The following is a 1,025,309-nucleotide window of genomic DNA, read 5'->3' as shown; positions in this document are numbered from 1 at the left end:
TTTATAAAGTCACGTTTCCTTTGAACTCTGCTTGTTTTGCAAGATGAAAGTAGAGACTCCTTTCAGGTAGTTAATTAAAACTATCAATTTTTGTTGTCAAAAAATATATATAAGCAAATAGTATTTTCTAAGCAGTTTTACAGAGTTGGCAACATTTTGTTTAGACCAAATAGTGAATTCAATTTAATGTATATTTTTAAGACCTTAAAGAGCATCTAAACTTTGGTTTAAATCTTTCCTTACAGAATAACCAAGTGAAACAAATTCAGAAATTTTGAGCACATAAGACTGAATAATCCTAATAATACGTAATATGGTGATGTTACCATATACCGATTATGTGCTGAGTACACTGCATATATTAACTCATTTAAATACTACATTATATTGCCTCATGGTCATTTATTGTTTTTTAAAGATGGGTGGTACACACATAAGGGTTTTTTTAAAACTTCTGAAACTAAAATATTTTTTAAAAGACAAGAAAAATACATTCTTTGCTTTACAGAATTTTACAACTTGGGAATTAAGCCAATGAGAAACAGTTGACATAAATATAATTTTTTCTGCAAACTTAATGCAAAGAAAAAGCCACTTTTCTTCTTAAAGAGATAACTTCCTATCTCTTGTTTTCTGTTTTCTAATTGGAACTTAGAAGGAGAGAGAAAGTATCTATTAGAGGAATCTTTTTGAGTAAGTTTCACTTGCCAGGTAAAGGAAAATCAAAATCAAGTAGGTAATAAAAATGAAGAAAAAGAAGGAATAATGTTAATGTTGGAATAACTCACAAGTAATAGGTGGGGTCATTGCCTCAGTTGCCCCTGGAAAACATGAAAAAGCCCAGGGCATTTTTAACTACCATTTCTCACTATTACCAACCACTAGTTTTAGGCAATTCTAATTTTAAAAAAATATTTTTTCACCACATGACTGTTGCTTAATTAATAGTTGTTGGGTACTTTGAAGACCGGAGGAAGTAATCATCTTTGTACATATTACAGTGTTTATAATAAAAATTAAATTTTTGGGGATGCTCAGATAGGCTGTGTGAAGGATAGCTATTACCCGAATCATGTCCTTTGAAATTCTTGGGATTTGAAAAACAGGATATGCAGTTTATATTAAACTAATTTTAAAGCAATATAGGACAAAGTATTTTTGTCCATTTTGTAAACTGAGTGTGTTCAAAGTTGAAAGCAAAGGACAAAAAGCTTTGTTTATGGCCTGTATTCCCATAGGTTTTTCTGAAATTGTCAGTATACTCTTACCAATGCTTTCATTTTTTTATTGGTTATCAAACATTATTACTCATATTATTTTTATATAAGGCTTTAAGGAGACTCTGGTATAATCTTATACTAAGAAAAATGACATAATACAGCTAAAACATACCTTCATTTTTATTTGTATATGGTTTGGTACAAATAGAGGGAGATGGAATATTTTAAATTAAGGACAGATGTTGAGCAAAAGCTTATGACTAGATTTGAAACATAATTAAATGACAGAGTAATAAAAGCCACTGGTCAGCTGAATCCAAATGGGGAAAATAAGAGTACTATATAATATCAGAGCTCCAGTTTCCAAGAAGTGGAAACCACTTTCCAGGAAGTGGTTTCCACTTCTTGCCAAGAGATGCTAAAAACAATATGAGTACACATGGGTTTTCCTATAAATGTGAAAACCAGAAAAACTGATACACTTAAGAACCAATAATGTTTTTTGATTTTTGATTTTTTTTGGTACCAGGGACTTGCACTTGCCAGAGCAGGCACTGTGCCACTGAGCTATATCCCTGGCCTGAGAACTGATGATGTTATAATGCCAAATGTGTAACACATTCATTTAAAATATTTTTTCCATTAACTTTATTGGTACATTTTAGGTATATAGTACAGTTACATTCATCATTGGGATCTTGTACCTTTACATGATGTATCTTATTTTTTCCCTATTCCCCTGCCCTCCCTTCATCCCCTCCACCCCTCCCTATTTACAAAGACTGTTTCCTTTTTCTTTTCTCCTACTTTTTCTTTTCCCTTCTTTCCTTTCTCCTAGCACTCCCACTTCCCCTACTCCTTTAGACGTTTTCTTCCTATTTCACAATATTAGTTATACATTTTGATCCTTATTTATACTTTTAGTTTTTCACACCAAAGAATTGGTATTTACACATGTGTGTTCTATTTATTTCACTTAAGAGTATGGCTTCAATGTGCATCCACTTAGCTATAAATGTCTCTAGTTTCTCATTCTTTACAGCTGAGTAGTACTCCATTTTATAAAAAAGAACAAATCTTTATCCAGTATCCAGTTGATGGACAATTGGGCTGCTTCCAAAATTTAGCAATTACAAACTGTGCCGCTATAAACATGGGTGCACATATATCACTGTGGTATGATTCTTTTAATTCTTTTGGGAAGATACCCAGTAGAGGAATAGGTGGGTCAAATGGGACCTCCAGCCCTAGTTCTTTGAGGTGTCTCCATACTGATTTCCACAGTGGTTGCACCAGTCTGCACTCCCAACAACAATGGAGAAGGGTTCCTTTCCCCCTACACCCCCGCCAGCATTTGTCATTGGTTGATTTCTTGATAGCAGCCATTCTTTCTGGGGTCAGGGGGAGTCTCGGTGTTGTTTTCATCTGCATCTCTTGAATGACCAGTGGTGTTGAACATTTTTTCATGTTTATTTGCTGGTTTTACTTCTTTGCCTGAGAAATGTCTGTTCATTTCAGATGCCCATTTTTGAGTTGGGTCTTTATATTTGGGGGGTCTGATTTTTTTTAGTTATGTATTCTAGATAGTAGACCTTTGTCTGAGGAACAGCTGGTAAAAACTTTTGCCCACATTGTAGGTTGTCTCTTAGTTCTGTTGGTGGTTTCTCTTGCAGTGCAGAAGCTTTTTAAGATGAGATCCCAGTAGTTGTTTCTTTGTGCTAGTTCCCTCATTTAAAATATTAACATACAAGTTTCTTTAAAAGAAAATTGAGGGACTCGGGCTTGGTAGCACATGCTTGTAATTCTAGCACTCTGGGGAATTGAAGGCCAGAGTTTTTTCCTCTGGTCCTGTGTTTATAGTTTCCTTTTGCTTCTGTCTCTGTCTCTCTCTTCTTTCCTTCCTTCCTTCCTTTTTAATGAGACAAGAGTCTTGCTGTGTTGCTCACACTTGCTTTGAACTCCCAGCCTCAAATGATCCACCCTCACCCTTTAGTAGCTGAGACTACAGGTGCATGTGACCGTGCCCAACTACCTAATAGTTTTTTTTTAATTAACTTCATTGGTACATTTTATGTATACATTATGATCATATTCATCATTTGGAATTTGTACCTGTACATGATATATCTTAGTTCTTGTTTTTCCCTCATTCCCCTTCTCTCCCTTCCACTCCTCCACCCCTCCCTATTTACAAAAGCTTTGTTTCCATTTTTTTCCTTTTTGCATAATTTTTCTTTCCCTTCTTTCCTTTCCCCCACCCCTCCCCCCACTTCCCCTTCCCCTTTGAACTATTTGGTTCCTATTTCACATTATTATACATTTTGGTCCTCATTTACATTTTCAGTTTCTCTCACGAGAGAGAATTCAGTACTTATACATGTGTGTCCTATTTATTTAACTTTTTAAAATCATAACTTTCTGTTGAACGTATTCAGAACTTTGTGTTACTTTATTAATTTTCTGGAGCTTCCATAACAAAACATCACAAACTGGGTGGCTTAAACAACAAACTATTTTATGGCTCAGGAGGCTGTAATCTGAGATCAAGATATAGGCAGGGCTGGGTGCTTCTGAGAGCTGTGAGGTTCTCCGGTGCTTGCAGCTTGGTTTCTGAGGATTTGTTGGCAATATTTGGTATCCCTTGGCTTGCTTGTGGTTGTAACCCAATCTCTGCCTTAAAATATTGACATGGCATCTTCTCAGCCTTCCTGTGTGATGACTGTTTCCCATTCTTCCCCCCTTTTTGTGGTACAGGCGATTGAACTTAGGACCTTCAAACTGAGCTATGTCCCTAGACTTTTTTATTTTTTATTTTGTGACAAGGTCTCAGTAAGTTGCTAAATTGCCCGGGCCGGGCTGAAATTTGGGATCTTCCTGTTTCAGCCTCCTAGAATGCTGGGATTATAAGCATGTGTCACCACAGTCAGCTCAAATTTCCCCTTTTTATAAATAGTCATTGGTTAAGGACCTAACCTAATGACCTCATTTTTTTGTTTTTGGGGGGCTTTTTGGAGACTGGGTCTTACTGTGTAGTTCAGACTGGCCTTGAACTCACTATGTGGCCTAGGCTGGTTTCAAATAAATGCACAGTGATCCTCCTGCCTCAGCCTCCCAAGTGCTGGGACTACAGGTGTGCACCATCATGTGATTATCCCTGTAAAGAACTTGTCTCCAGTAAGGTTAGAGTCTGAGGGGCTGTGTTTCATGATGTCAAGATATGAATTTGCTGAGGAAACAGTTCGGCCTATAACACTTTTCTGTTTTTCACTCTACATTTCCCAAGTAGTAGTAATAGTACATTTTCCCTTTAGTAGATTATATTATCCATTATTCTTAACAAGCTCCTCTACAAATTACTATATGGGGGTTCCCCCTGCATTAATCTATATTTGTTATAATTCACCTACAGACTTAGAAATACTTTGGTGAGATATGACTAACACATAAAAAGGGAGCAAAATGTACAAATTAGTTTACAGGTTGGAGTTGATGGGTTGCACACAATTTAGAGAAGTCACCAGTATTGAGAAAAGGAAATGTAAATAAGATTTGGATGGGCAAAAGGGATAGTAGGAGATCATTCACATTCAAGAATAGCTTCAATGAATATTCAGAAAATGTAAAGTATTAAAGGAGAAATTCAAAGTAAGGAGACAGGCCTGTGTTCTGATCAGTGACATGACTTTTAGGAAGGCCCACAATTACCACTTCTCAATTTGGGGCCAATTATTTAGCACCCTACATCCCAGTTTCTTTGTCAGTAATACAAGGTTATTGGAATTAGATGATCCATGAAAATGAACCAAGTGCTTGGTACATAATAAACAGTCAATGATATCTTATTCTTACTTTAATATATATGGAAGGAAATTGTTATACGTATCCTGATGTGTTAATGCAATGGTGCAAATAGGATATTGACAATTTGTTGTAGTGAACAAGGAGTAAGGAAGAATCAAGAAAATACCAAAGAGAAAGTGAAACCACTGATGAAATAAGGAATGGTGGAAAATCTAAGGGATACAGTTGTAATTTGTATTGGGAAAATGCTGGAGTTAAAATAATAGATGTCAACCATATGATCTGATAATTACAAATCATCCTAAAGTCATGGAAAGCCTGATCCAAAGAGGCAGATTCGGGGAGACAGAAAACAAGTTGCCCTCTGAGGAAGTTTATTAATTGGGAAAGGGAGGGAAGGACCAACCTTTTGGATAATTACCTTGGAGAAAGTGAAAACAACAAGTTAACAAAAAACTACTGGATAAACTAGACATAGAAATCTTGGCATTCCCAAATCCAAAGAAAAAAGAGTTTAGGAAAAAAGAGATGGTCCAAATCACACAATAGGCATCTGAAGGTAGACAAGAATTAGGAAAAAAAAGAGGCCTTTGGATTCAGCCAGGAAGAGGTTATTAGTGGTAGAATAATAGTCTCCTAAAGATGTTTATATTCTCATTCTGGAGTCTCTGAATATGCCATGTTACATGGCAACAGGAAAAGGTTCTGGATGGGATTAAAATTGCTAATCTCATGACTATAAAACAGAGATATCCTAGATTACGTGGCTGGGCACACAAGGTTCTTAAAAGATGGAAGAGGGAGGCAGAAGTGTCAGCGTGATGTGATATAAGGACTTGATCAGCCATTGCTGGTTCTGAAGACAGAATGGGACTCCCTGCCAGGAAATGCAGGCATCTTTAGGAAGCTGGGAAAGAAAAGACAAGTTCTCCCCAGGACACTCCAAACACACACACACACACAATATCCCAGCCCTGTTGATATTTGATTTTATCCTAGTGAGACCTGCGTCAGACTTCTGACCTTCAGAAGTAAAAGATAATTTTATGGTGTTTTTAAGCGTCACAATTTGTGGTAATTTCTTACTACTGCAATAGAAAAGTAATACAGTGACCAGATGGGAATCTATAGAATTTTGGTGGTAAAAGGTAGATTGTGGTCAATCTGCTCTAGGATATGACTTACTCCTTAAAGGAGCTCTGGTGAGAAAAACGGGAAAGCCCAAGTCATTTTGATAATTATATTCCAGTAATCACTGAACCCCAGTGGGCATGAATCCTACTGTTCTTGACCAAGATGAACCCACCTTGGTCAATAAACCTAGCAATAGGGATAGCTTCCCTTCCTTTCTGTGTTGTTTATTACATTCCAGCCACAGACTGCTAATCAAGTAGCAGTTATCAATGATAGAGAAGTAAATTATGAAGTTATTTGGTACACAATTGTTTCATCCAATTCAGTTTTAAAGCCAGGAGAACTGAAGTTTAGAGCAAAGTGATTATCCTGTGCCACAATGCTGTGCCCCATCTGCTATTGCCCCAACTAGCCTAGAGTCTAGGCCTCAGGTGCTTTCACTGGCTGGTTCTGGAATTGCTTCTCACCTTAGAGAACCTTATTCGTTCTGTGTACAATATGGTAAACGACAAAGGGGATAGTAGTAGGAGAGATAATAGACCTTTTTCCCTTTTTCTGAGTAGTAGTCCCATTGCTACTAGAGTAACACAAAACAAATATTAAAGCATCCAGTCCCTATTACGTTTGCTCACTGTTGTAAACTTCTCTACATAGTCTGACTATGAGGTTAACTTGTCCAGAGTTATATAGGGGTAGAGGGGGATAGGGATTGGTGCGATTCTTTACTTTTGTAAACTATGATTTTTTAAATTTGGAAAATCTTTAAAGCCACAGAAAATTAAAGGAGCAGTGCAGTGAACCGCCACTTACTTTTAAACTCAACAGCTCTCAACATTTGCTGTGTCTATCTCCGTTTGTGTTTTCGACCGTTTGCAAGTAATATGTATAACATTTCAACCTTAAAAAAAAAAAGCCATATCAGTGTTACGTAGTTTAATTAATGTTACGTTTAGTTTAATTCAGATATTCTCAAGTATAAGACTTCACATTTAAGAGACGCCCAGAGCAAAAGGGATAGAACAGTTGAAACTGTGTGGCAGAGAAGTTGAAATATCTAATAAATACCGTAGCTCCATGCACAGGAGACAGCCATATGGTGTAGGCAATCTTATTATCCCTCATTTTCCAGATAACCTCAGACAGAGAGGTAACAGAGAAGTAACTTGCCTGGGGCCACCCAACCAGTACGTGCCAGAGCTTCATCAAACCCAGGCCCCTCTGCCTCTGGAGTTTGGGCTCTACTCCACTCCTGCCTAGTAAAATGAGGAGGGGCGAGCGGAAGTTCGGATTTGAGAATTTCTGCTAAACTTCTATGGGCCAATCACATTTAATAGGAAACATTTATGGATACTTAAAGCAGAGTGATTCGCTACCTCTGGATGTACACGGTTAAAACCGAGAAGCTAAACCTAGAGCAAACACGACGTACCAGCGGACCCTGGAGAAAGGGTGGCTGGGCGGGGTGAGAGCGCTGGATTCGGCCGGCGCCGGAGCCCCGGTGGCTTCTGGGAACTGTAGTCCAGACACCCGGTCCTTCTCTTGCAAGACGCGAGCGAGTCCGCCTGTGCTCCCAGAAGCCTCTGGTGCGTATCCTCGCTGGAAACGCACTTCCGGGATGCGGAGGGAAACTCTCCGACAGACTCCACTGTGTGGGCGAGAGAGATGCTCTGGCTGTGAGGCGCAGGTAGGTGCAGTCCAGAGCCCTCCCATCTCTGAGACTTGTGGGAGTAGTTGAGGATTTTCTGTGCAGTTAGCTAAATCGACGGGGAACTAGGGTCATTGAAAAACGCTGACTGCGCTCGGTGACGTGTACATTGGACGAGGTCTTTGATACAGCTTTACAAAAATTATTTCGTACAGGCGAGTGTGGAAATGTCGAGGTGCATTGCTGGAGAGCTGAGCGCCGGGAGCTGGGCCGGCGGGAGCGTGCGGAGCCGCGAGTTGCTATTTTTGAAAACCAGCTGATGCTGGTTGTCTAACGTTGACCCGCTTTCCCTTCGGCCCCGTCTGTGAGGCGGGCACGGGCTGGGCGCGGAGATCGTCGCGTTGCAGTCTCTGCATTGGCGCCGACGGGAGGGCTGCCACCCGCCCCCTCCCTTCTGCCCAGTTTGTCCTGAAGACGCAGCTCAGAGAGGAAGAGATGGCGGGCGTGGGGTGCTGTTCCCCAGGGAGCCAGCTTTGCCCTTCTCCGAAGCCCGGCTTCTGTGTTCCAGGCTTTGGAAAGAACGTTAGAGCTCACTCAAAATGATTGCCCAGAGACCCTGTTGTGTCTGATTTATTATAAAGTGATTTCCTTTAATTTCAGAGTAAGCAATTGAGCTTGATAACAACTCAAGAATTATACCTTGGCGGGGGCAGGCTTGATCGAAATCTCTGCAAACAATATTCTGCATAAAACCATAATGGGACAAATGACAAACGCCTTAATCCAGGAAGCTCTTAAGCATTTACGTTTTCTTTGTTCCTTTCTTTCTTTCTTTCTTTCTTTTTTTAGGCAGGGTCTCACTAAATTGGTTAGTCTGATCTCACTCAAACTTGTGATCCTCCTCCTCAGCCTCTGCAGTACCTGGGTTTACAGATGCACACCACCACACCTGGCACAGTTTTCATACTTGTATTCCCTGAGATAAATAGTAGTTGAAGAGGAAGTTCCTGGTGTTTATAGTTGTGGAAACATCTTAAAATGGCAGGTTGAGGCATTGGTAGTACTGTAAACAAAGCGCTCTAGTTGAAAGCTTTAGGCACACATAGTAGTGCAGATTAGCTTTGCCTGGTTTTGTTCTCAATATACTTTTTTAAAGTACAGTATTTTAGGGCCGGGGATTTAGCTCAGTGATGTCGCCGCCTTGCAAGCACAAGGCCCCGAGTTCGATCCTCGGTACCGCAAAAAGAAAAAAAGTAATAAATTACAGTATTTTAAAAAGGCAGTGTATTTCTTTTACTTCCAAGACAAGTATAGTTTCCTCTTTCTTCTTATTCTTTCACCATTGTCGTGGAAAGGAATTTTTTTTTTTTTTTGGTACCGGGCATCGAACTCAGGACCTTGTACTTGTGAGGCAGGCATCAGCACCACTGAGCTAAATTCTCGACCTGAAAGGATCTTTAAAAATTCACTGAATACTGAGCATATATTTCCAAGACAATAAAGTGATTTTTGTCCTTGATTCTGCTGTCTTCTCAAATCCCAAAATGAGTTATTTTTTCTTCCTTATCTTATAACAGTGCATATGTTTAATAGGCTACTCTTGATTTTTCTTTTCTTTTCTTTTTTTGGTACCAAGGATTGAAATGTTTTTTTCTTTTTATTCTTTTTTAGCAGTGTTGGGCATCCAACGTTGTGCCTTGTGCTTGTGCATGCTAGGCAAGTGCTCTACCACTGAGCTTATACCCCTATCATAAACTGTCTCTTTAAAAACTTTCTGCCTTTTTTGGTTTTAGCATTTTATTAATTTTAAGCAATTGCTAATTATTTTTTAATTCCATTTGAATTCAAATTGAGTTTTTTGAGGACTACTAATTTGGGCCGTTTTCCTTTGTCTCTAGGCCCATATCATCTCTCCTGTGTGTTTCTTCTAAATTAAATAAACCTGTTTTAGAACTGTCAGGTACTTTAAAGGGTAAGTATATCCTTTGATTATATCTTATTTCCTTTCCCCCTGCTACCACACTTGATGACAATACTTTTTTTTTTTTACTGCTCTTCAACAAAATTATAGAACAGATCTCCTGTGAGTATGATTATTGATGACTTAATGGTTTTTAAGAAAACCCAAATTATATGTAGAAGGAACTGCCAGAGTTGCTATCAAGAATTAACTTAGCTGCTATGAGACATGTTCTTTTATATCTGTTCTTTGAAATTGTCCCTGAAAACAATTGTAATGGGTTTAAGAGTTCCTAAAGTTCTTGGCCACTATTCCTGCTCCAGTCTTTCCAAACCATAGAAAATACATCCTTTTGAAAATATTTTTATTCAGAGTGATATCTTTGTTAACATTTAATTGTGTACCAGATTTTATCCTTCTACTTTGAAAATCACTATGGAATATTCAAATGACAAATGGAAGTGGTCATTTTGAAAGTCTTTTTTAGTTTGGTCATAAGTATTCCAAAGAGAATGCACTCTTATTATATGACTGTGATCATCTGGTTATTTGCTGAGAATACAGAAGAAAAGCATGTTACTACCTGAAGAAAGTAAATTACTAATGATCACTACAAATTTAAATTTCTGACTATACTCTGATTTACTCATCTTCTCACAGCTGCCTTAGGGATATTTTACTGATTAGAAATTTGAAGGTCAGAAGATATAGCTGACCTGCTCATTTTGTAAATCATAGTCATGATGGGAATTGGCGTCCTAGACTATAAGGTCAACCTGCCTCCTAAATGGAAACAAGCTCACATATTTTTTTAAGATAGTGAAATTTTATGTTTATTAAAGATAGGAAAAGAAACGTACTCTGAAGATTGGGCCTGGGCCAAATAAAAGGAAAAGAAGTATACTCTACAGCATGAGAGTGGATTATGTGAAAGAACACAGCAGAGAGTTCAGTAGCAACTCTTTTTTTCATCTCCAACTCTTCGGGCTGACCACAGGTCTAGGTCATCCTGTTCAAAACTTCTCAAGTTCACATAAGTAGTCCATGTGCAGGGTTTTGGGAACTGTTCTACACATGTGCCCTGGAACTTTGCAGTTCACAGATTGTGCCTACTTCCCCAGCCAGTCTACCCTGCTCTAATCTGCTGCCTCATTTCTCAGAAACAGATCCCTGTAGTTCTTTATGGAATGCTGAGGGGGTGGAGGTCTCTCTTCCTAACTACTTCCTGCTGAACAGGGCTGTAACCCCTTTACCTACTGGGGATTATGTGCTCTTCAACTACCTTGGGGTGTTATGGCTTATGAGCTAGGTTGAAGGGGGAAAAAACCTGTCAGAAGACAGAAAGAATTAGTGTCTACATGTGAAAGCCTGTTGAGATGCCTGTTTGATGGGAGAAAGCTTGGTGAATTTGTCAAGAGTTACTTTACTATTAGGTTATGCATATAGAGCCCAAATATGAGAAGGAGCAGGTCAGATTTCCACAGTTCCTGTGGAGCAGAAAGTATGGCAAAATGGGATGTCAGATAAATTATTGAGAGCCTGAGAGTCATAGCTTTAGTAAGATTACCCATATTATGAATCTAATTAAAAATCAGGAGTCTCAATACTGGTACCCTTTTAAGCTGTGGTGAATTAGGAGTCATTAGTGACTGCTTATCTGCACCCAGAGCAGCACTGGAGTCCTTCATTTTGGAGAGGAGCCTCAGGTCTTCTGGAGGTTCATAGGAGTAGAGTCTTAGTGCTGTGAAAATTTTAGTGACCATTTCCCATGTAGGAATTTTATAGCTTTCCACTGCTTCCCTTAAGAAAGGACCAGTTTAATGGATCTTCAGGAACTGGGAATAAGGCTAGGGGTCCTGAAGGGCTATAAGGCTTTCCTTTTTGCCTCTTTATCAGCCTTTTGATTTCCTAAAGAGACTTTAGACATGTCTCCTTGGTGTCCTTTGCCATGAATGACAGCAACCTGCTTAGAAAGATGGACTGCCTCTAGGAATTGTAGAATTTTCTGCTTGTGTTTAATGGGTGATTGCTGGTTAGTCAGCAAGCTCCCTTTTTTCGGATTGCTGCATATAGCACCAGAAAGGCTTATTTGGAGTTTGTATAGATATTTAGCTTTTTGTCTTTTCCTAATATCAATGACCCAGTAAGAGCTATAAGCTGCTTTTTTGAGAGCAGAGATCCCTGGGGAAAAGGGTTTGGCCTCAGTGACTTCGTGACTTTGAGCAGGAGACCAAATTACAAATATGTAACTAATTTTCCGAGAAGAGTGAAAAAGTTGAGCAAAGTATCATGGAGAATGGAAACATTAGGACAAAAAAGCATACTGAAATCTCGGTTGCATGCATGAATCTGACCTGTTCTGTGACTGGGTTTATAACAGGCTTTCTGAGTGCTTTTTACTAACTTGTACCTGCAGTGAGTAATCGAGAACAAGAAAGATTAAAAAAAAAAAAAAAGAGTCATAGACTTCAGAGAGAGAGAAACAAACCAAAAATTGTGCCCAAAGGACCTTACCTGCTCCTGGCTGACTTTGCTAAGATATGTTACAGGATTTTAGGGTGCTTGGGTCTCTTTCCAGAGTTGGTTTCTAGGTTCTTATCTTGAACAAAGAATTGGGTAAAACAAGCACAAAAGGTAGCAAGGTTTTGCTTTTATTAAAGATAAGGAAGGAAACATGATTTGCAGAGTGAGTTTGGGCCACGTAAAAGTAGGAAAAGAATAGTCTACAGTGTGAGAGTGGGCCACTGTGAAAGGGCAGAGCAGCCATGTTCACATGTTTACATGCATGGTCCACCTCAAAGATTCACCCACCATGTGCTTGCCAAATTGACCAGAGTGCATTCTAGGCTCTGCACATTGCCAGTCCCTTATAAGGAATTTTTATATGACAAATTATGTATTTTTCCATTGCTATTAAAATATGTAAATAGAAATATATGAATATATAAGTATAAATTTTATAGCTTTGATACATACTAATTTGATACATTAGCCACTCTTAATGAGGTAGAGTATGTCCAATGAGTAACATATAGCCATTAATTGAAAACAGAAGAATCAACACATAATTGATTTCTTAATCATTGTTGAAATTAATCAGAGTTGCCAAGCTTAGATACATATTTCTCTGCTGCCTAGTCTCATTTTTCACTATGTGAACATTTGAGGCTGAATTCATGATGCTTGCAGCCAATAATTGAGTGCTCTGGACCTTTTTATGTATCTGAGTACTTGGTACATATAAGTGATCAGTACTATATATGTGTACTAGATGAACAATTAGTGACAACCAAGGAAATTTTAAGTGCGGTATTGAGAGAATTTTACATTATTTTGTTGGTTTTTCTAATTAAATGAAGAAAAACACTGATGGCTAAAAAATTGTGACATTGATAACCAAGTGAATGTGCATGCACCTGAGCTCTGGGGTCACATGTGTGTTTATACTGTACGGACAGTTTCCCTCTGTACAAAGGAGTTTGCCTTTATGCATTGGCTTTATCATTGGAGGTTTTTGTCTCATTGGTACTACCTGTCCTGCTGTGCTCTACTGTTGTCCCTTCATGATGTGTCCTCTTGTGTGTCACTCCCTAGTCTCACGGTTCTGCACAAGGCTGCCTGCCATGGGCTGTAGAGATGTCCACGCAGCCACAGTCCTCTCCTTCTTGTGTGGAATCGCCTCAGTCGCAGGCCTCTTTGCGGGAACTTTGCTTCCTAACTGGAGAAAATTACGACTGATCACATTCAACAGAAATGAGAAGAACTTGACTGTTTACACAGGTCTGTGGGTGAAGTGTGCCCGGTATGATGGAAGCAGTGACTGCCTGATGTACGACACTACTTGGTACTCATCCGTTGACCAGCTGGACCTGCGTGTCCTCCAGTTTGCCCTGCCCCTCAGCATCTTGATTGCAGTGGGTGCCTTGCTGCTCTGCCTGATTGGAATGTGTAACACGGCCTTCAGGTCCTCTGTGCCTAACATCAAACTGGCCAAGTGTCTGGTCAATAGTGCAGGCTGTCACTTGGTGGCTGGGCTACTGTTTTTTCTGGCAGGTACTGTGAGCCTCTCTCCATCCATCTGGGTCATCTTTTATAACAGCCATCTGAACAGGAAGTTTGAACCAGTTTTCACGTTTGATTATGCAGTTTTTGTCACCATCGCCAGTGCGGGGGGCCTGTTTATGACTTCCCTCTTACTGTTTATTTGGTACTGTGCGTGCAAATCTTTGCCTTCTCCTTTCTGGCAGCCTCTGTATTCCCATCCTCCCAGTATGCACAGTTACTCCCAGCCCTATTCAGCACGTTCCCGCCTCTCTGCCATTGAAATTGACATTCCAGTCGTTTCACACACTACCTAATTGAGAAGATAGTTAATTGTTTTACAAATTTCTTGTAGCCTCTCACATTCCCCTTGTATAAAGAGCCTTTTTGAGCCTCTGTACATTTTCCTTTGTTCTGAGAGTCAACAAATCCAAATTTGTATGTCCTGGTAGAATGAAGTGCTGCTAGTTTTTATGAGGAGTAAATTACATTATTTTTAAATGTAAAACATTTCTTCTCTCTTGCTTCTTGTATTGGAAGGATTTTTAGCCTCTTTGATATCTGATCAGTTATTTAAGGGAAACAGCCTGTGTGTGGTTTAAAATAATATGGTAAAGAATGATGGCTAAGAGAAGCTGTTGTGTACAATCTTTATGAATATTTCAGATTGTGCTTTGTCCTTTTTCTGTAATACTTGACACTGGAAAAAGAGGCTACTTTAAATATAAGAAATTTCTTTCAGCTAGGGGTAATATTTTAACACTAGTCAATAATCTAGCAGCTATGGCTGTAACTTGTTTTCTCTCTTTTGGAGCTAACTGTATTGAATAAGCTTCAGTAATTTGAAAATTACTTTCTTTTTTTTTTGTGAGTTCCTTATCTTCTACCTCATGCTAGTGTAAAAGTAAAATGCATTTTAAGTGAAGTCAGAATAAGACTAATATTTAAGTATCTATTGTGGATAACATTTAAATAATTTTAATGATTCCATAAATTGTATTGTTGGAGTTAAAATGTGCCATGTGACTAATTTGTGCTTCCTCTGAGGCAGAAAAACTTGTTACTCTAGATACCATCTATCAGGCAGTACTCATGCACACATACAATCTCTTAGGAGCTAAGAGAAATTGTTCAGACTTAATGGTTTGTTCTCTTTAGACATAGGTGCTTGGGGACAAGAATCTGTTCTTCAGTACAACAGAAGTGATTCACTCTGATGACTGCTGTTTGGGTGAAGTAAGAAGATAGCTTTACCATAACCACATTGACCCTTAATTCACTTCCTCCCCCATCACGGATTACTGTCTTGAGCATTTATCTTGGCCTGCCACTTTAGTAGGTGGTTTGGAGGATACAGGAAAAGTAGGGGATCGGGTCCCATCCATGAAGAAATTTTAATCTAATAGACAAGATCAAATAATCAAACTATTATCTGATGACTAGTGAACAAGCTGACTTCATTGGCAGCTGATACCAATTTCTCAGTCATTCATCCAGGAATACATTTCAACCAGAATGGTGACTTTCTGACAGACTAATTGTATAACACCAGAAATACCCTGGACCTTAGAAATTCACTGTACTTGAATTCATCAGATTCTTATGGTATCTCCCTTTGCCTATGTGCTCTAATAACATTATCAGAATCAAGAGGCTGGGTAAAAGGGGTAGAGAAATTAAATTGTACCTTTTCCACCTCTAAAAGTATAATGATGTATTAAAGAGGGATGAGTTTTTAAAATCTGTATCCTGAGGTGGTATCAGTTAGGTGTAACTATGTCAACACTGAGATAACACTTCGAGATTCAGGGATTTAGGGTCTTTGCCCTTATGAATTTGAGCTGCTTATTTAGTTGGAGTAATTAGCTACATATTCATATTATGTCCATAAGGACTTTCTTTTGTTACAGATTTTACAAATAGCTAATTGTATAATAAGCAGATTATGCCTCTTTTACAAATCTGAATATGATTCTGGTATATATATATATATATATATATATATATATTACTTTTTTCTAATTCCAACACTACTTTATGTAAATAGAAAATAAATGTAGTTGCATAATTTTTAAATGCCATCCATAGAATGCATGAAAGGCTGTTTTTCATTTATAGATTCCAATTTTCAGTTGTAATTCTTTTTGTTCTTCTCAGATGTAGCTGAGTCTTGATCATTCCAAGACAGGTAGAATTTTGAGATTAATGTTAACTTTCCCACTTGAGTAATTTAGTCCCTTCTCACTAAAATTTTGTTCAGAAGGATCAAGAATTCCACCATCCCTTGGTCTTTGCATAAACAATGTTAAAGAAAAAGAATGTGCCATTGAGATATTAGGCAGTTTTTAGTTCTTGTGATAACTACTCATATAAACATTGAGCTTTTCTACACTTCATAATCTGTAGCCTCAAATTAGTATTTGTTATGGATTCACATGGCATAAGAAACAGCTGTTTTCTTATTGTCTTAGTGTTTCAAATTTGCTATCAGTGGCTGTTTTTTTAAACCATCAAAGGAAAACAAGTATTTACAGTTCTTTCTAATGGTTCTTGAGCACTAATCAGGCTATCATTGTGATTGGGGATAACTTTTTGTTGTTAAAAACCTTTTACAGAAGCCAGCTTGAAAAACAACCTTAAATGTGGTATGGTGCACCAGCTTTGGTTTATCCAGCCTTGGAAAACAATTAAAAAAAAAAAAATGAAATTCTGAGCTTATTTTACTTGTACATATACACTATAAAGGATAGTATGTTTGCTGTAAACTGCAAGGTAAAACCTCGATAAAAGTGTACTGTAATTCTTGATGTTTATTAAAAGATGTATTTTTACAAGTTCCTGTTTTTGTTCTTTTCTTAGCTTTAAGGTAAAATATTTTTAGAAGTGTTACTCAGGTGTGTATGTAAGTAGAAAAAACACAGTCTCATTTAAAGTCCTATGGAATAAGAACTAGAAAGGAAATAGAAAATGTGGAATTATTTATCTAGAAAGATCAAGATACTTTATCCATTTCTAAGAGTGGTCCTAGGAGTTCACTAGAATGTTTTCCTAGTCCTCAAAAAAGGACTTTAGTCCAGATTTGCTTCATCAGTGAATTTTAAATGCTCTATGATCTTGGAGTTTGGAGGTTCTCAAGTAGGGGACCTTTTCTTAGTCTTCAAGGCTTGAGGTTACCAGGAAAAGTGACAAGTCACTTCACCATTTTTTTTAAACCTGTGATGAGGTTTTAGTTTGGGATTATATCCATCTAGAGGCATTTCTCACATTCAGCCCTCACTAAAACCCATAGTTCTATTATAGTGTATTAGATGGTAGAGCCAGTGTTGCTCTGGAAATGAGAAACTACTTCAATTTGGCTATCCCCAACTGATTAAACGAAAGCACAATAATCCAGAGTCCCTCATCTACAGGTTCACGACAAGTGATTAAATGCTGGAGAATCTTTTCATGCTGTTCAAATTCATAGGAAACTGATTTATCAACCAGAAGTGAGAAATACACACTATTTGCAATCATCTAAGATCGGTTTTTTAAAATGCACCCTGCATGGAGCTCCTTACGAAAAGGACTAGTTACAGTGCTGGGGCAGGGGAAGTACAAATGAGCCCAGCATATCTTGTTCTGCCAAAAAGTGAGGAAGTGCCCCAAGAATTATGGAGGCTTATCAGATTACAGCTGCCAGTTTGAAAGCTCCCACTGGCCAAATCTGGAACAATTTGAGCATCAAAACAAGGCAAGGCAAGGTGGCACACTCTTGTATCACCCCTTGAGAGACTGAGGAGAATTGCCAATTCAAGGCCCGTCTGGCTACATAGCACGTTTCTGTCTCAAAAAAACAAATGTATGTAGTAGGTTATAACTTGTTGAATAAATAGGGAATACTGATAAATAGGGAAGAAAAAGCTCATTCTTAAAGTATAAAAATGGTAGAATTAGAAGACATTGATAGAGAGAAAACTAATTTTGATGAAAGCAGATCCTGGCAGCCCTCCTCTAGGGAGAGTAGGTGTCTAGGAATTTCATCTTCACCATCCATAGCCATGTGAAAGAGGGCTTTGACTCAGTTCATCCCTCGTGTTCCCACTCTGCTAACCTGTTCCTCTTGATACTGTACATGGAATCCTTCATACATGGGGTCTTTCTCCCTGGTGATAGGAGAAAATGAAAACAAGCCAAGAAAAGGAATGCTGGCAAAACTTTTGATTGAGAAGGAAAGAAAATGGGGAAGGAAGTTCATCTTAAAGGGAAGAAGAACTGAAGAAGGATAGCACTGACAAGACCAGGCTGGCCAGTTAACAAAGAGAAAGGGTCAGCTTTTATTGGGGTGCTGTGGCGGGTAGAGTCTTGTTGATCATTATTTCAGTTCTAGCTTGGTAAGATGGCTCCAGAGAAGTCCTATTTTGTGAGGATGCAATCCAGTTCCTGAGATAGTTGCTCCTGCTTGGGGCTGGGAGGGCAGCCTCAGTTGTGGAGCCCAGGGTGACTGGAGTTAGGGCAATGAGTGGAGATTTCTAGGTGCCACCCTAGGGAGTCTGGGACAGGACATAGTATGTCCTTGCAAATCTTGAGAATACCTTAGTTATCCTCATATCCTTAGTCTTGGAAGGGGAGGAGAGAGTTTAGGTAAATATAGGGATAATAAGGGCTGGGTGGCTCATGCCTGTAATCCCAGCACTTGGGAGGCTGAGGCAGGAGGACTGATCACCAAGAGTTAAAGGCCACCCTGAACTACATAGTGAAACCATTTGAAAAACAAAAATTAGGGGTAGTAGACCTTGTATCGTCCATTTTTAAAGAGACAGTCCTTCTGTGATTAACATGCCCATGTGTAGAGCTCAGTAAGAATCTGACCAAAAGTTTAAGGTAATAAAGGGAACAAAATGAAGGCAGAGATGCCAAGCTTTATCCTGATTTTCATTACCCATTCATCTGTAGTTCCAAATGAAGAGTCAGTGCTTTTTAGTGAAAGCAGCTTTTAAGTCCTCATCTAACTAGCTACTCCTGCTTTAAGAGTGCAAAGATAGCAATGAAGTGCTGGAGCCAGGTAGTCACTGGCCCATAAAAACCAACTGTGCCCATCTCTTCCCAGTACCATGTGCAGTGATGGCATGTTGGTAGCTTGAAACTGGCCATGGTAGAAATTCATGCTCCAGAAGTTCATAAATGTTACAAGTTAGGGTTTTGCCTTTCTCTGTTTATCAACACATTACTGCTTTGGCTAGATTAATTTGCAAAGCTTCAGGTTAATTGATGAGAAAGTTAGAAATCATAGCAAATACTGCGTTGTAAAACTTGATCTGATGAAGGGACTATCTGAAGCAGCCTCTTAGCAGGTATTATGGTTTGTGTCTAGCTGTACCCGCAAAGCCTCAAGTGGTCATAGGCTATTTTGGAGGTGGCTGAATCTACAGTGTGTGATTGATTCATGGTGCAGTGCTAGGCCGACGCTTAAAGGTGTGAATGCTACCTACCCTAAGTAGTCTGACTAAGATAACAGGGGCAGGGAGATGCTGTTAAGGTCCCTTGTTGGTTTGCTACCATCTTTCTGCCATGAACTATTGCTCCTCTGCCATCCTGCCTTGGAGCCAACCGATTATGGCCTGAAACCTCTACAAACCGTAAGGCAAATAAACCTTTCTGCCTGTAACTTTGGGTGTCGGGTATTTTTTCTCAGCAATGGGAGAAAAGTAAGACAGCAGATCTCCCTATCTCTAGTATTGCTATATCTCCCCCCACGAACCCGTCCTGTGTAAGCAACAGAATGATCCTGGTAAAATTCAACTGACCTAGTTCCTCTTATACTTTACATCATTCAGCAACTGGTCCCTCAGAACAGAGTATAAGCTCTTACTTTAATTCTGAACAAAAGATCTTGTGCAGTAGTACGAACAGGAGTTCATCAAAGAATATTGGGCCAGAAAAGCAGACTGCCTGGAATAGCACAGAGACATAAATATTATATAAAATGTTTCAAACTCTTAGTGATTATTGACATTAATGATATCTCACAAGACTGTATAAAAAAGAATTCAAATTCAATAATACCCCTATTCTGTCACACTGTCCCTCTACTATAACTAAACAGTGGCAGACCACCCTGACCAGAGTCAGAGCAGGCTGTAATATGGAGCAGGCATTCCCCCCCCCACCCCGTAAATGCCTATAATGTACTCGGAGCTGGACCAAAGCCTACATGACTCACAAGAGCAGGCCAGATGGCGGTGAGGGCTAGTTTAGCTTCCACAGCAATGGCTGCTGTGGAGATCTCAGTCCTGATCTGTGAAGCTACAGGGCTCCGAGTGAGCTAACACTGCAGCTGATGACCATGTGGCTCCAATTCACATTCCATCCACAGAGCTGCCCATCCCCTGTTCTCAGTAACTTACTAGTTAACCCTCACTGACCTTTGGTCAGCTCTGCTCCTTCTCCGAGCATGCCCAATCCTCCTCTCTACAAGCCTGGCCTGTGTCAGCTGACATCACCAGATGCCACATGAGTCCCTCCACCTTGCTCTTACCCACATATCCCCATGTGATCAAACTCCGATAGACCTGGTTGCTTGTGGTCTTCACCACATGCTTGGCCTCATCACCACAAGTTTGGCATGGCCCATTCCAGTTCCTTGATATCTATTTAAGTCTTGTTTCTGTGTCTTTTTTTCACCTTGCGACATATTGCCTTGCAGGAAATCAAGACTCTCCACTGGGCCTGAATATTAAATTAGACAAATTCGTTATTCAAGGAATTTCTGTTTCCGGTATGATGAAAAGTGGCATAACAAACATGGTAGCTACCCTCTAAGGTGGCCTCCAGTAATCCTTCCTCTTGGTATTCATGTCCACTGTGATACTGTCCTCCATTGGAAAGTGCTCATCTATGTTACCTGGTTCTGTTTTTCCTTCATTTTGTAGAAATAATGATATGTGACTTCCAAGTTATAGGTCAGTGGTGGCGAACCTATGGCATGCGTGCTGCAGCAGGCTGTTATCCTTGAAAGCTCTAAAAGGTTCACCATCACCGTTATAGGTCATAAAAGGAAGCCATTTGTATCAATTACTTTTCTGTCATTGCTAAGACAAAATACCCAAAACTCAGAGTTAAAGGGAGAAAGGTTTATTTAGCTCGAAGTTTGTAGAAGTTTCAGTCCATAATCAGCTGGCTTGAAGGCAGGGTAGCATGGCAGACAGGCCTTCCAGAGGAGAAACAGTTCATGGCAGTCAGAAGGTAGCAAAAGCAACAAGGTTTTAACAGAGTCTTTCTCCCTCCTTTATCCCACCCAGACTACTGGGATTAGGGTGCTGCCAAGCCAGGCACTCAGGTGTAGTGGTTTAGTAATCGAACACACACCCTTAATCCCAGCATCACACATTCCAGATTCAGCCACCTCTGGAAAAGAAAATGCCACTTCATCCACATGAGGCTTTGGGGGTACATTCAAACACGAGCCATAACAGCATTGTAGCTTAGGCCTTGTTCTCTCATGTACCACAAACTCTGGGGGAGCCTGCCACCATGTTGTGAGGGCATGCACAGCTGCATGGTTAACACAGGCAGAACTGAGGCCTCTACCGACACCTGGGATCAATTCCCCAACCTTGTAGCATGCCATGTAAGAAGCAGACTTTCCCAACACCAGTGAAAGTTTTAGATGACTATATATATATGCAGGCCACTATCTTAATTGCAACCTGATAAGGGACCCAGTCTTGAAGGACATTTATTTTCATGTTATGAGATATTTGAAGCTTTCTTTTTTACATATCAGAAAAGATCTAGTTCCTTTGGATCCCAGATTCCTTTGGAAAGTTTAGGGCCCAGGGATTTAGCTCAGTGGTACCACAAGTGCAAGGTCCTGAGTTCAATTCCTGGTACCACAAACAAAAAACCTTTGGAAAGATTATCAAATGTGGTAAAACAACCTAATCTGAAGGAAGAGGGAGAGGAACATCTTAGACTGGGAGTAGAGTTCTAATTTTGGTAGGTGTGGGTGACTGCTCTTGTTACCAAAACACAATGCACTGAACACAGATCTGACGTGGAGTTTAGAATAGGCATTAAATACAATTGCAGTCAAATTAATCTGAATAGAAGTTAAATACACTTGCAGTCAAATTACTATAATGTACATAGTGGTTATATTATCAGATGGTTATCAGAAGTAAGTAATCCATTGCTGTTTTTAAAATACACCCTTTTTTTTATGTAACCAACTATATCTGGGGTCATAACTTTAGGAAGGATATTCAGTGGATGGTTTCCAAGATGGAGGAGGAAATAGCTAATCTTAAGGCTCATTCATTTGCCTCTAGTAAAACAAATAACAAGATAATAGCCTGTAACAGTGGTTGAGATAAGTGTTAAGGAAGCTGAATTATACTGACCTTTTAGTACAGTGAACCTACTCTGATTGTTTTTCTAACACTTGGCCAGATCAGTTACATTCAGACTCCCAGGGGGAACACTGAACAACTTGGTTGGGTAATAAAAGAAATTCACGGAAGAAAACCTGATCTTAGTAGAAAGATGACTCTTTCTCTCCTCTAGTATTCCTAGGTACTTCTCTCCCCTTTATCCTGTAAAACTTGTCAGGCACTAAGGTTGAGAAAACCATAAATGCTGAAGTGAAGTAAGGAAAGACTTAAAAGTGGAACTACTATGCCAGTGGTCTTAAGCTAGCTTTAACAGAGAACAGAATAAGAATTACAGAAATCCTAACACCTTGTGGTAAATGAGAATTATCTATACCTCAGGTAATGGAGCATATCTCATCTGCAGAGGATGAGGAGAGAAAGGTGGAGTGATCCCTTACTTCAAATGAGATTAGGGAGATTTGTCAAGTACAGGAAATAGTAAAAAGCACGACCCAAATAAGGCTGTAGCAGTGCAAGCAGTGAATCTGTTTAAAAACAATGCAATATCACATTTCTGGGAAAACCTCAAAAGGAGGCAAAAGCAAGTGTCAGTGGATAGGTTCCTTGTTAAAAATGCATGAAAAGAAAAAGATTCTATTGAATTAATAGCAGTGATTCCATTAATGATAGTGAAAGTTGTCCTGTGCAATAACCCTTGTTTGTCTCCCTCACGTCAGCCACAAAGGTTTTCAAAGGTAAGTGCAGATTAATTTTATTTTTCTTTATTATTTTGTATTATACTGCAATATTATAATCATTTTTATATGAATATTTTTGGGTTATGAAATGAGTCATCTGAGTTTCCATTATTTTTTATGGGGAAATTCACTTTAATATACAATTGCTTTGGATTACAAGCATATTTCTGGAACAAATGCTCACAAAAACAAGGTTTTACTGTATACATGACATCACTCTGTGCCTCTCATATTGTTTCCAAGTAGGATACAGTAGAGAGCACATGGAAGGGGACTATTGACTCCCTAGTTCCATGTCTTTATCTTATTGGCTGAGTAACTTTGGGTAGGTGTCCAAATCAGTTCCTGTTTCTGTTTCCTCATCTGTAATTTGAGACCAGTTACATGCATCTTACTCTCTCAGTGTGGTTGTGAGGATGTAGTGGATTTTTCTTGAAGTTCTCAGCTACTCTTACCAAATGTTGGGGCTAGGATTGGAGAAGCCAAAGCAAGTGTCATATTGTGGATCAGAATCTTCCTTGGTAGGTGGATTATTTCCCTAGAGAAAACATGTCAAGTCCATGCTCATATCTGGCTGTGGATAATGAGTATGTTTTCAAAATACTTTATGATTCCAAGGGATCAGTGGAACTATAGGCATTCATTTTCTGGTTAAACTGGCTGTCTTAAATAAAGTCACTGAGTCAGTAGTTTTAAGGCCTGCTTTCCACTTATACTAGGATTTTAAGAGGAAAATAAGAATGAGATATAACACTTACCTTCTGATCTAACAGCCTAGGGGGAGGGCCCACTGAAAAGCTCTGCTGTGATCAACAGAAACAAGAGTAGGTAGAGGAAAAACTACAAAGACCCAGGCCTCAGTCGGCCCAGAGCTACTACTGTTCTTCCATCCTGTTAAGGTAAATATGCCGCTCTAACTTTTTAGTTCTAGAGTGGGAGTATGGAATGGGCACCTGGGAGCCTTGGAACTGGAAGAACCGTGCATATTTCATCGATGCATATTTCATCAGTTATCAGCCATGTCTGCCCTGAGGAGACAGGAGATGTGTGCCAGAGCTGGGAGTGATCTGCTCTGCACCCCATCCCTTCTCCTAGGAATCTGGTTTGTGCTTCATTTACATGGGGCCTTGTTCTTACTTAGAATACAGTGAATCTTTAGAACTGTTGAGAAATAATACTTCAGCAATCACTCCATCCAGAGACGTTTTACAGTTTAATATGTCTCCCACAAAGACTGGAAACTCTTTATGCTCCCTAAAATGAATCTTCAATTATAGAATTTCATATGTCAAGTCTTTTAGATTTCTTTAGAAAGAAAATTTAAAGATCACTTTGTGGAAAGATTGTTTTGCAAAGTACTGTATGATATAGCCATATATCCATGTCTTAGCGCTGCACTCAGTGGTATGTGTAAACTACCACCTATTATAAAGTGCAGGACTATATACCTGAAGTCCTTTTGTTTTTTTTGGGTTTTTTCCTGGTATCAGGGATCGAACTTGGGTCCTTGCGCTTATGCAGCAGACAGCGAAACCACTGAGCTAAATCCCCAGTGTCCTTTTTGTTTGTTTGGTTTTTTGGTACAGGGGATCGAACTCAGGACCTTATGCTTTCAGAGCAGGTGGCAGAACCACTGAGCTAAGTCTCCGGCCCCTGAAGTCCTTTTAATTTCCGTATTCAGTGGACACATCTGCTTGTGCCTTTATTTTTGTAGAACAATTATGACATCTAGTGGTTAACCCAAATAATTCCATGAAATACTTTCATGTGCTATTTTTCTCAACTACGTGTATTTAAAAGAAGAACTTGCTATTCAAATAACACCTTAATAAATATCCTTATACATATCCCTTTACATAATTAATTATACAGGATGAAGACCAAGACTTAGAAGTCCTAAGTGAAAGGTTAAGAATATTTAGAATGTTGATATTGCCAATTTGTTCTTTAAAGAAGGTTTACTTTTTTACTCCTTTACTGCAGTACTTTGGTTTTAGCTTTTGAAGTTTAAATGTGTATAAGATATGTAATAAGATATATAAGTATTTCATTTTATAGTTTAAGTTTCATATCATATTTAAAATGCGTATCTCCTCTCCTGGGGAATAAAAAGTAAAAATCAGATATGCTTATTATAACATGTACTTTATATGCAGTTTGTGGGGGGGGGTTGTATTTTACATTTAACCCTTTCATTTACCAAGTATTTTAGTAAAATAGGAAATGTATGGATCCAAGTTTATTTTCCTCTAACAATGTAAAGGAGATTGGTAAATTTAAATAATAGCTACTAAAATGGTTGAGGTAGATATCTACATATACTGATGAGAAAAGATGTCAAAAATTTACACCAGGGCCGGGGATTTAGCTCAGTGGTTCCACCGCCTGCCTCGAAAGCTAAGGACCCGAGTTCAATCCCCGGTACCAAAAAAAAAAAAAATTTACACCAATAGAACAATTTGGATAATATAATTCTATTTATGTAGAAAAACTATTTCTATGCAAAGACACAGAAAATATCTGAAAGGACACAAAACATACACACACACACATGCTGTGCACACATGTGTTATTAATAGATTCTTCTAAGGAGTACATATAGACTATTGGCAGGATAAGCAGAGTTTAATTTTTTTCTCTTAAACTCTTTTATTGGTACATTTTAGGTATACCACACATTTACATTTCTCATTGGGAACTTGTACCTTTACATGATGCATCTTGGTTCTTACTTTTTCCCTATTCCTAGCCCTCCCTTCACCCCCTCCACCCTTCCCTATTTACAAAGACTTTGTTTCCATTTTTTCCATTTCTCATCATTTTTCCTTTCCCTTCTTTCTGTTCCCCTGCCCCTCCCACTACTCCTACCCCTTCAGAGTTTAATTTTTACCTCTATATAGTTTTCTATTATTTGAATGTACTACCATGAGCATGTATTACTTATATTATGAAAATTATTTTGTAAAGAATGTTTAATAACATGGGAAGATGCTATGGTTTATATCTGAAATGTCCCCTTAGGACCCAAAGTACTACCCAAAGTTACACAGCAATCTGAATTTTATATATTAATCTATACATATTCAGTACTGTTGCATTTAACATTTTTAAATGCAAATTTTTTGTATTTAAGTAAAATGCTAACTTTATCATTTATATAAATATATCTATCATTCTACAACTTCTTTTATACACTCATTATTTTGTTATTTATGTTGATATTTAAATCTAGTAAATGTACATCTGTAGCTTTTGTGATAGTATGAATCAGGTCTCTGTTTTAAGTACAATTTCTAATTGGTATGGCTAGAGGATAGGAACTCTAATCAGGGACATTTTCTGAACTAATTTATTAGTTTGTGGTTTTTCTTGGATTTTCTATGATGGCAATTATCTGAAAATAAGAACAGGGAAACATTTTTAGAATGACCATCTTTCTCAATGTGACCTGCTACTTTCTAGAATAAGAAGCTCACAGGATATCTGATCTCTAAACTAAAATCACTTCCAGAATCAATGAACACATATTCACTCATAGCAGATATAGAGAACCCTCCTAGTTCTCATCTTGAGTATTTTCCAAGAGGTAGAGTTACAACTATGTTCTTTTCTTACTCTGTCTCTGACAGATCTTATTTCCCAAGGATTTCTTTGTGTGATTTCAAAGAGAGAGCTATAAAGCCAAGGAACTAGAAGCAAATGGGTGAATTTTATTTCAAGAAAAGTGTAAGAATATCTGTGATTTGGTTGACGTTTCAAAAAAAAAAAACTGTACCTTTCAAGAAAGGCTCCTGGACTGAGGGTATCAAGAGACTTGGGATCTCATGTTGGTATGACCTTGATGGCAGTCACTTAGCCTTGCGGAGAATTGTAAGAATTTCTAAATTAAGACCCTTCCCACTAATTGGATTGTAGGAGAGATATCTGGAAATACAGTGTATACCAGGGAAATTTTTCTAGTTGATAGCTTTCTGGTGAGCCTTTCCTTTACCTCATCAGATGCTTATTTATTTTTTTCCTTTTTTTTTTCTTTTTTGGTACCGGGGATCAAACTCGGGTCCTTGTGCTTGCAAGGCAGGTGGTGGATCCACTGAGCTAAATCCCCGGCCCAGATACTTATTTATATATTAGTTCTCTTATCTAGCGCTTAAACTCTTCAATGATAAGTAAGTAGTTTTATAACATCCATGGTAAAAACTGTCTTATGAAACTCTATGCATAAAGGGAATCAAAAGACAGTACATAAAAACTCATTGAATGCTGTTCTTCAGATTTGTGCAATTCTTTGTATGTAAATTTTACCTAAAGCACTATAGAGACAAACAAACATAAAGAATACCTGTAATTTCATATAATGAGATTTTTGAGAAATGAAATTTGGATTTAAGAAGCTTCTAATCAGATTTCTGCATAGATTGAAACAAAGGTGTTCTGTTTTCATTTGTTAATACTCAACCAAGAGAAGAGCTGAGAGTTCAACATTATCTGCTCCCATTGAGAAGAAAAGTAAAGAGTCCCAGTGAAAATAAAGGTCAAAGGCATGTTATATTTGTGACATTTATTCTGACCACCTTTCAGTGATGCTAGAGAAAAAGATCAGTAATCTTAATAAAGCAGGAATCTCCTGGGAGAGCATTGTCTGGTTTCCGTGTGAACTGGAAACCAGAGCATTGACTATATATCCTTTCACACTGTTTTGAATTGACAGTGTTAAAGGACATTGTCCCAAAACTATCAACAGAAAAATTACCAAACAATTATGTTAGGGTTTTTTTTTTTTGGTATCGGGGATCGAACTTGGGTCCTTGTGCTTGCACAGCAGGCGGCAAAACCACTGAGCTAAACCCCCAGCCCCAGGTTTTAGATGCAAACAAAAGAAACTAACTTAAGCAAAAAAAAAAAAAAAAAAAAAAGGTCATTGGAAATATTCTTGGTAGCTCAGGGAATCAAAGGAAATTTGAGCAATTAAACCACAGGAAGAAAAGCTCTGGGAATCTGGGTAACAGGAATGAATGGATAGTCTTCTCAGAGAACTGACACGTGTCAGCTCTAACGTAGTCCCATTTGTCACTCCACTCAAGATCCGGACCCTTGGAAAAGAGACTGGTTGGCCTGATTCATGCCGTGTGGCCCCTTCTTGATTTGTGTGTTGTTGCCTTCATGTATTTCACCTTCATGTATGTACCTTTTCCAGGTTTTTATGTGATGCTGAAGGGAAAGTTCCCAAGAGAAATCAGAGCTCTTACTCGAGGGGAGAGAATTGTTTTGCAGGAAGGCACAACAGACATTCATTTTATCCCTTCCTGGCATTTTTTTTGTTATGGTTTAAATAGAGCAGTACCCTTCCATAGCTTCCCAGCAGTAGGACCAGAGTCTGGGATCTTGGAAGAAAATGGCTCCAAGGACATCAACCAAAGATTTTGGAAAGGGAGCTTACCATCAAGTCCTTGCAAGGCATCAAGCTGCCTACAGGGACTTACATCCTCTTAAGTAAGTAGCCTTATTTGAAAACTGATGAGCATGTTTAGAGAACACTCATGGGTAGGCTGACCTAGAAAGCTTCTAGGAAATCAAAATGGCCCTCAAGCGGTTCTGACATTCTCTGGCTCTCTCTCTTCCTTTCTCTCTCTCTCTCTCTCTCTCTCTCTCCTCTTTTTACTTCATTCTGTTGTTAGAACAGGCAGTTCCCTTCAAGTGAAAGTCACTTTCAATCATCTTGACAATAGTGTTGAGGTTTCTTCCTAAAATGTCTCTCCCATCATCCTTGTTTTGCTCCTCTGCTGCTTCCATTGCCCTCACCTGTAAAGCAAGTACTGTAAATGTGCAGACTCTAGGGTGGACCTCTGGGTTCAACTCTTGGCTCTTTTACCTCCTTGTTGGGTGAACTTCCCTGTCCTCCCTCCCTGTCCCACCTAATATGAGTGCTATTCTTTTACCACTTACAGTAAGCTTCCCCTTTTTCTACCTTATCACCTGTGACTTGTCATCTGTCTCTCTGTGATAATAGCCCTAACAGGTGTGCGGGTTTCGTTTTTGTTTTCAAAAGAAGGTCTCGCTATATACTCCAGACCACCCTGAAATTTGCTCTGTAACCCAGGCTGGTCTTTTTTTTTAATTTTTTATTTTTACTGCTACATTTTAGGTATACAATATAATTCCATTCATCATTAGAAATTTGTACCTTTACATAATCTCTCTTGGTTCTTTTCCCCCTTTCCCTGGCCTCCCTTCAACCCCTCCATCTCCCCCCCATTTACAAAGACTTTGTTTCCATCTTTTCATTTTCTCATGTTACTTCCATTCCCTTCTTTCCTTTCCCCTTCACCTTGGCCCATTTTCTTCCTATTTCACATTATCTATTATACCTTTAAATCCTTATTTACATTTTCAGTTTCTCACACCAGAGAAACTATACAGTATTTAAACATGTGTGTCCTATATATTTCCCTTAAGAGTATCACCTCAATGTGCATCCACTTAGCTATAAATGTCTCTAATTTCTCATTTTTTATGGCTGATTAGTACTCCATTTTATTAAAAAACCACATTTTCTTTATCCAGTGCCCAGTTGATGGGCATTTGGGCTGCTTCCAAGTTTTAGCTATTACAAATTGTGCTGCTATGAATGTGGATACACATTTATCACTGTGGTATGATTCTTTTAATTCTTCGGGGAAGATCCCCAGCAGGGAAATAGCGGGGTCAAATGGGACTTCCAGTCCTAGTTCTTTGAGGTATCTCCATACTGATTTCCACAGTGGTTGCACCAGTCTACAGTCTCACCTACAGTGGAGCACTGTTCCTCTTTCCCCACAGCCCCACCAGCATTTGTTATTGGTTGATTTCATGATAGCAGCCATTCTTTCTGGAGTGAGGTGGAATCTCAGCTTTGTTTTCACTTGCATCTCTCCAATAACCAGTGATGTTGAACATTTTTTCATATGTTTATTTGCTATTTCTACTTCTTTGTGTGAGAAATGTCTGTTCATTTCAGTTGCCCATTTTTGGATTGGGTCTTTAAATTTGGGAGGTCTGATCTTTTTAAGTTCTTTATAGATTCCAGATAGTAGACCTTTGTCTGAGGAACAGCAGGTAAAATTTTTTCCTACATTGTTGGTTGTCTCTTCACACTGCTGGTGGTTTCTCTTGCTGTGGAGAAGCTTTTTAATAAGAAGAGATCCCACTTGTTGATTGTTTGTGCTAGTTCACGGGCAACTGAGGTTTTGTTCATAAAATCTTTTCGTATACCAATGTCTTCAAGAGTTCTACCTTACCTCGGTTCTAGCCAATTCAGCATTTCTATTTTAATATTTAGATCTTTAATCCATTTCAATTTTAGTTTAGTGCATGGTGAGAGATATAGGTCTAGTTTTAATCTTTGACAAGATTAAAGCCAATTTTTCCAGCACTATTTATTAAAGAAGCTATCTTTCCTCCAGTGAGGTTGTTTGGCATTTGGCTCCTTTATCAAGGATGAGATGGCTGAGTGTGTCTGGAGTTGTTTCTGCATCTTCTAATCTGTTCCACTGGTCCTCAGGTCTGTTTCTTTGCCAGTACCATGCTGTTTTTATTACAGTAGCTTTGTAGTTTAGTTTCAAGTTGGGGGTTGTGATACCCTCTGCCATGTCTCTGTTACCTAGAATTGCTTTTGCTATTCTGCATCTCTTGTTCCAAATGGCTTTTTGCATTGTTTTCTCAAGGTCCATGAAGTATGGTGCTGGGATTTCAATTGGGATTGCATTGAATCTATATAGCAGTTTGGGAAGTACGGGCAATTTCACTATGTTCATCCTTCCTACCCAGGAGCAGGGGAATGTCTTTCTATTTTCTAATATCATCTTCAGTCTCTTTTCAGAGGGCTATAGTTTTCAGAGAAGAGGTCTTTGATTTCTTAGGTTGAGTCTAGGTATTTCAGTTTTTTGGATGCTATTGTGCAGGGAATTATTTGGCCTATTTCTCTCTCAGTGAGTCTATTGTTCGTGTAGAGGAAAGCCATTAATTTTTGTGTGTTGACCTTGTATCCAGCTACTCTACTGAATTTGGTTATTAAGTCTAGAAGACTTTTGGTGGCATTCTTGGGGTCTTCTATTTAGAGTATCATGTCATCTGCAAATAATGACAATTTGACTTCTTCATTTCCTATCTTTATTCCTTTTATTTCTTTCTCTTGTCTAATTGCCATGGCTAATGTTTCCAAAACTATATTGAACAGGAGTGATGATAGTGGACATCCTTGTCTTGATCCTGACTTTAGTGTGAAGGATTTCAGTTTTTGACCATTTAGTATGGTATTGGCTGTTGGTTTTTCATAGATGGCTTTTATCAGATTGAGGTAGAGACCGTCTATTCCAGTTTTTTGTAGGGTTTTTATCATAAATGCATGTTGGATTTTGTCAAATGCTTTTTCTGCATCTATTGAGATGATCATATAGTTTTTCTCCTTGGCTCTATTGATACAGTGTATTACATTGATTGATTTGTGTATGTTGAACCATCCCTGCATCCCTGGGATGAATCCCACTTGTTCAGGCTGTATGATCTTCTTGATGACCTTCTGCATTCTGTTTACAGCATCTTATTAAGGATTTTTGCATCTATGTTCATTAGTGAGATTGGCCTATAGTTCTCTTTTTCAGTTGCTTCTTTCTCTGCTTTGGGGATCAAGGTGATATTTGCTTCCAGGAATGAATTTGGGAGTATTGCTTCCCTTTCAATTTCATTGAAGAGTTTAAATAGTAGTGATAGCAGTTCCTCTCTAAATGTCTTGTAGAATTCAGCAGTGAAGGCATAAGGACCTGGGCTTTTCTTAGTTGATAAGTTTTTAATTACGTTTTCAATTTCATTGATTGATATTGGGTCATTTAGAATTCTTAGGTCTTCTTCATTCAACTTTGCTAATTCATACGTATCTAGGAATCTGTCCATTTCTTCTGTGTTTTCCATCTTAATGGCATATGGGTTCTCGAAGTAGGTATTCATAATCCTCTGGATTTCTACTGGGTCTGTTGTAATTTCACCCTTTTCATTCCTCATTGCATGGATTTGGGCCTTTTCTTTCCTTTTTCTCATAAGGTTGGCTAAGGGTTTGTCAATTTTGTTTATTCTTTTGAAGAATCAACTCTTGGCTTCATTGATTTTTGTATCATTCTCTTAGTCTCCATTGCATTGATTTCTGCTCTGATCTTTATCATTTCCTCCCTTGTATGAGCTTTGCATTTGTCCTGCTCTTCTTTTTCTAGAAGCTTGAGGTTCAGCATCAGGTTGTTTAATTGGGCTCACTCTGTTTTCTTAATATGAGTATTCACTGCTATGAATTTCACTCCTAAGACTGCTTTCATTGTGTCTCATAGATTCTGATATGTTGTATTGTCATTGTCATTTAATTGAAGGAACTGTCTGATTTCTTCTTTAATTTCCTCTGTGACCTATTTGTTATTCAGAAGTGTGCTGTTCAATTTCCATGTGTTTATGAACTTCTTGTGGTTTATTTTGCTATTGATCACCAATTTCATCACCCTGTGGTCTGATAATATGCAGGGGATGTCTTCAATTCCTTTGTACTTACTTAAACGTTCTATGAGCGAGTGTGTGGTCTATTTTGGAGAATGACCCATGTGCAGCTGAAAAGAGTGTGTATTCTGATTTTATGGCATCGAACACTCTGTAAACATGTGTTAAGTTCGTTTGTTCAAGAGTCCAATTGAGTTCGCATATTTTGTTGTTTATTTTTTGTCTAGTTGATCTATCTATTTGTGACAGTGGGGTATTGAGGTCCCGCACTACTATTGTATTAGTGCATATATGACTTTTCATGTCCATTAGTATTTGTTTTATATAGTTGGGCACACTAGTGTTTGGTGCATAGATATTTATGATTGTCATCTCTTCCTCTTGGATTGTTCCCTTTACAAGGATGTCGCATCCTTCTCTGTTTCTCTTAATTAGTGTTGATTTGAAATCCACTTGATCTGCAAAGAGGATAGCTACTCCTGCTTTTTTGCAGGTTCCTGTCCCATGGAGTATTGTTTTCCACCCTGTAACTTTCAGTTTATGAGGTTTTTTTGAATTAAGTGTGTTTCATGTGTGCAGCATATTGTTGGATCTTGCTTCTTGACCCATTGTGCCAGTCTATTTCTTTTGATTGGTGAATTGAGATCATTAACATTGATGGTTATAACTGATACGTATTGAGTTATCATTTTCATGACTTTTTCTTTTTTTTTGATTTTCCCCCTTTGCTTTTAATTTCTTGTGCCCAGTGGATTCATTCTGCTGGGCTTCTTGGGGTGGTGATCCTCATTGTCTTTTCCTATGATTTTTTCTAAAATTTTTTGGACTGCTTGTTTGGTATTCATGACGTTCCTAAGGTGCTCTTTGTCATGAAAGTGTCTTATTTCACTATCAATTTTGAACGATAGGTTTGCAGGGTATATCGATCTGGGTTGGAAGCTATTTTCCTTTACAGCTTGAAAAATGTCACTCCAAGCTCTTCTTGCCTTGAGGGTTTGCATTGAGAAGTCTGCTGTTATTCTGATGGGCTTTCCTTTGTGTGTGATTTGTTTCTTTTCTCCAACTGCTTGTAGAATTTTGTTTTTCTGTTGAGTTTCTGGAATCTTCACAATTATATGCCTGTGTATCGATTTTTTTTTTATCAAGGCTAGTTGGAGTCCTATATGCCTCACTTATCTGTATGTCGAGTTCTTTTACCCTGTTTGGGAAATTTTCTGCCATTACTTCTGTGAACAGTTTTTTTATGTCATCTGCACTCCCTCCTGTTTCTTCATTGACTCCAGTCAGTCTTATGTTATTCTTCTTTGCGTTGTCTAGCAGCTTCTGGATTGATTTCTCATGGTCCCTTACAGTTTTGCAGCAATTTTTATTTTCCTGGTCTCTAATTGTAATCTTATCTTTTATATCTGAAATCCTATCCTCACATTGGCTCATTCTGCTGTGTAGACTTTTGATGGAGTTTTTAATCTTTTGGAAATCTGTTTCCATCTCTTTTATGGATTCCATTTATTTCCTATGTTGAGATTACATCATGTTCCTCAGCTGCTCTCTAGATTTATCAATCATGTCTTGCACTATTAGCACAATCTCTGCTGTTATCTGAGAAATTATTTCTGATTTCATTTTTTCCAGATCCTCTTTCATTGGCAGTTCAGGGAGTGCAGGTGTTTGAGTATTAGAGTGTTCCATCTCATTTCCCTTTGGGGTGGCTGTAGGTAATCTGGAAGTCTGGTTTTGAGACTTATTTATTTGTCTTCTCACTTCAATGGGGGGGGGGTTGCTGTTGGCACCTGCATGGCTCACCTCCTCTGAGCTAGGAGCAGTGGAATGGCAGCCCAGAAGCCCCTTCCTCTGGGCTGGGAGTGGTGGAATGGTGGTAGGAGGCCTCTTATCCTGAGCTGGGTGTGCTGGAACACACCCAGGCTGGTCTTGAATTCATTCTTCTCCCACCTCTGCCTCAGTGCTGGTCATTATGGTTGTAATCTACAGTTCTTTGAGGATTAGTGATACTGAGTATTTTTTTCACATGTATTGATCATTTGTTTGTCTTCTTTGGAGAAATGTCTGTTTAGATCCTCAGCCCATTTTTATTTTCTTACTATTGAGTTATCTGAATTTTCCATATATTTTGGATATTAATCTCTTATCAGATAAATGATTTGCAAATATTTTAACCCATTTTGTATTTTGTGTTTTCATTCATGATTGTTTGTTTTGCTGTACAGTTTTTCAGTTTGATGCAGTTTCATTTGTCTCCTTTTGCTCTAGTTCCCTATGCTTTTGGGATCATATCCAGAATATCATTGCCCAGATCAATGTCATGGGAATTTCCCCCCTTGTTTTCTTTTAGTACTGTAGTTCTACAGTTTCAGGTCTTACCTGTCAGCTTTAATCCATTTGTATATGTGATGTGAGATAAAGTTCTAATTTCATTTTTCTGTATATGATATCTGATTTTCTCAGCACTAGTCGTTGAAGAAACTATCCTTTCCTTATTGTGTGTTCTGTGCGTCTTTGTCAAGAATCATTGACTGATGCATAGACATATTTTTAGGCCCTGTATTATGTTTTATTAGTATATGTATCTGGGGGTTTTTTTTGCCATTGCCAATGCTGTTTTAATTACTGCAGATTTGTAGCATATTTAGAGGTCAAGTAGTGGCTACCTCAAGATTTGTTCTTTTTTTTTAACATTGCTTTGGCTACTAGGGTTCTTTTGTAGTTCCATACAAGTGTTAGGTTCTTTTTTTTTAGTTCTGAAAATTTTGAAAGGGACTAAATTGAATCTGTTGGGTGGTATGGACATATTGACAATATTAATTCTGGATCCTAGATAAAGAAGATGAGGTTTTTTTATAAAATGGAGTACTACTGAGCCATAAAGAATGAGAAACTAGAGACATTTGTAGCTAAATAAATGTACATTGAGCCCATACTCTTAAGTGAAATAAATAGGTTGCACGTGTAAATACTGAATAGTTTCTCTGGTATGAGAAACTAAAACTGTGAATAAGGATTAAAATGAATGGTTAATAATGTGAAAGAGGAAGCAGAGGTCCAAAGGGGTAGGGAAGGTGGGAGGGGTAGGGGAAAGGAAAAAAATATGAGTAAAGGAAAAACTAGAAACAAAGTCTTTGTAAATAGGAAAGGTGGAGGGGGTGATGGGAGGGCAGGAGAATGGGGAAAAAATAAGAACCAAAATACATCATGTAAAGGTACAAGTTCCCAATGATGAATGTAACTGTATTGTGTACCTAAAATGTACCAATAAAAAAATTTAAGGAAAAAACATTAATTCTTCTGATTCAAGAACATAGAATATCTATTTATTTGTGTCTTTAATTTTCAACACAGGTCTTTTTATGTGGTGCTGGGGATTGAACTCATGGCCTTGTGCCTACTAGGCAAATGTTCTACCAGTGAGCCACACCCCCAGCCCATTTCATGCTTTCACTTAACTTGATCCTTAAGTTCTTTTCTTTTTCCCTCCTTCCTTTCCTCCTTCATTCCTTCCTTCATACCTATTGTGAATGGGATTGTTTTCTCCATTTATTTTTTCAGGTAGTTTGTTGTTGGTGTATAAAATGCTAATGATTTTATGTGTTGATTTTTGTAGTCTATAACTTCGCTGAATTTGCATATTAGATTTAACAGTTTTTTGGGGAGTTCTCTAGGGTTTTTATATTTAAAGTCATGTTCTCAGCACACAGTGATAATTTGACTTCCTCCTTCACAATTTGGATGACCTTTAATTTTTTTTATCTTGCCTGATACCTCTGACTGTACTATGTTGAATAAAATTGCTAAAGGAAGCATCTTGGCTTCTTCCAGATCTTAGAAGATTTTCAGTTTTTACTCATTAAATATGTTAGTTGTGGGCTTGTTATATATGGCCTTTATTATATTGAGGTACATCCTTTCTATACTTCATTTTCTCACAGTTTTTATCATTAAGGGACGGAATTTTGTCAAATGCTTTTTCAAAACTATTGAGATAATCATATGTTTTTTATCCATTCTGGTGATAGAATATATTACATTTATTGATTTGCATAGGTTGAACCACTCCTGCATCCCTGGGATTAACCCACTTAATTTTGATGAATGAACCTTTTTTTCCCCCATATTTTTAAAAGTTATTCTTATTGATACATTTTAGATATACATAATGAAAACATTCATCACAAGGAATTTGTATCTGTACATGATATATCTTGCTTCTTTTTTCCCATTCCCCTCCCCTTCCTTCAATCCTTCTTCCTCTCATTTACAAAAGCTTTGTTTCCATTTTTTCCTTCTATTCTTTTTTTCTTATCCCCCCCCCCCGTTCCCTTCTCATTTGGACATTTTCTTCCCATTTTCCAACATCAATTACACATTTTGTTTCTTATTTACAAGTTAGGTTTCTCACACCAGAGAAACTTAAATATATATATGTCCAATTTATTTCACTTAAGAATATGGTCTCAAGGTGCATCCATTTAGCTAGAAATATCTCAAGCCTATCCTTTATGGCAGAGTAGATCACCATTGTATAAAAAAGACCATATTTTCTTTATCCATTCATTGGTTGATGGGCATTTAGGCTGTTTCCAGGATTTAGCTATTACAAACTGTGCCACTATGAACATGGGTATTCATGTATTACTGTGGTATGATGCTTTTCTTTTGGGAAGATGTCAAGAAGGGTAATAGCTCAGGCAAATTGAACCTATAGTTTCGGTTTTCTGAGAAATCTCTACAGTGATTTCCACAGTGGTGGCAGTGTGCATTCCCACCAACGGTGGAGAAGGGTTCTTCCCCTGCCCCAGCCCTGCCAGCATTTGTTGTTGGTTGATTTCTTGATATTAGCCATTCTTTCTGCAGTGAGATAGAACCTCAGTATTGTGTTAATTTGCTTCTCTTGAATGACCAGTGATGTTGAACATTTTAAAATATATTTATTTGCTGTCTGTACTTCATCTAAGAAGTGTCTTTTCATTTCAGATGCCCATTTTTGGATTGAGTCTTTAAATTTGGGAGGTCTGATTTTTTGGAGTTACTTATATATTTTAGATGTTAGTTCTTTGTCTGAGAAACACCAGGCAAATATTTTTTCCCACACTGCAGGTTGTCTCTTCACTCTGTTGGTGGTTTCTTTTGCTGTGCAAAAACTTTTTAATAAAAAAAAAACTTTTTAATAAGGTGAGATCGCAGTTGTTGATTCTTTGTGATATTTCCTGTGTGATCAGGGTATTGTTAATAGTCTTTGCCTACACCAATGACTTCAAGAGTTCTGCCTATTCAATTTTCCAGCACATTTAGTGTTTCTGTTTTAATATTTAGGTCTTTGATCTATTCCAATTTTAGTTTAGTGCATTATGAAGGATATGGGTATAGGTTTAATCTTCAGCATGTGGAAACCCAGTTTTCCCAGCACCATTTATTAAATAGGCTGTCTTTCTCCAGTAAAGATGTTTGGTTCCTATGTCAAAGAGGAGGTAGTGTGTTTGGAGTTGTTTCTGCATCTTCTAAAACGTTCCATTGGTCCTTGGGTTTTTTTTTTTCCAGTACAGTGCCGTTTTATCACAGTAGCTTTGTAGTATAATTGCAAGTCAGGGATTGTGATGCTCCCTGCCTTGCCTTTGTTGCCAAGAATTACTTTTGCTATTCTGGGTCTCTTCTGGTTCCACATGAATTTTAGGAATGTTTTCTCTAATTACGTGATATATACTATTGATATTTTGATTGGGATTGCATTTAATCTGTATAACAGTTTTGGAAGTATGGCCATTTTCACTATATTGGTTCTCCCTACCCAAGAACAAAAGATATCTTTCTATTTTCTGATATTCTCTTTTATCTCCTTTTTGAGAGTAGTGTAGTTTTCAGGGTAAAGGTCTTTTACTTCCTTTGTTACATTGATTCCTACGTATTTTGATTTTCTTGTTGCTATTGTTGTTTCCCTAATTTCTCTCTCAGTGAGTTTGTTATTTGTGTACAGGAATGCTATTGATTTTGGGGTGTTGACTTTGTATCCAGCTATGCTACTGAATTTGGCTATTAAATCTAGAAGTCTTTTGGTGGAGTTTTTGGAGTCTTCTATGTAGAGTATCATGTCATCCATAAATAATGATAACTTAATTTCTTCCTATCCTATCCTTATTCCTCTTATTTCTTTCTCTTCTCTAATTGCTCTGGCTAATTTTTCCAGAATTGTATTGAATAAAAGTGGTGATAATGGACATCTTGTTCCCAATTTTAGAGTGAAAGTGTACAGGTTTTGACCATTTAGTATGATGTTGGCTGTTGGTTTGTCATAGATGGCTTTCATTGGATTGAGATAAAGACCTTCTATTTCAATTCTCTGTAGGGTTTTTATCATGAATGGGTGTTGGACTTTGTCAGATGCTTTTCTTTGTCCTTGTTTTGGGGGGGTTACCAGGGATTGAATTTTCCTTGTCGTTTGAGATGATCATGTTGTTTTTGTCCTTGGCTCTGTTAATGTGGTTTGTTACGTTTATTGATTTCCATATGTTGAACCATCCCTGCATCCCTAGAATGAATCTTACTTGCTCATGGTGTGTAATCTTGATGATTTGCTGTATTCTATTTACCCTATTTTATTGAGGATTTTTGCATTTATGTTCATTAGGGACATTATCCTATAGTTCTCTTTTTTGGTTGGATCCTTCTCTGGTTTTGATGTCAGGGGAATGGTTGCTTCCAGGAATAAATTTTGGAGTATTGCTTGCCTTTCAATTTCATTAAAGAGTTTGAGAAGTAACAACATTATGTCTTTTCTAAATTTATTATAGAATTCATCAGTGAATTCATCAGGGCCTGGCATGTGGAAAGTTTCTTGGTTGATAAGTTTGAATTACATCTTTGATTTTTTGACAGATATTGGATTATTTGGAATTTTAATATCTTCTTGATTCAGCTTTGGTAATTCATATGTATCAAGGAATCTGTCCATTTCTTCTGTGCTTTCCATCTTATTGGAATACAGATTCTTAATGTAGGTATTGATCTTCTGGATTACTGCAGGATCTGTTGTGATTTCACCCTTTTCATTGTTAAATGCATGGACTTGTGTCTTCTCTTTCTTTTTTTTGATAAGGTTGGCTAAGGGTTTGTCTGTTTTATTTAATCTTTCAAACAACCAACTCTCCAAGTCATCAATTCTTTGTATTGTTTTCTTGTTTGCAATTGCATTAATTTCTTCTGTAGTCTTTATAATGTTCTCCCTTGTACCAGCTTTGAGCTTGACTTGTTATCCTTTTTCTAGAAGCTTGAGGTTCAACATTAGGTTGTTTATTTGAGCTTGCTCTGGAATTCAGTGCTATAAATTTCTCTCATAGCACTGCTTTCATTTCATCCTTTAAGTTCTGATATTTTGTTTTGGCATTATCATTTAATTGTAGAAACTGTCTAATTTCTTCTGTAATTTCATCTGTGACCCATTAGTTGTTTAGAAGAGTGTTATTTAATTTCCATGTGTTCATGGATTTTTTGTGGCTTCTTTTGCCATTGATTTCTAATTTCATTGCAGTATGATCTGATAATATGCATGGGATAATTTAAATTCCTTTGCATTTACTAAAGCATGTTCTATGAGCTAGTATGTGATCTATTTTGGAAATGGTCCTATTTGCAGCTGAGAAGAATGTATATTCTGATATTGTGGGGGTGGAAAAATCTGTAGACATCTATTAAGTTCAAAAGTTTGGTTCAGTTCTGATATTTCTTTGTTGATTTTTTTTTTTGCCTAGTTGATCTGACTATTGTGACAGTGGGATATTGAGGCCCCCCATTGTAATTTTATTAGTGCTTATTTATTTTTTCATGTCTGGTAATATTTGTTTTATATAGTTGGGCCCACTACTATTTGGTGCATATATATCTATATACTTATGATTATTATCTCTTCCTCTTGGATTGTTTCCTTTTAGAAGGATATAGTGACCTTCTTTGACTCTCTTAATCAATCTCGGCTTGGAATCCACTTTGTCTGCAAATAGAATAACTACCCCTGCTTTTTTCTGGGTTCTTGTCACATGGAATATTGTTTTTCATCCTTTGACTTTCAGTGTATGAATTCCTTTTTTAATTAAATGTGTTTGTTGTATGCAGTGTATTGTTGGATCTTACTTTTTGATCCACTCTGCCAGTCTGTTTCTTTTGATTAGTGGTTTGAGACCCTTTACATAGATGTTTGTAACTGATATATATTGACTTATCCTTGTCATGTTATTTTCCTGTTGTTGATTCCCTTTTTCCCTTCTCTATTTAATTGCTTTTCTTGCCTGGTGGCTTCGTTCTCTTGGGGTCATGGAGTTTTAGTCCTTGTTATCTCTTTCTAGAATGACCTTTAGAACATTTTGGAGTACCAGTTTGGTGGTCATGAGTTTCTTCAGGTGTTCTTTTTCATGGAAATGTCTTATTTCTCCATCAATTATGAGAGACAGTTTTGTGAGTTACATCAATCTGGGTTGGAGGTTGTTTTCTTTAGCGCTTGAAATACTTCACTCCAAGCTCTCCTTGACTTGAGGGTTTGTGTTGAAAAGTCTGCTGTGATTTCCTTTATAGGTGATTTTTTTTTTCTAACAGCTTTTAATATTCTGTTCTTGTGTTGAATTTCTGGAATCTTGAATATTATATGCTTGAAGTAGATTTTTTTTTATCATGCCTAATGAGGGTTCTATATGCCTCATTTGTCTGTATATCAAATTCTTTTTGGATGCTTGGGAACTTTTCTGCCATTACTTCTGTGAACAGGTTTTTTTGGGGGGGGTTGTTTTTTGGTACCCGGGATCGAACTCGGGTCCTTGCGCTTGTGAAGCAGGTGGCAGAACCACTGAGCTAAATCCTCGACCCTATGACCAGGTTTTTTAAAATGTCTTTTGTGCTATCTCCTGCTTTTTCCTTGACTCCGATCAATCTTATGTTACTCTTCTTTGCATCATCTAGCAGCTATTGGATTGATTTTTCATGGTCCCTTGCTATTTTTAAGAAATCTTTCATTTCATGATCACTAACCACAGTCCTGTCTTCTTGATCTGATACTCTGTGACTACATTGGCTCATTCTGCTGCATATACTTTCAGTGGAATATTTATTCTCCTGAATATTTGTTTGAATCTGTCTCATGGGTTCCATTTCTTCCTTATGTTGGGTTTTCATAGTTTCCATCATTTTCCTAGCTCCTCTTTTTTTGAAAATCTGTATCTGCTCTAGATTCACTAATCATGTTCTTCATTAGGGTCATCATCTCTGTAGTTATCTCAAAAATTATTTCTGATTTGACTTTTTCTAGATCCTCATTCATCAGCTTTGTTACTTCCACTGTTATCACTTCAGTGAGTCCAGGTGGGTGACTTTCAAATTGTTCCACCTCATTGCCCTCTGGGTTTGACTTTTGTGAGCTGAAAGTCTAGGGTTGCATCTTACTTAAGTGTCCTCCTATTTTCTTTTTTTTTTTAATTCCTGTGTTGATACCTGTACATTGCTTATGGCATGTAGCTTTATTGTTAGTATTTAGAACCCTTAGGAAATGACTATTTCTCAGAGATGTCTTCCAGATATAGCTGGCTTTTGGGTTTTGAGCCTGTTGCAAGATCCTACCTGTTCAATTTATTGGGGTGAGAAGTTGCTACCTATTTGGCCTACCCCTGGTTCTTTGGCACTAGCTTTTCATATTGTTTATGACCCTTATGCAATCTCAGTCTTGGCATACCTGGAAGAACAACTAATTAGAACAATTATGTCACCTTGGCTAAAGTAGTATATTCAGCAATAACAATAGCATCAAACACAACCTAGAAAATGACAAACTGTGGTGTCTATTAATTTGCCACCTTTAACTGTGTGAAGTGTATTTGCGGTTATATAACAAAATCTAAAACAAACCAGAAAATTGTATACAGTATATGTGCGCTCAATATGGCAATTTTACCATCAGGGGAAAAAAATTAAAAGGGGTTGGCTGGGAGTAGAGAAATAGAAGAAGAGGAAGAGATTAGTAGCAAGGCTGGAGAACAAGGGAAGATTACCTGAATTTTTGGGAAACTAGTGAAGAAGAGACTAGAGGGAAAGAGAAAAGGAAGAAATAAAAACAAGAATAGAACAGAACAATAAGAAAACTAGAAACAATATTCACACATATAAAAACAAGAATAAATAGTCAAGAAAGAAAAAGAAGAAGAAAAATGCCCATTTCGGGGCATGTCTCTGCTGACAGAGTAGACAAACAGAGCCCAGGTTCATGTTGATCAATCTCAGCAAGCTAGCTGTAGATTTAAGAGGGGTATTAGATAATCCCAGCAAGCCTGCACCTTTAGTTCCACTGAAGTTCAGGCTGGTTTCTGGCTGTGAGGCTGGAACCTAATTTGTTCAGCCTGCAACACTCTGTGTGCCTCCTGCCAGCTTGAACTCAACTCCCTGATGGGTTGAACTCAGCTCCTTGACCTCCTGCCAACTTGAATTCAGTTCCTCCTCACCCTTTCACTGGGAACCACTAGATTGTGCCAGCGCAAAGCTGCTCTGAGGTCTGAGCTCAGTTGGTCTCTCTCCCAGATGGCTGCTGGCCAACTACCCTCTCCTTGGGAGCATCTGAACCTGAATAACTCACCAGCCACCACATAAACTACTATTGCTCTGTTCCTGGTGCATTTCTCTGTGAAGGTCTCTGGGGTCACCAGTAGTCACCATGCATCTGCAGATTTGAGCTGCCCCTCCCATGCAGTGAGTCAGGGCTCAGGGAGAAATTGTCACTTGCCACCTCCTATTTCTGCATTGAGGTCTCTCTCTTCACTCTCCCCACAGGCTTCAATTCTCACTTCAGATCCTTGCTGGGTCCCAGGGTCCCACTTCCCTCCTTCTTCTCTTCCTCATGTTGCTATATTCCTTCATCTGGACACCAAATCTCAGACAGGCTGTTTCTCTGCTGTTGAGCACCCCACCATCTTCTTGGAAGTCCTCAAATGGACCTTTTAACATACTATTCAATTCAATTTGCCAGTATTTTGTTGAGGATTTTGGGGTCTTTGTTTTTCAAGGATATTGACCTGCAATTTTCTTCTCTTATAGTGTCCTTGTCTGATTTTGCTATCAGGTTAATGCTAGCCTCATAAAATGAATTTGGAATGATTCCCTAGTCTTTAATATTTTTTGCAAAAGTCTGAGAAGGATTTAGTTCTTCTTTAAATGTTTGTTTTAATTCAGAATGGACCCTTCTAGTCTTGGGTTTTACTTTGATAGGAGATTTTTTTTTTCTGGTGCTGGGATTAAATCCAGAGCCTCACACCTGCTATGATTACTGAATCAATCTCCTTACTCATGATTTGTCTCTTTTAGATTTTGTGTTTCACCATGATTTAATTTTTGTAGGCTTTGTGTTTCTAGGAATTCATATTTTTCTTCAAGGTTATCCAATTTGTTGGAGTATAATTGCTTATAATAATATCATGATCTTTTGTATTTTTGTGGTTTCAGTTTTAATATCTCTTTAATTTCTAAATTTTATTTATCTCTTTCTATTAGTCTATCGAAAGGTTTGTTGATCTGGGTTATCTTTCCATAAAACTGAAATCTTATTTACATATTTATTTTGAGATAGTATCTTATTTTGCCCAAGCTATTCTTTAAGACCCAAGCTCAAATGATCTGCCTGCCTCAGCTTCCTGAGTAGTTGGGACTATAGATGTGCACCACTACACCCAGCTTCCTAAATCTTACTTTTTTTTTTTATTGTTTTTCTAGTCTCTATTTCATTTATTTCTACTCTGATCTTCACTGTTACCTTCCTTTTACTAACTTTGTTCTTTTTCTACTTCCTTTGAGTTGTTTATTTGGAATCTTCTTTTTAAATATAGGCATGTATTTCTATAAACTTTCCTCTTAGAACTGCTTTTGCTACATCCCTTAAGTTTTGGTATGTTGTATATTCATTCTCATTTGTCTTAAGACTTTTGTTTTCTTTAAGACAGGGTCTTACTATGTAATTCAGGCTGGCCTTGAACTCACTATGTAGCCCAAGCTGGCCTCAAACTCCTGGCAGTCTTTCTGCCTGAATCTCCTGAGTATTGGGATTACAGCTATATACCACCATGCCCAATTTGTCTTAACATTTTTAAATTTCCTTCCTAATTTCTTCTTTGACCTATTGGTTATCCAGAAGCATGTTGTTTAACTTTCATATATTTTTTAATTTTCCAAAATTTCTCCTTTTATTGATTTCAGTCTCTATGTGTCCTTAAACATGAGTCTTTTATACACATCATATAGTTGAGTCTTGTTTTTTAATCCATTCAGACACTATGTCTTTTGATTGTAGAATTTAATCCATTTGCATTCAGGGTAATTATTACTAGGTAAGAATTTACTACTACCACTTTGTTTTCTGATTATTTTGTAGGTCCTTTGTTCCTTTTTTTTTGGTACTGGGGATCGAACTCGGGACCTTGCCCTTGTGAGGCAGGTAGAGGAACCACTGAGCTAAATCCCCGGCCCTACTTTGTTCATTTTTACCCTCCTGTTGTCTTCCTTTTTGATTAGGTGATTTTCTCTAATGGTGTGCTTTGATTCCTTTCTTTTTGTCATTAATGTGTCTACTATCAGATTTGCTTTGTGGTTACTATGAAGCTGACATAAGCATTTTTATTTTCAACAGGCTATTTTAAGCTGGTAACAATTTGATTTTTATGGCATACAAAAACTATAATTTACTTGTTCGCCCACATTTTACTTTTGATGTTACAAAGTACATCTTTTTCTACCTGTACCCCTTAACGTATCAATATTTTTAAGTTTTATTTTTTAACATTCATCTCTTGTGAAGGTATTTTTGTGCATGGATATTATTCAAGTTGATATTTCTGTGACAGTATGAACACTGGAGAGCCCTGTCCTACTCTCTTGCTGCTCTCAGTGCTAAACATTGGTTTTTATTATTAGTTCAGTTATAGTATTATTTTCTTCATCTAAAGCAAATGCTAAGTTTAGGACTTATATTTGATCTTGCTTTTAAGGAATGGTTGAACTATCCTTTTATTTGTACATGTTCTTGCCAAATTACATTAACCTGAATACCAATATATGTATGCAAATATGTGCATGCATGTGTTGGATGACAAGATGATGAGAGGAGGACCTAACACATCCTGAACCTAATATACCAGCATTGTTACTGGTGTTATTTTCTGTAATAGACAAAAGCTAAAAAGACTATTTCTGAAAATATTCCTGAAGCTAGATGCAAAATTTTCTAAGAGAACTACAAATAATTCGCTGAAAGAGGCCCCTCAGCCATCCTGAGGAATCAGAGCTTGATTTAAGTCTGAAGAAAAGATTTAGAATTAATTTAAAATTCTCTGCCAAAGACATGACCTTCAGTTTTTTCCAAGAATGTCTTTTAGAGTTTGCAAAACAAACTCAACTCACGTGAGAATGTAAATCAAGTTAGGCTATGCAATCACACATGCTACTTCTTACTGACTTTATCTAAGTTTGACACCAGAGTTTAGGTTGCAACAAACTTGGAGATATCCAAGAAGACCTTTCATTTCAAGGTCTGAAATGATTAAATGATTAAAATTGCTCTTTAATAATTAAACATGCCATCTGTGTAAGACAGAGGGTGACCTTTCACCCACAGTCTCTCCAGGCTCTTCTAGAATTTCTGCAGTTGGCACATATGGTATCAGAAATCCATTTCTATTCTTCCTTTGAAATATTAGAGGAGCGGACTTAGAGCAGCTGTTTCTGTGCTGCTAGATTTCACTGAATTGTGGGTTTTAAAAGCCCTTGGTTTGTCATTTTGAATTAGCATACCTTAATCACAAACCTCACCATAATATAATTCAACTGATGCCTGAAACTCAATACAGCAGAACATTGGCTGAACAATGCACTTAGCAACAATAACCAACTAGAATTGTTTTCCATTGAAATGTCCTTTTGCATTATACATGGCCTCAAAGATATCTAATAGATTATAAATGTTCTTTTTACTATAACAACAAGATAGCAACAATCTCAATTATGTCCTCCCCTCTTCCCTTTGCCCCTACTTGGACTATATGAGGAAGTATAATAACCTACCTCCTTTGAGGTTTAGAGATTTTAATAAGACTACTAAAAAATTGAATTGTAGAAATTCCACTTGTATCAATTAGTCAGTGATGAGTACACTTGTCTGTCTTAAAGGTCCTATCAGAAAACTTCCACAGTTTAATGATCAGTTGTGCAGTGGTCAGAACACAGGAATAAACAAAAATGTCTCTGCCTGTTTGGAAGATGGCGGTATAGGCCTTAGCTATAATAGTACTCATTAATTAACCTGTAGTATACTGGAGACTTTTTATCTGTTTGTCTTCAATAGGCTGTTTAATTTAAAAGTTCAACTGTCAGAATTACATTCGAATGTTTTCACTGTTGATTTTAGTGCTTCTTTTTGAGATAAACTTGACTCTTCATGTCCATTTAAAGCCTTTGTATGGACATTTAAAGCCAGATGCAAAGATAAGTAAACTATTCTTATTTTTAAAATACAAATTTTAATTTTAAAAACCAAACTGTGGGGAAGTTCTTTTAGAATTTGTTTCCCACATAAACATATCCAGGAATCAGGAGAGATGATCTTGTTTGCTTTATTAATTCATTGCATTAAGGGTTAGAATTCAGTGTATTGAATTCTAGGCACAATTCACTAAGCATTAAGATGTAGCATAAAATAGTTTACATTTGCCTATTTTTCCTCTAGCAATATTTTAAGTCATAAGATAGATCATGGGCATGCGCTCAGTCATTTATTTTAAAATATTTATGCATATGTTCTTCCTGCAATGGGTGGGGGAATACTTACTGTCATGGATGAGACATTCAAGAACTTAATCTTGGATTAATATAAGGAGCCAAAATTATAAAATAAATATCCATAATAGAAAGTGACTTCATTTTACTACATGTATATGTTTGTGTGTGTGTGTGTGTGTGTGTGTGTGTGTGTGTGTGTGGGAGAGAGAGAGAGACAGACAGACAGACTTGAGGGAGAAGGCAGTTCTCTTTCTGAAGGGAAAGTGTGTTTATTCATTGGTTCACCCTCAATATCCATTTTCCATCCTTTTTTACTCTACTCTTTCTTTATAGCTTGAATTACCTGAGTTTCTTCACCCTCCTGTCTTTGAGAGGATAGATAGCAGAAGAAGAGAGAGGTCGTGGCATTTATTCCTCCTCTTCTCTCACCCAAACATATTTTTGTACTTTGTTCCTATAGTTTCTGTTGGGCAGCTCTTCAATTGTCTCTGATTCCAGCCTCTCCACTCCTCACTTTGTCCCTTGGGTTTCAGGGCTTGTAACAGCTTCCTTTTATTGTTAGTCCTGTTTCACCATCCTCTATTCTGGTAACTCCCACGATGTCTTCATACTTTTCCTTTCCTTTAATTCTTTTCAGTTACCATTCCTGCTTAGCTACACCGACTGACATAGGGAGAAATGCAGGATGCCAAGAAGATATTGCAGAACTTGCTTTAACTTCAAAATTTCATGAGGTACACCTGAAGAGCAGAACAAAGCTACTATCAAGACAAAAAATATCTCATTTCTGTTGGCAACAGAGGGCATTCATAGTCATGCACAGACCTTTAGTGCATGAATTGTTGTTTTCTAGAGACTGTTGCCTACTTCTACTTTAAACTGTTTACAAATATTAACTCTATACTGAATAAATACAAAATCAGTGAATAGTGTTGTAAAAACTATTTTAATAGATACACATTTAGGACTATGATTAAGGCAGCGGTACAGCTTATTTGAAAAGATATAAAGAGAGAAAAATATACATGCAAAAGGAATGAAATTTTTTTAACAGCAGGTGAGGTCATAGTTAGGCTTTTTTTTTTTTTTTTTCATAGTTAGACTTTGACACCAGCATTTCAGTAGCCAAACTCCACAAAATGTCAACATGGCCTTTATCAGCTATAGAGACTAAATCCTTCCAAGTTTGAATCCAGAGGAAGACAAGCATTTTTATCCCAGCATTCCTAGCAAAAGTTCTGAGATTGTTTGGGATTAGGCTCACTTAGGTCATGTGCCCACCCTTAAGCCAGTCATAGTGCCAGGGAAATTCTATGCCTTGATTTCCTTGGGTCTAGTTTTCTTGAGTCTGTTGCCTTCTCAACAAAGTATGAGTTGTAGCCCCTCCCAGACCATGAGAACTGAGGAGCAATGAGGAGATTCCTTCAGTAGTCCCTGTACAGAAGATGTATGTTTTTCATTTTAATATCTGTTGCCAGATTACTTTCCAAAACACTCTAACAATTCACGGTTCCATCAAAGGATATTGTGGCACCGCCCCACAATCTTTACCAGCAGTATGTGTTAGCTTTCTTGTTAAATGTTTGCCTATCTGATGGACACAAAGTGATAGCTCATTGTTACTTTATGATTTCTTAGTACTATGTTGAGTTATGCTGCATTATTTACTCCCTACTTGGGTTTGCTTTGCTACAAGTATTCTTCACATCTCTGTATATTTTCACATTTTTTTTCTTTTTCTTGTCAGTTTCTAAGGGCACTTTCATAGTATAGCTAAAAATTCTTTATTCTTTGTATTAAAATTAGGCAAGAAAAAGCCAGTCTGCACATGTCTGTCCTTTATTCATATTTACCCTGTGACACATAACACATTTTTTGTCATAAAGTCACAGAATCATGGGTGTGTCAGACCCTTGTTTATTCTTTAGAATATTTCTATTGATGAGTTATTAATTTTGATTTTATGAGTTTTATTATATTAAACAATGATTCACTGGAAAAAAAATCACAAAAATAAAATATTACATTTTTAATATTTATTGTTTATAAAAAGCATCAAAATTTTGAAAATTGACCTTTTTGGTGTACAAAGTCTAAAAAAGAACAACAGAAATAAATTCCTATATGAACTACAATGCAAATAGCAATAGCACTTTACAAAAAAGTAACCTTTACTTCAATTATCACACCTAAGGCAGTCTTCACACATGATCACAACACATTTCATACCACACATATCGCTTACACTGACAGCACATGTGTTTTGGTTTCCTGGCCTTTTGGCAGGACATACTTGACATCTCACTGGTCTTGCTGTTTTATCAGGAGATTTTTATTATATTATATAATGTTTATTTAACAGGACAAAATATTAATGAAATAAGGTATTATATTATTAATATGTTTTGCACATTTAGACTAGACATCAACATTTTCTCACCAGCTGTGTACTTGCTTACAAAATCTAAATGATAACATCAGAAATAAAAACTTATGTGAACTACAATGAAAACACCAGTAGAACTCTAAAACAAAAATAATCTTTGCTTCAAATGTCACACCCAAGTCAGTCTTCACATATGAAAATTGCATGTTCCATACACAAGTATCACAGGGATAGCACATATGTTTTGTTTTCCTGTCCTTCATTGTAGGGCACAGTTGACATCTTTTTCATTTCCCTGTTGTCATAGTAGGTCTTTGGGATGCTGTGCCTACCTGTTCACCTGTCAGATCACCAGTTTGCTCCACAATTTTTTTTGCGTAGTTCCCTTGGCAGAAACATTTTGTTTTTCCTCTGATGTAAATGAGTTCCAGCCCCAGTCCTCTAAGAAAATTCCTTCATGGTATTTTGCACTTGTTATTTTCTTTGTAAACTATCAAACCATTTATATCACACATGTTTAGAATCAAGTAAAACACAACCATTGGCCAATGCTTTGTGTTTTGATAGTTGCTGAATAACTCATCAGTATCTACTTTGCCTTTGATTTTGTTGTAGAAAGTTTCCATCTCAAGCTTCTTTTACCCCTATCAATATTTCCATCATGGTGCAATGTTAACATCAGCAGTACCAGTTTTTTTTTTCTTTAACATATATGAGGCCATGTAAATCTTACTGAAATCCAAAGATTGTACTATACAATTCTGTTTTGAAATTGCAACATTTCATTTGAAATTTCTGCTTTGTTCCTGTGTACAGTTACTGTGCTGGTCAACTTGAACTCTTTTAGTAAATGTAACATTGATTGGATATTGGTAAATCAATTGTTGAATGTCACATTCCAATTAGTTTGGGAGATGAGAGCAACAAGGCTCTTCACAACATCATTTGGTTTATTACTATATGAATAAGGACCTGATGACTGAGTTCCAGGATAAATTTCTAAATCAAAAGCATAATAAGTCTTCACACCTACAAGGGCATAAATTTTTGTGCCAGATTTTGACCCATTACTTTTCCACAAGTCTTTTACATTCTTGTTATTACCATAAGAAATCCCTGCTAAGTATACCCAACCTATGAATGGTTTCAGTTAAGCTAGTGAGATGTCATAAAAATATATTTTTTAATATGACCATTGGTACATACAGAACATTTTACTTGTATTTCAGCCTTTGTGTATTTCACAGCATCCTGTAGCATTTCCTGTTACAATTTCCAACATTGAATGGCAGTGCTGACATTCTGTCCAATACATTTCACTCCTGCCAAGACCGTCACTATATTTTCAGACCTAATTCTAACATTGGATCCTTGCATTTGGTTGTGTCACCATTTTGCAACATTTCAACTAGTTAAATATGTACTGTGTTCATTGCTGTGTTCTTCATTATTTGAATCGAGGAGGTGTATATTCCCTGTGTCAGTATCAGTCGATTCTTGCTCCATTTCACTGTCATAGGAACTTTAGCTCATATGGCCAGTGTCAAAGTTGTCGTCATCATCATCATCATCACATACCCACACCACTCTTCTGTTAGGAAAACATTTATTTTACCATAATGGATCATCTTGATCATCCATGCATGAGTAATATGATGATTCACTTTTGACCTCCGCCAAAACTTGCAAATCTGTTTTTTCATGTGCCACTGTACTAAATTGGACTACTTCCACCAGAAAAATCAAAAGAAAACTAAAAAAAAAAAATTCTACAGTGATATGGGTATATTATATCCTTTGTGATGCTCAGGTAAACTTTCATAAAACCTGTTAGATGGAGCATCATATGGGTGAAAATCCCAGTTTGACACTTTTGCACACAGGCACACATCTTGCTGTTCATCCTACCCAGTGAGTAAACACAGAAATTGCTCCTGTATCCCTCAGGGAAAGGTACTGTGACACATAGCCAGGTACTATTATGCTAAAGTAAAAAATTTACAGTAGAAAAGTAAGGGATGTGTTTGTGAAACCCAGTGTTATGCTCATAGGGGTACTACTGTCAGTGCTCCCATCCATCATCCTCAGGGCACAGGCTAGATCACCATGCCAGGAATGATGAGAAATTGCCATCTTTTTTTTTTTTCAATAATGGGGACTAAGTCCATTTCTTTTGCACACCCCCAGCCCATTTTATTTTTTATTTTGAGACAGGATCTTGCTAAGTTACGGAGGTACTTGAACTTGGGATCCTCCTGCCTCAGCTTCCCAGAGTGCTGGGATTATAGGTGTTCACACCCATTCCCAGTTTCCATCATTCTTTTTTTTTTTTTTTCGAGAAACAGTAAAAAAGTTTATTTGAAAAAGTAAAAGTGAAGAGTGAGAAACTGGCTCTGCAGAGTGAGCTTGGGCCAAGTAAAAGAGGAAAAAGCAACATAACACCCTGGAGAAAGCAAGGTGGGATATATCTATCATTAATTTTTGAAAACAAAACAAGATGAGTCCTGGTCAAGAACAAGATTTCATCATCCATCCCTCTACCTCTCTTTAATATAGTATAGTTAGGGGCTGTGGGACCATACCCCCCCTCCACTCACCTGAAGCTGAACAACATCCCAGGTTAACCCCCCTAATCTTTGTCTTAAGACACTACCTAGAGGCAGAAATAAGAATAACAAAAAGCCCTGGAATTTACAAAAACCCAACCCAGAGTGCATGTGTGCTAGACCTGCCTGAATACCTACAATACCTTCTTTCACTTGGAACTTGTTAAAGGTTCATACATATGGACTGCATCTCATACATCCAATTATAACAATAAATTACAGGAAAGGACATGTGCAGTAGATACAACTGGTATGACTCAGCACCCTGTCAATGCCATTGTCAATCATTCCCTGAAAGACCCAGTGGGAGGCAGTCTAGGCTGGGCATACATTTCAAATCCTTAAGCCCTACTTAATCCATATTTGTGCCATTTTCCTTTCTTCTTGGGGCATTTTTCTTTTCCAACAGCATGTGTCTGCTCATTCTGAGCATAATAAGTATACCCTTGCCTAATTAAACTTAGCTGCTTTTTTTCTTATCATTAGTGTAATGTTTTATTCTTTGTTCATCATGCACAAGAACCTGAAAACCTATCCTGGGACCCTATCACCCACAACAATAACATCTCCACACTCACATTGGGGCAATATTGCTTAAATTTTAGTCATTCTGAAACCACCTCCCCAATTCTTGCCAAACCATTTAAATTGTATACTATTGTTAATGTTTCTGAAATGGATTTTTTTTACTTAGGTTTGTTTCTAAAAGAAAGTTTATATTGTTTCAATTACTTCTTTGAAATTGCTACTTATATTTTTCTAATACACATTAAAATATATAACTATGAATATAAAAGTACTCATCTGCCTACCACTGAAACATTAGGAGACCACATTACAGCACAACAGAAGGGTGTCTGGACTAGTCAAGGACAAGGTCCAGGATTTTTCCAGAGCTGCAAGTTTCATGGCATGCCCACTTACTGACGGCAGTAGAGGACATCACTGAGAGCCCCGGCCATGGGTCTCAGTCTCCTATGAGATTGACAACATACACGAGATAGGAAAGAGAGAACAAAAGACAAAACACAAAGTTGAGAGCAGAAGCTGGGTCTTGGGCTGATCTAAGCTGCTCTGGGCAGCAAAGACAGAAGCACCAAGGACACCCAGTGTTTATTCATCACAAACATGGGAGAGAGGGGAGCAGGGTAGAGCTTGGACACCTGCTGATAGTGGGTATGGCAGGCAGGACTCTGAGAAGCAGGAACTAGCATGTCTTTGCTGAAGAGGACAGATGAATAATTCAGAGGGGAAGAATTTAGTTTGAATCAAGTTGACCTTGGCTAGAAGTGAACTCAGCAAGGCCCTGGTTTCCTAATTTAATGTAGCCGAATTATAGAGGGGTAAGAAGCTTGTGCTATTTACAGCCTGCTTTTACTGGGCAGAGATGTCTGCTACACTACCCTGCTGAAGAGGGGTAGGTGATAAGTTCATCTACACCTCAGGAAAGGCCCCCAGAAAAGCACAACTGCTTTACTATGCTGTGCAGTAGTGGAAATTAGAATCCAGCTCTTTCTCGAAAACAGCAGAATAGCATGAAAGGAGAAATGGGATTTGAAGTCAAATGAACCTCGATTGCATCCAGCGGACCAAGAGTGTGTGATGAGATTTGGGCCAGGAAGCCTGAGCCCGGTTGGACTGGGATTACATTGCCAGCATTCCACATTCTAGCTGGAACATTAGGGTTCTAAGGCTCTGTTCATTATGCTGGAGTCCAGGGCTCAGAAGAGCCAGTCTCAGGACCCGGGGCTGTGATGGGTCCCAGTCCCTGAGGAGGGACTACCTGTCCAGCTCAGTACCAGTGACGTCCACATTCACCAGGCTGAGGAGCCATGTGCTGGTGGAGGAGATGGGGCCAGCTCTTCCTGCCAATTTTCCTCTCCCTGTTTCTCATCCAGCTGCTTACCAATTTCTCAGGTAATGGATTTTCCCACGTCTTCAGCCAAAGGACCAAGCAGACAAGAAACAGTGAGATTGAGGAGGGTGAGTATTCCAGACCCCAGAGGTGATTACTGCACAGGCACCACCATGATTTATCTTGCAGCGGTGCCCTCCTGGCTTTCCGCAACTGCCATCTCAGAAGTTGCCGCTTGGTTTTGGAGGAAGACATCTTTAAAGGCTCTATATGTTTAGGGAGAAGCCAACGTTAGGTTGGAATCAAATTAGTTTCCTTTATCTGAAACATAAAAAGGGGGTAAAACCCGTTTAAATTTGAAAAAAGCATGATTTGTTCCTTGTTTTTTTCTTTGCATGACCTCTAACAAACTTCATGGTGAGGGTGACACTGGGGTTTGTTTTAATCTGATCGCATCCAGTAACCGTAGCTCTTTTCTCTTAGGGTTTAAGGTCTCAGCTAATAAATTACTCAATTTGGTTTTGCTTTGCTTTTGTTTGTTTGTGGTACTTGGGACTGAACCTGGCCTTTGCACTGAACTATAGTCCCAGGCCTTTTTGTTTTTAATTTTTAGACAAGGCCTGGCTAAGTGGCCAAATTGCCTAGGCTGAGTTTAAGTTTAGGATCCTCTTGCCTGAGCCTCCCAGAGTGCTGGGATTACAGGTGTGTGTCACCTCACCCAGATAATCTGAGTTTTTTCTTAAGCACTAATGCCTTCAGTTTGGAGGATTCCTGTAGTTTTCCTCCCTAGCTAAATTTTGAAATGTTACAATTCATGCTGAGTTGAATTCATGAACCTGGAAATAAGGTTTTATTAATATCCTAAATTGGAATTGTATAGAAAAAATAGAGAAAGAATTTGAATTACTCTGAAAATATGCTGTAAAGCCAAGAATACTGTTCTTGGGAAGACAGAATAATTACTTTTGTTGCCTTTCCAGAGTATAAAACAACGTTAGTACGTTTAAGAAAATCAGGCTTCCTTGCTAAAACCCAAAGGGTCAGCTCTCAGCTTTGCAGTGAAATTAGAATCTCCTTTAGGGGGAGGGGCTGGGCAGAGGCTGAATGCTAACTTGTTTCCTGTGACTTCATTTGCCCCATACATTTCTGTTTTAACCTCCTGGTCACTCCCCTACATAGTTCAAGAGAAACTGTGTTTGGTGCAGTTCTGGCCCCCTCTCCTTATAAACAGTACTTTAAATACAGGCAAAGCATAGAAACACACTATTCCCTTCATTCCCTAGCAAAATGAAGTCATACAGAAAAATTTTCAAAAGATTTTATTAAAATGCTGAAGAATAACAAAAAGTAAGTAAACATATAAAACAAATGAAAAGTCATAGATAAACTTTTCTGGTCTCCAAAGACCAAAGTTTCCGGTTTCAGCTAGCTCATTCCTAGGGCTGACCAGTTTTGGTCCATGCCTCTGGGGAAAAACAGCTTGTCTTTGCCTGGGAAGTGTGAGTCAACTTGTCATCAGCTCCCTGACTCTTTGCTTCCTAGTCTCAGTCAAGGTTCCTTTTGGGCTTGCGTTTAACATTCCCATCTAACAAAGATGTGGCTTCTTAGATATAGAAAGGTATCCTAAGCCTTCATTGAAAATCTCACCTGCATCCCTCCTTGTGCTCTAACAAGTAACAGATCGTACTCAGTGTAGAATTGCCCACCAAGCCCTCAGGTTAGCTAAATATTTACTCAAAGGAGGCTGAATTTTATTGACTGAACTTGAAATTTTCAGGTTTAAGTTTTTCTGCCACTAGCAAAAATGGGGGATTTGGAGTTATGCTGAACTGTGACATAAAGCTGAATTCTGATATTGAGAGACCTACAAGGTGTGATCTACGTACATGGTGAATGTTTAAATTTATTACAATAAAAGACATTGCCATTAATCCCACTCAAAATAGTCACCCTTGCTTCAAATACAATTATACCATTTTTCTTGCTTTCTGAGGCAGTTCTGGAAGTCCTCATATATCTTTACAATGTGTGATTTAAAAATATAGTGAATTTTTCTTTGTTTGGTTGGGTTGTTTTTTTTTTTGTGATACCAAGGATTAAACTCAGGACCTTGCACTTGTGAGTCAGGCATGGTGCCACTGATCTAAATCTCCAGCCACAAAATATAGTGAATGTTGAAGCTTATTGCCATCCAACAGAAAAGCAGGTTCATAAAAACATTGTGGTGTGTCCTCATTCACCTATTCATCAGCCCCGTGTTATTTTGGCTTTTTCTGAAAGTCAAAATGACTGTGAAATATAAACATTTTGAATTGATTCAGGACATTGAGGCAGTCACAATAGCACAGCTAAAAACACAAAAGAGGACTTCCAGAGCTGCTTTGGAAAGTGACAAGAATATTGGGATAAGTGTGTATGTGTGTGTGTATGGGGGGTTATGAGGGAGATTAGTGCCAGTGTGTCTTCTCCTGTAATAATTTTTTAAAATTTAAACTTTCACTATTTGTTGATTATACCTCTTAGATAAAATTCTATCTCTTTTATGATGCCTCCCTTGATCTACTGAATTTGAGTAGTACTAAATTCAGCAGTACTGAATTTGATGTACTGAATTTTATTTGTGCCTTTCTAACCAGTACCTATTTCATGGAGAAGCAGATAATCTCAGAGATGAAAGGGCAGTGGCTCAGACTGCCTGGACTCATCTTCCAGTTTTGTCACTTACTCGGTCCATGCCTACTGTACCACAGTTTCCCGATCAGTAAAATGAGAACAGTATCTTCCTCAAATGACAGGGCTGGAAAATAAGACAAGGGCCATAAAATGCCAGGAATCTCTGAGAGATAGAAAGGCATTGCGATTGGACTGATGGAGAAAACCACAGATAGGAAAGAACTACTGTCAAAGATAGGAGCAGTTCTGCAATTTCTCCAAGCTCAGCAGGAGTGAACACAAAGAACAGGAGGGAGTTTCGGAGCAGCTGTCAGAGTGGTAATCGGAGCACTAATTTCCCCTCCATGTTTTTAACTGTCTCAAGAAACAGGCAGTAGAGGCAGTACAGGCAATTGCCCAAGCCAGCGATGAATGTCGATCTTAGGAAATGATAGAAAGATGATCACCACTAGAAAAAGGCTGTGTGGGTTTGAAACAACTAGAGGAAATAAAGGAACACCGATTAAATTGATAGTATAAGATAGCTTGCAAATGCTTCTAAAGAAGCAAGTGTAATAATATTAATATTAGATAAAACTAAAATTTCAAAATCATTTAGAACTACAAATGATATTCTGTACTGACATATATTACAGTACACCAAGATAACATATTATAAACCTTTATTCACATAACAGCATAGCTTTGAAATAGATACAGCAAAAACTGATAGAAATTTTAGAAAGCATTTGACAAGTTCAAAACTCCATGAATTCACTTTATGTACCTGCATCAGAAGTCAACAGATCAAGTAAATAAATCATAACAGTGCAATATAGAGACTTTTACAATATAGAATCTTATTTGTTATTTTTTCATGGCTGTTCTTTAAAAAGTTTCCTTTCCAGATAACTTTATTAATTAATATTAATATTTAACTATTAATTTGTCATTGCAATACCAATGAAAACATTTGATTTTATATATAGCATAATATATTTTGATGCCAGACATCTCAGGATTTTGAATCATGACCCTTCATGAGAGAAGAGAGAGCCAAAGATGTTTCAATATTGGTAGGAAACAAAAAGAATGGCCAGAGAGAGCTAGGAGAGAATAATGCTGCAGAAGTCATAACAAATGTAGGCAAAAGGAAGGAAATAACCAGACAGAAACACAAACATTAGGTCTTTTAGTGTGAAGAATCTGGTACCTAAAAATACCATAGAAATAGCTATTACCTCTTTCTTCAGGAAGAGAACAGAAGAAAGAACCTGCAGGTGCATGTAGCACAGAGATGACTGCCTCTCATTGGTTTTCCAAGGAAGACAATAATGACTATCAAGAAGATTGCTAGTTAATTACACAAATGCTCAATCTAAGCCTCTGGTATGGGCCCATAGGAATCCATTCACTGACATGTTGAGGAAGGATCTTCACCTCTGCAGTGGCTCTTTGCCAAAACCCATAGTGCCAGTTAAATCAAATGAAAAACGTCAAATAAGTATGAACTGAGGAGTGTCCTATAAAACATCTGCCCAGTGCTCATAAAAACTGCCAAGATCACAAAAAACAAGGAAAGACTGAAAAACTGTCACAAATCAGAGGAGACATGATGACTAAATGAAATGTGGTATCCTGGTTGGGATCTTGAAACAAAAAAAGGAAATCAGCCTAAAAACTAATGAAATCTTTATAAAATCTGGAGTTTAGTTAAAACCAATGCATTAATATTGGCTTCTTAGTTTTGATAAATGTACCATAATAACATAAAATGGTGGCAATTGGGACAAGTGGGTGAGGGGTATACAAGTACACTGTATATAATCTTTATATTGTTTCTGTAAATCTGAAATCATTCCAAAATAAAAATTTCAGTTAACCAAAAAGCTGTGGGAAGCGAACAGTTTGAGGAATGGAAGTCAAGCCATGTGCCAACTGTCCTCCTGCTCTTGTCAGGTATTCTGACGGAGGGGACACAGTAGCATCTCTTCCTTTTACCTTGCTTTTTCTTCCACTCAGCTCTCCTATGGGGGCTTCAAGCATATTGTTGGTCAGGAGGAAATAACACTCAAAGGACTTGATTTGAAAACTGAACTGTAAGCTTTTCCTTAGCCAAATCAGATCTGCACCCTAATACCTTGAAGTTAAGTAGACAAGTCTGAACTTTCCCACAGAGCCTGTAAACTGTTTCCCCAAATAATAGGTAGAGTGACCTTATTGTTACTGTATCACAGAATAACTATGGCACTAATTCCAGACCTTTTTCAAGAAAACTTTAGAACAATTAAATGTACCATCAAAATGCCTTTTCCCAAAGTCAGTTTTCATCCTAGAGCTTTCAAATATGTTATACTGTTTATGTTTTTTCAAAACAAGAATAAAGTCTTCATTTGGGGGAAGTTTTTAAAGCTTTGTGCCAGAGTAGGCTGAAAAATTATTTTCTTACCAATTAAAGGACTAATTAGTTAACCAGGAGTACCTTGAATAACAAAAGTTACTAAAAGAAGTTTTTTATTTTTATTAGTACATGTTTGCAGCACATGATTACACTCATTGTGGGGATTTAGTACATGGACATGACACATCTTCATTCTTTTTATATCCCCTTACCTTTCCCTTCCTCCATCTTTTTTTCTTTTTTTTGGTACTGGGGATCAAACTCAGGACCTTGCACTTGTTTGGCAGGCGCTGGAACCACTGAGCTAAATCCTCGGCCCCTTCCTCCATCTTTTTATCCCCTTTTATTTACAAAAGAGCTATCTAAAAGAGGTTTTTACAGTACCATATTTTAAATGCATATGATGTTGCCAGTTTGTTTTTTCATTTTGGGGGTGGGTGATGGGAAGAAGTTGTTTAGAATTTCCCTAATCAATCTAGAATGATGCCATTTCATGTTCTTCCAAGTAACAAGAGGAAATGAGATCAGATTTAAATAGGGCTGGTGGGAAGAACATCTAGATATATGAAAATAATGGAGTAAAATCCTTGAGTGTGGATGAATATGCTTGAAACAAATGAAGGAATGCAGTGTACTTTTTAAATCAAATTGAGCAATAGGCTTTGGATTTACATTTTGTACTTAAATTTTTTTTTCTTTCAGCATGTGCTCAAAAGAGAAACTGTCAATTGTGCACAGAAGATAAGAAAGTAAGTTAATTTTCTTATGAGGAAATTATCTTGGGAATGTTATAAACTCACACATTTAGAGTTACCATCTAAAAATATGCTAAACTTTGTTTTATCCAAATTTTTATAACAGGAATGACTAATAATTAATAAGGTCGATTTCTCCATTTCAAATCATTCTCTGATGTTCTAGAATAAACAAAGAAATAATTGAATTCCAAACGTACTTCTTCTTTAAAAAATCATACTTCAAAAGGAAAATAATTCTTGTCTTGAAAAAGAAAATCACACTGAAACTTGGGAAGAATGTGTTGTAAGTAAAGAAAAATATGTCTTTTGAGATGCAGTGAAAATTTCCTTGCCACTTCTAACCCCACAGACCAAAAAGAGCGACACACTGTTCATTAACCACAAGAGACCTGGGTCCCTTCTCTATTGAATAAAATGTCTGACATCATTATTTTTCACTCTGGATTTGGAAGAAGGCAGAAACATCTGAAATAAAGAGGGAAATGCTTCTACTTTGTTCCATTGAGAGCTTTGGAACAACCTTTACAAAATCATTCTAGTCTAACTGCTATTGGTGATCTAACACCAGAGACAAAGACAAAGATCACTAATGAGAAAAGGGCACCCCATGTACCTGGCATTTATTACAGTGATCCACCACTCTGCCTCTTTTTTCCTCTTGGTCACTTGTCTGCTTTAATGAGGACCTGGGCTTCTGGCTCATGAAATTCTCCGCCCCAGTTCATACCATAAACCTTCCATGTTTTCCCTGAGCAACAATGGCCCAAACACACCAGTCTCACAGTGTCCTGACTTGCTCACCCTATGAAATAGAACATCTCTCCCACAGCACACCGTGGACCCTGCACATTCTACATAGGCTGTTACTTTTTCATTTCCTAACACACTGTACCTACTCCTGGGCCTCAACAAGATAGGATTGTCCTCTAGTCCTTTAATCCCTTCATTTTTCCTTGGGTTATTAACCCTCCCATAATGCGTTATCTTCCCATGAATTCTCATGGCTGTTCACTTGAATATTCTTTCATTTTTTAATTTTAAGTGTCCCAATGTTAAGTTGGAAATTTCAAACATGCAAGAACATTGGGAAACCTTCACTATGATGCAGTCCATGGAGTCTAATCTATTTGGGAGGCTGAGGTAGGAGGATAGCTTGAGATCAGGAGTTCAAGGCGAGTCCGGACACCACAGGAAAATCCTATCATAGAGGGAGAGAGAAAAAAGGAGAAAACAGAATAATAAAACTTCATATCTCCAAGAACCATCTTGGCAAACCTTGTTTCATGTATGCCCTCCCTCCCAAAATGGATTACTTTGAAGAAAATAATGATAAAGATACCATACCATTTTATTTGTGATATTTATATATCACAAATAAATATAATATATATATACACATATTAAAGACTTGACTTTAAAATATTGCAAGTCTACGATCACAACCAGAAATTAACAATAACTTTTTAACATCATTAACCACTCAAGAAATAATCAATATATTTTTTTCACATTTTTGTTTAAATCAGATTCATAAGTTGCACTTGGCTGATACATAGCTTAAGTCTATTTTGATCTAGTTTCCTTTACCCTCCCTTTTTTATTGCAATTTACTTGTTGCAGAAACTGGATTGTTTGCACATTACATTTCCTGTAGTTGGATTTCACTAATGACATCCACATTCCTATAAGAGGCTTTATCTTGTTCCTCTTTTCCCTGTTCTTTGTTCTTACAAACTGATAATTAGATAAAGAGCATTGATCATCAGATTCTGTTTAACTTTTTGGCAGACATATATATATATATATCATATATCACACATATATATATATATCATACTGAAGACTTGCATTAGATGGTAAAAAAAAAAAAAAGGATTGTTGTCCAGCATTTAGTGATTTTAGCTATCAGTGATGATCCTGGCCTGGATCTATTATATCCTTGGAAGTTGCAAAAAACACCATCAGTTACTAGCCTTGTCTTCTTATTTTTATCTGTGCTGGATCTACATTTCCCAGCTCTGATTGGTCCTTCAGTTTATCTATTCATTTGCTGTGCACTATTAGCTGATTGCTGCTCAAGCACATTACATTAAAGTCCACATTAGTACAACAACAAATTCATAATTTCTGAGCTCACCTGAGCTCAAATCCTATCCACTTCTTGCCTTTGGTTAGCAGTGTTTCCTAAAATATCCCACAGCAGAAATTTCAAAACTTTATCACTATCTTTAAAGTTCCAGTGTTATCTCACTGTATCAATCTCAACAGATAACTTTATCTCTGATTTTATATTTAGAAAGAGAGGCTCAAAATGTGAATTTCACCCCTGAAATTGATAGAATTGCTGTCATTTTTATCCATCCTTATTCTTCCTCTCAGAGGAGGAATATCTTCTCCACTTCTCCTACACTTCTCATTTGAACTTAACCACATACATTTTGGAATTGCAACTCATATAATATAAATTGTTTTTATTTTCACCTTTCTTCGGTTCTTGGTTCCCTGAGGATAAAGGCTGTATTTTATTCATCTCTACATCTTTAACACCTCACACATTTCCGAGCTCATGGCAAGCATTCAATAACTATTGAATGAACTTTTAAGCCATTAGAAGATTAAATTACATTTTATATACTCTTTAATGTAATAAAATAGAAAATTTTATCTTTAAAATTTTCCAAACGTAACCCATTATGGCAATTCTGGGGATATGTGGATTTGAGTGTAATTTTTAAAATATTCCCAGTACCTCAAAGAAATGAACTAAGGGATAATTCCACATAGTCAGTATAGAATTAGGGAGCCATCTTTTGGAAAAAGTTTCCCTGTCCTGTTCATTGACAGTTTCTGCCCCCTCCTATACTCTCACAGAGAGTGCCTGGGTTTATAGATGGCTGTTTATGAAGAAACTAAGGATAGTTGAATTGTTCTTAGATTAAGAAGAACAGATTTTGTAGTATGCCCTGGGACTGTCTCACTTTATGTCCACTGCTCCATTGATTGAGAGAAAGTATTTATACCAACTCCTAATTTCCCCAGATATTATAGTTTGGATTTTAAATTGCATCCTTATCCTCTTCAGCTGTAAGGGAATCTTCCTTAGATTCTTTTTCAAACTTTTCCTTGTGATTTAATAGTATAGGACCTTCCTTTCTAGAATTTGAAAATATTCTTACCAAAAACAAATCCATAGAAAGCAACTTATGTACAGCTCAACCCCCCTCAACACATTATTCATCAAAACAGCACGTGAAGAACATTTTTGTTGATACATTATCTTCCATTAGAAAGAAAACTTCAAAATTCATGCCAAACAGGTTTAAACATTCTTTTACCTGGGCTTTTGTTGCTATTTACAGTCGTTATACATCACTGTTGAATCCTTGAAATGATAGCCCTCAGGTATGGTGTCACAATGGTGAGACTATCATAAGTAATTTTTATTTTGCCTAATGAGAATTATAAGACTGAGTTTTGAAATTTATTTTAAAAAATAAATCAGAGTAGACCCTAGGTTTTCTCCATAATCAAATCCTTCTCACTCATTGCATCTGATATATATTATTGGTCAAGATTGGAAATTGTAAATCTCTAACAGCCTAGCTTACCTATTGAATAGTTCATGGAAAATTACTATTACCATATACTTGTAAAATCTGTCTATGAATGCCGTAACTCATACCCTACAAAGATACCTATTTGAATATTTATTTTTCTGAAAAATTGTGTGTGTGTTTATGCCTGTGTCTTAGAGCATGGCACAAGGTAAGGTGGGCAGGGTTATGGGTCCAGATCTGGATATGTCAGTGAATATATGGCTATCACCTGTTAAAAGTTCCTAAGCTAACAAGAAGATGGAGAGAGGGAGTGACAGGGACAGAGAGAAGGAGAGGACCAGGGGAGTGAGGGAGGGAGGGAGGGAGAGAGAGAAAGAGAGACAAGAAAAGGAAGAGAAGAGAGAAAGGGAAGGAAAGGGAAGAAGAGAAGAGATCCAATATCGTGGACTATTTTCCCTTGCAACTATTGTCCAACATCCTACCTGCTCTTGGCATGACCTTCCTTTTGGAGTTTGATTTTCCTTGTGAAATATATGGTATCTGTCAGGCTCAAGTTCCTTCATTTTTCTTCTGAACCAATTTAATGTCTTTTCCTTTACAGTCTCTTTTGCTTTAAGAAATTTATTTTCATTTCCAAGGCTAATCTCTACATCTTTGCCTCTTTGAAAGCATTATATTCAGAAACTCATACACATTCACAAACTCAGAACCTTTTTTATTTCCTTGTTTGAAGTTGGCAAGACCTCATATTTATATGGATCTTCTTCCTTAGATACAAGAAAAAAGAATCCATGTAATTTATCCTAAATTATACATTACTAATATAAGGATGTCAAATAAATTATACTGTTCCTCTGGGCAATGAATGTGAAGTTTTGTCTTTGAGGACTTTAGACTTAAAGTATTTAAGGTATCAAATCTTTTTATGGTGACAGAAACCCAAAGGAAACTCATAAAAAGGGGAATTCATTGGCTCACAAAATTGGCTTCATGATTAGCTCAGTCTCTAAGGATGTTACTCCCATTTCCCTTTGTCCTTCCATCTCCTGACTTTACTTCTCTGTACTGACCTCATTTTTTTCCATAGTAAATGGACATTCTCTGTACAGTGGAAGAAGAGGCTGGCTTCCTGCAGCTCTCCCCTAATGTCTCTAAATAACTCCAAAGAGGATTCCATCTGCCCCAATTAGGTCTCATGTTCCATCAAGGACCAGTTACTGGGTCAGAGGGACATGCTACCCTGAATGCTACTGCCTGGGCCAATGACCATTCTTGTGATAGGAAAGGGCAAAATTGATTGACAGCTGTAGGACCACACAGAGTTGGGGGAAAGGTTCACAAAGAAAAGGTTTGGTTACCAGAAGAAGAATGGGGATCCAAGATGGACAGGCAAAGGTTAAAGAAATAAACCTTTTCAGTGTACTATATTTTACCATTTGCCCTTTCAAGTCATGCATATTCTATTTTCTCCATCCCCATGCTTTAAAAATTGTTACTGACAAAACACCACAACTAATCCTCAACTAAAATTGTACTTATCAAAAGTTTCTGTCAGCTGCTGACTCTATTTCTAAATCTGGAGGCTCAGAAAGATAGATGTGTGTTACTTTCGATCATGTTTGAATATGGCTCCTTATGCTCCAAGCTCTTCCAAGTCAGCTATGCAATCGGTTAAACCACACCCCGGAGCCCACTATTCAATGGAAAGAGAAAGCAGGATAACAACAATAAAAGCTCCCAGTGGCCAATGGTCCTCTAACAAATTGAGTCTATCATATACTATGTTGAGCTTCCCTGGCTGAGCAATCAGGAGGTTAGTCACCTGTCTGGCTGCCCCCCACTTTGCCTAATGAAGGAGCTCCTTATCCAGTGTTCTCTGAGCCCCCATTCGAGAGAAGTGTAACAGTGAATATCTCCTCTTGCCTCAGCAGCTCATATGTTGTGGTCTTGGTTACTGGGGAATCAGCTTAGCACCTAAGTAACCACAAGCTCCTTCCTGCTCATTTCAGGTGCATTCTGGCAATTTATTTCCCTTAATATTTCCCTTTGAGATGACCTGGACTTGACTCCTAGAATACTCTGAGAACTAATAACCAAGGCCAGAAGTCTCTAGGCTACAGGCCTTTAATCTAGGCCTTGTCTTTACAATTCCAGTTTTTAAGCAGTAATCTAAGAGGACGGGATGCTTTGTTTCAGCTTTAGATTTGCCTAATGGCTTAACTTGACCTTTGATCTTGGCCAACATGAAACAAAAGATATAACTCCTGTTCTTGGGCAGTGTTTAAGGAGGTGATTCTTACATTGGGCAAATCATCACCCCTGCTGGTCTCAGATGCACACCAAGAAATGACTCGGAGGGGTGCACAGTCTTACAATATTGGTTACCAGCACAGAACAAAGCTGCTGCTTAAGCTATAGTCCAGGCTCCCCTGTTTACTAGGTGTGTGGCAATATTGTGTAAGTAATTTACCCTGTGCCTCATTATCCTTATCTGTAAAATGGACATAATAGTACCTAGCTCATAGGGTTGTCATGAGGATGAAGCAAGTTAATAATATATACAAAAGATTTAGAACTATACATGTCACACAATTGGTCCTATGTTACAGCCATTTTCACTACTCTGTCCTCATTTCTTTTTTTTGTTTTTTTGTTTTTTTTGTTTTTTGTTTTGCTATTCTATTTCTAGTCTTACCTTCCGTGGTAGTTTTCACCATTTGCCTTCCTTTTGCCTACTTCAACAAGGATCTTAGAATCCATTTTTCCCACTTTCACACGATTGTCTGACCACTAGTGAGCCGAAGGTGGGTGGAGGTAAAGTAAGGCTTGTTGACAGCACCAGCAGGGCCACATGAGACAGCAAAAGATTTCCCAGAGGACGCTGCAAACAAGAGGCATGGGAGAGTGTTGGGGATATTTTAAAAACTGTCTAATGTGGTCCTTGTTACTCTTTTGTGAAATAGTAGGTTGGGTTTAATTCCCTAAATGCAAAGTCTGAGAAAGGGATTTGGGTGTATGTGATTTTTTGCGTTATTTCTGCTTAGCAAAATACTGTGAAAAAAATGAGAGATTTTGGGAAAATAAGGGACAAGAACCAAGAAAAAAATTAGTTCTCAGCTAAAGCCCACATTTGTTGTGAGCTATTGGTAATCTTTGGGCAAAAAATCACATAGGTTTGTCCCTGACTTGAGGCAAGGATGCCCACTGCTAGGGACCCCATACCAATCAGATACAGACCTAGAGGGATGGGAATCTTGAGGACAAGGAGGTCCTCATCCCCAGGAGCCATCATTCAAGGAGGGGAGAGGTTGTGAGCCACTGGCAGCTAACACTTACTACAGGTGAGGTTTTGGTGCATGAGTGAGGTAAAGAGGACCTGGGCAGGTCGCCAGTGGGTATTTACTGTGAATAATAACGGTAACAGGTAACAATGATGGTGAATACTTTACTGAATACTTTCTGAACTAGTGCTAAAAATTTAATGTTATTGTGGTTATTAAATTTGACAGTGCTATTTTTTTCTTTCCAAATACAGTGTATTTGGTGCAGTGAAGAGCGCATTTGCAAAAAATACTGTTTTCCATATCATGGCTGTAGTATCAGTTCTATGTATTGGGCAAACTGTAGAGGTGAGTTGTCCTTATTTAAAATTTCATATACTTTGACTCAATTGACTTGCAAATACCAGTGATTTGCTATATGCATTTGGAGGATTTTAAATTATTATATTTGCTTTATTAAAATATAGCAAGTCCAGGGCTGCTCATTGGTGTTTCTCTTTGATACAGGTTTACTGGTTATTTCCATCCAGTGTTGATTTAGATTAACACTGGTTCTGATTGGTGTGTGCCTTTCCATTTATTCCACTGTTAAAAATTTTAACTTTCATGTCTGAAAATCTCTGACATATGATATGCATAGCCTCATTAAGGGATGTTTATGTTTTTGTATTGTTTTAGGAACTCTGAGAGTTTCTGATGCATTAGTCCTGGAGCGAGGATACGCTGAACCCAGTAGTGTTGTTATAAAATATTTCCTCAGCTAATATAGTTTATATTAAAGTTGCCATTCAGAGTGATGGCTCCCTAAGACTGAGCAGATGTCAATCATCGAAGAATCTTTAAATTATTTCTGTAATGTCATGGTTTTTGTATGTTTTAGGGTACTTATCAAGGCAGGAAAAGGTACCAGTGTCTTTTAAGGAGTTTTTCAGAGAAGTTGAAACAACAGTCTTTCTAGTTGAACCCTAATTATATTGGAAAACCTAATTTAGAACAACCAGTTGTCTGCTTTTTTCTTAATTGAAGAGAGAACATACAATTTTGCACTCAATTATTTATGTGCTTTGGTACTATGTAGTGTATATAATTCATATGTATTTGTAGCTTATGAAGAAGTAATGTCTCATAAATTTAGCATGAACAGAAAATCTAGTCTCCTATCTCATGCTTTTCTCTTCTCATTTCATTTTACACTCTACCTACCTAATAAGGTACATAGACTTGAGAGGGAAAAAAAGTTTACTAGAGTTAGAAATTTGCCTTCCCAGAAGGCATGGGTTGGATAAGCAAGAGAAATTTGCTACTGAATTTCTGCCACTCAACAGCAAACCATTCTGTGGCATCTATATACATCTTCTTGGGACAGCAACCTGAGGGAACGGGAACTACTATGGTATCTGTGACAGTGCCAGAAATGAAATCGGGGGTAAAAATAAAGGAAACAAATAAGCCAGTAGCCTTATAATTTCAGTGGAGAGAAAGGATTCAGTGTTGCCTCCTTTTAGCAACCCAGATTATTTTCACATGTTGGTGGTGATTGTTGTGTTAATGATAGTTTTATTGGAATAGAAACATGTGATGCATGTTATTCTATTGTTATTTTCAATGATGATTTGTGAATGTTTAAGAATCAGACTGCACTAGAAAAGATAAAATGTAAAAAATGACTGCTCTTGTTATTAAAATATATTTCTCTTCGTACATTTCAGTTGACATGTTTGGAGTCATAATGCTGATACTTGTTGCAATATTGACGACAGCATTATTGTGGCTTTGGTGTGCCTTTTGCTTTTACATGAATGAGTATGTTCATTTTATTCTCTTAATAAGAATGCACTTTGGAATATGTATCACCATTGAAAAGAATGCTAAGCTACTTATCAGAAAATGTTTTATGCTTTTTATATAATAAAAATAATATATGCATATGGTCAGGAAAATTTAAAACTGTAAGAAACTGTAAGAAAATTGTAAGATTAAAAAATTAGCTTTTCTATTCCCAACTCTAACACATTTTTCTCAGAAGTAATCCTTTTAGTATGGTCCCTTTTGTTGTTTTTCTGTTGATTACCACCATATATTTGAACTGGATGGCTCTATTTTCTTTTCATTACTTATTAACTTTATGTAATCCATTGAATCTCCATTGTGAAATCTGAAAAATTTAGCTTGCATTATTTTTGTCATTTTACTGTTAGTGGATATTATAATTTTGCTATTTTTAACTACTGTTTTTCATTTTTTAAATCTGTAGCATATTTTATTGTTTTTTTGAGACAGGGTCTCACTATCATTTTTTAGATCATTTTATTAGGACATGTTTCCAGTATATAATGCTTACATTCCTTGTGTAGAGTTGGTACATGTACATAACATATCTTAATTCCTTTTTTTCAACCCATTTTCATCCCTTCTCTCCCCCCTCTTTTTACCTCTTGATCCCCTCCTCTTTGAGAAAGGCCTATCTCCCTACTTCCTGTTATCTATATTTCATTTTGTTCTTTATATTTTTGATTGCTCATATAAGAGAAACCATGCTATATTTGAGATTGCATGTCTAATTTACTTCACATAATATTATGATATCAAAATGCATCCATTGTTCCACAAGTGACTGAAGTTTGTCCTTCTTTATGGCAGAGTAGTACTCCATTGTGTATAAATACCACACTTTTATCTATTCATCTGTTGATAGATACGTAGTTCAATTCCAAGCTTTAGCTATTATGAGTTGTCCTGCTGTAAACACGGGTATACATACATGTGTCATGTAGTATGATTTCTTTAACTCTTTGAGGAAGATATAGAAGGAGAATAGTTGGGTCAAGTGGAATTTCTATGTTTAGTTTTTTGAGGAATCTCTACCCTGATTTCCATAGTAGTTGTACTACTTTGTATTTCTACCGGCAGTGTAGGAACCCCACCACCACCACCACCACCACACACACACACACCTTACCAACATTTGTTATTAATTGACTTCTTGATGATAGCCATGTTTTTCTGGAGTAAGGTTGAATCTTAGTGTTGTTTTAATTTGCATTTCTTTGCTGGCCAAGATATTGAACATTTTTCATGTATATATTGGCCATTTGTCTTTCTTCTGAGAAGTGTTTATTCATTTGGGTCTTTTATTTTGGGAGATCTAACTTTTAAAAATTCTCTATATATTCTATATATTAGTCATCTATCCTCCCACTATTTAAGATAAGAAAATTTTCCTTGCTTTCAGCAAATATTTGTTGAGTATTTACTATGCAATAGGTAGTATCTTTGTCACTAGGGATATAATAATGAAAAAGAAAGATTAAAGCCTTGCCTTCATGGAGATTATATCCTATTAATGGGACATAGACAAGTAAATAAGCATTGTTAATTTACTGTAAGTGTATTGACATTCTAAGTGATATTTCATTTATTTTACTTGTATTTTTCTTAAACAGCTTAGTTCTCCTGGTGGATAGACAAAAGAATTTGATTTAATAAAGCAAGGATAAAAAAATTACATAAATGTAGTCTATTTAATAAATAAGCCAATTTCAACCATAACTCTAACTATTCTAAAAATAAACCTAATTTTAAATTCACCATCATTTTGAACAGACATCAAGTCTATTTTTATGGACGACGAGAAAGAACTACTGTTCACAGTTGGAATCCCGGCAAGTGCTTTCATTTATTTGATAGACTATCCCAGGCTTTTTCATTAATTGACAGCTAGCAAGCATTCCCTTATGTATTCCAAGCACCAAAACTAAAGTATGAGTAGAAACATCACGACAGATTTCATTGTTCTCATTTCTTACTCTTCTGTAACCTCAATAGCTACAGTAGGATTGGTAAATCATAATATTGATAGAGAAGTGTTAAAATTTTCAACCCAATTAGGGGTTTTATTGATACTCTAGTTCCCCCAATTCTAACCCAACTGAGACAACTCAACAAAAATGATGTTTGCCTTGTGGATTTTTTCCATTTAATTCACTTCATCATACCGAGTGGTTTGGGTGTCCCATGTCCACTCTTTTCAACCTGACTCTTTAAATGTCCCCTGAATTACAATGCTCCCCCTTACTCAGGACTAAAATCTTGGCTTCTGTAGTCCCATCCACCCATAAATCCTGGGCAACCCTGTTGCTATTCATCTGTCTAGGCCTGGACCTTAGAACTCCTGGTGGAGCCAGAACCGTGGCCTCCCATTCACTGGATTGAGAAAAAAAATTTTAGATCAGAATAATATGACTGAGGCAAAAATATTTCAAGATTTTTAAAAATCATTTTGAAATAATTTCCAGGGCATCTAGATTATTATGGTGCTCTGGGATATAGAGGCATACTGCTAAGAAATGCAGAAAAGCCTGGTAACCATATTTTAGGTTACAAAATTTGAGTAATAGGTTAATCGGAAAGGATGAAATGTTAAGCACATTATGCTCTCACTTGCTAACTCATAGTAGATCTTGTTATGTAGAAATTGGGGACTAATTGATTGTAAGGCACTTCAGAAAGCTATTTAGGAGCAGCATTAAAGTGCAGGGTAATTACTACATCTTCCTAAGGTTAAAATCAAACCAGAAGATTGCAGAGAATGATACTACATTTTAATTCTTCATCCATTTAAAATTCTGCAAGAATTTCCAGGAGAAATACTTTGAAAATAGTACATGGTTGGATGTTTGTTCAGTTTAGGTATAACCATTTCACAGGTTGAGAATCATTAGTTACACTAGATTCATTATAGGGGACAGACTATAACTGATTTCACAAGGCAGGATTATTTCTCATCCAGGAGAGTGCCTAAGGGGGATGCTTACCTTAAAGGGTGAAGTAAAGGAAACAGAATCCTGCAAAAGGAATTGAGAAGATGGAAAAACAGGAGACAGTAGTGTTCTAGAGATCAAGAGAGGAGGGTATAAATACAGAGGGAGAGAGACTCATCTGTATTTTTAGGGTTACACATCCGGAGAGCCTTGCACCTGTTTGCACTTGGTAGTCCTAAGAGTATACATGACAGAATAAGCAGACTTGTGGAGTAGGAAAATATGGAGCCTGTAAAACAATATATAGACTGCATATTATTTACCCATGATGCTCTTCACTCAGGAAGAGTTATTTTTCAGGAGTAGTTTTACTAGCCCTCCTTTTGGTCTCTACTTCTTTCCTTGGAAATGGATTCAGATGATTTGCTCAGATTAAGGATTCATTAAACATTCCCAAATTTTCTGTCACTGGAGACAGCTAGTCTTGTGATTAACTCAAATATTTGACCTTTTCTTCTCCGTGAAATTAACCTGCAAGTTGATAATACCTTAAGTAACTTCATCCTAAATATTAAAATAGCAGTAACATTAAAAATCTCAGGATATAAATCCTTTGATTGGTTATGAATATTTTGTTTAACATTTTTTTAAATCAGTTAAGTTTTTATTAAATTTATTAGAAAGCATTTGAAAAGGTAAATTTCTGCTCTTCCTTTGTAACATTTGATGAATAGATGCCTGAAAAGATAGATCTTCCAGAGGGACAAGGAAGAAGTTTCTTCAATGGTAAGGTTTCCAAAGTTTTCCTTTCCTAAGCAGTCTTTCAGGAATATAATCAGACTTACTAAGAAAGGAAATGGAAACAAATATGTAAAATGTAGAAATATTTCAATGCCTGAACATGTAATAGAAAGTACCAGTAAGTGGAGAAGTAGTAAAATCTGAGATTCATTAGTCTAAGTTATCTTTTTAAAAAACCAACTCATAGTCTTGCTAATCCTTTTTATTATTGTTCTAGCTTTTATTTCACTTATTTCTACTCAAATTGTTTCTATTTCCTTTTCTCTACTAACTTAGTGTGTTCTTTTTTGAGTTTGTTCACATGGAACCATTAGGTTCCTTACAATTGATTCTTCTTTTTTAATGTAGTCATTTATTGCTATAAACTTGCCTTTTAGAACTAATTTTACTGCATCCTACTAATTTTGGTATGATATTTGTGTCGATATTTTTAAAATTTCTCTTTGAATTCTTCTTTGACCTATTTGTTTTTCAAGACCATGTTGCTTAATTTTCATTTTTTTGTGAATTTTCCATTTTTCCTCTTGTTATTCATTTCTAGTTTTCTACAATTGTGACCAGAAAAGATATTTGATGTGATTTCATCTTCTTGAATTGGATAAGACTTGTTTTGAGGCTGAACCTGATCCATCCTGGAGAATATCTGCTGTATGTACTTGAAAAGAATGTGAATTCTGCTGCTGTTATTCAGAATGTTCCACATGCAGGTATTTCTCTTCAGTCCATAAAGTACAGTTCAAATCCAGTGTTTCATTATTTTCTGTCTGGATTTTTTCTGTCTAGATGATCCATACATTATTGATTTTAACTTTGTTGAAAGTGGGTTATTGAAGTTTCCTACCAGTATTGTCTTTCTCTTCAGATCAATCAAATATTTACATTATACATTTAGGGATGCTAATGTTGAGTCCATGCACTATATTTACAATTTTTTTGATGAATTGACCACTTTACCGCTATACAGTAACTATAAAATGACAGTACTGAATTTTTGCCTATCAGTTATTATTATTCTGTAACCAAAAGATAGAGTGATTGAATGAACTGAAAAATAAGACCCAATTATTTGTCCTTTGCAAGGTACTCCCTTCCTTTTTAGGGACACACAGACTAAAAGTAAAGGTAATTGGAAAATACTGCATGCAAATGGATACCAAGCAAATACACATCTAACTATACTTACATCAAACAAAATAGAATTTAAACCAAAAAACTATTTAAAAAGATGAAAAGGGCCAGGGATTTAGCTCAGTGGTTCCTCTGCCTGCCTCACAAGCGCAAGGTCCCAAGTTTGATCCCTGGTACAAAAAAAAAAACATAAAAAGAGATAAAGAAAGTCACTATATAAAGAGGTCAAATGATTTACCTTAAAAACCCATTTTTATACCAACCAATGATATAGGATGGAACATTTTAAATGAATTAAATTTCCATTGGCTTTGGAGTATATTTTTATGTACCTCTTCACTGCTACTGTTCTGACTCATCATCCCCTACCATACTTGTTTCATTATGAAAGCCATATAAACAATTTTAACATCTATTAATGAAATTAAACTACTCATTTTACATTACATTTTTATCTCTCTAATTTTAATTTTTATTAGTACATATTTGCAGTATATAATGATTACATTCATTGTAGGAAGATGGTATTGTAATAGTGCCAGGCGAGTTGGAACTATAGAGATGTGCCACACTCTGAATTAAATGGAATCCTTTATAATAAGCCAGCTGAGGGCTAGGGATTTAGCTCAGTGGTTCTGTCACCTGCCTTGCAAGCACAAGGTCCCGAGTTCGATCCCCAGTACCATAAAAAAAAACGCCAGCTGATCCAGAGCAGGCTTATGCCTCCAAAAACTCTGGAGAAAGGAAAGGCAGTTTGCAGGGTCCTTTTTTTTTGGTACTGGGGATCGAACTTGGGTCCTTGTGCTTGCGCAGCATGCAACAAAACCACTGAGCTAAATCACTGACCAGCAGGGCCCTTTTAAGGGATCTTCTGTTTGGGGAGGGCTCAGAGAGTGGGGAGCACAAGTGGAGTTTCGCAGGGGCAGAACTCTGCTAAACTAGTGGGGGTTGGGGAAGTTTCACACAGTTTAGTTAAAGCAAAGTATGACACAGGTGTGGGGTCTTCTGTTTACAAGGCAGTAAAGATAACATAATTGTAGACTTACATAGGCATCTTGTTTACAAGCAGTAAAGATAATGAATTTGCAGATTCACACATGGTGCTGCAGTCTGTCTTGCATTACCTGAGGGGACTCCCAAGGGGGAAGGGGAAGGCAACCACCCAGAATTACTCAACTTTACACAAATGGAGTCAGGTTGGCTATCACAGTATATATACACATACCATATGTCCCATGTGTACACATATATCATAAGATGTACACAACACATCATAATTCTTTTTCCTTCCTCTTTCCCTCCCCTCCTTCCCCCTTTCTCCATCTCTTGGTCTTCTTTTAATTTGGAAAATATGTACCTCTCTGTTTCTTATCTTTTATATTTCCCTTTAATTTGTTAATACTATAAGAGAAACCATGTGATATTTAAGCTTGTATATCTCATTTATTGCACTTAACATTATTTTCTCAAAGTACGAGCATTTTCCTATGAATAACTGAAGTTTATCCTTTATGGCAGAGTAGTAGTCCATTGCATATTAATGCCACAGTTTCTTTATTCATTCTTCTGGTGATGGACATATAGGCTGCTTCCAAGACTTACCTATTATGAATTGTGCATATGCATGTATCACTACAATATGATGTCTTTACCTCTTTCAGCAGGATACTGAGAAAGGCAATAGCTGAATCAAATGGAATTTCTATTTTTAATTTTTTGAGGAATCTCTATACTGATTTTCATTCTGGCTGTATTAGTTTACATTCTCACCAGCAATGATACTAACCAAAGAGATCTCCATACTAGCAACAAAATCTTTTTATTATAATTGACCCACAACCCTTAGGGGTAAAAACCCCCAAGAAAACAAGGCAACACAGTGCCTTCAAAAAATTCCCAACTTCCCCAAAGCTAATCTCCAGGGCATTATGATGAATAAATCGAAAGCCAAACAGCTGAATTACATGAAAAATAAAAGAGGAGGAAGGAGTCTGAGCAGTAGGCAGGCATGGATGGAAAGAGTGCTGTGATTACTGGGGCAGCAAGCACTGCCCTGTGAGGGGAATTGGGGAGCACTGTGCCCACAGTGTCCTTCACTCCATTACATGCTTCCGAAGGCACTGTTTACAACTCTGCACTTCCATGATTATCAGCACCTTGTTTATCATAGATAACTAAAGGGGGCAATATCTCTTCATGATTTTGTAGCAGCACCATTTTCCACTGCCCAGATTTGTAAAATGAACCTGAATGTCAGACTCTCAAGACTGAACAAATGAAAAATTAAAAAGGCTATATGCCTTTAGATAGGATAAAGAAGGGAGATTCACTGACACATTTTTAATCAGCCCCTTAATGTGAGCTCTACTCTGTGTGTGTGTGTGTGTGTGTGTGTGTGTGTGTGTGTGTGTGTGCCTTTAATTGGGACTTTAGGTTAACGTTCTAAGAGGAAGATGGTGGGAATGTGTGTAAGGAAAATTGAAGGTTATTCCTTCTTACTGAAAGAGAAAGGTGATTTAAGTTTCTCCAGTTCAAACACTTTCAGTACGGAAAGCCACAGGCAAAGAACATAAAAAGCAAAATCTTCATTGGATTATTCACTGAGGGGACTTCATAGTAACTGCATTAAGAAGTTTTAGATGAGACTCTCCATTGTTGTGAGTAAATAACCAGGTTGCAGCTTGTATTTTGTAAGTACTTGTATTCAGCCTGCTTTTTGTCTTAAAATGTTGTACATAAACACTTCTGAAAAATGCCATTGGAATTTAAATAACTATTGGAGTTAAATAATTTTGTTTTGCAGAATTTAAGAGCTCTCACCCTTTGTATTTCTTCTAATGTATTTGCTCTGTTGTAAGAATTTACACCAATCATCCTATCTATGTCAGACTAGAAGGCCCTTGAGATTGAGGACAGTGTTTTGCCACTACACCATGTCCATCACCTAGTAGAGTGCCTGGACTCTTGCTGGTCTCCTATGACTTTTCTTGCCCACTGACCTTTTCAGAATTTGTCTTCATAACTCCTCTAGTGAAAAAAGATGTTGATGGTACCTGCCATCAGAAAACTCAAAATCTAATTGCTCAGGGGAGAGTCACCAGAAACAGACAACAAGGAAGGGAGTGTTTCCAGTAACTTAGAGAACAAGCAATAATTATCACAGTAGCTTTGAAACCTTAACTGTATCCCATCCCTTTTCTGTCCAATATAAGTTCCTTAGTGAGACAGCAAAGCACCTTTGCAATTTGGGCTCTGGTATGGGACAAAATATAATAACTGTACTATTGGGATTTCCTGTGCTTACTTAATATCTCTTTTCACTGCAAGTTTGTTCTATTTTCTTTCTGATAATGACCTCTTATCCTAATTCCTGGTATTCAATTGTCAAAACCTTAGCTTTTGTTCAGTGCTCAACTTGACTGCTGGATCAGTCAATGCTTACTAGAGAAGCAGATTCAATGTAAGATACACAAATATATAAAAATTTACAAGACTGGCTTACAATGGCCACCCACAGAGTCAGGTATGAAAGTGTGCAAAAGGTCTGTCTGTACACTGGAGATGCAAAGGATCCAGTTGAAGCTCAGTGTAGTGTCCTGTGCAAGTCTGTATGAGGCCAAAGGGTCTGCAAAGAAAGGCTGCAGGGTCTGCACTAGAGGCTGAAGTTTCTGCACTGGAAACCAGGAGGCAATGTCCAAGGTGAAGGTGAAGACTGGAGCTCCTCCAAAGAAACAGGAGCAGGCCTTCCTTCTTCATTTCCCCCTTCCATTCAGGCGGCAAGTTCATTGCTCACTGTCACCCACACCCAGGGTGAGTCTTCTGTCTTCCGTAAATCCCTTCAGCCACACCCAGAACTATGCTGATCCAGTTTACTTGGGTGTTTCTTCCTCAAACTGACACAATCAGTTGACACAACTGCCATCTGTAAGTAAATATTTCTCCTTAAGCAGTTGATTTCTTTCCTCTTGAATTTCCATCTTGTTTTATTCTCCCCTCTCTCCTCATGGTAGAATAGAATCTCATGGTGGAATAGAAACTATGTTTTACTTAATAGAGTGTAGAGTCCTGGCTGTCTCAGTTACTGTTTGTAGTAGGCATATTATTAATCTTCCTGGGTCTCATTTCCTTACCTGTCGTATAGGGAGCAGGGCAGTTATGCGTTCACATAGTTGTGGTAGAACAACAAGATAATATATGTACAACACTGATAGCAGGGCCCAGCACGTAATAAACACTTGGCAAATAATATCTGCAGTAGTGGCGCCTTACAGTTGGCACTTTACTTGTAGTAAGTACTTGGTGACTTGAAAGGTAATGATAAAACTGATTACATGATGAGTTCATTTTGCCCTGGATTAGATAAGAATAAAGGGAGTTGGGGCCGGGGATTTAGCTCAGTGGTTTCGCCACCTGCTGCGCAAGTGCAAGGACCCGAGTTCGATCCCCGGTACCAAAAAAAAAAAAAAGAATAAAGGGAGTTAGAGTGGGGTTGATGGAATAAACACCTATTGGGTTTTTGCTATGCGCCTGTATTGGGGACACAACTTGAACAAGAAAGGCAAAGATCTCTGCCCTCAGGGAGCGTATATTCCAGTGTGACAACAAAGAAGCATACAACAAAGAAAATAACTACAAACTGTAAACTTCTGGGAGATGAAGAAGGGCTGGAAATGGGGTAAGCAGTTTAGGTAACCTATTTGGGATAAATGGGAAAGGCCTCCCCGGGGGAGTGGCCTTTACCCAAAGAGCAAAGTCTGATGAGCAAAGTCCCAGCACAGGCCCTGAGGCAGACAGGGCACGGGTGTTGGAGAACCTGGGGGTCAGCATAGCTGGGGACACCTGGATCAGGTTATCTAGGGATTTATAGGCCGGCCTCGGGAGTTGGGATAGCACTAGACCTGGCTGAAAGAGGGAGCCTCAGCTGTTCTTAAGACAATGTAAAATGTGGGAAACACTATTTGTAATTAGACCTCTGCCACAGAAGAGCAAAGCTAGGTGGTTGTGATGAGGAATGGCAGGGGATGACCAGACGTGGTCTGCTGAGTGGCTGAGCTGCCACTTGGGGAGCAGGCGGCCCAGCTGCTCCTTCATGGTGATAGACGTCAATAGGGCTGCTCTCCAGCACGAGAGAAAAGTCGGACTGATTTGTGTCCTTTTAGAATAGAAGACTTCTTTCTGCCACGTTGATACTTCTCCAGGAACACGGGAGCTGTGTAGCTCTCTAACCTCAGGCATGGTGGGTGGGCGGGTCCTCTGCAGCCTTCAGCGCACCCCTTGTCCTCAGTAGCAGGGTACCCGACACTATGTTCCATGGCGTAATTGAAAAAGCTTTTCATTTCCAACTTACTTTGGGGTGTGGATGACAAATTTAAGCTTATAATCATTTTTCTCTTGTATAGCTTTTCAAGGATTGAAACATGAGATGGAAAACAGTAGCTTTCTCTAAAAATTGTCCTAATCTCTTGAACTTAAATTTTCTAGCCTGGATGTGAAACTGAAGAGTGAACATTGTAATGACTATGTCCTTTTTTCTTTCAGGCTTCCTTCAGGATTTTAACCATCCTTACAGTCTCTTTGAGAAAGATTGAACTTTGAAATTCCCTTGTTAAATTTTAAAATTCTATTGAAAGTTTTTGTACAATGTTTCATTACTTTTACATTATGATTTGTATGGTAATTTGACATCATATGAGTGGAAGAGGGCTTTTATTTTTATTTTTTATTTTCTTTTGGTACCGGGGATCGAACTTGGGTCCTTGCGCTTGCTAGACAGGCAGCAGAACCACTGAGCTAAATCCTGGCCCTAAAAACCTTTTTAAAACCCCTATTTTATGGTTAGTTAAAAGTTTTTATTTTTTAAAAAAATATGCTCCTCCTTGCTAGTTTTTCAATCTTCATATTTTCCCTTTTGAGCAGAAGGTGATACAAAAATAATATTCAAGCACCTGACATATACAAATTTATATATGGCTTGAGGACTGGAGGCTATACTCTATGACTGTGTCTGAAATTATTTTCTCGTCTTTATTACCAGGCAACAAATAAATACTCTAATTCGAATTTTGTTTTACATTTATTATTACAAAAGTAGTCCACTATTCAAAAGCTTTCATACAATAGTGAATCTTAGGTAATTATTGATTTTTTTTTTTGGTACAGGGATCGAACTTGGGTCCTTGCCCTAGCGAGGCAGGCAACAGAACCACTGAGCTAAATCCCCAGCAATTATTGATATTATTACAATCTGTTAATGAAATTTTGATTGACTCAATAGTATATTTTAAAAAATATATTATTTTTCAAATAAAAAGATGAAGTCTCTTTATAACTTCAATAATATTAGATGCTTTTTAAATAGAATAAAATTATGCCAGATTTGTTTCAGTATCAAATTATTTCTTCATTAAAATTCAGCAATATTCCAATATATTCATTAATAATTATTTCACTAACTTTTTTTTAAGTTCCACATTTTAGGCACAATTTGAAAATATTTGATGTTGTTTCTACTTGTAGTAGTACTTTGATATAAAAGTAATATGGCTTCCACTGAACTTAGGCATATGGGTATAGAGTATCAGAGGTTATGAAAAAAAATCCACCGTCATAATAGGAATGAATGAAACTTGACACTGTATATATTTAGAAAATTCTCTCTAAGATATGAAAGCTAGAATTAATTGAGCTAGGAAAAATTACATTTGTCTATGATCCCAGCACTTGGGAAGCTAAGGCAGGAGGATCTCCATGAGTTCAAGGTCAGTCTGGACTACATAGTGAGTTCAGGGCCAGCCTGGAAAACATAGCAAGACCCTATCTCAAAAGAAAGACAAAGGAAAGAAAGAAAGAAAGAAAGAAAGAGAGAGAGAGAGAGAGAGAGAGAGAGAGAGAGAGAGAGAGAGAGAGAGAGAAAGGAAGGAAGGAAGGAAGGAAGGAAGGAAGGAAGGAAGGAAGGAAGGAAGGAAGGAAGGGAAAATAAAGAAAAAAGAGAAAGAAAAAAGAAAGATGAAAATAAAATAAAAAGAAAAGTTAAATGTGTCTAAATTGAAGTGAGTATAACTCCAGAAGACATATCTTGCGTTGGATCCAAGACTGATTTCTATCTTACCCAGTGGGTTAGCTTTCCATGTCTGTGACTAGATACCTAGGAAAACCAAATTAAGAGGAGGAAAGGTTTATGTTGGCTCCAGGTTTCAGAGGTCTCAGTCCATGGTCACTTAACTCTTGTGTGTTGGGCTGCGGTGAGGCCAAGTATCATGGTGCGGAGTGCATAGTGGAGCAGAGCTGTTCACCTTATGGTGGCTGGGAAAGAAAGACCGAGGAGGGGGTGGGGCCAATCTCTCATGAAGGTCGTGAGCCTGAGTACGTAACTTCCGTCCACTAGGACCTGCCTGTGAAGATTCTACCTCCTCCCATAGCCCACAGGCTGGCAACCCAGCCTTCAGCACGTGGCATTTGGGGACTAAGATCTGAACCATCAGAGGCAGAAATGTTGACTTTGGTTAAAGAACTGAAACTGCCATGTGGAAAACCTTTTCTCCCAGCCAGTCGGCTAGATCAACTAAGCCATCTGTCAATGGAAGTCCTTTCTCCTGTGTCTCAAGTTTATTTTTTCAGATGTATTCTGGATTTTGAGCCCACTTTCTAGTGAATGTTAAATCTCAGTGTGAAGGAAGGATGTTACAGTGCTCTCAGTTTGCCTTAATGCTTTACTGATGATTTATTTTCAGTAGCTTCCTGGTTTTAATACCTGCCACATATAAAATCAGCCACACTCTCCAGCTGGCAATATTGTGCTGGCAGTAAAGATAAGACAGAGCCAAAAAAATCCAAGTTTTATTGAACTTGCCACAGACCAGCACTTTATTCTCATTATTCTACAAAAGATGGGAGTTTATATGTAGAAAAATTAGGAAGAAAAACAAGAGAATATATTTGTTTTGACCACTTATCAGATTACCATTGTTAAGATTTAACAATACTTTATTTTTTACTAGAGCGATCCATATCTCAAAGGTGTGTTAGCTAGATTGTTAAAAGTAGTTCCAGGGGCCGGGGATTTAGCTCAGTGGTGTCGCTGCCTGCTGCGCAAGCGCAAGGACCCGAGTTCGATCACCAGTACCAAAAAAAAAAAGGAAAAAAAAGTGGTTCCAATATTTGTTCATTCACTACATATGGCCATTTTCACATACCTTTAAAAAATCTCATTAATTGATATCTTTACGGAATTTAAGTTTCTCCCCTTTCCTCATAACAAATTCCAATTTAATATCTAAGTTCAAAACAAGTCAGGCTATGTTATATAGACTATCCTTTCACTTTCGATCAGTTGTTAAAAAAGTTGTCCTATATATCACCTGAGTACAGCTTTTGATTTATAATGATCTGAAAAAGGATTTCTATAAAAAACAGCAAAGGGAAAAATGTTAAGCCATAGCAAGATTTTATTTTATTGTAATTATAATAATTTTTAATTAATTCCTACATGACTAACTATAACTAATTCATTTTAGAATCTACCATAATTCTCTATTTACAGAAATCATTGATCAACCTTTTCCAGTTTTTAATGTAATGTATATAGTCAGATTTAACAATTATCAGTATCATAATTCCAAAATGAATGCTATATTTGAAAGATTAAATTTTGGATTTGTTTGATGTTAAGTGAAATTGTGAACAACCTTTGTCCTCTGTTTTCTGCTTGACTTTTTTCTTTTATCACCCATCAGTGAATGTAAAAAAGTAGAGTACAACTCAGCTGACTGCCTTTGAAGAGTAACAATTCACAATAAGAATAAGTTGATCAGCATAGTAATAAGGGTTAGCAACAGCTTTCTCAAGAGATATTTTATGGAAAGTGATGGAGGGCTGCCCATCACTGCACATGGACTGCTGACACTCTTGACTTTAATAGGAGAGCATTTATCTTTTGCACCTGCTGCAGTATATGACTAGCTGTCATGTACTCCATCCAACAAAAGAGAGGAAAAACTGTCACTATGATTTAGGAAATATACACTGGCATAAAAAAGCAAAATATTTTGAGCAGTTAGGATTTATTTTTCTTTTTCTATTTTGCTTGTTTTCTATGGTGATTTATTTAAGTTTTGTTTAGTAGTGTTAATATTTTCCTATTGAATTCATCAATAAAGAAAGTTCTTTGAATTATTAAAGAGTGACTGCCTACATTCTTTAGGAGGAGAAGGTTAATACACTTATCATTTCTGAATTTTCAGTGGTATGTAACAAAATGAAGCATCCAGATAAAATGTAAATTCAGTTTTTAGGAGGGTATCACTAAGACATAAAATTTAATCTTGATAAAGTTAAAATTTATTCTTGGGTTTTCACTAAAGTAACCAAAATAAGGGAATAAAATGTATTTTAAGATTGATTATTAGAATAAAGTCTCTTAAAAAGGTTTTGGATTCTTCCCATGCTAACTATGAACCTAATCCTTTAAATATGTTAACAATATTGAAATGCAACTGTCTTTTCATAATAGTTTTATTCTTGAGTGTTACTGCTTTTCTGGGTAAAATGATGAAAGAGGCTTGTCAAGACTCTTTTACATTTTTCTAGCAAGTGTTTCTTCCCATGGCATTTTACATGCTAATTTTTCTTCTGCTGCTGTCTTTCAACTTTAGTTTTCCTTTTAAAAATATGGAAGAAATTTTTAGGATTATTCATACACACATGCATCAAGAATATACACATATATAACATACTTACAGTTTGACTCACCTTTTAACAAACATTTTTAAATGAGGCACCAAAAGTAATTTTCTTCCTTGAGAGCATTCACTACCTGTGTTTAAAATGTCTTTGGACTTCTCCCTTTGAAATGTCCTTAATAGCCTGCAGAATATTTAAAATATATAAATATTCAATGGTGTAGGCCATTAATCTTGGGGGATGTTGAGAAATGGGATCAAAGAATTTGTTTTTGAAGTAGGAGAAAGGCATTCAGAGTTGTACATGATGAACAGGTAACTGATTATTTCAAATAATTTATTTCTGATCAAGGTTAGGAATCAGTTATAAAGGACTTATTATGTGTGGGGGGCAGGAAAACTAAGAAGCAGGAAAGAAAAGGAGGGGACCAACCTGACTATGATAAAAATTTGAAAAGAAACATCCAGAGTGGTTTCAGCAATTATTGAAAGAGGCACAGAGCTTTCCATAGTGACTGTTTTTGAAAGAGGTCCGATCATTTGGAACTACTGGCAACCAATAAAGCACTGAGATTTCACAGAGTTTCCTTTATGTTTCTGAGCCCATTTTACCCATATTGAAATTTAAAGTGAACAGCATTTAAATTAAAGCCAAATCTGATTAATTCTTCCTAAAGCCCTTTCATCTACTAAGCATTGGTCTGGCCCAACACCTAACTCCCTCTCCACCTTGTCGTATCCTGTTTGATTCTTGGTGGAGAGGCATCTTTTTAGCTTCGTCAAGTTTCTGAAAACTCTTCCGTAGATAATGTTGAATGGAAGTGGCTTCGGGAAACATCAACTTTGGACAGAGGGAACAAAGTAATTTAGAAAAGAGGGGGAAGCCTATGTTTATCACCATTCCATCCAGAACTCTGAGCAATGTTTGCTTTAGAAAGCTACAATCTAGTAAGGGATCAGAAATGACTGATTTAATACCATCTGCTCACTGAAACTTCACACTAATTATCCAAGCTTCTTCATATTTTACCTCAAGAGACTGAGTGGTACACTTGGTATTACGGTTTGTACCTAGATGTCAGCCCAAAGCCTCATGTGCTCATAGAGGGGCCTTTTGGGAGTGGCTGGATCATGGGTGTGTGATACTGGATTAAGGGTGCAATAACTAGATTAGTCCACTGATTGGTTTAGCATACTTCTGGGTGTGGTTGATGGAAAGCCCCACCCTGGGTGTCAGTGGCATCAACTAATAGATCTGTAGCCTGGATGGGAAAAAAGGAAGAGGAAGGCTCACTGCTCACTGCTTCCTGCCTTCCTGCCTACCTGGACTGTTTCTCTTCTGCGACGCCCCTCTGCCATGCCACCCTGCCTTGGAGCCGGCTGACTATAGACTGAAACCTCTACAAACTGTGCACCAAAATAAACTTTTCCTCCTTTAATTTGTGGGTGTCATCTATTTTATCTCAGCAACGAGAGTATAACTAAGATACTTGGAATAGGGGTAAAGCTTTAGATTTCGGAGACTTCGTTGCACATTCAACTCTGCAACTTGTTAGTAATCTTGACAAATGACTTCAAGAAAAATGGTAGTTTTCTCAATCTTAGATGAATCTTTTCAGATAGATAAATATTAGTGCTCTATTTTGTAGACAAGGAATTTAAACAAGAAGATAGTCAAAGCAAAATTAATTGACCAAGATCATATGGTATTATGAGGTGGAGCTAGGATTTAAAGCACATAGCTTTTGTTGAATAAGAAGCTGCTGCTTTGCGATAACAGCTCAACATTTTTCTTAAAATTTGTCTAAAAGAAAAAAAGGTTATTGTGCTAGGAAAGACTCCTGTGTCACTAAAACTGACCAATTCTGGCGGAAAATATTCTCTCAACGGTGTCAACCAGAAAAAAAATCTACACTTGGTTTTAAAGTTAAGAAGGTTTCTTTTTATTACCTTTTTGTTTCGTTCAAATGCTTCCAGTGATATCCAGCTCAATGTTTACTTTGTTCACCATGAAAACCCCAGAGTGCGTAAGATTATATGAAAGACAGTCTTCTAGTCATCTGGAAATCAAATACTAAAACTCTGGGGAATCATGTTCCACTTTTAGAAATAGTTTTATATCCAATATTTACTCCTAACAGTATTTGAGAGTTTACTATGTACAAAACATAATGAGTTGTTCCAAATAATTGCAATAATAATATCGTGTATAAAATATTAAATAATGGCCTGGATAGCATGCACCATGCAGATTCTTAATAGCATATTTTCATCTCCCCTCACATTTGCTGATCTATATTACTTACAAAGATTATTTTATTTTGAAAGGTAATTACAGCAAAAAAAAAGTCTGTGAATATTCATAAAGATTTACAGTTGCCAATATGATTTATTATTTTTCCATGAGAAGACAGTAGAAGAACAAAACATTCACAGTCCAAAAGGCTTAATCAAGTGCCTCCAGTGCTCTATAATTTCACCTTAAAGATGCCTTGCAAAGTACCTCCAAAAGAACTCTTACAGTCTATAATCTTACACATTTTAATTTGAGCCATTAAGGCAAAATTAAAGCTTGGGAATTCTTAGAAGGTAGAACCATTTAAAATGTTTTATAAAACTGATACATATTAAATATAATGTTAAGAGATGGTTATTATGTTGCACTATTTAATATATGCTTTTTGATGTTTTGTGGTTTATACCATTTTGTTTAAGGGTAAATGTATTTTGTAATATATTCATTTTAAATGGCATTTTTTAAGTTTAAAAAATGTTGACCCTCAGATCTAGTCAAGATATAACTTGCCATATTTTCCCTTTCAGGAAAAAATAATCAATATGCATTATTATCAGTTTACATAGTAACAAGAACAAAATGTCATGTAACTTTATATTAAAGCATTGTCACAACAGTAGATAGACTTTTCCCCCTCAAATCCACCCCCTTCATTCTCCTTTACTTCTCCAAATTTGCCTAAGAATATTCCAATTTATGTGTGTTACCTTGGTGTAAATAAAACTAAAGCTCACTCAAGTAAGCACACTTACCATTAGTCTTTAGGAAAATGGAAAATGAAATCAAATTGAGATATTTATTAGAATGACTAAAATTAAAAATACTGATTATACCAATTGTTGGCAAGGATGTAGAGAAACCATAATTTCACACTTTGCTACAAAAAATATAAAATGGTATAACCACTTTGGAAAATTATTTGATTTTTTTAGCAATTTAAATACTGATACCGTAACATCTTGCAGTTCCACTCCTAGATATTAACATAAGAAAAATATACAAATGTCCATAGTAAGACTTGTACATCAATGTTCATACCAACTCTGTTTATAATAACCATAAGCTGGAAAGCTAACTCTCCATCAAGAGGAAAATGGATTACACAGATTACATTGAATCCATACAATGGAATATACTTAAATAAAGAGGAACAAACTGTTTTTGCACACAACATGTAAGAATATAGTTACATGAATAAAGTGAAATGATAAAGAACACAGTATATGTGTTAGTTACTTTTCTTACTGCTGAGACAAAATACCTGACCCACAAAGTTAAAGGAGGAAAAGTTTATTTAGCTCACAGTTTGTAGAGCCAATTCACCATCGGCTGGCTCCAAAGCAGAACAGCATGGCAGACAGGCATTGCAGAGGAAAAACAGTTCATGGCAGGTGAAAGGTAGCAAAGCAAGCAAGCAAGGGATAAGACAAGCCTTTCTCTGTCCCTTATATTGTATCCAGGCTACTGAGATTAGGGTGGTGCCAAACCAATCAGGGAACTGCTTTAGTAATCACTCATCCTTAATCCTAACACCCTTAATCCCAGCACTGCACCATGAATCAGTCACACACTCTGGATTCAGCCACCTCTGAAAAAGCCCCACCTAGGGACAAGCCATAACAGTATATTATTCTGTTTATATAAAATTCCAGAAAATACCAACTATAGTAATAGGAACCAGATCAGTGGCTGCTTAGGAATAGCAAAGGAGGATAAGAGAAAAGATGACAAAGAGGCATGAGTAAAAACTTTAGGTGGTGGATATATTTATTATCTTGACAGTGGCAGTAGTTTGACAAGTATCAAAGCTCATCAATCTGTATAGTTCAAATATGCATAGTTTATTATATGCCAATTATATCTCAATTAGCCTTTAAACAAATAGTGTCATCTTTCCATCTCTGAAATACTTCAGTTGGTGTGCTGCTAATTTATTTCTTGATCTGGAAGCTCATTTAATAGATTTTTAATCTAAGTGCTTCATAGATTCATTCAGCTTCTGAAAATCTATTTACAGTATTTGTACATTGCTGTATATATATTTCAACTGGCCCCCATCCACCTTACCACATTGTGCTGCAAAAAAGCGAAAGAAAGAAAGAAAGAAAGAAAGAAAGAAAGAAAGAAAGAAAGAAAGAAAGAAAGACTTTCCAGAAAGCATTAGGCATTAAATTATAGGGAGACTCTAGTGGGTTTTTTCTCTTTTTTCAACATTAGAGAGAAGAAAACTAAGATTTAGAAACAAATTGCAAAAAGCCATGAAAATAGTAAATATTTCTGTGGAAACTTCAGCTGGGCTTCTCTCCTCCTTGAAAACCTATGTTCATTATTATGACCTGTTTTCAGGTCAGCAAAAGGACTGGGCTTTTTATGTTAAAAAATAATCATCAAATTCCTTTAGGGTTATCCCTTACATATTCATATAATAATTCATAATGACCAACAGATTCCTTCAAAGGATAAATAATACTCATTTCAATAGTTACAGCAAGTTATGAGACACAAAGCAACTGACTCTTGGCAGTTACGACAGTTACAATGTGGTTCTAGGACAAGGAACTATTAAAAAAGAGGGGGGGTTAAAGAAACACAAAGACCTCCTACTAGTGGAGAATATAATTATGATCTTAGAATGAAACAATCAGAAGAAGAAAATAATACATCCAACATTTTGAGATATAATGAACACTTAAGAAGAAAAGCCCATGCATTGATGGGGATATTTTATGTATTTCAGTGGCATCAACTCAGTGAACACGGAAACTCAGTAGTTTTCTCTGCAGAAGATCATTGATAATTAGGGTAAAAAGGAGAGAAGAAAATGAACCTTTGGTATTAAATACCAATTAATTTAGAAATTGATTTACAAAATAATAACCTGGCTTATGTAATAAAGTTCATATAAATTTAATAAAAATGTCCTAATTTCAGTTCACAGCCAGTTAGGAAGGAGAAGGAAAGAAAGGTGATAAGACAAAGAAGAAAAAGAACTCCACAGTAGAGCAAGAGACAGCTGAAAAATGCCCCCATAGACTTCTAAAATGTCATTTTCAGTGATGTTCAGCTGTTCCTTAAGGGCTTTGGCCTGGTATAGAATATAGAAGATTCTACTGGCTGCCTACCCAGCATCTGTTTCCCTGCACACATGTTTAAAAGCACCTGATTTTGTTCAAGCAGCCATCCCTGCTCTGTGGCCACATATTCAGGGAGGTTGGTCTGAGTCCCAATTAATCCTAATATATCTACAGCACTCTCACTTTGAGAATAATTGTCTTAGAAAGAACATATAACCCAATTTTAGCCAATTTAGAAATGAGAAATCCTCTTGAATCCCCTAAGAAGGGCTCTCCTGCTCTTGAGACACAAGAAAAACACCTTCTTCTTCAGTGAGGCATTATTTTGTCAAAATGTAACTCCCAGACTGGCTTCAGCTACTTTCCTACCATAAACGTTAGTGGGAAAGTCAGTATGTTGACAGGAACAGAAGTGAAAATTGGAAGGAAAAAATAAAGGAGGTCTTTGATGATATCTTTCCACCACTCAATTATCTAACCCTGGGCTTACTACGAAGAGCCACGTGATCTTTGCAAACCTGGGCCTTAGTTTCCTCAATTATCAAATGATGAAAATGAGGTTGTCACTTGACCCATCTGGGACCCTTCACCCTACCATCATTCCATGGTTTTCACACTCTACAAACCACTTCGCTGATGTTACTGAACATTTCTTGCTGGTGAAAATGTATAACTCTGAGAATGCAAACATCAGTGAGCTCTAACGTGATTTTTTTTCAGTGTAATTGGTAGAAACACAAGTTTTAAAAATTGCCTAGGATCAAGCTATTAAAAGCATTCCAAATACCACAAGCTGATACGTTCCCTCTGTTGATATAGTGTGAGAAATACTTCAGAAAAAGCTAGAGTGTCAAGTTGCAAAATTCAGACTGGGATTCCTGGTTTTGCTGTTATTATATTGATGACAATTTGAAAGAAGAAATGGATTCCTCTCTCCTCACTCACCTGTTTTTGGGGACCCTTATACTTTCATATTGAAGTTGGTGATTTGCACATTACTCTGACATTTTTGAAATTTCAGCTTAAATAAAATGAAATGGATTTTTTTTTCAGTGCCAGGAGGCAATGGGGGAATCATTCTCTCTGTGCTCCCCGTGGGGTTTCTACGACTGCTTTGCTCTTAACTTACAGCCTTTGTTTTAAAGCCTTTTCCCTTGCTTTTGGTTTGCAGCAATGTTTCAGAATTGCTGCACCTTTCCATCTTTTATTAATACTTATTTTCAAGGACAAATGGAAAAGGGTGGTGATCCTTGTATTAAATGGGATGTAAGGTAAATGATCTCCAGGCCCCTTTCTACTCCTGAGCGTTCCTGAGAAGTGCACACTTTTCCCAATAGAATGTTTTCTATTTTCAAATATAACTGCTAATGTTTCCAAGTTATTGATAGAAAAGAAAGTTTTCAGGCTGGAGATGTAGCTCAGTGGTAGGTCTCCAGGACTGAAAAAAATAGAAAATTCTTGGGCTGGGGATTTAGCTCAGTGGTTTCACCGTCTGCTGCGCAAACGCAAGGACCCGAGTTCGATCCCCCGTACCAAAAGAAAAAGAAAAAAGAAAATTCTTTAGTCCTAATCAACAGCTTGCTTTGTATATAGGCGGAGGAGGCAGTGATTTTCAGATATCCCGGATATTCCCCCATTAGTGCAGCACCTAGTCCATTTTACTGTTTGAAATGTCCTCATGAGACAGTAAACCATTTCTGAGATAGAATGCCCTATCAAGAAGACAATGGAGGGGCCGGGGATTTAGCTCAGTGGTTTCACCGCCTGCTGCGCAAGCGCAAGGACCGGAGTTCCATCCCAGGTACCAAAAAAAAAACAAAAAAAAAGAAGAGAATGGGTGATTTCTTCCCAAATCTTTTTCTAAGTTTACATTTCTACAAATGAAAATGAATGCATTAAGGAATCATATTTGATGAGTCTCTATAATATACAAGGCACTGTACTTTTATTTCATGCAAGAATTAAACCAGAAAACTAAAAACTATTTTAAAAAGTTACAAAACAGCCAGAAAGCTAAGCCTAAGTGTAAACACCACCCTAGAAAACGAGGACAAAGTAAAGTGAGTGAAAGAGATAGTAGTAGAAAAGGGTGTGGGTAAATCCTGAAACTCATGGCTGGGGTCAAGTTGTACCTTAGTTCTCCGTTTATATAATGGTGAAGTTAAATGCTTTTGACTATTAATAAAAGCTGTTTGGAAACATGTTTCTAAGAGGCTTAGAATTTTATAAGTTGTAGTTGAACAAACATAAACATGATTTGGGAATCATTAACAAAACTAATATTCTTCTTGAATACTTTTTGAAAAATATGTAAACTCTCTTTTGGTCATAATGATTATAATATTGCAAACATCACAGTCAAGAGACCAGCTGTTCTCCAGAGTCTACTTTTTGGAATAGGGAACCCAACCTCCATTTTCATTCCTCTGCCGTATCTCTTCCGTCTTTCTCTTTTTCATGAATACCTGTACCTACAGGCACAATTCTACACATGTTGCTGTCCAATTGTAAATTCTTTAGTCTATCTGCAAGCTGTTCAGAATTAACTCATCATACCAGACCTGGATCCGTGGACTATTTCTCCAAATGTCTATTTCCATCAAACCTGGACTCTCTGGTTTGTCTCAGTTGCCTGGACATTCCTGAGCTATGATGTTCTTCCCCTTTTCCCTTTTCCCCCAGTTGGCTTGATCCTGGATACAGTGCTCATGCCTTAGTCTCCCTGTCTATAGTCCCACCTTCCTTACCTAATAATGATTCCCTCCTCTTAGGATCAACCAGGTCCTTCCAGGCCATTCCATAAAATAAGGCATCAAATATTCTAGAACTGATTTCCAGATAAATTTTTCAATACTGTGCCTGACCTGCTTCCTTTAAAACTTCATTCCTCCAGCAGCAGTACCAACTTTTGCTTGGGATCCACCCCATTCTCCATTTTAGTCTAAGTAGGCTGGGTGCATCTCTGTCCTAAACCCTAGGGTATGGAGGTTGGAATCCAAGGTCTCCTATTCCCACAGTGATTGGTTCTGAGGTGGGAGTGTGATTTTAAATTCACCCATTAGAGAAAATATTAGGACTTCTGGAAATCTTATGATAGTTGCTTAATCTTTGGTTAAATTTGAATGTGAATAGCTATAACTGAAGTAGCCTTAACTCCATATTTACAGGTCAAGGGGCAAGAGAGCAAATGAAGGCCTATGTTCTAAATATAGAATTGTATCCCTAACTTTGTGTAAAGCATAAAAACAGCCACAACGCTGAATAAAAATTTTTCTTCTCTCCTACCTGGTCAAATATACTTTCATATTGACCAAGAAGAGCAGGTTCAAATCCTCTGGTTTTTGCAATGGAATATAGCTGGTGGAAAGATAACATACACTTTGGTCTATCTCCTTACCTTCTCAGTATTCCCTCAATTCTGTACCACAAGAGGACTCATAAGCCATGTATGCACATGTCCCACCCTGCTCATCCATATTTCATCCATGCCCTCTTCAAAAAGCTCATCCTTGGCCTCAAAGATACAAATTGGCTATCTGGTATACCTCAAAAGGATAGCCTTGAGGAAAAGGCCTACACAGGTCCAAGAACTAGTTTGTAGATTTGAGGTGGCAATCATTGAGCCTATAGTACAAAGAGTGTGGTCTAGAAGGCTATAAGAAGATTCTAGGAAGCATGTTCCACTGATCCCTGAAGAGGAGAATGGCTGGAGGAGAACCAAGGAAAAGCTCTGCATAGTGCAGTGGCCAGTAGAATAGCCTTTTGGCTTGGATCTATAGATAGCACAGGCAACCATCTCACAGTCATGAGGGTAGGATCTGTGTTAGAATAAATACAACATGGCTGAAGAGAATACAGCCAATCCAAGAGATGGACAGACCTGGGTTGTAGTTATGTCATATGGGTCTCCTTGTAAACCACACCTAAAATCAATCCTGTCCTTGAACTTTCTAGTTATATGAGCTAATTCATTTGTTGCTCCAACCAATTTGGGATGAGATTTCTGTCCTTCACAGGCTGAAAGGAATATGTCTGATAGACTTCTCAATAGTGTCATGTGAATGACTGAAGTCTGGGCTGCTCTTCCTTCTAGCACTGTGGGGTTGTTCTTAACCGATCTCTGTGAACAAGTTTCCCAGTCCCTCTTCCCTATATTGCATGGGGAGAGAGCTCTTTGTCCAGTGCTAAGTTTCCACCTCTGTAGCCCCATTTTGCCTAGGTAGTAGCCAGCCTATGAGCTACACTCCCCTAATTTGCAAAGAAAAGGAGCTATAAACTGCCAAACAATAGTCCATTCTTGAAAGTATTGCTGAATTTATAATACCCAACAATTAAGTTAGCTGAAAATATGCTATGCATGTGGAGAGGCCACAATTCAGTGAATTCTTGAAAGGATCAATTTATTATCAGTTTTTTCAGCAAGGGCAGTTCAAATACATGAGCAGGACTTCTACAAAACTGATTCTTCTGTTTATCAACAGCTTGCATTCAAAATTTTAAGATGGACATATGTACATCACCAGTTTTGCTTATTTCCCAACCCCTGTGGCCTGTATGATTTAATGACAGTAAACAAAGGTTCACTTTTTAATTATGGCTACCTAGCAGAGACCATAGGCCTCAGAAGTTAACTTCTTGTGGTCATATGGAACCTATGTGGTCATAAAGGGAAAAGCATAAATTATTTTTTCAATTGGTATATCACCATTTCCCCTATAAAATTATGTTCTAGTTAAATATACGACTTTTCAAGGCCGGGGATTTAGCTCAGTGGTTCCGCCGCCTGTCTTGCAAGCACAAGGTCCAGAGTTCAATCCCTGGTACCAAAAAAAATAAAAAATAAAAATAAAATAAATATATGACTTTTCAAATCAAGAAAAGTATTCGGGATGGGAATATATACATTCATGTGAACTTTTAAAAATAAATATCATACCAGACCTTTCCACTTTTAGCCCAAGAACAACTCAGTCCCTAATAAATGACTCCCAGCTCTTGTGACTGGCTGGACAGCGTGTCTCCTCTATGCATCCGACATGCCCTCAATATATATGCCACTCTGGCTCAGAAGATAGTGCACAGGAAGGTGGGGAACAATGAAGCCAATGCATAAAGGATGGAAAGGAGAGACCAAGAGAGACAAGAAGCTCACCCAGAAAGCAGGAGCGACACCCCACAGCTTGCCAGCAGCCCAGTTCCTGCACGCAGCACACCCCACACACTCAAGGCCCACCCTCCTGCCCATGGTTCTGAGAGGCTCTCCACAGCCCTCTAGTAAGTTATAGACAAATTTTCCTCTGTAAGCGTGTTCAGGTAGATTTTCGCTGTCTTAAATGGAAATTCTTAACTAAAATACTTAATTTTTTTGAGTTTATTTTTTCACTTGTGTATAGCTTGAACTTTAAAGAAAGCCCTCTAGGTACCTTTTTTGGGGGTCTGAGCACATCCATAAATTCTGTGATTACTATCACTTGAATAATAATTTGCCCTTCTGCTACATAAAAAAGTTTTATTTAAGGAAGTAATTATGACTGAGGCTAATACGAGGGGTGCAATTTGCAGTAGTCTTGGAATTTTAAAATATAAATGTCTCCCCTGAATTTCTCAACAGTAATTAGATTTCTAATCAATTATGAAAGTTGCAGTGACTAAAATCATCAGCACATTTGAAAATATTGAACTTTACCTCTTGGTTTTAATAGTCTGTATATTTAAATGTTTCTAGCATATGTTGATGTTGTTCTTCAGAAAAAGAAAATAAAACATTTTCTATCTGCCTATTTTTAACTTTGATTAATCTACTGGAGATTCTTTTATTAAAAAGAGAAAAACTTTCTTAAATACTGCCCTGTCGTGTATACATTTGAATCTGTTTGGTAGTGCTACTGTAGTAATGTTATACAGCTTAAACTACAGAAAAGTACTTCTGGAGGTCAGAAGTCTGGAATCAAGATGTCAGAGGGGCTGATTTCCACTTACGCTTCTCTTCCAGGCTTACAGATGGCTGTCTTTTCCCTGTATCATGACATCCTCTGTACCTGTCTGTGTCTAAATGTCCTCTCCTCGTAAGAACATCAGTCATACCCTAATGACCTACCCTAATGGCCTCATTTAACCTTGAAGATCCTATCTCCTAACACAGTTACATTATGAGGCTCTGAGGATTAGGACTTCAACATATGGGTTTTGAGGTATTCATCCTATAGGAAAGTCAATTCGTATTTTCTGAATACTTAATAAGAACTATTCTAAGGGATGGGAGCAACTATGCACAAGAAAAGCCCTCCCCCCACCTCATAATGGTTCCCATCTTGAACAGTGTATTTTATCTAGAATGCTGTGTAAACCTCTGTGACAGAGACCTCAGAATAGAATCGGTGGAAATTTCTTTTCACATGAGAAAGCCCTGTGAGCAGCTCAAGCCCACCGGCCACTTATGCCATCCTACGCAACCCTTCCTCTCTGGGGCCAGGGTTGCTTCTCCAGCTCACACTGTCTCCTGCATCTCACCACCAGCAGGAAGGAGGAAAGGAAAATGCACATTCCTTGTAAGGGTAGGACCTGAAAGTCCCACTTAATATTTCTGCTCATGTCCCCTTGTTCAAAAAAGAGTCATAAACCCATACAGAACCCACAGCTGGCTACAGCAAGGCTGAAAAATGTGTTCTTGAACTGAGTACTCATGGGCCAGCCTAAAACATGTACTACGGTGAAGGGGGAAATGGATATTGGCAGACAACTAGTGGAAAAAGAAGCCATAACAGGCCATGATTCTATGTAGAAAAAAGGCACTGTGTATAAACACAGCAAAGGCTGGGATAGAGAAAGAGATGGGAAAAGATGGAGATGCGTAGTAAAATGGAAACCAGAAACCGAAAGGCCAGAGAGAGGACAAATGCAAAAGAAGCTGTTTGTATTCTTAAAGCTTTTTAGGTTTAACTCTACTCCTTTATGTTATGGCAGCATTTTCTTATTCTTTCTTTTAAAAATCCTAAATTGCTGGGCTGGGGATTTAGCTCAGTGGTTTTGCCACCTGCTGCGCAAGCGCAAGGAACTGAGTTTGATCCCTGGTACCAAAAAAAAAAACCCCTAAATTGCTTACAAATTCAGGTTTGAGTTTCCTTTCAACGTGGCTTTTCTATTTACAGTGCCTACTTACCTGCCAAGCAAGTACTGGCTTTCAACCAACAATTCAGAAAATCAGGTCTTACTGTTTATTCTTACTGGAAAATAATTGCCATAATAGCAAAAGAAGTCAGCTCTGCAGTTGTTTAATAATATACACTCATATTTTAACTGTGTAAATACAAGAGAAAAAAATGTATGAGAAAGAGAAGTTATATATAAAAGATTCACTGAAAGTTATGGATACAATTTGCCAAAGCCGGTAAACCCTCATATTTTTAAGTAAATCATCCTTTTAGAGAATATTCCTCATAGAAAGGGATTACCAATATTAGAAATTGCTATATGAGAATTATTTAGTTTTCTGCCAATAAGGTTTGCCTATACGGTGTGATAAACACAAGCAAAACATTTCCAACAAAAATGTTGATCTCCCAGTGGTTGCAAAAGCTATAGAACTCAGATAATCTTGCAAAAGGTTAAAAGGGAAATTCATTTACTTTGTGTACTTCCTAGACAGGTTTATAAATGACAGTTCATAAAATATTTGTAGTCAGAAAATCTGAGATTTAAAAACTTCTTCGTTCTGTTGGTAATTGATGTCAGAGATAACTCACCAGAGACTATTAGATTCTGCCTGTGGATGCCTGGAATCATCCCGGTTTCATCTGGGAAACTATTTTGCTGAATTAGAGATACAGTACTCTTGCTAAATGGTAAATTCAGGTGCCTTTCTCTCAACTATGAATGAAAAAGGGTCTCTGTAGCCTCCTTCCCCTAGGACCTTTCACTCTGCAACCAGATGAAGCTAGAAGACCAGCCCTGGTGAAAAGTGAGTCAATTTAAAACTCTCCCCTGGGAGCTTAACTCTTGAATAAAGTGAAAAAGAAATTCATATTTGTAGAATTTACTCATTTCTGCATTGGTATTCTGCTCATTTAGCCTATGTCTAAGTCTCCAAAGATAAAAAAAAATCTCCAAAGACAATAAATTTTAAATCACGTATTATACTATTTTCCTCCAGTTCAGCTGATGATTTCCATTGTTTTCCAATCCAAAATCCCCAACTTATTAACCTTCTATCTACTGATTTATGAATTTATCATATTTAATATGACTCAAAAATAAGTAATAGAAAAACTCAACAACAACCTTAAACCTATGAAAGAATTTATGTAGGGACCACCAAGTGAAAAAACTGACACAAAGGGGAAAATACAAATAAAGTTGTTACAAAGGTTCCTCATATTTTTGAAAAATCTTCTCAAGTATGGTAATTGTTCCCAAAAGAAAAGATGAAGTCATCAAAAGTCACAGAAAAAATAGTTCAGTTTCATCAGTAATCAGAGATAAAAAACCAGATACTGACATTTCCCTGTAAAACTGAAAGTGATTTAAAATATTAAAACTGTCAAAAGGATAAAGTGATGAGTATTTTCATAAACTTCTGGTGAGTGCTGAAGTGGGTACTGGTTTTCAGGAAAGCAATCTGGCAATCTGTAACAAGAACCATCAAAATACTTGTCTTGTGCTAGACAGGAAAGTAGAGCTGCTCTAAAAGCTGCAGAATAAAGGAGACGTTATATTAATAGAACTCACACAGTTGTGAGGAAAGCTGGGGAAGTGAAAGTCCTGAGAAGGGGAAGTTTGAGAGAATCAGAAGTCAGTAATCAAACTTTCACCACTGGAGTGGGCAGATAACCAGCACAGGAAGAAGCTGAGCTACTGATGTGGATTCAGACATCAAGTTTTCCAAAGAAGATGTGCAGGAAGTTGCAGGAAGTCATTGTCCGTGAGGATTTGCAGCCAGGCACCTGGTGACATGTCTGGGGCCACTGTCCGTCAGCAGGACCAGCCATCAAGAGCAAGACCTGGATGCCAAGAGGAGCAGAGTCAGGGCAGCATGGAACCTGCATTATTCCAACAACAAAGATCTGCATGAAGTAAAGGAAGCCGCGGCCTCCTTTTCATGCTCTGGCCAACTCTATCTCTAAGCTGCGTGGAAAGGAATTCTGGGAAACACAGTCCCCAACTTAGTTGAGTGGACAATAGAACAACGGAGCTCTGACATCTCTTGACCTTGTGGTCCCATTTCACCTCTAGGAATTGGTTCTTATGAGGTAAAAAATGTAGTCAAAGATTAAATAAAACTATAACTATCCTTTCCATGGTTAAAACAGGCAACACTGGAAGCAAATGAATTTCCCAATAGGGAATAGTAAAATAAATTGAGGTAAAATACAGACAAGATTTTCATAAATTTATTTTATATTACTTCAAGTGACTTTTAATGACATGGTAACTTCCTCATGATAAAGAGGTTTCAAAGCCACACAAAGCCATACCTACATTAGAATATAGTTTTGGAAATATATTCATAGATTTAATTTTATCTTTTATACTTTCTTATAATCTTTATTCATGTTTCACAAAGGAGCCAAAGTCATCTTTCAAAAATAGGGATCAAGGGCCAGGGCTTTAGCTCAGTGGTTCTGCTGCCTGCCTCGCAAGTGCAAGGTCCCGAGTTCGATCCCCAGTACAACAAAACAAAACAAAACAAAGTAGGGATCAAATCATGTGCCGTCTTTGGCTAAAATTTCAACCTGGCTTTTTATGCCACCTGCAATAAAATAGTCTGCCCACAGCCGACAAGGTCTTTTGCGGCCCTGCCTTCACTGGAGGCTCGAACGCATCTCAGACACCTCAGACTGTGCTTTGCTTTGCTCAGTGTCTAGCACAGGCTGTCCTCCTCTCACAAAAAAGATTTTGGCAGTCACTGTCACCCTTAAAATCCTCTTCCTCCAGACTTTATTCAGATCTCAGCTCAAATGCCACTATGTCCGAGGACCACATCTAATGTGTCCCCAACCCCCGCCCCCCACCCAGCAGTTGTTCTCCACCTCATGGCTCTGCTCATTTCTTCACTAATTAAAATTACTATGCCTTTTATGTAGCAGTCTCCCTCACTAGGAAGTAGGCTCCACTAGATCAGGGGCCTTTATTCATTATTATATCCCCGTATCTGCAACAAAACCACCAAATCTCAGTTTTCACTGAATAAATGGATTCATGGATGAATCAGTTTTTTGAGTTTTCTACAGTGAACACTTTTCCTTGTATGGTAAGCAAAAAATGTTTGAAAGGGAGGTATTTGAAGAGCAGTCTTGTGTCAGAATGGATTATCCTTCTTGGTTGTCATATCTACTACTGATTATCTAGGCCTATTTTAGCTGCTGTGTTTCTCCTGCAAGATCTAGGTATGAGTCTCTGCTCTGCAGAAGGGTTGAGAATTAAATGTTAATAAAACACAGGAATCTAGAAAAGATTCTCCTGGGGCCAGGGGTTTAGCTCAGTGGTTTCACTGCCTGCTGCACAAGCGCAAGGACCCGAGTTCGATCCCGGTACAAAAAAGAAAAAAAAAGAAAAGATTCTCCTGTTAAATTATGACAGGTCTGCAGTCAGTGATATAATAGATAACCCATGATAACACTGTAAAATACATAGAGATCATGAATTCAAACCTCATTTTAGGGCCCAGCTGTTAACCTCATAGCTCAGTGATGCAGTCAGCCCTTCCCCTAGCAACACATCTGCTCTCTCCACACCCTCAGCTCTTCATGTCTTTGCATCCTATCCCATCACAGGCAATGTGTAAACTACTTCTACTGGTTAATCCTGAATTTTTTTGTTTTTCTGTTCTATTTTCTTCATGTATGTGGCTTGGTTTTAAGCTATCTCAAAAATAGCAAAATATTATCTTCTTTTGCCTTAGAATGCCATTCAATGTTCTGATCTTAGGATTCTCCTTGAATAGATAAAGCTGAGTGATGTCAGGCTGTGGTGCTTAACTGATTTCACCTTCTCCATCCAACAAAGGTGGGAGACAGAACTGCACACGTGAGTCCCTGTCTGGTCCTGCCCTCTACTTTGGTGGGCACGTGTTGTCCAGGCAGCTGACGCAATGAAGAGCCCAGGTGAAGCAAGACAACAGAAAGAGAGCAGTACTGCCACCTGTGATTAGCCAGGCCTCTCATCTGGGAGGCTGATTCATTCTTCTGAGACTAAGAAAAAAAAGTTTGAATATAAGAAACAAAAGTATCAAAGTGGAGCTTTTTAATTAGACTTTATTCAGAAAGTAGAATAAACATGTGGACCTAACTCACTTTGAGAATTCTCTGTAAGATAATCTTCCTAAACAGCCCAAGTGCCCATCAACTGGAAACTGGATAAAGAAGATGTGGGTTTTTTATAAAATGGAGTACTACTCAGCCATAAAGAATGAGAAACTAGAGACATTTATTGCTAAATGGATGCATATTGAGGCCATACTCTTAAGTGAAATAAATAGGACACACATGTGTAAATACCAAATAGTTTCTCTAGTGTGAAAAATTGAAAGTGTAAATAAGGATGAAAATGATTAAAATGAATAATTGATAATTTGAAATAGGAAAAGGTCCAAAGGTGTAGGGGTGGTGGGAGGGGAAGGGGAAAGGGAAGGAAGGGAAAGGAAAAATTATGAGAAAGAAAAAAAAAATGGAAACAAAGTCTGTGTAAATAGGGAAGGGTGGAGGAGGTGAAGGGAGCACAGGTAATGGGGGAAAAAGTAAGAATTAAGATACAGCATGTTCAGGTACAAACACCCAATGATAAATGTAAATGTATTGTATACCTAAAATGTACCAATTAATATATAAATTTAAAAAAAGATAATCTTCCTAATATCGTCAATGAAAAACTTGTAATGCTGTTCTGTGATTGATGGATTTGATTCCACTAGCAAACATGAATTCCAGTAAAAGCAGCTAAATCAAAGGCTTTATAGCATGGAATTTAGTAGTCTGGCCTATTCTATGCTAACTTGACTCTCTGTAAGCTCTAGAGAAAATGAAACTTCCTGTGTGACAGGTCCGTTTTTTGGTTTTTTTTTAATTTTTTGGTACCGGGGATCGAACTTGGGTCCTTGGGTTTGCGCAGCAGGCAGCGACACCACTGAACTAAATTCCTGGCCCAGGTCCCTTTTTTAGACTCTGAAACTGACAGTTATTTTGTTAGATTTTGTGATTATAAGAATTTTGGTATCAGCCTTAGCTATTTTTCATGTTTTTCCACTTCTCCAGAAGGAAAGCAGATAATCATTAGAAAGTAGTCACCTACTTCAATGGGCTTATAGCATTTGCAGTAAATCCTGTTTCCCAACTCACCTCTTTCTCTTATTCTTACATCTTTTTCAAAATTTCTCTATTTTTCACACCAATATCTATGTCTCCAGTATCAAACCTCCAATCACTCTAATTTTGTCTTCACTCTCAGAAAAACTGTCTTAGTTTACACAGAAAACAGAAGCTGTCTGACAGTATTCATTCCCATTCCATCACAATTATGCAAAACTAACCTAGAACCAATTCTTTCCCCTTCCTTTCTAATACCAGAGGACTCCTCTTCTCTTTAAAATTGATCAGTCTGTGGTAGGCACCTGTGCAGAGTTCCCACTGGCCCCACTTCTTGGTTTTTCATAAGCTTATGTAATCCACTCTTCTTGAAGGACAGTTGGACGTAGTGACTCACTCCTTCTAAATGGAATATACCAAAAGTGACAGAAAGTCACTTCCAATATTAGGTGACAAGATTATGACTTGTGTCTCAGGTGCCCCCCCCCAGGTCTCTCTTGCTCTGACTCACTCTGAGAGAAACCAGTTCCCATTACGTGAGGTTTGTGTACCAAGGGAGGCGAAGCCTCTGCTGGACAGCCCGCAAGGAGCCAAGGCTCTCAGCCTAACAGCCCATGAAAAATTGAATTCTGACAGCAACATTATCAGCAAACTGGGCACCACGCCCTCCCGCAAGTGGAGTCTTCAGATGAGATGATACTTGTCTTCAGATGATATTTGCCCAGGCAAATATCCTGACTGTAAACTCATGAGCCAAATGGAGCCTGTTGGACTAGGCCCTGGTTTCTGACCCACAGAAACTGTGGGATATAAATGTTTGTCATTTTCTGCTGCTAAATTTTAGAGGAATTTGTTAGTAAGCAGTAGATAACTAATACAACCTTCATCTGTGCTCTGGGTCAGTGAGAGTGAACGTTTTAGAGCTTTCCATGGTATGAACAGCCTGCTGCAGCAGGTGTGCCACAGCTTCATCACCACTGCTCTAGATCCTTCTCATCTTCTTTCCCTTTTCCATATCTTCAAATCTCTGTCTCTACCCATTCCCTTTAATTAGCAGTTAAACATGGGAGTGATATTTTTAAAAAGGAAAACCTTCAATTCCAATTCCTCCTTCAGTATTGCTACTTCTCTCCCCTCCTCTTTGAGAAAACTGTAGGTTGTCTACACCTAGTCTCACTCCTTTCCATTCAGTTTCCTTTCCACTCATTCCATTTCTGTGTCTTCTTTCACCTCATCAATTCTGTAGAATTTCTCTCACCAGAGTCTCCAGGGAACCTAAAGGGCATTTTTAGACCTTATTCTACTTGACGTTTTTGTATTGTTCTGGAAAGCCTATTCTTTTCAAAAATGTTTTTCTTCCTTTATATCCCTCATACTAGACTCTCTGGTTTTCCTCTTAACCTTTGGGTCCTCCCAATTCAGTTTCCTTTGCTATTCTAGAATAAGGCTTTACTACCGGGACATTATTACCAAGGAAAGACAGGAAAGTAAGCAATTTGACTCCCACCTATCCATATGCCCAATTGTTATCTATTTTCCTTTCTTACTAATTTATAATTCTGTCCATTTCTTTACATGCACAATGCCACAGTTGTGGCCTAGCACACCATCCTCTCTTGCCTGAATAACTATAATAACCTTGTAACCGGTCTCCACTTTGTTAATTTCTCTAAAGTCGGAGGGATTATTGCAAAACACTTAAAAAATATCTGCTCTCTACTGAAAAGTATTCAATATCTTCTTATTACCTACAGAATAACATCAAAATTGTATGTCAGAGCTGTAGTGTGATTCACCACACAAACTTATCATGCAAACTTATCCATACATATGAGATACTCTAGAGAATGAAAAGGTTGTGCTGTTAATAATTATGAAGGGACGGGGTTGTACACTAGACTGAGAAAATGGGATATAAAGTCACCTTATTTGTAAGACCCTGTGTGATCAGTTCTACTGAGGATGTGAAATGTGGCTAGTGTGACTATAGAAACAAATTTTCATTTTTATTTAACTTTACACAATTTAAAGTTAAATGGCTTGATGTGACTAGTGAGTAATGACAGTGCAGTTCTCTCGAGAGCAGTGGTTCTCAAGTGTGCATCAGAGCGATCGACAGGGCTTATGTCACAAATGTGAGTCCCGCCCCCCCCTTCCTGTACTGAACTTCGGAAGTGAGTCTGAATTTACACTCTAACCTCTTCCCAAGTGGAGCTGATGCCAAAGGTCAAGGTACTGCATTTTAAGAACCACTGATTTAGACTTGCTTAAAAAATACAAATTCAGTTCCTATCCTAGTTCTATCAAATTAGAATGTATGTTTTCAGAAAATCCTCAAGTTATTTGTATGAACATTCAAGTTTGAGAAGCACTCATTTAAATGATTTGGTGTAAGTCACGTAATTCAAATCTTTCCCCACGTGCACTGCTTTTATTCTGTAGAATTGCTACATTCTTATTTAGCCTTCACCTTTCAAATGATTTTTTTGGTACTGGGCATGAACTCGGGACCTTGCACTTGCAAGGCAGGCAGTAGGACCACTGAGCCAAATCCTCTGGCTCAAATGATTTTTTTACAAAAGGTTCATATGGCAGGATGTGGTGGCTCACACCTGTAATCCCAACACGCAGGAGGCTGAGGCAGGAGGATTGCTGAGAGTTTGAGGCCAGCCTGGGCTACATAGTGAGCACAAGGCCAGCCTGAACTACAAAACAAGACCCTGCTAAAAAAGGGGGGGGCATATAGAACTGCGAGTGAGGCATGAGGTTTCCAAGTTCGAGACCAGCCTGGACTACAGAGCCAGACTCTGTGTAAAGCAAAACAAAGACAAAAGCCAAATTATGAATATGACCCCAATCTTTATCTCTTTAGTTAAACCTTCTCTTGATTGAATTTTCTTCTTAAAAAAAGAAATCCTAATAACAAATGCACCATGTTTTACATAATTTGGATTATGATTATAATGTTACATGTAAACCAAAAAGACTTGGACTCTGTGTAATGGAAACACGTGCAATAAAGCAGCCATTATGCTTCAAGAATAAGCCACACCTTTCCCAAGGGTGTCCTAACCTTTGACTTTATTTTTTGATCTGTTGCTAAAATGCATTTTACCAGGACCGCCCCCCCCACCATGTTTATGCATCTTCAAAATATCTGTCCGTGCAGAATACAAATCTCTATCTCATCTGAGAACCAGACAAAAAAAACAATCTACTTTTCCATTTCTAACTGGTTGAAAGCCTGCCCGAGCCAATTTTGTGTCATCATTTGGAATCCTTAAAACTCTCCAATCTGGAAGAGATTTTAGCTTTATCTTTGCATAGTTAAAAGATTCATTGAAGGTTTCATTGCTCCCTCTCCCCTATGATCATTTACCTGCCTTCAAATGTTCTTAGTGAAATAGAAAAATGCAAAAATGCTGCAAGTTTTCAATGAAGGATAAAAATACATACAAAATACTTTTGTTAGTTCATTCAGGTCTTGCTGTCAGATATTCATGTGTGATGGTTGTAATTTTTAAAAAAGATATGATCATTTCTGTATACTTGCTGTATGAGTACAAAGAATGACTCAAGTATGAGTCAAGTAACCATTTTTACTCCTACTTTCCTTTTGTAATCTTCAAAAGCTTTCTGTTTCTTGGCATATTTTCAGTGAAATTAAACTTGAACAAAGTTATTTTCTCAGATAATGCTGAATAACTGGACACTTACATAGGGAGAAATGGACCTCAACTCATACCTGATATCATACACAAATAGAAATTTGAGAAGGATTTTAGACTCAAATAGAAAATCTATAGGTATAATGGTTCTAAAAGAAATACCTGTGCATTTCCCACTATGTACAGGACTTGTCGTTTTTTTTCGTTTGTTTGTTTTTGGTACCAGGGATCCAACTCGGGACCTTGTGAGGCAGGCAGTAGAACCACTGAGCTAATTCCTCAGCCCGATCTATTTTTTTTTTAAAAAAGGTAAGCAGCGTAAAATACCCAGTTAAGCTCTGTTATAACCAGTGATCCATTGTTTCTATTAACTCAACTATTACTAATGATCAGTTACTCACTGGCAGGGCAGAATAGCTGGTTAATATGTGCTGTTAATTAGATAAAACCGTTGTTGTTATAAATTTTCTGAAATTTGCTAAACATGGCTGTAGATGTATTTTAACTTCTATATACTTAGCTGTAATATTGCACACGTTTGTTTCGAAAAAACTGTTTTCAAACTCAATTCTATCAATGCTTTTACCAATATCTGAGTCTCTTCCATGTTTTCTTTCTTGTTTATTCCAATCTGAAGTAAGTTACGTTAATCCTCTAAAATCTTCCAATTTATCACATCCTAGTTGAAATGCCATTTTCTCATTGAAGCTTTATTACTCCCTGCAATGAAGACAGTGTTGCTTTTTTTCTGAACTACAGAAACACTTTTATACTCTCAAGTTTGACTCTTCTTTTCTGTAATGCCCTTCTTTTCCAGAGTGTAGGTCACATAGGATTGGGAGTGCAGAAAGTACTCCAGTTCCTAAAGAAATATTTGAATCTCAAAAAAATCTCATGTTGATTTCTTAGTATTTTCTCTGTAGATGATCATTTCATCTACATATAAAGATTTTGCTTCTGCCATGCCAATCCTATCCTAGTTGTGTCATTTTATGGCCAGACTATTTTGGTGGGGACTAGGTTTCAAAGTTTAATGGACAGATAAAGAGTAAGCATATCTGCCCTTGTTCCCCATCTTAAGGAGAAAGCACTGTATCTTCTCCATTCATAAAAGGCGTTCTTGCTGGAAGTATGGAGTACATGTCTTTAATCTGTTGAGAAGTTTCTGTTCTACTTCTAGTCTCCTGGTAGCTTTTACCATGAACAGCTGTAGAATTTGGTCCAATACTTTTTCTCCAACTAGTGACAGGATCATATGGCTTTTTCCTTTCCTCTGTTCAAATGATGACTTTTAGGGGTGGATCTTCCAATGCTGAACCAACACTGCCATCCCTATAACAAAACCACTTTCTACATCCTGCCAGATCTGACTTCTAATAGTTTGTTTTGTTAAACACATTTCTGTCTATGTTCATCCTTTTTTCTTCTATTATCTTTATCCAGTTTTAGGATTGGCACAATGTTGAGTTCCTAAAATGAGGGGAGAAGTGTTCCTTCTTTTTTCTGCTTTAATTGTTTGATATAATTGATCAGTTAAAATGTTTATGAGCCTGCTGTTGTCATATAGGTAGGTTTTCAAGCTAGGGATATCCTTTCTTTAATAGGTGCTATTCAAATTTTATATTTCCTCCAGAGTTAGTTTCATTAATTTGTCTTCCAAGGTACTCCTTAGAAGTTGTCAGATTTATTTCAAAACAGATTTTTGTAATATACTTTCTATATCCTTTTAAATTCTGTAAAATCTGTGGTAATGTCTCCTAGATCTTAATATTGTAATTTTAAAAATGTATAACTGATATTGTGTAACAGGAAGAAAGGTCTAAAAGAGCAGGGGAATTGGGAGGGGTAGGGGAAGGGAAAAAAGGGAAAGGAAAATATGAGAAGAGGAAAAAAATGGAAACAAGGTCTTTGCAAATAGGGAAGGGTGGAGGGGGTGAAGGGAGGGCAAGGGAAGGGTTGTTATATTGTGTACTTTTTGACTGAGACTTATATATCACTCAGTCCTGTACCATAATGACAATAATAGAAATAATGCTAATAAGTAATGGTTAATTACATTGGATGTACATAGATTTGCTGTTTTTCCAATTCTAGACACTAGCAGTCTTCTGACTCATTAAATTTATGATTCTCAAAGGCCCTGCCAAATAAGTAAATATAAAAGTAGTGGCTAAACAAACTACAGTGCCTTCAATATATTATATATCAGATCCTGTATAAGGTGATTAATTAAAGATTATACCAAATTAAAAAACAACAGAGGGCAGCTTAATTCAATAGTGATGGAATATTTACAACAATATGGTAGGTGTAATATTTTAAAAGTAATTCCAGTAACTCAGATATTAGATATGGAGGAAAGAGATTGAAAAGGAACATTTATATTATTTTTATATTCAGCAAATATTTTTATTTTATTTTCAAATGCAAATAAAAAATTGAATTATGCCCTCCTTGTTTTTCCCCCTTCCTTTATTTTTTTTCCTAGCAAAATTGGCCAGGAAGTAAAGCAACCAGGCTGTTAGGGTTTAGATCTAGATGTCCCTTCCAAGTCTTATGTGTTCAGAGGCTGGGCTTTTAAAAGGTGCTTGAATCACGGGAGCTCTTTACTCTTTGGTGGATTAATCTGCTGAAGAGTTCAGAGCCAAATGAGTGTTAGGAGGTGACATCTGGTGGGAAGAGGGGTGTCAGCGGGGGCATGACCAGAGAGGTGTGCTTTCCTCCCGGCTCCTCCTTTCTCTTCTTCTTCTAGGTTGCCATGATGTGAGCAGCCTTCCTCCATGGACCCCTCCGACCATGCCCCTGTGACTGTGCCCTTTTGCCTTGGAGCCGGCTGACTAGGGACTAAAACCTCTAAAAACCGTAAGTCAGAATAAACCTCTCCTCCTTTAAATTGTGGTGTTGGATGTTGTGTCTCAGAGACAAGAAAGTGACTAAGAGGCCAATTTGAAATTTTCAACAATGTGATCTTGGGCTGAAGATACAGTTCAGTGGTAGAGCACTTGCCAAGCATGCAAGAGGTCCTTGGTTCAATTCCTGGTGCCACAGGAAGCAACAACAACAAAATTAAAACCCGGATGGTGGTCTTCAGTTTTCCTTATTCTGTGGTGGCAGTGTTCCTTGTGTAAGAAGGATTTAAAACCACTAATTTATCTGTTTCTAATTTAATGGAATTTGAAAATGTGAACATTAAAATGAGGATAATTCTCTTTGAAGTACTTTCACAACTTATAATTATTTTATGTACTAACGTATTTGTTTTTTGTCTCTTACTCTACTAGTTTGAAAGCTCTATGAGGTCAAGCACATTTACTACAAGGACCTTACAAAATGTGGTGGCTAGCAGTTGTCTTTCAATATGTATTTGTGAACTCAAGTAATTCATGGTGAAGTCTGAAAAGAGTGACCTTTCTAAAAACTATCTTATCCCTTCATGTAGTCACCAGCAATGCTTTCTATCTACCTATCTACATATGCACCCGGTTACCAATACCTCCACCATCCAGCCACACATTTATGCCTCCAGCCAGCCAACAGGCCATAAACCCATTCCTCCATTAGCCCATCCATCTTTCTATTTCCATAGACATCTAACTGGCAATGGCAATCTTAAGAAAAGATTTCTTTCTCTTTGGTAATTGAAAATAAATGTTCTATCTTGCAGACATCGGTGTAGGAAAAGATTTCATGAACAAAACCTCAGTCGCACATGAACTAGCACAAACAATCAGCAAGTGGGATCTCTTCTTATTCAAAAGCTTCTGCACAGCAAGAGAAACCACCAGCAGTGTGAAGAGACAACCCACAATGTGGGAAATTATTCTTACCAGCTGTTCCTCAGACAAAGGTCTACTATCTAGAATATATAAAGAACTTAAAAAATCAGACCTCCCCAAATTTAAAGATCCAATTCAAAAATGGGCTTCTGAAATGAACAGACATTTCTCAGACAAAGAAGTAAAACCAGCAAATACACATATGAAAAAATGTTCAACATCACTGGTCATTCGAGAGATGCAAATGAAAACAACACTGAGATTCCACCTCACTCCAGGAAGAATGGCTGCTATCATGAAATCAACCAATAACAAATGCTGATGGGGCTGTGGGGAAAAAGGAACCCTGCTCCACTGCTGGCGGGAGTGTAGACTGGTGCAAGCACTGTGGAAATCAGTATGGAGATACCTCAAGGAACTAGGCCTAGAGGTCCCATTTGACCCAGCTATTCCCCTGCTGGCTATCTTCCCCAAAGAATTAAAAGCATCATACCACAGCGATATATGTGTACGCATGTTCATAGAAGCACAATTTGTAATAGCTAAAGCTTGGAAACAGCCCAATTGCCCATTAACTGGAGACCAGATAAAGAAAATGTGGTCTTTTTATAAAATGGAGTACTACTCAGCCATAAAGAATGAGAAACTAGAGACATTTATAGCTAAGTGGATGCACATTGAGGCGATACTCTTAAGTGAAATAAATAGAACACACGTGTGTAAATACCGAATAGTTTCTCTGGTGTGAGAAACTGAAAGTGCAAATAAAGGACATGGAAAGGAAAAAGTAAAGGAAGAGAGAAAAGATAGATCGGGTGTTTTGTAGAGTTTACTCTTCAACTCCCTTCTTTTTTGAAAACTGTGAGAATACAGACTTGCAGAGAATTTTCATCTTCCATCAACTAGTAGGGGTCTTGTCCTCCTATCATCCAGAGTTATTGGAAGAAGGCACCATCCAAAGAACTGGAAGTGCCACAGACCACTTGGGTAGTCTGTCATTGTTTCCTTTACAGGCACGGCGAGAAGCTTGGGAAGATACCTCACTCCCAAGTTCCTCCAAGTCTGCACAAGGCAGAAAGAAAATACCAAAGACTCATATCTTAAAGGTTGGGACTGTTGAGGATTGAGCCAGTGGCCTGCCAGGAGGCCCTGGAAGGAGATGACTTAGATCCCAGGACTAGGAGTCAGAGGAAGTGAGCCAAGGTGAGGCTGGAGAGATGGGCTATGGAAAAGAAGTCCAGAGTGCACCATGGCAGCACCTTAATAGCAGGCACAAGAGAAGTGAGCAGAAAGCAAGACCACAAAAACACAAGCAGTGAATGTGGTCCAGCAAGTCCCTGCCACCTCCCATCAGAAGTATCCAGCAAGGGAGCACTGGGAGCCAAAATTCCATCCCCAGTGCCCTGTGTCCTGAAAACCACCTCCTCTCTCAGAGATCCTGAGAAGCAAGGAAGGGACAAAATCCTGAGAAGTGAAGATGGGGCTCCAATTTCCAAACGATTAACTAATAAACCAATTCTGACTAGAATTTTCTAAAAGGGACTCATTATTATGCTGAAAGTAACTAAGCTACCTTTAACCGGCAAGATCTCACAGCTAGCTGAGCCGAGTTTAGGGTGATAAAGTAGTGTTTCTGCATCTTGGAGCTGTGGCTCTGAAATTGTTAGCATCTACCCAAAAGTTATCCCAAGATCCCTTACCTAGATGAAAATTTTATGTTTTATTGACTATCGTTTCTGTCTCTATCCCATGGATAAAATCAAATGCTTATAATGTTGGGAAAATATTTAATAATTTTTTCTAAGCGGTATTTAAAAAAATTAATTTAAAAAATCACATTTTCCCAATTTTTTTTGCTCAGCATAATTTTTAATAACCATATGATAATTGATCATGTAATGAATTAATTAACCCTTTGTTTTGTTTGAACAGTATTTAGATTGGTTTGTATTTTTGCTATTGTAAATTGCTGTATGATAATGAACACTGTACATATACATACCTTTAGGGGCCCCAAAGATAATTTCTTTAGAGTAAATTCCTTCAAGCAGAGTTTGTGGTTGAAATAATATGTACATTTCAAAGATTTTTTAGTGCATCTGGTCAAACTGGATTTGAGAAATATTATCCACTCAGCTCTCATGGATAGTATATGCTAACGGTTCTTTCCTTACAGCCTCAGTACAGGGACAATGGAAATGTTTAAGTTCTCTCTTGAAAATATCAGGACCATAAAAGCAATGTGTTTGTGTGTATACACAAATGATTCGTGCTTCAAAAAGATGATTAATGCGGGCCGGGGATTTAGCTCAGTGGTTCTGGCGCCTGCCTCGCAAGCGCAAGGTCCTGAGTTCAATCCCCGGTACCAAAAAAAAAAAGATGATTAATGGACAATGATATAAAAGTCTCTTTTTGTTTCCTAGAAAGTTAAACATATTTCAGAACAAGCAAACCATAGACATGTGAAGTAGACGGGCAGTTACCAGAGGATGGAGTAGGAGGGAATGAGGAATGCCTGCTGATGGTGCAGGGTTCTTGTTGGCATGATGAAAATGTTCTGAATTCAGACAGTGGTCGTGATTGCACAACTTTGTGAGTGTAGTAAAACCCCCTAAATTATACACTTTAAAAGGGTGAATTTGATACTATGTGAGTTACATATTGATAAACTTATTTTTAAAAATAGTTAATGTAGTCAATGCGTCAATGTAGTTAAGGTAGTCAATTAGTTATTTTTCAATAATGGAGTATATTTCAATTTGAATAAAAAGGACAAAATATGTTAAATCATTTTTCCAAGGTAAAGGGAAGAGCAAGGGACTCTAGACTTACTGATTCAATACTATTTTAAAGCTAATGGGCCCGGGTTTCCTATGTGGGGTGATGCACACTTTTTGCGGTTAGATGACAATGATTTTTTTTGCATAGCTTTGTCAGTATTAACACCCAGTAAAATGTACTACTTGAATAGTGACTTTTACTTTGAGGTGAATTTTATCTTACTGTTCAAAAAGTGAAGAAAGATTTAGACTCAGAGTTCCTATATATATATCCACACAGAAACTTGTCTACATGAATGTTTATGGTACTGTTATTCATAATACCTCCCAAGTAAAAACAACTCAAATGTTTCTAAACTGATAAAAGGATAAGTGTTGCATATCCTAGTGGTAGAATATTACTCAGCAGTAAAAAGAAATGAAATACTGACACATGCTGCATTGAGGATGGACCTTGAAAATATTATACTAAGTGAAAGAAGCCAGTCATAAAAGGCCACATGCTATGTAATTCCATTTATATGAGATATCCAGAATAGGCAAGCTTACAGAGATAGACTGTAAATGGCTGTCCCCAGGGGAAGGGAATGCTGAGTGATTATCAGGTAGGCCCTGTTTGTAGGGGTAATGAAAAGGCTCTCAAAGTAGGTGGTGGTGATGATTTACCTTGTGTATCCAAAAAAAAACCTCCAATGATTTGTACACTCTAAAAGGTTGAGTTATGTAATATGCCAAGCTGTGTCCAAGAAAGCTATTAAAAAAGAAGAAAAATACTGACAGTCACAAAATATTGGGACAAAGATTGATATGAGATATATGTATAGTAGAAGAAAGCCTCTGTTAATATGACATAAAAGAGAATTCCTCTTTCTCTTTCCTAATCTCCTTCAGGATTTTAGCCAACTCCTTTTCCTATTTTCCAGGCTCAAGTACATATGTTCCTTTAAATTGTTTACCCCTTCCCTTACCCATTAGGAACTCACTGTTCTACCCTTGTGCTTATAGCAAAGGTTCTGTCTCCTTTCAGAGTCTACACAATCCACCCGCATTTTATGCAGTAATATATTACAAGTAAGAGTTTAGTGCCATCGTAGGTGTTTGCTTTAAGCTTGCACTCTTCTTAATATATAGACATGTTAAAGCATTCATGTTGGATAGTAACTGCAATTGTCGATCCTCCCAGATGAGCATTTACCAGTAGGCTCTTGTCTCCCTGGTAACAGTGTTGTTTTGGCCATTGTTTTGCCTCTTAACAGCCTTGGGAGTGGAATCTTGTCAAATGTTTTAAATTATAGCACTTCTGAATTCATTCAACAAATATTTATGAGCACCTATTATCAGCCAGACTCATTTTTTTTATAACTAATATTAAGTAACTCTGGATGATTAATTCCGTGTGAATTTTCTCTTATAGATACCGTATTAGCACTTCTGAGATGTGAATGGGATTAATTTAGGGCTGGGCTCCTTGCAGATAAGCCAGTGTACCTGCTGTTGGATGACATGCAGAAAAGAAATTATTTAAGAAGAAAGTTATTTGTAATTTTTTCTTTTGTATTCGTAGAGTGTTTTTATTTTTCAGATTTTAAAAAACTTCTTACAAGAACCTTGGCAGTTGGGCTGGGCATTTTTTCCCCCATGGCTCTTGTGGATGAAGACACAGAAGTCAGAGCTTATATGATGCGCTTGTCCAGCGGTGCTCAGGAATCCAGGAAGTTGTATGTTCCCACTTGATCTCTAGAAGCAAACAAGACTCATGGCCATGTCTCCTAATAAATTCGTATCTGATTCAAAGTTGTCTTCAATGAAGAAAGAACCCCACCTAGATATTTGCTCAATGGGACCTGGGATTTCCCCTAATCTCCGAATGTCAGCATACACACCAACCAAGGTTAAAATGAAACGAAATCTTTTGTCATTGCTTGGGATGGTGAAGTTGGTCAATTTATCCCCAAAGAATAAAAATTTAAAGGGAATCTCTGTTTTTTGGTGTGAAAAATTTGGAAATAACTCTTTATGTTTATGAGAATTTCACAAGAATTACTTTTGGCTAGAAATTATACATGAAAAACCCACCCATTTAAAATGATAATTTCATAAAATCATACATAATAAAAACAAGTGAATCCGATTCTTCATTTGTTGCAGCAGTTTTGGAATTAAATGTTGCCAAAATGCTTTATTTGAAGCCATTGTCATGATTATTTCTTGCTTGTATTGATCACTAATTGCATACCAAGAACTGTTCTAAGTGGTTCAAGAGTATTAACAAATTGGAGCTCTGTAAACTTAATGCAGTGTAGCATAGTATGAGGTGACATGACCTGGTGTGATGTGACTAACATAACATAATATACCCTCACATTAGAGATGAAGAAACTGAAGCACAAAGAGGATGAGTTATTTATTTTTATTTATTTATTGCTGAGGCTCAATCCTAGGACCTCACAAATGCTAGGCATGCACTTTATACTGAGCTACATCCCCAACCCAAGAATGAGTTTCTTTATCAAAGTCTCCAATAAGATATAAGGAATAAAGTCCAGTTTTGAACCCATGCACACTTAATCACTCTTTTTCTTGTTTAGACCAAATGCTCTTGTGTTAGTGCAATTCTGTGTTCCTACAAAGTCATATGTTGAAACCCTAACCCCCAGGATATTGGTGTTAAGAGGTAAGGCCTCTGAGAGGTGGTTAGGTTATGATAACGGAGACTTAGTAAATAGGATAAGTGCCTTATAGAAGAGGCCCTGGAGAGGTGCCATGTCCCTTCCACCACGTGGGAATAGAACTGCTGCCTACAAACCGGGCAGAGGCCCACCACCACGTTCACATCAGTAGGCACTTTGATCATAAACTTCGCAGCCTCCAGAGCTGTGAGAGATGGATACCTATTGTCTAAACCACTCCAATCTATGGTATTTTGTTTTGTTTTGTCACAGTAGCCTGAACAGGCTAAGACACATTCTTATTCAGATACCAGCAGCTTCCCTTATATTTATCAAAACCAAATAGTAACACCAAGGCCTTAGGCGCAGTTTAACATCTTTCTTTATTAACTTTTATTTCTCTACATATTTTTTGTCATCCCCTTCTTTTGTCTTTGTTCATCCTTTTTCCACCTCCCATGCACTCTGGCTCTGGTCTCCAAACCTCCACAGTGCTCTCTCTAGGGTAGCTGTTACACCTAACAAAACTGCTCCTTCTTTTTTCTAAATCTGAACTGCCTGCGCTGTGCTTAGCTATTACGGAGTAAGTCCATAATATATTTTATGTCCATAGTAGTATTTTATGTCTAAAAGGAACCTGTTGAGTAGTCCAGAGAAAATCTGGTTAGGATTTGAGGTAAGTGGAAACAATGATTTCTAAGGCTGCCCTTCCTTTTGCTTATTGCAACCCAGAAGGAAAGCAATGCAAAGAATAGACATGAAATCAAGGATGCAAAGGAGCGGTTGTGACCATCCACTGCCTCCTCAATTCCATACATGGTACACCTAGTGTTAGGTGGAATTTCCTGTTGACAGTGAAAAAGCTCTAGATCAGAGGAGCCCAATGTACACATTTACTTTGGCATGCATGGTGGAGAAGAGGGCAGATCCTCGCTCAGGATCTCACCCTTGTATCTTGTTAAGAAATGCCTGCAGCTCTAAAGTTACTTAATTCTATATTCCTAGTTTTGGGATCTACAGAGAAATTTTCCGTACAGCTAAAAAAGTTTAAGCTTCAGATGTTCTCATTTCTGCAGGCTTCTGTGAGGAGTGGGAGTTATCCAGAACTATAGGGGTTTCCAGGCAGGAATGGAAGTCAGCATGCAATTAGCAAGCAGATCTGCATGAACATTGCTAATAAATTTCCTAGAGTCCCCAGAAGAAAAGAACTGGCTAATTTCTTCACTCATCTAAATTAATAGCCAGTTTTGTACTTTGTTTATATTTGTAATTTTGCTTTATTAACTTATTTACAGAGGGCTCATTAAATTCTTAAATACTGGACCCTACAAAAATCTGGAGCCATGCCTGGGGCCTCCCTGGCCCTCATTATCCTAGCTGAATTACTAAAGAATGGGATGTGTTGGAAAGAGATGTGGAAACAAACTTGATATTTTGTTTGTACCTCCAGATCCACTCTCTGTTATTCTCTTCATTGGTAATCAAGAAGGCTACTCTCTGTGGAAGTGTTCCTGACTCCCTTGCTGTCAGGTTGAGGCCCACCAATTGGGTCACCTGTAGGAGATAGGAGGCCTGGAAGTAAGAACATTGATCTTTCTGGCTCCTTCTTTGTCAAAATAGGGTCGGCAGCAAGGCAGGCTTCATGAGTCTCCATCCTGTGTAGTCAGCAGGGCCTCGTGCTCAAAAGGGCCCTGAACTTGGCTTAATGCTTTACTGCCACTGTCTTCTTTTTTTTTTTTTTGAGACAGGATCTAGTAATGTAGTTTAGACTGGCGTTGAACTCATTATGTATCCCAGACTGGCTCAAACTCAAGGAGCTCCTCCTGCCTCAGCCTCTTGAGTCCTAGGATTACATGTGTGTACTACCACGCCTGGCTTACTGTCACTGTCTTGAAATTCTTAATAACTTTATATTTGAATGTGTTTTTAAATGAGCCCTGATGGAGGAATAGAGTATATAGGTGAACAAGATTTACATGCAATATGTGTATCTGAAAGGTTTTTTTACTCATTTGAATATAGCAATTTTAATGCTCTATGACAGTGGAATTCCCCAAGCACCCATGCAGGAGCATTGAGTTCGAGGAAATTCAAAGCACTTACAAAGCAAGCCTGTCAGAGGTACCACAGATAAAGCTCTAAGATGCCATGCTTTCCATGTCAAGCAAAACGTACTTCATATTCAGAAAAAATGCTGATGGCATTGTAAGAAACATCAACAATCAACAAACCCTATTCTATCTTTTTCTTTTTTTTTTCGGTACCGGGGATCAATCTCAGGACCTTGCGCTTTCCAAGCAGGTGCAGTGCCACTGAGCTAAATCCCCAACCTTATTCTATCTTTTCTTATTCTTGTTACTTCCTATTATCCAACTGCTTTCACACACAAAAAAAGAAAAATTGATGCTATAGAAAACAAAGGGAAATATAAGGCAAACCACAAGCCCTTCCTGGCTCATCAGTAAGCCCAAGGTGGAGAGTGTTATAAAGAAGTGCTGTGTGTGAATAAAGAAGTGAAATAGAATGAGTTAGTTTTCTGCATTGTTTCCACTGTTCCCATAAGAACAAAACATACAGGTATATACAATCTATGAAATATCTACTATATAATTTTGGTGATTCTACATAAAAGTTAAATTCTCTTGAAAGGCATTTAAAGCTGTCATTCCACAATGTAAGGATAAATGATAAGGTCATGCTAATAATTTAAAATGTTATAAGGTAAAAGAATTTAACATACAAATAAGTGAGGTATATGGCATCCCAAATATCCACAATCAGAAAAAATCCTTTTCATGACATACTATAGTCAAAGTCTCAGAAATCCAACACAAGAATAGAATCTTAAAAGTGGTTAGAGAAAAGTAATGAATCACTTACAAAGGTAAAATCCATTAGAATTACAGCACACTTCTCAACACAAATCTTAAAGGCAAGGAGATGTTGGAGTAAAATGTTTTAAGCCTCGAAAGAAAACAATTTCCAACCCAAGCTGATATATTCTTCAAAATTAGCTTTCAAAACTGATGGAGAAATAAGATATTTTCATGATAAAGACCATCTAAAGAAATTCATGACTGTCATACCAGCACTCAAAACTTTTCAAGGATACCCTAGAAAGAGATAATGAAGCTGAAAATAACAAAAGGTCCAATACAATGAATACACCAGATAGGCTAAGCAGTTAAGTAGAAGGGAAAGGTAGAGAATCAGCAACGAGAAAATAAAGCAATAGCAGGAATAAGTCAATACCCATCAGTAATAACCCTCAGTGTGAATGACCTTGATTCCCCAATCAAAAGACATAGACTGGAAGAATGGATCAAGAAACAAAATCCAATGATATTCTGTATACATGAAACACATTTAGTCCAGAAAAAAGAAACTCATAAGCTAAAATTCAAAGAATGGAAAACAATAGTCCATGCAACAGAACTCCCCCAAAAAGGACAGGTATAGCTGTTCTACATTCTGTATTCAGATAAAGTGGACTTCAAGCCAAAATTCTATTTCAAAAGAAACAAAAAATACTAATACTGGCTAAGGGAGCAACCTGACAGGAGGATATAACAATTATTCACATATGTGCACTAAACAATGGTGGACTCAATTTTATAAAACAAGTACTACTAGATATAAAAGACCGGATAAACACAAACAAAGTTAAAGTGGTAGATCTCTATTTTACACAGACAGTTCAACTAGACTAAAAATTAACAAAGAAATATTGCAGTTGAACAAAGCCTTTGAACAAATGAACTTCATAGATATTTACAGAGTGCTCCACTCAGCAAAAACAGAATACAAATTCTTCTCAGCAGCACATGGGACTTTCTCCAATATAGACCACATATTTTCCAATAAAGCAAGCTTAGGTAAATGCATAAGAATTGAAATTATAGGGCCAGGGATTTCACTCAGTTGTTCTGCTGCCTGCCTCACAAGCGCAAGGACCCGAGTTTGATCCCTGGTACCAAAAAAAAAAAAAAAAAGAATTGAAATTATACCATGAAAATTATCAGATCGTACTGCAATGAAACTAGAAATCAATGAAAAAATAACACAGATATTATGTAAATGCATGGAGACTAAACAATACACTCTTAAATAAACAATAGGTTACAGAAGAAATAAGAGTTTCTAAAGCTAAATGATAATGCCAGTATACCACATCCAGAAATTATGGGACACAATGAAAACCATTCTAAGAGGGAAGTTTATAACTGTGAATATCCACATCACAAAAACAAAGCAAGCCCAAATAAACAACCCAACAATGCACCTCAAGGTCCATTGACAAACAAAAACATAGACAAACAAAAACAATCCAAACCCAAAGTGAGTAAAAAGAAGGAAATTTTAAAGATTAGAGAAGAAATCAATGAAATTGAGGCAAAAATAGAAAGAATCAATGAATTGGAGAGTTGGTTCTTTGGAAGAATAAACAAAATAGAAAAACACTTGCCCATCTAACCCAAAAAAGGAGAGAAAAGATGAAAACCCATGCAATTAGAAAAGATAAAGGTGAATTCACAATGGACATTACTGAAATAAAAAAGATTATTAACAATTACCTCACAACCCTATCTGCCAATAAATTGAAGAATTGAAAAGAAGCAGATAGATTCTTAGATACATATGAATTACCAGCAGTGAACCAAGACCTAAAAACCAGCAATAATTCAATAACAGGCAATGAAATTGAAGCAGTAATTAAAACAAAAACCCTACCAACTAAGAAAAACCCAAGTCAGGATGAGTCATTGCTGAATTCTAAAAACTTCAGGGAAGTTCTAACACTAGTACTTCACAAGCATTTTAAAGAAATTCAAAGAGAAGGAGTGCTCCCAAAGTCATTCCAGGAAAACAGCATTACCCTGATTCCAAAAGCAGACAAAGATCCAACCATATAAGAGAACTATACTCCAAGCTCTATAATGAATATAGATGAAAAAATTCTCAATACTGGCAAAAAGAATGCAATGAATCATCAAAAAGATCATACATCATGACTAAGTAGCTTCATCACAGGTATCCAAGGATGGTCCAGCATATGCAAATCAATAAGTGTAATACATCAAATAAATAGAAGCAAGGACAAAAATCACATGACCACTTCAACAGATGCAGAAAAAGCCTTTGACAAAATCCAAAGATTTTGGTTCATGATAAAAGCACTGAAGAAAATAGGTATAGAAGGACCTTATCTCAATCTGACAAAAGCCATTTATGACAAACCTACTACCAACATCATATTAAATGGGGAAAAAATGAGAAGTCTTCTCCCTAAAGTCAAGAAGAAGATAAGAACGTCCCCTATCACCACTCTCGTTCAACATAGTTCTCAAAATATTAGCAAGAGCAATTAGGCAAGAAAAAGAATTAAAAGGGCTGGATGTGGTGGTGCACACCTGTAATCCCAGCACTCAGGAGGCTGAGGTAGGAGGACTGCCATGAGTTTGAGGTCAGCCTGGGCTACATATGGAGACCCTATCTCAAACACAAACAAACAAACAAACACACACCAAAAAAAAAAAAAAAAGAAAAGAGTTATGTATAGGAAACAAGAAGTCCAATTATCATTATTTGCAGATAACATGATCCTCTACATCAGAAACCTAAAAATATTCACAAAACACTCTTAGAATTAATAACAAAATTCAGAAATGTAGTGGGATATAAAATCAATGCACAAAAATAAATAGCATTCCTGGACACTAATAATGAACCCACTGAGAAAGAAATTAGGGGAAAAATGCCATTCACAAGAGCATCAAGAAAAATTAAATACTTAAGGATTAACCTAACTAAGGAACTGAAAGGCCTTTGCAATGAAAACTATAGCACTCTGGAAAAGGAAACTGCAAAGGACATCAGAAAATAGAAAGGTATTCCCTATTCCAGGATAGGAAGAACCAATAGTCAAAATGACGATACTAAGGAGCCTTCCAGGCCCCCAGCGCCAAGGAGGTGAGCCTCGTAGGGTGCCAGCAACACACACCCCTCCCTCCCCATCCCACCCCGGTTGAAATGGGAAAACACTTAAATAAGTCTCAAAGCAGACTTCAAGATCACCTAAAGAAACCCAAAATGGAAACAAGATGGAACAATCTGATACTCAAACACCTAGACTCCCTGAACTGGCAACAAAAGAGGATCTGGAAAAAATGAAATCAGAAATAATTTCTCAGATAACAGCAGAGATTGTGCCCATAGTTCAAGACATGATTAATAAATCTAGAGAGGACACAGATAAAAAATAGAGGAGCTAAGGAACATGATGGAATCCCAAGATAGGAAACAAATGGAACCCGTAAAACAGATGCAAACAGATTTCCAGTGGATTAAAAACTCCATTGAAAGTCTATGCAGCACAATGAGCCAATGTGAGGACAGAATTTCAGATACAGAAGATAAGATTGAAATGAGAGACAAGGAAAAGAAAAATTTCTTTAAAACCACAAGAAATCAATCCAGTAGCTGCTAGACGATCCAAACAAGAATAACCTAAGACTGATCAGACTCAATGAACAAACAGGAGTGTAGACAACATAACAAAATTGTTCACAGAAGTGATGGCAGAAAACTTCCCAAGCAGGGGAAAAGAACTTGATGTACAGATGAGTGAGGCATATAGGACTCCAACTAGCCTTGATCAAAAAAAAATGTACACATAGGTATATAATTGTTAAGATTCCAGAAACCCAAAAGAAGAACAAAATTTTACAAGCAGTTAGAGAAAAGAAACAAATGACATACAAAGGAAAGCCCATCAGAATCACAGTAGACTTCTCAACACAAACCCTCAAGGCAAGAGGAGCTTGGAGTGACATTATTTCAAGCCCTAAAGAAAAACTGCCTCAAGCCAGATTGATGTACCCTGCAAAACTATCTTTAAAAAATGATGGAGAAATAAGATATTTTATGACAAAGAGCACCTGAGGAACTTCATGAATACCAAACCAACACTCCAAAATATTTTAGACAATTTCCTAGGAAAAGACAATGAGCATCACAACCCCAGGACTCCCAGCAGAATGAATCCATCAGGCACAACAAGAAATTAAATGCAAAAGGGGAGAATCAAACAAAAAGAGAAATTCATGACAATGATAAGTCAATACATATCAGTTATAACTATCAATGTTAATGGCCTCAATTCACCAATCAAAAGAAATAGTCTGGCAGAATGGGTCAAGAACCAAGATCCAGCATTGTGCTACATACAAGAAACACACTCAACTCAAAAAGAAATTCATAGACTGAAAGTTAAAGGGTGGAACACAATATTCCATGTGACAGGAACCCCCCAAAAAGCAGGAGTAGCTGTCCTCTTTGCAGATCAAGTGGATTTCAAACCAAAACTGATTAAGAGAGACAAAGAAGAACACTACATCCTCGAAAGGGGAAAAATCCAAGAAGAAGAGATGACAATCATAAATACATATGCACCAAATACTACTGCACCCAACTACATAAAACAAATACTAATGGACATGAAAAATCAAATAAGCACTAATATAACAGTAGTGGGGGACCTCAATACCCCACTGTTACAAATAGATAGATCAATTAGACAAAAAATAAACAACAAAATATTAGAACTCAATCGAACTCTTGAGCAAATGAACTTAACAGACGTTTAGAGAGTGTTCCACTCCACAAAATCAGAATACACATTATTTTGAGCTCCACATGGGTCGTTCTCCAAAATAGACCACATACTTGCTCACAGAACATGTTTAAGTAAGTGCAAAGGAATTGAAGTTATCCCCTGTATATTGTCAGACCGTAGAGCGATGAAATTGGAGATCAATAGCAAAAGAAAGCACAAGAATTTCATAAACACATGGAAATTGAACAGCACACTTCTGAATAACCAGTGGGTCACAGAGGAAATTAAAGAAGTCAGAGAGTTCCCACAATTAAATAACAATGATAGTACAACATATCAGAATCTATAGGACACAATGAAAGCAGTCTTCTGAGAGAAATTCATAGCAGTGAATACTCATATTAAGAAAACAGAGCAAGCCCAATTAAACAACCTGATGCTGAACCTCAAGCTTCTAGAAAAAGAAGAGCAGGACAAACCCAAAACTCATACAAGGGAGGAAATTATAAGCTCAGAGCAGAAATCAATGCCCTAGAGACTAAGAGAATGATACAAAAATCAATGAAACCAGCAGTTGGTTCTTGGAAAGAATAAACAAAATTGACAAAACCTTAGCCAACCTTATGAGAAAAAGGAAAGAAAAGGCCCAAATCCATGCAATTAGGAAAGAAATGGAAGAAATTACAACAGACCCAGCAGAAATCCAGAGGATCATTAATACCTACTTCGAGAACCTGTATGCCAACAATATGGAAAACACAGAAGAAATGGACAGATTCCTAGATATGTATGAATTACCAAAGTTGAACGAAGAAGACCTAAAAATTCTAAACAACCCACTATCAATCAATGAAATTGAAAATGGAATTAAAAACTTACAAACTAAGAGAAGCCCGGGCCCTGATGGCTTCACTTCTGAATTCTACAAGATATTTAGACAGGGACTACTGCCACTACTGTTTAAACTCTTCAATGAAATTGAAAGGGAACCAATACTCCCAAATTCATTCCTGGAAACAAGCATCACCTTGATCCCCAAAGCAGGAAAACACCCAACCAAAAAAGAGAACTGTAGGCCAATCTCACTAACGAACATAGATGCAAAAATCCTTAATAAGATACTGGCAAATAGAATGCAGAAGATCATCAAGAAGATCATACACCCTGACCAAGTGGGATTCATCCCAGGGATGCAGGGATGGTACAACAAATCAATTAATGTAATACATTATATCAATAGAGCCAAGGCCAAAACCATATGATCATCTCAATAGATGCAGAAAAAGCATCTGACAAAATCCAACATGCATTTATGATAAAAACCCTACAAACAATTGGAATAGATGGCCTCTACCTCAAACTGATAATAGCTATCTATGAAAAACCAACAGCCAATATCATACTAAATGGTCAAAAACTGAAATCCTTCACACTAAAATCAGGAACAAGACAAGGATGTCCACTGTCACCACTCCTGTTCAATATAGTTTTGGAAACATTAGCCATGGCAATTAGACAAGAGAAAGAAATAAAAGGAATAAAGATAGGAAATGAAGAAGTCAAATTGTCATTATTTGCAGATGACATGATACTCTATATAGAAGACCCCAAGAACTCCACCAAAAGTCATCTAGACTTAATAACCAAATTCAGTCAAGTAGCTGGATACAATGTCAATACACAAAATCAACAGCTTTCCTCTACACAAACAACAGACTGACTGAGAGAGAAATAGGGCAAGCAATTCTTTTCATGATAGCATCCAAAAAATGAAATTGTCTAGGAATGAAATACATAGGAATCAACCTAATGAAAGAAATCAAAGACCGCTTCTCTAAAAACTATAGTACTCTGAAAAGAGACATTGAAGATGATATCAGAAAGTGGAAAGATATCCCTTTGTCCTTGGTAGGAAGGATTAATATAGTGAAAATGGCCATACTTCCAAAACTGCTATATAGATTCAATGTAATCCCAATTGAAATCCCAGCAGCATACTTCACAGACATTCAAGAAACAATCCAAAAATTCATTTGGAACAAAAAGAGACCTAGAATAGCAAAAGCAATTCTAGGTAACACAGACATGGCAGAGGGTATCACAACCCCCAACTTGAAACTATACTACAAAGCTACTGTGATAAAAAATAGCATCATGGTACTGGCAAAGAAATAGACCTGAGGACCAGTGGAATAGATCAGAAGATGCAGAAACAACTCCAGACACACTCAGCCACCTCATCTTTGACAAAGGAGCCAAACACCCTCACTGGAGGAAAGATAGGGGTGCTGAAAAAATTGGGTTTCAACTTGCCAAAGATTCAAACTAGACCCCTATCTTTCACCATGCACTAAACTAAAATAGAAATGGGTTAAAGATATAAAATTAAAACAGAAACGCTGACCCGGTTGGAACAGAGGTTAGGTAGAATTCTTGAAGACATTGATGTAGGCAAAGATTTTATGAACAAAACCTCAGTTGCCCATGAACTAGCACAAACAATCAGCAAGTGGGATCTCTTCTTATTAAAAAGCTTCTGCGCAACAAGAGAAACCACCAGCAGTGTGAAGAGACAACCCACAATGTGGGAAAAAATTTTCACCTGCTGTTCCTCAGACAAAGGTCTACTATCTTGAATCTATAAAGAACTTGAAAAGATCAGACCTCCCAAATTTAAAGACCCAATCCAAAAATGGGCATCTGAAATGAACAGACATTTCTCAAACTAAGAAGTAGAAATAGCAAATAAACATATGAAAAAATGTTCAACATCACTTGTCATTTGAGAGATGCAAATGAAAACAACGCTGAGATTCTACCTCGCTCCAGAAAGAATGGCTGCTATCATGAAATCAACTAATAACAAATGCTGGCAGGGCTGTGGGGAAAGAGGAACCCTGCTCCACTGCTGGTGGGAGTGTAGACTGGTGCAACCACTGTGGAAATCAGTATGGAGATACCTCAAAGAACTAGGACTGGAAGTCCCATTTGACCCAGCTATTCCCTTGCTGGGTATCTTCCCCAAAGAACTAAAAGCATCCTATCACAGTGATATATGTGCATCCATGTTCATAGCAGTACAATTTGTAATAGCTAAAACTTGAAAACAGACCAATTGCCCATCAACTGGAGACTGGATAAAGAAGATGTGGGGTTTTTTTTCATAAAATGGAGTACTACTTAGCCATAAAGAATGAGAAACTGGAAACATTTGTGGCTAAGTGGATGCACATTGAGGCTATACTCTTAAGTGAAATAAATAGGACATGCATTTGTAAATACTGAATAGTTTCTCTGGTATGAAAAACTAAAAGTGTAAGTAAGAATTAAAATATATAATTGATATTGTGAAATAGAAAGAAAATGTCTAAATGAGTAGGGGAAGTGGGAGGGGTAGAGGAAGGGAAAGAAGGGAAAAGAAAAAATATAAGAAAAGGAAAAACATGGAAACAAAGTCTTTGTAAGTAGGGAAGGGTGGAGGGGGTGAAGGGAAGGCAGGTGAATGGGGAAAAAATAAGAACCAAGATGCATCATGCAAAGGTACAAAATCCCAATGATGAATGTAACTGTATTTTATACCGAACATGTACCAATAAACTTAATGGAAAAAAACGAATTAAATAATAGTAGATAACAGTAAAAAAAATAGAAATAAAAATCAAATAAAAGGCCCAATCAAAATTGTGCAATTGAAATGAATAGACACTTCACAGAAGGACAAATAGCCAATAAGTACATGAAAAAAAAAAAAGCTCAACATCACTGGCCACTAGAGAGATGCAAATTAAAACAACAGTGAGATTCCATCTTACCTTAGAGAGAATACCCATCATGCAATGAAACAATAATAAATGCTGGTGAGGCTGAAAGGGAAAAAGGAACACTTCATTGTTGGCAGAAATGTAAACTAGTACAAAAACTATCGAAGTCAGTCTCCAGATTCCTCAAAATACTGAAACTAGAAATTCCATTTGACCCAGCTATTCCCCATCTAGGTATCTTCCTGGAAGAGGTAAAGACATTATACTACAGTGAAACATTGCATACCGATGCTTATAGTATCACAATTCATAGTAGCCAAATCTTGAAAGCAGCCTATATGTCAATCAATAGATGAATGGAAGAAGAAAATGTGGTATTTAAACACAATCGAGTACTTCTCTGCCATAAAGAAACTTGAGTCATTTGTAAGCTGCACCGTGAGACCACGTTAAGTGAAATAAGTCAGATGCACAAGCTTAACTATAGCATGGTTTCTCTGATATGAAGAAGCAGCAACTTGCAGCCTATTTCTAAAAGGAATTGAATAACCATTAGTCTACAGTTTAAAATGGCATAAATAGCCTTACACATAGTTCCTGCCTGTTCAGTGAAGCTGAGTTCTCCAACTCCCTCCTGAGTATCCAGGCTCACCTTAAAGCATACGTTGTTCTGTATGCAAAGTTGGGAAGAGAGGATATATTTTGTGCCATCTACAATAAGTGAATCACAGTAATCAGCAGCATTTATCCCTCTAGATTAATAATGCTTTCTCCTTTCACTCTTAACATAAAAGGAAACACTTGGGAAGAATTATTCTCTTTGTGAGAGAATTGATTATGTGGTCATAGATCAGGATCATATTTGTCTTCTACAATTTCATGAAAATACTTTTGTTGTTAATGAGATTTGCTAGTAAAGCAAAAAGGTCATATTCACAAAGACAGAGTCATTTGTAATACAAACCCTGGTCTCTTCTCAGTAAGATAAAAATATCATTTCAGGTTTAGTCCTCTTGCTGGTGTATAAAATAAAAGTAGCATATTAGTTTATAATTATGTATTTAGAATTAGACTCCTTTTCAGCAAGTCCCATCAGGGTACATAGAACTGTCCAAATCAATAGAAAGATGGAGAAGAAAGGGTGTGGGGAAAAAACTGATATTTATTGAATGCCTTCTTTGTGTTATGAGGACTCTCATGTTCACTATCAGCATAATATCACAGTAATCCTGGGAGGTAAAGGCTATTATTCCTGGGTTATAGAGGAAGAAAGTAAAGCTCAAGGAGGACAAATTGCTCCAAGGCCTCCAGCTACAGGATAATTACAATAACCCCTACTTAGTTTTTCTGTACTTAACTCTGCACAGCACTTTACATCCATTATGAAATTTAACTCTGTGTGGTAAATCACATTATGCCCATAATACAGATGAGCTGAGTTAAGCATCTTGTCCGTGGTGACACTGATGATGGCCAGCAGTATCAGAATTCAGAGTCAATCCTGCCTGACTCAAATCCTCCTCATGCTCAGCGTCTTCTCAGCCTCCCAAGGGATGCGGCCATGCTGTTACAATTTCTTTCTTCATCTAGAGATTTTCTTTCCCTTTACCAGTGCACCATCAATCATTCCCAGGTAGAAGATCTTCTCTCTAATGACAGCTATAAACGCAAATGTGACAGGCCCTTTGTCATCATTCTGCATTGCACACTTAGTCTCTGCAGTAGCCTGGCCTTTTCCTGATTGTTTCTCGTCTGGCATATAATCTGTCTCTTTTCATTGGCTAGATGTTTTCACACATTTGTCCCTAAAATATTTTAAAAAGCAACAGACTCCTTTTTGATGCCTAAAATTTTAGTAAGAAGGTAAAAGTGTTGCATATTTGTTTATGTATGTGTTACAAATATATATTTTTCAATACATTATAAATAATGTCATTTAAAAATGAATTATCTTTGACATTTATACAATAGAGTCTAAATAATTTAACAAATTTGTGATCCATTAAACTTCCAAATTCATTTCTTATTATATACATTTATGATATATGCCATGATATTTTGGTATCTATATTATTTATATTTACATGATTATTATAGTCAAACAAATGAACATATCCATCACTTTCCCACTTTACTTTTTTGTGTGTGGTAAGAGCACCTAAAAATCTACTTTCTTAGGAAATATTCAGTATATATTGCAATATTACTAACTATAGTTGTCATGCTGTAGATTATATATTTTAATAATATATGTAAGTGCTTAATTACCAGTAGAAAATTTATTTTTTGTTCATTTTTCTCCTTGAAATTCTATTTCCATTCCATTTTCTACTATGATTTTATACTTTAGAGTATTTCATGAGTAACGTACTTCCCTGCAATCAAAATACATAATTTCCCATGATCATAAGGTTTTGCTTGAAAATTCTACATAATTTCTTGAAGCAATATAAATATATTATAGATACTAATTGATAATTACTAAACATTAAATGTAAAATTATATTGGAATTTCATTTCTTATTGCGATGAGTAACGTTTCCCCAGCCCATGTATCCAAGAGTAAATCTAACAAGATACAGGGTCAACACTACGGTTTGGTAGATACAGGCGCTGAGAAATCCTTCAACTAAATAAGTTAATGGGAAAGGTTGAAGTTTTGATTGTTTTATTTTTAATACCAATGGGATTCAGCTATACAGCAAAAATTTCCTAGTGTCATAAGGATTGATTTTTAGTGATCTCTCCTCATAGACTTGATTAGGTGTCTCACTTAGGTGGAAAGGGGAATTGGAATCCACCTAACTTGCAAGAGGATTAATTACCTCATCATTACAATCATTTCCTTTCCCTTTCTTCGTCTTGCAGAGGTTATTTTCTAAGCAATGCATTAGTAGGTTTGAGATGGGTGTGCAGTCTGCCTTTCTATTACCAAGTTATAAAAAGAAAGGTGATTGTGTGGGGGAGATAGGAAAGAAGAGTAGACTGAGGCCTTGGCCACAGAGCTTCCTTTGGTCTATTTAGGAAGGAGTACTTGAAAATGGCTTCCCTTGGAGCTACCCACAGCTGCTTATTCTTGGTAAGACTTCATTTACCACCCTTTCCCCTGCTTGAAGACTGATGATCTTTGTTTTGGGTTTGTTTTTCCAAGTCTAGTGCTACAGCCTAGTGCTTTAGCACCCTATCCCTGTGGGATGGGGTTTCCCCCCTCTTTAGTATGTATGTTATAAAACTTTATGCCCTTCCGAAAACTCCATTAGAAACTTTTAAGTAAAATAGCAACATGGGCACCAATGTGTAACTATTCTGGGGGGAAAGAGAGAGAGAGAGAGAGAGAGAGAGAGAGAGAGAGAGGGAGAGAGAGGACAAATCCAGACATATGGTCAGAGACATAAAGGGATTCCAAATTTCAAGAGGTTGATTCTGGACATAGGATATTTACACGGTGTTTCAGACCTGTAGGGATTCAGAGCTGTCTCTCTCGTGCTTACACAGACATGGACTGCTGCCTCCATTCAGGATCTATTCTGTACTTCTGCCAGCAAGAGCACTCTTAGCTCATTCTTTTTGTTTGCTTGTTTTCTGGTTTTGGGGTTTTTTGATATCAGGGATCAAACTCAGGACCTTGCGCTTTTGAGGCAGGCGTGATGCCACTGAGCTAAATCTCCAGCCCTTCCTAGCTCATTCTTGATGTGGCATTGGTGATTGATCCCATCATAGATCTGGTTGCTAACCTAATCCAATCCCATACTCTCGGCTATAGGAGCTGGTTTGTTTAAGTTAATACATAATTCAACCCAAGAGATTGTACCCATGCTTCTGGGAAGAAAGAAAGCATATAAGAATTTTTTTTTAAATGTGTTTTGGTAGGTGCCTCCAGTGAAGATGCTTTCTTTGCTACTGGATATAAAAGTGGGTAGACAGAACCTCTGCTAGCCATCTCATAACCAACCATGAGGGCTGAGGTGTCTTTAAAACGGATCCAAGGATATTTTTTCTATTGCAATTAATTTTTCCATCCTGACATCATGACAACCTCAGAGCTCCCTGCTGAGCAAAGAAATAAATGGGGATAGTCATTTGGCCATGGTTATTTCACAAAGATAAATCTCTACCTCAATCAGATAAATCCCCAAATATGCTGTTATATGAACTGTCAAAGGATAAACTTCAATCTTAATTACCTTTATTTTTGATTCTGGGAGAGAGCAACAATTCATTTCATAAAATAGAATTAGTATGCCAATGAGCAGAGGAATTTGATTTTACAGAAAGGAAAGAAAAGAAAACACAGACAAAAAAATAAATAAATAAAAACCTTTTGGTTATTTTAGGGTCATTTTTCTTGTGAGGCAAGGACAGGGAAACAGAAAGATAGAAAAATAGCTGATTGGCTAACATCAAAGTACTTTAGGGTGCCTTTTTTCTGAAAGGATTAGGGCAGAGAAACTTCATTATCTTGTCAAATGAAACTGGCCACTTTGGAACATTTATCTGTTTTGTTTCTAGTCATGATTTCTCAAAAGTCGGCTCATCAGTTTGGTGATTCAAAGAAAATTTTAGCATGAGTAACTGAGTAACTCCATTTTGATTTCTAGCCTGATCTGTTGGGACCTAATGCAGAAGCTTGGCCTCCTGTAATTTTTATTTAGCAGAAAGAGAAACAGTTTTTTATTGTTTGTCAGTTTGGATACTTGAAGAAACAATAGTAAATTACATAAAATGGTGATTTTTATAATCATCTACTGTAATGAGAATATGCACACATTTCTTTTGCTCTTTTTTTCTTTCACATATTGGGACTCACATGTGCTTTAAAGAAAGAGTACTTTTTTTAATAACACTGACAAGACACAGACCTATATATGCACGCATGGTGGGTGTGTATGGACACCCACCTCACTGTATGGACCCTCTTTTCTCTACCAGATCTCCAAGGTCCCTGAGGTCTGAATGGAGACATTAGCTCTCTTATTGATGGGGCTGCCACAGTCATGGCTTAGATGTCCCATCCCAGCAAGTTACCTCATACTTCAGACCACATACATGCATCCCTGCCACAGGCAGTGCTGAACTAGCACAGTCTTGTTTTTAAGAAACTTGAGACAAATGTACACAGACAGACAGGTTGACTTCCAAGAGAAGGGAGAAGACAGATCACAGCTATATCTCCTAGTGCCAACCAGTATGTCCATCTTCTTGTCTAGACTAAGGCAAGAGTGGGCAGGAGCTGAGAGTCAAGATGAAAGCACATCTAGAAAAAGATGTCATCACAATTGTGTCAAATACCACTGAGGGAGGCTGAGGCAGGGGAGCGAAAGTTTGAGCCCAGCCTGGGCAACTTAGTACCTTAGCAAGATGTAGCTCAGTGCAAAGACACTGGCTAGGTTCAATTCCCAATACCACCCCCTCTCCCAAAATCAAAGAGAAGAAAATTGTGACAAATGGTAGGAAGGAAACAAGCCAAGTTGTCTGAAAGGGGCAGTGAGATGCTCTGTAAGTTGGGGTCAAAGGAGCCTGTTAGTCAATTGAGTTGGGGGGTCCACTCCAGGCAGAAATGGCAGCAGATACAAAAGCCCTGAGTTCCAGGACAATAGGGGTGGGCAGTGCACAGATGAAGCTGCGGAGATGGCCAAGGGCTGAACTGCTGGGCCGCGGGGAGCTGCGGGAATGATTGGGGTTCAGGTTTTATTCCAAGTGCACTGCGAAGGTTTTGGGCCATCAAGCAGGAAAGTAATGTGAACTAGGTTGTGGTTTTAAAGGTCACTTTGGCTGCTCTGAAAATGAGCTGAGCTGGTGCTTATGCAGAGATGGGGAGGTTTTGAGGGGAAGATACTGTGCAGTCCAGGTGAGAGACAAAGATGACTGAGATAAGCAGCAGTGGAGCAACAGACAAAGTGACAGGTTTGAGATTTATTCTGGAGCTAGACACAGTTTGGTGATGGATTACGTATGGGAGTGAGGACACGTAGGGTTTTGGTTAGAGCAAAAACACTCCTCTCCCTCCCTGTCTCCTTTTCTTCCTTTCTTCTTTCTTTCTGCTAAGATTTATGGGAGCTCACTGGTTTGAATTGAGCTTCTGCACAAGGCACAGGGTGTGGGGGTGGTGGTGGCCAAATTGACCAGTTTTAGTTGGCTTGGTAAGGAAGTCCTCTCTGTTTTAACCTTTATAAGGAAGGTACTTTAAAATGACCAACTAATCCACTTTTTGCTCTGTTTCTGCCTTCTTCCACCTATAAAGCCAACATCTTCCACATAGCTCATTGAAATATTCATTCTATTTTGTAAATGTTGCTCAATTCTAGAATTGCAAGCAAAAGCCATTGAGATCTTTAAACTAAATTTGTGGTAGTTTTGTATTTTAATACCTCCCCTCCTTTTCTTCCTTTCTTCCCTCCTTCTCCCGCTCTTCCTCTTTTCCATATCCTTTTCCTCCTTCTTGGCTTTGGCTTATTATTATTATTTAAATGGGAAGAGTACATTAACATTTCTTTTACAGACATGCTAAATGAAAGGAATTTGAGATACATAGCTGAGATAGAAGTGTACGGATAGATGACTCTGGGGTTTCAGGAAGATGTGTAGTCTGGAGATACATATTTGGTACTTATCAGCAATTTGATGGCATTTAAAGCTACAGGAATGATGGTGAGCACCTTAAAGAGGATGGAGAAAGAGAAGAGGCTCAGGGAATCAGCAGATCCTCAGTATTAGAGGTCTGAAAGGCTCTAAAGAGCTAGGAAGGAGGTTGAGAATGTGTAGCCAATGAGGTGGTGGAAAATCAGAGTTTAGCATCATAGAGTTTCAAAAAGATTATTTCTAGGAAGAAGTGGCCAATTAATTGTATCATGTGTACCACAAAAGAATGTAAGACAAGGACACGAAGGTCTTTTACATTTTGTGCCACGGAAATCTTAGCTTGCCCTTAATAAGAGCAATTTTAGCTGAGGAAAGAAAGCTAATGGTAGTGTGTTGAATAATGAAATGGATGGGAAAAGGATCAGCTCATCAAATAGATGGTGTTGGGGCAACTGGATGACATCCATATGCAGAAGAATGGAGTGAGACTTTGATCTCACATGTATCAATATAAAAACCAACTCTAAATGGATTAAATATTAAACATAAACTCAAAACTATAAAACTGGTAGAAGAAAATAACTACTAGAAGAAAATATAGGGGAAATGCTTTATGACATAACAAATGTAACACTATTCAACTTTAATAAAGAAGGAAATACTGTCATTTGCTACAACATGAATGAATCCAGAGGACATTATGTTAAGTGAAATAAGCCAGTCACAGAAAGAATAATACTGTATGATCTCACTAATGTGTGGAAATCTAAAAAAGTTGAACTCATGGAAGTAGAAAGTAAGACAGTGGCTACCAGGAGCTGGAGGGAGGAGGATTAGGAAAATGTTGGATGGAGGATATAAAATTCAGTTAGACAGGAGGAGTAAGTAACTTCAGTTAGTAAAAAAGTTTTAACCCAGGCATGATGGCTCATGCCTACTATCCCAGTACTCTGAGAGGGTGAGGCAGGGGGATCTAAAGTTTGAGCCCAGACTGGGTATTTTAACAAGACCCTGTCTCAACATAAAAAAATTAAAAAGGGTTCCATTCCCAGCACATAAATAAATAAATAAAATCTTTTGAAAGATTACTATGAGAGAAGATAAGTGTTCTCACCACAAAAAGATATGTATATGAGATAGATGTGGTAATTGCCTCTATTTACTCTTTCTAGCAGGTATACATTTCTCAAAACGTATACCACACATTTGAGAGATGCAAATGAAAACAACGCTGAGATTCCACCTCACTCCAGAAAGAATGGCTGCTATCATGAAATCAACCAACAACAAATGCTGTTGGGACTGTGGGGAAAGAGGAACCCTGCTCCACTGCTGGTGGGAGTGTAGACTGGTGCAACCACTGTGGAAATCAGTATGGAGATACCTCAAAGAACTAGGACTGGAAGTCCCGTTTGACCCTGCTATTCCCCTGCTGGGGATCTTCCCCAAAGAATTAAAAGAATCATACCACAGTGATATATGTGCACCCATGTTCATAGCCGCACAGTTTATAATAGCTAAAACTTTAAAACAGCCCAAATGCCCATCAACTGGAGACTGGATCAAGAAAATGTGGTTTTTTATAAAATGAAGTACCACTCAGCCATCAAAAACAAGAAATTAGAGACATTTATAGCTAAATGGATGCACATTGAGGTGATACTCTTAAGTGAAATAAATAGGACACATGTGTAAATACCGAATAGTTCCTCTAGTGTGAGAAACTGAAAGTGTAAATAAGGACTAAAAAGTATAATCGATAATGTGAAATAGGAAGAAAAGGGGCAAAGGGGAAGGGGAATTGGGAGGGGTAGGGGAAAGGAAAGAGGGAATGGAATTAATATGAGAAAATGAAAAAATGGAAACAAAGTCTTTGTAAATAGGGAGGGATGGAGAGGTTGAAGGGAGGGCAGAAGAAGAGGGAAAAAATAAGAACCAAGAGAGCATGTAAAGGTGCATATCTCCGATGATGAATGTCATTATATTGTACACCTAAAATGTACCAATAAAAGGATATACAAAAAAACCCGTATACCACAGGTGTATAACTTTTATCAATTAAAATAAATCATTAAAAAAGATGAGATGAATTTAAATTGAAATTAGAAGCCTACTCAAAAAGAATAGGTGATTTAGATGTTAAAAAATGAGCAAGAGTTGACAAAATGGAAATAGCCATCTGCAACTCTTGAAATATTTTTCTGTAAAGGAAATAAAGAGACTATAAACAGAAGGAAATGGGCTAGGGAGGTATTTGCATATGCGTATATTTGTCTGTTTCTTTGTTTGTTTAAAGATAAAAGATCCTACAGGTATTTGTTTGCTGATGGAGATGACCTAGTAGGACATGAGGTGGGGACATCTGAGAGAAAGGAGTGGAGCCACTTGGCTCTTCCTCAAGAAGGAAGGAGAAAACTTAGAACACAAAAATAGAGATAAAACATTGAGAGAGAAGGCCTGTTGTCTGCCTGATTGGAGAAAAAGGAGAAAATGGATATAGGAATGAGCAAAAATAGGAGGGAGTGTCCATCTGATGTTTCTATTTTCTTACTGCTAATCATGGCTTAGGGTAGAGTAAAATATAGTTATATGTCAATGTCCGACAAGTCTAATGTCTTTTAATTATATTTCTATATCACGGTTATAAGTAAATAAAAATACAACTTAATTTATAACATTGTGAGACTTTCCATAGATATAAATTCACAAAGAAAAGAAATGTCTTTGTTATACCACATTCGCAAATTTTTAAAAAATCATTACGTTTTAATTGATCACATTTAGAATTAAATACAAGAACCAAGAATATCCTGTGATTATGATTGTAGATGTAAGTTTGGAAGGTGAAGTCTGTAGGTGAAGTTTAGAATTTGCTTGCTTGAGTAGACCAGAAAATCGCAATGTCAAGTTAGCTAGGCTGAGGTCCAAACCCATACCAGACTGAGTGCTTTGCAGAGATAATAGCTTCCATGGCTAAAGAACTGCATTCTTAACTTGGGCCAGGTATTTAAAAAAATATGTTGTTTGGGCCATAAGTGAGTGCAGGGAGGAGGTGGAGTGGGTGGGAAGATAAACACAGCAAATAACTGTGCAAACCTCATCACCATTGTAGGAAAAACAACATCAAACCACAAGTGGGTCCATAACATTATCTTTGGCCTCTAAAGATCTAGTAGATTTTTTAGTTGTCATCTCAATAATTTATCTTAATGTTTCATAATCTTTCCTTAAGGCAACTCAGAGCCCCACACAAGGTATTTTACTTGTCTTCATAGCAGTCTGATGCTGAGAGCAGCTCAGCTGAACTTCAAGGGAATCTTGACCAATGCTAGCCAATATATATATAATTTAAACATATATAATAGCCACATTTTCTCCCTCATTAAGTTTATTGGTACATTTTAGGTATAAAATACATTTACATACATTATTGGGATCTTGTAACATTACATTAGTATCTTGCTTCTTATTTTTTTCCCCTTCCCCTGCCCTCCCTTCACCCCCTCCACCCTTCCCTATTTGCAAAGACCTTGTTTCCATTTTTTTCTTCTCTCATATTTTTTCTTTTCCCTTCTTTCCTTTCCCCTACCCCTCCCACTTCCCCTCCTCCTTTAGACCTTTACATCATATACACAATATCAATTATACATTTTTAAAATTATAATATCAAAATCTAGGAGACATTACCACAGACTTTACAGAATTTAAAAGGATATAGAAAGCATATTACAAAAATCTGTTTTGAAATAAATTTGACAACTTCTAAGAAGTACCTTAGAAGACAAATTAATGAAACTAACTCTGGAGGAAATATAAAATTTGAATAGCACCTATTAAAGAAAAGATATTCCTAGCTTGAAAACCTACCTATATGACAGCAACAGGCTCATATACATTTTAGCTGATGAATTATATCAAACAATTAAAGCAGAAAAAACAAAGAACACTTCTCCCCTCATTTTAGGAACTCAACATTGTGCTAATCCTAAACCTGGATAAAGATAATAGAAGAAAAAAGGATGAACATAGATAGAAATTGGTTTAACAAAACAAACTATTAGAAGTCAGGTCTGGCAGGATGTAGAAAGTGGTTTTGTTATAGGAATGGCAGTGTTGGTTCAGCATTGGAAGATCCACCCCCAAAAGTCATCATTTTAACAGAGGAAAGAAAAAAGCCATATGATCCTGTCACTAGTTGAAGAAAAAGTATTTGACTAAATTCCACAGCTGTTCATGGTAAAAGCTATCAGGAGACTAGAAGTAGAACAGAACCTTCTCAACAGATTAAAGTCATGTACTCCATACTTCCAGCAAAAATGTCTTATATGAATGGAGAAGATACAATGCTTTCTCCTTAAGATGGGGAACAAGGGCAGATATGCTCACTCTTCATCTGTCCATTAAACTTTGAAACATAGGCCCAAACCAAAATAGTCTGGCAATAAAATGACACAATTAGGATAGGATTGGCAGGGTAGAAGCAAAATCTTTATATGTAGATGAATGATCATCCACAGAGAAAATACTAAGAAATCTCTTGAAGCCCTTAGAATTTGTATTTGAATTTAGCAGGATTAGAAAACACAAGGTATATATAAAAATTCAGGTCTGTGTATACTTGCTATAAATGAAGAATTGGATATTGAAATTTAAAAGTTATGTAGGAGTATAAAGGACCTAAAAAGAAAACCGGTGTTGGAAGATGTTTAGTACCTAATTTTAAGACTTCTTCTAAAGCTACAGTAATCAAGGCAGTGTTGGTGTAAGGAAAGACATATAGATCATTGGAATAAAACAGAGAATCTAGAAATAGAACCACACATATATGGTCCACTGAGTTTTGAAAGATTATTTAACATTAACATTTTATAGAATATAAACTCAATTCAAGAGCCGAGGAAAAGATAGTGTTTTCAGCAAATGGCACTAGAACACCTGGTATCTGTATATAAAAAATTAACCTCAACTCTTTATTTCCATATATAAAAATAACTTGAAAGGATCTATGAACCTAAATATGAAAGACTAAAAGTATAAAACTTTAAGAAGAAAGTATAAGGGAAAATGTTTATGAATTTAGGGTAGGCAAGAACTTCCTAGGATACAAAAAATATGATGTATAAAAGAAAAAAATTGATAAATGAGATTCCATCAAAATGTAGAACTTCAAATGACATCATTAAAATGAAAAGTAGTCCTTAAACAGACCATATTTACAGTGCATATAACCTATGACCTGAATATATAAAGAACTCTTACAGCTCATTAATGGACAACCCAATTAAAAAGTAGACACAAGAAGATGATAAATAGCCAGTACAGCACAAGGAAAGGTGTGCAACACTAGAATCAGAAAAATACTAATTATGAACAATAACAAGATTGAATTATATACTCATTAGGGAGATGAAGTTAAAAGTTTTAAAAGCCTTGTGATGACCTTTTCTTTTTGTTGGATTCACCCCCTTTGCTTTTAATTTGTCACGCCCAACAGATTCATTCTGCTGGGCTTCCTGGGGTTGTGATCCTCATTGTCTTTTCCCAGGATATTGTCTAAAATTTTTTGGAGTGCTGGTTTGGTATTCATGAAGTTCCTAAAGTGTTCTTTGTCATGAAAGTATCTTATTTCTCCATCAAGCTTGAAAGATAGTTTTGCAGGGTACATCAATCTGGGTTGGAGGCTGTTTTCCTTTAGGGCTTGGAATACATCACTCCAAGCTCTTCTTGCTTTGAGGGTTTGCATTGAGAAGTCTGCTGTGATTCTGATGGGCTTTCCTTTGTATATGATTTGTGTCTTTTCTCTCACTGCTTGTAGAACTTTGTTCTTCTGTTGAATTTCTGGAATCCTAACTATTATATGCCTATGTGTAGATTTTTTTTGATCAAGGCTATTTGGAGTCCTCTATGCCTCACTTATCTGTATGTCAAGTTCTTTTCCCCTCCTTGGGAAGTTTTCTGCCATCACTTCTGTGAACAGCTTTTTTATGTCATCTGGACTTCTGTTTCTTCATTGACTCCAGTCAGTCTTATGTTATTCTTCTTTGCATTGTCTAGCAGCTGCTGGATTCATTTATCATGGTCCCTTACAATTGTAAAGCAATTTTTCTTTTCCTGGTCACTAATTGCAATCTTATCTTCTATATCTGAAATTCTATCCTCACATTGGTTCATTCTGTTGTGTAGACTTTTGATGGAGTTTTTAATCTCCTGGAAATCTTTGCATGTATTTTATGGATTCCATTTGTTTCCTATCTTGGGATTCCATCATGTTCCTCTGATCTTCTATTTTTTTTATCTGTGTCCTCTCTAGATTTATTAATCATGTCTTGCACTATGGGCACAATCTTTGCTGTTATCTGAGAAATTATTTCTGATTTCATTTTTTCCAGATCCTCTTTTGTTGCCAGTTCAGGGAGTCCAGGGGTTGAGTATCAGATTGTTCCATCTTGTTTCCCTTTGGGGTTGCTGTAGGTGACCTGGAAGTCTGTTTTTGAGGCTTGTTAACGTGTCTTCTCATTTTCAGGGAGGGGGCGGGGGTGGTGCCTCTGGCACCCATGCGGCTCACCTTCTCTGCTGTAGCAGGTGGAATGGTGGCAGGGGAGCCTCTTCCTGGCTGCTGGGATTGGCCAGTAGCCACATTTTTGAAAGAAGGGAATGTTACAGGTGAATTTAATTGGAATATGTCATTTAATCCAATGCATCTAAAATATTATTTCAATATGTGATGAATATAGAAAATTGTTTATGAGATAAATTACAGTCATTTGCTACATTATGCTTGAAATCTAGTATGTATTTTTACACTTACAGCACACCTCCCATTTCAAATGCTCAGTAGCCACGTGACAACACAACTCTAGAGAATCAAGGAGAGGATGATGGTCACAGAATCTTCATTCTGGGCTCCCTCACAAGCTGATATAACAGGAGTCAGTGTATGTCACTGCCATGCTCAGAACCCTCCAAAAGTAGCTTCCTGTCATACCTAGCACAGTAGCTAAAGTCATGTGTAAAGCTGTAAATGATGCAGCTCTTGCCTCCCTTGCTGATTTCAGACCCTCTAATTTCCCCCTCATTCTACTCCTACCCCAGGCCTTCAGGTTTGGTGAGTCAAGTTCATTCTTGCCTTGGGATTGAGATACTTCCTGTTCCTTCAGCTTCTAATGCATCTTCTCATGGCTCAAATATTGAATTATTTCAGGTTTTTGCTGAAACGTCATCTTAAAAAGGCCTATGACCAAATATTGCTTTCCTTGGTAGTTGCTCTCCAGCTACTCACTCTATTTTCTCAGTGTTCATTGCACTAAGTACCAAAAGTGTATGTGGATTTTAAAGTTTGTTTACTGTCTATTTCCTGCACTAGAAAGTGGGTTCCATGATGTCAGGTGCTGTGCTTTTCGCACTTTGGAGTTCCCAGAATGTGGAGTACTGCCTTGGCATACAGTAGGCAACTGTCACTATCATTCACCTTCATAACTCTTTTTATCATGTAAAACTCAAATGTTATACCCACTCCCCACTGCCCCCTCCCCTTACCCCTAGGAACCATAATGATTACTCTAAGTACCTGATGTAAGTGAAATTGTATAATATTTGTCTTTTTTATGACTAATTTATTTCATTTAGCATGATGTTCTTGAGGATTAACCATGTTGTAGCATGTACCAGGATTTCCTTCCTTTTTAAGGATGAGTAATATTCCTTTGTATGTATGCACCACATTTTTATGCTTATGTGCTCATGTGTGAATGGATATTTGAGTTGTTTCCATATTTAAGCTGTTGTGAAAAATGCTGCCGTGAATATGGGTATAAAAGTATCTCTTGAAGTCCCTGAACAATCTCATCCATGCTTGTGACTTCAGTTGCTATTTCTATGCTAATTCTAAATCTACATCTCCAAACTGGCTTTCTCTCCTGAACAGGTCTGTTCTGAGCAGGTCTGTATCTGTGATGGGCCTACTTATTCCACTTGGATTCCAATACTGAAACAACTCATTTCCTCCATAATTTTCAATGTGGCCTTCCCTTAATTCTAGTATATTCAGAATTTGCACTGATATGACACTGTACATTTTATTTGCATCTCAGCCATATAGTGTATTATGCCATAAACACTTTCCTTTTTTGTGCAACATTTTTTCCCTGAATTGTCTTTTTTTCTTCCCTTGTGTTTTTGTAATGAGCCTGACTCTATTTTTGGTGTTTTTTGGTAGCTGTTAATCTCCAATTCCACTTTCCTGTCTCTTCCATATCTGGAAAACAATATAAGAAGGCCGATTAGCCCCTAAGAACCAATGGAAATTTGAAACTTGATTCTACCCCCTGCCAGGGAAATCCCCCATGATGCTGGCCTTTCTTTTTAGCTACAACATAAGGCCCAAACCACCCCCATCCCATTGTTCAGCTTCTCACCAGCACATGAGCACTTTCGCCACTAGGAGCCCTAGACAAATATAGTTTATTCATATTCACTGGCATTGCATTGTGTCATCTGTTTGGACACTTAAATAACTTCTGGAATAGGGAGTTATTCTCACCTCTGGACAGACTGACAAAAAAAGCTTTTAAATACTTTTTGATATATTCCAAATTATCCCCACCTTTAGTGTTGTAAATCTTTCAGACACTAGTTGTTTTATAATGTCATTTTCTTGATGAACTTTGTCCTGGGGTCTTCCTCCATGCTCCAGTCCTGCACCAGCATGCTCCAACGCTGTGGTCCTGGGTTTTCCCTTTATCAACATCTTGTCTTTCTCACGCATCACACGCTCATGTCTTGAATTCCATCTTCTCTTTTCTTCTTTTGGTTGAATCAATCTTCTCATAACTTCCTAAGAATCTGTGAGGTCATGTTTTTTACCTTTCCTGTGTGAAAACACAAATATCCTACTCTCTCACTTAATTAATAATTTGGTTGGGAATCAAATTCTACATTGTCAATCTTTTCCTTTTGCTCTTTTTAGCATCAAGTATTGCTGTCGAGAGTCTAAAGCCATTTTGATACTTAATTCTTTTAGAATCCTGTCTTTCTTTTTTGAAAACTTTTAGAATATTCTTCTTTGTCCATAGGGTTCTGCAATTTCATAATGTTGTGTTTCAGTGTAGATTTATTTTCATCTATTGTTTTGGGGCTCAATAGGCCTTTTCAGTTTGGAAAGTCATGTCCTTTCATTCCAGGAAATTATCTTTGATTTTTTTTTGATAATTTCTTCCCTTCTGTTTTCTTGTTCTTTTTTTCTGGACTCTTAGTATTCAGATATTGAGCTTTGTGGACTAGCCTGCTACCTTTCTCATCTTTTGTTCTCTTCATTTTTCCATGTCTTTCTTTCTTTGTTTTACTTTCTGGGAGATTTTCTCTCAGCTTTATAATGTAAACTTTTAAGTGAAGTTTTAGTCTATGCTATTTTTAATATCTGAGCATCCCTTTTTGCCCTTTGATTACTACTTTTTAGTAGTCAAAATTTACAGTAAAACCAAAAGATTTATAGTATTGGTTGGTTCTTGCTTAATGACTATAATATCTTATATTCATTATCTTTAAATCTTAGAAGATACAAAGTAATAGTGAAAAATATGGTGAATGTTTAAATCTTTAAAAATTTATAGTAAAAAACACATTGCCATGAATCTTTCTCAAAATACTTCTTGTTACTTCAAGCACACTTGTCCCATTATCCTTGTCATTTTCGGAAGCAATTCTGCCAGTCTTTTTTTGAGTGCTTTTAGTTGCACTGTCATGCTTGCCTTGCTGTTCTAAATCATTGAAAATACTTATCTTTTGTGGTCTTTTTGACTTTGAGGAAGAGCCAGAAGATAAGGTGGCTAAGGACACACTCATATTTTTATGAGGCTTCCTTTCTGTTGGATGGCTCTCAGCTGTTGTATTTACTGTAGTTTTGAACACACCTTATAAAGACACTTGCAAAAGAGGACTTCTATAATTGCTTCAGAAAGTGGCAAAAATAATAAAATAAATGTATTCAATGTATGTGTGTGTCGGGGGGAGTATTTTGAGGGAGATTATTGGCAATGTCTTTTACTGTAATACATTTTTTAAAAATAAAAAATAAACATGTATTTTGATCACATGTCATAATAATAGTTTTTATCCCTCTGCTAGAAATCCTTGGCTGTCTGCCCCTGTCTAGGAGAGTGGCCCTAAAAAGATTGAAAGCTTGATTGGTATGGTCAGGCCTGTCAACTGTGAGACTCACTGTAGGGGACCATTGGTCTCTACTGAAGTGAAGAAAGAAGGCCAGGTTCTGTTACAAGCATTCAGTAAGTTGCTTCTCAGCCTTGTCAATAGCTAGTTTAGGATTCAGCTTTCATGGGACTGACAAGTCAGTTATTACTGAGCTATAATTCTTCCAGCTTCCAGAATTATATCCCTGATGCTGTTTCCTCTTTCATTATCTGCGTGCTTGTAGAATTATGCCTTTTGGAAATCCACTCACTATAGTTTTAGTGGGTGTTCAGGAGAAATGGAAACTGCCATGTGTGTGGTCTGGCATTTCTTACAGAAGTTCGAGCATGCACACCCTTTACTACATGATTACTATTTGTCAGTCTCTGTCCATTCTCTAATCCAGCCACCTTTCAAGTCTTGATGGCACTGTGTTCCCCCTTTGCTGCCTGGCCTTCACAAATGCTGATCCCTCTGGGGAGAACTTCGCCTTGCTGCCTGCCTGCCTCTGTGGATCTGTTGGGTCTTGGTTTAGGTGTGGTTGCTCGAGGTAGTCATCTCTGACCCTCAAAATTTGGTGAAACTTTTCTGCTACTGAGATCCATAGTACTAAGTCCTTTCCCCATCTTAAAATTCTAGAACTAAGAATCGTCATATGTTACTAGCCTTGTTTGTCTTTTTACTATTTAGAACAAGGTCTCCAACTCCTTGGTCATGGACCTGTACAGGTGAGGAGGTGAGCAGGGGAGGAGGGAGTAAAACTTCATCTGTATTTACAGTTGTTCCTCGAGTTCAAATCACCACCCAAGCTCAGATCAGCAGAAGCGTTAGTCTCAGAGGAGCTGTAGGCCTACTGTGAGCTATGAAGAGGAGGGATCTAGGTTCCAGCTCCTTATGAGAATCTAATCCCAAACCATCCTCCCTTCACCTCTGCAACTCTGCTGTCCTCCATGCTCTATGGGTGTCTCCTGGGTTTCCTCTCCATCTGACTTCCACTGAGTAACTACCACCATGCTCCTATTCCAGGGACCCGGTCAGTGGGTCTCACTGGTGGGACCATGAGCATCACCCTTCTGTCTTTCTGCCCTTCCAGACCCTACCCAAGGCGATTGATTTATAGTGGTCCTTTGAAAATGCTCCCCATGTAATTTTGGTATGACTCATCCTTATAGATGAGGAGTATTGAATTAAATATTAATTATGACCAAGCTGCATCTTACTAATGTTTTACTGACATTAATACAGTACTTTTCATTTTTCCTCAGAGGTGAGGGTGGTGCTTCAATGTGAATCAAATACCAGATTTACAACTTGATTGACCCCTGCCACTTACCAACTGGGTTGGTTTGTTCCATTTCATCTTTTCTTTAAAAAATTTAAAAGCCTACAGAAAGTTGAATAATAATACAATGGATATATATATATAATATATATATATAATATATATATAATATATATATATTCTTCACCTAAGTTCACCAATTTTAAACATTTTGTTACATTTTCTTCCTTCTCTCCCCTGTGTGTGTTGGTGTGTGTATCCACCCATGTGCATATTATTTTTTGTCGAACCATTTGAAAGCAATTTATATATATCATATTTTATCCATAAATACCTATCATACTTAAGAAAACTAACTTTAATTCAATAGTATTAGCTAACACACTGTTGTTGTTTTAGTTTCCTATCATCTCAAATATATTTTATAACTGTGTTATAATTGTGTTATAAAATACTGTGTGGCTTTATGTTATCTGATTTTATTTTGGAATGCAGGATTCAATCAAAACTCATGCATTACTTCTAGTTGTGTTGTCTCTTTAATTTTGAAATTTTGAATAATCCTCTTGTCTCTTTTGTTTTTCATGAATAACCCTGAATATTGAATATTTTGAAAAGTGCAAGTCAGTAATCCTGGTACTGGACTTGTCTGACTGATCATTAAAAATTTTTGGCAAGAATACTAGACAGATAATGTGGGTACCTCTTATTGGTTAATGTCAGGGAGCATGTGATAGCAGGTTATCTCGTATTGGTGAAGCTATATTTGATCACTTAGGCGAGGAAATGACATTCAGTTTATTGAGAAAAAACTCTGTGGAGCTTCCCATTGTGGATGATTGCTCCTGGCATGGAATGAGTGTTTGTAGTCCTGCTGATCCCAAATTCACAGGTCCCCAAGGTGATGACAGGTGGAGCCATTGGAAGATGAGTAGATCATGACAATGGATCATGAACGGATTTAATGTCCTCTAAAAGAGCTCAAGGAAACTTGCTGGCCTCTTTCACCAAGTAAGAATGCTACAAGAAGTCACCATCTATGAAAAACAGGGTCTCCCCAGCCACTAAATCTCACTCTGACATTGTCCTCACCCTGACACTGGACTTTCCAGTTTCCAGAACTGTAAAAAAAAAAGTGAATGTGTGTAATTTACAAGACACATAATTTATCGTATTGTTTTTACAGCTGTCCAAATGGACTAAGACATGGTCATCAGAATATGCCTTTGTGTCCAGTGATTTGCCTCCATCGTTACATTGGGATTTGCAAAATTGTGATTTTTTCCTGTAGCTATTTTACCCATACTAATCAGCTGAGTAGTTTTAAGATATCAATTTCATCTCTGTGGGCTATAAAATGGGATGACAAATGATACCTCAGGGTGATGGTGGAGTTAGAGGTGATATCTTTGAGTGCCTAGGATGCAGCAATAGTTCAACAAATGACAATTTAACAATGTTTAGTTTTTTTAAAAGAACACCCATTAGAATAGAAAGGAGCCTCTTTTTCAAAGTTAACTGTATATTTTTCAATATCACTCTTCTAATTTTTTCCCTGTAAGGCAAGAAAAAGAGAAATACAGTATTAAGATTTAATGTTTGAATATGGCAAGTTCTTTGAACCCTCTATCTTTCTATACAGTGAGTACAACAATGATTATCCCCAACATGTATCAAAATAAGAAGAAATGACATACATTGTGCTACAAAAATAACTTATTTAAAAAAAAAGACTTTGTGGTAACCAAAACTGTGATTCAGCCTAAAATTCGAACCTCTGTGATGATCTCAGGCACATTCTCTTGGTATCTCCAGGCCCATTTCCATAACATAGTGATAATCATAATGCTTCTTGGAGTGGTATGGATTAAGATAAAATGAGCTCATCAATTCATAGCCTATTATAAAAGTATAAGTTACTTTAGTTACCATTTAAAATTACAAATTTCAGCTAGGAAACATGATAATATGTGATGACACTATATGATTATTCTATAGATAATTTTTCTGGCTTGTAAGTACTTGATTAGAACAGACGAACTGTCAAAGTTTCTGCAAAGAAAAACTAGGGTTTTTTTGATTGGAGAGCTGCATTTCTTAACTTAACTGCTCATAATACGACTTGCTAGGACCAGTCAAAGGCATTAGCTTCTGACCACTTTAACATGCATGGGCAGAGTTCAAATACAGGACTGGCTTCTGAGTTTATGCTAATGGAAACAACGTGATACATTGAAATTGATGACTTTGATAAATGATGATCCTTAGTTCATGACACATCTGCACCACACACAAGTAACATGGAAGGGTATAATGAAGCAAACTGTATCTCAGAAATGGTGGTAGATACTTTCTCATATAAACTTCTATAGTACAAATTATATAACTGTGAAAAATAGGAATGATATGCCATTGTAATCTTTAAACATGGCTTATTAGGGTTAGGGGGGTTTACTAGTTTTTGATCCGTGCCTTGACCTTTTTTTGTTTATTTTCCTCAAAACTGTTCTGAACTAATTTATGTTTAAAATCATTGGGATATTTCAGAAATTCTTCATTCTTCCTTTAGTATTCACAAGCAGATCAATTTACTCTGGTTGCTAGAACTCTCCAAATGAATAATGGAGAGTATAAGATTGCCTATAAAACAATTAGGCAAATGTAAGTTTCATTTCTGATAAGCTTGGAGGTTTGTGTCCGCAGATTTCTGTGAAGGTGAAAAGGAGCGGGAGGAGAAGAAGAGGACAGAGGAGGAGGAGAGGGAGAAGAGAAGGAGGAGGAGGAAGAAGAGGAGGAAGAGGAGGAGAGAGTGGCATCAATAGTTGATGGGATGAAGCAGAGGAGATGGAGAAGCCTCCACTTACCTGAGTCTGAATACTCTGGTTTCTGCAGCTTTCCATGTTTCTATCCTTTCTAATTTCAATTTTCTCTCTGTTAAAAAAAAAACGGACTCTGTCCAACAGAATGTAAGAGTCAGTACCAAGAGCTTTTGATTCCATGCACCAGTTTCACTGATGCGGCACTGAAACATTGGTATAAATTCCTCAAACCCTGTACTACTTCAGTTCCTGGATGTGTTCAAAAAGGATAACGTGGGTCCTAAAAATAATTAACTAGGGTAAGACTTTTTAAACTTCTAAGAGAATATTTAATTGTATAAATTTCCACCACTCTAATAATAATTATACTCTGATTGGATATCAATCTTTATACTTTGACTAAATTCTAACATTTTACATTAATATGCACATTTTCTTGTTAACTTCATTTTCTGCCTTTATCAGCTACATCATTTGTATTCTTGATTCATGAATTTCTTTTCTCTGATAATATCTTTTATACTGTTTTGGGTCAATGAGTCCACTCTGCTTCTGCTAGTATTTGGATTCTAATCACACCTATATTTCATCTTATTTGAATTAGGATTTTTTTCCCTTAATATCTACTGTGAGCATATTAGACTATTTTTCTTAAATGGAAAAGATCCATAACATTTTATTTTTAAAGAAAAACATTATTAATTTACCATGACTAGAAATAATATATCCCAAATTTTATATAATTTTTGCCAATAGATCTTTATCTTTTCTTTTTCTTTTTTTTTTGTATTAAATTCTTTTATTGGTACATTGTAGGTATACAACACAATTACATTTCTCATTGGGAACTGTACCTTTATATAATGCATCTTGGTTCTTATTGTTTCCCCATTCCTAGCCCTCCCTTCACCCCCTCCACCCTTCCCTATTTACAAAGACTTTATTTCCATTTTTTCCATTTCTCAGCATTTTTCCTTTCCCTTCTCTCCTTTCCCCTGCCCCTCCCACTACTCCTACCCCTTTGGACCTTTTCTTCCTATTTTGCATTATCAATTATTCATTCTAATCATTGGTACATTTTAGGTATACAATATAATGACATTCATCATTGGACATTTGCACCTTTACATAGTCTCTCTTGGTTCTTATTTTTCACCCTTGCCCAGCCCTCCCTTCAACCCCTCCATCCCTCCCTATTTACAAAGATTTTGTTCCTATTTTTCCATTTTCTCATATTAATCCCATTCCCTTCTATCCTTTCCCCTAGCCCTCCCACTTCCTTCCCCTTTGCCCCTTTTCTTCCTATTTCACATTACCTATTATACATTTAGTCCTTATTGACACTTTCAGTTTCTCACACCAGAGAAACTATTTGGTATTTACACATGTGCATCCTATTTATCTCACTTAAGAGTATCACCTCAATGTGCATCCACTTAGCTATAAATGTCTCTAATTTCTCATTTTTTATGGCTGAGTAGTACTTCATTTTATTAAAAAAACCACATTTTCTTTATCCAGTCTCCAGTTGATGGGCATTTGGGCTGTTTCCAAGTTTTAGCTATCACAAACTGTGCTGCTATGAACATGGGTGCACATATATCACTGTGGTATGATTCTTTTAATTTTGGGGGGAAGATCCCCAGCAGTGGAATAGTGGGGTCAAATGGGACTTCCAGTCCTAGTTCTTTGAGATATCTCCATACTGATTTCCACAGTGCTTGCACCAGTCTACACTCCCACCAGCAGTGGAGCAGGGTTCCTCTTTCCCCACAGTCCCACCAGCATTTGTTATTGGTTGATTTCATGATAGCAGCCATTCTTTCTGGAGTGAAGTGGAATCTCAGCGTTGTTTTCATTTGCATCTCTCAAATGACCAGTGATGTTGAACATGTTTTCATGTATTTATTTGCTATTTCTACTTCTTTGTCTGAGAAATGTCTGTTCATTTCAGATGCTCATTTTTGGATTGGGTCTTTAAATTTGGGAGGTCTGATCTTTTTAAGTTCTTTACAGATTCGAGATAGTAGACTTTTCTCTGAGGAAGAGCAGGTGAAGATTTTTTCCCACATTGTGGGTTGTCTCTTCACACTTCTGGTAGTTTCTCTTGCTGTGCAGAAGCCTTTTAATAAGAAGGGATCCCATTTGTTGATTGTTTGTGCTAGTTCATGGGCAACTGAGGTTTTGTTCATAAAATCTTTTCCTACACCGATGTCTTCAAGGGTTCTACCTAACCTCTGTTCCAACTGGTTCAGAGTTTCTATTTTAATATTTAGATCTTTAATCCATTTTGATTTTAGTTTAGTGCATGGTGAGAGATACAGGTCTAGTTTGAATCTTTGGCAAGCTGAAGCCCAATTTTTCCAGCACCATTTATTAAAGAGGCTATCTTTCCTCCAGTGAGGATGTTTGGCTCCTTTGTCGAAGATGAGATGGCTGAGGGTGTCTGGCGTTGTTTCTGCATCTTCTAATCTGTTCCACTGGTCCTCAAGCCTGTTTCTTTGCCAGTACCATGCTGTTTTTATCACAGTAGCTTTGGAGTATAGTTGCAGGTTGGGGATTGTGATACTTCCTGCCACGTCTCTGTTACCTAGAATTGCTTTTGCTATTCTGGGTCTCTTCTTGTTCCAAATGAATTTTTGGATTTTTTCTCAAGGTCCATGAAGTATGCTGCTGGGATCTCAATTGGAATTGCATTAAATCTATATAGCAGTTTTGGAAGTATGGCCATTTTCACTATATTAATCCTTCCTACCCAGGAGCAGGGGATGTCTGTCCATTTTCTGATATCACCTTCAATATCTCTTTTCAGAGTGACATAGTTTTCAGAGAAGAGGTCTTTGATTTCTTTCATTAGGATGATTCCTAGGTAGTTCAGTTTTTTGGATGCTATTGTGAAAGGAATTATTTGCCCTATTTCTCTCTCAGTGAGTCTGTCATTGGTGTAGAGGAAAGCTATTGATTTTTGTGTGTTGACCTTGTAACCAGCTACTTGACTGAATTTGGTTATTAAGTCTAGAAGACTTTTGGTGGAGTTCTTGGGGTCTTCTATATAGAGTATCATGTCATCTGCAAATAATGACAATTTGACTTGTTCATTACCTATCTATATTCCTTTTATTTCTTTCTCTTGTCTAATTGCTGTGGCTAATGTTTCCAGACCTATTTTGAACAAGAGTGGTGATAGTGGACATCCTTGTCTTGTTCCTGATTTTAGTGTGAAGGATTTCAGTTTTTGACCATTTAGTATGATATTGGCTGTTGGTTTTTCATAGATGGCTTCTATCAGTTTGAGGTAGAGATCATCTATTCCAATTTTTTTAGAGTTTTTATCATAAATGCATGTTGGATTTTGTCAAATGCTCTTTCTGTGTCTATGGAGATAATCATATGGTTTTTGTCCTTGGCTCTATTGGTATAGTGTATTACATTGATTGATTTGTGTATGTTGAACCATCCCTGCATCCCTGGGATGAATCCCACTTGATCAGGGTGTATGACATTCCTGGTGATCTTCTGCATTCTGTTTGCCATTATCTTATTAAGGATTTTTGCATCTATGTTCATTAGTGAGATTGGTCTATAGTTCTCTTTTTCAGTTGGGTCTTTCTCTGCTTTGGGGGTCAAGGTGATGCTTGCTTCCAGGAATGAATTTGGGAGTACTGCTTCCCTTTCAATTTCACTGAAGAGTTTAAACAGTAGTGGCAGCAGTTCCTCTCTAAATGTCTTGTAGAATTCAGCAGTGAAGCCATCAGGGCCCGGGCTTTTCTTAGTTGATAAGTTTTTAATTACATTTTCAATTTCATTGGTTGATATTGGGTTTTTCAGAATTTTTAGGTCTTCTTCGTTCAACTGTGGTAATTCACATGTATCTAGGAATCGGTCCATTTCTTCTGTGCTGTCCGTCTTATTGGCATGTAGGTTCTGGAAGTAGGCATTGATGATCATCTGGATTTCTGCTGGGTCTGTTGTAATTTTACCCTTTTCATTCCTAATTGCATGGATTTGGGCCTTTTCTTTCCTTTTTCTGACAAGGTTGGCTAAAGGTTTGTCAATTTTGTTGATTCTTTCGAAGAACCAACTCTTGGCTTCATTGAGTTTTTTGTATCATTCTCTTAGTCTCCATTGCATTGATTTCTCCTCTGATCTTTATAATTTCCTCCCTTGTATGAGCTCTGGGGTTGTCCTGCTCTTCTTTTTCTAGAAACTTGAGGTTCAGCATCAGGTTGTTTAATTGGGCTCACTCTGTTTTCCTAATATGCGTATTCACTGCTATGAATTTCCCTCATAAGACTGCTTTCATTGTGTCCCATAGATTCCAATATGTTGTATTGTCATTGTCATTTAATTGAAGGAACTGTCTGATTTCTTCTTTAATTTCCTCTGTGACCCATTGGTTATTCAGAAATGTGTTGTTCAATTTCCATGTGTTTATGAAATTTTTTGAGTTTCTTTTGCTATGGATCTCCAATTTCATCGCACTATGGTCTGATAATATACAGGGGATAACTTCAATTCCTTTGCACTTACTTAAACATGTTCTATGTGTGAGTATGTGGTCTATTTTGCAGAATGACCCATGTGTAACTGAGAAGAATGTGTATTGTGATTTTGTGGGGTGGAAGACTCTGTAAACATCTATTAAGTTCATTTGTTCAAGAGTTCGATTGAGTTCTAGTATTTCATTATTTATTTTTTGTCTAGTTGATCTATTTGTGACAGTGGGGTGTTGAGGTCCCCCACTACAATTGTATTAATGCATATATGACTTTTCATGTCCCTTAGTATTTGTTTTATACAGTTGGGTGCACTAGTGTTTGGTGCATAGATATTTATGATTGTCATCTCTTCCTCTTGGATTCTTCCCTTTACAAGGATGTAGTGTCCTTCTTTGTCTCTCTGAATCAGTGTTGGTTTGAAATCTACTTGATCTCCCAAGCGGATAGCTACTCTTGCTTTTTTGGGGGTTCCTGTTGCATGGAGTATTGTTTTCCACCCTTTAACTTTCAGTCTATGAGTTTCCTTTTGAATTAAGTGTGTTTCTTGTATGCAGCATATTGTTGGATTTTGCTTCTTGACCCATCCTGCCAGTCTATTTCTTTTGATTGGTGAATTGAGACCATTAACATTGATGGTTATAACTGAAACATATTGAATTGTCATTGCCATGACTTTTTCTTTTTGTTGGGTTCTCCCCCTTTACATTGAATTTCTTGTCATGCCAGATGGGTTCATTCTGCTTTGCTTCCTGGGGTTGTGATCCTCAATGTCTGTGCCTAGGCTATTGTGTAAAATTCTTTGGAGTGCTGGTTTGGTATTCACGAAGTTCCTAAGGTGCTCTTTGTCATGAAAGTATCTTATTTCTCCATCCATTTTGAAAGATAGTTTTGTAGGGTACATCAATCTGGGTTGGAGGCTGTTTTCTTTTAGGGCTTGGAATATGTCGCTCTAAGCACTTCTTGCGTTGATAGGTTGTGTTGAGAAGTCTGCTGTGATTCTGATGGGCTTTCCTTTGTATGTGATTTGTTTCTTTTCTCTGACTGCTTGGAGATCTTTGTTCTTCTGTTGAGTTTCTGGAATCTTAACAATTATATGCCTATGTGTAGATTTTTTTTTTAATCAAGGCTATTTGGAGTCCTATATGCCTCACTTATCTGTATGTCAAGCTCTTTTCCTCTGCTTGTGAAGTTTTCTGCCATTATTTCTGTGAAGAGATTTTTTATGTCATCTCCACTCTCTCCTGTTTCTTCATTGAGCCCAATCAGTCTTATGTTATTCTTCTTTGCATCATCTAGCAGCTGCTGGATTGATTTCTCATGTTCCCTTAGAATTTTGAAGCAATTTGTCTTTTTTGGTCACTAATTGCAATCTTATCTTCTATATCTGAAATTCTTTCCTCACATTGGTTCATTCTGCTGTGTAGACTTTCAATGGAGTTTTCATGTCCTGGAAATCTATTTGCATTTGTTTTATGAATTCCATTTGTTTCTTATGTTGGGATTCCATCATGTTCCTCAGCTCCTCTGTAGATTTATTAATCATGTCTTGCACTAGGGGCACAATTTCTCCTGTTATCTTAGAAATTCTGATTTCATTTTTTCCAGATCCCCTTTTGTTGCCAGTTCAGTGGGTCCAGGTGGTTGAGTATTAGAGTATTCCATCTCATTTCCCTTTGGGGTTGCTGTAGGTGATGTGGAAGTCTGGTTTTGAGACTTATTTTCATGTTTTCTCATTTCAACTGGGGCGGGGAGCTGTTAGCGCCTGCACGGATTACGTCCTCTGGGCTGGGTGAGGTGGGACAGGGGCTGGGGACAGTGGTAGGGATGGTGGCCCAAAAGCCCTTTCCTGTGGGCTGGGAGCAGCGGGACAGATGGTGGCTGGGAAGCCCCTTCCTCTGGACCAGGAGCAGTGGGATGGCAGCCCAGAAGCCCCTCCCTCTGGGCTGGGAGAGGTGGGAGGGATGGTGGCCTGGAAGCCCCTTCCTCTGGGCCAGGAGCAGCAGGACAGAAGGTGGCCCAAAAGCCCTTTCCTTTGGGTTGGGAGGGATGGTGACCGGGAAGCCCCTTCCTCTGGACCAGGAGCAGTGGGACGATGGCTCAGAAGCCCCTACCTCTCGGCTGGGAACAGCGGGACTCAGTACCTTGGTCTGGTTGTCTGGTGTCCTCTGCATCTTTGTAGTGTGGAACCAGGTGGCTGCTTGTCTGCAGCAGAGTGATTCCGTGTCTTCTGCGGGACTGAGGACCGCGGCAGGGCGTGCACAGACCTTCCTGTGTGCAGTGGGCTGATTCGGTGTGTTCTGTGCGACTCAGGACATCGGTAGGGCATGCGCAGACCCGCCTGTCTGCAGTGGGGTGATTCGGCATCTTCTGTGCGACTCAGGACCTCGGTAGGGCCAATAGATTTTTATCTTAATTGTATATGAATCACTCTTCATTTATATATGTCTTAGTTAACTTTTCTCATTGCTGAGACAAAATACCTGGCACTGAAAGTTAAAGGAGGAAAGGTTTATTTGGATTACAGTTTGTAGAGGTTTTAGTTCATAATGGGCTGGTTCCAAGGCAGGGTGGCATGGCAGAGCGACAGTGCATAGGAGAAACAGTGCATAGCAAGCAGAAGGTAGAAGGCAGCAAGCAACGAGGGACAGGTAGTTACCTTCTTTCTGTCCCTTATATCTTATCCAGGCTACCCATTCTTAGGGAGGCCAGCACTCACACCCAGCGTGGGGCACACTTAGTCCTTCCCAGAATTATGCCAAACCAATCTGTGAACTAATTTAGTAACCACACACCCTTGATCCCAGCAGCACACACTCCAGATCCAGCCAGCTACTAAAAGTCCCGCCTATGACTACATGAGGTTTTGGGGGGGGAAATGTAGTGTGTGTCTTTTACATAAGCTGGGAGAAGCGAAATTTCACCATTAAATTTTAGAACTAGAATTTTGCAGCTATGAATGTTCCTAGAGGTCATATAGTTTAAACTTTTAATTTTATAGATCAGGAAGTGGGTGCAGTATACCCCTGCAAAATTGCTGTTCAGAGTTCTTGGCCTCGGTTATTCATGGATTTTAACTTTGAAGCTAACTAATAATTGTTCTCAGAAACCCACACAATTTTGTGTAAACTGCAAATATCCTCTACAACTGTTTCTTTGGCGGGAGGTTTGGAAGTAGCCAATCTGAGAGCATTATTCAGTTCTCTTTGCTCCTGATTGGCTACTGCCCTGTAACCCACCTCAGGCAGATGCACCAGCATTCCTGCATCATAACAGATTGCTGTACCATGTGTAGCAGTCTCAAGTGTCCTTAGTTTTGTTCTTAAAGCCTTAAGAGCCCTAAGATGCTGCCAAAACGCCCTGTACCTTCTATGGCTTTATTAACACGGTATTTTATTAAATTAAATTACATAACTGTGGGAGACATAGCATATTTAGGGTATAAACTATGAAGAGAAGCATTTATAGGGATTTTTCTGATCATATCTGAAATTCACAGTTTTTCACAATTTGCAGGTGCTCTAGGAATGTGACCTCCATGAATTTCGAGGATCCAGTGTAAATCACCATTTGCCGAAGGCCATACACCACTTAGTTGTGGAGTAGGGACTAGGCTTGAGAAGTCCTGGGTCCCTACTCCCTATTGTTATGGTTCCAGGCCTAATAAACGTGCATGCTTTAATTGCTGAGTCTGAGTTCAGGTCAACTCAGGGTGAGCCAAACCCTCAGATGAGCTTATCTTTTTGTACTCAGTCACTGGACCTGTAATTTAGGCTGTCCACAGTTACTACCTTCTGAACCAGAAGTTGAGAAGCAGAACCAGCACAGATACTGCTGAAAACACATGTGCCACACAGATGGTGGGGAGTCATCTTTGTTTCCAAAGACAACACAGAGACAGCAATCCACTCTATGTTCATTTGACATTTAAATCATGTCCTCTATGAAATAGGCATAGCATTTCCCCCTACTTAGGGTCCCTAGCAGGGATCTTAAAATTGAGGTGAAGGCAAATGTGAAACAAGTAACTATACAAAGAGTTGAATTATAATGATGTTAATTTCCTTCTTTGTACTACAGTTTCTTGCAAAATTTGCCACTTTAATATACAACCAAGAAAGGGAACAGATCAACATATAATGGAGGGTTGCTTACTGTTCTTTTTTTTCTAGAATTTTCCAAACATACAGAAACATATGGATGTCTTTGTATTTTTTTCAGTTTAATATTAAACATTTTATACCACTTGCCCTAGATATACTTACATATCAGTACATGTTAATCTATTCTAGTTTAACAAATGGTTGCATACTATAGCTTTGGATGAATAGATCGTAATTTATGTAAGCAAAAATTGACCATTTTTTTCAAAAGTCAGAAATATTAGGGAGGTAAACATATATTAACACATGGACACTATGTTTGAAACGGCCAGCATCAGCATGAATAATACCACAGCCACAGCCAGAGTTGTCAAAGTTTATTACATTAGTGGCTGTATCTTCATCTCATTGACTCCTAGAACCTGTCAGTGTTTTGATTGCTTGCTTTTTTTTTTCATTCATCACTGTTTACAACTTTCTCCCTAACTAATCTGAGGAAGTGGTAAAAGTCAAAACTTTTTCCTGTATGAGGCCACAGTTGGTGCTGTCTGTAATTATCTAGCTAGGGCCTCCAGGATCCAACAGCCTTGCTGTTTCCACTCATACTGACTTTCCTAGAGAACTCCTGGCCTTCTCCGCCTGTGCTTGGCTTGTCTTCCTGCCTCTTAGCAGCAATCTATAAAGATCCTGTAATGTGCTCAGTGCAGGGCAGAACAAATTCATATTCCAGTATTTCACCTCACATTTAAGGAAGGCAGGGAACAAGTTAAGATAAAAATCTTTTAAAAAAACACAGACTCCCAAAACTTCCTTTAAACTGAACAGCGTGGTCACGCCCAGGCAAGCTCCTATTGCTCAAAAAGCCAGATGACTGGATTGCTAATATTTCTATTCATATGGCCTTCACTGGCCCCAAATCAACACTTCTAGGCCCGCCCCCGTCTTCCTCCTCTTTCCCCTGGGAGACTGACGTTTGGGGTTCCAGCTGCACCGCACTTTATTGGAATGAAGACAAGGTGCTTTCGCTGCCAGAACTGTTTGTCCTGGGATTTCATAAACTACTCCCTACTCCTTTTGCAAAGATCATTGTTTTTGAGGTGGGGGAAAATGAAGTCAATCTTTCTTAGCCTCTAAGTCTTCTAATTCAGAGGTATATTATTTTAAAAAAAAAAGATACAAAAGTCTAAGGGCTGTATTCGGCATTCTCTGCAGAACAGGATATTGATATCAGAAACCAGTTGCTTTTCCATTCTTGTCACCCAGTGTCAGACACCGGGTCGAGGGGCAGAGACAGAGTCCTGCCTTCTGGGGTTTCAGCCAAAGCTTCAGCTTCTGCCCTAGATTTCAAAGTGGGCACCTTTACCTCGGCGGCTTTTAACTTCACCGCTGCTTTGCAAAATTAAGAAACATTTCTATTCTCCCTCCAGGAGTCCCAAGGTGGACCACACGGCGCCCGCCCAGGAGGCCCGGCCCGACTCCGCGGGTGGCACGGGGAAGCCGCCCTCGCTCTGCCTCAGAGTCGTGGGGCCGGTGCGCATCAGGGCCGTGGTCCTTGCGCGTGGGCGGGAGGCGCGCGGGCGGCCGGGAGGGGGCGCCGTCGGGAGCCAGCGGGCCGCAGGGCCGCAGAGCCGCGCGCTTGGAACGCGGAGCCGGGGTCGCGCTGGGGTCCCGAGCCAGGGGCCTTCGCCAAGGGGAGGAGAGGACGAGGCGGAGACTAGGCGGGGCGGCGGGGCCGGCCACAGCGCGACTTGAGGCTGCGAACTTCTCCGCGCCCGCGCTTTCAGTCCCCGGGTTCCGCGCGGTCCCCGAGTCGCCGCCGCCGCCTCCTCTCCGAGCCGACCCCCGCCGGCCGCGCTCCTCTGGCTACAAAGGAGGGAAAATGAAGCGGGCGGGGAGGCGCGCGTCCTGCACGGCGGCCCCCGGCAGAGCGTAGAGCGCCCTCCGCCCGCGCCCGGCCAGGCCGCGCCACCCCAGCCTGAGCCCCAACCCGAGCCCCAGCCCCGCGTGGCGCCTCCGGCCGGGAAGGAGGCGGAGGAGGAGCAGCAGCCGGGCGGAGGCGCCGCCTCCCTGTCCCCGCGCCGCGCGCCCGCGCCGTTGTCTGCGCTGCGCTCTGGACCAGTTTGGGGAAGTTGCCGGGGTCCCGCGTCGCCCAGATGTGCGACCTCATTGAGCCGCAGCCGGCCGAGAAGATCGGCAAGATGAAGAAGTTGCGGAGAACTTTGTCGGAGAGTTTCAGCCGCATTGGTGAGTGGCCGTCCGTCCTGGCCGCCCGCGCCCTGCCCCGGCCGCGGCTGTACCCGTGGCCGCGGACCGAGAGGAGGGCGCAGCCCCGGGCGGCAGAGGTGCTCTCTCCCCGAGGGTGGGGTGCGCGCGGGCTGTTCCAGCTTCGGTCCCGGCTCCTCTTCCCCGCCGGGCTCAGCCTTCGGCGCCCGCGGGACGCGCTGGGGGACACCCGGACCCCGGCGCCGAGGCTGCGCGACCGCCCCGCTCTCTCGGCTTTCTGCGCGCAGGCTTTGGTATTGGGTGTCTTGCCACTAATTCAGCTTTAGAAATTGGTGAAATGTTGGATTGTGGCCTGGTTTTGAGAAACACATCTAACCGAAAGGGAAGTGGGACAGATACCTCGGGACCTTTTGTTCGGTACTTCGGGTCCTAGAAAGCGAGGCCAGGGTGTTCAGTCCCGAGGTCTCTGTATCTTCAGCTGCTGGAGACAAATGCGCGTTGTGAAGTTGTTGGAGGTTTAGAATGGTCTCCTGAACTTGGTCCACTTACTGGAGCGTAGGGGCTATTGTCTGTAAGCCAACCAATTAACAAAAACCGGCCTAGGAATGATTAGGATACTTAAAGATACGTCACGTCATAGGCTACACAGATGACAGCAGTGTCATGTGGAATGGGTTGGTTGGATTTTGAGCATAGAAAACCCTTTTGAACCTGAAGATGTAGCTGCCTCCTTATGCTGTCATAACTTTCATTAATATATCTAACTGCGTTCAGCAAGGAAAATACTACAAAACAACAACAAAAAAGTGCCTAAGAAACCTTGAGCCTTTGTTTCATACGTCGTCCATGTTAATGAAGGTGTTAATAAAAATTAATCATAAATGTGCTAATTCCTTAAAAAAATCCTGGAGTGCCAGTGAATATTACAATCCTCCTTCCACGCATTCAATATAAAATATGCAGACTTTCTTCAAGTTAGAGAAAACCAATCAAAATTTGATCTTTTTTGGATGTTTTTAATTTAAATTTTTGTGGTGGTATACAAAATCTCTTCCAAGATGACTGTAAATTTATGTTCTGAAACCAGTATTTCATCCTGCTTTTATTTATTGCATGTATTGGCTATTTGTAGTTTGCCTCTTCAAAGTTTGAAATGAGAATGGGCAGTCCCTACATTCAAATGAAATTTGGGTCTAAGAAGAATGTGAGAGAGCAGGGTGTTGAGTCTTGTGCATTATTAACAGGGATGTTTCATACTCTGACCCAAACGGTCAGAGACAGGTTCTGGAGTCCATTAAGCCCTGTTCTCAAACACATTAACTATGTATTTACTAATGGTAATGACTCTGTTGGAACCCCTCCAGTTTTGTGTTAAATAATTCATTACAGTTGAGTCTCAGTAAGAAATCAAGAGCATTAGTATAAAAATTATTTTTAAATTATTTCACAGTTTTGATTGACAATCAGTAAAATTTGGATTAAGTACAATGCTGACAAATGGGATATTACAGTTAATTGGATTTTCTAGCTTACTGAGGTTTAGTGATGTGAACCTCCTTTTGAGCCCAGCTCTTGTTAAAAATGTCTTCTAAGATCTAGTGGATTTTATATCCTCTCTTTAGGAAATGGTACAGTGCAGTGAGCATAATTGACTTTTTTTTGAATTGGAGGAGGTCTGTGATTCTGAATAGCACATTTCATTGTGGAATACTGTAAAAGGAATTATTGAAGTTTTAAGTGATTGTAGATATATGTATACTAAGCCCAGAATATTCATTAGAAATAGAATTACAGAAAAATAAATATTTTTTACTTATTTTCTTGATTTGTTTTTGCAAAATCCAAAGTACTGAATTCATTCTAAGGATTTTAAAGTGTGAGAGGCTGTCGAATTGAGGTTTTACTATGGGCTTATGTAGTGCGTAAGCCACATGTGGGCTGTTTGTCAGGCACATTGGGGCTTCCAGGTGTTGCCACTCTTTAGCTGAGTGACCTTGGACAGGTCCCTCGGGTTCTTTGAGCTTCAGTTTTTATGTATGCCTCAGTTTTGTTGTTGGCACTTATGAAGTAATGCGTATGATGTCCTGTGTGGTATGTAGTAAAGGCTCAGTAAATGTTCACAATATGTTGTCATTATATCAGGGATTATATTACACTGATGTAAATGATCTTACAGGTAGGAAGCGAGAGAAAGGGGGAAAATGGCCCTTGACTTTGTAGTAGCCCGTCTGAAAACAAGATGGGTTTTAGAGTGAGGAAGTCATGGGTTTGAGCCCCATTTTCCCTGTGTGTCTTGGACAACTGGTAGTAATCCCCAAACCCCAGAGTTCTCATCTGTTAATAGTCATGATGTTGTTGTGAAGATTAAATGAGACAGAATACCTAAAATACCTGATCAATATCTATCGCTTGGTGAAAATCAATACTGGAGGCTGTTGTTATTCCTTCTGCTTTCTCTGTTTATCTCTGTTGTCCCTTCTGTCCCCCATTCGTGAGATCAAAGAGTGATTTACTGTCATTGAGTAATCCAATATTGTAATGTGTTCATTCCCTTTAACCAGTCTAAAATGGTTTTTGGACTAAGCATACTGACTTCATTTTGCTTTCTTAGTATGATTCAAAAATATAGCTTGTTATTTCTTAAATTGTGCAATATCATTGTTTAGCCATAAGAAATTACTAATTATTTATGCAAAATGAGAGCAGTGTTTGAAAGGATGTGGTACCCAGACAGTGTTTATTATTAATAATAGCAATTCTGAATACAGGAAGTAGAAATGCTGATGTTTAGTTTATTCACCCATCAGAGATCTTGCAGATTTTGTCACCAGCCACCCCAACCCCAATCCCAGTTGATCTTAGATTATTGCATTATAAAAGATCTAGTAAAACGCATTAGCTTTTAAGCCATCGTGTTCTAATTTATGACTTCTGCCAGGGAGTGGGTATAATATGGCCATGGTTCTTTTATAAGATGTGTGTAATTGAATTTTAAAGTCAGCCATCAGTTTCAGTAGTATTTATGGTTTTCCACTAAATAGTGTCGGTATGGTTCCTAGTTTGGAATTAGTAGTTTCACAATTTTTTTTCACATCTAGGCTAACAATGACAAATGGGGATTTAATTATTGAATTGTTTAAATATATTAAAATCCATTTCTTCTTTCCTTGTTTCTTTTCCATTTTTGAATGGAGGAGAAAGGCTCTGTGTAATAGCTAGTGCATGATTAAGGTCAAACTGACATTTCTTCATATTCATTTGAATGCATTTCTTCACACTTATTTGGATCTAGTCCTAGAGAAAGGAAGTTATGCTCTGCAATATTTGAGATGAACTTATGTGTAGCATTTCTTTAAAGGACGTAATTTATGAGAGAACTGAATAAAAAGATGAGGCTGGGATTACACTGAATTTTTGGGTTCGTTACCTTGTGCTGTAACTGTATAATCCTAGAACCCAGCTGTCATATGATGAACTCCTCCTGTCAGAAAAGAGAAATGTAAGGTTAAAGGTTCAGACACAGAATTTAACTGTGGCACCATATCTTTTCCCAGTGAAGTTTCAGGTTTTAATTTGGGCCTGGGGTATATAGCTCAGTGGTCGAGCATGCAAGGCTGTGAGTTTGCTCCCCAGCACCACACACACACAAAAATAATGTGAAAATTACAAAATAAAATTTATATCAATAACTCTTCCATAAGACAGAAAAATGTGTTTTCACATTTCCAAAACTTCAGTGTTATCTCAAGGTGCCCTCCTATTATCATTGAGGTAGGACTCATTCATTCAGCAGTGTATTATTGAATACCTTCTGTGTGCTAGATAATGTCCTGGCACTCAGATTTGCTGCCCGTGGTGTCTGCTCCCCTGTCCACAAGGATTTTAAGGGAAAACAAACTAATGAACAGACATTGACAATATAAAATCTACCTTGTAGATTAGTGAAATTTGCTGTTAGGAGACCATAAGAAGAGCACTATTTTATCTTGGTAAAGTTATGGGAAGCTTTAGAGAGAGCAACATCTAACCAGAGCACTGAGTAGAATATCTGGTCACCTTAAATGGTTTACTATATACCTTTTGTCAATCTAGAATAATGCAATATGCTTGTTATTCCCAATATCCTTGAAGACAGTTGTGGTTTTACATTTACGTAAATGATTAATGACGATCAAGGAATGTAATCAATAACAAGATGTTGTGGTGCATGTTTAGGTCAGAGTGTATTCATCATTGACCTGATAAATATCTGGCAAGGACACTTTAATTGGTCTTTGTTGTCCCTGTTAACTGCTTTTCAGGGAAGGATTCAATACTTAGAAGAAATCAAGTAAGGTGTCAGTCGAACAATGAAAGATTTCAGTTAGGTTATGGGCTCCTTGGTCTAAAGTGTTCTCCCCTATTGTACTCTGGACTTGTGAGTGTTCTGCAGGGGAGAGACTCTGGGTTCCCGCTCCTTATATCTTAGCCAATACACCTGTGATTTCATTTTTACTTTCTCCTTCTCTTGCTACCTCCAGTTTCCCATTTCTTTATCCAGGAGGTTGGGAAAATTGTCTGGACTTAGGAAGAAAGCAGGAAATGGCCCAATCTGGATGTCCAAGACATTCTGGTTTTCTGCTATCTTCGTTTCTCAGTTTGAGGGTCTATATTCCATGTTTGCGGTTCCCAAAGGGAGGATATCATCTGTGGTTCAGCTTTGTTTAAGAGAGCACATGGCTGAAATTCCAGAACTTTTATAATGTTGAGAGTACAGAAAGTATCTTTAAAAGTTTGTTCTCTGAATTACACCTATCTGCTGAAACTTTTCATCTTGCATGATAGTCCTATAGTATGTGCTCCGTGAATCTTGGTTAAGTGAGCTAGATATGAAACTTGCTTACATGGAACTTTTTATTTGAAATCAGTGAGCTGTTCATTTCTTATTCCAAAAATTTGGTTTTCTTTTTGATTAAGGAACTTGTCTATATTTAGAATTATATCACTAATATTTTGTAAGGGATTCACTAGTCTGTTAATTAAAGGGTATACCTTGGGTTGAGTGAGTTGGGAGTACATATACTCTTAATAGCATTGTTTACTATGCTATTAGAGAGCCTTCTATGTTTGAAGTTAACTTGTACTGAAAGTGTAGCTGGTAGGAATCATCTAGAGTTTTACACTTTTCCATCAAAATAATTTTTTAAAAATTAAATGTGAATTATGTCAGTTTTCTAATAAAACCTACAAGTATAAATGCAGAATTAACTATTTGAGACTGGGACAAAGAACTGTCTGTTTTTTTTCCCTTCCATTCAAAATAAATTGTTCTTTAATAAAATAAAAATATCTACTATAGGTCAGTTTCCTGGGCGAAAGGGAAAGACTAAGACCCAAATTTTCAGGAATGTTTTATTTTCCTTAACTTACTATCACAGTTACATAGTCTTGATCCTTTTGGAAAAACAAATTTATCCTATGAAATGGAGAAAATGGTTACTGAGAGTATATATCTTATTAACTTTTATATGATAGCTTTATTTTAGGCACATTACTTTTCTCAGAGCTAATTACCAAATTAGTTTGCTTTTCATTGCTTTTGTTATAAAATAGCTTTCTAAATAATAGCCACCCAAGTCCTAACCAGGCTAAGACTATCTAATATAGACAGTAGACATGCAAGCTTAGTTCTCTAAATTTGAAACATTTCTGCAAGCAGTAGTTTCAGATAAATTAGTACTTTGTGCATTTCTATTTCTATGAAGCATTGTAAATAATTGTAGGATTTTATGTTGGCCAACCATAAGTGATATTATTTTTTATCTTTATCAAAACTGATAAAATTCTAGTTCCAAACCTACTTGTATTTCAAATAAATTTGAAATATTTGCTGATCTTACAGAATACTCTGAATGTATTTTTTTCCTTAGAAAAGCCTTTATTATAAATTTTATTATGTTGAAATGTTTGAAGTGTATCTCTTATTTTGCAATGCTTATTTTACATGCTTAGTCTTATTGATGTGCTTTAAGTTTTTGAAATATGGTAATGTCATTTAGGATGCTGTGGAGAGTGGATATCATCTTTTTTTAAAAGAAGATTGTGAAATTCATTAACATTTGTGGAGAACGTTTTCCCCTTTATTAACATGGTTGCAGCACATTGCATTCATTGTGTGGTACAGGTAGATTTTGCCTCTTGATGCTTCTTGCTTCCCTTTCTGCCCTACAAGCCACGTCCCCTTCTCATCCCTACGTAGTTTATCTTGTTGTTTTCTATCTTCTGTCTTTTGTTTTGCTCTTTAAAAAGTGTTTTTCATCATAACAATTACTTTGGAAAGACCTTGCACCATGCTAAAAAACCCAGGATTTTAAGGGGAAATTTCTGTAAGATTACTTTGTGCTTCTTTCATACTTTGAGTAAAGCATGTTCAACTAGAGAAGAGATATGTATACTTCTTTTCCACGTTTGGGAAGATAGTTCCATTGCATATTTATGAAAAATATTTCATAAAGATGCATGCTGTGCAATTCTTTCTCATTTGCCGTTTTCGTATTTGTATCATAACATTGTTATTCACACTGGGGTACAGTTTTACTTTTTGAAATGAAAACACCACACTGATTTTTTTCTTCTTTCTTTTCTGTTTTCTAGAACGTAGATATTTAGTCTCTTTAGGATGTTTCACAATAACTGTTACCTTTCCCTTTTTATTTTACAGCTTTGAAGAAAGATGACACCACCTTTGATGAGGTAAGCTAAATTTCTTTATCTGATGTTCACTGTATTTAATTACCATTAGGTAAAGTTGATAGCTACCAACTTAGCACTTAGAAACAAATGCCTTAAAATAAACAAGAGATAACATTTGTGTATGTAGTTACACTTCATTGTTTTCAAGTTTTAAAGTCATTCAGCTGAGTTTTACAGGCATCATTGGAAACATGTCTTTATAAATCAATAAACAAACTAACTGGAGGACACAACCAGGCCTTGGTCCGAGTTCTTGTCGGGCGATAGCACTGGAGAAGCCCATTGCGAGGCATGTGCTATGGGCAGTCTGCAGCTGTTGGTAAGCTGGCCATGATGGCGCCCCTGCAGACCTCAGCTGACTCAGGATGTGAGTGGTGTTGCTGCCACACATTGTCTGTTAAGTCTCCTGAAGGAGGAGTTGAAGTTTCCTGTACTAGTTTCCCTTTTCTTTGTGTATCAGACACGTCTTTATCTACTTGCTGTGAGGTAATAAAAAAGGCTGAGGATTTGTATGTAAATAATAGCATTCTGAATGTGATTTTTTAAGTTGTACTGTTCCCTGAGTTTGCATTACTGTTTTCAAAACGCCATAGGAGGAGGTGTTTCATTATAACCATCCAAAGCCACAGCATTGATCTGTGCTGTAATCTGGCCACGTGTGTATGTTTCGTGAGTGTATTCATAGATAAGCAAAGATGTGTCTGCATAAAGTGCTTAGCCCACTGCCCAATGAAAGCATAGATTGGTTTGGTTTGATTATTTAATACCCATAAAATGTGCTACCGGTCCTCTCTCTGCCTTGGGTAGTGCTTCAGTGAGGATGGGGAGTTCATGTTCATGGACTGACCCTGTGGCCACATGGCTGGTCCTAGTGCATGGCAAATCCACTCAAGGAGAAGCTGTTCAAGCCCGGGAGTTCTGGATGCGCTGGCACTTGGCTGTCATGGTGTGCTGTTTCGTTGGCTACACCTGTTCATTTTTTCCTGGGCCGAGTTCTACAAAGCTGTGTCCCTGGACTCCAGAGCAACTCCTCCTGCTAGCATTCCTGCAGTGCACCCTAAAACTTAATTCTTCTAGACCTGAAGCAATAGAAGAATTTCTTTTCTTCCTCATCCATAGTAGGTAGTAATGGTGTTTCTCCCCAAACCTGCAGTTCTGGAATTTCCACTATGTTGTACTGCTATGTTTTTAGGGGAGTATCTTCTTTCTGCTCAGGAAAAATCAGTGTGAGAATGTTGGACACCTTTTCTTTCTCTATAAAAAAGTTCTCCCCTCTAATTATGGTGGTAACTTAAGCTTACAAAAATATAAAAAAAAAAGAAAAGAAGGAAAAAAATCTCCTAAATGCTGCTATCTAGGTACAATCACTGTTGAGTATTCTAGCTTCTTTTTCCTTGTTTTAAAATCATAGTCCATTATTATAGCCTACTTTTCCCCTTTAAAACATGGGAAAATATGTTTTCCCATGTTTTTACAGGCTCCTCCTAATCAGTAGGAACTTAAAAAACTTTTCTTGTTTAAATGATTGTTAATGAGTATGTGTTATCTGTCATGTAATTCTAGGTACCATTAACTTTAACAAACAAAACTGAGACTTCAGCCTACATGAAGGTTAAGGGTATATAGGATAAGGACATCAGTACAACTGCTCTCCTGAGTTTATATTATTTTGAGGCCTCTGTGTAGTCCAAGGTTTGGATTTTGTGATTTGGAGTTAAATCATTCTTAGCCGTTTATGCAGTGTTTTCCTTCTTCTGTGGAACAAGAGATTAGTTAAATATCTTAAGTTAGTAAATCGAAGAATGCTAAACCTAGAAGAGCCATTGGAAATTTTCATTTCCCCATCCCATCATTTTACAGATGAGGAAATTAAGATCCAGAGGAGCAGGGCACATTCCGGTTAAAGAATAGCCCAGGGCCATGAGTCTGAATGGTAGTGGCAGTGAAGGCAGGGCATGGCCAGGTATGAACCCTAATGCAGCCACCTCTGAGCAGTTGATGTATTCATTCCACACATTTTGTGAAATAAAGGTAATAGTAGTAGAACCCTCTTCAGGGATTTGAGAGGATCAACACCCCCCTCCAGAATAATAGCTGACATATATACTATATGTTTTATAATCGGTACTGTCATCCTCATTGATTTTATCGTCATTGTCATCATGGTGCAGACTTCTTACCATGGTGTCAAACTGCTGTAGCTGAAAGAGCTGTAGAAAGTTGGGAAGGATTCAATTGTTCCTTAAGAATTAGGGCTATGGTCCCTTTCCTCAGCTGCTGCCAAGGTGCTCGATTCTTCCCAGGGAGCTAAGGCTGAGTTGAGGTGAGGCACTCACTTCATTCAGCTACTAGCACTGTGCCAGGCAGCCTGCAGCATGGCCTCCATCTCTGAGCTCGCCTGCATGTACTCCACCCTTATCCTGCATGACGACGAGGTGACAGTCACGGAGGATAAGATCAATGCCCTCATTAAAGTGGCTGGTGTCAATGTCGAACCTTTTTTGGCCTGGTTTATTTGCAAAGGCCCTGGCCAATGTCAACATTGGGAGCCTCATCTGTAATGTAGGGGCTGGTGGCCCTGCTTCTGCAGCTGGTGCTGCACCTGCAGGAAGCCCTGCCTTCTCCACCGCTGCTGCCCCAGCTGAGGAGAAGAAGATGGAAGCATAGAAAGAAGAATCTGAGGAGTCTGACGACAGCATGGGCTTTGGTCTCTTTGACTAAATCTTATTTTGTAACATGTTCAATAAAAACTGAACAGGTAAAAAAAAAAAAAAGAATTAGGGCTATGATGAGAGTTCATTTCAGATACTAATGTAATATCCCAAATGAAGCTTTGTGTGATAATTTGTGCATTAAAACTGTGAAGATATTATCTAAAACCTACCATCTTCTAGATTTGATGAAGGTATGATTACTTTCAGCTTTGTCATCCTGGCTGTGTTACACATGGTTAACATTCAGTAAATATCTGTCAAATATGTGTGAGTAAACATCTGTTGCAGAGGAGTTGAGAGCGATGGACCTGCTGTCAGGCAGCAGATTCTCATGTGATGCTAGCAATTTGAGCAAGTTATTTAACTTACCTCAACCTCAGCTTTCTTATTTGTAAAAGCCAATCAATTGAACTGTGATAATCAGACTGCTTTGTAGCTCTAAATGTAGCATTCATCTAATATAAAATTGCACTTTTATCAAAATCAGAATAGTTAACCAGGCATTGTAGTGGTGCATGCTGATAATACTAGCACTTGGGTGGCTGAGGCTGGAGAATTGCTGCAAGTTTGAGGCCAGCATGTGCTACATAGTAAGTTCAAGGCCAGCTTGAACTCTGTAGTGAGACCCTGTCTCCAAAAAAAACAAGTAAGCACCAGGTATGTGCTTATATAAATAGGAAATAACTGAATTCTTCCATGATCATTTTTAGATTATAATGGTAGAAGTTTTCTTGAACTCATGGATTTCCCCCTTCCCTTCTGGCGTGGGGAGTTCTGCAGTCCATTGGAATTCAATTTGTATTTGAATCTGAAAACTTGGGTGTTGAGGCAGTTTCTCAACTATGCAGCAAGGTGTGGCAGCCCTCTCCTTACTGTTTATGAGCTAAGGCTCCTTATCTCAGGGAGCAACCACCTTCAGCAGAGCCCTAAGTTGGAGTTGAATTACTGCTCCCTGACTCAGATAGAGGGTATTTTTAGAATGGCTGTAATGTTTGTCCTTGAAAAAGGAGAAAAAGGAATTCATCCATTCATTCATTTTTTCTTTCTCAGGCTGAAATACCTTGACTGCTGATGTTCAGAACAGCCTGAAATTATATTCAGGAACTGTGTGCTACTGCTTATTGTAAAGTAGACCTTGTGTATCTGTGTGAGTGTGTGTGCATGTGTGCACGTGAACAGTTTAGACATTAGATGTTGAGGGCTTCAGATATTTACAGTGATAAGCAAATGATAGGGAATTTTGCTGAAGATCATCATGATTGGAGAGAGGACATTTCAAAAATGCCCTTCATTCGTTGTATGTTTGGGCCCTGACTAAAAAAAATGTTAGCCAATTTATGTTCTGTTGGCTTAATCTATGTTTTTTACTTGGATGAACTAATCCAAGTAAAAAAAAATACTTTTTTAGTTTTAGGTCCTTTCCCCCAACCTTTTGGTGTTTGGACCCTCAAGGTGTGGCATAGCACAGCATCTCTTATTTTAGTGTCTGCGTTATCTTCCAGCTGCTATCATTTCAGTTCAGAACCTTATCACTTTTACGTATTTTTGTCTCAATAACCTCTTCATTGGTCTTGCTGCTCCATCTCTCACAGCCCCATTTCAGCCTTCCTAGATAATTTTATTGTCACACTCTTCCCTGTTTAAAGATTTGTGCCTCAAGTGCTTATTGGTGTCTGGCTGCATCAGACTAGATGTGCTCTCAGTCTGATTCTTGATCTGGTCAGGCACAGCAGTCAGTCTTCTGGGCATTCTTTGGTTGACCAGCTTCTAGCCTCTTTCTGTGTTGATCCTGGGCAGAGTGTCAGTCTTTCTTTTATAGTAAACAAAAAAAAATTTGTATTATTTTATTATTTGTATTATTTTATATCCTGTTTTATTTTTACCATGGTCAGATCCATCAGCACTGGATGCTAAGAACCGATCCCATAGAAATCTAGTGTAGACTTCCAACCCCAGACCTTTGATTTGATTATGGCAGAAATCCAGGAAATCATATTTCAAATTCCACACACTCTGGGTGATTGAAAGGGTACCTTACTTGCTCCTTGATTCTCTTATTGGAAACTTAGTTCACATTTTCTAATGTTTAAAACTTTCTGTGCCTCAGTTTTTTCTTTCTATAAATGTTTGATCAGATTTACCATCTCCCTAATTATGGTAGACATAATTACCATAATTATATCTACTCCCAGACAGTGGCTAGAATGTCTGGGTAGTGCTGCAAAGATTTAGAGAGGAAGTACATGTCACAAAATGCAGAATGTATGACATTTGGGAGAATTAGTCACTTTCAAATTCCTCTTTCCCCAAAAGTCAGACTGTTGCAGAAACTGAGAGCCCACGAATGGCCCTCTTTCTGCTGTAGTGCCTCGGAGTGTCCCGAAGGCCAGCTCTAGGCTGCAGGACAGCTCTGCTGGAGGGCTGGTGAGTGCTCCTGAGGGGCAGTGCTTGGATTTGCGTGTTTGACTCACTTGTAGGAAGCTAACCTTGGATGTTGTGCTTCAGTGCAGCGTAAGATCTTATTGTTTTCTTCAACAAGAAAGAAATTTTCTTTCTGACTGGAATGATAGCCCCTGATTTCCAAGTCCTTAAGTTGCTTGGTTGTGGCTGAGACAGTTGACTTTTCACACAAACAGCCGTAATGGTAGTTGAAATGACCAAGGCGGGGTGGTGGTGGGGGAGTCGCCACATTTTCTAAGGCCTGGGGTTGGAGGTCTGCACTAGAGTTTTAATAGACCAAAGATACCTCTTATTATCATTGTCATAAAATTTACAAATGGCATAACTACAAAATATTGGAACTAGCAGTTTGCCCTCAATTTGCAAGCTTAATTTCTTCAGGACACAGCATTATCTCTTTTTTGCAGAAGTTTTTCACCATTTAAAGACAGTAAAAATAATACTCATTTTTCCCCCTTCTGAGTCTTATTTTAATGTATAAATCATTTTTGGTTATTATTTTAACTTATAATATAGTTTTAAATTTTTAGTTTTTCTTAACTACTCTAAATTATATGATACTAAATATATGTATGGGTAAGGAATATGTTAAAAAAGTCTTTTTAAGATTTTTATGATCATGTAGTTAAAGTAGAAAAAAGTTGTTCTAATGTATACTTATATACCTAGGCTAAAATATATCAGGAAGTACGTATTTGGCTTTTCATTGATTAAAAAAAAAAACCCACTTTTTTTCAAGCTTTACAAAGCATTCTTCTAATATTGAAGTTGGGATTGGACAGACAGCCCTAGGAGACTTGGAATCTCCATTTCTATCTGCTTGTTTGTTTTTTCTAAACCTGTGCACACACTCATGTGAGATGTTTGGAGAGTGTGATGTTTGAAAGATTTCTTCATATTTAGGTTTGAGAATTACCATTCTAGACTAGCAGACCTCAAACATGTTGTAGCCCTGGGTTCCAGTCAGCTGAAATATTGAAGTGTGCAAGTAGTTTCTTTAAAAAAGAAAGTCTCTGAGTCTGGCCTCTCAGTTATGTTTTGATGGTTCTCTGGAGTGGGAAGGAAAGGGGCAGAGCTGCAATTGAGTACTAGGGATTTGGCAAGTCCCAGAGTTTGCCTGTGGGAATGTGCCAAGTCTGAAATTAGCGCCGATGACATACGTCTTGGTGGAAACAAACTGAAATGTGTTCCTTTTGATACTTGCCTTAAGGCCAGACCGTGACTGTGAGTTAGTAATGTCTGAGCGTTATTTACTCTGTTTTAAAGGATTTGCAAAACAGAAGATTGTGGCAGTGATAGAAGGCACTGAGGGGCCTTGCCAGAGGTGGAGGCTGAGCATTTCCTAACTGCACCTGAAGATGTTGGTGGGGCCTCTTCACTTGCCTGCGCCAGCACACACACTGCTGCTGTAGTCAGCCAGGGTTATCTTTGGGAGTGTGTCAAACCCCTCAAGGGTGAAAAAGCATAAAAGTACCTAGTACTGAAGTATTGCAAAGGAAATGCAGATGGATATTAGTATATGTAGTCTAGAGGTTTTGGACTAGCTATTGATTTCAGGTCATGGTTTCTGATTTTTGATTCAGAAAATTTAGTTGTCTTAGTTCTACGATAGTGCAGTTATCAGTATCATGTTAATATTCTAGATGTTTTAGCCAAAAGAAAAAACTAAGGCAGTGACAGGTAACAAAAGGGTAAGTAATCATTATTCTATGACGGGTACAAATGACTTACCTATTGTTACTTTTTTGTTTTAATGAAAACATTTTTCATTAATTTAAAAGAATTGTAGATAAAGAAGAAATAAGATAGATGAGATAAAATTATATGTTAATAATTATCATTCAAGGCATTAGTTGGAAGTTCTTTTTTAGGTGCTCATTTATTTTAAATATTCAGCTCTGTAGCTTTCTTTGTATTGTTTTCAAGTGAATATGATAGACAATGTTCTGCAGTGCTTGATTGCCTTCTATTACAAGGCAGACTAATCTTTACATGAGCATTCTTGGGTCATTAGATATTGGGGTTCAGGTGTGCAAAAGGCTTGGTAACATATGGCCTGTCCCCAGGTGCCTTAATTGAGTTCAGAACTTTCCCCAAGTGATTTGGCATTACTTTATCTACATAGTATGTTACTTGTGCAATGGCAAGTTACTTTAGTCCTAAAAAGAAAAAAATACATACTTTGCAAGATATTCTGCAAATTACAGTGTGTGCCCTTACTAGCTTCTGTGTAATTATAAGAATATAAAAAATTAAAATCCATATAACTGACATTAATTGGATGACTGCAGCTAATGGTCTGACTTTCACCATCTTAAACATTTCCTTTATTTTTCTTTTTACATCACTGTATATATACATTTTCTTCCATTTGAATATTTCTCAGGCAGCAGCCAGCCATACTGAATGCACTGGAACGTTTTTTCGGTTTCAGAACTTTATCTTTTATCCCATTACATATTTTTTCACTGGATAATTTTAGTGTTTGCTAATAAGAAAATTATATTTATTGAAGAAATTGTATAAGTACTAAAAAGCGTAAAGTAAAAACTACAGTGTTAAATGAAAGCAGCCATTTGTATGTAGAGTATCACCTCAGGTTTGTAAGATCTAAATCGTCTCTCTGTGTGGGAAAAATCCAAAAAAAGGAAATACAGGGAAAGGATAATATGAAAGTAGAGACCAGTGATATTGTGATTTGCTCACAGTCCCTCAGCTAGAAAGTGATTTAATCCAGGATTTCAGCCTTGTCTCTGTTCTTCCAGAGTATGTGGAGTATATTACCTGGCTCCTGGCCAGGAGAAGAGAGAGATACCACACAGTTCCTATGTGGTAGCAGCATACAGACTGGGAAGGACTATGTTTTTACAGAGAAGCAGTTGATGTTTGGTAGGAATTCTAGCAGATGTATAGTTTTCTCTTAAGACGTGATAATCAAACCAGATTTCTACAGTAGATCTCTCATTTTTTAGCAAAGTTATACTTATTTTACTGAAGGGAGACTAAGGCTTAAGACGATTAAATACTATATGAATAAAAATGTTGCTGAAGAAAATGTAGTTGACTACTTATTGTGAAATCAAGGGAGTCTCTTTTCTAAATTATTCTTTACATTTCAGATTTCATTTTCAAGGTTGTATTAAACCGTGCTATGCTTGTATTGCCATTTTTGTCTGTATTCAGGTGGGAATTGGGTGGAATTATTTGGTGAGATAGAAGTTGATCCTTTTAGTAGTAATTTGCTTAATAAGAATTTCTGGCTGAACGTTAGAGTTCTGCAGATAGTATAGATTATGGAGGGCTAGCTGTTGGACGCCGACATGAACTACAGACACTGGGAAACACAGTGAAAATGACGTAGATGTGTGTCTTAACTAGCATGTGCAGAAAACAGTGTCAGAACATGTTTCAGTGGGTATAAACTGCCTGCACTGAACAAGGCAAAATGGTTAATATTGAGAAGAAATTTCCAGATAATAAATGTATCCTTTTTCTTCGAGTCCTGAATATATAAACTTGGATTAATAGCTTGTGCCTGTGAAACAACCCCACTGTCACATTTATTTCCTGTTGAAATAGCCAAAATCTTTGTAAGGTTAAGAATATAGGGGAAATGGCAGATCTTTTAAATAGTTACGTGTTAGAAAGAAAGGTGAAAGACTGTGCAGGCCCGGGGGGAAGAGAGATAAAATAGTTTTTGTTCTTTTTTATTGGTAGCTTGTGTGCTGAGAAAAGAAATGGTCCATCTTTTTTTTTCTTGTCCCTCTTGTTTCAATATAAGTGGATTTTCTTCTTTCCTTTTTTCTTCTGAAAATGGTTTGGTTTTGGTGGGGACAAATGGATAAGTCCATCTTGTCTATAGTGAATGGTTCAGCTGTCAGCCATGGAGTGTCCTCTGCCCGGAACCCTTCACAGCCCAGGCTCTGGATTTAGAAAGTTAGTGACCTTTGGGCGCCATCCTTGCCCGGAGGGAGACACAGTCCTCTTCTGGCACATGAGCAGTGCTGGCAAGGGAAGAAGAAGGAAAAAGCTGCAGACAGGAGATGGAGATGTTCTGTAACGACCAGGTCCTTTCTGCTTTGTTCCCACAGTGTTTATGACTAGTTCTGGTGTGTGTGTGTGTCACTTCACTGATTTTATCTTCTGCTTTTACCATTACTTGAGTTGAGTAGATGTGAGGAATACAGAATAATTTCAGACTCTTCTCTGGTCCCATTTGCTTTCGAAGTAGGAGAATTTGCTCCTAATTAGTGGCCCTTTTTTTCCTTCCCTTTGATGAGAATGAGTACGAAAGTAAAGATCTCAAGAGAACAGGATCATTGGGTCACTAAACTCATTAAGTTAATATTTACTTTAAAAACGAATGCATTTGCCAACCTTTCCTGCTGTTTGTTTGGGAAGCATTTAAGGTCCACTTGAGAGCCTCAAAGCAGTTGCCACTTTTTCTGGGCATTTCTCCTTTGAGGCTGGTGGCTAGTTCATTGTGCAGATCCTGGTTGTAATGTCTATTTCTTTCACCTTGAATTATATTTATCTTGAAGGTAAAGAGAGGGAAATAAATGAAGCTAAGTCAGTTTTATCTTGTTTCTCTGTGTTTACTGCTCAGTTTTGGTTATATGAGACAACATTGCTAGTTCTTTTAAAGACATTTCTTTTTTTTTTTTCTAAGAGTAGGAAAAATTTATTGAGAGAAAGATAGATTCTGTCTAAGAGAGACAGAAGGGGGAACAGAAAATGGATTTTCCCTTAACCCATTTCTAATAACCCAGTTTACACATATGCAGGGGTTTAAGAATACTGGCTATTTGATTAAATATACAACCTGAAAACTAAAAGATTACATTTATTTGTTTATATTTTATTGTTGTTAATTTTAATAGTGTTACATGATTACATTATAAAATAACACCTGGCCACTAATGGAAAGGTAAAAGAATACAAGTAATATAGAAAAATTAGAAGTTTAGCAAAATAGAATTTGCTATTTAGCAAAAAAGTCTCCCTTTGCAGGAACATATGTCCAAGGGTTGTTCATGTCTTTTTTTTTTCTTTTAATAAAGATCCCTTCATAAAGTTGCTCTTTTCACCTTAGTGACTTGCTTTTAAAATAATCTGCCTTAATTTTGAGGCATCTTATAAAAATATTAAGAATAAGAATCAGTTTTGAAAATTTTACTTTATTGATTTTTTAAAAGTTTATATTTCATTATTTTTACTAAGTTCTGTTGCTTTCAGTATTTTTCAGAGGTTTTATTTGAGTTTTCTAGATACATAATCAAGTCATCTGCAAATAGTATTTTATTTAATTTATTATCTTATTGTATTTTTTTTTGGTATCAGGGATTGAAGTCAGGACTTTGTGCTTGTGAGGCAGGCATGGTGCCACTTAGCTAAATTCCCGGCCCTGCAAACAGTATTTTAAAAATATCTTCCTTTCCAGTATTCTGTGAAACAGTTTTGTTAGATTTTTTCCTCTTGATGTTGTAACTTTCTAAATGAAAGCTGTTCTTTTGCTTTAGGTCTCACATGAATATTTTTATAATAATTTTTTTTCTTTTTTTTTTTAACCAAGCATCAAAGTCAGGATCTCACACTTGCCAGGCAGGTGCTGTGCTGCTGAGCTAAATCCCGGCCCTATAATATTAAAATTTTAATGAAGATAGGATATAAAATACTAACTTCTCTACATATCAAATAACTAAAAAGTCATCCATTGCTTTTCTTTTTCCCTTTTGAGATGAAGTCACACTGTGTAGCCCAGTCTGGTCTCAAATTTATAATCCTTTTGCCTTAGCCCTTGAGTGCTGAGATTATAGGCATGTAGCTCCATGCCAAGCTTGAAAACTTTTTACAGTAAGTTTTGTTGATGAGTTTTTAAGTGCTATGTTAGATGATTGCCAATTATGTTTAATTATTTGAAAGCTATTTTGAGGAATTTTTAAGTTTATGTTGAAAGAAAGAAGTGTTCCTCTTTCTTTGTGCTCTGGCTGGCATCTCCTTATCCATTGGTGCATATATGTTACATACTATTGTAATGGAAGCCAGAGGTGTGTCCGTGTCCTACAAGGCGTTGCAGTTATAGCTTGCCATTTATGTCCTGCTGGAGACTTGAGAAATATTTATGAACTTTTAGTGGGATGTCTGTTTTGGGGATGAAGAAGACGGATGTGAGTCACAGGAATTATTTAGCCATTCGTTGGGCTTAGAGATTTCTTTTTTGCTCAATCAGTGGATTGGCCCGTGCCTCTTTGGTTTTCACTCGGCATGCTCTCAGTGTGGCTGCCACCCTGTCGAGTGGTGAGTGGAAAGCCGAGGAGCAGAAGTTTTGCAATCTTCCTCCTTCTTCCTTCCTCCTTACAGCCCCTACCATTTACAGTCTATGTGATGTCTCCTCAGAGTCTTCTTTTCCTTATCTGTGCAGCAAGGATAATAATCTCTGACAAAGTTGTGAGGATTAATCAAGTAATGCTTGTAAATCCTTTAAAAGGTCTCCGCACTGGGCAGACAGTATTGCTTCACACACAGATCTCAGCACCTGTCATGTTCAGTGTAGCCTGTGCGTGACACTCATGTCCTTCTCCTCTCTGTGAGAGTCCTCACATCTGTGGGCCCAGGCTCAGGGACACATAGCACTGTCCAGCTGTATCATGGGCAGTCTTATTTTAGAAACCTCCTCCTTTTAAAGATGAGGACACGAGGCTGTGAGGTTCAAACTTAGGCTTCCTGCTATCATGTCCCCCTCTTGCCCATCACAGTGGTTTTTCTGTGACTTTGTGCTCACTGGATATGGCAGCAAGAATGTATACTGGTGGTGTGTGCCTACCAGGTGGTTATTGGTGGGTGGAATTTTTACATCCTGTAAGACAAGAGCCTCTGTGAACACTCTTAACTAATGTTTTACAAAGAAACAAGAGCTACATACATCACACCACAGTGTACGTATAGTGACAGGGGTTTCCAGAAAGACTGATGAGGATTATCCTGGTGGAAAGTGAAGAAGAATCTTCTTTTGCTGACTCAGTTCTGGCTTGGTGCATGCCTGGTAGGATCTCTGGTTCTACTTCTGGAACATATCCGTTGTCTGGCTATGGAAGCCCATTTGTCTCAATTCCATGTGTTCTATTTTTTTTTTTTTAAATATCTGATTTCTTCTTTAATTTCATCTGTGACCCATTGGTTATTCAGAAGTGTGCTGTTCAATTTCCATGTGTTTATGAAATTTTTGTGGTTTCTTTTGCTATTGAGCTCCAATTTTCATCACACTATGGTCTGATAATATACAAGGGATAACTTCAATTCCTTTGCACTTACTTATACATGTTTTATGAGAGAGTATGTGTTCTATTTTGGAGAATGACCCATGTGCAGCTGAAAAGAATGTGTATTCTGATTTTGTGGGGTGGAACACTCTGTAAACATCTGTTAAGTTCATTTGTGCAAGAGTTCGATTGAGTTCTAGTATTTCATTACTTATTTTTTGTCTAGTTGATCTATCTATTTTTGACAGTGGGGTATTGAGGTACCCCACTACTGTTGTATTAGTACATATATGACTTTTCATGTCCGTTAGTATTTGTTTTATATAGCTGAGTGCACTAGCTTTTGGTGCATATATATTTATGATTGTCATCTCTTCCTCTTGGATTATTCCCTCCACAAGGATGTAGTGTCCTTCTTCATCTCTCTTAATCAGTGTTGGCTTGAAATCCACTTGATCTGCAAAGAGAATAGCTGCTCCTGGTTTTTTTTGGGTTTCGGTCGCATGGAGTACTGTTTTCCACCCTTTAACTCTCAGTCTATGAGTTTCTTTTTGAATTGTGTTTCTTGTATGCAGCATATTGCTGGATCTTGCCTCTTGACCCATTCTGCCAGTCTATTTCCTTTGATTGGTGAGTTGAGACCATTAACTGATGGTTATAACTGATACATATTGACTTATCATTGTCATGACTTTTTCTTTTTGTTGGATTCTCCCCCTTTACATTTAATTTCTTGTCACACCTGATGTTTTCATTCTGCTTTGCTTCCTGGGCTTGTGATCCTCATTGTCTTTTCCTAGGATATTGTCTAAAATTTTTTGGAATGCCGGTTTGATTTTCATGAAGTTCCTAAGATGCTCTTTGTCATGAAAGTATCTGATTTCTCCATCAATTTTGAAAGATAGTTTTGCAGGGTATATCAGTCTGGGTTGGAGGCTGTTTTCCTTTAGGGCTTGGAATATGTCTCTCCAAGCTCTTCTTGCCTTGAGGGTGTGCACTGAGAAGTCTGCTGTGATTCTGATGGGCTTGCCTTTGTATGTGATTTGTTTCTTTTCTCTAACTGCTTGTAGAACTTTGTTCTTCTGTTGGGTTTCTGGTATCTTAACAATTATATGCCTATGTGTAGTTTTTTTATGATCAAGGCTAGTTGGAGTCCTATATGCTTTACTTATCTGTATGTCAAGTTCTTTTCCCCTGCTTGGGAAGTTTTCTGCCATCATTTCTGTGAACAGTTTTTTATGTCATTTGCACTCTCTCCTGTTTCTTCATTGACTCCAAGCAGTCTTATGTTATTCTTCTTTGCATTGTCTAGCAGTTGCTTGATTGATTTCTCATGGTCCCTTACAATTTTAAGGCAACTTTTCTTTTCCTAGTCACTAATTGCAATCTTGTCTTCTATATCTGAAATTCTGTCCTCACATTGTCTCATTCTGCTGTGTATACTTTCAGCGGAGTTTTTCATCTCCTGGAAATCTGTTCGCATCTGTTTTATGGTTTCCATTTGTTTCCTATCTTGGGATTCCATCATGTTCCTCAGCTCCTCTCTAGATTTATCAATCATGTCTTGCACTATGAGCACAATCTCTGCTGTTATCTGAGAAATTATTTCTGATTTCATTTTTTCCAGATCCTCTTTTGTTGCCAGTTCAAGGAGTCCTCGTGGTTGAGTATTAGAGTGTTCCATCTCATTTTCCTTTGGGGTTGCTGTAGGTGATCTGGAAGTCTGGTTTTCAGACTTGTTTATGTGTCTTCTCATTTTGACAGGGGAGAGGGGGTGCTGTTGGTGCCCATGCAGCTCACTTCCTCTGCACTGGGAGTGGTGGAACATCAGCCCAGAAGCCCCTTCCTCTGGGCTGGGAGCAGTGGAACGCTCACATGAATGATCTTAATTCTCACAGTTCTCTGGGTCTAGAGCTATATTTATCTTCCTTTTCTAAGTGAGTAAACTGAGGCTCCCAGAAGCCTGGTGGCCTGGCTAAGCTTTTATTCTGTGCTTTGGGCCCTCCTCACAGAGGCACAAGGCCCCTGCAGGGTGCCTTCCAGCCTGAGTGGCTGCACTGATGAGCCAAGTACCCTGGCACTCACAGGGAAGGGAAGAAGCAAATGCATGGAGAAGAGGACTGGCCCTGCTTAGCAGCCTCCCCCTCTGGCAATGGCTTAGCCTGGATTAGCCTGGAACCAGTAGTTTCCATCTCCTGTGACCCATCAGGACTTGGTCTTGTTGCACTTCCTGCACTCAGGCTGAGTTTTTAGGAGGAGAGTCAGGGCTCACCCTCCTCAGAGTGCTTTCTTTGCCAGCTCCTTTTGTGAAAGGGGATTAGCTGGGATGATTTAACCAGTCCTCCTTCTCCAAGTTCTGGTTGTCCATGTGTTCTATGTTTATGAGTTGAGTAATCATATGTTGTCTTCATCATGTGTTTTCTTCTTATAGTCACTCAGTATCAAGATCTCAGTACTTGTTGTCTGAGCAGATGTTTGTATCTTTAAAGTCATCTCCCTTTCCCCCTGTAAGAATATAAGGTTCCTATGGGGAGAGGCAGCGTTTCCAGATCTCTCCAGATATAAGTTGTTTAGCACAATCCTTTGTACCTAGTAGTGCTGAGTAATGTGTCTTGAAAGGATGAACAGCTAAAATTTTTGGGATCTTTTTTGGTGAGTTTGTTTGTGTAAGTTGTACCCCCCCCCCAGTTATAGGAATTCACAAATTACTTGTTGATAGGGATGAATCTTAAGTGTTTTTTCCTTATGTATTTTATTTGATTTTCCCCAATAATATTGGCATTATTATTTCCATTTTTATAAATAGAGAAACTATAGTTTAGAAAAGTTAAGCAAGTAGCACAGGGTCACAGGGCCAGTGGTTTCAGAACAAAGGTTAACCTGCACAAACCCCTCAGCTAAAATACCATAGCAACTGAGAGAGCCTGATGGATTGTTAGGGGCTGAAAAGGAATGGTGAAAGTTTCTTACTGTGAATGATGATTGAGTCACATTTACTGTTGTTTTAGCTACTTTTCTCCTTCCTGAGACAAAAATACCCAACATCCAAAGTTAAAGGGAGGAAGGTTTATTTAGTCACAGTATGTAGAGGTTTCAGTCCATAGTGGCTGGTTGCAAGGCAGGGTGGCATAGCAGAGGGGGATGGGATCACAGAGGAGAAACAGTTCATGGTGGGCAGAAGACAGCAAAACAGCAAAGTAGCAAGCAGCAAGTGACCACTACTGTAGTGCTCTTTCAGTCTCTTATATTTTATCCAGGCTGTCTTCCCTTGGGTAGCACACACTTAATCCTAGCATCTCACCATGAATCAATCCCAGCATCACATCCTTGATCCCAATATCACACACCCTAGATCCAGCCACCTCTGAAAACCCCCACCTATGACTATGTGAGGCTTTGTGGGGGACATCGAGATACAAACTATAACAAGCTGGCCTTGAATTCACTATGAAGCCCAGGCTGGCTTCCAGCTTGAACTCACAGCAATCCTGCCTCAGCCTCCCAAGTGCTGGGATTACAAGCATGCACCACCAAGCCCTGTTTGAGTTGTAACTTTTAAGTTGCAAATTAATGCCAAATGTATTAGGGTAATCCTTGACAGTAGGACTAATTGAGATACAAAGTACAAAATGAAAATGCTGCAAACAAATTGATTTTCTTGCTTAGTTACTTGCTATAAATACTGTGGCATTTGCCTTAAGGAATCTTATTAATTAAAGAATACATGCCAGATATTGTGCATTGTCCATAATTTTAAACCCATGTCTTTTTTTTGCCCCAATTGTATGTTTGGAAACAATAATTTAGAATAATCTGTGCACGTTTAAAAAAAATACAATAACTTCACTTACGTGGTAGTTGTTTTGCTCATAAGTGTGTGTATCAGCAGCTTCAACCTGTGGATTTTCTGTACTGAGCTGCAAACATCTAGATAAACTATTAAACCCAGTATGGTGACCTTTCTCTGAAGCCCTCAGCTTGTAATTGGATTAAAAAAATTTATGCTCACCGAGCACATCTTTTGGGGTTAATTCTATTTGTATCTGTTTTTTTCCTTTGGTTCTAAGATTTTAAAAAACCCCACAACAACCTGGATTTGTATCTGGGGTTGTCCTTTCTCTGTGTGGGGAGAGAGGGGATAGGAGGGTAGGGCAATATCTGCTAACCTTATTAGTGATTGTGGAGACAGTATTCTTATTCTGAGCATGTTATAAGCAGACTACCTTGACTGTTTTTACTGAAGGCTCTTCCTGTCATTCTGAGTAGTTTATGCTCTTCATTTATTTACCTTGTGTAAGGAAATTCCTTCTCTATCATCCTATTTTATCTTAGATCAAAGTTTCCACCCAAGGCTCTTTACTTAAACAATATTATCTGTGGCTTCATGCTCTTCTAGATTTCTTTTTAAAAATTTTATTTTCTTTCTCTTTTTATTCTGGTGCTAGGGATCTTGTGCATGCTAGACAAGGGCTGTACCACTGAGCTATATCCAAACTATCTTTCTTTTTGTAAGCTTTCTGATTTTTTTTGTCCCATCTGAACTCTCTGGTTTTCAGTTGCTCCATTTATGGGTGGTATGTAATGAATATTCGTAGTTCCCATTAGTAGTGTAATTATATGCCACTCATCAGCTAACTGGCTTTCTTGTGTTATAATTTTTGGAAAAATTCTTTGCTTTCTTGGTTTTCAGATTTTTGTTGTCTGCATCTTCTTTCATTTTTCTTTCTAGAGTTTGTGATTGTGCAAGTTCTTTTCCTTTATTAGACTCATATGTGGGTTTAAAACCGCACAGGGAAGGATGTCAAATGACTTGCAAGGATTTCTGCAGTGAACTGAAAGTGTGGCTGTGTGCCCCTCTGCATGTACAGCCTGACTGTGTGAATACCACGAAAGGGGCATTTTTCACCTGAAACAGGCATTTCAGTTTGCAGATCTTTAGTTATTTTGGCCTTGTAAATACTGTACTCCGTATCTATATCTCTTGGGCAAAGTTTATGGTGGATTGGGATACTGGCAGGGTGTAGTATGACACGGAAGGAAAAACGTATGCCTGAAAAAGAAAACTGGAAGTGTTCTGAACTTTAGATTTCAAAATATTACTAGGTTTGTTTTCTTAAGTGTTTTTAATATGCTTTTTAAAAAATGGAACACGTAAGCATTGTGTCTGTTGCTTGATTTTTGAAGTGATTTTTATGGTAAAATTTCCACCATATCCCACTTGATCAGAGTCTAGCAATGAACACCCCCTCAACCATCCCTGGGAGACCTGGTTAGGGCAGCAGTCGCAGTGGTGATATCTTCCTGGAGTTTTCAAACCTTTTATTTAAATCAATACTTATTATCTCTAAGGGTTGTTTAAAAACAGCTCCTGTGCCTTCCAGTCAGGTGGTAATTTTATCTATAAGGTTCAGTTATTGGGTGTGTGGGATCAGAGGGCCAGTGGTCTTTTCTGTCATTGTAAGAGGCTGTGAAATCTTTCCCTATGCTGGCTCCTAGCAGGTGAAAGTGTTACTGTATGTTCAGTGCACACACCAATTCCCTGTTCTTTGAATGAATTCTTTTGAGAGCCCTGGCGAGTGGTGGACCCATGCTTTGATATCTGCCTTGTAGAGGAGGAAATTGAATGCAGAGAAGGTGAATGCTGTGCCCCAGCCCTCAAGTTTCTGTTCTCCTAGTTGACCTTTGTGTGGAACCCAGGTTTCCTCCCTCTCACCCTAACCTCATTGTTCTGCCTAACCAGAGAAAGTCAAGATTTAAAGATAATGTATTTAATATCAGATTAGGGGAAGGGTGTGACCCAGAAATCCTTGTAATGTGGATTTCCACGTGATAGTTGTTACATCAGTATCATAACATGAGTAACAAGGTGAACCATACGAATTGTTTCATTCAGAAAAGTGTATTTTGTTTTCTATGCTCTGTGTCCTTATGTTCCAGATTTGTAGACCTGAGTACTTAATTTTACATGACTAGGAAAGCATGAATCCTATTGTGAATTCTTTAGATGCATGAAGAACCAACAGCTCATCTATAGTGGGAGTACTGGTAGTATGGTGAGAGGAAACAAAGGACAATGGCTAGCAGTCGTTCCTGTGAGAATAGAAGAAAATAAGGTACTTTTGACAGCAGTACAAACTGGGGCAAAAAGTTTGGTGATCACAAGAAGTCATTTATGAGAAAGATAATTGGGTATGGATTCAAGGGTGTGCTGCGGAACTTCCTAGCCTTATTAGGAAGGACAGCTGCTGAATCAGCCTGAACCTCAGTATCCTTACCTAGGAGTGAAGGCCATAGGTATCTCAGGTGGTGTAGGCATACAGTCAGGGTGCTAGAGCTGAGCTGTCCTAACTTGGCAACCACATCTAGGCTCCAACACTTTCTCAAAAGTTTTATTCAGTGGAATAAATTAGGGAAGTGTCTGGTGTGTATATCAAGCTCTCAAAATAACAGTTTCTTTCTCAGTCATGTAGATGTATTGAGGGTAAGCCCAGTGAGAAGAATTTAAAAATTATGAATATAGCATTCTAACATTTACATCAGATTTAACTCATGTACTTACTGACATTTTACACCTTGGGTATCTGTTTTTTAAAATGTGATATTTTTGCACTGTTAATGACTTAAAATATTGCCTTATATCATGTCTAGGAAATTCCGTTATAAGCCTTTCTGAAAGAGAAGGCTTTGTGATAAAAGCCAGCTGCCCAGACATTTCCCCTCCTCACCCATCCCCCAGCAGGCTGCAGAAGCACTATGTTGGCAGAACTCCAGATTTCCTAAGTGATGGGATTGTTCCCAGGGCAGGAATGAGAGGAATCTGACCAGATTGGAGATGGCTTGAGCTGCGTTACTTGCTTCAGATTTACAGTCTTGCTCTCGTTAGACCCAGCACCAATTTCCAGTATCAGGGATGCTGTTTTAACATTGGTGTGTGGGGGGATTTTGCTATTATAAAATGATTTTGAATCTTTCTAATTCAACAAAACTTTGCGGTTTTTCTTTGTGCCAAGGAAGAACCGTGCCTTTATTTTAACCTATAGTTATGCTTCTACAGGTCAATATAATCAGCTTCTGAGTGTGCTTTCCATACATAGTAGCCTTCCTGATCTGGGCAAGCATGGAGATTGTGGTTTTACTTGTTCCATTTTACTTAGAGCTGGGTTGGTTTAGTTATATGAATGGCCTATACCAGGAAATTATTGGCTGTTGTCAATGGAATTTGTTTGTCTTTTCCACTCCTGCATTCCTAGACTCTGAGTGAACTGGCCACCCCTGTGACTGCCTTCAGTTTGGATTAGCTCCTCCCCCTGCTTTACTTTGATGAAATGCTTGATGTTCCCTCTCCTTTGGGTATAAATTCAGGGAAGCCCATACAGGCAGTTCAGAATTGTCTTAGAACTTGTTAAAAAGAACAGTAATGCCAAACTTCTCCCCTGTCCTATTTTTATTTGGCTACTGCCTAACTATCCATTTTCTACAGTTATTCTCTAGGATTAAGGGTTTATCTTCATGTATAATTTTATAAATTTAAGGTTGATATAAGCATAATTATAATTAGCTTTAGACCACCACCATCTGCTGGAAACATAATACAAGCTACATACAATTAAGTTTTTTCTAGTAGTCAATTAAAACAGTATACAACTGATGGTTTTTGCTTTTATTGTTCTCTCTTTTTGTGTCTCTCTCTTACGATTTTTAGTCCTAGATACAAAGAAACCCTGTAATCTGCACATGCAATCAATCTTGAAATTATTTTTGAGATATTCTTGTTTCTGTTAAGTGTTCAACAAGTTGCTTGTATATTTTGCACTTCATAGCCCATCTCATTTTGGATTGGCTGTATTTAAGGTGCCGGTGCCCACTTTTGCCTGTGGCTGCCTTACTGGTCAGCACAGATCTATATTGTAATTTTTCTTCCCTAGAAAAGGCTTTACATTGTACTCATAGTTATTATTCCTATCAAAATGGCCCAGGAAAGAGGCATAGATTTGTGCCTCCTCTCCTTGCCTCTACAGTTAACATCTATGTTAGAAAACCTAAATGTGAGATTTGAAAAAAACCCAAAATTTGAATTCAAATGTAGTATGTGTCAAGTCACCTAAAGAGCCGGCGGACTTCTTAACTGATACTGATAAAAATTTGCTTTCTTTTATGGCAAGAGTCAGAATCAGACTCAGTGTTCAGCGCAATCCATGCATTGGCTCACACACAAACTGTGGACCAGAGTTTTATGTGAAGTCTGCTGCAAAGCTGTGAATTGTTGTTTGCAGTTGGCACTTAGGGTATTCTCTTCAATTATTTTCAAGGTCATGAAGCTTAACTTGTTAAACATGATGGATTTGTAGGATGTTAACTTGTCTGCTTTATGTTTCATCTTGCATCCTGATTTTTTTAGGGTCCTGCAGTTATCTTCTTTGGAAGACAGTTAAGTGCCAAAGGTCATTTCTGAGTAATGTAGGTAGTTGTGGCTGAATTTTAGCCATTAGTGGATTAATATGATCTATTCTAGCACAGTGCTTCTCAAACTTTAATGTGGATGTGGAGCTCTTGGGGATCTTGTTAAAATGAGATTTGGTGGAGTAATCTGAGGTGGGTCCTGAAAATTTGCCCTGCTCACACCAGGTTATCCGATGCTGTTGGGCAGCAAGGATCTGGTGTGATGGTAACAAGATACTAGTCTCTCATAACCCTCTCACAGCATGCAGCAGAAAGAGTAAAATAACAATAATGTAGTGAGATTTTCCTACCAAGCTAAAAGTATTCTTGTTTTTTATCTTTTTAAAATTCAGAGATAATTTCTTTTCTTCCTGGTCACCATAGTTATTGTAAATGGTAGTTATTGTTATTTTTAAAAATAACCTTCCATGGAAAAATTTAAAAGCGGACAGTACTATTTATGGCTCCGAGTTAAGAAAAGAAAATAATTTTACTGGTCTGTAGACTCCTGAAGTCTGATATCATCTAAACATCTAAGTTATAGTTTTCTTTCATAGTGTTTACAGCATTTCATATTGATACAATTACTTGTATAGTTGTATAATGTCACTTTCCCCACTAGGTGTACCTCCTCCTGCCTCCTTTTAAAATCAATTTGTCCCTAGTGTCTGACACTGGGTCCTGGGGTCTATAGGTCCCCAATCAATATTTTTAGGATGCGAGTGGCAGTGCCTCCTAATTCAGTGTTTTAGAAATTGGCCAGAATTAATTTTGCTTGTTTCAGGAATGGAGTGTGCTGCTGGTGTTGGTGAGTAGGGCCCAAAGATGCTGGACATTCTGTAGTATACAGAAGAATCAACTAGATGAAGGCTTATGCTATGCATTCGGTAAACTCTTTGGGCGTTCCTATTGGAGTTTTCATTGTTGAAAAATCTATTTATAGTCATATAAGCCAAAACCCCAACTCCATTTAACACGAAGACAGGCATTTTTTGCATGTGTGCCCAGAATATTTAATATATTCTGAAATTTTCAGGAATACAACCACTGAGTACTTCAAAAAGTTTTATCTTGATTTATTGGTTACTTTGTAAAGAAATATCTACCATTTTAGTAAATCTCATTGTCAGCAGCAGTGCACTTATAGTATTTGAATTGTACACACATCTGTACTAATGCAGCCATAAGAAATACGGTGCTGTGAGTGTACACAGACATTTCTTCATTTAAAGACCGAGGTACATTCCTATGATTACATTGTTATTAAATGAATTAGTCACTAAATGAGAAATTGTATATAGTAGATACCGTAACATATTCAGAACAAAGAAGTGGTCAAAGGAAACTCCAACCTGATGACTTTGCTTTTATCTGCATAACTCTTACAAATAGTACTACAGTGTGTAACAGAACATAAAACTACACTGTATAGTACAATCAGTAAAAATTACAGTACTGTACCATAGAAGAGGTCTTCATAAGGCCACTCAGCTTCCTATGTCATAAGTCTGAATGCAGGTCATAAGTCTGAATAGTGGGCCTTGTTTGTAAGTCTGAAGAGCCATTAAGCAGGTAGATTGTTAAAGGAGGAATATCTATATGCACATACATATTTAGCCCTTGCTTAAAAATAATCCCATAAGAAGTATTGAAAATATTCCAGTAAATGTGTTTTATTCCTTTAAAAATTCATGCTTACTCATTAAAAGCAGTTTCTAGTATCTCAGTACATCACTAAATAATTTTGTATAGTTAGGCCAGAGTATTTACACACTGTATTATCTTAAAATTGTATATATGTGAATATATATGTATGTATATACTTGTGTGCGTGTATAATTTGTTTAGGCACACAAATTATTTCGTATGTACACATACACAAATCATACAGATGGAGACAAAATTATTCCCTTTTGTTTTGCCTTATAGTACAATTTAGTCATTTTATTTGTCTCTGTGTGTATATGTATTATCTCTGTAGATTACAAATATTTGTTATCAAAAGGTGGCCTAGTCTGATAAGAGTTGAGAATCCTTGTTCCTCTAAGCTGCAGGGGAATCAAGGCTGTCTCAGTTCTGGCCTTGGATTTTCTCTGAGCTGCTCATTTAACTTCTCTGAATTCACTACATGGTCCACAGGATTGGTAATAAGGTAACAGGTCATTGTGTGAAAAGTCATAGTAACTGGTGGCTGTTGGCCTGGGGCTCCTTCGAGGGACCAACTGCCTGTCTGAGACCAGTGTTCCACCTCACTTGGGTGCAGGGAGGGGCCACAGACAGATTGTCCTGGAGAAGGGCTTTGACTCTTGCAGAGGTCTGAGGTCAGGGTGGGGGTGTAGTGCTAGTGTCCCTAGGCTGTTCAGGTTGGTCAAGTAAGTAAAACTAAAGCATGTTTTAGCTTTCTGGGAAGAAGTGAAAATACCTAGCTCAGGACCACGTGGTAAGACATTTTTGAGGGTTCTCTAGTTTCTCTTCTCAGTGATTAACAACAAAATATCGAAAGATTTATGGGCTACAAAGAATGTCTCACTCAGCATTTGGCTCAGGGTAGCTACTAAGCTCAGTGGCCAGAGCGGGAGAGCAGAGCGCACACTTTCTATGCCAGGCAAGGTGCTCCGGACCGAGTGAGGGATAAGTAACGATAGGTTCCTCAGCAGAAGGCCTCTTTAGGCATGAGTAGTTTTAGTCTGCTTCAGTCTGGATGCACTGTTGCTCATAATGGGACCTGGGGGGGGATATAGGAGGCGAGGGGTGACTGGGCAAGGTCACTGGTGGGCATTCCACTGGAGATCAGAATGTAGTGGGTAAGATTTATAGAAGGCTTGACTACAAGTGGGTATTTTATAATCTATAGTCATGAAAAGAAAGTTCATTTATTTGCATTGATTTAGAAAAAAAGTGATATAAGGTATTTTGGGCCCTTTTTCCCTGAGAATTGTATAACACAATATATTATCCTTTGCTTAAGCATGATCACAAAGGTCCTACATATTTACTTTCGCTTGCCAAGGAATTTTTTTAACATTTGAAATACATTTTATTTTCTTTTGAAACATCTATAAAACTGTAGTGCTTTTTTCTGTCTTTATTAATTATAAAGAGGATTCCGAGGACCTTATTTTCTGTGGCCTTTGGTGTGGGTTAAGTAGTTTTCCAAAATCACTTTCATTAATCTCATGATCTGTTGTCTTTTTTCAAGAGTGTGGTTGATTTGTGTTTTCACGCACAAACAAATTGTGCAGAGACCGTACAGGAAGCAGTGTTTGTTGAACTTATTTTAAAGGTGATCAGTTTCCTAAAGAGTATTTTTGAATTACAACAAGCTAAATTTGAGGATAAATATTTAGATCATGAATTCCGTGATAATCCCCAGATTCTTTGTGTATTTTGTGGTGATCAGAATCTTTTTAATGCCTAATGTGTATTTATCATTCATAATACGTATCTATTACAAAGTCTTATGCAAGGTGAATTTTTAGTAAGTGGTTATTGTATGGAGTTGTTGAGTATCATGGATTTATATTCTCCCATATTTTAATATTTGAAAAATTTCTCTGAGTTTCCCAAGGTTGGCATTATAAAATTTAGTCTACCATCTTCTTATGTTGTAAAATATGTTATTAAAAATAAGGTAACATTTTCACCTAAAATTTGGATCATTGCCATTAAGTGTTTGCTTCAAAAAGAATGCTTTGTTCCTTGAAATTAATAATAATTTTTAAAAACCCCACACACTAGATAGCATCTGTGCAGGGATCCTTCCCCTCATTATTATGAACAATTATCAGTCATGACCAAAGAGAGGCCTTCTAAATTATGAATATTCTGAAAACAATTAGGCATCTTCTTCTGCTGTAAAGATAATGCTGGAGCTAATGGAAGTGCCGTATGCCTAAGGGGAGATGTCATCAGGACAAACATTGAGTATGTCAAAGTGACATTTAGATGACTGTAAGCAATATTAATCCAGTCACAAGCTCTTGTCAAGCTTGGATCTGATTTTAAAAGTAGCTATTTTAGGCTTATTTGGATATCACTTGGTCAAGTAGCAAGTGGTGTGAAGTTATCAAACTTTTAGGTGAAAAATAGAAAATGACATAAAATTAATCACCATTTGGATCTGTTCTTAACAGCTACTGAGCACAGCCCTTTGGCTTCAGTTGCCTTGATTGCTTTGTTATTGTATTGTTAAATATTGAGAAAGTAAGTTTCTTTCTCCATATGTTACCACTTCTGTATAGAAAGAGGTGTTAGCAAAGAGAGACTGTGTGTAATATCATTAGAATTCATCATGTACAGTGATCCAAGAGAATATAACCATCTCTGAGATTCTCTAAAGTGGATCTCTTCCTGCCAGGGAACACATATGCATAGGGACGGAAGTGCAGAGAGACCTGTCACGAAATGTGTAGGCCTGGATAGTTATAAGAGAATTGATTTCGAGATCTCAACTTCTGATGTATTTTTTTGAAAATTGAGCTGCATGAAACACATTCATGTTCTGGGCATCATGTAGAATCTTCTTTCTCTCTTTTTCTTCTGCTATAACCTTACTCTATTTTTACAAAAGCAAGGCAAAACAAAACAGAAGAAAACACAAAATCCACTCTCCACCATCCATAATCTCGCTGTAGCATATTGACCAAGGTTTCAAAGCCCTCATCTTCAAACAGAGGACCACTTCATTGTTTTGCTATTAGCCAAATCTTAAGGCCCTCTAACCACCTCATACTCTATTGGTCTTACTACTGGTAAGCAATGCATTACCAATAAAATTTATTTCTTATGTTTAGTAACTGTTTACTGTAGGAAACATGTTTAATGTGCTCTGTAAATAATCAGAGTAACTTTATCCAGAAGAAAAATATTAAGGCTTAGAGTTTTGTGGTTACAGGAAATCAAAGACATTTAAAAATTTCAAGCTATGTGCAAATTTTTTTGATATAGAGAAATATGATAGGGTGTGAATCAGTAAAAATTTCAAGGATAAATATATTAGGCTGAAGTTTTGAGGTGGGGGGAATGAAGTAAGATTTCAAGGAGAAAAGGGTACAAAATAAAGTTTTCTAGTCTTGTTTCATGTATATTTTATATGTATTATGGTAGGAATGAAATCTCCATGGTGTTCAAGGTTCTGTGGATACATTTAATGGAATAATATAAGAAAGTGAAAGAACAGAATGGAAAATATTTTTACAAATATATTTGATAAAGCGGCTATTTATTATACAGAATAGATTAAAAACTAATCAATACTAAAAGGCAATCTAATTAAAAATAATAGCCAATAAACATATGAAAAGATGCTAGTGGCTAGTCACCAGGGACATGCAGATCCAAACCACAATGAGAAAAGACTTCTCACTCACACAATCGCTAGAATAAAAAAGACATATAATTACAAGTGTTGATGAGTTTGTAGAGAAATTGGAACCCTTGTATCCTGGGATTATAAAATGGTCTAAAATGCTTAGAAAACAGTTGGTGGCTCCTCAAATTATTAGACATAGTTAGGATATGATCAGATAATTCCACTCCTGGTATCTACTTAAAAACAAAAATATATGTTCACACAAAAAACTTTGCACAAATGTTCACAGTAGCATTGTTCAGAGTGGGAACAATCCAGATGTTCATCAGCTGATGAATGGATGAATAAAATGTTATATATTTATACAGTAATATATTATTCACTAATAGAAAGAAATGAAGTACTGATAGATGGTAAGACATAAAAGAACTTTAATATCATGCTGAGTGAAAGAAGCTAGTTATAAAGGACCATATGTGTATGATTCCATTTATATAAATTCTCCCAAATAGACAAATCTGTAGAGACAGAAAATGAATTACTGATTGTCTAGACTGATGGGGAGGGTAAGGGATTGACAGCTAAGGGGCATGGGATTTCTTTTTGAGGTAATCAAAATGTTCTAAAACGGATGTGTACAGTTCTGTGAATAGAATAAAAGTCATTGAGTTGTGCACTTTAAATTAGTATGTTGTATTGTATGTGAATTATAACTGAAGCTGTTTAAAGAAATAATGTAATAGTTTTGTCTTTAAAATGAAATGTTTGCATATGCGAGAAATGACATACTTTGCATGCATGTGTGATGAACTATTCCCTCATGTCATCTTAAAAATATAAAAACCTACACCATCTTCCCTCAGTCTTAAATGATCACTTGTAATGATTCCATAGTATTTCACTGAAGATAAAGGGCACTCTGCTCATTCTCCTCCTTTACATATTTTGATCCTTTAAATAATGAAAATTTCTGTTCACATTAGTTTTACTGTTTGAATAAAATTCTGGTTTACCCTAAGAATGAGTAGATTGCTGAGATTTTAGAGATATTCTTGTTACTTTTCTGACAAGTTGAACCATTTTTATCATTTAAAAAATTTTTAGGAATATAGTGTTTCCCACCACAGTAAAAATTGCAGTAAATTGCATTTCTTTGACTACCTGAGTAAACTGCCTTAAAACCGGTGTTTGTTTCCTGTTCTTATCCAGGAGTGGAGGGTGCTTTTCTTCGTCAGCCATTGCTTGCTGTATACCCACTCTCCGTCAGGACTTGTGCATGGTGCTGGAGATGGGAGATACAGAGATGAGCAAGTTAGCCTGTGCACACAAGAAAGTTCCTCCCTTCCCCCTTAATTAATTGCAGTAGATGATATGAAGGCTTTAATCAAAGAGTAAAAATGTATTGGAGGAGGCCCCTGGGGCCCAGCATAGGACTCAGCAGGGATATCTCTGGGCAGCTTGAGAGATGAGCAGGCCTTCGCTTGGCTGCAGGACGAGGAGCAAGGCACAGGCAGTTTTGGTGATTGTGGACCCTGGGTTCACACTGATGTGGGCAAGAGCTCTCAGAGGTTCCCTCTGAGGAAAGTGCCTGTGAGTTTTGCATTTATTCACTAGTGTAAGAAATTATTTTTGTTTGCTTGTTTATTTTAATCAGTACATGTTTGCAATTCACGCAGTGTGCAGTCATCTTGGAGAGTGGTTACGTGTACACACCACAGCTTGTTCCTTTTTGTTAAAAGCCCTTTCCTTCCCCCTCCCTCCTCCACCCTCCCTCCTCCTCCAATTCCCCATTCCACTTTTTATTCTTCTTGATATTATTAATCTTAGCTCAATTATGACATACAGTGTTTACGATAATTGAGGTTATTAGTTTCCTATACATGGCTTATTTTTATTCTACTTCTATCCCTGTCCTCTCCTCCTCCCCCCTCCAGTCGTACTTTTTCCCTTGGACCACTTCCCTATTGCGAGATAACCGACTCCTAGTCCTCTTCTATCCATCCTTTTTTATTCTCTTTGTTTGTGTGTTGCTTCACTGAAATGGGAGACGCCGTACAGTATTTAAGCTTGTGTGTCTGGTTTATTTCACTCAGCATTATATTTTCCAAGTGCCTCCATTTTCCTACAGATGTTTCTCAAATCTATCTTTCTTTATAGCAGAATACTATTCCATTATGTATAGATGCCACATTTTCTTTAGCCAATCATTTGTTGATAGGTATGCAGGTTATTTCCAGGATTTAACTATTATGAGTTGTGCTGCTATAGACATGCATTATACACATTATATGTGTATCGCTATAGTGTGATATCTTAAACTCTTTGGGGGAAAATACCTAGAAGGAGGATTTCTGGGATGTGTGGAATTTCTTCTTTTTTTTCTTGTATATCCTTTTATTGGTACATTTTGGGTGTACAATATAATGGATTCATCATTGGAAATTTGCACCTTTACATACTCTCTTGGTTCTTATTTTTTCCCCCCTTCCCCTGCCCTCCCTTCAACCCCTCCATCCCTCCCTATTTACAAAGACTTTGTTTCTTTTTTCTCATTTTCTCATATTAATTCCATTCCCTTCTTTCCTTTCCCCTACCCCTCACACTTCCCCTTCCCCTTTGCCCCTTTTCTTCCTATTTCCCATTACCTGTTATACCTTTTAGTCCTTATTTACACTTTCAGTTTCTCACACTAGAGAAACTATTCGGTATTTACACATGTGTGTCCTGTTTATTTCAGTTGAGAGTATCAGCTCAATGGTGCATCCATTTAGCAATAAATGTCTCTAATCCCTCATTTTTGATGGCTGAGTAGTACTCCATTTTATAAAAAAAACCATTTTCTTGATCCAATCTCCATTTGATGGGCATTTGGGCTGTTTCCAAGTTTTAGCTATTACAAACTGTCCTCCTATGAACATGAGTGCACACATATCACAGTGGTATGATTCTTTTAATTCTTTGGGGAAGATACCCAGCAGGGGAATAGCTGGGTCAAATGGGACTTTGAGATATCTCCATACTGATTTCCACAGTGCTTGCACTAGTCTACACTCCCACCAGCGGTGGAGCAGTGTTCCTCTTTTCCCACAGCCCCGCCAGCATTTGTTATTGGTTGATTTCATGATAGCAGCCATTCTTTCAGGGGTGAGGTGGAATCTCAGCATTGTTTTCATTTGGATCTCTAAAATGACCAGTGATGTTGAACATTTTTTCATATGTTTATTTGCCATTTCTTCTTCTTTGTCTGAGAAATGTCTGTTCATTTCAGATGGCCATTTTTGGATTGGGTCTTTAAATTTGGGAGGTCTGATTTTTTTAAGTTCTTTGTAGATTCGAGATAGTAGACTTTTGTCTGAGGGGCCGCTGGTGAAAATTTTTTCCCACATTGTGGGTTGTCTCTTCACACTGCTGGTGGTTTCTCTTGCTGTGCAGAGCTTTTTAATAAGAAGAGATCCCACTTGATTGTTTATGCTAGGTCACAGGCAACTGAGGTTTTGTTCATGAAATCTTTTCCTGCACCATTGTCTTCAAGAGTTCTACCTAACCTCTGTTCTAGCCAATTCAACATTACTGTTTTAATATTCAGATCTTTAATCCATTTCGATTTTAGTTTAGTGCATGGTGAGAGATATAGGTCTAGTTTTAGTCTTTGGAAAGATGAAACCCAATATCTCCAGCACCATTTATTAAATAGGCTGTCTTTCCTCCAGTGAGGGTGTTTGGCTCTTATTTCTCCATCAAGTTTGAAAGACAGTTTCGCAGGGTACATCAGTCTGGGTTGGAGTCTGTTTTCCTTTAGGGCTTGAAATACATCACTCCAAGCTCTTCTTGTCTTGAGGGTTTACATTGAGAAGTCTGCTGTGATAATGATGGACTTTCCTTTCTATGTGATTTGTTTCTTTTCTCTGCTTGTAGAATTTTGTTCTTCTGTTGGGTTTTTGGAATCTTAACAATTATATGCCTATGTGTAGAATTTTTTTGATCAAGGCTAGTTGGAGCTCTATATGCCTCGCTTATCTGTATGTCAAATTCTTTTTTTTTTTTTTTTTTCTGGTACCGGGGATTGAACTTGGGACCTTGTGCTTTCGAGGCAGGCACCGGAACCACTGAGCTAAATCCCCGGCCCTGTATGTCAAATTCTTTTCCCCTGCTTGGGAGGTTTTCTGCCATCACTTCTGTGAACAGTTCTTTTATGTCATCTGCACTGTCTCCTGTTTCTTCATTGACTCCAATCAGTCTTCTGTTATTTTTCTTTGCATCATCTCGCAGCTGCTGGATTGATTTCTCATGGTCCCTTGCTAATTACAATCTTATCTTCTATATCAGAAATTCTGTCTTCACATTGGCTCATTCTGCTGCATAGACTTTCAATGGAGTTTTTAATCTCTTGGAAATCTGTTTGCATCTGTTTTATGGATTCCATTTGTTTCCTATGTTGGCATTCCATCATGTTCCTCAGCTCTTCTATTTTTATTATCTGTATCCGCTCTAGATTTATTAATCATGTCTTGCACTATGGGCACAATCTTTGCTGTTATCTGAGAAACTATTTCTGATTTCATTTTTTCCAGATCCTCTTTCATTGCTAGTTTAGGGAGTCCAGGTGGTTGAGTATCAGAGTGTTCCATCTCATTTCCCTTTGGGTTTGCTGTAGGTGATCTGGAAGTCTGGTTCTGAGGCTTGTTTACCTGTCTTCTCATTTCGATGGGGGTGTAGTGGGGAGTGGTGTGTCTGTTCCTGGCACCTGAGGCCCACCACCTCTATGCTGGGAGCTGTGGCATGCCTACCTGGAAATCTCGTCCATGCTGGGAACCGTGGCATGCCTGCCTGGAAGCCTCCTCCTGGTTGGGAGCTGTGGCATGCTGACCCAGGAATTTCTAATTTTAGTTCTTGGAAAATCTCCAAACTGGTTTCCATAATGGTTGTACTGTACTACTTTACATTCCCACCAACAATGCAGGAGGTTCCTTTTTCACCACAGACTCATCAGCATTTATTATTGTTGGATTTCTTAATGATGGCCATTTTTTCTGGAATAAGATGGAATCTCAGCATTGTTTTAATTTGCTTTTCTCTAATTTCTACAAATGTTGAACATTTTCTCATGTACTTGTTAACCATTTGTATTTCTTCTCCCTTTGTCAAGCATCTGTTCATTTCTCTTGCCCATTTCTCGAGTCAATCTTTAATTTTACATGGTTTAATTTTTTGAGTTTTTTCCATATTCTAGATAATAGTCCTATGTCTGCAGAGTAGCTGGCCAATTTCGTTTTACCATTCTGTTGGATGTATCTTCACTCTACTGTATCTTCACTCTACTTTTGCTAAATAGAAGCTTTTTAGTCTGTTACACTCCCACTTGTTAATTCTTGCTGTTATTTCTTGTTCAATTGATGTTCTTTAGAAAATTCTTTTCTACACCTATGTCTCTTAAGTGTTTTACCTATTTTATCTTCCAGTAGGTTTAATGTTTCTATTTTAATATTTAGATTTTGATCCAGTTTTATTTTAATTTAGTATATAGTGAGAGATAAGGGACCATTTTCAATCTTGTACACGCAGATAACCAGTTTTCCCAGTACCTCTTGTTGAATAGGCTATCTTTCCTCTGACATATGCTTTTGGTTCCTTTGTTGAAGATCAGATAGCTGAATGTGTCAGGGGAAGTTTTTGTATCCTCAGTTCAGTTCCATTGATTTATGTCGGGAGCAATGCTTTTTTTTTTTTTTTTAGGGAAAAATCATTTGGTTAGGCCTACTTCTCCTGCCTGCAGCCCAGCTATGGCATTCCGAGACATAATTCCATTTTGGCCTCCAGTCACAATTGAGACCTCAGTGATCTGGAGATGCTGTGATTCTCCAGGACAAGATTACACCAGCTGAAGACATCCTGGGAGGATCAAAATCTTCATCTACTCAGCTCCTCATTGTTCTTGGATTGTTACATCTTGTTTACGTGGATGTACTGAACTCTCTGCAAGTCATTTGTTACATTTGTTTCTCCAGATATGCTGAATAAAAGGTGTGGTAAGCTGGGGGCTTTCATCTTTGCTGCCCAGAGCAGCACTGATAAGACCCAAAGCTCAGCTTTTTCTCAGTCTCATTTCTCTAACTTTCCTATAATTCGCCTTGTGCTGCCATGGCTTGCAGGAGACTAGGACTTACTGCAGAGGTTCTAGTAATGTCCCCTTTCCCTGTTCCCTACAGATTTACATATCTATTTTTGGTTCAGTGACATGCTGTTTTTATCACTATTGCTTTGTAATATAGTTTGAAATCAGGTATTGTAATGCCTCCTGTTTTGTTCTTGTCCAAAATTGCTTTTGCTATTCTGGATATCTGTTTTAGGATTGTTTTTTCAAGATCTGTAAAGTATTCTGTTAGCATTTTGATTGAGATTACATTAAATCTATAAAACAGTTTTGGAAGTATGGACATTTTGACAGTACTGATTCTGCCTATCCAGGAGCAGGGGACAGCTTTCCATTTTCTGATGTCCTCTTCAGTCTTTTTTTTCAGAGTACTGTAGTTTTCTTTGTAGAGGTCTTTCAGTTCCTTGGGTAGGTTAATTCCTAAGTATTTCATTTTTCTTGAGGTGACTATGAATGATATTATTTTTATAATTTCTTTATCATACTGTTCATTGTTGTTGTACACAAATGCTAATGAGTTTTTTGTGTGTGTTGATCTTGTATTCTGCTACCTTGCTGAAGTTGGTTATTAATTTTAAGAGCTTTTTGGTGGAGTTCTGTGGTTCTTCTGTGTAGAGAATCATGTCATGTGCAAATAATGATAATTTGAGTTCTTCTTTTCCTATATGTATCCCTTTTGTTTCTTTCTCTTGCCTAATTACTCTGGCTGTTTCAAGTACTATATTGAACAGAAGAGGTGACAGTGGATTTCCTTGTCTTGTTCCTGATTTTAGGGGGAATGCTTTTAGTTTTCTCCATTTAGTATGATGCTGCCTATTGGTTTGTCATACATAGCTTTTATCATATTCAGGTATAGTCCTTCTATGCCTGTTTTCTTCAGGGTTTTATCGTGAAGGGGTGTTGGATTTTGTTGAAAGCTTTTTCTGGATCTATTGATATGGTTATATGTATTTTGGACCTTGCTTCTGTTTATGTGATGTATTACATTCACTGACTTATATATATGTTGAACCATCCTTACATCTCTGGCATGAAACCTACTTGATCATGATATATGATCTTTTTGATAATATGTTCCATTCTATTTGCTAATATCTTGTTGAGGATTTTTGCATCTATATTTAGTAAGGAGATTGACCTGTAGTTTTCATTTTTAGTTGGGTCCTTATTCGGTTTTGGGATCAGGGTGATACTAGCTTCCATAAATGAGTTTGGGAGCACTTTATCCCTTTCAATTTCTGGGTTGGAAGTTATTTGCTCTTACGGCTTGAAATACTTCAAGCTCTTCTGGCCATTAGGTTTTGCATTGAGAAGTCTGCTGTAATTCTAATGGGTTAACCTTTATATGTGATTTTTTTCTTTTTCTCTGGCTGCCTTTAAAATTCTGGGTGTTTTTTCTTGGACATCAGGGAATTTAATAAGGATATGCCTTGGTAAACTTCTCCTTTCATCATAATTGTTTGGTTTTCTGTAAGAATCACTTGTATTTTAAACCGTTTTCTTATATTTGGGAGCTTTTCTTCCATGATGTCTCTAACTATATTAGTGAATCCATCTGTACCATCGTCTAGTTTTTCTCCAGCTATGATTAGCCTTAGATTGGTCTTCTTGTTCTCATCTAATAGCTGCTGGATAGTCTTCTCTTGTTCTCTTATTTTTTTTTTTTGGCTTCTTTGAGCTCTTTATTGTAATTCACTATTTTTTCCTCAATAACAGACACTGTCTTCACATTGGTCATTTCTACAATATGTGAATTCTATGCTGTTTTTCATTTCACGTATTTCTTTCTGACATCTTTCTGAGGATTCCATATCCTTGTTGAATCTGTCATTCAGATTTTGAACTGTTTTGGCTAGCTCATCCAGTTTTTTTACTTAAGCCTCCAAAATTTACTGTGGGCATATTGAGTGAAAATGTTGTGAACTTTTGGTTCATTTCCTCTTTGAACTCATCTGTTTTCTTCATCCTTTCTAAGAACTTTAAGTAGATTTCTGCTATCTGGTAATTTTTTCTTCTCCTCTGTAACCCTTTCCTCTGCCTTGGAAGAGCTTGGGGGGTAGTTTGGATAGCTTCTATTTCCTTCCTTCCCCATTCTCCCATTTGTATCTTGTGTGTGTGTGTGTGTGTGTGTGTGTGTGTGTATAATATATATATATATATACTTTGTATACTTTGTATATATATATCTATATCTTTTAAAAATTATACATGGCCCCCTTTTTCCCCCTCCTCTTTTGGGGGGGAGTTATTGCAGGTTGGGAACCAGAGAAGTGAGAGTTGGTGGCTTATGTGGAGATTTTTAGTAGGAGGTTGCCTCCTTGTGAATAATTTTCAGCTTTGTATGTCCAGAGATAGTATTTGCTCCTGTTATTTACTCTAAGTGATTTTGACTGTTCCCATGTTTGCTGAAAGAAATACTTCTGGTTACAGTAGTATCTACAGAGTCAATCTTACAGCATTTCTAGGGTAGTCCTTGCTGTTTAGTTTTCTCCCCTTTGTATGTTCTCTATGCACACTATGATAATTTATTATTTGTAGTTGCTTTGCAATGAGGTAGGTGAGGTGGGGTGGAGAGAATGGGAGGGAGGTGGTTGGATGAGGAGTGTTAGACACTAAGGGGGAGGTTTGAAGGGGGACTAGTGGTAGAGGAGAAGAAAAGGTTGATGGAGGGTCTGATGTTATTGGAGCCCTTTTAGTTGAGTTGAAGGGTTGGTACGAAGAGTTTTCAGAGGATATTTTGTGTGGGCAAGGGCGAGATATGGGAGAAGAGGAGTTTACTTTCTTATTGAGGAAAGCTATGTAGGTGTCAGAATTTCCTGATAGGGAAGACGGTAAGCTTGGTAATATATGGAAGAGCCAAAGGCTTAGGATGGGAGCATTGAGGACTAATACTAGAGAAGACATGAGTGACTCTGAATTAGCTAAGTATGGGGGATTAAAAAACTTGGGAGGAGGAGTTTATGTGTTTGGAAAAAGAATAAGGAAATATGTTAATAATATTATCTTGGGGGTTTGAGGTGAAGAAAGTAGATAGGGAGCTGAGACAAGGGAGAGAACCTAGACACCTATTAAATCACAGCCAGTGAAGGAACAGATACACAAAAGTAACAACCTAGAAAATTTAGGAAACCATAAAAGAACATAACGTAACCTCACTACTAAATAAATCAAGAAATGTACAAAAACTTAAATCTAATAAGATGTCTGTTGGGAGCATAGATTAAATATTCCAACAAGGCATTGTGTATGTGATTCTCAAGTAACTTTTTTTGCCAGAAAGTCTGAGTGCTCACATCCCAATAACTCCTCTGATCCCTGCAGCAAAATACTCAAGTTAACTCAGAGTCAAGACTTCTTTCTGCCAGGTTGCAGGCGTTTTTGCAGAGTCTGATACAGTCCAAGTTCTTGGGTTAGGACTTTTGCTGTCCCTCTCCCTGATGGATTCATCAGACAGGTTCACTGGCACAGAACTGTCTACTGTGTCAGGATTATTCCTATGCAGTCAAATCAGCTACAGGAGCAATAGGCTGATTCGTTTCAGTGGTATCTATCAGGGTTAGTTGAGAAATAACATAACCATGACACCTTGTTTTGTGTCTCCTTTGAGCCTAGAGAAGAAAACCACTGTTACAGTGTAAGCATCTTTTAACAATGCACGTTTTGACCCACAGTTAATATGCACTAAATGTGATGGCTGTGTCTCCTCTACTGGTGAAAAACAGCATTCAATAATAATATTATAGAATCAGTTATCTAGATTTGAGGGGGTTGGGGACTGGGTATTGCCAGAAGGGGCAAGAGAAGAGAAAAAAATAACAAGAACCACAATTTTTTTTTTTTCTTCTCTGCTCTGTGGTTGAGAAGTAGGAAATAGGTGCACAAAGGATCCTATATATGTTAAGGGTATGTTGTATATTTAGAAGGGAACAACAAGGAAAACTGGGTACAAAATTATTTTTTTTCCTGTATTTTTCTTTTTCTTTCTTTTTTAAAAAAATTAATTTTATTGGTACATTTTAGGTATACAATAGAATGACATTCATCATTGGAAACTTGCACCTTTACATAATCTCTCTTTATTCTTATTTTTCCCCCTTCCCCTGCCCTCCCTTCAACCCCTCCATCCCTCCCTATTTACAAAGGCTTTGTTTCCATTTTTTCATATTAATTCCATTCCCTTCTTTCCTTTCCCCTTCTCCTCCCACTTCCCCTTCCCCTTTGCCCCTTTTCTTCCTATTTCACATTATCTATTATACCTTTTAGTCCTTATTTACACTTTGTTTCTCACACTAGAGAAACTATTCGATATTTACAAATGTGTGTCCTATTTATTTCACTTAAGAGTATCACCTCAATGTGCATCCATTTAGCTATAAATGTCTCTAATTTCTCATTTTTTATGGCTGAGTAGTACTCTGTTTTATTAAAAAAACCACATTTTCTTAATCCAGTCTCCAGCTGATGGGCATTTGGGCTGTTTCCAAGTTTTAGCTATTACAAATTGTGCTGCTGTGAACATGTATCACTGTGGTATGATTCTTCTTTTTTTTTTTTTTTTGCTTAAATTCTTTTATTGGTACATTTTAGGTATACAGTATGGTTACATTTATCATTGGGTGCTTGTACCTGTACATGGTGTATCTTGGTTCTTATTTTTTCCCCATTACCTGTGCGCCCTTCACCCCCTCCACCCTTCCCTATTTACATAGACTTTGCTTCATTTTTTTCCTATAGTTATTCTTTTCCCTTCCCCTCCCACTTTCCCTACCTCTTTGGACCTTTTCTTCCTATTTCAAATTATCAATTATTCATTGTAATCATTTTAATCCTTATTTGCTCTTTCAGTTTCTCACACTAGAGAAACTATTTGGTATTTACACGTGTGTCCTATTTATTTCACTTAAGAGTTTGGCCTCAATATGCATCCATGTAGCTATAAATATCTCTAGTTTCTCATTCTTTATGGCTGAGTAGTACTCCATTTTATAAAAAAACCCACATCCTCTTTATCCAGTTTCCAGTTGATGGGCACTTGGGCTGTTTCCAAGCTTTAGCTATTACAAACTGTGCTGCTATAAACATGGGTGCACATATATCACTGTGGTATGATTCTTTTAATTCTTTTGGGAAGATACTCAGCAGGGGAATAGCTGGGTCAAATGGCACCTCTAGCCCTAATTCTTTCAGGTATTTCCATACTGATTTCCACAGTGATTGCACCAGTCTGCACTCCTACCAAACCCCACCAGCATTTGTTATTGGTTGATTTCTTGATAGCAGCCATTCTTTCTGGGGTGAGGTGGAATCTCAGTGTTGTTTTCATTTGCATCTCTCCAGTGACCACTGATGTTGAACATTTTTTCATATGTTTATTTGCTGCTTTTACTTCTTTGTCTGAGAAATGTCTGTTCATTTCAGATGCCCATTTTTGAATTGGGTCTTTAAATTTGGGGGGTCTGATTTTTTTCTATTCTTTATTCTAGATAGTAGTCCTTTGTCTGAGGTACAGCTGCTAATTTTTTTCCCCCACATTGTAGGGTGTCTCTTGGCTCTGTTGGTGGTTTCACTTGCAGTGCAGAAGTTTTTAAAAATGATGAGATCCCAGTTGTTGATTCTGTGTGCTAGTTCTGTGCTACTGAGGTTTTGTTTATAAAGTCCTTTCCTATGCCAATGTCTTCAAGAGTTCTACCTAACTTATCTTCCAGGAAGTTTAGTGTTTCTGTTTTAATTTAGATCTTTAATCCACTTGGATCTTAGTTTAGTGTATGGTTATAGATACGGGTCTTGTTTTAATCTTTGGCAGGTTGAAATCCAGTTTTTCCAACACCATTTATTAAATAGGCCATCTTTCCTCCAATGAGGTTGATTGGCTTCTTTGTCAAAGATGAGGTGGATGAGTATGTCTGGAGTTGTTTCTGCATCTGCTAATCTGTTCCACTGATATGTTTCTTTCCCAGTACCATGACTTTTTTTTTTATCACAGTAGCTTTGTAGTGTAGTTTTAAGTTGGGGATTGTGATACCCCCTGACATGTCTCTCTTGCTTAGATTTGCTTTTGCTATTCTAGTTTTCTTCTGCTTCCAAATGAATTTTTGGATTGTTTTCTCTAGTTCTGTGAAGTATGTTGTTGGAGTTTCAATTGACATTGCATTAAATCTATATAGTAGTTTTGGAAGTATGGCCATTATATTGGTTCTTCCTACCCAGGAAAAAGGGATGTCTTTCCATTTTCTTCTATCCTCTTGGATCTCCTTTTTCAGAGTGCTGTGGTTTTCAGTGTAGAGGTCTTTTGCTTCCTTTGTTAGGTTGACTCCTAGATATTTCATTTTTTTTTTATTCTATAGTAAAAGGAATTGTTTCCCTAATTTCTCTCTCAGTGAGTCTGTTATTTGTGCAGGAGAAGGATATTCATTTTTGAGTGTTGAACTTTGTATCTAGCTACTCTACTGAATCTGCTAATTAAGTGTAGAAGCCTTTTGGTACAGTTTTTAGGGTCTTCTATGTAAAGTACCATATCATCAGCAAATAATGACAGTTTAACTTCTTCCTTTCCTATCTTTATTCCTTTTATTTCTTTCTCTTTTCTAATTGCTGTGGCTAATCTTTCCAGATCTGTATTGAACAGGAGTGTTGATAATGGGCATCCTTATCTTGTTCCTGATTTTAGTGCGAAGTTTTTCACTTTTTGACCATTTAGTATGATGTTGTCTGTTGGGTTTTCATTGATACCCTTAGTCAGGTAGAGATAAATACCTATTCCAATTTTCTGTAGCGTTTTTATCATGAATGTGTGTTAGATTTTGTCGAATGCTTTTTCTGCATCTATTGAGATGATCATATGGTTTTTGTCTATGGCTCTATTGATAGAGGGTATTACATTGATTGATTTGCATATGTTGAACCATCCCTGGGATGAATCCCGCTTGGTCAGGGTGTATGATTTTCTTGATGATCTTCTGCCTTCTGTTTGCCAGTATCTTATTGAGGATTTTTGCATCTGTGTTCATTAGTGAGATTGGCCTATAGTTCTCTTTTTTGGTTGGGTGTTTTTCTGCTTTGAGGATTAAGGTGATGCTTGCTTCCATCAATGAATTCGGGAGTATTGCCTCCCTTTCAGTTTCATTGAAGAGTTTAAACAATAGCGGCAGTAGTTCCTGTCTAAATGTCTTGTAGTATTCAGCGGTGAACCCATCAGGGTCTAGGCTTCTTTTAATTTGTAAGTTTTTAATAACTTTTAAAATTTCATTCGTTGATATTGGGTCGTTTAGAAATTTTAGGTCTTCTTCATTCATCTTTGGTAATTCATACATATCCAGGAATCTGTTCATTTCTTCTTTGTTTTCCATCTTATTGGTATATAGGTTCTTGAAGTAGGTATTGATGATCCTTTGGATTTCTGCTTTGTCTGTTGTAATTTCATCCTTCTCATTCCTAATTGCATGGATTTGGGCCTTTTCTTTCCTTTTTCTGATAAGGTTGGCTAAGGGTTTGTCAATTTTGTTTATTCATTTGAAGAACCAACTCTTGGCTTCATTGAGTTTTTGTATCATTCTCTTAGTCTCCATTACATTGATATCTGCTCTAATCTTTATCATTTCCTCCCTTGTATGAGCTTTGGGGGTGTCCTGCTCTTCTTTTTCTAGAAGTTTGAGGTTCAGCATCAGGTTGTTTAATTGGGGTCACTATGTTTTCCTAATATGAGTATTCACTGCTATGAATTTTCCTCGGAAGACTGCTTCGATTGTGTCCCATTGATTCTGATATGTTGTATTGTCATTGGTATTTAATTGTAAGAACTGTGTGATTTTTCTTTAATTTCCTCTGTGACCCATTGGTTATTCAGAAGTGTGTTGTTCAATTTCCATGTGTTTATGAAATTCTTGTGCTTTCTTTTGCTATTGATCTCCAATTTCATTGCACTGTGGTCTGATAATATGCAAGGGATAACTTCAGTTCCTTTGCACTTACTTAAACATGTTCTATGAGTACGTGGTCTATTTTGTAGAATGACCCTTGTGTAGCTGACAAAAATGTGTATTCTGATTTTGTGGAGTGGAACACTGTAAACATCTGTTAAGTTCATTTGTTCAAGAATTTGATAGATTTCTAGTATTTTATTTTTTGTGTACTTGATCTATGTGTTTATGACAGTAGGGTATTGAGTTCTCCCACTACTATTGTATTAGTGCATATATGACTTTTCATGTCCATTAGTATGTGTTTTATATAGTTGTGCACACTAGCATTTATTGCATATATATTAATGATTGTCATTTGTTCCTGTTGGATTTTTCCCCCTTACAGTGATGTAGTGTCCTTCTTTGTCTCTCTTAATCAGTGTTGTTTTGAAATCCACTTGATCTGCAAAGAGGATAGCTACTCTTGCTTTTTGGGGGGTTCCTGTCACATGAAATATTGTGTTCCACCCTTTAACTTTCAGTCTATGAGTTTCTTTTTGAATTAAGTGTGTTTCTTGTATGCAGCATAATGCTGGATCTTGGTTCTTGACCCATTCTGCCAGTCTATTTCTTTTGATTGGTGAATTGAGGCCATTAACATTGATAGTTACAACTGATATGTGTTGACTTATCATTGTCATGAATTTCTTTTTGTTTGAATCTCCCCTTTTGCATTTAATTTCTTGTTGTGCCTGATAGATTCATTCTGCTGGGAGTCCTGGGGTTGTGATCCTCATTGTCTTTTCCTAGGATATTGTCTAAAATTTTTGGAGTGCTGGTTTGGTATTCATGAATTTCCTGAGGTGCTCTCTGTCATGAAAATTTTCTCTTTTTATTGTCCTTTGCACTCTTTCCTGTTTCTTCATTGACTTCAATCAGTCTTATGTTCTTCTTTGAATCATCTGGCAGATACTGAATTGATTACTCATGGTCCCTTACTATTTTCAAGAAATTTTTCTTTTCCTGGTAACTAATTTCAATCTTATCTTTTATATCTGAAATTCTGTCTTCACATTGGCTCTTTGTCCTGTGTAAACTTTCAATGGAGATTTTAATCTCCTCAGAATCTGTTTGCATCTGTTTTATGAATTAAATGTGTTTTCTCTGTTAGGATTCCATTATGTTCTTCTGCTCTATTTTTTTTATCTCTGTCCTCTCTAGCTTTATTATCCATGTCTTGCACTATGGACACAATCTCTGCTTTCATCCAAGAAATTATTTCTGATTTTTTTAATGCCAGATCAGTTGCCAGTTCAGGGATTCCAGGTGGTTGATTATCAGATTGTTCCATCTTGTTTCCCTTTGGGATTGCTTTAGGTGATCTGGAATTTTGTTTTTGTGCTTTGTTTACATCTCTTCTCATTTTCAATGGGGGTCGGGGTGGGGGAAGGGGTGTAGGTAGGGGTGTGTGCTGCTGGTGCCTGGTTGGCTCACCTTGTGGCACTGGAAGGGTGCTCTGCCCCTTGGTGCTGGGGATGGTGGTATGGCAACCAGGCAGGCTCTTCCTCGAACTGGGTACAAAAGTAATAATGAGAAATGGGAATGGGAAAAGATTCTATGATTGATACAATTATTAGAGAAAAAATTAAAGGATGTCAAATAAAAAGGGAGAGGAGAGAAAAATAAAAATTGAGAATGAGTAAAATACAGGAGAAAGAAGTCAGGCAAAGAGATATGGATAAAAGTAGGAGGGATATAACAGGACAAGGGAAAGTTCCCTTAGTATTGAAAAAAAAAGACGAGAGGGAAGGAAGCACACATATGCAGACATGCTCATAAAGGAAAAAAGGGTAAAAGAATGGCATAAAAGTATGGAGAAAAATGCACAGAAAGAGTAAGACATCAAAAAGTAAAAAATAAAAAATTTAAAAAAGTAAAATAAAAATGAAAAAAAATTCAGTCATGTAAAGAATAATAAAAGTAAGTTTTCTATCATTTGGACATGTGGTTCTTTTCCTCAGCCTAGGGTCAAGGAGCAGAGCTCAGGCCAGGCCGCATCTCTGATCACACTGTTTTTTGGCCACATCTGGCCCAGAATGGTGCTGTGTAGAGAGATTTCCTCATGGTAGGGACAGGTGCCAGTGTGAGCTTCCCATCCTGTGTAGCTCAGCTTGAACCTGGCCTCTGATCCCAGGATCCTGGTCAGGGTTCACCAGTCCTTGCCTCTCAGTATCTCCCCCAGTTTGCCCTCTGACTGCTGGCCATCTCCCATGACTGTTTTTCCCCATTCGCTCCGTGAGCTTGGCAGTGTGAAGTACCCTAGGGGCTGCTCAGGCACCCAGGTTTGGCCACCCAGCCTTTCCCTAAAAAGGCATCCCCGCCAGCTCCTGCTCCACCACTGTGGCTTTGGGTGCTTGTGCTGAGATCACTCCCCAACTCCTCACCATGGAAGGCTTCTCAGAAAGCGCATCCCGCATTTTCCTTGCTGGCTTCAAGTGCACAAGACTCTCCTGGTCCTGCTGCAATTCTCCTCTTCTCTGTGAGCAGAAAAGCCCTTAGTATCACTTTGCTTCTCTGATGGTGGCACTGAATTGTCTCCCCTCTGCCTTGTGATCTGTTTCTTCTGTATAACTCAGCCATATTTTCTTCTCCTCTGTCAGTTACCTCTTGGTCCCTATGTACCCTCTATTCACTTTGATTCCTCTCCAAGCTATTGTTTTCCGGACTCTAAACACTTTCTTGCTGGCACTCACTGCTCTGCCATTTTGGGAATGATTATTTCTTTTAATATGTGTATGTTTTTTGCATTTGGAGATACAAAAAATAGTGCTAATTTTTGTCTCTTTTAATACATTTTTAGTGTGTTCTTTTGTTTATGTATTTTTTTTTGTTTTTGTTTTTGTTACGGGGCATCAAACTTGGGACCTTGTGTTTTTGAGGCAGGCAGTGGAACTACTGAGCTAAATCCCGGCCCTAGTGTGTTCTTTGACTATTTTGATTATTTTACATCTGACTTTTATGTTCTGGTTATATTTACTTATGATAACTTGTTTTCATGAAAACTATATGGAAAATTAAAAATTTCACAGTATTAACGATTTAACTCATCTGGCAATAGCAAAACCTTGTTTTTGAAAGTGGTTTTCCCACTAAGATTTACATGGTGCTCAGATATCTCATGCCCTGTGTTTTCCTATGTCTGACCCCTTTGTGCTATCGTAGTCTGATAGCATCCTGAGGGCTGAGCCTGGAACCTGGAGGACAGTTCTGTGTTGCCTGCCCATCTTCTCAGGATAGTGCTAAGACTTCTCTTTACTCTCAGTGGATCTTTGGGTTTGTGGCAGAAGCAAATGGACAAAGCTGTTCACATTCCAGCAATAGATATTATGGAGTGAGAGGAAGGAAATGAGATGAAAAAGTTGCTAAGACAGATGTTTGCCTTCTTGCTATGTCTTCACATGAGAGAAATAGTTCTCTGCTGTCTCTTGTTGTAGAAACACTATTTCTAGTCCATCTGGGACATGTCTTTATGAGTTTGTTTTAATAGTAAGTACTTCTGTAAAGGCACTGTCTACAAATACAGTCTCATTGGGAGTTATGGCTTTGACATCTGAATTTGGGGGTTGTAGGCAAAATTCGGTCTATAGCAAAAAGAATGAGGGTCTGAAACTCGTGGCATTCACATTGTATAGAGATGTGTAGATTAGGATTATATATATTGTTTTCAAGATGTATAAATGTCCCTCCATATTATTATGATTGAAAGGTTTTCTATATATTTTGTCTTTGGATATTTGACATTTCCTTGATAAGTCCTCATTTGTTTCAGGCTTTGGTGTTTTGATTAGGCAAGATGACTTTAGGCCTACACTTGTTTATAATGGTTCAGCCTACAAGTAAATCTTATTTCTAAGTCTTATAAAAAAGAATGATTGTCCTTTAAACAGCTTTAACATATCTAAGAGATTATTGATTCATCCATTAATTCTCCTTCCCTTTTCTGAAACTCAAAGACAGTTTCAAAAATCTAGAATTTTATAGATTGGAATTGAAAGAGAATTTGAGCATCTGGGGTTGGTAAAGTTGTTTGGAGAGTTTTCTGTCTAGTTTCATGCTAGAATTGCTTAAATAATTTAGCAGGAAAACTCCAGGTATTTTCCTTCCTTTTAAAGTAGGTCCATGCTTCTCAGCCTTTTGGCTAAGATCAAGTGTAAAGTAGGTCCTAACACATACTTGATAATACTTAAGAAGAATGTTTTTAGTCAGCTATAATTTATTTATAGATGAACAAGAAAATGCTTCACCTTCTGATACTGAGTGCAAGACCCTTTCAAGCCCCAAAGGTCTCGTCTGTAACACATTGGCCAAAAGAGATGACATACTTATCTTTTTTGATACTATGTCATCTTACTTTAATTTCGTTTTGTGTCACACACACTGACAATAATTAATAGCCACTTAATAGACTTCCTTAAAACACCTTAGTCATTTGGGAAGTGCTCTCAGTCTCATAAAGGCTTCGGTCAGTGTAGAAGAAATTCCATCTGAAATTTCTGGATGGAGTCTGAGTGAGGAGCAGCCAGCTCTTTGATAGCAGTTGTGTGCTCGGATATCTCCCACCAGTTAGTGAAAAAGAAGGCTGGCTTCTTTCTGTTTCTTTGACCTTGCCATTCTTTGCCTGAATACCCAAAGAAAGGTAGTTCCATCATATTTTATGATTCCCAAAGACAGGGAAGGAGGATGTTCACCTTAGGGATGCTACCAGTTGCTGGGTTGTTGCTTTACATTAAGATGGCAAGAAAAAGCTCTGGTTCCCTCATTAGTGAAGGACACTGACATGTGAAGAGACTCTTTCTGTCCTAGAGGTGATTTTTAATGGTTGAATGTGCATGTGAGTATTTTAAGCCCAAAGCCAGACCATGGCTACTTTGATGGACTGCCTCATAAATTAGTTGAATGGTAACTGTAACTTAAGCTTTTATTTTTTCCTCTTCTGTTTTCCTCATTAAGGTTTTTTCCTTCTCTTTTAGAAAATTGAAAATATAATATGTTCATATAGTACAAAAGAGCATACAATAAAGTTGTCCTCATAATCCCAATTCCCTCCCTCGAGCAAACAGTGAAAAACATTTAAAAAAACCACTTCAGATGTTGTGTTTACTTACAGGTCCTTTTCTTCCTTTTTTACACTAGTGTGGCTTCTCTTTTTTTTTTTTTCCTAATAGTATATTTTGAAAGGTGTTTTATGTTACCGAATATATAGAACCAACTTGTTCTATTTATAGAGTGTATGCTGTTCATTGTTTGGCTGTGCATAATTTGTTTTTTCATTTTTCCTTGGAGAATACTTACGTTTTTTATAAGTTCTGTCCTTACAAACAGGTCAGTGGACAATTTTTTTCACACCTGTAAATACTGAGTTACACAGACTGTGTTCACTTAAGGACAGGGAAACATTCTAAGAAATGCAGTGTATCATTAGGCAAGTTCATTGCTGTGTGAACACTATTGTGTACGTATAGAAACTAAGATGGCTGTGACGTCGCCAGGTACTATAATCTTAGGGGACAGCAGTTGGGTGTATTAGACTGCATGATGTGAAATGTTGTTATGCAGCACATGACTATATATGTTGCCCAAATTGCCTGATTGCCTGATCCATGCTTCTACCCACAGTGTCTGTTTTTCCACCTTTGCCTGTCTTGTGTTTTCTGAAGTGTACATATTTTTCCAGCCAGGTACATGAAAATTAATGCTTTACTAATTGTTTTAAATTTAAATTACTTTAACCACTAGTGAGGGTGAACATTAATGAGGCCAAACATTTTTGTCTGCTTATAAGCCATTTTAATTCTCTTCTTTCTTTCTTTCTTTCATTCATTCATTCATTCATTCATTCATTTCTTTTGTACTATGGATTGAACCCAGGGTCTATGTCATGGTAGGCAAGTGCTTTGCAAGGCTTTACTATGTGGTCAGCTTCTTTCTTTTATTGTGAACTCCAGGTTATTTTCAATATGAATTTAGCAATATAGTGTAGTAGCTGTAGTTATAGCTGAAGAGAATTACTGCACAGCTTTGGGGGACACCCAGAGACTTGTGTCTTACAACCTTCATGTTATTAGGAGCCTTAGAGGACATTACCCACCTTCTGGTTGTGTAAGAAATATTTTTGTAACCTCTGTGACTGAATCTTTGATATCTGTTTGAATGCTTCCAGTATTGATGGGCTTAATATCCTATAGGCATCTAATTTTCTGGATGGCTTTAGTTGACAGAAAATTCAAGGTATTTTAAAAGAGCAGTTGAATAGATGGGATGGGGGCAGCTGGACTCTTTAAAAACCACCATAATGGAGCTGTAAGATCTTTTCATGCCCAATTGAAGGACCAGGAGCAATTTATGTTTAATGAATCTTGGCCATTTGATTCAAGAATGAAAGCATATAATCAAAGAGAATCCCTGTAAGGATATGTTAGATATCTATTGCTGCCTAGTAAGCTAGCCCTAAACTTAAAAAAAATTTGTTCTTTTATAGAATTCCTTTGGGTCAGGAATTTGGGACTGCTCCAGGTGGGTAGTTCTGGCTCTGGGTGTCTTAGAGTTGGCACTCAGGATGTTATCTGATGTTCTGACTGGGCCAGGAGGTCTGTTAGTACAGTGACTCACTCTCATGGGTGTTGGCAGAGATCCTGAGTTTTTTGTGGCCTTGCTCTCTCAGTAGGGTTGCTTGAGTGTCCTCAAATTCTGGTGGCTTTTCCCACAGTGAGTAATCCAAGAGAAAGCACAATGGAAGTCACACACTGTCATTTCTACTTTTTTTTTTGGTACCGGGGATTGAACTCGGGTCCTTGCACTTGCGCAGCAGGCGGTGAAACCACTGAGCTAAATCCCTGGCCCCACACTGTCATTTCTGTGGTATCCCATTGGTTATACAGGTCAGCCCTATTCCATAGGGAACTGCATATGAGTGTGAATATTAGCAGGTGGGAATCATTCAGGGTTCTTGGAGAGTGGCTATCCCTCTCCCTCCAAAGAGACACATCTCTCTCACTTGGCAGACAAAGCATACTCTATCCACTGGAGGTCCCAGACCTTCTCCCAATTGGATCTCATTATGGTGGTGGTGGTGGTGGTGGTGGTGGAGGAGGGGGAGGGATTTAAAGACATTTTGGAAATGAGGAATCTATTAAGAATTTTTCTTTGTTGGAAGAAATTGTTATATTTGAGTAGTGTTCTCAGTTATAAAAGAATTTCTTGAGGGGGCTTCTGGGTCAGCGTGCCACAGCTCTCAGCACAGAGGAAGCTTCTGGGTCAACATGCCACATCTCCCAGTGCAGAAGAGGCTTCCAGGTCAGCATGCACAGCTCCCAGCACAGAGGAGGCTTCTGGGTCAACAGGCCACAGCTCACAGCACAGAGGAGGCTTCCGGGTCAATGTGCCACAGCTCCCAGTGCAGAGTAGGACTCTTCCATGCCAACTTACCACCACTCCCAGCACAGAGGAGGTAAGCTGCGCAGGCACCAGCAACACACCGCCCCCCGCCCCACGTTGAAATGAGAATACACATTAAACAAGCCTCAGAACCAGACTTCCAGATCACCTACAGCAACCCAAAGGGAAATGAGATGGAACACTCTGATACTCAACCACCTGGACTCCCTGAACTAGCAATGAAAGAGGATCTGGAAAAAATGAAATCAGAAATAATTCCTCACATAATAGCAGAGATTGTGTCCATAGTGCAAGACATGATTAATAAATCTAGAGAGGACACAGATAAAAAAATAGAGGAGCTGAGGAACATGATGGAATGCCAACATAGGAAACAAATGGAATCCATAAAACAGATGCAAACATTTCTAGGAGATTAAAAACTCCATTGAAAGTCTATGCAGCAGAATGAGCCATTGTGAGGACAGAATTTCAGATACAGAAGATAAGATTGCAATTAGTGATGAGGAAGGAAAAATATCTTTAAAATTGCAAGGGACCATGAGAAATCAATCCAGCAGCTGCTAGACGATGCAAAGAAGAATAACATAAGATGGATCTGAGTCAATGAAGAAACAGAAGAGAGTGCAGATGACATAAAAAACTATTCAGAGAAGTGATGGCACTAAACTTCCCAAGCAGGGGAAAAGAACTCGACATACAGATAAGTGAGGCATATAGGTCTCCAACTAGCCTTGATCAAAAAAAAAATGTACACATAGGCATATAATTATTAAGATTCCAGAAACCAACAAAAGAACAAAGTTCTATAAGCAGTTAGAGAAAAGAAACAAATCATATACAAATGAAAGCCCATCAGAATCACAACAGACTTCTCAACTCAAACCCTCAAGGGAAGAGGGTGGAGTGATACATTTCAAGCCCTAAAGGAAAACTGCCTCCAACCCAGATTGATGTACCCTGCAAAACTATCTTTCAAAATTGATGATGAAATGAGATACTTTCATGACAGAGAGCACCTTAGGAAGTTCATGAATACCAAACCAGCCCTCCAGAAAATTTTAGACAAAATCCTAGGAAAAGACAACGAGGATCACAACCCCAGGAAGCTCAGCAGAATGAATCCACCAGGCATGACAAGAAATTAAAAGCAAAGGGGGAGAATCCAACAAAAAGAAAGAGTCATGACAATGATAAGTCAATACGTATCAGTTGTAACCATCAATGATAATGGTCTCAACTCACTAATCAAAAGAAAAAGACTGGCAGAATGAGTCAAGAAGCAGAATCCAACAATATGCTGCATACAAGAAACACAATTAGTTCAAAAAGAAACTCATAGAATGAAAGTTAAAGGGTGGAAAACAATACTCCATATGACAGGAACCCGAATAAAAGCAGGAGTAGCTATCCTCTTTGCAGACCAAGTGGATTTCAAACCCACACTGATTAAGAGAGACGAAGAAGGACACTACATCCTTGTAAAGGGAACAATCAAACAGGAAGAAATGACAGTCATAAATATCTATGCACCAAATGCTAGTGCACCCAACTATATAAAACAAATAAAGTCATATATGCACAAATACAATAGTAGTGGGGGACCTCAATACCCCACTATCACAAATAGGTAGATCAACTAGACAGAAAACAAGCAATGAAATACTAGAACTCAATCAAACTCTTGAACAAATGAACTTAACAGATGTTTACAGAGTGTTCCACCCCACAAAATCAGAATACACATTCTTTTCATGTGCACATGGGTTGCTCGCCAAAATAGACAACATACTCATAGAACGTGTTTAAGTAAGTGCAAAAGAATTGAAGTTATCCTCTGTATATTATCAGACCATAGTGAGATGAAATTGGAGGATCAATAGCAGAAGAAATCACAAAAATTACATAAACACATGGAAATTGAGCAACACACTTCTGGATAACCAATGGGTCACAGAGGAAATTAAAGAAAAAACCAGACAGTTCCTAAAATTAAATGACAATGACAGTACAACATATCAGAATCTATGGAACACAATGAAAGCAGACTTACAAGGGAAATTCATAGCAGGGAATACTTATATTAGGAAAACAGAGCTAGCCCAATTAAACAACCTGATGCTGAACATTAAGCGTCTAGATAAAGAAGAGCAGAACAAACCCAAAGCTCATACAAGGGAGGAAATGATAAAGAGCCAGGCAGAAATCAATGCAAAAGAGAACAATACAAAAAAATCAATGAAGCCAAGAGTTGGTTTTTTGAAAGAATCAACAAAATTAACAAAACCTTAGCCAGCCTTATCAGAAAAAGGGAAGAAAAGAGACTGAAATCCATGCAATTAGGAATGAAAAGGGTGAAATTACAACAGACCCAGCAGAAATCCAGAGGATCATTAATATCTACTTCAAGAACCTGTATGCCAAAAATATGGAAAACACAGAAGAAATGGACAGATTCCTAGATATGTATGAATTACCAAAGTTGAATGAAGAAGACCTAAAAATTCTAAATGACCAAATATCAATCAATGAAATTGAAAAAGGAATTAAAAACTTACAAACTAAGAGAAGCCCCAGCCCTGATGGCTTCACTGCTGAATTCTACAAGACATTTAGAGAGGAACTACTGCCAGTACTGTTTACATTCTTCAATGAAATTGAAACGGAAGCAATACTCCCGAGTTCCTTCCTGGAAGCAAGCATCACCTTGATCCCCAAAGCAGAGAAAGATCCATCCAAAAAAGAACTATAGGCCAATCTCATTAATGAACGTAGATGCAAAAATCCTCAATAAGATACTGGCAAATAGAAGGCAGATGATCATCAAGAAGATTATATACCCGGACCAAGTGGGATTGATCCCAGGGATAACAGGGATGGTTCAACATACACAAATCAACCAATGTAATACACTATATAAATAGATCCATAGACAAAAACCATATGATCATCTCAATAGATGCAGAAAAAGGATTTGACAAAATCCAACATGTATTTATGATAAAAACCCTACAAACAATTTGAGTAGATGGTCTGTACTTTAATCTGATAAAAACCATCTAGGAAAAACCAACAGCCAGTATCATACTAAATGGTCAAAAACTGAAATCCTTCACACTAAAATGATGAACAAGACAAGGATGTCCACTATCACCACTCCTGTTCAGTATAGTTTTGGAAACATCAGCCATGGCAGTTAAACAAGAGAAAGAAATAAAAGGAATAAAAATAAATGAAGAAGTCAAATTGTCATTATTTGGAGATGACATGATACTCTATACAGAAGACCTGAAGAACTCCACCAAAAGTCATCTAGACTTAATAACCAAATTCAGTAGAGTAGCTGGATACAAGGTCAACACACAAAATCAACAGCTTTCCTCTACATGAACAAGAGACTGACTGAGAGAGAAATAGGGCAAACAATTCTTTTCACGATAGCATCCAAAAAATGAAATTGCCTAGGAATGAAATACATAGGAATCAACCTAATGAAAGAAATCAGAGATCTCTTCTCTGAAAACTGTAGCACTCTGAAAAGAAAGATTGAAGAGGATATCAGAAAATGGAAAGACATCCCTTGGGTAGGAAAGATCAGCATAGTGAAAATGGCCATACTTCCAAAACTGCGATATAGATTCAATGCAATTCCAATTGAGATCCCAGCAGCATACTTCACGGACCTTGAGAAAACAATCCAAAAATTTATTTTTAACCAGAAGAGACCCAGAATAGCAAAAGCAATTCTCGGTAACAGAGACATGGCAGGGGGTTTTACAAACCCCAACTTGAATCTATACTACAAAGCTACTGTGATAAAAACAGCATGGTACTGGCAAAGAAACAGACTTGAGGACCAGTGCAATAGATCAGAAGATGCAGAAACAACTTCAGACACACTCAGCCACCTCATCTTTGACCAAGAAGCCAAACACCCTCACTGGAGGAAAGATAGCCTATTTTATAAATGGTGCTGGAGATATTAGGTTTCAACTTGCCACAGACTAAAACTAGACCTGTATCTCTCACCATGCACTAAACTAAAATCAAAATGGATTAAATATCTGAGTATTAAAACAAATGCTGAATTGGCTAGAACAGAGGTTAGGTAGAACTCTTGAAGACATTAGTGTACTAAAAGATTTTACGAACAAAACTTCAGTTGCCTGTGACCTAGCACAAACAATCAACAAGTGGGATCTCTTATTAAAAAGCTGCACAGCAAGGGAACCCACCAGTAGTGTGAAGAGACAACCCACAATGTGGGAAAAAATTTTCACCAGCGGTCCCTCAGACAAAGTATTTATAAAGAACTTAAAAAAATGAGACCTCCCAAATTTAAAGACCCAATCCAAAAATGGGCATCTGAAAAGAACAGACATTTCTCACACAAAGAAGTAGAAATGGCAAATAAAAATATCAAAAAATGTTCCATATCACTCGTTATTCGAGAGATGCAAATGAAAACAATGCTGAGATTGCACCTCACCCCAGAAAGAATAGCTGCTATCAAGAAATCAACCAATACCAAATGTTGGCAGGGCTGTGGGGAAAGAGGAACACTGCTCCACTGCTGGTGGGAGTGTAGACTGGTGCAACCACTGTGGAAATCAGTATGGAGATACTGCGAAGAACTAGGACTGGAAGTCCCGTTTGACACAGCTATTCCACTGTTTGGTATCTTCCCCAAAGAATTAAAAGGATCATACCACAGTGATAAATGTGCATCCATGTTCATAGCAGCACAGTTTGTAATAGCTAAAACTTTTAAACAGCCCAAATGCCTATCTGGAGACTGGATAAAGAAAATGTGTTTTCTTTTTTTCCATAAAATGGAGTACTACTCAGCCATAAAAAATGAGAAATTAGAGACATTTATTGCTAAATGGATGCACATTGAGGCTATACTCTTAAGTGAGAGAAATAGGATACACATGTGTAAATACAGAATAGTTTCTCTAGTGTGAGAAACTGAAAGTATAAATAAGGACTAAAAGTTATGATAGATAATGTGAAGTAGGAAGAAAAGGGGCAAAGTGGAAGGGGTAGGGGAACGGAAGGAAGGGAATGGAGTTAATATGAGAAAATGAAAAAAGGAAACAAAATCTCTGTAAATAGGGAGGGATGGAGGGGTTGAAGGGAAGGCAGGGAAAGGGGAAAAAATAAAAACCAAGGGAGTATGTAAACGTGCAAATTTCCAGTGATGAATGTCATTATGTTGTGTACCTAAAATTGTACCAATAACAGGATATACAGTTAAAAAAATCAAAAATTTAAAAATTAAAAAAAAAAGAATTTCTTGTTTTTTACAAAATACTTTTTTTTGCTACATTTTAGATGTCCAAAATGTTTACATTTACCATTGGGTGCTTGTACCAGTCCATGATGAATTTTGGTTCTTAATTTTTCCTCATTCCCTGTGCTCCCTTTACCCCCTCCACCCTTCCCTATTTACATAGATTTCGTTTCCATTTTTTTTCCTCAAAATTTTTCCTTTACTTTCTTTCCTTTCCCCTTCACCTCCCACTTCCCCTACCCCTTTGGACCTTTTCTTCCCATTTCATATTATCACTTATTCATTTTAATCATTTTAATCCTTATTTACTCTTTCAGTTTCTCACACTAGAGAAACTATTTGGTTTTTACACATGTGTGTCCTATTTATTTTACTTAAGTGTATTTCCTCAGTATGTATCCGTTTAGCTATAAATGTCTCTAGATTCTCGTTTTTTATGGCTGAGTGGTACTCAATTTCATAAAAACCCCTACGTTTTCTTTATCCAGTTTCCAGTTGATAGGCACTTGGGCTGCTTCCAAACTTTAGCTATTATAAACTGTGCCACTATAAACATGGGTGCACATATATCGCTGTGGTATGATTCTTTTAATTCTTTTGGGAAGGTACTCAGCAGAGGAATAGCTGGGTCAGATGGACTTCTACCCTAGTTCTTTGAGGTATCTTCATACTGATTTCCACAGTGGTTGTGCCAGTCTGCACTCCCACCAGTGGGGAAGGGTTCCTTTCTCCCCACACCCCTGCCAGCATTTGTTATTGGTTGATTTCTTGATAGCAGCTATTCTTTGTGGGGTGAGGTGGAATCTCAGTGTTGTTTTCATTTGAATCTCTCAAATGACCAGTGATGTTGAACTTTTTTTCATATATTTATTTTTTGGTTTTACTTTGTTGTCTGAAAAAGGTCTGTTCATTTCAGATGCCCATTTTTGAATTGGGTCATTAAATTTTGGGGGTCTGATTTTTTTCAATTCTTTATATATTCTAGATAGTAGACCTTTTTCTGAGTTACAGCTGCTAAAATTTTTTTCCAACATTGTAGGTTGTCTCTTAGCTCTGTTGGTTGTTTCTCTTCCTGTGCAGAAGCTTTTTATTAAGATGAGATCCCAGTTGTTGATTCTTTGTGTTAGTTCCCATGCTACTGAGGTTTTGTTCATAAAGTCTTTTCCTATGCCAATGTCTTCAAGAGTTCTACCTAATATATCTTCCAGCAAGTTTAGTGTTTCTGTCTTAATATTTAGATCTTTAATCCACCTTGATCTTAGTTTAGTGCATGGTGAGAGAGGTATGGGTCCAGTTTTAATCTTTGGCAGGTTGAAATCCAGTTTTTGCAACACTGTTTATTAAATGGGCTATCTTTCCTACAATGAGGTTGGTTGGCTCCTTTGTCAAAGATGAGGTGGCTAAGTATGTCTGAAGTTGTTTCTGTATCTTCTAATCTATTCCACTGATCCTCAGGTCTGTTTCTTTGCCAGTAGCATGCTGTTTTTATCACAGTAGCTTTATAGTATAGTTTCAAGTTGGGGATTGTGATACCACCAGCCATGTCTGTGTTGCATAGAATTGCTTTTACTCTTCTAGGACTCTTCTGGTCCTAAATGAATTTTTGGATTGTTTTCTCTAGTTCTGTGAAGCATATTTTTGGAATTTCAATTGACATTGCATTAAATCTATGTGGTAGTTTTTAAAGTATGGACATTTTCACTATATTGGTCCTTCCTACCCAGGAACAAGGGATGTCTTTCCATTTTCTTATATCCTCCTCAATCTCCTTTTTCAAAATTCTGTAGTTTTCAGTGTAGAGGTCTTTTGCTTCCTTTGTGTGGTTGATTCCTAGATATTTTGTTTTTTTGGATCCTATTGCAAAAGGAATTGTTTCCCGAATTTCTCTCTCAGTGAGTTTTAGTCTGCTATTTGTGTATAAGAAGGCTACTGTATTTTGAGTGTTGACCTTATATCGAGCTATGCTGCTGAATCTGTCAATTAGGTCTAGAAGTCTTTTGTCCAAGTTTTTTATGTCTTCTATGTAAAGTATCATATCATCAGCAAATAATGACAGTTTCACTTCTTCCTTTCCTATCTTTATTCCTTTTTTTTCTTTCTCTTTTCTAATTGGTGTGGCTAATGTTTCCAGAACTGTATTGAATAGGAGTGGTGATATTGGGCATCCTTATCTTGTTCCTGATTTTAGTGTGAAAGTTTTCAGTTTTTGACCATTTAGTATGATGTTGGCTTCTGGTTTTTCTGTATGAATATTTTTATCTATTCATCATCTATCTGTTAGTTTTTCACTTTTGCATTACTGGGGCTTGTACTCTGCATCTCCTCAGTGAACTATATCCTCAGACATTTTACTTCAGTTACCCACTAAGGGTTTCACTAACTCACCAAATTGGTCGGGCTGGACTCCACCATGTGACCCTTTTACCTCAGCTGTTGAGAGTGCTAGGACTGCAGTGACACACCATCCTGCCTGATTCAGTGTGCAGCTACAGTGGTGTGATGTGTCTTTATTGAAGAGATTTTCTTCACTTTTCCAGTGGGCTTCCATTTTCATCAAGGAGCCTGAGAGAGGGCCTCTTTCTGTTGCTCACTTCTGCTCTATCTTCTGGAGCTCAGATCAGTGTCATTTATGACCCCTTGCACCTCTGTGCTATGGATCCAAATACTGTCTCAGTGCGTTCTCTGGGGTGGGGAAAGAGTGGTGCTGCTGGCACCCACGCAGCTCACCTCCTTGGCACTGGGTGGGGTGGGGGGGGGCTCTGCTTCTCCAGTTTTTTGCTGTTTTGCACTGTGAAGTACATCTGAGAATTTTATGTGGCTATGGTGTCCCTGGGCCTACTCTAGAAATTTGTATAACAAATTTCTTCTACGTGAGGGTCAACCTGATACCAGCAACGTTGAGCTACTGAAATCTTGATTTCAGGATCTGCAAAAAAGGTGAACTTGAAGAAGATAGCTTGTATAGGACAGTCCCCTTTGGAGCACTGCTTGTTTACCCTTCATGACTGTGCAGCCAGCTGGGAGCAGCAGCGTTTATCAGGAAGAGAGTATCAGGTGATGTGTTGCCAGCAAATTGTTAACTGCTTCCAGATGTGGTGGAGGATGCTTGTAATCCCAGCTCTGGGAGACTGAGGTTATGCATTTGAAGTCATTCTCAGCTACATACTGTGTTCAAGGCCAGCCCAAACCACATAGTGAGATCCTGTGCATGGGGCTGGTGTGGCTTCTGCACCTCCATTACAGGGCCTCTCTGATGTCCAAGAGGAGGCAGCACAGCTCCTTGTCCTCCCCTCTCTCCCAGATCCTGATGTCTTCACAGAAATCAGCATCCTGTTTCAATTAGAACTGCATAATGAACCATCTCAGAATATAAAGACTTCAAATATCTTCAATATTAGGAAACATGAGTCTGGTTGCATCGTGGCTTCTTCAGCTAACCCTGGCTGCATCATTCTTGGAGCAACATTCCCTTAATGGACATTCTCAGCAGTATGCCTTGAAAGAACATCTACAAGACACTGATGGATACCATTGCTGTGCATGATGAGAGCCACAAATCTTCCTTGCTGAGATGAGAAATATGGCAAAGATTTCTCTTCTCACAATTTTTCTTCAATACCACAGTAGAAGTTGTAGCTGTGCCTCAGAGCTGAGCCCAGTGGCCACTGGACATTGAGGCCTGAGCACTGTGTGGTGGCAGGAGTGCCATGGGTTCCTGCTGCAGCTGGTGTGTTCCTCGGGGGGCCGGAATCTTCTGGTGCGTGGCTGGCATTCCTTTCCCCCTCTCAGTGATGAGTCCAGTCTCTGAAGGTCAAGAACAAAAAGCTGGAGGAGGGTGTAGAGCCCAGCGGCCCCGGTGGCAGTAAAGAAGTCACTGAGACAGAGGGTGCTGGATGAGCTCAACCGCTACTACCACGGCTTCTGTCTGCTGTGGGAAAATTAAGGTTTTGGTAACTTGATAATTACAGTAGTGCATCGGTTCACAGACTTAATTCTTTCCACAATTTTGGTTGCAATCCTAATTGGAGTTCATAGAGGTTTCAGTCCATAATTAGCCAACTCCAAGGCAGGGATGACAAACAGGTATGGCAGAGCAGAAATGACATGGGGCACACAGGCAGCAAAAGTAACGAGAGGGTTAACGGTATCCCTGCCCCTTTTATCTTAATTCATCAATGGAGTTTTTAATCTCCTGAATATCTGTTTGAATCTGTTTCATGGATTCCATTTCTTTCTTATGCTGGGTGATCATGGTTTCCATTTCTTTCTTATGCTGGGCATTCATGGCTTCCAGCATGTTTCTGAGCTCATCTATTTTTTTTTTTTAATCTGTTTCTGTTCTAGAGCCTCTAATCACATCTTTCTCTCTGCTCACCATCTCTGTAGTTATCTGGGAGATTATTTCTGCTTTGAATTTTTCTAGAGCCTCATTCATTTGTTTTGTTACTTCCTGTACTATCAGTTCAGGGTGTCCAGGTGGTTGATTATCAGACTTTTCCACCTCATTTCCCCCAGAATTTGCCTTTTTTGGGGTGGAAGTCTGAGTTTGTGCCTTGCTTAAATGTCTTCTCATTTTTGTTTTTGGTACTGTCCCTGGTTCAATTCCTGTGTTGATACTTGGAAGTTGCTTATTGTAAGTATCTTTGTTGCTTGTCATTAGAACCCTTATGGAATGATTGATTGCTTCTCAGAGGTGTCTTCCAGATATAGCTGGTCTTTAGGATTTGAGTCCAATGGCTCAGAGGCTATGTCATTTTCATTATAACAGGAAGGACAGCTGATTAGATCAATCACAACACCTTAGCCCAAGTGATACAATCAGCAACACCACAGCATCGAGTGCATCTTAGAAAATGACAATTTGTGATAGTTATTAATCTATCACCTTTAACTGTGTGAAATAAATCAAAATTGAGGACCAACCCAACATATGTTTATAGTGAATAAACTCTTCAATATAGCAACTTCACCCTTTGGGATGGGGAGTTAGAAAGAATTGGGGAGGGGGAGGGATAGGTAGGTAGAAGGATAGGGGAAGGTTAGCAGTGAGGCCAGAGGACACAGGCAAGAGAAGGATAAAAAGAAGAAAAGAAAAATAAAGAAGAAATACAAATTACAGCCAGAATAGGAATACAAAAGGAGATGAAGAACAATGTGGGACAGCAAGGGAGCGAGGCAGAGATAGAAAGAAAAGAGAAAAGAAAAATAAAAATTTTAAAAGAGTAGTAAATAAGAAAATAATTAAAAATAAGAGCAAAAAAATAGTGGTAACTTTGAAAATAACAAATAGATAAAAATGAAGGGCCTCCTTCAGGGTATGTCTCTGCTGTCACAATAGACAATGTGGGCAGCAGTGTGCAGATATAAGTCAATGAGTCTCAGTAAGCCAATCATAGACTCATGAGATTCAGGCAGATTTCTGGCTACAAGTCCCAAGTTGAGCTCCCTGACCTCCTGCAGGGTTGAACTCTGCAAGGTTCTACTGCAGGTTCCAGCTGCCTTTCCCCTGAAGATAGTCCAGGCTCTGATAGGAGGTGATGATCCCTCCAACTTACCAAGCACAGTAGTCTGGTGTGCCTTTGTTGCAGAGATTCTCTTCACTTTTCCAGTGGGCTTCAGTTTTCATCAGGGAACCTGAGAGAGGCCCTCTCTCTGTTGTTCACTTCTGTAGCTCAGGACAATGGCCTTTATGTCCCCCTGTGCCTCTGTAGTGTGGATCCAAGTAGCTGTACAGCCAAGAGGTGTTGTGGGGGGTTGCCTAAGCTGGAGGCTGGTGGGCATGCCCGGGGGTTCCTCACCGGTTCGGTTTCCTGGTAACAAGTGGGCAGCTAAAAGAATTTCTTTATGCTCTGTCCTATGAAATTTCTCGCCCAAATAAAAAGGAAATAGGTTTATAATCATGACAGCGGAATGGAGTTCTAGTGCAATATTTCAAGTTATTTTTAGGAAGAAAAGTTTTGTAACATTTAGTGGTTTGCAAATATGAAGGTTAGATGCCTGGAAAACCCATGCTGGAGAGTTCTCAGTTAAGGAATTTGAAAGCAAATAGGGAAAATATGGATATCAAACTGTACTGGTGATTTAGTTGTGGTTTTAGCTTCAGATCTGCCATTTTATATTTTTTTGTGAGACTAGGGATGGAACCCAGCAAGTAACATTTCCCAGGTTCCTCTGCCAGCTGGATTCCTGTTGGTTTCTGGCGGTAGGAGGTCCCTGGTAGAAGACTGAAGTGTAGACGGGAGGAGGAGAATGTACATTACTGTTCTTTTCAGCTCCTGTTAGCTTTTCTCCTGGTCAAGCTGTAGCTCAGGCTTATACTAATTTCTTTAGGAACTTGGAGCACCAACTTTGCCATGATGCCCCAACCAAGATGCAAGTAGTAGTTGTACTGTGTGTGTTCCATTGTCTGTACTCCCCTCAGAGGCCTGTTAGCAGTCCCTTGTTTGAGCACCCAGATTCTGGTAACTCCTTATCTTCTGTTGTGTTTCTTGAGAGGAGTTAGTAGTATTAGGTTATCTGTGTCTCCACTTAATTTTGCAGTCTTCCAACACTTATGTAACCAATTTCCTGTATTAAATTCCTGCCACTTAAAATAACAATGTGTGAGGTTTCTGGTTTTCCACTGACTGAAATAGTTACATTTTCTAAATATATCATCTCTCATGATTGCAATGACATGTTTGTAGTGTATTTTTATTTTTTGCAAAGTAATAGTGACACCAAGAGGCTACTCTCTCCTCCGTCTGGTTCTTTGTGCAAATGTTTAGTGCTTTTCTAATTTTTATTGATCATAACCATTGACTTTATTTCGTGGGTCTGACTTCATGGAGCAGGCCTCTAGGATCTTACTTTCTGGGTCATAGTTGTCTTCATCACTGTCCTTATTAACAAAACACAGTTCTGACACCTGAAATTTAAAGGTCGAGAGATTTATTATGGCTTAGATTTTTAGTTCATAGTTGGCTGGCTCCCAGGCAGGAAGGCACAGTAGAAGGTCTGGTGCTTGAAAGCTGCTCCTACCATTGGAGCCAGGAAGCAGGGAAGAGGAGCCTGGAAGGAGCATACACCCTACTATTCATACCCCGTGACCCACCTCTTCCGCCACAGCACCCCCATGAATCAGTCACCCTTGAAAAGTCCCACCTGTGAACACATGAGGCTTTGGGAGGTGGTGTTCAGAATAATGATTCTAGAAATGCACTTTATGGAGGATGCTTGGGTACTTTTGTTTAATCTGTTTAGTTCAGGTACTTTAAAAAAATGTATTTCCCAATATGAATGATATGCACTGTGTATCCTTGGTGGTGCTGGCTCTGCCTGCCTGGGCTCTTGCTACCTGAGCCTCTTCTGTCTCACAGATTCTGCTCACCAGTGAGCAACTCCAAGGCCTGCACTTGTTTTCCTTCATCTTCCTGTATTTTTCCCTGGACTTTTATTCTTGCTTTGCCATCTGCTTTATTTCCCTTTTCTCTTATTAGCAAGCCCCAATTTCCTCTTTTTCTTTTTATCCCCAATTGGAATGATGGACAGTTTGTGTCTATTAAAATTTGAAGCCTTGCTGAGAAGGTATATCCGCTGCTGAATTACTTGAATTTTTATATAAGGAGAATGCCTGCATGGGGAAGCATAATTATATCAGTAAACATTTTATAGACACAAAGAAAGCAGTTAGTGATTTCAGTAGTAGTTCTTCTCTTCTTCAGGTTAATAAATTGATTAACCCTTCCTACTTTTGTTTGTAGGAGTTATGTGTTTCCTTAATAAACACTTAACTTGTTGCCCTGTTTATACAGCACTGTATCAGGCAGGTGTGTTGAGGGGATAGCAGTGGAGTAAAATAACCCAGCTCTTGCCTGTCTTGAAAGACTTTACAGTGTAGCTGGGGAGGTAAAGAACATCAGCTAAACAAAGCAAAGGGATGAAAATAAGTATAAGGTGATGTGATAGAAATTGTATTTAATTACGTGCTGTGGGCTGGATAATAACAGTGCTTCCTGTATATAGGCATCCAACACCTTATGTTTTCTTATTTAATCCTTTCAACTGTGAGGTCGTATGTTTCAAGTGCTGAATCCAAGGCTTAGAAGTTAAATCACGTGCCCAAAAGTATATATTTATAGAGTGACAGAGTTAGGATTTGAGCCTTAGGCTGGTCTGAGTTTAGAGATTATAATACGTAGTCAAGAGGGTTGCATACCCTTGTGCTAGGTTTCATTGTGCTGGCTACTTCTTGTTGGCTTTTCTGGTCCCTTTTCCTTCCTTGTCCTTCCTGGCTTTGTGCCTGGTGACTGACCTGTGTGGATTTCAGTAGTGAACACCCTTATTCTTTATCTTTCAGGTAGGTTTGACCCCTGGGAAGAACTCAGGAGATCAAGGGCAAGTTGAGAAGGATGGGTGTTGATTCCTCTACTCTTATCTACTGGGTTCTCTCCTGATGGCTCCATATCTCTCCCTGTGTGTCTCTGTCTCTGTTTTGCCCTCCCTCTTCCTATCACTTTGCCTAGATTTCAGGAATTCTCTCACCCTTTGGCTTTTCCAGCACAGAGGTGGAACCATTCCTTGTCGTTAGTAGTAACCCTGCCCACCACTTTAAGAGTTGTCCCTTGATCGGACTCAATTTGAATGTGTCATGACTAGTTGGAGCATGTTGTGCATGCCTGCTAAGGTTCTGACTGGAGATTCCAGGCAGGCATTCCTTCCTTCCTTCCTTCCTTCCTTCCTTCCTTCCTTCCTTCCTTCCTTTCTCCCTCCCCTTCATTCTTGTTTCCTTCCTAGTATGTTCAGCATTGAGTGTAAAACATAGCTAAGACATGGTCACTACCCCTCAAGGAGCTTAGAGTATAGATTAAAATTTGACTCATAGTAATGGAAATGAAAAGTAGCAATGTGCTTGAGAAGCAGAATGAAGAGAGAATTTAACACATGAAATTGGTTGATTACTTAGTAAGAATGCAGACAGCAGTTTAGAAATTGCTTACTCTTCTTATTATGTGTATTAACTATTCCCAGGCCAGAATTTTGAAAGGCTCATTGTTTCTTTGTTTAGCCTAATGAAGGAACATCAAGGGGAGTGCAGTGTCTTTTCTAATGGAGTGACTAGCTGAAACTTTTTCGTGTTTAAAACGCATCATTGTACTGAAAAAATAAAGTTCACTGTAAGAGGTATCCATGAATAAAATTCTTGACTGGTGTCCCTGGATCCAAGATCCACATGAAGTACAGTAGGCATTTTTTGAAAGCAGTTTTAGATATGTAGAAAAATTGTACAGAAATTGCAGAGTCATCATACCCCCCACTTGCCCTTATTATTAACATCTTGTTAGAATTGATGAGCCAGTGTTAATTCATTACTAACTAAAGTTTACTGTAGGGCCCGCTCTGTGCTATATATGGTTCTAGGGCGTTTGACACGTGTGTCTAGCACATGTGTCTGGCAATGTGTCTACTACCATTGCAGTATCATATAGAATAGTTTCAGTGCCCTGGAAAATTCTCTGTGCTCCATATTTTTCTCCTTCTCCTTGTCCCAGAACCACTGCTAATCATGGATCTGGTTATTGTCTCCATAGTTTTGCCTTTTCTAGACTGTCGTGTATAATTGGAATCAAATAGTGTGTGCCCTTTTCAGATAGCCTTCTTGTACTTAGGGTTATGCATGTAGGGGTCTTCCATATCTTATTGTTGAGCAATAATTCATTATCTGGCTGCACCACAGTTTGTTTTGCCTATTGGTGAGCATCTTGGTTGCTTTTGCAATTATGAATCTAAAGTGGCTATAACCATTTTTGTGTAAGTTTTGGTGTACAGAGAAGTTGTGTTGTGGGTTGATGTAAGGGTTTAAGATGCATGTGGATTTTGGGAGAGTGTATCAGGTTTTTAAATATTTTCATCTTTTATTTATTTTATTCACTTAATAGCCAGGGAAAAGTATAGCTTTTGTCTGCCAGTGTTCAGTTCTCACCCTGCCATAATGGCCTGGCAAATTAGACAAGCACTAAGGCAGGAACACAACATCAAAAGATAACATGGGAAAGATAGTAATTCTGGAGTCAACTGCCCATTCTCAGATGGGAAATGAATTCTTTTTTTTTGGTACCGGGCATTGAACTCAGGTCCTTTTGCTTGTGAGGCATGTGGTGGCACCACTGCGCTAAATCCCTGGCCCAGAGAGTGCATTCTTTAATCCTGAAAAGGTTTCTTTGAACTAGTCAAAGCCAAGGGCAGATACTTCCTTGCCAGACACACTCAGACTTGATTATGTTATTAATCATATACTTGTATATGAACCTAGCATTAGAGTTGAAACAACTGCATATCTGACATAAAGCAAGTACAAAATACTTATTTTTTTATAGTTTTACATAAAAACTGATAATTTGTATTTCAAAGTGGGAACATTAAACACATTACAAATGCATATCTAGAGGATGAATGCATCTCTAGGATGTTCATGTGGCTCTTGCTTGCTTTGGAGTGAGCAAAGAGCCATTCTTTCAAGACTTCCTGTGGCCACCAGTCATACTGCCAGGAAGTCTGACATCCTGGGACTTTGTCAGCCTTTCTTTAAGACTTCAACTCATGCTGAAACACCCTCAGAGTTTCTAGGGGTCTTCTTAAATCTTCTGGCTCAGGGTATGTGGGTGTTGAGACAGAATATGCTCAATTCCCAGCTGAAAGCCTAGCTCTGAGTAGTGTAACTTTAGGAAAGCCACTTTAGCTTTCTTATGTTTTAGAGAATACCAAACCTCTTTCTGCTGCCTGAGGGTATTACAAAGGTGGATTAGCCCATGTTTTCAAAGCTCTTAGAGCTCCCAGGGGAAAGTGCTTCCAGGCATAATTGCTGGAGTATTCTAGCTGAAATAAAGCAAGCAAAGTGCACTCACTTAAAAGCCAAATGCTCACCCTTTTCTTCCAGAGGCTACATTTGGCTCCTTCAGAGTGATAATTTATCTTGAATGTGAAAGCATCTGAGTTACAATAAGGAATATTTTAATTATTATTCAGTAATTAAATCTGGACTTACTATTATTTTGCTATCTGCATCATACACAGCTGTTCAGAATCTTCCTTAAATGAAATGGAAGTGGACAGGCTCTCCTCAGCCTTGTTTCTGAAGGGCACTCTGAGCTTCTGGACTGGCTGGGGCCTGGTGAATGGAACATTCCAGTCTGCGGGCTGTCCCTGCATCTGGAGCCTGCAGTGTGACAATGACAGGGAGAGGGATGGTGGCTTTCTAATTCTTACAGTTACTCATAAACTTCATAAAGAGGAGGTTTAAGAGATACACAACACGCACACAACTAACAACGGTGAAAAAGTTTGTTTTGTAGAAAATTACTTTGCCTCCATCTGCTGACCTCAGCAGGGATCTTGTGATCAGGATATAGTAACAGAAATAGTCACTTAAAGTGTTTTTTAATAAATATTATTTATAGATTAAAAAGTGGCTTCCACTAGTTGATTAGAGATCACCGTTACTTGCTTATTTATTTATTTATTTTTGCTTAAATTCTTTTATTGGTACATTTCAGGTATACAGTGTGTTTACATTTATCATTAGGTGTTTGTACCTGTACATGATGTATCTTGGTTCTTATTTTTTCCCCTTTTCCTGTGCGCCCTTCACCCCCTCCAACCTTCCCTATTTACAAAGACTTTGTTTCCATTTTTTCCTTTTCTTATAGTTATTCCTTTCCCTTCTTTCCTTTCCCCTTCCCCTCCCACTTTCCCTACCCCTTTGGACCTTTTCTTCCTATTTCAAATTATCAGTTATTCGTTGTAATCATTTTAATCCTTATTTACTCTTTCAGTTTCTCACACTAGAGAAACTATTTGGTATTTACACATGTGTGTCCTATTTATTTCACTTAAGAGTATGGCCTCTATATGCATCCATTTAGCTATAAATATCTCTAGTTTCTCATTCTTTATGGCTGAGTAGTACTCCATTTTATAAAAAAACACATCTTCTTTATCCAGTTTCCAGTTGATGGGCACTTGGGCTGTTTCCAAGCTTTAGCTATTACAGATTGTGCTGCTATAAACATGGGTGCACATATATCACTGTGGTATGATTCTTTTAATTCTTTGGGGAAGATCCCCAGCAGTGGAATAGCAGGGTCAAATGGGACTTCCAGTCCTAGTTCTTTGAGGTATCTCCATACTGATTTCCACAGTGGTTGTACCAGTCTGTACTCCCACCAACAGTGGAGAGGGGTTCCTTTCTCCCCATACCCCCGCCAGTGTTTGTTATTGGTTGATTTCTTGATAGCAGCTATTCTTTGTGGGGTGAGGTGGAATCTCAGTGTTGTTTTCATTTGCATCTCTTGAATGACCAGTGATGTTGAACATTTTTTCATATGTTTATTTGCTGCTTTTACTTCTTTGTCTGAGAAATGTCTGTTCATTTCAGATGCCCATTTTTTGAATTGGGTCTTTAAATTTGGGGGATCTGATTTTTTTCTTTTCTTTATTCTAGTTAGTAGTCCTTTGTCTGAGGAACAGCTGGTAAAATTTTTTTCCCATATTGTAGGATGTCTCTTAGCTCTGTTGGTGGTTTATCTTGCAGTGCAGAAGTTTTTTAACAAGATGAGATCCCAGTTGTTGATTCTTTGTGCTAGTTCCTGTGCTACTGAGGTTTTGTTCATAAAGTCTTTTCCTATGCCAATGTCTTCAAGAGTTCTACCTAACTTATACTTGTTTATTTAATTCCCATTCATTTTGTGGAAGTTTGAGAAGTTAGTTTTACATGTTGAAAATGCTTAGACCATTAACCATAACAGTACAGTGGCTTTGGTTACAATTTTATTTTTATTTCTTGCTTGAAAAAACATTTTTGAGATATTTTCAGTGAACATTCATTAGCTTAATTTTGTCCTCTTTCTATTGTCTTGACAGAACTTTCAGTAGTCGTTGATAACTATTTTGTAAACGAGGATGTAAAAAGTTAAAGCTAGTTGTAAATATGTGATAATTTGAATATCTAATTCTGTAGTGAAGTAATGGTAAAATGTTCTAGATCTATATAAATCTATGTAATTCTATATAAATCTATATAAATTCATCCTTTGTTATTTTTCTCCATCTTTGCTCTCCAGTATTGTAGCCACTAGAACTTGTGGCTGTTAAGTATGTGAAATGTGCCTCTTGGGTCTGAAGAACTCTCTCTCATATATATATATATATATATATATATATATATATATATATATTATTTATTTATTTTTCTTGTGCCTGGGATTGAACAGCCTTCTCACTAAACTACATCCCCAGCACGTTTTTTTATTTTGAGACAAGGTCTTGCTTAATGGGTAAGTGGCCCAGTGAATTGCAATCCTCCTGCCTCAGCCGTTCGGAGTGCTGGGATTACAGGTGTGCACTACCATGCCAGGCTTAGAGCTGAACTTTTATTAAAGGCTTGTTCTAAACTTTGTTTTTTAAAAATTTTAATTAGTACATGTTTGCAGTACATAATTATTACATTCATTGTGGGGAATTGGTAATGTACATAACACACATCAATTCTGTTTCTTTTTTTCTTCTTCTCCTATCCCCACTTTGTGTCAGCATCAGATTTCTTTATTTATAAGTCATTACAAAGTTAATTATCCTATGTACACATTAACAACCAGACTAATAGGTCAAAAAAAATATAAAACACATAAGACAGTTATACTGAGTTGGAGTACACTTTTAGATACGTTGTCTATGCTGGGTTACAATAACTTTTTTTTTTTTTTTTACCTATTGTCTTCTATTCTGCACTTTATATATTGAGTTTCCCATATAAGACAAACCATGCAATATTTAAGCTTGTGTCTGATTTACTTCATTTAACATTATGGTCTTAAGGCTAAACTTTATCTTAATGTACTGACAGATACAACAAAAATTATTTGGTATCTGATTACTTTATCCTGGGAATATCACTGGAAATTTAATCTTTTACTATGTTTGAGAACCCTGTGAATTTCTGTCTTACTGTAAAAAACAAAGGTCCAGGGAGCATAAGTGATTTGACCAAGGCCATAAAGCTTGTTCACATCTTTATTCTTTTTTTGCTACAAGATCTAATTTTGGTTCAAACTGTGGGATCGATTATTTTGTCAAATGCCTGTTAATTTGGACTGTCTGGTGTTTTCTTAAGTAATCAATATTTTCCAATATTTTTATTATCCCAAGTTGAAACCCCACACACACTAGCTGTCACTAGTTCCTCCCTCTCCTCGCCCCTGGCAGCCAGTTATCTTTCTGCCTCTAGCTCCCTATTCTAGAGAGTTCCCATAGATGGAATCATAGGTCTTAGTCCACTCACTCTGGTGTAGGGTAATGATTTAGACTGCATGCCTCAGGGTGCCAACATAATTTAATTCTGGTAAGGAAACTTCTGGCTTATAGTGCTGCCAGCTTCTTACTGTGTTCTCACATGATGGAAGGGGTACTCTGGTCTCCTTAGCCCTTTGTAAGGGAACTAACCCTATTTGTTGGTGTTCTACCCACATGATCTTAATGCTTTCCAAAGGCCCCATCTCCCATTGGGATGCAGTAAACTGAAGCATAATGAATTTTGCAAGTAGAGGGCACATTCAGACCAATCATATACTGTATGGTGTTATGGTTGGGGTTTCTCCTTTGTCATGTTTTCAAGGTTTATACATGTAGTATGTTGTCAGTACTTGATTCCTTTTTATGGCTTAATAATTTTCTGTGTATGATTATGCCACATTTTGCTCATTCATTAGTTGGAGATTTAGGTTGCTTTCATTTTTTGGTTATGAAGAATGCTGCCATTCATGCGTAGGTTTTTGTGGGAAATACAGTTTCATTTTGCGGAGGTACATGAAAACTAAGAGTAGCATTGCTGAGACATAGGTAAGTCTATTTAGCATTTCTAAGTTGAGGGTAGTTTCTTTTTCATAGTTGGTTCTTCATTCCTTCTGGTAGTTTCTGTCCAGCAGCAGATTAGGATTACAGTGGAGCGTAGATTAAAGACAATAAAAGAGCAGTAGTATGTTGGGCACTCTCCTTTAGTTCTGAGTTAAATTTTGTTTTTTAAATAATCAGTATTTGTTTTTGGATTTATGAACATGGTAACACAGGAAATTTTTTTAAATGGTGAATTTTTTTCTTTCAAATTTTATTGTTATTAGTGCATGCTTGCAGTAAACAATGATCATATGCATCATGGGGAGTTGGTACATGCACACAACACATCTTAATTCTATTTCCTCTCCCCCATGGTTCCATCTTTTAGTCCCCTTTCCATTTGCAAAAACATTGGGGATTTAAAAAATGCACAGCAGCCTTCGTTCTTCCTTCTTATGTGTTCATTCTTTTGTTTGAAAAAATACATAGGTGGTTGTTTATGCAAGTGACATTCTTAGTACAATTTGAACAGCAGGTGTCTATAGATTGTTGGTAGGATATCAGTTGAAATAACTTCACATTTGAATAAGTATTAAAGATATCTGGGGAAAACTTGATGAATTCAAAGTGGGACAATAATCCATGTTAGTTTATAGCATTTTTCTAGGTCTTACTATGTTCAGCCCCTGAAGGCCAGGATCATATGCCTCCCTGCTGATCTGTCTGCAAGAAACAGCAGAATCTTAAGGCAATATACCTTCTTTTTGTTTAGTAAATAGATATTTCTTGCTGAAATGACAGAAACCTGAAACTGCCTTTAAAAAATGGAGTTTAATAATTCCATGTATGCTTCCAGAAATGATCTTTTAAAAATAAGGGCATGATGAACTTTTTTGTAAGAATAATACCCTGAATTGCACTAAAGTTGGTCAAAAGAGAAAAAAGAGTATCTCCCCACTTGGATATTTTCTGGGTTTTTCCTGTTTTATCAGGAAGCTTATGCAAATAATGACATAAGACAAAAGTGAAGAACAGTGTCCAAGAATGGTACAAAGGGCTGTGAGAAAGTTCCACATAGTTCAGAAAAGGCTCAGTGTCTGAGGCTCTTGGCAGGGGTGGAATCCTGGTCCTGGAAAGTGTGTGTGTGGTGGTAATGTTTGGGGGATGTAAATCTTTGGGATTGACTCTTTCCAGTAAAAGTATAACCTTCTTAATTTAGACTCCATGAATTAGAAAATCCTTATGAAATGGATAAGGACTGAAAATAGATTTTTTTGAGAAATTATTTTAGGGTTCTCCAGAGGAGCAGCACCAATAGACTGTCTATCATAGTGATGAGGGATTTATTAGATTGGCTCTTGCATGATCAGAGATTATGTAGCCCCACAGTGGATGTCTGTGTGCCAGAGAGCTGAGGAAACCAGTAGCTGCTCAGTCCAATCCTGGAAACCTCCAGAGAAGAGAGAACAATGATGCAGCCCCAATCTGAGGCTAATGGGCTAGAAGCCCCTGGGAGAGTCATTGGTACAAGTCTGGCTTCAAAGACTGAAGAATCTGGAGCCTGATGTCTGTGAGCAATGGCAGGAGCAAAAGCATCCCCACTCAAGAAGGGTAGGGTGTAGGCGCAAGTTTCCCTCTTCTGCTTTTGTTCCATGAGGGACCCCAGCCTGTTGGATGGTACCACTCATGTTCAGGGTGGGTCTTCCCACTCAGCTCACTGATCCATGTGATAGTTGCTTCTGGAAATATTCTCACAGACACATCCAGAAGTATGCTTCACCAGTTTCTGTGCATCTTTCAAGTTGACAGCTAAGATTAACCATCACAGAAGTTAATGGCCTAAATGGTATAAATGTTTGACCCACTTAGGAAAAGATGATTTAACATGTTCACGCCTGCTTGAACTACTGGAGGTACATGCATGACTGTCCAGTCAGGCTGCATCTACCACCACTAGCCCTGACCCATGGCGCCTGATGGGACAGTCATGCGGCAGAGCCACTAGGCAGTGAGACATACGAATTACAGCCTGGTCGTGAATCTGTGAAAGAGCTTCTGTAATGTTGGATCCATGCATAATCATTTCAAGTACCATTTATGGAGTATGTGGAAGACTGAGAAAGAATAGTATGAGGCCAAGAACATAGATTCTAACATCAGACTCCTTGGTGTCAAATAGTGGCTCTGTGATTTACCTGCTTCATGTTCTGGATGGATTACTGAATTTCTTTAAGCCTCACTTTTTTCTTTTCAAAGATCAGAATAATAATTTTACTGACTTCTAAGTATTACTGTGGGTATTAAATGTGATAATGTACAAAAAATCCTGAGATCCATCTTTGGGCTTTGCTACATGCTCTTAAGCAGTAACTATAGTTAATGTGTTCCTAGCACTGTGCTAAGGATGAGGGAAGATAAGAGAATTTCAGAAGTCAAAAATCTTACAGACTAGCAAGTAGAATCTCACGTATTTATGTATACATTCAACTTCAGCATAATGGCACAATACAAATAGCAAATAGTTTCTTTAGAAAAAAGATCTTTTCAAAATTTTTGTTAGCAGAGCTTAGTTATGCCTACTGTTGCTGTTTTTTTCTACCTTCTCTGCTATTTTAGAAGTGTGCTGAGCAGGGCCACTGCAGCGCACAAATTCAGGGGACTCCACTCCTGGCTTACGTAAATTGTTCTTTCTAGAATTGTGCACAGCCTCACTTGGAGGTCCTACTTCTGAGTTTGGCTCTTGGTCATGTTCTTACAACTTATTATTGCCAGTTCTTTGGAATGTGTGCTGGTCTTATTGATGAAATTGGGCCTTTAATGGATGAGATCTTGAACTGCAGATATTTAGGTAGCTCTGTGTATACCACACACCTTCTCTGTCTGGTAGTGTTCACCCCAGCTCTCCTTGTTATCACTCAGGCTATTTTGACATATCTTACCACTTTAAGTCATCTCTCAACTGGTTAAAGGATTTCTAACCCTAATGTGCTGGCACTTCACTAAGCATTCTTCACTTTCAAGCCTGGCTTATATTATTAAAGCCTCCTTTGCCAGGATTGATCCTTCTTTTGTTGCTTGAAGATCTGTGAGGTTATAAATGTGTTGATGCTTCTATGCAGCAGGCTGCTGAGCTCACTCATTAAGACTGGATGTGCTTTCTATGCTCTGAGCAGGCTCTCCAGCAACTGCAGTGGCTGCCTAGGAGCAATCAGAGATCCTTCCTGCATGATAAAAGTGTTGAATGTGCTACTTGCCACAGTGGTGTCTGTCAGGAATCTTAGAACTCTTCTAAGAAATAAAAACAACTGTATTTTAACAAAGGAATAAGAAAATTGGAATGGATCTCTATGCAGTCAGTTCATTTGAGACAAAAAGTTTAAACAATATAGTCTTTATTTTCTTGACTTATTTTGTTGATTTTTGAGAAAGGGTCTTGATATGCAGCTCAAGTTAGCCTTGAACTGGTGATCCTCCTGCTTCAGCCTGTTAACTGCCAGGACTGCCGGCATGTACCACTGTGCTCAGGTCTGTTCTTTGGTTTAGCTCAACTTTGTAGGTAGTTTGAAGAGCACTTTAAACTTTTGCTTCTAATTTAGAGAGAAAAAAAGAGAAAAACCTCCAGTTCTGGTGTGACTGTAATCTAGTTGATAAATGTGGCTCAGATTTTGGTTTTATGAGACAAGGTCTCACTACATAGTCCAGGCTAGCCTCGAACTCTTGACAGTCTTCTTGCCTCAACCTCTTGAGTGCTGAGATTACAGGCAAATGCCACCATTCCTATGATTGGATTATATTATAAAGTTATATTTACTTATTAACAAATTAGAGCACTAATTATTTATGCCCAAATTAATTTTTCCACATAGCTGGTAATTAGGAGCATTAGTATAAAGCAGCTCTATTGATTTAGACCATAAGCCTATAGAAATGAAAGACATTTTGATATATTTTGTCATGAGCTCCTCATTTTACAAGTGACAAAAACCAAAGCCCTGGGAAGCTGAATAACTTGTGGGAAGTCACAGGGTCCTTGCGTGGTAGGACATGGACCAGCACTCAGACCATACTGTGCCAGTGAAATGCAAGCCTGCTTTGCTCTGTGGGTGCTTGTGGAGAAGTTAGAAACCGGCTTGGAGCCTTTAACTACAGAATCCTTCTTTGCTGAGAGAGGTGATTCTTGTATTTAAATCCTACATTAGCTGGTGTGGAATCCTGCTTCTGAAAGGCCTTGTCACTTACAGGAGGAAGGACCTTCTTCTCCTAATCTGTAAAATCACACTGACTTCTCACAGAGATGCAACAGTGCTGTGAGCTACCACTTAAAACAGTGCTTTGCCCAGAGTAGGTGCTCAGCAGGTGAGCTATTAAGATAATGTATTTAAAGTTGCCTTTTAGTTTTTAAAAACCCACCTATAAGAGGAAGTGCCCACAGAAAGGTTTAAATAGTCATCTACTTGTGACTATGTGCATACTGGAAGTATGGAAAGGGCAGGACTTACTACTTGGCATAGATGATGGATCTGGATCTGGGGTCTTCCACTTGGGCTGTATAACCTGCAACCTTCAGTTTGCTCATCTCTAGAGTGGAAACATAAATATACACCTTACTGGGAAAGTTAGAGTAATCGAGGGAAATCCAGCCTTGGCACACAGGTGCTTTCCACGGAATAGCATGTCTACAGTATTGTGAGGTGATTTGAACCAGGGTGGAAGTGTGTGTGCACGCTGTGCATGTCCACTCGTGCCCGGAGGGAATTGTTTCCTCTATGAAGCTCCTCTTCTAAATTACTCTCCAGCTTTCAAAAATCTTTCCATATTTCCATATAATCTGCAACACATTATTTCATGCATATTGTCTTGACTTAAAATTACTTATTATGTATTTACTTTATCTCAGAATTTGGGCACCTTTTGGGAAAAAGCATTGGCCTGTACTTATTCTGAACCTTGTTCTCCTCAGTACTGAAGGTGTCAGAGGGACTCAGAAGGCACTGTTATGTTGATGGAAGAGCCATCACGGTAACAAAGGAGTGTGTGTGCTCCACCAATGTTTTCAGCTCCCCATTCTGCAGCGTTTTCCTCCCCCAGGCAGTTAGTGACTTAGTACCTCAGTGTTGTGCTGTTTACTTTGGATCTCTAGGGGAAAACCACTGTTGCCTTATCTTCATTTTTTCTAGCGTAAGAAACTAGAGATAATCCTGGACATTGAATTATTATTAGCAAAATTTTTTGCTTAAAAGTTTTGGTCATTCTTGTCTATTGAGAGTTCCTTTCAAAATTCATTGTAGCCTTCAGTAACCTACTTTAATAAAACAAAACCACGTTTCTGTAGATCAGGAGCTCCTCGGTAATGCTGGCATTTTACAGTACCTTCCCTCTGCAGAGTAGAAATTGCATTGCAAAAAATACTGACTTTTACAGTTACTGAGTCTGAAAGCCGGGGAACATTCTTTATACTATCAGTCTGGAAGCTTTTAAAATACATTATTTTCTGATGTGCTTTGTGTAGCTAACCTTTATATTCTGCTTCTCACATTTTGCTTAAAAATTTTTAAATTGATTTGTTTCCTAAGTGTTGCTTACAATTCATGTTGTTGTAATGATGCTTAGAAAGTATTCATCCATTCCACATTTATTGTGCTTTCGAGGCAGGTGCTGGGATGAGTCCTACGAGATGGTGGTGAATTACACGGACCTGGTCTTTGCTCTTGAACATTTACAGTGTAGTGGAAAATAGGTTAGATAGACACTCTCAAATGAGGTGATGGCAGGGCACATATTTAAGTCAGCAGACAGCACTAAATTTTATTAGCACTGAAATGAATAAGTATTTAGAAAAACCTTTTAAAGATATGAAATGTGAAAAAGGTCAAGAGGAAATGTATTTTCCTCATGATTATTTACTTTTGCAAGAACTATAGAGATTTATTTCTCCAAAGTTTTAAATGTGGCACAGAACTCAAAGAATCTTAGACTTTTTCCTGAAGCCGTCTGACATCTTCCACAAGGTTAACCCCTTTAGAACACAATGTGAGCATTTCTGGGCAGCAGGTCAAGAGAAAGGACAGAGCACCTTTTTGTAAAATTTAAGACCACCCAGTAAAAACAAAGTTATTCTCCTCTCGTTTCCATCCAAAAATGAACATCTCTACATTAACCTAAATGGAATTGTGGATGTCTTTCCTGTGCACTAGATATTTATCTGATAGTTGGCCTGTCACAGTGACGCCGTCACCTCCACTGAGCAAAAAAAGCATGAGCAAATAACATCATGTCCCAACTTTTTCTGTATGACTTGATGATATAATGAAAACTAACACATCTAGTGTGAAATTTTCCCCCATTTTAAAGAAGTAAAGAGGATTGACTACTGTATTAAATTAAAGGCAATAAAAGAAGAACCGAAAGAAGCTTACTACATTTGGTAATATTAAAAATCATAAATGATTTGTGATGTTTATCTCCTAATTGATACTCCCTACAGAGATCAGATTGATAATCTATAGCAGGACCATAGCAATGTAGACTCTTTTCTGTGCTTGAGAGAATTTGCTAAAATCTGGGGAGCAAAGTGATTTAAAAGAATGCTACTGGCAGGGTGCGGTGCAAGGAGGTTGGTGAACAGCTCAGCCTTTTCTTGGAACCCCAAATTCTTATTAAAGGAAAAATAACTTGAAACCATATTGTATATAGGCAAGGTTAGGATTCAGCTGCAGTAATTAATGTCCACCCGATATCTGGAAAATCTACTGGCTTGTTTAAATGATGGGTGTTGTTTTTATTATTTGTTATTTTATTTTTATCTATTTGACAAATGGTTTACATTACTTGGGTGAAATTTAGATAAGTCTAATTCTCATTTGATAAAAGTAAAGTGAGTGTTTCGGTCTGCATTAATGAACGTAGATATGTAAAGTGTGTTTGCACACGCACGTGTGCGGGTGGATTTGGAAAGCTCATCTACAGCAGAGATGGAGATGTGTGGCATGTGGGGAACATAGTTTTATTTCTAGCTGTTGTATTTTGCAAAATTAAAAGGTCAGTATTCTGACATCTTCAAAATTACCAAGGAATTTAGGAAATCTAGATTTCTATGTTAAATTCTAAATATTCTTAACTAAGTTTTTTCAAGAGTATAATGAATGGAATAAAAGTAGTTAAAAAGCACATCCCTAGACAGTAAGCAAGGGAACCGTTTTTAACCTCATTTATAGTCAGTTGATAATTGAAAGTTCAACATGAGAAATGACTATAGAGTAGCTTTTAAGTAGTGTGCATAAAGTCTTTCAAGTGGCAGCATGTCCTGGAAGTGTTCTGCTCTTTCCAGAAATCTAGGCATCAAAGAAAAAAATGATGATTTGAGAAAGATATTTTTCACTGTGTACAGTACAGACGAATTACACATATAAGAATCCCTGCATTTGCAGCTTATAGTAGCTTTAGTGGGAGTAGAGGTATTGCATGAATCAGTTGCATCTAGGCTGAAGTACAGACATCCCCCAGTTTCAGTGGATGCGTGAGTCATCCAGAGTGGCTTGTTCTTCAGAACACATGCACATCTAATTGGGACGCTGGAAGGGACTGCAGGTTTGACTACATCACTGTGCTGTGTCCTGTAGTTGGCTTTTCATCGCTCACATGTCCAGCTCTGTTGCCTGGCAGAGTCCCAGCCTGGTTATCACATGGCCATGTGGCTGTACCTTCAAACCTTCTTCCTGCATACTCGGGGCATACTTCCAAGGGCTTCATGGATCCTTCTGTTTTTGGATCCCTGTACCTGCTACTCACTTTGCCTTGAATACAATGTTGCCTTATTAACCTCTTGTTTTATTTCCAGGGTTAGCTAAAATATTCCTTTAAGCAATTCTAAGCCAACATATTATAAAATCAGGTTTAGGTTGGATCTTAGAAAACAGACAAAATTTATATTTACATTGTGCTCTGGAAGTAATTCTGATTTTCTGCCCGGGTGGTAAACCCAGTGGCTTTCCAAAAACCACTCACGAGCTTGATAGGTGTGCCGTAGAAACCAGTGCATTACATGTTTCCCAAATGAGGGATGCTCTAGCTATTTTTGGATGACTTATCAGGCATATGAGCATATTAAGGCCTCTGAGAATTAGTGTAGCGAATGCATTCATTTTAATCCCGTGTTTCTTAAACTTACTCGTACGCGGAACACATTTGTTTGAGAACATCTGTTTGTATCTTGGGAAATATTTGGTATTTCACAGAATACAGTTTGGGAAAATATTGCCATAAGACATGGTTTTGATTAATAAGGGGAAATTTCTTAGGAAGGCATCTCCTAGAGGCCATGGAAACACCAGACCAGACGTTGTCAATGTTTTTGAGTGGATTCTGCGACTTGGCTTCAGTACTGCAATCTTTTTTACGTCATTATCCGCAGATGCTCCTTAAAGCCATGGCTGGCCTAATGGTCTAACAGTCCAAGCATAAGAAATGACAATTTTGTACATTGTCTCTTAATATTTCATTTGTCAAATTTAAAAAATACAAAAATGGAAGTGTTACTCAGATTGTTACTAAGACCATGCACTATTCCTTTATCATTTTCTTTTTTTGTTAATCTATTTCAAAGCATAATGAGAAATGTCTCATTTCACTCTTAATACTCTTCAGTGTGTCTTTTTTTGTTTGCTTTTGGAGAGGTGCTGGGTTATTGAATCCATGGATGCTTAAGCACTCACTTTGCTGCCTAGCTACGCCCCGGCCTCTGTGTGTGTTTTCACAGCAGGGACGTTGCTTTATAGTACCTCAATAACATTGCTGTTCCCACCACACTTACAAGTCTTTGGTAATGTCGAATACCCAGTCCACAGTCAGAGTTTAAAAAATTAAGATATAAGTCATGAACTGTAAAATTCATTTTTTTAATGGACACTGCAGTGTTTTTTTGGTGTGTGTATTCATAAAGTTACTCAGCCATCACCACTATCTAATTCCAGGCCATTTTTACTACCCTCAAAAGATACTTATACTCACTAATAGTCACTCTTTATTTTTCTCTTCCCTCCTCCTGATGCAATTTCTGTTTGACTTTTGCCTATTCTGGATGCTATGCATTCTTTTCTGACTTAATGTTTTCCAAGTTCTTTCATAATACATTACTTCATATTTTGTGTATCCATTCATTGATTGGTAGATATTGAGTTTTTTTTGTTATTATGATTAATACTGTAATTAGAATTTATGTAATATATTTTTATGTTGATGTCCATTTTCATTTTTGTGCATATATTCCTAGGAATAGAATTGCTGGACCATGTGCTAACTGTATGTATTGTTTTCCAAAGTGATCGTAACATTTTATGTTTACATTCTACCTTCCCATCAGCAGTTCTTGAGGTTTCTAATTTTTCCACATCCTTATCAATACCTGTTCCCTGTTTGATTTTAGCCATATTAGTGGATGTGAAGAGTATCTTATTGTGGTTTTGATTTGCATTTCTATAATAATCAGTGATGTTAAGCACCTTTTCATTTGGATATTGGCTATCGTATGTGTTCTTTGGAGAAATAATCTGTTTTAATCCTTCTCTGGTTTTTAAGTGGGTTATTTGTCTTTTTATTACAGACTTGCAAGAGTTCTTTATTGATTCTCAATGCTAGATCTTTATCATGTTCATGAACTGCAAAATTTTCTCCTATTTCTTGGTTTGTATTTTCACTTTCTTGATGTGGTTTTTGAAGTATAAAAGTTTTACGTTTTGATTAAGTTCAGTTTTTCTTTTCTTCGGTTTTGGTTCCTAAGAAGCCATTGTCTGAGCTGAGGTCATGTAGATTTATATCTGTGTTTTCTTCTGTGAGTTTTATAGTTTTACTGCTTATGGTTATGTCCCTGAGCCATTTTGATTTAATTTTTGTATATGCTATAAGGAAGGGACCACATGTGATCTTAAAAGTAAAATTGTAGTTTCAGCTTTAGGGTGACTTAGAAAAATAGCTATTTCCCTTTGGTCTCCATCCCTCATCCTAGCTCCTTCATCCTTAGTTAAATTATGGTATAATTTATTAGACATTATGTGTACTAAGTAGTTGCATGACTGCAATATCTGAGAGGACGAAGTTACATTTAATTAAGCAAACAATCAAATTATAATGGACCCCTGCTGTTTTTGCCTTCCCTGCCTACTCTTGTTTTTCTGGAAATGAGTCTTGGTTTGTTCTTACGGAGTTGCCTTCCTAAGGCTTAGCCTACACATTGACTCTGCTCAAGGAGTGGGCACATTGTGCTCACTTGGTCAGTAAAGAATATATTTTAGAGCCACAGTGCTTGGTCCAGAGATGGACTCAAACCCCCAAAGGGCAGTGAAAGGGTAACTACGATTAGTGGGAAAGAAAACTAGATAGAGCTAGAAACACTTGTGTCTTACCAACATGCAGAGGCCTATGTTTATAAAGCCAACAGCAAGAAAAGTGAGCTAAAAGCGGGAAAGAGATGAAGTCCCAACTGTCAGTTAAAGCTGGATATAGCTGTGCCTGGAGCCTAGGCTATTTCTAGATATGTCAGATATGTGAGTCTGTACTTCCTTTTTGTTTGCACCTGAAATAGTTGGGACTGTTAACACAGATAACAGGGGTGGGAGCTGAGAACACAAGACATGTATTTTCTGCCTTCATGCACTTGATAATCTAGAAGTGAGACAGATAGAAATAAATAAATGACAAATGCAAGAATAGACTTGTATGACATAGATTGACAACACAGAGGAGGAAGTAGGTAACTACTGGGGAGAGGTTAGGGTTGGAGAAAGTTCTCAAAAAAGGTAATTCCTGATTTAGAGTTGAAAGCTGCATTCACATTCACCAAGTGTTCCTATCAACAACACAGCTGACTTTTCCACACCAGCCTGTAGAAGTCGTTTTCATGATTTCAGAGATATTGGCTGTGTGGTTACACTTCACCAGTGCTCTGGCTCTGGCCGTCAGATGGGGCATAACATGGAAGTTCTCTGCTCTAATAGCCATGGAGAAGATACGGGAACTAATTCTAGCAGGTTGTCAGAAAATTAATAATTTCAGAACCTTATGTAGTGTATTTTTGTACACTGTAGCAGCCCATTGGCAGCTGAGTGTTTTCATCATCTGTTTTGGTCCCCTGACCGCACTAGAATGGGCGGACTGCTGCCATCTCCACCCAGATGGTACTCCCTGGTTGCTAACTTGATGGGAAGTTGTGGTCCTTGCCACATTGCCAGCAGCCTATTCCCAGGGCTCAGGATTCCCAGGGCATAGTGAATTTGTGATGGAACAATCACTAGAGGTGACAGATTCCTTTTACCTCACTCTCAGGAGTGGGAAAGGAGAGCTACCATCTGACTTCTCCCCTCTGGAGCCTCCATAGTAAGGTTAAGGTTACAGAGCTTTGAATGGGGTTATCAGAAGTAATTCTGGGCTGGGGATTTAGCTCAGTGGTGCCGCCTCCTGCCTTACAAGCTTGTGGTTCCAAGTTCCATGCCCGGTATAAGAAAAAAAGAAGTAATTCTAAAGATGTGTTTAACATCTTTATGTAGGACAGGCTTGGGAGGGAGATCTGTTGGTGTGGATTCAAGATGGCTTGTCTTGAAGTTTCATTTGGCTAGCAAGCCCATTTTCTCCTATGTTGTATGTTGTTTGGGGTGGCTAAACAGAGGGCAGCTGGTGGCATTGTGGGAAGAAGAGTAATGACTCCACCCTTAGCAGATGTAGGGATATATATCACCACTAGTCATTTCTGCATGTCTGTCCTGATACTCAGTGGAATTGTTTCTAATGAATTTGCCGCTTTCTGGCTATTAAAGTTGCCTAAAATATAAGCAATTTCTTTGGCACATTTACTAGTTAGTTTGTAAAAACTAAACCTAAATTATTATGGTCTAAGTTCACTAAAAGTTTTTTTTCCCTAATAAAAAGGGGATGACACAAAATGACAACTGTGTTAAAGCCCAAATGCAATTATTATGCCCCTCTGAGGTTCAGGAACTGTTCCCAGAGCTGCAGTTGTCATGTTATGTTGAGTTTATTTTGGGAGATAAGTAAAAGGGGAGGAATAGCTTTTGGAATTACTTGGAGGTAGTATGGAAAGGTAATTGGAAGAGGAGAAAGCATAGTAAAGTTAACGCAAAAGAATATAGGGTATGAACATCCTATCTATAGGTCTAGACTGTAGCTGAGTTAATTCACCTACTCTACAGTTCACCCATTTAAAGTATACACTTCAGTTTTTTTTTAACATATCTAGAGTTGTGCAACCCTTACCACTGTCAATTTTAGAACATTTTCATCACCTCAAAAAGAAACTTTCCACCATTTAGGTATCGCCTCTCTATTCCACCCCTCAACTTTGTCGTTGACTAATATACTTTCTTTTTTTTTTTTTTTTTTTTAAAAAAAACATTTTTAGGTGGATGTGTGGCACACACCTGTAATCCGAGCACTCCAAAAGACTTTGGGAGGATTGCAAATGAAAGCACAGCTCCAGCAACTTAGTGAGACCGTGTTTAAAATAAAAATAAAAAGGGGTGGGGAAGTAGCTCAACTGTAGAATACCCCTAGGTCCAGTCCCTAGTGCCTGAGCTTGCAGTGTATCCCAAGCTGACTTCAAGCTCCTGCTCCTCCTGCTTCATTCTCCCAGCTGCTGGATTACAGCCCTAGTATACTTTCTGTCTCTGCATTTGCCTGTTCTGGACATTAAAACAAAAGAAGAATATTACAACTTTGGCCTTGGTGGCTGACTTCTTTCTTGTAACATAGTATTTAAAACGTTCATTTATTTTGTATTATGCATCAGTACTTTGTTCCTTTTTATACCTGAATACTATTTCATCGTGTAGATATATTGCATTAAAAAAAATTCATTCACCATTTGATTGGCATTTGAGTTGTTTCTGGCTTTTGGTTATGAACATACATGAATATATTTTCCTATTACATAGATGTAATGTGGAGGAGTAGATCAATGGGGAAATTATTCTAAGATGTTAGAAATATTTTAGTTGACCCACATTTAAATGCTGATTGATCTTTAGTAACATAGAACACTGTTTTTACTTCTCAGGAAGAGATAAAAAGTTTAAATGACTGGTTTTAGTTCAGCTGCAAGTTTTCAACTGATTATATCCTAAGGAATTATTAATCTGTTTCTTCATAAACTAAAATAGTGGTCTTTCACTCTCATCAGTTCTCTGTGGCTATTACTCCCCTAAGAAAAAGCAGGGCCCGGTGCAGTGTTCCCTCTGAGGTATGGAGGGCCAGGAAGTGGAGGAGACAAAGGTATGGACACACTGCAGAGTACTGGGGGCCACTGCAGGGTTACCAAAGGCCAGGGAAAGAAAAGGGAAAGATGCCTCATCCTCAAATAGCAGGGAAGCATCACTTCACAGTCATGCTCACATTCCAGTCTGAATTTTTAAAAATTGCATTAGAATCTCCTGATTTCTTCTATAATGTAAAATAGTTAAATTCTTGTTTAATTTTTAAAATCATAATCAATATTAACACTTGAGTTTTCTTTTCTCCCTATGCCATCTCTTTTTATTAGGGAAACAATAAAATACTTAAAAATATATTAAATGTAATAAATATATTAAATATAATAAAACAGAATATTTATTAGAAGAAGCAACCAAACCTTGTCAGTTATGCCAAGTTTTAAATGAAATTTTTGTGAATTTCTATTATTGGTACATTCTTCTGAGAATTTTTATATTAATATTTTAATTTTATGATCTTTTAGTCTGTCTACTAACACAGAAAACATGTTAATGGGAGGGAATAAATGAAGCAATATGTGGAAAAAATGGAGTTTTTAGTGTTGAAGCCGTACATTTTACTAGAGTTAATATTTTTGTTCTAATGTTGCAGTCAGAAAACATGTTTGTGTCATTTGTCCCAGTACAGTTTCATTACATAAATGACATTTAAAATCTGAGACAAGTGTTTAAAGAACACTAACACAAATTAATTATTATTTTATTTACAAATGTGTAAATTGCTTACATCATTATGTTGAAAGCCATAGAATTTGGAGGAAACTTAAGTTCGGAGACACAGGAGCTGTCCTTGAATAGGATATTGTCTAGAAGAAGTTCAGTATGACAGTTATTCCAACACATATCATTACACTGAGAAAATGTGTCTGAATAATCGCAGATTCAATTTTTTTGTAAGTAACAAAACTACAGATACCGTGATTTATTTACTGTGCACCATATCCTTCTTTGTTGTTATGGTTAATTGTGCCATTAAGATATCAAATTGTGTGATTAATTTTTAAGTATTCTGACTTCCACTGATTTATGTTGAAGTTAAAGCTATTTTTACATAGATACTAAGTATCTGGTAAACTGAATTAACATCATGTTTATCACTCCATGTACACACATTTGCTGCTTTTATAGAATGCTCAGTTATGCCGATTCCATTGGGATGAATGTATTGTTATGGAAACACTGTTTGACATCTGAGGACTTAGCTGAGTTGGCCCCTTGGCCCCTTGTTTCATAGTGAGATAGTCTGTTCATAATGAAGGGGATATCAGATAGCACAAAAGTTCTGAATGAGTTTTATGAAAGAACACTATTTTCAAAAATATGTTTGTCTGCAGCAAGAAAAAGCACAACTTTTAAAACAAAGCTCCATATGAGTTACTGGGCTGTGCATCACCCTGGGTGAGGTGAGGAGGGAAAGTCAGCAGAGGTGAATGTCTGGCTGGTGGAGGTGGCTGGGGCCACTTGGCAGGGTCAGCAGGGTTTGGGTTGGAAATTGCAGCCTCAGCATAGTTTGTCCTCTGGAAAGAGGCTTGGCATAGCCAGAGAAGAATGATCAGTTAGGGAAGAAGGGAAACTGCCCTAGAGAGCATGCAAGGCACATTCCTGCAGATGCAGACGTGTTCCTTGTGAGAAGAGGAATGAGCCGTAGGCCAACCTCAGCAGCTTAATCTGCATCCATGATTATATTTAGAAATGGGAAAGTTAGAAGAATTTTAGACTTTTAAATTTAGTTGTTTGAGGGAGGATTCTCTTTTTACAGTGCTAAAAAAAATCATAAAATGCATAATTATGGTTTCTACAAGTATTTTTTTCCAAAACAGTTTTGTCTAGGCAGTTTAAAAAATGCCGTGTGACATACTTGCCTCCCCCAAAAAGCACCACTCTCCTACCTGGCACATTGGTAATTCTGAACCTTCTGGGACCGAGTCTTCTCTCAGCACCCCAGGATCTGGCTGGGCCACCGAAGAGGCCCTTCCTCACCTCCCTTCCCTGCCCGGACTGGGCGTCTGGAACCGGCCCTGTCCATCGGGAGTGTATTGGCATATATTGGCATGACTTTTTTTTTCTTCAAATAGTTAATTTCCAGAGCCATATCTATTGCTTATAGCCCTTTCTCATTATGTGTTGTTTGTCTGTAGTTGAGCACAGTGAGACTTTGCTGACTTATCATCAACATGGGTTTGTTAATCAGAGATGGTGTCAGGTTGGAAATGGCTCTGAGGACCAGAGAGCTAGGAGCCCTCACACGCAGCCTTTGGTCTCCATGCATTAATCTTTGATATATAGTAGAGATTTTTTCTTGAGGCATTATTTTCCACATATTTGCATATGTACTTTTGTGCCGAAACTCCTGCTTTATTTATTGTAGCATATTAACAGTTTAGTACTTGATGTGGCTGGTTTAGCCTTTAATTCATTCTATTTTCAAACTTCTTGTAACTGTTTTCACCTATTTGAAAGCTTTGCTTTTAAGAACTGAATATAGGTTATTTTCTTCCCTAAGGTTATGTTGGCATAAACCATGTAAAACTTCTTTCTTTTAAAAAAATTTTATTCAGTTTATTGGTACATTTAGGTATAGCTTATGATCACATTCATCATTGAGAATTTGTATCTGTGCATGCTACATCTTGATTCTTTCTTTTCCCATTCCCCTGGCCCCCTCCCTAGTTTTCCTTTCCCTTTAAACATTTTCTTCCTACTTCACAATATCTATTACACATTTTGGTTCTCATTTATACCTTCAGTTTCTCACACCGGAGAAATGATTTGGTATTGACACATGGGTGTCCTGTTTATTTCACTTATGAGTATGGCCTCAAGGTGCATCCATTTAGCTATAAATGTCTCAAGTTTATCTTTCTTTATGGCTGAGTAGTACTCCATTTTATAAAAAAACCACATCTTCTTTATCTACTCACCAGTTAATGGGCTTTTGAGCTATTTCCAAGATTTAGCTAGTACAAACTGCTGCTATAAATACGGGTGTGCATGTGTCACTGTGATATGATTCTTTTGGGAAGGTACCCAGCAGGAGAATAGTAGGGTCAACTGGGACCTCTAATCCTAGTTCTTTGAGGTATCTCCATACTGATTTCCACAATAGTTGCACCAGTCTACACTCGCACCAACAGTGGAGAAGGGTTCTTTCCTCACCACAGCCCTGCCAGCATTTGTTATTGATTGATTTCTTGATTGCAGCCATTCTTTTTGGAATGAGATGAAATCTCAATGTTGTTTTCATCTGCATCTCTCGAATAACCAGTGATAGTGAACATTTTTTCATGTTTATTGCTGCTGCTTCTACTTCTTCATCTGAGAAATGTCTGTTTATTTCAAGTGCCCATTTTTGCATTGGGTCTTTAAATTTGGGGGCTCTGATTTTTTAAAGTTCTTTATATATTCTCGGTAGTAGTCCTTTGTCTGAACAGCTGGTAAAAAGCAGCAGTTTGTACTAGCTAAATCTTGGAAATAGCTCAAAAGCCCATTAACTGGTGAGTAGATAAAGAAGATGTGGTTTTTTTCTAAAACTTCTTTCTTGAAATATAAATTTGGCAATTGCTAGCACAAGGTCTCAACAGTTAATTTTGGGTATCATGAAGGGTTGCTAGGAAAGAATGTGCTCTATAAAATAACCAGCCAACTGTGACTCTATTAAAGGGATTATGTGCTTACTTTAAACAGCCTGTTCTTGAATTTTGCTCAGAAATAGAACCAGTTTAATGCACCTATGCATTAAATTCCTTTTCTAAATATGCAGACGTATATAAATCAGCTGTGTTCCACATCAGTTAGGTGTTGGCCACTTTTCCGTGATCTTACATGGATATGATTGTAGAATAATATGATTTAAAGATTACAAAAACATGCAACACTGAAAGAGAAAAGCTTTTGTGGCAACTATGACCTTGCTCCTAATTGAATGATTTCTTTACATTTTGCTTACTTTCACAAATGATTTCAGGTTGCTTATACTAAAAGTCTGTTTTCAGTAAGACTTAAAACAGCAAGTCTAAGAAGGAGGAAGAAAAGGGAATGAAAGGTGAGGGTAAGAACTTTTGACCAGTCAGAAGTTCTGTAAAGTGTGCAGGAGACTTAGAGCAGTTTTTGTGTAGATCCACTGATTTACCCATGAAATATTTATTGAGCACCTACTGTATGTCTGGACCTCTTCTTAGGCCCTGGAAATGCAGGAATAAGCAATTGAGATACAAATACCAGCCCTCCCAGAGCTTACATTTTAAGGAAGAGAGAAGAAACAAAGTATATTTTTATGTAGTATGTTAGTTACCAATAATTGCTAAGGAGATAAAAAGAGTATGGAGCGGCTTTACATTTCTGATGGAGTGGTCAGAGAGGGCATCCATGAGGGTCTGGCCGTGGTCCAAACCTTGTGATGGAGCTGTAGAGATGGCAGGGGAAGAGCAGTCCCAGTAGAGGGAATTGCAGGCCCAGAGAGGACCAGGAGTGACTGGGTGTAGTGACTGAGGGGGAGTGTTAGGAAGTGTCTGTGATTGGCACTCGCAACTCTGGGATCAGATCTAGATGTTAACGAGGTTTTCTGGTAGGAAAGGGCAGAGCCGAAAATCAAACCAAAGGAACCAGCCTTGGCATACTTTCTTCTTTTTTATTCAGTTGTTTAATCAAATTTTTTATGAGTTTGGAGTTTCCAACATCTTGAAGAATTAAGTAACGATGTACACATGTACAAGTTTATCATTTCTCTTATATTTACTCTACACAGACCATTGTGAGACCTTAGCATGTGTTTAGGATGTTCTTCCAAACTTAATACATCACTATTTTGGAAGCAGATTTAGAAAAGACCTCCCTGGATCCACTAGGAATTATGAATGCTTACAGACACCCATTATGACTATTGTGCTCTATAAGATGGTGAGCTCTGTGGTCTGTAATCTCGTTTAAGCAGAACTGCAAATAATGATCTCTGAATATAATTTCCTGTCATCCATCTACTTGCCAATTTTCCCCTAAATGTATTGGTTCCGATAAAGCTTGCTGTGAAACATGAGCTGCTTGTAATAGTTAATTTCAGAGTAATTTTACTTTTTTCTAGACAGTTTCCTCAAAATTAGGCCGCTGAAATCCTGTAATCATTTTCACACTTATTGTGTGGTCAGTGGTTTGTTATCTGCTTATTTAAAGAAATAGAGTGATGTTTTGTAAAATTGTGGTATCAGATCTTTTGCAAAAATGTAACGTGGTCATCATTTTACTGAGGTGTCTTGTGTGTATTTACTAAAGAAGAAAACACAGAATTCCTTTCCTTGGAGGTGATGAAGAAGAATACATAATATGTTTTCCTGGAAGCTATTTTTTCTCTTTTTTTTTTTGGTACCAGGGATCAAACTTGGGACCTTGTGCTTTCGAGGCGGGTGGTGGAACCACTGAGCTGAATTTCGGCCCTGTTCTTTTTCTTTATAAGTAAGAAGAGGAAAGCCTGCTAGCTGTGCCTGGTGCATGTATAATCACCCCTGCTTCCTATGGAGCTGATGTTTAGTGCCTAAGACAACTGGGTTTTTTTCATTTTGGTGACATTTGTGAATCTTACCCTGCATAATGGAAGGAGGAAATGGGAATGAGTTCTGTGAATGTCAGGTCCCTGTGGCTGTACACGAGTGATGCCGTTCAGGGCATGCTGTTTCTTCATGCTTCCAGGAGAATGGGTCAGGAATATGCCCAGTGTTGCCAGCTGTGTGTGTCTGGAGGGCAGCTGGCCACAGGCACCTCTTGGGCAGAGTCAGCATTTGGGCCAGAGAGGCTGTGACTCAGCAGTGAGTGTAAACATTTGTTTAGTTCAAATGATTAGGAGCAGAGCCTCTCATCTTGGGTTATTAGCTGATGGAGTAAAGTGGAGGAAAGCCACAGCCTGTGTTGGAGAAGAATGTTGTTAGCAGTGTATAGTAGAGGACCCAAGGGGAGCCGCTTAGGTTTGGAATAGCAAATGTGGCTGTGGTGTTGGAGGACAGGTGGTTGGTGGGTTCTACAAGGTGGAGCAGAGGGACCAGCCGAGGAGAAGCGCTTTGCCCAGTACCCTTGCCCGTGCTGGGATGAAGGAAGACGTTGGTTGCAGAGCCCCTTCATAGTCACTTCAGTTGGTACCTGAGCAAGCCCACCTGACCCAGAGCTGTGGCAGTGAAGGAATGGAGGGCAGAATTGCCACCTGAATTCGTATTGGAGTTTACGTCTCCCCCGGTAGACACTGGATTCCCTCAGGGTGGTGGTCAGACTTATACAACTTCCGGATTAGATTGAGATGAACTGAAATAGTGAGCCTCTTTTCAGTGTGCCTTTTTTTTTTTAGTCCCTTCAGGTTGAAGGAACTTGTCATTTAGATAGGCTTTGAGAAGGCTGCAGTGTGTATGTAGTATCACTTTCTGTCCTAAAGGGATGGGATTTCATGAAGGAGGATCGCACGGGAGCAGAGTGCAGGGTCATCTTTGTAGAGACACTAAAGTCACCACGGGTTCATTGTACATTCACCCTTCCCTTCACTTGTCCTCAGGTAGGTGCTAGGGACTCCTTGTTATGTGCAGGGGCTGTGGATGCAAACATGACTACGCAGTAAGCAGCTCTCAGACTTCTGTATTTGAGATCTAAGGGACGAGAATAGTTACCCACCGGAATACACGAGTTACATTAGGAAGAAGTGCAGGAGAGCTGGGAACAGATCTTAAGAGGTCTAGCTCACTGATAATATTACATAATAAGCGCAAAATGTATTAATTGCAACTCCAATTTGGATAATTTGAGGTACATATTCAAATAAAACATTTAAAAGCTTATTACTTAAGTTTCTTTCCTGATTATTTAGGGAAAGTGTTTTTTTTTTTTTTCTTCTTCTAAAGTAATACTAAAGACCTGCTAGGGTAGGTGCATACTCCATCTCTTTTAGTAGCCTGTAGTGGAAATTGGCCTTTACTGAACAGGTGTATTTTGTTAAACTGTTTGTCATGTATTCCTTTTTGAGATGCTCTAGAAACACAAGTCTGACACTAGTTTTGAAATACTGTTACAGGTAACATTGCAAAGAATGAAGAAAAAGCCAATTGATTTTTAAATCTCTTGAAGTGCTCTGAACATTGTGAATATGCAAGAAGTGCTCTTATGTGATCCCAGGAGTTTTATTGAATCAGAAGAGGCAGTTTTGGTTTTTACTAACCTGCCCATTTTTATTGGCACTGTGTAGCTGTGTTCTGTATTTATTGTATACATCATTGAATCTCACTTTTAAGAATGAATTTTTAAAATGATCTTTTGATGTAAAGACCCCTAGTCACCATAGTTGAAGAGACTGTCTTAGAGTGTTGTGGACAGATCTGTCCAGTTCAGAAAAGGACTCGGTTCTCAGAGGCCCTCATCTGAATCCATAGTCTTTCTCCTGGTACTTTAGAGGCCATTAAAAATAATTCTGTGTAATTGAGCAAGAGGGGTTATAATGTTAATATCCCCTTTTTGTTTACATCTATTTATAGTATATTTGGCTTATATATCTTTAGTTAATATATATTTATGTGTATCGTTTATGCATATCTCTTTAAAACCTTTGTTATTTTATGGACTTTGGAAGAAAATTCCTGCATTGTGATAGTTGTTTTGTATAGCATCTCAATTTCTTTACATTGTGAAATATTAGCTCAGCTAATGACATAAGAAGAACATCAGTTTACATCTCCAATGGGTTTTATGACAACCTCTTTGAGATTAGTTCAGAGTTTATTGTATCATTAAATATAGTTTCTAAGGAATATTAAAAATATTTAATTTATTACAATATTTTAAGTCACCAAATATTTAATAAAATTAAATTTCTATATCTATAACACAATGTGGCTAGAAGAGCACTTGTTCTTCATTGACGGGAGAAATAAAATACAGCATGAATAATAAATTTAAAATGGCTGCATAGAAGAAGCTGGATGAAGCCCTCCAGTCAAATGGAGTAAGTTGCCATTTGTCTTGCTCCCCAAGTCACAATATTGAAAGTCTATTGAACAAACTAATCAGATTCCCTCTGCAGCCCCTCATGACTTATGCTGGTGCACTGAGTTGTGTGTCTGGTGTTGGAGCACATTAGATGTGTGTAATATGTAGTGATTCACATTGTCAGCTGGAGTGTTTGGGTGTTTTGGTTTCAGCAAGTCTTGGAGGGCAGAGAAGAGGAGGAGTGCTTAGAATTAGCTCTGGCTATACTGATATTATCGTTCTGTTGGCATGTGTCTGTATTCTAAACACCATTTGCAAAAGAACTCATTTTTAGTATGAACCTGGTGGGGCAAGTGTTGTCCATGCCTAATGTACTTTAGAACATGCCTTTGTACACAACACATTTTCCAGCAACTCTGTTGGAAAATTAACAGGTTCTTTGATGGATTCTGTGGAAATTCTACGCTGTGATTATATACATTTGAAAATATAGATGCTTTGGTTTATTTTACAAGATAGAATCAAGGCCAGGATTTTAATTTTCCTCTTGCCCTGTATTGTTCTATTCCCTTTTGATCTATGTATTTGTTTTTTTTTAAATGAAATAATTTAATTAACTCTAACTACTTGGAACACACACATATATATATTGGAACTAATGTGTATTATCTGCACCAGGTATCTCTGCTCTTGTGTCATTGGTCTATAAGAAAACAGGGAGATTCTTAAGTTGCAGTTGTCTGTAAAGCTGATCACCTGTCAGCTTAATTCCTGTGCACATCTGGAACACCGAGAGCTATTCATGAAATACTTAGTTCACCTGAGTCCAGGATGTTCATTCCATCCTTGAAGGAAGTGACTCCATGCGATGTCTTTCAGACATGCTCTTGGTCACCTCTACGTGCTGAATGGGCTCAGCAGGAACTCCTTGTGCTCTCTGAGAATCTCAGGCCTGACGGTGTTGGCTAGTCTTTAGGATGCCATGCCCTGTTGCCCACACTGTCCAGCAGGAGGTTATGCCAAAGTATTTGTGACGTATAAGTGCATAAAGAAAGAATATAGATGTGGGTGTGATGGCACACACCTGTAATCCCACTACTCTGGGAGGCTGACGCAGGAGGATTGCAAATTCAAGCCCTGCCTGGATAACTTAGTGACTTATTGAGACCCAGTCTCAAAATAAAAATATAAAAGGGCTGGGATGTAGTTCATTGTGAATGCCCTGGATGCATACCACAGTATCCCTCCCCCCTCCCCCCCAAATATGGTTGTTTTTGTGAAAAGTAAGTTAAATGCACAGGGAAGACAGAATACAACATATTCCTAAACCTTTCCCCCAGCCTCTGTTGACCCAGGCATAGGAGAGACAACATTACAGATTGAAACAAGTTCAGAAGACTTTTGTCCAAGATCTTTTCTTTTTTCTCCCCTCCCCTCCCCCCTTGCTGTCTGTTCTTCTCTCTCTCTGTTCTTTCTTTCCCCCTTCTTTCCTCCCCCCTTCCTCATCCCGTCTTTCCTTTCTTCCTCTCTCTTCTCCCTCTTCAGTACCACATATTGACTTAAAGGCCTTCACACTCAGCTTCCTCCCCAGCCCTTTTTGAAATTTTATTTGGAGGTAGGATCTCACTGAGTTGTTAATTTGCTCAGTCTCAGGGCTTGAATTTACAATCTTCTTGCCCCAGCCTTTCAGAGTGCTGAGACTATAGGTGTGTCTCCCCAGGCTTGCCTTAACCTAAACATCTTTAAATCCTTACATTTTAAAACTTGATTCTGGAATTTGTAGATGATGCTTTGTGGTGGTGGTGAATGTGGAATTAAAATGGATTCAATTCCTGGACCATCTTCAAAGAAAATCCTTACTCCAAAACATACTTGAATGAATTAAGTTAAGGCATATATGATAATTTACTTACATTTACCTCCACTTTAACTGGTATTTTTGCTTTATCCACTTCATAGTGGTACCCACTGCATTGCTAGTGGTATACTATTACTAGTGGTATATTATTCTACATTAATCCACCTATAACCTATTTGTGCACTGAGGTTATATTTGAGCCTCATTAATTTGTTATTTTTAATCATTGAATTAGAGGCTTAGAATATTAAAGTTTACATTTTTACTATCTAATAAAATATCTAGAAAACAATAACGTAGAGAAGTCTAGGAAAATGTACAAATATATTAAGGCATTTATTTGAAAATAATGTAAACTTACCAGAAAAGTTGTAGGGATATTACAAACAGTATTAAAATACCCTTTATCATTTACTTAATTTGTTCCCTCTCCTTCCTTATTCTCTCTAAACTTCTCTCTTGATATCTCTATCATCCATCAGTCTACTATGTACCTTTATCATTATGTCTTTATCACTGACCTGTATATTTAATGTGTGTAGATAATAGGTAGACACAATCTTGTTTTGGAACTATTTGAGCGTAAGTTGAATACCAGATAGTATATATATTTTTCAGATATTCTCTAACATTGTCCAGTGCAGTTAATCAACTGTGGTATATTTAACACTGATTCAGTACTTTTACTCTAACCTGTGGTTTATTTTCCAGTCCTGTCAGTTGACAGAATCAATATTATTTTGATATTAACAGGTAATATGGGAGAACCAAGCCTAGAATCACACATTGCATTTACTTGTCTTATGCTGTAGTCTCTTCAGGCTGGCACAGTTCTTCAGCCTCGTTCTGTATTTATGCCGCTGACATTTCTAAATATAGGTCTTTTTTTTTTCTTTTAAAAAAAGCAAAAAATGTTCTAATTGTTATATTTCTGTTGTTTTCTCCTATTTAGATTTAGGTTATATATTTCCAGCCAGAATATTACATAACTGATGTTGTACCCTCAGGATTTCACATCTGGAGGCACATGGTATCCATCCGTTCTTCAGATCTGTCTATCTGTCTGTCTATCTGTCTGTCTGTCTGTCTATCTATCTATCTATCTATTTATTTTTTGGTACCGGGGATTGAACTCTGGTCCTTGAACTTGCGCAGCAGGTGGCAAAACCACTGAGCTAAACCCCCGGCCCTGTTCTTCAGATTTGATGTTAAATCCAGCCAAGGTGTTAGTGCCTTTCACAAAGCAGTTTAATTCAGAGAAAGAGGTCTTGGATTATTATTATTTTCACCTGCCTTTGATGAACCAATCAAAATGTCAGCTGCTTCACCTATGGCACTTGTGCCACAGTGGGCTGTTTGTATCATTGAGAACTCTGAAAGCATCTTAATGGGAATGAATTTGGAGAATTAACATATGAAAAATGAACTATATGATACGGTTTTGTTTATTTATTGAGAATCTCTTAGAAGATAGGATCTATAAGAAAGATTTGGTATGTAGAAAGGCATAGTTAAAAACTGAAGTACAGCATTATTTTATTACCAGAAAAGGACTCTGTCTTGTGTTTAAACATTTTCCTTGTTTAAGTGCTGGTGAATTTTGTAAGCCAAATAATTTAACCAAAAGTTATGGAGTTTACGATTAAATGGGAGTATTTTTCCCATTATTTTCTGAAAGAAAGATGTTATAAGGGAAATGATGAATTCACATTGTGACCTGTAGACATTTAACCCCATGATAAAGATACATTGTGTGAGAGTCAAAAAAATGTTTTTGTCTTCTTTTAAAAATTTCATATGTTAAAGAATCTAATGTGCTTAAAGTAAAATTTAAGTGTATATTTTGATTCCATTATGTTGTATGGCCAAGCAATAATGAACAGCTTTAACCAAATAGCACATTGTTTGTGAGCTAAAGACTGGGGAGGAGGAAAGACCTAGTGACTGTCTTGGTGTGAATGTATGATCTAATTGTAAATGAATTTATTTTAAGCAGCAGCTGTGACTTAACACAATTTAGAAATGCTAACTTTCAACCAGATCAGACCATTTGCATCAGGGCAGAAGAGAAAATTTATTTAAAAAAAAAACCTGTGATTGATCCAGGTGGGCTACAAAATGCCATGTAAGTGTGAGAAGTAGGACGATGTAAGGAATATTTATAGCAGTGAAATGTTAGTTGGCATTCTGTTTATTGAAGTTTTCCTAACCCTAAAAAACTCATCTTTAGCACGGTCTGCTGTAATAATTGAAGTTAGGGCTGGTCTGGAGATCAGGCTAGTAAGAGGAGGACTGGAACTACTAGACTGTAGGGTCAAGGACAACTGTGAGGCAAAAAAGCCTTATTTAGAAGGAGGGTTTAAGTTCTTACTCCTGAACAAGGTTTTGGTTGGATGGAAGATAGGAAAGGAAAGTTTTATTGACAAGGGGAAAAGGTGGGAGTGGTATCACTGAAATTAGAAAAAATGGTGGGATGTAGGGCCAGAACTGATCCCAAATTCATATTAATAACTGAGGGTGAGGGCCGGGGATGTAGCTCAGTGGTGCCACTGCCTGCCTCGCAAGTGCGAGGTCCCAAGTTCCATCCCTGGTACAAAAACAAGACCAAAAACAAAAAAAAACCTGAGTGTGTGCTGCGATGGGACCAAGGAGAAAGGATGTGCTGGGTCTGGAAGGCTTTTCTATCCAGGCAAAAGGCCTTTTTACCTGTGGTACTTTGGGTTTGAGAGTCATCCTGCCCTCAAAAAGGATTTAGGCAGTTCTTTAAAACAATATTTTAAAAAACGAATTAACATTTTTTCAACAGAATTCAAAAGAGAAAGACATTATTAGTTCTGAATAACAAGTTAGATTATAAAAGAACTTTCTGAGGTGCTGTTATAAATATAATTGTGCTGTGGTGTTTTCCTTCTTGGCCGATGACCTGGAACAAGTAGAAACAGTCGCTGCATCTAGCAGCAGTGGCAGCTTCCAGAAGGACAGAAAAGATGCCAATAAACACTTGATTTCACTCACAGCTGAGGAATGTGATTTATAATGATGATTTCTCAGTCTTGCCTAAGTCAATACCACTAATATTAGAATGACAAAGTATAAAATAAAAAGGCTCAGGTCATAAGAAAAATGTTAGAAGGGATGTTCACGTGACGGAGGTTGCCTTGTGGTAATGACAGGACGCGGAACACACATGTGTAACACGTTCCTGTGCCCTGCTCCTGTGTCTAATAGGAGCTAAATAAAATTACTGCTTCAGAGATTTCCTGTGGCCACCATCCAGTATCTTGTTTTGACACCTGGGATTAGTCATAGACCAGGGAATACAGATTTCTAATGGAAATCTGAAATGATATCTGACAAAATAAATAAGGAATGGAAAAATAGATGGAAATAGCATGTCATCTTGTGATCATATTAAACTCGATCTGAAGAATTTTTCTCTTAGGTCTCAAAATTAACCTTCCCTATATGACACTACTGTTAAATTACATAATTAAAAATCTGTTTAATAATTTAATAATGATTTTTCGTTTTCAGAACACACGGGAAAGACTTAACAATTATGCATGTTAAAACACTGAATCAGTAATTCATGGGTGATGGCAGTAACATGTATTAACACTGATAGCAGATGATTGGAAAAGTAAAGTGGAAAGCGCTTTGTATGATATATTGCAAGTAAATATGACATGTTGAAAGTGTACTGTGATAATGTAATAAAAGACTGTCATACTTAGTGACTCGGTGGGCAAGTGTTCTAACACCGAATTTCTGAGACAGCAGGCATTAATATAGTCTGTGCTGACTTCAAAGACAGTTTCAAATAAAACTCATATGTAGAAACAGTGTTTACAATGTGATTGTGTTATTCCGCCAACCCACAACCATGATTTGCAGTCTTTGTCCAGTCCCTCTCTCCTTTCCTCCACTCCACTCACCACCATGACTGTGTACCTGAAATCTGCCAGACTGGCAGCAGTGGTCACTAAACAACACACAGTAGTCCCTTGCTCACCCATGTTTACCCTGCTGGAATCTGAATACTGCTTTCCTATACTCTGCCACCCTCAGTGCCCCCAGTTTTCAGACGCGTCATCAGGCAGTGAGCATATAGTGCAAACACTGTTGAGTACATAAGTTATTTATGTAATTATATAAAATTCTCGTGTTCAAGGAGAAGCAAATATGGCTAGACACAGTGGAAGAGGTGGAGTTCTTAAAGGGACTTGTTACTTGCAGGAACTGTAGAAGATAATGCTGCTGATTCTGATGATTAATGTGACCTCAAAAGTTACAGTTTTCTTTTATTTGGTACAGATTAGACAGTGATTTTGTCTGTTATTATCAGGATCATTTGTTGATTTATATATAGACCAAGGGATATTCAGGAATGCTTGAGTAAGAATAATCATTTGTAGGAAAAGGAATGTACCTTGAGATCATAATGTTAAGTGAGATAAACCAGACCCACAAGCTTAAGTATTACGTGATTTCTCTTGTATGAGAAGCCACCCTTCTCACAAAAAAAATAAAGAGCAAAATGAGAGATGATAAGAAATAGGGAGATAGATCTTTCTCATATGGGAAGGGGGTGAAGAGATGAAGACAGAGGGAGGGGAAGGGGTTAAACAAGAATTTAGATATGTCATGTATTTGTATCAACTCGCCATAAGGAATGTAATCATTATGTATTGGAAACATGTACTAATAAAAAAATAAAAACTGAAGAAAAGAACTAGAGAATGGCAGAGAGGGATTAAAGAGGGAGGGGATGTACGAATGAAAAAGAAAATGTCTTGCTAATTGAGCTGTGGCCTGTGAGGCCTTCATCTCCTTTGAGGAGAAAAGGACTAAGGTCATGGTTACAGTCAGATTTTTCCCTATTGGCCAGGAAGGGGATTGTTAACCCAGGGTAGAGTAGTTGCTAACCAGAGTTCATCTTTGAGGAAGGGTAGTGAATTCGTGGTTGTTGAGGACGGACAGCTTTTATGTATTCAGTATTCATAAGCAAAATTTCCATAACGCAGGGAATTTTGACCTCAGAATGGCATTAGAAGATACATATAATTTGCTCTAAATACTCTGAAAACATGAAGCACATTTTATCTATTTGGGATACCTTTCTAGGTAGTTCTAAATAGTTAATGAGTGTTTCCTAGATGGGTAAAAGTTTTTGGAAGTTGCTCATAAACTATAAATTACTCAGAAATCAATCTTCGATGATCCAATGGAAAGGCAAAATTCTCGTCTTTGAGAAAATTTTTACAAAATTTCAGGATTCATGATTGTCATAGGACTGCTATTGTATTAATGCTTGAACTTACATTTTTAGGTTGTTTTTAACATTTAAAAATTAACATGTATTTTTATGGACACAAATGAAATTGCTTTAGAATAGTTTGATCATTTGTCATGGGCATCTTTATTTCTTGTGAAGTGATGTGCAGTCCCCTCACAATTTAGGATACATATCTTTGGATTGTAAACCCTATTAGGCAGACCTGAGCCTATTTTTTAATGCCATGAAAGGCACATGATGTCGGTTTACTTAGCGCTGTCTTAGAAGAGGCAGATAACGTCACTTTGAAGTTTTTGGGTTTTGGAGCTAGACCACCTGGATTTGAATTGTAACGCTATTAGGATTCATACTAAATGGTTTATGTTTTCAGTGCCTGTGCTTTCAACTGTAAAATCGGATTTACAGTAGAACCCACCTGCTTCAAATGATTACTGTGTAAATTAAAAATGGCAATACATGCCAAATCCATGGTACTACCCATTAGCTAAATTTTTACATTAATTTCTTTCCTATATCTGTGATTTTTAAGAAGTATTTATTAAATAAGTAAGATACCACAGCTTAATTTATTTCATCTTAAAAGGAAGTCCCTTTAGAAACTCTAAGCACTGCATTTATTCAGTATAATAATGTGGTTTTCTCTCACATTAAGTCAGATGGTTTTCTCGGGCTACTGAGTGAGAAATCCTGTAGCTGTGTCATTTTACAAGAAACCACAAACATTACTTTAAAATGAAAACACAGGGGCTGGGGATTTAGCTCAGTGGTTTTGCCACCTGCTGTGCAGGCGCAAGGACCCGAGTTCGATCCCGGTACCAAAAAAAAAAAAAGAAATCACAATTAAAAATTAATGGGACAAATGTATAGACTTTTCCGAGCAGTTGTATTTAAGTGATTTTACATCAGGGTATGTGAAGAACAACAAAAGACGCATTAAGACACTTACACTTGTCAGTATTTGTTTTAACGAAGATTACTTTAGAAAGTAAGGAAATAAAAATAAAAACAGAAACAATTTGTAAGTTTAATTGTAGGTATGACCACTATTCCCTTGGTGCTTAACTCAGATTTAAGTATTATTTGTACTCTGTATTTTTTGAAGCAAAACATTTATTAGTACATTTTAGATATACATAATGATAACATCCGTCATAGTGAATTTGTACCTGTACATGATATATCTTGCTGCTTCTTTTTTTCCATCCCCCTCTTTGTTCCTTCTTCCCCTCCTTATTTACAAAAGCTTTGTTTCCATTTTTTTCCTTGTATTCTTTTTTTCTTATCCTTCTTTCCTTTCCCTCTCCCTCCTCCCTTGTTCCTCTTTCCATTTGAACATTTTCTTTCCATGTCCCAATATCTATTATACATTTTATTTTATTTTTTTGGTACCGGGGATCGAACTTGGGTCCTTGTGCTTGTGCAGCAGGCGGTGAAACCACTGAGCTAAATCCCCGGCCCCTATTATACATTTTAGTCCTTATTTTCATTTTAGGTTCCTCACACCAGAGAAATAATGTGGTATTTAAACATGTATGTCCAATTTATTTCACTTAAGAGTAGGGTCTCAATGTGCATCCATTTAGCTAGAAATGTCTCAAGCTTATCATTCTTTATGGCAGGGTAGTACTCCATTGTATAAAAAACCCATATCTTATTTACCCATTTGTCAGTTGATAGACATTTTGGTAGTTTCCAAGATTTAGCTATTACAAACTGCTGCTGTAAACATGGGTGTGCATATATCGCTGTGGTATATGATTTTAATTCTTTCAGGAAGATACCAAGAAGGTGAATAGCTGGGTTGAATGGAACCTCTCATTTTAGTTTTTTGAGGAATCTCCACACTTATTTCCACGGTGGTTGCACCAGTCTACACTGGTGCACCAACAGTGCACAAGGGTTCCTTTTCCCCCACAGCCCCGCCATTTTGGTTGATTTCTTGATAGCCGCCATTCTTTCTCGAGTGAGATGGAATCTCGTGTTGCTTTCATCTGCATATCTTGAATAACTAGTGATGTTGAACACTTTTTCATATATTTATTTGCTGTTTCTCCTTTCTCAGAGAAGTATCTATTCATTTCAGATGTGCAGTTTTTGGATTGAGTCTTTAAATTTGAGGTATCTGATTTTTTTTTTTTTTGAGTTCTTTATATATTCTAGATAGTAGTCCTTTGTCTAAGGAACAATTGGCAAAATATTTTCCGACACTGTGGGTTGTCTCTTAACTCTGTTGTTGGTTTCTCTTGCTGTGTGAAAACTGTTTGATAAGATGAGATCCCAGTTGTTGGTTTTTTTGTGATATTTCCTGTGTGATTGAGGTTTTGTTTGTGAAGTCTTTGTCTACACCTATGCCTTCAAAAGTTCTACCTGACCTACCTTCTAGCAGGTTTAATGTTTCTGTTTTAATATTTAGGTCTTTGATCCATTTTGATTTTAGTTTAGTGCATGGTGAACGATATGGGTCTAGTTTTAACTTTTGGCAAGTGGAAATCCAGTTTTTCCAGCGCCATTTATTAAAGAGGCTATCTTTCCTCCATTGAGGCTGTTTGGCTCCTTTATTAAAGATAAGGTGTCTGAGTCTGTTTGGAGTTGTTTCTACATCTTCTAATCTGTTTCACTGATCCTCAGGTCTTTTATTTTTTTCCAGTACCATGCTGTTTTTCTCACGGTAGTTTTGTAGTATAATTTCAAGTCAGGGATTGTGATACCCCCTGCTTTGCCTGTGTTGCCCAGAATTGCCTTTGCTCTTTTAGGTGTCTTCTGGTTCCAAATGAATTTTGGGATTGTTTTCTCTAATTCTGTGAGATATGCTGTTGGAATTTTGATTGGGATTGCATTAAAGCTATATAACAATATTTTTTGGATGTGTTGAATTTGAGAGGAAAGGTGCAGGCTTCTACAGACACTGTCATCACATATGTGTGTTTCAAATTAAAGATATAAAAATAAGGGAAAGTAAAATATAGTGTGCTTCAATCTGAGAAATATATGCATTTTACATTGACATTGTTTTAAAGGCACTTTATTGCAAGTATTTGGGAACTTGTTGTACTGAGTGTCCTCCTATGCTATTGATCCATCTAATATTTCTTATGTAGGCCAAGAATGTATTTTTTTTGTTGTTTTATTGGTTTGAATTTTTAGACAAATATGTATTATCTACATTGAATAGATATTTATTTATTTCAAAATGTTGCTGCAGTTGCCTAAATATTTTTGGAATTCCTTTTTGGAAATTAATTCAAGAATTAGCCATTCAGGAAAATCAATTTTGTTGGGCTTGTCAGTTTTTATACATTAACTTTTTTTTTTGGTATCGGGGATCGAACTCAGGTCCTTGCGCTTGCTCTTGTGCAGCAGGCGGCGAAACCACTGAGCTAAATCCCCAGCCCTATACATTAACTTTTATTGAGCCTCTTTGTTGCATTGTACATCCATGTCCTGAAAGGCAGCCAACAAGTGTACTGTGATATGTTGCTTTTTTTGTGTACTTTTGTTTCAGCTTGACTTAATAGCATTTGTTCCCCATTTGCTTACTTTTCTATTCCCCTGCCATACTTTTCCTTCCCCTTCCCTAAATCATTTATGTGATTAAATATACTATATTTAAATTCTTCTGTCCTATAGCTCCAGCTTTTCTAGTTTCAGGATATATGGATTGTGAAGGAACTCTGCTACCCTATAACGTTTCTACCTGCCGTGTTGAATTTCCTGGATCAGGATCTTATGCCTTCTGCCTTCTTATTTGAAAAAAACCAATAGTTTATTAAGGAGATGAATAGGAAGGCTAAGTTTTTGTCCTTTTCATTGTGATACTGTCTCCTGTTCTTACATTTGAATGATACCCTGGGCTTGGTACAGAATTCTAGGTTGAAAATAATTTTTTCCCTCAATTTAGAAATTGCCACTGTTGTCGTCTACATCTCATTTTTATTGTCAGAAAGTCTTTGCCACTCTAATTGCCAATTAAATATATATATATATACACATATATATGTGTATATATATATATATAATGTTTTCCTTTGAAATCTCAAGATCTTTTTTATATTATTTCTGATATGGTCAAATTTCATAATTCACTTTATTTTTTATTCATAAGGCTAGTTACTTGGCCTTTTTAAATTTGAAGACTTTTGGGTCTGGGATGATTCTAGATACTTGCTTTCAGTTCTAGAAACTTCTGGTTTTATTACTTTACTAGTTTTCTTCAATTTTACTAATTTCAAAACCTCCTGTTAAATTTTTTGTCCACCAAATTACCACATAACTAATATTATATATTTCTCTGTTTTTGTGTTTTGTTTCTACTTTCTAGAAGACTTGACTTTATTTTCTAATTACTTGTTATAAATTTTTATTGTTACCATATTTTTATCGTTAGTAATTATCTTTCTTGTTCAGTGATGATTTCTTTTTCATAGTATACTAGCTTTCCATTGCTGGCCCAAAATACCTGACACACTTGCAACTTAAAGCAAAAAGCTTTATTGTTAGCTGGTGGTTCAGAAGTTTCAGTCCATGGTCAGCTGGCTCTGAGGCAGAATCATCAGGTAGAAGAGTGTGGTGGAGGAAAGCTGCTCAACACATGGTATCCAGGAAGCCAAGAGTAGGGAAGATTCAGAGAGGAAGGGACCAGTCCCCAAGGTCATAACCACATGCTCCACCTAGACACACCTTGAAGTGTGTTTTACTCATCTCTTAGGTGTCCTCAAGCCAATTAAGTTGGAAATCAAGGTTAACTGTCATCTACAGCATTCTGATCCTGTTTTATATATGTGATATCTTTTCATTCTGAAGATATTAATTTTAAGTTCTGTTTTGTCTGTACTTAAATTATTAAGGGATAATTTAATATTCCCCATTTCCTACTTTTAAAGTGTTTGTCTGTTCTTTGTAATACCAGTGTGTATTCATGGTTCTCTTTTTCCTGTTTATTTTTGTATTGCTCTTATATATTGGAGGCTGATCTTAAACACAGAATTATCATTTGCTATCTGGTGTTTAAGAATGATTCCTGCATGGTGATTAGCACTTCTCTCCAGGTGGAAGGCTTATTAACAGTTGCTTTGCTATGTGGTTGGTAACGTAGTAAGCAAGCTGCTTCATCAGGGGTCACAGATGTCAGCATGTGAGGCATCTTTCTTCCTTAGAGATAATTAGTTTTTCTGGAGGATATTGTTCTAGCCTCTTGGATGGGGGAGTTGAGCTCTGTGTGGTTGCAGATCAAGGGGTCAGATGTCAGGGTCTTAGTGTTGTTTAGTACTCATTCTCTCAGAGTTTTAGTCCTAGTCCTCAGTCTATTTTCACTCTGTGGTATCTCTGATCTTCAGATGCTGGAGGTCAGTTTCTCTAGAGAACACCCTCGCTGCCTTCAGGAGGGAAGGTCGCTACCTGGGCAGACCTCACCCAGCTCTCCTGTTTCAGTTCTGTCCCTCACACCATCTGACTGGGTTTTATGTGTGGTGAATGGGTTCTCAACTTATTGGAGTCCCCTGTAGGCACTTGGCCAGAGACTTTTCCTTAATCAAGCCAGTAATTGCTTTTCTAGCATTGCTTAAATGTTTCTAGCTTTCTCTCTGTCCTCGTAAATTTACATTCTTTTTACTCCTTTACGGGCACGTGCTTTGAGAAGCGAGGAGATAAAAGGTCTGGGTGGTTAATCTGCTGTGTTTAACCAGGTGGTCTATCCAGCTTATTTTAATTTTTATTTTAACTTAATATACTGAAAGAACTTCACCATCTTCCTTGAAGTCATTTCTGGAGCAAGGCAGAATATAAACATTTTTTGAAAGCTTCTTTTGAAGGATGGTGTTGTTTATGGGTAAGAAACTGTAATACACAGTGGGACACAGAATTTAAAGTTTGGTGAAATCTTAATATAAGCAATATGTTGAATAGAATTTAATACACTTAAAGAGAAACCTTTGCATTTTCAGATGCATAAAATACATAGTTACTATCCCTTCTACCCAGACTATCTTCCCTCCAAAAAGAAGGGAGAAAGCACAAAGCTGATAGAATTTGCTTCCAGGCAATTTTCTATTAATTACCAACATTCTTTGACTACTTTTGCTACTTTAGAAATGTGGGCATCTTGAAAACTAATCATGACCACCATAATTATCCTATAGATTCTATTACAGAAAATAGATTTTAGGATAAAAATAATTTATATTTTATAATGTTAAGGTTTTATCTGTATGTATTTTTCTACCTGACAGAACATTTCCATGAAGGTTCACAATAGACAACTATTCCTTGTTAATTTTCAAGGATAAGTTTGATATTTGGTATTCATGTGACAGACAAGTTTAGCTAAGGCAAGTGAAAATATAAAGAATCATTTTATACATGTGTTTGCTTAATTAATATAACTAGGGTTATCTACTTAAGTGTTTTATCAAAGAACATTTTCTCATATTTGTTTTCTGTACATTCTACATAGATTTAGCACATTTTTGTCTGCATTTCCTAAATAGAGAATAATATACTTATATAGAAATGTAGTTTCTTTATTGGAGTATTGCTTATATTTCTTTTTATATAATAATGTACACTTGGAGTATCAGATATATTTACACACACACACACACACACACACACACACACACACACAGGGAGTGATTGGAAAACATGGTAAACATTGCCATTAATTCCCCTCAGAATAGTTCCCCTTGCCTCAGACACACGTATTCCATTGTTTTTGCTACTTTCCAAAGCAATTCTAGAAGTCTTTTTCTTGAGTATGTTTATGTAGTATGATTAACACTATGGTAAATGCTGCTGCCTAGTAACATCTATTGCAAAGGCAAGCTTTTGAAGACAGCATTGTGTTTCCTCATTCCCTTCACTGGATCTGGTGCTGTGTGACTTCTGGCTTTTCCCCAAAGTCAAAATGGCCACGAAAGGGAAACATTTTGAATTTATTCAGGACATTGAGGAAGCCGCAACAGCACAACTAAAGACACTTATGAAAGAGGGCTTCCAGACCTGCTTCAGAAAGTGGCAAGAACAATGGGATGAGTGTGTTAGAAGTGAGGGGGGAAGTATTGTGAGGGAGATTAGTGGCAGTGTGTCTTTTACTGTAATAATTTTTTAAAAATTTAAATACTCTTTTTTTTCAGTACCAGGGATCGAACTCAGGACCTTGTGCTTGTGAGGCAGGTGGTGGCACCACTGAGCTAAATCCCCGTCCCAACACACTTTTTTTTTTTTTTAAATTTATTTTTATTTTTTATTTTTTGGTACTGGGGATCGAACTCGGGACCTTGTGCTTGCAAGGCAGGCACCGGAACCACTGAGCTAAATCCCCAGTTCGACCCTTTTTTTTTTTATTACACTGCATATAAGACTTTTAAGTTACTTAGCTTCTGAGCACATGGTAATTGGTTTCCCAGTGTCACTGCTTAGTCCTTTGGCAAAATCTCAGCATTTCGCCAGTGGTATTTTTATTTTTTTTGGCTAACACAATTGGAGAGTTTATTGTGTGCAAAACACACTTCAAAAAAAAGAATCAACTAACTGAATTCTTATAACAGTGTTCAGAAGTTGGTGCTGTTGTTATCCTCATATTCTAGCAAGTAAACCTCAGATGGTGGCTTGCTGGAGTCTATAGACAACCTGGATTAAGTGATAAAGTCATGATGTTAACCCAGGCAGTCTAGCCCAAGACTCCTTCATCAGTACCGTTGTGACTTGAAATAATAATTCACAGCCATATGTATTGGTGCACATCTGAATTCCAGCACTTGAAGGTGAGACAGGAAGATCACAAGTTTGAGCCCAGCTCAGGCAACTTAGCAACTTATTGAGACCCTGTCTAAAAATAAAAAATAAAATCAAGGGCTGAACACGGCTCTTAATGTCGATACCCAGTACCAAAAAAAAAAAAAAAAGGTAACTTACACCTGAATGATCACTTTGTGTCAACATACAGGAGTTAAAGCTCCTTCAGATTTTATCTCAATCATGATAGACATAAAGGGCTTGCAGAATACCCATAAGATTCCAATAAAGCCAAGGACTATGAAAGAAAGAACTACTATCTTTGTACTAGTACAATAAAATTGGTAAATTAAGAGCCTTATCCAACCTTATGTATCATTATTCTAAAACAGGAAATCTGTATATTTACCCTCTCAGAAGGTAGGGAGGTAGAGCTGATGCACATAGTTTTACTGCTGTGATTTCAGCTAGCTTCATGGAGATAGGACTCCCTCTCACATTGCTGAGGCCATTTGGATATCTTTAAAGTAGACTAAGGCCAATTTGGTTTGGTACTAACCTGGGAAATTTTGCCCCTTTATAGACAAAGAAAATCACAGAGGCCAGGAGGGGTAACACCTCATGTCTCTAAAGTATGTATTATTGACCAGAACCTAATACATCCTCCTCTCTCAGTACAACCATCCTCATTGTGCCACTGGGAAGGGGTGAATTGAGTACATTTTCAGAGGTCATAAAAGAAATCTGCATGCTTTGAACATCTGTGTTTTATAGGTCGTGATACTCATAGGCATTAGATTTTGCTGGGTAGCTTGATGTTTGGGTGTAGGGAACAGGGGAAGGGGACGTTACCAGAACCTCTGCAGTAAGTCCTAGTCTCCTGTGAGCCATGGCAGCACACGGTGAATTACAGGAAAGGGAGAAAAACGAGACTTTGAGGAGAAGCTGAGCTTTGGGTCTGATCAGTGCTGCTCTGGGTGGCAAAGACAAAGCCCCCAGCTTACCGCACCTTTTATTCAGTCCATGGGGAAACAGATGTAACAAGTGAAAATGCAGAGTTCAGTACTTTACATTGGGATAAACAAGGTGTAACAAAAGACTGGGGGCAGTGGAAATCTAAGAACAGTGAGGAACTATGCAGATGAAGATTTGATTCCTCCCAGGGTGTCTCCCGCAGGTGTGGTCTTGTCCTGGAGCATTACAGCATCACCGACCCGATCCGAGGCCAGAATGCAATTATGTCTCAGAATGCCATAGCTGTCCTATAGGCAGGAGAACTAGGCCTACTCAAATGATTTTTCCCTAGAATTATGTAGCATTGCTCCCAACATTTGGGTCTTTCTCACATTTGTGGGTCAGCAGATTCTGGAATTACCCAGATCTTTATCACATGAGAGAAAAGTGAGAAGCCTTGTTTCAAGTGAAGAAGTGCAGATGATCTAGTTCCTTTATCAGAAGGTAAGGGTGCACTGAATGGAGAATTAGACATAGTTTAATCCCAGAACTGCATGGCTGCAAATCCGTAGAGCTCACAGGGTTAAGCATAGAATGTCCTTATTTGTGTCTGAACCCAACATGGCACTCACCATGTGTGAAGTGAAGGAGAGACTGGCAGAATGGTTAAAGATCTTGCCATCAAGAGGCTCATAGAATAGTATGGAATATCAGTGTTTTATAATAAGAGCAAAGTATTTTTAGGAAAGTAATGGTTTCTATTCACCTACAAATTCAGAATCTTGAGAAGTCTGGAGTATTGGAAGCAGTTTGGCCTGCAGGTTTTAACATGAGCAGATTTAACCTTGAATCACAGCTCTACCACTAATCCTGTGACCTTGGGTCTCCTGCTTGGTCTCTGTAAACATCATCTTTCTCATATATAAAGTGGGGAGAATAATAGTGCCAATTCATATTACCTCATGTGATGGGATTAAGTGAAGTTACACGAATGAACATTTAGTACAATGATTGACACACAGAAACCCTAGTACCTTCTAGTGATCATAGTATTGGTTGCAACCATTGTCATCAAGTTCATTGTCAGTCCCAGCAGCAGCAGCACTTTACTCCTTTTTAAGTGTTCATTCTGTTAATTTCATCTGTTACTTATTTCTTGTTCATTTTCTACTCCTTTACTTCAGTTGTAGTTTTCATCTGTTGCCTGTTCTACCACAGGAAGATCCTGTCCTGTTTGACTGTCTTGACTCTGTTGACACCTATAGTGTATCATAATTGTTGTTAATGATCTTTCTGAAACTCAGATGAGCTCATGCCCCTTGCCAGTGAATGCTTTTCACTGTTCCTGCTATCCTTTGTGATAATACGTAGTTTATTTGTCAGGGAACTGTTGCCGAAAGACACGGTGTCTGGTGATTCCAGGCTCTTTTTGTCATGCTCAAAGAATTGGCCCGGACGACTGATTAACAGTTAAATGTAGACTTGTATTTAAAGAAAAGGAAGAAAAGTAAAGAGTGTAGAAAAGAGAAGAAAGGAAGAAAAGAGTAAAGAAGAGAAAAGAGCAAGAAGAGATACATCCTGCAAGCAGGACCGGCCACTGCAGAAACAAGAGGATGACAGAACAAGATCACAGTGGCAGCAAAGGCAATGGCTGCCTTCTTTTATACTCTTACAGATCCGGTTTGGAGGAAGTTTCTCTGCCCACACATCTTGGCCATGATTGATACTGAGATTCTGTCAGGTTAAATCCTATCTTCCAGCCAACCTGCCATGTCCTACTTTACTACCTCAGAACTGTAGTATATATACTGGTTGGTGATCCTCCTCATAATTATAGGAAGAGATTCTCTCTTTAGGGTTAAGCCTAATGTGGTTGTTTTCAGTTGTTACAGTCTTGGAGGAAGGGGCTGAGAGACTTGTTTTCTTGCTACATCACATACTTGATCATGAAGTCAATTATTGAGGAGCCATCATTGGTACATGGGCCAGTTTTATGAAACGGAGATGATAATCTCAAGACTCCCACCTGTGATCATACAGCTCTTTAACCAGTCCTATAAATATTTATGGAAAATCCTCCATGCATTTAGCAAACTAGATTGGACTCTTTCTTTTTAAATCTTAGTCTCATGCCTTTTTCATTTAAATAAATTTTGTGTTTACTGTGGACTAGAAATTTTATTGGAAAGCAGTAGGTTCTACATATTTATTTTCATCTTATTTTGATTTCAACAGTATTTCTATGTATCTGTTTTGACAATATAGAAAGTTTGGGAAGAAGGGTGGTAATCAGAACCAGCTTCCCAGTAGTACCCATATTTTCTGTGGAAAATGTTATCAGGAGGGGTTACTGCATGCATAGGATGTCTGTTTTCTTTGTTTCAATTGTGTGAAATAACTCTAACGTAGATCTGATCTGTTTGCAGACAGAAACCTACAATTCATGTTTTGTCTTATAACATTGACTTGTGTTTTTCATTATACTTTGCATAGAGGTCATGGTACTGTTCTGATGAGAAAGAAAGCCTGCTTTAAATTCAGGCTATTTCTTCTATCAAGTTAAAAATATTCTCCCAGAGAAAAGCATTTTGCCAGCAAGGTTTTGTAGCTTGTGGGTTACTCTAAGTAAAGTACATAAAAATGTGAAGCACATGAATGAATGAATAGTACTTTCAGCTCGTGTGTGAAAAATTCAGATTCCTTTTTCATGTTGTTAAAGGAAGTATTTCAGATTTTGTGCATATCTGCTTTTTTCCATTTTGAAATGGTTGCTCTGTGTATTTATTCTTACCAAAGGTATTTAAAATGTGACCGCTTCTGTGGAATGTAAATATTAAGGTTGATGTCTAAAGGTCATTTTTAAAATTTAAAACATCTGCACTCCTTCAAACTTAAATATTTATTGAACAGAAGTTGTATAAGTTATATGAGCTGGTGGGGAGTCCTGAGTTGGCATAGACTCTGGTCTGTGAAACCAACATGGGTTAAGAAGAAGCATGCCGAGGTTGGTACTTACTAGAGATGTGCCCAGGTGGGACAGACATTTTTGGAGGTTTTCTCCATTGTTCTATAACTCATCTTTATAGTGAATAGCTTATGCAGATGGTTTTTTATGGTTTTCCCTGTACACTCATGGTTGCACTGTTGGTAACTTCTAGGAAAGGCTTGTTCAGAAAAGTGGCTCAGGAAGGCAGAAGTTGGGGCAGTTGTTTTGTGCTGCAAAGGAATTGTGCTTCTCCGTCCCTAGAGTGAATTCATTGGACCCAGTGGACTCAGTGCTCAGGAAGTTCAGTGACAGGACATCCACCTAGTTATTGACTCAGGTCTTCTGATTAGCTCATTCTTAATGATTCTCTTTCTGGATCCTGTTACTTGGTGTCAGAACTTGCTAACTAAGCAGTGAAAACTTGTTGAAGATGGTTCTGATACTGTAATTGTTTATTTTATGACTTGTTATGCTGCTTTTTAAAGTGTGAAAAGGCTAATGTAGGAAAGATCATTGAAGAAGAAGGCATGTGCCATTGGAATGCAGTCATACGGGGAAAGAGGTAAAAGCAGACCTCGGTAGGCTGAGTAAAGGAAAGGATTCTTCTGTGTTCCTGTAGATGCCTGAGTGGCGGAAATGAAGAAGGATGGGAAGGCTGACATCAGTGTGGACATCTTATCCTTTTATCTTTGTGCTTTAGTGCTTGCCTTAGTGCCTGGTGTGTAGTAAGTGTTCAGTGTATTTTGGTAAAGCAGTCACAGATGGAGTAACTGAAGAAGATGTGGAGAGCAAGCTCTAAGGAAGAGGAAAGTAATGATTACATTATAAATACTAAGGATACAGAAGAAGCCAAGGAGAGGGCAAATGTTTTAAAAAACCAATTAAAATATACCCATCCAATTTTATTTCGAAGACCTCTGATTTAAAATGAAACTCTGTAAGCTGACAGTATACATTCTGTATTAAGCTTCTTTATATTAACAAATGTTAAATGTTAAAATCAAATCTGCTATGGTGATAAAAACAGCATGGTACTGGCAAAGAAACAGACCTGAGGACCAGTGGAACAGATTAGAAGATGCAGAAACAATGCCAGATACACTCAGCCATCTCATCTTTGATAAAGGAGCCAAACACCCTCACTGGGGGAAAAAATAAAAGATTTCTTATTTGCTACTTGGGTCCACCAGCTGATCTTTCTTTTTTACTTTAATTTGAAGTTTGTATTAGATAATGCTAGATTATTTTGGTATCTTAGTCACCAGATACCATTTTTTTACTAATTCAAATAACTATAGTTTAATTTCTATTGAATAGTTCACTGCTCAAAATAATATTAACATTGAATGTTATAAGGAAACCAATTTACTGCACATACACAGGAATCTGTGTTAATTAAAGATTGTCATGTAAGTGTTCTTCAAGAGGTAATTGATTAAAAGTTGAAAATATTCAAGTTGGAACATGCTGAGAGAATATCTCACTGGAAAAATTGATCAGTTAAAGTTTTATGAACAAGAAATTATGAATATCATTTTTGGTATGAATGGTAAGGAATTAATCATTTAAGATGGATATGCTTGTATCTTTGTGCTTCTGTGCAGCAGCTATGTTGCTATGTCAACTAAGAACACTTGATTATGTGGGTTGTGTAATCCTATGTGTCTAGAATCCTTTTTCACAAATGAAATCCTGATTGCTGATTCCCTGCTTGTGACATTCTGCTGCCTACAAGCTGACACACAGAAGTCAGGCCTACACACAAATCCTTCCCAACTGGCCTTTGTCTTTTTTCCACCTTATCTCATACTTTGTCTTTCACCTGTCTGTCTTCTTCACCCGACTCGTCCCAATTTTCCAATGGGGAGCTCCTTGTATTCATGTAAATATGTCATCATTTCTTCTTCATCATTCGCTTTGCCTCTGCTGCTCTTTCTGCTTGGAAATCTCTTGCTTGACATTATGAGGATCTAAAAATACAACTTAAAATATTTAATGAGTCCTCTTGACATTATACCATATGTATTAAAAATAAGTATAGAGTATAGAAATGATTCATTCAATAAGTGTTTACTGAGCACCTACTATTTACCAATTTTAAAAACTGGTGATTTAAGAGCGACTAAGACGGACAAATGTGTACCAACATGGAACCTTTATTCTAGTGGGGATGATAACCAGATAATAAACAGATATTATCCAGTCAGCCTGAGTACCAGGAAAGGAAAGGGGAGAGATGGGGTGTGGGTGATGACAAGGTGGTTAGGGAGACATTTTTGAGACGCTGATATTTGAGTAGTGATCTGAAGGGAGGGAGGGAGCCAAGCATGTAGGTACCTGGGAGAAGGGTATTTCCACAGCAGTGGGACAGCCTGGAAGTGTAGAGGGCTTAATGTTCTTCAGAACCAGGAAGGAGCTCATGGTGGCTGGGTTGCAGGAAACAAGGAGCTTGGTAAGGTCAGAAAGGTCCTGTCTTGCTGGCCGTGGTTAGGACATAACGTCTTATTCCCATCAGAAACTGTTTGGAGCTTTGAGCAAGGTAGTGATCCTTTTCAACACCCTGGCTACTGGGTGAAGCGTAGACTGCGATGGGGGAGGCTGAGACAGCAGGGCAGGGAGACCATTTAGGAGGCCATTGTGATCATCTGGTTGAGACAGGTGAGTATTGGTAGCAGTGGGTGTGCTGGGAAGTGGTTGGATCTGAATGTGTCTGAAAGTACAGCCAAGAGCATGAACCGCTGGATACGACGTAGGGTACCAGAGAGCACATTCAAGGATTCATTGTCTAGTCCTTGCTACAGAAATTGAGTAAGTGAAAGGTAGGACCGTTTTGAGATGTAGGGTTACTATGAGAAAGAGCGTAGCAGACATCCCTGCCCAGTACTAGCGGGCTGTAAGTGGCGCCTGCTTCTTGCTTTCCCTAATTCGGCTATATTGCTTTATATCAGGAATCAGACCAAAGACACGACTCAAATGGGCGTGTCAGATGGGCATGTCGGACTGGGAGAGGATAGCTCCTCCCCCAGTGGCTGCCATAGAGACCTAAGACCTGGTCCGGGAAGTGGCAAGGCTCTGCTCAGTTACGTGTAGCTGAGGTCAGTGTGACCCCAATTAGAATCCTTTCCCTTGAATTATAGCTTCTCACTGACCCAGTGGGTTGCTGGCAAGTTGCACCTGATCCCAGTACCTGTTTGTTCTGTCCAAGCAAAATAAGCAGTGCCTCCTCCCCTGGCACCATCATGCCAGATGTTTGGCCGTGTATCATTAGATAGCTTCAAAGCATACCCTGCTCACTTTCTTCCCATGCTTATAATCGGTGAATACTCGATGCCCTTGGGGGCCTTTGTCTTTGCTGCCCAGAGCAGCATTGATCAGCCCTAAGACTCAGTTCTAAGTCTTATTTCTTTCTTTACTCTTATCAGCTTGTGTTGTAGTGCCTCATAGGAGACTGTAGACCCTCTGCAGGGGTCTACAGTAACATCCCGATTCCCATTCCCTATAGAAGAGCAAGGTTTTCAGAGGTTATGAAATCAAGAATTTTCTTTTTGGATTTAAGTTTGAGATTCTTATTGTATATTTGCTATTGTTTTTATCTAGAATGCCCCCCCCCCAAGGCTATTATGCTAAAGGTTTGGGTACAGGCCTGTGGTTGCAAAGGGAGATGGTAGAACCTAAATGGAGTTGTGGTTGGGAGGTGTTGAGGGATTAAGGGAGATTTAAAGTAAAAGATAATTTTGGGAATAATGACAGTTTTATTCTCCTTCCATCTATTTTTTTTGTAAATGGAAAGAAAATATGCCTTACCTGGTGAAACCCTTATTATCTCTAATATTTATATTACCAATAAGCATGAGAAAACTGTTCTTAAAGGAGATAGAGCTTATTATATTTTCTGTGGTAATAAAATTGCTTTTTATAAGGTATCATCTCTCAGTGGTCACATGTGCATTCTTTAAGTTTTTAGATGTTAAATATTGTATTTTTGTTTGGTTGGTTTTTTGAGACAAGATCTTGCTATTTGGTTCAGATTCTGTCTTTGAACTAGTAGAAAGCTAAAAAGACCTATAGTTGATTTTTCTAAAAACCTAGAAGTTATTTCACAATAAAAATTTTAGAAAAGACTTCTGTGTCTGAGGTCAAGTTGCTGAAAGTTACAGTACTCTAGTTCTTTTTGAAATATAAGGTTAAAAGAATCAATCATTTTTCAAGTAATTATTTCTGATTAAAAAGGAATGTTTTGGGGCAGGGTGATTGTTTAGAAAAGGTTTTTAAACATTTCAAAACTAGCCAGTACATACTCCTTAATGTTTTCTCTGATGGATGGGGTAGTTTTAATTAAAATTCTTTGTTCTCACAATTACGTGCATACATATTCAATGTTGGGGAGAACTGGGGGAGGGGATATCTTTGAGAAAAGGACATCTGCAGAGTCCTGGGGTGGTGGCATTTTACCTGTACTTGTATACAGTGCTGTAATAGTAGCTTTTTAAAAAAACTAGTGTTTATATTATCGTTTTAATTTTGTAATAATTGAAATGATAGTTTGATAATGAATTCTGCCTATACCTTTTCTTACTTAGTATTAAAATACAGTTTGGCTGGGGATTTTCCTCAGTGGTTTTGCCGCCTGCTGTGCAAGTGCAAGGACCCCAGTTCAATCCCTGGTACCAAAAAAAACCAAACCAAAACAAAAATAAAAACCAGCCTGGAGGGCCAGGGATTTAGCTCATTGGTTCCAGCGTCTGGAGTTTGATCCGTGGCACCAAAAAAATAAATAAATAAAAATAAAAATAAAAATAAAATACAGTTTGTTAGTGGTAGTAGGTAAAATACTTTTGTACATGTGCGGAAGAGCAGAACAGTAGTGGGTTTTTCTGATTGAGATTTAACATGTGGTAGATTCTGTTTCTACACAGATATATGCATCATGGATGATTCACCAGATTTTATTAAGAAAGCCTGTTTGTGTATGTATCGAAAGCTGATGTCTCATAATTCCATTTCTTCTTTGATCAGTTGGAACATTTTGTTTAGTGCTGTCCCAGAAGACAGAGTTCTGCTTCCTGATTGGCATCAATTATCTTAAAACACCCCCAATTTTTCTGAAAATGTGTGCCTGACAATTTAAAACTGTTTATTTGAAAGTTATTTGCCTGCTATTGGTGAAATCAATTCTCAATGTGTTTTTATTTTTGTTTTTAAAATTTTCTCTTGTTCAAAGTTTTCAGCAGCATTCAGCTATGAATACATTATGTAGCTGATTTTCCTGTTTGTAAGTGTAAATTTCACTTCTTCTAGTGTTTGTGACTCACTGAGTTTCCCTGGTGTGTGGTGAAGGTGGTTAGATCTCTTGTCATCACTGTCATCTGTTCCATAAATCTGATTTTTGCAGTTTCATTATGTAACCACAGGTTTCCAGTTCCAACCTGACTTTTAAGCTGCAGCTATGCAGTTACAATGGGGGAATAAGATACTGAGAAAAGGAAAAACGTTGAGAAAGCAAGAGAGCAGGAGAGCGAGAGAGCAAGTGCGCGAAAGACTGTGAGAGCATGTGCTAATCGGCTTTATCATTAAAACTTACACTGAGCTATAAAGAATTCTGTAACTCCGTCTACCTTTATCTAAAGGAAATGTTAAGAGAGCCTGTAGGGTATCTTATAGCGCTTTAAAAAGTGTTTGAATTTCATGGAATGGTGCTAAAGCAAGGTGCAGTGGTAATAGAAACAGAAATACAGATAATGGCAAAATTGGCAGGAACTGATGGAATTAAGGGATGCTTGAGAAATGAACTGACAGTTTGATCCCCGACAGCTCTGTGTTATGTAATGTTGGTGGGTGTGCCAGGAATACCTGCACCATGGTAGGGCTACATGCTGTGCTTCCTGGAGGTTGGGTGATCCTGTGGTGCTGCACAGTAGGTACTGGTTGTGATGAGGTCGGTCAGTCAGGAAGCAACTCTGTGCTTTACCTCAGCTGCATTGATAAAAGAATCAGTTGTTGTAGGAGAAGATGGATAAAGTTAATTGATTTGGTCTTTGTCTTGTGAGAAGTAAGACCTCACTTTTTAGAAGTCAGAGTCAGTATTGAGGAAATGAATTGCTAGGTAAATGTGGCTTCCACGTTCTTCATGACCAGTTGTCCCAGTCACTCCCAAAGCTAAGCTTTCCTTAAGGAGCATGGGAAACAAGCTTGGTTGTCTGCAGCCAGGACAGCTAGGAAGAAACACATCCTTGAACTGCATGGCCAAGCAGTGTACTTGGAGACCCTGGAGTCCATCCAGATGATCTTCCACCGGGGGGAGAAAAGAGCCATTGTTCACAAGAGTTTGAATTACGGAACTTGCCTCAGTCTTCTAGGCTGAGCTGCTATATTACAAAGGCTCTTTGTTAAATTATCATATTACATCCAGATATAGCTAACAGTTCATGTGTTAAGAGCGATCATTGCTAGTCTTTGAATATATAGCTCCCCCCCGCCAACATTTTACCACCTGAATTCTTTGTGATTCTAGAATTCAGAGTTGGATTACAGAGTGAAAAATCTACCAATTGTGTTTGATCTGTCAGAGGCTTCTCTTAATCTGAACTGTCATAATTTTTTTGTTACTTTCGTACAAGAATTATTTCTTGTATTATGTTTATTTGTGTATTTGTGAGAGCAGTGGTTGCATATCATTCATCTTCACACCCTTTCTCGTAACTAATACAAAGCTTAATAAATGGCTGGTAAATGCATAGAAGATGACAGAAATTCATTAAAAGTGAAACCTGGAAAGCACAGTTTACAGTGGCTTCTTAGCACTTTCTTTATGTATGCCACAAGTCCCTAGTGTACTTTTTGTGGCTTTTTCCAGAATCCCTTTGATAGTCCTTCTTTAGCTTTTAATAACCTTTCCTTCATGGCCAGGAGCTTTTAAAGGCCAGGACTGGTGTAACAAACCAATTTCACTTTCATCGTTTCTATGACAGTTTTAAGCTGCTTATGAGTGGTTATATTTACCAACAGTTTATAGGTGGTATCTGCACAGCTTGCCTGTTTATTTCCCTTTAGGTATTGTACTTAAATATTTTAGTTTGTGCTATTACAGCAACTTGGATGTCTGATTAAACTAATAGGTCAAAGCATTCAGCCTTTCTATAAGTGCAGATAACTAGTTTTACATGGCTTTCCCTTATAAATTATAGGAGTAAGTTGCAAAAGTTTAATATTTATGATATTCAATATACTATAAATGTATACAATTATATATAACTAAGTGTGTAAAGTAACTTTGTAAAAACCTCTGACAGCTATAAAAGCCATCATCTTGGAAATATGTTACATTTCCCTTTCCCAGAGTTTAAAGCAGCACATCTATTAAATTATTTAGCTCTAGCTGTGTGGCATTAGTGTGCCGTAGGAGCTCCACATCCTTTTCGTACGTGTATTCCCATATCCACAGGCATTCTTGGATATAAGGGAATGAAAATCAACTTGGAGTGTCTAAAGTAAAAATGAGATTAATTGGAAGGATTTGTGTGGCAGGATAGAAACAAGGCTGGGGCAGATATACCTTACAAAGTCAGGCAGCCAGCAGAGCTGTGGACGCCATGCTGGGCCCTGGGATTCCGTGCTCTCACTGCTGGCTTTCTCTCTCCCTCATCTCACTCTGACTGCCTGATGACTAGAGACACAGCTACTTCTAAGCTGACACTTTCTCTGCTTTTTCACCATCAAATTGGAGAGATAAGGGGTGGCTGAGCTCTGGTTGGAGAAGTCCTGGGGAAGGAGAATTGGATAAGGTGGATCCTTTGGTCTTGAACAGGGCACAGTCCTCCCTGGAATTCAGTGGATGGTGTGGAGAGTAGAGTGATTCCCTAGGAATAGAAGAGAAAAGAAATGTTCTGGTCGTTACAGACAATTGATGCTACTTCTTTATGGAAATAGGAATAATATTCTATTTTAATAACTACACAAGAGAATCATTCCACAAGGAATGACAGGAAGGACTCGGCAGGTGTTTGAGTGCTGCTATGGTCACTGTTGTACTGGATGTGGAAGGCATTTTAGAGTTATTAATAGTTCTGTAACTTAGGCATTTTTTGTAGTGAATCTGATTTTCTTTTACAACAGTGAGTTGGGTTGGTTAAATGATCATATTATGGATCTTGCTTAGCCTCATACCTCCTTTAGTTTGTCTTTTGTTTTTTGAGGGTGATGTACATGTTGTTTTAGCATGACCTAAATTATACCAATGTTAACTTGAAAAGGCAGATACTAAGACAGGAAATGGCCTTTTCTTTTCTTTTCTTCTTTTAATCAGTACGTGTTTGCAGTACATACTGATTACATTTATCATAGGAAGTTGGTAAATGTACATAACAGATCTTCTTCTTCTTCTTCTTCTTCTTCTTCTTCTTCTTCTTCTTCTTCTTCTTCTTCTTCTTCTTCTTCTTCTTCTTCTTCTTTCTTCTTTTTACTTCTACCCTTCCCACCCCTCCCTAGTCCTTCCATTTCTTGTTCTCCTTCCCATTTGTAAGAGCTCTATTTCCATTTTTCCCTCTCAGTTCTTTTTTTAAAAATCCCCTCCCCCATCTCTTTATTTCCCTTCTCATCTGAAAAATATCTCCTTATTTTCTCTTATCTTATCTCTTATCTTATCTTGTTTTTTATTTGTATTTTGAGCTTCTCATCTGAGAGAAATGATAGTATTTAAGTTTGTGTGTCTGATTTATTTGATTTAATATTATGATCTCAAGGTGCATCCATTTTCCTGTGAATGCCTCAGGTGTATCCTTCTATATGCTCATCAAGATATGCTTGCATAAAAAATGTATATTTGTACACAATGGAGAGCTCCTCTGCCTTAAGGAAAGAACTCAGTTATGTTTCATAGAAATGCATATTTTAATTTCTGTTGTGAGTTTCTTTGGTTTGTTATCCTTTCATCATTGTTACCCATTCTTTCCCAGGAAATGCTTCCTATTTTATTGTTTCTTAGGTATAGAAAGTGATGCAAAGAAGCAAATTATTTAATGAATACTTTTTATTTTAATATTTTAAATATATACTAGACCAGGGACAGTTTTTCTAGATTTAAAAATGTCAAGTATAATTACAGTTTACTTCTGTATGTCTGTTTGACACATTTTAAAGACATTTTTCCTTTGGGAGCTTCCAACTAAGAAAAGTTTTAAAAAAGTGGGATAAAGTTCCTAAAACAGTAAAGCTGACTTATAACCCTGAACTATAATTTATTTTCTTTTTCACAGTTAGCTCAAGAACTTCAGTAAGCTTATTAAAAAAACAAGGCTTACTCCTGAAGGCACTTTTTGATGGCCATGGATTTGTACTCTCTGCCCTCACTGGCGTCATGATATCAGAAAAAGAGAAAAACCTCACATCTTTTCTCAGTGCCTTTTGCTTTTCTTTTTGGTGATACCTCAAGATCTTGTGTCTGCCAATGAGATTTATAATTTAATTCTCATACATAGTAGCCACTGAGGTAGTGGGAGACCTATCATTCCAGGATTTTTTTTTTTTGTATTAAATTCTTTTATTGGTACATTGTAGGTATACATACAATTACATTTCTCATTGGGAACTGTACCTTTATATAATGCATCTTGGTTCTTATTTTTTCCCCATTCCTACCCCTCCCTTCACGCCCTCCACCCTTCCCTATTTACGAAGACTTTATTTCCATTTTTTCCATTTCTCATCATTTTTTCCTTTCCCTTCTTTCCTTTTCCCCTGCCCCTCCCACTACCCCTACCCCTTTGGACCTTTTCTTCCTATTTTACATTATCGATTATTCATTCTAATCATTGGTACATTTTAGGTATACAATATAATGACATTCATCATTGGACATTTGCACCTTTACATAGTCTCTCTTGGTTCTTATTTTTCACCCTTGCCCAACCCTCCCTTCAACCCCTCCAGTCCTCCCTATTTACAAAGATTTTGTTCCTATTTTTCCATTTTCTCATATTAATCCCATTCCCTTCTATCTTTTCCCTTAGCCCTCCCACTTCCTTCCCCTTTGCCCCTTTTCTTCCTATTTCACATTACCTATTATACGTTTAGTCCTTATTGACACTTTCGGTTTCTCACACCAGAGAAACTATTCAGTATTTACACATGTGTGTCCTATTTCTTTCACTTAAGAGTATCGCCTCAATGTGCATCCACTTAGGTATAAATGTCTCTAATTTCTCATTTTTTATGGCTGAGTAGTACTCCATTTTATAAAAGAAACACATTTTCTTTATCCAGTGTCCAGTTGATGGGCATTTGGGCTGTTTCCAAGTTTTAGCTATCACAGACTGTGCTGCTATGAACATGGGTGCACGTATATCACTGTGGTATGATTCTTTTAATTCTTTGGGGAAGATCCCCAGCAGGGGAATAGCAGGGTCAAATGAGACTTCCAGTCCTAGTTCTTTGAGGTATCTCTATATGGATTTCCACAGTGCTTGCACCAGTCTACACTCCCACCAGCAGTGGAGCAGGGTTCCTCTTTCCCCACAGCCCCGACAGCATTTGTTATTGGTGAATTTCATGATAGCAGCCATTCTTTCTGGAGTGAAGTGGAATCTCAGCATTGTTTTCTTTTGCATCTCTCGAATGACCAGTGATGTTGAACATTTTTTCATGTATTTATTTGCTATTTCTACTTCTTTGTCTGAGAAATGTCTGTTCACTTCAGATGCCCATTTTTGGATTGGGTCTTTAAATTTGGGAGGTTTGATCTTTTTAAGTTCTTTATAGATTCGAAGTAGTAGACCTTTGTCTGAGGAAGAGCAGGTGAAGATTTTTTCCCACATTGTGGGTTGTCTCTGCACACTGCTGGTGGTTTCTCTTGCTGTGCAGAAGCCTTTTAATAAGAAGAGATCCCACTTGTTGATTGTTTGTGCTAGTTCACGGGCAACTGAGGTTTTGTTCATAAAATCTTTTCCTACACCGATGTCTTCAAGGGTTCTACCTAACCTCTGTTCCAACTGGTTCAGAGTTTCTATTTTAATATTTAGATCTTTAATCCATTTCTATTTTAGTTTAGTGCATGGTGAGAGATACAGGTCTAGTTTGAATCTTTGGCAAGTTGAAGCCCAATTTTTCCAGCACCATTGATTAAAGAGGCTGTCTTTCCTCCAGTGAAGGTGTTTGGCTCTTTTATCGAAGATGAGATGGCTGAGTGTGTCTGGTGTTGTTTCTGCATCTTCTAATCTGTTCCACTGGTCCTCAAGCCTGTTTCTTTGCCAGTACCATGCTGTTTTTATCACAGTAGCTTTGTAGTAGAGTTGCAGGTTGGGGATTGTGATACTTCCTGCCATGTCTCTGTTACCTAGAATTGCTTTTGCTCTTCTGGGTCTCTTCTTGTTCCAAATGAATTTTTGGATTTTTTCTCAAGGTCCATGAAGTATGCTGCTTGGATCTCAGTTGGAATTGCGTTAAATCTCTATAGCAGTTTTGGAAGTATGGCCATTTTCACTATATTAATCCTTCCTACCCAGGAGCAGGGGATGTCTTTCCATTTTCTGATATCACCTCCAATCTCTCTTTTCAGAGTGCCATAGTTTTCAGAGCGGAGGTCTTTGATTTCTTTCATTAGGATGATTCCTAGGTATTTCCGTTTTGTGGATGCTATTCTGAAAGGAATTATTTGCCCTATTTCTCTCTCAGTGAGTCTGTCATTTGTGTAGAGGAAAGCTATTGATTTTTGTGTGTTGACCTTGTAACCAGCTACTTGACTGAATTTGGTTATTAAGTCTAGAAGACTTTTGGTGGAGTCTTGGGGTCTTCTATATAGAGTATCATGTCATCTGCAAATAATGACAATTTGACTTCTTCCTTTCCTATCTTTATTCCTTTTATTTTTTTCTTTTGTCTAATTGCCGTGGCTAATGTTTCCAGAACTATATTGAACAAGAGTGGTGATAGTGGACATCCTTGTCTGGTTCCTGATTTGAGTGTGAAGGATTTCAGTTTTTGACCATTTAGCATGATATTGGCTGTTGGTTTTTCATAGATGGCTTCTATCAGTTTGAGATAGAGACCATCTATTCCAATTTTTTGTAGGGTATTTTATCATAAATGCATGTTGGATTTTTTCAAATGCTTTTTCTGCATCTATGGAGATAATCATATGGTTTTTGTCCTTGGCTCTATTGATATAGTGTATTACATTGATTGATTTGCATATATTGAAACATCCCTGCATCCCTGGGATGAATCTCACTTGATCAGGGTGTATGATGTTCCTGGTGATCTTCTGCATTCTGTTTGCCATTATCTTATTAAGGATTTTTGCATCTATGTTCATTAGTGAGATTGGCCTATAGTTCTCTTTTTCAGTTGGGTCTTTCTCTGCTTTGGGGGTCAAGGTGATGCTTGCTTCCAGGAATGAATTTGGGAGTATTGCTTCCCTTTCAATTTCACTGAAGAGTTTAAATAGTAGTGGCAGCAGTTCCTCTCTAAATGTCTTGTAGAATTCAGCAGTGAAGCCATCAGGGCCCGGGCTTTTCTTAGTTGATAAGTTTTTAATTACATTTTCAATTTCATTGGTTGATATTGGGTTGTTCAGAATTTTTAGGTCTTCTTCGTTCAACTTTGGTAATTCATATGTATCTAGGAATCTGTCCATTTCTTCTGTGTTGTCCATCTTATTGATGTATAGGTTCTGGAAGTAGGTGTTGATGATCCTTTGGATTTCTGCTGGGTCTGTTGTAATTTCACCCTTTTCATTCCTAATTGCATGGATTTGGGCCTTTTCTTTCCTTTTTCTGACAAGGTTGGCTAAAGGTTTGTCAAGTTTGTTGATTCTTTCAAAGAACCAACTCTTGGCTTTGTTGATTTTTTTGTATTGTTCTCTTAGTCTCCATTGCATTGACTTCTCCTCTGATCTTTATAATTTCCTCCCCTGTATGAGCTTTGGGGTTGTCCTGCTCTTCTTTTTCTAGAAGCTTGAGGTTCAGCATCAGGTTGTTTAATTGGGCTCGTTCTGTTTTCCTAATATGCGTATTTACCGCTATGAATTTCCCTCATAAGACTGCTTTCATTGTGTCCCATAGATTCCAATATGTTGTATTGTCATTATCATTTAATTGAAGGAACTGTCTGATTTCTTCTTTAATTTCCTCTCTGACCCATTGGTTATTCAGAAGTGTGTTGTTCAATTTCCACATGTTTATGAAATTTTTTGAGTTTCTTTTGCTATGGATCTCCAGTTTCATCACACTATGGTCTGATAATATACAGGGGATAACTTCAATTCCTTTGCACTTACTTAAACATGTTCTATGTGTGAGTATGTGGTCTATTTTGGAGAATGACCCATGTGCAGCTGAGAAGAATGTGAATTCTGATTTTGTGGGGTGGAAGACTGTGTAAACATCTATTAAGTTCATTTGTTCAAGAGTTCGATTGAGTTCTATTATTTCATTACTTATTTTTAGTCTAGTTGATCTATCTATTTGTGACAGTGGGGTATTGAGGTCCCCCACCACAATTGTATTAGTGCATATATGACTTTTCATGTCCGTTAGTATTTGTTTTATATAGTTGGGTGCACTAGTGTTTGGTGCATAGATATTTATGATTGTCATCTCTTCCTCTTGGACTGTTCCCTTTACAGGGATGTAGTGTCCTTCTTTGTCTCTCTTAATCAGTGTTGGTTTGAAATCTACTTGATCTGCCAAGAGAATAGCTACTCCTTCCTTTTTTGGGGTTCCTGTCACATGCAGTATTGTTTTCCACCCTTTAACTTTCAGTCTATGAGTTTTCTTTTGAATGAAGTGTGTTTCTTGTATGCAGCATATTGTTGGATTTTGCTTCTTGACCCATTCTGCCAATCTATTTCTTTTGATTGGTGAATTGAGACCATTAACATTGATGGTTATAACTGAAATGTGTTGACTTGTCATTGCCATGACTTTTTCTTTTTGTTGGGTTCTCCCCCTTTACATTGAATTTCTTGTCATGCCAGATGGGTTCATTCTGCTTTGCTTCCTGGGGTTGTGATCCTCAATGTCTGTTCCTAGGATATTGTGTAAAATTCTTTGGGGTGCTGGTTTGGTATTCATGAAGTTCCTAAGGTGCTCTTTGTCATGAAAGTATCTTATTTCTCCATCCATTTTGAAAGATAGTTTTGCAGGGTACATCAATCTGGGTTGGAGGCTGTTTTCTCTTAGGGCTTGGAATATGTCACTCCAAACTCTTCTTGCCTTGAGGGTTTGTGTTGAGAAGTCTGCTGTGATTGTGATGGGCTTTCCTTTGTATGTGATTTGTTTCTTTTCTCTAAATGTTTGTAGAACTTTATTCTTCTGTTGAGTTTCTGGTATCTTAACAATTATATGCCTATGTGTAGATTTTTTTTTTAATCAAGGCTATTTGGAGTCCTATATGCCTCACTTATGTGTATGCCAAGCTCTTTTCCTCTGCTTGGGAAGTTTTCTGCCATTATTTCTGTGAAGAGATTTTTTATGTCATCTGCACTCTCTTCTGTTTCTTCATTGACTCCAGTCAGTCTTATGTTATTCTTCTTTGCATCATCTAGCAGCTGCTGGATTGATTTGTCATGTTCCCTTATAATTTTGAAGCAATTTTTCTTTTCCTGGTCACTAATTGCAATCTTACCTTCTATATCTGAAATTCTGTCCTCACATTGGCTCATTCTGCTGTGTAGACTTTCAATGGAGTTTTTCATGTCCTGCAAATCTATTTGCATCTGTTTTATGGATTCCATTTGTTTCCTATGTTCGGATCCCATCATGTTCCTGAGCTCCTCTCTAGATTTATTAATCATGTCTTGCACTAGGGGCACAATTTCTCCTGTTATCTGAGAAATTATTTCTGATTTCATTTTTTCCAGATCCCCTTTTGTTGCCAGTTCAGTGGGTCCAGGTGGTTGAGTATCAGAGTGTTCCATCTCATTTCCCTTTGGGGTTGCTGTAGGTGATCTGGAAGTGTGGTTTTGTGACTCATTTACGTGTTTTCTCATTTCGACTGGGGCAGGGCGCTGTTAGCGCCTGCACGGATTACCTCCTCTGAGCTGGGTGAGGTGGGACAGGGGCTGGGAGCAGCAGTAGGGTTGGTGGCCCAAAAGCCCTTTCCTGTGGGCTGGGAGCAGCGGGAGGGATGGAGGCTGGGAAGCCTCTTCCTCTGGACCAGGAGCAGTGAGATGGTGGCCCAGAAGCCCCTCCCTCTGGGCTGGGAGTGGCGGGAGGGATGGTGTCCTGGAAGCCCCTTCCTCTGGGCCAGGAGCAGTGGGACAGAAGGTGGCCCAAAAGCCCTTTCCTCTGGGCTGGGAGCAGCGGGAGGGATGGTGACTGGGAAGCCCCTTCCTCTGGACCAGGAGCAGTGGATGGGGGCTCAGAAGCCCCTACCTCTGGGCCCGGAGCAGCAGGACTCAGTACCGTGGTCTGGTGGTCCGGTGTCCTGTGTGTCCTTGTAGTGTGGAACCAGGTAGCTGTACAGAGGAGTGGGGGGTCGCGTCCAGTGGATTGTTGCTGGGGCGCGGGCTGATTTGGAGTGTTCTGTGCGACTCGGGACCTCAGCAGGGCGTGGACAGACCTGCCTGTCTGCAGTGGGGTGATTCGGTGTCTTCTGCGTGACTTGGGACCTTGGTAGTGCATGTGCAGACCTGCCTGTCTGCAGCGGGGAGATTCAGCATCTTCCGCAGGACTTGGGACCTCAGTAGGGTGTGCACAGACTTGCCTGTCTGCAGTGGGCTGATTAGGCGTGTTCCGCGTGACTCGGGAGCTCGGTAGGGCATGGGCAGACCTGCCTGTCTGAAGTGGGGAGATTCGGCATCTTCCATATGACTTGGGACCTCGGTAGGGCCTCGTTCCAGTCTTTCATATGTTTGTCAGTCTTTCATATGTTTTCCTTTTATTTATTGAGGTGATTTATTTTTTCAAGACCCTCTTTTCTCGTCTTTGAAACTAGAAACTTTATTTCCACTTAAACTACTATTCTTTGATGGTATAGTTTCAGATCCATGTCAGTGTCCGCTAAAAAGGATTTTTCTTGCAGCCTGAACATAGGATTAATTTCCTCCACCTTTGCCCTACAGCCACTGTCTTTGCTTTTGCTTTACGGGGGACTATAAAGTTATATTAGTTAGTGTTTTTTTCCTCTCAGTTCTTCTAGCTTCCTGTGCATTGCCATTTTACATGCATTCACTAGCTTCTCCTATTTATTTATTCATTGAGCACTGAGTGCTGTTTGGGGACTGGGGAGATGCAGAGGCTGAGTGAGTAGAAATCCATGCTTTAGAGCAGCTTATATCTAGAGGGGAAGAAGATAAGTGGATGGACCAAGTTGGTGATCAGAAGCACTGCAGTGTGACAGAGGAGGGAGGGAAGCCAGGGAAGGACGGTGAGGAGGGTATTCCTGAGTTCCAACTCCATAATGGGAAGTCAGCCACATCATCTGGGGAAGGACATTCTAGGCAGAGAACATAACTAAGATGGGAGTTCCAAGGCAGGAATTAGTGTTGAGGAAAAAAAACAAGTGTCCACCATGACTGGACTACAGGTTTGTGGGTATTGTTGATGCCCTTCTCACTTCGGCTGGGTCAGTGGGTGACTTGGGTCCAGTCACTCAACATGTAACTCATACTGAATGTCTCTTGCCTCATCTTTCCATCCATCCCCAGTTTCATTACTTTCATTCAGCACCTTGTCTAATCTATTGTTTTTACTTTCCAGGTGAGCTTCCTCTTAACTCTCTTGACTTCTCCAAATCCATCTTCTGTACCATTTCCTTGTTGTACACTGAAAAATCCCATCTAGTCTGTCTCCTGCCTATAGTCCTTCAGGGTCTCCCTTGTAGAGTAAATGGCAACTTCTTGTAGGATAAAATTTTTAACTTTTTAGCCTGGCATACATGGCATAAAAATAGCTTTTATTATCTGGCATTGAAACACATTTCCTTCAGCCTTGCGGGGCCCACCACTGGTGTACCGGTTGGCATTTTTCTAATATAGCTTCCAGTTGCAGGTGTTATGCTGTTCCTAAAATACTCTTCCTCTCCTGGGTAGAGTCTGGAAGCTTCATCCCAGCTTCCCTGTGAAGTCTTTTCCAAGGCACCCAAGAAAGGTTACTTATGCCTATCAGAGTGTTCTCAAAGCACTTATTTCAATGTATTATAATCACCTGCTGCTTCTCTAATCCCTCTCTGAGTTCCTGGAGTACAGAGAACATGGCTATTCACATTGCTGTGAACATCAGTGTATGTTTATTGAAGGAATAAATCAAAGAATAAAAGAGAAAGTGTGTTTTGTTAACACTTTCCCTATCCATTAGTAAACACGGACACTTTACATCTTCTTACCAGCAAACTGGATTGCAAAAAAAAAAAGAAAACGATGTGGGAACTACTTCAATGCAGTGAGCCCTTCCAGTACTTATTGCTTTCCAGGAACATAGATGGTAGAGGAAGGGAGATTGTCTAGGAACAGCTGTTAGGCCTAAAATATGGAGCTGGAAAATTCATTAATTATTTTATATATTTATTTAATATTTGTTGGTAGATGTCCAGCCTTCTGTTACATGCAGTGGGGGAATAAGAAGGATGCACTTGATATGGTTTATCCCTCAAGGGCTTTAGAATAGTGAAAATGCCAATAATAAAAGGATTTTATGAGGTAGCATATGATTAAGTCTTAAGTAATTCAAGTAAGACATGCTCTGGAAAAGTCTGTGGGTAAGAGAGATGAGCAATCACAAATAAAACCTCAACTTCTGGAAAGAAGTGCTGAAATAAAGTCCATTTTGTAAAAATGATGTTTGTATAATTCAATAGTCTTCAGGAACTAGGGAGCTATATTTCTTTCTTGGGTTTGGTAAACAAGGAAATATATGATATTTATATTTTAAGAACTTTCTGTAAGATTTTTGAATGAACTTGTATGTTGTAGGAGAACAAAGAATATTTTCATGGTATCATTCAAAATGATGAAGATGAAGATTGTTTACAAATGGGGAAGGCATGATTCATTTAAACCAATTAGGATGCTCCGGAAAAATGCTCTTCTTTGGGCTTTCTGATCATCAGTGAATACCCACCCCGAGTCCCAGGAACTATGGGAATATTGACCTCTCTCCAGTGACCTAGTAGTTACTGCCTCTTAATTTCTTACTTTCTTAAGTAAATGAATATTTATGAGGTCAGATTTAATACTTGACTTTTTAATTTCTTCCGTAAGGTGTTTCTCAGTTGTATCTTAATCTGATTTGTGAACTTTTGTGGTTCTGTTTCTGAGGCTAGGAAATCTTTTAACGAAGGTGAACTGTAGATCAACCACTTTCCTGTAGAGGTCGCTAAGAGAGTAGTTGTTTGGCATACTCTCTTTGCCACCCAGCACCTTGTGGCATGACTTGGCACAATTTGCCTAATGATTGTGAGATCTGGTTTGTGTTACTATTTTATTTTTGAGTTTGGAATGAACTCTAGTTCCACCAGTAATTTCTTCAGGTTCATAACTCTGCATTTTGTCAGTGCTACACCTGTGCATTTTTTTTTTTTAGCTTCATGTATTTGGTATATGGTTGTTTTAGAGTTTTCATTATACTCCATTTGCATTTTACAAATGCGATAACATAGACACATTAAACCATTTTGATGGTAGCCTAAACTTTGCCTTCTGTAGGACCCTAGATTATTGTTTAGTGGGGCTGTCACTCAGGACACTTACTGGCTTTCTCCAGTGCTTTTAAAAAATTGAATTAAGCACAATGAGTTGCATCCCCTTGTTAAAATGTTTTTCCTTCTGTGCAATCACCATTAGCTGTTTGGCTCCCATTCTGTATTCTTTTGAGCAGCCCTGCATTGCAAATCAATATCTTTGTGAAGAGACAGTGCGTTGTGAATTGCCTGGACAGCATATGCACAGTTACTTCGGCTGCAATGCTGCTGCAGAGCCCGGTTACTCTGCCTTCCTGGGAACTCCACAGGCAAGTCCATCGTGCTTGGAGAGAAAAAAATCAGATTTCTTTGGGAAAAAAATTGAACTGTTAATGCTATTGGTACTGAATATTTGCATGTCCTTTTTGCTGTTTTGAAACCATGTTTGGTCTTATTCTCCAGAAATCAGCTTCTCTGAGATGATTTCTGGCTCTTTTTTTTTTTTTTGCTCATGCTTCCCCCTGTCTTGGTTGTAGTACGGCCGTACCATTTCAGCTTGCTAGTGCAGAAAGATGTGAATTCAGTTGTTGTACGAGGCTGGCCTCGTGCAAATGCATTGCTAGAGATATGTTAAAGAGTTCTAGGTGAATTGAGCCTGAGAGAGACAACAGGAAAACGGTAAGACGGAGCATGCTTAAAATTATATTAAGGGTCTTAATTTGGAGCGCCTCGGTAAGTCAGAATCCTGACTCATTCCTTTACAACTTGAAAAGGATTCACTTTATGCATGTCATTTTACTCACTCCCTTCTATTTAACTGCCAAAACCATCACAGATTGATGAAGAGGTATTTAAATTAGGGATCTGAGAGGAGGTTACTCATGGGAGAGTCTGCGGAGGCTCCTGAGGCTATAGCTTATAGTTTGTAAACACCAGTAGCAGCGATAAGATGAGGAAAAGGTTCAGTGATTGCTTCTATGCTGTATCTGAGTCTTATTTCTCCTGCAGTTAGTCTTCTTCATTACAGCTTAAGAGATCTTACAGATTGTTTTGCTTGGGTATGGTTGGCTCAGTGCCCTCTGAGGAAAGCAAGTGAAGGACAGGAAATCACTTTTTTCTTTGGGTAAACAGGTATCCATAAATTTAGCTGGATTGGATCTGAGAAGGATAAATATCTCTAATGTAGTAGGGATCTGGGGCTTCCTCTCGGCTAGCAACACCCCTACCTTTCCTGGAGCACAGAAGTGCACCTGCTTTAAGTGTGCAGAGCAGAGGTCAGCATGCTGGTATTTTGCATCATTACACCTGTAGTGGTTATGCTTTCATGTACGGAAGTGATAATCTTTCATGCCATTCTGTTTGAAGTGCTGTCTCTAATAGTAGACTGTTGGCATTTTGGATGGTAATGCAGAACCCCTGCCTGCATGAAAGAGCAGGGCAGCAGACAGGCTGGTCCAAAACGATGCTCACCTGCTCATAAACAAGATAAAAATCAGGAGATTCCAATGCAGATCCAGACATCTTTGGAGGTTGAATTTGTTTCCTTTATTAATTGTCGTACAGTTTTTGGTAGTGGGTGGTGGGGGTTGAAGTTGAAGGACGTGTTTGAATATTGTTCAGAGTGAGACTAATATATCACATGGTTCTGATGAGTATATGTGGATTCACCTTTCATATAGATGGTGAATGTTAAGGATATCAACATTTGGTTTTACGCTTTAAAAATATTTTACTTGTGTATACTTTAATGTATACTGAATCACTCAATAATTCATGTAAAATGTAAGTGTTATACACAGTAAATATTCGTTGGCAGAATCATCAGTAAATTGCACTTTGGCCGTAAGCCCATTCTGTATAATTTTGTGACATAAATAAATTTAGGAAAGAACACTTGATTACTTAATAGGTGAATCAAGAGAAATATCAATAATGTATTATGGTTCGCAATAAGTTAAAAAACATTTTCTTTTTGTTTCCCAGAGACAGCACCCTTAAATGTTTTTATGTATTCACTCAACTGTTTACTGTAAAGGTTGGACATTTGTTTTTGAGAATGAATAGTTGGATTTTCTTTTATTTTGATCATTTATTACTTCCTAAAAAATGATGAATTATAAGCTGTTTAACAAATCCCTTTTTTCTATATAGAAGACAGTGTGTGTCATGTTTGCTGTTTCTTTTTCTGAGAATTATATGTTCTAACTATTTATATTTTACCTTCACTGTAAGCTGTGAGGTTTATTTTTTTCATTTGGTGACAGAAAGAATTATACATCTGCAGAAAATAATTTTTAAAAGAGGGAATAGTACAGTAGTAATATGACATTGATTTTATAACCATATATTTTCCCTCATTGTACAAAAATTTATTAGCTGCCTACTATGTGTAAGACATTATAAGACATGCTGTGAAGGAAAGATGTGAAATAGAGCTTGGACATAGCAATGTTGGTAGTTTTCCTTGGAATATACTCCATTATACTTTCTTATGAATAGTAAATTACTCTTTAAATATTATATTCCCTACTTAGGGGAACCCTTTCCCTACTTTTTTTTAAGCATTTACTTATCAAGCAAACATTTATGCCAGGTCTACTCTGTAATAGTGGTAAGCACAACAGATCTGTTCCCTGTCCTCATGCAACTTAAAATCCCCCTCCCTCCCTTCCTCCCTCTCTCTCTCTCTCTCTCTCTCTTTCTTTTCTTTTCTTTCCGACATGGTCTTCCCAAGTTACTAAGTTGCCCAGGCTGAGCTCAAACTTGGGATCCTTGAGCACCCGTTTCCCGGAACAGTGGAATTACAGGTGTGAGGCACCATACCTGGCCTCCACAGTACTTGTTCTTAAAATGTTTCAAGGAGAAATTCTGTTGCAAGATTTTTTTGTTTTGTTTTGTTTTTCATTTCAGTAATTGTGCAAGAAATATTGTATGTTTCGATTTTTAGGTTGTGTTTAAAATACACGTAGCACAAAATTGACTGTTTTAGTCAGTTTAAAATTGACACTTCAGTGGCCTTAAGTATATGCAGTGTTTTGAAATCATCACCACTATTCATCTGTTTTCAGAATTTTTTCTTCATCCTGTGCCTCTACAGTCATTAAATAATAACTACCCCTTCTCTTCCTTCCCAAAGCCCCTAGTAATCTTTACTTTCTCTATGAATTGACCTGTTCTAGGTACCTTATATCATATCAAGTGGAATTACACAATGTTTGGCCTTTTGTGTCTGGCTTATTTCACCTAGCATGTTTTGATATTTCATTTGTGCTGTGGCACATATCAGAGTTTTATTTTTTTCAGTGAATGCTTTGATATTTATATGGGACAGCAGTATTTTATCCTTACTATATGATGTCATTAAGTCAAATTTCCATATGGACACCATTAATAGATAATGTAGAGATATTAAAAAGAATAGTCTAGGGAAAGAGGCAAGGGATAAGGAATAGAAATGCACTGAGGGAAAGATCTATTTATATATTTGGATTCTTTATATGTCCTGGAAATTGAACATGATAATTGGGGGGCTAATATTTTCATGTCTGTTTATCACTAATAGAGAAGAACACTTAGCTGAAATATTCATTGGGAAGCTGAGTTATGTCTTTGGTCATCGTTGTTCAAATTTTCCCCACTGCTTCGGTCTAACTTTGTAAGCAGCCTGTTCAAAACCTTACCCCATCTCCTGATGCCCACTACCAACTGTCTTTCACTCCCCACTCATGTTTGCAGTGAACATTTAGCTAGGAACCCCCAGATGTCCTCTGATTTAGACAGAGAGGACGGGAGAAGTTATTAGCTTGGTGCTATACTAAGCACTTTTCCTCTGGATGAGGTAAGTAAGCCTTGTTTCATCAGTGTAGAGTTTTCTTTCTCTGCTTTCTTCCTGATACTTTTAAACCCAGGTGGCTTTTCCTCTAGGAAGTCCTTCACACAAAGTCCATTTAAGGCCCCAGAACTGCCATCAATGTATTTGACTAATTTCTAGACTAGGTCATACAACAGTTTATATCCATGCTTTTAACTCTCTTTCGAGGGGCCCCAAATATGTATAGAGGAGGAGGATTCAACATGACAATGTATAATACCTGAGTCATCTCATCTTCCCCATTAGCGTGATCTTTCTTGCTTTCTTTTCCTTTGCCTCTGTTTTTCTGTTATGGTCTGACTTTTGATATGAGGCTCATTCAGAATTAAATTAATTAAATGCACATTCAGTAGGGTAGTGGGCTTGTGGGGAGGAGGGAGTAATAGGCCAGGAAGCCTTAAACCACAGACTAGTTATTTTGTGCCGCTTTGAAAGTGCTTTCTTTTTGGATTAGGAGAGATAAGAGAGAATGGATAGAAGTATTGTAGGTCAAGTCCATTCTTTATTTGTCTGAGGACGTTGATCTCAGGGGTCATGTAAGAAAGACAACATAGCAGTCAAGCGTGGCTTTGTAGTCTGAGTCCTGCAGTGAATCTCATGGCCTTTGTTTACTCTCTGTGTGGCTGTGGACATCTTCCTTAATTCATGTGTGCCTCAATTTAATCACCTATAAAATTGCAGTAATTATGATACCCCCTCATGGGGTGGGTGTAGAGATTGCAAAATGAGTTTGAAAGCAGTTTTCATTGTGACTCTTATATAATAAAAAGTCACCACCACTGTCCTTGTCATCTCATCTAGAAGTCCTGAACTTCCATCTGTCTTCTATCAACTATGTTATATTTGCCCAAGATCCTTCCCAAGTTTGCTTGATCATAGAACATATATGACTCTTCCTTTCCCTTTCCTTTCCTTTCCTTTCCTTTCCTTTCCTTTCCTTTCCTTTCCTTTCCTTTCCTTTCCTTTCCTTTCCTTTCCTTTTTCCTTTCCTTTCCTTTCCTTTTTCCTTTTTCCTTTTTCCTTTCTTGTACCAGGGATCGAACCCAGAACCTTGCACTTGCCAGGCCGGCACAATGCTACTGAGCCCAATGCCCAATGACTATTTCTTAATGATCTTGAATTTGAGTAGATAAAAGGAGGTTGTAATAGAGTGCCCCAGTTTTCTGTTTATCATCTGGTAGGCATTGGAAGGGTGTGTGTTCAGTAGACTTAGTCTTCTGCCCAGTGGATAACACATTGCCCAGCAGCTTGTTCCTCAGTCAAGTGAGATCTTGCTGAAATACCTTGACAGTGAAATCCTTCTGGAAGCACTGGAAGCACTTGTTTTCGGATGGCAGATGAGCAGCAGGATATGCGCATCCAGCTGCTCTTCTGAATTCACCTTGTATATCTCAGGAATCACTATTGACTTTTCTCGGTTGTAGAAGAGACTTACAGAAGCCATTTTCATAAAATCAGGTAGAACTTTATTATTAGGGGATTGCTGTCAAATTTATTATTGTGAAATTTTAGCTCTTTGCAGCATACAGACCATTTGTTAGAGCTATACTGAAAGATCCTTCCATTTTTCTCTTCAAAGCCTCATTGTTCCCTGTGTTCTCTTTATAAGCTCTGTGTGGTTAGTGACCCAGATATGATTCTCTGAAAATGTTAAAAACTTCAAAAGTCAATCCTATATTGAGTGGTGCCCTATATTTTTTTGAATTCCTTAGTCAGGTTTGCTTTTAGATTTATTTTATTGGAAGGCAAACATCAAACTCTTAAACTTTGTAACATCACACTTGACATTAACCAGCAAAGTATTATCTAAACACTAATAATGTAAACTTTATTAAAAATTGTTAGAATAGAAGAGTAGCATTAATTGTATTATTTGTATTGCCATCTGTTTCAGAGTAAGATAATAGTGCACACTTTTATTTCTTTTTTAGGAAAAAATTTAAAAATATTTATAATTTATTTTTTTAAATGCTGTTCATGTGGTTGCCAGGTCCTACTGGATCACTCAGACCTCAGCAGTGTATTCTTTTCAATTTCCATTTTTAATGTTACAGCATCTTGTAGGAGGAACAGAAGAGTGATATTTAAAAGGTATAAACGTGAAGACAGAACTGGCCTGACTTAGTACAAACAAGCTATGGATGTTTCTGAGAAACTCAGAAGTGAAACAAAACAGGATTCAAATGACACCTGAGACTACCTTTCACATAGCTTTTGCAGACCTTACGATGTTTTTAAAAAATCCTCAAACGCTACACATGTGTGTACAGGTAGAAATCGTCCTGGATCATATTATTGATTTCAGGTTCAGCATGTTCTGTTTACTAGTTATTAGTGCTTTTGACATGGTTTCTGACCTTCATTGTTAAATTGCTGTGGTTAACTTTAGTCAGTCCCCCTTGCCAGGTTATTTTGTTCTTCCGTACCATGTGAGGTTCTTTGGAAATACTCTTTGATTTCCCCTTCTCAGGTAAGATCCAAGACAAAACCCAATAAAAAGAAGAGCTATATTTAAACTCATAAATTCTGTCAGAGATGGGGGAGAATCCCTACGTGTAGAAAGACTTTTTTTTTCTAGAATAAGAGCTTTAGGGGAATACTGTCTTGATGAAGAAACTAATTAACCATGCAGTGTGAGCCACTTTGTGTAGCTTGATTCTTCTATGTTGTCGAGAATAGGTGTTTTATTTCCCCACTGGAGCTGTGGGAATTTTGTAGATTGGCATGGGCTCTTGCTTTGGGAAATCTTAGGACAGAGTATAACTCCCTCACTGTATTATGTGTAGGTTCTCATCTCTGTACCCTATTCTGAGCCCTCTGGCTCTAAATGTGTGGGGGAGCAATTTAGATGTCAGTTCTAATATTTCACCTTCTAGCACTGGATACTTGAGTGGGCATATGGTATGAATGCTACACCTCTGACTCTGTCTTTTTTCCATGATGGAATTTTAACCAGCTTATAATTGTGGATATCAAATGAAAACCAGAGATTTTACATACATCCTTTTTTATCCCCTGACCTTTTGGGATAGTTAATAAGTTTTTAGTGGAAACAGTGTCTAACAAATGTCTTGTCCAGTCTTCTACAGAATAGGAATGGGAATTCATATGCTTTGTCCAAATCATGAAATGTTCAGTTCTGCCAAACAGGCAAAGGATACCTACCATCAAGGGAGGATACGTTTTAGCTTATATGGTGCTCTTCACAAATGTAATTTTCTTTTAAAATTTCTTTCATGATTCCAGGAACGACTTCCTTCTAAGCTTTTTTCTTTTTCCCCTTCAAAATTATCAAATAAACCTTGGTAAGTCAAAAGTAAAACAAGGTTCTGGATTTATTTCTGAAAAGAATTTTGTGGATTGTAAAAAATTTTTTTTACAGATATGGTGTCCAATGGCAACACAGTGCTTTTCTGTTAAAATATTATGATTCCATAATTTCTGTGCAGGAAATTATGTCAGTTATGCTGTTATAATCCTATGTTTTCTTCTTTCTCTACTCACTGTTGTCCTATTGCTTTTTGTATTTGTGTATCTACTAGGTATATAGTATTAGAACATCTTATCTCAGAGTTCAAAATTTTATGAAAGGATTATCTGAAATTACCATGATATCTTGTGGGAAGATTGAGCAAAACAGTGGTGCCCCCAAAATAGTGACATGATTATCATTCCTATTGTGTCAAGAGACTGAGTCAAATTTTGCCTCAATAGGAGTTGACTTCTCTCAGAATTTTAATCCTTTATTTGACTATATCAAAAAGTGTATCATTACATGGTTTAGAGTACCATCCCTCAAACTTTAAAGTGTGAACAAATCAACTGGAGGTCTTGTTGAAATTCATTTTCTCACTCAGTAGGACTGTAGTGGGCCTGGCATCCCAAGTGATGTCAGAGCTCTGAGCCTGCAAGCAGCAGGGGCATAGAGAATATGCCAGATGAAATCCCTACCCTGCAAAGATACTAAAAATACTATATAGTACTATAGTATATAGTATATACTAATACTAATATTATATACTATATATACTTTATATGCTAAAAATACTATATATTTGTATATGTATACAGAGATACTAAAATACTGTATAGGCCTCAACTAATAATGGAGATGGTGCTTCTGCCCTGCTCTGAGAGTTAATTAAACCTTGGATTACAACATTTATCATTATTATTGGACAAAATTAAAAATCTAGACAAGGCAGTAAATAGATGCATATGTCTTTAAGAACCTGAAAGCAAGACTGTATCTTATATATCTACTTTCAAGTATGTATTGTTTTGTTTTCTTTGGTACCAGGGATTGAACCCAGGATCTTGCGCTTGCCAGGCAGGTGCGGTGCCACTGAGCTACATCCCCACCCCTGAAGTATGTATTGTAACAGATGAGAAAGCAGTCAGTAATTTTAGGAATGTTTATCAAAGCTTAGGCTGGTAGGAAGGCCACCTAAATATTTCTTGATGGGATTAGCAAAGCAGTTATCCAATGATAGTACACGTTGAAGCTCAGTAAGGGTTGTAACATAACTATGGTTGTTGAAGCGCATAAAAGAATCCAGTGTCCTCAAATTTTTCCATTTGACTGTGTCCATTAGTTGATGGGTCCAGATTGAAGTGAAATTAGGTCAGACCGCAAAGAAACTGGTCAGTAGAGAAATAAGCCTTTTAGAACAAAAGTAATAGTATTAGACATTGAATGCTAGTGAGTGGGAAGAGCTGGTGAAAGCATTTCATTGACTGGATAATATCTCAACTCGGAAGATGCTTTATTTCAATGTAGCTTCTTAGGACTGATTTTTTTTTTTTGGAGGGACTGTTTGTAGTTAAAAGAGAAGGCTTTTAGTATGGAAAATGAACCATCATTGACTAAATATAAACTTAATATTATCATCATGTGCCCTGGGGTCACTAAAGAAACCGAAAATCTGGTTTACACAGTGCTCCAGATGTTTATAGTATGGTCATGGAAAATGAAAAAGAGTGCAAAGCAAAGATAGACTTACTGCCACTTTTTTTTTGTTTGTTTGAGGCAGCATCATGCTATGTAGTTCAGGCTGGGCTTGAACTCACTATGTTGTTCAGATTGGCCTTGAACTCAGAGTGATCCTCCTGCTTCAGCTTTCTGAGTCCTGGGATTATAAGTATGTGCCACTACACCCAGAAACTGCCACTTTTAACATAACAAACCAAATATATGAAAGAAAATTTCACAGTAGCTTATATGAAAATATATGACAACATATACTTAAATGACAGATTAAGAGGTACTATCTAAATCCAATGTAGTTTGTAGTGAAGGCAGTTTTGATTGTTGCAGTGGCGATTATGGAGGGGCATGGCTCACACTTAATAGCAGAACCAGGGCTGCCAAATGCTCTACAGTATATATTTCTCCACAGCACTGCACACAAGTAATTCCTCACAAAGATGCCCAGGATGCCATCCTTGAAAGACAATGCCAAGATTTCACAGTTAAGAAAAGTTCAAGGAGACTAGAAATGTCAAGAGAAGTATGTGTGGTGTGTGCCTGTCTTCACCCTTTCTAAATCCTGAAATCTAAGGGAAAGTGATATGTAAAAGGAGGCACAAATAAATGAATTTATGTGCCTGACCTTGTGTAGTTGACCTACTTACAACCACTTACCAGATGTTCGGTGCCACCCAACATTCGTAGTGACACCTTCGAGCTGTGGAAGATTGAAAGAGCTGCCCACCTCAGATGAGAGGACTGAGACCTGGAGAATCTGAGTGACGTAGTTCTGATTTATGCAAATCAATTAGTGTCCTGAAGGTGATTTTGGACAAGAGCTTGGTTCTAATAGAATACAGCTCTAAGCAAAAACACTCATCCATCCAGCCTTCTATATGTATATAAATAACACAACTTGCATCTTGTCCCTTGTGTCCCTTCCTGCTGCCATCTATACCCACATACATACACAGGGATGCAGGGACACACACACACACACACACACACACACACACACACACACACAGAGGCATTATTGAAGTAAGCAGAGACCACAACCTACAGTCAGAAAGAGGCCAACATACTTTAGGTCTTGCAGGTGGAAGTCATGGTGAAGGCAGCCATCATTGATATGATTCCAGTGGAATCAGAAATTCTTTCTTTCCCCTTCTGCCCCTAAAACAAATACCATGTCTGTCTATCCCTGGATGATGGATGGAAGCTCTTACTTTACAGGGGAGGAAGTTTTCTTGTTCTGTAATCCTTAAAGGTCAAATAATTCTGGGATAGGTAAGACTCAGATTTAAGTACTCAAAAACTTATAAATGATGATGATTTTCTACTGGGAGGAGATTTTGAGAGAAGTTATTGAGCAAACCCTTAATTTTTCATGAGGTAATGGGCGAGAAGAAAAAGACAAATGTTAAGAGGTTGTCAAGATTTAGCTTACTTCACAGTTTTGCGTTGCACTTGTGCTATGTATTTCTTTCATGAACATCAGATGCATCATACATATTTGTGGTGGGTCAGCTTGGAGTCTTTTGAATCAGTTCTTTTCCATTTTGTACCTTTGGCTAAGAGTGTGGAGTGAAGAAGGAGGTAAGATCACACTCTGAACCTAGAAAAATGCCAATCATCAGAAAATGGTTGATTCAAAGGGATAATTTTCAGGCCCAATGAGTTCCCTTGAAGTGAATGCGACCTTAACTGAATTAAGTTGTGCTCTTTTACATCCACTGCTGTGACTTAAGTAGATAGTGGTATGGGTTTTACATGGCCCTAAGGTAAACTTGTAGGTCAAACTGTGACTTTTGGAGTCTCTGGTGCTGTTTCAATTTCTAACAGTTTTTACTGAGTTTAGATCTACCAACAAATGAGCAAATGAGCAACCAGAACAATGAATGGACCAAACTGATGAGATGAATAGCTATTATGTGTGGTTCATATTGCATCTAGATTGAAATTCTAAGTACAGAAGGTTATTTTGGTATTTGTGATGAGTCTTTTTTTTAAAAATATGTTTTCAAGCACCATAAGACATCCTTGCTTGTATGATTTTTGTCACTTTAATTTCTAAATGGAATTAAGTATGAGTGAAAACCTACAGTCGTAGAAAAAACATGTAGTTAACGTTAATGTTGGAATGTCTTATTTTCACATGGGGCCTGTAGCAGCTGTTTACTGGGATGGGCCGTGGGCAGAGGTATCCAGTATGTTTTTTCTGTTCCCATGACGTGAGAAGACCACTTCTAACCTATCAAAACCTCTTATTTTTCTTAAGTTAGTAAAAAAAACCCCTTTATTAGACTTTTCTGTTGCAAAAATCCAAGAGAGGAGAGATTACAAGAGGACTTTATTTTAGGTGAACACCTGCTCAATGACTAATGTTCAAAGGCAAGCTTTGAACAAAGAGAAGTTTCAGTTTTTATACATTTGGTTGAAGGGGTATGGTCTTTTTAGTGACATCAAGTGACCTTATAGAAACAGGACAAGGGCAGACAGTTTTGTAACTTTGCCTTGAAACAAGACAGAGCCTTATGAATCTATGAATCATATAAGAACAGATTGACATAAACTTTGTTTATAGGACATAGTTGTCAATTTTATATGTACCAGAATAGGGAGTTACACTACAGGAGACAGAGGAGAGGTGGTGGTCCAAGTGGGGGAAGGACTATCCAAGGCTGGGAAAAACTTGTTTTTTCTTTAAGTCCTTCTTCATTCTCCCCTTTGATGCTTTTGATAACAAGTTTTAATAGCATCATCATCATCATTATAATTAATTTTTTGTCACAAGGGGATGGTTTCCTATTGAGCAGAGATTGGTACTTGGTTACGGTTGTAAGTTGAGTGGTGGCATGTCTGTCTATCGGAGTTTTTATGGCTGACTGAATGTTTCTGACTAGTAGGGCTAAGAGGCAAGGGAGAATTATAACAAAGAGGATAAGAGACTTATGTTGTTGTTGTGACTCTATGTGGATCTGCAAACTTGAGCCATGCATGGACTGGTCAGCTTCCTGGATGACTAGGGCTGGGCTGTTGTTTCTGGTGGTAGCAGGATCATCTGGTTTGGGTGGTCTGGATCATGCAGGCTGGTCTGCTTGTCTTGGGCTGTTGGCTTTAGCTGACTGTGGTACAAGTTCTGCAACTTTTTAACAGTAGTGGGGGTGGACAGGATTACAGTATGAGACCCATTTCTGTGAGCCCCAGAGTTGGATTTCATTTCTTGCCTCCAAAAATGTTCCTGGGTTTAAATGGCTATATTGGGTCTGGTAGGCTTATGGGCAGTCTCTCTTGTACCCAGTTATGGATGTTGTGCGTGAAAGCCTGTGTCTGTTTTCTTAGTTTCAGTTTTTCTTGCTCATAAATATTACCTTTAATTTGACTTATAATTGGGGGTGGCTGGCCAAGCAAAATCTCATGAGGGCAATACCCAGTTTTTTTTGTGGGGGTACACCTGACTTGGAGGAGGACCATGGGGAAGACTTGATCCCATTTCAGGTGGGTTTCTTGGCAATATTTTTTCAACAATTGTTTGAGTGTCCAGTTCATGTATTCTATTTTCTTCTGGGTTCTGTAGCCAGTAGGCTGTGTGTAGTTTTTATTTTACTTTTAACATCCATGTGAGTCCCTGGATTATCTCAGCTGGTCCATTGTTTGACTGCAAGGTCAAAGGCAGTCTAAATCTTGGGATGATGTCTCTTAACAGTACTATGGTCACCTCTTGTGCCTTTTCTGTTTGGATGGAAAGAGCCTCAGCCCACCCTTAATAGGTGTAGAAAAGCACCAACATATATTGATAGCCTTCTGTCTGAAGCAGTTCAGTGAAGTCTACAACCAAATTTTCACCAAGGATAACACCCATTTCTTGAATACCCAGGGGCCAAGTGGGCCCTTGTCTTGGGTTGTTTTGAGTATATTGTTTACATATAGCTTAGGTGATGGCAGTGAGCTGTGGCACTTAGAGATGATGGCTTAGAAATGTCTGTAGTGCTGTTTTTCTCATATGAGACCCTTGATGAAATTGTTTTACAAACCTGGGGCCCAACACTTTGGGGGTGGCCAGCCTCTCATCAGCGAACTTTTTTTGTTCCCCCCTTTACATAATCTCCAGCTTCTTGGGCAAATCAAGCTCTTTCATTTGAAGAGTAGCTCATAGTCTGAGGGAGAGGAGGATGAAGGGCATGGCCAGGGCCCCTCTTTTAGGTTAGGTTAGCCTGCTTTGTTTTTCTGTCTTTTTGGTTTCCCCTGGCTTCTAATGTTCTAGTCCATTGGTGCCCTCTGTAGTGTATAACAGCCATTTTTTTCTGGGGCCCATATTGTATCTAGCAGCTATAAAATTATTTTCTTTGTGCTTTATTATTTTTTCTCTAGCAGTAGAGAGTCTTCTTTTCTTATATAGGACTCCATGTACATGTAATGTTGCAGAGGCATATTTGGAATCAGTCTAGCTATTAGCTTTTTGTCGTTAGTAAGAGAGCCTTTGTCAAAGCTATTAGCTCTGCTTTTTGGGCTGAGGTTCTGGTGGGGAGAGGCTGGGACTCTACCATAGAGTCCAATGTCACCACTGTATATCTTGCCTGTTGGATCCCTTTCAGCACAGAATTATTTTTATCTGTGAAATATGCAACATCTGGGTCTCTGAGAGGGTGATGTGTGAGATCTCCTCAGCTTGTGACTGTTTCATCCACAACTTTCATATAGTCATGAAGGGGGGCTCCTGATTGGACTGGGAGCAAGCTATTTTTACATAGAAACCCTTGATATCAGGTCATTTTTGGGTTTGATAATCAATATTGTCCTCTCTGGTCCATCAAGGTTATGATTGAGTGTGGTACTCAAATGGTCAGTTGTCCCAAAATCAGCTTGTCAGCTTCCTGCATTAGCAGGGCAGTGGCAGCAAGTGTCCTGCATCATGGAGGCCATCCTAGGGCCATAGAGTATAGCTGTTTTGACAAGTATGACACTGGGCAATGTCATGATCCTAAGACTTGAGTTAAGACTCCTATGGACAATAGGACACAAATGTGTAAATACTGAATAGTTTCTCTGGTGTAAGAAACTGAAAGTGTAAATAAGGATCAAAATGTATAATTGATAATGTGAAATAGGAAGAAAAGGTCCAAAGGGGAAGGGGAAGTGGGAGGGGTAGAGGAAAGGAAAGAAAGGAAGAGAAAAAAATATGAGAAAAGGAAAAAATGGAAACAAAGTCTTTGTAAATAGGGAAGGGTGGAGGGTTGAAGGGAGGGCAGGGGAATGGGGGAAAAATAAGAACCAAGATATATCATGTAAAGGTACAAATTCCCAATGATGTGTGTCATCATATTGTGTACCTAAAATGTACCAATAAACTTAATGAAGAAAAAAAAAAGACTCCTATGGCCATTCCCTCCAACTCATGGACATATAGGAAGAAAAGCTTGGTTATGTCTGGCAATCCTAAGGCTGGGGCCTGGGTCAAAGCTTCTTTGATTTGTTAAAATGTTTTCTCCTGGTCAGCTTCCCAGAGGAGGGGCTCCCTTTTGCCCTACTTTATAGCTTTATATAGGGCCTTAGCCATAAGTAAGAAATTTGGGATCTAGATATGGCAGAATCTTGTTGGCCCCAGAAACTCTCTGGTTGGGGTTGGGAGGGCACAGGCAGCCTATTTTTGTTCTGTGCCTAGTTGGTGTTCCCCCTGAGTCACTATGAAACCTAAATATTTGACCTCTTGTTGGCAAATTTGCGCCTTTTTCTTGGATACCTTATTATATTCTACCTTCCAAGGCAAATGAAGGAGGTGCTTGGTTCCCTAATAACAGTCTCCTTGAGTTGGGGCTGCTGTAAGGAGGTCATCTACATACTGCAGCAGGGTGCAGTCATCCTGGCATGAAAAGCTTTCAGTTTGGTAACTAGTGCCTCTCCAAAGATTGTAGGAGAGTTTTTCAACCCCTGGAGAAGCCTCGTCGAGGTTAATTGTTCTTTTGTGCCTGTGACAGGATCCTCCCATTGAAATGCAAAGATGGGCTGGCTGACTGGGGCAACATGCAAACAGAAAAAGCCATCCTTTAAATCTAAGCAGGTAAATGAGGCAGCAATTACTGGACTAAGTCCCATTAGTATGTATTGATTTGACACCTATGGGTGAATAGTCTCAGTGGGCTGATTTACAGTGTGCAAGTCCTGTACTTGTCTGTATTTATTTGTCCCTGGCTTATGTACAGGTAGGAGTGGAATGTTCCAGGATGACTGGCATCTAGCCAAGATTCCATGATCTTAAGAGCCGTTGTAAATGTCTTTGAATACCCTGAATGGCTTCCCTACAGAGCGGGTATGGCAGAACTGGAATTGTCCCTGGTTTTAGTTTCACAGTCACCAGTGTTTGAGGTATAGCTAGAACCAGGTGGATTATCTTTAGCCCATACCCTGAGAATCTTATGTGCCATCTGTATAGTTGATTTGTTCCTGGTTGTGGTGGCTTATCTAAATAAAGTTTACATTCCTCTGCCTGTGGGACAGTAAGGGTTAACACCGTGGGTTTTGATTGAGCCAGGCTCAAAGTCATATCCCCTTTTGGCCTAAAGGTAATTTGAGCATGCAGCTTTTGGAGCAAGTCTCTCTCTCTAACAAGGGAACTCTGGGCAGTTTGGAAGATACAGGAACTCATGTTGGACTTTTGACCACCCCCTGTAACTTATCTTTTAGGATGGCAAAATGGCCTCTTCTCTGGAAACCCCGTGGCTCCTACAATAGTCACATTTCTCTTGGATAATGGCCCAATGGGTTGTGTCACCCCTGAATGTTTGGCTCCATTATCTACCCTAAAATCCATCAGTTGGTCTCCCATTTTTATTGTGATCATGGGCTCCTGGGGGCCTAGGGAGATAGAGCCTGGTCTTGCCTATTCCCTGTAACCTTTAGTTTTTTGCCAGTCTAATGAGGCCAACATCTGTTTTTTCTTTCCGGGGGCAATAACTTTTTGTAGGCAGCCTCCTAGTTTTGGAATTTTTATCATCTCTCGCATCGTTTTCTGGACATTGTTTTTTCTAGTATCCATACTTTTTGCATCATGCATTTTGATCCCAATCTAGCTTTGGTCAACTGGTAGATTTTTGACTCTGTCTGGCTCCTGTTTTCCCCATGTTTGTACCCCGCCCCTTAGTAATCTCTCTTTTCACATGAGTGCTCTTGTCAACATATCTATTTGGTTTTTTTTTGAGCTTCTGGTTGGCCTCCCACTTTGCTTCCCTGTTGTGGTTAATGTGTATTTTTGTGGCCACCTCTAAGTCTTTGTTGTCCCCTCTGTGTCTCTTGAGGCTACTGGAAGAGCCTATATATATATATATATATATATATATATATATATATATATATATATGTATGTATATATTTCCTTTTGGAAATATGTATGTATATATTTCCTTTTGCTCAACTTGTGCCACAAGTGTCTTACAATAAGCTTTGAACAGGGCTTTAGCCCAGCAGGTCAGGTCTGTAGTATATTCAGCCATAAATCGATGTAAAAAAATTGGTCTGGGTGCCCTAGTCATCCTCTGTCTCTGGTCACCACCAGTTGTACACACCCAGTTGTCTTCCTGTCTCTGGACCCTTTGGCTGGCCACCACCATCAAAGGAGAGGCAACCGATTTCACAAAGAGTTCTCAACCTCTGTTGGGTCAACTTTACTCTGTAGCCCCCTATATAGTTTGGCCAGTGGGAGCCATTTTAAGCAGATTCCTTTGTTCTGCTAGCATTCTTGAAATATCCCACTTTTCTGAAAGTCCTTGAAATATTCTGAAATATCCTTGAAAATATCCTACTTTTCTGATAAAAGCTGGATATTTCCCAGCTCTTTTTGTACTTCCTGCCCTGTGAGCAAGAATCCATTGCCTTACAAGGATTCCTCTTTTTTCTCAGTGGAGAATTACAGCAAGGCCTAAATCTGGGTACTAGAGATGCATATGAAAATTAGTAACAGATAAAAGGGTTCATATTTGTTTGTGGATTGGGAGAATCTACTTATTTGAGGTTTAGGGGTTCCTACTAATTTTGTTCCATTTTGACATACCATGTATCTGTCCCTAAGGTTTCTTCTATGTAAGGTTATATCTTTTACCAGCACTTTCCAGTGGACTGACCATATGCACTTTATTGTGGGAAGAAAGATGATTCTCTTTGGGTCAGGGAAGAGTTTATTTAGCTTATGACAGGTTGATAGAAGGATTCACGTGAGGTCTTGGGTATTGGATGATGGCACCAGTGTGTAATCTATCTTCCAGTGCTCTTTTGTACCACTGAATCCAGGCTTCTTAGTCTTCTCGTCATGTGCATTTCAATAATTTCATTCAAAGAATTGCCAGAAATTTCATCTTTCAGCAGGGTATGAGCTCTATTCTTACTTCACTTGCCTGAGTCATTCTTCAGGTCAAACTTCCTCTTGTTTGTTTAGGGTCTGCAAGGTGAATGGCCAGACAGGTTTGGGAGATCCCCAAGACTGATTCCCTAGATCATTAACGAGGTCCGGGTTCTGCTTTCTCTTGTACTTATAGTTAACAGAGATGGCCAGATCACATTTAAGTAGTTTGTCCCAAATACTGGAAGCTTGAACCTTTTCCAGAACAGTTACTCTTTGCACTATGTGGAAAACTCGAGTATAGATTAGTTTCCTGGATGAAGATGCACACACAGCAGCACTGATACCTGTATTATTCACACAAACCTGGCTGCAGTGGTGACTGGCATAAATTGTGTACAAACTTCATGTGGAGAACTTGTTTGTGAGCTTTATAAACTGATGGAATTAGGTTGTGCAGCAAACTCTTAAGTACATGGTTATATGTTGGTATTAATCATGAGAATCGTTGATAATTTTCTCCTGGATCTGATACAGTGTGTATCTGCAGCAGTGTGAAATCAACTATCTAAGTGCTTCAAGCAAATATAAGTAAAGTGAATGTATTAGTTTTTTATTGATGTATAGCACCATGCCACAAACACACTGGCTTATTATATCACAGCTTAGTGGTTTAGAAGTCTGAGCATGGAGTAGCTGTTTTTTTGCCCACATCTTTTTGGGCTGAAATCAGGGTGTTATCCTGGGTTGTGGTTATCACCTGTAACTCATGACCTTTTTACAGGTCACTGGTTGTGAGCAGAAATAATTTTCTTCTTTAGCAGTCCCCATTTTCCTGCTAGTTGTGAGGCAGAGACCAATGTCTGCCATGTAGTGCCCTGTAGATGATTCATACCATGAGTTTTTGCCTTATTCCAGGTTGTCCACAGCACACCTCTGACCTTCTCTTCTGCTACGGGTTGGAGAAAATGCTCGAATTTTAAACAACTCACCAAGTTATACCAGGCCCACGCCAGTAATATATAACATAGCAAAATCATAAGGTATCTCACGGTAATCCCATTCTGAAGGGTGGGAGTTATTCAAAGGCAAGGAATATTGGGTGTCATTTTAGAATTCTGGGTATCATAATGAACTTGCCATTAATGTGCTGGCTGTTTTTTTTTTGTTTGTTTTGGTACTGGGGATTGAACTTGGGTCCTTGCGCTTGCAAGGCAGGCAGCGGAACCACCGAGCTAAATCCCCGGCCTGAGCTTGCCATTAAATCTTGTTGATAACACTATGATGATAGCTTTTGAATAATGTCTCAGAGTTTCAGTTCTTTTAGTAAGAAAGGACAGAGATTATTTATTTGAATGAATCTTCCTGAATCTGCTTTATTAATTAAAAAAGCTTACAGAACTTTATTGTGGGCCAGGTACTGAGCAAGCAGGGCACTGTGGGAAAATGGTGTAGTCATGTAGGCAGTGCTCCTTGCTGCATAGAAGCACTAAGAAGGTAGGGAGTCTCATGTGTTCTGGAGGGTGCGTTTTAAATTAACATATGAACTAGGAGGTGACTAGCAGGATATATATTTGTAAGTGTAGCAAGTAAAATCACTACTATAGGCCTGTTTTCTTAAGTTTATTGTTTCTGAGAAGTTTGATTTATATTATTTTTATTTGTAATTTGTCACTTGCTACTAGATGGCAAAAATGATAAATGTGAAATGCTTAGGAATATTCAGTTGGAAATACTTTAGGCTTTGAAATTTAAATATTTTCTCTCTAAAACCTTAGCTCAGATATATCCTCATTTGACTTAATTAGAATTTAACCTGTACTTAGTAGTAGAGACACTGTCTTGGGACAGAGTTGATGCTTAATATTTAATTGTAGAATTGTCTTTTGCTTCCAAAAATAAAGAGCTTAATTTAATTATATATACCTTTTTATGTTAATGTTTTAAAAATAACATAAACTGATATATAATTCAAATAATACAGGAATGTAAAAATATTACTAATCTTAACCATTATCTGTGTAACAGTTCTACATGTGTGGAGGTACTGAAGTTAAGTGTGGTATATTTCCTTCAGTACTTTGCACTGTGCTTCTACACACATGCATGCACATATGCACAGATATTGCTGTCTATATCTGTACCTGTATTTATGTCTGTCTCACGTGTGTGTGTGTGTACGTTTATTGCCCATATGGAATCAACCTATACATATCATTCCAAAAATTACTTTTTTTTCTATAACAATATGAGCTTTTCTTAAATATCCTCTACTTTTCCTTACCTGATAGCATACAAGGATGTGGAAACTTTTCATGTGAAGAAAAATATCCTAAAAAGCAATTTCATTTAGAGTTATTTTTTCTTTAGATAGAAAATAAAGTTACCTGGTATGCTAGCTTTCTGTACTGTTGACAAAATACCTGTTCAGAAACTTCAGAGTGGGAAAGGTTTATTTAAGTTCACAGTTTCCAAGGTTTTAGTCCATGGTCATTTGGCGTTGTTGCTTTGGGCCTTGTTGCTTTTGGGCAAGGCATCATGGTGGGGAGCACATGATAGAGCAAAGCTGCCTCCCTCATGGTAGTTGAGAAGCACAGAGAGAAAGAGGTAGGGCTTAGGGCTCCAGTAGGCCTTCCAGGGCACGCTCCCAGTGACCTCTTTTCCATTAGTCTTCATCTCCTAAGGGTTCCATTATCCCCAATGTGCCATGAGCTTGCAACCAGACCTTTAGCACATGATCCTTTAGGAGATATTTAAAATTCATACCGTAACACCTAGCTTTACAGACAAGCTAGAGACCATTTTCTCAGTGTAGACACCAAAGTCTCCAGAGGATAGAGTGAAAAGATTAGAGCATGAAGTGGAAAACAGAGCAAAGCTCAAAAACTAAAGTAGAATGAAAATAGAGTAGGCTTAGAAAGAAGAGAATGAAGATATTGGGAATGAAGTAGAGGTTTAGTGGAGTAATGTAAACACTTTATAATGAATATTCTTGGTGTTTTTCATTGATATTGTTCCTTTTTACCTATTAGCTTTGGAATTAAAAAGGAAAAAAAATCCAGAATTGTCCTCAGTTCTTTAGCTCTGTACCAATTTAGAGATGGGGTCAGATTTTAAACGTATTCCAACATAAAACTTTTAACCAACATGATGCCTTTTTTCCTCTAGCCTGTGTTAACTGCTTCTGTGATGACCCATCAGTTTAAGTGGTCATCTGACTGTTTTTTATCTTTTCTGAAATTAAGTCAAATTGTATACCTTCTTAATGATTTGGAAATATCCACTTACAATCAGGTGATAAAAGATACGAAGTTCAAGAATAATTGGGAACTAGTGGCCTACACTGTAAGGTTCTTATTTTAAGGAGAGCTTTTAAAATGTAAGTTGTAATTGTGTAGAAGCAGAATGATTATGAGGACTTTCATGCTGTAATTGAAGCTGGTCTAGCTTTTTCGAATATGGGCTTTTCGGGTATTTCCTAAAATTAAAATTGGCACACTTTCTAAAATAAGAAATCAACATGTTTAGTGATGTGAAAGTTTCAGTGGAGAGTTCTGAATTTAATTTTTTCCCCCCAGATATGTGTCACAAAGATGTCTACACGGAACTGCCAGGGAATGGACTCAGTGATCAAGCACCTGGACACAATTCCTGAGGATAAAAAAGTCAGAGTCCAGAGGACACAGAGCACTTTTGATCCGTTTGAGAAACCAAGTAATCAAGTAAAGAGGGTGCATTCTGAGAACAATGCTTGTATTAACTTTAAGACCTCCTCAGCTGGCAAAGAGTCCCCTAAAGTTAGGCGGCACTCTAGCCCTAGCTCGGTAAGTGCAGTCTTCCCATTTATCACTGAGTAAACCGAAGGAATATCCTGCTAATTGTAGCATCACACTGTGCTGAAGGATGGCAGTTCATCAGTGAATTTTTATGCATTTTCTCCAAGCATGGTTTAATGTTTTAGAAGAGAGGACTCTTTACCCATTAGTACCCAGCAAGCAAATGAATGAAATGATTCAACTTATTTTTGGAAAAACCCCTTTTTAAAGTAGTTTGTAGTCAGAGGAATTTGTAATTAAAAATCCTTAGCTTTCAGACTCTTGGAGAGGTTCTTGAATTTTACTTTCTTTGTGTGAAGTGACAATAGTTTTGAAAACAGCAAATTCACAAAGAATTTCATTTCAGAAGAAATGTCAAAATTTGTTCACGTTATGTTCCAGTTTGTTTTCATTAGAAATATTTTATAACTTAAGAGCTAGACATTGAAGTTGATCTTCAAAGAGAAATTTTATTCATCATTATGAAATTTACTGAACTCCAAATCAAGGCAATTATTGTCTTTTGACCGAGGGGGTTGTTTTAGTTTAGGCTGCTGTAGCAGAATATCATAGACTAGGTGATTTAAACAACAGAAATCTATTTCTCATAATTCTCTGCCTGGGAAGTCCAGATCAGTGCTCTAGCAAAAGCATGGTAAGTGCTAAGGACATTCTTTCAGGTTTGCAAATGGTCATCTTCTCTGTGTTTCTTCACTGTGCATCTGTGTTGGGGGGGAAGTGGTGGTGGCAATGAATCACCTCTCATATCTCTTAGTATCTTAGTATAAGAGCACTAACTTTGTTAATGAGGGCTCCAGCTTTCCGACCTTACTGCCCAAAGACCCCATTCCCAAATACTGTTTCATTGGGGAACACAAACATTCAGTTGATAAAAGAAGTGTGAAATTCCAAGGTGATTGTTAGTCTTTGCGTGTAATATTTTGACTGGAACTCATTTGTAAGACTAGTCTGCACTTAACATTGTAAAAAAATCCAGTGATCTTTTGAAATTAAGTAATTTTCAGATTTAACCTATACTTTATGAATGTTTTGACATATACATGTAGTGTTTAAAAGATAAGAGAGTGCTCATAGCATTTTGTTTCTGTTATCTTGCTAAGAAACACATGGCTTTTCATAAATTTTAAGTGGTATATTTTTATGGGGGCAAAACCAGAGTATAAAATGTCACCTTTTAGGAGAATATTGACAATTCAGCTTAAACTATACGAGGTTGCACAGTTCTTGCATTACTTTTTTTTTTGGAACCAGGGATCAAGCTCGGGACCCACGCACTTGCGAGGCAGGTGGTGGAACCACTGAGCTAAATCCCCAGCCCTGCATAGCATTTTTTATTAAGAAAGATGAAATAAGTATTAATGTAACATTTGTGAGAATTGATAATCTGGTTTTCCCCATACTGTTCTCCATAATCATCATCTGTGATTATAATGTAGGATCCATCTATATCACAGATATCACTAATTTCTGGGGGAATTTGAGATTTAATGTCATGTAGAAGAAAGAAAAGAGTTATTGAGAATGATTGAGTCCATGTGATACAAAAGGTCATACATATTTATTGGGTAGTTATCTTAATATTATTATGTATCAACCTATACATGTTATATAGAAATTGGGATACCACATATTGCAATAAGGCATTTTATACTAAAAAATTATTCACTGTGTATCTAAATTCAAATTTAAGTGATTATTATGGATTTTATCTGGGAGTCTAGTTATATAATTTACTAACATTATTCTGGTGGTCAGAGTGTCCTGCTTTGGCCATTGGGGCCTCTTTTAGGTTGTTTGTGGTGTCCTTTTGAGATATCTTCATCGTTTTATTTTGAGTAGTACTTCCTTCCTTTCTGCTCCAATGAGATGTTTTCAGTTTATATTTTTTTCTCCCTCTGACCCGGAACCACCCATCTGTCTAAATAGTGCCCCCTTCCCTTGAAGAACGTTATTTAGAAACCAACAGTTAGATGCTGGGTGTGCTTACTGGTAGTGGGGGCCATGGAGCTTTAAAAGCCAGTACCTAGATAATAACATAAATGATAACAGTGAGATTTTGATATTCATTTTTGACTTAAAGAGCAGTTAATTAAAACCCTTATATGAAAGGTGGGTCTCGTCTCTCTAATGGGCTCTGCATCTCTCGCTCTTTAAAGTTAAATTTTATGTTTATTCAAGTAATACTTGAGGATAGCTGCAAAGATAAGACAGTAGATGATTCTGGGAAGATGGCAGTGACATAGGTTTTGAAACTCTTCATATAATTAGAACGACTAGTGTAGTGAAACCAAAACCAGTGGATGGTGTCTTCAACAGAGACAAATGACCAGCCATGAACCTTAGAATTGGAGTTAGGGTACAAACCATCAATGGTTTTAAAGTCTGTGTAGAGTCAGACAGTGTGATGAAGGAAACTCAGGGAGGGTAAGGGGACTGGTGTCCCCTCTTAGAACCAGGAACACCCAAATTGTCATCAAGTGCCTACCAGTGGCTTGTTGGGCCATTGTCAGGACGGCAACAGCAGCCAGGGGGGACATTGGTGACTCTTATGAATGGGAAAGTACTGGGAGACCTGTGGTGCTCTAATGGTATTGAGGTAGTTTCTTGTTTTTCTCTTGGGACTTCTCCAAAATGACAAATGGAAGCACTTTCTTGCCCTGATAGATTTTGGAGTAAATTCTGTGCAAGGAAGTCTCCATAAGTCCAAAGGAAAGAGAAGATCAAAGAAGCAGTGTTTCAGGAAAAGTGACTTTAGATATCACTAATGGTTTACAGGATAAAAAGAAACACATTAGGAGATGATTTTCTGTTACATGTCTGTTTCCAAGTGTATTTATCCTTTTGGGCTTAAAATTATATATAGTATTTACAATCATTTGACGATGTAAGTACTGTTCATAGGAAGAGACATATACTATGATTAAATTTCTATTCTTTCCTAGTTGTAATTGCCTCTTTTCATTTGTTCATCAACTATACCAATTAATAGAATTAGTATTATTTTAATCACACATCGAGGCCTGGCGGTATTTAACACAGCAGTGAAAATCCTTTGAAACAAATCAGAATCATGTACTTTTATCATTTTTTCCTGAGACTCCCTTTGCAGTCCTCTGTGGCCCTAGTCCGATCTAGATTGATTAACCTGCAAGCCTCAGTCCTGAGGTTTCTGAGTCACCATCTTCCTGAGAGTTTTTTTGTTGTTGTTTTGTATAGTTTTGTTCTCTGGATTTCTTGCCATTCTTGTTCTTGGTTTATTTCAGTGGCTCATGCAAGCACGATGAGAATAAATGATGTAGTTTTTTTTTTTTTTTTGCATATGTCACAGTGAGTGTCATACTAATCTTGCTGGGTATATGATTCTAGTTGATAAGATGATTTTTTTCTTAGATTTTTGAAGGCCTTGTTTTTGTTTTTTTCTTCTAGGTGTTCTGTTATTGAAAGTCATGAGACTATTCTGACTCCCAATTTGTTCTGTATTACCTGGTTTTTGTCTTTGTGGAACCTTTTAGGACTTTAAAAAAATTTCTGGCAGGAACATTTTTCTTGAAATTCAGTGAGTCTTTTCTAATTTGAAATTTCTTTTCAGTTTCAGCAAAATATTCTTTAATCAATTATTTAACTTCCTTTTTAAAATCTCTTTCTTATCTGCTTTTTTCCTGTCCTGGGGTTGAACCCAGAGCCTTGTGCATACTAGGGAAACACTATCATTGAGCTACTCAATCTCTGTCTTCCTCTTTTAAAAAACATTTTTATTAGATGAAATGTTGGTGCTTCTGGGTTGATCTTCTAATTTACTTATCTTTTCTCTATTTAAATTTTTTTTTCCTGCTTTCTGGGAACTTTTTGACTTAAATTTTTAACCCTTCAGTTGAATTTTAATATTCTAATATTTATTTCCATGAACTGTCTCTATTCTTTGATTGTTCTTGTAGAAATAAACATTTTGTTCTTTTGCAATAAATAATATATCACCTCATATATTTCCAAGGATACTACACATAGATTAGGAAAACTTTGGATTTTTTCCCTCTGTGCGTAGGTGGCTTGTCAGCTGGTGCGCTTCAGCATAGGGAATTTTAGTGGAGGGCTAATCATATGATAGGAGTACCCTCAAATGTTAGTATCTCTTGATTTTTTTCCTCCTTTAGATGGTGGTTCTCCCTAATGGAGTTACCATCCTGTTTTTAGGACATAAAAACGAAGCTGTTATTATTCTGAGATGACCAGTGTGATTCTGAAGGCTTTCTACTTTTCTACGCAGACTTTCTTTGGACTTGTTTTCCTTCCAGGTACCTTTTTTCTCATACCCAGTGTGCTTGGTGTCTCATTTCTGAGTCTCTCTGATGGAGCCTTTTCAGAATATAAACCTTGCTGGGACCAGAGAAGGGCAGGCACCCGTCTGGGAGAGTCTAGGGAAAAGGACCTCTTTCTTCAACTTATCCCAGCTAACCATTTAGTTTTTAGCCCCCTTTGGGCCTCAGTCTCCAATTCTTTTTTGTCTTCTCTGCTGGGGATCAAACCTAGGGCCTCCTGCGTGCTTGGCAAGTGCTCTACCACTGAGCTGCACTCCAGTCTTCCAGTTCTTGACTGCTTCTGGGATTCTGAAGTATGAATTGACTTCTGGTTGGCTTATGACTTTGGTCTTGTGGGTATCAAGCTTTCTTTACCTATCCTAGCTAGAGGCTTCTCATCAATCTTCCTCCTTCTCAAAATTTTGTTTCTCTTCTCTTACTCTATTTGGTCTTATAGGTTACAAAGTTACTGTCATTTCAGTATGGATTATTGGGGAGGAGATACAAATATGTGTTCATGCCAGTGAGTTTAATTGGAAATTTTCTGTTTCTTTTTTGTATTTTTATCACATTTATACTGAAGTTTGAAATTTTTTGAATTTTTGCATGAAATCCATATATTTTACTTAGAAAAATTCAGTGGAAAAGAATGTGAATAGAACACATTTAATTGTGTTCCATTGTTCTGGGCATTCCAAAAATGGAGCACTAGGCATTGAGGGGTTCATTTCCTTCGGATTCTCTTTTGTAAGTTTCAAATTAAGTGTGCCCTATCCTGGTCCACCCTGTGATGTCTTTCTGATATATCAGAGCACTGACATTACTCTGTGCAGAAAGTACTTTGTATTCTTTTCAGTTTAGTCACGTTGCTTCCTTTCTATGTACCCTGGAAAAATGTCTTTGCTTTTTCTCGGTCAGGCTGGAGATAGTTTTTCTCTTTTAGGAGAGTGCTACAGTATTTGCTCCCTTCCCTCTAGTCCTCTTTGCCTGCTGTTTTTTTGTTCTCTCCCCTGTGGTGAAAGAAAGGGGTGTTTTGTTATACTTTTTTGTTGTTGTTGAACAGACTAATTTCCATTGTATTTCCATTTGTGAAGAAAGTGGAGGTATTGACACTTCTTGTGTGACACCATTTTGTATCTCATTTTATATCATTTGGTAAAAATGAGAAAGCGAGAGAGCTGTATTGGCACAAGATTTGTTATTCTTGAAGGTGGGTGATATATATATATATATATATATATATATATATATATCACAGTAGTAAATATCAAGGGGATCCTTTTACCTAAGAGTTACCAGGATTAATTCATATCCTTTTTTGGGGGGGGTATTGGGGATCAAACTCGGGTCCTTGCACTTGCGGGGCAATCCCTGGCCCATTCATATCTTTCGTTCTATTTCAAGTATTATCTATCTTGAGTAGTCTTCAGAAGTAAATTTGAGGAAGAGAAACAGTTGAAAGTGTGGCGACTCACCTACTATTTTAATGAAGAAAGCTTTGTTTCTTGGAAGTACTATGTAGAAACTATTTGAACCACATCCTTACCTGTACGAACATCATCCTTATCTGTATGAACAGATCTGGCTCTTGTGTGTTTGAAGCCCTGACTGCATTCAGGGAGCCAAGAGTGCCTTGATAGCAGTGGCCATAATGCTATTCTATATTTGGTGATTTTTTTTTTTCCAGATAGAGACATTTTCAAGTTCTGGAAAACTATAGAGAATCTGAATTTATTTTGGTTGGTATGTTTCAATGGATGTGTTTGTTCCGGCATTTTTTTGGTGACTTACCTACTTTTCCCAGTACCATTCCCTGGGTAATATTTAATGCTATCAGTGACATGATGAACCTTCAGTAGCCTTTCCTGATCATTCCCCAATGTGGCTGTGCTCTTCAGTAGCTACAGCTAGATAGGGTACGTAGATAAACTGCCTATCCTACTGCCCAAATTTAGAAAGGATTTCATGGAGTTGTGCTATTACTAGCTGAGCTTAAAGAGAACATATTTTTGGAATTTTTTATTTAGGTTAATATTCTCTATACATTCTACAAATTGCTCAAAATGTACTTCTTTCAATCACCATGAAAACCTTCGTCCCATCATGTACATATCTAATCTGGAGAGAGAGGAGGAATGAATGGACTTGTAAATGACAATTCTGATTTCATTCTCAGGTGCTCATTCTTGCAGTAGCTTCCTCTTGGCATTGCTTCAGGTATTAACTATGCCCCTCATCTGCTTTTGAACACATGTGGCATTTGGGTCTATCTTTCTGTCCAACATCTAGATCTATTTTATGAACAAGTTACCTATTAACTATGGCTTGCCTGAGTGTGGCTGTAATAGGGGTATAAGTGCTGGGTAATAGAGCCTCTTGTGGAAGTCAAAGGCAGCGGAACAATTAGCCAAGTGTGGTTTGACTTCAAGTCCTTGTTTAATAGGTTCACATACTTCTGGTTGAATCGTTCCTCCCTTGTCCTCGGACCCACTATCACAGTGACAGTGTAACATAGTAGATAAGTGATTCTCAACTGGTTGTCCTGCATTCAGTATGTTATGGTCTGGATCTTAAATGTCACCCACTGGCCATGTGTTCCATCCAGGCCTTTAGGAATGAAAGGAAGTTAGGGGTTGTGTCCTTGGATACCAGGAAGTGAATAGGCCTCCTCTGTCACATGCTCCTGCCATGATGTATATTGTGCAGTTGTTGACCCAAAACAGCATGGCTAAGTGACCATAGAATGAAATCTCTGAAATGAGCCTAAATAAACCTTTCCTCCTTTAAGTTGTGTATGTGTTTTCAGTAGAAGATAGACCTAATCATAATTAATATCTCCTTCACATGAGTGGGAATTAAGACTACATGGGAATATTCTACCAGTAGTAGTGGTAAAAACATAGACTCAATTCTGTTAATTTTTTTTTTGACTTCTAGTACTGCTAGTCGCTATAAATTCTTAGATGAATTACTTTATTTCTCTGGTCTTTCATTATTTTGTTTAAATGGAAATGGTGGAACAATCTTGTGGTTGTATTACAGGGATAAAATTTAGATAATGTATATAGGGCTCATATATAGTAAATACTCAGTGTTTGCTTATTGTTTCTTGGTATTATTACACAGTGACCTGAAGGTGCCAATGTGCAGGGACACCTTCATAATGGCAGGGTGGCAACCTCTGTTCAATTGGAACATTAACTGCACTTTCCATTACCCAGGCCAATGTTCCCCTCCATTGGTCTGGACAGTTGGTGGTTGTCTGCACTTTTATTCTGTTTTTGAAAAATGTATTAACTTTATCTCATTAAATTCTGCATCTCCATATGGTTAGTGTCTGTCAGTAATTGCAGATTAGCCCTCTGTATTTCCAAGTCACTAAAGTGCTCTGTGAAGACTTAGGGAAATGATAAGCAGAGAATAGTTGTTCCATGAAGCTGTTTTCCATCCATCCATGCACCTGACATGAATGCACTGAATGTAACATTTAGAGTTGACTACATGTTAGTTTGATCCAGTGTCTTTAAGTGTAATGATTTAATATGATTGCAAGGAAAAAAAGGCAAATGAAAAGCCTGAACTTTAATTATTACACAAAATAAGACCTCTTCTTCCAATTTATTCTTTGTTTTGCTTATTTGGTAGGAAGGATTATATTATTGACCCTTCGAAAAACTTGTCATCTGAATTCCTTATTTATGTGCATAGTAATTGTAGATCAGATTATTTTTGCATCCTTTAAACAGAAGACTCAGTTTTTAAGACTCTAACTCTTGAAACTCATGACCAATTCCATAGGACCATTCTTTTATAGATTAGAACAATTTTAGAGTGAAATTATATGCCTTTATCTTCCGGTGAAGTCAGTATGATTGATCTGTAAATTACAGCGTATTTCCACAGTAGCTACATATCAGTTTTACAGGATAAATAGCTGACTTTTTTTGCAGGGCAAATAACTGTGGCAAAATATTAATTTTCTACCACTGAAGCATTAATATAATATACTTTTACCATGGCAGTTAAGGCATCAAAATCCATTTGGTTAGATGAATAGACTATTTTGTACCATTAGCATTTTCTCCTACTTGATTTTTCTTGTGAATAAATGAAAATTATTTTTATAACAAGAAAATTGTCCTTGTTTTTAAAATTTCCTGTTCAGTTTTTTAGAATAGTAGGGTCTGTGTCTTAATTCTGTATACAAGATAGATTATTAAGAATGAAATACACAATTTTTTGGAAATTTTTAGTACCTTTCTTAGAGAAAAAAAATACTGACATCTATTCTCTCTGACAGTTCTTTGAGGACTGTGTCTTGTACTTGCTCAAAGTACACATTAGCGGTTTATCTCCTAATAGGTGTAAAGAGGTAATTTTCTGCAGCCACTTTTTCCCTTTAACTTAGATTGAATTCATTCTTAAAGGAGCACAAAAGCAAATGCACAGACCTCTCATTCTGATTTTAAATAATTTAGAGTGGAACTGTGAACACAATATTTTCCCCATTGAAGATCATTTTATACTGAAGTTTAGTATAGATTTTAAAATTTCTATTTAAAACTTGGGCTCAGGAGGGTGATGGTAAAGTGTGACATTCACAAGCTGTTTCTGGTGATGAAAAATGCATGAGAACATAACCCACACAGGACTAGTCAGGCAACTTTAAATGTAATTTTCCATTAAAGTTTACTTGATTCAGCTCACTACATGGTTTGTATCTTACATGTTTCTTCCAAGAAAAAAAAAGAGGGATCCTAAATGAATATAATGCTTAGACCTCAGAAGCCTGTCATTGTACTTATGTAGTTTAACCTACATGGAAACCAAATTCATGGAAAACAAATTTTCCATCTTTTCTTCTCCTCCCTCCACTCTTGTCTATGTTCAATTTTGAAATATCTGTATCTGTCTGTTTCTCCTTTATTTCTATGGTTATGGGCTGAATTATGTCCCCCCCAAATTTTGATTTTGAAACCCCAACACCCAATACCTCAGAATGCTACTATATATCTGATGATAAGATCTTTAAAGATTCGATTAAGCTAAGATGATCATTGGGATAGGATCCTAATCCGTATGATGGAGGCCTTGCTAAGAAGAGAGAGAGGTGCTAAGGGATGCTCTCAATTGGAGAAAAGACATTGAAGACATGATGGGAAGGGCCAGAGCTGCAGGCCAAGGAGAGGCCTCAGGAGAAACCAGAGTTGTCAACATCCTGATCAAGGACTGGCTTCCAGGACAGGGAGCAAAGCAGTTTGCTGTTGTTGAAGCCGCCCTGTCTATGTATGGCATTTTGGTACATGTAACATATATATAAATTATAGTGCTATATATTGACAGTATATAGAGATATGCATGTATATGCACATCTATAAATCCTTGTTATTTAGTTAGCGTATTTTCTAAAAATACTGTAATTAAAAAAAGCTTTTGCTACTAATTTTTTTCATACTCAGTACTAAAATGAGAGTGGATTAAATAGATGAATTTTACTTTGAGGAAAAAATGTGTTTCATTATAACTCAGAGTATGGTCTTGGGCAAATTAGTCTTACTGCTGGGGGGGGTTCTTATTTATGTTAGAGTAGATAATGCTGTCATCCAGCTCTAGGAATTCTGCTTTTGTGAAGGGAAGAATTCTATTTTTGTTCTGCATTTTATTTAAAAGATTAGCAATGTGTCATTGTAGAGCTTGGGGTGAAATTGACCCCTTATCAGGTACTTTGTTCAGGAAATGGTTACTATGGTGTTCACCCCTGTGGCAGATTGAGTAATTGACCCTGAAAACATTCTTCTGGTCTTATTAAATTTCCCAGCAGTTATTTCTGCATTTGCTACGGTCATTTTTCCTGTGATGTTCAGTCACTGCCAGTGATAGGCTGGGTTAAAACTTGGGACTCACAGAAATTTATTCTTTGTCCTTTTTTCCTTAGTACTAATTATGAGTAACAGAAGTTGCCTGATGAGACTTTCTCTGTAAGCACAGCTTCGAGTAACTGTCTGTCATAAACACTTTGAAAAATGTGATTTTAGAGTCAGCAAAATCTTTAGTTCCACACATATATTCTGTCTCTATTTTCCTTTCATAGTATGAGCTGTATTAAGGAAGTAACAATGTAAAAGTTTATATATACTGTAGTGAGTTGACCATCCAGACTTAGGCTCTTTCCAGGTGAATGCGGTGGTAGAAATGTGCATGTATTTTATTTCTACAATCTGCGCCACTGATTTTAAGGCCCTGACATTCAGCCCTGTTTAGAGATATATTTGTTAGTGTATAGCAGGTTCCTATGCTTGTCAGTGACTCTTAAATAGTGGAGGTTCGTAGACTTGTTTTTTAATATGAGAGTGAATCAGGCCGCTCAGTGGTTCTGCCGCCTGCCTCGCAAGAGGAAGGACCCAAGTTCAATCTCCGGTACCAAAAAAAAGAATCATATTTTTCACCATTAAAGACAAAGTTTGTTATGAAGTCATCTTGGGCAGTGTTTTTTGTTTTCAGTTTTTTCTCTTTTTGCAGTGCTGGAGATCAGACCTGTTGCCTCACATATATACTTCACCACTGAGTTTATGCCTAAAATCCTAAAATCACCTTTGTTAAATTAGGGTGCTTTCCTTTGTGATTTTTTTCTTATTTTTTTATTTCAGATCTACACAAATTTAAAAAATTTTAGAATTTATTAAATTACCATATTTCCCCTTATGTAGTGAAATATACCAGTACATTTTTTGATGTTGAACTATTCTTGAATTTATGAAATAATTCTCACTTGGGCATGATGTATTATTGCTTTGGCAGACTTGAAGAAAGTGATCTTATATGTTTTTTGCCTTTATGTTCATCATACTTGGCCTTTTGTTTAGTTGATTAGTTAAGGAATGAATTTTAGTAATAGAGTTATGCTAATCTCAGAAATTAATTTGGTAGCGTTTAATATTTTTAGGTATCTGCTTTTTACAACTTAGTAATTATTTGTTACCTAAATTTTAGAAGTTGCTTGTAGTAAGTAGCCTGTTGCATTTAAAAATTTGTATTGTTTAAATTGATTATGTTTATTTTGTTTTGGTTTTTGCTGAAGTCAATTTGGGTATTTGATACTTTTACAGAAATAAGGTATGCCTTCTAAATTTTCAAGTATTTTAATATAAAACTGTACATAGAATTCTAGGTTAGTTAATGATAACAAAAGGTCTGTTTCTACACTGAGTAATGATCTCTTTTAAATTTCTAATCTTCGTATGGTTCGCCTTTAATAAGCTGCAGAGAATTATCTCTTTTAATGACCTTTATAGTATTAAGCTTTATTTATTTATAGTATTAAGCTTTAATATATTTTATAGTATTTATTTATTTATAGTACTAAGCTTTAATGGTCATGTCTATAATATTTTTGCTTCATATTACATGAGTATATTTCATTGTCTATTAATCCCTCCCTACTGCAGCATTTTAGCTCCTATTCTAGCTGCAGTTAAGTCTAAAGCACATTATTTCTTTTTTAGTACTATAGGCATATATATTTAAATTTTCATTTATATATTGATTTGGCTACATTTCAGAGGTCTTAAAATGTCATGTCCTTATGTTTATTCATGAATTTTCAGTTTTGATTTTCTTTTTTTTGACTTTCATATAACTTTTTAAAAATTATATTTTATTAATACATGTTTGCAATACTTGAAGTTTACATTCATCTTAGGTAGTAAGTACATGTACATAACACGTTTTGATTCTTTTTTCATTCCCTTTCCCTTCCTCACTTCCTCCATCTCTAGATTCCCGTTCCCCATTTTCATTGTTGTTGATGTTATTTTTCAGTTCATGTTTAGGACATATAATATTTACGTTCACTTTGGGTATTTGGTACATGTACATGACATATCTTAACCCTCCCCCCCATATCTCTTGGACCCCTTCCTGTTTGCAAAAGATCTCTCTTTCTCTCTGTTTCCTTCTATCAGTCCTTTATTCTGCTCTTTGTTTACTTTTTGACCACACAGTATTTAAGCCTGTGTGTCTGGTTTATTTCACTTAACATTATGTTTTCCAGGTCTATCCTTTTTAACTTATGGGAATGAACTGTTTAGTTTTCTTTTTATTATTATTTTTTAAAATAAATTTTATGTGTATTTAAAGTATACAACATGCTATTGTATAGAGAGATAAAGATGAAAGGGTTATATAGTGACGTATTGTTTAGCAAGAGTAGCTATAATCTACTCATTTAGCTATAATCTCAAATACAGTATACATTATCAGTAGTCTTAATGTGTAATTGTATTGCATCATGTTCAGAAAAAGAACTTGAACCACAGTGGTTCTGTAGTTTTCAATATTGGGATATTCTTTATAGCCTAATTTATGATCATTTTAAAGTTAATGTTAAATGTGTGCTTAGAAAGAATATAAGGATATATATACTAGGGTAACATGTTAATTCTGACATTCAAGTCTATAGATCCTTTACTTATGGTTGTCTTCTTGGTTTGTTAATGTTAAGCAATGTTTGTCTCTTCTGTTATGACTGTAGATTTGACAGTTTCTCATTTTACAATTTCACATATTTCAAAGCTATGTTATTAAGCCTTTACTAGTTTATGGTTATTACATTTCTTAGTAGATTTAACATTCACTTTGTGGGAAATAGTAACTTCATTTATTGTTTTGTGAATTTTGTATTATCTGCCATCAATATTACTATAATGCATTATTTTAAAAAATATCTTTTTTAGGTGTATTTTCCCCTTACTACTTTATTTTTAGGTTAATTCTTTTGTTTTAATTTTGTATCTTCTTCATAGCATATTGCTAGATCTTTCTTGCTTTTTAATCTGAGGTTTTTCTCTTAAGAGGGGAAGTCCACTCATTTATGTTTATTGTAATCATTGATATGTTTATATCGACTTCCGTTTTATTGTATTTCACTTAGCATGCTTTCTTATGGAGAATTATTTCTTCCACTCCTCCCCTTCTTCTCCCTTCATGACACTTTTTTCTTCCATTCCTTTTTCCTTAATTTGTTTGAAATTTGTGCATTTTGTTTAAATAAATCTAGTGACCACCTTTTAAAGTTGATAAGCATGCTAAAATTTGTGGCTGGGGAGTTAGTGTGTGAAGTCCTGATTGAGTCAGGAAATCTCAACATGATATTATTTCTTCTTTCCTAGTTTTTTTCCTGCTTGCATGTCTTCTATTAGTCCAACCAAGTCTTATATTGTGACAATGTGGAACTTTATATCTAGACTTTTTTTTCCCAATGGGAGGTAAAAGTGCCCTGTATTTACCGCACACACATACGACTTACTTGAGTGCAATGTTAGTGATATAAAGTTATTTTCTCTTTTAATTTTGAAAATATTGGGATATTTTGGTAGCTGTTGTTGTCCGTGAAAAATGTGCTTGTTGAATAATTTTTCTATTTTGATACAGTCACTCCCTGAAGTTTTCTGGGAGAATTCGTTTCAGATGTTGAGCTTATTATTTTTACAATTATGTCCATTCTTCTACTTACTGCCCATTAAATATTTCATTTCACTGAATAAATTTTTAATCTCTAAGATCTCCAGTTCTTTCATTTTTTATTGTAATTTTATTTTTTGGCAATGCTGGGATTTAATCCTGGGCCTTGCACTTGATAGGCAAGACCAGCGTTGTTTAATTTTTTTAAAGGCTACGATATCTTCATATTCAGAGTTATGCTTACCTTTGCACTGCACTCTGAACTCTCTTTCCTGGGTTTTAGTTTTATCTGCCCATTAAATGTTAGGCTTTTCGTTCAGGGTATCAATTTTCCTGAAATGATTTGTGATTTTATAATAACACGGAAAATGTTTATGATATATTGAGTTAAAAAAAAGCAGGTGGTAAGATAATATGTATGGTGAAATCCCAACTATGTAAAAAAAAAAAAGCAGCTATCAGCAAGATAACATTGAAAGAAGAAATATCAGAATATTTAGTTCCTTGCTTAGCTTATAGGTAAATTTAATTTTATATGTGTTCATTTACATGTTTTGGATTTTGTATTGTGACTTTTTTCTGTTGTTTCTATAAATAAATACTCATATTAGAAACAAGTTATTTAACAAGTAACAAAGAATCTACTTTTTCATTAAAAATCAGAGTATTTATTATTTAATAATCTGATACTGTCTATTTTGCTTACCCTCTGTCTGCTTCATTTTTAGCCAACAAGTCCCAAATTTGGAAAAGCTGACTCATATGAAAAACTGGAAAAATTAGGGGAAGGATCTTATGCTACAGTTTACAAAGGGAAAAGCAAGTAAGTACATTATTTTTTAATATGTAAAATATATCTGTTCTCTTAATACTAAATGGCAATGTATTTCAGTAATTAGATTATAAAATAGCTTTTTTTTTTTGGTACCGGGTATCGAACTTGGGTCCTTGTGCTTGCGCAGCAGGCGGCGAAACCACTGAGCTAAATCTCCAGCCCCCATAAAATAGCTTTTTAACTTGTTTTTATAAACAAATGTAAAAGCCAGTGGAATCAGTTATCCTGTTAGCAAAGTTTCGCAGACTCCTCCAGTGTATCTTTACGTTGAATTGCTCTTCCCAGCTTTGTTTTCTTTTTTTCTCGGTAGAGTTGAAAGCCTCTCATGACAGTTCATTTCCTGGTGAATGATGTGATTATTTCCTCATGGACGTTTAGTGTTAAGAATAAGAGTAATGATTTGACAAAAACAAATGTATTAACATTCTTGATGTCTTCTTAAATTGAGTTTTTACTCTGTATTTCAGAAGTCATTTAGTTTAAAAAAAAACAGCAAATTTTTCTTTCCAGCTATCTTCTTTTGCGTCATTCTGTATCTATTTCCACAAAGAGAAGCAACTCTTTTCCTCCTTGTCTGTCCTTTCCCCATTGCTGGTCTGGAGTCAGGACCCAGATTTGGATTTTTAAAAATCTTACTGCCATATATTTCTGATGGGCATTCTCCCTCTCCCTTATTGAGAAAGGACAGAAATCCATATTTACTAACATGTAGCTTGTGGAAAACTTAATGCTATTTCTGAAGTAACTACAGGAAACATAAACCTTAATAACCTTACCAAATGATGTTGAAAAATAATTTTGTAAATCATCCATGCTGTATCTTTTAAAAGTCTTTATAAAAGATAGAACTTTATAACCTAAGTAATTAAAAAAAATGGAGCAGAAGAAAATTCTGTGGAGGATCAATCCAAACACATAATTGGAAATTTTGAATATGTGCTAATTTATATAATCTGGTTTTTTGGGGAGCATAATCTTATGATTTTCTTCCTGATTTTTCAGTTTAGAAAATGAAGAACTATTCCTTCTAAAATATTCCTTATGATAGAATTTATGTAGGTAAAGAAATGCAGAAATGCTGTAAGTTAAAAATAGTAGTATTCTGAAAGCTGTTAAAATTTTTTTTATTTGAATGAAAAATTGGTTTTATGGGGAATAGAAAACAAAACAAATCCCAGAGGCCTATTAATGACTTAACCAAATTGCTTGAGAATCATGGAATGTCAGAATAATGGTCTTGATGGTTGAGCTGCTTTTATCAGAGGTTGCGTTCCATATTTTTATATTCTTTCCTAAGGGAAAATGGTAGTACTCTACTGCATAAAACTTACTTGTGAATTGAGGGTTAATAACATGAGACTAAATGACCCTTATTAAACAGTCACTTTGTTCAAAGTACAGTAATACATTCTTTTGCTTCGTTTAGTCCTCATGCAACCCTAAATCTGAGTTATGTTATTATCATCTCCATTTGACCGCAGAATCATAGTGCATACAGAGGCCATGTGCCCATGTTCACACAGGTGGTTAGTACTGGAGCTTTTTTAGCTGTGTCTGTTTCGCTTGAAGCCATTTCCCCCCAACTATTATACCATTATTGCCTGTACATATTGGAAGGCCTTGGAAAGATTTGGTACTTGTTGAATATTGCAAATGGTTTTTCCATATGTTCTGACTTTTTTTCTTTTTTGGTACCAGGGATTGAACTCAGGTCCTTGTGCTTGCAGGGCAAGCGGCAGAACCACTGGGCTAAATCCCCGACCCTCTGACTTATTTTAATTGTGACTCGAACAGAAGCACATGCACTCTTTCACCCTAGAGAAACAGACCAAGCCCTTGGAATTGCCTTCCCGCAAAAGATGTGATCAGCTGATGTGCACATATAAGTTAATAACACCATTAAACATTGAGGTTGAAGATTTATATCAAAATCTTAGAGATGAAATATTTTTCATCTCGGATAAAAGAAAAGATTTAAAACTTCCTATAAACTTTGAGAGGGATAATTCTGGACAATTGATAGTTTTCACTCCAATAGGTCTACATTTAACTCGTCATCATTTCTGAAGTAATTTCAGGCCTGCTGATTACATGTAATATTTAATTTCCTCTTACTGGAGAAGAAGAAAGCCACTGCCCTCTTGCCTGCTTTAAGAGATGACTTTGAATGTTATCTTTAGCATCATCCTCCGAAGCAGCTCTCTATCATGCACTAAAGCTGTCTGGTAGTTGTAGAGATTCCTGTGATTTTCAGTTTGTGATATATATATTATTTACATGTGTTAAGTTTGAATTTTCCATGAAGTTCATTATGTTCACTAGGGCTGCCATAATACAAACCACAAACAGAAATTTATTGTCTCACAGTTCCAGAGGCCTGAAGTCCAAGGAGAAGGTTGGCAGAATTGGTTCCTTCTGACGGCTTTGAGGGAGAATCTGTTCCCTGCCCCTCTCTGAGCTTCTGGTTGTGTGCTGGCAGTCTTTGGCATCCTGAATTGTAAATGCATCACCCTGCTCTCTGTCTTCATCGTCACAGTGTTCTTCCAGTGTGTGAGTGTGTGTGTGTGTGTCTCTGTCTGTCTGTGTCTGTCTGTCTGAATTGCCCCTTTTGTTCAGGACAATAGTTATATTGAATTAAGGACAACTCTCATGACCTCGTTTCAACTTGATACCACTGTAAAGGCCCTGTGTTCAAGTAAGGTCCCATTCTGAGGAGCTAGAACTTTAGCATATCTTTTTTTTGGGGGGGGGTACCGGGGATTGAACTCAGGACCTTGTGCTTACCCGGCAGGTGCCGGAACCACTGAGCTAAATCCCCGGCCCCTTAGCATATCTTTTTTTGAAGACACATTCAATCCATAACACTTATTAACTTCAATCTCCTCAGTTTGGCATGGCATTCATGACAATATTCTGTTTCTACCTGTGGTATATGTCAGCTATCCTTTATCTCATCATTCTTCTTTACCTAACATAAACAAAGTGTATTACCCTTATCAAAACATTGGTATAAATCTTAATTTTGGAAGAGTTGCAACAAGCCATGATTTAGAAACTTGAGGAGGAATAGAGTTTTTATTACTCTGGAATTCTGTGTGTCTTATTCCTTAAAGACACATATGTTGGGGACAAGAATAGTGACTGAAATTTCTATACAGGTGGCACACTTGGTAGTAAGCTTGGCTTCTAAAGAATTTTTGGCTGACTGTGTCTACATCAAACACACAACGCTCAAAAATGCAATTTATTTATTTTTTTACAACTTTGAACTCACCACATTTTCATATTTGAGCAGAGCTTTTTTGTTTTGTTTTGAACAGTACTGTTGACTTCTTTCTATTTTATTTTATTTATGTACTTATTTATTTATTTTTTGGTATCGGGGTTCAAACTCAGGATCTTGCACTTGCGAGGCAGGCAGTGGAACCACTGAGCTAAATCCTTGGCCCTGACTTCTATTTTGTGTGAGTGTGTTTGTTGGAGGGAGGCAGTTTATCATTATATATGATCACTAATTTCTGTTCTGGTTTGGTTTTCTGGCTATGTTCTCTGTTCTAAATTCCTGTAGCATTTAATGTAGTTTTAAAAAAAAATTCCTTGTACACTTTGCATTTTAAAAAATATGGCATTTTAAAATGTCTTTGATTCAGCACCTTGAAATCACCTTTTTACCTTTCTGTTTGTCAGTCTTTTGTACATTGAGATTTGTTAATATTTTTAAAACTTATTCAACCAATGATGAATGTTTATTATACTTTTTATAATCATGCCCTTTTATATTGTAGGTGAAAAGAGGTAACTCAGATGTGGATTTTGCCATGGAGAAGCTTAATCACGAGGGAGATAGTATATATACACAAATAAGTCTATATAAGTTAGTATGTTATACATTCTTTATAAACTAGAATATAGTAAGAATGCTCCAGTAAAATGGCATAGAGTTTCAAAAGCAAAAGAGGATGTTGTTCACTGCAGTATTTTATATTTCTTTTTTTTTTCACCACAGTATTTTAAATATGTTCTCTCTGGTGGTGACCGACAAGTTCAGAAGCCTCAGCTTTGTGTACTTGGTACTTGTATATCAAGTCGTCCCCATCCCAGTGTGTCCTGTGGCATCCTTGGCATACTTTCCTTTTGTGGCAAATATCCCCAACTCCTCTGGCAAATATAATGAAATTTTCACCTTTTGATTATCAGACTAAATTTTTTGAACCCTGATGGCTTCAAAAAGCAAATGGATTAGGCAAAACAATCATTTTTAAGTATTAAAGTGGAATTGGCTTCAAGCAATATAGTTTGGAAGGACTGGTGGCTTGCTTAGGGGGCTTGTAAATGAGAGCTGAGACCACCTGCTACCTCAGCCCTCAAAGTTAGGATGTGAACATACTGTTCTCACTGCTCTGGGATTTGCTGGTGGAGCAACCTGAATTCCCTCTTTCCTCAGTGCCAGAGTCCCATGCATGGTAAAGCCTTGAACTTTCTCTTTCATCAGTGTAGAAATCTAGGAGGGGTGTGAAACTGTAGCTGCTTTTGATTTTCTCAGACTTCGTGTGCCGTTTAGAGGAAGAACAGCTTGCTCTTTGTTCCATCCTTAGGCTTACTTCGTCTCAGTCATCCCACAGATGGTCCTGATCACTGGTCATTTTTTCTATTTATCTTCAGTTTCTGTTGCGGTGAAGATGTCAGAGCCTCGCTCCTGGGTCAGCCTGCTTAAGGGGAAGTCTGCCCGTGCGGGTTTGTGCCAGCAGTAAATTGTTATCTCAGAGGTCAATAAGCACAATGGAAGTATTTGCGCATTTTATGTAACACAAGATTTATGTGATTGAAAGTGCCAATCTTCTTTTAGCATTTCATTCTGCCAATTTGTGCTGAATAATTGAACTTGAATTAAATGACCTTATAAATTGAGAGACTAGCCAAGCCCAGACTGAAATATACTAAATACATTTCAAAGAGCTCTTCAAAACCCCAGGAGAAATAGGGGGAAGAACATGCTGTTAATTAAAACAAGCAGCAGTGAGAAGAAAGGCAGCAGCGGGAGAAGAAGAGTGGCAGCAGTTAACCACCTTTTTAGAATATGTGGAACAAAGGATGTGGTGCTTACTGCTTGCCTCGAAGGTCAGCTCCATTGAAACTCTATCAAGGGGAGTTTGAAGAATCTAAAAGTCAGAAATCCCCAGATAGAAAATGCTGGACTCCTGGCTCATTGAAGTTTCAATCTTCAGTGTTGATATCTGGACTGTCAGGCCAACTTTTGAACTTTTGACTTCCAGGATTCTGAGAGGTGACCTACCCAAGTATGGAAACTTTGGATAGAAGAGAGGCCAGTCTGATCACATTTTATAAGCTCTGCTGTAGGATGCTTCCAAGCCCACTGTTTCTCATTAGGTCTGTTCTGATTTCCTTTAGACTTTGGGTTTGTGAGCCTAACATTATTATTGTAGTTTACTTCAAAGATCAAACCTGTAACCGCACTGTTTGTCAAGAGGATATGACAGTGGAATTACAGTATACTTCAACCAGTGTAGTTTGGTAATTTAAAGCACAAAATATGGCATTACAGTGTATAACTGGATTTGTAAAAAAGTAGTCAATAGAGTAAATGAAATTTGCTGCATGAGATTTTGAGGTCCGTGTTCCTTGTATGCAGGTAAAAGTTGAAAAGGTTGGCTTCTTACTGTTACCTAGTCCAAGGAGAATAATAGCCCATCCACCAGCAACTGCTGATTGTCTTTTATAAAAACCTCAAAGCCTACTCAAATTGCAGATTCAGCCCTGGCTTCCTTTGGAGGAGGAATGTAGGCATTAGAGTCTTCTTCATTGGTACATCTGGTTTCATTTAGCTTGTAGTAGATAAAACAAACAATGCCTAATCTTTTTGACAAAAATGAAAGTGAGGTTGATATTTAAGCAAGAAGCATGATTTCAATTATTAGACTAAATTGTACTGGAATAACTTTCTTATTAGACAATGTTTAAGTATCTTGGCCTATGTTAGCTATTTTTGTTATCAAAGTTCTTTGATCATTTGATTAAAATGCCTTTAATCAAAATAATAATCTGAAGGTATTAGTGTCTTCACTGACTCTTTCAAAGAGTTAGTTTGGAAATTTTCCATTTTATTTTATTTTATTTTATTTTACTTTTATTTTATTTTATTTTTGGTACCAGGGATCAAACTCAGGTCCTTGTGCTTGCGAGGCAGGCAGCGGAACCACTGAGCTAAATCCCCAGCCTGAAATTTTCCATTATTAAAATGATCAAAGCTCATAATGTCAGGGCTCCTAGAATCTCTCTCTCTCTCTGATATTTCATTTTAAGTGATTTATGAAGAAAATTAGGGGAAGTCTATGATGAGGAGACCAGTTTTAGTTCGAAGCATCTCCTCCTTCCTGAGTTACTTCATTATTATTGATATCCTTTTCTTGGTTGCTAGGAAGTAGCACGATTCTAGTATAAATGAGCTATTGTCATCTAGGTACCATTTTCTTCCCCAGGAGAAATTTGCTAATTCTGGAGAAATTTTTGGTTTTTACAGCCTGAGCATGGTGTGGTATGGGGATATGGTGGGTAGCAACCAGAGTTGCTGTGAAAAACCCCACGAGTTACCATGAGTCTCTCTTTTAATAGAGAATTAGTTGACCTAAAATGTCAGTAGTGCTGAGGGTGAGAAACCCTGTCTAAATAAGAAATGCTTGCCAGGAGTGTCTACTTAAAAGAGCTCATTGCCTCTGAGGTACTTACTAAGCTCCTACTACATTCTCTGTTCTTGGCCAGGCAATGGATAAGTAGCGGTGAACAAAACTCACCACAGTTCCTCTTTTCATGGAGCCCGACATGTAATGGAAGAAGCAGAAATTAGTCAGTACTACATCTGTAACTACTAGTAGTGTAAACGGCCAAAGAGCAATGAGAAAAAGTGGTGGATGGTGTGTATATCTGTGAGAGAGAGAGAGAGAGAAGGGCAATGGGTACCTTAGATGAGTGGATAATAGGAGGCTTGAAGAGGCGTTGTCAACAAGCAGGCAAGAAACAGGAATAAGATGTTTCAGACCAAGGCCCTAAGGAGAGAAAGAGCTCGGTAGGTGCTGCAGACCTTGGGGTGAGGGGACGGGAGAGAGAACTATATAACTAGGAGCATGGACGGTGCAGGGGAGATTGGCATGAGCTGAGTTTTGAGAACTTAGCAGGCCCTTCCTTGAGAATTGTTCTAGGAATATTCTGCTGCAAAATGAGCCACCTCAAAACTTAGAGAAATAAAGCAACTGTCATTTATTTTGCTCATAAATCTTTGATTGGGAAAGGGCTAGGCAAGAAAAGTTTGTTTCTGTTCATGTGGTATCATTTTGAATAGCTTGATTAGGATTTGAAGAATCCCTGCCAAAATAATTCGCTCACATGGCTGGAAGTTGGTGCTGGCTTCTTAGATGGCCTGGACTTCCTAACAGTATGCTAACAGGGTTCTAAGAGTGAGCATCTGGGAATAAAAGTGGGGATTTTGACTTTAGTTCTAATGTATAAAGAATGTGGATGTTGTGAATCCCATCCTTACAAAGAAAAATATTCTTAAAATAAAAACCAATGAGTTTTAAAAATCTGGCAGGAATTGAGGTCACTGGCAAAACCACTATTCTAGGCTCTAGAGAGACAGAGGCATCCAGATGGCCTTAACCAAGATCTGCTTCCTGGAGCCTAACCCTGGATCCACAAGCTGGTGAGGGCACCTCAGTGGTAATTTTCATGCACTGCTGGAGGCCGAGTATGTGTGAGGGTGGAAAGTTGAAGGTTTCACCATCTTACGGTGGTCCCCCATTCTTTCTTGGGCTTTACTTCTAAGAACTCTAGCAGGTTCTCACAGTGAAGATTCTACAGCGGCCCCAGAGGATCTGGCAGGAAGAGGGTAAGAATAAGCATCATACAATACAGTGGTACCTTGGTTCTTGAACTTAATTTGTTCCATGACTTTGGAAAAGATGGCCACGTTTGTGTTTGTGCGAGAAAGGTGGTTGTGCTCGTGTTTGTAACCTGATGTATAGTTTGCAAACAAAAAATTTTACTAAACGCCTTTAGGAACCAAATTATTCACAAACAAAAGCATTTATGAATCAAGGTACCACTGTACTCCTGAAGTGTTCTCTATCATATAGTTTTGTTCTTCAGGAAAGACTGTGCTAGAACCTTAACCTGGTCAGAGGAAGGTAACTCCCTCCGTTCCAGCTCTCTGCAGCCTTCCTGTTTTACCATCACCAGTAGCCAGTACTTCAGAGAGATGGGTAGGAAACATGGCAGTGAAGAAAGGACATAGGGGCTGGAATGAAAAAAATGCCATCCACTGGAGAAACACTTGTGAAGATTACATCCTAGGGCACAAGTCCTTTACCACACTCCTCCTGGCTTGAACCACTGGTGGCATATGCATGACTGTCCTATTGGGTGGCTTGTACCACTGATCATAGAAGTGGTGCAGTCACTCATGGGACAGTCATGCATATACCACTGGTGGTTCAAGCCACCCAGCAGTGAGACAGGAATTATGGCCCGATTGTGCATGTGGTAAGCCAGTTTAGATTTGATTTTGTGGTTTATAGAATGGCCACCAGGCCTCCAGGACAGTAACAGTGAGTAACAGTGAGTTATAGCTAAAAGAGCTTCAGATGCAGGCCTTCTCTGAGGTGTAGCTCTAGGGGAAGCCCCGAGTCAAGAGGATTTAAGAACACAAACACTAGAGCTGCCTCTGCTATTCATAGCTATAGCAAACAGTAGAAGTAGCTCAACTCTTAGATAAAATTAAGATCCATCCTTAGTATTTTGGCTTTTATGTAAATATTATAAAGCATTCCAAAAAGCAAGAAAAAAAACCAGTCAATGAAGACAAGATAGTCAGTGCATCCAGCCTTAGATATGATACAGATTTTCAAATTGTTAAGCAATTTAAAATAACTGTGATTAATATGTTAAGAGCTGTAATGAAGAAGAGACAACATGCAAGATCAGATGAGTAATATAAACAAAGAGATAGGGAAAGAATCAAAAGAAAATGATAGAAATAAAAACACATGTAGCAGAAATTAAAAATGCCTTTCATGGGTCAATAGTAGACTCAACTCAGTTGAGGAAAGAATCATTGAGTTTGAAAATGGGGAAATAAAAACTTCCCAAACTGAAATGAGAGGAAGAAAAATGGAAGGAGAGAAAGGAGGGGATATTGGAAATACAGAAAAAAATCAAATATATGGCAATATCAAAAGTATAACATGTATAATTAGAATACCAAGAGAAGAATGGAGCACAAGTAACTGAAGTATTAATGACAGAGACCTTTACCTAATTAGTAACAGATACTAAGCTACAGGTCCATTAGCCTCATGGAATACCAAGTAAGGGGCACACACACAACTCAAAAACAAAACAAAACAAATAAAACCCCAGAAAACAAAAAACAAGCTTCACCTAGGGATATCATATTCAAATGCAGAAGAACAGAGGCAGAGAAAATTATGAATGGAGCTAGCAAAAAAACACTGCACCTGCTGGGTGTGGTGGCACATGCTTGTAATTCCAGTGGTCAAGCAGGCTTAGGCAGGAAATTCACAAGTTTGACCCCAGCTTGGGCAGTTTAGTAACTTAGTAAAACTCTCTCTTAAAATAAAAATTTAAAAAGGCTGGGGATATAGCTTGGTGCAAAGGCTCTGGATTTAATCCCCAGTACTTCAAAAACAACAACAATAAAAATCCTACAGAGGAACATCTATAAGAAGAATTAATTAGACTGCTCATCAAATACTCTGCCCACAAGAGTGGTGTGAAATACTTAAAATACTCAAAGAAATTTTATTTAAAGAAATACACAAAGAAAAACCATACTAACCTAGAATTCCACATCCCATAAAATTATCCTTTAAAGTGAAGTAGAGGGGCCGGGGATTTAGCTCTGTGGTTCCACTGCCTGCCTCTCAAGCTCAAGGACTCAAGTTCGATCACCGGTACCAAAAAAAAAAAAAGTGAAGTAGAAATGGAACTTTTCTTAGGAAACAAAAACTGAGGGAATCTGTCACTGGTAGACTCGACCTGCAGGAAATGTTGAAGAAAGTTCTTCATGAAGAAGGAAAACAACATAGGTCAGAAAATTGGATCTATATAAAAGAAATAAAAGGGTGCACAGAGTAATAAGTGAATATAAAATAAAATCTTGTATTTTTCTATTTAGTTGATGTGAAAGTGAACTGCTTATTAAAAGTAATAATAGTAGCAATACATTGGGTGATTGTAGATCAAGATAAGTGAAGTGAATGACAGCTGCATTGCCGTGGTTGGGAGGTTGGAATTGAGAATACTGTGTTGTAAGTTATGTATACAATACATGATGTAATCTAGTTAGTTGAAAGTGAACTTGGATTATTCAAAAATGTTTATCATGAATTTTAGAGCAGCCACTATATGTTTTTAAAAAGTTTAGTTTATTCACTAAGATGACATAAAATGAATCAAATAAAAATTAGAAGATACAGAAAAAGCAGGAGGGAAGGGCAAATATAACCCATAGAAAATATTTACAAACATGATAGCTATTAATTTAGCTACACCTAAATTACTTAAAATGTAACTGCTTTAAATGTGCCATCAAAATATTTAGTGGCTAAAAAACAAGACCCAAATATATGTTATCAATAAGAAATTCTTTAAATACAGAGACTCAGGTTAAAAGCAGAGGGATAGAGAAACATATAGGATGCTAACAAAGTGAAAGAAAGATGGGGTGGCAGAAAGTTTCAAACTGTTCTGATGATCAGAAGATGGTCTGGGACAGTGGTGCTGAACCTATGGCATGTGTTCCACAGTCATATGTTCGTTATCATTGAAAGCTCTAAAAGGTTCACCATTACTGTTCTGGAATAAAGAGGACATTGCATAATAATCTCAGGGTTGGTTCTTTAAGAAGGACTAGCAGTCTAATAATTCTTACTGTGTATACACCAGAGAACAGGGTGGCAAAATATGAGGCAAACATTTATAGAACTGGAAGAAGAAGTGGACAGATTCCCTATTGTAGTGGAGACTTCAGCACTCCTGAGTCAGTAATGGATCGGTCAGGGATGAAGAAGAGTGAGGGTTGGGTGTATAGCACAGCCAGGATGCACAGAATGGGAGCTGTTATTTGGTAATGCCCAGGCCCAGGGCTGCAAAGGGACCCTTCCCCCTGACCTATTGATCAGATATTCAGAGAGAGCAGCTTGGAGGGTGAGAACATAGAATACATCTCTCGAGGAGCAGCAGAGAATTGGGGGCCATGTTTTAAAACTTCATGTGGATTTGGGTTTTATTCTAATCTTTCCTCTTTTGCACAGGGTTCTTGCAATTGTATTTTTTATTTTGGAATAAACTTACTGAGTTTTTAGATAAAATTTTGAGAAGGACAAAGATTCTGTTTGGTATTTTACTTTGGCCGGAGGGAACCTTATTCTGGTTTTCCTGGACACTGATGGTTTATGCTTGTTGTCTTTGTGTGAATATTAATAATGCTTCTTTTTACTGTGAATATTATCTTCATTTACATGAGAGATTATGTGATCATTTTATATAATGCTTTATGCTTCCGAAAACTTAATGAAATATTTTGCCACAAAACAAAATGAAAGAATTCTGGTATCAAACTGAATGTTTAGAGGCATTAACTTTTGTGAATCTATGAGAGTATTTGTGAAAAGTTTTTGGTTGTTCTTGAATCTAATGCAGATTTGTCAGATTATTTTGAAAATTTCATGACAGGTTAATGAGCTTGGTGTACAGTGCATACTCTTATCAAGGTCTGGGGACAAGATTTTATAATTTTTTGTAAAATATCAATTCAGTCTAAAATTCAAATGACCTACCAGGATCGCTTGTTGTTCATGATGTAAATGATAGGCTTGGAGTAATTCAAGGTAGGAAATCAATATGGACATTTTTCAAAAGACCAAAACTAGAGATTCCATTTGACCCAGCTATTCTTCTTCTAGGTATCTTCCCCAAAGAATTAAAGACCTTATATTGCCTTACAGTGATACATTCATATATAGCAGTGTAATTCATAATAGCTAAATCTTGGAAACAGCCTTTATGTCCATCAGCAGATGAATGGATAAAGAAATGTATTTATATACAATGGGTTACTAGTCTGCCATAAAGATGGATAAACTTGAGTCATGTATAGGAAAATAATGCACCTTGAGACCATAATGTTAAATGAAATAAGTCAGACATACAAGCTTAAATATTGCATGGTTTCTCTTATATGAGAAACCCAAAATATAAACAAAGAGCAAAGTAAAAGATAATAGGAATAGGGAGATCTTCAAATGGGAAAGGTATCAAAAGGTAGAGGGACAAGGCAGAGAGGAAAGGGAAAAGGGGTGAAAAAATAATTGAAATGTGTAATGTACATGTATAAATTCCCCACAAGGAATGTAATTATTATGTAATGCAAACACATACTGTGCTGATTATAAAAAGCTGGAAAAAAAGGATACCTGATTTCAAATAAGAATAAGCTGGGATCATGTGAAATCAGTTGCTATTCGAGTTTAAGGCTATTAGGATGAAACATCATTGAATTTTAGTTAAATGCTTGTGTCCTATTTAGCACTGATTCATACGAAAGTTGTTTACTGTACTGTTAGGAGAAATCTCAGCACACGGCTGAGAAATCCAGAACTACTAATTACACAGTGACGTGGTGTAAGATTGTATTGTAGACACTGTATAGATTGGACAGATTTGAAGTGTACGGGATCCTGGCAGGCCAGGGTGAAAAAGAAGAGCTTTGGACCAAAGAGTGACCCTTCCCTTCAGTATGCTTGGGTTGCCCATGAGGTTCAGCTTTAGGGTCTTGTTGTTAGCTTCATCATGAAGTTCTGGGGTATGACACTTACCTTTATCAGTAGCATCTGATAATGGAAAAGACCATGTGAGCTCATTATCTTTGATCCAGCTCAATATCTAAGTTTAAAAAGTCTCCAACAGAAAGAAAATCAGTAAAGATCTCAAGCATAAGACATTTTTCCTGTTTAATGGTTGATTCCTGAGCAGTAGATTCTTTCTTGCTTCTTGAGTTCAGAGAAAGAGACACATCTTTCCATGCCTAAACAAATCCATTGAAAATTTAAAAGATAATTCTGTCTCTACTTGAGAATAGTCTCTCTGGGATTGCTGTGTTTTAAGCTAGCTCTGTTTTCAGAGATTTAAATTGATTCTATAGATCCCAATCATTGTCTGAGCTGGGAGGAAACTAAACATGCTACTCTGTTTGAGTGCCCTGTTGTAATCCACTGGTGAATTAGATAGAAGTTGCTAATTGGCCTGGTGGTTGAAACCTGAGGAGAAATTCTGAAGCAGTTTAGCAGTTGGCACAGCTTAGCAGTCAGCCCAGCGCAGACAAACAAAAGCACCAGAGGAGGTGGAAGAGGAACCAGAGGTTTTTGTTTTGTGTCTGAGGAAACCTCTGAGGAGAAAGAACAGGGAAATTGATATTTTGAGAAATCAAATAAGCAGTGTTAAAATCGAGGCTCATTGAGGATGGCAAGGGAAGCTGAATTCCTAATGACAGGCTAAACAGAGTAACACTTTTTTTCTTTTTGTAAAGATACTTTTTTTTTTTTTTTTTAGAAAGTTTCAATACAAATCTCCAGAAGAGTAGAGGGCACATGGGACTGTGCCCAGAATCAACCCTAGTGGATTATTAAGTTAAAATAGGATGTGTCTTATCTCTGAATGCAGTAGAGTAAGACCTAGCAGAATATTGCTACTACAAGTTGTGTGAAGGGAGGAGAAAAGACCAGGAGAGGAACTGCCTAGTCAGGCAACAAGTAAACCAGGAAGGAAGGGAGTTTTAGAGAGTATGAAAAGTGATGCTGAATAGTTATAAAATCAAGTCAGATGTGTCCTGAGAAGAATCTGTGACATTTCCAAGTGGGAAAGTTTCTCTTAAGTTTGTTTAGGGGACTGGAGGGGATGAAGGCATAATTACTTCGGGTTGAAGGGAGAAAAGGAAGTGAAAAAGGAGTATGAAATACAAGCTACTTTTTTCAGGAGCGAGGCAGGAAAGGAAGAAGAAGCAGGGCATGGTGGTGCAGGCCTGTGACCCTAGCACTCTGGGACACTGAGGGTGGAGGATTCAAAATTCAAGCCCAGCTTGGACAACTTAGAGACTTAGTGTGACCCTGCCTCAAAATAAAAAAACTAAAACAAAGGCTAGGGTTATAGCTCAGTGCAAAGGCCTTGGGTTCAATCCTTAGGTACTACAATCAAATCAAATCAGTCAAATACAGAAGTAAGGAGAAGTGTTCATGTTTAGTTTTAAATCAAATGAGAAAGAATTGAGTATGTAGAGAGTGAAATAAAGGAATCTGTAGTGAGTAGAAAGGAGCGATAACATGATAAAGGAAACACTGCCTTGTATTCTTGATAAACAGATTTGAAGAACTCTGCTTTCTCTGTCACTTGAACTTCTATCTCTTCCAGATATTTGATCTTCCCCTTTCTTGTTCTGATAATTTATAGGTCTGAAATTGTTCTTATTGTTACCTTTATCTCACTTAGGATTTAGACTTACAAGAAAATGATCCTTCTAGTTGTTTCTTCTGTCTTTCTGTTTATGTCCTTTTAAAGTTCAGGTACATCATGGAATGTCTGTGTAGTGCATTAGTTTCTATTCTTAGCTTCTTTTTCTCCATTGATGCATATTGTGATTTTTTTTTTTTTTTGGTACCGGGGATGGAACTCTGGTCCTTCTGCTTGTGAGGCAGGTGCCGGAACCACTGAGCTACATCCCTGGTCCTTGTTGTGATTTTTTAAAATAACAGTATCTATTTTTTGTGAGTCTTTTCTCTTGATACTGCCTTTCTCTTTGTAATTTAGAGGAATAAAATAAAGTAAATAATACACTAAGTAAATACCTGTCAAGCACTAAGTTCAGCTCAATTTTCTGTCATAAATAAGATTAGTGATAGAATTGATTTCATAGAACAGTGAGAATAGATATGAACAAATGCATTCAATGTTTAGATCGTCTCATATGTTCAGTGCATGTCATCTATTACTTTTTCCTTTTTAAAAAATAATCCTAGAATAGATTTGGAATTAGATTGTCCCCTCATTTTATAGATGAAGAAATTAAGACCATAAAGGTCAAAGTAATCACTTAGCTAACAGCGGAACCAGAGCTCAGACCCATTCAGTCCACTCCAGATCTGAGTTTTAATTTTTTGTCATTTTAGGGAGAATTTTTAGATAAACCTCTGCTTACATCATTCTTCTTTGTTAATTATCAATTCTGTGGGTACATAACCAATTTATTTCCCTCTGTGCCTGTGTTGTAATTTTTCTTTAGTCTTATTTCTACTGTAGTAGGCAACTCCTGCAGTGACAGCATGGCTGTTTTCCCCCCTTATTTCATAAAAGTGATTTGTGGATTTCCATGTGTGTGCCTGCATGAAATAGGACAATTTTCCTTCTGTTGGGTAGATTTATCTCAGAGATGTTTTGTTCTATTGCTGTTGTATTATGTGGACCTCAGCCCAAGATTTCATGGCACCCATTTCTCTTACTACCTTTTCACTCATTGCTGTATGAGTATGTGGCAAACAACTCCTGACCGGCCAGCAACATTACAGTCCTTTTATTTTCTCACCGGTAACATAGAAACAGTATTATAGAAGGAGTGTGCCTTGAAAAGTAAAATCTCTCAAATCAGTTTTAGAGTAAATCTAAAGCTTAGCATTCACAAACCCCATCTGGAATATATCCCTGGAACTTCCTATGGATGTAGTTAGGTATTCACTAAAAATGAGCTAGGAGGAGAAAGTTACTCTCTGTATCCTCTGAAATCTTGCCAAATATACATGGTTTCCTATTCCCATTTTTGGTCACTTCTTTGCATATTTCCTCCAAATAGGAGCATTTACATTGATTGTGTGGATTTATTCACACAAACTGTCAGATAGAAGCTCCTTAAAAAAAGGTCTTTGTTTAGTTAACAAGGCTTGGAGAGAACTACTGTAAGCAAGATTATTTTGCCTCCCTAAATATGGTTGTGAAGATGGTTCAAATAATCACAAATGTAATTTTTGAAGCTGGCATGGCCAGATCTCTGTTTAGAGATAATGTTAATAACCACTTCATAATGAGCCTGTACAGTTGTTTCTCTTTCTGTTCTTCAATTTTTCTTGTGTTATATATATGGGGCTGTGTGCATGTGGGTGGGTGTGTGGTTGTGTGTAGTGTGTATGGTGGAGAAACCTCAGAGCAGCAGCAGAGAGTCCCTGTGAACACCGGGAATAAGTAGAGTGGGCAGGGTGAATGTTAGGACTGAATTTTCCTACTTATTGGCAACTGATCTGAACTGAGTTCTCCATTGTCACTGTTACTACACTCCAGAGTTGAGCTGTTCTGTCTGTCTGAGATGAGTACACCTTCTTCTCCTTTTTCTTTCTTCTTCAAATCTCCTATATAATTCAGTCATACTTTCTCTTAAGTCTCTCACAGCAAATGATTTTGTAAACTACTGATTGGATCCATATCTGACATGAGTTATCTGGCCTCTTACTTTCTTAAATTAAAAAATCTGTTAAGTTTGATTGACTAATTAGCAGTGTGGATTTTTAAGATCGTGGTAAAAAAGTAAATGATATATTTTCTTTAATAATTTGTGTTTTTAAAAGAAAAGAGGAAAGATAATTCTCTGTGTTACATAACAAAGTTATTCATCTACTGTGGGTGCAGAACATTAGTTTTACAGTGTCCACTTCTGAAAGTAGCTACATTCTATCTTTTGAACAAGAAATAAGTTAATATAAACATTACAAAAAAGAAAAAAAATAGACCATTATCAGAGATTAACGCTTTTGTATGGTTGTATATCTGTATATCTGTAATCTCAGCTATTCGGGAGGCTGAGGCAGGGGGATCACAAGTTTGAGGTCAGCCTGGGGAACTTAGTGAGAGTTTTGCTCAAACTAAAAGATAAAAAGGGCTGGGGACATAGCTCAGTGATAGAGTGGCCTGAATTCAATCCTCACCACCACAAAAATGAAACAGAAAATCAAATCAAAAATCAAATTAAAAAAACCCCTGAACTACAACAATGAAAGACTTGCCTGCAAATATTTGACATACATAGATGTAGATGTTTATATTCAATTTATCCAATTCACAGATATACTTCTTTTTAAAAATACTCATTACTGTATTAGATGATATATTACATGAGTTAAATTTTGGTTTCTTTTGTAGACTAAAAGAGCATAAGGCTCTTTTATGGAAGTATTCCTTAGGATGATGACTGAGGGTTTCCCACCTGTTTGAGGGGAGTCGTGATAGCTGTGTTCATTGCCTGTTTGCATCAGATATCTAATTGTTTTTGAGTATATTGTGTCCTTGAAGCCAGGGACTGTTCTCCTTTCACATTAATTTTCAACTTAAGTGGAAACCATATCAGAAGGCTGTCTGGGAATGAGTGTGAGGGTCACACTCACAAAGACATTTGGAAAGGCTGACTTTTGTGACTTCTTTGCTGTATAGATTGTTCTGTGAACAGGAAAAGCTGATGAAATCTGTCCTCTGTAGCTGTTTGTTACTTTAGTCCTTATTTGAGATAGCCGACTTCGTTCATTCCCTTGTTCATTGAGGCCAAGGGTGCATTAAAGGCATTTAGTACAAGGAAAAACCACGTAACACGGATTTTCCTCAAAGGGCCTAAGTTGTGTTGTCTTACATGAAAGGAAATTAAGTTTCTTTTTAGAAGCTTGGTTTGGTGGCTTAGGTCTAATGTGACTGAAGGACTTTTATTTTAGACCTTGTCAGTTTCCTTAGGGTGTAGCACTAAAGCTGGCAGAGCAGCTGGCTCTGTGGAAGGGGTTGCCAGTCCCGTGGAGTGGTTGATGGCCAGATGTGTGACTGCTTGGAAAGCCCTGCAGGAAGCGCAGGAAGATTTCACGAGATATGTGTTCAGATTTTCTTGTTATTATGATAAAGATTTATCACTAGATATTTTATAGTATACATAACTATAGTATTGAAGTTTTAGAAATTTTATTTTTAGTGTGTTTAATTGTATTTATAAATTCATGTTAATTTTATGGTTTGTCTTAATCTGTACTTACATTATGAGGTATGTTTAGTAGACCTTTTAAACTCAGTTAATTTACCTTTATTGGTTAGGATTAAACATGTTTATTAGCTTCAAATAAATATTGTTGCTGTATAGCTCCACAGGTTCATCTTCATTTAGCACTCTGTCCTAGACACACATACGCTTGTTCTTTCTCTCCAGGCAGTAAGTGTGCTTGGCTCACTTCACTTCTGAACCTGTGCTTATGATAGAGTCCTCATATGTAAGTGGTTCGTTTCTCCTTCTCCTGTGTCTACATCCCGCACCATCTTGAGGGATTAACTCATGTCATATCCAGCTAACTCTCTGCAGACATTGGACAAGACTGAGACCCTGACCAAACTGCCAGGCTTCTGCACACCTTCTCTTGGCTGGGTATCCCCTATCCTTGCCAGAGCCGCCTAAGGCAGGTTAGGCCCACCCGTGCTATCTGGTCATGCTGCCTGCCCTCAGAGGGAATCTTGTTAGGTCAGTTTAGTAGGAATGCCCTCACCCTCAGGAATTCTTCATCCTGCCCTGCCCCCAGCCTGTTTCTGCTGTAAATCACCCCTTGTTCTTCTTATATTTGGAGTTGAGTCCAGTCTCTTCTCCCCTATGGCAATGGTTTTGACACCTGCCTATCACAGTAGTACTTTTATAAGCATCAGGATAATATATCTTTTTGTGATTCAGTTACTGCCTTGCTTTTGGTATCTCTTTTTCTTCCTTACCTATGTTAATTTATTTTTCTGCACCTGTCACAGTGCTTTAATAGATGCTCAGCTGAGAAATGATACCTGTGTAATCACTGGGGAAAATGGTTAGGAATACTGTGATCAGGCTTGCTAAGTAGGATGCCAAGAGACTTTTGTCAGATGGCTTTTGGGGATAGAGTTTTATAGCCAATTCTTTCTTCATCTGCACTTTGGGATAGTACAGGGCTTACCTAGTGCTTCCCGTTCTCGAGATCATGTATCTGGAGACGATTTGATTGGCTACTTCAACTGCATGATACGGGGACTCCTCTTAGACTGAATTCTTGGTAGGCCAGCTGAGTGGCCCTGTGCCCCGTAGGTCCTGGCCCACGTGACTGCCAGGCTCATGCCCTACTTCCCGTCAGGCCTTTGTTGCTTGGCTAGCAAGGTTTGTTTCATCTATTAATAAAAATGCAGAAGTCATTAAGCTTTTGGAAAGAAACGCCCACCTGGGCCTTTTCCTTAACAGGCAAGTCTGAGAAGGTTGGAACTTGAGGCTTCCTAGGTTCTTACCTCAGCCCAGCCAGTAACAGGATGGTATTATTGAGCCCTCAAAACACACACACACGCACACATACACATTCACAAACAAACATGACAGTTCTACAGGATGCCAGTTTTTGGAAAAAAAAATTGATACAGAGCTGAATCTATTAAGATATTTACACGTGTTGAAGAAATTGTCTCTGAATAGTAGGATTAGTGTTGCTTTAAATTTTATCTATGTTTTCAAACTATTGTGCCATAAACATGAATCGTGTTATAATTAGGATATGACGTATTGTCATTCTAAAAAGTATTGATTTATTTTGAGATTTATAAAAGTTATTGGGAACAACAAAGAATAAAAAAACCTGCTGTGATATAATTTGATCATGAATATTATAAAAAAAGCACTGGTGTAACTGGATCACCTTTAAAGAATGAAGGAGAAGTATCAGAGTGTCATTCACACCTTTCCTTGGTGGCTCACACTTTATTACCACCCCACAGAGAGTGTGTGCTGTCTGAACTCCTAAGTCCAGAAGGTAGACTGGCCACTTCTAGAACAAAATATTGAACTGCCCTGTGCCTCATCTTCTTTGTAAATTGAAATAATAGTGCTTGTTGTACAGAGGTGCTATAGGATTAAATGAGACAATGGAAATAAAGCACGTGACACATTACTGCCACATTATAGGTATTTGAACAACAGGTACTGAGCATCAGTGCTGTTTTTGAGCTAAAGACTGCTGCTATCTTTGTGTTATCCCCTTACCCCCTACACTGCGGACTGAGCTCAGAGCATTGCCCGTGGTAGTGAACACTTCCCCACTGAGCTATTCCTAACCCTTTCATGGTTTTCACTTACCAATTGTGTGCAAATGCAGTTCATTCTAAATTAGGCTAATATGTACTTTGGCCTTATTACTAGGTTTTGGAAATAATAGTGGCATAGGTGTTTCTTATACCAGTTGCATGTAATTTTTATAAGGATCTTCATTTAATCTACTTTTCAATAATATGAGTTAATACCAACCCTAACCTTCAACATGTATAAGTAAACTTTTCAGTTTTATATTTAATGCAAGCATGTTTTTGCTTGACACTCTACTTGCCTATAAAATAATCCATTTTAAGTAACACTTATTTTTAGGAGAATAGTCTTTTTGATTAGGTAATTCATGATGTCATATAGCATCTTTCTGCCATCTTTTTTGCCATAAAAGGTGTAACTCAAAGTACATATATTTGGCTTTGCTTGATACTATTTAAATTTTCATTTTTAATTAATTAATTAATTAATTAATTTTTCTGGTCCCGGAGAATCTTAACTCAGGACCTTGCATTTGCCAGGCAGGCGTGGCACTGCTGAGCCACATCCCCAGCTCCATTTTAAATATATTTAACAAAAACTTCTAAAATTTTGGGGCTGGGGATTTAGCTCAGTGGTGCCAGCGCCTGCCTTGCAAGCGCAAGGTCCCGAGTTTGATCCCCGGTACCCCCCCAAAAAAAACCCTTCTAAAATTATGAAAGCATTACATTGGAAAGCATTGGAAAAAAGTAAAAATTATTCATAATCTTTTTTGACTTAATTCAAGTCTTCTAGTCCTCTTACTAGGCTAGTGTGAAGTTTTCTTTGTTAATTTTCCATGAGTTTTTATATACAAACCCAAAAAAGAAAATACTAGCTTGCTATCTTGATTGTAACATGAACTTGAGGGTGTGTGTGAGTGTGTGTGAGTGTGTGTGTGTATTGGTCTTTATTAGAATGGTTAGAGAATAGTGTGAACTCTGAATACTGCTGCTATAATGACTCTCCAGAGCTGCTTTAATTGTTGGATCCTGCTGTACCCAACGTCACTTAATTTTGCATGGGTATTTTTGAAGGGGAAATGCAATATCTCTGTGGTTAGGACTACTTGGCAATGAGTATTTGGGGGCTCCCCAAAGCCTTGATGTGATTTGGCCATGTGCTTTTTGGTGCATCTCATTTGACTTCTTTAGGGATCCTTTTTTCTGAGAGTGGGGACCTGACTCCTCTCTAATGGTGCTGAGTGTGTGTGTCTCTGCCAGAGGAAGGGAACATCTGTGACTCTGCTGGAGAAGCGAAGAAAGCACATGGTAAACCTGTCTGTAGAAGGGAAAGTGAAAAATACTTTAAGGTGAGACATCAGATTTTATCCTAATCCCAGCTCATGTAATGACTCACTCTGAAATGACTGCAGTTAGAATTTTTGAAAAAAAATCATGAATGAATGTATTTGACTTTGATTTTGAGTTATAGTGCTGAAGAATTAGCTAGAACACACTTAGTAAACTAAGATTGAGAAAAAGAGATAATACTATTAAGTCTATCCATTTCTTTTCTGCTTTTTGGGAAACATTTTCTGTAGGGAAAAAAGCTACTGAAGGTAAAAAAATCTATTTGAAGTGGCAACTTGACCTTAGAAGGAGAAAATTTGATTTCTCTAGAAATATAAAAGGCAGCATTTTCAAAGACCTCAGTAATGTGTTTCTACAGACAAGTATGCTTGAAAGTAAGACTAGGGAAAGACAAAAAGAAAATCCATGGTTGCTGCTTTTTTTTTTTAATCATTGACATTTCTTTGCCTTTATGTCAGTACTTCCTTCTTAATTTTCAGTTCATTTGCATCCATGTACAGGTTGTGTGTGTATGAATATAAATTTTTGTATGTTTATGGATAAAAATGTATAGAACTAATTCTCACAGTAACTTTAAAATCTTACTATATGTAACTCTTTAAAAATTCCTTATAAGGAGCTACATTTTACTTTTCAGAGAGGGTAATACTGGGGATTGAACCCAGGAACCTTGGGTCTGAGGTATATCCCCAGCATTTTTTAAATTTGGTATTTTGAGACAGTGTGTCATCAAGTTGACCAGACTGGGCTTGAACTGGAGATCCCACTTCCTGGGGCTTCAGTTTCCCAGAATGCTGGGAAGCATGCTACCGTCAAGCCTAGCATGCATTTTACTTAATTTTCATGAAGCTGCCCCATCTCATCAAATAAATGTGGCCCTTCCATAGTTATTTCAAAGTCTGTACAGCCAGCTACCCTTGCACCTGTTTCTATCCTGAGTATCTTTTCCGTGCTTTGCTTTCTCTTGATATGTTGGCAGTTTTTCCACTCCTACTTTTGATAACTTTGCCTTGCTTTTTTAAGAAACCTGCCTTTGGGGCAGGGATTTAGCTCAGTGGTTCTCCCGCCTGCTGTGCAAGCGCAAGGACCCAAGTTCGATCCCCGGTACCAAAAAAGAAACCTGCCTTTGTTCATCATACATTTTGGTTGCTCGATACTGTCTTATCTGCTGTGTTAGCTAGTAATCTCCTCAAGGGCTGTATACAGGTTATATCTTGCTCTCTCCAGAACAGTTTCTTGTATCTGGGAGGTATTCCTCTTTAAAGTTCTGAGAAGTATGTAATCCACTGCCCCCAAACCCCAGAAGTTAATGGATCAGAGTGGATGATAAACATCTCTTGAAACTGAACAGACTTGGACCAACTAGGGGAGAAATGGGGGAAGCTAGCCCAAGGTTGAGCTCAGGCTTGCAGTTCATATGCAGAATATGCTACTGGTATAGAAAGGTGACGGAGACGGGTACAATGACCTTCCTACCTTCTTGCTTACCTTAGTGCTGCCAGGGACAGTTAGCTTCTAGTGCAAAAGTGCAGAGCAAATATAGGAGTGAAATAAATTTTCACATGTCTCAGGATGTTGGATGGCACTGTGGTTTTCTAAGGAGTTCTGTTTTAAGATCTGAGATGAGTGTTTCATAGAATTTTAAGGAAATGTAGAGTTGAAATTATACCATCAGTGTCAATTTTCTCCAGGAAATATGAATGACTGAAGAGGCATTGTAGTGTCTTGAAGTGTTCAGATATTCACAGATGATCAATTCTGTTAACCAGAGAGGAGGAAGATGATGTAACCTTCACCCTGGGTGCTCTTTTGTTAATCCTCCTCCAGTGAAAATTTTAGGATAAATTATTATTCACCTGAATTTTGACCAGTTAACAAAATATTGATGAGGAGTTAAAAATGATGCCGTACCTATTTTTCTCATCAGGTTGTTAGGCTAGTGGACTAGTGGAACACATTAACATTATTTAATGTTATTGAGTGTTCCTGATTATGTCCTGGTAGGTAAGAGGGCTATAGGTAGTTAGATGATGTGCTGTTGCTAGTAGCAATTGACAGCAGGCTGATTTGCTAGACCTAAGAATGGTAGGAATTCTAGGTATTCTATTTTAATAACTTTTACCTGGGAAGGAGTTGGCTCATTTGTTCACCACTGAGCCCTAATGGTGTGTTGGAAGTTTTGCTTTGTGCACATCTTCTGCACTGTCCGGTGGAAGGAGAAGGTCCGAGCACTGGTCTGGGGCAGAGGGGTCAAGGACGGGATAGGAGAGTGGGAAAATGAATAGAGATGAAGAGAGTCGGGGGAGAGGGAGGGAGGGAGAGAAAGAAGAGAAATAGAGATTGGCAGAGAGAGAGGAAGAAGAAGGGCAGGAGGGAGGGGGAGAGGGAGAGGTATAATACCATGGACCATAGAAGGTAGATGGGGCAAGAACGTGAGTCAAGGAACAGAGTGCTGGCCCTCCTCCTGGGCAGGGTTTTTATTTGTACCTGGGATGAGGACACAGGCGGACAGGTGACCAGTGCCTGTCATAGGTAGGATCAGAAATTAGAGCTGAAGGGAGAGTTGTAAGTCTCTGACATGTGCCAACAAGTTGGAGTTTTATTAGGGATACATCAAACTTCTGAAATCATATTGAAAAGGTGCACTATTAAGAATAGGGTGAGTTAAAGATAGTGTACTTGTAAGGCCCGTGAAGAAAATTCAGGATTTTTAGTATTTGGCAAGATCTCTTGCAGTGTTCTGTGACTGCCACAGTTTAGTAAATGCTTAGACCAAGCTAGTACATGTTCAGTTTTCAGAAGGAGGCTGGGCCCTCTCCTGGCCTACCACTTATCAGGCCACATCTGGTAGTGTGTACCCCTGACAGCCACAGCGCAGGAGGCATTCATTATCTGAGGCCTGTCAGGAAGCTTGTAACTAAGCCATTGCAGGTTCTCGAAGTAGTTGACAGTTTTTGAAAACTTGAGAGTAAAAAGCCGACTTCAGTGTGGGAAAGATCAGATGAAAGAAGAGGCAGTGAAAAGCTGGTGTAGTAATCTGAAGGCTTAACACAGTGGTTCTCAGCCATGATTACACATTAGAATAACCAAAGTTTTAAAAAACACAGGTGCTAGGACCCCACCATACACCAGTTAAATCGGGAGTGGAGCCAGCCATGGTTATGGTTTAGCTTCAGTGGTGGTAAGAGTGTGTAGCGCAGGCTGAGGAGCTCCACCTCAGTCTTCTGCACAGCTGCAGACTGGCCACATCTGTCTTCTTGCCTTGCCTCATGCACACAGGAGCAGCACTGCTGAGTGGCAGCCAGACAGTGGCCCTATTCCACTGCTTCCAAGAGACTGTCAGGAGTCTCTTCTGCTTTGCAGCACCGTTAACCCTGCCAGAGCCATGGAACTCCCTGATCACCCACTCTCTTTCAGACCTCATGCCCTTGTTTCTGGGTATACCACCTATGCTGTACTTTCCCCTCATCCTCCTGGTTCTTCTCACATCTTCTGTGTCTATTCTTCAATCAGGAAATTCTTACCCCTTCTCTATATGTTTTCCTTACTCCTGCTTGAGCGGAAAATGGATGGTCTCCTGTAGTCCTCCAAGTGGTTCACAAATTTATGTCTGGCCCAGATTTTTTTTTTAAACTCTACTGGGGATCGAACTCAGGACCTTGTGCTTGCCAAGCAGACGTCGTGCCACTGAGCTAAATCCTCGGCCCCCAAATTTTTATACTGAGATGTAGATCCGTAAATATCAGTACTTCCTTTCCATTTTGTCCAGAACAAGATCTTCCCAAACAGAATTCTTGGAATTTGTTGTCTAAGTCATCTCCCACTTTAGTTTTCCTTACTTTGATATGTAGTACCCCCAAACACTGATATGCTAAAATCAGGAAATTGGGAGTCTTTTATAATTTTCCGATTGCCAGTCTAGCTGGTTTTATCTTTGTAATGTTATTATTTTACCTCATTTGTCCTCCTGGTATTCTGGCGTGACTGCCACCATATTTCGCTTGGATCATGACTGCCTTCCCTGCCCCCATTTGTACTTCTTCAGAAATTCTCTATACCATAGCACATGAACCGTCAGACATCCATGCTTTTAGATGGCTCCATGGTTTTCTGTCAATTCTTTATGGGCTTCAGAAGGACCTTCAGGATTTAGTTCTTTATCTCTCCAGCTGCTTCCCCATCTCTCAGCTAGCTCCACCCACCCTTTTACCTTTCCTTCCTCTCTCTCCCCCTCCCTCTTGCTTGCTGCTTTCTTCTTTTTCATATTTTAGTTTTTGTTTTTTTTATCATGTCCTCTGTATATGGATTTCTGTGTGGGTGTTCTCTCTGCCTGAAATGTTCTTTGCTTATACTTTTAGGTGATTTTAAAGAACGTTTTGTGGAAAATAATTATTAGCATAGTCATAATAAACTCCCATGAAACTGTTAACCAGCTTTTCAAACATTGGTGAGCCCATGACTGATCTTGTTTTATCAATATTTATTTCCTCCAGCAATTTTGAAATAAGCCCCAAATACTATGTTATTTTCATGGTATATTTATTCTTTGAAAGATAAAGAGTCTGTTTTAAAACATATATAACCATAGTGTTATGTGATACCATGACGATTTTTTTTAAAAAAACATAAAATTTAATGGTTTCTTAGAATACAGTTAGTGATAAAATGCCCTTTGTTTGATTCAAGATAAAATTGGGTCCATATATTGCAGTGAATTGAAGCTAGTTGGTATGTCTCATTTTTAATCTAAGGATTCTTCCTACTTTAGTTGTTCAAATTCATTTTCTTAAGAGTATCATATATTCTAGATTCTTCACATTGTATCCATTGGTATTATTAAACTTGTTCTTATATCCTTTAAGTACTTAGATTTAGATATAGTCAGATTTAGGTTGAATTTATTCCATAAAGGCATGAAAACTTCCATCAGATGACCCATAATATCTGCTGGGCTCTTTTTGTAATTTTAGAAACCATTAATAATCCATTTAGTGATTATGGTTAATGTTGATATTCAGATTGCGTATTCATTTGCAGGGAAACCTCACCATATCTACTGTTTGGTTAAACCTAAGTACAGTGTATGAAGAAGAATATGAAAGGGAAAGTAAATGCTTAATATAGCCTCTTTATTAATAATGTTTTAAACTAATGAGATGAAACTTTACCATCCCCAAATTTGACCAATTAGCTTTTTTCTTAGTTTCATTATGACTTATGGATAATAAACATATTTGGTATCTTGCAATTGCAGGTTATTATTGTACTGCTGATCAGATTATCACATTTAACAAATGGGAGTCTGGGGACTCCCTTTAACCATGGCTCTGTCCTCTATATACTTAGGTGATTATGTCTTATCTCCTTTGTTAGACTCTTGAATCCTTAAATACAGGAATGTATCTGTATTGCAGACTCACAGCCTTTCAGTATTTGTTGAATGAGTATCAGGATATTAAAACTGTATTTGATGAAGGTCTGTTATGTATAAGAGGACTTATTAGTCTCTGGATTCAGAACTTGAAGCAGAGAGTAGAACTTACAGGAAGCAGTTTTTTGTCTCAACTTCATAAGAATTAAATAATTTTACTTATTCTAGAGGAGTTTGAATTCCACCAAAGTCTTTGAGGGGGAATACATTGTCTGAGGCTGTGAGAATTCAAGGACAAATAAGTCAACGAGTATTGTTTTGTCCACTTGGAACCTGAATTCTCAAAGGTTACTTATAATTGCAAGGTAGCAAGACTCCAAAATCCTTTGTTGACAGGTTTTATTTTTGGAAAGGTACAAAGCTGGTGGCTTAAAATTGTTGCGTTATTCATAGTTTTACTTTCTGCCATGAACATTATTTATTTTCAAAACATTACTCAAAATTCCAATTTTTATATTTCAAAGTATTTTGATTCTGTATATTTGATAAAATATTGATAATGTTGAATTGTGCTTTAGTAGCAATCATTTATTTTTATAGATAATTGTTGATTGAATATGCACGTTTTTCACTGTGTTAAATCCTTAGACTTTTTATTTAGTCATAATCTAATAAATAGCCAGTAGACTTTTATACTCTGGATTTTACTGAAAAAATTACTTTAACAGGAACTATCATTAATCTTTCATTCCTGCCTATATCATTTAGATAAAAGTTAGGAGAAGCTGTGTGCCATATTCACAAATGTTAAATCATGTGACCTTTAATCCTAATAAGTCAACTTTGTTGAATTAAGAAATACCTAGAAGATTTGTAGAGCAGGCTCCTGGGTGTTTCTCGGCAGGAAATGGAAGTGTGGTTTTAGATACTAATATGGTCTCTTGCCCATTCCTCTCTGGAACTGTTCCTTTTCTCTTCTTTCTGGAGGCCATGAATTGAACTGAGCAGCTTTGTTCTACTGTGCCCTTCCACCATGATGTTCCCACCTCGGAGCCAGTCAACCAAGGACTGAATTCCTCAGAACTATGAGCTATATTTAATGTCTTCTCCTTTATATGGTGGGTGTTGGGTGTTATGTCTTAGTGCTAAAAAGGTGAAAAATACAGAAAATTGTCATCAGAGAAGTGGGATGGTTGCTGTGGCTGTAGTTGACTGTGTGATTCAGAAGTCTTTGGAACTGGTTTGTGGGAGGAGTTTGGAAGGGGTTGGGAGAAGTGGGCTAGAGAAGCTGTAGAAATCTGTAGAGAGATCTTGATGGGTGATTCTGGCCAGAGCTTAGAAGCCCAGGATGCTCATAGGAATGTGGGCAGTCAGGAGGTTTCACTTGGGAATAAGAGCTCTGTTGTCAGATGGACTAGATGGCATGTGTGTTGCACTATGGCAGAAAATTTGTCTACATTTTGCTCATGTCCTGAGACTTTGCAGGAGACTAAGATTAAGGGCACTGGACTAATTAATCAGGTGGAGGAAATGTCAAGATAGCATAATATTCAGGCTGTGGCATGGGAACTGCTGGCTGCTTTTAGCCAGATTTATAGTGAGAATTGGGGCAGAGCAGAAAACTTTGAAAAATTTAAATTTTGGCCCAGAAGGAACCACATGTAAATTTGGGGCCAAAGAAGGTGTGGCTACTAAGAGATTAGCATTTTCAAAAATGAAGTATTTTATACAGGGACTAGACAAAAGATGCCCTCCAGACAGCTCAGGATTCAGCAAGACAATACCTATTGCAGGCTCAAAAGCATCCATCTTTCATCTCAGAAGAAAACCCTGAGACTCCTGCTTGAGAAGGGCCTCTTAGGTAATTGGTTCCCAGGATTCATCTCACCATGCTTAGCCATTCAACCACTCAGAGGCCTCTGCAGCCATGGTCCATGGGGGCCTAGTGGCTGCTTCTACTGAAAGCAGATCTTGGTATTGTCCACCTGATGCTGGTTTTCTGGCATGCAGAATGCAAGAGTTGTGAGGTCAAGGAGGCTTCTACCCAGATTTCTGAGAAAGGCCTAGGAGGCCAGGCTAGAAACTCCTGAGAAGACAATGCTTTGGGAATAAGCCAGAGGTGCTGTGAAAACCTCAGAGTGTCAGAGATGCAAGAAATTAGGACATCAGATGAGGAAACCTCCAGGCTGTGAGTGAAGCTGACCCAAGAGAGAGGCCTAATGGGCTATAGATGGCAAGGCCATAGGGTTGGGACCACCTATGCCCTTTGGAACTCAGATTTTATGGCGATTTATCCTATATAGTGGATGTGGAACTAGGGGATTTAGGGTTTTTCCTGCTAGTTTTCAGTCTTATTTTGGTTTGATTCTTTCTAATCTTTTTATTCTTTCTTTTTGAATGGGAATGGGAATGTTTACCCTGTGCCTGTATACGTTGGGATTATGCAACTTGTTTTTTACTTTTATAGAGGTTCATAGCTAAGAGTTTGCCTTGAGTCCCCGAAGAGACTTGGACTTGGACTTTTGAAAATGCTGAACTGTTGAGACCTAGAGAAGGGATTATTTGGTATCTGAGTGTATGCAGGATGTTACATAGAATGATGAGCTTGTTATTATCTTTATTGGAGATTAAGTATGGTTTAAGATATATTTGTGTGTGACGTTAACAAAGGCGGGATTGTGATTCTTAATCCTGATATGTCAACTTTATTGGATTAAGAAATGCCTAGCAAATTCGTAGGGCAAGCTCCTGGGTGTCTCTGAGTGGGCCGTGGAGGCGTGGCCTTGGATACTACATGTGGTTCCTTGCCCTTTCCTCTCTGGCACTTTTCCCGTGCTCTGCTTCCCAGCCATTATGAACTGAGCAGCCTTGCTCCATCATGCCCTTCTCCACGATGTTCCTGGGTTGAAATCAGCCAACCATGAACTGAATTCCTCAAAACTGTGAGTCAAATTAAACTTCTCCTTTAATTTGCGAATCTTGGTTTTGTGTCTTAGTGACTGGAAAGACTAAGAAAAATAGTATTAAGATGACTTCTTATTCACACCAGCCTAAAAATATTTCAGATGACAGTGACAAAGCCATGAATATTTAAGTAGGCTTTTAGCTTTTGAAATATGTATCTAATATAAGATACTAGTTTTTAAAAAAGTTATTAAATAAATCACAATGTGATTTTTTTGAATATTTTAAAAATTTTGCCAAAAAAAGTTTATAAACAGTCCAAAATATTGCCCCTGCTATTCTCCGCTGGTTGCTATCACTCCCTTGGTGGTATCTACATTTTCTTATATCAGCTCTATACCAGTATAGCAAGGAAACAAAGCATGCTTTGCCTGCACTTGGTATTATTTTTCTTAGCAGCTTCTCTTCAGTCAGAATCATAATGGATGAGCAAGGAGGAAAATATTAGATTTCCTAGAGTATATTAAATTTCCTTTAGGTATATTGCTTTAATTTCCTTTATATCCTCTAGGCATAATTTCTTTTAGGTGTTTGCTCATGGACACTATTTTCAAAGATGACCTAGATAATATTTGTAATTTTGTTTCATTGTACTAGGTTAGTCTATTAATTTGAGGTAACTAATGGAATATAAAACCTTTAGGTTTTCCTTTGAGAATTATTTTTCTGTAAGGACATTCTCTTTCAGCATAATAATTTTGAATGCTAGGCAAAGTGAGGAGTTTTCCTTCATAGGTTTTGCAAACCACTCAAAGAAGAAAAAGTGAAAGGGTGATAAAATGAATAGGCTACTCTCTTTAATCAGAGCTTCTACACTTTGTTTCTACGTTGTGTATCTACAAGTTTAGAGCACACAGAGTTGTGGACAGAGTTTCTGAAGTCGGCAGAGGTTTAGATTTGCAGTTAGAACCAGTTTGAAAGCTGGATCCCACTTGGACATGTCTCTGCCCCTTGTTCCCCTGTCTCTGTCTCTGTGTGTAGAGTTGTCTGCCCTCTGCTTGCAGCTCTGCCCTATGTTCCCTGGAGTTGTGTCCCATGTGATGGGCATACTGAAGCAACTGGTCACCCCTCCCTGGGCCTGAAGTGTGCTTTGCAGTGAGACCCATCTTGAAATAGCATTTGTTGGAAGGATAGGAGAACAGTGGAGAATCTCTGAAATAAAATGGCTCTCTATGTAGCTTAAAACAACTGAAGGCAAGTTTGGCAATATCTCCAATGGAGTGTTCTTTGGTAATATGAATACAGTTTCAAGCATGCTTTATACCAAGTTATTTACCTGAATTAATGTCTCCACTGGAAATCAAACCTTGATTGCTTTCTATTCATTAGCTTTTTTAAAATTAGCTTTTGATTTAATTAATAAGACTTGTGAAAGAGGAATCGTCAGTGTTTTTCTGTAAACAGCTCTAATTTATTGATTCAATTTGAATTTTGCAATTATTTTAAGTTATTTAAATCAGTATTTGAATTATATGTTGGAATTGCATGCTTTGAGCCTTCATAAAATAGTTTAAATCTACAAGATAATTATAAAATGCTGATTTTGATTTTTATAGACTAACGAATATTTCCTTTGATATCTCTAAGAACTGGCATTTTATATGTGAATAACTTAGAATTTAAAAATTTTTAGGCCATTCTAGAATTTAAAATATATATGTAATGAAAGTAGAACATTAAGAAATGTATGTTATTTTTTTCTGAAGGCATCTTTTCCAAAGGTGAAGCCAATTGCTTAACGTTTTTACTATGATTTAAAACTGAGGGCCTCAGCAGTTGGTGAATATCCAGACATGTAGAGAAAAACTAATTAAGAAAGGGGAAATTCACAGTGACTCTCAGGTTAAAGAGCAATTTGATGATCAATATGATTCTTAATGGGAAACCAATGAAGCAATTGGAGAGAGGGAGGTGCTGATTAGTGGTTTCTGCTCAGATTATTAAAGGATGGTGATTATTATAAAACATTTCTGTTGGGTGTATAAAGGTTAATTGACAGTGCATTCTACAGATTCTAAAACTTCAAGGAAATGGAAACTTGTTTGTATTTACATGCAACAAAAACAAACTACAGAAATTGTAATCTGAAAAGAAATGAAAGGAGGTGTTTAGAGCTTTATGAAATTTTGGCACTTGTAATTTTTCTGGAAATAATTTTTATACTTTATTCTGGATTTATTTTGTATGTTTGAGGAGAAAAATGTTGGGGTGTTAATGATATTCATTTGGTAAAGGACACTCTGAACTAGGAAGGTTCTCAATACAGGGTACATATCAGTTAACAAAGCAGTCCCTTTACTTCCGGAACTTAACATTTTAGTTTCATATGTTGTGATAAATAAAATCTCAGTGGCATCAAATATTGCAATTATCACAACCTATAAAAAAATCTTGTACTTGAGTTTTATTTTATGGAGCGTTCGGCATTAGAATTCCACCAATCTGAGTCCTGTTCTTTTATGAAGTTATAGAAAGTAAGTGTGAAAAAGTTTTCACCACAAAAATAGTGCAGATTAGTCTGTGAGAGGTACTTAAAGGAGTTCTGTGATTAATGATTAATAACTTACACTTAAAGTATGCTGACTTGCTGAATGGCTGGGCTCCTTTCACTGTGTTATAGGCTAGTCATGGTTTTTTGGCCAAAAATGTCCCTGTATTCCCAGATCTGCACAGACAAGTTGGCGCTTCTCAAGGGAAATGGAGAGCTTTGTGGGAAGAAGCTTCTGTGTGTGTGTGTGTGTGTGTGTGTGTGTGTGTGTGTGTGTATGCTTTATGGGTGAAGGGAAAATATCTGTAAATGAGGGGAAAATTCCAAGTGGTTCTTGGAATCAGTTACTGCCTCTTCAGGGATCCAGGGATGAGCTCAACTGGGCTGAGAAAAATCTGTGCAGATGTCAGCACTGACTTATCTCAGCCTTGAGCCCTGCCAAAGGCTTCCTCCTTCTGAAAGGACAAAGCAGAGAGCATAGGGTGCAGGCTCCAGCTGAACCCACATGCACAGTAATGTCTGCTGGCACCTGGTACCTTTAGCACAAACTGGACTAGCGAATCAAGGACTGCTCAAAAGATGGGGTGCAGAGCAGAAGAGCAGCAGGCCTGTTCTCCTGGCTGACACATAATGAGAAAGCAGCTCAGCTTCAGCCTCAAGGAGACAGCACACTGTGCAGCCTGTAACCACATGCCCTTGTCGCGTTCCTGTAACCAGTAATAATGGATTCAACAGTTAGTTCAATGGGAAATGCAGCTGGTGGACTGTGATAAATTCCTTGGCTTTTTAGGTTTTGTGTTTGTGGTGGTTTTTGAGCAAAAATGGATCAATTAAGTGTAGTTTTAAAAAAAAAGACATTCAGATTCTTTATTTCAGACTCAGGCACTGGGTTCTCTGGGCCACATGAGCTCTCCTTTGTGGTTCTTTAACCTCTGAAGATCTTTCTTTGATAGCAATTTAACTTACAACAGGAGAGCTGAGTGTGTAGCTCAGGGTAAAGTGCTTACCTAATATGAGTGAAGGACCTGGGTTTAATCACCAGCATAGAAATAAACAAATGATTAAATTGCAACAAGAAACCATTTTTGACCTATCAGATTGGCAAAATCAAACATTGACTGAGCATTGATAATATTCATCAAAATTAGAGATTAGAGATGCATAATTTCTTGACCTTGCAGTTTTGCTTTTAGGAAGCCATCATACAAACATTTTATATGCATAAAATTATACATACAAGAATATTCATTGCATCACTATAGTAGTAAAAAATGGAGAATAAGCTAAATGTCTGTCAAAAGGAGAGTAGGATTAAATTAAGTGTCACACATACAAGGGTCTTGTGGCCTTTAAAAAATGAGAGTTTTCTATGAATTCACAAGGAGGTCACTAAAATATATTAAGTGACAAAAACAGTACGTAGTGCATTCTGTAATATATGTGTGTGCATATGTATGTGTGTATGTGTATATGCATTGTGTGGAGTATATTATGCATGTGTGTGTATACATTTGTGTGATGTGTACATATTTGAAAGTCTGTAGATCTGGAAATACATAAACAATGTTGAGTGATGACCTCAGGGAACGGGAGTTGAGTGGCTGATGGAGGTTGTGGCAGGGAAATTGACTTGTCACCAAATAACTTCTTGCACTTTTCCTATTTTTGATGTGTGCTTTTAACAAAATCTATTTTAATTAACAACACCAGCAAACTAGGCCTAGCATAAATGGAAAAATAGAACAGTCAGGGGAAGGCTGATGTAGATAGGCATGTCTTTGGTAGCTGATAGAATCTACTAGCTAAAAAGTTATCTCCATAGTGCAATCTTGCTTTTAATTAGAGCCGACACACATTTTTGATGTGTCTGGAAGAACTATCTGCTTTGGATAGGTCTGTGGAGTCTTGGAATAGTATATTCATAACTTTGTTTATGATATAACATAAAACACAACTAGGTCCCATATAATTTTAGGAAAAATTCTAAAAATTTTGCTTTACAAAAAAAGTAGGAAAAATGTGGGAATGATTGGGGAGGGGAGCGAGAGCGCGCATGAGTGCGCATCAGCTAGAGCATGAGTGCTAAGTGTCAAGCTTTTGTCCTTGGGGATTGAATTACTTCATGTGAAGAATTACAATGAGGAGCTATGAGAAACAAAGGAAAGAGTTATTTTGACTGTTTGGTTTTTAGTTAATCTGAGAATAATTGTCAGATGTGATTTTGTTAAATACCAGTTTCATTTTGGAAGGAACAGAGTGAATCACAGGAAACCTCATTTAAATCTTGGCCTATGTAAGTGTGAATATGTAAAATTTGGATATTTATGATGATACAGAATTCCTACCCTTACCGAAATCAGACTTGCTGTGTTGATATAATTGAGTCACTATCATTTGCAGTGCAAAGTTACATAAAATAAAAATTGTAAGAAAGACAATTAAGACCCTAATAGGCACATGTTTTTGCAGATTCTCTTTCATCTTCTCTTTTGTTTCCCACAGAGTGAATGGGAAGTTGGTAGCCTTGAAAGTGATAAGGCTTCAGGAAGAAGAGGGTACGCCTTTCACAGCCATCAGGGAAGGTAGGCACCTTCATTTGTTATCTTTACTTTTTCCATTTCTGTGATGCTCATGTCTGTGTAAGTAATATCTCTGCATATGCAGTGTTAATATTTGATTGTTATATCTCCCATTGGCGTGTGTAAGCTGAAATTAACAAATCAGTACCTTTCACAATCCTATCAGGCTGTGTTAAATAAGAAAAGACCATCCTGCTGTATGTTTTGGGAAAAATGCAGTACATTGATGGCGCTATCTAGGTCATTGAGGAATTTTAGACATCTGAATATGTGTGAAGAGCTTCTAACATATGTTGCTAGTGTAATGTTACATTCATAGCTTTTATGGGAAATTCTTAAAAATGAAGAGGTGGGTCATGCAATCTTGTTAAGTCATTTGCATTTCTTCTTTCTTGATTTCTTTATTCCTGTCCTTTACTGTATTTTCTATTGGCTTTCTTATTAATATATAATCTATATGTATTTGGGTCATTTATGTTGTAATATTTTCCCTACTGTGCCATTTTTCTAAAAGCTTCTTTTATAATGTAGTTATTATGTATAAAATTTTAATTTTGTGAAATAAAGTTATCTTTTTTGCTTTATGAATTTCTGCATAGAAAAGTTTCTCTATTTGAAGAAAAGAAAAATATCTTCTCTCATTTTCAGTTCAATTTCATAATTCCTAGTTATGATTAGTAGCTTTTCCTGTACTACATTTTTAAAAGTACCTCAACCTAAGATCTAAGTTTATTTTTACATTGAAGAGATCATAGCTACTGTTTCTACTGATCCAAATAAGATAAATATCAGTGATTTACCACAATAGCTTTAGCAAGATGTTGATGACTAAATGTACTCTCATGGTGGTCTGGTCAGTTTCCCACCACTATAAATCTGATTTACCCTTGATATCTTAGAGACATTATTCCATTTCCACTTTCTGGTGTCTCATTCTCCATCACATTTCATCTTAGCTTGGTTTCTTTCATTCCTGTTTAACTTTTCAGTTTCATCAGTCACCTCCTTATCACCAAATCAAAAATAGGCCTCTCTGTTCTGCTTTATCCAACCTTTCAGCAGATAGCACGTGGCTGAAGCTTTGTCCTGTGTGACACCAGATTTTTCAAGTAGGTAAATTTTCCTCTTTCCCTTGGGATGGCTTTCTCTAAATTTCCGTGTTTCAGGACAGGGAAGGGCCTTCTTTCCTCTGATGACATTCTTAGGCTGATTTTATTCATTTCATGAGATTACATGGCAACTACTGAGTTACACACGTGGATCTCTGGAGATATGTGCTGGACTCCACCCCCTTTACCTGTATCCCCTGCGTATCTTCTCCTCTTGAATCTAGTAATATATAAAAAGAATAAAATGTCATACCAAGTGCAGCTCATTGTGGGAATGCAGGCTGATGTAGTCCTTCAAAAATCAGTTATTGTGGGACCGGGGATTTAGCTCAGTGGTTCCACCACCTGCCTTGCAAGCACAAGGTCCCGAGTTCGATCCCTGGTACCAAAAAAAAAAAAAAATCAGTTATTGTGTAACATTTACCTCAGACTACATTCAGACAGAACTGTGGTCCCTGCACCATATCCCAAAGTACATTCTTCCTACATTAGCAAGAACATCTAGTGCTCCCCTTTCTCAAATCTAGACCCTGAGCAAGTCCTTCTGGTTATTTCTCTAAACTATACCTCAAAGCTGTCCTCGGATAGCTCCAGTCTCCCCTCACCCTCTGCCTCAATCCAGTGATCATCAGTTCTCCTTTAGACCTCAGCTACAGCTTCTTCTTGTACCCTCCACTTCTGCCCTTGCATTCTGACTGACTGTCTCTACTCTGAAACTGGTATTATCTTTTTAAAAAACCTAAATCATACTATATCAGTCCGTTTATTTAAAACTGTTTCAAATATTGCATGCTGGTTTTCCTTCAGCCATGCCATAGGGTTTCCTTTCTCAGAGATTTCACACATGTTCTTCCCCCTGGCTACAGTGTGCTTCCTTGACTGTTTATATTCCAGGTGTCAATTCAAATATCCTCTTTTCTGAGAGGTTTCTTGTGGCTCTCTCTCCTGTCTAAAATAGCAGTTAACCGTTGTATTGTCTGTCTCTACTCACTGCGCTGTCACTCTATTTATCTGCTCTATGGTTGTTGTTGGAATTTGAAATGGTTTGCTCCTCTTTCTATTCGTGTATAATCTCAGTGAGATCAGGGACCTTATCTGGTTGTTCATGCTTATACCCTCACCGTCCAGCATGGTAATCACTCTGTAATAACCACTGAGTGAATTACAGAAAAATTATTAAACTAGAGTTTATAAATGTGATGGAGTATTAGATACATTCTCAGCTCTCAAGGAATCTGCGTTCAGGTGGCAGACTGAAGCTTTAGATAATAAATTGAACAGTAATATATAGTGACATATCAGTGCCAAGGCATTTCTGAAGTACTGTAAATTTTCAGGAAATTCCTCCATTGGTGAAAGGAGGTAAGGTTTCAGCTCAAACTTGAATTAGAAATAAGATAGATAATCAGTGGAGAGAAGATTGGGAAGTTGCATTCCAGACAGGTAAAGAAAAGGAGCACAGATCAGAAAGTACAGTGTCTTGCGAAGAGCGGTGAATAGGAATGGATTAGATCAGGGTTCTCCATTATTGGTGGTACCAGGGTGGGGTGGTTATTGGTCAGTAGGAGGTATTTTTGTCATCACAGTAATTGGACAGTGCAACTGAAATTTAGTGGGTGGGACCTGGGAGCTGGACATCTACAGTATTCACAAGACCCTCTAATGAGTGAGAGTACTGCTCTGTGTGGCTTGCTGCCTGCTTTTGTAAGTGATGTTCTATTTGAACACAGCCAATTCCATTTATTTATGTATTGCCTGTGGTTGCTTTCTTAGCCTTGTGGACTTGTGGCAGACTGTTTGGCCCCCAAACAGATAAAGTATATATTATCTGATCTTTTGAAGGAAAAGAAATGTTGTTTCCTACTCTACAATGAACAATTGTCTCATGTTCTACAAAGCTTTCAAATAAACTATTAGGGATTCATGGAAGTGAAAGACCTGTTTCTGTTTCACCCTCAATTGTTTCACATGTAATAAAAAAGCATGCTCTGCACAGGTTTAATGCATACCAAATTATCCAGAAATGCACCTATGGTATCAATCAAGGGAAAATTGAATTGTGTTCCATTGAGAACTTTACTATAATTTGTTCATATTTTGGAAAGTCACATGACTAATGGTAATACTGGTTATGTTATTGAAATCACTAATGTAATACCCCTAGATCAGTCTCCATTTGTAGTGGTTGTATTTATGCTGCTTCTACATGTAGATATGACCACCATTCTTCAGTATGTTTTCCAATATAGTTGTCCTTACTTTTATATTTAAAGTGATTGTTGTATTATAAATTACTTTCTGTTTCTCTTTACTATTTCAGTAACATGTAGATGAATATATTGAAATTATAGGGCCGGGGATTTAGCTCAGTGGTTTCGCCACCTGCTGTGCAAGCACAAGGACCCGAGTTCGATCTCTGGTACCAAAAAAAAAAAAAGAAAAAAGAAATTATATATACAAACACGTGAAATTATGTGTGTGCACTTACTATCTCAGAATTTCATTTCACAATAGTAAAGCCAAACTTTTATATGCATATCTGCACACATTGCACATCTATCTACTTCAGGTACATATAGATACAGATTAATATATTTGAAATTATATGTAAATATTTGAAATTATGAGTATACATACATCTTACTACATATAAATTTTATTTCATAGTAGTAAAGGCAAAGAAAAGTACTAAAAATATTCGTTGTGTAAAGAGAGTGCTCAACTGGATGGGATTGAAGACCTTTGACTGAGGTGGAACAGTGGTTTCCTGCTGAGCTGTGAAAGGAAGCCAGATTGACAATGACACTGAATTAGATTCTGGTAGACCCTGAATATGAGAGAGTAGGAGAGGGACAAGACACAAGGCCAAGAAGGCAACAAAGAAAATGAAACTGGCCATCAGATGTGGTCCCTAGGAGGTGAGTTGTATACTAGTATTAACCAAGCTAAACTTGCTGTTCGTGCCGGTCCACGTTCAAAGTTAAGAGCAGGTTTGCAATGCTATTATAGGACTGTTGTAAGAAATGGGTCCATTGGTAGAGTTAATGGATGAAGCAAGTAGGGTTAGATTATTCACATTGTCTGGGATGAGGCAAGGATCTAGCACCCAGAAGCTCGGTAGGTTCAAGGCAACACAGGGGAGCTGAGAATACAGTGATCCTTGGCATACTGAGGGCTGGTTTTTTCTGGCAAGGTGATTTCATTCGAAGCCATGAGATGAGCTTATGTGAGACCAGTATTTGTCTGCCAAGGTACTGTATCAAAGACCCACAAACTGTGTTGTTTAAACTACAGAAAGTTATTGCCCCACACTCCTACAACTAATGAGTCCAAGGTTGAGGTGTCATGACTACCATCCTATGAGACCCACAAGGTAAGCCTGTTCTAGGCTTTTCTCTTTGGCCTCTAGGTGAATGTCTTCTCCCTCTGTCCTCACAAGGCCTTCCTTCTGCCCAGACATCTTTTTATAATTATGCCTTCTATTGGGTTGGGACTGAACCTCGAGGTCTCATTTTAATTTAATTACTTTGTAAAGATCTTGTCTCCACAGTCACTATACAGTTACCTTCTGAAGTACTGGGACTTAAACATATGAATTTATAGGAGACATAGTTCAGCTAATACATAACTTTATAACTTTAGACCCTAGTAACCCTACTTTCAGAAAACAGGAGTTGGATTGTGTCATCTCTTAGAAACTCTCTACCTTGGCATTGTGGTTTTTGATTTCTCAAGGAGTCTTTGGAGAATTTTGAATAATCTGAAGACAAAATAGAAGTATTGAAGGAGTAATCACACAATGACTTGTATTTTCTTTTGAATAAAATATTTTGAGGTATTTCCTAATAAAGTTGGATTTTAATTGGTTTCTTTAGAGGTAAAATGACTTTATGGTAGGAGGAAGAACTCTGGATCAGTTTTGGCTATTCCTCTTTGCCATCTCATTCCTGTCTTTCAGAGTTTTATTTTTTTCTGACATTTATGTGCATAAATAAAAGCTTTCACTGTTGCTGAGCCTTTCTGTCTTTTCCTATCACTACTTTTAGAAGTTCAGGTTCAATAATTCCTGCATATGTCTAGTGGTAGAACCTGAACTATTAAGGATGGTGGGAGACACGTGGAACGTGTCTGTTCTTGCGTTGTTGAGGGAGCAGTGTGGCTTGTTCAGTGGATAGGGAGCACTTGAATTTTGAGTTTGTCTCTCATCATCTGTTCTGATCGGTTCTTCATTCACAAAATGTCAAGAGCAAGAAGACTTTAAAGTCCAAAAGTATCACATTCAGTAACGTAGTTTCCAAGTGATTGCTCTCCACTTACAGGCTTACCTAGGAATTCAGATATTTAACATGTAATTTTCATCTTAAGTGGAGACACTTACAAGCGACCTTAATCTTACTTAGATTTATGTTCAGAGATGGACTTTGAATCTTATCCTGTGAAGTTGGAGTGCGTAATGGCTTATTTCAGGTTTAGGTGCTTTGAAACTCACTTTGTCTTTGATAACAGCTTAGAGAAATTAAGAAGCAGTGGTGAGGGCCAGATTTTCTGTTTTAATTTAGAATGTTTGTGTGATATCATCTTGGTTTTTGATGCTACTAATTAGAGGGCTAGAAGGTACAGGGACGGTTTGAAAGAATGTGGATAAAATATCTTAGGATATTCTATCTTGAAAACAACCTCCAAGTGTATATGCTCTTACTCTGATATTGTATCCTAGTTATATATAAAAAAGTCTTTCTTTTAAGATTTTCCAGACCAGAAAGTTGAGGAAACCAGTTGTCTGCTTTCATGTATTCTTGATTATATTATGTTATTTTGCAGGCAAGAATTATTGTTAAAGAGAAATTTAAATAATCTGATAAAGAACAACTTTAAATTAAACTAGTGACTATATAATGGACAACATTTAGTGTGTGCTTCCACACTTCACACAGTCACACACTCACTTAATTCTCACAAAGCTTCCTAACTTATGTACTGCCATTTTTCCATTTTAAAATGAAGAAAGTTAGGCATGGACTGGTTAAGTTACCCAGCCAGGTAGGGTCACCCATATTTTGTAATAGAGCTAAAAATTGTGCCTGAGAAATTACATGGTAGGGCCTATACTTAAACATTACACTATGATAGATTTTAAACAGAAAATTTGAATTTATTCTGCATTTCTATTTCATGCAGAGGTATAACCATTATATCAAGGTAAGCAAAATATTTTTGAGAAAAAACATTTTAAAAAGTTTATTTGTGTATACTTATGTAACACTTTCCTGACTAGGAATATGACTATTTGACTGTTCAACAACTGTGTTTACAGTTTCCAGGGTTTGTCATTACAGTAGGAACAATCTTTGCTATATACTTTTTAGAAATACTGTGCTATTTCTCATTCTGGAACTGTTGAAAGCTAATATATAGAATGGATCTTTGCTCATCAGCTTTATTTTTTAAACACACCACTTATTTTGTTGGGATTGTCAAAAGATTGTATTTAGATTTCAATGCTTTTGTTAAATGTTTACAACAGTAAATAGTTGAATTCAGTAAATATTGGTCACTGTATTGATCAGTGCATGTTACCCTTTTAGCCATTTTATAGATTCGCAATTTCTTTGTTTTTTTAAAAAAAACTAGAATCCTTTTTAATTCAAAGTTGATTTTTGTACCCCTTTGATTATGCAGAAACCTCATCAGCCACTTATACAACTTACCCATCTTTGAACTTCTGGCTACTCATATCTGCTGGGCTGGAAATATAGTCGGACTGTATAGTTTTATTTGCTTCTGTATGTGTATTTTTGTGAAGTATTCATAAGGGTTAAGTTAAAATAAACCAAGGGATATCTTACAAAGTGATTACTTCTGTCTAAAAAAAAAAGTTTATTTGTAAAAGTGATAGTAATTATTCAAAAAAATATGGGAGACTAGTTTCCATGTGGGACAATAAAGGGTCAAAAAGAAAAGTTACAAATGGGCTTAAAAATGTAACTAAAGGAAAGTAAAACTGTGTACAGGGAAAAGGAGCCTCTACTGGTAAACTATAATATTGAACTTTTCATTTGGTATAGTTTTTTTTTATCCATGTCTTAATAATTCCATATCTTACCCACCTTTTCTCTCTCTCTCTCTTTCCATCCTTTATATATGTTTTCATTATCCGTCTGTTAGAATTATTGGCTGTACAGATTTCTAATAAAATTTGTGGTACTCAAGAAGGCAGAGATGGATAGACGTTGAGGAAATTAAGGAAAAAAGGCAATGTCTTTTGCTTTATATATTTGGAGACAGTTAAACCTGCCTCTGAGATTAATATTTTGATTTTCTAGTTGTTCATTTTGAATATGTGTAATTGCAGTACTTTATTCTGATAATATAGTACACTCACTATAAAAATTAATTTTTATAAACTTGTTAAAGTTATGAAATAAAAAATGAGGCTTTTACTGAGCAACTAAAAATTATAATGTATGACTGCTTTGATTTTCTTCATGACATTGTTATTTCTTACATTTAAATCTCTTTATTTTCGTTGTTTTTATTAACATACCACTTCCTCATAGCTGTCTGCGTTAATTGCTTGTGGAAATTGAATGTTAGGGTTGATATCTAATTGAGTTATAATTCAGTTGGTAATTAACCAATCTAAGCTTCATTTTTGGGTTGTTGCATTATTTTTCTAGGGCTGGTGTGATGGATCACTATAAAGTTGGGTTATTCTCTTGCAGCACTGGAGGCTAGAAGCCGAAAATGAAGGCCTTGGCCAGCCTGTAAAGGCTGTAGGAAAGAAATCATTGCTCCATTTTCTCAGCTTCTTGTGACGCCTGGCCATGTTTGGTTTATGGTTGCAGCCCTCCAACTTCTGCCGCCTTCTTCACATAGTCTTCCCTGTGTTTCATTGTGTGTCTTATCTTCTTACAGGGACATGAATCTGAGTTTGAGACTATTGTAATCTAGTATGGCTTTATCTTAACTTAGCTAATTACATTCATGAAGACTCTCCTTGCAAATAAGGTAACATTCTGAAGTCCCAGGTAAATGTGAATTTTTTGGAAGAGAGTATTCAACCTACTACCCATTACATTTTTCTCAATTTCACAAAGATTTTGGAGGTCATAGTAGATTGAGACCTGCGTTCACTTTCAAAAGCTTGAAAGGCAAACATATCCTATTGTGGTTTTGATAACTCTTGTCGTTGTTTTCCTTTTACCAAGGTTTATATATATTAAACAAATGAATGAGTTAATTTTTTCCAAGGTCATTTGGCTTTTTTATTATTGCTCATTTTTTTTTAAAGAAAAATATGATTTCTTCTGGGTGATTGAGTGAGTCATGAACTATGGCTTGACTGGACACAGATTATCCACCTGTCAGGCCAGTGAGCAGTGTTGAGACATTGGTAGTTATTTGCAGATTGAAAGCAGAGAGACTTGATGTAATGGAGACCCCCAGGGCTACTAATTATGTAGATGTGAAATGATAAAAGTGTACTTCCACAATTCTAAATGGATTGTCGGGATTTCAGACACATTTTCTCAAAACTAAAATGTTATAAATCTTGATTAAATTCCCAGGCTGCTACACAAGAGTCTTTTACCTAGATATGCAGTCTTAAGAAATGTGTAGCTTCAGTGATCAAGTAGAACTTAAATGGTAGGTATATAATTATCTTTGGTTATAATCTAAATCTTCTTGTTAAGACACACCTTACTTCTGTCGCCTTTCTAGTGGAGAGAGAGCAATTGGCTAAGGGAATCCAGGCCTTCCATTCCCTCCTTCTTCTCTAATCCAAAGATTGCTGTGCTCAGGCCTTAGAAGTTACATTGAGAGAATCAGCACAGACAGGGGAGGGGCTCTGGGGCCACAGCTTCTCTGTGTCAAGATTAGAAGGCATTGCTGGGGAGGGTGAGAGAGGACAACCCTTTGTTTCTCTGTTTGTGTTTCATGAGTACTGGTGTTTGAATTGTTTATCGTCTTGTAATGGCTTCTAAATTAATGAGATTATAGACAGGATTTTAAATTATCCTTAACCCAAGGTCAGTGCAGCGTCTGATCCTGTGAAGTAACTGAGGTTAAAATGGGTGTCTCCCATGGATTCTAATCATTAAGGAAGCAATTCTGTGCTTGCTTCATTTCTGAATTCAGTTGTTTCACTGATGAGTGTTTTTAAAGACACTAATTGCTCCATGATAGTTTGAAGTTCATTAATGCCGTATGAGCTAATTTGGAAACTAAGTCAGACCGTAGAGATTACGTCAGTCAGAGGTTTCTCAGTAGCCATACGGGTGGGCCTCAGTCTGCATGCTCGGCTCTTACAGTGGATTTCAACCAGTATGACTAGTGACAAGCAAGAGGCAGTTAAGTCTAATGGCTAGGTATCTGGGCTCTGAAGCCCAACTACCTGGATTCAAATGCAAATCTTAAATGTTCTGTGCCTCAGATTCCTCTTCTGTAAGAGGACTACAGTGCTACTAGCCTCATAAAATTGTTGAGATATTGCAACAATTTAAAATGAACAGGAGGCCATAAAGTAGTGTCTTATTCACTTTCCTTGTCACTGAGACACAATCCCTCAGACTCATAAGTTAAAAGAGGAGAGGTTTATTTTTTGCTCACTGTTATAGTCCCTGGTCAGCTAGCTTTAAGGCATAGTGGCATGGCAGTGAACCATGACAGAAGAAAAGCTACTCACATCATATAGGCAGGAATCAGAGTCAAGGAGGACCGGGAAGGGAGATCTGCCCTTCTAGCTCACACCCACAGGGACCTACCTCCTCTAATCAGACCCCACCTTCTAACAGCAAATAAATTACAGTGCCCCTATACCTCAGTCAACTTCCAAAAGCCCCACCTCTGAGCATGTGGGGATTTGGGGCATCTAGAAGTAGAAACAATCAATCTCTTGGAAATAAAATGTATTAACAATTAAAAATTCCAAAGGCAGTTTGCATGATGAATTTAAGGAGCTCTCCCAAAAGGAGGCCAAGAGTCTCTCTCCCCCCCTGTCAGTTTTGGTTTCTATCCCATTGAAAGCATCCTTCAGGTACCTGGAGATCCTGCTTGTCACCTCATATATAAGAGTCAGACACTACTATGCTGATTGGAAGTTCTAGGAGCTTGGATAGGAAATGTTAGTTGATGAGCTTCACTGTAGTGTGAGGGGAATGAACTAAGCAGTGTTATCTTGTAGCCCCTCACACGTCAGTAAATGGGGATCTGTTCTTGGGAGGAGGCATCAGTTTACACAGGGAAGGATTATTTAACTCCTGCCTAGAGGATTTAAGTTCGCTGTCCACATGTGGGGATTGAGTAAGAGACAAGAGTTGTGGGAAATTCTCACCCTAGGATACAAAGGTTTTCATCCACTTGCCCCATATTAGGTTCAGGTCATGCAGACAGTGTAGAAGGACCAAGAAATACTCAAATACTTTAGGCAAAATATGACTACAGGCTTGTATAAGGCAGGAGACAAACATATGCTACTGAAGGAGACGTATAGGACTGAAGAAGGACACATGGTAGAGTGTGGTGTCTGACTAGATACGGTACTCAATGGAGACGGGTGTGTTGTGAGTGGTGTCCAGGTTTTTGGCTTGGGAAATTGGGTGGATAGTTGAGCCAGTGATAAGAAAGTGATTATGGCAGGGGAAGGACTATGGGGAAAATATGGAGTTCAATTTCTGAGTCACTTTGGATACCTGGCACTCATGTGGCACTTGTTTACATGGTGGTAAAATTTAGATAATAGATTAATTGTACCTAAATCAGTGATCTTCCTCGTCACATTAAAGTACATGATCTTTAATTTTTAAAACTGTGAGGAAACTTGATGTTATCATCTTCATTTTACTAATTAAGATGCTGGAGGCTTAGGGGGCTTTTGCCCAGAGTCACACAAATCATCAAACAGCTGATCCAAAATTCAGCTTGGATTTTCTAACTGGTATCTGTTAGAAGTGGAGAAGTGCCTGGTGCATCATAGACACTCAGTACACACTGAACCACCAAATGAATGAATAAGCAGTGAATGAACTCCAAAATCATTTGTTTTTATTCTATTATACTGCCTTGCTTTTGAGACAGAAATTATACACAGATTGGTTTAAGTCTGTAAAGAAGCAAAAAGCTGAAGTTGGGAAAGCACCATAATTAAGTCAGAAAATATTGTCTTTGTAGAAACATTGCCCTTAGCTAGGAGACCATGAACAAGTACTTTACATATTTCATCTTCAGTTTTGAAGTGCAGTTGGTACTTAGGATTTTAGAGCCATTGATTAAAATAACAGTATTAGGAATCTTTTACCCAGATGAGGAATCTGTAACTGTATGATCACTGTTCTTCATACACACATGCTGTAATATGATGCAAATTTACTTTTAAAATATTTCTTTTAAACTCCTTAATAATAATCTTTTATGTCTGTCACTTCAGAAATTAATATGAATTGCTTTGGAACATTTCATAAGTGACAACCAAAATTTTATAAATGAAAGATAAAAATCTATGGGTCTTGACTATAATTCTAAGTAAGCTTATGTAAAGTGCCACAATTTATTCTTTGTGAGTATGGATGATTTGATGGCTATCTGCCAGCTGATAGCAACAAAAATCATATGCTATTAGATGATAGAAATTTAAAACCTATGAAAATCATGTTTGTATGTCATTAGAGATTAAAATTTATGTTTTTAATCAAGTAACTGGTTTCTTGTAAAAATGTATGCATTTTGTCAAGTTGAAAAACAAATTGAGATATCATAGTTTTATATTTAAGACATTTTTAGAAGGATTACGTAATCAGTTGTCATCTGAAAGCATTTATAATGGCCTAAAAATTCCCATGGACTTTTTCAGTTCTTACCTTGCCAGCCTTTTGGAAATGCTGCCTCATTTCATTCTCAGATTAATTCTATTAATCCTATTAATCAATGCCTAGAGATAAAGTTTCCTTTGTCACACAATTTGCCAGTAGACAGGATTTTAACTGGGATTTTAGCTGAAGTGTTTATTCAATGAAAAAATATTTTTCACTTCAAAATTTCTTGACTAGTTAAAAAAAGTGATGAGAATTCATAATTTATATATAATCTATTTGTCATAATAGTTATTAACATAGCTACTACACCTCCGAAATTGATTATAGATGTCAATGTAAGAGATTAAAACTGCAAGTCATTGGCATACCTTTGCTGCTTGTAAAATTTGAGAAATTTTTGTATTCTTTTGCTACATAAGCTATGTAGTATCCAGTAACATAGAAACAAAGGGCAACAAGCTGTGAATAGCCAGCCATTGATGACAAATGTCATAACCACTGACAGAGTTTAGTGTTTTATTTATTTGAAGTTCTAGATTATGACAGCATTTCTTGTATGATTAAGAAACACTCGAGGATAGCGAACTAAGAGAATTTTTAAGCAGTTATTTTAAGAGGTATGTCATGTATATTGGAAAAAAATTTCTGAAGAGACAGTTGTATAAAAAGAAGAGAGAAACATAGGGAAAACATAGTTATTAAAATCTGCCAAATCTACTAATTTTATTTAAAAAGCATAATTAATCTGTTACTTCCAGTAGATCAGTGAACCACAATTAAGAAAAAGAGAAAAGGATGCAGTATTAGATCTATCATTGTAAAACTGTTTTAAAGAGAAAAAAGATAAAGAGAAACTCTTGAAGACAGCCAGAGTAAAACAACTCATTACATGCAGAAAAAAATTATGCTTGAGATCTGACTTTTCATCTAAACTAATAGTGACATGAAAGCAATGTACTGACAGATTCAAAAAGCTTAATAACAAAAGAAAAGAAAACAAACAAACCACCTGGCAACTAAATTTCTGTAGCTAACAAAACTATCTTTCAAAAATGAAAGCTGAAGACATTTTCAAATTGGCAAAGCTTGATAGAAATACTTAAGAAAAATCTATGAAGATGAAAAAAATGATACTGAACAATAAGTCACTTCCAATAACTTACTTTGAAAATGGTAATTTGTGAGTAAATACAAAATACAAAACTGCTATTCCTTTTTTGTCTTAATTTGGAAAAGGCCACTAGATTGTTTAGGGTAATAATTATAGCATGTTATTGAATATAAATATAGATACAGTATATATGAAGATAAAGACTTAAAAGGGAGGAAAATATTAGAATAAAGCTAATGTATTTTATGCATATTAAGTCAGTATGAACTGGAAGTAAATCAAAATAATTTAGGTTGTACATTGTGATTCCTAGAGCAACCACTAAGAAAATAATATAGTTAAAAGTCAACAGAAGAATGTAAAAATATGCCAAAAAAGATTCTTTAAGACAAAGGGGACAGCAATGGAGCAACATAGGAAAAGACATGAAAAATATAGGAAAAAATGAACAAACAAGAGACGCAGATGTATCTATCTCCAGGCATATCAACAATTGTGTATGGAAAACTCTAATCAAAAGGGAGAGATTTTCAGACTGGCTAGAAAGGAAGATGCAATGATACACTATCTATAAGAGAAAAACTTTAATTCTAGAGAGTCCATCAGATTAAATGGTAAAGGATGGAAGAAGATGTCATGTAAATAAGAACCAGTAGAAATCTGGAATGATTATATTAATATCAGGCAAAATAGAATTTATGAAAAAATAGGAAGAATTTCTATTTTTCCTAGAGACAAGAAGAAACATTTCATAATGATACCAGGATTAATACCTCAGGAAGATGTCACAATTATAAATGTGTGCAACCCAACAGTAGAGTTCAGGTTCACAAGAAGCAATAGAGTCATGAGTTAAAAGAAAGAATCATTTCAGTAATTTTAACCACATATATTAATACCTCATTCACAATTATTGATAGATCGACTAGACAAACAACACAGAAGACTTGAACCTAAAAGTAACTTGACATATAGACAGCACTTTATGCAACCACAAAAGAATATGCATTCCTCTCAAGGGTGCATTGAACGTTCTTTGGGATAGACTATAGGCTAAACCAGAAAACAAGCCTCAGAATATTTAGAGTTTGGATTTATTCATAGCTACTAGTAACAAAGTAATTAAATTAGAAACAAACAACAAAATCCATTGGGACTATACATGAAAGGTAAATGACTTCTAAATAACCCATGAGCCAAAGAAAAATCATAAGAAAAATTAGAGAATATATTGAATCTCATTGAAAATAAAAACATAACATCAAAATTTGTGGGATATAGCTAAAGCAGCACTTGGCAAAATGTAGCATTTTAAATATCTATTTTAGGAAAAAGTAAAGATCTCAAATTAGTAATTTAAGCTCCCACCTTCAGAGTATAGAAAAAAAAACCACATTTGTCTTAAAGGAAACAAAGAGTCAATAAAGATAAGAGTAGAAATCAGTGAAATAGGAAAACAGTGGAGAAATCAGTTAAAAAATTTGTTCTTTGCAATAACAAACAAAATTGATTGATCTCTACTTAGATTTATCAAGGAAAAAATAAAGAAGTGCAATTTACCAGAGTCATCAGTAAAAGAGAGGACATCACTGTTGGCCCTGCAGAAATTAATATGATTTTAGGAGAATAATACGAGGCACTAATATGAGGCACTTTAGGTCAACAAATCAAACAATTTTGACATTAAATGCATAAACTCATACAAACAAAAGTGCTAAAAAATGATTCACAAATAGGAAAATGTCATTAGAACTATCATATAAACAAATTAAATTAGTTATTTAAAATCTTCCCACACATACACAAAAACAAACAAAACCCAAGCATAGTCCCAGATAGGCCTACTGATAATCTTTATCAAATAATTAAAGAAGAAATAATATCCATCCTACATAAACTCATTCACAAAATAGAGGATGAAGAAAAACTCCCCCCTTCATCTCATGAAATTAGGATTAGCCTTTTATTAAAGCCAGAAAGACAACAAAGAAACTGTACTATTTCACATGAACATAAACGCAAAATTCCTTAACAAAATATTAAAACAGTCTCAAAAGTGCAGTGATCCTGTGTGTGTTGATGTGGTTGAAGTAGTCATATGAACTCATGGAATAGAAAAAAAAGTGAAAAATTCAACCTTCAAATTTGTAGGTAATTAATTTTTAACTGAGTGATCATGATAATTTAATTCCGAAATGATAGTTTTCTCAATAAATGGTGCCATGACCATTATATTATTATTTCTCAATAAATAGTACCCATGAATTGGACATTAAGATGCAAAAATATTAATTTATGTCCTTAATTTATATAAATACTAAATAAAAAATTCATTATAGACCTCAGTGTAAGAGATAAAACTGAAACTTCTGGAAAAAAACCTGTCGGAAAATTTTTCCGATCTTGGATTAGACAATTTTCTTAGGTTTGATAAGAAAAATAGAATTTATAAATGAGGATAGTTGATAAATTGTAGTTTTGCTCTTCAAAAGGCATCATTGACAAAATAAAACTACAAATCATAAATTGTGATAAAATATTTTCAAATAATATTTCTGATCAAGGATTCATATCCAAAATATATAAAATATGTAGGGGCCCCAAACTCGGTGTGAGAAAACTCACAGTGTTTTAAAATGAACAAATGATTTGCGTATATATCTTTCCAAAGAAGATATATGAATGACTACTAGTACAATCCTGAAATGGCACTCAAATTTGTTGGTCAAATATGAAATGAAAATTAAAGAAGATATGGTAGCACCATTTATCCAATAATTAAAAAAACCCAAACCAAGTGTTGGCAAGGAGCTAGAGCCACTGTAATTATGCATTGCTGATGGAAATATCATATGGTACAGACACTTTGGAAAACTTTGATTTTTTTTTTTTTTTTTTTTTGGTACTGGGGATTGAACTCGGGTCCTTGTGCTTGCGCAGCAGGCGGTGAAACCACTGAGCTAAATCCCCGGCCCAAACTTTGATTATTTTAAAAAATTAAATCTTGGCCAGGGGGCTGCACAAGGTCCCCAGTTCAACCTCAGGTACAAAAAAAAAGTCTTAAATTACTGTAAACCCCACTAACTCTATTTCTGGGTATTATGTACCCAAGGGAAATGAAAACATACTTCCACACCAAGACATGAATGTTCTTAATATTATTATGCACAGTACCAAAAAGCAGGAAACAATCCAAATGTCCATCAATTTTTGAATTGATAAAATACAATATATTCATATAGCAATTAAAAGGAGCTAACTACTGATAAATGTTTCAACATTTTGAACCTCAAAAAATACTGTGGTGAGTTAAATAAGTACATGAAATTATCAAAAAAGGTCTGTGTGTAAAGACAGAAATCAGGTTAGTGGTTGAGTAGAACTGGAATTGGGAATGGGTTCTGCCCCTAAATTGTATAACTCTCTGGATTAATGAAAATGCGCTAGTATGGGACTGTGCTTATGGTTGGACATCTGTACAAATTTCCTGAAACCATTGAATTATATACTTAAAATTGCTGAGCTTTACAATAGGTAAATTATACTTCAGTGAACTTGTTTAACGAAAAGTGACTGATATGGGTAGAGTATATATGTCATGCTCAGAGAAACAAATCTGAGTTATGGTAATTGCTATAGAACTCTACATATTTACTAAAAATCATTTAATTTTGCACATGCATTGGTTATATTTTATAATTTAGAAGTTATACTTCAACTATGTTTTATCATTAAAAAAATTAATTATATACTTATATGTTTAGCAAAAAAAGAAGAGTAATGTTAACACTAATAGTTTAAAATTTTCGTCTGTTTCTTCCAAATTTTATAAGCATTACCTTTTTTATAAGCTTTTTTTTAAGCGTTAAAAATTTTATGTGTTATTTTTATTATTAGCATTAAAACAATTGGTGAATTTACTCTCCTATAATGGATATTTTCTGTGTTGGTCAGCTTTCCTTTTGTTGGGACCAATTATCTGACACATACAACCTAATAGAAGAAAGGTTTATGTTGGCTTATGGTTTTAAGAGGTTTGAGTTTATGGACAGTTGATTCCAAGCCAGGAAAACCATAGTGAAAGGGTGAGATGGGGCAAAATTTCTCAGTTTATGGTGGGAGGGAAGCATAGCAGAGGAACATTGAGAAGAAGAGATATACCCACAAAAGGTCCGCCCCTAATGACCCAACTCCAACTGGGCCTAACTCCTAATAGTACGTTCACCTGTAAATATCTGTGAATTAATCCACTGATGCTCACAGTGCCCTTGTGATCCAATCAGCTTTCCATGAGTTTCATAATCAAGTTGACAATTAAGCTTAACTATCATATTTCCATGCCTTATCAACTGACACTTAAACATCCTTAAACCATACTTAATCTCAAGGTCATAATTCTGCCTAACATGATGTAACTATCCTGTGTACAACCAGAAAAACACACTAATCTTTTCTCCAGTCTCAACAGTCCTAACCTTTCTCAGAGTCCAAGTTACAGTTTTCTTTGAGGCTCAAGACAAAACTGTATTCTGTGAACTGCTGTAAACTTCAAAAAGCAAGTTATGTTTCCCAATAAACAATGATATGGGATACTCATCCTTATTCCAAAAGGGAGAAATAGTGGGATAGAAAACAGTATGACCATAGCAAGACTGAAACTCAGCATTGTAAGCATTAAGTCCTGCAGTTCCATGTCCAGCATCTGGGATGCACGTAGTGACATGTGGATTCCAGAGAGCTTGGGAGGCACAACCCCTAGGGCCTTGCTGGTTGCAGCTTCTACAGCTTTTCTCTTGGAATGGTGGTTCTTGCTTCCTGCAACTTTCCTTGGTGGACATTCAGTATTCCCAGCAGCTTTGACTTCCTGTAACTTCCATTGTACTTTTGACTTTATTCCCATAGCTTCATACTCCCACCTTTGAAGGGGATCCTGTCTGGTCTCCCAGACAGGATCTGGGTGGAAACTTTCATTACTCCATAACTCTTGCATTCTGCATGCTTGAAAATCAGCATCATAATGATATATACATTAGATGGCCCTTCTCTAGCGGCAGGCCAGGAGCTTGCTTCTCAAATGAAAGGTTTATACTTTTGTACCCTGGAGCCTGAGATAGCTGGAGTCTTACTGATTCTTGAGATGTCTTGAAGGGATCTTCTTGTCCTTGTACAAAGCACTTGGTTTCTTTTTAATGGCACTAATCCCTTCATCAGCCATGCTTCGTTGACCCTAGCTTTACACATGGTTCCTTTTAGGCCAAATTTTAAGTTATCCAGAGATATTTTGTCTCTGCCTTTTGCTACCAGTTCTCACTGTAAATCTGGCGAAAAGCAGCCAGCAGTACCTATGCCACAGCCTGAATGTTGAGTTTGCCTTGAAATTCCCTCCACCAGATCAATTAGATCTCCACCTTTAAATTGAGCCTTCTACAAAATCCCAGGACCTGGACAAAAGGTGAACAGTTTTTGTGCCAAAGTGTATCAAGTGCTACTTACCACCTGAAATCTCATGAGCCTGATCTTTACAGCAATGTTCCTGTCAGCATTCTGGTCCTCTGAGCTATAACCAGAATTACCCATCAATCTCTGGTTAGCGTTCTGTAGCCCACATCTTCCAAACTTCCAAACTCCTTCCAGAATCTAGTTTTACCAGCTTCTGAGCCACATGTTCAGGTGCAGTCACAGCAGGAACCTTACTTGCCTGGTTCTAGTTTTCTGCACACATGACCTAGGGCAGTGGTGGTGAACCTATAGTATATGTGTTATTGTGTTTTTCTTTCAAGACAAAAGCTGTTAATGTATGAGTTGTTTTTTCTAAACTAAAACTTCAGTATTCATGTTTAATTGCAGTGTTTGCACTTTGCTGTAAACAAGTTGGTTTTGGGTTACAGTTTGGGCATTCATTTCTAAAAGATTTACCATTACTGACATTGAGGAAGCAAGATTTACTTTGGCTCATGGCTTCAGAGGTTTCAGACCATGGTCCACTGATAAGTCAGAAATGGCATGGCAGAAGATGTGGTAGAGCAGTGATGCTTAGTTTATGGTAGCCGGCAAGCAGAGCAGGGGAACAGTGCCAGCAAGGGAAACTCCCTCCAGAGGCCCATCCCCAGTGATTCACCTCCACCTGGGCCCCACCTTCTAAGAGCACATTCAGCTGTAGACATCAGTGGATTAGTCCATTGATGAATGGAGTGCCTCCTTGACCCAGTCACCTTTGTGAGTCTCATCGTCTAGTCAAGTTGACATTAAGCTTACCTCATACCTCAAAGATCTTAAAAGTAGTAGAGGAAGACACACATATTATTGATTGAATTACAAGATTGTCATTCAACAGATTTTGTCAGATAGCCTTTTCAGTAATCATGAAAGAGGGAGCACTTGATATTGTTGCACTCTGATAGTCATCAAGAAGTTTTCATGGGTCTTCTCTTGGTGCTGTCCGCTTTGTCCTGTCATAACAAGAAACATGGGCTATGTATTGTATTAGATTTTTAAAAATTCAACATTGCTGTTAGTATTGATAAATAGTTTTAATCATAAAACTCTGTTGAGTGAGAGAAAGTAACTCAATAGCACAACAAGAGCAAAAAGTTATTATACACCTAGGCAGCCAAGAAGCTGAAAGGTTGGCAACTAACAGGTTGAACTTTAGGCCCCCACAGGAGACAAGCAGCCGGAGAAGCTGCATGTCAGAGGGAAGCATATTCCTTGCTCTTTCCAAACCTGCACGCTCCCAACCCTATCCAATTCTATTTGGACCATCTTTCAAGACCTCATTAAAATGCTGCTGCTTTCCTGAAATCATATCTGGCTTTCATAGAAATATGTCTTTCCTTTTGTGCTCTTTTTGTTTATTTGGTTGTTGTTGTTAGCTTATACAGCCACCTTTTAATTCTCTGTGGTAGGGTTAGCTGGTGGTATAGTTAATTATTGATAACTTCTTGGTGCTTTATAGGACAAACAGTGTGAAACACTGACTGGTTAAGTTACTCTTTCCCTACTGCCATCAAATTGAAACTGATCCAGACTCCTGCTCGTGTTCCCACAGAATTTAAGCAGTAATCAACTGAGGGACATAGTGGTTACCCAATTGAAAAGGGAAGAAATTACTAGGAGAGGTAGGATTTGGGCTGAGCCTTGAAGGATAGATAGGATCCTTATAGAGAAAAATGAACAGAGAAAGGTATGTCTGCTAAGGTAGCTGGATAAAGGAAAACTGTCCTCTCCCAACACCCAACCCCACCACTAGCTTGGCTGGCATGGACGGAATTAGATCTCTTGGCAGTGGCATATGTGGTTGTTCTAAAAGTTTGCTAATGAAAATGCTAGCTATTCTTGTGTTCATTGTTACTCTACTGAAAAGTTAATCTGAGTATTGTTCTGGGGTGCATCTTAGTTTTTAGGACTCCTGTTGAATGAATTTTTCAGTCTTGCCTTTGCTACTGTAGCCATGAGTTTAACTGTCGATGCTAAATCATTAATGTAGACACAGCATGAAGTGATTGATGAGAAGAAAACGTGGTGACCCAAGGGTCTATAAGAAAATGTCATGAAGCTTAGGAAAAAAGTGACAGAACAAGGTACTGATTGAATAATGTACCCAGTTAAGGGGGATTATTAAATGCTGAGAACAATTTGAATGTTTTACTAATCCAGGGTAAATTTGAGGTGGATAGAACTGTTTACAGAAACAAGGAAGTCAGATGTGGCTGTAGCTGTAGGGCTGGAGTTACCAATTTCATACTGTATTATGTTGAAAGTGAGCTGACAGCCATTTATCCCAGAGGAAATCACTGAAACCTAGAATGTGAGAGCTGAAAAGAACACTGGAGATTATGTAACCCAGTCCTTTCATTTTAAAAAAGAACCAACTGAGACTTAGGGAAAGATCTTGATTCTATAGTTTGTATTACCAGGATCAGCAAAGTGCGGGCCTAGAGTGAAAGACATATGCATTGTCAGTGAGGAGAAGATGGTTAGAGATCTGACATCTTTAAAATGTAGCTCTCATCACAAATTATATCGGATGTTGGTGTGAAGTGCCAAAACAAAAGTCATTTAGATTTCGCTGTACTTTTCATTTTCTTTTGACAGTTTGCAACGTGACGGCACTCTCATAAGACCATCAAATATGTGATTTCTATTTTAATTTTGAAAAACAAATTAATAGCATATGTGGGGGAAAATGTGACATATCGTATGTTGTGGGAAGAGTTCAGAAGTAGAGAGTTAGAGGAAACTTTAATATGAGGCATTTGTATTTTTTGGACACATGCCGTCTCCGTCAAGTCCAAGTACACCCAGGAGAACTGAACTGACAGGAGTACTTTTTCAAAGCCCTAACAGCTTGAATAGGACATAGGAAAAAGAATTAAAGGAAGTCATCAGAACTTGGTGGTGCTTTGTTTATCTGCGAGTTGGTACCCCTTCTTCTTTTTTGTCCTATATCTTGGGGCTAGTGTGGGCAGGAACTAGCAGCAGGGGTCCATTTTAATGTTGACGACTTGGTTTTTCAGAAGTACTGTGACTATAAAATTTCTTGATGGAGACTAAAATTAGCAGGGAAACTTTTTCTTTTATTGCCAGAGACTTGTTCCAGTTTCCATGATGAGCAGCAGATTGGTGGGGTTTGCTTGTTTAAGGTAACCTAGTGTGATATTTTTTAAGAATTGCAAACTCTTAAGAGTTACTAAATGGTTATCTCTGACGTTACTTTCTAAATGCCTGCGGTTAAACTCTGTTAGTACGTTTGGAATATTACAGATGGTTGGTGGTAGTGAAGGCTATTGATTTCCCATTACCTACCTATTCTAGCCAGCAGCTTGTAAAACCCACAAAATTGATAACCAGATGGATTCAAACGGTTCCATCTGACTGTGAAGCCCAACTCTTAACAGTAGGATGTGCTACTTCCCAGAGGCAGAATCATAGATGGTGATTAAGACTTAAGCCTTTAGGGACTTGATATTGCATTTGGTCTGGAGCTGCAGACTATTACCTCAGTTCCTGCTCCAGATTTCATTCCAAGCCTAAAACATGCAGTCTTCTCTCTAGCAGGATTATGAATGTGTTAGAAAACAGTCAAGACTTGCCTGGCAGGAATTCATCCATAACCAATTAAGTCTTAGAAAAATGGATTAGCTAAATGTTAAACATCTTGCTGTTTCATAAAGCATTTAATATAGCAGAACTTATTGGTACTGCACATTGTAGAATAATTAATGCAAAAGAATTTTTAAAAAATTGTTGCTCTATTTGGAGAGCCAAATCAAACTGAAAATGGAAGAAAACATGGAAGTACAGCTGCTTGTTACACAGTTTTGTTTTCAAATGCATGCTTTGTTTTTTTCAAAACTGAAGATTACTGGCAGGTGTTGAATAACTACATTTGTAGTTGCTTCCTGTATTTCCCCCAAGATTTTTACCACAGTAATAGTAGCTTGTAAAATAAGCCTATGCTGTTATAATTTCAGATTTACCTAAATTATTAAAAATAAACTCACATAGACAGTAGTAAACTTGGTTTGCTAGAAATTATTCCCCTCAACATTAAAGTTTATGCATGTTACAGAAAAACTACTGGCATTAGATTTGCAATATTTAATAAGAAAATCTATTTTTAAAGTCAAATATGAAGTAATACAAAAACATTTCCTACAAAACAAAATCACAAAATCTGTACAGAAAATGACAAATTTTATATAGAGATATAGTTGTCAGTCTTTTATTTGCTGCTACATTATTATATGTATTACTGTGTTTAGAGTAAACATATGACTAGAGAAATATATGGGCATATTTTAATGATTTGGTAAACTCGTGTTGCTTTGGGGATTCATAAATCTTTAAGTGTGGTGATACATTGCTTAGGTACACATGTACAGTTGTTAGTGGAAGCTTTATGTGTCATTGGAGGGCAGTATATGGCCTTTTCTATTTTAGAGATGAAGTATAATGCAAAAGCAAATTTGAGATGATAGTCAAGTGCTGAGATTTTTAAACCTACAAACTTTCCTTATGGAAGCATGTTTATTCTTTTTTGGTTATAAGGAAAAGATTTATTTTGTGCATGTAACCCAGAGGGTATCTAACAAGCTTTCTTCAGTGCTAATATTTCCAGGATATAGTCCTTTCTGAATACATGCACATGAATATACACATCAATACCTCCCTGCAAATTAAATGCTTATTTTATATAGCTCATGTTTAGTAAGTACAATTCATATTTTGCATTTCTCTGAGGAGACAGATTTTTTAAAAAAACATTTCATGGAAATCAACATGTGGAAAACAGTCTTCTTTTTAATTGCTGTGGGCCCTTTGAGTCATAAAATCACTCTAAGCAATTTGTAATCTTTTCAGAACAGGGAGAAGACATTTCTTTAAGGTTTTAAATGGCCATATAAGATACTATGTCTATTAATACAGAAAACTAGGCTTCCTAGAGCTTGCAGCTTTGTGAGGAAGTTTATTAACCATCTTGCAGTAGGAAGATTTGCAGTGCCCAACACTTAGCCTATCTTTGGAAGGGCAAAGGATTTCTCACTGAGACAATTTTCATAAAAGAATAATCAGTACTCAGTGAGCTAAGGAAGTAAGCAAAATAATTCAAACATAGAAATCAATTAATCTTTCATGGAATTTTTTAAACAAATGCTAGAATATTTTCCCTTAAAGATGATCAGTGGCTGGGTCTGGTGATACACACCTATAATACCAGCACTGTGGAAGGCTGAAGCAGGAGGATTGCAAGTTTGAGCCCAGCCTGGACAACTTAGTGAAATCCTGTGCTTAAAATAAAAACTAAAAAGAGATTGGGATATAGCTTAATGTGAAGACCACAGTCCCATCCTCATTTTCACTGGGAAAACAAACACACACACACAGAAACCAGATTTTCAATGTCTTCCACTTAAGAAAAACATGACATTTTCAATGTTTTTTGGTTGTCCTTCACACCGTTTTGTGATTTGACACTATTTACTGCTACAATGGAAAATTTTCTCTTTCTTTAAATGCTGTTCAATTTTGAGACCTTTCTCTCTTGTTCCTTTCTTTTCTTTGTTTTTCTGAAGTTTTCAGGGTTGCCAGATAATCAGTTACAGGATGATTAGTTAAGCTTGAATTTCAGATAAGCAATGAATACACACACACACACACACACACACACACACACACACACACACATATTAGTATAAGGATAGGTTTAACTAGGCATGCCATAGTTTTATTTGATAGTCTGCCGTTTTGAAGCCCTCCCTCATCTCTGTGGTAGACTTCTCTTTCTGATTTCTTTGGGCATCGTAGAAATGGCTCCAACCCTCTTCCTTTCCTCATGAGGGTTCATCTACCCTTGGTACCAGCTGTCATCTCTTTGTGAAAATTTCCCAGTCCACATCTTGACCTGGACTATTTTGGCCCCATATTGTAGATAGCCTAGCATAACTCTAGCTGAATGTGCCACTACTCTTTCCAAGTTAACACCAAACCAAACTCAACTTTGAATACCCTGAACCGAATATCCCATTATGGCTCTCAGGGTTAATAATATTGTTTTCATTGACTCTCAGGTTGTCTGTGCTGGGGTTATGTTAGACTCTGCTTTTTCCTCATAGGAAATCTATCAAAATGTTTGTAGAATTTTTATTAAAATGGCAGCTCATTTTATCACAAGGGCTGCTGTTTTCATGTCCTTCCTTTTTAGCTTGATTGCTGTTCTCACTCTCATACACTGTACAGCCTTAGAGTCCTGCTCTGCGATTCTAGTCCACCTCTATGGATTCTCTTTCTGTCCACACCCTGCACTGTGCGCTGTCCACTTGACACCTCTCTCAGTTGCCCAGTAACTCATTCTCATCTGTGTAAACACAGAGAAGTCTCCCACGGACAACAGCTCTGGTCCCTGAATCTTTCTGGCCAATGTTCACCTTAAAGTTTAGGTGTGTTAATGAAGGAACCATATTTATACACTATGAAACATGTTTGTTAAAAGAGTCACACACAGAAAAGCACATAAGTTTGTGCAGAAAATGGACAAAACTAATCTCTGGGGTTAAAAATCAGGATAGTGGTTACTCATGGAAGGAATAATATTTAGAAGCTGATATGAAAGCTTGTAGAATGCTAAGAATCTTGTATTACTCAATTCTGATGCAGTTCACATAGATGTATAAACTTTGTGCTGTTTAGTTATGATTTGGACTACTTTGTATATGTGTGAAACTTCGATAAAATGTTTTAAAGAAATTATCACTTTGCCTGGTAAAATGAGCTAATCATATTTCTCTTTTCAGAAAGTTCAGATCTGGAGAGAATGGAAAGAGAAAAATTATAAAATTGTCCCTCTTTGTTCACCCTCTTCCTGATGGCTTTGGGGAGAACATGGAGGTCATTGAACCTAACCGTTACTTATGATATCATATATTAATAATCAGAACTCATGTTCAAAGTCTTAAAATTTTGTTCTGCTACAACCAAGCTATCAGATTATTTGTCCTTAGTCTTAGTGCTAGAGGCTGTACTCTGCTATTCCATTCACAGAATTGTAGCCTGCTGTGCTCCGTGATGGTGTTTTTGTGCAAGTAAGCATCTGACTTGGGGTAGAACTTACTAATTTAATGGGGGATCCTCCAATTTCACAAGATTTATAAAGAGCCCTAAGAAAACTTAGCTATAAATGAAAAGATAATGGCCTCATTGTAGTCATTTGCAAATCTTGTCTTTAAGTAACGTGCCCATGGAAACCATGGAAGCCATAATATAATTATTTCTAAAAATTAAATACAAATACTCTTAGAAGGACATCTTCAGAGCTAGAAAATATTTCTTTCATACTCACAGTCAGTAGTCTTTGCCCTTGCCCGCCTTGCTGTGTTGTAAATAATGGAGATATTAGGTGTATGCAAACCAGGAAGTGATTATTTTTAGATAAAAACTGTAAAAAATATTTTTGAAAAATGTGATGCAAATTAGAAAATATAATTCTTACATATTTTTCTGGTAGAATGAACCTGAATTTGTGAGTTATTTGTCATGAGCTGTTCTGCAAAGATGACTGTGACTGACATAATTTGTGTATCGTAAGTCTGTTTATCACTGCTGAGAAATTTTATTACTCATGGTTTAGAAATGATTCTTTAGAGTATGTTATTTTTTTGTTTTTTATTTTTTTTGGTACTGGTGATGGAACTCGGAACCTTAGCTTGTGAGGCAGGCAGCGGAACCACCTAGCTAAATCCCCGGCCCCTAGAGTACGTTAATGTAAAAGTGACCACACATAGTGTGGTAGTTATGTCTCTGTTAATCAAAAGTCTTAGCAGTTAGTGTTTTAAATTAAAGATTTGATTAGTCATATGGATAGAAATTTGAAGAAATTGCTTTTGAAATTATAGCTGTCTTAGAAGAATTCCTGCCAGAGATATTGCATGAGGATGCCAATTAACTCCAGCTGTTGGAATGAGTTATGTGTGAATGTCTATGAGTTTAACCTCCAATAAGGTAGGAGAAAGCTTTAAAAGCTATAATTAACAACCAAAAACCTTGGTAGGCTGTTAGTTCATTCCAGTTGACCAAACTCTTAAATGAAGCATTCTATTTCTTCATTTCATTCTTTGAGAACTCACTGTTCTGACACTTTGACCTTCTCTGTGGAGATGCCAATTGTACTAGGAAGTTCCTGTTGAGGGAGTTTTTTTTTTTTTTAAGGCTTAGTTATTAATTTTTAAATTTTAATTATTTAAAAAATTTTTCCTTAAAGTTGCATATTCAACTGCATCATTTTAAAATTAATTATTAGACTAGTTTTAAGTATGTAGAAAAATTTAACGGGAAGACCCGAAGTCCCATAAACGCCTCTCCTGGCATAATTTCTGTAAGGTCAGACTGAGGCACGATTGAGACCATCAAGGCAGGCAAAGTCTACGCAACGTGCAATGAGTTTGCTGCCATCTGGGTGCAGATGGGCCAAGGGCGAGAAGGCCGTTGGCACTGAGAGGAGGGTGCTTGTGGTTGATATGGGGCATTTTAGGAAGGGAAGGGGGCACTGCTCAAGAGGGTGGAAAATTTTAGAGTCCCATGGGTGATGGGCCTGGGGCTGACTGATAAAAAGGGCAGTGGTGACAGCCGCAGGGCGGCTCCTGGCTTCTTGTTATCTCTGTGCTCCTGTGGATATGGGTAGAGGGTCTGATTGGGTGGGGGTCCAACTTGGGGGACCTGTCAGTTTCCCCTGTCATTAACATCTTATATGATGTTGTATCTTTACTGCAAGTGATAAAGAAGTATTAATGCAATATTATTAATTTAAACCTTAAATTAAGTTAGGGTTCATTCCATGTTGCACAGTTATGTGGGTTTTGACATATGCATGATGTCCTCTGTCTAACATTACAGTATGGTTCAGGATCATTTCATGGCCCTAAGAATTCTCAGTGCTGTACCTGTTCATCCCCTCAGTTCACCCAAAACCATGCAAACTGCTCACTTTTTCATTATCTCTATAGTTTTCCTTGTCTAGAATTTGTTATAGTTGGAACCATAGTGTGTAGCCTTTTTCCTATCTGCCTCTTTACTCAGCAGTGTGCATTTAGAGGTCCTTTCTGTGGCTTTCTAGCTTATTTCTTTATATGTAGAGTAATTTTTCACTGTATGGATGTACTGCATGTTATTTATCCATTTGCCTCCTCAAGGACATCTTGATTCCTTCCAAGTTTAAGAAATTAAGAATAAAGCACAGATAAACATTTTCATACAGGTTTTTGAGTGGGCATAGGTTTTCAACCCATTTGGGTAGTTTTTTTTTCCTACTGGCACTGAAATTAAGTAGACATTGTATACATGAGGGTCAAGAAAAACACACTGGTTTTATGGGAATGAGAGATGAGGAAGTCTCACTATAGAAGAAGGTTTAAATTTGCGTCTTGCAGAAATGTCAAACTGTCTCCCCCAGTGTGTAACTTGGGGTGTGGGGAGATGCTGGAAGGACATTTTCCTGGTTAGTTACATTCAGAACAACGTAGAGGAGAACCAACTAAACAACCTTAATACATCTAGTTTACAAACCTACTTAATTTAATTCTATAAAACTTTTATAAATTTAGTATGTGTGGTTCTTTTTAAGCATTCTGATGCCTTGATAAAATAATAAGACTTCTTTAAGTACATAAACTATTCTTGTAAACCTAATGAACCCAATTTTTTATTTTTTAAATTCTATTTTAGTTGTTATTGGTGTATGTTTTAAATACATAATAAATATATCCATCATGGGAAATTAGTGCATATACATTGAGCCTTTTTACTTGCCATTCTTCCCTCCTGTTTCTTTCCATCTCCACAGCCTATCTCCCTGTTTCTTATCAACTGTCTTTTATTTTGCTCTTTAAATTATTCATAATTTTGACTTCTCAATAAAGCCAAGATTTTAAATGTAGTTCCTTACTAGTAGCTGGCATTGTCCTGTACATTTATTTGGTGTTACAAGTGCATTGCATTAACTTCAGCACCTACAATAGTTCTGGGCACTAGTAAGTGTTCAGTAACACTTGCCACACAGGTAATTGTTGAGTAATGACTGCCTCATTAGAATGAAAATCCAATAAAAACAAAGGCTTTGTCTGTCTGGTTTATAGCTGCATCATGTGTCAGATATCAAGCACTCAATAAATACTTGTTGAATGAAAAACTGACTGATTTGAGTTCAGGTCTCTTATGAGGCATTTCAGTCTCTGGTCTTAGGTTTCTTTGACTATGTCTTTCTTACTCAGTAACTTCCGTGGTACCTCCCTAGCTACCTGCAACCCTTCCCAGTGATAGAGTGGCCAAAGAGAGACTTTGGTAAGCTACACATAAGAGAGTCTCATTAAGACACTTGTGATTAGCTGGTTCTTAGCTGATTAGTTAAGTTCTTGCTCTCTTTTGCATTTTAATTCATGTGAAATTAGTGGTGTGTGCACAAAGCTGGGAATAAAATGGAATACTTAAAAAATATTTGAAGGATTAGAGTTGCTAAATGTACATGTCATCTGCAGCATGAAATTTACATTAAACATTGCCATTTACAGTTTTTAAAAGCCATTTTACAGAGTAATTTATGGTAAAATGTAGAACATTAAAATAAGATACACATGTTTAAAAAGAATAGATCTGAAAATTCCCTCAAGAAATTTAAAATTTTAAAGTATCAATCAGGGTGAGAAAATGAATATATTGTTAAATATTGAAGTGCCACTGAGGATCAAACGAGCCCTTACATTTGCAAGTGCTATGCGTGAGGAGGCAGTTACTCCGCCGTGATGCCATGATCTTAAGCCGGTGTGGGCCTGGGATCAGGTGTAATGTTGGTGAGTTGGAGACAAGAGAGCACCAGAATGAGGCCTCAGGGAGTGTTTCAGGACTGGCGGTGGCATCTGCATGTGTTCTCTTCCTTTTAGTGCCACCTGCTGCCAACCCCACCAGCCCTGGCCTGGTCACCCCCATGTCAGCACTTAGCACCCACCTCTGTTTGGCTTTGTCTTCTCTGGAGAAGGAGCAGGGCAGTGAGTCTGTGGGACTCAGGGTCACCAGACTGTGACCTGGCTCCAGCTCTGTCCAGAATCTCATTTGTATTCTATAAAGATGTGATGCTTCCACCGATTATACTAGAAACCACATCATTTCTGAAGTTTGTGGAAGCATTAGTCACACAGTGGCTGTGACATGAACTGCATGTAAGAGCTGTGAGTGAGATGGGCAGAGTCCCAGGGGATGTGGGGGCGTTCACGATTACACACGCCACGTACACTGAGTCAGAGTCCTTGATGCTGATATTCAGGAATCTCATTTCTTAAATTTCCCAGGGATTTTGATCTGGTTTCATATTTGAGATTACTCTTCCAGAAGGCACAAGAATTTTCAGGCATAGTTTCTTTCTTCAACACTTATATGCCTACTTAGGAAATGAAAATGAACAACAGAATTAGGCAGTGTTTTGAGGTTGGCTTTTCCTGTGTGTTTGATTGATGTGCTTTTAGATAAGACAACGTGGAATTTGTGTCCTTGATTTACTGTTGAGTAAGGTAGCAAATAATCTAATTAGTGTAATAAAGTTTAATTTAGTATATCAATTATTAGTACACACATCTTCGTAGCCTTTTCTATGGCTAATAGTCCCTTTTCCCCCTCTCACAGATGGTAACATTTTTCAGAAAAGACTTAAAAATAGATTTAAGCATTTTGGCTGAATTTATTTTTATTGTGAAAATAACAGCCTCACACACTCCTTTTATAATTGACTTTAATTCCTTTCAAATTCTGTAAGAATGAGAAATTTGGATGTTGTACAGTTGTGCTCATAATGTGCACAATGAATTGACTCATTTAGACCAATTTGTCCAATGGCCTCATTAGAAACTGTTCTAGCAGTGACTAAGAGACTCTTGGTTGTGATGAAATAACTTATTAGCTCTTGATATTTTCCTTTTACAGTTTTCTGGTCAAAAAGGCCAGTGCCATTCAGAAACTGTATTGTAAAGGTGTCTGTAAGTAAGTGATCTGAAAATAAGATACGATCAGTTAGAGAAATTATGTCTCTACTTGTTTCTCTCATTTACCATTGTACAATTAATATACCTTCTTGGAAATTGTTTGAAGGCCATAATAATCGGCAGTGTTGATAGGTGTTCTCTGTAAACAAAGCTGTGATTATCACCTAAATTTGGTTTGTTAAAACAGTGGAAATATATCGGGCATAAAAATTGCCTTTTTTGAAGATTAGTAAACAGCAGATAAAGCTGGAGGCTGAAGTGTAGAGGCTGAGGGAGGAATGATCAAGTAAAGAGGGGCCTTGTGTGTAAAAAGTTGCAATTTTATTATAAGTGAAATAGGAAGTCACTGGAGGAATCGGGAAGGATTTGTGTTTATCTGTTTGCAGAGGAATACTACCTGATTTAAGTTTTAAAAAACTATTGTGCATTGATGTTTAGTAGATTAGGAAGAAAGATGTTGGTAGTTTAAATGAAGGTGATTGTTTGGAGATGGGAAAAATGGAGGCTGGCTACATTTTTGATGGCATTATTGTTGGGACTTACTGCTGGATTGGTGTAGGGGATAAGAGGAAAACAGGAATCAAGGCTAACTTCTGGATTCTGCTTAGTGTCCGCTGACATGTGGTACATCTTGAGATAACAGGTCCATCGCAAATCACAGGGGAAATCACAGTTCTTTGAGATACCTTTTAGTCATGTGTTTTGAAATGTGTTTGGCAGACAGATGTATGAGGCTAGTGCTCAAGGACCTACTCTAGAGGGAAAATCTGGAGATTTATCAGTAAAGTGATGGCCCACAAAGTGATGATATAATCTATTTAGTGGATGTAGATTTAAAGAAGGCTCAGGACACAGCCTTGTTTTTAAACATCAGAGAAAGAGGAGGTGGCAGCAAAGGTTACTGACAAGAGACATGGGGATAAGATAGGTAAGAGAATAAAGACAAGAAGGAGAGAGTAGTCTAATTTGTCAGGTATTTTTGAGAGACAAATTCACTATGAATGAAAGAGACGGATGCCAGGTTGATAGATTGTAGACCAATTAGTGGATGATCAGAGGACTCCTCCTGTCTCTCTCTGAGCTCTGCCAAGTCATATATATATATATATATATATAATAACACTACCATATTTACCTGAAAATAAGATTAATAAGATTAATAAGAAAATAAGATTAATAAGATTCCCTGTAAAATAAGCACAAATATTTAATTATAATGTATATTATTATTTATTGTAAGTATTAATGTCAACATTATTTATTAATATTTAATTACAGAGCGATATTATTTTATAATTTAATACATCTGTCATGAGTTTGCAACAGATGTATTAAATAAGTCCATCTGGCTGAGGATCTTAACTGGGGCTTATTTTGGAGGGTAGGTCTTATATTACAAGTATTCTGAAAAATTATGCTAGGGCTTATTTTACAGTAAAAGGCTGATGGATCAAGTTTGTGTAGAGAAAGACTTGTTCGGCCCAGAGGACCCTTGCTGGAGTCCCAGAGATGGATTCAGGAGCCCATTCTGAAGGAGCAGAGCCTGTCCTCCTTTGGCTTTTACTATGGGGCTCTGCTACTGGGGGTCCTGCTTTCCCCTACTGGAGCACTTGAGCAGATAGATTTAGAGGGACATGTGGGTGCAACCATCCATCTGAGGTGTACCTGGATTTTGTAGGATAAGTTTGAGATTTGTGGATTTTAAAGACATGAGTGGGTTTATTGAACATTTTCTAGTGTGGTGATTTTCAAGCGTGGACTGGGTTTCATGTCAGGATTGTGGTGGAGAGGGGAAAGCGTGTGTTGTTTGAAAAACATCAATATTATGTTTCTTGTTTTCATAATACAAATTATAGAATATACAATGATCAAAGTTCTTTCTGCTGCAGCAGATTTTCTGGTAGTCAACAAAAAAGTTTTATAGAAATTTTGGGTAAAATAATGTAAAGATCTGGTCCTATCTATCAGTTTAGGAGTTGAAGAGTTGAATCAAATGAACTTGGTTACCCACTGTTACATAATTATGAGTGTAGAATTGAGAATATAGCATGTGTAACTCCTTGCTTTTTCCTACTAAGAATATGCCCCTTGGTGCCATATAAAGAGGTTCATTGGCCAGAACGGACTGTATTGGTTTTCCAGTGCAATGAAACCCACAGCAAGATGGTTTTCTGGTACAAAGGTTATAAGCAGAAAATCTCTTTTCTCACTTCTTCCTCCATCCATCTCTCCTTTTCCTTAGAATCCAGTACTTTAATGGCCTCTACTTGCTGCAATGTGTTTGTCAAGATTCAGAAATAGGTGGCAAATTTGTGCCTCAGAAGTCTTAGAAAAGTCTTATGTACACTACATATTACATATGAGAAACAAATAATTGTATTTTCTGCTTATTTTTCAGACTTCTTCCAAGTGGCATCACTGACTGCTATGTCTACCTTCCCTTCTAGTATAAACCCTTGGTTTTAGTAAAATGTAATTTATTATAGAAAATGGAGTTTTTATACATGGTTGTCATTCTGAATCAAAGTGGAATGTGTTGTCCAGGGCTTGTGAATGGTTGATTTTTATTTTTTTCTTTTTGAAATTATTTTTTAGAATATGGTGACTTTTTTATGTGGCTCATCTTCTGGGTATTCAATTCACTGTGATCAACATTTATTGTATGCCTACATGTGGAAAATAGGAAAAGAATGAAGGGTGAGAATTAAGCTGACTGCCATTTAAACTTCTGGATGAAGATGAGAGCATGAAATAACTTGGTTCAGAGGACAAGCTACATGTGTCTTCCTTCCAAGAGGACTCACTATCTTATTACCCTATCCCTGTCACCAGAAGGCATCACTCTTTTAAGCTAAGATCTTCCTTTTTCCATCTTTTCTATCCCAGCAATTGCCTATTGCCTTTTAAAACCCCATTTGATTTTAAATGAGTGAAAAGTAGAGTGGGTGAAATTGTTCTTGTTGGGGAGGTTGGCAGAGTGATTTTGAAGAACTGTACAACAAACACAGCCCAAGTCTTGTCATTGAGCCATGTGGTGTGGAAAGTTTATGATCTTCAACAATTAAGGAAGCTTTTAGTTTTCTTTAAAGCAGTGGTGGTCTGCTAGACATAACCATCAGAACAACTAGAATGGGACAGTCTCCTAAAATTAATTGTGAAACCTCCTTAGATATGTTAAGACTTAGGTAGACAGGGAGGAGAACACTAAAATGCTTCATTGTCTTTTAACTGTGGTTTTTCCTATCCCTGGCTTTCCTGTGGTGTGGTGAACATAACCATGTATTTCAGCTAATGAAAGTGATCAGTATTAGCTCATCAATTGTAACAAACATAGTCCACTAACTCAAGATACTAATAATAGGATGTCTTAGTTACTTCTTGTGTTGCTAAGACAAAATACCTGATACCCAAAGTTAAAGGAGGAATGGTTTATTTTGGCTCATAGTTTGTAGAGGTTTCAGTCCATAGTCATCTGGCTCCAAGGCTGGGCAGCTTGCACAGTGGCACAGCAGAAACAGTCCATGACAGAGCAGGCAGGAAGCAACAGTGCAGCAGCAGCAGCAGCAAGTCTCCTTTTCCCTTTTATCCCATCTAGGCTACAAGCCTTTTGAGTGATGCTACCCACACCCAGATTGGGGCCTTCCCATTATCTGTACCCAGACTGTGCTAAACCAATTTAGTTATCACATACTCTTAATCCCAGTATCATATACCCTAGATCCAGCCACCTCAGAAAAACTCCAACTGTGAACACATGAGGCTTTAGGAGGATATCTATATACAAGCCATAATGAGAGAGCCTGGAAAAGGGGAGAATTTGGGAACACTCTGAATTTTCTGCTCAATTTTTCTGACAACATAAAAATGCTGTGAAAGTCCTATTATTTAAAAAATACTGTAGACTACTGCTAAATTTGTGGTGGTAACTGAATATGTTGCTTAGTTTCCTCTGTTAAGGGGCTTACCCTACAATGGCACTTACATATGAAGTCTCTGGTGGAGTAATGATATTTTCATCACACGTAAGGAGTCATAATCTTTCCCAGTAGATCATAGGGATCTGAGAGAATTAGAAGAGAGACTGGTTAATTGAGGGTGCCTCTTTTATTTTTTATTTGCATGTATTAGTTGTACATATCAGTATGTACATAATCAGTATGATTTCTCAGTATATGCATACAGTGTGCACTGATCAAATCAGGGTATTTAGCATTTTCTTCTCATTTATGTTTGGACACCTTCTAGACCTTCCTTTCCTCATCCAGTAACTGGTTATTATGAACTACAGTTCATAATAACCAGTTCATAACTACAGTTCATAATCCTTCTGTGGTGTTAAATACCAAATCATATTTATTCTGTCTAGCTGTGCTTTGGTTCTCTTTGTCTAAACTCTCTTTGGAAGTTATTTATGATATCCTTAGTAGTTTCAGCAGTTTGCTTATAGAAAGGAGGAAACTAATTTTTGTGGAGCACCCCCTCTGCTGGGCACTGTGCTGTGTTTAAAAAGCCCTCATGTAGCCTTTATGGTGTCCTTGTGATATGGATCTTATTCTCATGTTCGTTATAGGTGAGGAAAAACCCTAGGCAAGGTTACAAACTAGCAGAGATAATGCCTGAAATTTGGACTAACCTGACCATTTGCACTTTGGAATTATTGCAGTCCACACTATGACATAACTTAGGTTGTTACATACTGCATAAATTTAGCACCTTATTTTATATTTCTCACCACAAGATGTTATTTTGATCCTGTGAAACTGTTTCTTGACATTTTGGCAAAAATGTTAGGCATCTTGACCTCATTTTCTTTGTTACCGTCAAATGATCTCTACAAATACCTCAGACTGTATGAGTCTCTTGTGAAAGCTCTCTGAGGATTTGAAAGAAGCCAGCTTAAGGTGGGAAATGCTCACTTGTTAACGAACAGCAGGAATGATGCCAGTGAGGGTGTGCACTAGGAAATAGCTTGATGCTGTAACAGGAGAATGAAGGCAAAAACTGAAGGGGTTAGGGACAAATTGCAAGTAGAAACTACTAGAAAAGGCTTTTGAAACAAAAAATATTTTCCTCAAAACAATCAGAGTGTGTTAGACACAATCTGGAAACTGAACACACACATCTCTGCATGTCTGTACATGCAGATCCATGTGCATGTGTACACAGCAGGCTCATTGCTTGCAAAATTGATAACACAGTTAACTGTGGTACTTAGTTAACTAGTACTGAGTACTCTACATAACCAAATGATAGCATTTGAACCTGGAATCCTTCTTGTAAATCTTGCTAATCTTTCTCTTGGGGTCTGAATTGAATAAAGATCTGTACTTGCAAGTGAAAAATAAAATAGCATTTCCTCATTTGTCATACTAACTTTTCACAGAGATACCAACAACATTGCTGCTAATGTTGCTTTTATTGGAGAGATTTATAAAGTAATAGCAATTTTTCCACTTGGTTTTAATGGGACCAATGCATTATTTGTATACTCTGCTATTATGTGCCTGTTTCAAGTAGATGAAAGAAATTTTGATAGCTCCATAAGTCTACATCTTCTTCATTAAGAATGGGAGCTAATGGTGTTTGATTTGAGGTCATATGAATTTGATATATACCAAAATTTGCATCAGATAGTACTAGTTCTCTTCTAGCTGTGGTATTTCAGCTCACTAATCCATTAGTCTCAGTCATGTTACTGTTCAAAAATACACATTTATAGTTTGACATAACTCATATATACGTTTCACATAGAGAGAGATGCAAGTTTTAATTTTAAAATTAGTGTTTATATTTATTTTTAGATTAATTTTGTAGATTTATCAGAAAATTGATTAATGGCTTGGTCATTTTATTTTTCAAAATTAATTGATAGTGATATTGCTAAAGCCAATAGAAAGTAACTTTCCATCTCAGTCAGTAAACCTTGTATGTATGAGAGATATTATTACAGCTCTGAATTTTAAGGATAATGGTTGTTTGGAAAACCAACATATTTACTTATATTCCTGAATAAAATGCATCCTGGAAAGCAGTTGAGGCCCTGGTCTTGTTGTTGCTTGGGTAATGGCAGGGGATCCTTTTGGAATTAGACCTATGGCAAGATTGCCTGGCACAGAGATCCAGTTGCCTAGAAATTGGAGTTCCAAGCCAGGTGTGGTGGCAGATTCCTATAATCCCAGCATTTTTGGAGGCTATGTCAGGAGAATGGCAAATTCAAGCCATTCTGGGCAACTTAGCAAGACCCTATGTCAAAAATAAAGAAAGGAAGGAGGGAAGGAAGGAAGGGAGAGCTGAGGATGTAGTCCAGTACAGAGGACCTTGATTCAGTTCTCATACAGGGAAAAGAAAAATCTCATATGCATAATGAAGCCAGGAGCCAGAAAATCTAGGGATTTTTTGATCTCGAAGACAAAGTTCATTTTCTGGTTAGAGGGAAGAAAATCTTTATAAAAGTATGATGTAAGGAGATTTAGTAGCCTGGAACACATCTAGATGGCTTTTATACTATTCTACTTCAGGGAATGAAGTTTTAGAAATGTTTAGATATAGTTCTTATAGATATATATGCCATCATGAATTTTCAATAGATATGTCGCCTTGAAAATTTTACTAAGAAAAAAGATAAGGGTTACACCGTGTTTTCACAGAGCTGTCAAATTGTGATTTTGGTTTTGTTGATTAAAATGGAATGGGTCCCTCAGAAAGAATTCCCATTGCTCCTTGCAGTGCCTTTGGCAACTAGCATCTAACAGAGAAATAATGGTCCCTGAAAAATTAGGAAAGCATTCTAATAGCTAATTATATAAGCAATTAATATTGGAGGCTGGAGGGAGGCAACCTGTGGAAATACAGTTAGGGTTGGGAATTAGAGAGATGAGTCTAATCTGCTTTTTCTAAGCCTGAATCTCTGTCAAAGAATTTAAATTTTCAGTATTGCAAGTAATTTGGGGTTAGGATGGATTTTAGTCTACAAAATGAAGGGTTTTACAGGTGATCTGTGAGCTCCCTTTTAGCTCACACTGTCTTGGTCTAAAACAGGTGGTGGAAAGAGGACTGGCAGTAGTCAGGAAGTGGGGCATCTAAATCCCTGTGCTAGGTTTTGGTCTCTTCTACTTTAATAAAGTTAGATTGTGTTCTTAGAACTTTGACATGGATAATTGTCTATTTTCATGATTTGTAGAGGATTCTAGGAATTATAAAGTTTCTTTTCTAAGCTTCAGATCTGTGACTCATAAACGTAATATTAACCTCTGATGTCAATAAGTCTCAGTGCCATATACTTATCAAGATGTCTTCAGCTGTAAATCCCAGGAAACCTCACTCAAATGATTTAAATAAAAGCAAAGTATGTTTTCTCACACAGTTAGAAAGTGGGTCTCTATATGGTATATGGTACTTCTTCTCCATCTCTGTGCTCATCACATCTTAGTGTGGGCTTTATTCTAAAATGCTAACTCTTATGTCACCTATTAAATGGCATGCCTAACTGTCCAGCAGAAAAGAGAGGAGCATTAGGCATGGAAATTATTTATTTTTAAAAAATTATATATTTTATACTGTCCCTTTTTTTCTCTTTTTGGTCATCACTCCTGACAAGAATATAATCATGAGGAGGACAGATTTTTGCTTACATTTGCCCTTGATTCAGTGCCATGTCTCCACCATAGTGCAGTGTCTCTCACATGGAATTTACTCCATTTGCAGGATAAATAAATGGGGTCCTTTAACATTAAGCATGTATTGCACTATATAGATTTATAAGCTTTAAAACTACATCGTCTGTGTTCTTGGAAGTATTTTAATTATAGAAAATACATTATATAAATCTGAGTAATCATTCTTGGACATCAGCATTTTTATCTCAGCAGTCATCTAGAGGTGTCATTTCATTCTTCACATCTAATTTGTTAAATGAAAATGATTTTCTGGAGAAAATTTCAGTCATAAAAATTGAGTAAATTTCTTATTTGAATTTGTCTTGTGTTCTGCTTTTTTCTTCAAGATTAAGTGATAATTTAAAACTAAAAAAAGTCCAATTTTAAATGTACATTGTGTAGGCAAGGGGAAATTGTTTTTGCCAGCTTTTTTTTCCTGAAACTTTTAGTAAATTATAGTATTCATATGACAAGTAATAGGCACCACTCAGTGCAACCTTTTATTAGAGACATGCCCATTTTCATTTCAGTTAATACAATGTCTAGGTGACTTTCTTCGTAAAAAATAAAGTGAGAGTCCTGCCGCTCCTGGCCCACAGGAAGGGGCTCCCTGGCTGACGTAAATTCCGCAGCTCCCAGCTCAGAGGAAGGGGCTTCTGAGCTGCTGTCGCACTGCTCTCAGCTCAGAGGAGGTAAGCCACGTGGGTGCCAAGAGCACCTCCTCCACCACCCGAGGTCGAAATGAGAAGACACATAAACAAGTCTCAAAACCAGACTTCCAGATCACCTACAGCAACCCCAAAGGGAAACGAGATGGAACACTCTGATACTCAACCACCTGGACTCCCTGGACTGAAACAAAGAGGATCTGGAAAAAAATGAAATCAGAAATAATTTCTCAGATAGCAGCAGAGATTGTGCTCATAGTGCAAGACATGATTAATAAATCTAGAGAGGAGCTGAGGAAGATGATGGAATCCCAACATAGGAAACAAATGGATCGCTTCTCAGCCTTTTGGCTAAGATCAAGTGTGGAAACAAACGGAATTCATAAAACAGATGCAAACAGATTTCCAGGAGATCAGAAACTCCATTGAAAGTCTACACAGCAGAATGAGCCAATGTGAGAACAGAATTTCAGATATAGAAGACAAGATCGCAATTAGTGACCAGGAAAAGAAAAATTGCTTCAAAATTGTAAGGGACCACAAGAAGTCAATCCAGCAGCCACTAGACAATGCAAAGAAGAATAACATAAGACTGATTGGAGTCAAAGAAGAAACAGGAGAGAGTGCAGATGACATAAAAAAACTGTTCACAGAAGTAATGGCTGAAAACTTCCCAAGCAGGGGAAAAAAACACTTGGCATACAGATAAGTGAGGCATATAGGACTCCAAATAGCCTTAATCAAAAAAAGTCTACACATAGGCATATAATTGTTAAGATTCCAGAAACTCAACAGAAGAACAAAGTTCTACAAGCAGTTAGAGAAAAGAAACAAGTCATATACAAAGGAAAGCCCATCAGAATCACAGCAGACTTCTCAGTGCAAACCCTCAAGGCAAGAAGAGCTTGGAGTGATGTATTCCAAGCCCTAAAGGAAAACAGCCTCCAACCCAGATTGATGTACCCTGCAAAACTATCTTTCAAACTTGATGGAGAAATAAGATACTTTCATGACAAAGAGCATCTTAGGAACTTCGTGCATACCAAACCAGCACTCCAAAAAATTTTAGACAGTATCCTAGGAACAGACAATGAAGATCACAACCCCAGGAAGCATAGCAGAATGAACCCATCAGGCGCGACAAGAAATTAAATGTAAAGGGGGAGAATCCATCAAAAAGAAAAAGTCATGACAATGATAAGTCAATACGTATCAGCTATAACCATCAATCTTAATGGTCTCAATTCACCAATCAAAAGAAATAGACTGGCAGAATGGGTCAAGAAGCAAAATGCAACAATATGCAATATAGAAGAAACACACTTAATTCAAAATGAAACTCATAGACTGAACGTTAAAGGGTGGAAAACTATACTCCATGTGACGGGAACCTGAAAAAAAAAATAACCTAGACCTATATCTTTCACCATGCACTAAACTAAAATCAAAACGGGTTAAAGATCTAAATATTAAAATAGAAACACTGAATCGGCTGGAACAGAGGTTAGGTAGAACTCTTGAAGACATCGGTGTAGGAAAAGATTTTATGAACAAAACCTCAGTTGCCCGTGAACTAGCACAAACAATCAACAAGTGGGATCTCTCCTTACTAAAAAGCTTCTGCACAGCAAGAGAAACCACCAGCAGTGTGAAGAGACAATCCACAATGTGGGAAAAAAATCTTCTCCTGCTGTTCTTCAGACAAAGGCCTACTATCTCAAATCTATAAAGAGCTTAAAAAGATCAGACCTCCCAAATTTAAAGACCAAATCCAAAAATGGACATCTGAAATGAACAGATATTTCTCAGACAAAGAAGTAGAAATAGTAAATAAATATATGAAAACATGTTCAACATCACTGGTCATTCGAGAGATGCAAATGAAAACAACACTGAGATTCCACCTCACTCCAGAAAGAATGGCTGCTATCATGAAATCAACCAATAACAAATGCTGGCAGGGCTGTGGGGAAAGAGGAACCCTGCTCCATTGCTGGTGGGAATGTAGACTGGTGCAACCACTGTGGAAATCAGTATAGAGATACCTCAAAGAACTAGGACTGGAAGTCCCATTTGGCCCCACTATTCCCCTGCTGAGGATCTTCCCCAAAGAATTAAAAGAATCATACCACAGTGATATATGTGCACCCATGTTCATAGCAGCACAGTTTGTGATAGCTAAAACTTGGAAGCAACCCAATTGCCCATCAACTGGAGACTGGATAAAGAAAATGTGTTTCTTTTATAAAATTGAGTACTACTCAGCCATAAAAAGTGATGAGAAATTAGAGACATTTATAGCTAAATGGATGCACAATGAGGCGATACTCTTAAGTGAAATAAATAGGACACACATGTGTAAATACTAAATAGTTTCTTGAGTGTGAGAAACTGAAAGTGTAAATAGGGACTAAAAGGTATAATAGATAATGTGAAATAGGAAGAAAAGGGACAAAAGGGAAGGGGAAGAGGGAGGGGTAGGGGAAAGGAAAGAAGGGAATGGAATTAATATGAGGAAATGGAAAAATGGAAACAAAGTCTTTGTAAATAGGGAGGGATGGATGGGTTGAAGGGAGGGCAAGGGAAGGGGGAAAAATAAGAACCAAGAGAGATTATGTAAAGGTGCAAATTTCCAATGATGAATGTCATTATATTGTATACCTAAAATGTACCAATGATTAGAATGAATAATCGATAATGCAAAATAGGAAGAGATAGGGGTAGGGAAGTGCGAGGGGTAGTGGAACGGAAAGAAGGGAAAGGAAAAATTATGAGAAATGGAAAAAAAGGAAGCACAGTCTTTATAAATAGGGAAGAGTGGAGAGGGTGAAGGGAGGGCTAGGAATGGGGAAAAAATAAGAACCAAGATGCATCATGTAAAGGTACAAGTTCCCAATGAGAAATGTAATGTATACCTAAAATGGACCAATAAAAGAATTTTAGGAAAAGGAAAAAAAAGTGAGAATTCCCTGCACCCCAGTCCATGACACTATCATGTCACTGAGCTAGAATGGCAGTTAGTAATCTGTTTTCTAACCACTCATAGCTGTTCTGTCAAGTTATCACTAGAATATCGTCCTTGGGTAGATTCATGGGAAAGGACATCCTCTTTTTCAACAGCAGTCCATTTTGTGTATTCCTACTGGATCAGTCTTCTGGAAGCTCACCTCTTGTTTGTAACTCTCTCCTCTTTTTTGTTTTATTATACTCCATAACAGTCTGAACAGTGGACTCCAGCCCTTTTTCTTCATCTTTGGCTCCATCATTTTCCATCAGATATTTTCCAGAACAAACTGCAGATTCGTCTAGATTTATGATTTCTTCGTTGCCATACTTAAGTTCTGTGAGCTTCATTGCCTTTCATTGTTTCATATCCACAGGTTCTTTAAGAGCAGCTCATATGACACATGTATTACAAGGTTCTGTACTTTTACTGGATTTTATCTCTTGTTCCTCTTCCTTCCCTAGTATTTCCATCATTCACTTTCCACACTCTTCTGGCAACTTACACAAGTCTGTTATAGGAAAGTTACTCGTGTGTGTCTCTCTTGCCCACTGGAGTGTGGAATTTTGCTTTAAGTGAGGATCTAGGCAGGATTCTTCTTTGAAGTGTTATTGTCCATGTGTTGCTGATTGTTCTCTGCCCTAGCTTCAGTAATGTTTGCACACAGACTGTCTCAGTGTGCCTGATGTAACTTACTTGCACATTTATCACCATGTCTGATGTACTAAAATGGGAAAAGAGAAATTATTTTGAAACACACACACGTCAGCCCAATGCCCCATGCCAGGGTTTGTTGGGACCGTGATTGGGGAAGGTAGGCGTGGCCAGCTGTGAGTGTGATGAGTCATCACCTGGCTGTGTGAGCCCATAGCTTGCTTTGACTTTATGAAGTGATTCACTAGAAAAGAATGAATGTCACCTGATGAATCCCAGTGGAACCCAGTAGTCTAAGTTGGGGCCCAGTGTTTGAATAGACTCCTCCCTCCCATTTCTGCCTTCTGTCTCCAGCCTCTATATACAGTACTCCCTTGCCATTTCCTCCTTCTCTCTCCACTTTCTCTTGTCAGGAGCAGTTCAGTGTCTGGTTGATCCGTTTCTCCAAAACTTTTCTATGTAAATGGAGTAGGGTCAGCATACCTTATTTCTCCTTGTGTTTTGTTTTTCTTTTAGATGATGTGCTGGTACCTACATAAGTGATCGGATCACAAGGGTGCTATGTACATTGGTGAATTAATCCACTGATATTCATAGATGAATGGGCTATTAGGAGGTGGGTCACTGGGGGTGTGCCATTGTAGAGTATATCTCTTGTTGATGCTGTTACTATGCTTGCCACCATGAACTAAGCAGCTTTGCTCTACCATTCTCTTCTGCCATTATGTTTTTGCCTTGGATTTGACCAACTATGGACTAAATCCCCTGAAATCATAAGCCAAATTAAACTACACTTCCTGTAGGTAATTTTATCCAAGCAATGGGAAAGCTAATACAGATGACAAAGATACGAGTTTATTTTTTTTTCAGTTGCTTTAATCTCATTTAAGGAAGCAGAGCTTACAAAAATGTACTTATTAAAGTATTTCTCTAGCCAGGTTTCAAGCAATCTGAAGATTTTCTTGGATGCTTTTTTTTTACTATATAGCTAATCTGTATAGTAAATTTTATTGTAGTATAATTTTTGCATTTATTCTAGGATGAATAAAATACTAGAAGTATTCCTGCAATTGCTGTGGTTTTCTATATCTCCCAAGGTTATATAATCACAAATAGGACATAAAAGTGTTCAATAAATATTAGTTGAGTGAATGAATAGTGTGTTAAGTAGATAACTTCCGTAAGAGAGAAGAAAACAAGGAACTTAAGAACATTTTATTAATATTTTACTTACTATACTTACAAAATAATAGATCGTCTAGGTAAAAAATTACTGTAAATAATCAATATTAAGCCAAAGGGTAAACTACCACTCTACCTATCGTTCTTCTCCTGGGCTCTGTGTCATTCCTCACAGGTGATCTTTGTTCTTGTTTCTGGAGCTTATCCAATCTCTCCTCTTTCTTTTTAAATATGTACAATTCTCAGTGTTTCCTTCCCACTAATTGTATCTCAGACACGTCCCAATACAAGTACTTACAGAACTGTTGCATGTTTTTAAGTGCCTACAAAATTTTATGAATGTGCCGTATTTTACTTACCTAGAGCACAGTGAATGATAGTTGAGATTGTTTACTGTTTCACTGTTTTTCAATGTTAATAATATTGAAATGAGTGTTCTTCTTAATGTATCTTTGCTTATTTCTGGAAGGATAAGTTGGCAGAAGAAATGCTATTTCAAAGGCTATGAGAAATATTTTAATTTTTAATAGACATTAACACTGATTTCTCTTCCCTTCCCAGTAGTACTCTGACCTCAGAAGGGATGGGGTTGTATTTATTTTCTCAAATCCTTGTCAGTGTTAAATATTATTTGGATTAATTTACTCTGAGTTGCATGTGCCAGGGTTCCTCTCTGATACTGCCCCTCTTACATTCCACTTTCTTGTGTGTGTGTGTGGGGGCTGTCAGGCCCTCATAAGCTTTGCCTGTAGTTTTCTAGGAGGGAGCCTGGCAGCCTGGCTTGAGATTCAGAGACCTGGCACTCGGCCCAGGTTGGCTGTTGGCTCTTTGTTGCTGCCTTGGATCAGCTCATTTTTGTATCTTTATTCCTCATTGTCATAGTGGATAAATACCAAAAATTTAATGTTCACCTCACTTTTCAGATTCTGTAAGAATGAATGGAAGAAACAGGACTAGAGAGAGGAAGAGACATACCAAACTGTATGCTTTTTGATACCTTTATTCTAAGGTTGTTTTTTTTGGTTGTTTTGTTACCGGGGATCGAACTCTGGTCCTTGCGATTTTGCAGCAGGTGGCGAAACCACTGAGCTAAATCCCCGGCCCTTGATACCTTTACTGGGCCAAGAAAAAATATATCATTTGGGTTAGGAGTCCTCCAGCATCCATGTAGATCTGTCAGCCAGTGAATCTATAAGCAAAGCAACATGGAAAAAAAGTTTAAGTCTAAAACACTGAGGCACTCCTGCTTAGTCGGAGTCACTGGAGTGTTAGGATAAACATTTCAAATGGTTGTAATTTTCTTTTCTTTTTTGGCAGAAAGTATGCCACAATTATCCTGTAAAACTTCTCCCTTTATTTTCTTTTTGTTCCTTCCTTACCTTTTTTTTTTTTTTTTTTTAATTTATGAGACCCATAAAACCCACTTTGAATTGGCTACTTCCAATTTTTTTTTAATCGTTACTTTTTCAGGTACACAAAGTGATATTGGACTTTTACACTTGATGTTCAAATATTAATTCAGGAATCACAAACCTAGAGGTCCAGAAGATAACAGGAACCAAGGGCTTTGCTGCAGAGGAGAGGGGAAGGGAAGGAACTGTAGCACAAGTTTTTCTGCTAGAGGCCAGTTGTATGTCTCCAGCCATATAGCTTTTATCCAGGTTATGAAGTCTGGGATGGCAAAAATTATGAGGTTTTTTTTTTTTTAGAAAAGCTGGAGTTGTATATCTTATGTGAAATCTTCTCATCTTTAACTGCTTAATAAGACATTTGAGCCTGGTATGATGGTGCATGCCTGTGATCGAAGCACTTGAGAGGCTGAGGCAAGAGGATCTCTTCGAGTTCCAGGCCAGCCTGAACTACATAGCCAGTCACTTTCCCACCAAACCGAGCCCGACCCAACCCAAATAAAACAACATTAAAAACATTGCACAGCCCAGGTTCAGCAAGTCCTTATGTTGGTTGTATTTGGCTCTACTGTATACTGTGTCTGTTTAGACCTTCTTTCTCTTTTCATTGATGCTGCCTTCCCATTTCTGAGCTTATCTTATGCTAGGTACAATGGTAGGATGCATTTCTAGTTTCTGGTATGAACTTTTAGAACCAAATGTTACTTTCAAACCAGATCTTTTACCATCTTTTCATGATCTGAAATTTGAGTGGAAGTAATATAATGCACTTTTAGTTCCAGCAGTAGTATATGCATTTCATCCACTTCTGGAAGTTTCTAATGTCCTGTAAGATGTTTCTTTTGCTTTTTAAAATTCAGTGAGTTTGTCAATTCATATGTGGATGAGAACAGACTTTAATCAACATATCCAGGCAGAACTAAGAACATTGTAGCAAGATAACCAATCTGCATCAGAATGTGATACTAGGAACCGTGCTCCTTGCAGTGATTTATGGAAGACCATTTAAGCATTTTAGTTTCCTCTTTCAGGCCTGAATCATCCAACCAGCATTCAGTAGGCCTCTTCTGTAAACAGTACTGAACTGAGGGCTGTGGGCTCAGCAGGAATAAGTACAAGTAATGGTTGAAGATACAAACAGGTGGAAATGGGTCAGCAGGTCATCACAGTATGGTACTGTGACAGGTCAGCCTCCCATGCTCAGGGTTGATGGAAAGTGCACCCAACTAAAACTTCAGGGGACAGGGAAGTCTTCCAAGGGAAAAAAAGCTAAGGTAGGATCTGACTATTTAGTAGGAATTGGAAATGACCAGGGGCTATGAGAGAGGACAACTTCTGAGAGCCCCTGAGAGTTGGAGAAGAGATCAAAATCACCTAGGTCTGCAGTTCAGGGTGCAGCAGGTGCTTGTAAGCCCTATTAAGATGCTGCTGTTGAAGGTTTTAAGAGAAGTGATTAATGAGATAAAGGCAGTTCTCAAAAGCTGATTTGAGCAACAGTTTTCCCTTTAGCTGCCTTCTCACTACTATCTTTGTAAACCTGTTTGGTCCAGGGGTGGTGCTACAGTTGAGTGGTTTTCATTGCAGTCATGGCATGTCTGAAGTCCTGCTAGTCTTCCTGGCTTCAGGGTTTCTTGCCCTCAACAACTGGAAAGATTTGAAGATAAGGAGAAGCCATGACCATAGTGAGGAACCCTCCCCCCAAACTAAACTAGAAACAAAGATAAGAAAACAAAGCGATAATTAGAAAATACTTCCTTTCATCACAAAAGTCGAATTGTACTGTGTTAGGAATTAGGAGGCAGGATTGAGACCTGAGGTCGAATTTCTGATTTAAAGTCCTTTGTTGTCACTTGAGGGTTGGGATTAGAACGGCTCTTGAAGGTAACACTCACCCTTACAGTTTTCTTAGGATTATTTCAGCTGTGCACGACAAATTAATCACCCTTTGTATAAGACAAATTGTGGAAGTAAGTTGTGTGTGTGTGTGTGTGTGTGTAACAAAAAGACATTATTTAGAAAGGGAAATATGGGTCAGTAGGAGGTTGAGTACATTTGAGAGGATGACAGCAATGCTAATAATGATTGGATGTTTACCGTAGTTATCAGGACGTGCTTGTCTACCATGGAAAGGGAGATGGGAAGAGCAGGAGCTGTGTCAATAGCAATCACAGGTGTGCCTCGAACAGACACTAAGAGGGCCCTCTGTTGTCACTATGTTTGAGACTTAAAGTGCCAGGGTCGGGTAGTTTCTTACCTAGAGAAATTTATGGTAAGATTACCTCTTCCCCTAATTCCTGTGGCTGGCTGTAGTAGAGACAGAGGCAAACTTTCTGAGAAAATTGAATCCGTAGTAAAGAAAAACTTTGACTCTGTTTATTAGAATTTGCCATTTTATTAAATAGCTCCCCCCTTAAAAATTCTACTGTGACAATCTTGTTATCTTGTTAATGTAGAAACAGAATATAGAATTTGTTGTTTACTTTACTCAGACAGTTATCATAGTAGATTATTTTTTCACATATCTTACCTTAACGGATTATAGAATATTCGCATGAAATCTAGCAGTTCTAAAGAGTTTTCCATTTCTGACTAGTGGATAGTGACTTTAAAGGAGAAAGTAGGAGACTGTAATATAATATTGTAAAGCTTATTTTTGTTTGTATTGAAGTGGCTTTTTAGTATCAAGATTTAGAAAATCCTTATTTTCAGGAAAATTTGAGAGGAAAATCTTCCTAACTCATTAAGTAACATTTTGCTGCAGGTAACTTTACATACCCATTGTATTTTTATTATCATAGACTCTGAATATGGAACAATTGGCATGAGTCTCTCTACCCTCTAATTATAGGTATATTTTTTTCCTGTCTTTGGTTTTGTGTATTTGTGATGTAGAATAGTCCCTTCAAATGCTGTATAAATTGTAGTGTGATGCAGGAGACAAATGAGACCATTTAAAGCCTGGAATTCACCATTCTTTTCCTCCACATGGTTGGAAGGCCTGGCTGAATCCATAATTGCTTCTCTTAGATTAAATGTCTTTAAAGATCTTGAACATTTGTGTTGTGAAGAAGTGTGTTGTGTGTGTCATTTGCAGCTGTGTATTAGCAGGCCCTGGGAGGGAGAGAGGAGGAACACATGGGCGTTAGTGTGAGTGCCCTTCCTGTAAGTGGTGAGGCTCACTTGGGGCTGAGAAAACCATGCGATCGGGAGGCCAGTGCCAAGTAGAGGCAGCATGCAGGACTTTGAGCCTTGCTTAGTCCAGGTACAGATTACTGCATTTTCCAAGGGACAAGGTAGGATGAAGGTGGCATGACTGCCTGAGGAGAACTAACTTTGCGAAACAGCCTTTCCAACTGTGCTCTTTCCTCTGAATTATTATTTAGATATTTAATTTATTACAATTATTTAATCTATTACAGTGGCTGTTTGTGCGAGAGAGAGAGAGAGAGAGAGAGAGAGAGAGAGAGAGAGACAGCACTGATCAAAAGAGAGATACAGAGAGATACACACATGTACCAGTTAGTGATTTGTCTGCTTCTATTGATTTGGTTGTGGAGCAGTGAGTGGTAAGTGTCTGAACATACACATACACAAACACACACTTGCATGCATGCACACACAATCCCCAAACTATAAACATGACTCCCCTACGTTGAGAGCAGGAGTTTTTGTATGTATTTCTTTTGCTTTGTTTCTCGTGCCTAGTGAATGGCATAGAGTGAATGTTAAACATTTATTGGGTGATTATTTGGTCCTTAGAATTGGTAGGTTTGGGACAGGACCCAGTGAATCTACGTTGATATCAGGTGCATACATTGACTTTGTTGAAAGTAGTTGGAGGACCACACTTTGAAAAGCACTGTATCCAGCCTGTGGCTGTCATAAAATGAACAGCCTACCTCCTGATAAAGTGGGTAGAGTCTAAAATGTCTAAAAATATGCTACAAAACTGCCTTGTATTGCAGAAGGATCTGACAATGCTCTGCCTCTTGCTTCAGTATCCTGTATGCAGGCCTTCAGGCATTGGTACTTTTAGCCATAGCAAAAGAGACATTTTCTGACTTTAGTCTTATCTTTATTTGTATAAAGGACAAAGCTGTTTATATAGCTTCAGGGAAAGAGAGGTTAATATAACCCTTGTACAAAAGGAATAACTAATATTGCATCAATGCTTATTCATAATCAGAAGACGTAAGGCAGTTTGCCCCACCACATAACCTTTTTCATTACATGCTCTGTAGTGTTCTCACTGACTATATGTGTAGTCCACATGAAATAAAGTGTAAAATAGTTGAAACCAAACAATCTGCTTAACAGCTTTTAAATGTAGCTTTTATAGTCCAACAAAAACTAGCTCTTCTGTTATCTAGTCTTCCAGAAATCTTTGGTTTTTAAATTGTCTCTTCTGCCTGAAGACAGTACCTGAGGATAATCATTGCCATTCTCAACCTTGTTGCTAAGCAAACTCATTTCTGCAAAAGTTTTTTACCAAGATGTTTGCATTTGAGAAGAACCACATGCCCAGCATTTATAGAGTAGATGCATTTGCATGGGTCCTTTCAGTAGCAAATAGGAACAAGATTAGCTTTATGGAAAACCAGCTGATGAGATATTTACAGGTTGAAATATGAGACATAGAGATAATAAACAAGTTAATTTTCATGCAGGAAAGGAACTATTTAGATAAGGAAGAGTTTCAGTGTTTTGGATTAATGTGCGATGCAAGAAAATAATAGGTTGATGTGTGTCTTAGTTACTTTTCTTATTGGTGAAACAAGATACCTGATACCCAAGTTAAAGAACGAAAGGATTATTTAGCTCACAGTTTGTAGAGGTTTCAGTCCATAGTTAGCTGGCTACAAGGCAAGGTGGAATGGCCCAGAGGCATCACAGAGGAGAAACAGTTCATGGCAGGCAGAAGGCAGCAAAGTAGTAAAGTAACAAAGAAGCAGCAGCAGCCCTGCTTTGTTTCTGTCCTTTTATATCCACCCAAAGGGTAGGTAACCACCCACACCCAGAGTGGGCCTTCCCATTATCTACACCCAGAACTATGCCAAACCAATCAGTGGACTAATTTAGTGATGGCACACCCTTACCTTCAGCACCACACACCAGCTGTGAAAAGCCCCACCTCTGACCACCTCCATGAGGCTTTGGGGATATATACCTGTGACCACATGAGGCCATAATAATGTGGGACCTACAGTGTACTAGGATTTAAAAATAAGACGCTTATACTCATCTTTCCATCAATACTCTAATAAAGATAGATTAGTACTGAAGAATCTCACTGCAGTTATAATGATTCATTATTGTAGTTGTACTGTATATATTAATTATACAATATATTTAAATCTGTAGCTTCTTATTTTATAATGTTAATTTATTTAGTTAATGTACTTATAATAAAGAAATTTTCCAGATACCTCTTTTCTATGTAATATATCTTTATCATAAGTAAGTCAAATGATGCAGAAAGGTACATATAGAAAATTAAATTGTTTCTAATCCCTTTCCTGACAGTAGTTAAATGAGTGGTCTTTTTTTTTTTCATATGTCATCAATTCTTAACTATTTAATGGCAGATCAACTGGTTTGAATATTAACAGTGGTAAAAGTAACAGTTCTTGTGAAAGTTAAAATTGCTTTTAATCAGGTAAACTCTATTATACTGCACCATGAAAAATGTTGTGTTAATAGGCCAGACAGGTCCAATATTGGCAGTTTCATTTGGTTAATTATACTGTTAGAGGAATTTGTTCTTTGAAGCAATTTTACTAAGAGATCTGTATGGTCCTGTGAGGGCACAGTGTGAAAATAGCCCCCAGTTGACTGCTCTTTGCTGATGGTGGAATGGTGGTTAAACAGGTTGTTGGCAGTGAGGGAGATGGTCGAGGCTATAATTTCCAGTACTACATTTCAGTTCTTTGATGTAGAGGAAATCAGGCAAGCAGCACAGAAGGAATATCCCATGAAGTTGGATTTTTGCCCATCCCTCAGCAGAAAAACTCAGAATTAGGAAGAAAGTAAAAACAGTAGACTGTGGGATGGATGGAAAACCAGTTATGCAGTGTTTACGGTTCATTCCTATTCCTAACCTGTTTTATTGCCTCTTCCTATTTGGGTAACATTTGATGAACAGAAAACTTCTCTAAATCCTGAAGGTGATTTAAGTTTACATGATATCAGGTTAATTTTAACTTTGTGTTTTATGTTAGTTACAACCTCTTTCCCCCATAAATCAGAGTTGACTCTATGTATGTGTACATAAAAAACAAATATGGAGTCAGAGATACAACTCTACTTTTTATTAGTCTGAGGTTCGTGCGTGCGTGCGTGTGTGTGTGTGTGTGTGTGTGTGTGTGTGTGTGTGTGTGTTCTGTTCAGGGGAAGGTCCAGAACTGAAGGTCCAGCTTCTGTAACTGCCCTTGCTGTAAGGAGGCCAGTGGGCAGTGTGCCCTACAGAACCTGAGCAGACTCACCTGATGCTGTCCATCTGTCCTCAGAGCACACACATGCTCTCTGTCTAGACCATTTCATCACAGACATAGTCAAACAAACAATCTTACCTTTCTTTTCTATTTTTTTTTCAGTTCCTCTTTAAGATTTTTCCATATGGGGCTGGGGATTTAGCTCAGTGGTTCCGCTGCCTGCCTTGCAAGTGTAAGGACCTGAGTTCAATCCCTGGTACCAAAAACAAAAACAAACAAAAAAAGATTTTCCCATATGGAATATCTTAGCTATGAAAATATTCAGACTCCACTGGCATTTAAGTGAGATAGATGTTGTCAGTTGAAAGGAGCTTTACCACTTGTAGTAAGAAGTGATTTTTAGCAGGCTTAGAGCTCTCTGGCTGTGGGCTTGAAAAAGTTGATATGGGCCTGGGGATTCAGCTCAGTGGTAGCATGCTTACCTAGCACACACAGGCTCTGAGTACAATCCCCAAATCCCAGCACTGGGGAAGAAAGGTTGGTATCTATTGTGTTTGTAGCTCAGATGTTTGTCTCCTTGAGTTTTGTAGGTAGTAATTCTTATCTTCTGGAAAAAACAGAAAGCAACCTCTGTATCCCACCCCATGTAAAAGATGAAAGGCAATGTGAATGCATGATTTCTTTCCAGAGACTGAAAGAGAAGAGAGGATAGATTGGATTTGTGATTTCTCCTTTCCTAGTAAGATGCCAAATAATGACAGAAAATAATCTCAAATGTTCAAGAAGTCTTCTTTTTCTTTGTTAACATTGGTCTTTCTTTAAAGCCACTACAATAAGAATCTGACAAAATGAGCCTACTTTGATTATCTGTATTAACTCAAAGTTTATTTTAATCATGATGGGATTTGATTTAGATGAAATTCATCTATTCCAAGTCAGAGTGGAAATTTAAAATATTTTCAAAGTGGAGGCCAGGATGTGAATGTGATTGATGAGTGTGTATCTGAAACCCACTGCAAGCTAAAGAAGGGCTCCTTGCCTCCGTCTGTCCTACTGGGACTTTGCCAGAGGCACTGTTACCTTATTGAAGGGAAAGTGTCTGTTTTTATATTGTTTTGACATCAGAGCACCAAAACTATTGCTATGATTTTTATGCCCACCTTAATTACAAATCTCATACAAATTCATATACAGTTTTACTGCTTCAAACCTCACTGCTGAAATGAATTTGAAATGTTGCCCTTGTTTTGTTTGGGGAAAGCAAGTGTGCTAGAATTACCAACACAAATGTTGTAGGATTTGATTTGTGGGTAAATGATGCACAAATAACATGTATGTCTATGATAACATTAGGATGGCATAGAGTATTATTTTGACGGTGTTTGTCACAATGAGGGGCATACTGGCTTCAGAAATTGTGAGTGTTCATCACTGGGCTGACTTGGCATCCACAGGCTCACTTACCTTAATGGCAGCAGGAACTACAGTATCTGGCACCTTGCAGCCAGTTGGTCACGTCTGTCACCTACTCTGATGTTGGTAGACTGTAGGCTGTTTTCCACTCGTGAGTGCCATTTTTCTGCCATCAGCTTTGGAATTAGTGGCTCTGTCCTTTTCCAGCTATGACTTAATTATGTTAATCTCAAAGGAAGGGGGTGTGCTTTTAAATTCAGATACCGGTACTTATTTAACTGCCCAAATAAGTATATATAAATGCATTCTGAAATGTTGAGACTTATTAGAAAGAGATGTGGAAGCTTTTAGACTTCATGTAGAAGTGGTCAAAAATATAAAAATCACATGAATCTTTTCTATATTAGACACTCAGGAAAAAAATTTTTCCCAAGATGAATGATGGTAGGAATTTGGTGTTACTGAAATTGACGGAAAAATGTAGTGGGACATGATCTTTGTGAAGACATTACTTTGAGAAATGAGAAAATTTAGGTGTAAGTGGTGAGAGAAGAGAGGCAGTAATGGAGCGGAATAGGGAAGAAATTCCTAAGTATGGGATTCTCAGTGAAGTGGAAGCCTCAGTGCTACTTTGGAGTTGTTACCCATAAGGATGGATTATCATTGAACTTGACAGTGTAAGGGGCTAACTTGAAAAGTGAAATTGGACAAGATTACAAATAATGTTACATAATATGTTTACAAAACTTGCTTCAGAAAGCCATCTTTCTTTCTTACAAGATGGTGTTCAGTAGGTCCTTGGGTTTATATGCAAATATTCTTGAACTGGCAAGGTGTTGAGTTGGTCATCATCTTCAGATACTGTGTTGCAGAGAGAGAAGTCTGTGAGAGAAGTTGGCCTCAGAACAGTAGTGCAGAAATGCATATCCTTTTAAAAACAAGCAAATGTGAAGTTATTCCCCAGAATAATTTCTGAATGCTAGCTATTTAGTAAGATTTTAATCATTTAATCCTACTTGAATAATTGAAAGAGAGAAGACTATAAATTATTAGAATTACAGTAATAAACTATAAGTCTATACTTGTTTCTTCAAAGTTCATGCACTATTATAATTTTTGTAATTATTTTCTCATATGCTAATTTATAAAGATCAGATAAATGAAGTTTTGAAATGATTGTAGGATAACCTTTTAACTACACAACATTAATTTAATTTGGCAGGTATATATGTGGTGAAAGAGCATTCCTCTCCACCTAGTTAGCTTGTACTTCTCTGGTTTTGGAACATATATATTGGAACTGGCCACTCCAATCAATTGTCAGTCTGAATAGCCTTCATTTGACCAATTTCGGATTTATAAAAGTTTATTTCTACATAAAGGATATAGTGTATTGTCCTTAAACAGCTTTGCCTGGGGAAGACAAAAAAATTCTCAGCAGCAATAACAGGAGCTCCTGTTCATTGAGTGCACATCAAAACAGCCTGCCTACATTGTCTTTGCCTTCTCTAAGGACTATCCCGTATGGTGATTATATAGCTAAAATACTATTGAATTTGAGTGACATATTAAATAATCTAGATTTGCTTTTTCTTTTAATATGTTAAAACAGGAGTGAATCTTTTGATGATTTATATATTTTAATAGACTTCATTTTTAAGAACAATTTTAGATTCACAACAAAATTGAGCCTAAAGTACAAAGAGTTCCACTACAACCTGCAGCCTTGTATAGATGCTCTGACTTTCCAGCTACCAGCATCTTCCACCAGAGCCCTATGTTTGTTGTAATCACTGAGCATGTATTGACATACTGTTATCACTTCAAGGCCATAGTTTGCACAGGGTTCCCTCTTAGTGTTGTAGATCTCTTTTATAGATGTGGTAGTATTCTGTGTTTGTCAGGGGGTAAAAGTCTGCTTAGGGCCACCAGTGCCTACAACTAGATTCTGAATAAATATTTGATGAATGAATGAAATGTTACAAGTTCTTCATATAATTGTTCAAAATATTTTGCTTTATTTTTCTTTAAATTGTATAGACTCTTACATTAAAGCCAAAATGGAAGACATTGTGTTTCTAAAGTAATGATAGAGGAAATTTTTATTCTTTGAATCCTTTAATAGAATGGTCATTGCTATAACAGGAAACTATTTTGATTATGTTTGTTTTTATCATGGATGAAGGTTTATCCTTAAATTAATAGTTGTACTTATTAATATACAACATATATTAATGAGGTTACAATTATTTGAAAAGATAGATTATGTGCTTTGTAAAGTGTAATTTTTATATATTTTCTCCTGTTTTTATGGTTATTTTTATATGAGATTAGAAAGATGTATGTTTAAATGTACCACCAAAATTTGTAAGCAGTATCTTTAAATATATTTGTGTCTTTTGACTCTATAGTTCCATTTTTAACAATTTATTATAAGGAGATAATCCAGAAGAAATTAAAAAATACGGAAATATATTTTTGTGGTATTTTTCATAACTGAAATTGTAATCTATGTTTTTACATTTTTTGTTTCTTGTATTTTCTTCTTTCTGAATGAGCAGTGTCATAAAGAGTCTGATTATAATGGTTGGGGTTGCCTCATTCCCTTTTGAATCATAGAGAAAGAGGCTTATATGGTAGAAGGAACAGGATTTAAGAGTCAGAACCAAATTTTTCTTGTCCATATCTTGAACTTGCTAACTCTAGTAGTGGTCATCTCTGGGATTTGGAGTGGTAGATATGCAGTGGCTGGTACTGAAACTGAATGTCACCAGCATGAGGTTTGGAGCTGGAGCTGGTCTTAGAGCAGAGGGAAGGTAGCTGTAACTGGGGGAAAAGCTGTTGAGTGGCTGCTGGTTCCTCTTCTTCAAGGAATAGCCACCCCATTTCTGAGGAGCCCTGTGACAGTAAATTTCACTTCCTACTATATATCAGTCCTTGATCTAGCAGTAGGGATATGCCAGTGGTAATCAAAAGTCCCCATTGCTATGGGGTAAGAGGTTAGGAAGACAATGAATGGTGGCTACCAGATCTTGATTCCCATTCCCCTAAAATCATAATCCAGCAGAGAGTGCAAAAAATGCATATGACCCATACCTTCAAGACCATCAAGTCTCTGCTTGTAGAGAGTAGTGCCTAGGAAGCTTATGAGAGGCTTAAGAAACTGGAAAAGAGTACAAATGCAGGGCTTCATAGAAGCACTGGCCTGATGGATCTGCTGTAGAAAGAGAAAATCGGGATTCCACATGTCTCAGAGCGCTGGCTACAGGAAAGGAGAGGCATAGTAGGAGGAAATGGTGGCCCTTGGAAAATGTGGCTTCTGGGGGAGCTTAAGATATATGTAGAGAAATCGTAGCCACCACCAAAGATAGTGATAATGACAGTAAAGAAGGAAGGAAAAGGGGGAAATTAAGGATCTCAAGGAAATGCGAAATAAACTCGAAAAATCATCCATGAAATTAAAACTATGTACAACACTATATAATATGAACTTAAACTTCTCATTCAGCCTTGGGAGTATAAGTCATTGTTCAATTAAAAATACAAAAATAAGGGCTGGGGATTTAGGTCAGCAGAACCGCGCCTGCCTTCCAAGCGCAAGGTTCCAAGTTTGACCCCTGGTACCAAAAAACAATAAAAGCAGAAAAATAGCAAAAAAATGAAATCAAATGAGAGTTAATTGAATTTCTGATGAATATAGAAGACAAAATCAAATCAGAAATGGAAACTAAATTGCAAGGTCCTCAAGATAAAATCAGATGCAAATGAGGGGTGACCCTGCATATTAATATTTACATTAAATGTAAATGACCTAAGTATGTCAATTAAAAGCCAGAGATTGGCAACATGAATTTTAAAAATGCACAACCCAACTATATGCAGTCTGTCAAATACTCACTTCCAATACAGTGATATTAGTGGGATAAAATAAAAAAAGATCATAAAAATTACACCATGTAATCACTAATCACATGAAAGTTCAGCCACCTCTACTAATATGTAACAGATCTCAGAGCAAAAACAATTTCTAGAGAGAGTGCCATATTTTGATGAAAGGGTCCATTCCCGAAGAAGAAATAATAGTCTTAAATATCTATTCTGTAAGCAATAGAGCTTCAAAATAGAAGAAGAAAACTAAAGAACTCAAAAGATAATTGACAAATCCACAATTACAATTGGAGTCATCAACACCACTTTTTTAGTAATCACTATTCAGAAAATCAACAAGGATTTAGGAAAACTCAGTGACATCATCAGACAACAGGATCTATTTGATAGTTATTTATAGACCTCTCCACCCAACATAAGCAGAATACCTATCTTATATACATGGAATTTATACAAAGATAAGTCATATCATTTGTAAATAATTGTCAATAAAACAAACCTTAAAAATTTTGAAGAACTGAAATCTAAGTGTGTTCTTTGAACATATAAAACCAAAATGAAGATGAGTAACAAAGAACAGATGAAATAATTGGGAGAGCTTTATCTATATGAAAACCTCATTCCTCTGACCATGATTCTTAAGTGTTATTGTTCCTGACTTGGAACATAGGAAAACAGACAGTATGCCAAAATGATAATGAAGTGTATTAGTTGATTGTTACCTATGATAAATTGTCTCTTTGTCTACTTTATTTTACAGCTTCTCTGTTAAAAGGACTAAAACATGCTAACATAGTGCTGCTTCATGACATCATCCATACCAAGGAAACGCTGACACTTGTCTTTGAATATGTGGTAAGTAAAGTAAGAATTCACACTTTTAAAATATGAATAAAATTCTTATAGTGCTGCCATGGAGTTTTGTTTATAGATTGCTATACTTAAGTGAATATTGTATCTGAGTACAGTACATGAAACATAATTTTGCATCAAATAGTGGCCCTATAAGAGATTTTTGAATATGTATCTGAAAAACACATCCAGAAAAATGTTGAATTTTCCTCAAATATATTATCTATTTATAGCCAGTTTGTGACTAGCATCTATTATAATTTGTAGACTTATCAAACAGGATTGAACAGCATGATGATTATCACTCCCAAGGAAGTTCAAAGAGAATCAAAATATTTTTCCTTTGGATTTTTAACTTGGCTTTATAAAATCATCCTTATGAAGATTGTTTTTTTGAGGCAAGCCTTATACTTAAAATTTATGTTTCCAAGTTTTCCGTCTAGGTTGGTGTTCAGCTATTAATTAACACTTCCAATTTACATAGCGCACAGTGTAATGATCTTATTGTGTTGAGAGTATTACTGCTGGAAGACTTGGACTTGAACTCATAATTAATCTTTCTTCATTCCCTTAGCAAAACATATGGTATTTGTACAGCACCACTTCAGCCTTTAACTGTGGAATCATGAAATGTAACCATGATAATTAGCATCCCTGTTTTCACAGATGGATCTGAGAGCATGTAATTTATAGGGCACAAATGACATCGGTGCAGACTTTTATTGGGAAGAAAAGCTATTCATATTATGAATGTATTAAGACCCCATTTTGTAATTACCACACCACTTTTTAAGAAATTTGAAATAATTTTCATTTTTTTCCTTAAAAAATACAAAAGAATGAATATTTGCAGCATTTTTATCTTGCTAATGTCTGCCTGTGTCTGTTTGTCATTTCAAAATTGTTGTCTTAGGAAGAAGCCATTCATCTTGTCTATTTACATATAAATGATAGATACATTTGAATAATATGGTAATGTGGCTAGCAGGACTGCTAAAGCTGAGCAGTTGCATACATGACATGCTACCAAGAATGGATGCAGATTCACACATCAATGCAGATATAATTTCTTTTGTTTAATCCATGATTTGAAGTCAGTAATATATTCAGCTGATTTATACTCGAAACTTTTGAATTATATTTTCCAGTATACATGGTTTACATATTTCAATAGAATCTAAATTTTTTTCTAACTGTAGTTTCTAAGTTTTGTAATGTTTTATAGAAAAGATATTTCAAGAACATACTTATTCCCTCCCTTAAATTGGATAATTAAATTAAAAAGAAGAAAAATCGTTTGAGCACTAACCTGAGTAACATTGAAGGAGAAACAAACAATGGTAATATGAAATATTTCTTCAAATATTAAAATGAAAAGTATTTGTGAGGCTAGAAAATATGCCTGTTGAATCAAATGTCAGTTGATGATTTTATAGTTTGTTGTATTGGCAAAAAAAGGGAAAGAATTTCATCATCTTATAACAGTTGCTGGTTAAGACTGACTTTTTTTCCAGTCCTGGGGATCGAACTCAGGACCTTGCACTTGCCAAGCAGGCACAGCATCACTGAGCTAAATCCCTGGCCCTAAGACTGACTTTTTAAATGCATTCATTTTTCTTTATGCGTGAAATTTTTGTGGTTCAATTCTTGTAGAGATATTCCAGGTCTTCTTAAATGGAGCACCAGTACCACAGCCATACGTAGTACCCACTGGTAATACTTCTGTGTTGACTTCTCTGGGGGGGTTAGATATGCTTCAGGTTGTCCTTTAGAAAGTGGGACAAAGTGTTTCATTCACTCCTCTTCAGTTCTCCTTGCCATCTTTATTTTCTTTCCTTCCCTCTGTTTCTTGCCTTTTTCTTTCTTGCTTTTCTTTCATTACTTTTACCATTATCCATTTGCTCTCTCTCTGGTGAAGTACTTTTGGCTGCCACACCTCAAGTTTGTTAGTTTGATTTTTGTTTAAATAAAAGCCGTTTTAGTGACTCTGAAATTAGAGTTTGGGGAAAAGAAAAACACTGGACTGTAGAGAATGTGGAGTATCTAACCAGTTATGGTGAGGAAGGTGTGAACTCCTCAGCCAGTAGTTGCCTGATTATGTGGCATTTGCCCAGTACAAAAATAACTTCCTTGAAAACTGCCTCAAGTTTTTAGTTTCTTACACTGTTTTCCAGCTTTGTTTTTTGTGATGATGGTGATATTGCCAAGAGAATTAAGGTTGTTGATTGCGCTGCTCACAGCAGCTTGCAGAAATAAACTCCACCTTCTTCTTGTTGTGTGCCTAGTAGCAGAGGGAAGGCAGCAGCCATTGTGAAGCATGAAATGCTTGGGGAATTAGAGCCTATTTGGGGGCGGGGCTAGGAAGTGGGAGGGCATTGTGGGCTTGGGATGATAGTGAGGCATGCAAAAAGGGTGATAAAGAATGTTTGGGACAAATGTTCCACGATACTGAAAACCATCAATTGTCATTTGTTGATTTTTTTTTTAAATTTGTTGACTTTTTGTGCTGAGAATTGTGCTGAGGGCTTTGCCTTCATTTTCACTTTCAGTGTTCCTGTGATTATCACCACTTTACAAAGGAGAAATCTAAGGATTAGAAGATTGAGTCCCTCTTCCAAGGTCTTGCAGTGTACAAGTAAGATAGGTTCAGGCCCATCTTACTCTGAACCCTAATTAGAATGTATTTCCTTTTTATTTGTATAGTTTTATGTAGGTGGAGACATGGGTCTGAAGAGGGAAAATAAACTTTGCTTTTTTTCTCAATTCTCCCTACTAAGATCACTGCACTTAAGAGGATGAGTCCAGTAGAGTCCTTAAGAGAGTTAAACTGCTTTATAATCCAAATAAACTTTGCCAGCTAGCCAACGACAACCATTTAAACTTTTATTTCGATTACAGAGTACAATGACAGAGTATGTTTTAAGTTTCCATGAAGCAAATCTCTAAAGTTATTGCATTGCTCCATGTGTTCCACTGGGGCGAAGTTTGCACACACATAAATACAGAACTTTGTTGTTTAAAAATTTCCAAAATCAGTATAAAAATTTCAGTCTAAAATTTACCAAACTTATACCAATATTACCAAGTTGTTAGCATTAAAGTTATCTTCTAAGCAATGTTGATGTAGTTCCATATGATTAATAGTATGCTACTTGAGAGAGGGGACATAAAAAGTGAAACATTGTAGGAAAGTTTAGTATCCCATGCTCAATAAAACCCTGAATGTGAGTGGAAAGCAAAATAGTTTCAGGTTTATTGGGCACTATTGAATTTTTTTTTTTGATTTCAGAATTACGTTTTCAAGGTCTTTAGAGGTATCTGTGTAATATGTGTCTCAACAAGTGAAGGTTTCTTATTTATGACAATGTACACACAGTATAAATATATTTTTTCATTGCTTTAAAAGAAAACTCTGATCTTAGCTCTTTTATATAATTCCTATAGATGACATTTTAGATTTCATAAAATGCCTGAGGGCCAGAATAATGAATAAATGATGGAAGTTAGTGATGTGGAAGAATGCTCAAGGAAATGATTATGGAGGTCAATATTAAGGTGATTTGGAGAACAATAGGATGTTGTGGGCTCTCTTGAAAAGCTTCTGCAACTTTCTAAAATCTAGAGTCTTTATGCAATATGTAGATGCAGTAGTCTGGAAGCTTCGATAGAGGACATGTCAGGCCGTGTGCTCCCCAGTTCTCTGACATCTCAGTCACATGGTGTGTGGATCCGTGATATGTACTCTTTGCAACATTGCCTTTCTCCAACAGCACTAACCAAAGGATGGCTCCATGAGCTTGAAAGGGAGTTTGCTTTCATCATGGTCTAAAATATTATTACAACTATCTTTTTTTATACATAGGTTGAAGACCTTAGCAGAGAAATAGAGAAGATAGCTCAGAATCACTGACTTCAGGATATATTTTGTTCTGAAAGTGCTACCAAATTTTTCTTCTACTTAAACAAAATTAAACAGTTTGGTTTTTATACTTTTTTAGCCAAAGATAAATGAGGACCACATTGCCTGTTTAACACCATGCTGAAAATTTTAAACAGATTTCAAAAGTATAAATTAGAGTATTAAGAGTAAACATGATTATGTAAGTGCATGTTGCCGTTAAACTTCTGCTTGGCTTTATTTTAAATTACAAAAGAGCAAAGTATGTGGGGCATCATTTTCCATTACATATTTAATAGTTACGTGTAAAAAGAAAAGCTAAATAGAATGGTGTTTGCCAAGGGATGGGAAGAGGAGGAAATGGGAAATTATGAAATGGGTACAAAGTTTCAATTTTACAAGATGAATAAATTCTAGAGATAACTGTGCAACATAGTGCCCAAAGTTACTAATAGGATACTGTGTACTTAAAATTTTGTTAGAAGGATAGATCTTGACATAAGTGTGCTTACTGCCAGAAAACTATAAATAAAAGTATGCAAGGAACTAGAGGAGATGGGTATGTTTATTATCTGGGTTGCCTTGATTGTGGTGATGGTATCATGGATGTATGCATATGTTCAAACTCACCAAATTGTATATGTGTGTGTGTGTGTGTGTGTGTGTATACACATGTATGCTATTGTTCATATATCAATTACACCTCAGTAAAGGTCTAAAATACTAAATAAATTCACAGAAAAATCATGATACTGTTAGGAGTATTATTTGTTTCTTTACGTTATGATGTAAACTAATATATTCTAAGGTAATATGTAACATTACATTTAAAAAATCTCATATTCCACGTGAAAAAAAGCAGTGTCACCAAAAGTGATCTAAGAATTAAGAATCCCATGACGTGGTTTTATAGTGCTGTACATGCTACAGAGTACTTCCATAAAGATTATCCCATTGAATTCCACTGTAGCTGCTTGAGGAAGGTGAGACATGCATTTTTATCCAATATTTTATTGATGAGGAAAAATGATTGGAGAATTTAGAACAGATTTGCTGAAATCACTCAGCTAAAAGCTTAAAGATGAAACTCTAGCCTTGGTCTTCTGTATATAAGATCTCTGCCCCTCTGTCTCAGCCCGTAGGCTACCCATTTTAACCGTCTTCATTGTTTTACATGATGATCTGAGGTGTGCACAATATGGGCCTAGAAGCTGGAAGTTATGTTCTGTCTTTAAACTCTGCCACATAATTTACCTGTTTGGTTTCTCTGCTTCATACATTTTTATTTCCAAGTCTATAAAAAATGCTTTAATTTGCATGATTTTATGTGACATCTATTCTTGGAATGCTATAGCTGTCCATCAGCATTCTGGTTTCCAGAGTACACTGTCCTAAGGCAGTTCTGTGCTTTCCCGTGATATAAAATGTAGTGTGCATGAACATGGTCATGCAACTTTATGTGGGGGTGCTCAAGAAAGGCCTCCCTGAGAACCCAAGAGGTATTTAGAAGAAAATGTGAAGGAGGTGAAAGAGGGTGGTGCACATCTATTTTGGAGAAGAACATTTGAACAGAAGATTCCTGTGTGCAGCAGGGCTTCTGTGGTGGGAATGGAGAAAGCAGTGATGAGGGAGGAAGAGACAAAGTCCAAGACATGGTGTGGGTCAGATTGCATTGGTCCTTGAAGGTTTTGTTTTACTGCATTTGGATTTAACTCAGGATGAGATAGGAAGCCATAAAGAGTTCTGAGCAGAGAAATGATCTGATCTGATCTGATCTGATCTGATCTGATGTGCTGGTTGTCATTAAAGAAACTGAATGTGGCCAGGTTCTACAACAGGGACACCAGTTAGGTGGCTGTCCAAGTAGAATCCCAGCATGAGGTGATGTCAGCTGAGGAGGTGCTGAGACACTTTTGGATTCTAGATTTATTGTCAAGGTGGAGCTGATAACATTTGAAGGAGATTTGAAAGACAAATGGAGTCAAGGATGATCTCAAAGATTTAGCCTTGGGCTACTGTAGTAGTGGAGCTGTCCTGAGAGGTGACATGGCAACCTGCAGAAAGTGGGGTATGTGAAGGTACAGCATGTTCACTGCTTCTTCCAGTTGTCACCTTCTCATGCTAAGCTAGGACTAGTGTTCCACTGCCTGAGATGGAGTCATATGCCATGTTTTGATGGCACAGTGCCCCGAGAAAAGTGAGTGTCTAGCATTTTCCCTTTTGTAATCGAGGGTGAGTCCTGTCTCACATCAAATTCATAAATCAAGGAACTTTTCCAACATAGAGAATGAGTTCAGATACAGGGCATCTGAATCATCTCATAAGCATCCACTGTAATATCTTTATTATCTAGTCCCAGGAAGTTTATGTTTAGAAGGTGCAGAGAATTACAGGTGGCATATTTACAGATCCATTATTCACAGTCTTTGAAAAATCATCAGGAATGCAAATAAGCAAGAATAATAGTAATACTTGTTTTAAAAAAGTGATGGGGAACAAACTTCTGAATCTAAAAATGCATAAACCTAATATGAAACATTAGTGAAATTCAAAAATATCTATTTAGACTGTAAGTTCTAATGATCTTTACTGTCTTTACGTATTTCTTGAATTCAATGAACTTGTCTTAGGGATTCTGATGAGATTTTTAGAAGCAGAGTATAAATGAAATCCAGTTGTTAGATTATTATTTTTTCCAGATCACCCAAACCATATTGATTAATGAATTGACATCATTGAGAACAAAAGTCAATTAGGATGTGCTAGAGGACATTGTTCTTGATCTTGTTCTTGATATTTTTATTAATGTTTTATTAATGACTCCCAGGGCCTGTTTGTACTTGGGTCATAATGGCTGGGGACCAAGGGGTGGAAAAGAATCTCATCAAGTGATGAGTTCAGCTTACACTGTGGGGATGAGTAAAACACTGTATTTGATTTTCTTTTAAAGCATCTTAACAGGCTGGAAGAAAGTTAATTTTCAAATAATTCACTTTACAATACTAATTTCTTTGGTTCAGTGTGAGCGGACACAGAGATGTGGCTACCACAGAAGATAATATAAATCTGGAGCAAGAATGCGGAAACTGCACAGTGTAAGGCACTTAGTTTCCTTATCCACCAGCACAGTGGCTAGCATGGGGCCTGTGTTCTGACAGGAAATGAAGCAAACCAAACCAAAGTATGCAGAGAGGAGGGGCTATAAGATGGCTAGATGGTACCAGTAAAAGTGCTGCAAAGACTTAGAGAATTAAAGACATACAGGGAAGTAGAGGAAAAGGTGGTTTATGTATTCCAGACAGGGTAAGAAAGCCATGTGTGAGAGTTAGAGGAGGCTAGTTGCAGCTTAATCCTGGGAAGAATGTTCAAATGCTCTGTTATCTATAAATTAAATTCAGTGCCTTGTACCGTAATGAGTACCTTCTCACTAGAAGTATTCAAGTAGAGGACAAATGGGAACCCATAGCAATATCATAGAGATGTCTCCTAACCTGGACTACATGTGTTGCATTGAATATGCAATGTAGGTTTCTTATTTTGTGTAGTCCCATGAAGTAGGTATAAGATTCCTCCATTTTGGAGATGTGGAAATTCAAGATTCCACGTCAAATGCTTGCCGCATGCTCTTTCCAGTGGCTGCTTCATACCATCTCCTGAATGACGATCAGGAAAACTACATAACTCCAACTTTATACAGCAAAGGATCACCCAAGCTTTTAAAGCTGTTACATAAACTTGTCCTATATGGCATTATTTTTGGAAACAGAAGTATAGCTTGTTATGATTATTCACTTAATAATTCATTAATTCATTTATGTTTTCCCCCCAGCATATATGGATTGTCTTCTCTTGCCAGAGATATCCTTAGGTTCCAGGGATACAAATAGCCCTTGTTTTAAAAGAGATTGAGCCCTCTGATCTTAGACTAAATAACTTCTATGAATTTTCTGGCTGTAGGTTACTGTCACAGATCTACATGTGTCATGTTCTTCAACATACCTGTGTCTTAGTGACAACACTTGATTCAATCTTTCCTGCATGGAAAGGTTTCTGGATGTTTTGTTTCATATACAATTTGTGGATGTAGTTATGCAGTGTAATATGTGATTACACATTCTAAACCAGGAGGTTGTCATTCAGAAGAACCAAGTACCTAATGTGAACAGATGAAAGCATTCTGGATAGCTGAATGTGCAGGCAGCGTAAGATAGATAAGATAGACGAATTCTAAGCCATAAGGAAGAATCAAAGAAACAAAAAGCAAGCAAGCCCCATTTCAATCTGCACTGTGAACCTCTCATTTTCTCTAATTGATAGGACAAAGTCAAATAACTTCTTTTCTGTCCTTTTCCCTAAAGGCTTTTTCTCATCTAATAAGGAGTCATGGTTTCTTTTCATGATTTTCAACTTTTACTATCGTATTGGGTGCTGAGATCTTAGTTCTTTTTTTTTTGTCTTGCTGTGTGTGTATCTGTACTCTCTGTGTTGTATTTTTGCCATTTTTATTAGGTACTCCTTGTCATAACTTAATGTTTTAATTCACATGATCTAAGATGGATGTATGTCTGCATTTTAACTTGCTATGTAGGAATTGCCTTGATTATCCACAAAAACACAAATGCATTCAGACTGTTTTATGAAAACAAATGAAATCTCTGTGGTTTTGCTTTAAAATTTGTAAATTATTTTCTCACTTTATTTTAGAATTTTATCATTTAAAATACAGCATCTAATGATAGAAAAATAAAAGAGAAGATAACAGTAATAAGAATTTCTTTGGAAAGAAAAGAACATTTCTCATTTTTTTCTCATAAATGACTCATATTTCTTAAGAAAATAATCTTGAAAAACTTTGCTTTATGAGTGATTGGGAGGAGCCAGGAGAGCAAGGCATTAAATGGGATAAAACTGACAATAATGATAAGCATGAAAAGCTTTAGAAAAAAGCTTTGGGTAAGATACAAAATTTGTCATTGGATGAAAGCACCCAAGATTAGGATGAATCTAATCAATATTTCCAATTATCTTCTCATTAAGTTTGATTAGATAATTAGGGAATTGAAGAAAAAAATCATTTAACAAATTCATCTCCAAGTGTTTAAGTACATATAATTATATATCATAAAAAGTGAAATGGCTATAACTTTTTACAAATTTTCACAATCAGTAATTTGATAAATACATATTATTGTAATCACTAGTTTCTTTTGTTTTATTTACTTTAAATATTTTTATTATCATACCTTAAATTTCATGAATAGTTGACATCACATAATGTTCTCTTTTAATGCACTTTCTTTGCTTGGGTAAAGGAATAGTAAGCCTTAACCAAAAGTGATTTAGTTTTGCTGATATAATTATTCTTATACAAATTATGGTGGCAGTTGTACATAGATTAAAGAGTCTGTTAGTCTATTAATTCTTCTAGGTTTGCTCATGAGAAGCACCAGTTTCCCCCTCCAACTTTCTACATTTTTAGTTGATTATTTCTATTTTTTCTAAATATCTAAAAAACCTTTTTTACGGTCACTTTCTGATTATTCATCTTTGGTATGATCCACTGATTCCTACAGTGCAAAATAGGAATTTAGGTTTTCTTTCTTCAGCCTTCCACTTTAAAACAAATAGACTTCTGTTTTCTTGCCAGCCTCCAGTCTGCCATGCTGCCACTACAGATGAATTGGAATTTTGATTAGATTAGAATTCAGTGTTTACATTATTAAATCAGTATGAATCTTCAGTACTGAAGGATGTAGTATACTATGAGTGCTTTCCCGCTTTGTTCAATTTTTGGTTTCTATGGAATTAATACTAACTTCCTGCTGTTTATTTCTATCATTAATTCAAGACCACATCCCATTTCTGAATGTATCTCCATTCTGTGCTCAGTTCATCCAGGACTGACATTTTGGCTAGATGTAGAGTTTTTGTTTGGAAGATGTTTCATTAGAATCTCAATAGGATTGCTCCATTGTTATCTAGTTTTCATTATTTCCGTTAAAACTTTATCCTCATTTTTAGTGTTCTAAAATTTTGTATGGAAACAGACATCAGAAGTTCAGCTTTAATTTCATTGCATCACCTTTTAATCTGAACTCTTATGTTCTTCCATGCTTACCTCTTTTTTTGGTAATGTAACAGCTGTATGGAGGGATAATAAAATTCTGTCTTTGAAGTCTATGATTCAGTTATTAGTGTGTTCCCAGAGATATGGAACCATCACCACAGTCTAAGTTTAGAACATTTCCTCACCCTGTCAAGCAGCCCCATATCTATTAACAATCAATGCAAATTGACCACCCACCTTTGTCCCTACTAAGCACTAATCTACTTCATGTCTCTTTCTGATTAGCATGTGTATTTCATGGAGATGGAATCATACTAATGTTTGATCTTTCATGACCAGCTTCTTTCACTTAACATAATGCTTTTGAAATGCACCCATGTTGTAGCACATATCAGTGCTTACATTTTCCTTCCTTTTTTTGCAGTATTGGAGGCCTTTGTACTGAGCTATAATCTCAGCACCTTTTTCAAAACATTTATTTTGAAGCAGTAGCTCACTAGACTGCTGTGTTCCCCAGTCTGGGCTTAAACCTGTGATCCTCCTGCCTCAGCCTCGTAGAGTGCTGGGATTACAGGTGTGATCCTTGGCTAGTGATTTATTATTTTTTAAGGCTGAATAATATTCCGTGCATGTTTACAGCACATTTATCCATTCGTGTTTTGATGTACATGTAGAGTTTTTCCCTGCCTTCTGGCTAGTGTGAATATAGCTGACGTGAACATTGTATGCACACATCTTTTTTGAGTGTCTGTTTTCAGTTCCTTTGGGCATGTACACAGGCATACAATTTCTGAATCGTAATTCTGTCTTTAACTCTTTGAAGACTGCCAAGCTGTTTTCCAAAGCAGATGCACCATTTTAGGACCTAACCAGCAGCATGTAGATGTTCCAGTTTTTCCACACTCTCACCTGCACCTCTGATTATCATCTTTATTATGACAGAAATTTCATGGTATAAGATTGTCACTTTATTTGTATTTTTCTAGTGACTAATAATGTTGAATAGCTTTTAGGGTGCTTATTTCCTTCTGTTCCAAGAAATTGTCTCACATTAATTTGTTATGATTTTTTTCACCTTGTCTTCCCTCTGTTTTCTGCATCTCCTGTTTGAATATTTGACTTTTGGGCTGCTCTTTTAATTTTCTTCTCTCTTCTCTAATTTTCTCATCTTTTAATTTTTTTCCTTTAGCTCAAAGTTAAGGGACATTCATCAACCTTGTTTCACATATTCTGTTGAAATCTTTAAATTTTAATTTTTTGAATACTATTTCCAAGATAACTTTTTCTCAGAATACTACATTTATAATATCCCTTTTCTTGTTTTAAAATTGCAGTATTTTTTATTTCACTGAAAATACTAATGTCTTTTTGAAAAATTTCTACTAGTAAAACTGTTTCCACCAAGTGTTTTATTTATTTATTTTTCCTTTTAGTTTGTCTCTGTTTTTCGTATTAGTGTCTTTAATCATACAGCTGGTGTAGAAACAACCGGATCGGGACCTTGGCTCAAGTGTGGGTACCTGATGCACCATGAATTTCACTGTAGAAACTAAGCCATTTTGTTGCATAACCCTTAAAGAATGTTTCCGTCTTTCCTGCAGTGCTGTCAGATTTTCAGTGGAGACTCTTCTAAACCCTTCTTGTAGTTTAGCTGCCATTCTTCTGGAAGCAGAGGGAGGATAAGACCCGACTTAATTCCCCTGTTTCAGGATGATATTCCTGTCTCTAACTGGTCACCTTTCTTAATTTAGACAGGCTCTCTGTGTTTTGGAAGGGCATTATCTGTATCATAGAGTGGGGAAGGAAATCTGACTGTCAAAGAGCTATTGAAAAGACTTTTAACCAGTCTTCCATGTCTTAGGCTTCCGTATGTAGACCCCACGTTAATTCCTACTTTCCACTCCCACCAATTCTGTATTAAAATATTTATTCTTTGTTAAAATAGCATTAGACTTTATCCATTTTAGTATTTGTTTCTACTTTGCTATGATGATCTTGTTACTGTCTGTTTTAGAGAATCTAATATTTGGTAAGTAGGAATTTGACAGAGTACAAAGTAGATGCTGTATGTTCAGTTTGTCATTTTTATCTTGGAGTCCCACCCATTCTTAATAAGTTTAAATATGAACAAATGCCTTAGCTTGTTACTCATTCAGCCACTGTGTAATCAGGTAATTTTTTTCACATTAATGTTGTGAAGCATGTAAGTTAATGCTGTTTATCAGTTGTCAGAACTTATCAAATGTGACAAGTGGGAGTGAAGATATTTGAAAATACTGTTGTTAGATTATCGTCCCATCATTAAAATTTTAGGAATACAAACAGGGTCTAAAGTATGAGTATCCCTTCTTAGGATGTACCATTGTGAAAAATATTTATGCTTGTTATTAGGTTGGTTGGTCATTATTTTTGTGTTTGTTATGATATACTATGGTGATAATGATTGACACACAAATGTACACATTCATACATTTGATAGTATTTTATAAGCAAGGTAGATAGGCTTATGTTAGTGTCTATATAAGGAAATATATGATGGTCTAATTTTAAAACTTAATTATTAAGAATATATTTTATTTTGCAACTCCATTATGTATAATATTAAAGACCTCGGTTTTAGAGAATGAATTTAAGCGTTCTGAGTTAACACTCAGCTTCTGTGGGTGATTTATTACTTCCTCACTGCCACATGTAACCTCATTCTAAACCCTCAACAGATGTTCATGCTTCATTTCTGTTTCGTAATTCAAGAACAAGAAAAATTAATTTGTCATGGCAGCTATTTGCTAAGTAAGAATTTTCCATCTTTTTGGTTACTCCTCTTTTTTTTTCTTCAATATGTGGTCTTTGTTTTCAAGCTGTGGATCTCAGTTATAACCTTCTGTGTTGCCTTTGGTAGGGACGTTTGGAAGATTGCATTGATTCTCTTCTCCCTCCTTTGTGCTGCACTACGTTTTTATAATAAATATGGATGGTGGATGCAGTGAGGAAAGATCACATGTGGGGTAGTCCAAGTAGAATTTTAAGAAATATATTGAGAAAAGCTATGGAATTCTGCAAGACAGGAAGTTGACAGTGCCAGAGAGGTAGGAGGGGAGAGGTGTAGGGAGAATATGAATAGTAATAGAATATTTATTAAAGGAAAAGAATGGACTAGAGATCTTTATTTTTGGGGGGGGGTACCGGGGAGATCTTTGTTTTTAAAACATCAGATTTCAGCTTAATGAAAAAATATCATGAATAGAGTGGTAAATTATGAAAGGTTCAAAGAGCAACTTGATCATTCTTGTTTGTCATAATGCATCTGTATAAGATGAACTGGCAGTTAGGTTCCTTCAGGGCTGGGACAGATTTCTCATCCTGTGTACCTTATAGTACCAAGTTGGATGGGCACTCTCCTAAGGCTTTGCCAATTTAATATGGATATTTGCACAAAACAGAAGTATTGGTGTATGTGTGTGTGTGAGAGAGGGCACAGAAAGTCATTTTTCAATGTCTTTACAGAGTGCTGCAAACCTAGAGATATAGTGGCTATATCCTCCTTTAAGGGACATCTTACTGCTCAGCTACAGGAAATGATACCAGATGAATGCTCCCTGTTAGTCCCTGCAGGGCCTGTCTTCGCTGCAGAGACTCATCCAGAGTGACGCCATGCCTTTCTTGTATTTGGTGACTGAAAAGTCAGGGTTGGTGGAATGTGAGTTAGCACAACCACGGTGGAAAGCAGTATAGCTAAATTATGGAAGCAGCCTATGGTCCATCAACAAATGAATGGATAAAGAGAAGTAGTATTTATACACAGTAGAGTTTTACTCTGCCTCAAAGAAAGATACACTTGAGGCATTTGTAGGAAAATGGATGCACCTTGAGATCATGATGTTAAGTGAAATAAACCAGACTCATCTTTTTTATATGACACAACCCCCCAAATAAACAAACAAACAAACAAACAAACAAATAAATAAATAAAGGATAGATGTTGAGAAGTAGGAAGATAGATTTTTCTCACATGGAAAGGGGATTAAATTATGAAGGGAGGGAGCAGAGAGCGAGGGGAAGGGCTAAAGAAAAACGATGATGTGTCCTGTGCTGCATGTACCAACTCCCCATGAACAGTGGAATCATTATGTACTGCAAACATGTAAAAAAAAGTTTTCAAATAAAAAAAATTAAAGGTTATAAAGCCCTGGCCATTTTGACTCAGTTCAGGGCCACTCTGGTGCTAGGCTGCCCAAGGATTTACTGGCTGGCATTATGGCCTGACCTCCTTTTCAGACTCACTTCCTCCTCTTTGGTTTCTGCTAATACATAGGCTCTGTTTCCTTCGCATACTGCACCTCAACCTTCATTTTGGGAACTAAACCTGTGTCTAAGAGTCCTAAGAACTAATTTATAAATTCAATTCAACCTTTCAGTTTACCAGTCATGTATCTTGTAGGGAACTTATTTTTAGAATGTGAGGTTCTGATTAAATATCCAAGTAAATGAGACCTGATACCAGAAAAAAAAAGGTTTTTAGAGTTCAGAAAAAAAAATGATCTAGCAAGAATTGCTAGAAAAAATAATTTTGAATGAGAATTGAAAAATTCAGTTATTTGTAACCTTTTAAAGTTACTAAATTTTTGACAAAATATTCTTTTAAAATTCAGCACAAACAGGCTGGGTGTGGTGGCACATCCCTGTACTCTTGGCACTTGGTGGGCTGAGGCAGGAGGATCACCAAGAGTTCCAGGCCAGCCTGGGCTCATAGTTCAAGACCAGTCTGAACTACATAGGGAGACCCTGTCTCAAAAAAACAAAAACAAAACAAAAAACCCCCCACCAAATTTCAATATAAATATATACATATATGTACATTTAATTAATTAATTTATTTATTTATTTTGCTGTTGCCACCATTTTTTTTTCTGGTACCAGGAATTGAACTCAGGACCTTGTGCTTGCCAGGCAGGCGCCAGCACCACTGAGCTAAATCCCTGGCTGTTGTCACCATTTTATTTTATGGAAAAATGAAACAAAATTTCTAACCAAATAAGAGAATAATAATAGTCATTTATTATTATTCTGTGTATTGTTATCTTCAAAGTATAGTAGTTACTCAGAGTTCAAGACGTAAACCAAAAAGTTCATTGAAAAGAAAGTTTTGTGTTATTATGTTTCTTTTTTATAAGAATCTTTTTGGTTTGTATGCAGTATTTAATATTCTTATTATATTATCAGTGAAGAAAAAATTGAGTAGGATTTGCCTAATGCAGTGCACTATAGTACTGTTATCAAGAATTTGGATCCCACCCCTGTTGGCAGATATACCTGCTTTCCCTGTTGAACTTAGGCATGATTGTGTCCCTTGCTTTGGCCAGTGAAGACAGTGGCCATTTGTTATTATGGCATAACTTGGTCTCTGTTCATTAATATATCCCAAATTCCTTATTCTTCAGTCATTGGAGAGTCAGTGCTATTAAGTGCTCTCTTTGAAAGCTTATGATTTATGATCATTGCATGTTATGTATGTATGACTGTGTATGTGTATGTATATATTAGTCTTAGGTATCACATATACATTTTTAAGCCTTTTATACTGCTAGATGTTAATGTATTATCATTTCAAACCAATAAATGTGATTATATATTAATATTCTTTTTTCAAGGCATATTTTGTATTAACATAAAAATTCCTTGCTCATCTTTGATGTTTTAAATTTTGCATGAATTTGAAGGTATTAATAAAATAAACTCAGCTAGTGATGATTTTGAAAGATTGTAGTAAGCACTTTGATTCTGGATCTTTTTTTTTTTTTTTTTTGGTACCAGGGATCGAACTTGGGTCCTTGCCCTTGCACAGCAGGCAGCAAAACCACTGAGCTAAATCCCTGGCTGATTCTGGATCTTTAATATTTAATAAAAATCTCGTATTTTCCCAGTGGTAGGGATGTAGCTCAGTGGTAGAGTGCATGAGGCTCTGGAGTTCAATCCCCACCATTGCAAAATCAGCAAAACAAAAGAATCTTGTATTTTCAGTGAGGGCACTGATAAGCTAGTTTATCCTAAGCTTTTCTATCATGGATTAGTCAAACGTAGAGCACAGATGTGGTCATCTTTACCAAGTTTCTTCCGTTTTCCTTGATGGAAATGATTACAACAAGCTTCATATTTCATTTATGGTAATTATACATCAAGCCTGCTAATTTGTTTAGAAGTAAATATTGACAGATATTTTACCCAAAATACTCTAGTATGGTTTTTGACATTATTTTTGGTAAATGATTCAAATTTGAGCACCAGTAATTTCTTTTAAAATTTTGCTGTTTGACTTTGAAATGGTATTTCCAGTGCCAGCATCAGACAAATGTATTCATCTAGACAGAGTAGGTGAGAAAAAAAATTTTTTTCAGTAAACTTTTTATAGCAAATTCTACCAAGTACCGAGAATAGAGGGGCTAGATATTTTCAACTTTGATTCACTGACTACTTGTTAGCATGAAAAAAGTAAAAACATATAATGGGGACCAATAATGTTGATCTTTACTTCTGAAAGTTTCAGGATTCTTGTTCAAACCATCAACTATATCTGCCACATATGCCAAGCTCCTGGGAAAGTTAATATTTTTGAAAGTTTGCAAGGGTCTAATTAATTAGAAAAAAATAAAATTGCTCTTTTTTCAAGATATCTTTAATTTCATACCCTTGTATAGCAGTGGATTACAGCACTTTATCCATGCATTCAGCAAAGCTAGTAGCAAAGAAGGAAATGATGAGTTGATCTTTGGCAAAAAAGTTATCACAGGCAAGTACTTTTGGCTGTAGATGTTTAAATTGACTTTTGGCTGTAGATGTTTAGAAGAGGATAGTTTGGAATTTCTTCTCCATTTTAACTTTTAAAAGTACTCAGAATACAAGAATTCATGACAACTCCCCACCCCTAGATCTGAGCTTTTTTTTTTATTGTTTGGTATTACAAGAACTGCTTGAAAAAAGTTTTATTATTTTGTAGATTCTTAACAATATAGTTCACTAATCCTTAATTTCTTGCACTTCAAACTGTCAATCTGTAGATTAAAAACTTGAATTGTAAAGAATAATGATAGTGTTGTTCTTTTACTCATTGAATTTGAGAAATATAAATTATTATCCCCCTTTATGTCAACGTGGTTGAAATAACTTAGCTTCAGGGGTACCATAGGAAGAACAGTGTCAGTTGCCTTTTTCATTGTATATATAAAAAGAGACATTTCATATACTTCAGTGCTTGCCAGGACTTTCTCTGAAAGTTTGTCATTCACATTATGTTGTGCATTACAACCAGGTAGGAAGATCAAAATGAACTTTGTATTTGTAATATATTTTTCAAGCTGTAATTTTTCTACAACTCAAAAGATTTCTGCTGTTTCCCATCGTGGAGTCTGTAGCCCACAACCTGTGTTCCATAAATCTGGCATTTATAAACATGTTGAAGAATTTCACAGTATTTTTGCATTGTCAAATATTAACATTGTTTTTAATATCTACTTTTGTATTGCCTTGAGCAAAAGCCTTCTAAAATTATCACCACTGGGTCAAATGATATGAACAAGGGGATAAATGTTTTAATTTATTTAAGAAGTGGAATAATATATTGGCATTTATTTGATTGGCATTTTTGTTTTCCCTGTAGTCATCTGTAAACTCCTAAATACCGAGTTTTTATTTGTCTTCATACATTTCACAATCCTTCATTTATTATAAGAGTTTGAAAATTGATATTGGTTATCAATTTTAATGTGCCAAAAATATGGGAGAAAAAATTAGCAAATTATAATTGTTTAATTTTTCTTAGACGTGCTTTAGAATTATTTTTAAAATTAAAAATCACACATGCCTCTAGCTCGTTGAAGCATAGTTAATTTGAGTTTTCATACTTAGTCTGACCAGCACTCACATGGAGTTACTCTTACAGTTTAGAAACAAGCATGTGGCTCTTCTGTCCATCCTTGTAACCTGAAGAAGTTGTTCCAGAATAGCCCTTTTATTTCTGTCTTCCTTCCCTGTTCTTAATCCTGTTCTTAACGTCTCTTCTCTCTTGATTCTTAATCCCCAGTTTGTAACTTCTTTTGTTCATCTTGCTCTCACCGTGTAATTTTGGGATCTTCCATATTTTTAGAAAGGCAGCTCCAGAAGGTGTTTTCAGAGTCAGATATTACTGAGAGCTATTCTAGTTCCTTTTCCTTTTGTCTTCCATCTCAAGTTTTGAGTCCAAAAATTTTTGTGTGGCCCACTTTTGCCTTTTATATTTTTTTCAAATTCTGTTTTTTGTTCAAGTTCTTGATGTAGTTGTATGATCAGAACATTCCATTCCTTACACTCATTAGCTTTTTACTTTTTCTTCAAAAAGAAATAAGCTGGATTCAACATACCATGAATATCTTTTTAAAGCAGTGATTTGCTGTAGACTGCTTCAGGAAGAGTACATTATACACATTCTTTTAATTCTGGAATAGCATGTTTCTGTAGACTTAACTTTTCAGAAAGTCTGACTTCTTTCTTTCTTCTAAAAAATTTCCACAAATTTCTTGAACTTTCCCAAGACTGTACATTGAATTTAACTTTAAAAAAGAAAATTATTTTACCTAAATGTTGAAAAAAGTAAATAAATGATGTAGGTAAATGTATAGATATGTTTTGGTTTAAGAATTAGCTCGTGCAGTATTGAAAAGGCTTCGAACACAAACTTTTGGGACATGAATGCGCATATCCCCTTTTATCAGAGAGTGACTTCCAGCTGTCTTACTGCATTGGCAGAACTGTCCAGTCTGTCTCCCTATGATGTCATTAGATGAAGACAAATAATAATTTTTTTCTTTTAACGGAAGAAAATTTTCAGGTTGCTGGTTTTACATGATACAAATGTGTTTGGAAATGCTTCATGTTCCAGTTACCAGCCCCAGGCTGCTCATGCATTTTTGGATTCAGAAATAACAGCTGAAACCATTTAGGCAGAACTATGGGATAGCCACATTTAGGTTTATTATTACCAAAAGGGAGGAGAATATTTTGTATGATTAAAAAGAAATGGGTAATTTAATTAGGAAACTGTAGCACTGTGATTGTTATGAAACCATTATGTAGCATAAATTGTTTTGTGTATTAATTACCCTTACCCTACCTCCCTAGGTATATGGTTTACTGGAGGAACTTCAAATCTATTTCCTATGTGACTTTAAACCAGGTAAAACTAAAATAATCCAAAAATAGACTTTGTAAATGTAAAATAAGTCTGTGGAGTCATAAGAAAATATTTGAGAATAGCATATCTTAGTGTGATGATGGAATAGAATGGAAAGGTATATTGTATTACTACCTTGTGATACAATATGAAGCAAAATAATCTAGTTGTAGTTATTGCTCTACTTTAGTGTGAAGAGATATACTTTTGTCTTCTCTCTTTTTTTTTTTTTTACAAATGTCTTATTTTTGTGGTTAAATATAATGGGAGATTTTAATAAAAACTAATAAACATTTGATTGAATACTTACAAAATATGTGTGTATTTGTGTAGTTATTTAGTGGTGCTGGGGATTGAACCCAAGGCCTTCCTTCTGAGGTAAATCTCCAGCCCTTTATTTTTTATTGTGAGACAGGGTCAGTAAAATCACTAAGTTGCTCAGACTGGGCTCAAACTTGTGATCTTTCTGCCTTAGCTTCCTAGAATCCTGGGATTATAGGTGTGTGCCACCACACCTGACTGATGTTTTTATATTTTAACTACTGTCATGAAAATGGACCCTTCTGATACACACACATACAAACTTCTTCAATTAAACATTCTTAATGCCTTTGAATTTATTTTAAAGTGTAAATTGCCTAACATTTCTTTTTATTTTATTTTTTTTTGTTAATGAATGATTCTCATACTTTGGAATTCAGTATTGTAATTTCATTAATTATGATTTGGGAATGAAACAGGTGAGTACTATAAAGCTTAACTGTGGGAAAATACAATTTCAAAGTCAATTTAAAACCTGAACTGCAAGTAGAGCAGTTTGAATCTAACTGCTCAGTAATTTGATGTGTTAATTCTTACAGTAATGTGGGCTGATTAAAATGGAGATTATATCTAGAGGAAAATGGCAGTGATTGCCATAGCAGAACGGAGGCTTGATTTCTGTAAGTTTTTTCAGTTCCCTCTAGCAGTCACAATTCTCCAGTGAATTGCGCAACCATAATGAACTACAGGTTAAATAGACTAAAAACTACAAGGATAATCCATTCTTCCAAAGCTCAGAACCACTTTTCAGGTGTGGTATTAGTTAAAATGCAGGGGTGTGTGTGTTGTTTCAGACATGGGGTGGTGCTAATGAAGGTGACGCTAGCTAGAGGTAGAGCAGTTCAGCCATATGGTACTGAATGCTGTGCATTTGGATCCCATGGGATACACAGAAGAATGGAAGAAATTGCCCTTTCCTTTCAGAAAATTGCACACTACTTGATATGTTCCCTCATCATCAAGAGTATTACTTAAAGGCTTCTCCAATGGCTCATTCACCTGGATGAGGTTGGGGTATCTAGAATCAAATTTGGATGTGGGCTAATAACGGGCCTCCTAAAGAACCACAGATCAGTGAGAAAGGAGGGCTCTATGTACTTTGCTTCCAACTTATCTTATGGGCTAGTTCTTAACATAGCATTATTTTAATTCTATATTTCCACTTAATATTTTGTTTGATGAATCACATTTCAATAATTTCACAATAAAAGTATAACTGCACTTTGCTGTTGAAATGTAAAATAAAACTAATAAGAATAAGAAAATTAGAATTATGTCTCTCTTATGTAATCTTTGCATAGTCTTATGCTTATGTAACAGGTTTTCTTTTTATTTGTCTTTTGGGGTTTAAAAAAAGTTTTATAAGAACTACACCAGCCTTGAATATATTAACTGTCACTATCAAAGTTAAGTGAAACAATAATAAAGGATGTAGAAGCAGTGCTTAACATAATTTCAAAATGAGGACTTCTGTTCTTCATCTCCGGGGGAAACTTGTTTTTAGGCTAGAAGTTAAAAAATATATTGTGCTAGTTTCCATCTCATATTTTGGCAGTGCTAGAAAACATCAGAATTAGCTGACAGATATTGTGGATATCTGACAATATTGCAGAAGAATGGTAACAGATACATGTGTTTTTGAAGGCACCTTATATGTTTGATCAGTAAAGGCAAGTTTAAAAGCCAGGACTAATGGAAAAGCTGAATTACTATGAGGAATTTGATCTCTCTTGAATAAGAGGTTTGATTATTTGAAGGGTCAACCATTGGAACACTTCACTTTGTGAATAAAAGTTTAGATAAAATAAAGATATATAAATGTGTATATACTGATTGGTGAAGCCTCCTTAACTGTTGGTATATACTTCTTTCTGCCCTGGAAAATCAGCAAAAATTTCATATCAAAGAAGTTGTCTGAGATTCACATAGCCTTCTTATAGGTGGTTTTATGTGGATGTATATTGATTCTTTCCCCTCACCCGGTCATATTCAAAATGGGTAAGGGGTAGATGATGGAAAATATCAAAGTGAGTATCACGCTTCAGCTCTTACACATCTTTTCATTCTGCTGCTCTGTCTGCCAGTGTCTGTCTGTCTGTCTGTCTCTCTCCCCCTCCCTCTCTCTCCTCTTTTATACAGCTATTCTCCACAAAGGACTGTTTTAAAGCTTTCATGATACACATAGTTTATCTTTGTAGTTTTCTTTCATCTCTGTCATTTAAACTTATGGCTGCATGCAGCCCATGATTAATGTTGGTCACATAGTTCCCAGGCCTGCATAAGACTGATGTTAACTAAGACTCGACTGTTCAAACGTGTGTGTGAGTAAATATTCTTTTTTAATTACTACAGTCTTCCCATGTTCTGTCTTTTCACAAAAAAATAGATTTATCTAATTTGTTACTTTTAGAGGATCGCATTAATAGATGTTCTTAAGTTGAACTAGTTTTTCATTTCCAGGGTTAACTGATTGTTCTTGATGTGTTGTTCTATGAATTCAACACTGGATTCTGGCACCTAGTATCATTATTTTTGGAATTTTATAGCTGTAATCATAAAGAGGTAGGTTTAGTTCTCGCTATTCTTCCCTTGCCTCTGTCTGCTTTGACATTGTAGCCTTAAAGGTAGAATGGGAAGCCCCTCGTCTTTTGCTGCACACGGGAGTAATTTGTACAATTTACTTGCAGATTTGGAGAAATTTCCATTAAAACCATTTGAATTTAGTTCCTTGTTTTGGTGTAGCTCCTCAATTCTTATTTCACATGGAATCAAATTTAGTAATTTAAATTTTTTAAGATCAGATTTTAAAAGATAGCTAGTATATTGGTCTAAAGATGTTTGTAAAATTGTAGTTTAGTTTTTAGTCCTACATTTGTAGTATATATTTCTAAATTTCAAAGTTTTAGTTGTATTCTCATTCTTTTTTTTTGGTACTGGGGATGAAACTTGGGACCTTGCACTTGAGATGCAGCCGGAGGAACCACTGAGCTAAATGCCCGGCTTCTGTATTCTCATTCTTAATGTTGATTGCATCTTGGACAAACCTCCCACTCTAACAGAAATAATATCCACCAAAGTTTGGTTGTTTCATTTGTTTTTTTCAAAGGAGTTTTTTAAGTTCTGTTAGTTTCTTGTTTTTCTTTTTAATTAACTTACGCTATTAACGGTATGAATTTCTTTTGTTTTCTATGGGAGTACTTGTCCTTCAGTATTTTCTAGCTTGACTTTATTTCCATTTTGTTTATTTTTAATCATTCCTATATGAAAATAAATTCATTTAGATGTCTAGATTTCTTGTCACTGTACCCTTATTGCTTCCATCACTTTGTTTTGTTTGTGTTTTTTTTTGTTTTTTTTGGTACCGGGGACCGAACTTGAGTCCTTGCGCTTGCTCAGCAGGCGGCGAAACCACTGAGCTAAATCCCTGGCCCACTTCCATCACTTTGAAATGTGTTATTCTTTTTATCAGTCACTTAAAAATATTGTCATTTTAAAGTTTTTTAATTTGTAAGGAAAAGACTTTTCTTTACTCCCCCTCTCCTTTCTTCCCTTCAACTGTTTTTCTTCCTTCATTTTCTTACTGCTACCATTGAAGTTAAAGCACCATTGATTGGAAGAAACATGATTTTATTACTACAGTACTGAGAAAAATAGATCCAGTTAAGCTATGATTGAATGCTTACTTGTCATTCAAAATTTTTATTTTATGGTTATTGAAAGAATCCTACAAGTTTTAAGTCTAGCATTTAAAAAAAATTACCTGATAGTTCAATAAATGGTTTCCAGATAACAATTAGGGCTCATCTTTCCATGTTTCTTGCTTACATGATATGGCTCTTAAGTTGTTCATTGATGAGTTATGCCATTAAGTAAACTCTGCCAGTAGAGTAAGCTAAATAGCTTCCTCAAACACCGGCAGTGGCAGCTGTATTCCAGCTGCTGCCCAGTAGCAAATTAATTTTATTATTCCTTTATCAAATATAGAATATATAACATTTTGATGTTCATTTTATTCAGATGTATGGAAAGAATGCAGTATGATTTTTGCTTTCTGAAAATTTTGAGATTTTTTCCCTTTGCTTTTGTCTATTTTTATGACTCGACCACTTAAGTGTCAAAATATGTAGCATGAATTTCTTGAACAAAAATAAAAATGCTATTTAATTATATCATTCATAGTGTTTATAGCCTTACTTTCTTTTGCCAATTCCATTAGTTGATTTTTGAAAGATGGTAAACTTTTTAAGATTTTGTGAATTTTTCATTTTCTTCCTTTGCATTTATCAATTTTTGCTTTATAATGATATGTCCTATTGTTAGGTACATATATGTTGAATACGTATTTCTTGAATTCTATTATTCCTTATTTTACATTGATGTATCTGGTTCCATTTTGCTGGTATGTATGGTTATGCATAACAAAATATAAAATAAATATATAATAAAATATTTCTTTATCTCCAGACATTTTGGGCTGTTGGTATTGCTTTTAGTTCATATTTGGAAGGGAGTATGGATTAGATTTTGTTTTGTAAATTGAGTTTGCATGTTTTTAGTAAGAATTTTAACATATCATATGTATATTATTATGTTTGTTTTCGGTTGCTATAGTAAAATACATATGCTGGGTACTCAGGGAAGAGGTTTATTACGCTTATAATGTTGGAGGCTGAAAGTACAAATAACATAGAGCTGAATGTGGTGAACACGCCCACCAGAGCATCATCGTGGTCAGGTGTGTGACAGGGAGAGTGTATCTGCTGAGACCGGAAGGCAGAGTGGTGTAGGCTTATTCTTCTGTAACAACCTGCTCTCGTGACAGTGTGCTCAGGGCTGCACAATAACTACCTGATCCCTTCCAGTGGCCCCACCTCTCACTTGCCACTATACACTGGGGACCAACAAGCCTTTCAGCAGGTGAAATTTTGGAGGACACACTTACACTGTGTCTAAACCACAGCAGGTGGTGGGACTGGATGTGCTTTGTTTTTGCTATTTTGTTGGCTGTGTGTGAAGCACTGGGCAAATTAGATATCATTCTTGCCTTCGTGGATCTTATTAGATGATGGTAGTATTTTGAGTGATAACTTTATATATTTTGTTATAGGTTAAAAAGTGTCGTCTCATGTACTATTTTATTTGTTTTTTAAAAAGTTCTTCTCTGACAGTAGTGTTATCCTATTTGAAATGATGGGGAAGTAAATAACACAAAGTTATAAAACGGCAGTTTGGGACCCCAAATTCACTCCTCAATTTATTGAATGTGTGAAATGAAAATTTTAGTTAGGAAAAACTTGATGGAAGCCACTGTGATTATTTTTTAAATGAACTGTCCTATATATAACATTTTCTGTATTTCCTTCTTCTCTGTGTATAACACTGCCTGGCCCACAGAGTCAGTAATTTCCAAATCAAACATAAATTCTACACTCATGTAGTTTGAGTTTGATCTAAAGTTAAACACCTTGGGTGTGGACCTAGAGAATGGTAATTTTATCTCAAAATGTATCTACTAACATTTCTTCTGTTTTATTTGACTTTGTCCAAGAAATAGCAGAGGGCATCTAATGTGCTCTAAAGATTTCAGAAAGGCTTCTGGATGAAGTTATTTCTAAGTAAGACATGAATAAAAGATGAAAAAAGTTAGCCGATAGGAGGACAAAACTAAATGAAACCTTATGGAGTTCTCTTCTTAAAATAATACACACATACTCCACTGTAGTCACTGGCACGTCTGTTGTTATCCTGTGGGCATCTACTCTATGCTGTTCTGTGTCCTCAGTGACTAACCTGCTGTCCTGGACTCAGGAGGTACAGGATGAAGGGATGAAGGCTGAATTCTGCCTGTATCCTCAGCAGTTATCCTCTCTCATGCACTAAAAATTCAGTAACAGAATTTGATTGTCATATTGGCTGTAGCAAGATTCTTGAATATATTCTATATTTGTAATTCCTTAGTAATCTAAACCTAATAATAGGGCACAAATACTCATGTTCCTTGCCTTTAGAGAATGATTAGAAAGTTTCAGTCGTAAAATCCTATAGTAACTTCCTGTAAGAGAGGGAAAATTTGAATAGCAACACTACATGCTTTTTTCAAGAATCTATGTAATTTCCAGTGTAAACAGGAAAACAGTAAACACATAGGCTGGGTACAATGGTGCATACCTATAAACTCAGCCACTTAGAAGGTTGAGGCAGGAGGATCTCAAGTATAAGGCCAACCTGGGCAAGTTAGTGAGACTCTCTTCAAAATAACATGAAAAGGGCTGGGGATAGTACATGGGGCTGTTCTTTTTGACATATACCTGGATACCTTTTCTTACTTTATAATTTCAAAAATATTCTGTTTATAAAATCTGTTCACTCAAATATTTTTGGAGTTCTGGAAAACTAAAAATTATTGTTGTGGATATAGATGTAAACATTTAAGTAAGTCAATTTATTGATTTAACTGTCATAAAAGATTTTGAGTATTTTACCATAAAATACATAATAACTTGCATTTACACTTGGAAAATATGTGATAATTAAAGTTGTAATTGGATTGGTTAGATTTTGTGTGTTAACATATAGGGACATGTATTCACTGTGAAAGAGTTGGTTAACAAATTATGGGCATGTGTTCCTCTTAATACATAGACATATTTAACATAAAACCTAGAGGTAAAGATGATTCATCTGTGGTTAAACATGGGGATATGAGAACATGCAACTGCATGCACTAAAAAAAATATGTACTTGTCTTGGATTTGCTTTGTTCAGAAGGTAATGGTGACTTTGAAGTCATTAGGAAGTATTGATTCATCGTGTTATAGCCTGAGGGATATTAATACATTCTCCTTTTTTTTCCTTCTAGCACACTGATTTATGTCAGTACATGGACAAGCACCCCGGGGGGCTCCATCCAGATAATGTGAAGGTATGAAAAGAATTTTGAAGCCCAGATTTAGCATTCTTTATGTGCCTTTTTTGAGCCTAGTATCTCTATTGTACCTTAAATTTAAAAAAAATTTCTGTATAAAGTGAAATAATATCTGAGTAAACCATAGTCTATACCTCAGTCTCATTGGTGGAAATTGTATTTTAATATTAAATATGTTTACTGGAAGATTTTTGATTAAATCTTATCCTGTTTTTAGTTCATGGAGAAACATTTGCCAATAATGAGTGAGTTACACTGAACCCTGTTTTAACCTTGTGCCCAGGAGAGAGGAGCACAGTAGCTTTAACTTAGAACCCCATAGTGTAGTACCAGTTGATTTCAATATGAAGTGTTGAGATAATCCAAAACAGTGTCAGTGGGTTCACTGGGCATGATTTTTCTTTTTTTCAGTTGTTTTCCCCTGGTAAGGGGAATGAACCCAGGGCCTCACATGTGCTAGGCAAGCGCTTACACTGATCTCCAGCTTCTTAATTTTTCATTTGTATGTATATGTAAGATGCCGCAGTTCCACTTTCTACTGCTCTTTTTCATTTTTGTTTTTTTTTTTTTTTTTGGCACTGGGGATTGAATTCGGGTCCTTGCGCTTGCGCAGCAGGCGGCGAAACCACTGAGCTAAATCCCCGGCCCTTTTTCATTTTTTTAGTAGAAATTTAATGACTGTATGTCAAACAAACTAACTTTTTCTAATATTTAACCTAATGATCATTTTGGGAAAATTTTCCAGAACCTCAATCTTAAAAACAGGAAATTTCTTAGTGTATGTCAGGGAATTTAAAGATACCAAAGGTATATCAGAAGACTTACTGATGTGCTTGCATTTTGTAATTCAAATGGCTACATTCCATGATCCTGAGAACCAATTTAATATCGTGGATCATTTGAAGTAAAATTATTTGTTTCCATTTTCTCTCTTTATTACCTATATATACCACTCTTTGAAACATGGTGTATTTTTTGTTTTGTACTTCCCCTTTTCTTGAATAGGTTTGTTCACACATGTATGTATTTTGTCTTGATAGGAATATGTTTTATAAGTTCCTTTTTTTCACTTAAAATGTATCCTAGATATCCTTTAAAATCAGTACTATACATGACTATGTAGCTCAGTCTTTCTAATAACTGTATGTTACTTCTAATATCAATAAAGCAGAATTTTTGACAGTTTCTTATTCATAGATTTTTGGGTTCTTTCCAGAATGTTGCTATTATCAATGATTATAGAGACAATATTAGTATAAAACAACTATACTCTTTATTTCTCTGGGTATGTAGTTAATGGATTAAGACAGAGGCATGGTATCTATATTAGTAAGACTGTTTTCCTCTACTCTTACTGAAATCAGTGATTTTAATTTTTGCATTCTGAAAAGAATGGAATGTCTTTTATGTTGTCGTTTGACTACTGAGGATATTAAGCACTTCTTCATGTTTTTTACCACTTGTAATTCTGCTTTTCTAAATTGCCTTTTCTTATACATTACTCACTTATACATTTCCCATTGTCCTATTGTTTTTTATTTTTCTTAATAAATTGTAGGTGCTTTTTAATATTTGTGACATTATGGTTTTTATGATTAGCAGTTTATGATATACAATTTAAAAATACAGAAACTTGGACCAAAATTTTAAAATAAATAATTGAATCGATATTATGCCTAATAGTCTGTTGATTTTTCATATATCTCCTTTTTGTTGTTTTTAATAATAGATTTTCTTTGTTCAGCTTAATTCAAGAATTTATAATGTATTTATTTTTTGTAAAAATATATTTCTGTTAACAGACGAAAATTGTTTTATTAATTTGGTCCATGTTCAAGTCTCGTTCTAAATGTTGCTATCATAGCATGGAAATAATTTTGATCTTTTTATATGTAAAAAGCCTCAGATTCTCTCTTGCATACATTCACATGTATTCTTTTTAGGGTTCATTGTCAGCAGTACAATACTGCTTATTCCTGTTTTTCTCTCTTGCCCTGGGACTCTCTTGAGAGCCCAGCTGATAAGGACTTTAGCTCTGGGGCGCCTAAAGGTCTACAAGCTATAGTAGAAATCAGCAAGTATTCCAAGTTACCCTTGACCTCTCAACTTAAAATCAGCAGTAGGATTGAGATTAAAGAACCAGCTCTGTCTTTTCAAAGACATGACATTGCTGGGTTTTATTTATTGTCCGTGTTCAGTTTTCTCATCAACCCTATGTGTGTTCTTAGGTATTGGCAAGTATTGGTGGAGAATTTTGTCAGAAAAACAAAGAAAGCAAGCTCATTCTACAAAGCACTGCTGTGTTCCCTGTGTTATTGGTGGCTTTTGTTGCATTTTTACTGTGTATTCTGCTTCTTCCATTACATTTTATTTTTTCTCATCTCTGAAACTATGTTTCAGCATCTCATAGCCAAGTTTCAGGTGCTTTCCTTTACCTCATAGGCATTCATCATACTTCAGATACTTAATGTTTGTTAGCTTTTCCAAGCCCAGATTACACTGTTGCATTAAACAGGTTTAACATGGGAGAGTTGCTGCCTTTGAGGACATGATGAGAAACTTTCTGATGAATGAGACGTGTAGTCAGCATAAAAATAATGTTAAAGGAATTAGATGTGACACCTACAATGAACCTAGGGTTGTATACAGGAGGGATTTTTTTTTCCACCCTCAAGTTGTCTAACATGGTCACAGATTGATGCCCCATCTACCTCTACCTCTACCTCTATCTCTATAGCTATATGTCTAAGGATATAAATATATAGAACATATCTCTGTATCTCTACATCTGAATCTACATATTTTCCCCCAAAAGAATGTGATGCAGTTTACCTCATGGTATATCTTTTTCAAGAACTGAAAGGGAGCAACATATACTGATGTATGAGTATCTTTTTCCTCCTGGCTAGTGAAATATTTGGCTCTGTGAGGATTTTCCAGCATCTTCTGGACTACCTCAATTCTCGGAATGTTTAAGAGTTCAAAAAATAATCATCTAGAAGATCTTAAAACTAAATTCTACAGCAGAGTCATCTAGGAAGAGTGTGTGTGTGTGCGTGTGTGTGTGTGTGTGTGTGTGTGTGAGTCGGGGGGGAGTGTATCCTCTCCCCGTCTTCCTGAATCAAAATCAGATTTTAAGGGCCAGAGATTTAGCTCAGTGGTTCTGGTGCCTCCCTCACAAGTGCAAGGTCCTGAGTTCGATCCCTGGTACTCCCCCCAAAAAATCAGATTTTAAAATCTCTTGGGATAGGAAGTGTGCATTTGTCCAGGGGTCTCCCAGGACCCACCGTCTTCTGTTACTTCCCCTGTAGCCCTGCAAGTTTTCCCACTCTCCAGCACCCTCCCTCCCAGCCTGGGAAACCTGTACCTCATGACAGTGGGCCTGGCCTGTCGCTGTCCCATAACCTGCAGCCTATCCACCTCCACTGCTTCCCACTCTGCAGGCAGGGGAGGAAAAGTAAGTTCTCTGCAGCTTTTTACAACTGCCTAGAGTAAGAAGCAGGCAGTGCGCACGTGGGAGAGAGAGTAAGGGCCAGGGCCTGGCCAGGGCACATCCCAGGAAAGGTGCCAGACCTCAAGGTAGAGAGTGCAAGAGTCTCCTCCAGATAATCTTATCATTCTGGGAAAACAGACTTGCAGTGTCCTGGTAACTATAGTGAAGCCCCAGCCAGCAAATGAGTAACTTACAGGAGCTCTGAGTAGGCAAATTTGCTTGTATTGATTTGATACAGAAAAAGAGACGGAAACTCTCCTCTCCCCGCGCTTTTGTTATGCTCTTGGAGATTGAACCCAAGGCAGAGCTGCATCCTCAGACCGTTTGTGCTTTCTATTTTGAGACAGGGTCTCACTAGGTCCCTGAGTTGCAATCTCCTTCCCTCAGCCTCCCACAGTGCTAGAATTACAGGTGTGTGGCACCATGCTTGGCTCAGAAAATTGAAAGTACGTTGCCATTAGTAGTCTCAGAGAGCTAAATGGAGGTAGTCTATCTATAAAACAAGGATAGTATATTATATCTTATTTTATTTTTTAGTACATGTTTCCAGTACATAATTACATCCTCTCATGGTGAGTGGGAACATGTGAATGACTCAGTTTTTTTCTGTTTTTTTAGCCCTTCCCCTCACTCTCTGCCCTGTTCCTTCATCACTTAATTCCTTTCCCATATGAGAAAGATTACCTTCCTACTTTTTATTGTCTATTTTATTCTATTTATTTTGAGGAAGGTTATCTCATATAAGAAAAATGGTTCAGGTTTATTTCACTTAACATTATGGTCTCAAGGTGCATCCATTTTCCTACAAATGACTCGTTTATCCTTCTTTATTGCAGAATAGTACTCCATTGTATATAAATACCACATTTTCTTTATTCATTCTTCTGTGGCTGGGCATAAAGGTTGTGTCCAAGATTTAGCTATTAAGAATTGTTCTGCTATAAAGACAGATGTGCATGTATCCCTGTAATATGATGATGTTAACTCTTGAGACGATATCTAGAAGGGGAATAGCTGGGTCAAATAGAATTTCTCATTTTAGTTTTTTGAGGAATCACCATACTGATATCCACAGTGGTTGTACTAGTTTACCAACAATGGAGAAGGGATCCTTTTTCTCTGAAGCCACACCAGAATTTGTTCTTGCTTGATTTCTTGATGATGACCATTCTGGAGTAAAATGGAGTCTTAATCTCGTTTTAATTTGCATTTCTCTAATAACCAGAGATGGTGAACATTTTTTCATGTATTTATTGGCCGTTTGTACTTCTTCTGAGAATGGTTTGATCATTTCACTTGCCCATTTTTTGACTGGTTTGTTTATTTTGGGGATGGGGCTAATATTTGTGAGTTCTTTATATATTCTAAATATTAGCCATTTGTCAGAGGAATAGGTGAAAAACATTTTTTTCCATTCTGTAGGTTATCTTTCTACCGTGCTGGTTTCCTTTTCTGTGCAGAAGCATCTTAGTTTAAAATGATCCTATTTGTTGATTCTTGGTACTATTTCTTCTGTCATGGAGGTTCTGCTCAGAAAGTCCTTGCCTACGCCTATGACTTCAACAGTTTTACCTATTTTATCTTCCGGAACATTGTGTTTCTGTTTTCACATTTAGATCATTGATCCATTTTGATTTTAGTTTAGTATAAGGTGAGAGATATGGGTCTTATTTCAGTCTTCTGCAGGTAGATAGCCGGTTTTCCCAGAACCTTTTGTTAAAGAGGCTATTTTTCTCCAGTATAAATTTTTGGGTGCTTTGTCAAAGATCAGATAGCTGAATGTGCCTGGTGTTATTTCTGCATCCTCTGTTCCTTTGATCCTCATGTCTGTTTTTGTGCCAACATCATGCTGTTTTTGTCACTGTATCTTCAAATCTGGGTTTGTGATAACTCCTGATTTTCTTGTTACCCAAAATTGCCATTCTGAGTCTCTTCTGGTTCCATATGAATGTTAGGATTGTTTTCTCTAGTTCTATGAGGAATGTTGGTATTTTGATTGTGATTGCATTACATCTCTATATCAGTTTTGGAAGTATGGTCATTTTGACTTTATTGGTTTGGCCTATCCAGCAACAGGGGATATCTTTCCATTTTTTGATGTCCTATTGGATCTCCTACACTAGAGAGTAGTGTAGTTGTCATTGTAGAGGTCTTTTATTTCTTTGTTTAGGTTAATTCCTAAGTGTTTAATTTTTCCTGATACCATTGTGAACGGTATTCTTTCCTAATTTCTTTGTCCGTGAGTTTGTTATTCATATACAAAAACACTACTAATTTTTTGTGTTGATGTTTTTATCCTGCTTCATTGTTGAGTTTGGCTATTAATTGTAGGAGTGGTTTGGTGGCATTTTTTGGATCTTCTATATAAAGGATAATGTCATCTCCAAATAATGATAATTTGACTTCTTCCTTTCCCATACATATCCCTTTTATATCTTTTTATTTTCCAATTGTTCTTGCTGATATTTCAAATACTGAGTTGAACAGAAGTGGTGATAATGGACATTCTTGTTTTGTTCCTGATTTTAGAGGGAAAGTTTTCATTTAATATGATGTTAGTAGTAGGTTTGTCATAAGTGGCTTTCATCAGTTTGAGATAGGGTTGTTCTATACCTGTTTTCTTTAGTGTTTTTATCATGAACAGATGTTGGATTTTGTCAAAGGCTTTTCCACGTCTATAGAGGTGATCGCGTGATTTTTGTCCTTGCTTCCATTTATGTCGCATGTTACGTATATTGATTCTTGTATGTTGAATCTTCCTCACATCCCTAAGATGAAGCCTGCTTGGTTGTCATGTTGCATGTTCTTTTTGATAATTTGTTCCATTCTGTTTGCCATTATCTTGTTGAGGATTTTTGCATTGAAATGGTGTGTCTACAATACTCTTATTTTTTTTGGTTGGATCCTTATCTAGATTTGGAATCAGGGTAATGCTAACTTCCAGAAATGACTTTGGAAGTACTTCATCCCTTTTAATTTCTTTAAAGATTTTGAAGAGTATTGATTTTGGATCTTCCCTGAAGTTCTTGTAGAATTCATCAGTGAATCCATCTACACACACAGGACTACATAGAGGAAAAAAACAACACATAAAATAGCTTGATTGTTACTGACAGCAGGAAAAACAAAATTTTATGCAAGGGAGAAATTTTCTTAAACTTCAAGACTCATCTGTAAATAACAATTATATAATAAAAATAATGTAAACATTGAATGTTGACATAATTAAAAACAAAACAAACATCTTTAAAGTGATCCTGCGGTAGCCAAAGCCATTACAGGACCAGCACTCTGGAGTTGTGATCCATTCTGGCTCCTCATTTCAGAGAACATACATGTCAGGGTATTGAGATTAAGGAAATTGTTAAAGAGCTTTTTTACTCTTTGTCCAGTGGTCTTTCCCCCACACCACGTGATTTATGCATTAAATTACTGTAATTAGCTTGATTATTTGTGACTTTATTGGTACTAGGTACATAGAATTCTCACAATTTTCATGTTGAAGAGGATAGTGATACCATGTCTGTGAGTATGAAAAATTAAAAATTGATGCAGTTTATTAATGCCTTGTGCTTTGGCATCTGAACTGTAGAGCCTGGAAGCAGACAGCTCTTATTATCATGTTGGCTATGGGAGGCCACTTACCTAATTATACATTGGCTTTTCCTCACTGTGTGTCTGCTCAGAGAAAGGCATTCTTCCAGGGTTCCATTTGGGATCTGCACCACAGATGAAATTTTTCTCCAAGAAGTCTGAGTATGACATAGTGGTGTCCCATGGGTATTTCTGTTTGATGTATTAACATATTTTTTCATGTGGTGATATTTATTATCACTTAAATCTATGAATACAAAATGAAGAACATAAGAATAATAGTTACTAAGTTAACAGCTGTTCATAATACCATGCTAGATATTAATTAAAAGAAAACTAATTGAGCTAAAATAAGACACTGTACTAGTTCTACATAAATTTAAAGAAATACAAATATCAGGTGAAATAAGCTTTTATCTTTAGAAGAGCATGTCCTTCTAATAACTCTGAAGCTAAACACTTTATAGATCATTAAGTGATCAAAATATAAGAAATACTGAATATTATGGTGAACATGGAAAAGCACAGTAATCAGAGCCCTTTGCTTCTAAATCCGCCAATTTCCTCTTACTATCATTAGAATGCAGCCTGACAACCTATAAAAACATTTTAAACATTTATCTGTGATTTTACAAGTGTACATTTTTCTTTGTATTTCACATATAGTTTATTATAAAAATATACCATGCACCTAAGGATTGATGAGATTACTTGTATAGAATTTCAAGTATTACAAAGTAGTGTATTATAGAACAATAGAGAAGAAAAAGAACAACTGGAATATCATATAACTCCTATTTCATATATAACATGGAGTATCTAAGTTAATTTTGTACTAATTTCCAGCAAAACATCTGTGAAAATATTATCATTTTGATGAAAATTCCTTACAAGTACTGAAATGGACTCTAAAGCAAAAGAAGTCAATGCTAACTTAATTTCTGCAATCACATTGCTGCTTTAATTGCCTACAGAATGTGTCTATTATCAATATGTCATTATGCAATAAATATTCATTAACTAATGGTTTGTTTCTAAGTATTATATCTATTTTTGACAAATGAATTAATTACTTAGAAGGCAATTTAAAACCTGAGCCAAAAGCCTAAGGACATTGGCCTTGTTATAAATATTTATAATGACTAAAGGCATATCCACCAATGTCTAGAACATCATAATTGGTATGTAGAAAACTGGTTAGAATTTTTTTGGTAGAGTCATTTTGTATGTCTTATAAGTATTTACACTGAATTGTATTTGGTTTTGGCTGTCATAGTTTAGTTGAATGCTGAACTTGTATTACTTTGCAATTTTGTAATTCTCAGTGATTTGCAGATTGAGCATTGAATTTTCAAAAAATTACTGTAACAGTCTATATTTCCTCCTTTATTCCATTTTAGTTCAGTATTTAAAAATTGATAAGCATGAGAGATAGAAAATTAAGATTCATGAAAAAGAAAAGATTAATTGATGCTGTCTCCAACTGATACCCAAAGAAGTACATGGTTTTTTTTGGGTTTTTTTTGGTACTGGGGATCGAACTCGGGACCTTGCACTTGCGAGGCAGGTGCCGGAACCACTGAACTAAATCCCCGGCCCAAAAGGACATGTAGGACATGTTTGAATCTTACCTGCCATAAGATTGAACCTTCCTGTGTTTCTGTGTGGTGTACTTCCATTTCTATGGCATGAAGATTTTGCTAGAAGACTTCCTACAAAACCACACTTGCCATTTTTCTGGAATAATTGTAAATGACCGAAATAATTTTGAACTCTCTGCTTATGTTTTTTGAACTATCTGATATCCTGCTGTCATAAAGTGGACCTTTGTTTTTATTTTAAAAGATAAACTAATTAATGCAGATGTTAGGTTTATTAGGGTTGAGAAGTTTCTATTTTTCTTCATTCTCCAGAGAACACGCAGGTGTGTAACAGATAGAATAATGTTATGCCAAATTAAGGTGCTCTTACACAGATGGCATTGAGAATCGATTCCTAAGTGGGACTTTCAAATGTTCAAATAGAAAATCAAATGACACTTGATTTTCTCCATGTTCTTCATTAGGGCTCTCATTTAACTCATGATGATGTCTTATGCATTACCATGAATATTATGGAGCCTTTCATAATTCTGTATTTTAGAAAATATGATTATTTCATGAGGTCATTAAAGTGCTTTTAAAAATTCGATACCCAGTGTCAACCACCTGTCCAGGCTTCTTCTGAACGTTTCTCTCTTATTTTCATTATTACAAAATAATTTTCCATGTCTAGAAAGTGGAGGATTAATGATAAGATAAAAATTAAATATCATATATCAGTTCATACTGTGTTGGACATTTGGGGGTGAATTTTTGGTAGAGGATGTGTGGTCAGCATTCAGTTGTTTAGAATATGTCTTTTGTATTCTTGACATCATCCACTGATAAGCTTGTTAAAAATTTAGATCCAACAGAGGAATCAAAGCAGCTAATTAAGCAGTGCACTCTTCCCTAGGAGTACTTTAAAACCCAGATTGAAAAGAAACCACTCCAAGGAATGATGAAATGCAGGCAGTTACTACAAGTATGTTATATGATGCTTTAGTTGTAGCATGGGAGTGCTCATTTTGGGGAATACCCATTGAGCATAAGGGCAACACCATCTTGGGCTTCATGCTTCCAGCCAGCTTATCCACCTTGCCTTTGTCCAGTCTAAGATGGGTCCTGTGTGATACACCTGTGGATGTATGATTACCAGGAAAGATATGATGCCCTAGGAGGAAGATCAGCACATGGCACAGATTATATACACTACAGGGGAATTCTTTTGATTGTTTTAGATAGGCATAGCTTTTATGTAAGTAGCTACTAGTAGAACTCAGAAGTATTTTCTTCTCAAAGTATAAATTCTTACTACTTCATGCCTCAAGGATCACAGAAACTGCAAGCGATTATTTTCTCAAGACCTTCCCATGTACCTGATTTCTTTTTTTCAAGCTATTCTTCTTCAGAAAACTATTGTCTGTAGGAAGAGCATGTTAATGTTCTACAATCTTAGAGGTGTCTGTCACTTGTTGCATGATTTAGAAATTATGAAATATGTCATGTATCTCAGAGCCTGCAGGGTGTGAAACAATGAAGCAGATACTAAAAAAGGGTGGGAAAGTGGGAAACCACGCTCCCTTTGCTATTCTGATTTTCTAAGAGCCAGGCCTATAAGAAGTACATTGCATAAAAGTACACATGAATGCCCTGATGCCCTTTTTTGAGTACTTGTGTCTTACACCATCTCAGTAGCACACTAATACTTCCAAGTATGTTCAAAACAATACATAAATTATACCATAATGTTGAATAGTTAGGTTTATTTCAATCTTCTTTATATATCTGAATAAACTTATAAGTATTTTATAAAAATTCACACATTAAATTTTAGTGTTGCTTTGTAAAATGCAAAGTGGCTGTGTATCAGATGCATTATATCACAAGCTAGGATTTAAGATTTAAATCTCTACTGTATTTTGAAACTCAATTAAAAAGTATGACTCATGATTGGATTTTAAAAATTGAAGATCTAGTATTGCAATAAAACTTATCTGATACATACTATAAAATATTTTGATATTTATTAGCTATATCAGGGACTCAAAGTTTCTAATTATTATTTTAGAAAATTGGATATATGGCTAATTTTATGTTTGTGAAGCCATAAGTTTTTACATAATGAGGGTATTAAATCTAGAACGTATTATTTGAAGTGTCACATTTTGTAACCTTGGACTCACAGTGTGTATCTGCATTAATCCAGCAGTATGCATACTTTTGGGGTTGTAGTACTCTTAATTGTAGTGTCAGAGTAGACGAAGGTGTGTTCATTTATCAGTACTGCCTCTTACTTGATCTTCTGCATCCCTTTTACCAATTCATTGAATTTCTCTGAGCTTTTATTCCTTTGTCTATGTAATAGGGAAAATAATGACTGCCTGGGAGGTAGGTGTTATAAGGATTGAATTATCTAACAAATATAAAATACCAAGCACAATGTCTATCATACTCAGCCTTCAATAAATGGTAGATATTATAGTTTTTAGATTTACATAGACTCTTCAATGTTTATTATTCATAAAATTACAGAATGGCATAAACTTACAATGTAAATGGCTATAGGCATCTAAAACACAAATAGTTATTTTCAGGGTGACCAACCTAAGATACAGAGATATTAATATAGCCATGAGCTGACAGAAAAGCAGCTTGGCTGTCATATAAGAAATTACTGAAATGCTGTTGGGGAGGGGGCCATTTCTAATAGCTCTTATTAGAGGACTTATTAGTCTCCTATGATCCTTAAGAAACCCTGGATATCCCTTATAGGAAGTTATTCATGCCTTGAAAATTTGCAGATGTTCTCTGTGATATGACCTCATATCAAGTGAACTGCATATATTAACCCACATATTTCTGATCATTCATAGGACCTATGACTCTAGACATTGATTAGGCATCTGACCTCACATCTTAGACACTGGTGTCATGGATTGGTTATAAAGCTTTTTGCTCACTGTAAGTGTCAGTGATTTTCTAAGCAATAAATACAACATATTAAATCCAACAGTATGTGGTATTTACCAACTACTTTTAAACTTATGATAAAATACCTCATCTTAATACTTTCACTGACTTAAAGTTTATAGAGTTTCAAAAGGCAATATATGACATATTAAGGGTTACTCCCAAGAAATATATGCCCTGGCACTGAGTGTGTATGCTTCTTCCTTAGCAGGTGGCAAGATAGCCAGGCTAAAGATAGATCTACTACTGACAAGTGCCACTGGTCATCACATCATTGCATTTTAAGCCATTTTCTCCTTGGCATTTTCATTGCAGAAATTGAACATACTCAAACTAGAATGTAAATCTTCAGTGATACACTGATGGATTTAGAGGAGTCTTTTTTTCAATAAAGATCGAGTGGAATATCCAGAGGTAACAGAGTGTTTTTAGGAAGACCTTATGGTTACTAAATTAGGAAGATGGGGAGATGGTTTCGGATATAATGTATCTACTTAAGTGCACAAGGCTACCTTCTGCCACATTACTTCTCCCCAAGAAGATTTTAAATAGCAAAAACAGAAATTCAAGAATCATGTGTTCATTATAACATATCCTAATTGAGGCTTTTACAAACTTGAAACCACTTAATAATAGAAGTGTCTTGATTATTTGGGTGTATAGCCATACTCATCCATTCATTTAGTAAGCACCAGCCTCATTTAAAATAATTAGGTGTGATGAAAAGTTCATAGGCACTGTGTGACTATTGATGACTTTGAGTGAGATTCTGTTTTCTTAGTCTTACTTTAGCTTTAGTTTTCTCATTTGTTTAAAAGAAAAAAAATGGGCAGAGTTAGAGATAGAAAAGATTAAGTAATATAAATAAAAGTACTAGGAATAGGATTTAAATTAGACTAAGCTTTTAGTTAGTATTTGTCAGTCTCTTATGTTCTTTTCAGTACCTGAAACTCAATTGATATTTATGGACTTCTGATAGCAAACCTGAGTCTTACTCTTTGTCTGTGTAGTTCTGTCTTTGGTGGGCCTTCTTGTTTTCATTGTCCTCTGGTTTTTCATAGAAGGTCAAGTATAGCTTGCTGTGTTATAGTGTGGCTTTCTCAGTAATTGAACTGGGAAAGTCAGGTACTTGCTTGCTTGTCTAGAGGAAGACAATCCAAGCCTTGAGTTCTCTATTCCCTAAGAGTGGTGCATGGTGCACTCCAGCTCATGCAGTAACCCAGGGTTCTGAGTCATCCTTATTGCTGTGCTGCTAACCGCATTAAAATATGGCCTGTGAAACACCTCTAATTTGTTAACGAATTCAGTGGCCTTTTATTGTCCTGTTTCTACCATAACTTTTGTGATGATGAGTACTAGTTTCATAGATTTATATATTCTTACATTTAACTTGTGAATTTATATTATACCCACTCGCTTGATCTCCTTAATATTTTCCCTTAGAATAGCGAGAATAGCAAGAAGTTTATCATATCATCCTTTCAACTTTTGTGTCTAGTGAATGCTTGATTCAGTTTCCTTAAGATTTTTACATGTAATGAATTCTGTCTTCAGAATGGCAAGTTTCCTGGTTCCTTGTCTTCTCACAGGCTATTGTTTCTTTGATGGCAGAACCAGTTCTAATACATTGTTGTCAGATCCTCCTTCCTTTGTGCCTATGGTACTCATTGCCTTTAGGGTACAGATATCTCTAAGTGGCACTCAACCCTGTGTGTGGCTGTTAGACCTAAAGCCCTGTGAGCTCCTTGCGTCCAGAGACCACATCTTCTATCTTTTCTAGCATCTTTTCATCCCGCTTGTATAACAGCACCTGACACATGTGGCTGCCACTGTATAAATCCCCATGAATTAATTCTATTGAGATTTGCTCTGACTTAACTTTCTGCATTGCTCAAAAACTAAACATATGTTTTGAGCTTTGTCACGTTTGCTCTTTGTGTGCACTTACAACTGAAGTGTGTAGTCATATCCTTTTCTAATACTGATTTTCCTAATCTCCCTTAGCATGATACCCTATTTGAATAGCTTCTGGATTAGCATGAGGATTATATATTTTCATTAATTAGTAAAAGTATTAAAGGAAGAGCCTTTTGGTATTGTTTGATATGTCCACTTCTGCCCTTACCTTCTAGAGAATCTAATTCTAGGGTTTCACATTTGTTGTATTTTTGAATCCAGATCTCTCTAAGTTCAGTTGAGTAATCCCACTAGTGGTATAGGAGTTACACACCCAATTGCTGCAGGTAATTATGACGCACAGTCTATGGGAGGTATGGTAAATACTATGCTGTGATAGACATGTGCAGAGTGTACACTGGTGCACTGAGGAGGAGCACCTCACAGAGACCAGTGAGGAGTAGGGTGAGGGCCTGGAGAGGGATCAAGAAAGGCTGCGGGGAGGATCAAGTCCTGACGAGCCAACTATGCGGTATATGAAGTTCAGCAGGCAAAGGAAAGAAAGAGCTTTGGTAGAGAAGGGGTAAGAACAAAGTAAGGAGTTGGAAAGTAGGATACACTGTGTGTTAGTGGAGGACAAGGTGGCTGAGGATCAAGGAATGCAGGGCAATGATGGGTGCACAGTGGGAACTAGAGCTGGGCTCAGTGGCTTTGGAGGCTGTGTTACCAACTGCCCATATTTTATGCTGTCAGTTGGAAGAAACAGCTTTTGTTTCAGCAAATTGTGTTTCCATAGTCTTTCCATAGTGGAGGTGGCGAAGGGCACATTCTTTGTAGTCAAACTGCTTGGGTTTGAGCCTTGGCTCTGCTGCTTCATTGCTTTGTGATCTAAAAAAACGAATCCACTTTCTTCTGACAAGTATGGAGATAATAATAGTATTTACCCAATTAAAATGGTCACAGAAGTTAAATGAAATGATACTCTATAATGCATAGATCAGTAACTGGCATGTGGTAAGTGTTATAGGCTTCTTAAAATTCATCGCCATGGTTAAATAGACAACCTGAGTCTCTGATGGTTCCCCAGGATCAGTTAACATCTTGTAGAGTGCCAAAATATTTCTTTTCAAACTGTTTATTTTTTGAAATTGAATTTATATGTGGTCTGCTTATGTGTGTGTATGTGTGTTAAAGCCTTTGAAAGGCAAAATAATTTATTTGCTCCCTTTTTCTTCTAAACTAAAAGAGTATGAAATTTTTTTAGAAATTGTAAAGTGTAAACTTCAGAATCCAGTGGGTATTAGAAGTGAGGAATGAGGCTGGAAGCTGCTGCTGATGGTGTTAAGTCTTTCCTCTTCCTGTACAGAAAAGGGTGAGAGGAGAAGTTTAGAGAGATGTTTGTTTCCTAGGATCCTTAGGAGCCAGTATTTTAAGGTAGACTAGCACAAAACAGACTTAATTCCTGGTCCATATGCTCTGGAAATAGTAATACCAAGTCTTTAGTGCCCTGTGCATATTGTCATATACACAGATTTTGAGATGAATTCATCTTACAGTATTTCAGAGTGTCCTTCCTGTAATAGGTGATGATGATGAAGATGCAGTTGACTTTTGAAGCCTTTGATTAGTTGGAACATTCCAGACATGCTAGCTTCCAGGGCCCTCAAGAATTGCTAATCTTTTCCATTTGAGTATTTCAGAATCTGTATACCATCAGGTGTTTTGTTTGGTTAGTTGGTTTGGTGGGTGGGTATTTTTCCATTTTTTTGAGACCTCACTTGAATTCACTATGTAGCCCAGGTTGACCCCAAACTCATAGAGCTCCTCCAGCCTCGGCCTTCCCAGTTCTGGGATTACTGGTATGTACCACCATGCCTGGCTACTATGTCTTTTAACTCATTTAAAATCTCCTCAAAACTCCCCTTTGTTACTAGCTGGTTGTATAGACTGCAATAGTGGTGGCACGTAAAAGTAACATTTGCTTTTCTTTTTTTAGGAGATTTATTTTTTTTAATTTATTTTATTTTATTTTATTTATTTATTTTGGTACTGGGGATCAAACTCCGGACCTTGCGCTTTCGAGGCAGGTGCCAGAACCACTGAGCTAAATCCCTGGCCCTTAGGAGATTTATTTTTAAGTAATATGTCAGAATAATTTTGGCAAGTAAATTGTTCTAAAGAAATCTCTTTTGTAAGCAGATTATTGGGAAGCCTAATGAATCACACTTTTTTGTTATCAAATTATAAACATTCGATAAGATCCAGTATGGAACGTCACAGAAAAGGCCATTAGTCACTTGTTAAATTATTTCTGGTGAAAGTGTTGCTTTTGAATCCTTGACATCTCTGTTTCTTATTTTTTCTCCCTTTAGGGTAAGTTGGCTCTGTAATTAGTCAAGGTACATATCTGTCTTTAGGCAATAGTCTAATCTCTATGGCCATGTGTGCACAAGCAGTGTAATTACAGTGTGGTATTAATTGGACTATGTGACTGTTTTTTTTAATTATTTCAAATCATCTTATGTTTCCATTCCTTTAAAGCATATTAATGAGTAAATCCACAGATACTGTGTTTATATTATTTTTACAGAATTAAATATATACACATTTACATAAACTTGGTAAATAGTTCCCTATCTTTTATCTTTTATAATTTATAGATTCTCTCCCTACTTCCTTGCATCATCATGTTAAGCCTGAAGAAATGAAATACTAGGAAGATTTATTTTTAAAATATTTTCCTTTAATTTAAAACACTGATTAGGAATAGATCTCTTTGGCTGAGGTGGTATCACTCCATGTAATAAATTGGTAGAAATTTAGCAGATTTATTTCTTAATAAATTAGGGACTTACATGCTAATATTGTACGTTCTATTCAATAATCTGGTGGGAAATTTAGCTGTGGGTACCCATTTTCACTAAATCTAAACACTTGGCAGGATGTATGTAGAAACTGGCATTTATCTGAACTCAGATTTTAACTTTTGTCTCCCTGTCTTTTCAGTTGTTTTTATTTCAGTTGCTGCGAGGGCTATCTTACATCCACCAGCGTTATATTTTGCACAGAGACCTGAAACCACAGAATCTTCTGATCAGCGACACGGGGGAGTTAAAGCTGGCAGATTTCGGTAGGAAAGCAGTTAATTACCAGCCTATTTTGTCACAGTGTGCAAGCGCCAGGCAGATGGTGGCACTGCATTTGTTTAGGTGTAGTTCTTCTGTCATCATGGATCATGGTAAATTTTTTTTTGGAAAGAAGACTTTTTATTTAGGATAACATAAAGCAGAAGTGGATAAGTTGTGGATAAAATCCATCATAAAACATTGATAGATTTTTATAGAATTTAGACTGCTTATCAGAGTCTTACTTAAATAATCAAACATTAATCAAATGTCAGTACCTGTTTCCAAAGGAAAAGTCGTAAAATTATGAGCATAAAATATATTTAAGAATATTTTTACTTACTCTTCTGAAATTGTCAAGAATACTCCAAAGTAGAATTGTAGTGTAATCCAATTTCAGCAGATTATCACTATTTTTGCCAAACTTGAAGAAACCTGAAATTATCTGGCCCATTTCATGGCATAATGGGATATGTGGCATCAATGGTTTATGTTCCCCTAAGAATTTCGTAACTTAGAAATCTAGCGCCAGTTTAACCTTTTCAAAAATGACTATTGTTGCCAGTATTTCTCACAATATTGTAAAGTAACACATTATTGTTTAAAACTTGGAGTCCTGGAGTAGGCCCATGATGAATCATTCCTTTCTTAGAAGTTCTAAGATCAGCCTTTTCCAACTTCAAAGCCTCCTCCAGGTGTCCTTGGGCATCCAAAGGAAAACAGAATTGTCTTACCCTCCTTGCTGGAGCCGCATCCAGAGCCAGGCTGACATTTCTGCATCTCCCAGGTGCTCTGTGCTGCCCGAGACCATGTTTATTAGGTTCCTGGTAGTGGGGATGTTGCCTTGTGGCAGCGTGATGTGTTGGTGTTGCATTGCTGCAATTATTTTTGAATACATGTGCTGATTAGAAATTGATTCCATTAAGAATGGAATGGAAATATCACCCTTGGGACATAAAGATGCCTGTGGTTGAGATATGGGCTTTTTCTGAAATATGATTATCTTTTCCTGCTCCAACCTATAGTAAATAAAAGAGGACTGAAAATGATTATGTCCTGTTTCAAGGTCAGTAGACTGTTCTGTGCTGTTGAAAGGAATGTCCTCTTTTGGGCTTTGGGTATTCTTTTCTTCCAAAACTGAAATAAAGCAAAAGTTAGCACAATTGCTAATATATTGCAAAACTCTGTAAACTGTTTCTCTGCATCCACTTTGATGAAAATAATAAAACTGGTGTGTGTTTATGTGTGTGTGTTGTTTATTGCTAGATTTGGCATCAAGATTACACCAGGTGGCTAGATGTAAGTCTTTCTGTTACGGTGTAGAAAATACTGAGAGTGTAGGTGGATGGAAAAGAGAAGTTTTGTTGTTTTCCAAATTCAGAGTTATTGGCTTTGCTGTGAATATATTTTGTAGTTCATCGGTGTGAGTAAATTAAAAAGGATTTATAGTGATTTTCATATGAAATATACATGTATACAGTTAAGGTCATAAATTATTGTATTGAACATTTAATTGTGTTGAACATGTTTCTTGTATGTTTATAAGATATATTTTTATAGAATTGATTTGTGTATATAATAACACAGAAAATTGTGTATATGTGCTTACCAGGGATTATTTTTTAATTTTAAAATGTTGTTTTTATGATAGCCAGGAAAGTTCATCTGAGGAGTTTCATGAATCCTTAAAACTGACATTTTGTAATATTGGATTCAGGAACAAATTGAAATACAATTTTTAAAAACTCAAATGATTGTTTAGAAGATTTGAAAATTTTGAAAGTCTGAACAACTCAGAAACGACAAATGTTAACAGTTTCGTTGTGTATTTCACCAATTACATTCTTCTCCTTTTCTTTTCTCTTATTTTATGCTTCATCTATATATTGCTTATCCTCAAAAAAAGAAATATACTATTTTATAAACATTTTCACCATAAAAATATGTCATGAGCATCTTCTCATGCTCCTGAGTATGACAAAGTCATTTATAACCACTTAGATTTTTCCATTACTCAACAAAACCTAGTCTGTTCAGTTCTTCATGAGCATTTGTGTGGTTTCCAATTGTTGCCAGTCAGGCCCGGTCCTGTACTGAACATCTTTGTAGGGAAAGCTACCATGCTGCAGATGTGATGGCGAATGTTGCAAGGTGGCTGAGTCCTCAGCCCAGGCTGCTCTGCAGAAGTGGCGCCTGTGCACCTCCCCTGGGGGCAGGGATGGAATCAGCTCTTTGGAATGCACACTTGGCATGCATCCCGCAGACAGAGTATGATGGGCAAGACTCATTCACCAACTAACAATTTCCCTCAATTAATTGTGCATTATTTTTGTCTTTTAATTTAAGACATGCAATTAACTATGCTTTACTGTGTTTGGGCACATGTATGTCTGAGATGAAGGAAACGCACTGAAAACTGCAGAGAATCTAAACAGTGAAAATGGGATGGTTCCAGGCAGCAGAACAATTAGAAACACAAGGTCTCAATTCAGAATTTGACATGCAAAGGGTTTTAGAAACCATTTATTTGTCTTACCTTTGTCTTTTATGTGAGCTGTACCATAAATTTTTGATTAAAAGAGACAAATGCAATTTGTATAATTGCATTTCCTATATTGTAAAGGATACTTTTTAATTAGGAGAATACACCGAGGAAGTAAAACCACTAAAATTTATTAGGTTTATTCTGTGTGCCAGCTAGACATTTACAAATTCTTTTTTTTGTTGTCTTAACCAAGTAAGGTATAGTAACCTATATTTTTGAGATTAAAAGAGGGTAATAACTTGCCTAGGCTTGGTCCCACAGACAGTTGGCTATAAACTTTAATTTCAGATGCTCGGTCTGTATCCTTGAATGTCAGGTGGCCCAACATCTGTATCTTTATCCATAAGGAGTGATCAAAAGATAAGGTAAATGTTCAAATATAAGAAGAAAACAGTACAACAAAAGACAGATTGCTGAAAAGGATGAGGTAAATGTGTCCAAATGGTGGGGTGGTTTAAGGAGGATTCGTGGGAATGCTTCTTTTACTGTAATAAATTTAAAAAAAATTTTCACCATATTTTTTGACAACTCCATGTTGATCAAACCTTTATGACAATTTCTGTTAAATAATGATTCTAGGGTCTATGTCTAGAACTACATTTAGATGCTTAGCACTTGCTAGATGCTCAGTAAAGATTGGCTGGATGAATGATTGACTGATTGAATGAAAGATATGCATGAATATTTTGAATGTTAGTCTAAAGACTCAAACACACTTGCATTTACTAATTTGTTTGATTAGTTCAGCAAACTAGCAGTGTCCCAGCTGTGCATAGTCAAGAGCGTAAATGGAACTGATGACTTTTGGTAGTGCTGAGCCTCCGTATTTCTTTGAGTCTGTTACAGAAGTCTTGCATGTTGACTTGGTACACTATGTTATAACCATGTGATAAAAGTAGATGTGACAGAGTTCATGTAAATATACATGAAAGAAGCGTAAGTCTTGACGTTTCTACTCTGTAGACTCCAAGTGATTGCCTACTGTTTGAACTGTTGGTGAGAGCAAAGTGTGTTAAACATTGAACTGGGAGATATGACTCAGTCTGTAACAAGCTTCTAAATTTCAGGAAGTTATTCATCTCTTTTGAGCCTTTCTTGAAATAAAAAAGCATTGAGCAAATTCTAAGGTCCTTTTAAAAATATTTTACATTTCTGAAATTATTAACTTATTTTATGAGTAGTTTCTAGTGGGTAAAGATCTGCTCACTGAATCTGGAATCAGCGTTATACTATCTCTCCCTTAAATCTAATTTTATTTCTGTCTTTTGGAAATTCAAACAGATGAGACTCATGCTTCTGTAATATGCATTGAGAGTACATTAAAAGAAAATTATTGCAGCACAATAAGTAAATGTATAAGTTTCCCAAGAATTTAAGTTTATTTTCAGTGTAATAGTATGAAAATTTAAGATATTCTCCATTTTAGTGAGGTTAAAACAGAAAGGATGATTGTGTAGAGTTACAGTTTCCTGCGATTCATGCAGATGATATTAGTGTCATCCACATTTCCCAGCCATTCTTCTGCTATTTTTTTTCCCCATACTGGGGATCAAACTCAGGACCTTGGGGTTGTGAGGCAGGTGTGGTGTCTTCTGCTATTTCGTTTGTTTTGTTTTTTTGGTACCGGAGATTGAACTGGAGACCTTGTGCTTGCAAGGCAGGCCGGTGGAACCACTGAGCTAAATCCCCAGCCCTGTCTTCTGCTTTTTTTTTCTTTTGCTATTTTTTAAAAATTAAATTTATTGGTACATTTTAGGTATACAATATAATGACATTCATCATTGGGAATTTGTACCTTTACATGATATATCTTGGTTCTTATTTTTTCCCCATTCCTCTGCCCTCTCTTCAGCCCCTCTACCCCTCTCTATATACAAAGACTTTGTTTATGTTTTTCCTTCTCTCATATTTATTCCTTTCCCTTCTTTACTTTCCCCAACCCCTTCCACTTCCCCTTCCCCTTTGGAACTTTTCTTCCTATTTCAGAATATCTATTACACATTTTGATCCTTATTTACACTTTCAGTTTCTCATAACAGAGAAACTATTTGGTATTTACACGTGTGTCCTATTTATTTCACTTAAGAGTATGGCCTCAGTGTGCATCCATTTAGCTATAAATGTCTCTAGTTTCTCATTCTTTATGGCTGAGTAGTACTCCATTTTTAAAAATGGAGTCTTCTGCTATTTTTAAGGCTCAAACCTTAAAAAAGGTTTTAAACCACATTGAAAGGCAGTTTGGTTAAATGTGCCCCTGAAAACGAGAGTTCTTGAGGAGTCTGTAACATAAACATTTAAAGACTTGGCTTACTTTATTGACTTTTCTAATGGAGGGATCCAAGTTAAACAACTCTGTGGTTTCAATCAAGTAAGACTTTTCCACCAATGGTCTAAAATCTTACTTTCCTAACATTGGTAGTTTTCTTTTTTCAGGCTGTTCCCTGACTAGATTTTAGAAAGAAAATTATTATAAACCTCATTTTAGATTAATTTAAGGAACCCACCAGAAATGTGACTTTATAGTGCACATGGTGAGTACATGATTTATTATTGGCTTCTCAGAACTCACTCAGATGCAGAGTAGAGCCTGCCAGTTTGATGAAGTTTCTAGATAAAAGCCTGTTAGCTCCAAAGACATTGAACAATTTTCTTATTATTCCATACAGAATTCATCACTGGAGCAATGGCTTGCACGATTCACTCTTACTGTGCTTTTGTTTTAGAATATATTTTCTAATAACAAAATAACTATTTTCCAAGAAACTATCATTCTACTTTTAAAAGGCCCTTTGGACAGTTTCACACATAAACAGTTTTAATGGAAAATTTGGGCAGTTGCTTTCATGTAGATCTAAAACAAAGAATATATTTAGAATAGTTGGTGTTGTTATATGAAGTAAAGAAAGGTATTTTAGCCCCTAATTTATTTAGGAAACTTCATTTAAACTCCAAATGGAAATGTACATATTTTAAAATCTGTCCAATAGATCATCGGAACTACATGTTAGAAATAATCATGATTTGACATGTGAACTGACAGTTACTTCCCCTTGACTCATTGTTCTAAAGATAAGAAAAGAAAAGTTACTTCCCCTTGACTCATTATTGTAAAGAAAAGAAATGTTGATACTGAAAATTGTCTTCTCCTGATCCTGAAATTATCACTTAGCTTTATTATTTAAATCTTGTTTAATATCTTGCTCACCCTTTCAAACGTTCTTTTACATTTAAAAGGAATGATTATGATGGTGGCGGGGATGATGACATCTAAATTGTATTGTTTTTCTGTTTTGTGTTATCACAATATAGCATTTCTCAGACACATTAAAATGCTAAACATATGGGAGCTTTTTTCATTTTACATACACTTTAGTTTTTAGAGCAGTTTTAAGTTCACGGCAGAATTCAGCATCAAGTACAAGGAGCTGCTGTATGCTTTCTTCCTGTAAGCAAACTTCTCCCACTATTGCCATGCAGCACCAGTGTGATACATTTGTTGTAACTGATGAGCTGACTTTGACACATCAGTATAGTGAACCCTGAAATTACAATCAGCCTGAGTACGAACACATTGGGTTATTTAGGTTAATGGAATATTCATCTGCCTCTTGTTATCTACAATGTGTCTCCAGTTAAACATCCAGATCTCAGCTGTACTGATTTACAATCAATTTGAGTTACACCCAGCCTTTAGGAACCGATTAAGTTCGTAAGTCAAGGGTCCACTGTATCATCCTGAATTTGTATTTATTAGTGACATGTAACCATCATTATGCTTTCAAAATAGTTTCATTGCCCTAAAACTTATCTAGGTGAATTTTTTAAAAGCTGTATTTGGGGAAAAGAAGGATATATATGAACTGCAAATTAACATGTGTATACTAATCTATCTGTGAGAAATCTCTGTGCAGTCACCATAACCCAGATTGAAGCAATGTGGATAGTGGTTAATCGCTAAGAATGGCAGCTTCAAGCTTCATGGAAATGATGAAATTTGAGAGTCTTAGTTCCGTTGCAGGCAGATTATGCATATGTGGTAATGAGACATCTTTAAATGCAGAACATACTGTTGCAAACAAGGCCAATTATCTTATTCTCCACTTTTGATGGATGCCTTCTTGGCAGAGGGGTTTTGATATGCAAAAATATTATTTTTTCTTATACAATAATAAGGAAGAATTGTTGGCAGTAAATCAGATAAATGATCTAGGATGTGAGTTTAAAAAAAGCCATGTATCCTTAGGAAATATTCACATAAAAGATGACTGAAAGCTTATATGCCAAACATGATGATTGGAGTGATGTTAGGAAGGGTAGCATAGATGACGAATGGAAGAATTATGTCACACTTGTCTGCTTCAAGGCAACACTGCTTACAGTTGCACATAGCTTTTGTTAATGTGAAAGGAAGTGTAAAGGTTGCTGGAACAACACATGGCTTCTTCCTGAGTCCTTCCCTATCTCCTGCTCTTTACTGTCTAAGAAGCAAGGCAAACTCCACTAGGACATGTGCCAGTACACCTGACTTACACCAGAATCTTGGATGACAGCAAGTGAATCATTGCAGTGTGAAGCACAGGTTTTCTACAGCCTTTACTAAATGCAAGAAAAACTGACCAGCTACTATGGGAAAGCTGAGACGTGTAAATTTGGAAAGTCAGATAATCTTTATAAAAATTGTCATTTTGAACTTTTTCATTACTTTAATTCCATGAGATAAATAGTGGTTTCCCTCTTTTGTTTTGAGATTTTTTTTCCAAATCCTACATGTATTGCCATAATTTTGGTTTTGTTTTTGTTTTTTTGTACTGGGGATTGAACTCGGGACCTTGCGCTTGTGAGGCAGGCGCCGGCACCACTGAGCTAAATCCCCGGCCTGCCTTACTTTTGAAATAATGCATTTTTATATTAACATTAAAACATTTCCTTTTTTGAATAACTTCTTGTGCACTTAACAGATAAGCTTGGTAAGTTAAGACTTCTTTTTTTTCATCTTATCCATTTACCAGTCCAATTATTTAAATACAGAATGACCAAAATAGCATATTTTTGTTAAGTTTTATAAGATAACAGGAAATATAAAGATGACAATTTTATCAAATTTATTCCATGCAAGAATCGACTGGTTGAAATAACATCTGCCTGAGCTATGCCCTGGATAGTCAGTACGTAAACAAGTGCTGTCCGAGTGACACTCAGGTAATCTATTAAGTGGTTAATGAAAGAATTAGAAAAATTAAAAATAAAAATCAATTAAGAGGCGGGGGATTTAGCTCAGTGGCACCACATCTGCCTTGCAAGCGCAAGGTCCTGTGTTCAATCTCTGTTACCAAAAAACAAACAGGAAAAACAATTAAGAACTAACAATCTGTGCTGCTTATGAATTTTGAATATCTTTGAAAATTGATTACTACATCCTATAAAATAACCTTGATGTGTATAATTAACTTTATAGCCTTAATATAACTTTTTCAAAAACTCAAACTTTGAAAATAGAACATCTCTCTATTAAATGTCTATCGAAAGTTGGTTGAAGTTCTAATTTTTAGTCAGAAAGGATACTGATATAAAAATGCAGACTGAAGTGTTTATTCCGGTTATGGAGCAGAGTTATTGGCCAAGAAATATCCTGTGAAGCACTGCTCAGCTGATGTTGGATATGAAAATTGTACTCAGAGCCAGCGGAGAAGACATAGCCGGGAGGAACAGATGGAAGAGGTTGATAGGTTAATATAAATTGAGTGCCCATGTCGTGAGAATGGGTCAGAGAGGCATGAAAAAAGTTAACAGATCTCAGGATGTTTTCTGAAACGTTACTATTAAACTCAAATTACTCAAAATGAGTTGGGAGTCTCTCTTTATAAAAATCACTGATATTAGAATTATGAGAAAAAATAAAATAAATATGACATGCAAGCATTTTGCTCAAAGAATCTGGCACAGGATATTGCCTTACTATTGAAGTAATGATCTGTTTATTGGTAGAGTCATGTCATTGGGAAAATTTTATTATGGTTTGTTTTTCAGAATATAGTAGAGACATCAAATCTATGAGGGGAAATTTAAAATAAATCATTTACAACTGTATAGAGGAAAAGGAAAATCTTTTACATGCGCATTTTTAGAATTTGTAAATGTTGCGTTTTCTGTGGGGATTTTTATTTTGTTCTTTTTGGTCTTGGGGTTTGAACCCAGGGTCTTGCCAGTGCTAAGCTCATGCTTCACCATTAGGCTGTACTCCCTGACCCTCTGTAGATTGTGGTGAAAGCTAAGAGATTGTCTAGTGTAAACCTTTATATACTTGGCCCAGAGATGGAAAATAAATTAACTTTGGGCCTGTTAAATTAGTAAGAGATGTGTTATCAGTAGTAGCACTGTATCATTACCTCTGTATTATTACCCACACATGAGAAGATAAGAATGCTAGCCATGTGTCCAGGTGGAAGTAACCTATGCTGACCGAATGACCTGGCAGAAGGCAAAATGCTAGATATCAGTGTGTACCACATCTGAAGGCAGAACATGAGTCTTGAAGAAACTGCAAGAAATGACATAAAGAGCATTTCTCACAGTAGATCTGTGGAAACCCTTGTTGGAAATATAAATTGGAATGAAGTCTCAGCAATTTGTGAATTAAGGAACAACTCTGTTTATTGATGTTCCTGGGAGCAGTTAAAGCACTGAGAGGCCCTGTAGGCAGATGAAGACTGAATTGCTTTAAAAATGTTCTTGCTATAATTCAGTAATGCTGGGCAATAGCTGAGAAAATACCCTTGATGCCACCCAACGGGATTAATTTTTTGTTCAGCTCTTACCTTTTTTATGGCATTGTTGTTTTAGTCACAACACTTTCACACCAACTTCATGCCCACCCCACACCCCAATAACCAGTTTGCCAATGGGATTTCTGAAGATTCAGTTCAGTTCTGACACTAACTACCCAGGGTTTGGATAGACCGCACTGGTTAAGAACTCAGTCCCACAAAACCACCCCCACTTCAGATACTAGTGGCAAGTCCCAGACCTCCTGTACTTTTGACCGACCAGTTATATTATGAGGGGTTTCTGAGAGTCCTTCTTTGAGTTCAGTAATTCTCTAAAATGGCTCAGGGATCTGGAAAATCACTCTTTGCTTACATTTATTGGTTTATTATAAAGTAGTAATGGCAGAGCTTTTAGAGAAAAGTGTCCAAGCTGCATCCCCAAACCCACTTATTTATGGCAGGGTGCCAAGGCTGCAATTAAACCTGAATACTGAAGTTTTAGTTTAGAAAAGACAACTCATACATTAACATCTTTTATCTTAAAAGAAAAACAACACATGTGCCATAGGTTTGCCGCCACTGGCTACAACTTGGAAAGAGCCAAATGGAAGAAATGCAAAGGCAGGGTTTGGAGGAGGAGCATACAGGCCTTCCATTCTCTTTCTAGAGTTGCCAAATACCCAAAACTTCAGTGTCTTCCTCAGCTGGGAAACTCTCTGAGCCCTACCATTTATCAAGGGGGCCTCACTACCAGACATTCACTTAGCATTCAAAAGATACTCTCTGTAAACATTATAAAAATTTATTTTTCTTAGTGTACATTTGCAATACATATGATTACATAGTGATTCATCATGGCGAATTGGTACATACATACAATATAGCTTAATTCTTTTTATTTCCCCTCCCCTTCCACTCCCTCTTTCCTCCCTCCATCTTTTGGTCTCCTTCCCATTTGCAAAAGATCTATCTCTGTTTCCTCTTACCCATTGTTTATTTTGTTCTTTAATTTATTTATCCTGTGGATTTCTCATTTAAGAGAAACCGTGTGATATGTAAGCTTGTGTGTCTGATTTGTTTAACTTAACATTATGTTCTCAAGATGCATCCATTTTTCTACAAATGACCCAAATTCATCCTTCTCAGAAGAACTCAGTGTTGTACAGGGCCCGGGGCTGGAGGGCTGTGTGATAAGACAGTTTCACCACGTGTTTCTCTGGCTTCCCACGAGTGGAACCTACTGCCTGTTTGGCAGAACTTGGGGCAGAACCAGGCCCCTCCCAGAGAAGCCCCTGGAACTGTGGCAGAGCCCAAGCCAGACACCCACCATGTCCAGTTTCCCACGCAGAGCCCATGGTTAGGCAGTAGCAAGCTGAGACTGTGAGACTGAGTCCCAGTCCAGTGTCCCAGTCTCCAGGTGGGAGAGTGACTGCCAAGGTGCACGCGAAGACCGTGGCAGGAAAATTACAGACCCATGTCTTCTCTGGAAGCCTTTCCCTTAGGCAGAGATAGCAGCAAAAAGGGAGACCTATTTAGCAGTGAATTTAGTTATGGGAAAACATGCTTGCAAGGAGTAGGAAGGTCCAAACATTTGTTCTAACTTTGTCACTAATTAGGTCTTTGACCTTGAACAAGTCATTCAAATGAATAGTTCGGTTTTCTGTAAGTTAAAAAAAAAAAAGACTAGATGTCAATGATCTTTGAGCTTTAAAGTTTAGGTTTTAATATTTTAAAATATTCTGTCGAAACTATTACTGAAGTAAATTTATTCTGTTCCCTACCAGATGTGTGTACAATTTCTGGTCGTTTCCTTAAACGTGCTTTTGCCAACTTAAAACTAAATTTCTGCTTGGCCCATGAAAAATGACAGAAACTTGACAAATATAGATTTATTGTGACTGCCAGCCTTTTCTGGAATGAAGAGTTTTATCTTTTTAGTGCCATTTTCTTAGTCCATTTTGTGCAACTATAACAGACTGGGTAATTTATAGACATTTATTTCTCCATAGATCTAGAGGCTGGGAAGTCCAAGGTCAATGTGCTAGCTTCTGGCAAAGGTCTTCCACTGCATCAGCCTGAGGGGAAGGTAGCAAGACAGGAGAGTGTGTTTGTGTGTGAGTGAATGTGTGTATGTGCCTGTGTGCCCATCACACGTGTGCATGCAGATAGCAGAGGAGGAGACTGAGCTTGTTCTTTTGTAGCATACCCATTCCTGCAGTGAGGGCATTAACCCATCCACAAGGCTAGAGCCCTTGTGACCTGACCACCTGTTACGGGTCCTACCTCTTAATACTGTTACAAGGGCAGTTACATTCTAACAGGAGGTTTATGGGAGAGAAGTGTTCAAACCACAGCAGTTATCATTCTAATCACTGTAAGTAGGGACTCAGAGAAAGAACGATAGTTTTAATGCTTAAAATGTAAATTCAAGGCAAATTTTTAAAAGTGAACTTTTTATTGCACTGAAAGAGTATCCATAATTCTTCCTGCCTTTTCTTTATAGTATTCATTGTTCTAAACACTGAGAATAAGATAACAACAGCAAACAAAAAAAAATCTAAATGCATCTGCTCATTATTTTGTAAACCTAATCAGAGTAGCTATTTTATTGTTTTCTAAATACTTTGAATTCCTTAATTGCTTGCATACATATCTGCACATAATGAGAGCTGTAGTGTTGGTAACAGATTTTTTTTTTCATTAATGTATGACTTTTTACACTTAAAACTAATATTATTTTACAATGAGGTTATAGGCAGCCTTAAGAAAATAAACACTATCCATTATCCTCCTTCCCTAAGGTAGCCCCTGTTAACATATCTCACGGCCTTTTCTGTGTACTGTGCTTACATAATGACATACTTTTTTTAAAAGCTGGCTTTTTTTTTTTTTTACCAACATGTTGTACTAGTCAGATTTCTGTTTCTTTATAAAATACCTGAGAAAATCAAAGAAGCAAAATTGTACTTCAGCTCGTGGTGTCAGTCAGTGGTTGGTTGGTTGGCCCTGTTGCTTTTCGACCTGTGTCAAAGCAGAACATCATGGCAGGTAGAGCAGAGATGCTCTTCTCATGGCCACTGGGAAGTAACGAGAAAGACGGAAGAGCCTAGAGTCCCAGTGTCCCCTCCGAGGATATGCCCCAGTGACCTGACTTCTACCAGGTCCCACCTCCAGAAGATTTTACCACCTTCCCAGATCACCGTAGGCTGGTAACTGGTAATACATGAGCCTTTGGGGGGACAGTTAGGACCCAAACCACAGCCAGGCTTGATGGCCTACACCTCTAATCCCAGCTACTCAGGAAGCTGAAGTAAGAGGGTCTCAAGTTTGAGGCAGCCTAGACAATTTAGAGATGCCTTGTCTCAAAATAATTTTTAAAAGGCTTAGGAATGTAGCTCAATGGTAGAGTACTTGATTATTATACATGTGGCCCTAGGTTCAATCCCCAGTTCAGAAAAAACAAAACTGTAATGATCCAAACCATAACAGTAATACACATATTGCCCTTTAAGGCCATATGATCATATTAATTTGATGATTTTTCTCATCAGGCAATCACCGATTTATTAGTTGTCCCAAATAATATAGAGTTCATAAGAAAAGGGAGATTTATGTGAGATACCAGAAATGCAGTAAGAAATGGATAAATGTTTTTCCATAAAATGGTCACAACCTTTATATTGAAATCTGATAACATTGCATTTCAACATGAATAAGCCTTTAGCTTATCTTTATCTCAGTATTCAAAAAATGTACTACTCAAATTTTTAATAAAAAGCTCCGAAGAAAACAAGAATGGTCTAGATTAATGCTTTTTCTTTTTTTTCCTGTGAACTCACTATAGTTGTTAGATTCTCTTAGTAGATAACAGGATTTTTAAAAAGCTTGTTATATGATTACTGTTTTACCTTTTTTTCCCCTTAAATTCTTTTGTTGGTATATTTTAGGTATACAGTACGTTTACATTTATCACTGGGTGTGTGTACCTGTACATGATGTATCTTGGTTCTCATTTTTTCCCCATTACTGTTTTACTTTTTAATATCCACCTACAGCTAAGTAATTTTTTAAGCCATTCTGAAACTTGAGCGTGGGTCCCCACAGGAAGAGCAGTCTTCATCCCCCAAAATGAACTACTTCCTAATCTACCACCTCCTGGGAGATGGATCAAAAGTTGTATTGAGTCTGGTAGCATCTAAATTAAAATGTTTTCAATAATTAAAAATAGAAGGTGTTGTAAATAGTAGTTAAGAGTAAGTTTGTTTTATAATTCATATTGTAAACTGAAGAAATATTCCTTTTAGAAATCACATACATCAGATCATTACCTGATTTTATGATGTCCTAATACTTTTCAATTTTGATAATTTTATTACCCAAAAAACATCGTTGTGGTGAACTTATCTTTGCATGTTAGGTTTTACTGTTTTTATTGCATCATATTTTAAAAAAAATTTACCAGCTAAAATTTTATGAATTTGATAAATGGATACTGTGTTAAAACCACTCCCACAATTAAGTTTTAGAGTTTTTTCATCATATCAAAAATTATCTCCATTAAACACTATATATTGTTTTTCTTACTATTATTTTTAATTTGTTCAGACTGTACTCAATCCAGAAGAGTACAATCCCACATAATAAAATACTGCTGGACTTTGAAATAAAATCTCTCATGATATATTTTAAACCAGAAGTTGGCAAACTTCTGGAAAGGGCCAGACAATAAATATTTTCAGCCATGAATTCTGTTACCACTATACAGATCTGTTTTGTTTTTAATGAGAAAGCAACTACAGATAATATGTCAACAAATAATGTGTCTAGATCTGTTTCATGGAACAAACCTTGTAACCCCTGTTCTAGAAATTCAAAATTCAGCTGTCCAATGAGCTCCTAATAAAACATTTCGTTCTGTGGGCTTTTAAAGGAATACATAGATAATCAAATAATTTGTAAAATTTTAATCCAGTATACTTTTCTCTTGAAAGTAATGATTTCTGAATATATATATGGCATATATTATGTATCTGCAAAGTATAATTAGAATAAGTTGATGTTGCCAAATTTTATTATAGTGTCAGACATAATGAAAAACTACATAATTCACATTTATATTTGTATTGAGAACTAAAATGTAAATTCTAGATTTTAAACTATAACACTGATCTGTAAAATTTTACAAATTATTGACTTCTGTCACACTGAATTTTCTTTTCGTATAATTTTGCTAAGTACAGTTATTTTCCTGCAGTAAATGACAGCCTTGTTAAAATTAGCAATTTGTCTGCATGTTGTGAGTGAGTATAATTATTTGCATAACCCCACTGAATCCTGGAGGTTTGAGAGCTAGTTGTGGAGGACTGTCAGCCCCCCCCCCTCCCGGCTACAGGGCATAGCTGCAGGCTAGGCTGGGGTTGGAGGGCTTTAACACATTGGAGTTCTGCCTTCCAGACACATGGCCTTTGTCATAGACATAGTTTCTTTCCACAGAAGTCCATCCTGTTAATGTCATATGTATTTTGTAATCAAACAATTTTTGGATTAAAATACAGTAATCTAGTAAAACCTTAGCCCAAACTTAAAACTTTACACATTGCCAAGGAATGGACTCATCGTAGGAGCTGGCCAGAGTCATTAATTTTATTAAAAATTACTCCTTTGTGATTTTATGATAATATTACATACAGTAGATGTTTGTGTAAAACAAGTATTTTTAGATAAAGCATACCTAATGGCTGTACTTTTATGTGTAATGTGTAAATTTTCCAATAATTAAAGCAAAAGAAGGTTTTCAGATAATTATTGATACCCTAAAGTATGCCTGTTTAAAAAATCTATGCACAGAAGCTTTTTAATAAGGTGAGATCCCAGTTGTGGATTCTTTGTGCTAGTTCCCATGCAACTGAGATTTTGTTCATAAAGTCTTTTCCTATGCCAGTGTCTTCAAGAGTTCTAGCTAACCTTTCTTCCAGCAGGTTTAGTGTTTCTGGTTTTTTTTTTTTTGGTACCAGGGATCGAACTCGGGTCCGTGTGCTTGTGCAGCGGGCGGCGAAACCACTGAGCTAAATCCCCGGCTCCCTGTTTCTGTTTTAATATTTAGATCTTTGGTCCATTTCAATTTTAATTTAGTACATGGTGAGAGATATGGGTCTACTTTTAATATTTGGTAAATTGAAACCCAATTTTTCCAGCACTGTTTATTAAAGAGACTATATTTTCTCCAGTGAGGGTGTTTGGCTCCTTTGTCAAAGATGAGGTGGTTGAGTATGTCTGGAGTTGTTTCTGCATCTTCTAATCTGTTCCATTGATCCCCCGGTCTGTTTCTTTCCAGTGCCATGCTGTTTTTATCAAGGTAGCTTTGTAGTATAGTTTCAAGTTGGGAATTGTGATACCCTCTGCCTTGTTTTTGCTGCCTAGAATTGCTTTTGCAATTCTAGGTCTCTTTTGTTCCAAATAAATTTTTGGATTGTTTTCTCAAGTTCTGTGAAATACGCTGTTGGAATTTCAATTGGGATTGCATTGAATCTATGTAGCAGTTTTGGAAGTATGGCCATCTTCACTATATTGGTTCTTCCTACCAAAAAAACAAGGGATATCTTTTAATTTTCTGATACCCTCTTCAATCTGCACAGTAGTTTTCAGAGTAGAGGTCTTTTATTTCCTTTATTAGATTGATTCCTAGATATTTCATTTTTGGATGCTACTGTGAAAGGAATTGTTTCCCCCATTTCTCTTTCAGTAAGTCTGTTATTCATGGACCAAAAGGCTATTGATTTTTGAGTGTTTACCTTGTATCCAGCTACTCTACTGAATTTGGTTATTAAGTTGGAGTCTTTTGGTGGAGTTTTTGGGGTCTTCTATATAGAGAATCATATCATCTGCAAATAATGACAGTTTAACTTCTTCATTTCCTGTCTTTATTCCTTTTATTTCTTTCTCTTGTCTAATTGCTCTGGCTAATGTTTCCAGAACTATATTGAACAGGAATGGCAATGTCTTGTTCCTGACTTTAGCATGAAAGATTTGTTTTTGACCATTTAGTGTGATGTTGGCTGTTGGTTTTTCGTAGATGGCTTTTTATTAGGTTGAGATAGAGACCATCTAGACCAATTTTCTGTAGGGTTTTTATCATGAATGGGAGTTTGATTTTGTTGAATGCTTTTTCTGCATCTATTGAGATGATCATATGGTTTTTGTCCTTGACTCTATTAATATAGTGTATTACATTTATTGATTTACGTATGTTGAACCATCCTTGCATCCCTGGGATGAATCCCACTTGGTCCAAGTATATTATTTTCTTGATGATCTTCTGCATTCTGTTTGCTAGTGTCTTACTGAGGATTTTTGCATCTATGTTCATTAGGGAGATTGGCCTGTAGTTCTCTTTTTTGGTTGGGTCTTTCTCAGCTTTTGGAATCAAGGTAATGGTTACTTCTAGGAATGAATTTGGGAGTATTGCCTCCCTTTCAATTTCATTAAACAGTTTGAGCATTAGTGGCATTAGCTGTTCTCTAAATTTCTTGGAGAATTCACCAGTGAAGCTATCAGGACCTGGGCTTTTCCTTGTTAGTAAGTTTTTAATTACGTTTTCAATTACATTGATTGATATTGGGTTATTTAGAATTTTTATATCTCTTGGTTCAACTTTAGTAATTCATATGTATCTAGGAATCTGTCCATTTCTTCTGTGTTTTCCGTCTTATTGGAGTACAGGTTCTCAACATAGATATTGATGATCCTCTGGATTTCTGCTAGATCTATTGTAATTTCACCCTTTTCATTCCTAATTGCATGGATTTGAGCCTTTTGTTTTCTTTTTTTGATAAAGTTGGCTAAGAGTTTGTCAATTGTATTTATTCTTTTGAAGAGCCAACTTTTTGATTTGATGATTTTTTTGTATCATTCCTAGTCTCCATTGCATTGATTTCAGCTCTCATCTTTATAATTTCCTCCCTGTACGAGCTTTGGGTTTCTCTTGCTCTTTTTTTTATAGAAGCCTGAGGTTCAGCATTAGGTTTTTATTTAAACCTACTTTGTTTTCCTAATATGGACATTCACCACTATGAATTTCTCTTGTAGGAGTGCTTTCATTGTGTCCCATAAATTCTGATATGTTGTAGTGGCATTGTCATTTAATTGTAGAAACTAATTTCTTCTTTAATTTCCTCTGTGACCCATTGGTTGTTCAGGATGGTGTTATTCAATTTCCATGTGTTTATGATATTCTTATGGTTTCTTTTGCTATTGATCTCCAATTTCTTTACACTATGATCTGATAGTGTACAGGGGATAATTTCAATTCCTTTGCATTTACTTACGCATGTTCAGTGAGCTAGCGTGTGATCTATTTTGGAGAATGACCCATGTGCCCTGAGAAGAGTGTGTATTCTGATCTTGTGGGGTGGAACACTCTGTAGATATCTACTAAGTCCATTTGTTCAAGAGTTTGTTCAGTTCTAGTGTTTTATTGTTGATTTTTTTGTCTAGTCGATCTGTTTGTGACAGTGGGGTATTGAGATCCCCCACTACTATTGTATTAGTGCTTATTTGGTTTTTCATGTCCATTAATACTTGTTTTATATAGTTGGGTACAGTAGTATTTGATGCACATATATTTATGATTATCATGTCTTCCCCTTGGATTGTTCCCTTTACAAGGATATAGTGACCTTCTTTGTCTCTCTAAATTAGTCTTGGTTTGGAATTCACTTTGTCTGCAAATAGGATTGCTACCCCTGCTTTCTTCTGGGTTCCTGTTGAATGGAGAACTGTTTTCCACCCTTTGACTTTCAGTCTATGAATTTCTTTTTGAATTAAGTGTGATTCTTGCATGCACCATATTTTTGGATCTTGCTTTCTTGATCCATTTTGCCAGTCTGTTTCTTTTGATTGGTGAATTGAGACCATTAACATTGATGGTTACAACTGACAGGTATTGACTCACCCTTGTCCTGATCTTTTCCTGTTGTTGAGAAGGTTTTTAACACATCAAAGATTTGCTTTTTACATCTGACATGTTAAGAGTAGGACACATTTATTGAGAGAAAGAAAGCTTCTGTCTAACAGAGACAGAAGGGAGACCGGAAAGTGGGTTTCCCCACATGTTAGGTTTCTGTTTGTAATTCTCCAAAGATAGGACATTTGTCTAGAAGAGCTGTAGAAGAGTTTGCTTTTTTTGCTGACAGCTCTTTTAGAACCATAGTAGTCTCCTAGGAGCACTCTTGGTCCTCTAAACTTAGTATGTGTGACATTTGCTTACCAAGTGAGGTTACATGGATTGTCACATGTCTGATTCTGAGTTTGAACTTCTCAAAGTATTTAACTATGAGGTATGGTCAAAACAGATGGTGAATGTGTAAATAAATTCACTACAATAAAAGACATATTACCATTAATTTCCCTCAAAATACTTTCCCTCACTTCAAACAAACATATCCCATCATTCTTGCCACTTTTTGGAGCTGTTTACAGTTCACATTAATGGCAATCTCTGTCAAGTAAAAACATTACAGTGTTTCTTCATCAACCTATTCACCGGATGTGGTGCCATGAAACTTCTGGCTTTTCTCCAAAGTCAAAATGGTCATGAAAGGCAAATGCTATGAATTGGTTCAGGACACCAAGGCAGCCATTTAATAGGGTACCTTAGAATACTTAGAAAAGAAGAACTCCCAGAACTGCTTCAGAAATTGAGAACAATGATGTGGTAAGTGTATTTGAAGCAAGGGACTATTTAGAGGAGAATTAATGACAGTGTTTCTTTGACTGAAGTAATTTTTAAAATTTAAATACTTATGGTATTTTTTATCACATTCTGTATATCCATGTATCCATTAGTTGCTGGGCATTTAGAATAGCATGCCTGAATATAGTGATAAAACATACATGGCATTTATTTTACGAAGTATAAATATTTTTTAAAAATTTGGTCACTTTCATTATCTTCAAGAAATCTATTATAAGTTTTATACTGTGAGTAAGTTTTCCTTTGCAGAAGATTTTTTTTAACTTCAGAGTTCAGATCGTTCATGCAGGTTTACCCCAAGTTTTAGTAGTGAAACTAGCTATTATGCAGACATGCCTGAGCTTTAGAAGGCAACTTGGTTTCCCTGGTGAGATATTTAAATAATGGTTTATTTGAGCTTGTTTTACCCAGTCATTAACTCCCTGCAGCCAGCCACCATTTTTCTTGTTCTGCCAGGAAGCTTGTCATTTACAACCAATGCCTATTTTAGGACCATACTACAAAGAAACAAAGCTGAGTCTTGGGGGTGGTGAGTGGAGGTGGCTGAGACTGCCTAGGCCTGGGTGAAGATTTTTTGACCTTTTTTCTTTCTACCTTCTAAAAACAGTTATTTTTTGAGGAGGTAACCCCCTATGCATAACAACAGACATTTCCAAAAGTATGACATGGGAGTAAATTTCTTTCCTCCTGTTTCCTTGTTCCTTTCCCCATGGCCAGTTAGTTACCTTTACTAGTTTCTTGTATGTGTTTCTAGAGATATATTTTTACAAAAATAGTCCTTACTATGACCCTGTTACTTATTTTGCGTTTTCCCTTATTAATGTTGCCTCCATATTGGCACTTCAAGTGTCAGACACAGCCTTTGCCTTAAATAAATCAGGATCACTCCCCTGTGCCTTCAATGCTTCCATCAGAGGTGCAGCTGAATCTTAGGCTCTACAACAAGGAGAAATACATGTGACTTTGGGGATCGAAGGAAAGAATTTGAGATGGTGTGGAATGAGAATTAGGTAGGAATTGGCAAAAAGGGCATGTGGGTAGCAAGCCCAGAAGCCTGTGCACCAAAGCACAGCCAGATACATGGCCTCCATCGCCAGGGCTTCCTCACCACGTGTGACATGCCACATCTGTCAGAACTTGGGATTTAAGTTCCCCACATGGATCACTGCTCCCAGGCTTTTTTTTTGGCTTGCCCCCTTTCCATGGTGCCCCCAGGACATGAGAACTCAACATGCGCTGGCTATTTGCACAAGGGCTCCAGGTGTTGCTCTGTTTTGTCAAAAACAAGTGCCTTGTCTTCCTGTTCTCTGGCATTTCTCTTGGTGCCACCTAAAAAGTGCTTCTCATTGTGACCTTTATGCCACACCTGGGCTTCTCCCTAGTGTCTTCCACTTTCCTGACCATTCTGATCTCCTTTGCCATCAGCCCAAGGACGCAGCAGGCCCTTCTTTTAGGCCACTGCAGTGTAGTTGATGTCTGGCTATCATTTCCACAAGATTTTATGAAGGCTGGACATTTGGGGAAGGACTGGTAGGGCAGGACAGAGCAGGATATCACATGCTTCTCTTCCAAGTGCTGTGCTTGGAGCCTAAAGGGCCATATTCAGTGTAGGAGAAAAGGTTCTTCTCTTATTATTGTCTGCTCATCTGTCTACCTAGGACTGGCTTCCAACTTTCTGACATGATAGTATCCCAGAAATGCTACCTGGACTTCAGAACCTTCATCCCTAAAGCTGGGGACAAAGGAAGTTTTCTCATGAGAATCTAAGGCACCTTCGAGGCCTGACTGCAGATCTTGCATCCTGCCTCCCTCCAGGTGCAGGACTGTGTACTTGCCATCCAGCCCCAAGGGGTAACCACAGGACTTAGTGTTTATACCAAACACAATCTGCAGTTCTATATCAGATTTAGACTTAAATGTTACTACAGCTGAAGTTCACTGGTCCTACTCTTTGGATGGTGAAGAATAGCTATCACATACACCCTTTGTTTAGTTCTCTGGTTTCAGAAATCCTCTGGTGAAGAACTGGGAGGGGAGAGGGCATTGTTGTATAGTGTCTGTGTTCCCTGAAACAGGAAACATCTTCCTCAAAGAAGCTGCAGCCTCAGAAGCAGCTCTACCAACATAAGCACCTTCTTTACTCTAAACCCTTTCTTGTTTGTAACATCAAGATGCAGGTTAATTTCACAGCTTGCCCCAGAACAGTAGGAGGGGATTTGCCTAACATTTATACAACAGAAGTTGCCATTAGGTTGATTTCTTTAGAACAAAGAAACAGCCTCAAAGGTAAATTTGGGTCTCTTTCTTTAGTAAAACTGAAGAGCTGGAAGCTTTAAAATGAGTGTTTCTGTACTTCTGCCCAGCAAGGTTTTAAATATCTCTGGTGTCTGAACACACCTCTTTCTATGCTTAATTCTTTCAGAGGCAGCTAAGGTGTCAGGCAAAATCTGTGAAGCCTAACATTGCTATAGTTGAGATCTAAGCTGGTTTAACACATTTGAGCATTACATTTTATGGATTGGGATCCTCATAACAGAGGAACACTGATGTGTTTGTCAATGCGGTTTAGGCAGAGCTAGTCTTGTCTAAGTTCTACATTTTACAAAAGCTGTAGTGTTATGTTGTGATGCAGAAGAGGTTAGGAGTGAGGTAAGAAATGATTCTTGATCTTAGGGAGCTTAAAACTAGAGAAGTAAACCCAGACATTAAATAGATGAACTAAGCCAAATTTTACATGGTGACTATCAAGGAAGCTGAATAAAGAATGAACAGTAGTATAAAGATTTAGAAACAAGATCAGTTCTTGAGGTTTTATTTACCTGAATTTTTTGTTTACATGTGAGGATTTTTTGGTATTGAGGATTGAAGCCAGGTCATCACTCATGCTAAGCAAGCACTCTACCAGTGAACTATAATCCCAGCTATTTCCCTAAATTTTAAATATCATATTAGATGAAATTTGAGAAATCAGATTCTATCAGGAAAATAGATCTGTTATTTATATTAAAGAGTGAGTACTTTGTACATTAATTGCCTTATGGTGTGGTATCTTTTTGTATTTTTATTTAAGATATATGTAAGCATCATAAAGGAAATTTATGTATGTTTTGAGGTTATTTGCCCTCTAAATGGATCTTGAGCTTCTATGATTTATTTTAATTCATTAGATTTTAGATCATTTGCAAATCCAGGAACAAGTTTTTATTGAAATCCCAAACTAGAAAACAGGTGCAAGCAGAGTTGCTGTAAATCAGATGGGTTGGGCCTGCCTCTGGTCAGCCCGGACACAGGTGCCACTTGCTAAGGGAACATTTCAGAGGTTCCTGTTGGGTGGCTGTTCTAGCTGTATGTCTGTCCATCAGCAGACCCAGTTCGGGTCAGACACACTGCCAGGGGCTGGGGCTACAGAGGCAAATAAACTTGCAGCCCTACTGTTAGGAAAGCTGATCTTTGTGTAATCCTGTACTGCATGTCCGGGACTGTCTTGGAGTGTCTACCTGAGCAGTGGTGCAGCTGAAGTCAATCAGAGAATGGAAGAGAGCAGGGTGGGCAGTGAAGCTTCAGGGGGTCTTGCCCTGAATAGAGTTTTGGAGGACAAATAGGAGTTTATCAGCTGAATAAGGTACTGTAGCATGTGTGGCACACTGTGCCAAGGAGCTGATTTAGAAGAGAAAATTGCACCAGTGGAATTATCTGCTGACAGTTGAATAGAATATAGGAAGGGATGAGGAAAAAAACCCAAGCCTACAGTAGTAGCAGGGGCTATTGTCCCTTAGAGCTTGGACTTTAAGATAAAGCCCAGAAGATCCATTTTACAGATGAAGCAGCAGAAACTCAGGTTACATCTTTCTCCCTAAATAACATAACATGTAAGAGGTGGTCCTTCATGCCTTACACACCACATGAAACTGTCCTGTTGTCAGATGATGGAAAAGGAACAGGGAGGGCAAACTTGGCAGCTGTGGTTGGGAGACCAGGGAAGCGTTCTTCTGATCCTCAGGACCCTGAAGAGTGAGTCTGAGAGTCCGAGCAGCAGTGGGGTCAGAAAGGAGAGAGTGGATGAGAGGCCAGAGGCCGTGGGGACAGAGCGGGCAGAGCTCTGGGCCTCAGCTTCCTGCCTGCTTAAGGGTCTGTGCTAACGCTGTGGAAGAGGCAGGTTGGCTCAGACCCTTCCCAGCATGAAAGCTCCATGCCGATTCCTCCTGCGCGGACTGTGATGTTATTATTTCATAGAAGAAATGTATTTTTGAAAATATTCCCCAAATGCCCAGTTTTAGAAATTTGAAGTTTTGATGTTTACTGCTTTAGCCATGTCCACCTCCGATTTCAGGGCAACCAGGATCATCATCAGATGTCACAAGCTGTTTAAAATCATCAAAATAAACATGCACTTCTCTTGGTAGATATTTTTTGTAATGATTACATATGGACACCTGTATTAAGTACAGTGTTGAGACTCAAAAATATAATTTGACCTCAAAAAAATGTGATAAGGTAAAATAAAAAACTAAAAGCATGATTGAAAATAATTTAGAAAACTTGGGTAGCAACAAGAAAATTAAAAAATATAATAATTCAATATAACTAGACTTTTTTTCTCAAATTGGCTCAATAGTTGTGTTGTTAATTTGCTCTGGTTTAAATGGACATTTTCTGTTGTAAAAACATAAAACTCTTAGTTGAAGTTTAAAAGTAATTTCCTACTATTTTCTCATGAAACATTTAAAAGATTCACATTAATCAGGGCATTTTGAAAAGCTTTCTCTTTCAGTGTTATTTATTACATGCCCTCTAGATTGGCTTTGGCCACACCCTGGCTTGAGGTTTCTGGGGAGAAAATGAGTCCTCAGGATCTGTAAGATAAACAGCCACAGTCCACTTACAGCAGCTTCCATTTCTGGCTCCTACTCTTTGTCCTCAAAGCCTGTGGTTGGTGCTCTGCTTTCTGGGACACTGCCTTCTGCGGTTTCCACTTTACAGCAGACTAGCAAGCAAAGCAGGTGAGAGCTGCTCAGCATCTAGGTGCTGTGTTGGAGATTTTAGAGCATTCTCCACAGTAATTCTTATCAAATGTTGCTTTTCATGGAGGGCTCTTCGTCTGCCCTGAGGCTCTCTAGACATCTAAGTCATTCTCTCTGCTTGGCTCCCATCTTTGGAATCTCTTTCTACTGCAACCAGCTGACTTACTCCTTACTCCTTCTTGTCTTCTTTTAGCCCCATTCCTCTTGGTGCTTGTCACCATTGGTCCCTTCTGACCATTCTGGACCTTGAACCTCCTGACCTAGGCCACTTTGAAGCTAGAACCAGGCACAAGCTCCCAGGGTTCCAGGCTTCATATGGAGATGGTTACACTGCCAGCAGTAAAATCCTGGCTCAGCCACTAAGTACTGTGTTATCTGAGGTAAATTAGTTTCTGGATATTTATTTTCTTTCTATTAAATTGGAACACTAGTAATTGTACTACATTCTAGGTTGCTGTAAACATTAAATGACATAATACATTTAAATCCCTGAAATCCTTAGGTTACCTAGAGAATGTAATTTCTCAATCAGTTCTCATCTGTTTTGTTTCTGTTTTATAAACACTAAAGTATCCACCAATTTTTATGGCTTTGTATTATCTGTCAGACCAGGTAAGGATGTTGTTATGGCCAAAATATGTCCTCCAGAAGTTCAGATGTTGGAAGTTGATCCTCAAATTTAAATGTTAAAGATATTAGGAGATGGCACCTTTGGGAGGAAATTAAGGTTAGATGGTCAGGAGGGTGGGGCCTCCATGATGTATTAGTGTCTCTCTAGGACGAGGAAGAAAAAACTGAGTTCATGTACTCCTTTTCACCTTATGACAGACATCCTCTTCTGTATATTGATACATTAAGAAGGCCCTCACCAGGTGCCAGAACGATGCTGGTAGCATGCTCTTGAAATCAGAGCTAACAAACTGTGAGCCAAATAACTTCTACTCTTTATAAATTACTCAACCTCAGATATTTTCTTATAGAAACAGGAAAATGGCTAAGATATTGCCCCTTTACGCCTACTCAAAAAAACCTGGATAATTGAGGAAGGAGATGAGAATATTTTTCTCATAAGACTCCCAGAGAAATGTCTTAATTTCTTATTTCTTTTAAAAGTTAAAGAAATTAGCTGGGAGTGGTGGCACGTACCCATAATCTCAGCCCTCTGGGAGACTGAGGCAGGAGGACCACAAGTTTGAGCCCAGGTTGGGCAATATAATGACTTAATATGACTGTCTCAAAGTGAAAAAAAAGGACTGGAGATGTAGCTCAGTGCAAAGACCCTGAGTTCTATTCCCAGTACTGCCAAAAAACAAATAAACAAAAAGAAAGAAGAAATTAAATTAATTTATTAATAAGAGTATATATTGATATTTCAGATATTATGTCAAATACCCCTGGAATAAATCATAATTATTCTTACCTTATTTGATCTAATCATCATTGTGATTGCTTTAAATATTTTTTCCTTAATACATATGCATACTCATAATATTTTGGGTGTATAGTAAGATATATTTGCAAGCAAATACTTTAAAAGGCCTGAGTATGTTTTCATTTAAAACTTAGAGTCTTGTGATGAATTAGATATTTTCTACCTTTAATTTTTTTTAATTGGAAACAAATCAGCATGGTATAGAAATTCATCTAAATTGCTGATTTAGTCAAATTATGAAATTCATTTTCTATATTGTGGTGTCGTCTGGCATTGGAATAATAACTATGATTTTCAGTAACTGAGAAGCAGAAACTAGAAAACGAGATTTAAACCAGTGAACTGTGAAAATGATGGCCTTCACATATGCTCTGTGGAAAGGGATTTGGGTTCTCTGCTAATGCAGATGTGACTGACAGGGACATACACCACGAGGTGGAATTACTACAGGACTTGTTGAAGGTTTTTGCATTTGTGATCTTTATACATTTGATGAACAAAATTTTTAGGGGTAGTTTTATAGAATCCTGAGTTTCAGTACTTGGATGATCCCTGAACTTAGGTAGCCCAGGAAAGTTTGAAGGAAAGCTTCAAAGGCCAGGTATTAAATATTAAACCCTATGGGTCATGTCATCTTTATCAGCTCAGCTCAGCTGTTCAGTGCAAAAGCAGCTGTTGCCATATGTGGATAAGTGGATGTAGCTGCTTTCCAAGAAAATGTATTTACAAAGCCAAGTGACCATCTATTAGGCCACAAATTATTGACCCCACATCTCAGCTCCCTCACTGTGCAGTAAACTGAAGCCAGAGAGCTTCTGAATTTAACCAGGGAGACACGACTTAGTGAGCAGTGCTAGAATGACTGTTAATTTCGTTTTGCTGTATCATAAATTTTTCAATATGCAGGTTAATGTGACAGCAAAAGCATATGTGGTGCTTAGCAAAAGAATTTGCACTAAATGAACTTACCATATCTGTTATTTTCATTTAAACAAGTATTTCCCAGAGAAGCATGCTGTTTTTACAACAATTTATATAAAACTAGAAAAAAAGAACTTTAAAAATTTCTACATAGGGAAGTTAATTATTTGAGTATTCTCTTGTTTGGGATATCTTGATTAAAATATAATTTCAGTTATTTGAAAATCAAAAATATTTAAAAACTATGTCATTTAGATAGAAAAGTTAGACATAAAGTGTGGACCTTTAAAATTTAGGAATAATTAAATAAAATCAGAGTAAATTAAAATATTATCTTAATATTTAGATTTTTCTGGACTTTATTTTATTAGATTTAGGCTCAGAGATATTCTTATTCAGTAGAAAGAACTCAGTGGTTTCGCCACCTGCTGTGCAAGCGCAAGGACCCAAGTTCGATCCCCAGTACAAAAAAAAAAAAAAAAAAAAAGAACTGCTCAGTAGAAAGACTGGTAAATGCTAATCAAAACATTTAAGGGATGTTGGTGTCTTATAAAGAGCAGTTTCTGTTAAAGTAGAAGTTTGGCTTAAAACTAAAAGATGTTACATTTGAAGGAAAGAAAAGGATATTATAACTGCAGTCTTGAAACTGTTTCCCCTTTTAAGCAATACCGTGTTAAATGTATAAAAAACATGTAATTGGCTACAAGAGCCCCCAGATTCCTGGAAAGAACATGCTTCTTGTGATGATAATAAGGAAGCAATTGGAGATGTTCAGCTTTCATAGAGATGATATTTGAAGATTGGGCATGTGAGTCTTCTGTTTCTTACATTGAAGAATGTTCCAATTGCACTTTAATACTTAATAAAATTAAGTTCAATAAAGGACCCGAGTTCAATTCCCGGTACCAAAAAAAAAAAAAATTAAGTTCAATAAGCACAAATCATTTACTGTATAGAATTTATTTTTTTTCATTGTGCCATGGACAGACTTCAAGCTAGTGTAATAACCCTGCAAGAAATGACAATCAAGATGGGAGTAGAAGGAAGAAAGAGGGGAAATTATAAAGTAAAATCCCCTGCATTTATGATTTTGTAACCTGAAGGTGCCTACAATAAAACAAGACCTCTGGCTTTGGAAAATGGATGGTTGGTGATTTATAGTGGTCAGTTATAGAAACTGGAGGAGAAAATGGATACAGGAGAAATTAAATTGAGATACTTATGGAGGATCATGGAAGATCTTTGTTGACATTTCTTATTCAAAAGTTTGAATCTTTAGGGGAAGATTAGTGTTAGAGATACATTTGAAATCATCAGCCAATATGTAGTAACTGAAGCCATGTGAGTAGATAAGATTATCCGAGGAATATGTGTCAAGTGCAGAAGGAAGATGCAACATCCCAGAACCCTGGTGAATGCCAGAAAAATATTACTTTTTTTTTTAACCTCTTGGTTCTTTATGGATACACTATAAAAGCAGCAGTGGAGTCTTCAGACAACTTCAGTATATCATAAAATACTTCATATGAATTCTGTAGAAGAACGAAAACCCATGCTCGCTTTGGCAGCGCATATACTAAAATTGGAATGATACAGAGAAGATTAGCATGGCCCCTGCGCAAATTCATGCAAATTCGTGAAACATTCCATATTTAAAAAAAAGAAAGAAAGAAAACCCTATTAAAACATGTTAAAAAAGAAAGTGATGGCCAGACCCAGGGACTGTGGAATAGGAAAGAAATCTCAGCCTTCCTCTACCCTTACTCCATAACCTGCTCATGAAATCTGGAGGTCTCAAGTCTTTCACTAGCCTAACTACCTGATAGTAAAATACAACACAAGCATTGCACATCATGTGGGAATCAAGTCTTAAAGAAAGGAGTCCTCCTATCAGTAATGATTTTGTAATTAAGAGCAAAGCACTATTTCTCAGACTGGGTAATGAGATATGTTGAGAAGGGAGTGTGGGGGTGACTTTCATATAAAAATAAAAGCAATGTCAGTCACAAACAGTGGCTTCTTCTCTTGAAAGACTCTGAACTTGTCAGGTAGACCTATGCATCCTGTTTTAGTTGACTGCTGCTAATTCATTGAGCTTTTGCCATTGTTAAATATATTTTATTGGAAAGGAGCAAGTCAGTTTTGCCAATTCTTTCTCAGTCCCCTAGACAAAGCAGACAAATAGAAATTATCATTTCTGAACCCTTATCCTAGATTCAGCAGTTTTCTCCATAGAATTAGATAACCAGGTTCCCAACCAATTTTGCCAACTACAAAAAAGAAATACAATGGAACTGGAAACAATAACTTTATGTGCTTGGAACATAAAATCTCCTTTATATCTATGTACAGCCAAGACAACTTTGGCTGTTCTTCACCTAAAACTGTTTACCAGTAAGTACTTTTGCTTCTATTCTGGCGTGTTCCCTCTATTACTCCTGGTTGGGTTGTCTTGAGTACTGGGAGGATGTCCTGGTGCCTGTGTCTTGTGGGGTACTGAATAGAGCCAGATCCAAAGCTCAAGGATAAGTATGAGCTAGAGGCAATATTTTGGAGGAAATCACTTGTGTATGTCAGTTAAAAACATGACATTGACCACAATCACCCATAGAAGGTAAGCATTTGAGAAAGCACTGGTTTCAGTGTATTTCCCTAGCAGATCAGCCCTGAGGGGGCAAATGGAGAAAGCTCCCAGAAGACCAAGTCATTCCTGGCCAACTATTCTGTAGCAGAAATGGAATTTAAAATAAGAGAAGTGGTCACCAAAGTCTACTGCAGCAGGGAGAGTTACTAAGGCCTCATTATTTGATGCTGAAGGGCCAGTCTACTTAAGTTAAGTTTTGGAAGCACTGTCCTATTGTTTATTCTGTGTCTGCCAGAGGGTAGAACCAGGGTGGTAGCAGATGTTATCTGCAAGAGGGCTGACTGACAGAGAAGAAAAGGAGTTCTTTCCTTGGTAAGAAATCTCGTTTGCTGCCATTCTGGTACCAGGGCAGCTCAACTTTGAATCACTGACAGTACAGCTTCAGTAGCAGGATTTCCTCCTCTACTTTAGGGTCTTTCCTTAATTAGAAATGGCAAACCTTAGAGCTGTATATAGTGATTGTTATGTGAGGCATTTTAAGGACCACAGGAATTTATATCCCTTCTCCTTCACAGACCCATTATAGTAGCAACATGAAGATAACCTGTACTCATTTGCTTAGCATTTCACATGGCTTTTTGACTTTTACTTCAAACTAAACATTAATGTAAGAAATTTTGATAATAACCCATGAACTTCCTTTTTTAAAAAAAGTAGTGTAGTTCTCTTCCTGTGGTGTAACCATAGCAACTGACAAGGAACAGAGAAAGAAAGCTTTCACACATGCTGTGCTAATTAATCCTGTCCTACAGTTTTCAGCTGGAGGATACAGTTTAATAAATTTTGCATGAGTAAGCATGTTTTGATGCATGAACTGTATAAATACATACCATTATCTTTACCAAAAATATTTGGAAAAAATGTAGTTGTATGTTTATACCTCACAGTGTTCTTTCTCTTGTTCCCCCCCACCCCTTTGAGCTATTGTTTTAATAATTTGCTTCCTCCCTGAAATGTTTGGGATTTATTTATTTTATTAACTGAACAGAAACAGCATCAGGGTGAAAACATTTTGTTCATCAATATACAGGAAATTTCCACAAACGTTGTTTTAATTGGCCAACTATATGAATGTGAAATGATGTGTTTTTTCTCAAGCAATCCAGTAGACTGTATCTGAAAAATGTAACAACATTCTTCACTCTTTATGATACATTTACATGCAAACCATTTTAAGAAACTCAGTCCTAATAGTTTAAAAGATCAGATAATAAAAAAATACATCTTCACTGCTCTTTTGGGAAGTTAGGTGGTCCTTTTGAGTGAAATGAGGGCATTCGTTGACCTGAGCTTGTGGCAGGAAGAGAACAATACAAACCAGGAACTGAACTATTTATACTTTCCAAAAATATTTAACCAATTTAACAAACTCATATTTGATCTGAAATTAAATGTAATTATTTTGATTTATATTATTTCTATGGTATTTTGAGGTTTTATTTTTCTTTACAACTGGAAATTCCACAGTGTTTTAATAACTGGCTTGGTCATCTCAGCTGTCAAAGAAAATCTCATAGTTTTTCATTCTTTTATCCCTATGGCTTAGCTTTCTGACAACAAGGCTTCGAGAAAACCAAGGGAATCCAGCCTGAATGTTTTTCTGCATCCCACTTGACTTGACAACAGCATATGGAATGAGTCAGAACCTATTTCAGGACTCACGCTTACCTCTTTGGTTTCTGTATGGAAGCATAGTCAACTGAGGAACTAGACCTTCTGATGAGATTGTCAAATCTGGATTTGCTTTACTATCCCAATTATCTTATCTTTTGTTCACTTTTGCTTGAGTTGAAGTAGGATAAAACCTGGCAGAGAAAAGAAATAAGAGAGTATTATGGAAATCTGTTATTGAAAGTAGTTATTCTATTCAAGTGTAGAGAATTGCATTCCATGAATATGCTTATAGGTGTGTAATCTATGCATTTCAATATGTTTATAAGCACTAGCCAATTTATAACATGCTATCACATTTTTATAAAACCTGCATTGTTGAAAAAATTTAATTATAATCACAGTTGAATTTATTAATTTTTGTTCTTACCAGCTATCCTATAATTTTAAATTTTACATGTAATACAGAAAATGTGATGCTGTATTTAAGAAACAGGGAAAAGTCATGTTCCTAAATACTACATAAAAATTTAAATAAAACATTAAAATAAGTATGTCATGGTAAGCTTACCATAAAATGTTTTATGTGTTTTCAGCATCATAGTAGTCAATAATGCCTTACACTGACTGGGCTAGTCAGCTTTCCATCCCTGGGATAGAATACTTTGCTCATAGTTCTGCAGATTTTGGCTTGTGGGTGGTTGGTTCTGCTGCCTCTGGGTCTGCAGAAGGCATGACATCACAGCAGAAAGCACTGGGATGGCAGAGTTGCTCACCCCAGTGCAGTCAGAAAATACAGAGTAGACCTATGTCCCAGTGTCCCCTCAAAGCCCTGCCCCAGGTTCTTCCCATGAGGCCCACCTCCCCAATGTGCCACCCCTTCCTCATGGCACTGCAAGCTGGTTACCAAGACTTTACCACATGGTCCTGTAGGGGAGCCTCCAGACCCAAACCCTAACACTTGTCATTCACAAACATAGCCAGATAGGGATTTATTACATTTTTTAAAACTATTTATAGATTGTTTTTATTTTTAAAAGAATTATATTCCACAAAACGGGGAAACTTACTAATTAAAAAAATGGATAATCCCATATTCCAAAGGTAACTACTGAAGACATTTAAATATATTTTTGGCCAGTCTTTTTTCTATACATGAATATTTATTATTATAAGATCAAACGACATGTATTTTTTCACTTAAAATATTATTGTGACCATTTCCATAGTTTTTAAAAATTCTTAGAAGTCATTTTAATTTATTATATACCATCTCATCTATATGTATCAAGAATATTTGACTATTCCTTTATTAGTTGGTTTTCACATGAGCTTCTCTACTAGGCATTTAGTGAATGTTGAGAAAACACTGAAACCACAAGAAGCTTTGAGACACTCCTCGAAGAAAGTGTACTTTCTACTAGCAGATTCACAGAATACACGAGAAAAATTAGAAGCACTGAAGAATCTTGTAAATGGAAATCTGTTTAACTTTATAAATCCATCTTTTCTCAAAGTTGTTTAACAAGGAACCCTTTCTGATAACAATTAAAACTTTTAAACTCTCAGAACTAGAGTTCTATGTAACATATTTTGAAAAATATAGGACATTTCTAATCTTTCCTGTTACAGCCAACAGTTTGTGAATTATTTGTTTACTCTGCTGATAATTTATTAGATTTATGACATCAGTGCTATATTTGGGATATAAATAATTTAATAGTTATTAGCATGTGTTAAAAACACAGCAACCACGATATATTTTTGTCAACATTCGTTAACCTTGGCATTTGCATTAGTGATTCTGCATTACAATAATATATGGCCTTTTAAAATTGCAAACATTCAGATTTAAAACTCTGGTTCTGTTATTACCTATTAAGCTTCTTTATGTTTCATGTAACCCACAGGTCTTGCAAGAGCAAAATCCGTGCCCAGCCACACATATTCCAATGAAGTGGTTACCTTGTGGTACAGACCTCCCGACGTCCTCCTGGGCTCCACAGAATATTCCACCTGTCTTGACATGTGGTGAGAAATGGAAGCTTTTACTGTAGCTAATCTGTGTGTGGTGCTGAGTCCAGGTCATGCCTAGACAAACACCCTAACTGAGCGGGTGAAGATTAATGGGCGCGACAGTGTTGCCCGTGTGTGGCGGTACCACTGGATTTTTAACAACACGGTTGGGAGAATTCCCTAACCAGAGGCCCCTGCAGATGGTGTCCAGTGATGGTTCTTGAAGGACAGGGCCAGAGACATTTTTCTAACTGTCAGTTGCTGTGGTTTTATCCCTAAGGGTCTTAATTTGTGGCTTTATAACAATGATGTCTGTATCTCCAAATAGCACTAGAATCGGCAGTAGCAGGAAGCATGTTTTAAATTCACAACAAAGCTCAGATAAGTGGACTGAAGATTTTGATATAACTGTTAGGCCCCAAATTGGGTCACAATATATCCCTGAAAACTCTTGATAGCAATTATCCAAAGTGAAATAAAATGATTACTTTAAAAATATCATATATTTAATTTCAGTAGAATCTCAGTTTCATGCAATGGTGAAGCAGTGCTTAAAAATCTATTTTATGGGGCCGGGATTTAGCTCAGTGGTTCTGCTGCCTGCCTCGCAAGCACATGGTCCCAAGTTTGATCCCCAGTACCCCCCCCAAAATCTATTTTATGGGTTCCAAAGGCCCAGCAATATTTAACATGTAATTATTATTAATTGCAAAACTACTCTTTAGTTCCCAATCAAGTGTGATTTAAATATAATTATATAAGGGAATAATCCTATTTTTAGCACTCAGGACAGGCTCACGAGTGGCTGTCCTGCCTGTCTTATTCATAGAGAGGTCCTTTTTACTAGACTCACAATTGTATTCTATGTAAAATAATCCACATAGCTACTTTTAGTAATCATCTTCCCTGAATAATTATGTTCCCATATCATTTGGCCACCCTTCATCTCATGTTTATGACCTCAGTGAACCTTCAGCATGTGTTTATCTTACTGGTAGGAACTTAACTTTTATTTTTTTTTTGGTACCGGGGTCAAACTCAGGACCTTGCACTTTCGATGTAGGCTGCAGAACCACTGAGCTAAATCCCCATCCCTGGCCCTGGCAGGAACTTAATTTATTGTCTTCCCCCAGGTAATCTTGGCTATTAGTAAATTAGACTGTGGTGAGACCTGGCTTCTTCCCATATCTGTTTGGTCCAAAAATTTTATGGTAAGATAAAAATCAGGTTCCTTGCAATGTAGGGCACCGAGGTCATTTTCTTAATTTAGGTTCCAACAGTGCTCTTAAGAATGGGATTTGAGGATCTGCCATTGAAAATATAAGCAACATTTTATGTACACATGGATGAATTAATTTTTGTAAGTAGCTTTAAATAAAGGTGTAAAGGAATCTAGGTCATCAAACCTCCTTAGTTCTGTTCTCATAAATTTTGTAATGCTTTATAAATAAATCCAGTACCATTTTTATGATACTCTAAAATGCTGGCAATAAAGATGACTATTCACCATTGAATGGCTGAGCTAATCTATTTTTTTCATCACACTTCTTGATTTTTTAATGGTTGTTCACACAGTTAAATTTTTTTTCCTCCAAAATAGGTTCTTGAGCAAAATAGATACAGTAAGTCCTTGACTTAACATTAACATTAAAATTGCAAACTTTCACAGGTGCACTATATAAGACTCACTTAGTCAGCTTAAGAACAACTCTTCTGGAACAGAGGTTGTTCAAAAGTCGGAGGCTTACTGAATTTGGATCAGGTTTTTTGGAAACATAGATACTTGGATCAGTTGTTGCAATGGAGGAAAAGGTTGAAATAAAGGCCAGTGAACACATCAGAATATCAGTTACTAACTTCCTCATTCACTTTATACTTTCTGCCTTTAATGGAGAGTTAATTATGCAGATAATCATTTCTTAAATTTTTTAAGTTGTGGAGCATTTTTCTTCATTTTTTAAATTAAGGAAATCCTAGGTTGTCTTTCATTGAATTCAGTTAAGGATTCTACTAACATAGCCTATTTTGGAAGCATTTGTGGCTTGGAGCCAGTTTTGTTTTGGTTGCTTGGCAGTTCAGTTAGGACTGTACCCTCATAATCAGGAGAAACTTTTTAATGCACTGGAAGCTAATTTTTCATGCACCTTTAAAAGTGCTCTTCAATGTACAAAGACCTACCTGGACTCTGACTAATAATATGTCTGTTTCTGATGTATTGTTTTCTAGTCTCTGTCTTTTTTCTCTCCCTTTCATTGTGTGTGTGTGTGTGTGTGTGTGTGTGTGTGTGTGTGTGTGTTCCAGAAAGATGGCTGTGGTGCTTCCTGCCAATTCACTTTGAATGAGGACATAATGGAAGCATAAGAGGACTATTATTTAAGAGGTAGGAAGGAAAACTGATAGAAAATAGTAGACCCCAAATGCCCTTTTGTCTATATGCCAGTATCATTCATTGCCATAAACCAATAGCAAATGTGTTAGGTTTGAGCAGCTTCCCCTGCTTATTTTCTCTTCACTTCTAAGGCCTAAAATCTGAGTGATGCCTATCCTGTGCCTGCCTTCTGAATCTGATTTCATTCCAAGCCATTTTCTAAAAGCTATTTTGTTACTATGCTGTAAGTCAGGTAAAACATATGTGTTTTTCCAATTAGAGAGAAATTCACAGGGCAGTGATTTCTGTATAAGCAGTATATTCAGACACCTAGAAATGGGACTATAATCAAGTCATGGTTCAGCTGCACCAGAAAGAAGTGCAAATATTATTAACCCATGGACAATAGCAGGGAGGCAGGTGTCAGTAGTTTTAGGCTATTTTTACAGTTCATTTACCATTGGGGGCAGTGAGGTAGTAACTAAACACTAAGGATCCCTATGTGGTGTTGCATTTTCCAGTTTTCTGTTTAAATAGCCACAGGCTATGAAAATATTAATGAAGACAAAGAGGCATTACCATTGTCAGCAAGTGATGAAAATCATAGCTGGACTGTTATGATCTACTCTTCTATGTCTCCAATGGTATAGGAGTGTGTGAATACACTGTTGGACTTGAGAAACTATCAAGAAAGATCGTTTTTTGAAATCCTTTTTTTTTTTTTGTCCCCCTCCATAAAGAGGGATTTAACCAGAGGAATCAAATTGAACATTGCCTCTTGTATAACTTTTCTTAATTCTTGGATTTTATAACTCTTTGAAAGTCAGAGCATCGGAAATCATTGCTAAGCTTCTAAACCAAAAAGGCTTACCAGGTTCCGAAAAAGACATTAGGAGAAGTGCCAGATGTAAAACCAGCTTATCCATGCAGCTCTGCTCTTGCCAGGAAGCTGTGCTCTAGCTGTTGAAGTTGAGGTCATTGATCTAATTAAGCTTCATATTCCTAATAGAAGCTTGTAAATATGTTTAGAGCTGCATTTGTTTTTTAAATATTAAGATGCTTGGGATTATTTTAAGGGACCACTTTTAAATATCAGGTGACTAAGTTATCTGTAGCTAATAAATGATTATCTCAGAATCCTGGTGCTTTTGGGTATCAAATATAATGCTCCCCAACACAGTATGGAAAGAATGATAGCATGCCAGTCTCTTCCTTTCATCATCTTTTAAAGAGCTAATTAACATATTAACTATGCTTGTCAGAATGTGGGGCAAATCATTTATAAATAAACCTGTCAAATGTAATGAGATTGCATATTAAATCACCCGTTCCTCTAGTATATCTTTGATTTAAGATTAAAATTAATTTAACATTGTAGCAGCTGGGTGGTTAGGAAAAAATTTCCATACTAGTCTTGATATATACAGAAAAGTCTGTATCAGAATTGATTTTGCATATATCAGAAAAGAAATTGCCTGTTTATTAAGAATTATAAAGCCATTTAGGGTTGCTTTTTATTAAATAAGCTTAATCACTGTATGTATTGGCAGTATACAAAATTCTGCCGTCATCTCTAATGATCTCTCTTGAAAGAAGGAAATTTATGTAGTAAATTTTCCTATGACTCAGGTTTATTTGCCAGTAATTTAGGAGAGAGAATCTTAAATGAACTTTGCTACAGCACCCCCTTATAAATTTGTTTTGAGATCTTGTGGTTTAATTTGCAACTTGAATAACAATAAATAGGTACTTCTATTGAACACGAACTGTATTCTAAGCCCTGTTATGGATTTTAATTGCTTACATATTGTATTATGGTGAAAGAAAACAAAATCTGGAAACAGTAAGTAGTATAATTAAGGGCACACGGTTAGCAAATAGCACCAACATCCAGACTCAAGGCCAACTTACTCCAAGCTCTTTCTCTTTACAACATATTACAAAATTTCTTAAGATGATTTTTAAAGAACCCGTCTTCATTTTACCATTAAAGTTACTATAAAACACAAAATCAGTTAAATTTATCATACTCTGAATAACATTAGATCTTTAGCATACCTTTAGAGTGGATAGCTTTCACTTATACTCAGTGGCCTGTGAACTGCTTTTCTCTTCTAACATCAATCTTCTAATAGATTCTATGATTTAATTTTATTCAAGGAGGAATTTTTTTTTTAATAAATGAAGACCTGAATCATTGGATTGAATACGTTTTCCTGATACCAGTATCAATGCTGGCATATATTTTTCCAACTTCTATCCATTACTCATTTACCACTTCTGCTAAAAAAAAGAGTCTGTTTTAAAAAGAATCCAGAAAGAATGAGAGTCTGGGTTCATTAGCTAATAAAGTCATCTCTCTATAAACACTGTTTGTACATTTCCCCATTTATCAGGTCATAAGACCAATGAGGACATGTCTTAGTAATTGTCAAATATTATAACTTGTTAAGAGAGCTCTTGAAAGCTGCTCAAATAATTTATGATCTAAGTGAGTTTGTATAGCCATGACAATGCAGTGGAACATAACAAAAGAGCTAGGTATGATCAGAAGGACATCCGGGTGTTAAAAAGCTGAGCCCATGGTGGTGGTCATGCTTTCTGAGGCCACTCCCACTACTGAAGTCCCTTCAATTTAATATAACCATATAGTTTATCCTCATATGATGACAATGGTGAGAGTTAATAATAATTGAGGAATTGTATGTTTTACATGTATAAAACAAGGATTTAACTGTGACTTGTGGTTATCTCTCTTATAATACACAAAAGCAATAATTTTCTTAAATACTACTGGTCAGAAGAGATTTAATGCATTTGAATATTTAATTCACATCTAAGGACTGTTGGTTATAAACCAAAATTCCTTAGAAGATGCTTATATTATATTGCCTAATAATGAATATTTTCCCTAAGTACAGTTCCCCGTTATATTATTATGGCATTCTAGAGTGGCTAGTGAAGCACCAAAGTTAGTGATGGCTTTGGAATGCTGAAACAAAGTACTTCTGTTTTTTTCTTTTTATCAAAATTGTAGTCTAGTTATGGCTTTCACATCTCACCATTTATTATCTGTGTTTGTGAGAGAAATAGTGTATTTCTGTCTTAAATTAATATATTTGGTCTTTTAGTAGGGATAAATAATGATAATATATAAAATAACACATTGTATATAGTCTCTGCTACCAAATGTTTTAAAAACAAATTAAAATTTCTCCATTTTTTATCACTGTTCACAAATTTGCTACACACAGGTTTTGTATAACTTTTTAAGTTTTGCCATATTTGTACCTTTGCGGGGGCAGTACTGAGGATTGAACCCAGGGCCTTTGTACTGAGTTATATCCCCAGTCCACTCTGTTACTTTAAATTTTGAGATAGGGTCTCACTAAGTGACTGAACTACTCAGGCTGAACTCAAATGCAATCTTCCTGCCTCAGCCACCTGCAGTGCTGGGATATAGGGGTGCACTACCGCACTGGGCTCATATTAATCCTTTATGTATTTACGTATCTCACTAATTTGTAAGAATAACAAGAGAAAGTTACATAGGGAATTCTTTAGAAAATATAAAATTCTACAAATACTGTGAACAGTGATCTTATTAACTCTTAGTATGTCAATCAATCAAGCAAAATATATTGAGTCTCTGTTAGGATATAGTATGCAAGGGAGTGGACGGGTATAGAAAAAAAGGAAAAATGCTGCATTTGGCCTTTGGGAAATTAGCATACCTTCTCTAGTATTAGAAATTTTGACTCAGAGTACTCTCCTCTTAGTGTGTGTGTGTGTGTGTGTGTGTGTGTGTAGTTTTAAGTTGTGTACATATTAATGTAGAAATCTTTGCTCTGAACACATTGTAGCAGTGCTTTGCTGTGTAAAGAGGTGGCAGGCAGTGTAGTAGTTGAAAACCTTTGTTATGTTCCCCGTCACTTCTTAGCTGTGTGATCACCTTAGTTGGCCAAATCCGTTAACTTCTTTATCTTCAGTTTTCAAGTCAGAAAACTATGACAGTGTGCACCTATATTTATAGCAGCACAGTTTGTAATAGCTGAATCTCGGAAACAGTCCAAATGCCCAACAACTGGCGATTGGATAAAAATGTGATTTTTAAAAAAAATAAAATGGAGTACTACTCAGCCATAAAGACAAACTAGTCATGTATAGCTAAATGGATGCACCTTGAGGCCATTCTCTTTAAGTGAAAAATAAATATTACAATATTATTAATAAATTTGATAATACACATGTGTCCACACATGTGTAATACCAAATTGTTTCCCTTGTGTGAGAAACTTAAAGTGTAAATGAGAACCAAAACATATAATAGATATTGTGAAATAGGAAGAAAATGTTCAAAGGTGAAAGGGAACTGGGGGGGGAGGGGGCAGGAACAAAGCTTATGTAAATAAGGAGGGGTGAAAGGATTAAAGGGAGGGAAGGAAAATGGGAAAAATAAGAACCAAGATATATCATGTACTGGTACAAATTCCCAATAATGAGTGTGATCATAATGTATGCCTACAATGTACCAATAAACTTAATGAATAAAAAAAATTCTATGACAGTAAAACCTGTTGCAGGAATAGCCAGTAACTAAGAGCTGCCTCATTAATAACAATTGCTTCACCCACACCTGGCTTTTAGTTTTGCTAGAGTAACTATGGACTTTCACTTTTTTAGCAAGAGCATCTACCTCATTTGACTCACAATAGTACTCATGTTGGTATTCATTGATCTGCTATTCTAGACTGTATCTACTGAGTAGATACTAGGATAGATGTGGATGTAACTTTCTCCATCCACCTTGTCCCTCTCACTTTTGCCTCATTCTCCCAGTATAGAATCTATATTGTATTTTGAAACATGAATATGTAAATATTTTTCATGGCTAAATCAAATAATGTTCTGATTATATATCCTTTCTGTGTAACCTTTTGCTTTTTCTCAACTTAATTATGTTATTTTTGTTAGTTTAATTTTCTTTGTTGCTAATTATTTATAGTTTTAAAAAATTTGCCAGGAACTTTTGGAAAACATTTTCCAAATGTTCAAAAATATTCGCAAGTCTTTCTGTCAGAGATGGATTTATTTTTCCTTCTGGGATTTTGCTGATCACAAATTCTCTACATATTAGATTCCATGTCATCTTCCTTTAGTTTCCAAAGAGATGGTAGATTCTCACAATCTACTTTTTCAAATTTTTAGTTTTCCAAAAAATGTCTTTATTCCCACACAAATTGATAAAGTTTAGCTAAGTATAAATCTAATCATCATAGGATATTTGAATATTAGCCTGTCTTTTTCTCAGAACTTTCAGGGCATTGCTGCATTTCTTTACCACTTACAGTATTGCTGCAGAGAAGTCTGATTCCATTTTGATTCTCTGTTGTTTGTGTGCTCCCTTCTACTTTTACTTTGGACAATATTATGTTCTCTGTCCCTATGAAACTTTATGAGTATTTAAGTTGGTAGTGTCCTTCTATTGGTGTAAGGTAATTTCCCTTCAATATAATTTCCCTTCAACTTAAATGTTTTAATTTTCACAAAATTTAGTTTCTGGAAATTTTGTGCTAATTTTTTATTGGAGCACCTACCTTAAATCCTCTATTTTAAAGAATTTTCTCCTTATTTTATAAACTTTTATCTTCCCAACATTCCGTTTTTAAAAAAAACTCAGTTTTGATCTGATTGCTTTTGATCTCTCCTTCTCTGACTTCAGTTGGAAACTTTCTTTAAATATGGAGTAGAGATTCTTGGCTATGTATTTACTGTTATAAGTGTGCCATTATATAATCTATGTACTTAGGAGGTACCAGGTGAATTGTTAGCTTATTATATACTCTTTAGGCAGAGTTAGACTTTTCAGTGCTGAAGATCTGTTCTTTGATTTCCCCCTGAAATTCTCATCAGGTTAAAAAAGAGAAACCGATGTCCATATAGACTAATAAGCATATATTTCGCTTGTCTCTCCTTTTGTTCTGCCCAGTGCCTCACCCAGCTCTCGGCTGCAGATCTTTATTCTCTCCACTAGTTGAGGCTTCTGGATTTAGTTTCATCTGCCATGCTGGGGTATGTTTGGGGTAGGATAGGAGATGGTCAGACAAGGTCTATAGATCAATGACTCTGTATAAACTTTCATTCCTGCACCCCATACCCCATTTCTAGTTGTTAGACTCATTGTCACAGATTTTACTAAGTGTTCCTCTAGATGCTTAGCTTTTTCTGAATTGCTGTAGGTAAATCCTCTGACTATAGAGGGAAGTTATAGATGCCCGTGGTCTGCCTAGATGGCCACATTTTCATCCACATCTTCTGAAAATAGGTCCTGGGGTAAAATCCTGGTTTAAAATTTTTGTTCCTTAATTGACATCTTTTTTTTTTTTTTTTTTTTGGTACTGGGGATCGAACTCGGGTCTTTGTGTCTTTGCGCTTGCATAGCAGGCAGCGAAACCACTGAGCTAAATCCCTAGGCCTGACATCTTGGTTTTGTTGGAGAGGAAGGAGGTTTCTGTGTGCATTTTGTACATGTCATATTCTTGTTGGTAATTTAGTATTCATGGCTTCCACTATGAACAATTGTCTGCTGGGTCCATGCCCTGTGGAAATTGTGATTTTGCTGCTGGGCCACAAATTTGAATTGCAGGTACCAGTGGGTGGGAGCCAATCAAACAGCAAGTAGGAACCTCATGACTACCAGCTTCTTAGTGCAGTGGTGGAAGTTTATAATCCTTACTGTTTAACTGTTAATGAAATTATAGCAACTTTACTTGCAAAAGCAAATTTGAAAAGAAAGACATATGCTGGTTGATCACCTAGTAATGAAAGGGAATAAAATATGAGGTCATAATTCTTACAAAGGATAAAAATTTGAAATGAATTTAAAAACTGGAACATAGAAAGTAGTCCTCTGAATCTGGTATGTGTAAACCAATATGGATTTGCCATTACAAGCTAAACCAATTAGTAAAACTCTTTCAACAAATGTTCTAGCCAGTAAAAAATTTCTAGTCCAGTGAAAGTGGAAAGATAGACTCCTAACTTAGTGCACAAGAATGACACAAATGAAGGGAGATGTAGTTGGACAGAAACTAGGAGCCTCTATAAGCATCAATATATATATGATAATAGTTGTGAAGAGACAAGGTTTCTATTTCATACTGCCCTCCAGTGATGGAAATGGGGATGTCTGTTTAGACACTTTCAAATTAACTGCCCAGAACACTTCATTATCTGGGGTACATTTTAAGTGGGAATCCTTTCTTTGTGAATGAGGGTGGGAAGTACTGTGGATTAAATCCAGGACCTTGCACATGGAGGGAAGTGCTCTGCCACTAACCAACATTCTCAGCCCAGGAACCATTTTTTTTTTTTTTAAGTTGAAAAACATTTATTTGACCTTAAAGAAAGAATTCTAAAATGCCGCTAAAGTAACTTTAAAAAAAGGACTAGATTAGGAATATTTAACTATTTATTATCTTAAAGTTTTATTTTGGTTTGGTTTGGGTTTTTTAATTATATCTATCCCTATGAAACATATTGGTACATTTTAGGTATACAATATAATGACATCATTGGAAATTTGTACCTTTACGTAATCTATCTCGGTTCTTATTTTTTCCCCATTCCCCTGGCCTCCCTTCAACCCCTCTACCCCTCACTATTTACAAAGACTTTGTTTTCATTTTCTCATATTAATCCCATTCCCTTCTTTCCTTTCCCCCTAGCCCTCCCACTTCCCTTTCCCCTTTGCTCCTTTTCTTCCTATTTCACATTATCCATTATATCTTTTAGTCCTTATTTACACTTTCAGTTTCTCACACCAGAGAAACTATTCGGTATTTACACATCTATGTCCTATTTAATTCACTTAAGAGTATCGTCTCTGCTCATGGTGCCGCCTCCTGGTCCTCCTGCTGCCACGGCCGCCCTTAGTCACTCCCTGCGCAGCTCCCGCCGCCTGACTCCCTGAACTAGCCGCTGATATTTGCAGTTCTTACAACACTGCAGACATTGACAACAAAGAACAGTCTGAACTTGATCAAGATTTGGATGATGTTGAAGAAGTAGAAGAAGAAGAAACTGGTGAAGAAACAAAAATCAAAGTGCATCAGCTGACTGTTCAGATGATGCAAAATCCTCAGATTCTTGCAGCCCTTCAAGAAAGACTTGATGGCCTGGTAGACACACCAACAGGATACATTGAAAGCTTGCCTAGGGTAGTTAAAAGAAGAGTGAATGCTCTCAAAAATCTTCAGGTTAAATGTGCACAGATAGAAGCCAAATTCTATGAGGAAGTTCATGATCTTGAAAGGAAGTATGCTGTTCTCTACCAGCCTCTATTTGATAAGCGATTTGAGATCATTAATGCAATTTATGAACCTATGGAAGAAGAATGTGAATGGAAACCAGATGAGGAAGAAGAAGTTTCAGAGGAGCTGAAAGAAAAGGCCAAGATTGAAGATGAAAAAAAAGATGAAGAAAAAGAAGATCCTAAAGGAATTCCTGAATTTTGGTTGACTGTTTTTAAGAATGTTGACTTGCTCAGTGACATGGTTCAGGAACATGATGAACCTATTCTGAAGCATTTGAAGGACATTAAAGTGAAGTTCTCAGATGCTGGCCAGCCTGTGAGTTTTATCTTAGAATTTCACTTTGAACCCAATGAATATTTCACAAATGAAGTGTTGACAAAGACGTATTGGATGAGATCTGAACCAGATGATTCTGATCCCTTTTCATTTGATGGACCAGAAATTATGGGCCGTACAGGGTGCCAAATAGATTGGAAAAAAGGAAAGAATGTCACTTTGAAAACCATTAAAAAGAAGCAGAAACATAAGGGACGTGGGACAGTTCGTACTGTGACTAAAACAGTTTCCAATGATTCTTTCTTTAATTTTTTTGCTCCTCCTGAAGTTCCTGAGATGGAGATCTGGATGATAATGCTAAAGCTATCCTTGCTGCAGACTTTGAAATTGGTCACTTTTTACGTGAGCGTATAATTCCAAGATCGGTGTTGGACTTCACTGGAGAAGCTATTGAAGATGATGATGATGACTATGATGAAGAAGGTGAAGAAGCGGATGAGGAAGGGGAAGAAGAAGATGAGGAAAATGATCCAGACTATGACCCAAAGAAGGAGCAAAACCCAGCAGAGTGCAAGCAGCAGTGAAGCAGGATGTGTGTGGCCTTGAGGATAACCTGCACTGGTCTACCTTCTGCTTTCCTGGAAAGGATGACTTTACATCATTTGATGAGCCTATTTCATGTTTTTTTGGTTGTTTGTTTACTTTTGTTGTCTGCTGTCTAAAATAAAAGTATTAAATGCAAAAAAAAATGCAAATAAAAAAAGAGTGTGGCCTCATTGTGCATCCATTTAGCTATGAATGTCTCTAGTTTCTCATTTTTTATGGCTGAGTAGTACTCCATTTTATATAAACATCCTGCTGTATGAATAAAAAGATCTTCAGTGTACTTATGGATGTCTTGATTTTAAATGCTATATAATTAATAAGCTCAGATATTTTTGGGGCTTTAAAAAAAATTTCCTCTTCAAATGTAGTATCCTTAGAAATCTATTGGTAAAACTGTGTCATTAGGAAAAACATTGATAAGTAACTGAAAAAGAAAATAAGCTATCAGTGGCTGATAAACAGGTTGATAAATTCCTTTTAAAAATACACTAAACTAAAAAAAATACACTAAACTTAGGCCTAGTATGTGTCAGGCACTTAGTAAAAATGTGTAACTGAGTCTGAGTAGCTGTATGTTTTTCTTGTTCATATGTGGATAGTTCATCTTTTGTTGTGACTTTTCATATTTCTGTGTATTTCCATGTGAGAGAGTAGATTTTTTTAGTAAGATTTTATCTCATGGATTTTCTATAGATTTAGACAAGACTTGTATCACTCTGTCTGATAACACAAATGGTTCTTCCTTTATTGCTAGGCTTTACCATATTTGCTTTAGAAATCTGAATATATTCATAACCTAATGGAAACTCAACAGATTAAAACTTTATTATAGCAACCATGTAGATTTTCATCTATTTGTCGTATTTAATCCTAACATGTTTAACTTAGAAACTCTTTCAGAATTTTAGTAACTTTGTGAAATCAATTTACAGTTTTCTTCTATTGTTACTTTATGGCCTTTTTACACCCCCCCTCCCCCCACATCTGAGGTGTTTCCATCTGTTTTGCACACTAGCTGGTTAGTGGTGATACAGAGGGGCGAAAAGCAAGAACAAAGACAAAGCAACACAATAAAGACCTCTAGAATCTCAGGCAGTGCCCTTCTCACAAAGATTCCGTTATACAGTATCTTCATTCATCCATGCACTCATGCAACAATAAATGAATGAACATTCAAGAATGAGAATAAGCTGATCCCTGCCCTCAAACAGTACCTGCTTGCACTAATCTTGGGCACAAATATGGGGGCCCTTGTTCACTTGCAGTCCGTGTCAGTGTCCACTTCACACAGATAACATTCTAGGGCAAGTCTTTGGCAATATTCTAAACAGCTCAGAGCTTTCTCCAAAGAGTGGACCAAGAGGATTTACAATGGAAAGGTTTTTGCTTTCAGATTTTCAATATACTCTCTGAGAGAGTAGATAGTTGTCATTTTTACTGTCCAATATTAGCCATTCTATCATATATCTAAAAAGTACCCATTTCAACATTCATAACCGTAGTCCATCAAAGTGCAGCTATGCCATTTGATAACTGGAAGTAAATATATCCATACCCGAAATTGAAATTATTTCCTTTTAGGAGAATATTTAATGTGGAAAATTTTTAGCAGTGATTGCTTGTCATGATATGCCAGATATGTTTTCTCGAAAATGATGCCTTGAACGTGTCATTTTCTTTGATCCTTACGATAATTACCCATGAACAGTTTTTTCCTGATTTCCTGCATATTGCATAAGGATTAATACATTTGCACAAAGAAGCCTTAATGTGTGACTTCCTTATTCTGCATTAGCAGTCATATAAACAAATTAAAGATGTCCACAGTTTAATAATATGTTTTTCTTGTGTTCCTGGTTTACATTTATTTCTTGGAGAAGTGCTGTTACTGGTAGTGTTTTAAGTGATGTGTCCTCTCTTCCTTCATTGTTCCATAGTACAAAAATTTTGACGTTTGATGCAGTATTTTGCATTTTCTATCCTTACAACAGTCCTCGGAAAGGGCATTGTTTCCTTACATTTTCTAATTAATAGTGACTGGTTTCTTGATGTTACTCATTTGAATATTTGCAGTTATCTATAAAACATGGGTTATTTATGATGCTTTTCTCTAGAGTCTTCATTATGCATACTTTTCTGTTTTGAATTTGCAAACATTTTAAAACATCACCAACCAGCTTATTTTCAGGTACTAGCAGTGGTGGTAAACTTCAGTTTTCTAGGATAGTTTTATTGTGTTTTCTGCTCAAGCTTCCAATTTTGAAGACTTGATTTCACTTTTATCTTTATTCCTGCTGGCATTTGCATCACATGGAGAGAAAACAAAGTTGGCATCTTAATTTCTTCTTTTCCTTAATCTGACCAGGCTGACCTAATAAAGACACACTGTTCTAATTGAGTTGTCAGCAGGGCATAGTGAAGGGGTCACTGACCTAGGAGTCAGGAGACACAGGTACTGGTCCTAGGACTGAAATTTAGCCATATAATACTGTTTCCTTTTATAGAAAAAAATCAAAACTTTGTTTTAAGCATTCTGTGAAGTCGTTCTGTCTCTTAAATTTTAGCATTCAAGTAAATTGTACTGCTGAACCAGAGGTTTCCATGGAGACTGCTGGAGTTCCTTCTGAGTGTCTTACAAATTAAGCCAGGGCTGAGATACTTTGGTGAAGTTAATGAATCGATTTTTTAGTGTTTAATTTCATATGATATATTAGTCCTCAATGAAATGTTTTTCTCTGCTGCTGTCCCATGTGCATACTTCATAGACTTTTGTACCAAGCACTGACAGGGCCCTACAAGGACAAGAAAGGCCCATTCATACCTTCAGGGACAGAGGGAAAGACAGTGTGATGAGCCACAACACAGGTACGCAGTGAGGGAGTCTGAGGTCAAGGTGAACCGTTGGTCCTTTGTGTATATTTTAGGGGGTGGGGGCAGAGGAGACGCTGCAGCTTTGCCAAGAAAGTCATTCTTTTAAGCCAAGTTCACAGTGTGGGGTTGAAGGCCAGAGTTCACACGATGAACAAAGGAATCACTAAGAGGTAAAATAGCTGATATTTATGGATAGAGATGGAAGGAATGGTTTGGGAAGGAGGTAGAGAAAAAAGAAAGAAGGAGAAAAGTGGCTAGAGATTAGGAGTATTTAGGAATACTTGAAATATGACCGACTTGACTGAATGTACATTGCAAGGGAAAAGCAAGGGTTTCAAGAGATTCCTAGGTTTCCAGCTCAGATAATGGGGCCAGAAAGCGAAAGTACTCCTTTTTTAATTTGATTTAAAAATACTAATAACACAACACACACGTCTACTGTGTAAAGTGTATGAGTGAAATAAATCATCGTTGGGACTTCAGGAACATTGATGCCCCCAGCACTCTTAGGTGGTTGGGCTTCCTGACCCTTTTCACCCTAACTGCGGATGTGGCCCCAAGCTCCTGGCTGCAGCCTCAGCCTGGGTCAGCAGCAGGTCTCCCTGGGACTCCACTCTTCTGATCCATGTTTGCTTCCTTCTTTATGTTTGTTTAATTATTTTCAGTTTTCAAAACTTTAATTTTTTTATCCATTAAGTTTGTTGGTACATTTTAGCTATACATTATGATCACATTTATCACTGGGGACTTGTAACTGTACATGATGTATCTTGGTTCTTGTTTTTTCTCCTTTCCCCTTCCCTCCCTTCTACCCCTCCACCCCTCCACCCCTCCCTGTTTACAAAAGCTTTGTTTCCATTTTTTCCTTCTTTTCTCATTTTGCTTTCCCTCCTTTCCTTCCTCCACTTCTCCTCTCTTCTCTAGTTCCCTTTCCCCTTTGAACCTTTTCTTCCTATTTCACATTATCTATTATACGTTTTCCTCATTTGCACTTTCAGTTTCTCACATCAGAGAAACAATTCAGTGTTTACACGTGTGTGTCCTATTTCACTTAAGATATGCCCTCAAGGTGCATCCATTTAGCTATAAATGTCTCTAGTTTATTTTTCTTTATGACTGAGTAGTACTCTATTTTGGAAAAAAAAAAACTTCTTTATCCAGTCTCCAGTTGATGGGCATTTGTGCTGTTTCCAAGATTTAGCTATTACAAACTGTTCAACTACAAACATGGGTGTGGATATATGGCTGTGGTATGATGCTTTTAATTTTGGGGGGAAGATACCCAGCAGGGGAATAGCTGGGTCAAATGGGACTTCTAATCCTAGTTTTTTAAGGAATTTCCACACTGATTTCCACAGTGGTTGCACCAGTCTACACTCCTACCAACAATGGAGAAGGGTTCCTTTCTTCCCACAGCCCCGCCAGCATTTGTTATTGGTTGATTTCTTGATAGCAGCCATTCTTTCTGGGGTGAGGTGGAATCTGTGTTGTTTTCATCTGCATCTCTCGAATGAGCAGTGATGTTGAACATTTTTTCATATGTTTATTTGCTGCTTCTACTTCTTCATCTGAGAAATGTCTCTTCATTTCAGATGCCCATCTTTGGATTGGGTCTTTAAATTTGGGGGAGGGTCTCATTTTTTAAGTTCTTTATATATTCTAGATAGTAGACCGTTTATTTGGATATGCTTAATTTATAAGTATACCTTGTTAGAGAAATAATTTTGTTAAATAGTTTGAAATATAAATCTCAAAGTTTTTCTTTTATCAAAAGCTTATGATCTTGAATCAGGTGTTTTCTAAAAGGGGCTTTTATTCATAGTCTAGGGTTTTGTTTTCATACCTTTAGAACTAAGTATTCCACAGAAGTATTTGACTAAGATACATTGTGCCCGTCGGTGCCTAATGAATCCCTAACCACAGTAAATGATGAGTGACAGTTTAATCAATTCAGTTCCTTCAGCAGTCACCAAGGGCATGGTGCAGTGTAATTTTTTAATCTTTCACTTTTCAAATACTGTGAGTGCCAAAATGAAAAGATCATGTTCATTATACATAATAAATTTTCTTACAGGTTATAGGCAAAAAATGTTTTTAATTTTGTTCTTTTAGAAGCTGATCTCCTAGGGAACAAAACTCTTTGGTCCATTAAAGTGAGATAAATATATGACTACCTTCATGCATCAAATAGCTCTAGCTTTCATTGCATAGTGGTGTATTTCAGTGAACCATAGCTAAATAAAATTACCTACTAGGTTAATTAACATAAAAGGTTTCTGAGTTAGTATTTTATCTCTGTGTTAAATTTAGGTTGTGTTTCACATTTAATCTAATTTACTTTGTTGATCTACTGTTTCTTTGGCTAGAGGCTGAATACACATGTTGAGAATTAATCTGAATTATATAACTCCTTTCAAAACAGAATTATCTACATTCCTTTAGATTCTTGCTCTCCAATATGCAGTTTTGAGAATAACAGCTTTAGTGTCACTTAGAAATCTGTTGAAAACATAAAACCTCACCTAGTGGCTCAGAAGACAGATTCTAACAAGACCTCTGTGTGACTTGCACACACATTAAGCAGGAGAAGCACTGCATCAAATGCTGGTTTGGGATGGACACATAGGCATTAAGGATATTACTGGTGCCAGCATAATGTTGAAGAGGAAAAGGCAAAAGAATTAACTTGCACCGAGTTATGGCTCTGATCATCTGTGCGCCTTCTGTTGAGCAGCTTGACAGTGTCTTTATCTACAGCCCTCTTTCTCAGTGTTTTGACAATGCAGATGGATCACAGTGGTTAAATCATTCTCTGAACTTGAGCAGAGGCCCCTTACAACCTGAGCTAGGGAAGTCTGTATGAGAAGGGCCAGGCCTCCCCTGCTGGGACAGGGGCAGTGGGGTGGGTTGCTGCCCCCTCTGCATGTGGAGGAACACACAGACTCCGCTGCCTCGTAATCTCTCCGGGACTTCGCAGATCAACACTGCCACTTGAGAAACTGTCATCTTTGCTTAAAACTCTCTTCCCTAAGTAATCTTAAACCTTTCCTAATAAATGGATCAAATTAGACACTAAAATATGTTGTGACTTTTTTGAGATTTTAATTGCACCATATTTTGAAATACTGAAGTCTTTCTGCATTGTATACTGGGATTGAACGAAATGTTTGGCCTGAGAATCAGCGAAAAACAATTTTTATATGTTTTCACTAAGACTAAAAATACTTTATTGTCAGCTGAACTTCTTCATGTGGGATAATCATTTGTTGGGTTAAGTGTTCATGAGACAGTTGACTGAGTATATTACACACCCAAAGCAGATATTCTTTTGAGTATGCATGCTGATGGGTAAAATTAATCCCTTTTATAGTAGAAAGATAAAAGTTATCTTGCATCATAAAATCTCAGCAGGACTTTGATATGTAGTTATTTTAGACTGTATATTAGCTGGTGACTTTAGTGACTTACCCCTGTTTCATTCAAGTCTGGCAATGTTGCCATATTTCTGTAACTCCTTTCATTCATTTGGACTGTATCTTTAAAAGTCAAAGACCAAATCCTCTTTCTGAGAAGGATATTGGTGGACAGTACATTTGCAAGGAAGTAAATCAGAGTTTAGATGTACAGTGGGGAGCAGAGAGGGAATAATAACCCAGTCTGAGTGATCAGAATGACTTCCCAGTAGTATTGAACTTGCCTGTTTCTTGCTCTAATGAGGAACAGAGTCCATTTTTCTCCCCTGTGAATTCTACCTTTTCTCTGCATTCCACATACTACAATCCCCTCCATTATCCCAAATATAATAGTTTTAGTTTCATCTTGAATTTCTTTGCCATAGAGTACATATATCAGTTTTCAAATACCTTCATGTCAAACTTAATAAATCTTTAATTAATTTAGTGCCTACGTTCTTTCAGTTTAACCCCAACTGACATTTTACTTCCTGAGCCTGTGTTCTAGACGGTTCATGTTGCTTCCAAGGAAAAAAAAACATCAAAGTGTACAGGGGATTTTTGTCGTTATTTGTTTCCATTCATAGAAGAAAATTAGAAATACATTAGCTTTTCTACCTATAGTGATTATTTTTATATATCTCTGCCCAAGATAATGCTGTTCTTAATTGTGTCTTTTTTAAAATAATCTTTTAATTTTAGAAACATGTTATATTTATGGAAATGTCGCAAAGATATTAGAAATACTTCTCACCCAAGTTCCGCCATAGTTAGCGTCATACGTTACTATGGTACCACTGTCACAGTAGGAAACTGACCTGGTCTAGTACTGTTAACTAAGTAGCTGTGTTTTATTTTATTTTTCACTTTTGAAGTACGATGCCCAGGCTGACCCTGAACTTTTGGATCCAAGCTGTTGTCCTGTCTTCGTCTCTCCGTAGCTAGGATTACACCATCATGTTTGGCCTCTAAATAGCTTTATTTTGGTTTTGCTAGTTTTTTCTTAACTTTTTCCGTTTTAGGATTGTTACGTAGTTTCAGGGTGTTGGAAGTCTCCTTTTAGAGGGGGTTTCTGGGTTTCTTCTGTTCTGAAAAAAGAATTGGTCAAGACAAGTGCAAACGGTAGTAAGGTTTTACATTTATTAAAGGCAGGAAAAGAAACAGGCTCAGCAGAGAGAGTTTGGGCCAAGTAAAAGTAGGAAAGTAAGTACAGTCTATGGGATGAGAGCAGGCAACAGGGCGGGAACACAGTAGCAAAAAACTCAGTGTCGACTGTCTTATTGTATTTCCCCCTTCTCAGGCTGGGATCGGGTTTAGGTCAACCTATTGAAAACCTGCTCAAATTCTCACAAGAAGTCTACGTACAGGACTTTGGGAACAGTTCTGCACCTGAGATTTTATAATTAGCAGGTCCGGTCCACTTCCCCAGCCAGTTTTGTCAGACCCCAATCTCCTGCCTCAGTAATCACATTACATTCACCTGTCATGTGTCCTTAGCCTCCTCTTGGTTAGGATAGTTTTGCAGACTTTCCTTGTTTTTGATGACCTTGACAGTTTTGAAGACTACTGCGTAGGTATTTTTTAGTGTCCTTCAATTTGGGTTTGGTAATATTTTGAGGAGAAGTAGCAGAGGTGAAACGATAATCTCTTCACATTGTACCAAGGGTACGTGCTATGAGTGTGACTCACCACTGATTGATGTTATGGCTCAGGCAGGGTTTGCCAGTTTTCTCCATTGTAAAGTTGTGTCCACTTCTGGCACCCTCCTCCATGTTATATTCTTTGGAAGCAAGTTGCGAAACTCAGTTCACACTGGGTAGTCAGGGGAAAGGTTTGCATTTCTTTTGATTCATTCACTCAGCAAACATTTTTGAGCCTTTATATTCTGTTGTGTCCTGGAGACAAGACGGTGAAACCACTTTGTTTCTGAATTTATACATTTTTCATTTAGAGAAGGCATACTCCCCACAAAAAGACATTTTAATATTTTTAAATGTTATAAAGGGAAAAAATAGGGTAACAAGAGTAAAGCATGGCTGGGTGATAAGGAAGAACCTGCCTTACATATTTAAGATATTTTTAAGTGGAGACTTTTGAGCTGCCCCTGCATGACAAGTAGCAATTATTTACTCTATGCAGAGGGAGGAACACCTCATACAGAGACCCTGAAATGGGAAAAGTGAGAAAGAAAGAGTGTGGCCTGTTTTAGAAAGGGACACAGTTGCATGACTAGAGCAGAGAAAATCTCATGGAGGTTGTGGAGGTACAATATGAATTTGAAAACAAGGTCAGCCAAATAGGACGTGGGGCCTTCACTGCCCTTGCTGTGGCTTGGAGAGGGTTAAAGACTGCCCCCTCAGTGGTTCTGTTTGGAAGCTTGGTCCCCAGGACAGTGGTATTAGGAGGGGCTAGGCCCTTTCAGAGGAGGGATCCTGTGGTAGGTTCTTGGGTCAGTGAGGCCTGCCCTTGGAAGGGATTGAGTTATGTCTTTAGAGCCTAGCCCCACCTAATCTCTCTGGCTTTCTATTTTAATATGTTATTTCCTTTTCCCACATGCTCCTGCCACACTCTCCACACTGAGCTAGCTGTATCCTCTCATGATCCTATAGCATCTTATTGTGGGACTGTAGAACAGACTGTTTTATAATTATGTGTTTATAGCATATATACTTATGTGAAGGTAGGTTGATGTTTTCCCAAAATTGATACCCGTAAAAGTTTGTATGACCTTACCTATAATGAGAAGCAGAGCTGAAAAAAGTTCTAAATTATTAGGAACACAACAAAAACCAATGTCATTATCATGCCAGAGGAAAGTCTAAGTTATCTTTATATTTTCTCCATAGAAAAGAATATTCTCAGGCTGAGGGTGTAGCCCAGTGGAAGAGCAGATGCTTAGCATGGACAAGCCCCTAGGTTTGATCCCCAACACCAAAATAGTAAAGAAAAGATATTGTAATACTGTTATGAACTCATTGAAGACTATGTTAGTTTTTCATCCCCTGTTACAAAATATCTGAAAAAAAATCAACTTTAAGCAGTTATTTTGGCTCATGGTTTTAGAGGTTTCAGTCCATAATCAGCTGGCACCGTTGCTTTTAGGTCTGTGGCGAAGCAGAAACATCATAATGGAATGAGATGACAGAAGAAAACTGCTTACCTCATTGTAGCCAGGAAGCAGAGAAAGAGAGTATCCTGAGAGGACAGGACCTGGGTATAAGATATCCACCACCCAAGGGCAAGCCTCTAGGACCCACTCCTTCAGCTAGACCCCGCCTCCTCATCCCACCACTTCCCCATGGTGCCGTCAAATGATTGCTTAACCTTTTATTTTGTATTAATTCATGTTTGCAGTACATAATGATTTCATTCATCATGATGAGTTGATACATATACAGAACACATCTTAAGCCATCCAAATTATAAATTATAAATTACAAATTATAAATTATAAATCCATCAAATTATAAATGCATCAATGGATTAATCTACTTATCAGGGTAGAGCCCTGTGATCCAGTCCCTTTCCAAAGGCCCAGCTGTTGAACATGGCTGCAGTGGGACCAAGTCTTCAGCATGTGAGTCTTTGAGGGGCCTTCCAGGTTCCAAGCATAACAAAGACTATACAACTACAATTGCAGAAAGAAAAGCATTAGGTATGCCAGGCAGTTATTAATAAAATCTTCACTGTTCGTCTGAATTTTAGAGTACTATATTTATTAGCTCTTAAAAACCTGTGATTTCATTTGATTGTCTTATTCACTTCTAATCTTGCATTCTTTTTCATAATAAAAATTCCCAAATTATATAACTCTAGGCCTGGAGGAACACTTGTCTCTGCTTTACTGCTAAAAATTTCATTTTGAATTGTAATAAAATTGTTCATATATCTGTGACATAAGTTGAATTTGGATATTTTGAGTCCAAAAAATGAAAGGTGTTTGGTGATAAGTGGGTGTTTTGTATATTACAATAGCAATCGACTAATCCTGAGAACTTGACCATACTGCATTCATTCTGTGGCCTCTTTACCTGTGACCAGTTCTAAGCCAAGCTTGTGATCATCACATAATGACTCAAATTCTCCAAATTATACATTTCCTGATACAATATTTTCATTGTATCCTGAGGCAGTAATCTATCATAAGTATCGTGTTTATGTGGCTGAATTCATTCTCAGTGAAGCACTTAGTGCAGTTGGCTTAATCTATCCGGAGAGAAGGAGCACAGAGCTAATTGAAGATAGAAAGTGCGACAAAGGAAAGCAGGCAATGGTTCATTCAAATTAATTTAAAGGGCTTTCGTTGCTGGTTGACAATAAGGCAGTAATAAAAGAATTCTGCTATATTAATTTGGTGATAGGTTTCATAATTCTACTTTTTCATTTTCTTGTGCATTTTAATAATTGTGTGTTCTTTGCATATAGTTATCCCAGCTTTATTAGTATACCCCAAGCATCTTTGAGAAAGATGATATCAAGAGGAGGGATAGAGGGAGGGAATGGAGATGTAAAAAGAATTAAAATGTGTTATGTGTGTGTACCATGTGAATGTTATCATTAGGTACTGCAAATATGTACTAATAAAAATTAAAATTAAAATACGTTTCTAAAAATCCACATGATGATATCATAGGAAACATCCATTAGAAATAATAGTACAACTCCCTCAGCCAGCCAAGCAGAGAAAAGCCTATGAAGAACCATACTGTTACATTCCAGCTGCATAAAATGGCAGCATAGATTTATCTTTTAATCATTCTGAGTACCATATTTTGGAGATACTGTTAACTAAGAAGAAGTACCAAGTAAAGGAAACTCTGTATGCAGTTCTGATAGTGTAGTGGTTACCTCCCAGCCAGCTTAGCTGTGTGCACACGCGGGGCCATGGTTCTTCTGAGGTCCTCCCACTCCAAGTCACAGCTAGTAGTGCGAAAGATGGATGCCAAAAGGTAGAAAATAGAGAGTGTATTCTGAGTGTGAAAAAAGCAATGACGCTGTGGGTATGAAAGATCCAAGATATTTCATGGAACAAATAAGAAAACAATAGAAATGTAGATCAGTAGTCTTAGAAAAGAATTCCTGGCAGAAAAAAATCTGGAAAACCACCACACTAGAATTTTAAATAGACTTAATCCAGTCATCTAAAATGCCAGTATTTATAAACATGTTGTTGTATTTTATTATACCAATAAAATAATTCTCGCCATACCTGTTGTTTGTCAAATCTAAACTGAAGCCATGTGTTAAAATCCATCTGTCTAGAGCAGTTTAACACTAATTCTTTATTCCTTATATTTATGATATAAAGTAGAAATTGTTTAAGTTTAGTCATTTTGACATTTGTGTTGAAATAGAAATTATGTAGTATAATAGGAAAGGTGTTCTGCAGATGTATTGGTTTAATTCAAAATATTGTTTATATATAACTTTAATAACAGCTGGAGCAGGTATACAGAAGTAGGCCACTTGTCATTTACCATATAGGGGTCTGATGTAGGTTAAAAACAAGGGTTTGCCTGCCCTAAATTGAATATGAGTGCTGCAGTTGAACAAATGTCCTGATATATTGATGATTTTATTAGGATAGTTGCAGGAAACATAAACCCTTTCAAATTACAACCATTAAAACAATTTGGAGAATTGCTAGGAAGTAGAGAGATCTCAGGAAAAGGGGAAAATACCCACTAGGCTTTCAAAACATCCAGGCCTTCAGAAGGCAGAAACCAGGCCAGCTTAGAGACTCCCTATAGAAACATGTGACTGTTCATGCAAGTTCTCAGCCACTAATGTGACTTATCCCATCTACATTTGCTAATTTCTTATTATCCTTCTCCAAATGATCGGTTCTTCTGAATCCAAGCAGAAGTATCTAATTGCATTTCTGCCCATAGTATGGGTAGTGACTTATGTTGGGTGAGGTATAGGGTGCTGTAGTCTGAGAATCAGGTTCTCTGATACTGCGGACTGTCCTGGTCGACAGGAACTGTGGGCACAGTAGATTAAGGTAGGAGAGGAGGGCGGACACAGTGAAGGCTTAACTGGAAGTGTATAGACAGAGCTCTCCTGCTTTCTGTGAGGCTCATCGAAACCTTCCTGGAAGGGATGACATTGAGACAGGATGATAGAGGTTGAGTTGGATTTAGATATTAAGAGAAAGTAGGTGAAGAAACAGGGAGTGGTAGATAGAGAAGCAATTTAAGCCAAGTCTGCAGGTTAACATGTAGCCCTGAATCAGACTGGCTCTGCAGTCCCCAGAGTAGCTAACCAGCAGCTCAACGTCAGTGCATGTGGAGAATCTCTGGGGTTTGTGGTTGGAGCATTTGTGATTTCTCAAAGTTCCTCGGATGATATTGATGAAAATTAAGTTGAGAACCACAGGACAGCTGTAGGCTGCAATACATTATGCATTTGTGTAATATAGTTGAAACAGGATAGTACAAGATACCATGGAGCCTTCTGTGTGTTGGATCAAGGATTTTCTCAGATTGTCCTATAAGAAAAGCCACCAAATATCCTATCTTATTGATTTCCACTGTTTTTTGAGCCAGTTTGGCTGCATCTGGTTAGTATTCTTTTAGGGCAATAGACTGGGAATGAGAGCTGTGGCCTAAGTACGTCACGTAGGTCTCCTTGCTCCTTTAAGAGTTTGTTCATTCATTGCTCCTTCTCTGTCATGGGGATAGTATAATCTCAGATTTAATTTTCTAAACAGAATATCTTGAAGGTTCTGTAATGATTCTTCTCTCTTCAGGGGAGTCGGGTGCATCTTTGTCGAGATGATCCAAGGTGTTGCTGCTTTTCCAGGAATGAAAGACATTCAGGATCAACTTGAGCGAATATTTCTGGTAAGTTCTTTACTGACTGCATCTAAGAAAAACTGGTTTCTAGTGAGTCAATTAGTGACAAATTCCACAGTGCTCAGTAGAAAATATTTTGAAATGGTTTTATTTGTTATCCCATTTAGTTCTAATACATTTTTGGACCTTTGAAAAGCAAGAAATTAATTGAGAGTTGTGTTTTTAAACTATTGCAGATGAATAATATACCAAAATTGTAAGTAAGACTGCGGTATCTAGAGAGTAATGGATTAAAAATAAGTGCCCAGAACAGTTCCAAATAATTTAACAGATACCCACTTCCTGTGAAGTAGGCGGGGCTCAACTCCCTGCCGCCCTCCACTCCTTGACTGTAGGCTTTGGTTGGTGACTGTCTTCCATAGCATGTGGTATGGACAGTGCCTGTGCAGGGGAGGGGGAAACCTTACAGTGGGGAGATGGCCACACCGTTCCCGCCCCAGGTCCTTGAGAGCAGCATGGTCCGTGCTGACCCGTAATCATAGTCTGGACCTAGGTGTGAGGTGTTTTTTTTGAGAATGGCACTTTGCCTCAGTGGTCTTCCTCCCAACATGCTAAACCCAGTCTAACCATGCAAATACATCACACAAAACCAAATTTCAGAACATTGTATAAGATACCTGTCTAGTCTTCATGAAAAACATGGAAAGTTCGAAAACCTGTCACAACCCAGAGAAGGCTGTACATAGAATCTTGGAACAAAAGAAGCACATTAGGAAAAATCTAGTGAGATTCAAGTAAAGTATGATTAGTTAATTATCAACATACAAATGGGGGGGTTAGTTCTGACACAGGTATCATATAATGTAAGACTTTAATAAGAGGGAAAACTAAGAGGTATACCTGAGCTCCACACTATTTCTTTCCTGCAACTTCCATAAATCTGAAACTATCTAATATTAAAAGCTTAGAAGGGCTCGGGATTTAGCTCAGTGGTACCCGCCACCTGCCTCTCAAGCACAAGGCTCCAAGTTCAATCCCCAGTACCAAAAAAAAGCTTAGATTTTTTTAAATCTGTAAAAAATAATTTTTCTGAAGCCAGGTTATCTGGGTTTATAGTATATGTTGCTTTTTAGCCAAATGACTTTAGGCAAGGGACTTTGTAGCTCTCTAAGCCTTCCTTTTCCCACGGGTGAAATAAGGGCTAATTACAATGCCTACCTCATAGTCTTCTTTGAGGGATCATTGGCTTACTACACAAAATGATTTGAGAATTCCTGCCATATAGTAAATATTTCAGAATTATAATTTATTATTTTTATTACATCATTTTTATGTCAAATAGTCTTATTCAGTAGGCATTTATGTTAGTTAGTAGTCATATAAACATATTATTTAAATATAAAATCAGAGCTAGACAAATTAAAGTTTTTCTTAAAAGGATTAAAACTAAATACATTGGAAATAGTTAACATCACTATGCTTTTATTTTCTTTAATAAAACTCCTGTATGAAATCAGTGAGGCAGATTTTAGTATGGTCCATATCAAGAGATGTACTTACTGAATTATCAGTCATTTTAGTGATGCAAATACCACATTAAAACATGGCTTTCATATGGAGTGTAGGACCACAATAGAGTGCAGTGACATGAATTGATAATTCTTCACTGTCGTGTTCACTTGATATTAACAATAAGATGATAAGAAAAGGAGACAGGAAGCTAGGAAGTTGAAACACACGGGACTTCTGCAGGGCCTACTTGCAGGAGGCCCCTGTATATTAACAGCAGATGGACAAATGGAAGAGCCTGTAACGTAGAAACCCTCTTGAAAGTGTTGTGCTATTGATTTCCTTTTCTCCCAGAAGCTATCTTTACCCATTTCCTTTCAATTTTATTGTATTGATATCTATAAATTCCCACACAAATGTTTAAATGAGTCCTTATGACTATAAAATAATGTAGTTTTATAATGGAAAATTCCCACAGCATCAAAAAGTTATAAGCTGAAAAATCATTCTTTGTCCTATCGCCCAGAGAAAACCACATTATCATTTTCATATTTGCTTCCATAGATCTTTTTCTATATATTTTTAAAAATTTGAATCATATCTTGTAGGTATACTATTTGTAACTTGCTGTTTTCACTTAACAATGTATAGTGATTATTTTTCATTTAAAAATATATTCAGAAACCTGTCATCATTCCTAATGCCATGAAAGTTTATTGTGTGGATGACACATTCTCTACTTAACCAGCCCAATACTGATAGCTTGTTTACACCATTTTTCTATAGTAAACTTCTGGCAGAGACATTCATGGTACATCTGTCATATTAAGAATAATTGTTAAAATTGAAAGTCTTTAATTCAGATAAATTTAATTTTCATAAATGTACTATGTTTAGACCCCTGTCCCTTCATTTGAATATGTAAAACAGTTTCTTCTCTTTTTTTCTTTCAAAAGTACTTATTTTCTTCATTGGGTTACATTTGGTTTGTAGATTATATTAGTAACAATTAATTTAAAATTGAGTTTTTCCACCTATGAATAATTATTCATACTTTGTAGCCCTTAACATGAGTGTAGTTTTTTTTTTCCTTAAATCTTTTATTGGTACATTTTAGGTATACAGTACATTTACATTTATCACTGGGTGCTTATACCTGTACATGATGTATCTTGGTTGTTATTTTTTCCTCATTACCTGTGCACCCTTCCCTATTTACATAGTCTTTGTTTCCATTTTTTTTTCTCATAATTTTTGCTTTTCCTTCTTTCCTTTGCTTTCCCCTCCCATTTCCCCTACCCTTTGGACCTTTTCAATTTCAAATTATCAATTATTTATTTTAATCATTTTAATCCTTATTTACACTTTCAATTTCTCACACTAGAGAAACTATTCCGTATTTACATGTGTGTGTCCAATTTATTTCACTTAAAAGTGTGGCCTCAATATGCATCTATTTAGCTATAAATGTCTCTAGTTTCTCATTCTTTATGGCTGAGTTTTATGGCTCCATTTTATAAAAAAAAACACATCTTCTTTATGCAGTTTCCAGTTGATGGGCACTTGGGCTGTTTCCAAGCTTTAGCTATTACAAACTGTGCTGCTATAAACATGGGTGCACATATGTCGCTGTGGTATGATTCTTTTAATTCTTTTGGGAAGATACCCAGCAGGGCAATAGCTGGGTCAAAATGGGACCTCTAGCCCTAGTTCTTTGAGCTAGCTCCATACTGATTTCCACAGTGGTTGTGCCAGTCTACACTCCCACCAACAAGGGAGAAGGGTTCCTTTCTCCCCACACTCCTGCCAGCATTTGTTATTGGTTGATTTCTTGATAGCAGCCATTCTTTCTGCAGTGAGGTGGAATCTCAGTGTTGTTTTCATCTGCATCTCTTGAATGACCAGTGATGTTGAACATTTTTTCATATGTTTATTTGCTGCTTTTACTTCTTTGTTTGAGAAATGTCTGTTCATTTCAGATGTCCATTTTTGAATTGGGTCTTTGAATTTGGGGGGGGTCTGATTTTTTTCACTTCTTTATATATTCTAGATAGTAGTCCTTTGTCTCAGGTACAGTTGCTAAAATTTTTTTCCCACATTGTAGGTTGTCTGTTAGCTCTGTTGGTGGTTTCTCTTGCAGTGCAGAAGCTTTTTAATAAGATGAGATGCCACTTGTTGATTCTTTGTGTTCCTGTGCACAGTTTTGTTCATAAAGTCTTTTCCTATGCCAGTGTCTTTAAGACTTCTACTTAACTTATCTTCCAGCAATTTTAGTGTTTTTGTTTTAATATTTAGATCTTTAATCCACTTTGATATTAGTTTAGTGAATGGTGATAGATATGGGTCTAGATTAATCTTTGGCAGGTTGAAATCCAGTTTTTCCAACACCATATATTAAATAGGCTATCTTTCCTCCAATGAGGGTGGTTGGCTCCTTTGTCAAAGATGAGGTAGCGGAGTATGTCTGAAGTTGTTTCTGCATCTTCTAATCTATTCCACTGATCCTTGGGTCTGTTTCATTGCCAGTAACATGCTGTTTTTATCACAGTAGCTTTGTAGTATAGTTTCAAGTTGGGGATTGTGATACCCCCTTGTCATGTTTCTGTTGCCTAGAAATGCTTTTGCTATTCTAGGTCTCTTCTGGTTCCAAATAAAGTTTTGGATTGTTTTCTCCAGTTCTGTGAGATATATGGTTGGAATTTCAATCAGCATTGCATTAAATTTATATAGTGGTTTGGGAAGTATGGCCGTTTTCACTATATTGGTTCTTCTACCCAGGAACAAGGTATGTTTTTCCAGTTTCTTATATCCTCTTTGATCTCTTTTTTTCAGAGTGTTGAAGTTTTTAGTGTAGAGGTCTTTTGTTTCCTTTGTTAGATGGATTCCTAGATATTTCACTTTTTTGGATGCATTGTAAAAGGAATTGTTTCCCTAATTTCTCTCTCAGTGAGTCTGTTATTTGTGTACAAGAAGGCTATTGTTTTTTGAGTGTTGACCTTATATCCAGCTACTCTACTGAATCTGTCAATTAAGTCTAGAAGTCTTTTGGCAGAGTGTTTGGGGTCTTCTATGTAGAGTATCATATCAGCAAATAATGACAGTTTAACTTCTTCCTTTCCTGTCTTTATTCCTTTTTTTTCTCTTTTCTTTTTGTTTTGTTGCTTCCCCCCCCCCATTAACTTTATTGGTACATTTTAGGTATACAATACAGTTACATTCATCGTTGGGACCTTGTACCATTACATGAGTCTCTTGGTTCTTTTTTTTCTTTTTTCCCTTCCCTTGCCCTCCCTCCACCCCCTCCACCCTTCCCTATTTGCAAAGACCTTGTTTCCATTTTTTTCCTCTTCTCATATTTTTTCCTTTCCCCTTTTTCCCTTCCCCTACCCCTTGCAATTCCCCTGCTATTTTAGATCTTTTCTTCCTGTTACACAATATCAGTTATACATTTTTTAAATTACAATATTAAGATCTAGGAGACATTACCACAGATTTTACAGAATTTAAAAGGATATAGAAAGCATATTACAAAAACCTTTTTTGAAATAAATTTGACAACTTCTAAAAAGTAACTTAGAAGACAAATTAATGAAACTAACTCTGGAGGAAATATAAAATTTGCATAGCACCTATTAAAGAAAGTATATTCCTAGCTTGAAAACCTACCTATATGACAACAGCAGGCTCATAAACATTTTAACTGATCAATTATATCAAACAATTAAAGCAGAAAAAAGAAGGAACACTTCTCCCCTCATTTTAGGAACTCAACATTGTGCTAATCCTAAAATTGGATAAAGGTAATAGAAGAAAAAAGTATGAACATAGATAGAAATGTGTTTAACAAAACAAACTATTAGAAGTCAGATCTGGCAGTATGTAGAAAGTGGTTTTGTTATAGGGATGGCAGTGTTGGTTCAGCATTGGAAGATCCACCCCCAAAAGTCATCATTTGAACAGAGGAAAGGAAAAAGCCATATGATCCTGTCACTAGTTGGAGAAAAAGTATTGGACCAAATTCTACAGCTGTTCATGGTAAAAGCTACCAGGAGACTAGAAGTAGAACAGAAACTTCTCAACAGATTAAAGTCATGTACTCCATACTTCCAGCGAGAACGCCTTGTATGAATGGAGAAGATACAATGCTTTCTCCTTAAGGTGGGGAACAAGGGCAGATATGCTTACTCTTTATCTGTCCATTAAACTTTGAAACCTAGTCCCCACCAAAATAGTCTGGCAATAAAATGACACAACTAGGATAGGATTGGCATGGCAGAAGCAAAATCTTTATATGTAGATGAAATGATCATCTACGGAGAAAATACTAAGAAATCTCTAGGAGCCTCTAGAACTTGTACTTGAATTTAGCAGGATTAAAAAACACAAAGTATATATAAAAATTCAGTTCTGTGTATACTTGCTATAAATGAAGAACTGGATATTGAAATTTAAGTTATGTAGGAGTACAAAGGACCCAGAAAAGCCAAAAACAGAAACAAAAACAAAAACAAAAACAGTGCTGGAAGACGTTTAGTACCTAATTTTAAGATTTCTTCTAAAGCTACAGTAATCAAGGCACTCTTGGTGTAAGGAAAGACATGTAGATCATTTGAATAAAACAGAGAATCTAGAAAGAGAACCACACATATATGGTCCACTGAGTTTTGAAAGATTATTTAACATTAGCATTTTATAGAATATAAACTCAATTCAAGAGTTGAGGAAGAGATAGTGTTTTCAGCAAATGGCACTAGAACACCTGGTATCTGTATATAAAAAATTAACCTCAATGCTTTATTTCCATACAGGAAAATAACTTGAAGGGATCTATGAACCTAAATATGAAAACCTAAAAATATAAAACTTTAAGAAGAAATTATAAGGGAAAATGTTTATGAATTCAGGGTAGGCAAGAGCTACCTAGTATACAAAAGACATGATGTATAAAAGAAAAAAGTTGATAAATGAGATTCCATCAAAATTTAGAACTTTAAATGACATCATTAAAATAAAAAGTCCTTAAACAGACCATATTTACAATGCATATAACCTATGACCAGAATATATAAAGAATTCTTAGAGAGCTCATTAGTAGACAACCCAATTAAAAAGTAGACATAAGAAAATGATAAATAGCCAGTATAGCACAAGGAAAGGTGTGCAACTCTAGAATCAGAAAAATACTAATCAGTACAATAGCAAGACTGAATTATACACTCATTAGGGAGATGAAGTTAAAAGTTTTAAAAGCCTTGTCATGACCTTTTCTTTTTGTTGGATTCTCCCCCTTTGTGTTTAATTTGTCACGCCCAATGGATTCATTCTGCTGGGTTTCCTGGGGTTGTGATCCTCATTGTCTTTTCCTAGGGTATTGTCTAAAATTTTTTGGAGTGCCGGTTTGATATTCATGAAGTTCCTGAGGTGCTCTTTATCATGAAAGTATCTTATTTCTCCATCAATTTTGAAAGATAGTTTTGCAGGATACATCAATCTGGGTTGGAGGCTGTTTTCCTTTAGGGCTTGGAATACATCACTCCAAGCTCTTCTTGCCTTGAGGGTTTGCATTGAGAAGTCAGTCTGCTGTGATTCTGATGGGCTTTCCTTTGTATGTGATTTGTTTCTTTTTTCTCACTGCTTGTAGAATTTTATTCTTCTGTTGGATTTCTGGAATCCTAACTATTATATGCCTATGTGTAGGTTTGTTTTGATCAAGGCTAGCTGGAGTCCTATATGCCTCATTTATCTTTATGTCAAGTTCTTTTCCCCTGCTTGGAAAGTTTTCTGACCTCACTTCTGTGAACAGTTTTTTTTATGTCATCTGGACTCTCTCCTGTTTCTTCATTGACTCCAGTCAGTCTTATGTTATTCTTCTTTGCATCGTCTAGCAGCTGCTGGATTGATTTCTCATGTTCCCTTACAATTTTAAAGCAATTTTTCTTTTCCTCCTCACTAATTGCAATCTTATCTTCTATATGTGAAATTCTATCCTCACATTGGTTCATTTGGCTGTGCAGACTTTCAATGGAGTTTTTAATCTCTTGGAAATCTGTTTGTATCTGTTTTATGGATTCCATTTGTTTCCTATGTTGGGATTCCTTCAAGTTCCTCAGATCCTCTATTTTTTTATCTGTGTCCTCTCTAGATTTATTAATCATGTCTTGCACCATGAGCAAAATCTTTGCTGTTATCTGAGTAATTATTTCTGATTTCATTTTTCCCAGATCCTCTTTTGTTGCCAGTTCAGAGAGTCCAGGTGGTTGAGTATCAGAGTGTTCCATCTCGTTTCCCCTTGGGGTTGCTGTAGGTGATCCAGAAGTCTGTTTTTGAGGCTTATTGTGTCTTCTCATTTCCGGGGGGGGGGTTGCTTCTGGCACCCACGTGGCTCACCTTCTCTGCCCTAGGAGCTTGGGATGGCAGCAGGGGAGCTTCCTTCCGGGTGCTGGGACCAGCTCAGCTTCTCTGCCCTATTAGCCTGGGATGGCAGTGGGGGAGCTTCCTTCCAGGTGCTGGGACTGGCTGAGCTTCACTGCCCTAGGAGCCTGGGATGGTGGTGGGGGAGCTTCCTTCCGGGTGCTGGGACTGGCTCACCCTCTCTGCCCTAGGAGCCTGGGATGGAGGCGGGGAGCTTCCTTCTGGGTGCTGGGACAGGCTGAGCTTCACTGCCCTAGGAGCCTGGGATGGAGGCAGGGAGCTTCCTTCCAGGTGCTGGGACCGGCTGAGCTTCACTGCCCTAGGAGCCTGGGATGGAGGCGGGGGAGCTTCCTTCCGGGTGCTGGGAGGGGCTCACCCTCTCTGCCCTTTTTTTCTCTTTTCTAAGTGCTGTGGCTAATATTTCCAGAACTGTATTGAACAGGAGTGGTGATACTGGGCATCCTTGTTTTATTCCTGATTTTAGCATGAAAGTTTTCAGTTTCTGACCATTTAGTATGATATTGGCTATTGCTTTTTCCTAGATAGTCTAAAGTAGGTTGAGATAAAGACCTTCTATTACAATTTCATGTAGCATTTTTATCATGAATGGGTGTTGGATTTTGTCGAATGCCTTTTCTGCATCTATTGAGATAATCATATGGTTTTTGTCCTTGACTCTGTTAATATAGTGTATTACATTTATTGATTTACGTATGTTGAACCATCCTTGCATCCCTGGGATAAATCCTACTTGGTCAGGATGTATGATCTTCATGATGACCCTCTGTATTCTGTTTACCAGTATCTTGTTGTGGATTTTTGCATGTATGTTCATTAGAGACTTTGGCCTCTAGTTCTCTTTTTGGGTTGGGTCTTTCCCTGGTTTTGTAATCAAAGTAACACTTACTTCCAGGAATGAATTTGGAAGTCTTGCTTCCCTTTCAATTTCCTTGATGAGTTTAAAGAGTAATGGCAAAAGTTCTTCTTTAAATGTCTTGTAGAATTCAGCATTGAAGCCATCAGGACCTGGGCTTTTCTTTGTTGGTAAATTTTTTATTACATTTTCACTTTCACTCATTGTAATTGGGGTGTTTAGAATTTCTATATCTTCTTTATTTAACTTTTGCATTTTGTATATATCTAGGAATATTTCCATGTCTTCTGTGTTTTCCATTTTACTAGAGTATAGGTTCTCGAAGTAGGTATTGATGGATTTCTGCTGAGTCTGTTGTGACTTCACCTTTTTCGTTCTTAATTGCATGGATTTGAGCCTTTTCTTTGTTTTTTTGATAAGGTTGGCTAAAGGTTTATCAATTTTATTTATTCTTTTGAAAAAACAACTCTTTGATTCATTGATTTTTTTGTATCATTCTCTTAGTCTACATTGCATTGATTTTTGCTCTGATCTTTATAATTTCCTCTCTTGTATGAGCTTTGGGTTTGTTATGCTCTTCTTTTTCTAGGAGCTTGAGGTTCTGCATTAGGTTATTTATCTGAGTTTTATCTGTCTTCCTAATATGGGCATTCACTGCTATGAATTTCCCATGTAGAACTGCTTTCATTGTGTCCCATAGATTCCTGTATGTTATACTGGAATTATCATTTACTTGTGGAAACTGTCTAATTTGTTCTTTACATTTCTCTGTGACCCATTGGTTGTTCAGGAGGATGTTATTCAATTTCCATGTGTTTGTGGGTGTTTTGTGGTTTCTTATATTATTGATCTTCAATTTTATTGCACTGTGGTCTGATAATATACAGGTCTAATAACATACAATTCTTTTACATTTACTTAGACATGTCCTATGAGCTAGCTTGTGGTCTATTTTGGAGAATGACCTGTGTGCAGCCAAAAAGAATGTGTGTTTTGATTTTGTGAGGTGTATCACTCTAAACATCTATTAAGTCCATTTGTTCAGTAGTTTGGTTCAGTTCTAGAATTTCATAGTTAATGTTTTGTCTAGATGATCTGTCTATTTGTGATAGTGATGTATTGAGGTCCACTACAATTGCATTAATGCTTATTTGGTTTTTCATGTCCATTAATATTTGTTTTGAAATAAATAAATAAATACATAAAAATATTTGTTTTGTATAGTTAGGGACATTTGTATTTGGTGCATATATATTTATGATTGTCATCTCTTCCTCTCGGATTGTTCCCTTCATAAGAATGTAGTGACCATCTTTGTCTCTCTTAATTAGTTTTGGTTTGAAATCTACTTTGTCTGCAAATAAGATTGTTACCTCTGCTTTTTTCTGGGTTCCTGTGACATGGACAACTGTTTTCCATCCTTTTACCTTCTGTTACCCTCTGTTGGGCCTCATGGAGTTGTGACCTTCATTGTCTTTTTCTAGGATATTGTTTAGAATTGTTTGGAGTACTGGCTTGGTGTTCATGAAATTTCTCAGGTGTTCTTTGGCGTGGAAGTACCTAATTTCCCCATCGATTTTGAAAGATAATTTTGCAGGATACAACAGTCTAAGTTGGAACTTATTTTCTTTTAGGGCTTGAAATACTTCACTTCAGGCTCTCCTTGACTTAAGGGTTTCTGTTGAGAAGTCTGCCATGATTCTTATGGGCCTTCCTTTGTAGGTGATTTGTTTCTCTTCTCTAACTGCCTGTAGGATTTTGCTCTTCTGTTGGGTTTCTGGGATCTTGACTATTACATGTCTAGGCATAGATTTTTTTTTTCTATCATGGTAGTTGTAGTTCTATATGCCTCACTTATCTGTATGTCCTGTTCTCTACCTCTGTCTTGGAAGTTTTCTACTATTTTGTGAATGGTTTTTTTAATGTCAATTGTACTGTCTCCTGTTTTGTGGACTCCTATCAGTCTTGTTATTCTTCTTTGCATCATCTAGCAGCTGCTGGATTGATTTCTCATGGTTCCTCACTATTTTTAAGAAATCTCTGTTTTCATGGTCCTTAACCACAATCCTGTCTTCTAGATCTGATATTCCATCTTCACATTTCCTTAATCTGCTGTACATACTTCTGTGGAATTTTTAATCCCCTGGATATCTGTTTGAATCTGTTTCATGGAATCCATTTCTTTCTTATGTTGGGCGATCATGGTTTCCATTTCTTTCTTATGCAGGGCATTCATGGCTTCCAACATGTATCTGAGCTCATCTATTTTTGTTTTTATCTGTTTTTGTTCTAGAGCCTCTGATCATGTCTTTCCCTTTGCTCACCATATCTGTAGTTATATGGGAGATTATGTCTGCTTTGAATTTTTCTAGAGCCTCATTCATCTGTTTTGTTATTTCCTGTGCTATCAGTTCAGGGTGTCCAGGTGGTTGATTATCAGACTTTTCCACCTTGTTTTCCCCACAATTTGCCTTTTTTGGGGTCGAAGTCTGAGTTTGTGCCTTGCTTAAATGTCTTCTCATTTTTGTTTTTGGTACTGTCCTTGGTTTAATTCTTGGGTTGATACTTTGAAGTTGCTTATTGTAAGTATCTTTGCTTCTTGTATTTAGAACCCTTATGGAATGATTTCTTCTCAGTGGTGTCTTCCAGATATAGTTGGTCTTTAGGTTTTGAGTCTCTAATGGCTCTGAGGCTGTCTCATTTTCATTATACCAGGAAAGACAACTGATTAGATCAATTACAGCACCTTAGCCCAAGTGATACAATCAGCAACACCATAGCATCAAGTACCTCTTAGAAAATGACAATTTGTTGTAGTTATTAGTCTCTCACCTTTAACTGTGAATTAAATCAAAATCGTGGACCAACCCAACATATGTTTGTAGTGAATAAACTCTTCAATATAGCAATATAACTCTTCATGATGGGGAGTTAGAGGGAGTTAGGGAGGGAGGGATAGGTAGGTAGAAGGATAGGGGAAGGTTAGCAGTGAGGCCAGAGGACACAGGCAAGAGAAGGATAAAAAGAAGAAAAGAAAAATAAAGAAGAAATATGAAGTAGGGCCAGAACAGGAACACAAAGGGAGATGAAGAACAATGTGGGACAGCAAGGGAGTGAGGGAGAGAGAGAAAGAAGGAAAAGAGAAAAGAAAGAAAAAAGAGGAAAATAAAAATTTGAAAAGAGTAGAAAAAATAAAAATAAGAGAAAAAAAATAGTGGTAATTTTGAAAATAGCAAATAAAAGATAAAAATGAAGGACCTCCTTCAGGGTATGTCTCTGCTGTCACAATAGACATCGTGGGCAGCAGTGTGCAAATATAAGTCAATGAGTCTCAGCAAGCCAGTCATAGACTCATGAGATTCAGGCAGGTTTCTGGCTACAAGTCCCAAGTTGATCTCCCTGTACTCCTGCAGGGTTGAACTCTGCAAGTTTCTACTGCAGGTTTCAGCTGCCTTTCCGCTGAAGATACTCCAGGTTCCAGTGGGAGGTGATGATCCCTCCAACTTACCAAGCACGGTGGTCTGCTGTGCCTTTATTGCAGAGATTCTCTTCACTTTTCCAGTGGGCCTCAGTTTTCATTAAGGACCCTGAGAGAGGCCCTCTATCTGTTGTTCACTTCTGCAGCTGAGGACAATGGCCTTTATGCCATCCTGTGCCTCTGAAGTGTGGAACCAGGTAGCTGCACAGCTAAGAGGCCACAGGGTGGGGTGGGGAGGTTCAGGTGCCTGCCCAGCTAAGCTGGTGGCTGGTGGGTGTCCCCAGGGGGTCCTCACTGTCTTTCTGGTGGCAGGTGGGTGTGGGGAGCCCGATAGAGTGGGGCTCCAGCTAGGGCCAGAGAGTGCTCAGCCCGTGGTGTTACGATGGCAGCTGTCCGAGTGTAGTTTTAATAAATGTATTTTCTTTTCCTTTTTTCTGCTTAAACCTGTATTTTCATTTAATTATTTTAAATCTTTTCCATGTGTTTACTTAAATGTATGATAAACTTTTCTATAAGTTTTTTCATTAGAAAAAAAACAGAACAGAAAATTTCAGTGAACTGTAGTTTTTTTCAGATAGAGTCCATGTTAAAGTATATCTCCAAATATTTCTCTTTTCAATATATCTAAAGCTGAAGTGTAATACTAATACCACTGACTTGTATTCTGAGAATGATATCCTAAGCTTTACATTCCACTCACTTGTTTTATTGATAATTATTAAAGGATAATTATGTAATGTCAAATTTCTGACTTGTTTAATTATTAAAATACATTTTTCTTGTATTTCAAACCAGAAAATTTTAAAAGAAATCATATAGAGAGAAATATCTCCACTTGTACATTATTTCAAGATGAATTTAAAATGAATTAAATGATTACATAAATGAGTTATGGTATATTGCAACAAAGCCAAAAATATGAGTTTCATAAAACATAATTTGTTGACATAGCATACTTACCAAAAGTTTTCATTCGAAATATTCATATAATGTAAGTAATTTCTAATAGGTAGTATGTTGTTGGATTGCTTATTGTATAGATATTTTGCTATTATTTCTTAATTTTATGTCAATACTGTAGTTTCCTAATTTTATGGCTAATCAGAGACCTTTGAGGTATGATTGGCTCTTAATAAGCCAGAGAAATAAATCATTTAAATTTCCCATGGAATTATCAATACTAAACTACTATTTGCTTTTATTAGAGCACAGAGACCTTTAAATGTAGGAAAGCATCTTGACTGAGGGCACTAACTCATTTACTGTACTTATTATACATGTCTAATGCTTTGATAATTAAGAGCTAAAAGATCATCATTTATACAAAATTGCTGCTTTAGAATTAAATGATTTACATTTTGCCCTGAAGAATGAGACACAACCAAAATAAGAGAAATCTAAAAACTTCTTTTGACATTAAATATTATCATCTTAAATATTTTATTCTCTCCACTGAATTGTTTAAATTTGCAGTAATTAGCTGTATATCACATTAAACAAATGAACTCTCGGGACTTGTGCGATTCTTGGAAGGGGAAAATTTACAGACTCAATATGGTTGAATCACTGGGGAAAAATGCTATTCCTTGGTAACCCTTTATGTCTGGTGTGAGGAGGAGTGACTATTAAATTAAGATTAAGTCTACTTGAACAGGCTTCCATATAAACTGCCAGAGACTGTTTTGGAAAGTGGCAGTTGTATGTCTGGACTCTGGTAGAGCATTGACAAGAAGGTGATCTGCTGAAAAGTCCTGAAACATTGTATTGTTTGGTGTGTTTATGTTTTAATACAGGGATTAAGTCCATTTATTTGCCTGTGAGTTGTGTATAGGAAGGTGGCTAATAACTTGGAAGCACAAAATTAATATCTTTTTATCCAAGGTAATTAATATAATTGGCTTCCATCCACCAAGTCTTTGTTTAAAAAGTGTGGAAGGCAACAAAGATCACTTAGTAAAAGCCTTTATATTTTTCTTTTCACCATTTGGTAGAAGGGAACAGTTCATATATTTAAAAAATCAAATGAATTCATTTTCAGAATATAATAGCCATGTTCATGTATATGAGGTGAACTGGCTTTGCTACCATCTGATATTTCACCATTAAGTAATTTCCCTTGAAATTGTGATACTCACATACAAGAAGGAAGGTGCTAGCATTTTGACAAATTATATTCAAGACATTTTGATTTGCCAAGTGAATAGGCACCTGTTTCTCTAAACAGCAACCCTGTTCTTAGGTAGAAAAAAATGATTTGTTTTCATTTTTTCAGTCTTACCTATTTTTATATGTGGCATAATATATTCTACTTCCATTAGTGACAAAAAATGAGCAGCAGATGCATTTATTCAGGTAAATATATATTCAGAGTAACAGAATCACAACTAATGAAAAGAATTTGTATTCTAATCACATTATCTCAATTGAAAAGAAGTCTACTTGGTGGAACCCTGTGAATATGTCTTTCTCACTTCAAAACAGCTGAACAAATGGCAGTGAGAGCTTGCACAGCTGTCTGAAACCTTTGGCAGATGCTTCTGGGTTTGTGTGGCTCATGGCCCAGTATACAGCAGTCATGACAGAAAGGCAGCATGATTCTCTTTTCTGGGCCTGTTGTTTTCCTTCTTGTCTTTGAATGTTGATAACCGATGGTTTCATCATTCTCTGTTGGCTGGTCTCCTGGCATGGAATGGAATTCCATCTACCAGTTGTTGACCTATTTTATCTGATTTGGCTGTTAAAATATTCCTCTTCATGTCTGTGCATGTGCGTGTGTGTGTGTGTGTGTGTGTGTGAGTGAGTGAGAGAGAGAGAGAGAGAGAGAGAGAGAGAGAGAGAGAGAGAGAGGCAGATTCAAGATTTAAATGTATGTTATGGATGGACGGATGTGAAAAGATGCCCTTATAACCTTGAAAGCTACCTTTCAGTCTGACTTGAGTGAGATCCATCTTTACATGTCTGTGCTTTGCATTGAACTGACTGTAGAAAAAAAGGCTGCATACTCAGCTGCTATTCTCATTTCCCCATTGTGGCTCTGTTTCCAGGGTCTTAGTAATGGAGCCATAATCCTGAGATTTTCTAACAGGCTGTACAGAATGCAAGGCAAGCTGAGACAACCTTTTTTGGTGGTTCTTACTATCCAAGTAGACTTAGCAGCCATGTTGTTCCAGTCTCCTCACTGCTATCAGTTTCACTGTGCTCCTTTGGCACTTCGTCCACAGCACTAGGTATAATGAGACGTCAAGGGATTGCATGCAGAGTGTCAGCCCTGGAGAAAAAGGCCATGACAGTCACAGTGGGCAGGTGAAACAGACCTTTAGAAATGAAGTCATGATCAATTTCTGAGCAATTGTTCAGCAAATGGAAGACTTGTAATAATAGTGGATCTCACACCAGTTAAAGTACTGAACTCTAAGAGTTACATATTGCATTTTTTTCCTAGGTTCGTTTTTATCTTGAACAAGTCACCTTTTCTAATTGGATGGTAGATCTCTGTAGATTTTGAGTATACTTCAAAATAATGGCAACTGAGCTACATTTGAAAAGCTTTCAGAAAATTAGATCCAAAGGATATTATGCAAAATTGTTATTATATGCCTTACATAATATAAATGATGAGAAAAAAAGAGTCAAAGATAAAAAGTTCAGGCTTGGGAAACAAGGTGATAGTGAGATCTTTGAAAGTAATGGAGATATGGGAAGGGAGTCCCAGTGAAGGAGGGAATAAAAGTGTTGGCTTTATGGGATAACAAGTCCCTTACTAGCCATGTCAGGTAAACAGCTCATAGTCAGCAGCATGAGGAGAAGAGGGGAATCAAAAAGGCATCCACTGTTTTAGTGGTGAGCCCTGACTTGAACTCATTCTTGAGGCATAAGAAGTAGAGGATAATACAGTAGAGCACTGCCTGAAACCTACGGAATGTTCACAGTTGGTGATTGAGTCCTGGGGTTGGGGAGGCAGAGCAGGGGAGAGTCAGTACAGAGACATAGATGAAGGGAAGAGTAGGCAATAGAGATGTGAAAAGTAAGAAAAACAATCACTCACTTGAGTAAGATTATACATCAATCCAGATCTGTTTAGCTGGGAGGTGGGGTGTGAAGCCAGAGCCCATCCATTCTTGAGTTCTCATTCCACTCAGTGCCCATGTATTGTCCGGTGAACTAAATGTGGCTTAGAAGTAGAGAGGGATTTCCTGCTAGATGTAACAGCTAACATATGAAACCACATCCAGGTTTAAGTAGAAATGTGTTGACTTCCCTGTCTTTTCAAAGGAGACTTGTGATTCTCATGTTTCTGATGCCAGAGGGAAGGTACAGCCTCAGGTGGAGGCACGGTTCAGATCCTCCACTTCTGGCCCTGCCTTTACTAAGATTTTATATATAAAATAAATTTCACTGCAGAAGAAAGGTTGAAAATCTCTTGAATAAAAATATTTTAAGTTCCTTACAACTAATAAAAAAATCTACATGGAAGAAAAGTTTTAAAGAGAAATCCAGTCAAAATACAGATGTTAGAGAAGTAAATATCAAGCAACTCATTTACAAAGATACTAGACACATGTTCTAATAAAGAAAATTTCTGCTTCCAAAGATAATAGCAGTATTGGTAGCAGACTTTAGTGAGGTCATTTGTTTTAAGGGAAAAAAGGCCAGGGCAATGGAATATTCCATTATAAAATAGCTAATTGCATTATTTGCGCAAAAAAACTTACGTTAGAAGACATACTGGTTGTTACATAGAGATTTGAATTAACTGACATGGTGAAGAAAATTTTTTTGCCCTTCGTATTCCTGAGTTATAGTATTGCAGTCCTTTGTATAGTCTGGAAAGTAAAAATGCTTTGCTTAAACCATTGCTTTTTTTACTAAGTTACTCATTCCTTCAATAAGTCACTCATTCCTTCAATAAGTCAGTCTCATATTGTTACTCTGTGCTGAATATTATTTCTGTCTTCTGGGCAAATAGCCCAAAACAAAGTCCATACTGTCACAGAATTCATATTTCTGTAGGGAAGATAGACAATAAGTAAATAAATATAAAATGTGTCTGTAAGGGCAACTGTGAGAGATGCTCTTTTGTACACCGTGTTCCGAGGAGGTCTCTCAGAAGGTGATGTTTGTTCATCTAAGGTTGCAGAGTGAAAGACCCAAACAACACTAGGTACCAGAACATTTCAGGCTGAGGGAATAGTTAATAGTAACTCTACTGGGGCCAGGGATTTAGCTCAGTGGTGCCACAACAGCCTTGCAAGTGCAAGGTCCTGAGTTTGATCCTGGTAATGGAAAAAATAATGAGTCCATTAAACAGAGACCCTAAATTTATTAAATGCAAGCTCCTTCTTGCTAGTGATCAAGGTGATTTCTGATGCTCTTGTTATTTTAACCTCTTTATATTAAGCATTTTTTTTACTTGGAAAGGGTTTGTTTTGTTCAAAGCATTCAATTCCTCTCTAAACTACTATGCAAGAATTAGACTGAACAAATCAACAAAGAGTTTGAAGGACGCATGAGTGCATCTCAAGCTGGAATTCTGCAGAGCCTAGAGATTTGGTCTTTCTGAATCAGCTCACCATGAGAATTGGTAGAGATGAAAGAAAGTGGGGAATGTTTCTGTTTTGGAGAGTAGATGATGGTTCAGAAAAGAAAATACAGAAAGAACATTCAGAGTGCAAAGAAAGCCCGAGGCTTTGAAAGTCGGCAATAGAAGAACTTCAAGAAGGAAAGGCTCATCGACTGCCTCAAATACTACAACAAGTCCATTAGAGGCTGGTGCCGGGAAAAGGCCACTGTTGGTCATTGCTGAGAGAATAGTTCCTGTAGTGCTGGACATGTAACTCAAGTACGGGGTGCTTAGTGTGTGAATGGGTAGGGAAGAGGTAGAAAATATTGAGTGTAGATAAAATTGAGAATTGGGTCAATGAGGAGGATTGATGTTACCCTGAGGGTGAAATCAATATATAAAATTAAATGAATCAGTGTTTTAAATAATGAAGTTGAGTCTATTTGTAAGGTAGAGGACACCAAAGATATAGAAGGAATATTTGATGGATCAAGGTATTGGAGCAGCCCAAAGGGGTTGGATGGAGGAGATGGTGCTTTGAAGTGTGGATGGAAAAGTTTTCTGAAAGACAAGAAAAAAGAGGAGAAAGAAAGATAGAAGGGGAAGACTTGAATAAATATTGTGGAGATACAAAAAGGAACGTAGAGATATGAAGATCTGCACAATTCTTAAATGAAAGGGAAGGTATGCCCAGAGCAATATGCATATGGGGGCAGATTGAGGGAAAAGAGCATTAACAGTGCTGGTGTAAAAACAAATGACTTGTAACTATGATATGACAAGGAAAGGAGGTAGTTGCTGACCACGTTGTTAGTCTGTTGTTAATTTGAAGCATTATAAAACTAGAAATGCTTTATTTCTAATTTCTATAATTGTAACAGCTTATTTTCTTTTTTCCTTTTTTCTTTTTTTTTTTCTTTTGGTATGGGGGATCGAACTTGAGACCTTGTGCTTGTGAGGCAGGGGGTGGAACCACTGAGCTACATTCCTGGCCCTAACAATTTACTTTCTTACTAACATAGGATTATATCCATTCTACCTGTAAATATTTCCCAGTTGTAGTTAGTAGTTTTTGTTGTTGTGTGTAACTATATTTATTATATTTTGCTACCAAGGTTGGGCTAAACTTCTAATATGAATTTTTTCTAAGAGTTTTTATATTTTATTTTCACATTGAAAAAGAATCAAATTTCTTAAGTCTCCCAGAGCATTTTTATGTAAAATTAAATGAACACAGGCAGTGAGCTGCACTTTTTTTTTGAGTGGGAAATGGGTTAATTTTCTTTGAATTTTGAAAATTATTTCAATTTATTACCACACACTTCATATGGAAGTTACCTTTCTTTTTTGCATAAATCATTTTAATTATTAACAAAGTATCTCATACTCAGTATAATTTTGAGCAATTTCTTCCTATTTCACAATATCTATTATACATTTTGGTCCTTATTTACACTTTTAAGTGTCTCACACCAGAAAGAAAATGTGATATTTACACATTTGTGTTTGATTTATTTCAAGTCTCAAGGTGCATCAGTTTACCTAGAAAGTCTCGAATTTATCCTTCTTTAGTACTCCATTGTATAAAAAATCCACATCTTTTTTATTCATTCATCAGTTGATGGGCATTTGGGTCGTTTCCAAGATTTAGCTCTGACAAACTGTGCCGCTATAAACATGTGTGTGCATATATTGCTGTGGTATGATACTTTTAATTCTTTTGGGATGATACCCAGAAGAGAAATAGTTGGGTCAAATGAGACTTTATAAAGACTTTTCTTTCTTAAATGCTGTGAATTTTTTTACCCTAGTATGTCTCCATTTTATATTATCATTTTATATGCACATGTATTGTTAATATATGACTACTTTGGGCTATTCCAGTTTTCTTTTGTAATGCAGCTACCTCAAAACTCTGGCCTAAACCAATAACAGTCACTTTTGAAATTATCTGTAGTGATTTCGGTGTAGTCATTCATGAAGGCCTGGCCGAGCAGTTCTAGACTTTGGTTGCTGACAGATGGTGGTGGTGGCTGGAGCTCAGGAGCTGAAGCGGTTGAGGCCTGGCCAGGTGTCTCGATCTCTCTCTTCAGAGTCTTTGGGCCCCTGGGGCTTCTCAGCATGGTGTCTGGGTTCCAAGTGTAGGGACCCCAAAAGGACCAGGTGAAACTCGTAGTTCATGTAACTCAGCCTGGGAAACCACATAGGAACTGTGTGTGGGCCAAAACCATCAGGAACACTCGCCTAGAGTAAGGAGAGGCCACATAGACCCCAGCTCTGGATGAAGAAAGTCGGGGAAAATGGGGCCATGTTTGAAAACTGACCGCATAAATTTTCATTAGGTTTTATCACCATGTCAAGGTCATCAGTAGCTTTGTAGGGGAAAAAATGCAGCAACAGCTCATCCAGCTTTCTCCTGCACTCATTGTGCCATTACAGCGCTGCTTCCTGTGATTACTGTGGCAGCATGGGTTATCAGGGTGTGACTTGGGCCGTGCAGTCCCTCATTTCCTCGCCCTCCCTCTTCTTCTTTGTCTAGCAGGGTCCCAGATTATCATACTGAGAAAACGGGCAGAGACATGGCGTGCTGTGAGGTGACTGAGCCGAGTGAGGGGCTAATGACATGTCTCCGTACATTCCCAGAGCACTATCCCTCAGGTGGATTCTCATACCAGATTCTTCCTGAAAGTCTTTCCTTTCACTGGACACGGTGATGCACACCTGTAATCCCAGCAGTTTGGGAGACTGAGGCACAAGGATCACAAGTTCAAGCCCAGCCCCGGCAACTTAGCAAGACCTTGTCTCAAAAAAAAGAAGAGGAAGAGGAAAAAGAAGAAGAGGTAGGAGATGTAGCTCAGTGCAGAGACCCTGGGTCCAATCCGCAGTGCCACCAAAAAAATTTTTTTTAAAGAGAAGAAAAACAGAGAACACTTTTCTTTCATTTTTAATGTGTAGCCACACACTTAAGTCTCTTCTTCCAGAGAGCATCACTTATATTCGCTTCTGTAAACAGCATCTGCAGTAATCACCAGTGAACCCACCAGCAGCCATGTGTGTCCCTCCCACTGAGTGTAGGCCAGCCCATACGACTTGCTTCTTGTAGACAGAATATGGCAGAAGTACCACTTTGGAGTCTAGGTTACAAAAACATTGTAACTTCCTGCTTACATTCTAATAACAGGTGACTATTTTTGTGTGCGCAAGCAAATGAAGACCTGTAATCATCATATCCCAGCACTGTAATTTCTCATTTCTCCTGATTACTTGATTCGCATTCTGTTTCCCGTTCTTTTTTATTAGTACATGTTTGCAGTATATACTGAGTACATTCAGCATGGGGAGTTGGAACACGTGCATGCCACATCTTAATTCTTTTTATGTGCCCTTCCCATCTCCTCCTCCTTCCCTTTGCACCCTGTGTTTTCCTAGGCTTCAGAAGACATTGCCCTACAGGGTAAATCTATCCAGGATGTTAAATCTTTTTGTGAGACGTGAGTTCATTTAAAACCCAACCTTTCAATATCTCCTACCCAAATGACTTCGAGAAGGAAAAAGCCTCCTCAAAATAGTGCCCTCAACCAATCTCCCCTGTCTCATTATTATATAACATGATAAAAAGTTATAGCTGTTTAAATAAAATGTGTCATTTAAAATAATCTTCAGGAGTCACTGGAGCTTGTCCTGTGGAGAACGACTTTATTCTAAATCAGGTTGTCGAGTTACCTGACCTTGGAGGTGAATATGTCCTCTCTCTCACTTATTTCTTTTACCAAAGACAGACATACATTTTCCAAGGAGTACATGTGCTACAACACTTTGTAGGCTTACTAAAAGTTCTTGGTGGGCTTATTTGTACCGGAGGAGTGTTAAAAACTGTGCATTTTAAATGTGCTGAATGGCACATTTAAACTTAGTTTACTGCCTAATCTAAACTCAGTCATGTTGCTTTTGAATAGATATAAAAATTGTCAGTGAAATAAATGTCTGATAGGGAATATATTCTTCTTCAAGAAGAGAGCAGATGTCAGTCTGTCGTCCTTTACCTTTCATGGTAGCCAGTCATGGGTAAAGATGCAAGAATTGGCTTCAGGACACATTCGTGCTCTCAAGCATGAATAACCCAGCACTTGCCTACCATTCCTCTTTTCCCATCTCTAATGTTTACACCTTATATTCTCATTCTTCTAACTACTACAAATGTTCCTCTTCCCACAGTGAAATTTTCTCTGATTTTCCAACTGGAAGTTCTCACTTCCACTTCTGGACCTCTGGTCACTCTGCCCAGGCCTCTCTGGGCCTCCTTGTTTTAACCTTACACTTCAGTTGTTTTTACTCTTACTCTCCTAAAAGAGTTTAGGGTGGGGGAGCAAGGTGAGCAGGAGGGGAGCACTTAGTGTAAAACAATTATTAGTGTGCACCTTGACATTGAATAGATATTGACTCCTGATGGGAGAATTATTCAAAGCCAAGGGCATTTCTTGAACTTCTCTGCTGCTTTTGAAGTGGATTTTTTGGAGGATTCTGCAGGGATCACTTTTGAAACCACTTCAAAAATTGAAGATAGGTTTCCTCCATTCCTGTTCAACAGTAGGTGTGAATTTGTGTTTTATTTTAATTTCTCCTTTTGCAGTTCCTTGTTCTAATAATATATAATTACTACTGGCAAAGAACACAACATTAAGATGCAGGGTTCATTTTATTGACGCTCAGAAGATCAAATTACTATCAATTTGGACTAAGCAAAATTCACTATTAAAAATGTCTCATGTTTGCCATGTAGAAAGTAAATAGCTGAAAGTATGAACAAAACCTTTATTGGAGGATAATATTAGACTCATCTCTCGAATCTCATCTCATTCACAACAAAGTGACAAATTGATTTTGTCTCATACAAAATAGTGATGTGCCCTCATTTCATCTGGTTAATGATTGTTGAGATGGGATTTAGCTCACAGGACAGTTCTATCTTTGCTAAGCCAGCAGTAAACTTCAATGAATTTCTATTTCAGAGAAGTTTAGGCAAAATTTTCATTGAATTTTCTTTGTAATACTTAATACTGTGAATGGTACTCTGAGGGGATTAGGAAACTAAAATCATAAAGGTACTTTCATTTATTTTCAATACCTTTATTAATTTTTCTTCTGGGGACATTTTAGATCTAAACCATAAGACATACAGAGAAAATTCTGTTAGCTATAAATAATCAGGAAATGCATTGAATCCCTAATCTTATAATTCTGATCTACTTGATATGTTACTGGCAAATTAAATGTGAAATGACAAAGCCATTAACTTTATTTTTTCACTTTTATTTTATTAGTACATATTTGGCATACATACATTCATCATAGGGAATTTTTACCTGTACATTATATATCTTGATTCTTTTTTTCCCCATTCCCCTCCCCTCCCTTTAATCCTTCCCTTCCCCATTTACAAAAGCTTAGTTTCCATTTTTTTCACTCTCCTTTTTTTTCTTTTCCCTCCCTCCTCCCTTTTCCCCTTTCCATTTGATCATGTTCTTCCTATTTCCCAATATCTATCCTCCATTATACTCCTTGTTTACTCTTTGGGTTTGCCACATAAGAGAATGCAATATTAGAACTTGTGTGTCTGATTTGTTTCACTTAAGATTATGGTCTCCAGGTGCATTCACTTTCCTATAAATGACTCAAGTTTATCCTTATTTATGGGAAAGTAGTACTCCACTCTAGAAATACCACATTTTCTTTATCCAGTCATCTGTTGATGAGCATATGGGCTGTTTCCAAATTTAGCTATTACAGATTGTGCTGCTATAAACATGGGTATACATATATCATAGTGGTATGATGCTTTTAACTCTTTCAGGAAGATACCTAGGAGGGGAACAACTGGGACAAATGGAAACTATATTTTTAGTTTTTTGAGAAATCTCCATACTGATTTCTATAGTGGTTGTAACAGTATACACTCATACCAGCAATGAAGAAGGGTTCCTTTTTCCCTGCAGCCTTGCCGGCATTTATTATTGGTTGATTTCTTGATCATAGCCATTCTTTCTGGAGTGAGGTGGAATCTCAGCGTTGTTTTCATTTGCATCTCACAAAAGACCAGTGACGTTGAACATTGTTTCGTATATTTATTTGCTGTTTTTACTTCCACATTTGAGAAATATCTCTTCATTTTAAATGCCCATTTTTGGATTAGGTTTTTAAATTTGGGTGGTCTGATTTTTTTTGAGTTCTTTGTATATTCTGGATGTTAGTCATTTGAGGAGTAACTGGTAAAAAATTTTCCCATTCTGTGAGTTGTCTCTTCATTCTCTTGGTTTCTTTTGCTGTGCAAAAGCTTTTTAATTTTATGTGATCCCAGTTGTTGATTCTTTCTAATATTTCCTATGCGATTGGGGTTTTGTTCATAAAGTTGTTGCCTACACCTATGTCTTCCAGAGTTTCACCAGTTTTACCTGTTCTGTCTTCAAACAGAGTGTTTCTTAATATTTAGATCTTTGATCCATTACAATTTTAGCTTAGTGCATGGTGAGAGATTTGGGTTTAGGTTCAATTTTCGGCATGTGGAAAACAAGTTTCCCAGCACCATTTATTTATTAAAGGGGATGTCCTTCTTCAAGTGAAGGTGTTTTGGGCTTTGCAAAGGTGAGGTGGCTGAGTGTGCTTGGGGTTGTGTCTGCATCTTTTGTTCTGTTCCATTGATCCTTGGGTCTGTTTTTTTGTTTTGTTTTGTTTTTTCTTTTGCCAATACCATGCTGTTTTTGTAGTATGGCTTCAAACAGGGCATTGTGATGCCCCCTGCCTTGCCTTGTTGCCCAGCATTGCTTTTACTATTCTAGGCCTCTTCTGATTCCGTATGAATTTTAGGATTGTTATATCTAGTTCTGTGAAGTATGCTGTTAGTATTTTGATTGGGATTGCCTTGTATCTATATAACAGTTTTGGAAGTATGGCCATTAACACTGTATTGGTTCTGCCTATCCAAGAACAGGGGATATCTTTCCATTTTCTGATATCCTGTCCGATCTCCTTGTTCAGAGTACTTTAGTTTTCAGTGTATAGATCTTTCACTTCCTTTGTTAGACTTATTCGTAAGTATTTCATTTTTCTTGATGCTATTGTGAAAGATGTTGTTTCCCTAATTTCTTTTTCAGTGAGTTTTTTATTCATATACAGGAATGCTATTGATTTTTGAGTGTTGACTTTGTCTTCTGCTATGCTACTAAATTTGGTTATTAATTTTAGGAGTCTTTTGGTGGAGTTTTTGGGGTCTTCTATCTAGAGTATCATGCCATCAGCAAATAATGATAATTCAACTTCTTCCTTTCCCATTCATATTCCTTTTATTTCTTTCTCTCCTCTAATTTCTCTGGCTAATGTTTCCAGAGCTTTATTAAACAGGAGTGGTGATAGTGGGCATCCTTATCTTGTTCCTGATTTTAGCATGAGAGCTTTCAGTTTTAATATAATTTTGGCTGTTGGTTTATCATAAATGGCTTTTATCAGATTGAGATAAAGACCTTCTATTGCAGTTTTATGTAGGGTTTTTGTTTTTAATCATGAATGGATGTTGGACTTTGTCAGATGCTTTTTCTGTGTCCATTGATATTATCATGTAGTTTTTGTCCTAGGTTCTGTTAGTGTGGTGTGTTACATTTATTGACTTGGGAATGCAAACCATTTCTGCATCCCTGGGGTGAATCCTACTTGGCCATTGTGTATAATCCTTTTGATAATTTGGTACATTCTGTTTGCCAGTATCTTATTGCGGATTTTTTCCATCTATGTTCATTAAGAAGATTGGCCTGTGGTTCTCTTTTTTGGTTTGATCTTTCTCTGTTTCTGGCATCAGAGTAATGCTTAATCCCAGGAATGAGTTTGGGAGTATTGCTTCTGTTTCATTTTCATTAAAGAATTTGAAGAGTAGTGGTATTAGACCTTCTATAAAGTTCTTGTAAAATTCTGCAGTGAATCTGTCAGGACCTGGGCTTTTCTTTGTTGATAGTTTTTAAATTACAACTTCAGTTTTACTGACTGATATGGGTTATTTCTAGGAATCTGTCCATTTCTTCTGAGTTTTCTATCTTATTGGAGTACAGGTTCTCAAAGTAGGTATTAATGATCTTCTGGATTTCTGTAAGATCTGTTGTGATTTCACCCTTTTCATTCCTAATTGAATTAATTTGAGTCTTTCCTCTTTTTTTTATAAGATTGGCCAAGGGCTTGTCATTTTATTTAATCCTTCAAAGATCCAACTCTTCAATTCATTCATTCTTTGTAGTTTTCTTAGTCTCAATTGCATTAATTTCTGCTCTGATCTTTGTAATTTTTTCTTTCTTTCTTTCTTTCTGTCTTTCTTTCTTTCTTTCTTTCTTTCTCTTTCTTTCTTTCCTTCTTTCCTTCTTTCCTTCCTTTCCTTTCTTTCCTTTCTTTCTTTCTTTCTTCTCAGTACCAGGGATTGAAGTCAGCACCTTGCACTTGCCAGGCAGATATGGCACCACTGTGCTACATCCCCAGCCCCTATAACTTCCTTTCTTGTACATGCTTTGGGTTTAAGTTGCTGTTTTTTTAATCTAGAAACTTGAGGTTCAACATTAGGTTATTTATTTGAGCTCACTTTGTTTTTCTGATATGTGAATTCACCATAATAAATTTCCCTCATAGGACTGATTTAATTGTGTCCCATAACTTCTGGTGTGTCATATTGGCATTATTATTTAACTATAGATATTATCTAATTTCCTTTGTAATTCTATCTGTGATACATTGGTTGTTCAGTAGGGTGTTATTTAATTTCTATGTATTTGTGTGATTTTTGTGGTTTCTTTTGCCATTGATTTCCAATTTCATTGCACTATGATCTGATAATATCACATGATATTATTATCATACCATACTGTTATGGGATAATTTCAATTCCTTGGCATTTACTTTAGCATGTTCTCTGAGCTAGTATATGGCCTATTTTGGAGAAAGTCCTGTGTGCTGCTGCAAAGAATTTGTATTCTTTTGTTGGATTGAACACACTGTAGATATCTACTGAGTCCATTTGTTCAAAAGTTTGGTTCAGCTCTGATGTTCCTTTGTTGATTGTTTGTCTAGTTCATCTGTCTACTTGTGACAGTGGGGTATTGAGGTCTCCCATTACAATTGTATTAGTGCTTATCTGATTTTTCATAAATCATTAGTATTTGTTTTATGTAGTTGGGTACACCAGTATTTGGCACATATAATTATGACTGTTATCTCTTTCTCTTAGAATGTTTCCATAACAAGTATGTAGTGACCTTTTTTTATCTCTTCTGATCATTCTTGGCCTGAAATCCACTTTGTCTACAAATTGGATCCCTACCCCTGCCTTTTTCTGGGTTCTTGTCACTTGGAGTATTATTTTCCGACCTTTTACTTTTCAGTCTATGAATTCTTTTTTGAGTTAAATGTGTTTCTTTTGTGCAACATATTGTTGCATCTTGTTCCTCGATCCATTCTGCCGATGTTTTTTTTGATTGGCAAATTGAGACCTTTCACATTGATGGTTATAACTGTTATGTATTGACTTATCCTCGTTATATTATTTTCCTGTTGTTGGCTCCCTTTCTTTCCCTTCTGTTTAATTGCTTGCTTTGTCTGGTGGATTTATTCTTTTGGGATTCTTGGAATTACTGCCTTCATTGTCTTTTTCTAGAATAACCTTCAGAACATTTTGGAGTGCTAGTTTGGTTCTCATGAATTTCTTCACATATTCTTTATCATGGAAGTATCTTATTTACTTATCAATTTTGAAAGATAATTTTGTGGGGTACATCAATCTGGTTTGTTTACTTTTAAGGCTTAAAATAATTCACTCTAATCTTCCTTGACTTAACAGTTTGAGTTGAGAAATCTGCTGTGATTATGATGGATTTCCCTTTATAATTGAGGTTTTTGTTCTCTAACAGCTTTTAGTATTCTGTTCTTGTGTTGAACTTTCTTGAATCTTGACTGTTGTATGCCTTGGTGTAGTGTTTTTTTTCTGATCCTGACTACAGTGGTACCTCGGTTCATGAATTTAACTCATCCCACAATTCTGAGGAAGATTGCTACATTTGTGTTCATGCAGGGAGGTGGCCACAGTTGTGTTTATCACCCAGTTTGGGGATCATGAACTCAAGCAAAATATTGCTGAACACCTCTGTTAACCAAATTGCTCGTGAACAGAAGCATTTGTGAACCAAGGTACTACTGTATAGGGAGTTCTATATGCCTTACTTATCTGTATTTCAGATTCTTTTCCCATGCTTGGAAAGTTTTCTACTATTACTTCTGTGAACAGGTTTTTTATGCCCTTTGTACTGTCTTCTGATTTTTCATCAATTCCAACTAATCTTATGTTAGTCTTCTTTATATCATCTAGCAGTGGTTGGATTGCTTTTTCATGACCCCTTGCCGTCTTTAAGAGATCTTTAATTTGGTGACTGCCAACTACAACCCTGTCTTCTAGATCTAATATTCTGTCTTCACACTGGTTGACTGTCCTGCCTATACTTTCAGTAGAATTTTTAATCTTCTTGATTTCTCTTTGAGTCTGTTGTATGGAATCCAGTTCTTTTCTATGTTGAGCATTCATGGTTTCCATGGCTTTTCTAAGGTCCTCTAAGTTTGTATCTGTATCTACTCTAGACTCACTAATCATTTCTTTTATTATGATAGTAATCTCTTTAATTGTCTCATTTTGTTTTTGTTAAGAGACTCACTGATCTTTTTTGTTAGTTTTGCTGCTACCATTTCATAAAATTCAGCTAGATGGCTTTTGAATTCTTCCACCTCAATGACCCCTTGATTTGCCAGGTGAGTTAGGGATTGTGGGTTGCCTCTTACTTCCATGTTTTCTCATTTTCTATTTTTGTTGTTGTTTATATATTTTCTGCATTGAGGCTTGTAAACTGCTTATGGTAGGTAGCTTTATTGCTAGTATCAAGACCTCTTTAGGAAATAATTACTTTTCAGAGATGTCTTCTAGGTGTATCTGCCTTTTGAGTCAGTCCCAGGATCCTGCCTCTTCAGTTTATTAGGGATGAAAGGTTACTACCCATTTAGCCTAGAACCCAGTTCTTTGGCACTGGACTGTAGTATTGTTTATGACCCCCAGACAGTCTAGGTATTGACATACAAGGAAGATCAATTGATCACAACAACTATGTCACCTTGGCTAAAGTAGCACAATCACTAGTAACAACAGCATCAAGCACAGACTACAAAATGATGAACTGTGATAACTGTAGATACAAGATTTATAGTTATGTAACAAAATCTCACATAAATCTGAAAGTTATATACAATAAATGTCCACTCAGTAGAGCAATTTTACCCTAAGGAGAGAAAATTTAAAAGGGATAAGAGGAAAAATAAAGAAATAAAAGAAAAGAAAGAGATTACAAGCAAGGCTGAAGGACAAAAGAAGATCACCCAAGCCTTGGGAACTTGGTGAAGAAGACAGGAAGGAAAGAAAGGTAAAACCAAAAAAACAAGAGCAAAACAACACAGAAAAAACTAAAAACAATGTTCACACTCACAGAAAGCAAACAATTAAAAAAATAAACAGAAGCTAACAATCAATGAAAAAAAGAAAGAAAGAAATTTCTCTGTGATTTCAAGCTTTTATCCTCTGGGGTCTCCAGTTTTGGGGTAGCATACAATTCAGGGCATGACTCTGCTCTTGCTGGTAGACTAAGGCAGTCAGAGCCCAGATCCATGCTGGGTTATTCCAGGAAACCTGCAGTAGGATTAATGTGGGGTGCTAGTTCTAGTACTTTCAAATCCACAGAAGCTCAGGCTGATCCTGGCCTCTGGTTGTAGGATGGGGCCTAAGTCTTAGCTTGTAGTACCCTGGTGTCTCTTGCTGACCTGTCCACAGCTCCCTGAGGCTAAATGTCTCCCATGGTTGCCCCACACCCAGTCACTGTGTGTTTTTAACACTAGGAGCTCTGAGATGAAGCTACCCTAAGGCTGCTCTGAGTTGAGGGTTCAGTGGGCCTTTCCTTAATATGGCATCTGACCCAGCACTTTCTTCAGGGAACACTGCAGTCACTTGGACTGGAGTCACTTACCACTTGTTGTAATGCATAGTATCCACTGCTCTGCTCCGCTGGTGTATTTCTCCCTGGAGGTCTCTGGAGTTGCCCACTTTCACTGTGTCTCTGTAAATTCAATTTTCCTTTCTCATGCCATGAGCTAGGTGTTGGGGGGGGGCGGTTGCAGATTACCCATTCCCTTTTCTTTGTTGAGGTTTGTGCCTTCACTTTCTCTGTGGGCTCCAGTTTTCCCTTCAGAGTTTTAAGGTACTGGCCTGTTTGTTCAAACATAGATTTTTAAATGTTTAGTTAGTACCTGTTTGCAGCACATAATGATTACATTCATCATGAGAACAAACAGGTATTTTGTGACTTTTACAAATGCCAAATTATTTATTAATAAGCTATTCTCAGTCATTATCACAGCATTTCTTTCATAATAGTTGTAAAAGCTGAGCTGTGCAGTGTTTTTCTTTTTATCTATTTGAGCTGTGTTCATTTCTTTTTATCTTTTAACTTACCATCCACTTGTAAGCTTGCAGCCCAAACACCAAGTTTGACAAATGTCAGAAATTTAACCTTTAATTTGTATGTAGTACTCAAAATCCTACATTAACATAGAAAGAGATACAAAACAAATCGGTCTTCAATGGGCTCCTTTCATTTCACTGCTCATCTTTTACTCTTTTCTCTTTTTAAGTGATAAAGCAACTATGCTCTACTTCTTGCTGATCTGCAGGCTTGCTCAGGATTGTTTCTATTGGTATCATCCAGGCCTGGTGAACCTTATGTTTAAAACAGCAGGATGAAATCTAGAGAAGTATTAGAAAAAGATGGCTTCTCCCGCAGATATATAAAAAGTTGCCAAAGTTCATTTTGCTGTCAGTTGCTCCTTACTGTGTTGGTACAATGACAGAGTGCTCTTTTTTCTTTTCCCATCACCTGTACTATGCTTTGATAACTTTTTGTGTCTCAGGGCTACCTATAACCATATTTAGGACAAGTTTTACAAAGTAGAAAAAGTAAAAAGTAAGAATTTGTTTTAAGAGGCTCCCTTTCAAACCTTTAAAAAAGAAGATACTCCCAGTGCGGTCTTTGCATTCAGCAACATCTTCAAAAGAGCAGCTTGGTCTGGGATGCTTCAGGGAACTACCAGGAAATCAACATATTAAGCAGATTACATACTGAAAAAAATCAGTGCATTTATAAATCTCTTCATTCTTATTTTTATATTCTTCACAGGGATAAATTTTATGATAGCAAGATAGTCATACTTCAGATCAATTTTTTAAATTATAAAACTAAATCAGCAGGCAAACATGTTGATTTTTGTTTCTAGTTCCTGAATTTTTTTTAGATGTAGGACCTCAAAACTCTTCAAATTAATGTTTACTTTTATGTTCTTCAGCAGCTTTTGGTAAAAAATGCTTCCTTTTATTCTAGTTCATCTATTTGTGATAAAATTTCATTGCAGTGAAATAGGCTTTTTAATACTGTAGCAAAACAGTACACTGTCTAGGATGACAAATTAATTACTTTCTTTCCTCCTCCAGGGAGTCTAGCAAGAATTTGAAGATATATTGTTGTTGATAGCTTACCTCTAAGGTCTTGTGTGTTCTACCAGAAAGAATGAAAAAAGGAAATTTGGACCTGCTACTCCTTCTCAGGATGCATAACTTTGATAATACCAGCCTGTCATTTCAGATGATAAGATTTAAAAAAAAAACCTTAGGAAAGAAAGAAGAAAGCAGATGGTGGATTTTATCCACAGTGTGTTGCAGCTTAACCTGCTGGATAAATAATAGTTGATAATGGAAATATAATCTTAAGGTGCTTTCAGTAATGGTGCTATTTTTTTTTATTTCATGGGAAAGACAATACTTTTTCAATATGAATATGAAAAGACTTTAAAATCTTATGACTGTGTCCTTTAAGTCTGATTAATATTTAATTAATTCTTCTGAAGCCCCAGGGAGAAAATTAGGATATGTTGTAGTAAATTATGTATTCATCTGCTAGCAGTGTTTAAAGAATAAAGTTGGTTAGCCTGAATACCTTCTGCTACCTCCATTAAAATAACTCTTTCATATAGCCAGAGCGAGCAGAATTAAACCCAATTGCAGTCTTCAAAGGGCTTTCTTGATAGATTACAGTGTTTAAGCCCAGTATAAGTGATACAGCTTAGACACTCATATAAACATATGGAACTTATGATAGATGAATTCTGGAAAAAAAGATCGCAATTTCCTAAGTATTGAAAGATCCACCTTCTAGTCTTGTCTCTATTTGTAACTAGACATGCAGGGTTATTTCTTCATGTGTGGAATGAGGTTAGAGTATCCATGTCTTTTTTAAAAATTTAGTAGTATAATTCTTTTTGAAATGAAATTTCACTAATAATCCTGGGATTCTCAGATCCCACCTGCTTGGCTTTCTCCCCCACCTCCCAGATGTGCCTCCAAGAAAGTATATTCTCCAAACAGCATGGTTTGATTTTTATGGTATCTCCAAACTTACTTAGTTTGTTTTCACAGTAGTTATGTTTGTTTTAATATCTCATACATTTTAAAATTAATGTGATGGACTCAGTGTCTCAGTACACTATTCTAAATGTATTGCCTTCATTAAAATATCCATCCTGTCTTCAGAGTTTCTTTAGCTGCTTAGGTAATTATTTTTATCACTTATATAGTATAGGTGAGAATTTTAATTTCATAGCATTTGTTTTTGATAGTTGCCTTTTATTAAAACAGATTCATGGACTAATTCAACAAATATTTATTGAACGTGTACTTTATTTCAGTTAGTGTGCTAGAACCCAGGATGTAAAAATAAATAAGACATTGTCCCTTACCTCCGTGGACATCACTGCGTGGCCAGGGAGAAAGGCCAGGAAGCAGATACCGTGATACCACATTGTAAGTGCTGAGTTCCAGCCCCATGTATGCAGCCTCTTTATTAATTCATCTTGTTGGGTGTCTAATAAGAAAATCATATTTATTCCATCTAAATCATGGCTCTTGATATATCATAAGCAAAATCATTATAATTTATTGCTCCCCTAATTTCCCTATTTCAGTAAATGGCAGTGTCTCATATCCATTGGTGCTCAAGCCAGTAGTTAGTTTTTATAAAATTCTTTCTATTTTTATTTTGTTAAACTTTTTAAACTTTTTATATATGCCTGTAAAGTATTTTGATCATATCCATCCCCCAATACTGTCCCTTAGATCCCCCTCCCCTTACTCTCTTCCACTTGTCCAATAATATTAACCCTTCTACTTTTTGTCATCTTTTTTATATTCCATATATTAGCATGTTGTACTTGTCTTTCTGAGTCTGGCTTATTTCATGTAACATGATGACCTCTTGTTCCATATCGTTTCCTGAAAATTACATAATTTCATTCTTCCCACGACTGAAAAATATTCCATTATGTATGTGTACCACATTTTCTTCATCCACTCCTTTGCTGCCAGGCACCTCGGCTGGTTCTATATCTTGGATGTTATGAATTGTGTTACAATAAACATGGACATGCAGGTATTCCTATAGTATACCACCTTTCAATTCCTTCTAATATAACCAAGAAATGGGATAGCTAGGTCATATTATAGTTCTATTTTTAATTTTTGAGGAACCTCCATACTGATTTCCATAGTGATCAAGACAGCAATTTGAATAAGTTTTTACTCTTACCCTCTCCTCACCCTGTACATCAAATTTATCAGCTAGTTCTAATAGTTCTAGTTCTAAAATAGATACTGATTTGACCCACAATTCTTCATCATACTTGTCTAAATCACCATTAAGTCTCACCTGGCCACTAGAGCAGTCTGCTTCTTGCCTTCATTCCTGACTCCTCTCATTTTCAGACAGCAACCAAATTTATTAATGAGTATACTTCAAAATAAGCAAAAATAGCATGTCTTTGAAAATAGATGATTTCTTTCTGACATGTAATGCAAGCTGGCGGGTATTCCTAGAGCTGTGCTCCATGAGGTTATCCAAGGTCTTATGTTTCTTATATGTGTGGCCCCTCTTTTTTCTTGTGTATCCCCATCATCCACATGGTTCAAGCTGACTATCCACCATACCATCAGATTCCAGGCATTCAGAATCTTCTTCTTAAATGTATGCTCTAGAAATTGCATGATTCTGGTCATAATTTTGTCCCTAACCCTGGACATGATTAGAACAAGATGGCCAAGAGACAGGGATACCATGTGTCCAGGGAACATTCAGGAGGATTGAGAGTTTAAGGGAGACAACTGAGAATGGTTATAAGTAAACGCTCACCTTGCATGGGTATTTCAGAACATCAAATTATGCTAATCCCTATGGTAGCATTCCTTAATAACTTTGTGCCTTGATTAAAAATCCAAACAGATTCTCCAAAATTTACCACATCAGAATGTGTAGAATACAGCCAACACAGTGTGTTGAGGAAAAATTATAGCATTAATAGCTTGTAGTAGAACACAGAAAATGTTTCAAATTATCTCTATGTTTATACTATGAAGTAGAATAGAAGCAGGTTGAAAGCAAGCAGAAAGTTGAAACTAATAAATAATTAGAGACAAATGAGATGAATGAAATTGAAAAGAGAAATTAAAAAAACATCAGTGAATCGAAGCCAAAGCTTTTTTGTTAATTATTATTAAAATAGTAAATGTCTAACCAGAATGGCCAAGAGAAAAGACACATATTGATAGAATTGGGAAACACAGAGGAGACATCACCGCAGCCTGCTGGATGTGGCATCTCTGGGCCAGAGCTGAGCCATAGCTCAGAACAGAAGCTGGTGGCAGGAATTACAAGCCAGGACCAGCTAGCTGGGAGCCTCCCTGGGATGCTGGTGCATAGGGTGCTGTGAGCAAGAAATCCACTCCAGGGTTTTGGCAGGCTGAGTCTGGTAGCCTGCAAAGAACCACTGGCTGGGGCCAGAAAGCTATATGAGCACCACTGGCTGGACAGTGTGACTTCCGGATCAAGTCAGTGCCCTTCCTTCTCCACAGTCTTTCCAGCATCATCCACTGACAAAACTTTACATTATGCCTGCTGGCAATGGGAAACTATTCCAGTGTCACAAGGAGGCAGCGCAAGGATGCTTAAAGCTGAATGGCCTTACATTGATAGCAGAAACCATTCTTAAGGTCTCTTACGAGAATTCATTCGAAATTTTAAAGGCTTCCTTTTTTCAATCCCATATGAGTACATATAATTGTATTATTAACTAAAGGAGAATAAAATCAGTCGTACGCATCATAAGTCAAAGATTAGAAATCCAAGTCCAAGCAAGATGACAACTCCAGTCTAGGGGCTTATGGTTCGGGAGGCATAGCACATACACAATTTAAACGGAGTTGGCTACACTTGGATGAAATGACACATCTTGGCAGAATTTTAAGGTTTAAGATTTCACATACCAGGGAGTGGCCGCTGTACCAGTCTGACACTGAATTAGCATCTCTAATTAATGTTATGTAAAACAGAAGCCTGTGAGGCAGAGCTATAGGAGACATATTTTTTTGGAGGCAAATAGTATTTTTAGGACCAAACCGGATTTTTCTTTTAGGGTCCACATGGCACTTAACAGATGGTGGTGTGGGTGGCTATGGTTTAAGATCTGAAGTAGTTTATGAAGACACCCAGTCTTGTCCTTGCCCCACCCTAGAGATAGCAGTGGCTGCAGAGGGGTCCAGACAATTTGGAGATGAGATGGTGTCAGCCATCCCCGTGGGCGGACTCCGCTGGACCCTGGGACAGCAGCAGCTTGGACTACAGGGTGACTGGGAACTCAGCCTGCTGGCTATGCTCAGAATTAGCATAACCTGCTATTTTAGTCTTTAAAAAAACAAAAACAAAAAAAACCCTGGAGTTTTTTCCCCATAGATCTCCTTAATTCTTTTTTCCCCCCGCTCTAAAACCTTTGTCTTTATTTTAAATCTGCAATGTTTGAAGGCAAAACAGACTAACCCTAATGTTGAAACCACCCTTCCCCAAAGGGTTCCTTTCTGAATTGTCCTTAGTATTCCATCCCACCTGCTAAATAGACTAAATTTATCTAGAAATGTGGATTCTTAAAAGGCATAGTAGGGAGGAGAAAGACAAATCACTTAATGCAATTTGGGCTCTTTTTCCCCTCAGAAAATATACATTCTCCCTGATAGAAATCTCTTACTATAATAGCAGTATTACTGAATTCATTTTCTTAATTAGATTGCATCCCATTTTTCTTATCAGTTGTCTATACCACTATCATGTTTCACTTAAATGTATTTGATATTACTGTCTTTTTTATTTACTAAATTAAAAAGCACTCAGGATCCCACTAGGTTTTGGAAATTAGTAAATTTAGGAGTTAAATTTCTTCAGCATCACTATATTCCTTTCCTTAGTAACTTTGATTAAAAATTCATGCATGTCCTTTTGTTTATTCCTGTGGAATCATTCACTTAAGCAGTATATATTTGTGAGTGGTCTATGTTTCACTAAATGTTTCACCTTTTTTGGGGGGGTGGCTTTCAACCTGCTTCTTTAAATCAGTCTTGGAAAGCTTTCTCAGTCACTTCATATGGATGTTCATTTTATTTTAATAGCTGCATGGTGACCTGTTCTATGCTGGTACATAATTATCCCACCTACTTCTGCAAATGTAGGTTTTCCCCAAGTTCTTTGCTATCAAGAAAAGACAACCCTGCTGGAGTAGCATCCTTGTTCATACCCAGAGCTCTGTTCACTTCCCCATTTACTTTGCAGAAATGATGCTAAAAGAGGAATGCTAGCTGCACATTTAACATTTTTATAGATTTTGACAAATAATTCTCCAAAAAGGTTGAGCCACTTTGTAAACAGCCATCAACACTAATCCATGTGCCCTCCTGTCCCCACCTTGATGCCAGTATTTCTGACTGGTTGGCACTTGAGTCAGGTTCTTGCTCACCCACAATTTGCTTTCCTGCCATGCAGTGAAATCAACAAAAGCTTGTTTCCTGTCTTAGATAATTTGCCACAATAGCACTGTTTCCTGGAGAACAATATTCAAACCAGACCTTCCTGGGATGTATTATAGCATACCCTGGGCTGATTAACCAGAGTTAGTTTTCTTCATCTTGTGGAATAGGAGATTTAGTTATGATGAGTATTTTCTAAACTGAATACATCTACAAGCAGAACCATGCTAGACACATTTATAAAATGTATAACAATCAGATAACTGTTACCAGTAATTGGCAGTCAAACAAATCCATCCCAGCTACAGCCACCCAGCACAGGAGCAAAATAAATGTTCTTTTTCTTTCGTTCTTTCCCCCAGATGAATAGAAGCCTCAGATTCATTTCAGCTGGATAGAATGAAAAAGCCTTCAAGCTATCAACTGTCAATAATACTTTTTTCTCTTTAAAGAAAATGTAACCTCAATAAAGATAGTTTATGAAAACAGGAGGGAGCAAAAAAAAACCCCAGACAACCTCTATATTTTCATTTTTACATGTTGTTCTAATTTTTATCTGTCAGTATTTTTATGTGGTTGAAATCTTCTTGTGAATATAATTTTACATTCAGATTTTTTTTTAAATTGTTAGCATGCCATTTTCTTGGTCCTTGTAATAGCTGCAGCCTTTGTGGTCAGGGTCTGTTATAAAGGGTGCTGACGACCTCCTCAGAAAAGACCGTTCCCTCTTTAGAAATCTTTTCCATGGATTTGGGTTGCACATTCTGGGCACACGAAGCCTTACGGAATGTCTGGAGACAGGAGCCAAGGTAGGTAGAAGGCCAGGAAACCATGGAAGAGGCAACATTAGTGGTCATCATTCCTCTCAGGAATTCCTCTCACTCAAGCTGAAACAAGCTAACAACCAAAAATTGTGAATTTAATATGGCTAGTGGGATCATCAGAGTATTCAAGAGTGGCAAAAAAAAAAAAAAAAAACAGAAGTGAGGAAAAATGAATTGCTACCCAAATAGGCATTGGAGCTTTCAATTTAAGTTTAGAATGAAAGCCAAATGTAAGATTTCTTGAATTCAAACTGCACTTGAGGACACTCTCTGAGATTTCTTGTGTGTGTGTTGGAAATTTTTCTTGTTCCTTGCCCTTCCTTCCACTTTCTCTTCCTTCTTCCCTTTCTTCCTTCTTGCATATTCACATTATATTTCCAAACACCTATTTGACAGTTGCAGTTGATCAATTTGAATGTTTAAAGTATATATAGCTTGATAACATATATATATATATATTTTTTTATGGAACCATCAAGATAATAATGTATACATCAAGATAATAATATATACATCATCTCCTAAAATGTATTTGTACCTCATAATCTCTTCATCCCTTCCTTCTTTCTCTTTCCAACCACAGGGGACTGACCATTCATCTGTGTGCTGTTATTGTAGGTTCATTTTGAATAATTAGAAACATATGTTCTTTCTTTGGTAAAAGATCTGGCTTTTATTAAGTGAGTGTAACTATTATGAAAGTCATCCCATGTTGCTGTGTCTATAGTAGTTCATTCTTTTATATTGCTGAGTGTTGTTCCATTGTGTGGATATACCACTTTTGTTTTTAACCATTCACATATTGCTAGACATTTTAGTTGTTTTCACATTTGTTGTTTCTATTACAGATAAAGCTGATATAAAATATTCATGCTAATAAGTAAAATTGTTTGAGTGAACACATTTTCTTTTTTTTAATAAATACAAAGGAGTAAAAAAAAACTAGATCATGTGGTAGATTCATTGTTAACTTTTAAAGGACTGCCCACCTGTATTCCAAAGTTGTTATAACATTTATACTGTCATCAGTAGCATATTGGAGTTACAGTTGTTATATCTTTGATAGAGAATGTGTACTGATCTCAGAGTGGCTTTAATTGGCATTTCCCCAATGACTAGTGATGTTGAGCTTCTTTTTGTATGCTTATTTCCCATTTATATTTCCTCTTTGGTAAAGTGTCAGTACAGATCTTTTGCTCGTTTTTTATTGGTCTGTTTTCTAATCGTTGGGTTTTGGAAGTTCTTTATATAGTCTGAGAGAGAACCTCATCAACTGTGTGGTTGCAAATAGTTTGCAAACTGTGTGGTTTGCAAATAGTTTTTCCAGTCTCTGGCTTGACTTTTTATTCAACAGTTTCTTTTGAAGAGCAAAGAACATAATTTGGATGAAATTTTTTAAAATTGGCCACAAAAAATTCCATGATCATGAAGATTTTCATTTTTTTCTTCTGTAGTTTTTACAGTTTTAGGTTTTGTTTTAGGTCTATCATCCAATTTTAATTTCTATTTATGGTGCCAGAAATAAACTAAAGTTCCTTTTTTTGGTATACATACAGTTTTCTTGTTTTTCCAGTACCATTTGTGGAAAAACTATTCTTTGTCCACTGAATTGTCTTTGAAACTTCATTGAAAATAATTTGAACACGTATTTCTGTTCCATTTTAATACCTAGAGTCTTGATTGCCATAATTCTGTAATAAATCATGACAGAAAATTTCCTACGTCCTTCGACTTATACAGGACTTTGCCAAAGTTATTTTGCTCTTTTAGATCTCTTGCATTCCCATATGCATTTCCTTAAAAAAAAAACTCTAATAGGGGGCTGGGGATTTAGCTCAGTGGTTCTGCCACCTCCCTTTCAAGGACAAGGTCCCGAGTTCAATCCCCAGTACCAAAAAAAAAAAAAAAAGACCTTAATGGTTATTTGAATTTGTTAAATTTATAAGTCAATGTGGAAATAATTGACATCTTAGTAACACTGAGTTCACACTAACTATGAACAGACCATATATCTCTTATATCTTCTTTCAGTGTTTCACCATTTTCAATGTACAGGTCTTGCACATCTTTTGACAGGTTTATGATTAGTACTTTTTAAAAATAAATTTTATTTTATTTTAGGGATAAAATAAAATATGATTATATAGTATTTTTATACTATTGTAAATATTTTTGTTTTTAAAATCTTAGTTGTTCAATATTAATATATGTGGATCAAGAAAATGTGGTTTTTTTATAAAATGGAGTACTACTCAGCCATAAAAAATGAGAAATTAGAGACATTTATAGCCAAATGGATGCACGTTGAGGCGATACTCTCAAGTGAAATAAATAGGACACACATGTATAAATACCAAATAATTTCTCTAGTGTGAGAAACTGAAAGTGTAAATAAGGACTAAAAGGTATAATAGATAATGTGAAATAGGAAGAAAAGGGGCAAAGGGGAAGGGGAATTGGGAGGGGTAGGGGAAAGGAAAGAAGGGAATGGAATTAATATGAGACAATGGAAAAAAGGAAACAAAGTCTTTATAAATAGCTAGGGCAGGGGAAGGGGGTAAAAATAAGAACCAAGAGAGATTATGTAAAGGTGCATATCTCCAATGATGAATGTCATTATATTGTACACCTAAAATGTACCAATAAAAGGATATCCAAAAAAAATTAATATATGAAAATACCATGGATTTTTGTATTTTTATCTTGTATCTGGCAATATTGCTAAAATCAACTTAATCTAGTAGCTTTTTTGTAGATTGCATAATTATTTTTATATATGATCATGTCATCTGTGCATAAAAGCAGCTTTATTTCTTTCTTTGAAATATTTAGTTCTTTTATTTCTTTGTCTTTCTTTATTTCACTGGCTAGAACTTGCAGTAAGTACAGTACTGAATAGAAGCATTGAGAGTAGACAGCCTTCCCTTTTTTTTGAGTTGAGGATGTCAGGCAGGCTGGTCTTGAACTCAGTATGTATGTGGCTTAGACTATCCTTAAACTTGTGATCCTCCTGCTTAGCCTCCCAAGTGCTGGGATCGCAGATGTGTAACACTCTGCCTGCCTCTTGCTTCATTCTTGATCTTGGGGGGAAATATTTGGTCTTTATAAAAGGTGATGTTAACTTTAGGTTTGTTTTGGGTTTTTTTATAGATTGAGATTTATTAGGTTGAGGATATTCCTGTCTTTTCGTAGATTGCAAAATTGTGGGTTTTGTTGTTGTTGTTTCTTTTTTTTTTAATGTTGGAGTTGCTATGACATTTTCCTCCTTTACTGAGATGATCATATAATCTTGCATTATCTTAGAGCCAAAAAAGTCTTTCACATATTTACCTGTATTCTGCCATATTATGCTCTTTTTCTCCAGCTACTTTTAAAAGCACTGACTTTAACTTGATTATAATATGCCTTTTATCATGCTTTTGTACATGGAATTCCCCAAACTTCTTAAGCATTACTTTGTAATTTTCATCAAATTGGAAAATTTTAGGCCACTGATTCTTAACGTTTTTTTCTGCCTCCCGTTGTTGCTCCTGCCCTTCAAGGACTCCAGTTACATGCCTGCTGGGCCACTCAACTCACTGATTGTCATATAACTGCCTTTGGAGTTTGCAGTTTTTGTTTGTCTTTTTCAATTTGTTGGTTTTTGTTTTTTGATTTTTCGTCTTTTTCCTCCTTGGTGTTTTGATGTCTAATCTGGCATTATCTCATCCTCCTGAGTGTATTCCACATGTCATGCATCATGTTTTATTTCCAGAAGTTTGTTTTGAGTCTTTTTGTTTTTAAAATTTCTTCCATACCTCTGCTTAACATGCATAGTTTTTCCCTTAGTTTTGTAAACTTATGAAATTCCTGTAATAATTTCCTTCTATGAATTCTGTCATTTTTATCATTTTTAATTAATTTCATTGATTATGTTGATTTTTCTTCTTATTGAGGGTTGTGTTTTCTTTCTTTGTATACCCAGTAAGTTTTTATATAATACTATATATTATGAAATCTTTCTTACTGAATTTTGCATATTTGTTATTCCCAAAAATGATCTTCAGTTTGTTCTGTGACCTGTTTAATGTACATGAAACAGTTTCATCCTTCTGGTCTGGTGTTTAAGGTTTAATAGGTAGGACCTCAGCTGTATTTAGTCTCAGGTGAATTTTTCTGCACTACTGAAGTAAAACCTTGCTTAGTAGTGTATTGAATAATGAGTTTTTCTACTCTGGCCATTGCAGACAGGCACTCTTCTCATCCCTATGCAAGTTCTCAATATCATTCCCTCTAAAATTGTGGGTAATTCTTCCCTTAGCATTGAGTCAGTTTTCTGCAGTGAGAGTAGTTAATCATTATGAGGTACCTTTTGTGGATCTTCTGAGTTTTCTCTTGGTACAAATTTCTCCTCTTTGATTGTCTGGTCTACAGTATAGTGGTCTCAACTTCCCTGGACTCCCAGCAATGCATCAAGGAAATTAGCAGTTTCTTTGGTTTTCCTTCCTGCTTCATGACATGGAAATTGTCTTTGAGTCGTATAATGGAGGAATTTTAGATCTCATCTTGGTTTGTTTCCTGTCTTTCAGGAATCACTGTCTTTCATTGCTTGATACTTAAATCTGTGTGTTTGTGTGTGTGTTGTGTGCACTTAGCTATACCCCATCCCTTTGTATTTTAAGACAAAGTTTCACAAAGTTGTCCTGGCTGGCCTCAAACTTGCCATCCTTTTGCCACAGTCTCCCAAGTAACTAGGATTACAGGTGCATGCCACTGTGCCTGGCTTGATATTTAAATTATTCACAGACATTATTTGATTATATATATATATAAAATTGATACATTCTCTGGTGTTTTAGTTGCTTTAAGCAAGAGGGTAAATCCAGCATCTGTTACTTGAACTTGACTAAAAGTAGACATTCTTTTCTCTTTAACCCTTATATGTAGAGGGCTAGTAGGTATACAATAAATACTCTTAAGTGAGTGGCTCTAGGGAGTCTCTTATGTAGAGCCACATATAAATAAATGGGTGGTAAGTGAAAAAAATAAGTAATTTTTCAGGAGGATGTGAAATTTAGTAAGAAATGTCAGACTCCATAGCGTTTCTAAACAGACTTCCCTAGAGTTGCACCATGCTCTGGCCAGTTTCTCAGGATATCAATGTGGTAGAATTTTATCTTCTTCCAGTACTGCTGAATAATAGGAATAATGTAGGTATAAAACTACTTAATTCATTACTAGCCTGATTTATTAAAGGCAGTAGGAGAGGCAACAGGTCTTCACCATTCCAGAAGTTCCCCAACATAGGCTCAGTTTTACATAGTAAACAAATCTAAACTACTTTTTTTCCTATTCTTTTCTCTTTCCAGAAAGGTCTTGCAGGTCTAAGGTGTTCTTCTATGGAAGACACATGCCCTCACATCTGCTGGTATGAGACCAATCTATTTGTCTCTCTCTTGTCTTTGGCTTCTCCTTTCTGGTAGTGAATTTTTCTTGGTGTGTATTTACTTGCTTCTAGCAATTATTAGCACCTCTTTATATCTTACTTTATTATGCATAACTCAATATTTTTTCCAGTAGTGGGGTTTGAACCCAGGGCTTTTGCATTGAGCTGCTTCCTTTCCTTTTTTATTTTTTATTTTGAGATAGGCCTTCTTAAATTACTAATTCATTCAGGCTGGGATCAAACTTGCAATCCTCCTGCCTCAGCCTCTCAGACTGCTGGGATTACAGGTCTGTGCCATTGTGCCCAGCTAATTCTTAAAATTTCTAAGCCCAGAAACAGTCAAAATTTAAAGAGAGACAGTCTATAAATCATCAAAAGAAACTACCTGGTTATTTTCCATGTGGAGCTTTTTTTCCTTTTTCTTTCAAAATGTCACTTTGGCATTGAAAATATTTGAGAAATCTAGTTGAAAACTTGAATTCCCTTTGTGGTAGTTTGCCAGTGTTGTTAAGAAAAGATCCTTCCGTAGACTACATAATCTCATTATTTTTGTTGAATTTTTCCCCTGCTTTTTCTTAACTTACCTTGAGTTAAGAAAGGTTGGTTCGGGGCTGGGGATTTAGCTCAGTGGTTCTGCTGCCTGCCTCGCAAGTGCAAGGTCCTGAATTCGATCCCTGGTACTAAAAAAAAAAAGAAAGGTTGGTTCTCAGGAGAATCTTAGTGTTTATCATAATGACAAACTATATTATATAACAGTATTATTTGAGGTAAAATGTAATTAAGAGAGTTTATCAGCTTTGCACAGGAGAGACTGCTAGGCAGTGTTTCCAGCCCTACATGGTTCTGTGTGACCAGTGAAACAACTCTTCAGAATTGGAAAATTGAGCTGGAAAGTGGATGACCTAATTTTATTAACTTTTATAGTTACAGATAAGCTGAGAGCATCTCATACAAACTCCTCCAGTGTTTAAGTTGATTATATTTTTGCTAGGTGTCAAGGTATTAGAATCTTAATACATCACACTAAATGACATCTTTCTGCGGGTCCCATCATTAGATTTTACCTTTAGTTTATTATAATTCAGTGCTGATTTTTTCAGGTTACACATTATACGAACCAAAGTTTCACTACTTTTAATCCTAGGAAGAGTATTTGGGCTTTGGTGAATAAGGGAATGAAATTTAACGACAAAACAAACTTCCCCTCCCTTATATTATGCTGCCAATCATTTATCTCCTCTTACTTTCTCAAATTAGTTTATATTTCAACTTGATGCTTTTTTATAGACATGGGAAGACTAAAACATAAAGAAATCCAGAACAGAAATAGAGATTATTTCATGAATCCTTTTCTTGGTGTCAAAACATAAGATCACATTTAGAGTATTGGTCTGGCCCATAAGCTTTTTTCCAAGATATTTTATAAGTGTTTCCAACTGTACAGTATATAGTAATAATGACTTTTTTCACTGATCCTTTTTTAAGACTATATATTGCCACTGGATTAAATATGTCATACAAGGGCATTAGTACTAACTATGCAGGAATTTTGGGAGCACTGAACAAGCTAATATTTTAAACAACCTTACCAGAAGTTACTTGTCATAAACTACGTTTGCTGTCAATAAGGTTGCTTGTCTGTATTGTTACAGTAAGGGTTTGTTTGATCTAAAATAGATGTATTAAATTCTACTGTGGTCAGTTCCCAGAATGAGTGAGGAACATCGGGGTTCTAGAAGCTGAATGCCCACCTGTCTAGCTCTATGGAGCAACAATTTATAAAGATCCATAGTTGATTGGCTCAACTGTGAAACCCCTTCCAGTTTTCAAAGACTGTGATTAGTTGCTGATTTGTATGAAAATGCATATTCTTTTTTTTTTTTTTTTTGGTACCAGGGATCAAACTCAGGACCTTGCGCTTGCGAGGCAGGTGGCGGAACCACTGAGCTAAATCCCCAGCCCTCATATTCTTTAAAACTAAATTTTAAAAAGTGCTTTTCATGATCATACATTTTTTCTTATTAGTATACTTAGTGTTTTCATTCTGGGTGCTACTATCTTTAGTAGAGAATATTCTGTTGAAAGCGATATTTGACTTTGTCTTTGTCTGTTTGTGGCCTTGTTTCAGATGAGAGCCAGAGCACTTGCCCATTGTTCCTCTTGATCAAATCTTATTAGTCACCTTCCTAACCAAGCTCATTTTTATTTTTACTTCTCTTCTTGAGCTGTGACCCATTTCTATGTGGTACTTACAGTTTTCACTGCTTTTTCCAAGTCTTATAATCTTCACTGTGGTGGGGTCTGCAGCCTCAGCAAGCTTTTCCCTTGCTAATTACTCTTTCCTGGCCATTCACATCACACAGGCTGTACAGTAATTATCCTGTTTGCCATCTGTACTTGCATTGCTCACAGTTATTACACATGTATTCTGTGACATTCATCTTCCCACAGAACGGGCCTTCAGCCCCAGTAGAGTGTGACTTGGTGTTTCATATCCTACTTCACAAAATATAGGTAGGACTTAGCTCAGTATTTATATATTTTAAAATTATATGAATATCTGCAGAATGTCTGTTTCACTTTCAAGAAGCGTCTGAAATGATAGTTGGTGACTTACATGCTAACAGATTAGTATGTTTTAGAACACTTGCAAAAATTGATGTAGCATATCAAAATAGTTTCCATTTAAAGTAATAAGAAGTAGGTGCTCAGCTAGGATTTTCATACAGAATGTTGGCCTTCTAGAAGTTGGCTACTGACCTAAAGTGAGCCAAAAACCTGCCACTAGAGAAATAGATCACTATCACACTAGAATGCTGCTACAGATTAGGTCTAAAATGTCTCCCAGAAGTCTCCTGTGTTCACAAGTGCGGTGTTTTGAAGGTGATTGGATCACTGTGGGGGGGGGACACACTCATCCGTGGTTTAATCCAGCTGATTGTGCTGTTAGGAGTGGGGCCTGGTTAAAACAGGCAGGTCGAGAACATGCCGAATCAGCCCACTGAAGACAGGCAGGTCTGTGCATGCCCTACCAAGGTCCTGAGTTGCACAGAACATGCCGAATCAGCCCGCTGCAGACAGACAGGTCTGCCCACGCCCTACCGAGGTCCCCAGTCGCACAGAATACACCAAATCAGCCCACTGCACAGAGGCAGGTCTGTGCATGCCCTACCCAGGTCCCAAGTGGCGCGGAAGACACCTAATCACCCCGTTGCAGACAGCCAGCCACCTGGTTCCACACTACAAAGACACAGAGGATACCTGACCACCAGAACAAGGTACTGAGTCACGCTGGTCCCAGCCCAGAGGTAGGGGCTTCTGAGCCACCATCCCACTGCTCCTAGTCCAGAGGAAGGGGCTTCCCGGTCACCATCCCTCCCGCTGCTCCCAGCCCAGAGGAAAGGGCTTTTGGGCCACCTTCTGTCCCACTGCTCCTGGCCCAGAGGAAGGGGCTTCTTGGCCACCATCCCTCCATCCCTCCTGCTGCTCCCAGCCCATAGGAAAGGGCTTTGGGGTCAGCATCCCTACTGCTGCTCCCGGCCCCTGTCCCACCTGTCTCAGCTCAGAGGAGGTAATCCATGCAGGCGCTAACAGCCCCCTGCCCCAGTCAAAATGAGAAAACACATAAATAAGTCTCAAAACCAGACTTGCAGATCACCTACAGCAACCCCAAAGGGAAATGAGATGGAACAATCTGATACTCAACCACCTGGACCCACTGAACTGGCAACAAAAGGGGATCTGGAAAAAATGAAATCAGAAATAATTTCTCACATAACAGGTGAAACTGTGCCCCTAGTGCAAGACATGATTAATAAATCTAGAGAGGAGCTCAGGAACATGATGGAATCCCAACATAAGAAACAAATGGAATTCATAAAACAGATGCAAATAGATTTCCAGGACATGAAAAACTCCATTGAAAGTCTACACAGCAGAATGAGCCAGTGTGAGGACAGAATTTCAGATATAGAAGACACGATTGCAATTAGTGACCAGGAAAAGAAAAATTCCTTCAAAATTATAAGGGAACATGACAAATCAATCCAGCAGCTGCTAGATGATGCAAAGAAGAATAACATAAGACTGACTGGGCTCAATGAAGAAACAGGAGAGAGTGCAGATGACATAAAAAAATCTCTTCACAGAAATAATGGCAGAAAACTTCCCAAGCAGGGGAAAAGAGCTTGACATACAGATAAGTGAGGCATATAGGACTCCAAATAGCATTGATCAAAAAAAATCTACACATAGGCATGTAATTGTTAAGATTCCAGAAACACAACAGAAGAACAAAGTTCTCCAAGCAGTCAGAGAAAAGAAACAAATCACATACAAAGGAAAGCCCATCAGAATCACAGCAGACTTCTCAACACAAACCATCAAGGCAAGAAGAGCTTGGAGTGACATATTTCAAGCCCTAAAAGAAAACAGTCTCCAACCCAGATTGATGTACCCTGCAAAGCTGTCTTTCAAATTTGATGGAGAAATAAGATACTTTCATGACAAAGAGTACCTTAGGAACTTCGTGAATACCAAACCAGCACTCCAAAGAATTTTACACAATATCCTAGGAACAGACATTGAGGATCACAACCCCAGGAAGAAAAGCAGAATGAACTCATCTGGCATGACAAGAAATTAAATGTAAAGGGGGAGAACCCAACAAAAAGAAAAAGTAATGACAATGACAAGTCAGTATGTTTCAGTTATAACCATCAATGTTAATGGTCTCAATTCACCAGTCAAAAGAAATAGACTGGCAGAATGGGTCAGGAAGCAAAATCCAACAATATGCTGCATACAAGAAACACACTTAATTCAAAAGGAAACTCATAGACTGAAAGTTAAAGGGTGGAAAACAATACTCCATGTGACAGGAACCTGAAAAAAAGCAGGAGGAGCTATCCTCTTGGCAGATCAAGTAGATTTCAAACCAACACTGATTAAGAGAGACAAAGAAGGACACTACATCCTTGTAAAGGGAAGAATCCAAGAGGAAGAGATGACAATCATAAATATCTAGGCACCAAACACTAGTGCACCCAACTATATAAAACAAATACTAAGGGACATGAAAAGTCATATATGCACTAATACAATTGTAGTGGGGGACCTCAACACCCCACTGTCACAAATAGATAGATCTATTTTAGTCTAGTTAGACTAAAAATAAGGAATGAAATACTACAACTCAATTGAACTCTTGAACAAATGAACTTAACAGATGTTTACAGAGTCTTCCACCCCACAAAATCAGAATTCACATTCTTCTCAGCTGCACATGGGCCATTCTCCAAAATAGACCACATACTCACACATAGAACAGGTTTAAGTAAGTGCAAAGGAATTGAAGTTATCCCCTGTATATTATCAGACCATACTGCGATGAAATTGGAGATCCATAGCAAAAGAAACTCAAAAAATTTCATAAACACGTGGAAATTGAACAACACACTTCTGAATAACCAATGGGTCAGAGAGGAAATTAAAGAAGAAATCAGACAGTTCCTTCAATTCAATGACAATGACAATACAACATATCGGAATCTATGGGACACAATGAAAGCAGTCTTATGAGGGAAATTCAGAGCAGTGAATATGCATATTAGGAAAACAGAACGAGCTCAATTAAACAACCTGATGCTGAACCTCAAGCTTCTAGATAAAGAAGAGCAGGACAACCCCAAAGCTCATACAAGGGAGGAAATTATAAAGATCAGAGGAGAAATCAATGCAATGGAGACTAAGAGAACAATACAAAAAAATCAATGAAGCCAAGAGTTGGTCCTTTGAAAGAATCAACAAAATTGACAAGCCCTTAGCCAACCTTGTCAGAAAAAGGAAAGAAAAGGCCCAAATCCGTGCAATTAGGAATGAAAAGGGTGAAATGACAACAGACCCAGCAGAAATCCAGATGATCATCAATACCTACTTCCAGAACCTATACGCCAATAAGATGGACAGCACAGAAGAAATGGACAGATTCCTAGATACATATGAATTACCAAAGTTGAACAAAGAAGACCTAAAAATTCTGAACAACCCAATATCAACCAATGCAATTGAAAATGTAATTAAAAACTTATCAACTAAGAAAAGCCCGGGCCCTGATGGTTTCACTGCTGAATTCTACAAGACATTTAGAGAGGAACTACTGCCACTACTGTTTAAACTCTTCGGTGAAATTCAAAGGGAACCAATACTCCCAAATTCATTCCTGGAAGCAAGCATCACCTTGATCCCCAAAGCAGAGAAAGACCCAACTGAAAAAGAGAACTATAGGCCAATCTCATTAATGAACATAGATGCAAAAATCCTTACTGAGATAATGGCAAATAGAATGCAGAAGATCATCAAGAAGATCATACACCCTGATCAAGTGGGATTCATCCCAGGGATTGAGGGATGGTTCAATATATGCAAATCAATCAATGTAATACACTATATCAATAGAGCCAAGGACAAAACCATATGATTATCTCCATAGACGCAGAAAAAGCATTTGACAAAATCCAACATGCATTTATGATAAAAACCCTACAAAAAACTGGAATAGATGATCTCTACCTCAAACTGATAAAAGCCATCTATGAAAAACCAACAGCCAATATCACACTAAATGGTCAAAAACTGAAATCCTTCACACTAAAATCAGGAACAAGACAAGGATGTCCACTATCACCACTCTTGTTCAATATAGTTCTGGAAACATTAGCCACAGCAATTAGACAAGAGAAAGAAATAAAAGGAATGAAGATAGGTAATGAAGAAGTCAAATTGTCATTATTTGCAGGTGATATGATATTCTATATGGAAGACCCCAAGAACTCTACCAAAAGTCTTCTAGACTTAATAACCAAATTCAGTCAAGTAGCTGGTTACAAGGTCAACACACAAAAATCAATAGCTTTCCTCTACACCAATGACAGACTCACTGAGAGAGAAATAGGGCAAATAATTCCTTTCACAATAGCATCCAAAAAACTGAAATACCTAGGAATCATCCTAATGAAAGAAATCAAAGACCTCTTCTCTGAAAACTATGTCACTCTGAAAAGAGAGATTGAAGATGATATCAGAAAATGGACAGACATCCCCTGCTCCTGGGTAGGAAGGATTAATAGAGTGAAAATGGCCATACTTCCAAAATGGCTATATAGATTTAATGCAATTCCAATTGAGATCCCAGCAGCATACTTCATGGACCTTGAGAAAACAATCCAAAAATTCATTTGGAACAAGAAGAGACCCGGAATAGCAAAAGCAATTGTAGGTAACAGAGACATGGCAGGGGGGTATCACAATCCCCAACCTGCAACTCTACTACAAAGCTACTGTGATAAAAACAGCATGGTACTGGCAAAGAAATAGACCTGAGGACCAGTGGAACAGATTAGAAGATCCAGAAACAACACCAGACACACTCAGCCATCTCATCTTCGATAAAGGAGCCAAACACCCTCACTGGAGGAAAGATTACCTCTTTAATAAATGGTGCTGGAAAAATTGGGCTTCAACTTGCCAAAGATTCAAACTAGACCTGTATCTCTCACCATGCACTAAACTAAAATCAAAATGGATTAAAGATCTAAATATTAAAATAGAAACTCTGAACCAGTTGGAACAGAGGTTAGGTAGAACCCTTGAAGACATCGGTGTAGGAAAAGATTTTATGAACAAAACCTCAGTTGCCCATGAACTAGCACGAACAATCAACAAGTGGGATCTCTTCTTATTAAAAGGCTTCTGCACAGCAAGAGAAACCACCAGCAGTGTGAAGAGACAACCCACAATGTGGGAAAAAATCTTCACCTGCTCTTCTTCAGACAAAGGTCTACTATATCGAATCTATAAAGAACTTAAAAAGATCAGACCTCCCAAATTTAAAGACCCAATCCAAAAATGGGCATCTGAAATGAACAGACATTTCTCAGACAAAGAAGTAGATACAGCAAATAAATACATGAAAAAATGTTCAACATCACTGGTCATTCGAGAGATGCAAATGAAAACAATGCTGAGATTCCACTTCACTCCAGAAAGAATGGCTGCTATCATGAAATCAACCAGTAACAAATGCTGGCAGGGCTGTGGGGAAAGAGGAACCCTGCTCCACTGCTGGTAGGAGTGTGGACTGGTGCAACCACTGTGGAAATCAGTATGGAGATACCTCAAAGAACTAGGACTGGAAGTCCCATTTGACCCTGCTATTCCCCTGCTGGGGATCTTCCCCAAAGAATTAAAAGAATCATACCACATTGGTATACGTGCACCCATGTTCATAGCAGCACAATTTGTAATAGCGAAAACTTGGAAACAGCCCAAATGCCCATCAACTGGAGACTGGCTAAAGAAAATGTGTTTTTTTAATAAAATGGAGTACTACTCAGCCATAAAAAATGAGAAATTAGAGACATTTATAGCTAAGTGGATGCACATTGAGGTGATACTCTTAAGTGAAATAAATAGGACACACATGAATAAATACTGAATAGTTTCTCTGGTGTGAGAAACTGAAAGTGTAAATAAGGACTAAATGTATAATAGGTAATGTGAAACAGAAAGAAAAGGGGCAAAGGGGAAGGAAGTGGGAGGGCTAGGGGAAAGGATAGAAGGGAATGGGATTAATATGAGAAAATGGAAAAATAGGAACAAAATTTTTGTAAATAGGGAGGGCTGGAGGGCTTGAAAAGAGGGCTGGGCAAGGGTGAAAAATAAGAACCAAGAGAGACTATGTAAAGGTGCAGATTTCCAAGGATGAATGCCATTATACCGTATACCTAAAATGTACCAATGATTAGAATGAATAATCGATAACACAATATAGGAAGAAAAGGTCCAATGGGGTAGGGGTAGTGAAGGGGCAGGGAAAGGAAAAATGCTGAGAAATGGAAATAAAGTCTTTGTAAATCGGGAAGGGTGGAGGGGGTGAAGGGTGGGCTAGGAATGGGGAAAAAATAAGAACCAAGATGCATTATGTAAAGGTACCATTCCCAATGAGAAATCTAATTGTGTTGTATACCTACAATGTACCAATAAAAGAATTTAATTGAAAAAAAAAACAGGCAGGTCACTGGAGTCAGGGCCTGGGAGGGTCTATTCTTGTCCTCCAGCCTTTCCTTCCTCTGCTTCCTGACTACTGTGGGTTAAGCAGCTTTCCTCTGCCATGCCCCTCCACCATGCTGATTCTGCCTAGGAACCAGCTGACTGTGAACTGATCCCTCTGAACCATTTGCCAAAATAAACCTCTCCTCTAAGTTTTGGGTATGTGGTATTTTGTCCCAGCAAGAAAGGCTGAAGAGTACAGATGCTGTGTGGAGCTCCTGAAAGCTGCCCACAAGAAAACTGGCCCGATAACCTATTCCCACCTACAGAACAATGGCTGCAAGTTAGAGATTCTTTCCTCATGCATTTGGATTTGGAATATTTGGAAGTCAATATGCTTTCATTGCTGGCAAAAACATAAGCCTCTCACATGATTCTACTAGTCAGTTTTTACACAAGCCTCTCATTTTATCATGATTCCTGGCAGCCTTTCAGGCTTACAGACTGAATTTGGTGTTCCTTCAACTGAAAGACAGATTGAGAATCCATCAATCTATTATCCTAGGTGATGACTTCAACTAGATCTAGGGTTCCATTTATCAATGCTATGTGTAGATTATACTCTGTTCATTGCCCGCCTTAGAGCTCCACCAAGACTGTTTGTTGAAAGTAAATTGTGCTTTTTCCTACTCCTCCCCAGATGACCCTTTCCAGCCTCCAATCACTTCTGATGTTCAGTAAGTCCTTCTGAGACATTTGCAATCCATATTGGAAGCAGAACTTTGCGGTACATCTGAAATTTGAATGAAGTATTATTCATATTGAGCCTTGTTGTGGCAAATCCAGTGCTACTGCGCGTGCCAGATGCCTTTCATTTTCATCATCTGTAGCAAGTTTTAAGGTTTTAGAAACCAGATTCTGCTGAAGGGATGGGGAAGTATGAGTGGCCCCCCTCCCCATGTCAAACTTTCAAGCAAAACTAAAGCTTTGTTGATGGTGGCTTCTCATGCACCAGGACCATGGAGTCACAGAAGGTGGCCTAGAAAGCATCCCTGCCAAAGTCAATCACAAACTTCAGTGTGCCTCCTCTTCCAATGCAATAAGAAGCAAGATTCTTACATCAGGGAGGAAGGGCTGAGATTCCTATGAGGTGCTTTGTCTGTGCTTGAGTCTCCAGTGATGTTCCCTTTCCACACTTTCTCTGCTGGAATCCATTTGTAATGAGCAAAAATGGTTTAAGGACATAGGTCTGGTTTTCGCTGAAGTTAATGCTTCTTAGTAAGATGTATTACACTTTTCAAAAGAAACTGACCTATGACTGTTTCCTACTGTTTTCTTCAATATGAAAAGATCTTCAAGATAGGTAAAAGAAAAAAAGCTAAGTCTGAGCTAGGTCTAAGTGCCTGTCATAGGAGGAAGAGCACATGGCTGAACAGATGGACATGAAGTGATTTCCAGGGAGGGAATGGAGGATTTCCAGGTGAGGGATTCCTGCCCTGCTCCGGCCCAAGCCTGTTGTAGCAGATTCACTTTTTACTGAATACTCTTACATACTGCTAGTTATTGTCATTTTGCTATTTGTGTGTGATATTTTCCTAATAATTTTTTTAAGTGAGACTTCAAACGTTTTTGAAAGCAGAGTTTATTCAAGACAAGATAAGTCCTGGTCAGCTTTCATAGACACAGGCTCAGCAGGAGGTTGGGTGTTTGGTGATGTGGCCTGAACATGGGACTTTTGATCAAGGCAGTGCTGTTATCAGTTACTTCAGTTGCCTGAGTAAGTGTCTGTGCTTGACATAAGCAGGTCAAAGGGGCAGTGCTTTGTGATGGGCGAGTGTCAACTTCGGGGAAGGGTCCTGCATTCACAGAATTCTGGTAGGAAACTCTGATGCCAGGGTTTTCTTTTGTTGCTCTTGTTTTTTGCATAGGTGGATCTGTGCACAGAGATAAAAAGACATTTGAATTTCAGAGCTACCACCATACAGATGCTCTCCAGCATTCCAGATTATTTCCGTAACTAAAGACGGTGCTGCTAGCCAGCTCCATCCAATTCCAGAGGGTGGATGAAACCGAATAGATTGGCTTTGCATCAACCAGAGATTGTGCTGGCAAAGAGTAGATAAATACGGCCCTCTTTCTTAAAAAACTTGGGAATGGTGATATTTCTTAGTGAATTTATTGTGTAATTCATGACTGGTAAGTAGAGACAGACTGGATATGTTTGAATCTTTCATATAAACCAAAAGGAAAGGAAGCCATTTTGCTTTAGAAACCTGAGGAGCAGTGTGGAGAGAAGGTAGGCTTTAGCATTAGAGCTCCTGCCCTCTTTTCTCCTCTTCAGTTCACCAGCTATTTATCTGCCTACACTTGGCTTCACTTTTGAAGCCTTGTCTGCCTCATGAACCTAAGAGTACTGCCTTGGTCTATTTGGACTGCTGTAATAAAGTACCGTAAACTGAGTAGCTTATAAATGGCATAAATTTGTTTTTCAGAGTTCTGGAGGTAAGAAACAAGGAGAAGTACAAGATCAAGGCTCTGGCATATCTGGTGTCTGTTGAGGACCCTTTTCCTCACAGAAAATATCTTCTCACTGAGTCCTCACCTAGTGGAAGAGGAGAACTCTGGTCTCTTAAACACATTATAAAAGTGTTAATCCCATTCATGAGGGTACCACCTTCATGACTTCATGACCTCCCAAAAGCCCTACCACCTAAAGCCATTTTATTGGGGATTAATTTCAACATTTGGAATTGCGGACTAGGTAAGGAGAGCAAGGAATGTAAGCATGTAGACTATAGCAAGCATATACCTTGCTAACATTATTGTGATGATTAGCCCCCCCAATAAGAATAACTTTGCTGTTATTGTTGGCAGAGATGTAGCAGACACTGCATACACTGGCTTCCACTTGTGTGTCTCCTTCCACACCAGTGGATTGGCCTACCTCTGTGAATGGACAGCCCCATTCAATGAAGAGGTTCATGGACTTCTGTCATGTCATAGCATTAAACCTTAAGACTTCTACTGCCCCTTTACCCAGGGAAAATTACACCAAATAGATCTGGCTTTGACCTATTTTCGATTTCAACTAGGCACAATAGGCACAATAATATGATGACTTAAAGTACAGCCAGAGACTCTTCACTACAAAAATTCAAAACCTTTTTAGTCCTTTCAGATCTTGAAGGTAGATGATTAACCATTATCAACTCTACATTGACTTAGACTTTCTTGGCTGTTGAACTCTTGGCTCTAGTTCACACTTTCATTCTTCCTTTAATCCCGTACAATGTTTTGTAATGCCTTAATTTTAGAAGTGCATATGCATTGGTTGTTATTTTATCAGAATTACGATGGTATGTTCTTACCTAAGAATTGCTTTCGCAAAGTGGTTACAAAGCATCCTAGAGCCAAGAAAATAACTATTAAGGCTTTAGTTATACCTGTCTTTTCTGTCTGCTCTTTCTTCCCCAGTGTGCCAGTGCTGGGAAATACATGTTAATAAGGCCTCTGGTGGACCAGAAGCCCAAAAAACTCTTCCTATTCTATGATAATGCTGGATTAGCAAGCCACCTCAAAGCTCTGAGGCTCAGAGCAGTTATTCTTACTCAGATGGCCAAGGATTGGTTCAGGTTGGCTGATCCAAGCTCAGCTGATCAACTCTAGGTTGAGTCTGGGTTTCCTCCATGCATTTTTCATCTCCCTTGGAGCAGCAGACTAATCAGGGTCTGCTTGTCACTTGTGATAGAAGAAGAGTGAATGGAAAGATGTGCCACTTCCTGAGTCACAGACTTGTGATTTCCCTTCTATTTGCAGCCCCTTCCTATTGGCCAAGCAAGTTAAACCACAATGAAGGAACTACACATTCTCCTGGCAGAGGGTACAGTTATAGGAAAGGGTAAAGAAATAAGATCAAAAATAAAATTGACCACATCTGGCTTCACCATTGATCATCAGAGGACTTTAAGCCTCTGCTTAAGCCAAGCCTCAGCTTCCCAGTGATGACATTCATAACATAACCCTATCACCATCATCTTCTGCTATCAACTAAAGCAAGTCAGTTTCTGCCTGCATTCAGTGGAAAGGGTCTGTGGGAAGACATGACTAATGGATCATCATCTTGGGATTCTGCCTGCCATTGCATGGCACTTAACCTCTCTGTGTTGCATCCCAGTTTTTCCCTTAGTAACATAGAGTTGATAATAATAACTTATCTACCTTAGAGTGTGCTTTTAAGGTTTAAATGAGTCAACATAAAGCACTTAGAAATCCTGGTATGTGTTATCTATTTCTGTTACATATAATATATGAGGACATTGTTAGATGATTTTAAAGATCCTTTCCACCCAAAATATTATCATTTTATTACTGTATACTGTAATAGAAATACCAAAATATAGGAAACTCACTAATTGAAAGAGATACTGAGAGACAGAGAGAGAAACAGAACAATATAGGAACATATTGAAAGTAGACCCAGTGCCTGGGCTGTATGTTTCCAGGTAGGGGAGGCAGGATCCATTCTTCTTCTGTGTTTTGCTTTATTGTTTGTCTTTATACTGGGGATTTAACCCACAGGTGCTCTGCCTCTGAGATACATCCCTAGCCCTTTTAGCATTTTATTTTGAGACACAGTCTCAGTTGCATAGGCTGTCCTCAGACTCAGCAGCAGGTGTTGCGGTCATGTGCCACCTCACATGGCCGTGAACACGTTCTGATCTGAAGCTTTGTAGAATATCTTGTCAAGGAGCCCTTTGTGGCCTGAAGCCCTCCAAGCAAATACTGCTTTGCAGGAAATTACTCTCCTTTGGTCACCATATTCCTAAAAGAATTGAGGTCTCCAAGTCTCAGGTGGACCATTGGATGATGCCGCTGTTGTATAAAGTGTGGATATTGTTTCCAGTGCTGTGTTTGAGACGTGAAAGTATGAGTGTCTTTTAGCTAAACATTTTTAAAGATGAGTAATGAGGACAGTATAACCCTTAAGTGTCCTTTCCTACCCATGCAGGCCCAGGAAGAGAGCTCAGTGGTCACCCTCCAGGATGGCTTGAGGCACCCCGGCAGGTCCAGTTCTTGCTGTTCCTGTCCCCTTGCTGAGAGCTACAGATGAAAGCTGTTCCTCCTGGACCAGGCAGGAAGCTGCTGGCTGAGGTGCAGCTGTAGAATCATGACCATTCCTGGTCTCTTTGGATGATATACTCTGCTGCAGTAGCGAGGAGCCAGAGGTGGCTTCAGTAGTCATTTGTATGATCCATACTTTCTGTGTTCCTATTCTGTCTGGAAAGTCCTATCCTTTAGAGAAGGACAGGGCTTTGTTGGATTGTGCTGTCCTGTGGGGTGCAGGATGTTTAACAGCAGCCCTGGTTTCTATCTACTAATTGGTAACAGCTCGACTCCCTGCAACCTCAAGCTGTGACAGCCAAAAGTACAATATCCCCAGTATTTTCTAGATACTCATTTACGTATTTCCATGAATATTTTAAATAAGTAAAACATGCATCATTTTAATAAATTCAAACAGTACAAAACAGTAAAGAGTAAAATACCTGTCTCTTACTCCCCACACCCCAACTCTACTTTTCCCTCAAGAGGCAAACCCGGTGCTCTTAGTCAGCTTGCAGAAGATGTCCCAAGATTGCCCTGAGATCTGTGCACATGCAGCTCTGGGTAGGTACTCATTAGTATACACACCGGTGTGCGTTTTATTAGTGACTTTTTAAGAATTATGTTCAGGATGAAAACAAACGGACTAGAATAACTCTGCTCTAGTTTATTCCCACTGTGCTTTTTAAAAGCTCAGTGGACATCAGCTCTTTCTGGACTGATATACACATCTCAGGGAGAATTATTTTCTGCACAGTGAGAAGCTTTGCCCCCTCACCACCTTCCCTCTGCTTCTCAAACCTTCCTCTGTGATTTCTTTTTAAGACAGATGCTTTATGGCCATGATAAAGCTCTTTGGAGCATCAATATTTTAAGCTCTCAAAGTATACATTTTTCATCTAATGAAACAACTGAACCATTCAAAAATCCTAACGGCTGGTTTTTTGTTGTATGTGAATTTGTTTTTATTGATTTACTCATGCTATCAAGGACACGAAGCCCATCCTAATGTTGCACTGTTCACCATACCACACCACCTTATTCCGTCATGAATTACAGTGTTCTTGATGAGGCAGGCTCATTTATCAGTTTGTAAGATTTACTGTTTTACATAATAAATGCATCGCTGTTCTTGCCACTCTAAATATCACAAAAGCTTAGATTTGGTTTTTGTTGGTGAGAGGGCTGGTGGAGTTCCTCTTCTGGTAAAGTTGAGTTCCATGGCTTCAACGAGATACATAGTCATCAAGGGAAATCTTTCAAAATGGTACTTGCTATGTGTGATAAGATGAAATAAGTAAATACTCGACCTGATTATAAATTGATACAATGTGATGATTCTAAAGAAAAGATTAGAAATAAATTGGAAATATTCATACCATTTGATTCAGAAAGTAGCCTTCTCAGAATGGCTAATAACAAACATAGTTTTTTGAATATATAGACAAATTATTTTTATTGTTACTGCTATTTCTATTACCTAACAAAGTACCGTGCTAAACACTTGGATGCGTTATCTCATCAGCTCCCACAAGGCTGTGCAGTAGCTGCTGTTGTTACCTCATGTTCTGTGTAAGGAACTGTGCCTTAAGAAAGCATAGCAGCCCATCCAGGGTGACAGTGAGTGGGCAGTGGTGGCGGTGGGGGTGACAGTGATGACAGCTGACGTTTACTGAGTACCACTCTGTATCCCTTAGTGCTTTATATGTATTATTGTGTATAGTTAACTTATTTAATCCTTTTTTGCCAGGAACCCAGTGAAGGAGGAGGTACTCATTGTTATCTCCTTTTTACCAAATAGGAAACACTTAGGGAAGTTAACTAAAATAATGGAGTTTAAATTACAGGGTTTAAAATATTGAAGTTGGGATTTTAATGAAGATAGGCTGAATTTGGCTGCTCTCCTCTTATTGTGGTGTCTATTATAACCATGATCATATGGTTGGTAAGTGGCAGACATGGACCAAACCTGGATCTGAGAGGCATTCTCTTAGGCACTGAACAGTATAGCTGATTAGTTCAGCCACTGCTGTTTGATGGATTGTCTTATAGCATGGGGTGTGATTGTTTACCATCTTCAAAGCTACATAGAATAACTACATAACATGAAGGGGTTATCACAGATAAGCAAGAATTGCAAGGTGTTCACTCATCATGTTAGGATTACCCCCACACTTGGGCACCCACAAGATGTGCTGGTGGCTCTATAACCAGAATAAATGCCTTTTTGAGTTGGGATAGATAGTTTCATCCTAGAAAGGAGGATATAGACTGGGCTTAGAACCCAGAAATAGTGTCACATTGAATAAAGAATATGACCTCTGGAGCCAGACATTTCTTTTTTTTTTTTAGTTTTACTTTTACTTTTTGACAAATTAATTGCATACCATTTATGAGGTACATGATATATGTGTACAGTGTGGTATGATTGAATCAAACTGATTAATGTATCTATCACCTCATTTATTCCTCTTACCTTAGTGGCAACTTTGTACCTTTGGACCAACACCACCCCCTTTTCCCCACCCACCAGTGTTAGTTACTACCATTCTGTTCTTTGCTTCTGGGAGCTTAGTTGTTTTAAGTTCCATGTATAAAAGAGAGTGGTAGTATTTCGCTTTCTGTGCCTGGTTTATTTCACTTGGTATAATGTCTTCCAGGTCCATCCATAATGTTGGAAATGACCAGACTTTCTTCCTTTTGAAAGTTGAGTAATATTCAACTGATATATATGTCCTACTTCTTTTTTGTTTGGTGCTGGTGCTTGAACTCTGGGCCTCTATCACCAGCCTGCCCACATTTGCTTTACCCAGTCATCTGGTTTTTTTGGTTTTTGTTTTGTTTTTTAGTACCAAGGATTGATATCCAATCATCTGTTGATGGACACTGAAGTCATTTCCATGTCTTGGCTATTGTGAATAATGCTGCAGTGAACATAAGAGTGCAGATGTCTCTTCTGCATACTAATTTGAAGTCCTTATGATATTTACCCAGATATGAGGTTGCTGGATCATATGGCAGCTCTATTTTCAGTTTTTCAAAGAACATCTATACAGTTTGCACTAATTTATATTCCCACCAACAGCAGCCACTTCTTTAAAATCCACCCTCTTTGCCTACTTCCACTGAGTCAAGTCTTAGCATATTTAAGCCTCAATCTTCTTGTTGGTAATGTGGAAGAACTTCCCCTACCTGGAGCATTGGCTATGTGTCTCTAGGCATTTCGTTTGAACACTGGCCTTTTTTGCCAGAGGGGTGAGGGTCTGTATTTCTGGACATTTGTTTTTAACCCAGCAACAGAGCTTTTCATGGTTCATGTTAATAAGTATATGCACATGTTCTGTATCATGGTCACCCCATAACAAAAGTACATCACTGGGCCCTGTCCTGTGGTCACTCCTGTCACTTTGTTCAGATCTCTTCATTGTGAAATCAGCTGCAAAGAGCCTGCTCAGGTAGAGACAGATTTCTCCCAAAGAAATTATCTAAAGCTAGAAATGTAAATTTTAAAAAGCATCTTAGGGAAATAATCCACTGGTCAGTTCAATAATGAGATAGTTAAGGCCTATTCAGGGAGTAATTGAGGAGTGGACTTGAGTTTTATGGCCTAATGCTCATTAAATGGCTCCCACACAAGCTTGATACATGGAATGAGCAAGTGATAAAAATAATTGTTCTTGAGTCTGACATAGGGGACTGTGAGTAACTTTGATCATACAGTTGTTCCCTCCTGGTGACAAGGCTAGAGGAGAAAGAAAGAATGGTGTAGGCACTGTCTCTAGAATTGTAGGAAAATAAGGGCAGAGGTGAGTGTTTTCTTCCTTTTTGAGTTAATTTTGTACATGGCTCAGGAACCAGTTCCCTGGATTTTTAGGTAACAGCGATTGTCATAAATCTTGATTTATTTTTTAATCTTTGAAAAATCCCTTCTCACCATCAATCTCTGTTCCTTAGCTTGTGGCAGTATGAGTCTATTTTAATCATAAGAAACAGCAAGACAAATGTGGCTGAAAACTAAAGATCTCGGTGAAGTCTTTCAGAGGACTGAATTTGCCTGCTTTTCAATGAATCCGATCATCAGGACTGGTCCTTGGTCGGACTGGCCTTCGCTCCTTTGTGTCAGCAACAGTCTGTCAAGGCCAGGAGAAGGGGCACAGTGGAGAGAGTGATGAGATCAGAGGAGGAGCAGCTGTTGCAGCCCCGCTCTGTGAGGAGCCACACTGTGTCAACTGTCTACATCCCAACTCTGGGGACACTTTATCCATTACTGAAGATTAGAAGCCATCTTGGCAATGTTTCATGGAATATTGGTAATCTGGAGTGAAAACAACTTTTCAAGAAATAACATGACAGGATGGTCCTGTAGAAAAAAAGTATGTTAGAAGTAACTACCCCCTGATTTATCTATCTCTTTAATCTCCATCATGTCCTCATATGAGGGTAAAATTCTCTGTCAAAGGCCAGCATATATGTTTAATTGTTTTGTGGTGTGGTATAAATACCCCTAGAATATCCCTTTCTTTTCCTTCTAGCCTCTTCCACCCATGTGACCTCTGACAAGTCAGCCTGTTTAGACACCATCTATGTGTCTCCACATAAATCAGGCTTAGGGTTTATTGTTCATTCTTTCACCCTTCCTAGTTCTGTGTGATGGAGCTTCTTCCCTGTAGTCATTAGAAAAACTCTGTCCGAAATATCATGATGCAGGATACATCAAAACTCAGTGTGGCTGGGGATTTAGCTCAGTAGTTCAGGCGCCTGCCTTACAAGTGTAAGGTCCTGAGTTCGATCCCCAGTACCAAAAAAAAAAAAAAAATTCTCAGTGTGTTTCTCACCTGCAGCTCCTGTAGGTCTGGTTCCCACTTTCATTTCCTTGGTATGCTTAGGTAGGCAAAAGATCTTTTGTCCTACCTACCATTATTCTTTCCTGTTTAACTGTGGCAAGTTCAATATCAGTGTTCAAAAAAATTGATGAAGAGGTAAGGAAAAATTAGGAGTTATCTACTTCAACATTCATCTCAGCATATGTGTATAATCCACAATTCAGAGCTATCATATCTACTCAACTGGAAAATAATTGGTCAAACATGTTATTCATTCAGAAGTATATTAATGTATAATTTGAAGTTACCCAGGTAACTATCTTATAATAATCTAAGCTGGTGCTGAGGATACAAAGTGATTTATAATATAAAACCAAGAAAAGAGCAGCTGAAAGGTGTAAGGAACTCATTGTAACATGGGCCAGTGCTGTCCAGAGAACCACAAAAGTCCAGATCTCTCACTGCACCAGAGGCTGTAAGGATTGTCCCAAAGCTCTTAGGGATGCAGCAGTATTTCTTGGGAGAATGCTGTTTTCAGTCTAAGTTGACTAATTTTAGACCGTGAACACCAGATGTTAGTGTCAAAATTCTACATATCAGTGCCTGGCCCAGGAGGCCTAGGAACCAGTTAAGCATTTGCAAGTCACTGGTCTGGAGAGTGTTGCACTAGGGGTGCAGTTAGCTTCTTGTCCAGGCATAGTTTGTGGGGCCCAGTGGGCTGGCAGTTTATGCTGGGCATTGCCCTTTATCAGTAGCTGCCTTTTTCCATAGTTGTATCCTAGCTTTAGCACAGTCTTGGCAAAAATAGGCTATTGATAACTTTTTATGAATAAATGAATAAATATGGAGTATGATATACATATGTTAGAATTGTAATATTGTACATATCTAAATGGTATACATACAGTTGCAAAAACCACTGACAAAACACTACAAATGCAGTATATTTTTCCAAAACTATTCTGACCTAAATTTTTTTAACAGATTTCCTGCCAGGACACGTTCCAGAGGCTTGGTTATAATTCATACATCCCTGCATACCCCATTCCAAGTTCTAAAAATAGCAGGATCTTCTTTTAGAACAGGTGAATGTATGGATTTTCTTTCCGTAGGCAGGCCCCGACCTACATACTCCCTGAGAAGGAGCAGCCCTGTACTCCAGTAGTTCCCTTCTGTCCTATCTTCCCTTGTGTCTACTGTAGCCACAGAGGCCCAGAAGAGAGGGCACCTCCACTCGTATTCTTTCTCTTCTGTTCTTAGCCTCAGAGTGTCTGTCTCAGCATCTCCCTTGGGCTTGAAAGCCTCAGGCCACCCCGTTCTTCCTCTGCTTTGCTGGAGCTGCTGCCCCAACTTGGGAAGAGAGAGCAGAAGCCCTGTCCTGTTCCCTGGGCTGCTTTATGGGAAGAGTGCTGTGGTTTCCATGGTGGACACTTTTCAGTCAAAATACTCTTGTATTTGGGTGGTTTGTCTCTGTTGTTCTGTATGGTTTACTGTGGATTAAACAGCCCTTTGTGCATCAACCAGGAAACTAACTACTCTGTAGAGATTTGTTTCTTGGGGGAAATATATTATGATTCTCACACAGCTCTCAGACTGTTAGATCACAACTCCATTTTAGGTGCTGGTCTTTCATTTCCCTACTATAGAATTGTATAATGGTAAAGAGCTAAAAAGATTGCTGTTGAGCTTTCAACTTGCCGGTTTTGCATGATACACTTTCCCTCCTGGACAAAAACCTGTCAGGAGTGCAAATGCCCATCAGCAGGAGAGTGGGTGAACAGATTTTCACAAAGATAATAATTGCACAGGAGTATGGATGAATCTTGCAATAAAAGGAAAAAAATAATGAAATCTATACAATTGTGTCCTGCATATAAAATTTAAAATGATTTAAAAGGATTATGTGATCTTCACAAGGACAGAACAAGTTATATAAAAGTAAAGGTGGAGAATAACAAACATAATTCGTGTTGGAGCTTTTTCAGTGGGAGTGGCACAGGATTAGATGCAAGTTGTCAAATGACTTAGCCTTCATCTGCGGAGGCAGACTCATGGTGCTTATTAGTTGTTTAAAACAAAATTCTGTGCACCAGGTCAAAATAAGGAAAAAATAATAAAAACCATTATTTTCTTTTTAGTTTAAGGATAAACACTTGTATTACATTTGCCAGGATCAAATAAGAACAAGTCACATATTTGGTTTTCTTAGAAAACAGCTGTATGTGAATGTCACTCCTTGACTTTGAAAACAGAGTAAGTGCCCTGTGTCAGCAGAGCACAGCAGCCCCTGCTGGGAGGAGAGGGGTGACTTAGCCCATGAGGGCACCTGACTGACCACTCAGCTTCCATCTGTCGTTCTTGGCCGACCTGGCATACATAAGGCACTTGACAAGTCAGCTGAGATTAATTAAAGTCCTCAATAATAATGTTTCTCCAGGTACATCTGTGTGTCATCATGGGCAGGCACCACCAGATGAGGGGCTAAAAATCCAAGTTGGGGAACTTCGGCAGGCTCCTGCTCTTTGCGCTCACTATGATTGTCCTAGTTTAGTGTGTCCATGCACAACTCATGAAATAACAGCTATAAAGCTGCAAACAGTAAAACAGCTCATGCAAAGTTACAACTGCAAGTAAACATGATTCCACAGACTTTTCTGTTTACTTCATACTGTTTTAGATGTATGAAGTATCCATTTTGAGCATCATTTATAAATAATATCTTGTAAATTCTGATTTTGTTCTGTAGTAGGCTAAATGATGGATGCCCAAAGCTTCATTTTCCCTTATTTGGAAAATGGATTTCTGCAAATGGAATTAAGCTATGATCTTGTGGGGAGATTATTATTGAGTATCCAAGCGGGCTATAGATCCATCACCAGCATAAGAAAGAGGCAAGTGGAGATTTGACACAGGAGGCAGGAAGTAGAGTTATGTGGCCACACACAGAGGAGTGCCAGTAACCCTTCAAGCTGAAAAGGGAAGGGAGGCTTGCTCCCAGAGAGCTCCCAGAGGGAGTGTGCCTCTGCTACTACCTTGCCTCTGGCCACCGAAATCAGGGTTGAGCTTCTGGCTTCCGTTTTGTGGGACAATAAATTTCGCTTGTTTCAAACCACCAAGTTTGTGTTGTGATAGCAGGGTTTCACAGTGTTAATGGAACAGTTAATGAAATAATTTGATACCTTTGTGATATTTAATTTGAATCAAAATTAATATTTAAAATCTTACATTTGTGAGGGCAAAAGTTACAGTTATGCGTTTTTTGCATCTCCTGATAATGAGCATGTGAAGATCAGTAAGAAAACTACTTTCATTCAAAAACAGAAGTGAAAAGATGGTGACCAATTTGGGCATGTTTATGAGGCATGATCAAAAAGTGTGGTAAATATTTACTGTTTTGTTTTTCTTTTAATTATCAGTAAAAGGCACAGTGCCATCAATCCCCCTCAAAATACCCCCTGTCCCCTGAGCATATCCCATAGTTCTTTCCCACTTCCTAAAGCAGTTCTGAAAGTCTTTTTTGAATGTCTTTCGTTGCCCTGTCATAGCTGCCTCAATATTGTGAATCACATGAAAACACTTACCTGCCATGGTTATTTTGACTTTGAAGAAGGGCCAGAAGTCACATGGTGCCAGATGTAGTGAATAAGGTGGATGAGGACACACATGTTTTTATGAACCTACTTTTCCATTGGATGACAGCTGGCAGGAGCATTTACCATGTTTTGGGTCACTCCTCAAAGTAATTCACAAAGAGGACTTCCGAACTGTTCCACAAGTTTCAATAATGATGGGATAAGTGTGTTCAGCATGGGGGGGAGCACTTCAAGGAGGATTAATGGTGATGAGTTTATTTAAACATTCACTAAATATTTTGATCACACCTCATGTACGTCACATACAATAGATGCATGTATCACCATTTCAATTGACCTCAGTTTTGCAGCTGAAGTGCAGCACATGGTTAAACCAGTTCTCCTTATTATTACTTACATTCTGCAGTTTCCAGAAATGATTTGAAGCCACTCACCTCAGGAGACACATAGGATACCTTGTTGTCAGAGTGAAGGCAGAGGCGGGGTGGCCATGAGCTCCAATTTACAGTGCAGCCATTGGCGTAGGTAGCAGCACCTGAGCCGTGGTGCCCACACTATGGAACTCGAGATATCCCCACCTCAGGTGCCATTTCAGCAGACCATTTGACATGGGTCCCAACGATGAGCTCTGCCCCACTGCTGCTGCTTTTAGCTTGGTAAGTCCAGTCAGAGTGCATCTTGTAAAGGAGCACTCCAGCTTTAGTGTGTTCTGCATCGCCTATGATTCTGCTGCTCTTGTAGCTTCTGATTGAGCAGCTCCAGAGAGTGCAGGCTTGAGCTTTGGCCCTGAGGCTAATGCTCACTCCTGCTTAAAGGACTATGCTTTGGGTAGCAGGGCCCCTAGCACCTGGTGCTTCTGCCTGCAGCCCCTCTGCCTGTTCCTTTTTCCGATGAGGCACCTTGGTGGAAGCCAGGCTGGCTGTACCGCCTTCCCAGGCAGCCCGCACCCACCCACCTCTGCAGCCCTGCCCTCCAGCTGGTCAGCCCACAGTGCATTTCATTACTGCAGCTCTCATGGTGCACAGCTGGGGACTGATAGTCTGAGGACTTCACAGTAACTTCACTCGGTCTGAAAAGTCCTTAAAATGAGTGAAATCCATGAGAGAATCAAGGCTTAGGGAGAGAAGATACACAGTAAGGGAAAAGAGAGGAGAAAAAAACAAACAGGGAAAAGAGAGGAGAAAAAAGTGAACATTTAGTTGTGGAGAAAATATTGTAGGATTTTCCAGTTAACCCAAGCTAAGAGCATTTTCCGGAGTAATTTTAAAGTTGCTTTTGGTTCCCTGTCACTTCTCTAACAGCCAACTACTTGTTTTGTTCATTCATCTGCCACATATGCTATGGGATATGGTATTCAGGTACCACATATCTTTTGTGGCCCTCTAGATTGAGGCCAGAAACTTGAAAAAATAGATCTATAGACCATCTAAAGAGAGCAGCCTCAGAGATTGCCCAGTTAGGCTGGGCCAGTCCACAGTCCTAACCCAGGCAGACATGAGAATCCCCAGCCATATCTCAGCAGCTCCCCCTTGGGCCAGTTATTCAGAATCTTTAGGGTGGTCCCAGTCACTAGTTTTCCTTTCTTTATGAGCCATTTTTAATATGGCCTAGGGGATTCCCACATGTGCCCAGCACCGCTAAGCCAGACTGTAACCATCCATCAAGTAGTTGAATTCATATTAAAGAAAGTTTCAAAAGCTGTCCTTACTTATATGGAATCCTTCTCACCTAAACCTTGGCTATGCTGAAAACAGCGCATGACTTTGTGGATGCACTGTTTCATTCAATCCAGCACCTTCAGCTGAGCAGTGCATTGAATGTCCGAGCCACTTTCTGAAGCCTGGCAGCATTTCCCTTCCTCAGTGCAGGGGCTCCTCCTGCTGGTCTTTCCCAGGTAGTGCTCAGTGCTTTGTGAAACTTCCTGGGTTCTGTTTCTTTACAAAACACAATTTAAAATCATACCATTTTAAAAGCAGTCTTTGTAATGCCACGTCCAACTCTCATGCCATTGCTAAAAATTAATAGAGCACTCTTAACTCCTTGTCCACTGGCAATTTGGGTAAGACCTGGGAATGATAGGAGAGAAACACATATATGGTTAGCTAGGTACACACCCAGCCCTATATAATGTACAGTGGTGCCTCGGTTCACGAACGCTTTTGTTTGCAAACAGCTTTCTCAAACAGAAGTGTTTGGCAAAATTTTGTTTTTGATGACAAACTCTGCATAGGGTAACAAACACAACCATGGCCATCTTTCCCACACAAACACAAACGTGGCCATCTTTTCCAAAATCATAGAACAAATTAAGTTCATGAACCAAGGTACCACTGTACATGCTTGTGTACGCATGTGTATTTTGCTTATCTTGTTCCTAAAATAGTATAACATTGGTTATATAATTGTGCTGGTTCCCTGCAAAATAATTAGCCTTAATGTTATTTTGGACAGAAAATGGGGAAAGCTTTCGTGCATACCATTTTCACCTTCCTTGCTTTACTCACACCTCTTATCAACTCACTTTTCCCACTCTACTCTTTACATTGTGATTGCAGCCGAAGAAAAGTAAAAGTCGATGTATTTGCATGCCCTCATCAGATCACCCAAACTATGTGTTACAGTATTGTGTCAAAACTACTCTCTTTGGTATGACCACTGTCTTTCCAGAGGCAGAAGTTGATACTTGTCTATCTGAATGCAAGACGAGGTGAAGCCCATCCTCATAACTGCTTTCATTCCATTGTATGCAGCCCTTGTCATCAGGACGCCCTTCTTTGTGTTCAGTAGTGTCTTATCCAGTGGGTCTCTGACTCAGCACAGTGTAAAGTCAGCCTCCAATAAACAATACAGTGCTTCATCTACTTGAAGTGATGTTCACAGCCTTTTCTGTCTCAGCAGGTGTAAGCACTTCAGCCAAGCTCCTGGGACCTTGGGGCCCACCCCAGAGACTACCTCATTTAATTGTGCTCTTCTTTATGTGCACCACCTGGTACTGCCACAGCAATCCACGTGTGTTCTGACTACTGTAGGATACGACTCAGTGATTACACCTCTACTGATTGTTTATTGCTGTGTAACAGTACTACCAAAAACTTAGAAGGTTAATGCACAGTCGTTATCTAACACTTCCTATGGGTCAGGAATCTCCTGGCATGGCCCAGCTAGTTCCTCTTCCTCATGGTCCCACAGGGCTGCAAGCAAGGAATCATCTGCTGCATCATCTGCAGTCTCATGTGAGGCCTGCAGGTAATGCTCTGCCTCCAAGCTCACATGGTTGTTGGAAACATTCAGTATCCTGCAGCTATTAGATGGAGAGACTTGGGTTCTTGCTGGCTATTGGCAGAGGTTACACTCAGCTCTCTGCCTGGAGGCCTTGCTGGTATGGCTGCTTACTTCTGCCAAGGTAGTAAGGGGCGAGTCTTCCAATGCAGCGGGAGCTAACACCTGGTACAACACAGCTGCAGAAAGGATGTCCCCTTACAGTTGTTGCCTTCTGTTGGCTAGGCGTGAGTCGCTAGCCCCACTCACATTCAGGGAAAATGGTGTGAACATGGGGGTGATCCACTGGTGGTCTCAGAATTTGTACTCAACAAAAAGGCACTGAGTCTTTTTTTTGTTTTTTTGAGTAACTAGCTGTCAAGATGGGTCTTCCCATCTTGAGTAATTAGTTAATAGAACCTAAGTCCTAGACTTTATGTTTTTATGTTTGCTGCTCTCAGCTTTTCCTATGTTAGTACAGAGGATGGCTATTCCTGCTTCATTAAATGTTTTGGAGTCTTGGCTCAGGTATTGGAATATTAAGCACCTCTCACCCTACCGTTTCCCCTCCCAGTACTGGAGATTGGACGCAGGGCCTTGCATATGCTGAATGAGCACTTTAACCACTGAGCCACAAACATCCCTGTCACCTGGGAGTGTAAGACATTTATTCTGTGCCCTCCGTCAAGTAACTGATGAGAATGCTGCAGAAGGTGGTACCTCGTGTGTACAGACACTGCCATGCCTATAATACACATTTACACACAGATGTATACGTGCACATATGTATGTGTGTAGGGAGGAGAGGGGAAGAATGAAAAAGGCTTTGCTCCTAATGCTCAGAGGCTCCTGGCAGAGTCTGGTAGTTGGCTGTGACTCATTTAGCACATCTGAACCACATTGCTGGCCCATCCTCCCAGGAGGCAGGGAGTGCTGATAAGACATGCAGAATCTTTCCAGCCAAACCAAGCTGAGCTTTGAATCCCAGCTTCACTGGGTTCTAACACTACACCCTTAGCAGGCAGCTTTTCAAGGACAATAAATGATGTCAGTAAGTGACAGCTTCTGTATAAACGGCTGTCTAATGTCTGCATACACTGGGGCAGTGGTCTCTGCGTGCCTACTCTTCTCTGAGATCAGAACATGTGTGCACTTTGCCTGACCTCTTATGAATTTGGATTCGTAATTTCCCCTAGAAACTTGAATTAGGTCATTGGATTGGGGAAATGTCACAGTTCCATCCAGGTCACATCCAAGTCCTTGGAAGCCCTGCCCAACTGTGTCTATGTTCTGCCCAGCAGCCCTAGGGGAGCTGCAGCCACCCCTCTCTGTGAGCAAGGCCTGAACCACCCTCTGCTACTTCCTCTGGCTGAGACCCAGTCCCTTCCCTCAATCACCTGCCCACCTGGATCCTGGAAAATTTGAGTTTGCATTCCTGTTCTGCTTGAAGAAAGTAGAGTGAAGTAGGAGGGAAGGCATAGCCTTGAAACTAAAGAGATCTAGACTTTGCATTTAAAAAGGTTAGTTAGAGGTGATTTTTATCTAGTGAAGTTACTGACCCCTGAAGTTACTTGTTTGTCATTCATGAGGATCTTTCAGGTCTGTATAGTGTATTTAACAAATATTAACTAACTTCCTACTTTATGCCACATACTTTGATTGGCAGGGGAAATATAAGGGCAGAAATTAAAAACAATAAAATTTAAAACAGAAAAACCTATTGATCCCAATGGAAACAAATCATACATTCACAAAAATAAATGTAAAGTTTTGACTGTGACAGTTACTACCAAGAAGTCTAAGGTGATATAACTGCATAGTAGAGGGATTCTATCCTATTATGCAGGGTCACAGGGGCTTGCACTGATAAGGTTATGTTTGCACTCAGAGCTGCAAAATTAATTAGCAGCTAATTAGGTGAATAGGACACAGATGACCAGGTTTCAGAAATGCATATGCAAAGGTTCTGGGTGGAGGGAGAGCATGGTGAACTCAAGGGGCCAAAAGGGTGGTATGAGCAGAACATAAGGGGAAGGGGCGGGTAACTAATTCTAGATGATGCAAGAGTGTAGGTGGCCAGAGCCAGGCAGCAACTTTAAGATCATGTGTATGAAATGAGATTTATCTAAGAACAATGAGCACTGAAGAATTTTATCCAGAGTGGCACTTGAGCTAGTTTGTCTTTGAAAAGCCCACTCAGGAATATGAATGCATGGCATGGTGGAGAGTAGGAATGGAGCGAGAAAACTGGTTGGGAAGGAAGTGAGCTTAGGGATAGTTGTGTCCTGGTGTAGTGTGGGTGTGGTGGGAGAGAGAGAAAAATGGATAGATTCAAGACCTGATAGGAAGTTAAACTCAGAAACTGGTGATGGAACATTAATGTGATTAATATTACATTAGGGTGGGGGCATATACCAAAGTAATAAACCCAAATGGAGTTAATCAGATTTTAGAAAATCCCATCCTGTCGACAAGCCCCTCACTCTGGTCTGTCATTCTGACCAGTTCTGAAACAGTCCTGAGAAGTTCCCAGCCACTTGTTCTTCATTATTAATCCAGCGAGTGGATCTAGTTCATCCTGGTCCTTCCCAGCATTTCAGCATAAAGATAAATCAAGCAGGAGAGTAAAAGTCAATGAGTGCAAATCCAGGTGGCTACTCAGTGGTCCTCAGTATTCTAGCCTCCTCTCTGAATCCCTGAATTGGCTTTTTTATTCCACTCTGATATTTTTGCTGTACCATTCTGGTGTACTTTTCTTGATTTAATGTTTTTCTTTTGGTCAACTCATTTCAAGTAATTTTGTTTCTACCTGTCACTACAAAAAGCAAAAAACCTTCATGAATTGTCATGAAAAGAAAGTAAAGTAAGACATAAAATCAGTACAAATCAGTAACTATAATTGCTAAGTCTGGACCTCACTGCCACCTCTGGACCCAAAGCCTGCTCTCCTTTCGGAGGGATGTGAGCAGGTGTTTGGAAGGTTGTAAAACTGAGCACCAAGCTTACATTCTTCCTCTTAATGTTCTCAAAAAAACAACTGAAAGAGAATCGAAAGGAAATTGCTTTCTCATTATGTGCGTGAATATCATTTAATGTTCTGCTCATGCCCTAAAATAACTTGTAGTTAAGGGTCCATGTTCCACACTCTGAAGAAGGCTGCATTAGCTTTGTGGTGCTACCACTGGACCTCGATTGCACTGTGTGGCTCTTACAGAGAGGGGATTTAATGGTTCTGGACTGGAGCCTGACAGAGATACTTTTAAAACAGTAATTCTCAGTGGAAATAGAATGTGAGGGCATTTTTGAAATTGAAACTCTTCTTGGTTTCCATCCTAAATAAGCATGCCATTGACTTTCAGTGGACACTAGGCATACTGCTAGACCTGCAGTGTGGTGTGGATCTGTCTTGCCTGATGAAAAACTGATGTAATGGCCCATCAGAGGCTCCTGATAGTAAAATACTTTATTGTAATTTTCTAACCCTAGAATTACTTACTACTTTGTTTATACATGTAAATACAATAACATGTAGCAAAATAAACACAATATGTACATAAATAAGTTGTACTTAGGAGCACAAAATATATTGCTCAGTTTTAATAGATGCTGATTGTTAATACACTAATATCAGTGCTACTTATGGTATTTAAGATTCCAATACAACACAGTTGAATTTGTTATCTTTTGTAGCTGTGGTCTCAAGATGATTTGATGTATGCGTATAAGCATCCAGCTACTTCTGATACCATGTATACCAGTTTGTGGTTCTGGAGATACTGAGGAGTGAAGTTGTGAACCAAAGGAGGAGGTTAGAAGAGTTTTTGTTGAAAATAAGAAGGAGAACAGCTCCTGGATTTCTAGGAGAGGTCCTAAATGGGGTGGCCGCATGGTCTCCCAATTTAGAATTAGAATTTAATTCTGAATTTAGATTTTAAAACTGGATGCAAGGCTATCTAGTGGGAAGTGAGGTTTTTCCACCACCAATTCACCACCCAGTCCCCTTTCCAGAGACTGCTGATATTATTTGATTCTTTTAGAGAGATCCCTGCCTGCTCAAGAAGTCATTTACATAGAGAAGCAGAGGGTGACTATGCGAGTCAAGCACAGTTAGGGTTATTCAAGTCAAGCACAGTCTGCAGTTAGGAGCTTTCTGCTCAGATTTGCTCTTTGGGTACTCCCTTCTGTCCTAGGTCGCCTTCCTGCTCCTTCCATTCTTGCTGCTCCCTCAGTGTAGTCCATTCTTTCACCCTCTGGCTTTCCTACCACTGCATCCTCTAAAATTTTCTTCTCACCACCATCCATGAGGGCCTGGACCCCGATGCTTTTCCTCCTCACCATCTGTCTGCCGTGTCTGTGGCACCCTCCCTGTCCTGCCTGTTTTGGATGGTGGGAGCTGCATATGGCTCTTCTGCACCACCGCTTGACCATGCTTCTAGATGGAGAGCACACAAGAGGACAAGAGTAAGGGGCCAGCTTTTGGCCCGGCTCTTCCAGGCACGTTGCCATCTCCTCCAGGCTGGGGGTGTAGGCCCCAGTGAGTCCTGCTGATCTGCATCCCAGTGCCTATAGGATTTCTCACTGAGGACCCGGCAGTAACCTAGAACTGCAAGTAGAACAGCTAGAAAGCAATCACTGCCCTAGTGATGGTCAGGGTATTCAGGCTTTCACAGTTTTAGTTCAGAAGCGATGAGTTGTTCTCCATTCCCATGGAGTTTAAAGCTAAGTCAATTTAAGGACATGGTTGTTACTGTAGCTGGCTCATAAGGTTTAAAGCCTTCGGTGAGAGAGAATGCAGGATGTTCTGCAGCACTGCATTTGCACACACTTCACTGGGCCAGTTTTAGTTGCATCCCTAGGTCAGAATTCTCCCTTAGAGACTTCTGTGTCCCATTGAGCCAGGAAGACCTTACAGCAGTCCTTTGTACCTAAGCCACGGGTGTTCTGGAGGGAAAGCCTTGGGCTCCTCTCGCCAACCTCCTGTGCAACACCGAAGACTAGAAAAACGTGAGAAGTAGTAGAACTATTAATAATTTGAAAGGGAAGGTAAATATTTCAGGCAAATACTAGTTCTTGGGCTCTGAGCTCTAGAAGCATAGTTTTTCCTCTTATTTATAAAGTAGATATTTTCATAGAAAGCCCCTGTTTCTCAACATCTTCCTCTGCCCAACATAGAGGCTGACATGGAGAGCAGGATTTATGCTGACTGTCACAGCATAGCCCGGATGAGCAAGTCTAGGGTCATTAGGTCATAGTTCATCAAGGTCAAGAGCGTAGACCTCCAGTGACAAAATGTTTGTGTCTCCTGTTCTTCTTAAGAGATGCTAAATACCAGAATAAATCATAGAGACACCCTCCTGGCAGCTGTGTATGTGTGAACATAGGAAAGTGAGATCATTTCATAGTTTGTATTTGACATTTGCTTTCTATTACCATATGTATGCTGAAGAGTTCCAAGTATTCCTGTCTGAGATTCCTTCCCAAGAGTTCCAAATATTCCTGCCTGAAATTCCTCCCCAAGATCTATATTTCCAGCTGCCTTTTACACATCCTCTGTCTTGACCTTCAAGCATTTCTAATATTTAATAAGTCTAGAATTAAACTCATTGCTTTCTACCCCCAATCTTGATTTATCTATTTCATTCTTGCTTTCAGCTAATAACTTCTTGTCAGAAGTAGAATTGGCTCTTAAACATCTAGATGTACATTTTAGATCATAATTAATTCACTATGCATATGCATACATACAGATGTAGCTTGAACCAAAGTTCTATAACACAATATGTATCTTTATCATATACATTTTCTCTATATCTCATCTTTTGAAAAATGACTTGTCCATATGATTCCTGACCATGGAGCCAAAAATATACATTAGTGAAAGGACTGCTTCTTTAACAAATGGTCTCGGGAAAACTGGATATCCATATGCAGATAATTGAAACTAGATTCCTATCTTTCACCCTGTACAAAAATCAACTCAAAATGGATCAAAGACTCAGGTATAAGACCTGAACCTTTGAACTTGCTAAAAGAAAACATAGGGGAAAGCCTTGAAGCCATAGCCCATGCAAAGACTTCCTGAATAGACTCCAGTGGCACAGGAAATGCTAGTGAGAATCAACAAATGAGACTGCATAGAAGTTAAAAGTTTCTGCATAGTAAAAGAAGCAACTAAGAGGGTGAAGAAATATCTTAGAATGGGAAAAAGTCTTTGTCAGCTACTCTTCTACCAGATGATTAATACCTAGGATATATAAAGAACTCAAAAAACTTAATACCAAAAAATCATATAACCCGATCAATAAATGGGCAAATGAATAGAACAGACACTTCTTAGAAGTACAGATGGCCATTCAATAGGCATATGAAAAAAAATGTTCAACATCTTTAGCCACTAGAGAGATGCAAATCAAAACTATATTGAGATTCCATCTCACCTCAGTCTGAATGGCTATCATCAAGAAAACAAAAGCAATAAATGCTCCGAGGGTACAGGGAAAGAGGAACACTTCCACAGGCTGGTAGGTATGTAAGTTAGTACAGTCCCTATGAAAAACAATATGGAGGTTCTTCAGAAAACTAAAAATAGAGCTTAACATTCAATCCCACCATACCACTCCTTGAAATTAAAGTCAACACCACCCTAAGAAATTAAAGCCTGCATACTGTAGAGATACCTGTATGCACATGTTTATTGCAGCAGCACCATTAACAGTAGTCAAGATATAGAACCAGCCTAGTTTCCTGTCAACAGATGAATGAGTAAAGAAAATGTGGTACATATATACAGTGGCACATTATTCAAATATGAAGAAGAAAATTTTGCCATTTGCAGGAAAATAAATGGAACTGGAGATCTTTGTAAGTGAAATAAGCCCGACTCAAAAGACAAGTATTGCATGTTCTTCCTTGTGTGTGTAATCTAAAAAAGATGACATGAAAGTAGAAGAGAGACTGTTATTAGATAAGAGGAAGAGAATAAGTGAGAGAGGGAGAGGAGTATATGAAGAGTAATGGGGAAATGGTTATGATCAAAATATATTAAGTGCATTGAAACCCAGTATTTTCTAACATTGATAGGCACTAATAAAATAACAAAGAAAAATTAATGTCATTATATTGCATGGATATGTTCACTAAAAACCAGCCCAAAGGTTTTTTATTATCTTGGTAAAGTAAAAATTAGAACATGCAAAAAAAGAAAGTAATGAGGGTACTTGAGTCTGTTCCTTTAATAAAACTTCTGTTATGAAGAGCAAGGCATGATAGCATACTCTATAACCCTATCACTCTGGAGGCTGAGGCAGAATGATTACAAGCTCATGCACAGCCTGGGCACCTTAGCAATTTAGTGACACCATGGCTCCAATGTCTAAAAAAATTTTGATCTGGGAATGTAGCTCAGTTGTAGAGCACCCCTAGATTCTATCCTCAGTACTGGGGATAAATTTTATATATATATATATATATAAAACATATATAATATATTGTATATCACAGCATGTCACAATATTATCATATATTGTAATGTATAACATGTATGTGATCTGCTGGTTGAGGACGCCTGAAACGGAGGTAAAATGTAGTGTCTTTGGATTCAGTGTGTGGCCTCAGCTTCCCAGTGTATCCTAGCTGGTAACCCAGTTATAGTGGCCTTACCCCTCCCAGCCAGATACACCATTCATTCAGTCAGTCAGTCTGCATTTACTGAGTCCATGCCTGGTAGCAGGCACATGGTAGGCACTAGGAATCCAAAGGTGAATGTGATAGTCTCCTCTTGAGATCTGCAGTCCAGAGGGAGATAAGAGTCATCTACTAGTCCCCAGGCAGTCATCAGCTCCTATAACCAGAAGTCTGCACAGAGAAGCACCATGGACCACAGTGTCCAGAAAGTCTCTCAGGAAGAGGTGGCCCGTGAGAGGGAGGTAGAGATAGATGTAACAGTTCAGCTAGCCATATCAGAGGCAGGGCACTTAGGAAGAGGAGATGACTGGGAGAAGAAATGAGGCATGACCAGGTGGATGATTTAGAGAAGTACATATTTCAAAGTACACATTTCAGTAATAACCAGAATAATGTACTGTCACCTCCACCCTTCTTCATTTGGCAAACAGGTACTCAGTGTTCACTCTCAGCACTACTCTCTGCCATGGAGCCTTAAGTATTAATGGCACAGATGCAGTTTTCTTTTTACTCTTTTCTTTGAAAAAGATTATTTTTTACTTGTACATAACTTTTACTGTTTCATTTTTAACTTGGAAGTATCTTGAATTTATTATTCATTAATGTAAATGAAAGTCTGGTACCAGGACAGCATACGCCCATGTTCCCTAGTGTGCATCATTGCTAATCATTCATTTAACTCAAACTGCTCTTTCCTTTATAGAAAGCAAAATTAATTTTTTAATTCTTTTCCTATGCCAACTTTCTATTCACTTTGTTTTTCTGTGCAAATGCTCCTGAAGAAGGAATGGAGTGTGGAATCTAAATGATTAAGTCTATCATTGAAAAAAAGTCTTCTAAATTTTCTCCTTCTTGATAATTTTTATGGAACAGCCATACTATTTAATAATCACTTTGATACAGAACACTAGACATGGATGAGGAGGAGGCCTAGGGAAATGTTTTGCCAACAGGGTGTTGTGAATCAAGGACGGGCAGGACAACAGCCATACCTTAATTAGAAGTGTGAGAGAGCGGGATTCAGGTTCTGGCTAAGCTTTTCACTGTTTATGACACTTTGAGAGGGTCCATTTTTTGTGTAAGCAATTGGCTGTGTTCCAGGCGTGATTTTAGTTAAAATTCCCACCTTTAATTTATTGAAGTTTAGTACTGCTGAACCTCATTGTGTTTCACACAAAATTCAGTGTGAGGACAAAAAAAGAGCACTCCCAGATCAGCTGTGCTGCTGCCTTGGACTTGATGGTCTCTTTCTCTGGAAAGAAAGGTTGGAATTACTGAAGAGAAAGGGGCCAGTGGCTTTTCTAGAGACACTGTTGTCACAGTTGCTCATGTCACGGCCTGTTTTCCAGTCTTAACAACTCCTCCAGCCCTCTAGCCTGTCTCCTTCCCCTCCCCACCCAGCCATCAGTTATTTGACCTTGTTGGTGTACATGTACCTATGAGTGTTATTACTGATTAGTGCTTGCAGAACTAACCAATTATGACTTCAAAGAAGAATTATATTATCTCGTGTGCTGACTCAGTGTCTCAGTGAGAAGCATAAATGCATTTATTTGACCCTGATTCATGGAGCAGAGTGGGTGAGTAAAGCTCACTATATAGGTGTGCCCTCGACTCTGCAGCCCTCCCCTCCCCCAGTAGAGCCTTGCACAGCCAGGGCTCCATATTGCCTTATGGCCTAGCAGTGCCTGTCAGTTTTCAGGAATACTGAGAACATGCCTCGTTCCTCCCCTTAGTGTCTGCCCTTCTTCCTCCTCTTTGCTCTTCTCCAGCTTCATCTCTGGCCCTGTCTAATCTCCAGGGCCACTCTCATTGTCCATCATAGTTTAAATATCGCATCTGCCACTGACTGCCTTGCTTGGGCAGGGAGCCATTGAGAAAGCAGCAGTACTGTATGTTCTTCCACAGGGCAGCTGCACCCTGACTAGAGTGTTTTCTCCAGTTGCTTTGAGTGCTCACCAGTCCTTATCCAGTGCCTGCTTCGTGCTCTCCACACAGATGATGGGGGTGCTGTTATCACTCCCTTCCAGTTTACAGAGGGGAAAACTAAGCTCAGTATGGCTCTGTCTTGCTTCCAGCCATATAACTAAAAAGCAGGGGAGCCAGGATTCAGACCCAAAGAGTTTGTCTTTAAGATCTGTGCTTTCTAACCTTTAAACACGACTGTTTTCAGTCAGTGATTTACTACTGAGTATAAGAGTTACATACTGTGGCAAGGAAAATCCAGACAGAGTATGCCCGTTACCTGGGAGCTGGAATTGCCCTTGAATTCCTTTCACTGGATCAAACATTTAGGTGATAGAAACACAGACAGAGAAAGAAGATGAAAATAAGAATAGAGAAAGGAGAAAGTGTAGGAAGAACAACATTTTTGGCAGGAGGAAACTATAAATCCCATAATTAAACATGTTAAGTAGAATTAAAGAATTGGAGCATTCAAAGCTATCTTGTCACTGTTGCCTCTTTGAAACTGATTGTGCTGCTTAGGCAGAGAATGTGGGGAAGAGATGTCAGACTTCTTGGAACTGGTAAACTGTGGGACATGAGAGACTGGAGGGAAGGGCCGAAGCTCCGGACAGAATCATGAGGGACCCAGACATTCTTCATTCAGTTCCACGAAGATGACATCTTGTCATTTGATTCCTCAGCCTGCTCATTAGGTTTGGGCTTGATAAAATACAGCAGATTTAACTTGTCTTGTCACATTCATCTGCATTTGTTAAAACGCAGACATTCATCTTGGGTGGCTCCTTGGCTGGGTTTGTTTTTACTCAAATAAAATCCCTGGCAAACTATAATGGAAAAAAAAAGTCCAGAGTTTCATAATATGCAGTGTACTGTTTCTACACTTGAGAATTTTGAGTGTTTGGAAATAATAAGTCTGTTTCCACAATTTTCTCCTCTCCATTAGGTTCTTGGAACACCAAATGAGGACACGTGGCCCGGGGTACATTCTTTACCACATTTTAAGCCAGGTACGTGTCATGCATTCTAAATGCCAAAGGCTTCCTGTATGGAAAGGGTGAATATACAAATGTTTACTCTCACAGACTGCCTTCTTAAGTTCCGATTACTTTCTCCAGTGTGTATTTTATGTATTAATGGAGTTGTCTTTTTGTTTTCACAATTCCTTTGTGCATAGAGCTAATGACATCTTTCATAAACCTAGTTGGACTTGACTGATCTTGCAGTAACCATGCATTTTATTGTGAATTAAACTAGCATCTATGTCTATAAAAACAGAAATAAAATTGACCCATCTGTGTCAGTTGTTTAAAAATATTAAGCTGTAAAAAGGAAACATATTTGACCATTGCTTTAAGTTTAAACCTAAGATGTTCTGAATGCCCTGTAATGTCTGAAAAGGGAAATTTTTAAAAATAAGTTATTTTTTCTCACCAGTAGGTGGCAGTCATGAAACTTTCAGTTTTAATTATAGTACGAGAAAATCTAAAACATAGACTGCTTACTTTTTTAGAAGGGATGAAAAATTTGGAATAGAAATTCAACAAAATCAGTAGAATGAATTATTTTTAAATGATTCTCTTGTTTTTTAATTTTTCCAGTTACAAAACATGGTTTATAAAATGTGGACCCATCATCAAATTACTGAAAGGGATTTTATTGGAGATCTAATAGTCCATTATGCTAGTAGGGAAAAGCGCTATGAATGATTTCTGTTAGGAGAGCCAAATATATTCTTTTTCTCCTCTTTCCCTCTTTTGGGGACTATGAGAAATAAATTATCAATTCCAAAGAATGACTGAGTTGAGAAACTATTTTTATTCTTTATATTTTTGTTCTGAAAGTGTATAGTGTGCTGAAAATTCTTTTATCTTCTTCAGCAGCTCCAAAGACTCTTTGTGCTTTTACTGAAAATGCTAAATGACGTCTATGTTCTGAAAGATGCTAGAAACTTAATTTGAGAGGATTTTTTTTTTCCAACCAAGCAAGAAGCATCCTCCATCTACTCTTTCCTAGTGGAGTCTAAGTGAAGAACACAGCTCTTTATAAATGTTCCAACTGTGGGTTCTTAAAGAAGGTGAGCCTCCCATGTTAGGAGCTAAAAATTTAAATCCTAGGGAAATAAACAGGAGATGGTAAAAAAATTAAATAAATTACACAGGAAAACTTGAAAAGATTTTAAATGAATAAAGTTAGATGCAGAAAGGAACAATTAAGACAGCCATTTAGCCTGCCAAGATCTGGACCAGAAAACACAGAAGAATTTTCTATTTTGGTGTGAATAGAACTTAGCTTCATCAACAATGTACACGAGCGTTTATTAAATATGTTCTGGAAAGTACTATGATGGAGTGTAAATCAAGCTAACAGATTGTGAACTTTGTGAGGACAGAGACTGTGCATAGCACATATTTTGTGTTCAAAAAATAGCTGTTGTTCTGACTTGTATGGAATGTTTAACACAAACATTATTCATGTGACTCCTCTGGTAGTCTCAGGTAGATAAGGGTATATATTCAGTACTATGTGTAAGGCCTGCCCTAGACACAGAATACCTGGGGCCAGTGGAGGCCAAAGAACCCCATATTGCGATGGGGTAGGAGTGCATGCTGGTGATCCTGGAAGGTGCTGTGACCCGCACTCGGGCTCGTGACCAGAGTGAATGTGAGAAGTGCTTCCAAACTGGCTTGCAGAGAGTGAAGGGGCCCGAGATGCTAGACTGAGGCAGCGGACGCATATCTCTGAGGACTTTCCTGCAGCACTTAGCTGGCCTATCGGGGAAGTCCTCGTCCCTGACTCCGAGTCCCTCTCCTCTGGGGGAAGAAAATGAACCCTCCCAGAGGAGGAAAATAGCAGTGCTATGCTCTGCGTCCCTCCCCGCCCTCCCTTCTTAGTCTACCGAAGTCCTAGAGGAAAATCAAGTGAGCCATGAGCAGTGCCTTGTTTAGTTTGTAAGCGAAGATAAAGTCAGTTTGCAAAGTTGAATATTGTAAAGGAGCAGAGCACAAGGCCTTCCCAGCCTCACTCCCAGCCCTGTCTCCCAGGAGCATTTCCCTCCACAGGCACCCAGAGTATGTATTTCTAATGTCTATTTCCTTTAAGGAAATGTAAGAAATGATGAAAATACATTTGTCATTTTCCCATATTAAATACAATTCTGCATCTTTTCTCACTGGTGTATCTTGTAGCCTTCTTGTGTCACTACATAGCAGAGCCCAGGTGACTTCCCTTGTGTCTCTTCAGGCTGCAGTAGTTTCTGTTGTATGTATTTAACCTAGTCCCTAATTGTGGACATTTGGGTTATTTCCAGCGTTTTGCAATTTAAAAATCAATGCAGTTGATATCCTTGTACATACACACATTGCATGTATGCAGGTATATCTGAAGGGTAAATTAGGAGAAATGGGGTTAAAGCTTCAACAAGTATAAACAATTAGAACTTTTAATACTTCCATCAAAGTGCTACCTAAATGGCTGGTGCCCTTCGTTTCTGTGACTTGGTCAGTGAAGTGATAAAAAGAATTGCACTTAGTGGCAAAGGGCATCAAACTTTCATTTTAGTTTGCCTGCTCTTTTTAATGAGTTTGAGCATCTTTTCACCTGTTTCAGAGATCACTTGCATTTCTTCTTCTGTGAACTATTTATAACTTTTGTCCAGCTAACAGTTGAGATTTGTGTCGTTTTCTTGTCAATTGCTAGGAGTGCTTTCTATCTTAGAGAAATTTTCCTTTTATCTATGAAAACCTTTTTGCTTCTCTGAGATTAAAAAGTGACCTTTTCTATTTTTTGTGGAAAAAATTTTAATAGCGAAACATTTATTGATGCATTTTAGACATACATAATACACTCATCATAGGGAATTTACATCTGTACGTGGTATATCCCTTTTCAATTTTTAAAGCAATGTTGAACATAATCTTCCTTCTCATGCCTTCTTCAGCTTTCCTAAATGAATACATTTTGCCTCATGAAGGAAAGCCTGTGATATTTTTAGAATAGGGCAAGAACAATTTTATAAAAATCAATTTCTGTTATAAATATGCATATGTATCCATGTAAAAGCAACCAGTTTGGATTTTCAAATAGTGTATTTTATGGCCATGTTCGAGGTTGTGTATAAAACTAAAAAGCTGAATCTCTTGGTTTAACAAATTCTCACAGTTAATTTATGTAATTTCCATAGAATAAAAGTCATTTATTGATTTCGTAATACAGTATTTATTAGTACCACTTGTATAGGGACTAGCGATGTTGCATTACATAAAACACAAAGTTCCCTATCAGGAGACAATGCAGTAAGGAACATGTACAATTAGGTCTTAGGTGGTGGTGAGCACTACAGAGCAAGAAGCATGTTCAGGAACTGCTGGGAAGAGGCTGGCCTACAATTTTAAATAGAGTAACCAAGAAAGACCTCCCTGAAAAAGTCACGTTTAACTGAAGGACTTGAGGGAGAGAAGTGCGAAGATACTTCAGAGAGGAACTCTTCAGGCAGACCAGGAAATACAAATGCCCTAAGGTGGAAAGGAGCAATCACAGGAAAATGAAGTCTCAAGCAACAGGGGTTGCACACGCTGTGGGGTCCTTGAGGCCTGTATGGCTCCTTCACCCTTCGGGCTTCATGAATTAGAAAGCCTGGAAGATGGTGTGCAGGGAGTGCCTGAGGAGGCTGTGTGTTAGTAAGATGATCCTGGCTCTTGTTCTGAAAACTGGGGGCCACAGCCAAGGCAAGGAGGCAGGACGGAGGCTGACAGGGGTTTCTGGTTCATGGTAAAGTACATCATAAACAAAGTGACCTTACCTTTCTTTTTTGGTACCAGGGATCAAACTCGGGTCCTTGTGCTTGTGAGGCAAGCGGCGGAACCACTGAGCTACATCCCCGGCCCCTGCCTTACCTTTCTACTCCTCCACTGCAGCTTGGAACTTAGGGTGTTTCCTCTTGAAAAGTATATTCCCCTTGGGAAAGGGAAGAGACTTTTTAAATTGTTAACATAATAAAAGAACAATTGTATTCTTTAGTATTTAGCCTGCCCGTGTTCTCTTCTGCACTTACATTGTGCTACCACTTATCCTGGGCTTATTGCCGTAGCAGTCGGGAAACTGTGACAAACCACACAGCATTATACATTGTATGTAGGGGGCTGAGTATGCTTACAATAAGGAGTCTCTCCTTGGAGCTATTGTTTTTTCCATCATGTATTTCTATTTAAATTTCTCTTCAAAGAAGTGGGCTCTTTAGAGGGTCTGTTTCTTTTTTGAACTTCGTTGTTTTGTTTCTTTTTCTATACCATCAGAGCTCTGTGATTTAGATCCTTTCAAACACAGTTTCTTTCTCTCCTTCCTTTCTCTGTTTCTCTCTTCTCCTCCTGCTCCTCCTCCTCCTCCTCCTCCTTTTCTCCCTCTCGCCTCCCCACCCTTCCCCTCTCCTTCCTCCTTCTCCTCCTCCTCCTTCTTCTTCCCCTCCTCTTCCCTCTCACCTTCCCCTCCCCGCTACTTCTCTCTCACTCTTGCTGTCTTCTTTTATTGCTTCCCTCAGGATGCTCGTTTGAGACAGCTCAGAGTTGAGAGGTTACGCTAGTGTTCTCAGAACCTCCAGGCCAAACCCCATTGTCTAAAAAAGTAGAATCCACTGTTATACTAAGATATGTTTCCTTTTGAGAATTTCACAGTCACTGCTTAACAGGGGGCCTTTGCACTGCGCGGCACACTTGACTTGACTTCTGGGATAATAAGAGGCTTCCCCAGGTGAACCCCCATGTTCTCCCTCCTGCTTTACCTCTGCTGCAGCCCATTAACAGAGGCAGAATGGTTCATAAGCCTATTATAAAATGATGCTCAACATTTGTTTTTGTCAAGAGACTTAGCATTCATTTTTTTCAAAAGAAAATTTGCATACATATTTGAGGAATTGTGGTAACCTTAGGGCAGGGCAGAACACACATAAACATTAGTAGAATGGTAGAATCCACAGACTAATTAAATCAGGGTGACTGATGGAGAATTCTGCATAGGCTTTGAAATTTCTGTCATCAGGGAATACCCAGATGCTGCTTGAGCAGAGAAGGTGAGGGGTGCTTGGCTGAGCCTTAACTGCCTAAGCAGAGTAGATGCTTGAGCTGGAAGAAGTCACAGGGAGCATCCAGTACGGTTGTCTTCTGTAACGTTAGGAACCTGAGGTCTGGAGATGTGCAGGAACTTTTCTGAAGCTGTCATGGTGGAGGTAGAGTCCCCAGGTCTCCCTGGGACTCAGTCCAGTCATTTTTCCTCTCAGGGTACATTTTAGAATGCTCTTCTGCTTGATACAGAACACAATTTCTCATTGACCTCCTTCTAAAGTAAAGTTTATTGACAACTGATCTATTTTTTTTTTAAGTCAGAAAAACAGAGGATCTGATCTCTGTATTTGGTAAAATATGTACACAACACTTCAAATAACATTTTGTATAAAATGGTTTTGTACCAAAATAGCATGAAGACTCCATGTATGATACTTTATTCATCCCCTAAATGCTTCCAACAGGGTAATTCAGTAGCAATTTAATGACAAATTTTTATTCACGAGTTCAAAAAAGAAGACACTTGGCTGGGGATTTAGCTTAGTGGTTTCACTACCTGCTGCACAAGCACAAGGACCCAAGTTCAATCCCTGGTACCAAAAAAAAAAAAAAAACAGTCCGGTGATTTAGCTCAGTGGTTCAGCTGCCTGCCTTGCAAGCACAAGGACCCGAGTTCGATCCCCAGTATCAAAAAAAAAAAAAAAAAAAGAAGACACTGTAGTTGTAGGCCAGGGAACAGAGCATTTCTAAAATGATTCTGTTACTATAAGGGAAAGTTATTTATCCAATTGGAGAAGCTACTTGATTGAGGAAGTTTTGTTGAAGATCAAATGTCTTACAGTGAAAGAAGATAACTACAAAAGAGTTTACCTTTGGAGACAAAGTGGGGAATGTATTTTAAACCACAGTATGTCCAAACTAAGTCCACAGACACAGTGCCCTCAAAGGCAATATTTATATATAAGCTTCATTGTAAGTGTTTGTAATGAAGTAAAAAACCTCCCTTTAAGTCCTGGCTGTTCACACTCTTGGCTTGTACTGAGTCTTAAAAAGATGATGGAAAAGCTGTGGAAGCAGCAGTTGTTGTTGGGGTGGGATATCCCACACAGAAAGGCCTGAAGGGAAGGTGTCACTATGCCATGATGCTGCCTGCATAGACCACCCTGCAGTGAGGGCCACCTGTGGTCTGCAGAGATACCTTCCTTACTCTTCTTGAAGGATCTCATCTGCTCCATTCAGCCCACAGTCTTCTATGGAAATTAAACGAGATATAACCTATTTGTATATTTTCTTCATTATTTGTTATTTATTTATATTCTACCTATTTTAAGAAGATTTGAACCAGCTAAGATAATTGATGTAAAAGTGCTTGTAAACTGTCAAGGATAGATAGCTACAAAATAATACTTTCATCATTGAAAATGTGTGTCTTCTGCCAGATATTTTCTCTCCCACTTGGTCTTTATGCTTTACCTCAGGAATTTTTTATGGATAGCAACTGTAATGATTAGAGGTTAAGTCTGAGTGCACAAGGGTATAACTATGTCAGAGTTATAAAAAAATGGACTAACTTTAAGAATTATTATGCAAATACCTGGTTCTTATCTTAGCATTTATTGCTAAAAGCCCTGAGGATCTGCTTGACACAAGGTTTAGGGTCATCAGACCATTTCTATCCATCACCTATGTCAACTTCACTATTCCTCCTCTCAAAAATAAATGCTATTTATCCAGTTTCCAGTTAATGGGGACTTGGGCTATTTCCAAGCTTTAGCTATTACAAACTGTGCTGCTATAAACGTGGGTGCACATACATCACTGTGCTATGATGCTTTTAATTCTTTGGGAAGATAGCCAGCAGGGGAATAGCTGGGTCAAATGGGACCTCTAGTCCTCGTTCTGTGAGGTGTCTCCATACTGATTTCCACAGTGGTAGCACCAGTCTGCACTCCCACCAACAATGGAGAAGGGTTCCTTTCTCCCCACACCCCACCAGCATTTGTTATTTGTTGATTTCTTGATAGCAGCCATTCTTTCTGGGGTGATGTGGTTTTTTTGTAAAATGTAGTACTACTCAGCCATAAAGAACAAGAAACTAGAGAAATTTATAGCTAAATGGATGCATATTGAGGCTATACTCTTAACAGAAATAAATAGGACACACATGTGTAAATACCGAATAGTTTCTCTGGTATATGAAACTGAAAGTGTAAATAAGGATTAAAATTATTAAAATGAATAATTGGTAATTTGGAATAGAAAGAAAAAGTCCAAAGGGGTAGGGGTAGTGGGAAGGGAAGGGGAAAGAAAAGGAGGGAAAGGAAAAATTATGAGAAAAGGAAAAAAAGGAAACAAAGTCTTTGTAAATAGGGAAGGATGGAGGGGGTGAAGGGAGGACAGTGAATAGGGAAAAAATAAGAACCAAGATACATCATGTACAGGTACAAATACCCAATGATAAATGTAAATGTATTGTATACCTAACATCTACCAATAAAAGAATTTAAGCAATAAATAAATAAATGCTATTCCAGTCACAAAGTGGAAAGACCAGTTAACTAGTAAATTTGTAAACTGTATTAATTACTTTCCCATTACACTTGGCTCCCAATTTAGTGGGTTCAGTCCATGGTTGGCTGAAACTGTATGGCAGAATGGCATGATGAAGGAAAGCTGCTCAAGCCATGGCCACCAGCAAGCCGAGAGAAAAGGGAGGAACCAAACTGAGAACAAACCCTTCTAAGTCACAGCCCCCAGTGACCTCCCCCACCAACTTGGTGCCACCTCTGAGCTTGAGAGTCTGGGGGGGAGGGGGCATTCTACTGCTAACCCATAACAGGAACTATGTGAATTTGTAGAGCAGGGGCAGTATAATAAATGTGAATATGACAGGAAGGGTGGACTGCCTTTACTTTCTGACTGTGATAACCACACTGGGAGGTCACTGGGGGCAGCATTACAGGAGCACAAATGCCAATACTGAGAGGCCTTTAGTCAGCAGTCACTGTGCTTTATGTCTACTGAGGAATCCTTTACTTACCGAGTCCTTACCAGGTGCCAGGCAGTATTGCAGTGCTGCACATAGTCGGTAACAAAGCAGATGGGCCATTTTCCCTGTGGGGCTCACACAGCAGAGAGAGAAGGGATAACAGACAAAGTCAATAATTAAAAGTGTGGCAGGAGAAGTGCGAGCACAGGGCAAACAGCAAGACAGTTGAGATGGACAGCCCCTAGCAAGGCTAAGAAGAGGAACTGAGATTTTATTTGAAGTGTGAGAGGAATCATTGGAGGGTTTTGAATACAGGAGGAAATAATGTTTTATGTTTTCAAAAGACCGACTGACTTTAAAAAGTCATGGGCCTATGTCCTAGCTGGAGAGAGGTTTCATCTCAAGTGTGGACTCCTTTCCACTGGCTGTTTCTGCTAGCAGTGCTGGGCTTTGAGGTGCAATAAGACAAGGCCTGGCTTCAGAGACATTTTCCCTCAGTCACCCCAGTTTTTCCTATATGTCTGCGGGCAAACAACAACTTGGTATGAAATGTTGGGGATATGGCCAATGATATAAAATAAAAGTAAATAAAAAGCAGCCAAAACTCATGTTAGTCATTCAAAAATGTAAAATAATCCAGTTCCTCTCCAATAGGTAGATAATATCTGTATGAATTATAGAAATCTGCTCCAGTGCAAAGCTACCTGTACTTGTTTTTCTGTATCTATTTTCTCTGGATCTGCTTGAAGAGTTTTTCATTTATTTTCACTAGTAGGTATTATTAATGATGGATACTGACAGACTGTCTAGAAAATACCAGGAAAAAAATGTAAATCTCCTTACTGATTTCTGTAGTGGTTGCACTAGTTTACCTTCCTGCCAACAATGACAGAGGGTTCCGTTTTCACCACACGCTTGCCAGCATTTGTTATTGTTTGATTTCTTAATGATTGCCATTCTTTCTGGAATAAGATGAAATCTTACTGTTGTTTTAATTTGCATTTCTCTGATGGTCAGAGATGTTGAGCATTTTTTCATGTATTTCTTGACTGCTTGTATATCTTCCTCTGCAAAGTATTTGTTCATTCATCTTACCCATTTCTTGACTAGGTCTTTAATTTTAGGTGCTTTGATTTTTTTGAAGTTCTTTATATATCCTAGATATTAGTTCTGTGTCTGCAGAGTAGCTGGCAAATTTTTTCCCATTCTGTAGTCTGTCTCTTCACTCTGCTGATTGACTCTTTTGCTATACAGAAGCTTTTTAATCTGATATACTCCTATTTGTTGATTCTTGCTATTATTTCTTATGAAATTGAAATTCTGTTTAGAAAATCTTTTCCTACACCTATGTCTTTGTTTTGCCTATTTTGTCTTCCAGCAGGTTTAATGTTTCTCTTGTAATGTTTAAATCTTTGATCCATTTTTATTTTATTTTAGTATATGCTAAAAGATAAGGGTCCAGTTTCAATCTTGTACACACAGATAACCAGTTTTCCCGGCACCTCTTGTTGAATAGGCCATCTTTCCTTCAACGTATGTTTTTGGCCCCTTTGTGGAAGATCAAATAGCTGAATGTGTCTGGGGAGGTTTCTGTATCAGTTCTGTTCCATTGATCCACATACCTGTTTTTGTTTCAGTACCATGCTGTTTTTATCACTGTTCCTTTGTAGTATAGCTTAAACTCTTGTTGCCCAGAACTGCTTTGCTGTTCTAGATCTCTTCTGGTTCCATATGAATTTTAGGACTTTTTTTTTTTAGATCTGTACAGTATGCTGTGGGTATTTTTATTGGGACTGGATTGAATCTGTATGACAGTTTTAGGAGTGTATCCATTTTTAAAACACTGTGCCTATCCAGGAGCAGGGGACAGTCTCCTTCAGAGTACTGTAGTTTTCTTTGTAGAAGTCTTTCACTTCCTTGGATAGGTTAATTCCTAGGTGTTTCATTTTTCTTGAAGTTAATGTGAATGGTATTATTTTCATAATTTCCTACTCATCCTCTGTGCTTTTGGCATACACAAATGCTACTGGTTTTTGTCTGTTGATCTTATATTCTGCTACATTGCTGAAGTTTGTTATTAATTCTAAGAGTGTTTTGATGGAGTTCTTTGGATCTTCTGTGTAAATTATCATGTCATCTGCAAATAATGATAATTTGTGTTCTTCCTTTCCTGTATGTATCCCCTTTCTTTCTTCTGTCTAATTGCTATGGCTAATATTTTAAGTACTACATAGAATAGAAGAGGTGATAATGAATATCCTTGTCTTGTTTCTGATTTTAAGGGGAATGCTTTTAGTCTTCCTCCATTTAGTATGATGTTGGCTATTGGCTTGTCATAAGTAGCTTTTATTATATTGTGGTATGGTCCTTCTATCCCCATTTTCTTCAGGGTTTATATCATGAAAGAGTATTGGCTTTTGTCAAAAGCCCTTACTCCATCTATTGATATGACCATATAGTTTTTGAACCTGCTTCTGTTTATGTGATGTATTACATTTATTGACTTACATATAGTGAATCATCCTTGCATCTGTGGGATGAAACCTACTTGATCATGATGTATGATCTTTTTGATAATGTGGAGCATTCTGCTTGCTAATATCTTGTTAAGGATTTTTACATTTATGTTTATTAAGGAGATTGGCCTATAGTTTTCTTTCTTAGTTAAGTCTTCTTCCAGTGTGGGGATCAGGGTGATACTGGCTTTCATAAATGAGATTGGGAGCATTCCATCCCTTTCCATCTCTTTGGAGAGCTTAAGGAGTGTTGATGATATAATATCCTTAAAGGTTTTGTAGAATTCAGCAGTGAATCCTTCAGGTCCTGGGCTTTTTTTGGTTGGTAGATTCTTTACAACTGTGTCAATTTTATTTCTTGTTATTGAGTTATTAAGCATATTTATATTTCTTGTGTTAGTTTTGGTAGTTTGGATGTGTCTAGGAATCTGTTCATTTCTTCAAAATTTGCTAATTTGTTGGAATATAATTTTTCAAAGTAGTTAGAATCTTCTGGATTTCCACGGTATCTGTTGTAATTTCACTTTTTTCATTTCTAATTGCATTGATGTGAGTCTTTTCTTACTTTTTCTTGGTGAGTCTGGCTAGAGGCTTATCTTTTATTTATTCTTTCAAAGAACCAGTTCTTCAATTTGGTGACTTTTTTACTTTTTTAATCTCAATTTCATTGATTTCTGCTCTCATCTTTATAATTTCCTTCCTTAATTTCAGTTTGGGGCTGGTTTATTGTTGTTTCTCAAGTATTTTAAGATTCCTCATAAGGTTGTCTGTTTGAGCTTACTCTGTTTTCCTAATATGAGCATTGGTTATGATGAGCTTTCCTCTTAGAACTGTTTTAATAGTGTTGCAGAGGTTTCAGCAAGTTGTACTATCATCATCATTAACTTCCAGAAATTTTTTTTCTTCTCTGATGTCTTCTGTGACCCATTGGTTGTTTAAGAGTATATTGTTAATTTTTCAGGAGAGTTTCTTGTTGTTGACTTCTATTTTTATTGCACAGTGGTCTGATAGTACACATGGGGTAATTTCTATTCTTTTATATTTACTTAATCAGGGTGTGTGGACTAGTGTGTGATCTGTTTTGCAAAAGTACCATATGCTGCTGAAAAGAATTAATATTCTAATGTAGAGGAGTGGAATACTGTGTATATATTCATTAAGTCCATATGTTCAGAGGTGTGGTTCAGCTCTGAAATTTCTTTAACAGTTTTTTTGTTTAGTTGATCAATCTCTGTGAGAGTGGGGTGTTAAAAACTCCTACTATGATTGTGTTAGTGTTTATTTGATTTTTTAATTTCAGCAGTTTTTGTTTTATGAAGATAGGTCCTCTGGTGTTTGGTGCATATATGTTTATTGATGTTATCTCTTGTTGGATTTTTCCCTTAATTGGTATGTAATTACCTTCTTTGTCTCTTTTAATCAATTTTAGCTTGAAGTTTACCATGTCTGATATTATAATTGCTACCCCTGCTTGGTTTTTGGGGTCCTGGTATATGAAATTTTGTTGCCCATCCTTAAATTTTTAGCCTATGAATGTCTTTTGGATTAATGAGTTTCTTGAATGCAACAGATTCTTGGATTTTTTTTTTTGACCCAGTATACCAGTCTGTGTCTTTAATTGGAGAGTTGAGGCCATTAATATTGAGATATATTGCTGAGATCTGTTAGTCATTTACTATCATTGCCTTCTTTATCTGTTGGTATATCCTTTGTTTTTCTTTTCCTGATGGTTTTTATTGCTGTTTATCCATTGAACTCTCAGTAGTTTCCTGTGCATTTTTAGCCATGTGGTTCATTGTTTCTGTCAAGAATATTCTTAAGTACTTTCTCTAAAGCTGGTTTAGCACTCATATGTCTTCTGAGCTGGTCTTTTTCATGGAAATACCTTATTTCCCATCTATTTTGAAGGGTAGCTTTACTGGGTAAATTAGTCTGGGTTAGAAATTATTTGCTCTTAGGTCTTGAAATACTTTGTTCCAAGCTCTTCTGCCCTTTGGGATTTGTGTTGAGAAGTCTGCTATGATTCTAATTGGTTTCCTTGTATATGTGCTTTACTGTTTTCTCTGATTGCTTTTTAAATTCTGGTTTTTTGTTTTTTTGTTTTGTGTTGTTTTGTTTTGCTGGATATCTGGTAATTCATTAAGGATGTGTCTCTGTGAACTTGGATTTTCATCATAATAGGTTGGTCATCACTTCTTTGTATTTTGAAATCTTTTCTTAAATTTGGGAAATTTTCTTCCATGATCTCTGTAAGCATGTTAATGAGTCCATCTGTGCCTTCTTCTAGTTTTTCTCTAGCTCTGATTAGCCTTTGATTAGTCTTCTTGTTGTCATGTAGTAGCTGCTGAATAGTCTTCTCTTGTTCCCTTATTTTCCTTTTGGCTTCTTTGAGCTCTTCATAATTCACTATTTTTTTCTTCAATATTAGACCCTCTGTCTTCACATTGGTCATTTCTGCAAAGTGTAAATTCTGTACAGCTTTTTATTTTATGTATTTCTGTATGACATCTTTTCCAGGATTCCATATCCTTGTTGAATGTGTCATTCAAATTTTGAACTGTTTTAGTTATCTCAACCAGTATTTTACGTATTTCTTTCAAATTCACTGTGGATGTACTTTGTGAAGTTGCTGTGAACTTTTGAATCATTTCCTCTGACATCTATTTTCTTCATCCCTTCTATTAACTTTCCATAGATTTCTTCTACTTGGTGTTTGTTTCTCCCTTTGTGACCCCTTGCACTGCCTTGGGAGAGTTGGAGGGGTTCCTTGCTTCCCCATTGTCCTTTGTGTATCTGTGTTTATTAGTGTGTGTGTATGTGTGTGTATGTATTTAATTATACATGGCTCCCTCCCCTCCTCTTTTTTTTGGAGGGGGGGAGGCTTACTGCAAGTTGGAGACTAGAGAAGTGAGGAGAGTTTGTGGCTTATTTGGAGATTTTTGGTAGGATATTGCCTCCTTGTGAATAATTTTCAGCTTTGTTTGGCTAATGCTTGTGTTAACTCCTGTTATTTGCCATAATTGCTTTCAATTCTGTCCCTATGTTTTGCCAAAAGAATTGCTTCTATTTATAAAAGCATGCACAGGTTCAGTCTTACAACATGTATGCGTGATAATCCTTGCAGTTACTTTTCCCCCATTGTCTTTTCTCTGTTCACACAATGACAGTGTATTATTTGTGGTTCTGCAATAAGGTAGGTGAGGTGGGGTGGGGAGGATGGGAGGTGCTTGGATAAGGAATGTTAGACACTAAGGGGGAGTAGTGGTAGAGGAGAAGAAGGGGTTGATGTAGGGTCTGATTTCATTGGAGTACTTCTAGTTTAGTTGAGCTTAGTGCTGAGAGTTTTCAGAGGATATTTGGTGGAGGCAAGGTTGAAAGGAGGGAGAAAGGAGGTTTACTTTTTGATTGAGGAAGGCTGTGTGGTTGTCAAAACTTGCTGATAGGGAGAACAGTAAGCTAGGTAAGATATGGAATAACCAAAGGCTTAGGATGGTGAGGATGGAAGAATAACACTGGAGAAAATAGGAGTGACTGTGAAGGAGCTAAGTGCAGGGGAATTTTAGAACTTGGGAGGAGGAGTTTACATGTTTGGAAAAATAATAAAGAAATATTTTAATAATATTGTCTTGGGGTTTTGAGGTGAAGAAACTAGATGGGAGCTGAGACAAGGGAGAGAACCTAGACATCTATTAAATCAGAGCCAATGAAAGAGTACACAAAAGTAACAACCTAATAAACCCAGGAAACCATAAAAGAATATGACATAACCCCACATAACTAGATAAATCAAGAAACATACAGAAACTTGAACCTATAAGATGTCTGATGGGAACACAGGTTAAATAATCCAATGAGACATTGCATGTGTGATTTCCAGGTAGCTTCTTTGCCAGAAAGTCAGAGTGTTCACACTCCGATAACTCCTCTGATCCCTCCACTGCAATACTGAAATTAACTCAGACTCAGAACTTCTTTCTATCAGGTGTAGACATTCTTGCAGTCTGATCCAGTCCAAGTTCTTGGGTTAGGATTCTTGCTGTCCCTCTCCCTAGGTGTGATGACAGATTTAGCAGACAGGTTCACTGGCACAGAATTGTCTGCTGTGTCAGGATTATTCCTATGCAGTCAAATTGACTATAGCAGCAACAGACTGGTCCCTTACAGTGGTATCTATCAGGATTAGTTGAGAAGTAACATACCACGAGACCTTGTTTTGTGTCTCCTTTTACCCTAGAGAAGAAATCCAGTTACAGTGTAAACGTCTTAACAACACAAGTCTTGACCCACAGTTAATATGCACTAAATGTAATGGCTGTGTCTCCCCTACTGGTGAAAAACAGCATTCAACAGTAATTTTAGATTCAGTTATCTAAATCCAAGGGGTTTAGGGGCTAGGTAATGCCACAGAGGGCAAGAGAAGAGAAAAGAGAAAAAGATTTTTTTTTTTTTTTACAACTTATGCTGTATGGTATGGGAAGGGAGAAATAGGAGGGAAGCTAAAGATCCCTTATATATCTAGATGAGGATACAGGAAAACTGGGTACAGAATTGGTAGTGAATTGTGGGAATGGGACTAGATTCTATGACTAATAGAAATATTAGAGGAAAATGGTAAAGGGAGAAAAGGGGGAGAGGGAAGAAAAGAAAAATTGAGAATGAATAAAATACAGGAGAACAAAGTCAGGTGAAGAGATATGGATAAAAGTAAGAGGGGTATAACAGGACAAGGGAGAATTAACTAACATCTGTAAACTATATGAGAGAAAAAAGCCAAGAGGGAGAGAAGCAGACATGTGCAGTCATGCTTATAAAGGAAAAGAGGGTCAAATAATGGAATAAAACTACAGAGGAAAACGTATAGAAGGAGAAAAACAGCAAAGAATTTTTAAGAAGAAATTTTAAAAAGTAAAATAAAAATGAAAAATAGCACAGTCAAGTAAAGAAAAGTAAAAGGAAGTTTTCTATCATTTGGACGCATGGCTCTTTTCCTCAGCCTAGGGTTAAGGAGCAGAGAGCTCAGGCCAGGCCGTGTCTCTGTTCACGCTGTTCTAAGGCGGCGGCATCCGGCCCAGAATGCTGTTGTGTGGAGAGATCTCCTCACGGTAGGGACAGGTGCCAGTGTGAGCTTCCTGTCCTGTGCACTTCAGCCTGAAGCTGACCTCTGACCGCAGGAGCCAGGTCAGGGTTCACCAGCCCCTGCCTCTCAGCATCTCCCGAGTCTTCTCTCTGCCGGCCGTCTCCCGTGACTGTCCTTCCCCATCCACTCCGGGAACTTGGCAGTGTGAAGCAGCCCAGGGGCTGATCTGGGTCCCAGGTTCAGACAGACAGCCCTTCCCTACGAAGGCGTCTCCACGAGCTTCTGCTCCACCACTGTTGCCTCTGGCACTTGTTCCGAGGTCCCTCACCAACTGCTGGCCATGAAAGGCCACTCAGGAAGCGGCGTCCCGCGTTTTCCTTGCTGGTTCCAACTGCAGGTGATTTTTTCAGTCCCAGTGCAGTTCTCTGTGAGCAAAAAGCTGTTAGTTTCTCTTTGCCTCCCAGCTGTTGGCTAGCCAGCTGCTGGCAGTGGTGCTGCACTCTCTCCTCTGTGGTGTGATCTATTTCTTCTGTATCACTTCTTCCTATTTTCTTCTCCTCTGTCAGTTCCCTCATGGTTCCAGGTCTTATGTGCTCACTTTAGTTCCTCTCCAAGCTATTGTTTTCCAGACTCTAGACACTTTGCCCAGGGGAGGTTAGTTGTTGGCACTCACTCTGCTGCCATTTTGGCCCTCACCTGTAATAATAAATTTTCAAGTCTTCTGATTGTAGACTTATTTTTAAAAATCCTAAAGAAACCTGTTTCACTATTCCTGTTCTTAGTAGTCTTGTCATTTTCAGTGTAGGCATTATCCATACCTCACTGCTCCAAAATTGATACAGAATGCTAATCACCAAGTAAAACTTTTTGTGTCTTTGCTTATACATCTCTCAAGAGTATTGAAATCCTTGTTTATTGTCTAGTTTGTGTCATTTGATAACAGCCATATTTAAGGAACAAATTAAACTTTAATTCTAGAGTAGAGATCATAATTAAATGACAATATGGATAAATTTTATACTACTGAAGGAATTATTTCCTTTAAAGTAGAGCCATTTGATAAGTTTTTATACACCAATGGCATTACCATAAGCTAGCCAGACACTTTTTTTTCTTGTCTTTAGTGCATGTAAAAAATCCTCTATAACTCCTGAACTTTTGGGTCCCTTTCTGAATATTATTCTAAAAATCAAGATCTAAAAAGAGATGAGGGAATTGGAAGTTTGGATCTAAAACTAGAACACTTGATCACTGTTTTCAAGTTGGTTCTTGACCTTGAGTGGAAAGCTGTATCTGCAGGAGAAAAGTGAGTCCTCATGAGGCAAAGACTTGCACAACCAGCCCATGTGAGCAGTGATTCCACACCACCAGGGGAAATTCGGGACTGTGTGGTTGAATAAAGGTGAGAATTCGGGAGTTTCTCACTTCCTGGAAACACTGAAAGCAGAGAGCACAGCAATGGTGTTCAGTAATCTGGGAAGTCATGTACTTTTTCAGCAATTGAAAATTGGTAGAAACTAATGTTAAGTACTTGTTGATTGATGATGCTCGTTTGTATTGTATAGCTCCTTATCATGTGCAAAGTGCTTTCTCAGGCACTATCTCATGAGATCCTCCTAAGTGGGCAGGTAGCCAGGACCTAGGGTTGAAACTGAAGATCAAGAGGGAAGCCCTGTTTGATGCCCCATGGTAACACTGGGCCGGAACCTGCATGGAGCAGGTAGCACTGCTGTGAGAGTGCTCAAAACAAAATCCCTAAATCAGCACCTTACAGCAGTATGTGTCAGTTGCTCCTGCCTGTGTAGCGAGCTGACCTTCAGGTATGTCCCATTGCTTTTTTTTGGTACCAGGGATCAAACTCTGGACCTTGTACTTTCGAGGCAGGTGACGGAACCACTGAGCTAAATCCCTGGCCCTCCCATTGCCTTTTTCAACCTTGTTGGTGTAGTAGCTATGGAAAAATGCTCTGCTTATGGAAAAAGGCAAACCCTAGGGCCGGGGATTTAGCTCAGTGGTGCTGTGCCTGCCTTGCAAGCACAAGGTCCTGAGTTCGATCCCTGGTACCAAAAAAAAAAGGCAGACTACACCACAGGCTTATTTCAAACCTCTGCTGTGTCAATACTATTAATACCTACTGTTCACACCAACTGTCGGTGGGGCACAGAAGTACACCCTACTCAAGAAGGTGGGAGGGAGGGATTATTTGCTGAATAGTAACCCAATTTCCCCTGCTAAGTCTTCAGACCTCTAGACTTGTTAGGTACTCCTAGCTAAGAGAAGTGAGACGAATTCATTTCATTTGCTTTTCTTTAAAAGTGTTAAACTATTATTATAGGTCTCCTTTAAGACAAGTACATGACTATGGAATGATATTATGCTACTATATAGATGAAGAAAAAACCTAGTTTTCTATTATTTAATATGCAAGTAAAATTTTACTTCCAAAATATTCAAGTCCAATCAGTGAATGTACTACTAATGATGTATGCAGTTTGTAAGAACGGATAAAGTTTCTTTCTTCCACACCTGCTTGTGATGTGGTATTGTCAGAGAGCCCTTCCTACCTAACAGACAGTGCTTGTAGTGGAGAAGACATATATGTGTACATAAGCAGATACTTGTGCCTCTAGAGCTAGCTTTATATATTCAAACAGTGCTCTCTGCTGTGAAAAAGAGAAACAATCAATACACTCTGGGAATGCAGTCTTGCTTTCCATGAGTACATTAGAATCACAGAATTACATATCAGGAGTTAAAAGAGCAACATGTATTTGCGATTTTTTATTCACTTAACTGTTGCTTCAAAAGAAATAACTTAGGACAAATTAATTATTTACCTTTACTTTCCCTGGAGAGTAATACTGCTTTATAGCTATATACCATTTGTCTTTCCAAGACATATAGAACTGTACAAGATGGTTAGTTTTTCAAACATCTTGTTGTTATCCAAGCAGGATAGTAATAATGGCTAACGGGTATTGATTATTAATTCTTGGGATGCATTTCCTTAATGTATATTCACAGTAACTCTGTGAAGTAGGAAGTGAGTAGCTGCTATTACCCCAGTCTGGGGAAACTGAGATACAAGAAGTTTAAGTAATAAGTCTGAGGTCACTAGAATTTGGGAGTCACGTGCCATGGATGCCTTGTGAAAAGATTTGTTCTCCCAGTCATAAAAGGGTAAGGCACTCTGGCAGCAGGTAGAAATGGCATTGCAAGCAGGAAGTGCTTATATGCTTGTTTTTTACTGCTGCTGAAGGAGCTTGGATCTGTTGTCCTACTTTGCTGGCATTGTGTACTTCTAGATAAAACTTGAAGTCTCTTCCACCTGAGACATAGGTGTGTTGGTACAGTGACTGAGAGTGTAGGCTCCAGATCCAGACAGTGTAGGTTCAAATCCCAGCTCTGCCACTTAAGAGCTGTGTAACATGAGCAAGTTGGAGAATGTCTCTGTACCTCTGTCTCAATTTCTCTGTGTACAAAATAGAGATCATCATGCTTCCCCACCCCTTAGCATTGTTAGGAGTATTAAAGCGAGTTCATATTTGCACACCACATCAGACATAGGAAATGTGTGCTAAATGTCAGATGAGCAGCTTGGGTGTCCCTGCTCTCAGGTAACAGTAGACAGGGAGCAGAATCCCCCTTTAGCCTCTGCCACTAGCCTGTGTCATGCACCCAGGCCTCTCTCTGCGGGCTTGTCAGTTGGAGTTAGACCACCTGATCACTCTGGTCCCATCCAATCTCCCAGATCCTCCAGAAGATGCAGATCCTCCCTCCTGCTGTTCTTTTCCCCTTTGGAGATATTTCCTATTTTCTTTCTTCTAGATCTCTTCTGGAAGCTATAAATTTGTTACTGTTTTTGCATAGTACGTTAAAGCCTAACTGCTTTAACTTTCTTCTTTAGAGAAACAAGTTTTATGGAAAGAGGACCATTCTGTGACTTTTAGCTTGAGAAAAGTGTGGATACTTTGAACACTTTGTCAGGAATCTATATGTATGCCATTGTGAGTAAGAATGCTTAACGAATGTAGTAGAACATTTACACATGTTAAAAGCACTCCCCTGGGAACTGAAGAAGGATTTGCTGTAGCCAGACCAGGTAGGGATGTTGTTTCCAGGACTGGAGATGGCTGCACTCTGCTGTGAGGTGGCTCCTCTGAGTGACAGCCACAGGGCAGTGCAGTTGTCACATCAGAGCCTCTTGCTAATAATGCTGGGGCTCAGCACCTGGAAGGAAGCTCCCCCACCTCCATCCCAGTCTAATAGGGCAGAGAAGCTCAGCCAGTCCCAGCACCCGGAAGGAGGCTCCCCCGCTGCCATCCCAAGCTCCTAGGGCAGAGAAGGTGAGCTGCGTGGGTGCCAGAAGCACCCCCCCCCCCAGTGGAAATGAGAAGACATATAAACAAGCCTCAAAAACAGACTTCCAGATCACCTACAGCAACCCCAAAGGGAAACGAGATGGAACACTCTGATACTTAACCACCTGGACTCTCTGAACTGGCAACAAAAGAGGATCTGGGAAAAATGAAATCAGAAATAATTACTCAGATAACAGCAACGATTTTGCTCATGGTGCAAGACATGATTAATAAATCTAGAGAGGACACAGATAAAAAAATAGAGGATCTGAGGAACATGATGGAATCCCAACATAGGAAACAAATGGAATCCATAAAACAGATACAAACAGATTTCCAAGAGATTAAAAAGTCCATCAAAGTCTGCACAGCCAAATGAACCAATGTGAGGATAGAATTTCACATATAGAAGATAAGATTGCAATTAGTGAGGAGGAAAAGAAAAATTGCTTTAAAATTGTAAGGGAACATGAGAAATCAATCCAGCAGCTGCTAGACAATGCAAAGAAGAATACCATAAGACTGACTGGAGTCAATGAAGAAAGAAGAGAGAGTGCAGATGACATAAAAAAACTGTTCACAGAAGTGATGGCAGAAAACTTCCCAAGGAGGGGAAAAGAACTTGACATACAGATAAGTGAGGCATATAGGACTCCAGCTAGCCTTAATCAAAAAAAAATCTACACATAGGCATATAATAGTTAGGATTCCAGAAATCCAACAGAAGAAAAAAATTCCACAAGCAGTGAGAAAAAAGAAACAAATCACATACAAAGGAAAGCCCATCAGAATCACAGCAGACTTCTCAATGCAAACCCTCAAGGCAAGAAGAGCTTGGAGTGATGTATTTCAAGCCCTAAAGGAAAACAGCTTCCATCCCAGATTGATGAACCCTGCAAAACTATCTTTCAAAATTGATGGAGAAATAAGATACTTTCAAGATAAAGAGCACCTCAGGGACTTCATGAATACCAAACCGGCACTCCAGAAAATTTTAGACAATACCCTAGGAAAAGACAGTGAGGATCACAACCCCAGGAAACCCAGCAGAATGAATCCATTGGGCGTGACAAATTAAACGCAAAAGGGGAGAATCCAACAAAAAGAAAAACTCATGACAAGGCTTTTAAAACTTTTGACTTCAACTCCCTAATGAGTGTAAAATTCAATCTTGTTATTGTGCTGATTGGTATTTTTCTGATTCTAGAGTTGCACACCATTCCTTGTGCTATACTGGCTATTTATCATCTTCTTATGTCTACATTTTAGTTGGGTTGTCTATTAATGAGCTCTAAGAATTCTTTATATATTCTGGTCATAGGTTATATGCATTGTAAATATGGTCTGTTTAAGGACTACTTTTCATTTTAATGATGTCATTTAAAGTTCTAAATTTTGATGGAATCACATTTATCAGTCTTTTTCTTTTATACATCATGTTTTTTGTATCCTAGGTAGTTCTTGCCTACCCTGAATTCATAAATATTTTCCCTTATAATTTCTTCTTAAAGTTTTATACTTTTAGGCTTTCTTATTTAGGTTCATAGATCCCTTCAAGTTATTTTCATATATGGAAAAAAAAGGGTTGAGGTTAATTTTTTATATACGGATACCAGGTGTTCTAGTGCCATTTGCTGAAGACACTATCTCTTCCTCAGCTCTTGATTCAAGTTCATATTCTATAAAATGCTTATGTTAAATAATCTTTCAAAACTCAGTGGATCATATATGTGTGGTTCTATTTCTAGATTCTCTGTTTTATTCCAATGACCTATATGTGTTTCCTTACACCAACACTGCCTTGATTACTGTAGCTTTAGAAGAAGTCTTAAAATTGGGTGCTAAACATCTTCCAACACTGTTTTTGTTTTTGTTTTTGGCTTTTCTGGGTCCTTTGTACTCCTACATAACTTTTAAATTTCAATATCCAGTTCTTCATTTATAGCAAGTATACACAGACCTGAATTTTTATATGCACCTTGTGTCTTCTAATCCTGCTAAATTCAAGTACAAGTTCTAGGGGCTCCTAGAGATTTCTTAGTATTTTCTCTGTAGATGATCATTTCATCTACATATAAAGATTTTGCTTCTGCCGTGCCAATCCTATCCTAGTTGTGTCATTTTATGGCCAGACTATTTTGGTGGGGCCTAGGTTTCAAAGTTTAATGGACAGATGAAGAGTAAGCATATCTGCCCTTGTTCCCCACCTTAAGGAGAAAGCATTGTATCTTCTCCATTCATACAAGGCGTTCTCACTGGAAGTATGGAGTACATGTCTTTAATTTGTTGAGAAGCTTCTGTTCTACTTCTAGTCTCCTGATAGCTTTTACCATGAACAGCTGTAGAATTTGGTCCAATTCTTTTTCTCCAACTAGTGACAGGATCATATGGCTTTTTCCTTTCCTCTGTTCAAATGATGACTTTTGGGGGTGGATCTTCCAATGCTGAACCAACCCTGCCATCCCAATAACAAAACCACTTTCTACATCCTGCCAGATCTGACTTCTAATAGTTTGTTTTGTTAAACACATTTCTATCTATGTTCATACTTTTTTCTTCTATTACCTTTATCCAATTTTAGGATTAGCACAATGTTGAGTTCCTAAAATGAGGGGAGAAGTGTCCCTTCTTTTTTCTGCTTTAAATGTTTGATATAATTTATCAGTTAAAATGTTTATGAGCCTGCTGTTGTCATATAGGTAGGTTTTCAAGTTAGGAATATACTTTCTTTAATAGGTGCTATTCAAATTTTATATTTCCTCCAGAGTTAGTTTCATTAATTTGTCTTCTAACTTACTTCTTAGAAGTTGTCAAATTTATTTCAAAAAAGATTTTTGTAATATGCTTTCTATATCCTTTTAAATTCTGTAAAATCTGTGGTAATGTCTCCTAGATCTTAATATTATAATTTTAAAAATGTATAACTGATATTGTGTAACAGGAAGAAAAAGTCTAAAAGAGCAGGGGAATTGTGAGGAGTAGGGGAAGGGAAGAAAGGGTAAGGAAAAAATATGAGAAGAGGAAAAAAATGGAAACAAGGTCTTTGCAAATAGGGAAGGGTGGAGGGGTTGAAGGGAGGGCAAGGGAAGGGGGAAAAAAAAGAACCAAGATACTCATGTAATGGTACAAGATCCCAATGATGAATGTTACCTTTATTTTATACCTAAAATGTACCAATAAAGTTAATTGGAAAAAAAAAAGACCAATTGGTCTACCTGTTATGTCTAATAATCTTTCTGAAAACATTTTAGGTTTTTTCTTAGACATCTGTTAACTTTTATTGGGAGAATTTCTGCAAAGAGCATAGCATTTTCTTGGCCTACTATCTGAAATGTAACAAACATCTGATCTTTCAAATAAATGGATAAAACTGAAAAAAAAAATAATGCTGGGGCTGCGCCAAACCTCAGTCATATGTTTGGGAATATCCAGTATTTTAAAGCTTCAATTTGCAGTTATGCAACATAGTGTTTCTAAAATGCCGGTTGCAATCATTCTGCTCCTTCAGACTTAAGATATATAAAGTCCTCAAGAGTTTGGAACACATAGGGCCCTCTATTCAAAGTCAACTCTATTTTGCTATACATAAATTTTGACTTCTGTTTAAGGAATATAGATCCAGTTTTTTAAATATCTTGATCAGAATATTAACTGAAATGTCTCCTGCTGGCTTAGACTTTTTCCTACTAAATAGAAGATAAAATATATACAGAAAATTTTATGAATATTTGTGAATGTGGTTGCCTTTTTTTTTTGGTACCAGGGTACCAGGGATTGAACTCGAGGCAGGCGACGGAACCACTGAGCTAAATACCAGGCCCCAATGTGGTTGCCTTCTGTTGGAGACTCATTAGTATTGGTTTGCATGATTTAGTATAAGCTGCTTGCACTTGTGTGTTTTGTGCCTTGTTCTAATCACAGTGCAAACAGCAGACATAAAATAAATATTTGTGAAATGAATGAATAATGGTGCCTTCTATCCAAAATAATTTGAGGATATTATCTGTTGCATAAACAAATAATTAGAATGATTGCTTGAGATGTAACCAGAGTAATTCATGACTGTGTTAATTGTTCACCCTAAAAAGATTAGAGCCTTTCTCTTCTACCAAATCAATCCCAAGAAAGGCACTGTGCTCAACACCTCTGCCAGATGATGGGGGTGCGTTTTAGAATGGCCATAGTTTTTTGCTTAAATCATTACTACTTTCAGAATAATCCTAAACTTAAATTATGAACAATTGAATACATGATTTAGATGATTAATTATAAAAAACATCCAGCATTGCATATGGCATTCAGACATAGTAATTTTTATATTGATTTATAAATTAATAATTAGTCCCTAGACTTATTATATTTAGACATAGAGCCCATTTTTTAAAAATATACCAAAGTTTGATCCTTTTTATAATCCCCTCTGTTGCCACCCATTCTTGTTTGCCCCCCTCCCCAAAGCAAAGTCTGAGCTACAGATCTTGGTTCAGCCTTTCAAGTCATGTGTACATACTTGAGGCTTTTACTGGTTAGTGGATTGAACATTTTACTCATGTCTTCCTGTTATTGAAGTTAAGACACAGCAGTATCTTAGAAGATTCAAAACATTGGTGAGAAGAGAATGAGGAGAATAATATTTAAAATTACTCTCCTGGAGTATACAGTGCATACTTATAAGCAAATGAATAAAATCCAATTTAGGCTTTATCTTCATGTCAGCTACAGTTTGCTTTTATAGTGCCTCCAGCCATGTCGGGTCTAGCTCTTTTAAGCCAGGAGACTACAGTATGTAGCATTGTTTTCCAGTGGAATGTCAGTGAATTGCAGGGAAAACCTTTCCAGCCCTCTGTCCCCTGTGCCATGTCACATGGCAAGTCATCTCCTCCCTGGTCTCCAGCTGGTCTGCGATCATCCTCTACAGTGTCCCTGCCATCAGAAGAGAAGGTGAAAATCAGCCTGCAGGTTTAAATTAATTGCACTCCTCGGTTATGCTGCGAGTTAGCCAGTCCTTTAAATAACAACACTGTACACTTCTAGTTTAAACATAATTGGAAAGAGAAAGTTGACATTAAAGTAGTGAGTGAGAGTAAACTTAACTGAAGGTGAACAGTTAAAACATTCATAGGCAAATACTCGAATTATCTGACAAAGTTATAGGCAGTTGACTATTTTATGAAATAAACTCATTACCAATTTGAGAGAATAATTTAAACATCTTTTTGTTTCCAAACCTTACATGGCTAATTATGTCGTCTTCATTCTGATGGAGCATTACTTTTATTCATGGTAGAAGTCACTTTTTAAGTGTAATCTTTTAGTCTAATTATAAATGTGATACTGCAGAAAATGTTAAAAATGGCTCCATTTGAAATTGAGTACTCTGGTAATTAAGATCTGAAAGAAGTTGGACACAGTGATGAGGTCCTGAGTTTTCCTGGAGCCAGCTACAGCCATGAGTTTATCACGTCTTCATTGGGAAAAGAAACAGATGTGGTTATGGCGCTGGCTCTGATCTTTCCAAGGACTGTTTCTATATCCACATTGTAGCATTTTCCACTCTGTATCTGTAATTCTGCAGTTAGAGTTCTGTGTCACTGAACTGTAACCAGGACTTACTCATTTTTTGTGCCCTTTGTCCAGGGCATCCCCTAGTGCATAGGCAGCTGCTTAGGCAATATTTGCTAAAAGAATTAAGATTTTATGTGAGTAATCACGGAAGGTAAATCTAAGAATGAGGTTTCAATCTTCCTGATTTTTTTATGCTCATATGGCACATTTCACTATCAATTTTGTCTCTTGTGCACAGCTAAAATTGACATACTGTATTTCTGGGGGGAAATTCTATTAGCATATCCTGTCAAGCTCCAAAACAGAGGCAATTCTTAGAACTAATATTTATGTGCAGTCATTAGTTGCTAAGAATAATAATTTACTTGTAAATGCAAGATTGTATTAATTTTATCTGTAATGGAATTCTTGTTCATCCTCAAAATCATAGCAAATTATTAAAACTACTTTGTGGGGAGTACAAAGTTAAGGGAATCAAATTTGTTTTACAAGGATATTTGCTGTAATTAATTTTAAAATGTCTTTCGCTTTTTCATGTGGTACTTTGAATTTAGATAATAATTTTTAAAACTTTATACAAAAGCTATTCTTCCCATTTTTCTTTTTCTTATTTCATCCTCAAGCCTAGAATGTGTCTTTAGTTTTCCATTCTGTGTGAACTAGCTAAATTATGCTGCATCTTATGCTGTTTAGTACAGAGTAGATTCAGAAAATATATATTATTTTGAGACAAACAAATACATAATCATTGATGATCACTTTTGCCAATAGCTTCAAAACAATGGATATTTGTAATTGTGACTATCTATAATCAGCTAGTGCACACAGTAGTGGTATAATGTCTAGTTTCTGTTTCCATTGGTCAATACCTGTCCCTTACAGGCTATTAAATATTTTGTCAGTTACCCCTGTCTGGTTAATAACTCTATGAGAACTCCAATTTAAATACATTTTGAATTATCACAGAAGAATTTGACCTGAATGCTATGTTAGTTCTGTATGAAATTCCACATCTTTGAAACTTGCAAATTAAAGATCATCAAGTGCCTTTTGAGTCATCCTTGACTCCTACCTTTCTGTACACCCCTAATTCATCAGTAAATCTTGCAGACCCTCCCTTCAAAGCATTTTCTGACTCTGACCTCTTCCTCACTACATTCATTCTCTTACCATAGCTCTAGTCATGCAGTCTCTTGCCTAGGCAGTTGTAGTAACCTTTTACTGGTCTCCCTGCTTCTGGTCTTGCCTCCTAAAATGTATCCTTCAAACAAAGAAGGACCATTAGAGTGATCCTTTAAAAAAGAAGCCTGGGTCATTTCTTAAAGGCCCCTTGCCCTCTGACCCCTTTTCCTGGGTTCTGTGCTCCATCTGTCCTGGACTCAGTAAAACACCTTCTTGTTTTACTTTGCTTGAACTCTTACTGCTTTCTAAAACTAGTATTTTCCTGTTTTTGTTGCTTGTGGTGGTGTTTGTGGTATTTATGTTTTAATTATCTGCCTGACTTGTTCGTCTAGAGTTTAAGCTTCATGGGGGAAGGAACTTGTGTTTCATTTATACTTGTGTTCTCAGCCTGAAAACAGCCCTTCCCACATGTTAGGTACTTAAATATGTGTTGCACTGTTGACCAAAGAAATGTTCAAACTCACCCTGATAATTCTTACAAAACAAGCGATACTAATATGAATAGATGTTTTCTAAAAGATAATAAGAGGCATTTCTAATTACAATCATATGACACTAGCATAAGTAGGTGAGCATAAAAAAAAATTCAAGCTCGGGTATATTTTGGAACAGTATAAAATAAATGTATCATTTCAAAGAATAATTGATTTATTATATAGTTCTGGCATAACTATTTGGCCTTCTTAAATAGAGAACTATGCCATGCTATATTTAAAAATTAATTCCAGATATTAAAATGGGAGTGTATACACACACAAAGTCATCTAGGTGTGGTTGGTGGTGTTGTTGTGTGAACACTGTAGCATGTACTTAACACAAACCTAGCTGCTGTAGCCTTCCACACAGCTGACTATATGGGGCAGCCATGGCTCCTGGGCTAATAAGACATCCACTGAACACTACTGAACATGGTAGGCAGCTTTAACACAAGAGTAAGTATTTGTGTGTGTAAACATAGAAAAACACATTAAGAATACAAGATAAAAATGATGCACCCATGTAGGGTGTTGGTGTGAATGGGGTTACCAAGACTGGGGCTTGCAGCAGGGCAGGGAGGTGAGAGAGTGCCAGGCCCAGGCCCCTGTTATGCGCTGCCCTGGACTTTACAGGTGCCGTGTGCTGCGCCACATTAAGTTCATGGCAAGTGTTTTCTTTCTTTAATACTAAGTTAACCTTGGGCTGGGGACTTAGCTCAGTGGTTTCGCCGCCTGCTGTGCAAGCACAAGGGCCCGAGTTCAATCCCCGGTACCAATAAGTTAACCTTGGCTTACTGTAATTTTTTTCTTTATATACTTTTGAATTTTTAAAAATGTTTTGACCCATTTGTAATAATGCATAGCTTAAAACACACATTGTACAGTCATGCAAAGATTTTTTTAATATTCTTACTCTATAAGCTTTTTTTCTATTTTTAATTTTTAAAAATTTTTAAACTTCTTTGTTAAATGGTAAGACACAAACATATACATTATCCTAGGCCTACATGCTGGGTCAGAATCATCATTGTCAGGGGCCGGGATTTAGCTCAGTGGTTTCGCCACCAGCTGCACAAGCGCAAGGACCGGAGTTCGATTCCCGGTACCAAAAAAAAAAAAAAAGAATTGTCATTGTCTCTGTCTTCCATGTCCACATCCCACTAGAAGGTCTTCTGTGGTAGAACACTCATAGATCTGTCACCTACTGTCACAGCAGTGCCTACTGGAATCTCTCCTGAAGGCCCATCCCGAGGCTGCTTTCCAAATACTTTTCGTCTTTATGCCAGTAGCAAGAGCACACTCTAAATAACAGTTAATAGTATCATGGAGTTAATACATAATCCAGTAATATGGTTGTTTTCTCTATCATTAGCAAACATTATGCACGTTACACAGTTGTATGTGTTATACTTTTATACAACTAATAGCACAGTTACTTTGTTTGCAGCAGCATCCCCACAGACATATGCTGCCAAATCACAAGGGCTATGATAACACTAAGTAGTAGAAGTTTTTCATGGGATCACTGTCCTACACATATACAGCCTGTAATTAACCAAAACGCAGTTGTGTAATACATTACTGTGTGTGTGAATCGACTTGATCATATATTTAAAAAAAAAAAAATCTCCTACAAGGCCAGGGATTTAGCTCAGTGGTTCTGCCACCTATCTTGCAAGCACAAAGTCCCAAGGTCTATCCCTGGTATAAAACAACTCCTATAAACTGGTAAGAACCAGGATCTCAATGTTAAAATCAGTACCAGCTATGAAAAGTGATATTGAAATAGGAGAGGAAATGCAAATGACCAGAGAGCGTATGAGAAGAAGCCCAAGAATGTTTTATCAAACACAGATTTGGCAAAATATAAAACACCAATAACTGGTGCTGGAAAGCATGTAAAGAAAGAAACATTCTTTTTCATTGCTAATGGGAAAATGAAAAGTAAATCTTCAGCATCTGTTAAAATATAAAACATGCAAAATTTGCCAAGCAGCTTTATATTAGAGAATCTATCCAACAAATGAAAGCATCCGGTAATAGAGACAAATGTGCCACACATTTATTGAAACATTATTTGTTATGGAAGAGGAACTGAAAACTATTTAAAACTTTATCAAGTAAGTTATGGTATGTTTATCCTAGGAAACTTTGACAACTTTAAAACAATTGTTACATACGTTTTCTTGATTTGAAAGACTACATATGATTTAATGGCTGTATTAGGGGTCTCTAGAGGAACAGAATCAATAGAACATATATGAATAATTTTACAAGGGGATTTATGAGGTAGGCTTACAGGATGAGAGAAGAAAGAGTCCACAGTGGCTGTCTGTGCACTGGAGAGCTGGAGGATCCGGTAGGTGCTCACCCCAGAAAAATGGAAGCTACAGAAACAAAGGGATCCAGAATGCAGCACCAGTGCAAGGTCAGAACCTGGAAGCTCCCTGGAGTCGCCAGTGCAGTCTGTATTGGAAGCTGAAGAAACTGGAATCTGATGTCCAAAAGCAGTGGCAAATGAAGACCAGAGCTTTTTGAAAACAAGGATGCTTCCTTCACCTTTCCCTTTTTATTTCATCCTGTTGGTTGATGCCACCCATATTCAGGGTTGGTCTGACCCACTCAGTTTGCTCCCCTAATGTTAATCATACACACACACACACACACACACACACACACAACTGTGCTTTACCAACCTGATAGGCAGTTCTTGCTCAAGTCAGGCTGACATATCACAATTAATGGCCACAATGCCAGAAAGTCTCAGAGTCATTTTATTGTACAATCCATTTTTTAAATGAAATAATATATGTTTGTATACATGGATTTTGGATATATGTATTTGTAAGGAAATATGTAAAAAGGGACCTATCAATAAGTCATCAAGAATTGCTATATTAGGAGTGAAAAGCAGGGAAGAGTTGAGACTAGTATCAATTCCAATCACATTAGTGTTTAACCTGGTGAAACAGACATATTCTTTTAATTTTAAAAGATACGATAAAGATTATTTAATGATAAATATTAATACAGAGTATAAGACAAAAGTACTTTGGCTTTGAGCAATTGCAAATAATATGTATACCAAGAAAGAAAACCCAACATGACTGTATGTGGTCAGAGACATCTTCAAAAAAAAAATCAAGTCTCGCTTGACTAATATGGCAGTGTTCTACAAATCTACTTAGTTTATAGATTTTGAATTTGAATTTCTGTTTTCAATTCACTTAAAACTTGGTTATTCTAAAAAATAATTACTGAAGAAACTACATTATAAAATAAATAGACAAAAAATACTGTTTCATTGTTAAAATGTTATGATCTTTTAGTTATTCTTCATAAACTGACCAGTTGAAAGGTGAAGACCAGGGATTTAGCTCAGTGGTTCCGCCACCTGCCTCGCAAGTGGAAGGGCCCAAGTTCGATCCCTGGTACAAAAAAAAAAGGTGAAGACCTTGCTATGCCTAACCTATGATTAAATAGATGACCATCTTTTTAAAATTTTGCTTTTTCTTACATTTGATACAAAGATTGTTTATCATTTTTCTCTTTTATTTCAGAACGCTTTACCCTGTACAGCTCTAAAAACCTTAGACAAGCATGGAATAAGTAAGTCTATAGATTTTGCTCATTCTCTTTTTCTCCCTTTTAATAGCTAAAACTTACCTGATAAACTTGTCACGGCATTTTTTCATTTATTCGTGCTGTTATCTATTCATTCATTTAGCTATTAGACTGTTATTAAGCCCTGTGTGCTGGCTATCATGTTCAGCCTGGGCCAACATTCAGTATGGGTTTGGGTTCCTAGAGCCATGTGGTATTGTATCAGAATTGTAAATCCTGAAATTTTTATGGCCCATCTTCTTGTAATCAAATTCCAAGAAACATTTTATTATCAGCAGAACATTTATAAAATACAATTTATTGACTGACTTTATGCTCTAAATGAGTTTGTGGCAACTTTTTGAGCTAGATAAAATTGATGTCAAATTTTTCAGGTATCTGTTTCCCCTAAGCCTTATTAGGAACCTGAGTACATGTGTCACTTGAAGTATATTTGCTCCATTTTTCTTTTTCTGTTCTCCCTCTGACCTTGTTGAAGCAATGTTATTTACTGGTTTCAGAATTTCAGAAAATAGGAAGATCTGGTTTCTGAAAGTTATTCGAGTCTTTTTGCAAAAGCCAAACATTGGAGGTGGAAAGCAGAATAACCGAGTACTCCCTTTTGGTTGTAAACATCACACTGCAAACATTACACTGGAGAACTGGAACTTCTTAGATTAAATAAACTATCCTTTGTCATAATAACATTTTGTCTGTGGGGAATTTATATGATCTCACATTTTATTGTTATGACATGTTTAATTTTGGACACCACCAGGTGTAAAAATAAAAAATAAGGAAAACCTTTTCACATCTACAATGCTTTTAATCAATGCGGTCAGTAGAGACAGTGGACAGCTGATGGTGAGGAACTTATGGGATGAATACACGAACTTCTGCGGTAGTTTATTGCAATGAATTATTGGAACGCTATAGCCACTTATTTGTATTGAACCTGTACTTAATACTTAATACACTAGTATCATTTTTGCCTAACACAGGCCTTTGCATTTACCATTTGAACAGCCAGATCTCAACCTTTGGAGTCTACACTGGGATCCACCCTCTTTGAGGAATGTTCTATGCCTGCTGTTTGCCTTTTCTAACCACTAGCCTAACATTTTAATTAAATGCTTTTGTATACCATGTAACACAGTGTGTAGTTCCTACCTTAATTACATAATTAGACATATTCCTCTCATAATTGCTCAAAAAGTTTTGTCCACCCAACTACTTTGTGAAACAATTATTGATAAAGCAGTTGAATTTCTAACCCTATATTTAAAATATTAGGAAAATCTGACAACTTATAGCATAGCAGCTACAGCTGTGTACAACTTTGAAGCATACATCATTAGAAATACAGAATTTAGAATTAGTACTCATTTCAATTCATTTTAAACACTGGGTCCCACTTTTAGATTATTGCTTAAATATTTTAGAGAAAATATTAAAGGCTAAGCTTGAGGTAAGATTTTTAAACTACAAACATGCCCTGTTTAGCATCACTCTCTTTTTAAATTTCCCATAAGTCTTGTTTTTTTGCCGCCTCGGGGGCTTGTCTCAGAAACACTACATACTAAAATCATCACTAAGATAGTACTAAAATATTCCTTTCTGTTATGCCAATATTAAGTGCTGAATCTCTACGCCCAAACTATAGCCTTTAGTGTATTGAAAGAAAACTAAGAATCCAGAGACATGAATTTAATTATTGATTCTTTCACCAAATGGACCTTGCAACCATCATTGACATTCTGACATCTCTTCCTTCAGGAGTATGATCTAAAGTAGAGAGAACTGCATTAAAAGACTTTTAAACAGGTGCCAGTTTTTCCGTCTGCTAATTAATTTGCCTGTCTAAAGCATAACTGCTAAATTGAAGCAACCAGTAAGTTCTCTTGTACAATGGTAATAGGTTCAAAGTAAAGTGATGTAATTTGCAAGAACTAATTTGGATTCAATTTAGATGGGTTAATGTAAGATAGGTGGGTTAATAAAAAAAGTTTGTGGCTGTTGAAAATTAAGTATCAGTGCCTCTAAAGATATGCATTAACCCAGCTATTAAAGCTAGTGAGGGTGTTAACTCATTCAAGTGAGTAGAAATTTCTCAAGAAATTAATTCTTAAGTTTCTTGGGATAGCTACAGTAAGTGACCCAGTTCATTTGGGGGCCACATCTGACCCAGGTAGCACCATGTAGTTCCCTGCTGGCTTCATCTGTATCCATAACCATGAGCATAATTTTATCCTTTGGTGAGTTTTTTTAAATATTCTATGAAAACAAAGCAGTGATGGAGTGACTATCAAAAGGTCCAATAGCTATACAAGCTGAAATGTTTAATATAAAAAAAACTTAATTATAGGATTGAGAGTAACAATTTTATACCCATAAAGAAAAGAAAGCCCTTCTATTCCCTTATACTGGAAATGCGCAATGCATATGAACTCTTCCTGCATAAGGGGATTTAGGGCTAAAAGGAGACAAATATTAATTACATAAAAATATGTACTGTTTTCTGAGTGCTTTCAAAACATTTCATTTTATTTCATTGGAGTTATAAAGAATCCCTATTTCTCTTCCAACTCCCTATTTATAGTTGTTTGACATTGGCATGTATGTGCAATCAACCAAGAATTTCAGCCACTTAAAAGATCTTTTATTATTTTGGCTGGAGAAGAAGCCTTAGTATATACTCTCCAACAAAGTCAAGGGTAAGATTCCAGGAACACATTTGCTTGTTTTGGAACTTTTTAACAGCTGAACAATTTGGGAGGTTTGAAAGTATCAGAATGAGAGCTAAGGATAAACCACTAAGTCACAGAAGACAGATCTGGAAAACACAGCGAGCATCCGGCTGGTAAAGGGAAGCCTATCCACAGGCTCGGAGTGAGTGCAGGGTCACCTTGTGCTGCCTCTGCACTAGCTGTGCTTATAATAATCCTTTTGCTACTCAGTGCAATTGGATTCCTCCTAAAAACTTACATAAATTGATATCTTTAAATGTGTAGTAAATACAGAAACATGGAAATGAAGCCATCTTTCTGGGAACACAAAATCAGAAAAGAAAACATCTCCCTGCTATATTTCAGTATACCAGCTGTCCCAGGCTCTAATCTGGAAAATTTAGAAATGCTTCCTAACTTTGTGCTCTTTAACTTCCCCTGAGTATTTCGTCTGACTCCATGTTTAACCTTCAAAACAAATTTTAAAGATGACTTCCTAGAAAGCTGTGTTACATATACATAAAACATAATATAAATTTAACTAATAGTTGGAGAAATAACCTAACTTTCACTTTGCTACAGGTGCACTATTGTGTTTTTCTCTTTGTCATATCTGATGTGTCCTATTAAATTTAAGTCAATACCTTCTCAAGAAACTAAAATACCCTGTTTTCCACTCTACCCTGTTGTTCTACGTTGATCTAAACTTGCCAAACAAAATAATATATTGCAAAGTAAGTTAGAGCTATAAATTTCCTTGCCAGCATAGAAATATGAACAAAGTAAGAGCATCCTTGGTGCACTAGGAGGAGCAGTTGAGTTGAGTCAGATCTTTAAATCATCTTTTTCCACGTTCACATTTTTTTCCCTCTGTTAATTATGTTTTTGTTATTCTGTTTACTTCAAAGTAGCAGTTTTAGGGCTGGGGATTTAGCTCAGTGTTTCCACCTGCTGCCTTGCAAGCACAAGTTCCTGAGCTGGATCCCCAGTACCAAAAAACAAACAAACAAACAAACAAGTAGCAGTTTTAATTTATTTAGTACCTGGACATTTTCTCTCATTTTCAAGGAAATTATTCTATTCATTGTCTATTCACTTGTTGGAGGATGTGTTTATTGGAGTGATGAACTCTAAAGCAGACACTAAAGGGAATATTGTGGAATCCCAGCTTCTTAACATAAAAGATGTGCTGTGACTGTCAGCTGCCAAGCAATGTGGATTCAAGTCCATTAGAGGCCCTGAGGGGTGTAATTCCTCAACACATTCTGTTGTTGAAAATATCCAGTTTTCAATTCATTAACAGACACAAGCAGGTCCCTTGTCCTGGCCTTGGAGACCCATATATGATATTGTTTGAAGGTCCCAAATACTCACCTGCTTGCTTGAAAGTTAAAGTTGAGAGCATTTTATGGGGAATTTGGTTTCCTAAGATTGAATCATTAGTTCAGTAACTGAAACATTATGTAAGTGTGATGTTACTTAGACTCGCTGAACTCCTTGTCACCTAACAGAGAGTAGTTCTAGGAAATTGCAGGTTGGATTCCTGAAAGAAAAAAAAAAAGAAGACCTGACATAAACGCCCCTGGGAAGTGTCCTAGAGAACCTCAAACAAGACAGAATTAAAGAGTGTTCAAAAACTCAGGCGGGGCACAGATTTCAGGAAGGCAAAGAAGAAGCTGTCTTACCAAAAAAGTGGTGAATTTGCCAAAGGCCTGGGCCTGGCCGCTAGTAGTAGCAACACCATAAATGTAGAACATATGCCACACACCTAGTCAAAGGCCCAACCTACACTCCTGCTAAGAATTATTGTCAAATAGAGGGAGTGGTGTTATTTAACATTTGGACAAACTTTTGCAATGTAGAATTAGCTTTCATGTGCACTGCCACAGCTTCACATGTCCTCACAGGCTTTTAAGGTAATCAGGGCCATTTTATCTCCATTTTACCACTTAAAATAAACATGCTCGGTGAAGTCAAGTGGTCAGAGTCATTGAAAATTACAATTTGGAATCCATGCCCCACACTGAATCTTGTGAAAGGAATACAGTGCTAAAACTTTGATATCACATAGGCTTCTAAATATCTAGTTTTATTTTAGTCTCACAATTTTGGATGGCACAATTTCTCCTGGGACCTGATGCCCTTCTCAGTCTAGGTTATATGTTGGAGCAGAGTCAGAGCAGGGTGGAAACCTGATTTCCTCTGTCCTGAGGGAAGAACCAGCAGCAGGCTGCCCACCCACCCATACCAGACTCAGTCCTCCCCTGCAGCACTACTGGGCAGGGCACCAATGGTGAGCTGAAGGCTGGCTTGTGACAATCTAAGTGCCAGAGCCATAGGCTTGCCAGAAAGCCACACACCCAGCTAGCAAGACTTGTCGCCCATTCCACACAGCTCTCACTGCCCCAGGGATGACTTGTCTCCTGTCATTTTATGTTCTTTCTCTCTCTCTCCCTCTCCCTCTCCCTCCCTCCCTCCCTCTCTCTCTCTCTCTCTAAAAACTTAACTGTCATTAATAACCCATAGTGGTGCCAAGGACACCATCTTGCTATTAGTTATTTGTCTGGCATGACTTTCTGTTCCCCTTCTGATGGATAGAAAATGTCCATCTTCTCTCTTCCTAATTGGCAGTACGTGCCAGGCTTGGGAGTTGGCAACAGCCATTTTTTTCATCCTTTCAGATTGTGTGGTGAACTCCTCATCTGAAAGTGCATGTTTCTGGTACAGCTAATATCTTCCTTCTGCCTCACAGCTTGTTACGGCGTAAAACCCAGCCATACTCTGAAGCAGGACAGAGCTTCCAGGGGCAGGTGGACTGCCTGTTTCCCAAAGGAGGAGGATGAAATTGGGCTTTCTTAAACTGTTGCTCAGAACACTCTAGCAGTGCAAACTGAAGTGTAAAGTGGAGTATAAAGTATAAAGTGGAGTACAGCCATAACAAATGGCAACAAATATTGGCAGGAAGTTCCATAAACATATCTCACATTCTGTCTGGCAGAAGTTTAGATGGGCCTAGCTAGTTTCTTTGATCTGGGCCACAATCAAGGTTTCAGAGCTCATATCTGGAGGCTGTGGTGGAGAATTTGCTCCAACAATCACTTGGGGTTTTGGCAGAGTTTTGTTCCATGTAGGAGTAGAGCTAAGGTCAACCAGGAGGAGCAGCTCCTTGTCTTCCTGCATGTTGTCACATCCTTTTTCAAAGAAGCTTCAAATTGCTCTGACTTCTCTTCCTCCAGCAGGAGCAAGTTTTCTCTTTCTAAACTCATTCATGTAATTAGCTTGGGCCTGCTTAGATAACCCAAGTTCATCCCTTTGTTGCAAGGTGTGTAACTGTAATCTCTTCTACAGGGACCCTTTTGCCACAGAAAGTAACATACTTCCAGGCATCAGGGGTTGGCAAGTACACATCTTCTATGGCCATTCTGCACTCAAGTGGGTACCAGGGTTTCCTAGGCAGTCATATGACATGGGATTGAAGCAGAGCAAGGAAACAAACCCAGTCCTAGCCAGGTGAGGCATTCCTTTCTGCTTGGTCTCTGGCCTATCAGCTGGCAGGCATAGAACTCTGACTCTGATGGACCCACATTTCCTGGTTTACAATAGATCCTCTCAATATTAGGGGTGAGGAATGAATCATTTTCCATCTCTGGCACAGAAGTCAAAGAAGGTAATGTTCAGAGAAGGTGGTGATAACTGGAAGTTTGGTCTGTATCCTCACTGTACAATGTGATAGCCGCTAGACGGCTATGGCTCCTGACCACCGGAAGTGTGGCTAGTGTGATTCAGGAACTGAATTTCTAATTGTATTAAATTTAATTAATTCAAATCATTAATTTAATCACTTGCCAGTGTTACACAAGCATAGAGTCTGATGTTTTGGAAACTATGCTAAAGAGTGATTACATTTTATACTCAAATGTCCAGACATCTTACTTTATATTTCTTCATTTCACACCTGTCTCCTTTTTTGCCCCCATTTCCTTCTTTCTCTTAATTTTAATTTTCATTTGTTAGTATGCATTTGAAGTACGTGAAGTTTATATTCATCTTGGGAAGCAGGTACATCTTTTATTTGTAAACACTCTGAAAAAGTAACAGCTCTGGAGTTCCCAATAAGCATAATAAATCTGCAAGGGGATCATGGAAATATCAAAGAACATCAGGCAGACATCCCTGACCTTCCTCCTCCCCTGCAGAAGCCATGCAGTTCCCTCTTGAGGGGAGCTGCCTGTTGCAAGCCTCTCTCTTCCTTTCTCCTTCTGTGTTCTCTCTCTTTTCTGTTGGAAACTGTTAGGGGTTAGACACACAGCTCTGTACCCTTTTTGAACTCCCTGAAGAATTCACCTCTCTGCTGTTTTCCAGTTCGCCTTGATCTCCCCTCACTCTGCTCGGGAAATACCGCAGTAGCATCTCACTGTGTAGGAGAAGCTGTTGAAAGGGGCTCGGTTTTCCAAAGGAGCCTCCCAAATCAAGTGTCAGGTCTCCCTCCACTGGGCCTTACAGGTGCACATGCTAATTCTTAAGCTTTAGAGCACAAAAACATTGCTACAGTTTAAAAAGTGAAGCCAAACAAATGCAGAAGGTTTTACTTCTCATTATTTAGAAGGAACACCTGATACATGATCCCGTCCCTCAGCATTTATTTATATCATTTTCTATTGATTAGGAAAATACTTAAGGCAGGAGGGTCATGAGTTCAAGCCCAGCCTGGTCAACTTAGGGACTTAGCAAGACCCTGTCACAAAATTTAAAAATTTAAAAAGGGGCTGGTGATGTAGTCCAGTGTGAAGGCCCTTGGTTCAATCACTAGACCCCTGCCAAAAAAAAAAGAAAGAAAAGAGAGAAAGGGAGGGAAGGTGGGAGGGAGAAAAGAAAGAAAAGATATGAGTTTAGTGAATTTTTAGTCTCAAAATAAAGATGAACGTAAAAAGTCAGTGGAGGAGAGGTGATTTTAATAGCAGTGCCATCCTTTGTATACTGTGGCACCCACACACCCTGCCCCCTTTTCCCTTGACTGATTGTCCTGAAACAAAGCCCCCTCCTTGTTGAGGATGCCTTCTGTAGAACTGGGGCTCAGCTTCTACTCATGGTGAGGATAGTTACTGGATTACTCATGTTTGACATGTGTATACAGCAGCCCTACTAACCATCTAAGAAAACATAGTCAACAAATATTATTAATATGAATCAAGAAAAACCAGAGAAGGAAGGCTGCACAAGTTAGTTGTTGGCACAAATGGCAAGAAAATGCCTGAAGCCAGTGTCATGCTTGCTTTCAGAGGAGCCAAGTTTTTACCTTGATCCATTACTGAACCATGTAATATTCAGGAAGCTCACTAGTCTCTCTAAGCCTCAGTTTTTGAATTTTTAAAACCCCTTGGCAGGATTATTGTTAATCTTTAAATAAGGTTTGAGTGTAAATTATGGGACCCCTTACCAACCAGAGTCCTTTGACAAACATTAGTTTGCTTTCTTTTTGTTTTTCAGCACCCTCTGCTTCCCCTCCCAGTCAGTCTTATGTAGTCCATTGAAGCAGTTGTGCTTGAATCTGGTCACTACTCCATTCAGGGTGCCCAGACATCTGGAACATCTGTCTGTCTTCTCAGCACATGCTGAGCTGCTCGGTCACCAGTATAAACAAGATTCTACCTCCCCCAACAGTTGCTTTTCCTAAGAGTGGTAATGTTAACAAGTAGCATTGTACATAATTAATGTAAAACTGTGATTTATCCTAAATCTTAAAACACATCTACTGGACAGTTTTCCTAATTAGATTGTAAGAAATTCATAAGCAAATCACTGTTACCAAGTTCAAATGTCTGCTAGACTTTCATGCGAAGCTGTCTATATACAAAAGGATGGGCGTGCTTGAGCCAGGTGTGTCGGGCCTGGATAGCCACTTGACCAGGTAGTTCCAGTGGTGAGACTGAAAGTAATTCTTGCTCTTGGAGGCATTCAAATGAGGAGAGTAGATGATTTATCTCTGGAAACAGAATGAAGAAAGGCTGAGAGCACGGCCTTGCATCTGTCATCACTGGTGAGGAAAACAGCTAAGGGATTCCAGAGGTTACTGGTCTTTTTTTGAAACACTGAGTGAAGTCCATACCCTACGGCACAAATGCTATGTAAAGTTGTTATAGCCATCATGTGAGTGATTCAACAGCAGATTTCATGTCTTCACTCAAAAATACATAAAAATGCCTTAAATACACACATCTACAACTTTCCAAATCAGTCATTTTTGTCTTACCTGAAAGAGCATTTACATATAATTTCAACATTTGAGGGATGTCAGAAAAATCAAGCGGTGCTTTACAATTGAAGTCTGTGTGTGTGTGTGTGCGCGCGCATGTGTGTGTTATGTCATTAGTCTCTACCATGAGATGTAAGGGAGTAGAAATATAATGCAAAGGGATGGGTGTTCTGGCCTTCCCCTCACTGCATTGTCAAACTGCATATCTTTGTGTATCTGTCTATGAAATCTCTGCTAGTCCTCAGCTGTATTTAATCCCACAAGACCTAATATACAAACATAATGCCAAATAGAGAACTTCCCTTAAATTATTTAAATCTTCCCATAAGTGATTTTCCACTCTTCCTGCAATGGAAAACATTTGATCATAAATTCAATTAAATCAGCCATCCTCCTTGTGATGTTTGTCCAGCTAAATCCTTCAGTGACTAAATCAGTGAGCAGGCCAGCTGTGTGTGTGTGTGTGTGTGTGTGTGTGTGTGTGTGTATGTGAGTAGGTGTGTTTATGGCATGGCTGTTGCAGAATTTATTTGAAGTGAAGATGAAGGATAGTTCTCATTTCTTATGCCAGATTTTGCCATTTCACAGCAGTCATGCTTTAAAAGATTAAACTCTTAGGTGTAAAATCGTATATATTTGGTTAAAGTCTTTGGCTTTTATTTCTCAGTTTATAGCAGATTTTAACATGTTGAATATTAGATCAAAAGTGATGTTGGTACTCTGGCAATGTTAGTAAAAGCTTTTAAACCACATCAACTATTTTTTTCCTTTCTTTTCCAACCCTATTATTCCTAGTTAAATCCAAGGAAAAATGACTTAACATACTTTTACGTTTCTGAAGGCAAGTGCCATGATTCCATAGTCGCATTTGTTATTTCTCATACCGATGTCACCTGAAGAGGAAAGGTTTATTAAAAGCTTGATCTTGATCCTAAAGCCTTTGAGACACACAAGTACGACCATCCTAATGATTCCCATTAACTTGGATGCAACTGAACCCTTAATGATGTGTGTTACTTCCATGTGGCCTGAAGAGGGCAACATGCTCTGAGGAAAAAAACAAAAGATTATAATGCAGCTCCTTATCTCCATAAAATGTGTGAGGTAACTATATACATGTATATTTTTCCTCCTTAGCAAAATAGTGACAATGTCTGTAGTACAGAAGCCAGAGCTGCCATCTATTTTAATTCTCTGCCCCATCTGCTACTTTAGGTATCTGTTTGGATTATGAATTATTTTTTTGAATATTGACTCAGGCATCTTGGAGATTACTTAATTAAGGATTATACCAGATCCTATGTGTTTGCCTCCAAGTGGAATTAGGCACATCAATTTATTTTTAAAGATGCATACAAATGGGATTGTGCATTTGCCTGTCATTTTTTGTCACCCTGACTAAAGTTTAAAATTTGAATTAAATTATACCTATAGTTCTGAATTTATTTGGTGATCATGTGAGGCTTTACTTTCCTATCTTACGATTCTGCTCTCCCTTATCCCTTACTTTTATATTGTAGGAATTCTAGTGTCTCTTATTTTTCCCAGAGAAATGAAAAATATTTCCTCAGGGACATCTTTTATACATTGTGGACGTTAGCCTAAAAGCTAGGACTTCCTTTACTAGCCAGCATTTCTGTAGGGTGAGTCCCTGACCTAGGCTTCTTCTCGGTAGCCACACTCTTTGATTTGCTTAATCCAGTCTCTGTTATTCATCTCAAGAGCCAAATCTTCCCAGTATGTGAACTACTTTAAGAAAATGTGTAAATTTCAAGAGCTGCATTAGATATTTTGAGGATATACAGCAGTACTGTCTAATAGATATTTATACATTGAAGGAAATGTTCTGTGTCTTTACTTTCCAATACAATAGTCCCCAGGCACATGTGATTATTATTGAGTAATTTTAAATGTGGCTGGCACAACTAAGGAACTAGATTTTTTATTTCATTTAATTTGTACTAAATTTTAATAGTCACATGTGGTTAGTGCCAACCAAATTGGACAGTGCAAACTAGAATATGACATCTGCTCAGTTTAAATTTTACCAGAATATATTATGAGGTAGAGTGGGTTTCCAACCAAAGCAGATCAGGTTTTCCCACAGGTTGCTATTTTCTCCCTTAGTTCTTTTTTATAAAACTATAAACTTAAACTCAAATATTTTGGCTCTGCCCCAGGATTTACTTTCTTTCAGAACATCTGAGAAATTTTCAATTTTCAAATTCTTTACTTTTGTTGAATAGAAAACATTTCTCTTGGATATCCAGAATGGAGTTTGAAAGTGTGGCTTCTGCCAACACTGATTCTTTGGGCACTGGTTATTTTACGATCTAAGCTTCATTCCACTGGGTTTTCTAAATACAAAAACAAAACTTAGAAATGTACTTACATGTTTCAAGCTGCATACAATTTTCACCTGCGTTAGCACATTTCCTAAATTGGTGTGTGTGTGTGTGTGTGATACAGCTGTTTATATTGTCTACAAATAATATCTAGATATATATACTGTCTGTTTTGAAGTGACCTAAATATTCCTTTGAAATTTTTCTTCTAAGTTCCTAATTAATTAGTACTTAGCTCCCAAGTATTCTTCTCTTTCATTTTTAAACACTTTTGTATCCTTACACATGATCTGAAAATCATGTCTTCTGTTTCCTACATTATACTGATATTGTTGGCTTTAAGACATAAATAATTGTGTAAAAATGGTGTATGTCATGTCACTGCCTGTGACTCATGTTTAAAAAATGCCTGAAAATGCTCTTACCTTCTGAACCTAGAAGTTATAAACATTTGGACTCAAGATAATCAAGGGTTAGCTTTTGAATTTGACTTATATTTATTTCAGTTGTAAAGATAGAATTGAGCAAAAGGATAAACAGCTCTAGCAGTTATGCTAATTTGAGTTTCTCTAAGCCGTGGACATGGAATGGCACCTTTCTAGTATAAATTATTTTATAGAAAGAGCCAAATGAGGAGTTAAAGTCAGGAGTATTAGGAATGCAACTCAGAAGCTGTGCTCATCTTCAAAGATAGCCTCAGCCTATTCTGTTTCTCCATCAAACTACCCTCTGTAATACCCATGGCCCAGATTCAAACCTCTTCCACATGAGAGAAAAACGCATGGCTGGTTCATAGTCAGGTTATTTTTTAGGAGATTGACCTCTTAAAACAGTCAGGGACTCCCTACACCACAAGGCAGTATGTAGCAAAGTAGGGCAAGATCAGGGAGCTCCTATCCTGTGTCTTAATAATGGTCTTTCAGACTGGACTCCTGTGCCCTACCATTTTAAGATTGGTAGGTTTTCTGTTAATGGTTATACATGTTACCTACAGAGAAGTCATTCTGCTGAAGTCTCTGGAAGGTAACAACTCTTCCTGTGTTGGGAAAAGTCCTTTGCAAACTTCAGAAGCACTTTAGGCTTTTTGATAATAGTTATGAAGTCCTATGCAGGTTCGTATAAGTAAAGGAAGAAAGTAAATGGTCAAAGGCAAGGGTTGGGTGCTAGAAGAACACAAGGTAGGGTTTCTTAAGCCTTCTTCATAACATAAGATGTAATATGCCCTGCAGATTTGTTGCTAAAAATTACCCCTTAAATTATGCATTCACATTCTAATGTAGAAAGAAGTTATGTTTTATTCAGTAAATATATGGAGTATTTTCTCTAAATATTTAAAATCACTCCACCAATGGGATCTTGTATTTGTAGTATATATCACAGAGCAGAATAAATCATTGCCCAAGTTTTGAACCACAAAACCAAACTAACCCAACAAAAAATTTTTTTTCTTCATACTAAGTTTAGCATCTGTCATGTCGGTAATCTCACCCCAAACACATGTTCTCACCATATTGAATTTTAGTCAATCCCAGTGTCACATTCTGAAGCTCTGAGGGCCTTACCCAATTCAGATGCATCAAATTCACTACTTGCAGCCCCTTGAATAGAAGGGTTGGAAAGAGGATGGGAGCACTGAAGGTGGCCAAGACGCCTTTTACTCTGGTGAAAAGCAAGTCAGTCATGTAAGATTGAGGTGACCCAGGGAAACAGGAACCAAGGCAGGAAGGACACTGGGAGTTCAGAAAATAGGTAGACATAGTGGGAGTGAAGGAGAAATTGGCAAGGAGAGGAGTCTACTTCAGTATGTGATACAGCAAAACATGTTTACAAAATCTTACGATTTGGAGGTAGATCCTGAACATTGTATTCACCAAGAGAATATTTCTATCCTACATAATATTGAAAATATTTTTACTTAAGGCACTCTATCATTACTATAGTGAACATTTTAACATGAGACCTTTTCTGTGGAAGTTCATTCGTGACCTCAATCCTCTTATTTTTTCCCATTTGTTTTAAATCTTCTGATGCAGTGTTTCCCATCAAAGGATTTTCATGGATGTACTCTGATTTGAGAAAGAAAGTTGCAGTCCCGAAAGATTCAGCTTACTGTGTTAAGCAGGGCCAGTGGAATTGTTTGCACGTATGAATATAGTAGACAATAGCAGTAATAGAGTGCTAAATACCAACAGGTACATTTGCTTATGGCACACGTGCTGTGCCTCACTGCATGCCAAATGCTTTATTGACATCATCTCATTTAATCATGGAAACAATTCTTAAATATTTTTCCTATTGGAATAATTCAAGCTCAGTTTAGAAAGTTTATATTCCTGCCTTCAATTCTTCTGCAGCTTCAAGAACAGATCTGTATGTTCCTCATTTGCCATGTTTTTCACAGCAGGGCTGAGACTGGGTGAAGCACTGTAAGTCATCTACCGTGGGTTCAGAATTTAAAGCAGTGTCAAAAAAACACCACCCCTTAGTAATCAAGTAATGTAATGTCTTAATGCAGAATTTAAGAAAAAAAAGGTAATTTCCATGTTTTTTATGTTCTCCATCAAACTACCTTTTTTGGCACCAATTTCCTGGATCCACGGCTTTCTCTTTAAAAACACCAGTACTGGTGAGATGATAGAGCACTGGCCCCAGTTAATTACTGCTGGTGGCCCTGTGAGCTGGTAAACAACATGGAAAACAATATGGAAACGTTCAGGAAAAGCCATAATGATACCATGACACATTCATGAAATTCGATTTGGTGTCATCTAAATGTTCTGGGTGCTTGGGTCTGCACAGACAAGGTTCTTGCTGTCACAGACCTTACCTTCAGAACTCGTGAGGACAGTGAGTAATAAAATATTATTACTTTTAATAATAATACTGAACAAGTTCATTTCGGAGTGATAAGTAAGAGTAGCAAATGGGGTAATGTGATGAACAGGAAGAGCATTGGCAGGCCATATGCCATACAAAGGCTAGGATTTTGGGCTGGGGATTTAGCTCAGTGGTTCCACCGCCTGCCTCGCAAGCACAAGGTCCCGAGTTCAGTCCCCGGAACCAAAAAAAACAAAAACAAACAAAGGCTAGGATTTTGACTATTTTGTTCAATTCTATATTTTTAAAATGTTATTGATACTTTTTAGATATACATGATAATACAAATTCATCATAGGCAGTTTGTACCTGTACATGATGTATCTTGAGTCTTCTTTTTTCCCATTCACCAATTCTGTATTTTTAACAGAGCCCTGTCACACAGAGGCACTAAGTGATTATTAGCTGAAGAATGAAAATGCTTCACTTTCATAGAGGTGTGATAAAACATAGAGTGAACATTTAGAATTTTTAAAAACTTTTATCATAAAAGACTCATTGTCATTAATCTCCATCAAAATATTCCCCTTCACTTCAAATACACTCACTCCATCATTCTTGCTCCTTCCTAAAGCAGTTCTAGAAGTCCTCTTTCGTGTTGCACTGTCAGGGCTGCTTGGATGTCCTGAATCTACCTTTCATGGTCATTCTAACTTGGGGAAGAGCTGGAGATTGCACGGTGCCAGATCTGGTGAATAAGGTGGATGAAGATGCACCGTAATGCTTGTGGTGTCTAGTTCAGCAGGATTAATTCCATTCCATTGGATGGCATCCTTTCCATTAAATGGCAGTTGACAGCAACATTTCCCTTATTTTTTATTACACCTCATAAAGACATTTATCATGTGAATGTGGGGAGAGTGAGAAGAGAGGAAATTGGAGAGTGGAGAAAGTGACCAGGTAGGGAATGGCTCCCCAAGGCTGTGGTTTGGGATTTTACTTTACTTTCACTAGGAGCCTTTTTTTTTTTAACTTAGTAATTTAGTGTTTCTTTCAAACAAGTAAATCAACCAAATAAAAGCTAGTTCTCATTATTATGTTGTAGGCTAAAATTTTTAGATTTGACACCAACTTAACCAGGATTAAATGAGTGGATATAGGCTTAATCACAACTCAAGAACCCAATAGAATATTACACAGCAGGACCAGCATTGTAGCTCAGTGGCACAGCACTTGCCTGGCAAACACAAGACCCTGAGTTCAATCCCTGGTACAAAAAAATAAAACCAAAAAAAAAAAAGTATTATACAGCAGTGTTAGGATAGTATATAGGAAGACTTAAAACATAGGAAATCCTTCATTTGTTTCCTGAAATGACCAGAATAAGACACTTTGTTCAAACTAACATAGAAACTATAAAAAGTCTGTGACCCAAGGCTGGAATGTAATACACAAGAAGAAAATAATTGTGTTAAGATAGTAGAATTTTGAGTAGGTATGTTTCTACTTTTCAAAAATTACCTTTAATGTTGTCATCACTCTAATAAGAAAAATATGTTGCTTAATTGGTGCAGAGTTTCTGTTTGGGTCATGACATAGTTTTAGAAATAGTGATAATGGACTTGTATGATACTGTAAATGTAATTAATGCCACTGAACTGGACACTAAAAGTCAAAATGGCAAATTTTGGGTCATGTATTTTTGTCCACAATTTTTAGAAAAAATTACTCAGATATCTTCTATAATTATCAATGTGGTCAGCAGCCTCCAAGATGGTTTCCAGAGATCCCATTTTCTGGGCTTCACACCCTCAGGTTGTCTCTCCCACAACATACCAGGTTGGTCTTGGTGACCAGCAGCATACAACAGAGGTGACTTCACAGAAGTTCCAAGGTTAGTTTATAAGGAATTTCCCCTCCCTTGGGTTCTGACTTGTCTGTCTCTGCTCACTGGCTCTGAGGAAGCCAGTTACCAGGTCACATGACCGGTTCTGTAGAGAAGTCCATGCATTAAAGAACTGGGGCCTCCTGCTTGCAGTCCTACAAGTGAACCACCTTGGAAGTAGATCTCCTGGGTCTCCTGGGTAAAGCTTCAAATGACTATAGCCCAGGCTATCAACCTGGCTGCCACCTTAGGAGAGACCCTGAGTCAGAAATACCCAGTTAAACTTCATCTAGATTCTTAACCTTTAGAAACAGTATGTAATAATAAATATTGTACTTAATTTAAAAAGAAAAATACAAAAATAAGCAAATACAATAATAAGCAAAAATTTGTTACTTTTATACATTCTGTTTTTCCTTTATTGTTAGTCTTATTTTTTCCACCATTAGTGGAAGTTCTCAGGGTGACAAATTTTAAGAATAAAAGTGCATGAAATGGATAATTTTATTTTCATCATGACACCCACAGTTTAATGATCGTAGAGCTGAGTGTATCACTAGGCCTTACCTAAAATACCACTTATTATGTTCTTGTACGTGAAGGAGATTTAATAAGTCTAGCTACATTATTAGTGGTCAGAACGCCAATTTTGTCATAAAGGTGCATTGCTGGGAGTATATAATACCCATATTCTTTAGAATATTTCTATTGACAAAGTATTAATTTTAATTTTATGAGTTTTATTGTACTAAACAGTGAGTACTTAACAGGGAAAATATTTTAAAAATTGGATTTTTAATATTTATTGAGTGTTTATAAAAAAAGCATCACAATTTTAAACATCAACTGTTTTGTGGTCTACAAAATCTAAAAACTAACAACAAATAAATTCCTATATGAACTACAATGAGAAGACCAATAGAACTCTACAAAAAAATAATCTTTACTTCAATTATCAGACCTAAGGCAATCTTCATATATGGCAACAGCATGTTCCATACACATGTATCACTTACACTGACAACACAGATGCTTTGCTTTCCAGGCCTTTTTGTAGGACATACTTGACATCTCGCCAATCTTGCCATTTTGTCAGGAGGTTCTTATTATATTATATAATGTGTAATTAATAGGAATATAAAATATCAATAAAATAAAGTGTTAAATTCTTAATATGTAGTCCTCATTTAGAATAAACATTAACATTTTCACATCGGCTGTGTACTTGCTTACAAAACCTAAAAGTTAACATGAAAAATAAATTCCTATATGAACTATAATGAAAGTACCAGTAGAACTCTACAACTAAAATAATCTTTACTTAAATTGCCACACCCAAGGCAGTCTTAACGCATGACAACTGCATATTCCATGCACACATCTCACTTACACTAACAGCACATGTGCTTAGCTTTCCTTTCTTGTGTGGCAGACAGTTCTTGTCACCTCTCTTGTCTTCTTTTGTCAGGAGCTTCTTACTATATTGTACAACATGCACTTAGCAGGAAAATAAGATAAATAAAATGTCAAATATGTAATGAGTGCTTAGAATAGATATGAACATTTTTACATCACCTGTTTACTTGCATACAAAACCTAATAGATAAAATCAGAAGTTAAAAAAACAACTATATGAGCTACAATGTAAATACAAACAAAAATCTACCAGAAATAATCTTTCCTTCAACTGTCACACCCAAGGCAGTATTCACACATGAAAACTGCATGTTCCATGCATAAGTGTCACTACACTAATAGCACATATGATTTGTTTTCCGATCCTTTTTTGGTAGGGCACAGTTGAAATCTTTTTGGTTTTCCTGTTCTTGTAGTCGGTCTTTGTGATGCTGCACCTGGCTGTTTACTTGTCAGCTCATCAGTGTGCTTCACAATTTTGTCACATAATTCTTTGGGCAGAAACATTTTCTTTGTCCTGTCCTGTAAATGATATCCTTTGAGTTCCAGTCCAAATCTTATGTCTCCATGAAATTTTCCACTTGTCACTTTGTAAACTATCAAACTATTTATCCATACATGTTTAGGATTGAGTAAAGCACAACCATTGCTCAATGCATTGTATTTTTTTAAATTAAGTTTACTGGTACATTTTAGGCATACAATACAGTTACATTCATCTTTGGGATCCTATACCTTTACATGATGTATCTTGGTTCTTTTTTTCCCCCATTCCCCTGCCCTCCCTTCACCCCCTCCACCCTTCCCTATTTACGAAGATTTTGTTTCCACTTCTTTCTTTTCTCATTTTTTTTCTTTTCCCTTCCTTCCTTTCCCCTCCCCCTCCCAATTCCCTTACTCCTTTAGACCTTTTCTTCCTATTTCAATTATCAATTATACATTTCTATCCTTATTTATACTTTTAGTTTTTCTCGATATTTACACGTTTGTCCTATTTATTTCATTTAAGAGTATGGCCTCAGTGTGCATCCATTTAGCTATAAATGTCTCTAGTTTCTCGTTCTTTATGGCAGGGTAATACTCCATTTTATAAAAAACAAAACAAAAACATCTTCTTTATCCAGTCTCCAGTTGATGGGCAATTGGGCTGTTTCTAAGCTTTAGCTATTACAAACTGTGCCACTATAAACATGGGTGCACATATATCACTGTGGTATGATGCTTTTAATTCTTTTGGGAAGATACCTAGCAAGGGAATCGCTGGGTCAAATGGGACCTCTAGCCCTAGTTCTTTGAGGTATCTCCATACTGATTTCCACAGTGGTTGCACCCGTCTACACTCCCACCAACAATGGAAAGGTGTTCCTTTCTCCCCACACCCCCGCCAGCATTTGTTATTTGTTGATTTCTTGATATCAACCATTCTTTCTGGGGTGAGGTGGAATCACCCTGTTGTTTTCATCTGCATCTCTCGAATGACCAATGATGTTGAACATTTTTCGTATGTTTATTTGCCATTTCTACTTCTTTGTGTGAGAAATGTCTGTTCATTTCAGATGCCCATTTTTAGATTGGGTCTTTATATTTGGGGGGTCTGACTTTTTTTTAGTTCTTTATAGATTTTAGATAGTAGACCTTTGTCTGAGGAACAGCTGGTAAAAATTTTTTCCACATTGTACGTTGTCTCTTAGCTCTATTGGTGGTTTCTCTTGCTGTGCAGAAGTTTTTAATAAGATGAGATCCCAGTTGTTGATTGTTTGTGCTGGTTCCCATACTACTGAGGATTGCTTCATAAAGTCTTTTCCTATGCCAAGGTCTTTGAAAGTTCTACCTAGCTTATCTTCCAGCAAGTTTAGTGTTTCTGTTTTAATATTTAGATCTTTAATCCACTTGGATATTAGTTTAGTGCATGGTGAAAGATAGGGGTTTAATTTTAATCTTTGGAAGGTTGAAATCCAGTTTTTCTGACACCATTTATTTTTTTTTTCCATTCAGTTTATTGGTTGGTACATTTTAGGTATAAAATACAGTTACATTCATCATGGGGATCTTTTACTTTGCATGATGTATCTTGGTTCTTATTTTTTTCCCCTTCCCCTGCCCTCCCTTCACCCCCTCCACCCTTCCCTATTTGCAAAGACTTTGTTTCCATTTTTTTCCCCACTTCCCCTACTTCTTTAGACCTTTTCTTCCTATTACACAATATCAATTATACATTTTTAAAAATTACAATATCAAAATTTAGAGGACATTACCACAGATTTTACAGAATTTGAAAGGATATAGAAAGCATATTGCAAAAGTCTTTTTTGAAATAAATTTGACAACTTCTAAGAAGTACCTTGGAAGACAAATTAATGAAACTGACTCTGGAGTAAATATAAAATTTGAATAGCACCTATTAACGAAAGTGTATTCCTAGCTTGGAAACCTACCCATATGACAACAGCCTCATATACAATTTAACTGATGAATTATATCAAACATTTAAAGCAGAAGAAGGAACACTTCTCCCCTCATTTTAGGAAATCAACATTGTGCTAGTCCTAAAACTGGATAAAGATAATAGAAGAAAAGAGTATGAACATAGATAAAAATTTGTTTAACAAAACAAACTATTAGAAGTCAGATCTGGCAGTGTGTAGAAAGTGGTTTTATTGTAGGGATGGCAGTGTTGGTTCAGCATTGGAAGATCTGCCCCCATAAGTTGTCATTTTAACAGAGGAAAAGAAAAAGCCATATGATTCTGTCAGTAGTTGCAGAAAAAGTATTGGACTAAATTCCACAGCTGTTCATGGTAAAAGCTATCAGGAGACTAGAAATAGAGCAGAACCTTCTAAACAGAGAAGCCATGTACTCCATACTTCCAGCAAAATACACCTTATATGAATGGAAAAGATACAATGCTTTCTCCCTAAGGTGGGGGACAAGGGCAGATATGCCTACTCTTCGTCTGTCCATTAAACTTTGAAACATAGGCCTAAACCAAAATAGTCTGGCAATAAAAAGACACAATTAGCATACAGTTGTCAAGGTAGAAGTAAAATCTTTATATGTAGATGAAATGATCATCTACAGAGAAAATACTGAAAAATCTCTAGGAGCCCCTGATACTTTTATTTGAATTTAGCAGGATTAGAAAATACAAAGTATATATAAAAATTCACGTCTATGTATACTTGCTATAAATGAAGAATTGGATATTGAAATTTAAAAATTATGTAGGAGTACAAAGGACCTAAAAAAGTAAAAAGAAAAAAAATCAGTGTTGAGAGACATTTATTACCTAATTTTAAGACTTCCTCTAAAGGTACAGTAATCAAATTAGTGTTAGCATAAGGAAAGACATACAGATCAATGGAATATAACAGAGAATCTAGAAATAGAACCACACATACATGGTCCACTAAGTTTTGAAAGATTATTTAACATTAACATTTTATAGAACATGGTTATGTTCAATTCAAGAGCAGAGGAAAAGATAGTGTTTTCAGCAAATGGTACTAGAACACCTGGTATCTGTATGTACAAAATTAACCTTCAACCCTTTATTTCCATAGATAAAAATAACTCAAAAGGATCTATGAACCTAAATATGAAAGTATAAAACTTTAAGAAGAAATTATAAGGGAAAATGTTCGTGAATTTGGGGTAAGAAAGAATTACCTAGGGTACAAAAAACATGATGTATAAAAGAAAGAAATTGATAAAGGAGATTCCAACGAAATTTAGAACATTAAATGACATCGTTAAGAAAATGAAAAGTAGTCCTTAAGCAGACCATATTTATAATACATATAAACTAAGACCAGAATATATAAAGAACTCTTACAGCTCATTAATAGACAACCCAATTAAAAAGTAGACACAAGAAGATGATAAATAGCCAGTACAAATACGTAATGACTTATCATTGTCATAACTTTTTCTTTTTGTTGGACTTTCCCCCTTTGCATTTAATTTCTTGTTGCACCCAACGGATTAATTCTGCTCAGCTTCCTAGGTTTGTGATCCTCATTGTCTTTTCCTAGGATATTGTCTAAAATTTTTTGGGAGTGCTGGTTTGGTATTCATGAAGTTCCTAAGGTGCTCTTTGTCTTGAAAGTATCTTATTTCCCCATCAATTTTGAAAGATAGTTTTACAGGGTACATCAATCTGGGATGGAGGTTGTTTTCCTTTAGGGCTTGAAATATGTCACTCCAAGCTCTTCTTGCCTTGAGAGTTTGTGTTGACACGTATGCTGTGATTCTGATGTGCTTTGCTTTGTATGTGATTTCTTTTCTCTAACTGCTTGTAGAATTTTGTTCTTCTGTTGGATTTCTGGAATCTTAACAATTATATGCCTATGTGTAGATTTTTTTTTAATCAAGGCTAGTTAGAGTCCTATATGCCTCACTTATCTGTATGTCTTATCTTTTCCCCCTGCTTTGAAAGTTTTCTGCCATCACTTCTGTGAACAGTTGTTTTATGTTGTCTGCACTCTCTCCCGTTTCTTCATTGACTCCAATCAGTCTGATCTTATTCTTCTTTGCATCATCTGGCAGCTGCTGGATTGATTTCTCATGGTCCCTTACTATTTTAAAGCAATTTTTGTTTTCCTGGTCACTAATTGCAATCTTATCTTCTATATCTGAAACTCTGTCCTAACATTGTTTCATTCTGCCTCATAAGCTTTCAGTAGAGATTTTAATCTCCTGGGAATCTGTTTGTATCTGTTTTATGGATTCCATTTGTTTCCTATGTTGGGATTCCATCATGTTCCTCAGTTCCTCTGTTTTTTATCTGTGTCTTCTCTTGATTTATTAATCATGTCTTGAACTATGGGCACAATCTCTGCTGCTATCTGAGAAATTATTTCTGATTTTATTTTTTCCAGATCCTCTTTCGTTGCCAGTTCAGGGAATCCAAGTGGTTGAGTGTCAGAGTGTCTTATCTTGTTTCCCTTTGAGGGTGGTTTAGGTGATCGGGAAGTCTGGTTTTGAGACTTGTTTATGTGTCTTCTTATTTTGATGGCGGGGGGGGGGGTGTTGCTGACACCCAGGTGGCTCACCTCTTGTGTGCTGAGGGGGGTGGTACAGAGGCCCAAAAGCCTCCCCCTGGTCACTGGGAGTGGCTCACATCCTGTGCACTCAGGGAGGGCTCTAACTCCATTTATTAAAGAGGCTATCCTTCCTCCAGTGAGGATGGTTGGCTCCTTTGTCAAAGATGAGGCAGCTATGTATGTCTGTAGTTGTTTCTGCATCTTCTAATCTATTCCACTGGTCCTTGGGTCTGTTTCTTTGCCAGTACCATATTGTTTTTATCATGGTGGCTTTGTAGTACAGTTTCAAGTTGGGCATTGTGATACCCTCTTTTGTGTCTCTGTTGCCTAGAATTGCTTTTGTTATTCTAGGTTTCATCTTGTTCCAAATGAATTTTTGGATTGTTTTCTCTAGTTCTGTGAAATATACTGTTGGGATTTTATTTGGGATTGCTTTGAATCTATATAGCAGTTCTGGAAGTATGGACATTTTCACTATGCTGGTTCTTCCTACCCAGGAACAGGGAATGTCTTTCCATTATCTTATATCCTCTTCAGTCTCTCTTTTTAGAGTGCTGTAATTTTCAATGTAGAGGTATTTTCCTTCCTTCATTAGATAGATACCTAGATATTTCATTTTTTTGTATGGTATTGTGAAAGGAATTGTTTCTCAAATTTCTCTCTCAGTGAATCTGTTATTTGTGTACAAGAAGGCTATTGATTTTTTTGAGTGTTGACCTTGTATCCAGATACTCTACTGAATCTGTCAATTAAGTCTAGAAGTCTTTTGGAGGAGTTTTTGGGGTCTTTTCTGTAATCATATTGTCAGCAGATAGTTTAACTTCTTCCTTTCCTATCTTTATTTCTTTTATTTCTTTCTCTTGTCTAATAGCTGTGGCTAATGTTTCCAGAACTATATTTAACAGGAGTGGTGATAGTGCACATACTTGTCTTGTTCCTGATTTTAGCGTGAAGGTTTTCATTTTTGACCATTTAGTATGATGTTGTCTGTTGGTTTTTCATAGATAGCCTTTATCAGGTTGAGATAAAGATCACCTATTCCAATTTTCTGTAGGGTTTTTATCATGAATGGGTGTTGAATTTTGTCAATTGATTTTTGTGCATCTGTTGAGATGATCATATGGTTTTTGTCCTTGACTCTGTTAATATAGTGTATTAAATTTATTGATTTACATATGTTGAACCATCCTTGCATCCCTGCAGTAAATCCAACTTGGTCAGGATGTATGATCTTCTTGATGACCCTCTGTATTCTGTTTGCCAGTATCTTGTTGAGGATTTTTGCATCTGTGTTCATTAGGGAGATTGACCTATAGTTCTCTTTTTTGGTTGGGTCTTTCTCTGCTTTTGAAATCAAAGTAACACTTGTTTCCAGGAATGAATTTGGAAGCATTGCTTCACTTTCAATTTCATTGAAGAGTTTAAAGAGTAGTGACAATAGTTCTTCTCTAAATGTCTTGTAGAATTCAGCAGTGAAGCCATCAGGACCTGGGCTTTTCTTTGTTGGTAAATTTTTAATTACATTTTCAATTTCACTGGTTGTAATTGAGGTATTAGAATTTTTATATCTTTTTGTTCACCTCTGGTAATTCATATATATCTAGGAATCTGTCCATTTCTTCTGTGTTTTCATTTTATTAGAGTACAGGTTTTCAAAGTAGGTATTGATGATCCTCTGGATTTGTGTGGGATCTATTGTGACTTCCCCTTTTTCATTCCAAGTTGCATGATTTGAGCCTTTTCTTTCCTTTTTTTAGCAAGGTTGGCTACAGGGTTATCAATTTTATGTATTCTTTTGAAAAATCAACTCTTCAATTCATTGACTTTTTGGTATCGTTCTCTTAGTCACCATTGCATTGATTTCTGCTCTGATCTTTATAATTTCCTTCCTTGTATGAGCTTTGGGTTTGTCTTGCTCTTCTTTTTCTAGGAGTTTAAAGTTGAACATTAGGTTGCTTCTTTGCTCTTACTCTGTTTTCCCAGTATGGGCATTTACTGCTATGAATTTCCCTTGTAGAACTGCTTTCATTGTGTCCCATAGATTCCTGTATGTTGTACTGGCATTATCATTTAATTGTACAAACTGTATGAGTTCTTCTTTAATTTCCTCTGTGACCCATTGGTTGTTTAGGAGAGTGTTATTCAATTTCCATGTGTTTGTGAAGTTCTTACAGTTTCTTATGCTATTGATCTCCAATTTAATTTCACTATGGTCTGATAATATACAGGGGGTAGCTTCAATTCTTTTACATTTACTTAGACATGTCCTATGAGCTAGCATGTGGTCTATTTGGAGAATTACTGGTATGCAGCCAAAAAGAATGTATATTCTAATTATGTGGAGTGTAACACTCTGTAGACATCTATTAAGTCCATTTGTTCAAAAGCTTGGTTCAGTTCTAGTATTTTGTTGTTGACTTTTTTTGTCTCGATGATCTATTTGTGATAGTGGGGTATTGAGGTCCCCCGCTACAACTGTATTAGTGCTTATTTGGTTTTTCATGTCCACTTATATTTGTTTTGTATAGTTGGGGGCATTAGTATTTTCAAGAATTTTTTTTAAACTTAAAATTGGGATTGCAAAAGGAAATTTTATCATGAAACTGTATGTAATTATTCAAAGTACAAAGAATAAAATTATATACTTGTTCTTAAATCTATATACAGAAATAAATATATCTCATTGATAAATATTTATGTCTGATTATAGACTTATGAGATTTTTTTATTTTCTTTTATTTGTTTCAAGATTTTCTAAGTGTTCTAGAGTGGTTGTCTCATTACAATGATTAAAAAGTAAGATATAAATAGAACCTTCAGATGGGATGGTGTAGAGAAGTACACACCAGCATTTGAAGCATGCAGCATGCTCTGCCTCTCACTTGCTGTGTGACATGGGCTGCTTTGTTCCTGGTCTCCCAGATTCAGCTCCCTTGTATGCAAGGTAGAATAGTGATGATCATCTCCTGGGCCAGGAACACAACAGAAGGGAAACGTATGTGAAAAAGCTGTAGCACAGAGTAAATACTTCCTTCCCTTTTGTATGCCTTCACACCTTGTGGAACTAGGGTTCTATTTCCTAGTCGTGGTTTCTGTGGCAGAGGGGAGAGAGCAGACAGTTCAACAGGAATCTGGCTCTCGTGCAGTCTGGGAAACTCCGTGTGGTAGGGAAGATCAACAGGAGACTCCTTGTGGAAGCCATAAGCATTAAAAGGAATTTTTAAATTTTTCTTTCTTAGAGCATAGGGACCTTATAAAGGACACCCAGCTATTTAGCAGTCTTAACCTAATTCTTTTTTGAGACATGAGCACAGTTCTTTACATCAAAGTGGAATAATCTATTTTCAGATTTCAGATGCAATATCATAAGATAAAGAAGTTGAAATTAAAATTCCCAGCAAATAAATTCTTCATTTGTTTGAGCTAAACTTCAATATTCCATGTCCTTTGACCTGAATTTACTTTCTTTTTTTATTTATATGGGAGCAATATTTTTGGTGATTTTTCTCCAATCTTAGTGCTTTGATATCTGTTTTTATGTTCTAGTAAAGTTTTATTGAAATACAACCATGTTTATTTCTTTACATATTGTCTGTGGTTGATTTTTTTTCAGAACATTTATAGGTACATTTTAGATATACATAATGATAACATTCATCAAAGGGAATTTGTACCTGTACAGGACATATCTTGCTTCCTTTTTGCCCATTCCTCTCTCTCCCCTTCAACCTTCTCCCTTCTTTATCTACAAAAGCCTTCTTTCCATTTTTTTTCCTTGTCCCTTCTTTCCGTTCCCCCACCCCCTTCTCTTGTTCATCCTCTCATTTGAACTTTTTCTTCCCATTTCATTTACATCTTGATCCTTATCTACACTTTCAGTTTCTCATACTAGAGGAACGATGTGATATTTACACATATGCACCCGATTTATTTCACCTAAGAATATGGTCTTAAAGTGCATCCATTGGCTAAAAATGTCTCTAGATTATCCTTCTTTGTGGCAGAGTAGTACTCCATTGTATAAAAAACACATTTTCTTTATCCATTCATCAGTTGATGGGCATTTGGGCTGTTTCCAAGATTTAGCTATTACAAACTGTGCCCCTATAAACATGGGTGTGCATATATCACTGTGGTATGATTCTTTTAATTCTTTCAGGAAGATATCAAGAAGGGGAGTAGCTGGGTCAAATGGAAAATCTAGTTTTAGTTGTCTGAAAAAATCTCCACACTGATTTCCACAGTGGTTCTGCCAGTCTGCACTCCCACCAACAGTGGAGAAGAGTTCCTTTTCCCCCACAGCCCCACCAGCATTTGTTATTGGTTAATTTATTGATAATAGCCATTTTTCTGGAGTGAGATGGAATCTCAGCATTGTTTTAATTTGCATCTCTCAAATAACCAGTGATGTTGAACATTTTAAATATATTTATTTGCCATTTCTCCTTCATCTGAGAAATGTTTAATTTCACATGCCCATTTTTGGGTTGGATCTTTAAATTTGAGGGCTCTGATTTTTTTTGAATTCTTTATATATTCTAGATATTAGTCCTTTGTCTGAAGAACAGCCAGCCAAAAAACATTTTCTCACATTGTGGGTTTTCTCTTCACTTTGTTGATTATTTCTTTTGCTATGCAAAAGCTTTCTAGTGAGATAAGATCCCAATTATTGATTCTTTGTGATAAATTTTCTATGCAATCAGGGATTTGTTCATAGAGTCTTTGCCTACGTCAGTGTCTTCAAAAGTTCTACCTGGTCTATATTGTAGCAGATTTAGTGTTTCTGTGTAACATTTAGATCTTTGATCCATTTCAATTTTAGTTCAATGCATGGTGAAAGGTATGGGTCTGCTTTTAATCTTCAGCATCAGAAAAGCCAATTTTTCCAGAACTGTTCATTAAAAAGCCTTTCTTCCAGTGAAGGTGTTTGGCTCCTTTGTCAAAGATAAGGTGGCTCAGTGTGTTTGGGGATATTTCTACATCTTTTGGTCTATGCCATTGATCCTCAGGTCTGTTTTTTGTTTTTTTTTTGCCAGTAGCATGCTGTTTTTATCACAGTAGTTCTGTGGTATAATTTCAAGTCAGGGATTGTGATGCCTCTTGCTTTGTCTGTATTGTCCAGAGTTACCTTTGCTATTCTAGATCTCTTTTGATTCCAAATGAATTTTAGGATTGTTTTCTCTATTTCTGTGAGATACACTGTTGGAATTTTGATTGGGATTGCATTAAATCTATATAACAATTTTGGAAGTATGGCCATTTTCACTATTGGTTCTTCCTACCCAAGAACAAAGGATTTCATTCCATTTCCTGATATCCTCTTCAATCTCCTTTTTCAGAGTACTGTAGTTTTCAATATAGAGGTCTTTTACTTCCTTCGTTAGATTGATTCCTAGGTATTTCATTTTTTGGATGCTATGGTGAAATGTGTTGTTTCCCAAATTTCTCTTTCAGTGAGTTTGTTGTTCATTTATGGGAATGCTATTGAGTTTTAAGTGTTGTCTTTGTATCCAGCTGCACTACTGAATTTGGTTATTAAATTTTTAGGTCTTTTGTGCAGTTTTTGAGGTCTTCTTTGGAGAGTATCATGTCATCTGCAAATAATAACAATTTAATTTCTTCCTTTCCTATCCTTGTTCCTTTTATTTCGTTCTCTTGTCTAATTGCTCTGGCCAATGTTTCCAGAACCATAGTGAATGAGAATGGTGACAGTGGACATCCTTGTCTTGTTCCTGATTTTAAAGGGAAACTCAGTTTTTAGTATGATGTTGGCTATTGGTTTGTCATACATGGCCTTTATCATATTGAGATAAAGACCATCTATTCCAATTTTCAGTAGAGTTTTTATCATGCATGGGTGTTGGACTTGGTGAGGTGCTTTTTCTGCATCTATTGAGATGATCGTGTGGTTTTTTGTCTTTGGCTCTGTTAGTATGGTGTATTACATTTACTGATTTGCATATATGGAACCATCTCTGCATACCTGAGATGAATCCTACTTAGTCATGCTGCATACTCTTCTTGATGATTTGCTGCATTCTGCTTGCCAGCATCTTATTGAGGATTTTTGCATCTATTTTAATTACAAATTTTGGCCTATAGTTCTCTTCTTTAGTTGGATCTTTCTCCGGTTATGGTATCAGGGTAATGCTTGCTTCCAGGAATGAATTTGTGAGTATTGCTTCCCTTTCAGTTTCATTAAAGAGTTTGAGAAGTAGCTATATTAGGTATTCTCTAAATTTCTTGTCGAATTCAGCAGTGAATCCTTCACAGCCTAGGCTTTTCTAGGTTGGTAGTTTTTTTATTATATTTTCAATTTCACTGATATTGGTTTATTTATAATTTTTACATCTTCTTGATTCAGCTTTGGTAATTCATATGTGTCTGGGAATCTTTCCATTTCTTTTGTGTTTTCCATCTTGTTAGAATACAGGTTCTCAAAATAGATACTGATGATCTTCTGAATTTCTGCAGGATCGGTTGTGATTTAAACCTTTTCACTCTTAATTACATGGATTTGAGTCTTTTCTTTTTTTGATAAGGTTGACTAAGGGCTTGTCAGTTTTCTTTAGTCTTTCAAAGAATGAACTCTTCAATTCATTTTGTATTGTTTTCTTATTCTCCATTGCATTAATTTGTGCTTTGATTTTTTTATTTCTTCCCCGATACAAGCTTTGTGCTTAACTTACTCTTCATTTTCTAGAAGCTTAAAGTTCAACATTAGGCTGCTTATTTGAGCTCACTGTTCTCTTAATATGGAAATTCACTGCTATCTATTACCCTTTTAAGACTGCTTTCATTATGCTCCATAAGTTCCAGTATGTTATATTGGCATTATCATTTAATTGTAGAAACCGTCTGATTTCTTCTTTAATTTCTTCTCTGACCCACTGGTTGTTCAAGAGGGTGTTATTTAATTTCCATGTGTTTATGAAGTTCTTTCGCCCTTGATTTCTACTTTTTTTTGTACTGCGGTCTGACAGTATGCATGGAATAATTTTAGTTCCTTTGCATTTACTTAAGCATGTTCTATGAGCTAGTATGTGGTCTATTTTGGAGAACATCCCTTGTGCACCTGAGAAAAATGTGCATTCTTTTCAACGTTGTGCTTGCCAAGCAGGTGCAGCACCACTGAGCTGCATTCCCAGCCCCCGGAATGTTGTGGGGTGGAACTCTCTGTAAACATGTACTAAATTCACTTGTTCAAAAGCTTGGTTCAATTCTAATAGTTCACTGTTGATTTTTTTGTCTAATTGATCTATTTGTAACCATGAGGTATTGAGGTCCCTCATTACAATTGCATTTATTAATGCTTGTTTGATAGTTCATATCTGTTAATATTTGTTTATTATAGTTGGGTGCACTGGTATTTGGTGCATATATATTTATGATTGTCATCTCTCCTCTTGGATTGTTTTGTTATGTATGAAGTGACCATCTTTGTCTCTCTTAATCAAACTTGGCTTGAATTCCACTTTGTCTTCAAATAGAATACCTATCCCTGCTTTATTCCAGCTTCCTATTGCCTGGAATATTGTTTGCCATCCTTTGACTTTCAGTCTATGAATTTCTTTTTGAATTAAATGTATGCAGCATATTGTTGGTTCTTGCATCTTGGTCCATTCTCCCAGTCTGTTTCTTTTGATTGGTGAATTGAGACCATTAACATTGATGGTTATAACTGATATGTATTGACTTATCCTTGTCATGTTATTTTCCTGTTGGTGGTTCTTTTTTTCTCCTCCGTTTAATTGCTTGCCTTGCCTGGTGGATTCATTCTGTTGGAGTTCATGAAATTGTAGTCCTTGTCTCTTTCTAGAATGTCCTTCAGAACATTCTATAATACTGGTTTGGTGGTCATGAATTTCCTCAGTGTTCTTTGTCATGGAAATATCTTATTTTTCCATCAATTTTGAAAGATAGTTTTGTTGCGTACATCAGTTTGGATTGGAGATGGTTTTCTTTTAGGGCTTGAAATATTTCATTCTAAGCTCTCTGTGCTTGAGGGTTTTTGTTGAGAAGTCTTCTGTGATTCTGATGGACTCTCCTTTATAGGTGATCTCTGTCTTTTCTCTAACAGCTTTTAATATTCTGTACTTGTGTTGAATTTCTGGAATCTTGACTATTATTTACTTTGATGTAGTTTTTTTTACCATGGCTAATGGAGTTCTATATGCCTCACTTATCTGTATGTCAATTTCTTTTTCCATACTTGGGAAGTTTTCTACCATTACTTGTGTTAACAGGTTTTCCATGTCATTTTCTATCTCCTGCTTTTTCACTAACCCCGGTCAATCTTATGTTATTCTTTTTTGCATCATGTACCAGCCATTGGATTGATTTTTCATGGTCTCTTGCTATTTTTAAGAAATCTTTCTTTCCATAATCACTAACCACATCCTGTCTTCTATATCTGATACTCTGTCCTCACTTGTCTCATTCTACTGGTATATTTTCAATGGAATTTTTTTTTTTTGGTACCGGGGATTGAACTCAGGACCTTGTGCTTGCAAGGCAGGAATGGTGCCACTGAGGTAAATCCCCAGCCCTTTCAATGGAATTTTTAATCTCCTAGATAGCTGTTTGAATGTGTTTCATGGATTCCATTTCTTTCCTATGTTGGGGATTCATAGTTTCCATCATTGTCCTAAGCTCCTCTATTTTTTAATCTGTATCTGCTCTAGAGTCACAAAGCATGTCTTTCATTATGGTCACCATCTCTGTAATTATCTGTGAAATTATTGATTTCTAAAGCCTCATTCATCTGCTTCATTACTTCTGCTGTTATCAATTCAGAGTCCAGGTGAGTGGCTTTTGAACTGTCCTACCTCATTGCCTCCTGGATTTGCCTTTGTTGAGCAGGAAGTCTGGAGTTGCATCTTGCTTCCATGTCTTCTCATTTTCTTTTTTTTTTTTTTAGTTTAATTCCTGGGTTGATGCTTATAAATTGCTTATGGCAAGTAGCTTTATTACTAGTATTTAGAACCCTTAAAAAATGACTACTTCTCAGACATGTCTTCCAGTTGTAGCTGGCTTTTGGGTTTTGAGTCTGTTGCAAGATCCTATCTCTTCAATTTATTGGAGATGAGAAGTGGCTGCATACTTGGCCCAGCCCCTTGTTCTTTGGCACTGGTATTGTTTATGACCCTTAGCCAATCTCACTCTTGGCATACCAAGAAGAGCAACTGATTAGAACAATTATATCACCTTGGCTAAAGTAGTACAATCACCAATAACAGTAGCATCAAACAGTCTAGAAAAATGACATACTGTTATAACTATTAATTTGCCATCTTTAACTATATGAACTAGATTTGTGGTTACATAATGTAGCAGTCACCTCTGCCCAGTATTAGACTATAGTGGCACAAGTTTCTTGCCCCTCTATAATTTGGCTGTGTATTATTTCAGGAGTCTGACTGAAGCTTACATGACTTAAATGGGCATGTCAGATAGCAAAGTTGGGCTAGTATTGCTCCTTGCTAATGGCTGCTACCAAGACTTAAGTCATAGTCCATGAAGTAGCAGGGCTTGGCCGAGTTTAGTTTCAGCCAAGGTCAACTGACTCCAACTAAATTCTCCCCTTCTGAATTAACCATTTGTTCTCTTCAGCAAAGATATGCTTGTGCCCTCATTTCTACAGTCCTGCCTGCCAGCTCCCTCCTTTCCGTGCTTGTAACAAATAAAACACTGGATGCCTTTGGGATCTTTGTCTTTGCTGCCCAGAGCAGTTTAGACCAGCCCAAGACTCAGTCTCTCTCAAGTCTCTGTGTGTTTTTTCTATTTCTCACTTTCCTATCTCACCTGTACTGGCTTGCAGAAGACCAAGACCACCGCAGGGACCTCTGGTAACATACTCTTTCCCTTTCCCTATAATATAACAAAATGTAAAACAAAGCAGAAAATTGTATGTAGGAAATAAGCCCTCAGTATCGTGATTTTACATTCAGTGAAAAAAATTTTTTTTTTCAGTGAAGAAAATTTAAAAGAGGTTAGAAGAGAAAAAATAGAGAAATAGAAGAGAAAGAGATTAGAAGCAAGGCTGGAGGACTTGGGAAGATTAGAAAAGCTTTGGGAGCAGGAGGGAAAAAGAAAGAAAAAATAAAAACAAGAACATCATAGAACAACAAAGAAACAGAAACAATGTTTAACTCATATAAAAACACGAATGATCAAGAAAAAAAAAACGAAAACAAAAAAAAGTGAAAAGTAGAAAATAAGAAGAAAAAAATTCCACTTTAAGCCATGTCTGTGCTGTCACTGGTAGACAAGGTAGGCAGTTAGAGTCCAAATCCTTGTTGATTAATTCCAGCAAGCCAGCTGTAGATTTACAGTGGGGTAGTCGATAATCCTAGCAAGCCTGCCCCTCTACTTCCACTACAATTCAGGCTGGTTTCTTGTTGTGACATGAGACCTGATTTGTTCCAGACATTCTGTGCTTCCTGCAGACTGGAACCTGGTTCCCTTCCAGGTAGAACTTGTCTCCTTGACCTCCATCCAAGTTAACTCAGGAGCCCCTCTCTGACACTGGAGCCAATAGATGGAGTTCATAGTTGCTCTGAGTTCCAATCTCAGATGTCCCCATCTCCAAGATAGCTACAGGCCAATTGCCCTCTCCTGAGGGGCATCTGAACCCAAATAACTCACCGGGCAGTGCAGTCTGCTGCATACACTGCTCCATTCCACTGGCATGTTTCTCCTTTTAGGCCTCTGGGGTCACCAGTAGTTGTCGTGCATCTGCAGGTTCAAGCTACCCCTGCCATCCAGGGAGTCAGGGCTCAGGGGGAGAGCACTGCTTGCTATCTCCTTCTTTTTCATTGAAGTCTCTCTTTTGGCTCTCCCTGTGGGCTTCATTTCTCACTTCAGATCCAGGACCCACTTCCCTCCTTCTCTTCCTCGTGTTGCTATATTCCAAAGTCTGGACACCAAACCTCAGGGAGGCTCTTTCTCTGCTGTTCACCATTCCAGCATCTTCCAAGAAGTCCATTTAATATCTTTAATCTACAATACAACTGTTTTTAAAGGATGGAGAAACATCTCCATTGTATCAGCATAGGATGCTAACCTTTATATTTTTTGCTTTAAAAATAAAAAGTTTCTTATGTACACGTAGCAACTCCCCCCATTATGTACTCAAATGTGTACCGATAAGAAATAAAACTGAGAAAATTAAAAGTTTCCTTTTTGCATATTTCTTATTATATTGGATCATGTCCAGTCTGTAAGAAAATAAATACTTGAAGAGTTCTGTGAAATGTTAACTGCGTTGCTATTTTTCTTCCTTTTATCCTGCCCCAAGATTCACCAAAGTTGATATAAATTCACCATGCCTTCCTTAAAAAGCAGAACAGCAAGGCATTCTTCCTGTAGGAGTCAGACTGTAAAAGGTGATTTGCTTTTACTCCATTTGGTTTAAGCCTGTAAAAAGCATTAAGTGAAAAATCTGATATATTTGTTAGGGCATTTTATTGCATTACTGAGTTATATTTTCAGTTCTCAGTGAAAGGTTTATTGAAAACATAAACTTTGAAGAGATTTTGTTCAGGATTAAAGATACACATTTTCTTCTCTTTTGGTGAAATAGCATCAATCACATAAAGTGATGCCTTTTGGGAGCTATTTTTAACACTGTTTATAGTCAAAGCCCTCATTGTTCCATCCTAGTGAAGCAGATATCAGCTTTCCAGAAATCTTCTCTGATGAGGAGGTTTGTAACTTCTGTAGGGTTGCAGAAGAATGAACTGTATAAAGCCACCATTTCTATTAATTATCATAACACAGATACACCAATAAGTTAAACTTTTCTTCCCAGGCTTGTATGGTGAAAATGTTTTTTCACACTGTCCATGTAATTTGCACCAAGTATTTATAATATTTATCACTGATCTGTATGAAACAAAAAGTATTTCTAAAGTTTAATATGGGTTGATTTTTTTTCATAAATTGAGATTTGGATTTGAACTTCCCATTCTTTCATTTATTATCAAAAATGAGAATTATCTGTTTCAGATGAAACAGTACTTTAATCAACCACTTTGAATTCAGGAAAATTGGATAATCTATATTCTCTAAATAGTATAAATATCAAGAGCGTCATAGAGGTTTAACCTTCATTGACAGTTTCCTTTGCTCCCAAGTTCCTTAAAACATTTTAAAACTCATGAAAGAGGTGAAATAATAAGATGTCTATAATCGATTTAGCAAGTTATGGTTAGAAAAGGTCAATCTTCACAGCAGTCCTGTGAAGTAGGGGAAGGCTATTAATCTCATCCTGATCTGTACGCAGAAGTCAGAGAGCCTGATGTCCTTCAGGTAACAATAGAATTCCACACAGGGCAGGGTCATGTAGCTATGAAGGTCTCCTGCTTACAACTGTATATTAGTGTGAATAAAACAAATGTGAAATTGGAGATCAATTCTGTTGAATGCACATCTTTAGGTTTTAATGATATTCTATACTGATTTATGAGAATTTTTTAAGTATTCTATCTTTAAGCCTTATCTTTCTGATTACAGAGTTAATACACTACACGTGTTATTATTTTCTTTGACTGACATAAAATTTATCCATCTTTTTCTGTCTTGTCCCTTAATCAGAGGATTGAAAAGTAACTATGCCTCTTCTGCTGTTAACTATACTCTTAAATATTTAACAAACTTAACAAACTTGTAGAATCATTTGTAATCCCTGGTCCACTAAATCTAGGAATCTTTTCTAAAACAACTCAGATACAGGCATATTGTCTAACAGATTTGTACTGATATAGGAAAAAATACTGATGTTCAGTAAGCTCTGACAAATAGTGTATATTTTAAAAGTTACTCTATTTAGACATGTAGAATTATAGGTTAAATACATATGAGGTATGGTGTTTTTTATATATAGTAATAAAAAATGAAATTCTGCAACTCAAAAAAGTCACTGCCACTGGGAAATGGAGAATTAGGAAGGAGTTCCTGTAATAATAAAGTAGTGAAGTGGTTGACGGAGTCTTTCCTATAAGTAGGTAGACTGGAAACATGATCTACTGTTGTGGTAGTTAAGTGAAAATAAAGTACACAAGGGCTCTTGTTCAAAAGAATAACCAGGGCCGGGGATTTAGCTCAGTGGTTCTGCCACCTGCCTCGCAAGCGCAAGGACCTGAGTTCGATCCCCGGTACCAAAAAAATAAAAAAAGAATAACCAAAACAAGGCTATAATAAGAAGTTCACTTATAATTAGGTTTTATCCATGAATATTTTATAATACCTATATCAATAGATTTATGAAATATAAATGTGAAAACAGCTTCACATTAGTATATGGAAAAAACTAGTATAATTATGTCATAAAGTTAACCACTTTTGAAAAGCCAAATTGCCCTTTGTTTGACTTCAGAATAAACTTAAACATTGGAAGACACCTCTTTTTCAAAAAAAAGGGTAGTAATAAATAAAACAAAGGCTGAGAAGTGTAGGGTAAATATTAACAAGCTAAATTTTGAGATCCAGACCAAGAATTTAGTATTTGCCCTTTTTTGGCCCACTTTCAGGCAGTTTAGAATAGCCTTAAAATTCAGCACCAGCGTTTTCAAAACCTTGATTCATGGGGATCCTGCTGAAGGCTCTTCAGCAGTTTCTGTACTTTTCCATCAGGTAGAGTTGACTGTGTGGGTGACTGTATACTGAGGAGAATTAGATCTGCGGGAGAGGCCTAGCAGTGTGGATTTGTTTCATTGGCTTTGGGCATTGTTTATCTTGTCCATGTTAAGACAATTCTCCCTGTGGTCTTTATTTAATGTAGGACAACAGATGTGCTAAGAATATAGAAAGGGTAGTCTCTACGGTAGTAGAGTTCTGAATAAAAGGAGGAAAATACAGAAAAATAGTTGTCCTTAGGGAAACCTTTAAGAGTAACCCAATAACCCCTTTACCAACTAAGTAACATCTAACTTGCAATGTACACATTTTCACAGTAAATCTTTGGCACAGTATGTAATAGATGCTAAGATATGAGGATCAGAAGTCTGGATACTCTCCACTTTCTAAATATGACCCTTTGATCATCTGGATCAAATAACATAATACACGTGAAAACATTTCATAAACTGTAGAGCTGCTTATGAATACTATTGTCATTATGTACCACTGGCAATCAAGAGAGCTACCAAGTATGGGTATGAGTGTCTGCCAGGGAGGTTGTGTCATTAAACAGTTTCACTGGAATAACTGAATGAGAATTGAGTGATTTCCATAAACAACACAACCTGATTACGGAGACTAATAAGAAAATGTTATCTCTTCATCTTGAGGAGAGGAATATCATTGTTTTGTACAAGGAGTGCACTGACGAAAGACATCTCAGTGTTCAGCAATTCTGTGTCTTCATGATTAATATAACTAGGAGTCCTGCTTCTCATTTCCTTGGACAGCTCAGCCCCAAGGGTGGCAATGTTCGCTGTGCAGGCCTAAGCCTTTCCTTACATTAGTCTTTGTTTTTTCCCACAAGTTTATTCCAATATTAGGGATTCCATTATGTTCTGATTCACCAATGAATGACTCCTCTTTGAAAAATGAGTAAATTTAAACTTATTTTCTAAAAGTAAATGACTTCTTGAAAAATCAAAGGCATTTTATGACCACAGTCCTCTAAGACAAAAGTTTTGATAAGAAGGAAGTTAAATGAGCATTTTGCTTTTGATGTGTGGACAAGGAAAAATGCCACAACTGACTTTGTTCATTTCTGTTCAGGAAAACAGACACTGGTCTTTATTGCTGAGTAAACTGCTTCTCAAATCATTTTCAAGAAATGAGGGTGTTAATCCAGCGGCCAGTGCCCATGCTGGCCTCTTTGCCACAGAGTCAACATTGCACACTGCCAAATGAAAAGATCCAGAACCTTTGACCTTGCACTCTGGAAAGTTTACCATGAATCAGTCCTAAAGCTGGAGACCCGCCACATCACTCCAGGTTGTTCTGTGAAACACAGCATGCTACCATGCTTCAGATGTAGGCCCATGGTGTGTGTAATTATAGTCCATCTCCATACAGACTGCAAGTGAAAAATGTTCTAGTACTTTTTGTTGTGTTGTATTTCCTTTTAAGCTTTTATATAAAAATTAGTATCTCCTTTGTATATCCTAGTAAGTTAAACCTACTATACCTCCTCTTTATGTTCAGCTTTGATGAGCTTAAGCATTAATAAATTCCAGTGAAGATTTTTATAGAGATTTTTAGAAGTCAATCCTTGGGAACAAAATGTAACTTGTCTTAGTTGTTCTACAAGCAGATCTATCATCAGTTTTAGAGGGACTCTTGGAAGCGCAGTGTAAAACAAAAACATACATGCCTGTTTTATGAAGTAATTTCAAGAAGGCAAGGACCAATTTCTTTCCCACTTCAAAAGAACAAAAAAAATGACATCCTCCCAGTGGTGTATATTTTTTCTTTAAATACAAAGACTTGAACATAAGATGTTTTTGCTCAAAAATGATGGATTAAATTCTTGTTTCTGAGGTAAGATGACACTTCTAAAGTTTTAACTTGCATTCATGATCCTTGGACCCAGGACAAACATTCATTCAGCGAATATTGTCACCCTCATATGACCAGGAACCATGCCTTGAGGGAAGCAGCCCTTTTTCTCTTGTCTGAGTCAGTAACCGTCTTTTGCACCAACATTTTTGCCTTCCACTTTCCGATCTCTCTTCTCAATGTTGGCCATCTTCTTTAGTCTGACAAAGGACTCCAAATTTGCTTTTACTCTTTACCTGTTTTCAGGAAGGCTGAGAAATTTAAAGTGAGCATTTGAAACAAAGTGAGTTATAAGATTCAATGGAGAGAAATGAAAGGCATTGTTTGATCTTTCATTGGTGACAAGAGGGAAAATTATGTAGCTCAGCCCTGGCAGACCAGTACAGCTGTGCTAACCTTTCCTGCCTGTAGTTCATAATCCAGTTTTCTTGAATTGGAAAATACATACTTACAGCTAGAATAACAGTAAAAGACCATCTGTTCTGTCTTCTTCATTTCTGGGTTAAATAACTTTTCCAAAGAAGAAGAGAATATCCTGTTCAGTATTCATGGTCCAACACTGTTTCAGTACTCGTGTTGGCTTTCCTTCCTTTTATTAAAAGTTCAAGTGAAGTGCACACACACACACGTGTGTGTGTGTGTCATAGATAAAGACTTGAAAATGCAGAAAATTCCTATGACTTAAATAGTAGCTTCCCATTATTTTCAACTTTCCATTATTTAAAAGCATTTTTTGAAAATTACTCATATGATTCTTTCCACACTCTTAGTTCAGTAAGAATTGTTTATCTCTTGTCATCTTGATTTATAATTTTAAAATTTCTCAGGTTTTTTCCAAAGAGTTTCTATAAGTAAAAAACAATATCTTTTTTCTGCCTCTTTTCAAAGAAAATGAATGTGGACTGAACATGAGTCTCTTGGCACACAGAGCTGCCTGGCTTCTCTATTCACTGAGTATGCCCTCACTGTATGGATGGGCACAGACCCATCAGTCTGAGGTGGATCACCACTCTGTGACCTAAACAGAGCACTAAAATTTAGAGGAGGAGGACTTCACCATTCATAAGAGTGTCTCCCAATTTGCCAGAAGGTCCGCTGAGGCATTATTGAGAATCCTCTTAAAACATGGGAAGTCTTGATTTCAGACACTTAAGAACAAGTCTCCACTCTTAGGGCTTGAATGTTCCTTGGGAAAGATCTGTAACACTCCATCCCTCTAAACAGCTCCCTTTTCTAAATGTCTCTGATAGTCCTCCTCACCCTGCCATATCAAATGGCCCAATGTCGATGTCCATCCATAAAGATCAAGATACACCAGCAACTGGAAGGAGGCTCCCCCACCACCATTCCATGCTCCTAGGGCAGAGAAGGTGAGCCAGTCCTAGCCCCTGGAAGGAGGCTCCCCTGCCATCATTCCATGCTCCTATGGCAGAGGAGGTGAGCCAGTCCCAGCACCCAGAAGGAGGCTCCCCTGCCGCCATTCCATGCTCCTAGGGCAGAGAAGGTGAGGCATGTGGACGCCAGAAGCACCCCCCACTCCCCGTGGAAATGAGAAGACTTGTAAACAAGCCTCAAAAACAGACTTCCAGATCACCTACAGCAACCCCAAAGGAAACAAGATGGAACAATCTGATACTCAACCACTTGGACTCTCTGAAACTGGCAACCAAAGAGGATCTGGGAAAAATGAAATCAGAAATAATTACTCAGATAACAGCAAAGATTGTGCTCATAGTGCAAGACATGATTAATAAATCTAGAGAGGACACAGATAAAAAAAATAGAGGATCTGAGGAACATGAAGGAATCCCAACATAGGAAACAAATGGAATCCATAAAACAGATGCAAACAGATTTCCAGGGGATTAAAAACTCCATCGAAAGTCTGCACAGCCAAATGAACCAATGTGAGGATAGAATTTCACATATAGAAGATAAGATTGCAATTAGTGACCAGGAAAAGAAAAATTGCTTTAAAATTGTAAGGGAACACAAGAAATCAATCCAGCAGCTGCTAGACAATGCAAAGAAGAATAAGATCAGACTGATTGGAGTCAATGAAGAAACAGGAGAGAGTGCAGAGGACATAAAAAAATTGTTCACAGAAGTGATGGCAGAAAACCTCCCAAGCAGGGGAAAAGAACTTGACATACAGATAAGTGAGGCATATAGGACTACAGCTAGCCTTGATCAAAAAAAAATGTACACATAGGCATATAACAGTTAGGATTACAGAAACCCAACAGAAGAACAAAATTCTACAAGCAGTGAGAGAAAAGACACAAATCACATACAAAGGAAAGCCCATCAGAATCACAGCAGACTGACTTCTCAATGTAAACCCTCAAGGCAAGAAGAGCTTGGAATGATGTATTTCAAGCCCTAAAGGAAAACAGCCTCCATCCCAGATTGATGAACCCTGCAAAACTATCTTTCAAAATTGATGGAGAAATAAGATACTTTCATGATAAAGAGCACCTCAGAAACTTCATGAATACCAAACCAGCACTCCAAAAAATTTTAGACAATATCCTGGGAAAAGACAATGAGGATCACAATCCCAGGAAGCCCAGCAGAATGAATCCATTGGGCATGACAAATTAAATGCAAAGGAAGAGAATCCAACAAAAAGAAAAAGTCATGACAAGGCTTTTAAAACTTTTAACTTCATCTCCCTAATGAGTGTATAATTCAATCTTGTTATTGTACTGATTAGTATTTTTCTGATTCTAGAGTTGCACACCTTTCTTTGTGCTATACTGGCTATTTATCATCTTCTTATGTCTGCTTTTTAATTGGGTTGTCTATTAATGAGCTGTAAAAGTTCTTTATATATTCTGGTCATAGGTTATATGCATTGTAAATATAGTCTGTTTAAGGACTACTTTTCATTTTAATGATGTCATTTAAAGTTCTAAATTTTGATGGAATCTCATTTATCAACTTTTTTCTTTTATACATCATGTTTTTTGTATTCTAGGTAGTTCGTGCCTACCCTAAATTCATAAACATTTTCCCTTATAATTTCTTCTTAAAGTTTTATACTTTTAGGTTTTCATATTTAGGTTCATAGATCTCTTCAAGTTATTTTCCTGTATGGAAATAAAGCATTGAGGTTAATTTTTTATATACAGATACCAGGTGTTCTAGTGCCATTTGCTGAAAACACTATCTCTTCCTCGGCTCTTGAATTGAGTTTATATTCTATAAAATGCTAATGTTAAATAATCTTTCAAAACTCCATGGACCATATATGTGTGGTTCTATTTCTAGATTCTCTGTTTTATTCCAATGATCTATATGTATTTCCTTACACCAACACTGCCTTGATTACTGTAGCTTTAGAGGAAGTCTTAAAATTAGGTACTAAACATCTTCCAACACTATTATTTTTTTCTTTTTATTTTTCTAGGTCCTTTGTACTCCTACATAACTTTTAAATTTCAATATCCAATTCTTCATTTATAGCAAGTATACATAGACCTGAATTTTTATATATACCTTGTGTTTTCTAATCCTGCTAAATTCAAGTACAAGTTCTAGGGGCTCCTAGAGATTTCTTAGTATTTTCTCTGTAGATGATCATTTCATCCACATGTAAAGATTTTGCTTCTACTTTGCCAATCCTATCCTAATTGTGTCATTTTATTGCCAGACTATTTTGGTTTGGGCCTAGGTTTCAAAGTTTAATGGACAGATGAAGAGTAAGCATATCTGCCCTTGTTCCCCACCTTAAAGAGAAAGCATTGTATCTTTTCCATTCATATAAGGCAGTCTCGCTGGAAGTATGGAGTACATGTCTTTAATCTGTTGAGAAGTTTCTGCTCTATTTCTAGTCTCCTGATAGCTTTTACCATGAACAGCTGTGGAATTTAGTCCAATACTTTTTCTCCAACTAGTGACAGGATCATATGGCTTTCTCCTTTCCTCTGTTAAAATGATGACTTTTGGGGGTGGATCTTCCAAAGCTGAACCAACACTACCATCCCTATAATAAAACCACTTTCTACATCCTGCCAGATCTGACTTCTATTAATTTGTTTTGTTAAACAAATTTTTACCTATATTTATACTTTTTTCTTCTATTATCTTTATCCAGTTTTAGGATTAGCACAATGTTGATTTCCTAAAATGAGGGGAGAAGTGTTCCTTTTTTTCTCTGCTTTAAATGTTTGATATAATTTATTAGTTAAAATGTATATGAGCCTGCTGTTGTCATATAGGTAGGTTTTTCAAGCTAGGAATATACTTTCTTTAATAGGGGCTATTCAAATTTTATATTTCCTCCAGAGTTAGTTTCATTAATTTGTCTTCCAAGCTACTTCTTAGAAGTTGTCAAATTTATTTCAAAATAGATTTTTGAAATATGCTTTCTATTTCCTTTCAAATTCTGTAAAATCTGTGGTAATGTCTCCTAGGTCTTGATATTTTAATTTAAAAGTATATCATTGATATTGTGAATAGGAAATAAAGGTCTAAAGGAGCAGGGGAAGTGGGAAGGGTAGGGGAAAGGAAAGCAGGGGAAAGAAAAAATGTGAGAAAAGGAAAAAAATGGAAACAAAATCTTTGCAAATAGGGAAGGGTGGAGAGGGTGAAGGGAGGGCAGGGAAAGGGGGAAAAATGAGAACCAAGAGACTCATGTAATGGTACAAGATCCCAGTGATGCATGTAACTGTATTTTATACCTGAAATGTACCAACAAACTTAGGGGGGGGGGATCAAGATACAGAGCCAAAAAGGCTGTCCAGTTCCTCTTGTACTCAGTAGCATACACTGATCAATTTTCTGTTTCTTTAATATTGACTTTTCCAGAATGTCATGTAAATGAAAAGATAGACAGAGGTACATAACCTTTATTTTCTTCACTTAGGATAATGTACTTGAGATGCATCTCAGAGTTGTGTGGTAAAGAAACAGTAGCCTGACGCAACTTCAGACAGCTAATTCTTGAGGCTAAATTGATGATACTTAATAGAAATAGGTGGGGGGCAAGGAAACAAGACTGATTTAGTGATTGTCCTATGAAGAAATATCTAACCATTACAGATACACATTATTTTACACTAATTAAATTACACAGTGCATAAATTCATACCTGTGAGGGTGTCTCTTTACTACGATTAAAAATCACCTGAAGTGCTAAATCAAATACAACAAACACATCCTTTCAAATGCACAGCTGAACCAAAAAGAAAATAAGTGAAATCTCCAGTGGATCCAAGAATGAAGAACAGGATGTAGAATGGTGAACAATGCTAACATTACACCTACCCTGGAGTTGTTTTGTAAAGTAGGACTGAGAAAGACAGTACCTAGGAATTGAGATTTTCTACATGGAGTGGAGACCCTCAATACACAGTAATGAGCTTCAGTATCATAAACAGTTTCAAAGGGCTGGGTTAAAACAAATCTACTTCCAACAAAAAGAGATTGCAAGAACAACTATTTGTGCTAGCCTTTGCTCTAAGTGAGGATGAAAGTGTCCCTGAGAACTCCTGTAGATTGGGTTTAAATTTACATAACTTGCAGGGTCTCAGAAGCCAACAGCAAGAACTGGGAGTCTTATATCTTGAGAGAGCCCCAGAACTCTTGGCAGAAGCAAAAAATATATCCCTATGGAGAAACACACTCTCAATCCAGGCTCTTCAGGATTCCCACAGGTCAGTATTAGCCAAGCATGCGTTCACTGTCCACAATTAAAAGGCATGTTAGAGAAAGTCATTGGGATTAAGGGACAGTAGCAATTGCAGGAAAACCGTACTCTTCCTTCACCTAAAACAAGATAATGACAGTTATTGGGCATATTACTGTTTAAAATATTATAAAGAAATAGCCGATCAAGTTTAAAAACTTGAACAAGGGGATCATCAAAATTACAGTATTAGATGCAACTGATTGGAGAGAAAATTAGTTGAAAGCTGATTCTGAAGTAATTCCCTAGAAGAGAGAATAGGGAGGGCATCAGATGGAAAATATGAAAGAGTGAAAAAAACCCCACAATATTCAATGAAGTGGCATTACATTAGAGTTACAAAATGAGGAAAAAAGAGAGAATTAGGGAAGAAAAACACACAAAAGGTAACAGCTAGGGTATTTTTCTAGAAATAATGAAGGAAACAGTGAGTTGTAAGAGGTTAAATAAAAACATCTTACATTACAGAAGAAAAGAAAAACACTAAAGGGAAGAGGAAGAAAAACACTAAAAAGCATCAACAAAAATAAATATATAAAAAGCAGCAACAGTAGAATAATATCCTTCAAAGGATAAAGGGAAAATTCTTTAAACCTGGGTATGAAATGATACATGAGTCAAACTATTATTCTGTATGAAAATAAAACTGAGTTTTACCATTAAACAATCCTCTTAAAAAGAATTTCTGTGGTTTTGTTTCAAGCACACACAAAAAAAAATCTAGGCAGGAATATATAAGACATGAGAAGAAAGACTATTTGATAAATAATAAATACAACTAAATAAAATAATAACAGCAATAATGAGTGTTAATAATGACAGCAATAGTAAGCAAAAACAATATCAACACCAATGACAATAATAACAATAGCAATAATTAGTAATAACAGTAATGTAAAACAAAATAGAAATAAAATAATGAAGAGATGGGACTGATGTCATTAGAATTAAAGTTTTCTAATATTCTTCAATTACTTGAAGGTAAAAGTTATAAAGTGTGGAAATTTCTGTGGAAGTGTGGAAAGGTCATTAAAAACACAAAGCCTACCTGCCTCACAAAAGACCATTGCCAGCTGCCGGGGTGGGCAGATCCATGGTGCTGTTGGTCACACATTTGCCACATTCTGAAGGGCAGTGGAGAATCCTTCCAGACACTCAGCATGACTTGTACAGATACACAAACACACACACACACACACACACATGTGCGCACACACACACGAGGAAGGGTTTCATCACTATCTCATCAAGAAGCGCACAAGAGGGCTTAACTAGGGCAAGAATAGGAGGATTCAATTAAAATGAGGAAAGCATTTTCTAAGAGCTCTGACCTAGATGGATAAACCTGGGGGAACTTCTTTTCTATTTCCTCATTACTGGATTAAAGATTCACTGAGGCTCATTAGGAGGTTCCTTTCACTTCTCTCTGCTAGAGCTTCATCCACGAAGTGCTGAGAATTTCAAGCGTGCTATATTGCAGTAGACTTCAGTTTCTTTACATCATTTCTGTATTCTGGATTAAAATTCTTTTAATTCTTAAATAATCCTGTAGAGTACTTTTTAACTCACATGACTCAAATGACTTCACCTCTTGTGAAGTTACACATAGAATGATCCAACTAGTATGACCTTAAACAAATGGATATAAACTTTAAAAGTTATATACATGGTATTAGCCACAATGCTGAGAATGTGTGGGTGACTTCTGACACAGCTCTCCTGAGAAGGAAGGTGATGGCACATTGCCATCTAACTGACCTGGGTCCTGGGTGATGCCTTGGGAAAAGGAAGTCTCCGGAAACCTGGCTCTTACATTGCTGTCCATTGTGTCATAGGCCTTGAAGAGGTCTAGTGCCTGCTGTCCTGGCATTAATTGAAGATGGAATGAAATGTGAAGATGCTGTGACATTAGAAGACAAAAGTAGAGTAGAATTTAGCTTTTGTATTTGGAGAAGTATGGTCCTAAAGTACAGCTGCGCTTTGTAGACACCAAGAGTCATAGAAACAACTGTTACATTAAATAAAACTGGTGTGTCTGATGATATTGCCTTGGAAATGGAACTTAAGGCAGGACCAAGATTATCATAAAGTTTCCATAGGCATATTTATAAGCAAGTTCACAGGGCCTCAAATCTGACAGAATTGCAGTTTCTGTGTTTGAATTATAATCAGTCTGTTATGGATACTTAGTGAAAGATGCTTGCTATGCAGCTGTTATAGTTTTTATCTAGATGTCCCCCCAGAGCCTCATGCACTCATAGAGCTGGAGCTTTAGGGAGGTGATTGGATCTTGGGTACATGATACTCATCAGTGAATTAGTCCACTGATGTTATAGCTAAATGTGATAGGAGGTGAAACCTGGTTGGAGGACATGGGTCACTGGGGGCGTAGCTCGGAAGGATGTGCATATAGCTCCATCCTTCCGCCCTTGATCTCTCTCTGCTTCCCACCACCATGCCATGAGCTCTTTTCTACTCTGCCATGCTCCTCTGCCATGTTACCCTGCCTTGGAGCCAGCCGACTATGGACTGAAACCTCTACAAACCATGAAACAAAATAAACCTTTCTATAGTTATGGGTGTTGAGTATTGTCTCTTAGAGACAAGAAGATAACTAAGACAGCATCATTTAAAATATGCTTTCCATTTTTGTAGTAACTAACTTTTCCTAAAATCATGCAGTACCCGTTTGTCTTCTTCAAGTTCATCCCCATGCCAGAATCTTACCAATATATAAGAAATGTAGAGAGACTGGGTACTACAGTACTCAGCACAATCCTTGTATGTTTTCTTTATCGTACAGAATTAAAATCCTAGAAAATGGCATAGATCTGTGGTTTATTCCCTCAGTCATTTCAAACTCTGGTAGTAGGACCTATATAGCTACTTGCCTGCTACTTTATATGTCCCACATTTGAAACAGTATACATCAGATTTGTGTAACCATTGGTTTTGTTGGCTTTTGTCCAAGTCTTATGATGATTTCTTAATGTCGTTCTATAAATTTCATTTTGTACTGTTATGAAAACTTTGAAAGTCACAAACCATGGTGGAAGAGTTCATGTAAAGTCCATATTGTACAGAAACACATATCTTTAATGTCTCCAGATTTTAAAAAAAGTCTTAAGGTTAATTTAATGTTTGCTCTTTAGGGTGCAACTTGAAAGAGAGGGCCGAAGAGCTGAGGTGAGCTATTATTTTTAGCAAAATGAGACATATGCCCTTCAATTTCATAAATGTTTTAAGGTAGACAAGTTTAGTGGTTGTACCTAATGTAATTCTTAATATCATTTTTTTAAATCCTATAATTTTTTCCACATTTATTGGAAGTTGTTTACCAGCTGTTTTGTTATAAGTATGTTTTTTTCCTCCTCTTCTCAACCTCTCTTTCAAAAAGAAAAAGAAGCAAGTTTCTGTTAATGAATTAAGAAGATATATATTTTATATGCCTACTGAGCTGAATAACTTAATATTTAAATATTTAATAATTTGTTTTATTATGTAATTGATAAAATGGTGATTTGTATTGATGTTAGTTCAACTATATGCATATACTATCTGGATTGTTTATATGTGATGTAAGAAATAATTTGTGAGTACCCACCAGCTTATAAAAGTGGACCAATTAAAATGCTTTATATTAAAAAAAGATATAGTATTATTAGGAAATGAGTTGAGAGATAGATTAGCAATTGAAAATATACTCTTTTAAGATCATGATACATAGTGTAATTACCATTATTCTCTAATTATTTGTGTTATGAAAATTTGCTTTCATAGAACTGTTTTTATATTTTCTTTATTAATATCTACTTGTATTACATTAAAATAAAAACTAAAAAGGTACTAAACATCTGAAGAAATAATGAAAAACAAAAAAAAGTAAAAAGAGTTGAGAGTAACCACTGAGTACATGAAAATGTAATGTTTGACTTCTAAAATAGAAGATAGAAGATGTTGAATTTTAAACTCAGTTTGAAAGAAGGTAGGAAAAAGATAAAAGAAGTTAAAAACTTGAATGCAAAATTAGGCTGATAGCGATTCCAAATAGACCAGGAATCACAACTGTAAATGAACTTTCTCCCTAGAAGGATTGTTTAATTGGGTAAAAATTAAGCCAAGCTAAATAACAATATTTATGAAAGAGACACCTTAAAATTAAGTATAAATATATAGTAACATATATATTTTTTTTTCTTGATGCTGGACACAATACCAGACACCAGAGCTTAAAGGAGGAGAGATTTAACTTGGCTCATATTTTAAGGAGATTCGATCCATGGTCAGCTGGCTCCAAGACAGGTAGATCATGGTAGAAGGATGTGGTGAGGCCAAGATATTTAGTTCCTGGCAGCTGGGGAGCAGAGCAGGAAAACAGTACCAGATATAGTACCCAAAGTCACGCTCCTGAGACTCACTCAGACACACCCAGCCGTGTGCACCACCAGTCCCCTGGCTCCCAAGCCAGTCCGGTTGATGTAATCCAGCTTAACCATCACAGTGTATAAAACATTAAAGGTGAGCAGATGACAAAAGATGTGCCAAGGAAATATTAAACAAAACAAAAGAAAGCTGAAGTCATTAAGTTAATGTGAGAAAAAATGAACTTTTGCTTAGTTTTATTAAAGATAGAAAAGATCACATTGTAAAGTTTAAAGACTGATACCACACTACAAAGGTGTAATTACCTAGCCTTACAATATATAAAAAAAAATCGCTAGGCTTGCAAGGAAAAGTTGAAAACATGTTCCATCGCAATGGGAGGTTGAGAACAACATAGTCTTTCTAAAAATCTGATAAGGAACACCCAAGACTTCGGACAAAATTTCTAATTAAGACATTTTACATAGATTCCCAAAAGCATCATAGCTCATACAACTTAAATGAATGCAAAAAAATGGTTCTGACAGTGACAAAGACTCATGTTAAAAATGCCTGGAGAATATCAGAGTAAAATTAGTTCTTAAAAATGCAAGTGGGTAAAGAGAATTTCTAAACTAAATTTTTATATAATAATTTAAATATTTTGTGTAAACTAAATGTAACATAAAAGTGTGGTTATTTTATTGACATTAAAATTTGATGTCATTTAATGTGATGGACTCTCTTACATTGATGAATGCGTTATATGTAGGCATACATATACCTAAATGTAATCAATAATCTATTGCAAAAACAGATACAGCTATAAATATAATTTAAAGCAGTGATTCAAATATAATTCATTGTTGGAAGAACTGCATATACAGGTGGTTCATCATTCTTGTTCAGTAGAGGAGAAACTAAGATTGAAAATAGTTATGTGTGGGTTTGTATTTCTTGTATTCTAAAGTAATGAATTTAGTGTTCAATACTTATACACCAAATGTTGCAATCACCTTCCTGTTCTTGTACATGTACTATAATACGATTTTGGTGCTTAACAATATCTCTTGTTCCTTTTAATTAATATATGTTTGAATTTTTAAAAACTGTGCCAGGCCCAAAATTCAGATCTAATCCCAGTCTGGCACTATTTTATTTTATCAATCTATAGGAAATTGTATGAGTGTACTGCTCACCAAGATTAAAGTAAAAACTACCAACTCTATGTAAGTGCAGTTCTTACTGTGAAATCCATCTTAAACTTCGTGTTTGATTTTTTAAAATATTAATGAAAAGTTTATAATTTCAAGAAAGTCTTTTTTTTTCAGTACCAGGAATTGAACCTCAAGACCTTGCGCTTGCCAGGCAGGCACTGTGCCACTGAGCTATACCCCCGGCCCTCAAGAAAGTCTTGAGGGGAGGGAGAAATAATTGGCAGCAAGGAGATTGTGAAGAATCTTAAGAATGCTTTTTTTTTTTTTTTTTTTTTGGCATGGATGAATCTCTCTTTACTAGGCAGAGACACTTAAAGCCAATCTGTTGATCCATTTGTAAACAAAATGAAACAACATTGTGGCAGCTAAACACTGAACAGGACTGAGAACTTCACATATGAAAAAAGAGAGGTTTCTCAGTCTGAATCTGTGGGCTAATATTTTTCTGTGTTTCTCCTGTTCTCTACTTGAATTCTTTACCTACTTTCCTCTTCCTCAATCTGGACTCCTACACTCCATAACAATTTAAAATCAGTCCTAAAGAACTGCTTGAGGAGAATTGTGTTGGCCATTGAGAAAAGATAGTTTTTGGCTAATTGTGTGTTCAGTGGCTTCGAGACATTTTTTTAAATACTGAGAGAAGCAACTTTTCTTCACTCCATCTACCTCTGAGAGTCACTGCACACATTGCGCTGCATCCACCTCTGTGTCCTCTTTACTTTCCACCTCCATTAAATTGGCACAGTTATTTGACTACAATGTGAGAAATGCCCAGGAAGGTGTTCCGACACATTCAGCTATCCATAAGTGGTAGCCGTTAGCAGGAATAATCTTACTATCAGTTTTATGTTAATTATCCAGGTTTGATTGCTGGGAACAGTGAAGTAGAAATTCCATGAGGAGCCAGGCTGGACTGTACTGAGCAGTGCCACCAACCATTTGAAAGCTTCTACCACATGAAAGCCTTTACTTCTCTCCTTTGTTCGATAATCTTGAGACACATATTTTCTCTCTACTGTTGTTTTAAAGGTCATCTTGAATTGATTCAGTCTCGTATCATTTAAGCATGTCCCCTTTTGTTAACCTGTAGGTTAATATTATGATGGTTGATATTTGACAGGGCATTTGTTTCAGTAATTTTGTTTTCAATGAAAGAAAACATAAATTTTTAGAGGAAAAGTAATTTTAGTAACTAGATAATTTAATAGCAGTTCCATTTTAATTTTCCTAGTTATTTGGTCCTAATTTACCATGACTATATCTAGATATGTATATAATGTATAGATTCTATGAACAACTATTTAATAAATTATCTTTTGAAATGTTTTACCTCTGCACTTAGCTTTAGCCATTCTGAAAGTATCAACCCTTTGCTTATAGTAGAAATATGTTAAATCAGTGATACTAGGATATCTAGAGTAAAAGCCAGTTTGGAGTAACAGATATTCTAGGAATCAATGAATTCTGCTTGTTCATTTTCAGGAGGTAATTTAGGTTGTTTTTCTGACCAAGAATAAATTGAAGTATTTAGTGAATTTTCTTCTTTGGTCTGATTTGTCTCTTTTGTTTGTGCTCTTAGGCTCAGCTATGTGAATCATGCAGAGGATCTGGCCTCCAAGCTCCTGCAGTGCTCCCCAAAGAACAGACTGTCTGCCCAGGCAGCCCTGAGCCATGAGTACTTCAGTGACCTGCCCCCGCGGCTATGGGAGCTGACTGATAGTGAGTATGGCACCTCTACAGTGTGCAGCTAAAGCACTTTGCCATCTGTGTACAAGATGCTGCAAGTGTGTATGCATTACGTGTGTGTGTGTGTGTGTGTGTGTGTGTGTGTGTAGAGTGTGTGCTTGTGGGAGAGAAGGGGAGGGCAATCATGTGTATATGTTTAATGGAATTCTGCCATTCAGTTGCTAGCTTACCAGACAGGGAGAAAATGGATTCCTCTTTTGCTATCTCTACTCTGCAGTCTGCAGCTGCGTGTCTTTGTATTTGATTATGTATGTGTCCAAAAACTGATATGAGCAGTCATAAATGAAAAGAAAAATATGATTTACATATTTAGTACTTTATGCATGCAGTACTATTTTAACTGGCTGGATTACACAGAGGAGAAATGATTTATTCCTGTTTGATTCTCAGAGACCATCTTGGTTGTAACAATAACCTTAAAAAGGTCTGCTAGCCAGTGAGCTGAAGAACAGAGTTGGCCATTGGCTGATGCATTGAATTGACATGTAAGAACTGAAGACATGTAATTCATTTCAACTACATGGGCTCTTGGTATTTTTACAGACAGCTCTTTTCTGTATCTTTTAAAACAAAGCACATTCCTGGGTGGGTTTTTGTTTTGTTTTTACAAAAATATTCGTATTTACACAGGCTTTTTCAATTACATTTAAAGTATTTGGGGGAGGATTTATGGCTAGGAGGATCTAAGCTTTCTTTCCAAGTGTGAAACAGAATTCTTGTGAAATTCTGCAAAATACTATTGCAGTAGGAATATTTTTATTCAGTGGTGAAACATTCTTCCCAAATTCCCATTAGAGTTATTTTATCTCATACTCTTTTCTGGTTGCCTTAAAAATAACATACTACATATATACATAAATATGTGTATTTATTAATCCTTGTACATCATTAATAGTAAACACAATGTTAATTCCTTTGTCTCTAGGATCTTAGACTTTTTTGTATCCCACTGCAGTATTGGATTCTCTTTAACAGCAATAACCCTTAACTAAATCTCAAGTAACAACTCTTGAGTATTCCTACCTGAAATCTTTTTTCATATTTCACACTTATTTTCAACTACTTTTTTTTTAACCCTGAAGTAACTATAGTTATATTAACCTACTACTCTGTATGCTTAACAAATCCTTATTAACCTTTTACATATTCCCAGCTCACATTTACTCTATATATTGCCCTACTTCCTTTCTGAATGTCTACTCACTGATCGTTATAAAAAATGATCCCCAATTTTTGAAAAAATTAAGGTGAGTTCTCTATGAATTGGTGACATGTCTTCCTGTCCTGAAAAAGAATGATGCAAATAGGTTCATTAGTTTATGGCTTGTCACACTGAAACGTATGGTTTATTTTCCTTGTGTGGTGTAGGTTATAACTTGCTATCGCTCCTCCTTCCTGACATCTCAATCCCATCTGACTTGATGATTGAGTTTAAGCCAGGATTTTGATGGTCTATGGATTCTGAATTCTGTAGTAGTACTTTTCTGTTAATACAGACTTATTACCCACTTGCCTCTTAGTTTATCAGCCAGTGGTTAAATCCAGTTTCTATCAGTGGGTAAATGCCTCCACATTATCACTCGGCAGCAGACTGCCAACAGAGACAGCCTTGTCCCCATCATTAACAGGCACAATGTATGCAGAACACCAGAGGGGAATTAAAACCACAAAAAATACCTCAGGGTGGTATTTTTAATATGAGAATTTAATTTGTAATTTCACAGATTAAGAATTTTGGCTGCATTAATCCCTTTATCAGCTCACAGCAGGCTATTTGCAGAAGCATAACCATAAGGCGATATTCATTGGCAGAAACACGTCTTTGCATAACGTTAAACATCAGGAGCAGTGAAACCTTTTGAAGGGGGGAGAATAAAGATGAAAAATCATTATATTTTTAAAGCAAGATTCTGCTAAATGCCTCCAGTAACAATTTTCAGTTACAGAAATGCTATTTCTGTGTCTCAAAGATAACCATTATGAAGCATAAATCTAGTCACAAGAAAGGACAATCCCAGTCCTAAATACTACAGTCATTTCCATTTACAACAACCAACGTGCCTATATTTGTAAACATATTTACAAAACAAAGAATTCCCACACTCCAGAGACTTTGGGAATTTGTTCCTTTGAGTGAAATGACTGGTTTTGGTGACTCTGCTGTCTGGGCTAATACTCTGCAGACTATATTTAGAAATCTTTAAAATTCTTAAATTTAAATTTCACATTAGTGAAGAGTCTTTTAAAAGTTCACTGGCCAATGGTGGCGGCAGCAGCAGAGCCTCTGACGTACTTCCCTTCCGAGGAGACCTAGAAGGAGGTCCTCCTGGGCAGAAGTGTTCCAGAATCAATACATGGTCTGTCTCATTAACCTAGTCAAGGTTCCAACTCACCAGTTCTGGGAACCTCACTGCCTTAGTCTACTACACAGACTGCGGTGATCAAACACCGTAGAGTGCATAGAGGGGGGGCTTAAACAGTAGCATTTGTTTCTCACAGTTTGGGGGCTGGGAAGTCCCAGATGAAGGTGCTAGCAGATCTAGTTGCTGGTGAGGACTCTCACCCTGGCTGATAGAGAGCCACCTCATTGTGTCCTCACAGGTGGAGGGCACATTTCTCTCTTCCTCTCCTCAAAAAGTAACTAGTCCCATTGTGAGGGTCCCATTCTTGGACCCCATCCAATCCCTATCCCCTCCCAATGGCCCCTTTTCCAAATATCAACACCTTAGGGGTCAGGGTGTGAACATTTGAATTGGGGGAAGTGTCATAATTGAGTCTCTATGTACTCTCATTCCCTAAGATCACTCATAACATTTTTTTAAAGAATGTCCACAGAAGTCAAGTACAGTACTTACACAGGCTAGAAGTGAAACTGGTTTAAAAGGAGATCAGGAACAAAAACAAGTTAATAGTGGGCTCGAGCCTTGTTGGCCTGCTCTGCTCTGCCATGCTGTATGATGAGTTTCGATGTTGTTGGAGCTTGGAGAACATGGGACACTGCAGCCTTTCCATAGATTCGTATAAAAACGAAGTGGTAGGTCAACCATGGTGGTGCACACCTATAATCCCAGCACTCAGGAGGCTGAGGGAGAAGGATTGCTGTGAGTTTGAGGCCAGCTTGGGCTGCATAGTGAGTTCAAGGCCAACCCGAGATACATAGTAAGACCCTGTCCTGAAAAGCCAAAAAAAAAAAAAAGAGAGAGAAAGAAAAAGGTGATTTGCTTTGGAAGAATATTTAAGAATATAATACCTTTCTTATTTTGTTATACCTTGAATCTTCATCAGGCTACTGTTTTAAATAAAACAATATGAAATAGGAAGAAAAGGTCCAATTTGAAATAGGAAGTGGGAGGGGAAGGGGAAAGGAAAGAAGGGAAAGGAAAAATTATGAGAAAAGGAAAAAATGGAAATAAAATCTATATAAATAGGGAAGGGTGGAGGGGGTGAAGGGCACACAGGTAATGGGGAAAAAATAAGAACCAAGACACATCATGTACAGGTACAAGTACCCAATGATAAATGTAAACGTATTGTGTTCCTAAAATGTGCCAGTAAGAGAATTTAAACAAAACAAAACAAAAACTTAAACTTTTTTCATCAACATAGCTGGCATCTGCTGTTCCCAGCAGCCACCAGAGACCCAGCCTGAAGAGCACTTGCAGGGAATACACCTGCACAGGTTGCTCTGCAGAGCCTCACCATCTGGACCCAGTCAGGGGCATAGCGCCAGTGACCTAATCAGTGTGGGGGACAGAGTATGTCTGGAGGCCACACACACAGCGGTCAAGGAGCACAGGCAGGAAGAGAGAGGGACCCATGGGCCAGTGCTTCCATGGGGTCAAGGCTTCATCCAAACAGATTTCTCTTGAGGAGTTTTATCTGGTAAATTTAAGCAAGCAGACTGCGGTTCCCAGGGATCACACTGTGGCTGCAGAATAGCCACACAGTTTGTGTAGGGTGTCAAGGTTTTTGGGGCCATCAGGCAGGCTCCTTCTCGATGTCCCATAGGGAAGTTGTCACCAGTGAGCATCTGTATAAGGCAGATAATTTGGATAGACCAGATTGAGGAACAGGTGTGTGGGGGAAAGTGACAGAACTGGAAACTCTCAAGGGTGATGGCCCTGCTTTTGATGTGAGAAAGTCCAGCTTATGTTCAAAATCGATGTGGAAGCATATTAAACTGTATGCATTTGTTACAATCACATAATATTGAAATTTAGAAGTATTGTTTTAGTGTGTCATCAAAGCAGGGATTATAAAAGCATTAAGCATGAAAAATGGTGCAGTTCCCTGGAGATCTGACAATTAAAGTTAGCTGATTCTGGTGACACCATGCCCTTCACCCTCTGTCCTGAAACCCCAACAGCCTTGCCCCACTTCTTCACAGAGATTTAATTACAGAGAAGCAAGCGGAAGGCTGGTTTAGAAGAAATTCATTACTCTTCCCAAATACACCACAGAGCACTCTCCTGTGTATACTATCAAGTTACATAAATAATTGAAGCTGAGCTACCCTTGTCGGAGTAAATGAACAAAATACACTTCATAGCAGAGTGCTTGGTTTTATTACATTCATTTGCTAATTCACAAAACTCAAATCCAGTAAAAGCACACCAACAAATTGGTACAGTGTGAAGAGCGCTGAGCTAGGAATCAGACCACCTGGATTCTAGCTTTAGCTCCACTATTACCTAACCAGGCAATTTTGACAAGAGCCTTAGTCCCTCTGGGCTTCTGCCTTCTTATTTAGAGAACAAATCGGATGAACACAGCAGTCCCAAAGGACTTTTCCTGATTGCATGTTGGTAGGTTTTTCTGTGTAGGCCTATATGCTACCCTAACTGCATGTTATTGTGTCGCTCCATGCCATCTTTTGAAAAATAAAATGACCACATCCACTTTCAGTATATCTACTGCCACCAATTCTGTCCCAATTCCTTTCCAACCATGCTTTTGTACCCACAACTCCTGAACTTGGTTTCAAAGCTTTACGTGTTGTTCTTTTCCCAATCTTCATCTTGATGCATCAGAAGAATTTTTAACATATCACCCACCACCCACTCCTAATAACATTTCTTGCACTTTGTTTCCAGAGCAGGATTCTCTCATGGTTTTGTTTTGTCTCCCTAAACTCTGCTTTTCAGATTCCTTGACATATTTCTCCTCATTTGCCAGACCTCTCATTATGAAGAGTGTCCCAAAGCTTAACCATCAGCTCTTTCTCTCTGCATAAACTCGTGGGGATTCTGATGATCTCACCCAGTCTCAAGATTCAAACATCACAGAAACACTGACAGCTTCCAAGATTCTATGTGCAGCCCTGTGGCCCCTGACTTCTTCAGGGTTTCATATTCAGTTTCCTTCTCAGCATTTCCACCATCTAGTAGGCATCTCAAACAATATTACCAAAACAAAATTCCTAATTCTTTCCCCAAACACCATTCCTCCAGCTGATGGGAGTTAACCTTACTCCTCTTCTTTTGTCACACACCCTGTCCAGTCTTCACTGCATTGCTAACACCCCCCACCCCCGCCCATGCCCTCACCACCTGTATTTACCTGTATTTTTACAGCTCCCTCCTAACTGGTTTTCTTCCCGCTCTGCCTGCCTGCCTGCCTGCCTGGTGTCAGTTCTGTCTGTTTTCTCTCTTGCATTTTGTACTTGCTCTCTTTCTAGATAAATGCAAACCTTACTCTCTCACCTCCTTGTGGTCTCTGAGCAAATGTTGCTTGTCATGGATGCTTTCACTGACCTTCTTCTACCCCAAAATTTCTGGTTTCTCCACTCTGTTTTGTTTGCCTTTATAACATTTACCACTACTGTATTTATATCTGTTCGGTTGTTTACTGCCTGTCTCCCCCAGCCAAAATCTACAAGCACAGGAATTTCCTGATTTATTTGCTACAGGATTCTACAATTCCTAGAATAAAGTCACTCAGTAAATACATCTGCTGCCTCCACTTCCTAGTCCTCCATTCTGTCCTAAATACTTTTCATGAATGAATGAAAATTGGCACAAAGAAAGGACAAAATATATGGCTTCCAAATCAAGGTTAATCGTTCTAGATCAGAGTAATGTGAGAGATCATCTCAGCCATGGTTCTGAGAGAAAGGCAGACTCTCCCATTGTACATGTATGTGCATGCGTGTATGTGTGTGTGAAAATGTGTGTGTGTACCTGAGACAACTTGATATTTTAAACACTAACATGTACTACAGTGTTCAATGTGCTGGACATCCAGAATTCCACCTCAATGTCCAGTTGTTTTAAAAAGAAAATATTATAATACATTTATAAATATATAAATGAAAACTTTTCATTCTGTCCTCAGTGTCTTCTATTTTTACCATCCCAAATGTGAAATTGCAACCAGAAGCTGGAGAGAGTATGCGGGCATTTGGGAAAAACAATAGTTATGGCAAAAGTCTATCAAACAGCAAGCACTGACGAGCACAGTATTCTCAAGAGAGCACAGGTAAGATGGCATCCTTTACCTGAAAATTAGTATTTAATGCATATTGAATAGATCTTTAAATGAAATATTTGAGACTTATTACCTCCACTCCTAAAAACTGTCTTCTTTGCCTTTTGGGTTTAGTATGTCATTTGTGAACCATTCTAATGAGGCAGAGTGCAGTTAGTTATTTCTCCATTTTCAGGCACTTACCAAAAGTTATAACCAAAGTTATATTTTATGTTGCACTTTAGTTATATAGCCATAAGCAAACCATTTGAGTCATAAACAAATCGTCTTAAGCACTCACACATTCTTCCTTGAGGTTAGAAAAAATTTCCTTGTGGGCAGTGTATCTTGCCACAGACCTGCTTTGTTTGGCTCATGCAATTTTTAAAAAATTAGTTGCTCTTATTGTAAAATTGGGCAATTTTACACAAAAAGGTCTAGATTTCTAGCTTTTCTTGAAAAGTCAGCAACTCTAGCACTACTGCACTCTAACCCTTACCTGAAGGTTTCTGTGTGATTGTGACTGTGACTACCTTTGGTGAAGGCAGTGACTTCCCTGTTTAGTTTAGCTCAGTTCCCACGTGGACCACCTCACCGCTTCTGATTCCTGTCTGGCCTGCAACACAGACCTCATTATGATTCAGCTTATCTTTGTCACTACTTGATTCTTTGACCACTCCTGTTTTGCAGATAGGGAGCATAATCTAAACATGACAGTGTTTGAGCATCTCAGCCTGTCTCAGCCATCACATGTGCTGCTTGGTGACAAGTAGGAGACGGCTGTGTTTCTTGATTGCCATTTGGAGATGTCTGGGTGTGGGTGGGTGTGTATCTGTGTGTTTCCTTTCGGTGTGACACAGTACTGCAGAGCAAATAGAGAAGGAGCTTCCCTGTGTAGGGTACACTTGTTACACTGTTTCCTATGGAGAGTGCCCACTTGTACTATGTTCCTGGGAACTGTCAGTAGTTAAATGGAATAAAGCAAGGGACATGTACCATATTGCAGAAGCAGTTCTTCCTTCTTCTAATCTCAAGAATATTAAGGGGCTAACTTGACGGTGTAGCAAAGGCACTAAATTAAACTTCACATTTTCTGGTGGGTGATCACTTGTGGTTAAACTATTTCAAGACTTAACTTTTGTGTACTCTCAACATGGGAGCTTATTTTGGGTTAGGGTTATGATGGTGACTTATGAATAATTTAGAGACAAAAGATTACCAAGTAACTATGCTATGTAAACACAAGTCAGAAGCTGTTACTATTCAATTTACCTGCTCAATTGGTAAGAGTGGGATTTTTCCTTCTTCAGGTTATTTCTCCCTGTTGGATAGAAAGTCACCTACAAACACAACTTTATTGAGTTGGCTCCCACTCTGAATTTCAACTGGTCAAATAGTGGAGCTGAGGTGGTTTTTTTGTTTATTCATTTGTTTTGGTAGCGGGGATCAAACTTGGGACCTTGCGCTTGCAAGGCAGGCGGCAAAACTACTGAGCTAAATCCCCAGCCCTAGAGCTGAGGTTTTGACCAGTTACCTCCTGGTTCTAAGAATAATTTTGATTCATGAAGGTTGTAACATATGCTTTTTAAAAGTATTTAACCTCCTTTATCATAATGAGGGCCCCTGGCTTTATAAATCCTTTAGCCAATTCAGTAGTACAAAACAAAAAAGTGGACTTTATTTGCACCACTAATACTCACACGTACGCATGCGTGTGCGCGCGCGTGCACACACACACACACACACACACACAGGCCTGAATTTCAATTACAGGGCCATGTCCTTTCTTCTTGGCTCTTTCTCATCTCCTGACCTGAGCCTGGCCAGTCAAAGCTGCTAAGGACGTGTTTTAAGTCAGCTTATCCTTGTAAAATAAAATCAAGCTGACTGAACAGAGCATTGCCCAAAATGTCTCAAAAACTGCTAATTGAAAAGATACTCTTAAAAGGTGCTCAGATCTGTACTCATCAGTATTTGAAAGCTTTACAATTTTAAATTTGGTGGAGTTTTTGACAGTATGTTTTTGAAACTAGATCAAAGGTTATATTGGCACAGTGAAAGCTTTTTCTGTAAAATTACTTGAGAACGATACAAATATTTTTTCCATGAATTTTGTCTTTTTCACATCAACTTTAAAGCTTCTATATTATTGTTGTTCCAAATCCAAATACCTCAGCTTGATTCTACATGATATTGAGGAAACATTATGTAAAGGTACAATTCCCCATGAGAAATGTAATTGTGTTGTATACCTACAATGTACCAATAAAAGAATTTAATAAAACAAAATAGGACAGGTGTCACAGTTGATCAAAATACTGTGGCTTCCCACATTTTGTTATCCTCTCAATTTTTCTCCTCTCAGAAAAGCTGCAGGAAAGCTGGATTCTAACAGTTTTCTGTCAGATTGCAGAAAAAGAAATCATTTTAATGTCCATCTTTGCAGGGTTTATTTTTTTAATTGTAATCAAATGGAACCATCTTGGAGATCAAGTAATACAGCCTCTTTATGAGCCTCATATACCATCTAGAATGGCCTTACTCTGAGCAATAGCTGAGTATCAAAGTATAGACAGTGTAGAGCAGAAAGCCTACCCAAATAAGGCATCCTTAAAGAAAAATATGTAATTCTCTAGACTTTGATTTTCTTATTGTTGTTGAATTCATTAACCCTTCAGAGAAGACTGTGGCATCTTAAATCTTCCTTGAATGTCCTAGTTCTTCGAAAAACCCAGAGATTGGGAAGGGGAGGAGAGGCGAAGAGATGGGGAGCCCAGAGAGGCTGGGTGTAGGCTAGCATTTTAACCACCTCTCTCTGGGGAAGGACAGGGGGAAATGTAGACAGCAGACTGTATCGGTCTATCTTTAAAAGGATTGGGGGTGAGCAAAGAGGGGTGTTCCAAGTCCTCATTTTGCTCCCATACCTTGATGCTACATTATGTCTTTGCTTGCATACTAGGATCACTTCAATTATTTAGTTAATAATGATGAATTTGCATAAATTGGCCTTGGTGGAAAAGCTAATGAGATACATTTTGCTTTGCAGAGAGAGCGATTTGGGTTTTAGAATCTTGTAATGGAATTAAATAAGAAAACCACAAGCACCTAAGTTAAAAATAGGACAGGTATATTGTATACCTAAAACATACCATTGATTAGAATGAATAATTGATAATGCAAAATAGGAAGAAAAGGTCCAAAGGGGTAGGGGTAGTGGGAGGGGCAGGGGAAAGGAAAGAAGGGAAAGGAAAAATGCTGAGAAATGGAAAAAATGGAAATAAAGTCTTTGTAAATAGGGAAGGGTGGAGGGGGTAAAGGGAGGGCTAGGAATGGGGAAAAAATAAGAACCAAGATGCATTATGTAAAGGTACAATTCCCCATGAGAAATGTAATTGTGTTGTATACCTACAATGTACCAATAAAAGAATTTAATAAAACAAAATAGGACAGGTGTCACAGTTGATCAAAATACTGTGGCTTCCCACATTTTGTTATCCTCTAAAGATATTAGCAGACTAAAGGTTTCCTAGATTGTTCCCACTTATTTTATTGCCAATGAGAAACAAGACTTCTGCAGTTTGAGAAAGCCTTCAATCTGAGTATAGAATGTTTTCCCCATGGACAAGCCCAGAAGCTACATGGAATCCAACACCCATTAGTGTTGCTTATATCTGCATCTGATGATACCAACATACTCCTGTGCTGTTTGTTTTCCAGTCGTTCTAAGCTGACAAAGGAGGTGCATGGTCACTGTCTACTTCTCCTTTCCCAAATACAAAGGATAAGAATGCCCACACTCTTTCAGACATCTGTTTTATCATTGTTCTGAAATAATATGTGCTCATTATAGAGCATTTCTTTTCAATGAATTAGTGGATCTTCAGACCCCATTAAATTCATAGTATATTTGTGAATATCTAGGGTATGAAAGAATTTTGTTTGGTTCAAGGGCAAGAGGTCAGCTGCACTTTGTTGACCCTTTTCTTACCTTTTAGTAAATTATCTCCATCGGTCCACATTATTTACGATTTATATAACAATGAAAAACATTGTCATACTCTTTCTGCTTGATTCAGTCATTACATAATGATTTCCTAAAAGTAGTCTGTTTGGGTAAAAAAAAATTAGAATGCATTAATTGGTAGAGAAATTTTAAATAAGATAAAGATTTTTTTTTTTTTTTTTTTTTTTAGGAATCAGATTCTAGACAGAATCCAGTGCCCTGGTGCTTCAAATTGTCTGGCATCACCCTCTGAACATGTAGGGGACCAGGGCTCTTACACTCTGGGCACCAGAACCCCGTGTAGTTCCTCAAATATAGTTCCTGGTGCCCATGAATCTGCATCTTAAAGAACCCCAGGGGATGTTGATGCAGGTAGCCTTTGATCCACAGATAATGAAATCTTCAGTAGATATACAGGAATTATATATTTATGAAGTAAAATGATCAACTTATTTGAATCAAGACAGGATAAAGACAAACTGGGAAATAATGCTTCATCACATATAAGAAAGCAGTGTCATTATTCCTCCTTTCCTCTCTCCTTTCAGCTCCTCCTTCCTTCCTTCCTTCCTTTAAGGATGAATAGAGTTGTGTTGCCCACCACTAGCAATGTATGCCTAGGGAAATTTAAATTTTTAATTAAGTTTAAATTAAAATTTCCTTACTTCAGTAGCAGTATCATGTTTCAGGTGGTCAGTAGCTGCATGTAGATAGGAGCCCTTATTGAGCAGGGTATGTTTAGAACATTTCCAGCATCCCAAAATGTTCCACTGGACAAGGGATGAAGAACATTTTTCCCACCTACCTTTGCAAAGAGGCGTCAGGAAAAGTAACCTGAAATCATGAAGTGAAAATGTATTTCAGTTCTAGATGATAACCACTTATGGGGAGTCCAGAGTGTGCTAGGAGGAAAATTCTTCAAGTGAAGACAGAGGCAGGGGCCCAGGTGAGAGGGATAGAGACTGATCACTGAGAAGGACAGAAAGGAACAACACTGTGCCCAGTGCCCACAGGACTAGGAGGGCCTGGGAAATCTGGCATCGGGGTCTTTCAGGAGAAGGTGACACAGCCAGGCTTGCTCAGTTAACAGGCTGTGAAAGGCAGAACAGCTAAGTAGTGATACAGACAAGCTTCACAGAGACCAGAATGTCACTCGGAGTCCAACAGTAGCTTTAGTTTGTGTGCCATCTCAACCCTAGAAACTGCTCCTGGAAAAGTAGACACCTATTGCTCTCCTCCACGCTGTGACTTCATGGTGGCTCACTTTTTTGTCTTTGCCTCTACTCACATTGCTTTCATGTTCCCTTCACTTTGTGGCTTCCAGTGACTTGTTTCTGCTTATTCATGGATTATTCACCTTGCTTATTGTGATTTCTCTTTGTCCCTGTACTTCTGGTGCAGTCTACTGCTGAGCTCTTGTTGCCTCAGATTCAAACCCTCGCAGAGAAAGCTCTTATTGGTGAAACCATCATTATCAAGTAGAGAGCAAGGCTGTTATGTCAGTCACTCCCACAGGAGCTGCTGGCTGCTTCTGGGTCAAGTTCTGAGCCATGTTCCAGTCAGCTGAGCTGCTGGGAATGGGCTGGCCCGGCCTATTTAGAAGGAGCCCTCAGAAGAGGACTCTGGGCTTAGCCACACAGAAGAGTCTGTGAAACAAGCAGGGTAGCTGAAAACCACCTTGCCTCGCCTGTGCAAATCAGTCCAGAGGGAAACTCCATTTATAATTGTAACATTTAAGACCTGCACTTACTAAAGGTTTTTTAAAGTTATGGTGCATTTTCTCAACTATAGACACAAAAGGAGATAATGCCTATTAGATTGTCTCACCACATAAAAAATTCAAATATTAGATCTTGGTTTATTTCAGTTGCAGGAAGAGTTCTGGTTGTTTTCTATAAGAATAATTATTTTCTGCATGATCCTATAATTTTTTTTGCCTATCAAACAACTATAGTTGTACCATCTCTTTTGCCTTATACAATTGACCACGGTTGTAGAAATAGGCAAAGAAGAAAAACAAACCACAGTGTTTCTTGCAAATTTTCCTTGAAAGAGTCCTTGGTTGTTTATATCACCTCCACATTACTGTAGATTAAGGCATGTATCTAACTTGAGAAATTGACAGTGCACTAAACCACAAATGCATGATGCATGCTATGAATATCAGATTGGGAAGAGGCCGGATATTGTCCGGTTTCCTATCGACTTCCACCCCCTTTACCTTCACTCCCTCTCTACACTGGGGAATCTGTTATCTCCATGCAACTTTAATGCCAAGTAGCAGGCAGAGGAAGTTTGTCTGTTCTGTCCCCCTTTCTCCCTTCTCTGTCTGTACCCTTCCCTTTTTTGGATTCCCTGATCTGTGCATTAACACCACCCACAACCATGTGAAAGGGTCAGCAAAGGACTCTTAGCCTTAGCTATCTAGACTGCTTCATATGTATGAGGATTGCCACAGAGCAGAATGAAAATAAAGTTATATCATGCTCTATCCAGAGTGCACTTCTAAAGTACTTATTAAATTGTATATTGACACAGTGTCATTATCTACAGAAAAGTTTGATGAGTAGCATAAGGAATTACTGATATCCTTTCCTCGCTTTCCCCAGATGTTGACATTTTACTACATTTGCTCCATTTGTCATACTGTTTTTCTTCTCATGTCTGTTGTACACAAATGTGTGTACACACATGGTTTAAAATCATGCACATTTGCTCCTGTATCTTTAAATATTTCATTTTGTGTTTTTTGTTTAAAAAAGGAATTCAGAATGATTTTTTTACATTAAAAATGATACGTCTTGCCATTGTTTTTCCTTTTCCACATTCTGACTGAGTGTTTTTTAAAGCAAAATGACTAAAAAGGGAGGCAATTGGCTTGATGCTCCACAAATCAGTTCATCTACCCATGGATCTTTGCAAATTGACTATATTTTTGTGATTCAGCGTTTCCAGATTAGATGAGCTTTCAAATTAGGGAGGAGAGAAAAGCAGTGTACTGCAGCTTGCATTTTCTGGCTTTTTAAAACCCAAATTAATTTCTTAGGGACTGTTCAGCCAACAGCATAGTATGAGTAAAGCTTTCTTACAAGTCGTAGGCACAAAATACAATGTAGCTACTAGCCAAGATACTCGTTACAGTATTTGGCCAAATTATTGGAAGTTAGCATTCACCCATAACAGAGTTATAATCAGTTAAGATGCTCTATTTTTTTCTTTGAATTTAATGTTGATTCTTATGAATTTGTAATACAGAGGGAATTGTCTATACCCTAAGTGTACTGTATTGTATTATTAATACCAGTATAGCATCTGAGTCCCACTAAACTGTCTTTGTGGTCTGCTGATAGTCTAAGAAGTGTCTGAGCATAAAAGAAGGCTGCTTGAGTTGAAGTAGGCTGATGGTCTGGGATGACATTCGAATCCATGGAGGACAGTGCCTAAATGATAGTGTCAAAAAGAAGCTCAAAACCACTCACATTATCCCATGGATTCTCCTCGTTCCTCCTAAGATACTCCTCACACAGGAGCTTTGTGTGGTAGAAATGGGGTATGGGATCAGAGAAGGCTAGACATGGAGGCCCAGGGACAAAAGCCAGCACTTTACATCCATAGACATAGTAAAATTCTAGACAAACAGCAAATGCAGTGAGAACTACTGCAATGTATTTCCATAAACAAAATTAACCACTTTAGCTAAATTACTACAAGTATCATTACCAAATTGTTTGCAATACTCTGAGATGCTTCTATGAATAAACTTTTTAAGGACATCAACTTACTTGTGCAAATGAATAATTTAGAGTCTTCTGGAATTTAGGATAGCTATTTCTTTTACCAACTTACACAAACATATACACACACTTTCAGTGCAATACACAGTCAGAAAAAATAATTTTCAGCACTTTTAAAGTAAAGATAACATCATAGAGCAGTCAAAGGATTACTTTCTCAGCTGAGGAAATAATATTCAAGTTTTAGAAAAAAATTATAAAATAGAAATTGATGGAAATATGTCTCATAATAAATATCACCATATATACCAAACATGGAATCAAATACTGTACTTGAATGAGTTTATTCCCTGTAAATTATCACCATCCTCTTAATATAGTTTGAATTATGTATAGTACCCTTGGATTTTTAATTGGTCTGGATTATCATTTTCAATACAATTAGTAAAATGCCTTCAATTACATATAATAATTACTGTAAATGGGGCTATTGGCCTAATTACTATAAATGGGGAAAGATGTGTGATTATCATGTCCAATTAAATCATGTACAGTATTTATTATACATTATTACACACAATGGTGGAGTGATAACACATAATTATATTGTATCATCCCTTAGTCAACAAGCCTACTCCCTATTAAGCTACCAATAGTTGTGATCCAAGGCCAGATTAAATCACTTACTGAATCTTTCTTCCTAAAGTAATTGGGTCATTCTGTGAGCTGGGAGCCCACTAAGTTTTAATGTAATTAAATAAACTGATTCTGCACAGCCAGGACAAATCTGGAAGGAAAATAATTATTTTACCTCCATTAATTACGAATGCCCAGATTATCCTGTTTTGTCAGTGTCAAGAATTTAACCCTCCCTGAGCCCAATACTAACCTCCATCATACCTGCTTGCTTTTATATGAATGTGTAAAAACCGACACTCCTAACTAGTGGCAACATTTAAAATATGCTTGAGGGGAAAGGGGGCTTTTCTTCACTATGACAAACATTATAATCATCCCTGGTTTACAAATGCACACTTAACGAGCTTATAGCACCTAATTAATTCTGCAAAGGATGCTGTTTGACAGTGTGGGATTATGAGAATTGCATATTGATAGTAGCAGGAGAAATAAATCTATTTTCTCTGCGTAAGGTGGGGTGTTCCTGTGTTCTTTAGAAACTGGCACATCTCAGAGGTGTTGCTCTCAAAATGATCTCAGGATGGAAGGAAATCAGTAATTACAGAGCCAGGCATTCAGTTGTGTCCTAATTTTCCCACCAGTTTTTCAGTGTTTCAGCCGCCTCAGAGACTTAAAGTATTCTCATTAGGTAGCTGCAGAGACAGCCGCTTTTGCCGACTCCCTCATTCTCTCACCCGCTTTTCCTTTTTCTCCCCCTCCATTCCTGCCTTGGGAGTGACTGTGAAGATCATTTGCTCGAATGATTGGCAGGTTAGAGGATTCGATCAGATGAGTTCCTCTTAGTGTGGGTCAAAAAGGCTAGTTAGCAGGAGCTGTCGAAAAATGCCAGCAGCATTCGAAATGGGAAATGTCATGACTTCCAGGCAGGGGGTGCCACCTGGAACAGAAAGCCCTCAGCTCATTAGCAAGTTACAGGATGCAGGCTTAACTGGAGGGAGCAGGGAAGGGAAGATAATACCCAATAGGGAAAATGATTGTGAAGTGGAATTGATTTCATGTATAATTTGTTTATCACTAGAGGAGACAAATGCTGTCCTTCTGACATGAGCGGAGGAGTGTGGACTGTGAATGAAGCAACTTAGCATAATCTCCAGGCTGCGCTTTGGATTTAAAGAATGCAGACTTCTTTATTCTTAACTGTGGAAATGATCAGGTCATGTTACATTAATTAAAGCTGACACACTCTCAAATGTTTTATCTGGGCAATTGTGGCAATTCCAATTCAACAGAAATGGATGGAGATGGGCAACTTTAAAAAAATAAGAGGGATTTTTTTCCCCTCTGTTGATGTGGAAGACTAGCCCAGTTGCATACTGAATTATAACAGGGCTAGTGTTTATATTCAGTGGTTGGCTAGGCTGCACAAATAAAGCCAGGTTTTCTGATTCACATGCAATTGTATTAATAGAGGCAACCGTGTGCCTTTTGGGAGACTTAGGCCTAATCCATGTTAAAATAGATAGGTGTATTTTAGAATATAACTATATCATATTGTGGTATAAGGTTAAAATTTAATATTCATTTTTCTAAAAGAGAAGCTCTAATTTCATTACTGCCTAGATTAGAATTTTATATCCTACTATAAAGTCAACAATTGGCAGTAGCTTTTTTTACAAACAGAATTAAACTAATATGGTGCCCTTAGAGAGAAAATTAATTTGTAAGTCAAAAACCATAGTGACAAAGCAGAAAATAATATTTTCTAACATGCACTTACTCTAAGCTCAAAGTTTAAAACTTCCAGTGCTTTTGCAATGTATTAAGTGGGCCTTAGTATAAAGCCTTTTTCTACCCAAATTCCATTAGCAAATGTATTTTTGATAAGAAACTTTTATGATATCATTTATCTTTTACATCTCGTTTTAAGTCACATATGCCCCAGCTGCAAGTCTTTCTAAATGAACACTAAAGGATGTTTACTTAGCATCCAAATTCTAGTTAAAATGCATATTTTCAAAATGTCTTTGCCCAGTTTCTCTTTTCCCTTAAATATGAGACATTTTATGAGGCAGTTATTAAATAGCCAAGGCTTGTTTTATCAAGCAGCCTCAGACTGCTGTCTAATGTCAATAGGAAATCTTAAAACCTCCCAGTCAAAACACTGGTGCAGAATTCTCTTCCATATTCAGCATAAAAAGCTTAGCATTAAGCTACTGGATATAGTTGTCAAGATACACTGCATTAGTTCTGTCAAATCTAAAATTTAAAATGTCAATGTGAATCCATTCATCCCCTCATTTGGAAATTTTATTGCTGGCCACGAAAAACAGTTGTAGTTTTTTTTTAATTCTTTCCATAAAATGCTATTTTAAATGGTTCACCTGAAGTTAAAATTTTTCATCCTTCCATAGTAACTCGATTTGTTAATAACTATAGCTCTATTAGGAAAAAAAACTATTTTTTAATTGAGGGCTGGGGATGTGCTGTAAAGCATTTGCCTAGCATATGTGAAGCCCTGTCCAATCCTCCATACCATGAATTAATTAATTAATTAATTAATTCTGTGAGTGAGTGACCAACCAGCCAACCAATGAAGAATTGACTGTAGTTACCCACATGTTGACTTCCCAGCCTTTGGCTCACCTTTAAGTAAGAAGCCCTCACTTCTCAAGACAAGCAATCCAAAGGTGGGTAGCCATGTGGAGTGGAGACTAATGGTCTGTGAGTGCCTTTCCTCGTCACTTACCCTCTGTCCACTCCTTGCCCTCAACTCAACTTTCAGAATCAGCTCTCTGTTCACCAGCTTCATAGATTCTCCACTATTTTGCATTCTTAATTCATTTCCTCTCCTTTAACTAAAATAACCTCTAGTACTTATTGATATATATATGTCTATATATATTCATATTCTTATTATTCATTCTCTTTATTGACTCTCTCCATAGATGTATGGATTGAGTGATCATGTGCTAAAACTCTTGCCTTCAGATTTGTGGATTCTCCTCAGATAAGGTCCATAGGTTCTAAGGCAAAGGAATGACATCCTTATAGTTGTCCTCTGTATCAGCAGATCTCAAAGTGTAGTCCGTATGAACTCTGGCTCCACAGAGGCTTGGGGGATTCAAAACTACTTTTAGTAGTGGTACAGAATCAACAGTGGTAAAACTGTTGGCTCTTTAATGTAAATACAGGCAGTGGCATCAAACTATATTCCTGGGCACTCAATTCTTCACCACCATACGATTGAAATTTTTTAAAAAGCAGATTTCACTTCATTCTGTTCTTAATGAAGAAGTAAAAATTATTAATTTTATTAAATCTCTACCTTTGAGTAAATGCCTTTTTAATATTCTTTGTGACTAAATAGGATGTTTGCATAAATCATTTCCACTGTATCCCTATTCACCATGCTTGTATCAGAGAAAACCTCTTGGGTACTTGTGTGTATTGCAAGCTGGAATAGCTGCTTTTCTCTTGCAACATGGTTTTTATGTGAAAGAATGGCTGGAAAACTATGGTTATTCCAACTTGGTTACTTATTTGACATATATATTATTTTGAAATGAACAAAAAATGAGTCTTCCATTCATGGAAAACAACCAGTAACATTTTCTGCTACTGATAAAATTAGAGCTTTCATTAGCAAATTAGAATTTGGGGGAAAAAAATTTTTGATTTGCCACTGTGAACTGGACAGTTTCCCAAAGACCTTTCTAATGAGATTGGTTGCAATACACACAAATGTGATTCTTTGATACATATAGTGAAATGTGTCAACACTTGAAAAGATTTGCATAATTCATTGAGCCAATATTTTCCAAATGATCAGTGCATCATGTTAGCAAAATCATACATGAATAAATGGTCACTAAAAGTGTAAAAAAAACTAAGACTTCATTGGTACAATCTCAGCTTGCGCGGTACAAATCAACTTCTAAAAGACTACCGCTTGAGTTTTGTTGTAATATAAAAGAACAAATATCCATAGTTATCTGAAAGAGCTATTAAAATACTTTCTTTTTAAACTACCTACCCATGAGAGAGTTCCATATTTTTGCCTTTTGCTTCAACCAAAGCAAAATATGATGGCAGATTGAATGCAGAAAGAGTATGAGAGTACAGCTCTCTTCCATTCAGCCTGCAATGGAAATATTTGCATAACTGTAAAGGTGCATAACCTCTTACTAATTCTGTTTGGAAAACATAGTTGTGTAATAATGTCTTTATGTTAACATGTAATGGCTTTTTAAATGAATTAAATATTTACAAATAGCAATTTTATTTTTGAATACGGTAAATTGCAGCAATTTCTATCAATGTAAACAGAAAGCTCTTTGGGATGGAGGTGTCCTCTGTAACTTTTAAAGACTATCAGTAGTTTCTAAGACCAGAAACCAAGAACCACTATACTATGTCTATAGTGATATATGTTTATTTTAATATACTGATTATGTTGGTAACATTTTCCCTCTTGAAGAAGTTACTATTCACTGCAAAAAAATTGCTCTATAAAGTTACTCTGGTTCTATCAATTTAATTTTAACATCTCAATTTTTCTGGAGTACAGCAAATAAAAGTTTATGTTCACAAAGACATCATCTGAAAATCATAGTGGAATGTCACTTATCCCTTAATGGTTAGTAGATCATTCATTAAGCCTTTTGCTATATATTAGTTTGGGGGGCTGTGATTTTCCCTCATTTAGCTCCACTAAGTCTGACCTTGCTGGCAGAGCCTCTGGCCACATGATATTAAATCATTAGGGTACTGTACATAGCTTACTTGTAGCACTCAGAAAGGCTGTCAGAAGAGTCATGAGTCATGATCAGACATAGTATAAATATGACTTCTTGTTAGTTGAGGGTGTTGGGAATCATGTCTCAGTGATGATGAAAGTGACTAAGACACCTTAGTACCGTAATGGTAGTTATACTACAACTGTGTTTGTACTACTTTTACACTTGTGTCTTTCTTCTGTTCCAGCAGCTCATCCAGGATACAACACTGCATTTAATCTTTATGTTTCCTCTGCTGATCTATGATAGTTTTTCAGATGTATCCTTAGTTTTCATGACCTCAATAATTTTGAAGAAAATGGCCCAAATATTTTGTAGACTGTCCCTTATGATGTTTTCTTTTGATTATATCAGGGTACTGGACTTGGGAAAGAGTGCCATTCAAATGAAGTGCCTTTCTCATCACATCCTGTCAGGAAAGACATGACATGCATGATTTACACTGGTAATACTGACCTTAATCGCTAGGTTAAGACAGCTGAGGCTCCTTCAACTTGCCAAAGATTAAAACTAGACCTGTATCTCTCACCATGCACTAAACTAAAATCAAAATGGATTAAAGATCTAAATATTAAAATAGAAACTCTGAAACAGTTGAAACAGAGGTTAGGTAGAAGACATCGGTGTAGGAAAAGATTTTATGAACAAAACCTCAGTTGCCCGTGAACTAGCACAAACAGCCAACAAATGGGATCTCTTCTTATTAAAAGGCTTCTGCACAGCAAGAGAAACCACCAGCAGTGTGAAGAGACAACCCACAATGTGGGAAAAAATCTTCACCTGCTCTTCCTCAGACAAAGGTCTACTATCTCGAATCTATAAAGAACTTAAAAAGATCAGACCTCCCAAATTTAAAGACCCAATCCAAAAATGGGCATCTGAAATGAACAGACATTTCTCAGACAAAGAAGTAGAAATAGCAAATAAATACATGAAAAAATGTTCAACATCACTGGTCATTCCAGAGATGCAAATGAAAACAACGCTGAGATTCCACTTCACTCCAGAAAGAATGGCTCCTATCATGAAATCAACCAGTAACAAATGCTGGTGGGGCTGTGGGAAAAGAGGAACCCTGCTCCACTGCTGGTGGGAGTGTAGACTGGTGCAAGCACTGTGGAAATCAGTATGGAGATACCTCAAAGAACTAGGACTGGAAGTCCCATTTGACCCCGCTATTCCACTGCTGGGGATCTTCCCCAAAGAATTAAAAGAATCATACCACAGTGATATATGTGCACCCATGTTCATAGCAGCGCAGTTTGTAATAGCTAAAATTTGGAAACAGCCCAAATGCCCATCAACTGGAGACTGGATAAAGAAAATGTGGTTTTTTTATACAATGGAGTACTACTCAGCCATAAAAAATGAGAAATTAGAGACATTTATAGCTAAGTGGATGCACATTGAAGCAATACTGTTAAGTGAAATAAATAGGACACACATGTGTAAATACCGAATAGTTTCCCTGGTGTGAGAAACTGAAAGTGTAAATAAGGACGAAATGTATAATAGGCAATGTGAAATAGGAAGAAAAGGGGCAAAGGGGAAGGAAGTAGGAGGGCTAGGGGAAAGGATAGAAGGGAATGGGATTAATATGAGAAAATGGGAAAATAGGAACAAAATCTTTGTAAATAGGGAGGACTGGAGGGGTTGAAGGCAGGGCTGGGCAAGGTTGAAAAATAAGAACCAAGAGAGACTATGTAAAGGTGCAAATTTCCAATGATGAATGTCATTATATTGTATACCTAAAATGTACCAATTATTAGAATGAATAATCGATAATGTAAAATAAGAATAAAAGGTCCAAAGGGGTAGGGGTAGTGGGAGGCAGAGGGGAAAGGAAAGAAAGGAAAGGAAAAAATTCTGAGAAATGGAAAAAATGGAAATAAAGTCTTTGTAAATAGGGAAGGGTGGAGGGTGTGAAGGGAGGGCTAGGAATGGGGAAAAAATAAGAACCAGGATGCATTATATAAAGGTACAATTCCCAATGAGAAATGTAATTGTGTTGTATACCTACAATGTACCAATAAAAGAATTAATACAAAGAAAAAGACAGCTGAGGCTTTACAGCCAATGTGTAATATCCAGGAAACAAAGTCACAGAAGCAAGAGTTCTGCACAGGTTCCTAATGGAATAGACAGAACTCAGGATGATTACTAGAGCCAGAGGTGGTGGCTCTTGCCTGTAATCCCAGCACTCGGGAGGCTGCTGCAGGGGGATCCTGGGCTATGTTTCAAGTTCCTGGCCACCAGAACTACATACAAAGTGAGACCCTGGAAAAGCTCTAGCTTTTTAACTGAAACTAGTTTGGAATGGAGGAGTCACCAACAAAGCAGAGAATGTCTTAGAACCCTGAGATATGGCCTCCTTGGTCTTGAGTGATAGAATTTGGAAAGGAGTCTAGCACAGTGTGAGATATGTATTGTGTGAACATTTGCATATTCTTCAAATGTTGGGGGCAAAGCAAGTTTTGGTCCCTCTATATTAAAGCCATTTGTCTTTTCCACTGGACTCTGCATCTCAGAATACAGGGACTTGTTTACTGTTTTATCTTTATCCACTATTTCTCTGTCTCTTAACATAGCACATAATTTATTCCTATTAAATATTTTTAAAATATTGACTGAATTAGCTGGGAATGGTGATTCATGAATTCTGAAAGACTGAAGCAGAAAGATTGCAAGTTCAAACCCAGCCTGGGCAACTTAGGGACTTAGTGAGGAGACCCTGTTTCACAATCAAAAATGAAAAAAGGGATGGAGATGTAGCTCAGAGTGAAGGTCCTGGATTAAATCCACAGTACCACAAAAAAATTTTTTTTAATTAATATGAAGAAGGAATAGGAGTAGGAGGTGGAGGGTGGAGGATATTGACTGAATTGGCAAATATCCAACTGCTTCCCCACTCTAAAATTTTTGGGATTCATCAGATGTATTGGTGCTGTGCTAGTAGGCACCAGTGTCTTCACGGCTTAGGTACCGAGCAATCATTCAGTGTGCAACAGTGTTTTCATGAACAAATTCATACTAATGCCTGGGAACTTTAATTACCTTAGTGTTAGCTCTAGTTTTTGTGCCCAGTTTTATCTAAATTCAAAATAACTACAAAGTGGGCCTGGGATTTAGCTCACTGGTTTCTCCGCCTGCTGCGCAAGCATGAGGACCGGAGTTGGACCCCGGTACCAAAACAAAAACAAAAACAAAAACACTACAAAGTACTTGACCATCTTAAAGTGCGTCTAATCAAAGTTTTGAAACTGTCTTAATGTTTAGCAACTCAGTAACTTTTTAGGTGATGATTACAATCATGAGAAAAACACTGACATAAAACAACTCACATTAAGACTTATTATTCATAAATTATTAAGAATAGAAGAGACCACTTACATATTTGTAAAAGAAATCAGGTAAACTAACTTGAATTTGATACAGCCTTCAAATTATAATAATTAAGGCAAGTAACAAATACAAGTGATAATGTGAAAAAAACAGAATATTTTGCTTATATGTATAAAAATTACACACAGGAAAAATTACTGAAAAGAAATACATGAAACTGTTATATCCTTGCTTTAGCAGAGAAAATGGCTTTACAAATTTTATTATATAATTAGGAAAGTTAGTTAACGTACAGTTTTATAGCTGCAAAAGGCTGTCACTGTAACTCCAACCTTAGGGGCCCTTGGATGGGCCCAAGTCTTTGATGCTGTCTCCTCCCTAGACTTTCTTCTGTAGATTTGTGGTGAAGAATTAGATCCTGAGCCACCCAAACTCCTTGTACAACCACAGGGCATCCTGTAAGTGAACATTTAAAGCACTTTCTGGTACCCCTAAGAAATGCTGCTAAATTAACGAAGAATAGCAGTATCCAGATGATTAAGAGACAGCATGGGATCCTAATGTAGCCAAAAGCCAAGAGAAGAACTGAAGTAGTCACATCAGTGGAAGGATATAGGACTTCACATTCTTCACCTGCTACTTATCTCAGTGGGTTTTCCAGGCTGTTTTTTCAAGTCTTTTTAATGAAACAATATGTACTTCTCTGTGCTGCCACTAACACCACAACAGTATGTTATGGATGGAGTGCAGGTGACATTGTGAGAAAGCCTTGACTATTTTCCAGACCGATCCACTTGACTATCGCACTTGATTTTGGCTCATGCTGTGATCTCTACCATCTGACTTCTGCCCCCGCTCACCTCCTGATCACCATGGGCGTCAACACAGTCCTCCATGTTCCACTGCCCATGTGCAGGACCTGAAACCATTTGCAAGAGGTCAGAAATTAAGATTCTTGACCTTATTTTTTGTTTGTCCCTTTTATTGTAGTGCAGGCTAAAAGTAATTTTGAAAATACTTAGACATTAAGAAAATAAATATATTTATAATTATATATGTGCGAACATTCTGGGAACAAAACTGGCTTATTAGTAGCTTTTATATAAATAATATTCAAATATATATATAGCCTTGTAATTATCTATACACATACACACATGTATGTTTCTGCCAACAAAAACAATGTTTCATCTTTAATTCTTCCACTTTCTTTGTGACTTCCCCCACCATGCTTCATCATTCAGTATTCTCTGCCTTTTGAAGTGTTTTTCTATAGTTCCCAGTTTCCAACTTCATCTGCCTCTTTATTTGAAATGTTACCAGGGAAGAGCAAAAAGAGAAAACCAGAGGGGTAAGGGTTGCAGTGAAAAGAAAGCAAAGGGAGAAGACTGCTGAGGGGCAAAAAGATTTAAATGAGAAGTAGAATGAATGCTTCACTTGTTGGCTTTTAGCACAATTACCATACCTTAGGAAATATGCAGGGAATAGTTAATTACGACTAAATGAGCTCCTTTTAGAGCAGTGGTAGGCCCAGGATCTGACTGTCAGAGCTGTGAAAGATGCTGAATTGGAAGGCTGGTCTCCATGTCAGGCAGTGTATGGTCTGCAGGGCAAGCCAGGCACAGAAAAGATAGCTGGGTAAGAGTAGCCTCAAACACGGGAGCCACGGAGATCATTTGCATACTTTTCTGCATAGGGGGTTTAATCCAAAGAAAGGAGGTTTCGGTGTTATTGTCAGACCAGCTTTGTTCAGGGTGAAGAGCAGAGGGAAATCAGCTGAAGGGGCCTTTCTCAAACCTGTGGTCTCAGCCTTGAGGTTGTCCCAGCAAAGTTATGTTCTTGAAGGTTGTTTGCACACTATTGTCTGATTGAAGATCTTCTAACCCCAACAGGCTCAAAATATCCCCCTTAGCCAGAACAAACGAAAGGAATTTGTGTGGTAAAAATGACTTGTGTTGCAGACTGAACCCAAGCACCCTTTGTTCTTGCACGGAATTCTCTGAAGTTCTGAGGGTGCCTTTTAGAGCCAGACCAAGCAAGTCATAGAGTAAAAGTCTTTGCAGACTAGAAACAAGGCAAAACCAACCTACACTCACCAGCTCAGAGGAGGCCTTAATGCACTTCCCAAAAAAGATGGCCTCAGAAAAGTAGCAGATAAAAAACAACTTTGACATGGATCATTTTTGCCCCACTTCCTTATGGAATTTTTTGAGTTTACAGAATTTGCCTTTTAAAGTTGAGCCACATTGTTTGGACCGACCATTAAGTTCAAGTTTTCCCATCACTTGTCTTTTATCTAGCAAGATGAGCTTCTGACCCTGATTTGTGTCCAGTTTTCAAAACTATGCCTTCTTTTTTACTACATGATATGCAGTGGTCTGCCCTTCACTATGTTTTTCTAAAACCCTACATATTTATAATGAGGAGTGTGTATCTCTGCTTACATAATAAATCATCACAATATTACAGGCCAGAAATCAGAACTTGTTTCAACTTCACTAGTTGCTTTGAGCCTAAGTTATAATCCTTATAGTTCAGGAAATTTTTTAAACAATGTACTTGTATATAAAAGCAATAATGGGGAATTGTGAGTGCCTTTTTAAATTTATGATTTTCCACATAAGAGCTTCAGAAATTAATTAAATTAATATTTAATTAAAATCACAAACTAAACATTCCTTGTAACTGATAAAATAGGATATATATAATAAAACTTATTCTTGGAGATTGGAAAAGTATGTATGTATTTATACATAGCAACTAATTTAGCCTTTTTAAAATGAAGAATATTGCTTTTTCAATTTCATTTTATGGTGCTTGTTCCTTTTGCTAGATTAAGTAATGAAAAAAATGTTTAAGGTTTTAACTGACAAAATATCTGAGTTTCAAAGTAAATGCAAAAGTGATAACATGAAAAATTAAGAGGAAGATTACTTTGAAATTAACATGAGCCAGCTTTTGGGAGAAAAATTCTGCACTCTTCATTGGTGGAGCAATTAGAGCTTTTGTCAAGATGATCGTATCTGGGGCCTTCCACTCTGAGTACAAGACCACGGGTATGGATCACGGGCAAGGCAGACAGCTAAGACCTTGGCAGTGGCAAGTTAAGACTTTTCTGAAGTTAGCGTTATTTTTTTGTTATGAGTGAGATGATTGTCTCTAAGTAAACTCTGCTTTGCTGGAAGTGGTGCATTTCTTTCTCCTGCTTTGCATTTTTCCCTGTGAGAAGCGTGTCTGAATTGGGGGGACTTGAATATACCTCTTTGTTGCTGAGCTTGTCAAGCACAGCACTGTGTTCTCTTTCCCACCAGGAAGGTCAGGCCGCTGGGGGCCAATCTGTTTTCTGAAATGAACCCTACTGTCTATCCCTGGTGTCTGACAGATTGAAACAGTTGTCTGTGTTACTGTGCTTTCAATGCTGTTTAAATGGCTTGCTTTCCGGGGGGAAAAAAAAGGTAATATATGTAGGTTACATTGAAAATATGAAATTTTTAAAAGATTCGGACTTTGTAGGCTAATATTTATCTAAAAGGCAAATTTAATTAACTTTTAAGAACATGTTTGCACATCCAAGAAGTAAACCTATGCACTGTTAGCACTCCCTCTCCCCTTCCCCCCACCAAGATAAGCCTTTATTTCTCAGGCCTTCTAAAGACTTTTGTGTATGTGTTTTTCTAATTGGAGTAATAAAATTATGAAGTATGGAACTGTTTCAATAGTAGACTTGTAGAAGTAAGAGTCTTTTGTTCCTGTAGATTTCAGTTGCATTGTATTTTGATCAGAGGTATGTGTAAAGCCTGAAGAAATATGTACTGTGCTGAGCTGCACTTCAATACTCTCCAGATAATTGAGCTAATTAAATCTTTACCAACATTAACACAACTCCTGCATTCCTTGGACAGTGGATAATTATTGCATGAACATGGCAAGCTTAAACTAAACAGATGAAAATAAAGTTCTGTGGAATGGGTATTGAGTTTATTCTTTATTCATCTTTTGATAAGGTTTAATTAAAACTGCCTCTCTCCATTGTGGTGAGAATGAATGGGCTTGTTTTCTTACTGAAAAGCAAATTATTCACTTCAGCCATGGTTCAGTAATCAAAGCCTTTGCAAAGTTTTGGGTTATAGTGTAGCTGTGGGGATATAATTGCTGCAATTCTGTATGAAGGCCTTATCTTTTTTTATTACTTTCTCTTATTTACTTTTTTAGAAAGAAATTTATAAAAGACCATTTTTTGATTTGGTGGGGAAGTGCATATGTTTGAAGCCTTGTTATAGGTTTACTGTGGCTACATTTTTTAAAGGTTTATTTTTTAGAACCTCTTGCTGACATGGGAGGCAAAAAAGGACACACACTTAAATAGATGGCATTTGAGATGGATTTTTATGTTAGTGAATAAAGTTCAGTAAAACCTTTAAATCCTGTGATTACCACAGGATTAACTTAATGGGGTTCAGTTCTAAGGGTAGAAAGCAACAGACATTGAATATTCTTTCTGCAAATATGTATTTGTATTCCCCTTAACTTTCTAAATATGTACCAGAAATATTTTCTATATTGTTCATTTAGGATGAAGGAGGTGGAGTTTTTTCTAAAGTTGGTACAAATTTTCTAAAATGAATATTTTGAGGTATATCACCAATAACATTACATTTATTGTCATGACTATGTTTTCTTTCCCTTTCTTCTTTCTCTCTTCTTTTTTTTTAAATAAAACAGGAGATTACAAGGATGTAGGGTAGTTAATGGAACCACGGACAAAAATGAAGTGAGGCCTTGGACATAAACTGGAAGCAGAGACTCGAGCACAGACAAACACTTGAGCACAGACAAACTCTCTTGCTCCACCTCTGTTTTTCTGTTGCCTTGATCCTGCCTTTCCTTACTTCTCTGGTCCCTTTGATGAAAACCAGCTGACTTATCCTATGATTTATTGTAAGAAGAAACCAAACATTATACTAGGTCAGTATCCCTACTCCCTACCATGGGCATTTACCCATCCTAGATCAAGCAAATCAGCCCTGCAGCCGCCGAATAAGGCTGTCTTTACTTCTCACTTCTTACTGCCTCTTGCTTTATCCATTCCTTAGGGAGGTGCGAAATCCAGACTGGAGCAATTGTTTCTTCATCTATAGAATTATTTTGAGGATTACATCATCGAATGTAGTACTTTTTAACTCCCTTATGAATAGTGGTATCAATCTGGTAGACTAGAAATAGTATTTCTTAAGTGGAAGAGACTAAATGGGAAGGAAAAATGTCTGAGATGATCACGTGTAGTAAGAATAATTACTGTTTTATGAAATTTTCCTTTCAGCTGTGTGAGTGCCTGTGTGTGCATGTGTGTGTGTGTACTATTCAGAGTCACTTAGAAATGCATTTTTTATAGTGAGTTGTGGCCAAAACCAGTTTCAAAGCAGTGACTGCTCCTCAGATCCCCTTCAAGGTTTCTCCTGGGAGGCAGGGGCGGTGGGTGGGGAGCACTGGGCAGGACTCCAACTCCATCACTCTCCCATCAAAGTAGCTCCACTTTAATCTGCCTTACACTTTATGTTTCCACCTAAGTTTTTTTTCCCCTTCAACAAAGGATGCAGTGGCCAAAAGTTTGAATGAATGATTTCCCAGGTTCCTTCTTGGGATTTTAGAGCTAAGTACAGTAGCCACTGGGACGAGAGAAGATGTTATTTTAGTTTTCTGTACTAGAGAAGGTTTGGGAAATCATCCAGCCCTCAGTGTTTTAGTTTTCTTTATTTCCTATTACTCCCCCCTTCTTCCTCGGTTCTTCTCCATCTCTTTCTGTCTCTCATTCTCTCACTCTCTCAAGTTCAAATGCAGTTTCTCTCCATAATTCCATTAAAACTTCTGAAACTTAGCTTATAATCAGGACAGTAAAGCTGAATTGACTGTAAACAGCTTTACCATTAAAATAAAGAGAACAGCAATGACTCCTCACACTGCACCTTTCCCTGATCAGTTCTCTAGCAAAAGGACACAGTGGAGGCAAGACTGGCAAGGGCTTGGGCAGCTTCCTCAAGTGCTTAAGTGCAGTCCTTTGAGAACTGAAGATCCTGGGGAGGAGCAGTCTCCTTAGTAGAGATAGAGAAAAAAGACCAAGTAGAAAACAACTTTCCCTCAAAGTGTATTTTATATTTCTTCCTTTGGAAAGTGGACCTAGATTTAGTGATGGCTTTTTCAGCCCTTACCATTGTAAGCAGGGGGATCTCTGACACGCACTGTCCTGAAGCCAGAACTATGTGTTGAGCTCTTGTTTAATTATGAGTTCTAGAATGCCTCTCTGTGCACAAACAGAAACAGTTATGCCTTCCTTTATTTTTACCTGATATTTGTTGGTGGACCTTTTGTTACTCAAAAGAAAAGTCCAGACAACCTTACATTACCCGATACAAATGGTTTATAATAATGGCAAAAGGAGGAGCAAGTTGCTTGGTTTGATATGAGTTTTAAAGAGGATTAAGAAAAATAAATTGGTAGAAATTAAGACAAGAGGATTTTTTCTTTTCAATTAGCAAGAAGCACAAGTGTAGCACTGAATATGTTATACACAGGAGATGGCAAGAATTTACTTGCACAAAGCAAAGAACATAATAAAATGGAAGCAGTCTTTGAAGAAGGTTAAGTTTCATGGCCCTCAGTAGGGCCACTTGAAACAAATTGTCAGTGTGATACAGTCATGTGATTGAAATGAAAGGAGACAGACAAGAGAATTAACGTTGCCTCCACTTTGCAAGACTAACTAACCAGTCAGGTGACACCTTCACTGGTGGCCTCAAAGAACTCAGAAGGGGTAAGCAGGAGGTGGGGACAGATTGGGTAAGTCTGCGATATAAAATAGAAGTGCCCTTTAATTTGGGTTGATATATATGTATGGGGGGGGATTGAGATTAAAAGCACACTGAAGCTTTGGTCAGTTCAATAGATCTCCAGTGGGATAATTGTAAAGTTTCTAAAGCTGGTTCAGTTACAGAACTGTGGCTAGAATTCAGCACAGACAACAGAGAGAAAAGAGTATGGTCAAACAAAAGACAGAAACAAGTTAGAGGTGCATCCCAGTTACCATCTCTCTCTGGTGCCAAGTTATTACATTCCAACCTTCAAGTACAATGTCTTTCTCTTATTTTCAAAATATCTTTGGAAGTGGTAACCTCAAAGCCCTTAACAGATGCTACTTGTACATCTAAGATTTACTTAAAATAGCATTTTTAAATCTTTAAGATAATCATCAACTTTTAGAGCTATATAGATTTTATGTAAAAATACAGATTTTTGTGTATTCCACTTTTTAAGAAAAGGAAACGTGAGCCCCGCCAAGTGCTCTCATGACAGCGGTGACCAGCTGGGGCTGAGCTTGGCTGCCTTCTTGGAAAAGGCTGGGAAAGCCACAGTCTCCACCACTGTTCCTTGTCTTCCTGTCCCCTGGGCTAAAGAAACCATTGTTATTTGCCTTCACCCTTTTGCTGCTGTTTGTCTTGTCAGAGAAAAAAATAAAATATTTTTGTAACCATGTATTTGTACTAAATGTCCAATGTAACAGAAATCTAAGAGAGCCTTTTAGGAAGAATTGACAAGAACATATTTCTTTATATAGATAATCAAACCTACTTCCCTCACTCTGGTCACCTTCCTGCACCTTCTTGAGCCTCTGTCTTAGAATCATTTCTAATTTTTTGGCACTTAGTCAGGTTTGTTATTATATGAGTTAATCTTCATTTCCTAGGGGGACCATAAAGCATGTTTGAAGTAAAGCTATCTGTTCCATAGCATATGGCATAATGTTGTACACAAAGTGAAATATTTGCATATAGTTGCCGGGGAACCAGGAGCAAAGGGAAAAAAACATAACAAATTTCCAAGGAAGAAAGATAATAAGTGCCTCCAAATGAATGAGAAACAGAAGACAAATCAACAAACATTTATTAAATCCCCACAAATTGCCAAGAGTTTGTGAGAGATACAAAGATATACGAGATATATGAGACGTGGTCCTTATAGTACAGCAATTTCTTTATAAGATACAGATATTAGCTCCACGTAAGATCTGAGAAGCTCTGTTAGACAAATATAACTAAAATGCTGTGAAAACAAAGCAAGGACAGATTTCCTGGGCCCAGAGATTATAGAGAAGAAAGCATCTGGGCTAAATTTTGAGGACCATAATACATTTATACTTGAGGGACAGGTTTCAGACAGTTATCAAGACCAAGAAAGGCTGCGGAGTCCAGAGTGTGTTTGAAGCTGGACAAAACATGTATTAGCTTCCAACAGCAGAATGTGTGAGTGGGTTCCTGAGTCCCTGCAGAAAAGCAGGAAAGAGAGTGTGACCGGACACCATCCATTGCCATGTGAGAACAACACAAGCAACTTTGTCTACCTCTGCAGATAACACTAGAGATTCAAGGACTACAGTCTCTCCAAACCCCTGTTCCTTAATCTTTGCTTTCTGCTTCCTATTTCTACAGAATTCTACTATGCCACAAAGCACAGTAAGATTACTAATAGTAATGCTGATAACATCTTACTTTTTGAGTGTTTACTGTGTGCCAGAAGCTGTGCTCAGTGCTTTGTCTGAATGATCTCATTTAATCCTCCCAACAACCCTCAAAGGGAGGTGTTTTTATCCCCATTTGCAGAGGAAAAGACTGAGATGTGAGCTATTTCTTCAGGTCCCCAGATACCCCACTGCTAAGAAGGGGTGGAGCTGCGTTTGTAAACTGGTGATGTGTTGCTCATTGCATTCACTATTGGCCTTTATATTCTGACTCTGATGGTCTTCTTTATTTCAGATGTTTCAGTCATAATCAGTCTAAGCCTATGGAGTTATTAGTTGCTAATGTATAAAGTAGCTTTGGCTACCTCTAGAGATAAAATTAGAGATTCAAGAACTACAGTGCCCGCAAAACTCTGTCCAAATTCAGTTAATTAAACTGTAACTTGAACACCCTAAAGGCCTTATTTAAATACAATTTCATTCTTGGTGAAAAGCCCCAGGAACCTTGATTAAAACTGAATCCGGTTAGAAATAAAAAGTGTAAATTTGTCTTTAATCTAAAATTTTCAACATGAAAATATGGCACAGGTGTCATTGTTGCAGTTGGTTCTTCAAATATATATCACAGTTAGTTATTAATAAAATGATAATGCTCTACATAAATTTTATGAAGGCACATTGGTCTAAAAACATTGGGATTTCTATATAATCATTTTTTAAAAAAGAAAAACTTGGTTGAATGGTGTTGGCATTTCAGAAAAATTTTTTAGAATAAAAATGTAGTTCAGGCAATACAATAAACTAGAGCTTTAGTCTCTGACCCGTGTTAGTAGATCCAGGCAGTTCCGTTATTCATCTTGGCACGGGAGAGAAATGACACAGATAACAGAAATTGTTTGGTTTAAGGATGCATTGTTCCAGCCACAGCTGAACTATCACAGTCATTTTTGGCAAAATAATCTAACAGTAAAATGAGTTTGTATTCCTTAAAATACTAACCATTTTGGAGCAGGAATTCCAGGACATCTTGATTCCTTGGAGCAAGTCCACAAGAACAAATAATCGCTGATAGAGGCTTTGAAAAAAAAATGATTAGAACCCAAAAAAGTTAATGATCAAAAATAAAATATGTAAGGGAGAAATGATTGACAGAAAAGACCTAAGATATTTCTAGAATTTCGTGACTGCCAGCAGTTGTAAAGGGTGGGTTAGAGACCTCAGCCAAGGAGAAGGAGGTGGGACTGCACATTGCTGAAGGGTTAAGCCCTGAGATTTCACTGTTCTCACTTTTTTACCTTTTCCTTCTGACAGCTAATCGCCAAAGCTCATGTGAGGAAACCGATAGGTGTTCACTGCCCAGATGCCAGTACTCTTGAAATCAAAAAGGATTTGTTCTCAGGATTCCTTAAGGAAACCCTAACTGAGTGAGACAGAGGAAGGGCTGGCCTGTTCCCCTTAGGGTTTCAGGGTTGCCTCCTCTGGTTGATGAGCAACATGTCCCTGACTACCTGTTCCAGTGGGGCAGGCTCATTATGATCCACATAGCGCCTTATTTCTTTCCACATGTCTTTTTAGAGGGCTGAAATTTAAATTAATAAACCAGCCAGAGCTGCATGCCGACATGACTTGAAAGTTAACTGGAATTTATTGATCTGCAGCTTACAAGCTGTTCTACGCCGCACTGCACGTAAGAAAGCCAGTCTTTAAAGTCTCCAACAATTTTTTTAATTACCTCAAAAAATCTTTTACATCTTCAGACAGTACTGTTGTTTGACTGGAACCTTCTTCCCTCCACCTTTCTTCCTCCTAATTGGGTCATTAGTGCCTAATGTTGACAACAGTGATGGCTAAAGCAACATTCATAATCAGACTCATTTCTCTGCGTTAGCAGAGGAAGAAGTGGCTCACCAGGCCAGCCCCACTTCCACCCCTGTCCATACGGCAGTTCAGTGAGGGGTCCATCTGGCTGTCTTGAAGATCATTTCAGAAGATACAACCGGAGGCTCCTCATTTCCTTTACTAATAGGTGAAGGAGCTGGCCTCCCTGACTTTCCCAAACTCCTGAGCCCTCTTTCAGTGTTCCCTATAGATGCTTTCTCTTGAATGGTCATCCATTGTCTAAATATAAGTCTTTCTTATCATGTGTCCAAAGAGCCTTTGAAACTTCAAAGAGGTTTACTTGGCTTTACTGTTCACGGTGAGCGTAATGACACCTTGTGTGTCCTTTGCAATTTTATCAACTTTTCCAGCCATTGCTCTCAACTTCTGTTGATCCACACTGAATAAACTCCATTTTCTGTCTTCTTCTGTCTGCCCTCATTTTCTCTTGATTTTTCACAGACACACATAAACACACAATGAAGTTCTTTTCCTTTCACTTTAAAAAATAGTGTTTAGAATATTTTATCTTCCCAATTTTCCTGGACTTTTTCAAAGATGTGTCACACAGGACACAGTAATCGGACATACTGAGTGGTGCAGACAAGCCCATTTGGTTCACAGGCAAGGGTGCTCATTACTGACTTTTCAGGTCCCTAGCAGCCTCTCCTCCATCAAGCGCGCACACACACACACACACACACACACACACACACACACACATACACACACAGAGATCTTCCTGTGGTTTTAGGTATTTTATCACCAGAAAGATGTCCTGCAAATTTGTTTTGGTTTGGTTTGGTTTTTTTGAGTGTGCTTACTCCCCAATATGATTTTTATAGAAAATAGACTTAATGCTAGGTAGTAGGTACTTTTAACACTCTTCAAACAGAAAATATTGGTCTGTTCATTATTTCTCATCTTTCTCCATAAGAAAATATTCTCCCTGATCCCATGTGAACTGTTTTCGTAAGCCATCTTTGATGCACAACCTTGTCAAAGGCTTTTCGAAGGTTTAAATAAATTATGTGCCCTGTACCATCTCAAACAAGATGATGGGTGAAACATGCCCTTTCTTCATATAAGCCTCGTGGCCTTTCCCCCTGAAGATTGTGTTTGCATATTGTTTTTTTTAGATATCACCAACTTGCCATATATGAAATGAATCCCAGGATACAAACCAAACTCTTTTTCTCCATAATAAGCAGGATAGATGCATGAATAACTAACTCTGAAACTGAATTTTTGATATGATAATACTTAATAGCTTTTATTTTTTAATTATGTCTAACTTTAAAATTAATGTGTTTAACATTAAAATCATCAGCAGGGAATCGTTCAAGAAGAATAGAGACCTGTGGTTTAAAATTGATACATCTGTATCTGTCTGTGTACACGCGCGCGCGCACACACACACACACACACACCTGTACGTGATGTAGCTCTCTGATAACTATCTCAGGATTCTGCGTAACATGAATAATAAATTAACCTGTACAATATGAAATACAAATTCACTTTAAACGGAAGTTTTCAGGTCAGATAATGGTGCATACACAACTACATTTCACTCATATAGGAATCTTTCATTTCCAGTCCCTCTAAAAAGATACGAAGGAGCTTCTTCAGTGCGTATGATGTTCGTGAGGCAGTCGTTAGTGTCAGTGCTGTAGGGTAGAAAGTGGAGTGCCCCTATAACCATGACCCTGTCCTGGATGTGCAAAGTCAACTGACCCGTGCTGGCTAACCTAAGGACACTGTGTTCTGATGGAGGAGACAGACCACAGTCGATGAGTCTGGTCAGAGTGCTCCTTTGGGAGCACCGCAGAGGGGTGCATGAGTAAAGCTGCTGGTGGGGATACCTTCCCAGTATTATTTTACGTTTTTTATTCCCCTTCTATCAATACAAAACAAAAGTTCATTCATTTCTTGCTACTTACCAGACATTGCATCAGGACAAGACATAGCTATTACATGTAAGGGGGCTTACAAACTAAGATCAGCAGTTGTTGAAATTTATATGAAAATATAATGTACCATATGTGCAAGTTTATGATTGAGGGATCAAGTTGAAGACCTAAAGCTTGGAGCCCTCTGGACAGACCAACAATCTTAGCTTATTTTAATAGTAATACTCATTTGACATTCTGTTTTTACCATAAAAAAACTTTGCCTTTTGAAAAAAGAATTATATTGAGTAAAGGGTCATTTCAAGATAATGATTATGTAGCAACAAATACAAGATGTCACCTAGGTGAGAAGAGTTTTATTTCAAAACATTCTTCCCGTCTTCTGAAACCCTTATTGTGAAATCCTGTTCACACTGGAAGCTTCTTTGAGTTAAAAGCACCACTTTCGGCACATGTTAGAGCCTACTTTCTCATGTTTGCATTCCCAACTTCCAGGGCAAGTGCACACAGACACCCAGGACCCCAAGTGTGGATGTGAACTGCTCATGGACTGCAAGTGATGTTTTAATAGTTTTAAGCAGTTCAAACTCTCCCAGTTAGCATGTAGCTAATGCATAAAATGCTGATACTCCTTAAAGAGAACATATGTTACAATCGTGGTGCCTTGTCAAGCACACTCTAATCTGTTAGCAATTTGAGGCTGACAAAAGCTTGTTCTTGGCCACATATCTGTCTACAGTTCTCTCTGCTATGTATCCTGTGCAAGTTCAAAGCCTGATGATGACATTAAAAGCACACGTCTTGGTTTTATTAGCCAGCTCCTAGCTGTTTTGTATGAACACACTAACTAATTTTACTGTATAGAATTAAATATGCCATATGGATGTGTTCTGGTTGCCCTGATACACTCATTTCATTCCACTCCATTTTCCTCCCTCTCTTTATTGACTCTATGGTTGCAGATCTGTAATGGGAAAAAAATTGATTGACTCCAAAAGTAGGGGATTTCAATGTAGTGATTTCATGCTCAGTTGTTGGCTAACAAGGCACCTTAGTTTTTATTTAGTGAGGCCTGGTGGCAGGAGATGAAGAATTGTGTAGGGCCCAGCTGCCACGGTTACAGAGCAAGCATCTTACAGGGCCTGCGGGTTCCAAGTGTGAGGGCAATTGTCTCTTCCCAGTAGGTAAGGCATAGATCTAGACAGTGTCTGTTGTGTTGAAGATGCTGACTGGCCAGGGCAATTCATAAATCCAAAACATTACAACATCCTCTGGTCAGAAGGAAGTAGCAGGGACATTTAATCCTTTCAATCCCAGATAGTCATATCCCTTGCTTGCTGGCTGTGTAAAAGGGCTCATTTTGTGTGTAAATCACTTTGTTTTTAATTTCCCTTTCCATATCTCATTTTAGATTAAAATATATTGGACCAACTAATTAAATATGTTTAGTGAAATTTAGTCAATCTATTTACTTGTGCTGCTTTCATATATTTTTATTATTTTTCAGACAGTTGTGATGTTTTTCATGTTAGTCTACAAGAACTAGAGAGCCATAAAGTTTGTGTGTGTGTATGTGTGTGTCTGTGTGTGCATGCATGTCCATGCACATGTATAACACGTATATGGGGGTTACTAATGAATGAATAGGCACTTCGCAAACAAAGAAGTACAAACAGCCAATCAATACATGAAAAATGTTCAACATCACTGGCCATTCAAGAAATGCAAATTAAAACAACCCTGAGATTCCATCTCACTTGAGAAAGAATGGCTGCCACCAAGAAATCAACCAGTAACAAATGCTGGCAAGGCTGCAGGGAAGGAGGACCCTTCTCCATTGTTGGTGCCTGGAGTGTAAACTGATACAGCTAATATGGAAATCAGTATAGTGATTCCTCAAAACACTAAAACTAGAAATTTCATTTGACCCAGCTATTCCCCTTCTAGGTATCTTCCAGAAAGAGTTAAAGTCATCATACTACAGTGATGTATGCATACCCATGTGTATAGCAGCTTAATTTGTAATAGCTAAATCTTGGAAATAGCCCATATGCCCATCAACAGATGGATGAATACATAAAATGTATTTATATACAGTAGAGTATTACTCTGTCATAAAGAAGGATAAACTTGAGACATTTTTAGGTCAATGGATCTACCTCAAGACCATCATTTTAAGTGCAATAAATCAGACATACCAGTTTGAATATTGAATGCTTTCTATTGTGTGAGAAACCCAAAGTATAAATTAGGTGCAAAATAAAAGATATTAGGAAGTAGGAAGATCTTTTTCAAATGGAAAAGAGAAAAAGAGATGGAGAGAAGGGGTACAAGAATGAAAAGAAAAAGGATTTTTTAAAAAACAGCTATGGAAATTGAGTTTTTGCAAATAGGGAGAGGAAGAAGAATTGCCGGGGGGGAGATGGGGAACCAAAAAAGAATGAAGATGTGTTATGTACATGTACAAACTCCCCATAATAAATGTAATCTTTACATACTGTCAACATGCTAATAAAAAACAAAAAGGGTTAAAAAAAAGATATAGATTAAAAAAAAAATTCTACAACTTTTATACTTAAACTTTAGTATGTAATTATTGGTAAGTCAAATAGCCTGGTGAATTTGCCCTTTATCTGTGAAAAGCAGCTTGAAGAGTTTATAAAGGTTCTGAAGGGAATCACAAAGGACAGTGTCATTAAGAAAGCTGAATTCAAGCATAGTAGAACTGCTGTCAAGAGACTAGGTCCAAGGGAGCCCCTGAGAGAGGACCTCCACTTAGTTATCATTCTCCCAGTTTCTGTGTATACATAAAGATAATACAATTACCTCTCTTTAAAGAGTATTGGAACTTAGCTTTTTGATTCAGATATATCTTTCAGGCCATAATCCACATTAGTTAGGTTTACTATAATAAACACTAGCTTCATATTTCCTATTCAGTATCCACAGTGCCCCGTGGATTGTGTATCCCATAAGGCTGGCATAATTTATTCATAACCCTGAAGTGGCCTTTGGGGAATATTCCTTGTGTTTCTGCTGCCACTGTCAGCCTATTCTGTCTCTCCCCAAGCCCACACCACAGTCCCTGAGCTGACTCCTAATTGGGACTCAGAACTCAAAGTCCCAGTTCCAAAGAGTGTGATTTCTAACAGTTACTAGTCCAGGGGGAGCATTCTCATCACAGGATCATACACCTGATGGGAAATGGCCCCATTAAAGTGAGTTTTGTTATTCAAATCCAGACAACTATGAATATAATCATGTTGTCATTCATTCAAAAATATAACTTCACCTGGTGAAAGCCTGGGGAATGTATTTACCCTGTAAACTGGGGGGCTAGATCTGAGTTTCCCTAACTCTGGAGTTATGGTCGGGTTCCATTTAAAATCATACCTTTTTTTGTTGCCTGGTTTTATTTCTCTGATTAATTTCTTTGCAATGCTAATTTAAATGTTTGCTCTGCTTTTGCAGCAGTCTAAATAAAAACTTGCTTGTAATGACGTCCCTCATGGAGTTCTGCCTTTGGTTCCAAGAGTATTTTATTCATTTTCCCAGACACAGAAGAGGAAAGATACATCACTTTTTCTTCTGTATGTCCTCCCTTTGACCCAGGTTCATGCCTGAACAGATGAAAAAAATCCATTGGTAGCTAAATAACATTATTCTCACTAAGACAGAGAGGAATCTCAGTTCTACCCACTTATGATGTAAAGTTATGGCCCACAGGCTCAAAAGAGAGAAGTAATCTAAAGAAATGAAAATTAGGGCCAACATGAGAAGGAATAGCCCTTGCAGTATGCAGATTTAGTTGGAATTAGACCCATATATTATAAAAAACCAAATGTGTATGTTTGAGATTATGGTGTTCTTAAATGCAACCAGTAGACTTTGTTGGCTACATAAACTAGTCATACTTTCCTCATGTGGTTACAACTTCTCCAAAGCCTGACAGAAAAATTATAACTCCCCATATAGAACACTTATTCATACAATGTTTTGTCTTGTGAATCATGGTAGGATCTTTTGATCTCCGTAGATACCTACCGACTTAAGTATAATTTAGAATATAGTAGGGGGAAGTACTAACTCGAATTACCATTTGGATATCATAGTCAGTAAAAAATGTTTTTCCTTTCACCCATTTTACCATTGAATCACAGTCTTGTAAGAAATTAATATGATGAGCAAGAATTTCATTATATTACATTTTCAGATTTATTTCTTTGCAGAGTATCTCTTAGATAACTGGCAAAGCTAAGTGAAGATAGGACATATTCTTGAGCTTTAACATTCCTTTATTTCATTCTTTTAGTTATTTCTGGTGTTGATGTTGTGTTCCATTCATAAGTCATGATTTTCCTCAAATGACTTATACTTATTTTACATACAAATTTCTCTGTTTTCTGTAATCTGTCACTCATCTAACACGTTTATTGAGTAACTACTATTGCACTGTGCTGGGGCTATTAAGTTTAATTGGTTATTGTTACTGTGCTTAATGAACTGGCAATTGAGCAAGAGAGACATACATGTAAATATATCAAAGTAGTATGGATGGGAAGCACTGCAAGTGTGCAAAAGGTAGTGTAGGAAACAGAGCAGCAACTGAGGTAAGTAATAGAAATATTAAAACTGTAGTACAGAAATATGGGAAGCATTATTAACACCATTTGCCCCATTGCCTGTGGTAATGATGATGCTTTATGATAACTGTGTGAGTGCCATTCTCCACACATGTCAAAATAGAAAGAAGCACCAGTTTATTAATACATGCATTGTGCTCTGAGAATCCCAGAGGGAGAGGGAGAGAGAGACAGACAGACATATCTGTTCCCATGAAGTGTGAAATGGGGTACAAGGGAGTTCTAAGGCCCCTCGACCCATGCAGGGCTGATGCCTGGGGGAGCTAGGCGTGGCAAAGAGCCCAGTCTGGCTGGGTCAAGGATTCTCTTCCAAAAATGCAGAGGTTAGGGTTGAAGAACCAACAAGAGCCAAAATTTGGATTTTAGGCTGAGAAAGTTTCGTCCTCATGTGACAGACAGTGAGTATCATTGTGCCTGGGCAGGGAAAGGACAGTCTGGAAGAAGTGCAGTGTGAACGCTGTTGTAAGTAACACTGGCTTTAATATATCATGTGTTCATTATAAAATTTTGGTAAAGCATGAAAATAAATCCATTACAGTTCTAATACATCAAAATATTTTTGCTTAACATTTTGGTGTATGCCTTTTTAGGTTTCAGGGTGTTTTTGTTTAGGTTTTGCCATTTTTCCCTCTTTTTAAATAAAATTGGATTCATATTTCCTAATTAACTTTTATAATCTGCTATTTTCTCACTTAGTAAGTCTTGAATATTTTCCTTTATCATTACTTTTTTGCAGTGTAATTCTTAATGGTGTATTCCCTCTTATGAATGTGCCACAGTTGTCTTTAACCAGCCTCTCTACATTAAAGTTGTTACCAACTTTATTTTTTAATTTTTATTTTTATTAATACATGTTTTTTGCAGTGTGTAATAATTACATTCGTCATGGGGAGTTGGTGCATGTACATAACACATCTTCAATTCTTTTTTTAATCCCCTTAACTGTTATGACTCATGTTATCATGAAGAAACCTACATTGCTCAAATTTCCAGAAATTCTGAAGTAATAAACTTTGAGCCAGCAGCTACAGATAATAACATTCTGGATACATATTGCCACATTTAAAACACTATTTTAGAAAAAGTGATGAAGTGATGTGGTGTGGGTTGGATGAAAACTTCTAAAATAAAAATTCAGTCTAGCTTGGAAGAACTCATAGCTTGTCAGATGGCTTGGGTTCAAATCCTGGATCCTCTGGCTGGGTAATCTCAGTCTAACAAACATATTTAGTCTTTGTGCCTTGGTTTAATGAGATAATTCATGGGAAGCCATACTTGGCATGCCATAGCCGACAGTATCGAGCCAGATGTTGGTACAGAATCATGGAAAGAATTAAGTTCGTGAACTGAGGTACCACTGTAATGTTATTATGGCAGTCCTTTGAGTTTGAAGAGGTGAAAGCCTAGTTTAAATTAATGAGAGGCAAAGGACAGTGACAAATTAGCTCTATTGGCCAGAGAAGGAGAGAATTTTTTAAAGAGTCAGTGTTTAAAGCTGCAGGAGTTGACCATTCAGTGGTGCAGATGGCCTCTGGCCTTACCTGTCCTGAGGTGGACACAGGTGGAGACTGAGAACAAGTGTGCCAATTTGGGAAAGATAGGAAGTGACCTGTTGACATGGAAGTGGATGGGCCCCCAGGAAAAGTGAGGGTTAAGAAAACAGGGCTTGAGATCCATCACCTTGTCTCATCTATCCTTCCTTTATTTTTCTCTTAGTTTGCACTTGCAGATAGGAAGGGGTCCAAGGGACCCAGGGGGAGGGGGAGGGGGAGGGGATGGGGAAATGAGTAGAGTGAAGATGTGGCATGTCCAAGGTCCTGATGATCTCCGTGGACATGAATGTGGGCATTATGTGCCGTACACATGAACTAAGATTAATAATATCAACCAAAACAAAAAGGGGGACAGGGACCCTAGAGGAGGAGGGAGGGAGTGGAAGGAAAGGGAATTCAAAAAAAAGAACCAAACTGTATTATGGACCTGTACCAGCTCCCCAAGATGACTGTCAAATGCACCTACTACAAACATGTAGTAATAAAATAAAATTTTTTTCAAAAAGCAGGGCATAGGTTCATAACTGCCGGAGGCAAGTGGAGCTAGAGAGCCACAGGAGGGAGGGCAGACTGGCAGCTGAGAAGATGCCAGTGCAGAGGCAGACAGAACCAAAGTTGTAGGGACCATCGGAAAGGCCAAGGCAAGCAACAGTGCCCAATGGCAGAGGCTTTAGAGGTGACAGGAAATGAAGACAATCACTAATTCTAGTTGATAGAGATTGAATTTTCTTTGTGTTTTCTATGATGGATCTTTTGTTGATTTTTGTCCTAGTTTCTTAAACTTTGTTAATTTAGGTCTCTGCTTCCTTGGTTGTTTTCAAAACAACTTAGAAACTTTTTTTTTTTTAACTCAGTAAGTTACATTTTAAGAAAACTTAGGGAGCAGCTGGTCCTCCAACTCTCCCTGTAACAGATCTTTGTTTCTCACTCATTATCATCTTCAGCACAGTTGTCTAAGCATTTGGTTCGTGTAACCATTAAAAACACATGGACAAAAATGCTGTAAAATAAACAAGACTGCAATATTTTATGCAATAATCACTTGCCAAATCTCCCCTTTGAAACTGAAGCCACTTTTTTGTCATTGAAATAAGTAGAGTGATCTATAAACAAGATTTCTGTTGGGTTTATGTATTAAAACAGATGAAATCATTTTAAATAAAATGTTAAAAGCATTTACTCCCTAGCTCAGACCAAGCTTGATCCAAAAAAATCTGTCGTTCATCCAAAACTTAAAAAATGAAATAAAACTGGGTTTTGATCCCCAATTCATTTGCTAGGTAGATGGGGATATAAAACTCAATCACTAATGTAAATCATTTCTTGGCTCATCCCACTCTGTACAGCTTATTTTCCCTGATCATTTCTCTGTGCCTGTTACATGTTAAGGCCTAGCTTCTCAGCACTCATTTGTCACCTTCTAATATTCTCTGTAACACTTTCGGGGATTGGTCACCAGGCCTCTCATTACTGGCTCCCTGCTACTAGTGTTTCCCAGCACCTTTAGAGTTCAGTTTGTTTTGTTTGTTTCTGAATTTATAGTGTAATTTCCCTACAGGCCTGCTCTGCGTGACTTTGCATTAAATCATTCTCGGGTTGATTTTTTCTCAAAACATGCAGTCTGGTGATTTTAAGTCTTTCTGTGTTAGATTCAGCTTAAGCTTAAACTGGTTTTTTTCTTCTGCTTTTTATTATTTCTTGGGTGCCCAGCATAGCCCTGAATCCAGATGGATTCTTTGTAACGGCTGCTTGACAACTATTTGAAGGAGGGAGTGAGGAGACCCTTTTTCCCCCCACTTGCCTACAGCTGCTCTCAATATGGCTCATCATGACTGAAAGGAAATGAATAAAGATGAGTTATCTGAACTGAAAATCAGCCACAGAGCAGAAGCAATTCATACTCCCCAAGCTATCCATGAATCCAGTGGGGAAAAGGAAGTCATTGCCATCATTTATTTATTCTTATATTTTTATTGGTGGAAGGATTATTTTTTTACATCTTGTATCTTTGGGTAGTGGCCATTTGGGGCATCTGTGAGAAGCTATTTTCAGGTGAGGTTCATATCACATTCTGAGCATTTTAAACCATTTATCTTACACTTCGTGATACAGTCTACAATTGAAGTATGAACAGATCCGTGAAAACACTGTAGACACAACTAAAGAACATGGAAATAGCAATGAAAGAATTGTTGCTTTGAAATGCCATTATTGGATCACTCCTCATTTGGATGATACCACCTATTATTATTGTAAACAGCTCTTATTTCCATATTCTGTGCATTCCATGTGTCTAGTGATTAATTTCTGTCCATGTGACTTAGGTACCTTAAGTGCTCAAAACATTTCATACAGGAAACACGTGGAAGGAGTTTTAAATTTGGGTCCAGATTAGGAGAAAGGATAAGGTTCATCAGAGAAATTGCTGAATCACACAATTCATGTTTTCTTCTCTGTAAGAAGAAAGAATGCTTGTAAGTATTAAAGGCAGTTTTTAGCTACAGTCATCTCATGTCCCCTGAGACTCTGCTGAGCACGAGAGCTCTGGCCATGATCAGTGTTTATCCCTGGTGAGCAAGGTGCTCACTGTGGCTTGTTTTTCAGAGACCCAGTCTGCTCCTGGTGGCAGTTCATAGTTATAGATATCGGGATTCAAACCCAGAAAAAATCATTTCTTGCTGTGTGCCCATAGGCAGGTCCTTTCAGTAGTGCTAACCTTACAAACTGTTGATAATTAATGAGAAAGGAATCACCCTTCATATTCCTATTACCTGAGAGGCATTGAGGCATCATATCCTAGTTATTAGGAGTTCTGGTTCCGGAATCAATGGTCTGGCTTTGAATTCCAGCTTTAACCTTTTTAATTCTGTAGCCTTGGAAAAGTATCCCCCATTTCCACACCTAGACAGCAGTACTAATCATGCTCTTATCCCACAGACTTGTGATGAAAAGTGATTGAAATCATATTTGTAAAGCCCTTAGACTAGTCTTGCCTGGCACATGAAAAGTGTCTCATCACTTTCCTACGCTGACCTTGCAAGATGATAGAGTAGGTGACCGGAGTGTCTGTGATTCCTGGCACATCCTGAACATACACTGAGTTTGTGTTGAGCTATTTTCCCTGATTTCCAAGATGGAAAGGTAAGTATTCTCCACGATAATTATTCTTGATTAGGTATCCCTGGTTCAGCACAGCCTCAGAAGTATCTGGTCTGGCACTTACCATCTGTGATGTGGGTGTATTTCTTCGAAGCCATGACCAGTTCCAAAACTCTCAAGAAACTTACTTTTTTCTCAGGACATCCTTTTGCCAAACCCAGAATTTCTGTATATGCAGCTATCCCATCACCCTTCAGATGCATTACATTAGAAATGTGAACTGATCGCAATTTACATATTAATGGCACATGAAACATTCTCTAATTTCAAAGAAGTTTTACCTGCAAGTAAAGTGTCCTTTCCAAGATATGTTATATTATATTAAAAATTGCTGTCGTAAAGACAGGCTGTGGGGACCATTTCAGAGCTGGTGTATGAATAAATGGCCCGTGACTGTGGTAAAAATTGATGGGCAAAGGGCTGGCATCCTTCTCTATCTTAGCTAGCCAGATCACAGAAAACTTTGTATTTTACACTTAGGGCTTCAGAAAAGAGTGCAAATTATGTTGTAGTATAAAGATGTGCCTTTCTCAAGAGAAGAAAACTTTTAATATCTGTGAACACTTAATATTTAATGCCCAACAAAGGATACGCTGCTAATACGAGGAAAAACATTTCAATTTTGTGCTTTCTGGTAATAGAACAATACAAAGTTGATATTTCAGTAACAAGGCTCTAAAAATGCCCTTCTAATAAAAACCAGCACTGTTGGGGCAAATATTTTCTGCCATCTTTTTATTTCCTTTAACTAAAAACAGAAAATGCTGTCTTGATATAATGACTTTGGAATATTGTGTTTTCTAACTGAAAACAAATCATGGAGACAATTCTAAGAAAAGGGAAGGTAGTTAGAAGGTATGGAACTGAGTGCTCCTGATGGCTCATATCTAACAGCGTCATGGTCATGGCCGTAGATGGGTCTACTAAAACTCTTTCTGCCTATTTCCTCCATTGTGAAAAAGAATATTGTGCAAAAAGAAATATCTAACATCACAAGAATCATGAACACTCAGAAATGTGGAAATGACACTAAAATCAAAGGTGTATCTAATTATCAATGTCCCTAGGCAGTTATTGGAAGTCTATAAGTCTGCATTATCTAATGCACTGTCCCCAGATTGTTGTCTGGATAGGTGAGAGAAGGGGAGAAGTGAAACTGGCCATGGGCTGAAGAGCACAAGGAAGGAGAGCAGGAAGGAGACAGAGTCAGACAGAAGGTAGTAGTCTGAGTTGTACATCACAAGCAAGGGTGTGCCAGAAGACAGATGATGAAACCAGACGCAGGGTTACCACCTGGGGGTCGGGGCTGGTCTGGAGTCTACCCTGGCAGCATTCATGGCACACCAGCAGCCTGGGGCATTGACACAAGGGCCGTGGGAACCCAGCAGGAGGTCAGGTGCCTGATGAGCACTGGGAGTCCTCTGGTTTCTGCTTCTTGACCCTTTCCAATGCATGAGTGCGGCGGGAAGACATTTTTACACTGTTTAACAGCCAGGATCAGAATTCATCTTACGAGGGACACTCCCATCGTCTGAACAGATTCTGACTGGAGATTCCATTTAGAAATGAGATTCCACCCTAGGGTGGGAAAACGAGATGCTACCAGGATTGACTCTAGAAAACCTGAATTACTTTATCCAGGAAGAAGAGAATGAAGACAAAAGAAAATGAAAGATAATAGAAGGGAACCATATGAGTGGCAAAAAACCAAAAACTCCTTTTCCTGTGCTCCATACTTAGGGTTTTCTTTTTACGTTTACTTGATTATAGTTATGTACATGTACCAACTCCCCATAATGAAGGTAATCACTGGGCACTGCAAACATGAACAGATAGATAGATAGATAAGAATATTTATCAAGATAAATATACAGACACTCCATGGATGTTTTGGATTTCACAGAGGACAAAGTATCACTACAAAAAAATATAATTGTTCTTTCAGGCCACACAGAAAGCATTCATACTTTATGATTTTATAATTCTATCGTAAACGTTATGTGTCTGTGCCACAGTTTATCTATCATGTGGTTGAGAGAAGCTCACAGCCTTGTGTACAGACTAAGGGTGAAATCCAGCACTGTGTTTCTTCGGAGTCACTGATATCTGGAAGCTCACAGGCCAGTGGAGAGGGTGATGTGGCCGGGGCACAGAAACCATGGCAAACAAGTCAGGAGAGAAACAGTGTGAAGAGAAGTGGGCATTGTGGCAAACCTAAATGTAGAATACTGCTTTCAAGGTAGAGGACTGGGTGTGGCGATCTTTGATCTGGGTCTGGAGGAGTTGGGAGGGTGCTCGTGCTGTGAGAGGGCAGCAGGGGCCCAGGCAGGAGCTGCCTGTGTGGAGTCCCTGGGGATAGACATGGACATGGACGGTCGGTGCTGAGGGCAGCACTGGGTGAAGAGGGCCTTAGAAAAAATGGATGACTGTAAAGCTGGATGACTAAAACCCTTCTAGAAATCAGGACAACCTTTGTATAATTTACAGTATATCCTGAGAAAACGCTGAACTGCTTGAGGTTCCTGAAATGCAAAATGCTCAGAGGAGCACATTGTTCTATAATACCAGAGCAAAGTGAGGTATAACTTTATATTTTGATTTTAGGTAACGGCGAAGAGCTCTTAAAAAGGACTATCAAGGTCCCAAACCCTTACTGTTTCAAAACAACTCAAGGCAGACAGTTTCCATATAATAAATAAAATCCAGTGAATCCAAAATGACTTTGGACATTTAAAATATGATTCCAAAATAAAATGTTATTGAATATGATGCAAAAAGCTATATATTCTGCCAAATTCTTCTTGGCACTCAGCACATGGCTACAACATAATAAATAAAATATTAACCTTAGATTTCCTTTCAATTTGTGAGTCAATAGTTTCTATTAATAGTTCATAAAATAGCATGTCAACATGAAATTGAAGTATATTTTACATAATGCTAAAGTAATAAAATCTCCGTAGAAGTTGCAAAAGCATATTAACTGTTCTTCTTTTTCTGGGTTTCAGAGGTTAACTTTTCTCTTAATATCTCAAATGTTTGTTATTTAAAAAAAAAAAAAAACCCATGAAAGAGAGGCAGAGAGGCAAATTGGCAGGCCAGTGGCAGGGCATGGACAGGTTGATTAGAAAATCCTCAGTAGAGGACCTTGTGCCACATGGAACATCACAGTATATAAATTCCAACAGTGCTGGTCTCTTTTTAGAAGAGGATCTCCTCAAAGCAATCCAACAAAAACATTCAAGCTAAGTTGTCAAAAAGCTTTGTTCAGATTGCACAGTCCAAAGCTGACCTCACTTACTCAATCACTCAACACATTTTTATTTCTCGCCTCTTCTGTTCAAGACATTGCATGGGAAACAGCATCAGTTTCTCTAAATGTACATTATATGTATTAATGAGAATGTTTTCATTTTTTAAATTAAATATGTGTGCTTGGGATATTCCTGATAGTCATTTAAGCCTTGTGTTGAAAGGACATGATTTTTTTGTTTGTTGGTCCCAGTGATGGGCTTCATTTCCTGTCACTCACAGAAGGCTTCCTGGCACAGGTAGAAAGGCCTTCTTGGGAGAAGAGAGGGGAAGGGAGGTAGGAGACTCACTGACCAGGAATTCAGACTGCAGAGCAGTCCCATGGGGAGCAAATTGGACATGAGCAAGAGAAAGTTGCTGTGACCTGGGCAGACCAGGTAGGGAGCCAGGGACCACGGCCCCTCCAGGCCTCAGGCACCAAGGACAAACAAAGGCTGAGGGCTAGAGTGCTGAGGTCAAATACCAGCTTTCCCACTTACTCTGCACTCTGAGGAGGTTACCCTCTCTACACCTTAGAGTCTTCATTTATAAAATAGAGAAAATAATAGTAATAAGAAGTGTCTCTACTTCGCAGCATTGCTGTGAGGATTAACTGAATACATATAAAGTAGTTAGAATGCTGTCAGGGACATAGTACGTGATCACTAAACTTTGGCCATTATTATTATAACTGTAGGTCCTCTTGGGAAGGGCCATGTAATCAGAGACGACAGCCTCTGCTTGGGCATGTGGTGTTGTCAATGCATCCCAGACTCCTTTCTCTGGGAACTATTGTGTCCCCTGTATCAGGCACTATCCCGTCTCTGGGATGAAGTACCTGACACCTGCCACAAAAGGAGGAGAGGTTTCTTTGGCTCCCTGTCTCCAGTAGGTTCACTCCAGAGTTGGCAGGCTCCAAGACAGAAATGGCATGACGAAAGAGCCTGGCAGAGGACAGCTGCTCATTCCATTGTGGTCAGGAAGCAGCAAGAGCAGGGAGGACCTGGGAACAAGAATACACCTTTCCAGGTCACACCCCAGTGACCACCTCCAACCAGGCCACACCTCCTCACTGCACATTCGGCTGTGAACTCATCTGTGGGTTCATCTGATGATGAGTGTATCACCTTCTACAATGCAGTCACCTTCCAAAAGGCCTATTTTGAATGCATGAGACTTTAGAGAGATATTTTAGATTTAAACCATAACAGTCCCTAAGTATACAATACTATGAATTATGCATTTAGCATACTTACATAGTGGTTCCTCAGTTATCACCAGTGCCTTCAAAAAGCAGATTTACCTGTATGTCCCTAAAATTAGCACCTGTGTAACTCATTCATACTGCTTCCAAAAATAATGTCAGGAATTTCACCCTGACCAATATTTATTCAGCTTTTAATAAATGTGTTGTACTAACCTGTAGAAGTGAAGGCAGCAAGGATTATGTTATCCTCTTAGGACCTCGAAATTGCTCTTCATGTCCACTCTGTCTTGCTGGCCTCAGCAGTCTGGGATGAATTTGCCTTGGTTCCTTAGAAGCCAGTGCAGTTTGATAAAGTTCAGGGGAGGGCAGAGGAATGAGGAAAAAAAATAAGAACCAAGGGAGATTATGTAAAGGTGCAAATTTCCAATGAGAATGTCATTATATTGTATACCTAAAATGTACCAATAAAATGCATTTAAGGAAAAAATAAAATAAAGTTGCAAAGTAAATGTTCCCAGTAACAGATCAGGGATTTTAAATTGAGGAGTTTGGATCCAAGGAGAAAATATCACTGCAGTTATTCTGAATTATTTTATTAAAATTATTTTTAATTGATAGAGTAATTTTATACACATTTATAGGTTATGCTATCATTATAGCATATATGTATGTGGTGGGGTTAAGTCAAGCTAATTCAACTTTTATAGTGAAACATTTGAAATTTACTCTTAATTATTTTGAAATATATGTATATATATTATTGACTGTAGTCACCCTACTGTGCAATAGATCTTAGAACTTTTTTCTTGTTTGATGAAGTTTTTTACCTTTTGATCAACAACTCCCCATTCTTTCTCCTTCTGTTACCTTCTGATAATATTCTGAATTACTGAGGAATGGGACAATTCATAGGAGAAAAATTCTAAATGAGTGGAATTTGCAGTTTTATGTGTACAATCACTTTTGGATAAATGTGTAGGAAAGTAATTAAGGCTTTCAGGTCCAAAAGCATGGACTTGAGTGTTACATGTAACACTTACAGTACTACTTGTGCGATTATATTTTATTTATATTATCTAAGTCTTAAGTTTCCTCCTTTAGAAATTATGAAATGAGTTAAAAGCATCTGCATCTTGCAGAAGCTATCGGGATATATTACTGGAAGTGGCAGACAGCGTAGATTGTTTATATAGCAGAACCCTGGAAGCACACCATATCCAGTAATAGAAGAATAGTTGAATAAATTATGATATAGCCATATGATGTTCATTAACTTAAACCCTTCCTTCACTGATGTAAAAATGATCACAGGCAGATGAGATCTAAAACTATGAGGAAATCTTAACTTCATGGAGTGGAAAAAATAATTAAAACAACAAGTATTTGTGTAGTGCATATGTGCCAAGCTCTATATAAGTCCTGTATATATACTCATTAATCCTTACAACAACCTGAAGAGACAGGTATTATTATTATCCCCATTTTACACATGAGACTATCAAAGAAAAGTAAGATTAAAAAACATGTTCAGCTAGTAAATATCCAGATGCAGACTCAGGGTGAAGGAATTGGAAAAGTGTACCATTAGAAAGTTAGGTGGATGAAAGGTAACTCCTCCAACTCTCACTGAGCTCTGTGATTTCCTAGGCAAATGTACAAAGATTTAACTATGTTGCAGATTATTAAAATACACTATTATTACATTGCTGGCATAGAAGCACCTGGCCCAAAGTGCAAATGGAAAACATCACACTCAGAAGAATGGAAATCCCTTGAAACATCAAGATTGGCAGCAGATGATTCTGCACACCCAATATCCAATCGTGGACCATTTCTGCCTGACTGCTCTATAGTTCCTTCCTTTTATTGAACACAAACTGTGACGTACTAAAGGAATCCAAGATAAATTTGTAAAACAACATGTCAGGCCCATTTTAGTCCCAGTATCCCCGGGTGATCCATGGTTGGGGTCTAAAAAAGAGAACAGAACAGAGAAGAGGAAGCAGACACCAACTTGCCACAGATACATGTAGAGTGAAGGAGATATTTTTGTTTAAAAGACAGACAGCTGAGAAACAGTTATTTGATCCCTGCTGCTTGAGGGACAGTAGGAAAAGAAAGGTATTTTTGTGATCGCTCTTCAGCGTTCCCTATGCAGCTTGGTTCATACAGTCACAACAAAAACTCAAGGTCTAATAATACATTGCATCCAACCACAGATATGTTACAAGCAGTATGCACAGCTGTAACTAACATTCAGCTTCCTTTTGATTACTTCCAGGCCTGTTACATTTAGATTGCTACACATTTCTTCTACCCTCCACTCTCAGTCAATAGCACACATCTCATAATTGTGCAAAGACATAGAAACTGTAAGAAAACGGTACCATTTATCTGTCATTCATCACACGTGGGGTGATCGAATGAAAGAGCTCCTTACAAGGAGTCCAGAGACATGGATTTTGAACTAAATTTATTACAACTAGCTATGACCTTGAACACTGTCACTTAGTCTCTATGAGTCCTCTGTTTACCTTTCTGTGAAATAAGGGTAGAGCTTTGGATTTCCAGGAACGTTTTCAACTCCAGTGTTTTGTGCTAAGTCACCAGTGAATGCTGGCTACTGATAGTTTCAGAAGGGTGTAGTGCTCATTACTAGAGTAAAATCAAAGAAGACCAGAAAGTGAGCATCCCACATGCTTTTAATGTTTGGCCATCAACTGGAGCTGCCTCAAATAGTTCTCTCTGCAACTAACCCAGGCATAAATTTTCTGAATGTGAAATGAGAATATTAACTTGCATTTGATATTTTGAATATTGAATGCCTTTGCATTGTTTTTATTTATAAAGACATCACTATGTCATTATTACTATTAAAGTTTGACTTTTACAGTATTCTTGTCAAATATAAGCATGAGTGATGTTTATCTCACCTTACTCTTTGCTGTACTAAATTTTGTTTGAAGCATACTTAAAAAGTAATGATGTGTAGATTTGGTTGACAAGTAAATACTTTTTGGGCAAATTAACGCAGTGTGAGAGAGCAGTTTTCAGTGTTTTCTTCTATGGGCATTTGTGAGTGTCCATTACTTTTACCTGCACCAACCTCTAGAAAAGCAATTCTCTTCAATGGACTGCTTGCCGAATGCCTGTTCAGCAGTATTACAGAAATACTGACAGCCTTATGAGTAGAAGGTCTCATGGAGAGAGATTTATGAAATGCACATCTGCATTTCTACATTTTTTTTTTTAGAAATTCTAACAAATTCATGCAGTCAAACTTTGGAAGGGGAAGTGTGTTTGGTAGCTTGAGCATGCTGTCCTTACAAGCTCTGTGTGTCTTCTGTGAAAGACCAAATGTCATCCCAGTGGACCTGACCTAGTTGAACATGAATACACCATTGAGGAGCAACTGGCTTCAGAATTAATAAAAGTTATAAATAAATTGGATGGCCTTGTGAAGAGGCTAAACTTGAAGTGCCTTTTAATTAATTTTTTTAAAAGCAGTGCAGCAGCCTTTAGCTGCCCTACTGATGCAGAAATCCATGGAATGAAATTGTTTTGCAGAAGGCAGTTAGATTATTCATATTTACAAGATTAGAAAGTGTATTTAACCTATAATGGAATTAAGCAAGCAAAAGAAGTAATAAGTGTCCTAGTAGGGAAAAAGGCGTGAAATTGCTTGAGTCTGCTCATGACATGATCTGCAACCAGAATCGTGGAATTCAGTTCGTGAACCAAGGTACCACTGTACATGGGAAAAATCATAACGTCTACCCAAAAACTGCTAGAACTAGTAAACTAATTCGATAAACTTGCAGATACAAAAATAACATACAGAACTCACTAGTGTTTATACATACCTATAACAAACTGTCCATAAAGGAAATTTAGAAAACAATAGCAACAAAAATTTAAATACTTAATAAGTATAAACTTAACAAAGAGGTGAAAGACTTGTACACTGAAATCTATACAAAAATTGATGCAAGAAATTGAGGAAAACATAAATAAATGGAAAGATAGCCTGTGTTTATGGATTGAGAGAATTAATACTGTGAAAATGTCCATACTACCATCGATCCACAGATTCATTGCAGCCCCTATCAAAATTCAGAAAAATGGAAAGACCAATCCTTAAATTCATGTGGAACCAGAAAAGATCCCAAATAGCAAAGGACAGTCTCTTCAATAAATGGTGTTAGAAAAACTGAATATCTACATATAAAGAATGAAAGTAGACTCTTACTGCTCATCATACCCTAAAATAAAAGACTTAAATTTAAATGTAAGACCTGAAACTGCAACTACTAGAAGAGAATATAGGGGTAAACTTCCACAGCATTGGTCCATTAAGTAATTTTCTAGGTATCATTCTGAAAGCACAGGCCACAAAAGCAAAATTAGGCAAATGGGATTACATTAAATTTAAAAGATTATGTACAACAAAGGAAACCACAGAGTGACAAGACAATCCAGGGAATGAAGGAAAATATTTGTAAACCACACATCTGACATGAATTAATATTCAAAATATATAAGGAATTCAGATAATTCAATAGCAAAGAAATAAATTACCCAAATGTAAAAGGACCAGAAAAAACATTTCTTTAAAGAAGATATATAAATGGGCAATAGGTGCATGAAAAAAAAATAGCTCAGCATCACTAATTAGTCGGGAAGTGAACTTGTTAGAATGACTTTTACCAAAAAGATGTGAGATATATATCGGAGGCGTTTTTGAGAAAAGAGAGCCCTGTGCCCTCTTGAAGGGAATGTAAATATGGAAACTCCTCAAAAAAACTGAAAACAACTATCATATGGCCCAGTCATCCCACTTTTGGGCCTACATCCAAAGGAACGGACGTCAATATGATGTCTGCACTCCCATGTTCATTGCAATATTACTCATAGTATCCGAGATAGGAAATCAACCGAAGTGTTCATCAACTGATGGACAGATAAAGAAGACGTACTACTTATACACATGGTGGAATGCTCAAAGGGGGGAATTCTGCCATTTGCCCCTTAAAGGAGGGAAATTCTGCCATTTATACCAACATGGACTAATCTGGAAATAATTCTGGCTAAGTGAAATAAGCCAAGCACAGAGAGACAAATACTGTATGACCTTATTTCTATGTGGAATCTAATTAAATTGAACTCATAGAAATGAAAAATAGAACAGTGGTTACCAGAGGATGGATGAGGGAGTAGGAAGGATGAGAATGGGAAGTTGTTGTCCTAGGGTACAAAGTCTCAGACAGACAAGATTAAGTTGTGAGGTCTTCTACACAGTATATTGTGACTATCAATAATGTACTATGTGCTTTGGAATAACTAATAATTTCCAGTGTCTCACCTTAAAAATTATAGGTAAATAAGGTGGGTCTATTAATAGCTTGATTTAATCAGCCCAGATTGTATATATAATAAAATATCATATTGGGCCCCATAAATGTATACCATTCAAGTTTGTCGATCAAAAATAACATTAGTAATAAAAATTTTAAATACTGAAATTTAGCATTTTTATCTAATTAAAATTGTAAGAAAAAAATTGTAACTATATAATGGAATCATAATGCAGAGAATTATATTTTTCTTAAGATACTGATCTAGCCCAGAAGCAGATTATTGGAGCTGGGTACCATACAAATAATTTGGCATATTCACTTTTTATTTATAAAGTCTGAGTATATGTGAATGTTTTTGTAAATGCATCTCAATTTCAGGTTTGTTATTCATAGAGTATACACAGTGGTCCTCTGTCCAGTCCCCAAAACACAGCTCAATCTATGTCTGAATTGATCACTATTAAATTGTAGAGAGCTGGGCAGTCTCTGCCTGCTGCTGCTGAAACTCATTAAGGAAACGGTGGCCAGTGATCAACCACCCACAGGTCCTGGGAAGGAGCACCCAGGCCACACTTCACTTGATAATATTATCCAGAAGAGAGGAGTAGTTTTCAGTTCTTGCTCACCTGAGCTGAATTTTAAGAAGTAACTATAAAAGATGAGACTGAGAATTATAATTGAGTCTTTAATATAGACAAATTCTACTGTGTCCTCTGCTTTTTGTCTTAAATCTTCCCTAAAAGGTCACTGGATACAAAGACAATCTCTGAATTTATTGAAAGGAAAGCTACAAAGCTGTTACATGCAGCTTTATATGTGCCTGTTTGTATTTCATACTCTCTCTTGTCACCCAATAACAGACAGACACACTGGAATTCAGTCTAAGAATTTCTTTACTGTCTTTAAAGATTTTCTTCAATGACTTATTTTCAAACACCAATGAAAAATATTTCTAATTTGAAAAGGAACAAAGATAAAGTCTCTGACATTTGCCTGATTAAATAGTGTCTTTTCCACATTCATAGTGGGTGAGTGCTAGCAGTATAGTTCATTTTGCAGTTCACCCAATGGTTGGACACCTGCACCCTAAGGAACCTTTGCAGCCTTCACTGGACTTTCCAGGCAGGAACATGGCAGCCACTGTTGCATTCATGGTAAAATTACTTCTCAGCTGATTGCTTTAATGTACACAGGGCCATGGTGCCAGTGTGAATTTAGTTTCAATGTCATGTTGCTTGTTTGAGTTATTTTCTGGATTGCTAATTAGGTCTCAACCGGGTATCTCAGTTTTGGATCCCAAATCATGATGTCACCTAAAAATATGAGGAAAGAGTAGTATCTTCCTGTAAGCCTTAATACAAAATCACTTTGTAGAAGCTTATTCACATTTTACCCAAAATGAGATTATAATGCAGAGCCTTATATTTTTTGTAAGATGTTGTTCTAACCTAAAAACTGATAACTGGAGCAGCTTTGTATATGGTTATGTGAATTAAATTATCTTCTATAAAGTGATTAGAATACTGTTTGGCATAAATCACTCATGCTGTTAGTGTTTGCTATTATTATAATAGTAATAATTTGTAATATATAGTAATAATAGTAATATAATAATAGTAATAATTGTAATATAATTGTAATAATAGTAATATATTAATAGTAATAGTAATAATAATTGTAATAATAGTAATATAATAATAATTTGCTATTAATATAAATTCAGATATACAAGTATACTTATCAGTCAAGGAGTTCCTTACAGAAGTCATATTAAGAAATTAAAATATAGAACAATTTTTTAAACATTTTAAAAATTCACTTTGTCATTCATGCTGCTGTTCACCTTGTAGACAGACTATCTTTAAAAAGATTATATTATGCCTTGGGGAATGTGAATTTACTTTGTTAAAAACAAGTTACATGGTAAGTATTGAAGGAGCACATACTGCCTTTTTAATTTGTCAATCAATATCTATTAACACAAGTTGCATTTTATTTCTTAGCATTTCTTAAGGGTCATGTGTTACACCTATTATACCATCACGGCGGATTTCTTTCAACCTTTTTAAAGCCCTTTCTCCTTAAGGAATTCATTTTTTATTTACCTGCTTTGGGAGGTGGAAAAGACAGATATTATTTCTAGTTTATTAACAAGGATAGTCAAAGTTCTCTGAAACGGGTGAAGTGACCATCCAGGTCATAAAACAAATGCATGGTCCCAGACCACACCTGTGATAAGGCCCCCTTTCTCTCCCCTGTGCTGAGCATGGGCTCTACTTGGCTTTGTGCATCTGCTGACTGATCATTGCCAAAATCTGAATAAAACCACCAGCCTTGCATGTTTTCCATAGCTATTTATTGTGCCCCTATTTTTCATATATCTTGTGGATGGCAAATCCGTCCAATTTAAAGACAGAAAGAATTCAGTGTTTAGCTGTGGTCTGCTACACATATGTCCGCTTTTCCTTACATTTTCTTTAAACAGAACACAGTCAAATCTATTGTACAGCTTACCGGTGTGATATTGCTTTGATAGACACTGAGTGACCTAATACACACACTCCAGTGTACTCTAATCTGTGGTCTCCCAGCTTCCACTCAGCAGGAATTCTGAGATGTTGATGGAACCCCATGATTTGACAGAGCAGCCCGGCTGCCCTTTCACCTCCCACACTGGTTCTGACAGCTGCCTGCCATGCGTAGAGAAAACCCCACAGGCTGAAACACTGTCGCAGACGAAAAGCTCCTAGATAAACATACAAGCATGATCATGGTACTATTTAAAATTAAATTGTTTTCTTTAAATGAATTTGCAATAAGGATATTTTACAGCTAATGATCTAACACCCCAAAGTGTGCCAAGTGCCTTCTTGCTTTAAAAATAAAACAAAATAGCATACATGGTAAGCCTGGTCCTGTCCACATTTATTTGAGTGACCAGTGTTTCTCTAGTGGCTTAAGCCAGTTGACCAAGGCCCCCAGTTTTCTCCTCTGAAACAGTAACTAGCCTGCTAGGAATTATGTGCAGCACTTCCTGGGCGAGTTGAGAAACTTGATTTGTGTTTAAGCTGTCAATTTAATCCACACTGCCTTCTTCACTTTTATCAGAGTATTCTTCAGGTAGAAAAGAATGGAAGGAGGCTTTAGGCATGACTACCGTCCTAAATATAAAGTTAGTTTAAGAAAAAAAAAAAATCCTTCCATGCCCCAAATAGCACTGTGCTTATAATTCATTCTTCTCTCATACAGTACCCTGCCTTATCGTGGCTAATGTTTTCCTGCCGAGCTGCCATCATCTTTTGTCAAGCTGTCAGGGAATTAAACTGATGCACCTTCCACATTTGGGTGGAGGTCATTATCCTATTGCCTGGTTGCGTTGCCTCCACTGAGCAGGTTAACTGCTTGAGGTCTTTCATCTAGATAAATGTTTTGCCAGCGCTTGGCCATGTGACGACACGAGCTGTGCCTCAGAGGTCGAATGGTGATGCTAGGGAAGTTGTTCCTGTAGGTTAACAGGTCCAGAGAAGACTGCACTGCAGACTTCATAACAGGCCTAAAAATAATGATAAATGCTAATTTTAGCATATTTCACCTCGGGGCATTGGGTTTGGGCTCTTTTTTTAAAAATACATGCTTATATTGTCAATTTTGTATAGAGAGACAATTTTTGCTCAAGTGTTTTACTGTTTCAGTGTCATGAAAGACTGCACTATGTTTGTTAGAATCTGCCCTTCAGAAATAAATAACTGTAGGTATAATAGGTAATAACATACATATTGTAAATTTGTAGGTTTTCTATTAACTTAATTCTTAGAGTAATTTAAGGCCACAATATTAGATGCATTGGTGTGGTTTTCCACATAGGAAGCTAGGTTTTAAGTGAAGAATTACAATTAAATAATTTTCCTTTAATGAAAATTAATTGAATAATTTAAAATAATTTCAGTATTCCACTATTATAAAGAAGAATATGCTGAATTAAACAATAATTTTAAGTGATTTTAATAAACTAAATAACTTATAACAAAGTTGTTTTTGAATTCTGTTTTTCAGTCCAATTTTAAGTGATTTTCCAATTAAAGCAGGTGTCATCACCATATTTTTATGACTAATATTGTCATTTAAGCTAAAAGATATTTTTGTAAGTAAAAAAAATTAATCTTAGAAAAATGCCATTTTAAACTATTGTCTCAACATGTAAACACGTAATGACACATGGAATAATTGACTTTTTTGGCCGAAACTTTTTAATGAAACACCTTATTTTTAATCTTGAACTACCTAGGGCCTGGGATTTAGCTCAGTGGTTTCACCGCCTGCTGCGCAAGTGCAAGGACCCGAGTTCGATCCCTGATACCAAAAAAAAAAAAAAAAAAATCTTGAACTACCTTGTTTTCTGTATATCTTTTTTAAATGCTTGTTATTGTCTTCAACAACTGATTAGAATTTAAATAATTCTTTATAATCGAGAGTCAATTATGTGCAGTCCACACATTTTACCATAAAACAAAGTTTAAATCCTGGCTAGAGTTGCAATCTTATTCTTGACCTTGGGGTTAGTGAGGTCAAATTCAGTGGAAGATTTATTTAGCTAATCTGGTTAGATGATACAGAAGGAGACACGAGTGAACCAGAGGATCCTGCCTTCAGTGGAAGATTCTCCATTCTTTTTCATATCTATTAATTGTATAATTATCAGCACAGCTGCCCAACCTACAAATCTCAGCAACCTCCATACTTGTCCTCATTTGCCTCCTATTCCTGTGATTTTTAAACTGGGATAAATGTATCCCTCCATATCTAAACTCTTTCCTACGTTTCCCGTTCTGTCCTCAATTTCATCTGCCTTATAAAACCTGCTACTTCTACTTCCCTAATGGCCTTTCTTCTCCTTTGCCAAAGTAATAAATAAAAATGTTCCAAGGTAAGAATATGCAGTATGTATTATACAGTAACCCCCTTCTCCATTCATCATTTTGCTTTCTACAATTACATTCACCTGTAGTCAACTACAGCCTAAAAAGTTAAATAGAAAATTCAAGAAATAATTAATTCATAAGATTTTAAATGCATGGGATAATTTTTAAATCAGCTGTCTTAATATCACAGTGCTCGTGTTCAGGTATACTTAATAATGGGAACAAAGCAGAAGAATAGTAATGTTTTATTACAGCATATTTTATAACTTTTACTGTTGTTGCTATTGCTAATCTTTTGCTGTGCCTAATTTATAAATTAAATTCTATCATAGGTATATGTGTATAGCACAAAAAGCATAGTAGATAGAGGGTTTGGTACTATCTGAGGTTTCAGGATTCACAAGGACCTTGGAATATATCCTTACAGTTAGGGGGAGACCACTGAATTGGGATGAAATTCCTAATATTCAGGGAAGTGCTAGTTAAAAGAGAAGGCTATTTGATGTGAAATTTCCAATAGGGAAAAAATAATTTATACATATACTTTAAAAACAAGGAATAAGGAATTGAGTTGTCATATCCCATTCAACCCATTTTAACGAATGATGTAAACTCTTTATTTTAAAAAGTATCAGTTTTCCTTAAGCCAAACATTGCACTCTTGACTATTTAAATGTATGAGTTTAAAAAATCCTGTTTCAATTTCAAAATGTGCGAAGGGTTTTAAAAAGCAAGGAGATTGAACAGCTTAACAAAACACTTATAGGATAATCAAGGAAAAAGGGGTGGCAACTGTTAAAAAGATGAGATTCCAGCTCTAGCAATGCTGAGCAAATACATAAAATGTCTGTCATCTTTTTATTTTAGTTATAGATGGACAAGTGTGAAATTGCTTTCCTCTCAAATACCAAGCAGTATGTATCCAAAGGTTAATCGGTGACCACCCAAGACACGGGGCTTTTGTAAATTTTTAGCTGAGCCTAAGCCAAAGGACCTCCATAATTTCAAGTGGTGGAGGATGACTGAATATCTTTCGGAAGTACACACCCTGCTTTTTCAAACTTTGCTGATTCCTGTCCTTGCTGCTGATCTAACATGAGAGAACCTGCAGTGCTTAAGAAGTTGGTGTTCCTCTTTGGATGCAGAATGATATAGTTGAGAAATCAGTGACAGCTAACACTGCCATTACATGTGCAGATTTCTGTTCTCGAATTCTTTTATACACTCCAATACCAGAAGCTTGTGGACATTAGCCTTTGCCATAGACCCACAAACTTCAAATTCTGCTTGTCAGCTAAGGTGAAGAAACACAGCCACAGGATGATACAGTCAGAGGCTTCCCATTGCGTTAACCTGACCATTAACATTTACCAAGAGAGACACTCTCCCCTGGATGCTTGGAATGCAAAATGCAGTACAAGTTCATATCACTCCTGCCTTCTAAGAGTTTACTTCTTAGTTTTGAATTTTAAAATTATAGAATAATACAGTTCATCATGTGGCTACTAGTCATTTGATTAATATTTAACGACACGCTGAAATACACCCTGTACCCATTGCTGAATAAAGGAAGCAAGTTGCATAATGGTTATTTATATATAGTACAGCCTCATATTTGGACTTAAGTAAAACTGAAAATATAAGCAGAATCTTAACAATGGTTCTTTTCTCTTGCAGTCAAATTGTGGGTCAGTAGAGTTGTCTTTTTTCTTCATTTGTGACTTTTGACATTGAAGATTCCTTTGGTAATAAGAAAAAAGTCATTGACGTTATTTTAATTAAAATAAACGTGACATTCTGGGTGTGTTACATGCGTAGTGAACAGAGGCGTGTCTCTGTGAGAGGTCAAGGAGGAAAACTCGTGAAAGGGTGTTGGGGTCAGGCCTCATCCCTTAAAGGGCAGAAATGGAACCTGCCTGGGGTTGAGGGAGAGAGGAGGAAATGAGTATCCAAGGGCGCCAAGGGTGAGAAGTAGTGTTTTCATATTTTTTATTTTAGGTAAGTACAAAAAGAGAGAGATTGAACCTCCATGGGCCCAGCTCCCCAGTTACTAATTCTTGGCCATCTATTCTTCCTCTGATCTCTGCCCACTCTCCCCTCCTATCCAATGGATTTTGTAACAAATATAAGACAATGTTATTTCCTTTTTCAATACATTTCTATTAATACTAGCATTTTTTTAAATCTAATCACAGCACCATGGTCATGCACCCCAAAATGTCCTCAATATCATTAAATATTCAACTACTATTCATATTTCTGATTCTCAGATTGTCTTGTTATCAATTTTTTTTAAGGTAGTTTGAATTGAAGTTCCTTCCTCCCTTTCCCTTCCCTTCCCTTCTCCATTTCTACACCTTTCTCTCTCTTTGATATTTTGAAACAAGTCACTTGTCCTTTAAAGTTTCCCACAGTCAGGTTTGCTGACTGCATTCTTGTGATATCTTTTAACATGTTCATCTCATATTTTCTATATCCCAGCACTTAGATCAAGAGCTTCAGTCAGACTCAGATAAGATTCTTCATGATGGTGATGCCTTCTTCCATATCTGTTTATAACCATTCTCTAGATCTTTTAATTCATTAAGGATTGCAAAAAATGATACTGTAATTGTCATTTTTCTTCAGCGTATTAGCTGGAACATTTCCATACAGAGAAATTTCCTTTTATTAATTATTTTGTTACCCTAAGGAACTATTATTATATAGAAAAAACAAAACATCATGGTTCTTTCTCTTTTCAAAATACTTCTTTTTGAAATAATGAGTAATTTGCTGATATCTTTCAAAGGGGATCAATGTGTTTTTGATTTATTGATTTATGTATTGTTTTGTTTTGCCTTGCTTTACTCGGTTTTGTGTTTTTAGCTTGTGAGAGTGTCTTCAGGTTGCTTTCTGACTCCTTTTGATAAGACCCTAATAATTTCTAATAGCTTCCTTTCTTTTGGATGTGACAAGATGTCCCGGATTCACCTGATGCTTTCCTGCCCTGGGCCTGGAACGCCCCTTTCTATGGTGCAAACACAACTTGAGCACGAAGGGTGCCCGTTGTTGCTGCTATGATGGTTGTTCCTGACTTTCTCAGTACAGATTATAACCTGTGTGTTTCTTCCAGAGGGCAAACACATCACAAGATTATACTGATAGTTTCAGTTCAAATTTAAGATTATAGCATTTTGACCTCACTTTGTTGATTTTAATCTCCTTTCTACATGCTGAAAATTGCGACCAGGGGATTGCTTATCTGTTTTATTTCACATTGTACACACAGCACCCTCAGAATGGCAACATGGTTAATGAAAGTGGTGTAGAGGTTTTTTTCTTTCTTTTTTCTTGTTTTGCAATTTTTTTGTTTTTAATTAGGTATTCTTATATGAAATAGATGGTATAGTCAGATTATTTTATAGTGGAAGTCAGTGTCCTACATTTTAAAATTATTTGTAACAATTTGACCTTATGTATTACCAATTAGATAAACAAGTTTATTCATTTTACAGGGTTTTAGTTTTTTAATTGAATGACATAGTTCCTGTTATCCATGGTTTTACTTTCTATGGTTCCTGTTACCCAATTAACTATGATGCAAAAATACAATATTAAGTGGAAAATTCCAGAAATAATTCATAAGATTTAAGTTGTGTGCCTTGCTAATTAGTATGATAAAATCATGCACTGTGCTACTCTCTCTCAACTGGGACAAAAACATTACTTTGTCCTGGATATCCACACTGTAAATGCTAACTGTCATTGGGTGACATTTATCAACCTGCCTGATAGTCACTTGGTTATCAGGTCACCTACCTCAGTGTCTCAGTGCTGTGTCAAGTAACTGTCACTTTACTTAATAGTGGTTACAACGCACAAAAGTAATGATACAAAGTAGGCCTCAGAGCATAAAACATGGAGAGACATTAACTATTATGTGGCTAGACTGTAGGGCATGTAGAAAAAAACAGTGTGTGAGTGTATGCGTATATCATATACCATATATATACTACATGGTTCAATATTCCTCTCCACTTCAGACATCCACTGGTGGACTTGCAAAGTATTCTGCTTGGAAAGGGGGGACTGCTGTGTTATGAAATATATTGATAGTTCCAAAATCAGCTCTAGAAAATAAGGTATATTTGAAGAAGTCTACCTTCTGTCATTCTCTCTCTTTCTTATATAATTTTTAAATTTTTTATAGTGCACCTTCTGGTATGCCATTAATTTATGGTTTACCTTTAATGAATCCATAAAACTTTAAAAATTATATTAGGAAGAGAGGAACAGAGATGGAATATGAGCAAGTAGGAATCAATATTTCTGAACCCTTCTTTCTTAGATAAATGACCATTTGCTTCTCTTATACCACCATACTCACCTCCCATCTGCCATGCCTCCTTTAAGATTTTGAAAGAGCAAAAGGAAAAAATGTGGATAGAAAGCACTTTTTTCCAAAGGAGGGAAATAAGGTTCATATTAGAAAATCTAACTTTTTTAATTGATTAAGTTTATTAGTACATTTTAGATAGCTATATAATGATCACATTCATCATAAAGAATGTGTACCTGTACATGATATATCTTGAGTCTTTTTTCCTCATTCCTCTAACTTTACACTGAAAAGACTACCCAAAGACTCAGTTTTTAACATTTTAACCAGCTCTTATTTGCTTGAAAATTGGAAGGAATGCCTTTTGACTTGGGCAGCTTGTGCCTCCTCCTAAGCTGAGGTGGAGCTGGCCCAGGCACATCCATCCACACACAGCAAGAGCAAACACCAGCTGAGGTTCATTCCACAGACCTCTAATGCTCAGTTGACTTCTTAGGGATTTAAAGTTACCACATACAGGATTCAAAGCTCCCCCGCAAAAATAAGAAAAATCCTTTCTATAGCAAGAAAAAAACAAATTTCCATTAAATTTATAAGTAGTTTCATTTTTGTTGCCTGAAAACTAACCCCTCTGGGATGGAGGAGGTACAGGGAGGAGGGAAAACTGACTGAAACAGCTCAGTGCATGTCCCAGACGTGCCTCACTGGACAGCCACACAAACACACTGCGCACATAGCCACCGCGGCTCCTTTGCCCTGACAAGCCAGCCTTCCCTCTCAGCATTCTTTCCTCATCTCTGGACCTTCTCTGCTCCCTGGGCTCGACCCTCCATTCTTCTGTGTTTCCTATCAGTTTTTGAGACCTGACCATCTTTGTTTCCAACAGTTTCTTAAATTTCTTGACTTTTCTTCTGTCATCTCACACCTGTGTTTCCCTAAGAGTTTCTCCAGGCCCAGCCAAGCAGCTAATATTTACTAAGTGCTTGTTGTGACTATAGTTTGCCCCTCATCCTCCTCTACCCCAAATGGTGACACACAAGTTATCCAAAGTGCTGTTTACACTGTGTCATTCCCTTTTGAGAGATCTGAAGTGACTCTTCATTTCTCTCTAACTTTAAGTCTAGTATCCTTGTTTGAATTTCCATACTTTTCCCAATCTGTTCCCTTAGAATATACCCTTAAGTCTCACTTTCTCTGCTCAGACCTGATTCTGTCTCCATGCTTCCCTTAAGTCGTCTCCTCTATACAAAGTTAATGAATATCTGCCATATTCCAGGCATGGTGCTGTGTGCCCACGATCAAGATGCAGTGCCTTCTTTTAGAAGCTCCTGAAGTCTTAGGTAGATGTGATACAAGGAAACATCATATGTGCTGTGCTCAAGGTTGGATAAGTGTTTCTGCACTGTACTGAGATCAGAGAAGAGAATGGCTACTTTTTCTGCCTGAGGAGGGCCAAGGAGGCAGGCTGAGTGTTTCATCAAAAGAGCCAGAGAAATTGTCCAAAATGGGCAAAGGAAGGAAAAGTTGAGTCAGAGGCTGTGCATCCTGGCAAAGATAAGAAGAATGAGTCAAAATGGGAGCATCTGAGGACAAGAGTCAGGGCCCTAAATAGTCACTGAAAACAGTACTAAATGTAGGTGGTTCATCTTTATTAAAAGGTAGATATTTGATTTAAATGCACTGAATTTAAAGCTCCCAGTAGTGGGAGCTAGCACATGGGTAGCACAGGTTTTCTGTAGTTCAAGCACAAAATAGTTGCTGTAAATGCTTATAATGGGGCAGGAAAATCATGGTGGGATTGAGATAGATTTTGACTGCCAGGCCCAGGCATATGGACTTTATTATCCTATGTCGAATTGTGTGTGGGACCGTCAGAAGGGAGAGTGGCCAGTCAGTGAGGCCGAGGCGGCCCATGGCTGAACTCTCCTAGGAGTGACTCTCCTAGCTACAAGTCCCGGAGGGGAACTGTGTCAATCTAGGAGAAAGGGCTCCCTTTTTCTAGTTTGCATGAAGTCATGCATGCATATCTCACTAGTGGTAACTCAGTTTATCATCTGTATTTTAGGAAAAGGATTCTGGTAAGAAGTATCTGTTCATATATTCAATTAATGTTTACTGAGCATGGTGTCCCAGACACCATTCTAGATCCTGGGGGACTCAGTGGTAAATGAGACAGACAGTGGTAAATGAGTGGGAAATGAGACTCCCTGCCTTTGGAGTGCAGAGAAAATAAGCAGTGATAATAGAAAAACAGCTGAGAACGCTGTTTTTCTCCATTGGCCTAAGCTTTGCAATTCTACCCAACCTACAAAATCCAGCTCAGTTTCCTCCACATTCCACTGCAGGTCCCCTTCCCTGAGCTTCTACCTTAAAAACGTTTTTTAAGATTTCTGCTTTAAAAAACTATGACACTTAACTTTTTTGCTGAGTGCAGCTGTTAACACATGTAAACAGTATGTAAACTCAAAACCAGTAACGCAATATAATATAAAGAGAACAGACCATCTAAGTTCATTTTGCCATATCTAAGCATTTTCCATTTGTCTGTATACCTCTAGTATTTTACTTCTCTCTGGCCACCAAATACATCATTATCAGCATCATTGTCTTCATTAGTATCATTGTAAAATGGGAAAATTACTCCCAAAAGTATGGTTTTAGACTTTATGCTTCGAGAAGGGATAATATTATTTTTATGACTTTATTGCGATATATTTCACGCACTGTAAAATTACCCCACTTAAAGTGTATAATTGAATGGTTTTCGGTACATTTAAAGAGTTGTCCAAACATCCCTACAGTCTCATTTCCGAACATTTTCATCACCCTAAGAAGAAAACTCATTCATTAGCAGCCACTCCCCATTCCTGTTCTAAATTCCCTACAGTCTCAGACCACTACTCATCCGCTTTCAGTTTTGTGGATTTGCCAGCTCTGGACGTTTCCCATAATGGAGTCATGCGTGCGTGGCCTTTTGTGACTGGCTTCTTTCGCTTAATATTTTAAGGTTCTTTGTTGCAGCAGGTATCACTGCTTGTCTGCTTCCCTCCTTCCCTCCCTTCCGTTTTTGCCAAGTAGTCTATCGATGGATATACCGTGTTTTATTTATCCATTCTTCAGTGGATAAGATCATCCCCACTTTTTGGCTGTTATGAATAATGCAAACAATGCTGCTCTCAACATTAAACTGGTTGCAGCATTTTATAACCCTACCAGCATTGAGTGAGGATCCCAGTTTCTCTGCATGCTGGTAGAGTTCTTCTGAAAGGAAGCCTGCAGTGAGCTGTGGTAGATCAGATAGCTGCTAATGGTCCGTTCATTATACATGCACAAATTGCAAAGGTTTTCTCTTCCAAGTGTTTGAAAACCTGCTTTTGAATGAACCCTGTTCTCTTTGGAGAAAAACGATATGTACACAGGTTAATGTTCACCGCCAGCGGAACACAGGTGACTGATCTCTCAGCAATCACAAGGATCCAAAATGTACAGATTTTCTTTTTCCTTTAAATTCTGACACAGGAAAAGAACTTGTATTTAGCCATAAAGTTCTGGACTATTGCTGACACTCTATAATCTGTGACATTTAAAATAAATTTCTTTCAGGGCTTTTTTACATTCTTTAATGGAGGAATATGCACACAAAATTTTAGACTTATTTACACTTATGAAAATATTAGATATATCTGCAAGAGGAAATACTTCTAAATATGGGTTAAAAGTAAGATTAAAGCATGAGAATTGGATCAGGATTAAATAAAGCAGCAACTGAGATAGTTAAATTATTAAAATAGTCTGTAATTATGTCTGTATCATCACATCTTTTAAATATTGCTGTAATCATTTGCCCTTGTGATAAGGTATTTTATTTTAATGTTTTTAAATATAGTTAAGTACTGTTAATTACTTCTATGATGGTTCTTACCATGTGCCATATTCAAGACATTATTCTTTTTTGTGTTGCAGTAAAGGCACATGAGAGTCAATGGATCATCTCTAAAATGTTAGTTTTAGTGAGGGCAAATATCACGAAGATTAGGTGGAAATGTGTTAAGATAGATGGACAGTGACATTTCCAAGCATATTTGTGAATACAACAGTACTCTTTTCACCGTGAATCCCATAATTCTTTTTATTATGAAGTATTACTTTTATTTGCTAATTGCTGTGGTATTGTCTCCCCTAGAAATCTTTTCAAAGTTAATTGCCACTGTAACAGTATCCAGAGGTGGGACCTTTAAAAGTGGCTTAGGCCATTATCAAGGGAGTGATTTAGTTATGAAAGTTGGATTAGCTTCCTGGGCTCACTCTTGCTTCTGCCCTCTTGAAATCCCCACTTCCTCCTTCACCAGATGTCAGCACCATGCTCTTGGATTTCCTGGCCTCCAAAGCTGTGAGAAATCAGCCTCTGTTCCTCATAAGTTCCCCCATCCCATGTACTCTTAAAATGGTCTAACACAAAGATTATAATGATTTTTAGAAGAAGGAGAGTTGTGGTTTCTTGAATAATCCCTGAAAGCTGAGACATAATATTCATTATATTTTTTTTAATTTGCTTGAAATTTAAATGAAAATTTTAGGGGTATAGTTTAAACATTCCTCATGTGTGTTAATGCATATCCTTTATTATTGATAATGAACATTGTGACAAAAGGCACATATTAATCAACTCACAGAGCTGGAGACATAGCTCAGAAGCAGAGTGTCAACTCTCAGAGGAATTGTGAAGACAGAAATAGCAGAGTGAACATGGTGCTTACCTCTAAGCAACTGAAAGCAATATCTAGACAAAGAATAGCACCCGATCTCTGTGGGATCCCCTAGAGCAGTGAGTGATACAGAACCTTTTAGAAACTAAGTGCCGGAACTGTAATCCAAACCCACTTGTTTATCTCCGAGTGCCAACACTACAATTAAACCTGCATGTTTGGATGCTGGGCGATGCTGGGGCAACTTGCCTTGAGTGCCAACAGAGAGGGACTGCACGCCCGCTGCAGCACGCATGCTATAGGTTCGCCACCATTGCCATAGGTTGTACCTAGTTGTCAACATTTTCCCCTGGATTCTGAGTTCACCAGCTAAGAGGCAGAAGCTCAGGACCAAAATGTAGTATGTATGTAAATAAATACGTAGATCAGATAGATCGGTAGAGAGATTAGATAGATAGATGTTGGATAGATAGATCGATACATACATGCATACATAGATGTTTTTAAATGCCACTGACATGTTCATTTCAGAAACTCTAAGGTTTTTTAAAATTAAGTTTATTGATACATTTTAGGTATACAATATAATGACATTCATCATTGAGAATTTGCACCTTTACATAGTCTCTCTTGGTTCGTATTTTTCCCCCTTCCCCTGCCCTCCCTTCAACCCCTTCATTCCTCCCTATTTACAAAGACTTTGTTTCCATTTTTTCATTTTCTCATATCAATTCCATTCCCTTCTTTCCTTTCCCCTACCCCTCCCACCTCCCCTTTGGCCCTTTTTCTTCCTATTTCACATTATCTATTATACCTTTTAGTCCTTATTTACACTTCCAGTTTCTCAAGCGCAAGGTCCAGGGTTCAATCCCTGGTGTCAAAAAAAAGGGGGGGGGGGTTGGGGATTAAGCTCAGTGGTTCTGCCACCTGCTTCTAAGGTTTTAAATTAAGATTACCATGTTCAAATCTTTTGTCTTGGTGCTTATTAAAAACTATGGCTATAGAGAAACTAATCATTTGATTAAGAAAATAATTCCGTTCCTAAATAACATCATATCTCAAAATAAGGTGTGGTAGTGGTGGAGCAACAGTGCATCATCACATGGTGTTATATAATTGTTGATCAGTTTAGAATTGACATTCAAACCTAGTTTTCTTTGTGTAAATAAAATCATGTTAAATTTGAAGTGTTTACCTTTAATGTTTATAATAATCAAAGTGCCTAAAGTTATGTAGTTCTTCATACATGTGTCTTAAATGTTAATGATTGAAGAAGTTGAGCAACATTTGACATTCATGATTATTTTCTACATAAATATAATATCCTTTTTCCTCCACATTTCAGTTCCTCTTTAATTCCTTAAATATATATAATTACAAAATATCACAAAATAATTCAATTTGGATAGGCAATGTGAAGCATGAAACATACTTGATTTCTTTCCTTTCCAAACAATTTTCTCTTAAGTGTAAGTATATTTAGCAAAACATTAAACATTGCTTACTTTTGGCCAGCTACCAAATAATACTGATCAGCTATGCTTACTTTCCTCTCTCCAGTTGCCAGCTTACATCTTAACAGTTCATACTCGTGAAGTCAGTAGTGTTTTGTCATATTTTGTGTGTATGCTAACTACACAAATAATCAATAAATGCATTAGTATTGGAAAATATTCAAAAACCACATAAAAATATCTAACATAACTTTTAAGTTCCCACTCTGCAGAAAATCTTGATCTCTTTACTATTAGTAGTTGGCATTTATCTGTATAGACCCCTTTTGATATGACATTTTACACTTTTAATTTCAAGGAATATTATTACTTGAATTTTACTCAGATTCAAATTATATCAAGTTTGACTTGCCCAACTTGAGAGTAGAATCTCAGTTTTTCTCACCAGGTATCTAAACTTTTCTATTGCTAAAAAGAAGAAACACAGCAAAAAATAATATGTTGTAAAGCTTGGCAGATACATCCAGTACTACTATTCATTTTTTAACATAAAAGTATTGACTTTCTTGAGTATAGCTTGTGGTATTTTTATAATTACCTTATCAAATTCTGTTCTATTGTTTTATAAAAATCAGTCTTCTCAGGGCAGGGATGTAGCTCAGTGGCACTGTGCCTGCCTTGCAAGCTCAAGGTTGTGAGTTTGATCCCCAGTACCAAAAAAAACAAAACAAAACAAAATCAGTCTTCTCTCTTGTTCACTTAATGTAAGAGTTAACTGCCATCAAAACCAAATGGAAATAGAGTGTGTAATTTGAAGTAATAAAATCTAGGTAAGTTCCAGATTTACTGCTTACTATCTGTGAGGTCTCAAGTAAATTATGGGTATTGTTGATTCACCCTTTGTGTCCCTCACTGAAATATGGAATAAACAACTATATCACTAGAAGTGATTCATAAGCATCCCTAAATTGCAGTTTTTGTCCAAGGATTTATGATCTGAAGTTAGACATGTTGGGTACTGTGTCATTCAGGATAGGCTAGGTTTTGCTGTGGCTCAATATAATATATGTTTATTTCCTGCACTACTTAAGAGTTGTTGGAGGGCTCTGCTCATTCACTGTTCACTCAGGGACATGAGCTAACACTGACTCCATCTCCACAAAGTGCCTCCTCAGTCCCCGTGGCAGAGGAAAGAGATTTTCCAAAAAGAATACTGTCCCTTAAAGCAGCCACACCCAAGCACACATTTCGTTGGTCAGAGCAGGTGATATGTCTATTCTTAACTTCCAAGAGAGTCAGAAAGTGGTCCACCAGGGTCCTGAAAGCAGAGAGCTGGAAATTAGTGACTGGCATTAATGATGACCACAGAAATGTTAGCAAACATTAGAGATAATGTAAAGCTTTTCTAGGGAAGAGTGAAAAGTCACCCTTTGTTATTTTTCATTGATCCCAGAAGGAAAAAAAAAAAAGTCTAGGTACTCAAAAGGGGGATTGGTAGAAAAGGAGCACAGCCCAAAGACTTAAGTAAACGAACCGAGGGGTGGGACTGTGTCCCAGAGAATGAGTGGGGCTCAGTGTGCCTAGAGGTTCATAGGAACGTTCAGGCCATCTGAATCAGCCTACATGACATCCTCAGTCCCCTCTGCACATTGGATGTAGGATGTCTGCCCCACATAGGTTACCTCAAAGCCTTTCTGCGTCACCTTTTTGCTGAGATCCTGGTATTGCTGCTGGTGTCTGGTCTCACCATCAGTCTGAAGATGCAGCGTGTGCCTTTCACGGCTCCTGGTGCTTCTTCATCATGGAAGATCACTTACCAGTTGAGGGTTGGTAACACAGTGGCCACCAGGCTTCACAAACCACTAACACAGAAATGGCTAAGTGCTCTGTCTCCTCAGGACCTCCAAAGAGTGTCTTGTTTTCTTGGTGCTTCAAAGTAAAGGACCCTCCCTTACTATTTAAAAGAAGTCAGATGACAATGTCAACACCAGTTTTTCCTTAAACTTCTACTTTGGCGTAATTACTTGAATTGTACAGATGCTGAGAGTCTTATATTTATATATTTAGAATTACTCTACAGAGTATGTTTCAAAATATCACAAACTGATGTTTAAATGCTGGGGATGTATGAAAGAAGGAAGAGGAGGATTTTTGAGGGAGGGACAAATAAAGAGGAAGCAAAGCTTCAAGGAGAAGAAATGAAGAATGGTCTTTTGACATTTGTGATCAAGAAGTTATAGGTCCTCTGTCTTTGAAACAGGGTTTCTTTAGTTAATGTTCAAAGGAAAGAGCGGTATAAAATTAAGTGGTATAAATTTTAAATTGTGAAACAAAGTCTTTGTAAAGGGGGGATGGAGGGGTGGAAGGGAGGGCAGGGGAAGGGGGAAAAATAAGAACCAAGAGAGATTATGTAAAGGTGCAAATCTCCAATGATGAATGTCATTATATTGTATACCTAAAATGTACCAATAAAATTAATAATAAAGGGGCTGGGGATTTAGCTCAGTGGTTCTGCGGCCTGCCTTGCAAGGACAAGGACCCGAGTTAGATTCCCAGTGCCAAAAAAAAAAATCAATAATAAAAAATTTTAAATTGTGAATCAGAACTGAAGCAATTCTGTGCAAACTTTGAACCCAAACCAGCAGGAAAGAATAAGTTCGAGGGACAGTGAGGTGTGGTTGCTGTGGCACCCTTATGCTGACTGAAATGATGGAGAAACTGTGATTTATACCCATCTCCACATTGTCCTCTTCTTATCTGGCTCCTGAAGGAATGCAGTCCTTGGGGTCTTGCTGCTCCCAAGCCAACTCACAGAGAGACACCATGAAACTACAGGTACCTGTCTCCTGGCAGGGAAAGGAAAAGTCACTCATGCACCTGGAATAAATAAGGTACAGAGGTAGATAAGCGTTAACCAGGGAGGTGAACATGAGCCAGAATCATCAAAATTCCAAGCTTCCTTCCAAGTCGTGTTCAAGTTTGCCACAGCTCTGAAATGACAAAACCAAAGAAAGAACCTGGAAGCCAGATCAGTCTGTGAGAAGCAGATTGCAAACTATGAGTTGATCTTCTGAAAGTCTACAATGGGAAGCACTGCTGCAACTTGTATTTCTGAGCTTCAGCTTCCTCAACTCATAAGACAGAATAAATATATCTGCCTTAAAAGGTTGCTGTGAGGGCCAGAGACACAATAAATTCTCCCCAGCTCCTCAAATTAGTTGTGTCTCCAGTGCTTTCTAAGAGGGAGAGTCTGGGCGGCCATATTCAGAATGGTGGCAGGTTCTTGGCTGATGTTCCTATCTAAATAAGACTTCAGGGTATGAGAAGCCCTCACAATTATTTTCTATTTTAACATCAATAAAATAATAAAGATAAACTACTGAATAAATGATTGTTAATGTCATTAGTAAAAATTGCAACTACAGAATTAATTTCTATTTCTCTTTCATCATGCATTAATATTGGTACTGATAATGACATTAACAGAAAAAGAAGGAGAGTGAGAGGTTATACATGGGGGAAAAGAGTTTTCTACTCAGCTCATCAAACCTCAGGGTCATCAAAACGGGGATCCACACTGCCCATGTCTGTCCTTCTGTTGGCTGTTGCCTTCATCAAATAAAATGTTCCAGGTTTCACATCTTGTAAAGGAAATGCATGCGCTGAGATTCTTGGTTGGTCTTTAGTTTGTTTCCTGACATTTTTATCATATAGAGAATGTTTAGGAGATTACATCAGCCTGATCACCCCTTAACATGGATGTCCCTAGATTGTGCCTTTGTTTAAAAATACCTTCCTTCAAGGGCTTAATTTTCATGGATGGTATTTCCTTTGCAATGTAATCTAAATGGATGGCTAGAAGATATAAATGCTGTTTGATGCTTCAGCATTCTGACATGTTAATCCAGAGGTTCTTGACCTTGGTTCCCTGGATCTATTGATGGAATGCAGGTCTGTGAACCAACTGAAATTGAATGAAAAAAATATACATGTAGCTAAATACATGTCATTTTCTAGAGAGAGTTTTCTGATGTTCCTCTGGTTCTCAAGTTTGACAGTGACTCAAGAAGTTGAAGAATTAACTACAATCTGGGTCCCCTGAGCCCGTCTCCTGCCACCTCTAGCATTTATCACAGTTTTGCCCGCTCAGGGTTTGATGACAGTGGGAAAGAGTGGTGACATTAGGGAATGTTTTCAGTAAGGAAAAATCGTATTCTGCTCAGATTCTGAACTAAAACTAGTCTTTGCATCCATATAGCAATGCCACAATCCTCTGTAACACCATTAAAAACTAGTCAAATAGTGCACACAAAAGTTGTGCATTTTACTGTAAGTAAATTTTATCCTATAATGTACTTTAGTTAATGACATACATGTTTAGGGATAAAGTGTACATGTATCTACGACTTATTTTGAAATGCATTAAAACCATAGAATAGATAGAAGGAAGATGGATAGGTATGTTAAAAGCAAATATTCCAAAATGTTAACTGTACAGTCTATGTAGCAGGGACATGGTTGTTTATTTTGTAATCCTTTCATTTTTCTGTGTTTGAAAAATTAATAAAACATTAGAAAATATGTGATCATAGCATCCAGGTTTGATACAACCATAGGTAACACAATAAACAAGTGGGAAGGAGGGAGCAGAAGTTGGTTTCCTAATTTACATTTTTATTGATTCAATTTGAAGGCAGTTCTTGAATACATAGAAGTACATTACATAGTTTGATTTTTAATTGCAAAGAATTTATGACCAAAAGAGATTATTGCAGCATATGTATAATATTTAGGAAGAGAACCCTCCAAATTTTGACCATGATTACGTAATATGTCAGGTTCAATAGTGTTTGAAGTTTTGTCTGGCGGTTCTTCTAATGCAAAGCTGTTCTAGCCATTAACTGTTTTCTAAGCCTCTTTAGATATTTCTTTGTTTGATGACACATAGAATTGATCAGAGCCATTCCCTTCTATCTGGTTCAGATATGTGGTATATTATCTGAATCTCCCATCTCTCATGTGCTGACAGTCCTAACCATACTACATACCAGGGACCACACCCAGAGAACTCAGGAAAAAGTTACTGTGTTTTTCTTTACGTTTCACCAGACATATATCAGTCCCTAAAAATCAACCTGATAGAATCAACCTGATTTCTTTTAATAAGGAAGTGCTGAAAGAGACAAACTTAGTTCTATCTTGCTAATCCAAGCAAAAGTGTTTCATGCCCTATCTGGAACACAATACTCAATAACCAATTAGGAGAATTACATAAACTCTAGCAAGGGAGCTTGCAAGGTTAGTAATTTAAAAACAAAAGAGCTTTTTCACTTCAGCATTTCAGACCCAGGCTCATCGTGCATGACATCTTATGCAGAGCAGCTGAACCTAAAAAATGCAAAGGGAACAAAACCAAAACAGCTTGTTGGAGTGCATTGGGCTGAGATTTTCAATGTGTGTTCTCTCCACAGTATACACTGTAATTGTTATGTTTAAATGGAGCCATGGTGGGATTTTATTTTTCTCCATGATAACATGAAACAGCTAAGTCACTAGATTTTGGTTGTGTTCTAATTCCAAATGACACCAGTATTGCAACATCAGAACTTTAGAAAAGGCCTTTAGAGAGTCATGAGATGTAATAGGTGCCTAGGGTATGGTTTTAATGCCAACAGACTGGAAAACAAACAGCACAGTCCAGACAAGACATGACTTTATTCTTTAACACCCATGTGAAGAGGAAATAAGATCTTTCTGGGCTGTGCTCCCCACTTGCAGGTGTGGAAGAGAAGATGTTACATTCTTGACTCACCACAGTGGTTGTGGGACTCTGGTTTGGGTCAAGGCAAAAGAGCATTGCTCGGCTTCTCACCAAAACAGCTCACTTCAGTTAACTCAGTTGGTGCTTTTGTTTTAGTCTGTCACAAGTGCACAGTAAAAAAGCATGAAGAATCTCCTAATCCCCTGAGCCTGGGGTGTGCTGGCTGCTCTCACTGCATTCTCCTACCCTGTGGCCATTGCAAGTGAGCAGTTGACCCCAACCTGCAGCCACTGTTCTTTGCTCTGCCACTGAGCCACTGAGCTCTTGGCAGACATCACCACTGCACATTTTTAATGAGCAGAAAGTCCTAGTCCCAGACATGCAAACAGTGAATCAATACAAGTGACACAGTCATATGGATGTTTTCTAATGTGCAGGGGCTCTTTAAAAGGTTGGCAGTATTTTAGAACTCCAAACACTGCAATTGGAAGTCTGTCTGAGGCTGTGTGTTAATCAGAAACAGCAAACCATGTTTGAATTATAAAGGACAACAAAGGTTGGAATTATTCTTGCATATTCTTTCCTTTTAACTGCATAGACAAATGTAAGACACAAGTGAACAAACCATTTACCAGGTACCTAAGGCATCTTTCAGGTGTACGAAAATGTCCAAATTATCCCTGGGGGCTATGTTTTTAAATGTATAATCCTTGGGAAGAGGCTTTGTTTCTATGTCATCATTCCTCCCTAACTGAATATTTCTCATGGGTGGAATAAACTGTTTCAACATTAAATGTTACAAAGCCTGGTACTCTGAGCCATTGCAGCAGTCATTTAAAGAAACTGCTAGGTTATTTGATCTGATGACATCCTAGAGAAGACATCTATTTACCCACCACCTTCACAGCAGTGGCTTAGAATTAATATATGTGAAAAGTATGGCCAGGCATGGTGGTGCATGCCTATAATTCCAGCTCTCTGTGAGGCTGAGGCAGAACGATCATAAGTTTGAGCCCAGCCTAGGAGACTTAGGAGACACTGTCTCAATACAAAAATTAAAAAGGGCTGCAGGAGCAGCTCATTGCAAAGGCTCTGGGTTCAAGCCTCAATACTGAAAAATAAAAATAACTTTTGCTGGGATGGAACCTGTACTCCCCTGCTCAAATCCTCCAGAACCTCCCCACTACATACAAAATAAAGTCCAAAGCATGGCATCTGAAACCCACCCCTCTGTCACACTCACCTAACTCCAGCTTCTCTGCATCCATCTCCATCTGTGTCCTGACACTCAGACATGCCACAGCCTTGGACATTTGCCTCTTCCCAGAGCCCTTGCCTAGGTGAGGTGACCATCTTCCTCCCTTTCTAGACAATAAGCTTTAATTACCTTTCAAAGCCTGGTTTTTCTCCACTGTGTTGGCACCTCTAGGATACAATTTCCACTTTCCATTTTGATTTAGAGGTAATTTTTTCTCCTGGCCATCTTCCCCTCCAAAGAATGCACTGATCAATGTTGAATACTTGGCTCTTCAGAAAGCAGAGAAATCCTGTGTGTGTCCTATAATATAAACACCCCTACAATGGCTGATGTCAAGGGTGGCTGTGTTTACAGCTGGCTTGCAAAATTTATGAATATTTTGAGATTCAACAGTCAGAACAGTTCAAGATAATTTCAGAACACCACTGGGACCTTGTTTTAAAAGCTCTGTTATTATCTTCTTCTTCCTCCCTAAACACTGTGCTTAGAAAAAAAAAATTAAATAGATGGCTTAGTAAATGTTTCCGGAATTGATATGGGGAGGATACTGATAGTGCTATTCCTCCACAACTGCTTATACAGGCTTGTGTCCTGCAGTGATCTGTGCAACTTTGGCACTCCTTGGCCAGCTCAGAATGGTGGCCTTGGCCAACTCCATGCCACCTTGTACAGGCATGTGTGAACTTAAATAGACTGATTTGAAAGTGCATCTAAAAGTGGTGGTGAACAACAAGTTGATGGTCTGGACTTTTCATTCGAGGAGAATATGATTCAATATAACTTCAGTAAAAAGCAGAAAGGAAACTCAAAACTGCAGAGCCAAGAGTGTGACTCTTTCAAGGAGATACATGAAAAATCCCAGCCTACTCTGGGAATTGGGAGGAGAGAAGGCTGCTTATCGTTTCCCATCTTCTTATCATTGAACTTTTGCCCTCTGGTGTTTCACATTTGAAATACTTTTGTGGCTCACATTTTGAAATTGAGGAATTGGTATATTTTTTGTTGCAGTTCGTATAATAAAGTGCCAACCTTGATGTCTGCTTTCATCATAAACTTGAAAGTCACCATATACGTATAAGTCCTGTTGTTCCTGTTGGGGTTTCCTGCTCATTCTGGTTTCCCCAGTTTTAAAACCCTGAATCCTATACCCTAGGAATCCTCTTGGGGTAAACTAAGACTGTTGGTCACCTTGGTTCCTATAAAGGTTATGGATCCTATTGTTATACTGTGGGTATTTAAACCTGCAATAGATTTTCCTCTGCTAGTATTCCAAGACATGGAATCAGCGACTAAAAAGATTAGAACTTATAAAAATCCAGTTTATAAAAGTTATTCTCTTCTAAAAGTCTAAGGTCTTGGAGGTAGTGGAGGAAAAGGGAACTAAGAATTACTGTGATATGTATCAGTTTCCCATGATGAATATAATTATTATGTATTAAAAACATATACTAATAAAAAGTCATGGTCCTATTTTTAGACACTTTCGTTAGAATAAATGGGAGTGTACTTTGGGTAGAAGGAATTGCCACATGAGCACAAAAGGCTAGCATCTATTTCTCATAATGATATCTATGTTCTATAATTACATCTTCTAGAATTTTTATGGATATCATAGAAATGTAGTAACTAATGATGGGATAACTAATATCAAAATACTTCAAAATGACCAACTGTCATTTTGTGGGGCATACATACCAAAGGACTTTACATGTAGGTAGTCTTACCTACTGGGTGATTTGTCCTTGACGGAGTTGGCCTTTGACACAGTTGTGAAACAGTTGGTTCGTGGGGAGCTTAGCTGGCTGTCCAGCATCCATAGCCTTTAGTATGGACTTCATGGACCTGCTTCACTATCTGCAGATGTTTCCAGATGGAAATTATGTCCTAGAGTAGTGTCCACAGTGTCACTTTGTGACAGTGTCAGAATGTGTTCTCACAACAGTAGACGTTTCTGCTACCCTGTGAGATAATCCATGTTCCTACCTGTGATCAGCAAAATACTATGATTAAGAACTGCAGGGCTTATGGAAAAAGACAGTAAAGACAAGACCATTTTGAATGTATTCAATTTGATAACACAGCACTCAAACACACAAAGACAGCAAAAACTAATAAAAATACTATGTCAAAACAGTTTATCAGTGAAAGAAGCTTGATGTAAAGGTTGAAGCTACTGAATTTTGGGTGAAAAGGCAAAATGCTTGAGGACCAGGAGAGTTGCAAATAAATAGTTATTTCGAAGGCAGAGCCAGTAACCAAACAAGCAGATAGGAGAACAGGGTAATGGGGAGATGCACAGTACCATATGCCTCTCAGCCTGGGTGCAACTGTGTGTATGTATCGCACACATGGTTGCTGTAACTGGGTACCCCCAAATTTAGCATCATACAACTGGAAGCAGTCATACAACTGGAACCAATGACAAATGTGCTAGAATTCTTTTATCAGGATCCACCAGATCGACCTTGTAAACAACTCAACTGTAACTGCTAAACTATGCAATATGACTTCTAAGTTGGATTCTGAAGTCCCCTGGACCTTCTTATCCTCTTTGTGTGAGGCTATTTCTAGTTCCTCCCAATGGAAACCCTCGTTGGCTATATTCATAGCAGTCCTGCTGACCTTATAATTTGGTCCATGTGTTAACTGTTTCTTTGGCTTTGTCTCCTCCAGACTCAAAGCTACACAGCTACCAAGATGACAATGCCTGGCACCTGTCAAGGGCCTTTAGATAGACTCTCTGGAGAGTAACTCTGACTGCTGAGCACAACTATGACCCTCTTCAGTTGGAAGTAGCCAGAGCAGTCTTCGCCCTTTGCCCCCTCACAGCAGTTAGGGGTACTTCTTCAGAGGGGGTAATATTGTAGATAAGTAACTTAATTAGGTATCTTGTAGGCAGTTAGACAGGGCCAGCCCAGGAGGAACCAATGTGGAGGACAGTCAAGGAGCCAACATGGAGATCAATCAAGACACATTCACTGAAGGCCAGAATTGTAAAAGGAGAGAAACTACACACCCTTATGCTTCCCCTGAGGATAAATAGCAGTGATTGATATTCTAAATAGGTATCAGTCACCTGGATGGGGGTCAGGGTCTTAACCCAGCCTCTCCAGGAAATATCCCTGACCCCTACCCTTACTGAAAATCCTTGTATGCTTGCTACACGACTTGCTCCCCCATTTGACCCCCACTTAATCAATATTACCTGGGTGACTGTACTTGTAATCTTATTGGTTGGTCATGGTTTTGTCCCACCTCATGCCCACCTTTTAAATTTCTATTGGGCATTATAGTTTTGTCCCACTTTGTACCCACCTCACCACGTGGCTTTGCTGTATAAAACATCTTTGAATCGTGGGGTGGGTGGGTAACCCCCTTTCTGGGCCCCCTTCTGTGTCTCTTAGACAGAAGCTTTCTTTCTCTCAATAAATTTTTCCTACTCTTAAAAAAAAAAAACTCCCATGAATCAATATGACTTCTGCTTTATGCTGACATTATTCTCTGTTAACCAATTAAATATGATCTAATTATGCTGCAGAAATGAATGTTTTAGCTTTGCAAGTTTCTCCGTAGATAACTCACAAAAAAACAGGTTCAAAATTGTATGTGATCATATATACTGAATTCAAAACCCTACACATGAACATTGAATGTGCTTCACCTCTGGACAATGATGTTGACAAGTTTTAATTTGGGAAAAAATAACTTGCCCAAGGTAGAGACATATCCTCTCAAATCTTTTAATTAAAGTTCAGCGTGAACTTTCATGTCTCTCACTGCTAAATACTTAGAAGTACTTATATGAGATTTGTGTGTGTGTGTGTGTTTTAAGTTGTAAAGAAATACACACACTGCTTAGTTACATGACTTTATATTTATTTTATTTAAATATAGTTTAGCGAGACTGTAATCCGAAAAGAGGGTGAAAGGGTCAGAATCTTTTTAATTAACTTACAGACACTTGGGAGCCAGTTGCTTGTAAAGATACACTGAGCAAATAAAGCTTCAGATGATAGGAAATCCGGACAAAGAATAAGGCACCTTTGGGGAAGGCTTTTCTATTAACTTTGCAATTAAAACAATTCAGTGAGCTATTTCAAAGTTCACATTTTTATACATATTTTTATATATTTGATATTTTTAATTAATTTTATTGGTACATTTTAGGTATACAATATGATGAGAGATTCATCATTGGGAATTTGTACCTTTACATGATATATCTTCTTATTTTTTCCCCCATTCCTCTGCCCTCCCTTCAATCCCTCCACCCCTCCCTATTTACAAAGACTTTGTTTCCATTTTTTCATTTTCTCCTATTAATTTCACTCCCTTCTCTCCTTTCCCCTACTACTCCTCCCACTTCCCCTTCCCCTTTGGACCATTTCTTCCTATTTCACAGTATCTGTTTACGTTTTGATCCTCGTTTACACTTTCAGTTTCTCACACCAGAAAAACTTCAGTATTTACATGTGTGTCCTATTTATTTCACGTAAGAGTATCGCCTCGGGCCGGGGATTTGGCTCAGTGGTTTCGCCGCCTGCTGCGCAAGCGGAAGGATCTGAGTTCCATCTCTGGCACCAAAAAGAAAAAAAAAAGAGGATGAGGATGGCCTCAATGTGCATCCATTTAGCTATAAATGTCTCTAATTTCTTATTCTTTATGGCTGGGTAGTTTTTTAAAGGTTATATATTATTAAAATTATTTCATCACCTATTTTAAACCTGTTTTATACATATGTAAATATATTTCATACATATATAAATATGTTCAATATATGTATAATTTTTAACAAAAATCGTATACATACGATTTTTTAAAGAACTATTCAGTAAAAATAAAAATAAAATAAAAAGTAAAGAACTATTCAGTATGCCTCTGGCTCAGAGAAGACCTAGACCAGGAATTTCCCTGTACCCTTTCGGTGTTCACGGAGGCACGAAGTAGTCCCAGGGTTTCCATCCTCCTGTCCATACGTATCTAAAATATGACCAGTATTTTACATTTGCATAAATCTGATTTAATAAACAGTCACACTATTAGAATACAGCATTCTTTTCAGTCAGGGCTAATTACACATCCTATAACGCTTGCTCTTTAATGAAGATTTCAATAACTGTTCATTGATAATGATGATTATTAAAATGATATGTTAAGTCCATCTCCTCCTGTGAGTAATGCTTTGTTTTGAAATGTTAGACTTTCAGCTTTGCCGTCAAATTTTTAATTAAAATAACCACTTTGGCATGAAGCTCAAAAATGTGCAGTTGCTCCAATTAGTACATTGTGCATCCATGTGGATGTTACCAAATAGCTTTCAACTTAAAGGATTTGGGCTATTTTGGATGATGGACCTTCTGTTAAGCTTAAAACAAAGCCTATTTATCTCTGTGTTCATTTTAATTAATATTATCTTGCCTGCTAGTCTCAAGGATGTGTTCTCGTCTGGAAGGGAAAAGATAATTGTAATAAATCAGAAATAAGTTATAAAAGTAGTTTTAACTAATTTTCTACTTCCTCTTGTTTCATACTAGCCCCTACACATACACACACATACACAGAGCTTTAGTCCAATGCCAGAGAAACTGGAAAATGCAGATTTGGGATACTGAAAGAAGACCTGTATTTCTAGTTTAATCATAACCTAATATCATTTACAAAATTAGTAAATTAAACTGCCCCCAGATTTCTGAATTTGTTATGAAATCTAAAACTTACAATTTTGAGTCCAACATTGGTATAAAATCTACAGTATGAAAGTTGATATGTGTTGTATAGAGGCAAATGGGGATAGAGTGTGGATATCTGTGTATGTGGATATGTGTGCATATACATATATGGTCACACATGTGTATATGTTTGGATATTTGTGCTTGCCTAGGTGCTTAGGGTTTGACAACTTATTTGTGGGCTTAAATGTTCTACAAGAGCAAACTGTACTTGCAGATGAAGTACTATAAAGATTTATTTTGTTTGTTTTTCTTAGTATTTTAACCAAAACACCTCAAAGTGGCAGGGCCTTATAGGGTGGTTTGTTTTTCTAAACATTTTTCACATGAAATCTTGTTGACGTGATAACTTAAGAGAAGAGAAACCTTCTGGACTTTGGCCTCTACAAAATCAGAAGAGGTGACAGACAGTTACTCGTTTTGGTAAAGGCCCTGGTTTTCTAACCATTTTCAAACATTCCCCCACTACCCCTCTTCACATATCTTCAGAAAGAAATGTATGCTAATGGCCCCTGGAATCCATTGACTGACTGGATACCCAAATACGTTCAATTTTGAATGCCGGCTTTAAAAACAAATGGCTAAAATGATTTTTTAAAATTCTTCATTGAATTCTTAAGAGTAGACAGGGTAAATACAAAAAATTTCAAAGCAGAATTATAATTTACCTGTATATATGGTTGAACTTTTGCATCCAGCATGTAGGGGGACAAGCATAAACTCAGTGCGTTCACTGAAGATCACCACGCTGGAAACCCCTGTTCCGGTTATGTTTCTCTTATTTCAGCATTATGGAAATCTATTCCCTATTTCCTCTAGGTTTAGCACAAAGCCACCCTAATTTTTCCATATTACTTGGATTGTTTAATTTTATTTCCTCTAAAGCATGTAATTAATTCTGTCCTTATCTTTAAATGTCTCTGTGTACCAGTATTTTGGGCTCTACATTTGACAAGAAAGTTGAAATTAGTTTTACTCTAGGTTAGAAACACAGCTAAACTTGGTCAAATGGTATTCTTTTTTCTCGAAGAGAACCTAATGCTTTTATGATTCTGTCCTGTATTTTTTGCTGTGAGGTAGCTTCCCTTCTGTTAAGTTTCAGTGTTTTCCCCTTCTCTGTTAGGGAGGGACTTCTTTACAAAGCAGTCTCTGAAATAGAAATGAGTGGATTACCCTGTAGCCTCACATACATCCTGGAGAATATCCTGTTCACAATTTAAGCGATGAAAGGAAAACCTACAGTTGTTTTAATTTGGAACCAAAATAATCACTTCTCTCCAGTGAAGCTTAGAGGAGCAAAAAATGTGCCAGAATCTTCCTGTACTTAAAAAAAGAGAACACTTTGAGGAGGGGCAGTGAGCAGAAAAAAACACAATAAAACAAACACAGAACCTTCGAGAGGGTAAATAGGGCAGTGCGAAACAGACCATCTGATCGCAACACCCTGAGCCGGGTCCGGGCTGTGTTGTCCCTCCCTCTGGCATGTAAACTGTGTGCATGTGGGGGTGGGGGTGCACACACAAAGGTTTATCAGGGAGCACAGAGGGAATTAGAAAGAGACTGGCCCGTTTCTAATTTGGTCTGTTTGCTTGCATTTAGCACTTAAGGGCTTGTACATTCAGTTTGCTCAAAAGAATGATGAAGCACTCCTTGCTTATGCCTCGAATCAGAAATGCATGAAGTGCAGCTGCAGAGATAATACATTTTCCCCAAAGGCTTTGGCTGAGCAAATTAGGTGTCAATGGGGTGCCTGCGCAGGCAGTACTCTCTCTAATTAGTCTCTTGAGCCTAGTTGGTGGCGGGTATGAGATGATCTAATCAATTGGTCTGTGTCTGATGGTTTGTGTAAAAATCCTACCAGGCAGACTCTCTCCCACAGGTCACCCACCTGCACAGCGGGACTGCTCATTTTCATTTTTCATCTCCTCCATCACATGATGCTGACAGTTGGTTTTAAGAAAATTGAATCCAAAAAATATCTAGTTCATAGGGCACATGGGTCAGAACAAAGTTGCATTATGGGTACCAGCGATCCAATTAATTAATATTTATAGCTGAGAAGCTCTATGTAGATATTTCTGAATAAAGATTTTATCAATTGAAACCAATTTCTTATTTAAAACAATTCATTTCAAAAGAAAGTATTGTAAAAGCTGAAAGCAAGATTTTAAAAAGCATCCATTAATCTTATGATTTATATACCTGTGAGCAAATGTGCACATTTTGAGCTTGTAATTCATATTCACTGTTCATCTGTAATGGACATCCAGTATATTTTGTCAATCAAATGTAAGGGAAAGATTTACAAGACATTGTATTTTACTTCCCTATGATAGAAGTATACCTTCTTTCCTTCTACCTAAACCCCGCCCTTCAAATGCATGATTATATTTAAATTTTTAACTTTTTTCTACCAGTAAACTGACCTACCTTAAATGCCCTTTTTGAAAAATCAAAACTGATGCCGCTCAAGGCAGGGGAAGGGACATCCTATGCTTTGGTGAACAGCAGCAGGCAGGGTGGGGGCACCACATCTCCTATATTTTCTTTTTATTGGCTTCTTCCACTGAACTTCAGAATCTAAACCTAAGTATGAATTTATCATATTCACTGCATTCACCATTTATTATCCAATTACTCTTATTAGGTATTATCCAATTATTCTTACACCCTAGATTAGGTACAGTTGATTCTCCTAGAGATTACACTCAAACAGTCAGTGCAAAGGGAAGGGTAAACACCCATCAGTGACTAAAAAAGTCTTAGATGAACCCAATAGGATAGTAACAGGCTGTTGACTATGGTGACAACATAGTTTATTGTTATATAAAATCAAATGTATTAGAAATCAAATCTTTCCTTTCAATTAGAATATCATGGAGTATTAAAAAAATTGTTTTGGTCTGCAGAAAGGAGTTAACCCTACCCATCATTCCTGACTCGTGGTGTATCTGTGGATGATACACTGCTCTATCCCCAGCACGGTGTTGTTGCTGAAATAGGAGTTTTGTACCAACCATTCCAGCAACAAGTGAGAGAACAGGCATAGGGTTTCCCCTCAGTCAGTGTGCCATAAGGGAACTCTAATCTGAGACTGTTTGCATTCTCGAGTTTTCAGATCCTACCTTTTCCTCTTCCTGTTCGTTCAAGAATTACTGATTGCTTGAAACCAATCTAAGCTCTCCTCAAGGGGACACATTGGTCAACAGAAACAAGCTTAGTATAGAACATAGTAATACCTCCTGCACCCTGACTTGCTTCCTGAGAGGAAGTGGCTCAGGAGGAATAAAGTCAGGAAGTCAGCTTGGGTGCCAGGTTTCCATTCTGTTGATTAAAGAGGTAGAGGGGAGGAGAGCCAAGCAAAGACTGTATCACGTGCTTGTAGTCATAGGAACTTCATGCCTAGGCAAGTAGATGCCAAGAAAACCCCATAGCATCCTTGTCTGGAGTAGCTAGGCCTCCTGGCAGAGCTGGAATCTTACATGGGTAAAAAGGATATTTCTATCATCTAGTTAATAAAAATCCCAAAGTCGGTAGTGGGTTTGGAGTTTGGATGAAGACCGCTGTGGACAAATGTGATTGAAATTCTATGTGGGCAAGCACTGATGTGTGGCATCCACCCATCCCCAGGTCTCCCCCGGAAACTTATGAGGACTTTACTTACACTTGGCCTAGTTACAGAGGACAGAGAACGATTAAGAATAGCAGGTTATCACTATCTCTTACCATGTACAAAAATTAACTCAAAATGGACCAAAGATCTCAATGTAAGGGGTAAAATTGTAAGACTTATGATCTTTATAACCTTGGATTTCACAATAGAGTTGTACCAAAAGTACAAGCAACAAAAGAAAGAAATGTGTAAATTACACTTCATTAAATTTCAAACTTCTGTGCATCAAAGGACATGCTCAACAGAATGAAAAGTCCATCCATGGAATAAGAGAAAATATTCACAGATAATCGACCTGAGATAAGGGATTAATCTCCAGAATGCATAAAGAACTAGAACTGATCAATGAAAAGAAAACCCAATTTTGAAATATTTCTCCACAAAAGATATTCATATGGCAAATAAATATGTGAAAAGATGTTCACTATCACTAGTCATAGGGAAATGCAAACCTGTGGAAATGAAATGCAGAACACTTCACCACACTACCATGGCTATAATTTTAAAACAAGCAGGGAAAAATAATAACAGAAAACAGCAAGAGCTGGCAAGGATGTAGAGAAACTGGAACCCTTCTACACTGCTGGCAGGAATATAAAATGGTGCAAGCTACTGTAGAAAACAGTTATTCAAAAAGTTAAATGTAGAGAAATTCCATATAAGCCAGAAATTCTACTCCTACATGTGTACCCAAAAGAACTGGAAACACATATTGCAAGAAACACTTGTACGTGAGTGTTCACTGCAGCACATTCACAATACCAAAGGTGACACAGCCCAAATACACATTAATTGATGAGTGGATAAACAAAATACAATATTCTGCCATATACAATAATGAAGTACTGTTACATACTTACATACTACAACATGCATGAACTTCAAAAAATTATGCTAAGTGAAAGCAACCAGACACAACAGGTCAAATATTGTATGACTCCATTTATATGAAATATCCACAGTAGGTAAATCCACAGAAACGAAAAAATGATGAGTGTTTGCCTGGAGATGGTGCAAGGGAAGAATGGAAAATGACAGCCTAAAGAGCATGGAGTCTCCTTTGGGGATGATGAAAATGCTTTGGAACTGGAGATGGTGGCTGTCCAACACTGCAAAATGCACTAAACGCCATTAAATTAAACACTTTGAAACTGTTAATTTCATGTTATATGAATTTGACCTCAATTTTAAAAAGCAAATAGAAGGTGAACATTCTGAAAAAAACATCATAGTAAATGGAAGAGATGAATAAAGGGTAGGGAAGACGCTATGTTAAAGGTTTTTAAATGTACCTGGTGTGCTCAAAAAATACAGCGAATGTTAAACAATTTTTAAAATTTACTGTAATAACAGTAAATGACACGTTGTCATTAATGCCCCTCAGAATACTCCCCTCACATCAAATGCCCTTATCCAGTGGTTCTTGCCACTTTCTGAAACAGTTCTGGAATTCCACTTCTGTATCTTTACCTGCACTGTCATGGCTCCCTTGATTCAAAGCATCTGCCATTTATGGTCATTTTGGTTTTGGGGGAGAGGCAGAAGCTGCACGACGACAGGCGTGCTGAATAAGGTGGATGAGAACATGCTGTAATGTTTTAACAAGCCTGCCTTCCTATCAGGTGGCCTGTGGCAACAGCATTCACTGTATTTTTCATCACATCTCGTGAAAGAAGACTCAGAACTGCTTCAGAAAATGGCAGGAAGTATGGGATAAGTGTGCTCAGTATGAGGGGGGGATAATGAGGGGAACCCGTGGCAGTGTGTCTTTTACTGTAATAATTTTTTATTTAAACATTCACTATATATTTTGATTATTCCTTGTTTATAAAAGTGGAAATTTTTGCTCTCAGTCAAGATTTTGCTAGGAACAGATTAGAAGATGCAGAAACAATGCCAGACACACTCAGCCATCTCATCTTCGACAAAAGAGCCAAACACCCTCACTGGAGGAAAGATAGCCTCTTTAATAAATGGTGCTGGAAAAATTGGCTTTCAACTTGACAAAGATTAAAACTACACCTATATCTCTCGCCATGCACTAAACTAAAATCAAAATGGATTAAAGATCTAAATATTAAAATAGAAATGCTGAATTGGCTAGAACAGAGGTTAGGTAGAACCCTTGAAGACATTGGTGTAGGAAAAGATTTTATGAACAAAACCTCACCTACCCATGAGCTAGCACAAGCAATCAACAAGTGGGATCTCTTCTTACTAAAAAGCTTCTGCACAGCAAGAGAAACCACCAGCAGTGTGAAGAGACAACCCACAATGTGGGAAAAAATCTTCACCTGCTGTCCCACAGACAAAGGTCTACTATCTAGAATTTTAAAAGAACTTAAAAAAATCAAACCTCCCAAATTTAAAGACCCAATCCAAAAATGAGCATTTGAAAAGAACAGACATTTCTCAGACAAAGAAGTAGAAACAGAAAATAAACATATGAAAACTGTTCAACATCACTGTTCATTCGAGAGATGCAAATGAAAACACCACTGAGATTCCACCACGCTCCAGAAGGAATGGCTGCTATCATGAAATCAACCAATAACAAATGCTGGCGGGGCTGTGGGGCAAAAGGAACCCTGCTCCACTGCAGGTGGGAGTGTAGACTGGTGCAACCACTGTGGAAATCAGTATGGCAATACCTCAAAGAAGTAGGATTGGAAGTCCCATTTGACCCAGCTATTCCCCTGCTGGGTATCTTCCCCAGAGAATTAAAAGAACCATGCCACAGTGATATATGTGCACCCATGTTCATAGCAGCACAATTTGTAATAGCTAAAACTTGGAAGCAGCCCAAATGCCCCTCAACTGGAGACTGGATAAAGAAAATGTGGTTTTTTTATAAAGTGGAACACTACTCAGCCATCAAAAATGAGAAATTAGAGACATTTATTGCCAAATGGATGCACATTGAGGCCATACTCTTCAGTGAAATAAATAGGACACATATGTGTAAATACCGAATAGTTTCTCCAGTGTGAGAAACTGAAAGTGTAAATAAGGACTAAAAGGTATAATAGGTAATGTGAAATAGGAAGAAAAGGGACAAAGGAAAAGGGCAAGTGGGAGGGGTAGGGGAAAGGAAAGAAGAGAATGGAATTAATATGAAAAAATGGAAACAAAGTCTTTATAAACAGGGAGGAATGGAGGGGTTGAAGGGAGGGCAGGGGAAGGGAGAAAAGTAAGAACCAAGAGACATTATGTAAAGGTGAAAACTTCCAATGATGAATGTCATTATATTGTATACCTAAGATGTACCAATAAAATAAAAATTTTTTAAAAAAGATTTTGCTAGGTCGTACCACATAGGGTGATGTGCTTGGTACTACAGCCTGTGGGAGACAACTGCAGAACAGCTACACTGTGAAGTCTCCAAAGAAAAAGGGCCAGAACCTGTGATAACAGGTTCTATCCAAGGTTCCCTCTGTGTCAGGAGGATGACAGTATGGCCCTGTGAAGGTGGACAACAGTCCTGGCCGTGCTCTAAAGAGTAGGAAAAAGCTTCTAAACTTAGTTGATGAATGGGTTCCAGTATGTGTGGAGCTGATGGATCAACTCCTTCAGCTTCAGGACTTGAACCTGGAAGTCCCACATGTTACCTGACCAGGCATCCTTTTCCCATCCTAGAGGTTCAGTGAAGATGCTTAAGGGCTATGAAAAAGGTAGAGGCATGCAGAGGGAACCTTCCTTCTTTCTGCTAGAATCATGCACCTGTAAGTAGTTACCAAATTTTAGATAGACATCATTGGAAGTGTACAGTACTGTGCTGGATGTTGGAAAGGGCCTGCCAATTCCAGTTATACTGAACAATTTTTATTCTGTGGAGACTAAAATAACTGATAATAAGTAACCAAGGTATTATAGACAGCTGTTTTTTTAAAGCACGTTGGTGATCCATTTTTCTATTTCATGCTCATAAAAAATGAACACAATGATACATCTTTTTAATGGTCTGTATGCTGCTACAGGCATTTAATTAAGACCAGTATTACTACTAATGAGTTGAGGAAGAAAATGTGCTGAGTTTCTTTTTCTTTAAATAATCTAAGAGGAAATGAGACCACTTGAATTCATGGACTTAAATTATTTTACAGGAAGAAAATGCAGTTGGGAAACTTGTTTATCATATTATAAGAGTTGTTATTGGTTAAGGTAACTCTTCTACCTCAAATAGACGTGCTTGGAGTGGTGTGGAGAATACCAGTGAGCTCACTTCGGTGTGACCAATTTTGATGTCTAATGTAATTTAGGGAAATTGATGTAAGTTTTTTTATATATAACAGTTTTCTCTTTTCCTCCTTCTAGGATTAAGTTGTCATCGTTCTGGGAAGAAAAAAACATTAATGAAGTGGCCAATAAAGCAAAGGGAATCTTGGACCAGTTTCCTTTCACTCCCTGTGGTGGATTTCACTTACAAGAAAATTGAACCTGGCAAGACCCTGTTTTCCCTGCAATTTATTTAAAACCTTGCACGCATTTGGATACCTTGTGATTTCCAAGAACTATGTGAAGATTAAGCTTTGCTTACTGATACATGGCATGTATTCTTTTCAGTCTTTCGTGTTTGATTTTGATTTCCCTCTGCAGCACAGCGTCTCTGTAAAGGTTTTAATGCTTTCACCAGCCATGTCTTAAATACATTAAGACAACACATTTGGTGTTCACACTTCAGTAATGTCTCTACTTGAAAGCCACCCAGCGGCATAAAACAACGTGTGTTTTCTTTGCGAGCAGCACACATTTTCCTACCACCAGGAAGGATATTTTTCACTAAAGTAAACTGCTGTTCTCTATCCACAGCCTGGTCCCAAAGTATGGGCCCTACCTGTCACTCACCTTTAAGGACATTTGCAAAAGTGTTGTTTTTTTTTTCTTGGAAATCAACACATATTTATATAGGATATCAGGATCTGCTTAGAATTTTCAAGCTACATAGCACAACTGTTGTTTGAGCAGGTTGGAAGTAAAGAAATAAGTACCAAGCAGAAAGAACATGGACAGGTACTAATTGCTTGTTTTTTCAACCTCTGGAAACTGAGATAACTTTTTATGTGTGGTCTGGATCTTGTCATCGCCTTATTTTTTTTTCTGTCTACTCTGTTACATTTTGTATGTTCTAAATGGAGAAGAGTGAGGAATAGAATGTTTAAAACTTGGGTGCAAAAGATTGTATTTCTGTATGACTCCCAAAAGCAGTCCTGGCTGATTTATGCTTCAAAAGCAAATTACAAAGTCACCCAGAGTTAGAAGTTTGCTCAGTGACAGCAAAGCATCGTCTGGAATTACATTTTTAAACAACATTCCAAGCTGACTGGAAGGCACGATTGGGTACCTGACTTCAACAGTCTCCTGGAATAACTGTTCAAATGCAGGTTTTGCAAACAATAGAAGAATCTTGCTGTAAAGATGCAAACAGGGAAAAAAGAAAAGCCCAGCTTCCCATTTAAGAAGTTGAGACACCTTGGAGAATGAAGCTGATTGAGGATGCCTAGTGCTTCAGTATACAGAGGAGCTGCCTGGTGCTGGCTCCAGTAGGGCACCCTTGCTGCTGAATCCCAGAAATACTGAGGCCAAGGAGCAGTTAGGAAACTTCATCTACTGCATGAACTTAGCTCCCCAGGACAGAAGTTCTCATGGTAATATCTTTGTGCACATTGTTTTACATTTTCCTATTAGAAAGAAGGAGAGATTGATAGCTTGAAATATGTCACACTGTTTTAGGATCAAGACTAGGAATTGTGATCCATTTTGACAAGGGCTTTCTGAGAGTGGGGTGAGGGAAAAGCTTTTCTATTGCCAAACCCAATACACCTATGAAGTGGACCTCAAATTCCTCAACTTCCACTGATACTGTCCCTGGAGCAGGGTTAGTGGATCATGGTAAGATCATACCCATCCTATCCAGATTCAGCATTCACAGTAAATACCAACCAAGACATTACTTACTAATTGATTTTAAAGATAGTAAAAGACACACAGCTAAGAATGTTTACTGTTTGTTACCTAGAAATACTTTTCATTTATCTTTCATACATTCCAACTCCCTTGAAGTCTTCAGAGATATTTTGATTTAAAGTATCTTACATTAGGATTTCTTAGAGTAAATATGGGGAGAAAACTTTACATGTAATCAAAAGCAGCCTTCCCTGTGATTTGTTTGGAATTATTCATTTGGGAGAAAAGCATAATCTTTGTATTTCACTAAGTTTAAATCAAGAGCTTGGTGATTAAATCTTATTATTTAATAAAATGTCTAACTTGAAAGTTTGAAAATATTTAATGCTAAAAGGCTTCAATTAGGAACGTGGGGGTGATTAGAGATCAATGCCTTGTCATAGACAGCTTCTCCTAGGAAGTAAAGCATACTACTACTCAGTGGGAGGGAATGTGTCTTGTTACAGAGACATGCCTCTCAGAAGGCTACAAGGTTTTCCTTGCCATTTATGCAGCAAATTCAAAGTTTGGTTTCTTTTCCTCTCCCATTTGTAGTCACATTCTCTCTCCCCTACTTTTTTCTCCTGCCCTCTCAGAGGGCCATCATGAAAATCAGTAAGACCGTGTTCATTAACAGATTTATTATACTTTTGAGAAAGCACTGGAATGTGTTGGAAGATTATTTTTATATGAAGGAATAGCTTGAATTCAGACAGCCAGTAAGAATAGTACAAATACACAGTGATTGTATCCATACTACATCTCTGCACATAGTATTCTGAAAGGAGATTTAGGACTTTTGTTTTCATGAAGGTAGGTAAAATCATAACATATACGGGACATAAGATCAATGTGTTTGCAGTGCTCAGCAAAAAGTAGAAAGCATATGGCAGGGGCAGGGAAGGAGGTCCTGCCATCCGAGATAGAAGGGTGTGAAGTTATTTCTGCCTCCCAGGAACAGTTAGAAAAATTTCCAGGGAACCCTCAGGCTTGCAGAGGAAGCAAGGCCTCTTAGGATCCTTTCCTCGGTGTGTTCATGACAGCCAGTGTAATCAGTACCCTAAGTATGCATCCATATAAGATATTCATCTGTCACTATTACGGGGTTTGTAATCTTTTGTTATATAAGAGGATGTTTAGGCTGTACATACTGGGGTAGATTGTTGCCTGCCCCCTATACATAGGAGTATGCTGCATAATTGCGCAGAACTTCCATCTCCTTTACTGGCTTATAGGCAGAGAAAACTGTATGTTCCTGCCTTGCAATTTTCTTATACAACAAAATAAAAATTTTAAATCTCAAATAAGCAATTCACTATTATTCATCTTCCCACCGCTCAAGGGCATATTATAGAGGCACATACAAAATCTACATTCTCTGTTTGGGAGTGGAATTTTAACACTCTCTCTCTCTCTCTCTCTCTCTCTCTCTCTCTCTCTCTCTCTCTCTCTCTCTCTCTGCCCCTCTCTCCCTCCCTCCCTCCTTCCCTCCCTCTCTCCATCTTCCTCCCTCTCCATCTCCCTCTCCTACTTTCTCTCTACCTCCCTCCCTCTCCTCTCTCTGTCTTTTGTATGATGCACTGAAATGTGCACTTTCTAATGGGGATGGCACCTAAGAAATGTGCTAGCATCATTTAAAAACTATTGTACTTCAAAATGACACACAGTAAGGAGAATGGAATAATACATATTGCATATTTGTTACCAATTGTAATTCGTCTGTATTATGAAGGATGTAATGGTTTGTCTACTGTCACTATTGTTTTCTTGTAACATGATATGGAATAAAGTATAGCAGAATCTCCATTCATCTTGGTACATCTCTTTCATGAATGCCCAATAAGACCATATAACATATCAGAGAAACATTGCCTTAAAATTCTGACCCAGTCTTTCTTAAAGAGTGAAAGAATAGACTATACGGTCTGTGGAAAGGAGTGAGTTACAGGAGTCTTGTAAGTCCTCCCCTTTCCTTGATTTGATATGCTAAATTTAGGTAGGTAGAGCCTTGCAAAAGAAGTTCTGTCTCCTTGCTGATAGTCACCACATGTTCTGCCCATCTCAGATATATCTGGAGTATATCTGGTTTTGTTTCATGACAATTTTTTATCTCTTATTGGCCCCTCTCTCTCCATATATATTGGATTCTAAAATGATATGAGTAGCTTACTCTCTTCTGAATACAGATCAAAGCTTCAGTGCAATGTTCTGCAGAAGCACTACTGTTCTTTACTGAGTTGAGCATACTTCCCTGAACACCATCTTGGGGTGCCTACAACCTGATAAGCAGGGCATGTTGGGAGCCCACATTTGATTGACAGTGTCAGCTTACCAGGTGGGTCCCTTTGCCATCGTCACCTTCCTATAGGAACTGTCATAGTCCCAAACAAACCCCCATGATTTGACCAGTTGTGAATATGATTCTACCAAGAATAGTCATCAGTTCGTGAGCAGGCTATTGATTTGAAGTTGCTTACAAGCTTACATTCCAGGTTAAGAAGATCTAGCAACCCTGGCTTTCCCCTGGGCAGACCCCTCCCCTCCAGGAGCAACTGGTTCTCCTTTCCTTGCCCTTCTCCATAACTTGTGATGTCCCTTTGTAAGCCCTTTACAGAATAACATCCCCACAAAATTAAACAAGGATTCTCAGCAAGGGGCTATTCTGCTGCACAACAGCTAGTGAGAGCCACCACTTTGGCAGCACCTACCTGCTTTTCCTGTCTCCACTGCAGCACTGAAGCATCTGCGCAAAAGGCAGATGCATTTTCAAACAGTCGCTGCCACCACCACTGGATTCTAGGACGGGATGGCATAGAGGGAGGAGACTTCATAGCAGTCAAGACTAAGATAATATGCACACTTTTTAGTTACACAGGAGCCATAAGTTACCCTGGAAACTGACTCGAATACAGAAGTATAAAGGGTAACTTGTCCCAGGGAGGCATAGTGTTTCAAGGGAGTGAAATGTCCCTACTGCACTTCCAAACAGCTCTATGCCCATTGCTGAGGTGATGCCCAGCAGCCTCCGTGGCCAGTTCACAATTTAGAGCTCAACATGTATGATTTAATCAGTAGCTCTTAATAAAGGAGGGGTGGAGGGCTGGTATCCATCTACAAGAGGCCAAAGGAATACCTTTGGGATACATTTTTAACTTTTTAAATGTAACGGTATGGCCGGGGATTTAGCTCAGTGGTTCTGCCGCCTGCCTCGCAAGCATAAGGACCAGAGTTCAATTCCCTGGTACCAAAAAAAAAAAAAAAAAAATCACGTAAATGTAACAGTAAAGGTGTCAGCTGTCCTCTCACTTCTATAATTACCCAGCGCTCCCTTTTTCTTTCAGCAGAGGCCATTCCAGAGCTGTAGGTTGGCGGATGTGATGTATGACGGCTGCAACAAGCAGTTAGAGTCAGGAGGGCAGCACGCCTGTGGTTGCTGTTGGCCCCCAGAGTAAAGAGAAACCAGAGGGGAAGGTGTTGGAGCAACCTTGTGCCACTGGGTTAACACGTACAGTTGCTGAATAATGGTGGGCATTGTAAATCTCTGCATTGAGAACCCTATAGTGGCCCAGCAACCTGCTGCTACCAGTGGGTGGTGGCGTTATGGGCATTAGCTTTGAGAAGCTTATATAGCAGAGGGGGCTAGGATAAAGGACACAAATCAGGGAAAAACTGACAAGATTAAAAAAAATCCAAGGCCTCGTATTTACTGTTCATCCCCATGCTCTCGGTGTGCTATATTGTCTGCGTTGAGTCCCGCTGAGAGAGAGCCAGGCACAATAATAGCTTAGAGCAGCCCTACAGCCCCGAGCCGTCCTCTGCCAGTGGTGTTGACTGAGCAAGTGGAGAATTCGATTCTGATAGAGTTGTCTTTTATTTCCTTCCCTGCAAGACCACCAATAATTATGGAGGACACACTTCGAAGATGGGGTGAGGGTTCCCCGTTGGGGTGAATCCTGAGAAGTGACCCAGCAGGGGTTCCTATGAAAGTGTGTGTGACACAGCCCAAGGTGTGCTTGCCTGACAGATGCAGACAGGGCCAGGGAAGTCCAGGGACACATCTGAACTGACAGCTCAAGGGCTTAGGTTAAAATAAGACTGTGCTTTGTGAATCATAATGCAGTGATAGACAATGACTTTTCACTCTCTCCTTCAACCAACTCTGGTAACTGAGGTGCTTGCTTCCCCAAAGAAAGGCAGTAATCCACTAAAGTCCTTGGGAAAAGCAGGCACAACTCCTGCAACTATCCTGCCAAACATTTGGGAGATTCAGACCCTTATACACTTATTCCCTCCCAGTGGCTCTCAGCCCTGACTCGTATTTGAATCACCAGGAAGTTTTAAAAACATTTCTACACCAGACCAATTCATTTCAGAGATATTGTGGGTGGTGACCTGGCACCAGTCTGTTTTGAGGACTCAACAGGTAATTGTATTGTGCAGCCAGCGTGGGAACTGCTAGACTCTTTCCTGCTGCCTACTACTCTAGGGCAAGCACTCCCAGACTTTTCCTGTAAGAGACAGTGTACACTTCAGGCTTTCCAGGCCATGCAGTCTCTGTCACAATAACTTACTTCGCTCTGTCAAGACTAGATCCATAGATGGGTGAGCATGGATATGTTCCAAAAAACAACTTGTGGACACTGATTTTGGAGTTTCATATAAATTTCACATACCAGGAAATGTTTTTATTTTTTTAACTATTAAAAATATGAGGGCTGGGGATTTAGCTCAGTGGCGCTGCTGCCTGCCTCACAAACGCAAGGTCCCGAGTTCCATCCCCAGTACCCGCCCCGCAAAAAAAAAGAAAGAAAAAGAAAACTATTCTTCATTCACAAACCATATATAAAATGCAGTAGAAAGGAATTGCCCTGGGGGCTAAGGTTGGTGTACCTTGGTTACAAATACAGCCCTGGCAATGAGGTAAACTAGAACTAAGGCCCAGGATAGGAGTACAAATGCAAGCTCACACAGCATATATCTAAATATTTAAAATACAAACCCAACTAAAAAAATGTTCTGTTCCCTTAACTTGACAAAGATGCCTTCATAATGACTGAGAAGACCGGACTTGCACTTAGATTTCTTGGACTCAGAAGAGATTTTCACTAAAACACAGTGAAAACCAGCAGTGTAGGGAGTCAGCTCAATTTGAAACTTGGTCTTTTCTTTTTGTTTCCCATCCACAGCTCAGTCCACCATGTGATGGGCCACACTTGCGTGTGTGTGTATGTGTGTGTGTGCACCTTTGCCTCCACAATGCACACTACCCATACCTTTGGCAAATAGTGCTCTTTGGCCAGCCTTGGTGAAGAGGTGCATGCCCTCAGAGAGGGTGGTGTTAGGTAACATTCCATTTCCAGAGAGAATTCCAGGGTCCTGGACATCTAGACCATGTAGTGTCTCTGCAGGGCATGGTGCCATGGACTCCTCATGGGCGGCTATCCCTTTAGGAAGTCACAACTAGGATCTTTAAGTATGAGAACCAAAACAGGCCCGTGTCCAAAGGCACTACCAGTGGGTGCTAAGAGAATGAACTCTGTGAAGTATTTAGTACAGCCCACTCTTACTCCGAATGCATAGAAATAGGCTTTGTCCCAATGTGAGGCAGACCAAACTGAGGAAAAAGGGGACATTTTTGCAGAACATCTCTTTTAATTAAAGGATCTCACTTTCAGTAAGTCACATACTGAAACCAGCTGTTACCAGTTCACAAGAACCAACTGTTATAAAATATTCAGGAATTTTATGAGCCAGTTCCTAAATCATTGAGAGCTGGAAACCAGACGGGGCTGTTTACACTTCCAAAATTGGCAAACTCCATAATACAAACTCCATACAAACGCTTATGCTTTCATATTGTTTTGTTTGAAAACCAGTTTCCAGCAGACCACTGCCTCCCAGACCCCTCTGCCTCCTTCCTCACTCCCCATTCCTCCACGAGCCCACCTTCCACGGTGCCGTGCTGACTGCCCTTCCACCCAAGCAGCCAGCCCTTCTCATGCCACTTTTGCATACACTGTTTGTTTTCTCTGGTTGAAATGCCCTTTCCCATTTTCCTAGAAGGCAAATTCCTAGACCCTTTTCAGGAACTATCTCCATTGCAAAATATTCTGGAACTCCCTTCAAAACATTTGCTCTTTAGTCCAACGTCCCCACAACATTTTGAAAATAGTAATATACAACGTTTTAAAAATCTGTCCTTGAGCCTGAAAATGGTGCTTAAGGTGTTTAGGAGACGTTTAGCAAATTAATTTTTTAAGCAAATTAATTATTAAAAGATAACATTGATTAAACAACAAACGGGAACATTGTTTTTCTTTCTAAGAAAGGTATAAGTAGAAGTCTTCAAACAATGTGAGCATAGTATAAGTATACCATATATTATGACATAGTTCTGTGCAAGGCACTGCTTAGTTTTACAGGAGAAATCAAAGAGGAACAATGTCTGCTTGTCCACCTAAAGCTCATGGTGCACTGAGACAGTAACTGCTGTACCTGATTGACTACCGGTATCATGTGGAGAACTTTCCAAACATTCCTACAAAACTGCAGCAGTTGGGGCAGTAGCACAGGGATATTCCAAAACCGCCTCAAGGGATTCCAGAGACCAGCTGTGAGTGTGAACCACCCTGCAGGGATCCTGAGAAAGAGATTCGATACACGACCTCCTAACCTGGCTGTTTTCCCCTTTTAAATCCCCCCTCCACCCTCTCCACCTGAAGACTGTCTAAATTGCAATTCACTTCTGCCTGTACTTTTGCTTCCAATTTTTCAGCGGTTCTTCTCTCCTCCAGGAGGAAGCCCAAGAGCTCTGAGAAACAGCACCGAGACTCCACTACACCCTTACCTTCCCTGCCTTCCTCTACTGTCATCTTCTCTCTCCATCTTTCATTTTACATTCTGGCCTCAGGGGATGCTAAGTGGTTCCCCCTGTTTTCATCTCCCTCCCTTGGCTTATACTACTTACTCTCCCACTTCTCTAGTGGCTGCATCCTACTCATCTTTCAGGTGCATCCTCTCCATAAAGGAGGACAAGACCATCTCCCCTGGTGAGTTGACCTTGTTCATTCTTTATTCTTCCCTCCTGTCACTCATACAGTGTGGCAGAGCATGGCTCAGTGGTTTTCTCCTGGACGAGACCAGCTGCACAGCCTGCTTGCAAGTGGATGTTGCTGGATGGCTGAGTTCCAACTGGTGAAATTTGACCAGGAGTGACTGCATCACTTCCACTTCTGGGCTACCAAGCACCTTGTAACAACTCCCATACTCTTTCCTTTCTTGCCAACTTCATGCAGGTGAACGTGGCCAAGTTGAAAGTCACATGTTTGAAAAGATGGAGCCACTGTATAGGAGAATTATTGCTTGGAATGGAACCATAAGATGATGAATAAGGTCATTTGCAGGCTTCATATGAGCAAGACATACACATCTATTGTGGATTAACTGTAAAAGATAACATAAAATAAGTTATTCTATACTGATGTATTCAACAAATAAGTACTGAGTCCCTGCCATGTGTCAGGAGTGTTCTGAGTGCTAGATACAGGCTAGTAAATCGTTGTTCTCTTATAGTAGGAAAAACATAATGTTTTAAAATACAGTGCATAGGGGCCAAGGATAGAGCTCAGTGGTAGAGCACTTGTCTAGCATCCTCAACACTAGAAATAAGAACAAGAATGTAACAGTGAAAACACTTCTACATTCCGCTTTCTGTCATTTTATTTGCTACCTCTTTATATGCCTATACACTAAACTCCCAAGTTTTTGAGGGTATTACATCTTTTTCGTCTATCTCTAGTTCCCAGAGCAGCACTTGGTCCAGTGAAAATTTTCAATAAATGTTGGCTAAATGAATGAAGTCACAATGCATATGGTAGCAAGGACAATGAAATACACTTCAAAGGAGAAAAAAAAAAGAGAGAGATTGTCTCTTCTAGCTGCAAGTAACTGGGAAGGCCTCACAGAGGAAGTGGCATCCAAACTGAACTTGGTAAATGAATTACCACCTAACACATAGGTACCAGGAGGACAGAAAGTCACACTAAGGCAAAGGAAGCACACCTAAGAAGATGTACATGTGAGAAGAGCAAGTACCTGGGGAGATATCAAGGAGCTCAGCTTAGGTAGGAGGGGCTAAGAGAGGGAAAAGACTGGGCGTGAACACCCTAGGATCCAGGTTCCAGCAAGTTTGAACTACCTCTTAGATTGTCAAACAAAGAAAGGGCACAGCCTGAACTCTACCTCGGGAGCAGTCACCCTGGCATAGGTTCACTTCACAGAACATCTGTTAAATGCTTTCCGTGTGCCAGACACTGAGCTGGGCCCTGCAGGGAATGAACCAGTGAGACACTATCGTTCTTCACAGCTTTGTTGGGAGAGACACCAGTAAAGATGTTGGTAAAAGTTACAGAAATGGTACAGAAGAAGGTCTGATACTGGACCCTGGCCCCCGGGGGATGAGTGAGGAGGCTCTTTCAAAAAGTATGAGAGAATTCCTAGGGACACAGGCAAGTTTTCCTGACCGATGGGGAGCAGATGCAAACACAAAGCAGAACGAGATGCCGTGCTCTCCCATCACGCTAATTCATGCCAATTCTAGGATCCCCTAGCAAAAACTCAGGGTTTTCAGGGTTTTTTCTATCCAAACTAAGTGGTATAATTCAAGGTATCTCTCAATAATAAATCCCTCAGGGAATTCTGCAGGCTCTGTCTTCAGAATTTGACCTCTCCCCCTCACTTCTTTAGGGCAGTATGTTTCTAATGACCCTCTAGATGCTGATCTCCCGAAGGGTGGACGCTTGGTCTTACTCATCTCACTTCTGCAGCTCGTACCCAGCATAACTCGGCATTCCCAAGTATTTGCAGTACAGAGAAATTTGCTTTAGGCACATAGAAAGCACACAGAGGAGGGATCATTGGCAAGTGTCTTTCCTGTGTCTTCACAAAGCAAAACAAAAGCTAGGGCTCCCAATTCTTTTCTATTTTCTGTGAAGTCGTGGGCACACAACTGAACCTGTGTGCCTTTGCCATGAATGTTGGAGTTCTGACATGTGTTCTGATGTGCTCATCTTACCAGGACCCTGGAGGAAAGCCACACCCTGAAGGAGAGGGAGTGAACTGACCTTCAGTCTGTATCAATTATCTGCTGAGTTTACCAGAGAATTCACAATAGGCTGAAACCAAGCTATATTTTTCTTTTCTGCTGTTGATAATTAAGATCCAGGTAAGACTGCATGCTTTCAATTACCATCAAAATTGAAAACCAACACGGTGCTTTATAAACAGCACTTAAGGATCTCCATTACTGCCCATCCTGTATCATTTATTTGACTCATAAGTTTATTATGATATTTTTGGTCATTTCATTTTGTGGCCACTAAGCTGACCCTGAGAGGACAGTTGCATCTTGATTAAAATATTACTGCCTTTCCATAGATGGTGCTGGCTCCTATCTGAGGTTCTAACTACTGTTGGCATCTTGGTTGAGGGGGAGGACTCACTGGAAAGCTGGCTAAACCCACATACAAGCCTGTATTTCCAAGGTCATACTATTAGTAAATGATGAAGTTGGGGCCTTCATCTGGTCACTTTGGGGCTTAGACTGAACCCTAGAAGTGCAATGCAAATGCTGCCACTGTAGTCACACAATAAATCCTTCAGCTAATGTCTTTCCTTTTCTTGATGACTTCAGCATCATATTAAAACTCTGTGATAGAGACTGTGAATGGGTACCCTTGTGCTTGTGGCTGTAACTCAGGAAATTATCTGTCCTTATAAGGGTCACTCAAGCCTCCAGGTCTTTTTAGGACTATAAAGTTTTTCAGCCATGAACATGGAATACCAGCAGATTTAATCACAATGAAAAATGGGAAAACAAACAACAGTTTTAGGAAGTCATAGTGAAAGGTAATAAACCATATATTTGAAGATTCTCCATTGGACTAAAAGCAAGTATCTATGCATTCTCCCTCATGGGGACAGGATGGCTCTAGCCCAGCAGTCTTGCCAGGTCTGGGCAAGGACCACCGGACTTACTCATAGTCTCAGCAGGTGATGTCAAAGCGGCATTGCCTTAACCTGGGCAATTGAGGGCCCTGCTTGGGCCCTGAGCTTTAGAGGTCCTTGATGTAGCCTGTCTGTAGTCTGCTGCTCCCCATCTGAAGCACATGGATATGAGCACTCCCAAAACTGATAGAAGGGTCTGCATGGAACTCTTCCTCATTTATCTAAAGGTACACCATCCCCACTGCCATTGTTTGCAGCCTGAAGCCTAAGGAGTAGTGAGGGACAGCTGATCACACCAGCTGAAAATGAAACCTGGCTGTATGGGTAAGGGCAGCCCCACAGAGCAGAGAGGGTCTCAGAATGGGGAGAGAGGAGATCTCCGTGGTTTTGTGAGGCATAAAAGTGCCCGAATGGAAGTCAGGGAAGTATGAGGGGGGAATCACAGAGTGAATTAAACTAGAATGCCCAAGGAAATTAGAAAATCAAAAGGTACCAGGTTATTAGGATCCAGCTTAAAGCCTCGGTGTCATGGTGTAGAGACAAATAGTCATCAAAGACCAAGGAGAAGGAGGGAAAAGGTGAGAAACAGAGTCGCCTGGATGAAGTCTACAGATGCCAACCAGTGCCTACGCTGAGTTGCTGAAGGGTTCGGGATTCCCCATTCCCACAGAACAAAATGTGGGTGGTGCACCATTGTTTTGATTATTGATTGCTATAGATAAATCACTTTTAACATTTAGTGCCTTAAAACAGTGATAAATTATTATCTCTGATACTTTCTCTAGGCCAAGAGTTCAAGAGAACTTTAGTTAGGTGGTTATGGCTTGCAATTTTTCAAGAGATTGCAATTAGATGGTGACTAGGCTGAGGTCTTGAGACTTTGTCACTCTTATATCTGGCACCAAACTAAGGAAGGCTTAATGAACTGGAGAAGAGCACCTCTAATTTACTATGGTTCTCCACAAGGCCTCTGAATCCTTATGGCTTAAGTGAGCTGGACATCTTATATGGTGGCTCAGGGCTCCAAAGAACCTAAAGAATAAGAGAGCCAGGTGAAAGCTCTAGGCCCTTTTGATTCCCTAGCATTCTGTTAAGTCACGGTGGCCTGCCTGTCTTTAAGTGGAAGGGAATAGATTTCACTTTCTGATGGGAGAAACATTAAACAATTATATTTATATTCTAAAGCCACAGCAGTCTGCCTTTTGGTACAGTTTATTTATATTGATCCCTGTCTTAGTTACTTTTCTCATTTCTCGGACAAAATACCAGACACCCACAAGTTAAAGGAGGAAAAGTTTATTTTAGGTCACAGTTTGTAGAGGTTTCAGTCCATAGTGGGCTAGCTCCTAGGAAGGACAGCATGGCAGAGGGGTATGGTGAAGAAACAGTCTCTAGCATGGCAGGCAGGAGGCAGGGAGACTTCTTTCTTTCTTTCCCCTTTTAATTCCATCAAGGATACAAGCCTATTGGTTGGTGCCACTCACACCCAAGGTAGGTCTTCCCTCTGCAGTAAATCCACTGAGTTATACCCAGAACTATGCTAAGCCACAGTACTAATCTAGTATCACACACCCATCATCCAGTATCACACGCCCATGATCCAGTCACTCTCAAGAGCCCCACTTATGGACACATGGGGCTTTGGGGGGAGCATCTCCATAAAAGTCATAACCATTGCATATGCAAATAGCTCTCATTCCTCCCCCAAATACGTCATGGGTTCTGGTACCAGTCTCTGGCTCAAAACCCAGAAGCTCATCATCTAAATCAGTTTCAGGTGCTACAGACAAGGATCTTCAAATGCAAGTCCTCATATTTGCCACTCCCACACCCAACATACTTTGGTAAAATAGATATATGTTAGCTCATGTAGATGTTTCACACATAGGACACACAATAATCAAGTAGTCTGCAGCAATTCTGAAAATCCAGCCAAGTGCATGTTGCCAGTTCCTTGGTTAGAGCCCAATATATTCCTTAGAAATGCATCTCCATTTTCTGGGCTCTTGGATTCTCCTTCTGATTTAATGTGAGAAAGAAGCCCTCTCCTATTAACTGTATCCCTTTTTAATGACTGAGTGGTTTTCTCAACTCATTTCTTTCCCAAAGATTTGCAGGGGTCCCAAAGCCTCTTTTTATTTGGCAGAACTGCTCTTCTGCTTAATATTCATTGATACTGTTTTCATTAATAAATATGTCATTGAAAGCCTACATATTTCCTATCAATTGTATTAAGATTCACACCATTAAATTAAAACCACATCTACAAGTCTCATCCAGATAAACTTTTCTCTTAACCCCCCCCCCCAAGGCCATAGTGGAACTGTGTCCTTAAGAATCATTTTTGCTTACTGGACACATCTGAGAGTCTTTTGATTGAAAGAACCCATGAAGCAGTACCTTAAATCTGTCTAAAGTCTTAACAGAGGGTTATAGAGTCACACTGCTGCCCTCATTGTCAATTACATATTGTAGCGTTAGCCTCATTTGCTACCTGGAGAGGATGAGACTAAGAAATATTTCTATTTTTGAATCCCCTAAATCTTGGCTCATGTCTTTCTTTAGTTCATCTTTTTGCTCTCCTGTTTTACTAGGAGCTAGAAGTATCAGGCAGCACCATCCACAATCTGCCTGGAAATCTCATCAGATCATGGGTTCATTAGGTACATTTTCTATTTTCCTTGCTAACACAGATGATAATATTACTAGACTTCCTACCACTTTTTTATTTTTTGGTACCAGGGATCGAACTCAGGTCCTTGCGCTTGCAGAGCAGGTGGTGGAACCACTGAGCTAAATCCCAGTCCCCTACCACTTCTTAATCAGGGTCACCTTTCCTCTACTGCTTACACATTTTCTTCACATTCATATAATGCCTTGCAGATACCACCCAATCTCTACCACCCACCTGGACCCCAAACCATTGACATACATTTTAAATTTTGTCATGGCAATACCTTAATCCTAGGTTAAAAAATTTCTGATTATCTATTGTGAAACATTACCCTCAAAATTCATTCGTAGCCTCAAATTGCAATCATTAACTTTGATTTTGTCTGTATTTTCCTTCTAATTTTTCCTGATTCCCATAGACCTGGCATTCTGGAACAGTTTCTCTGGGTGGTTCTGGTTCGGTATGTCTTGCAAGCAGATGCTGCTGCAGTTGGGGCCAGCTCAAAGCTTCTCTATTCTATATCTGGCATAGGGGCTGGGATGACTTAAACAGCTGGGCTCTTTAGGCATCTTTCTGTTTGTGTACGTAGTCTCTTGATCTGTGGTTTCTCTAGCATGTGGTTTCCATGCTTCAGAGGAGTAAACCTCAAGAGAGAGAGCCAGGCAAAGCTACTGTCTTTCATGAAGCAGCCCTGAAAGCCACATAGAATCTCTTTGCTCCTTGTCTAGAATTGAGTCACTAAGGCCAGCCCCATATTTAATAGGAGAGGAATTAGACTCCACCTCTTGATGGGAGGTCTTTGAAAGAATTTGCACACATATTAAAACCACTGCACTTGTGCAGCTAAGCACAGAGACCCCATACTAATATGTGTTTTCTTGCTCATCAGGATGAGTTTTGTGGACTGGGGAGAAAATCCCAAATGGGGAATTTCTTGGAGTTCTGGGAGTTAGGCTCCTATTTTTAGAATTACGTGCAATTGAACATTATCCCCCATAACCATTTGGGAAACTTTGGCCTATCCTACTGCTTTTTGAGTCTTGAGGTGACAGCTGCCTTATTAGGGTTTAGGTCTACATGGTCCCCCAAGAGCCCCATGCACTCAGAGGTGGGACTTTGGAAGGTGATTGTATTATGAGGCTTAGAGCTGACTCACTGTTAGGAGGTGGGGCCTGGCTGGAAGAGGCAGGGCCGGCCCTATGGGTGTGGCCTGGAAAGGTTTATCTCCCTTTCCTGCTCCCTCTGCTTCCTGAATGCCACGAGGTGAACAACTTTGCCTTCACTCTGCCCCTCTGCCATGCCACCCTGCCTTGGAGCCAGCAGCATGTAGACTGAAACATCTACAAACTGTGAGCCAGGATAAACCTCTATTCCTTTAAGTTGTAGATTTTGGGTATTGCCTCTCTGCAACAAGGAAAGAAAGATAGGTCTGGAGTCCACTTGCCTTAGAGGAAATTATGCATTATTCGGGGGAGTTTTGCTCCCTGTCCTTCATTAGCTTCCTGCTTCCCAAATCCAGGTAGCCACTTTTCTAAAATAAAAGTAATCCTCATCAAGTAGCTGAAAAGCAGCACTGTCTCCATCTTTAGTCTCTAAGACTTGCTAATGCTTGGATTTGACTTAGCCTAGATAAGTAGCTTTTTAATACTAATTTTGTAAAAGCCTGCTTGCTAAGCAATTAAGTAAGCATCATCTAGCTTTAAATGTTTCAGAGGGAATGAAATAACATGTTTTGGGACATAAGACCAAGTCCTATCCAAGGCAAGAAAATCTCTTTTATACCAGATTTTTCCTCCACAATTTTTTATTAGAGTACATTGGTTATATGGATTAATTAGTTTCATTATGGCAGATTTGTACATGCCCATAACAAACTTAATCATTTCCCCCATCACTCCTCCCAGCCTTTCCCCTAGTTTTACGTGTTTTTTGAGGTGGGGGAGTTCAATGAGTATAATGTGTCTCGATCATATTCATGTTCCCTATTACCTACCCTTATATTCCTCTTTCCTTGCTCCTTCTTCCCTTGACTGTGTGGAATGTAAGTTCTGTGGCCACGGCTAAGATAGTGTGGCAATCAGTTTCCCAAATCGAAAGAGATTCTAGGGATGCAAAGATTCTATTTGCAACAAATGGAAATGTGTACATGGGTGTGGGGTGGTACAGGGGAACGAGATAACCAACCCTCAAAGATCCCTGGCATCTTCTTTTTTATGTTTAGACTATGTCTTGCAGTTCATGAAAATGCATTGCTTGTTCTTGTTTCCCTTTTACCACTCCCCCTCTCTGCCCCTCTTCTTCCAAGCTTTACTTATCACGTTCAAAAATAACGCAGTCACATGTGATTCATTCCTAAAGCTTAACTTATTTTTTACAACTTACTCAAACACAAATCCCATTGTTCACATCCTTAGGGAGAGTGAGTTACTCAAGAGGAAAAAAGTAGAGATTTTGTGTGCATTTTTTGATTCAGTGAATAATTTATACTATTAAAATAAATTGTGCAGAAAATGTTAAAGATCTTTGAGTGATCCTAAAGTACTGAATTTTAGACCAGAAGGGAAATGATTATAGCACACAAAGCTTTAGAGGGAACTGTGAGGGGGAATGTATATTCCAAGTAGTTTGGTTAATATTATACTTGTTTGCAGAGCTGAGAGTCTATGGTGCCAGAGGACTCCGCAGTGCCATTCTGTTTCCCTTCTCCTTCCCACTGTTGGTGAGTGTTGCTCAGAGTCTACAAAGTTTTGATAGAGACTCAGCCAAAGTAGGTTCCACAAATCATGTCTTTAGATGAGGGAAAGAATCTGCAAGAAGGAAGGAGGCAGGACAGTAGGCAATGGTGACAAAGTCAACTTCTGTTTCTCAGTCTCTTCATTTTAGTACAGCTTTCTTTCCTGGGTATCAATAATGTTGTGGCCAAAACCCTTCAGCTAATAGTGACACAAACATTTAAATCTACCAGAGAGACAGATGGCGACATAAACCTTCTTTGTTGATTTAGAGGATTTCCAGGCCTGCTGCAGTGTGCAGTGAATGGGACATTAGAGATAACTATTTCCCACAAGGGTATTTTTTTAGATTCACCTTCAGGAAATAAAGATGCTTCATTGTTGGGGGTGATTTTTGTTGGCTAGGATCCTGGGAATTACAACAACAAGAAAAAAACTAAAACTTGAATGAAGGTCACCAATTAGCAACCCCTTAACTTCCTTTTTGCTCAACCTCCCAGATTAAGAGATGAGGTTGTTATGGTTGCTGGCCAGCTCCTTTCTTCAAAAGCTGTTCATGACCATACAGAGTGGACAGGCTAACAGATTGCTTTAAGTATGACAGGGGAAGACTGGTGGCCAAGTTGCATTGTTTTATCAGAAAATCTCAGAGCATTTTGAATCCATGATCATGTACTTAAGCTGAACATGACCTTTTGTTGATTTGTCTTAATTTCTTTAATGTCCCATTTCTCTGTCCTATGACAACCTTTTCCCAAAGTTGTCTAATCTTTAATAAATATATTATGACATTCATACATTTTTAAATATAGCCAGAGTTTAGTCCCTAATATTAAAAAACATTTTCATGGGTAATTTGAGAAATTCAGGTCTCGATATCTCCTGTACTTAACAATAGCTTTTCATTGCATTGGTGTGTCAGGAAAGGTTACAGAGCTTACACTGAGGTAGCCCCTTGTTAGGACCTCTGGTACCTCGGATGGTCCATCTGTTTTGAACGCCAACAGAGAGCAAAATGGGCCTATGCTGGTCAGAGAAAGAACAGAGGAAAATGAGACAGTCAATTTAAGAACCATATCGCATATATTAAGGGCCAGAATAGACTCCACACGCTTGAAGGAGATATGTGAGACTGAGAAACATGATATTTAGAAAAGGAGGTGAAGTTCCATAATCTTTGATTAAAATCTCTTCCTCCATGGACATAAATGTTAAAACAAGCAACCTCCAACAGCGGAGAAACTCCAGTAGAATTTAAACTTATCCAAAGAGAGGTTTTAAGGAGGGAACCTAGCACAGAGAAGAGGTAGCTGCATACAGAGTCTTCTATGTAGAAAGATAATTGAAGCTTTCTAGAGATTAAACCAATTAAATTTTTTAAAATCCCTGTGTCTCATAAAATAGCTAAAGTAACTGATAAATCTCAGGATTTAGTTGACTCTAAACATGAATGGGCATGAGCACTGGTATTTCCATTGCCATTGTGCGGCTTAAGTTTTCAACATTTCCACCAACAGCTTCAAATGATTCTTCCTGCCTCCCATCCATCTCCCTCCAAATCCTGCTTTGTGGTGTAGCCAAGGCAATCTTGGAAGCCCTTTCCTGCCCCTCACCTCCCTGATCTCTTCAGGATCCAGCCCAGAGCAAACACATGTCCTCCTTAACAGCACCTCCTCCCTCTCACCTCACTCCCCAGCCTGGAATACCATGTTCCTGAATCGTCTCTCTCCCATGGGTGCCCTTCCTATGTACCCTCAGGGTACTTCATAGACCACAGTAAATGCCCCCTTTATTATGTGATCCCAGCTGCGTGTTTCTGAGTTCCACTTGCTCCTTACAGGAGTGCAGAGTCTGGCACACAGTGGGCTGACAGCAAGCCTGGTGAGGGAGGGAGTGGGTGACATCTGTGTTGCTCCTCCTCTTGGCAGGAATCCTGCCCATCCCCAGCCATCCTGCAAGGCTGTCCTGACTGCTGTCCCCATGGTGCTACCCTAGCAACCCAGGTATAACCTTTCATTTATTTTAATTTATCTACTTACATTAGTGCTAAGTACTTTTGTTTCTTGACTACTCATATACTTGACATTTCTAAGGATCAAAGAGCCCAAACATCAGCAAGTTCTTGAGATTCAGCTTAGGAAAGTAGGAGAGCATAGACTATGTCAGACCAACCTAGTGTCACTTCACCTGCTTGGTGACCCTGTCAAGCTCCTTGGCTTCTCTGTGCCTCAGTTTCCTCATGTGTGAATGGAAATAATCATAGAAGTCACATCAGAGAGGCAGTGTGAGGATTCAGTGAAGCAATTTGTGTTGTAATGCAGAACACAGAGCTTGCTTGCCTCACATAATGAGTGCCAGTTGCCGTTAGTTGGTATGTAAATATTTACTGAGATCTGAGCCCGTGCCAGAGCTAGTGCTGGTTGCTGGAGGAAGAATGATGCATAAGATAAAAGCAAGCTTGTGCTCTTGGAGCTCAGAGCCACTGAAAGTTGGAGAATGAGTGACAAGTGCTACCAATGGGGATGTACTGAATGCTAACAGTCTATTTTTCAACTTTCAGTCTACATTGGAAACATTTCTTTATAGAGGTATGTCTTAGTCACTTTCTCATTACTGGGACAAATACGCAACTCCCACAATTTAAAGAAGGAGAGGTTTATTTTGGCTCGTGTGTTTCATCCATAGTTGGCTGGCTTCCAGGGAGGAAGGCATGGTGAAAGGGACTGGTGGAGGAGAGCTGCTCGTGTCATGGTGGCCAGGAAGCAGAGAGTAAAGAAGAAGGCAAGAGGGGAGATGAACCCTTCCGGGTCATGCCCCCAGTGATCCACCCACCTCTCCTGAGCAGACCCACCTCCCAACAGCAAGTTCCCTATAGTGCCCCGTGGTTTAATCACCTTCCAAAAGCCCTTCCTGTGAGCACATGAGACACTTGGGGAACATCCAGACATAAACCTTTACAATGGAGTTTCTCAAGCAAACTGATAAAGGCCTTGATTACATCCCTGGCACATAAATTATAAGTAACTGGTGCATGGTTATATAGTAACTGAATATTCAATGAGTGTCTGTTGAGTGAATGGATGAATGAATCAATCAATGAAGAGATGAACTGTAGTTACAGCTCTAAAGATACCCGACACAGAAACTTACCAGATCATTATTTTCTGCCAAAGCCACCAAGAATTTCTTTTCAGAAAATTGAAGCTGTCCAGTGTTTCATTTTAAAGGTACATGGGCTAGAATCTGCATTTCCCAGAAATGACAAAGAAGTGTCTTTTATTTGCATCTTGGGTTTTGATTGACTATTATTTTTTACCCACCTTTCACAAGATTGTGGCACATAAAAAATGAATTTTAAAATATTGTTATTTATTTAAAATGTAATTACGTAAATAAATGAAAAAGAGAATGAGAGATGATTTTTCTCAGTTCATCGTTCATTCATTTTATTCATCCAGAAACCTACAAGGTGTGATTGAAATATATGGTGAATGTTTAAACTTTTAAAAATTTTCACTAATCCCCCTTGGTGTACTCTTCCTTGGTTTGAACACACTTATCCTGTCCTTCTTGCCACTTTCTGAACCAGTTCTGGAAGTCCACTTTTGTGAGTGTCTTTATGAGCGATAAATGCTGCTGCTGAGTACTATCTGGCAGAAACGCAAGCTGGTAAAAACATGACTCTGTGCCCTTATCTACCTATTCAGTGCATCTGGCACCATGCAGCTTCTGGCTCTTCCCTAAAATAAATATGACCATGAAAGGTGGTATGGCTTGTGTCTAAATGTTCCCTCAAAGCCTCATGAGGTCATAGGTAGGGGTTTTTCAGAGGTGACTGGATCTAGAGGGTGTGATGCTAGGATTGATTCATGGTGCAATGCTAGATTCAAGGGCACTAGCATGAAGGGTGTGAGTGCTATCCACCCTAACTAGCCTGCATAAGATATAAGGGATAGAAAGAGCTGTGGTCATCCCTTGTTGCTTTGCAACCTTCTGCCCTCCATGAACTATTTCTCCTCTGTGATGCCTATCAGCCATGCCACCTTATCTTGGAGCCAGCCAGTTATGGACTGAAGCCTCCATAAACTGTGAGCTAAATAAACCTTTGCTCCCTTAAATTGTCAGTGTCGGGTATTTTGCTTCAGCATTGAGAAAAGTAACTAAGACAAAAGGTAAACATTTTGAAAAACTTCAGAACATAGAGGCAGCCACAACAGTTCAACTAAAGACACTGAAGCAAAGGGAACTATTTTGAGGGAGATTAATGGCAATGTGCCATTTACTGTAATTTTTTTTTTTGGTACCAGGGATCGAACTCAGGACCTTGTGCTTGCAAGGCAGGCAGCGGAACCACTGAGCTAAATCCCCAGCCTCTGTAATAATTTTTTAATGTGAACATTCATTGTACTTTTGAGTCACACCTTGTGTGTATTAGGCACTGTGCATCTAGCAAATGTTTGGGAAAAAACAACTGCCCTGCAGCCCCACTGTTGAATGGCTCTGTGCTTCAGGCTCTTCTCTCACCTCCTAACTTATTGTAGACATTTATTCATTTATGTAATAAGTATATACGAAGAGTCGGCTCTATACTAGGACCTATGATGGGCAATGAGGACTCAGTGCTGGGCAAAAGTTTTCTCAGCCTCTGTTTCCATGAAACTTGGAATTTAATGGGGAAGATAGATAGTCCCAAAGAGTCTCATAAATATATAATCAAACTGAAATTACTGCCAAAAAGGAAAAAAGAAAAGGCCACAATGAGAAAGTAGCAGGGGTCCTAACCCAGGGCACTGAGTGGGAAAAGCTTCCTTAAGAAGTAACTTTTTGGTGAAACCTAAGGCTGAGAGGAGAAGAAAGAGCAGGAGGTTTGGAAGAAGTCAGGGCTGAGAGTGGAGTAGAAGTGGAGTAGAAGTCCACAGTGATGAAGCTGGGGAGTTCTACACAGTTCAAAGAATATCAAGGAAGGATGCGATCTGCTCAGATTTACATACTTACTCCGTTTACCATTCGCTAGATTGTGAGTTCTTCGAGTCCTGAGGTTGCCTCATCCTCACAGATACACCTCTTGCCGCATCCAGCAGAGGACTTTGAATGCAGTCAGTGTTCGTTAATACCCACCGACCACACAAAGGTGACGTGACCATGCACTGGGATGCTGACAGTGCAGCAGATATGGAAACCTCCGAAAGGGAGATCCCCCTACTGTCTCCAGTGATTTCCTCCCAGCCATGCAGGTCATCAGTTGAGAGGGCCAGAACACTCTAGTTTTCACTTAAGAAATGTTTTAGTTTGAGATAACTTTTCTAGAAGAGGAAAAGTTCTTAGCTGTCCCGTTGTCTGGATTCTCACTAGGAGAATCACGAGTCAGCCACAATCTCAGTTGCAAAGCTCACTGAGTATTGTCCCAGTGATGAGACATCAGGACACAGAGAGAGCACAGTGAAAGAGTGGGGATCCTTCCAGCTCTTCTTTTCAAGAGTGGGTTCAGTATTCCCTGACTTTGGTCTCTCATCTTCCAAAGGTTCTTGCCACCCTCTGATCACCACCTATAGGCAAGACAAAGGGATTATGGGTGCCCTTGTGGAATTTTGACTTCTAAGGGATCAACTTCTTTTATATTTTAGAACTGATGCAAATATGATAAATGCTCCCATTCTCTGAGAGAGAAAATGTCACCTTTGTGGTCATGAACAATACATTTGCCACCACTATCTTTAGAAACTAAAGGAGAATAGACAGGGACAAATTCTAGAAGCTCTTTTCATGCAACAATGGTTTCTCAAAATGAAGCTAGATTGCACAAATCTTTGTACCCTCTAGAGAAGCTCTCTTTCCCAGTGAGTGGAGGTTATGTGAATGTGATAGCATTAAAGGCAGTGGCAAGATGAACCTCTGGTCACTCTTTCAATTATTTGATGCAGGGGATGATTTCATTTTTAAAGCCACTAATAACCATGGTTGATGGCTACATTACCGACCGATTTCTAACAGCTCCTGCATTTATCTGTTTGGGTGTTTTCATTCCGACTTCTCCCTTGTGCTTTTCTGTGATGCTGCCTCAGCCTCCGAGATGCAGTGTGGCTGTCTGCTGAACACATGAATACTAAAGAACTGGTTTCCCTAGTAACAACAACCATGAAGCAGCTCTCAGAACATCCTGCCTTGCTGTCTGTCTGACTTTGTTTGCTTTTTTTCTGTTCATCATATAGAAAAATGCCCAAATCAGGCTTGCCCATAAAGGATGCGTAGAAATCTTGCAGTCCATAAGCAGAAAGGAGATTTGTCTCTGCTGAGTTTATATTCTTTTTCTCAACATGCTATTCTGTTTTGTGTGATTAGGGCTAAGCCAGGGCTGTTAGAGGTCCACGGGCCATCTTAGAACTTGTTTTCTTTCTTCTGAGTGAAAGTCTGGAGCCACAAAGCCATAGAGCAGCACACATCAGTGAGACGTCCCTTTCCCTGTGGATCACCAGTGTGGAATTTTCTAAAAAAAGAAAACACACTTTCCACAATATTTCAAATTAGAAAAAAGAAAATGGTATTTAAATAGAGAATGATTTGTTGATTTTCAGGCTTTAAAAATTAGTCTTTTTGTTATGAGAAATTGCCCTGCTTCTTGCCTCTCTTCCCAACTCTAGTCATGAATGGAAGCGTCCACCCTCCCCAGAGCAAAGGAGGAGATGCTGCCTCCAGAGTCAGCCTGAATTTGGGCATCACAATAAGGATGGATAGGACACCTCCAGAGACTTTTCCCACATAATGCCAGACACCTCCTGTCATCAGCACTCCCGCAGCTCTGGCCCTGTGGGCGTGGGCTCCTCTCTAAGGCTCATGTTTCCAAGCAGTGGCTGCTGATGATCTGGGATTTTCAGATTTATCTGGGATCACCTACCCTTCCACACCTTCCACTGAATCTCATGTCCTTCTCAACTCCTAGAGCCTGGTACAGCAGTAGGAACTTACTAAAGACACCTGAGTGGAAAAATGAATGAAGTTGGCAATTTCTGTCCTGTTTAATAAAACTCGAGTTCTTAACCATTGCAGTCCTACTGCTGCCTTCATTCAAAGGTGATCACTAAATCAGATTGATGCTCTGCTCAAGCTTGATATTTGAGCAATCTGTCACCATGCAGACATTCTGTGATGGATATGTAGTACGTCATGATGCTAAGAACACAAAGTGATAGATGTCAAACTATATTCCTCCACCCTTTAGCTAGAAAAGAAAGAATTCAGAAGGTTAAAACAAAAACTCAATTCTGTACAGTTCTGTATTTACTCAGATAAAGAGGTAAGGATGGGCCCTTTCTCTATCTTTTCCTGGCCAATTGAATATGTGGCCCGAGTCTGGCAAGATGCAACAAGAGAAACTGGACACACACACGAGAGATGGCGAAATGTTCCAATCAGATTGACAGTAACACAAGTCGTAGCTATGGTTATAATTGACTTCCCCCATTTAGGGATCTCAACTTGTCCTTGTCTTAGAAAAAGTAGAAATTTTAAAAAGAAGACAAAAATAGAACAATAATTGTGTTGTGAAAAATAACATGAACTGTAAGGAAATAAAGCATGCATAGTACACTCTGGCCCAGCATCCTAACCGCCCAAGGTCTCCTACTTTATGTACATGCTCTCACTTGTACATTTGTTATTTAATTTGAAAAACTGTGTATGTCCCATTCATGTTTTCAGGCAGCTTTATTGTTCATCTGTTTTTACAATTTGAAAATTTTTAGTAAATTTACAGAGTTGTACAACCATCACCACTTCAGTTTTAAAACATTTCCCTCAGCGCAAAAAGATCTTTCATGTTCATTGTTCCTATACATTTTAAAGTTCAAAATTTTTTCATCGAAATTCTAAATGAGATCAATCTTTTTTGACAGGAGGTAAAAATATTAAACTTTTAATATAATGAAGAGATGGATTGTAACTGGACTAACAATTTAAATGGTACAACTTGATAAAAGGCTTTATCCAGCTGAATGATGGGCCCAGAATCTGAAAGAATTCATGAAAAATTGTATTTAAAATTTAGAATCATATCACTTGCAATCAGATTCATACTAATAATAAGAAAATAAATAAATGAACATGAATTGAGTCCTCCTGATGCCAGGGACTGTCTGAGCCCCAGATTTATCTTCTCTCGAATATTTACAGCGAACAATCAGGTTGATAGATTAACAGCCCCATTTTACAGATGGTAATTAGGATGTCCAAAGAATACAGGAACTTGCCACAGGTCAGCACGTTGTGAACCACACTAAAACTCAGGCAGTCTGGCCACAGAGTGGGAGTCTTCACAAGGACCTCAAAAGCAGAAGCACTGCAGAGGCCTCTCTGCAACCCCACCCTTCCCAAAGGCTTCTCTTCCTGCACCGGCCCAATTGGGACATCCATCCCGACAGTCAGCTGTGCCTGCCTGAGGACTCCGGCTCCCCAATCCTGGGCCCCATCCTTGACACAAAGCACCTTAGCAATTGCTGCACAGCACCTAAGGACAAGCTTGGTTCAGTACCCAGCACTGAGAAGAGGAGGAATGTGATGAACAAAAGATTCAGGGGCCCAACTTACATAGACCCTTATCCATTTCTTCTACAAGAAAATTTCTGTCAAAGAAATGAAAACATAAAGGTCAAAAGGGAGAACTGCCATAGCTTATACTCTGTGATAAGGAAGAGCCTTATGGTCTCTGAATCACTGACCAAAGGCATCAAATCAGCAGCGACTCAAAAAGACATGGGAAAACACAAGGAATTCTTCCAAAACCATACAATAGTGATTATCATATTTTAGCATATGGTTCCTTCCACACTGAATTATTTCACAGTTATAATTAGGTTGCTAATGCAACGCATTTAGAATTGGACCGTATGCTAATTTGGTATACTTAATCTAATCTGATGGAAAAGCAACATTTAGAGAGCTTTTTCTTTTCAAACAAGCAATTAAAAAGGACTTCTTCAACTTAAGAACTTTTAAGATCACATATCACTTTCTTTTAAAATTATTATTGGGTTGGGGTTGGAGGTGCTATGTGAATCAGAGACAGTGAGAGGGACAGAGAGAGATGGACCCCAGCCCAGTCATAGGGACAAGCCATGCACTCCAGTCTCTGATTTCTTTCCAGAATTCACTTAAGATTCTTTTCTTTCTTACTTGCTCCCTCTTCCACTTTTCTTTTTTGCCTTCGGTGAATTAAAATCTAAATTTCCTTCTCTAGGACAGTTCTCTGTTCCAGTCATAGTAAACAGCAATTTCATTTTCAGCCTATTATTTTTCTAATTAAACATTTGTCATGCGAAAGGAGATCTGAGTTGCCTGTGCTTTCCATTATGTAAAATATTCAGCTATGGTAATAGCTTTGGAATGGTGTCTCCCTTGAAGGTGCTAGGGAAAGAAACCAGGGAAGAAATAAACTGTTTAACCTTGGACTTCTGCCTGTTTATTTTCTCCTTAATTTGTTATAATTGCTAATATGGGTAGTATCTTACCATGAAGAATATACACCTGATTAGCATCCTCTAGTAAGGAGAATCATGTAAGCTCTCTGAAATTTTTTAAAGGTTAAAAATACAAACCCATTTTTTACCACCTTAGATTCTTTCCCTATGTTTTTCTCTTCTATTCATACTTAGCAAAACCTATACTTCTATTCTTGATGAAATATGCTTCTGAGCTCAGATTGTTCAGAACAAAGTAGGAATATGCCAGAAGGACAACCTGATATTTCTTGAAAATTCTTTCTTCCTTCTTATGACAAAGCCCAAGGGGGTAGGCTCTGTTGAAGGAGAATTTACTTTCTAAACCCTTTGAACACAAAGCTTTTCTATTTTCTGGGGCAAGATTTTTTTTTTTTTCCAGCCAAACACAATCATATCTTATATCTATATTTACACCGAAACATATATGTTTATACATATTTTATATGTGTGTATTTATATTTATACACATATTTCACTGTTGATCTATAAAATCTGAAACTTTGATTTTTAATTATTTCCATACAATATATGCACAGAATTAACTATGAGACTCATTTTGCAAAAGTGAGACTATTTTCTCTCAATTCACATGCTGAGACCTTTCTTGTTTGGGAAGGAGCCTGTGTGTATTTTGTGAAATTTCCACCTCCAGAAATGAACCTTGTGTATGTGTGTCTGTGCATGCATGCGTGTGTGTGTGTGTGTGTGTGTGTGTGTGTGTGTGTATACCATGTTGTAGACAGTACTATTAGCTCCATCTCAGCTAATAGCAGTAACTATGTGTTCAGGATTTGAGGAAGAGATGCTGTGGTGCTGTCCCTCCCAGATCGCCTATCCTGGACTAGAGAACTCTGCTCCAGCTGCTGTGGGCAGCCCACAAATGCTCCCTCTCCTGGGAAATGGCCCTGAGCTAATAGGAGTCATCTCACCCAGAAGGGTGGTGAGGGGAGGGCCACAGCCAAGGACTAAGAGGTGCAAAAGGCCCAAACCCTGGCCTCCGCAAGGGACACTTACTTGGCATAGTTAATATTCTGGAGCTTTCCTCCATGGTCTAGGCCAAAGCTGGACTTTCCCTGAGGCCACATTCTCCCTTTTCCCTTTCCTGCTTCTCTCCCTCTCTGCCAGGATTTTCCTGTAGAACAATTTCTTAAGAGCTCAGCTGCACTAATTCTTGTCTCAGGAAATTTCTTTCCAGTGTGGATGTTCAATTTCCTGATCAGTAAAATGTGGATAATGATCCCTGCCTATTCTATTTCTCAAAGTTGAGGTAGGAATGATGAATTACATGCCAGAATTTTGCTATCAGCCAAAGAAATAAAAGTATTTTGCAGGCAACATGCTAAGTAGTGTATTATTTATTTATTTTTGCATGTGGTACTGGGGATTGAACGTAAGGCCTTTACTACATACTCAGACATCTTTATTCTTTATTTTGAGATAGGGTCTCATTAGGCCCAGACTGGCTTTAAACTTTCAATCCTTCTGCTTCAGGTTCCTGAGCCATTGGGATTATGTGCATATTTTAATATTTAACTGTAGAGTCTATGAAAATATGGTTGACTTTTCTAAACTTGGCTTTTCCTCACTTTAGGGAAATGCTTATGGGGCTCACTTTCTCATTCCCCAGGGAGCCTGGTAGGAGTCTCTGACCTGTCTGCACACTCGCTGCTGCTGTGCCAAGCAAGGTAAACAAGTAAACAGGATATAAGTCTGGGGAAGGCCACTTCCAGCTGGAAAGAGAGCATCAGCACTCGTGAAGCATAGCTAGGCAGGATGTAGACTTGGTCTTGCCTGACCTTCATGATTTTAAGAGAAGACAGGCACCAGACTTTTAGGTGAAATATTCAGATACTAAAACAATAACATCATGTTTTAAAACAAATTCAACATCTTGTCATTCAAGCCAAACATGATCGGAGACCTACTGGGCTAGAGAAAGAGCAGACAGTCACTCCGCACCGAGGCAGCCTCCACATCCAGCACAGTGCTCTGGACAAGGTAGGTGGGAGGCCCTGGTGAAGATCTATGCATGAGTTTCCAAAGACTTAAACAGGTTTCCGCTAGTTTCAATAAACAGTTCCCTGCTTTGTAAAAGCTCTTACCAATGATTCCTTTCCCTAAGCAGTATAATTACAAATGCAGATTTTTTATCCACTTGTCAGCCACTGCATAATTTTTCAAGGACATCAAGTCCATTTCTTCATCTACGAAATAGAAACAATTATCCCTGACCTAAAAATAATTGAAAGCACCCAAAAGTGCTTTACCAACAGTGGCAATCCATCCAGATATAAGAAATCATTTTTCTCTAACTTCTGCTTTGGAATCTAAATCTCATACTCAAAAATTTATAAACAAAAAAATGGATGGTCTGATCTTTCTTTTAAGATGATGCTTCCTTAACTTTAGTTATCATTTTTGCTTTAAAAACTGTATTATTTCCTATTACTATAAATTACTAATCTTTTTCTTTAATCAAACTTTTTTACTACTAACTGTCTTATTCAGCTACCAACTTTATATTTGTCCCATGCAATAATATACACAAATTCACAGGATTTGTGTCCTGCATTTAACTTTTATACACATATACATATACACATGACTATATATAAATACACTTGTGCATGCAACATGTATGTATATATTAATCTGTGTACCACCTAAAACTTCCTTAGTCTCACCGGTTTTATTTGCATGCCATTTGGGTATATTCTGACCCCTGGAAACAAAATTTTATAGGGAGATTTCTGATTCAGCTTATTAATTTACTTAGGAAGATTAGACAGCTACTGTCTATCCCACATAAAACTGGAATAGGCAAGGGAAGATTAAAGTCATTGCGTTCCACAATTCTCAACACTGTAAAAGCTTTGTAAGCAACTAATGAACTTAATTTTGAAACTCACACTACAGATCTTCCTGTTCCAGATTCCTGTGGACTTGCTAACATTCATGAATCACAAAAGGAATCCCTCAGAGCTGTATTTGCAAAGTGCAAAAACTCTGTTCTTATGCTGTATCCGAAGGGAACCCAGGTAGTGCTGCAAGGAAGTTCCAACACAGTAGAGTCTGGTGGCGCCTTTACAACTGTTTTCATGCAAGAAGCTGTCTGGCAACATGTTTCTAACTATGCAACCCCCGCCATTGTAATTTCTGAGATTGGGTTTAGTCATTTAATAAGATAATGGCATTTAAGCCAGTAGGATATGAGATGATGTTAATAATTACAATCTGCATTTAGGTGCTGCCTCTTCTGGCTGGTGCTAGGAGTTTTACAAACGTTATCTCATTTCATCTTATGACACCCTTGTGAAGCCAGCAGCTTTTATTGTACTTCTACAGCGAGCAGCTGAAGCATAAAGAGGTTAAATGGATTGCCCAATCTGAGATCAGTTCTGGGATCACAGATCTCAAAACTCTCTTCATGCTGTCTAAAGGCAATATTTGTAACATACTCAGGCTTTTACAATAAATGCTGGAAATGTCTTCAAACGTATTTTCCTTTAGGTCTATTATCTCACAGGCTCTTTAACTCTGGTATTCATTGTGAAAGCAATGATGTACACATCATCTCACTAGTAGATATAGAAGTTTAACTCCAGATTCTGACATACTAACTACCATCTACCAGATAACTTATTTAATGAATCTTTATGTAGCACTAGCACATGCCAGGCACTGTTTATAAATATTAACTCCTTTAATCCTCACAATGACGCAAGGAATGTGGTGCTATCATGTTGTATAGGGAAGGACACTAAAGCACAGAGAAGTTAGGTAACTCACCTAAGCATCCACAACCCTTAAGGGGCAGAGCTGGGATGCAAATCCACACAGCCTGGTTCCTGACTTTAATGAACTTCTTTCAGTCATTAAGCTCTTAATAGTTATTTATTGAAAAGAGTACTATTTCTTTTGTTCATGCTAGTCCAGGGGCTTTTCCATTTGCCAGTGGTTAGCTACATAACCCTACCACAAGTAGAACCTTCCTATTTCGTTAACCATCCTGCCCCACTGATGGTTCTTGCAGTCTAGGTAATGGCTGGCTGGGATTCTAGAAAAATGAATGGAAATGGAGGACTCCAAAGAGGCTATCAGAACGATTGTAACTCGTCAGTTCATCCCACTGAGTCCACAGAGGCACCTCCTACAAGTCAAGAAGAAAGGGAATTCTTTCTTCATTTGTGTTTTGGAAAATTAAGAGCAAAACTCTTCCCTTTAGTTTACCCTAGAAATGGGATGAGTTGTTAAAGTAAGCAAAGGTACTTTTCCCAAGTGATGTAGGCAGTGTATACATTAGGTTGCAAGAGTGGTTTCAGTGTGCCATATATATTCATTATCTCATTTGATCCTTACACAGCTGCCCAGTGAGGTAATCAGGGAAGCTATTTTTACAACAGTCATTTTACAGATGAGAAAACTGAGGCTCCACATCATTACATAAATTTGTCTAAAGTCAGCCACGTAAGGAGCTGCAGAAGCAGGATTATGTCCGGTGCCGTCTGTTAATAAACTCCATAAATTATCTCATCTCATATTAGGGTTAACAGCTTCTGATGATGTCACTGCTAAACTCAAACATTTAAACAAATAAAAGTCAGAGCAAGCTCTGCTAAGGACTGCATACACTTGAGAACACTTAATAATTTTCAGGGTCAGCTCCTTTCTTCTGTGCAAGAACACCAAATAGAATTTCCCAGGTGTGCAAAGGAGAGACCTTTGCATGGCTATGCCCAGCACACCTGGGACTGGTCCTCGCTTGCTTGTCCAGAAGTTGCCCAGGAAGCCCTAGTTTCCAACAAGAGCCATCTCTCTATTCCAGGAGCATGTCCTGGTTTTCTGATTATAAACACTGTGCTGGAGAATTTGTTCCACCAAAGAAGGAAAGAAAAGTTAATTTACTTGGATGAGTAATGTATGAGCTAGAGGTTGAACCCAAGGTCAAATCCAACAACTTTTACTTTCTCTATTAAATGTTTTCCACGAGAAATTGCTTATTTTTCTCTTCTAAGTGCTGGAATGATGGCACTAAATTTCCACTTGTGCCTGAAGCTATTGTTTATACCTGGTCTGCCTACTTACTATACATGTGATTTGATATTCCTCCAAATAGATTGCTGTTACAGCAACTGACTTCTCTCCTCTGAGGAAGATCTTTACCTCCACTTAACCGTGATCCAGTAGTCTGGTGTGAGCTCCTTTGGTTTTCCTCCAGCCAAGATAGAATTTCCTTCCCCTGTCCCTCTTTTATGGAGGGGTGGCCCTTCCCCTTGTCCCCCCCACTTTTCTCTACTCACTAGAATTTTAATTTGGTGATTTATCCACTCACACTGTTATTACTTTTCTGTCCGATGGAATATATTCTTACCAAGCTTCCTTTGAAACTACAGATCAATTCCATTGATAAATAAAAATGCAGTGTGACAAATTAAAATATTAGCAATTAGAAACCATCAAATAATCAAAAGATTAATACATTGTTACTAAGTGTATGATGTTTAAGGATAAAAGTATAACTTAAAATTGGGAAACATTAATGCATCATATTCATAGACTGAAGAAGACAAAACTCATCTGATTATAGATGTTGAAGGGTGATATAATTTAACATCCCTTTTTAAAAACAACTCTGAATAATGGAGATAGATGGACACTGTCTTTTTTTCCTATGTATATATTTTATCAATGCATATTTATCTTAATATGATAATCTCCAGTTCCATCCATTTTCCTGAAACAAATCCATATATCACATTTTCTTTATCTATCCATTAAATGGACATCTAGGGTGATTCCATCATTTGGTTAGTGTGGATTGTGCCATAATAAACATGGGAATGCAGGCATTTCTGTAGGACACTAACAGAAATGAGAATGCTAATTCCTTAGGGGATATATATATATATATATATATATATATATATATATATGTAGTTCTATTTTCAGTTTTTTGAGGAATCTTCATACTGATTTCCATAGTGGTTATACTAATTTACACTCCCACTAGCTGTGTATGAGGGTTCCTTATACCTTTATCCTCTCCAATATTTACTTTTTTTTCATATTCTTGATGATAACCACTCTAACTGGGATGAGATGGAATACCAGTGTAGTTTAGGTTTGCATTTTCCTCAGGGCTAATGACATTGAACATTATTTTATATAATTATCGGCCATTTGTAGTTCTTTTTTTTTTTTTTTTTTTTGGTACCAGGGATTTTTTTGGTACTTGGGGCCTTGCGCTTTCAAGGCAGGCACCAGAACCACTGAGCTAAATCCCCAGCCCTTGCAGTTCTTTTTTTGAGAAATGTATATTTATTTAATTTATTCACTTATTGATTAGATTTTTTGTTACTTTGTTTCTGTAATATGACAAATTAAAGTCTCTTGTCTTAATATCACCCTTATTTTTTTCAGTGTTATTTTAGCTGGAAAACAGAATTATTCTAATTAAATCAAGAAATAGAACATTTATGTTCAATTAATATTCTTCTGAAAGTACTAGCCAACACAACTAGACAAGAAAAAGAAATGAAATACAAATCAGCAAAGGAAAATAGGTGAACTTATAACTATCGGAAGGCCTTAGAGAATTAACTATAAAACTGTAACAAACAATAGGAAATTTTGTTCTAGATGTGTTAACCAATGTGTAGGGATAAAGGCATTCTCACCTTTACTCTCACCTGCTAGTGAAAGTATAATTTTGTCCAATTTATATGGAAGAGAATTTGGCACTACCCATGAAATTAAAAATGGACAGGGCCGGGGATTTAGCTCAGTGGTTCTGCCGCCTGCCTCGCAAGCGCAGGGACCCGAGTTTGATCCCCGGTACCAAAAAAAAAAAAAAAAAAAAATAGACATACTCTTTGGTCCAACAATTTCATTTCTAAGAATACATTATATGTTTGTGCATGTAAAAACTAATATAGACAAGAAAATATTTGTTGCAGTCTTATTTATTTATTGGTACCAGGGATGAAACTCACGACCTTGTGCTTGCGAGGCAGGCCCGGTGCCACTGAGCTAAATCCCAGACCCCTGTTGCAGTCTTATTTATTTATTTATTTATTTATTTATTTATTTATTTATTTTTCGTACCGGGGATCGAACCCAAGTCCTTGCGCTTGCTCAGCAAGCGACGAAACCACTGAGCTAAATCCCTGGCCCTTTTTTTTTTTTTTTTGAGCACATAAATAATTTACTTACATTATTAAAATACAACCCATAAAATTCAAGTTCAAGACCTTAAAGGATTGTCTATGTAAATCCTTTAAGTGGTTGCCTGGAAATGAGTTGTTTCTTCTTTCTCTTTTCTTCTATTTTACAGTTCCATATACAATGCTGGGCTGGAGTTTCTCTCTTCCTCGAATGAAATGGCACCTTTATTTATGTCTATGCAGTCTTATTTTTAATAAGTGATTAGAAGCAAACACCAGTGAGTGGAGACTTGTTAGATAAATTAGAATATATCATATGTTAAAATATTATGCCGTCATTAAAAACAATGAGGCAGACTTACATCTGTTGAGTATAGAACTACCTCCTAGGTACACTGGCAAGTGCTAAGAGGAAAGTATAAAATCATATGAAAAGGAACTTACCATTTGCATGTACAAACATGGAAAAAACATAATACATAAGTTGATGCTTATATTTAAAGACTCTAAGAAACTGCCATAAGTGGTTGCCTCTGGAAATGGGGCTATGACTAAGAGAAAGAGGTAAGAGGAAGATTTATTGTTTTGCTATATGATTTTTGGTATTGATTATTAGTTAAACAGTTTAAAAAACTATTAGTAAAACATAAAAGTCCAAAAGGAATAAAAAAAAAAAATCTACTTCCTTTTAAAGAAATGGAGAAGAAACACACATGGAACTTGTTTTCGTGTCTACTGTTTCATAACTAACCATCCCAGAAGTGAGTAGCTTAAAATAAGAAAACTTCCTGTGCCTTACACTTCTGTGGGTTGAGTGGGCTGAGCTGGACAGCTCTCCACAGGGAGTGGCTGAGATCACTTCCTAGCTACAGACACTCAGCTGGGACCTGGTGGTTGTCCTCTGGACTTCCATGCCCCTTACTGTTCAGGATCTAGAGGAGCTTCTTGACACCACAGCAGCTGGCTTCCAAGGACATAAGCATGGAAGTTGCTGCCTCTGAAGGCGTAGGCCTGAAACCAGCCCATTCTAAGGGAAGTGCTCAAGACAAACCCTGAGCCCAACCCCATTCAAGGGGAGGGAAAATAAACCCTGTCTCAGGAGGAATTGCAAGGCATTCTGGGGCCATCTTTAGTCCACAAATCTCCACATTTTCAAATCACCATGCTTATCATACTATCTATTTGAACTTCTCCCTTAAAGTGTTAATAAACCTAGGTTAGAATCTCCTTTTACACAATGCCTAATAGTTTTATTTCTCCAAAAGAACAAAATAGCTCAATTTTTGGCCCTAGATTAACAGAAAAATAATTTTATAGACTCTTAGAACTCAAGAGCTGCTTCAAAAACTATTTGAAATTCAGTTCAAATTTATATAGGTCTGTTTTATAGATACAAAGATCGGGTAGCATATCTATGAAATCTAGAGAAAGTAGGTGAAATAAATTTTAATTAATCTTATTTAAAAAAAAAGTCAAGATATTTCTGTAAAGAAAATGAGCACTTCTAGAAGGCAAAAACAACGATTAATCCAAGGTGTCAGTTAACATTTTTTGTAACAGTGAAAAAGAGCCAGGTCTAGGTGCTGTCCACAAGAAGTCAGGAGGGTCCTTCCTGGCCACCAGGGTTCCCAGTGTCTTCCTTACATAGCTGATGACCAGGATATGAGGTTTGAGGAAAGACCTCCAATCCACCAGAGTTAAGATGTGCCACTGAGTATAATCCAGCATTCTTATCAGTTCTCAAAGGTATGTTATTTCTTGACTCTGAGTTTCTTCAGACACCATTTCTGTTTATCACGATGTCCTGCTCTTTTTCTTCCCCTCCTTTATCCTTTTGACTTAGCTAACTCTTCTTTATCCCTCAAGTGGCAAGGCTATATTTCTCATCCACAGTGAAATTTTCTTTGACCCCACACTCTTCCCATAATTATGTCAGGTGCCCTTGGGATAACTCCTCCTTTGGCTGTGTAAACAATTTTGCATAGGCTGCTTGACTTCTTCTCTGGGCTCCTAACACGGGGGTGACGCACAATAGCCATGATTGTCCTCTCAGACCAGTATCTCTGGCTCAGAGCAGTTAGTCCAAGAGCAAACACCACACTCAAACTGAACCAGTGACGCTCCCTTACTAACTGAAAGACTTCGAATTATTGATAACTAAGTCACATTAATGAAGCATATCAGAAGAAGATTCATACATTCCTGCCAAAGAGGTATAACTAATTTGGTTCTTGCATTTGCTTATCTCTTCCTTGGATCCTGTTAGACATTTCTATGTCTTTCCATGCATTCTTTTCTTCACTGAAGCTATCAAGAGTTATCTACAACTTCCAACCAAAAGACAACCTAATCTATGCCAACTAGAATGAAGTCATGGATGTATGTATGAATGGATGCTATAAGCATTTCTTCTGTGTCTTTTTTTGGAGCCAGAATGAAAGCTCTGTGAAGACAGGGAAGGCATTGACCTTGTCTGGTGTTGTATCTTGAGCATCAAGCCGATTGCCTGGCACATGGTTAACATTCCATACATATTCATTGAATGAATGAACAGATGTAAATATAAGTCTGACACAGCTCTTTGGGAAGTACCTGGGAAAGAATTAGACTTCATTTTGGCTGGATGGGATGGTTAAGGGATGATTGTGGGTTTGGGTTTCATGTTGTTGAGAAGTACTTTAATTGAAAACTTTGATTAAACTGCTCAAGTAGTGACTTATCTCAACCTTTGGGAAACATTATCTGATGGCACAAAGAGCTAAGTGCAAAGACTTAGCTTTTTACTTTTGGATGCCAAGATTGGCTGCAACAGCTTGCTTACCACAGTCAGAAAAAAAATTTCTCTAAACTTGGGCAGTGTAGAAGCAAGGAGTGGTAGCTCTAGAAAACACTGGGCACAGCTAGGGCTGTGTGGTCCATCACAGACTGACTGGCAAGGGCCAGAGTCTGGTGGTCCATGTGTGAGGGCAGAGCAGCTACAACAGTCATTTGCAGCAGAGAGAGCTACTGAGGGTAGGTGGGAATGAAGACATAGGTGAAATCCCATTTCCTATCTATACCAATGTCCACATATGAGGCAAACTGAAAACAGGGCTGGCAGAGTTGAAATTTCAATATGCAAATTGACTCTAAAGCCACAGAGCTGCAGAGGTTTTCCCCCTACTCCTCCAGCCTTCAGCACATCCACAGCTGGCTTCCCAAGGGTTATCCTCTTCTACTTGGCTGATGAGAGTTTTAGTGCGAACCAGGCCTCTCACAGGACACAGGTATTAATTCATCATGGAGGTGTGTCTCTTTGTAAGTTGGTATTTTTGGTAGGACAAGAACCTGCTAGATAATTTGGTCTGGTGTGTGAAAGAAGAGTTTGAGAAATGGATGCTTTGTATTTCTGAGGTTTAGTTATTTACTTTCTACTTGTCCTGAAAAATGAAACAACTTTTCCTTAGAGTATGTCTTAGTAACAGTCAAAATCTGGATAGGAAATCATTCCTGAACTGTGGATTGATATTCAACTAAGAGTCTGGGACAAAAGATTGATTTCCCAGCACTTGCAAGTAAGTCTCTGACCTCATGTGACTCACTTCATCTCTCTTGGGGGAAGTTTTAGCTTTGCCACTTCAAATTAGAATCTTCCCAATCCTGTTAGAAAATTATTCTGCCAAGGTACATCTATGCCTGTGCAGAGGTGATATGTTTTGTTCAATTGTTGTGGACCCTTGTCCACCAAATCTGTTTTATTCAAAACATTTCTTAATATTTATTAGAAACTATATCTTTAAATTTTTAAATAGTTCTTAAAAGGCTTTATACTAGTTGGCTGGGAAGAATTATATAGCCTAATGGCTAAGCTCCTTCATGCTATAGCCAATCTTGGTTCTTATCTCCCTCTGTGTTCATCAGGGTGTGACCAGTTCCTTGACCTCCCTATGCCTCATTGTCCTTTTCTGTGAAATGGAGATAGCAGTACCATATCCCTCCAATAACTGATGTAAAAATTAACTAGTACATAGTAAGCAGTATGCTATATAACAGCTATCTTTAACCTCATAATATAAAATTATTGTATACATTCAGATTCTCTAGCATACTAGTTTTTAAAAATCGCTATACATTTTTGACACTGAGGTGACCATTGAGGTGGTGTTTATGTCCTTATGTGACATGTTTGACCAACAGAATGCTTTTCAAGGGACCCTATTTAACTTCCAAACCTAGATCATTAAAGAACATACAGCTCCAGCTTTGTGTGCTGGACTCCTGAAGTGCCATGTGACAGATTGGTGACCACCCTAAGGCTCCTGTGCTGGAGGTACTCTTGGAGCTTCTGGCTGTCAGGTCCATAGAGTCCAACCATGCCTGTCAAGGGACTGACCATTTTGAAAGTGGATCACCTAGCCCTACTTCTTTCAGCCTTCCATTGCTCGAGTCACTTCGTACCCGCTGGTTCGCAGACTTTGCGGAGTACAGACAGGTCATTCATATTGTCACTGTCTATATTCCTGACTCCAAGAAATGTGAGAATAATAGAATGGATATAATCTTATGCCAATATAGCAATGAGTTATATAGTGAGAGTATATGAAACATTTAGAAAATAATGACTGTGGAATTATAATGGGATAAAGGGGAAATTTTAACCATATCATAATCATCAGATCCAAGCTTGATCTGTGTGCACATTTGTTCAAATACATATGTAGTGTCTATTGATTTCAAAGTTTACTTCCTTTCTAAGCTAAAAGTTCTGTGTTAATTTGAGGACCTGCAGCAAGCAGAGGGCCACATGAACCTTCACAGGCTGAAAGGCTCCAAGGAGAAGCACACTTCCTCACAGAGTGAGAGAATGGAGAGGAAAGGAAAACTGAAAATTAAAGCCCTGGGTTTCAATGGACCCCAACTGCACTGCATCTTATCAGACCAAAAGTGCAGAGATTTTGAAAAATCAATGCTTCCAGATAGTTTTAACAAATGCATTTGCCTATTGATTAGTATTGACTTAAATGTAAACACATACACCTCTTTCTTGTGATCAGAATTACAGTGTATTAAATCCAGTAAAATATCCATTAGGTTATCGCTGTAATTTTATAAATGAGGAAACTGAGGCTCAGTGAGGCTAGACAGACTCTCCATGGTAACAGGAACCAAATGCTTTTTAGCCAGCATTGGCTAGCACCCCAATGTTCTGGCCTGTCTCTGGATGCAGAAATAAATGTGAGAATGGAGAATATAACCCCTGAAAGTCCACCCTGGTACAACTAAAATCACGGGCTATTGTTTTACCTTCCTACAGGCACACTTTCCTGAACTGAGATCGATTCACCATTATAGCCTGTTTTCTTTTTTTAAAAGATCATGGTTGAGCGTAAGAAATAGTCTTCTGGAGTTGCCCTTATGACAGTTGATATTCTTTATAGTAAAAGGCCTACATGACTGTCTTAGAACTAGGATCTTGGAAGAATTTTATATTTCCTAATGAGCTTTCTTTATTTAGGTTACAAAAAGCCGTGAACTATATTTGTTTTCTGTGACACGCAGCTGTGGTAACTACATGGGAATGCTTGTTCTCTCACTTCTCCCACAGTCAGTGTCTTAAGGCTCTGTTTCTACATCCTGAATGAGAGTGATCAACCTGCTACCTGCCATCAGAGTTGTTAAGACTAAATCAGGTACTATGGTGAAATGACACACTATCCCTTCTCCTCTCTCCCTCTCCTCTCCTTCCCCCCTCTCATAATAGGCGATCTTCAACCTCAGAGTGCTAGTAAAGCACAAAAACAGCCCAGTGCTTTTCTTACTCTGGTCAAAGAAATATTGCTGTATCTGAAATGAAAACACCAGGGCACAAGCTACATTTACTCTTAATCAGACGTAATTCCAAAAATGTTATTTTAAGAAGTTCTACCAACACTTTAGAAACTGGATTGGCCTCCCGTTTACCTTTAGCCAGGGGATTTCAGGTTAAAGCAAGAAACAAAGAAAAAGAAAACAATTTTATCAGATTGTGATTTTAGCATTATTCACACCCCCCCAACACACACACACACACACACACACACACACACACACACGGTGTCAAGTCACTCAGAAGGAAAGACAGAAATACTCCCTTACAGAAGCACGAGTTTTACTTGTTCTCCTAAAATTTCTTTCTGCACCAGAATGATTGCAAACTCAGCTCCCTAGTCACTTGGAGAGGCCCCATTTAAGCACATGAGGCATAAGGTTTTAATTTACAAGGGCTGGCTCATCTATATTTATTTTGCCAGGCCCTCACAGAAGGACTACATTCTAAATCTAATACCAATGCCTGATGCTTTGCAGTTTTCCCAGACAGCAGATACCATTTTCAATTACACAATGACAGAACTAATTAAGGCAGTCATGAGACAGGTTCTTTATAGATGATCTTTTTTAGAAGTGGAGCATTTAGAAATCTTGTTTTATAATCTTAAATTATAAGAATATTTAGAGTAATTATTACCTTGCCTTGTTGATAAAAATTCACTGGTGACTTTCTCCTTTCGTTCTTATACTTTTTAAATTGTGAGATTTGTGTACAGGTAATCTGTGATTCATATTTAGAACTACTGTATACACCTATCTATATTAAACCTTTACATCTTACTATGGATTTTTTTTTTTCGTACTGGGGATCAAACTCAGGATCTTGTGCTTGCCAGGCACTGAGCTACCAGCCCTATGCTTAAAATGTAAATTCTAACAAACTGGCTGATTTTCAAATGACGTTAGTTTGAGATCTTCATATGAATCAGTTATGAGTGCCTAAAAGTGAAGAAAATCACACCAGCAATCCCTTTTTATTTTGTTTTTTATTGCTATGTATTAAGTGTACATATTAATGTGGTTCAGGGTGATATTTCAGTACAAACATACAGTGTGCACTGATCAACTCCAGCTTCCATGTACCTACCCTCCCCTTTGCTTCCAATCTTCTAGCAATCATTGTTCTACATTCAAGTGAACTTTTTTAAACTTTCATGCATGAAAACAATCGCGGTACTTGACAATGTCTTTTGATATGCTCTTTGAGGAAAGAGACAGACAGACAGGACCTTTATGAGAATTATAAATTAAGACTGAGTGTAAATTAATGCAAATACTATCTCATCAATCACAAGTACATATTTGTGTAAAAATGAAAAATAAAAGAAAATATTTATTTTCAGAATTATTACAAAAAATACAGATGTTGTGATAGATAAGAATGAGCTTATGTAAAACTTCTGGGTTAGAAATTCAAGAAGAAAAGAGGCAGAGATCAATGCTGAAAGCTTAGGCAAGATTACACCTCCTGCATCTCTAGGAAGATAATCTTCCCAGAAAGAAGGGAACAGTGGAGTTTGAGCTTTCTCTGTCACTACCAGCGCCTAACCAATCAGTTCCTAGGGGAATTCAGGAGAGGCAGGAACTCAAAGCACAAAGGTTTTCACTTTCTACTCCTGATGTATCAAAGTGCTACAGAGGCAGATTTCCAATCTTAAAATACATTAGGTCTAATGCAGCATTTCTCAAACTGTATTCTACAAAGCATTAACGTCAAGCAAAACATTGATATATCTGTATCTGTATTACAAGTGCAAGCACACACAGCCCCAAACCCCCACATATGAGGGTATTAGATTAAGACAAAGATGCAAAAAATGTTCCTTACCTTGGTGCTTCATAGAAATTTTACTAGGCCAACATGAAACTCCAGTAGGGATGTAAAGTATGGCCTTTTTCCAAACTTCTTTGAACAAATTTATTTCACATAACTCCCAAGGGGGAAGATATTGTATTCCCCAGAAGAGAATTTGGGAAATGCTGGTATAACTCTTCAGTGAATCCCAGTGTTTACCCGTACCATGTATATCCTGGTGTAGAGCACTATTAAATTCTGAGGCGTCACCATGATGTCCATGCAGAAACTACACTTTCTCTTACAATTTTTAGGAGTGGACATGATCACTCGGTGTTAGGCAGTGGAAGTCTGTGGACTCTGGCTGGATACCAGCCCTACTCAGGCATTTACTGGCTATGGGAACTTGAATAAATATTTAACTGCTTTCAGGCTTAGATTCTTCATCGACTAAAGGGGATAATAATTAGTACCATGTCAAAGTACTGTTTCAGTGACACAGTGTGTGTATACATAATGCAAAACACACATTGTAGGTTCTCAAAGATAGAGTCTTAATCTGTGTTGTCAACTCTGTTATTCAACAAAGATTGGCCGCTCATCTACAACAAGCAACAAAACAACTCACTTAGAAGCCTGAGGTCCCAAGCATGCTCTTAACTGCTCATGTGCTGATCTACACCTACTGTATGTGATTGGAACTGGATCTCTACCCTTGGTGTTTCTCCATATTCGACCGGCATAAGCAGTCAGAGGAACTCCAAAAGACTTCAGAAAGGCCTGATAAAATGAGGCCTTAGGTATCAGAAAATGTGACTGAGCCTGCTGCTTAAAGAAGAGCCAAGATATGTTTATCAGGTTTGTTGAGTTAACTGAAATATTTTTATTGCCACGTTCATACTTAGTAATTTTTGTCTGTGGGTCTCACTTCTCCATATCCTGAGAAAATAACATTTTAAAATAAAGTTTTAAAATGCTGCTTGCATTTCTTTTCCAAAACTTTATTTCCCCTTACCTTTATCATCTTTCAAAGAATCTTCCATAACGTGGGTTGTTATTGGCTGCAACTTGGAACTGTTTTTTATTTTTTTTAAATAGCTTCCTCCCTACCACATATAACATAGGCTTAATAAATGAAATATTATATTAGAATAATAAATAAATAAAAATAGAAGATGAGTTTAATGAGTTACTTTAACTTTGGAAGACAATTCTCAGAACATGATTTTAAAAAATTTTAAAGGTTTTTTTAATACAATCTTCTAATGGAGAACATCTATAGAAAACTAACTTTAAAAAAGTAAAAAGAACTGCCAGGGATTTAGCTCAGTGGCACTGCCCCTGGCTTACAAGTGTCAAGGTCCTGAGTTCAATCCTCAGTACCAGAAAAAAAAAAAAAAAGTAAAAAGAACTATAGTTACTCAAAGGAATATGGAGAGGATTAAAATAAGCATCTATTGAAATTCAGGCCCAACAAGGCCAGTTAACCTGAGGTACACCACTTAACATTCTGGGCCTAGTCTTTTGGGCCTGTTTGTAAACTGTAGAAAAACTAGTTCTTAGATGATATCTGGTTCTTTCTGGCTCCTTAATCAGAAAAGAACAGCCCCCCTCCCTCCCCCCTTAAAAAAACAAAACCTGGCTGTACTCCCAAGCTTCCTGATCTAGTAAACTTCATCATTTGGTAAAAGATAAACAAATTCATGAATTTCGTTCGGCAACTTTTGAAGCAGGGGCTTGTCACCTACTCTGAGAAACAGTACTGAGCCCTCTGCTGTATTCCCTGTGCCCTTCCCCTTTGGAAGCAAGGAAGGACTGATGTGGCAGTGATGGTGGTAGATGTTAACACATGTGACATGTCTTGGAAATGAATACGCAGTGATGGCGAACTTTTTAGAGATCAAGTGCCAAACTGCAACCCAAAACCCTCTTATTTATCAGAAAGGCCAACAGTGCAATTAAACCTAAATACTGAGGTTTTAGATTAGAAAAAAACAACCCTGCCTTAACACCTTTTGTCTTAAAAAGAAAAACACAGTAACAGGCATGCCACAGGTGTGCCATAGGTTTGCCACCACTGCCTTAGTGTAAATTTACTTTACTTGTTGGCCAGTCAGCCAGAGTGACCATGAGAGAATGGAACGCCAGATGAGTCTTTAAAATAAGAGAGACGCTTGGTAAGGTTCCTAACCATGGGACACTATCCACAGGAGAAAAGAGCAGCGGAGTGAAAGGCTACTGGGAACCCTCCCTGGGAGCCTGAGGGCAGGATGTTGGATGGTAAACCAACAATTACTGAATGTGGATGCTCAAAGGGCCCCCTAGAGGACTTGTGCCCCCAACCTCCCTTTAATACAGATTAGAGCCAACATTAGCGCACACAGGGACATGCACAGAGTCTCATATGCTATGTACTTAGTACTTGTTGCTTAAAAAAGTACTAGGAATCAAAATTACTTTAAAACAAATGTGTATTTTATGAATTTACTTCTATGAATATTTGAAAAATATTAATATACGTATCTGAGACAAACAGATGTGATTTTACTTTAACAGGTAAAGCTGACTGTAGATTTCTTAGACACCAATATGCACAGGGATGAGATTTATAGTGTCCTGTTACTGAGTATACCAGTAATTCTGTGACCTTCATCTGTGGAATAAAGCTTCTCAGTCACAGCTTGCCCTAGTGAGTTCCCTCTTTCACAGTCGTCTTTTAGCCACTCCCTGCTTCTGTGAGAAGAGACTGTCAATAGCTCCCTATTGTCTGCATAATTTGGCTCACACTTTTTAGTGGGGACTAAAATCTTTTCTCCTGCCTCTATTCAGACCATCAGGCCCCGGGCACATTACCCTTCCCTGCCCTTTCAGCAATGTAAGCACTTTTGAGCCTCTAGTTTTTGCAGTCACCTAATTCTTCCCAGAAGCTTCTCTGGCTCCACCTCGCCTGAGCCCGTTACTGCCCTGAGCCTGTTTAGCGTGGGGGGTGGACACAGTGATCACTCGTTTACATTTCTGCGTCCCACTTACTATGCATGCTCTCCCTCCTCTGAGGCTGCACCGTACTTCTTCCTCTTCGTTCCCTACCACTTAGGGCTGTGCTTACAGCACTGGGTACTCTGTAAGTATCTACTAAACAAAAGGAGTAGATCAGTGAATGACAAAACAATTGTGGAACCGCATCCTGAGATACAGTGTAATCAAAGACCCAAAGGCCTTTGTAGAATTACTACTACAATTGCACTTTAAAGCTGAATCACACAAACTATCATTTAAAATAATCTTACAAGGACAACAAGAATGTGCATATGCGCATATGTGAACTGCATTATTTTGGGATTCAGAAGGAAATGTGAAGTTTGCTTTTTTTTTTTTCTTGTTGCTTTCAGATTCTTTTTTGTTTGTTTGTTTTTTAAACTGGTGTCTTCAGCTCTGTTTACGGTGGAAGCCTATGCTACAGCTCAGCTTGTGGAGCCCAGAAGGCCCAGGCCCCAGGAGTTCCTGCCGGAGCAGAGGGAGCCCTCAGAGCCAAGGGCTCTAGCAGCTCTCCCAGGGACCAGTCTTGGGGGCGCAGCTCGGTCCACGCCAGCCCCGGGTCGCAGACAGGCGCCTTCACACCGCCTCCATCCTTGGTCCTCAAGTTGTCCTAAAAATGTAACGGGTAGTTCCTTTGTTTGTTTCTGACTTGATTAAGGAGGAGAAAAAAGTTTAACTACAAGAACGACAGTAGCAGAAGGCGCGTCTGCCTTCCCATTCCACCAAAGTTTGCGTGGCGTCCTGCCGCGCCCGCCTCCGCCGGGGCCCGCGCACTCTCCCGGAGAATGGCGCGACCCAAGCCCGCGAGCCGGCTCACCGGAGGGAGTCTCCGCCGAGACCCCGCAGGCGCCAACTCCGGGAAGGCGCGCGCTCCGGCCCGGCGTTAAGAGGAGGATTTTTAAACATGAAAATGGATAAAAGCAAAGAAAAGCTCAATCCCGCGGCCCGCCGTCTCCTATTCATTATCCCCAGCAGCATATGGGACCATTCTCCTACTTGATCTCTCCTTTTCTTCAGCAGAAGCAAAAGCAACCAAGCCTGTCCCGCTTCACTGCAAACCCACTCTTTGTGCCGGAGCGCTCCCTCCGCCGCCTTCGCCACTTCCTCCTCCTCCCGCCCCTCCGCCTCCCGCCCGCCGCCGGCTTGGGCTCAAACGCGGAGGCGGCGGGCTCCCTCTGCGCCGGGAAGCCGGGGCCGCGATTGGGCGACGGTCCCTGAGCCTCCAGTTCCGCGTCGGTTTCAAGGCTCCTCCCTTCTGGTGAAAGACAGACTGCGGGGCGCCTGGAAACCGGTCAGAGAGCGAGCGAGGGAGAGGAGAGGGAGCGAGTTGAGGGATTGACACAAATGGTCAGGCGGCGGCGGAGAAGGAGGCGGAGGCGTAGGGGGGAGCGGAGGCCGCTGGGCTGCGGAGAGTTGCGCACCCCACCCGGCCGCGACCACTAACGCGCGCCGCCAGCCGGGAGCCAGAGCGCCCAGGGCCAGGAGGGCGGGACGCGACCCCGGCGCGCCCGAGCCACCCGGGCTCTCCCCGCCGCCTGCACGCGCGCTTCATGCACCGCAAGTTTCCGCGGCGGCGGCGGCGGCTGCGGGACTCTGAGCAGAAGCCGGGGCGGCGGGCCGTGGGCGGCTCGGACTCTACGGAGGGCACCGCCGAGGAGGAGGAGGAGGTCTCCGGCCGCAGCCAAGCGGCGCCGAGAAAGTATGGCTGAGGAGGAGGCGCCTAAGAAGTCCCGGGCCGCCGCGGGCGGCGAGAGCTGGGAACTTTGTGTCGGGGCGCCCCCGGCCCGGCCGGCTGAGGAGGGGAGCGGGGACGCGCGCGGCAACCGCCGGCCCCCGGCTGAACCCGGGCGCTGGGCGCGCCGGCTGCTGCTCTTGCTCTGGCTGCTGGAGGCCCCGCTGCTGCTGGGGGTCCGAGCGCAGGCAGCGGGCCAGGGACCCGGGCCGGGGCAGCAACCCCCGCCGCCGCCGCCGCCGCCACCGCCGCCCCAGCAGCAGCAGGGCGCGCAGCAGTACAACGGCGAGCGGGGCATCTCCATCCCGGACCACGGCTACTGCCAGCCCATCTCCATCCCGCTGTGCACGGACATCGCGTACAACCAGACCATCATGCCCAACCTGCTTGGCCACACGAACCAGGAGGACGCGGGCCTCGAAGTACACCAGTTCTACCCGCTGGTGAAGGTGCAGTGCTCCGCCGAGCTCAAATTCTTCCTGTGCTCCATGTACGCGCCGGTGTGCACAGTGCTGGAGCAGGCGCTGCCGCCCTGCCGCTCTCTGTGCGAGCGTGCGCGCCAGGGTTGTGAGGCGCTCATGAACAAGTTCGGCTTCCAGTGGCCCGACACGCTCAAGTGCGAGAAGTTCCCGGTGCATGGCGCTGGGGAGCTGTGCGTGGGCCAGAACACGTCCGACAAAGGCACCCCGACGCCCTCGCTGCTGCCAGAGTTCTGGACCAGCAACCCCCAGCACGGCAGCGGGGGCCACCGCGGCGGCTTCTCGGGGGGCGCCAGCCCAGCAGACCGCGGCAAGTTCTCGTGCCCGCGTGCCCTCAAGGTGCCTTCCTACCTCAACTACCACTTTCTGGGGGAGAAGGACTGCGGCGCGCCCTGCGAGCCCACTAAGGTGTACGGGCTCATGTACTTCGGGCCGGAGGAGCTGCGCTTCTCGCGCACCTGGATCGGCATCTGGTCGGTTCTGTGCTGCGCGTCCACGCTCTTCACGGTGCTCACCTACCTGGTGGACATGCGGCGCTTCAGCTACCCGGAACGGCCCATCATCTTCCTGTCTGGCTGCTACACGGCGGTGGCCGTGGCCTACATCGCCGGCTTCCTGCTGGAGGACCGGGTGGTGTGCAACGACAAGTTCTCCGAGGACGGGGCACGCACCGTGGCGCAGGGCACCAAGAAGGAGGGCTGCACCATCCTCTTCATGATGCTCTACTTCTTCAGCATGGCCAGCTCCATCTGGTGGGTGATCCTGTCCCTCACCTGGTTTCTGGCGGCCGGCATGAAGTGGGGCCACGAGGCCATCGAGGCCAATTCGCAGTATTTCCACCTGGCCGCCTGGGCCGTGCCCGCCATCAAGACCATCACCATCCTGGCGCTGGGCCAGGTGGACGGCGACGTGCTGAGCGGAGTGTGCTTTGTGGGGCTCAACAACGTGGACGCGCTGCGGGGCTTCGTGCTGGCGCCCCTCTTCGTGTACCTGTTCATCGGCACGTCCTTCCTGCTGGCCGGCTTCGTGTCGCTCTTCCGCATCCGCACCATCATGAAGCACGACGGCACCAAGACCGAGAAGCTGGAGAAGCTCATGGTGCGCATCGGGGTGTTCAGTGTGCTCTACACGGTGCCAGCCACCATCGTCATCGCCTGCTACTTCTACGAGCAGGCCTTCCGGGACCAGTGGGAGCGCAGCTGGGTGGCCCAGAGCTGCAAGAGCTATGCCATCCCCTGCCCTCACCTTCAGGGAGGTGGGGGCGCCCCGCCGCACCCGCCCATGAGCCCCGACTTCACAGTCTTCATGATCAAGTACCTTATGACGCTGATCGTGGGCATCACGTCGGGCTTCTGGATCTGGTCCGGCAAGACGCTCAACTCCTGGAGGAAGTTCTACACGAGGCTCACCAACAGCAAGCAGGGCGAGACCACCGTCTGAGACCCCAACCCGGCCCATTCCGGGTCCCAGCCTCCCTTCCCCCAGAAACCGGCCCCACTTGGAGTCCACACCGCGCCTGGCAGCCCTGGGCTCCCTCTCTAGACCCTCACTTTCGAAGCTCTTTCCACCAGCGCAGCCCGTGAGCTTCTGTCCTTCCCCGGCAAAGGGACCGCAGCGCTCGACTGCCAGAGGAGTGTGGACCGGACCGGACCGGACCGGACCGCTGCTCTTGCCCTCATTCTGGTACCAGGACTGTCTGCTTTTATGATTGTAAATAGCCTGTGTAAGATTTTTGTAAGTATATTTGTATTTAAAGACTACCGATCACGCGTTTTCCTTTTTCTTTTCTTTTCCTTTCTTTCTTTTCTTTTCTTTTTTTCTTTTTTTTTTTTTTGAGACTTTAATTATTTAGGGCGGTTTAACCATTTGAGACTTTTCTCTCTTGCCCTTCTCAGAGGACTACAAAGAAGATGAAAACGAAGCACCGCATAATACTCCTGCTCTTCCTTGTGCTCCCTGTCTGCAGGGCCCGAAGCCCACACTGCGGGGTGCCAACGGGCCGGGGTCTCTTCCCACCTACTCCTTCTGCCCTTCCCTTTCTTCCTTGCTTGGTTTGGGGACTCTTAAGGTACAGAACTCCATATTCCAAATCCGGAGGTGGGCTTTCGCCCATTCCCACTCCTTCCTTGTTTAGGGGCGAAGGCCTGTCCCTTTTGACTGCCAGAAGCTGAATTTTGAGACCCTTTCCCCCCCGACTTCAGAGGGGCCCGGATGTGGACGCTGGCATTCCCACCCTTCCTCCACTCTCCTCCAAGGCCCAGACACTCCCTCCTTCCACCTATGTTGGCTAGAGGCTGAGTGGGCTAACTGATGCCAAACTTTTTTAAGTCTCATTTTTGATGGGTGAGCTCATTTCATTCTCTAGTGTCTAAAACCTGGTATGGGTTTGGCCAGCGTCATGGAAAGATGTAGTTACTGAATGGGGAAGAGGCCTGAAGCATTGTGTGGGATGGGACCGATGAAGAGGGGCTTATAAAATGTTAATTCTAATTGCATACTGATGCCTGGCAATCTGCCTTGAAGAGTGAGACAGCCCAGTTTAGATTTTACCCTTCTGTAAATTGGAAACTAAAGGTCACCTGGAAAGCTTTGTGAAGGAATTGATTTTTGCTTTCCTTAGCAGGATAGCAGAACATAAACAGGATGTGAAAACTTGAAGTTTTCAGTGTGATGGGCCTCCTCAAAATGAAGTGCTACTTTCTTATTTTTAATCAAATAATAATTAGACATATATCAGAAACTTTAAAATGTAAAAGTTGTACACTTTCAACGTATTATTATGATTACTATTCAGCAACACATTCTGAGGAAGGAACAATCACCACCACTAATCATAACCTAGTAGGATTCCAGGAGGCAGAGGAAGTAGAATAATCAATGGGGTTCGTTCCTGAAAGAAGCAAGCAGAACATAGGCCTGCGTGCTAAAGGGAAAATGTGCAGTCTACTACATGAAATCCTGTGGGCCCCTTTTCGGATTTGCAAAAATGTGTCAGATGTAAATTTTGGAAGCCATTTAAAAATATTCACTTTAGTTCTCTGTGAAAAGGAGAATGGTCCTCCTGAGCGTATTGTTTTAAACTTTAAAGAGTTTATCAAAATGCCAGTACTTAGGATCTAAATTTATCTGTATCTGTCGTGCCCTAAAGTGACATTGGTCTTTGAATTTGGTATGCATTTATTCTGTTCACTATCACAAAATCATCTATATTTATAGAGGAATAGAAGTTTATATATATATAAAATGCCATATTTTTAATTTCGCAAATAAAAAATCAAAGTTTTGTACAAAATTCTATGGTTTTCGTGTCTGAAAATAATAGAGCTTGAACTGTCTGAACTGTCTTTACATTTTATAGTGGCTCATAGCCAATCCCACAATATAAAAATTTAAGAATTTCAGTGGAAAGGTCTATCTTTAAACATTCTGTCCAGGCTTTCTGAAGAATAGCACTACTTGTGTTGCTGTGATGGACATTCATGGAGTCCCAAAATGAGATCTGTTTTTGTGACAGTAGAAAACAGAAACCTATAAATTATTTCTTTATTTAAAGAAGATTATTAAGGAATAACTAATTTTAATATTAAAGCTTTTTCTTTAAGGGACTAAATTTACATGACTTTTTATAATATGGAGGCTTATTTTTAAATCACATTTGTCATGATTTTTACGAGGTATTGTCTTATCTCTTCCATAATCTTGGATATTCTAAAACCATAAATAGGTGATCAATAAATGGTAACTAAGCATTTTAAAACAGCAGTTGGGTTTATCAGTCTATTTTGTTGTTTGCTTCTGAAGACTCCATTTTTATATTGTCCAAGGAATGTTTTTCAGAGGAATTTTCTAGTTGGTCTACTCAGAATTTATGGGTATGTGCATGCATATATCTAAATATACATAAGCACCTAAGTGTACACACATTTTAAAAATAGAAATGCATAATTTATTGACATTTCATAGTATGGGAATAGTATTATCAGAAATGGAAAATTCCAAATGGAAAACTTTAAATACCTTTAGATAAAAATATCTTTATTACATTTTCCCTTGAAAATATTTTTTGATAAAATGACAAGTGGGCTGAAATGAAGGTCATTGATACAACAGAGTTACTTTCATGGCTATAAGGCAGTTGTCTTATAAGTAAGTCATCAGAATCTTATTTTAAAACAAATGAAAAAATTTTAATTGAAAATATAGCATTCAATTTTCAGTAGTAAAACACAATTTTGTTCTTTTTAACATTAACATTAGATATGTGGAAAGGTTTTATTGTACACAGACACACACACACAATTCTTTGGCCAAATTAAACGTCTTCTTACCAGATATTTATATAATTAACTATTAGTCCCTATGAAAGGAAACAATGTTAAAGCAGTCTTATTGTGAGAGTCCTTAAAATGATTTAACTATAAATATGATGAGGAAAGGTTTTGCATGCTGGATTTAAGTAGTTTCAGAAGACATTCTAAAGTTACCAGCAGGCTTTGTTTTTAGAAAACAATTTATTTTAAATTACATGACATATAGAAAACAAATGTATTGTTTTATTTCTTTCAATACTGATGGCAAAATAAGACTTGCCTGGAAAACCATAAAGCTCAGGGATATTGTGCCACTAGCATGCAGTTTCCAGGACAAACCCTATCTTGGGGTTGATTTGCCTAATTTTTTTTTAAACCAACTATCAATAGGAGTTACTTTCTCCCCTCATAACGTACTTGATTTAGCTTTTGGAGTAAATGTATATCTGTATGTAGTGTGAAAGTCTTCTAATCCTCTTAAAAAAATTTTCCACTTCAACTTTGTGGAGACAAAATCATACTTTCCCTGTCAGAGCTATCAGTGTCAAACATGCAAAGGATCTGGACTGGAGTCTTCAGCGTGTCCTGCAGTGGTCATTTGTAAGTCTGAATGTACAGTCCTGGTCCTTTTGTCTTCACTGTGAGTCCTGAAGCCTTCTGTTGTAGTTACATTATTCCTAAAGTCCAGCATTTAGAAAAAGAGACCACAGTGAAAAGTTGATGACCCATTAAGAAAAAAATGGAACTGCATCACAAATCATTTCAGGACTTGGGTGGCTTTGGATCATTTTCCCTGAATTATGTTTCAATCTTAGTACATTTTTTAAGTGCACCTTATTTAGTGTGGGTTTGCTTGTGTTCAACTTCAGCTATTTTTGCTTTTATTGCTTTGTAATCTATCTGTTAGCTATAGGCCACATTTTATGTAATTCATATGCAATTAATTGAAACCAGTAATATGACGTTGAATACCCTGGATACATTTATCATTATAATAGTCTATGTAATTTGCATCTGAAAGATTAAAAGCAAAATATGGTCATTACACATGTAGAGGCGAATACTAGTGATAGTGTCATCAAATACTTTATAAAATACACTAATCTCAGAGTCTTGCAAGATTAATCTGTAGGAACCCAAATAAGATAGCGACTATACATGAGAATTCTCCAGTTACATGACTAAAAAGGAATTGTAGTACTACCTTAAATTCAAGGCTTTTATTTTGAGGATTTTACATCTAAAATGGGGTCTTACAAGGGAAATGCCAAAATATAGCTTATTTTGCTAATTTCAAGATGTATAGCTGTGTCTTGAACTCTAGATAGGTGGCAAGAGCTCTTAAAAGTTGAAAAACAGTATTTGACCTTGAATCATAACTCAATTAAATTTGGGGACTTCAGTATTTTTTATTCAATTTGTTTATTCCTTTTAATAATGGATATGTTAAACTATAGCAATTATAGGGACAAAACAGCTTGCTTAGCTCTGGCAATTAAATGTTTATGGACTGATTTTCCTCACTTTTATCATGACCTGTGGTGACAAATGTCTCTGTCATTAAAACATCAAGTATTGTTTAACACTCCCTTTGAGGACTTCTGCTTATAGGTTGTTTGGCACCCTAAAAACAGGTAAAATAAAAGGATTTCTCACAGAGATGTTTCTCTTGTAATGTGATGGATAAAGTATAATCTATAAATAACATGCTATAATGAACATATAATAAATATTCTGTGGTTCCTTATGAGTCAGAAGATTTGTAAGTTGCTTGAAATAAATAGGATGCCACTTTCCAATAGAGATTTCTTTAAATATATCCTTTTAAGATGGTAGTATTCTTTCTTTTTCTTTTTTTTTGGTACTGGGGATTGAACTCGGGACCTTGTGGTTGCGAGGCAGGCGCTGGAACCACTGAGCTAAATCCCCAGCCCCTAAGATGGTAGTATTCTAAAGAGGTATAGTTTTGAATGATAAAACTCAGTGGCACCAGATTTTCTTCAGGTATCACTGATACACTAATTGAATGAAATATTTTCATAACAATTGTAAAAGCAAAATATTAGAATGGTATGAACTTGCACATTTTACACACATGGATTTTGTAAAGGTGAAGTTGGGATTTGACAGTAATTTTTTAAGTTTGAAAATTCATAATATCCGTATTTTGTATAAAGACCTCAAGAATCTTAATTCACAGTATAAACTTTCAAAACATGTTCATAGCACAGTGATTAACATCAAAGAACTGTTATTGCTGCTTTGAGATAGTTCTCTCTGTGGCATGGATTTCTTTTCTCTCCTTTTTAAAAACCAAGTATCTTCTAATTTGTGGATATGTCCATGTTTCAGATCTCAATACCTGTTTGAATTAAATTTACAGGGGAATAACTTCAAGATCCCCCCATAGACAAAGTATGTTCTGTATTTCCTTTCAAGTTGGCAGCGTGTCCTTGCTTCAATGAAGCACTCTGAGGCAGACTGTTTTCTTGTCCTTGGTAATGCTTGTCTTCACAATTGCAGCAGCAAACAACTGAGAATCATACAGGCTAGTTAGATGCATATTCCAAATGCCATGTGCTAGATGTTACAAGTAAGATTACAAGATTGTTACATGGATTTTTTTCCATAAAAAGTAGATTTAGGGACTATACTTACCCTAATCTTTCCAACTCTTGGAAAACATTTTAAAAGTTCAGTTCAACAAATCTCTGTCAAAAAACTGATAACTCCTCAGAAAGGGTGACCAACCATCTAAATTTACCCAAGACTTAGGGATTTATTGAGATGTGAGAATTTTTCAGTGGTAAAGCCAAGAAAGTCCTGGGTAAACCTGGGGTGTTTGAAACCCTGTATCATGGATAAAATTGTCCTGAAAAATAAAAAAATGTCTAGCATTAAAAGTATTTCACTGTGGCTGTGGTGTTTTCTTGACCATATGGCTTTTTTTTTTTTTGGTACGGGGGCAGAACCACTGAGCTAAATCCCCAGCCCCTTCTTGACCGTATGGAAAGCCAATGACACAGGCCTTTGCAACTGGTCTTCACAGTGAGTATCAATCAACAGACCCTGAGTGGAAAATTAAGATACAGTGAAACAAAATACATGAAATATCTTGGTCAGTCTGTCTTTAGCCTTTTGCTCCTGAACAAAGACAGGGATCAAACTAACCACTGAACCTGGTCATTCTTACTCATGAAATTGAGTTAAGCAACTATTTTTAGAAACTATTCACAAAAGTGTTCCTTGGGAGTTTTCTGTGTAACAATGCGATCTCTTAGAGTAAGATTATGAACTCAAGCAGTGACCATCCCAAATGGTTATACAGTCCTGATTTAATTCTCATTTTTTTCTCATAGGCAAGTAGGGTTAGCACCCATACTTTTCTCAAAATGAAAAGCTATATCAGCAAGAAGGAGAAAGAAGGAAACTAGATTTTATAATTCTATTGTGATTATTAAGAATTGTAGAATGCAATGTGTGGACTAAACAATCCAATGGCCTTCACACTTCTACATGAAACTTCAATCACAATTGGCCTGTGCTCTTTTTTAATTCAATGTTATCCTCCTCATAAATGTACATAAAATATTGTCTTTGTTGTTGAAATTTGTCCTTGTTCTTTGTTGTTGAAGGACAGTGCTATTCTTGCTGTCTCTTAGCTGACTGAACTCAATGTAAGTGAATTAAAAACATACAGATAATGTAATTACTTCAGGAACACATTAGGCTATAGGGCTAATTTTCAACAGGGGACAATTCTGCCCCCAAAGCACCCACCAGATAATTTGCCCCCAGCATACATTTGGCAATATCTGGAAACAAAGTGTTTGTCATGACTGGCAAGGGAGCATGAACAGCATTGTGGGCATTTAGTGGGTGAACACCAGAGATGCTACTAAACATTCCACAATACATAGAACAACCAACCCATGACAACAGTGAATGATGTGATCCAAGTGCCGAGGCAGAGATTCCTGCTCAGGAGGAATAATTAAAATTGTGAAATGTTCATTTAAAAAGATTAAAATTTATAAAATACAGTTGAGAAAAATATGGATTCACTGTGTATGCAGCATGGGCCTTATTTTCAATTTTTATTAGTACATGATTGCAGTATACAATAATTCCATTCCTCATGGGGAATCAGCACATGTACATAGCACATCTCAATTCTTTTTCTTCCCCTCCCCTCTCCATCTCTTGGTCCCCTTCTCATTTGAAAACGATCTAGCTCTCTATTTCCTATTACTTTTTATTTTGCTCTTTACAGTATTATATTTTGGGTTTCTCATATAAGAGAAACCATGTGACACTAAAGCTTATGTCTGATTTATTTCACTTAACATTATGGTCTCCAGGTGCATCCGTTTTCCTACAAATGACTTCAGTTTACCCTTTATGGCAGAGCAGTACTACATTGTGTAAAAAAAATTACATTTTCTGATCCATTCATCTGTCGATGGACATTCAGGCCTCTTCTGAGCACAAAGGCCTTTGTGAGGAAGGTTCCTATAGCTTTTCCTCAGTGGATCGATCCGCTTGGAAAGAGAGATTTCCCTGTCTTTTCTTACAAGGATGTTAATCCTATTATGAGGGCCCCACCCTCATGACCACATCTAAATCTAATGATCTCCTAAAGCCCCATCCTTGAATACCCTCCCGGTGGGGGTTAGGGATTCAACATATAAATTTGTGTGGGGGGGGTATACAAACATTCAGCCCATAACAGTCAATCAAATAAAGCAGCTTTTATTATTTAAATCTAGTGAGAGATATACAGTATTACTATTTAGTGGGAGGGAAATCTAAACACCATTAATGAAAATTTCTTAGAGATATTTGTTAGTATTATGCTGTTATATTTATATTCTCCATTGCCTGGCATCCTGGCAGGTGCTGAGGTGATACAGGTGAAGAACTCTGGCCTGGAGCCTGGAAACTGGATTTGTACTCCCCACCCCCACCCCTAGTACAGGAGACTGAACCCAGTGCCTACACACCGAGCTACATCCTCATCCCTTTCTTCATATTTTATTTTGATCCAGGGTCTTTCTAAGTTGCTAAGTTGTGCAAGCTGGCCCCAAAATTTAGATTCTCCTGCACAGCCTCCCAGAGTGCTGGCCTTAACAGGTATGCCTCACCATCCTGCTTTCCCATCTTGATTAACTAGGTTAAGAGACCTTGAGTCTGCCGCACAGGATCTAATGAATCAAATAGAGGAATTAAGGAAATAATAGGTATGAATGCCCCTGTTTGTAAAAAGTGAAGCCCCATACAAATGTGGGAAGTTATTGTCATCCATATTATGCTAATTAAAGTAAAGGTTGAGTGGTCTGAAGATTTCTGCTCAGTTTTGAATGCCTCTCCTTTAGAAAGGGATGCTCCAACCACTGGGAATCTTTCTGCAATTTTCCTGGCCACCTGTCCTCAGACTTTACCGCTATACCAGTAATCTTGGGTTCTTCTGGACACACTCAGGATACTTTCTGGCTTTTTCTTTTCCAGTCTCTGGTTAAATTGAAAATGAATCAGTCTGCACTGCAACTGCTGCCTTATCTGAGTGGAGCTGACTCCTACTTAGGGGAGAGAACTCCCTTGTTTGAGAAGACCAGTCTGGGGCAAGAATTTTGTTCTAGGAAGGTTTTGAGGTCAGAGGAGATGTACGGGGTGGAAGGTGCTTAACAGTATATTCTAGGTCCGAATGTGATGAGTTCATAGGCAGACATTCTGGACGGAGAGCTCTCAAGAATTTGTAAGGGGGCCCCAGGAGCTTTTTTTTCATTTCTTTGTTGATGAGTTGGGGTAGATATGAGGGGCAGCTTGGGGATGGTTTATGTCCTAAAAGCAGGCAGGCTGGGGGCATTTGGCATGGAAGAGGGAAAAAAGGAAGATGCAGAATGATAACCAAAGTCAACTGCTCTTTCCTGGGCCTGGACCTGGATAGAGTAAGGCGAAGAGTAGAATGGAAACATCTCTCAAATACAGTCATCACCCCAGATCAGAAACATGACTGGCTTTCCTCCTCCTCCTTTAAAAATGAAATTAATTTCAAAATAATAAGAAACTAGACCAAGAAATTGAATATCATCTTGGAAAGAATGTTGGACTTGCAAGACCTGGCTTGAATCCCAACCAGCTTTTAGCCTCAGATCCACTTATCTAAATGGTAATAAGAACATTTCAAAAGCTAATTTAGATTGTTGTTAGGAGAATTAAAGAAATAAAGTATACAATGGTATGTTTAGGGTTAGAGTCACCTACAAATCTTTCTCTACCATGCACATTTCTTTTCTCTCTCTCATCTCCCTACTCTTCCACTCCATTTTCTCATCCTTTCTCTCCCCTCACACTCTCAGTTCTGTCTCCTCCTCCTGTTATAACTCACTCTTACTACTGATGGAAACTGAAAAGCCAGGCTGAGGCGAACTGGTGACATATTTTTCTTGCATTCTCTTTTCCAGCTTAGTATGTTTTATAAGTCTTGGTTACACAAAGATGAAGTTAATGGCCAACCTTAAGGGTAAATGACACAAATAATGCACTGTGTTAATCAGCTATCAATATTGCCCTTAAAGCATCAGTGCATTTCAATGCATTCATGCATGCTTTGGGATATCCTATTTCAATTCAATCTCTTTACAGTTGCTAGAAATTCTGACTTAAATGGTAGGTTGTCTATAGGTTGTATAATGGCACTTTGAGGCCACTCTAAATCATGACCAGGAAGAGAATTATAATTTCCTTTTAGAATATGTTTCTCCATGGGATTGATAACTAATTCAACAATTGTAGGAGTACTTTGCCTGTCTTTGTTGACTATATCGACAAATAGAACTTATTCTATAGTGGTATGAGAATGTTCCTTTGATACAACCGAAATGTACTGAATATATTTGGTGCATGAGGTCGAGCAAATTTGAGGGCTTATATGAAAATTGACTGGTGATTTCATTATTTTCTCATACAGAAAGAACAGTCAACCATTTTGGTGCCTTGGTCACTCTCCTGGTCTAATGTATTAGTTTTCTATTGCTTCAGTGGCAAATTATCACAAACTTGAAAGAACATGAATTTGTCATTTTATAGTTCTGTACATCAGAAGTCTAACACTGGTCTCATTGGGCTAAAATCAAGGTGTGGATTGTATTGTTTTGGAGGTTCTAGGGCGACACACATTTTCTTGCCTTTCTCAGTTTCCAGAGCTCACCCCACGACTCACAACACCCTTTCACCATCTTCAAAGCCAGAAATATTGAGTTAAATCCTTTCTCCCACCATCAAGAATAGGTCCCAGCTTTTAAGGACTCATATGATTATATCACTACTGGATAATCTCCCTACCTCAAATAATTTAACCTTAATCACATCTGCAAGGCCCTTCTTGTCACGAGAGGTAACATGCTACAGGTTCCAACCATTAGAGTATAGACATTTGGGGGTACCATTATTCTGCTCACCACTTCTATGTTTAACTGCTGAAAAGAGCTACAGGGTTTTTTCTTTTTGAAGAATTCCTACCACATCCTTTGTACTTTTACTTTCACCATCCAGAAGTTCTTCTGTTTCCCATTTCATTTTCCCAAAGTATTTTTTTGTCAATGGTCAATTCTTTGTTGGTTTCTCCTTGGCCTCCATCCCAACTTCTATGAAGAGATCTGCAGGTCATTCCCAACGGTCCAACTCTACCAGATTTTATTATATTCCAGATGCCATCTTCTTTTCTCTTCTTTGCTATGTATCCTTTTGTTTGCTGTACTGTTTGTTTCCCAATATGTCATTCCAAGTCAGAGATTCATATTGTGTGTATGTCCCCAAAATAGGTCAGAAAAAGATGATGCTTAGCTAATGCTGATACTCTTCTCCTGCTACAATCCCACTCTTCCACTGCAGTTGATATAACTGTGTGGTAGTGTTCAACAGGGTCACATCTGTCAGGCAATTGCATTGCTGAGAGGCTAAGTATGACAGCTAGTCAAGATAGTTCATCTCATCTCTGATTAATCCAGTATGCATTTCTAGTTGTGATTATAGATTTTCATTCTTTATGAAGTTAGTAGCATGTCACCATAAAGGAAACATTTTCTCTCATGAGCTATAAACATTTTGTCAAAAAAGACAAGAAATTCCGATTTCCTGGATTGCTCTTTATACAAATTTAGATAATGAATACACCTGCTTAGTTTACAATGTCATGTTGACATATTTTTTTTTTTGGTACCAGGGATCGAACTTGGGTCCTTGCACTTGCGCAGCAGGCAGCGAAACCACTGAGCTAAATCCCCGGCCCGTATGTTGACATTTTTGGAGAAGGAATTTTTCTAGCATTACAAATGCATCCTTAAAATGTTCTCTAAAATGTAACTTTTAATCTACACTAGAAAGCAACTGCAAATTTTTTTCTATCTAGAGTCTGCTATGGCTAAAAGTATTCATTCTCTTCCCATGTATATATGAATCTGTCTGAAAAACTGCCCTTTCAGCAAGTATCTAAGAAGTATTTAAATGTTTATGGTTATTCTGAAGTATGCATTATTTTCAAGAATGTGAATTTGGAAGGATTACAATATATAGGAATATAGCAGAATTTCTAGAAATCGGTGAAATATATACAAATTTATCTTCTAACATTGCTTTGGTTATCTTCTTTTAAAATTTTGCATCATTTATCTTCTTTGTATCTTATTTCTTAAGAAGGGATAATTCAGGATCAGACCAGTGATCACTTGAATGTAGTAATGGCTCTATAATTAAGATATATTTTAATAATATATGGCTTCATAAGGACCAAGTTGAATTAATGTAGGAAATATAGATCTTAGATAAGACAGGTTATAATGAATCCTCATTCAATGCTAACTAGAATTAAACCAGATGATCCTCAAAATATACATCATTTATCAGAGGTGGCCGTGGATTACTTGGAATTCTTAAAATTGGGTGTGTGTAAGAATCACCCAGGGAACTTGTTAAATATGAGAATTTCCAGCCTCATTTTCAGAGATTCTGATATTTTTGGCCAGGGGTTCATGTTGTTGAGTTGCTCTGAAACACTAGGATAAATCACCCCAAAGCCAAGCAATGCCTCTGATCTGCAAACTCCCTCTTATAAAGACTCTGGACTCAGAACCTGAAGGCTAAGAGGAGCTTTTTAGAACCCTCTGTCCTATCTGCACCAGTTATATCCCCCAAGGAATAGTTCAGCCATAGTCAGGTGCAAGCCTGGGCTACCCTTCTCCACCACTACTAAGTGGTTTGCTCATGGTCTAAAATTATTTTAACTTTAATATTTTTTTAAAGGGGAGAGTTTAACTCTCAGTAGGATGAGTCAACTGTTTAGTAAGTAGGGAAAGGGAAGGATACAGACTCTGTCTTGCTTAGACAGGGCTTCTGACAGTTCCAGGAGAAGCAGGTGTGGCTTGATGGACTGGTGGAAGAGGGACTTCAAAAGGCTCCCAGGTTCTCCCAGGGTGGGCTTTTGGCTTGCACGGGGGTTGCTGTTGGTAGAAGCTGTACATAGAGGCGTCTAAGGCAGCTTGACTTCCCAGGCTTTTAGAGCTTTTTGTTTGTTTAGCTTTTCAATACAACTGATTTCTTACAAAGCCCTCCCTTCTCAGGGAATTCACTAATCAAGGTACTACTCTATTTCCATAAACAAATCATTATGAAAGAGCAATTCATTCATTAACTAAAAAATGTGATCATTTTCACCATTGTACCCGAGATCTTCAAAGCACCATTGTTGCAGTTCACATCAATTAATCTAGGTGACTGTGAAATGTAAGACAGGACTGAAATGCATCCCAACTGATTTTACAAGATTAAAAAAAAAAAAGAACCTAAGCCTAAGATATTGAAAATCATGTTAAGAAATTAGTTTTTCACAGAAGAGAATCACAAGTCTTTTTAAAATGAAGTAATTGTATTCCATAGAACTTACTGTGTCATGGAAAGTCTCGAGCAGCCTCTTTGTATTGTGGAATATTCTAGGGAGAAATACCTCATTTAGGTATTTAGGATAGTCTGTAAGCTTCTAGCAAGGAAATATAAAAAACAATTCTTGATCATTTTTATTATCAAAATGTTTATGTAAACAAAATTTTACAGATTTTTGTAAATGTTTAATAATATGTACATTAGTCTATGTAAAGACTGCTGTTGAATTTCAAAGATAAATATTTATTCATTCTAAACAATTACCTGTACCTGGTCTTAATACTTAATTCACAGGACAGTTGGTGATTGATAATAAAAAAGGAAGCATTCACTACTAGATTGTCATTTAGCAGCCATTCCTTCCAAATAAAAAAATTATATAAATTACAAAGCTAACGTAAGCACATTTTTAATGAGATTTTTGAAAAAGTTACAACAGAAAGCATCTGAATTAAGTGGAGATGGTTACAGTGATAATCAAGTAAGATCCTTTGTGGACAATGAAATGAAACTATGCTCTACATATTCCATCTGCCCCAACTAATTCTTTCAACGTTTTTCATTGAGATATATTTATTTTTATTGATATATAATTCTCATCTAACAAAATTCAACCTTTGTAAATATTAAAACCCAGTGTTGTTTAGTATTTCACAAAGTTATGCAATCCTCACAATGTTACAACTCCAGAATGTTTTATCACACTGAAAAGAATCCCTGACTCATTAGCTATCATTTTTTCCTCCCTCCCCCACCTCCTGGTAACTATGAATCTATTTTCTGTCATTATAGCTATGCCTATTCTGGATGCATCACACAAAAAGAATCATACCCATGGCTTTTGTGTCTCACTTCTTTCCCTTAAAATAATATTTTCTATGTTTATCAGTGTTTTAGCATATATCAGTATGATATTTCTCTTTATGACCAAATAATAATCCATTCTGTAGATGTGTCACATTTTACTTCTCTGTTCATTAGTTAACAGCTAATTGGACTGTTGTCGCTTTAGGTTATTATTAATAATGTTGCTGGTAACATTTGATTTCAAGTTTTGTGTAGACATATGTTCTCAATTTTCTTGCATATATTCTTAGGGGTGATGCTGGCTCATATAGAGACTCTGTGTTTAATATTTTGAGAAACTATTGTGTTAGTCAATTTTTCCATCACTGACACAAAATACTCAACATCCACAACTCAAAGGAGGGGTGGTTTATTTTGGTTCATAGTTATTGTGGTTTCAGTCCATGATCAGGTGACTCTAAGGTGGAAATGGCATAGCAGTGAGGCACAGCAAAGGAAACCTGCTCCCCATCATGGTGATCAGGAAGAAGAGAGTAAAGGAAGGACCCAGGTACAAGAATACAGCCTTCTAGGATATGCCCACAGTGACCGGTCCCCTTCAGCCAGATCATACCTTCAAACATGAGACCTTTGGGTGACATTTTAAATATAAACCGTAACAACCACTAAATTATTCTATAAAGTGGCTTCAGTCACTCTACATTTCCACCAACAATGTATGATGGCTTCAATTTCTCCCTATTCTTGCTACCACTTGTTATTGTCCATCCTTTTCATGCACATTTAAATGAGGATGAAATGGTATCTCACAATGGTTTTGACTTGAATTTCACTTCTTTTCAATACTTTGAAATTGATTCAATGGTAGAAAAGGAGGGAAGTTCATAATGGTTTTCATTCCTCTGAATAAAATGAAAAAGGAAGGCGACTAGAATTAGATTCAAAGCTTACTTCATTAGTAAAAAAGATTCATGGGCTTATAAAAATGTACAGTATAGCATAATGTAAATATAGAAAAATGTAAGTGTTGAGTGAGTAGGAAATACAATTAAGATAGCTTGTAATGTGCAATGGCATAGAGTGAGGTTTTGTACACTTATGAGTGGTGTCTTAAAATTTTGTCTCTGAACCTCTTTGAACCAAACTAAAGGGTCAACTTGCTAAATCCATAATGCTCATAAAATTAAAAACAAATTAGAACACTTTTCCAATGATCACAGAGTAATTATCTATTCTCTGCATGATCCCTCCAACATTCAGGGGGATCCTACAACTTGATGCAGTTTTTTCATTGCTAAAGATTCCAGACGATCTGTTAGTCCAGATGATCCATGCCTCTTGCTCTGTTTGTCTATTCAGCAGCAATGTAACTATTTGAAGAGATTAAGCACATATAAAACTCTCCCGCTTCTCCAACCTGAACACTCACTCTTCCTTTGACAAGTATCTGATGGCTTCCCATTTGCAAAAGATTTAAATCCAAATTTGCTGGCCTCTGGCTGATTTTCTAGCCCCATTTCCCCACAGACCTTGATAAAATATAGGCTCTCTGGACTGAGTATTCTTTTCCCCTTGAAAATCTTTGTCTACACTCCTCTATCTCCTGCTGTCTTACCACTGAGGAAATGTGAAGTCGTCTTCAAGGTCAAATTCACATGTCGTGAAAAAAGATCCTTTTGCAAGGTCCTTAATGTCTCCAGGCAGAATTAATTTTCTTTTTTTTGTGTTACTATGGCCCATTTTAAGCAGTCCTTTTATAGAATTTGTCATAGTGATTTGTTTATGTGTCTGTCTCCTTCCGTGGACCGTGACTGGTTTCACAGGAGGAAGTGTCTTCAGCTTTATGTCCTCAGTGCTCAGCATGATGCTGGTACTCAACCAAAAGGTGGTTGCTTCAAATTGATTTAATAAATTATTCCTGATTTCTCACTGTACTGTAAATGCACGTGGGTTTGTTGCCACCACTCTTTAAAAGTAAACCCCGCAATGAAAAATCATTCTTCAGATTTAGCTCAACAGCATGCCAACTCCTTATCTGCTCTGGAAATTGTACTTTTATGATTATTGTCTCAAACTACATGGCTTTTGGTCATTGATACATTCATTTTAGTGGCCCAGAAAACTTTTCTGAATAATGTGATTTCTTTTCTAGGAAAGCCACTATCAGACCAGGTTTTGCTCCGTTTCCACTTTCTTGTCTAAATGTAAACCTTCAGATGTATCCCTGATGAATGCAATCTTGTTTCCTGCTGGAAAAGACAGCTTCATTTCTCTGGATTAAAATGATAAATTTCCGTTTTAATTCTGCCCTCTGTCATGTCTACTCAGTCTTCCTATTTTATATCATCTGCATATGGGAGAATAGTGTGAAATATGTACATTTGCCTGTGTTATGTGTCTTATGCTAAAGAAAAAGTAACCAGTAAATGTAAGTATTTATTGGGAAATTTTTGTTTTTCTTTTAATTCAAGATTCTAAAGTATTATATTCCTCATCCTAAACACCACCAGATCCTCCAAAGATATTAGAAAAGTTCTTTTAGATAGATTTGGGGGAAAATATGCCATCATTTAATATGTACTTATTCTGCCTAATAAATACCTTACCCACAGAGCTGCTGATGAGCCCTTGCTATAGCTATTCTGTAGCATTCTGATCTTCATGATCATAGAGTTTGCCACATTTGATGTGACATCTTGTATAATTGTCCCTCCCCTTATCAGCTTTTCAATCCTTATTTTACTCAATATCTCTACATTGTCTAGCTAAAATTTGATTTAAATCATATCTACTTTAGACAAATTATTTGTCTATGAATACTATATTTTCTGTGTGGTTCCAATATTGAGTCAAGGAATGGTGATAGCTCCAAGCAGCAGGAGACATTATTTCAGGGAAAGTTAAAGCAGTAAGCAGATGAGATCATTTTTCTGATAGGACCATTTCCAGTCATAAACTAATCAAATAATGACTTACAATCAGCAAAATAAAAAATCTCCCCAAATATAAGCTAATGCATAGTAATCTGTCAATGAAGGAAACATTAATCATTCTAAGGTTTTTTATTACCAGTTTTTCTGAGATACCTCGACACATTTCTCGGCTGAAATTCCAGATCAATTAGAGGTGTCTTAGGCACTATTCACAAGGTTCCATTCCTGAAGCACTGAAAGGATCTTACTAGAACCACTCACACTCCAAAGGAGGTCCCACGGCGGGATGTCTAAGGAGAGTGTTACGGTGAGAATTCAGTATAATTTGGTTTTTGAAAATTCTACTCTGCAAAACATCTCCATGATATAAATGTTACTAATTAGCACTGAACTTCAGTTCCTTCACACAAAGGACTGCATTGCAATTTAAGGCTGCTTAAGATTATCTTAACTTGTCCCATTTGGCAAACTAAGTCAGAGTCTTAGAAAATGTGGAGCTGTAGTGTGCAAGAATGTGGGTGGGTTTGGAAGCTCCCTCTGGATCTGAGAGAGCTTTGCTGTTGACCTGACACTGAATTCTTATGTTTGGCTCTATTATCAGGGTGCAACAGCCAGCTACTGGCTAACTAGCGAGAGAAACTTCAGGAACACCAAGTCAGAAAAATGTAAGATGTGAAAACCATCAAAACTGAAGGTTTTCACATATGATTTGCTGCTTAGCATACATTCACATAGCAGCCTTAAAGAAAAATAGGTTTTCCAAGGCAAAAGCTTAAGAGGCAAAAATACCGTTCCTGTATGCTTCTTTCCTACCATAAAAATAAAATATGTCTGTATTTCCTGAGTCCATTCAATATTTTTAGAACCTTGGCATCTGTATTTATGTTCTATCAAAAAGTTAATAATATGAAAGATTTATTATAAACCCTGAGTTTTATTTTTTTGAACCAGCACAGTAGTTATTAAGGCTTCATAGGCACATGGCATTGAGTCTGTGCTATGACTTGGTCCTGTTTGCTAGAAATTAACAGTTGAGAAGAAACCCCATTCCACAAGAAATACTCTTTCACCACTGTAAAAACAATAATGCATAAGAATTAAGAAAATGAAGAAAAATAGCTTAATAAAACACCACAGGGATCTAGAAATGGTCAAGAAAATGAGAATGAGGGAGGGAAATGATGAAGCCAAGAGAGAAGAAGGACCTAACCCATAAGTAGATTTAAAAATGATTGTATGTGGTAAATGAGGTCACACAATGATTCACACATGCCTGCACATCTAGAGCACCACCAGATTTTATGTTCATGAACACCAATGAATCTCCTAGGAGACAATCACTTCAGGCCAGAGTCAAATCCTCCAACATAGTGGAACATAAGCACCTAGTTTCAGGAATGGGGTGGACACAAATAGAATCCTTGGATATTGCCCTATGGGATCAGAAGGCAGCTTGAGGATAGACACTAAAAGTGCGGTTTTCGTGAATATTTGTAGACGATACTTGTAGCATGCCATTGCCACTGCATTGACAATGTGCACCATGAGAGGGCACCGTACTTTGCTAGAGAATCCACTGTGATTTTGTGAAGCTAAAAGATGTCTCATTGGCAGCTTTAACAATTTGGGTGTTTTTGGCTCACTGTGGCATCATCAGCGCAGATGGGGCACACCATCTGTGGGAGGCAATGGTGGTGGCTACATGCCCATGGGAGCAGTGGAAGAGCCCTGGGAACACTTTCAAAGAGCCCCCATGGACATTTCAGCTTTAAAAACAAATCCCAGCAAGAAGATGGTGGGCATCAGATAAGGGTCACAAGGGACATGTTTGTGAGCATGTGCAAGATACATTGCAGAGCTCTTGAAATTAGTGGGTGGGGATGAATTCTGAAAACAAAGTATTAACTACAGTGGGGCCCAGGGTATGGGTTATGAACAGGATAATATGTAGCTTATTATCTGAAAAGGCACGTTTTTGAAAATGAAGGGTTTGTTACTATCGATTATGCCAAGACAATAGACATACACTTTGAATGTTGTGAACAAAATGGGTTGTGCAGTCACATTATGAGGGACTGTCAGTTCCATCTTTGATCTGTAACATTTTAAGTTTTGTCCTGAGCATGCATTATTTTCTATTAGAATAATATACATAATTATGGGCCTTACATAAAGAGGAGGGAATAGAAGTCTTATGAGAGTGCCAGGGCAAAGCTAGAAGCACAATATTTACATTGATATGGTGTTTTCAGCCCTCTTTCCCCTACCCAACCCCACAGCATAGTCCAGAAAATTATGTCTGTAAATTATTCATCCCCCATTTGCAACTCCAAATCATCCTGCCTTGCCTAGAAGCAGCATTTTCCCAACAGTTCTGATGTGTCCACTTTTATTGATTTTACTTTCTGCCCTGCTTTCTGAGATGGTAATCTTTCAAGGTCCACAGAGACATTTTTATGTTGAAATCTTGGGAGTAAAGTTTAGAAACACAATTCTCCTTTGTCACCACTGGCCCCACCAGTGCAGTCAAGATGCTGATGGTAGAATATTTCTTTGTAAATAGAGAACAAGATCCTAATTTATGTTTTTCTTAAGTCACAAAGACAAGTTGACTTCTGTTTTTAAATGGAGTTGAGGTTTTATCTTCAGTGAATTCTAACAGGTAACTGGAAATTTCCATGCAAAGTTCATTTGTTTTGTTTTAAGCTCTAAGTGACTCTATAACTTTTTAAATGTTGCAGCTTTGGAAGTCTTCTCCTGAGTTTAAGGCAGCTACAGGTAGAACTATGAACTATTCAGGCATTATCTCACCCCACTTCTGTGAGCACCTGCCTTGATGAGAAACAAGATTTAGAAACTGTCTTGGTTATTTTTCGCCTTGCTGAGACAAAATACCTGACAAGCAAAGTTAAAGCAGGAAAAGTTTATTTCACCTCACAGTTTGTAGAGGTTTCAGCCTATAGTTGGCCGGCTCCAAGGCAAGGTAGCATGGTAGGAGGGACGTCACAGAGGAGAAACAGTTCATGGTATGGCAGAGCAGGTGGAAGGCAGCAGCAAGCAAGCCTGCTTTCCCTCTCTCTTTTTATATTCCATGCAGGCTGTGAGCCTATTGATTGGTGCCGCTCACACCCAAGGTGGGACTTTGATTATCCATAGACTTAATTCACTATTACACCCACAATCCACATTTGCACACTCGAATCTAGCCACTTTTGAAACTCCCCACCCATGACCACATGAGGCTTTGGAGTACATCTAGATATAAGCCATAACAGCAACTCAGCTCCCAGTGCCCATAGGAGTGCAAATAAAGTTGGAACAGCTGCCATCTTTGAGGGCAGATAGGCTGCTAGCCCAATGACTATAACTTTGATAGCTCTACAAAAACTGAGTGGAAGGCAAAAGGCAAGGTCCAGCAACGGAAGTAGCTGCCTATCTGCTTTGATTTAAGATCCCTGCCAAACTTTCTACAAATCCCTTTTGTTAACATGCTAGTGTCTTTTGTTTACAGGAGTATCCTCAGAGCCTAGAACAGAACCTAGCATAAAGTAGGAGGTCAAAAATATTTGTTGAAAAAAGAATATTTCTTTATCTTTAAAATGGAGGTACTGATAGTAACTGTATCCAGGAATGATATTCAGCTGACTTCTGATCATATAAATAATTACAGTGTTAGAGGATTTTCATGAGGATTGCACAAACTAAAGCTATTCAGGATAATCTTAGGAGAGAAGCTGGTACATAAGGTAGCTAGGGGCTAAGACTGGGAGTTTCACACCCAGGATGGTTGGGGAATAGCGCAGGTGCCCAGTAGGGGGCACTCCTGAGTCCAAACTGAGTCCTACTTGATTGTAGGAAGGACAGTTGCCAAGGATGTTGTAGCCCTGGCTTCATAGGTTCACACTTGAACTTAATTAGAAGGTGGAGTGAGATCTGAGGAAAGTGGTCACAGCAGAAGCAAGGCTGTCAGTTGTCCCCTATGAGCTTGTTTACAATTGAACCACCAGTTGGCTACTCTCTTGGCAATACTACAGTGTACATTCAGGTATCTGTTCTCTGTTAAAGCGCAAATATACCCTGGGAGAGGTCAGCATTAACCCATCGCCAGTGAATGGCATGGATATCATCTGCACAGAGATACTCTTCTCTAAGTGAGGAAATAGCCAATTTCTGAAAGAATAAGTCAAATGGCAGCTGTCTTAGTATTTTTCTTGTTGGGGAGACACAATACCCGATATCCGAAGTTAAAAGAGGAAAAGTTTATTTTGGCTCACAGTTTGTAGAAGTTTCAATCCATGATCGGCTGGCTCCAAGGCAGGGTGGCATGGCAGAGGGGCATCGCAGAGCAGAAGACAAGCAGCAGCAGCCGTACACAACAACTGACAAGCAAGATTCTGTCCCATATACCTTCTCCAGGCTACCCACCCTGGGTCACACTCACACCCTCAATCTTAGCATCACAGTCTTGATCCCAGTGTCACACACCCTAGATCCAGGCACTTCTGAAAAGCCCCACCTATGACTGCATGAGGCTTTAGGGGTACATCTAGACACAAACCATTACAGCAGCTAAGTTTTGATGATGGAGCTGAAAGATCATCAGAAATTGGAACAGTGCCCAAGAAGTACAGCTCCCTCCTTCCAAGGAAGAGCACTGGGGTGGGAAGAAGCTGGATGCCTACCGGTGAGGGTTGGAGGGAGCAGGGTGCAAGCAGAGTGGGTAGAAAGGCCCCAACACCAAAATCTCTATTCTCTGTCTTGGAATTGTGTTACAACGACAGGAAGTGCAAGTTTATTCAAGAAAGGCTTTTCGACTTAGTTGCCCAGTTCCTTTTCCTAATTACAACATTTATCAATTTATGATACAGTGCATGGTGATCGTTGGTTAGATTTACATGTATCTGAGAATCAGGTCACATGCAGAAAGTTGAGTTTTAATTTTTATTATCCGTGCATTTTGTAATAATTCTTATACTTCATATTTGTAAAATGCATTATATTATATGTAGATAATGTCTATATTATAACATATCTATAATATGTACATACAGTTGACTTGGTACTAGATATAATCTATATAGAATTTGGCTATGATACAATAACTCTGTGAAGTGTATAAGGCATATAGTACTAACTCCATTTAATATATCAAAAAATAAGGGCAAAACATTACGATATGAAGACAGTGGTAGGAGACTCTAGGGATGATAGGATGACATTTTCGTTAGCCATCTTGTTGGATGATGACATATTTGTTGATGTTTCATTTATTATTAGAGGAAGAATTCAAACCCTGTTTTTTAAATTTCAGATTTAAAGGACTTTAAAAACACATACTTGGCTACTCCTCTACCACAAATGAATTTTAACATCTTCTAGGTTCTACCATTTTTCTCTCTATTAAACATACTAACAGGAGAGCAAACTAGTTTTCTCTCTATCCCAGTAGTTGTAAAAGATATACAAGATAATCTATTGGAATGTGGGAAGAAAATACTAGGGCTTTCAGTTTTATGTCATGAATTTATTTAAATGAGCATAATACATCACTAAGTAGACCTTACTATGTAAACATATATATGTGCACGTATAGCAATAAATGTATATACTTTATAAGTAGTACACTTTATAAATGTGTACACTTTATAAGCATTTAAAATATTGAGATATATGGATTTTTGTTAATTAAAAAAAAAAATTAAACACAAGGCTTCAGGCTCAAGAAGCCTGGAAACTATTGTTCTTAACTGCTAACTACTTCCTCTAAAATATCTTGCTGTTTGTAGCTTAAGTACACGTCTCCTTTTGTCTCATCTTATGCTTATTGCAATGGAGTATGACAACAGGCTCCTGTACTCAGAATAACAGAAACTTGGAGTGAGAAAAGTCTGAGGGATCAATTCGCCTAACCCCTTCAATTGACAGGGTAAGAAACTGAGGCTTACAGGAGTTAAGGGATTTGCCAGGCTGACACATCAAGGGTGAGCTCAATAATATGGGAAATGGATGGAAAATCCAGTTAACGCTCAGCCCATGGCAATGTGTCATGGGGCTGGCTGGCAGAAATTAAATCCATTAATAATCCCCAAACCTTATTTCAGAAGTTTTAAATGCCTTACTTATCAAACCTTTTGCTAAAGATAATATGTAATGGCATTGTTTCTCTGGGCACCCAGGAATGTCTACATTGAACAAAAATGTCATACATATGGAACTGGGTACCTGCTTACATTATAAATACAAATGTGAGGATACATACAAGTCTTTAATTACCTACATCCATTGGCTCAAAAATTAGATTGAAACAAACATATTTCCCTTCTTGTTGTAAAGAAAGGAACAAATGTAATAACTTCCAATAGGCAAATAATTACTTACACAAAATCCACTGAATCTTGAAATATTAGTTTGCTTCTGAAAGGGATTTCCTCTCAGAATTTCAGACTAGACCAATATTGGACTATCACATCCAAAATTCCATTTTTTAAATTCTTTTCTGAACTCTGTCTTTTCTTTTGTTCATTTGGTCAAGTATTTCACTACCAGTGCCTGAAAAGTTCTTGTACTGAAATATTATAGCAGGTAAGACTAGTTATCCCTTATTACTTTAAAATTTTCTAAAAATGGAACCTATCAGTGTTAACTTCAGAGTAATTTTTCCCATTTGAAAGTGAAACAAAGCAAAATGAAACACCCCAAAACCACTATCATCAACAAAAAAATCTAGTATTTTTATTGGGAAACTCATAAAATTTATAAGGTTGATTGGGGAAGAATTGACTTTTTTGTACTAAGTCATTTTTTTCTCAGAATAGAATGTTTAATTTTTTTCCAACTGAGCTAAATATTTTCTTTTATTCAGCCACTTGTACTCCCTTAGCAATTTTTGTTGTTGTTTGTTTTGGTTTTTGTTGTACCATTCTATTATGTTTTCCAGCTGGCTGACTGTTGTATGTAAGAAAGCTGTTGACAATTTTGCATATCATGTAACCTGACATTCATTTAATTTTCTTTTGGTTTATAACATGTTTTTAGTTGATTATCTTGGAGGCTTCTCCAGGAATACCTATCTTATTCATGAATAATGACTGTATTGGCTCTTTCCAGTTTTTATTCTTCATATATTGTTCTTTTATATAACTATATTAACTACTTCTAGAGCAATCATTGAATTATGCCTCAATTATTGACCATTTAGATTTTTTCCATTCTAATGTTGCTGCGATGATATTTCTTTGAACAGAATTAAAGTATTTTGGTCATTTCCTTGTGATAAATTCCTATAAATGTAATTCTTGGAGTCAAAAAGTCACACAATGCAGGAATTCCCAGCATGGATGCTCTCTTCCCACTCCTTCCTCTGCATGCTTTCCCTTTAGTGCCTGCTGAAGGCACGTGTGGAAATTCCAAATAAAGCCTTGAAAGTCAAATCAAAACCAAACACAGAAACATAAACATATTACTTAGGTAACCCAATAGTCAGTTTGGGGTTGAAATTCAAATGATTTGGAGATTCTTTGCTCTTTACTCACTCTACCTGTGAATCATCCCAGACTCTTCCTGTACCTGGTTTTTCACATTCTAAAAACAACTAAAAGCAAGGGATGGCACAGAACTGTAATCACAGCACTCTGGGAGACTGAAGAAGGAAGACTGAAAGTTTAAGCCCAGCCTGGGCAACTTAGTGAATTCGTAAGACCCTGTCTCCAGGAAAACAACAACAACAACAAAAACAACAACAACAAAAAACGCTGCAGATAAGCTCAGTAGGAAGACCCTGTGTTTACTCTCAACAACAACAGCCACTAAAACCAGTGGATTTTACCCTCTTTGTTCCATCCATTCTTTAGTCAGTATCCCTATTGTTGCCGTTGCCATTTAGAAGCTCGCCTTCTCTCCCTGGGACCCCTATAGTACCACTGAACTGATTTTACACCCTCTTCTCAGTCCCATCTTTACTCCTACTCAAAACATTTCAATGGCAGGAGGACCCCTTAGGATGATCACCATCTGCCTGCCCCACTTCCTTGTCATCTGCCTACTTACCTTCTCCTCTCTGGCCCCGCTACACTATTTCCAGTGCCTGAAAACCTTCAATTCCAAGTCTCTGAGCTTTTGTATGTGCCATCCAACTGCAGCAATGTCCTCCTTGGCACCTTGCATCCCAATCCCATTCACCCACAAAATCCTTTTTATCCTTTATGAGCCAACTCCAGGGCCACCTCCCTGATAAACCAGTTCCCATCTCATGCCTCACCCTGCACACTGACCTATCTTACAGGAGGGCTGCCCATGGATAGAATATGGCAATATTCTGGAGGTTATTTTTTGTCCACTTGTCAGGGCTCTTACATAAGTTTAGTAAAAATTGATGAAAACTGGCAGAGACTGGCTTTTCTCCCTGTTTTTGGTGAATTGTATTAGTTTAATGTGACTTGAAGGTTATTCCATACAAATCTATTTCCACCAACAGTATAAACACAAAATTGGCATTGCAGAAGAGACCTCTAACTCGAGCTAGGGGAGGGATGTTTAAAAGGTAAGAGTCCTCTCTGCTCTCTCATGCCTGGAGGCGCTTGCCTGGCTGACTGTTAATGATCACCTTAGGCCCTGAAGCACAATGATGAGAGACCCCCAGTGACTACGGCAACTTCACACAGTGCTTTTGGTTTTCCGTTTTGGGGGGCTAGAGAAGAGATGCAGACATTCCGCAAGCTAGTTTGATAGAAAGGTAAAATCTTAGAGCTGGAAAGAGGGAGGTCAGCATGTCATCTAATCCAGCTCCTTGCTTCCCGAAAGACTGGAGGAACTAACCAGTCCCTCCTGTTTCTAAAGGTCTGTGGGAATGAAAACTCTTTGTTCATCCAAGTCCATTCTTGTCAGCCTCACCTGCAAGGAATTCCTAGGTTTCACTTCCTGTCTCACTGCTGCTCATCTCCTCGTCCTGATCCTAGCTCCACTGCCAATGAACAGAAGAAAAATTAGTCAGCTCTCTTGAGGTGACTGGTTTAGTGTCTCTCCCTTACCGAGACTCTAGAGAACAGTCTTCCCAAAATGAGTGCGTTCCATGGTCACATGCCTCTAATTTATACCTAAAGAACCTCCCTCTGATTCATATTCTGCCAAAGTGGGGGTGGGAATGGGGAGAGTCTCAGATGTCACCAAAGCACTGGGAATTCACTGGAGAAACAGGAGAGGTGTTCTTTTCATACATCTGGGGATGAAGTTTGCTTTTTACAGCGCAGTTGCCCTCCATAAACTATTCCAAAGCAGGCCAATTTATTCCAAGTTCCAGTACAGCTATCTGTTAATATCCACAGAAAATGGTCAAAGCCAGTTAACCATCTACTAGTGTGTGTGTGTGGGGGGGGGGGTGGTCTTATTTTTTTATTCATTGTAAAACAGAGACAAAACTGCTAACATATGTTTCTGTTGCTAGACCTCAGTCTTATCACAGTTTGAAACTGTAGAAAATCAATTACATGCTTTGAATTACTCCCTTCCCTGGCACAAAAGCAACCCTTCATTCTTTCAGGATAGTGAACACTTCTTCGCAACCTCTACCACTAACAGCCTGTTAGGATTCCCTGCTAAATGAATGTAGTACAAATAAACCAAACAGAAGGACAGTGGAATGCTAAACATCTCTACTTTCCTCTGTTGTGGCCTCTTTGCAGCTTGAGACCATTCTGCCTTGCTGCTGCAACATCTGGACAGCATTCGAGGGTGTTTCTCAAGGACACAGGCGTGCACCTCCAGTGAATTTCAACTTTCAACATCTCTCTGGCTCTAATCTATATTTAATGTTTTATGACTGGTAGTCAAAGAAGCTTCAGCTGAATATCAGGTTAGAATGAAAATGATCCTTGGGAGAACATTTACTTCCAGTGTGTGCCAGCAAAGTGTGTGTGACAGAGGCTTTCCCCAGAGACTTGTTGCCCATTCTCTTGCAGTAATAATAATTATGCCTTCTGATTGCTGTGCCCACATAATCAAAGATCACTTCATCAAATGTGATGCCAGGGGGAAGCTGCCTCTACTCCTAACTGGATGTCAGTCACAGAAAGAGCATCACCCCTAGGGATTCCCAATCTTCTGCTTGCCCTTTTCAGTCCTGTGTTGTGAGCATTGTGTTGCGCCCTATTCTTCTGCATGCAAATGATGTGTAAATTGTGCCCTCCAGAAGGCACGTGTGGTGAGGCAGAGAGGGTGGTGAGGGAAGTGGGGCTGGTGTATTCTTCTCCCATTGCCCCTCCCCAGCCTACCACAGGGATTTCTCGCATGGAACATAATTATATCTGTGCCATATGGGCTCATTTATATTCTATTACAGGTTAAGCTAATACAACTCAGAAATATGCTAAAAATACCTCAAAGTATTCTGGGGCTGTCAAAACACTTGTCATTCCTTGCTCACTCATTTGATTGCTAGTGTTTTATTTTTGTTGGAAGATTCAGAGAGCCGGGAAAGCTTGCTGGTGTGCTGCTGTCCAGTCTATAAATACAGTTTAATTTCCTGTATTATTGCAATCTCTGGCCTTGTAAAGCAAAGATCTTTCTTTATAATCCTGGAATGGCCCCAAGACATGGGCACTGAAGCACCTACACTTGTAGATTTTAATTTCCCAAGAGATATAAAATACAGATTTCAGATGTGCGGTTTTGTCAGCTTTAGACTATTTCTTGTCTTTGTTTGATGTAATTATTCATTGTGATAGAGAAACACCTGCAGCAGCTGACATACCAGAGAAACGTGCTTCTTGAGATATAAGATTTGGTTGGATGTCAGGCAAATTTTGTTAAGATTATGTGGCATGATAATGAGAAGTACAACCTGTAATGAATAATGAGTTCAACAATGATTTACAAGGGCATGTTGTTGTTTTTATGCAGTGGTTAAAGTCCATCAACCCCACTAATTTCTACCATCAGTTTGCAAAATTAGTAGGTTATGCTTGTGTACACTCTTAAACTAACACTTTGTTTATGTAATTAATTTTTTCATTATTACTATCTTAACGTATTAGTGGAATTTTAAAAATTAGTGTTGGGAGAAGAATAGCAAGTGCAGATATTTTAATTGTCCATGCCTGACAAGCAGTATTTCTACAGTTTTTATTACTAATAACATCAACCATCAGTTAAATACACAGACCATTTAGCTGAGAACTCAATTTATACAAAGCCAGCCTTTGCTAATTTGCTGACAACTGTTCTATGCTAACTGGTTGATGGAGTGGTTAAGACTGCCTGGGTTCCAATCTCAACTTGGCTCCTTGACAAATTGTCTTGAAAAATTCCAATTTATCTAATACTCAGTTCCTCTATTTATAAAATAAGCCCAATAATGGTAGCTATCCTCATGGGCTGGAGGGAAATATTAAATAAGATAATGTAGTAAAATACTAGACACAGTGTCTGGCATAAGGTAATAACTTGGTAAGTAGCAGCTATTATTTTTACTGGTGTTGATTTTAGTTTTAACAGGAACAGCTTCTTTTATATAATCATAGAACTCTTTTAATTTAAAAAATAAGTTTTTTCCAAACTCATGTTAGTTGCATAAAACTTCTTAGATCATGCAGGTCATAGGTTCTCAGCATCTTTGGATCACACAACCACTTTCCTACTCTATTTAGAAGTAATAGATATTTCATGAACTGGCACGAAAAGAAATGGAAAAAATTCAGTGTTAATGCACTGAAGACAAGTTTTTCTATTTAACATGTAATTCTGAAATATTTGTATATTTTTAGAATTTTTCTGGATATAAAGTATCTGAATTTGGGCAATGGGAATGTTACAATTAAATAAAGAGGAATTTCAATTTATAGAAAGCAAGAGATTGAGCCAGTATAGCCAAGGTTTTAATTTTTACTTCTTTAAACCATTAGCATCAAGCTATTTGAGGCTGTAAAGGTGTGTGTGTGTGTGTGTGTGTGTGTGTGTGTGTGTGTGATGTGAGCAGATATGTACAAAGGAGAGAATCTCTACTGTAGACATATGTGCACAGGTATTTATTATAATGTTCCTACACAGACTCATGACCAGCCGAGTCAGGTGCCTTCCTACTCGGCAAGACTAGGATCTAGAGTACCTCTCAGGTCTTTCCTTCATCTTTCAGGAACACTATACTACCATAAAAGTGGAATGAAATTACTTCTAAAAAGGGCTATGAGCTGCCTAGCCACTTCAAACTTTCTAGTTTTTGAACTAAAAGACTAATGTAAATTTGAGTAGAAATGGGGGTTTTCTTTCTCAGCGTTCTTGGCTTTGTGGTTGGGAACAGATGTCAAAATGTGACATGGGAAACCTTTTAGAGAAGCATCCCCTCCCCATGCTCTGGTCAGGCTGTCCCATTGGGTTTTCAGACAAGAGGGCCAAAGGTTTGAAGTCTCTACCAAGGAAGAAGCAATGTGATTCTGAGCCTTATAACCTATGAAATTTCATGTCTAAAAGCAATATTTTTCAACTTTCAGAAATACTTATTTTTTTTTATTAAATTCTTTTATCGGCACATTTTAGGTATACAACACAATTACATTTCTCATTGGGAATTGTACCTTTACATAATGCATCTTGATTCTTACTTTTTCCCCATTCCTAGCCCTCCCTTCACGCCCTCCACCCTTCTCTATTTACAAAGACTTTATCTCCATTTTTTCCATTTCTCAGCATTTTTCCTTTCCCTTCTTTCCTTTCCCCTGCCCCTCCCACTACCCCTACCCCTTTGGACCTTTTCTTCCTATTTTACATTATCGATTATTCATTCTAATCAATGGTACATTTTAGGTATACAATATAATGACATTCATCAGTGGAAATTTGCACCTTTACATAGTCTCTCTTGGTTCTTATTTTTCACCCTTGCCCAGCCTTCCCTTCAACCCCTCCATTCCTCCCTATTTACAAAGATTTTGTTCATACCACAGTGGTATATGTGTGCCCATGTTCATAGCAGCACAGTTTGTAATAGCTAAAACTTGGAAACAGCCCAAATGCCCATCAACTGGAGACTGGATAAAGAAAATGTGGTTTTTAAAAAATAAAATGGAGTACTACTCAGCCATAGAAAATGAGAAATTAGAGACATTTATAGCTAAGTGGATGCACATTGGGGCGATACTCTTAAGTGAAATAAATAGGACACACATGAATAAATACCGAAGAGTTTCTCTGGTGTGAGAAACTGAAAGTGTAAATAAGGACTAAATGTATAATAGGTAATGTGAAACAGGAAGAAAAGGGGCAAAGGGGAAGGAAATGGGAGGGGTAGGGGAAAGGATAGAAGGGAATGGGATTAATATGAGAAAATGGAAAAAAATACTTACTTTTTGAAGAATTTCTCCAGAGACTTTTCTGCAGAGAAGATTAGACACACAAACTTTCCATGGTTAAAGTTCAATCATATTTTCTTTTTAAAATGTATGTAAATTTCTTTCCAATGAAAATAAAGGTTTTCCTTTCTAACCTTACTTATTAAAGATAAAGCAGTGTGATTTGTCCTTGGAGTTGGTCAAGATGAGGGTTAATGATTCTATAATGTCATTTGCATTTTGAATCAAATGTCATGTGATTCAATCCTAAATCTTTTCTTATACTATTTTTCCCTAACCTAGTTCTGTATCTTCAACATGAAGCTACTAAGGATGTTAAAGACTGGTAGGAACCTACTCAACTGAGAGACAACCCCTCCCCCATGAAGTTTCCCTCAATAGGCTGGGAAATAATTGTTTGGAAAAAGCTGGGAGCAAAAGTAAAAAAAAATAAGACAACTGTTGGGTTGATAAGCACAAACACAGGTATTATTTGTTCCTGGACTGACAGAAGTATATGTATGTGTATCTATTTACTTTTAATCTGAATTAAACTTAATCACAAATTTAGAATTCACTAACATACTCTTGAAACATTCTTAGCTAGACTGTGGCTCATTAAGGGATAAAGACCCCACAGCAAAAGCCTTCCTCTCCTGACCCTGCCCTGAAAGGCAGCTGCCTCTACTAAAATAACCTAAGTTGGAACCACTCTGGCTCTTCCCACCAGGTATAGATGCTTCAGGGTCACAAACATAGCTGCCCTTTTCCTATATCTTTTGCAAAAAGCATTTGTTCTTTCTGGAATAAAAGATCATCTCAAACTTGAATATGCATTTAGAAAACTTTTGGACAGTGGAGCAAGTTCCCAGAGTCTCAGTTGACTGAAAAAAATGTGAAACGTGAAATAACCTCTAAAAATGAAAGAAAATTCACAACTTAGCCATGAAATTGTATTATATTTCATGTAACTTAAGGAAACTATCATTCAGAAGACAATAGAAGGAAATCTGGCAGCTGTAATCATATATGTGTGTGTGTGTGTGTGTGTGCGTGCGTGTGTGGTGTGTGCGTACATATATATGTATATGTCAAAAACACTCAGAAAATTTAATGCACTAGAGATAATTTAATGTCTACTCTCTTTTGTTGCATTTCATTAATGTTTTTCCTAGTTCTCATTTTGTAAGAAGAAAATGACAAATTGACATTTTATTTCCTTTCTAGTCTTTTCCCTATGCATGAGATATGTTTTAAGATCATGGGATTGGTACTTCATATAAAATTATACATTAAAATTATATATCTTGGATTTCCCCTTTAGCACTCTTTCATCATTTTCTCATAGTTTGAAATAATTTTCCCAAATTCTATTTCTAATAGCTGCATAACACTCCGCTGCACAGATGTACCATAACTTTGCTTATTTACATTGCCCTTTGGGGTTCTAACTTCTTGGTAATTTCAATGATCCTCTCAATGCCAGGTGTTCTCAAATCCTGATGTCTTTTTCTTTGTGGTGTTTTTCTCCCCTCTGTAGTTGCCCAGTCCCATGGACAGACTCTGCTGGCCTATGTCGTTCTGCTTTCTCAGTGTCTTGTATCCCACTTTGACCAGAATCTCCTGAACTTGCAGACCACCCTCTCTAGTATTCAGACTATACTAATCAGATCCCACTAGGACCTCCATGTCCTCTGCCACATTTCAGTCCTGTCACACCCTTGTTTCCCTCCTTACCCAGATGGATTCCATCCACAATGATCATTCTCAATTGTACTCACCTTCAATCCTCTTACCCCTCTCCTTTTATCATGTTTGTCTGACAAACTTTAATGCTGTGCAGCTCTAATTCTGCCCACTCTGTATCTGCTCCAGGTACCTTACATGGCTGGAGAAGAAAAGAACACAGCCATGCTTATTGGTTTCATGGGCAAAAACTCAAGTAAGCCCTCAGTGCCCACACTTTTCTTCTCTAGTTCATTTCTCACCTATTTGCTGTCCGTTTGATAGTCCCTTCTCTCTTCACAAACCTCTAATATCTTTTCCCTTCATGGCAATCATCTTAGCGCACGATATTGAAGTTTTCTTCACCAAGAAAACCAAAGCAAGTAGAAGAGAAATTCCACTGTTTCTTAAAATTACTTCCATACAGTCATTACATCTGCCCCCTCCTATGCTATTTTTTCCCATTATAGATGAATCTCCATGTTTCTAACCAAAGCCAATCCCTTCCTCCACCTGTGCATAGATCCCGTCCTTTCTCACTTGCTCAAGGACACTACAGTAGCAGTCATCATTCTCTGATATTACTGAAATGTCTCTTCTCTATCATTACAAGTAGCACACAAACATACTGTTTTTCTCTTACCTTTCCTTTATTCTTTCCTTTATTTATTTCCTTTCCTACCCCTCATTTATTTGGATTCTTTGCAGCAAAATGTATTGAAAGGTATGTCTCTTTTTGCCATTTCAGATTCTTCTCCTTCCACTCACTTCTGAATCTTTCTCATCAGGCTTTGCTTACCTCCCTTATTTCACTGAATTGGCTCTTGTCAAGATGATTAACAAACTCTATGTTGCTAAATCCATTGGTCAATTTTCACTAGTCATTTTACCTGAACTCTTTTCATTTGGCTCCTGGATCAATACACTCTCTTGGATTTCTCCTACTTTCCAAGTTACTTCTTCTCATCCTCACTGCCTGGCTTCTGCCCTTCTCCTGACCTCTGAATGATATAGATCTCAAGAGTTCAATTCTTTGTCCTCTTTTCTTTTCTTTCTGCCCTTACTTCCTTAGCCATTTCATCTAATGTTAGAATTTTACAACCACTGAATGTCTAGATTCCTAAAATGACCTCTTCTGTTCAGCCATTGCTCCTAATCTCCAGACTTACACATACGTACTCACCAGTGTCTTCATTTAGTTGCCTCAGACTGAACATGTCAAAAACTGAGCTACTGCTATGGCCCCACACGTGCACCGCTGAGAACCATCCCCATCTCAGGTGATGGAGAGACTATCTTCCCAGGGCTTAGGTAACAACATTGGCATCATTCTAATGTTTCTTACACCTTACATCCAATTAATCAGGAATTCCTATATCCGGAGTGCGACTGTTTCTCCATTTTTTGATGCTATCTCTGCTACTACCTTTTCTGCACCGTCACCAGCTTTTCCACCTATTTCCCTGTTTCCTCCTTTCTCCCACCATCTACTGTCAGCACAGATACCAAAGTGAGCCATTTAAACCTAAATTTTACCAAGTTACTTCTCCATTCAGAATCTTCTGTCTCCCGAGGTCTCTTTGCTTGAAGTCAACTTTTTTTTACAATGGTCTATAAAGCCTTGTATGGTCTGAACCAGTACCTGTCTAATCTTTCTCCCTGCCTGATTCATTACACTTTACAGTCACAGTGGTGGTTTCATTTCTTACTCCTCAAACATGCTAGGCAAATTCTCACCTCAGGGCCTTTGCATTGACTATTTCTGTAGCTTGAGAAGATCTTCTAGAATTATTCAAATATCATTTCAATGAAGCCTGCCCTGGTCACCCTTTATTAAATCATACCCCAATATTTCTTATTCTAATTCTCCTCATCTTTCTTTACTCTTCTTCTTTCCACTAATAAGGGGAATATGGAAAATCTTCCTGAATCATATGGGAAGTTTCTAACAAGCCACAGAATTTGACTTACATATTATATTCATATCTATTATCAGCATTACTATCTGAAATGTAAGCTCCCATAGTGTCAAGGTCTTTATTTTGTTCACTGTGATATTCTAAGTTCTGAGAACAGTGCCTGGCACATAGGTGCTCATAATATTTGTTTAAACAATTTTAACAAATAAGCTTACTCATAAATAAAAGGCACACATTTTAGAGGCATGCTAACTTTTTTACTTCAGTCAATATTTGTTTTGAAAACTCTGCTTTCTGTATTCAAATGCAATTTCTTACTTTGGCTTGGATCACCTTACTCAAAGCCTCACCTTTCCATCCTTTGGGGAAGATGACTTCCAAGAATGTGTTGATGATGGATAAAGTGAGATAAAATAGCCAAGTTCTCTGAAAAGTAAAGTGAAGAATTATGGTAACCATCTGGATATTTCAGCTACAAGAACTCCAGCAGTGAAGCCCTGTTATCCAGTGGAATATAAAACTCCCAGCAGAAACATTTTCATTTGTGGATTGAAGCATGGATGGTGGTGGGTTGGAATGGACATGGTAGGGGGTTGGCAGTGAAAAGGAAGTGGAAGATAAAATGGTAAGAAAATGACTGTGCAAGAAAAGGCATCAAGCACTTCTCTCCTAAATGACCATAACTTTAGGCCACATGTTGGAAATGACTGTGCTTTTCTGACTGAGAAAATAGTGTTATGTATTTACTGCACAAATAGACAGGGTGACAGTAATCTTTCCTCAATCTGAAATAGTGTATAACTCCATCACTAGGTTGGTTTGTTTTTAAGCTACAGTCAGTTTGCTTAAACTTCTCCCTGACCTCATGATACAGAGCTTGAACTAATTCTACATACTATTCCAAATGCACTGGTCTAGGGAGGGAAACTAATGTGGTTTTAAAGAGATCTTTTTCAAGCATGAAATCATTTGAATTCAGGTAGGGAGACAGGAGAGGCATTGACTAAACAGACACCTGCGCTAATTAGGGATCACTCAGAAATAGAGCTCAAATTTTTCCAGAGGTTAATTATGCTAAGGAAAGCCCTTTCCTGCAGAGGAAGGAAGCAAAATTTTCTTGTAGGAAACCAGTTGTGTATGTGCACACTCTTTTGCAGCCATTTTTTCCTGACCTACTTTAATCAGAATTCTTGGTTTTCTTGTTGTTCAGACAAAATACCTGACAGTTACAAGTTAAAGGAAGAAAAGTTTATTTCAGTTCACAATTTGTAGAGATTTTAGTCCATAGTTGGCCAGCTCCAAGGCAGGGAGGCACAGCAGAGGAGCAACAGTCCATGGCAGGGTAGGCAGGAGGCAGCAAGCGATAAGCCTTCCTTTACCTTTTTTTCCCATTCAGGCTACGAGCCCATTGCTTGGTGCCACACAGGGTGGGCCTTCCCATTACCCACACCCTGAAGTATGCTAAACCAATCAATGGAATAATTTAATTATCACACACCCTTAATCCATATTCACATATCCTAAATCCCTAAATCCGGCCACCTCCAAAAAGCCCCACCTATGAGTGCATGAAGCTTTAGGGAAACATACAAGCCATAACACAGCATTTTCTATTAGATTTTGTCCCAGCTGACTTCCAGTGTTGAGAAGAAATATTTAATAGAAGGATGTTTGGTGGGGAAATTAAGCAACCTAACCATTCTTCTTCCTTAATATTGTTACATTTTATTGATTTTTGTGAAATAGGAAATTTTAAAAAGTCCATGAAAGCCTTACCAAGAATGCTCAGGAACAGTAGGTAGCCAGGGGAGAGGGTACAAGTTTCTCAGGAGAACAGAGAAAGCTGACAGATAGGGGAAGGGATATAGGGAATGTTAGGATGGCTGTGTATTGGTGGGGTGACACTACAATTTATAACCGAAGAGACATATCATTTTATTGAGAAAGAAATACAGTGGAGCCTCAAGTTATGACTGGCCTGACAAATGAACAACTTGGGTTATGACCAAAATTTTAGTTTTAACTTATGAATAAAGTCTTGAGTTACTACCCAAATGCCAGCCACTTCTGCTTCCAGATGCCCTCAGATACAGATTTTACCCCTAAAGAGTTCTGGAAGAGACAGTACAACATCCTTTCTTGTGTGGGCTTAATTGAGAAATCCTGGGCCAATGTCTCTCTAAGGACACTGAGATCTACCTATATACAGAAGAAAGACTTTCAAGGCTGTGTAGAGGAGCATGAGACTTCAATTGACCAACTTGAGTTACAACCAGCACTTTCAAACAAATTGAGTCATAAGTGAAGGGTCCACTGTATTTGAGCCAAGATCTATAGGGAGTGAAGCCTTAAGTGGTGGGCAGCAAAGACCCAGGAATGCAGACATGTGTAGAATATCAGGATGCTGTGTGGCTCTAGTTGAGTGACTCTGCTTTATTTCTCCCTGGAGTATTCAGTACCATCTGACATGTTTATTGTCCTCCTCAGCTAGAATAGTGCCTGGCACAGCATAAGCACTGTGGAGGGTGCTGTGCTTTGTCATCTAGATTCTTTTTCAAGAGTGTGACCAAAGGAGTTTTCACCTATCAGCCCTTATCAGAGATTGCCTATAGCCAAGAAAATTGCACATGATCACCCCTTCTTCCTGTTTACAAGAATTGATCATGCAGGCATATAAAAGTCTAGATGCCATGCTCCAACCTGAGATGGATCTGAAGAACCACCCAAGTTCCAGAATCCTTCACTGAGACTTCATCAGAGCTCAACTTAAGAGTAAGAGAAGGCAATCTCCAAAAATTATTAAACTCTTAGCCAAGGGTATGCTTCTATCCCAAGACCATGATCTTCTTTGTTAGAGAATGTGCTCTGACACATGAGATGAGGACATGAACACTGAAGCCCTAATTCATAGTGTTCTCCAATTCTCAAGAGGCAAATACTCCTACCATGATCAGTTTGAAGCTACCAAAGTGACATCACTGAACTTGGAGATGTGACGAGCTGCTCAATATCGTGCCAGCATCCAGTATTTCCTCTATGCAGCTACAAATGACCTCAAGATAGGAACAGGAGGGAATGTAATAGGAAATAGGAAAGAAAGAAATGGAATTAATATAAGAAAATGAAAAAATGGAAACAAAGTCTTTGTAAATAGGGAGGGATGGAGGGGATGAAGGGAGGGGAGGGGAATGGGGAAAAAACAAGAACCAAAAGAGATTATATGAAGGTGCAGATTTCCAATGATGAATGTCATTATATTGTATACCTAAAATGTACCAATAAAATTAATACAAAAGCAAACAGAATTTGAATTCAAACTAGAAAAAAAAAAAGAACACTAATAGCAATCAAATAATTAGGAAGTCATGCCTTTTGAGTATTAGTTACTTTTGTTTATTTTTAATTTAGTTGTAAATTTGTAGACTTTATTATAATAATGACCATTTTTTTACATCCAGTTCACAAAAATTCTGAAAACTGAGCAATCAGTTCTCAAGAACAGGAGCAAACTAGCTGTAGAATTCTAAGAAGTGAATTGCAATCAGAGTTAATATCTAACAAGATGCGATTATGTATTTTCTTCACATAGTCAATGTTATACCCACAAAACTGGAAAATTATGAAAAGATGAATTGCTTACACCATCATTTTGCCAACATCAGTTTTGACATGACTGAGTTTAAAACAGCACATAATGTTTTGTGGGGGAACATTTGCATATGCAAAAATTAGTTCAACTTCCTTAAACAAAAGAACACAATTTTTACCCCTCTTGCACCTAAATTTTGCCAACAACGTTTTCTGAGTAACAAGATCCCTGCAGTTGCTTAGGGATTATTTAACAATGTGACAAAAGATTACAATACAAAATTTGTTCCAATTAACATCCTTAAAATGTTTGCCTGCTGGAAGAATTATTTTTTCTTTGCTTTTGTTTATAGGGGTATGGATTGTCTTTTGACATATATTAGTAGTTTAAGCCCCTTCTTTTTTGAAGTGAGACGGAGCCAGGGAACCTGGAATAAGACAAATTAACATAGCTGTATTTTTAAGTCACAGAACTAAAGCTTGAACAATGATAACATTAGGGTCATTTATTATTATCCGATATTCTATTGTAACATTTCTTCACTGACCTAGACAATTATTTACTAATTTATTACTTCATTACTTTAAAAAATATTTGTAGAATGCCTACTTTGTGTAAGATATTGTGATATCGGTATAAAAACAGTTTTAAATCAATTACCTAGAAATATTACATCTGCTTTGTGGCTCCTCATGCAGATCTTTGGGCGCTCAGAAGCTGGGCTGGGAAACCGTAGATAAGAGCTGTGCTTTCCTGCCAGTTGGTTAAGGGAGAAGATGCAAAATTAGAAGCAAACAAAGAAAATGAACAAATAAATTTGTTGAAACATCAAACCCTACCATTTCCCACTTTTAAGAGATATGAATTGGAGAGAAGCTGAGCCGGTCCCAGAACCCAGAAGGAAGCTCCCCTGCCGCCATCCCAAGCTCCTAGGGCACAGAATGAGCCACGCAGGCACCAGAAGCACCTCTCCACCCCGTGGAAATGAGAAGACATGCAAACAAGCATCAAAAACAGACTTCCGGACCACCTACAGCAACCCCAAAGGGAAACGAGATGGAACAATCTGATACTCAACCACCTGGACTCTCTGAACTGGCAACAAAGGAGGATCTGGGAAAAATGAAATCAGAAATAATTACTCAGATAACAGCAAAGATTGTGCTCATGGTGCAAGACATGATTAATAAATCTAGAGAGGACACAGATAAAAAAATAGAGGATCTGAGGAATATGATGGAATCTCAACACAGGAAACAAATGGAATCCATAAAACAGATGGAAACAGATTTCTAGGAGATTAAAAACTCCATCGAAAGTCTGAGCAGCAGAATGAACCAATGTGAGGATAGAATTTCAGATATAGAAGAAATGATTGCAATTAGGGACCAGGAAAAGAAAAATTGCTTTAAAACTGTAAAGGAACATGAAAAATCAATCCAGCAGCTGCTAGACGATGCAAAGAAGAATAACATAAGACTGACTGGAGTCAATGAAGAAACAGGAGAGAGTCCAGATGACATAAAAAAAATGTTCACAGAAGGGATGTCAGAAAGCTTTCGAAGCAGGGGAAAAGAACTTGACATACAGATAAATGAGGCATATAGGACTCCAGCTAGCTTTGATCAAAACAAATCTACACATAGGACTCCAGAAATCCAACAGAAGAACAAAATTCTACAAGCAGTAAGAGAAAAGAAACAAATCACATACAAAGGAAAGCCCATCAGAATCACAGCAGACTGACTTCTCAATGCAAACCCTCAAGGCAAGAAGAGCTTGGAGTGATGTATTTCAAGCCCTAAAGGAAAACAGCCTCCAACCCAGATTGATGTACCCTGCAAAACTATCTTTCAAAATTGATGGAGAAATAAGATACTTTCATGATAAAGAGCACCTCAGGAACTTCATGAATATCAAATCGGCACTCCAAAAATCTTTAGACAATACCCTAGAAAAAGACAATGAGGATCACAACCCCAGGAAACCCAGCAGAATGAATCCATTGGGCGTAACAAATTAAACCCAAAGGGGGAGAATCCAACAAAAAGAAAAAGTCATGACAAGGCTTTTAAAACTTTTAACTTCATCTCCCTAATGAGTGTATAATTCAATCATGTTATTGTACTGATTAGTATTTTTCTGATTCTAGAGCTGCACACTCTTCCTTGTGCTGTACTGGCTATTTATCATTTTCTTATGTCTACTTTTTAATTGGGTTGTCTACTGATGAGCTCTAAGAATTCTTTGTATATTCTGGTCATAGGTTATACGCATTGTAAATATGGTCTGTTTAAGGACTACTTTTCATTTTATTGATGTCATTTAAAGTTCTAAATTTTGATGGAATCTCATTTATCTACTTTTTTCTTTCATACATCATGTCTTTTGTATACTAGGTAGCTCTTGCCTACCCTGAATTCATAAACATTTTCCCTTATAATTTCTTCTTAAAGTTTTATACTTTTAGGCTTTCTTATTTAGGTTCATAGATCTCTTCAAGTTATTTTCATGTATGGAAATAAAGGGTTGAGGTTAATTTTTTATATACAGATACCAGGTGTTCTAGTGCCGTTTGCTGAAAACACTATCTCTTCCTCAACTCTTGAATTGAGTTTATATTCTATAAAATGCTAATGTTAAATAATCTTTCAAAACTCAGTGGACCATATATGTGTGGTTCTATTTCTAGATCCTCTGTTTTATTCAAATGATCTCTATGTCTTTCCTTCCACCAACACTGCCTTGATTACTGTAGCTTTAGAAGAAGTCTTAAAATTAGGTACTAAACATCTTCCAACACTGTTTTTTTTCTTTTTTTTTTCTTTTTTTTAACTTTTCTAGGTCCTTTGTACTCCTACATAACTTTTAAATTTCAATATCCAATTCTTCATTTATAGAAAGTATACACAGACCTGAATTTTTATATATACCTTGTGTTTTCCAATCCTGCTAAATTCAAATACAAGTTCTAGGGGCTCCTAGAGATTTCTTAGTATTTTCTCTGTAGATGATTATTTCATCTACATATAAAGATTTTGCTTCTACCTTGCCAATCCTATCCTAATTGTGTCATTTTATTGCCAGACTATTTTGGTGGGGACTAGGTTTCAAAGTTTAATGGACAGATAAAGAGTAAGCATATCTGCCCTTGTTCCCCACCTTAAGGAGAAAGCATTGTATCTTCTCCATTCATATAAGGTGTTCTCACTGGAAGTATGGAGTACATGTCTTTAATCTGTTGAAAAGGTTCTGTTCTACTTCTAGTCTCCTGATAGCTTTTACCATGAACAGCTGTAGAATTTAGTCCAATACTTTTTCTCCAACTAGTGATAGGATCATATGGCTTTTTCCTTTCCTCTGTTAAAATGATGACTTTTGGGGGTGGATCTTCCAATGCTGAACCAACACTGCCATCCCTATAACAAAACCACTTTCTACATCCTGCCAGATCTGACTTCTAATAGTTTGTTTTGTTAAACAAATTTCTATCTATGTTCATGGTTTTTTCTTCCATTATCTTTATCCAGTTTTACGATTAGCACAATGTTGAGTTCCTAAAATGAGGGGAGAAGTGTTCCTTCTTTTTTCTGCTTCAATTGTTTGATATAATTTATCAGTTAAAATGTATATGAGCCTGCTGTTGTCATATAGGTAGGTTTTTAAGCTAGGAATATACTTCCTTTAATAGGTGCTATTCAAATTTTATATTTCCTCCAGAGTTAGTTTCATTAATTTGTCTTCCAAGGTACTTCTTAGAAGTTGTCAAATTTATTTCAAAACAGATTTTTGAAATATACATTCTATATCCTTTTAAATTCTGCAAAATCTGTGGTAATGTCTCCTAGATCTTGATATTATAATTTAAAAAATGTATAATTGATATTGTGTAACAGGAAGAAAGGGTCTAAAGGAGCAGGGGAAGTGGGAGGGTTGGGGAAAGGAAAAAAGGGAAAAGAAAAAATATGAGAAAAGGAAAAAAATGGAAACTAAGTCTTTGCAAATAGGGAAGTGTGGAGGGGGTGAAGGGAGGGCAAGGGAAGGGGGGAGAAAAAAAGAACCAAGATACTCATGTAATGGTACAAGATCCCAATGATGAATGTAACTGTATTGTATACCTAAAATGTACCAATAAACTTAATGGCAAAAAAAAAGAGATGAATTGGTTACAGCTTTTCTAGCAACCTGTGTTCCTGTGGAGGGAGCTAAAGGAGAAGAAGATTTGGGATCCATCCCTACCAGTGGATGGTAAGGTAGCATTTCCAAATGCCTTTGCCTTCCTCCCACTGCCCTTTTCTTCCTAGCTCTGGAGGTCTTCAAGGAAGATGCTCTGAAAAGGAAGTTTAGAGAAAGATGAAAGAGAGGTTGCTGGGGCGGTGGGGGGGATCCTTTTCCACAGTGAAGAAGTGATTCTGTGTAGTGCAAGTGTGAAGAACTATGAAGGAAAAACCATAAACTAAATGGAGTAGCTGAACACATTCCCCATTGTTTTCTGAGGTTACCAATATGTTAATTTAATTTTTAAAAATTGTAGTAACTTACAAAATTTTAACCACATCTTTTTCTGGTATCTACAAAATCTATTCCGTCTAAAAAGACTAATAAATATAATGAGCCTTGGGCTGAAAGAGTCATTGACTCTTTCCATTATTATGAGTGATTAAAAACTGATTTTATTCAGCTAAGCAAGAAGTGAAAGGAAATATGTCAAAAGCTAATATTGCCTATTGCCTATATCAAGAAGCCTTTGCAGTTACTTTTCTCTTCTGCCTATAGCACTTCTGCCCCAAATCATCTTCAAAAAAATTAGTTCCACTGAGGTCACAACACAAAGGAGGCTTTCTTGGAAACCCCTAAAGAAAATAGCTCTCTACATCGTGCTCCATTATAGCACCCTTTAGTTGCTTTGTAGTAGTGATGTTTCATACAAATTTATTTTTTCATTTTCTTTGTTTGCTTGGTAATTTTGTGCCTTCTCCCTTAACCAACTGGCAGAAAAGCACAGTTCTTATTTACTTTGTTCACTGCTCTGTCCTCCACGTGTGTCTGACACATAGTAAGACCACACGACTCATTTTTAAATGAATGCATGTATTTATATATGAAGGGGTACCTTTAAATGCTCTGGGTTTCTGTGTTTTAGTCATAATTGGGAGTCTCATGAGGGATTCCAACATTTAGATTATTTATGCTTAGCTGAGATACTTAACATTCTGAATGCTGAGCTTGCTACTTACTGATTGTCATGGTTCATTTAAAAACATTAAGGGGCTTATTTCTATGATCAGTTTTGTTTTAGACTTTCATAGGTCAAGATTTTCATTGAATAGTATCTCTAGCTCTTCAAAATGTAAACTTTACTGATTTTTAACACTTGTTTATCTTATTTGGACTGGTAATTTGAAATTAGAAACTGACTTGCATAGCTATTTATCTTGTGCATAACTTAGGTCCCATATTTTATGGACTAAGTGTTAAGATACACAAATGACTATGAACTATGTAACTTAAACTTCCAGGGAGATATTACTTTTGTATTCAAATGAATGAGTTTGGGCTCAGAGACTCAGTGAGAGACTAAAATTTAATCTAATCTAGCAGAGAAATTATAATGCTATCACTGGCAAAGTTGCTTGAATTAAACAAATCCTAATCATGCCCTGCTTCACTGTTAATTTTGATCAAATGCCAGCCCCTACTTACTACCACTAGTAGAAAATAGGTGTTCTCTAGTGTTACTCACGTAAAAATCCTAGAGGAACACTAATGTATTCCAAAATCCAACCTTGTTGCTGTTTGTTTTCTTGGGCAGGCATGTTATTGTAGAGGAATAGTAGCTTCTAGATGAAGGCTTCTGACTTTGCTTTGCTTAACTTCCATAAACTCAGCTAATACGAACCAGTAATATTTAACAAACTCTACCAAAGAACTTGGTTATAACAAAATGGCCACAACCAGCTTTCTCATTCATTCCTCTTTTCCACATCTCTCAAATCTCTCCTTTCCTTGGTCTACCAAGAGGAACTATAAACCTCATATCCGTTCTTCAGTTTCAAACACATTTCAATATCTTCAGAGTCTGGCAGATTGAATGATCGTAAGCAATTCTTTATCACTTCCTATATCCATGCCCTTTGCATTTTATTTCTGCATTCTGTCCTACTAAAGTTAGAATGTTCTCTGCCTCTTGACTTTGGGCTTAGCTGTGTGTTTTGCTTTGGCTGATAGGATGTTAGCAGATGTGATGCAAAGAGCAGTTTGAATGTGCTTAGGTGCTTGAGCTTGCCTATTAGTGTGCCTTTGCCATCACCATGAGAAGAGCCCTGTGGGACCAAGGAGGATGAAAGCTATGTGAGGAGGATCTGACCAGCAGACCTGCCATGTAAAGCTAAACCAGCCCAGCTGACTCACTGACCTGTGAGAATGAAATAATACTTTTCTGCACTGAGTTTTGGGGTTGTTTGTTATATATACACCATTACTGTGGCCAAAGATAATTGGTACAAGATGTAACTCTTTCTGCAGTAAAGTCAATGTTTATATCTTTATGTAAAGTAGCTTAGCTACTTGTCTCAGTTGTCCCCTTTCCAAGGGTAGCATTTTGGCTCTATTGCTGTATAATAGCAATGCGTGTTAGAAGCTTTCTCACAGTAAGAGCAATTTTCCCATAAAGGTGAAATTTTTCATCTATCAATCTGTGGGGACAGAAAACCAATAACCATTTTTAAATGCCATGTTTCCATCACCAGGGGAAAAAAATGTTAATCTAACCGAGTATTTTGCCCCACAGAGAAAACTTAGATTTATCAAAAAGACAAACAAATAAGTAGTCAGCTTTCTTTCTGATGAAGTATTTCTCTGTCAACTGCTCTTCATTTATAAAACTGTTCCTTGGAATAAGTCTCTTAGTGTGTCTGACTCCTGCCACCAGGCTTTGCATCCTTAAGAGCAGGCATGGACCATATCTTATTTATCTGTATGTTTCCAGCAGAAATTCCTGTGCCTGGCTCATTGCCCTTGGCCAACAACTGCTTGTTAAGTTTCTTTATAATTAACTGCAAGTCCTGCAGTGACCTACACGAATAGGAAAACCTGAGGACTGGGATGACCTTAGAGAAGTTTCAGAGAAGCAGCATTGATGATGGTCCTGAAAGACTGGATAGGATTTGAGTTGACAGAGAAGAGATTGGAAAATATTTTAAGTAAAGATGAAATAAGCAAAATGAGATGACTGAGAAGCACAAACTCATTCAGAACAATTAACTTTTTCATATAATTTTAAATAAAACCTACTATCAAAAATGAAGCTATGATGAACTCAAAGACTAATGAATATGAACAGTATTTCTTCAAAATACTGAAGGAAGTATAAGCACAACGGAGCTTTGCAAAAAGACAAAACAAACAAAAATCCCTGGCTGTTTTCTTTTCACTGGTACTTTGAAAAGTAGTGAGCAGACACATCCCAATTCAAGTTCTGTTCTCATGTTAATCCTCTTGTTTCCAGTTCTCCTAAAAATTCCCCTGAGATTTGCTTTAATCTCTAGCAGCATTCTGTATGTCATTATTGTTCATTTCTCTGATTTATGGGAAGCATATTTGGATCAAATGAGTTCAATATATTCCATCAATTATTTGCCTTTCAGCCCCTCTACATTGGTTTGGATGGTCAAAATAATTGCTGTTATCATTATTTATAATTACTAGCTGTGTTAGTATCAATAGCTATGTTAGTAATAAATCAGACGGATTAATTATCTCAACTACACTGGAAGATGGCACCAAATTTAAGTCTATTTTTCTGTTGGGGAAACTGAGGCTTACAAACATGAAAGGATTAAGAGATTAAGTATCAAGTCACACCGGGAGTAAGTGGAAGCCCCATGACTCAAATTTAGATTTGTCTAATACTAGGGTCATGCTGATTTTTAAAATATTTTATTAGTGTGTGTTAACATTACATAATGATGGGGTTTATTTGGGGAAGTTGATGCATACAATATTCATTCCCATGCCCCCTCTCCCTTTCATCACCTTTCTTTTTATCCTCTTCTCCATCTCCAGGAATCTGCTTTCTGGTTACCTGTCCTTTTTCCTTTATTTTAAGCATGTATTTATTAAATTATGTATTCTTTTAGTTTTCTCATATATGAAAACATACAATATTTCACTTTCTGAGTCTGGCTAATTTCATTTAACATGATGATTTCTCATTCCATTCATTTTCCTGAAAATGACATGATTTTGGAAATAACTATATTTCAGTCAGACTTCTTATTTCAGTCCCTGACCAAATAAATTATTGCAATCCAAAGTAATGTGTTATACATTATGCAAATATATGTGAATATGTATACACAGAGTAATTTACTGTCCTCACTTCCTGATGATAAAACTTAAAGAATAATTCTTTTTCATGTTGGATACTCTAAAACGTCCATTTACTTCTCTTCAGCTTGATTTACAATGTACTCATAGTGAGAACGAGGCTACTGATGCTGCTTTCTGTCAGTGCTTGAGGAATTTCATAAAAAATTGAAATTCCCAACTTTCTTCAAGCTTGCCAGAAACTTTTGTATATGAACATGCATTATGGCTTGTTTAAGATGATGTGGGAAACAATTTTACATTTTTTCAGTTGCACATAAAATCACCTTATGAGGTGCCAAAGGAAAACTGTGAAAGTTCAGTGAATGAGAGGTTTCCTTCCAAACCTCCTCTGGGTATTAAAGCTGCCCTGTTCCCTGCTTAATAGCTAACCTGTTTACTTTATCTCTTCATCTATTCCCAACAGAAATCAGGAATTCTTCAGTATATGCCTTTAGTTAAAGCAAGATATAAAGAGTGCTCATTAGTGGAACTGAGTAAAAAATACACCTCCAAAAGCTAGTTTAACATAGGAAGTGTTGAGAACTAGAATAGAGTCACATTGGAACAAAGTTCTACATGACATTAAAATTAAAATAGTATTCATCCAACGTAGACTATTTTAAGCTAAAATGTTAATTTTCATCCCCAGGACAATCTCTAAGAAGATAACTTTGAAAATATTGTAAAATAAACAAGATGGTTAAAATGATGGTCTAGAAAACATCTATTTAATATAAAGGAAAGAAGCAATGAAGAAATTAAGAAATAAATAAGACATTAGATATATAAAAATGGCAGCTATAAAGCCTACTTTATCAGTAATTACATTAGGTATAAATGGGTTAAACAATTCAATTAAAAGCCAGAGATCAGCTTCACAGATTTTGAAAAATTATCCATTTATTTTCTATCCAATTATTTCTACCTTTTTTATATTGAAAAGTATGAATAGGTTGAAATGAAAGGGATTGAAAAACTATATCATGCAAGAAATAAAAGAGAATTCAAGTGGCTATACTAATATCAGGGGGTAAAACAGACTCTAACCTGACACTTGTTAGTAAAAACAAAAGGTTCTTCTTTTTTTTCATAATAAAAGGATCAATCTATCAGGAAGACATGATTATACATATGTATCCACCTGACAACAGAACCCCAAAGTACATGAAACAAAAAACAGAATTGAAGCTAGAGACAATTTAACAGCATCTCAACTATCAACTTTAATAAAAGAACAGGCAGATCAAATTAGAAATAGATGGCTTGACCGATATTATAAACCAACTAGATGTAACAGATGTCTATTTAACACTCCAATCAACATTGGCAAAATTGTCACTTTCCTCAAATTTACATGGAACAGTCTCCAGGATCAAACATTTATTAGCCATAAACTAAGTCTCAATACATATAAATGGATTGAATTAATACTACAATATAATTAATAGAAAAAATACCAGAAAAGAATTTGAGAAATTCACAAATATGTGGAAATTTTATAAAATTCTTAAATAAATAGTGAGTCAAAGAAGAAATCACAAGGTAAACTATAAAGTACTTTAAATGAACATGATATAAAAATTATGGAATGTAGCTAACTTAGTACTTAACAGGAAATTTAAAACTCCAAAAAATATATATTTAAAAAGAAAAAAGACTTAAAATCAATATCTAACTTTTCACTCTGAGAAACTAGGAAAGTAAACTATACCTAAGCTTTCAGAGTTAAGAATGAAAAAGATAATTTTCTAAATTTTAAGAAAATAGTGATTCTTTTATAAACCCTTATTAAAAATATTCATTTGAGAAGCATATTGTAAGTAGAAGGATAGAGACTATTTTAAATTTTATTTTAGAATTATAAAAATCTTGTTCACTATAAAAAGATTGAAAATTTCCAGAAAATATTAAAAAATTACAGCGTAGAGCTGTTCCTCATTAATATTTTGACAAATTCCCTTCTAATATTTATTTTAGGCCCATATGCATATAACCTATAGAGAAGGCAGGATATATATGAATCTCTCTTGTCTATTTTTTACTGAGTTTAATTATAGGTTTCCCTGTGTTATTAACATTTTTGATAGCTTTTTCAATGACTATTTAATAATGCTCCTTGTATATAAAGCTTAATTTTCAAACCATTTTCCCGTTTTTGTAACATTTAGAGTCCTCTAATGTTTTTCTTTAAATAAATTTCCAGATGTGAGACTGCTAGGTCAATGATTAAGCTGCTTTTAAATCTTTCTCCTGTTGTGATGATTTCCTTTTCAGGAAGGTTGTATCAATTTACACTAACACAAGCAGTGAATTGGAATGCCTGTACAGATAGTATATTCTGAATCCAAATTGAACCCTACAATTTGATAAGTATTATCTTATTTACAATATCAAAATTTTAAATTATTTAAAATCAAAACCATTCCAGAAAATCTATGATTTGATTATTAAAAATCAATATAGGAATACTATTTTCCTTTTCATGACAACCAAAATACTATTACATTGAGTGAAAACATTTTTCTACATCTATTTGTGCAATCTAGAGTTGGAATGGAATTTATAATCCTTGTATGCAGCCTCTCAATTCTACAGACTAGTTAACTAAAAAAAGCCCAGAGGAGTAGTCATGCCCATGACTTAAGAGTTCAGTGCATTTTGTTTTTTCAACAATTTAATGTTAAAAATATAAGTAATATGTGAGTATAAAACTGAAAATTCAAATATTTTCTCTGAAAAGTAGTTTGTGTCAATCTCTTGTTTTCACAGTTGATGCTGCCAGAAACATCTTTAAACATACATCTTCATGCACGTGTGTAAGGGATTCTGTAAAGATATCTCACATTGGCCCTACCGAGGTCGCGAGTCCCATGGAACAGGCTGAATCAGCCCGCTGCAGATAGGCAGGTCTGAGGACGCCCTACCGAGGTCTGGAGTCATGCAAGAACACGCCGAATCAGCCCATGCCCCAGCAGCAATCCACTGGGCACCCAACCCCACCCCCACTCCTCTGGCCTTGTCTCTGTACAGCCGCCTGGTTTGACGCTACAAAGACACAGAGGACACCGGACCACCAGACCACTGTACTGGGTAAGTTGGAGTCATCTTCACCTCCCATCAGGACTGGGAATATCTTCAGGGGAAGGGAAGCTGGAACCTGCAATACAACTCTGCAGGGTTCAACCCTACAGGAGGACAGGGAGCTCAACTTGGGACTTGCATCCAGAAACCTGCCTGAATCTCATGGGTCTGTGACTAGCTTGCTGAGACTCATTGACTTATATCTACACACTGCAACCCACGTTGTCTATTGTGACAGCAGAGACATACCCTGAAAGAGGCCCTTCATCTTCATGGTTATTTTTTATTCCCAAAATTAGTTTTTTTATTTTGGTTTTTTTCTCTTTTCTTTTCTTTTGCTCCTCTTATCTTTAACTTTTTTTCCCCTACTCTTTGCAAATATTTGTTTTTCTCTCCTTTTTTCTCGTTTCTTTTCTTCTTTCTTTTCTCTTTCCTTTCTCTCTCTCACACTCACTCTCTTACTCTCCCACATTGTTCATCTTTCCTTTTTGTCCCTGTTCTGGTCCTCATTCAGAGTTCTTCTTTATTTTCCTATTATTCTCTTTTTCCTTCTCACCTGTGTCCTCTGGTCACACTGCTAATCTTCCCCCATCCTTCTTCCCATCTGTCCCTCCCTCCCCAACCCCTTCTAACTCCCCATCCCAAAGGGTAAAGTTGTTACAGTAAAGGGTTTATTCACTATATGTTGGGTTGGTCCTCGATCTTGATTTAATTCACACAGCTAAAGGTGATAGATTAATAACTACTACAAAATGTCATTTTTGAAGATGTACTTGATGCAATAGTGTTGCTGATTGTGTCACTTGGGCTAAGATGTTGTTACTGATCTAGTCAATGAACATTTCTAGTATAAGGAAAATGAGATAGCCTTAGAGTCATTAGAGACTCAAATCTTAAAGACCAGCTATATCTGGAAGACACCTCTGAGAAGCAATCGTTCCATAAGGGTTCTAATTACAAGCAACAAAGATACCTACAATAAGCAATTTCAAACTATCAACCCAGGAGTTAAACCAAGGGCAAAAATGAGAAGACATTTAAGCAAGGCACAAACTCAGACTTCCACCCCACCAAGGGTAAATCCTGGAGGAAATGAAATGGAGAAGTCCCATAACCAACCACCTGGATAACCTGAACTAATAGCACAGGAAGTAACAAAACAGATGAATGAGGCTCTAGAAAAATTCAAAGCAGAAATAATCTCCCAGATATCTACAGAGATGGTGAGCAGAGTGAAAGAGATGATTAGAGGACTAGAACAGAAACAGATTTTAAAAAAACAGATCAGCTCAGAAACATGCTGGAAGCCATGAATACCCAGCATAAGAAAGAAATGGAAACCATGATCACCCAACATAAGAAAGAAATGGAATCCATGAAACAGATTCAAACAGATATTCAGGAGACCAAGAACTCTATTGAAAGTATCCACAGCAGATTAACAGAAATGAAGATAGAATATCAGATATAGAAGACAGGATTGAGGTTAGAGACTATGAAAATAGAGATTTCTTACAAATAGTAAGAGACCATGAGAAATCAATCCAACAACTGCTAGACAATGCAAAGAAGAACAACATAAGAGTGACAGGAGTCCATGAAAAAAACAGGAGAAAGTACAATTGACATAAAAAACTGTTAACAGAAGTAATAGTGGAAAACTTCCCAGACAGAGGTAGAGAATTGGACATACAGATAAGTGAGGTACATAGAACTCCAACTAGCTATGATAAAAAAAAAAACTACATCTAGACATATAATAGTCAAGATCTCAGAAACCCAACAGAAAAACAAAATCCTACAAGTAGTTAGAGAAAAGAAACAAATTACCTACAAAGGAAAGCCCATCAGAATCACGGCAGACTTCTCAACACAAACCCTCAAATCAAGGAGAGACTGGAGTGAAGTATTTCAAGCCCTAAAACAAAATAACTTCCAACCGATACTTTGTATCCTGCAAAATTATCTTTCAAAATTGATGGGGAAATTAGATACTTCCACACCAAAGAACACCTGAGAAATTTCACGAACACCAAACCAGCACTCCAAGAAATTCTAAACAATATCCTAGAAAAAAGGAATGAAGGTCACAATTCCATGAGGCCCAACAGAGGGAAGCCACCAGGCAAGGTAAGACACTAAAGGGAAAGGGGGAAAAAAATAAGAAATAAAAGAGCCAACAAAAGTAAAACATCATGACAAAGATAAATCAATATCTATCAATTATAACCCTCTATGTTAATGGCCTCAATTCACCAATCAAAAGAAATAGACTGGCAGAATGGATTAAAAAGGAAAATGCAACAATATACTGTATACAAGAAACACTCCTAACTCATAAAGAAACTCATAGACTGAAAGTAAAAGGATGGAAAACAGTTCTCCATGTCACAGGAACCCAGAAGAAAGCATGGGTAGCAATCTTATTTGCAGACAAAGTAGATTTCAAACCAAAACTAATTAAGAGAGACAAAGATGGTCACTACATCCTTGTGAAGGGAACAATCCAAGAGGAAGATATGACAATCCTAAATATATATGCACCAAATACAAATACCCCCAACTATACAAAACAAATATTAATAGACATGAAAAACCAAATAAACACTAACACAATTGTAGTGGGGGACCTCAATACTCCACTATCACAAATAGACAGATCATCTAGACAAAAAGTTAACAAGGAAATTCTAGAACTGAACCAAGCTATTGAACAAATGGACTTAATAGATGTTTACAGAGTGTTCCACCACACAAAATCGGAATACACATTCTTTTTGGCTACAAACGGTTCATTCTCCAGAATAGACCACATGCTAGCTCATAGAACATGTCTAAGTAAGTGTAAAAGAATTGAAGTTACCCCTTGTATATTATCAGACCATAGTGCAATAAAATTGGAGATCGATAACATAAGAAACCGCAAAACCCCAACAAACACATGGAAACTGAATAACACCCTCTTGAACAGCCAATGGGTCACAGAAGTAATTAAATAAGAAATTAGACAGTTTCTATAAGTAAATGAAAATACCAGTACAACATACAGGAATCTATGGGACACAATGAAAGCAGTTCTACATGGGAAATTCATAGCAGTGAATGTCCATATTAGGAAGACAGAGAAAACTCAGATAAATAACCTAATGCAGAACCTCAAGCTCCTAGAAAAAGAAGAGCATAACGAATCCAAAGCTCGTATAAGAGAGGAAATTATAAAGACCAGGGCAGAAATCAATGCAGTGGAGACTAAGAAAACAATATAAAAAAATCAATGAATCAAAGAGTTGGTTTTTTGAAAGAATAAATAAAATTAATAAACCTTTAGCCAACCTTATCAAAAAAAGGAAAGAAAAGGCACAAATACACGCAATTAAGAATGAAAAAGGTGAAGTCACAACAGATCCAACAGAAATCCAGAGGATCATCAATACCTACTTCAAGAATCTCTACTCCAATAAAATGGAAAACACAAAAGAAACGGGCAGGTTCCTAGATACATACGAACTGCCAAAGTTAAATGAAGAAGATATAGAAATTCTAAACACCCCAATTACAATGACTGAAATTGCAAATGTAGTAAAATATTTACCAACAAAGAAGAGTCCAGGTCTGGATGGCTTCACTGCTGAATTTTACAAGACATTTAAAGAAGAACTAATGCCACTACTCTTTAAACTCATCAAGGAAATTGAAATGGAAGCAATACTTCCAAACTCATTCCTGGAAGCAAGTGTGACTTTGATTCCAAAACCAGGGAAAGACCCAACCCAAAAAGAGAACTACAGGCCAATCTCCCTAATGAACATAGATGTAAAAATCCTCAACAAGATACTGGCAAACAGAATATAGAGGGTCATCAAGAAGATCATACAACCCTGACCAAGTCAGATTTATCCCAGGGATGCAAGGATGGTTCAACATTTGTAAATCAATAAATGTAATATACCATATTAACAGAGTCAAAGATAAAAACCATATGATCATCTCAATAGATGCAGAAAAAGCATTTGACAAAATCCCACACCGATTCATGATAAAAACCCCACAGAAAATTGGAATAGAAGGTCTTTATCTTCACCTGATTAAGGCTATCTATGAAAAACCAACAGCCAACATCATACTAAATGGTCAAAAACTGAAAACTTTCATGCTAAAATCAAGAACAAGACAAAGATGCCCACTATCACCCCTCCTGTTCAAAATAGTTCTGGAAATATTAGCCACAGCAATTAGAAAAGAGAAAGAAATAAAAGGAATAAAGATAGGAAGGGAAGAAGTTAAACTGTCATTATTTGGTGATGACATGATATTTTATATAGAAGACTGAAAAAACTCCGCCAGAAGACTACTAGACTTAATTGATAGATTCAGTAGAGTAGCTGGATACAAGGTCAACATTCAAAAAACAATAGCCTTCTTGTACACAAATAACAGACTCACTGAGAGAGAAATTAGGGAAACAATTTCTTTTACAATAGAACCAAAAAAATGAAATATCTAGGAATCAATCTAACAAAGGAAGCAAAAGACCTCTACACTGAAAACTACAGCACTCTGAAAAAAGAGATCGAAGAGGATACAAGAAAATGGAAAGACATACCTTGTTCCTGGATAGGAAGAACCAATATAGTGAAAATGGCCATACTTCCAAAACCACTATATAGATTCAATGCAATGCCAATTGAAATTCCAACAATATACTTCACAGAACTAGAGAAAACAATCCAAAAATTCATTTGGAACCATAAGAGACCTAGAATAGCTAAAGCAATTCTGAGCAACAGAGACATGGCTGGGAGTATCACGATACCCAACTTGAAACTATACTACAAAGCTACTGTGATAAAATTAGCATGGTACTAGCAAAGGAACAGACCTGAGGATCAGTGGAATAGATTAGAAGATGCAGAAACAACTCCAGACATGCTCAGCCACCACTCATCTTTGACAAAGGAGCCAACCACCATCATTGGAGCAAAGATAGCCTATTTAATAAATGGTGTTGGAAAAACTGGATTTCAACCTGCCAAAGATTAAAACTAGAACCATACCTATCACCACTAAACTAAGATCAAAGTGGATTAAAGATCTAAATATTAAGACAGAAACACTAAACTTGCTGGAAGATAAGTTAGGAAGAACTCTTGAACACATTGGCATAGGAAAAGACTTTATGAACAAAACCTCAGTAGCACGGGAACTAGCAGAAAGAATCAACAACTGGGATTTCATCTTATTAAAAAGCTTCTGCACTGCAAGAGAACCACCAACAGAGCTAACAGACAACCTACAATATGGGAAAAATTTTTTACCAGCTGTACCTCAGACAAAGGACTAGTATCTAGAATATATAAAGAATTGAAAAAAATCAGACCTCCCAAATTCAAAGACCCAATTCAAAAATGGGCATCTGAAATGAACAGACATTTCTCAGACAAAGAAGTAAAAGCAGCAAATAAACATATAAAAAATGCTTAGCATCACTGGTCTTTTGAGAGATGCAGATGAAAACAATACTGAGATTCCACCTCATCCCAGAAAGAATGGCTGCTATCAAGAAATCAACAAATAACAAATGCTGGCAGGGTTGTGGGGAGAAAGGAACAGTTCTCCATTGTTGGTGGGAGTGCAGACTGGTGCAACCACTGTGGAAGACACTGTGGAAGTCAGAGACACCTCAAAGAACTAGGACTAGAGGTCCCATTTGACCCAGCTATTCCCCTGCTGGGTATCTTCCCCAAAGAATTAAAAGAATCATACCACAGCGATATATGTGCACCCATGTTCATAGCAGCACAGTTTGTAATACCTAAAGCTTGGAAGCAGCCCAAGTGCCCATCAACTGGAAACTGGATAAAGAAAATGTGGGGTTTTTTTTATAAAATCAAGTACTACTCAGCCATAAAGAACAAAAAGCTAGAGTCATTTATAGCTAAATGGATACATATTGAGGCCATACTCTTAAGTGAAATAAATAGGACACACATGTGTAAATACTGAATAGTTTCTCTAGTGTGGGAAACTGATAGTGTAAATAAGAGTTAAAATGATTAAAATGAATAATTGATAATTTGAAATCGGAAAAAAGGTCCAAAGATGAAGGAGTGAAGGGAGGGAAAGGGGAAAGGAAAACAGGGAAAGGAAAAACTATGAGAAAAGAAAAAAAATGGAAATGAAATCTATGTAAATAGGGAAGGGTGGAAGGGGTGAAGGGCACACAAGTAATGGGGAAAAAAATAAGAACCAAGATATATCATGTACTGGTACAAACACCCAATGATAAATGTAAATGATTTGTATACCTAAAATGTACCAATAAAATGTACCAATAAAATTAATTTTTAAAAAAAGACATCTCACATTGCTGAGCCAGTAGGTAAGGTATGTACTTCCCAATTGTCCTCCAAATAGGCCATATTATCACAATTCTTTGGAACAGTGTTACTCCCAAAGGTGCTCATGTCTGAATCCTGAAACCTATGATCTATTATCTTGAATGGGCAAGGAGATTTTGTTGGTATAATTAAGGTTAAGAACCTTGAGATGGGGAGGTTATTCTGGATTATCCAAAAGGACTCAATCTAATACATGACTCTTAAAAGGAGACAGTGTATCCCAGCTCTGGTCAGAGAGGGAGCTGTACTGGATTTAAAAATGCTGAAAGGATGCAACACAGATGGCTTTAAAAATGCTGAAAAGAGACTAGGAATGCCAATGTCCTCTAGAAGCTGGAGAGGGCAGGGAAACAATTTCCCCCTAGAGAGTCAGAAAGGAATGCAGCCTAGTCTGACACTTTGACCTCAGCCCATAGAGACCAATGTCAGACTTTCAATCCACAAAACTGTAAGACAATAAGTTTGTGTTATTTTAAGCTACTAAATTTGTCATAGTTTATTACTACTGCCATAAAAAAACTAATGAAATTTGTGTAAGAGAATATCAATTTTTTGAAATTCTTAGCATTAGACATCAATCTTTTAACTTTTGCAAATTTGATTATCAAATATGGTGAGCCATTGTTACTTTCATCTGAATTCTCTTGATTTCTAATGAGGCTATTTCTTCTCACATCTCTTGACTTTTCTTCTGTGACAACAAAGAATAATTCTTCAGTTGGATTATTTGATATTTCTGATTGATTTACAATCCTTTATATTTTTGCTTTCTTCTATTGGAACTTTAGAAGAACTTTTCTGTTCATTATATGTGTGCCAAAAATTTCGCCCAATTTGTAACTTGTTTTACTTTCTGGCCACCCGTTCCACTTTGTCCAGCTGTGTCATCTACTTCCTGATCTCTCAGCTCACCACTCAGGGCTATCTGTGGGTAAAGGCTGCCTGCTTGTCACATGCACAAGGATGTGACAGAAATGGCAATAGCTTACCTACATTGGTGGACTCCACCAAGGTCGCATAGATGAAAACACATTCTTACTCTATGGAGGAAAGGTGGAGAGATTTTTATTTTTTGTTGTTAAGGTATAAGAATCATACAAGATAGTAGGGAAGATTGCGTTCTTAAAAAAATAAAGAATCCACACATCCTGTAAAATCAATGAGCTGTGCTGACAGATTCAGAATGAATGACATTAAAAAAAAAAATCAGTATTGACAGAACTTGCTGTACTGAACAGAGAAATGTTTAGGTGGATACTCACTGACGTCTCTGTTTAGGACCAGCCCTATTCTGTTCTTATCCTATTTGATTCCCACTAAACCAAAACATTTGAAAGGAAATTTCTACGGACTCGGGAGAGTCAGGGATATTTAAAACACAATATGTAATTGATAAGATTAGAAGCTACTATTTATTGATAGATTAACATGTGACAAGCTTCTCATTAAAATAGAACAACAGTTCTATAAGGTAGGCACTGTTATCCCATTATACAGATGAGAAAACTGTATAGTTTTTTTATAGAGGCAAGTAACTTGCTCAAGATCTCATTGACATAAAACTGGAATTTAATGTAGAATCCAGTGTTCTTAACTGCTATAATTATGGCTAGTATCACATCTAAGCACCAGTCTTAACCATTCTACACTAAAAACATGATATTCTGAATTAGTAGAATATTCTGAATTAGATCCTGTTTAATTATTTCAGAATATATTCAGTAGAACCATAATACAAAGTGTCCAGTAGTAGAGGTTTTAAAAAAATATTTGATTGACTAGATAGCAGTTCTTTATATTAGCCATTGGTTTAACCATTAATTACCTATTCTGCAATAGTGAATGGTGTTTTGAAAAGTAGGTCTTTCCATTCCTGTGCAATCATATTTACTCTATAATTTGCAAAATAAATCTTTTAGTCAGAGATAATAAATACAGAAATTACACTATAGCTCCTATTTGACTTATCTCCAATTCTGGATTTGTGGAATCCAAATTAATGAGTTCAATTGTTAGATCTTGCATTTCTAGTTTCTCTGTGACATGCATGGGGGCCAGGAAGAATGCACTAACTGCCTTTGGAGAGAAAAATCACATTCTGGGCACATTTATATCCTGCACAGAAGCTGTAGATGGCCCTGGGCTGCAGAAAAGCCATGAGGCTCTCTCTGTCCTGGAGTCCTGCTGGAGGGGGATCCCAGACAAGCTCACACAGAGCCACAGCAACACTTACCCAAGGCCATGAGTATGGCCTTCACTCATCTCATACAGGCTGAATCTGCTCACAGAAAAGGGTGAATCAGCCTTCTTCAAAAAAAATTCCTCTCACCCTTCTTTCCAGAGGAAATTAATCACTTCAATACCAAGAAATATATAGGCCACATTTTGACCAAATAAGAAAAAAGTGTGGGTGTGTGAATGTCTGTGTGTGTTCTTTTGACTCTTAAGAGTCATCTGATCAGAATAGAGTCAAGGTAAGACTCCAAATTTGGAAGTGGGTTTTAAACAAATAATATCATTCCCTACAGTCACAACAGCTGCATTTTAAAATTACATTAGTAACCCTCTCTCCAATAAGATGAAAAGGTAATATTGGTTTTTTATTTATGAAAAATAAAATACAAAATTTTATAATCAAGTAATAAGAGAGTAACAATAGTTACTTGATTGTTATCTTCAAAGTAGTTACTCAGAGTACAAGACATAAACCAAAAAGACACTTACGAAAAAGAAGCTAACAGATAGTAACACAAATCCTTCTTTTCAATAACTAAGATAAACTAGTAGTATAAATGAAACCAATTAGCATATATATTAAAATATTTTTTAAACAATGTAATTTGTAGTTTGAGGAAGTATTTGAATGTCTCCTTATTTCCTGTTTATCTCTTCTATTTTATTCTTTGTGTTTCTCATATAAGAGAAACCATGTGATAAATGAGCTTGTGTGTCTGACTTATTTTTTTATTTTAAAGTAATGCAAGTAGATATTAATAAATAAAATATAAAAGCAGTTCTATGGAAAATAATTTTTCATAACAAAAATAGAGAATAATGGTAAATACACTGTGTATCATGATCTTAAAAGAATATTTTTATTTGCTAATCTATCTCTCAACTCATTTTCTAATAATAATATACCTTTTTGCATAAAATATTTTAATTATTAACAAAGCATCACACTTGGTACAATTTTGAACAATTTCTTCTTAGTTCACAATATCTATTATATATTTTGGTCCTTATTTACACTTTCAGTTTCTCACACCAGAGAGACAAAGCGATGTTTACCTATATCCCTTTGGTTTATTTCACTTAAGAGAATTGTTTCAAGGTGCGTCCATTTACCTAGAAATGTCTCAAATTTATCCTCCTTTATGGCTGAGTAGTAGTACTCCATTATATAAAAAAAAAAACCTCTTTTTAATCCAATCTTTGGTTGATAGACATTTGGGTTGCTTCCAAGATTTAGCTATCATAAACTGTGCTGCTATACACATGGGTGCACATATATCGCTGAGGTATGATGGTTTTAATTCTTTTGTTTTTTTTTTTTTTGGTACCAGGCATCAAACTCGGGTCATTGAGCTTATGCAGCAGGTGGTGAAACCACTGAGCTAAATCCCCAGCCCCGATGATTTTAATTCTTTTAGGTGGACACCCAGCAGGGGAATATCTGGTTCAATTGGGGCCTCAAATCCTGTTTTTTGGAGGAATCTCCACTGATTTTCACAGTGGTTCCACCAGTCTACACTCACACCAACAGTGGAGAAGAGTTCCTTTTACCCCACAGCACTGTCAGCATTTGTTATTGGTTGATTTCTTTTTTTTTTTTTTTTTTTTTTTTGGTTAAATTCTTTTATTGGTACATTTTAGGTATACAATACGTTTACATTTATCATTGGGTACTTGTACCTGTACATGATGTATCTTGGTTCTTATTTTTCCCCATTACCTGTGGGCCCTTCACCCCTCCACCCTTCCCTATTTACATAGACTTTGTTTCCACTTTTTTTTCTTTTCTCATAATTTTTCCTTTCCATTCTTTCCTTTTGACATCTCCTCCCACCACGCCTACCCCTTTGGACCTTTCCCTATTTCAAAGTATCAATTATTAGTTATTAATCCTTTTAATCCTTATTTACACTCTCAGTTTCTCACACTAGAGAAACTATTTGGTATTTACACATGTGTGTCCTATTTATTTCACTTAAGAGTATGGCTTCAATATGCATCCATTTAGCTATAAATGACTCTAGTTTCTCATTCTTTATGGCTGAGTAGTACTCCATTTTATAAAAAAAAACCCTGACATCTTCTTTATCCAGTCTAAAGTTGATGGGCCCTTGGGCTGTTTCCAAGCTTTAGCTATTTCAAACTGTGCTGCTATAAACGTGGGTGCACATATATCACTGTGGTATGATTCTTTTAATTCTTTGGGGAAGATACCCAGCAGGGGAATAGCTGGGTCAAATGGGACCTCTAGCCCTAGTTCTTTGAGGTATCTCCACACTGATTTCCATAGTGGTTGCACCAGTCTGCACTCCCACCAACAATGGAGAAGGGTTCCTTTCTCTCCACATCTCCGCCAGCATTTGGTATTGGTTAGTTTCTTGACAGCAGCCACTCTTTCTGGGGTGAGGTGGAATCTCAGTGTTGTTTTCATCTGCATCTCTCAAAAGACCAGTGATGTTGAACATTTCTTTTTATGTTTATTTGCTGCTTTTACTTCTTTGTCTGAGAAATGTCTGTTCATTTCAGATGCCCATTTTTGAATTAGGTCTTTCAATTTGGGAGGTCTGATTTTTTTCAGTTCTTTATGTATTCTAGATAGGAGCCCTTTGTCTGAGTTACAGCTGCTAAAAATTTTTTTCCCACAGTGTAAGTTATCTGTTAGCTCTGTTGGTGGTTCTCTTGCAGCGCAGAAGTTTTTCAATAAGATGAAATAACAGTTGTTGATTCTTTCTGCTAGTTCCCATGCTACTGAGGTTTTGTTCATAAAGTCTTTTCCTATGCCAATGTGTTCAAGAGTTCTTCCTAACTTATCTTCCAGCAAGTTTAGTGTTTCTGTCTTAATATTTAGATCTTTAATCCACTTAGATCTTAGTTTAGTGCATGGTGATAGATATGGTTCTAGCTTTAATCTCTGACAGGTTGAAATCCAGTTTTTCCAACACCATTTATTAAATAGGCTATCTTTGCTCCAGTGATGGTGGTTGGCTCCTTTGTCAAAGATGAGGTGGCTGAGCATGTCTGGAGTTGTTTCTGCATCTTCTAATCTATTCCACTGATCCTCGGGTCTGTTCCTTTACCAGTACCATGTTGTTTTTATCACAGTAGCTTTATAGTATAGTTTCAAGTTGGGTATTGTGATACCCCCAGCCATGTCTCTGTTGCCTAGAATTGCTTTTGCTATTCTAGGTCTCTTCTGGTTCCAAATGAATTTTTGGATTGTTTTCTCTAGTTCTGTGAAGTATGTTGTTAGAATTTCAATTGGAAATTGCATAATATAGCAGTTTTGGAAGTATGGCCATTTTCACTACATTGGTTCTTCCTACCCAGGAACAAGGGATGTCTTTCCTTTTTCTTATATCCTCTTCAGTCTCCTTTTTCAGGGTGCTGTAGTTTTCAGTGTAGACATCTTTTGCTTCCTTTGTTAGACTGATTCCTAGATATTTCCTTTTTTTAGATGCTATTGTAAAAGGAATTGTTTCCCTAATTTCTCTCTCAGTGAGTCTGTTATTTGTGTATAAGAAGGCTCTTGTTTTTTGAGTGTTGACCTTGTATCCAGCTACTCTACTGAATCTGTCAATTAAGTCTAGAAGTCTTTTGGTAGAGTTTTTTGGGTCTTCTATGTAAAGTATCATATCATCAGCAAATAATGAGAGTTTAACTTCTTCCTTTCCTATCTTTATTCCTTTTATTTCTTTCTCTTTTCTAATTGCTGTGGCTGATGTTTCCAGAACTATATTGAACAGGAGTGGTGATAGTGGGCATCCTTGTCTTGTTTCTGATTTTAGAGTGAAAGTTTTCAGTTTTTGACCATTTAACATGATGTTGGCTATTGGTTTTTCATAGATAGCCTTAATCAGGTTAAGATACAGCCCTTCTATTCCAATTTTCTGTGGGGTTTTTATCATGAATGGGTGCTGGCTTTTGTCAAATGCTTTTTCTGCATCTATTGAGATGATCATATGGTTTTTGTCCTGGACTCTGTTAATATGGTGTATTACATTTTCTGATTTACAAATGTTGAACCATCCTTGCATCCCTGGGATAAATCCAACTTGGTCAGGGTTGTATGATCTTCTTGATGACCCTCTGTATTCTGTCTACCAGTATCTTGTTGAGGATTTTTGTGTCCATGTTCATTAAGGAGATTGGCCTGTAGTTCTCTTTTTGGGTTGGGTCTTTCCCTGGTTTTGGAATGAAAGTTAACACTTGCTTCTAGGAATGAGTTTGGAAGCCTAGCTTCCCTTTCAATTTCCTTGATGAGTTTAAAGAGTAATGGCCTTAGTTCTTCTTTAAATGTCTTGTAGAATTCAGCATTGAAGCCATCAGGACCTAGGCTTTTCTTTGTCAGTAAATTTTTTATTACATATTCAATTTCAGTCATTGTAATTGGGGTGTTTAGAATTTCTATATCTTCTTCATTTAACTTTGGCAGTTTGTATGTATCTAGGAATCTGCCCATTTCTTCTGTGTTTTCCATTTTATTAGAGTACAGGTTCTCGAAGTAGGTATTGATGATCCTCTGGATTTCTGCTGGTTCTGTTGTGACTTCCCCTTTTTTGTTCTTAATTGTATGGATTTGAATCTTTTCTTTCCTTTTTATCAATTTTATTTATTCTTTCAAAAAACCAACTCTTTGATTCATTTTTTTTTGTATTGATCTCTGAGTCTTCATTGCATTGATTTCTGCTCTGATGTTTAAAATTTCCTCTCTTGTGCGGGCTTTGGGTTTGTTATTCTCTTCTTTTTCTAGGAGTTTGAGGTTCTGCATTAGGTTGTTTGTCTGAGTTCTCTCTGTTTTCCTAATATGGGCATTCACTGCTATGAATTTCCCACGTAGAACTGCTTTCATTTTGTCCCATAGATTCCTGTATGTTGTACTGGCATTATCATTTACTTGTAGAAACTGTCTAATTTCTTCTTTAATTTCCTCTGTGACCCATTGATTCTTCAGGAAGGTGTTATTCAATTTCCAGGTGTTTGTGGGAGTTTTGCAGTTTCTCATGTTATCGATCTCCAATTTTATTGCACTATGGTCTGATAATATACAGGGGGTAATTTCAGTTCTTTTACATTGATTTAGACATGTGAGCTAGCATGTGGTCTATTTTGGAGAATGACCCGTGTGCAGCTGAAAAGAATGTGTATTCTGATTTTATGGGGTGGAACACTCCGTAAACATACATTAAGTCCATTTGTTCAATAGCTTGGTTCAATTCTAGAATTTCATTGTTAAATTTTTTGTCTAGATGATCTGTCTATTTGTGATAGTGGAGTATTGAGGTCCCCCACTACAATTGTATTAGCACTTATTTGGTTTTTCATGTCCATTAATATTTGTTTTGCATAGTTGGGGGCATTTGTATTTGTTGCATATGTATTTAGGACTGTCGACTCTTCTTGGATTGTTCCCTTCACAAGGATCGAGTGACCATCTTTGTCTCTCTTAATTAGTTTTGGTTTGAAATCTACTTTGTCTGCAAATAAGATCACTACCCCTGCTTTTTTCTGGGTTCCTGTCACATGGAGAAATTTTTCCATCTTTTACTTTCAGTCTATGAATTTCTTTTTGATTTAGGTGTGTTTCTTGTATACAGCATATTGCTGCGTTTTGCTTCTTAATCCATTCTGTCAGTCTACTTCTTTTGATTGGTGAATTGAGGCCATTAACATTGATAGTTATAATTGATAGATACTGACTCATCCTTGTCATGATGTTTTACTGTTGTTGGCTCCTATTTCTTTTTCCCCCTTTCCCTTTGTTTCTTACCTTGTCTGGTGGCTTCCTTCTGTTGGGCCTCATGGAGTTGTAGCCTTCATTGCCTTTTTCTAGGATATTGTTTAGAATTGTTTGGAGTGCTGGTTTGGTGTTCATGAAATTTCTCAGGTGTTCTTTGGTGTGGAAGTATCTAATTTCCCCATCAATTTTGAAAGATAATTTTTCAGGATACAATAGTCTAGTTTGGAAGTTATTTTCTTTTAGGGTTTGACATACTTTACTCCAGGCTCTCCTTGATTTGAGAGTTTGTGTTGAGAAGTCTGTCATGATTCTGATGGGCTTTCCTTTATAGGTGATTTGTTTCTTTTCTCTGACTGCTTGTAGGATTTTGTTCTTCTGTTGGGTTTCTGAGATCTTGACCATTATATGTCTAGGTGTAGATTTTTTTTTGATCCTGGCTGGGTGGAGTTCTATATGCCTCACTTATCTGTATGTCCAATTCTCCACCTCTGTCTGGGAAGTTTTTTACTATTACTTCTGTGAACAGGTTTTTTATGTCAATTGTACTTTCTCCTGTTTTTTCGTGGACTCCTTTCAGTCTTATGTTATTCTTCTTTGCATCATCTAACAGCTGTTGAATTGATTTCTCATGGTCCCTTACTATTTTTAAGAAATCTCTGTTTTCATGGTCCTTCACCTCAATCCTGTCTTCTATATCTGATATTCTATTTTAAGATTCTCTTAATCTGCTCTGCATGCTTTCAATGGACTTTTTAATCTCCTGAATATCTGTTTGAATCTGTTTCTTGGATTCCATTTCTTTCTTATGTTGGGCAATCATGGTTTCCATTTCTTTCTTATGCTGGGCATTCCTGGCTTCCAGCATGTTTCTGAGCTCATCTATTTTTTTTTATCAGTTTCTGTTCTAGAGTCTCTAATCATGTCTTTCACTCTGCTCACCATCTCGGTAGTTATCTGGGAGATTATTTCTGCTTTGAATTTTTCTAGAGCCTCATTCATCTCTTTTGTTACTTCCTGTGCTATCAGTTCAGGGTGTCCAGGTGGTTGATTATCAGACTTTTGCACCTCATTTCCCCAGAAATTGCCTTTTGTGGGGTGGAAGCCTGGGTTTTTGACTTGCTTAAATAAATGCCTTCTCGTTTTTTTTTTGTTTTTGTTTTTTTTTTTGGTACTGTCCTTGGTTTAGTTCCTGGGTTGATATTTAGAAGTTATTTATTGTATCTTTGTTGATGTATTTAAAACCCTTATGGAATGATTGCTTCTCAGAGGTGTCTTCCAGATATAGCTGGTCTTTAGGTTTTGAGTCTCTAATGACTCTGAGGCTCTCTCATTTTCATTATACCAGGAAGGAAAACTGTTTAGATCAATCACAACACCTTAGCCCGTCATACAATCAGCAACACCATAGCATCAAATACCTCTTAGAGAATGACAGTCTGTGGTAGTTATTAATCTATCACCTTTAAAAAATAAAGGGCCTCTTTCAGGGTATGTCTCTGCTGTCACAATAGACAACATGGGCAGCAGTGTGCAAATATAAGTCAATGAGTCTCAGTAAGCTAGCCCCAGACCTGTGAGATTCAGGCAGATTTCTGGTTGCAAGTCCCAAGATGAGCTCCCTGTCCTCCTGCAGGGTTGAACTCTGCAAGTTTCTACTGCAGGTTTCAGCTGCTTTTCCCCTGAAGAAAGTCCAGTTTCTGATGGGAGCTGATAATCCCTCCAATTTACTAATCCCAGTGGTCTGGTGTGCCTTTATTGCAGAGATTCCCTTCACCTTTCCAGTGGGCTTGTTTTTAACAGGGAGCCTGAGACAGACACTCTCTCTGTTCTTCACTTCTGGAGCTCAGGACAGTGGCTTTTGTCCCCCTGTGCCTCTGCAATGTGTAACCAAGTAGCTGCACAGCCAAAAGCACAAAGGTCAGGGGTGGGGGGGAGTATTTTTGGAGGAGCCTGCAAGGCCCAGCCATCAGCTGGTGGGCCTGCTTGGGGTGTGTGGGGGGGGTCCTCCCACCCTGTCCTGGTGGCTGGTGGAAAGCCTGTCCTGGTGGCTGGTGGAAAGCTCATCATTTTTTTCATACACAGTAAATAGCACTTCATACGGTTTTAAAAAATTTTTTGAGGTGATGGTATAGGAAGTAAATTACATTTATTAAGTGCCTGTCATGTTCCAGGAATTGTACATATAATGCTTTATTTGGTCTATACAACAAACTCTTGTCACCACATTTTACAGATGTGAAAACTGCAGACTAGTGAAGTTAAGTGACATTTCTGGGGTCACATAACTAGGACAGGGTAATCTAGGATATCATCCGATCTTCATGGTTACTTAATAGGTATTAAAGGATCATTTCCTTTGTTTTTGTTGTTAAATTTATTATCAGTATTTTGAGTTCTTTTTAGAGACAAGCTATTTATGTATTTTAAAAATTAAAATGGAAAAGAATGATCTAAGTGATCTCTCTCTATCCCAGTTCTTCAGTCTTATTTAACCTTTTGTGTCAGTTAGCTTTCTGTCACTGTAACAAACTAACTGAGATAATCACTTAGTAGGAGAGAAGGTTTATTTTGGCTTATAGTTTCAGAAGTTTTAGTCCGTGGTAAGTTGGCTGTATTGCTTTGTGGCCTGTGGTAAGGCAGCATATTTATGGTGGATGTGCAAAGTGGAGTAAACTGTCCACCTCATGGAAGTAGGGAGGCAAAGAAAGAAAGACAGACAGAGGTCAGGGTTCCAATATCTCCTTCAAGGACATGCCCTTGATGACCTAATTTTTACACAGTAGGTTTCATCACCTCACAGTAGTCCCATAGACTGGCAACAAAGCATTAACACATGAACCTTTGGGAAACACTTATCCAAACTGTGATACCATTGTTTCTCATTTGTTGTTTGTTTTTCCAGAGCTTTTCTATACACACGTATTTAAACATGACAATTTCCCTCCTCCTACTTTATATATTATTGGGTATACTGCTTATTATTTAACATTGTAGCAATTTTCAGTCTACCATAAAAAATATTCTCTCTTTTTCTAAAGTATTCATTTGGTGGATATACCATATAACTCATTTAATTCATCCTCTAATTTAATAACATTTATGGTATTTTAATTTTTTCTTATTACAGATGATGATGCCAGGCGAAAATGTTGTACATATTATAATTTTACATATGTCCAAGTATATCTAGCATAAAAGTCCAGAATTTCCATTTGTAATATTGATAGACATTGACAAATTTTCTCCATTGGGTTTTTTTCCATTTCACAATTGTATCAGCATTATACATAGTGTCTGTTTCCCCAATCTTGTCAACTGAGTTTGCTATCATAATTTTTAATGTTTGCCATGCTGCTATGTGAAAAATTAATTCTCAGGGTGGTTTTAATTTACATGACTCTCATTGTGAGATTGAGATCTTTTCTTTTAAGTATTTTTGTATTTCACTTTCTGTGATCTATCTCTTCACATCCTTTGTCCATTTTTCTATTAGGCTATTGATCTTTCTCTCGATGTTTCTAAGAGCTCTTAAATATTATTAAAAAACAGAATAAGATTTAAATAAATAAAAATGTAAAATTTAAATTTATTTAAATAAAGCAAAATGTAGTTTTTTGAATTGCAAATATTTTTTACTAGTTTGTTATTTGCATTGAGATTTTAACAATAGAACCAAATGTAACATTTTTGTTTAATTTTTAAGAGTTTTTTTTACAGAGAGTGTTGGATTTAGAGCTTAACCTGAAATATAGTGAGTGCTGTGGAACCAATATTTTACAGATGTCTAACTATGAGTCTCAATATCATTTATTAGGCTCATTTTACAATCATTTTTATCACATAAATTTCTTTATGAATGTGGCTGTCAACATTTGGATTTTATGTTTTATTACTTTGATTGTCTATTTATGAACCACTATCATTCTGGCTTGAATTGTTGCAGTTTCACAAAATGTTTTTATATTTGCCAGAATTCTTTTTCCTATTGTTTCTTTCTCCATGATTTTTTTAGGGTGATTCTTGTTTTTCTGTTTTGTTTTGTTTTGTTTTGATGTTAAAAATCATTAGAAAATGGATCAACATCCCACATAGTCTATTTAGGAATAGAGTCAATTCTCTAACTAATTAAAATCTTATCTGACAAAACCTTAGTGTGGTTACTCAAATTTTAAGCATAGCCTATATTCATGTTGCAATGAGTACATGGCAATTACCCCTGTCAACTATTTTTATGAATTTAATTGTTTGAGGCAAAGAGATCCACAAGGCAGCAGATGTGCAGTGGTCACTGGGGGACAGAAGTGAATGAAGTGGAGTTAAGGTAAGAAGATATCAGTACTTTGGAACCCACTGGACAATATTTGAGTTTCAATGGACAAGGGTAGATCAGATTGTATTTTCGAAGATAGTTGCATCAATATACATCCCATCCCACATGCTCTTCTTACCATGTGACACTGGTGTCCCTCAACTGAGAGGATAGGCTTACAGTCCTTTCACTGGGAAAGTATTTTTAACTGCCTTGTCATCACAATGTGGTCGAAGTGATTCTGGGGCAAAGGCTAAAGCTAAGGCATAATACATACTGTGGCTTCTGCCTGGTGCTTGCTCTTGAAATTTTTGTTCTTGGAAACACACAGTTACCATACTGTGAAGAATCCCAGGCCACATGGAAAGACCAAATTTTTTGAATGACATACTAATTATCAATTAATCATCAGATGAGTGAGTAAATAAATCCTCAGGTGACTCTAGTTCCTAGGCTTTGAGTTTTTCAGCTTAAGACAGAAATATCATAAAGCAAAAATAAGGCTTCTATAAAATTATTGCTTTAAGCCACTAAATTTGAGGATAATTTGTTATATAGCAATAGATAACTAATATTTTAAGCAGAAGCTTATGGTGATTAAAATATGGAGAAAATGTGATGGAAATAAGAGCTTTGTGAGATTGTCACAAGTAGATTGCTGTGACACAGTGTAGGTAAAACTACTATCCCCGTCCTTACATATAACCACTTCTGAACACTGAACCACTCCGACATTCTAAGGAATCCAGTGTATTGCCTGCATTTGTGAGATGCTAGGACTTGGTGGATCAAAAGAAGCACTGGAAGGACCAGTGCAGAGCCAGTGTGAGAATGTAATGCCCAGTGGGAGAAGTGTCATCCAGAGTAGCTGCAGCTGAGAGTAAGCTATGACTTTTCAGAGCACAAATAAGATATCTTCTGGGCACACTTGGGGGTGTTTTTGTGGTTTGGAGTCATGAGTGTGGAATGATTTGACAAGAGCTTTGGAACCTGCATTCATAGGAAAGAATAATGGGTTGGTGTAATTTGTTTCATAGGCTGAGCCAGCGTGAATAAATCTGTATTACAGAAGAATAGATTGAAGAGTTTAATTTATCTATAGAGAGAGCAGAGAGCAACTTCATAATTCTTGGTCATCTGAGGACTTACAGATTTATTTGTGTGATGATTAACTGATGCTGGGATTGTCACACAGCACATCCGGTCTCTTCATGTGGCCTGGAATTCTTCACAATATGGTAACTGTGTTTCCAAGAGCACAAATTCTAAGAGAGAAAACCAGGCAGAAGCCTTAGTGTATATTCTGTCTTAGCTTTGGCCCCAGCATTAGTTCTACCATATTGTGATGACAAGGCAGTTAAAAACACCTTCCCAGTAGAAGGGTTATAAACACACTTCACCTTTCAATTGAGGGATGGCAGTGTCATACTATACAAAGAGTGTGTGGGATGGGATGTATATTCATGCAGCTGTCTTTGAAAATACAATCAGCCTCACTGACTCCTGTAGTGTCTCTGGCCTTTAGGCTCTCTCCAACAGGAATCAAGATATCCTACTTTCTCAATGAGTTTGTTACCCACACTGAAAAATGATATAGACCCTACCTATATACCTGATATAACTGACCTATGGCACAAACTTCTCATTTAAGCAATCATTTAAGCAATCATTTTTGTCTTGCTGGCTGTCGGAGGAAATGACCCGACTGCACCTAAAATGAATCCACTTTTCTTTACTAACACAGAAGTCTTTTCCAGTGCCCCTGTGCTCTCTCCCTGATTTCAGTCACTACCTTTGTTTGAGGAATTCTCGGGGGAAATAGACCTGAAATAAGAGGATAAAGAAAGAGAAAGGAAAAGGGAAAGGTTATGGAAGAAACTGTAGGGTGGCTATTGAAAAGAGAACTTCCACACCGATGCAGCATCAAGGAAAGAGGAAGGAGAGTTTGCAAGAGGGCTGTGATTAATAGTGTTTGCTATTTTAGTGAAGGGGTTGGGAGTGGAGAAAAGGTAAGAGAGATATTATTGAAGACATTTCAAAGCACAATAGCAAAACGTTTCCACTGGAAGACAAGCTCCATGAGGTCAGGAACCTTTCTCTGTCTTGGTTGTTGCTGTAACTTCAGCATCTAGAGCACTGCATGGTACATAATAGGCCCTTCATTAATATTCATTACATACATGAAAAAATAAAGCATTGGGGAGGGAAGAAGGAATAGACTGAGAGAATAAGTGATAAAATGAGTGTAAAATCAAGAGTAGAATGATAGGCCCTAATAAATAATAGAAAAGAGGGGGTAGTAATTGAAGGGGGTCGCAAAATCAAGGGAGTAGTTCAGTAAGCTGTTGGTTAGTTGATGTATTAGTTATGATATGATTGATTCAGTTTTATGTGAGAGAAAACCAATAATACAAGTTGCTAAAATGGAAGATTGTTTTTTTTCTCACACAAGAGAAATTTAGGGCAGTAAATAGAAACTACAGAATCTTTTGAATTATAAGCACTTTTTCCTTGTGTGTTAGTCTTCATGGTCTGTGGTAGCTTATCTCTAAATATGGCTCCTACAATTCCACCCCAGCCCCTTAATCAGGGTAATTGTGTTGAGCTTTAGAATGTGGTGGAAGATATATCTTAAGTCTTTCAAGTTCTGGCCTTAAAAGAATTAGCTGCATTTGGAACCTACTTTCCCTACTTTGAGAGCCTTTGTGGTTGACAACCCCAATCAGCCCCATTTGACAGTAACAACTGTGCCATGTAACTAGCCCACTTTGGGTGCACCTGTCTTGTTGAGACCCCAGAAGAATACAGCCCCAAGTGACATAAGAAGAATCACACAGCTATACCCAGCCAGCTACAGAATCATGAGGGACAATAAAATGGTTGCTGTTTTGAGCCACTAGATTTTGTGATTTTTTTTCTGACATAGAAATAGACAGCTGTAACACAGTCTAAGAACTGAGTTAGTACTGTATCAACAGTCCAAGGAGCAAGATGGGTGGAAGTGAGGTATACCCCTTTCCAAAGGAGCTGTTCTGCAGTTGCCAAGATATGTTTCTACTTATGTTTCATTGGTCAGAGCTCCATCACATATCCCCCCGTCAGCTTCTTAAGAAGCTGGGGAATGTATACTTTTAGCAGAACAATGACAAAGTCAGCTAAAAATTAGAGTTATCATAATTTAAGGGACAAGGAAAGCAGCATTTAGTGGGCAGTTGGAAGTATCTTCTTAGTTTGTTGTTTGTTCGTAGTAAGCATATAATAGGGTTGATCAGAGTTAGCTTTTCTAAGGGGGCCATATTTCCTCAGAAAGACAAGCAGAAAACAATGTAAAAGAAAAGTGACATTTTGAGGTGAAAAAAAGAGAATTAGTAGAAAACCCATGTATTGTTCAGCTTTCCCGTTACTGGGACACAGTATGGACACCCACACCTTAAAAGGAGATTTATTTAGCTCATAGCTTCAAAGGGTTCAGTCCACGGTTAGCTGACTCCAAGGCAGAAATGGCATGACAAAGGAACTTGCAGGGGAAAGCTGTTCCACTGTGGCAGCCAAGAAGCAGAGAAGGGGAACAGTGCCCATGGGAAGAGGCTAGAGATCAAACTCACACCTCCACGCCTCACCCTGACACACCCAGAATGTGTTTTACTAATCACCTAGCTTGTTCCCAATCAACCAAACTGAAAAATAACCTCAAATGTCACAACCTATAAAGACCAAAGCACACAATAGTTATAGTCTCAAAGTAATTATGCTGAGCAAGAGAAGGCAGACAAAGAGAATAGATATTGTATGATTCCATTTACATGAAATTCTACATCAACAGAATATATCATGATGAAAAGTAAAGTAGTTGTCTGGGAAAGAAGGGACTTCTTTTGGAGGTAATGGATCTGCTTATCATACCGACAATGGTGATGGTTTTGTGGATGTCTACATATGACAAAGCATTAAATTGTACACTTAAATATTTGTAGTTTCTTTAAGGTCCATTATACCCATAATTACATTGTAAAACTTTTAAAAAGTGGATATATCCAGACAGAATTTCTTTAGATTTACCTTAACATATAAATATATAATAATTAAGACAACTAAGACAACTTCTTTTAAAAGAAAAACTCTACCAAATTTCTAGCCCTTTTTAAAGGCTTCTTTTGTTGTTGTTCTTGTGTTTGTAGTGCTGATAGAACCCAGTTTTCAAGTATACTAGGCAAACACTCTAAAACTGAGTTATAGCCCCAGAACTTTTAAAATGTTTTTTCCTTCATTAACAACTATTGTGTTGAAAGCAATTAGCAAGAAAGCAATTAGTCCAATATGGCATATATATACGAGTTTTCCATATCATATATCTCTTGTATGACATTTTTTATTAACCTCAGAATGACTTTGCTTATATCAGCTAGAGTGGTGAGAAATTAATCTCTTAGGCATAGAGAGGAATGTTGGGTGGGTAGAATTATTATTTTAATTCAGAAAATGAAAAGCACTTAAGATTCTTTGCTCAAGATGTGATCTTAGAATAATTTTGCTTCGATATTGCTTGAAGGAAAGAAAGATTTTATTTTCTTAAAAAATAAAACTGCTCATCTTTGTTAATCAGATATTTTGAATATGACCTTTACCATTCTCTCCTTTAACTGGGGATTTGTAAGTAAGCATCTCATAATCTTTAAATTAAAATGAAAGCCCCTACTATTACCCAAGAATTTCAGGTAAAGAATCAGTATGCATAGAGTTTATACTATGTACACAAGATCACAAGGCTGAAGGTAGTGTGTATATACAAAATCCAGAATTCAAACACAGGTATAGCTAAGAGGTAATATACTTGTTAAGATGACACAAACAGGAGGACTCCACGGACATGCCCACCAACTGACAGTGTAGCCACACAGGCAGACAGCCCGGGTTGATCAGAGCCCCTCTCTAACAGGCTCACCATTCCCACTTGAGACTAGGAGCTGGTGAGGACCCCCCAGGCATGCCAACCAGCCTCCAGCTTAGCCACATGGGCAGAGTGGACGTGGGCTGACTGTGGCCTGCTCCATCCACCAATTTAGCCGCACAAGTGCCTGCAACAGCAGCCCCACCCCCCGCCTCTGGCCTCTTGGCTGTGCAGCTACTTGGCTCCACACTACAGAGACACAGGGGGACATAAGGGAAATTGTTCTGAGCTGCAGAAGTGAACAACAGAGAGAGGGCCTCTCTCAAGCTCCCTGATGAAAACTGAAGCCCACTGGAAAAGTGAAGAGAATCTCTCCAATAAAGGCACACCAGACCACCATGCTTGGTAAGTTGGAGGGATCATCACCTCCCACCAGAACCTGGACTATCTTCAGGGGAAAGGCAGCTGGAACCTGCAATAGAAACTTGCAGAGTTCAACCCTGCAGGAGGACAGGGAGCTCAACTTGGGACTTGCAGCCAGAAATCTGCCTGAATCTGCTTACTGAGACTCATTAACTTATAATTGGACACTGCTGCCCACATTGTCTATTGTGACAGCAGAGACATACGCTGAAGGAGGCCCTTCATTTTTATCTTTTATTTGTTATTTTCAAAATTACCAATATTTTTTTGCTCTTATTTTAATTTTTTTTCTTCTTTTTCTACTCTTTTAAAAAATTTTTCTCTTTTTTCTTTCTTTTCTCTTTTCTTTCTCTCTCTCTCCCCCCCTCACTCCCTTGCTGTTCCACATTGTTCTTCATCTCCTTTTGTGTTCCTGTTCTGACCCTAATTTGTATTTCTTCATTTTTCATTTCTTCTCTTTCCTTCTCTCACCTGTGTCCCCTGGCCTCACTGCTAACCTTCCCCTAACCTTCTACCTGCCTATCTCTCCCTTCCCAACTCCTTCTAACTCCCCATCCCAAAGGGTAAAGTTGCTATGATGAACAGTTTATTCACTATAAACATATGTTGGGTTGGTACTTGATTTTGATTTAATTCACACAGTTAAAGGTGAGAGATTAATAACTACCACAAATTGTCATTTTGTAAGGGGTACGTGATGCTATAGTGTTGTTGATTGTATCACTTGGGCTAAGGTGTTGTGATTGATCTAATCAGCTGTCCCTCCTGGTACAATGAAAATGAGACAGCCTCAGAGCCATTAGAGACTCAAAACTTATATATCTGGAAGAAACCTCAGAGAAGCAATCATTCCATAAGGGTTCTAAATACATCAACAAAGATACTTACAATAAGCAACTTCAAAGTATCAACCCAGGAACTAAATCAAGGACAATACCAAAAACAAAAATGAGAAGACATTTAAATAAGGCACAAACTCAGACTTCCACCCCACAAGAGGCAAATTGTGGGGGAAACAAGGTGGAAAAGTCTAAAAATCAACCACCTGGACACCCTGAACTGATAGCATAAGGCTCTAGAAAAACTCAAAGGAGAAATAATCTCCCAGATAACTACAGAGATGGTGAGCAGAGTGAAAGACATGATTAGAGGCTCTAGAACAGAAACAGATAAAAAATAGATGAGCTCAAAAACATGCTGGAAGCCGCGAATGCCCAGTATAAGAAAGAAATGGAAACCATGATCGTCCAACATAAGAAAGAAATGGAATCCATGAAACAGATTCAAACAGATATTTAGGAGATGGAAAACCCCATTGAAAGCATGCAGAGCAGATTAAGGGAATCTGAAGACAGAATATCAGATATAGAAGACAGGGTTGCAGTTAAGGACCATGAAAACAGAGATCTCTTCAAAATAGTAAGGGACAATGAGAAATCAATGCAACAGCTGCTAGATGATGCAAAGAATAACATAAGATGGATAGGAGTCCACGAAAAAACAGGAGCAAGTACAATTGACATAAAAAACCTGTTCACAGAAAAACTTCCCAGACAGAGGTGGAGAATTGGACATACAGATAAGTGAGGCATATAGAACTCCACCCAGCCAGGATCAAAAAAATCTACATCTAGACATATAATAGTCAAGATCCCAGAAACCCAACAGAAGAACAAAATCCTACAGGCAGTTAGAGAAAAGAAACAAATCATCTACAAAGGAAAGCCCATCAGAATCATGGCAGACTTCTCAACACAAACCCTCAAATCAAGGAGAGCCTGGAGAGAAGTATTTCAAGCCCTAAAAGAAAATAAGTTCCAACCTAGGACTGTTGTATCCTGAAAAATTATCTTTCAAAATCGATGGGGAAATTAGATACTTCTGCCCCAAAGAACACCTGAGAAATTTCACGAACACCAAACCAGCACTCCAAGAAATTCTAAGCAATATTCTAGAAAAAGACAATGAAGGTCACAACTCCATGAGGCCCAACAGAGGGAAGCCACCAGGCAAGGTAAGGAACTAAAAGGAAAGGGGTCAAAAATAAGAAATAAAAGAGCCAACAACAGCAAAACATCATGAAGAGGATGAGTCAATATCTCTCAATTATCACTCTCAATATTAATGGTCTCAATTCACCAATTAAAAGAAATAAACTGACAGAATGGATTAACAAGCAAAAGCTAGCAATACGCTGTATACAAGAAACACACCTAACTCAAAAAGAAATTCATAGACTGAAAGTAAAAGGATGGAAAACAGTTCTCCACGCCACAGGAACCCAGAAGGCAGCAGGGGTAGCAATCTTATTTGCAGACAAAGTATATTTCAAACCAAAACTAATTAAGAGAGACAAAGATGGTCACTACATCCTTGTGAAGAGAACAATCCAAGAGGAAGAGCTGACAGTCCTAAATACATATGCACCAAATACGAATGCCTCCAACTATGCAAAACAAATATTAATGGACATGAAAAAACAAATAAACACTAATACAGTTGTAGTGGGGACCTCAATACCCCACTATCACAAAATAGACAGATCCTCTAGACAAAAAATTAACAATGAAATCATAGAACTAAACCAAGCTATTGAAGAAATGGACTTAATAGATGATTACACCGTGTTCCACCCCTCAAAATCAGAATACACATTCTTTTTGGCTATACATGGGTCATTCTCCAAAATAGACCACATACTAGCTCATAGGGCATGTCAAAGTAAATGTAAAAGAATTAAAGTTATCCCCTGTATATTATCAGACCAGAGTGCAATAAAATTGGAGGTCAATAACATATAAAAACCACAAAACTCCCGCAAACACATGGAAATTGAATAACATCCTCCTGAACAACCAATGGGTCACAGAGGAAATTAAAGAAGAAATTAGACAGTTTCTACAAGTAAATGATAATGCCAGTCCAACATACAGGAATATATGGGACACAATGAAAGCAGTTCTATGCAGGAAATTCATAGCAGTGAATGCCCATATTAGGAAAACAGAGAGAAATCAGATAAATAAACTAATGCAGAACCTCAAACTCCTAGAAAAAGAAGAGCATAACAAACCCAAAGCTCATATGAGAGAGGAAACAGAAATCAATGCAATGGAGGCTAAGCAAATGATACAAAAAACTAATGAATCAAAGAGTTGGTTTTTCAAAAGAATAAATAAAATTGATAAATCTTTAGCCAACCTTACCAAAAAAGGAAAGAAAAGTATCAAATCCATGCAATTAAGAACAGAAAAGGTGAAGTCACAACACACCCAGAACAAATCCAGGGCATCATCAATACCTTCTTCGAGAACCTGAACTCTAATAAAATGGAAAACACAAAAGAAATGGACAGATCCCTAGATACATATGATGGCCAAATTTAAATGTAGAAGATATATAAATTTGAAACACCTCAATTACAATGAGTGAAATTGAAAATGTAATAAAAACTTTACCAACAAAGAAAAGCCCAGGTCCTGATAGCTTCAATGCTGAATTCTACAAGACATTTAAAGATGAACTATTGCCATTACTCTTTAAACTCATCAAGGAAATTGAAAGGGAAGCTAGGCTTCCAAATTCATTCCTGGAAGCAAGTGTTAACTTTGATTCCAAAACCAGGGAAAGACCCAACCCAAAAAGAGAACTACAGGCCAATCTCCCTAATGAACATAGATGTAAAAATCCTCAACAAGATACTGGTAAACAGAATACAGAGGGTCATCAAGAAGGTCATACACCCTGACCAAGTCGGATTTATCCCAGGGATGCAAGGATGGTTCAACATTTGTAAATCAGAAAATGTAATACACCATATTAACAGAGTCAAGGACAAAAACCATATGATCATCTCAATAGATGCAGAAAAAGCATTTGACAAAAGCCAGCACCCATTCATGATAAAAACCCCACAGAAAATTGGAATAGAAGGGCTGTATCTTAACCTGATTAAGGCTATCTATGAAAAGCCAATAGCCAACATCATACTAAATGGTCAAAAACTGAAAACTTTCACTCTAAAATCAGGAACAAGACAAGGATGCCCACTATCACCACTCCTGTTCAATATAGTTCTGGAAACATCAGCCACAGCAATTAGAAAAGAGAAAGAAATAAAAGGAATAAAGATAGGAAAGGAAGAAGTTAATCTGTCATTTTTTGCTGATCATATGATACTTTACATAGAAGACCCAAAAAACTCTACCAAAAGACTTCTAGACTTAATTGACAGATTCAGTAGAGTAGCTGGATACAAGGTCAACACTCAAAAAACAAGAGCCTTCTTATACACAAATAGCAGACTCACTGAGAGAGAAATTAGGGAAACAATTCCTTTTACAATAGAATCCAAAAAAAAATGAAATATCTAGGAATCAATCTAACAAAGGAAGCAAAAGACCTCTACCCTGAAATCTATAGCACTCTAAAAAAGGAGACCGAGGAGGATATAAGAAAAAGGAAAGACATCCCTTGTTCCTGGGTAGGAAGATCCAATGTAGAGAAAATGACCATACTTCCAAAACTGCTATATTATGCAATTTCCAATTGAAATTCTAACAATATACTTCACAGAACTAGAGAAAACAATCCAAAAATTCATTTGGAACCAGAAGAGACCTAGAATAGCAAAAGCAATTCTAGGCAACAGAGACATGGCTGGGGGTATCACAATACCCAACTTGAAGCTATACTACAAAGCTACTGTGATAAAAACAACATGGTACTGGTAAAGGAACAGACCCAAGGATCAGTGGAATAGATCAGAAGATGCAGAAACAACTCCAGACATGTTCAGCCACCTCATCTTTGACAAAGGAGCCAACCACCATCATTGGAGCAAAGATAGCCTATTTAATAAATGGTGTTGGAAAAACTGGATTTCAACCTGTCAGAGATTAAAGCTAGAACCATATCTATCACCATGCACTAAACTAAGATCTAAGTGGATTAAAGATCTAAATATTAAGACAGAAACACTAAACTTGCTGGAAGATAAGTTAGGTAGAACTCTTGAAGATATTGGCATAGAAAAAGACTTTATGAACAAAACCTCAGTAGCATGGGAACTAGCAGAAAGAATCAACAACTGTTATTTCATCTTATTGAAAAACTTCTGCACTGCAAGAGAAACCACCAACAGAGCTAACAGATAACCTACACTGTGGGAAAAAATTTTTAGCAGCTGTAACTCAGACAAAGGGCTTCTATCTAGAATACATAAAGAACTGAAAAAAATCAGACCTCCCAAATTGAAAGACCCAATTCAAAAATGGGCATCTGAAATGAACAGACATTTCTCAGACAAAGAAGTAAAAGCAGCAAACAAATATATGAAAAAATGATCAACATCCCTGGCCATTCGAGAGATGCAGGTGAAAACAACGTTGAGATTCCACCTCACCCCAGAAAGAATGGCTGGTATCAAGAAGTCAACCAATAATAAATGCTGGCAGGGGTGTGGAGAGAAAGGAACCCTTCTCCATTTTTGGTGGGAGTACAGACTGGTGCAACCACTGTGGAATTGTATGGTGATACCTCAAAGAACTAGGGCTAGTGGTCCCATTTGACCCAGCTATTCTCCTGCTGGGTATCTTCCCCAAAGAATTAAAAGAATCATACCACAGTGATATATGTGCACCCATGTTTATAGCAGTACAGTTTGTAATAGCTAAAACTTGGAAACAGTCCAAGTATCCATCAACTGGAAACTGGATCAAGAAGATGTGGTTTTTTTACAAAATGGAGTACTACTCAGCCATAAAGAATGAGAAACTAGAGACATTTATGGCTAAATGGATGCATACTGAGGCAATACTCTTAAGTGAAATAAATAGGACACACTGTGTAAATACCAAATAGTTTCTGTAGTATGAGAAACTGAAAGAGTAAATAAGGATTAAAATGATTAAAATGAATAATTGATAATTTGAAATAGAAAGAAATGGTCCAAAGGTGTAGGGGTGGTGGGAGGGGAAGGGGAAAGGAAAGAAGGGAAAGGAAAAATTATGAGAAAAGAAAAGAATGGAAACAAAGTCTATGTAAATAGGGAAGGGTGGAGGCGGTGAAGGGCGCACAGGTAATGGGGAAAAAATAAGAACCAAGATACATCATGTGCAGGTACAAGCACCCAATGATAAATGTAAATGTACTGTATACCTAAAATGTACCAATAAAAGAATTTAAGGGAAAAAAAAATGAAAGCCCCTCCAAAGCCATTAGTGTGAATACATTCATGTTATATCCTCTACTGGTACTGTCCTTTTTCCAGACACCATCCAACTTTCTCCTTAGTAGAGACATATCAGGGCTAGAAGGAATTATTGTCTCTTCATTATAGTCACAAATCCTCTAAAATGTTATCACTAAGTTTGATATTCTGCTCAATCTACCAGACCTCGTTCCACATCATTTCAGACTACTTCCAAAAATTTCCCCAGTCTTCCCAAACAAACAAAAATTGGTAAGTACTTTGATAAGAATTCTGGTCTTCTTTTAGAAGTAGGTTTCTTGGTTATTTCTCTGATGCAGAGACATGTCTTTTTATCTTCACTGATAAAGAAATAAAACTTTTACACTTAAAATTGCCGTTAATATATTATTTGTGGAGGAATCAAAATTTTTAAAAATATAGTACTATAATATAACATTAATAGAAATTAGACACATACTAAGGTCATTTTAGTTAACTACCATGGTCTAAATATGAGAAAATTATTTTTTCTTGATCCAAACGATTGAAAGCCTAAAAAAGATTGTCTCTAGAAGACATTTTTTTTAAAGGAGACAATGATCTTGAAATTTAAACTCCTTTTGGAGCAGAATTACATAATAATAGTTCAATTAAATTTGTTTCTCAAAAACTGTCAGATTTCCATTTTTTTCCAGGATATTTTCACAATTTGCTGTTTATTTCTACAAGTTAAGCTTTTTTTTTAACTGTGAAGAATATGAGAGATATTAAGCACATTGGAGAGAATGTGTACACTGATTTTTCATATTATCAAAAAGATATGAGCAATTTCACTAGACTAAGCAGAGATCTTTAAAGACATATAATGATATATCCCAACAACTATTTTGAGAAATTATTCAAAGAAACAATAATGTCATCAATGGTCATATCTTAAAAAGAAGAGTTGAGCAAATTTTAAACTGATGCAATAAAGAACACATAACCCACTGGGGTTGGTTCCTACATAGAAGCATTCAATATGTCCAGGGCCCTGCTTAGATAATTAATCTGTGTGCTTACACAGGATTTAGTGGCAGAATTGAGGACAAAATATCTCAACCTTCTGGCAGAAAGTTCTTTAAAGCAATGCCCTATCCTTTATCATAGCAAATTGAAAATGCTCTTCTTACAGAACAAATGGTTACGAAAAATATTGCAGAATGTTTACTTTTTATGGTGAGGCCCTAAAACAATGATTAACATCAAGACTTCAGTGCCACAAGTTTTGCAAATACCACACCTGCTGCATCAAATGGCTTACAAGACTTTTTATTTAATGTCTGTTTCCTCTTCTTTTAACCATGAATGACTATAGCTATAGACATTTAGTAAGACAATGAGAGCTCCTCATGGAGACACTAGGTGACTGGCCAGGATGAATAAGCAATATATTTGCCAATTTCATCCTCTCCCTTTGAGAGCAAGCCAGCTCCCCACCAGTACTCTTTAAACTAGGCATGGCCACTTTGATCTGTGCTCATGGATTCTGTTCAGTAACTTAGAGGAGGCCTCATTTTTGCTTATTTTAAAGTGCAATTCTCAATAAAAATGCTAGTACTCAGATGGTCCCATATCACGATAAAAGTCATATATTCCATGGCCCTGGATGTAACATTTGCTGCTAAAGATTCCATGAATCACATTGATCACAGAAAAAGAGAAATGGTTGGTATGGGAGATAGTGTGATTCAATCTTCAAATTTCAGACTTTCACTGAATGGGCTTCAGAGACAACTACAGCTCCCTTCTCTCTCAGCCTTTGCTCCTGTCCAGCCAGCACTGCCACTGGCTCTTCTTCAAGCTGTACCTCCCCAAGATGTCCCTAGCCACCTTCACTGCCCCATCTCATCCTAGCATTGGCACCTCATTAATAATAGATGTCAGTAAATATGTGTTTTATGGTTAAATGAATATGCCCTTGACTGTGAAGCTCATTTAAAAGGAGGGAGGAGATGGGCCCATCAAACAAACACTTTTCCAAAGCGATTACTTAAAAGGTAGTCTGAATTTATACATATATGTATAATTCAGTGAGCCCACTGAGTCAGACCAGTATCCTCAGGCTAGAAAATTCCAACCCAGGACACAGCAAAGAGAGAGATATCATAGAATGCCACCTTTGTCAGAACACTAACCTTTCCAGTTATGCATATAAGGAAACAAGGGCTGTCAGTCATTTTTCTTGAATGTCTGTGTTATCTTCCCTGCCCACCTTCTTCAGGTCAAACCTACTGTCACCAAGTAGAATAGAAAAAAAGGAGAAATCATGAAAAGATGCTCCTCTGCCCAGAAATATCCCCAGTAGAATTTAGTGGAGATCAAAGACTAAAAGCTTTCATTCGTTCCTTGTTACTTTTCTAGTGACTTGTCTCTGCACGTGGATGTGTATTTGTGTGTGTGTCTTTTTTTTTTTTTTTTTTTTTTTAGCACAAGTCCTCTGTGTGTTTCACAGAGCCTCGCTTAGGTCTTGCCCAGTCTGATGGTATCAAATTCCTGAACGATGGGATAGTCTCATGTCCATACTGTCAAACCCCTGGCCTTTTCTTGTTAGGGATGTGATAGGGAAGACCCTCTGGTTGTATACTTGATAGTACATGGAGGTACCCTTTGCTGACGCTGCTCTCTTGCAGTTTGTCACTACAGAATGAAACTTAGTTTGTTACTAATCCAAAGAGGCAGCTGGAATTTTCATCTGTCTGCTGTCAAATGCCCTGTTAATGTCATATTGGATTACATGATAATAGTTGGATAAATCCTTTAATGAGCTACCTCCACAGCACTGCAGATTGTAGAATGAAGCAAAGTAGACTATTGACAACCCAGAGAGAAGCAAGAGGACTGAATTCATGAACCATGTTCAGTTACAGGATTGCATTTGCTGTCTGGATCACTGAGCCATCCCTACCAAGGGACCATGTGGAGAATGTACCAAGCTTAGTCCTCCCATCAGGATTGACTGTCAATTCATTTATTTATTTTCCTGGAAAACACAGCTACAAGAAAGTAACACCTACTGCTTTTCATCACTGGGGAGATCTGTCCCTATAATTGTTCTTTTCCCCACTGTCATTTTCAGGGAAAAGGCCACATTTTTCCATTTATTTGTCTCAAACCAAGAATTTAGAAGGGGGACATAACTTCACCAAGTTTGTGAACTCTTGAGGCTTCACATTCTCATTTGTAGCCTGCAGGATATGTTACCTTTCTCAGAGAGTAACAATCAAGTGAGAGAATTTATATGTAGGAAAAGAGGAGTAAAAACATAAGGCTTTATTATCACACACTAGACCAACATCTCCCCAGTTTGGCTGATCTTTAGGGGTGTCATGGAAGCATATTAAAATACAGAATTCTGGGCCTCTATGCAGGCCTACCAAATGAATATCTCTTGGTGGTGGTGGGGGGGGTAGATACCTGTACTTTTAGAGCTTTCTCAGAATTCTGATGACCACTCAGACTTGGGAAAAACAGAAGATGGGCAATGTATCTTGGTGTTTTGAAACCCTTGCACTTAATATGTAGTACTTATATAACCAAATGATGATCAAATATTCATTCTAAAAATATCGAAGACCTTGCTGTGTGCCAAGCACTATGGCAACCACCAGGGAGACATATGGCACTACACTCTAAATGTGGGTGATATGGTTGTGGCAGTAGAGGTACAATACTTTCAGTACAATATGTTGAGTACTGTCAGAGAGGTCAAAATGTTGAAGAGTTTTAAGTGGTCCTTTGATATGACCCAATGTTTTGCTTTATGTTTGATACTTGAGAATATTCTATTTTCAAGGCTTTGTTACAGTCAATCTTGTAAAAAAACATCAAAAAGCTTTAATGAAAATATTTTGTGGATTTTCTTATAGTCAAATTTCTTGTTTCTTCCAGGCCAGTTCCTTGGATACATGTAGAATGTTCACTTTTATATAAACAGCATTTTAGAGACAAATTCTAGCAGAGATGTGAAGTACGAACACCACAGGTGCAGAGCATGAGATTCCAAAGAGCATGCCATGAAAGTGGAGAATGGGAAAATAGGTCCTGTGGGAAGTCTTGTTCCAAGATGAAATGAGATTTTAAACCCTAAAGGACTGCAAGGAGGAAGGGTAAAACTCCAGTGACTGTCTTGGGATATGAAATACAGAAATGTTCTTGATTCAACCCAAACATGGCTGGCTGACTCCATTATCTGGCTGACCTTAACATAGCTGGTTGATCCAAGTGTTGAATAAAGCTTGAACCTTATATAAGCTCTGGAATCTTTTGGAAGATCATTTGAAAAATATTTTCCTCTCTTTGCCACCTGGTTTACTCTGAGGAGAGCTATGTGGAGAGGCAGGGGAGAGAGAGAGCTCAATTTTTCTTTATTAATGTATGCTTTAATGACCAGTTCCCTGCAAGTGTTGTCCAAGGAAGAAATGATAAGCATGGAGAGATATCTCAATTTGTGGAGGGTAGTGGATGCCCCAATTTGTGCTTTGGGGCAATGAGGGGGGAGATGAAGACTGAAAAGTCATAGCTCGGGTGTCCTGCTCCACGCAGCCATTCCAAACACACTGCTGATCAAACGAGGGATTGAAGAAATGAAAGAATGCCACCGAAATCTAAGACATTTTATCAAACATGAGACTAAGTTACAACAGTAATGGAAGCCAAGAATCAGGAGATCACCACTTCAGAGATGTAAATGTAGCCCAAATGCTGAGCAAGAAGCAGAGACTTAGATGTAGCCCCTGGTAGGTGTCCCTAACCTGAAAACAACCAAACAATAAACTCTGAAGTACGTAGGGAGCTCATAGAAAGAAAGGTCTGGTGTTGGATTCTACATAAGGAAGTAGTCAGGACCAGAGTTGAGTCTGATGGCAGGAGAGTATTTGGGTGTGCAGGAAAGAGAGAATATGTATTTAGCAATGGGCTGAGAAAAAGCTTGGTCATGTTTTGAATCACAATGATAGTGTTTGTGAAAGGCAGCTGGCTGAGGCAATTGCAGGAGGCACTGGGTAGTGGCAGTAAAGCCGGTTGGCCTAGAAGTGGGGAAAAAATAGGGATTCGCTGTGGTAGGCAGCAAGGAGCCACTGTAGATTCTTAGTAGTAGAGCCATATTCTGGATGACTGGTCTGGCAGAGTGGATATCCCTACACTTACCTGGCCAACTCTTGCTCTTTGTGCAGTAGCCACAATTAGATGGAAATCCAGCTAACATTTCTACTGCTCCCCGAAGTGAACAGACCCCCTCACCCACTCCCAGGTCTGAAAACTAATCAACATAATGAAGTCTACATCACACACTTTTAAAAACAAACCAAGTCCCTCTTCCCTCTAATAGGAGCCACCAGATGACAGATGATTCCAATCCCTGTAATTAGTTGTATACTTTAATTGAGTTTCAGTGGCAGTAATAAGTAACTGGAGTTCAGGCTTGTAGAATTTCCTTCCTAATTGTGGCCGTTAAACCATTCATTACAGGGATAAATAGTACACCACTTTATTTAACTCATTTCCTCCAAACATGTAAATTCCAGCGGAAGTATCCCAGCACTTGCTGGCCCTAAGAGGGCTGTCTGGGGGCTAGCAGTAAGGCAATGTAGCCTTGAGAGAGCTGCCCAAGCCTGTTGGCTCTTTCATTGGAATAGCAAGCCACAAGTTCCCAACACTGATGCACTTTCTAGTGCTTTGGATTTAAAAGACCGCAGAAAGGATAATTGACCACAGCTTGTCAGCGCGAGAGATTTACTGTTATTAGCGCAAACTCAAATAAATTACTTTAATATCATGGAATATTAAAAATGGCCAGATAGTTTCCTTTCTCAGTACGTTAAGGGGACTTAAACAGCTTTTCATGACTCACTTCTGTGTTTGGGTGTAAAGGAGGGAGGAAATCCTAAAGGGCCCATGAGAAAAAAGCAGGGGAGGAGGAGTTTAACTTGGCAGAGGTAGGAAAAGGCGGATCTGAAATTCTCAGTCAAATCTCAGTAAACTGACCTCTTCAGGGCTGTTTGTTTTTGGAATGGTATAAAAGCTAAATGAACAATCATTTTAAAAAGAAGTCTACGGTAGTATTGATTTCTAATTTCTAATGGGGTACCAATTTAGAAAATGTTATTACAACTTGGTTCTTTGTGTTTTGATTCAATTGTTGAGACAGCTAGAAATACCGAAAGGCAGATTCTAAAACCTTTATTGAACCGTAGACAGCAGCTTCCAGAGATACCAGCTTGGGAGACTTGAAATGTTTCATTGAGGGCCAGGAAAGATTTACTCATGATGTTCTTTATTTTGTTTGGTTTTGCTTTTGAACCATCCATTTTTCTGAAGATTAATTATAAGACAGCCAATACTCAGGCACAAAAACTGCCTAGAACTTGGAGCAATGTATTTTAATTTTGCTTCCCTATGGTCTTTTTGCAAAACTATTTGTCTCTCGACTCTTAGAAACCAGTGCAACCCACCAGTAACAATTATTTCATTTTGGTTTTGGGGGGGAGTGTTTCATTCCTGTTTGACTGTCGAACTTCCACTTGCTTTGCAATCTGTTCCCTGCTTCCATTAAGGTACAAATATGGGGCTGGGTTCCTTTTGTTATTGTAACTGGAAGGGAACTAATCTCACTCATTTCTGTGTTGCTCAGCACTACATTTAATATCTGTGGATGCTGTTGCCAATTACTATCACTTTTTTAGTCTGTGTTACATACTATTTGCTCTTTGGAGAGCAATCACATCCCTTATATCTTAGGCACATTTTGACACACCTGGAAATGAAAGTTACAGAACTCCCCTTCTAGAAGGAGGGGGGAAAGTCTGGAAAATCCAATAGAATGTGTAGTTACTGTGTATTTGATTCTTTGCCTTTTGCCACTGAATGTCATAGCAATAGCATAGAGGGAAATTAATATTTCATAAAATAATCTTGTTAGTAGCTGTGTTGTTAAAGCACCTGAATAACTTAAAAAAAAAATTAATGGCACTACGAGCTATGGGCTGTCCTCACAACAGCCATTTTGTCCCATGGTTAGGGATGTGTGGGTTGGACTTTTCCTAGATGAATGAGTGGTGGCAATTCCAGAGACATAGGTCTTTAGGTATACTATACTACGTCTATTTTTTGACATTTTGAGTTAACTATTGTTTTGCCTATGTCCCAGTTGTCCCATGATGCCTCACTTCCAAACTGCATTGAAAAAGTCATTTGAGTTTACTAATTCTATTTTCCAAATTCAAATGGAGTGAGAGACCTTGACCCTCAGCTATTTGTCTAGACTTTATGTATCTGTATGTTACAGAGATAGACACTGTATTTATATATAAAGGAAAAAAGGCATGTAAAAGAGCAGAGAGGTTTGATGAAGTACATTCAAAATTGTTGAGAGTTATAAAATGTTTGACTTCTCCATCCTTATAGACAGATAGTAATGGAATCACCTTTATCATTGCAAAATGTATGTGAAATGATGGCAAACTTTACATGAGAGAAAAGAAAATGGCAAGAAATAGTAGTGTACCTGGCCTGGTTACCTTAGTATATGATGATTCATTGTTGTAGCCAAGAGTTCTTTGATGTTCTCCAACATAGATTGGATTCAGGCCTGATGAGGATGAGAACACTTCCTCTTGAATGGATAGCTATGTGTCCTTTTAAATGGAACCTACATATTCTAGCTCTGTTTGTTGTGAAGCTTTAACTGGCCCACTATCTGCCTGGTGGTAGGACTGAGCCCAAGGAAGGCTGGAAACAAGGCAGCACATCAGATGGAAGAAACTGTGGCTAAAGTGTGGAGAGAACCAGAATGCAGGGCTGGGGTGGGGGTGAGGGAAACTTTTAGATTAAATATGTCAGCCTCCCACTTAGACAGGCTCATTCACATCTTTCTCCAGGCATAGTTTGACCCATATGGCAGGTTATAAGTAATTTGAAGTTTGCAGAAAGAAATAAAGAAGGAACAAGGAAGGAGGGGAGAGAGGAAGGGAAAGAAGAGGGAAGGAAGAAAGGAAGAAGGAAAATAGGGAGGAAAGAAGGAACCAAAGGAAAGGAGAGATAAATAAAATGTCAGATTTTATTTCTCTGCGTGTTTCTTTTTCTTTTTTTCTTTTCTCCCTTCTTCTCCTTCTGTAATGGAATACTAAGTGAACAGTGTTAAATGTTTCACTGGGCCATTTTCTAACCAGTAAATGCATTTCTGGATATACTTGCCATGTACTCTCCTGAATTTTATCTGATTTGTGGGGTGTGCCCCTCATCACTAATACTTCCCTACCCTAACAGCTCGGCACCTCTTGTTGTCATTGGGAGATCATCAATACCCAGCAAGCTGCTTACACAACAGGCAGGCAAGGGAGAGGGCTGGCAAGTGGGACCAGGCTATATGTATTATGACACTATTGGAAAAAACTCCAGGGCTTTCCTACAGGCATGATTTCTCCTAATCTTCACCATGTCCGCAGAGTGAGTAAGCACATAGAATTATAGAATAAATATACTGTGTCCTGAAAATTTTGTATATACATTTGGATGTTTGATTTTAATACATCTGGGGTTGATCTCAGGATCCCCCAAGGATACCAACATCTGAGAATACTTGAGTCCCTTATATAATATGCACAATCTCCTCTACACTTTAAATATTAATCTCTAGATTACTTATAAGGCCTAACATAATGTAAATGCTATGTAAATAGTTGTAATGCTGCATTAGGTAGGAGATAATGTCAAGAGAAAAGTCTGCACATGTTCAATACAGATGAAATTTTACCCCCAAATATTCTCGATCTACAGTTGATTGAATCTACAGACGAAGAACAGAGTCGGGGAGAGCTGACTCTATTTCAATTTGATATTAATATGTTTGTATTTCTTATTTATGTGTTTCTTCTAAAATTTAAGTTGCTGTATGTTTATCTTCTTGAAAAGAAGTTTATACAATGCAAAGAGGTGTAAAGAAAAACATGAAAATATCTCCAATCTTACCACTCATTTAGTATTTTGTTATATATCTTTCTAGATTTTTTTTCTATGCATGTATGCACACAAACACACAAGCATAAGAAAATATACAGATGTTCTTACACAAACCTTCTTCTTTAATTTGGAAACTTCATATCCAGATTTTTCTGCTCATGGCTACATTCTAAATGATTTTCTCAAATGGTTTTTTTATATCATTCTCTTAAATGGTTTAACCATTCTTGCAAAACATCATTCTATGGTGTCATTTCAATTTTGGGAAGTACTCTGCAGTATGCATATTTGTGGATACATCTTTGCACACTTTTTTATGATATCTTTAGGATAAACTTCTAGAAGCAGAGTTGTTGAGTTGAAGCAATACACTTTTGAAATTCGCATGTTCTCTTTCACTGTCTTTTAGAAAGAGATACGAAGATAAGTCTATGGATGTATCCATGACAGAGTTTTGTGTTTTTAAGGGAATGTTTATATACTTATTTCCTGCCTTTCCATGATACCAAAAAGGTATATAATTACTATTGAAGACTCTTCCAGAAGAAAAAGTCAGGCTATATGCAGATGATTATTTGGTCAAATTAATTGACCTTTTTCAGTTCCTGAACTTAATAATGACTTGCTCTTAAAATTGTCATGGTCATTTATTTAGGTTTCTTTGTGGTTTTCATTTATAATTTTATAATTTCAAATGATTTTGTGCAGGCATGATGAACTTTGAATAGTTTATATGTATGCATATGTGTTGAATTTGCTTTAGAGTGTGTCATAAAACAGCTAGATGATTCCTGTCTTAGTTACTTCTCTGTTGCCCAGACAAAATATCTGAAACACAAATTAAAGGAGAGGTTTACTTTGACTCAAATTTTATAGAGGTTTTAGTCCATAGCCCACAGACTCCAAGGTAGGACTGCATGGCACAGGGGCACAGCAGAGGAATGGCTGCTCATGTCATGGCATCCAGGAAGCAGAGAGGGTGAAGGAAGGAGCAGGCAAGAGATAAACCCTTCCAGGCCATACCTCAAGTGGCCCTCCTCTTCTGACCAGATCCCATCTCCTCACAGCAAGTCAGCCATGAACTTATCAATGATCTTATCTACTGATGACTCTTATACCCTATGATCCAATCACCTCCAAAAAGCCCCACCTACAAGGCTTTGGGGGACTTCTAGATAGAAACCCTAACAATTCCTATGGATGGTATAGTGTGAAGCAAGTCAGAGGCATGGGGTAGCTCATTCCCATTCAGCCGAAAAACAGTATCTCACCCCCTTGAGCAGCAGCAGACAATGTACATATTCCAGACAATGTGTGTGAGAAAGTGTATGCCACCCAGACACATGCAGATAGATTAAAAAGTTCTTAGCCAATTGCTAAAATAAGTGTCCAGTCTTACAAACAAACAAGACTAGCAAATTAAGAGTGACACCTATAAGTGGGGGAAATTATTGCTGCTGATAAGTATAGAAAACTTTAGGGGGAAAGTGAGGAAATCAGGGACAGCAGATGCCTCTCCCAGAAATCACCATATCCAGGCTTTTTAGACACCTAAAAAATAAACAAATTAATCAAAAAAAATGTCCTCCCTGTGGCAAACCTGAGACCTAGACACAAAATAAACATTTGTGTAAATTCAACCAGTTTAGTTTTACTAATTTCAGTGTGTGTATGCATGTATATAGCTGTGAGTTCACACAAATTTTATTGTTCAGTAGCAGGAAGACATACATCATACAGACTGATGTTTCTATCATGAAGCTCAGTTCTTTAAACATGAAATCATAGCCAACTCCTCTGGGTGTAAGCATAAGGCATGAGAACTAGTCTAGCACTACCATTGTTATCATCTGTTATCTGGGCTCTTTATTAATATTTATAGAGCCCCTAGACTAAGCACATACTCCTTCATCACTCAGTGAACCAACACTGTACTCTCAAAATAGTTTAATCTTGACTTTTAATGTAGAAGCAGAACTTTTAAAATATTGCCAAAAAAGCCCCCCATATACCTCAATATAGTTAACAGGGCTTTAAAAATGTTATTTTTCCCAAACAGGAAACCTATGTTCTCTTCTGAGATACTTGCAGACAATTTTGGTTCTTATCCCTCTCTAAATGGTCCTGTTTTGGCCTGCATCCTGGGGGGATAATTTTCCTTATTTCATATTCTGTATTGATTTCAGAAGAGCAAAAAAAAATCCTGCAATTTTCTGAGCACCTCATATGTGCCAGAACTGTGCTAATTACTTAACATATCTCTTAGTTACTTTTCTCATTGCTGAGACATAATGCTTGACACCCAGAGTTAAAGGAGGAAAGGTTTATTTCAGCTCAGTTTGTAGAGGTTTCAGTCCACAGTCGGCTGGTTCTAAAGCAGGGTAACATGGCAGAGAGGCATTGCAGAGGTAAAATAGTCCATGGCATGGCAAGAAAGCAAGCAAAAAAGAAAGCAGCAAGCAGCCAAAGCAATGATCAGCAGAAGTGAGCCTGCCTTCTTTTTGTCTCATTATATTCCATCCAGGCTACAAGTCTATTGATTGGTGCCACCCACACCCAGGATGGGGCTTCCATTATTCACACCCTTAAGCCCTGTATCATACCTTTAAACCAGCCACCTTTGAAACTCCCCATCTATGACCACATGGGGCTTTAGGGGGACATCTAGATACAAGCCAAAACAATATATTCAATATATTCAAATTATTCAGTGCCACAAGGCTAGGTTATATTATCCAGCCCTAGAGAAGCTAAGCTGCCAAGGCTGCACATTTATTGCTTGGTGGAAAGAACTGAAACTTAAGGTAGCATGATACCAAAGCTACGTGACTTTCCCTCAGCTGCATGTGAAAGCAGCAGCATTCTCAGGATCCTTCATTCCTTTTTGAGACCATAGAAGTCAGTATCACAGAGAAAATATGACTCAGAGTCTTTGTCATATACCTGTAATTCATACAGTATTGAAAAATATTTCTTATTTACCTATTTGTTTCACGATGTGTTTTTCATCACAGAGGGTGCAAGAGAAGTAGTATGTCTTGGTCTTTGCCTAAGGAGACTTTGTAGAGCTCCTACTCCAAACTGCACCACTTGGCCATCCCTAAATGTGACATTTGGCAATACACTTTAATGGCCAGACCAGTGGAGAAGACTACTGAGAAGAGTCTGTAAATACCAGCTGCTTTCCTTCCCAGCAATGACACGCAGATTGGGAACATGGCTTGTTATTCAAAGTAGCCACAGGTTTGTGAGGATTGCCCCTGAAAGGTGAAGTACTTTGGATATATGTTTAGTGGATTCTCAACATATTTTAAAGAACCATTATATTATCAGTAACTTTAAAAATAGACCCTGGGATATTTTCCCAGTTAAAAAAATTTTTTCTTTGCAAGTTATTTGCCCTAACTTGAGTCTTAAGCCAGTCATAATAATGTTGATGATGAAGGTTAAAATTCTTTGAGGACTCATTATTTGCTCAATTTTGTGCTAAGGCCATTTTCTTGTATTGTCTCATTTAATCTTTACAGAAATCCCATGAGGAAAGCACACATCTTATTAAAGAGGAACCTGAACCTGGAAAAGTTAAAAGATTCATTCAGCATTTCAGAGTGAGGAAGTTGGGAAGTCTGGACTCAAACACAAACCCATTTGATGACTCCATACATGTGCTTCTTTAGGCAGAAGAAGCAAATTGTGCTCTCTACAAATAACATTGGTCTTCATGTCTGCCCAGTGATAGACTCATCTATGTATTTAGGCTGTGTTTTAGATGGGGGCCCCTATTGAGTTGTGTCTGTCTACACATATAAGGCTTATCTCATCTCTTTCCACTGCTCTGCTTCTGTTTAATCTGTAAGTCACACAATTCGTGTTCTTCCTCAACTTCTCTGGCTTTGCATATGGATGGCTTAATCCTTATATTGGTCAGATTTCCTATCTCTGGAACAAAGTACCTAACACCACAAAAGAATTAGACCCCCCAAAGTAAAAGACTCAATTAAAAATGAGCAACTGAAATGAATAGACATTCTCAAAAGTACAAAGGGTCAATAAATACATGAGAAAATGTTTATCATCTCTGGCCATTCAAGAAATACAAATTATAACAACACTGAGATTCTATCTCACTCCAGAAAGAATGGCTATCATCAAGAAATCAAATAATAACAAATGCTACTGAGGCAGTGAGAAAAAGGAACATTGTTGGTGGGAATGTAAACTCGTACAACTGCTATGGAATTCAGTATGGAGATTCCTCAAAAAACTAAAGCTAGAAATTCCATTTGACTTGCTGTTCCCTTGTAGGTATCTCTCCAAAAGAGTTGAAGATATCATATTACAGTGATACATGCATATCCATGTTTATAGAAGCAAAACATAATAGGTAAACATTTGAAGCAGCCTATATATACATCAACAGATGAGTGGATAAAGAAAGTGTGCTATTTGTAATATGGGAGCACTACTCACTTAAATTCAAGTCATTTTTGAGATCACATAAACCAGACATACAAGTTTAAATATAGCATGGTTTCTCTTATATGAAGAACCTACAGTATAAATAATTTAAAAAGCAAAATAAAAGGTAAGTAGGAAAGCAAGAGATAGATCTTTTGTAAACAACAACAGGACCAAGAAATAGAGGGAACAGGGAACAAGAAGAGGGGAAGAGGAAATAAAAAGAATTAAGATGTATTATGTACATGCAACAATTCCACACTATGAACATAATCATTATGTACTCCAAACATGTACTAATAAATATAAAACCATTACAAGGACAAAAAGATAAGAGGTGACAGAGAAAGAAACAGGCCTTCTGGATGACATCTTGCTTGAATATGATGGATACCACTAAGCCCTGACCATCTGTCAGTCTTAATTTTAGTGATAAAGCTTAGTTAGGATAGATTTTGCCTACCAATTTATAAGCTATCTTGATGGTGCTTCAGTGTTTCAGTATCTCTTAAAAGCCACTGGTGTGTTTCTAGCCTGAATCCCAAGATCTAATGCACAGAAGTGTGCTAGTATTCCCACCTTCCTGGCTTATCACTTCCCTTTGACCCAGTCACCAGCTAAAGATGGCTGCCTACTGGCTAATTCATTCTTTATGAGTGACTAGGCAACAAAATATGGGAATTCCCTATACTTTTTGTCCTTGCTCACCTCACCCTGGTTTTCTTTTTTCTCACTCTATTCACTATCTTCCTCAAGCAGTGGACTTTTTGACATGAGACATGTTCTTCATTAAGTCCAGTGACTAATTGGATGAAGGCAGGAGACAAACAAAATACCAATACAAAGAGGATTAACTGCTAGGAATGGGGAAAGATAAGAATCAAGATACATCATGTAAAGGTACAAGTTCCCAATGAGGAATGTAAATGTGTTGTATACCTAAAATGTACCAATAAAAGAATTTAAATACAGAAAAAAAGGATTAACTGCAAATATGAGAAAGTTATCAATTTCTCAGAATGACTTTTAAATGAAAACTCATTGAAAAGAATTAATTTTTTTCCTGATGATTTTATTTTCTGCCTGAACAAAACTAATGTTTTATACTGTGTTCACAAAGTTTCTGCTGCTGGAGTTGGCCACAGATGGCTGGAATTTCCAACCTGGAGCCTTTTTTTTATTATTATCTAAGAGTAGTGAGACTCAGTCCTCAAGTTTTCTGCTATCCACCACAGAGTCTCTCTTCAGCCTTGATCTGCTGTCTTCTATGCCAGGATGACAAGAACAAAACATCAATCAAAGTAAATACTTAAATTCCTGTTTGTTATGAGCCTAGTGCTTTCCTATGCATTATACTTATATTAACTCATTTAATGCTTACACACAACCTCCTTTATAACTGCAAAGAAGTTGGGGACAAGAACTACTAGTCAGAACTATGATGGGGTCATTGTTAGACTATAGAGACATTTAGCAACAAAAAATTATTCTCAAGAGAGAACTATTTTAGTAATGTCTGGAGACAATTTTGATTCTCTTAATTGGAAGTGATGCTACTGGCACCTAATAGGTAGAGGCAAGGGAAGCTGCTAAACATTCTAAAATATGCAGACCAACTCCCCACATCCACAATGGTACAGAGGCTGAGAAACTCTGGTAACACATGATATAAGTCCTCTTGTCTGGATTGCCCTAATTCAAATCCTGCATCTACCACTTATTTTCTATGACTTTAGCAAAGAAAAGTTGCTTAATCTCTTTATGCCTAAGTTTTCTCATTTTTAAAATGAGAATAACAATAGTAATGTTACATCATAAGGTTAATGCCTGATCAAATGTATTAATGTATGTAAAGTGCTTAGCTCAGTATTGGGCATGTAGTAGATACTTTAAATATTAGCAGATCTTCTATTTAATAGAGAAATTTTGGCATTAGGAAGACAAACTGAGTCTCTTATTTGTTTTAATAGAAGTCTTGAGAGCATGCCATTAGTTCTTAACTCCAAAGAAACAGTTGTTCTCCATCTTAATCCTAAAGAGAATGTCCTATTTTGGCTGACTATGAAGTTTAGGGAAAATGACCTTGAGTGTGTTTCAATGACACATATCTTCATCATAGATTTTGGACATTCTTTTAAATTTTCTCTGTTCTGTGCTTGTATATTGCTGTATATATCCGGTGCTGGAAACCTTGCTGTTTCCATCCCTATTTTCCAAGCTGATGATATCCTGTTTTTTCTGTATTATCACAACAGGTGATATGCTTAGTGAGAAGGGAGCCTATTATGGCTTCATCTGAGCCTGCATCTCCACAGTTGGTGTGTTCTCAGCACACAGAGAAGGAAAAACATGGCTGCTTATGGGTTGATGTCATGGTAGTCATTTAGGAACTGAGGCCAGTAAAGAGGCACTAACTGGCTTGGGTTATCCAATAAGTGAGTGAGTTAGATATATATCTAACCTCTGCTTTCCCACTTCCACGTTCTCTGCACTCCCCACTAGTGAAAAGTCAGTGAACTTTTTATGCCTCCCTCTCAAGTCATCAGTGTTTCACACAATTACTTATTGTTTTTTTGTGTTGGGAGTCTGCTGTGGTTTAAACGTGACCTCAAAACTTTTATGTGTTGCAAACAGCTCTCAAATTTGTGTGTTGATGATATTTGGAAGTGAGGTTTTGGAGAGGTGATTAGGGTTGAATGAGGCCATGAGGGTGTCCCATCACAATGGCATTAGTGGCTTTATGTTATGACTTGTGTTTAGATGTCCCCCACAAAACTTCTTGCAGTCACAGGGGGTGCTTTTCAGAGGTGGCTAGATCTAGGGTGTGTGATGCTTGGATCAAGGATGTGATGCTAGGTTTGGTTCATGGTGTGATGTAGGATTAAGGCTGCCCCAACCTGGGTGTGAGTGCTACCTGCCCTAAGGATAGGTAGCCTGGGTAGGATATAAGAGACAGAAAGAAGGTTGCTGCTTGTCACTTGCTGCTTGCTGCCTTTTGCCTGCAATGAACTATTTCTCCTCTGCAATGCTTCTCTGCCATACCACCCTGTCTTGGAGCCAGGCAACTATGAACTGAACCCTGTACAAACTGTGAGCCAAATAAACCTTTTCTCTTTTAACTTTGAATGTTGGGTATTTTGTCCCAGCAACAAGAAAAGTAACTAAGATACTTTATAAGAAGAGGAAGAGATGTTCAATTTTGTATGTTTGCTTTCTTGTCATGTGATGGCTTCTGCAATCACACCGCAAGAAAGGCTTCATCAAATGCCAGCACATTGATACTGAACTTCCTTTCTTCCAGAACTATAAGAAATAAATCTGTAATTACTCTCAGGTATCCTGCAATAGAAAAAATGGACTGAGACATAGTCCCACTTAGAACTTGAGTTGGGTACATGATTATGATTCAGACCTCCTGAGTGTTTCTGAGTAGACTTGCTAGATAATTTCACTAGAAAAGGGAGAACCTTTTCTGAAGGCAAAATACAGCTTACTGAGTCTGGTCTGGTGCCCTTCAGGATTATAATGGTAAAGAGCAGTTCTGAATGCAGAATGGTGTCTGTCCCCTAGTGTCCTGAGAATAAGTCTTCTCTGAGGCTGTTGAGTTTATATTAGTCCTATGATGAGCAAGGGAGCAGTGAGTAAATTTGAAAGTGATTTAGTTTCAGTAAAATTTTGCAAAATCTTGTGCTCAGGGAGCACAACAATGTTATCTACCTAACAGAATGTGAAAGAAAACAGAACACTGGAGAGTTTGACATGTGTAGGATTCTGGTGCCTCAGATGAAGAGAAAACAGCTGTTGTGGGAGGTCATGGTTATACTATCAGATGCCTGGGGAGAAAATGGCAGCAAGGGGGAAACCTGATGAGAATGGACTTGAGAACCTCACTGGTGACACACTAGAACTTCTTTGAAAGTATTTTCAAGCAAGAGCCCATGAGCTCTGACTTGTGATGTTACCACACTGGTAAGTACTTGCCTGAAGAAATGGATGGTACTTAAAATTTCACAAAGATTTTGGTCCCTCAAAATGCTAACAAATATGGCAGTTCATTACACTTTTCTTTCAATCCTCCAAATTGGCATTTTCCCCTGGCATGCATTGTACACTATGCTTCTCAAAAGCCTGCAACACATTGCTAGAAATAATATACTTACAGAACAGCCTGAAATGCTGGAAGAATGGTCTCATCATGTCATTTATGAAATACCTCAGTATCAGCCAAGGCATTCACAGCAATCAAAACACATTAGTTTTACATGAAATTCTGTGTTTTTGACTGCAACTACCATATTCATATTGAAGCAGTTTAAGTATAAATGAAGTCTACAGAAATGTCAGGCAAAGCACAACTGCCAAATTTATACAATCACTGGCAAATGTCTGAATGACAGGCTAGTGCTAGGCCTCGAAAAGTTGGGTAAGTGCTTTCCAAAAGAAATTCAAGCAAAGTTACATTTAGGAATTCTATTTACTTTAAATTTATTGATCCAATATCATGACTGCTTATGTGTACCTGACACTGGACTAGGTAATGAAAGTGGTGGAGATGCTGTGAAGCTAACAGGAGGTTACTGGTAAAGACAGTTAGTGTCACAGTTGTCTATTTCTGCTAAGCAGACCACCCCAAAGCTTAGGAGCTTAACATAACTTTTTATTATGTCATAATTCTGGGACTATCCTGGCATCAGCTGGATGGTTCTAATGTTCTTACCAAGACTCTCTCCTGTGGCTTAAGCTAGGTCTACTCACCTGTCTCAAGTGTTGGCAGGGTTGGCTGGAGATCTGAGACATCTCTCTTTTTTTCTCCATATGGCCTCACAATAGGACTAGCTTGGACTTCCTTAAATGGGTTCCTTGTCCTATATCTCAAGAGTAAAAAAGCAGAAACTTCTATGTCTTCTGAAGGCATAAACTTAGAACTGGCAGTGTCACTACCATCATATCATATGGGTTGAAATGAAACACAAGGCCAGCCCAGATTCAAAATATGAAGATTATACAGAACCACAAACACTGAAAATATAGCCTTTTCTGGGCCACTTTTGGAGATAGCCAAGGTAATGCTGGTGACAGAAAGGTAGGGAATGTGAGTTCTGAGTTTAGGCAGATGAAGAAAGCTAGTTCATAAATAGATTAAAGCATGTCAACTAGCATGTAAGCATCAGATGCTCTCAAATACAAAAAGTTATATCCACACATGAATTCTTTCTTACATCCTGAAAGAGGTATTGTGCGACAAAGAATTGGATGTGGGTGACCTTGGGTTTTCCATCCTGAAAATATGTGCCAGGTAATGATAGCAGTGTGTCATTATCTAAATAGAAAAACACAACCTTATTTATTTGGAAGGTAAGTGTGAGGAGAAAGAGAGAAAAGCCTAAAGACGGGGAGGCTGAGTACTTACTGAATGCCTTGTCTTCTTGGGCAGTTAGAATTATTAGAGTTGAGAAGAGCAGGGTTATGTTTGGCATATTCCATGGAGAATGAGAAAAGGCTTCAAATAAAGGGACATGGAGTGCTGAAAAGCATCTGGCCCAAGGGATGCTGGGCTTATAAACACATAGGAGAGTTCATTGGCGCAGCTCTGTAGTTTTCTTCTACACGCACACTGGCAACTTGGAATAGGTACAGAAATCAGTAATTAGGTCCAAGGAATGAATTATGAGTATTGCAACTTTAGCTCCTTTTTCAGACTTTGTAGTGATAGCTTGAAAATCTTGAAGGTATTACATTTCAGGATCCTCCATCTGTCAGCTGCCTACAAGGGAGCATTCAATTTCCTCCCCATAGGTGACTGCTACCCATTATAAAACAAGGCTTACAGGGCTCGTTTCAGCTGACTTCAAAGTGGAAAGGTTACTTTATAAATTTATTTCTGTGACATTTTCATAGTGACAATCTATAAAGTGTTTTAAAAAATAATTTTCATTATGTGAGCAATGCATGTTTATTAAGAAAATCTGAAAATGTAGATAAAAGAAGAAAATCTAAAATTGTAGTAACTATTCATCTCGGAAATAATTGTCAACAACATAAGGCAGATTCCAGCTTTTTTCTCATGGATTTACAAAATTTCTATAAGTGTATGCAGGGCAGAGACCCACATTCAAAATTAATTATAGAATTGGGGGGGCAATGAAAAATGAAAATGTGAGGACCATCATTCACATGTTAAGAAATTCTAGATGGCAACAATAGAGTATAAAACCCATTGAGGATCCTTTTAAATGAGGGCATAGAGGTTGCATACTCATGAGGTCGATCCTTCTTATACCCTAATCTCTAATATAAAGAATTTATTGGCCATGGGACTTTCTTCTCTTTTTCCTTCCTTAGCCTCAAGGACAGCTCTGAGGCTGCCAAAATGCTTCCAGTGGCAGACATGGCTAAGGCCAGTCGGAGGGATGGTCCTTATGGCAAAATAGGTAGTTCTAGGCAGTTTGTTTTCAAATATTTCTCATTTTCTCTATTAGATACCAGCTTTTCTTCCTTTATTTTCTTATTAGTACATGTTTGTAGGATATAATGCTTACCTTCCTTGTGGGGAGTTGGTACATATACACAGGGTATCTTAATTCTTTTTTTCATCCCCTTTCCTTCCTCATTTCTTCCATCTCTTGTTTGCCTTTCCATTTGAAAAAGATTTATCACCTAACTTCCTAGTATCTGTCTTTTATTTTGCTCTTTAATTATATTTTGAATTTTTCATATAAGCTAAACCTTGTAAGATTTAAGCTTGTGTGTCTGATTTATTTCATTTAACATAATGGACTCAAGATGTGTCCATTTTGCTAAAAATGAGTCAATTTTATCTTTCTTTATGTCAGAGTAGTACTCCACTGTGTGTAAATACCACATTTTAAAAATCCATTAATCTGTTAATGGACACACAAGCTGCTTCCAATATTTAGCTATTAAGAATTATGCTGCAGGAGGTCCTGAGTCACGCAGAAGACACTGAATCAGCCCGCTGCAGACAGGCAGGCCTGGGCACGCCCTACCAAGGTCCCAAGCTGCACAGCAGATGCCGAATCACCCTGCTGCAGACAGGCAGGTCTGCCCACACCCTACCGAGGTCCCGAGTCACACGGAACATGCCGAATCAGCCCATGCCCCGGCAACAATCCACTGGACCCCTGCCCCACTCCTCTGTACAGCCACCTAGTTCCACATTACAAAGACACAGAGGACACCAGACCACCAGACCACAGTACTGAGTCCTGCTGCTCCTGGTCCAGAGGAAGGGGCTTCCCGGTCACCGTCCCTCCCGCTACTCCCAGCCCAGAGGAAAGGGTTTTTGGGCCACCTTCTGTCCCACTGCTCCTGGTCCAGAGGTAGGGGCTTCTGAGCCACCATCCCACCGCTCCTGGTCCAGAGGAAGGGGCTTCCTGGCCACCACCCCTCCGGCTGCTCCCAGCCCACAGGAAAGGGCTTTTGGGTCACCATCCCTACCGCTGTTCTCGGCCCCTGTCCCACCTCACCCAGCTCAGAGAAGGTAATCCGTGCAGGCACTAACAGGCCCCCTCCCCAGTCAAAATGAAAAAACATGTAAATAAGTCTCAAAACCAGACTTCCAGATCACCTACAGCAACCCCAAAGGGAAATGAGATGGAACACTCTGATACTCAACCACCTGGACCCACTGAACTGACAACAAAAGGGGATCTGGAAAAAAAGGAAATCAGAAATAATTTCTCAGATAACAGGAGAAATTGTGCCCCTAGTGCAAGACATGATTAATAAATATAGAGAGAAGCTCAGGAACATGATGGAATCCCAACATAGGAAACAAATGGAATCCATAAAACAGATGCAAATAGATTTCCAGGAGATGAAAATCTCCATTGAAAGTCTACACAGAAGAAGGAGCCAATGTGAGGACAGAATTTCACATATAGAAGATAAGATTGCAATTAGTGACCAGGAAAAGAAAAATTGCTTCAAAATTCTAAGGGAACATGAGAAATCAATCCAGCAGTGGCTAGATGATGCAAAGAAGAATAACATAAGACTGATTGGAGTCAATGAAGAAACAGGAGAGAGTGCAGATGACATAAAAAATCTCTTCACAGAAATAATGGCAGAAAACTTCCCAAGCAGGGGAAAAGAGCTTGACATGCAGACAAGTGAGGCATATAGGACTCCAAATAGCCTTGATCAAAAAAAATCTACACATAGGCATATAATTGTTAAGATTCCAGGAACTCAACAGAAGAACAAAGTTCTACAAACAGTTAGAGAAAAGAAACAAATCACATACAAAGGAAAGCCCATCACAATCACAGCAGACTTCTCAATGCAAACTCTCAAGGCAAGAAGAGCTTGGAGTGACATATTCCAAGCCCTAAAAGAAAACAGCCTCCAACCCAGATTGATGTACCCTGCAAAACTATCTTTCAAAATGGATGGAGAAATAAGATACTTTCATGACAAAGAGCACCTTAGGAACTTCGTGAATACCAAACCAGCACTCCAAAGAATTTTACACAATATCCTAGGAATAGATATTGAGGATCACAACCCCAGGAAGCAAAGCAGAATGAACCCATCTGGCATGACAAGAAATTCAATGGAAAGGGGGAGAGCCCAACAAAAAGCAAAAGTCATGGCAATGACAAGTCAATACGTTTCAGTTATAACCATCAATGTTAATGGTCACAATTCACCAATCAAAAGAAATAGACTGGCAGGATGGGTCAAGAAGCAAAATCCAACAATATGCTGCATACAAGAAACACACTTAATTCAAAAGGAAACTCATAGACTGAAAGTTAAAGGGTGGAAAACAATAGTCCATGCAACAGGAACCCAGAAAAAAGCAGGAGTAGCTATCCTCTTTGCAGATCAAGTAGATTTCAAACCAAAACTGATTAAGAGAGATGAAGAAGGACACTACATCCTTGTAAAGGGAAGAATCCAAGAGGAAGAGATGACAATCATAAATATCTAGGCACCAAACACTAGTGCACCCAACTATATAAAACAAATACTAACGGACATGAAAAGTCATATATGCACTAATACAATTGTAGTGGGGGACCTCAACTTCCCACTGTCACAAATAGATAGATCAACTAGACAAAAAATAAGTAATGAAATACTAGAACTCAATCAAACTCTTGAACAAATGAACTTACCAGATGTTTACAGAGTGTTCCACCCCACAAAATCAGAATACACATTCTTCTCAGCTGCACATGGGTCATTCTCCAAAATAGACCACATACTCACACACACATAGAACATGTTTAAGTAAGTGCAAAGGAATTGAAGTTATCCCCTGTATATTATCAGACCATAGTGTGATGAAATTGGAGATCCATAGCAAAAGAAACTCAAAAAATTTCATAAACATGTGGAAACTGAACAACACACCTCTGAATAATCAATGGGGCACAGAGGAAATTAAAGAAGAAATCAGACAGTTCCTTCAATTAAATGACAATGAAAATACAACGTATTGGAATCTATGGGACACAATGAAAGCAGTCTTACAAGGGAAATTCGTAGCAGTGAATACACATATTAGGAAAACAGAACGAGCCTAATTAAACAACCTGATGCTGAACCTCAAGCTTGTAGAAAAAGAAGAGCAGGACAACCCCAAAGCTCATACAAGGGAGGAAATTATAAAGATCAGAGGAGAAATCAATGCAATGGAGACTAAGAGAATGATACAAAAAATCAATGAGGGCAAGAGTTGGTTCTTCGAAAGAATCAACAAAATTGACAAACCTTTAGCCAACCTTGTCAGAAAAAGGAAAGAAAAGGCCCAAATCCATGCAATTAGGAATGAAAAGGGTGAAATGACAACAGACCCAGCAGAAATCCAGATGATCATCAATACCTACTTCCAGAACCTATACACCAATAAGATGGACAACACAGAAGAAATGGACAGATTCCTAGATACATATGAATTACCAAAGTTGAATGAAGAAGATCTAAAAATTCTGAACAACCCAATATCAACCAATGAAATTGAAAATGTAATTAAAACCTTGTCAACTAAGAAAAGCCGGGCCCTGATGGCTTCACTGCTGGATTCTATAAGACATTTAGAGAGGAACTACTGCCACTACTGTTTAAACTCTTCCATGAAATTGAAAGAGAAGCAATACTCCCAAATTCATTCCTGGAAGCAAGCATCACCTTGATCCCCAAAGCAGAGAAAGACCCAACTGAAAAAGAGAACTATAGACTTATCTCACTAATGAACATAGATGCAAAAATCCTTAATAAGATACTGGCAAACAGAATGCAGAAGATCATCAAGAAGATCATACACCCTGATCAAGTGGGATTCATCCCAGGGATGCAGGGATGGGTCAACATATGCAAATCAATCAATCAATGTAATACAGTATATCAATAAAGCCAAGGACAAAAACCATATGATTATCTCCATAGATGCAGAAAAAGCATTTGACAAAATCCAACATGCATTTATGATAAAAACCCTACAAAAAATTGGAATAGATGGCCTCTACCTCAAACTGATAGAAGCTATCTATGAAAAACCAACAGCCAGTATCATACTAAATGGTCAAAAACTGAAATCCTTCACACTAAAATCAGGAACAAGACAAGGATGTCCACTATCACCACTCTTGTTCAATATAGTTCTGGAAACATTAGCCATGGCAATTAGACAAGAGAAAGAAATAAAAGGAATAAAGATAGGTGATGAAGAAGTCAAATTGTCATTATTTGCAGATGACATGATACTGTATATAGAAGACCCCAAGAACTCCACCAAAAGTCTTCTAGACTTAATAAACAAATGCAGTCAAGTAGCTGGTTACAAGGTCAACACACAAAAATCAATAGCTTTCCTCTACACCAATGACAGACTCACTGAGAGAGAAATAGGGCAAATAATTCCTTTCACAATAGCATCCAAAAAACTGAAATACCCAGGAATCAACCTAACAAAAAAAAAAATCAAAGACCTCTTCTCTGGAAACTATGGCACTCTGAAAAGAGAGATTGAAGATGATATCATGAAATGGACAGACATCCCCTGCTCCTGGGTAGGAAGGATTAATAGAGTGAAAATGGCCATACTTCCAAAACTGCTATATAGATTTAATGCAATTCCAATTGAGATCCCAGCAGCATACTTCATAGACCTTGAGAAAACAATCCAAAAATTCATTTGGAACAAGAAGAGACCCAGAATATCCAAAGCAATTCTAGGTAACAGTGACCTGGCAGGGGGTATCACAATCCCCAATCTGCAACTATACTACAAAGCTACTGTGATAAAAACAGCATGGTACTGGGAAAGAAACAGACCTGAGGACCAGTGGAATGGATTAGAAGATGCAGAAACAATGCCAGACACACTCAGCCATCTCACCTTCGATAAAGGAGCCAAACACCCTCACTGGAGGAAAGATAGCCTCTTTAATAAATGGTGCTGGAAAAATTGGGCTTCAACTTGCCAAAATTAAAACTCGACCTGTATCTCTCACCATGCACTAAACTAAAATCAAAATGGATTAAAGATCTAAATATTAAAATAGAAAGTCTGAACCAGTTGGAACAGAGGTTAGGTAGAACCCTTGAAGACATCGGTGTAGGAAAAGATTTTATGAACAAAATCTCAGTTGCTTGTGAACTAGCACAAACAATCAACAAATGGGATCTCTTCTTATTAAAAGGCTCCTGCACAGCAAGAGAAACCACCAGCAGTGTGAAGAGACAACCAACAATGTGGGAAAAAATCTTCACCTGCTCTTCCTCAGACCAAGGTCTACTATCTTGAATCTATAAAGAACGTAAAAAGATCAGACCTCCCAAATTTAAAGACCCAATCCGAAAATGGGCATCTGAAATGAACAGACATTTCTCAAAGAAGTGGAAGTAGCAAATAAATACATGAAAAAATGTTCAACATCACTGGTCATTCAAGAGATGCAAATGAAAACAACACTGAGATTCCACTTCACTCCAGAAAGAATGACTGCTATCATGAAATCAACCAATAACAAATGCCGGCAGGGGTGTGAGGAAAGAGGAACCCTGCTCCACTGCTGGTGGGAGTGTAGACTGGTGCAACCACTGTGGAAATCAGTATGGAAATACCTCAAAGAACTAGGACTGGAAGTCCCGTTTGAGCCCACTATTCCACTGCTGGGGATCTTCCCCAAAGAATTAAAAGAATCATACCACAGTGATATATGTGCACCCATGTTCATAGCAGCGCAGTTTGTAATAGTTAAAACTTGGAAACAGCCCAAATGCCCATCAACTGGACACTGGCTAAAGAAAATGTGGGTTTTTTAAATAAAATGGAGTACTACTCAGCCATAAAAAATGAGAAATTAGAGACATTTATAGCTAAGTGGATACACATTGAGGCAATACTGTTAAGTGAAATAAATAGGATACACATGTATAAATACCAAATAGTTTCTCTGGTGTGAGAAACTGAAAGTGTAAATAAGGACTAAATGTATAATAGGTAATGTGGAATAGGAAGAAAAGGGGCAAAGGGGAAGGAAGTGGGAGGGCTAGGGGAAAGGATGGAAGGGAATGGGATTAATATGAGAGAATGCAAAAATAGGAACAAAATCTTTGTAAATAAGGAGGAATGGAGGGGTTGAAGGGAGGGCTGGGCAAGGGTGAAAAATAAGAACCAAGAGAGACTATGTAAAGGTGCAAATTTCCAATGATGAATGTCATTATATTGTATACCTAAAATGTACCAATGATTATAATGAATAATTGATAATGTAAAATAGGAAGAAAAGGTCCAAAGGGGTAGGGGTAGTGGGAAGGACAGAGGAAAGGGAAGAAGGGAAAGGAAAAATGATGAGAAATGGAAAAAATGGAAATAAAGTCTTTGTAAATAGGGAAGGGTGGAGGGCGTGAAGGGAGGGCTAGGAATGGGGAAAAAATAAGAACCAAGATGCATTATGTAAAGGTACAATTCCCAATGAGAAATGTAATTGTGTTGTATACCTACAATGTACCAATAAAAGAATTTAATTTAAAAAAAAGAATTTTGCTGCAGTGAATATGGATATGCATGTAATATGATGCCTTTAACTCTTCCTGGAATATACTAAGTGAGGAATAGCTGGGTCAAATGGTATTTCTAGTTTTAGTTGTTTGAAGAATCTTTATACTGATTTCCATAGTGATGGTACTAGTTTACATTCCTACCAACAATGTAAAAGGATTTCCTTTTCCCTGAACCCTCTCTAGCATTGGTTATTATTTGATTTCTTGATAACAGCCATTCCTTGTGGAGTCAGATGGAATCTCAGTGTTGTTTTAATCTGTATTTTTCTAATGGTCAGAGATGTTGAACTTTTCTTCATGTATTCATTGGCCATTTGTACTTTTTTTTATCTGAGAAATGTTTATTCATTTCATTGCCCATTTTTAATTGGATCTTTTATTTGGGGAGTCTAATGTTTTTAGTTTTTTATATATTTTAGGTAGTAGTTTGTCTGAGGAATAGCTAATGCAATTTTTTTCTACTATTGTGTGGGTTGCCTTTTTCCTGTGTTGGTTGTTTCTTTTGCTGTGCAGAAACTTTTAAATTTGATATACAGTGGTACCCCGTTTACCGAACTTAATTCTTTCCATAATTCTGGTGAAAAACTGAATTGAACCAGAATCAAATTTCCCCATAAGGTCAACATTGAACCTAAACATTGAATTTGATTTGGTTCTCATCCAATTCAGTTTGTGACCAGAATCATGGAATGAATTAAGTTCATGAACTGAGACACCGGTATAATCCTATTTGTTGGTTCTTGATGTTATTATTTCTTGTGCAACTTGGGCTCTGTTCAAATAGTCCTTGCTTATGCTTCTGACTTTAGGAGTTTTACTTGGTTTTTTTCCTTCCAGCAGGTTGTGTTTTTGTTTTAACATTTACTTCTTTGATAATTTTTGTGTGTTGATTTTATATCCTACTACATTTTGTGCCCTGAATTTGTTAGTTCTAAATGTCCATTGGTGGACTTTTGAGCGGGTCTTCTATAAAGAATCATGTTGTCCACAAATAATGATTTGATTATTTTTTTCTGTACACATTCTTTTTATTTCTTCTTCTTGCCTAATTGCTCTTTCTAATGTTTCAAGTACTATATTGAACAGGAGTGGTGATAGTGGACATCCCTGTCTTGTTCCTAATTTTAGAAGAAAAGCTTTCAGTTTCCTCCCATTTAATATGATGTTGGCGGTAGGTTTGTCATAAATGGCTTTTATTAAATTGAGATAAGGTTCTCCTATACCTATTTTCTTCAGTGCTTTTATCATGAAAAGATGTTGGATTTTTTCAAAGGTTTTTTTTTTCTGCATCTAATCATATGATTTTTGTCCTTGCTTTTGTTTATGTGATGCATTACATTTATTGATTTGCATATGCCGAACCATCCTTGCATCCCTGGATTAAGCTTAGTTTGTTACTGTCTGTGATCTTCTTGGTGATTCAGTGACTTCTATTTGCCAATATGTTAAGTCCCTGACATGGCAACATTCAAGTTGTGAATTTTCACAGATACAAATGGACCTCTCATTGTTTTTTTATGCTTTACATTGTTTACTTGTCTCAAAGGTGTAGAAGACTCATTTTATCAGACTCACAAACAGATCTGACTTACAAGCATTCTCTCAGAACAACTTATGGAACTCATTCATAAGTCAGGGACTTACTGTACCTTGTTGAGGATTTTTGCATCTATATTCATTAAAGAACTGGTCTATAGTTCTCTTTTTTGGTTGAATTCTGGTTTTGGGATCGAGGTAATTTGTAGCTTCCAGGAATGACTTCAGGAGTACTCCTCTTTTAATTTTATTAAAGAACTTGAGGAAGATTGGTGTCAGAACTTCCCTGAAGTGTTTGTAGTGTTCAGCAGTGAACTTATCAGGACTTGGACATTTTTTATTCAATTTCATTGCCTGTTATTGGATTATTCAGGACTTTTAAATATTCTTCATTCAGTTTTGGCAATTCATATCTATCTAGGAATGTATTTATTTCTTCTGAATTCGCTAATTTATTGGCATATAATTTTAAGAAGTAGTTGTTAATAATCTTTTTGATTTTGGCAGTGTCTATTTTGTTTATTACACTTGATCTTAGCCAAAAGGCCAAGAATCAATTATTTTGTTCATTCTTTCAAAGAATCAGATCTTTTGATCATTGATTCTTTGTAATTTTTGTCTCAACATCACTGATTTCTGCTCTGATCTTCATAATTTCTTTCCATATACTGACTTTGGATTTGGATTGTTCTTGATTTTTTAGGATCTAGAGGTGCATCATTAGATTATTTATTTGGGTTCCCTCTGTTTTTGTGATGTGAGCATTCACAGCTGTACACTTCCCTCTTAGGATTGCTTTGATTGTGTCCCATAAGTTCTGGTGTGTTGTACTGGCATTATCATTTAGTTTTAGAAATTGTCTTATTTCTCCATCTCTGTAACCCATTGTTTAGTTAAAGAGTGTATAAGTTAAGAGTGTTTAGTTTTCATGAACTTACATAATTTCTATGGTTTTGTTGATTTCTAATTTCATTGTGCTATTGTCTGATATTATGCATAGTATAATTTCAATTTTCTTACATTTACTTAAGTTTGTTTTATTGGCAAGTTTATGGTCTATTTTGGAGAAAGTGTCTGTGTCTTCTCTAGAGTTATTAATCATGTCTTTCACTATGGACACCATCTCTGTTGTTATCTGAGAAAATTATTTCTGATTTTATTTTTTCCAGATCCTCTTTAATTGCCAGTTCAGGGAGTCCAGGTGGTTGAGTTTCAGATTGTTCCATCTCGTCAATTCTTGGAATTGCCTTTGGTGATCTGGAAATCTGGTTTTGAGTCTTGTTTAGGTGACTTCTCACTTTTATTTTTTTTGTTGTTATTGTTGATGATGTTTTTGGTTTAATTCCTGGGTTGCTGCTTGTAAATTTCTTATTACGAGTATCTTTATTGCTAGTATTTAGAACTCAGGGAATGGCTACTTCTTAGATTGTCTTCCAGGTTTAGTTGTCCTCTGGGTTTTGAGTCTGTAATAGTCCTTAGGAAATCTCAGTCTTGGTATGCCAGGAAGGACAACTGACTAGAACAATCATGTCACCATGGCCAAAGTAATACAATCAGCATCAATAATAGCATCAAACACAGCCCAGAAAATGACAAACTGGTTACTATTAACCTACCACCTATGACCACATGAACCAGACTTGTGGTTATATATCAAAATCTAGAACCAACCAGAAATATATTTACAGTAAATAAGCCCTTCAATATAGCAAATTTGCCCTCTGGAGAGATTTAGAAGAAGTTGAGGGGGTAGAGAAATAGAAGGAGAGGGAAAGGTTAGAAGTAAGGTAGAGGACATAGGAAGATCATGTGAACTTTGGGAAACTGGTGAAGACAGAAGGAAAAGAGAAAAGGAAAGAACAAAAACAAGAACAGAAAAACCAGAAACTGTATTCTTGCTCCTATAAAAATAAGAACAATCAAGCAAAAAAGGACAAAAACAGGTGTAAGAAAATTGAGAAATGAAGGAGAAAAAAAAGAAAAGAAGAAAAAAGTCTCCCCTTCAAGGCATATCTCTGTTATCCCCAGCAGACAACATGGGTATCATATAGATCTGTGTCAACTGATATCAGTGAGCCAGCCATAGTCCACTGAAGTTCAGGCTGATTTCTGGCTGTGATGCTGGAATTGAGCTCCCCGACCTCCCTTGACTTTGAAGTCTGTACAGTTCTACTGCAGGTTTGAGCCAGTCTTCCCCCACAAGAAGTCTGGTTCCAGTAGGAAGTATTGACCTCAACAACTCACCAACCACTGAAGTCTGCTGTGCCTTTATTGAGGTGACTCTTTGCTCTCCCAGTGGGCTTCAATTCTTAACAAGACTCAGAGAGGCCCTCTCTCTACTGCTCACCACTGTGGCAATTCCAGGCCTTAAAATGATGGTCCCTTGGATCCCTGCACTGTGCTGCTGTCCTGGCAGGCCTCTGGCTGGGGCCTGTGTGCCCTTACACTTGGAGAAAGTTTCATGTGCTATTAAGAAGAATTTGTATTCTATTGTTGTTGGGTGGAACACCATGTAGATATCTATTAAGTTGATTTGTTCAAAGGTTTGGTTCACTCTGATAATTCTTTGTTGACTTTTTGTTTAGTAGTTCTATATTTTTGTGATAGTATGATATTGAAGTCCTTCACTATATATGCATTTACATTTATCTTGTCTTTTACATCCAGTAGTACTTTTTAATGTAATTGTGTGCACTTTTGTTTGGTGCATATATGTTGATAATTGTTATCTCTTCCTCTTGAATTATTCCCTTGATCAGCATGTAGTGACCTTCTTTGTCCCTTTTGATCAGTTTGGTTTGAAGTCCACTTTGAATATAGAATAGCTACACCTGCTTTTTAAGGGTTCTTGTTTTTCTATCCTTTGATTGTTTAGTTTATGAGTTTCTTTTTGTGTTAAATGTGCTTCTTCTATACAGTATACTGTTGGATTTTGTTTCTTGATCCATTCTGCTAGTCTATATCTCTTGATTGGGGAATTGAGACCATTTACATTGAGAGTTATAAACTGATAGGTATGGACTTATTCCTGATTGCCTTATGTTCTTGTTGCTTTTTCCCTATCTTTCCCTTCTACTTAACTGCTTATCCTACCCTGTATATTCATTCTATTAGACCTGTTATCTTTGTTTGCTCCATTGTCTCTTTGTAGAGTATCCTTGAGGAATTGTTTGAATGCCGTTTTGGTACTTATGAATTTCTTTAGGTGTTCTTTATCATGAAAATATCTTATTTCTGCAACAATTTTGAGAGATATTTGCAGGATATATCAGCTGAGTTGGAAATTTTTTTTCTTTTAGGGCTTGAAACACTTCACTCCAAGCTGTCCTGGCCTTTAAGTTTCTGTTCAGAAGTCTGCTGAAATTCTAATGGGTTTACTTTTGTAAGGTGATTCATTGTTTTTCTCTAACTGCTTTTAAGATTCTGTTCTTACGTTGGATTTTTGACCATGCGGTGTTGTGGAGAGGTTCTTTTCTGATCATGGATATTTGGGATTCTATATGCCTCAGTTATCTCTATGTTAAATTCTTTTCCCACATTTGGAAATTTTCTGCTATTTTTTCAGTAAATGGGGGTTTCATGCCATTTTTACTGTTTTCTGATTTTTCACTAATTCTAATCAATCTAGATTAGTCTTCTTTGTATCATCTAGGAGCTGTAGGATCCATTTTTCAAATTATTTTGTTGTTTTTAAGGTATCTTTCTTTTTTGTTTTTAGTTCTTTTATTGGTAGATTTTAGGTATACAATTCGTTTACATTTATCATTTATCATTTATCATCATTTACCTGTACATGATACATATTGGTTCTTATTTGTGCACCCTTCACACACTCCACACTTCCCTAACTACATAGATTTCATTTCCTTTTTTTTTTCTTTTCTCATTGTTTTTCTTTTCCCTCTTTTCCTTTCCCCTTCCCCTCCCTTCACTCCTTTGTCTTGGGACCTTTTTTCCTATTTCAAATTATCAATTATTCATTTTAATCATTTTAACCCTTGTTTACACTATCAGTTTCTCACACTAGAGAAACTATTCGGTATTTAAACATATGTGTCCTATTTATTTCACTTAAGAGTATGGCCTCAATATGTATCCATTTAGCTATAAATGACTCTAGTTTCGCATTCTTTATGGCTGAGTGGTACTTGATTTTATTTAAAAAAACCCACATTTTCTTTATCCAGTTTCCAGGTGATGGGCACTTGGGCTGCTTCCAAGCTTTAGCTATTACAAACTGTGCTGCTATGAACATAGGTGCACATATATCACTGTGGTATGATTCTTTTAATTCTTTGGGGAAGATACCCAGCAGGGGAATAGCTGGGTCCAACGGGACCTCTAGTCGTAGTTCTTTGAGGTGTCTCCATACTGACTTCCATAGTGGTTGCACCAGTCTGCACTCCCACCAACAATGGAGAACTGTTCCTTTCTCCCCACAACCCTGCCAGCATTTGTTATTTGTTGATTTCTTGACAGCAGCCATTCTTTCTGGGGTGAGGTGGAATCTCAGTGTTGTTTTCATCTGCATCTCTCAAATGACCAGAGATGTTGAACATTTTTTGATATATTTGTTTGCTGCTTTTACTTCTTTGTCTGAGAAATGTCTGTTCATTTCAGATGCCCATTTTTGAATTGGGTCTTTCAATTTGGGGGGGTCTGATTTTTTTTCAATTCTTTATATATTCTCAATAGTAGACCTTTGTCTGAGGTACAGCTGCTAAAAATTTCTTCCCACATAGTAGGTTGTCTGTTATCTCTGTTGGTAGTTTCTCTTGCAGTGCAGAAGCTTTTCAATACAATGAGATCCCAGTTGTTGATTCTTTCTGCTAGTTCCCATGCTGCTGAGGTTTTGTTCATGAGGTATTTTTGTATGCCAATGTCTTCAAGAGTTCTATCTAACTTATCTTCCAGCAAGTTTTTAGTGTTTCTGTCTTAATATTTAGATCTTTAATCCACTTGGATCTTAGTTTAGTGCATGGTGATAGGTATGGGTCTAGTTTTAATCTTTGGCAGGTTGAAATCCAGTTTTTCCAATACCATTTATTAAATACGCCATGTTTCCTCCAATGAGGGTGGGTAGCTCCTTTGTCAAAGATGAGGTGGCTGAGTATGTCTGGAGTTGTTTCTGCATCTTCTAATGTATTCCACTGATCCTCAGGTCAGTTCCTTTGCCAGTACCATGCCAATTTTATCACAGTAGCTTTGTCATATAGTTTCAAGTTGGAGATTGTGATACACCAGCCATGTCTCTGTTGTTTAGAATTGCTTTAGCTATTCTAGGTCTCTTATGGTTCCAAATGAATTTTTGGGTTGTTTTCTCTAGTTCTGTGAAGTATATTGTTGGAATTTCAATTGGCATTGCATTAAATCTACATAATAGTTTTTGGAAGTATGGCCATTTTCACTATATTGGTTCTTCCTACCCAGGAGCAAGGGATGTCTTTCCATTTGCTTGTATCCTCTTTGATTTCTTCTTTCAGAGTGCTGTGGTTTTTAGTGCAGAGGTCTTTTGCTTCCTTTGTTAGATTGATTCCTAGATATTTCATTTTTTTGGATACTATTGTAAAAGGAATTGTTTCCCTGATTTCTCTCTCAGTGAGTCTGTTATTTGTGTATAAGAAGGCTATTGTTTGTGAGTGTTGACCTTGTATCCAGCTACTCTACTGAATCTATCAATTAAGTCTAGAAGTCTTGTGGTGTTTTTTGGGTCTTCTATGCAAAGTATCATATCTTCAGCAAATAATGACAGTTTAACTTCTTCCTTTCCTATCTTTATTCCTTTTATTTCTTTCTCTTTTCTAATTGCTGTGGCTAATGTTTCCAGAACTATGTTGAACAGGAGTGGTGATAGTGAGCATCCTTGTCTTGTTCCTGATTTTAGAGTGAAAGTTTTCAGTTTTTGACCATTTAGTATGATGTTGGCTATTGGTTTTTCATAGAAAGCCTTAATCAGGTGAAGATAAAGGCCTTCTATTCCAATTTTCTGTAGGGTTTTTATCATGAATGGGTGCTGGCTTTTGTCAAATGCTTTTTCTGCATCTATTGAGATGATCATATGGTTTTTGTCCTTCACTCTGTTAATATGGTGTATTACATTTATTGATTTACAAATGTTGAACCATCCTTGCATCCCTGGGATAAATCTGACTTGGTCAGGGTGTATGATCTTCTTGATGACCCTCTGTATTCTGTTTGCCAGTATCTTGTTGAGGATTTTTGCATCTATGTTCATTAGGAGATTGGCCTGTAGTTCTCTTTTTGGGTTGGGTCTTTCCTTGGTTTTGGAATCACAGTAGCTCTTGCTTCCAGGAATGAATTTGGAAGTATTGCTTCCCTTTCCATTTCCTTGATGAATTTAAAGAGTAGTGGTGTTAGTTCTTTAAATGTCTCATAAAATTCAGCAGTGAAGCTATCCGGACCTGGGCTTTTCTTTGTTGGTAAATATTTTATTACATTTGCAATTTCACTCATTGTAATTGGGATGTTTAGAATTTCTATATCTTCTTCATTTAACTTTGGCAGTTCGTATGTATCTAGGAATCTGCCCATTTCTTCTGTGTTTTCCATTTTATTGGAGTAGAGGTTCTCGAAGTAGGTATTTATTATCCCCTGGATTTCTGTTGGATCTGTTGTGACTTCACCTTTTTCATTCTTAATTGCATGTATTTGTGCCTTTTCTTTCCTTTTTTTGATAAGGTTGGCTAAAGGTTTATCAATTTTATTTATTCTTTCAAAAAACCAACTCTTTGATTCATTGATTTTTGTATTGTTCTCTTAGTCTCCATTGCATTGATTTCTGCCCTGGTCTTCATAATTTCCTCTCTTGTACGAGCTTTGGATTTGTTATGCTCTTCTTTTTCTAGGAGCTTGAGGTTCTGCATTAGGTTATTTATCTGAGTTTTCTCTGTTTTCCTAATATGGGCATTCACTGCTATGAATTTCCCAAGTAGAACTGCTTTCATTGTGTCCCATAGATTCCTGTATGTTGTACTGACATTTTCATTTACTTGTAGAAACTGTTTAATTTCTTGTTTAATTACTTCTGTGACCCATTGGCTGTTCAAGAGGGTGTTATTCAGTTTCCATGTGTTTATTGGGGTTTTGTGGTTTCTTATGTTATTGATCTCCAATTTTATTGCACTATAGTCTGATAATATACAGGGGGTAACGTCAATTCTTTTACATTGACTTAGACATGTCCTATCAGCTAGCATGTGGTCTATTCTGGAGAATGACACTTGTGCAGCCAAAAAGAATGTGTATTCTGATTTTGCAGGGTGGAACACTCTGTAAACATCTATTAAGTCCATTTGTTCAATAGCTTGGTTCAGTTCTAGAATTTCCTTGTTATCTTTTTGTCTAGATGATCTATTTGTGATAATGGGGTATTGAGATCCCCCACTACAATTGTGTTAGTGTTTATTTGGTTTTTTATGGCTATTAATATTTGTTTTGTATAGTTGGGGGCATTTGTATTCGGTGCATATATATTTAGGATTGTCATCTCTTCCTCTTGGATTGTTCCCTTCAGAAGAATGTAGTGACCATCTTTTTCTCTCTTAATTAGTTTCAGTTTGAAATCTACTTTGTCTGCAAATAAGATTGCTACCCTTGCTTTCTCCTGGGTTCCTGTGGTGTGGAGAACTGTTTTCCATCCTTTAACTTTCAGTCTGTGAGTTGCTTTTTGAGTTAGGTGTGTTCCTTGCACACAGCATATTGTTGCATTTTCCTTTTTAATCCATTCTGCCAATCTATTTCTTTTGATTGGTGAATTGAGGCCATTAACACATATGGTTATAATTGATAGATATTGATTTATCTTTGTCATGATGTTTTACTTTTGTTGGCTCTTTTATTTCTTATTTTTTCCCCTTTCACTTTAGTGTCTAACCTTGCCTATTGGCTTCCCTCTTTTGGGCCTCATGGAGTTGTGACCTTCATTCCTTTTTTCTAGGATATTTTTTAGAATTGCTTGGAGAGCTGGTTTGGTGTTCATGAAATTTCTCAGGTGTTCTTTGGTGTGGAAGTATCTAATTTCCCCATAGATTTTGAAAGATAATTTTGCAGGATACAACAGTCTAGGTTGGAAGTTATTTTGTTTTAGGGCTTGAAATACTTCACTCCAGTCTCTCCTTGATTTGAGGGTTTGTGTTGAGAAGTCTGCCATGATTCTGATGGGCTTCCTTTGTAAGTGATTCATTTCTTTTCTCTAACTACTTGTAGGATTTTGTTTTTCTGTTGGGTTTCTGGGATCTTGACTATTATATGTCTAGATGTAGATTTTTTTTGATCATGGCTAGTTGGAGTTCTATATGCCTCACTTATCTGTATGTCCAATTCTCTACCTCTGTCTGGGAAGTTTTCCACTATTACTTCTGTGAACAGTTTTTGTATGTCAATTGTGATTTCTCCTGGTTTTTCATGGACTCCTAGCACTCTTATGTTATTCTTCTTTGCATCGTCTAGCAGTCATTGGATTGATTTCTTGTGGTCTCTTACTATTTTGAAGAAATCTCTATTTTCATAGTCTCTAACCACGATCCCGTCTTCTATATCTGATATTCTATCTTCAGATTCCCTTAATCTGCTGTGGATACTTTTGATGGAGTTTTTGATCTCCTGAATATCTGTTTGAATCTGTTTCATGGATTCTATTTCTTTCTTATGTTGGGTATTCATGGCTTCCAGCATGTTTCTGAGCTCATCTATTTCATCTATTTTTTTTTTCATATCTTTTTCTGTTCTAAATCCTCTAATCATGTCTTTCACTCTCCTCACCATGTGTGTAGTTATCTGGGAGATTATTTCTGCTTTGAATTTTTCTAGAGCCTCATTCATCTCTTTTGTTACTTCTTGTGCTATCAGTTCAGGGTATCCAGGTGGTTGGTTATGGAACTTTTCCATCTCATTTCCTCCAGGATTTACCCTTGGTGGGGTGGAAGTCTGAGTTTGTGCCTTGCTTAAATGTCTTCTCATTTTTGTTTTTGGTACTGTCCTTGGTTTAACTCCTGGGTTGATAGTTTGAAATTCCTTAATGTAGGTATCTTTGTTGCTTGTAATTAGAACCCTTATGGAATGATTGCTTCTCAGAGGTGTCTTCCAGATATAGCTGGTCTTTAAGATTTGAGTCTCTAATGACTCTAAGGCTATCTCATTTTCCTTATACAAGGAAGGTTCATTGACTAGATCAGTAACAACACCTTAGCCCAAGTGATACAATCAGTAACACCATTGCATCAAGTACATCTTCGAAAATGACATTTTGTAGTAGTTATTAATCTATCACCTTTAGCTGTGTGAATTAAATCAAGATTGAGGACCAACCCAACATATAGTGAATAAACTCTTCACTGTAACAACTTTACCCTTTGGGATGGGGAGTTAGAAGGGGTTGGGGAGGGAGGGACAGATGGGAAGAAGGATAGGGGAAGGTTAGCAGTGTGGTCAGAGGACACAGGTGAGAAGGAAAAAGAAAATAATAGAAAATGAAGTAGAACTCCGAATGAGGATCAAAACAGGGACAAAAAGGGAAGATGAACAATGTGGGAGAGCAAGAGAGTGAGTGTAAGAGAGAGAGAAAGGAAAGAGAAAAGAAAGAAGAAAAGAAAAAAAAGGAGAGAAAACCAAATATTTGCAAAGAGTAGGAAAAAATTAAAGATAAGAGGAGCAAAAGAAAAGAAAAGAGAAAAAAAAACTAATAATACTAATTTTGGGAATAAAAAATAATAATGAAGATGAAGGAACTCTTTCAGGGTATGTCTCTGCTGTCACAATAGAGAACGTAGGTTGCAGTGTGTAGATATAAGTCAATGAGTCTCAGCAAGCTAGTAGCAGACCCATGAGATTCAGGCAGGTTTCTGGCTGCAAGTCCCAAGTTGAGCTCCCTGTCCTCCTGTAGGTTTGCACTCTACAGAGTTGTATTGCAGGTTCCAGCTGCCATTCCCCTGAAGATAGTCCTGGTCCTAATGGGAGGCGAAGATGACTCCAACTTACCCAGTACAGTGGTCTGGTGGTCAGGTGTCCTCTGTGTCTTTGTAGTGTGGAACCAGGTGGCTGTACAGAGGAGTGTGTTGGGGAGTGTCCAGTGGATTGCTGCCGGGCGTGGGCTGATTCTGCATGTTCTGCATGACTCGTGACCTTGTTATGGCTTCTGCAGACCTGCTTGTCTGAAGCGGGTTGATTCTGTGTGTTCCGCAGGACTCACGACCTTGGTACGGAGTCCGCAGACCTGCCCTTAAGGTATCTTTCATTAATTAGTCACTGACAACTGTGTCAAGTTCTGACACTGTGGTCCTCACATTTTGGTCACTTCTGCTTTTCATACTTTTCAATATAATTTTTAATCTTTTAAATTTCTATCTAGAGCTTTTTCATGGACTTTAATTCTTTTCTGTGCTGGTCAGGTATGTTTGGTTTAGCTCTTCTAGATTTATATTAGTGTCTTCTGTAGACTGACTGATTGCTTTATTTATTTGACCCAAAATCTAATAACATATCTTTTATGAGTGCCATATGCCTTATTGTCTGCCTTGTTATCTCTTCTGACATCATTTTGAATAATTTGAGTGTTTGGCTTTTAGTTTTCTCCCTTTTGGTATCCCATGGATTAGCTTTGGATGAGTTAGTGGATTTTGGAGGCATGTTATTGGCTTGTCTTCTCATATTTCTGTTTTTCATTTGTTTATTTTTGTGGTGAGGCTTGCAGATTGATTATAGTGAAAAGCTTTGTTTCTACTAGGAGACCACTTTAGTTGAGGTCAACTTTTAGCTGAGGTCTTTTCAGTGATCTCCTATGGGTGTGGCTGACTACTTTGTCTCTGTACCAGGATCCAAACACCTTCATTTATTTTGGAGAAGTGGCTGTAGTGTATTTGGCCCAGTACCCAGTTCTCTGGAAATGGGCTACAGTATTGTTTATGACTATTAGGCAATCCAGATATTGTCATACAGAGGAAACTAATTGATAGCCACAGCTTATGTCTCCTTTAGTACAATAGTAAAATCAAAAACAATAATAGAATCAAATACAAGTTGAATATTGAAAAACCCCAAGAACTCATAATGTACTACCATAAACCACAGAAGAGACCTATGATAATAGTATAAACAATAAGACAAACCAGCTACTGACTTACAGTAAGTATCTAATCAATGAAACAACCTCTACTAACTATAGAATAGTGTTCAACTGTAGTAACATAGTTACCTAACTCTCCACAGCTTTACAAAGTGTAGTGTTTATACTAGTAAGGATAGAGGGTTTGAGGAATTGGAGCATGAAAAAAGTAATATTTGAGAATTTAAGCAATAAAAGATGGAGATGATAAAAGTGAAATAAAGGATCCCATTAAGGAGTGAAAGGAAATTCACAGTATTAGATGAAAGCTACCAAAAAAAGATCTACAAGAAAAAAGATTAGTAAGAACAAAACAAATCAAAACCCAGAGAGTAAAGAGAAAAAGAGTAAAGGAACAAATTGAGCGAGAGAGAGAGCAAGAAAGGAAAAAAAAGAAAAATGACCAAAACAAACAAAAATGAAAAGAAGGAAGGAAGGAAAGAAGAAGGAGAAAATAAGGGGAAAATACCCACATAAAGATTCCAAATTAGTGGTTTCCTTCCAGGACCTGAAGCTTTGGAATCCAGTCTTCTCTGTCCCACATAATCCTTCCCCAAATGGTGCCTGATTAAACTGTCTCTGACAATATGACAAGGACTGCACTGGATTTCTAATCCAACTATATCCCATGTGAAGAAGCCACACTCATGGTTAAACTTCAAGCTGTTTTTGCAGTTTGCAGGACCATGGGCTTTTCTTGAGGCTACTGCTGCCAGCCCATCTATTACTTCTCCCTCAAGCAGCAGATTCTTCTGGGCTTATCTCCTCTCCCAGGGAGTTGGCCTCTTCCTTGATCTGGTCAGTCGGTTGGTAGTCTCTTCTGCAGCCCTATTCTGAGTGGAGCCAAGGTGCAGAGCCATCTAGGAGTTGGCAGTTTGATGAAGTGGCAATTCTGGCCTCTCCTTGAGTCACAGAAGCTGATCTGGACCCTCCTCTTTCCATACTTTTAGCTTCATCTCTAAGAGAGCCATGCCTACCTACAGTTCCTTGATTGTTGGGGTACCTACCAGTAGTGGATTCCTAGTTGGCTCAGAGAGCAGAGAATCAAGCCATGCTATCATTGTGTCTTAAAGCTTAATGGAATTGTCCTGCTGAATTCTGGGCTTGTTTAGAACCTGTGATTTCTCTTTCTTTTCTAATTTTTACCTTTTGGAATGGGAATGTCTGTTCTACATCTAACCCCTGTAAGTATTTTGGAAGCAGACAATTTATTTTCTAGGTTTTCCAGGTCCACAAAAGGAGAAGTTTGCTCCAATATGGACTATCCCCAGAGTTGTTCCTCTCCCTGATGGAGATGATTTAGGAGCTGAAATTTGAGTTGATTTATTTACTTATTGAATTGATTGCATTCAGATAAAATTTTAGTCTTAGAATTGATTCAGGAATAGGTTAAGATTTTCAAAGATATGGGGTGGGAGAATGTATTTTGCATGTGGGAGAGAAATATCTTTGGAGCAAGCCATAGAGTATTCTGTGTTGGGTTGAATTGTGTCCCTGACTCCACTCCCCCAAGACATGTTCAAGTCTCAACCCCGGTACCTGTGACTGTGGCCTTAGTTAGAAATAGGGTCACTACAGATGTAATCAGGTTGACATAAAGTCATATTGGCTTAATCTAATGACTTATACTCTTATGAGATGAGAAAAGTTTAGACACAGAGATACAAAGGAAGAAAGCCATGCGAAGATGGAGGCAGACTGGAGTGATGTAGTTACAAGCCAAAGAACACAAAAGATCGCTAGTATCCACAAGAATCCAAGAGAGAAGGATAGAACAAATTACCTGTCAGAGTTTGCAGAAAGAACCAACCCTGCCTACACCTTGATTTCAGAATTCTAACCTTCACAACAGTGAAAAAGTTATTTTGAAAGGTTTTAAGCAGATACAGACAGTCTTGCTTATGATCATTTTTTAAAGTAAAAAAATCATGGAGAATGGATTTTAGGGGAGCAAGAACGTCAGCAGGGAGACATGTAAGGAGGCTTTTGTCCTGCTCTAGGCAAGCGATGATGGTAACTCAGACTAGGGTAGTAGTAACAAAAATGATAACAAGAAGTTAGAACCTAACACATTTTGAAGATAGGGATGATGAGACTTGCAGGTGGATTGGAGCAGAGGAGTGAAAGAGAGGAACCCAGGATGACTCCAAGGCTGTTGGTGGAACACTGGGTGAATGGGGTCATGCACTGAATGGGAACACTTGGGAAAGAGCAGGCCTGGGGAGACTCAAGTCTTCTCAGGATTGAGAGCCTCGTCAGATTTCCCAGGGAAATGCCAAGTCACTTTTAGGCCTTTCAAGTCCAAATCCTCAGTTACTCCAGAAGACAGCTGAGTATCCACAAACTTCACCACCTCCCCATAGGACTCACCCTATGAAACAATCTGCCCGAAAATGAAATTTAAAAAGAGACAGAGAATAACCTGATGATATTTTTTAATGCTTCAATTCAGCCCATGCCTAAAGACTGTTCTGCTCCTTTAAGTTTTTATTAAATCAACAACTTTTTCCCTTTTTTGTGCTTATATTAACTTAAATTGGGCTTCTATCATTTGTCTCCAAAAGAAACCCAAGAACACTAAGAAACATAACTTAGATAAGAGTCTAACAGGACTGATGAGATAGCAAGATGCTTTCCACATTCATAAAGTTCTTAAATAAAGTTTATAATCTATTTCCACTTATTTCCAATGGGGCAAAAGGGTTGGAGGTTTCTATAAGAGGGGATACAATATTAGAATATTATTCTTAAGCAAAATTTAAGAATAAAATCTTAGTTACTTTTTCCTACACACACAAAAGAGAGACCAGGGTGAGTTGTTTCTGAGCTGTGTTGTCTTTGGCAAGCTCTCTCCCTGGGACACAGCCTGGCAGCCTCTCCTCATGGGGTACGATGGAAGCAGCGGTGGTCCCAGGTAACTGGCACTCTTTGGCAGGTTTTTTTTTTTTTTTTGGTAGCAAGGAAGTAACTGGCACTCTTGAAAGCCAGCTCTCTCATCAGCTGCAGTCCCCTAGGCTTCAGAGTGAGGTTTCTTCTGGTGACAGCAGGCTTGTGCCTCTCACCCCAGATCCTGTGAGGCACATACTTGAAGCTTAGCTCAGGAGGAGAAGTGTGGCACTCGTTTCTGAGGTTCTACTGGTTGGAGTATTGTTAGCCTAGCCTTATTAATAAAATAGGGTTAATGATTTATTCATGGCTGGGACAATGCGGCTCTGCTCCAGAGGACAGCACAGAGCTGTTACATTAGAGATGAGCAGCTGCTGCAAAAGAAACGTGAGCCTTCCTAGAAATGGTCTCGGGCTGTTTCTATGAGGCAGTGAGCAGATTTATCTGACCAAGTCAGAGCTTGCAAGCAATTATTTGTGTACTGTGGATGTAGTAGGATAAATGCTGGCAATGGAGGTCCCTGGAAAGATGCCCCTTGCATTTCCATTTCTCATCTATTGAGTGTTTGTTCGCCTTCTTGCTTTATCCTCTCCTCCTCGGTACCTGAAAGATGTCTGAGTTTGTAATTCAAGATGTGATATCTGGGGAATATCAGTATAATACACATCTGAATGTGATCTCCATCAAAGGCAGATCATCCTTGGAAACAGAAGAGGGATAGTATTCTGGCTTTTCTGGTGCAAGGCTAAGCATATACTATTTTTAAAGATTAAATCATTTAAAATCATATGTCTGCACTATTTTAATAAATAGCTAGAAAAGAGGTTTAATACACTGCAAAATCCTGATAACTGAAAGGTTAATTTTTTTAAAAATGCCAATTACTATCACTCTTGTCAAGGAGAGGATAGGTGGCTGAGTGTTCATCAGTTTGTTGGATGATAATTTGCTTGATGTGGTTCAGGGGCAAGAGGAGTCAGGACTTGACGATTTCCAGACAAAAAGCAAGAGAAATCACTTCCCAGCAAACTAAACCAGGCTTGGCTGGAATGAGCAAAAATCAGATCTATTTACTGCCACGCTGCTGTGTTTGCTCTATGGCTCCCATCTGAACCTCCCCAGCCTCCCAGATGATTTCAGGAGATTTAGATCAAATGTCAGAGAGGAGAGTTTGGCTTTTTCCCCCTCTGGTGCCTGACTAGAGGGGAGAATGCAAGGCCACAGGAGGCACGGAAGGAAAATCTCATTGTTGGTGCATATGCTTCCACACAGCAAGCTTTCCCGAGAGACTCCCTCCCCTCTGCTCAGCTTCCCCTAGAACAGATCAAATGTTTCAAAGTGTTTCTACCTTTACTAATTTTTAATGCCTCTGCCAGACTCAGACTTGCCCACTGGAAAAAAAAAAAAAACTACGCTCATTGAAACAGCCAAAAATAAAAGTTATCCTTTAACGGTAGCACATTTAACTTCTTCCATGAGTACCAGCAGGAGCCAAAGAATATAGATTTTGCCCAATATATTAAGCATTAAAAATGTCGTAAGGAAATGATCGCACTGGAAATCAGAATACGTTTAAATGTAATTCTCAAAATTCGAGTCTCCTTACAAAAGAATCACAGGCCATCACCCTGATCCCTCCCTGAAACTCCTCCAGCTAGCAGCCCTACCCTGCCCACTCCTTTCCTTTGCTCCTTTGCCCAGTTTCCACCCCCCACCCCCACCCCCCACCCCCCGCAAACCACCCAGCAGGGTCGATGTGGGAGCCACAAATATAACCCTAGCATTTGGTTTCCCAGGCCATCAGAAGATAACACTGCCTGACTGCAGTTGCAGAAATTACAGCTAATTATACGCTCCATGCTTCCTGCAAAAGATATATATTTTAAGCTGCTGGGCCGACTTTCTCCCTTGGCTGTATTTAAAGGTTAGTTTCTGACCTGCTTCCTGGTTTAATGGAATAGTTTAAATATTACAAATCACTACTTGATTCTAATGAATTATATCTCCCCTGGCACTTCACAAAATCCTTATCGTGCCAGAGGAAATAGTTAGAAGGAACAAGGAGTCTCCATGAAAATAAACAGAATAACATGCCATAGGGTTGCAGGTTTCAGGATCCCCAGCTTCTTGGGTGGTTGAAAGCCTTTGGCCCTTGGCCTCACACTCCACCGATCACCTGAGGCATGCGGCTGAGCAGCGTGAACCCCCACTTCCTGCCTCGCACGATTGTTCACTCAGCTTAATTGTCAGCTCCTGCTAAGAACATGTAACATCTCATTTTCCCAGAGATTGTGGAAGTGTTGAGCTTCGCTTGTGGCCAATTTGGGTAGCCAAATGCACACCATTTCCTTCCTTAACACTTAAATGCTGGGAAGGTCTAAGCCTACCCATGGAGGCCTTTTTGTGAATTCTGGTTGCCAATTTAGTGAAGATAGGAACCCAGTTTCCCTTGTGTGATTAATTGCATGGGCAGTTATTCTCATCCAACTCTGCCTATTTATATCTATAGCCAATCTAATTAAGTACAAGAAAGTAACCAAACTACATAATACAAAAACAAAAATTACATTTGAGGGATAGAATAAAAGAATACAAGTCATCCCTTCTTCTTCCTGGGAGCTAGAGGGAAAAAACTAAAATCTGATTGCAGCAAAGGGCCACAATGTAAGACTGTGGAGAGCTACATCAGCCTTGACCATAGACTTGTGGAATTCCATTGTTTGACTAAATGTGCACATGCAGAAAGTAAAAAATCCAACCAAGTGTACAAGTAACTTGTTTGGGAGGCATCAAATATTTTAATTTTCCTCTCTGTGGCAAGCAGATTTCAAAATACATTGAGTAACTGTGTTAATCAGCTTTCTGTCTGCATAATAAATATCAAGATAATCAGCATATAAACAGAAAAGGTTGAATTTGGCTCATAGATTTAGAAGTTTTAATTCATGAAGAGTTGTCTCCTTTGCTTTGGGCCAGTGGCACAACATGGTGGGAACACATCGTGGAGCAAACCCATTCATCTCTTAGCCAGCAAGCGAGAGTGAGAGAAGGGGAGAGAGAGAGAGAGAGAGAGAGAGAGAGAGAGAGAGAGAGAGAGAGAGAGAGAGAGATCTGGGTCACTCAAGCCCCTTCATAGCACACAGCCAATAACCTAAAGATCTAAAACTAGGCTCCAACTCCTAAGAACTCCATCACCTCCCAGTAGCACCAGGCTGAGGCCCAAACCTTTAACACATTGACTGACCTTTGGGGGACGCTGAAGATGCAAACTACAACAATAACCATTGCAGATCTAACCATGCATCACCTTTCCTTTTGTACTTGATAACCTCTAATTAGTTTTACAAAATATAAACCTCTGAATGTATAAGTTAAAGCTGCTGAAATGATACAATCAAAGGTCTGCCTTAGCATACACTTTTTCAAAAATCTCACACTGCCCTGTGCAAGCATTTCCACTCATAGAAACTAATGTATTTTCTCTCAGGAAGTCCCCCATTAAATTAAAAAGTCTCTTGGAGAGGTAATTCATCATAGGAAGAGTAAATGTATCAATTGTTTGCTAAGATGATGGGTAAGGCCTTAGTGAAAGAGACTCAGTTTCTCTGCCTTACAGATAGGAACTAGCAAAAATAGAAATGTCCAACAGGGACTAAAAGTTCTGCAGAGCAAGACTGGCTATTCTTGCAGCATGAACGTGTCAGGAGATGTTGTCTGTGGACCACTGGTAAAAAACGGATATAATCTCCCACTAAATAAATATTGATCACTCACAAGTAGGCTCATACCCCAACTGAAATTTAAAGTTTTTTGTTTGTTCTCTGGAATATTGTACAGTAAAATTAAAATGTATAGCCTTTTATCTTTAATGTTTCCATTTCTAAGAGAAAGAATTAAAATGGAAAAATCATATCAACAGGAACCTTGGAGACACCTCCCTGAGAGAAGTGAAGTGAAACTAGAACCCTAGCAGAGAAAAGCAGAGGGTTCACACAATAGAAGTGGAAGTCAGTTTACAAGGCCAGTCACATCTAGAAGGAGGGATGTCAAGAACAGAAGATAGTATAGGAAACCAGGGATCCCTCAATTCATTTATTTTTCATAAAGAAAAACAAAATGTCTCACAAAATTCCATTTTGCTTTAAATGGAAACTGATCTGATGGGTGTTTCAGCATCTTCATAGATACTACAGAAGAGAAGTTTTAATTTGATATTTCTGTCAGCCAGATAGTTTATCACACTCAACAGAAATGACAGGAGAAGGGGAAATGGATGAGAAACTATTCTGGGTTAGCAAAGGATGACAACAGGATGGGAAAATCCAGTTTCACCAAATATTTACTCCTGCTTATATAAACCTCAATTAGCTATCCGAGAATTCTAGGCCTCCGCTAAAGAAAGGGTGCATTTAGAAATGCAGCTTGGAAGTTGGCTCGTGTGAGTTATTTTGCTGCACTGTTGATTAATGTAATTGAAGTATATATTACAGAAACAGAAAAGGAAATGTGACTTCTTCAGGGACCCATTAATTTCTTAAGCATAAAGTGTTTGAAGGTTCAAAGGCTTTGTTGAAGCTTATTTTAAATTTAAAATTTCCATTGCCAAGGGATTGATTACCATTCTTACATTAGCTTTGTCAAAAACTGAGTTGATCTTAGTTCTTTCAAAGTTTTGTGGCACTTAATTGTTTTCAGAGCATTTTTTTAAAGACTGTCTTGCAAGTCCTCTCAAGGACAGACTTGCTTTCCTTTTACAAGAATAGCAAGATGAAATTTTCTAAACCGTTAAAAGGAGCAATTCCCACTCTCCCCATCCTCGAGGTCTTGAAAGTCATTTCTGTGAATCAGGTACCACACCTTCTTGTGCAAACACCTGCCTATATTAGTCTGTGTTTGGTTTTCCTTTGACTTTAAAGCATGAACTTATTTAAGCATCATTGTGTATTTGAAGTTTAGATATGCTGGGTCGGGACTCCACAGTTAGATTTTTCTCATCTCTCCACCCCAAATGACTACACACGGTTCTTTTCATTGCTCTCTCTCTCTTTTCTTCCTCTGATCACTGCTTATGGCACTCTCATAAACAACACCCTCTGTGAGTCAGCCAAGATGTCCCAGTAGTGAACTCTTTAATTCAAGAAGTCAGACAGGAGCATTTCCAGCTCCTTGGAAAGCAAGCCAGGAGAACTGTCATTTCTTCACTCAGGGCAAGAAGAGGAAATATGTCACTAAGAAATATGGGTTAAGATGGCACTGCCATCCAACTGATGAAGGTGGTGTGGGAATCGAAAGACACTCCTGTTTCTGAATGCCCCAGCCCCCCCCCCCCGCAGTTGGTAGAAGACTCTCCACTGGGAAATGGCTTTAATGTATTTCTAATCTCAGGAAAGAGTTGCCTATTAACTAGGTGAAAATAGCTGTGAGTGAAAGTTGTTGTGTGTGTGTATGTGTGTCAGACAGGAGGCATCAGCAGCTAGGCAAGACCAGTGGTGCAGCTTGGGACTGCAATGCTTGGGGAGCAGCTTCCTATCACATCGGAGTAGGAGTGGCACCCATCTGCAGTCGTGCGTGGACAGACAAGGGTCTGGCAGATGGACCCTTAATAAAGGCAATGAGTGATGATGATATAGATTAGGGAGGAAGGAGAATGTGAAATGGAAGCACAAAACCAGAGGCTACAGTTTCATTAATGCTGAAATGTCTTCCCCAGGGCCAGCTGGCAGACAGCATGGAGAAACCCTCCCGGGGCTGCACTTCGCTATCCTCAGCAAGCTAAAGCCCCTCCCGGGTGTGTCACATTACAGCCTGGTGAGCATTGGAGAGGAGACTGAGCAAACTATGCTGTGGGGAATTCAGAGATGCTGGCTCTTTGCATCACTTTTCAAACTTGGCAGGGCACTTTCCTCGATACTAAAAGTGTGGAGATAGTCCCCACGCTTCAACCATTTTCTTCTGTGAGCAGCTGTAGAGAGTCCACAGCCAGAGAACCGGTGAACAGCCATCGCTGTGTTTGTAAGGACAAGCTGTTAACAGTGAAAGGGAAAATGCCTCTGCAGTGACCTGTTCCCCTATTCTCCCACTGTCTCTCCAGCATTCAACAGAAAAGCAGCTACGTCCTAGAAATTATGCCCTCAAAAAGTAAAATTGAAAAATTTTAGGGAAGTTTTTTTTTCCCTTGATATTCAGAATGTTTGGGACTAAAATAGAAAAGACTAATATTGCTGGTCATATCATCTACTGGACATTTCCTCTTGGAAAGCATGCTGTTTGGAAGATTTCAAGTCATCAATCTGAAGTTAATTATAACTTTTTAAAAAAACTTAGCAGGATTCAGGATTAACCAGCAACTAAGTTAAGTCATGTTATTTGATTTTTTTTAAAAAATACACTGTCCTGGGCATTTGGGATGCACAGAAGTGGGCCCTTCCAGAAGTGAGATGTAGATAGTATTATCAGCACTTGAAAGATGACAGAACAATGTCCTAGGATAAATGGCTCAGAAGCCGGGTATCTTAATCATTTCATTAAATATTTGAATTGAGAACTCAATGACTAGAACAGGCCTTCATGGTTTTCACAGCCAATCTCTTTCTTCAGGGAGGCAAATATAAAGAAACCTAGATATTTCTCACCCCTGCTGTTCTCTCCATTGAATGAAAAAAGAACCTGAACAGGAGTGATTGTGAATAGCTCAGTCACTTTGCTGCCAAGGCTGAGTTAGTGCTCTGCCTCTATCACTTTAACCCCAGTGATCTTGATCTTCTCAGAATGCCTGGCTGTACCCTTCTGTTCTATCCTAGACCTCTAGATAACGATGATTGTCTTAGTCACTTTGCCCTCACTGAGACAAAATATCCAACACTCACAACCTCAAGGAAGAGAGGTTTATTTTGGCTCATGGTCTTAGTCCATGTGGCTGGCTCCAAGGCAGGAACAGGATGGCGGAGGATGGCAGAGCAGAAGGTGATCAACCCTGGAATCCAGGAAGCAGAGAGAAGGGAGGAGCCCAGGGAGGGAGATGGTCCCTTCCAGGTCATGCCCCCGGCAACCCGCATCTTCTGACCAACCCTTACCTCCTAACAGCACATTCAGTGTTGGACTCACCAGTGGATTGACTGAAGAGTATAGTGCCCTCATGAGCAATCACCTTCAACACATATGAGAATTTGGGGGCACATTTTAGATCTAAACCTGATGATGATGATGATGATGATGATGATGATGATGATGATAATGATGCTTAAGAATGTGACAGCAACAACAACAGCTACTACTTCTACTATTTCTACCATGTCTGCCCATAATTCATTCTAGGTGTCACTTTAGCTACAAAGTACAAAACAATAATCAACCCTACAGGTATCATTTTCATTGCTCGAACGTAGTAGTTCAGAGCATAAGCTTTGAAGTAAAGGCCTGGGTCTGAATCATTATTATATTTTACAAATGAGACATATAGAATTTGTCACTTATTAGACATCACAAAGCTCTTAAATAGAAAAACCATACTAAGGTTTGAACTGTTCTTGCCTTCCTCCAGAATCCACGTTGTTTTATTATGAGATGCTATCTATCCACACTGATCACAGGATTTACTTATTTATTATTTGGACCTTATCATGTATCAAGAAGCTTATATTCAATATTGTATTATCAAACTATCCTCAAGTAATATTTATAACTACCCAATTTTATAGAAAAGGGCAGGAGTCCCATGGAGATTTAAGAAGTTGGCCAATATCTCACAGCTAGAAAACAATAGAATTCAAACAATCCCATGACTATCTGGCTCTGAAATTCTGAAATTTATTTTCTTGATCATTAAGTATACTATTTAGACAGAGAGGTGAGAAGGACCAATGGATTGGTGTCATAATCAGGATTTCTTTTCGTTACTGAATAAATGTTTCCATCACTGCTTCCTTGGATAAAGAAAAACTGAGTGGCAGCCTAGAAACCCAGGTTACCAGTACAGGTGAAGATAAGCATAGACCTCACATCACTAAGCCTTTATGTTGAAGCAATTCTATAAGATCATGGTGACTGATTTACATTTTAGTCCAGAAAGCTGACATTTCTGAATCCTTGTCAGATAGAGATTTCACACTTACAAAGAGAATTCCCGCCTGGATTGCCTAAAATGCACCCCCCTCCCCCCAACTTAATTTACTTGAAAGGGCAACAATACTCAGTATCAGATTTGGGTTGCTCTGATAAATGTAGTGCTATTTTTAATTAGCCCTGGCTTCCAAACCATGCATGCCTTGGTTTTCCTTTCTTCATAACAGTGCTCATGGTAAAGAGTCCATATCAATTTATCAGAGCCAAAAACGCACAAAATTGAGATTATGGGCCTGGGCACAAAAATGGGATGGAATTTCTTAGAAGTGATTAAAACTTCTCCTTAAATAGCATTAACCTGTTGGATTTAATGTAAGTAAGGTCATCTTGGGTTCAGTTTATGGCCACTGTACTCCAGGCCAGGAAGGCTTGAGAATGTGCTCTTTCCTTCCAGAAACCATGAGGCCTGTGGTGACAGTCTGTATTAGCCACTTTTCTGTCACTAGGACAAAGTAGAAACCCACGACTTAAAAGAGAGGTTTATTTTGACTCACAGTTTTCAGAGGATTCAATCTGTAGTTGGTTGTCACCCAGGCAGAAATGGCAGTGTGGAAAGGCATGGCAGAGGACAGTTGTTCATGTCACAGCAACTAGTAAGCAGAGAGGGAAGAGAGGAATCAGGGAGAGATATACCTACAAAGGCACTCCCCTAGTGACACAACTTCCAACCAGTTCCCACTTCCTTATAGCACATTTAGCTATGAAATCATCAATGGGTCAATTCATTGATAGGTACAGAAACCCGCTAATTCAACCACTTTCCAAAAGCTCCATCTCTGAACACATAAAACTTTTGGGGGACATGCTAGATGTAAACCATAGCAGTCACATAGGGATTCCTCTCAAGTGATGTATCCATTCTATGGTGCTATAGGACATTTAGCTCTCATGAATTCATGGTGAAAAGTTAACACATCTATCTCTCATATAGTTGCTTTTGTGTATGTGGTAAACACACAAGATCTCTCTTAGCAAGCTTCAAGTGTATAACACAGTATTATTAACTATGGTTACCAGTTGTACATTAGAGCCCCAAAATACATTCATATTATAACTGAAGGTTTGCAGTTTTTGACCAACATCTTCCCAGTTCCTTCTGCCCCAGCCCATGGCAACCTCCATTCTACTCTCTGCTTCCACGAGTCTAACTTTTCTAGATTCTCATATAGGTAGAATCATAAACTATTTTCTTTCTGTGTCCAGCTTGTTTCACTAAGAATGATATCCTCCAGATTCATCCAGGATATCACAAACTACAGGATTTTTCTTTCTTTTTTAATGGATCAATAATATTCATATATACCTCATATTCACTTATGTATATATAAACATATATATATATTTTTTCATTTCTGTATCCATTCGACATCAGTGACCACTTAGGTTGTTCTCATATCTTGCCTATTGTGAATAATGCTCCTATGCATATGGGCATGGTGGTCTCTTTGAAATATTGATTTTATTTCCTTTTGATATATACCCAGAACTGGCATATCTGGATCATATGGTATTTACATTTTTAATTTTAAAAGAACTTCCCTACTGTTTTCCATAATTGTGATAGCAATTTACATCCCCATTGATAGTATGTAAGGGCTTCCTTTCTGCCACACATTAGGGAGGAATAACTTCAATATATATTTATGTATAATTGATATATATTAATATATTATATCAATAACTTATTACTATATTATATAATATAATAGCTTATGAATATATTAATATATTGATGTCTTAATATATATCAATAGCTTTAGTAACTTCAATACATATTTATTTTGGAGTTCACAGCTAGAAGGGGCCTCCAGTATTTCTGTTATGATTTGGACATGTGCAGCTACCTACAGTAACAGATTTATACATGTAATGTTTCAGCCTAGTGGAAATTTATTTTTTGCTCATATTCTAGACCAGAATGGTTTCAGAAAGACAAAAGTAGGTAGAGCTGTTGTTCTGACGCACAAAGTCAGTGGAAACACAGACTGATGGAGAAGACTTTGCCATTTTCCACAGCATTTAAGGCTTCATGGGGGCTGCCAATGAATGAGCCAGAAGACAAAAGAACACGAAGCAATGCAAACTGGAGATTTCTCTAGGCCCAGACCTGGGGGTTGTACACTTCACTCTGACTCCTGTTTTGATGGAAGGAACTTAGACCTGATCTCAGGAATTCCAGGAAATATAGTTGAGCTGTGTGCTCCCAAAAAACAGAATGGATCTTAGTTCACAGTTCTCAGTCTTGGCTTTTCTTTTCAAGGTCATTTCTACTTCTTAAAATACAACTACATGTAAATCACCCAGTAAATCAACTTTCTCTAAGTCTTGTAGAAAAGGAAAGTTAGCAACCTTCAGCCAGTCTATTATGATGATTATAAGAAAGTAAAAATAAATCTGATAAAGCAGTCATATGGTCCATGAAGATTAAGAGCTGACTGTTCCCACAGTCATCTTTCATATTTACAAAGGGTAATAAAGAATACAGTGCCTGGTTAAATTTTTAAAAAACTGAACATAGTAAAAGACACATTGCTAAAAATGATGGGATAGATGTGTTCAAAGTTAGGGAGAGTATTTTGGGGGAGGTTAATGGCAGTGTGTCTTTTATTATAATACATTTTTAAAATTTAAATATTCACCATATTTTGCAATCACCCCTTATTGATCATCGTTTACAGAAACTTCTGATAAGTTAAAAACATTTTGATGTGTTGTCATCCACCTATTTACTGCATCTGGCATGTGAGATTTCTGGCTCTTCCCCAAAGTCAAATGACCATGAAAGTGAACATTTTGAAGCAATTCGGGGCAATGAGGCAGCCACAATAGTGCAAACAAAGACATTCATGAAAGAAGACATCCAGAACTACTTAAGAAAGCGGCAAAAATTATGGGATAAGTGTGTTCAAAGCAAGGGGAAATATTTTGAGGGGAATTAATAGCAATGTATCTTTTTCTGTAACAAATTTTTTTGAGACAGGGTCTTATTATGCAGTTCAGGCTGGCCTTGAACTCACTATGTAGCCTTGGCTGACTTCGAACTCATGGCAATCCTCCTGCCTCAGGCTCCCAAGTGCTGGGATTATAGGCATGCACCACCATGCTCAGCATGTAATAAAAATTTTTAGATTTAAACATTCTTATTTTTCATCATATCTCATATATCAACTTTAACTGTCGAGTTAGCAAGCTGGAAGATATTTAAACTGTCCCATGTTTAATTAATATTCTTAAGGCCACATTTTTGGAAGAATATTTTTAAAAATTATTATTGAAGTGGAAAAAAGTTAGATATTTTTCTTCTAAAATCTTATTCATAGTAAACATAGTAGGATAAAAATATAGAAAAACAATTATATATTTAATTATCAGACTACTTAAAAATAGACTAAATGGAATTAATATGAGAAAATGGAAAAATGGAAACAAAGTCTTTGTACATAGGGAGGGATGGAGGGGTTGAAGGGAGGGCAGGGGAAGGGGGAAAAATAAGAACCAAGAAAGATTGTGTAAGGGTGCAAATTTCCCATGATGAAAGTCATCATACTGTACACCTAAAATGTACCAATACAATTCATTTTTTAAAAAGTTCAAAAAATGTGTTAGTTATGAATAATATTTTAAAATTTAAATTAAATTTATTTTTAATGGCATAAAAATTATAGACATTTGTGGAGTACAACGTTGTATTTTGGTACATGTATACCTTGTGCAGTGTTTAAATTAGGTTAAATATATCTGTCTCCCCAAACATTTATCACTTTATGGTGAAAATATTCAAAATACTTTCTTCTAGTTTTGTTTTGTTTTCTGTCTGTTTGCCTGCTTGCTTTTTTTTTTTTTTTTTCCTTTGAGACAGGGTCTCACTATGCAGTTCAGGCTGGCCTTGAACTCACTATGTAGCCTTGAACTCACTATGTAGCCTTGAATTCACTCACTATGTAGCCCACGCTGACCCGGAACTCATGGGGATCTTCCTGCCTTAGCCCTTAAACTTTCTCCTGGCTTTGGAGATACCCTGTGTATTTCCATCATTTATAGTCATCTTACTATGTAACAGCACAACAGAACTTCTGACCCCTATCTAACTGTAACTTTATAGCCATTGACCAATATTTTCCCATCTCTCTCTTTAAAAAAAAAATTGCAGTCAAGAACAGAAAAAGGCTAACTGGGTAGTAAGACTATTTACTGTGCCTTTCAGTACATAATCTCCCTGTAATTATATAAAAATGTTTAAAAAGAGAGATTAACAAATCAGATTTCATCAGTATTAAACAGTAAGTGAAAACAGCATACTCTCCGGAATTATATAAACTAGGATATGAAGTTCTGCTCCTGCAGTTTGTATGGCATTAACCACCTCATAATCTCTCCAATCCTCAGTCTCTACTTCTCAACTGCTATTTTCACCTATCTTCCAATATATATTAGTATAAACCACTTAATCTTCTTCCCTTCTCTTGTATTCCTTCCTTCCTTCTTTCTCTTCCTTTCACTTGTTTTCTCTGTATTTCTTTCCACCAATTAGAAATACAACTTGGGGTGGGAGCAGGGGCAGGGGCAGAATGTTCTGTTGAAGTTTCTAAAAGCATTTGGCAAATGATGAATTACAAAGTCCTAAGGTCTTCCTACTGTGTCTGGGCAGCTGCAGTAAATGAACTCATAAACATAATGCAGGTAAAGAAAAAATTACACAGGAAGAAGGAGGAGGTAGCCAAGATCCAGTAAGAAATACTTTAGGAGTCTATAGTATTATAATTTAAGTTCTCATCTGCATCTCATTATCTTAATAATACATAACAAGAGCTCTTCAATGCCTTACACAGGAGGAGGATGGGAAATAATTTCCTTGGACAAGGTCCCTCTCTATCACATTAGATATTATTCCCAAATGTCGAATGTCAGGGGAGTGCTTCACATTCTCCTAACAGTTAAACAGCTTGGCTCCCTTTGGGGAAGAGATGAGCCTGGCAACCCACAGAGCAGCCTCATGGAATAGACTTCTCTGGAAACCAGAGCTCAACAGAACCCCGTGCTGCATGTGGAGCCCCTGTGGGAGAGAAGTGCTTTACCCCGCTCTGCATCCCCCTTGTGGAGTTGCTACAGACAAAGCTCAGTTCCACAGGACATGAGGATTTATTTCACTTCTTTCTCTAGGAAATTTCATGGGGTTTTTTCCCCATGCTTTTATTTTGAAATATTTCAAACTTCCAAAGGAGTTGCAATTATAGTGCAAAAGATCTTAAATCCTCTTTACTCATATTCTTGAATTTTATGTTTTAGCATTTTTTGCTTTATCATATCAGTATTGTCATCAATACTGTTTTCCAATCATTTGAGAGCAAATTATAGATATGATACTTCTTTACCTCGAAATACTTCAGTGTGGGTCCTAAAAAATGAAGGAGGGCCTTATTCTTTCATGAGCACAGAACAATTCCTACAATCAGGGAATTAACATTGCTACATTCTAATCTAATCCTCAGACTTTATTCAAATTTCACCACTGTCCGAACAATAGAATTTATGACAAAGGGATTTGATCCAGGGTCAGGTATTATTCTTTAGTCTCCTTTAATTTTGAACTTGCCCTATGTTATTATTTGTCCTTTAGGACCTTGTTCTTTTCTGAAGAATATAAACCAACTATCTTGTAGAATGTCCCTTAATTTTAATTTGCCTGATATTTGCTCCTAATTGTTTTCAGGCCATGCATATTTGGCAGGAAAACCACAGAAAGTATGTTGGCTATTTCTCTCTGTTATTGTCCTTGATATGTTTGTCCTATTAAATCTTCCTAATCTTGATAGTATTGTTCTTTTTTAATTAATAAAAACTTTGTGAGGAGATACTTAAGAGACTATTCAAATATTATTTCACCTCAAACTTTTATCCAGTAGCTAAATATTTTAAAGCATTTTTCAACTTGACCTTTTTTAAAAATTTTGACTAAAAATAACAGAGATTAATTAAAGTTTATCACCCCAGAACACCATACCTACAAAGGGTGCACTTTCAGGTTCTCGAAGCCACCCATGACAGAGACCAGGCTTGCTGTCTTTGAAGATTCCTTCCACTCCCACTAGGAGAGACTTTCAGTCTTTGAAGCTGACAGCTGGCACAAACTGGCTTCTGCAAGCCTCCAAAGAACCTTCCTGGCTTGTTTTCCTTCGCTAGGAACTTAGCCTGGTGGTTTGTGTTAGGAGCTTTTTGCTGATTTTTCATTTGTCCATGTCTGTGGAACACTTTATGATGGGTTCTTGCTATTTATGTTGGGAATTGAGGATTTGGGCCTCTGGTGGAGGCTAAGCTCCCAGCCCAGGTCTGAACTGGGAGACTGGCCGGGTTGCCAAGTGGGGCACTATTGAAGGCCCCTCCCCCACCGCCTTCACCACCACACAGAGCTCGGTCTCCCTGCTCTTCAAATGCCCTGAGAAAACTAAGAGGCTTGGGAGAAGTGGTACTGTAAGAAAGACAGACTCCTCTCTCTCTCTCTTTTTTTTATTCATTAAGTTTATTGGTACATTTTAGGTATACAATATGATGACATTTATCATTGGGAATTTGTACCTTTACATGATATATCTTCATTCTTATTTATTTATTTTTTTTGGTACTGGGGATCGAACTCGGGTCTTTGTGCTTACGCAGCAGGCGGTGAAACCACTGAGCTAAATCCCCGGGCCTTCATTCTCATTTCTTCCCCCTTCCCCTGCCCTCACTTCAACCCCTCCACCCCTCCCTATTGACAAAGACTTTGTTTTCATTTCTTCTTTTTCTCATATTTTTTCCTTTCCCTTCTTTCCTTTCCCCTACCCTTCCCCGCCCCCACACACAAACTTTCTAGTTTCTTATTCTTTATAGCTCAGTAGTACTCCACTTTATTTTTCAAAAAGCCACATCTTCTTTATCCAGTCTCCAGTTGATGGGCAATTGGGCTGTTTCCAAGTTTTAGCTATTACAAACTGTGCTGCTATGAACACTGGTGCACATATATTGCTGTGGTATGATTCTTTTAATTCTTTTGGGAAGATCCCCAGCAGGGGAATAGCTGGGTCAAATGGGGCCTCTAGCCCTAGTTCTTTGAGGTATCTCCACGCTGATCTCCACAGTGGTTGCACCAGTCTGCACTCCCACCAACTGTGGAGAAGGGTTCCTTTTTCCCCAGAACCTCACCCGCATTTGTTATTGGTTGATTTCTTGATAGCAGCCATTCTTTCCGGGGTGAGCTGGAATCTCAGCGTTGTTTTCATTTGCATCTCTCAGATGACCAGTGATGTTGAACATCTTTTTATATGTTTATTTGCCATTTCTACTTCTAAGTCTGAGAAGTGTCTATTCATCTCAGATGCCCATTTTGGGATTAGGTCTTTAAATTTGAACAGTCTGATCTTTTAAAGTTCTTTATATATTCTAGATAGTAGACCTTCATCTGAGAAACAGCTGGTAAAAATTTTTCCCCACATTGTGGGTTATCTCTTCATGATGTTGGTGGTTTCTCTTGCAGTGCAGAAGCTTTTTAATAAGATGAGATCCCTGTTGTTGATTCTTTCTGCTAGTTCACATGTGACTGGGGTTTTGTTCATGAAATCTTTTCTTACACCAATGTCTTAAAGAGTTCTATTAACCTCTCTTCCAACCAGTTTAATGTTTCTGTTGTAATATTTAGATCTTTGATATATTTTGATTTTAGTTTAGTGCATGGTGAGAGATGTAAGTCTAGTTTTAATCTTTGGCAAGTTAAAACCCGGTTTTTCCAGCACCATTGATTAAACAGGCTCCTTTGACAAAGATGAGGTGGCTGAATATGGACAGACTCCTCTCCTCAGGAGGAATCTCTGCCCCTCTGGGTGACTTCCCACCACAGTCCCCTGTCTACTTACCCCTGTTCTTTCCCAGCTATCTGCCACCTGTGGGGAAAACCCCGGGGTCTGTTCTGACAGCAGGAGTGGGACATAGCCTTGGGGATGGTCTTGGCCTTTCAAACCCTGATCTTATTTAGACAGAAAAAAAAAAGAAGAAGAAATGGACTATTTTCTTCTTCCCAGGGTATGGAGGGGATGTTGGTCTGTTAGGGTCTGTGGTTCCTGCGCTGGTCACGGAAGGCTAGTACCGGAACTGCTGCCTTTAGCCCTGGTGCTGGCATCCAAAGTCCGCTCCAGAAGAGACCAAATGCACTTTCTTTTCAGGGTTTAAACTGTGACGTGAGTTCAATATAAGGGGTAGTTTTTGATAAATAATGGCTTTACTGAAATATAATTCACATACTGTTTATCTAGGTTAAGCGTGCAATCTGATGGAATTAGTATATTTGCAGAATTACGCAACCATCACCATGATCAATTTTAGAACATTTTAATCATTCTAAAACAAAACCTATTCCTACTAGCAGTAACTCCCAAGGGGACGTTTTAAATATGGCATATCATGTGTTGCTTGAGCAGTAGTTCCCCACCTTTCATTCTCTTTAACTATTCAGTCACTGTCTTCCAGCTGTGCTGTGCCCGCAGTGGTCTCCATGAAAGCTTAATAAACGGCAGTTATGCAGTTAGGTCTTTTTCACTAAGGGGTACTAGCCTGAAAAATATGTTTAGTAAATTTGATTTTTAATTTATTATGATTTATTTCCTGGAGAATTTGAGGTCATCTTTAGGAATGGGAGGATTATGGGAATCATCTTTTGTAGGATCTACAGTTTAAGTAGCACTTTTATATACATAGCTTTATTTTATCCTCCCAAACAACAGTAAGTACAGTAAGTAAAAATGACAATAGAAAGCATCTATAATGTGCTTATTCTATGCCAGGAAGTTCTAAGTGCTTCCCATACATGCATTAGTTCATCTAAATCTGCTATGGTCTAAATATGCCCCTCAAATTTGTAAGCTGAAATTAAATCACCAAAGTAATAGTATTAAGAAATAAGGCCTTTAGGAAGTGATTGAGCCATGAGGGCAAAGCCCTCCTGAATGGGATTATCATCTTTTGAAAGGGCTTGAGGGGCGAAGGATACTTGTTCCGTCTCTTCCACCATGTGAGGACATAGCACAGAAGCAGAAATGTGGGCCTTGATCTGGACTTTCCAGCTTCTAGAACTATGAGAAATAAATTTCTGCTGTTTATAAGTTTTCCAGTCTCAGGTAACTTGTTATAGTGGCACAAAATGAATAAGACAAGTCCTTAACAGCCAGATAAAGTTAAAGGTACTGTTAAAACTAACCAGAAGTGCAGAGGTTAAGTGACAACAAGCCCAAGGTCAGGAAGATGGGAAGGGTAGAGCTGAGATGTGAGTACATGCAGTTTGGTTCCAATCTGAGCTCTAAACACTACTCTAATTGCTTCCAGTGTTCTCATTTTAGAAGCAAGGACTGAGCCTTTGAGGGGTTACACACTATGAGGAGGACCAAGTTAGAACTTGAATGCAAAGAGTCAAACCCCAAGTTTAATGTTCTAACCAATCAACATCCCTTCACTGGAGGAGATTTAGCCCAGTGTTTTCCCAGCTGAGACAGAAAAGGAAAATATCTCCTATGGAGCCTTCATGTTATCAAATACATTATCATGATATTAGCAATGTTAAGAAAAGGTGCCAAAGTGTTACAAGTTTGGTAGTATTTTGGTGGGCTCAAAGTATTTTTCAACATAATCTCAAAGGGGAATTTTCCCCTCTTTGCTTTTGCCTCTCATTTTCCCTTTCTCCATGCTTCTGATTCATAAGCAGGGAATGAAGCACATGGATTTAATAACCATAGCAGTGATTCATGTGTACTTTCATCTGATCCAAGAGAGCAGTGGCAAGCCTAAGGACTCATTTTGGTTGTATATCATTTTAAAAGAGTTGACACACATGTCCTTTAGAGAGAAAATAATAAAAATTTGAAAAGCAAAAGCTAGCTTAAACCTGCCAGCTGCAATGATTGGTTACACAGAAGAGATCTATGGAATTCCGAAGCCATTTGGGTTTTGTTAAGTTCATTGAAGCAGCACCAACTGTGATCTTCACCACTTTAAACGGTTTAATGACTTTTGGATAAGCCTTCAGAGTTAAATGGTTAAGTCACCAAATGCTCCATAAAATAATTATGTGAACAATTTTCTAGCTAATTATCTAACATGAACAGAAGCACACAGCTGAGAAGATATATAATTGCTATTTCATCAGGGCTGGCTATTGTATTTACATAATTCCATTATTGATCTTGGTGTGGTGTAGTGGCAGGGCATTGTCATAGTATCTCAGGGAATGAGCAAGTTAAAAACACAGTTCTGATCCCAGCTGGAAGGTAACAGTGACTTTGATTTTTTTTTTTTCAAGGGAATAGATTAGGATCTTTAAGTACACGTACTCTTGTGTGCTATATGTAAGTCCTTGGACATGTATATTTAGATTAACTTAGGGCAGAGATAAGTATTTTCAACTCTATTAGATATATGATACATGCATAAAAAAGTAACACATCACAATTGTACACCCTTAGGTGACCAGAGCCCACAGCCAGAAACAGAATATTACCAGGTTTCCAGATGATTTCTTTGCTCCCCATTCTAGTTTCTACTTCCTCCAAGGGTAGCTAATGTCCTGACTTCTATTAGAAGACATTAATTTTACCAGTTTTGTACTAAATTTGAATGAAGCCAACAGTGTGTATTTGCTTATGTCTAGTTCTTTAGTCCACCATATTTGTGAGATTCATCCATATTTTAATTTGCTTAACATCATTGTCAAATGATGCTTCATTTTGTGAACATACTATGATTTATCATTTTACTGTTAATAGGTGTTTAGATAGTTTCTAGGTGGACAGTATTATGAATAAATCTTCTATGAATAGCATTGTATATATCTCTTAGTGAACATGTGCACAGTTTTCACTTGGGCTTATACCTACGAGTGAAACTGCTGACTGTGGGATTTGTACATCTTTAGCTTTATTAGATACTGCCAAATATTTCTCCTGAAAAGTTCACCAATTTGCACTTCTGCTAACAGTAGAGGAAAGTTAGGATGAATGCTTTGAAGAATTCTAAGTGATGCTTGCTAGATTTTAAATAACAGTGCAAAATAATAGAAATGTGAGCAGTGTGTTGAATGGAAAGACTTCAGCAACATGGCCTAGTTAGTAAAGGATAGCATCAGTGAGGGCAGTCTCATGCAGTACACAGTCAGATTTGAGGTCATTTGCAGGTTAGGAAAAACTTCCTTGGAAATGTATCATCCACTCTGTGGCATCCAGCATTCATCCAAGAGAATTTCCCCAGCACTTATTCTTCCTTTTCTCCTCAGTCCACATGGAGCACATCAAGAGTCTGGCCAGGATGGAAACACCACTCTGGAGATGGTGGATGCCCTTCTTCTTAGTACATGTTTCCCTGTAGTGTCATACACAAATACTTCACAGTGAGTGGTGTCTGGCACCTCTGAGGCACGGGTTCCATAGATTGTGTTCCCCCAAATCTATACATTGGAATGCTAACCCCCTATGTGATGATATTAGGTTGAGAGACCTTTAATAGGTAATTGGATCAAGAGGGCAGAGTCCATGTAAATGGGATTAGTGCCCTTAAAAGAGTCCCTAGAGAGCTTCCTAACCCTTCAACCATGTGAGGACACAGTGAGAAGACAGCCATCTATGAAACAGGAAGCAGGCCCTCACCAGAAGCTGATCACACCAACACTGAGATCTCATTCTCCCATCCTCCAGAACTGTGAGAAATGAGTTTCTGTTGTGTATTGAACCCCCAAGTCATGGTGCTTCACTACAGCAGCCCAGACAGACCAAGGCAAAAAAAAAAATGCAGGAAGAAAAGTGAGGTGCAGGTAAAGAGAAATCAGAGAAGACAGCATGGAAACTGAGTTGAGTCCAGCTACGCAGGTGTGACTTCAATCAAACCATTCCAATTTCCTCACAGCTAGGCATCCTCAGCTGAAAGTGGGGGAGGAGAGTAATTAGGCTTACTTTATGATTAATTGAATTAAAAGGATATATGTGAAAATGCTCTGGAAACTAATAAGGAATTAAGATGTGTTATGTACATTACCAACTCTACACAAGGAATGTAAACATTATATACTGCAAACATGTACTAATAAATTAAAAAGCTAACATTAGCTACCTTTTTGACAGAGTATTACTATTAATAGTCAAATTGTCCCTTTAAAGTAGAGATATATTTCTAAGAAGTGGTATTTGCTCTGTTTTTCTACTTAAATTATAATATTCTCACTAACTGAGAAGTAATCTTTCTTACAATGTTACACGGAGAAATGGGCAAGAGGTCTGAAAACATGACAGTTACCCAGGATTCCCTGGGGCTCACTCCTTCACCATCCAGGTTTGCACCTATTAATTCATTAATTTAACAAACACTTATTGAATCCTTTTCTTGTTTGTTTAGGGAAATTCTAGGTAGAGATTCTTAACAGGATTCAAAGATAGACTTCAAGGAATCTCAGAACCTTCTGATCTCATGTGAAGGGACCATGGGAGATGACTTCTGCTATCAGATTCTCACAGGTCTCTGCAAAACCCACTCTGCCAAAAAAAAAAAATTAAGAAGCACTGCTTTAGGATATGTGGAATAAGGGAATATGATCATTTTCTAAAATAATATGCGGTGATCTACATAGGAAACTGCAAATTACACTGACAGCTGACTCCTTATTAGCAAAAATAGATGCCTAACAGAATAGCATCTTCAAATATGAAGGGAAAATAAGTATTAACCTACAATAAGAACTTGAACTCAACTATCATGCAAAGTGAAGAAAGTAGGCATTACCTGAGAAACGAAAGCTGAGAGCTTAGCAACTTTAGGTCTTCCCTGAAAGAACTCATCATAGATGTACTTCCGGAAATAGGAATAGTAAACTCAAAGTGAGAATGGCGTGAAAAAGTGGTGATGAGCAAACACCTTGAAGGGTGTGTATAACATCCCGACGAATTTGTTTTAAAGAGAGGTCAATTAAGAGGTTGTTCAAATACCAAGAAACTAAAAAGCTTGAAGATAATAACATAGAGAAAGGAAGGAGTAGAGACTGAAATTTAAAAATCCAAATTCGTTGTATTATTTAGGACGAAGATGGAGACCAGTTCATTTTGGACTTAAGCAAATATGCTTTTAAAAACATAAGAACAACTCTCAAAGAATGGGGGCAGAGCAAAAGTACAAAAGAAAGAAAGAATTAAAGAAGGCTGGATTGATCTAATGTGAAAGAAGGAGAAAAATAAGCCAAGAAGAGGCATAATAAATACAACAAAACAAGATATAGTAGAAAAAGTGTAAATATATCAGTAATAATAAACCAATTCATTCAAAGGTAAAGATCCTCAGTCTCTTTTTAGAAAACAAAATCCCTCTCTGCATGGTATCTATAAGAGATGCCCAAAATGTGATAATGCATAAAGATTTTTTAAAAAGTAAGACATATAAAGACTGGTATTGCAGGGGACATACTATTCAGGCAAAAAAAATCATCATTTGGAATAAAGAAGGTCATTATTTAATGAAGGAAGAATAATTCACAGAAAAGCAAGAGCAACATATAATTTGTTTATTGAATAAATATGACACTTCTACCTTAAGAGAGAATATTTTTCATGACTCTATCAGCAACCAAACTAGTAGTTTTGATAAAAATCTAGACATTTGAACACACAACTCACAAACCAGATTAAAGAAGACCTATGTGGAAACTTTTATTGCTCAAAGAAAGAATTCACATTCCTTTCATGTACCCATCAGATACAATGACCACATAGCAGACCACAAAAAAAAATCTGAAGAAATTCCAAAGAATTGATAACACAAACCACATTATCTTTCTACCCTGCAATAATATTAGACACTGAGAGCAACAAAAGAGCCAGAAATACTCCATATGTTGGGAAACTAAAATAATCTTATAAATATTAATGAACTAGAGAATAAATAATAATGGCACTTATGAAATATTTAGAATTTAATGACCACAAAACACTACAGATAAAAACATGCAGCATGGCTTTAAATTTGCATTTATTAAAACAATGTGGCAACTGCAATGATGAAGATAATGTAGGGAAGAGGACAAGGGAAGGCTGCAGGAGGGATGTCTGATCTGAGAATTAAAAGCTAAGTTGGGGGTATACACAGTGCTACAGCACATGACCAGAACAAAGAAGGTCCTAGATTTGCTCCCCTGCACCACATACACAAAAATAAATGAATAAAACAGTTGATAAAAGACAGCTAAGGAAAAAAGAGGTAGAACAACAGCTTGAAGAACATTCTTGAAAAGAGTTCAGTGGCAGTGGTGAATTATTACAAGTCATACTAATGTTTCAAAGGATCCTCAACAATTAGAAGGTCCTGTTTTAATGCAAGAGAAAACACAATTATTCTGGACCAGTGGTGGCAAACCTATGGCACACATGCTGCAGTGGGCACACAGAGCTCTCTCTATCAGCCCATGAGCCAAGTCACCCCAGCATTACCCCACCAGACAACAGCACACACAGGACCCATGGGCATGCTTGGAAAGGGGTATCAGCACCAGGCAATGATGTCACCAGCACTGACTCATTAGCCCTTATCCCTCCAAACTTTTGCATGGCTAGTAAGTATTCAGGCTTAATTGCAGTTTGGCAAAGTGAGATAAATAAGTGGGTTTGGGGTTGCAGTTTGGGCGCTCATCTCTAAAAGTTTCACCATCAATGTTCTAGACATATACTAATTTCTCCCAGGCCACATGGAAAGTACATTACTGATTATGTCACATCTCTACCTTAGCTGCTAGCATTTCAGGTTTTCTTCATTTTTTTATTGGCAGTACTGTTAAATTTGTACTTAACTAATGTAGAGTTATACATTTTTAGGTTAAAACTTATGCTAATCTTTTAAAACATCAATTAAGTTGTACAAAACTTCTCCCTCAAAAAGCAAACTTGTTTTGGCAACATTACAAAAAAAAAAAAAAGAACCTATATTTAACTTGATTACCTAAGAAAAATTTTCTCTACATTTCAATTCCACCAAAGGTTGTCTGATGTTACTTGTGGGTTTATGTTTTCATATACAAGACTGATCATCTGGAAATGACTAAACAAAATAATTATCTCATTTTATAGGTAAGAAAAGCAAGTCTTGAGGCCCTTAAGGGACTCACTCATTGGAAGAGTTCTGTGGCTTTGTATCAGAAGATCAGAAGAGTTCTGTGGAACTGTATCATGGATTTTTTTGTATCAATTTCATGAGGAAAAAAAATTTGCTGAAAATGACTGAGAACCTTCAGAACCAGAAAAATTACTGAGTTTTCCCCTAAGTCAGTAGAAACCTAGATTGTGAATACTAAAACAGTAGCCTGGATACAATAGAATGTGCATAACTCTTGGGGAAAATTGTGAACCAGTCATTACAGGAAGTGTGCCTATAAATGAGCTATTTATTGTACAACCAAATGGAGATTCCATGAACAGGTGACATACATCAAGATATTGGTGAGCTTGTGATAATCTCCTCAAGATGGGGGCTTAGTCTGGTTTGTGTTGCTATAGCAAAATTCCTTAAGCTGGGTACTTGATAAAGAAAGTAGCTTTATTTTTCTCATTACTCTGGTGGCTGGAAATTCCAAACAATATGGTGCTGGAGTCTGGTGAGAACCCCATGCTACAAGAAAAAAGGAAAATGGTTGCCTGTAGCACAGTCAAGCACATGGGAGTGGTGTTGTTTTATAATAACCAGCTCTGCAGAACTGATGAACTGGTGAACACTTGTAAGGGAAGTGCTCCCATACCATAATCCCCATCCACTAGCCACACCTCTTAAAGATACATCACTTCTCAATACCATTATTCTGGCCACCAAGCTTCCAGCATGTGAAACTTTGGAGAACACCCAAACCATTCCGAACTGCAGGAGGGACTTTTACTTTTTACCTTTACTTTTTTCCCTACTAGTAAAGAAAATGAGTTTTAGAACAGGGAAGATATTATTTTTTAAAAGGATTACATTTGTTTATTGCCTAATAATTTTCAAAATGCTTTTACATTATCTTTAATGTTATCTTCTAATGGACCTTGTGAAGTTTTGTTCCGTTTTACAGATAAGAGAAGACAAGATTTGAATAAGATGACTTAGCAGTGGCCACCCTGATAACGATCTTAGATCATAGCCCAGGACACCCAACTCCTAGTCAGCCTTCTTTCACAATCACAAGCCATCTGTAATCTCAGCATGCTGCGAGGCTGAAGCAGGAGGATCACAAATTCGAATACAGCCTGAGCAACTTAGTGATTTAACAAGATTCTGACTCAAAATAAAAAATAAAAAGTGCTGTGGGATGTAGCTGAGTGCAAAGGCCTACATTCAATCCCCAGTACCGCAATCAATCAATAAATGTAAAAATTTCCAGGCTGTTTTAGATGACACTCTAGATTTCAGTCTGCCTAATATTTACTCTGCAAACTTAAAAGAAGTTGAAGGAAGAACTGTTGCTATAGCCATGCAATCCAGTATCAGGAGAGACTCTTTATTCCATTGGGCATAGGCTCAACCTGAAGAGAAAAATGTTCACTGCTAGCAGGCTGTCCTTCTCCCACAGTCAGGAAAACAAGTCATTCACTGTCTTCCATAGAGTTATATGAGACTTGGTTTAACAGTTCATTCCACTCTGCCATTACTGTGGAATGAAAAATGTAAGCCCATTTTCAAAGTATTGTGTACTGAAAAAGAGCTATTGTGCTTAAAGATAGTTACACTGGGTTTCTTGGAGCTTTGCTTCAGACACACACTGAGTTTTATTAGATAATATATGTCTTTTAATATAAAAAGTGAAAATGATTAAAATGATAAACTATAACTAGATTAGCTTTTTATAGCACAAAATAATTAGTTTGATAGTTACAGGGAGTTTGGAGCAGTTTCACACACCATTAGATTGTAACCGCTGAATGACTGGTAGTAAATAGTTTCTGAAAGAAGACACTGTGAAGGAATCGGGACAATTGATGTCACAATTGCACACTACAGCCCCAATTCCCACAGAAGCACAGTGGTTTGTATTGGACTAATGGTCCTCCAGACAAAATGCCGACTTCTGGATGGAATGTAAAAAATGACTGTTGAAGGCATCAGAAATGATCAGAAGGAAGCAGAAACAGGGGAGTATTTGACATACGGAAAAGGGAGTTTGTCCCCTGAGGAAATTCCAGGGCCAAGTGCTGCACAGAGTGCTAGAATCAAAGAAGAAAATCCAGTCCTCTTGGACTGAAGGGACAGAGAAAAGAGGGTGGTATAGGCAGAAAGACTGCAAATCAAAGGAGGGGATTCCAGAAAGGAGAATCCCTTGGCAATGGTAGTGATCCTATGCTAGTGGTGCTGAGAGCTGAAATCTACACATTAACGCCTTTGCATCTTTAATTGGCTTCTTTTTAAAACAAAATAAATTTTATGGTGTATATTTGAGGTTTACAACATGATGTGTTTTTTTCACTATAGTGAAGCAGGTTAACACATCTAACATCTTACATCTTCTTTAGTGACAAAAGCAGCTAAAATCTACTTATTTAACAAAAATCTCTAGTACAGTACAATTTTATTAACTTCAGCTATTATGTTGTTCAAAAGATTTCTAAACTCATTCATTCTACATACTTGCTATTTTGTGTCCTTTAGTCTACATCTCCCCATTTCTCCCCCTGTCCCCGCTAGTAGATCATTCTCTCTGTGTATTTGAGCACTTTTAAAAAATATTCCACATATAAATGAGATCATGAAATATTTTTCTTTCTAAAAGAAAAATATTGCTTAATTGGCTTCTAAGTCATAAATGCCTGAGTAGAATTCCAAAGATCCCAGGGGAAACATAACATCTAGGAGGCTAAAAAAGCCAAGGAAAGATTTCAGCTGCTGAAAGCATGTGAAAACTAGAGTTAGGAGTCTGGGTCTTTGACAAGTTAAAAGAGTTCAGTAAACACTTTAGACTTCCCATTGAAACACCAGAGTCCTTAAGAATAAAGTCCATACAACAACTAATGGACTCACTTTGAGGCTAGGGGAAAATAAAAATTAATTCAATTTAGCAGGAAACCAAGCGTTTAGAAGTCAATGGTGATTTGTTAGTAATTTTATTGCTTGCTTAAACAAAATTTGACACTGTTTTGGACAAGGTAACAGATTATAGAGGCTTTACAGAGTTTCCACAATGTATCATTTCAATGGCCAGTACACAAATAAAAATTACTAGACATGCAAAAATGTAAAAATGTGATGCACAAAGAAATGTCAATGTGTAAGAATACACTTGAATGCTGAATTAATAGATGAGGGCTTCCAATAGCTATTATACTTAGGTTGAAGAAACAATAGGGATATATTAATACAAATATTATCAATGTTAATATAACATGACTTATATTAAAATATATAAATTTCAGGAGAGATTTGAAGACTGAAAAGAAACAAATGGAAATTTTAAAAATGAAAAATATACTACCTGATATTTTAAAAGCCACTAAATGTGATTAATAACCTATTGAGAAAATAGCAAAAAAAAAAAAAATCAAGGAACTTGAATGCAGATCAATAAAGTTCATTCAAATTGAAATGCAGAGGGGCACAAAGGCAGGGAAGAAAATGAACAGAGTCTCAGTAACACATGGGATAAAATAGTGATCTGACACAGGTATAAATTGATTTCCAGAGGTAGAGAAAAAAAAGAATAGAGAGAAATAACCTTTTTAAAAAAATGGCTCAGTATTTTCAAAATTAATTAAAAACAAAATCTGCAGTCCATGAGTCAAGGATGTTGAGTGACCCCCAGACAAGTAAATATTAAGATAACCATGACTAGGCACATCATAGACAAACTGCTGCAAACCAACAATAAATAAAAAGGATCTTAACACAGTCAGAGAAAACAGACACATTAAACACAGGGATGGGGCTGGGGATTTAGCTCAGTGGTTCTGCTGCCTGCCCTGTAAGCACAAGGACCCAAGTTGGATCCCCAGTACCAAAAAGAAAAACAACCCACAGGGACAATGATTAGCATAACTGACTACTTCAAAAGCAACAGAAACCAGTGTCCATGCAATGACATCTTTTAAAAACTTGTCATCTAGAATTTCATATCAAGTGAATTATTTTTTAAATTAAAGTACATAAAAGATCTTTTAGACATATACTCTGAGAATACTTTCATCAGCAGAAGTGAAAAAAATCCTAAAGATTCTATGGGTCAGGGATTTAGCTCAGTGGCATTATGCCTGCCTCATAAGTGCAAGGTCCTGAGTTTGATCCCCATTACCAAAAACAACCAAAACAATAACAAAACAAAACAAAACAAAAAACTAAAGATCCTAAATGTCTAACAAATTGTGTAGTTTTTAAAAATTTTTACATGCTAAAATTTCTTCAAAGAGGAAATGATACCAGTTGGAAATTCAGAACTACGGAAAGGAAGGAAATAATAAATACATTTGTCTATCACTTAATGATGGGGATATGTTCTGAGAAATTTTTTATTTTGATCTTATATGAACAATATAGCTGTTCAAATATGTGTATTTTCTTTCTTTTTTTTTTTTTTTTTGTACCGGGGATTGAACTCGGGTCCTTGCGCTTGCGCAGCAGGAGGCAAAACCACTGAGCTAAATCCCCGGCCCAATATTTTCTTTCTTTATATCCTTATTCCTTAAGTTTTTTATGGTAGCAAGGTTTTATATTTATTAAAGATAGGAATAGCCTCTGCAGAGTGATTTAGGGCCAGGAAAAAGTAGGAAAAAGTACACTCTAGAGTGTGAGAGCAGACTGCACTGAAGGAACAGAGTAGCCAAGATTTTTTTCTATTTTAAAATTTTTATTTTTCAAACTTTTGTGTTTACAATGATGACAGAAAGACACCCACTATCCCTCTAACAGGCCAGGGTCTTCAAACCACTGGCTTCCACATCCATGTTATGGCTTGTGTCTAGATGTTCCCTCAAAGCCTCATGCGGCCATAGGCAGGGCTTTTCAGAGGTGGCTGAATCTAGAGTGTGTGATGCTTGGATTAAGGGTGTGTGATTACCAAATTAGTCCACCGATCAGTTTGGAATAGTTCTTAGTGTGGATAATAGGTATGAGTGGTACCTGCCCTTAAAGGCATGTAACCTGAATAGACTATGAGGGACAGAAAGAGGTCTGCTGTCATCATTTGCTGTTTGCTACTTTGCTGCTTTGTTCCCTTCTGCCTGCCATGAACAGTTTCTCCTCTGCATTGCCCCTCTGCCATTCCAGCCTGCCTTGGAGCCGGCCAACTATGAATTGAAATCTCTATGAACTGTGAGCTACAATAAACCTTTCCTCCTGTAACTTTGCATGTTGGGTATTTTGTCTCAGCAATGAGAAAAGTAACTAAGTCCACATCGTGCCCCACTGGAAGGTCTTCAGGAACAATAACATGCATAGAGCTGTTATATGTGACAACAGCACCTTCTGAAATCCCTCCTGAGAGATCTACCTGAGGCTTTTATAGTTAAATTCTAACTATAAGGAGTACACGCTAAAATAATGATCAGAAGTATAGTATACTAAATACACTAGTAAAATAGTCATTTATTATCATTACCAAATATAAACGGTACATACCCATAATTATATGTGCTATACTTTTTACAACTGGCAGCACAGTAGGTACGTTTACACCAGCATCATCAAAAACACGAGAAATGTGTCGCATTATAATACTACAACTACAACATCACTGGGTGACAGGAATTTTGCAGCCCCATTATAATCTTATGGGGCCACTGTCATATATAGGGTCCATTGTTTATCAAAATATCATTGAGTGGCCCTGATTGTATGTTGGCAACTGTAAAATATTTTTTTAAGAAATGCTTTGTACGTTAGTTAATAGTTAAAGAAAACAATTTATTATGAAGGATTATAAGATATGGGGCAGTCAAATATATGACAGCAATCGAACAAAGAAAGGGCCAAAGTATAAATACTGTTGCAAGGTCCCTACATTATCCATGGAGTAGTACAAAATTAATTGAACATAAGCTGTGGTAGGGGAAGCATGTATATTTTTAATTCCTAGGAGAAGTTATAAAGAAGGCCAACAAAGAAGAATACGGAATTGAATACTGAAAATTACTTGATTACTATAAAAAACAAAAGGAGAGAGAAAAGTACACAAAATACAAAAAAAAAAAAAAACCCAGAAAAATAGTTGAGCCAAACCCAACCATATCAATAATTGGATAAATTGTGAATGAACTAAATCTTCCAATTTATGGGCTAAATTGTCCCAGATTATCAGACTAGGAAAATAATAACAAAAACTAAGTCTCAACAAATGCTATTTACAGGAGAGGTACTTCAAGTAAAATGACACAGTTGAAAATTAAAAAATGGGAAAAGATATACCATACACATGCTCAGTACAAGCAACCTAGTATAGCTATATTAATATCAGACAACGTTGACTGACTTCATGACAAGGAATATTTACTGAGTTAAAGAAGGTCATTTCATAAAGATAAAAGGAATCAATTTATCCAAAGACCTAGCAATCCTAACTGTGCATGCATTTACTCATTAAACTACCTAATACTGTGTGGGTTGGTAAAGTTGTCTCCTGGTGTTTGTTGTTTTATTTTGTTTTTGGTTTTTGTTTAGTTTATTTAGGAGAGCTCCTATCCTTTCTGCTGCTATTGTGTACCTAGAAATGCTGCGAGCTTGAAGATCGTTTAAATGGTGTTACTGAGATCCACAATTGTATAGGTACTGTAACTAAATGATATGTTTCTTCTTGCCATGAAACTATATTTGGATCTCAGGTGGCAATTATTTGTTTCTTCTTAATGTGAAAGTAAAAATATTATTTTTATGGACATAATCCCAAATCCATGGACTATATTTAGGGATTTTGTTTGATGATTTCATTAGCCAAGATTTGTGACTTTGAAAAGGCTGAGTCAATAGCTTTTATATAGCCTATATTGTGACCATAATGTCCCCTGAAGTAGAGTCTTTGTCTGAGTGTTTCTTTTTGAATGTGAGGCTACAGTTGGCCCACAAATTGCTGAAAACCTGGCAATAAAGTGAAGATAGCAATCAGTATGTAATCTTGATGTTCTACCATGCTAAACTGCCATACATGAGAACACAATGAATCATCACATAATTAAGCCTTTCCCAGAGTTTTGCTCCTAGGTTTTATTTCTCAAAGAGTTGTTTGGAAAACAGGATTAATTATGAATTATAAGAACCCTCACTCGTATTTATCCAACAAAATGAATGCTAGGAAACCTTTAGGAAAGGAAAGAGAAAATTTGAAATTCTGTGATTTTACATGAATCCTTGTCAGTCATCTCAACCAGCAGTTTCTAAATTTCATGAACATACCACTGTCCTGCAAAGGTTGTTCAAGTGCAGATTCCAGGGTCCCACTCCCAGAGATTAAAACTCATGGTGTAGGTTAAGATCCAAGAATTAAATTTCCAACAACTTCTTTAATTCAGTGCTGCAAGTAGACCTCAAACTGCACCTGAGAGATGCTGATCTAGAGGAGAGGAGGCTTCCAGCCTTTGTTGAAACTCCTCCGTGCGCTCACTACTTCCCAGCACCCACTCCATTTAGAAAGTTTTCCCTCATACCGAGCCACACCATTCTCTCCCTCCTCAGGCTCTTTCTTCTGAAGCTACACAAATATCTCTTCTATTATGACAGTCTTTTGTATTTTTCTGTATAGTCTGTGTAAGCCCTTTTCTTTTCCAGGTTAGCCTCTCCCAGTTACTTTGACGTTTTCTCAAAAGGTGTGATATTTAAATATATCATCCACATGCATACATAGTTGTGTCTGTATCTTAAAATGAAATATCAGAGCTGAAAAATGCATTTCAGTTTATTTTCACCATTGCAAAGTGACAATAAGGGTCACTTCCTCCTGTAGCTTATGTGTTTTACCTTCTCTAACAGAGAGGTTAAGTGCCCAACTTTGTTCCTTGCAAAAATATTCTGGCTGTTCTAGATCCATTGAATTTCCATATAAATGTCTACGGCCATACCACCCTGAACACGCCTGATCTCATCTGAATTTCCATATAAATTTAGAATTGTCTTCTCAAGTTGCCCAAAAGAACCCTAGAATTTCAGTCTGTATTCCATAGAATCTATACATCAATTTGGGTAATATTAACAAATTAATAATACTGAGTATTACAATTCATGAAAAAAGAATATCTCTCCAAAAGGGGAATATTAATGGAGAAAGAGAGGATCAAGGGAGGGGGAGGGAAGGGCAAAGGAGGGCCTTCAGGAAGGCACATATGATCAAAATTTTATATGCATGTATGAAAATGCCATAATAAACCCATCATTCTATATAATTAATATTACTAATAAAGGGAATATCTCTTCACTTATTTAGTTCTTATCTTCTTTCTGTCATGCTTTCTGTTTTATAAAGTTATCCCTAAATATTTCATATTTCAATGCTATTGAAAATGTTCAAAGTAAAATTCCAACTGTTTGTTGCTAGTATATTGAAGTGCAATTGATTTTTATACACTGTGTCTTATTGCTGGACTTATTCTAGCAGATTTTGGGTGTATTGCATGGAACTTTCTATTTGGATTATGTCATTGGCAAATAAAGACAGTGTTACTTCCTTTACAATCTGGATGCTCCTTTTTTATTTTCTTATCTCATTTCATGGACAGGAACTTTTGATAACAACACTGAAAAGAACAGGGAGAGTGAATCTGCCCCACTTCTTCTTGACCTTAGAGGGAAATTTTCAGGCTCTCACCAATAGGTATACTATACTCTCTGTAAATGCACTTTTTTTAAGGTTTAGGAAGTTTCCATATAATCTTACTTTTCTGAGAAATATGTTGTTTTGTTTTGTTTGTTGGTTGGGTTTTCAAATTGCAAACACCAAGAATCAGCATACTTACCTACAAAGGGAAATGATACATACTTTAGGTTTCTTGGAAAAATATTTCCTCAGGCACATATTCTTTTTCCCCGTATTTTTATGTGTTTATATGCTTGGTGCAACCTTTTAAAAATATTTTTTTAAAAATTCTTATCTCTCGGGCCATGGACTATACAGTTTGCTAACAAATCCCCAAGCCAGAGGTTTATTATACCTACAATTCTCACAACTAACACTAGGGGGCAGTAATATCAAATCGCTAAGCCTTCACCTTCCCAGTTTTGGTTTTTATAAGGGAAATGGCATGATTGACAACTTGTTTGTGGTCTTTACATCACTTTTCCCTAAAGTATTCACAAGAAGAGATAATAATCTTTCTATATTGATTTATTAATGCCTAGAGATAAGATTAATAGAAGAGGATCTAAAAATTATAATAAATACTTGAAAATTAGAATGCCTTTACATTTTACTCATCTACAAAATTTCAGTCATCGAAGAGTAGCACACTGTTCCCTGATGGTCTGGATTGCCAATCACTAATACACTCGATTATTTCAGCTCCTTGGTCCCTGTAAATTGAATGTTAAACCCCATTCTGTATATACACAAATGAACTAAAGGAAGTTGAAGGCTTTCTGAGATCTCTTGTGCTTCTGTTTTCCCTATTTTCTCTTCACACAGCAGACCTGTTTTTCTACACAGACCATTTTGCAAAATTAAAATAGAAAAATCCTCACAGAACACAAAACTTACATTTCCCTATATTTTGAACAGAATTAGAGTGGCCTCTAAAAATACTACTACCAAAATATGAAAGATTCAAAAATATGGTTTCTGTTCCTGTTTGTTTGTGGCTTTTTTTCTTTTTGACACACAGTTCTATGAACTTTAACACATCTTTTAACTCAGAACAGTTTCATTACACTCCCCCAAAACTTCCCTGCTATCCATTTATAGTCACAACTTCCTCCCATCTCTAACCCTGGGCAATCATTAATCTATTCTCCATCTCTATAATTTTGTGTCCTCAAAAATTTCATATGAATGAAATCACAGAGTATGTAACCTTTCAAGATGGCTTCTCTTACAAAGTGTGATGTCTTTGAATTTCATCCAGTGTTTTGCAAATAGCAATAATCTATTTCCTTTTTATAATTGAGTGGTGTTCCATTGTATGGATGTACCACAGCTTATTTAACCACTACTTGTTGAACAATAGAACATTTTGGTGGCTTCACTACTAAAGCTGATATGTTTTTACATGCGTGGTTTCATGTGATTATACACTTTTATTTCTCTAGGATTAACATTCAAGAGAGCTGGATAACTAGTATCCATGTGTTAACATCATAAGAAACTTCCAAGACTGCTTGTATCATTTTGCATTCCCACCAGCAAGACATGAGAGTTCCAGTTGTTCTGCATTCTTTTTCACACATGCATTATCAGTATTTTTACTTTAATCACTCTATTAGATATAGAACAGTATTGAATTATGGTTTTAATTGGCATCTTCCTAATGGTTAATATCATTAAACTCATGTGCTTATTTGTCATTCTTTTATCCTCTTTAGTGAAGTGTTTGTTCAAGTTCTTGCACATTATTTTTTTATATTTTTATTGAGTTTTTAGAGTTATTTGTTATTTGAGATATAAATCCTTTGTCAGATATATGATTTACAAATATTCATTTCTAATATATAACTTCATTCTCTTTATAGTTTGTGGTTTTAGTGAAGACTAATTTATCAAATTTTTGTTTTGCGCATGGTATTTTTGTGTCATTTCTAAGAACTCATTATCTAATCCCAGGCCATAAGGATTTTTTCTTATGTTTTCTTCTGACATTTTTCTAGTATTGTATATTAGATTTAGATCTAGGCTCCATTTTAGGTTGATATTGCAAACATGTGAGAGGTTTTTTTGCATATGAAAGATCAATTATCCTGATACCATTTGTTGAAAAAAATTGTTCATTGCTTCTCTCAGTTTTGTTCATCAGAGAACAAATGACCATTTTTGTAAAAGTTTATTTCTGGACTCTATTTTGTTGTTCTTATCCATGTCTGTCTCTTCATTAATTCCATATTGTCTTGATTTCTGTAACTTTATAGTAAATCCTAAAAAATTTACTTACGGTAAAAGAGCTTCAACTTTATTTTTCTTTTTCAAGTTTTTTTTAGGTTTTCTAGTTCCTTTTCCCTTCCATATAAATTTTATGATCAGTTTGTCTATATCTACAAAATTTCTTCTAGGATTTTGATTGGTATTACTTAAGCTATATCTTATTTGGGGAGCATTGATACCTTTACTATGTTGAATCTTCCACACCATTAGCACAGTATGCCTTTCCACTTATTCAGATCTTCTTTGATTTCTTTCATAAGTATTTTATAGTTGAACATGTAGCAACTATAGCATTTTAACCATTGTTACATAGTTGGTTAAACTTGTTAAATTTATAACTAAGTGTTCCACTTTTTAAGCTATTATAAATAGCTTTTAAATTTTAATATAAAATTTCTTGTTTAGTTTTCCATTTTTCATTGTTTATATATATAGAAATACAATTGATGTATCTGTGTTGACTTTTTAGTCCCACTCTTCCTTTGGAGTCATTAGCAAATACTGAATAGTTTCTTATATTATTTAATTTTCATCAGAGAAAAGAGAGTGTTAGGTGCCTGAAGCTAGGACAGAGGACAGAAGCTGGAAGCATTGTGCATGTGAAATAACCCAAGCTTTCAGTAAAATGAGACATTTCTGGGATCACATCCTGTCTTCTCCGCTGCTTCTTAAAATATATAATCTTAGGCAATCCCTTTGCACAGGACTGGCAATTTAAGTTCTCAGCTTTCTTGGATGAAGAGAAGATGGAAAAGTCTGAAGTCATCAGTTCCAGATTTTCCCTTCCCTTTTAAGCACTTGAGCCCTTCTTCAAACAATAATCTATGTGAAATCCACAAAAGTGGAGCTGCTCTAGCACACTGTGAGGTTAGTGTCCTAACCTTATTTATGTGAGTCCATTTCTGGACACTATCTTATCTCTACGGAGCACCAGGAGCGCCATTTGAGCAAACATTGTCTGCAGTGTGAATGTACCAGACCCTGTTGAGATGACCAGACCCCAGAGGGTCAGAGTAGAGAAGTATATGCATAACCTTGCTTTCCAAAGTGCAGTGTCTTCAGAATTCCAGGCCCAACCTCAAATTACTGAATTAGAATCTACATTTTAACAAGATCACCTGATGGTCTGTTTGGTTTTAGCAGCCCTGGCACAGTGTTGAAGAGAAGGGAGAAAGCACACACTGGAGTCTTTACAAAATGTGAGGCATAACCAAAGAGGTCAGCTAAATTTTGCAGCAGCTTATTTCATGAGTCCTCTAGTAACTTAATGATTTAAGTAACATTATTATCATTTTATTGATCTTTTTATTTTGAACCTTCAGACCATTTTTAGGTTTCTAAATTATCTTTTGACCGTCAACAAACTCCCAACCCTGTAAGAATTACAAACTTTCCAGCCACAGACAGACAGTCCATAATAACCTGACTCTCTAATGTGAGTTATGGGTAGAATCTTAGCCAGTTGTGTAAAATGGGAGTCCACACAAATTATTAAGCTAGATAGAGAAAACCCAGGAGAGAATTTAGACTTCTTTTCTGTAACAGTGGTTCTGCCATTGTCCATCTAGATGCTGGCATTCTTTTTGTAAATGATTGATTTTTCCACATCTGAATACTGATAAATCTATAACTAGCTCTGATGTTAACATTGTGCCAGGATGAAAAACAGAATAATAATGACACAATAGGGATTGCAAGACTGAAAGAGAAAGTGGGAATTCAGCATATTGAAAAGGGAATTTGTTAACTTTTGTTATCTGATCAGGAGCCCAGAAGTTGTGATATCCTTCTAGTTCTTTTGCCTATAAAGATTGGATTAATTAGATGGTATGGTTAATTATCAGTTCAGCTATGGATGCCTTTGTGCAAAGGAAATGGTGTATGACAGCCCTATGTGTGGTCAAAATTTTAAAAGACAGCTTGCGTAGAGGGTCAGGTTTGAAACTCTTGGACAACTTGCTCTCTAAGGTGTTATCTAGCACTGAAAATAGGGTAGTAAAATAAGTAGTGCTTGAAAATCAATGGATTGAAGCTAACTTGTATTTAGCTAAGTGATTTTGTATTTATTTTTGAAAAAATTTACAAATTATATGGCGGTGGGGAATCTCTGTCCATATAAACAGGCTATGGTGGTTACGGGGTCCACATCACATATATCAAAGGCTAGCAGTTCTTTCTGAGTAATACATTTCCCATTCATGACTTCCTTACAGTTCCCACTGCCACCACCCTAGTTCTAGCAAACACAACTACTATTTTAGCAATTACAAAATGGCTTCCCTCTCCTTCTCCCTCTCCTTCTCCCTCTCCTTCATCCCTCCCCTGCCCTTCCTTTAGGGTGTCTCTCTTCTTCCCCTCCTCCTTCACTCCCCCTCCTCCTTTCCCCTCTCCTTACTTTTGGAGGAAAAGCCAAGATTTATAATACCGAACAAGCAAGGAATCCTGTCATTTGCTCACGGCTTTATTATAAGCTTCCACTCCCATGGAGAGCAGAGTTCAAAAATCCCTTTCCTGACATGACGAATTCTATATTATGTGGCCTCTACTGAGCTTTCTAGCTTTCACTGCCCTCTGTAATAAGCCCTACCATCTAGTCAATGGAAAATTTTCTTGTTTTCTAATTGGCACTCCATCTGCTGCCTTTCCCTCAATACTCTTTGTCTATCATGTCTTATCTGTCCTCTAAAATAATATTTGTCTTTCAAAGACTCCACTCAAATGCTACCTCCTCCCTGAAATTCTTCTCAAGTTTCTCTTTTTACTGGTCTTCCCCATCTCTGCTTTCAAATTATTAATCACCCTATTCCTTAATATCCTTAATATGTGCACAGCCCCAACTCTAAGCACTTAACCCGTTCTATTTTGAATCAAAGCTCTAGACATGTAGTTTGTACATATGAGTGTTGGTTTTCATTTTCTCTCTGATTGGCTCTTTACAGGATGCCACAGATCATATGTTCTTCACTTCTGGGTCCCTTGTATTTTCTAGTATCTGCTAGAAATTTAGCAAATATTTGATAAACAAAATATGGTTTGTTTTCTATGACACGATTATTGCTTCTCTGAGAAAGTCGGTGTTCCAAAAATGATCTTTTCAAGGGGAAAAGGAGGTTCTGGCTATTAATCAAGCCTGTAATAAAATTATTTTCCAGTATGAATTTTAAGAATAAAGTTTTTAATAGCTCCAAACATTTTTATTACTGTAAGCAGATAATATTGAATAAGCATAAATAACTAAAACAATCTAAATGCTTCTTCACTCACCCCTTAGATGCTTCTTGATCTCTGGAATCACCTTTTCTACTTCCTAGGAGGTAAGGATGGCTTTGGCTTACAGAATAGTTCCAAACTAATCTCAGGGAATCAAATCTAGAAAGGGTAATTGAAAGATCAGGAAACAACAGAGAAGTCAGTTACCCAGATCAATTGGGAAGTATAATTTATGATGCCCTTGTCCCTACAGAAAGTGTGAACAGAAGAACAGTCTCCACCTGGTTTCCCATATTCCACTGGCATCCTACTCTCTTTTCCTTTCAGGGTTGTTGGGAGCCTCTTTCTGAACTCAGTTAATTCCCTTCTCCCCACAGAAGAGTGAACCTATTGGTAAAGAGCCCGAGTCATTCTGGATGGTAATTTCAGCTGTGGGCAGTCTGAACATTGCACCTCATGAACTCCTTTCTGCTCCCAGGATCACAGCTGACTAGGGCCAGATTTGAAACCTACTTTTCTGACAGAATCAATTTCACAGGTAGACCTGCTGGGGATTTAGTAGAGTGTTACAAAGTTTCTGTTGGCCTTGGTTCCAATTTGTGTTCCCTAATCTAGATAGTACCAGGTCCTGCATTTTGAGGGATTCTGGGTGTTTTCTATACCAGTTGTAAAGTCCACTGGTTGCCTTTGACTTATTAGTTTTGCACCTATTCTCTCTTAGTCAGAACATACAGGAGGAAGAGAGGCATCTCCAGCCTTGGACACAAAACTCCCTTGAATTTGTAGAACATTTTAAAATTCACAAAAGTGGTTCACTTGATCCTCACAAACCTGAGAGATACTTTTAAAATCTTCCTAGCCTTGCTCATCATCTTTTCAGTGGCACAAGATCCCAAACTCCTGACACCAGGAAACTGATCTCTGCTCCATCTTGAGATCAGTCCCTGGCAGAGACCCTGGCATTCTATCCTACTTCCTAAAAGGTAAGGCTAAAAATTCTCTGTAACAACATTCCCAAACAGAGCTTCCTTGTGAACTGGGGAACAAAGTTGCATAAATAGAGGAAGCCTGTAAAATGCATTTGACAGGAGGGAGAAAAGAATAGGACTTGTAAGTGATTGGCTTGAAAATCCGGCAGTGTGGTGGAAATGCTGGACAATAAAAAGGGTTTGAAAGAGCATGTTGTCCTACCCTTAGTTCTCTGACTTCTAGGCGACTAGGAGAATCTAGTTTTGGAATCTATAATGAACTACGGTATATTGTGATATTTAGTCAAGGCACCTGGAGAACTGGGAGCCCATTAGAAGACAATGATGACAACTACTGATACTGATACTGGAAAGCAGTTAAATATTAATGACCCTTAATTCAAATAAGAATATAACTGTCTCTTATCCCTTTGTTTTCCTCCCAGGTCAATGCGTATTGCTACGACTACTTCCGAGAGACAGAGATATAAATGCTGCTTGAGTCAATTTTCCATTTATCATTCTTGCTGTTTTCCAAATTAGTGCTGGAAATTCTCCTTCATGTCTTTATGTTGTGTTGTTATGGCTGCCTCTATATCCTAAATGGATTCAATTATTTACCTTTTATGGTCATTTTGACTTTGAGGAAGAGCCAGAAGTCTCACTATGCCAGTTCTGGTGAATAAGATGGATAAGGACACAGCTTAATATTTTCACAAGCCTGCCTGATTTTTGAAAGGTACTAGACAACAGCGGTCACTGTATTTTTTCTTAATCACACCATATAAATGGAAGAGGATATTTACAACTGCTTCAGAAAGTGGCAAGAATAATGGATGGGATAAGTGTGTTTGAAAAGAGAGGAGGTATGTTGAGCAGGATTAATGGCAATCTGTCGTTTACTGTAAAGTTTTTAATTTAAGCATTCACTATGCATTTTGATCACACTTTGTAGATAGGTGTCCATATAGAAGTACAACAATGAACATGTACCCTTTAAAGTTGGGCTATTAATCTATGACTCTTGCCTTATATCTTCGCGTATCTTAAGTAAGCAGGTGTTGGAAAAAGAAAAGAAAAGGAAAATTTATTGAGCATGTATCATTTTACAAGAAGGATGTCAGATAATTTACAGAAATGATTACATTTACCAGCATCCTTATGGGAAGCCCAAGGTTTAAATGGCATCTCACATTCATAAAATAGTCCTCAGTTTATAATTCATATAAACTGCCTCATCAAATCTTCACAATAGTCCTTTTTTATAAAGAAGACATATTTAGCTGCTAGGAGAGTTTGGAGAAAGCTAACATTTGCATGAATCTGTATCCATTGCAGCAAGGCCAGGAAGTTCAGACTTTCACAGAAGGCATGCTCTGAAGAGAAGGAAAGAATGTTGGCTTCAGAATTGTCCAGATGTAGGTTCAAATCTGAATTCTGCTGCCTTGGTCAAATCTTTTTTTTAAAAATTATTTTATTGGTACATTTTAGGTATACAATATAATGACATTCATCATTGGAAATTTGCACCTTTACATAATCTCCCTTGGTTCTTATTTTTACCCCATTCCCTTGCCCTCCCTTCTACCCCTCCATCCCTCCCTATTTACAAAGACTTTGTTTCCATTTTTTCATTTTCTCATACTATTTCCATTCCCTTCTTTCCTTTCTCCTACCCCTCCCACTTCCCCTTCCCCTTTACCCCTTTTCTTCCTATTTCACATTATCTATTATACCTTTTAGTCCTTATTTACACTTTCAGTTTCTCACACTAGAGAAACTATTAGGTATTTACACATGTGCGTCCTATTTATATCACTTAAGAGTATCACCTCAATGTACATCCATTTAGCTACAAATGTCTCTAATTTCTCATTTCTTATGGCTGAGTAGTACTCCGTTTTATTAAAAAGCCACATTTTCTTTATTCAGTCTCAAGTTGATGGGCAATTTGGCTGCTTCCAAGTTTTAGCTATTACAAATTGTGCTGCTATGAACATGGGTGCACGTATATCACTGTGGTATGATTCTTTTAATTCTTTGGGAAAGATCCCCAGCAGGGGAATAGCTGAGTCAAATGGGACTTCCACTCCTAGTTCTTTGTGGTAGCTCCATACTGATTTCCACAGTGGTTGCACCAGTCTACACTCCCACCAGCAGTGGAGCAGGGTTCCTCTTTCCCCACAGCCCTGCCAGTATTTGTTATTGGTTGATTTCATGATAGCAGCCATTCTTTCTGGGGTGAGGTGGAATCTCAGCATTGTTTTCATTTGCATCTCTCGAATGACCAGTGATGTTGAACATCGTTTTATATGTTTATTTGCTATTTCTACTTCTTTGTCTGAGAAATGTCTGTTCATTGCAAATGCCCACTTTTGGATTGGGTCTTCAAATTTGGGAGTACTGATTTTTTTAACTTCTTTATAGATTCTAGATAGTAGACCTTTGTCTGAGGGACAGTAGGTGAAAATTTTTTCCCACACTGTGGGTTGTGTATTCACACTGTTGGTGGTTTCTCTTGCTGTGCAGAAGCTTTTTAACAAGAGGAGATCCCACTTGTTGATTGCTTGTGCTACTTCATGGGCAACTGAGGTTTTGTTCATAAAATCTTTTCCTACACCAAAGTCTTCAAGAGTTCTACCTAACCTCTGTTCCAGCTGGTTGAGCATTTCTGTTTTAATATTTAGAACTTTAATCCATTTTGATTTTAGTTTAGTGCATAGTGAGACATACAGGTGTAGTTTTAACCTTTGGCAAGTTGAAACCCAAAGTTTCCAGCACCATTTATTGAAGAAGCTGTCTTTTCTCCAGTGAGGGTGTTTGGCTCCTTTGTTGAAGATGAGTTGGCTGACTTTGTCTGGAGTAGTTTCGGCATCTTCTAAGCTGTTCCACTGGTCTTCAGGTCTGTTTCTTTGCCAGTACCATGCTGTTTTTATCACAGTAGCTTTGTAGTATAGTTTCAGGTTGGGGATTGTGATACCCTCTGCCATGTCTCTGTTGCCTAGAATTGCTTTTGCTATTCTGGGTCTCTTCTTGTTCCAAATGAATTTTTGGATTGTTTTTTCAAGGTCCGTGAAGTATGCTGCTGGGATTTCAATGGGGATTACATTGAATCTGTATAGCAGTTTTGGAAGTATGGCCATTTTCACTATGTTGATTCTTCCTACCCAGGAGCAAGGGATGTCTTTTCATTTTCTGATATCATCTTCGACCTCTCTTTTCAGAGTGGTACAGTTTTCAGAGAAGAGGTCTTTGATTTCTTTTGTTAGGTTGTTTCCTAGGTATTTCAATTTTTTGGATGCTATTTTGAAAGGAATTGTTTGCCCTATTCCTCTCTCAGTGAGTCTGATGTTCATGTAGAGGAAAGCTATTGATTTTTGTGTGTTGAGCTTGTATCCAGCTACTTTACTGAATTTGGTGATTAAGGCTAGAAGACTTGGTGGAGTTCTTAGTGTCTTCTATATAGAGTATCAAGTTATCTGCAAATAATGACAATTTGATTTCATTTCCTATGTTTATTCCTTTTATTTCTTTCTCTTGTCTAATTGCCATGGCTAATGTTTGCAAAACTATATTTAGCAGGAATGGTGATAGTGGGCATCCTTGTCTTGTTCCTGATTTTAGTGTGAAGGATTTCATTTTTTGACCATTTAGTATGATATTGGCTGTTGGTTTTTCATAGGTGGTTTTTATCAGATTGAGGTAGAGACCATGTATGCCAATTTTTTGTAGGGTTTTTATCATAAATGCATGTTGGATTTTGTCAAATGCTTTTTCTACATCTATTGAGATGATCACATGGTTTTTATCCTTGGCTCTTTTGATATACTGTATTACATTTATTGATTTGCATATGTTGAACCATCCCTGCATCCCTGGGATGAATCCCACTTGATCAGGGTGTATGATCTTCTTGATGATCTTCTGCATTTTGTTTGCAGTATCTTATTAAGGACTTTTGCATCTATGTTCATTAGTCAGATTGGCCTATAGCTCTCTTTTTCGCTTGGGTCTTTCTCTGCTTTGGGGATAGAGGTGATGTTTGCTTCCAGGAATGAATTTGGGAGTATTGCTTCCCTTTCAATTTCATGGAAGAGTTTAAACAGTAGTGGCAGTAGTTCCTCTCTAAATGTCTTGTAGAATTCAGCAGTGAAGCCATCAGGACCCAGGCTTTTCTTAGTTGGTAAGTTTTTAATTACATTTCAATTTCATTGCTATTGGGTTGTTTAGAATTTTTAGGTCTTCTTCATTCAACTTTGGTAATTCATATGTATCTGGGAATCTGTCCATTTCTTCTGTGTTTTCCATCTTATTAGCATGTAGGTTCTCGAAGTAGGTATTGATGATCCTCTGGATTTCTGCTGGGTCCATTGTAATTTCATCATTTTCATTCCTAATTGCATGGATTTGGGCCTTTTCTTTCCTTTTTCTTTTTCTTTTTTTTTGGGTACCGGGGATCAAACTCGGGACCTTGAGCTTGCGAAACAGGCCTCAGAACCACTGAGCTAAATCCCCGGCCCCTTTCTTTCTTTTTTCTGATAAGGTTGGCTAAGGGTTTGTCAATTTTGTTTATTTTTTCAAAGAACGAACTCTTGGTTTCATTAATTTTTTGTATCATTCTCTTAGTCTTCATTGCATTGATTTCTCATCTGATCTTTATAATTTCCTGCCTTGTATGAGCTCTGGGTTTGTCCTGCTCTTCTTTTTCTAGAAGCTTGAGGTGCAGCATCAGGTTGTTTAATTGGGCTCACTCTGTTTTCCTAATATGCGTATTCACTGCTCTGAATTTCCCTCCTAAGACTGCTTTCATTGTGTCTCATAGATTCCAATATGTTGTATTGTCATTGTCACTTAATTGTAGGAACGCTCTGATTTCTTCTTTAATTTCCTTTGTGACCCATTGTTTATTCAGAAGTGTGTTGTTCAATTTCCATGAAGTTCCTGCACTTTGTTTTGCTATTGATCCCCAATTTCATCACACTATGGTCTGATAATATACAGGGGATAACTTCAATTCCTTTGCACTTACTTAAACATGTTCTATGAGTGAGTATGTGGTCTACTTTGGAGAACAACCTGTGTGCAGCTGAAAAGAATGTGTTTTCTGATTTTGTGGGGTGGAACACTCTGTAAACATCTGTTAAGTTCATTTGTTCAACAGTTTGATTGAGTTCTAGTATTTCATTGCTTATTTTTTGTCTAGTTTTTGCTTAGTTGTCACAAATCTATCTATTTGTGACAGTGGGGTGTTGAGGTCCCCCACTACTATTATATTAGTGATTATTTGATTTTTCATGTCCGTTGGTGTTTGTTTTATATAGTTGGGCACACTAGTGTTTGGTGCATAGATATTTATGATTGTCATCTCTTCCTCCTGGATTGTTCCCTTTACAAGGATGTAGTGTCCTTCTTTGTCTCTCTTAATCAGTGTTGGTTTGAAATCCACTTGATCTGCAAAGAGGATAGCTACTCCTGATTCTCTTCAGGTTCCTTTCACATGGAGTATTATTTTCCACCCTTTAACTTTCAGTTTATGAGTTTCTTTTTGAATTAGGTATGTTCCTTGTATGCATTATATTGTTGGATCTTGCTTCTTGACCCATTCTGCCAGTGTATTTGTTTTGATTGATGAGTTGAGACCATTAACATTGATGGGTATAACTGATATGTATTGACTTATCATTGTCATGACTTTTTCTTTGTGTTGGATTCTCCCCTTTTGTGTTGAATTTCTTTTTGTGCCCCATGGATTCATTCTGCTGGACTTCCTGGGGTTGTGATCCTTGTTGTCTTTTCCTAGGATATTGTCTAAAATTTTTGGAGTGCTGGTTTGGTTCATGAATTTCCTATGGTGCTCTTTGTCATGAAAGTATCTTATTTCTCCATCAAGTTTGAAAGAGAGTTTTGCAGGGTACATCAATCTGTGTTGGAGGCTGTTTTCCTTTAGGGCTTGAAATACATCACTCCAAGCTCTTCTTGCCTTGAGGTTTTGCATTGAGAAGTCTGCTGTGATTCTGATGGGCTTTACTTTGTATGTGATTTGTTTCTTTGCTCTAACTGCTTGTAGAATTTTGTTCTTCTGTTGGGTTTCTGGAATCTTAACTATTACATGCCTATGTGTAGATTTTTTTTTGATCAAGGCTAGTTGGATTCCTATATTCCTCACTTATCTGTGTGTCAAGTTCTTTTCCCCTCCTTGGGAAGTTTTCTGCCATCACTTCTGTGAACGGTTTTTTTTATGTCATCTGCACTCTCTCCTGTTTCTTCATTGACTCCAATCAGTCTGATGTTATTCTTCTTTGCATCATCTAGCAGCTGCTGGATTGATTCCTCATGGTCTATTACTATTTTAAAGAAATTTTTCTTTTCCTGGTCACTAATTGCGATCTTATCTTCTATATCTGAAATTCTGTCCTCACATTGGCTCATTCTGCTGTGTAAACTTTCAATGGAGTTTTTAATCTGGAAATCTGTTTGCATCTTTTTTATGGATTCCATTTGTTTCCTATGTTGGGATTCCATCATGTTCCTCAGCTCCTCTATTTTTTTTAATCTATGTCCTCTCTAGATTTATTAATCATGTCTTGCACTATGGGCACAATGTCTGCTGTTATCTGAGAAATTATTTCTGATTTCCTTTTTTCAGATCCTCTTTTCAGGGAGTCCAAGTGGTTGAGTATCAGATCGTTCCATCTCATTTCCCTTTGGGGTTGCTTTAGGTGATCCAGGAGTCTAGTTTTGAGACTTTTTTATATGTCTTCTTATTTTAGTCGGGGTGGGGTGTGTATTTCTTGCACCTGCGCAGCTCAACTCAGCTGCTTGGCTCAGTGTGGGGGGGGGGCACGCTGCTCCTTGGCCAAACTCAATCTCTTTTGAAGACAATCTTCACATGTCTCCCCCATATAAGCTATCTGCAAGCCTTCTCTCACTCTAGTGAAATAGTTTTGCTTCCTTCAGCAAATAGCAGCTTGACTGGTGCATGTGTCATGCCTTGTGGGATAGAGGTGAAATCTATGACTCCCAGAACTCCAGAGCAGTCCTGTTTTATGCAAGAAATGTGAGTATTCCACATCTTCTTTCCTGTTCATTTATGGGTCAATGAACAATGATATTGCTGAAAGTGAGGATGCAGGATGTTTATCAAAGCAGAGAAAATGTCTCTCTACCATCTGAATGTTCATTGGTACACAGACCAGTGTGCTCTACCCCTACTCAGTCTCTGGTGCATGAGGAAGCATGAGATTTGGAGCAATGAGTGGGAACATCTGCAGCAATGCCCTGACTTCTTCTTATACCACAATTCCCACACAAAAAGCTCATAACTCAGGTATAAGGAAAAGGACATTTTTCTCTAATGTGAGAACTAAATTTAAATATTGAGAATCACTATACATTGTCTTAATGTTTAGGCAATGATGTGTGTACATCATCGTGAGGCACCATCATGTTCTTTGTCTCTGGAGATGTTTTGTTTCAAAGGAAACAAAGCAGGATTGAATTAAGACAGGCTAGTGGGGCTTTTGCTCACTTCTTTGTTTTACAGTTAGTCATAGAATTGTGGTGTATGGAGATTAAAGCAACTAATCATGTCACTGACTCTGTCTCCAACTAATAGAGGTAAAATTAGGTAGTATGTTCTGTTCTTTTTGGGCTCACTCGGTAAATGGTTTGATTTAGGACCATTGGTGTAAGACCACATTAGGCATAGTCAAATATATTTTATGTGAACTATCCTGTAATCTTTGATCCTGGGGTAACATGTTGAGAATTATCTAAGGTTAGTGATATCTAGAGCAGGAGGAAATTAAAGTACTGATCTTTTAATATTCAATCCATCTGAGCTACCTCATGGCTTTCTACTGGCCGCTGAGACTGGATCACTATCTAGTTCCTGGCAACAAAGCCAGGTAAGTTGTGAGCAGTTAAAAAGTTTTCTACCTGCTCCATCTGGACACATTTGCATAAATTAGGTCTCCAACTTTAGGAAAAAATGCCCCAAAATGACCTCTACCACACTGATCCACAAGAAATAAAACCCCAAAGTCTAGTGTGGAGGTCTATTTCCTTTGGCATATTTCCCTTCCTCCCCCCTCCCTTCTTTTGTCAAATGCTTCTGGAATACCTGCTGTATATCAGGCATTGTGCTGAGCACAGAAGACACACAGTGAACAAGATCTGGCCTCTGCCTTGATCATGAAACACAGCATGCTGCCTGTTGCAACAGAGGGTGCTGAGACACACTAAGGAGGGCTGTGTGAGGCAGTCTTGGGGTGATTAGGGTGGGATGGAAAGCTGTGGAGCAGATCTAGTCCTTAAGTTGAATATTCAAGGATGAATAAGGGTCAGCCTGATGGTTGAAGTAAGGACAGCATTAAAAGTAGAAAAGGCATTACCCTGAGGTTGGAGGAAAATCAGTAATCAGAGGTGGTACAGGAAAACTAGGAAGAAGAGGTGATTAACAATGCCATATGGCAGCAAAGTCAAGTAAGATCAGGGCTGAAAACTGTTTCCTGGCTGCTAAGAGGCCTGAGGCTCCTATCCATACACACTGGTCCACCACAGTGGCAGCATTCATCACATGGATTGTATATAGTTGAGGGGTTTCTTGGAGACCCTCAGGCCCAGTCTTCCTCCTAATGTGGGAGCCTTTTTATGGCCTTCTGACTGGGAGTCTTCAGTGTAAGCTTGACTACTTCCAGAGTCAGGAAGTTCTACCAAGTCTTATGACCAGGACAACTTTAGTGGTTTACAAGTTCTTAACACAGACAGTAGCTGGCACCTGATATTTGTGAAAAGATATCTCTACCTGAACTTCAGATTGTGGCTTTCCCCACATTAAAACTGTTCTTCACCTCATCTGGAGCCCACAGTATCTGAAAACAGAATAGCTGTAACTTATAGAGCATTTCCTACGTGCTAGACACCAGGTCTTTATCAGGGACTTTATACAGTTTCTCATTTAATCCTTCAAGTAACCATATTAAGGTAAAGGTTGAACCCTATTAAAGTAGGTATACAGATGCAAGTCTTTGTTTTCATAAGCCACCGAAACTGATTCGGCCAACTTAAGCAAAATTATAATCTACTGCAAGAACATGGGGTAGCTTGTAAAATAGAGAAAGCTGAACAGCTAGGCCCCAAGAAGAACAGCAACTTGGTAGAACATGCAAGTCAGGCAGGAGTAACTGAAGGACAGTCCTTTCCTGGTTCTTTCCTCCAATTATGAGCTCCATTTGTTTTCTGTCCTTTGGTCACTCCACTCAATATTATAATTCCTGGGAGGCCAAGTTTCATTGTCCAAAGTAGGGAAGTCACTTTGATTGACACCTGGACTCTGTTAGACTTGGGGAAAAATCAAGATGATTTTACTGAAGCAGGGAGGAGGAATGCTGAGAGGACAGAAACAACAGTGTTAGCACAGGTAATGCTGTCCCCATTGTACAGATGAGAAATTGCAGCTCAGAGAAGCCAAGCAACTCTCAAGGCCACACAGACAAGAAATAAATAACAAAGCCATGGTTTCCACATAGACCTTCCCAACCCTAAAGCCTGGGTGTCTTCCATTGTTCCTTCTTGTCTGTTTGCCTAAACTGCATATAGATATTATCTCTGGAATCAAGCCATTCCTGATAGGCTTGGGTTTTGCAGTCAGTCCCAGAGCTGGATCAGACTTCTCACTTCCTGTCTCAGTTTCTGGGATGGCTTCACAAGCAGCTTCCTATCCCTTCTCATAAGCTGATCTTGCTGTGAGAAAACAGCCATGGTCTGATACCCTAGTGGGAGACAAGAGAATATTAAACCACAGCTTGTCTTTCCAATGTCTACCCATTGACCCTGTTTTGCCCCTGGGAGCAACACACAATACTTCTTTCTCTACAGGCCAACCTTCCAAATGTTTGAAAAAAGCTATCTCTCCCACCCAGGTCTTCCCTTCACAAAGCTAAATATTCCTGTTCCTTTAACGATTCCTCATACTGCTATCCCATATGACCACATGGGATAATTTCCATATGTTGGCTAATTCTCCAAGACTTACATCAGATGAGAATCTGGCCCTGTATGAAAAGAAACCATTTCCCCTGCTTTCTCTTTCTGATTCATTAGATTTCACATAAACCTTTCTGATGACTACCTGCTGTTTTCAAATTCAGCTGCAACCCAATATGACTCACTAAGCAAAATTTTCATCCTTTAGTCTTTGTATATCATTTCCCACCAACTCAAGGACCTGAAAAGCACCCTTTGGGATTATAGTCAACGGGCGATGTGTCCATGAGAAATGCCAAGTTTTGATTCTTTGCCATTTTTAGTTTATATAAAGTCAGAAGACTTCAAAATCAACGTTTTTGTTCAGTGTAAATAATTTTAAGTTTGAACAGCTGTAGTTATATTCTCCAAAGAAAATACCCTGAAAGGTGATGGAGTGTATGCCATACCATCTCCTGAAAATCTCTCTAATTGTTCTCTCCGCGTTTTTTGGTTTTTTTTTTTTTTAAGGAAAGTAGAGATTTGAAGATTGTTTTGAGGTTTTGAGCATTTGCAGGGCAGTTCCTCACAAAGACATGAGTTGTGCTGTTTCTGAAACAAAGTGTCTGATTATATAAACGGTTATAAACCTCCAGGTTTGAGTCAGAAGAAAAGGGATAAATGGAGAGTTGCAAATGGAGGGAAAAGAAATTTAGGACTTTTCTGTTCAGAATTGTCTTATAGTGAGGCAACTCCAAAGACTATAAGCTGGCGCATTATAGGATAAATACTGAAAGTTGGACCCAGTGAATCCTGTCCTAGGCTCAACATGTAGTTTGAACACAGTCAACTATTCTCATCCTAACATGTTCAATGTATGCTTTTATAATCTGTATGTCATAGAAAATTAACTGAATGCAAACAGTGGAAGTTATGATCTCAACTCTGCCATCAGTGAACTAGGTACCTTTACACAAATCATTATATGATTTTAAAGGCACCTTTCATAAAACTATTAGTCAGTAGCTATGTCTTCAAGAAGACAGTCTATATAGATGAGTCTGTGGCAGAAGAAAGATATGAGGTAGGAGCAGTTTCTGTAGCTAGATTCCATTGTTCCATTTGTAAGGGAACAAACTTCTCTAGGTTCTCTGCTCAACTGAACTTAAGATGTTTGGGTTGAAGAATGAATTGCTACATACAGCCTGTCATCAATGGCCTTCAGGTGTATGGAGTCAGAATCTCATTAAGAGTTGTCTGGTGACAAAGGTCTACTATCTAGAATATATAAAGAACTGAAAAAAATCAGACCCCCCAAATTGAAAGACCCAATTTAAAAATGGGCATCTGAAATGAACAGACAGTTCTCAGACAAAGAAGTAAAAGCAGCAAATAAACATATGAAAAAATGTTCAACATCACTGGTCATTTGAGAGATGCAGATGAAAACAACACTGAGATTCCACCTCACCCCAGAAGGAGTGGCTGCTATCAAGAAATCAACAAATAACAAATCCTGGCAGGGGTGTGGAGAGAAAGGAACCCTTCTCCATTGTTGGTGGGAGTGCAGACTGGTATAACCACTGTGTAAATCAGTAAGGAGATACCTCAAAGAACTAGGGCTAGAGGTCCCATTTGACCCAGCTAGTCCCCTGCTAGGTATCTTCCCCAAAGAATTAAAAGAATCATATCACAGCAATATATGTGCACCCATGTTTATAGCAGCACAGTTTGTAATAGCTAAAGCTTGGAAACAGTCCAAGTGCCCATCAACTGGAAACTGGATAAAGATGTGTTTTTTATAAGATAGAGCACTACTCAGCCATAAAGAACGAGGAACTAGAGACTTTTATAGCTAAATTGATGCATATTGAGGCCATACTCTTAAGTGAAATAAGTAGGACGCACATGTGTAAATACCGAATAGTTTCTCTAGTGTGAGAAACTGAAAGTGTAAATAAGGATTAAAATGAATAATTGATAATTTGAAATAGGAAAAGGTCCAAAGGTGTAGAGATGGTGGGAGGGGAAGAGGAAAGGGAAGAAGATAAAGGGAAAATTATGAGAAAAGAAAAAAATGGAAATGAAATCTATGTAAATAGGGAAGGGTGGAGGGGGTGAAGGGCGCACAGGCAATGGGGAAAAAAATAACTAAGATACATCATGTACAGGTACAAGTACCCAATGATAAATGTAACCATATTGTATACCTAAAATGTACCAATAAAAGAATAAAAAAATGAATAAATAAACATTTTTAAAAAGAGTTGTCTGGTGAAAATTTTTTCCTAATGCAACAATGCTTCCACAAGATCCACTGAGCGGTGGTAGGTGTAGAGTTCCTGCCACCTTCCAAAGCAGCTCATTCTGTTCTGAAATGAAGTAACTGTTAAGGTTATACCTTTTCTCTATATAATTGAAATCTACCACTTGTTTGCCTTGAGTACATCCTCTTGAGCAACAGATAATATCTACAATGTCCTCAACTTTCATATTTCTTTCAACTACTCTTTGTGTTACATAATCTCAATTTCTTCCTTCGTCACCTTTTTAAATGCATATTTCATTTTGTTGCAATCCCTTGTGTATAATTTGAATCTAGCCTTCCACTGGATGAGCATTCCAGATTTATAGAAGTCTATGAAGGCAAGGATTATATATGTCTTGTTTCACTTAGCAACTAGTAATACTTCTGTGGTGATGATTGAAATAAATACTTGCTCAATGAATGAGTGTAGAAATCCAAAGAATGTTGAAAATCTACTCTTTTTCTAATTAAGCCTTTTGGGTTTTAATTTGAATAAAGGATCTCGATCTCTCTCTCTCTCTCTCTGCCTCTCTTCCTTTCTCCCTCTCTTTCTCTGTCCAACAGGAAAAGCTAGGGACTCACTGGAAGGCTGATCAATTATGCTTTAATGTTATATGTTATACCATATCATTACTACAGAATAATTTAGACATCATACAACTTGGGATCAATATGTGTTATACTGATATTTTCCAGTGCCTTTGTGATTCATATAACTTTTGGGGATCTTTTGATTAATAGAGAAAAAATCATAAGTCAGCAAAAAGAGGTCCTGTGGATTTTTGCTTCAATCAAATATGTTAAGTAATCACCTGAAATCTCCATAAGACCACCTCTGGCTCCTGGCTTCCCAGTGAAACTGGATAATTCTCTAATTACTTTGGTGTGTACATACCCTGTAAATGATTTTTGGAGTGGGTGGCTGTTTAGGAGACGCTAGTGGAATGAAACACAGCTGTGCGATGATTTACATTCACTTGAGAAGCACAGAATGCAAAAGCTCTGTGACTTCACCTCACCATTTCCAGCCTCCATGAGCTGGTTCTTCGGCAGCAGGGGAGCCAGGTCATGTCTCCAGGAGGCCATATTCCAAGGTGTAACTTAACTCTTCCTAAAGGGCTACTGATTGGCAAGCATCTTCTTTGGAGGACAAGAAAATAATCTACTAATGAGATTTCTTATTCCTTTCACCACTTTCAGTTTTAGTAAAATTCAGTTAATGTGAACATATTTTTTCTCCCTGTGGTGCTGTTTTGCACTAAGCTGGTTGCACATAGGCACATGTATTTTGTTTCTTTTTATATCTTCACAAACAGCCAAGAGACTAAAAACAGCCTGGCCAATTAGTCCTCCAGTTCCTAGCAAAACATTACAAACTGAAGGAAATCAGCTTTAAAAGCTTTTTTGGCCCTTCATGTTATTATTCAGCTAACAAGGTTATGACAGGAAAGGAGGCAATATACTTCCCAAGGAAACTAGCCTGAAAATATTTAGAGACATGGGATCTACAATTCCTACTTTAAAAATGAAAAGTCCTCAATACCTTTCTCTCCTCCTATGATTCTGAATAATTCTTAAAGCCAATATCATTACAGTATTTAGGTTCAGTCAACATCCCTTTTGTTAGTCTTCTCTAACCTCACTCTTGTATATCCCCTACCCCTAGAAACCACCTTGTTTAAACTAGAAGACAAAAAAGAAACTCCTGTAAACAAAAAGAAAAGTGAAGACTGATAATCATATACACTTCTAACTCTTAGTAAAGACAAACAGTTTGTTACAGAAGAATATAAATGAACAATGCAGTTCATTCTTTAACTGGCAGACATTTCCTAAGCTGTACTTCTATTATTGTCACTGGGAAGCCATACCTATTAAGGAATAGGATTCTGTTCGGAAAGAATGGATTTTAATTCACAGAGCAGACTAAATGTTCACCAACAGGTTTTCATTTTTCCTAAATTTACCAAATCCAAATCTCACTCAATGATATTTCCACAACTCCTGCACAGGATCTCCCTAAGAGTTTGGGCTATCTTCCTTCCTTCCCTCTGGCTCCTACAATGCTTTTTCCTGTCAGGTACAATTCTCCATTGCTAAACTGAGGATTAACTTGTAGAAAATAGAAGTCTTCACTTCATGGAGTTTAAGGCTTCTCTAAAAGAAAGAGGGTCAGCGTATTTCACGACCAATGAAATAAAGGCCTGAGAAAAAGAAAAATTAATTCTGAAGCAAACTGAGATTTTACCAAAGAGTGTCAATTTTACCAGAGTGTTGATTTTGTTTTTTTTGTTTCTCTTCAGATGAGATTGGGCACAGTTCACAGTGGTGTGTCTGTAGACTTTCTGTTTCTATTCAAATAAAAGGTTTAATATAAGGTTTTTGTATGTGGCTTATGGACTTCCAAGTGATTACAGTAAGTCTCTGATTTATGAACATTTGAGTTGTGAACTTTCACAGATACAAATGGACCTTGCATTACAAATATTCGTAGTTATGAACAAATTGCAAAAGTAGCTCATGTGTCTGCCAGACATAGTCAACAGTTGTGCTATGGTGTACTTACTGTACAGTTCAAAAGTGCACAATAGTACAGTGCTCAATCAGAGCCCAGGATGTCCAGAAGTAAGAGGAATAGCAGTGGTGATGTGGAGGGGATTGCTAGGAAGCACAAAGCAATGACCATAAAAACAAAAGTGAAAATAATTAAGAAATTGGACTAAGGCAAAAATATGGTAGACATTGCTTTTTCTTTGCATGTGTGTTTGGTTTTTTAATGCTCTATATTGTATATTTGTGTCAAAGATGTATAAAACTAATTTGTTGGACTTACAAACGAATCCAACTTATGAACATTCTCCCAGTACAAAACTCATTCGCAAATCGAGGACTTAACTGTAGTATTGAGGAGTGTGTTATGGGAAGCCAAATCCCAAATTATCTCTCTATATAGCATCAGATCATTAGAAATCCTTGGTGCTCAGAGAACAAGCAGAAAGCACAACTCTCCACTGCAATATTATTTGCTTCTTCCTAGATCTGCCTCCCCTACTCAGTTGGAAACTTTATCAAAGGCAAGAACTATGCCCTTTGCATCTTTTTATACACACAGTCTTTTTTGATGCCTGGCACACAGCCAATAAATACTTGTCAAATTAACCCATGAAGGTAAACTGAAAGTACACCATTACTACTGGCAGGACCTTTCATGGGCGAGTAAATGCGACCACCATGGCCCTGGTAACCACAATGTCTTTTGAGGCCCAGATGTAAGCCCGTTTTCCTTCTCCATGCCAAACACACAGTCTAAGAAGGCCTCAGTTTGATTTCCACTTTTGAATCATGGTGAGTGCAGACCGTAGTTCTATAGTCCACTTTCTTCTGAGGCTGTTGGCATCTCTAGAGTCAGGAAGTAGCATCTGTTTCAGTGAGCTGACTACCAATGAGAAGAAAGAGGTAAAGGCCAGCATTAGGTGGGGTCTGGCTTGGCTTCAAAGCAGGCATATGGTTTCTATCTTAATGAGAGAGTTTACATATTCAGAAAAGATGCATCTGAAGGGCAAATTAACTGGTTCAAGACCAAGCACATAAATAGAATGTGGCTAATAAGATACTCTAAACTGATGGCACACTGTTTCATATAAGTGGTCATTTCTAGGCCTCCCTCCCAGGTCCAACTGTGTCACTTCAGTGGTTTCCCTGGTTGCCTCGAGCCTATGTTCCTATAGTGGCCATTCATATGCTCTAAATTTACTAGATGTCTGCTTGCAACCAAACCTGCTCCACAAACAAAAATGTTGATCTTCTCGAAATGCCACTTTTATTTGGTCAGAAATCTTCTAGATGTCCCCTCTCCTCTTGACACCGAAGTTCTTCCATGAGGATCTGTTCTTAACTGGCATTTGTTTGCATGCTCCCTCACACTTGAGTAGTGATCCAACTCTGCTGCCCACCAGCTTGGTCCACTCAGTCAGGCAGTGTCTCCTGATTCCTTTTCGATGGCTGTCTGCCCTATCTGCCTACAAGGCCCTACTTACACTGCTTCACTTATCCAAGTTCTTGCTACCTGTCAAGGTTTGATTCAACCTTCATCTATTCTGTAAAGCCTTCCATCAATATTCCTCAACACTTCCGTCTCTGAAAAACTATAAAACTATAGGACTCTGGGAAGAAATTTATTTGTATTTTTATTTTTGGTACTGAGGATCAAACTCAGGACCTTGCTCTTGTGAGGCAGGCTCTGGAACCACTGAGCTAAATCCCCGGTCCTCTGGGAAGAAATTAATGATCTCTATTTTTATTATCTCTGGGTTCAAACATTACTTAGGGTGTTAAAAGCACAGGTTTTTAAAAATCCCTCCTTGTCGCCTCATTCACTGTTCAATGTGGACACTGGATACAATGTTGCTGGGTACAGAGAACAGAGAAGACAAGTGTGGTAGGGCAGGGTGTTTTGTCCAGTCCATCCCCTTGACCCCTTCCCACCAGTGTCCCTTTTAATTGTAACAGTGTATTAGAGTTATGTCCTGAGGAGTGCATAGGATCATTCAGAGAACAATATCAATCTTAAGAGAACTCTCCTGTGGAGGATGGGAAGAGCTACATGAAAAACATTTGCTAATTAGAGTCTCAGTGATGATGGTTTGAAGTGGGACTGGCTGGTCTAAGCAGAGGGAGTGGTGCCTAATGCAACTGAATTACCCAAGAAGTGATTAGACAAAGATGAAGGTGGAAATCTTAAGGGAGAGGGTGTTTCCTTCAGCAAAGTTAGAGACAGCACAGCATGAGGTAGCTGGGAAAGAACTAAAAGATGACAACACAATCTGCCTTATCCTTTGGACTCTGTATGCATTGCTGGGCAGCTATGAGTAACACTGAGTTGTTCCTTGTTGTGACTTGATCATGTACTCATTTTCAGGTAGTGCAGAGAATAACAGCAGAATATTCTAGCTTGTAAGGGTCTTGCCAAAGAGATTACCCTACAGACAGGGACCTGCTTGCTCCAGCTTGCTCCACCAGCTTGCCACCAGGACAGGGTGAGGAGGACCCCCCCAGGCAGGCCCACGAGCTGATGGCTTGGCCACACGGGCGCCTCCAACAACAATCCGCCCCCCCCCCGCAGCCTCTGGCCTTTTGGCTGCACAGCTACTTGGTTACACACTGCAGAGGCACAGGGGGATATAAAGTCATTGTCCTGAGATCCAGAAGTGAACAACAGAGAGAGTGCCTGTCTCAGGCTCCCTGATGAAAACAAGTCCACTGCAAAAATGAAGGGAATCTCTGCAATAAAGGCACACCAGACCACCATGATTGATAAGTTGGAGGGATCATCAGCTCCCATCGGAAACTGGACATTCTTCAGGGGAAAAGTAGCTGAAACCTGCAATAGAAACTTGCAAAGTGCAACCCTACAGGAAGACAGGGAGCTCAACTTGGGACTTGCAACCAGAAATCTGCCTGAATCTCATGGGTCTGGGACTAGCTTACTGAGACTCATTGACTTATAACTGCACACTGCTGCCCATGTAGTCTATTGTGACAGCAGAGACATACCCTGAAGGAGGCTCTTAATTTTTTAAAGGTGATAGATTAATAACTACCACCAACTGTCATTCTCTAAGAGGTATTTGTTGCTATGGTGTTGCTGATTGTATGACTTGGGCTAAGGTGTTGAGATTGATCTAAACAGTTTTCCTTCCTGGTATAATGAAAATGAGATAGCCTCTGAGTCACTTGAGACTCAAAACCTAAAGACCAGCTATATCTGGAAGACACCTCTGAGAAGCAATCATTCCATAAGGGTTTTAAATACATCAACAAAGATACTTACAATAAACAACTTCAAAATATCAACCCAGGAACTAAACCAAGCACAGTATTGAAAACAAAAATGAGAAGGCATTTAAGCAAGTCACAAACTCAGACTTCCACCTCATGAAAGGCAATTTCTGGGGGAAATGAGGAACAAAAGTCTGATAATCAACCACCTAGACACCCTGAATTGATAGCACAGGAAGTACCAAATCAGATGCACGAGGCTCTAGAAAAATTCAAAGCAGAAATAATCTCCCAGATAACTACCGAGATGGTGAGCAGAGTGAAAGACATGATTAGAGGCTCTAGAACAGAAACTGATAAAAAAAAATAGATGAGCTCAGAAACACGCTGGAAGCCACAAATGCCCAGCGTAAGAAAGAAATGGAAACCATGATCACCCAACATAAGAGAGAAATGGAATCCATGAAACAGATTCAAACAGATATTCAGGAGATTAAAACTCTATTGAATGTATGCAGAGCAGATTAAGAGAATCTTAAGATAGAATATCAGATATAGAAGACAGGATTGTGGTGAAGGACCATGAAAACAGAGATTTCTTAAAAATAGTAAGGGACCATGAGAAATCAATTCAACAGCTGTTAGATGATGCAAAGAAGAATAACATAAGACTGAAAGGAGTCCACGAAGACAGAGGAGAAAGTATAATTGACAAAAAAAAACTGTTCACAGAAGTAATAGTAGAAAACTTCCCACACAAAGGAGGAGAATTGGACCTACAGATAAGTGAGGCATATAGAACTCCACCCAGTCATGATAAAAAAATAAATATACACTTAGACATATAATAGTCAAGATCCCAGAAACCCAGCAGAAGAACAAAATCCTACAGGCAGTTAAAGAAAAGAAACAAATCACCTATAAAGGAAATCCCATCAGAATCGTGGCAGACTTCTCAACACAAACCCTCAAATCAAGGAGAGCCTGGAGTAAAGTATTTCAAACCCTAAAAGAAAATAACTTCCAAACTAGACTGTTGTATCCTGCAAAATTATCTTTCAAAATCAATGGGGAAATTAGATACTTCCATGAAAAAGAACACCTGAGAAATTTCATGAACACCAAACCAGCACTCCAAACAATTCTAAGCAATATCCCAGAAAAAGGCAACGAAGGTCCCAACTCCATAAGGCTCAACAGACGGAAGCCACCAGACAAGGTAAGAAACTAAAGAGAAAAGGGGGAAAAGAAATAAGAGCCAACAACAGTAAAACATCATGACAAGGCTGAGCCAATATCTCTCAATTATAACTATCAATGTTAATGGCCTCAATTCACCAATCAAAAGAAGTAGACTGACAGAATGGATTAAGAAACAAAAGCAACCAATATGCTATATACAAAAAACACACCTAACTCAAAAAGAAATTCATAGACTGAAAGCAAAAGGATGGAAAATGGCTCTCCATGCAACAGGAACCCCCAAAAAAGCAGGGGTAGCAATCTTATTTGCAGACAAAGTAGATTTCAAATCAAAACTAATTAAGAGAGTCAAAGCTGGTCATTACATCCTTGTGAAGGGAACAATCCAAGAGGAAGAGATGACACTCCTAAATATATATGCACCAAATATAAATGCCCCCGACTATACAAAGCAAATATTAATGGACATGAAAAACCAAATAAACACTAATACAATTGTAGTGGGGGACTTCAATACCCCACTATCACAAATAGACAGATCATCTAGACAAAAAATTAACAACAAAATTCTAGAACTCAACCAAGCTACTGAACAAATGGACTTAATAGATGTTTACAGAGTGTTCCACCCCACAAAATCGGAATACACATTCTTTTCAGCTGCACATGGGTCATTCTCCAAAATAGATCAAATGCTAACTCACAGGACATGTCTAAGTTAATGTAAAAGAATTGAAATTACCCCCTGTATATTATCAGACCATAGTGCAATAAAATTGGAAATCGATAACATGAGAAACTGCAAAACTCCCACCAACACCAGGAAATTGAATAACACCCCCCTGAACAACCAATAGGAAATTAAAGAAGAAATTAGACAGTTTCTACAAGTAAATGATAATGCCAGCACAACATTCAGGAAACTGTGGGACACAACGAAAGCAGTTCTACGCGGGAAATTCATAGCAGTGAATGCTCATATTACAAAAAGAGTGAGAACTCAGATAAATAACCTAATGCAGAACCTCAAGCTCTGAGAAAAAGAAGAGAATAACAAACCCAAAGCCCACAGAAGAGAGGAAATTATAACAATCAGAGCAGAAAACAATGCAATGGAGACTAAGAGAACGATACAAAAAATTAATGAATCAAAGAGCTGTTTTTTTAAAAGAATAAATAAAATAGATAAACCTTTAGCCAACCTTATCAAAAAAGGAAAGAAAAGACTCAAATCCATGCAATTAAGAACACAAAACAGGAAGTCACAACAGAACTAGCAGAAATCCAGAGTATCATCAATACCTACTTCAAGAACCTGGAATAAAATGGAAAACACAGAAGAAATGGACAGATTCCTAGGTACATATGAATTGCCAAAGTTAAATGAAGAAGATATAGAAATTCTAAACACCCCAATTACAATGAATGAAATTGAAAATGTAAAAAAAAATTTATCAACAAAGAAAAGCCCAGGTCCTGATGGCTTCATTACTGAATTCTATAAGACATTCAAAGAAGAACTAATGCCATTACTCTTTAAACTCATCAAGGAAATTGAAAGGGAAGCAAGGCTTCCAAACTCATTCCTGGAAGCAAGTGTGACTTTGATTCTAAAACCAGGAAAAGACCGAACCCAAAAAGAGAACTACAGGCCAATCTCCCTAATGAACAGATGCAAAAATCCTCAACAAGATACTGGCAAACATAATGCAGAGGGTCATCAAAAAGATCATACACCTTGACCAAGTCAGATTTATCCTAGGGATGCAAGGTTGGTTCAACATTCATAAATCAATAAATGTAATACACTATATTAACAGAGTCCAGGACAAAAACCATATGAACATCTCAACAGATGCAGAAAAGGGATTTGACAAAATCCATCACCCATTCATGATAAAAACCCTGCAGAAAACTGGAATAGAATGTCTTTATCTTAACCTGATTAAGGCTCTCTATGCAAAATCAATAGCCAACATCGTACTAAATGGTCAGAAACTGAAAATTTCCACGCTAAAATCAGGAACAAGAGAGGTCTGCGCACACCCTATCGAGGTCGTGAGTGGCACGAACACACCAAATCAGCCCGCGCCCCAGCACCACTCCACTGGACCCCCCACACACACTCCTCTGTAGAGCCACCTGGTTCCACACTACAAAGATGGAGAGGACACCTGAACACAAGACCACTGTACTGAGTCCCACCACTCCCAGCCCAGAGACAGGGGCTTCTGAGCCACTGTCCCACTGCTCCTGGTCCAGAGGAAGGGGCTTCCCGGCCACCATCCCTCCGCTGCTCCCAGCTCATAGGAAAGGGCATTTGGGCGACCATTGCGACCGCTGCTCCCGGCCCCTGGCCCACCTCTCCCAGCTCAGAGGAGGTAATCCGTGCAGGCGCCAACAGCAACCCCCCCAGTCAAAATGAGAAAACATGTAAATAAGTCTCAAAACCAGACTTCCAGATCACCTACAGCAACCCCAAAGGGAAATGAGATGGAACACTCTGATAATCAACCACCTGGACCCACTGAACTGGAAACAAAAGGGGATCTGGAAAAAAAGGAAATCAGAAATCATTTCTCAGATAACAGGAGAAATTGTGACCCTAGTGCAAGACATGATTAATAAATCTAGAGAGGAGCTCAGGAACATGATGGAATCCCAACATAGGAAACAAATGGAATCCATAAAACAGATGCAAATAGATTTCCAGGAGATGAAAAACTCCACTGAAAGTGTACACAGCAGAATGAGCCAATGTGAGGACAGAATTTAAGATATAGACAATAAGATTGCAATTAATGACCAGGAAAAGAAAAATTGCTTCAAAATTATAAGGGAACATGAGAAATCCATCCAGCAGCGGCTAGATGATGCAAAGAAGAATTACATAAGACTGACTGGAGTCAATGAAGAAACAGGAGAGAGTGGAGATGACATAAAAAACTCTTCACAGAAGTAATGGCAGAAAACTTCCCAAGCAGGGGAAAACAGCTTGACATACAGATAAGTGAGGAATATAGGACTCCAAATAGCCTTGATCAAAAAAAATCTACACATGGGCATATAATTGTTAAGATTCCAGGAACTCAAAAGAAGAACAAAGTTCTCCAAGCAGTTAGAGAAAAGAAACAAATCACATACAAAGGAAAGCCCATCACAATCACAGCAGAATTCTCAACACAAACCATCAAGGCAAGAAGAGCTTGGAGTGACATATTCCAAGCCCTAAAAGAAAACAGCCTCCAACCCACATTGATGTACCCTGCAAAACTATCTTTCAAAATGGATGGAGAAATAAGATACTTTCATGACAAAGAGCACCTTAGGAACTTCATGAATACCAAACCAGCACCCCAAAGAATTTTACTCAATATCCTAGGAACAGACATTGAGGACCACAACCCCAGGAAGCAAAGCAGAATGAACCCATCTGGCATGACAAGAAATTAAATGTAAAGAGGGAGATCCCAACAAAAAGAAAAAGTCATGGCAATGACAAGTCAATACATTTCAGTTATAACCATCAATGTAAATGTTCTCAATTCACCAATCAAAAGAAATTGACTGGCAGAATGGGTCAAGAAGCAAAATCCAACAATATGCTGCATACAACAAACACACTTAATTCAAAAGGAAATTCATAGACTGAAAGTTAAAGGGTGGAAAACAATACTCCATGCAATGGGAACCTGAAAAAAAGCACGAGTAACTATCCTCTTTGCAGATCAAGTAGATTTCAAACCAACACTGATTAAGAGAGACGAAGAAAGACACTACATCGTTGTAAAGGGAAGAATCCAAGAGGAAGAGATGACAGTCATAAATATCTATGCACCAAACACTAGTGTGCCCAGCTATATAAAACAAATACTAACAGACATGAAAAGTCATATATGCACTAATACAATTATAGTGGGGGACCTCAACACCCCACTGTCACAAATAGATAGATCAACTATACAAAAAATAAGAAATGAAATGCTACAACTCAATCGAACTCTTGAACAAATGAACGCAACAGATGTTTACAGAGTCTTCCACCCCACAAAATCAGAATTCACATTCTTCTCAGCTGCATATGGGTCATTCTCCAAAATAGACCACATCCTCGATCACAGAACATGTTTAAGTAAGTGCTAAGGAATTGAAGTTATCCCCTGTATATTATCAGGCCATAGAGTGATGAAATTGGAGATCCATAGCAAAAGAAACTGGAAAACTTACATAAACACATGGAAATTGAACAACACACTTCTGAATAACCAATGGGTCACAGAGGAAATTAAAGAAGAAATCAGACAGTTCCTTCAATTAAATGACAATGACAATACAACATATTGGAATCTATGGGACACAATGAAAGCAGTCTTATGAGGGAAATTCATAGCAGTGAATACGCATATTAGGAAAACAGAATGAGCCCGATTACACAACCTGATGCGGCACCTCAAGCTTGTAGAAAAAGAAGAGCAGGACAAACCCAAACCTCATACAAGGGAGGAAATTATAAAGATCAGATGAGAAATCAATGCAATGGAGACTAAGAGAACGATACAAAAAATCAATGAAGCCAAGAGTTGGTTCTTTGAAAGAATCAACAAAATTGACAAACTCTTAGCCAACCTAATCAGAAATAGGAAAGAAAAGGCCCAAATCCAGTCAATTAGCAATGAAAAGGGTGAAATTGCAACAGACCCAGCAGAAATCCAAAGGATCATCAATACCTTCTTCCAGAACATATACACCAATACGATGGAAAACACAGAAGAAATGGACAGATTCCTAGATACATATGAATTACCAAAGTTGAACAAAGAAGACCTAAAAATTCTGAACAACCCAATATCAACCAATGAAATAGAAAACATAATTAAAAACTTATCAACTAAGAAAAGTCTGGGCCCTGATGGCTCCACTGCTGAATTCTACAAGACATTTAGAGAGGAACTACTGCCACTACTGTTTAAACTCTTCAGTGAAATTGAAAGGGAAGCATTACTCCCAAATTCATTCCTGGAAGCAAGCATCACCTTGATCCCCAAAGCAGAGAAAGACCCAAATGAAAAGGAGAACTATAGGCCAATCTCACTAATGAACATAGATGCAAAAATCCTTACTGAGATAATGGCAAATAGAATGCAGAAGATCATCAAGAAGATCATACAACCTGATCAAGTGGGATTCGTCCCAGGGATGCAGGGATGAATATAAGTTCAAATATAAGAAAATCAATCAATGTAATACACTATATCAATAGAGCCAAGAACAGAAACCATATGATTATCTCCATAGACACAGAAAAAGCATTTGACAAAATCCAACATGCATTTATGATAAAAACCCTACAAAAAATTGGAATAGATGGTTTCTACCTCAAACTGATAGAAGCCATCTATGAAAAACCAACAGCCAATATCATACTAAATGGTCAAAAACTGAAATCCTTCACACTCAAATCAGGAACAAGACAAGGATGTCCACTATCACAACTCTTGTTCAATATAGTTCTGGAAACATTAGCCATGGCAATTAGACAGGAGAAAGAAATAAAAGGAATAAAGATAGGAAATGAAGAAATCAAATTGTCATTATTTGCAGATGACATGATACTCTATATAGAAGACCCCAAGAACTCCACCAAAAGTCTTCTAGACTTAATAACCAAATTCAGTCAAGTAGCTGATTACAAGGTCAATACACAAAAATCAATAGCTTTCCTCTACACCAATGACAGACTCACTGAGAGAGAAAGAGGGCAAATAATTCCTTTCACGATAGCATCCAAAAAACTGAAATACCTAGGAATCAACCTAACAAAAGAAATCAAAGACCTCTTCTCTGAAAACTGTACCACTCTAAAAAGAGAGATTGAAGATGATATCAGAAAATGAAAAGACATCCCTTGCTCCTGAATAGGAAGGATCAACAAAATGAAAATGGCCATACTTCCAAAACTGTTATATAGTTTCAATGCAATCCCAATTGAAATCCCAGCAGCATACTTCATTGACCTTGAGAAAAGAGTCCAAAAATTCATTTGGAACAAGAAGAGACCCAGAATAGCAAAAGCAATTCTAGGCAACAGAGACATGGCAGAGGGTATCACAACCCCCAACTTGAAACTATTCTACAAAGCTACTGTGATAAAAACTGCATGGTACCTGCAAAGAAACAGATTTGAGGACCAGTGGAACAGATTAGAAGATGCAGAAACTACTCCAGACACACTCAGCCAACTCATCTTCGACAAAGGAGCCAAACACCCTCACTGGAGAAAAGACAGCCTCTTCAATAAATGGTGCTGGAAACTTTGGGTTTCAACTTGCCAAAGATTAAAACTACACCTGTATGTCTCACCATGCACTAAACTAAAATCAAAATGGATTAAAGTTCTAAATATTAAAACAGAAATGCTCAACCAGCTGGAACAGAGGTTACGTAGAACTCTTGAAGACATTGGTGTAGGAACAGATTTTATGAACAAAACCTCAGTTGCCCGTGAACTAGCACAAGCAATCAACAAGTGGGATCTCTTCTTGTTAAAAAGCTTCTGCACAGCAAGAGAAACCACCAACAGTGTGAATACACAACCCACAGTGTGGGAAAAAATTTTCACCTGCTGTCCCTCAGACAAAGGTCTACCATCTAGAATCTATAAAGAAGTTAAAAAAATCAGACCTCCCAAATTTGAAGACCCAATCCAAAAATGGGCATCTGAAATGAATAGACATTTCTCAGACAAAGAAGTAGAAATAGCAGTGCTCGCTTTGGCACCACATATACTAGAAGTAGAAATAGCAAATAAACATATAAAACAATGTTCAACATCACTGGTCATTCGAGAGATGCAAATGAAAACAAGGCTGAGATTCCATCTCACCCCAGAAAGAATGGCTGCTATCATGAAATCAACCAATAACAAATACTGGCAGGGCTGTGGGGAAAGAGGAACCCTGCTCCACTGCTGGTGGGAGTGTAGACTGGTGCAACCACTGTGCAAATCAGTATGGAGCTACCACAAAGAACCAGGACTGGAAGTCTCATTTGACCCAGCTATTCCCCTGCTGGGGATCTTCCCCAAAGAATTAAAAGAATCATACCACAGGGATATATGTGCACCACGTTCATAGCAGCACAGTTTGTAATAGCTAAAACTTGGAAACAGCCGAATTGCCCATCAACTGGAGACTGGATCAAGAAAATGTGGCTTTTTAATAAAACGGAGTACTACTCAGCCATAAGAAATGAGAAATTAGAGACATTTATAGCTAAATGGATGCACATTGAGGTGATACTCTTAACTGATATAAATAGGACACACATGTGTAAATACCTAATAGTTTCTCTAGTGTGAGAAACTAAAAGTGTAAATAAGGACTAAAAGGCATAATAGATACTATGAAATAGGAAGAAAAGGGGTAAAGGGGAAGGGGAAGTGGGAGGGGTAGGAGAAAGGAAAGAAGGGAATGGAATTAGTATGAGAAAATGAAAAAATGGAAACAAAGTCTTGGTAAATAGGGAGGGTTGGAGGGGTTGAAGGGAGGGCAAGGGTATGGGGAGAAAATAAGAACCAAGGGAGATTATGTAAAGGTGCAAATTTCCAATGATGAGTATCTTTATATTGTTTACCTAAAATGTACCGATAAAATTAATTTTAAAAAGAAAGAGATTGAGGTTTTTTTTCTATGATCACTTGGGCTGAACTCCAAGGAAGATATCTTTATTGCATGTGGTAGAGATCTGTCTGACCAGAGGTTCAAAGTGCAAAAGGGCTGTCTCTCGAGAGACTGCAGAAGTCTTCAATCAGATGCTTGGTGCCCACCTTGTGGAGAAGTTGACCGGGATCTATGGAAACATAGTGGGAAATGGCTAAAAAACTATAAACATTCCTCTCTTCCTCAAACATACAAGAAAGTTCAACTTACATGAATATGGGAGCATCTTAGAAAACAAGAAGGATGAATTCTTTCTTGCTTCAAATAGATTTTGCTGTGTCTTCATGAATGTGCTAGGGAACATGCAAGTGATATTGATTATTAACCAAAGGAAGCTCTCTCAACAAAAAAACATACACATTGCCAGAGTAAGCAGGCAAGAGTCTGGATATATGATCCTAGATCCACAGAGCATTTGACATACACTGAACAGCATCTAAAACTATTTTTATTAGGCCTTCTAAATTTCCTGCTGTGCACAGAGCACTCTTGTCGATATTGGAAAAGTTGCAGGTATTGGAAAAGTGACAAGATGTTTATGATCCAAGAAGAAAGTAACATATATGGAGAGACATTTTTACTAACCAAAAGTTTAAGATCAACAGGGAGGAAAATATGAAAATATTCAAATACAAAAGAAAAGGGAGTAATTGAAGAGGATCCCAGCTGCAACTGAGAATGCTGGGCTTCCTTGGATCCCTTTCATGCCTTTGTTAAGTGTACTACAAGTGTGAACTGATAATGAGATGACCACACCCATTTGTCATTCATCTCCTGGAAATGGTTAGGGTTTGGAGAGCGGAGAATGAGAAAAAAGTTTGTTTTTAGTGGGGTCTTTGCTTTCATCCAACAATGACTTAGTGAAAAGAGCTCATGCAAATTCTGAACTTCACTTTGCAGTTGTCTTTTTCCTCTTATTTCAATACCACTTGACTGATACTTTGTCTCCAGTTTCCCACAGACTGGTGGAGAGGACAACTGTGGAATTTAAGGGAAAGGAACATGGAGAGACAAAAGAAGAAAACAGATTTCGCATCTCCACCTCTAAGCTTTACCACTAATTCTTACTGTCTTGATGTTGTTAAACCTCACCACACCAGGGGAGGAGCTCATGGGTGCTAGAATTTCCTGCTGCCACCATTCCCAGGGGGCTTCCATCTGACTGTGTTAAACACACAGGCATAAAGAAACAAAACCACAAACCTGGGCACATACATACACATATTCATAGACCTTTTACATTCAGGCTTGGGAGAAATAATGTTTTGTCGATTCCCATTTAAGCCAAATACAAGAGAATGTATTTCCAAGGTGAAAATGACTTCTTAATTTTATAGACTTTTAGATCAGACATAGAAAAATACCAATTCTACTGGGTTTGTGGTCCAGAAAGAAGCATGAGAAGGAAGGAAAGAAGGTGTAAGCCAGAGGAATTCTGGACAAACAATTTCAATGGAGCTTTGTACTTTCAAAGCAGCTTTAAATCATGAAGTAGCCCACCCAGCTATCCTGGAAAAGCAGGTCAGCACAATATTTTCACAGGTGAGGAAAGTGAGATACAGTGTTCAGTGGCTCACCCAAGATCAGCCAGAGAAGAAACACAAACTTGTGGATTTCCAACCGGAAATTCATTCACTAGGCTGCCTTTTCCCCAGAAAGAGCAAAATACAAGCATTTAGCCACTTTCCTTTTATATTTTTATATGCTAACTCTGCTAAAACGTTGCTGCTGTAGTCCAAGACATCTTAAGGTGATAGCAAACCAGGCGAAGGTGTAATGCTTGTGAGTATCCTTCAGTCTTGTCTGTAGTTCACACACTCTGTTCAAGGGATACAGTGACCAGAGAAGTTGCAGAATCAGAAGGCCTCAATTAGGCTGCACAACTACTACAAAATCACTTAAGCTTTCTTAGACTTGCTTTTTCATTTTCAAAATAAATCGAATAATTTTAAAATTTTTACATTGAAAAAGACATAAAAACATAAAACAGTTAAATCACCCATAATTCTACTCTACTTTTTGAAGTATAATTAAAAAGAAGTAGCAGTGTCTAATCTCTAGCTTTTTAATTCATCCCCAGATATTCATGCATATCATTCTAGGCTTTAAAATGTATATATGTATATATATGCACATATGAGTGTGCCCAAAATACTTACTCTGATGATTTTTTTAAAAAATTAAATCATGTTGTCCATGTTCTTCTACAATTTCTGTTTTTGCTGAATGATATGATCATTCCAGTTCACTTTGACCTTGATTCAATGGTTGCAAAATACTCTATGGCATTACACAATTTGTTTTTCAATTTCTTCTTTGATTTTATTGACTTTATTGATTTTTATTGAGGTCCCAAACAAGAAAATACATGAGAAAGTGCTTTGTAAATTACAAGACATAATTTAAATATAGTACAATACTTTGATTATCAGACAAATATATATAACAAAACTGCACTGGTTTTAGTTCTGAAGTTTTAAACATAAACACTTTGCAAATGAATAGAAAGAGAACCAATATGCTGTCTGCCATGTGGAATCACTATTATCATTTGAAAAAATGATTTACTCTTGGATTTAGAGAGAACTATTGATAATTTAAATGTACAATGCATCATCTGATAAGTTCTCCCAGAGAGGAAATTCCATTTTTAGACAAGGGGTAACTTCTATTTATTCAGCTGATATCTTACATTCTAATATAAAATTTTAAAATCTCATGCCTTGTTCTAGCAAGGAAACTTAATTAAACATTAAAAACTATAAAATGAAGTGTGTGGAAAGAAAGCTATATTGATGTCACCTGATACATGGAATAAAGGTGAATTTTTTGTTTTTTGTTTTTTATGTGTGTTCTGTTATATTTGTTTTATTCTTGTTTTAAATTGTCCCTAAAATAGAAATGAAAGAGTAGCAGATCTTTTGTCAGGAGACAAAAATTATAATATTTACAATTGGAAGTTGAATTTTCTATCCATGATATGCTACCTACAAATTTAAAATTCTTATCTGTGTGCTTAGGTCCTACAAGCCTGTCTGTAGAGGAATATATGGGTCTTGTCTTTATTTCCAAGTTCTTCCAATGCACTAATTAACATGATTAAGGAACCGTTCTCTACCTTATTTTGCCTAACATGAGAGGGAGTACACAGTGAACTTGCCTTACTCTGGTGATTTTGGGAAAGTAGTGACACCTGATGGGAACATCTTCAAGATAGGTTTGGGATGTGTGTTTTGCAATTTTCCCTCCCTCAAGAACAATAAACAAACAAAAACAGTCAACTATAATCCTTTTTTAAAAAATTCAAAGGCCGGAAAACAGAGGTTTAAAAATCTCTGCTATTACCTACTACTGTATAAAAATACAAAATCACCAACTGGCTGGTGGATCTCTAAGGACATCCCCCCAAATGGAAGGAGTGTCACAAATGTTGCCATGAGCCTAGACCACCAGCCCCCAGCCTGTGGACAGAGCCAACCACCCACTGAAAGTCATGGTGGTTCTCAAACTTTCCTCTTCCATGTCACACATGGTGGGTACTGACCTCAAGCACAGCCATGGTCACAACCATATACAGTCTATAGGAAATGGCCTTACATGCTATTCCTATACACTGACTTTGTCCTTCAGTCAAGAAAACAAATCAGGGAGGACCACCCCAGGGATCCCCACCAGCCGCCAGCTTAGCTGCACCGGCAGAGCAGTTGTGGGCTGACTGCACCCTGCCCTGTCCAGCTTGCTCCACCCACTTGGGACCAGGAGATGGTGAGGACTGCCCGGGCATGCCCACCAGCCCCCAGCTTTAGCCACGGGGGTACCTGCAACAACAGCCCCCCACCCGCCTCTGGCCTCTTGGCTGTGCAGCTACTTGGCTCCACACTACAGAGGCGCAAGGGAACATAAGGGAAATTGTCCTGAGCTGCAGAAGTGAAGAACAGAGAGAGGGCCTCTCTCAGGCTCCCTGATGAAAACTGAAGCCCACTAGAAAAGTGAAGAGAATCTCTGCAACAAAGGCACACCAGACCACTGTGCTTGGTAACTTGGAGGGATCATTACCTCCTATCGGAACCTGGACTATCTTAAGGGGAAAGGCAGCTGGAACCTGCAGTAGAACCTTGCACAGTTCAACCCTGCAGGAGGACAGGGAGCTCAGCTTGGGACTTGCAGCCAGAAATCTGGCTGAATCACATGGGTCTGTGACTGGCTTACTGAGACTCATTGTCTTATAACTGCACACTGCTGCCCACATTTTCTATTGTGACAGCAGAGACATACCCCGTAGGAGGCTCTTCATTTTTATCTTTTATATGTTATTTTAAAAATTACCACCATTTTTTGCTCGTAATTTTAATTTTTTTTTCTTTTTCTACTCTTTTAAAATGTTTTATTTTTCTCTTTTTTCTTTCCTTTTTCCTCTCTCTCTCTCTCTCTCTCTCTCTCTCTCTCTCTCTCTCTCTCTCTCTCTCTCTCTCTCTCTCTCTCTCTCTCTCTCTCTCTCTCTCTCTCTCTCTCTCTCTCTCTCTCTCTCTCTCTCTCTCTCTCTCTCTCTCTCTCTCTCTCTCTCTCTCTCTCTCTCTCTCTCTCTCTCTCTCTCTCTCTCTCTCTCTCTCTCTCTCTCTCTCTCTCTCTCTCTCTCTCTCTCTCTCTCTCTCCCTTGCTGTCCCACATCATTCATCATCTCCTGTATGTTCCTGTTCTGGCCCTAATTCATATTTCTTCTTTATTTTTCTTTTCTTCTCTTTCCTTCTCTCACCTGTCCTCTGGCCTCACTGCTAACCTTCCCCTATCCTTCTACCTACCTATCCCTCCCTCCGCAACTCTTTCTAACTCCCCATTCCAAAGGGTAAAGTTGCTAAATTGAAGAGTTTATTCACTATAAACATATGTTGGGTTGGTCCACGCTTTTGATTTAATTCACACAGTTAAAGGTGAGAGATTAATAACTACCACAAATTGTCATTTTCTAAGAGGTACTCAATGCTATTGTGTTACTAATTGTATCACTTGGGCTAAGGTATTGTGATTGATCTAATCACCTGTCCCTCCTGGTACAATGAAAATGAGACAGCCTCAGAGCCATTAGAGACTCAAAACCTAAAGACCAGCTATATCTGGAAGACACCTCTGAGAAGCAATCATTCCATAAGGGTTCTAAATAAATCAACAAAGATATTTACAATAAGCAACTTCAAAGTATCAACCCAGGAATTAAACCAAGGACAGTACCAAAAACAAAAATGAAAAGACATTTAAGTAAGGCACAAACTCAGACTTCCACCCCACAAGAGGCAAATTCTGGGGGAAATGAGGTGGAAAAGTCTTCTAATAACCACCTGGACACCCAGAACTTACAGCACAAGAAGTAACAAAAGAGATGAATGAGGCTCTAGAAAAATTCAGAGCAGAAATAATCTCCCAGATAACTACCGAGATGGGAAGCAGAGTGAAAGACATGATTAGAGGCTCTAGAACAGAAACTGATAAAAAAAAAAAAATAGATGAGCTCAGAAACATGCTGGAAGCCAGCAATGCCCAGCATAAGACAGAAATGGAAACCATGATCATGCAACATAAGAAAGAAATGGAATCCATAAAACACATTCAAACAGATATTCAGGAGATTAAAAACTCCATTGAAAGCATGCAGAGCAGATTAAGGCAATTTGAAGATAGAATATCAGATATAGAAGACAGGATTATGGTCAAGGACCATGAAAACAGAGATCTATTCAAAATAGTAAGGGACCATGAGAAATCAATCCAGCAGCTGATAGATGAGTCAAAGAAGAATAACATAAGATGGCTAGAGTCCATGAAAAAACAGAAGAAAGTACAATTGTCATTAAAAAACTGTTCGCAGAAGTAATAGTAGAAAACTTCCCAGACAGAGGTAAAGAATTGGACAAACAGATAAGTGAGGCATATAGAACTCCATCCAGCCAGGATCAAAAAAAATCTATACCTAGACATATAATAGTCAAGATCCCAGAAACCCAACAGAAGAACAAAATCCTACAGGCAGTTGGAGAAAAGAAACAAATCACCTATAAAGGAAAGCCCATCAGAATCATGGCAGACTTCTCAACACAAACCCTCAAATCAAGGAGAGCCTGGAGAGAAGTATTTCAAGCCCTAAAAGAAAATAAGTTCCAACCTAGGACTGTTGTATCCTGAAAAATTATCTTTCAAAATCGATGGGGAAATTTGATACTTCTGCCCCAAAGAACACCTGAGAAATTTCATGAACACCAAACCAGCACTCCAAACAATTCTAAGCAATATTCTAGAAAAAGACAATGAAGGTCACAACTCCATGAGGCCCAACAGAGGGAAGCCACCAGGCAAGGTAAGGAACTAAAAGGAAAGGGGTCAAAAATAAGAAATAAAAGAGCCAACAACAGCAAAACATCATGAAGAGGATGAGTCAATATCTTTCAATTATCACTCTCAATATTAATGGCCTCAATTCACCAATCAAAAGAAATAGACTGACAGAATGGATTAACAAGCAAAATCCAGCAATATGCTGTATACAAGAAACACACCTAACTCAAAAAGAAATTCATAGACTGAAAGTAAAAGGATGGAAAATGGCTCTCCATGCAACAGGAACCCCCAAAAAAGCAGGGGTAGCAATCTTATTTGCAGAAAAAGTAGATTTCAAACAAAAACTAATTAAGAGAGACAAAGATAGTCACTACACCCTTTTGAAGGGAACAATCCAAGAGGAAGAGATGATAATCCTAAATACATATGCACCAAATACGAATGCCCCTAACTATACAAAACAAATATTAATGGACATGAAAAACCAAACAAGCACTAATACAATTGTAGTGGGGGACTTCAATACCCCACTATCACAAATAGACAGATCATCTAGACAAAAAGTTAACAACAAAGTTCTAGAACTGAACCGAGCTATTGAACAAATGGACTTAATAGATGTTTACGGAGTGTTCCACCCCACAAAATCAGATTACACATTCTTTTCAGCTGCACGCGGGTCATTCTCCAAAATAGACCACATGCTAGCTCACAAGACATGTCTAAATCAATGTAAAAGAACTGAAATTACCTCCTGTATATTATCAGACCATAGTGCAATAAAATTGGAGATCGATAACATGAGAAACTGCAAAACTCCCACAAACACCTGGAAATTGAATAACACCCTCCTGAACAACCAATGGGTCACAGAGGAAATTAAAGAAGAAATTAGACAGTTTCTACAAGTAAATGATAATGCCAGTACAACATAAAGGAATCTATGGGACACAATGAAAGCAGTTCTACATGGGAAATTCATAGCAGTGAATGCCCATATTAGGAAAACAGAGAGAATTCAGATAACCTAATGCAGAACCTCAAGCTCCTAAAAAAAAGAAGAGCATAACAAACCCAAAACTCATACAAGAAAGGAAATTATAAAGATCAGAACAGAAATCAATGCAATGGAGGCTAAGAGAATGATACAAAAAATAAATGAATCAAAGAGTTGGTTTTTTGAAAGAATAAATAAAATTGATAAACCTTTAGTGAACCTCATCAAAAAAAGGAAAGAAAAGGCTCAAATCCATGCAATTAAGAACAAAAAAGTTGAAGTCACAACAGACCCGGCAGAAATCCAGGGGATCATCAATACCTTCTTCAAGAACCTGAACTCTAATAAAGTGGGGAACACAGAAGAAATGGACAGATTCCTAGATACATATGAATGGCCAAAGTTAAATGTAGAAGATATAGAATTTCAAAACACCCCAATTACAATGAGTGAAAGTGAAAATGTAATAAAAAATTTACCAACAAAGAAAAGCCCAGGTCCTGATGGCTTCACTGCAGAATTCTACAAGATATTTAAAGAAGAACTTTTGCCATTACACTTTAAACTCATCAAGGAAACTGAAAGGGAAGCAAGGCTTCCAGACTCATTCCTGGAAGCAAGCGCTACTTTGATTCTAAAATGAGGGAAAGACCCAACCCAAAAAGAGAACTACAGGCCAATCTCCCTAATAAACGTAGATGCAAAACTCCTCAACAAGATACTGGCAAACAGAATACAGAGGGTCCTCAAGAAGATCATACAGGGCCGGGGATTTAGCTCAGTGGTTCTGATGCCTGCCGCACAAGTGCAAGGTCCCGAGTTCAATCCCCGGTACCAAAAAAAAAAAAAAAAAGAAGGTCATACACCCTGACCAAGTTGGATTTATTCCAGGGATGAAAGGATGGTTCAACATTCGTAAATCAATAAATGTAATACACTATATTAACAGAGTCCAGGACAAAAACCATATGATCATCTCAATAGATCCAGAAAAGGCATTCGACAAAATCCAACACTGATTCATGATAAAAACCCTACAGAAAATTGGAATAGACAGTCTCTACCTTAATCTTGATAAAAGCCATGTATGAAAAACCAACAGACAACATCATACTAAATGGTCAAAAACTGAAAACTTTCACCCTAAAATCAGGAACAAGACAAGGATGCCCTCTATCACCACTCCTGTTCAATATTGTTCTGGAAACATTAGCCACAGCAATTAGAAAAGAGAAAGAAATAAAAGGAATGAAGATAGGAAAGGAAGAAGTTAAACTCTCATTATTTGCTGATGATATGATACTTTACATAGAAGACCCAAAAAGCTCGGCCAAAAGACTTCTAGACTTAATTGACAGATTCAGTAGAGTAGCTGGATATAAGATCAACACTCAAAAAACAATAGCCTTCTTATACACAAATAGATTCGCTGAGAAAGAAATTGGGGAAACAATTCCTTTTACAATAGAACCAAAAAAATGAAATATCTAGGAATCAATCTAACAATGGAAGCAAAAGACCTCTACACTGAAAACTACTGCTCTCTGAAAAAGGAGATCGAGGAGGATATAAGAAAATGGAAAGACATCCCTTGTTCCTGGGTAGGAAGATCCAATATAGTGCAAATGGCTATACTTCCAAAACTACTATATAGATTTAATGCAATGCCGATTGAAGTTCCAATGATATATCTCACAGAACTGGAGGAAACAATCCAAAACTTCATTTGGAACCAGAGGAGACCTAGAATAGCAAAAGCAATTCTAGGCATCAGAAACATGACAGGGGTATCACAATCCCCAACTTGAAACTTTACTACAAAGCTACTGTGATAAAAACAGCACGGTACTGGCAAAGAAACAGACCCGAGTATTAGTGGAATAGACTAGAAGATGCAGAAACAACCACCCTCATTGGAGGAAAGATAGCCTATTTAATAAATGGTGTTGGAAAAACTGGATTTCAACCTGCCAAAGATTAAAACTAGACCCATATCTACCACCATGCACTAAACTAAGATCAAAGTGGATTAAAAATCTAAATATTAAGACAGAAACACTAAATTTGCTGGAAGATGAGTTAGGTAAAACTCTTGAAGACACTGGCATAGGAAAAGACTTTATGAACAAATCCTCGGTAGCACGGGAACTAGCACAAAGAATCAACAACTGGGATCTCATCTTATTAAAAATCTTCTGCACTGCAAGTGAAACCACCAACAGAGCTAAGAGACAACCTACAATGTGGGAAAAAAAATTTTAGCAGCTGTATCTTAGACAAAGGACTACTATCTAGAATATATAAAGAACTGAAAAAATCAGACCCCCCAAATTCAAAGACCCAATTCAAACATGGTCATCTGAAATGAACAGATATTTCTCAGACAAAGAAGTAAAAGCAGCAAATAAATATTTGAAAAAATGTTTAACATCACTGGTCCTTCGAGAGATGCAGATGAAAACAACACTGAGATTCCACCTTACTCCAGAAAGAATGGCTGCTATCAAGAAATCAACCAATAACAAATGCTGGCACAGGTGTGTGGAGAAAAGAACACTTCTCCATTGTTGGTGGGAGTGCAGACTGGTGCAACCACTGTGGAAACCAGTATGGAGATACTGCAAATAAATAGGAGTAGAGGTCCCATTTGACCCAGCTATTCCCCTGCTGGGTATCTTCCCAAAAGAATTAAAAGAATCATACCATAGCGATATATGTGCACCCATGTTTATAGCAGCACAGTTTGTAATAGCTAAAACTTGGAAACAGCCCAAGTGCCCATCAAATGGAATTTGGATAAAGAAGATGTGGGTTTTTAAAAATAAAATGGAGTACTACTCAGCCATAAAGAATGAGAAACTAGAGACTTTTATAGCTAAATGGATGCATATTGAGGCCATACTCAAGTGAAATAGATAGGACACACATGTGTAAATACCAAATAGTTTCTCTAGTGTGAGAAACTGAAAGAGAAAATAAGGATTAAAGTGATTAAAATGAATAATTGATAATTTGAAATAGGAAGAAATGCTCCAAAGGTGTAGGGGTGGTGGGAGGGGAAGGGGAAAGGAAAGAAGGGAAAGGAAAAATTATGAGAAAAGAAAAAAATGGAAATGAAGTCTAAGGAAGGGTGGAGGGGGTGAAGGGTGGAGGGGATGAAGGGTGCACAGGTAATGGGGGAAAAGTGGGAACCAAGATACATCATGTACAAGTGTAAGCACCCAATGATAAATGTGAATGTATTGTATACCTAAAATGTACCAATAAAAAAATGTAAGGAAAAAAAAAAGAAACAAGCCAGGATGGCAGAAAGTGACATTAACATAGGGATAATCCCTTCTGTTATGCAAATCTTTGGTACATTGTTCATAACTGATCATGATCCACCAGTGTATCTCAATATGATGATTCAGAATACCTAGGCAAGGTCACTGTCCAGGTCCCTTTCATGTCTGAATTCCAGATCCCAGCACACAACCAGGAAGCAATTTCACATAAGATTTTTATCAATCAGGGTAATTTTGTACAGAAATCCCCACCAGGCTGACTCCAGAGTGAGTTTTCTCCACCATGCATGATAGCCAACTTTTTCTGAGAGGTGGCCCAAATGAAGCTTCCCTCTACCTTCCAACCCTATCCATAAACTCCACAACATTTTTTTCCTTGTAGATAAAGTTGCCTTTTTATGAAATGGTCACAGACAGTAGATGGAAATGCAGTTGTACCTAAAACTGAATCCAGGCAAAAGCTGACCAAGGATTCAAGGAAGCCAACAAAGCCAAGTATCAAGTATCTGAACATCAAGTGCCCATGTCCTGGTCACTTTCCTTTTCCTTGGATCTGATTCTTCAGAGATAGTGTTTCCTCTATATAAACTTACCCAGATTCAGTACTGAAAGTGTCCCTCTGGTGGTTTTTAGCATTGCCCTCACCCTGAAGGGGGCAAAAGTGAAATTCTTTTCAATGACCCCCCTACTTGTGCACTTTTTTACAGTCAGTGAACATTGACACCTCTCCTGCAGAACACTGACCTCTGCGCTGAAGTGCTTACACATGCAAGGGAAATGTCACTAAATGCTGCTGCTTGCTGAGCTGTTGATTTTGCATGGATGGAGGCACAATGGTAATGGCCCACTGAGCTCACCGTCCCACAGAAAAAGGTTATGCTCACATGACTCTCTCTCTGGAAAGTTCTGAATTCAACCACATGTTTATGAAATGTGAAGGTACATGTCATAAAAATGTTCTGCATATAAATGAAATAATTAAATTATTATGCTTGTTAAGAATGCAAGAATATAACGTGTAACGTATTAATGAATAAAATGTTTTAACTTGTTCAAAATTATTTGCCTGCCTCTTAAATGCAATAGGTGCAACCAAAACTAGACATCATACCCAAGGAGTGTGGAAAGGCAGAAACTGAAACAGAAGAGAAACAAAAGCCAGAAACCAAACAGACAAGTTCAATATGCTACCCATCCACGCTGCCTGTCAATATCCTTCAGATTATCAGGGTAATTGCCAAGTCTCCACTGTACTTCAAGCTATGTAGTTGGAACCTATGTCAAAATTAGATGCATATAAATGACTCTTCTGATGTTATCTTCAAATTAATCTCCTTTCCAAAGGAATGCTATTAAAACAGCTTCTATAGTAGCAGCAATTTTTCCAACTGAAGTAAAATAGCTTAAATGGGTAAGGGGGGCCCCACTTTCTGCAGAAACTACTGCTCACTACCCTCCTGAGACAAAGATGCATTCTGTCACTGCAAGGACACAGATGGTAGGGGAGAGGTAGGTAGGGGAGAGGTAGGTAGGGGAGAGGTAGGTAGGGGGAAGATGAACTTTCTCACTCTCCCACTTCAGGCAACAGGGAACTATAAATAGCAACTTCATCAATGACCCTGGAGTGCTCAACCTGTCAGACTAGCCTAACTCTTGCCATATCCCCTTTCTTTTCACCTTCCAGCCTACCCTCCTTCTCACTCACCTGTCTTTGTACCCTATTCACAAAGAAACACCGGAGATACCACCCAGGAAGCTTTCTTTTCCCCTGTCATGCTTACAAACCATCCATCAACAAGCATCCCCTCTTTCCTCTACTGTCTAGGGAAGACCCTTTCCCTGGGCCCTTTCCCATCCATTAGGGCTTCCCAGGGCCTTTATACCATTCTTGAATACACCCCTCCTTTTTGTTCCTTTATCATCAACTGACCACTTAATACTGTAGAGTCCCCACTGACATTAAATATTGAAAATGTCATTTCCCTAGTGTAAGCTTCTTAGATAAAATACAGAATATCCAATAAGATTTGAATTTCAGATAAACAATAGATATTGTTTGGTATAGTTATGTGCCAAATATTGCATGAGATATAGTTATATTGAAAAAGTATTTGTTTTTCTGAAATTCATATCTAAGTGGATGTCCTTTATGTTTGCTAAATCTCAAAATCATACACCAGAGACATCTTTCTTATCTTGACCATCCACCATGTAAAAAGTATTCTTCCCCATTCAAACATATTTTTGTCATCTTCTTTTGTCTTCAGATATCACCATTCAGTATCTTATGCCTTTATATGTTGTTTATTGTCTGTGTCCCTCTACCTCCTCACTAGCATGATCCATGTGAACAAGGACTTCAAAATTGCTGCTTTATCCCCATTCCTAAACAGTGGCTTGCACCAGATAAAAAATGGATAAATATTTATTGAATAAATGCTTCAGTCTCATTTTAAAACCACTGTCACTCAACCACATAATCTCCCTAAATCTACTTTGCCATCTCTCCCCCCACTTCAGAACTAGATTTCCAAAGAGGTCTTAATACTGTACCCACTATCCCTGTTAATTCATCTTTTAGTTCCTCTCTTTCCACACCAGTATGGCTGTGCTCTGCGAAGCCTATCAAAACAGCTGCAGCTAATGTCACCAATTACCCCAAGGCAGTCAGATCACACGGACATTATTTACCCCTATCTAGTCAATAAGATTTGATGCTACTGAGCACTCTCTACATCATGAAGTGAGCCCTTGTTCTCTGGCTTTTCACTCTCCTGCTTCTCCTCTTACCTGAATAGTCATTCCTCCTTGCCAGTCCATCATTCTTCGTATGCCTATTAAAATTTGGAGTTAGTATTAGCCCCTCTTCCCTCTTCACTCTATGTTCTCTCCTTCAGGAAATTTCATCTATGTTGCTCCTCAAGGACCATGTCTTTGCTGAAGACTCCCAAACTTGTACATTCATTTGGTCCAATTCCTCTCTTAGTTCCAGACCTATATATCCAATTACTTGCTTGGCAGCTCCACTGCATGTTCTGAGACTGGATTTTAATATACTCTGCTCATGCTAATCTTGATCCTCTTCTATTGTTCTACATCTCAGTGAATGATGCCTCATGCAACTATGGAGTAAGTCAAAAAACCAACAGGCAAACTCAACACCTATAAATCTGAAATAGCTCTTATATCCATTCATTTCTTCTTATCTCCATATTCACTCAGTACACAGGAATGTTACCACATGGTAGACCACTACAAAACTCATTAATCAAAAGAGCTACATTTACTGACTCCAATCTCCATCCAATTTGTTCTCCACATTTACAACTAATCTTATATTTATCTCTCTCTCTCTCCCTCTCCCCCCCTCCCTTCCTCTCCTTTCTTTCTCAATTGCAACAATACTGTCCAGGAGTTGATTTCTTAAATATAACTACATATTTAAGAGGAGTAGATGAGAAACTAACCACAAAATAGCTAGTTTATGAAAGGAAAATGGTGAGATATAAAGTTGCAGATGAAAATCTGCCATCTGCCAAAATTGTCATATAAAAATGAGGGCTGAATGGTTCTTGATGTATCATTTGATCTAATTCTCTTCATCTAAATTAGGAAAACAGAAAATGAACCTTCAGAGAAGCTACTAGCCAAACTTACACAGAAATTTAGAGGCAGAGTAGGAGTCCTTGACTTCAGTGTCACACTTCTTGCCTCAACTGAAGAAGGAAAAGAATTGCTGTAGTTCTGCAGGCATAAAGGAGTGGGTCAGAAGGAGGCAGAAGTAGATGAGAAGGAGCTAAAAACAGTGCACCGATCAACAAGCCCACCTACCCACAGGAGAACTAGTGAGCCTTCAGACACAAAAATCTGTCAGTGAACTTTTCAGCCAGGTTCAACTCCACTATATAGACAGTGCCAGTTTAATCATCAGTGGCTATGCATGGGGTCAGGCTGGTGGGCTTGGTGGAACAACTTCTCAGTATAAAAGGAATAGGTAAACCCTGACCAAACTACCACATAGGATCCTTTCTTCTATGAGTCTGCCACTAGTTACAAACTGGACTTTTCACATGGGCTCCTTTCCCTCTTCCATGAGTTCCAGAAGTAATCCACTTGGTGTCCAATGAAAAATTACAAAATGACAGCAATACATTCAAAGCATCATTATTTCCTGACAATTAGGCAAAGGTATCTATCATCTGCAAGACCCTAGACTACTTCCTTTCAAAGGAAATCCCAAGCTCCTGATCATGATTCATACTTGAAACTAAAGTTGTCATTCAATAGCCAAGGGAAGCTTTCTGGAGGACTCTTCTCTTGAAATCAAGGGAGACTGAGTAAACACCCTGTGTGTACTTATCACTACGGGCACTGAAGTGTAAATGAGTGTGAAAGTTGCCTTTTGGTGTCAAAAGACCTGACGGGATTGTTCTCCCAATAGGATTCGAATTATTAGTAAATTTTTTGAGCTGAGAGGCAGTCTTTATCAGCTGTAAGTATTTTTAATTGGTTTCCAGGGAACACCTGTGTTAGGGTTATGCTCATCAAAGGTGATAAACAACTTAATTATCCCTCCAGAACCATTAGGAAAAAGTACCACTGTTGGTGCATTTTCTTTGATGCCTTCTTTTGAAATGCCATCCTGCTACTATTGTGGGGCTATTTGTAATTTATTTCCTGGAGCTTTGATGCTCCCTTCATAAATAGAAAGTCCTGTTAGAAGCAGATTAATGACATTAATAAAATTCACACTAGTCAAGTGTATTTTAAGCTACCATTTGACATAGCTTCTCCGTGGACAAGTAGCAAGTTAGAACCCTAAAACTTTGAGAGAATCTTGCGAAATAGAGCTGAAAGCTTATGCGGAGATAAGGTTTGTGGATAGCACCATTTCTTTATCATGGTAGTTTCCAAGAAAATGATGCTGTCTCCCTGGAAGGCTATTATAGGGAAGGAAAAGACTTTTGCACTTATTTCCAATCATTGCCTTTAATTTTTTTCATGAAGATAAGCTGCATTGTGGAGATAAAGTGAGATAGCTGTTAGTAGATGTCTATGCAAAATACTTTTCTTTCTAAAGATTTCATCTTTTTATTTTTTTTTGGTACTGGGGATCGAACTCGGGACCTTTCGCTTACAAGGCAGGTGGCAGAACCACTGAGCTAAATCCCCAGCCCAAGATTTCACCTTTGGATAGTAGACATTTCTTCACCTTCTTGAATCCTTTATTCCAATACACTGTCCTAGAAGGAGATTTTGAAAGTCTATACTACTATGCAAAGAAAATAACCATTGTACAGAAGACAAGAAACAATCAAGAAGTGGATTCAAGTAGAGGCCACAGTCACATTTTTTCAGGACCAACCCTGAATGTCTTACTGTTTTGTTCTTGTTTTCTCTTTTTCCTTTCTCTATCATAAAGAAAAAATTCTGGCTCTCACTTTAGTTCTTTGAAATGTCTTTTTACCCAGTAGAAATGAATGAAAAACTATGTTTTCAACTCTATAAAAAGTGCTACAGAGATTCAAAGGAACATTAATTTAAAATTCTTCCTATTTTAAAAACTGCTGACTATTGAAAGTCAGAATTGTAAAACCATCACACGGAAAGCTATTCTTGTCTTACTTTATGAATGAGGAAGCTGAGGCATGGCCAGAAAATGAACCTATGAGCTGGCTTTTCCCAAACTACCCAGTTGCCTTCCCACTTGATGCAGAGGAAGAAAATCTTTCCTATCGCAGTAAGATCATGTTCAATACTGTACTTGTCTCCACAAGATGTCTTTGGTTTTGGATATAATTAAAGAGAAACAAAGTGACTGCCATACTTCCAGTGCTGCCTCAAATTGGCAATCTACCAACTAGGCCTAACATTAATTTCCCAAAGCTATTTTGAAGCCTTGAACATTATATGATAATAGAAATGTCAGTTGGGTATTAAAAATCAGAGCTTAAAATCCTCAAATACGTAGCTTAATTGCTTTGGATTTAAACAGAGTGAAGCAACTGAGTAATCTTTCAGTTCCACTTGATCCTAAATAAATGGGACCTTCTTTTCGTACTAGTGAGTCTATTAGCAAGGAGCTCTAATCTGTGAGCTTACAGCAGGGCTGATTCTCCCTGCACACTTATCTACAGCCCCATCAAATTCCCTCCTCCCCTTCTCTTTTCAAACTAGGCAGCTTTAAATTCTTTCTGAATGTTGGTGGAAACTGTTGAAAAACAGAAGGTCCAGCTGTATTCCTTTATGTTATATGTGCTTCAAGAAGACTGCATGTTCCAATCCTGTAATTTCACGTTTAACATGTAGTATATTTTTGGCTGCAGGAAGGTGTTTAAAGAATTCTGGTTATCTTAAACCAAATTGTGCCAATCTATAGTCAAAAGGCCATACAGGATTGCCATGCACTGTGCAGACCTAAACACTTCTGCTCTATTTCCTCCCTATTTCCACCATGGCCATATCTCTGAGATCTTTCAAAAGAAGGAAGATGAAAGATATCTTTCTTCCTGAATTTCAGTTTCACACCAGAGAAAGACAAACATCTTCTTGCTCTGGATTCTATCATCTCTAGCAGGGAAAGGCAAAGACCATGAGTTTTGCAGTCTTTAATTGGCAATCAGCCTCCTATGATTTTGCTGTGGCTTGAGAGTCCCCCAACAGTCTGTTGTGACTGGAGACTTGGTCTGCAGATGGCACTATTGGGAGGTGATAGAACTTTTAAGAAGTGGGTCCAAGTAGGACGTCCTTGGGTAATTTAGATCATGCCCTCGAAGGACGGCATGCAACCCCAGTCTCTTTCTGTGCTCCTGGCTTGAGATGTGGATGCTTGCTCTGATACACACTCCAATCATCCACCATTTCCCATGAAGTGACAGAGCCTGAACTGAAGCAGACATCATGGCTTCAAAAGTATATCTTACATAAGCTTCCTTTTCTTCCTAAGAGCCTGGAAAAACACAAAACTCTGACTATATATGACAATCTTATGGTGTTGATGGGAGTCACAGGAGGATGGGATCTTTTTTTAAAAAAGAAATTAATTTTATTGGTACATTTTAGGTACACAATATAATGACATTCATCATTGGAAATTTGCACCTTTACATAGTCTCTCTTGGTTCTTATTTTCCCCCTTCCCCTGCCTTCCCTTCAACCCCTCCATCCCTCCCTATTTACAATGACTTTGTTTCAATTTTTTCATTTTCTCATATTAATTCCATTCCCTTCTTTTCTTTCCCCTAAGCCTCCCACTTCCTTCCCCTTTGCCCCTTTTCTTCCAATTTCACATTACCTATTATACATTTTAGTCCTTATGTACACTTTCAGTTTCTCACACTAGAGAAACTATTTGGTATTTATACATGTGTGTCCTATTTATTTCACTTATGAGTATCACCTCAATGTGCATACATTTAGCAATAAAGGCCTCTAATTTATCATTTTTTATGGCTGAGTAGTACTCCATTTTATTTTTTTAAAAACCCACATTTTCTTTATCCAGTCTCCAGTTGATGGGCATTTGGGCTGTTTCCAAGTTTTAGCTATTACAAACTGTGCTGCTATAAACATGGATGCACATATATCACTGTGGTGTGATTCTTTTAGTTCTTTGGGGAAGATACCCAGCAGGGGAATAGCGGGGTCAAATGGGACTTCCAGTCCTAGTTCTTTGAGGTGTCTCCATACTGATTCCCACAGTGCTTGCACAAGTCTACACTCCCACCAGCAGTGGAGCAGGGTTCCTCTTTCCCCACAGCCCTGCCAGCATTTGTTATTGGTTGATTTCTTGACAGCAGCCATTCCTTTGGGGGTGAGATGGAATCTCAGCCTTGTTTTCATTTGCATCTCTGGATGACCAGTGATGTTGAACATCTTTTCATATGTTTATTTGCCATTACTACTTCTTTGAGAGATGTCTGTTCATTTCAGAGCTAATTTTTGGATTGGGTCTTCAAATTTGGGAGGCCTGATTTTTTAAAGTTCTTTATAGATTCTAGATAGAAGACCTTTGTCTGAAAGACAGCAGGGGAAAATTTTTTCCCACATTGTGGGTTGTCTCTTCAAACTGCTGGTGGTTTCTCTTGCTGTGCAGAAGTTTTTTAGTAAGAAAAGATCCCACTTGTTGATTGTTTGTGCTAGTTCACGGGCAACTGAGGTTTTGTTCATAAAATCTTTTTCCTATGAACCAATGTCTTCAAGAGTTCTACCTAACCTCTTTTCCAGCTGGTTGAGTGTTTCTGTTTTAATATTAAGATCTTTAATCCATTTAGATTTTAGTTTAGTGCATGGTGAGAGATATAGGTGTAGTTTTAATCTTTGGCAAGTTGAAACCCAAGTTTTCCAACACCATTTATTGAAGAGGCTATCTTTCCTTCAGTGAGGGTGTTTGGCTCCTTTGTTGAAGAAGAGGTGGCTGAGTGTGTCTGGAGTAGTTTCTGCATCTTCTAATCTGTTCCACTGGTCCTCAGGTCTGTTTCTTTGCCAGTACCATGCTGTTTTTATCACAGTAGCTTTGTAGAATAGTTTCAAGTTGGGGGTTGTGATACCCTCTGCCATGTCTCTGTTGCCTAGAATTGCTTTTGCTGAATTTTTTGCTGAATGAATTTTTGGACTCTTTTCTCAAGGTCCGTGAAGTATGCTGCTGGGATTTCAATTGGGATTGCATTGAATCTATATAGCAGTTTTGAAAGTATGGACATTTTCACTATGTTGGTCCTTTGTACCCAGGAGCAAGGAATGTCTTTCCATTTTCTGATATCATTTTCAATCTATCTTTTCAGAGTGCTATAGTTTTCAGAGAAGAGATCTTTGATTTCTTTTATTAGGTTGATTCCTAGGTATTTCAGTTTTTTGGATGCTATTGTGAAAGGAATTGTTTGCCCTATTTCTCTCTCAGTGAGTCTGTTGTTCGTGTAGAGGAAAGCTATTGATTTTTGTGTGTTGACCTTGTATCCAGCTACTTTATTGAATTCAGTTTTTAAGGCTAGAAGACTTTTGGTGGAGTTCTTGGGGTCTTCTAAATAGAGTATCATGTCATCTGCAAATAATGACAATTAGACTCCTTCATTTCCAATCTTTATTCCTTTTATTTCTTTCTCTTACCTAATTGCCATGGCTAATGTTTCCAAAACTATACTGAGAAGGAGTGGCGATAGTGGGCATCCTTGTCTTATGTGAGGGATTTCAGTTTTTGACCATTTAGTATGGTATTGGCTGTTGGTTTTTCATAGATGGCTTTTATCAGATTGAGGTAGAGACCATCTATTCCAATTTTTGTAGGGTTTTTATCATAAATGCATGTTGGATTTTGTCAAATGCTTTCTCTGCATCTATTGAGATGATTATATGGTTTTTGTCTTTGGCTCTTTTGATATACTGTATTACATTTATTGATTTGCGTATGTTGAACCATCCCTGCATCCCTGGGATAAATTCCACTTGGTCAGGGTGCATGCTCTTGATGATCTTTTGTCTTCTATTTGCCAGTATCTTATTAAGATTTTTGCTTCTGCTGGGGATTTAGCTCAATGGTTTCACCACCTGCTGCGCAAGCGCAAGGACGCAAGTTCGATCCCCGGTACCAAAACAAAAAAAGAATTTTTGCATCTATGTTCATTAGTCAGATTGGCCTACAGTTCTGTTTTTTGCTTGGGTCTTTCTCTGCTTTGGGGATCAAGGTGATGCTTGCTTCCAGGAATGAATTTGGGAGTATTGCTTCCCTTTCAATTTCATTGAAGAGTTTAAACAGTAGTGGCAGCAGTTCCTCTCTAAATGTCTTGTCGAATTCAGCGTGAAGCCATCAGAACCCAGGCTTTTCCTAGTTGGCTAAATTTTTAATTACATTTTCAATTTCATTGATGGATATTGGGTTGTTTAGAATTTTTAAATTTTCTTCATTTGACTTTGGTAATTCATACTTCTCTAGGAATCTGTCCATTTCTTCCTTGTTTTCCATCTAT

The 1,025,309-nt window shown here is 37.8% G+C and overlaps 4 protein-coding genes, 1 long non-coding RNA gene and 3 pseudogenes across 17 annotated transcripts; all 8 read left to right on the top strand.

Moving 5' to 3' along the window:
- The first annotated feature begins 7,697 nt into the window (after positions 1–7,697).
- On the top strand, positions 7,698–16,635 carry Cldn12 (claudin 12). Its single transcript, XM_004862386.3, has 3 exons — positions 7,698–7,839; positions 9,699–9,772; positions 13,355–16,635. Exon 3 carries the CDS (start codon positions 13,384–13,386, stop codon positions 14,116–14,118), a length of 735 nt encoding a protein of 244 aa, XP_004862443.1. The 5' UTR covers positions 7,698–7,839; positions 9,699–9,772; positions 13,355–13,383; the 3' UTR covers positions 14,119–16,635.
- A 35,440-nt stretch (positions 16,636–52,075) lies between these two features.
- On the top strand, positions 52,076–110,001 carry Pttg1ip2 (PTTG1IP family member 2). 6 transcript variants are annotated; one of them, XR_015448760.1, is made up of 9 exons: positions 52,082–54,191; positions 59,819–59,865; positions 66,967–67,060; positions 68,422–68,515; positions 70,316–70,374; positions 72,207–72,258; positions 72,815–72,980; positions 107,165–107,274; positions 108,077–110,001. XR_015448760.1 is itself a non-coding variant. In XM_021242614.2 (7 exons), the coding sequence occupies exons 1-6, from the start codon at positions 54,041–54,043 to the stop codon at positions 72,212–72,214; spliced, it is 453 nt and encodes a 150-aa protein (XP_021098273.1). In that variant the 5' UTR covers positions 52,082–54,040; the 3' UTR covers positions 72,215–72,258; positions 72,815–82,577. The 6 variants fall into 6 exon arrangements, 3 of the variants coding, with proteins under 3 accessions (XP_021098274.1, XP_021098275.1, XP_021098273.1); XR_015448761.1 differs by lacking the exons at positions 107,165–107,274; positions 108,077–110,001 and adding an exon at positions 78,940–82,577; XR_002388678.2 differs by lacking the exons at positions 68,422–68,515; positions 107,165–107,274; positions 108,077–110,001 and adding an exon at positions 78,940–82,577 and having other exon boundaries at positions 52,076–54,191.
- A 46,580-nt stretch (positions 110,002–156,581) lies between these two features.
- On the top strand, positions 156,582–774,072 carry Cdk14 (cyclin dependent kinase 14). Of its 6 annotated transcripts, XM_021242623.2 has the most exons (15): positions 156,582–156,721; positions 163,401–163,432; positions 310,683–310,928; positions 325,423–325,517; positions 360,377–360,456; positions 418,068–418,162; positions 444,504–444,566; positions 461,112–461,235; positions 493,830–493,950; positions 518,575–518,668; positions 598,121–598,184; positions 628,957–629,005; positions 679,847–679,986; positions 686,347–686,490; positions 770,638–774,072. In XM_021242623.2, exons 1-14 carry the CDS (start codon positions 156,631–156,633, stop codon positions 686,460–686,462), a joined length of 1,410 nt encoding a protein of 469 aa, XP_021098282.1. In that variant the 5' UTR covers positions 156,582–156,630; the 3' UTR covers positions 686,463–686,490; positions 770,638–774,072. The 6 variants fall into 6 exon arrangements, with proteins under 6 accessions (XP_021098282.1, XP_087060857.1, XP_087060855.1 ...); XM_087204731.1 differs by lacking the exon at positions 310,683–310,928 and having other exon boundaries at positions 156,589–156,721; XM_087204730.1 differs by lacking the exons at positions 156,582–156,721; positions 163,401–163,432; positions 770,638–774,072 and adding exons at positions 290,093–290,261; positions 675,841–675,874.
- LOC147829679 (large ribosomal subunit protein P1 pseudogene) lies at positions 163,439–205,115 on the top strand (annotated as a pseudogene). The gene has a single exon (XR_015448757.1). The product of XR_015448757.1 is annotated as a large ribosomal subunit protein P1 pseudogene (transcript).
- On the top strand, positions 489,221–489,320 carry LOC147829678 (U6 spliceosomal RNA; annotated as a pseudogene).
- On the top strand, positions 504,271–505,626 carry LOC106010852 (nucleosome assembly protein 1-like 1 pseudogene; annotated as a pseudogene).
- Positions 774,073–786,117: 12,045 nt separating the features above from the next.
- Positions 786,118–813,136, top strand: LOC147829677 (uncharacterized). Of its 2 annotated transcripts, none has more exons than XR_015448758.1 (3): positions 786,118–786,294; positions 787,597–798,853; positions 799,072–813,136. It is a non-coding gene; the product is annotated as an uncharacterized LOC147829677 (long non-coding RNA). The 2 variants fall into 2 exon arrangements; XR_015448759.1 differs by having other exon boundaries at positions 786,118–798,853; positions 799,072–810,000; positions 812,563–813,136.
- A 3,078-nt stretch (positions 813,137–816,214) lies between these two features.
- Fzd1 (frizzled class receptor 1) lies at positions 816,215–820,512 on the top strand. The gene is made up of 2 exons (XM_004862383.4): positions 816,215–818,954; positions 819,116–820,512. The coding sequence occupies exon 1, from the start codon at positions 816,711–816,713 to the stop codon at positions 818,658–818,660; it is 1,950 nt and encodes a 649-aa protein (XP_004862440.1). The 5' UTR covers positions 816,215–816,710; the 3' UTR covers positions 818,661–818,954; positions 819,116–820,512.
- The last annotated feature ends 204,797 nt before the right edge of the window (positions 820,513–1,025,309 follow it).

This window comes from Heterocephalus glaber, unplaced genomic scaffold, assembly GCF_053883595.1.
Source record: "Heterocephalus glaber isolate CG9 unplaced genomic scaffold, H.glaber_assembly_v1.0 deba00000546, whole genome shotgun sequence".
Lineage (NCBI taxonomy): Eukaryota > Metazoa > Chordata > Mammalia > Rodentia > Bathyergidae > Heterocephalus > Heterocephalus glaber.
This window is presented reverse-complemented; position numbering and strand designations above follow the sequence as displayed.

Bases quoted from the DNA above. Each gene is read 5' to 3' on its own strand.
- Pttg1ip2 (XM_021242614.2), top strand. From the start codon at position 54,041: ATGTGCTGGTGGAGGAGATGGGGCCAGCTCTTCCTGCCAATTTTCCTC. The intron at 59,866-66,966 runs GTAAGTTAATTT...TTCCAAATACAG, and splicing joins TGTGCACAGAAGATAAGAAA to TGTATTTGGTGCAGTGAAGA. The intron at 67,061-68,421 runs GTGAGTTGTCCT...CGTACATTTCAG, and splicing joins GTATTGGGCAAACTGTAGAG to TTGACATGTTTGGAGTCATA.
- Cdk14 (XM_021242623.2), top strand. From the start codon at position 156,631: ATGTGCGACCTCATTGAGCCGCAGCCGGCCGAGAAGATCGGCAAGATG. The intron at 325,518-360,376 runs GTAAGTACATTA...TGTTTCCCACAG, and splicing joins GTTTACAAAGGGAAAAGCAA to AGTGAATGGGAAGTTGGTAG. The intron at 418,163-444,503 runs GTAAGTAAAGTA...TTTTCCTTCTAG, and splicing joins CACTTGTCTTTGAATATGTG to CACACTGATTTATGTCAGTA.
- Cldn12 (XM_004862386.3), top strand. From the start codon at position 13,384: ATGGGCTGTAGAGATGTCCACGCAGCCACAGTCCTCTCCTTCTTGTGT.
- Fzd1 (XM_004862383.4), top strand. From the start codon at position 816,711: ATGGCTGAGGAGGAGGCGCCTAAGAAGTCCCGGGCCGCCGCGGGCGGC.